Source organism: Anopheles stephensi, chromosome X, assembly GCF_013141755.1.
Source record: "Anopheles stephensi strain Indian chromosome X, UCI_ANSTEP_V1.0, whole genome shotgun sequence".
Lineage (NCBI taxonomy): Eukaryota > Metazoa > Arthropoda > Insecta > Diptera > Culicidae > Anopheles > Anopheles stephensi.
Window position 1 is genome coordinate 20,529,221 of NC_050201.1, and position 1,153,433 is coordinate 21,682,653.

The following is a 1,153,433-nucleotide window of genomic DNA, read 5'->3' on the forward strand; positions in this document are numbered from 1 at the left end:
TTTATTGAAAAAGCAAAAGCTGCTCCCATCGCTTGTTCGTGACCTCAAAATCGGGGGATCACGGTCGATTGGACCTTCGAAAGTATTTGTGATTTTCTTCCCTGGAGGGCACGCAAAAATGGAGATGCTTCAATTTATCACACATCTAAACTATACGAAAATCAATTGGAGCAAATATCAGTCTAGACGCAATAAGGTCATCCAGTGTCAAAATGGCTTATCCCTGGGACACGGTGCGAATAATTGTGACATGTCTTCATAAATAAATAATTAATAAATGTCTTCCGTTGTGCCAAGTGTAATGGCAAAAACATTACTCGTCAATGTGACATACAAGAAACAGTGCAAAGAATCTGTGCTATGTGTGGGGGAAGCCATAGCTCGTACCATAAAAACTGTCCAGTGCGTATTGCCGTTATACAGCGACGTGAAGCGAAAAAACCGTTCCCAGCAGTCCAACCTCTCCTAAACCTCTCCAGTGGGTCAGTTAACTCACACAAATACAGGTACCCATTGTTCATCAATGCTCCTGTCCTGGGTGTCCGAGTACCATCAAACAACAACCAGTGTATCAGCCAACAATTGTACCGACGCAGCAGCAAATTAAGCATCAACTCCCTGAACATCTGAAGACATCAGCAAGTTATTCCAACGAGCAGAGCCTTCAAATGCTGAAGCAGAAGCAAAAGCAGCAACCACAACAAAAGCAGAAATCTCTTCGGTCCCAACAAAACATCAGTTCCGAAGCAATGGACACAACTCCCATTCTTGCGGAACCTCCAAAAACTCCTCGAAAGCCAGCACAGCAAAAACTCGATCGTTTGCAATCAACCCTTGCTGAAGACTTGGTAAATGATGACAAGACAAACGATATGATGCTCTTTGGTCTCATAATTCGCCTCTGGGGTAAATTTCAACAGATCAGATAACAGCATCTCAGAGAACAGTATATTCCTATGATAGTAAAAATGATAATCAATGAGCCCCCAAATGGCTTTTAAAGTTGCTACCTTTAATGCTCGCTCCATCTTCAAGAAAAGGCTGGAGTTGATTAATTTCCTACAAGAAGAAAAAGTAGACATCATCGCTGTAACAGAAACACATTTACAGCCCAAACAAGTTCATCCGTCTCGTCCGACCAAACTCTGCGCAAGGAGGTGTTGGCATCGCAATAAAACGGAACATCAAATTCCGTATCTTACCGCTTCCCGACACTAAAATCATCGAAGCGGTGGGTATTGAGGTCTGCAGCCCCAGTGGAAACTTCAAATACTTTGCGGCGTATTGTACACGACAAGCTAGGACAGAAGATGGCTCAATCCGTCAACTGAAGCATGATCTAAGATTACTGGCAAATGGCAACGGTCGATACATTATTGCAGGAGATCTAAACGCTAAACACCAACAATGGGGCAATCAGAGGAAAAACAAAAAAACGGTCAACTTCTATGGGAAACTGCTCAAACAAGGAATTTCATTATCTCGTTTCCTTACCATCCAACCTACAACCTTGGAAGGAGTGGGTGAACGCTGGACCTGTTTCTATCAAATATGCTTGATAGAATCGATACACCAAACACCATCATGGCACTCTCATCAGACCATCTTCCTGTGACACTGAGCATTGGTGTGCAAGGGTCGCAGATCATGTAGCAACAGCCAAACTATCGCGAGGCAGATTGAACCACTTTTCATGGTCTAATCGAAGAATATACCAGCTCCAACCCGCAACTTGATACTACTGACGACAACGACGCTGCCCTCTCCTGCCTAGAAAACCGCATTAAAGAAACAGTAAGTACATGCGTCCCTATGGAAGAGATCCACACTAACCTTGTGAAATTAGATGAATGTGTTAAAAACCTCATCAAGCAAAAGAATTCATTACGAAGACAATTCCAAAGAACCAGTGATAGGACCTTTTATTCCGCATTTAGGCAAATGGCTAAAATGATAAAAAACAGCCTTAACAATATTAAATATGAACAGTTCTCAGAAAAGATAAGAAATCTTCCTCAGAAGACATCTCAGAAAAGATTCGAATCTCAGGGCTCTTCTGGCGCATTACTAATGTTTTGAAAACCAAACCTAAACCTATCCCTCCTTTTAGAGAGAATAACACAACATATTTTACTCCAGAAGAAAAAGTACGTATGCTTGCGTCACGCTTTGCTCAATTCCATAGGTTGATTGAAACTGTTTTGAGCCCATTTGACGAAGCTGTCTTGAACAGTGTTCAGGAAATTTCTGACTCACCTCAATCTTTGTTAGATGTAGACAGAGTCACTAAACAAGAGGTTAATAGGCTCATTAAATATAGTGCTGGTTTTAAGGCTCCAGGCTATGACAACATGTTTAATATAACCCTCAAACACGTTGGTAATATAACGATATTGGTTATCACCCAAATGCCTTGAGTTAGGGTATTTTCCATAGTATTGGAAATTTGCTTAAGTGATACCAATAAGGAAACCAGGAAAAGATCCTTGTCTCAGCACCAGCTATAGGCCAATCTCTCTCCTTTGTACTATAATTCCCAAGCAAACCGAGTGGGGCGAAAATGAACAAAAAACGTGTATCTTGCTCTAAATTGTATATCTTGCTAGCTCGCACTCATAGCTTATTTTTTTGTGACGTCACACTCTTCGGTTTCGTTTATTTTGTTATCATGCTTTCGCTTTCACTCCTATTTCGTTCTTGCTTGCACTCGCATGCGAAGTAGGCAGTGCAAATTTGGTTCTGCATTCGTTAAAATGTATGTGTGAGGAAGCAAATATTTTGGTTGACAGTTTTTCTAACCAAGAAAAAAAGAAGAAGGGGAAAACGCATATTATTTGTTTACATTTGTTTCATAGGCTTTGTGTTTTTATGAAACAAATTGAAAGCAATATTTTCATCTTCCGATTTCGGTGTGTTAAGTGTTCAAATCGTTTAATAACAGCGATATGTGAAAGTGTTCTCATAGCGTAAAACTATGGCCAATTTAAAACGAGCTCGAAAATCTGGAATCTTTAATCGTAGATCTGCTGTTGCGAACGCGACAAAAAAAATTGAGCTAAACTGACAGGCATGCAAGAGTTAGATGAAAAACTTTAAATAACTAAATATTTTTCGTTTAGGATAAATTCTCACCGGCAAATATTATTTTAGGAAAAACCTAAACTCACAGAAAGGCCTCGTACTAAAAGGAAAAATGAAACTATGATAAACAATGGTCACGTGTCAGGACATATCAAAAAACAGCTCGAAATTATCCAGACATCAGGAAATCCTAAATAAACTCAGGCCATGTGTTAAAATACAAGAATAAAGAACATAGACCGGAAAAGAGCCCAACACATACTTTATCGCTTTAGTTTCACAAAAAAGGACCAACGCGAAGGTCAAGGTACGATCGTATTATCCGTAGTGCAGTGACGAAAACATCACTCGCGAATAGAGTATGTAACAATAGACAGGAAAGAGGCGAATGAAATCTCAAAGACCCAAAGCCTCTATAAATAAACGAAAAAAAAACTCGCGAATAGAGTAAACGATGCACAGGCAAAAATAGGAAAATAAACCTACACACTTGCGCTATAGATTTAGCCTATCAAAATATGCATAGAACGATGCGGGATGCATTTCCCAGAGCCATGAAAAAGGATCGCCCCCCGTGATTTTACGGTCCGGAAACATAAACAGATAAGAGAACATCGCTTCAAGGTTCGGGATACGCCCGACGAAGGTAAAAAGAGTGCTTTCTCTTTCGAACCTTTTCTTTCATTCTAACAACATAACTTTCGGGATTGTTTTAGTATATAAGACAGGATTTTTTGAGAATAAAATCGACTTGTAATCCAGACTTTGTCAATACAATGCAAAAAACCTTTGCCTACCTTTTTGTTGAACAGTATACACTGCACACAGTTATCCACAATTTGCTTAACCTTCTGCTCTAAATGAGGAATATGAAATTTCTGCTTGATGGCGTGTAACGTTCTTGCTACAGAAAAATGCCCATTATTATGAGCTTCCTGAATGACCTCTCTTTCCATACATCTTGGAATCACAAGCAATTCATTCCCTTCTACTACTTTGTAAACCACCCAGCTCTTGATCGTGTATCCGCTATATAATCCTTTAGAGATTAGCTCGATGATAGGTAGCAGCGTCTCATCTTGTCGTTGAGCCTTCCTTATCCCGATGGTCACATCGTCGATCATATGCATCACTCCATTGGGGTATCGGCTTAAACAATCAACGTGCTGCAATCGGCTTCCTGGTCGATGTTCAACGCTAAAAGTAAAATCTTGTAAGTATATTACCCATGCCGCTACTTCTCGAGGAACATCCTTCTTCTGAAGAGTTTGCTTGAACGCAATGCAGTCTGTCACCAGCTTGAATTTGATGCCCAGCAGGTAATGTCGAAATCTCTTCACTGCCAAAAATATCGCCTTCGCCTCCAGGATGTAACTATGCTGCTTGGCTTCACTCTCGGTAGTCTTCTTGCTCCAGTACATAACTGGATGCATCTTTCCATCAAAACTTTGCAGCAACACCGCTCCAAGCCCGTCCTTCGACGCATCTGTATGAATCTCGGTTTCCGCTTCTCGATCGTTTATTCTTAATACCGGCTCCGTTATCAGCAGATTTTTGAGAGATTCGAACGAATTGATCTCTCGCTCACTCATTTGAAACTCTGTGTTCTTTTGCAGCTGTGTTTTTGTGAAACTCTTTGTTCTTCAAGGGACTCGCAATGAATGAATATCCATTCACGAATTTTCGGAAGAACCCCGTGAGTCCTAAAAACGATTGTACCGCCTTAACACTTTTGGGTATGGGAAAGTTTTTCATGGCCTTTGTTTTCTCCGCTCCTGGAGATATCGTTCCTTGACTCACATTATGTCCGAGAAAATGCACCGCTGTTTGCATAAACTTACACTTCTTCCACTTTATCGATAAACCACTTTTAGCCGCTACCGCTAACACTCTCTCCGTTTTTTCTAAACATTCTTCGTCCGTTATCCCGTGTATCACAATGTCGTCCATATACAAGTCCATCACGTTTTCACTTATCAAAGTTTTGAATTTATCGTTTATATAACGAATGAACACAGTTGGTGAATTACAAAAACCGAATGGTGCAACATTGAACTCGTACTGGCCTCTCTTTGTCACAAAGGAAGTGAACTTCTTACTTTCTTCCTGAACAGGCACGTGGAAGAACCCATTTTCTAAATCCATGATCGTAATTCATGGTCGCCTGAAGTTTTTCCAGTACTTCGTCAATCACTGGAATGGGGAAGCCATCTTTTAGGACCATCGAGTTTAGTTGTCTAAAATCGACAAACATTCTGTTCGTACCATCTTTCTTTTTAACTATTACCACGCGGCTTGCGAAATTAGACGATGAAGGACGCACTATGCCTTGCCGTAGCCACTCTTCTACTTGCTTTTCCACTGCTTCTTCTTCGGGATATGCTAAGCGAGAGGGCGCATGTCGAAACGGCCGAATTCGCTCTTCTCTAATTTCAATCTCTAATTTCACTGAACTCTCTTCTGCTCGATGTTCACTTTGTACTACCTTATAATCCTCCATCCACTAGTTTATTTTGCTGCGATATTTCTCAGGAACTATTATTTCTTGCTCGCTATCTATTTCAAACCCATTCGCGAACAGAACATTATCCACGTTGTTTGTTTCCATCTTTTCACTTCGAGGAATTAATCTTACTCAGTCTTTTGTAACTTCTGCATCGAACAGCAACAACGATTCTCTCCCAACAGCAACAGGTCTATGTGGTGGTCTCTACTGGTGGCTTTATCTAATAGATTGTCCAGCTTGGCAAAGTACGTTTCCGTACCTCTACCCGGCTGGAACGCATGCTGGTTATTGCTAAGGAGATTACGGTCTTGTAGTTCCTGTGTTAATCTACGGTTTACCATCCTTTCCATCACCTTAGTAATACAGTTAAGGAGCGAGATTGGACGGTAACTATCTATTTCATTAATGGGTTTTTTGGGTTTAGGAATCGGAACTGTTAAACTGCCTTTCCAGTCCCGGTGGACCAGATGCTATTGTAGATGTTAAGAAGTATTAGTTTCGCATACGGGGGCAGGTTTTTCAGTAAAGGATAACCTACGTTGTCAGGGCCGGAAGATTTGCCCTGACATTTTCTGAGGGACCAGTTTAGTTCAGCTATTGAGAAAGGTCTATTGTATCTATGGTTAGTGGCATCTACTTGGGGAAGTGGGATCTGTTCTGCAGTTTGTTTGTGACGACGGAATTGTGGAGAAAAGTTGTCTGTAGCTCAAACGTTTGCAAAATGTTTTGCAAATGCTTCAGGTATTTCCGCGGGAGGGATGGTGGTAGATGGATTGGTTGGTAGGTTAAGGGTAATGGGAGCATAAGAGCGTTGGTTGCGGCCCGAGAGTACACTCACTCGCCGCCAAAGCTCCTTACAGGTCAAGAGAGGGTTGACATCAGCTACGAACTGATTCCAACTACTCTCCTTCGCTGTCCGGATTGCTTCTTTGGCAAGGCGATTGGCTTCCCGATACCGTTCAGCTAATATAGGTGTGAAAAAATTATCGGGAATATGGCTTGCGCGGCGGAATCGGCGTAGAGCAGCGCGACGGGCTTTGATAGCCCGCGCGACTGTCTCATTCCACCAGGGGACATTTCTTCGGGAAGTATTGCCTTTTGTACGAGGGATACTAAGGGAAGCTGTTATTTTAATGGTTTCTACGAAGCGGGAAATGGAGGGGTTTTCGTCAAGTGGAAGATTGAATCGGATTTCTGTTTGATACCTTTCCCAGTCAGCCTCCTCATACTTCCAACGGGAGCGTATGAGGGATGGCTGAGAACGAAAGGAGCTATGGATTAAGAGTGGGAAATGGTCACTGTTGTGTGTGTCTGTGTCAACGGCTATGTGGAATTGAGGTGCCATGGAAGATGACACCGCACAGCTATTCCCGTTGGAGGGAGAAACGCGGGTTGGGGTTTGGTTGTAGAGGATTTCTAAATCGACAGAAGGAAATATGCTGTCTAGGAAGTTGCCACGGGAATTGGTAAGGGGACAACCCCAGTTGCTGTGTTGGGCATTAAGATCTCCGAGGAGAATCAATGGAAAGGAGAGCTGTGAGAGGAGGGTAGGAAGGTCATTTTGTATAGCAGACAACCTGAGGGAGGGAGATAGGTACATGCAGAGGACGGTTGCTTTAAGTGGAGATGTAATTTGTACGGCTACTGATGGGATTGAAGAGGTTAGTTTAATTGTTTTAGTCGGAATGTGTTTAAACACACCCAAACACACATTTTGGTGTGGATGAGTAGGGTTAATATTAAAAAACCAGTTATATTTGTTGAAAGGAATGGAAGAAAGAGAGGGTATAGCTTGTGTTTCTTGTAGGGTGATGATGCTGGGATTATGTTTGGTAATGAGGAGTTTTAATTAATCTAGGTTATTTTTTATGCTTCTAATATTCCAGGATAATGCAAAAAGAGATTGTTGGTTATAGGTATTCGATGGGTTTTGGGGATCACCGGTAATAGGATGGGCAGGGGATTCAGATCTGTGATGGGGTTTAGAAGCGATCAAGGAGAAAAAGAGTTACCTAGCTAGGTTTTTTCTTTTTCTTGCTACGGGTGGAAACGGAGGAAGGAGAAGGAATGGGTTTTAGAGTTTTAGTCGGAATGTGTTTAAACACACCCAAACACACATTTTGGTGTGGATGAGTAGGGTTAATATTAAAAAACCAGTTATATTTGTTGAAAGGAGTGGAAGAAAGAGAGGGTATAGCTTGTGTTTCTTGTAGGGTGATGATGCTGGGATTATGTTTGGTAATGAGGAGTTTTAATTAATCTAGGTTATTTTTTATGCTTCTAATATTCCAGGATAATGCAAAAAGAGATTGTTGGTTATAGGTATTCGATGGGTTTTGGGGATCACCGGTAATAGGATGGGCAGGGGATTCAGATCTGTGATGGGGTTTAGAAGCGATCAAGGAGAAAAAGAGTTACCTAGCTAGGTTTTTTCTTTTTCTTGCTACGGGTGGAAACGGAGGAAGGAGAAGGGATGGTGGAGGAGTTAGGGATAGGGGGAGAGGGAAGGTTGGGGATGGTGGTGGGGGTGGTTGGGGTTTCCTCTTCCGAGGAGGGAGAGCCCTTATTCCCGCGGGCTCGCTTGCGGGAGATGGATAAGGTGGTAGAGGCAGTGTCATCTGTGTCAGTTAGAGTAGTGTCGGTTTCTGATTCTAGTGTACTTTCGTTTTGTTGTTGTTTGTTTATTTTGTTCATGTGTTTTGTGAAGGATTTCATCATTTTAGACTGATCGTGTATTTGTTTTCTTAGTTCTTCAATAGATGCGTGCAGTGTTTTGATTAGTTCGTCTTGTTCTTTATTTTTGGCTTCAAGATTGGCAATAATAGCGTCTTTTTCGTCCGTGATTGTCTGTTGTGCGTAGGTTAGTCTTTGTTGGATAAGGGAAGGAGCTACGGGCAAACTAACAAATTTACGGGCTTCGCCAAACGAACAATTATTGTCTACCTTATACTTGATGATAGCTTCTTCTTGTAGGTAGCAGGGACAGGAACGGGAGAAGGCGTTATGTGGTCCTTTGCAGTTGATGCATACGGAGTCGACGGGGCATTCTCCGTGGGCAGGCGTACCGCAGTTGGCGCAGGCTTGAGCTACCTTGCAGCTCATCTTGGTGTGTCCGTAATGAGCGCAGTTATAGCACATCATGGGTTTCGGGTAGTAAGGCCGGGTAGAGACTTGCAGGGCACCGAGGCGGATGGTAGATGGTATCGAGGTGGTGTTTATGCGAAGCAGGAAAATGTTGGTGTTCACGATGTCTCCTTTCACCTTTCGCGTGAATCTACGCACAAAAATCACTTTCTGGTCCTTGAGTTCGTTCAAAATTTCATCGTCGTTGAGATCTTTTAAATCGGGGGAATAGATCACGCATTGGACACTATTAAGGTTGGTATGGGGAGTCACTGTCACAGGGGTTCCGTCGATAAGTTTAGTAAGGGATTGGAGCGTTTGGAATTGTTTTGAGCTGCGGGTTTTAATGAGGAGTTTTTAACCGTTGTCGATCGGTTTTCCGGGCTCGGGAAGTTGACAAAAATCAGTCACAAAAATTATAATAAACACTGCACAAAAAATTATCTCTACGTCACCACACACACTGAACACCAAGAGTCTTTTTCCTCACTTATTCGAATGTCTTTTCACTACGCCACTGCACTAAAGTTATGAAATTTATGGTGTCTCGTCTCACTCTTAATCTCTTAAAACGATCACCACTGCACAGAAGTTACAGAATGTAGCACAAACGGGTACAGCAACACACGGAAAAACAACCGGTAAAATCCCCGGGTAAATACGCACGGGGAAGAATTCAGGGTATCACAGGTAAACACTGCACGGAAACACAGGGAAGCAGCACAGTTGTATGGAGGCGAAAATCCCACGGTAACAGGTCACAAACTAGAGCACACGTAAATACGTCCTTCCAGGATGACTGTCACAGTAAGAATGTTGTTGGCTAATTACTGACTCCAGCTCTTTAGGGACATACGTTTATATAGGCTCTTTCGTGAGCACAGGGTGATCCTTCCGTTAAGGATTTTTTACTTTCTTACATACATAATCGGGAAAGTTTCACCTTTGCCTTCCCTTCGGATGTTGGTCCCGCACTTTGGTGTCTCCCCACTCCGTCGGAAGAATTAGGCGAAATCAAGCCAAGCAAGAACCACGGTTAGATGATAGATTCCTAGATAGAACCACTTCTCCTGGTTTTCGAGGAAAAAAGGTTAATCGTCTGATCGAGCTACGGCATTCCCGTTGTTCACGCCGAGTTACTGAAGTGTGAGTACGCCGCTAAAAAATAGCCGCCTGATTCAAGCAACTCTGACAAGGCCAGGAATCTGTGCGGAGATTTCCCGAATCGATCACTCCTTCGCTTGGTCGCCTCGGATTAACAGCTGCAAAATATATGAAGCATGATCCCTCAGAGAAGGATGAACAAGAAGCAGGACCAAGCCAAACAAGTTAGTCAATTTTACATAGAAAATCCTTATTACCAGGAGGATCTAATTAATGCAACATTTACATTTTGGTTTTAGATCTTGAAGGACTATCCTCAAACAGTGTCGAAGATGAAGCCTGTGTTCCAGTACCTAATTTAAACCAGGACGAAGAAGATATCGAATTGATTGACTACACATATGCTGTAAAAAGTGCAGTGCTTCCGAAAATGGTGATCCTGATACCAACGATAGTGATGCTTGTTCGGCCAAATACCTACGGTTTGTCAATCCTACGTTGTGATATTTTAAAATGAATTTGCTGACCCAAAACCCGGCCAATTACTGGCACTATTGTATTTTTTATTGTGGCTTGTTTTGAATTGTACTGCTCTGCTGTGGTGGAGTGATGAAACTAGACTGTCCTTTTTATATCGGCTTTAGAACACATGTTTAGAACTTCACTATTACGCCTCTATTTCTCGGTGTCGATCTCATCAGCAATCATCTCTCTCGAAAACTTTCGCTCTCTTCGGCGCTTTCTGCGTAATTAGCTTACGCCGTTACCAAATGTACATACACCACTGCATAGCGCAGGTACCGTATGTGCTCATGATTCGAGCACGCTAATCACTGCAAACACATACACACTGTAGGTGTCCGTAAGTTGGCATAACATACCGGCCACCTTGAAACACTCCGTTTTCAAAGCTGTTTTTCATTAGCGCACTCCAATCGACATATATTTGAAATTGCTCTTTTACCAACTGATGAAGCAGTACGTAACTTTGCAACTCAAACTACTCCGTCGGGTCCAGGATGAACTTCGATGACTCGTGCCAACGGCCACTGTACTGCAGGGAGTTGCGCATCCTTCAGGATGACGATATCTCCAACCGATGGCATTTACTGTTGCTCAACTGCGCGATGCATTCTTGTAAGCTGTTTCAAGTAATCTTGTCTCCAACGCAGCCAAAAATTCTGCATGTATCGTTGTAAAAGTTGGTACCTGCTAAGCCGATTCATTGGTACGTTCAGCACGTTTGGTTCAGAAACAACTTGTAATTTGTTCCTAATCAGAAAATGAGCTGGCGTTAATGCACCCAAATCATTAGGATCGTCGGATAGTGGAACCAACGGCCGCTAGGTCATGCATCCTTCTATTTTTACTAATATAGTTGCCATTTCCTCTGATGATAGCCTTGACGAACCCAATTGACGAATCAAATGAGTATTTTGAATGAGCAGTATTTAAATCTCCAACCAATTCCAAATGCACTGCTTTTGTACTCATACAAACAAACACACATATGTAACACTTGTTTGGTGCGGCCTTGCGATGAATTGGCTTTAAGTACAACGGTCCACAATAATCTAAGCCAGTGCAATTGAACACTCCACTAACTGTAACTCACTCTTTCGACAGTTGCCCTTCCGACTGTGTAATCGGTTGTGGATTTGCTCTGCAACACCGAAAACAGCTCCAGATTGCCTTTCGTACCGCTCGTTTACCATTAATTGTACAAATTTCATCACGAACTGCACTCAGTGTTGATGAAATTCCTCCATGCACTCTTTTACGATGCTTGTCCACGATAAATAGTTGCGTGAATGGATGGAAACCTGGTAACACTATTTGATGCTTAACATCGTACGGCAAGTCAGGTTGCCGTAACCGTTCACCAACACGAATTATACCATCATTGTCAATAAACGGATTAAACATTTTCAAACTTGAACTACGGGCAACCGCACTTCCCTTGCTAAGCCTTTGTAGATCACTACTAAACAATTCCGTCTGTACAAGTTTCTCTAACCTTTTTTTAGCTCCACTAATGTCATTCACGGTCAACGTAATGTTGTCAGCTCTCTTCTGAAGACCACGTGCGTTTCGGATGAAACGAATACAATATGAAACTACTTTCACGAGTTTCTGGTACGACCCATACCTGGTGAACACTTCGTTAGGTTCACTTATCTGTGCTGTTAATATAATATTTCCTTTCATCTGTTGTTACTTGGCCATTGCACACCCTTTGTTCAGGGCAATTTTCTCGTACTTCCGATAACCAAGCTGGACCAAATTTCCACAATTGATTATCGATGATTTGATGCGGCAAAGCTCCTCGTGAAATCAGGTCGACAGGATTTTCGCGACCCGAAACATGCTGCCAAACAGCACATTTTATCAACTGGATTTCAGCAACCCGGTGTGCCACAAACGTTTTCCAAGCCTTTGGTCCGGTATTTAACCAATTTAACACCACAGTTGAATCTGTCCAAAATCGATGAGCGGCAAACGCAACATCGAGTGCAGCAGAGCACGCTAATTACTGCAAACACATACACGCTGTAGGTGTCCGTAAGTGGACATAACAATGCTGTATTTCCAAATACCGAGAATATGCCATTGATCGATGGAATTCGTTACTGGGCACTTTCTACCAACGCGCCACATAGTTCTGTAAATGTTGTGAACCGGCCTGCCGTTCCCTGGATTACTGCGGTCACTCACCGTTGACAATCCTGCCAGCGTGTTGATGTGTTTGTGAGAGCGGTAGACCTGGGTAACGTTGCCAGGGGCAATGAACGGGAGCCTGGCGTGCAACAAGGATTCTGTTCTCTAACGGTCCTCGGGACAAGCGGTCCGCGTTTTCACTTTGTAATTTCGTAGTAGAATATATTGTGTCTTATCGGCCTAACCAATATTTTAATTGTAGCGTGTTAGTACCAGTTCCGTTTTATGTTATATCACGACTATCGGCTACCCGAAACCAAAGACACAAAAGTAAATATCATATTAAAACTTTTCAAAAAGGCCAACGTAAAGGTTCCTTTAAATGCAAAACTGTTGTTAAGGACCCATCGAAATCCTTCATCGGAGATCACGGAGATTGGTGGTGGGCAGATGTAGTATCGCGGAAAAGGAAAATGTTTGCTGAATTACTTCTGGTAAGTGATATAATTTAATGCATAATAAACAACAACACGTTATATTTTACTCTATGCTATCTATAAAAGTCTCTTCTAGCTTCAATAAGATTTCTACTAATGAACTATCATTGACGGTGTCGATCGACGGACTACCACTGCACAATAGCAGCAAGATGGAGTTTTGGCCTATCCTTTTTACTACACACGAATTACCTCAAGCACGGGTCAGGTAAGCCAGCAGCAATATATAGCGGGATATGACAGCAGCAATATATAGCGGTGCAGGCAAGCCCGCCAGTGTTGAGGATTACCTTCGGCCAATGGTGGAGGAATCTAATCACCTCATGACACACGGCATTACAATCAACGAAGAAAATGTAACCGTTAAGCTACGTGTAATTGTTGCAGATACTCCAGCCAGATGTTTTATTAAAGGTAAACTATTGCTCTAACGCTAAGATGCAAAACATAACTGTTTCGCACTAACTGCAAAACCGCTTTACGCGAGGCACGTATTCCGGTTTTAAGATTTGGATTTTATTTCAATTGCGTTTTTATTTCCCACGTTGTGTTGCTTCGGTTTTCGGTTACAGACTGAGTATTTCTTATTTTTTTACTTTTCCTTATCCACTTAGCAACATCTTTATGGCACGCCTGTCCTCCACGCGATCGCTCGTGCGATCGATATTTTAGTGTCGGAAGCTTATCCGAAAGTGATATCTCGAACAATAACATCCCGGCTAGCACGATTGAGGGCCAGGGGTATGTAGAAATCGAGCGAAATGGGGGAAAAATCCCGAAGCAAAAATCCGTCATAAAAGCCATCACTTAGACGCATTTTATGACGATTTTCAAATTTCGACAGCTTTTCGCCCATTTCTTCCATTTCGCCCCGTAGCTGTTTCGCCGCGATTTCTTTCAGTGTGTGCGTGTCATCTAGCAGGAATGTGGCATTGTGCGTGTGATTGTTACCCTTTATTCAAAGTCACAGCTGAAAACATAAACATTCAGATTTCAAGGCGCAAAGCAGCATTCAAATTCAACTCAGCAGTTTCACCTGGAAAATAAATAAATATAAGTAAGTAAGATAAAGTGCATGACAATGAATCAAATTATTATCATACTTACATAAAAAATAATAAAACGATTGATTATTTCAGCCAAAATATAATGTCGGAACCACCAAAGAAATGGCGCCTTTTTGCACTGCAACAACTGCCTTCGGCTGTATTATGCTCCACAGGGGCGATCGTCCGTGTTTTTGGACCGCGAACGTCATCAAGACCGACGCCGGAACCGTCTCTTGCCCCCGATGCTGGTTCCATGGATATCGCTACGCGACCGGCAGGATCGGTGGAACAAAAGCGAGGATCGCAGCCGTCCACTAGTGCGACGCCGGTACCGGCATTTGTTCCCGCTGCAGGTTCCATGCGTGTCATTCCGCGGCCGGCAGGATCGTCTGCGACGTCGGAATCTTCTACTGCTCTCACTGCTGGTTCCGTGGATATCGCTACGCGTCCGGCAGGATCGATGGCGCAAAAGCGAGGATCGCAGCCCTCAACGAAAGCGATACGTGGGATGATTCTTGTGCCTGCTAGTTCCGTGCGTGTTGTTCCACTAGCGACCACAAGTGTGACGCCGAAATCGTCTGTTGCTTCAGCTGCTGGTTCAAGCGCGCATGACTTTGCGCGACCGGCAAAAACGACTGTCGTGCATCAAGGATTCCGTCAGCCGTCACCAAGCATGACACCGGAACCGTGTGTTTCATTGGATATAATGTTCGACAAACAATTTTTAGCCAAGTGTAGCTGGCTCGGATCGGGTGGAAGAAAAATAGCGTTCAAAAACTATGTACATACTATGCAATTTTTAAAAAATGTAGCCACAAACCACATGGGCGTAGAAGTAGATATAAACTTCGTAGAAATGTACATAAAAAAAAACTTGCATATGCTCCTAAAAGAGTAGCACTGCAAGGAATTAGAAAAACTTTCAGTCGCACAAGACGCACTATGTAAATTTATATTTAAGTTATTATTTAGTTTAAGTTTTATTTAGTTTTTATATTTCCTTTTGTAGTCTCTTAACGTTTTAATTTTTTTTTTAATTAGAACGGTCGTATTGCCTTTTTCATATTTACCAAACATAGGTTTAAGTAGTGTATATATTTAATTCTGACTATCTTAACTTTATTCGTAGCTGCGTCCTGCGTATAGCAAAACGATCCAAATGGGATACGTTGTTCGATCCGGCCACGTGAAAGACTGCTGTCATGTAAAATTATGACAAAAAATGTGATACGAAAGTAACACAAGCTGTGATAAATTAAACACTGACTAAAACCTGAAACAATCACGTAAACAACTAAGTCAATTATGTATGTGATAAAAGTAAATATTTAATATTGAAAGGTTCATCAGTATACTGATTACCGCAAATACAATATAATATACACCAGATTATATGTGATTATTATTTATTTTTTCGAAAACAATTACAATATTACTTTTTATTATGACATAACAATTGATAATTCAAAATTTTACAATTATTTTTTCAACTGATGTCTGTATGAGAGGTACAAATACATAGTTCGTGTCGTCCGTTTTAATAGCTACTAATTTACACTTGATATCTGTTGGTGAAAAAACTATCGATTCTATGGTAAAGTCGCTTGTATTTGCCTCATATATATCTTTCATCATAGGCCAACCAACAGAAAGTATGAGTTTCTGTGATTTTGTTAAATGCTGTCCCATAAATGTTAATCGTTGATCGTATTTTTTCTGCCTTACAATATTTAGCAATATAAAAATCCTTAGTTAAAAACCAATTATCTTGAGTACATGGATATAGACGCATATTATAATTTATATGCAATGTTACTCCACTACGTCGGTAGCCAGAAAATAGGAAACACGTGCCGCACTGTGATGTTTTCCTTCTACTGTACATTTTTGGCACCCATGTTTATGATTGAAGTATGCAACACCTAAAAGAAAAAAGATAATTAATATACTGTGCTAGTTATGCGAAAATTACATTATGTAAATGTTTCTCTAACTTACCTTTTATGAACGCACGCGCTGGTGAATCTGCGATGATAGCTCTAACGCGTATTTGGATGAGCTTATCGGCTATGACGAATGATGGCTAATTGGTTCCGGATCTGGAATGCAAAAGATGGATATTAATATTGCAATTAAATATGCTTTCATGTAGTCAATCTTGTTCTTACCTTCATACGTGGTTGCTGCAGAAATGATGTTAGCACCGAATGAACTGCTCTCGCCAAATAATTCTGCCTCTAGTTTAGCGTTATTAGCTTTGATAATCTTGCTGGTTTGGCCGGTTCGACGCATTCTTTTGACCGACATTGTTACACTTCGAACACTACTACAAGGAATGTACTTGAGAAATGTAAGCAATTTGCGTCATTTAATCGCAAACGTATGTAAGTTGCTTGATAATTAACGCAAAGCTAGAATAAATTCTCTACACACTTGTTAACTATGTTTTTCACTTAGGAAGTTTCTAACACTGTCACGCGCACAGATAAAGACACCGATTGTAGCGATAACTCGAACCGAATGAACACGAAAACGACATTTGCATATGTATATAACCAACGACCAACGAATAGAATAGTAGAATTTGGTATATGCTATCGTAGGTATCGGATGAAGAATTGTTTACATTTATTTGTTGTGTAATTTAGGTACATGATTTAGGTACATGTTTCCCTCCTTACCAATTGACATTATGGTAGGTAGAAGGAAAGTTCTACAACAACAAATGTTAGCAACAGCTAGTAACGCGTATATACATAGATATGAGTTGTATAATCTTACCTCTTCGATATGTATAATATATGTTGACCTAGCCGTGCAAGAAAGAAGACAGCCGAAACAAAATTGGTTGCTTGAAGCTATGGGTAGAGGTAGGAAAAAAATAGGTTAAACAAGGTGTAATATTAGCGCAAATTAAATAACAGTAGGCGTTGCTATGAACACAGTAGTATGGAAAACAATACGTTACCTTTTTCTGCCCGGTAATGTGCAATTCGAATGAAATATGATGATCACAAAACAGTAATACTCTTGGCGTTGTTTACACACATATTGGGAAGATGCTGGAGTATCAGCCACACACACAGCTTTTTTGAAGCAATTTTTGTTATTCCACGGCACTGCACATATCGGTAATAGCTTCGATGTGCTCAAAATAAAGAATATTTAGATTATTTCGCGAATTTTTGCACATAACCAAGCGGGTTGCGCATGTTTACTTTCTGAACTCCAACTGAGTTTGTTTACACATTTTTTGACACAGCGGCGTTTTGCTCGCTTTTGACGCACGCACACATTCAAAGACAGCACAGCGAATGCGCTGCAACGAGCAAAACAGCTAGTTCGCCCGAGCGAGATTGCCCCCCCACGAGTTTCACCCATATTAGCACGATTTCTACATACCCCTCACCTACAAACTGACCCGAATTGTTTGCCGGGTAGAGTTTGTTAAGTGCAGGCTTTTGGACGAGGAGATAAAGAGTCGAGCAAAAGACATCGGTCTGGGTGCTCCTAAACGCGAACCTCGTGAACCTGCTGCATTCATCAGAAAGCCTACCTGGAAGAAGAAGGTGAAATGCTTCGCATGTCGACAGTTTGGTCACAAAGCTTCCGAATGCCCCGAGCGTGAAAAGAAGAAATACGATAAAAAGAAAACGAGTGCAAACGTGTCGGAAGAGAACAATAGTGGCACGTGTTTCGTTGCTGGAATAGACAATCGTAGAAGAAAGATCGTTTGGTTGGCAGATTCTGGTGCTTCCGAGCACAAAAAAAAACGATAGAAGTCTTTTCTACGAATTGGAACTGCTCAAAGAGCCAATAGAGATTGCAGTAGCGCTAAACGGAAAATCAGCCATAGCGAAATTTCGTGGTTCAGTGAAAATAATAGCAGCAGTCGGTAATGTGTACCGTGAATGTACATTGAACAATGTGCTGTATGCCCCGGAATTGCGATGTAATTTGTTTTCGATTCGCAAAGTGGACATGGCGGGCATGAAGATTATTTTCAAGAACGATAGTGTGACGATCTCCAAAGATAAAGAAATGGTCGCGTGCGTAACAGGTGCGGAATGCAATACATCATGGATTTCTTTGTGAAGGACGATAGAGTTTCGTCGTTATACTCGTGCGGTAAACTAAAAAGATGCAACGAACTATGGCACCAACGGTATGGTCACCTGAGTGAGAAGAATCTTGTGCACATGATGAAGAAGAATTCAGTGAAAGGATTAGAAATGCGTTTGAGTGATGATTCGAAGGAAATATACTGCGAATCGTGCATCGAAGCAAAGCAAACGCGGAAGCCGTTCGTCGAAAGCACAGTAAGAAGATCATCTCGCGTGTTGGAACTGATACACACAGATGTGTGTGGACCTATGTCGCCGGTGGCCCATGATGGATCCCGTTACTACGTGAGTTTCATCGATGACTGAGCCGATTTACCATCATATACCGGATGCAGTCGATGGATGAAGTGCTGAAATGCTTCAAGATGTATGAAGCAATGGTTTCATCGAAATTCGAGCGAAAAATTTCTCGCATTCGCGGAGACGGCGGTGGTGAGTACCGTAATGAAAAATTCTATGCTTTTTGTAGAGAAAAGGGCATCCAAATCGAATGTACAGCGCCATATACACCTGAGCAAAATGGTGTAAGCGAGCGGATGAACCGGACACTCGTGGAGAAGGCGCGTGCGATGCTGTTTGGCTCGAAGGTGGACAAAAGGTTCTGGTGTGAAGCTGTAGAGACGGCAGCATATCTGGCGAACAGAAGTCCAACGAGCGCTCTACAAGATGGAAAGACTCCTGCTGAGTTATGGGAAGGTCGTGTTCCGGATGTTTCGGGTTTGCGTGTATGGGGCAGTAATGCTTATTGTCATGTACCCAAAGAGCGTCGTAAGAAGCTTGATCGTAAAGCTTGGAAAGGGATATTTTTAGGATATCACTGTAACGGATACCGCATTTGGGACCCTAAGTCTAATAGGGTGGTGGTTTTGCGTGACGTAATAATCGATGAGATAGGCAAATCTGATAGGGACGAACCATCGACGGACATGATAAGACTCAGGCATGACGATACTTGTTCTATAGAAGATATGATCGAAGAATCTGAAAGCGCTGATGATGTTCCGGAGGATCGTGAGGTAGATTTGGAAGAGACACTTGAGTTTCAAGATTGTGCGGAATCACCAGAAGAGCGTGATTCAGCAGGGGAAACGGGAGAGTGTTCCATTTCGGGTAAGGGTAGTCGTAGTATGCGAAAATGCGAGCCACCTGTATGGCACAAGAATTACGACATGAACTGTGTGTATGCCCTGAACGCGATTAACTTCGTGGAGAGTTTTCCGGATACATTCGAAGAAATGAAGAAGCGCGATGATTGGTCACAATGGAAAACTGCGATTGATGAGGAAAAGGAGTCGCATAAGAAAAACGGTACATGGATTCTCTGTAAACTGCCTAAAGGTAGGAAACCTATTTCCTGCAAGTGGGTTTTTCGTTTGAAGAAAAACGAGGATGGCAGGGTTGATCGCTACAAAGCCAGGCTTGTAGCGCGTGGTTTCTCTCAGAGATACGGATACGATTACACAGACACATATGCTCCAGTGGCCCGGCTTGACACAGTAAGAACAGTTTTAGCTGTGGCAAATCAAGAACGTCTTGAAATACATCAGATGGATGTAAAGACGGCCTTTTTGAATGGCATTCTCCATGAGGAGATTTACATGACATTGCCTGAAGGTGTTGATGGTGAACCGGATGAGGTATGTCGATTGCATCGTGCTCTTTATGGATTGAAGCAGGCTTCAAGAGCCTGGAATGAGAGATTCCATGAGTTAGTGACTAAACTCCGATTCCAACGTAGCGAAAATGATCGATGCTTATACGTACGAGGAGAGAATGAATCAAGGCTATTCTTGTTACTTTACGTGGACGATATTTTGATCGTTAGTCGAAATCTAGTAGATATCGAGAAGGTAAAGAAGCGTTTAGCGGATGAGTTCGAGATGTCTGATCTTGGACCAGTTGGAAACTTCCTCGGTATGCGTATAGAGCGAAACATGAAAGATCGAGTTTTACGAATCAGTCAACGTTCGTATTTGGAAAGTCTGCTACGTAGATTTGGAATGGAGGAGTGTAAGTCGATAGCAACACCGATAAAAAGCCGATTGAAGTTGACGAAGGGTGTTGAGACAGAAAGGACGAATCAACCATATCGGGAGTTGATTGGGTGCCTAGCTTATGTGGCACAAAGTTCACGTCCGGACTTATGTGCGGCGGTTAATCTTTTAAGCCAGCATCAAAGTTGCCCTACAAACCATCACTGGGTATACTTAAAACGCATCCTGCGATACATCAAGGGAACACTCGACATTGTTTTGGAGTATCGAGGTATCGAGTAAGATAAAGAACAGCCGCTTGTTGCTTATTCTGAGGCGGATTGGGGCAACGACGTGAATGACAGACGGTCCATTTCTGGTGGAATATTGAAGGTGTTCGGTAGTACTGTAATGTGGCTGACCAGGAAGCAACAAAGCGTTGCGTTGTCATCAACTGAGGCTGAGCTCATGGCACTGTGTACAACGGCGTGTGATAGCATTTGGTTGCGCCGTTTGTTGAACGATTTGGGAATCGTTGTGAAAGGAGCTGTACCACATTACGAAGATAATCAGTCTTGTATAAGGATTGCCGAAGAACCCAAGGACAGTAGACGCCTAAAACATGTAGACATCAGGTACAATTTCATAAAGGAATTGGTGCAGGAAGGAAAGATTCAAATTTCCTATATCTCTACGGAACAGCAGCTTGCGGATTTAATGACCAAAGGGTTGCCAGCTAGTTCGTTTACTCGTTTGCGTGAAGGTCTGGGTTTGCAGATATTGAGCAGGGGAATAGAATAACAATATCCGCTATGGACCACTGTGCGATCCTGCTATAAATTATAGCATATGACAAAACTGTCATTTGAACTTTAAGATAGGTTAACGGAAATGTTCATTACCACGTTTAAAGCTGTTGAATAAACACTTTCTTTTCTGTGCTCTGTTAAAACTAGCGTTTTGTCATATTCTTCCCTACAACGGTCTAGGAATCATTTCCTCAATATCACGCACCGAGAAGATTTCAGCTTAGGCAGCAAATCAGCGCGGATAAGGCATAAGCGTGACCAATGTTTACGATACAGTGTGGCGTACACAACGCCTTTAGCGCGGTGCTAGAGCATCGAAAATGTTTATAGAACAATGCGCGCCTCAGCATGCGCATTCAGCGCGATTAACGTTTACATTACAGCATGTGACAAACGGCAAGTGCGTCCAGCGCGATGAATGTTTACCTTATGTGAAACGCAAGTGTTCCTGATCAATGAACAAACATTATAGCATGGGTTTGAACTGGTGGTTTGCGACCACGATAGTGAGTTAAACTTTAGCATAATGCGGCGTTAGCATAAAGGATACGTAAACACAATCTGGGAAGGCAATAGTTAAACAGGAAAGAATGATCTTTCGTCTCATTCTAAGGTACCCCAAAATTTGTTTATAAAAAATCAACTTATTCAATAAAGAGGACACAATTCTTAACCGGCGAACCGAACACTTCGTAAGAGTTTCAGGGTTCTTTCCAGGCACGAGATCCGAAATAATCCTTCCCTCCGGAGAACGGATTCGACCCCTTAGCGGTGTCTACCACTCCAACGGAAATTACTAGGAATCGTGACTGTGAGAAGCCTCCGGAAATCTCCCCTTGCTCCCCTCCGAAGACCGGATCCGACACCTCAGCGGTGTCCACCACTTCGTCGGAAGCTAGGAGAGAAGCCAGTGTCCAGGCGTTGGTCAGCGGAAGATTCGACCTCGTCCTCCCTACGGAATTCGAGCCGGTGCTCTAGTAGTACCTACTGCTCCGTCGGAGGAATTGGAAGAATCGCGACCGCCCCTCCCATCAGGTCCACTTTTGGAAGATCGCCCGGTAATCCGGGAATGAAACCCATTGTCTGACCTGTGTGAGGCACGTTGCATCCGTCGATTCAACGCCCGAAGGAAGGTGCGCGACTTCTTTTCCGAATCGGCCATACCTTCGCGTGGCCGGTTCACCAACGGGGACGTTTTACGTCCACTGTTGTTCCCGTAGCAACAACATGGTGGCTCCAGAGAGGAGGTTACAGTGTTCGCGCGCGTTGTAACTTCACCCGATCGAATATCGCGGTCGAGGCGTGCTGTCGCCTAAAACAACAGAAGTGAAAGGTGAATATCGTGGAATTATTCGACAGAACGATTCAAATCGAATATCACAGCAACAAGGCGCATTAACGTGAACTCCGCCTCCGTAGCGAGAGGATGGTTATCGCTTGGAAGCGCTCCTACGAGTTTTTTGTTGAAAGCAGATAGTGATAATTTCTCTCGAGTGCGATTGCGTAGCCCACGAGATTACGCGTAGCGTGCTAATCGTTGTTTACGTCTTTCTCCGACTTTCGCTCGGAGTTTGTACTATCGATCGAGCGGCGCTTAGTCCTGATCGACGTTTGTGTCTAGTGTTGTGAGTGTGTGCATCTGTAGATCGTTGCGATAAGCGAGCGTATCATCGCTGCGTTGTCGCATCGATCGACGTTGGTAGCCAGTGAGTGTGTGTAGGTGTGTTTGTTTATTTGTGCATCGTTTCCCACGGTGAGTTTTTTTCCCCTCTTCCTCAACCTTCCGTTGTGTCCGGCTCTACCATGGGGGTAGAGCAGGAAGAGTCCGAGTCGAATCGGGATGTTGGGCCTTGTAGGGAGGTCAAACGAAAGCCAGGTCGCCCTAAGGCTGCCCCAGCCACGAAAAAAGTGGCCCTGGAAGAGAGGCCTTCAACATCGAAGGCCTCGAGCAGTGCCCCGCCGGCAACAGCGAGCCGCTATCGGAGCATCGAGCACGTGCTTACCCGCCGTCATGGGAGGGTAAGCCGTTTGTTTTTTTCATGCCGCGATCAAAACAGCTCGATGTAAGGACGATCGCGGCATAGTTGTTTAAGAAATACCCGGGCGTTGCCGATGTGTTTCGGATGCGCCCGAACAAGATCAGGGACACCGCAAAGGACCGGGCTCAAGCCAACGTCATTGCGGCTGATTCAGATTTTACGGAGCACTACCGGGTTTATATTCCCGGTAGTCTGGTTGAAGTGACCGGCGTAATCGAGGACTTCGATTATCCGGAGGAGGATATTTGAACTTTGGGCTGGGTGCATTTCAAACACTAGGTACCCCAAGGGTTAAAGTTCTTGAGGTGAAGAAGCTTTTCAAGCTTGACCCCTCAACAAAGGATGAAAAAAAATATGTTCCGACCTCCTCCCTCCGGATCACGTTTGAGCGAACGGTACTTCCGCAGGCCCTCATCCTAGAAGGCCTCCGGATACCCATTGACCGGCCATATGTGCCAAGGGTGGCCACCTGTTCGAAGTGCAGCCGGATTGGGCATGCCGATCCGTTTTGCACTCGCAAGATTTGCTGCGGTAAATGCAGAGGGGCGCATACTACTGAGGAATGCAAAGCGCCGTCCCAAAAATGCTCGCATTGTCGGGAGGAGTGGCATGAGGTAGCCTTGTGCCCTGTGTACCGAAAACTTCAAAGAGAGCAGACCAAAACGATAGCCGAACGGGCACGTGGCTCCTACAGCGACGCTCTAAAAGGAGCTAACGCAACGAACCCCTTTGAGGTCTTAGGTACAGCTGCAAATGGCGATGCTAACCCGGCTGCACCCGAACAGGTGCTGTTGCGAAAGCGACAAAATAAAATTGAGCTAAACTGACAGGCATGCAAGAGTTAGATGAGAAACTTTAAATAACTAAATATCTTTGTTTAGGATAAATTCTCATCGGCAAATATTGTCTTAGGAGAACAACCTTAAGTCACAGAGAGGCCTCATACCGTGAGAAAGACGAAATTGTGGTAAGATGTCAGGGTATGTCATAAAACATCTCGAAAAAGGGACAATATCCAGATATATGAAAATTATAAATAAACTCAAGCCATGTAATAAAAACGAAAGTGAAGAACATGGGCCCGAAAAGGGTTAACACTAGAACACAATGCATACATTGTCATTGCGCGATTAGTTTCATGAAAAAACAACCAACACGAAGATCAAGGCACGATCGTAGGGCAGTGAAGGAAAGACCAACTTGATGAATAAACAAACGACGCGCAGGCAATAAGCAATAGGAAAATAGGCATACGCATCTGAACCACGGATGCACGATGCAATACCCATGGTCATAAAACGATAGGGTAACAATCGCCAGATATTTTAACATTACAGACCTCCTACACTAGCCGACGCCTGGCAGGGGTTAAACGCATCAGCATACCGGGTTAGGATAAAGGAGATCGATGTAATGCTGTTTCATGTTCTTTTTCCCACAGAATTTTAGTATATAAGACAGGATTTTTTGAGAATAAAATCTACTTGTAATCCAGACCTCAACGAAGAAACTTGTGTTTCATTGTTTGGGTATCCATACAGAATCGGGAAAGTTTCACCTTTGCCTTCCCTCCGGATGTTGGTTACGCACTTTGGTGTCTCCCCACTCCGTCGGAAGAATTAGGCGAAATAAGCCAAGCAAGAACCACGGTTAGATACTTCTCCTGGTTATCCAGGAAAAAAGGTTAATCGTCTGATCGAGCTACGGCATTCCCGTTGTCCACGCCGAGTTAGTGAAGTGCGAGTCCGCCGCTAAAAACTTCTCTTGGTTATCCAGGAAAAAAGGTTAGCCGCCTGATTCAAGCAACTCTGACAAGGCCAGGAATCTGCGCGGAGATCTCCGAATCGACCATTCCTTCGCATGGTCGGTTAAACAACGGTTCGTTATCGAACTAACAGGTGCCATTGAGACCTGTAAAGACAGCGAGAATACCGTACAAAAAAGGAAAACGGAAGATATTAAAAACCAAAAATAAACCTTTGGCACCACAGCGCCACGCTAAAGTGACGCTGATCCCAAAACTCCCGACCCCCAATTGCCAGGAAGCAGCCCAAGAAGAAGCGATCTTCTCGGACCAAAGCTCCGGTGGAAAGCCTAGCTTTTCCGACGGAGCCCACGAGCTTCCCGAGAACTCCCACCCCGTCTCTTTCCGAGATCCTTGAGTCCCTCCCAATGACCCTTAACCTCCCGCAGCATCTGCACATGATCGCAACTTGGGTCCTTCCTATCCTGAAGGGGATGATCAAACAGTGGCTGGCTCAATGGCCATGCTTAAGTATGATGGTCCGTTTGGATGATTAATGGCTCCTACGGCTACTATCATACAGTGGAACTGTAGGAGTTTACTTGGCAAGCTAAACTCCTTTAAAGCATTAGTGGGCGAACACAACTGCGATGTGTTTGCCCTCTGTGAAACTTGGCTATCGGATGAAATTAAATTAACCTTCCCGGGATATAATATAATCCGTGAAGATCGCGTTACTAGGGGTGGAGGGGTACTGATTGGTGTTCGAAAGAGTCACACTTTCACCAGAATACCCACCCCTAGACAAGAAATAATAGAAACTGTTGCAGTTAAGGCAAAACTGGGCGTTCTTCACGTGACAATTGCGTCTATTTATATCCCCCCGATAGCCAATAATGAAAAAGAAAAACTTGAAAAGTTCAAAGAGGATCTTGGAAATTTATCAGTGGTCTTGCCTGGACCGCTTTTGATCCTGGGAGACTTTAACTCCCATGGAATCGACTGGGGGTGCGATAAGGATGACATTCGCACTCCTATCATCCGAGATTTCTGCGACAGATTTGGGTTTTCCATTCTCAACTCAGGAGAGGCAACTAGGATGCAGACACCTCTAAGTAGGGCGAGTGCACTGGACCTGTCTCTATGTCCATCAGCAATGGCCCTGGATTTTAGTTGGAAGGTGATCCAGGACCCTATCGGTAGTGACCACATGCCGATAGAAATTTCCTACATCAAGGGAGGATGTCCAGTAGAAGGAACCCCCGTTAAATGTGACTTAACGAGGAACATCGACTGGACGAGATACGGTGAATTAATAGCCGCTTCGCTTTCACTTGACTTGGAAGATTTGTCTCCTGTCAAAGAGTACGAAAAACTTGTTTCAATCATAAACAAGTGCGCTCTTGAGGCCCAAACAAGGCGCTCCCATCAAGCAAGGACATTTAAAAAACCCCCCACTCCTTGGTGGGACAAGGATTGCCAAGCGGCTTTTACCAAGAAGCGTGATGCATTTAAAGCCTTCCGGGACACGGGCTCGAAGTCCTTATATGAACAATATGAAGGACTGGAGAGAACGTGCAAAAACCTGTTGAAGGCGAAGAAAAAGGGTTATTGGCGTAGATATGTCAATAATCTAGACCCTGCCACTTCACTTAATTCGCTTTGGAGAATGGCTAGAAGGATGCGAAACAGCAACAACATCAATGAGAGCGAAAGCTTTTCTGGCGAGTGGCTGTATGAATTTGCCCACAAGCTTTGTCCCGATTTTGTTCCTGCGCAAAGCTTTACACAACATGCGCCTGGTAGTGACCCTAGGATGGATTCACCGTTCACAATGGTAGAGCTATCACTTGCTCTCCTATCAAGCAAAAGTTCCTCCCCGGGTCTGGATCAGATTAGTAACAAATTGCTTCAAAATCTGCCCGACATAGGGAGGAAGCGTCTGTTAAGTATTTTCAACAATATGTTGGAGGTCAACGGCGTCCCGCAAGAGTGGAGAGAAGTGAAAGTTGTCACTATCTTGAAGCCTGGCAAACCGCCATCAAGACACGATTCGTATCGGCCAATATCGTTACTGTCGTGTCTGAGGAAACTCCTTGAAAGGATGATTCTTTTCCGGTTAGAAGAATGGTTGGAATCGAACAACCTTCTCTCAAATACCCAGTTTGGTTTTCGTAAAGCCAGGGGTACTAATGACTGCTTAGCCCTTCTGGTTACAGAAATAGAGCTTGCTCGTGCACGCAAGCAGAACATGGGGTCTATTTTCCTGGATATACAGGGGGCATTTGACTCAGTTTCACCATACAAGCTGAGTCAAAAATTAGAAAATGTGGGGCTGGGTCCAAAGTTGAACAACTTGCTGTTCAACCTTTTGTCGGAAAAAGCTATGTATTTCAACAATGGTCATGTGCAACTAAAGCGAACCAGTTTCCATGGACTAGCACAAGGGTCCTGCTTGAGCCCCCTGTTATACAACTTTTATGCTAGTGAAATAGATTCTTGTCTAGTTCCGAACTGCAGCATTAAACAATTAGCAGACGACGGCGTCATATCTTTTACAAGCAGGGACGCCACCGAAATACAACTGGCTTTACAAACCACTTTGGACAACCTTGCCGAGTGGTCTGAAAACCTTGGTATCAAGTTTTCTGCAACGAAACCTGAGATGTTAGTCTTTTCTCCTTTTAGCGACACGGCGAAAAACAGGGAAAAAAGACTATTTGACCCGAAAATTGATGTCTTTTTGTACGGTGAAAAGATATCAACTACCGACAATTTTCGATACCTTGGTGTTTGGTTCAATTCAAGGCTGAACTGGAGTACACACATCACCCATCTGGTGCAAAAATGCAGTAAAAGAATCAACTTTCTAAGGACAGTCACAGGATTCTGGTGGGGCGCACATCCATCAGACGTCCTGCGACTGTATAAGACAACGGTACTATCCGTGTTGGAATATGGCAGCATATGCTTCCATTGGGCATCCAACACGCATATCCTCAAACTGGAGAGGCTACAGTATCGTTGTCTTAGACTCGCACTAGGGAGCATGAAATCAACACACAACATGTCCCTAGAAGTGATGACCGGAGTGATGCCACTAAAACTTCGTTTTGAAATGCTGTCGCTTCGCCTTCTAGTCCGTTCTTCAGTATCAAATACCTTGATCGAAGAAAATTTTAAAGCGCTTCTAGAGACAGGTTCTAAGATCAAAATCTTGAAAATTTACGAAGATTTTGTTGCCCTACAAGTGCATCCTAGCGCTCCACAGGCATTAAACCGTGCTGCCCTTCCTGATACCTACAGTTCCCTTTTAACAACAGATTCTTTGTTGCTCGAGGAAATTAAGACCATACCGAATGATATTCGCCCGAGGGTAGTTCCGGGCATTTTCAGGGATAAGTATGGTCATTTAGACCAAAGAAGCCAGTATTATACTGATGGATCATCCTCTAAGGAAGGCACCGGCTTCGGCGTTTTTAGTGAGTCCGCCGAAGCATTTTTCAAATTGCGGGAGCCGTGTAGTGTCTACACCGCAGAACTAGCCGCAATCTTGTACGCACTATTGATTATAGCAGCGAGACCTTCGGATCAGTACTTCATCTTTACAGATAGCCTTAGCGCAATTGAAGCACTACGATCCCCGAAGGCTGTTAAGAGCCAGGATTTCCTTGTCATTAAAATCATAGAATTGCTTGGCTCCATGTTCGACAAGGCGTTCAGGATTTCGCTAATTTGGGTACCTTCTCATTGTGGAATTCCCGGCAACGAGGTGGACGCATTTTATGACCGTCCAATCTCGGCCCGAGAGTTTCTTCGCCTACCACAGCCACTTTTCCTGTCTCGCTGGCAGAGCATGTGGGAGGCGGACGATCTCGGGCGATTCCTTTTCTCGATCTCTCCGCAAGTGTCCCTGCGGCCTTGGTTCGGTGGGCTCTCTGCAGACCGGGCATTCATACGCATGATGTCTCGACTTATGTCGAATCATTTCGCGTTGAATGCTCATCTGCAGCGTATAATTCTAGCTCAGATGAAGGTGTGTGGCTGCGGTGACGGATTTCACGATGTGGGTCACCTTCTGTGGTCCTGCGTGGAGTTTGAAACCGCAAGACCCTCCTTGTAGTCGAGGGCATCGGCAGACGACTGGGCACAGAAATTAGAGAAGTGTTGGCGACCTGAGACCTCGCATACATGAGGCTCATCTTTCGATTCGCCAGAGACAACGGTCTTATCCTTTTATTCCGCATCCCCATTATCCTACCAAACCATATCCGCCATTCCCTTTGTGTTATTTGTTGTGTTGTCTTTGTCTTAAGTGTTAAGTTTTTTTGTCGTAGTGCCTCGGGTGATCCGTTGACGAAGTAACAGCATCCGGGGTCAAAGTCGACACTGTCGTAAGAAGAGAGGCAGAATTCTCTGTAACAGTGTTCTTCATCTCTGTCTAGCCTTGATGGGGCGAGCCCGGCCTGGCTGGCGTTGGGTTCGGAGGTGGTCGGCGGGTTCAACCCCGTAATTAGTAGAGACCCTGCTGTTACGGGATGGAACTCGCCGATAGCTTCTGAGTTCGGTGCTGGCTTGATCGAGCTTGGGCTATCATTGCTGGGCAGTTTGAGGAACACTGTGCGCAGGCAAATGTTTGTACTGTACATATTACTGTTTTCTTTTTGTATTGTTACATTCCAGATCCGCTACACAGAAGCAAGTTCCGCTTCACACACGAAACTACCACCAACAAACCAATAGAAAGCAATAGAACCGGACCAACCTCACACAACCAACATCAACACAACCTCCACATTGGACGTGGACAACTACACTGCAATCACCACATACCCACATCCGAGCATGCCCGGGATAAGGCAAAATAACAGGGAGGAAATTGCAAGGAGATTGCTAATATAAATAGATCAAGAGTCACAACAAAAGAAGGAAGGAAGGTGCATAAAAATGATCTTAAAATTAAATCGTAAAAAAAACTATATTCACAGATTGATACCCAGCGTGATGGCACAAAATGTTACAATCAGTAGCCTGGAAAACATACCGATAATTGCATTCGGTAGAGGAGAAGCCAGAGTAGCAACGGGAATGATAATTTACGTACATCATTTCGAAATAAGAGCCATTCAGAATGAGCTTCAGGTTTTGTTAAAGGAGTTTCATTCAATTGAAGAAACACAGTTTACAACAATAATTTCAGAAGAGTTCAAAACCACTTATGATACATTAGGAAATATTTTACCGAGTACATTGGTTAGAACGAAACGTTGGGACACACTCGGAACGATCTGGAAATTCATTGCAGGAACGCCAGACGAGAACGACCTAAGATTAATAAATTCAACGTTAAATGATTTAATTACAAATAATAATGCACAAATAATCATCAATAATGATTTAACAACGCGAGTTAAAGAATGTTTAGAGAAAGTGAAACAATCTTTGAGTGTTTTCAGTAGTTCGACGGTAGAACTTTACGCATTAAATATATACATTAACCAGTCTGCCTCCAGCTTCCGTAGTGAGAGCATGTGTTTCGCTCGGAAGCGTCCTTACGAATTATTTCTAAAGGCAGATAAGTGGTCATCGCTCTCGTGTGCTATTGCGTACCCAGCGCAAATACTCGTAGCGCACTAATCGGTGTTTCGTCTTCCCTCCGATATTCGCTCGGAGTTGTGCCGTTGCCTGTATCGATCAAGTGGTGATCGACGGTTGTTCTTAGTGTCGTGAGTGTGTGTACCTGTCTATCGTTGCGACAAACAAGCGTATCCACGCAGCGTGGTCGCATCGATCGACACTTGTACTCAGTGAGCGTGTGTGAGTGTGTGTGTTTATTTGTGCGTCGTGTGTCACGGTGAGTTATCCTTTTCACTCCTACCGTTGTATCCGGCTCTACCATGGGGGTAGAGCAGGATAATTCTGAGTCGGATCGGGAGGCTGAGCCCTGTAGAGAGGTGAAGAGAAAACCAGGACGCCCTAAGGCTGCGCCTGCGACAAAAAAAGTGGCCTTAGAAGAAAGGTCATCTACTTCGAAGGCCTCGTGTAGTGCCCCGCTGGCATCTAGTGCCCCGCTGGCAAACAGTGCCCCGCTGACCCTGAATAATGAGCCACTATCCGAACACCGCGCGCGTGCTTACCCGCCGTCATGGGAGGGTAAGCCGTTTGTTTTCTTCATGCCGAGAATTAAACAGCTCGATGTAAGGACGATCGCGGCATCATTGTTCCGAAAATACCCAGGTGTTGCCGATGTGTTTCGGGTGCGCCCGAACAAGATTAGGGTCACCGCAAAGGACCGGGCTCAAGCCAACGTCATTGCGGCTGACCCAGATTTTACGGAGCACTACCGGGTTTATATTCCCGGTAGTCTGGTTGAAGTGACCGGCGTAATCGAGGATTTCGATTACCCGGAGGAGGATATTTTAAAATTCGGGGTGGGTGCATTTCTAGCACCAGATACCCCAAGGGTTAAAGTGCTTGAGGCAAAAAAGCTTTTTAAGCTAGACGCCTCATGCAAAAATGAGAAAAAATACATCCCGACCTCCTCCCTCCGGATTACGTTTGAGGGAACGGTACTTCCGCAGGCCCTCATCCTTGAAGGCCTCCGGATACCCATTGACCGTCCATACGTGCCAAGGGTGGCTACCTGCTCGAAGTGCAGCCGGATTGGACACGCCGATCCGTTCTGCACTCGCAAGACGTGCTGCGGGAAATGCAGAGGTGCGCATTCTACTGAGGAGTGCAAAGCTCCGTCCCAAAAATGCTCGCATTGTCGGGAGGAGTGGCATGAGGTAGTATTGTGCCCAGTGTATCGAAAACTCCAGAGGGAACAGACCAAAACGATAGCCGAGAGGGCACGCGGCTCTTACAGCGACGCCCTAAAAGGAGCGATCGCGTCAAACCCCTTTGCTGTGCTAGATAACACAGCTGCAAATGGCGAGGCCAATCCTACTGCACTCGAGCAGGTGCCATTGAGATCGGCAAAAGTACTAAGAGTGCCTTACAAAAAGGTACAAAGGAAGGTACTTAAGTTAAAAAACAAACCTTTGGCACCACAGCGCCACGCTAAAGTTTCCCCAACCGTCCCGAAACGCGACGCTGAGCCCAAAACTCCCGTCCCACAAATTGCCAGGAAGCAGCCCAAGAAGAAGCGATCTTCTCGGACCGAAGCTCCGGTGGAAAGCCTGGCTTTTCCGACGGAGCCCATGAGCTTCCCGAGAACTCCCACCCCGTCCCTGTCCGAGATCCTTGAGTCCCTCCTTTTGACCCTCAACCTCCCGCAGCATCTGCACATGATCGCAACTTGGGCCCTTCCTTTCCTGAAGGGGATGATCAAACAGTGGCTGGCTCAATGGCCATGCTTAAGTATGATGGTCCGTTTGGATGATTAATGGCTCCTACGGCTACTATCATACAGTGGAACTGTAGGAGTTTGCTTGGCAAGCTAAACTCCTTTAAAGCATTAGTGGGCGAACACAACTGCGATGTGTTTGCCCTCTGTGAAACTTGGCTATCGGATGAAATTAAATTAACCTTCCCGGGATATAATATAATCCGTGAAGATCGCGTTACTAGGGGTGGAGGGGTACTGATTGGTGTTCAAAAGGGTCACACTTTCACCAGAATACCCACCCCTAGACAAGAAATGATAGAAACTGTCGCAGTTAAGGCAAAACTGGGCGTTCTTCACGTGACAATTGCATTCATCTATATCCCCCCGATAGCCAATAATGAAAAAGAAAAAATTGAAAAGTTCAAAGAGGATCTTGAAAATTTAGCAGCGGTCTTGCCTGTACCGCTTTTGATCCTGGGAGACTTTAACTCTCATGGAATCGACTGGGGGTGCGAAAAAGATGACATTCGCACTCCTATCATCCGAGATTTCTGCGACAGATTTGGGTTTTCGATTCTCAACTCAGGAGAGGCAACTAGGATGCAGACACCTCAAAGTAGGGCGAGTGCACTGGACCTTTCTCTATGTCCATCAGCAATGGCCCTGGATTTTAGTTGGAAGGTGATCCAGGACCCTATCGGCAGTGACCACTTGCCGATAGAAATTTCCTACATCAAGGGAGGATGTCCAGTAGAAGGAATCCCCGTTAAATGTGACTTAACGAGGAACATCGACTGGACGAGATACGGCGAATTAATAGCCGCTTCGCTTTCACTTGACTTGGAAGATTTGTCTCCTGTCAAGGAGTACGAAAAACTTGTTTCAATCATAAACAAGTGCGCCCTTGAGGCCCAAACAAGGCGCTCCCACCAAGCAAGGACATTTAAAAAACCTCCCACTCCTTGGTGGGACAAGGATTGCCAAGCGGCTTTCACCAAGAAGCGTGAGGCATTTAAAGCCTTCCGGGACACGGGCTCGAGGTCTTTATATGAAAAATATAAAGGACTGGAGAGAACGTGCAAAAACCTGTTGAAGGCGAAGAAAAAGGGTTATTGGCGTAGATACGTCAATAATCTAGACCCTGCCACTTCACTTAATTCGCTTTGGAGAATGACTAGAAGGATGCGAAACAGCAACAACATCAATGAGAGCGAAAGCTTTTCTGGCGAGTGGCTGTATGAATTTGCCCACAAGCTTTGTCCCGATTTCGTTCCTGCGCAAAGCTTTACACAACATGCGCCTGGTAGTGACCCTAGGATGGATTCACCGTTCTCAATGGTAGAGCTGTCACTTGCTCTCCTATCAAGCAAAAATTCCTCCCCAGGTCTGGATCAGATTGGTAGCAAATTGCTTCAAAATCTGCCCGACATAGGGAGGAAACGTCTGTTAAGCATCTTTAACATATTGTCAACATATGGAAGTCAACAGCGTCCCGCAAGAGTGGAGAGAGGTGAAAGTTGTCACTATCTTGAAGCCTGGCAAACCGCCATCAAGACACGATTCGTATCGGCCAATATCGTTACTGTCGTGTCTGAGGAAACTCCTTGAAAGGATGATTCTTTTCCGGTTAGAAGAATGGTTGGAATCGAACAACCTTCTCTCAAATACCCAGTTTGGTTTTCGTAAAGCCAGGGGTACTAATGACTGCTTAGCCCTTCTGGTAACAGAAATAGAGCTTGCTCGTGCACGCAAGCAGAACATGGGATCTATTTTCCTGGATATACAGGGGGCATTTGACTCAGTATCACCATACAAGCTGAGTCAAAAATTAGAAAATGTGGGGCTGGGTCCAAAGTTGAACAACTTGCTGTTCAACCTTTTGTCGGAAAAAGCTATGTATTTCAACAATGGTCATGTGCAACTAAAGCGAACCAGTTTCCATGGACTAGCACAAGGGTCCTGCTTGAGCCCCCTGTTATACAACTTTTATGCTAGTGAAATAGATTCTTGTCTAGTTCCGAACTGCAGCATTAAACAATTAGCAGACGACGGCGTCATATCTTTTACAAGCAGGGACGCCACCGAAATACAACTGGCTTTACAAACCACTTTGGACAACCTTGCCGAGTGGTCTGAAAACCTTGGTATCAAGTTTTCTGCAACGAAACCTGAGATGTTAGTCTTTTCTCCTTTTAGCGACACGGCGAAAAACAGGGAAAAAAGACTATTTGACCCGAAAATTGATGTCTTTTTGTACGGTGAAAAGATATCAACTACCGACAATTTTCGATACCTTGGTGTTTGGTTCAATTCAAGGCTGAACTGGAGTACACACATCACCCATCTGGTGCAAAAATGCAGTAAAAGAATCAACTTTCTAAGGACAGTCACAGGATTCTGGTGGGGCGCACATCCATCAGACGTCCTGCGACTGTATAAGACAACGGTACTATCCGTGTTGGAATATGGCAGCATATGCTTCCATTGGGCATCCAACACGCATATCCTCAAACTGGAGAGGCTACAGTATCGTTGTCTTAGACTCGCACTAGGGAGCATGAAATCAACACACAACATGTCCCTAGAAGTGATGACCGGAGTGATGCCACTAAAACTTCGTTTTGAAATGCTGTCGCTTCGCCTTCTAGTCCGTTCTTCAGTATCAAATACCTTGATCGAAGAAAATTTTAAAGCGCTTCTAGAGACAGGTTCTAAGATCAAAATCTTGAAAATTTACGAAGATTTTGTTGCCCTACAAGTGCATCCTAGCGCTCCACAGGCATTAAACCGTGCTGCCCTTCCTGATACCTACAGTTCCCTTTTAACAACAGATTCTTTGTTGCTCGAGGAAATTAAGACCATAACGAATGATATTCGCCCGAGGGTAGTTCCGGGCATTTTCAGGGATAAGTATGGCCATTTAGACCAAAGTAGCCAGTATTATACTGATGGATCATCTTCTAAGGAAGGCACCGGCTTCGGCGTTTTTAGTAAGTCCGCCGAAGCATTTTTCAAATTGCGGGAGCCGTGTAGTGTCTACACCGCAGAACTAGCCGCAATCTTGTACGCACTATTGATTATAGCAGCGAGACCTTCGGATCAGTACTTCATCTTTACAGATAGCCTTAGCGCAATTGAAGCACTACGATCCCCGAAGGCTGTTAAGAGCCAGGATTTCCTTGTCATTAAAATCATAGAATTGCTTGGCTCCATGTTCGACAAGGCGTTCAGGATTTCGCTAATTTGGGTACCTTCTCATTGTGGAATTCCCGGCAACGAGGTGGACGCATTTTATGACCGTCCAATCTCGGCCCGAGAGTTTCTTCGCCTACCACAGCCACTTTTCCTGTCTCGCTGGCAGAGCATGTGGGAGGCGGACGATCTCGGGCGATTCCTTTTCTCGATCTCTCCGCAAGTGTCCCTGCGGCCTTGGTTCGGTGGGCTCTCTGCAGACCGGGCATTCATACGCATGATGTCTCGACTTATGTCGAATCATTTCGCGTTGAATGCTCATCTGCAGCGTATAATTCTAGCTCAGATGAAGGTGTGTGGCTGCGGTGACGGATTTCACGATGTGGGTCACCTTCTGTGGTCCTGCGTGGAGTTTGAAACCGCAAGACCCTCCTTGTAGTCGAGGGCATCGGCAGACGACTGGGCACAGAAATTAGAGAAGTGTTGGCGACCTGAGACCTCGCATACATGAGGCTCATCTTTCGATTCGCCAGAGACAACGGTCTTATCCTTTTATTCCGCATCCCCATTATCCTACCAAACCATATCCGCCATTCCCTTTGTGTTATTTGTTGTGTTGTCTTTGTCTTAAGTGTTAAGTTTTTTTGTCGTAGTGCCTCGGGTGATCCGTTGACAAAGTAACAGCATCCGGGGTCAAAGTCGACACTGTCGTAAGAAGAGAGGCAGAATTCTCTGTAACAGTGTTCTTCATCTCTGTCTAGCCTTGATGGGGTGAGCCCGGCCTGGCTGGCGTTGGGTTCGGAGGTGGTCGGCGGGTTCAACCCCGTAATTAGCAGAGACCCTGCTGTTACGGGATGGAACTCGCCGATAGCTTCTGAGTTCGGTGCTGGCTTGATCGAGCTTGGGCTATCATTGCTGGGCAGTTTGAGGAACACTGTGCGCAGGCAAATGTTTGTACTGTACATATTACTGTTTTCTTTTTGTATTGTTACAGTCCAGATCCGCTACACAGAAGCAAGTTCCGCTTCACACACGAAACTACCACCAACAAACCAATAGAAAGCAATAGAACCGGACCAACCTCACACAACCAACATCAACACAACCTCCACATTGGACGTGGACAACTACACTGCAATCACCACATACCCACATCCGAGCATGCCCGGGATAAGGCAAAATAACAGGGAGGAAATTGCAAGGAGATTGCTAATATAAATAGATCAAGAGTCACAACAAAAGAAGGAAGGAAGGTGCATAAAAATGATCTTAAAATTAAATCGTAAAAAAAACTATATTCACAGATTGATACCCAGCGTGATGGCACAAAATGTTACAATCAGTAGCCTGGAAAACATACCGATAATTGCATTCGGTAGAGGAGAAGCCAGAGTAGCAACGGGAATGATAATTTACGTACATCATTTCGAAATAAGAGCCATTCAGAATGAGCTTCAGGTTTTGTTAAAGGAGTTTCATTCAATTGAAGAAACACAGTTTACAACAATAATTTCAGAAGAGTTCAAAACCACTTATGATACATTAGGAAATATTTTACCGAGTACATTGGTTAGAACGAAACGTTGGGACACACTCGGAACGATCTGGAAATTCATTGCAGGAACGCCAGACGAGAACGACCTAAGATTAATAAATTCAACGTTAAATGATTTAATTACAAATAATAATGCACAAATAATCATCAATAATGATTTAACAACGCGAGTTAAAGAATGTTTAGAGAAAGTGAAACAATCTTTGAGTGTTTTCAGTAGTTCGACGGTAGAACTTTACGCATTAAATATATACATTAACCAGTCTGCCTCCAGCTTCCGTAGTGAGAGCATGTGTTTCGCTCGGAAGCGTCCTTACGAATTATTTCTAAAGGCAGATAAGTGGTCATCGCTCTCGTGTGCTATTGCGTACCCAGCGCAAATACTCGTAGCGCACTAATCGGTGTTTCGTCTTCCCTCCGATATTCGCTCGGAGTTGTGCCGTTGCCTGTATCGATCAAGTGGTGATCGACGGTTGTTCTTAGTGTCGTGAGTGTGTGTACCTGTCTATCGTTGCGACAAACAAGCGTATCCACGCAGCGTGGTCGCATCGATCGACACTTGTACTCAGTGAGCGTGTGTGAGTGTGTGTGTTTATTTGTGCGTCGTGTGTCACGGTGAGTTATCCTTTTCACTCCTACCGTTGTATCCGGCTCTACCATGGGGGTAGAGCAGGATAATTCTGAGTCGGATCGGGAGGCTGAGCCCTGTAGAGAGGTGAAGAGAAAGCCAGGACGCCCTAAGGCTGCGCCTGCGACAAAAAAAGTGGCCTTAGAAGAAAGGTCATCTACTTCGAAGGCCTCGTGTAGTGCCCCGCTGGCATCTAGTGCCCCGCTGGCAAACAGTGCCCCGCTGACCCTGAATAATGAGCCACTATCCGAACACCGCGCGCGTGCTTACCCGCCGTCATGGGAGGGTAAGCCGTTTGTTTTCTTCATGCCGAGAATTAAACAGCTCGATGTAAGGACGATCGCGGCATCATTGTTCCGAAAATACCCAGGTGTTGCCGATGTGTTTCGGGTGCGCCCGAACAAGATTAGGGTCACCGCAAAGGACCGGGCTCAAGCCAACGTCATTGCGGCTGACCCAGATTTTACGGAGCACTACCGGGTTTATATTCCCGGTAGTCTGGTTGAAGTGACCGGCGTAATCGAGGATTTCGATTACCCGGAGGAGGATATTTTAAAATTCGGGGTGGGTGCATTTCTAGCACCAGATACCCCAAGGGTTAAAGTGCTTGAGGCAAAAAAGCTTTTTAAGCTAGACGCCTCATGCAAAAATGAGAAAAAATACATCCCGACCTCCTCCCTCCGGATTACGTTTGAGGGAACGGTACTTCCGCAGGCCCTCATCCTTGAAGGCCTCCGGATACCCATTGACCGTCCATACGTGCCAAGGGTGGCTACCTGCTCGAAGTGCAGCCGGATTGGACACGCCGATCCGTTCTGCACTCGCAAGACGTGCTGCGGGAAATGCAGAGGTGCGCATTCTACTGAGGAGTGCAAAGCTCCGTCCCAAAAATGCTCGCATTGTCGGGAGGAGTGGCATGAGGTAGTATTGTGCCCAGTGTATCGAAAACTCCAGAGGGAACAGACCAAAACGATAGCCGAGAGGGCACGCGGCTCTTACAGCGACGCCCTAAAAGGAGCGATCGCGTCAAACCCCTTTGCTGTGCTAGATAACACAGCTGCAAATGGCGAGGCCAATCCTACTGCACTCGAGCAGGTGCCATTGAGATCGGCAAAAGTACTAAGAGTGCCTTACAAAAAGGTACAAAGGAAGGTACTTAAGTTAAAAAACAAACCTTTGGCACCACAGCGCCACGCTAAAGTTTCCCCAACCGTCCCGAAACGCGACGCTGAGCCCAAAACTCCCGTCCCACAAATTGCCAGGAAGCAGCCCAAGAAGAAGCGATCTTCTCGGACCGAAGCTCCGGTGGAAAGCCTGGCTTTTCCGACGGAGCCCATGAGCTTCCCGAGAACTCTCACCCCGTCCCTGTCCGAGATCCTTGAGTCCCTCCTTTTGACCCTCAACCTCCCGCAGCATCTGCACATGATCGCAACTTGGGCCCTTCCTTTCCTGAAGGGGATGATCAAACAGTGGCTGGCTCAATGGCCATGCTTAAGTATGATGGTCCGTTTGGATGATTAATGGCTCCTACGGCTACTATCATACAGTGGAACTGTAGGAGTTTGCTTGGCAAGCTAAACTCCTTTAAAGCATTAGTGGGCGAACACAACTGCGATGTGTTTGCCCTCTGTGAAACTTGGCTATCGGATGAAATTAAATTAACCTTCCCGGGATATAATATAATCCGTGAAGATCGCGTTACTAGGGGTGGAGGGGTACTGATTGGTGTTCAAAAGGGTCACACTTTCACCAGAATACCCACCCCTAGACAAGAAATGATAGAAACTGTCGCAGTTAAGGCAAAACTGGGCGTTCTTCACGTGACAATTGCATCCATCTATATCCCCCCGATAGCCAATAATGAAAAAGAAAAAATTGAAAAGTTCAAAGAGGATCTTGGAAATTTAGCAGCGGTCTTGCCTGTACCGCTTTTGATCCTGGGAGACTTTAACTCTCATGGAATCGACTGGGGGTGCGAAAAAGATGACATTCGCACTCCTATCATCCGAGATTTCTGCGACAGATTTGGGTTTTCGATTCTCAACTCAGGAGAGGCAACTAGGATGCAGACACCTCAAAGTAGGGCGAGTGCACTGGACCTTTCTCTATGTCCATCAGCAATGGCCCTGGATTTTAGTTGGAAGGTGATCCAGGACCCTATCGGCAGTGACCACTTGCCGATAGAAATTTCCTACATCAAGGGAGGATGTCCAGTAGAAGGAATCCCCGTTAAATGTGACTTAACGAGGAACATCGACTGGACGAGATACGGCGAATTAATAGCCGCTTCGCTTTCACTTGACTTGGAAGATTTGTCTCCTGTCAAGGAGTACGAAAAACTTGTTTCAATCATAAACAAGTGCGCCCTTGAGGCCCAAACAAGGCGCTCCCACCAAGCAAGGACATTTAAAAAACCTCCCACTCCTTGGTGGGACAAGGATTGCCAAGCGGCTTTCACCAAGAAGCGTGAGGCATTTAAAGCCTTCCGGGACACGGGCTCGAGGTCTTTATATGAAAAATATAAAGGACTGGAGAGAACGTGCAAAAACCTGTTGAAGGCGAAGAAAAAGGGTTATTGGCGTAGATACGTCAATAATCTAGACCCTGCCACTTCACTTAATTCGCTTTGGAGAATGGCTAGAAGGATGCGAAACAGCAACAACATCAATGAGAGCGAAAGCTTTTCTGGCGAGTGGCTGTATGAATTTGCCCACAAGCTTTGTCCCGATTTCGTTCCTGCGCAAAGCTTTACACAACATGCGCCTGGTAGTGACCCTAGGATGGATTCACCGTTCTCAATGGTAGAGCTGTCACTTGCTCTCCTATCAAGCAAAAATTCCTCCCCAGGTCTGGATCAGATTGGTAGCAAATTGCTTCAAAATCTGCCCGACATAGGGAGGAAACGTCTGTTAAGCATCTTTAACAATATGTTGGAAGTCAACAGCGTCCCGCAAGAGTGGAGAGAGGTGAAAGTTGTCACTATCTTGAAGCCTGGCAAACCGCCATCAAGACACGATTCGTATCGGCCAATATCGTTACTGTCGTGTCTGAGGAAACTCCTTGAAAGGATGATTCTTTTTCGGTTAGAAGAATGGTTGGAATCAAACAACCTTCTCTCGAATACCCAGTTTGGTTTTCGTAAAGCCAGGGGTACTAATGACTGCTTAGCCCTTCTGGTAACAGAAATAGAGCTTGCTCGTGCACGCAAGCAAAACATGGGATCTATTTTCCTGGATATACAGGGGGCATTTGACTCAGTATCACCATACAAGCTGAGTCAAAAATTAGAAAATGTGGGGCTGGGTCCAAAGTTGAACAACTTTCTGTTCAACCTTTTGTCGGAGAAAGCTATGTATTTCAACAATGGTCATGTTCAGCTAAAGCGGACCAGTTTCCATGGACTAGCACAAGGGTCCTGCTTGAGCCCCCTGCTATATAACTTCTATGTCAGTGAAATAGATTCTTGCCTAGCTCCGAACTGCAGCATTAGACAATTAGCAGACGACGGCGTAATATCTTTTGCAAGCAGGGACGCCGCCGAAATACAACTGGCTTTACAAACCACTTTGAACAACCTTTCCGAGTGGTCTGAAAACCTTGGTATCAAGTTCTCTGCAAAGAAACCTGAGATGGTAGTCTTTTCTCCTTTCAGCGACACGCCGAAAAACAGGGAGAAAAGACTATTTGACCCGAAAATTGATGTCTTTTTGTACGGTGAAAAGATATCAACTACCGACAATTTTCGATACCTTGGTGTTTGGTTCAATTCAAGGCTGAACTGGAGTACACACATCACCCATCTGGTGCAAAAATGCAGTAAAAGAATCAACTTTCTAAGGACAGTCACAGGATTCTGGTGGGGCGCACATCCATCAGACGTCCTGCGACTGTATAAGACAACGGTACTATCCGTGTTGGAATATGGCAGCATATGCTTCCATTGGGCATCCAACACGCATATCCTCAAACTGGAGAGGCTACAGTATCGTTGTCTTAGACTCGCACTAGGGAGCATGAAATCAACACACAACATGTCCCTAGAAGTGATGACCGGAGTGATGCCGCTGAAACTACGTTTTGAAATGCTGTCGCTTCGCCTTCTAGTCCGTTCTTCAGTATCAAATCCCTTGATCGAAGAAAATTTTAAAGCGCTTCTAGAGACAGGTTCTAAGAGCAAAATCTTGAAGATCTATGAAGATTTTGTTGCCCTACAAGTGCATCCTAGCGCTCCACAGGCATTAAACCGTGCTGCCCTTCCTGAGACCTACAGTTCCCTTTTAACAACAGATTCCTCGTTGCACGAGGAAATTAAGACCATACCGAATGATCTTCGCCCGATGGTAGTTCCGGGCATTTTCAGGGATAAGTATGGCCATTTAGACCAAAGTAGCCAGTATTATACTGATGGATCATCTTCTAAGGAAGGCACCGGCTTCGGCGTTTTTAGTAAGTCCGCCGAAGCATTTTTCAAATTGCGGGAGCCGTGTAGTGTCTACACCGCAGAACTAGCCGCAATCTTGTACGCACTATTGATGATAGCAGCGAGACCTTCGGATCAGTACTTCATCTTTACAGATAGCCTTAGCGCTATTGAAGTACTAAGATCCCCGAAGGCTGTTAAGAGCCAGGATTTCCTTGTCAGTAAAATCATAGAATTGCTTGGCTCCATGTTCGACAAGGCGTTCAGGATTTCGCTAATTTGGGTACCTTCTCATTGTGGAATTCCCGGCAACGAGAAGGCAGACTCACTGGCCAAAACAGGCGTCCAACAAGGCGCATTTTACGACCGTCCGATCTCGGCCCGAGAGTTTCTTCGCCTACCACAGCAACTTTTCCTGTCTCGCTGGCAGAGCATGTGGGAGGCGGATGATCTCGGGCGATTCCTTTTCTCGATCTCTCCGCAAGTGTCCCTGCGGCCTTGGTTCGGTGGGCTCTCTGTTGACCGGGCATTCATACGCATGATGTCTCGACTTATGTCGAATCATTTCGCGTTGAATGCTCATCTTCAGCGTATAACTCTGGCTCAGACGAAGGTGTGTGGCTGCGGTGACGGATTTCACGATGTGGATCACCTTCTGTGGTCCTGCGTGGAGTTTGAAACCGCAAGACCCTCCTTGTTGAGCGCAGTCGAGAGCATCGGCAGACGACCGGGTATAGAAATAAGAGAAGTGTTGGCAACTAGGGACCTCGCCTACATGAGGCTCGTCTACTGATTCGCCAGAGACAACGGTCTTATCCTTTGATTCCACATCCCTATTATCCTTCCAATCCACATCCGCCACTCCTTTTGTTATATGTTGTGTTGTCTTTGTGGTAAGTGTTTTATGTAGTGCAACGGGTATTGCGTTGACCGGGCTGTATAATTCGAGGGCGATGTCCATACTGCCGTAAAAGGAGGCAGGCTTTTTCGTCTGTAGCAGTGTGCTGCAAGTTAGCCCAGCTTTGATACGGCGGGTCCACCTGTGTTGGTGCTGGGCTCGGGAGTGGTCGGCGGGTACAGCCTCGTAAACAGTGGAGTCACTCCAGCTGTTGCGAGATGGAATCCGCCGATCGCTTTTGAGTCCGATGTTGACTTGGTCGATCATAGGCTGTATCATGGCTGGGCTACTTGGAGAACATTGCACGCAGAAAAATTCATGTTTGTACTGTCCAAATAACTGTGCTTGTTTGTTTCAGTCCAGACCCACATCACACACTTCAAAAGTCAACCGGAGCGAACTAACCCCCATCGAAGCCATAGCCACAGCAATAGAACCGGACCAAAAAAACTTACAACACACACATACCCTCACAATAGAAATGGACAGCAACCACCCATTTTCCCTGCACAACCGAGCATGCCCGGGATATGGCAAATAACTAGGAGGAAATGCCTAGTTAATTTTGTTAATTGTTTTTTCTGCGTGAATATAATTCACAGTCACCACATGCGGTGGTGACAATACGGCATCGGACCGTAATACTCAATAAATAAATAAATAAATAAATATACATTAACCTGAAATATTTAACCGAGAAGCTAAGCATTATTGTGGAAAGCATTACGTTGGCAAAATTATCTATTACTAACCCACGCCTACTAAGTAAAAAGGAAACAGATTTGATAATCGCGAATTTTACATACAGCTATAGAAGCTTTGTCAAAAACAACAACTAAGGTAGCTGTTAACAAGAACGAACTTTTATTAATGATTCGCGTCCCTAAACTGGAATCAAGAGTTTATCGAAAAATACAGGTGTATGCGATTACGAATAGAAATAAGAAAGTTCATGTTCCCAATTCCCTTTACCTATCAATCAAATCCCAAATGTTCACGGTGTCAACATTAGAAGACGACATCTACCACGCAGAAAATATTGAGGAAGACAACTCAACGTGCATCCCGCATCTGATTAAAGGGCAGTCAGCAATCTGCGATTATGTGGCAAATCCTTCGAAATCAGAGGACATCAATGTCAACACGGGCAACATCGTGATCAGCACAGACCAATGGTACATCCTAGATTCGACATGTGGTATTCATGGGCGAAATCTTACCGGATCAATATCAATATCGTACGACTCTTGCGATATTTTGATTAACAAGACAATGGTTTCGACGCAAGTAATAGACATCCCCGGTTCACCGATCCATTTGCCGATATTTGGAATAGAGGATACACCTCGCAATAAAGTGATAAACCTGAGCATCGATTATCTACACGATCTACACAACGATTTGCGAAAGCATATGAACCAGATAAAGTTAGTTTATCCTGGTGCTGGAAATGGTCTGTAAGCAGTATCATTAGCACCCCGTTATTGGTACTGATAATAATTTCGGTGTATGTGTACCTGTCGAAAAAGAAAAGTAACGTCAAGATACAAATCAACGCGATGCCAGATACTCAGACTCCACAAAATAACGGAACGGAGACGTCGTCGACAAGTAGGATGATGTTAGCATCGGAGTTCAAGCCGATCACGATGCAAGAACTGTTTCGTACGGAGCCTCAAATTTAGGAGGGGGCGAGTTACCGTATTCAACATCGGCAACATACAACATCATCAGCGGTACTCGACGACGATGTAATCCAACACCGCCTCGACCATGGGACGATCAACATTTCGACGCCTCAGCATTCCGGCCGGCCAACGCTGCTCCGACCGTGAGACCAGGAACCCGACGCCGGAACATTCCTAACGTCACGTGGCCGAACCAACTCCTTGGTGTGACCGTGACCTCCTCCCCTTCCATACCACTCATATATCCATAACTGTAAACTTATAAACATAAAAATAATTATTAAGTTAGTCTTAATCGGATCCTCCAGCAAACAAGAGGCGAATAAAGCGGATCATCCCCAACATAAAAACATTTTGAGTTTTAACTCGCGCGATCCGATGTTCCTTTTTAGTTGTGATGACGTAGTGTGAAGCGGAGTTAGTTTTGTTTTGCGCTCATCACACTGCACCGGGGTAAAAAAAATGCTGTTATGTTAAATGAAAACTCGCAAACTATGATTAAAATCAATATTGAGTTTGATGCATCCATGGTTTCGAACGGAATCATCGTGGCATGATGCAGTGTAATGTATGAATCATCCGGTTTTGTTTTTCAAGGAAAATATCGACGGATAAAGGACCAGATAAGATGACCTTATCATCGGAGTACTATACATTCGTCAAAGCTACTGACATTGGAAAGGAAAACACTGTTGTAATCGTAAAAGGTAAATGGCCCTCAGTGCATAGTTAAATACATCTTCTTTTGCATATTGTAGATGCTGATCCCAAACCATCAACGTCAGCGGCAGCATTTCGAATTCTTCCAAATAGACAACCGTTGGAAGAGCTGCATCAAGGCAAGTTTGAAATGATTATACATAATCAGCAATTTATCGTAATTTTGGTTTTTTTTTGAATTTCTTATTGCAGAATACAATTTTATTTCCACATCCACCAATGTTGCATCTGAAAGTGAAACACGTATTCCTTGTGACAGTAAGTCTATCTTTTTGTTATATTTGTGTTCAAATGTATGTTCAAATTTGCCTTATTTTTCAGACGTCAAAAAAAGAAGACTAAGCCAATCTGCGCAAGATGAAGCAGAAGATAATGACGACGAGCTAACATTCGCCATGAAAAAACTTTATGTGCAGCAGATAAAATCGTAGGAAGTCGAGTTTCTGAAAACGCAGCTCAACTGTAAGATGGAATTATTATTAAAAAACTCGGATAGACAAACCCAAGCACTTAATGAAGTCCTGGCAGCTAGTTGTCCGAGAGAAGGACTACTTCCTAGAACAGAACGCTGGAACCTTTGAAAACCGAAGAAGAAATGAGGAATTTTGAGGAGCGTTTAGAAATGGATAACAATTGTAGGCAAAATGTAGCGCGTTGGTTACATGCGCAAATTATAGATGCACATGTGAAGCGACGTTTGCATATGTTAATAGACTTAATTTTTAGTAAGAACCTCTTTGCGAAATGTAGCTCGACAGGGCTTAGACGCACTATAGGCGAAAGAAAAATAGAATTACGAGCTTTCAATAACATCCTAGTTTTATTTGAAACTATAGGAAGTAACGCGAGTATATTTGTAAGTTCTAATAACTTAGCTAAGTTTTTAAAAACTAAATTAAATCATGCCCATTCTCGGGTGCATTTCGGTGAGGAAAGAATAACATTCTGCAAGGTAAATGAAAAAAAGAATTGGTAAGGATTGCATGTTTTGTAAGTGTTTTTTTATTAGTTTGCCATTAACAAAATTCCATTACTAACTTGTTCCATATTTTTTACAACAACAATTCTTATAATGAAGTAATAAAATAAGTTATAATATTATTTTAATAGCATAGTTTAAATTACCAATACAACGTACATGTTAATAACAATCAATTATTAATGAGAAAACTTTAAGGAACTAGATTTATGTTATCCTCTTTTATTTAATTTTTTTCAATTTAAACGGCTTTATTGTTTGACAGTGCCTCATTTATTGCAAATAAGAAAGAAAATATTATTTACGGTTTATTAGACTAGTGTAAGAATAAGTGGTATAAATATTGCTTCATTTTTACGATTCGTAGCTACCGCAACTAATTTACATTTTATTTCTTCTACGGACGTTTCCATCTGAAACGCGGATAAACTATTTTTACATCCTTTAAAGGTGAATATTTCGCTGGATTCCATCGGATCATCAAATATCAACCCTTTTACCTTTAGCTCATAGCCTTGAATTTTTATTTTGCTTGTGTGTTCTGAAAACTCGCTAGATGAGTGAAATTTAACTATTTTTTCTTCTTTTGTAAGAAACCAACAATCTCTTAAGTTGTTACGATGCTGAAAACCGGAGCGAACATAAATGGTTATTGTTTTTTCCCTTTTCCCTTTTTTTCCCTAATGTTTGTTGGTCCAACTAAATATCACCATCCCGTTAATAAATAGTTAGATGTTACATACTCACTTCTAAGTTACAAATCCATCCATTTGCTTAAACATGCAAATAATTTCTGTAATTGAGGGAAATTTTATCCGGCTCGATGCTTTAGAAAGATTAAATTCATCAAACTCTGATAGGCGGTTTATTGCTTGCTCTAAATTCTTCCATCCACTTAGAAGTATCCGTTTAAGATGCTGTAATTGGTTTTCGAATGGGTATGTAGAAATAGACGACAATGACCCAAACCGTTCTACTCCCCCTTACACGTGTTGCAGGTTATGCACGTTGCTGCTCATATATCTCTGGCCTTATGTTTTTTCAAAATCTGGCACAAAGCGGTCCAGCAACTGACCAGCAAATTGCCACTTGTTTTTGTATATGTTGGAGGAGAGCAAGGTAACTGTACAAAACAGTAACACGAAGTGTTTAAAAATATCATTAGAAAGATGCTCCTTCAAAATAACTATTGACACGTAGTGCAGAAAGGATGCGAACTTCGATGCTTTCCAATATTGCAAATATTTGATTGAAATCTTTTCCAGTCGTTCTGATATCTGAGTCACCTGCCGCGATGACCATCGTTTTCTGCCAAGTGTCCCATCTCGCCAACCAACAAGAAATCTTTAAGTGATGCCAAGATCTATAAGATGTAAGCGGTCCGCTATAATAATGTCCTCAATCATGTCGATACCAATCAGATCTTCAATCGGTGTCGTTGTTTTACGATGCCCTTTGTACGCGTCATCTCTAAAGCCTTGGTCTGTTCTTTTTGATGCGTTAATGCCTGAAAACACCATTGTATGTGCTTCATTCTAGTATGTACCGACTACGGTACATTTTAAACACCCTTGATAACCAGTATGGCCTGTTAAACCTGAAATATACAGGGTGTTCGAGATAAATTTGTCAGTTTCTGAGGGAATAAGAAAGGAATTTTTATCAAATTGATGTTAAATATTTTAAAAAAAATTCTACAAAGTTTAGCTTACCATTTTTGCCGCATTTTTTATTCGAAGTACCCCCCCTCCGCGTCGATGGCCGCCTGCACCCGCTTCCGGAACCGCGCGCAAGCCCGGACAACCATGTCTCTGGGGATGGCCGCAAACACGGCCTTTATTCTGGCCTTTATTCTGGTATTGCAGGACGCCCTGTTGGTGTCCCGCTCAACTGTGCCCCACATAAAGTAATCCATAGGATTAAGGTCAGGGGAGCTGGGTGGCCAAACGTCGGTGCTGGTGTATCGGTCGAAATTGGCAATGAGCCATTGGCGTGTTTTTACGCCCGTATGGCATGGTGCAGAATCCTGCTGCCAAACGTACGGCCGCCCATCGGCTACCATCTCAAGCCACGGCTTCACCACGGTGGCCAGCAGGTCTATGTACCCGTCAGCATTCAGCCGAAGGCCCTGGGGGAAAATGTGAGGCGGCATCACGTCTCTCTCCGACGAGACGCACCGAACACCGTCTGAGGAAACTTCGTCTGCGGCACACGGGGCACATCAGCAGCACAGTAAGCGAGCCAGCGGTTGTTCTGTACGTTGTGCTTCTGGCCTTTTCAAAAGTTCTTCTCGCCAGAGAAGAACCACAACGTGCCTGGCTGCGCCGGGTGCTTCAGCCAGCTCAGCAAGCGCTTAGCGTTGGCAAGCCGCTTTTCGCGCGTTTTTGCTGTTATGAGCTGTCCCCTACGTCGCTTGTACGACGCGTACCGCAGGTCCTAATTTAACGCCTCCTTGACGGTGCTCGGGGCCACGCCAACGTCTCGCGCCAGGGCCCGAATGCCGACGCCGGGATCGGCCGTCGCCCGCTGCTGCAATCCGGCCAGGAACGCGTCGGTCCGCACACAATCCGACCGCCTGCTATGCTGTTTGCGTACAATAACACTATCCACGTCTTCACCACACTCCTCGAGCTGTACGCATATTGTTTTTACGGTGTTCAGCGAACACATCGCCGCATTCCGAATTTCGGCATTCGTATGGCCGGCTCGAACCATCATAACACACGTTACGCGCTTGTACAATTCGGACGGGTTCCACATATTTACGGAGCAAGACATATTTTACACTTGTTCGCACAACTTCCCACTCGTCATACAAATGCTCAAATTCGCATGCAGCGTCCTAATTTTGTGTCACAAGCCCGCCGGCCATACAAAATTGAGGACGTTTTTATATGGGCTGAGGACATTATGAGGACGTTCGGATTCGGGCTTATGGGGTGGTGTGCGTGAGCGTTTGTGGCCCAAATGTATGAGTGTATTGGTGAGACCGCATAATGTGTATGTGTTAGTGAACACTCTCGATACGCGTTATGAATGCCGTTGTGATATTGTTTTGCTTTTGCATACATTTATTTATTTTATTTTATAATTGCAGTATTACGGCATGACGCCGTATTGTCGATTTTGAGCATACATTTATTCTTCTGTCAAAATTCAAATTCGAAGAATGGTGAACATTTCATTTTGCTTTAGTTCTGGTTCAGGATAGTCTTGTGACGAGTGTTTAGATTATTTTCGCAAAAAGGTAAGAAAAAACTGTTTTAAATAACACAGTGGAAAGTTAAAATGTCCCTAACAACGCTCTTTTCAATTTTAGATGGATTCAAAGCAAAATTCCGACTGCAACAACAATGTGCCGGTATCATCATCCGCGACGGGTTCGGCGCAGGAATTCCAATCCATGCGCCGAATGCTTGCGAACGTTCTGGCCCGGCAGGACATAATTACACAGGAAACTCGGCAACTCAGTGGCAGAGTAGAATATATAGCCGGATTGCTGGAAGAATTCATGGGCAAGAAGCAACCACTAGCTAACACTAGCCAGCCTAACAAACCGGGACGATTCCGCTCTGTGGAAAGTGTAGAAGAACTTCTTTTCCTGGAAGCTAAGCTGGAAGATGTAAAAGAAAGAGAAGAATTCATAAACTGAATATAGCAACAGATACCAACGAAAAACAGCGTGCTAGTGATACATTAAATTTGATTTTAGACCCGAATCTTTTATTACAGTTTTCTTGCACAGGAAGGGGGAAAACGGAAAAAACCGTTTTGCCAATTAAAAAATATTTAGTTAGTTACTAAGGAATTAGGTGGTAATTGTACAGATACACAGGTAAAGGAATGGATAAAGTTAAAATTAAATTATAGTGATAATGTTCATAGAATTAAGTTTGTAAATAAGTCTAGTTGCCATTAGCGTAGGTCCCGTAGTAGTTAGGTAAGATAAGAATTAAGATTTAATTTTGTTGATGTTAATTTGATGTTTATTATTAGATTAAGTCATTTTTAAGTTTTTGTTTAAAGAGTAAGCCTTGTACAATATCCGTTCATAATAAATTCAAAACATCAGGATTATTTCTAAATTACGTGTTTGTTGGTCCAACTAAATATCACCATCCCGTTAATAAATAGTTAGATGTTACATACTCACTTCTAAGTTACAAATCCATCCATTTGCTTAAACATGCAAATAATTCTGGTTGCCTTAAGCGTCCATCCCGTCCATTCCGTATTCTGTAAATAATGTGAAATATATAGTTTAATTGATGTGGTAGGATTAGCTACAATTTTCAATTTTCTATTTTAATATTTCAATTCTTACTTTGTTGATGATAACTCAAATGCATATTCTCCTGAAAGATCCATAAAAACGAGCGAGGATAGCTAGGGATAGGAGGGATATCTTCATAATACAACCTGGATCAACCAACCATCCACGATAAATGTGGGATTCATCGATCACAATCACTCGATACAAGAGTTACGATCGATTGTTTGCCCAGTAAACCCCTCCTCGAGTTGACTTAATCCAGGCTTGCCCTCACGCATTGCCATCGCAGTGAGCCCAAGAAATGATAGTTGAGTGCATTTATTTATTTATTTATAAAGTATGACGGACTGGTGCCGTATTGTCACCACTGAATGTGGTGACTGTGAATTACATTCACGAAAAAAACAATTAACAAAATTAACTAGGCATTTCCTCCTAGTTATTTGCCATATCCCGGGCATGCTCGGTTGTGACGGAAGATGGGTGGTTGTAGTCCATTTCTATTGGGTGGGTGTGTGTGTGTTGTAGGTTTTTTGGTCCGGTTCTATTGCTGTTGCTATGGATTCGATGGGGGTTAGTTCGCTCCGGTTGACTATTGCAGTGTGTGATGTAGGTCTGGACTGAAACAAACAAGCACAGTTATTTGAACAGTACAAACATAATTTTTCTGCGTGTAATGTTCTCCAAGTAGCCCAGCAATGTCACAGCCCGTGATCGACCAAGTCAACATCGAACTCAAAAGCGATCGGCGGATTCCATCTCGCAACAGCTGGAGTGACTCCACTGTTTACGAAGCTGTACCCGCCGACCACTCCCGCGCCCAACGCCAACCCAGGCGACCCCGCTGTACCAAAGCTGGACTGACTTGCAGCACACTAATACAGACAAAAAAAAAAAAACACAAGTCTGCCTCCTTTGAACGGCAATAAGAAAATTGCCCTCGAATGCAATTGCTCCGTCAACGGATCGCACGTTGCACAACGTAAAACATTTACAACAAAGACAACACAACACATAACAAAAGGAGTGGCGGATGTGGATTGGAAGGATAATAGGGATGCGGAATCAAAGGATAAGACCGTTGTCTCTGGCGAATCGGTTGATGAGCCTCATGTAGGCGAGGTCCTTAGTTGCCAACACTTCTCTTATTTCTATACCCGGTCGTCTGCCGATGCTCTCGACTGCGCTCAACAAGGAGGGTCTTGCGGTTTCAAACTCCACGCAAGGTGATCCACATCGTGTAATCCGTCACCGCAGCCACACACCTTCGTCTGAGCCAGAGTTATATGCTGAAGATGAGCATTCAACGCGAAATGATTCGACATAAGTCGAGACATCATGCGTATGAATGCCCGGTCAACAGAGAGCCCACCGAACCAAGGCCGCAGGGACACTTGCGGAGAGATCGAGAAAAGGAATCGCCCGAGATCATCCGCCTCCCACATGCTCTGCCAGCGAGACAGGAAAAGTTGCTGTGGTAGGCGAAGAAACTCTCGTGCCGAGATCGGACGGTCGTAAAATGCGCCTTGTTGGACGCCTGTTTTGGCCAGTGAGTCTGCCTTCTCGTTGCCGGGAATTCCACAATGAGAAGGTACCCAAATTAGCGAAATCCTGAACGCCTTGGCGAACATGGAGCCAAGCAATTCTATGATTTTAATGACCAGGAAATCCTGACTCTTAACAGCCTTCGGGGATCGTAGTGCTTCGATAGCGCTAAGGCTATCTGTAAAGATGAAGTACTGATCCGAAGGTCTCGCTGCTATAATCAATAGTGCGTACAAGATTGCGGCTAGTTCTGCGGTGTAGACACTACACGGCTCCCGCAATTTGAAAAATGCTTCGGCGGACTCACTAAAAACGCCGAAGCCGGTGCCCTCCTTAGAGGATGATCCATCAGTATAATACTGGCTTCTTTGGTCTAAATGACCATACTTATCCCTGAAAATGCCCGGAACTACCATCGGGCGAAGATCATTCGGTATGGTCTTAATTTCCTCGTGCAACGAGGAATCTGTTGTTAAAAGGGAACTGTAGGTCTCAGGATGGGCAGCACGGTTTAATGCCTGTGGAGCGCTAGGATGCACTTGTAGGGCAACAAAATCTTCGTAGATTTTCAAGATCTTGCTCTTAGAACCTGTCTCTAGAAGCGCTTTAAAATTGTCTTCGATCAAGGGATTTGATACTGAAGAACGGACTAGAAGGCGAAGCGACAGCATCTCAAAACGAAGTTTTAGCGGCATCACTCCGGTCATCACTTCTAGGGACATGTTATGTGTGGATTTCATGCTCCCTAGTGCGAGTCTAAGACAACGATACTGTAGCCTCTCCAGTTTGAGGATATGCGTGTTGGATGCCCAATGGAAGCATATGCTGCCATATTCCAACACGGATAGTACCGTTGTCTTATACAGTCGCAGGACGTCTGATGGATGTGCGCCCCACCAGAATCCTGTGACTGTCCTTAGAAAGTTGATTCTTTTACTGCATTTTTGCACCAGATGGGTGATGTGTGTACTCCAGTTTAGCCTTGAATTGAACCAAACACCAAGGTATCGAAAATTGTCGGTAGTTGATATCTTTTCACCGTACAAAAAGACATCAATTTTCGGGTCAAATAGTATTTTCTCCCTGTTTTTCGTCGTGCCGCTGAAAGGAGAAAAGACTACCATCTCAGTTTTCGTTGCAGAGAACTTGATACCAAGGTTTTCAGACCACTCGGCAAGGTTGTCCAAAGTGGTTTGTAAAGCAAGTTGTATTTCGGTGGCGTCCCTGCTTGCAAAAGATATGACGCCGTCGTCTGCTAATTGTCTAATGCTGCAGTTCGGAGCTAGGCAAGAATCTATTTCACTGACATAGAAGTTATATAGCAGGGGGCTCAAGCAGGACCCTTGTGCTAGTCCATGGAAACTGGTCCGCTTTAGTTGCACATGACCATTGTTGAAATACATAGCTTTCTCCGACAAAAGGTTGAACAGAAAGTTGTTCAACTTTGGACCCAGCCCCACATTTTCTAATTTTTGACTCAGCTTGTATGGTGATACTGAGTCAAATGCCCCCTGTATATCCAGGAAAATAGATCCCATGTTTTGCTTGCGTGCACGAGCAAGCTCTATTTCTGTTACCAGAAGGGCTAAGCAGTCATTAGTACCCCTGGCTTTATGAAAACCAAACTGGGTATTCGAGAGAAGGTTGTTTGATTCCAACCATTCTTCTAACCGGAAAAGAATCATCCTTTCAAGGAGTTTCCTCAGACACGACAGTAACGATATTGGCCGATACGAATCGTGTCTTGAGGGCGGTTTTCCAGGCTTCAAGATAGTGACAACTTTCACTTCTCTCCATTCTTGCGGGACGCCGTTGACCTCCAACATATTGTTGAAAATACTTAACAGACGCTTCCTCCCTATGTCAGGAAGATTTTGAAGCAATTTGCTACCAATCTGATCCAGACCTGGGGAGGAATTTTTGCTTGATAGGAGAGCAAGTGATAGCTCTACCATTGTGAACGGTGAATCCATCCTAGGGTCACTACCAGGCGCATGTTGTGTAAAGCTTTGCGCAGGAACAAAATCGGGACAAAGCTTGTGGGCAAATTCATACAGCCACTCATCAGAAAAGCTTTCGCTCTCATTGATGTTGTTGCTGTTTCGCATCCTTCTAGCCATTCTCCAAAGCGAATTAAGTGAAGTGGCGGGGTCTAGATTATTGACGTATCTACGCCAATAACCCTTTTTCTTCGCCTTCAACAGGTTTTTGCACGTTCTCTCTAGTCCTTTATATTGTTCATATAAGGACCTCGAGCCCGTGTCCCGGAAGGCTTTAAATGCCTCACGCTTCTTGGTAAAAGCCGCTTGGCAATCCTTGTCCCACCAAGGAGTGGGAGGTTTTTTAAATGTCCTTGCTTGGTGGGAGTGCCATGTTTGGGCCTCAAGGGCGCACTTGTTTATAATTGAAACAACACAGGACAGGAGACAAATCTTCCAAGTCAAGAGAAAGCGAAGCGGCTATTAATTCGCCGTATCTCGTCCAGTCGATGTTCATCGTTAAGTGACATTTAACGGGGATTCCTTCTACTGGACATCCTCCCTTGATGTAGGAAATTTCTATCGGCAAGTGGTCACTGCCAATAGGGTCCTGGATCACCTTCCAACTAAAATCCAGGGCCATTGCTGATGGACATAGAGACAGGTCCAGTGCACTCGCCCTACTTTGAGGTGTCTGCATCCTAGTTGCCTCTCCTGAGTTTAGAATCGAAAAACCAAATCGGTCGCAGAAATCTCGGATGATAGGAGTGCGAATGTCATCCTTATCACACCCCCAGTCGATTCCATGGGAGTTAAAGTCTCCCAGGATCAAAAGCGGTCCAGGCAAGACCACTGCTAAATTTAATGCAAGAATTACATAAGGAAACAAATGAATGGGATCATCCAATTTTGGATAAATCAAACAAAATGTGGAACGACTGGCTAGTTCGTGTTGAATTGGTCAATCATATACGCATTCCGAGATGGATTTTAAACACGCCAAAATCGGAAATAGAATTACACGTTTTTGTGGATGCATCCGATATACAACCGTTTATATGCTGCTTTGCAACCGTTTTATATGCTAGAAGCGCAGACACTGGACACTGGAGCTCACGTCCAATTTCTTGCTGCTAAGGCTAGAGTAGCTCCTATAAAGGTACTATCGATTCCTAGAATGGAGTTGCAAGCAGCTCTGTTAGGAGTAAGACTATGGGAAACAATTATAGAAAAAAACACGAATTAAAATCACCAGATCGATATTCTGGAATGATTCTTAAACTGTTCTGGCATGGATAAATTCATCTCACCGCAAATATAAACATTTTGTTGCGCACCGGATCGGCGAGATATTAGATATCACAACGGTAGATCAATACAAATGGGTACCATCAGAAAACAATCCAGCAGACGAAGCGACAAAAATAATAACAAAACCTTCAATATGCTTAACAGGGCACAATTCTTAAAAATGCCAGAAGATAAGTGGCCGCAAAATATAGTAGAAAAATCTGTCAAAGAAATTAATATTACAAATTTCCATCAAGAGGGAAAAATTCAGGAGAAATTTCACTCACGTTTAATCATAAAATAACAGAAATTAGACGTAATCAAACAATAAGAGGTAAAACACTGGTAATTGGCAGCGTCAAGGGCTCATCGTGCACCGGAGGGGTCTACAAGACGTCCATCTATACTGGGGAGAACGCATTGGTGTTTTACGAGTTCGAAATCAGGCGATTCGAATACACAGCATCAGCGGACATCGAAGACGACCAAAAATTAATAAGAAATGGTATTACGTGTCCATATAGTGCCGGTTGGTGTCTCGACGCCGAATACGGATACTTCACTTGGGAGTTAGATCATCAAAGGTTGTGCGAAAGAACCGAATTTGAGATAATATACGAGAGCACGGTAAACAAGACGTTTGACAACGACAAAGTTAACGGTTATAAAAATGCTGTGTACACCCTAATAACAAAAGAATTTGTTTTCCATAAGGGCCCGCGACATAAAACAAATTTGCGGCTTCGACAGCTACGTAACCGATCACCCGAGAATCTGCATCCTTGAGTTAAACGGTTACCAATCACCGTTCAAACTCAAGGCGGTAAATGGGAGAAACATGGATCTTTTAACCTATTTTAACTCCAAAATAACGCTGGTAGAAAGTTATCTAGGACAGAAGCTGAATGACGTTTACACAACGGTAATGACAGAAATGTGTAAAATAGATAAAGCGCTAATGGAGACCAAACTAGCGCTTGCACGAGTTAAAACTATAGGGTTCGGACACAGACGAAGGAAATCGAGACTTGCTTGTTCTGCGGTCAAAATCGGAGTGAGTTTATTAAGTTTGATTTACACACAAATTGGTTATTGGGAATTGGATAGGGAAGGGAAAGGTATTGAAGATTCTTGATGACTATTGCTGATTCGGCTATTGCATGTTTTGCAATCGGTAACTAGGTCAGAAGATCAACACGGTTTGCTGATCGACGCTGTTTGCTGATCGTGTGCATTCGGGCCGGTGGCGGTTGACAACACTAGGAAATGCTGAGTTGACAACGCAGGTTGTTAACTCACGCTCAAACCCCAGCTAGTTCGTTTCAAATCTTGTAAAACGTCCACGTTATACAGCAGTAGTCGCCGCGAAAGTATGGTATATTCTCGAATGCAAGCCAGTATTCGTTACTTACGACAGAAAAGATGATTGCTATCAGGAAATACCAGTGAAATATAACAACATAAAGAAAATGTTACAACAAAGAGGTACGTACTCAAATCGATTGTTCTCCAATATTACCTGCTAAATTTAACATTGGTGGAAGATGGTACACCATTGATCAGAGGTTAAGAGAAACAACCCCTCATCCAGAAATAACAACCGACATTATTACAACTTGGTCATATATACCTTAACCAAATCTGATGGAAAGTGGAGTCTACGACTATGAAAATCTGCAAAAATGAAAGACATGATATACGAGCAAAGAAATACGAGAACAGCATCATCTGTATGTAATTCATAGAGTAATAACAAGTCAACAACCAAATCTTACCATTGTACATGGAAGAATACTGTACGACATCTACGGAATTGGTCGGCAATTACTAGCTTCATTTAGGGACTCTCTTACAAATCTATTATCTCATCAAAACCATATGATGAAAAATCGAACAGACAACGCCCAAAATGAAACACCTTCGATCAACAATCAACATTTACATCGTCTGCCTAACACCAAAACCGGCCTATTTTATAACCGGCACAGCATTTTTATAACCGGCCCTGACACAAGTAACAAAATGATGAATCTTCAAACAGAAGGATGTCTACAAACAACAGCCCAATCTACAATTTCTTCAGCAGCCTCCGGAAATTAAATTTAAATCGAGTGAAATCAACTAGGGCATTAACAATCTAATATCTAAGTAATTACGTCACGTTTATCTGGTAAAACTAGTCGTTTTACGAGGGCCGGAATGTTACGAACGCGACGAATTGAAATAAATTTAACGGCATGCGAAGGTTAGATAAACAACTTTAAATAATTAAATATCTTTCACCTAAACCTGAACTCACAGATGGCGACCTCTTACCTTGAGAAAACGACAGTATGGTGCGTTATTAAAAGCGGAAGAGGGACAATATCCAGACTTATGGAAATCATAAATAAAGGCCTTGTGGTAAAATACGAGAATAAAGAACATGGGCTTTAACAAAACGGTTAAAGCTAGAGCCCAGCATATACATTATCGTTGCGCAATCAGTTTCACGAAAAAGGGGCCAACCACGTATTATCCGTAGTACAGTGAAGAAAAAAACATTAAACGAATAGGGTAAACGACGCACAGGCAAAAGATAGGAAAATAAACATACGCACTTGAGCTACAGATTTATCCTATCGAATATGCATGGGACGATGCATAGCATCAAACGTATCGGCATACCGCGTTAGGATGAAGAAGATCGATGTAATGCATTTCATGTTCTTTTTCCCACAGAATTTTAGTATATAAGACAGGATTTTTTGAAAATAAAATCGACTTGTAATTCGACCTCAAGCAAGAAGCTTGTGTTTCATTTCTAGGGTTCTCTTACAGAATCGGGAAAGTTTCACCTTTGCCTTCCCTACGGATGTTGGTCCCGCACTTTGGTGTCTCCCCACTCCGTCGTTAGAATTAGGCGAAAATAAGCCAAGCAAGATCCACGGTTAGATACTTCTCCTGGTTATCCAGGAAAAAAGGTTAATCATCTGGTCGCGCCACGGCATTCCCATTGTCCACGCCGAGTTAGTCAAGTGCGAGTCCGCCGCTAAAAACTTCTCTTGGTTATCCAGAAAAAAAGATTAGCCGCCTGATTCAAGCAACTCTGGCAAGGCTAGGAATCTGCGCGGAGAGTTCCCGAATCGATCACTCCTTCGCTTGGTCGACTCGAATTAACAATTGATGGCTCCAGAGAGAAGTTGTTTAAAAACCAAGCGCGTTAAACAACTCGTAGAACGGACTCCGAAAACGTTCAGGCATCACCGCCAGATGTGTGCTCCGGCCAACCTTGAAAATCGGTGTGAAGATCCGGACCACGAACAACAACCCTGGGAGGCTGTGGAAGAGGTGGCGTTACAAGCCAACGCCATATAAGACGCAGACGACCATTGGCAAGAAGATCGCTGGGACGAACCGGCCCCAGAGCCTATCGTGGATCATCAAGATTGGCGTGCCGATTGGCCAAAAGACGACGACACCGAAGACCTAGCCCCGATACCGGTTGACTGGTTTGACGACTGCTGGGATCGGGACGAGGTAGAGCGGGACGACGCACAAGTAAATCCGCCGCCATCGTATAGAGAAATACACCTGGATATCGTGGAACGCCACGAGATGATCTTAGGAGATTACAGCCTAAGCCACGAAGAACACCAGGTAACTTACCAAAGGTTTTCCAGTGATAACGAACCTGTGGACGAGCTAACAACATCCATTAGAGAACACTTAGAAGACGGCGGATCCGCTAATCGAGAAATTTTTGGATTCGGTAAGAAGGTACTCGGAAGGAGTACTTACGCGGAATAGTTTGTGCTCGGTGTTGATTGAACTAGAGCGCGAACTAATTAACGAATAAAATCAAAGGTTAAAAATGCAAAAAGTGAAATCTCAACAATTTTGGTGAAGTTAGTTAAAAATAACCGTAACAAACTCGAAAGAAACTCTAAATGTTTGAGAAATAAAAATTTTCTAGGAAAACGTCTTATGAAAGAAATCGAATCATAGCGTAAAAGGTTAACAATCAGTTCGTGGACAACCGCAATAAGTTAACCGTTTGAATGACGTTGCGATCGCATTAAAGTGTTCGAGTGTAAACAAAATTAGAGGACATAAGATTACCAGCGCATGATAAAAGCTCATTAGCAATAAGCACGGGTGAAAGAGTTCTCATAAAGGTGGATCTGAACGGAGTAAGTCAGTTGACTATCTGCGCCGATAGTATTTTAGTACGACTCCGGAGTAAAGGATCAGCGAGATCAAGACGACCGGGCACTTCAAGTAAAGGTAACACCGAAAAACTGTAAGTCAAACTTTCTTATTTAATAGATAAAAGATTCGCCGACATGCCTTATAAATTTACCACAAACACATCATGCAGTTGCCGATTGTGCGTGGCGGAAGACACTTCCGAAGAAAGCATGAGCTCATGCTATGAATGTGATAGGTGGTTTCATTTAACATGTGCCAAACTATCATGTAAACCAAAGCCAGAAGAATGTTGGCTTTGTGTAAAGTGTCAAAAAATAGCGTATGAGCTTAATAGATTGCCCAAAGAATCTGCCAGTAAGGAAACAGATAAAACAGAGGCTATGTTCTCACGATTGGAACACGATTGGTCAACAGGAACAATCAAAAGAGCAAATACAAGAACTACAAACAAGGATCGCCGCACATAGAAACTCTATTAAAAAGACAATCGCTTATGCAGTTGCCGAGATTTGGAGGGGATCCTGTAGAATGGTCAAATTTTAAACAAACATTTGATGATACTAATGAGGAGGGAAGATTCTCTAATTTAGAGAATTTAAACCGCCTTAAACAGGCCTTATATGGACCAGCCCTCAAAAGCGATCAACAACTAATGTTGGATTCTTCAAACGTGCCAGAAATAATGGCACGCTTAAAGAGCTCCTTCGGGAGAACAGATTTAGTGTATCTTGAGCTACGTAATAATCTGTGTAAAATGAAAATAATATCCGCACATTCACAACGTGGATGCGTTCATCTTCACGAACAAAAAATCCCATATAAAGGTAAATAACCATCATGGACCGCACCAAGGAATGTTAACCCATCACCAAGTTTTACCAGTAACACTGATGAACGATGACAAAAAAATTAAAACACACGCATTTTTGGATTCAGAATCCTCCCTAACACTGTTGGAAGCCAAAATCGCAGGGGCGCTTGACCTTCAAGGAAAGGAAATACCATTGCAATTGGTATGGGGAAACACAGGGAAAAAGAGGAGACCATAAAAACAGCCAAAGCGTAGAGCTAAGCATAAAAGGTGCAACGAAAAAGGGATATGTTCTGAAGGACGTAAGATCTGTTGAGAACCTTAGTTTACCGATTCAAACATTAGACGATGAACTTAGCAATAAATATCCCGACTTGAAAAATCTACCCATTCATTCATTTGGAAAGGCTCAACCTACAATTATTATTAGAATAAAACACAATCATTTGTTATTGGGTATAACTCACAGGTATGAAAAACCTTGTGACCCAATCGCGATGAAGACCAAATTAGGTTGGTTGATCTATGGAAAACCCAACGAAAACCAAGGGCCCAATTATTCCACGGTAATAAATGAAGATGAGGAAGATTTAAGAAAAAAGATGACAAATTATTTTTCGATCGCAAATTTTGGTGTCAAACCAGTGACTCAACTTCCAGAATCAGAAGAAGAAGCTAGCAAGCCTGGAAAGAAAATTAAATAGGGATCTGAAATTGAAAATATGGGCAATGGAAACATTTAAAGATTACGTGAAAAAAGGATACGCAAGAAAATTGGAACCATGGGAAGTGGTGAAGAACGTATCCCAATTATTTTATTTATCACATTTTATTGTAATCAATAAAAACAAGTATCCTCCGAAACCACGTCTCGTTTTCGACGTCGCAGTCAAAGTAAAAGGACAATCTCTTAATTCCGCGTTACTCTTAGGGCCAGATGCTACTACCTCATTATTTGGAATTCTTATTAGATTCCGTGAAGGTAAATACGCCGTCTGCGGAGATATAAAAGAAATGTTTCATCAGGTCCGAATTCGCAAAAAAGATCAAAACGCACAACGCTTTATATGGCGAGATTGTGAAAACCGCTATCCTGACATCTATGTCATGCAAGTCATGACTTTCGGTTCGACATGCTCACCATCATGCGCTCAAGCCGCTAAAAACGATAACGCCGAGAGATTGACAGAAAAATACCCTCTTGCATTGGAACCCATTATCAATCAATATTATGTTGATGATTTTAATGACAGTATTAACTCTCTAAAAGATGCCAAGGAGACGATCGAACAAGTAATTCAAGCTCACCAAGAAGGCGGGTTATTTATAACAAAATTTTGCTCAAACAAAAAAGAATTACTCACGTCAATACCACAAGAAAGAGTTGAATTAGACAAAATAAATTCTGGACAGTAAAAATAACGAATCCTCTAAAATTTTAGGGATATACTGGAATACCAGAAAAGATAACATAGACTTTCGAGCCAAATTGAAAGAGCTTCCACCAGAAGTCCTCAATAAATTACGACCTCCTACAAAAAGACAAGTATTATCGTTTATAATGAGTGTCTTTGATCCATTAGGACTAATATCTCACGTCACAATACAAAGTTAAATGCAAGAATTATTTATTTATTTATTTATTTATAATTCCAGTATTACGGCATGACGCCGTATTGTCAACACCGCATGTGTTGACGATTACAAATTCACAAATATTAACAAGGCATTTCCTCCCTGTTATTTTGCCTTATCCCGGGTATGGTCGGTTGTCGGTGTGTGGAGATTGCAGTGTAGTTGTCCACGTCCAAGGTGGAGGTTGTGTTGATGGTTTGGTCCGGGTCTATTGCTTTCAGTTGCTGTGTTGGTGGTAGTTTAGTGTGTGAAGCGGAACTTGCTTCCGTGTAGCGGATCTGGACTGTAACAATACAAAAAGAAAACAGTAATATGTACAGTACAAACATTTGCCTGCGCACAGTGTTCCTCAAACTGCCCAGCAGTGATAGTCCAAGCTCGATGCCATTAGTCCAATAAATACCTCATTGTTCTTTCAGACCTATTCTAAGCAACTGAAATGAAAATTTGTTGAAAAGCAACCCCAACTGATACGCTGTCTCAAACCCGAGAAGGGGTAGCTCTGTGCCATCTACTACAAAAAACTTAGCAAATTGCCTACTTTGCTCGCGATCCTTAACTTCTACACACGCCTTAAATGAACAAATTACATCTAAAGAACGTTGAGTTGCATACCCTCTTAAATTCTCCTCTGGGTGGAATATCACTTATTGAACCACAGAACGACATTCTTTCTTGATTTCACTCAATTTTTTGGTAGTGAGCGTGTTAACCGATGCTCCCGAGTCTACCAAAAGTTAATCACCAATGATCCAATTTTACAATTCACGAACCGCGGTTCGTTTACACCACCAGATGACGTCAATTCACCAGTAATCAACAAAAAGCAAAAAAATAAAACAAAGAAAGAACGAAACAGAGAGAAGAAAAAAAAGTAAATAAATAAGTCAATCTTTTGTTGAAAATATGCAAGTTCCTTTTTCCTTTTATATTTCCGTCACAAAGTTATCAATGTTATTGTATTATATTTTCACTGTAACCCGCCTTCTACCTGATTAATTCGCCCAGCTTTTTTCTTCATGTCAGCTTTGCCTTTTGCCACAAAACAATATTCCGCAAAATGGCCGGTTTTTCCGCACGTATAACACCTAGCCATGAACGCCTTGCAACGGCCCCAAGTATGAAAACGTCCACACCTCGAACTGCATTGCCCATCATCCTTCTCGGCATTTTTGTCATTCGAAATTCATTCTCCCGATTTTTGTCCCATTTAAACCTTATCCCCATTTATAAGGCTTATCCCGACGAGCTACATTGTTCAACGACCTTACAGCGTTCACTGGTCTCAACACTGACCGCTGATCCTCTTCCGCTTGTTGAGATGCCATCTCCATTCTATAAGGTTTTAATTCCTAAGCCTCCGTGCGGATAAAGTCTAAATGTTTGCCGTGACTAACCACCCGCTCCAGGCTATTTCCGAAAATACTTGCCATTTCGTATAACTTATAGGCAATTGTCTGAATCGAACGCCTTGTTATAGCCTGCATCTTCTCCTCTTCCCGCTGTGCCTCCACGAATTTACATAAAGCTGCTTGTTTCTCCAGGCGGAGCACCCAATCTGCAAACGGCTCCTTAGCATTCATCCTCATTTCCCGGAATTTCAGTCGCTCTTTCGACGCATCGCACAAATTGTTGAAATAAGTATCGAGTGCTCGGATCGTTTCCTTGTAAATGTCTGGAGTTTTAGGTGCCATATTCCGCTGCTGCATCTCGATTATACTCAGCAAATAGCTTCCGCAAAAATTTTAAGGCCCGTCACTCGGGTTTTCGGATCAACAGACGCCTTGCACGCCACTATCCTCTCGAACTGATCACGAAAACGCATCCACACAGCCTTTCGCTTATTTGTTGGAACTGATTCGTCGAATTGCTTCAACGGCCAGGAGCACGATAGCCATTCGTTGAATCCTTTCTTGGTTTCAACCTCCGGTATTTTCTCCATCCTCGAATCACTATCCTCAAACATTTCACTAATTATCCAGCCTTTGCTCATCTTTTTTTTTCGTGTCAAAACTTCGTATTACCACTCTTTGCGACAGAACAGCGAGAAATGTCAAACTATACTTTATGAGCAACTAACCATACTCCTGTTTTAACCGTCGCCCGGTACTCACTCACACCACCAACATCGCCATCCTAAAATCTATACTAAACCGTGACCATGAGTTTGCGTTGCAGAGAGCGCTATATTTATGGCGAGTGCGAGCAAGATAGTGTTTTATCCTTCAGCAAAAAGTTCGTGCACTACACTGCCTTACTCCAGATAATTCCATAAAACAAACCATTTTTTTCCGCCTGAACTGTATCCCTCACACTTTTTTTATTGCCCACTCGTCATACAAGTGCTCGAATTCGCATGCAACGTCCTAATTTTGTGTCACAAGCCCGCCGGCCATACAAAATTGAGGACGTTTTTACATGGACTGAGGACATTCTGAGGACGTTCGGATTCGGGTTTATGGGGTAATGTGCGTGAGCGTTTGTGGCCCAAATGTATGAGGGTATTGGTGAGACCGCATAATGTGTATGTGTTAGTGAACACTCTCGATACGCGTTATGAATGCCGTTGTGATATTGTTTTGCTTTCACATACATTTATTCTTCTTTCAAAATTCAAATTCGAAGAATGGTGAACATTTCATTTTGCTTTAGTTCTGGTTCAGGATAGTCTTGTGACGAGTGTTTAGATTATTTTCGCAAAAAGGTAAGAAAAAACTGTTTTAAATAACACAGTGGAAAGTTAAAATGTCCCTAACAACGCTTTTTTCAATTTTAGATGGATTCAAAGCAAAATTCCGACTGCAACAACAATATGCCGGTATCATCATCCGCGACGGGTTCGGCGCAGGAATTCCAATCCATGCGTCGAATGCTTGCGAACGTCCAGGTCCGGCAGGACATAATTACACAGGAAATTCGGCAGCTCAGTGGCAGAGTAGAATATATAGCCGGATTGCTGGAAGAATTCATGGGCAAGAAGCAACCACTAGCTAACACTAGCCAGCCTAACAAACCGGGACGATTCCGCTCTGTGGAAAGTGTAGAAGAACTTCTTTTCCTGGAAGCTAAGCTGGAAGATGTAAAAGAAAGAGAAGAATTCATAAAGTGGGTAAAACTGAATATAGCAACAGACACCAACGAAAAACAGCCTGCTAGTGATACATTAAATTTGATTTTAGACCCTAATCTTTTATTAAAGTTTTCTTGGACAGGAAGGGGGAAAACGGAAAAAACCGTTTTGCCAATTAAAAAATATTTTGTTCGTTATAAAGGAATTAGGTGGTAATTGTACAGATACACAGGTAAAGGAATGGATAAAGTTAAAATGAAATCATAGTGGTAATGTTCATAGAATTAAGTTTGTAAATAAGTCTAGTTGCCATTAGCGTAGGTCCCGCAGTAGTTAAGTAAGGTAAGAATTAAGATTTAATTTTGTTGATGTTAATTTGATGTTTATTATTAGATTAAGTCATTTTTAAGTTTTTGTTTAAAGAGTAAGCCTTGCAAAATATCCGTTCATAATAAATTAAAAACAACAGAATTATTTCTAAATTACGTGTTTGTTGGTCCAACTAAATATCACCATCCCGTTAATAAATAGTTAGATGTTACATACTCACTTCTAAGTTACAAATCCATCCATTTGCTTAAACATGCAAATAATTCTGGTTGCCTTAAGCGTCCATCCCGTCCATTCCGTATTCTGTAAATAATGTGAAATATATACCACATGGTAGGATTAGCTACAATTTACAATTTTCTATTTTAATATTTCAATTCTTACTTTGTTGATGATAACTCAAATGCATATTCTCCTGAAAGATTATTCGAGTGTCCATAAAAACGAGCGAGGATAGCTAGGGATAGGAGGGATATCTTCATAATACAACCTGGATCAACCAACCATCCACGATAAATGTGGGATTCATCGATCACAATCACTCGATACAAGAGTTACGATGGATTGTTTGCCCAGTAAACTCCTCCTCGAGTTGACTTAATCCAGGCTTGCCCTCACGCATTGCCATCGCAGTGAGCCCAAGAAATGATAGTTGAGAGCATTTCATGTAAAAAAATAAGAAAAAAAAAGGGAAGGAAGTAGTGGGGTTTGAGATGGCAGTTATAGTTGGTAGGATTTTTGGGTATACCTTTGTTTGCCGCTTGTGATGGTTTGTGTCCACATGTGCTCCAAAACGCAAGAAACTCGATGGGTGCATGGAAGTATAGTTAAAAAGAGAAAAGGACGTATTTAGTAAGTGATGATGATGCTTTGCACAAAAACTCCCGAAGAATGAGCCAACAAAACCCAGAAAACGCAAAATTCAAACGATAGCTTCCGCAACACGGTGCCGTAAGCTACGCTTATCACACAATAAGTTTTCAGTTAGCTGATGAATGATTAGAAACGTCTTAGCCCTAACCGAACAAAAACAGCAACGTTCTAATGTTTTGCATAGTCTAAAAAACCAATAATCAGATGCACAAGTAGCATGGAAGGGGAAAAAGACACTTAACTGAAACTCGATTTGTAGGAAATAGTACGTTAATTTTCATCGCCTCTAACCATTTCATTTCACCATGATTGTGAAATAATGCTTAATAATCGTCTGTTACATAAAATGCAATTGCAATGTGGATAATTATTGAATCATGGCTAGAAGCAAACGCTTTGAAGGATTATTTTGTTTTTTAAAGCTTTTGTAGCTGTTTTTAAATTACAGTAATAAAAATATAGTCTAAATTTAAAATATTCCAGATTATTATTTTTGCATCCAATTAGTATAGCTGGTTACGGTGGCGCTGGTCTTTAAGACGATGACAGGAACGGTTACGAATTCTGTACAGATCGTTCCCCGTTCGTTGGGCCGAGTATCTTGCTGTGGTTAGCTAACGTAACGGCAGGCGGAAGCGCATCGGCCGTGACCTGGAGACCATATGCATTCATCGATCGGCTTCTCACACTATCATTTGCATGATAGGTGAGAGCCTTTGTTCTATATAATGTGCACTTGTCAATAGACATCTTACACTCTCATCCAGATGATGATAGGTACGAGCTGGCACCATTCCATCCAGTTCTCCAGGTCACGGCTAATGCGAGTGCAAGAAGGAGCAAATATATTTCTTCTTCTTCTTCGATGGCACTACAACCTTCTGGATCTGGGCTTGCCATTCTGACTTTCTGTGACTTGAATTTACCCGTAGAAAAGTAGTCAGCCCTGCGTACGGGGAGGCGGTGCGAATGGGATTTGAACCCCGGTCCTGCCGTGTGAAGACAAATATAATATTGCGCAAATCGCAACTGCATTACATGTAAAAGAAGAATATTTTACATTCCAAGAAATTCAATCACATGGCTAGATACGATGATGTTTGGTGCACTATTTTCTTCGAAACGAGTTACAACTAAGTTTAAGTTTTCCGCTGTATGCACCATAGACAACTGATTGTTGATATTTTAAACTACAGGAGAAGGTTGCAGTTTTTGTTGGGTTAGGGTTAAAACGTTTCTCAGAATTCATCAGCCAACTGATGACTTATTCAGTGATTTGTGTAGCGTACGGTACTGGGTTGCATATTGCTGTCATTTGAATATTGTTGCTACCGGGTCATATTAGTCGTTATGGATTGAAATGCTAGAAGCTCATACTAATAGTTGATGATGTGCTTTCCTTCTTCCGTGATAGAAAAGCGTCCTGATTGAGCTCGTGTGCTTCCAGAGGATCGATAAAAGACGTGGTATACATGGAAATATAATTAAATTGGATACACAATACGCGGTTAGTAAAAGCGTTGATACTGTACAACATTAAATCGATGGTAAACTTTCCCTTATGTTCGACATCGGTAAAATAGCTTTAATAAATTTCGTCCCAGTTTCCTCATTTTCCTGTGTGGGCCCCCGGAAAAAAGGTTATGGTTGTCGCGATCCATCGTATACGGAGAAAGCAAAAAAAAATTGTGGAAGCAGTTCGATTTCTGAGTTTTGTGTTTAAGGTACCTGTGCTGTTAAATTTGTATTTATTAAAACATTATGATGAAACTGATTCCCTCGACTTGCCGTCCGATGTTGAGTGAGACACAGACAATTTTCCGGCTACCGGAGTTCGATACACATCTCCTTCTAGCCGTAGGAAACGATGAGCATTGTGTAAGGCAGACTGGATAAAATCGTATTCCTGAATTGCACATGTTGAAGAAGAAGCAAAGTATATGGGTGAAATAAAACGTAATTACAAGCACATTATACAAGCTTCAGAACCGATGCCTTACTCATTTTTTACTTCTTTTCCTTTCTGAAAAGGATGTGTTCCTGGCGATTCGTGTATAAGGACATTATTCCATGTCGTCATCGTCTATTGCTAATTGAAGAATGGTGCTCATTTCAACTTAGTTGGATTGTTGATCCTCATGCATCTCTACTGTCTTCCAACTGTGTACTAGGTTTTAATTACCATAATAATTTTACTGCCACCAATTCCACCACCATTAATATGTTATCAATTATTATTAAAACTGTGTAACAAAGGAATAAATAATATAAGTGTGGGTGTATTTGGGGCGGTCCGGTGGCCGAGGCGACAGCGGCGCCGGTCTTCACACGGCAGGGCCGGGATTCAAATCCCATCCAGATCGCCTCCCCGTACTTAAGGCTGACTACTTTTCTACGGGTAAAATTAAGTCACAGAAAGCCAGAAATGGCAGGCCGAGACCTCTCGAGGTTGTAGTGCCAAAGAAGAAGAAGAAGTATCGTCTACAAATTCATCTACATTGAAATAACGTCCTCTAGTTTATTTTAGGAGTATTTAGTTTAGGAGGTAAATTAACGACAACTAATTTACATTTTATAGATTCAATGGTCAGGGTGACTGGTATTGATGGAAGAAAAGAATTTAGTTTGTAAATACCTATTTCACTATTATTCAATATTAACGTGAAAATAATCTACGTTATTTTCGTACTGAATGCCATGTATAATAAAAATATTTTAGGAGGAGATTTCCACCCTTACAAATTTAACTATAGAGTTTGATGTTGTCAATAACCACTGATCTTTAAAAACAGGGTTTAAAACAAAACTGGCAGTAATATGCAACCCACAGCCATCCGAAGTTACACATGGATACACGTTTTTGTTTGAACTAGAGACTACATTCATCGAGGCAAACAGTTTGGATCTACCAGCTACTTGTTCTAAGCATTTAGAACCTTTCCTCACGCATCTTTTAAGAAACTGTAAAAAGTTCTCGAAAGGATATGCCGAGAACTTGTCCAATTCACCATGCACTTCAACGTCTTCATGAACATGCAGAAGATTGTGTATGTTGCTGCTCATATGGGTGCGACCATAATGAATTGGGAAATCTAAAACAAATTTAAGAAGCATTCTACGTGCAAGAGAATGTAAGTGCGCATGGGTTGACGAAGAATAAATTGTAATACTACAAAAGTAGAGTAGATAATGATTATAGCCTACCTCATGCATGAAATCTTTATATATTACAGGGCTAACGTAGTGCAGAAAAGATCTAAACTCGGTTCCTTTCCAATACTGAATTGTTTCCAGCGATCGAAATGGTCGGTGTACTTCGGAAGGAAGCTTGGTTTTAACCAAAAAGTGAGAAATATTTTTTTTTTTTTGATCACTTGTCCACCGATCAAAGCTAACCATTTTATTATTCATAAATCCCTGCAGAAATTTACGACTACCACCCAAATCAAGAAGATGCAATCGATCAGCAACTGGAAAGCTCTTGATCATATCTAAACCTTCAATGTCTTCTAAGGGGGTATGTATTGTCTTATGGTGTTCTTTATCCTCTCTTGCACGGAAACTAGTATCAGTACGCGCGGGTGCAGGTGAAGGATTAAAAATTACCTTACTTTCGGGTTGTACATGCACTCCAACGGTAGTGCACTTCGTGCAACCGTGTTTACCCGAAAATCCCATAACAGACTTAATAAAAGCCCGTGCTGGGGAATCAGCAATGAAGGCCTTAATACAACTGGAAGTACATGTTCACCAAACTGTATGCCTGTTGAACGTAAATTGTTAATTTCGTCAACTATTGGACGCAGGAATTGCACGAGACTACCGGGTTTGGTTTGGCCGCTTAATATACCCGCTACCATTACCGGACAATCGGATATCTCTTCTACCTTGAATAGAATTGGCCAAAACTGAGTGACACTACTTTTGAAAAGTGGAAGTCCACCAATCGATACTTGAAGGCTTAAATTCGTCACTTGTGGAGGGCTATTTTTAAAAACATTTCAAAGGGCAACCTCAATACCCGGATACCAAAAACGTCCACTTGCAACGGTTTGAATCTCATTGCTTACTCTGGGTATTTTGTGAAGCAAACGAGCGTCTTTCGGTAGATCAGGGTGTCCAAACTTTCTTAAAATCGCCAACAGCAAGTTGAGAAAACTTCGAGAAAGATGCCCTGCCACTGCCAAATACTTCAAAGCGTCTTTCAACGATGAAAAATCGTTCAAGAAGCTATAAGCTTCCGTCCAAAAATCATCGCGAAGTTCAGCCGGTTCTTCTACTTCATCATCAATATCGTTAGTATTTACATCTATACTACTACCCACTATACCACCACCAACGCTATCTACTGATACAATATTGGAATCATATAAAACATCTGTAAAGAAACATAAACGAAGCAAAATAAAAAATAAAATTAGACACTTGAAGCTTACTTACATCTGACTTGTTGCGAACGCGACCATTTGATACAAGTTATCAAGAAATTAGGCGGTTAGAGTTTTAACCTTTTAAAACATGTGTAGCAGAGCAATCACATTATTAAAGATACCCAGTAGAAGCAGAGAAATATGTAAATTCATTTGAAACTTAATTTTAGAATGTGACCATTTACTTAAACTGTAACTTGCCGCATATGCGCGCTGTAGGCTTAAATAAACCATTTCCAGAAAGGCTTGCCACATGAATCCACCCGAAAGCGTAACCAACAGACGCATAGTTATTAGAGACAATCAATACGTTTTTAGCTATTTAACAATTACCATGTAAAATAGGTGTTTTTTAATACGGATCGTCATAACAGTAATTACAACCCGAATGGCCTTACGAATGACCTCGCATATCGACCTTGCGACGCGAATGCTACAACATTGACGCTAAAAACACAACGCGACCAAACGGATTAGAACCCGGTGGGTTCGTGATTCCCGGATGGTGGTGATGGTGATTAGTTATTTAACTAATTTGCCTCTCGCCAGGGTTTATCTGAATTAATTGATTCTCTTGCAATGGCAGTATTAAAGAACGAGGAAACTCATTATTCTATCTTTCACTCTCGTAGCACCAAACAAAAGCTTCTCTTTAGCACGGAAGAAAACTATACGAAACAGTGTATAAACTAGCTAACATAAACGATAGTAGCTGAGAATAGTTTTTTCTACAAAAATAATTATCGTTTCCGAAATGGGGTTGAAAACGAGGCAACTTTCACTGCACTGCACTTTTTCCACCCACAACACTACACTTTGCTTCTGCTCAGCATCGACAAATTTCGGTCGAAAATGTAAGCCAACGCATAAAAAAAACAAACGCAGTTTGTAACCATTTCACAAGCTTTAAAAATGTGCAAGCAAACCTAAAAAACCTGTGTAACTTACCTAAATTCATGGTCTCTGATGCCGGCTCCGAAGCAAAGCCGGAAGCCCCCGATCCCGGTACCGAAACAGAGCCGGAAGCCTCCATTGCATCACGTTCTTCCCGCATAATTCGTTCCTCTTCTTCAAGGATAAGACGGCGCTTTCGATACAGGGACGAACTCGACGTTATGATGTTTTTTTCGACTGGTATATTCGCTTTTCTAAAAAGAAACAAAAGATATGTTAGTTCAGTTTGGTTTATAGATTGTTTTTGTACCGGCATCATACCTGACAAGTCTTCACCGTCGCACCAATACATACCAATATCGCGCTTCACGTAGAATTTTCGTGTTTTTATAAGGTCGAGCTGTAGCATACACAGGCATACACATCGACACAGCCTGTGGAAGAATTGACAGAGCAGCACACACGATCATTGCCATACTGGCAAAGAGGGATAGCAATATGGAATGTTGCACACGACCACAAAATTGGGTACAAAGCTGAGGACCTTGTGCGGAAACTGCTCGACAGGACCAGTGGGGCTATGGCAGCGCAAATCAAAACAAAGCAAACAATAACACTCGGATTAGATTGTGATATTAATGAATGAATTTTTATTTATTCAACAAACCCGTTCATGTTTCTTTCTCTCCGTTGCACTCCTCGTGTTCGCCAGGGTTCCTTAAGAGGGAAAAAACAAGACGGTGAGTCTCAACTCATGGTGCTCTTCGCCGTACATGAGATGCTGAACCATACCTCATCTCTCGCAGAAAACATGTTTCGGGAAGCGGCAAACACGAATCGATCATCACCGAGTGAAACTCCAGGCTACCGCAGCTCACCTACACGCAAATACACGAACAATTCCAACACCATCTGCATTGAAACACCGGGTCATGCGCCTCGGCTTATCCGTGCGTGTGCGGCGTTCTCCCTCCATCACATTCAGAACACGACTGTCGCTCAGCGTGCTCAGGGCAGAGCGAATAAAGAAAGAGAGAAGCAGAAATTTGCAGGGGTGTCCAGACGGTTTTAAAATGCGCGCTGCATGCCAGTACCAAAACGCGCGCGAGAAACAGCTCGAGCGCCCCTGCACACGTGTGTTCGCTCTCTCGCACTCAGGGGCTCTCAAGCGGAAGATCATGGTTCGAGCAGTGCACGGCACATTGCGGAAAGTGAGAAAATGTTTGAGCGCCTATGCACGCGAGAGCGAACGGGTGTGTGCTGTGCTGCTCGTTCCAACGGCAAACTGGTATGGTGCTGAGCTGCTCTAAGAGCGTAACGAGCATTCGCGCATGAAGCGAGCAGTTATGGCGAGGATCGGGCAATTTTTTTTTTGAAATTTAGCCTTTTTTGTATAACAGATGTCAGACTCTGCCCTGAGCACGCTGAGCGACAGTCGTGCTCTGAATGTGATGGAGGGAGGACGTCGCACGCGCACGGATAAGCCGAAGCGCATGACCCGGTGTTTCAACGCAGATGGTGTTAGGATTAATCGTGTATTTGCGTGTAGGTGAGCTGCGTTAGCCTGGAGATTCACTCGGTGATGATCGATTCGTGTTTGCCGCTTCCCGTAACATGTTTTCTGCGAGAGCGTAGGTATGGTGCAGCATCTCATGTACGACGAAGAGCACCATGAGTTGAGACTCACCGTCTTGTTTTTTCCCCCTAAAGGAACCCTGGCGAACACGAGGAGTGCAACGGAGAGAAAGAAACATGAACGGGTTTGTTGAATAAATAAAAAATCATTCATTCATATCACATTCTAATCCGAGTGTTATTGTTTGCTTTGTTTTGATTTGCGCTGCCATAGCGCCTCTGGCCTATGACAGCTTGGATCCGAAGGAAATGGGTGAAAAAACTACGTGAAACCACGCGTTCGAACTGTTATAATAATTGCTCTCTAAGGCAAGATTAAGCATCGAGATTTAGCTAAAAGAACTCGAAAAACGCTATAAGCCTGCTATAAAATGTCAGTTGGGCCGCTTTTGTCTGCTGTCAATGTGTTTGACGTTTTATTTATTTTTTTTTTACCGACTGTCCGCGCTTTTTCTCGTGCTTTGCAGAAGTGATCTCGGTGAATTATTTTTCAATAATAAATATTGCGTGTATATGTAAGTTTTATGCAAAATCAAACGCTAACTTAAATGCAAATAGTTTCATTGAAAGGAAATATACTGTATATTCTTTTGTAGGGTTTGGATTACTGATGGAGTCGAAAGTAAAACATACCAAAACCTCAAATCAGACAGACGTATGTATATAATTTTCATATTATCAAACGCTTATAAATCATCGAATTAAACCTTTTTTGTATTACCTTTTTCATGTTACCCAAGCATACTTTCACGGTCGAGGAAACATTGGACATGATTTCCAAAATACAAAGCCATACCCTCTTGTGGAATAAACAAGATCCACAATATAAGGATGTGATACGACAAGACCACGTATGGCAGGAATTGGCAAGCGAGATTGGAGTTCCGATGATATTATTAAAAGAAAAGTGGCAAAACCTGCGATCTACATTCAGGAAAAATCATGCAAAGGTTAAAAGCAGCATGCAGACTGGAGCTAGTAAGTTTTGTCAATAATATTTTTTTGCATAGGTACAGTATTATTTTTCAGATTCGAAAGACATCTTCGTACCGCATTGGTATGCATATGAGGCCATGCAGTTTCTGTCCGAAAATTTGAGTGTTGGCAAAACTATAGACACGGTAATGTATAGAAATTAGTATTATTTTTCAGATTCGAAAGACATCTTCGTACCGCATTGGTATGCATATGAGGCCATGCAGTTTCTGTCCGAAAATTTGAGTGTTGGCAAAACTATAGACACGGTAATGTATAGAAATTTTGGTAATGTATTATAATACTATTTAATCAGAGACAGTTCCATGCACAGTTCATAGTGAATAAATTGTTCTTAAATTATATTAAGCTTAGTAAGGGAAATATTTATAAATAACTAATGTTGCACTTGTTTTCATTCAACATTCACTTTTTTCTGGTTAATTTGTTTTTTTTTTATTCATAAAGAACGGCCTGGCCGTATTGCTTCTGGTTAATTTGTTTTTTTTTTATTCATAAAGAACGGCCTGGCCGTATTGCTTCTGGTTAATTTGTCCATGATGACGAAATAACACGGTAAAATAATAAAAATTAGCTGGTTAAACTGAAAGAAAATTTACCCTTACTTTACGTATCCTTGATGTAACCATTTGCATCCTTGAAAATCATCCTTCATGATACCATTTGCTGGAAAACCCAACCGACTTGTTACATATATTATTAATTGTATATGATCATGGCTAATATAATATTGTATTGTTCAAGCAATACAAGTTATTTAGATTGTTAACATTCTGGATACTTTTATACTTTTATTTACATTTACGTTCATAAACATTTAAATTTCAAAGACACATTTAACGAGTTAGTTGTTCATTCTAAAATGATGTGCAAGGTGATTTCTGACGTTTGCTAAACGAGCGGCTGGTCGCATCGGGATGTTTTGAAGCCCATCCAAATTGTTCAAAGAAGGTAGAACATTTGCCGGGACATGTTCCTCTTCAAATGTCCTTCTATTTCGAGCTGCATTTCTCTTTCTTACAAAATTGTGCATATGCACTGCAGCCAATACAACTGTGCTTGCCTTTTCTGGTTGTAAATAAATTGTTGTGTGCAGCACTCTATATCTATTTGAAAGTATACCAAACGCAATTTCTACACACATACGTGCCCTGGATAAACGCTGGTTAAATTGATGTTCTATACTACCAAATGCTGATCTGCCTCCAAAAGGACGAATGCAGTACTCCGTAAAGGCAAATGCTTTGTCTCCCAGAAGCATATATGGTACTGCAACATTATATGGGAGTTTTAAAATTGTAGGTTTCGGAATGTTCAATTCTTTTTTTTCGAATTTAGCATAAATTTAAGCGTTTCTAAAGACACCACCATCTGAAACTCCGCCCTTTCCGCCAATATCTACATACATAAAGTTGTAGTCAGCATCAACAATAGCTAACAGCACTATACTGAAATAGTTTTTATAATTGTAGTACAAACTTCCGGAAAATGTGGGTTTTCGAATTCGTACGTGTTTTCCGTCTATGGCTCCAATAGCATGAGGAAACTGCCATCTTTCCTCAAACCTGTGAGACACTTCCAACCATTGTTGTTCTGTTTCGGGCAGCTGAAATAAAGTAAAAACAAATCATGAGTTTAGCATACAAAGTATAACATGGCAAAATTAAACTTCAAGCATAATTAAATCGTCAAGCATAGACAAAAACTGAAGCGAGAACTTCTGATGATCATATGTCTTCATGCATTGTCCAAAAATCAAAAGAATATGTAGATTTTAGAACTTTATATGTTTTAACTCTAACTGCCAAAATGGCGAGATGGTTTTCTCATTTGCAGTTTCGTAACTTTTGCACTCAATGTGGAACGGCTTGAATAGTGCAAAGTAAAGACTGATTAAATTACTACCCAACAATTAAATATTTTTTATAATAAAATCAAGAAAATATTTCTAATAATGAAATTTAAAAAAAATTATAGAAAAAAAAGCTTTTGAAAGGCATTAATGCATAAGTTATGCAATCAAAGTTTAATTAGTGAATAATTACTTGTGATATATCGTTTCATGAATTCAGCTCTACACCATTCTAAATATTTCATGAATTTGGCTCTAGTTAGATTTCTTAACAATTTCTTTTGTGCTTTTTGACTAGTCATCATGTCAATAATTACTTTCAAATATTGGTATTTAAATATGTTTTTTTTTGTTTGGTAGTAAGGGCCAGGCCGTATTGCATAAAATATGGTTATATTATATATAATTATGTTTGAGGAATTTCATAATAAATTTGCAATTCTGTTCATCTTTCATCTTTTAGTTACGTTCACCAAACCAAGGACCCGAATTAAAGAAAAATTGCCAAGTTTCAGCGGCAATGGGCAGACCGTCCAAAATACCCAGGCTTTCTCCTACATGCAGCAGATCAAGACTTGATGGACCTCATCTAGATGTTGTCTCAGCACGCCAAATACATCGTTTGCCAAGCGTACCGAGCACATCGATGGGTCAAAGTACTCCAAACACGTTGTCAGGGCAGGGGCATAATGGCCAGCCTGAACCAGGCACATCGTTGGGACAGCGTGTGCAGATTCAGTGTTCTCCAAACACGTTGTCAGGGCAGGGGCATTATGCCCAGCCTGAACCAGGCACATCGTTGGGACAGCGTGTGCAGAGTCAGTGTTCTCCAAACACGTTGTCAGGGCAGGGGCATTATGCCCAGCCTGAAACAGAAACGCCGATCCAGATGGAAATGCTTGATTTAGAAACGGTCACTGGAACGAACCAGAGAACGCGACCGGAATCGGAGATAACTGAGGCAAATTCAAACACAGAAGTTCCTCAAAATGTACCAAGGCTATCGAGACAGGCAAGAATTGATGAAAAAATCATCAATTGTCTAGGATACCTTGAACATTCATATCGTAGAATGAACGAGCGAGAACCTGTGAGTAATTTTTTGGGGATCGTTGCAGAACGGATGCTGCGCAGAAAAATGAACGACAGTGATATGGAACGAATGCAAAACGAAATTTTGCAAGTGATTGATCGTTTCCATATAAATAACGAACAAGAAGAGTATGATACATACTAAAAGAATACCACAGGTATTTCATAATAAACTAATTTAATATGCAATCTGAACTCTTTGCTTAATTTTTTAGGGAAGATTTACTTTTACGAGTTGTTTCATTATTTGAATTACTTACCTTGACGTAGTCGGCTAACTCCTCGATTAAAACGTTGCAAACTCTTGGTATTATCTTACGGATGGTTGAACTAGAAACCTGAAGTATTTTTCATGCATAAGAAAATGCATTCATAAGTTTATAAATTACAATTTACTCACGCGCAATAAAAACTGTAAACTCTCAAAAGATTCTCCCGTTGCTAGAAAACGTAGAGTTATAATGAGTCTTTCTCGTGCTGTTACGGCCTTTCGCATGTATGTGTCTTGTTTACATATTTTTTTGGATATTTTTGCTAGTACGTATTCAAAATCTTCCTCCGTCATTCGTAAGAAGGTTATAATTGTTTCATCCGCAGCTTCTTCAGCTATATCAGCTAGCAATTTTTTCCGTCTTCACTTCTTTTATATAGCATGGGCCGCACTCACCATCTACGGCGACGGCTGCGGACCAAAAAATATAGACAAGATAATGCCGACGTTGATTCACTGATGAATTCCAAATCCATTATTTTTCCTACAAGCATGTTGTAAAAATCATTTAATTCCTTGGTATCTTCCAATATCTTTAAAAACTTACGTGCCGTTGATGAAAAAAATGTGTATCCGCAATTTTTATTATTGCTGTGTGTTAGTTCGATAACGAACCGTTGTTGGACCGACCACGCGAAGGAATGGTCGATTCGGAGATCTCCGCGCAGATTCCTGGCCTTGTCAGAGTTGCTTGAATCAGGCGGCTAACCTTTTTTCCTGGATAACCAAGAGAAGTTTTTAGCGGCGGACTCGCACTACACTAACTCGGCGTGGACAACGGGAATGCCGTAGCTCGATCAGACGATTAGCCTTTTCCTGAATAACCAGGAGAAGTTTCTAACCGTGGTTCTTGCCTGGCTTGATTTCGTCTAATTCTTCCGACGGAGTGGGGAGGCACCAAAATGCGTAACCAATATCCGGAGGGAAGGCAAAGGTGAAACTTTCCCGATTCTGTATGGATACCCAAACAATGAAACACAAGCTTCTTCGTTGAGGTTTGGATTACAAGTCAATTTTTATTCTCAAAAATCCTGTCTTATATACTAAAATTCCTTGGGAAAAAGAACATGAAACAGCATTACATCGATCTCCTTTATTCTAATTCGGTATGCTGATGCGTTGACCCCTGCCAGGCGTCGGCTAGTGTAGGAGGTCTGTAATGTTACAATGTCTGGCGATTGTTACCCTATCGTTTTATGACCATGGGTAATGCATCATGCATCTGTGGTTCAAATGCGTATGCCTATTTTCCTATTGCCTATTGCCTGCGCGTCGTTTATTTTATTCGTCAAGTTGGTCTTTCCTTCACTGCCCTACGACCGTGCCTTGATCTTCGCGATGGTCGTTTTTTCATGAAACTAATCGCGCAATGACAATGTATGCATTGTGTTCTAGTGTTAACCCTTTTCGGGCCATGTTCTTCACTTTCGTTTTTATTACATGGCTTGAGTCTATTTATAACTTTCATATGTCTGGATATTGTCCCCTTTCTGATATTTCCAATAACGCACCATACTTTCGTTTTCCTCATGGTATGAGGTATCTCTGTGACTCAAGGTTGTTTTCCTAAGATAATATTTTCCGGTGAGAATTGATACTAAACGAAAAATATTTAGTCATTTTTAATTTTTCCTCTAACTCTCGCATGCCAGTCATTTTAGCTCAATTTTATTTTGTCGCGTTCGCAACATTCCGGCCCTCGTAAAACTACAAGTTTTACCAAATAAACGCGACGTATAACTGCCCGGATAAAATTCAACTTCTCCTGTTGAGTTAATTTTCCTAATATTTTAATCAATTGAATTGTTTCGACTCTTATTATACGACACCTGATTGTAATTGCACGCATTCTGCCGTTGATGGTTCATTGATGCTTGCAGTCGGTTGAAGAAACCAAATTTACAGATGTCTAGCCGGTGAGGATGCGTTGGTGCTTGTAGGTTGTCGAGGCGATGACGAAGCACGAAGGAGATGATAGTAGTAAGGCATAATTCACTGTTGGTTGCACATTGGACTACTCGTAGGGCTGCGCATTGGGCGTTGAAGCTCAGATACGATTTGATTGACACGATTTTCAAAAACCACTAAAGGATAAGAGATGTTGTAGTTGCTCGTTGATTTCACACGTCGTCGTCTTAAAACACGATGGCTTCAGTTGGGCGATTTCTCAAGTGGCTACGATGTGAAGAATAGTCGTCATTTTGATGCTGGATTTTAAGATTTAGATATCGATAGTTGAAGATGCATTGTAATCAGCTGGTCGACCAAGATTACAGTTTAGACTGCAGTAAGGCGTTATGTGGAAACTATTGTAGACTTGGGTGTTGTTCAGCTCTGATTTAGTTGCACAGAAGAAGTGATTCTCTCATCACTTTGTATAGCAGGTTTTCATCTTCTGGAGATCTCAGCATCTTGACCTTGCTTTCCATCAGACTCGGTTCATATGACCAAACAGTAGTCTCTCGATGGTGTTAGCAAGACATACAGCATTTGTTCGCCCTTGAACGTTTGATAGTTGAACATTAGCTAGCTTTCTTCGTAGATAATAGTTGTGAATTTGCACACCCTTTGAAGTTCCACTTTTTTGTTGAGATAGCCAATTTCGTATCTAAGCACTAGCCAACCGCATATTACCGCTTCGTAGTTCCCTTCGACGTTGACCGTTGTCATCTAATTGTTGATAGCAGACCAACTGTTTCTGCCGGATGAAGAATGACGCTCTGAAGACTTCTCTGATTCTGGTTGAACTCAGACGTTACTGACTAAATGCGTTGCCCTTGCGTGGGTGCGTTGCAATTACAAGACTTTTGATATAGAGAGTCATAGTTGATTTTTCTTACGTTTGAGCTAATCTCTTCACTTCTACTCTTTTAGAAAACTATTGTGTATTTTTTCTCGCAATGTCCATTTGACGATCGTTTTTTACTTTGAATTTTTGAGAGTTAAAATACTTGAACGCTTCATTTGTGTCGATTGGATTTGATAGATTTTCTTGTCTTCTTATATCATTTGTGGCATGCAAGAGGCTTTTTTCTTTTGAGAATAGTTTGTTGGTTGCAATCAAATATGTAATCAATCCCCTTGTTGTATTACCCAAAACTTCAGCTGAAAAGAGAAATAACATGATTAATATAAAGGTAGATAAATTGTTGAACAATACCCTGAGGCCTTTGATTAAACCAATAAACCCTTTTCCTATAGGCTTAATCGTTTGTGTGCTTGCAGTAGCTTTCCTTGAGCTGACTGTCAAAACCTCGTAGTTCCATTAATCAGAAATTATTTTCTTACTTTTCATCTTTATTGTTGGTAATTCTTTATCGATTACCTCTTCAATCATATTTTCTTCATGAATTCCTATGAAACTACTTTCAATTGGTCCTTTATTGGGTAGCCTTGGTTTCTTGTTTAACGGTGATTCAAACTTTTGTTTGCCGTAACCATTCAAATCCGCCAGTTCACTGACGGGACGGCGGTATTTCCCGTGTAAAGTGTTTACAGGTGTAGATCCTTTTCGATCTTTTTTCATCTGTACTTCCATAAAAAAGTTGGAGTTTGCGTTGCAGGTAGAAATCCTATTTCTTTTCTTTTTTGTAGTTGATACCTGAACAACTGAATTTTCATTTATTAATTTGTAGCCCTTTTGACGAATCTCTCCGGATTTGTCTCTCTTTGACTGATGGTCATTGATATCTCTGAGGGCTGTTTTTTCAGATTTTATTTTTCGTCTTTTTGCTGATTGTTTTAAGCTTGACTTCGCAATATCCGTAGAAAGAGAAATTTTATCACCTGGTTTTAATCCACACTTTTCTACTGAAAATTGATTGGATGTTGGTTTACGAAAACTTTCTTTCTCTTGTACTATCATGGAATATTCCTCTTCTTGGCTTTCGGTTGTTTTTCCGAAAATTAGCCAACCTAATCTTGTCCTCATTGCTATTGGTTCTGTGGGTTTACCATATTTATGTTTAAACCCCATCAATAAATGATTGTTATTCAAGCCAATCATTATAGTGGGTTGAATGTTTTGAAATCCTGAAACAGGAAGATTAGCAAGGTGAGGATATCTTTTGCTTAGATTATCATAATCTAAAGATTGAACAGGTAATTTCAAATCTTTAACCGTTCTCACATTTTTCAGTTGAAAACCCTTTTTAGTTGGACCCTTGATTCTTAATTCCACGTTTTGGCTTTTAACGTGTTCAGTCTGTTTGCCTTGTGTCCATAGTAATTGGAGCGGTTTTACTTCCCCATTTAGGTTAAGTTGACGCGCAACATTTTCTTCTAATAGGGTTGAGGATGAACCTGGGTCTAAAAGCGCATAGGTTTTTATTTTGTGATCGCCGTTTATTAATTCAACTGGCAACACTTGGAAGTGCGTTGATGATGTTGCTTCTAGTTCTTGATGATTGTTTACTCCTGCGATTTCAAAATTTTGAGGTACATGAAGCATTTTATGATGCCTATCGGTGCATCCATTTATTCCGCATATTTGCGCGGATCTACAATCATGTATTGTATGATTGTTAGATTTCAAGCAACCTAAACATAACCCTTTATTTTGAGCAATTTTTATTCGCTCAGATGGCACCTCATTGACAAATGCATAACATTTGATCGTTTCATGTAGCTTATTGCATATTAAGCATTTGCTTGCTTCTTTCGAATTCTGTTCGAAATCCTTACCCCTTTTAATTGGTTGTTGAAAACCTTTGTATGGGATTTTTTGTTCGTGAAGATGAACGCCTCCACGTTGGGTATGTGCGGATATTGTTTTTAACATGTTTGCCGTTTTAGCGAAAGTTCTCAGCCAATCGCATAGGTTATCTAAAGTTTGAACCCTTAACGGTGATTCCGCTTCAGCCATGTACCGGGCTCTTTTTTCCTGGATTTGGTGCGGTAGCCTAGCAGTCAATTCCAACACCAAAGTGTGGTCTTTCAAATAATCGGGTTCCCTCATTAGATTAACTATTTGAATGAGGTTTTCTAAAGCGTTCACCATTTCCGCGACAATGCTTTTGGAATCTCCTCGGATTTTATACAGATTATTACGTAGTTCAAGATACACTAAATCTGTTCTCCCGAAGGAGTTCTTTAAGCGTGTGATTATTTCTGGCACGTTTGAAGAATCCAGCATTAATTGTTGAACGCTTTTGAGGGCTGGTCCATATAAGGCCTGTTTAAGGCGGTTTAAATTCTCTAAATTAGAGAATCTTCCCTCCTCATTAGTATCATCAAATGTTTGCTTAAAATTCGGCCATTCTACAGGATCCCCTCCAAATCTCGGCAACTGCATAAGCGATTGTCTTTTCAATAGCGTTTCTATGTGCGGCGATCCTTGTTTGTCGCCCGCAATAGTTGTTACTGCTTTCAAAAATTCTTGTAATTGCTCTTTCGATTGTTCTTGTTGACCAAGCAATAGTCTTGAAAACATAGCCTCTGTATCCTTACTAGCGGATTCCTTAGGCAATCTATTAAGTTCATATGCTATTTTTTGACATTTTACGCAAAGCCAACATTCTTCCGGTTTTGGTTTACGTGTTAGTTTGGCACATGTTAAATGAAACCACCTATCACATTCATAGCATGAAATCATGCTTTCTTCGGGAGTGTCTTCCGCCACGCACAATCGGCAACTGCCGGAAGTGTTCGTGGTAAATTTATAAGGCATTTCGGCGGATCTTTAAAATTCCTACTCTGAGCTATAGATAAGAAAGTTCGACTTACCGTTTTCGGTGTTACCTTTCCTTGAAGTGCCCGGTAGTTCAATGTGGTCTCGATCTCGCTGATAATTCACTCCGGAGTCGTACTAAAAAACCATCTGCACCGATAGTCAACTGACTTACTCCGTTAAGATACGCCTTACGAGAACTTTTTCCCACGTGCGTATTGCTGATAAGCTTCCTTTATGCACTGGTATTTTATGTCCTCAATTATTTAAACGCGAGCACTTTAAAACGATCGAAACGTCATTCACTCGGTTAACTTATTATTCCGCGGTTGTCCACGTACTGATTGTTAAACACGATTTCTTTCATAAGCATAGACGTCTTCGCTAAACATTTAAAGTTTCTTTCGGGTTATTTCGGATGTGAATTTTTTTCGTTCACTCCGGAGCCGTATTGTAACACTATTGTTCTCAAATAGTAACATAACGTACTCCTTTTAGTTCTACCTTTTTGGAAGAACTTTATTACCCTTTGGTATGGGTTAGTTCGGAGCCGTGTGTATTGCTTATATAAAGCTTATATCACGCACTGGCACTCACTGATGCTCCCCGATTTTGTTCTGCACTTGTGCACATTGATATGATCGCAACGGCACTCGATCGGTTCACTTATAGCACTGTAGTTCTTACGTGTATTAATTGTAAACCGTTTCACTCGCTGCAATTCACTTTATTTTTCACAAGCGCAGAATTTGAATCTGAACCTTTTTGAAGCACTGCTTGGTGCGGGTTCAGTTAGAGGCTGTTCTTTTGGCGACAGCACACCACGAACGTAAGTTCGCTCGAATGAGTTGTTAACGCGCGCGGATATTAACAACTCCTCTCTGGAGCCACCATTTGTTAGTTCGATAACGAACCGTTGTTGAACCGACCACGCGAAGGAATGGTCGATTCGGAGATCTCCGCGCAGATTCCTGGCCTTGTCAGAGTTGCTTGAATCAGGCGGCTAACCTTTTTTCCTGGAAAACCAGGAGAAGTTTTTAGCGGCGGACTCGCACTACACTAACTCGGCGTGGACAACGGGAATGCCGTAGCTCGATCAGACGATTAGCCTTTTTTCCTGAATAACCAGGAGAAGTATCTAACCGTGGTTCTTGCTTGGCTTGATTTCGCCTAATTCTTCCGACGGAGTGGGGAGACACCAAAGTGCGTAACCAATTTCCGGAGGGAAGGCAAAGGTGAAACTTTCCCGATTCTGTATGGATACCCAAACAATGAAACACAAGTTTCTTCGTTGAGGTCTGGATTACAAGTCAATTTTTATTCTCAAAAAACCTGTTTTATATACTAAAATTCCGTGGGAAAAGAACATGAAACAGCATTACATCGATCTCCTTTTTCCTAATTCTGTATGCTGATGCGTTGACCCCTGCCAGGCGTCGGCTAGTGTAGGAGGTCTGTAATGTTACAATATCTGGCAATTGTTACCCTATCGTTTTATGACCACGGGTAATGCATCGTGCATCTGTGGTTCAAATGCGTATGCCTATTTTCCTATTGCCTATTGCCTGCGCGTCGTTTATTCTATTCGTCAAATTGGTCTTTCCTTCACTGCCCTACGACCGTGCCTTGATCTTCGCGTTGATCGTTTTTAATCGCGCAATGACAATGTATGCATTGTGTTCTAGTGTTAACCCTTTTCGGCCCATGTTCTTCACTTTCGTTTTTATTACATGGCTTGAGTTTATTTATAATTTCCATATGTCTGGATATTGTCCCCTTTCTGATATTTCCAATAACGCACCATACTTTCGTTTTCCTCACGGTATGAGGCCTCTCTGTGACTTAAGGTTGTTTTCCTAAGATAATATTTTCCGGTGAGAATTTATCCTAAACAAAGATATTTAGTTATTTAAAGTTTCTCATCTAACTCTTGCATGCCTGTCAGTTTAGCTCAATTTTATTTTGTCGCTTTCGCAACATTCCGGCCCTCGTAAAACTACAAGTTTTACCAAATAAACGCGACGTATTACTGCCGATATAAAATTTAACTTCTCCTTTTGAGTTGATTTTCCTAATATTTCACACGGCAGGGCCGGGGTTCAAATCCCATCCAGACCGCCTCCCCGTACGAAAGGTTGACTACTTTTCTACGGGTAAAATTAAGTCACAGAGAGCCAGAAATGGCAGGCCGAGACCTCTCGAGGTTGTAGTGCCACAGAAGAAGAAGAAGAAGATTTTAATTGCACGCATTCTGCCGTTGACGGTTCATCGATGCTTGCAGTTGGTTGTAGAAACGTTTTACAGATGTCTAGCCGGTGAGGATGCGTTAGTGCTCGTAGGTTGTCGCGGCGATGACGAAGGAGATAATAGTAGTGAGGCATAATTCACTGTTGGTTGCACATTGGACTACTCGTAGGGCTGCGCGTTGGGCGTTGAAGCTCAGATACGATTTTGATTGACACGATTTTCAAAAATCTCTACAGGATAAGAGATGTTGTAGTTGCTCGTTGATTTCACACGTCGTCGTCTTAAACACGATGACTTCAGTTGGGCGATTTCTCAAGTGGCTACGATGTGAAGAATAGTCGTCATTTTGATGCTGGATTTTAAGATTTAGATATCGATAGTTGAAGATGCATTGTAATCAGCTGGTCGACCAAGATTATAGTTTAGACCGCAGTAAGGCGTTATGCGGAAACTATTGTAGATTTGGGTGTTGTTCAGCTCTGATTTAGTTGCACAGAAGAAGTGATTCTCTTACACTTTGTATAGCAGGTTTTTCATCTTCTGGAGATCTCAGCATCTTGATTTCGCTTTCCATCAGACTCGGCCTATATGACCAAACAGTAGTCTCTCGATGGCGTAAGCAAGACATACAGCATTTGTTCGACCTTGAACGTTTGATAGTTGAACATTAGCTAGCTTTCTTCGTAGATAATAGTTGTGAATTTGCACACCCTTTGAAGTTCCACTTTTTTGTTGAGATAGCCAATTTCGTATCTAATCACTAGCCAATCGCATATTACCGCTTCGTAGTTCCCTTCGACGTTGACCGTTGTCATCTAATTGTTGATAGCAGACCAACTGTTTCTGCCGGATGAAGAATGACACTCTGAAGACTTCTCTGATTCTGGTTGAACTCAGATGTTACTGATGAAATCCGTTGCTCTTGCGCGGGTGCGTTGCAATTACAAGACTTTTGATATAGAGAGTCATAGTTGATTTTTCTTACGTTTGAGCTAATCTCTTCACTTCTAATCTTTAAGAAAACTAATGTGTATTTTTTCTCGCAATGTCCATTTGACGATCGTTTTTTACTTTGAATTTTTGAAAGTTAAAATACTTGAACGTTTCATTTGTGTCGATTGGATTTGATAGATTTTCTTGTCTTCTTATATCATTTGTGGCATGCAAGAGGCTTTTTTCTTTTGAGAATAGTTTGTTGGTTGCAATCAAATATGTAATCAATCCCCTTGTTGTATTACCCAAAACTTCAGCTGAAAAGAGAAATAACATGATTAATATAAAGGTAGATAAATTGTTGAACAATACCCTGAGGCCTTTGATTAAACCAATAAACCCTTTTCCTATAGGCTTAATCGTTTGTGTGCTTGCAGTAGCTTTCCTTGAGCTGACTGTCAAAACCTCGTAGTTCAATGTATCAGGAATTATTTGCTTACTTTTTATCTTTATTGTTGGTAATTCCTTATCAATTACCTCTTCAATAATATTTTCTTCATGAATTCCTATGAAACTACTTTCAATTCGTTCTTTATTGGGTAGCCTTTGTTTCTTGTTTAACGGTGATTCAAACTTTTGTTTGCCGTAACCATTCAAATCCGCCAGTTCATTGACTGGACGGCGGTATTTCCCGTAAAACGTTTTAACAGGTGTAGATCTTTTTCGATCTTTTGTCATTTGTGTTTCCATAAAATGATTGGAGTTTGCGGTACAGGTAGAAATCCTATTTCTTTTCTTTTTTGTAGTTGATGCCTGAAGAACTGAATTTTCATTTATTAATTTGTAGCCCTTTTGACGAATCTCTCCGGATTTGTCTCTCTTTGACTGATGGTCATTGATATCTCTGAGGGCTGTTTTTTTCAGATTTTATTTTTCGTCTTTTTGCTGATTGTTTTAAGCTTGACTTCGCAATATCCGTAGAAAGAGAAATTTTATCACCTGGTTTTAATCCACACTTTTCTACTGAAAATTGATTGGATGTTGGTTTACGAAAACTTTCTTTCTCTTGTACTATCATGGAATATTCCTCTTCTTGGCTTTCGGTTGTTTTTCCGAAAATTAGCCAACCTAATCTTGTCCTCATTGCTATTGGTTCTGTGGGTTTACCATATTTATGTTTAAACCCCATCAATAAATGATTGTTATTCAAGCCAATCATTATAGTGGGTTGAATGTTTTGAAATCCTGAAACAGGAAGATTAGCAAGGTGAGGATATCTTTTGCTTAGATCATCATAATCTAAAGATTGAACAGGTAATTTCAAATCTTTAACCGTTCTCACATTCTTCAGTTGAAAACCTTTTTTAGTTGGACCCTTGATTCTTAATTCCACGTTTTGACTTTTAACGTGTTCAGTTTGTTTGCCTTGTGTCCATAGTAATTGGAGCGGTTTTACTTCCCCATTTAGGTTAAGTTGTCGCGCAACCTTTTCTTCTAATAGGGTTGAGGATGAACCTGGATCTAAAAGCGCATAGGTTTTTATTTTGTGATTGCCGTTTATTAATTCAACTAGCAACACTTGGAAGTGCGTTGATGATGTTGCTTCTAGTTCTTGATGATTGTTTACTCCTGCGATTTCAAAATTTTGAAGTACATGAAGCATTTTATGATGCCTATCGGTGCATCCATTTATCCCGCATATTTGCGCGGATCTACAATCATGTATTGTATGATTGTTAGATTTCAAGCAACCTAAACATAACCCTTTATTTTGAGCAATTTTTATTCGCTCAGATGGCACCTCATTGACCAATGCATAACATTTGATCGTTTCATGTAGCTTATTGCATATTAAGCATTTGCTTGCTTCTTTCGAATTCTGTTCGAAATCCTTACCCCTTTTAATTGGTTGTTGAAAACCTTTGTATGGGATTTTTTGTTCGTGAAGATGAACGCCTCCACGTTGGGTATGTGCGGATATTGTTTTTAACATGTTTACCGTTTTAGCGAAAGGTCTCAGCCAATCGCATAGGTTATCTAAAGTTTGAACCCTTAACGGTGATTCCGCTTCAGCCATGTACTGGGCTCTTTTTTCCTGAATTTGGTGTGGTAGCCTAGCAGTCAACTCCAACACCAGCGTATGATCTTTCAGGTAGTCCGGTTCCCTCATCAAGTTTACGGTTTGAATGAGGTTTTCTAAAGCGTTTACTATTTCCACGACAATGCTTTTGGAATCTCCTCGGATTTTATACAGATTATTACGTAGTTCAAGATGCACTAAATCTGTTCTCCCGAAGGAGTTCTTTAAGCGTGTCATTATTTCTGGCACGTTTGAAGAATCCAACATTAATTGTTGAACGCTTTTGAGGGCTGATCCATGTAAGGCCTGTTTAAGGCGGTTTAAATTCTCTAAATTAGAAAATCTTCCCTCCTCATTTGTATCATCAAATGTTTGTTTAAAATTCGGCCATTCTACTGGATCCCCTCCAAATCTCGGCAACGGCATAAGCGATTGTCTTTTTAATAGTGTTTCTATGTGCGGCGATCCTTGTTTGTCGCCCGCAATAGTTGTTACTGCTTTTAAAAATTCTTGTAACCGTTCCTTTGATTGTTCCTGTTGACCAATCAATAGTCTTGAAAACATAGCCTCTGTATCCTTACTAGCGGATTCCTTGGGCAATCTATTAAGTTCATATGCTATCTTTTGGCATTTTACGCAAAGCCAGCATTCTTCCGGCTTTGGTTTACGTGTTAGTTTGGCACATGTTAAATGAAACCACCTATCACATTCATAGCATGAAATCATGCTTTCTTCGGAAGTGTCTTCCACCACGCACAATCGGCAACTGCCGGAAGTGTTCGTGGTAAATTTATAAGGCATCTCGGCGGATCTTTAAAATTCCTACTCTGAGCTATAGATAAGAAAGTTCGACTTACCGTTTTCGGTGTTACCTTTCCTTGACGTGCCCGGTAGTTCAATGTGGTCTCGATCTCGCTGATAATTCACTCCGGAGTCGTACTAAAAAACTATCTGCGCCGATAGTCACTGACTTACTCCGTTAAGATACGCCTTACGAGAACTCTTTTCCACGTGCGTATTGCTGATAAGCTTCCTTTATGCACTGGTATTTTATGTCCTCAATTATTTAAACACGAACACTTTAAAACGATCGAAACGTCATTCACTCGGTTAACTTATTATTCCGCGGTTGTCCACGTACTGATTGTGTTCGTGCATGTCATCCACGTGATCCTCGGTGGTTGGATCCCGAAATCAAAGTGTGACAAATGTCAAATGCATGACATGGACGAAGAAGAAGAAAGGGAAGAAGAAGAAGAGAGAGAGTGTCCAACAACCGCGTGGTCGATAAGCAAGGAGAGAAAACCGCAGAAATAAAGCGATAAATTCAGTAAAACTAGCAAAGAGTTATCGACATTTTGGTCCTTCGAACCGGATCGCGTGACGCATCATCATGGCAGAACAACGCCGAGTGAAACTCCTAACAAAACAACGAACGAGCATCGAACGATCCGTAGACGCTATTCTAACCTTTGTTGTACGATTTCAGGAATCCAACAATAGCGAAGTAAATGTACGCTTGGAATCCCTTGAAAAACTGTGGGAAAAGTATAACAAGGTGCAGGATGAGCTGGAAATCTTAGATGAAGATTTCTTCGAGGAGCATTTGAAGAAGCGTGCGGAAACCGAATGCATCTATTACAAAGCGAAGGGATTTCTGGAGGAGAAGGTGAAAGGAACAGCAAAAGACATCGCTAAAGATACGTTTTCACCATCTCACGTGACAAACATGATGGCTCAAGTGAAACTGCCCGACGTAAAACTCCCGATGTTCGACGGCAAGCAAGCCAATTGGCTTCATTTTCATGACCTGTTTGGAACGATGGTGCATGCGTCAACGACCCTTAACAGCACACAGAAGTTTTATTACCTGCGATCCTCATTGACCGAAACTGCCTTGCAGTTAATACAGAGCGTTCCCATCAACGGAGACAACTACATAACAGCATGGAACATTCTTCTCGACCACTTTAACAACTCCGACCAACTGAAACAAAACTACGTTGAAGCATTGTTCAAATCTGACATTCTTAAGCGAGAATCATCGACGGATCTACGCAAGCTGGTAGATAGCTTCGACGCCAATGTGAAGATTTTAAAACAATTGGGAGAACCAACCGAGTACTGGGACACTCTGCTCATCCGTTTATTGTCGCATCAGTTGGATCCAACAACTCTACGAAGCTGGAAGGAAGCTGCAGCATCTATCACCAACGTGAAATATGCTGATCTAATCTCATTCATACATCGAAGAATCACAGTGCTTGATTCTCTCTCGCCATCTAGCAACACTGAAGCTCCAAAGCGAGCTACACAACGAGCTGTCAACATTATGGCAGCAACATACGAATCGCGATGTGGTTTTTGTTCACAAAACCATCCGATATACACTTGCAGCGAATTTAAAAAATGTTCCTTGAACGAAAAAGAAGACATTGTTCGCAAGAAGTCCCTTTGCCGCAACTGTTTACGAAAAGGACATCGATCCCAAAGCTGTCAATCATCGAGTAACTGTCGAAGCTGTGGTAAACGTCATCACACCCTACTGTGCATCAACTCACAAACAAACTCATCGAGAGGACAATCTTCAAAGATACCACAACTAACCCAACCTAAGGAACTCGATATTTCAGCTGATCCTGTGACACCGATTCAGTCGGTTACCTGTACATCATTGGGACAAAAGCAACGAACCGTATTGCTGGCTACTGCTTCAATCATTTTGATTGACGAGAAAGGCATGGAGCATACAGCGCGTGCTCTCCTTGATTCCGGAAGTGAAACCTGCCTTATAACAAATAAACTAGCTCAGCGTATGTACGGTCGCCGAGAGCCAATTTCGTTACCCATCATAGGGGTCGGCTCCACAACTACCTGTGCAAAGCAAAAGCTCCGAGCCACATTACGTTCTCGAATCAACGACTACTCAGCTATTGTAGAGATGGTAATTTTACCAAGCATAACCGGCAACATTCCCACGACGACAGTGAATGCAACATCGCTGAATATTCCATCCAACATACATCTTGCTGATCCTGCGTTTTACCGTTCTGATCAAATTGACGTACTCATCGGTGCTGAAATATTCTTTGAAGTGTTTCAATTTCAACAAACCATACGACTTGGGAATAATTTACCAACATTAACAAACTCTAGCCTAGGATGGGTAATTTCTGGAACAGCAACGACCGAATCAGTACAGTATCCACATTCCATCATCGTTAACCACTGCAAAACAACTGTAGACGATATACAAGGTCTCATGGAAACATTTTGGAAAGTTGAAGAAGATCCTACTGCACACGTTCTATCTCTCGAAGAAAAGAAATGCGAAGAACACTATCGCCTCAACGTCTCACGAAACTCAACCGGCCGATACATAGTACGTCTTCCAGTAAACAACGAGAAACTCAGCCAAGTTGTCAATAACCGAAATATGGCGATTCGTCGATTGTCATATCTACTTGCTCGTTTCAAACGCGAACCCGAACTCCAAAAGCAGTACTCATCTTTCATGCAGGAATACATTCAACTTGGGCACATGAAACGCATTCATGAAACAGAATACAACAACCCTTCTGTGCAACAGTACTATCTGCCACATCATGCAGTTATGAAATCAGACTCGACCACAACCAAGCTGCGAATTGTATTTGATGCTTCTTGCAAAACGTCTAGCGGCATATCTTTGAATGACGCACTCTTGGTAGGTCCTACAGTTCAAGAAGACATCAGATCGATCATAATAAGAGCTCGAATGCAGGAAATAATGTTAGTGGCAGATATTAAAATGATGTATCGTCAAGTACTCGTAGATTCAAGAGATACACCTTTGCAACTCATAGTGTGGAAACCCGGTCCAGATCAACCTTTAGAAACGTATCAATTACAGACGGTCACGTATGGAACAGCTAGTGCTCCTTTCCTTGCCACAAGAACGTTAATACAACTAGCAAACGATGAAGGAGCATCCTATCCATTAGCAGCAACCGTTCTTAAGAGAGATTTCTACGTCGACGATCTTTTCTCTGGCGGAGCAAGTGTCTCCGAAGTATCTGAACTAGTTCGTCAATTAACTTCATTGTTGGGAAAAGGAGGTCTACAATTGCGGAAGTGGGCTTCAAACAACCAAACTGTTCTACAGCAAGTACCGCCAGAACATCGCGCTGTAAGCACTTCGATAGAGTTTAACTGCGACCACGTCATCAAAACTCTAGGTTTGCTTTGGGAACCTGCATCGGATACTTTGCGATACAATATTGACCTCAAACCAGCAACAGCAACTGTACAGCTTACAAGAAGAACTTTGCTCTCATTAATTGCCCGCATTTATGATCCTCTGGGTTTAGCAGGACCAGTGGTAACATTAGCCAAAGTTTTCATGCAAAAGCTGTGGACACTTAGAAATGCTGATGGCACGGCATTTAACTGGGACCAGGAGTTGCCACCAGACATACAACTATTGTGGAATTCATTCGTGTCAACATTACCAAACCTGAACGAGTTGCGGATTTCGCGATGTGTAATCATAGCAAACCCTACATCGATTCAGTTGCATATCTTCGCCGACGCATCCCAAGTTGCCTATGGAACTTGCGCTTATATACGATCGATAGATTCACACGGAACAATCAAGATAGCGCTTCTAGCTTCAAAGTCACGAGTTGCTCCCCTCAAAACACTAAGTATTCCGAGACTTGAGTTATGCGGAGCTGTGTTAGCTGCGGATCTATACGTTAAACTTCAGTTATCCATTCATCTACCTGCAGAATGCTATTTCTGGCTGGACAGTACGGTCGCACTCCATTGGATAAAGGCACCACCACAAAAATGGAACGTTTTCGTCGGCAACAGGGTTTCAAAAATTCAGGATGCTACGAAGCCAACTATGTGGAACCATGTACCTGGACTAGAAAATCCTGCAGACTGTATATCTCGAGGATTACACGCAACCGAACTCCTCGCATCCGATTTGTGGTGGAATGGACCGTCATGGTTATCATCATCTCAGAACGACTGGCCAGCATCAAACTCCTCTTCTGATGGACTTAATGAAGCATTGTCAGAGGCTCGTTCATCGTTTGATAATACAACCGTCATGTGTACGTCTCCACAAGAAACACCATTCATAGATCAACTTACTGCAAAGTTCTCGAGCTACCCACGTCTACTACGAGTGGTTTCATACTGCTTACGAATGAATGGCAAATTGAGAAACACAACAGACTACAGACAGTTCAATACTGTCATTTCATCCCACGAACTCGAAGAAGCAGAACATCGAGTTCTACATGCCATCCAACGAAATTCTTTTGCAAAGGAATTGTCACAACTCGAGAAAGATCATCATGTTTCTTCAAACTCTCGACTGAAATGGTTTCATCCTTTCGTATCTTCAGAAAATCTTATTCGTGTTGGAGGCAGACTATCGAACACTCAACAACCTTACGACAGCAAGCATCAAATCTTGTTACCATCATCACATCCTATTTCTCTGCTCATCGTCCGTGAATACCACGAGAGACATCTTCATGCAGCACCGCAGTTGCTACTAAACCTACTTCGACAAAGGTATTGGATCATAGGGGCCAGATCCCTGGCCAAACGAGTGGTACACAGCTGTATCACATGCGCACGAGCTTGCCCTAGACTTGTTGAACAATTGATGTCAGATCTACCATCTACACGTGCAACACCTAGTCGCCCCTTTTCTACAGCAGGTGTTGACTTCTGGGGACCTATAAACCTCGCTCCAATTCATCGTCGTGCCGCTCCGGGTAAAGCATTCGTTGCTGTGTTTGTGTGCTTCAGCACAAAAGCAGTTCATCTAGAATTGGTAGCCGATCTCAGTTCAGCAAAATTCCTTCAAGCATTTCGCCGATTTGTATCTCGACGAGGACTGTGCCAGCACATCTACAGCGATAATGGGCGAAATTTTGTAGGAGCGTCGAACGAATTGACAGCATTGATGTCGAGCGATACTCTACAAACGGATCTGTTGCAGGAATGTGCTTCACAAAGAATTCAATGGCACTTTAATCCTCCAAAAGCATCGCACTTTGGTGGATTATGGGAAGCGGCAATTCATTCGGCTCAGAAGCATTTCATTCGGGTGCTTGGGAAAACCACTCTCCATGCCGATGATATGCAAACCCTTTTGTGTCAAATCGAAGCGTGCCTGAATTCTCGACCGCTAATTGCCCTGAGCGATGATCCCAGCGATTACGAACCACTGACGCCAGGCCACTTCCTCACCGGCTCCTGCCTGAAATCTGTACCTGATGCAGATTATGACGACATCCCTGTTAACCGACTTAAACGATGGCACTTGGTACAACAGCTATATCAACAATTATGGAAAAGGTGGTCCTCAGAATACTTGTCTACCCTACAACCGAGATCCAAGTGGTTCAAGCAGCCTACAACAATCAAAGAAGGTCAGCTGGTGATTCTACGCGACGAAACCTCTAAGCCAATGGAATGGCCTATGGCTCGCATAGTGAAGACTCATCCCGGTACTGATGGCGTTGTAAGGGTGGTGACACTACAAACAAAGAATGGTCAATACACTCGTCCAGTGGCGAAGATCAGCATTCTACCAGTTCCTGTATAGGGTCAGAACAGTAGTTCTGAAGGGGCCAGAATGTTCGTGCATGTCATCCACGTGATCCTCGGTGGTTGGATCCCGAAATCAAAGTGTGACAAATGTCAAATGCATGACATGGACGAAGAAGAAGAAAGGGAAGAAGAAGAAGAGAGAGAGTGTCCAACAACCGCGTGGTCGATAAGCAAGGAGAGAAAACCGCAGAAATAAAGCGATAAATTCAGTAAAACTAGCAAAGAGTTATCGACAGATTGTTAAACACGATTTCTTTCGTAAGCATAGACGTCTTCGCTAAACATTTAAAGTTTCTTTCGGGTTATTTCGGATGTGAACTTTTTTCGTTCACTCCGGAGCCGTATTGTAACACTATTGTTCTCGGATAGTAAAATAACGTACTCCGTTTAGTTCTACCTTTTTGGATGAACTTTATTACCCTTTGGTATGGGTTAGTTCGGAGCCGTGTTTATTGCTTAGATATAGCTTATATCACGCACTGGCACTCACTGATGCTCTCCGATTTTGTTCTGCACTTGTGCACATTGATATGATCGCAACGGCACTCGATCGGTTAACTTATAGCACTGTAGTTCTTACGTGTATTAATTGTAAACCGTTTCACTCGCTGCAATTCACTTTATTTTTCACGAGCGCAGAATTTGAATCTTTTGAATTTGAAACCTTTTTGAAGCACTGCTTGGTGCGGGTTCAGTTAGAGGCTGTTCTTTTGGCGACAGCACACCACGAACGTAAGTTCGCTCGAATGAGTTGTTAACGCGCGCAGATATTAACAACTCCTCTCTGGAGCCACCATTTGTTAGTTCGATAACGAACCGTTGTTGAACCGACCACGCGAAGGAATGGTCGATTCGGAGATCTCCGCGCAGATTCCTGGCCTTGTCAGAGTTGCTTGAATCAGGCGGCTAACCTTTTTTCCTGGATAACCAAGAGAAGTTTTTAGCGGCGGACTCGCACTTCACTAACTCGGCGTGGACAACGGGAATGCCGTAGCTCGATCAGACGATTAGCCTTTTCCTGAATAACCAGGAGAAGTTTCTAACCGTGGTTCTTGCCTGGCTTGATTTCGCCTAATTCTTCCGACGGAGTGGGGAGGCACCAAAATGCGTAACCAGTATCCGGAGGGAAGGCAAAGGTGAAACTTTCCCGATTCTGTATGGATACCCAAACAATGAAACACAAGCTTCTTCGTTGAGGTTTGGATTACAAGTCAATTTTTATTCTCAAAAATCCTGTCTTATATACTAAAATTCCGTGGGAAAAGAACATGAAACAGCATTACATCGATATCCTTTATTCCAATTCGGTATGCTGATGCGTTGACCCCTGCCAGGCGTCGGCTAGTGTAGGAGGTCTGTAATGTTACAATGTCTGGCGATTGTTACCCTATGTTTTATGACCATGGGTAATGCATCGTGCATCTGTGGTTCAAATGCGTATGCCTATTTTCCTATTGCCTATTGCCTGCGCGTCGTTTATTCTATTCGTCAAGTTGGTCTTTCCTTCACTGCCCTACGACCGTGCCTTGATCTTCGCGATGGTCGTTTTTTCATGAAACTAATCGCGCAATGACAATGTATGCATTGTGTTCTAGTGTTAACCCTTTTCGGGCCATGTTCTTCACTTTCGTTTTTATTACATGGCTTGAGTCTATTTATAACTTTCATATGTCTGGATATTGTCCCCTTTCTGATATTTCCAATAACGCACCATACTTTCGTTTTCCTCACGGTATGAGGCATCTCTGTGACTCAAGATTGTTTTCCTAAGATAATATTTTCCACATTCTGCCTCCAGCTTCCGTGGCGATTAGACGTGTTTCGCTGTGGAGCGCCAAACGGATCATTTGCGTACGGCAGATAGTGGTCATTGTCCTCGTGTGCGATTGCGTAATCAACGTGATTACCCGTATCGCACTAATCGGTGTCTCCGCCTTTCTCCGGCTTTCGCTCGGAGTTTGTGTTTATCGATCGTGTGGCGCCTAGCCCCGATCAACGTGTGTTCTTAGTGTAGTGAGTGTGTGTATCTGCCGATCGTTGCGATAAGCAAGCGTATCGACGCTGCATCGTCGCATCGATCGTGAACTGTCTTGTGTGTGTGTGAGTGTGTGTGCTCGTGCGCGCGTGTTTGCTTATCGTGTATATCGGTAAGTTTGTCTTCCCCTACTTCCTCCGTTGTCTCCGGTCCTGTCATGGGGACCGACTTATCGGATTCGGAGAGGGAGATAGAGCCGAATGTGAAGCGTAAGCCTGGTCGCCCTAAGGCCGCTCCTGCCAATAAAAAAGTGGCACTAGAAGAGAGACCTTCTACCTCGAAGGCATTGTGTAGTGCCCCGCTGGCAAATAGTTTTTGTACCCCTCTAGCGAAAAATGATGATCAGCCATCTGTGCATCGAGCTCGTGCTTACCCGGTGTCGTGGGAGGGTAAGCCGCTAGTGTATTTTATGCCACGCACTAAACAGCTCGACGTGAGGACGATCGCGGCATCGTTATTTAAAAAGTACCCGGGCGTTGCCGATGTGTTTCGGATGCGCCCGAATAAGATCAGGGTCACCGCAAAGGACCGGGCTCAAGCCAATGTAATTGCGGCTGATCCAGATTATACGGAGCACTACCGGGTTTACATCCCTGGTAGTCTGGTTGAAGTGACCGGCGTGATTGAGGATTTTGATTACCCGGAGGAGGAAATTTTGAACTTTGGGGTGGGAGCTTTTCTAGCACCAGATACCCCAAAGGTAAAAGTCCTTGAGGTGAAAAAGCTTTTCAAGCTAGACCCATCAACAAAGGACGAAAAAAAATATATTCCGACCTCCTCTCTCCGGATCACGTTTGAGGGAACGGTACTTCCGCAGGCCCTCATCCTAGAAGGCCTCCGGATACCCATCAACCGGCCATACGTGCCAAGGGTGGCCACCTGTTCGAAGTGCAGCCGGATTGGACATGCCGATCCGTTCTGCACTCGCAAGATTTGCTGCGGAAAATGCAGAGGGGCTCACGCTACCGAGGAGTGCAAAGCCCCATCCCAAAAATGTTCGCATTGTCGGGAGGAGTGGCATGAGGTTGCATTGTGCCCAGTGTACCGGAAACTGCAAAGGGAGCAGACCAAAACGGTAGCCGAGCGGGCACGCGGCTCATACAGCGATGCTCTAAAGGGAGCAAACGCATCGAACCCCTTTGCAGTGCTGGATAACACGGCTGCAAATGGCGAGACCAATCCGACTGCACTGGAACAGGTGCCACCGAGATCGGTAAAAGCACTGAGAGTACCTTATAAAAAGGTACAACGGAAGGTCTTAAAGACGAAAAATAAACCATTGGCACCACAGCGCCTCGCTCAAGTTTCTCCTCCCGTCCCAAAACGTGACGCTGATCCCAAAACTCCCGCCCCCCAAATTGCCAGGAAGCAGCCCAAGAAGAAGCGATCACCTCGGGCCGAAGTTCCTTTGGAAAACCTAGCTTTTCCAACTGAGCCCAAGGGCTTCCCGAGGATCCCTACACCGTCCCTTTCCGAGATCCTAGAATCCCTCCTCTTGACCCTTAACCTCCCGCAGCATCTGCATATGATCGCAACTTGGGCCCTTCCTTTCCTGAAGGGAATGATCAAACAGTGGCTGGCTCAATGGCCATGCTTAAGTATGATGGTCCGTTTGGATGATTAATGGCTCCTACGGCTACTATCATACAGTGGAACTGTAGGAGTTTGCTTGGCAAGCTAAACTCCTTTAAAGCATTAGTGGGCGAACACAACTGCGATGTGTTTGCCCTCTGTGAAACTTGGCTATCGGATGAAATTAAATTAACCTTCCCGGGATATAACATAATCCGTGAAGATCGCGTTACTAGGGGTGGGGGGGTACTGATTGGTGTTCGAAAGAGTCACACTTTCACCAGAATACCTACCCCTAGACAAGAAATGATAGAAACTGTCGCAGTTAAGGCAAAACTGGGCGTTCTTCACGTGACAATTGCATCTATTTATATCCCCCCGATAGCCAATAATGAAAAAGAAAAAATTGAAAAGTTCAAAGAGGATCTTGGAAATTTAGCAGTGGTCTTGCCTGGACCGCTTTTGATCCTGGGAGACTTTAACTCCCATGGAATCGACTGGGGGTGCGATAAGGATGACATTCGCACTCCTATCATCCGAGATTTCTGCGACAGATTTGGTTTTTCGATTCTAAACTCAGGAGAGGCAACTAGGATGCAGACACCTCTAAGTAGGGCGAGTGCACTGGACCTGTCTCTAAGTCCATCAGCAATGGCCCTGGATTTTAGTTGGAAGGTGATCCAGGACCCTATCGGCAGTGACCACTTGCCGATAGAAATTTCCTACATCAAGGGAGGATGTCCAGTTGAAGGAATCCCCGTTAAATGTGACTTAACGAGGAACATCGACTGGACGAGATACGGCGAATTAATAGCCGCTTCGCTTTCACTTGACTTGGAAGATTTGTCTCCTGTCAAGGAGTACGAAAAACTTGTTTCAATCATAAACAAGTGCGCTCTTGAGGCCCAAACAAGGCGCTCCCACCAAGCAAGGACATTTAAAAAACCTCCCACTCCTTGGTGGGACAAGGATTGCCAAGCGGCTTTCACCAAGAAGCGTGAGGCATTTAAAGCCTTCCGGGACACGGGCTCGAGGTCTTTATATGAAAAATATAAAGGACTGGAGAGAACGTGCAAAAACCTGTTGAAGGCGAAGAAAAAGGGTTATTGGCGTAGATACGTCAATAATCTAGACCCTGCCACTTCACTTAATTCGCTTTGGAGAATGGCTAGAAGGATGCGAAACAGCAACAACATCAATGAGAGCGAAAGCTTTTCTGGCGAGTGGCTGTATGAATTTGCCCACAAGCTTTGTCCCGATTTCGTTCCTGCGCAAAGCTTTACACAACATGCGCCTGGTAGTGACCCTAGGATGGATTCACCGTTCTCAATGGTAGAGCTGTCACTTGCTCTCCTATCAAGCAAAAATTCCTCCCCAGGTCTGGATCAGATTGGTAGCAAATTGCTTCAAAATCTGCCCGACATAGGGAGGAAACGTCTGTTAAGCATCTTTAACAATATGTTGGAGGTCAACAGCGTCCCGCAAGAGTGGAGAGAGGTGAAAGTTGTCACTATCTTGAAGCCTGGCAAACCGCCATCAAGACACGATTCGTATCGGCCAATATCGTTACTGTCGTGTCTGAGGAAACTCCTTGAAAGGATGATTCTTTTTCGGTTAGAAGAATGGTTGGAATCAAACAACCTTCTCTCGAATACCCAGTTTGGTTTTCGTAAAGCCAGGGGTACTAATGACTGCTTAGCCCTTCTGGTAACAGAAATAGAGCTTGCTCGTGCACGCAAGCAAAACATGGGATCTATTTTCCTGGATATACAGGGGGCATTTGACTCAGTATCACCATACAAGCTGAGTCAAAAATTAGAAAATGTGGGGCTGGGTCCAAAGTTGAACAACTTTCTGTTCAACCTTTTGTCGGAAAAAGCTATGAGTTTCAACAATGGTCATGTGCAACTAAAGCGGACCAGTTTCCATGGACTAGCACAAGGGTCCTGCTTGAGCCCCCTGCTATATAACTTCTATGTCAGTGAAATAGATTCTTGCCTAGCTCCGAACTGCAGCATTAGACAATTAGCAGACGACGGCGTCATATCTTTTGCAAGCAGGGACGCCACCGAAATACAACTTGCTTTACAAACCACTTTGGACAACCTTGCCGAGTGGTCTGAAAACCTTGGTATCAAGTTCTCTGCAACGAAAACTGAGATGGTAGTCTTTTCTCCTTTCAGCGGCACGACGAAAAACAGGGAGAAAATACTATTTGACCCGAAAATTGATGTCTTTTTGTACGGTGAAAAGATATCAACTACCGACAATTTTCGATACCTTGGTGTTTGGTTCAATTCAAGGCTAAACTGGAGTACACACATCACCCATCTGGTGCAAAAATGCAGTAAAAGAATCAACTTTCTAAGGACAGTCACAGGATTCTGGTGGGGCGCACATCCATCAGACGTCCTGCGACTGTATAAGACAACGGTACTATCCGTGTTGGAATATGGAAGCATATGCTTCCATTGGGCATCCAACACGCATATCCTCAAACTGGAGAGGCTACAGTATCGTTGTCTTAGACTCGCACTAGGGAGCATGAAATCCACACATAACATGTCCCTAGAAGTGATGACCGGAGTGATGCCGCTAAAACTTCGTTTTGAGATGCTGTCGCTTCGCCTTCTAGTCCGTTCTTCAGTATCAAATCCCTTGATCGAAGACAATTTTAAAGCGCTTCTAGAGACAGGTTCTAAGAGCAAGATCTTGAAAATCTTTGAAGATTTTGTTGCCCTACAAGTGCATCCTAGCGCCCCACAGGCATTAAACCGTGCTGCCCTTCCTGAGACCTACAGTTCCCTTTTAACAACAGATTCCTCGTTGCACGAGGAAATTAAGACCATACCGAATGATCTTCGCCCGATGGTAGTTCCGGGCATTTTCAGGGATAAGTATGGCCATTTAGACCAAAGAAGCCAGTATTATACTGATGGATCATCCTCTAAGGAAGGCACCGGCTTCGGCGTTTTTAGTGAGTTCGCCGAAGCATTTTTCAAATTGCGGGAGCCGTGTAGTGTCTACACCGCAGAACTAGCCGCAATCTTGTACGCACTATTGATTATAGCAGCGAGACCTTCGGATCAGTACTTCATTTTTACAGATAGCCTTAGCGCTATTGAAGCACTAAGATCCCCGAAGGCTGTTAAGAGCCAGGATTTCCTTGTCAGTAAAATCATAGAATTGCTTGGCTCCATGTTCGACAAGGCGTTCAGGATTTCGCTAATTTGGGTACCTTCTCATTGTGGAATTCCCGGCAACGAGAAGGCAGACTCACTGGCCAAAACAGGCGTCCAACAAGGCGCATTTTACGACCGTCCGATCTCGGCCCGAGAGTTTCTTCGCCTACCACAGCAACTTTTCCTGTCTCGCTGGCAGAGCATGTGGGAGGCGGATGATCTCGGGCGATTCCTTTTCTCGATCTCTCCGCAAGTGTCCCTGCGGCCTTGGTTCGGTGGGCTCTCTGTAGACCGGGCGTTCATACGCATGATGTCTCGACTTATGTCGAATCATTTCGCGTTGAATGCTCATCTACAGCGTATAACTCTGGCCCAGACAAAGGTGTGTGGCTGCGGTGACGGATTACACGATGTGGATCACCTTCTGTGGTCCTGCGTGGAGTTTGAAACCGCAAGACCCTCCTTGTTGGGCGCAGTCGAGAGCATCGGCAGACGACCGGGCATAGAAATTAGAGAAGTGCTGGCGACCAGAGACCTCGCATACATGAGGCTCATCTTCCAATTCGCCAGAGACAACGGCCTTATCCTTTGATTCCGCATCCCCATTATCCTACCTAACCATATCCGCGATTCCTTTTTTGTTATTCGTTGTGTTGTCTTTGTCGTAAGTGTTAAGTGTTTTTTTTTTTGTAGTGCCTCGGGTGATCCGTTGACAAAGCAACAGCATCCGGGGTCAAAGTCGGCACTGTCGTAAGAAGGGAGGCAGAATTTTCTGTAACAGTGTTCTTCATCTCTGTCTAGCCGTGATGGGGCGAGCTCGGCCTTGCTGGCGTTGGGTTCGGAGGTGGTCGGCGGGTTCAACCCCGTAATTAGCAGAGACCCTGCTGTTACGGGATGGAACTCGCCGATAGCTTCTGAGTTCGGTGCTGGCTTGATCGAGCTTGGGCTATCACTGCTGGGCAGTTTGAGGAACACTGTACGCAGGCAAATGTTTGTAATGTCCCGATTACTGTTTTCTTTTTGTTTTTGTAACAGTCTAGATCCGCTACACGGAAGGATGTTCCTTTCCACACACCACACTACCACCAACACAGCAACAGAAAGCAATAGACCCGGACCAAATCATCAATACAACCTCCACAATAGACATGAACAACCACACTGCAATCTCCACACACCGACAACCGAGCATGCCCGGGATAAGGCAGAATAACAGGGAGGAAATGCCTTGTTAATATTTGTGAATTTGTAATCGTCAACACATGCGGTGTTGACAATACGGCGTCATGCCGTAATACTGGAATTATAAATAAATAAAAATAAATAAATAACATTTTCCGGTGAGAATTTATACTAAACGAAAAATATTTAGTCATTTTTAATTTTTCCTCTAACTCTCGCATGCCAGTCATTTTAGCTCAATTTTATTTTGTCGCGTTCGTAACACTGTGCAACAATCGAACCACCAAAGAAACACAAATAGATAGAGTATTTCCGTGAATTCTACAAAACTTCAAAATCTAGCAGCTCGTTAAAAAAATCATTCTCCCAGAAAAATTGTCAAGCAAACCGTCCACAAGAAAATTTTTCCAGGAGGAAATAATTCAAGCAAACCGATTGAACTGAACGCAATAAAAAATTCAAACTACACCTGTCGGACCGCGCCAGATCGCAGCGGGCCGATTTCCCACTCGTCATACAAGTGCTCGAATCCGCATGCAACGTCCTAATTTTGTGTCACAAGCCCGCCGGCCATACAAAATTGAGGACGTTTTTACATGGACTGAGGACATTCTGAGGACGTTCGGATTCGGGCTTATGGGGTGGTGTGCGTGAGCGTTTGCGCTCCAGGGGTATACATGTGTGTGTGATCACGCTGTTTGTATGTATTGTGATATGTGTTTTCTTTCGCCTTGCCACTATTTGCTTCACAAACAAAACAGCTCTTTTTTTAAACCATTTATTAAAAGAGGCTTTGGCCCTAAGAGACCTCATCCGCCTCTTTAAACACTCCGATAGTATCCGATGCCGGCTCCGAAACACATCCGGAAGCTTCCTACGCCGGCTCCGAAAGAGAGCCAAAGGCTTTCATTGCACTACGTTTTTCCCGCAAATTTTTAGCACAATTGATTAATGCGACGGTCCCTCCGATACAGGAGCGATCTCGACGTGACGCGGATGTTTTGGCTGGCGAATTTGCTTTGCCTAAACACAATTCTAATCCATAACAGCAACTGCGGCCAATGGTTTGTTTACGTGCCGGCACCGTACCTGTCAAGTCTACACCGACGCGACAATACATCAAGGTATATAGATTTAGGAGGTAGAATTATATAGAGCAATTTGACATTTCGCGACTTGACGTTTTTGTTCCGTGGTGAGGTGGAGAAGAAATGGTTGTGGAATGGTAGAAGGTATTGGTGGAGGTATTGTTTACAAATATTTACCCTCATAGCTTCTTGTACTTTCGGTTTGCTCGGTTGTGGATTGCGTGTTTTTGGTGGCTTTGAAGTGATATCATAAGGAAGTGTGTTTTTTGAAGGTTAATTTTTTGTTATAGTTATTTTTTATAATCATTTAATAAAAATTATAGTTTGTATTAAGTGATTTTGACTATAACTTGGATAGATGTGTAGATTCTAAATTAAGATCCACATCTACAGTTCTTTGAAATCGTTAGTTAAGTTTCATTTACGATAATTTTCTTATAAAATAGTGTTTAGTTAGGTTAGTTAGTTAGCTCTATGGTAAGATAGTTACGTTAGTATAGGTATTAGTTTGATATTTTGTTGTTTGTTTTCAAGTAGCATTAGTTAAATTTTGTTTCTTTCATTACCATAACGAATTTCATAAGAACTTTTCTAAAACTTTTAAACATGCCTGCTCCCTGTGCTGTTTCACTGTGTCGCAATAAACGATGCGATGCAAAAAAACATTCGGTGGAGATTTCCTTCCACATTTTCCCAAAATCTGAACCCCTTCGTAAATCTTGGGTTCAATTTTGTAACCGGGAGGAAAATTGGGAACCTTCAATAAATGACGTGATATGTTCAACACATTTCCTAGAAAATGATTATCTAATGCCAATTAATAATTTGGTTGGTGCTAAAGTGTCTCGAAGACTTCTTCTTCCTAATGGTGAGTTGTTTTGAATTGCATCTTAATCTTTGTGTGACTAATTCATTATATTTGTTTCAGCTATTCCAACAATTAAAACTGCATTGCATACTGCAATGAGTAATCAACAGGAGGAAGATTTGGAAAACTTTCCTCCCTTAACATCTATTCCTGTTACGGCAAGCAATGATGCATCCGTAAGCACAACGCAATCCACGAACACAAACAATTCTCAGGAAATACAGAAACTTAGAGAAGCTAATTTGCGATTAAAAGCAACCTTAAACTACGTTACTTCTGAAAATTTTAAACTAAAACAAAAAGTTTTAAATTTAGAAAAGGAACTTAACTTTTTGAAGAATTCTTGCATCCATCCGAACGATCTGATTGACAAAATGAAAAACCTTTTACAAGGCACACTATCATCAAATCAGATTGCTTTGATTACGGAAGAAAAGAAACGCGTCAGATGGACGAAGAAAGAAATTAGCAGTGCTCTTACGCTCCGATATTTTGGGAAAAGGGCATATGACTATATGGTACGGGATATGAAATACCCCCTACCATCAATTTCGACCTTACAAAAATATGCAAGGACTATTAATTTAAGCGAAGGCATTTTGGAGGATGTTTTAATATTTATCGGTAACTTTATTAGTACATTGAACAGTAGAGATGCGGAATGCATATTAAGTTTCGATGAGATGAAGGTGCAACATACAATGGAATATGATCCTTCAACTGATGAAGTTGTTGGTCCTCATAATTACCTACAAGTAGTTATGGCTAGAGGTTTGTTTAAGAATTGGAAGCAGCCGATTTATATTGGTTTTGACAAAAAAATGACCAAAGAAATCATTATTATTATTATAAAGAAACTATTTGAAAAGGGTATAAACGTTGCTGGGATCGTAAGCGACAATTGTTCGACTAATATAAGTTGTTGGAAAGAGCTAGGTGCACAAGATTATAAAAAACCGTATTTTGAGCATCCCATAACTAAGAAAAATGTATATGTATTTCCAGACGCACCACATTTACTAAAATTATTGAGAAATTGGCTCGTTGATCATGGATTTAATTATAAAGATCAAGTCATTTCTGCAAAACCATTACTTGATCTAGTAGAAGGTAGATTAGGAGCTGAAATGACTCCTTTATTCAAGCTTACTAAGGGGCACTTGATTTTGTCAAGTCAAGAACGACAAAATGTGCGTAGAGCAGCAGAGCTACTATCTCGTACTACAGCCATTTCATTGCGGCGATATTTGCCAAATGAAAAAGAATTGGCAAATATTATAGAAATGGTAGACTTGTGGTTTAGCATTTCTAGCTCATATAGCCCGAATGCAAAACTACATTATAAAAGATCATTCATGGGAAGTGAAGAGCAAATTGAAGCTTTAGATAATATGTAGAAGAGTATAGCGAACTCGTTAACTGTATCAGGCGGAGTCGAACTCGGAAGCCGCCACGGTTCGAAGATTGCAGCGGTTTACTGAGTTTCTTTCTTTCGGCTACGTGTCCATTTCGGATAAACTTGTTCGAAAGAGTGGGCAAGTAGTAGAAACTAGTAGTAAGATACAATGTGCAGTAACAAGAGTAATGAACACAATGTGATCAACTTTAATGAAGCCAAATTATAAATATTAACATAAGTTTACAAACAAGTTTTCCTATATACTAAAGCAGAGAGCAATAAGAGCCGGTCTCTACATATCTCAATCAACTAGTTCATTCGTAACTTCTAAGCTATGTTTAGTCCGCAAATGAAATAACGATGGTTTTGTAGAAGTAGTTTTAATCACTAGATACATTAACAATATCCTTACTTATTTTTGCTGAGCACTTTGACTCCCTGGACATCGAAGTGAAAGTTCTTTCTTTTCAATCACCTTCAAAAAATGTCTTAAGTATGTGATGATTCTGTTAATGGCAAATTTTACCGTCCTGGCTACAACGTCGACGTTGTTCGTTTATCGCTGTCCATATAACACTGAATGAAATGTGTATTCATATATATTCGTCGTTTTGAAAGAAAGCGTTTAAACGCTGAGTAAAGTTGTTCCGTTTCATTGAATCGTTAAATAAAAATAATGAACAGCAAATACAGCTTTAAAATAGACTTATTGTAAACGGTTGGCACCTGCACACGTTGGGTTGTGTTGTTCACGAATAAAAATTACAAATTTTCCCTCTTGCCTTAAATATTGAATGCCCCGTAAACAGTTTACAGTATCATTCAATATAAACGTTCTTACACCGATGATCGATGGAGTCCTTACCTGGATCCAGTGGAGGCAGCACATCATGATACTGATACTTTACGGTCCACGCACTGGTGGTGCTGGTGCTTTCAAATCATAGTGAAACTTTCCGAACAATCTGATGGCAGAGAATCGAATTAGTCGTTCGTTGAAACCACAGATGAATGAAGAATAGAGGAAGCATCCATACAATCTACTGGACAACGAATGCATAAAATACTTACCTACGCATAATTGCTAATGCTATCCAGTGAAGCATTATACGCCTGACGGGTACGAAAGATAAGGGTTTCGAGGTGGATGCGGCACAATTCTATCCTATTCCTTGTAATTTATGGTACTTAGCACGAGAATCGAACAGCTTCACTTAATCTACCAGTGTAATTTTATCGAGTGGTATGCCGTAATTCGATACGTCCGATAGGCCTTTGGTAGCTGTATGAAGAAAACAACGTCACGCAAATTTCTTTTTAGAGCTGGTAAAGGAACTGTTTATCTTCAGTGCTATGTGCAACGACGATGATAAATGTAGAAACTTGGTTTACTGAACCGAAAAACGATGCTTTATGTTTGTTTATTTTGGTAGTCCCAAACCATATGATTAAGTAAACAAACTTTGAAGTTTCTCGACCGGCCAAAATCCAAAATGTCTACCTGCCAAATCGACAAAAATTCACCTTCTAAATATATACACCTTGACAATACATACCAATACCGCGCGTTTACACGGTCGAGCAGTGGCATACACAGGCATACACATCGACACAGGCTGTGGAAGAATTGACAGAGCAGCACAGACGATCATTGCCATACTGGCAAAGAGGGATAGCAATATGGAATGTTGCACACGGGCACAAAATTGGGTACAAAGCTGAGGACCTTGTGCGGAAACTGCTCGACAGGACCAGTGGGTTTTGTATACGATTTGACAACACTCCGGGCCGATCTTATAGCATCGCCCGCTGTCGTCCGATACGTGTTAATGATAAATATTTCATTCCATTTTAGAATAACGGACAATTCAAATGTAAAATAATTCGGATGATGGCAATAAAAATCTGTGCAGCATATTGTGTTATTACACGGACAGCCCAACTGACATCTGTTATACAAAAGAGGCTAAATTTAAAAAAAAAAATTGCCCGATCCTCGCCATAACTGCTCGCTTCATGCGCGAATGCTCGTTACGCTCTTAGAGTAGCTCAGCACCATACCAGTTTGCCGTTGGAACGAGCAGCACAACACACACCCGTTCGCTCTCGCATGCAGAGACGCTCAAACATTTTCTCACTTCCCGCAATGTGCCGTGCACTGCTCGAACCATGATCCTCCGCTTGAGAGCCCCTGAGTGCGAGAGAGCGAACACACGTGTGCAGGGGCGCTCGAACTGTTTCTCACGCACCGTTTTGGTACTGGCATGCAGCGCGCATTTTAAAACCGTCTGGACACCCCTGCAAATTTCTGCTTCTCTCTTTCTTTATTCGCTCTGCCCTGAGCACGCTGAGCGACAGTCGTGTTCTGAATGTGATGGAGGGAGGACGCCGCACGCGCACGGATAAGCCGAGGCGCATGACCCGGTGTTTCAATGCAGATGGTGTTGGAATTGCTCGTGTATTTGCGTGTAGGTGAGCTGCGTTAGCCTGGAGATTCACTCGGTGATGATCGATTCGTGTTTGCCGCTTCCCGAAACATGTTTTCTGCTAGAGATGAGGTATGGTGCAGCATCTCATGTACGACGAAGAGCACCATTTCTCAACTCACCGTCTTGTTTTTTCCCCCTAAAGGAACACTGGGAACACGAGAAGTGCAACGGAGAGTGAGAAACATGAACGGGTTTGTTAAATAAATAATAATTCAGCGTAATATCACAATCTAATCCGAGTGTTATTGTTTGCCTTGTTTTTATTTGCGCTGCCATGGCGCCTCTGGCCTATGACAGCTTGGATCCGAAGAAAATGGGTGAAAAAACTACGTGAAACTACGCGTTCGAACTGTTATAATTAGCTAAATCTGCTGCTCTCTAAGGCAAGATTTAGTATCGAGATTTAGGTAAAAGAACTCGAAAAACGCCATAAGGCTGCTATAAAATGTCAGTTGGGGAGAGAAAAGAAAAAGTAATAAAAAGAAATGCTATGTCTGAAACGGAAAACCGAAGCAACAGAACGTAGGAAATTGAAATAAAAATCCAAATCTCAAAATCGGAATACGTTCCCCGCATAAAGTGGTTTTGTAGTAAGTGCGAAACAAAAACTGCGAAACCTTGAGTGGTGCCAAAGGTTTGTTTTTTATCTTTAGAACCTTTCATTGTACCTTTTTGTAAGGCACTCTCGTGATCTTTACCGATCTCAGTAGCACCTGTTCAGGTGCAGTCGGATTAGGCTCGCCATTTGCAGTTGCACCCGAAACTGGAAAAGGGTTCGACGCAATCGCTCCTTTTAGAGCGTCGCTGTAAGAGCCGCGTGCCCTGTCGGCTACCGATCTGCTACTTTTGCAGTTTCCGGTACACAGGGCACAAGGCTACCTCATGCCACCCCTCCCGACAATGCGATCATTTCTGGGATGGGGCTTTGCACTCCTCGGCAGCGTGAGCTCCTCTGCATTTACCGCAACATGTTTTGTGGGCACAAAATGGTTCGGCATGTCCAATTCGGCTACACTTTGTACAAGTGGCCACCTTTGGCACGTATGGCCGGTCGATGTGTATCCGGAGACCTTCAAAAATGAGGGCCTGCGGGAGTACCGTCCTCTCAAACGTAATCCGGAGGGAGGAGGTCAAAACATACTTTTTCTTGTCCTTCGACGAGGCGTTTAATTTGAAAAGCTTTTTGGCTTCCAGCACTTTTACTTTTAGGGTGTCTGGTGCTTGGAAAGCTCCCATACCCAGTTTCAGAATATCCTCCTCCGGGTTATCGAAGTCCTCGATTACGCGGGTAATTTCGACTATACTACCGGGGATATAAACCCAGTAGTGCTCCACAAAATCTGGATCAGCCGCAATGACGTTGGCTTGAGCCCGGTCCTTTGCTGTGGCCCTGACCTTATTAGGGCGCATCCGAAACACATCGGCAACGCCCGGGTTTTTTCTATATAGCGAAGCCGCAATCGATTTAAGATCGAGAGTTTTTCGAAAATACTTAATATTTTTTATAATGTTTTTTAAATAATGTTTCTTTGTTTGTTGGGTTTTCTTCTATTGTTTTTTTTCTGTTTGAGCTCTATGAGGTTTATGTTGTTCGTTACTCGTTGGTTTACCCTAATTACGATGTTTGCATTGCAAATGTCTTCTACAGTTCCCTCCTTTGAGTTAGTACCTCATTGTGCACTGTTTTGATATCCGTGCTTTGTTTATTTTCCTATCAAAAAGGATACTTATGTTCAAAGATAACTTTGGTTCTTGGTACATCAATGATTTTTTTTGTTCCTATCCTCTTCTCCTGGAAGCGCTAGGATCACTGTGAAACTATTTGTGTTGCGGGGGTAACTTTTTCCTAATAATAATACTTAATTTAGTATGAAGTTTCCTTGTAATAAAAAAATCTGAATGAATAAATTACTGAATCAACAAACAAATAAATAAATAAATGTATGAATAAATGAACTTGTGATTTTCTGCGTCAATGTCGTAAATGTCTTTAATCACGCTCTCCACGGATGCAGCGAGCCATCTGGTTGTCCTTAGGCAAGATCGTGACGCGCTTGACGTGGATGGCACACAGATTCGAGTCCTCGAACAGACCCACGAAGTAGGCTTCACTGGCTTCCTGCAGAGCAGCCACAGCAGCACTCTGGAAGCGCAGATCCGTCTTGAAATCCTGTGCAATTTCACGCACCAACGGCTGGCACGGCAGCTTACGGATCAGCAAATCCGTCGACTTCTGGTAACGACGAATTTCACGCAGAGCGACCGTACCCGGCCGGTAACGATGCAGCTTCTTGACGCCACCGGCCAATGGGGCAAGCTTACGAGCGGCCTTCGTAGCTAGCTGCTTCCGTGGAGCCTTTCCTCTGGTGAATTTCTTCGGTCTGCTTGGTAAGGGCCATCTTCCCTTCAGTTCAACGTTTTGATGCTCTTCGACACGATCGGTTTGGGTAAAGTTTAATGAATGTTAATGCATGTGTAATACTCCAGATATATTCAGCAATACGGCCAGGCCGTTCTTTATGAATAAAAAAAATACTCCAGATATACTCACCTTGCACTGTAATATGTCAACATATATGACCATTGAGCATGTCGGTGAGCATAAAACCGTCTGGTGGAATAAACGACATTCTTGATTCGATCATGGTGGAGCCAACATCCTTCTGTGTTCAGTCTTCCGTTTGTTACTTCTGTTCTTCGGTTTGGTTGCTTCTGCTGCAAACACCGTTCTTTCTGTGTTGGCCTGGGGTGTCGATTGTATGATAATTGTTCACTTCACACATGTTATGTCCCGTCGTGACGTTGTGGTGTGTATGTGATATGTGTGCGTGTGGGACATATATGTATTTTATATATGTATACATATATATATATATATATATATATATATATATATATATATATATATATATATATATATATATATATATATATATATAAAATATGAACACGCATACTTGTACAGTAAGCTATTGTTAGATTAAGAGCGTAATTTATAAATGTAGTAGTAAGAGTTAGGTTAAGCAAATGTATAGTTGTAAAATTACAATCAGATTGGATCGGACCACCGAATAATAAAGTCGAAATCATCCAACTTCATAACTGGCGCAGCCGATACTGAACCAAGCGTTTTGTGTTCCGGTGTTAATAACCTTCCTCGAGAGAATATCGGAGATTTGTGGGCACATCGCATGCGGTCAGCAAACCTACCCATCTGCTCGAAGAAACGACGTATTAGCCTGTAACCTGAACGAACCTGAACAAACCTGCAACCTGTTACGCTAAGTATTGTTAAAAAATAATCATATTTGGAAGTTAGTGCTTATTGAACCGTAAGAGGATAGTGTTAAAATAGTGATTAAAGTCGAAAAAATGAATCCGGAGCATCCCATCCATTCCCCTTCCCAACCGCAAACTGAAGCTGTGTCGAGAATGATAGCAGAAGCAGATGCTATAATGCGTTCGATGAAAAGCGAAAGCCAAGCGATTCGCGATCTTTTACCATTTAATGGTAATAAACTTAAGTTAAATTCTTTCCTACTTGCTGTAGATAAATTGATGCCGTTTGTTTCAATAGTAAGAGATACCCCTTATTACCCAATGTGGCCGATAATATATTAGTGATTCACGGCATTCAACTCGACTAGCAAGCCATAAAAGAAACCCTGATAGATCACTATGGAGAAAGAAGGAATAGTCAAAAGTTATTAGGTGAACTTTTCACTCTCAAGCAAAGTGTTTCAATAGATTTTTTTTATAACGATGTGATCAAAATACTAACGCAACTTATTAACAGTGTGCAATTTGAAGTAAGTGAAGCGAATGTGCGTGAGGATAGAATAGCAAACTACCGGGCCAACGCACTTCACGTTTTTTTGAGCGGAATACGTGAACCTATTGGTGGGATAGTTAGAGCCCGTAAACCCGACACATTACGTGAAGCATTCGATGCGTGTGTTGAGGAGATTGGCTATAGGAAGAGGACAAGTAACACTCACACGCGTGCGGTAAATGATTCTTATCAAGATACTCGTGCATTGCCGGTACACAATGACAGATACTCTTCGAATGCGCATAGAGCCAACACGAACACTACAAGACCTCAAAGTTTGCAGAGTCGTGCGAGTGCTTATCCTCAACCGATGGAATTAGGTTCAGAAAGAACGAGACAAAGTACTGTCCGGCATCCTCCGCACAACTACCAAAACGAAACGTTTGTCCCAACCGGTCCTCCACAATTTCATGCGGAAGAATTGCAATGTACCGATAACGAAAATTTTGTATCCGATCACGCACCCATACAACAAAACGTAATAAATAAAAATTACTTACCCTATATCATAGTTACGCACAATGGAACAGCGATGAAACTTTTGGTTGATACGGGATCGAATAAGAATTACATCTCTCCTAGAAAAGCAGAGGCATTTCAAAAAAAAATTTGTCATCCTTTGTGCGAGTTAGCAACGAGCGTCGGTAATCGCTAAATCAGCATTGGGAGTGTCGTGTTGTATCCAACGCGACGAGTTATGCTGATGCGGCGATCGCTGCTGGGCCGTTTATGGGCCGATAACGGAATCGGCTGAATTCAATAAAATAGTTAATTTCAAGACACCGAACTGTAAAAGACTCTTTCTATCTATTCAGAAAGAAAAGTTTTAACTGGCGCCCGAATAGGGACCTGACAAAAAAATCAGCGGGAAGTGTATAAGTTAAAAAAAAATCCTATAAAGTTAGCCATTTAAAAATTGTGGCTAATCTCGTGGTTGAAGGAGCCATCATAATAACGAAGCGAACTTTGGGACACCGTGGTTAATTCCCGATTGCTGCCAGCGAGCCCCCAGTCATCAGAAGGATAAAAAGGAACATCTTGCTGTAGCTGCCCAATTTTCCCCCGAAGAAAAAGAAGTCAGATGCCCATGGAAATTAACTCAACCATACTGTAAGTAAAAACCTAAAAAATCCGAAATCAGTGAAATTTTGGTGTTTAATTAAATAGCTTCTGCTGTAATTTGTTAGTGGTGAATCGTGATCGTGACAAGTGTTAAGTGAAGTGAGCATTTAAAACACAAAAATGACCAATCCCAACACTGAAATGGTTCTACGATCTTTCGTGGAGATGGGAAAAACCCCTGACTTTTTGAGGGATGTTCCTATTTTTGATGGAAACCCAAATGAGTTGATGAATTGGATTTCGGATGTGGAAGATGTTTTTATCATGTATAGAGATCTTCCTGACGACTCTGTGCAGTTCCATCTGATCGAACGAACAATCAGAAGGAAAGTCCGTGGAGAAGCTTCCGATGTGTTAAATGCAAATAATGCAACATGTAGTTGGCATCAGATAAAATCTATCCTAATGCTTTACTATAAAGATAAGCGTGACGTGAAGACCCTGGATTATGAATTGACGTGTATTCGTAAGGGTAATTCGGAAAGCCTCGCCGGATATTATAGCAGGGTTAACCAATTGTTAGCCGCTATAATAGCACAAGTTCAAACTGACAGTAAGTACTCTCTGCATGCAAATGTCCACATAAACTATTTCAGAGAGAAAGCTTTGGATTCGTTTATTAGAGGTTTAGAAAAACCATTATCCACTTTATTAAAAACTGCTGACCCGAAGACCCTTAGCAAAGCATATCAATTTTGCATTGATTACTTTAATATGGACGTTCGATCAGCACCTTTTAAAAATCAATATGGAAATCAAAATTCTCTTAATATTCCCAAGCCAAGAGATTTAGGCTTCGAGCCTCAACCCCCTAGGGTAGCACCCAGAAAAATTGTTTATCAACCAGTACCCCCTCCTAGAGCAGCGCCTCGTCCAGCTCCACGATACAATTCCCATTACCTGCCTAATCAGCAATATACCCCACAGAGGCAACAGCCCGAGCCAATGGAGGTAGATAGAAGTATAAATTCACGTCATATTGACTATGGTAACAGACCCACATATGGCGAAAAAAGACCAAGACCACCATCAAGTCAAGAAGCGTGGGTAAAGAGGCAAGCTCACCCATTATATGCTCATCAAATGAATAAAAATGCCAACGACGCAAGGTATTGTCACGGACAAACAATAAATGAATTTGAGCTCACAGAGCAAAACAATCTTGTTGACAAATTACAAAACATAAATTTGCAACACGAGCATGATCCGTTGGAGGGATCAAGTCGCGATGGTCAGAACCATTTTTTAGAGTGGAAGATGAGTTGGTAGTTCCCAGCCTTCCTTTTATTTATCTTAAAACTACCATTGGAAACTTTCCGTTTTTAATAGACACAGGTGCTAATATTAATTTAATACATCCACAATTGGCACGTGCATATGAAATCAGTAAACCGTACGAATTTTCAGTAGGTCAAATAAGTTGTGCAAATAGTACATTTGCTCCTACTAGTGCAATTAATATAAATTTTTTCCATCCCAAAATTGATTTTGAAGATCGCTTTTTGTTACACAAATTTCACAATTTTTTTTATGGAATCATTGGAAATAGCATGTTGAAAACATTGAAAGCTAAAATTGATCTAGAAAATGACCAAATCACATTGAGTAGAAACTCTAAAAGATTCGTCATCCCAATCTCATACTATTCTCCACATAATCGGTCATCCCACAATTTGATCCGAACATCTCATCTATCCAAATTAGAGCTAGAAAAACTAAACCAGGTTTTAGATAAAAACAGAGATGCATTTTACAAACCAGACAGTAAACTAACATGTACAACCAAAGTGGAATGTGCAATACACACTTCAGACGATACACCTATCCATCAAAGAGTGTATCCATATCCTGCAGCATATGCTGACGAAGTAAATAAGCAAGTTGACAAGCTATTAGCGGATGGAATAATCAGACCGTCTCGCTCAGCTTGGACTTCACCGGTATGGATTGTGCCAAAAAAACCGGATGCATCAGGACAAAAGAAATTTAGAATGGTTATCGATTATCGAATGTTAAATGCTAAAACCATCTCCGAAAAATATCCAATGCCCGAGATAAATTATGTGATAGACCAATTAAAAGGAAAAAAATATTTCTCGACTTTAGATTTAGCTTCGGGATTCCATCAAATTAAGATGAAAGCATCAGATATTGAAAAAACGGCTTTTGCTATTAATAACGGTAAATACGAATTTACTAGGATGCCGTTTGGTTTAAAAAACGCACCGGCTATATTTCAAAGGGCTATCGATGATGTACTTCGAAATTTTATTGGAAAAATATGTTACGTTTATATAGACGACGTAATAGTTTTTGGCGATGATTTAGAAAATCATTTGAAAAATTTGGACACAATTTTGACAACATTAAATAATGCAGGACTAAAAATTCAATTAGACAAATCAGAATTCCTTCGCCAAGAAGTTGAATTTCTTGGTTTCATTATTTGCACAGAGGGAATAAAACCCAACCATAAAAAAATAGAAGTTATAAATAAATACCCTGTGCCCAAAACCATTAAAGATTTGCGTGCCTTCCTAGGATTAATGGGCTACTATCGACGATTTGTCAAAGACTTTGCCAAAATTGCTAAACCTTTGACAAACATTTTAAGGGGAAAGGGATCTGACACATCCAAAAAGAAAATTACATTAAATCAACAAGAAATCGAATGTTTCAATAAAATGAAGCAAATACTATCATCGAGCGATATTCTCATCTATCCAGATTTTAACAAACCATTTATTTTGACAACCGATGCTTCAGATTATGCAATTGGATCCGTTCTTTCTCAAGGTGAATTAGGCAAAGATAAACCAATTCACTTCGCATCAAGAACACTATCTAAAACTGAAGAGAAATATTCCACCCCTGAGAAAGAAATGCTTGCAATTTTCTGGTCACTACAAACTTTCCGCAATTATTTGTATGGAGCTAAACTCAAAATATTAACTGATCATCAACCACTTACTTTTGCCCTCTCCCAAAAAAATACTAACGCAAAATTAAAACGTTGGAAAGCATATTTAGAGGAGCATGACCACGAGATTTTGTATAAACCAGGCAAAGGCAATGTTGTAGCAGATGCCCTCAGCAGAATAGTTTTCTCTATGACTGGTACGCAACATTCATCACAAACTAGTGACGATTTTTACATTATCTCTACAGAAGCACCACTTAATGCTTTTCACAACCAGATCGTGTTGAAAAAAGGGAAACCAAACACAGTAATTGAATATCCATTCCAAAATTTTAAACGTACAACAATTTACTCCGAAATAATAACCGAATCATCTCTTTTACAGATTCTAAAGGATCATTTCACAATATCAAAAGTAAACGGACTTTTCACGAGTGAAGACATAATGGGAAAATTTCAAGAGGTTTATAGGAAGTATTTTGGAAGTCAGAAGCTCCTTAAGATTCGATTTACTCAAAATCTTCTGGAAGACATTACAGACGAAGATCAACAACGAGAAATAATCACGGCAGAGCACAATAGGGCACATCGTGGAGCCCAGGAAAATAAGTCGCAAATTTTACGTAAATACTATTTTCCAAAGCTGCTAGCCAAGATAAAAAAAATTGTTTCCAATTGCTGTATCTGCAATGAAAACAAATATGACCGAAACCCTATCCGGTATCCTCAACAACAAACTCCAATCCCCGTACACCCTTTCCAAATTGCACACATTGATATAATGTTTCTCGAAAAACATTATTTTTTAACTTACATCGATAAATTTTCAAAATTCGCTCAAATTAAAGAAATTCAATCGCGAGCCGCCTTAGATATTGTTCCGGCAGTTAAAGAAATAATTACAAAATACCATCCTCCTAAAATATTAGTAATGGACGGCGAAAAATCTTTTGGTACACAAGATCTAATAGATTTTTATAAAACTCACCAAATCCAAATATATTTAACAGCTACAGGTCGAAGTGAAATGAATGGAGTAATAGAAAGGTTCCATTCTACCATATTAGAAATTTATCGAATAACGAAATTTGAGAACAACAATTTAACTATTTCTGATCTAATCGAGCTTTCACTTCACAAATATAATTCATCCATTCATTCGACTACTAAATATACTCCTTATGAGATAATTTTACCGTCTGTCCGTTCATCAGATATTTGTGAAAATGTTTACAAAAATTTAACAAAGAAACAGGAGAAAGATATTTCATATTACAATAAGAGAAAAAAGGAAATAAATATAAAAGAGGATATGACAGTTTATGAAAAAACCAGAGCCAGATTAAAACACAAGCCGAGATACAAGAAAATCAAGATTAACAAAGTAAACAAAAGCACTATAAACACAAATGATTCACGAAAAATTCATAAAAACGATATAAAAATAAGATAGCTAACAATACCGTCATTCTAACATCATTGTTCTCTTCTTACAGTTTTCTATTTGTAGTATGTACCCTAGCTGAGCCGAGGATCTCTATTCTGAAGGTAGACAACCAACCTATAGTTGCAATGGACGAAGGTTGGGCAAGAATAAGGATAGATAGCCATATTTACATACACCATTACAATTTAACTGCGTATAAGGGTTATATTCAAGCAATTAAGGACGATTTCGAAAAAATGAGCAATAATCAATTTTCCAGTATTATCCAAAACCAATTCGAAGAACTGAATACCATATTGAAAAGAATGCTTCCCACTAAAAGATTCAAACGTTGGGATTCCATAGGAACAATTTGGAAGTTTATTGCAGGAACACCAGATGCAAACGATCTTCGTGTTATTAACAAAACAATTAATAATCTCATCGATGACAATAATGCACAAGTTACAATCAATAGGAATATTAACAACCAGATTAAAGAAATAACAGAAAAAACTCGTAACGTAATAACTCAATTCAGATCAGAATCATTAGAAATTCATTCCATCAATATTTATCTCCACCTAAAAAAGATGATAGACACACTGCAGGAAATAGTTGATAGTATAGTTATGACGAAAGCGAATATTTTAAACGAAAAAATATTGTCAAAATATGAAATCAATTGTTTGGAAAAAAACCTGGCAGCAGAAAACATTCCGTTCGACACAACTCTAGAAGCGCTTTCCTACGCCGACGCCTCTATCGCCACCAACCGCCAAGAAATAATGCTGCTCATAAAAACACCCAAACTCGACCCAAGAACGTTCCGTAAGATAAAAATTTATCCAATCCTGTACCACGACGGCAAGATTCACCTCCAGTATGACAGATTCATAACTCACGAAGCAATCAGATACCGTGTTAGCACTCTAACCCCGAAAATCTATAAAATCAATGAAATAGAGTTGGATGAATCAGATTGCATTCCAAGATTAATGGAAGGTCGAGAAGCAGAATGTAACTTTACGAAGAGTCCAGCCAAAACTGAAATATTACAGATTAATAATCACGCCATATTGATTAACTCTGTAGAGAAATTTACACTCGTCTCCAACTGTGGTATAAGCAACAGAACACTTCAGGGATCGTTCGTAATAAGCTTCAACACATGCGATATTTACATAAACGACGTGAGATACTCATCCAAACTCACCGATCTAGTTGGAACGTTGAACTTATATCCACTCGACGGAGTGTTTATTAAAAGACAGCTGGAAATTTCGAACATAAGTCTGGAAGATTTACATAATCTGCACATCGAGACACGTAAAGAATTGGAGCACATTCGCTTACAAAACAACTCTTTTCAAATAACCTGGCCAACGATAAACATTTTCGGAGGTATCATCTTTCCTCTCATTATACTGGGAGTAGCATTGCTTTACTGGTTTACAAAGAGGTGCAAAAACACGCAAACGGTAGTCACAGTACATAATTCGTCACCAAATCAGACACCCGACTACGTCACATTTCCTAAACAAACACAGTGAATCGTGGACGTTCACATCTGAGGGGGGGCGAGTTAGCAACGAGCGTCGGTAATCGCTAAATCAGCATTGGGAGTGTCGTGTTGTATCCAACGCGACGAGTTATGCTGATGCGGCGATCGCTGCTGGGCCGTTTATGGGCCGATAACGGAATCGGCTGAATTCAATAAAATAGTTAATTTCAAGACACCGAACTGTAAAAGACTCTTTCTATCTATTCAGAAAGAAAAGTTTTAACTTGCGTTCACAATGTGAACGGCTTGCATAAAGTTACTCAGTTTGTATCATTTCCACTATTTGGAAGCGGTAAACAAGCTATTTTCTTTATTTTCAAGTTTCATTCCTACTTCGATGAATTAGTAGGATATGAAACTTTACAAGAGCTGGATACAAAAATTTGTTGTGCCACAACTACACTGAAAATAGGAACTAGGGTAATAAATATGCAAAGGAAGTACCCGGACACTCACACACAAACGGTTAATGCTAACGAGGACATTATGTGCGAAATAACCACATCTATTTCAAATGGCGACTTTTACATCGAGAATAATTTTTTCCTGTCTGAAGATGTAGTAATACTTCCGGGAATTTACAGCTCAAGCAATCATAAAACACGAGTAATGCTGAAGAACATTTCTTATAATTTGGCAGCCGTAAAGCCGGCACCCAATGAGAAGCTCAATGTTGAAATGAATAATTTTGAAGCAGTTAAACCTTCCGAATTTAAAGAAATTTACAAATCAGAATCATTAACGGATAGTATAAATCTAGAACATTCAAATAAGGAAGAAAAATCTAAACTAATTGAACTCTTAAAGGAGTTTAATGAAATTTTTTATACTGAAGGAGATAAACTAACGTTTACTAACGCTATTAAACATAAAATTATAACTACGGATGAGCTTCCGGTGTACAGCAAATCATATCGTTATCCATATTGCCATAAGCAAGAAATTCAAGATCAAATTTCGGATCTTTTAAAACAAGGAATCATTCGACCATCTAACAGCCCATGGTCATCGCCAATATGGATTGTACCTAAAAAATCATCTCTCAATAGTTCTCCTAAGTGGCGCCTTGTCATCGACTACAGGAAATTGAACACAAAAACGATTGAAGACAGATACCCGATTCCAAATATTAGCGAAATATTAGACAAACTCGGACGTTCAAATTATTTCTCCACGTTGGATCTTGCTGCAGGTTACCATCAAATTGAAATCGATAAGAAAGACATTCCCAAGACAGCTTTTTCTGTTGATCACGGTCACTACGATTTTTTAAGGATGCCGTTTGGGCTTCGTAACGCGCCATCCACCTTCCAAACGCGTGATGGATAATATTCTTAGACAGCACATAGGCAAAATATGCTTGGTTTACATGGATGACATCATTGTCTATTCCACAAGCCTCACGGAACATATCCAAAACGTTCGAAAGGTTTTCATTTGCATGAGAGAATATCACATGAAAATCCAACTATCGAAAAGTCAATTTCTGCAGAAAGAGGTCTCATTCTTAGGTCACATTGTTACACCTGACGGTATTAAACCCAACCCAGATAAGATAAAAGCTATTAAGCAATGGCCGATTCCTACAACCGAAAAGGATTTAAAAGGTTTTTTGGGAGCTGTAGGCTACTATAGGAAATTCATCAGGGATTTCGCCCGAATTGCAAAGCCGTTAACAAACTGCTTACGGAAGGGCGAATCTATAGGACATTCTAAGCAATTTATCGAAGCATTTGAAAAATGCAAAAACATCTTAACCAGCGGTACGATATTGCAACGACCTGATTTTTCACGAAAATTTATCCTTACAACCGATGCGTCAAATCATGCTATAGGAGCTGTACTGTCTCAAGGTACAATAGGTAATGATAAACCCGTGGCATTTGCGTCCCGCACCCTTTCAAAATCTGAAGAAAATTTGTCAACCATAGAAAAGGAATTGTTAGCAATTGTATGGAGTTGTAGTTATTTTCGCCCTTACCGGTAGGAAATTCACTTTGTACACGGATCACCAACCTTTGACTTATGGACTAAACCTGAAGACTCCAAATAGTAAATTAATCAGGTGGAGGCTTGCTTTAGAGGAATATGACTACGATATTAAATACAGAGCAGGAAAGCAAAATGTCGTAGCAGACGCTTTATCTCCTATCAAAGTGAACGCAAACGAAAATAATCTTTCAACGGACGCTACTATTCACTCAGCCGACACAGACGACAGCGAATTCATTCCTATGACATTACTCCCAGTTAATCATTTTTCCAATCAAATCATCCTGCTCATTTCTTCCACTGAAAATCATACGATTGAACTCGTCTATCCTAGAACATACAGAAGAACTATTAGAAAGGTTCAATTTACGGAGCAACAGATTGTCGAAATTTTTCAAAACTTAATGGATTTAAAGAAAGTTAACTGTATTTACTGTCCCACTACGCTAATACCCACGATACAGAAAGTTTATAAACAACACTTTTATCGATGTAAAACGTTCAGGATAAAAATCGCTCACACTATGCTAGAAGATATTAAAGAGGCGCACGAACAAGATACAATTATAGAAAAGATACACAACGAAGCACACTGAGGAATTTGGGAAAACCTAAAGGAGATATTTCTTTCCGCACATGAAACAGAAAATTAAAAACTTTATTAGGCTATGTAAGGTTTGCAACACCGCTAAATACGACCGTAAACCGTATAAAATAACCATCGGAGAATCTCCATTACCAAAAAAGCCAATGGACATTTTGCATATCGACATATTCATAGCCCAACCCGACATGTTCTTATCTGCGGTAGATAAGTTCTCTAAATTTGCTGCTATCATACCTATGAAATCTAGAAGCATTCCGGATACCAGAAAGGCGCTTTTGAAAGTTATAAGCACTTACGGAAGACCCAAAATGATGGTCAGCGATAACGAACCATCGCTTAAATCCATTGAAATACGGGGCTTATTGGAAGATCTTGGTATCGAAACGTATTTCACACCTACGAATAGAAGCGAAACAAATGGAGTTGTAGAAAGGTTTCAGTCTACACTAGCAGAAATATTTAGATGTATTAAAGACAAATATAGAAGAAATATTCAAAATAGCTAGCACACTATACAACGAAATAATCCACACCTCGACAAATCTAAAACCACGTGAGATACTTTTTGGAATCAAAGATAATGAGGAAAGGCCAATAAGAATGGAAGAAATCATTCAAAAACGCGATGAATTATACGATGAGGTTACTTATCAACTAAAGAAGACGCAACGCAAAATGCTATCTCAGCGGAACCTCTCACGCGAAAATCAACCCACTCTATCTAAAGACGAAATTGTCTATCAAAGAGTACAGAGAATCAGAGATAAAAAAGAAATATGTTCCAAGAAACTGTGGTAGAAACGGACAACCAGAAAACTTTTGTTGATGGTAATGGCAGAAAATTACATAAGTCAAAAATTAAGCGTAAATTCTAATCGGGACGATTAGAACTACAGGAGGAAGCAGTTATGAACACGCGTACTTGTACAGTATATAAGCTATTGTTAGATGAAGAGCGTAATTTATAAATGTAGGAGTAAGAGCTAGGTTAAGCAAATGTATAGTTGTAAAATTACAATCAGATTGGATCGGACCACCGAATAATAAAGTCGAAATCATCCAACTGCATAAATTATATATATATATGCATATATATATGTATATATATATATATATATATATATATATATATATATATATATATATATATATATATATATATATATATATATATATATATATATATATATATATATATATATATATATATATGTATATATAATAATAGATAGGTGATGAATATTATATTTCATTATAATATTTCATCACACCTTATTTAGAAAACCTTAGCCAAATGACATCTGTGCATCGTCAGTCGGCTACACACAGACAGGCTCCTCGACGGGCCATCATTCTTAGTCCGACCACGAACGAATAAAGACAGGGAACTAGAAACACGACTTGTAATTGGCGCAGCCGGTATTAGGTGATTAGAAAAAAGAACAGTGCTAGTGAGTGACAAAAAGCTCACGTAGTTTGTCCGGATTTGTAGCTACTACCAGATAGGGCTTCATATTCATCTCCGTGCGATTCCAAAAGTGCGGACGATTTGTGGCAACGCCGTTTTCTTTTCATCGAAAGGACCATCCTCTTCCCTCTTTCATCATCCAGTGTCGGATTGAGGTTAGGATCCTCACGTGTTCTTCAACACTAACGCACAGGTAAGCAAACTTTTAGTTTTTAATATCTTTTGTTTGTCCGAGTGACAGAGAAAAAAAAACTTTTGCTACCGTGCTTCGAATAGTAACTATTGAATAGAGCTATTCGATTTCTTTAATTTGAGTGTATTAAAAACGCGTTCTTAGAGAGACGTTTTTAACCGACACATTTTTATGTGGAGAGATCCAACGGCTGAGGCTTTTTCTTCGGATTCCGATTCCATATCGAACGATTCCGGTAGCCTCTCGCACATACCCACAAACGTAGTTATTCCTATCGAGAATTTATCCTTAGCAGATAATATGGAACAAATACAAGTGCAACTTGAGCAGCTTAAGCAGCTTGTGCAAACTCTCGCTGTCTCTCACGAGCAGCAATCTCAAAAAATTCTCTCATTAGAGAACAAGTCTAGCAATAATCAAGCTAGTAGTAGTAGCGAACCGCATGGCGCTAACCTTAGTGCTAATTTGGATGCCTTTTATAAAATCCCAGATCCGATAAAGGCAGTACCAGTGTACGATGGGAACAAAAAACAGCTTTTTGCTTGGTTGAAGACAGCTGAGAGTGTATTGAATATTTTTAAAAATAACGTGCATCCTGCTGTTTATCGCATGTATGAAGATGCTATTAGCAATAAAATACAAGGTCGAGCAAAAGATGCGTTGTGCTTAGAAGGAAATCCTGCTGATTTTCAAGAAATCAAAGATATTTTGACGAAAGCTTTCAGTGATAAATATGATCTATCAATGCACATGAGCCAACTGTGGCATAACAAGATGAATAACAGTGCAAATTTAAAAACTTATTACATACACACAAAAGAATTAGTACAAAAGATTAAACAGATAGCTAGGCAAACCGATAAATATCAGGAGAGTTGGTCTGCTATAAACCAATTTATAGACGAAACAAGTCTAGCTGCATTTATTGCAGGGTTGCAGGAACCATATTTTGGTCATGTTCAAGCAGCACGCCCTGAGGATTTGGAAGAGGCATATGCATTTTTATGCAAATTGAAATCCAACGAGGTGACAGCACAAAATTTGAATGTTAGGAAAATTGCAGAGACGAAGCATTTTTCAAACAGTGAAGGATCCCAAAAGCGTTTTGATAATAACGCCAATAGATCAAAACCTACAAATCAAGCATCGTCATCGAGTTCAATGAACCGAAGCACGAGAAATGTGCACTCTTCTAACACAAATGCCCCTGTTCCAATGGAAACTGAAACCAGCAGAACAAGACTAACACTAAATAGGAAAAATTTAAATACAAACGAAACGTTTGATACGAACTTAACTCGATCGTTTGAAGATGAGGAGGAAGACATTACAGTAAATTTTTGGGAGACTACGGAAACAAATCTACCAATTTAGACTTTCTTCCATACATAATAGGAACACATCCGAAAACTTCACGACAATTTAAATTACTTTTGGATAGTGGTGCAAATAAAAATATTTTGAAACCGGGTATAATTCAGTCATTACAATCTGTTGATACAGTTATAAAGAACACTTCAGGTCGTCATAAAGTTTCACGGAAAGGATCAATAAACTTGCTTGGACCAGAATTTCCAGACCAAATGTACTATGAATATGACTTCCATAAGTTTTTTGATGGAATTATCGGTTCACAATATTTAGCCGAATGTGATTCTGTTATCAGCTATAGTGAAGAAACAGTAACCATCGCTGGTAACTCGATTGCATTCCGCAAATATTTTCCATCTAAAAAATTGTTTTATCACATAGTAACAATTGACACTCTGGAAAATGGAGATTGGTTTGTTCCGTGCCATCAAGTTCTTTGTAATAATATTATAATAGAGCCTGGATTATATAAATCAGAAAACAATAAGTCTACCGTAAAAATCATAAGCAAATCTCATATTGCACCAACTATTACGACAAGTTTTCATCTAAATGTAAATAATTTTGAAACCATTAACCCTATCCCATTAAACATTGATGAACCAATTGATAAAAAAACAATAGAAATGTTAATAAGGGTTGACCATTTGACACCTTATGAAAAAGAAAACCTTTTGGATTTAATATTAAAAAATCAACAGGTACTCCTCAAGAGCAATGAAAAACTTTCTTCTACTACCGTAGTTAAGCACAAAATTATAACTAAAGACGATGAACCAACATATTCCAAAACGTACCGATTTCCAAATCATTTTAAAAAAGATGTAGAGGAGCAAATCTTAGAAATGCTCGAAGATGGGATAATTGTTCCCTCCAACAGCCCATATTCTTCTCCGATTTGGGTTGTTCCCAAAAAACCAGATGCCTCTCAAAAAAGAAAGATCAGAGTCGTAATAGATTTTCGAAAACTAAATGAAAAAACTATCAATGATAAATACCCCATTCCTCAGATAGAGGAAATCTTAGATAGTTTGGGAAAATCTACATACTTTTCCACATTAGATCTCAAATCTGGTTTTCACCAGATAGAAATGGATCCCGCACATCGCGAAAAAACGGCTTTCTCTACAGCACAAGGACACTTCGAGTTTACGAGAATGCCTTTTGGGCTTAAAAATGCCCCAGCGACTTTTCAACGTGCAATGAATCACGTATTAGCAGGATACATAGGATCAATTTGTTTTGTCTACTTGGACGATATTATTGTTACAGGTCATAGTTTAACATCACATTTGGAAAATTTGGATAAAGTCTTGAAAAGATTAGCAGCTTGCAATTTAAAAATTCAAGTTAACAAATGTGAATTTCTAAAAAGAGAGACGGAATTTTTAGGTCATTTAATAACTCAGGACGGGATAAAACCTAACCCCGATAAAATTCAAAAAATTCTAGATTGGAAAATACCCACGAATCAAAAGGAAATTAAACAGTTTCTCGGGCTAACTGGTTACTATCGCAAGTTTGTGAAAGATTATGCCAAGCTAAGTAGACTACTTTCAAAATGCCTGAAAAAAGGCACTAAAGTCACTTATGATGAAGAAGATTATAAAAAGGCATTTGAAGAATTAAAACAAATTATTGCTTCTGATCAAGTCCTCGCTTATCCAGATTTTGAACAACCCTTCATTCTTACCACAGACGCTAGCAATTTCGCCTTAGGAGCGGTGTTGTCTCAAATTCAGGATAATCGTGAAAGGCCTATACCATTTGCAAGTAGGACACTGAATAGCACCGAGTCTAACTATCCAGCCACAGAAAAAGAGGCCTTAGCAATAATTTGGGCAGTCAAAAAATTCAAGCCTTATCTTTACGGAAAAAAGTTTACGTTAATCACGGATCATAAACCCCTCACATTCATAAAAACTTCTTTTAAAAATTCAAAAATTCTGAATTGGCGTTTAGAGCTGGAAAATTTTGACTACGAGGTTAAGTATAAAGAAGGAAAAACTAATGTAGTAGCGGATGCGTTGAGTAGAAGGATTGATCCCGACAAACCAATACGAGATATTAATGCTTCCTCCATTTCAGATTCACCAAGAAGTGGAACAAACCAAAGTAGTGGCACGATTCATTCGGCGGATAGATCCAACGATCACTACGTCCACTACACAACAAGACCTGTGAATTTGTATCGTAACCAGCTAATATTCAAGTTGGGAGACACGGATTCTATTGTACAAGAAACACCATTCACGAATTATCAACGAACTGTAATCACTAAGAATAATTTCGATTCATGTAATGTTAGTCAGCTTTTAGGAATGTACCATAACGGAAAGCAAACTGCGATTTTTGCCCCAGAAAATCTTATGCAAGTGATCCAAGAAACACTTAGTAACCATTCCTTTAGTAAAGGACATTTCGTAGTTACAACACATATGGTAGAAGACGTGACAAGCTCTGAGAAACAAAACTTTCTTGTAACATCTGAACATGATAGGGCCCATAGAGGCATATGCGAAGTAGAGCAACAGCTAAGGAGATCGTATTTTTTTTCCTTGTATGCTTAAAATGATTACACGTTATGTGAACAGTTGTGAAATTTGTAGTTGTAATAAGTATGAACGAAAACGTTATAATATTAAGATTTCCCCTAGACCGATCACCCGGAAACCATTAGATCGCGTTCATATGGACATTTATATAATCAATAGTTGTAGTTTCTTATCTATCATTGATTCATTTTCTAAACATTTGCAAATGCTGTATCTTAAAAACAAAAATATTGTGCAAGTTCAAAAAAAATTAGCTTCTTACTTTTCTACCATAGGATTACCTAAAGAAATTATAACAGATCATGAGACCACATTCATGTCTGTCCAACTAAAAAGTTATCTTTCATCGTTAGGAGTTTTGTTGAAGTATGCATCTTGCTCAGAGTCTAACGGCCAAATTGAAAAAACACACTGCACAATAACAGAGATTATAAATACAAATAAGTACAAATATGAAAGAGCGGACACACGAACCTTAACAAAAATTGCTGTAACTCTTTACAATAATAGTGTACACTCAGCAACTAAATTTACGCCCAACGAATTGTTGTTTAACAACACTAACAATAGAAATCTTTTAGAAATATCTAGAAACGCTCAAGTGCTGTATGATGAGGCGTATAAGAATATGAGCAAAGCCGCCAAACAGCAAACTAATAAAAACGATACGAAATGTGTCCCTCCAACATTAGCAGAAGAGCAAGCAGTATTCGTTATACCTAACATAAGAACTAAGATGCAACCTAGAGCAACAAAAATACTAGTGAAAAACGTACAGGACAAAACATTTGAAAATGCTAGAGGCGTTAAGAGACATAAGAAAAAGATTAAGAGGTTAAAAATTTAACCAGTAAGGAATAGCGTAAAAAGAATTCGAATGAAACCATTTTTTTTTTTTTTTGTATACGGTACTTAAATTAAGGAACGCAAATTCATTGTATGTCAATTGTATTAGGATAAGGAATTAGGCTAGGAAACCATTTGAACTTTTTTTGAATACTGTCGTTAATATTCGGACGAGGACGCCCGATCTCTACCCCCCGGAGAAATAATAGATAGGTGATGAATATTATATTTCATTATAATATTTCATCACACCTTATTTAGAAAACCTTAGCCAAATGACATCTGTGCATCGTCAGTCGGCTACACACAGACAGGCTCCTCGACGGGCCATCATTCTTAGTCCGACCACGAACGAATAAAGACAGGGAACTAGAAACACGACTTGTAATTATATATATATATATATATATATATATATATATATATATATATATATATATATATATATATATATATGTAATAATATGCTGCTTCACGTCTTTCTTTATTGACGGTTGATTTTAGAAGGAAGTGTGTACTCGTACCCCAATGAAAATACTATTATTTTATTTATTTATTTATTAATTATCACGGCTAGGAACCGTATTGTCAGCACCGCATGTGCTGACGAAATACAAATGTCGAAAACAAAAAATTCACAAAGAAATTACCAAGGCATTTCTTCCCTGGTATTAAGCCTTATCCCGGGCATGCTCGGTTGTGGGTGTGTGGCGATTGCAGTGTGGAAATCCAGGTCTATTGTAGAATTTGTAGCAATGATTAGGTCCGAGACTATTGCTGGCGGTATTGTGTTGATGGTAGTGTGGTGTGTAAACGGATCATCCATCCGTGTATCGGATATGGAGAGTGAAACAAATCTAAACACAAAAAAAACACAGCGTTTTGGAGAGCACAAACATTTGCCTCTGTATAGTGTTTCTCAAACTGCCCAGCAGTGATAGTCCAAGCTCGACCAAGCCAGCACCGAACTCAGAAGCTATCGGCGAGTTCCCCTCTGTAACAGCAGGGTCTCTGCTAATCACGAGGTAGGACCCGCCGACCACCTCCGAAACCAACGCCAACAAGGCCGAACTCGCACCATCAAGGCTAGGTAGAAATGAAGAACACTATTGCAGAAAAGTCTGCCTCCCTTCTAACGATAGTGTCGACTTTGGTCCCGGATACTGTTGCTTCGTCAACGGACCACCCGTGGCACTACAAAGAACAATTAAGACACGGACAACACAACGAATAACAAAAAAGGAATGTAGGGGTCTTAGGATTGAAAGGATAATGGGGATGCGGAATCAAAGGATAAGACCGTTGTCTCTGGCGAATCGGTAGATGAGCCTCATGTATGCGAGGTCTCTGGTCGCCAACACTTCCCTGATTTCTATGCCCGGTCGTCTGCCGATGCTCTCGACTGTGCCCAACAAGGAGGGTCTTGCGGTTTCAAACTCCACGCAGGACCACAGAAGGTGACCCACATCGTGAAATCCGTCACCGCAACCACACACCTTCGTCTGAGCCAGAGTTATACGCTGCAGATGAGCGTTCAACGCAAAATGATTCGACGTAAGTCGAGACATCATGCGTATGAACGCCCGGTCTACAGAGAGCCCACCGAACCAAGGCCGCAGGGACACTTGCGGAGAGATCGAGAAAAGGAATCGCCCGAGATCATTCGCTTCCCACATGCTCTGCCAACGAGACAGTAAAAGTGGCTGTGGTAGGCGAAGAAACTCTCGTGCCGAGATCGGACGGTCGTAAAATGCGCCTTGTTGGGTGCCTGTTTTGGCCAGTGAGTCTGCCTTCTCGTTGCTGGGAATTCCACAATGAGAAGGTACCCAAATTAGCGAAATCCTGAACGCCTTGTCGAACATGGAGCCAAGCAATTCTATGATTTTCATGGTAAGGAAATCCTGACTCTTAACAGCCTTCGGGGATCGTAGTGCTTCAATTGCGCTAAGGCTATCTGTAAAGATGAAGTACTGATCCGAAGGTCTCGCTGCTATAATCAATGGTGCGTACAAGATTGCGGCTAGTTCTGCGGTGTAGACACAACACGGAACCCGCAATTTGAAAAATGCTTTGTCGCTAAAAGGAGAAAAGACTACCATCTCAGGTTTCGTTGCAGAAAACTTGATACCAAGGTTTTCAGACCACTCGGCAAGGTTGTCCAAAGTGGTTTGTAAAGCCCGTTGTATTTCGGCGGCGTCTCTGCTTGCAAAAGATATGACGCCGTCGTCTGCTAATTGTCTAATGGTGCAGTTCGGAGCTAGACAAGAATCTATTTCGCTAACATAAAAGTTGTATAACAGGGGGCTCAAGCAGGACCCTTGTGCTAGTCCATGGAAACTGGTCCGCTTTAGCTGAACATGACCATTGTTGAAACTCATAGCTTTTTCCGACAAAAGGTTGAACAGAAAGTTATTCAACTTTGGACCCAGCCCCACATTTTCTAATTTTTGACTCAGCTTGTATGGTGAAACTGAGTCAAATGCCCCCTGTATATCCAAGAAAATAGATCCCATGTTCTGCTTGCGCGAGTTAAAACTCAAAAATGTTTTTATGTTGGGGATGATCCGCTTTATTCGCCTCTTGTTTGCTGGAGGGTCCGATTAAGACTAACTTTATAATTATTTTAATATTTACAAGTTTACAGTTATGGATATAGGAGTGGTATGGAAGTGAGGAGTGGCATGTTGTTTGAAGTTTTGCGCAGGAACGAAATCGGGACACAGCTTGTGGGCAAATTCATACAGCCACTCGCCAGAAAAGCTTTTGCTCTCATTGATGTTGTTGCTGTTTCGCATCCTTCTAGCCATTCTCCAAAGCGAATTAAGTGAAGTGGCAGGGTCTAGATTATTGACATATCTACGCCAATAACCCTTTTTCTTCGCCTTCAACAGGTTTTTGCACGTTCTCTCCAGTCCTTTATATTTTTCATATAAGGACCTCGAGACCGTGTCCCGGAAGGCTTAGAATGCCTCACGCTTTTTGGTAAAAGCCGCTTGGCAATCCTTGTCCCACCAAGGAGTGGGGGGTTTTTTAAATGTCCTTGCTTGATGGGAGCGCCTTGTTTGGGCCTCAAGGGCGCACTTGTTTATGATTGAAACAAGTTTTTCGTACTCTTTGACAGGAGACAAATCTTCCAAGTCAAGTGAAAGCGAAGCGGCTATTAATTCACCGTATCTCGTCCAGTCGATGTTCCTCGTTAAGTCACATTTAACGGGTGTTCCATCTACTGGACATCCTCCCTTGATGTAGGAAATTTCTATCGGCAAGTGGTCACTGCCGATAGGGTCCTGGATTACCTTCCAACTAAAATCCAGGGCCATTGTTGATGGCCATTGAGACAAGTCCAGTGCACTCGCTCTACTTTGATGTGTCTGCATCATAGTTGCATCTCCTGAGTTTAGAATCGAAAAACCAAATCTGTCGCAGATATCTCGGATGATGGGAGTGCGAATGTCATCCTTATCGCACCCCCAGTCGAGTCTATCCCAGCGGTGCAAAATATGAGAACCCCACTCAAATCATTCAATTTTGAAGCTCTTCTCTCTACCTCTATGATACAAACTACCTCTGCGGTCCATAAGCTGCTATGTCGTGTGATTGTTTGTTACCTCTCCTCCTGCCTTGATTGTTTTGCTCATGTTCACTGTCTACTCGTAAGGACTAAATCATCATGTCTAAGCGTTCAAAGCAAACAGAGAATTTCTACAAAAAGCAAAATCGATTGTTGGAGGAAGCTGGAAGAAGTGTCGATGAATTAAACATCACGCTAGAAACTGTTTCGACTTCTGTTTGGCCGGATTTAGGAGTGGGTAAGTAAAAAAATACGTAGAAATGCTTCTTGTGCATAGTTAACAGATAAACTTAATGTACGCTTTACATTTTCATTTTCATTTACAAACTATCGTAATTTTCAGAAGTTTTACAACAAGATCTTGAATCGCTTTTTACAAGATATTGTTCTGTACATCAAAATCCAGTAACATCTTCCGATACTACTGACCAGAACAATGAAGGAATCGAGGAGATGGATGATCCGGTTAAAGAAATTGTTGATGCCAAGGACCCGTACTCATTTATGCAAAATTTGAGTTTGAAAGATACGCTTGTGCATCTAGTGATACAGGGTCGTGCTTCCCGTTTCCTAACTGAAGGTTTTCTTGCCATCTTAAGGAAATATTTCAAAGCCAAAGTTCCTAAAACAAAACGAACGCTTCTTAAAACACCAACGCAGATTGGATCTGGAATTATGGTATCATGGCATCAAAAAAGTTCTTGTAACATACTTTGAGTAAGTCTTTTTTTAATTTGTTAATTATTCTAACAATTTATCATGAATTTAATAACCAGAAAAAGATTCATACAATTAAGACTATACAAAATCGGAAAAAGATAATTTGGAATTTGAAAGCTTCTAGTATATTTCTATTTTCAGAAACGTTGTTCCAGAAGTAGACGCATTTACGGTGGATGTCTCTATTGATGGACTTCCACTCTTTAAAAGTTCCCCGAAGCAGCTTTGGCCAATTCAAATAAGAATTGTTGAACTTTTAAAGCACCCAGCAATGATTGTTGGAACGTTTGGAGGATCGAAAAAACCGGGTAGCTTGGAGGAATTTTTAAGACCTCTAGTTGAGGAAATAAATGATCTTCAGCGAAGAGGTTTGAAGTTTGGAGATAAGCAGATCTCCTTTTCACTTCGTGCCTTTATTGCCGATTCGCCAATGCGAGCCGCTTTGAGAGGTATGTTAATTTTAATAGAAATTTGAAATCATTTTAATCAACAATTAATTTTTGTATCTAGCTGCCATGAGCTTCAACGCCAAACATGGATGCTTAAAATGCACATGTGTAGGCAGTTCAATTGAGGTTGGACCCGACAGCAGGAAAATGATATTCGATTCCATAAACGCAGAACCACGTAAGGATGCTGGGTTTAGGCAGAGACTAGAGACAGCAGAGCAGAGACTCTACCATGAAGAATGGCGTACACCACTAGAGGACATCGATGGCTTTTATATGGTCGAAGGTTTTCCTGTATCAGATAGGCTCCACTTAGCAGATGAGGGTGTAACCCAAAAAGTTTTAGTTGGGCTTACAACCAATTTGTTCGAGCGTTTTGTTCACGTTTATCCTAGACAGAAGGAAGCAGTATCTACATACATGACAAAAATACGGCTTTCTTTTGAGATACATCGAAGACTACGTTCCCTAAATGAATTGCCGTTGTGGAAAACTGCCGAGTATCGGACATTTTTACACTACACAAGCGTTGTTTCATTGAAATATTTCTGTTCGCAAGATGGAAGCTTTCAATCATTTTTTGTTCTATTTTTGTGGACTGACAATTTTTTCATCAGTAGAACATCAGCGACATTGGCCAGTAGCAAAAATAATACTGGACGAATTCGTCAGACAGTCTGCGAAATATTACGGTCGCTCAAACTTGATCAGCAATGTGTATAATATCCAGCATATTGCAGAAGAAGTTTTTAACTTAGGACCACTGGATTCGTTTTCTGCCTACGAATTTGAAAATAATTTGAGGTTCGTGAAACAATACGAAAAATCGGGGACCAAGACCATTGAACAAGTTGCTGGCCGACTGATTGAGCGCGGTCACATCATCAAAGCCTGTAACGATCGTGTGCAATCCTATCCGCAACTAAAAGCAAACGGTAGATTTTTTATTAGTGAAGATTTTTCTCTCCACACACAGTTTCAAAACAGGTGGTTTTTGACTAAAGAGAAGAATATTGTTAAGTTGATAGAGGAAAACAAAATCTAATGATATTTCGTTTGTCATAAAAGGTGATCCTCTAGAGTCTTGTGAGGAACTATTCCATGCAGTGTCCGACAACGACAATGTGTTAGCAGACATACAGCTTTCGTCAATCGATATTTACATATTTAAAGTTAAATGTAACGTTCCCACAAGTAGGGTTGAAGTGCCATATAGGTCGGTTAAATGTAAGCTTGTTCCTGTATTCATAACATCTCGATCTTTATTGCAACTTCCTGTTAGAGTATCTCCACAACCTGATTCGATAGCGTTATTCCTTTTGCTACACATTTTCCAGAACTGATACTGTTAAATGAATATATTATCTGTTTGTTCACATCATCGTTTTATTATTATCATTATTATTATTATTATACTTTAAAATTTTGTTTGCTTCGAGGGCTTTACAAAAATGGAATGCTTAAAAACTTATCCTAGACTAAACCTTAACACCTAAAAGATGATCACATCTGCCAACCGAAAACACATAAAAACAACAAAAAACAGAACAGACATTAATGGAAAGGGGTAAACATACATAAACAAACATTATAAGGCGTGGGACGTAAATATACGTGCACAAAACGAGGAAGAGGACATAGTGAACTCGAACAGGTAACCCGAATTGTTAAAGCTGCGAATGGCAGCAATCAAAGGATCGTCAATCCCATAGCAAGTGCGACGGGAAGGAAGTGCCAACATAGGGCGGGGACGAAGGGAATGGGAAGGGGCATAGAGAGGGATAAGAGAGAGGAGGGATGTAGTGTCCGTTTCACCAAGCAATAATCCTGAAACAAACACTGCCTGGGCCACTTTGCGACGCGATTCAAGCGTGTGCAATTTTAAAAATTGGCATCGGATTGAGTAGGGTGGTAGAGAATATTCTCGGCCAAACAAACGCCTATACGCAACTCGCTTAAAATTTTTTTGTTCCCTCTCAATTCGAGCTATAAGGGACACCCCAGACGGGTTCCAAACAACACACGCATACTCAAGGATAGGGCGCACAAGGCCACAATACAGGGTCATCAAACAAGCCGGATCAGATAACTCAGTGGAGAGTCGTCTGATCAAACCCAGTGTTCTGAAGGCCGAGTTCACCATGTCCAGAATATGCTCGTTGAAGAGCATCTTAGTGTTAAGAGATACTCCCAGATCACGAACATCTGAGACACGCTTTAATGGGCATCCATCAATCAAATAGTCACCGATAATGGGTAGAGGTGAGCGAGAAAAGGAAATGACACAACATTTGGAAACATAGAGGAAAAGAAAGTTTGCAGAGCACCAGAAAGAGAGAGAATTAATAAAGTTTTGCAGAGAGTTGCAATCAGAAAGATTGTGAATAGGAAGAAAGAATTTTAGATCATCCGCGAATAGCAGATGACCGTTTGCAGCAAGGATAGAACAGACATCGTTAATAAACAGAAGGAAGAGAAGAGGGCTCAGCACACTACCCTGAGGCACACCAGACGTGCAGGCAAAGATAACGTTTGTCCGATCTTAACTCGAGCTGATCGGTTAGATAGGTAAGACGCAATCCAGCCAGAAGCACTAATGGAAAACCCAAGTTTAGTCAACTTAGTTTGTAGGAGTCCATGACAAACACGGTCGAAAGCAGCCTGGAGGTCGGTGTAGATGGCATCTACATGGCAACCGGAATCCAGTTGAGTGGTAACATAAGAGGCAAATGTTAATAGGTTTGTATTAGTCGAACGACCAGGCATAAAACCATGTTGGACGTAGCTAATCAGTGGTTTGCACTGAGTAAGTAACGCAGGAAAAATTACCGATTCAAAAAGTTTTGCACTAGCACACAAAGACGAAACACCACGATAATTTGACACTATTGAACGGGATCCTTTCTTAAAAATGGGTACAAGCCAACTCATTTTCCAAAGCGCAGGAAAAGTAGACGATTGCAGTGAAATGTTAAACAGTTTGGCAAGAACTGGAGCCAAAATAGGGTTGCAACGCTTTAAAATGGAAGCGGGAATTCCATCTGGTCCAGGAGAATAGGATGGTTTAAGCTTATTCAAGGCCGATAACACAAGACTGGTGCTAATCGATGGGAATGACACATCAGTAATATTACTAGGCGTGTTTGCAAGACTCTGAGCAAACAAAGATTGGTCGGATATGGGAGTAGCAAACACCGAAGCAAGGTGCTCGGCAAAAAGGTTGGCAGTTTCACTAGGCGAAGAAGCACTGCGGTCACCGAGTGTGAGTAATTTAGACAAAGCTTGGGAATTACGCCGGGAATTTACGAAGCGCCAGAAGAATCGGGGGTTGGAGTGGAATTGGAATTGAAGCCGCGCTAGGTAAAGACGATATGCTCTGTTATAAATGCGAAAAGCAGTTGAGGCAAGTTTATACAATCGCTGAGAATAAGCCGAAGGGTGGCGACGAAAAGCACGCAAAAGGCGTGATTTATCCCGTTTCAATGACCTGAGAGTTCTATCTGACCAGGCGGGTTTGGGAATGGGGGCACAACGTGGGGTACATAGACGGAGGGCAGATGTGACTTGGTCAGTAAAGTAATTTGCGGCCTCATCTATAGACGGACAAATAGATAAGCAGGACCAGTCAACATTTAAAAGAAGATCGTTAAGCTTACAAAAGTCAGTCTTTTTAAAATTCAAATCCCTAATAGCAGTAACCTGACTAACCTGACTGGCAGAAGATTTTGGCGTTACAACAGCATGTACAGGAACAAGAGGGTTGTCACACGGCATAACAGCAGAGCAAGATACAGCAGTATCCGGGGGAGCCAGCACAAGATAAAGTTGACGTTTAGAAGCATTCGGTACACCATTCAGTTGAAGCAGTCCACAGTATTCAATGGTGTTGATAAAGTTGTTACTCGGAGCCGTGGAGGTGCGGCGAGCAAAGAATATGCTCGATGAAAAGAGGTTAACTGGCATGTTATTGGAGAGCGACCATTCGATAGTGGGTTGGTTGAAATCCCCTGCGATGATAATTTTGTCAGCGGGGCCCATACGATCCAAGATCTCACTAACACAGTCTTGAAATAGGCCAATAGTACGCTGATCATTACTAAGCAAAGGCGGGATGTAGAAAGCGCCAACAAACAACGACGTGCATGAGAGCTCAAAACAGATCCGTACATGCTCCAAGGATACACAGGTGGTAGTGAGCAACTTAGAATGCAGCAACGATGAGCACGCAATTAACACACCACCACCGCGATTTCTCGTGCTATTAACGGACGATCTGTCGCAACGGTAGATGGATAAGCAGTCGTCAGATAACAATGCCGTAGGAATACTGTCGCTAACCAGGTTTCGGTCAGAATAAGCACATCGAAGTCTGTCTCGTTTAAGGTAAGCCTCAAACTGTCCAATTTAGTCCGTAAGCCACGTACGTTCTGATAATAGAACGAAATAGTTTTTACCTGAGGTAGCTGTGCATTGTTGATGGTATTTGGCCTCTGAGTATCACCATTATGCTGGTGACTTGACTTGGTTGACTTGTGGATCTGTGCTGTGGTATGTGCTCGTCTGTTTATAGTTGGTGGAAGGTTAAGATGCAGATCCTGTGGCACCGAGCTGCGGTGACCGTGAACTTGGAGGTGACTGAGTGGTAGTGTGCTTGCTAAAGCCGGTCTGACAGGTATCGAGTTGCAACAGAGCTAGAGTAGTGTGTTAGTGTCGCGATCCTCTCGATTGATGCTGAAGGCACACCTGTCACTGACGATCCTGTTGTGTGCCGGTTGAGTCGGTAAAAAAATTGTTTAATGTCGTTTGGTGCAGTCTTGCGCTTGAAGTGATCATAGGTGCAGGCGAGGGTCAGAGTGCAATTCATATAGGAAGGAGAGTCGGGGTGATTCGATGCGTGCTGAATGTCGGGAGCAGGTGAGAAAATGCTTCGGTCGGAGTGGTTCGATGCGTGCTGAGCATGTGAGTTAGTGCATGCCACGTCAGTGCGGCGAAGGGACGCCCGTTGTGGAAGTGAGACAAACTCACGCACACCAAGCCCAGCCGGCCAAGTGTCAGCAGTAAGTGCAATGTCCCGAAAAGATGCAGCAATCCGGACTTTAAACGATTACGCACCTACTGAATCGAGGGAGGTTCCAGCCTTGAGCAGACTGAAGGCAATTACATCCGTAGTGGCTAGCTGTGATTTAACCATCTCCACCACCTGGTCTGCAGTGACGGATGTAGCCAGTCGGGTGTAGCCACATGTAGTGCGTTCTCGGTAGTTGTGACACCGTTGGAAGTGATGATGAGGAATTGCCGGTTCCTGTAATTATCGGTGGTAGTGCAGGAAAATCGCGTTGATGAATGGTATTGGTGTTGGTGACACGGGTGGGCGTCGAGACTTTGTCGACAATCATAACATCTGTTGACGCCCCGATGTCCCGGAAGAATCTGCGCCTTTTTCCATTCGGGAGCCCATATGAATGCAGCTCGTCGCAATGTTTATGGGCTGGGGGACGGGACGCTGCAAGTTCAGCAAAACCGTTGCGGCTCTCATGCACAACTGATGGTAGCAAGGCAGATTTCATGACGTCGACTGCGGCGGTGAGGGCCGCCTGAAAACCGACCTGCATGCCTGTTGCGTTGATCGCCTTGTTACGCAGGTTCACCAATGCACTTGTGCAACCCGCACAGCTCCAATGTAGTGCTAGCGAACGCTTCACTTCACGGATGATTGATTCGGGCAATCTGGTGCACTTGATGTGATAAGGGCCATCGCAGTAGGAGCAGGTAAGTGCGTCATCCAAGCAATCCAAGCAATGTTGCTACATTTGCGATGAACCTCTTTTAGGCTGACGATGAATGCCGGCCACCTTTCGTCCACTATTTCCTTGCTCACAAGCAAAATCTTTGGTCGATTTCAGGATTTGAATCCGATCTTTCACAAAGGCGATCACATCACTGTACTTGTCTTTAGTAAAATGCACGGAATGTTTTTCCCATGCCATCAATGTTTCACGATCCATTTTCATTAACAGCATGTTCGAAAGCGGCGTGTCCCATGCTTCAACCGGTTCATTCAGCTTCACCAACCCGCTGACAAAACGAGTAAACTCGTCCACTAGGTGCGCACTCCCGGAAGGTAGTGCAATTTCCGATAATATTCACGGATCAACAGACGTGAATGGTCGTACCGCTTTAGAAGTGCCGCCCACGTAACTGAATAGTTATCGGATGTTAAAGGGGTGTGCTCGAATGGTAGAGCGGCGTCACCTGTCAACGATGAAAGCAAGTACTGAAGTTTTGCGATGGGGTAGTTCTGCAGACGCATCGATCATGGCTATGAAGCGATCTCTGAAGGAAAGCCATTTTGTATGGTCTCCATCAAACGTTGGCAGCTCGATCTTTGGCAAGCGTAGATGTGGAGCGTTTGGCCGACCAAAAACCAGCGTAGAGGAAGCCAACCCCGTCGTGTCGTTCAGCGTACCTTCATCCATAATCTGGTTCTCTCGCAATAATTTCAACTTCCGGAAACGATACTCGATTTCATTTCGCTCCTTTAGGTACATTTCAAAGCTTGCGTCTGTTTCCTCCATCTCTTCGAGTTTCTCGATCGTGTTGAGGAACCCTGCCTTGTGCCTTTCCAAATCTTCCAATGCTTCCGGAATCTGTCTTGCGAAATCGGGTACAAATTCCATTTGGAAACGTTCCAGCGTGTTGAGCCCTTACACTGCACTCTCTTCTTCATTTGCAATGCCTTGATTTTCTTGTCCATTGTAAATTACACCTTGTAATTTTCACACGAAAGAAACGAGTAAACGAAAGCGATGGCGCGAAAATTGAAACGATGCCGCGGAACAGATCGATGCCCTTGATCGCGGGGCGAACTAGCGATGGCGCGAAGCGTCACGTAAAAAACTGCACCTTCCCGATAGAACCGAAATTCACCCTTGATAGCAGGATGATGAAGAGCTTACACTTCCTTTTACCACAATCGAAGGAAGGTTCCAAGGACCAAAAATGTGAGAAATATTCTCGAAACTGGTGAAATTATCGCGGTAAAATTCGTTGTAAAGTGAAACCCGTGCCGTCTTGGCGTCGTTCCGTTTGTAACTGTTTATTCATTCGTCCTAGTTCATGTTACATACATAATTCCAAAGTGAGTTGAGAGGAGGTGTCGGAATAGCGATTTCTCGGTCGGACATCATGAAAAAATTTGTTGACGTTTACTTGACTGAAATGTAAACAAGCTGCGGTCAAGCATTCTTTGTAGGTCAAGCGATCTCTAGCATACATTGATGAAGCTCGATCTGCTGTCCTCTTGATGAAAATTTATCATTAATGTGTTTAATCGAATATATAACACTCACAATCTCAATGGATAGTGACCAAGACGGAACACGGTGATGAACAAAACGATTCTGTCAAATACAGTACGGCTTTATTCGTTCTGCACAAACTTCATGAAGAGCTGCACCCATTCCGCGTGCGAGATATCCAGCATGTATCTGGATTCTATTTTTTGCTTGCAGATCAGCAAAAAAGTGGAACGATCCTATATCTCGGATCAACCAATTGTTCGGGGATGCAAACCGGCACCGCCTGTGACGCCGATACAGTCAAAGCTGCCCTGTCCATACAGGCGCTGAATCGTTGGGGTGGGGGGGGGGGGGGCATCTAGGCAAACAGTAGCCGGCATCTATTCAGACTTTAGCCCATTGCTGTACTAATTATCGTGCATGACAAAAATTATAATTTGTTTTTAAATTTGTATTTGTTCTATTCTTCGCCAATTTTTCGTTAAAAAAATACATTCCTATGGCAATTCTTAACAAAACATTTAAACAAGTAATCTTTTCATGAAATGTTATATTCGAGCAACTCCAACGTTGAACAAATGCATCGATAACTGATAATCGAGTTTACCTTCCTCCCCCCTTCCCCCACCCCCCTTTTCATCGAATATCAACATTGTTTGGCGTTAACGTCAATTTATCATTCATTTCAATTTTTACAATGTCGGCATATAATAATGATCTGCTCTCTTCTATTTTCAGGGAGAACATCGAAGGCATCCGCTGGATGCAAAAGCGAGGTCTTTTACAGCCGCAACAATTGTACCCGAGATGCGGAGATGATATGCAGATGAAACGATACAAGTTCATCGACGGGTTTAGGTACGTATGCAAAGATTCGCGCGCAGCACGGACATCATTCGCCGAGATTCGATCGCTCCGGGCACTCAACAATAACTCACGTCTCTTTAAATGACACTCATTTAACCGTTGGTTTTGAATCGAAGCAGATTTTGAATGGATGAGTGATTTGACGGTTATTTTCGTTCCAGTTTGTATGAGATGAGATCCCTCACATTTAGAGTTGCGGATTTGAGTTGAATCCGTGCAATGGATGATATAAGATGGTTAAATTGGCTCATATAAGGATGTTTATCAATCAGTTTTATTTTTTAAATATCTTTGTTTTGTGTGTAATAGAACTTTGATGAATTAATTAAATTATGCACAATTATTATTACATTTTTTATTTTCACTTTTGTGTTTGTTTCTTTTTTTATTCTAATACACATAAGTACAAGAGTATGGTGTGAGGAGGCAGGAGAATGGGTGGACTATGAAAGTTTTCAGGTAAGACATGCGCTTAACATAGGCATGGATCGCGATTGAGACACGTAATCACGGCAATGATTACGGATAAGCTACATTTACTTGAGTCGTTTTACAATATATACAACTGCTTATTATTTGTCATTCTAAAAGCCCTAGGTGGCTGATTGTTTCGATTTCCGACAAACAAACCGATGACGGGTTTATCTTAGCTATGAAAAAATGAAATGTTCGTTCCTGCCTACATATAATATAAGACAATTTTCATTATGCATTATCAAAAAGTTATTTATAATCAAAACTACTCGTTTCTGAACTTATCGCATTCGATAAACGCAGTGTGGCAGAATTTCGATAACACCTACAGGGTGTTTATAGGAAAATCAAATTCTTTATTTTATGTGAATGGTTTTAGTTAGTTTACATACTGGCTCATAAAATATCTCGTTTGGATGCGCACAACGTGATAAAACAATGGAAAATTTTATAATAAATTTTGAAACTGAAACGCACCCGAATAGTGGAAACAAAAATATTTCGTCGGCATATTTTCTATTTTTCGGGCAAAAATTAAAAGCGATACAGGTATATCAATAGCAAAACCCAAGAAGAATTAGTTATACGTTACTCTTCACATAATAAAATTTCGTTGGAAAACATTTTTTTCACAAACAAAAATTTTTTTGTAAGGAAGTATCAAATGTCGCTAGAACATCCTGTATATTGTAAAAGTAATTGTGCCAGCAACCTGATGAAGCGCGCACTTCTCAAAATGAAACCAAATTTTCTAAGAAGCAGGTTGAATAGAATCACCTGAGAAGCTGTGATTTAGCTTGTGGTATGTTTGCGCGTGCAAAACATTCGGTTGGTTTGCTTTAATATTGATTTGATTTTGGAATTGTCGTGATGGCTGTAAGTATTGGCAAATTATAAAATATTGGGCTTCGAGATTATTTTCATGACAATTGTGTTGCAGGATAAACGTAAAACAACCACTAAACAACACTTTGAGGTGCTTGTTTCTTTGATTGAAAGGAACGGGTCCGTAGCGGGGGATCGGGACAAGGGGTCCAACAAATTTTGGCATGAAGTAGCCACAAATCTGCACGATTTGGGCCCTCCGATAAACGATGTATCTGGTTGGAAAAAGGTAAAATGGCTGTTTAATAATCAGTGCAATATTTTTAATCACTTCTTTTACAATTTTAGGTTTGGGCTGATTATAAATCAGGCTTGAAGAAGAAGTTGGCTCACAATAGGAGCGAATATCGTGCTACGGGAGGAGGCCCATGATCATTGCGAAACTTCAATGCGCTCGAACAGAAAGTGATTGAGGTTTTAGATTTGCAACGTGCTGTTGACGGTACTTTTGGGGGTGTTGACGGTACTACTTGGGGCGTTTCGGTGGCTGAGGCAACAGCGGCGCCGGTCTTCACACGGAAGAACCGGGGTTCAAATCCCATTCAGACCGCCTCCCCGTACGCAGGGCTGACTACTTTGCTACGGGTAAAACCAGTCACAGAAAGCCAGAAATGGCAGGCCAAGACCTTTCGAGGTTGTAGTGCCACCGAAGAAGAAGAAGTTGACGGTACTCCTAATGTACCTGCTTTGGGTGCTGTGGAGCCCATGATTTCTGCACCAACGCATATCGGTAGCTCGTCGCAATGTGGACAGCAGCTACACAACACTGACTCTGAAGTTGAAACCACTACTTATTCTCAAGTAACAGAGCATAACGTAGTTGTTGAAGATTGTGAAACCATACCTGAGACCAGAACAAATCGACGAGTTAAAAGGGAAATAATTGCGGAGCAACAATTGCTGGTGTAATATGCAGGGAATACGGTCGCCAAGTAACATGGAGGAAAGCGGTTACCATGTGATACGCGGGATCGGTCTGTCTGTTACGACGGGGCTTTGCGCATATTCGATTTGAGTCAGGCCGTACTTACGTGGTTCATTTGGGTTTCGACGAGAGCGACGAACAGCAACTTGCTGAGCGAACCAATTCTTCCCTTTATCGATTGTCCAGGCAATCGTGAAGATTCTAGGTGAGAATCTTCCTTACTGCATTGTTGGAGACATCGAGGCCTTACCTTTGGTAGGGGGACACTCGAAGCTCATCGGCGTAGAGTCGGCCAGGCGACTCTAGATATTCAGAAGGAACATCCCATACTGGCTCGTTGGAGCCTTTGAGGCCTTACCTTGGGTAGGGGGACTCTCAAAGCTCTTGAAAGGAATTGGACGTCAGATTTGAGTTGCGTCAAGTCTCAGCCCAGAACCAACTCTCTCGTTGGCTGGGGAAGACAGTTTTATTTATACCAAAAAATTATTACAGTTTAATAAAGTTCAATTCACTTAATTTAGGTTCAGTTTATGTTGAATTTAAAATAACTTTTTCTTTTTGTATGGTAACATTGCCTAATAGTTTTTTTTCCTGGTTGGCGACAAGGCATAAAGTTTTTGTCGTCAACAAAAGTGTCGAATTTCGTTTGGATGGATGGACTTGTGTTATTGTTTGTTAGTTCGAATAAGTCTTGTTTTGTTTGTTCGTTGAACAGCATGGTCTCAAAATTTGCTTACATTAACGTTCCGCATGGAGACAAGAACTTAAGGTTCTTGGCACAAACAATGTGTCGCCTTACGTTGCGCAATTTTGGTTCGATATGGGTTAGGTGGTTTGCTTCAGTTTAATTGCCGATTTACCGTTGCTGCGCTTGATAAAATGTGTCGCTATGGATGAGTTGGTCGCGGTGCGATCGATTGCTACGCTCGCATAAAATGTGTCGTTATGACTATGCCTGTTTTGTTCTATTTGTTTGCGATAGTTCGGAGTGGATAAAGTTTTACGCTTAGTTGCTGACCGTTGTCTGCACCGTGCGATGTATGGTGCATTGGTTGGTTTGGTTTCGTATTGCATTGCGCAACTCGCTAGCCGAGTGCGCTAGTCGGTTTTTAATATTCTTATTGCAATGGATGTTTGGTCAAATTTGCTGAATATGCTGTTCTTGGTGGGGTATAGGGTGCTTGAGTTTAAATAATTGTTGCGTAAGGTTCTGGTGTGATTGACCGTTCCTACGTACGTGTTTATAAAATGTATGTTGAGGTGTTTTTGAGATGTATAGCAGAGATGTTACACTGGAGCTTCGCAAGTACAACCTAACTCAACAAAATTTGCTTCGTGTCAAGATTGAGGAGCAAGAAACGAACAGCGAAAGATTTGAAATGGAGCAAGAAAATTCGATAGGGACATTTGAACTAAAAAAGATGAAATTAGAAATGAAGAAAGAATTAGCCGATAGATATTTCGTACTAAGGAAGGAAATTACCGAAAAAAAAGTTAAAGCTACAGTATGCGACATTAGAATTGGAAAGATCCAGGAAAAATTCTTTTGATTAAAAATAACACCAAAGCAATACGGCCAGGCCGTTCTTTATGAATAAAAAAAAAAAAAAATAACACCAAAGTTATGTTTTGATTCATTTTATTCATTTGAAGTTCTGTAAGTATATCAGTCATACTTTCTTGCCACTCCAATCTATTTTCTATGCACATATTGTGCAATGTGTCAATACGGCGTCAAGCCGTCTAACTAGAAATATAAATAAATAAAAATATTGTGCAATGCACAGCAAGTATTAATAATGAAACCAGATTTTTCTGGATCATAGTTCAACTATCTGTCTATTCCAGCCAAACACCTAAACCGTGATTTGAAGACTCCGATCGCCTGTTCTACTTTAATACGACCAGAAGAGTGTTTTATGTTGAATTCAGATTCAACAGTTTCTCTTCTGGATCTCTATGCGGCCGGCTCTCCAACTACGGCTCTGATGGATAGCCTGCGTCACCTGAAATATAAAGATCAAATATATATTAAAACAATTTTTTCGAATGACAAAGTAACTTTTACCTAAAAGCTGTTCGTTTTGATCTACAATGTGAAGATTAGCAAAGTAATTTCGGACACTGCTCAACATCAAGAGCATCAACTACTCTTATACGCAATTTATAATCGCAAACCTAAACAGTAAAGAATTTTTAGTCAATGATGATTCAAGCACATGTTTTTTTTTTTCATTATATACTCACAATCATTACATTTATGCTGCAGAAAGATTTCCTGTTCAGGTACAGCAGTGGACGTATTACTGACTTTTTTTATTTATATGTGTGTCCCATCAACACACATCACTACGTCCTGGATACCTGTTTTGCTATTAAAATAGTTCTTGGCAGCCGCTCTGTCTTCTTGCGTCATACTCAGGCAAATCCAATCCGCAATCAAAGTATGAAGCGGTTTTAAGGTGCCTCACAGAACTTTGCTGAAAGTTGTTTGCGCCATCGCAATATGGAAATCTTTACCAACCCCATGTTGGTAGCAGCAGAATGCAAAGAATGTCAAACAAGCAGCCTTCTTTTCTTTTTTAGAGATTTCATGTGCTCTTAGAGATTCAACAGAAGAATTTAGTCCATCCAGTAAATCCATGAAAATTGATTTAAAAATTCTAAAATTTTCGACTGACCTGCAGTATGATAACCATTAAGGTGTATAAACAAACCAAAAGCATCACCAATCTTTTCGCTTACGCATTATCGGACAAAGCCAGGGGATCTGTGTTGTACCGAAGATTCCTGCGGTGTCTTATTAATTTCACTTTTGCCTCATTTTCACCATTAAATACATTATAAAAAAAATAACATTTCAATAACACTCTTACAAACCAAAACTATATGCACAAACAAAGGCTGTACACCGAAGACGCACTGAAAATTTACACTTTCCAACACATGAATGACAAGGTGTATGTATTTAGAAGGTGATTTTTTGTCGATTTGACAGCCCACCATTTTAGTCGAGTTATGTCAGAGTTTGTTTACAAAAACATATGGTATGGGGTTACCAACATGAACAAACAGCCCCGATTCTCAGTCATTTGAGAAATTTCGCTAGTTTATAGGTCATTTTCACATATTAAATGTTGTCCCACAGACGATTGAAGTTATTTGGTTGCATTTTTCGTCAAAAAATCGCAAGCGATACCACCACCAGCGCCTCCTCCGACGCTTCTATCACTCTTCTCAATACCTTTCCTCTCGATGACCACAGAACTGTTATGTCTGGTCGAGAAATGTCAATTTGCTACAAACAACTCTACCACCTATATCCATATACCTTGCACATGGCATAGCAAATATATATTGAGCATTAAAAATAAACACTTGAGCTTTGTAGTATAGACAGGTTTTAAAGGGCAAATAACTTATTTTAAAGTAAGCGTCGATCGAAATTCGGCGAATGATGTTCGTGCTGTGTGCGATTATCTGCGTGCGGAACCAGCAGCATTCGAGCTGGTTCAATCCTTTACAAGTATAAAGCTGCTTTGAGCAAGCTTATGCGTTGTATTTATGAGTGGGCCAGTAATACAGATGCTTCTCTTTGCGCCAAAGAAACTGGACTCACGCAGAAAACGGTGCTATCGTGGTACGACACGATTCGAACGTTCCTATGGGAAACGTTCGAATCCACCGGCGTGAGAATTGGAGGCACGCCGGCATGATGATGGAAATCGACGAGACTGTCATCTCTCGTCGAAAGTACAACGTCGGCCAGATAAGTGCGTCCAACACGCAGTGGCTTGTGGGTGGTATATGCCGTGAGACGGGAGAAATTTTCCTTGAGCGTGTACCTAACCGCTCGCAAACCACCCTCAACGATCTTGTGGTCCGGCATGTGGAAGCCGGTACCACAATTATAACCGACTGTTGAGCAGGTTATAACGGGCTGGTAGCCCAAGGGTTTCCCCACGACACCGTGAATCATTCCATCCACTTTTTCAATCCTAGCGATAACAACATCAATTCGCAAAGGATTGATTGAAGGCATTTCTAAAAAAAAAGGAACGAATATAAAAAGTAACATAGAAAAATACTTTTCAAAAATACGAAAAAGATAAATTTCGGAGATGCAATGAAGGTGTATTTGTGTCCATATTAGATACCTTGGGGAATGAAGTAGTGTTGGAAGTGAGAATGCGACCAACCACTCACGCACTCTCTCTGCAGAAAGCGACTGCAGTCGCTCTTACTGCAGTTGACGAGGAGTGAGTGGAAACGATCTTGGTCGCAAAGATCGTGTCCTCGGCTCGAGAACTTGACATCGGGACGCCACGGCGAACACATGCAAATAAACAAGAAAAGGGCAGTGCCCCATAGCATTTAATAATTTGTGTTCGTGTAGAACTCTCGGCCCGTTTTCTAATATCACACGGACATAAAAGTGGCGACGAGGATTCGTTTTATTTGAATGTGTACTGTTTTGTGCGTATTTTAACCCGTATTTTAACGTGTGCATAAATTTCGCGAATCGTGTGAATCTTTTAAAGTGTTCGTCAATTCGTTTGGTTTTAACGCGTATCGTATGTGTGTATCGTGCGTGTGATAAATTTCTTCGCCTAGTCGGAAACGTAGAAGGATGGAGACAAACGAACTGAACTCTGTTGACCCTTTCGAAGATGCCGACCAACGACGCTTATCGCAAATTCGTGTTCCCGCTCCTACACCACCCGTTCATCCAAGCGAACCGCTGCCAGGCGTTTTCGCATCACAGGAGTTGCTGAGTGGACCACGAGGAGAATCGTCGTACGCGCCGCCGCCATCGCTGTCAGGTCCTGCGCCATCATATTTCGCTCCTGAACCATCGCAGATGGCACCACAGCCATCGCAACACGCTCCATCAACAGCCCAGGATAGTGTCACGATGCTGAGAACGCTAAATGCGCTTCAACAGCAAATGACTCAGCAGCAGCAAATTTTGAATGAGTTATTGCAGCAACGTTGTCAGGGCCATAACGTTGCAACAACCAGTTTCAATCATGAACAAATTATTGATTCCTTGTCTCGAAATATTTCAGAGTTTCGCTTCGATCGAGACATGGGAATTACGTTCAGAAACTGGTACTCACGATACATCGATATGTTTCAGAAAGATACTGCTAGGATCGACGACGCCGCTAAGGTTCGATTGTTGCTGCGCAAACTGGGTGTTGCTGAACATGATCGATATTTGAGCTTTATCCTGCCAAGTCGTCCGTCTGAATTTTCGTTAGAGCAAACGGTGGAACAGCTGGCAACGCTTTTTGATTACTATTATTATTATTATTATTTATTTCAACGGACCGCATGAGGCTCTCTTGAAGCGGGATTTAACATAAAATTACAAAGTGCACATTACATGAATAAACGCGGACAAAATAAATTAACGAAGAGTGGGTCGCACTCCATGAATGCAGTTTAAAAACACAGTGCACGACATGTCCGGTTAGTGACGATCACACACGACGTTAAATTCACGGCACATACATAAAAACGGATCAGAGACGCCAAATCGGGTACGGCGATCCTCCACGTCGAGCAACGATCTAGCCCGGAGCGATCTCGGCGGGACGTATATGTTGAGGTCAGCAAGAAGCCCCGGCGAGTCGATCCGGTTGTCTAGTAATCCCGTAACAAACAGCCTCTGGGCGTTGCAGTTCCGTTGGTCCAGCGATTCGAGTCCCAGTAGCGCACAGCGTCCAGCGTAGTCCACCTCCACCCTCCAGAAGCGCAGAGCGAACCGAGTGAGTTTGCGCTGGATGGATTCCAGCCGGGCCAGCGGACGAGCAGCGGATGGCCACCAAACTACTGAAGCATATTCCAAAACCGACCGCACCAAAGAGTATTATAGCATTTTGATGCAAACCGGATCAGTGAAGTCGCGAGCTATTTGTTTTAGTAAACCGATCAGTTGGTTGCCCTTAGCGACGACGTGCTCCAGCTGGTCGTGGAAGCTCAACTTCTCGTCAAGGAGCACTCCCAAGTCCCTGACACAGCTATTGCGCTCAATGGTAGCATCATTTAACGCATAATCGTACACTAAAGGGCACCGCTTTCTCACAAACGTAATGACGACACACTTCTCGACGCACAATTCAAGACCAATCTTCGAGCACCAGGACTGGAACGTGCACAGAGTGGACGCTGCAAGCAGGGAGCACCCGGGTTACGTCGTTGACGAAGATGACGAACAACAGCGGTCCAAGGTTACTTCCTTGAGGCACCCCCGAAGAAGCATCGATGCGGCGAGACATATGCGATCCCACTTAAACGCGATATGATCGACCGGCAAGGTATGATCGCATCCAGTCCAGCAGCTGAACGGGTAAACCAAGCGTCTGGAGCTTGGCGAGCAGCAATGAGTGTGGGACGCAGTCAAAGGCAGCTTTGATATCTGTGTAACCCGCGTCGATCTGGAATCCGGCATCGATGGTTCTGTGGCAGAGGTTGATGAATTCAACCAGGTTGGTGGTGGTTGAGCGCTTAGGGACGAACCCATGTTGACTAGCGCTGATGTAGTTCGAAGCAGCAGCGAGAAGAGGTTCGTACACCAACAGCTCGAAAACCTTAGCGCAGGCACAAAGCGAGGTAATGCCGCGGTAGTTGCAGGCGTTTGACTTGTCCCCTTTTTTGTGCACGGGGACAAGCCACGAGGTTTTCCAGCAAGCAGGAAAAACACCCAAGCTCAACGAGTCTCGAAAGATCGAGACTAAAATGGGAGCAACGATGACAGCACAACGCTTCAGTATCGAGGGTGGGATCCCGTCCGGCCCCGGAGCAAAGGATGGTTTGAGACGATCGATCGCTTTCACCACTCCTGACACATCTATCATCGGCGTATTAGGGCTCATGGCACCCAGAGGTATGTTTGCAAGCACATCCGTTATTTGCTCCTCATCAGTGACGTCCGGTAAGAAATTGGCGGCGAAGCGTGAGGCAAAAATTTCACAAACTGCAGATGGAGAGGTGCTATGGAGTCCATTGTAGCTGATGCAGCTAGGAAAACCAGATGATTTTCGCCTAGCGTTGACAAACTTCCAAAAAGCGCGAGGGTCACTGCGCGAACGCGAACCTATGCACCGTACGTATGCCAGATAACGGTTTTTATTATAGCGCCGATAAATAGAGTGTACCGCATTGTAGTTGCTTCTTGAAGCGGGACACCTACGCGCCCGATATTTACGGTAAGCAGCAGCCTTGGCTGTTTTTAGCCTTCGCAGGATCCTGTCACACCACGGAGGACCTCGTCTCGGACGCTTTACCGGAGTGCACTCGATCAACGCGTGTGACATAAACCGCGCAAAATCATCAACGGCGAGGTCAAGAGAGGCGTAACTGGAACACTTGAAGCCAGCAGCGAATGAAGAAATCATCGGTAAAAGCCTGTTGAGATTTGTCCGTGCGTAATCGATGCAAGGTGGCGCAGATGTCGCAATGTTCACACGTGTAATTGGAAGGGCTATCTCTAGCGCTGGGTGATATGAATCAATGGCTAGCAGCGGGGTGTAGCAAACGGCTGGTGGTACACAGACGGAAGCAACGGCACTATTCACAAATATCAGGTCCAAAATGCTCCCACTTTCATGAAAGGCAGCAGACCAGGAGACCGATGGCTGGTTAAAGTCGCCTAGCAGTAGGATACCATCTCCAGGATGCATAGCCGAACATACCGAGTTAATGCAGTCCTCGAATTCACGGAGCGTAACAATATTTGCGGCACGTCTAGGTGGTAGATAGGTGGTAGTCTAGGTGGTAGAGCAGCAATATAGAGTCGTGTATTGCCTAGTTGGATGACAACGCACACAAGCTCAAGCGATGGGTGTATTGTTATGTGTTCCCGTGACGTCAGAGAGTGAGAGCAAGCGATCAGCACACCCCCACCACGAGAGCACGCACTATTGTCAACACTACGACCGCAGCGGTACACTCTGAAGTTGTCGTCAAACAACAGAGACGATGACAAACTTGGATCGAGCCAGGTCTCCGTGAGGACAATCACATCATGAGCGGATTCCAACACCGACAGCCGGAACTCGTCTACCTTCGTGCGTAATCCCCGCACGTTTTGATAGTAAACAGAAGCCGAATAGCGAGTAGAGCGGTACGCATCGGGAGCAGGATAAACACAGGTAAGTGCTTGCGCAAATTGGGCGGTGGTCCGCCTATTGATGAAAAAAGTGATCAAGTGTTGTCTGGTGCAAATTCGCGTTGCAAGTGCGGTGATTTAAGGACGGGCCATCAACAAGCGTCGAATTAGGGCCATCAGTGGTGTCATTTAGCACGTGTTCGAATGTTTGTGTGGAAGCAAGTTCGTGAGCCTGTGTTATGGATGCGTGTGTCGGGACGGGATAAGCAGTGTGTGTGGGTGTTAGTGCCACGGAGCGGTGATCAGTAGCTGCCGGTGTGCGTGCCGTGGAACGGAGAACGCTTACTGCTGGTGTGTGAGTAGTGATACGGTGGTCGGTGGTTGTTTGTTGTCGATCCTGTTCACGAGTTTGAAGAAACTCGCGAACACCAACACCGACGGACCAGGTCGATGGTGTGAGTGCTGTGTCTCGAAGGATTGCCGGGATTCTCACTTTGAAAGACAGCCAGTTCATGCTGTCCACACTGGCTCCCTTCCTCAGCAAGCAGAATGCCAAAACGTCCTCGGTACCAAGCCGCCGCTTCACAGAAGCGACCACTTGTTCCACGGTGACGGTGGTAGACAAGCGGGATAGCCGGATCCAAATCCGATTCGTGGAAGGCTCTGGAGGCACAGCTCGCAGCGGCGATGATTGCGGATCGGTCCCCACCAATAGGGAACCCACCACCTGCTAGGCAGCGCAGGTGCCGGTGGGATACCGACGGTAGTATTGGTATAAACACTCGGAACTGACGCACAACAAAAGTTTTCATCAAGAATGTTTACATTTTTGTTGACATCGGGAGAATCCTCTATAATGCGTCTCCGCTTTCCAGTCGTGAAGGGTCGCGGATCAGGTATACGACTATGAGGCGTGGATGCAGTTTGCAATAGACTAAATCCACTGCACATCTCGGCAATAATTGGGTCGACAAGCTTACCCATAGCTGTGATAGCTGAGGTAAGAGCCGCTTGGAAACCGACCTGAGCACTTATTTCCTTGACCGAGCGGCAGCGCGGATTTTTGAGGACGTTAGTGCATCCAGTGCAACTCCAATGCACATCAACGCAGGACAAAACCGCATCTTTCAGCTCGGACGGCAGTCTGCAGGATGGCAGGATGCATTTTTACTAGCTTACCGAAGCACACCGAAAGCAACATTGGGCCTTTCTAGGTCGCCAGCGGAAGTAATGCTAGGAAGACCAATGCGCATCACGTTAGATTTGCTACGCCCACCGACTCCTGAAAACATGAGTTTGAAAAATCTTACACCGAAGAATGGCAGAAAGTTCCGACCAAAAGATTTAGTGTACGTCAAGCGTTTTTCCCGTAACGGTTGGAGATGGATAGCAGGCACAGTTGTGAAGCAAATCGAGCAGGTCATGTATTCAGTCTGTACAAGTGACCAGAAGGTAGTTAGGAGCCACCTAAACCAGTTGCAAAAGCGTTATGAAAGAGATCTTCAAAATTCGACGGCAGTGACGCACCGAAAACTACCGTTGGATGTATTGTTGGAAAACTGGCACCTAGCACCACATCCATCATTCTCTTCACCGCAATCATCTTTACCACTGCAGCGCAACGACACTGAACAAGTAGCGATCCAAACAGTTCCCCCTCCTCGCATTTCGTCCCAGTCGAACGGTATGTGTGTTTCACGTACCTCTTCAGCAACACACACGCTCCCGACTTATGCAGTTTCATCGCGTCCTTCCGCCCAGGCGCCACGACGGTCTTCTAGGCTAAGAAGACCGCCCGGTCGGTTCGACCTGTACCGTCGGTTCTAAAAAGAGGGGGAGATGGAAGTGAGAATGCGACCAACCACTCACGAACTCTCTCTGCAGTACGGCATGAGCGAACGGAGCCTTTTGTGTCTTCCGTTTTCCCTGAAATTTAGACGCAAAATTCATTCCGCGACGACCATCAACCACATCCGAGTGCGTGCGTTCGAGTGGAAATAATTGCTAAAAACATGGATTCCACGAGCAAAGACCCAGATAAAAGCGACAGCTTCGTCTGGTTTCTGTCACGATGTTTTCAAGACGATCACAAAACCATACCGATACGGGAGAGTTGTCTAACCTTGGGCCGAGGCGATGGCGTGGGGTACCAGATCAGGGTTCACCGATAGATAGCATACGGCGAGCATACCTTAGCGGTTCGCGCAAATGTTTAAGATATCTGCGGCCATCGATAGCGATTCGCATGTACAATTAGCGACTGGCCCAAAATGGATAGCGATTCGCGTGCACACTTTAGTGAATGTCAGAATTCGGCGCGGTTTGAAAATATAGGTTTATATGACCCAGGTTGAGGAGTCGAGATTGGAAAAAAATCGTTTAAATTTCGTTTTTTATGTAATTGGAAAGTTGTTGCGCACAAAAGTGATGTGAAAATTAATGTTCATGATTATAAAGCATAAATTTATTGATTTTCAGCGTTGGTTAAAAAAATAATAACAAAACTATGTGAAACATGAGAAGAACAGCCATGTGGAGAATTCAAACATGGACGTATATACACGAATTCAAAACTGATGCGATCTCGAAAAAAAATCCGTTAAGGTAATGAAAATATTTAGCATATTGGTCCAGCAACCGAAGCGTTCACAGTTTTACCAAGCGATTAACAATCAGAGCATCATTTGCGGTTTCATTATACATTCCTTCGTTGTTTTTGGTTTTGGCAATCATCCTTTTAAAGGTACGAATTTCAGCACAATTAAAAAGTGCTACAACTAGAATTCTAATTGAATTTGAGTGTTTATTAGGTGTTTGGCTACGATAGGAGCTCTTGCTTGTTGAAGTGCGCCCGTGCAACATTTTTATTGTCGGTAAATTTGTTTTATTAACGCACCGTGAAAGAATACAGTGAGTATCAATAGCGGTATGTGCTGAAGCAAAACAACTGAGACACACATCGTTCTTTTTACTTTTTGCTTGCAGATATGAATTCCAGCCAAAGCTCTGTACAAGAGGAAAATGCAAGCAGCGCTATGCAAGCACCTCGCCGCCGAAAAACTACCAGCAACGAAGATAGAGAGCGCGTGGTAACGGCGTATGAAAACGGAGCCACTGCAGCTACGATTAGCGAAATGTTTAATTTGAAAAAACCGACTGTCCATGGTATCATCAAAAAATACCAAACCCAATGGCAAATCGAGGCAAAGAAGCGTGGTGGCAACAGATCTAAACTATTGTCGCAGCAAGCCGTAAATGATATTCGGAACTGGATCGACGAGGACTGCACGGTGACGCTTAAAGCACTCGCAGAGAAAGTATTCGAACAACACGGTGTTCGAGTTTCGTCCACAACCATAGCGAGGGAAATAAAAGGATTCAACTACTCTCTGAAGATGGTCAAACTGTTACCGGAGCGACGCAACACACCAACGACTGTCGAAGAAAGGAAACATTACGCTACACAATTTTATGAAATTGCGCGCGGAATTCCGGATAATGGATTAATCTATTTAGACGAAGTAGGATTTAACGTCAGTATGCGTACGCTAAAAGGACGATCGCAGAGAGGAACACCGGCCACCATCACCGTTCCACAGTTAAGGACTAGGAACATCTCCATCATTTGTGCTATGCATCGGTACGGCGTGCTGCTTTACACCACACAAACTCGATCCGTAAACCGTGAACGGTTTATACAGTTTATTGAAGAACTAAAGCAAACCCTGCGATCGAAGAACATTAACAGCAGCTACTTCATAATGGATAATGTAGCTTTCCACAAAACACCCGCAGTAAGAGTTGCAATCGGAAATGATAGCGACAAACCTTTATATCTACCACCCTACTCACCATTCCTTAATCCTATTGAAAATCTTTACAGCCAGTGGAAGAATTTTGTGAGGCGAAGCAATCCTTCAAATGAGGATCAATTGATGGAAGCGATTCGGAATGGATCCAGGCTAATAACCGCACAGGATTGCGATGGCTACATTTCGAATATGTGGCAATACATGTCCCGTTGTTTGAGGGGCGAAGAAATTTTAGATTAAGTTATGTATAAATATATATAAGATTAGAAAGGAAGATTTTAGTTTTAATGTGTAACATATTGTACTGACGATTCTTAAAATATATGGATTCCAGCTTTGACTGGAATTCATATCTGCAAGCAAAAAGTAAAAAGAACGATGTGTGTCTCAGTTGTTTTGCTTCAGCACATACCGCTATTGATACTCACTGTATTCTTTCACGGTGCGTTAATAAAACAAATTTACCGACAATAAAAATGTTGCACGGGCGCACTTCAACAAGCAAGAGCTCCTATCGTAGCCAAACACCTAATAAACACTCAAATTCAATTAGAATTCTAGTTGTAGCACTTTTTAATTGTGCTGAAATTCGTACCTTTAAAAGGATGATTGCCAAAACCAAAAACAACGAAGGAATGTATAATGAAACCGCAAATGATGCTCTGATTGTTAATCGCTTGGTAAAACTGTGAACGCTTCGGTTGCTGTACCAATATGCTAAATATTTTCATTACCTGAACGGATTTTTTGATGATGATGCTCTGATTGTTAATCGCTTGGTAAAACTGTGAACGCTTCGGTTGCTGGACCAATATGCAAAATATTTTCATTACCTGAACGGATTTTTTTTTTTCGAGATCGCATCAGTTTTGAATTCGTGTATATACGTCCATGTTTGAATTCTCCACATGGCTGTTCTTCTCATGTTTCACATATTTTTGTTATTATTTTTTTAACCAACGCTGAAAATCATAAATTTATGCTTTATAATCATGAACATTAATTTTCACATCACTTTTGTGCGCAACAACTTTCCAATTACATAAAAAACGAAATTTAAACGATTTTTTCCAATCTTGACTCCTCAACCTGGGTCATATAAACCTATATTTTCAAACCGCGCCGAATTCTGACATTCACTAAAGTGTGCACGCGAATCGCTATCCATTTTGGGCCAGTCGCTAATTGTACATGTGAATCGCTATCGATGGCCGCAGATATCTTAAACGTTTGCGCGAACCGCTAAGGTATGCTCGCCGTATGCTATCTATCGGTGAACCCTGTACTGCAGTTGACGAGGAGTGAGTGGAAACGATCTTGGTCGCAAAGATCGTGTCCTCGGCTCGAGGACTTGACATCGGGACGCCACGGCGAACACATGCAAATAAACAAGAAAAGGGCAGTGCCCCATAGCATTTAATAATTTGTGTTCGTGTAGAACTCTCGGCCCGTTTTCTAATATCACACGGACATAAAAAATAGGAAATTTTTAATAAACGATTTTTCCATTTTTGCAGGGCGGCTCATAGCAACTTCACATGCGATAAGGACCCAAGTTGTTTTTTTTTTTTGCACCAGCTTGCAAAGGTGGTTCAATGAGGTTTCACCTCCCTGGAAAAAAATATTAAAAAATCACATTTGTGATATTTTTTAACATTTATTTCCTTGTGCTTTTGGTGCTGCCGAGAAGCTATGGGTACGCATAAATCAAACCAATGAATGATCAGTCATTCGAAATGATTGATATGTCATTCGATTGCTAAAAGTTGTGCGAACAAGTGTAAAAATGTCTAGCTCCGTAAATATGTGGAACCCGTCCGAATTGTACAAGCGCGTAACGTGTGTTATGATGGTTCGAGCCGGCCATACGAATGCCGAAATTCGGAATGCGGCGATGTGTTCGCTGAACACCGTAAAAACAAAACGCGTACAGCTCGAGGAGTGTGGTGAAGACGTGGATAGTGTTATTGTACGCAAACAGCATAGCAGGCGGTCGGATTGTGTGAGGGCCGACGAGTTCCCGATCCCGGCGTCGGCCTTCGGGCCCTGGCGCGAGACGTCGGCGTGGCCCCGAGCACCGTCAAGGAGGCGTTTAATGAGGACCTGCGGTACGCGTCGTACAAGCGACGTAGGGGACAGCTCATAACAGCGAAAACGCGCGAAAAGCGGCTTGCCAACGCTAAGCGCTTGCTGAGCTGGCTGAAGCACCCGGCGCAGCCAGGCACGTTGTGGTTCTTCTCTGGCGAGAAGAACTTTTGTCAAGGCCAGAATCACAACGTACAGAACAACTGCTGGCTCGCTTACTGTGCTGCTGATTTGCCAAGTGTGCCACAGACGAAGCTTCCTCAGACGGTGATGGTGTTCGGGTGCATCTCGTCGGAGGGAGACGTGATGCCGCCTCACATCTTCCCCCAGAGCCTGCGGCTGAATGCTGACGGGTACATTGACCTGCTGGCCACCGTGGTGAAGCCGTGGATTGAGATGGTGGCCAATGGGCGGCCGTACGTTTGACAGCAGGATTCTGCACCATGCCATACGGCCGTAAAAACACGCCAATGGCTCACTGCCAATTTCGACCGATACACCAGCACCGACGTTTGGCCACCCAGCTCCCCTGACCTTAATCCTATGGATTACTTTGTGTGGAGCACAATCAGGGACGAGCTGCATCTGTCCGTAAGTAGCCGGACTGTTCAACGTCGACTGGTGGAAAACCACCTGATTGGCCGTAGCCCCCGCAAAGTTCCACTGCTAAAACGGTGCCACGTCCAAGCCCGTCTGAGGTGTGCCAACGCGCATTACCCTTGGGTGGGCAATAATGAGACGAAGTGGCGCAATGTACTGTGGTCGGACGAATCCAAGTTTAACTTGGTTGACCATCCAAATAATACCGCGTTCAGGCCACAGTATACTGTGAAAACCGTGTAGCATAGAGGTGGCAACATCATGGTCTGGGATTGCTTTTCGTGGCATGGTATTGGTCCAAAATTTTGGATAACAGATGCACTGGATCAACATCGCTATGTTAAGATATTGCAGAACGTGATGTTGCCACATGCAGAGTCGGGAATGCCATTGAAATGGCAATTCCAGTACGACAACGATCCAAAACACACGTCGCGGGTAGCTCGACAGTTTCTTTTGGATCAGAAAGTTGTCATGAGGGAATGGCCTGCACAATCCCTGACCTGAATCCGATTGATATTCTGTAGAGAATCGTGAAGTCCACGCTTGGTGCTAGATTAATATTATTTTTTAAATCGGATTTGAAGAGAGGCCAGTTTGCATTTTTATAATCAAATAATTGTTTTTTCGGTACTTTGATTAATTGGATGTCTTTAAGTTCGAACAGCACTGGCAGGTCTGAAATTAGATCATGCATCGTTATTGGTTCCGATAGATCTTGATGGTTTGTTAAACCTAAGTCTAACGTGGAGGGATTGTTATTAGGATTTGAAGGAATGTAGGAAGGTGAGTTGGGATGGTTGATGGAAAATTGTCCTATTTGCAGTTTGTCAAATAAGGTTTTTCCTGCTTGATTGTTGGAGGCACAGTTCCACAAATTGTGACGGGCATTAAAGTCCTGCAAATGAAAAACTTGTTCCTAAGGCTAGTTAATTTCTTAATATCGTGTTTGAATTTGTTCATATTGCCGTTTCCACCGGGGTGATATGCTGCGACAAATGAAATTTGAGATCGACTAGTGTGTATTTTAATGCCAATGGCTTCTATGGTTTTGAGATTAAAGGATGGCAATAACGAATGTTTAAGGTTTTTCTTGATAAGAATTAAAATCCCACCCTAAGGGCCAGATATTCTATCGAGACAGTAAGTATAATAATAAGCAATATTGAAGGTCATGTCAGGTTTAAGAAAAGTTTCAGTTACTGCGACTACGTCAATACCATGATGGTTAAGAAATCTTGTGAAATCTATTTTTTTATTGGTTATGCTATTTGCATTCCAGTAGGCGACTTTATTGTTTGTTAACTGCTCCATTTATTGATAGCAGTATCTTTGAACTATTGTAAAGATTACCTTGATTTGGTCCTCTTTACTTTTACATCCACGCAAACTATGAAATGTGTCGGAAATGATTTGCACTAGTTCATCTGAGTTGAGAAGGTCAGCGCTGTTAGTTGCGTCTGCATATGACAGAGGTGACTGACCATTTACTCGGGATGGATTAGGATTAGTGTACGTAGTAGGGAATTGACTACGGTTTTGACTACGGGAGGGAAGTGGAGGGAAATCACTGCTAGATAAATTTACCTGTCTTTACATAGTTGCGAACATTGTTCCGTTTTGAGTTTTCGGTTTTGATTTTGTTAGTCGTTTAGGACAACCGCTATAATTGGCTGTATGGTTTCCATCGCAGTTTGCACATTTTAATTTGTGCGTCGGGATCTTGTCTTCGCCAGCTTCTGCAGATAATGGACATGTGGAAGATTTGTGTCCCAAGGAACATTTAATGCACAACGGCGCTCTGTGGCAGTTTTCAGCTCCATGTTTAAATCTTTGGCAATTTTTGTATTGCATAGGACCAGGTTGTCCGGAAAAGTAACGCCAAGAGACAATTTCATGGTTGAGAGCCGTGATTGTTTTTAAAACACTCATGTCTATTGAGCCTTTGGTGAAGTGCAACAGGTACAATGCCTGCTGGTCATACCGCTGTTGCCTGATGGGTAGCTTTTTTATAGCTAACGGGTTGATTTTTTCTTGCTGTACAAGTTCTTTAAGCTCTTCAGTTGGCATGTCGATTACGCCTTTTAAGACAATTTTGGTCGTTTTATCCTCGTGAAGTTGGTAAGAGTGGATCTCCGTGTTTGTCGATTTTAGCTTTTGGCAAACTGCTTTTAAATCTGCTGTGGTAGTGGTGCGGGCTATAATACCTTTGTAGGTAGTCGCTGTTGTATAGCGCATGACACCAGATGCCATGATCTTCTTGTGGATGTCCGGAACATTAGAGCTGGCGACCGTTATTGGTGGGGGTGCTTGCTCTGGCTTGACGTTGCCGGACGGTTTGGGGCTGGTATGAGTGATGTCGATCTCGTTGTCATCAAGCGATATTAACGATGCGTATGGATTTGCTGCACACTGTTGTATGTTTGGCAGTATTCTGCGTTTCGGCCTGGTAGCAGTTCCCATGGGGATCGGCCGCTTTTTATTTTTTGGGAGCTACGACCCATCGTGGGTAAGCTCGTTATTATCTGTAATCACTTTTTGTTGTCTGTGGTTTAGCACTTTGGTAGCCTCGATTTTTAAGTCTACACGCAGCGGAGGTTGGATAGCGACTGTTGGGGAAAGGCATCCGAAAGTTCAATTTTACTAAAGTATTCGCAAAGAGCTAGTTTTTCAAAAATATCTTCCTGAACTGGCAATGGATGTTCATGCGAATTTAGAGCTGAATTTAGACCAGTGGAGTAGTCGCCGCAGATTCGAATGCTATATATATATAGCAAATATATATAGCAAATAGCAAATAATAATTTTATAATTACATACGAGCTACGTTACAATTTAAACGCTCTCTTTCAATTAATATCCTTTAAAAAATTAATTACAAATAATAAGTTTTTTACCGGTCATTTTGTAAATATTTTTCAAGCGTTACCCCAAACGTTTGCGAACGCTCCAGCAATCGTTTCAAATTTGACTTTTCAGTTCAACCCGGCCATCGTCCACTTCAACCTAGCCTGTGTCTAGCTCAACTTGGCCATAGTCCAGAAAGGGCAACAGATCGCCAGTTCTATCTGGCAATTGTTTACTTCATCCTAGCCATTGCCCAGAAATGGCTCGCACTTCTCGGAAACCCTGTATCGAGCGCGAATTGAAATCAGAACTAATGTACATGGAACGGGCAGAAAATAAAAACGTATTAAAAAAGTGTTGTACAAAAGGAACAAAGGGCAGTGACAGGAGTGCACAAGTGTTACGGGTGTGGCAATGTTGGACATGAAGCCCGGGACTGTTATAAACAAAAAATATGTTTTGAATGCGGTTGTTTTGGTCACCGCACCGTTTGGCGCTACGGGTTCCAACACGCGGGAAGGAACACGAGAAAAATGTTTTAAGTGTGGTACCGAGGGAAATTTTGCAAGAAACTGCAACAGAGACAGCTACAATGTGATGGGTGGTCAAATCAGAGTGAAAGGTAAAGAACTACCAACAAAGGAAGTGAATATTTGTGGAATACAATACGTTGCTCTGATAGACACGGGGAGCGAGGTGTCTCTAATGCGCAGTGATGTGTTTAGCGAACTCCCGTCCCGGTACCAGGTATGGAATCGGTCAAACCTTACACTTAGGGGACTAGGCGGAGTTCCACAGAATGGGTTCAGAGATACGACAGTTGAGGCGGAAATTAACAATCACTTTTACCAGGTGCAGTGGATTGTGGTACCATTAGAATCGATCAGAACACCTCTTATTCTGGGCATGGACTTTTTGTGTTCCGTTAAATACAACCATAGCAACAATACGATCCGCATCGAACCGCAATAAAACATCCAACAATTAGGTGATGAAAATATTGGAAGTGAAGTGATGAAACCTGGTCTGATAGGGAAACAAGAGAACCGCTTGTTCCGCCTCAATTTCGCAACGCGATCGAGACAATGATTCGCGAGTACAACAAAAACAGTGTCAGTGTTTTCCAGAAAGAAACGTATCCAGTCAAGTTGGAGATAATACCTGACGGACAAATAATGCCTTTCCGACATCCACCAAGCCGGTTGTCTTTTTTGGAATTCCAAGCGGTGGTCGACCAGGTGGACGAATCGTTGAAGAAAGGCATTGTGAGGCCATCTTCGTCAGAATATGCTAGCCTTGTTGTGGTGGTTAAGTAGAAAGACGGGACCAACCGACCTTGCTTCGATTATCGGAAACTAAATTCCATGATTTTGAAAGATGGATTCCCTATACCAATTATAGACGATGTTGTACAAAAACTTCAAAAGGCACAATGGTTCTCGGTTATGGACCTGGAAAATGGGTTTTTCCACGTCCCTGTGGACGAAGAAAGTAAGAAGTATACGGCATTCGCATCGAAACGTGGTTTGTACGAGTTCAATCGAGCACCTTTTGGTCTATGCAATTCACCGGCAGTCTTTATTCGCTACGTGAAATATGTATTTCGTGACAGGATTGAAAATAACGTGCTAGATTTGTACATGAACGATATGGTCATCCACGGTTCAACAGAGGGAGAGTGTTTATCGAAGACGGTATGTAAAGGTATTAAAAACAGCTGCAGGATACGGCCTTGCAATAAAATGGAAAAAGTGTCAATTCATGCAACGTGAAATAAACTTCTTAAGGCATAGAGTGAAGAATGGAACAATATCCCCAGGAGCGGAAAAAATAAGTGAACAATTTCAAAGTCCCGCAAAATGTGAAGGCGGTACAAGCTTTTCTCGGATTGACTGGATTTTTCAGGAAGTTTGTGCAGGATTATTCAAAAATAGCTAGACAGCTAACGGATCTTTTGAAGAAGAACGTGCCTTTCAAGATGAAAACGAGTGCGTTTAAAGCTTTTGAACAAGTAAAAGAAGAACTATCGAAAGAACCTGTGTTAATGTTGTAACCCAGAAACAAAAACAGAACTCCACACCGACGCATCCAAAACAGGATTTGATGCAGCATTGTTGCAATGGGTGGAAGGAAAATTTCATACTGTGTATTATTGGAGTAAAAAGACAAATGAATCAGAGGCCCTCAAACACAGCTACATACTCGAAGCAAAAGTAGTGTATCTTGCGGTTAAAAAGTTTAGGTAGTACTTGTTAGGCCAATGGGTCTTGTTCCTATCTATTTTCGGGATCGGAAGGCTGGATGTTGATCGCTTGATGGTCACTTGCATACTGACTTCTTTTATTACATTAGGATTAATCGTTAGTAGCAGTGTAACTGTTAGTGCTATGTTAGCAGTGTAGTGTAACACGCGAATAGTAGTGTAGAGTGTATCTTAACACGCGTGTTGCGTGCGTACGATGTGTGTGCGTAAGACGTATGAAGAAGGGTTTACACGTCTTCACCACAGTACTTCCCCCTTAGATTTTAATACCGTTTAGGAATTATAACTCTGCGTCCTGATCGCGTTTTGTACGGACGATCTGTTGAATAATCTGTGCACAGATCAAGAAACACGTCCTTTCGATACAAGTGGTCAGCCAGAAGTAGGTATAACATTATTCTATCTTCTGTCAACTGTCAGACTTGACATTTCCCATTTAACAAAAATAATATCGTGACCGTGTTGCCAATACCTCAACACTCCTCCTCAACAATGGCTTCGATTACTCTAATCCACTTAGTTTCCTGAGCTGTTTAATCCTAACTCTCTGCACGGGCTTTGTAAGTAGGTCAGCTATCATAATCTCTGTTGGACAATATATGTACTTGATAGCTCCTTTTCTAGATAAGTCCTTCACAAAATTGTATTTTGTATCAATATGCTTTGTTCTGTTACTAAACTTGTCTGAGTCTAATAGTTTTAAACAAGATTGATTATCCTCATTGATAGTTATTGATACATCTTCACCTAGATCTCGCAAGAGTCGCTTCAACCAAATAGCTCCCTGTGATGCCTTTGACAAAACAATGTACTCTGATTCTGTTGTACACAAGGAGACACACGTTTGCTTACGACATGCCCATGCAATCGTACTTCCAAAGAACTTGAACCAGAATCCACTATTTGATTTACGATCAATTTGGTTATCTGCCCAATCGGCATCCGCATACCCTACCAAGCCTGAGTTATCATTGCTACGGCTAATCCTTAACTTCAGATCTTTAGTACCTTGTAAAAATCGCACAACTCTTTTTAGTTCTTTCCAGTCTCTTTGAGTTGGATTTTGTAGCTTCCTACTAAGAATCGATACAGTTGCCGAAATATCCGGTCTGGTATTCACAGCTACAAACAATAACTTTCCAATCAACTTTTGAAAAGCCACATTATCGGACAGGTGTTTCTCTTCCCTATCTGGTTTCATACAACCTACGTCAATAGGAATCTTAGAGGACTTAGCTTCTTGTAAACCAATAGATCTTATCATATCTTCTATGTAATTACGCTGTGAAATATGGTAATCACCCGCACTGTCACGTTCTACTTCAATGCCTTCATATTTGGACACTTCTCCTAAGCTCACTACTTCGAAGTTATTTGGCAATGTCATATATACCGATTTAATGTCACTCTCAACATTACTAGCTGTTCGCTACCGACACGCTAGCTCCGGTTACTAGTGCAGCAGATGTGCGTGATCACCGACGCTAACGAGGCAGCGAGAGAGAGTTGGCGACGAGGATAGCCGAACGCGCTGCAAGCAAGGCCGAGAGAGAGAGACACCCGAGCGTAACTATCGTCATCGTCATCATCGACTATCATTGAAACACGAGGATCGAGAAGCGAAAATCGCAGAATCTTTCTTGAATGTTCTAAAAAGCGACACTCGCAGAATCTTCTGGAATGTTCTAAATATTTTTGCGGGTAGCACTTCCTCGCGTATAAAAGAGCGCGAGGATCTCCGAAGAGTTCAGTTGGAGACCACCAGCTAAACGATATAGTACAAATATAGTACTACTACGAAGTAAAGGAATCGACCACTTCCTTCTCCAATCAGAAAGAAACCCTTTGAGGCAACCCGGCACCCCAACACTAGCAATAATGAGATCATCGACATAAACTAAAACGTAACATCTGTTTCCTTTGACTTCCCTGTAGTATAATCATGCATCTGCCTCTCTTTTTTTGAAACTTTCTTCTTCTAGAACCTTATGAAATTTTAAGTTCCACGACCGAGCGCTTTGCTTCAATCCGTATATACTACGTTTTAAACGACAGACCTTGTTTTCTGCACCTTTAACGATGAAACCCGGTGGTTGACGCATGTATAACTCCTCCTCAAGGTCACCGTTTAGAAACGCTGTCTTTATGTCATACTGCCACACAACCATTCCACGTTTAGCCGCAACAGACATCAAACATCTAAACGTAGTTTGCCGTACAAATGGTGCAAAAACTTCGTCATATTCACTGCCGTATCGTTGATTGTAGCCCTGTGCCACGAAACGAGCTTTGTAACGAATGATCTTCCCATTCGCCACACGTTTCAGCTTGTACACCCATTTGCATCCCAAAACACGTTTTCCTTCATTAACCAGGTCCCATGGAGCATTAACCAGGTCCCATGCATCGTTGCTCTTCATGGACACGAGTTCGTCCATCATCGCTTGCTTCCATTTCTCACGCTCCGGATGTGCTAACGCTTCCTTTTCAGTTTTAGGCTCCTCCTGAACCTCAGCATCCGACAAACAAGCATATCTAGCAGGTAAATTACCTCTAGTTGATCGCGTCGATCTTCTCGGAACTTTGTCTTCTTCGTCTTGAACAGCATCTTGCCAAACATCTTCACTTGAATCCTGTTCGTTTATAGGATCTTCATCAATGGTAGAAACTTGTTCATCTTCACACGTCAAAGAACCAGTACAAGAATCTCGATCATTCAAGAATCCTCATGAGATTCAGATACCTCTTCCGCAAGATTGTTCGTTACGCACTTTTCACGCCGATCACTCAATGGTATAAACACTTCGTTCGATGATGATTGTTTTTCCACACCACGAGGACATTGTACCGCACCAAAACTATCCAGAAACTTCACGTCCCGACTAACCGTGATCTTTTTAGTCGTCACATCTATCAACCTATACGCTATAGAATGTTCACTATATCCCATCAACTTAAGCTTACATGCCTTTTGATCTAGCTTCCCACGCTTCTGACTAGGTATGTAACAGTAAACATCTATGCCAAAAGGTTGAATGTGTTTCATAGTTGGCTTCTTTCCATTTCAAAGTTTATAAGGCGTACTTTCTATGACTCGTGATGGTAATCGGTTTTGTAAATAGTTGGCAGTTATTATTGCTTCACCCCAATACCGATGATCTAGTCCTGCTTGGGATAACATGCACCGTGCCATTTCGACCAAATATCTGTTCTTACGCTCAGCTGTGCCGTTCTGCTGAGGCGATTACGGCGAAAAAAATTGACCAACTTTACCATTATTCTTGAGATATTCCTTGAATTCCTTTCCAGCATATTCTCCTCCGTTATCTGACCGCAGCACTTTTGGCTTCTTCCCAAACTTATTTCGAATCAGTTCGAGATACTCCTTCAGGCAGTCCAACGTCTCTGAATCGTTTTAAAAGAAACACCACTGTATATTTGCTGAAATCATCCATGAACGTCAGAAAGAATCGCCTTCCACCTAGCGTCGCCGTCCGCATTGGTCCACATACATCTGTATGTATTAGATCCAAAACACTAGTGGATTTGCTGTTAGAATTCTTCGGGAATGGTAATCGTTGCATTTTACATCGAACACAAATTTCACAAGTGCCAGAACAGTTACACGGTTTAACTGTCATTCCTGACACCAATAATGGTAGATGCTTTAAGACTTTCAAATCATGATGCCCCAGTTTGCAATGCCATTGATGGATACAGTCGCTAGCTTCACTCGCGCAATGTACACTTCGATTGTGCAATTTCATCACAAACAGATTATTCACAAGTTCCGCCACAGCACCAACAACGCCATTCTTGCTAATGGTTGCACCTTTGGCATCGAAATAGACGATATATCCCTTTTCGACTAATTGCTTCACTGACAATAGATTCGCTTTCATATACGGTACAAAAAATACACTGTTGATCGTTATAGTGTTCAGCCTATTTTTGATGTCAATGGCTATTATTTTTCCTGATCCTTTTCCGACACACATAACTTGTTCACCATTCGCAACACTTATTTTGTCCTTCACACTGTTGTCGAACATTGCCATTGTCCATAACAATGTTCACACTGTGACCCTGGTTTGGCTTGTTCTTCTTCCACTGTTTCTACTTCATACAATCCGCCTTTTTATGACCGTGCTTTTTACAGAAGAAACATTTGCTTTCCTCTCTCTGATTATCCGTATGAAGAGCTGATTGTTCACTTCGCGAAACACTTGATATGTTTTGCTTCTTTAGCCACTCGTCAATCAACTTTCCCTTAACAAGGTCCAAAGTCAAAACGGCATCAGGTCTTGCTTCTAATGCTGTGACCAGCCATTGCTCACTCAACAAGGCGTTCTCTTGCAACCCGTTTAACCTTTCGAAGAGATCGGTCGGCGTTGCAATAAGTTGTTCCATATTACCATCCTGTTCTAACCGTAACCGACATATTTTCCGCATAAGGCTCACTTTTGTACTCAGTGTTCTTTTCACATGCACTTTTTCCAAATTTTCCCAGGCTTCTTTCGCAGAAACAGCTTTCCTTATGTGTATTAACTGCCCATCATCGACCGCTAACCCGATCGTTGCCATGGCATGTTGATCCATCGTCGTCCACGCCGGAGTAGCAGGCTCTGGTTTCGTTCCACAGATCGTGTTCCAACACCCTTCCTTTATTAACAAAAGCTTCATCTTAAAACTCCAGTTTCGGTAGTTGACAGCATTCAGCTTAACAAAGGACGCCAATTTTTCCGCCATCTTGAACCGACAAAAAAATACACAAACTCGATATCTTCCGTTAATTGTGATTAACACACGCTTTGCATAACACACGTGGGAATCGCTCCTGGGCCCATAACCTGTTGAATAATCTGTGCACAGAGCAAGAAACACGTCCTTCTTATACAAGCGATCAGCCAGAAGAAGAAGCAACTTTATTCTATCTTCTGTCAACTGTCAGACTTGACATTTCCCAAATAGCAAAATAATATCGTGGCCGTGTTGCCAATACCTCAACAGTTTCTGCACCAGGATGTGTGCCCACGCTGGGGCTCCGTATCTCAGCACAGAGGTAGCTACACAGGCGTGTAGTCGTTTGGCACTACTGCTAGGTCCTCCGATGTTGGGCATAAATGAAGCGAGTGTGTTTGCCGTCCTTGATGCCTTTACGCAGACCTGCTTCAGGTGCTCGTCGAACTTCAAGCGATCGTCAATGGTGACCCCTAAGTACTTGAGGTGTCTGACTGACTCAATGTACTCTGTTCCAACCATGATCGATGCCTTCTGGATCCGTTTATGACTGCTAATGACGATAAACTCAGTCTTCGCATGTGCTATCTGCAGTTTCACTGTCCTCATCCAAGAGTCGATACGTCCTACGGCGTCGGTCGCTAACATCTCGATCTCCGCGACGGATTCGCCGGTGATGGTGAGGGCGATGTCATCCGCGAAACCGATTACTTCCGCTCCTGGAGGTAACGCGAGGGTCAAGACATCGTCATACATTGCGTTCCACAAGGTGGGACCAAGTACTGATCCCTGCGGTACGCCAGCCGTGATGCTAGCGGTCTTGATTCCCTCCGCTGTGTCGTACTGCAGCATGCGTCCATCGAGATAGCTCCTCAGCAGCCTGCACAGGTACGGGGGAACCTTCATTCGCTCCATTGCTGCCGCAATTGCCTCCCAGCTGGCACTGTTGAAGGCATTTTTTACGTCAATCGTGATGATTGCGCAAAAGCGTGCTCCACTCCTTTTCCGCTGGAACGCGGCATTGCCCTTTTCAAGCACTGCCAGTATCGCGTCGACTGTTGATCGCTTCCTCCGAAACCCGAACTGTCGTTCTGAGAGGCCGTATTGCCCTTCGGCATGCGCAGTCAGGCGGTCCAAGATTGGTATTTCCTGAACTTTGGCCAGGCCGTCTATGAGACCCAAGGGTCTTAGGGCCGACGGGTCACCCGGAGGTTTACCTGGTTTGGGTATCAGTACCAACTTCTGTATCTTCCATATCGACGGAAACTGACTAGAAGCTAGAGTGCTCTGCAGTATGGCCTGGAACACTTGTGGGTATGCCTTCATTGCTGTCTTGACTGCCTCGTTGGGGATCCCATCTGGTCCGGGGGCTTTCCCCAGTTTGAGGCGCTCGGCTATTTTCAGGACCTCGTCTATGGTTACCGGTTCTGGTAGGGACTCAGGGGTACTGAAGGCAGAGCTCAGCTGTGGGGGCTCGTGTTCAGGGAATAATTGCGCGATAATTCCCTTCAGTTTCTCGGGGCATCTCTCAACGGGCGCCTTGCGAGTTTTGGTTTTTCGCATCACCGTCTTGTATGCAAATCCCCAGGGCTTCCGAGCGATTTCAGCACAAAGCTCGAGAAAGCATCGTCTTTTGCTGGCCTAAATTTCCCTCTTCAAATCCGACCTGGTCGTGACGTAGGTTGCCTTCAGTTGTTCTCTGCTCGCCAAGCACCTGTTCCGCTGTAGTCGCCTCCGAGCTGACATGCACTCGGTCCACCATAGCAATAGCAGCGGTCCACCAGTATACAGGTGGGCGCGTGTTTTTGGGGGACTTCCTCCTGGGCATCGTAGCGTCGCATGCTTTGGAGAGTGCATCCCTCAATTCTAACGCACTCGCAACGTTCTGGAACCCACCAGTGCGTAGCGCGCTTAAGAATATCTCCTCGTTATAGCATTGCGTTCTCCAGCCGCGAACTGATGCCCGAGGTGTCTGCAGTGGAGTGTGATCTCTGCCGATGGTGTACCGAAGCATGCGGTGGTCGCTGAAGGTATACGCCTCGCTCACTCGCCAATTCAGGTGTCGTGACAGCACTGGGCTGCAGAACGTGATGTCAATGACAGAAGTTCTGTCATTTCTGCTGAACGTGGGAGTGTTACCAACGTTGCCCAGCACCACATTGAGTTGGGAGAGGCTCTCGAGTACCGCTTCTCCTCTGCTGTTGGTACTCCGGCTACCCCACTCAACCGACATGTGTGTGTGTGTGTGTGTGTGTGTGTGTGTGTGTGTGTGTGTGTGTGCTTGTGCGCGCGAGCCTGGTTGTATCGTGTATAGCGGTAAGTATTGCCCTCCTCCACTCCTGCTGTTGACTCCGGTACTGATTTATCGGACTCGGGAAGGGAGATTAAGACGCGTGTAAAGCGCAAACCGGGTCGCTCTAGGGCCGATCCGGCCACAAAAAAAGTGGCCTTTGACAAAGGACCTTCGACCTCGAAGGCCACGAGTAGTGTCTCTATGATAAGCAGTGCCCCGCTGACAAAATCCAACGAGCACCGCGCACGTGTTTACCCGTCATCGTGGGAGGGTAAACCGTATGTTTACTTCATGCCACGCACCAAACAGCTCGATGTTAGGTCGATCGCGCCTGCTTTATTCAGAAAATACCCGGGCGTTGTCGAAGTTTTTCGGATGCGCCCTAATAAGATCAGGGTCACCGCAAAGGACCTGGCTCAAGCCAACGTCATTGCGGCTGATCCAGATTATACGGAGCACTACCGGGTTTACATCCCTGGTAGTCTGGTTGAAGTGACCGGCGTGATCGAGGATTTCGATTACCCGGAGGAGGAAATTTTGAACTTTGGACTTTGGGGGCATTTCAAGCACCAGGTACCCCAAGGGTGAAAGTTCTTGAGGTGAAGAAGCTATTCAAGCTTGACCCCTCAACAAAGGGCGAGAAAAAATGTTCCGACCTCCTCCCTCCGGATCACGTTTGAGGGAACGGTACTTCCGCAGGCCCTCATCCTAGAAGGCCTCCGGATACCCATCGACCGGCCATACGTGCCAAGGGTGGCCACCTGTTCGAAGTGCAGCCGGATTGGATATGCCGATCCGTTCTGCACTCGCAAGATTTGCTGCGGAAAATGCAGAGGGGCTCACGCTACCGAGGAGTGCAAAGCCCCGTCCCAAAAATGTTCGCATTGTCGGGAGGAGTGGCATGAGGTTCCATTGTGCCCTGAGTACCGGAAACTCCAAAAGGAGCAGACCAAAACTATAGCCGAGCGGGCACGCGGCTCATACAGCGATGCTCTCAAGGGAGCTAACGCAACGAACCCCTTTGCGGTTTTAGGTACAGCTGCAAATGGCGATGCCAACCCGGCTGCACTGGAACAGGTGCCATTGAGACCAGTAAAGAATGTGAGAATCCCGTACAAAAAAGTACAAAGAAAGGTCCTAAAGACGAAAAGTAAACCTTTGGCATCACAGCGCCACGCTAAAATTTCCCCAACCGTCCCGAAACGCGACGCTGAGCCCAAAACTCCCGCCCCACAAATTGCCAGGAAGCAGCCCAAGAAGAAGCGTATATTTGAAATTTATCCACAGCGAATATTTGAAATTGTTTCAATTTCATGTGATGCAGCTTGAGAATAAGTCAGCTTATCACCTGGTAGGTAGAAAATATCGTTGTACGCTCGGATAATTTTTTCAATATCCTCTCCTGTACACTCTTCTAGGTGGTGAAGATTAATTGTATTCATTAACTGTTCGTGTCTCTCTGCTCCAACTACTTCTTTCTGATTTTTAATTTCCAACAAATCGCAATCCATGTCCTTTTTTTCTAACTCAGGAAGCCATTCAACGTTTTCTTCTTTGATTTGTTGCTTTTGCATGATCTCTGCCTCAGAATTACTAGTTTCTTTCGCCTTTCTAATTTCCTCTTCAGCATGAGGCTTCTCTAAGGTAATAGTTTTAAAACTTCTCCCTATGTTTACGGTGTACTTTCGTTAAAATTCTGAACCGATCATACCAGAGACCCCAAGTTGTTTCACTATATAGAATTTTGTTCTATACTTTGATCTGCCAATGAACAAATTTAAAACCATAGAACCTACGGTTTCCGATATCGTACCTTCGAAGCTGGATAGTTTTAAAATATCTGAATGATTGATGTATGAAGCCCCAAACAGTTTGGCTGAATCCCAGCTCAAAGCATTAAAGCAAGCTCCAGTATCTATCAAATAATTCATTTCTTTTTTTTCCATACCCTCCGATAAAACGTTAACCATCGGTTTCCCTTTGTTTGTAAATTGCACATCCAGTGTTTCGTATGTCCCAGTGTTTTCTTCATGTTCTTCTATTCTAAAATGATAAAGATTATTAATAGTAGGATCACTAGCATTATTATTTCGATCTACCAGTGACCCTTTACCTAGTTTTTTTGAATTTGGTACTGTTGCGATGCTTGCATTGTTTGGTTCTGATTTGCTTGTGGTTGCTGATAATAATTGTTTCTGTAAGGAGCAAAATATTTCGGGGGCCGGGAAAAGTTGCCATTGATATTGGAAGTGTTTGGGTTAATTGTTGTGCTATTTAATTGCGGATTTCCAAAATAGTTAGTGCTTGTGTTATGTGTGTTCCATGATCTGTTATATCTGTATGAAGGTTGGGTTGCGTTGAACCTTGGGGTAGAAACACCCTTTTCCAAACTAGTGTTTTTGGACTCTTCTGGTTCATCGTTTTTTGACAGAGTCAATCTTTCTTCAATCTTCCGCATTTGTTCGAGCTGAACTATTTCTTCTTCTAAAAATTCCAACAGTTCTTCAAAGTCAAGATGCTTATTCATTCTTGCTTGAATTTTAAGATTTTTATCCTTTAATCCAGCTAGAAAATGTATGCGCAAATTATTTATTGCATAAGAATCCTCATTCGCTTTATGGTCATGAGTGATAATGTCATCTCGTAATTTCAGGGCCCTATCTTTTAATTTTATATACGTTTCATCTTTTCCTTGTTGGAGTGTTTCCACCTCGAAAAATATTTCCTCCAAACTTAATTTTTCGTCAAATAGCTTGATAAGATTTGCCTTTACCTCCTCCCATGTTTCTGCATGAATTCTATGAAAAAGTGAAGCAGCTTTTCCCTTCATTTTCATCATTATAATTTGTATTAATGGTTCATGAGATTCACCAATTGGAATTTTTTTCGAAAAAAAAATCAGTTTGATACAAAAATCCATCCAATTCAGCTGCGACCCCTGCATATTCTGGTATGCATTTAATGGCCATGTTTGTCGGGAATTCGTACACCATTTTGAATATAGTGCTGTTCAAGGCTTTTTCGATTTCCAAGCTTTGATCTAAAAGCTCTGTTCTGACTCTATTAAGGCGTTCTTTGTAGCTACCTTCTGCGTATTCTGGCTTTTGGTCCGAACTTATATCACAGTTCGACTTTGCTGAATCAGAAGTGCAATAATACGGCTTAAGTGATTTAAGCAGGTTTTCTTCAGAGTTAACTTTAATATTTCGACTCCTCAGTTCTACCACACGTTCACACATTCCCCTCCTATACTACTCTACGGTTTCACAAATATCACCAAATAATTCGTTATTATCTTTGTTTTCGTGTATTACTTATTAACTAATATTAGATGATACTATAAAAATGAAATGAAATTAACCAACCACCAGTATTAATAAAAATTATTTATTCCTAATTTTTGACAAATAAATTGAAAAATTCGATATTTTATTTTAGTAACTTCTACAAAATTGAGAAAACAATAATTTATCCGTAAGTAAATATATATTTTATTTAAGATTTTTTATTTTTGAGAGGAATGTGTTTCACCACAGAAACCTATATCGCACCACCAAATTACTCACCACCCTTATACCACAAAAATTATATATATGTTTTATTTTTCACCCACTATTAAACTTTCACCAATTATTAGTAATGTAGCGACCTTGGCCGCTTCGATTTAGCTCCTAGGCATATGATACAGATGCCCATAGAGGCGGCTAAATTAGGGCGGCTAAAGGTTAGGCGGCTCATTAAACAGACGGCTGAGAGAGAAAGAGAGTAAAATAAGAGAATCGACGAAAGGATGCAAAAAAGAGGATGGCGAAAAACGACGCTGGAATTCTGGTGTTGGCTCTCAAGGAGAAAAGAAGTGTAGATTGTGTGGAATAAAGTTAACCGTTATAAATCAAATAATAAATAGTTTTTAATTTGTAGAATAGTTGTTTCATCTGGTGACAGCGGTAAAGCGTTTACTTAAGTAACGCAAAATAGTGTCTTTTCTGGCTGGTGTGCTAAAATTGGGTTTGGTGAAGGAATTACGTAGATTTCTGGGTAAGTGGTGTAGTAAATCGCAGCGTCATAGTGGTGTAGTGAATTTAAGAAAAATATAATATAGGCATTGTAAAACGTGGAAAAAAATCGAAATTTGTAACTGAAGGCTGAAGGCTGAAGGTGTTTTCTCTTCCGAAGCTCAAACGGTTCTGTCTTTATTCGACTGGCTTGGCTGTCACTATGACAGCTGTCAGGGTATATACAGATAAGGTAGCTTAAAGTTAAGGTTTATAATTTTACAGTGTTTACAACTCGGCCAACCTGACAATTGAATTGACCGCAATTCTTTTGAACTTATGAACTATACATACACACTACACGAACTAAATCTAAATGGGTAATGTGTTGCCTTGGGAGTTTCCGCTATCTTGAACGAGATTTGGTTGCACCCAGTGTTTAAGTTTATCTGATTCTAAGACCCCGTCGTATGGTATTTGAGTTATTTGATGACCATCAATATCACGCACTACATATCGATCGTTTGACAGAACTTTGTGAATTATATACGGTCCTCTATATTTTGGAATTAATTTCTTATTTGAATTAGGCGACGTATCTGTATTCCGAATTACTACGTAATCTCCTAGGTTGTATACAGGTGCGGGGTTGTTTTTCTTAAGAAAATATCTTTCGTTTGTGTTCTGAGATTTTCCTATGTTTTCAGATGCTTGACGTCGTATCGATTCGAAATCCCTCAGGGGTGTTTCATTTTTCTCTTCCAAAAATTCGAAAAGCTCATCAACCACCGGACCGCGTTGTTCGATTCCAAACAGCATAACTGAGGGAGTAAATTTAGATGACGCATGGATTGTATTATTCAGAGCGTACTCTGCTTTGACTAATTGAGCACTCCAATTGCCGTGATCGTAGGTTTTTGAGAGTTTGCTTAGAATTGGTCTTAGTACCCTATTCACTCTCTCGACTTGTCCGTTTGCTTGGGGTGAACAAGTCGCATTCAAAACGTGGCAAATGCCTCGAGCATTTAAAAACTCAGTAAACTGTGTAGAAGTGAAGCATGCGGCCCGATCACTGATGACACGTTTTGGTCGACTATAATATGCCATATATTGGGATAGAGCATTACATACTTCTCGTGCGTTAGTCGATGATGTTGGGTATAACTTCACAAATTTAGTAAACGCATCAATGACCACTAATATATATTTTCTCTTCGACTGGGTAGTAGGTAAAGGGCCTAAATGATCAATGTGTATGGTATCAAAGGGAGTTGCTACTTTGGGTATACTGTGGAGATTTCGATTATTATTCCGGGCTGGCGAGGAGTAAATGATGCATTTCAGACAATTTTTGATAAAGTTTTCAACTCGAGTCTTCATAAGAGGAAACCAATAGTTTTTGCTAATTTGATCACAACATTTCCCAGTTCCTAAGTGACCTACTTTTTCGTGTATGTATCGTATCACATTGTCTATCATTTCTCTTGGTACATATAATTGTAATCTGTTTGAGGGTGATTTTCTATAAACCAAACCATCTTGAAAGGTGTAGCCATTTACAGGCCTTATCTCCAATTCGCTTTTCAATGCTTCTATGGCTGGATCACGAGCTTGAGCTATTTGCAATTGAGTGTCAATATCTAGTTCCTCTATTACATTAACAGAAAATGACCTACTTAGAGCATCTACATGACTCATGGCAGTACCTGGACGATGCTTCATTGTATAGTTGTAGTTTTCCAAGAAAAGAGACCATCGTGCAATTTTTGCAGATGCATTTCTGTTCTTAAGTGTTTCTACAAGAGAGTTACAATCTGTAATTATTGTTAAAGGAATACCATGAACATAACTATGAAAGCGTTTGAGGGCATATATGACTAACAATGTTTCTAGTTCGTAGCTGTGTAACTTGGACTCATCTTTTGATGCTGTTTTCGAAAAGTAGGCTATAGGGTGAAACTTTCTGTCATCTTGTTTTTGTAATAATACGGACCCAAAACCTGTAGCACAAGCATCACAGTGCAGCTCGGTCTCTCGGGATGGATCAAAAATAGATAATACCGGGGCTGATATCAGTTTTTGTCGAAGGGTTTCAAAGGCTTTTACGCAATCCGAATCAAAAATAAAAGTTTTGTCTGCTCGAAGTAAGTTTGTAAGTGGTTTAGCTATGATTGAAAATGAAGGTACAAAGCGACGAAAATACGAGAAAAGCCCAAGGCATCTCTGAACCTGTTTAGTGTTTTTAGGCATAGGGTAATCGTTAATTGCTGAAATATGTTTATCACTCGGACGTATACCAAGTGAGTTTGCCTTGTATCCTAAATAGTCTAATTCTGTTTGGGCAATGTGACATTTGTCGAGTCGAAGCTCTAATCCATTCTCTCGTATTTTCCTAAAAACTTCGGTCAATATCTGAATGTGTGAGTCACAATTGTCTGAAGCGATGATAATATCATCTAAGTAGGCCACTAGTTTTTCAGAATCTATGAACCCCCTAAGGATATCATTAATAAATCTTTGAAATACGGCCGGGGCATTTTTTAATCCAAATGGCATGTTTAGATATTCATATTGTCCGTCTGGTGTGATAAACGAAGTATATTTTATAGAGTCTTCGTGCATTCTTACTTGGTGGAAACCGCTTTTAAGATCTAATAAAGTAAAAAACTTTTTATTACTCAAATGCTCTAAACATGTATCTATGAGGGGAATAGGATAATTGTCCCTAACCGTGATTTTGTTGATTGGTCGAAAATCAACACATTTTCTAATCTCACCGTTCTTTTTTCGCACAAGAACGAGTGCAGAAGCATATGGGGAATTGCTTGGTCGAATTATTTTTTTATCCAATAAGTCTTTTACTATTTCTTTGACTTGATTTCGCTCAGAGTATGATAGACGTCGTGGTTTACAGAAAATTGGAGTATCATGAATTAGGTTGATTTTCATACAGTGATCAGAATATTTTATAAGCTCAGAAGGGAAATTGATGTAATTGTTTTCGATTATTGTTTCTAGGACAGTTATTTGTTCCTTTGTAAGGTTGGGATTGATATTTAATTTTCTATTCTCGGCTAAATCAATCGCACAAAGTTCTGTAAAAACATCGTCATTGATCTTTTCAGAAGGTAATTCAAAATGGATTTGGTCATTGTTCAATTTTGGGCTAGCTAAGTTGTGTGGTGCAATCTCTAGGTAAACTTTTTCCTCTTGTTTCAATAAACCGATTCGTTGGAGCTGTGACAAAATGTGTGGTGCTATAATAGGCAGGTTTAACTGATTATTCATGTGAAGTAATTGTTGTTTATTATATTTAAATTTTATTTGTGTAAGATGAACATCAAATTTTGTTAATAGATCTGTACCGATAATTAATGGCCACGCCATGCTACCTTTGCTAAGGATAACAAATGTATGGTCCTTATATTGACCGTTGAATTCAATGCGGCACAGAAGCTGTCCACGCGTTTGAAGAATTTTATTTCCTAAGCCACGATATATCGATGATTGCAAAACATTTAAACGGCATCTTGGGACCAACGATTCATCGATTAAGCTTGCTGGGCTTCCTGAATCAAATAAACAACGCACACATGTTATCACTTCGCTCCAACCATCTCCCAATTTAAAGGCAACACTTACCTCTTGTGTTTCTTGCAGTCTTACACCATCGGTGTCGGTAGTAAAGATGACGGCGGCTGATGTTTTGTTCCGATCGGGACAGTCTTTAAAAACGTGGTCCAATTGGTGGCATCGAAAACAGGATCCTGGTGGGCGAGGGGGTTTAGGACACTTCTCACGAAAATGTCCATACGCGGAACAGTTGAAACACCTTGTTTCTGAAGTACGGTTTCCGGTACCGGCAGCGGAGGGTTGTTGTGAATTCGGGTGAACACGGGGAGATGAAACAGATGCCTTTAACATACGAAGTTGTTCGTATTTCTCCAACATAGATTTCAGCTCCTTAACAGTGTTGGCTGAATAACGCATCGCGCTGGTATTACTCGCATCTCCCATATTATCAATGATAATTGTAACCAGTTCTTCTTCAGGAATCGGTCCTTTTCGTGCGATCTTTTCCATTTCCAGGACATACCTGAATGTAGTTTCCGACGCTAACAATCGTCGGCGTCGAAGCTCCTGGTACACACACTCCAAGGATGGCCCTTTTCCGAATGATGAAATCAATTTCTCTTTTAATTCATCGTAGTTTTTTATACGCAGGGTGTTGGCAAACAGGGCAGCGGTTCCGGATAGCAAACGTCGCGTAACAATAAGCAACATTGTTTCGCTTAGTTGCAGCAGCTCAGACGCTTTCTCCACTTCCTCAAACCACACTCTGATGTTTTCCCTGTTGTCACCAGAAAACGGCGTCACTATGCCGCTTATGCACTCAAACACATCCCGCATCGCTGTTGGAGTCGTGCCGACGTTATTCTCGGCTTTTCTGAAGAATGTTGATTTTAATTCCGCCATTTCCTTTTGCAACGTAAGTATGGCTTTCTCCTGTTGCAATTGTCGAATGCGTTCCTCCAAATTCAAAATGGCACTCGTTCCATGAGGAACCAAGATGGCGTCATTCGATTCACGGGTGGAAGCATCGGGTGCAGCACATGTAACGGCGTCGGTTGCTGCACACACAGGAACGTCGGTTGCTGCACAAACATCAGCGATGATGGTTTCGGCAGCGTCGGTGGGAACAATAGCGGCCACCATTTTGTTTTCCTCATGCACGCCGGTAACATCTTCGAACAGCTTCCGAATTAGTCCGATTGTTGCAGTTGAGGGTACATGGCTCCCGGAAGCCTCGATTACACACACCATTTCGTCCTTTGTAGGCATGATGATAATATCCCACTTTTGAGATGTAAAACGTGGAAAAAAATCGAAATTTGTAACTGAAGGCTGAAGGCTGAAGGCTGAAGGTGTTTTTTCTTCCGAAGCTCAAACGGTTCTGTCTTTATTCGACTGGCTTGGCTGTCACTATGACAGCTGTCAGGGTATATACAGATAAGGTAGCTTAAAGTTAAGGTTTATAATTTTACGGTGTTTACAGCATTTAAGTATATTTTCATTTTATTATTATCATTTCTTTATTAAAATTACATTAGAATAATCGGGTAGTTTAGGGTTTAAATTTTTTAGTTAGAGTACTTAATTAGGTTTTTTTTTCTTTTTTTCTCTTAGTTATAATCCTTCATTTTATTTTTATTTTCTTAGAGGGTAATGAACGATAGAGTGTTAGCACTTAGGAACAGAGCTGTTCAAATTAATACCGGTAGCTTAAGTAATATCGTTTCAACTGAGCTGAATTTTAATTCAACCACGGTCAGCGAAACACACGTCCACAAGGAATATAGTTTCAAAGAACGTCTTGATTTATTAAAAGCAGAACTGTTGAACCAAAGTATTGAAATCGATAGAGCGTTGAACGGCATTAATTCAAATATGGCGTACGAATTTCCTGTAGAAAAAGCGATGCTATGCATTCCGGAGTATCACGGAACAGAAAAAGATCTTGAGGGATTTCTGTTTCAGGTAGAATACTTTGCGAGGCAAATCCCTGAAGGAGCATCGGAAGAAGATTTAATTAGAACGGTAATGTTCAAAATAAAAGGAAATGCTGCTAGTTTCTTTAGTCGCATATTGGCCGATTCATAGGAAAAAGTGAAAAATAATTTAATCAAACTTTTTGGAGAAAAATTTAATATTGAAACTATATTCCAACAAGTAGAAACTCTGCAACAAGGTGTAAATGAACCGTTCACAGAATATAAAGAAAGGGTGTTGAAAATAAAAGAATACATTATCATCAACGATAATAACAACACGGAGGATTCGTATGCGATGAAAAACCTTAAAATACATTTTTTGGCGGGACTTCGGAACACCGAACTGCAAACGCTTGCAAGAACGAACAAGCACTTAAGTTTCGACGAGTTATTGGAGTACCTTGAAGAAGAAGTAGTGCAGATAGAACATATTCGTAAAATTGAAGAACGATTGAACCGCACGCAAATTTCCACAACAAACAGCTGCAACACCAGTTTTGGCAGTTCTTTCAACAACACTGTTGATAACCAAAATGTTCAAGATGCGATGACACAAAGAAACCAGCACCATGTAGATTTGGGTTTGAGTAGTGAAATACGCTGCGATAAAAGTATTAGTCCTATTAACACTTCGCACATTAGTAACTTGGGTCAACCACAACATAACAGTACTACTTATAATCCAAACACAACTAATTATAATAACAATTACCCCACGTTCAGAAGATATTTCACACCACAAAGAAACAATTATACACAACAACCATTGCCACGAAACAATTATATGAATAATCATTCACAAAGGCCTTTCCAATACAACCGATTTGAAAACACATATAACCCACAAGCACATCAAAACACACATCACAACACAAACACAAAAAACTAATTCAAGGAACACTGGTTGATCAAACTAAAAACACTAGTGTTCCTACAGATCCTAGAAATATATTTTTCGTCGGCCCAAGCAAGGTGAATAAAACAGAAGAGACAACAGTTAACAGTTGTAAAGAGGGATATGAGTCTCTTATCATAGTGCCTACAAATGATGGTAAACTAATGGTAGAAATTGTATCACAAAATCAGAATACAAAAACAATAAATTACCTCCTTGATTCGGGCGCTTGTTTTAATGCCCTGAGTTTAGACTCAGCAAAAGAACTTGGTCCTATAAATTACAGTGATAGAGTAAAATTATCCAGTTTCGATGGAACTCAATCCGACACTGTGGGTTCGATGTTTGTAAATTTACTTATAGGAAACTCTTTATACCGGGAAAAATTTTATGTCGTTGAAACACTTAGCGTTTCGGGTATAATAGGGGCAGATTTTTTAAAAAGATACACGATAAGTGTTGGAACATGTTTCCAGAGCATAACTCTGATGAAACCAACGCATGAAAAAGTTAAGGAAGACACAGTTATAAAAGAAAATTATAGTAAAGGTAGTATTCCAGAAGATGATTTAGAATTACTCACATATATCGAGAAGCAAGAAACAGATTGCGATTTAGTCGATACGAGCAAATAAAGAGAATTAGTCGGATCAGAAAGATATGGGGAATTGTTTAAAAATATACAGTTGGCACATTTAGATAATGAAACCGCCAATGATATTAAACAAATTATAATTGAATACAATAATATTTTTTACTTGGTCGGAGATAAACTAACCTATACCCAAGCGGCAATGCATGAAATCGAAACTAGTTCCAACATTCCTATTTACAAAAGGCAGTACAGATTTCCAGCAGCACTCAATAATATTATGGATGAGCAGATAGAAGAAATGTTGAAGCAACATATAATAGAGCCAAGCAGGATCCTAGGATAGATGATATAATGGACAATATTGGCAACAGCAAATATTTTTCCACGATTGATTTAAAATCGGGGTTTTTCCAAATACCGATAGCACCTAAAGACGCTGCAAAAACAGCATTTTCTACATCCAAAGGACACTACGAGTTTTTGCGAATGCCAATGGGTCTCAAAAACAGTCCATCCACATTTCAAAAACTTATGAACACGGTACTCTATACAATTCAACCGGTCAAGGCGTTTGTTTACTTGGATGATATTGTCGTGTTTGGCGAATCAATAGAGGAACACAATAATAACTTAATTAAAGTTATGGATGGATTAAAACAACACAACCTGAAGATAGAACCGTCAAAATGCAAACTCCTCCATAAAGAAATTAACTATCTGGGTCACACTGTAAATGAAGCCGGTATTAAGCCAACTAAAGTAAATATAAAAGCTATATTAGATATGCCAATACCAAATAGTCTTAAGCAACTACGTTCGTTTTTGGGAACAATTAATTTTTATGGGAAGTTTATTCCAAAGGTTTCTCAAATTCGCCAACCGTTGCACGAACTGCTGAAGAAAAATACAGAGTTCATCTGGGATGAAAAATGCACTGAAGCTTTCAAAATATTAAAAAATTTCCTAATTTCTGAACCTTTGCTAATACGGCCTAATTATAATGATATTTTCGTTATCACAACTGATGCAAGTGATTATGCACTAGGGGCAGTGCTATCGAACGAAAAAACAATAGAATCTCCAATTGCTTATGCAAGTAGATCTCTAATCGGGGCAGAAAAAAGATATCATCCAATTGAAAAGGAATTGTTAGCAATTGTTTGGGCAGTAGAACATTTTAAACATTACGTTTATGGCCAGAAATTTATTGTGTACTCTGATCATAGGCCATTAGTATCGATATGGCGCCTCAGAGAAAATTCTCCGATTTTGTCTCAGTTGAGGTTGAGACTACAAGGTCTGGAATGCGAGATAAGATACAAGAAGGGCAAGGAAAATGTTGTGGCCGATTTTTTATCAAAGCTTCCAGAGATAAAGCGGGAAGAGGAACAAAGAGGGGATTTCAATACTATGGTAGCAGTGATCACACGCCAACAAAACAAAAATTTGCAAAAATATAAACACAATAGAGAACAGAATTTGGATGAAGAAACCATAAGCCACACTGAACAAGAAAATCACTGGGAAGATTTACTAAAGATTGATATAGAAAAAGAACCAAACGAAAGGGAAACACAAAGGAAACAAAAACTAGAACAAATCAAGCAAATCAAAACAAGGTTTAAAAATTTCAATACGGATTCGGAGAGAATAGAGGTTGAGAGAGGTGAAGTGGATACGGTGTTAAAAGAATTTCATGACTCTCCGTTAGGTGGTCATGTGGGAGTAAGGAGAATGAAAAAAAAAAAAATTAAGGAGTTATTCTTTTGGACAGGTATGGATAGGGATATCGAAGGATACGTGAGAAGTTGTAAGTCGTGTCAGCTAAATAAGATAGGGAAATACAACAAAATTCCTATGCAAATTACGACTACATCCACGTATCCTTTCCAAAAGTTGTATATGGATATTGTAGTCTTACCTGAGTCGGAGACTGGCAATAAATATGGGCTAGTAATACAAGATGATTTGACGAGATACTTGATTGTGACACCAATGGCCAATCAAGAAGCTATAACTGTAGCAGAAAATTTTGTAGAAAAAGTTTTCTGTCTTGTGGGCGTACCGCACGAATTAGTCACAGATCAGGGCACAAATTTCATGAGCCAAGTCATGAAAGACACATGCAAATTATTAAAGATAAAAAAAATCAATACTTCAGCATACCACCCACAAGCAAACATAGTAGAGCGAGCTAATCGAGAGCTGAAAATATATTTGAGACAATTCGTTGGGAAAAATTATAAAACGTGGGACAAAGTTTTACCATATTTTGCCATGGAGTACAATTCAACTGTAAACTCGTCAACGGTATACAGCCCATTCGAATTAATCTTTGGTAGAAAAGCTAGGTTGCCAACTTCCGTATATAAACAAAATGATGGAAAAAGACTGTTTACGAATTTTTGTGAGGAGCTAAAAGCAAAACTAATAGAGATGCATGAGATAGCTAGGAACAACTTGATCGAATCAAAAGAAAAACGAAAACAAAAATATGATCGAGACGCGATAGATTGGCAACCAATGTGGGGAGAAATGGTATTAGTAAGGAATGTACAGACTGGAGTGGGTCAAAAGTTGCAAGGAATTTGGAGAGGACCGTATGAAATAGTGGAAATACCTAGTGACCAAACATGCGTTGTAAGAAATGGAAGGAAGTTGGAGAAAATCCATAATAATAGATTAAAAAAGTTTAATTAGTGTGTAAGCCTATATGCAATTAGTGTACAGCGAGAATGTGGGAGATAGATAAGTAGGTTAGAATAAGGAAATATTTGTAAAAGTAATTATTAAGGATAGTTGAAAAAATAAGATCATAAAAAAAAAACACTAGGAGCGAATATCGCTCACACTTTTCCACACACGTCGAATGTTCACGATGAGTTCGACACAGCCAGCAACAAAAAAAAAATAGTAATATTAATAATATTACACTGTTGCACTAAATTACACGAGGGACTTGATGGTGAAATTGAACAGCTAAGTTGAAGGATGGTAGATGATAGAAGATGTCCGTAGCCGTAGTCGTTCAAGGCCGGATGAAAAATCAGAAGAGCGAAAAGGCTGCATTGGTACCGACCTACAATACAAGTTGCAAAGATTAGAAGCGAGTTGGATGTTCAAGCAAACTTTTTACGTTTATACAAGTATATACACTCGACAGCCGCAGCACGAAGAACGATACTTATTGGTGATCAGTTTACGTGATACAGGACACGAGGATCGTAGTGACGGAAATGAGATGAGATAAGGATAAGTCACAACGATGAGGTGTGTATTACGAGTATCTTGAAAAAAAAAGTAAGATAGTAACTGGCTTGCAAATTTCGTTAAAAAAAAAAGGGTAATGATATGTAGCGACCTTGGCCGCTTCGATTTAGCTCCTAGGCATATGATACAGATGCCCATAGAGGCGGCTAAATTAGGGTGGCTAAAGGTTAGGCGGCTCATTAAACAGACGGCTGAGAGAGAAAGAGAGTAAAATAAGAGAATCGACGAAAGGATGCAAAAAAGAGGATGGCGAAAAACGACGCGGGAATTCTGGTGTTGGCTCTCAAGGAGAAAAGAAGTGTAGATTGTGTGGAATAAAGTTAACCGTTATAAATCAAATAATAAATAGTTTTTAATTTGTAGAATAGTTGTTTCAGTAATTTTTTTCCACCACCAGTCAGAAATGGCTACTGAGCAAATAGCTTTTTTCCGCTGTCACCATATGAAGCAACCAATGTTAATTTATATGTTAACTACATCTGTTTATTGATCCACACGATCCGCACATTAAGGCCGTCACCAGCTAAGAGGAAGCGCGATTCTTCCTTCGATCCTTCTATCCCCCCGAAAATCATCGTTTCGCTCGTAGTTTGTCGTGTCTTTCTTCTCGTCTCCGCTGTCGTTAGCCGCCGCACATACTAGCCGCCGGACAAATAGCCGCCGTACAACTCGCCGCCGCTCGAAATCGTTGCGGCCTAGCCAAGGTCGCTACAGATGATTAATGACTCCTACGGCTACTATCATACAGTGGAACTGTAGGAGTTTACTTGGCAAGCTAAACTCCTTTAAAGCATTACTGGGCGAGCACAACTGTGATGTGTTTGCCCTGTGTGAAACTTGGCTATCGGATGAAATTAAATTAACCTTCCCGGGATATAATATAATCCGTGAAGATCGCGTTACTAGGGGTGGGGGGGTACTGATTGGTGTTCGAAAGAGTCACACTTTCACCAGAATACCTACCCCTAGACAAGAAATTGTCGAAGCTGTCACAGTTCAGGCAAAACTGGGCGTTCTTCACGTGACAATTGCATCTTTTTATATTCCCCCGATAGCCAACAATGAAAAGGAAAAAAATGAAAAGTTCAATGTTGATCTTGGAAATTTAGCAGTGGTCTTGCCTGGACCGCTTTTGATCCTGGGAGACTTTAACTCCCATGGAATCGACTGGGGGTGCGATAAGGATGACATTCGCACGCCCATCATCCGAGATTTCTGCGACAGATTTGGGTTTTCGATTCTCAACTCAGGAGAGGCAACTAGAATGCAGACACCTTAAAGTAGGGCGAGTGTGCTGGAACCTGTCTCTGTGTCCATCAACAATGGCCCTGGATTTTAGTTGGAAGGTGATCCAGGACCCTATCGGCAGTGACCACTTGCCGATAGAAATTTCCTACATCAAGGGAGGATGTCCAGTAGAAGGAATCCCCGTTAAATGTGACTTAACGAGGAACATCGACTGGACGAGATACGGCGAATTAATAGCCGCTTCGCTTTCACTTGACTTGGAAGATTTGTCTCCTGTCAAGGAGTACGAAAAACTTGTTTGAATTATAAACAAGTGCGCCCTTGAGGCCCAAACAAGGCGCTCCCACCAAGCAAGGACATTTAAAAAACCTCCCACTCCTTGGTGGGACAAGGATTGCCAAGCGGCTTTCACCAAGAAGCGTGAGGCATTTAAAGCCTTCCGGGACACGGGCTCGAGGTCCTTATATGAAAAATATAAAGGACTAGAGAGAACGTGCAAAAACCTGTTGAAGGCGAAGAAAAAGGGTTATTGGCGTAGATACGTCAATAATCTAGACCCCGCCACTTCACTTAATTCGCTTTGGAGAATGGCTAGAAGGATGCGAAACAGCAACAACATCAATGAGAGCGAAAGCTTTTCTGGCGAGTGGCTCAACGAATTTGCCCACAAGCTTTGTCCCGATTTCGTTCCTACGCAAAGCTTTACACAACATGCGCCTAGTAGTGACCCTAGGATGGACTCACCGTTCACAATGGTAGAGTTATCACTTGCTCTCCTATCAAGCAAAAATTCCTCCCCAGGTCTGGATCAGATTGGTAGCAAATTGCTTCAAAATCTGCCTGACATAGGGAGGAAGCGTCTGTTACGCATCTTCAACAATATGGTGGAGGTCAACAGCGTCCCGCAAGAGTGGAGGAGAAGTGAAAGTTGTCACTATCTTGAAGCCTGGCAAACCGCCATCAAGACACGATTCGTATCGGCCAATATCGTTACTGTCGTGTCTGAGGAAACTCCTTGAAAGGATGATTCTTTTCCGGTTAGAAGAATGGTTGGAATCGAACAACCTTCTCTCAAATACCCAGTTTGGTTTTCGTAAAGCCAGGGGTACTAATGACTGCTTAGCCCTTCTGGTAACAGAAATAGAGCTTGCTCGTGCACGCAAGCAAAACATGGGATCTATTTTCCTGGATATACAGGGGGCATTTGACTCAGTATCACCATACAAGCTGAGTCAAAAATTAGAAAATGTGGGGCTGGGTCCAAAGTTGAACAACTTTCTGTTCAACCTTTTGTCGGAGAAAGCTATGTATTTCAACAATGGTCATGTTCAGCTAAAGCGGACCAGTTTCCATGGACTAGCCCAAGGGTCCTGCTTGAGCCCCCTGCTATATAACTTCTATGTCAGTGAAATAGATTCTTGTCTAGCTCCGAACTGCAGCATTAGACAATTGGCTGACGACAGCGTCATATCTTTTGCAAGCAGGGACGCCACCGAAATACAACTGGCTTTACAAACTTTGGACAACCTTGCCGAGTGGTCTGAAAACCTTGGTATCAAGTTCTCTGCAACGAAACCTGAGATGGTAGTCTTTTCTCCTTTTAGCGACACGACAAAAAACAGGGAGAAAAGACTATTTGACCCTAAAATTGATGTCTTTTTGTACGGTGAAAAGATATCAACTACCGACAATTTTCGATACCTTGGTGTTTGGTTCAATTCAAGGCTAAACTGGAGTACACACATCACCCATCTGGTGCAAAAATGCAGCAAAAGAATCAACTTTCTAAGGACAGTCACAGGATTCTGGTGGGGCGCACATCCATCAGACGTCCTGCGACTGTATAAGACAACGGTTCTATCCGTGTTGAAATATGACAGCATATGCTTCCATTGGGCATCCAACACGCATATCCTCAAACTGGAGAGGCTACAGTATCGTTGTCTTAGACTCGCACTAGGGAGCATGAAATCCACACACAACATGTCCCTAGAAGTGATGACCGGAGTGATGCCGCTGAAACTACGTTTTGAAATGCTGTCGCTTCGCCTTCTAGTCCGTTCTTCAGTATCAAATCCCTTGATCGAAGAAAATTTTAAAGCGCTTCTAGAGACAGGTTCTAAGAGCAAGATCTTGAAAATCTACGAAGATTTTGTTGCCCTACAAGTGCATCCTAGCGCTCCACAGGCATTAAACCGTGCTGCCCTTCCTGAGACCTACAGTTCCCTTTTAACAACAGATTCCTCGTTGCACGAGGAAATTAAGATCATACCGAATGATCTTAGCCCGATGGTAGTTCCGGGCATTTTCAGGGATAAGTATGGCCATTTAGACCAAAGTAGCCAGTATTACACTGATGGCTCGTCCTCTAAGGAGGGTACTGGCTTCGGTGTTTTAAGTGAGTCCGCCGAAGTATTTTTCAAATTGCGGTATCCGTGTAGTGTTTACACCGCAGAACTAGCCGCAATCTTGTACGCACTATTGATTATAGCAGCGAGACCTTCGGATCAGTACTTCATTTTTACAGATAGCCTTAGCGCTATCGAAGCACTAAGATCCCCGAAGGCTGTTAAGAGTCAGGATTTCCTTACCATGAAAATCATAGAATTGCTTGGCTCCATTTTCGACAAGGCGTTCAGGATTTCGCTAATTTGGGTACCTTCTCATTGTGGAATTCCCGGCAACGAGAAGGCAGACTCACTGGCCAAAACAGGCGTCCAACAAGGCGCCTTTTACGACCGCCAGATCTCGGCCCGAGAGTTTCTTCGTCTACCACAGCCACTTTTCCTGTCTCGCTGGCAGAGCATGTGGGAGGCGGATGATCTCGGGCGATTCCTTTTCTCGATCTCTCCGCAAGTGTCCCTGCGGCCTTGGTTCGGTGGGCTCTCTATAGACCAGGCATTCATACGCATGATGTCTCGACTTATGTCGAATCATTTCGCGTTGAATGCTCATCTGCAGCGTATAACTCTGGCTCAGACGAAGGTGTGTGGCTGCGGTGACGGATTTCACGATGTGGATCACCTTCTGTGGTCCTGCGTGGAGTTTGAAACCGCAAGACCCTCCTTGTTGGGCGCAGTCGAGATCATCGGCAGATGACCGGGTACAGAAATAAGAGAAATTTTGGCGACTAGGGACCTCGCTTACATGAGGTTTATCTTCCGATTCGCCAGAGACAACGGTCTTATCCTTTGATTCCGCATCCCCATTATCCTTTCAATCCTAAGACATTCCCCTACATTCCTTTTTTGTTATTCGTTGTGTTGTATTTGTCTCAAGTGTGTGTGTGTGTGTGTTTTTTTTTTTTTTGTAGTGCCACGGGTGATCCGTTGACGAAGCAAGAGCATCCGGGGTCAATGCCGATACTGTGGTAAAAAGGGAGTCAGACTTTTTTGTGTAACAGTGTTCCTCTTCTCTGTCTAGCCTTGATGGGGCGAGCCCGGCGTGACTGGCGTTGGGTTCGGAGGTGGTCGACGAGTGCAGCCTCGTGATTAGCAGAGACCCTGTTGTTACGGGATGAATCTCGCCGATAGTTTCTGGATTCGGTGCTGGCCTGGTTGAGCTTGGGCTATCACTGCTGGGCAGTTTGAGGAGCGCTTTACGCAGGCAAATGTTTGTACTGTCCAGATAGCTGTTCTCTTTTTGTTTTTTTTTTTTTTTGCCAGACCAAACTCGGAAGGTCCCCGTCCCCGTCCCGTACGTAAGGCTGACTTCTCTACTACGGGTAAAATCTAAGTCACAATCAAATCGTCTCGAGCAAGTCAGGTTTGGTATCGGCTCCACTAAAAACGTAAGAAAATTGTGTGTAAAATTATTTGTCCGTTGTGCTTCCGTGCATCAATTGTTTGTTTGTGTATCATTCTATCCGTACTTACCATCTCCTTGCTTTAACGGTTGCTGTTTGTGTCCTAATTTGTTCGATTTAGCTTAGCGCCGCTCAGCTGTTTGTTGTTGTTTATTCCGTGGGCTTGTGTGTTGCGCTGTGTGTGTAAATGGCTCCTATGTGTTCGGCCTGTGCAGCGGATGCCTCCGTGGCCAACGATGTGCTGTGCTGCTGCTTTTGTGATGCGGTTTGTCATAGAAACTGCACCTCAGTTCCTGACGCCGTTCTGGAATGCATCAGCCCTTACCAAAATGTCCACTGGAGCTGTTCCACTTGCACTGTAACCGTTGAAAACCGCCGCAGATTGCCCACGAAGGATGGTAGCTTCCAAGCGGGCTTCCAGACGGCGCTAGATTCCATTGTCGCGTCGCTCAAAGACGCCATTCTGCAGCCTCTCACTAGTGAGATTCGCTCTCTGCTATCTCCTCGGAAGGCCGGCTTAACTCTTGTCTCTCACCAACCAGGTACTGATCATGGTGCGCCCAACTCCTCTCCGATCAGGCTTCCTCCTATCCTTAGCACCGACCGTCCTTCTTCCTATGCCGCGATCGCAGGACAAACCCCCGCTCCGAGCCTTGTCGGAATTTCGGGCACAAATGCGGTGACGTCACCTAATCTAGTAGCGACTCAAGCGCGCAATCCTCGCAGATTTTGGTTGCACCTCCTTGGAGTTGCACACCATATCACGACCGACCAAGTGAGAGCATCGGTGATACGCCGTCTCAACACCGAGGACGTGCTTGCTTTCTCTCTCTTGGCTAGAGGTGTTGATCCAGCTTCTCGACGCTCTCTATCTTTTAAAGTGCGTGTTCCAGATTCCTGTCGTGAGTTGGCTCTCTCCCCTGAAACGTGGCCTGTTGGCATCCGTGTGAGAGAGTTTATCACCGCTACTCATCACGATCCACTTAGACGTCCACCGGCTCCATACAATACTCCTGTTTTTACAGCTAGTAACTCTCTCATCGCCTCTCGACACCGTGGTAGAGAGGCTCCCTACATCAACCGCACTCAGCCTCTCCACAGCACACCTTCATCTCCTGGACACAGTTCGGACTTGACTTTGATCCACGCTACACCACTCACTTCACTTCCTCATCCCGCTCCCCCTAGCAAGCGTAAGAGAGTTCTAACTTGTAGTCCCCATCAGCAAACATTGGACCAATTCTTTCGTGCATAATTCGGCGCCCAGGAAAAAAAAATTATGCCTACTATCAGAACGTGCGGGGTCTCCGCACGAAACTCATTAACTTCCACCAGGCCTTTGCTGAATCTGATTATAACATGTGTGTCCTGACCGAAACCTGGCTTGATGATTCGATCCCATCGTCGCTTCTTTTCGATGAAAACTTTATCACCTATAGATGCGACCGCAACAATAGGAATAGCAACCTTTCGCGTGGTGGTGGTGTGGTTATTGCATGCTCATCACAACTTGCGGTCTCGTCGATCTCGTCACCATGCGCATCGTTTGTGGCGGTGTGGGTTCGCATCAACCTGGGGACCTCGCACCTGTACCTTGGAGCCATCTACATTCCGCCATACAGCAGCTCATCCTCATCTGTAATTGATGATTTAATGGAGGGCATCGGTGTAGTCCTGGGGCGCATGCGCTCCGAAGATAAAATTATGATTTTTGGCGACTTCAACATGCCGGGCATCTCGTGGACTGCTGATCCCCATAATAAACTGTGGTTTTATCCTTCCGATTTTAGGCAGTGGGATACGACGTTCATTGACGATCTGAACTTTAACCTCTTGAAGCAACTCTCAGGGGTAACTAACGGTAACGGACGTCAACTGGACCTGATATTTGGCAATTCCGCTGCAGCCGCGATCTGTGATTCAGTACACCGAGTGCCTTTGACGATTATTCCTGAGGACACTTATCATCCAGCATTGGAGACGTGCATCACCGTCCATCGCGTCGCCCTCTGATGGTCCGTCTCGTTTAGTTTTGACGCGTGAGCTGAACTTCAGGAAGCTCGATAACAGAAAATTTATTCGTCTCATCTCGACATGCGACTGGAGCTCCCTGGACGCTGTTCCTAGTATTGACGAGGCTGTAGCCAAGTTTACGTCTGTGATTTTGTCTTTCCTCTCCCAGTGTTGTCCCTTTCGTACCCCTCCTCCAAATCCCTTGTGGTCAGATAGACACCTTCGTTCACTTAAGGCGGATCTTAAGCGTGCGCTTCGTGCGTATCGAATGCACCGCTCCACTTTTCACCTGTGTGTCTTCAAATACGCAGCATCTGCTCATCGCAGTTATAACAGGATCCGCCTTCGTACCCATAACGCGCGCATTCAATCCCATCTTCCCATCAATCCCATACAAATCCTAGGTCATTCTGGAGATACGCCAATAGACAACGTGGATCCTCCGGTATTCCAACAAATATGTCTTTGGGCGATTGCTCTGCTTCCTCCCCGTTGGAAATATCTAATTTGTTTGCGCATCACTTCGATGGTCTTTTTGTTGATCCGACCCACTCTACCGCGTCTCTTTTGGCTGGGCTCTCGAGTGTTCTTCGGGACTATATTAACGCTCACTCGGTGCATATCGACGAGCAGATGGTGCTCACTGCACTTTGTCAGCTTAAGCGCTCCTTTTCTCCTGGTCCTGACGGCATCCTTTCTTCCGCACTCATTGACGCTAGAGAGGCGATTGCTCTTGTGTTGATTCGCCTATTCACTAGGTCGGTTGATACAGGAGTTTTTCCCTCTCTTTGGAGATCAGCTTGGCTGATCCCAGTCTTTAAGAAAGGTTGCCGGACGTCCCCCTTAAATTATCGAGGCATCTCCATCCTTTGTGCAGCGTCCAAAGTCCTCGAGTCTGTGATCTACTCTTCTATCCTTCCTATTGTTTCCACGTTAATCCCATCCTCCCAGCACGGTTTCGTGCCAAGACGCTCTACCCTGTCGAACCTTATGTCGTTGATGATCGATCTGTTTCCGCACACAGTCGCTGGTAGGCAGGTTGACGTCATCTACACAGATTTCAAAGCTGCGTTCGACTGTTTATCGCATCAATTGCTTATGGCAAAGCTCGAGCGAATGGGTTTCGGTGGAGCCCTTCTTCTCTGGCTCTGTTCCTTTTTGAAGGACCGGTCGTACAGGGTAAGGGTCGATGGGGCTCTGTCGGACCCGTTCATCAGCAAATCTGGGATTCCTCAGGGTAGTGTCTTGAGTCCTTTATTTTTTTCACTCTTCATCGCCGATTGCATTCAATCGCTTCCCCCTAACGGTTGTTTGTTGTATGCCGACGATGTCAAGTTTTATCGTCCTGTGTCTTCGTCCCGCGACTCCCGCTCCCTCCAATCCTACATAGATGCTTTCGCTGGCTGGTGCATATCCAACGGGCTCGCTCGCTCTTCTTCCAAACATTTACACCAGTATCGGCTCTACGACTCAACACTTCCGCGATTTTCCTTGGTCAGGGACCTTGGGGTGTGGCTGGACGACAAATTGTCCTTCGAGCCGCATCTCAACTCGGTCCTTGAGCGGGCTAGCAAGGTGTTGGGTCTAATCTCTCGTATGTCCACTGAGATTCGAGACCCGTTATGCCTGAGAGCGCTGTATTGTTGCTGGGTGCGTCCCATCCTGGAGTACGCCAGTGTTGTATGGTCCCCCGCTGGTGTCACCGCTATGAATAGGTTGGAGAGGGTGCAGAGGAAGTTTACGCGGGTAGCCGCTAGGCGTTTACTGAACGACTCCAGCACAACCTTACCTTCTTATTCGAAGCGGTGCCAGCTGCTGGGTTTGGTTAAGCTGGAGGATCGTCATGGTCATGCTCGCAAATTATTTATTGCCAACATCCTGCTTTCCAACATTGACTCCCCCGCCCTTCTGGCAGCTATCCCTTTATATGTCCCTTCCCATCGCCTACGCGTACGTCCTCCCCTGCTTATCCCTTTTTGTCGTACGCGGTTTTCGCAGAGCGATCCATCGATGCGCGCGTTACTAGCATTCAATTCGGTTGGTGAACTGTTTGACCATAATATCTCCATTAACTGTTTCCGCTCCCGTCTTTTGTCTTCTTCAAGGAGGTAAGGTAATTCCTTGTCAATTGTTGTATTTTGTTATATTTGTGAAATTGTAATTCGTTAACACACATACGGCGACTAGCCGCCACACTTTAAATAAATAAATAAATAACATAGGTTGCAAAGGATTGCATTGTTCGTAATTATTGCTTATACGAGCAATATCAAAGTGAAACCAAAATCGCATGGATCTACATGGACCACATTTGCAAGTTACTCGGGAGGATCTATTTCGTTGTATAACAACCGAAATAGAAAGATGTACTAATGGTTTATTTTTATTAGGCGTTTATCTTAGGTTTATCTTTTTCGAAGGCGATAAAAGCACGGGTCTTCACACGGCTGGGCCGGGATTCAAATTCAATCCAGACCACCTCCCCGTACTTAGGGCTGACTACGTTACTACGGGTAAAAATAAGTTTCAGAAAGCCAGAAATGGCGACCTTTCGAGCATGGATCCATACTTTTACATGATACAAACAAATATCGGAATATGTTTGATATATTACATACAAGTTTGCATAATGGAACATAAATCAGTCGCTTTATAGAAATTGTTAACAAAATTTAAAAATTTGTAAACGTCCGACAAATATCCTTATTTATCGGTGGATTCGTGTTTGCGTGATTTCACGGTAGATGGCGGGTCTGTCAAACTGTGGGCACGAATAAGCACGAAGCCTCGTAGGGAATTGCCAGCGTGGCAGGGTCGACGACCGAAGGAAGAAGAAAACAGAATAAAAAGGGATAGCTACGAAAACGGAAGACTCAAATCAACCCACGAAACTATACGAGTCCGACTAATTTTTTAACACGCCGTACTCGCCGTACTCGCCGTATTCGCCGTACTATTGTACTAATAAAAGTGTTAAAAGTAGTGGAGTGTAAGAGTTTGGGATAAGGGTTGAACGAATTGGGAAATTCGTGTCGCGCTGTTGCGATTCGCAACACAAATCAAATCTTCACTATATCAAGTTCGTAATTTTTGTTCATGCAGAACGATCTGACCGTTTTGCTCGAAGTTCGTAAGTTATTCGTAGATAATTGTTCTGCTGTTGTGTGTTGTTGTATGTGTTCTCGATTTCATTTCGTAGTCATTTTTTCCATCTATCTTTATCAGTTGGAATTCTTTTACAACAGGGGTTTAATTTCAGTTAGAAAATTTATCTTTGAAGTTCTCCAAAAATAGGTTTTAAAGGGTTTGAAAGCATATTCAGCATATTCAATGGAGCAACCGCAGTCAATAAAATAAAAATAAAACAATAAAATTATTATTTATGTTTATCATATGGAATGGATACACGACCATATCGTCCTAGAGCTTTGTGCTGAAGCAAAAACAGACCGATCTGCACTTTTTACTAAACAGTATTACACAATATGGCCAGGTTGTCAGTTCAATACACACATTCTTAACGAAAAACTTAATCTATTGTTTGTATTTCCAGATTACACTAACGCATTCAATCGGGCGAATAGCGCAATTATGTTATTTTTAAACCATTATATTGAAAATTCTTAGCTACAGTCTTTATCTTTTACTTCTTCTTGGTTTAAAGTCCTGCGTAATCATGTCGATCATTCAATGAATTACTACGAAGTGACGGAGGGCAGGTGGCCGGTTAGCTGCTGCGATTTTTATTCACAATTTAGTCAGATATATAGCCACGATTACTCCTCGCCTCTCAAGCTTCACACCCCGTACAATTTAAAACAAATTCCCAGCAAATTGTCGAATGTCCTTTTTTCTTGCATAATATCCCACTGTACACCACTTACAGCACAAAAAAATTAACTTTAACTTATTAAATAGTAACATATTACAAAAAACGCTGTTAAATTATAAGAGTTTACAGGTTATCCAACATCAAATAATAAATATTACTCTAAGCAAACATCAACAAAACTATTTAACAACCTTTACCTCACGCTGGCAGCACTGGACTTGGTGATAACGGTAATAGATAAACGATTGTCGATTGATAAAGGAGTGTTTTTTCTTCCAAATCGCCAAATTTTAATTATCTTAATTTTACTAATACAATCGGCTCTCGTGCTTCTGTTTTAGTTTAGAGACAAAATTATCCGAAATTTTGTGAGTTTTTCGTTACTTTTGGTGTTAATTAGGCAGGGAACTAGGAATGATGGAAGTTGTTAGTTCGGCCAGCATGATAGCAAAGCTATCAAAATTTATAGAAAATGAGGCAAGGCTAGTTCAGCTAATGCAGGAGGCAGGATTATTAAAGTTAACACAGAATTGCGAAGTGTGTGGAGTTAGTATGAGTAAACGAGTAATAAACACAAGAGATCGGTTTAAGTGGGTGTGCCGCAGTGCTCAGTGTAGTAATAGGGAATATTCCATTAGGAAAGAAAGTATTTTCAGGCTGTCTAAGTTGTCATTAGGAAAGCTATTATTGATTTGCCTATCGTGGTCAAAAAATGTTAGGGTAGAAAGAGCAGTAGACGAACTGTATGTTAACAAAAACACTGGAAGCATGTGGTACAGATTCATCAGGGAAAAATGTGCAAGTTATAGTGAGGAGAACGACCGGTTAATATGAGCCGAGGGATGACAGTCGAAATAGACGAATCAGTCGTGACGAAAAGAAAATACAATAGAGGACGAGTGTCAGGAAATAATCAGGTTTGGTTAGTAGATGGCATTTGCCGAGAGACAAGGGAGATCTTTATACAGATTGTAGAAAGGAGAAATAGGGCTACACTCCACGATTTGATTTTAGAGAATGTTTGTCAGGATAGCACAATAATCACAGATTATTGGGCAGCATTTAGAGGACTAGAACAGAATGGATATGGGCATCTTAGGGTTAACCATTCCCAGCATTTTGTTAATCCATTTTGTAAAAAACATTTTGTAAAAAAATAATCGAGGAATACACACCCAGAATACAGAAAACATCAAAGATTTTCTTAGGAGCAAAGGAACAAATAAGGGTAAATTGACAGATTATTTAAGGGAGTAGCAATTTAAAAGACACAATCCTAATAGGTTTGGTTCAGTGCTAAATAGTTTACGGGCAGAGTAGATTGTATAGAAATAAAAAAGAAAAATTAATGAGGTGGAGTGTAGATGCAGATTAGATGGTTAGGTGGCTGGCTAATGCTAAGCTGCTTAAATAATGCAAAGTTAGATGTTAACTTTAAGCTTAGTTAGATGTGCATTGTTTAAGCCGCTTTAGAACTTCGATTTCAACCCTCCTCGTGGTGCTGGCTGGAGGATAATTGTTGCACATTTTACACAACAATTATTCACTGATTGAGACGGGGGTCATGACATGTTTAGAATTTGTAATGATGTAATTGTATGATATCTATTGCTTTCAATTTACTAAGTTGTATAGTCCATCCTGCGTACGGTAAGACGGTTTGAACGGAATTATTTAACCATTTCTTCCACCTGAAGACCGGTGCCACTGCCGCCCTGTGCGTGCAACATCGATCTACATTGTTTTTTATTTATCAAACAAACATATAATAATGGGTGCTGTTGACGAATTCATACGGTTCATATCACATGCGCTAAACGAATGTATGCCGCTTAAGCGCCCTAAACGAGGTTCTCTCTGGAGCGACGGTACACTGCGAAGGCTTAAAACGGCCTAGGCTGCGGCCTACCGTGAATATCGTGCGTGTAGATGCAGCGTTTCGAGAAGCAACTACAATGTAGAGTACTCTCTCTACTGACGCTATAATAAGAACCGTTATTTAGCCTACGTAAGACGCATAAGTTCGAACTCACGCAGTAACCCCCGTGCACTTTGGAACTTTGTCAATGCCAAGCGGAAATCCTCCGGCTTTCCCAGCTCCATCAGCTTCAACGGTCACTCTGGCAACACACCATCAGCAGTCTGTGACTTCTTTGCCTCACGTTTCGCCGCCACCTTTCTTCCGGAAGTGAATGAGGCGGGGCAAATTGTTATCGCACTATCACACACACCACGTGATACCATGACTCCTTGCTTACCGATGTTCGATGCCGATCATTTAAACTACTATTCGTAAAAGAACGTAAAAGAGTACACTTGTATTTCGCCAAAAAATATGACACATTAATCTCAGTGATCATTAACCAGGTGCCGGCGCATCAGCATATGGTAAAAGGCATTGTAAACATCACTTTACTAAGGGCAGCGGTACAAAATTCACGCGTACCAACTATTATGTATAAAGCGTAAATATGCAACATTATGTATAGTGGTGATTGCGTAAATATGCAACATTCTTTGAATAGGTTCTCTAAATGGTGTGCGTCTAATTTGTTAACGTTAAGTGTCGAGAAATGCAGTGTTTTTATAAGTTTTAATCGCAAAACGAACCCTATAATTTATAAGTGAAACAGAAAACTGAACGGAAAACTGAAATCCTCGACCTTGGAACTATTCTTGACTAGTAAAATAACATTTACTAAGCACTACAAATCTGTGATAGACAAGGCCGATCAAATGCAACGATTTATAAGAAGAAATGAGAAAGAGTTCAATTACCCTGTTACAAACGTGTGTGACGCCCGTCAGCGCTTGCAGCATGGGCACGCCTGTATTCGGGCTTCATCATATCGATATAAACGATAAGAAGTAAATGATCGGGTCGTATAAATAGAGACGAAAGATGCGCTTACTTTCTCTTTTCCTAATACTGACGAATAAAGGACACGTTTGTTAAAGTTGTCGTAAAGCTATTAAAAAACGTTTCTTTACATTTACTAGTGAATGTGGCCCGGTTACAAGGCTACGCAACAGAAACTCAGGGTGTACGCAAATTCGGGGGTGATTTTCAAGGTGTCTTTATGGTAAACTCTGTTATGGTCAAATAATACTTTTCATTGTTGTCCTCATCACATGTTCCTTTGAGTTATGTGGTATTTTTTAATCTTGATATTCTACCAAACAATATTAGTTAATACAGGTACACAGTTTATAAATGAATCAAAATACTTCTTTTCTAGACTGTAGTTTAAAATGTTGTTTTTCCTTTTTTTCTTCTATGGCTTTAAATCTTTTTTTTCTATGGCATGTATCCTCAGTTGCATAATTTTACCCGTAACGAAGAAAATTCAATTCCTGCGTACGGAGCAGCGGTCTGGATAAGATGTGATCCCCGGTACTGCCATGTTAAAACCGGCGCCAATACCACGGGAATGCCCTTTTTTATCTTCTTAAGCGGTTCAAATGAGCGTTGAGACCAACTGCAGTTCCGTTTCAATTCGAAAAAGTCGGTTTCGTTCAAAAGAGACATTCCATTCAACAATACCATCAAACGTCGATTTGGCATTCGAGACGTAAACGAATTCTCTGACCTATCACGTTGTAGGCATAAAAGTTTTACAACCATTTTTTCGTTTTACTGTTGGTTATCGAACATAACGATGTTCGATAAACCGCGTATCATCATTGCGAAACCCCTGCTTTCGAATGCGTTTCTGGAGCGATAAGTGCGTTCTTATCGCTTGTCAACTGCGTGAGCGCGTGGGAGAGAGTTTCCGGCGTGGATCCTCTCTCCGATCCTGCGATAGGATTTTTGTAAAAGGCTTCGTGTGTACGATCGACGGATCGATCGCTCTCTTCATCATCAGCCTTCGAGACCAACGGACGTAAATATACCCATATTACTTTAAAAAAACGCTTTATCTCTTCCGCAAGATAGGATCATTTTTAGACGCTGCATCCGAAAGACGATTTCTACTTTGACGCTCCTTAACTTCGTGCCTTGTTCGCTTCGTGAAACTACGTGACGGCTGCGTGTCGATTAAGTGTGTTAACTTAAGAAATTTGCGACGCTATTGGTTACAATGCATAGCTCTTTGAACCGTAGGAAGAAAAATACTCTCGCACCTCCTGTTGACGAAGATCCAGGAATAAGAGGAGGATTAACGTAGTAGGCTTCCGCCAGAGACCCCATCGGTGAGGAGGCTTCACCGATGATGAGAGAAACCAGTTATTCCTACTTCATAAATTATGAAAAATCAAGTCCACACCAACAAAGAACCGATGAACAGTGGGTGACCTCATATAAGTGACCTTACCTTGCCTTGAATTAGACGCCCCGTAGTTGCCCGTCAGATAGGACACCGTTGGATAGAACGTTATATAGCATCAAGAACCTCAGCGTCCACTCAGGGACAAACAGAAAAAAAAAATGTGACTTTGACATTGCTGCTCCTTTCAAAGTTTACCAGATTTCCACCCCCGGTCCGCCCAGTCCGGAGTAGATTTCCTAATGGCATGACGCTTGCGGTTCAACCGTTAAAACCTTTCGGCGGGCGTCTTCTAGGGTAGGTTACAGTTACGTACCAACTTTCCCGAGTTTCTTCCTGCAATTCAAACTCTACCATTGTTCTAGAAACAACATTAGGATAGTTTGTCAATCATTGCACACCAAAGGAACAATCGTCGTATTAGATTTTTCCCGGAAATGCACAAAACGTGAAGCATTTATACTACAAAAAATGCATAAAAATTACGTTAAAATCACTTTTTCTGTAAACTAACAAAAACACACCTACGTATACCACATCAATTAACCAAGCAAACACACTGCCATCGCATCGCTTGTAAATTGGTTACTTTGATTTCTACCGAACGGGGAACGAACGGGAAACGAATGGCGGTACTGAACGAACGGCAGTTACCATGGAGAAGTAACGCAGCGTTCCCCATTTGTAGAATTGTATATTTGTATAGAGATTGTCTGACGCAATAGTCTTGATTTCAAAACTATAACAGGTGCAGAGATGCTTCATGAGGATATTTCTCCGATGTCTTCTGGGCCTCAATCGAGTCACACTACCACCTTACAATGTCCGGTGTCAAATACTTGGCTTGGAATCATTGGAGACGAGGAGTCTTCGAGCCCAGGCTATGTTCATTGTCGGACTGCTTCTTGGTGTCACTAATGAACCGTCACTCCTGTGTCCCAATATCAAGTCACAGAAAGCCAGAAATGGAACACCCGAAACCTTTCGAGGTTGTAGTGCCACCGAAGAAGAAGAGATTAAATAGATGTTCTAATAACTTGTAGAAAATAACGAAACAAACATTTTGAAGAACAATAATAATTTTACAAACACTTTTATAATACAAGTTGTTTTGGCACATGCAAAATTGCTCCACATAACATTATTATACGTAAAGTTACGGAAAATATTTTGCTCTGCTTTTGTAATGGCCTTAAAAGTCGTGCAAAAATACAGTATAAGTATTTCATTAAATAAAATATTTTTTTTGAATTAATTAAGTTTAATAAACGTTTAGTTTTAAATATTTTTAGTCTTTTTGATATCACAAGTATTCATTCTAGTTTTTATGACTTACGGCATTTTTAATAACCTTTTAAATGATGTATTTGTATTGAAAAAGAAAAACCAATGCGCAATTGCTATTCACAGATTACACTCAGTCCTTCTGATAGCGATGCAAGAGGTAATATGTTCAACAATTTACTTTATGCTTCTGTAGCTGTTTATCAAGAAGAGTTCTTAGCCGAATATAAGAGTGCTATGAGTTTTGCTATATTTTTCCAATATTTTGTAATATTTTACCTTTCCCAACAACAGACTACCTTAATTTTACTCTAGGTTTACGAGTTTCTGTACTCATGTAAACCTAACCATATCCGATATTTTCCCATACTTCGCTTTGCGTATCTGTTGCTTGCACTGCTTGCAGGAATTGCTACTTCAATACAAATACATTATTTGAAAACAAACCTTTAAAATTGCTTTAAGTTATAACAAATTGGAATGTATGTTACGGCACGTGGCAGTTACCCGAAACCAGCAAGGGCACTTCACGACAATACCACCCCGACCCGAACCGAGAACGTGCATCGATAGGAACCGCACAATCAGCAGAATCAACGATCGACAAGTTTGACTAAATCAACGACAACAGCGATCGTCACGAATCAGTTCTTCCTACGCGTCCGACCAATATAGTCGTAACTAATAAAATCACCCCTTTTCTAAAAACTGTACTCGAGCGGGATTTTCGTAACTTGTATAATTGCAATACCTAAAATACTAAAAACTCAAATATTAAAAAGTAGTATCTCTGCCGCAAAATCTGCATAATGGGGGACCAAAAACTTAAAATAAAGTTATTCTTAAATATTTTTACATTTATGAAAAATATCTAAAGCTGATTGTATTTTTTACGATTTTTAAAGCGATTGCAATAGCAGAGAAACATATTTTCCGGAGGTGCTCGTATAATTATGTAATATGGAGGAATTTTTCGTATGCCAACTAGTATAAATTGTGTAAATATTTGTTTCTTTAAAATATGTGCTTTTTTATTCTCTGCAACTTACTAGAACATCTATTTAAACTATCTCTTTTATTTTATTTTATTAATTAAGGATAACGGACCGATGCCGTATTGTCACTACCGCATGTGGTGAAGGTGAATTAAATTCACGAAAAAAACACATTTAAACAAAATTAAAAAAATTAACTAAGCATTTCCTCATAGTTTTTGCCACATCCCGGGCATGCTCGGTTAACTATCTCTTTTAGTTGTTGTTTTATTAAACAACACAGTCTTCTTGTGTCTCCCGAGCAAGTAACAAGTGCGTGCATCTGCCTGTCCCGAAAGACACTCGGCACAATACCAGAGTGTATTGGTGTTAGTGAGATCAGCAATCCTGGAAAGTGCTGGACCCTACGGATCATACGGATAAAGTGAAAAGGCAACCTTATCCAATTGCGGCCTGGCGGACAGATAGTCCGTGTCTCGAGCAAAAATTCTCAGTCAGGCCGCACGAGCGCCACGCTCACTTCGTGTATCATACTCGATCGTTTTTTTGGTATGCATGCATGAAGGTAAACAATGTTAGGTTACTGATTAGTAGTGATTTGAGATTGTTCGAGCTTACTCGCTTCTTGCTTCGTTTGCAATTCAATACTTTTGTAAAACTTTCACTGATTTTGATAGAGCATGGATAAATCACCTGATAGTGAATCTATTAGCAGCGATGACGAAATTGGTGGAAATGATATTCATAACTTCGATTCAGATAATAGTGATGAGGAAGAAGTCATACAGCCAAGCAAGAGAAAGCGTTATGTACTTGATTAATCAAATTCTGATTGTGCTGATGAACGTTGCAATCTTAGTGAAAGTAAAGGCGCTATTGATGAGATTTTTGGTGAATTAATGTTGGAGGAAGAAAGAAATATGAACAGTATTCAAAGCACAGAAGTTGAACAAATTTTTTTTATTTATTTTTTTTTTATTTATAAAGAACGGCCTGGCCGTATTGCTAAGTTGAACAAATTCAATGGCATGAATTCAGCGGTCGACAAACATCATTTACATTTGAACTTACAAATCTACTAAATGTACAGTTGGCTTGCGATGTAAATCAGTGTAGTGTATTTTCGTTATTCGTCGACGACAGTATTATAAACGTGCTCGTCCAAGAAACAAACCGTTATGCGCAGCAAAAATTGAACAGATTGAAGCTATCACCAAGTGCTCGTATGCACCAATGGAAGCCAACTAATCCGCCAGAAATTAAACAATTTCTTGGATTTTTATTATGGATGGGGCTCGTAAATGTTAGCCCTATTGCCAATTATTGGTCGAAAAAGAATGTATATAACTTTAGCCTACCGAGCAGCATAATGTCTCGTAATAGCTTTGAATTATTATTGAGCAATATACATTTCGTCAATAATAATACGATTACTCCACAAGATAGAGTAGGAAAAATATTCCAATTTTGTAACCAACTTCAAGATAATTTCCAAAAAGTTTATACTCCTGGTGATGATATTGTGATAGACGAGTCTTTGATTCCATGGCGTGGAAGATTAATCTTCAGACAATACATAACGAACAAGGCGCACAAATACAGTATCAAATTGTTCAAACTTTGTGCGAACGATGGTTATACCTGGGCAATGAAAATTTATTCAGGTAAATCAGCTGACGGAATCCGCGAAACTGGATTGGCTCAAAATGTGTGTGTGCATCTTGCAGAAAAATTGTTCGACCAAGGGCGAACATTATATATAGACAACTTTTATACAAGTTACGAATTAGCTAAATTATGTCTAGCTCGGAAGACTCATGTAGTAGGAACTCTTCGTCATAATAAAAAACTTCCCAACATCTGTTTTAGATTACAAACCCTAAAAAGGAGAGATGGTAGCCAAGGAGGATGAAAATGGGATAGTTTTGTTGAAATGGAGAGATACCCGAGATGTGAGACTAATATCAACAAAACACGAACCTATTATGGTACAGACCAATTAAACCTTTGGTGGTCCTTCCTCAAGTACTTCGGTCACAAAACTAAAACCATTGGCTGTTCTGGAGTACAATAAGGGAAAGTGTGGAATTGACGGCTCCGATCAAATGATGTCATATGCTACGACCATGAGAAGAGGTATAAAATGGTATCGCAAACTAGGCATACAGCTTTTGCTCGGAATTTCAGTTGTAAACGCGTGTGTGGTTTACAAAAAAATAAAAAATAAAAATATAAATATCCGTAACTTTCGGGAAATTATAGCGGAACAATTATTAGGATTGTCTGCCAATAATATTACACGAAGTTTGGAGAAAAAAAATAACCATTTCATTGCCATACGCAAAAATAATGCAGGAAAACCCGTTAGGCGTGCATGTCAACGATGTTATGCCATGAAAAGAGACGAGATGGTACGGACAAAAGCTATATTTTTGCTATATTTTTCCATATTTATATATTTATATTGCTATATTTTTCCAATATTTTGTAATATTTTACCTTTCCCAACAACAGACTACCTTAATTTTACTCTAGGTTTACGAGTTTCTGTACTCATGTAAACCTAACCATATCCGATATTTTCCCATACTTCGCTTTGCGTATCTGTTGCTTGCACTGCTTGCAGGAATTGCTACTTCAATACAAATACATTATTTGAAAACAAACCTTTAAAATTGCTTTAAGTTATAACAAATTGGAATGTATGTTACGGCACGTGGCAGTTACCCGAAACCAGCAAGGGCACTTCACGACAATACCACCCCGACCCGAACCGAGAACGAGCATCGATAGGAACCGCACAATCAGCAGAATCAACGATCGACAAGTTTGACTAAATCAACGACAACAGCGATCGTCACGAATCAGTTCTTCCTACGCGTCCGACCAATATAGTCGTAACTAATAAAATCACCCCTTTTCTAAAAACTGTACTCGAGCGGGATTTTCGTAACTTGTATAATTGCAATACCTAAAATACTAAAAACTCAAATATTAAAAAGTAGTATCTCTGCCGCAAAATCTGCATAATGGGGGACCAAAAACTTAAAATAAAGTTATTCTTAAATATTTTTACATTTATGAAAAATATCTAAAGCTGATTGTATTTTTTACGATTTTTAAAGCGATTGCAATAGCAGAGAAACATATTTTCCGGAGGTGCTCGTATAATTATGTAATATGGAGGAATTTTTCGTATGCCAACTAGTATAAATTGTGTAAATATTTGTTTCTTTAAAATATGTGCTTTTTTATTCTCTGCAACTTACTAGAACATCTATTTAAACTATCTCTTTTATTTTATTTTATTAATTAAGGATAACGGACCGATGCCGTATTGTCACTACCGCATGTGGTGAAGGTGAATTAAATTCACGAAAAAAACACATTTAAACAAAATTAACAAAATTAACTAAGCATTTCCTCATAGTTTTTGCCACATCCCGGGCATGCTCGGTTAACTATCTCTTTTAGTTGTTGTTTTATTAAACAACACAGTCTTCTTGTGTCTCCCGAGCAAGTAACAAGTGCGTGCATCTGCCTGTCCCGAAAGACACTCGGCACAATACCAGAGTGTATTGGTGTTAGTGAGATCAGCAATCCTGGAAAGTGCTGGACCCTACGGATCATACGGATAAAGTGAAAAGGCAACCTTATCCAATTGCGGCCTGGCGGACAGATAGTCCGTGTCAGGAGCAAAAATTCTCAGTCAGGCCGCACGAGCGCCACGCTCACTTCGTGTATCATACTCGATCGTTTTTTTGGTATGCATGCATGAAGGTAAACAATGTTAGGTTACTGATTAGTAGTGATTTGAGATTGTTCGAGCTTACTCGCTTCTTGCTTCGTTTGCAATTCAATACTTTTGTAAAACTTTCACTGATTTTGATAGAGCATGGATAAATCACCTGATAGTGAATCTATTAGCAGCGATGACGAAATTGGTGGAAATGATATTCATAACTTCGATTCAGATAATAGTGATGAGGAAGAAGTCATACAGCCAAGCAAGAGAAAGCGTTATGTACTTGATTAATCAAATTCTGATTGTGCTGATGAACGTTGCAATCTTAGTGAAAGTAAAGGCGCTATTGATGAGATTTTTGGTGAATTAATGTTGGAGGAAGAAAGAAATATGAACAGTATTCAAAGCACAGAAGTTGAACAAATTTTTTTTATTTATTTTTTTTTTATTTATAAAGAACGGCCTGGCCGTATTGCTAAGTTGAACAAATTCAATGGCATGAATTCAGCGGTCGACAAACATCATTTACATTTGAACTTACAAATCTACTAAATGTACAGTTGGCTTGCGATGTAAATCAGTGTAGTGTATTTTCGTTATTCGTCGACGACAGTATTATAAACGTGCTCGTCCAAGAAACAAACCGTTATGCGCAGCAAAAATTGAACAGATTGAAGCTATCACCAAGTGCTCGTATGCACCAATGGAAGCCAACTAATCCGCCAGAAATTAAACAATTTCTTGGATTTTTATTATGGATGGGGCTCGTAAATGTTAGCCCTATTGCCAATTATTGGTCGAAAAAGAATGTATATAACTTTAGCCTACCGAGCAGCATAATGTCTCGTAATAGCTTTGAATTATTATTGAGCAATATACATTTCGTCAATAATAATACGATTACTCCACAAGATAGAGTAGGAAAAATATTCCAATTTTGTAACCAACTTCAAGATAATTTCCAAAAAGTTTATACTCCTGGTGATGATATTGTGATAGACGAGTCTTTGATTCCATGGCGTGGAAGATTAATCTTCAGACAATACATAACGAACAAGGCGCACAAATACAGTATCAAATTGTTCAAACTTTGTGCGAACGATGGTTATACCTGGGCAATGAAAATTTATTCAGGTAAATCAGCTGACGGAATCCGCGAAACTGGATTGGCTCAAAATGTGTGTGTGCATCTTGCAGAAAAATTGTTCGACCAAGGGCGAACATTATATATAGACAACTTTTATACAAGTTACGAATTAGCTAAATTATGTCTAGCTCGGAAGACTCATGTAGTAGGAACTCTTCGTCATAATAAAAAACTTCCCAACATCTGTTTTAGATTACAAACCCTAAAAAGGAGAGATGGTAGCCAAGGAGGATGAAAATGGGATAGTTTTGTTGAAATGGAGAGATACCCGAGATGTGAGACTAATATCAACAAAACACGAACCTATTATGGTACAGACCAATTAAACCTTTGGTGGTCCTTCCTCAAGTACTTCGGTCACAAAACTAAAACCATTGGCTGTTCTGGAGTACAATAAGGGAAAGTGTGGAATTGACGGCTCCGATCAAATGATGTCATATGCTACGACCATGAGAAGAGGTATAAAATGGTATCGCAAACTAGGCATACAGCTTTTGCTCGGAATTTCAGTTGTAAACGCGTGTGTGGTTTACAAAAAAATAAAAAATAAAAATATAAATATCCGTAACTTTCGGGAAATTATAGCGGAACAATTATTAGGATTGTCTGCCAATAATATTACACGAAGTTTGGAGAAAAAAAATAACCATTTCATTGCCATACGCAAAAATAATGCAGGAAAACCCGTTAGGCGTGCATGTCAACGATGTTATGCCATGAAAAGAGACGAGATGGTACGGACAAAAGCTATATTTTTGCTATATTTTTCCATATTTATATATTTATATTGCTATATTTTTCCAATATTTTGTAATATTTTACCTTTCCCAACAACAGACTACCTTAATTTTACTCTAGGTTTACGAGTTTCTGTACTCATGTAAACCTAACCATATCCGATATTTTCCCATACTTCGCTTTGCGTATCTGTTGCTTGCACTGCTTGCAGGAATTGCTACTTCAATACAAATACATTATTTGAAAACAAACCTTTAAAATTGCTTTAAGTTATAACAAATTGGAATGTATGTTACGGCACGTGGCAGTTACCCGAAACCAGCAAGGGCACTTCACGACAATACCACCCCGACCCGAACCGAGAACGAGCATCGATAGGAACCGCACAATCAGCAGAATCAACGATCGACAAGTTTGACTAAATCAACGACAACAGCGATCGTCACGAATCAGTTCTTCCTACGCGTCCGACCAATATAGTCGTAACTAATAAAATCACCCCTTTTCTAAAAACTGTACTCGAGCGGGATTTTCGTAACTTGTATAATTGCAATACCTAAAATACTAAAAACTCAAATATTAAAAAGTAGTATCTCTGCCGCAAAATCTGCATAATGGGGGACCAAAAACTTAAAATAAAGTTATTCTTAAATATTTTTACATTTATGAAAAATATCTAAAGCTGATTGTATTTTTTACGATTTTTAAAGCGATTGCAATAGCAGAGAAACATATTTTCCGGAGGTGCTCGTATAATTATGTAATATGGAGGAATTTTTCGTATGCCAACTAGTATAAATTGTGTAAATATTTGTTTCTTTAAAATATGTGCTTTTTTATTCTCTGCAACTTACTAGAACATCTATTTAAACTATCTCTTTTATTTTATTTTATTAATTAAGGATAACGGACCGATGCCGTATTGTCACTACCGCATGTGGTGAAGGTGAATTAAATTCACGAAAAAAACACATTTAAACAAAATTAACAAAATTAACTAAGCATTTCCTCATAGTTTTTGCCACATCCCGGGCATGCTCGGTTAACTATCTCTTTTAGTTGTTGTTTTATTAAACAACACAGTCTTCTTGTGTCTCCCGAGCAAGTAACAAGTGCGTGCATCTGCCTGTCCCGAAAGACACTCGGCACAATGTATCGTCTCGATCGTTTTTTTGGTATGCATGCATGAAGGTAAACAATGTTAGGTTACTGATTAGTAGTGATTTGAGATTGTTCGAGCTTACTCGCTTCTTGCTTCGTTTGCAATTCAATACTTTTGTAAAACTTTCACTGATTTTGATAGAGCATGGATAAATCACCTGATAGTGAATCTATTAGCAGCGATGACGAAATTGGTGGAAATGATATTCATAACTTCGATTCAGATAATAGTGATGAGGAAGAAGTCATACAGCCAAGCAAGAGAAAGCGTTATGTACTTGATTAATCAAATTCTGATTGTGCTGATGAACGTTGCAATCTTAGTGAAAGTAAAGGCGCTATTGATGAGATTTTTGGTGAATTAATGTTGGAGGAAGAAAGAAATATGAACAGTATTCAAAGCACAGAAGTTGAACAAATTTTTTTTATTTATTTTTTTTTTATTTATAAAGAACGGCCTGGCCGTATTGCTAAGTTGAACAAATTCAATGGCATGAATTCAGCGGTCGACAAACATCATTTACATTTGAACTTACAAATCTACTAAATGTACAGTTGGCTTGCGATGTAAATCAGTGTAGTGTATTTTCGTTATTCGTCGACGACAGTATTATAAACGTGCTCGTCCAAGAAACAAACCGTTATGCGCAGCAAAAATTGAACAGATTGAAGCTATCACCAAGTGCTCGTATGCACCAATGGAAGCCAACTAATCCGCCAGAAATTAAACAATTTCTTGGATTTTTATTATGGATGGGGCTCGTAAATGTTAGCCCTATTGCCAATTATTGGTCGAAAAAGAATGTATATAACTTTAGCCTACCGAGCAGCATAATGTCTCGTAATAGCTTTGAATTATTATTGAGCAATATACATTTCGTCAATAATAATACGATTACTCCACAAGACAGAGTAGGAAAAATATTCCAATTTTGTAACCAACTTCAAGATAATTTCCAAAAAGTTTATACTCCTGGTGATGATATTGTGATAGACGAGTCTTTGATTCCATGGCGTGGAAGATTAATCTTCAGACAATACATAACGAACAAGGCGCACAAATACAGTATCAAATTGTTCAAACTTTGTGCGAACGATGGTTATACCTGGGCAATGAAAATTTATTCAGGTAAATCAGCTGACGGAATCCGCGAAACTGGATTGGCTCAAAATGTGTGTGTGCATCTTGCAGAAAAATTGTTCGACCAAGGGCGAACATTATATATAGACAACTTTTATACAAGTTACGAATTAGCTAAATTATGTCTAGCTCGGAAGACTCATGTAGTAGGAACTCTTCGTCATAATAAAAAACTTCCCAACATCTGTTTTAGATTACAAACCCTAAAAAGGAGAGATGGTAGCCAAGGAGGATGAAAATGGGATAGTTTTGTTGAAATGGAGAGATACCCGAGATGTGAGACTAATATCAACAAAACACGAACCTATTATGGTACAGACCAATTAAACCTTTGGTGGTCCTTCCTCAAGTACTTCGGTCACAAAACTAAAACCATTGGCTGTTCTGGAGTACAATAAGGGAAAGTGTGGAATTGACGGCTCCGATCAAATGATGTCATATGCTACGACCATGAGAAGAGGTATAAAATGGTATCGCAAACTAGGCATACAGTTTTTGCTCGGAATTTCAGTTGTAAACGCGTGTGTGGTTTACAAAAAAATAAAAAATAAAAATATAAATATCCGTAACTTTCGGGAAATTATAGCGGAACAATTATTAGGATTGTCTGCCAATAATATTACACGAAGTTTGGAGAAAAAAAATAACCATTTCATTGCCATACGCAAAAATAATGCAGGAAAACCCGTTAGGCGTGCATGTCAACGATGTTATGCCATGAAAAGAGACGAGATGGTACGGACAAAAGCTATATTTTTGCTATATTTTTCCATATTTATATATTTATATTGCTATATTTTTCCAATATTTTGTAATATTTTACCTTTCCCAACAACAGACTACCTTAATTTTACTCTAGGTTTACGAGTTTCTGTACTCATGTAAACCTAACCATATCCGATATTTTCCCATACTTCGCTTTGCGTATCTGTTGCTTGCACTGCTTGCAGGAATTGCTACTTCAATACAAATACATTATTTGAAAACAAACCTTTAAAATTGCTTTAAGTTATAACAAATTGGAATGTATGTTACGGCACGTGGCAGTTACCCGAAACCAGCAAGGGCACTTCACGACAATACCACCCCGACCCGAACCGAGAACGAGCATCGATAGGAACCGCACAATCAGTAGAATCAACGATCGACAAGTTTGACTAAATCAACGACAACAGCGATCGTCACGAATCAGTTCTTCCTACGCGTCCGACCAATATAGTCGTAACTAATAAAATCACCCCTTTTCTAAAAACTGTACTCGAGCGGGATTTTCGTAACTTGTATAATTGCAATACCTAAAATACTAAAAACTCAAATATTAAAAAGTAGTATCTCTGCCGCAAAATCTGCATAATGGGGGACCAAAAACTTAAAATAAAGTTATTCTTAAATATTTTTACATTTATGAAAAATATCTAAAGCTGATTGTATTTTTTACGATTTTTAAAGCGATTGCAATAGCAGAGAAACATATTTTCCGGAGGTGTTCGTATAATTATGTAATATGGAGGAATTTTTCGTATGCCAACTAGTATAAATTGTGTAAATATTTGTTTCTTTAAAATATGTGCTTTTTTATTCTCTGCAACTTACTAGAACATCTATTTAAACTATCTCTTTTATTTTATTTTATTAATTAAGGATAACGGACCGATGCCGTATTGTCACTACCGCATGTGGTGAAGGTGAATTAAATTCACGAAAAAAACACATTTAAACAAAATTAACAAAATTAACTAAGCATTTCCTCATAGTTTTTGCCACATCCCGGGCATGCTCGGTTAACTATCTCTTTTAGTTGTTGTTTTATTAAACAACACAGTCTTCTTGTGTCTCCCGAGCAAGTAACAAGTGCGTGCATCTGCCTGTCCCGAAAGACACTCGGCACAATACCAGAGTGTATTGGTGTTAGTGAGATCAGCAATCCTGGAAAGTGCTGGACCCTACGGATCATACGGATAAAGTGAAAAGGCAACCTTATCCAATTGCGGCCTGGCGGACAGATAGTCCGTGTCTCGAGCAAAAATTCTCAGTCAGGCCGCACGAGCGCCACGCTCACTTCGTGTATCATACTCGATCGTTTTTTTGGTATGCATGCATGAAGGTAAACAATGTTAGGTTACTGATTAGTAGTGATTTGAGATTGTTCGAGCTTACTCGCTTCTTGCTTCGTTTGCAATTCAATACTTTTGTAAAACTTTCACTGATTTTGATAGAGCATGGATAAATCACCTGATAGTGAATCTATTAGCAGCGATGACGAAATTGGTGGAAATGATATTCATAACTTCGATTCAGATAATAGTGATGAGGAAGAAGTCATACAGCCAAGCAAGAGAAAGCGTTATGTACTTGATTAATCAAATTCTGATTGTGCTGATGAACGTTGCAATCTTAGTGAAAGTAAAGGCGCTATTGATGAGATTTTTGGTGAATTAATGTTGGAGGAAGAAAGAAATATGAACAGTATTCAAAGCACAGAAGTTGAACAAATTTTTTTTATTTATTTTTTTTTTATTTATAAAGAACGGCCTGGCCGTATTGCTAAGTTGAACAAATTCAATGGCATGAATTCAGCGGTCGACAAACATCATTTACATTTGAACTTACAAATCTACTAAATGTACAGTTGGCTTGCGATGTAAATCAGTGTAGTGTATTTTCGTTATTCGTCGACGACAGTATTATAAACGTGCTCGTCCAAGAAACAAACCGTTATGCGCAGCAAAAATTGAACAGATTGAAGCTATCACCAAGTGCTCGTATGCACCAATGGAAGCCAACTAATCCGCCAGAAATTAAACAATTTCTTGGATTTTTATTATGGATGGGGCTCGTAAATGTTAGCCCTATTGCCAATTATTGGTCGAAAAAGAATGTATATAACTTTAGCCTACCGAGCAGCATAATGTCTCGTAATAGCTTTGAATTATTATTGAGCAATATACATTTCGTCAATAATAATACGATTACTCCACAAGATAGAGTAGGAAAAATATTCCAATTTTGTAACCAACTTCAAGATAATTTCCAAAAAGTTTATACTCCTGGTGATGATATTGTGATAGACGAGTCTTTGATTCCATGGCGTGGAAGATTAATCTTCAGACAATACATAACGAACAAGGCGCACAAATACAGTATCAAATTGTTCAAACTTTGTGCGAACGATGGTTATACCTGGGCAATGAAAATTTATTCAGGTAAATCAGCTGACGGAATCCGCGAAACTGGATTGGCTCAAAATGTGTGTGTGCATCTTGCAGAAAAATTGTTCGACCAAGGGCGAACATTATATATAGACAACTTTTATACAAGTTACGAATTAGCTAAATTATGTCTAGCTCGGAAGACTCATGTAGTAGGAACTCTTCGTCATAATAAAAAACTTCCCAACATCTGTTTTAGATTACAAACCCTAAAAAGGAGAGATGGTAGCCAAGGAGGATGAAAATGGGATAGTTTTGTTGAAATGGAGAGATACCCGAGATGTGAGACTAATATCAACAAAACACGAACCTATTATGGTACAGACCAATTAAACCTTTGGTGGTCCTTCCTCAAGTACTTCGGTCACAAAACTAAAACCATTGGCTGTTCTGGAGTACAATAAGGGAAAGTGTGGAATTGACGGCTCCGATCAAATGATGTCATATGCTACGACCATGAGAAGAGGTATAAAATGGTATCGCAAACTAGGCATACAGCTTTTGCTCGGAATTTCAGTTGTAAACGCGTGTGTGGTTTACAAAAAAATAAAAAATAAAAATATAAATATCCGTAACTTTCGGGAAATTATAGCGGAACAATTATTAGGATTGTCTGCCAATAATATTACACGAAGTTTGGAGAAAAAAAATAACCATTTCATTGCCATACGCAAAAATAATGCAGGAAAACCCGTTAGGCGTGCATGTCAACGATGTTATGCCATGAAAAGAGACGAGATGGTACGGACAAAAGCACGTTCAAATATAAAAAAAAACTACAAAATATTGTCCAGGTTGTTCGAATCAGCCACAAATGTGTGAAGAATGCTATTGAATTATACATAATAGTAATAAAAATTGAAGATCTTTGAAAATTAAATCTCGTTTTTTTTTCAATTCAATAGCATCGTAAAAGGTGTTTTCGTTAATAATTCGTAATCACAACAGTTCATGCATTCGTGCCCTCCGTATACGGCACGTCGAGCCGATTTGCTGTCACCCAAAAAGCGGGTGACTCGGCCTGGTGAGAAGTAACGCCGTCACCCACTTTTTGGGTGACACGGCAGCCAAAGTGTTAAACAAAGGTGACATCGAGGTCTGTTGTTGCTACGGGAACAACAGTGGACGTAAAACGTCCCCGTTGGTGAACCGGCCACGCGAAGGTATGGCCGATTCGGAAGAGAAGTCGCGCGCCTTCCTTCGGGCGTTGAATCAACGGATGCAACGTACCTCGCACAGGTCAGACAAGTGGCTTCATTCCCGGATTACCGGGCGATCTTCCAAAAGTGGACCTGATGGGAGGGGCGGTCGCGATTCTTCCAATTCCTCCGACGGAGCAGTTGGTACTACTAGAGCACCGGCCTGAATTCCGTAGGGAGGACGAGGTCGAATCTTCTGCTGACCAACGCCTGGACACTGGCTTCTCTCCTAGCTTCCGACGAAGTGGTAGACACCGCTGAGGTGTCGGATCCGGTCTTCGGAGGGGAGCAAGGGGAGATTTCCGGAGGGTTCTCACAGTCACGATTCCTAGTAATTTCCGTTGGAGTGGTAGACACCGCTGAGGGGTCGAATCCGTTCTCCGGAGGGAAGGATTATTTCGGATCTCGTGCCTGGAAAGAACCCTGAAACTCTTACGACGCGTTCGGTTCGCCGGTTAAGAATTGTGTTCTCTTTATTGAATATGTTGATTTCTTATATACTAATTTTGGGGTACCTTAGAATGAGACGAAAGATCATTCTTTCTTGTTTAACTATTTCCTTGTGTTTACTATTCCAGCTTGTGTTTACGTATCCTTTATGCTAACGCCGCATTATGCTAAAGTTTAACTCACTATCGTGGTCGCAAACCACCAGTTCAAACCCATGCTATAATGTTTGTTCATTGATCAGGAACACTTGCGTTTCACATAAGGTAAACATTCATCGCGCTAGACGCACTTGCCGTTTGTCACATGCTGTATGTAAACGTTAATCGCGCTGAATGCGCATGTTGAGGCGCGCATTGTTCTATAAACATTTTCGATGCTCTAGCACCGAGCTAAAGGCGTTGTGTACGCCACACTGTATCATAAACATTAGTCACGCGCTGCTAATGCCTTATCCGCGCTGATTTGCTGCCTAAGCTGAAATCTTCTCGGTGCGTGGGACATTCTATCGAAAGAATTGTTTCTTTCATGCGACATGTTTAATCAAGATTTGGTTTGATTATGCCCAAGGTTACCTTCCTCTGTCCCTAGCGCTGTCGCGTTCGCAACAAGGTCACTCCTGCTGCTGATCCTGAAGCTGATAAGAGCACCACCATGGACGGTGAACTCACTACTGTGGAGAGCACTTTCTCTCACAATGAAAAAATCCCACCGATAATGGTGCGTTACCTAAACGAAGAGCAATACAGCTCTCTCTGTGCTGCTACTCAACGAGGTGAACTGGACGCATCGTTTAGTTTCTCTGCAGATAGTTGCTGCAGAATATTCTGCAAAACGTGGAAAGATCACGAAGCTGCTAAATCTTTATTAGCCAGCTTCAACCGTGAGCTTTTTATCCACGACTTCCCGGGGGATAAACCTTTTTGGGTTATTCTTAAGGGCCTGCGCTTCGGCAATGAGTTGCTCGTTGAAAACATGTAAAAGCAATGCGGATTTCAGCCCTTGCAAGTGCGTGAGCTACATGCTGGCGTTGCTTTAAAGACACCATCCAAACTATTCGTGGTTTCCTTCAAAACAGGAATCACGACCCTTGACGAGGTTCAGTCTATCAAGTACCTCAACTACACCAGTGTCAGGTGGGAGCGCTGTTCGCCAAGACGAGACGAAGTCCAACAGTGCCAACACTGTTCATCATTCGGGCATGGCTCGAACAACTGCGCAATGCTCTCTCGTTGTGCTAAATGCGGTGGAAGTCATCGCACAACGCAATACACAGCTGAACTCAAAGATCAACGCGCGTGTGCAAACTGCTCTGGCAACCATAGCCCCCGCAATCCGAACTGCCCAACACGGATCGCTTATTTGAAGAAAAATAATAACTCAAAAACGCATACAACTAAAGAGCGATTTCTTCCAGCTCCACTACAAGCTCAATCTCACTACATTGGATGCAGAACAACCAGCGCTCAACTATAACAACAACAACATCAAATTCCATGCCAACACAGTTGCATGCAGCATCGTTGTGCTACAGCAGCAGCAAAGACACCAGCAACAATACTTGCAACTGCAAAATCCCAAACAACAGTCGGAGCACAAGCAACAGCTACCACTCCCAGCACAGCCGCAGCTAAATTAACAACAAACAGCACCATCGGTAACACACACTAAATCACGATCTACGTCCCGACACCATCGTAGGCATCCCAAAACAGTTGACCGATACTGTAACCCATGGCAGTGTACCACAAAATCCAAAACCTCATCGACAACCTGCCCAAGACAAGCTCAACAAACTGCGTGCCGACCTCAGTGCAGAAGCTGAGGATGATGAGAAAGAGCTGTTTAAAGTGGTGGTTCAGCTCTGGCTGAAATACAAACGTGTAATAAAACACTGCTCCAAAGACCAGATTTTCAGAACGATGGTCGATTTCATCTCTGGGCCCTAAAATGATTGTAGGTGGAATGCCGTTCCATCGCCCACAAACGGTTGGAACTTTTTTTTTTATTCATAACGAACGGCCTGGTCGTATTGCTATTGGAACTTATTGATTTCGTCAAAAACGAGGATATCTCATTGCTTGCCTTAACGGAAACGCACTTAAAACCAACACAATCCTTCTATCTTCCGGAGCATGCTGTTGTACGTGTCGATCGGCAGAGCCTAGGAGGCGGTGTAGCGATAGCAGTGCATCGGTCTCTTAAATTCCGTGTACTTCCTCTCCCAGAGACCAAACCGGTTGAGTCTGTTGGAATAGAAGTCTCCACTACACAAGGAACGTTCCGCTTCTAGTCAGCCTATTGTGCGAAGCAAGCTAGGGGAGGCGACGGTTCAATTCAGATACTGAAAAATGATCTACAAAAGCTTACACGAAATACACATCAATACATCATCGCCGGTGATTTGAACGCCAGACACCGCCAATGGAGCAATACTATCGCCAACGGAAACGGAACAATTTTGTGTGATGACCTTCAGACAGGATTTTACACAGTAGAATTACCACCGCAGCCGACATACTACAAAAATGGAAGTTTCTCTACCCTTGATTTGTTCCTGACCAACATGGTGGTAAATGAACCCACAGCGATCACAGCACTTTCTTCAGATCACCTGCCTGTATTGATGAAAATCGATGGTTCGGGGACCGAGCCCAGGAAGGAACGCCTAAACTATCGTGCAGCGGATTGGACGAGATTTCAACGCATCACGGAAGCTACTATCAACGCCGAAATTCCGCTTAACACAATCAACGACATTGACGCAGCCATCACCATGCTCGAAGCCTGTATAAACAACGCGGTAAGTTCGTGCGTTCCTCGCGTTGAAATAAGTACAAAACTCATCCAGCTTGACCGTGAAACAAAAGGTCTAATCGACCAAAAGAACATTACCAAAGGACAGGGATAGGGCCTCCGCTTTCCGTCAAGCGGCTAAACTTTTCGAATATAGGCTTAGGTTACATAATAACCAACGATTCTCCAAGATGGTAAAGAATCTTCCCAAAAATTCCCAACCCTTCTCGCGCACTAAGCCCAAACCCATTCCTCCTCTGAAAGGTAACCCCATTTGTTATTTGCTTTACACCACACGAAAAAGTATCCTTATTAGCCAACGTTTTTGCTAGCTCGCATAACATCAGCGACACAATGACCAGTCCGCATGAAAACATTGTGCAAAACAGTATTGGTGAAATCAATTCCCACTCTGACCCTGCTTTAGTCATAAACAGGACCTCACGAAGTGAAATTCATAATCAAATACAGCGTTTCCTTCAAGGCACCGGGCCGGATGGCTTTTTCAACATCTGCCTAAAACATCTTGGTCAATTCTTTGACCCTACTGACCAACATCTTCAATAGGTGCCTTGAGTTAGGATATTTACCAGCTCGCTGGAAACATGCAAAGGTTATTCCTATCAGGAAACCTGGGAAAGATCCCTGCATGGCTTCCAGTTATAGGCCTATCTCCTTACTGTGCGTTCACACCAAAATCCTGGAGCGCATTATTCATGCAAGAATGGAAAACCATTGCTCTGAGAATAACACCCTGACTGAAGTTCAGTTTGGTTTCAGGAAAGCTCACTCTACGTCTCATCAACTGCAACGTATGATTAACAGCATAAACCAGGGTAAAATCCGTGGCTGGTCCACTGCCTTAACACTTTTAGACATTACAAAAGCCTTTGATAACGTATGGCACCATGGGCTTCTGCACAAATTGAAAGTACAAGATTTTCCAAAGTATATTTTAAAAATCATTCAAAGCTACCTTTGTGACCGTACATCAACAGTTCATTTGGGCTCACTCCGATCAGAGCCCTACAGTAACAGTGCAGGTGTTCCTCAGGGGAGCGTCTTAGGACCTCTTCTACACAATGGCTACACTACTGATGTTCCATCCCTAAATCAACGTGCGCAACTTTCTCTTTACGCAGACGATACTGCAATAATGCATAGCTCTCCGGTCTATGCAAAACTCCATTCTGGACTGCAAAAAAGCGTTGATAAATATTTAAAACATTTAAACGACTGGAAGTTACTGGTGAACAGCAGTAAAATGCAGGCCATTGTTCTACCTTACCGAAAGCGTACTATGGCGACAATCCAACGGAAAGTGATTCAAATAGCAATCCACGACAATCCACTCCCCTGGACCCCTACCATGCGATATCTCGGCAACACACTAGAGAGCCACCTTACATTCAAAGCTCATATTGAAAAGCTTTAATCTAAAACATGCGGTCTTCTACTCAGTCAGAGGATTTATCTTATCAAAAGACGGTACACTCTTACAATAGAAAGCAAACTTATACTGTACATACAAGTTATACTACCTGCAATTCTATATGGATCACACATCTGGGGGTCATGCTCCAACAGGAGTATCCTTGCTGTACTGCGAATACAAAACAAATTTTTGAAAATGATCCTCAATCACCCGTCAAGATACTGCACAGCACAGCTTCACAAGGAAGCTGGAACACTTCTTGTCAGGAATCATATCCCACAAAATCTAGATAACTTTAAACATAAATGTCTGTCATCCAATTTTAGGATGATTCAGACGTTGTTCCTTGATGATTAGGCAAGAGATTTGAAAATGTACATATTATAAATATTACCTTGTTTAAAATAAGATAATTTAGGTTAGTTAGTCAGATACTTTAGGTACGTAAGATACATTAAGTAGATTCAATTAATATATTGGATGATTCCTTTCATGAAGGCAGCTTAAGTGACCTTCCTCTACCAGTTAGTATAACTGGTCTTCATAAAAATATGACTTATTTTATTCAAATTAATTAAATTCGGTAGAAAACTACAGCGTAAACACTAAATAGGAGGATACCTGTCAGGATGTTCAAAACGACTTATTAATGTAAATTGTCAAATAAAACCAATTTTGTTCTTTAAAACATCAAAAACAACAGGTGCTCGTATAGTGGAGTAAATGACTGTAGGGTCGAGAGAAATGACAAAAAACCAAACGTGCTTTCCAAATTACTAACAGTTAGTTTTTGTGGGCAGTGTTTGTCTTGAGGAAAATGTCGGGAAGTGACAAAACCTTCAAGATGGATTTTTCGGAAATACCACGAAAACCAACAAGAGCAGAAATTTTAAAGGTCCTTACGGGTGCTTCCAAACTGCTTTTGACGACGGAGAAACTTTAGATGGTCCAAATGTTGAACCTCTCTTCTAGTGGAATTGTAACGGTAGCGAATACGCAATTCCACGCACACACGTATGTCGCGTAAGAACACTAGGGCAACACCGCAGCTTAGTGTCGTAACCGTAACCAAAGTATCATGCGGAACAAACTCCGGACAGTCCGTTTGTGATTCCGAATCACATCTGTCACTCGAAGTCGTTTACGCGCGCGGATAGTACGGTAGTGGTCCATAATTCGCGGTCACTAGGAGAGAATTCTCGTACCGCAAGACGCTAAGTGTCGTTTGTGAGCGATTCTGAATCGCGACAGCCTAGCGTCGGAGCGGGAAGCGAACACATCACCTTGGAAGATACGCGACGCGGACAACTTCCAAGACCAACTGAACAGGTAGATCTGCGTACTGCAGATCCCAGCAGTGTGGGTAGAAATCCACGCCAAGCGCCGCAATCGTTCGCGGCACACACCACCGATCCGGGGTCATGTGGGGTCAACCCCGGGCACCAGCAAACACGGTTAGCGAGACAAGCGAAGACGACGTAAGAACGGCACACTCTTCCACACTCGCGACACCGATTACGCTGACGAATGCCGCACCACTCAACTTCACATCCACCATACCAAATCTACCGATAACATCACACTTTGAGAGACGCCAGCCGACGCCATCGACTAGTGTCACTACGCCATCACAGCGAAATCCACAGCCATGGCTCGATGGCCGACAAACGTCGCTTGATCCGTTTCAGATGAGCTGGGAGGAAGTAGAAGTGATGGATTCCGATATCCTGCGCCGAGAAAACGATCTCCAGATACAGATAGTAAAACTAAAGTCGGAGAGGTTTAAGTGAGTGTTTTGCAGTTGAACGCGTAGCGAGTTTATAGCGATGCCTTCGATCGTGCCGAGAGTCAACGTGGGCACACAAGGACGACAACAAACCCAGCAGATTTGCCTCAGCAATGTCTGATGGGTTCAAAACCAATCCTGGCTCTCAGCCCACACATCGAACGCTTCCGACGTGGAAGCAGAGTCAAACATACTGCCTGCGTTAAGACGGAGGCAGAAGTAGATCGCGAAAACAGTGGGGTGTAGACGGTTGCAGATCTATACACCATCAACTGTTACACGATACGGGATGAAACCGAACCAGTACTCCGGCCTCGACTGCGCCAATACCCACTGACGACGCGTGTACACCAGCAAAGAAGGTAATTGTAAACACCCATTCGTCCACTAGCGGAGGAGTCTTACTCAAATACGTACCTGTGGTTGTATTTGGCGACAATAAGGCCGTGAAGACGTGCGCGTTTTTTATAGTGGTTCAACGGGAACGTCTATTGAAGAGAGTTTGATTGGGGAACTGGATCTTAAAGCGACACCGCATCCGTTGTGCATCAGAGGGACCGGTGAGACTGAAAAGGATGAAAGTCGTTCAGTAAAGGTAGCACAACAAATAGCCAGCGTCGACAACACGATGAGAAAATTTACGCTTACAAAGGTACACACTCTGCAACACCTCTCGTTACCTTCACAATCGTTCTCAGTAGATGCTACGTCTAGAAAGTATAAGCATCTGGAAGGTCTAAAGTTGCGATCTTAAAGTTGCGACGTGACACCGCGAATTCTCATCGGCATCGATAATTGTCAGCTAATGCGTCCATTTGCATACGTCGAGGGAAGGAAACAGGAGCCAGCCGCCATCAAAACCCGCTTAGGTTGGATCGCCTTCGGACCGAAACCCCGTGGATCCTTGCGACAAGACGCAAACGCTTACGGCAATTCCCTCATATTCTCACATGAACCAGACAATCTACAAAAAAAAAAAAGATATATCACAACCAATTCGCTAGGTGAGGCCAAAACGCCAGGAAAGATACCCTCAAAAAACGATGAACGAGAATTACCGGGAGAGGTTTGAATCATCGAAGCGGAAGGTGGCTTCGAAATCCGTAATCGGATGGATACGTTGCAACAGGGGACCCGAACGGACAAGCGTTCGATTTTCTGCACGGGCGCCTCGACTGGGGAGGTTCTAGGAGTGGCGTGGCTAACGACGAACTATTGTTTTGAAATTCCAAACCAAAATCATCCGATGGAAGAGTTCGACGATAGAGAGGTAATCTTGAAAATCATGTGCTTTTTTCGCAGGCGTAACAGAAAAGATCCGGGAATCGTGGGTTGCGGATTATATACTCACCTTAACGCGGCGAGAAAAGTGGTTTAAGCGCATTAAACCATTAACAGTAGGGAAGACAGGCGACGACTCAAACGGGGTGGGCTTATTAGTGCGACTAACCACTTAACTGAGATGTTACACTTACACCAATGGTTAAGGAGGAAAATATTGATAGGGAAAACCAACGAAAGCACTAAAATAGCAGAACCGGGCAATCACGATCAGAACACGCGAAAACTGCCGGATGTAAACAAAGCCACATTCATACAATGTGATCTTACGCTGGGGGGAGAATGTCAAATTAATTTGACCCAACCGTCTCCATAGTACCGCGCGTTTCCGATAGGCACCGCTACTAGCGCAAAATATATATAAATAAGGGAAAAAGGGGCCGAAGCGAGGAGTAAGAGGAATGAGCGGTAATAAATTTCGAACCGTTAAGGAAATAGACTTGAGGATAAAAGACTTGAGAAGGCCCCCATAGAGTCTTTTGTGTGCAGCACTGTGGCCTGTCATTTTTTATGTACAGTGGGATTTATGAATGGTTAAAGCTCATGGTAAAAGACTCGAGAAGGCCCCCCCTAGAATCTTTTGTGTGCAGCACTGTGGCCTGTCATTTTGTTGTACAGTGGGATTTCTGTATGGTCAAAACCCATTTGATGTAAACATTGTGCATTGTTCCTTAATACTTTTAAAAGACAGCGAGTAGAACTTGATACAATACATTATAACAAGTGGTTTGAGATTATGATATTCTTATGTTTCCTCCTTTGCTGAATATCAATGCAAGGTAACTGTAGAGTACTAGACTATAACGATTAATTCAAATAATGTCAACTGGGTAACGCAAGGCAGTAATGTCAACTGGGTAGCAAAGGTAACGTGTGTTACAGATAAGTAACGGGGATACCAAGCAGAGAATGGAAAACCGGCAGAGTGTTAGCGAACGTGATCGTGATAGAACGTAAGCCTGGAACAGTTTAATAAACGAACAACTCTACATTTGGCGCAGCCGGTAGGATCGAGAGGAAGAACGGAGGAACAACGGAAGACAAGGTGAGAAATGTTGTTTGCTCCCGTGGGGAATTTTGAAATGTCTAGTTTCAAGAAGGATTTATGTGAAATGGTGAAACATTTTAAACAGTGATTACGATTGTAGACAGAGTGCTCATCAAGTGTTTGGTTGAAATGACCAACTTATTGTTGCTAAGTTTTGAGAAGAAAGTGAAATAAGTCAAAAAAAAAATCAACAACAGTGATTATGCTAATGAAACACTAAGTTAATATACTTATCAGAGAAACAGGGATAAGGCCAAACTTGGGTTAGAAGGATTGAATCACTAAATTGGGAGATGAAATATGCCGAAAAGAAAATTGGTTGCGAGTCCGAGAAAAGAAGTTCTCGAAGCGCACGTGTAAGAACGCCCCGTGAAAAGAAAAAAAGAAGCAAGCCCGGTAATATAAAAAGAAAAGAGAAAAAACCGAAGCGCATTAGAAAAAATTGTTGTGAGTCCGAGGAGAGAATACCTCGAAGCACACGTTTGAGCAATACACAGGTAAAGAAGAATCACAGAAAAGCAGAAACAGAACAGAAAAGCGAGTCCGGTAGATAACCGAAGCGCTAAACAAAAGAAAAATGTTTGCGAGTCCGAGAAAAGAACAAAAGATTTTGTTGTGAGTCCGAGGAGAGAATACCTCGAAGCACACGTTTGAGCAAAACACAGGTACAGAAATACGGAAAAGCGAGTCCGGTTCAAAAAAAAAAAAACCGAAGCGCTATAAACAATGTAGGCACCGAAACACACAGTTCGATAATATGCCATAGTTTTATAGAATAGGCTGAAACGGAATTTTTGGAGTACAATGGTGGAAAGATGAAATCTAGCGGAAGATAGAGTGATGGAGGAAAGCAAGAGAGAAATAGAAATCAAAAGTGATTAGGAAACGAAAGCAGTAGTGATAATATGTTGAGAATAGGAAGAGGAATCCAAAACGAGGTTTTATACGAAATCTGTCCGGAAAATAGGGAGAAGCGTAATGGGATAGCCACTATGGATTATCATTACGGTAGCTTGGCACAACTCAAATGTGGGTTTTTTTTTGTTTACATTTTTTTCTACAGATGGAACAGCACTTCCAGTTGGAACCATTTAACGATGCCGTTGATAGTTCGGCGTTGCGCCGTGAGTGGGAAGAGTGGCATAGATCATGCGAGATAGTCTTGGAGTTAAAGCAGACTGAATCGCAACATGAGAAGTTGCTTTTTATCTTGGCCCGTGGAGGCAGAGGATTGCAACGTATCTACTATAATTTAGCACCTGTAGTGGGAGAAGTTGTCCCAGAACCTCCTAAACCACCAATGGCACCAAAAGAAATTCCGGAGTATGATAACGCAGTTAAAAGGCTCAACGCGTTCTTTATTGGAAAACGCAATGAAAGGGTTGAGCTAGAGGTATTCCGCGCGCTAAAACAAAAGCTCGATGAACCCTTTAACCGCTACATGCTACGTCTACAAACACAAGCGCGTAGTTGTGATTTTGGTGCTCGTGAAGAAAAAGAAATTCTTCAGCAAATAACTGTTGGGGCTAGCGATGAGCGAGTAAGAGACAAAGGTCTGGAAGGAGTAATGGATTTGAACAATCTGATAAATTATGCGATCAATCGAGAAGTGCTAGTGAAACAAAAAGAAAAATCTCATCCCTTTAAGGGAGAAAACAGTGCGCTGGCTATTAATTATACGGCGGAAAGGAAAACGTCTTCGACGGGGAACGATTTTCGAGGACGAGATTGGAGGACTGGTTATAGACCTTCCCAGGATTGCGGACGATGCGGCTCATAGAGGCATCAAGCGAAGGACTGTCCGGCTAGAAATTCTCGATGCAACAAGTGTGGACAGTTGGGACACTTTGCAAGGAAGTGCACAGAAGGGCGAAATAGGCGTACAACACAGGGAATCAACCGGTACCGATGGCAGAAACCGGAAGTGGCTAATGCATTGTGTAATGAATCGCCCCCGGCTATAGAAAAGGTAGAGTGACAACTTACTCAGTTTACTTTAGTTTCAAATTTTTGTTTCTGTTTTGGAAATCATAAAGAAATGATTGAGTATTATAATCTGTGGAAAACGGAACCTTTAAATCCTCCTTTCGTTTATTGAATTAGTGAATTGATTTCGTAAGTCATCAAAATAAACAATATATGAAAGGAAAGGAACTTACTATCTGTTATTTTCAAATAATTAATCGTATGTTCATATTTTCTATTTTAGCAACAAAACACCAATGATGGAATGATTGTGGGACACATCGATAAAATACCGGTAGAGTTCCTTATCGATTCAGGAGCAATGATAAATACAATAACAGAAAAAGTATGGAGAAAATTAATTGGTAGCAGGGCCAAGGTATTCAACATGCAGTTTGAATGTGATCGCCAGTTCAATGCGTATGCATCTAAAGTCCCATTGGAAGTGGTGGCTGGTTTTGAGGCATGGATTACAATCAATGCTGCAAAACCTAAGGTCTACACAGAATTCTTCGTTATCAAAGGAGCGAATCGATGTTTGCTTTGCAAAAAGACAGCGGAGGAGCTGAAAGTTTTGAAAGTTGGGCTAGAAGTTAATATGATAGGGCAAAAGAAAACACCATTTCCAAAATTTCCGGGAATCCAATTGAAGCTTGCAATTGATGATACTGTTATGCCAAAGAAGCTAGCCTGCCTAAGAATACCGATAGCGATGGAGGAAAAAGTCAATCAGAAGTTACAGGAAATGTTAGAAGCAGACATAATTGAGCCAGTTATAGGTCCTGCCAATTGGATATCGCCTATGGTAGTGGTTCCTAAGGGTAAAGACGACATTCGTCTTTGCATAAATATGCGATACCCTAATAAGGCGTTTCAAAGGGAACACTATCCTCTCCCTGTAATTGACACACTTCTCAACAAACTAAAAGGAGCAACAATAGTTTCCAAGCTAGACATCACGTCGGCTTATTACCACATTGAGCTACACCCGGATTCACGTGACATTACAATTTTTATGACAGGAAGAGGGCTTATGAGGTTTAAGCGTCTTATGTTTGGGATAAACTGCGCGCCTGAGATTTTCCAGAGAATCATGTCTGAGATGCTAGCGGTTGTTGAAGGAGTTATCATCTATATAGATGATATTGTCATATGGGGGACATCCATTACCGAACATAACACACGTTTGAAGCAAGTGTTAGACATCTTGGGGAAAAATAATGCTACGCTCAACAAATCAAAATGTATGTTTGGGGTTGAGGAGTTGGAAATCCTAGGATTCAAAATTAATTCGAAAGGCATAAGGCCAACAGAAGACAAAATTGCGGCGATTCAAAACTTTAGGCTTCCTGAAACGAAGGAAGAAGTTCGTAGCTTTTTAGGCTTAGTTAATTTTATAGGTCAGTTCATTCCTCATCTTTCTTCGCGAACAGAACCTCTAAGAAGTTTTATCAGAGGTGACATAGAAATATTTGGGGTAGAACAACATAAAGCTTTTGACGATCTACGTCAGGAATTAGCGAACACAGTTCACAGTTTGGGTTTTTTCGATCCCAAAGATGCCACAGATTTATATGTAGATGCATCGCCAGTAGGTCTTGGAGCAGTGTTAACGCAGAGAAACAGCAATAATGAATCGAGAATTATTAGTTTTGCATCAAAGGGACTTACGGATACAGAAAAGATTCACCCGCAAACACGGAGGGAAGCTTTAGCTGTTGTTTGGGCTGTAGAAAAATTCTACTTGTACCTTTTCGGGATTCATTTTACGGTGTACACTGACCATAAAACGTTGGAATATATATTTGGTGGAAAACACCAAGAAGGGAAACGGGCGTGTACGCGTGCCGAGGGTTGGGCACTGAGGTTGCAACCGTATGATTTCACAGTCGTACACATTCCAGGACAAAGCAACATCTCGGATATTTTATCTAGGTTGTGCCCCCCGTCGAGTAAAGCGTTTGATGAGGCTTCAGAACATTTTGTTTGTTCTATTGAGATTGGACCAGTAGCTATAAAGTTAGAAGAAATCAAACAAGCAACTAATTCCGATGCAACTTTGAAAGAAGTTAGTAAGGCTATTGAAACAAACACATGGCCGTCACATTTGTTTGCTTTTCAGGCATTTGCAAAGGAACTTGGGGTCATAAACGGGGTGGTAGTGAGGAATGATCGAATTGTTCTCCCAGAGAAATTGCGGAAAAGAGCTTTAGATATTGCTCATAGGGGTCATCCAGGTATAATAACTATGAAAAGAAACATCAGAGAGAAAATTTGGTGGCCATATATGGATCGGGACATAGAAAACAGGGTACAAGAATGTGAAGGCTGTGCATTAGTAAGGCAATCAGGGCCACCGGAGCCGATGACAAGAAAGGAAATGCCAGAGCGAGCATGGCAAGATTTAGCAATAGATTTTTTCACAGCAAAAGAATGTGCGACATTTCTAGTCGCAGTTGACTACTACAGTAGGTTTCTTACGGTTATGGAAATGAACACCACGACTGCTAGTAAAACAATTGAAGTTCTTGAACGTATATTCCATCACCACACTTACCCCGAAACGATTAGAACCGATAATGGCCCACCATTTTGCAGCGAGGAATTTTTAGGTTATTGCAATAGCAAAAATATTAGAGTCATACATACTATTCCATACTGGCCACAGATGAATGGGTTAGTAGAAAGGCAGAATAGGGGTATCTTGCGGGCTTTACGGATTGCCAAAGCAATGAAAGACGATTGGAGGAAAGCGGTGCAAGAATACGTTTATAGCTATAACACAACACCTCATTCAGTTAGGGGAAAATCTCCAATGGAGCTTCTCACGGGCAGACCAGTTAAAGACCTACTACCTTCATTAAGGACTGACCCTTATTGGAATCGGGATGAAGAAGTTCGCGATAAAGACATGATCAGCAAGATGCATGGAAAATTGTACGCTGATAGAAAACGCCATGCCAGGGATAATGCGATAAGTGTTGGAGACAAAGTGTTCATAAGAAATTATGAAATAGGTAAATTAGAGCCTACTTTCCGAGCAGAACGTTTTACAGTCGTAGAAAGAAATGGCACAGAGGTAGTTATAACCGGTGAAAATGGAAACAGGTATCGACGACCAGTAGCTCACATAATAAGATGTCCCACAACGAGTAGCACAAGGAATACTCTACAAGAAGAAGGTAAAACTAATATTCCATCCTTAAAAATATCAGATGGGACAGGACAAAAGCAAGGCCAAAATGAGGGTCCCCTGCCCAGAGAGAGACCAAAGAGATACGTCAACATACCATTGAGGTTTAGGGAATGATTTCGTTTTGTTTATTCCTTAGTATGTTTAACAAGTGTTATATTGTTAAATTTGTCTAAATTTGTTGGACTAGGTGAGGGATGTAGAGTACTAGACTATAACGATTAATTCAAATAATGTCAACTGGGTAACGCAAGGCAGTAATGTCAACTGGGTAGCAAAGGTAACGTGTGTTACAGATAAGTAACGGGGATACCAAGCAGAGAATGGAAAACCGGCAGAGTGTTAGCGAACGTGATCGTGATAGAACGTAAGCCTGGAACAGTTTAATAAACGAACAACTCTACAGTAACAAGTATTCATCGAATTACTGTTCCGTTACCGTCCGAGAACGCCGTGCATGTTTTAGGCCCGATTGTTCACCCCAAGTGCGACCAAAAATTAGTACGAAGCCCCTGTAAGCCAAAATGAATGGTAGGGTTAGCGGAGAGGGGGTTTTAATCAAATAATAACAATATTTTATTCGACTTTCTTCAACCAATTTTGACCACACCGACAGCACACTGCGAAGCTTTCGCAACGTGTACTGCGGATTGCATACCTTTAGGCGTATATCCTATAGTGCCTAACAAATTTTATCAGGGGGGGGGGGCCTTCTCTTAAAACTTTAACTTAAAACTTAAACTTCGAACTTAAAAATACATACCCCCGCGCCACAAATTATGCTTAAACGACTGGAAAACAGAATGTCCATATAGTTTCAGAGCTTCATTGGTTTGATCACTAGATGGCGTCCTCTCGTTATCCCTGAGTCAAAGAGTCCATATAAAAATTCAAGTTTCTGAGCTTCAGAGGTTTCCTCTCTACATCGCGTCCTTTCGATATCCCAGAGACATAAACTCGATGCATGAAAGTTTCAGTGCTTCAGTGATGCGCTCAGTAGATGGCGCTTTTTCACTATCGAATAGTTATATGATCGAGATTGTTTCTCCTATCCTCCGCACACAGGCATATTTGCAAAAAGCAAACCTCTTGGCGTGAATGTTTTTTTTTTTTTTCGTTCATATTGAGGTATGCGAATGTGGGCATGCACGATCATGCACGCGCTCGCTCTTTATTGTGTGTGCTTGCGTAATGGGTGACTGCGCGCGTCGATCCTTTGCACATGTGTGCGTGCGAGTGTGTGCGCGAGTTTGAGCCTTTACGTGTTTCTGCATGTATGTTTTTGTGTGTGTCCTTGAAACATGTTTCTGATCGCATACGCGTGAAAAAAAGAACTTTTTCGCAATTCCCATAACAACGGAGGTTTTGAGGAAGAGATCTACATTATGCATAAATCTCTTTTAACAACGGGAGGAAGAGAGTTCTGAACACTCTCAAACGTTATGTTTAGCACTATTTTGTACGCTCCTATCATTCGACGTATCACACGGCATCACAGATCTAGTTGTATCGCTTCGAATTAGCGAACGAGTGTTTCTGGAACAAATCCACAACTAAATCCATAGAACAAAAAAAGTATCTCTCCCATCCACTCATTTCAAAGGTTCTTGAGCAAAGCCAAAGTTAAGAGAATAGAAAAGAGCAGAAGGTAAGGGGTATGTATCGAAAGCGTAAAAAACGGTGAAAGCATTGTTGCGTAGCTTTTTCGCTTCTGTGATGAGCTTGTAAGCTCTTATCTTTTTCGAAAACCTGAAAGCTCAGTCTTATATCCCCTGCTAAATGTGGTCTTTTTACATTCCATTCAGAAGTCGTTCAAGCAATTTGTAGCGCTTGGGACGAACAAATTTCGGCAGGCGAGGGCCTTCTCAAGTCTATTTCCTTAACGGTTCGAAATTTATTACCGCTCATTCCTCTTACTCCTCCCTTCGGCCCCTTTTTTCCTTTATTTATATATTTTTGCGCTAGTGGGGCAGCCTACTGGAAACGCGCGGTACTATGGAGACGGTTGGGTCAAATTAATTTGACATTCTTCCCCCAGCGCAAGAGCACATTGTATGAATGTGGCTTTGTTTACATGCGGCTGTTTTCGCGTGTTTTCATCGTGATTGCCCGGTTCTGCTATCTTAGTGCTTTGGTTGGTTTTCCCTATGAACATTTTCCTCCTCAACCAATGGTGTAAGTAAGTGTAACATCTATGTTAAGTGGTTAGCCGCACTAATAAGCCCACCCCGTTTGTGTTTTCGCCTGTCTAGTCTGCTGCACTTGTCTCATCGCGTTAAGGTGAGTATATAATCCGCAACCCACGATTCCTGGAACTTTTCTGTTAGCACCTGTGACGCCTTCGATTTCATTTTCAGGATCACGTCTCTGCCGTCGAACGCTTCCATCGGATGATCTTCGTTCGGAATTCCATAGAAATGGTTCGGCGTAAGGGCAGGTTTTGATGGGTGCCTTCGTCAGTGGCTGGGAGTTGACGACATCTGTCGCGCCGATGAAGTTTGCACCGCGATCACTAACGCGCCACGACATTCCTAGAATCTTCCCAGTCAAGGCGCCCGTGCACAAAATCGCACGCTTGTCCGTTCGAGCCCCGCGTAGCAACGTATCCATCCGATTACGGATTTCGAAGCCACCTTCCGCTTCGATGATTCGAATCTCTTCCGGTAATGCTCGTTCATCGTTTTTTTCCTGGCGTTTTGGCCTCACCTAGCGAATTGGTTGTGATAAATCTTTTTTTGTTTTTTGTAGATTGTCTGGTTCACGTGTAAATACGTGGTAAATGCCGTAAACGTTTGCGTCTTGCCGCAAGGATCCACGGGGATACGGTCCGAAGGCGATCCAATCTAAGCGGGTTTTGATGGCGGCTGGCTCCTGTTTCCTTCCCTCCACGAATGCAAATGGACGCATTAGCTGACAATTATCGATGCCGATGAGAATTTGCGGTGTCACGTCGGAATAAGATCGCAACTTCAGACTTTCCAGATGCTTATACTTTCTAGACGTAGCATCTGCTGAAATCAATTGTGAAGGTAACGAGAGGCATTGCAGAGTGTGTACCTTTTTAAGCGTAAATTGCCTTATCGTGTTGTCGACGATCATCCTTTGCGGTCTCGCCGGTCCCTCTGATGCACAACGGATGCGGTGTCGCTTTAAGACTCATTTCCACGATCAAAATCTCTTCAATGGACGTTCCCGTTGAACCACTATAAAAAACACGTACGTCTCCACGGCCTTATTGTCGCCAAATAAAACCAGAGGTACGTGTTTTAGTAAGACTCCTCTGCTAGTGGACGAATGGGTGTTTACAATTACCTTCTTTGCTGGTGTACACGCGTCGTCAGCGGGTATTGGCGCAGTCGAGGCCGGAGTTCTGGTCAGCTTAACAGTTTCAATCTGTTGTTGCAAAATACTCACTTGAAGCTTTTCTGACTGTAGTTTCACTATATGTATGTGGAGATCGTTTTCTCGGCGCAGGATATCGGAATCCATCACTTCTACTTCCTCCCAGCTCATCTGAAACGGATCAAGCAACGTTTGTCGGCCATCGAGCCATGGCTGTGGATTTCGCTGCGATGGCGTAGTGACACTCGTCGATGGCGTCTGTTGGCGTCTCTCAAAGTGTGATGTTATCGGTAGATTTGGTATGGTGGATGTGAAGTTGAGTGGTGCGGCATTCGTCAGCGTAATCGGTGTCGCGAGTGTAGAAGAGTGTGCCGTTCTTACGTCGTCTTCGCGAGTCGCGCTAACCGTGGTTGCTGGTTCGCGTCGTTGACCGGAGCTGACCCTACTTGACCCCGGGTCGGTGGTGTGTGCCGCGAACGATTGCGGCGCTTGGCGTGGATTTCTACCCATACTGCTGGGATCTGCAGTACGCAGTTCTACCTTTTGCAGCCTGGTCTACCTGGAAGTTTTCCGCGTCGCATATCTTCGATGGTAATGTGTTCGCTTTCCGTTCCGACGCTAGGCTCTCTCAATTTAGAATCGCTCACAAATGACACTTAGCGTCTTGCGGTACGAGAATTCACTCCTAGTGATCGCTTATTATGGACCACGACCGTACTATGTGATTCGGAATCGGTGGAGTGACATATGTGATTCGGAATCACAAACGGACTGTCCGGAGTTTGTTCCGCATGATACTTTGGTTACGGTTACGACACTAAGCTGCGGTGTTGCCCTAGTGTTCTTACGCGACATACGTGTGTGCGTGGAATTGCGTATTCGCTACCGTTACATTTAAAAATGTGCTTACCATCGTTCAATTCCACTAGAAGAGAGGTTCAACATTTGGACCATCTAAAGTTTCTCCGTCGTCAAAAGCAGTTTGGAAGCACCCGTAAGGACCTTTAAAATTTCTGCTCTTGTTGGTTTTCGTGGTATTTCCGAAAAATCCATCTTGAAGGTTTTGTCACTTCCCGACATTTTCCTCAAGACAAGCACTGCCCACAAAAACTAACTGTTAGTAATTTGGAAAGCACGTTTGGTTTTTTGTCATTTCTCTCGACCCTACTGTTGTGGAGATACGGTTGTGTCGAAACCGTGCTTAGTACTCAGCCTTGTGTACTAGGCTTCACAACCCGACGAGTGACAAATGTCACTCGGAGCGGTGTGTGTGTATGCGGAGTTTTATCTCTCTCTTCTATCGCCAGCGGTCGCCGAAGCAGGATGCGTGAAATATACGTTAAGTAATTGTATTCAAAGTATTGATATTGTACGTGTGTTATTACCGTTACAACAGTGGCGACGAGAAGTTAAACGAATCTGCGAAGTGCAGCAACGAGAAATATCGAATACAGTCCAGTCCAGCAACGAGAAAATAACGTGCAGCACCGAGAAGCGTCACGAGCTTGAACCAGGACGCCGAGACGCCATCGCGAAACCGTCAGCACGAGGAGGTCAACGGCCAACCGAATGGCGATTGGCTTCAGGAGCTGTTCAGAAAACAACAAGAAATGCTCGTAAACCAACAACAGGCATTTATGGTGCAGCAGGAACAGCTGATTAGTACGATCCTCCGGACCGTGCGTACCGAGCCGAAATCGGTAAGTTCCGAGCAAATCGTGGATTTGCTGGCAGGAAGCATAAAAGAGTTCAACTATGACCCGGACGCAAGGGTCACGTTTGCCGGTTGGTACGCGCGGTACGAGCCGCTTTTCGAGAAGGATGCGGAGAGGCTCGACGACGGTGCGAGAGTGCGGCTACTTTTACGGAAGCTCGGAATGGCCGAGCACGAGCGGTATTGCAGCTACGTTATGCCGGCGAAGGCGAATGATTTCGATTTTGCAACCACGCTGAGGAGTTTGAAGCTGCTGTTTGGCTCACAGGAGTCTAAAGTGAGTCAACGTTTCAAGTGCTTACAGCTAACGAAAAGTGCAACAGAAGATCATGTAATGTTCGCGTGCCGTGTTAACAAAGCAACTGTTGAGGCTGAATTAGGAGGTTTGTCCGAGGAAGCGTTGAAGTGCTTGATTTTTGTGTGCGGTCTCAAAGATGAGAGAGATGCGGATATACGTATGCGTCTGTTAAGCAAAATAGAAGAGCGAAATGATGTTACTTTAGGCCAGTTAACGGAAGATTGTCAGAAATTGATAAATTTGCGTCGCGATACGGCAATGATAGAGGGAGAAGTGCGTCAAATTAGTAGGGTCAGTGATGACAGTAAATTTCCGTGGCACAAGAAGCATCATTCACAACCTCAAGGAAGTAGGCCTCAAGGTAGCAAACCGCCCGTAGAATGTTGGTTATGTGGAGGAAATCATTTTGCGCGTCATTGTTCGTTCAAGAGACACACGTGTGTTCGTTGCCGAAAGACGGGACATAAGGAAGGATTTTGCGATACAGCATCACGTGTTTATCGAGGTAGGTCACTAAAGCGTGTGCGTACGGTTTTAGTGAATGCGATCAATTCCGTGAACCGTGGTTTTGTTAGTGTCAGTTTAGCAGGACATGCTGTGAGAATGATGGTAGACACAGGTGCCGAAATAACCATAATCTCTGAGAGAAACTGGCAGCGCATCGGTAGACCAATGCTTCGACAAGCATCGATTAAAGCGAAATCGGCGACCGGCAATTGTTTAGAATTATTGGGCGAGTTCCAATGTATGCTCACGAATGGGCAGCGATCAGAAGAAGGTGCAGTGCGCGTTACGAAAGAAGACCTCATGTTATTAGGGAAAGACGTAACGGAATTGTTGGGTTTGTGGGATGTACCACTAACATGCGTGTGCAATAAGGTAACCGACGTCACAACGAATTCCCAGGAGGTAACGAAACTCGAAGAGTATAAGGATTTGTTTTCCCACGGGTTGGAACACTGTACCAAAATGAAGGTTAGACTAGAACTTAAAGATGATGCGATTCCGGTATTTAGACCAAAACGTCCAGTGAGCTATGCGATGCTCCCAGCAGTGGATGAGGAACTAAGTAGGCTCGAAAAAGAAGGAATTATATCTCGCGTGAATTATTCAGCATGGGCAGCGCCTATCGTAGTAGTGCGCAAGGCAAACGGTTCGTTAAGGATTTGTGGGGATTACTCCACTGGGCTGAATAATGCGTTACGACCGTACGAGTACCCTTTACCGCTCCCTCAAGATATATTCGCTAGCCTAGCTAACTCGACTATATTCAGTCAGATAGATCTGACCGATGCGTTTCTGCAAATCGAAGTAGATGAGGAATGTCGAGAACTGCTAACCGTAAATACGCACAGAGGCTTGTATTCTTACAATCGGCTTCCACCTGGAGTTAAGGTTGCGCCAGGCGCCTTTCAGCAAGTAATGGAAACAATGTTAGTAGGACTTAAAGATGTTGCTGTCTACTTAGACGACATTGTCATAGGTGGAGCAGATACGGTTGCGCATAACAAGAATATTAGAGCTGTACTTGATAAGCTAAAGGAATACGGGTTTAGGATACGCCCTGAGAAGTGCAATTTTATGCAACAGCAGATTAGGTACCTAGGGCACATTTTGGATCGTAATGGGTTAAGACCTGATCCGGCCAAAAAAGAGGCGATCACGAAAATGCCATCACCAAAACAGCCTTCAGAATTGCGATAATTTCTTGGTGCCGTTAATTATTATGGGAAGTTTGTCCCACAGATGCGCAACCTACGATACCCTTTAGATGAGTTTTTGAAACGAGATAAGGGTTGGCATAGGAGCACAGAATGTCAGGAAGCATTTGAGATGTTTAAGCGAATGTTAAGCTCCGATCTTTTGCTTACATACTGTTTGGGAATGCGCCTATGAGTAGGCAATTAGAAGGCATGTATTGCGATGAATTAGAATATTTTATAGCAGTTAGGGCATATTAGTATAGGTAAGCAGTAATTGTATTGTAATTGTAATTGGTAAGCAGTACCTGAATATATTGTAATCAGTCTTAAAGTGAAACCCCACCAGAGCAGTCAACATTGTGAAGAGCGATCCGAAATTGGTTGAGCTACGAAACATTGGTCCTTCGAACCGGATCTTGAAGAACAGTGCAGGAATAGTAGTAGTATTTCGGTAGAAAATCGTTCGCAAGCGCACTAAGAAGTATTGCTGTGTAGTGCGTGTGACTTTGGATAGATAGTGGGTTTCTGTGTTAAGACCAGCATCGGATAAAGGAACAGCAAAGGTGCTTATCCGGATGGAGCAGTTTGTGTGAACGAACAATTGGTGCATGTTAAGAAATTGCTTTGCATAAGATAAGCATCAAATACGATCGCATCAGAAAACGTATTTCGTTACACATTATTGAACGCTACAGCATCCATTACGTGTGTGAGAGACAATTTAGTGCGTGGAAAGTAAGCTGCGCGTGTGAGAGAGAGAAGGACATAGACAGTGAAACGCGCGTACTGTGAATTTGTGTAAGCATCGTGATCGAGAGAGTGTACTACTGTGTCCGAAAAGTAAGGTGACATTGGATGCCAAATTTCGCGCGCCAATAGTAGCCCCTTGTTTTTATTTTTTTATTGTCAATATGTATGTTTTTGACAGATCTGCCACGTTTCAAGTCCCAACACCTACCCGGATAGGAGTGACAAATTGTTTTCGTAGCTGCGCCAAGTGCTTTCGTCCATATTGACCATGTCCAAGTTTGTGGAGCAACGCGCATGCATCAAATTTTGTTTGCGCAATGGAATAAACGCTGTGAAATCATTGCGGATGTTACAAAAAGCATTCGGGGAAGACTCTATGTCAAAGAAAAATGTATACAAATGGTACAGTGTTTTTAAAAATGGCCGTCAGAAGGTTGAAGACGAGGACCGTTCGGGGAGGCCATCCACCTCGACCGACTACGCCCACGTCGTCCAAATTAAGGATTTAATTGTCAACAATCGTCGGTTGACGATACGAGACCTTTCAGAAAGTGTTGGGATTTCAAAAGCATCGGTCAACACCATCCTAAAAGATGTTTTGGGGTTGAAGCGGGTGAAGTCTCGCCTGGTACCGAAATGCCTGAAATCATTTTGAGGGAGTTTTTCGCTAAAACTGGCACCCATATTGTTCAGCAACCACCGTATTTGCAAGATTTGGCACCAGCTGACATCTGATTATTCAACAAGCTAAAACTGCCGCTTTGGGGACATCGTTTTGATACTATCGAGGAGATAGAAGCCGCAGCGACGGCGGAACTAAAGGACATCCCAGCATCCGCGTTTTCTACCTGCTTCGAGGAGTGGGAGAAGAGGCGGAAGAGGTGCATTGCATCGGAAGGGGATTACTTCGAAGGTGACGACCTTCATTTGACCTAATACAAAAACCATTTAAGAAAAAAACGCAAAGTCACTTTATTTTTCGGACACAGTAGTACGGTTATCAACGCCAGTGTTTGTTTGAACTATTGTGTCGGAACAACGTAGCATCGGTCTCATCCATTCCATTCTAAGAGGAAATGGGTGTGAGGACAACTCAGCGTCGTATCGGCCAGCCATTTCGGTCTGCAGAGATTTGCGCGCGAAAGGTGAAGTTGGCGTCGTTTTCAGCCATCACGCTTGAAGTTCATTGAACAGTGATCGTTCAAACTCATGTGTGCGTGCAACCTTAACTTAGTGGCTTCAAGTTCTTAGAACATTGCGAGAGTATTGAAGTTGTACAAGTGTAAGCCAAAGCGTCGTCAGTGGTCAGCAACTTTCAGTCAGTGGTCAGCAACAACGTCAGTGGTCAGCAATCGTTTCAAATTTGACATTTCAGTTCAATCTGGCCATCCTCCACTTCAACCTAGCCTGTGTCTAGTTCAACTTGGCCATAGTCCAGAAAGGGTAACAGATCGTCAGTTCTACCTGGCAATTGTTTACTTCATCCTAGCCATTGCCCAGAAATGGCTCGCACATCGTTAGTTCTTCTCGGAAACCCTGTAAGTCAGCTTACGGCATTGGAAGAAACCAAAAGGGAATACGAAAACGCAAGAGAAAGACTATTGTTCGAAGATGACGATGCAGATGAAGTGAAATTGCGTAGTGACCGGAAAGATTTCTTTAAGAAATACCACAAGATCAGAGGTTTCCTGTTAGAGTATCAAGGCCAAGAACATGGGCGACCCGCAGCAAATAGTACAATGGCGAATATTACGTGCACTACAGTGAAAATGCGACTACCGAAGATAGAGCTACCGTCATTTAATGGTGAAATCACGCAGTGGGTGACATTTAAAGACAGATTCACATCCTTAGTGCATGATGTAGTGGAGTTAACGGATGTCATGAAATTGCAATATTTGCTATCGTCGCTGAAGGGGGATGCCGCGTTGCAATTTGAGCATGTGCCATTGGATGATAAGAGCTATGCTCCTACGTGGCAGGTGCTGTTGAACCGGTACGGCGACGACAAGCTGCTGAAACGAGAGTACTTCAAGGCCTTGGTCCAGCTCGAGCCAATGAACGCCGCAACTGCAGTTGAGCTTACCAGAATAGTTAATGAGACCAGACGTTTGGTTCAAGGCATGGAACGACTAGAAGAGCCAACCAAGCATTGGAACACGCCGCTTACAATTCTGGTAATGTATAAGCTTGAAAGGAACACACTAATGGCCTGGGAACAATTTTCAGTGGAGCAGTCGAATGATTCCTATGACAAACTATTGGAGTTTTGCGAGAAAAGAATCAGGATCCTGAACAGCACTGCCCTGCACCAGACGAATGTGATCGAAACTAGAGCAGCTACTAGATCCACTTATCAGCGAGGACGATTCACATCCCAGGAGCAGCAAATGGCAAAGGGTAGAATGCACAGCGTTACGAGGCTTCAACATCAGCCGTTCTCTAGTTCTCAGCCATTGACTAGAAAAGTGCGTCCTGTTTGCGATGATCAGCACTATTTGGCGAATTGTGTGGCCTTTGGAAAACTAAGTGTTGCTGAGAGGGAAGAAGTGGTGAAGAAAAAGGGCCTGTGTTTCAGCTGTTTGAGGCAAAATCATCGCATCAGATTCTGCAGAGCGACCACGAGATGCAGCCAGTGCAACGGTAGACATCACACGATGTTATGTAAAGGGCAGCAGATCCCGTCGCAACAACATCAATTGCCTATGCAGCCCACGAACGAAGACATCACATCAATGCAGCTACACGTGACGAATCTAAATTGGAGAGCATTGTGTGGCTCTCAACGGCTGTCGTACTGGTACAAAACGAGCAAGGAGTAAAACATCCAGCCAGAGCGTTGATTGATCAAGGGTCACAATCCAACTTTATTTCTGAAAGATTGGCACAACAACTGAAACTGCGCAAGAAGACAATGCTCAAACCACTCTCAGGCATCGGATCAGTGTCAGTATTTGCGAATGGTATGGTTTCGGCCCAGATTAAGTCTCGTGTTTCAGACTATCAGACAACGCTCAATTTTCTTGTACTTCCGAGAGTAACGGCAGACTTTCCCAGTCGATATAGTGATGTCAGCAGATGGAATATTCCGAACGGAGTAGTATTAGCCGATCCATTGTTTTTCAAGCCAGAAAGGATTGACTTGCTAATTGGTGCAGAGGTGTTCGGAGAGCTATTAGAACAAGGCCGAATTGCATTAGCGAACCATCTTCCCAACTTGTTACAAACTAAACTCGGCTGGATTGTTTGTGGAAAGGTGTCTGAAAGGAATGTATTATCCACTGGAGGTGAAATCGCTGGTTGTGCCATAGATGAAGAATTTCATTCGGCTATGGAGATGTTGATCAAGCTGGAAGATATACCTGAAGAGAAGCTACCCACCCCGGAAGAAAGCATTTGTGAAGATTGGTACAACAAAACAACTCGCAGAAATGAAGAAGGAAGATATATAGTTAAACTCCCTAAGGTGGCTGATTTTGAGAAGGAACTCGGCGAGTCTTATGGCAATGCAGTAAGAAGATTTGAAGCAGTTGAACGGCAGATGAAGCAAGATTCAATGTTGGATAAGGAGTATCATCAATTTATGGGAGAATATGAGAAGCTTGGTCACATGTCAAAGGTGGCACGTGAAGATTAAGAAATGCCATGTTACTACTTGCCGCATCATGCTGTTTGCAAGCCAGGGAGCACTACAACCAAGTGTAGAGTAGTGTTTGACGCTTCCAGCAAGATGAAGAGTGGAAGGTCGCTGTAGGATGTTGATGGAAGAGTTTGGCCCTGGGACAAGGAGTTGCCAGGAAAGATGCAAGGTGAATGGCTAGATTTGATGTAAAACTTGCATCTATTACAAAACATCAGCATCCCAAGATTGATGACGTTGGGTGGTGATGTACAATATCACATCTTCTGCTATGCTTCAGAGCGAGGATATGGAGCATGCATGAATCTTCGAAGTACAACAGTAGCAGGCGAATCTACTGTGTGTTTGATGGTGTCGAAATCCAAGGTCCGACCATTGGCGAAGCAATTGACAATTGCTAAGTTGGAGTTGTGTGCAGCAGTATTGGGCAGTCGTTTATGGAGCTTTACGAGGAAGGCGCGTTTGATAGATGCACCCTGTTTTCTGTGGACAGATTCGATGACTGTCTGGCATTGGATACAATCTCCACATTATCTTTGGAAGACGTTTGTGGCAAATCGTACGGCAAAAATTCAATCCTTGACGGAAGGATGTATATGGCGTCACGTTCCTGGTGCTGAAAACCCTGCTGACTTGGTGTCGAGAGGATGCGAACCCGCTCGGTTCGTTACAAATACGCTTTGGTGGTCGGGTCCGTCTTGGCTACAACTCGGAGAGGAATGTTGGCCTGTCACGCCAAGCGACCGCATTGAAAAAACAGTCGAGGAAAGGAAAACGGTGGCACTAGTCTCTTCAGAGACTGAAGAGAGCTTCGGTAGCTGTTTGTTTTCACGATTTTCATCGTTCACAAGATTGCGAAGAGTGCTGGGATACGTTCTTCGATATCTCCAACGATTGCGAATGCGGACAAGGAAGATGACGGTGTACACCAATCACGCGACAACTGCATTGACAACAGAAGAACTAAGAAAGGCAGAGGAGGAAGTTTGTCGTCTTGCGCAACAAGATTGTTTCCTGGAAGAGGTGAAACTTTTACAACAAAAACGACATCTACCACGAAGATCAGCATTGTATGCGTTGAACGTGATTCTGGACGACAACGGGCTTATTCGTATCCGAGGGCGATTAGTGAATTCATCCCTGAGTTCTACAGCGAAGCATCCAATCGTTCTCGCTAAGGACCATCAGTTAGCCACACTTTTAGCGAACTACTACCATCTAAGAATGTTACACGCCGGCCCGCAGCTAACAATGACCACGGTAAGACAACGTTTCTGGATTTTAGGTGCACGATCGTTGTTGAAGAAGATCTGCCGACAGTGCAAGCGATGCTGCAGAACAAACCCAACTTTTGTGACACAACCAATGAGCGACTTACCGGCGTCACGAGTGAATGAAGCGAGACCGTTTGCTGTATCTGGAGTCGATTACTGTGGTCCTATATTCGTGAAGGGAAGTCATCGAAGAGCAGCACCGACGAAGGAGTACATTGCGGTGTTTGTGTGTTTTGTTACACGTGCGGTACATTTGGAGTTGGTGACTAGTTTAAGTACACAAGCGTTTTTGGCAGCCTTACGGAGATTCATATCGAGAAGAGGAATGATAGCAGAGCTTAACTCTGACAACAGTATTAATTTTAAAGGAGCGTCAAACGAATTGCGTGAATTGTACGATATGATGAGGTCAGAAGAGTTTTCTAATACGATAAATACGTGGTGCAGTGATCAAGGATTTGTATGGAAGTTTATACCACCTGGCGCACCTCATTTTGGCGGTTTATGGGAGGCTGCGGTTCGTTCAATGAAATACCATCTAAAAAGAGTGATAGGAGATAGGGCTTTGAGCTATGAGGATTTTACAACTTTATTAACACAAGTTGAAGCATGTTTGAACTCACGTCCAATCACACAACTCTCTGATGATCCATTAGATATGGAAGCGTTAACTCCAGGACATTTTTTACGGGATCAAATATGCAGCAATTGCCAGAATTAAATTTGAAGGAAATACCAGAGAATAGATTAAATCATTGGCGAATAGTACAGCAGAGATTGCAACACTTTTGGGATCGATGGCAATCAGAATACTTACAAAACTTGCAAGGAAGAACAAAATGGAATGTATCCCCTAAACAAATCGAAAAGGGAATGATGGTTATTATAAAGGAGGAGAATATCCCACCAAGTAAATGGGCATTGGGGAGAATAGAAGAAGTTTATCCAGGAAAGGATGGGATTGTGCGAGTAGCAATGATTCGCACGGTGAATAATGATAGGGTTAAACGACCAGTTGCAAAGTTGTGCGTGTTACCAGTACATAGATGAGTGAAGCAGATAGAGCATTAGAAAAGAAAGTTGGAATTAGAGTATCATGAATTTGAGTTAAACGTTAAGGAGCGGAATAGAGTCAGTTTAAGGTGAAATTTATCAAATTTTAGGTGGTCGGAATGTTTGGGAATGCGCCTATGAGTAGGCAATAAGAAGGCATGTATTGCGATGAATTAGAATATTTTATAGCAGTTAGGGCATATTAGTATAGGTAAGCAGTAATTATATTGTAATTGTAATTGGTAAGCAGAACCTGAATATATTGTAATCAGTCTTAAAGTAAAACCCCACCAGAGCAGTCAACATTGTGAAGAGCGATCCGAAATTGGTTGAGCTACGAAACACATACTATGATCCGCAAAAAGATATAATAGTGGCCGCGGATGCGTCTTCAGTAGGAGTAGGGGCTACGATAAGCCACAAAATGCCGGATGGAACTGTGAAAGTAGTGCAGCATGCAGCGCGAGCGCTGACAAAAGCAGAAGAAGGTTACAGCCAACCAGATCGAGAGGGCCTAGCTATTATATTTGCTGTCACGAAGTTCCATCGTATGATTTTCGGGCGGAAATTTACACTACAGACCGATCACGCTCCGTTATTACGGATTTTTGGTTCACGCAATGGTATTCCAGTGTATACGGTGAATAGGCTACAGCGTTGGGCCTTGAAATTGTTGATGTACGATTTTAAGATCGAATATGTGCCGACAGATAAATTCGGAAACGCAGACGTTCTATCACGTTTAATAGATAGACATGAAAGGCCAGAACCGGAATTTGTTGTAGCAAGTATTAATGCGGATAAAGAAGTGCAATGTCTAGTTAGATGTTTCACGGCAAGTGGCATTACTCACTTACGTTTGAAGATATTGTGCGTGGAACCAGTAACGACGTTAAATTGGAACAAGTAGCGAACTACGTTCAAAACGGATGGCCGACTAGGAAACTGGTGGATACTGAACTCAGAAGTTTTCAAGTTAGGAGCGAATCTCTATCCACCTTTAACGGATGCATACTATTTGGCGATCGATTAGTGATTCCAAGAGATCAAAGATTAAAGTGTTTAGCTCAGCTTCATAAAGGCCACCCGGGCATTGAGAGAATGAAGGCCCTTGCGAGAAGTTACGTTTATTGGCCCGGGTTGGATCGCGACATAGAAGAAAAAGTAAAGCGTTGTTGTTAGTTCGATAACGAACCGTTGTTGAACCGACCACGCGAAGGAATGGTCGATTCGGAGATCTCCGCGCAGATTCCTGGCCTTGTCAGAGTTGCTTGAATCAGGCGGCTAACCTTTTTTCCTGGATAACCAAGAGAAGTTTTTAGCGGCGGACTCGCACTACACTAACTCGGCGTGGACAACGGGAATGCCGTAGCTCGATCAGACGATTAGCCTTTTTTCCTGGATAACCAGGAGAAGTATCTAACCGTGGTTCTTGCTTGGCTTGATTTCGCCTAATTCTTCCGACGGAGTGGGGAGGCACCAAAGTGCGTAACCAATTTCCGGAGGGAAGGCAAAGGTGAAACTTTCCCGATTCTGTACTGATACCCAAACAATGAAACACAAGTTTCTTCGTTGAGGTTTGGATTACAAGTCGCTTTTATTCTTAAAAAATCCTGTCTTATATACTAAAATTCCGTGGGAAAAAGAACATGAAATAGCATTACATCGATCTCCTTTTTCCTAATTCGGTATGCTGATGCGTTGACCCCTGCCAGGCGTCGGCTAGTGTAGGAGGTCTGTAATGTAATAATATCTGGCGATTGTTACCCTATCGTTTTATGACCATGGGTAATGCATCGCGCATCTGTGGTTCAAGTGCGTATGCCTATTTTCCTATTGCCTATTGCCTGCGCGTCGTTTGTTCTATTCGTCAAGTTGGTCTTTCCTTCACTGCCCTACGACCGTGCGTTGGTCGTTCTTTCATGAAACTAATCGCGCAATGACAATGTATGCATTGTGTTCTAGTGATAACCCTTTTCGGCCCATGTTCTTCACTTTCGTTTTTATTACATGGCTTGAGTTTATTTATAGTTTTCATATGTCTGGATATTGTCCCCTTTCTGATATTTCCAATAACGCACCATACTTTCGTTTTCCTCACGGTATGAGGCCTCTCTGTGACTTAAGGTTGTTTTCCTAAGATAATATTTTCCGGTGAGAATTTATCCTAAACAAAGATATTTAGTGATTTAAAGTTTCTCATCTAACTCTTGCATGCCTGTCAGTTTAGCTCAATTTTATTTTGTCGCGTTCGCAACATTCCGGCCCTCGTAAAACTACAAGTTTTACCAAATAATCGCGACGTATTACTGCCGAGATAAAATTCAAATTCTCCTTTTGAGTTGATTTTCCTAATATTTTAATCAATTGAATTGTCTCGCGCTCTCATTATACGACACCTGATTTTAATTGCACGCATTCTGCCGTTGACGGTTCATCGATGCTTGCAGTTGGTTGTAGAAACGATTTACAGATGTCTAGCCGGTGAGGATGCGTTAGTGCTCGTAGGTTGTCGCGGCGATGACGAAGGAGATAATAGTAGTGAGGCATAATTCACTGTTGGTTGCACATTGGACTACTCGTAGGGCTGCGCGTTGGGTGTTGAAACTCAGATACGACTTTGATTAACACGATTTTCAAGAATCTCTACATTATAAGAGATTTTGTAGTTGCTCGTTGATTTCACACGTCGTCGTCTTAAAACACGATGACTTCAGTTGGGCGATTTCTCAAGTGGTTACGATGTGAAAAATAGTCGTCATTTTGATGCTGGATTTTAAGATTTAGATATCGATAGTTGAAGATGCATTGTAATCAGCTGGTCGACCAAGATTATAGTTTAGACCGCAGTAAGGCGTTATGCGGAAACTATTGTAGACTTGGGTGTTGTTCAGCTCTGATTTAGTTGCACAGAAGAAGTGATACTCTCATCACTTTGTATAGCAGGTTTTTCATCTTCTGGAGATCTCAGCATCTTGATTTCGCTTACCATCAGACTCGGCCCATATGACCAAACAGTAGTCTCTCGATGGCGTTAGCAAGACATACAGCATTTGTTCAACCTTGAACGTTTGATAGTTGAACATTAGCTAGCTTTCTTCGTAGATTATAGTTGTGACTTCGCACACCCTTTGAAGTTCCACTTTTTTGTTGAGATAGCCAATTTCGTATCTAAGCGCTAGCCAACCGCATATTACCGCTTCGTAGTTCCCTTCGACGTTGACCGTTGTCATCTAATTGTTGATAGCAGACCAACTGTATCTGCAGGATGAAGAATGACGCTCTGAAGACTTCTCTGATTCTGTTTGAACTCAGACGTTACTGATGAAATGCGTTGCCCTTGCGCGGGTGCGTTGCAATTACCTGACTTTTGATATAGAGAGTTATAGTCGATTTTTCGAACGTTTTTCCTAATCTCTTTACTTCTACTCTTTTAGAAAACTAATGTGTATTTTTTCTCGCAATGTCCATTTGACGATCGTTTTTTACTTTGATTTTTTGAAAGTTAAAATACTTGAACGTTTCATTTGTGTCGATTTGATTTGATAGATTTTCTTGTCTTCCTATATCATTTGTGGCATGCAAGAGGCTTTTTTCTTTTGATAATAGTTTGTTGGTTGCAATCAAATATGTAATCAATCCCCTTGTTGTTTTACCCATAACTTCAGCTGAAAAGAGAAATAACATGATTAATATAAAGGTCGATAAATTGTGGAACAATATCCTGAGGCCTTTGATTAAACCAATAAACCCTTTTCCTATAGGCTTAATCGTTTGTGTGATTGCAGTAGCTTTCCTTGAGCTGGCTGTCAAAACCTCGTAGTTCCATGCATCAGGAATTATTTGCTTACTTTTCATCTTTATTGTTGGTAATTCTTTATCGATTACCTCTTCAATCATATTTTCTTCATGAATTCCTATGAAACTACTTTCAATTGGTCCTTTATTGGGTAGCCTTTGTTTCTTGTTTAACGGTGATTCAAACATTTGTTTGCCGTAAACATTCAAATCCGCCAGTTCATTGACTGGACGGTGATATTTCCCGTGTACAGGTGTAGATTCTTTTCGATCTTTTTTCATTTGTACTTCCATAAAAAAGTTGGAGTTTGCGTTGCAGGTAGAAATCCTATTTCTTTTCTTTTTTGTAGTTGATACCTGAAGAACTGAATTTTCATTTATTAATTTGTAGCCCTTTTGACGAATCTCTCCGGATTTGTCTCTTTTTGACCCATGACCATTGATATCTCTGCAAATTGTTTTTTCAGATTTTATTTTCCGTCGTTTTGCTGATTGTTTTAAGCTTGACTTCGCAATATCCGTAGGTAAAGAAATTTGAACAACTGGTTTCAATACAGACTTTTCTACTGAAAATTTGTTGGATATTGGTTTACGAAAACTTTCTTTCTCTTGTGCTATCATGGAATATTCCTCTTCTTGGCTTTCGGTTGTTTTTCCGTAAATTAGCCAACCTAATCTTGTCCTCATTGCTATCGGTTCTGTGGGTTTACCATATTTATGTTTAAACCCCATCAATAAATGATTGTTATTCAAGCCGATCATTATAGTGGGTCGAATATTTTGAAATCCTGAAACAGGAAGATTAGCAAGGTGAGGATATCTTTTGCTTAGATCATTATAATCTAAAGATTGAACAGGTAATTTCAAATCTTTAACTGTTCTCACATTCTTCAGTTGAAAACCCTTTTTAGTTGGACCCTTGATTCTTAATTCCACGTTTTGGCTTTTAACGTGTTCAGTCTGTTTGCCTTGTGTCCATAGTAATTGGAGCGGTTTTACTTCCCCATTTAGGTTAAGTTGTCGCGCAACCTTTTCTTCTAATAGGGTCGAGGATGAACCTGGGTCTAATAGCGCATAGGTTTTTATTTTGTGATTGCCGTTTATCAATTCAACTGGCAACACTTGGAAATGCGTTGATGACGTTGCTTCTAGTTCTTGATGATTGTTTACTCCTGCGATTTCAAAATTTTGAGGTACATGAAGCATTTTATGATGCCTATCGGTGCATCCATTTATCCCGCATATTTGCGCGGATCTACAATCATGTATTGTATGATTGTTAGATTTCAAGCAACCTAAACATAAACCTTTATTTTGAGCAATTTTTATTCGCTCAGATGGCACCTCATTGACCAATGCATAACATTTGATCGTTTCATGTAGCTTATTGCATATTAAGCATTTGCTAGCTTCTTTCGAATTTTGTTCGAAATCCTTATCCCTTTTGATTGGTTGTTGAAGACCTTTGTATGGGATTTTTTGTTCGTGAAGATGAACGCCTCCACGTTGGGTATGTGCGGATATTGTTTTTAACATGTTTGCCGTTTTAGCGAAAGGTCTCAGCCAATCGCATAGGTTATCTAAAGTTTGAACCCTTAACGGTGATTCCGCTTCAGCCATGTACTGGGCTCTTTTTTCCTGAATTTGGTGTGGTAGCCTAGCAGTCAACTCCAACACCAGCGTATGATCTTTCAGGTAGTCCGGTTCCCTCATCAAGTTTACTGTTTGAATGAGGTTTTCTAAAGCGTTTACCATTTCCACGACAATGCTTTTGGAATCTCCTCGGATTTTAAACAGATTATTACGTAGCTCAAGATACACTAAATCTGTTCTCCCGAAGGAGTTCTTTAAGCGTGTCATTATTTCTGGCACGTTTGAAGAATCCAGCATTAGTTGTTGAACGCTTTTGAGGGCTGGTCCATATAAAGCCTGTTTAAGGCGGTTTAAATTTTCTAAATTAGAAAATCTTCCCTCCTCATTTGTATCATCATATGTTTGTTTAAAATTTGGCCATTCTACAGGATCTCCTCCAAATCTCGGCAACTGCATAAGCGATTGTCTTTTCAACAGCGTTTCTATGTGCGGCGATCCTTGTTTGTCGCCCGCAATAGTTGTTACTGCTTTTAAAAATTCTTGTAAATGCTCTTTTGATTGTTCTTGTTGACCAATCAATAGTCGTGTGAACATTGCCTCTGTATCCTTACTAACAGATTCTTTGGGCAATCTATTAAGTTCATATGCTATCTTTTGACATTTTACGCAAAGCCAGCATTCTTCCGGCTTTGGTTTACGTGATAGTTTGGCACATGTTAAATGAAACCACCTATCACATTCATAGCATGAAATCATGCTTTCTTCGGAAGTGTCTTCCGCCACGCACAATCGGCAACTGCCGGAAGTGTTCGTGGTAAATTTGTAAGGCATCTCGGCGGATCTTTAAAATTCCTACTCTGAGCTATAGATAAGAAAGTTCGACTTACCGTTTTCGGTGTTACCTTTCCTTGAAGTGCCCGGTAGTTTAATGTGGTCTCGATCTCGCTGATAATTCACTCCGGAGTTGTACTAAAAAACCATCTGCGCCGATAGTCAACTGACCTACTCCGTTAAGATACGCCTTACGAGAACTCTTTCCCACGTGCTTATTGCTGATAAGCTTCCTTTATGCACTGGTATTTTATGTCCTCAATTTGTTTAAACTCGAGCACTTTAATGCGATCGCAACGTCATTCACTCGGTTAACTTATTATTCCGCGGTTGTCCACGGACTGATGTTTAACACGATTTCTTTCGTAAGCATAGACGTCTTCACTAAAGAGTTTTTCTTTCTCAAACATTTAAAGTTACTTTCGAGTTTGTTTCGAATGTGTACTTTTTTCGTTCACTCCGGAGCCGTATTGTAACACTATTGTTCTCGAATAGTAAAATAACGTACTCCGTTTAGTTCTACCTTTTTGGAAGAACTTTATTACCCTTTGGTATGGGTTAGTTCGGAGCCGTGTTTATTGCTTATATCACGCACTGGCACTCACTGATGCTCTCCGATTTATTCTGTTCTGCACTTGAGCACATTGATATGATCGCAACGGCACTCGAACGGTTAACTTATAGCACTGTAGTTCTTACGTGTTTTAATTGTAAACCGTTTCACTCGCTGCAATTCACTTTATTTTTCACGAGCGCAGAATTTGAATCTGAACCTTTTTGAAGCACTGCTTGGTGCGGGTTCAGTTAGAGGCTGTTCTTTTGGCGACAGCACACCACGAACGTAAGTTCGCTCGAATGAGTTGTTAACGCGCGCGGATATTAACAACTCCTCTCTGGAGCCACCATTTGTTAGTTCGATAACGAACCGTTGTTGAACCGACCACGCGAAGGAATGGTCGATTCGGAGATCTCCGCGCAGATTCCTGGCCTTGTCAGAGTTGCTTGAATCAGGCGGCTAACCTTTTTTCCTGGATAACCAAGAGAAGTTTTTAGCGGCGGACTCGCACTACACTAACTCGGCGTGGACAACGGGAATGCCGTAGCTCGATCAGACGATTAGCCTTTTTTCCTGGATAACCAGGAGAAGTATCTAACCGTGGTTCTTGCTTGGCTTGATTTCGCCTAATTCTTCCGACGGAGTGGGGAGGCACCAAAGTGCGTAACCAATTTCCGGAGGGAAGGCAAAGGTGAAACTTTCCCGATTCTGTACTGATACCCAAACAATGAAACACAAGTTTCTTCGTTGAGGTTTGGATTACAAGTCGCTTTTATTCTTAAAAAATCCTGTCTTATATACTAAAATTCCGTGGGAAAAAGAACATGAAATAGCATTACATCGATCTCCTTTTTCCTAATTCGGTATGCTGATGCGTTGACCCCTGCCAGGCGTCGGCTAGTGTAGGAGGTCTGTAATGTAATAATATCTGGCGATTGTTACCCTATCGTTTTATGACCATGGGTAATGCATCGCGCATCTGTGGTTCAAGTGCGTATGCCTATTTTCCTATTGCCTATTGCCTGCGCGTCGTTTGTTCTATTCGTCAAGTTGGTCTTTCCTTCACTGCCCTACGACCGTGCGTTGGTCGTTCTTTCATGAAACTAATCGCGCAATGACAATGTATGCATTGTGTTCTAGTGATAACCCTTTTCGGCCCATGTTCTTCACTTTCGTTTTTATTACATGGCTTGAGTTTATTTATAGTTTTCATATGTCTGGATATTGTCCCCTTTCTGATATTTCCAATAACGCACCATACTTTCGTTTTCCTCACGGTATGAGGCCTCTCTGTGACTTAAGGTTGTTTTCCTAAGATAATATTTTCCGGTGAGAATTTATCCTAAACAAAGATATTTAGTGATTTAAAGTTTCTCATCTAACTCTTGCATGCCTGTCAGTTTAGCTCAATTTTATTTTGTCGCGTTCGCAACAGTTGTAGTAATTGTGCAAGTGCGGCTAAGTCAATGGCTCATAGCATACCAATCCCATGGCCAGCAGCTAAAGGTCCCTGGCAGCGCGTGCATGTCGATTTTCCGGACAAATAGGAGGAATGCATTATCTGTTAGTTGTTGATTCTTATTCTAAGTGGCCGGAGATTGTAGCGACTCCAACAATCACGTCTAGTGCGACTATTCAAATTTTACGAGGGATATTTGTTCGATTTGGAATGCCGAATACCTTAGTGAGTGAAAATGGGGCACAGTTCACGAGTGCAGAATTTAGTACACTCTGCACAGTTAATGGTATAGAACATCTGCGCACTGCACCCTTTCATCCCCAATCAAACGGACAGGCCGAAAGATTTGTAGATACCTTTAAAAGGGCTTTAAAGAAATTGGAAGGGGAAGAAAATACGATACAAGAAGCTTTAGATGTTTTTCTAATAACGTACCGAAGTACACCACACAAACTTCTAGAGAACGATCAATCGCCAGCTGAGGTTATGTGAGGCCGTCGTATGCGGACTTGTATGGAATTATTACGGCATCCAGCTGAGCCAGTTATAAATGAAACGAATTGCGCAATACTATCAAAAGTGTACAATATGAATGATCAGGTCTATGTAAAAAGGTATTTTAGAAACAAGTGGAAATGGGTGCGCGGCATAGTTCAAGGGAAGTTAGGAAGAGTAATGTATGAAGTGCTTACTGAAGATAACAAGCTACAAAGATCGCACGTAAACCAACTTCGTAGACGATATGATAATACTCAGCCGGTTTTGAACAAACCCCGTATGTTAGACGTGCTGTTAGACACTTGGGGTATAGACGCGTGTAAGCCAGCATCATCATCAGTATCGCCCTGTATACCGCATCATCAAACAGCATCGCCGTTATCATCATCGTCATCGTCATCTATATCGCCGTCGTCATCGTTTCCGTCAGTACTTCCGTCATCACCATTGTATTCGTCATCGTTGGCACCAGCAGAGGGAAGTACCACAATGTCTCCGGGATTTGCAACCGCCGATAGCGGACCAACAACACCGGTGGAACATCTACGCCGATCTACGAGGGTTCGAAGACCGCCGCAGTGGATGGAGTCTTACCGCCGGAATTAGGAGGGAGATGTTGTGGAGATACGGATGTGTCGAAACCGTGCTTATTACACAGCCTTGTGTACTAGGCTTCACAACCCGACGAGTGACAAATGTCACTCGGTGCGGTGTGTGTGTATGCGGAGTTTTATCTCTCTCTTCTATCGCCAGCGGTCGCCGAAGCAGGATGCGTGAAATATACGTTAAGTAATTGTATTCAAAGTATTGATATTGTTCGTGTGTTATTACCGTTACAACACCTACAGTCATTTACTCCACTATACGAGCACCTGTTGTTTTTGATTTTTTAAAGAACAAAATTGGTTTTATTTTACAATAATATTTACATTAATAGGTCGCTTTGAACATCCTGACAGGTATCCTCCTATTTAGTGTTTACGCTGTTGTTTTCTACCGAATTTAATTAATTTGAAGAAAATAAGTCATATTTTTATGAAGACCAGTTATACTAACTGGTAGCGGAAGGTCACTTAAGCTGCCTTCATGAAAGGAATCATCCCATATATTATTTGAATCTACTTAATCTATCTTACGTACCTAAAGTATGTAACTAACTAACCTAAATTATCTTATTTTAAACAAGGCAATATTTATAATATGTACATTTTCAAATCTCTTGCCTAATCATCAAGGAACAACGTCTGAATCATCCTAAAATTGGATGAGAGACATTTATGTTTAAGGTTATCCAGATTTTGTTGGATCTGATCCCCGTCAATCCTTGACGGGTTGTTGAGGATCATTTTCAAAAATTTGTTTTGTATTCGCAGTACAGCAAGGATACTCCTGCTGGAGCATGACCCCCAGATGTGTGATCCATATAGAATTGCAGGTAGTATAACTTGTTTGTACAGTATAAGTTTGCTTTCTATTGTAAGAGTGGCCCGTCTTTTGATAAGATAAATCCTCTGACTGAGTAGAAGACCGCATGTTTTAGATTAAAGGATTTCAATATGAGCTTTGAATGTAAGGTGGCTATCTAGTGTAATGCCGAGATACCGCATGGTAGGGGTCCAGGGAACTGGATTGTCGTGGATTGCTATTTGAATCACTTTCCGTTGGATTGTCGCCATAGTACGCTTTCGATAAGGTAGAACAATGGCCTGCGTTTTACTGCTGTTCACCAGTGTCTTCCAGTCGTTTAAATGTTTTAAATATTTATCAACGCTTTTTTGTAGTCCAGAATGGAGCTTTGCATAGACCGGAGAGCTATGCATTATTGCAGTATCGTCTGCGTAAAGAGAAAGTTGCGCACGTTGATATAGTGATGGAACATCAGTAGTGTAGCAATTGTGTAGAAGAGGTCCTAAGACGCTCCTCTGAGGAACACCTGCACTGTTACTGTAGGGCTCTGATCGGATTCGGAAGGTCGGAAGGTAGCTTTGAATGATTTTTAAAATGTACTTTGGAAAATCTTGTTGTTGTATCGTTTTAAAAATATGTGTAAGTTTATTACAATAACACTTAATTACTACGACACAATAAAACACGCACGTCCGACCCCTGTCGCGGTCCGTCCTCGAGACCCCTAGCACTAGGAGACCGATGAGTGTCTCCCACGAGCGGCACTCACCACTTCGGTTTGTTGGAATTGGTTGTGATACATCTTTTTTTGTTTTTGTAGATTGTCTGGTTCACGTGTAAATACGTGGTAAATGCCGTGAACGTTTGCGTCGTGCCGCAAGGATCCACGGGGATACGGTTCGAAGGTGATCCAATCTAAGCCGGTTTTGATGGCGGCTGGCTCCTGTTTCCTTCCCTCCACGAATGCAAATGGACGCATTAGCTGTCAATTATCGATGCCGATGAGAATTCGCGGTGTCACGTCGGAATAAGATCGCAACTTCAGACCTTCCAGATGCTTATACTTTCTAGACGTAGCATCTACTGAGAACGATTGTGAAGGTAACGAGGGGTGTTGCAGAGTGTGTACCTTTGTAAGCGTAAATTTTCTCATCGTGTTGTCGACGCTGGCTATTTGTTGTGCTACCTTTACTGAACGACTTTCATCCTTTTCAGTCTCACCGGTCCCTCTGATGCACAACGGATGCGGTGTCGCTTTAAGATCCAGTTCCCCAATCAAACTCTCTTCAATAGACGTTCCCGTTGAACCACTATAAAAAACGCGCACGTCTTCACGGCCTTATTGTCGCCAAATACAACCACAGGTACGTATTTTAGTAAGACTCCTCCGCTAGTGGACGAATGGGTGTTTACAATTACCTTCTTTGCTGGTGTACACGCGTCGTCAGTGGGTATTGGCGCAGTCGAGGCCGGAGTACTGGTTCGGTTTCATCCCGTATCGTGTAACAGTTGATGGTGTATAGATCTGCAACCGTCTACACCCCACTGTTTTCGCGATCTACTTCTGCCTCCGTCTTAACGCAGGCAGTATGTTTGACTCTGCTTCCACGTCGGAAGCGTTCGATGTGTGGGCTGAGAGCCAGGATTGGTTTTGAACCCATCAGACATTGCTGAGGCGAATCTGCTGGGTTTGTTGTCGTCCTTGTGTGCCCACGTTGACTCTCGGCACGATCGAAGGCATCGCTATAAACTCGCTACGCGTTCAACTGCAAAACACTCACTTGAAGCCTCTACGACTTTAGTTTTACTATCTGTATCTGGAGATCGTTTTCTCGGCGCAGGATATCGGAATCCATCACTTCTACTTCCTCCCAGCTCAGCTGAAACGGATGAAGCGACGTTTGTCGGCCATCGAGCCATGGCTGTGGATTTCGCTGCGATGGCGTAGTGACACTCGTCGATGGCGTCTGTTGGCGTCTCTCAAAGTGTGATGTTATCGGTAGATTTGGTATGGTGGATGTGAAGTTGAGTGATGCGGCATTCGTCAGCGTAATCGGTGTCGCGAATGTAGAAGAGTGTGCCGTTCTTACGTCGTCTTCGCGAGTCGCGCTAACCGTGGTTGTTGGTTCGCGTCGTTGACCGGAGTTGACCCCACTTGACCCCGGGTCGGTGGTGTGTGCCGTGAACGATTGCGGCGCTTGGCGTGGATTTCTACCCATACTGCTGGGATCTGCAGTACGCAGTTCTACCTTTTGCAGCCTGGTCTACCTGGAAGTTTTCCGCGTCGCATATATTCGATGGTAATGTGTTCGCTTTCCGTTCCGACGCTAGGCTCTCGCAATTTAGAATCGCTCACAAATGGCACTTAGCGTCTTGCGGTACGAGAATTCACTCTTATGGGGTTATTACACGAGGAATTTTTTGGTTGGTGATTTTCTGTCAAATAGGGCGTTTGACAGAAAAAAACCAGCTGTCCGTGTAATAACACAATATGCTGCACAGATTTTTATTGCCATCATCCGAATTATTTTACATTTGAATTGTCCGTTATTCTCAAATGGAATGAAATATTTATCATTAACACGTATCGTACCATGCCGGGCACCGACTGACGATGCCATTATGATAGGGATACTTTTTCGTGACCGACAGCACTTCGGTCAGACGAACATTCGGTTAGAGATTTTTCGGTTCAAACTGGTCCCAAATCGCTCTCTTTGCATTAACAAAACATCGTCTTCAATATTCATCTTAAATCACACGAAATAAACTGGACAATAATATTCAATAAAAATTGCGAGGCAAAACAACGCTTCCAAAATGTAAACAATCCACACTTTGACAGAAAAAAACCTGCGCGATCAAGGTGTATGTATTTAGAAGGTGGATTTTTATCGATTTGACAGGGCGACATTTTAGTCGAGTTATGTCAGAGTTTGTTTACAAAAACATATGGTATGGGCAACAAACATGAACAAACAGCCTCGATTCTCAATCCCTTGAGCAATTTCGCTAATTTATGGGTCATCTTCGCATATCAAATGTTGTTCCACAGAAGATTGACGATATTTGGTTGCATTTTTCGTCAAAAAATCGCAAGCGATACCACCACCGGCGCCTCCTCCGATGCTGCCATCACTCTTCTCAATACCCTTCCCCTTGATCACCACGGAACTGTTATGTCAGGTCGAGAAATGTCAATTTGCTCTAAACAACTCTACCTTCTATATCTACATACCTTGAGCGCGATCGAAATCTGAATTGAGCATGTCGAATTCATTTTTTCAGACCGGCATTTATCTGTCAAACGTGTTTTGACAGAAAATCACCGATGAAAAATTCCTCGTCTAATAACCCCATTAGTGATCGCTTATTATGGACCACGACCGTACTATGTGATTCGGAATCGGTGGAGTGACATATGTGATTCGGAATCACAAACGGACTGTCCGGAGTTTGTTCCGCATGATACTTTGGTTACGGTTACGACACTAAGCTGCGGTGTTGCCCTAGTGTTCTTACGCGACATACGTGTGTGCGTGGAATTGCGTATTCGCTACCGTTACATTTAAAAATGTGCTTACCATCGTTCAATTCCACTAGAAGAGAGGTTCAACATTTGGACCATCTAAAGTTTCTCCGTCGTCAAAAGCAGTTTGGAAGCACCCGTAAGGACTTTTAAAATTTCTGCTCTTGTTGGTTTTTGTGGTATTTCCGAAAAATCCATCTTGAAGGTTTTGTCACTTCCCGACATTTTCCTCAAGACAAGCACTGCCCACAAAAACTAACTGTTAGTAATTTGGAAAGCACGTTTGGTTTTTTGTCATTTCTCTCGACAGTCATTTACTCCACTATACGACCACCTGTTGTTTTTGATTTTTTAAACAACAAAATTGGTTTTATTTGACAATAATATTTACATTAATAGGTCGCTTTGAACATCCTGACAGGTATCCTCCTATTTAGTGTTTACGCTGTAGTTTTCTACCGAATTTAATTAATTTGAATAAAATAAGTCATATTTTTATGAAGACCAGTTATACTAACTGGTAGAGGAAGGTCACTTAAGCTGCCTTCATGAAAGGAATCATCCCATATATTATTTGAATCTACTTAATGTATCTTACGTACCTAAAGTATCTGACTAACTAACCTAAATTATCTTATTTTAAACAAGGCAATATTTATAATATGTACATTTTCAAATCTCTTGCCTAATCATCAAGGAACAACGTCTGAATCATCCTAAAATTGGATGACAGACATTTATGTTTAAAGTTATCTAGATTTTGTGGGATATGATTCCTGACAAGAAGTGTTCCAGCTTCCTTGTGAAGCTGTGCTGTGCAGTATCTTGACGGGTGATTGAGGATCATTTTCAAAAATTTGTTTTGTATTCGCAGTACAGCAAGGATACTCCTGTTGGAGCATGACCCCCAGATGTGTGATCCATATAGAATTGCAGGTAGTATAACTTGTATGTACAGTATAAGTTTGCTTTCTATTGTAAGAGTGTACCGTCTTTTGATAAGATAAATCCTCTGACTGAGTAGAAGACCGCATGTTTTAGATTAAAGGATTTCAATATGAGCTTTGAATGTAAGGTGGCTATCTAGTGTAATGCCGAGATATCGCATGGTAGGGGTCCAGGGGAGTGGATTGTCGTGGATTGCTATTTGAATCACTTTCCGTTGGATTGTCGCCATAGTACGCTTTCGGTAAGGTAGAACAATGGCCTGCATTTTACTGCTGTTCACCAGTAACTTCCAGTCGTTTAAATGTTTTAAATATTTATCAACGCTTTTTTGCAGTCCAGAATGGAGCTTTGCATAGACCGGAGAGCTATGCATTATTGCAGTATCGTTTGCGTAAAGAGAAAGTTGCGCACGTTGATTTAGGGATGGAACATCAGTAGTGTAGCAATTGTGTAGAAGAGGTCCTAAGACGCTCCCCTGAGGAACACCTGCACTGTTACTGTAGGGCTTTGATCGGAGTGAGCCCAAATGAACTGTTGATGTACGGTCACAAAGGTAGCTTTGAATGATTTTTAAAATGTACTTTGGAAAATCTTGTACTTTCAATTTGTGCAGAAGCCCATGGTGCCATACGTTATCAAAGGCTTTTGTAATGTCTAAAAGTGTTAAGGCAGTGGACCAGCCACGGATTTTACCCTGGTTTATGCTGTTAATCATACGTTGCAGTTGATGAGACGTAGAGTGAGCTTTCCTGAAACCAAACTGAACTTCAGTCAGGGTGTTATTCTCAGAGCAATGGTTTTCCATTCTTGCATGAATAATGCGCTCCAGGATTTTGGTGTGAACGCACAGTAAGGAGATAGGCCTATAACTGGAAGCCATGCAGGGATCTTTCCCAGGTTTCCTGATAGGAATAACCTTTGCATGTTTCCAGCGAGCTGGTAAATATCCTAACTCAAGGCACCTATTGAAGATGTTGGTCAGTAGGGTCAAAGAATTGACCAAGATGTTTTAGGCAGATGTTGAAAAAGCCATCCGGCCCGGTGCCTTGAAGGAAACGCTGTATTTGATTATGAATTTCACTTCGTGAGGTCCTGTTTATGACTAAAGCAGGGTCAGAGTGGGAATTGATTTCACCAATACTGTTTTGCACAATGTTTTCATGCGGACTGGTCATTGTGTCGCTGATGTTATGCGAGCTAGCAAAAACGTTGGCTAATAAGGATACTTTTTCTTGTGGTGTAAAGCAAATAACAAATGGGGTTACCTTTCAGAGGAGGAATGGGTTTGGGCTTAGTGCGCGAGAAGGGTTGGGAATTTTTGGGAAGATTCTTTACCATCTTGGAGAATCGTTGATTTTTATGTAACCTAAGCCTATATTCGAAAAGTTTAGCCGCTTGACGGAAAGCGGAGGCCCTATCCCTGTCCTTTGGTAATGTTCTTTTGGTCGATTAGACCTTTTGTTTCACGGTCAAGCTGGATGAGTTTTGTACTTATTTCAACGCGAGGAACGCACGAACTTACCGCGTTGTTTATACAGGCTTCGAGCATGGTGATGGCTGCGTCAATGTCGTTGATTGTGTTAAGCGGAATTTCGGCGTTGATAGTAGCTTCCGTGATGCGTTGAAATCTCGTCCAATCCGCTGCACGATAGTTTAGGCGTTCCTTCCTGGGCTCGGTCCCCGAACCATCGATTTTCATCAATACAGGCAGGTGATCTGAAGAAAGTGCTGTGATCGCTGTGGGTTCATTTACCACCATGTTGGTCAGGAACAAATCAAGGGTAGAGAAACTTCCATTTTTGTAGTATGTCGGCTGCGGTGGGAATTCTACTGTGTAAAATCCTGTCTGAAGGTCATCACACAAAATTGTTCCGTTTCCGTTGGCGATAGTATTGCTCCATTGGCGGTGTCTGGCGTTCAAATCACCGGCGATGATGTATTGATGTGTATTTCGTGTAAGCTTTTGTAGATCATTTTTCAGGATCTGAATTGAACCGTCGCTTCCCCTAGCTTGCTTCGCACAATAGGCTAAATAGAAGCGGAGCGTTCCTTGTGTAGTGAAGATTCCTATTCAAGCAGACTCAACCAGTTTTGTCTCTGGGAGAGGAAGTACACGGAATTTAAGAGACCGATGCACTGCTATCGCTACACCGCCTCCTAGGCTCTGCCAATCTACACGTACAACAGCATGCTCCGGAAGATAGAATGATTGTGTTGGTTTTAAGTGCGTTTCCGTTAAGGCAAGCAATGACATATCCTCGTTTACGACGAAATCAATAAGTTCCAACCGTTTGTGGGCGATGGAACGGCATTCCACCTACAATCATTTTAGGGCCCCAGAGATGAAATCGACCATCGTTCTGAAAATCTGGTCTTTGGAGCAGTGTTTTACTACACGTTTGTATTTCAGCCAGAGCTGAACCACCATTTTAAACAGCTCTTTCTCATCATCCTCAGCTTCTGCACTGAGGTCGGCACGCAGTTTGTTGAGCTTGTCTTGGACAGGTTGTCGATAAGGTTTTGGCTTTTGTGGTACACCGCCATGGGTTACAGTATCGGTCAACTGTTTTGGGATGCCTACGATGGTGTCGGGACGTAGATCGTGATTTAGTGTGTGTTACCGATGGTGCTGTTTGTTGTTCATTTAGCTGCGGCTGTGCTGGGAGTGGTAGCTGTTGCTTGTGCTCCGACTGTTGTTTGGGATTTTGCAGTTGCAAGTATTGTTGCTGGTGACTTTGCTGCTGCTGTAGCGCAACGATGCTGCATGCAACTGTGTTGGCATGGAATTTGATATTGTTGTTGTTATAGTTGAGCGCTGGTTTTTCTGCATCCAATGTAGTGAGATGCAGCTGGTTGTGGAGCTGGAAGAAATCGCTCTTTAGTTGTATGCGTTTTTGAGTTATTCTTTTTCTTCAAGTAAGCGATCCGTGTTGGGCAGTTCGGATTGCGGGGGCCATGGTTGCCAGAGCAGTTTGCACACACGCGTTGATCTTTGAGTTCAGCTGTGTATTGCGTTGTGCGGTGACTTCCACCGCATTTAGCACAACTAGAGAGCATTGCGCAGTTGTTCGAGCCATGCCCGAATGATGAACAGTGTTGGCACTGTTGGACTTCGTCTCGTCTTGGCGAATAGCGCTCCCACCTGACACTGGTGTAGTTGAGGTACTTGATAGACTGAACCTCGTCAAGGGTCGTGATTCCTGTTTTGAAGGAAACCACGAATAGTTTGGATGGTGCCTTTAAAGCAACGCCAGCATGTAGCTCACGCACTTGCAAGGGCCGAAAACCGCATTCCTTCAACATGTTTTCAACGCGCAACTCATTGCCGAAGCGCAGGCCCTTAAGAATAACCCGAAAAGGTTTATCCCCCGGGAAGTCGTGGGTAAAAAACTCACGGTTGAAGCTGGCTAATAAAAATTTAGCAGCTTCGTGATCTTTCCACGTTTTGCAGAATATTCTGCAGCAACTATCTGCAGAGAAACTAAACGATGCGTCCAGTTCACCTCGTTGAGTAGCAGCACAGAGAGAGCTGTATTGCTCTTCGTTTAGGTTACGCACTGTTACCGGTGGGATTTTTTCATTGCGAGAGAAAGTGCTCTCCGGAGTAATGAGATCACCGTCTGTTGCGTCCAGCAACAAGCGCTCCTCACTTAGTACGCGTTTCGGACTTTCGACAGTTTTTAACAACTTCGAATGCGTTGAAATTTTAGTACGACTTTATTCGAAAGTTTAAAATCAGCTGCGTTCATCCGCTGCGTGTTGAAAGAGAGCTCATCTCGGCGCGCGCCGAGTTTTTATTCGTTTTCCAGCCTCCGGTCAATCACCCTTCACCGCTGCTGGTGAGAGTTCATGTTTTAGGATTCTCCTGAGCGAATTCGCTTCGTTTCGCCGGTGTTATGTCCGCAGCTAAAAGATGATCCGCTCCGCTCCGCTGTCAAAACGACGTGGACCGTTGCGTACGCGACACTGACCCCCGGTGTTTGCCTCGTTAAACACATTGTTTTGGTCTCACGTCGATGTGTGCTATCTTCACTGCCGGGCGTTCCAGGACTTTTCCGTTGCTAAGTTGCACCTGAACGCGTCGCACCGCACCGTCTTGCGATTGCACGGCTTGGATGATCCGTCCTCTCGGCCAGCAGCCTCTGGGTAGCGCCTCATCCACTATCAGCACTAGGTCGCCCTCCTGTAGCGGACGCTGATGTTGAAACCACTTGCTGCGTCTGGTGAGTGTTGGTAAGTAGGAAGAAACCCATTTACGCCAAAATTGGTCCGCGTATAGTTGGGATGTTTTCCTACTATTCCGTAGTGCTGCCGAGGAGTCAAGGAATGGTGAAAGAGGTTTTACGCCTGAGGAAGAGCCCAATAATAAGTGGTTTGGTGTTAGTGGTGCGTCGTCGTCGCTGTCAACCGGTACGTGTGTTAGTGGACGCGCGTTGATTATGTGTTCCACCTCGATCAACCAGTTCATCAATACGGCGTCTGTGGGTGTCTTCGTAAACTGCATGCCGGATAATGTTCGCTTCACGGATTGTACCAATCGTTCCCAAGCGCCTCCAAAATGCGGCGCGCCAGGTGGGTTAAACGTCCATTTCGTATCGGGAAGATACATCGCTTTTATGATCTGGTCCGAATTAATGTGTTTCACGGCCTCTTTTAGTTCTCGATCGGCTCCGACGAAGTTCGTTCCTCTGTCGGATAGAAATTCAATAGGGGTGCCCCGACGAGCTATGAAGTTACGGATGGCCATGATGCAGGAGCTTGTTGTCATACTGTGGGCGATTTCGATGTGCACCGCTCGTACTGTAAGGCATGTAAAGAGCACGCCCCAACGCTTCTCCTGCCTACGCCCGATGGCAACCATGTACGGTCCGAAGTAATCTATCCCAGTATATGTAAACGGCCTCTCGTATGGCGATACACGAGCTTCTGGAAGTCCACTCATCATAGGAGGTTTCGGTGCGGCTTTGCGGATCCTGCATACCATACAGTTTTTTCGCACTCGATGACAGGCACTCCGCAGCGCTGGAACATCGAATCTTTGCCGTACCTCGTTCATGACCGTTTGATGATTCTGGTGTTGATACTTCCTATGATACTCCGCAATCACTAGGTCGGTGAGCCAGCATCTTTTAGGAAGTATTATCGGTCGTTTCATGTCGTTCCCTACAAGGCGACAGGCATCGATCCGTCCTCGTACTCGTAACGCTCCGTCGCTGTCCATATATGCGCTGCTTCTATAAGGAGGACTATTTTTATTTATTTTTCTTTTAGTGCCATTCGAACCTGTTTTTTCTTCAAGAAATAGACGGTACTCATCCGGAAATTCTTGTTTTTGGACCTCTTTGAAGATCGATCGCTCAGCCAGTTGATATTCGGTGTGAGTAAGGGGTCTGTATGTTCGAGACTCTGTGGGCTGTCTTGCATTGTTGATGAAGCGCCAAACATATGCTACAGCGCGATGTAACCGCTTCCACAGCGAAAATCTCTCGAACTGAAGTACTGGACTCAGTTGACCATGCAGGTTATCTGTCTGACACCTTTCCTCTTCTGTCGCCGCGTGCTCGAACGATTGAAGATGCCAATCCTCTTCCGGCTGTTGCAGAAAGCTAGGTCCTTTGAACCAGTTTTCCGTAGCGAAGTGTCGATGAAGGTTCGCCCATTTAGTACCTTCGTCAGCTACATTGTCGTTCGTTGGTACCCAGTTCCATTCCTGTACAGATGAGTTTTCCAAGATCTCGCCGACTCGGTGTGCTATTTCCTATGATCCGAATTCAGCCAACACAACACGTCCTTCGAGTCCGTCCAGAAAAAACGTCGATCAGCTTTCAAACGGTGAGCTGCTTCTGTTGCCTTCATCAAACGAACACCCAAAACGGCCGCTTGTAACTCCAACCGAGGAATGGAGGTGTACTTGATCGGAGCCACTCGAGTTTTGGCGTCAATCAAAGCTACTTCCCGTTTTCCATCTGCTTCAAAGCGGAAGTAAGCCACCGCGGCAAAGCCATCCTTTCCGGCGTACACAAACACGTGAAGTTGTATTATGCCACCCGTCGCGTTAGTTGGAGATTGGTAGCATCGTGGGATCTTTTCCGTTTGCAGGTGAGGTAAGCAGGCTAACCATTCCTTCCATTTTTCTTGTAGGTTATGCGGAATTTCATCGTCCCATGTAACTCCAGCGCGCCACACTTCTTGCAGTAGAACATTCAGGTATAAGAGGAATCCTGCAATCAAGCCCAAAGGATCATAAATCGTCATTAGCGTACTAAGTACCTGTCGTTTTGTTGGCACCGCTGTCCCTTGCAGAATAGATAGATCCTTTTTTGGCAGCTTGAATTGGAAGGTGTCATCCTGCAGATCCCACTTACTTACTTACTTATCAGGCGCTACAACCGCTTTGCGGTCTTGGCCTGCTGCAACAATCCTCGATACCGCTCACGGTTCAGCGCCGTCGTCTGCCAATCCGTTATCCCGGCCGTTCTGGCGGACGCATCAACGCCATCACTCCATCTCAATTTGGGCCTACCACGCCTCCTCTGTCCTTGTGGACGGCCTAAAAGGACTTTACGGGCTGGGTCGTCCGGTGTCATTCTTATGACGTGACCAGCCCACCAGAGCCTGGCGAGTCTAATGCGCTGTACGATAGTGAGATCATCGTACAGCTCGTAGAGCTCGTCATTGTAGCGGCTCCTCCATTGTCCTTCCACACGTACGGGGCCAAAAATCCTTCTGAGCATCTTCCTCTCGAACGCGGCTAAGAGGGCTTCGTCAGTCTTGGACAGAGTCCATGTCTCAGAGGCGTATGTGAGTACTGGGACTATAAACGTTCTGTACAGTCCCAGCTTCGTACGTCGCGACAGGTATTTAGAGTGGAGAAGTTTCCTCAGGCTGTAGTATGCCCGGTTGGCAGCCAGCACCCGTGCGCGTAACTCAACATCAATGTTGTTGTCGGTGCTGACTTTTAACCCCAGATAGGTGAAGTTTTGGACGACTTCGAAGGTGCGGTCACCTATCTGTACATCACCCCTGCGTAAATCAGTGTTTGTTAGCAGGGCCGCTGGTGGTGCCACCATCGTTTTGGTTTTCGCCTCGTTAATCTCCAACCCGAGGTTCTGTGCCGCTTGCTCGATCCTTTGATAAGCTTCTGCTACATAGGAGAGCTTCAAACCAATGATGTCTATGTCATCAGCGTATGCCAGGATTTGGATTGACTTATAGAAGATGGTCCCCGAAGCTTCCACCTCTGAGTCACGGATGGCTCTCTCTAGCGCCAGATTGAAGAGGAGACAGGCGAGCCCATCTCCCTGGCGTAGGCCCTTGGTGGTAGCAAAGGGCCCTGAGAGTTTTCCATCCACCTTCACCTGGCATGTGATGTTGGCCATTGTCAATCGTACAAGCCTGGTAAGCTTGGCCGGGATTCCAAAAGAGCTCATTGCGTCGTACAGTTTTACACTGGCTATGCTGTCATAGGCGGCTTTGAAATCAATGAAGAGATGGTAGGAGTGGAGCTGCTGCTCCGCTATCTTCTCCAAGATTTGCCGCATCGTGAAGATCTGGTCAGTGGTTGATTTTCCGTTTCGGAATCCTCTCTGATAGTTTCCGACTATCTCTTCAACGAATGGGACAAGTCGATTTTGTAAGATAAGGGAGAAAATCTTGTAGGCGGTATTCAACACCGATACCCCTGTAGTTGCTGCACTCTAGCCTATCTCCCTTCTTGTATATGGGATAGATGATGCCAAGATTCCAATCACAAGGCATCGATTCGCTATCCCATACCTCAGTAATAATTTGATGAATTTCCTGTTCGAGTGCTGCACCACCGTTTTTGATCAGTTCGGCTACTATTCCGTCGGTGCCTGGTGCCTTGTTGTTCTTGAGCCGACGGATGGCCATTCGTGTTTCATCTATGCTAGGTGGCAGTAGCATGATATCATCTGCTAGTGGAGCCTCTAGCTGTTCGTTGAACTGATCATTTAGCAATTCATCAAAGTACTGAGCCCATCGCGAGAGGACCTCTGGCTGGTAGCTGACCAGATCCCCATCCTTATTCCGACAGCAGGTCACCTTAGGTCTAAAGTTATTTCGGCGACCTGGTAAAACTTTCTTCCTGGTCCGTAACGCACTCTGATTTCTTGAAGTTCCCGCACCCGCTGCTCTTCCCAAAGTTGTTTTTTGGTGCGGTGAACTCTTTTCTCTTCTCTCCTGAGCCGTGAGTATTCCTCTGCGCATGCCCGCGTTCTATGCCGCTGCTGCATTACTCGGTATGCGCAGTTTTTACGTTCTGTCACATGTCTACATTCTTCGTCGAACCAGCCAGATCTGGTGTTGCCCCGACGTGGTGGGAGTGTGGAATTGGCACAGCTTATTATTTTTGTTTTTAGAGCGTTCCACCGTTCGCTCGTAGTTTCATATTCATTTTCTGGTAGTAGAGCCTCACCTAAAGCGGATTTGAATGCCTGTTGGACGTGACTGTCCTTTAGGGAGTCCGTGTTGAGCCGAGCCTGCGTGTTAGTTTCGCCCCCATTGACGCGGGGACGGGCGATTCTGCAACGAATCACTAAGCCAACCAAATAGTGATCGGAATTGATGTTGGCCCCTCGATACGTTCTGACGTTCAGCAAGCTCGACTGTCTTCGGCGGCTAATCAACACGTCGTCTATCTGATTGGAAGTGGCTCCATCCGGAGACACCCACGTAGCTTAGTGAATGTCTCGGCGCGCAAACTTGGTACTTCCCACAACCAGATTGTTTGCAGCTGCAAACTGGAACAATCTACTACCATTGTCGTTACTGTGTTCATGTAGACTGTGATTTCCAATGTATTGGCGGTACATTGGCTCCCTACCGACTTTTGCATTGAAGTCCCCCAGGATGATTTTAACATCGTGCCTGGGACACTGGTCAATGATTTTTGTGAGGCGGCCATAGAACAGGTCCTTCTCCTCTTCTTCGGTAGGGGCGTGAACGTTGATGAGGCTGATGTTGAAGAATCTGCCTCGCATGCACAGGGTGCATAGCCTATCATTGATAGCCTTGAAACCGATGATTTCGGATTTCAGCCGCGGACCGACGGCGAAATCCGTTCCGAGCATATGGTGGCGGTCGTGGCAGCTGAAGTATATATCGTAGCGGCTACTGCCACGCCTGTTATGCACACCATTCCCTAACCAACGGATCTCTTGTAGAGCTACGAGGTCCATGTTCAGTATGGCTAGGGCGTCATCAAGTTGCTTCAAGGCTCCGGCTCTGTAGAGAGTGCGTACGTTCCATGAGTCCATAAGAATGTTATTTTTTGGACGGTGCGGGGGTCTGATATCGTGGAATCCGGGTATCGCATAACTGTTTAAGCTTTCCGTAGTCGTTGAGTTACTTGAGGCAGGGTGACTGGCCCTGCGCTCAAGCCCCCAGGTACCTCTGGAGGGCCTCGTGGCAGTTCGGTTTAACGTCTGGTTACCCCCCCGACGTACAGACAGACCAGTTGCCTGGTCTGCCCACCCCCCTCCTGTTTAGCCTTTCTCCACCATCCACCCAAGGGGTTGGGACAGGCCCGTGTACCCAAGCTTGGATATGTGGTGGGGAAAGTTACCACTCTGTACGGCGAGGACGTGACGGAATAGGAGTTGGGTAGGAGAGCCTGTGTAACCCCGAGAGGAGCTTCGGTTCCTACCCCATTAACAGAGCAACATGCAGATCCCACCACATGCCTAAAACCTTCTGCGTCTTCATCGCTGGATCGAGGTTCAAATCTTTGGCCTGTTGCATACTTCCTCCGACAGCACGTAACACCTCCTCCTGGTTCGAAATCCAATTGTGCAGCTGGAACCCGCCTTGCTGGTGAATGTATGCTACGTTCCTACCCAAGGATACTGCTTCATCCACACTTTCAACGCTAGTCAGCATGTCGTCGACGTAATGATGAGATTTGATGCATTCCGCTGCTTCCGGAAAGCGCTCGGCGTAGCGATCGGCATTCATATTTTTCACGAACTGTGCACAACTTGGAGAACACGCCGAACCGAAGGTCATTCGCAGCATCACGTATTCATCGGGATCGGTTTGCGATGGAACTGTTCGCCAGAAAAATCGTTGGCTGTTGTGATCTTCTTCCTGTATCAGCACAGCATACTCCCTAAATCTGCTAAGAACTGCAGGCAGTGGAGAGAGCAAATCCGGTCCAGTCATCAACATCGAGTTAAGTGATATTCCGTTTACAGCTGCTGCCGCGTCCCAGACCACTCTAACCTTATTCGGTTTATTTGGGTTGAAAACCGGCAAGATAGGTAGGTACCATTTCCTGGGGTGTTTCGTTTGTATCTCACTTTCTGCTAATTTTTTAATGTAGCCTTTCTCGATGTGTTCTTTCAGGACCTGATCCATCATGTCGCGGAGCTTTGGATCTTTGGACAATCTTCGCTCTAAGCATTCGAGTCGTCTGAGGGCCATTGAACGATTGTTTGGCAGTTTAACATCGTCATAACGTCAAAGCAGTCCTGTGACATACCTTTCGCCTTTAAGAACGGTGGTCTTTTGAAGTATTGCGATTGCTCGTTCATTCTCTTTTGAGAGCATGCTGATAGCGCCTCTGTGACGGGGTTCCTCGAGCGCGAAACCACCCTTTAAAGCTGTCCCTATCTTGGCTTCGATGAGTTCACAGTCGCACTCTTGGGCCCGGTGGAATGATACGATGCTGCTGTTGATACCATTGCCGTTCCACCCAGAAACCACCCATCCTAGCCGGGTCTTTGTGGCCACTGGTTCGTCCGCTTGTCCTTCTATTGTTTTTAACGGCACCGTGAGGTGATAGTTGTTCATGCCAAGAAGGATGCGAGGGGCTGCTGCCGGATACTGTGGCAATGGAATGGACGCCAGGTGGCAAAACTTTGTACGCAGACGATCCATTTTTACCCGTTGAGGGGGTAATCCAAGGTGTTTTACCGATCGTACGTTTGAGGCTTGGAATTTCTTGGCACCACTGGACATTCCCATAATACTAACGCTCACCTGTTTGGAGTCACGTTCAGTGCGATGTTGCCCTCCTGTCCATTTCAAGCACAGCGGTCGGTCTGACCCCTCCAATCCCAACTCGTTCTCCCAACACCAGAGACTGTTCGATCAGTGAAACCGAAGCTCCATCGTCCAGAAAGGCAACTGTCTTCACCGTTTTTCCTCCGGCTTGGAGCTCGACCGGAACATATCTTAACAGGACACTTTCTTCGGTGGCTGTAGAGTGGGAGAAGTTAGCTTCTTGCCTGATTTTACCTGCCTTGTTGTGTAGAGATGGATGATGTTTCATCGTGCATCCGTCTTTGCCGCACTGCCTGGATTCTTTGCATGGAGCACGGTGCTTCCTCAGGCAGTATTTGCATAAGTACCTTCGCTTCACGAAGTCCCAACGGTCTGCGATGTTCATCTGCCAATATGCGACGCAGTCCTGCAGTTCAGCACATCCGTCGTCGCATGCACATTTGGTTTCCGTACAGTTCTGCGAGGAATAGTTTGTAGAGTGCGCATTAACGTACTTACTATTACTCGGCTCTAGGCACGATGCAGGAGGTGTCACGGATTGAGCCGCTTGCTTTATAGATTGCATCCACTTTCCGAAGGCGGTTAAGTTGACGTTCTGCAGATTTAAGCTGTGTATACCCCACATCAGTTTTATCATCGGTGGAAGGCGGCTGACAAGTTCATCCAACACTGGACCATCGTATCGCTCCTGCTTTCCGCTAGTCCTCACCGCGGCACACATCTCGTCTACGGAAACGGCGAACTGGATCAAGGTCTCCAGTTTGTCGGCTTTCGGTGGTACCTGGCGACGAATCTGGTTCAACAACGTTTTCACGATCACTTCTGGGCGCCCGAACGATGACCTTAACTCTTGCATCACTTCTTTTAGGTTTGCTGCATTTCTGAGTCGTCCCTGTACCGCCCTAAGTGCGTCTCCCTTCGGTGCTTGTTGAAGTCTCGCCATATTTTCACCATCCGAAAACCCACACAAATTTGTCGTTTCGTTAAAAGCAGTCTCAAAACGTATGAAGTTGAACAAACGTATTCAGTACTGACTCGAGCCTTTGTACTACGTCCGGCTCTCGTCGTTGCGTTTCTCGAGCTGCGTTTGCTTCTTCGAGCATCCGACTAAAAGTTCTGCTTAAATCATCCCAAGAGAGATTTACATCCCGAGGCGACGATATGGTAGCTGGGTCAGGGCGTTTGGGTAGGGACGAGATCACTTCCGTAGATCTAGCTCTAGCGTACGGCACCTGATTCGCCATTTCATCATCGACCTTTTCTCTGGCGATTGGACTGGCTACGATGGGCGTAGCGTGGTGAAGGGTCGAAGAGGCGGGATCCGGCGTTCCAGGCGTGCACATGTGGCATGTCCACTCTCGACTGTACACGGTATCATCTTCGTTCACACAGTCTAGATGAAACATCCGTTCACACCGATCACAATCCACTGCATTCTCCGTGCTTGCACCGTTGCACACACCACACAATTTGCCTTCCATTGCATTTAATGTTCGCGATCACGTTCTCCTAATTTCACTCACTTTAAGACGCGGCAATTAGAGTCTGTTGCACGAAATCTTGTGATGCGTTTTGTGAGAACGTAGAGAGCTGAACTAAACTGTTTCGCACAAATTCTTTTGACTGTGAATTATTGCACGTAACTGATTTTAAAATTGTTGCGTCCAGCAACAAGCGCTCCTCACTTAGTACGCGTTTCGGACTTTCGACAGTTTTTAACAACTTCGAATGCGTTGAAATTTTAGTACTACTTTATTCGAAAGTTTAAAATCAGCTGCGTTCATCTGCTGCGTGTTGAAAGAGAGCTCATCTCGGCGCGCGCCGAGTTTTTATTCGTTCTCCAGCCTCCGGTCAATCACCCTTCACCGCTGCTGGTGAGAGTTCATGTTTTAGGATTCTCCTGAGCGAATTCGCTTCGTTTCGCCGGTGTTATGTCCGCAGCTAAAAGATGATCCGCTCCGCTCCGCTGTCAAAACGACGTGGACCGTTGCGTACGCGACACCGTCCATGATGGTGCTCTTATCAGCTTCAGGATCAGCAGCAAGAGTGACCTCGATATCACCTTTGTGTAGAGTTGTTCGTTTATTAAACTGTTCCAGACTTACGTCCTATCACGATCACGTTCGCTAACACTCTGACGGTTTTCCCTTCTCTGCTTGGTATCCCCGTTACTTATCTGTAACACACGTTACCTTTGCTACCCAGTTGACATTACTGCCTTGCGTTACCCAGTTGACATTATTTGAATTAATCGTTATAGTCTAGTACTCTACATCCCTCACCTAGTCCAACAAATCTAGACAAATTTAACAATATAACACTTGTTAAACATACTAAGGAATGAACAAAACGAAATCATTCCCTAAACCTCAATGGTATGTTGACGTATCTCTTTGGTCTCTCTCTGGGCAGGGGACCCTCATTTTGGCCTTGCTTTTGTCCTGTCCCATCTGATATTTTTAAGGATGGAATATTAGTTTTACCTTCTTCTTCTAGAGTATTCCTTGTGCTACTCGTTGTTGGACATCTTATTATGTGAGCTACTGGTCTTCGATACCTGTTTCCATTTTCACCGGTTATAACTACCTCTGTGCCATTTCTTTCTACGATTGTAAAACGTTCTGCTCGGAAAGTAGGCTCTAATTTACCTATTTCATAATTTCTTATGAATACTTTGTTTCCAACACTTATCGCATTATCCCTGGCATGGCGTTTTCTATCAGCGTACAATTTTCCATGCATCTTGCTGATCATGTCTTTATCGCGAACTTCTTCATCCCGATTCCAATAAGGGTCAGTCCTTAATGAAGGTAGTAGGTCTTTAACTGGTCTGCCCGTGAGAAGCTCCATTGGAGATTTTCCCCTAACTGAATGAGGTGTTGTGTTATAGCTATAAACGTATTCTTGCACCGCTTTCCTCCAATCGTCTTTCATTGCTTTGGCAATCCGTAAAGCCCGCAAGATACCCCTATTCTGCCTTTCTACTCACCCATCCATCTGTGGCCAGTTTGGAATAGTATGTATGACTCTAATATTTTTGCTATTGCAATAACCTAAAAATTCCTCGCTGCAAAATGGTGGGCCATTATCGGTTCTAATCGTTTCGGGGTAAGTGTGGTGATGGAATATACGTTCAAGAACTTCAATTGTTTTACTAGAAGTCGTGGTGTTCATTTCCATAACCGTAAGAAACCTACTGTAGTAGTCAACTGCGACTAGAAATGTCGCACATTCTTTTGCTGTGAAAAAATCTATTGCTAAATCTTGCCATGCTCGCTCTGGCATTTCCTTTCTTGTCATCGGCTCCGGTGGCCCTGATTGCCTTACTAATGCACAGCCTTCACATTCTTGTACCCTGTTTTCTATGTCCCGATCCATATATGGCCACCAAATTTTCTCTCTGATGTTTCTTTTCATAGTTATTACACCTGGATGACCCCTATGAGCAATATCTAAAGCTCTTTTCCGCAATTTCTCTGGGAGAACAATTCGATCATTCCTCACTACCACCCCGTTTATGACCCCAAGTTCCTTTGCAAATGCCTGAAAAGCAAACAAATGTGACGGCCATGTGTTTGTTTCAATAGCCTTACTAACTTCATTCAAAGTTGCATCGGAATTAGTTGCTTGTTTGATTTCTTCTAACTTTATATCTACTGGTCCAATCTCAATAGAACAAACAAAATGTTCTGAAGCCTCATCAAACGCTTTACTCGACGGGGGGCACAACCTAGATAAAATATCCGAGATGTTGCTTTGTCCTGGAACGTGTACGACTGTGAAATCATACGGTTGCAACCTCAGTGCCCAACCCTCGGCACGCGTGCACGCCTGTTTCTCTTCTTGGTGTTTTCCACCAAATATATATTCCAACGTTTTATGGTCAGTGTACACCGTAAAATGAATCCCGAAAAGGTACGTGTAGAATTTTTCTACAGCCCAAACAACAGCTAAAGCTTCCCTCTGTGTTTGCGGGTAAATCTTTTCTGTATCCGTAAGTCCCTTTGATGCAAAACTAATAATTCTCGATTCATTATTGCTGTTTCTCTGCGTTAACACTGCTCCAAGACCTACTGGCGATGCATCCACATATAAATCTGTGGCATCTTTGGGATCGAAAAAACCCAAACTGTGAACTGTGTTCGCTAATTCCTGACGTAGATCGTCAAAAGCTTTATGTTGTTCTACCCCAAATATTTCTATGTCACCTCTGATAAAACTTCTTAGAGGTTCTGTTCGCGAAGAAAGATGAGGAATGAACTGACCTACAAAATTAACTAAGCCTAAAAAGCTACGAACTTTGAATCGCCGCAATTTTGTCTTCTGTTGGCCTTATGCCTTTCGAATTAATTTTGAATCCTAGGATTTCCAACTCCTCAACCCCAAACATACATTTTGATTTGTTGAGCGTAGCATTATTTTTCCCCAAGATGTCTAACACTTGCTTCAAACGTGTGTTATGTTCGGTAATGGATGTCCCCCATATGACAATATCATCTATATAGATGATAACTCCTTCAACAACCGCTAGCATCTCAGACATGATTCTCTGGAAAATCTCAGGCGCGCAGTTTATCCCAAACATAAGACGCTTAAACCTCATAAGCCCTCTTCCTGTCATAAAAGTTGTAATGTCACGTGAATCCGGGTGTAGCTCAATGTGGTAATAAGCCGACGTGATGTCCAGCTTGGAAAATATTGTTGCTCCTTTTAGTTTGTTGAGAAGTGTGTCAATTACAGGGAGAGGATAGTGTTCCCTTTGAAACGCCTTATTAGGGTATCGCATATTTATGCAAAGACGAATGTCGTCTTTACCCTTAGGAACCACTACCATAGGCGATATCCAATTGGCAGGACCTATAACTGGCTCAATTATGTCTGCTTCTAACATTTCCTGTAACTTCTGATTGACTTTTTCCTCCATCGCTATCGGTATTCTTAGGCAGGTAGCTTCTTTGGCATAACAGTATCATCAATTGCAAGCTTCAATTGGATTCCCGGAAATTTTGGAAATGGTGTTTTCTTTTGCCCTATCATATTAACTTCTAGCCCAACTTTCAAAACTTTCAGCTCCTCCGCTGTCTTTTTGCAAAGCAAACATCGATTCGCTCCTTTGATAACGAAGAATTCTGTGTAGACCTTAGGTTTTGCAGCATTGATTGTAATCCATGCCTCAAAACCAGCCACCACTTCCAATGGGACTTTAGATGCATACGCATTGAACTGGCGATCACATTCAAACTGCATGTTAAATACCTTGGCCCTGCTACCAATTAATTTTCCCCATACTTTTTCTGTTTTCGTATTTATCATTGCTCCTGAATCGATAAGGAACTCTACCGGTATTTTATCGATGTGTCCCACAATCATTCCATCATTGGTGTTTTGTTGCTAAAATAGAAAATATGAACATACGATTAATTATTTGAAAATAACAGATAGTAAGTTCCTTTCCTTTCATATATTGTTTATTTTGATGACTTACGAAATCAATTCACTAATTCAATAAACGAAAGGAGGATTTAAAGGTTCCGTTTTCCACAGATTATAATACTCAATCATTTAGCAATACGGCCAGGCCGTTCTTTATGAATAAAAAAAAAAAAAAAAATACTCAATCATTTCTTTATGATTTCCAAAACAGAAACAAAAATTTGAAACTAAAGTAAACTGAGTAAGTTGTCACTCTACCTTTTCTATAGCCGGGGGCGATTCATTACACAATGCATTAGCCACTTCCGGTTTCTGCCATCGGTACCGGTTGATTCCCTGTGTTGTACGCCTATTTCGCCCTTCTGTGCACTTCCTTGCAAAGTGTCCCAACTGTCCACACTTGTTGCATCGAGAATTTCTAGCCGGACAGTCCTTCGCTTGATGCCTCCATGAGCCGCATCGTCCGCAATCCTGGGAAGGTCTATAACCAGTCCTCCAATCTCGTCCTCGAAAATCGTTCCCTGTCGATGACGTTTTCCTTTCCGCCGTATAATTAATAGCCAGCGCACTGTTTTCTCCCTTAAAGGGATGAGATTTTTCTTTTTGTTTCACTAGCACTTCTCGATTGATCGCATAATTTATCAGATTGTTCAAATCCATTACTCCTTCCAGGCCTTTGTCTCTTACTCGCTCATCGCTAGCCCCAACAGTTATTTGCTGAAGAATTTCTTTTTCTTCACGAGCACCAAAATCACAACTACGCGCTTGTGTTTGTAGACGTAGCATGTAGCGGTTAAAGGGTTCATCGAGCTTTTGTTTTAGCGCGCGGAATACCTCTAGCTCAACCCTTTCATTGCGTTTTCCAATAAAGAACGCGTTGAGCCTTTTAACTGCGTTATCATACTCCGGAATTTCTTTTGGTGCCATTGGTGGTTTAGGAGGTTCTGGGACAACTTCTCCCACTACAGGTGCTAAATTATAGTAGATACGTTGCAATCCTCTGCCTCCACGGGCCAAGATAAAAAGCAACTTCTCATGTTGCGATTCAGTCTGCTTTAACTCCAAGACTATCTCGCATGATCTATGCCACTCTTCCCACTCACGGCGCAACGCCGAACTATCAACGGCATCGTTAAATGGTTCCAACTGGAAGTGCTGTTCCATCTGTAGAAAAAAATGTAAACAAAAAAACCCACATTTGAGTTGCGCCAAGCTACCGTAATGATAATCCATAGTGGCTATCCCATTACGCTTCTCCCTATTTTCCGGACAGATTTCGTATAAAACCTCGTTTTGGATTCCTCTTCCTATTCTCAACATATTCTCACTACTGCTTTCGTTTCCTAATCACTTTTGATTTCTATTTTTCTCTTGCTTTCCTCCATGACTCTATCTTCCGATAGATTTCATCATTCCACCATTGTACTCCAAAAATTTCGTTTCAGCCTATTCTATAAAACTATGGCATATTATCGAACTGTGTGTTTCGGTGCCTACATTGTTTATAGCGCTTCGGTTTTTTTTTTTTTGAACCGGACTCGCTTTTCCGTATTTCTGTACCTGTGTTTTGCTCAAACGTGTGCTTCGAGGTATTCTCTCCTCGGACTCACAACAAAATCTTTTGTTCTTTTCTCGGACTCGCAAACATTTTTCTTTTGTTTAGCGCTTCGGTTATCTACCGGACTCGCTTTTCTGTTCTGTTTCTGCTTTTCTGTGATTCTTCTTTACCTGTGTATTGCTCAAACGTGTGCTTCGAGGTATTCTCTCCTCGGACTCACAACATTTTTTTCTAATGCGCTTCGGTTTTTTTCTCTTTTCTTTTTTTTACCGGGCTCGCTTCTTTTTTTTCTTTTCACGGGGCGTTCTTACACGTGCGCTTCGAGAACTTCTTTTCTCGGACTCGCAACCAATTTTCTTTTCGGCATATTTCATCTCCCAATTTAGTGATTCAATCCTTCTAACCCAAGTTTGGCCTTATCCCTGTTTCTCTGATAAGTATATTAACTTAGTGTTTCATTAGCATAATCACTGTTGTTGATTTTTTTTTTGACTTATTTCACTTTCTTCTCAAAACTTAGCAACAATAAGTTGGTCATTTCAACCAAACACTTGATGAGCACTCTGTCTACAATCGTAATCACTGTTTAAAATGTTTCACCATTTCACATAAATCCTTCTTGAAACTAGACATTTCAAAATTCCCCACGGGAGCAAACAACATTTCTCACCTTGTCTTCCGTTGTTCCTCCGTTCTTCTCAAGTCTTTTATCCTCAAGTCTATTTCCTTAACGGTTCGAAATTTATTACCGCTCATTCCTCTTACTCCTCGCTTCGGCCCCTTTTTCCCTTATTTATATATATTTTGCGCTAGTAGCGGTGCCTATCGGAAACGCGCGGTACTATGGAGACGGTTGGGTCAAATTAATTTGACATTCTCCCCCCCAGCGTAAGATCACATTGTATGAATGTGGCTTTGTTTACATCCGGCAGTTTTCGCGTGTTCTGATCGTGATTGCCCGGTTCTGCTATTTTAGTGCTTTCGTTGGTTTTCCCTATCAATATTTTCCTCCTTAACCATTGGTGTAAGTGTAACATCTCAGTTAAGTGGTTAGTCGCACTAATAAGCCCACCCCGTTTGAGTCGTCGCCTGTCTTCCCTACTGTTAATGGTTTAATGCGCTTAAACCACTTTTCTCGCCGCGTTAAGGTGAGTATATAATCCGCAACCCACGATTCCCGGATCTTTTCTGTTACGCCTGCGAAAAAGCACATGATTTTCAAGATTACCTCTCTATCGTCGAACTCTTCCATCGGATGATTTTGGTTTGGAATTTCAAAACAATAGTTCGTCGTTAGCCACGCCACTCCTAGAACCTCCCCAGTCGAGGCGCCCGTGCAGAAAATCGAACGCTTGTCCGTTCGGGTCCCCTGTTGCAACGTATCCATCCGATTACGGATTTCGAAGCCACCTTCCGCTTCGATGATTCAAACCTCTCCCGGTAATTCTCGTTCATCGTTTTTTGAGGGTATCTTTCCTGGCGTTTTGGCCTCACCTAGCGAATTGGTTGTGATATATCTTTTTTTTTTTTTTGTAGATTGTCTGGTTCATGTGAGAATATGAGGGAATTGCCGTAAGCGTTTGCGTCTTGTCGCAAGGATCCACGGGGTTTCGGTCCGAAGGCGATCCAACCTAAGCGGGTTTTGATGGCGGCTGGCTCCTGTTTCCTTCCCTCGACGTATGCAAATGGACGCATTAGCTGACAATTATCGATGCCGATGAGAATTCGCGGTGTCACGTCGCAACTTTAAGATCGCAACTTTAGACCTTCCAGATGCTTATACTTTCTAGACGTAGCATCTACTGAGAACGATTGTGAAGGTAACGAGAGGTGTTGCAGAGTGTGTACCTTTGTAAGCGTAAATTTTCTCATCGTGTTGTCGACGCTGGCTATTTGTTGTGCTACCTTTACTGAACGACTTTCATCCTTTTCAGTCTCACCGGTCCCTCTGATGCACAACGGATGCGGTGTCGCTTTAAGATCCAGTTCCCCAATCAAACTCTCTTCAATAGACGTTCCCGTTGAACCACTATAAAAAACGCGCACGTCTTCACGGCCTTATTGTCGCCAAATACAACCACAGGTACGTATTTGAGTAAGACTCCTCCGCTAGTGGACGAATGGGTGTTTACAATTACCTTCTTTGCTGGTGTACACGCGTCGTCAGTGGGTATTGGCGCAGTCGAGGCCGGAGTACTGGTTCGGTTTCATCCCGTATCGTGTAACAGTTGATGGTGTATAGATCTGCAACCGTCTACACCCCACTGTTTTCGCGATCTACTTCTGCCTCCGTCTTAACGCAGGCAGTATGTTTGACTCTGCTTCCACGTCGGAAGCGTTCGATGTGTGGGCTGAGAGCCAGGATTGGTTTTGAACCCATCAGACATTGCTGAGGCAAATCTGCTGGGTTTGTCGTCGTCCTTGTGTGCCCACGTTGACTCTCGGCACGATCGAAGGCATCGCTATAAACTCGCTACGCGTTCAACTGCAAAACACTCACTTAAACCTCTCCGACTTTAGTTTTACTATCTGTATCTGGAGATCGTTTTCTCGGCGCAGGATATCGGAATCCATCACTTCTACTTCCTCCCAGCTCATCTGAAACGGATCAAGCGACGTTTGTCGGCCATCGAGCCATGGCTGTGGATTTCGCTGTGATGGCGTAGTGACACTAGTCGATGGCGTCGGCTGGCGTCTCTCAAAGTGTGATGTTATCGGTAGATTTGGTATGGTGGATGTGAAGTTGAGTGGTGCGGCATTCGTCAGCGTAATCGGTGTCGCGAGTGTGGAAGAGTGTGCCGTTCTTACGTCGTCTTCGCTTGTCTCGCTAACCGTGTTTGCTGGTGCCCGGGGTTGACCCCACATGACCCCGGATCGGTGGTGTGTGCCGCGAACGATTGCGGCGCTTGGCGTGGATTTCTACCCATACTGCTGGGATCTGCAGTACGCAGATCTACCTGTTCAGTTGGTCTTGGAAGTTGTCCGCGTCGCGTATCTTCCAAGGTGATGTGTTCGCTTCCCGCTCCGACGCTAGGCTGTCGCGATTCAGAATCGCTCACAAACGACACTTAGCGTCTTGCGGTACGAGAATTCTCTCCTAATGACCGCGAATTATGGACCACTACCGTACTATCCGCGCGCGTAAACGACTTCGAGTGACAGATGTGATTCGGAATCACAAACGGACTGTCCGGAGTTTGTTCCGCCTGATACTTTGGTTACGGTTACGACACTTAGTGTTCTTACGCGACATACGTGTGTGCGTGGAATTGCGTATTCGCTACCGTTACAATTCCACTAGAAGAGAGGTTCAACATTTGGACCATCTAAAGTTTCTCCGTCGTCAAAAGCAGTTTGGAAGCACCCGTAAGGACCTTTAAAATTTCTGCTCTTGTTGGTTTTCGTGGTATTTCCGAAAAATCCATCTTGAAGGTTTTGTCACTTCCCGACATTTTCCTCAAGACAAACACTGCCCACAAAAACTAACTGTTAGTAATTTGGAAAGCACGTTTGGTTTTTTGTCATTTCTCTCGACCCTACAGTCATTTACTCCACTATACGAGCACCTGTTGTTTTTGATGTTTTAAAGAACAAAATTGGTTTTATTTGACAATTTACATTAATAGGTCGCTTTGAACATCCTGACAGGTATCCTCCTATTTAGTGTTTACGCTGTAGTTTTCTACCGAATTTAATTAATTTGAAGAAAATAAGTCATATTTTTATGAAGACCAGTTATACTAACTGGTAGAGGAAGGTCACTTAAGCTGCCTTCATGAAAGGAATCATCCCATATATTATTTGAATCTACTTAATGTATCTTACGTACCTAAAGTATCTGACTAACTAACCTAAATTATCTTATTTTAAACAAGGCAATATTTATAATATGTACATTTTCAAATCTCTTGCCTAATCATCAAGGAACAACGTCTGAATCATCCTAAAATTGGATGACAGACATTTATGTTTAAAGTTATCTAGATTTTGTGGGATATGATTCCTGACAAGAAGTGTTCCAGCTTCCTTGTGAAGCTGTGCTGTGCAGTATCTTGACGGGTGATTGAGGATCATTTTCAAAAATTTGTTTTGTATTCGCAGTACAGCAAGGATACTCCTGTTGGAGCATGACCCCCAGATGTGTGATCCATATAGAATTGCAGGTAGTATAACTTGTATGTACAGTATAAGTTTGCTTTCTATTGTAAGAGTGTACCGTCTTTTGATAAGATAAATCCTCTGACTGAGTAGAAGACCGCATGTTTTAGATTAAAGCTTTTCAATATGAGCTTTGAATGTAAGGTGGCTCTCTAGTGTGTTGCCGAGATATCGCATGGTAGGGGTCCAGGGGAGTGGATTGTCGTGGATTGCTATTTGAATCACTTTCCGTTGGATTGTCGCCATAGTACGCTTTCGGTAAGGTAGAACAATGGCCTGCATTTTACTGCTGTTCACCAGTAACTTCCAGTCGTTTAAATGTTTTAAATATTTATCAACGCTTTTTTGCAGTCCAGAATGGAGCTTTGCATAGACCGGAGAGCTATGCATTATTGCAGTATCGTTTGCGTAAAGAGAAAGTTGCGCACGTTGATTTAGGGATGGAACATCAGTAGTGTAGCAATTGTGTAGAAGAGGTCCTAAGACGCTCCCCTGAGGAACACCTGCACTGTTACTGTAGGGCTTTGATCGGAGTGAGCCCAAATGAACTGTTGATGTACGGTCACAAAGGTAGCTTTGAATGATTTTTAAAATGTACTTTGGAAAATCTTGTACTTTCAATTTGTGCAGAAGCCCATGGTGCCATACGTTATCAAAGGCTTTTGTAATGTCTAAAAGTGTTAAGGCAGTGGACCAGCCACGGATTTTACCCTGGTTTATGCTGTTAATCATACGTTGCAGTTGATGAGACGTAGAGTGAGCTTTCCTGAAACCAAACTGAACTTCAGTCAGGGTGTTATTCTCAGAGCAATGGTTTTCCATTCTTGCATGAATAATGCGCTCCAGGATTTTGGTGTGAACGCACAGTAAGGAGATAGGCCTATAACTGGAAGCCATGCAGGGATCTTTCCCAGGTTTCCTGATAGGAATAACCTTTGCATGTTTCCAGCGAGCTGGTAAATATCCTAACTCAAGGCACCTATTGAAGATGTTGGTCAGTAGGGTCAAAGAATTGACCAAGATGTTTTAGGCAGATGTTGAAAAAGCCATCCGGCCCGGTGCCTTGAAGGAAACGCTGTATTTGATTATGAATTTCACTTCGTGAGGTCCTGTTTATGACTAAAGCAGGGTCAGAGTGGGAATTGATTTCACCAATACTACTTTGCACAATGTTTTCATGCGGACTGGTCATTGTGTCGCTGATGTTATGCGAGCTAGCAAAAACGTTGGCTAATAAGGATACTTTTTCTTGTGGTGTAAAGCAAATAACAAATGGGGTTACCTTTCAGAGGAGGAATGGGTTTGGGCTTAGTGCGCGAGAAGGGTTGGGAATTTTTGGGAAGATTCTTTACCATCTTGGAGAATCGTTGATTTTTATGTAACCTAAGCCTATATTCGAAAAGTTTAGCCGCTTGACGGAAAGCGGAGGCCCTATCCCTGTCCTTTGGTAATGTTCTTTTGGTCGATTAGACCTTTTGTTTCACGGTCAAGCTGGATGAGTTTTGTACTTATTTCAACGCGAGGAACGCACGAACTTACCGCGTTGTTTATACAGGCTTCGAGCATGGTGATGGCTGCGTCAATGTCGTTGATTGTGTTAAGCGGAATTTCGGCGTTGATAGTAGCTTCCGTGATGCGTTGAAATCTCGTCCAATCCGCTGCACGATAGTTTAGGCGTTCCTTCCTGGGCTCGGTCCCCGAACCATCGATTTTCATCAATACAGGCAGGTGATCTGAAGAAAGTGCTGTGATCGCTGTGGGTTCATTTACCACCATGTTGGTCAGGAACAAATCAAGGGTAGAGAAACTTCCATTTTTGTAGTATGTCGGCTGCGGTGGGAATTCTACTGTGTAAAATCCTGTCTGAAGGTCATCACACAAAATTGTTCCGTTTCCGTTGGCGATAGTATTGCTCCATTGGCGGTGTCTGGCGTTCAAATCACCGGCGATGATGTATTGATGTGTAATTCGTGTAAGCTTTTGTAGATCATTTTTCAGGATCTGAATTGAACCGTCGCTTCCCCTAGCTTGCTTCGCACAATAGGCTAAATAGAAGCGGAGCGTTCCTTGTGTAGTGAAGATTCCTATTCAAGCAGACTCAACCAGTTTTGTCTCTGGGAGAGGAAGTACACGGAATTTAAGAGACCGATGCACTGCTATCGCTACACCGCCTCCTAGGCTCTGCCAATCTACACGTACAACAGCATGCTCCGGAAGATAGAATGATTGTGTTGGTTTTAAGTGCGTTTCCGTTAAGGCAAGCAATGACATATCCTCGTTTACGACGAAATCAATAAGTTCCAACCGTTTGTGGGCGATGGAACGGCATTCCACCTACAATCATTTTAGGGCCCCAGAGATGAAATCGACCATCGTTCTGAAAATCTGGTCTTTGGAGCAGTGTTTTACTACACGTTTGTATTTCAGCCAGAGCTGAACCACCATTTTAAACAGCTCTTTCTCATCATCCTCAGCTTCTGCACTGAGGTCGGCACGCAGTTTGTTGAGCTTGTCTTGGACAGGTTGTCGATAAGGTTTTGGCTTTTGTGGTACACTGCCATGGGTTACAGTATCGGTCAACTGTTTTGGGATGCCTACGATGGTGTCGGGACGTAGATCGTGATTTAGTGTGTGTTACCGATGGTGCTGTTTGTTGTTCATTTAGCTGCGGCTGTGCTGGGAGTGGTAGCTGTTGCTTGTGCTCCGACTGTTGTTTGGGATTTTGCAGTTGCAAGTATTGTTGCTGGTGACTTTGCTGCTGCTGTAGCGCAACGATGCTGCATGCAACTGTGTTGGCATGGAATTTGATATTGTTGTTGTTATAGTTGAGCGCTGGTTTTTCTGCATCCAATGTAGTGAGATTGAGCTTGTAGTGGAGCTGGAAGAAATCGCTCTTTAGTTGTATGCGTTTTTGAGTTATTCTTTTTCTTCAAGTAAGCGATCCGTGTTGGGCAGTTCGGATTGCGGGGGCCATGGTTGCCAGAGCAGTTTGCACACACGCGTTGATCTTTGAGTTCAGCTGTGTATTGCGTTGTGCGATGACTTCCACCGCATTTAGCACAACTAGAGAGCATTGCGCAGTTGTTCGAGCCATGCCCGAATGATGAACAGTGTTGGCACTGTTGGACTTCGTCTCGTCTTGGCGAATAGCGCTCCCACCTGACACTGGTGTAGTTGAGGTACTTGATAGACTGAACCTCGTCAAGGGTCGTGATTCCTGTTTTGAAGGAAACCACGAATAGTTTGGATGGTGCCTTTAAAGCAACGCCAGCATGTAGCTCACGCACTTGCAAGGGCCGAAAACCGCATTCCTTCAACATGTTTTCAACGCGCAACTCATTGCCGAAGCGCAGGCCCTTAAGAATAACCCGAAAAGGTTTATCCCCCGGGAAGTCGTGGGTAAAAAACTCACGGTTGAAGCTGGCTAATAAAAATTTAGCAGCTTCGTGATCTTTCCACGTTTTGCAGAATATTCTGCAGCAACTATCTGCAGAGAAACTAAACGATGCGTCCAGTTCACCTCGTTGAGTAGCAGCACAGAGAGAGCTGTATTGCTCTTCGTTTAGGTTACGCACTGTTACCGGTGGGATTTTTTCATTGCGAGAGAAAGTGCTCTCCGGAGTAATGAGATCACCGTCTGTTGCGTCCAGCAACAAGCGCTCCTCACTTAGTACGCGTTTCGGACTTTCGACAGTTTTTAACAACTTCGAATGCGTTGAAATTTTAGTACGACTTTATTCGAAAGTTTAAAATCAGCTGCGTTCATCCGCTGCGTGTTGAAAGAGAGCTCATCTCGGCGCGCGCCGAGTTTTTATTCGTTTTCCAGCCTCCGGTCAATCACCCTTCACCGCTGCTGGTGAGAGTTCATGTTTTAGGATTCTCCTGAGCGAATTCGCTTCGTTTCGCCCGTGTTATGTCCGCAGCTTAAAGATTATCCGCTCCGCTCCGCTGTCAAAACGACGTGGACCGTTGCGTACGCGACACTGACCCCCGGTGTTTGCCTCGTTAAACACATTGTTTTGGTCTCACGTCGATGTGTGCTATCTTCACTGCCGGGCGTTCCAGGACTTTTCCGTTGCTAAGTTGCACCTGAACGCGTCGCACCGCACCGTCTTGCGATTGCACGGCTTGGATGATCCGTCCTCTCGGCCAGCAGCCTCTGGGTAGCGCCTCATCCACTATCAGCACTAGGTCGCCCTCCTGTAGCGGACGCTGATGTTGAAACCACTTGCTGCGTCTGGTGAGTGTTGGTAAGTAGGAAGAAACCCATTTACGCCAAAATTGGTCCGCGTATAGTTGGGATGTTTTCCAACTATTCCGTAGTGCTGCCGAGGAGTCAAGGAATGGTGAAAGAGGTTTTACGCCTGAGGAAGAGCCCAATAATAAGTGGTTTGGTGTTAGTGGTGCGTCGTCGTCGCTGTCAACCGGTACGTGTGTTAGTGGACGCGCGTTGATTATGTGTTCCACCTCGATCAACCAGTTCATCAATACGGCGTCTGTGGGTGTCTTCGTAAACTGCATGCCGGATAATGTTCGCTTCACGGATTGTACCAATCGTTCCCAAGCGCCTCCAAAATGCGGCGCGCCAGGTGGGTTAAACGTCCATTTCGTATCGGGAAGATACATCGCTTTTATGATCTGGTCCGAATTAATGTGTTTCACGGCCTCTTTTAGTTCTCGATCGGCTCCGACGAAGTTCGTTCCTCTGTCGGATAGAAATTCAATAGGGGTGCCCCGACGAGCTATGAAGTTACGGATGGCCATGATGCAGGAGCTTGTTGTCATACTGTGGGCGATTTCGATGTGCACCGCTCGTACTGTAAGGCATGTAAAGAGCACGCCCCAACGCTTCTCCTGCCTACGCCCGATGGCAACCATGTACGGTCCGAAGTAATCTATCCCAGTATATGTAAACGGCCTCTCGTATGGCGATACACGAGCTTCTGGAAGTCCACTCATCATAGGAGGTTTCGGTGCGGCTTTGCGGATCCTGCATACCATACAGTTTTTTCGCACTCGATGACAGGCACTCCGCAGCGCTGGAACATCGAATCTTTGCCGTACCTCGTTCATGACCGTTTGATGATTCTGGTGTTGATACTTCCTATGATACTCCGCAATCACTAGGTCGGTGAGCCAGCATCTTTTAGGAAGTATTATCGGTCGTTTCATGTCGTTCCCTACAAGGCGACAGGCATCGATCCGTCCTCGTACTCGTAACGCTCCGTCGCTGTCCATATATGCGCTGCTTCTATAAGGAGGACTATTTTTATTTATTTTTCTTTTAGTGCCATTCGAACCTGTTTTTTCTTCAAGAAATAGACGGTACTCATCCGGAAATTCTTGTTTTTGGACCTCTTTGAAGATCGATCGCTCAGCCAGTTGATATTCGGTGTGAGTAAGGGGTCTGTATGTTCGAGACTCTGTGGGCTGTCTTGCATTGTTGATGAAGCGCCAAACATATGCTACAGCGCGATGTAACCGCTTCCACAGCGAAAATCTCTCGAACTGAAGTACTGGACTCAGTTGACCATGCAGGTTATCTGTCTGACACCTTTCCTCTTCTGTCGCCGCGTGCTCGAACGATTGAAGATGCCAATCCTCTTCCGGCTGTTGCAGAAAGCTAGGTCCTTTGAACCAGTTTTCCGTAGCGAAGTGTCGATGAAGGTTCGCCCATTTAGTACCTTCGTCAGCTACATTGTCGTTCGTTGGTACCCAGTTCCATTCCTGTACAGATGAGTTTTCCAAGATCTCGCCGACTCGGTGTGCTATTTCCTATGATCCGAATTCAGCCAACACAACACGTCCTTCGAGTACGTCCAGAAAAAACGTCGATCAGCTTTCAAACGGTGAGCTGCTTCTGTTGCCTTCATCAAACGAACACCCAAAACGGCCGCTTGTAACTCCAACCGAGGAATGGAGGTGTACTTGATCGGAGCCACTCGAGTTTTGGCGTCAATCAAAGCTACTTCCCGTTTTCCATCTGCTTCAAAGCGGAAGTAAGCCACCGCGGCAAAGCCATCCTTTCCGGCGTACACAAACACGTGAAGTTGTATTATGCCACCCGTCGCGTTAGTTGGAGATTGGTAGCATCGTGGGATCTTTTCCGTTTGCAGGTGAGGTAAGCAGGCTAACCATTCCTTCCATTTTTCTTGTAGGTTATGCGGAATTTCATCGTCCCATGTAACTCCAGCGCGCCACACTTCTTGCAGTAGAACATTCAGGTATAAGAGGAATCCTGCAATCAAGCCCAAAGGATCATAAATCGTCATTAGCGTACTAAGTACCTGTCGTTTTGTTGGCACCGCTGTCCCTTGCAGAATAGATAGATCCTTTTTTGGCAGCTTGAATTGGAAGGTGTCATCCTGCAGATCCCACTTACTTACTTACTTATCAGGCGCTACAACCGCTTTGCGGTCTTGGCCTGCTGCAACAATCCTCGATACCGCTCACGGTTCAGCGCCGTCGTCTGCCAATCCGTTATCCCGGCCGTTCTGGCGGACGCATCAACGCCATCACTCCATCTCAATTTGGGCCTACCACGCCTCCTCTGTCCTTGTGGACGGCCTAAAAGGACTTTACGGGCTGGGTCGTCCGGTGTCATTCTTATGACGTGACCAGCCCACCGGAGCCTGGCGAGTCTAATGCGCTGTACGATAGTGAGATCATCGTACAGCTCGTAGAGCTCGTCATTGTAGCGGCTCCTCCATTGTCCTTCCACACGTACGGGGCCAAAAATCCTTCTGAGCATCTTCCTCTCGAACGCGGCTAAGAGGGCTTCGTCAGTCTTGGACAGAGTCCATGTCTCAGAGGCGTATGTGAGTACTGGGACTATAAACGTTCTGTACAGTCCCAGCTTCGTACGTCGCGACAGGTATTTAGAGTGGAGAAGTTTCCTCAGGCTGTAGTATGCCCGGTTGGCAGCCAGCACCCGTGCGCGTAACTCAACATCAATGTTGTTGTCGGTGCTGACTTTTAACCCCAGATAGGTGAAGTTTTGGACGACTTCGAAGGTGCGGTCACCTATCTGTACATCACCCCTGCGTAAATCAGTGTTTGTTAGCAGGGCCGCTGGTGGTGCCACCATCGTTTTGGTTTTCGCCTCGTTAATCTCCAACCCGAGGTTCTGTGCCGCTTGCTCGATCCTTTGATAAGCTTCTGCTACATAGGAGAGCTTCAAACCAATGATGTCTATGTCATCAGCGTATGCCAGGATTTGGATTGACTTATAGAAGATGGTCCCCGAAGCTTCCACCTCTGAGTCACGGATGGCTCTCTCTAGCGCCAGATTGAAGAGGAGACAGGCGAGCCCATCTCCCTGGCGTAGGCCCTTGGTGGTAGCAAAGGGCCCTGAGAGTTTTCCATCCACCTTCACCTGGCATGTGATGTTGGCCATTGTCAATCGTACAAGCCTGGTAAGCTTGGCCGGGATTCCAAAAGAGCTCATTGCGTCGTACAGTTTTACACTGGCTATGCTGTCATAGGCGGCTTTGAAATCAATGAAGAGATGGTAGGAGTGGAGCTGCTGCTCCGCTATCTTCTCCAAGATTTGCCGCATCGTGAAGATCTGGTCAGTGGTTGATTTTCCGTTTCGGAATCCTCTCTGATAGTTTCCGACTATCTCTTCAACGAATGGGACAAGTCGATTTTGTAAGATAAGGGAGAAAATCTTGTAGGCGGTATTCAACACCGATACCCCTGTAGTTGCTGCACTCTAGCCTATCTCCCTTCTTGTATATGGGATAGATGATGCCAAGATTCCAATCACAAGGCATCGATTCGCTATCCCATACCTCAGTAATAATTTGATGAATTTCCTGTTCGAGTGCTGCACCACCGTTTTTGATCAGTTCGGCTACTATTCCGTCGGTGCCTGGTGCCTTGTTGTTCTTGAGCCGACGGATGGCCATTCGTGTTTCATCTATGCTAGGTGGCAGTAGCATGATATCATCTGCTAGTGGAGCCTCTAGCTGTTCGTTGAACTGATCATTTAGCAATTCATCAAAGTACTGAGCCCATCGCGAGAGGACCTCTGGCTGGTAGCTGACCAGATCCCCATCCTTATTCCGACAGCAGGTCACCTTAGGTCTAAAGTTATTTCGGCGACCTGGTAAAACTTTCTTCCTGGTCCGTAACGCACTCTGATTTCTTGAAGTTCCCGCACCCGCTGCTCTTCCCAAAGTTGTTTTTTGGTGCGGTGAACTCTTTTCTCTTCTCTCCTGAGCCGTGAGTATTCCTCTGCGCATGCCCGCGTTCTATGCCGCTGCTGCATTACTCGGTATGCGCAGTTTTTACGTTCTGTCACATGTCTACATTCTTCGTCGAACCAGCCAGATCTGGTGTTGCCCCGACGTGGTGGGAGTGTGGAATTGGCACAGCTTATTATTTTTGTTTTTAGAGCGTTCCACCGTTCGCTCGTAGTTTCATATTCATTTTCTGGTAGTAGAGCCTCACCTAAAGCGGATTTGAATGCCTGTTGGACGTGACTGTCCTTTAGGGAGTCCGTGTTGAGCCGAGCCTGCGTGTTAGTTTCGCCCCCATTGACGCGGGGACGGGCGATTCTGCAACGAATCACTAAGCCAACCAAATAGTGATCGGAATTGATGTTGGCCCCTCGATACGTTCTGACGTTCAGCAAGCTCGACTGTCTTCGGCGGCTAATCAACACGTCGTCTATCTGATTGGAAGTGGCTCCATCCGGAGACACCCACGTAGCTTAGTGAATGTCTCGGCGCGCAAACTTGGTACTTCCCACAACCAGATTGTTTGCAGCTGCAAACTGGACCAATCTACTACCATTGTCGTTACTGTGCTCATGTAGACTGTGACTTCCAATGTATTGGCGGTACATTGGCTCCCTACCGACTTTTGCATTGAAGTCCCCCAGGATGATTTTAACATCGTGCCTGGGACACTGGTCAATGATTTTTGTGAGGCGGCCATAGAACAGGTCCTTCTCCTCTTCATCCTTGTCTTCGGTAGGGGCGTGAACGTTGATGAGGCTGATGTTGAAGAATCTGCCTCGCATGCACAGGGTGCATAGCCTATCATTGATAGCCTTGAAACCGATGATTTCGGATTTCAGCCGCGGACCGACGGCGAAATCCGTTCCGAGCATATGGTGGCGGTCGTGGCAGCTGAAGTATATATCGTAGCGGCTACTGCCACGCCTGTTATGCACACCATTCCCTAACCAACGGATCTCTTGTAGAGCTACGAGGTCCATGTTCAGTATGGCTAGGGCGTCATCAAGTTGCTTCAAGGCTCCGGCTCTGTAGAGAGTGCGTACGTTCCATGAGTCCATAAGAATGTTATTTTTTGGACGGTGCGGGGGTCTGATATCGTGGAATCCGGGTATCGCATAACTGTTTAAGCTTTCCGTAGTCGTTGAGTTACTTGAGGCAGGGTGACTGGCCCTGCGCTCAAGCCCCCAGGTACCTCTGGAGGGCCTCGTGGCAGTTCGGTTTAACGTCTGGTTACCCCCCCGACGTACAGACAGACCAGTTGCCTGGTCTGCCCACCCCCCTCCTGTTTAGCCTTTCTCCACCATCCACCCAAGGGGTTGGGACAGGCCCGTGTACCCAAGCTTGGATATGTGGTGGGGAAAGTTACCACTCTGTACGGCGAGGACGTGACGGAATAGGAGTTGGGTAGGAGAGCCTGTGTAACCCCGAGAGGAGCTTCGGTTCCTACCCCATTAACAGAGCAACATGCAGATCCCACCACATGCCTAAACCCTTCTGCGTCTTCATCGCTGGATCGAGGTTCAAATCTTTGGCCTGTTGCATACTTCCTCCGACAGCACGTAACACCTCCTCCTGGTTCGAAATCCAATTGTGCAGCTGGAACCCGCCTTGCTGGTGAATGTATGCTACGTTCCTACCCAAGGATACTGCTTCATCCACACTTTCAACGCTAGTCAGCATGTCGTCGACGTAATGATGAGATTTGATGCATTCCGCTGCTTCCGGAAAGCGCTCGGCGTAGCGATCGGCATTCATATTTTTCACGAACTGTGCACAACTTGGAGAACACGCCGAACCGAAGGTCATTCGCAGCATCACGTATTCATCGGGATCGGTTTGCGATGGAACTGTTCGCCAGAAAAATCGTTGGCTGTTGTGATCTTCTTCCTGTATCAGCACAGCATACTCCCTAAATCTGCTAAGAACTGCAGGCAGTGGAGAGAGCAAATCCGGTCCAGTCATCAACATCGAGTTAAGTGATATTCCGTTTACAGCTGCTGCCGCGTCCCAGACCACTCTAACCTTATTCGGTTTATTTGGGTTGAAAACCGGCAAGATAGGTAGGTACCATTTCCTGGGGTGTTTCGTTTGTATCTCACTTTCTGCTAATTTTTTAATGTAGCCTTTCTCGATGTGTTCTTTCAGGACCTGATCCATCATGTCGCGGAGCTTTGGATCTTTGGACAATCTTCGCTCTAAGCATTCGAGTCGTCTGAGGGCCATTGAACGATTGTTTGGCAGTTTAACATCGTCATAACGTCAAAGCAGTCCTGTGACATACCTTTCGCCTTTAAGAACGGTGGTCTTTTGAAGTATTGCGATTGCTCGTTCATTCTCTTTTGAGAGCATGCTGATAGCGCCTCTGTGACGGGGTTCCTCGAGCGCGAAACCACCCTTTAAAGCTGTCCCTATCTTGGCTTCGATGAGTTCACAGTCGCACTCTTGGGCCCGGTGGAATGATACGATGCTGCTGTTGATACCATTGCCGTTCCACCCAGAAACCACCCATCCTAGCCGGGTCTTTGTGGCCACTGGTTCGTCCGCTTGTCCTTCTATTGTTTTTAACGGCACCGTGAGGTGATAGTTGTTCATGCCAAGAAGGATGCGAGGGGCTGCTGCCGGATACTGTGGCAATGGAATGGACGCCAGGTGGCAAAACTTTGTACGCAGACGATCCATTTTTACCCGTTGAGGGGGTAATCCAAGGTGTTTTACCGATCGTACGTTTGAGGCTTGGAATTTCTTGGCACCACTGGACATTCCCATAATACTAACGCTCACCTGTTTGGAGTCACGTTCAGTGCGATGTTGCCCTCCTGTCCATTTCAAGCACAGCGGTCGGTCTGACCCCTCCAATCCCAACTCGTTCTCCCAACACCAGAGACTGTTCGATCAGTGAAACCGAAGCTCCATCGTCCAGAAAGGCAACTGTCTTCACCGTTTTTCCTCCGGCTTGGAGCTCGACCGGAACATATCTTAACAGGACACTTTCTTCGGTGGCTGTAGAGTGGGAGAAGTTAGCTTCTTGCCTGATTTTACCTGCCTTGTTGTGTAGAGATGGATGATGTTTCATCGTGCATCCGTCTTTGCCGCACTGCCTGGATTCTTTGCATGGAGCACGGTGCTTCCTCAGGCAGTATTTGCATAAGTACCTTCGCTTCACGAAGTCCCAACGGTCTGCGATGTTCATCTGCCAATATGCGACGCAGTCCTGCAGTTCAGCACATCCGTCGTCGCATGCACATTTGGTTTCCGTACAGTTCTGCGAGGAATAGTTTGTAGAGTGCGCATTAACGTACTTACTATTACTCGGCTCTAGGCACGATGCAGGAGGTGTCACGGATTGAGCCGCTTGCTTTATAGATTGCATCCACTTTCCGAAGGCGGTTAAGTTGACGTTCTGCAGATTTAAGCTGTGTATACCCCACATCAGTTTTATCATCGGTGGAAGGCGGCTGACAAGTTCATCCAACACTGGACCATCGTATCGCTCCTGCTTTCCGCTAGTCCTCACCGCGGCACACATCTCGTCTACGGAAACGGCGAACTGGATCAAGGTCTCCAGTTTGTCGGCTTTCGGTGGTACCTGGCGACGAATCTGGTTCAACAACGTTTTCACGATCACTTCTGGGCGCCCGAACGATGACCTTAACTCTTGCATCACTTCTTTTAGGTTTGCTGCATTTCTGAGTCGTCCCTGTACCGCCCTAAGTGCGTCTCCCTTCGGTGCTTGTTGAAGTCTCGCCATATTTTCACCATCCGAAAACCCACACAAATTTGTCGTTTCGTTAAAAGCAGTCTCAAAACGTATGAAGTTGAACAAACGTATTTAGTACTGACTCGAGCCTTTGTACTACGTCCGGCTCTCGTCGTTGCGCTTCTCGAGCTGCGTTTGCTTCTTCGAGCATCCGACTAAAAGTTCTGCTTAAATCATCCCAAGAGAGATTTACATCCCGAGGCGACGATATGGTAGCTGGGTCAGGGCGTTTGGGTAGGGACGAGATCACTTCCGTAGATCTAGCTCTAGCGTACGGCACCTGATTCGCCATTTCATCATCGACCTTTTCTCTGGCGATTGGACTGGCTACGACGGGCGTAGCGTGGTGAAGGATCGAAGAGGCGGGATCCGGCGTTCCAGGCGTGCACATGTGGCATGTCCACTCTCGACTGTACACGGTATCATCTTCGTTCACACAGTCTAGATGAAACATCCGTTCACACCGATCACAATCCACTGCATTCTCCGTGCTTGCACCGTTGCACACACCACACAATTTGCCTTCCATTGCATTTAATGTTCGCGATCACGTTCTCCTAATTTCACTCACTTTAAGACGCGGCAATTAGAGTCTGTTGCACGAAATCTTGTGATGCGTTTTGTGAGAACGTAGAGAGCTGAACTAAACTGTTTCGCACAAATTCTTTTGACTGTGAATTATTGCACGTAACTGATTTTAAAATTGTTGCGTCCAGCAACAAGCGCTCCTCACTTAGTACGCGTTTCGGACTTTCGACAGTTTTTAACAACTTCGAATGCGTTGAAATTTTAGTACTACTTTATTCGAAAGTTTAAAATCAGCTGCGTTCATCTGCTGCGTGTTGAAAGAGAGCTCATCTCGGCGCGCGCCGAGTTTTTATTCGTTCTCCAGCCTCCGGTCAATCACCGTTCACCGCTGCTGGTGAGAGTTCATGTTTTAGGATTCTCCTGAGCGAATTCGCTTCGTTTCGCCGGTGTTATGTCCGCAGCTAAAAGATGATCCGCTCCGCTCCGCTGTCAAAACGACGTGGACCGTTGCGTACGCGACACCGTCCATGATGGTGCTCTTATCAGCTTCAGGATCAGCAGCAAGAGTGACCTCGATATCACCTTTGTGTAGAGTTGTTCGTTTATTAAACTGTTCCAGACTTACGTCCTATCACGATCACGTTCGCTAACACTCTGACGGTTTTCCCTTCTCTGCTTGGTATCCCCGTTACTTATCTGTAACACACGTTACCTTTGCTACCCAGTTGACATTACTGCCTTGCGTTACCCAGTTGACATTATTTGAATTAATCGTTATAGTCTAGTACTCTACATCCCTCACCTAGTCCAACAAATCTAGACAAATTTAACAATATAACACTTGTTAAACATACTAAGGAATAAACAAAACGAAATCATTCCCTAAACCTCAATGGTATGTTGACGTATCTCTTTGGTCTCTCTCTGGGCAGGGGACCCTCATTTTGGCCTTGCTTTTGTCCTGTCCCATCTGATATTTTTAAGGATGGAATATTAGTTTTACCTTCTTCTTCTAGAGTATTCCTTGTGCTACTCGTTGTTGGACATCTTATTATGTGAGCTACTGGTCTTCGATACCTGTTTCCATTTTCACCGGTTATAACTACCTCTGTGCCATTTCTTTCTACGATTGTAAAACGTTCTGCTCGGAAAGTAGGCTCTAATTTACCTATTTCATAATTTCTTATGAATACTTTGTTTCCAACACTTATCGCATTATCCCTGGCATGGCGTTTTCTATCAGCGTACAATTTTCCATGCATCTTGCTGATCATGTCTTTATCGCGAACTTCTTCATCCCGATTCCAATAAGGGTCAGTCCTTAATGAAGGTAGTAGGTCTTTAACTGGTCTGCCCGTGAGAAGCTCCATTGGAGATTTTCCCCTAACTGAATGAGGTGTTGTGTTATAGCTATAAACGTATTCTTGCACCGCTTTCCTCCAATCGTCTTTCATTGCTTTGGCAATCCGTAAAGCCCGCAAGATACCCCTATTCTGCCTTTCTACTCACCCATCCATCTGTGGCCAGTTTGGAATAGTATGTATGACTCTAATATTTTTGCTATTGCAATAACCTAAAAATTCCTCGCTGCAAAATGGTGGGCCATTATCGGTTCTAATCGTTTCGGGGTAAGTGTGGTGATGGAATATACGTTCAAGAACTTCAATTGTTTTACTAGAAGTCGTGGTGTTCATTTCCATAACCGTAAGAAACCTACTGTAGTAGTCAACTGCGACTAGAAATGTCGCACATTCTTTTGCTGTGAAAAAATCTATTGCTAAATCTTGCCATGCTCGCTCTGGCATTTCCTTTCTTGTCATCGGCTCCGGTGGCCCTGATTGCCTTACTAATGCACAGCCTTCACATTCTTGTACCCTGTTTTCTATGTCCCGATCCATATATGGCCACCAAATTTTCTCTCTGATGTTTCTTTTCATAGTTATTACACCTGGATGACCCCTATGAGCAATATCTAAAGCTCTTTTCCGCAATTTCTCTGGGAGAACAATTCGATCATTCCTCACTACCACCCCGTTTATGACCCCAAGTTCCTTTGCAAATGCCTGAAAAGCAAACAAATGTGACGGCCATGTGTTTGTTTCAATAGCCTTACTAACTTCATTCAAAGTTGCATCGGAATTAGTTGCTTGTTTGATTTCTTCTAACTTTATATCTACTGGTCCAATCTCAATAGAACAAACAAAATGTTCTGAAGCCTCATCAAACGCTTTACTCGACGGGGGGCACAACCTAGATAAAATATCCGAGATGTTGCTTTGTCCTGGAACGTGTACGACTGTGAAATCATACGGTTGCAACCTCAGTGCCCAACCCTCGGCACGCGTGCACGCCTGTTTCTCTTCTTGGTGTTTTCCACCAAATATATATTCCAACGTTTTATGGTCAGTGTACACCGTAAAATGAATCCCGAAAAGGTACGTGTAGAATTTTTCTACAGCCCAAACAACAGCTAAAGCTTCCCTCTGTGTTTGCGGGTAAATCTTTTCTGTATCCGTAAGTCCCTTTGATGCAAAACTAATAATTCTCGATTCATTATTGCTGTTTCTCTGCGTTAACACTGCTCCAAGACCTACTGGCGATGCATCCACATATAAATCTGTGGCATCTTTGGGATCGAAAAAACCCAAACTGTGAACTGTGTTCGCTAATTCCTGACGTAGATCGTCAAAAGCTTTATGTTGTTCTACCCCAAATATTTCTATGTCACCTCTGATAAAACTTCTTAGAGGTTCTGTTCGCGAAGAAAGATGAGGAATGAACTGACCTATAAAATTAACTAAGCCTAAAAAGCTACGAACTTCTTCCTTCGTTTCAGGAAACCTAAAGTTTTGAATCGCCGCAATTTTGTCTTCTGTTGGCTTTATGCCTTTCGAATTAATTTTGAATCCTAGGATTTCCAACTCCTCAACCCCAAACATACATTTTGATTTGTTGAGCGTAGCATTTTTTTTCCCCAAGATGTCTAACACTTGATCAAACGTGTGTTATGTTCGGTAATGGATGTCCCCCATATGACAATATCATCTATATAGATGATAACTCCTTCAACAACCGCTAGCATCTCAGACATGATTCTCTGGAAAATCTCAGGCGCGCAGTTTATCCCAAACATAAGACGCTTAAACCTCATAAGCCCTCTTCCTGTCATAAAAGTTGTAATGTCACGTGAATCCGGGTGTAGCTCAATGTGGTAATAAGCCGACGTGATGTCTAGCTTGGAAACTATTGTTGCTCCTTTTAGTTTGTTGAGAAGTGTGTCAATTACAGGGAGTGGATAGTGTTCCCTTTGAATCGCCTTATTAGGGTATCGCATATTTATGCAAAGAGGAATGTCGTCTTTACCCTTAGGAACCACTACCATAGGCGATATCCAATTGGCAGGACCTATAACTGGCTCAATTATGTCCGCTTCTAACATTTCCTGTAACTTCTGATTGACTTTTTCCTCCATCGCTATCGGTATGCTTAGGTAGGCTAGCTTCTTTGGCATAACAGTATCATCAATTGTAAGCTTCAATTGGATTCCCGGAAATTTTGGAAATGGTGTCTTCTTTTGCCCTATCATATTAACTTCTAGCCCAACTTTCAAAACTTTCAGCTCCTCCGCTGTCTTTTTGCAAAGCAAACATCGATTCGCTCCTTTGATAACGAAGAATTCTGTGTAGACCTTAGGTTTTGCATCATTGATTGTAATCCATGCCTCAAAACCAGCCACCACTTCCAATGGGACTTTAGATGTATACGCATTGAACTGGCGATCACATTCAAACTGCATGTTTGTAAACTTTCCAAAAATAAACTAAATAACACAAGACGCCGAAATGTGCTTGTTTCTCCTTTGTCTTCTCAACGGAAATTGAATTCTATATTTCATAATTCACCAGGTTGCATCACATCACCAACTGTCAAACTTTGACATTTGAGCTTTTCGAATAAATGCACGTTTACAGCTCGGCCATCCTGACTATCTAATTGCCCTCAATTAGCTATCGCTATCGTCAAAGACAAGATCTGCTACTGGTGAAATCCACTCCCTTAATTTGTCAGCTTCTAGCACACCGTCGTACGGGATTTGAGTGTGTTGCATACCGTCAATGTCCCGAACTACATATCTATCATTCGGAAGCCGTTTGTGGATTATGTACGGACCCTTATATCTAGCTATTAATTTCTTATTTACATTTGTGCTATTGTCTACGTTGCGGATGAATACAAGATCCCCTACTTGGAACTGAATAGCTGGGCGATGTTTTTTACTGAATTGTTCCTCATTAATTATTTGTGATTGCAAGATATTATCTGACGCTTTTTGACGTATAATTGCTAGATTGGCCTGAACAGGATTTGTCTTTTCTTTGAGAAATTCCGTTAGCTCATCGACCTGGGGACCACGTTGGTCTGTTCCGAAAAGCATGGTTGAAGGAGTAAAACGTGTTGAAGAATGCACTGAGTTGTTTAACGCGTATTCTAATGAGCGGAGTTTCAAGCTCCAATCCGAGTGATCATTTGGATCGGTCGTTTTGCTCAGCATTGGTCGTAGTACTCGATTCACTCTTTCTACCTGTCCATTTGCTTGTGGTGATGAAGTTGCCGTTAATATATGATCAATACCACGACTCGACAAGAACTTACTAAATTCGCTTGATGTGAAGCACGTGCCTCTATCACTTATGATTCTTTTCGGGCGACTGTAGTACGAAAAGTACTGCTCTAGAGCGTTACATACACCTCTGCTACTGGTTGACGTTGCTGCATAAAACTTTGTAAATTTGGTAAATGCATCTATCACGACCAAAATATACTTTTTCTGCGATGATATTGACGCCAGAGGTCCTAAGTGATCGATATGCACGGTGTCGAAAGGGAGTTTTTCTTTTGGTATGCTATGTAGATTCCGCTGGTTTTTACGTGCAGGCGCAGAATAAATTAAACATTTTAAACAGTTTCGTACAAAATTTTCAACGCGTGTCTTCATCATTGGGAACCAGTATTGTCTATTAATTGAAGTGCAACACTTGTCTACACCTAAATGACCGATTTTTTCATGTATGCTACGAATGACGTTATTTACCATTTCTCGGGGCACTAACAATTGTAATTTACCAGTAGAAGGTTGCCTGTATACTACGTTATCTTTTATCACATACCCATCGATCACGTTGGTTTCTATTTTTTCCTTCAAGTCTATTATATATGGATCGCGAGATTGGGCGATCTGTAATTGCCAGTCAATATCTTTGTCGTCTATTACTGTCGATATTTGTTTACGACTAAGCGCGTCGGCATGGCTCATTGAACTACCTGGTCTATGTGTGATGGAATAGTCGTAGTTCTCTAAAAACAATGACCAACGTGCGATCTTCGCAGAAGTGTTCCTATTTTTTAGCGTTTCTACTAGAGAATTGCAGTCGGTGACAATCTTCAGTGGTATTCCATGAACATAGGTATGGAAACGTTTCAAAGCATAAATTATGGATAAAGTTTCTAGCTCATAGCTATGTAATTTTGCTTCGTCTGAAGATGCTGTCTTTGAGAAATACGCGATCGGGTGAGGTTTTCCATCTTCTTGCTTTTGTAGTAGAACTGCCCCAAAGCCTATTGAACAGGCGTCACAATGCAGTTCTGTTTCTCTTGAAGGATCGTATATAGACAATAAAGGCGCCTCAACTAGTTTTTTCTTTAGAATCTCAAATGCTTCGATGCATTGTTTATCAAAATCAAAAATAGCTTTATCTTTCAGCAAGTTAGTTAGGGGTTTGGCCAGTATAGAAAATGAAGGAACAAATCTACGAAAAAAGGAAAATAATCCCAGGCACTGTTGCACTTGCTTCTTATTTTTTGGTTGTGGATAATTGGTTATAGCTTTGATATGTTGATCGCTAGGACGTATGCCGCATTTGCACGATAACCTAAATAATCCAACTCACCATGTGCAAATTTACACTTGTCTAAACGTAGTTCTAAACCATTTCTTCGCAGTGTTTTTAGAACGTCTTTGATAATCTCGTAATGTTCATCAAAATCAGCTGAAGCTATAATTATATCGTCGATGTATACAACTAGTTTGCCCTTTTCGATAAAATCTCTCAATACATTGTTTATAAACCTTTGAAATTCCGCCGGTGCATTTTTCAGCCCGAATGGCATACGTAAATATTCATATTGTCCGTCAGGCGTAACGAACGCTGTATACTGGATGGAATTCTCATGCATTTTAACCTGATGAAATCCGCTTTTCAAATCAAGTAAAGTGAAGTAACGCTTGTTCCCCAAATGTTCGAGACATGTTTCAATCAGTGGCAAAGGATAGTTATCGCGAATCGTGATCTTGTTCAAAGGCCGATAATCTACACACTTTCGGATTTCCCCGTTCTTTTTTCTTACCAATACAAGTGGCGAGGCATAAGGTGAATTACTAGGACGGATTATGTTTTTCTCGAGCAAATTTCTAACAATTTCTCTAACTTGATTTCGTTCGGCGTAAGACAAACGTCTCGGCTTGCAAAATATTGGAGTGTCGTGAATCAAACTTATTTTCATTCCTTGCTCCGGTGGTAATATTTGTTCTGAAGGAAATTTACAGTAACATTCTTCAACAGCTCTAGCTACCAAAGAGATCTGTTCCTTTAGAAGATCCTTGCCTATATCAAATGAGGGATCGGTAATGGAAGAATTGTCTATAGCGCACATTTCCAGGAAAGTATTCATTGCGCAATTATCTTGAGGAAACGTCAATAATTTGGCTGGTTGTCCTTTATCTACCTGTACATCGCCCCACGATTCTTTCAGAATGCCTAAATCTCTGAGCTTCTTCACCACGTGTGTTTTCAGGGAAGGTATTTTCGATTTCAATTTATGCTGTAATAAGGCGCTTTCATCGTAAGTGTGACGTTTGAATATGGCTAGAGAAATGTTTAGTTTCAGCATAAGGTCCCTACCTATAATAACAGGCCATGACATACAATTTTTCGGTAAGATAATAAACTCATGTATTATTTCATTCTTTTGATGTTTAATTCGACAATCAGTTTGTCCAAGCGATAGTAGCGCACTGTTACCTAAACCGCAATATCCTGAATTTTCCGGTTGTTTCAAGAGGCATGGAGGAACCAAATTTTCATTTATAAAACTTCTGGGGCTTCCTGAATCGAAAAGAGATAACACACGTGGAAGGAAACTGTTCGGCCCGCTTAAAGCTAAAAACGTAACACATACCTCCTGCATGGCTTGAATTTGTTGTAAAAAGCCCGAGTTCTCGTTTGTTGGATTAACAGCGGCGGCTGGTATTTTACTACGGCTTGGACATTCTCGATGTGAATGGCCCGTCTGTGAACACCGAAGGCACGATCCATAGGGACGTTGAGGTCGTTGACATTGACTCTGATAATGCCCTAGCTGCAGACAGTTGTAGCACTTTATTTGCTCGCTGTTACCCGATGCGTTGCGAACATATCGTTTATCCGTTGGTGCAGATGGTGGTGGATGGCGTGATCGTATTTCTTCATATCTCTTTAGCATAGGTAGGAGATCATCCATTCGACGAGCGGCGAAACGCATAGCGGCAGTATTGACCGGATCATCTATTCCTTCGATAATGATGTCAATCAGTTCACCTTCAGGGATTTTTGCTTTTCTAGCAATGCTCTTCATATCGATGAAGTATTTGATGATCGATTCTGATGTAGACAGGCGGCGGCAACGTAACTGGTGATACACACTTTCAACAGAGTATGTTTGTTGAAAAGTGTCGATGAGCGTTTGTTTCAGAGAGCTGTAGTCGAATAGTCCCGACGAACGAGCAATTTCTTGAGCTGTCCCAGAAAGCAGTCGAAGAGTTGTTACCAGCTTCTGTTTTTCGTCAACGCTGAGCAATCCAAAAACTCTTTCCAGTTCTTCGAACCACATCACAATATCAACGCCATTTTGTCCGCTGAACGGGGGAACCAAACTTTCAATCGTCTTAAAATCAGGTTCGTTTTTCTCTGCTTTGCTCTGTAGTTTCATCTCCGAAACTTCCTTTTGTAAGACCAGCAGCTTTTTCTCTAGCTCTAGCTGATCTATTTTTTCTTGAAGTGCGATATTTGCCACACTGTTGTCCTCGGCCCGTTTTTCTTCACTAACGTTTGATGGTGTTTTCTTCGTATTCCCCGAATCCATTTCGATTTCTTCAGTTTTCGCCGGCATCACGGCTTCGTATAGGTTTCGGATTTGGCCAAGTGTAGCAGTAGCTGGGTATTCTACACCCGCATCAGATAACACACATATCATCTGATCCTTTGTAGGCATTTTAATGAGTAAATCCCACTTCTGAGTTGTAAACTTTCCAAAAATAAACTAAATAACACAAGACGCCGAAATGTGCGTGTTTCTCCTTTGTCTTCTCAACGGAAATTGAATTCTATATTTCATAATTCACCAGGTTGCATCACAACACCAACTGTCAAACTTTGACATTTGAGCTTTTCGAATAAATGCACGTTTACATGTTAAATACCTTGGCCCTGCTACCAATTAATTTTTCCCATACTTTTTCTGTTATTGTATTTATCATTGCTCCTGAATCGATAAGGAACTCTACCGGTATTTTATCGATGTGTCCCACAATCATTCCATCATTGGTGTTTTGTTGCTAAAATAGAAAATATGAACATACGATTAATTATTTGAAAATAACAGATAGTAAGTTCCTTTCCTTTCATATATTGTTTATTTTGATGACTTACGAATTCAATTCACTAATTCAATAAACGAAAGGAGGATTTAAAGGTTCCGTTTTCCACAGATTATAATACTCAATCATTTCTTTATGATTTCCCAAACAGAAACAAAAATTTGAAACGAAAGTAAACTGAGTAAGTTGTCACTCTACCTTTTCTATAGCCGGGGGCGATTCATTACACAACGCATTAGCCACTTCCGGTTTCTGCCATCGGTACCGGTTGATTCCCTGTGTTGTCCGCCTATTTCGCCCTTCTGTGCACTTCCTTGCAAAGTGTCCCAACTGTGCACACTTGTTGCATCGAGAATTTCTAGCCGGACAGTCCTTCGCTTGATGCCTCCATGAGCCGCATCGTCCGCAATCCTGGGAAGGTCTATAACCAGTCCTCCAATCACGTCCTCGAAAATCGTTCCCTGTCGATGACGTTTTCCTTTCCGCCGTATAATTAATAGCCAGCGCACTGTTTTCTCCCTTAAAGGGATGAGATTTTTCTTTTTGTTTCACTAGCACTTCTCGATTGATCGCATTATTTATCAGATTGTTCAAATCCATTACTCCTTCCAGGCCTTTGTCTCTTACTCGCTCATCGCTAGCCCCAACAGTTATTTGCTGAAGAATTTCTTTTTCTTTACGAGCACCAAAATCACAACTACGCGCTTGTGTTTGTAGACGTAGCATGTAGCGGTTAACGGGTTCATCGAGCTTTTGTTTTAGCGCGCGGAATACCTCTAGCTCAACCCTTTCATTGCGTTTTCCAATAAAGAACGCGTTGAGCCTTTTAACTGCGTTATCATACTCCGGAATTTCTTTTGGTGCCATTGGTGGTTTAGGAGGATCTGGGACAACTTCTCCCACTACAGGTGCTAAATTATAGTAGATACGTTGCAATCCTCTGCCTCCACGGGCCAAGATAAAAAGCAGCTTCTCGGACTCGCAAACATTTTTTGTTGTTGTTTAGCGCTTCGGTTATCTACCGGACTCGCTTTTCTGTTCTGTTTCTGCTTTTCTGTGATTCTTCTTTACCTGTGTATTGCTCAAACGTGTGCTTCGAGGTATTCTCTCCTCGGACTCACAACAATTTTTTCTAATGCGCTTCGGTTTTTTCTCTTTTCTTTTTTTTTACCGGGCTCGCTTCTTTTTTTCTTTTCACGGGGCGTTCTTACACGAGCGCTTCGAGAACTTCTTTTCTCGGACTCGCAACCAATTTTCTTGTCGGCATATTTCATCTCCCAATTTAGTGATTCAATCCTTCTTACCCAAATTTGGCCTTATCCCTGTTTCTCTGATAAGAATATTAACTTAGTGTTTCATTAGCATCATGACTGTTGTTGATTTTTTTTTTGACTTATTTCACTTTCTTCTCAAAACTTAGCAACAATAAATTGGTCATTTCAACCAAACACTTGATGAGCACTCTGTCTACAATCGTAATCACTGTTTAAAATGTGGTGAAACATCCTTAAATCCTTCACATAAATCCTTCTTCAAACTAGACATTTCAAAATTCCCCACGGGAGCAAACAACATTTCTCACCTTGTCTTCAATTGTTCCTCCGTTCTTCCTCTCGATCCTACCGGCTGCGCCAAATGTAGAGTTGTTCGTTTATTAAACTGTTCCAGACTTACGTCCTATCACGATCACGTTCGCTAACACTCTGACGGTTTTCCCTTCTCTGCTTGGTATCCCCGTTACTTATCTGTAACACACGTTACCTTTGCTACCCAGTTGACATTACTGCCTTGCGTTACCCAGTTGACATTATTTGAATTAATCGTTATAGTCTAGTACTCTACACTTTGTTTAAGGAACTTGCGAACGATATCGGTGTTGCATTCTTCGTCGAGATTTGCTTTCGGGCACGCAGCTCTTTAGCGTTTCTTCATTGTTATCGACCTGCACACGGACTAACTGTCTGCCAGGCCGCAATTGGATAAGGTTGCCTTTTCACTTTATCCGTAGGGTCAAGCACTTTCCAGGAATGCTGATCTCACTAAACATAAATACACTCTGGTATTGTGCCGTGTGTCTTTCGAGACAGGCAGATGCATGCACTTGTTACTTGCTCGGCAGACACAAGAAGACTGTGTTGTTTTTGAATAAAACAAGAACTAAAAGAGATAGTTAACCGAGCATGCCCGGGATGTGGCAAAAACTATGAGGAAATGCCTATTTAATTTTGTTAATTTTGTTAAATTGTTTTTTTTTTCGTGAATTTGAATGATGAATTCACGATCACCACATGCTGTAGTGACAATACGGCATCGGTCCGTTATCATTAATTAATAAATTAAAATAAAAGATATAGTTTAAATTGATGTTCTAGTAAGTTGCAAAGAATAAAAAAGCACATATTTTGAAGAAACAAAAATTTACACAATTTATACAAGTTATTTTGGCATATGAAAAATTCCTCCATATTACATAACTATACGAGCACCTACGGAAAATATGTTTCTCTGCTATTGCAATCGCTTTAAAAATCGTACAAAAATATAATCAGATTAGGATATTTTTTAAAAATGTAAAAATATTTTAGAATAACTTTGTTTTAATTTTTTGGTCCCCCATTATGCAGATTTTGCGGCAGAGAGACTACTTTTTAATATTTGAGTTTTTATTATGTTAGGTATCGCAATTATACAAGTTACGAAAATCCCGCTCGAGTACAGCTTTTAGAAAAGGGGTGATTTTATTAGTTACGACTATATTGGTCAGACGCGTAGGAAGAACTGATTTGTGACGATCGCTGTAGTCGTTGATTTCGCCAAACTCGTCGATCGTTGATTCTGCTGATTGCGCGGTTCCTATCGATGCTCGTTCTCGGTTCGGGTCGGGGTGGTGTTGTCGTGCGGTGCCCTTGCTGGTTTCGGGTAACTGCCACGTGCCGTAACTTACATTCCAATTTGTTATAACTTAAAGCTGTTTTAAAGGTTAGTTAAGACGACAGCGCAGTAAGGAGTTAAGACGACAGCGCAACACGAGAAACGCCACGCAGCAGAACGCGCCACTGATAAACAAACAAACCACGCACGACCGATAAACAAACAAACCACAAAGCAGCGCGCACAACATAATTTGCAACGCAGCATTATTCAGCACGCAGCATAATTCAACACGGACCAGCGCACCAGCATCCATCCAAACAGTTCAGTTGATACTCAGACGCTAATCCGAACGGTTATTAACTCCGCCGGTCGATGGAAATAAAGTTAAGTTTTTTTTAAAAACACTTCTCCCGGACACCGTGCGTTAACTGGCGCCCGAATAGGGACCGCGCTATGTGAAAAATAAAGTTAAGGTGCAAGTGAAAAGTAACCACGTTAGAGTGAAAGTTACCACCAAATCCTAAACTAAAAAAGACTTCCTGATCGCCGAGTGCAGCCGTGTGAAAAGGATCCCGAGTCACCTGTGCAGTTAGCAGCTCACGCAGGACAAAAAGGAACCATCCATCACACTGAGAAGGAAGAATATCATAGCCGGTTTCCCAGCAAAAAACAACACATCGCCCGTTAGAGGAGCGAAAAACAACATAAGGCCCGTTAGAGGAGCGAAAAACAACATAAGGCCCGCTAGAGGAGCTGATAAAGACAACATAAGACGTACATCCAACGCCCGAAACAGGATGCGTATGGTACCGTAAGTACAGTGAATTATAAAAAATCGTAAGTGAAAATTTCAAACAGTGAAAAAAAATCAAAAACGAGTATTAAAAACGATTGCAAATTAATATTACATATTACTAACTCAATCAAGTGAAGTTAAAAACGTGTTTAAACTAACGAAAAAATCCTGGAGGATCTAATTAATTCATTACAATCTCTAACATTGAAAATGTCGAGACCCGAACTTGATCAAATTATCAACCGCATTGCCGCACTCGAAGCGTGCAATATTGCCCCCACTTTTACCGATTATTCTGATCCACCGCTTTATTTCACAAAGCCAGATGGAACAAGTGTAAATCCTGAAACTTTTAAAAAAATTCCCGATTTGGTAAAAGATCTACCAACATTCACTAGGGATCCCAGCGAACTGAATAGCTGGTTAAATGATGTAGACAGTTTAGTGAAACTCTATCAAACTAAAGGTACAGATACCATCGAACGTCAAAATAAATACCACATGATCTGCAAATTCATTCGTAGAAAAATACGCGGTGAAGCGAATGACTCACTCGTCGCTTCAAACGTAGGCATAAATTGGAACCTGATCAAAAAAACATTGATCACCTATTACGGCGAAAAACGTGACTTGGAAACATTGGACTTCCAACTCATGAGCGTGCAACAGAAGAACCGCTCACTTGAAGTATATTACGACGAGGTGAACAGATTACTGTCCCTCATCGCAAATCAAATAAATACCGATGAAAGGTTTACACACCCCGAAGCTTCCAGAGCTTTAATTGAAATGTACAACAAAAAAGCAATTGATGCTTTCATGAGAGGACTCGATGGAGACGTTTACAAGTTCATAAGGAATTATGAGCCAACATCGCTTGCAGGAGCATACAGCTATTGTATCTCTTTCCAAAATATTGAATGCAGAAAAATGTTAACAAAACCGAGAACATACACTCCACCAACGGCACCAAGGAATATGATTCCCTTACCACCACCAACACCAATAAGGTACACACATGCCCAGCCACCACCTAGGCCTCATTACCCAAAACCTCCAATGTATGGAAATCGAAATTTTAACAATTTCATTCCAAGGCACCAACAGCCCTTTCAAAAAATGCAATCTAATCAATTTCAACGTCAACCTCCACCAGAACCGATGGACGTTGATCAATCTATCAGAACTCGCCAAGTAAATTACGGAAATCGTCCAAATTCAAAAAATGTGAGACCACCAAAACGACCTAGAGTCAATAATATCCAAACAAACGCCAGAAACATAAACAACATTAATCATATAGCAGATGCCAATCTTGCACAAACATTCGAAAACGTAAACAACAACGTGAATAACACAACGGTTGACAATGTGCAACAGTCATTCGAACGATATTTCAGAACAATTGAAAAACAAGAAGGTAATAACTTCAGAGAAACTTTTGAAGAAGCAGAGCTGAATTTTTTAGAATAAACTCAGCGTTGCCTTACTTCTTATTCTATGGTAACGCTTCAGAACCACTCAAAATGTTAATTGATACTGGATCTAATAAAAATTACATACATCCAAAATATGCAAAAATTTCACACAAGGTTGATAAACCATTTTTCGTATCATCCGTAGCAGGAGATATTAAAATCGACGCTTATTCTCAAGCACGATTATTCAAACCATATTCAGATAAAATGCTAAAATTTTATCATTTAGAAAATTTAAAATCGTTTGATGCCATAATTGGACACGATTCACTAAAGGAAATTAAACAGTAATTGACACAGCCAATGAAATATTAATCATTGATGGCACACATGTCATTCCATTACAACAATACCAACTACAGGAAGTAAATAAAATAAACATTCGTGATAATCATCTGAACCAAAACGAAAAAAGAAAGCTACATGACCTATTACAGGAATATCAAGATCTTTTCCAACCACCAGATTTGAAACTACCTTGTACATCGCGAGTAAAAGCGACAATAAGAACAAAAGATGAATCACCAGTTTATAGTAAAACGTATCCCTATCCCCAAGCACTTAAAGGTGAAGTTAACAAGCAAATTGAAAAACTCCTAAATGATGGAATCATCAGACCTTCGAAATCCCCATACAATGCACCAGTGTGGATTGTTCCAAAAAAACTGGATGCTGCCAATGAAAAAAAATATAGACTTGTCGTAGACTACAGAAAATTGAACACTCAAACAATAAGCGATAAATATCCTATTCCGGATCCATCTACTGTTTTAGCCAATCTAGGTTCAAATAAATATTTCACAACTCTTGACTTAGCGTCAGGATTTCATCAAGTACCTATGTCGGAAAATGATATCGAAAAAACTGCATTTTCAATAAACAACGGAAAATATGAATTCGTACGCATGCCATTTGGTTTAAAAAATGCCCCTTCAATATTCCAACGCGTCATGGACGACACTTTAAGGGAACACATCGGAAAAATTTGTCACATATACATCGATGACATAATCATTTTTAGCAAAACAGTTGAAGAACATCTGCAAAATTTAAGAATTGTTCTAGAAACTCTGAGAGCCGCTAATTTCAAAATACAACCGGATAAATCTGAATTTCTAAAGACAGAAGTTGAATTCCTCGGATTCATAGTCTCAAGTGAAGGACTTAAACCAAATATAAAAAAGATTGAAGCCATAAAAAAAATCCCAGAACCACAAAACCTTAAAGAACTAAGAAGATTCTTAGGAATGTCAGGTTACTACCGCAGGTTTATTAAAAACTATGCACAACTGGCAAAACCCATCACAAAACTCCTAAGAGGGGAGGATGGCCATCGCCAAATTTCCAAACACGAATCAAAAAATTTCCCTATTAAATTTGATCAAACCGCAAAAAACGCATTTCAAACCCTTAAAGACATAATATCTTCTAATGATGTTTTAGCTTTTCCAGATTTCCAGAAGCCATTCGAACTAACAACAGACGCATCGGAAAAAGCACTAGGAGCTGTGCTTTCACAAAAATGTCACGAAGGCGATAGACCGATAACCTTCATTTCTCGCACTCTTTCCAAAACAGAGGAAAATTATGCAACCAACGAAAAGGAAATGCTTGCCATCGTTTGGGCACTACAAACATTGAGAAATTTCATATACGGAGCTAAAATTAATATTCATACAGATCATCAACCATTTGATTAGCATTTGCTTTATCTCCGCAGAACAACAACGCAAAACTGAAAAGATGGAAATCTTTCATGGAGGAACACGATTACCAATTATTCTACAAACCCGGAAGATCAAACGTTGTAGCAGATGCACTTTCCCGTATACAACTAAACTCATTAACGCCAACTCAGCACTCAGCTGACGAAGACGATCATTCTTATATACCTTCAACAGAAGCACCAATTAATGTATTCCACAACCAACTAGTATTTAAAATTGGAACTAATTCTTCATACCAATTAATTACCCCTTTCCCAAAATTCAGAAGACATATTTTTATTGAACCAACATTTACTTCTGATTTTATCAAGGATAAATTCAAAAAATTAATCAATCCAAATGTAATTAATGGAATTCACACAGATGAACAAACAATGGGAATTATCCAAGAAGTTTATAAAACTCTCTACAATCCAAAAACAATCAAAGCTAGATTTTCCCAAAGACAAGTACAAGACCTATGCGATGAAGAAACACAAATTGAAGAAATCAAGAATATTCATAATTTTGCTCACAGAAATGCTAAGGAAAACTCATTGCAATTTATAAAAAAATTCTACTTTCCCGGAATGAGAAAAAGTATTCAAAACATTGTAAAAAATTGTGAGATATGTAAAACAGAAAAATACGAGAGAAAACCTCAAGAATTTATACCAGTAAAAACACCAATACCGACATATCCTGGAGAAATTATCCATATTGACATATTTGCTTATAACGCAAACTTTTTATTTATCTCATCTATAGATAAATTTTCAAAATACGTTAAAATACGACCGATAAAATCGAAATCAATCGCTGATATAAAGGAAGTTTTACTACAACTCCTATATGACTGGGACTTACCAGCTCAAATTGTAATAGACAACGAATGTACGTTTGTCTCAAACGTTATCGAACAATCAATACTAAACCTAGGAACAAAAATATTTAAAACTCCCGTTAATCGTTCAGAAACGAATGGACAAATAGAACGTTGCCATTCAACAATTAGAGAAATCACTAGATGCACAAAAAAACTCAATCCAGAGATGAGCATTATAACATTAGTACAACAAGCTGTTTATAAGTATAATCACAGCATACATTCATTCATAAAGGATACACCACGAAATGTGTATGTAGGAGAGATATCAAACGATCGGGTAGAGAGATCAAGTAAGATAAAAAACAAATGAAAGAATACTACAGATATTCAAAAAGAATGAAGAAAAAATCAAAGATGAAAAATATAAGGATTACGTAAAAAACGAATATTCATTCGAAAAGAAAAAGACGAATAACAAACGCGAAAGTCGTTTTAACGCAGTAAAAGTAAAGGAGAATCATCCAACATATATTATCGATTCAAACAATCGAAAAATACATAAAGTAAACTTAAGAAAGTAATGAAAAAATATTAATACTTTTTCAAATTTGTTTTAACTATCGTTACAGAATACTTACGATCCTGTTGATCAAACTAATTTTCGCAGACATAAACATATATGATTTAAATAACAATCCATTAGCCATAATACCGATAGGTAAAGCTAAGATTCAAATTGGATACGTAAGAACAATACATCCAATAGATTTAACTGATATAAACGAAACAATAGAGAAAACATTACAAGATAGTCCAAATGGAAATTCTACTGAATCTATCGAAAATTTGATCAGCATAAAAGCTAGCATGCTAAAGGACACTTTTGCGAAAATCAAACCATTTGTGAAAAGACAAAAACGATGGGACACGATAGGAAAAATTTGGAAATGGATCGCTGGAACTCCAGATGCAGACGACCTACATGTCATAAACTCCACAATGAACTCCCTGATAGCAGAAAGCAACAAACAAATAATAATCAACCAAGGCTTCAACGACAGGTTGAAACAAATAACTGATGTCGCTAACCAAGTCGTAAATATCGAAAACGAACGCTATGAGTCACACCAAGTGGAAATTCGGAAACTTATTCTACTTTCCAACATAAATATGCTACAAGAAAAATTGGATGTCATAGAAGACGCTATACTGTTAGCTAAAAACGGTATTCCGAGCAGTAAGCTACTATCCCTTGAGGATCTGACATCAATAGAACAGTTTCTTGAGAAGAATAACATTAAATACAACACACCGGAAGAATTGCTAAGGCAATCAACTGCCCAAGTAGCAGTAAATGAATCTCATATACTATACATGCTAAAGTTCCCCAAACTATCTTCAAAAATCTACGAGTACGAATACATTGACTCGATAATACAACACGATGCACGTATAATCGTCACACAAAACTTTATATTACAAAATCAAACCCACGTATATTCCATGACAGAGAAGTGCCAACAACAAGAAGATGTTTATATATGTCCGCAAATCGGCATACAACAACCCACAACATGCATTCAACAAATTGTGAGAAGAGAAGATTCACAATGTGACTACGAAAAGATTTATAGTCGAGGCTTCATAAAAAGAATCAAAGACGACACAATACTAATCAACGACGCAATAGCAGAAATCGCATCAAACTGCAGCAAAATGAACCAAGTACTGAACGGTTCCTACGTCATACAATTCGAAAATTGTAACATTATCATTAATGGAGAAATTTATTCAAACGACGAAGTCACCATTCCTGGTAAACCATTCAAATCAACAGCAGGAATCAACATCGATAAGGGTGAAATCGAACATAAACCGCCTCTCCAACTCGTACAAAAACTCACCATAGAACATAGAGAAAAACTAAAAAGTATTAACTTGCAGAATGATTCTCTAAGATGGAAAATTAATGTATTCGGAGGAACTTTTGCATTCATATGCCTATGCGCATTTATAATCTGTTTATTCTTCCACTTCAAGAGAACGACGATAAAAGTAAACATGACTCAAGCGAAACGACCAGAAACGTTCGTTAGCAGACCAACTTCATTCCACGCAGCAACGAGACTTTGAGGGCAAAGTCATTTAAGAGGGGAGGAGTTAAGACGACAGCGCAGTAAGGAGTTAAGACGACAGCGCAACACGAGAAACGCCACGCAGCAGAACGCGCCACCGATAAACAAACAAACCACGCACGACCGATAAACAAACAAACCACAAAGCAGCGCGCACAACATAATTTGCAACGCAGCATTATTCAGCACGCAGCATAATTCAACACGGACCAGCGCACCAGCATCCATCCAAACAGTTCAGTTGATACTCAGACGCTAATCCGAACGGTTATTAACTCCGCCGGTCGATGGAAATAAAGTTAAGTTTTTTTTAAAAACACTTCTCCCGGACACCGTGCGTTAACTGGTTTGTTTTCAAATAATGCATTTGTATTGAAGTAGCAATTCCTGCAAGCAGTGCAAGAAATAGATACGCAAAGCGAAATATGGAAAAATATCGGTTAATGTTAGGTTTATGCGAGTACAGAAACTCGTAAATCTACAGTAAAAATAAGGTAGTCTGTTGTTGGGAAAGGTAAAATATTACAAAATATTGGAAAAATATAGCAAAACTCATAGCACTGTCATATTCGGCTAAGAGCTCTTCTTGATAAACTGCTACAGAAGCGTAAAGTACTTTGTTGAACATATTACCCCTTGCATCGCTATCAGAAGGACTGAGTGTAATCGGTGAATAGCAATATTCTAAATGTGGTAAAACTTTGCTGGGTTAAAAGTGTTAGTAAAAATAAACATTAGATGGGTATGTCAGACTGGCAGTATTTGTAAAATTAGTATCATATACCAGCTTGTGCGATTTGTTTGAAAGCGATTGCACAAACGCTTCTATAGCCGTTTCTCACGACGAGTGCCTATCCGACTTGGGCATTTGGATTAATTTTGCTATATTTTTCCAATAAACTTGCCCCTACATTTCACCTTTCTGAAAAGTAAATTGCCTTATTTTTATATAAGGTTTCCGAGTTTCTGCAGCCATGAAAAGTAATGTTAGTTCGATATTTGCTAACCTTTATTTATATTTTTATTATTTATTTGCCTTTAAATAATTTTCTATTGGTGTCTCTTTTTCAATACAAATACACCATAAAAAAAGGTTATTAAAAATGCCGTAAGTCATAAAAACTGGAATGAATACATGCGATATCAAAAAGACTAAAAATATTTGAAACTTAACGGTTATTAAACTAAATGAATTTAAAAATATATTAACATTAATGCAATACTTATGCTGTATTTTTGCCCGACTTTTAAGGCCATTACAATAGCAAAAAACATACAACAACATAAAACAACAGAAAAATATTTTCCGTAACTGTTAGTATAATAATGCTATGTGGACCAATTTTGCATGTGACAAATCAACTTGTATAAAAGTGTGTGAGATTATAACTCTTCTTCAAAATTTGTTTAATGTTATTGTCTACAAGTTACTAGAACATCAACTTAATCTCTTCTACTTCGGTGGCACTATATCCTCGACAGGTCTCGGGTGTTCCATTTCTTATGTTAATTCGAGTCGACCAAGCGAAGGAGTGATCGATTCGGGAAATCTCGGAAATCTTCGGGAAATCTCCGCGCAGATTCCTAGCCTTGTCAGAGTTGCTTGATTCAGGCGGCTAACCGTTTGCGGACTCGCACTTGACTAACTCAGCGTGGACAATGAAAATGCCGTGGCGCGACCAGATGATTAACCTTTTTTCCTGGATAACCAGGAGAAGTTTCTAACCGTGGATCTTGCTTGGCTTATTTTCGCCTAATTCTAACGACGGAGTGGGGAGACACCAAAGTGCGGGACCAACATCCGTAGGGAAGGCAAAGGTGAAACTTTCCCGATTCTGTAAGAGAACCCTAGAAATGAAACACAAGCTTCTTGCTTGAGGTCGAATTACAAGTCGATTTTATTTTCAAAAAATCCTGTCTTATAAACTAAAATTCTGTGGGAAAAAGAACATGAAATGCATTACATCGATCTTCTTCATCCTAACGCGGTATGCCGATACGTTTGATGCTATGCATCGTCCCATGCATATTCGATAGGCTAAATCTGTAGCTCAAGTGCGTATGTTTATTTTCCTATCTTTTGCCTGTGCGTCGTTTACCCTATTCGTTTAATGTTTTTTCTTCACTGTACTACGGATAATACGTGGTTGGCCCCTTTTTCGTGAAACTGATTGCGCAACGATAATGTATATGCTGGGCTCTAGCTTTAACCGTTTTGTTAAAGCCCATGTTCTTTATTCTCGTATTTTACCACAAGGCCTTTATTTATGATTTCCATAAGTCTGGATATTGTCCCTCTTCCGCTTTTAATAACGCACCATACTGTCGTTTTCTCAAGGTAAGAGGTCGCCATCTGTGAGTTCAGGTTTAGGTGAAAGATATTTAATTATTTAAAGTTGTTTATCTAACCTTCGCATGCCGTTAAATTTATTTCAATTCGTCGCGTTCGTAACATTCCGGCCCTCGTAAAACGACTAGTTTTACCAGATAAACGTGACGTAATTACTTAGATATTAGATTGTTAATGCCCTAGTTGATTTCACTCGATTTAAATGTAATTTCCGGAGGCTGCTGAAGAAATTGTAGATTGGGCTGTTGTTTGTAGACATCCTTCTGTTTGAAGATTCATCATTTTGTTACTTGTGTCAGGGCCGGTTATAAAAATGCTGTGCCGGTTATAAAATAGGCCGGTTTTGGTGTTAGGCAGACGATGTCAATGTTGATTGTTGATCGAAGGTGTTTCATTTTGGGCGTTGTATGTTCGATTTTTCATCATATGGTTTTGATGCGATAATAGATTTGTAAGAGAGTCCCTAAATGAAGCTAGTAATTGCCGACCAATTCCGTAGATGTCGTACAGTATTCTTCCATGTACAATGGTATCGATTATGAACTTGAGACTTTTGGTAATAATATATGTGTCTCTCGCCGTTGAAGTAATATTTCCCAACCGTGTTGAACATACTTCTGAACCAATACTTCTGAAATTAAAGTATCGAATGAGAAGCCTTGAAGATTTGGTTGTTGACTTGTTATTACTCTATGAATTACATACAGATGATGCTGTTCTCGTATTTCTTTGCTCGTATATCATGTCTTTCATTTTTTGCAGATTTTCATAGTCGTAGACTCCACTTTCCATCAGATTTGGTTAAGGTATATATGACCAAGTTGTAATAATGTCGGTTGTTATTTCTGGATGAGGGGTTGTTTCTCTTAACCTGTGATCAATGGTGTACCATCTTCCACCAATGTTAAATTTAGCAGGTAATATTGGAGAACAATCGATTTGAGTACGTACCTCTTTGTTGTAACATTTTCTTTATGTTGTTATATTTCACTGGTATTTCCTGATAGCAATCATCTTTTCTGTCGTAAGTAACGAATACTGGCTTGCATTCGAGAATATACCATACTTTCGTGGCGACTACTGCTGTATAACGTGGACGTTTTACAAGATTTGAAACGAACTAGCTGGGGTTTGAGCGTGAGTTAACAACCTGCGTTGTCAACTCAGCATTTCCTAGTGTTGTCAACCGCCACCGGCCCGAATGCACACGATCAGCAAACAGCGTCGATCAGCAAACCGTGTTGATCTTCTGACCTAGTTACCGATTGCAAAACATGCAATAGCCGAATCAGCAATAGTCATCAAGAATCTTCAATGCCTTTCCCTTCCCTATCCAATTCCCAATAACCAATTTGTGTGTAAATCAAACTTAATAAACTCACTCCGATTTTGACCGCAGAACAAGCAAGTCTCGATTTCCTTCGTCTGTGTCCGAACCCTATAGTTTTAACTCGTGCAAGCGCTAGTTTGGTCTCCATTAGCGCTTTATCTATTTTACACATTTCTGTCATTACCGTTGTGTAAACGTCATTCAGCTTCTGTCCTAGATAACTTTCTACCAGCGTTATTTAAAATAGGTTAAGAGATCCATGTTTCTCCCATTTACCGCCTTGAGTTTGAACGGTGATTGGTAACCGTTTAACTCAAGGATGCAGATTCTCGGGTGATCGGTTACGTAGCTGTCGAAGCCGCAAATTTGTTTTATGTCGCGGGCCCTTATGGAAAACAAATTCTTTTGTTATTAGGGTGTACACAGCATTTTTATAACCGTTAACATTGTCGTTGTCAAACGTCTTGTTTACCGTGCTCTCGTATATTATCTCAAATTCGGTTCTTTCGCACAACCTTTGATGATCTAACTCCCAAGTGAAGTATCCGTATTCGGCGTCGAGACACCAACCGGCACTATATGGACACGTAATACCATTTCTTATTAATTTTTGGTCGTCTTCGATGTCCGCTGATGCTGTGTATTCGAATCGCCTGATTTCGAACTCGTAAAACACCAATGCGTTCTCCCAAGTATAGATGGACGTCTTGTAGACCCCTCCGGTGCACGATGAGCCCTTGACGCTGCCAATTACCAGTGTTTTACCTCTTATTGTTTGATTACGTCTAATTTCTGTTATTTTATGATTAAACGTGAGTGAAATTTCTCCTGAATTTTTCCCTCTTGATGGAAATTTGTAATATTAATTTCTTTGACAGATTTTTCTACTATATTTTGCGGCCACTTATCTTCTGGCATTTTTAAGAATTGTGCCCTGTTAAGCATATTGAAGGTTTTGTTATTATTTTTGTCGCTTCGTCTGCTGGATTGTTTTCTGATGGTACCCATTTGTATTGATCTACCGTTGTGATATCTAATATCTCGCCGATCCGGTGCGCAACAAAATGTTTATATTTGCGGTGAGATGAATTTATCCATGCCAGAACAGTTTAAGAATCATTCCAGAATATCGATCTGGTGATTTTAATTCGTGTTTTTTTCTATAATTGTTTCCCATAGTCTTACTCCTAACAGAGCTGCTTGCAACTCCATTCTAGGAATCGATAGTCCCTTTATAGGAGCTACTCTAGCCTTAGCAGCAAGAAATTGGACGTGAGCTCCAGTGTCCAGTGTCTGCGCTTCTAGCATATAAAACGGTTGCAAAGCAGCATATAAACGGTTGTATATCGGATGCATCCACAAAAACGTGTAATTCTATTTCCGATTTTGGCGTGTTTAAAATCCATCTCGGAATGCGTATATGATTGACCAATTCAACACGAACTAGCCAGTCGTTCCACATTTTGTTTGATTTATCCAAAATTGGATGATCCCATTCATTTGTTTCCTTATGTAATTCTTGCATTAAATTTAGCAGTGGTCTTGCCTGGACCGCTTTTGATCCTGGGAGACTTTAACTCCCATGGAATCGACTGGGGGTGCGATAAGGATGACATTCGCACTCCTATCATCCGAGATTTCTGCGACAGATTTGGTTTTTCCATTCTCAACTCAGGAGAGGCAACTAGGATGCAGACACCTCAAAGTAGGGCGAGTGCACTGGACCTGTCTCTATGTCCATCAGCAATGGCCCTGGATTTTAGTTGGAAGGTGATCCAGGACCCTATTGGCAGTGACCACTTGCCGATAGAAATTTCCTACATCAAGGGAGGATGTCCAGTAGAAGGAATCCCCGTTAAATGTGACTTAACGAGGTACATCGACTGGACGAGATACGGCAAATTAATAGCCGCTTCGCTTTCACTTGACTTGGAAGATTTGTCTCCTGTCAAGGAGTACGAAAAACTTGTTTCACTGATAAACAAGTGCGCCCTTGAGGCCCAAACAAGGCGCTCCCACCAAGCAAGGACATTTAAAAAAAACCCCACTCCTTGGTGGGACAAGGATTGCCAAGCGGCTTTTACCAAGAAGCGTGAGGCATTTAAAGCCTTCCGGGACACGGGCTCGAGGTCCTTATATGAAAAATATAAAGGACTGGAGAGAACGTGCAAAAACCTGTTGAAGGCGAAGAAAAAGGGTTATTGGCGTAGATACGTCAATAATCTAAACCCCACCACTTCACTTAATTCGCTTTGGAGAATGGCTAGAAGGATGCGAAACAGCAACAACATCAATGAGAGCGAAAGCTTTTCTGGCGAGTGGCTGTATGAATTTGCCCACAAGCTTTGTCCCGATTTCGTTCCTGCGCAAAGCTTTACACAACATGCGCCTGGTAGTGACCCTAGGATGGATTCACCGTTCACAATGGTAGAGCTATCACTTGCTCTCCTATCAAGCAAAAATTCCTCCCCAGGTCTGGATCAGATTAGTAGCAAATTGCTTCAAAATCTGCCCGACATAGGGAGAAGGCGTCTGTTAAGTATTTTCAACAATATGTTGGAGGTCAACAGCGTTCCGCAAGAGTGGAGAGAGGTGAAAGTTGTCACTATCTTGAAGCCTGGCAAACCGCCATCAAGACACGACTCGTATCGGCCGATATCGTTACTGTCGTGTCTGAGGAAACTCCTTGAAAGGATGATTCTTTTCCGGTTAGAAGAATGGTTGGAATCAAACAACCTTCTCTCAAATACCAAGTTTGGTTTTCGTAAAGCCAGGGGTACTAATGACTGCTTAGCCCTTCTGGTAACAGAGATAGAGCTTGCTCGTGCACGCAAGCAGAACATGGGATCTATTTTCCTGGATATACAGGGGGCATTTGACTCAGTATCACCATTCAAGCTGAGTCAAAAATTAGAGAATGTGGGGCTGGGTCCAAAGTTGAATAACTTTCTGTTCAACCTTTTGTCGGAGAAAGCTATGAATTTCAACAATGGTCATGTTCAGCTAAAGCGGACCAGTTTCCATGGACTAGCACAAGGGTCCTGCTTGAGCCCCCTGTTATACAACTTTTATGTTAGCGAAATAGATTCTTGTCTAGCACCAAACTGCAGCATTAGACAATTGGCTGACGACGGCGTCATATCTTTTGCAAGCAGGGACGCCGCCGAAATACAACTGGCTTTACAAACCACTCTGGACAATCTTGCCGAGTGGTCTGAAAACCTTGGTATCAAGTTTTCTGCAACAAAAACTGAGATGGTAGTCTTTTCTCCTTTTAGCGACACGGCGAAAAACAGGGAGAAAAGACTATTTGACCCTAAAATTGATGTCTTTTTGTACGGTGAAAAGATATCAACTACCGACAATTTTCGATACCTTGGTGTTTGATTCAATTCAAGGCTAAACTGGAGTACACACATCACCCATCTGGTGCAAAAATGCAGCAAAAGAATCAACTTTCTAAGGACAGTCACAGGATTCTGGTGGGGCGCACATCCATCAGACGTCCTGCGACTGTATAAGACAACGGTACTATCCGTGTTGGAATATGGAAGCATATGCTTCCATTGGGCATCCAACACGCATATCCTCAAGCTAGAGAGGCTACAGTATCGTTGTCTTAGACTCGCACTAGGGAGCATGAAATCAACACACAACATGTCCCTAGAAGTGATGACCGGAGTGATGCCACTAAAACTTCGTTTTGAAATGCTGTCGCTTCGCCTTTTAGTCCGTTCTTCAGTATCAAATCCCTTGATCGAAGAAAATTTTAAAGCGCTTCGAGAGACAGGTTCTAAGAGCAAAATCTTGAAGATCTATGAAGATTTTGTTGCCCTTTAAGTGCATCCTAGCGCTCCACAGGCATTAAACCGTGCTGCCCTTCCTGAGACCTACAGTTCCCTTTTAACAACAGATTCCTCGTTGCACGAGGAAATTAAGACCATACCGAATGATCTTCGCCCGATGGTAGTTCCGGGCATTTTCAGGGATAAGTATGGCCATCTAGACCAAAGTAGCCAGTATTATACTGATGGATCATCCTCTAAGGAAGGCACCGGCTTCGGCGTTTTTAGTGAGTCCGCCGAAGCATTTTTCAAATTGCGGGAGCCGTGTAGTGTTTACACTACAGAACTAGCCGCAATCTTGTACGCACTATTGATTATAGCAGCGAGACCTTCGGATCAGTACTTCATCTTTACAGATAGCCTTAGTGCTATTGAAGCACTACGATCCCCGAAGGCTGTTAAGAGTCAGGATTTCCTTACCATCAAAATCATAGAATTGCTTGGCTCCATGTTCGACAAGGCGTTCAGGATTTCGCTAATTTGGGTACCTTCTCATTGTGGAATTCCCGGCAACGAGAAGGCAGACTCACTGGCCAAAACAGGCGTCCAACAAGGCGCATTTTACGACCGTCCGATCTCGGCCCGAGAGTTTCTTCGCCTACCACAGCAACTTTTCCTGTCTCGCTGGCAGAGCATGTGGGAGGCGGACGATCTCGGGCGATTCCTTTTCTCGATCTCTCCGCAAGTGTCCCTGCGGCCTTGGTTCGGTGGGCTCTCTGTAGACCGGGCGTTCATACGCATGATGTCTCGACTTATGTCGAATCATTTCGCGTTGAACGCTCATCTGCAGCGTATAACTCTGGCTCAGACGAAGGTGTGTGGCTGCGGTGACGGATTTCACGATGTGGATCACCTTCTGTGGTCCTGCGTGGAGTTTGAAACCGCAAGACCCTCCTTGTTGGGCGCAGTCGAGGGCATCGGCAGACGACCGGGCATAGAAATTAGAGAAGTGTTGGCGACCAGAGACATCGCATACATGAGGCTCATCTACCGATTCGCCAGAGACAACGGTCTTATCCTTTGATTCCACATCCCCATTATCCTACCAAACCATATCCGCCATTCCTTTTTTGTTATTCGTTGTGTTGTCTTTGTCGTAAGTGTTAAGTGTTTTTTTTTTTTTTGTAGTGCCACGGGTGATCCGTTGACAAAGCAACAGCATCCGGGGTCAAAGTCGGCACTGTCGTAAAAAGGGAGGCAGAATTTTCTGTAACAGTGTTCTTCATCTCTGTCTAGCCTTGATGGGGCGAGCACGGCGTGGCTGGCGTTGGGTTCGGAGGTGGTCGGCGGGTTCAACCCCGTAATTAGCAGAGACCCTGCTGTTACGGGATGGAACTCGCCGATAGCTTCTGAGTTCGGTGCTGGCTTGATCGAGCTTGGGCTATCACTGCTGGGCAGTTTGAGGAACACTGTACGCAGGCAAATGTTTGTAATATCCCGATTACTGTTTTCTTTTTGTTTTTCAGTCTAGATCCGCTACACGGAAGGATGTTCCGTTCCACACACCACACTACCACCAACACAGCAACAGAAAGCAATAGACCCGGACCAAATCATCAATACAACCTCCACAATAGACATGAACAACCACACTGCAATCTCCACACACCGACAACCGAGCATGCCCGGGATAAGGCAGAATAACAGGGAGGAAATGCCTTGTTAATATTTGTGAATTTGTAATCGTCAACACATGCGGTGTTGACAATACGGCGTCATGCCGTAATACTGGAATTATAAATAAATAAATAAATAAATAATTCTTGCATTTAACTTTGTATTGTGACGTGAGATACTAGTCCTAATGGATCAAAGACACTCATTATAAACGATAATACTTGTCTTTTTGTAGGAGGTCGTAATTTATTGAGGACTTCTGGTGGAAGCTCTTTCAATTTGGCTCGAAAGTCTATGTTATCTTTTCTGGTATTCCAGTATATCCCTAAAATTTTAGAGGATTCGTTATTTTTACTGTCCAGAATTTATTTTGTCTAATTCAACTCTTTCTTGTGGTATTGACGTGAGTAATTCTTTTTTGTTTGAGCAAAATTTTGTTATAAATAACCCGCCTTCTTGGTGAGCTTGAATTACTTGTTCGATCGTCTCCTTGGCATCTTTTAGAGAGTTAATACTGTCATTAAAATCATCAACATAATATTGATTGATAATGGGTTCCAATGCAAGAGGGTATTTTTCTGTCAATCTCTCGGCGTTATCGTTTTTAGCGGCTTGAGCGCATGATGGTGAGCATGTCGAACCGAAAGTCATGACTTGCATGACATAGATGTCAGGATAGCGGTTTTCACAATCTCGCCATATAAAGCGTTGTGCGTTTTGATCTTTTTTGCGAATTCGGACCTGATGAAACATTTCTTTTATATCTCCGCAGACGGCGTATTTACCTTCACGGAATCTAATAAGAATTCCAAATAATGAGGTAGTAGCATCTGGCCCTAAGAGTAACGCGGAATTAAGAGATTGTCCTTTTACTTTGACTGCGACGTCGAAAACGAGACGTGGTTTCGGAGGATACTTGTTTTTATTGATTACAATAAAATGTGATAAATAAAATAATTGGGATACGTTCTTCACCATTTCCCATGGTTCCAATTTTCTTGCGTATCCTTTTTTCACGTAATCTTTAAATGTTTCCATTGCCCATATTTTCAATTTCAGATCCCTATTTAATTTTCTTTCCAGGCTTGCTAACTTCTTCTTCTGATTCTGGAAGTTGAGTCACTGGTTTGACACCAAAATTTGCGATCGAAAAATAATTTGTCATCTTTTTTCTTAAATCTTCCTCATCTTCATTTATTACCGTGGAATAATTGGGCCCTTGGTTTTCGTTGGGTTTTCCATAGGTCAACCAACCTAATTTGGTCTTCATCGCGATTGGGTCACAAGGTTTTTCATACCTGTGAGTTATACCCAATAACAAATGATTGTGTTTTATTCTAATAATAATTGTAGGTTGAGCCTTTCCAAATGAATGAATGGGTAGATTTTTCAAGTCGGGATATTTATTGCTAAGTTCATCGTCTAATGTTTGAATCGGTAAACTAAGGTTCTCAACAGATCTTACGTCCTTCAGAACATATCCCTTTTTCGTTGCACCTTTTATGCTTAGCTCTACGCTTTGGCTGTTTTTATGGTCTCCTCTTTTTCCCTGTGTTTCCCCATACCAATTGCAATGGTATTTCCTTTCCTTGAAGGTCAAGCGCCCCTGCGATTTTGGCTTCCAACAGTGTTAGGGAGGATTCTGAATCCAAAAATGCGTGTGTTTTAATTTTTTTGTCATCGTTCATCAGTGTTACTGGTAAAACTTGGTGATGGGTTAACATTCCTTGGTGCGGTCCATGATGGTTATTTACCTTTATATGGGATTTTTTGTTCGTGAAGATGAACGCATCCACGTTGTGAATGTGCGGATATTATTTTCATTTTACACAGATTATTACGTAGCTCAAGATACACTAAATCTGTTCTCCCGAAGGAGCTCTTTAAGCGTGCCATTATTTCTGGCACGTTTGAAGAATCCAACATTAGTTGTTGATCGCTTTTGAGGGCTGGTCCATATAAGGCCTGTTTAAGGCGGTTTAAATTCTCTAAATTAGAGAATCTTCCCTCCTCATTAGTATCATCAAATGTTTGCTTAAAATTTGGCCATTCTACAGGATCCCCTCCAAATCTCGGCAACTGCATAAGCGATTGTCTTTTTAATAGAGTTTCTATGTGCGGCGATCCTTGTTTGTAGTTCTTGTATTTGCTCTTTTGATTGTTCCTGTTGACCAATCGTGTTCCAATCGTGAGAACATAGCCTCTGTTTTATCTGTTTCCTTACTGGCAGATTCTTTGGGCAATCTATTAAGCTCATACGCTATTTTTTGACACTTTACACAAAGCCAACATTCTTCTGGCTTTGGTTTACGTGATAGTTTGGCACATGTTAAATGAAACCATCTGTCACATTCATAGCATGAGCTCATGCTTTCTTCGGAAGTGTCTTCCGCCACGCACAATCGGCAACTGCTGGATGTGTTTGTGGTAAATTTATAAGGCATGTCGGCGAATCTTTTATCTATTAAATAAGAAAGTTTGACTTACAGTTTTTCGGTGTTACCTTTACTTGAAGTGCCCGGTCGTCTTGATCTCGCTGATCCTTTACTCCGGAGTCGTACTAAAATACTATCGGCGCAGATAGTCAACTGACTTACTCCGTTCAGATCCACCTTTATGAGAACTCTTTCACCCGTGCTTATTGCTAATGAGCTTTTATCATGCGCTGGTAATCTTATGTCCTCTAATTTTGTTTACACTCGAGCAATTTAATGCGATCGCAACGTCATTCAATCGGTTAACTTATTGCGATTGTCCACGTACTGATTGTTAACCTTTTACGCTATGATTCGATTTCTTTCATAAGACGTTTTCACTAGAAAATTTTTATTTCTCAAACATTTAGAGTTTCTTTCGAGTTTGTTACGGTTATTTTTAACTAACTTCACCAAAATTGTTGAGATTTCACTTTTTGCATTTTTAACCTTTGATTTTATTCGTTAATTAGTTCGCGCTCTAGTTCAATCAACACCGAGCACAAACTATTCCGCGTAAGTACTCCTTCCGAGTACCTTCTTACCGAATCCAAAAATTTCTCGATTAGCGGATCCGCCGTCTTCTAAGTGTTCTCTAATGGATGTTGTTAGCTCGTCCACAGGTTCGTTATCACTGGAAAACCTTTGGTAAGTTACCTGGTGTTCTTCGTGGCTTAGGCTGTAATCTCCTAAGATCACCTCGTGGCGTTCCACGATATCCAGGTGTATTTCTCTATACGATGGCGGCGGATTTACTTGTGCGTCGTCCCGCTCTACCTCGTCCCGATCCCAGCAGTCGTCAAACCAGTCAACCGGTATCGGGGCTAGGTCTTCGGTGTCGTCGTCTTTTGGCCAATCGGCACGCCAATCTTGATGATCCACGATAGGCTCTGGGGCCGGTTCGTCCCAGCGATCTTCTTGCCAATGGTCGTCTGCGTCTTATATGGCGTTGGCTTGTAACGCCACCTCTTCCACAGCCTCCCAGGGTTGTTGTTCGTGGTCCGGATCTTCACACCGATTTTCAAGGTTGGCCGGAGCACACATCTGGCGGTGATGCCTGAACGTTTTCGGAGTTCGTTCTACGAGTTGTTTAACGCGCTTGGTTTTTAAACAACTTCTCTCTGGAGCCATCAATTGTTAATTCGAGTCGACCAAGCGAAGGAGTGATCGATTCGGGAACTCTCCGCGCAGATTCCTAGCCTTGCCAGAGTTGCTTGAATCAGGCGGCTAATCTTTTTTTCTGGATAACCAGGAGAAGTTTTTAGCGGCGGACTCGCACTTGACTAACTCGGCGTGCACAATGGGAATGCCGTGGCGCGACCAGATGATTAACCTTTTTTCCTGGATAACCAGGAGAAGTATCTAACCGTGGATCTTGCTTGGCTTATTTTCGCCTAATTCTAACGACGGAGTGGGGAGACACCAAAGTGCGGGACCAACATCCGTAGGGAAGGCAAAGGTGAAACTTTCCCGATTCTGTAAGAGAACCCTAGAAATGAAACACAAGCTTCTTGCTTGAGGTCGAATTACAAGTCGATTTTATTTTCAAAAAATCCTGTCTTACATACTAAAAACGCCGCTGTCGGCTCGGCCACCAGATCACCCCATATTCTAATCTCTAATAGTTCTTTTCCATTCTTAAAAAAAGGTGTTTGCATAGTTTTGTAAAGGACTTTATCTCAGACTGCTTTTGTGTGTATTCACATTTAAAATCCATTAAATATCGTTGCGTCTGCTAAATAGGTCTTTTGTTGAGCCGGAATGTTGCGTGATGTGTTCGATTGCATCTGGACACTTGTATTAAATAAAGAGTGGGCTATTGCTTTTCATAATTGTATTTGTAAGAGGAATGTGGATCTGATGTGGAACGGCTATTCATCTGCTTCAGCATGAAGGGTGTTGAGGGGTGGTTTTTGAGCACCTTGTAATTTTCCGTAGCGGTTGGTTTAGCGTCGTTGTTAGTTCGATAAGGAACCATTGTTGAACTGACCACATTCCTTCAATGGTCGATTGGGAAACCACCGCGCAGATTCCTTTTACTTTGTTAGAATCGCTAGAGTCGGGTGGCTAACCTTTTTTCCGGGATAACCAGGAGATGTTTTTTACGTCGGACTCGCGCATCAACTAACTCAGTGTTGGACAACGGGAAGGACCAGTTTTAGCGGTCAAGCGGGTTATTCTTTTCTCCTGGATAACCAGGAGAAGTATTTAACCGTGGAGCCAGGCTGGCTAGTTTCGCCTAAGAAACCCTACTAATGAAACGCACAAGCTTCTCCGTTCAGGTGTGAATTACAAGTCGGTTTTATTCTCAAAAATTCTGTCTTATATACTTAAAACAATCCCTAAAGTTCGGTTGTTAGAATGAAAAGGAAAGCTTCAAAACAGATAGAACCGCTTTCGGACAGTAACATAAACCTACTGTGTCGGGCGTATCCCGAACATTGAAGCGACGTTCGCTTATCTGTTTATGTTACCGGACCGTAAGATCACGTTAGCGACCCTTTTTTTATGGCCCTGGGAAATGCATCGCGCATCGTCCTATGCATATTCGATAGGCTAAATCTGTAGCTCAAGTGCGTTTGTTTATTTTCCTGTCTTTCGGGTGGTCCTTCATTTACTGCACTCCGGATAGTACAATAGCGCTTTGTTTTATCTTGCGTTGATCCCTTTTTTGGAGCATGTTCATCAATAATGAAACGCATTCTAATGTTTACGCCTTCATCCCAGGCTATGACGCCCAACAAAGAATTGCTTTTTGCATTAGCGTGTCGATCGTGTGATGCACTTGATCCGAACCAATCGTTTTATGACCATGCGCATGCGACGTTGTTTCTTTGCGCGAGTTAAAACTCAAAAATGTTTTTATGTTGGGGATGATCCGCTTTATTCACCTCTTGTTTGCTGGAAGGTCCGATTAAGACTGACTTAATAATTATTTTTATGTTTACATGTTTACAGTTATGGATATAGGAGTGGTATGGAAGGGGAGGAGGTCACGGTCACACGAAGGAATTGGTTCGGCCACGTGACGTTAGGGATGTTCCGGCGTCGGGTTGCTGGTCTCACGGTCGGAGCAGCGTTGGCCGGCCGGAATGCTGAGGCGTCGAAATGTTGATCGTCCCATGGTCGAGGCGGTGTTGGATTACATCGTCGTCGAGTACCGCTGATGATGTTGTATGTTGCCGATGTTGAATACGGTAACTCGCCCCCTCCTAAATTTGAGGCTCCGTACGAAACAGTTCTTGCATCGTGATCGGCTTGAACTCCGATGCTAACATCATCCTACTTGTCGACGACGTCTCCGTTCCGTTATTTTGTGGAGTCTGAGTATCTGGCATCGCGTTGATTTGTATCTTGACGTTACTTTTCTTTTTCGACAGGTACACATACACCGAAATTATTATCAGTACCAATAACGGGGTGCTAATGATACTGCTTACAGACCATTTCCAGCACCAGGATAAACTAACTTTATCTGGTTCATATGCTTTCGCAAATCGTTGTGTAGATCGTGTAGATAATCGATGCTCAGGTTTATCACTTTATTGCGAGGTGTATCCTCTATTCCAAATATCGGCAAATGGATCGGTGAACCGGGGATGTCTATTACTTGCGTCGAAACCATTGTCTTGTTAATCAAAATATCGCAAGAGTCGTACGATATTGATATTGATCCGGTAAGATTTCGCCCATGAATACCACATGTCGAATCTAGGATGTACCATTGGTCTGTGCTGATCACGATGTTGCCCGTGTTGACATTGATGACCTCTGATTTCGAAGGATTTGCCACATAATCGCAGATTGCTGACTGCCCTTTAATCAGATGCGGGATGCACGTTGAGTTGTCTTCCTCAATATTTTCTGCGTGGTAGATGTCGTCTTCTAATGTTGACACCGTGAACATTTGGGATTTGATTGATAGGTAAAGGGAATTGGGAACATGAACTTTCTTATTTCTATTCGTAATCGCATACACCTGTATTTTTCGATAAACTCTTGATTCCAGTTTAGGGACGCGAATCATTAATAAAAGTTCGTTCTTGTTAACAGCTACCTTAGTTGTTGTTTTTGACAAAGCTTCTATAGCTGTATGTAAAATTCGCGATTATCAAATCTGTTTCCTTTTTACTTAGTAGGCGTGGGTTAGTAATAGATAATTTTGCCAACGTAATGCTTTCCACAATAATGCTTAGCTTCTCGGTTAAATATTTCAGGTTAATGTATATATTTAATGTGTAAAGTTCTACCGTCGAACTACTGAAAACACTCAAAGATTGTTTCACTTTCTCTAAACATTCTTTAACTCGCGTTGTTAAATCATTATTGATGATTATTTGTGCATTATTATTTGTAATTAAATCATTTAACGTTGAATTTATTAATCTTAGGTCGTTCGCGTCTGGCGTTCCTGCAATGAATTTCCAGATCGTTCCGAGTGTGTCCCAACGTTTCGTTCTAACCAATGTACACGGTAAAATGTTTCCTAATGTATCATAAGTGGTTTTGAACTCTTCTGAAATTATTGTTGTAAACTGTGTTTCTTCAATTGAATGAAACTCTTTTAACAAAACCTGAAGCTCATTCTGAATGGCTCCTATTTCGAAATGATGTACGTAAATTGTCATTCCCGTTGCTACTCTGGCTTCTCCTCTATCGAATGCAATTATCGGTATGATTTCCAGGCTACTGATTGTAACATTTTGTGCCATCACGCTGGGTATCAATCTGTGAATATAGTTTTTTTACGATTTAATTTTAAGATCATTTTTATGCACCTTCCTTCCTTCTTTTGTTGTGACTGTTGATCTATTTATATTTGCAATCTCAATTTTTTTAAATGGCTTTGCATGTTTAATCCTTCTTTTTGTCTTTATAAAAGCTTTAGCTGTTTATGGAATAACTTCCTCCTTTCTCTTTTTATTGTGCCAATCAATATCCTTATCTTGTTTCTTTTTTAAATTTTTATATACTTGTTCAAGTATTGAGGTCGTTTCCTTTGAGGGAGTAATAATTTCAAATGGGCTAAATTTATTACAAGAATGTATTGATTTGTTATATTTTAAAACTGAAAGGTTCACTAAATCCAAAAGTGTTTTTTGTGGATTTTCATGCTTGGTTATACGATATAATTCTAGCAATGTGGAGTGAAAACGTTCAATAGCGCCGTTAATTTCACTACGACCCGTAGGTGTTATATATGGCTTAATGTTTTTTTTTTTTTTCTTTTTTTTTTTTTTATTCATAAAGAACGGCCTGGCCGTATTGCTTAAAGCTAAATTACAAATATAAGTACAATTCACGATGGTTTGGAAACATTTCCTTCTCCAAACCGTGAAAGGGCACCTTATCCCGGGTGAGCTCGGTTGATATAAATCCGTCATCCAGTAGTCGTGGTAGTGTTGGTTGCGAGGGTCGGTATCGTAGGTGATCATCTCATCCCGTTTGTTTTTTGGGATATGCCATCGTCAGTTTTCTGCGTGTCGAGATCCAGCGTTCTTCCATCCCTCTGGCTTGTCTGCTTTCTTTGACCGTTGCAACACGCCATTGTAACGGTGTAGTTTTGGTCCTGGATCATCCTGGATATTCCGTCTATGCCATACCAAGCCCCTCTAATATCGCACTCATTCATACATTCATTCATTCAATCAGTCATTCATCATCATACACACAAGCGAGATACAACACGTGTAACAGACAAACAGTAGGAGTGGAAGGAAAGAAGGTTGGGTACTAGACTACAATACCATTCGCTCGGCAGAACTCAAAAATAGCCCTCAGGTAGGCATCATCCCCGCCCCCTAGCAGATCTCGAATTGGAACATTGGGCTTTCTGCCGATGTCCCTAACTGCGTCCAATAAGGAGGGTCGTGCTGCCTCGTACTCCAGACAAGACCATAGAATATGATCTATGTCATGGTATCCGAGGCCGCAGCCACATGTTTTGGAGTCGGCCCGTCCTATACGCTGGAGATGCGCACCCAATGCGAAATGGTTAGACCTAAGCCTAGACATCATTCGAATGAACGCACGATCTCCTGAGATGCCTTGGAACCAGGGCTTCAAGCTAACTTGGGGAGTGATCGAATATAAAAACCTCCCAAGCTCATCTGTGTCCCACATACTCTGCCACCGAGCCATGCAGAGAGATTGTAGGGCACGCATGTGCTCGTGAGGTAGGATAAGCCTATCAAAAAGATACCCTTCCGAAGCGCCCTTTTTGGCCAATTGATCTGCCTTTTCATTGCCTAGAATACCGCAATGAGCGGGCAACCAAACAAGAGATATTCGGAAAGATTTTTCAAACAAGGAGCTTAAGACCTTTAAAATTTCTTTCACAAAGTAGTCAGGGCTCTTAATTGCTTTCACAGACTTTAGTGCTTCGACAGCGCTTAGGCTGTCGGAGAAGATGAAATATTCGTCTGGAGGACAAGCACTTATGATCAATAAGGCGTAAAAGATTGCGGCGAGCTCCGCTACGTAGATTGAGCATGGTCGGCGTAGTTGAAAGAATGCTTCGGAATCGATGTTATATACGCCAAAACCGATGCCCTGCTCTGAGGAGGATCCGTCTGTGTAAAATTGGTTTCGGTTCAAATGGTCATACTTTTCCACAAAAATGCTGGGAATTGTCGTCCTGCGAAGACTATCGGAGATAGACTTTGTATCCTCTTTTAAAGAGGTATCTACTATAAAACGAGAACTGCAGGACCCTGGCAAGCTGGCACGATTTACATTTTCTGGACTGCTAGGGTGTACCTGTAAAGAGGCAAAATCATGATAATTGTTCATGATTTTGCATTTAGAACCTATCTCATGCAGTGTGTTGAAGTTCTCGATTATCGATGGGTTTGAGACAGTAGAGCGTATGAGAAGGCGAAGCGAGAGTAGCTTAAAACGGAGCGCTAGCGGCATCACTCCACACATCACTTCGAGCGACATCGTGTGGGTTGATTTCATACAGCCCAATGCGATTCTCAGACAACGATACTGGATGCGTTCTAGACGGATCAGATGCGTCTTGGCTGCCCAATGGAAGCATATGCATCCATATTCAAAGACGGACAGTATCGTTGTCTTGTACAGCTTAAGGATGTCTGATGGGTGCGCACCCCACCAGAATTCGGTAATCGTTCTGAGAAAATTGATTCTTCTGGAGCATTTTTTGACAAGATAGTCAATATGTGACCTCCACACATTCTTGCTATCGAACCAAACGCCTAGGTATCGGAAAGTTCTGGCAATGGATATCTTTTTGTTATACAGGAGTATATCAAATTTAGGGTTCACCAAATTTTTGCATCTATTGCTCTCGGTGTCATAGAAAAACGAGAAAATGAGCATTTCCGTTTTCTCGGGTGAAAACTCGATTCCTAGGTTTCTGGCCCACACTTCTAGGTTGTTCAGCGTGGTTTGCAAAGGTCTTTGAAGATCGGCGATGTTGTTGCTGGCGACTGATACAACACCGTCGTCCGCCAATTGACGTAAGCTGCATCCTGGTGCCAGGCAGGTATCAATGTCGTTAACATAAAAATTGTACAACAAGGGGCTCAAGCACGACCCTTGTGGTAGTCCGTAGAAACTGACCCTCCGAATTTTCAGATGGCCGTTGTCGAAATTCATCGCCTTTTCAGAAAGGAGGTTAAAAACGATGTTATTTAATCTTGGGCCTAAGCCCGCGGTTTCTAACTTTTGACACAGCACATGTACTGATACTGAGTCAAAAGCCCCCTTGATGTCAAGAAATAGAGAGGCCATCATTTCCTTTCGAGAATGAGCCAGCTCTATTTCGGATACAAGCAGCGCCAAGCAATCGTTGGTACCCTTACCTTTGCGAAATCCAAATTGGGTACTAGACAAAAGGCCGTTGGATTCGAGCCAGTTGTCCAATCTAAAAAGAATCATTTTCTCAAAAAGTTTTCGCAGACACGATAACATCGAGATCGGTCGATACGAGTCGTACTCTGATGCTGGTTTGCCAGGTTTCAACAGGGCGATAACCTTCACCTCCCTCCATTCCAACGGGACGGTGTTAAGCTCCAACATGATGTTGAAAAGCCTCAACAGCCGCTTCTTCGCCAGGTCCGGGAGGTTATGGAGCAACTTTTTCCTGATACGATCCATTCCTGGCGAGGAATTATTGCTGGAGTACAGTGCAAGCGAAAGCTCGACCATTGTGAATGGTGAATCCATTGAGGAATCACAACCAGGTGCACTTTGTTTAAAGTGAGGTGCTTGAGCGAAATCTGAGCAGACTTTCTGAGCAAATGGTTCTAGCCATGCCCCGGAAACTCTTTAGCTCTCGTTGGACGCTCTGCTATTTCGCATCCTTCTCGCCATGCTCTGAAGCCAACTGAGCGAAGTGGAAGGACAGAGGTTGGTTACATACCTCCTCCAGTAGCTTCTTTTCTTTGCTTTAAGCAAGTTTTTGCACTTGCGCTCCAGTCCTCTATATTGTTCATATAGATCTGTGGAGGCAGTAGCTCTATACTGGGCAAAGGCCTTCCTCTTCGCTGAGAATGCCGCTTGACAGTCCGCGTCCCACCAAGGAGTGGGGGGTCTCAAAAATTTCCTTGCTTGGGGGGGCGGTCTTGTTTGGGCACCAAGAGCGCACTCGTTTATTGCTTGAACGAGATTTTTATATTCCTCGTCAGGGAAGAAACTGGGTTCTACACGGCGCAGCCAAGCAAACATAAGGTCGCCGTATTTCGTCCAGTCGATGTTCTTCGTCAAGTCACATTCGACGAAGACTGGATCGGCTGTACGATTCCCATTGATAATAGAGATCTCTATTGGCAAGTGGTCACTGCCAAGGGGGTCTTGGATCACCTTCCTCTTTGAATCCAGCCCTAAGGATGACGTACATAGAGATAGGTCTATTGCGCTATTACGTGCCATAGGAGATGACACCCTAGTTGCTTCACCAGAGTTTAAGATGGTCAATCTAAAGGTGTCGCAGAAATCCCTAATGATTGGTGCTCGACTATCATCGTGCAAGCAACCCCAATCTTGTCCATGAGCGTTAAAATCGCCTAGGATAAAAAACGGCTTTGGAAGAACCGTAGCTAACGTTTCAAGATCCTTTTTGATCTTCTCAGAGTCAAGATTGGCTCCCGGTGGGATATAAATAGACGCAATCGAAAGGTCAAGATTTCCTAGCTTTGCCTGGATGGCGACGTATTCAATGCCCTCGGGTGTAGGGAGGTGTATTCTGTTGAAGCTGTGACTACTTCGAATACCAATCAAAACTCCCCCACCACGCCTATCACTAGCTTGGTCAAATCGATCTTGACGAATAATATTATATCCCGGGAAGGTTATTTGCTTTTCGGGTGAGAGCCAAGTTTCGCTTAGGGCAAACACATTGCAATTGTGTTCCCTTAATAAAACTTTGAGGGAGTCTATTTTTCCTATAAAACTTCTGCAGTTCCATTGTAGTATGGTGGCCATTGGACTGATTATTCGTCCAAACGGACCATCATACTAAGGCAAGGCCTTTGTTCCAGCCATTATTTGACCATTCCTCTTAGGAAAGGAAACACCAAAGGGATCATTCCCGCAAGTGGTTGCGGGAGGTTAAGAGTCTCGATCAGAGATTGAAGGATCTCTGACAGAGTGGGGATCTGGGAGAAGGATCTGGGTTCACTTGGGAACGCCAGGTTTTTGGGACTCGGATTTTTACGGGACTTCGTGGAGGAGCCAGCATCACGTGTGGGATTGTCCCGAGGAGGGACTGGTGTTGTTTCCACATGACACCGTGTTGCCTTTTTGGGAAGAGATGATCTCTTTCTAGGTGTCTTTTTGATTGGCAGCCTAGGGAATGACGATCGTTTTACTCCCGTGAGCGGAGCCAGATTAGGCAACGGTTCGTTTTCCGCAAATATCGAAAGCGAGTCGAACGGATTCACGCTTGGAGTCGTCTTCAAAACATCGGCGTACGAACCCCTGGCACTCTGGATGATGGTCCGCTTGTGCTCCGCCTGTCTCCTACGGTAGACAGGACAGGAGGTTACCTCATGCCATTCCTTCTTGCAATGGATGCATGTTTTGGGAGCGGTCTTGCACTCTGCGGTAGAGTGCGCTCCTTTACATTTACTGCACTTTGTAGCGTTTGTGCAGTATGGAGCAGAATGCCCAATCTGGCTACAATTATTACAATTCGCGACTTTTGTCACGAATGGTCGACGGATTGGCACACGAAGTCCCTCAAAAAGGAGAGAATTCGGCAGAACAGTGCCTTCGAAGGTGATCCGGAGCGAGGATGTCTCGCGAAACACCTTCTTTCCGTCAACCATGCTTGAAGCGAACCTTTTCACCTCAAGGACCTTGGCACGAGGAGTTGACTGGTGCAGGAATGCCCCCTCTCCGTACTTTAGGATTTCCTCCAGCGGGTATTCGAAGTCATCGACAACACCGATGACTTCCACCAGTCCACCGGGTATGTATACCCGGTAATCCTCCGTATAGGCCGGATCGGCCGCAATAGCATTGGCTTGCAGCCGGTCTTTTGCGGAGACCCTCAGATTATTCGGACGCAGCCGAAGAACATCCAGGACCCCTGGGTATTTTTTTATAGATCGACGCGGTGATCGGTCTAACATCCAGGGGTTTATTCCTGGGCATGAAATAAACATCATGCACTCCTTTGTAGGATGCATGATATGCCCTGCTCCTTTTATTCAGATCCCCCGTAGGAGGCGAAGGTGAAACCCCCGGAACTACAATCGGTCTTTTTTTGGCTGATTCGCCTGGATCGGAACTTTTGCGCTTCACTGTAGTGAAGCCTGTGTCCGATCCATCGATCGGCTCTACCTCCATGGTAGAGCCGTGCGAATGGTTTAAACGCTTAACACTGGGGAGGGAAAGGGATGACACGACACACAAGGACTTACCGGACAACACTTAGCGAGAGAGATAGTACACCGCGCGAGAGTACTTACATGTTGCACCGCTCTCTCACCGACACACGTAACACTGGACGAGACGACTACGCACTGAGAGCACAAAATAACTCTAATCGCACGGTTCGCTTCGCACACGTTCTAACACTTTCACTTTAGCGATAAGCGATTTTGGGGTCAGTGGCTTTGGCACGTATCGTGTTTTTACCGTTAGCATCAACGTGAAGCGCTCAGAAGAACACGTCTTGATAGCTTCGTGGTTGGAGACGGAGTGAATGATATGGCTTAATGTTGTAGCTATTAAAAAAGCACAACATATCGCCTGAATTCAAAGACTTTTCGCCATCCATTACCAATGTATCTGGTGGTTTGTGTCTTAATACTATCTCCTTCAAAATGGGTAGAATGTCTACTGTTGCTCTTGAATTTATTTGCTTGACTTGAGCATACTTAGAGAATTTGTCAATACATGTTAAAACATGATTATTCTCCAAAAACAGTATGTCAACGTGCATAATTTCAAATGGAGATTGAGGTATTGGAGTTCTTTGCAAAGGATATTTGATAAGATTTCTGTTATATTTGCACTCATTGCAAATCATACAATCTTTTATATATCCTCTGATCTTAGATGTCATGTTTGGAAAATAATATTTTTTCATTATTTTCATCTTATTCTCCTCCAGACCTCTGTGTGCTAAGCTATGCTCTTTATTTATTATTTCCATTTGATCACTAGGGCTTTCGATATCCTCTAATATTTTCTGGGAAAATCGTATTTTTAGCATATTTTGTCGACCGTAGTGTTGCTTATACACATTTTTTATTTGACCCATAATTCCTTCACTAGTATGTAATCCATTTAATTTCGATGGATCAAAATGCGATCTTAGAAAATGCAATATCGTTTCATCGCTTAAATCCATAATTTTTACGTTTACTCTTTTATATTTTTCAAAAGGGTACGTTACTATGACGCTGTTTTTTCCTTTTTCCAAAAATACCTGGTGACGAAAAACATTTATTGGTGCTTCTGTGGCAGGTATGAAAAATGTGTCCGATTCTTCAGCTGAATGCTTCGTTGCCGTCATAGAGCATACAATTCTACTCGATGCATCAGCGACTACATTTGTTTTTCCAGGTTTGTAGACTATTTCATAGTCATGTTCTTCGAGAAATGCTTTCCATCTTTTCAATTTGGCATTCGTATTTTTTTCGGACAATGTGAAGGTTAAACAATTTTAAATTTAGCACCGTATAAATAATTTCGTAAAGTCTTTAAAGACCATATAATAGCAAGCATTTCTTTCTCTGCTACGGAATATGCTTCCTCTGCTTTTGACAAGGAGCGAGATGCAAAATGTATTGGACGATCTTTTCCAATTTCTCCTTGTGATAATACTGCTCCAATGGCAAAATCAGATGCATCTGTGGTTAGTATAAAGGGATTGTTGTGATCGGGGTAGATTAAGATATCCTTTGATGACAGTATGGCTTTCAATTTGTCAAAACATTCCATTTGCTCTGAGAAAAATGAAACTTTTTTACTTGAAGCCGGATTCTTAATTCCTCTCAATAGATTCGTAAGTGGTTTTACAATTTTAGCAAAATCACGAATGAATCTTCTATAGTAGCTCATTAAACCAAGGAATGATCTAAGGCTTTTTATGTTCTTAGGTACAGGGTATTCTTGGATAACTTGAATTTTCTGAGGATATGGTTTCACTCCGTCGCATGATACAATGTGACCGAGGAATTCTATTTCTTGATGCATTAATTCTGATTTATCCATTTGAACCTTTAAATTTGCTATATTCAGTGTATTCAGAATTATATGTAAATTTGTTAGATGATCGTCTATTGTTTTTCCAAAAACAATTACGTCGTCCATGTATGTATAACATATTCGTCCTATATGTTCACGAAGTATATCATCTAATGCTCGTTGAAAAATGGCCGGTGCATTTTTCAGTCCAAATGGCATCCTTGTGTATTCGTATTTGCCATTGTTTACGGCAAATGCTGTTTTCTCCATATCTTTAGGATTCATTGGTATCTGATGAAATCCTGAAGCGAGATCCAGCGTTGAGAAATATTTCTTTTGGATTGGTCTTTTTGGATTGGTGAGTTGGTCTAAAATGTACGTTATTTCCGGCATTGGATAACGTTCGCTAATTGTCTTTTCGTTTGTTTTTCTATAATCCGTTACCATTCTAAATTTCTTTTCACCGGTTGGTCCACTTTTTTTCGGGACTATCCATACTGGTGATGTCCATGCAGATCTAGATGGTCTTATAATTCCATCTTGAAGAAGTTTTCTAATTTGTAGATTTACTTCTTCCGTATATGCTGCAGGATACGGATATACTTTTTGATGTACTGGTCTTTCGTCCGTTGTATTTATCGAACATGTCACGTTTGTGACGCATGTTAATTTTTTGTTTGGCTCATAAAATACTTCCTTTACATCTTCTAAAACATTTGAAAGTTTATCCTTCGTTTCCTTGTCGAGATGATTCAATCGACAATCTATCAGGAAATTTTGTTTGTCCTTGACATATTCTTTTAATGGTACGACGAAACAATCTTTAGTACCAGTTAAAATTGAAATACATTTATATTTCATGCTTATATCTATATTTAATTCCTTCATTATACCTGTTCCTATAATTCCAGCGAAAAATGGGTGGAATTCGTGAATAAGGAATTGAAATTTCCTCATTGACTTCGGTTCAAAAAATGCTATATCAATAGCTTAATCAGCATTAAAACAACCAGCTGCACTATTGATTTTGCTCGTGACATGCTTGTACGGTTTGGAAGAATTATAAGCATATGCTAACTTCGGTGATATCAAATTAATATTTGCACCAGTGTCAATTAAAAATGGGTATTCCCCTGATGTAGTACGCAAAAGGATGTAGGGGAGAAATGGAGCTACCATTTTGCGGTCCATCCTAAAAAATTAGTTGTCCCAGTTTATTTTTCTAATGACTTATGTATTTCCACTTGTTCAAGTGTACCATTTATGGGGTACGCTTGACTGGGATGCCTTTGCTGGGACGAACCTGGTCGGGGTCTTTTGCTTAGCGTTTGTTTGTAACCACTCTTTGTGGCCCTTGAATTCATCGATGGGTCTACTTCCATTGGAATAGGAGCATTTTGTCTCGGATTATATTTGTACCCGTTACTATTATTATTCCTGTTTTGATATTGAAAACTGTTGTTCATTTGTGGCTGAACAGGAGGAGGTACGTACAAACCTCTCGGCACAGGAACTGTATTAGGAGCTCTTTCGTTCCTAAAAGGTGCTGACCTTATATTAGCGTTGCCATACTCTAGACAATAATTGTAGGCTGCATTCAAATTTGGTGGGTTGTAATTTTTTAATAAATAGCAAAGAGGTTTCTCAAGCCCTCTAATAAAACTATCTAGAGTTTTTTCTCTAAAGTAGTTTATGTGTACATGAGCATTCCTATTATACCAACTATCTGCATGTACCTGCGTAATAATTGCAGTTTGCAATTCGTTTACCCTGCTGAAATAACTGCTAAGAGACTCATTTTGTCTCTTATAAATCAGCGTCAACTCATGATCTAATGTCTTTAGATCTCTTTTGTCTTTGTAGTACAGCAATAGAGTTTGCTTTATGGTTTCCCAAGAACCATCTATGCAATTTGAGTTAAGCACATCAGCAGCTTCTTCTTGAATTTTACGTCTAACAGTACCTTGAAGAATATGATACTGTATTGTGTTCTTAGGCACACGTTCGTACATTTGAAACATTTCCTCAACTTCTATTATCCAACGCGTTAGGTCACTGGCTTTTCCATTAAACACCGGTAAATCCCTAACATAATCCGGAACACGGCCTATGTCCAAAAATTCATTTGGTGCTAGATGCTGTTCCGACATCTGAGCAGCATGGGCTGGTTCATTGTTGGTTGTATTTGGAAACATTCTGTTTCTATCAAACACTGCAGTTCTTTTGAATTTCCGAAAAATTTTGAATAATCAAATTTAAACAAAAACAAATTACACACAAAGGTCCATACTGAGAAAAAAAAATCACAATCAATACACACAGTGCTAAATTTTCCACAAACCGCAATGAAAAAAAAAAACGCTATTCACTCAAATTACACGTCCCTACACTTTACACTTTGGCACAAAACTTTCTTGTCACTTGTTTGTTGAGAGAGTAAGTAATTATTCCACTTATAATATTTTGTCAAAACCTGTTCGTAGCACTAATTTTTTCCGATACTTTTCCTATCACAATTCATAGGTATTATAAACAACAATTATATAAAAATATAACTTAAAAATAACTCACAGCAACATCAAGGCGACAGCGTGACTCATCTTTTCGGGTTGATCCTGTACGTGGCTGCGGCGCGAAGATTGGGGTTGTCCTTTTGTTCCTCACGGGATCTACTAGGGGTCCTCTCTTCCTTCGGGGAGACTTGTCCGCGATCGCTGCTACGGTGTTACAACACGTTTAACCACTTTGTCAGGGGGTCCCTATTCGGGTGCCAGTTAAAACTCAAAAATGTTTTTATGTTGTTTTATTCGCCTCTTGTTTGCTGGAGGGTCCGATTAAGACTGACTTAATAATTATTTTTATGTTTACAAGTTTACAGTTATGGATATAGGAAGGGGAGAAGTTCTCGGTCACTCCAAGGAGTTGGTTCGGCCACGTGACGTTAGGAATGTTCCGGCGTTGGGTTCCTGGTCTCACGGTCGGAGCAGCGTTGGCCGGTCGGAATGCTGAGGCGTCGAAATGTTGATCGTCCCATGGTCGAGGCGGTGTTGGATTACATCGTCGTCGAGTACCGCTGATGATGTTGTATGTTGCCGATGTTGAATACGGTAACTCGCGCCTTGTCTTTTCCTGGTTTCTACTCATTTGTTTACGACCTATTTTCGTCATTCTTACATTCATGACGAATACAGCTGTGCATACCGTTAGAAATTATCATAGTTTCATCTTTTTCTCGGTGTATAGTAAGGTTTTTTTTTTCTAAGATAATATTTGCCTGTGAGAATTTATCCTAAACGAACGATATTTAGTTGATTTAGGATTGTTTCTGTAAATCTTGCATGCCCATTTATTATTACTTACTTACTTATCAGGCGCTACAACCGCTTTGCGGTCTTGGCCTGCTGCAACAATCCTCGATACCGCTCACGGTTCAGCGCCGTCGTTTGCCAATCCGTTATCCCGGCCGTTCTGGCGGACGCATCAACGCCATCACTCCATCTCAATTTGGGCCTACCACGCCTCCTCTGTCCTTGTGGACGGCCTAAAAGGACTTTACGGGCTGGGTCGTCCGGTGTCATTCTTATGACGTGACCAGCCCACCGGAGCCTGGCGAGTCTAATGCGCTGTACGATAGTGAGATCATCGTACAGCTCGTAGAGCTCGTCATTGTAGCGGCTCCTCCATTGTCCTTCCACACATACGGGGCCAAAAATCCTTCTGAGCATCTTCCTCTCGAACGCGGCTAAGAGGGCTTCGTCAGTCTTGGACAGAGTCCATGTCTCAGAGGCGTATGTGAGTACTGGGACTATAAACGTTCTGTACAGTCCCAGCTTCGTCCGTCGCGACAGGTATTTAGAGTGGAGAAGTTTCCTCAGGCTGTAGTATGACCGGTTGGCAGCCAGCACCCGTGCGCGTAACTCAACATCAATGTTGTTGTCGGTGCTGACTTTTGACCCCAGATAGGTGAAGTTTTGGACGACTTCGAAAGTGCGGTCACCTATCTGTACATCACCCCTGCGAAAATCAGTGTTTGTTAGCAGGGCCGCTGGTGGTGCCACCATCATTTTGGTTTTCGCTTCGTTAATCTCCAACCCGAGGTTCTGTGCCGCACGCTCGATCCTTTGATAAGCTTCTGCTACATAGGAGAGCCTCAAACTAATGATGTCTATGTCATCAGCGTATGCCAGGATCTGGATTGACTTATAGAAGATGGTCCCCGAAGTTTCCACCTCTGAGTCACGGATGGCTCTCTCTAGCGCCAGATTGAAGAGGAGACAGGCGAGCCCATCTCCCTGGCGCAGGCCCTTGGTGGTAGCAAAGGGCCCTGAGAGTTTTCCATCCACCTTCACCTGGCATGTGATGTTGGCCATTGTCATTCGTACAAGCCTGGTAAGCTTGGCCGGGATTCCAAAAGAGCTCATTGCGTCGTACAGTTTTACCCTGGCTATGCTGTCATAGGCGGCTTTGAAATCAATGAAGAGATGGTAGGAGTGGAGCTGCTGCTCCGCCATCTTCTCCAAGATTTGCCGCATCGTGAAGATCTGGTCAGTGGTTGATTTTCCGTTTCGGAATCCTCTCTGATAGTTTCTGACTATCTCTTCAACGAATGGGACAAGTCGATCTTGTAAGATAAGGGAGAAAATCTTGTAGGCGGTATTCAACACCGATACCCCTGTAGTTGCTGCACTCTAGCCTATCTCCCTTCTTGTATATGGGATAGATGATGCCAAGATTCCAATCACAAGGCATCGATTCGCTATCCCATACCTCAGTAATAATTTGATGAATTTCCTGTTCGAGTGCTGCACCACCGTTTTTGATCAGTTCGGCTACTATTCCGTCGGTGCCTGGTGCCTTGTTGTTCTTGAGCCGACGGATGGCCATTCGAGTTTCATCTATGCTAGGTGGCAGTAGCATGATATCATCTGCTAGTGGAGCCTCTAGCTGTTCGTTGAACTGATCATTTAGCAACTCATCAAAGTACTGAGCCCATCGCGAGAGGACCTCTGGCTGGTAACTGACCAGATCCCCATCCTTATTCCGACAGCAGGTCACCTTAGGTCTAAAGTTATTTCGGCGACCTGGTAAAACTTTCTTCCTGGTCCGTAACGCACTCTGATTTCTTGAAGTTCCCGCACCCGCTGCTCCCAAAGTTGTTTTTTGGTGCGGTGAACTCTTTTCTCTTCTCTCCTGAGCCGTGAGTATTCCTCTGCGCATGCCCGCGTTCTATGCCGCTGCTGCATTACTCGGTATGCGCAGTTTTTACGTTCTGTCACAAGTCTACATTCTTCGTCGAACCAGCCAGATCTGGTGTTGCCCCGACGTGGTGGGAGTGTGGAATTGGCACAGCTTATTATTTTTGTTTTTAGAGCGTTCCACCGTTCGCTCGTAGTTTCATATTCATTTTCTGGTAGTAGAGCCTCACCTAAAGCGGATTTGAATGCCTGTTGGACGTGACTGTCCTTTAGGGAGTCCGTGTTGAGCCGAGCCTGCGTGTTAACTTCGCCCCCATTGACGCGGGGACGGGCGATTCTGCAACGAATCACTAAGCCAACCAAATAGTGATCGGAATTGATGTTGGCCCCTCGATACGTTCTGACGTTCAGCAAGCTCGACTGTCTTCGGCGGCTAATCAACACGTCGTCTATCTGATTGGAAGTGGCTCCATCCGGAGACACCCACGTAGCTTAGTGAATGTCTCGGCGCGCAAACTTGGTACTTCCCACAACCAGATTGTTTGCAGCTGCAAACTGGACCAATCTACTACCATTGTCGTTACTGTGCTCATGTAGACTGTGACTTCCAATGTATTGGCGGTACATTGGCTCCCTACCGACTTTTGCATTGAAGTCCCCCAGGATGATTTTAACATCGTGCCTGGGACATTGGTCAATGATTTTTGTGAGGCGGCCATAGAACAGGTCCTTCTCCTCTTCATCCTTGTCTTCGGTAGGGGCGTGAACGTTGATGAGGCTAATGTTGAAGAATCTGTCTCGCATGCGCAGGGTGCATAGCCTATCATTGATAGCCTTGAAGCCGATGATTTCGGATTTCAGCCGCGGACCGACGGCGAAACCTGTTCCGAGCATATGGTGGCGGTCGTGGCAGCTGAAGTATATATCGTAGCGGCTACTGCCACGCCTGTTATGCACACCATTCCCTAACCAACGGATCTCTTGTAGAGCTACGAGGTCCATGTTCAGTATGGCTAGGGCGTCATCAAGTTGCTTCAAGGCTCCGGCTCTGTAGAGAGTGCGTACGTTCCATGAGCCCATAAGAATGTTATTTTTTGGACGGTGCGGGGGTCTGATATCGTGGAATCCGGGTATCGCATAACTGTTTAAGCTTTCCGTAGTCGTTGAGTTACTTGAGGCAGGGTGACTGGCCCTGCGCTCAAGCCCCCAGGTACCTCTGGAAGGCCTCGTGGCAGTTCGGTTTAACGTCTGGTTACCCCCCCGACGTACAGACAGACCAGTTGCCTGGTCTGTCCACCCCCCTCCTGTTTAGCCTTTCTCCACCATCCGCCCAAGGGGTTGGGACAGGCCCGTGTACCCAAGCTTGGATATGTGGTGGGGAAAGTTACCACTCTGTACGGCGAGGACGTGACGGAATAGTAGTTGGGTAGGAGAGCCTGTGTAACCCCGAGAGGAGCTTCGGTTCCTAACCCATTTACAGAGCAAAGCCCATTTATTATAGTTCTCTTTTATTTTGTCGCGTTCGCAACAACGTACGTTAAAGAATATTGCGAATGCAACCTGGCGAATAATAATTGTGAAAAACACGGCTTTTTAGTAGCCTTACGACAACATTGACGAACGAGTCCTTTATTTGCAAGTATTAGGAAAAGAGAGCTAGAGCGCATCTTTCGTCTCTATTTATACGACCCGATCATTTACTTCTTATCGTATATATCGATACGATGAAGCTCGAATACAGGCGTGCCCATGCAACAAGCGCTCATTGGCGTTACACACGTTTGAAACAGGATTTTTGAACTATTTCTCATTTCTTGTTATAAATCGTTACATTTGATCGGCCTTGTCTATCACAGATTTGTAGTGCTTAGTAAATGTTATTTTACTAGTCAAGAATAGTTCCAAGGTCGAGGATTTCAGTTTTTTGTTCAGTCTTCCGTTTCACTTATAAACTATCGGGTTCTTTTTGCGATTAAAACTTATAAAAACAGCATTTCTCGACAAATAAAGTTAACAAATTAGACGTACACCATTTAGAGAACCAAATCAAAGAGTGTTGCATATTTTCGCAATCACTACTACTATTTATCACGCTGTAGATTTGTATATCGTCTGCGTACATAAGCTTTATACATTATAGTTGATATGCGTGAGTTTGGTACCGCTGCCTTTAGTAAAGTGATGTTTATAATGCCTTTTGCCATATGCTGATGCGCTGGCTCCTGGCTTATGATCACTGAGATTAATGTTTTATATTGTTTGGCGAAATACAAGTGTACTCTTTTAATTTTGTTAGATGCGATCGTTGAGAAGTCCCCCCTCTATTATAAGCGCATCTGGATCCCCGTTATGGTGACAGTGTCAAAGGGAAAGCACATGTATAAACAGTTAGTCGAACAATTCAGCTGGTACACGCTCTTCGAATGAACAGTGAAGAGTGAAAATAAAATTGAACTATTTTGTATAACATTTTTTGGTCCTTGAACCGGATAGATTAAGTTGAAAGTGATTTATAACAGAAAATAGTACTACTCTACACTTAACATGGAACGTTTACTGATAAAACGATCTTTGCTGGATGCACGGGTACAGCTGTTGAGCAAAACGGTTGAGGAAGTGGCAACGAGAGATTATAACGGTGTGAGCGTAGCCGTGTGCTTGAAACGAATCAACGACCTGTCCACGCAGTATGTGGAACTGTAAGAAGCGATCGTGGACGTGTGCGAATCCGAAGAACATCGTAATGATATTGTGGCACATCAAGCTCATTCGACGAGTTTATATTAAATTTGAGAAACAAGATTACCAACAATTGATAATCGTTTCAGGGGAATGACCGAAGAAAAAAGCACGGAGCAAAATGGACGTGACGAACAAAATGGAGCAGACGCCATCAAGCTACTGGCAGAACAGCGGACTGAGCTGCTAAAACTCCCCACGCTGAATCGACATACGTTGCAGATACGACCCAACGATTTGATCTGAAGCTTCCTCGAATGAACTTACCCACTTTTGACGGTGATATATTAAAGTGGGTATCGTTTTATGATTTGTTCGAGAGTACGATTCATCAAAACGTGTCGCTGCACAATGCACAAAAGCTGTACTTTTTGAAAACCAATCTAAGCGGTGAAGCAGCTGCCTTGATATTGCATTTGAAAATCGAGGACGGTAATTATCAGCCAGCCTTGGAGAAGTTGAAACATAGGTAGGATAAACCGCTAAAGCAGCTGTGAAACATATCGAGCGTTTTATGAATCAACCGGCAAGCACTAAGGCATCAGCAAGTAGCTTACGATCGTTACATGATGTTTCCGACGAAGTGATTCGAGCATTGGATGCTATGAAGCAAGAAGGACGAGTTATTTGGCTGATACATATACTCACTGAGAAGTTAGATCTCGATACAAAGCAGCTATGGTGTCTCAAGCAAGCGGAAGAAGGTGAAGGTGTGATGAAGCTGGAAACATTTTTTTAAATTTTTCGAAGATCAAAGCTCTGCGCTATTTATGACAAAAGAAGAAAAACCAACAGCAGCAAGTGTAAGAACTGAACGATCAAGAGTATTAGCGATAGGCAGTAGTGTGAATTCCGGTAAGGTTTGTGGCATTTGTCAAGACGCACATACTGCTTCGAACTGTACCAAGTTCAAATCCATGACCATAGATGAACGAATAAGCGCAGTGAAATCAATAGTACTCTGCTTCAACTGGTTGCATAAAGGACACAGAATACATCAGTGCAAGGCACTGCAAAACTGCCACGTATGCCATAAACGCCACCACACATTTTTGCACAAAATAGAGCAGCCACTGCATAGAACGATTGAGAGTCAAAACTGACTAGTTTTGGGCCAAGACACAAAACAACAAGCAATCAACGAAACGGCTGATAACGTTAGTAGAGATGAAAGCAGTATGCAAACTATCTTGAGTGCTGGTGTTAGTAAAAAATCCAAACGGCAAATATTGTTAGCCACTGCTGTAGTAGACATTTACGATGATGTGGGAAACCGTTTTGCATGTCGAGCCCTTTTGGATTCCGGATCTCAAATCAACTTGATCACTACTAGAATGGCAAACGTGTTTTTCTCAAAATAGAAGAAATGTTGACTGTGTCGTAAGAGGATTTAACGGATCTGAGGTACATATTCGACAAGGCATAAACATCAAATTAGCATCACGTGTCGATAAATTTATGCTCAATATTGATCTGCTGATAACACCTAAGATTACAAATGAACTGCCTAAAAAATCCTTCGATATTTCAAACTGGAATATACCAAACGATGTCGTGCTAGCAGATCCAACCTGCAACGTAAGAAGTAGGATCGATTTATTGATCGGATCAGATTGGTTTTGACAACTGATTAAACCTAATCAGTTGAAGATGGGAGATAATCTTCCAATACTAACCAAAACAGCACTTGGATGGACAATATGAGGAGTCATTAATACTGATGTCCAAGTTACTGCAAAGACATTCTGTACAACGAATACCGATACTGTTACTTTATGGTAACGACGCGATCATTGGAGGACGGCACGCGCGCCTTTTGTCAGCTTGTGCTACCGGCCACGAGGGGGCGCGTTGCTTCGGACGACATCGGCGGACGGACCCGAAGCGAAGGATGACGTGGTCTGGCGTGACGATCGAGATAACGAGGAAAGGATCTTTCTTTTTGATCCTGACCAGCGGGCAAAGCGGACGAATTTTTAGTTTCGCAGAATAAAGTAAAGTATACTAAAGAATCCACTCGCTTTTTTTTATTGCTGGTCAGGCGTTGCAATTCGCAACAGATACGCTAGCTGATATACTTACTAAGTTCTACAAGATCGAGACATGCGATGAATATGTTCAAACATGAGACGACGAAGAAACTGTGAAGCACTTTCAAGATACAAATCGTCTAGACACTGATGGAAGATTCTGGGTTCGTCTTCCATTCAAACCCAATGGCGAGAAGTTAGGTGATTCGAAAGAGATGGCCATGAAGAGGCTAAATACTATAAAGAGACGCCTAGCTAAACAACCTGAACTGCGAGACCAGTATACAAAATTCATGCGTGAATTAACAGAATTGGGTCATATGAGGAAAATTTCAGCGGCCGAAGAAGGCTGCGAGAACGATGCCTAATACATACGTCCGTCATACATTATAAATAAATAAATAAAATATGTGTGATGTCGCCAGACATTCGATTCCAGAGGATACTTTGGCGGTATTGTGTTGAAGATCCAATTGAGGTGTATGAATTGGAAACGGTGACCTACGGATTGACATCATCTCCCTTTCAAGCAACGGTGTCATTATTGCAGACAACAATAGAACAGAAAGATGAGTTCCCAGAAGCAGCTAGAGTGCTGGAACTAAATATTTACGTTGATGATGTTATTGTTGATGAAAATGACTTACAACGAGCATGCAAACTGCAGAGTGATTTGGAGAAGATTTTGGCTAAGGCGTGCTTTGGTGCTCATAAGTGGTGTTCTAATATTAAGAAAGTGCTACAAAATATTGCTGAAGGAGATCGAGGTTACAAACTAGATGTGATAGACAAAAACTTATCGATACCAGTGAAAACGCTTGGCGTAGTGTGGAATTCTGATAAAGATTGGTATTCTTCTGAAGTTTCATGTAGTCAATATCAAGCGAATACGAGGCGCAAAATTCTAAGTGAAGTCGGGAAAATCTACGATGTGCTAGGACTTGTAGGCCCAGTGATAACGTTAGCGAAATTGATACTTCGAGAAGTAACTGAATTAAAAATCGGATGGGATGAGAAAGTATCTCATAAGCCATTATTGATAAGTGGATTTTGCTCCGTAGTGAATTGGTTTGCTTAAATGATTTAAAAGGTTGATGGTAAAGTAATTGAAATCCATGGTTTTGCTGATGCATCGGATAATGCATACGGAGCTTGCATTTATAGTTGTTGTATCGATGAATTAAGGAATGTAAAGGTGAACCTTTTTTTTTATTCATAAAGAACGCCCTGGCCGTATTGTTGTAAAGGTGAACCTTATATGCAGCAAATCTCGCCTATTGCCTACCAAAGTAGCAGAATTACTTGCCGCTCATTTATTAGCTAGATTAGTTGACTAAGTGACAAACGCAATTGATGTGTCCTTTAATGTGGTGTGTTTGTGGACGGATTCCCAAATTGTAGAAGCATGCTTACGACATCCGCCAGAGCAGTTACAAACGTTCGTTGCAAATCGTGTTTGAGAAATTCAAAGCAGTACTGATAACTACATATGGCAATATAAAGCATCGAAAACCAATCCGGCAGGTATCATATCGCGTGGTGAAACTCCGAAATGGTTACTGCAAAATGAAACGTGGTGGACTGGTCCTAGCTTCTTACAAACAATAAGTGAACAAGAAATGCGTGTGACTCCAGAAAGTGACATAAGTTGAGACATCATGCGTATGAATGCCCGGTCCACAGAGAGCCCACCGAACCAAGGCCGCAGGGACACTTGCGGAGAGATCGAGAAAAGGAATCGCCAGCGAGACAGGAAAAGTTGCTGTGGCAGGCGAAGAAACTCTCGGGCCGAGATTGGACGGTCGTAAAATGCGCCTTGATGGACGCCTGTTTTGGCCAGTGAGTCTGCCTTCTCGTTGCCGGGAATTCCACAATGAGAAGGTACCCAAATTAGCGAAATTCTGAACGCCTTGTCGAACATGGAGCCAAGCAATTCTATGATTTTAATGGCAAGGTATTGCTGTCTCTTAACAGCCTTCGGGGATCTTAGTGCTTCAATAGCGCTAAGGCTATCTGTAAAAATGAAGTACTGATCCGAAGGTCTCGCTGCTATAATCAATAGTGCGTACAAGATTGCGGCTAGTTCTGCAGTGTAAACACTACACGGCTCCCGCAATTGGAAAAATGCTTCAGCGGACTCACTTAAAACACCGAAGCCGGTGCCTTCCTTAGAGGACGATCCATCAGTGTAATACTGGCTACTTTGGTCTAAATGGCCATACTTATCCCTGAAAATGCCCGGAACTACCATCGGGCGAAGATCATTCGATATGGTCTTAATTTCCACGTGCAACGAGGAATCTGTTGTTAAAAGGGAACTGTAGGTCTCAGGAAGGGCAGCACGGTTTAATGTCTGTGGAGCGCTAGGATGCACTTGTAGGGCAACAAAAGCTTCGTAGATTTTCAAGATCTTGCTCTTAGAACCTGTCTCTAGAAGCGCTTTAAAATTTTCTTCGATCAAGGGATTTGATACTGAAGAACGGACTAGAAGGCGAAGCGACAGCATTTCAAAACGAAGTTTTAGTGGCATCACTCCGGTCATCACTTCTAGGGATTGATTTCATGCTCCCTAGTGCGAGTCTAAGACAACGATACTGTAGCCTCTCTAGCTTGAGGATATGCGTGTTGGATGCCCAATGGAAGCATATGCTTCCATATTCCAACACGGATAGTACCGTTGTCTTATACAGTCGTAGGACGTCTGATGGATGTGCGCCTCACCAGAATCCTGTGACTGTCCTTAGAAAGTTGATTCTTTTACTGCATTTTTGCACCAGATGGGTGATATGTGTACTCCAGTTTAGGCTTGAATTGAACCAAACACCAAGGTATCGAAAATTGTCGGTAGTTGATATCTTTTCACCTTACAAAAAGACATAAATTTTCGGGTGAAATAGTCTTTTCTCCCTGTTTTTCGTCGTGTCGCTGAAAGGAGAAAAGACGACCATCTCAGTTTTCGTTGCAGAGAACTTGATACGAAAAGCAATTTTTACGTTTTTTGATTGTGAATAGAATGAAAGATAATATTACAACAACACATTTTAATAGGAACTCATTATCTGAAGTAAATCTGAATAATTAATCTTATCTTGAGAAAAGAATCACGTTCTAATATAGGATGTGCACCTCGTCCCAGATTAAAGGAAAGAGAAGTGAGCACATAGTTTGGTTGTAGCAAAGGGGTCTTAAAATTTCCATTTACCTTTAAGTCACATGTAAAGTTGGTCATTGTCATTATAAGAAACCTGTTGCGGCACCGCCGCGCTCAATTTCTTTATAAACCAAAGTTCGGTAAATCTACTTCATTCACGCAAACATTCGGATCGTACAAATGATTTACAATTTCAAAATAGTGCTTCCTTGGCGGCAACTGAACGATAACTGAATGATAGCTCGCTTGTGCATCGTTTCCTCTTCCTCCCACGGAACCCTTCAATTGTTTGGACCTTTACAGGGCTCCGCCTCACGATGACATTTCTCCTTCTACACTGTCAATTTCGGTTCCAACAATCCCCGGCGCGTAACCCAGTCCCCATCTCCTAACTGGTGTTACCTTATTCTACTTCAAGAACCGCCAAATTGCTCGTAGAACGTTTGAATCTTCCGTTATTAGTCTTGATTCAAGCCTGACGAATCCTACCATCTCCTGCTACTATTACTTCATCGATAATTCCTCGCACCCAACATTTTCTATTCGAAATTTTCGAAGAAATTCGAATGATTCCATGCACATCTAGCATCGGAGACAGTTTATGCAAAGCACTGCTTTTATCAAAACTAATCCATTGATCAGTTGGGCGATCACTGTTCTTGATCAGTATCTCCATCTCATCCAGGAAACAATCAACTTGTGCCATCTTCAATAAAGCTCGTTCTGCTTTTTCATATTCATGTTGTTGCAGCTGCACTCGTTTTTGCTCAACCTTCAATTGGAGCAGCAATTTCCTTTGTCGATCTGTGGCCTGCAACATTTCTAAAGGTTTTCCTTCTACCTTTTGTCTGCAGTTAGAGATGAATCTAAATACGCATGCCATAGTACGCACTAGCACTGTCCATTTGGAAAAACGATGAGTATCAATAATACCACAAGGAACGTTCACATCGTGGATTAAGAGGTGCACTTTTAAATCCTCAGCTGTATTCATCTGTGGAATCTCCTGTTGCGGCCAATATTCCTCTTCGTTGTAGAGATATGAAGGTCCCTTTAACCAAAGGCTATCCGGTGTCATGTCTACAGAATTTCCCCACTTGGTTAGTAAGTCAGCAGGGTTGCATTTAGAGGGAACCCAGTTCCAATCCTCGACGCTAGATGTATGTAGGATTTCTCTTACTCGTAGGCCAACAAACTGCTTATAGCGTCTTGTATCCGAGCGTAGCCAAGATAAAACTACCCTTTCGTCGGTCCAGTAACAGGTACGAGAAATGTTAAAAGAGTGAGTCTCCAACACCTTTGTCGATAGCCGCACACCTAGAACTGCCGCCTCAAGTTCAAGACGAGGTATCGACATTGGCTTCAGAGGAGCCACTTTGGCACGGCTCATTACCAACGTACATTTTACTGCTCCACCGATGATCGCTCTAAAGTAGGCAACTGCATCAAACGCTGTTTCACTCGCATCTGTAAATATATGCAGCTGTATATCTTCCACCTCACTTGAAAGTACTCCGCCGAAGTAACTGCGAGGGATCTGGCATGACCCAACCTCCTGTACCAGCAACAGCCATCTCTTCCATTTTTCAAATGACTCAGGATCAATCTTCGAGTCCCAATCACATCCGGTTCGCCATAAGTCCTGCATTAACATTTTACCTCGAACAGTGATTGGAGTAATCAAACCCACCGGGTCGAATGAAGTCATCACCACACTCAACACAATCCGTTTTGTAGGTTGAAATCCTTCTTCGATGAACTTTCGATGATCCTCATCAGTCAGCACACTGAAGCAAAAGACATCATCCGTTGATTTCCAGCCAATACCCAGAACACGGTCGTAAGTGGTGTCGCTCAAAAACTGCACCGCTGTTTTCTCACTTCTTTCTCCAATTTCCTCTAGGAATGTCTCTGAAATAGACATCCAGTTTCGGATGTGAAAACCTCCTTGCGCGTGGATGTGTCGAACTTCCTTTGCCAGTTTGATGGCTTCCGCTTCAGTATCAACGCTGTCGTAGTAGTCATCGACATAGTGCCTGTCTATGATTGCTCGCGCAGCTTCGGGATACTCCTTAACGAATTCAAGGGCGTTCACGTTCTTTATGAATTGAGCTGAACAGGGTGAGCAAGTAGCCCCAAACGTGGCCACGTCCATTACATAGACCTGCAGCTTGCCCTCTATATTGCTGCCGAATAAGAATCGTTGTGCCTGCTTATCTTCGTCTCGTATTCGCAGTTGATGGTACATCTCTTTCAAATCGCCTCCGAATGCGATTGCTCGTTCACGAAACCTACAAACAACTTTCGGCAAAGGAACCAACATATCTGGCCCTTTAAGTAGCACGGAATTCAAAGAGACTCCTTCCACTGTTGACGCTGCGTCCCAAATCAAACGGATCTTTGTTGGTTTCTTCGCGTTATGCACCACGTTAAGGGGTAGATACCACACCTCTTCTTTGGAGAATTTGGACAGTTCTTCCTTGGTGATCTTATGGGCATAGCCCTTTCGTTCATATTCCTTTATCATGTCAACTACTTTTGACTCCAACACAGGATTCTTCTTCAGACGTCTCACCAATTGCTGCATACGCTTCTCTGCTGCAGGATAGCTATCAGGAAAAACTCGATTCTCTTCTCGCCAAAGCAACCCCGTTTCGAATCGATTCCCTATTCTTCTAGTTGTTTTCCGGAGAATATCTGATGCCCGTTTTTCCTCGGGAGCCATCGGCATTTCAAAGGCAGGAGCACTCATTTGCTCCAATTTATACTGGTCGCCCACCGTGTCGTGAAGTTCTCGATTGGTCATTGTGGTGATGCAATGAAAGTTTAATATGACATGTGGAGCCGAAACACTGTTGTCTACACCGTAAACTGTCCAGCCTATCTTGGATCTTACCGCAACCGGTTCGCCAGAATTACCAACTCTGGTCTCTAATGCAGCAAACAACTCAATGTTATTAAGCCCTATTATCATCAAAGGTTTTTGTTGACTATTTTCGTTTATTGGAATATTTTCCAGATGTTTGTAACGTTTCACGACATCAGCCAATCTCAAGGATTGATTCGGCAGCATTAGTCCAGAAACTGTACGAGTTTCAAATAGTTTCCATTTCTCTGATGAACCTTGGCTTGATATTAAGAGATCCAACTTCCTGGATCGGTCTTCAATGCGACTTATATTTCCGGTCCATGTAATTCGCAACGGCTCGTTTCGACGTTCTGTAGCTGAACGTGCTCTTCAGTTCGATGTACCAACGTGTGATGCTGTTTTCCGCAGCCATCTACTTCGCACCGCAAAGATCTTGAACATATTCCGCGACAAAATTTGCTCAAACACGTTTTACACAGCTTCTTTTTCTCTGCCGCACCTAATCTCTCTGACACCGTCATCTTTTGAAATTGGTTGCAATTATTTAGTGTGTGTCCCAATTGCTTGCAAATCCAACAGCTCGAGTTCTTGGTAGTAACAGCAGTATCCTTTGAATTGTGGATATTGGAATATTCTTTCTTATATCTTCCGGTGTTCATTGGCTTCTTTTTGTTAAATGCTTTATGATTAGACTCGTTACTATCACGTCGCGTTGGAGGCTCTGCTTCATACTCGGCAACTTCTACTAGCTCGCTCACCACGGATTGGATGAATTTGTTGAACAAACATAAAGCACTCTCAGCTTTGCCGTTCTTATAGCGAATCCATTCCCGTTTATAGCTAGTAGGAAACTTTCCTACTAATTCTTCGACCAATAATGGATTTCCTAGATGTTCAGTCATATCGCAAGCTACTAGATGTTTGTTGAGTTGCTTAACTTTCATTCCAAACATTATGAATGTATCAATCTGATCATCAGTGGGTGCTTTCGTTTCGCGAACTTTCTTGAGCAACCCTTTCAATACTTTTTGTGGTCTTCCAAAAAGATTTTTCAAGTCTTCAATGACACTTGGAACGGTTTCTGGTACCATAAGCGATCCTCGAACTTGTTCTAAAGCGTCCCCAGTTAAGCAATCTTGTAGACGTTTGATATTTTCTAGGTTGGAGAATCCGCAGGCTTCCGTTGTGTAATTATAGCTGCTTATGAAAAGCGGCCAATCTTCAGCCTTACCGCTAAACCTCGGCAAGCTGGTACTCACGAATTTTCTAGCTAAATGATGTTCGGGAGTAATACTCAGTGCCTTCGACAAAGCTGGCTTAGTTTCCACAATAGGATGGCTGATATTAAGCTGCTGGTATGTTCGTTCCATTTCTTCCAATTCTTTCTGATGTTTCCTTTTCAGCTCATAAAGTTCCTTCCGTAGAGCTATTTCCTTACTATGACGAGCATTTTCCTCCGCAATCTGTCGTAACATTTCTTCTGCCGTTTCTAATGCCATGTTTTTTACGACCGTCTGATCTAAGCCCCTCTTCATCGCTGTTTTCTGACGAAGGATTCATGTGTAACCCGCTGGGTCCGGCTTCAGCGTCGTCATTTATTTTCTTGCTGCGTGTATTCGGCATTCAAAGCTGTTGACTTGTTGCTGTCGCTTCCCCAGAAGTTCGTTTCTGGACAATGGTTTCTGCAGTCCGTCTGCTTATTGCCGGAACTGCACACACACGCTTGATATGATCGTCTTTCACCAAGCTGGCTTCCAAAAGTAGCGTTTGTTGATGCTCATGCACACTCACACAATTACAAGAACACGGCACTATAGTCCAAATTGTGCAATATTCTTACACTCGTATTCACTCGAACACGGTCGAACACAAAACGTTAACGTTTGTCCACAATTGGACCACGACGCTAGCTGTTCCAGGAGACAATGTACTCTTGTGTACCACGCCAGAGGACAACAATGCCACTCCCTAACATCCACACACAATCACATTAGCACATGTCCACAATCGGACCACCGACACGAACTGTTCTTGGAAATGCGTCTTTGCTTTCCACACTCCGACACGTTAGCACATGTCCTCGATCAGACCACCGACACGAACACACACACACACGCACGCACGGACACGTTAGTACATGTCCTCGATAGGACCACCGATGCGAACTGTTCTTGGGAATGCTTCTTTGCTTTCCATGCACACGCACACACGGACACGTTAGCGCATGTCCACGATCGGACCACCGACGCAAACAGTTCCGGGAATTGCTTCTTAGCTTTCCACGCGCACGCACACACACTTCATTCAATACGCGCCACTAATTATTTTGAAAATTTGTTGCGGCACTGCCGCGCTCAATTTCTTTACAAACCAAAGTTCGGTAAATCTACTTTATTCACGCAAACATTCGGATCGTACAAATGATTTACAATTTCAAAATAGTGCTTCCTTGGCGGCAACTGAACGATAACTGAATGATAGCTCGCTTGTGCATCGTTTCCTCTTCCTCCCACGGAACCCTTCAATTGTTTGGACCTTTACAGGGCTCCGCCTCACGATGACATTTCTCCTTCTACACCCAACTGACATTTTATAGCAGGCTTATAGCGGTTTTCGAGTTCTTTTAGCTAAATCTCGATGCTTAATCTTGCCTTAGAGAGCAGCAGATTTAGCTAATTATAACAGTTCGAACGCGTGGTTTCACGTAGTTTTTTCACCCATTTCCTTCGGATCCAAGCTGTCATAGGCCAGAGGCGCTATGGCAGCGCAAATCAAAACAAAGCAAACAATAACACTCGGATTAGAATGTGATATGAATGAATGATTTTTTATTTATTCAACAAACCCGTTCATGTTTCTTTCTCTCCGTTGCACTCCTCGTGTTCGCCAGGGTTCCTTTAGGGGGAAAAAACAAGACGGTGAGTCTCAACTCATGGTGCTCTTCGTCGTACATGAGATGCTGCACCATACCTACGTTCTCGCAGAAAACATGTTACGGGAAGCGGCAAACACCAATCGATCGTCACAAAGTGAAGCTCCAGGCTACCGCAGCTCACACACGAACAATCCTAACACCATCTGCATTGAAACACCGGGTCATGCGCCTCGGCTTATCCGTGCGCGTGGAACGCCCTCCCTCCATCACATTCAGAACACGACTGCCGCTCAGCGTGCTCAGGGCAGAGCCAATAAGGAAAGAGAGAAGCAGAAGTTTGCAGGGGTGTCCAGACGGTTTTAAAATGCGCGCTGCATGCCAGTACCAAAACGGCGCGCGAGAAACAGTTCGAGCGCCCCTGCACACGTGTGTTCGCTCTCTCGCACTCAGGGGCTCTCAAGCGGAAGATCATGGTTCGAGCAGTGCACGGCACATTGCGGGAAGTGAGAAAATGTTTGAGCGCCTCTGCACGCGAGAGCAAACGGGTGTGTGCTGTGCTGCTCGTTCCAACGGCGAACTGGTATGGTGCTGAGCTGCTCTAAGAGCGTGACGAGCATTCGCGCATGAAGCGAGCAGTTATGGCGGGGATCGGGCAATTTTTTTTTTGAAATTTAGCCTTTTTTGTATAACAGATGTCAGTTGGGCACTGTCAATTTCGGTTCCAACCCACTGGTCCTGTCGAGCAGTTTCCGCACAACGTCCTCAGCTTTGTACCCAATTTTGTGCTCGTGTGCAACATTCCATATTGATATCCCTCTTTGCCAGTACGGCAATGATCGTCTGTGCTGCTCTGTCAATTCTTCCACAGCCTGTGTCGATGTGTATACGTGTGTATGCCACTGCTCGACCGTGTAAACGCGCGGTATTGGTATGTATTGTCGCGTCGGTGTAGACTTGACAGGTACGGTGCCGGCACGGAAACAAACCATTGGCCGCAGTTGCTGTTATGGATTAGAATTGTGTTTAGGCAAAGCAAATTTGCCAGCCAAAACATCCGCGTCACGTCGAGATCGCTCCTGTATCGGAGGGACCGTCGCATTAATCAATTGTGTTAAAAATTTGCGGGAAAAACGTAGTGCAATGAAAGCCTTTGGCTCTCTTTCGGAGCCGGCGTAGGAAGCTTCCGGATGTGTTTCGGAGCCGGCATCGGATACTATCGGAGTGTTTAAAGAGGCGGATGAGGTCTCTGAGGGCCAAAGCCTCTTTTAATAAATGATTTTAAAAAGAGCTGTTTTGTTTGTGAAGCAAATAGTGGCAAGGCGAAAGAAAACACATATCACAATACATACAAACAGCGTGATCACACACACATGTATACCGCTGGAGCACAAACGCTCACGCACACCACCCCATAAGCCCGAATCCGAACGTCCTCATAATGTCCTCAGCCCATATAAAAACGTCCTCAATTTTGTATGGCCGGCGGGCTTGTGACACAAAATTAGGACGTTGCATGCGGATTCGAGCACTTGTATGACGAGTGGGGATTTAGCTAATTATAACAGTTCGAACACGTGGTCTCACGTAGTTTTTTCACCCATTTCCTTTCCATTTCCGAAATCCAAGCTGTCATAGGCCAGAGGCGCCCCACTCGTTTCCACTCCGTTATGTTTTCCAACGAAGCTAATGGTAGCTAGAATGAAATATAATCGCCGATATTACCATATTGTCTTGCAAAATTATTATAAGGTGCGCATGCTAAACACATATTTGAATACTTACCGTTGACAAAACAGCGAGCAGGTGAATCCGCGACAAACATGCGTAGTTTAGTATGCACCATTTTATCGCCGAACATCAAACCTCTCTCAGGCAGTTCATTTATTTCCGTCGCGAGTGGCCGCAAATACTGCTCGATGTTGTCCGGCTTGGTGTATCCGCAATATGCCCCAACTAACATTACCGGGGCTTCTGGCAGTTCCTCAACCTTCATAAGAATCGGCCATAGTTGCCTTGCCGAACTATTATGAAGCGGTAATCCGTCGATGGTGATGGTCGAAGCTGAAACTCGAGGCTGAAAGTCATTTGAGTTTCAGCCTTCTTGAGTGACCGGGCGTGAGCGGCGAGCGTACTCGGCACTCGTTCTCACCATATTCTCATGCTCTCTTTCTCTTTCCTTTCGCTGTATTGGATACTCCCCGCTCCAAGCACAGCTGTTATGGATATAAAAGAACAATTCTTAGAAACCTAGTTGCAAGGAGCAATTTACGATGCAATCGAACGTTTTATTCAGAATGTTTACAGCAGCTGGTCGTTCAAAACAAAATATTGATAGCGTTTAACTAGCAGTGAAATTTGTACTGAAATTATTAGAAAAGGTATAAAAGTTATGAAAAACGAACGTGAAAAACTATACACAATTTCATTAGGTTGGGTACCTACCGACTATTTGGTTCACTGCACTAGTACGATCAAACACTTTTGCGCATGCGAATACACTTAAACTCGTTCAATAGCCACACGCTAAAGTTTATTTCACCAAAAACACTATAAAAGAATGATATTTGTATTTAAAATATAAAATTTTAAGCTTTAGAATCCACTTTCATGCGCACCAAGCCAAGCCAAGTTGAAAACTGTTTATCTACCTGTGATCTGTCTGGTAAACCTTCTACCACAAGTGTGAATTTCCAACACATAGAACGAGAGAGCATTCAGGAGTAGCGTAGAGTGGTGGACTATGTGAGAGTGCGAGAGTGTGAGCCGAGCGCAAGGCGAAATTTTTCGAACACCTCAACGGAACGAGCGTTCCGGAATGGAGAGGGAAGGTAGTATCGAGGTGGAGTGTGAGGGTAGCTTATGCTCAGGAAGAATATTCGGCAAACACACTACTGGTGGAAGCGTTCAGGCATGAAGTGGGATTGCGGAGTGCGAGTAAGTTGAGCGATCGCTCGAAAGTGTGGGTCAGGGGTAGTGAGGAGCATCAAAATGAGTTACTCTCTGTCATGCAAGCCGCCCGCCCGCCCGCCCACCCGCTTGGCAGGATGTCGCGCAACATGCAAGCTGAAACTCGAGGCTGAAAGTCATTTGAGTTTCAGCCTTCTTGAGTGACCGGGCGTGAGCGGCGAGCGTACTCGGCACTCGTTCTCACTATATTCTCATGCTCTCTTTCTCTTTCCTTTCGCTGTATTGGATACTCCCCGCTCCAAGCACAGCTGTTATGGATATAAAAGAACAATTCTTAGAAACCTAGTTGCAAGGAGCAATTTGCGATGCAATTGAATGTTTTATTCAGTATGTTTACCAGGGTAGCGAAAAACCAGTCGCTAATCAATCAGCGTCTGTCGAAGAAAAGTTGGATCGAATTCTGATCACATTAAACCACATGCAGCTAAAGTTGGATGAAAATACGAAGAACGTATCCAAAACGATGAGTGCAGTGGTCACAATGAAATGCCAACTAGATCATCTTATTGATAACTTGGTAGTACCGGCGTCGTTGTCATCAAACATTGATACTGGATCTGTAATGGAAAAAATTACGTCGGAAGAAGATATGAAGCGTTTCAATGAAAAGTTGTCATGTGCGGAGTTTTATGACGAGGTAAAAACGCGAATGTGTAGTGCAATTTTAGTTACCTTCTACAAGCAGAGTTTACACGAGTTATTGTACGCATTGTTTTGTCAAATGTTTTTGACAAAATGCAGTTGGAGTGGGGATGGCCGGCCTAATCCAAAAATTCCGTTTTATGATAAGACCAACATTTTACGGCTGTTTCAGGAAGTTGTTTCTGTTGGTCCAAAGGTAATCGATGCTAAAATTGTTTCTGATTTCATAAAAATTAAATTAAAAAATGCGGCAAGCCGCGTTGCAATGAAACAAAAAATAAAATCAATTGCACGTAATCGTTCAAAAGCCAACAAAAAAAAAATACTAAGTTAGAAAACATGTAATGTTAGTTGTAAAATTTCTTCATATTTTATAGTTTAATTACCATATGAAATAGTTATACGAGCAACAATGAATTTACAAAGTACTAGTATGAATTTTAAAAACGAATTAATGTTAAGTTGTTAATGAATTATAAATGAATTTTATGAATTTTAGATAAATTAAAACTGAATGGTGAGTTGATATGAAATATTGTTTGTGTTTGTATAAAATTTAAAACTAACCAAAATCTTTCACCATTACTCTTATATTAGGGTGTAATATGTTTTTAGTATTGTTGAATGTATAATTTTTTTAAAATTTGAAATGAATGATGAGGTCAACCATTTTACATGTACGATTGTAATGCGAACTCAAACGAACAACAGTGAAAGGTTTTAAAGATTTCTAAAATCAATATTCTAAAAGATAAATCAAATGATGACAAAAATGTCCCACCTCTTTCCCATGCACAGATTTGACTATTGAACGGATACATAATCTATGAAGTAACGTGGGAATGATTAGAAAAACATGAAGAGCCCACAATTAACATGCTATTGTCTCAAATCTGTGCATTACCGTTATTTTTTTTTCTTAGCTAATAACTGTTATCATCATGTGATCTAAGTTTGCAATAAACTAAGAGAGGTTAATGTGATTAGTAAATTAAATCTTACTTAATTTACGTGTTAGTTATTAAATCAAGCAAACTATATCATACACTAAAATCTATTTTTCTTAACGTTGTTATCCACGTTCCACCTGAAAAAAGACATTGAAAGAATTAGATATATTTAAAATACTTATTACTTTATTCAGCTTACCTATGCGGTACACAAGATATTGTATATCCCTGCTCTAAAAAAGAAGTAAAAACATTAATTTACATGTTTAAAAATATAAAAGTCTTGCTACAAAAACTATAAAGTATGAAGGAGGGGGAAAAATACCGTAGTAGTTGAAGGAATTGTTGGTTGAACAGGGCGGCGGGCAAGCGATTGGGATGGTAAACGTATAGCAACTAATTTGCATTTAATCGTTTGATGGGGCAGCTCCACTCTGCGGCGAGGAGTGTTATTTCTTACTTTATAAATATATAAAGCAGTGGACGATAATTCGACAGGAGAGATAGTGTCCCCCTCTATCGAAACTTTATACATTTCTTCGCAGCATTTATATTGCAAACCAACTATTGTAAAGGATGATGATGATGATGATGATGATGATGATGATGAAGCTGATTCCTTAGCTTCTAAAAACTGTACAATACAGTTTTCATGACTAAGGAACCATTGGTTTTTAAAATTGGCCGTAAGACAAAAATCATCTCTTACTTGCAAGCCGGAGCCGTTGGCCAACAACTTAGGATAGGTTGGTGTTATTATATGATAAGCCCTCTTAATATTTTCAAACTCTCTACCTCTCGTTATAACCTGCTCTAAACATCTATTGCCTGATCTAATGCAACGTTTAATAAATTGCAAATGGTTTTCAAAAACATAAGCTGAAATTTTATCTAAGGGACCAAACCTATCAACGTCATCATAAATGTGTATAAGGTTGTGGACATTACTGGTTAAGTTACTACGACCATAAAAATTGGCAAAATCTTTTACAAATTTATACAACATCTTTTTAGCAAGCGCCCAAAGATGATGGTGTTTTGTACTGGAGAAAATGGTTATTGCAGAGAAATAGAGCAGGAAATGATTAAAAGCCTCTTCCCACATAAAATCTTTAAACACAATTATGCTAACGTAATGGAGAAACGTGCGGAATTCTGTTGCCTTCCAATACCTAATAAACTTAACGTGCCGTAATCTTCTATTGATTTCTACCGGAAGCTGTGTTGAAATTAGAAAATCAGACACGTTTTCGTGTTGTTGGGCTGTCCATCTTCCAAAATCTAAAAAATTGTGCTCTACTAAACCTCTTGCTATCTTTTTTGTTACCCCGATATCTAATAAATGTAAACGTTCTGCTACAATTGAATCTTTGATCAAATCAAAACAGCTAATATCTTCTAACGGTTATCGCCAACTTTTATGGTGCTCTCTATCTACCCTGTTCCTGAACCCTTCATCTGTACGCAACTCAGCATCCACATAAACAAAAATTACCTTGTTCGCTTCGTGCACTCCAACGCAGGAACATTTCAGGCAGCTATGTTTTCCAACGAAGCTAATGGTAGCTAGAATGAAATATAATCGCCGATATTACCATATTGTCTTGCAAAATTATTATAAGGTGCGCATGCTAAACACATATTTGAATACTTACCGTTGACAAAACAGCGAGCAGGTGAATCCGCGACAAACATGCGTAGTTTAGTATGCACCATTTTATCGCCGAACATCAAACCTCTCTCATGCAGTTCATTTATTTCCGTCACGAGTGGCCGCAAATACTGCTCGATGTTGTCCGGCTTGGTGTATCCGCAATATGCCCCAACTAACATTACCCGGGCTTCTGGCAGTTCCTCAACCTTCATAAGAATCGGCCATAGTTGCCTTGCCGAACTATTATGAAGCGGTAATCCGTCGATGGTGATGGTCGAAGCTGAAACTCGAGGCTGAAAGTCATTTGAGTTTCAGCCTTCTTGAGTGACCGGGCGTGAGCGGTGAGCGTACTCGGCACTCGTTCTCACCATATTCTCATGCTCTCTTTCTCTTTCCTTTCGCTGTATTGGATACTCCCCGCTCCAAGCACAGCTGTTATGGATATAAAAGAACAATTCTTAGAAACCTAGTTGCAAGGAGCAATTTACGATGCAATCGAACGTTTTATTCAGAATGTTTACAGCAGCTGGTCGATCAAAACAAAATATTGATTGCGTTTAACTAGCAGTGAAATTTGTACTGACATTATTAGAAAAGGTATAAAAGTTATGAAAAACGAACGTGAAAAACTATACACAATTTCATTAGGTTGGGTACCTACCGACTATTTGGTTCACTGCACTAGTACGATCAAACACTTTTGCGCATGCGAATACACTTAAACTCGTTCAATAGCCACACGCTAAAGTTTATTTCACCAAAAACACTATAAAAGAATGATATTTGTATGTAAAATATAAAATTTTAAGCTTTATAATCCACTTTCATGCGCAGCAAGCCAAGCCAAGTTGAAATCTACCTGTGATCTGTCTGGTAAACATTCTACCACAAGTTTGAATTTCCAACACATAGAACGAGAGAGCATTCAGGAGTAGCGTAGAGTGGTGGACTATGTGAGAGTGCGAGAGTGTGAGCCGAGCGCAAGGCGAAATTTTTCGAACACCTCAACGGAACGAGCGTTCCGGAATGGAGAGGGAAGGTAGTATCGAGGAGGAGTGTGAGGGTAGCTTATGCTCAGGAAGAATATTCGGCAAACACACTACTGGTGGAAGCGTTCAGGCATGAAGTGGGATTGCGGAGTGCGAGTAAGTTGAGCGATCGCTCGAAAGTGTGAGTCAGGGGTAGTGAGGAGCATCAAAATGAGTTACTCTCTGTTAGCGGGGAAAGTCATTTAAGTTTCAGCCTTCTTGAGTGACCGGGCGTGAGCGGCGAGCGTACTCGGCACTCGTTCTCACCATATTCTCATGCTCTCAATTTTCTCTTTCCCTTTTTCTTTCCTTTCGCTGTATTGGATGCTCCCCGCTCCAAGCACAGCTGTTATGGATATAAAAGAACAACTCTTAGAAACCTAGTTGCAAGGAGCAATTTGCGATGCAATCGAATGTTTTATTCAGTATGTTTACCAGGGTAGCGAACAACCAGTCGCTAATCAATCAGCGTCTGTCGAAGAAAAGTTGGAACGAATTCTGATCACATTAAACCACATGCAGCTAAAGTTGGATGAAAATACGAAGAACGTATCCAAAACGATGAGTGCAGTGGTCACAATGAAATGCCAACTAGATCATCTTATTGATAACTTGGTAGTACCGGCGTCGTCGTCATCAAACATGGATACTGGATCTGTAATGGAAAAAATTACGTCGGAAGATGATATGAAGCGTTTCAATGAAAAGTTGTCATGTGCGGAGTTTTATGACGAGGTAAAAACGCGAATGTGTAGTGCAATTTTAGTTACCTTCTACAAGCAGAGGTTACACGAGTTATTGTACGCATTGTTTTGTCAAATGTTTTTGACAAAATGCAGTTGGAGTGGGGATGGCCGGCCTAATCCAAAAATTCCGTTTTATGATAAGACCAACATTTTACGGCTGTTTCAGGAAGTTGTTTCTGTTGGTCCAAAGGTAATCGATGCTAAAATTGTTTCTGATTTCATAAAAATGAAATTAAAAAATGCGGCAAGCCGCGTTGCAATGAAACAAAAAATAAAATCAATTGCACGTAATCGTTCAAAAGCCAACAAAGAAAATACTAAGTTAGAAAACATCTAATGTTAGTTGTAACAATAGCAACAATGAATTTACAAAGTACTAGTATGAATTTTAAAAACGAATTAATGTTAAGTTGTTAATGAATTATAATTGAATTTTATGAATTTTAGATAAATTAAAACTGAATGGTGAGTTGATATGAAATATTGTTTGTGTTTGTATAAAATTTAAAACTAACCAAAATCTTTCACCATTACTCTTATATTAGGGTGTAATATGTTTTTAGTATTGTTGAATGTATAATTTTTTTAAAATTTGAAATGAATGATGAGGTCAACCATTTTACATGTACGATTGTAATGCGAACTCAAACGAACAACAGTGAAAGGTTTTAAAGATTTCTAAAATCAATATTCTAAAAGATAAATCAAATGATGACAAAAATGTCCCACCTCTTTCCCATGCACAGATTTGACTATTGAACGGATACATAATCTATGAAGTAACGTGGGAATGATTAGAAAAACATGAAGAGCCCACAATTAACATGCTATTGTCTCAAATCTGTGCATTACCGTTATTTTTTTTTCTTAGCTAATAACTGTTATCATCATGTGATCTAAGTTTGCAATAAACTAAGAGAGGTTAATGTGATTAGTAAATTAAATCTTACTTAATTTACGTGTTAGTTATTAAATCAAGCAAACTATATCATACACTAAAATCTATTTTTCTTAACGTTGTTATCCACGTTCCACCTGAAAAAAGACATTGAAAGAATTAGATATATTTAAAATACTTATTACTTTATTCAGCTTACCTATGCGGTACACAAGATATTGTATATCCCTGCTCTAAAAAAGAAGTAAAAACATTAATTTACATGTTTAAAAATATAAAAGTCTTGCTACAAAAACTATAAAGTATGAAGGAGGGGGAAAAATACCGTAGTAGTTGAAGGAATTGTTGGTTGAACAGGGCGGCGGGCAAGCGATTGGGATGGTAAACGTATAGCAACTAATTTGCATTTAATCGTTTGATGGGGCAGCTCCACTCTGCGGCGAGGAGTGTTATTTCTTACTTTATAAATATATAAAGCAGTGGACGATAATTCGACAGGAGAGATAGTGTCCCCCTCTATCGAAACTTTATACATTTCTTCGCAGCATTTATATTGCAAACCAACTATTGTAAAGGATGATGATGATGATGATGATGATGATGATGAAGCTGATTCCTTAGCTTCTAAAAACTGTACAATACAGTTTTCATGACTAAGGAACCATTGGTTTTTAAAATTGGCCGTAAGACAAAAATCATCTCTTACTTGCAAGCCGGAGCCGTTGGCCAACAACTTAGGATAGGTTGGTGTTATTATATGATAAGCCCTCTTAATATTTTCAAACTCTCTACCTCTCGTTATAACCTGCTCTAAACATCTATTGCCTGATCTAATGCAACGTTTAATAAATTGCAAATGGTTTTCAAAAACATAAGCTGAAATTTTATCTAAGGGACCAAACCTATCAACGTCATCATAAATGTGTATAAGGTTGTGGACATTACTGGTTAAGTAACTACGACCATAAAAATTGGCAAAATCTTTTACAAATTTATACAACATCGTTTTAGCAAGCGCCCAAAGATGATGGTGTTTTGTACTGGAGAAAATGGTTATTGCAGAGAAATAGAGCAGGAAATGATTAAAAGCCTCTTCCCACATAAAATCTTTAAACACAATTATGCTAACGTAATGGAGAAACGTGCGGAATTCTGTTGCCTTCCAATACCTAATAAACTTAACGTGCCGTAATCTTCTATTGATTTCTACCGGAAGCTGTGTTGAAATTAGAAAATCAGACACGTTTTCGTGTTGTTGGGCTGTCCATCTTCCAAAATCTAAAAAATTGTGCTCTACTAAACCTCTTGCTATCTTTTTTGTTACCCCGATATCTAATAAATGTAAACGTTCTGCTACAATTGAATCTTTGATCAAATCAAAACAGCTAATATCTTCTAACGGTTATCGCCAACTTTTATGGTGCTCTCTATCTACCCTGTTCCTGAACCCTTCATCTGTACGCAACTCAGCATCCACATAAACAAAAATTACCTTGTTCGCTTCGTGCACTCCAACGCAGGAACATTTCAGGCAGCTATGTTTTCCAACGAAGCTAATGGTAGCTAGAATGAAATATAATCGCCGATATTACCATATTGTCTTGCAAAATTATTATAAGGTGCGCATGCTAAACACATATTTGAATACTTACCGTTGACAAAACAGCGAGCAGGTGAATCCGCGACAAACATGCGTAGTTTAGTATGCACCATTTTATCGCCGAACATCAAACCTCTCTCATGCAGTTCATTTATTTCCGTCACGAGTGGCCGCAAATACTGCTCGATGTTGTCCGGCTTGGTGTATCCGCAATATGCCCCAACTAACATTACCCGGGCTTCTGGCAGTTCCTCAACCTTCATAAGAATCGGCCATAGTTGCCTTGCCGAACTATTATGAAGCGGTAATCCGTCGATGGTGATGGTCGAAGCTGAAACTCGAGGCTGAAAGTCATTTGAGTTTCAGCCTTCTTGAGTGACCGGGCGTGAGCGGTGAGCGTACTCGGCACTCGTTCTCACCATATTCTCATGCTCTCTTTCTCTTTCCTTTCGCTGTATTGGATACTCCCCGCTCCAAGCACAGCTGTTATGGATATAAAAGAACAATTCTTAGAAACCTAGTTGCAAGGAGCAATTTACGATGCAATCGAACGTTTTATTCAGAATGTTTACAGCAGCTGGTCGATCAAAACAAAATATTGATTGCGTTTAACTAGCAGTGAAATTTGTACTGACATTATTAGAAAAGGTATAAAAGTTATGAAAAACGAACGTGAAAAACTATACACAATTTCATTAGGTTGGGTACCTACCGACTATTTGGTTCACTGCACTAGTACGATCAAACACTTTTGCGCATGCGAATACACTTAAACTCGTTCAATAGCCACACGCTAAAGTTTATTTCACCAAAAACACTATAAAAGAATGATATTTGTATTGTAAATATAAAATTTTAAGCTTTATAATCCACTTTCATGCGCAGCAAGCCAAGCCAAGTTGAAATCTACCTGTGATCTGTCTGGTAAACATTCTACCACAAGTTTGAATTTCCAACACATAGAACGAGAGAGCATTCAGGAGTAGCGTAGAGTGGTGGACTATGTGAGAGTGCGAGAGTGTGAGCCGAGCGCAAGGCGAAATTTTTCGAACACCTCAACGGAACGAGCGTTCCGGAATGGAGAGGGAAGGTAGTATCGAGGAGGAGTGTGAGGGTAGCTTATGCTCAGGAAGAATATTCGGCAAACACACTACTGGTGGAAGCGTTCAGGCATGAAGTGGGATTGCGGAGTGCGAGTAAGTTGAGCGATCGCTCGAAAGTGTGAGTCAGGGGTAGTGAGGAGCATCAAAATGAGTTACTCTCTGTTAGCGGGGAAAGTCATTTAAGTTTCAGCCTTCTTGAGTGACCGGGCGTGAGCGGCGAGCGTACTCGGCACTCGTTCTCACCATATTCTCATGCTCTCAATTTTCTCTTTCCCTTTTTCTTTCCTTTCGCTGTATTGGATGCTCCCCGCTCCAAGCACAGCTGTTATGGATATAAAAGAACAACTCTTAGAAACCTAGTTGCAAGGAGCAATTTGCGATGCAATCGAATGTTTTATTCAGTATGTTTACCAGGGTAGCGAACAACCAGTCGCTAATCAATCAGCGTCTGTCGAAGAAAAGTTGGATCGAATTCTGATCACATTAAACCACATGCAGCTAAAGTTGGATGAAAATACGAAGAACGTATCCAAAACGATGAGTGCAGTGGTCACAATGAAATGCCAACTAGATCATCTTATTGATAACTTGGTAGTACCGGCGTCGTCGTCATCAAACATGGATACTGGATCTGTAATGGAAAAAATTACGTCGGAAGATGATATGAAGCGTTTCAATGAAAAGTTGTCATGTGCGGAGTTTTATGACGAGGTAAAAACGCGAATGTGTAGTGCAATTTTAGTTACCTTCTACAAGCAGAGGTTACACGAGTTATTGTACGCATTGTTTTGTCAAATGTTTTTGACAAAATGCAGTTGGAGTGGGGATGGCCGGCCTAATCCAAAAATTCCGTTTTATGATAAGACCAACATTTTACGGCTGTTTCAGGAAGTTGTTTCTGTTGGTCCAAAGGTAATCGATGCTAAAATTGTTTCTGATTTCATAAAAATGAAATTAAAAAATGCGGCAAGCCGCGTTGCAATGAAACAAAAAATAAAATCAATTGCACGTAATCGTTCAAAAGCCAACAAAGAAAATACTAAGTTAGAAAACATCTAATGTTAGTTGTAACAATAGCAACAATGAATTTACAAAGTACTAGTATGAATTTTAAAAACGAATTAATGTTAAGTTGTTAATGAATTATAATTGAATTTTATGAATTTTAGATAAATTAAAACTGAATGGTGAGTTGATATGAAATATTTTTTGTGTTTGTAATAAAATTTAATACAAACCAAAATCTTTCACCATTACTCTTATATTAGGGTGTAATATGTTTTTAGTATTGTTGAATGTATAATTTTTTTAAAATTTGAAATGAATGATGAGGTCAACCATTTTACATGTACGATTGTAATGCGAACTCAAACGAACAACAGTGAAAGGTTTTAAAGATTTCTAAAATCAATATTCTAAAAGATAAATCAAATGATGACAAAAATGTCCCACCTCTTTCCCATGCACAGATTTGACTATTGAACGGATACATAATCTATGAAGTAACGTGGGAATGATTAGAAAAACATGAAGAGCCCACAATTAACATGCTATTGTCTCAAATCTGTGCATTACCGTTATTTTTTTTTCTTAGCTAATAACTGTTATCATCATGTGATCTAAGTTTGCAATAAACTAAGAGAGGTTAATGTGATTAGTAAATTAAATCTTACTTAATTTACGTGTTAGTTATTAAATCAAGCAAACTATATCATACACTAAAATCTATTTTTCTTAACGTTGTTATCCACGTTCCACCTGAAAAAAGACATTGAAAGAATTAGATATATTTAAAATATTTATTACTTTATTCAGCTTACCTATGCGGTACACAAGATATTGTATATCCTTGCTCTAAAAAAGAAGTAAAAACATTAATTTACATGTTTAAAAATATAAAAGTCTTGCTACAAAAACTAAAAAGTATGAAGGAGGGGGAAAAATACCGTAGTAGTTGAAGGAATTGTTGGTTGAACAGGGCGGCGGGCAAGCGATTGGGATGGTAAACGTATAGCAACTAATTTGCATTTAATCGTTTGATGGGGCAGCTCCACTCTGCGGCGAGGAGTGTTATTTCTTACTTTATAAATATATAAAGCAGTGGACGATAATTCGACAGGAGAGATAATGTCCCCCTCTATCGAAACTTTATACATTTCTTTGCAGCATTTATATTGCAAACCAACTATTGTAAAGGATGATGATGATGATGATGATGATGATGAAGCTGATTCCTTAGCTTCTAAAAACTGTACAATACAGTTTTCATGACTAAGGAACCATTGGTTTTTAAAATTGGCCGTAAGACAAAAATCATCTCTTACTTGCAAGCCGGAGCCGTTGACCAACAACTTAGGATAGGTTGGTGTTATTATATGATAAGCCCTCTTAATATTTTCAAACTCTCTACCTCTCGTTATAACCTGCTCTAAACATCTATTGCCTGATCTAATGCAACGTTTAATAAATTGCAAATGGTTTTCAAAAACATAAGCTGAAATTTTATCTAAGGGACCAAACCTATCAACGTCATCATAAATGTGTATAAGGTTGTGGACATTACTGGTTAAGTTACTACGACCATAAAAATTGGCAAAATCTTTTACAAATTTATACAACATCTTTTTAGCAAGCGCCCAAAGATGATGGTGTTTTGTACTGGAGAAAATGGTTATTGCAGAGAAATAGAGCAGGAAATGATTAAAAGCCTCTTCCCACATAAAATCTTTAAACACAATTATGCTAACGTAATGGAGAAACGTGCGGAATTCTGTTGCCTTCCAATACCTAATAAACTTAACGTGCCGTAATCTTCTATTGATTTCTACCGGAAGCTGTGTTGAAATTAGAAAATCAGACACGTTTTCGTGTTGTTGGGCTGTCCATCTTCCAAAATCTAAAAAATTGTGCTCTACTAAACCTCTTGCTATCTTTTTTGTTACCCCGATATCTAATAAATGTAAACGTTCTGCTACAATTGAATCTTTGATCAAATCAAAACAGCTAATATCTTCTAACGGTTATCGCCAACTTTTATGGTGCTCTCTATCTACCCTGTTCCTGAACCCTTCATCTGTACGCAACTCAGCATCCACATAAACAAAAATTACCTTGTTCGCTTCGTGCACTCCAACGCAGGAACATTTCATGCAGCTATGTTTTCCAACGAAGCTAATGGTAGCTAGAATGAAATATAATCGCCGATATTACCATATTGTCTTGCAAAATTATTATAAGGTGCGCATGCTAAACACATATTTGAATACTTACCGTTGACAAAACAGCGAGCAGGTGAATCCGCGACAAACATGCGTAGTTTAGTATGCACCATTTTATCGCCGAACATCAAACCTCTCTCATGCAGTTCATTTATTTCCGTCACGAGTGGCCGCAAATACTGCTCGATGTTGTCCGGCTTGGTGTATCCGCAATATGCCCCAACTAACATTACCGGGGCTTCTGGCAGTTCCTCAACCTTCATAAGAATCGGCCATAGTTGCCTTGCCGAACTATTATGAAGCGGTAATCCGTCGATGGTGATGGTCGAAGCTGAAACTCGAGGCTGAAAGTCATTTGAGTTTCAGCCTTCTTGAGTGACCGGGCGTGAGCGGCGAGCGTACTCGGCACTCGTTCTCACCATATTTTCATGCTCTCTTTCTCTTTCCTTTCGCTGTATTGGATACTCCCCGCTCCAAGCACAGCTGTTATGGATATAAAAGAACAATTCTTAGAAACCTAGTTGCAAGGAGCAATTTACGATGCAATCGAACGTTTTATTCAGAATGTTTACAGCAGCTGGTCGATCAAAACAAAATATTGATTGCGTTTAACTAGCAGTGAAATTTGTACTGACATTATTAGAAAAGGTATAAAAGTTATGAAAAACGAACGTGAAAAACTATACACAATTTCATTAGGTTGGGTACCTACCGACTATTTGGTTCACTACACTAGTACGATCAAACACTTTTGCGCATGCGAATACACTTAAACTCGTTCAATAGCCACACGCTAAAGTTTATTTCACCAAAAACACTATAAAAGAATGATATTTGTATTGTAAATATAAAATTTTAAGCTTTATAATCCACTTTCATGCGCAGCAAGCCAAGCCAAGTTGAAATCTACCTGTGATCTGTCTGGTAAACATTCTACCACAAGTGTGAATTTCCAACACATAGAACGAGAGAGCATTCAGGAGTAGCGTAGAGTGGTGGACTATGTGAGAGTGCGAGAGTGTGAGCCGAGCGCAAGGCGAAATTTTTCGAACACCTCAACGGAACGAGCGTTCCGGAATGGAGAGGGAAGGTAGTATTGAGGTGGAGTGTGAGGGTAGCTTATGCTCAGGAAGAATATTCGGCAAACACACTACTGGTGGAAGCGTTCAGGCATGAAGTGGGATTGCGGAGTGCGAGTAAGTTGAGCGATCGCTCGAAAGTGTGAGTCAGGGGTAGTGAGGAGCATCAAAATGAGTTACTCTCTGTTAGCGGGGAAAGTCATTTAAGTTTCAGCCTTCTTGAGTGACCGGGCGTGAGCGGCGAGCGTACTCGGCACTCGTTCTCACCATATTCTCATGCTCTCAATTTTCTCTTTCCCTTTTTCTTTCCTTTCGCTGTATTGGATGCTCCCCGCTCCAAGCACAGCTGTTATGGATATAAAAGAACAACTCTTAGAAACCTAGTTGCAAGGAGCAATTTGCGATGCAATCGAATGTTTTATTCAGTATGTTTACCAGGGTAGCGAACAACCAGTCGCTAATCAATCAGCGTCTGTCGAAGAAAAGTTGGATCGAATTCTGATCACATTAAACCACATGCAGCTAAAGTTGGATGAAAATACGAAGAACGTATCCAAAACGATGAGTGCAGTGGTCACAATGAAATGCCAACTAGATCATCTTATTGATAACTTGGTAGTACCGGCGTCGTCGTCATCAAACATGGATACTGGATCTGTAATGGAAAAAATTACGTCGGAAGATGATATGAAGCGTTTCAATGAAAAGTTGTCATGTGCGGAGTTTTATGACGAGGTAAAAACGCGAATGTGTAGTGCAATTTTAGTTACCTTCTACAAGCAGAGGTTACACGAGTTATTGTACGCATTGTTTTGTCAAATGTTTTTGACAAAATGCAGTTGGAGTGGGGATGGCCGGCCTAATCCAAAAATTCCGTTTTATGATAAGACCAACATTTTACGGCTGTTTCAGGAAGTTGTTTCTGTTGGTCCAAAGGTAATCGATGCTAAAATTGTTTCTGATTTCATAAAAATGAAATTAAAAAATGCGGCAAGCCGCGTTGCAATGAAACAAAAAATAAAATCAATTGCACGTAATCGTTCAAAAGCCAACAAAGAAAATACTAAGTTAGAAAACATCTAATGTTAGTTGTAACAATAGCAACAATGAATTTACAAAGTACTAGTATGAATTTTAAAAACGAATTAATGTTAAGTTGTTAATGAATTATAATTGAATTTTATGAATTTTAGATAAATTAAAACTGAATGGTGAGTTGATATGAAATATTGTTTGTGTTTGTAATAAAATTTAATACAAACCAAAATCTTTCACCATTACTCTTATATTAGGGTGTAATATGTTTTTAGTATTGTTGAATGTATAATTTTTTTAAAATTTGAAATGAATGATGAGGTCAACCATTTTACATGTACGATTGTAATGCGAACTCAAACGAACAACAGTGAAAGGTTTTAAAGATTTCTAAAATCAATATTCTAAAAGATAAATCAAATGATGACAAAAATGTCCCACCTCTTTCCCATGCACAGATTTGACTATTGAACGGATACATAATCTATGAAGTAACGTGGGAATGATTAGAAAAACATGAAGAGCCCACAATTAACATGCTATTGTCTCAAATCTGTGCATTACCGTTATTTTTTTTTTCTTAGCTAATAACTGTTATCATCATGTGATCTAAGTTTGCAATAAACTAAGAGAGGTTAATGTGATTAGTAAATTAAATCTTACTTAATTTACGTGTTAGTTATTAAATCAAGCAAACTATATCATACACTAAAATCTATTTTTCTTAACGTTGTTATCCACGTTCCACCTGAAAAAAGACATTGAAAGAATTAGATATATTTAAAATATTTATTACTTTATTCAGCTTACCTATGCGGTACACAAGATATTGTATATCCTTGCTCTAAAAAAGAAGTAAAAACATTAATTTACATGTTTAAAAATATAAAAGTCTTGCTACAAAAACTAAAAAGTATGAAGGAGGGGGAAAAATACCGTAGTAGTTGAAGGAATTGTTGGTTGAACAGGGCGGCGGGCAAGCGATTGGGATGGTAAACGTATAGCAACTAATTTGCATTTAATCGTTTGATGGGGCAGCTCCACTCTGCGGCGAGGAGTGTTATTTCTTACTTTATAAATATATAAAGCAGTGGACGATAATTCGACAGGAGAGATAGTGTCCCCCTCTATCGAAACTTTATACATTTCTTCGCAGCATTTATATTGCAAACCAACTATTGTAAAGGATGATGATGATGATGATGATGATGATGAAGCTGATTCCTTAGCTTCTAAAAACTGTACAATACAGTTTTCATGACTAAGGAACCATTGGTTTTTAAAATTGGCCATAATTTCAGCTTATGTTCAAAAACATAAGCTGAAATTTTATCTAAGGGACCAAACCTATCAACGTCATCATAAATGTGTATAAGGTTGTGGACATTACTGGTTAAGTTACTACGACCATAAAAATTGGCAAAATCTTTTACAAATTTATACAACATCTTTTTAGCAAGCGCCCAAAGATGATGGTGTTTTGTACTGGAGAAAATGGTTATTGCAGAGAAATAGAGCAGGAAATGATTAAAAGCCTCTTCCCACATAAAATCTTTAAACACAATTATGCTAACGTAATGGAGAAACGTGCGGAATTCTGTTGCCTTCCAATACCTAATAAACTTAACGTGCCGTAATCTTCTATTGATTTCTACCGGAAGCTGTGTTGAAATTAGAAAATCAGACACGTTTTCGTGTTGTTGGGCTGTCCATCTTCCAAAATCTAAAAAATTGTGCTCTACTAAACCTCTTGCTATCTTTTTTGTTACCCCGATATCTAATAAATGTAAACGTTCTGCTACAATTGAATCTTTGATCAAATCAAAACAGCTAATATCTTCTAACGGTTATCGCCAACTTTTATGGTGCTCTCTATCTACCCTGTTCCTGAACCCTTCATCTGTACGCAACTCAGCATCCACATAAACAAAAATTACCTTGTTCGCTTCGTGCACTCCAACGCAGGAACATTTCATGCAGCTATGTTTTCCAACGAAGCTAATGGTAGCTAGAATGAAATATAATCGCCGATATTACCATATTGTCTTGCAAAATTATTATAAGGTGCGCATGCTAAACACATATTTGAATACTTACCGTTGACAAAACAGCGAGCAGGTGAATCCGCGACAAACATGCGTAGTTTAGTATGCACCATTTTATCGCCGAACATCAAACCTCTCTCATGCAGTTCATTTATTTCCGTCACGAGTGGCCGCAAATACTGCTCGATGTTGTCCGGCTTGGTGTATCCGCAATATGCCCCAACTAACATTACCGGGGCTTCTGGCAGTTCCTCAACCTTCATAAGAATCGGCCATAGTTGCCTTGCCGAACTATTATGAAGCGGTAATCCGTCGATGGTGATGGTCGAAGCTGAAACTCGAGGCTGAAAGTCATTTGAGTTTCAGCCTTCTTGAGTGACCGGGCGTGAGCGGCGAGCGTACTCGGCACTCGTTCTCACCATATTCTCATGCTCTCTTTCTCTTTCCTTTCGCTGTATTGGATACTCCCCGCTCCAAGCACAGCTGTTATGGATATAAAAGAACAATTCTTAGAAACCTAGTTGCAAGGAGCAATTTACGATGCAATCGAACGTTTTATTCAGAATGTTTACAGCAGCTGGTCGTTCAAAACAAAATATTGATAGCGTTTAACTAGCAGTGAAATTTGTACTGAAATTATTAGAAAAGGTATAAAAGTTATGAAAAACGAACGTGAAAAACTATACACAATTTCATTAGGTTGGGTACCTACCGACTATTTGGTTCACTGCACTAGTACGATCAAACACTTTTGCGCATGCGAATACACTTAAACTCGTTCAATAGCCACACGCTAAAGTTTATTTCACCAAAAACACTATAAAAGAATGATATTTGTATGTAAAATATAAAATTTTAAGCTTTATAATCCACTTTCATGCGCAGCAAGCCAAGCCAAGTTGAAATCTACCTGTGATCTGTCTGGTAAACATTCTACCACAAGTGTGAATTTCCAACACATAGAACGAGAGAGCATTCAGGAGTAGCGTAGAGTGGTGGACTATGTGAGAGTGCGAGAGTGTGAGCCGAGCGCAAGGCGAAATTTTTCGAACACCTCAACGGAACGAGAGTTCCGGAATGGAGAGGGAAGGTTGTATTGAGGTGGAGTGTGAGGGCAGCTTATGCTCAGGAAGAATATTCGGCAAACACACTACTGGTGGAAGCGTTCAGGCATGAAGTGGGATTGCGGAGTGCGAGTAAGTTGAGCGATCGCTCGAAAGTGTGAGTCAGGGGTAGTGAGGAGCATCAAAATGAGTTACTCTCTGTCATGCGGGGAAAGTCATTTAAGTTTCAGCCTTCTTGAGTGACCGGGCGTGAGCGGCGAGCGTACTCGGCACTCGTTCTCACCATATTCTCATGCTCTCAATTTTCTCTTTCCCTTTTTCTTTCCTTTCGCTGTATTGGATACTCCCCGCTCCAAGCACAGCTGTTATGGATATAAAAGAACAATTCTTAGAAACCTAGTTGCAAGGAGCAATTTGCGATGCAATCGAATGTTTTATTCAGTATGTTTACCAGGGTAGCGAACAACCAGTCGCTAATCAATCAGCGTCTGTCGAAGAAAAGTTGGATCGAATTCTGATCACATTAAACCACATGCAGCTAAAGTTGGATGAAAATACGAAGAACGTATCCAAAACGATGAGTGCAGTGGTCACAATGAAATGCCAACTAGATCATCTTATTGATAACTTGGTAGTACCGGCGTCGTCGTCATCAAACATGGATACTGGATCTGTAATGGAAAAAATTACGTCGGAAGATGATATGAAGCGTTTCAATGAAAAGTTGTCATGTGCGGAGTTTTATGACGAGGTAAAAACGCGAATGTGTAGTGCAATTTTAGTTACCTTCTACAAGCAGAGGTTACACGAGTTATTGTACGCATTGTTTTGTCAAATGTTTTTGACAAAATGCAGTTGGAGTGGGGATGGCCGGCCTAATCCAAAAATTCCGTTTTATGATAAGACCAACATTTTACGGCTGTTTCAGGAAGTTGTTTCTGTTGGTCCAAAGGTAATCGATGCTAAAATTGTTTCTGATTTCATAAAAATGAAATTAAAAAATACGGCAAGCCGCGTTGCAATGAAACAAAAAATAAAATCAATTGCACGTAATCGTTCAAAAGCCAACAAAGAAAATACTAAGTAAGAAAACATCTAATGTAAGTTGTAACAATAGCAACAATGAATTTACAAAGTACTAGTATGAATTTTAAAAACGAATTAATGTTAAGTTGTTAATGAATTATAATTGAATTTTATGAATTTTAGATAAATTAAAACTGAATGGTGAGTTGATATGAAATATTGTTTGTGTTTGTAATAAAATTTAATACAAACCAAAATCTTTCACCATTACTCTTATATTAGGGTGTAATATGTTTTTAGTATTGTTGAATGTATAATTTTTTTAAAATTTGAAATGAATGATGAGGTCAACCATTTTACATGTACGATTGTAATGCGAACTCAAACGAACAACAGTGAAAGGTTTTAAAGATTTCTAAAATCAATATTCTAAAAGATAAATCAAATGATGACAAAAATGTCCCACCTCTTTCCCATGCACAGATTTGACTATTGAACGGATACATAATCTATGAAGTAACGTGGGAATGATTAGAAAAACATGAAGAGCCCACAATTAACATGCTATTGTCTCAAATCTGTGCATTACCGTTATTTTTTTTTTCTTAGCTAATAACTGTTATCATCATGTGATCTAAGTTTGCAATAAACTAAGAGAGGTTAATGTGATTAGTAAATTAAATCTTACTTAATTTACGTGTTAGTTATTAAATCAAGCAAACTATATCATACACTAAAATCTATTTTTCTTAACGTTGTTATCCACGTTCCACCTGAAAAAAGACATTGAAAGAATTAGATATATTTAAAATATTTATTACTTTATTCAGCTTACCTATGCGGTACACAAGATATTGTATATCCTTGCTCTAAAAAAGAAGTAAAAACATTAATTTACATGTTTAAAAATATAAAAGTCTTGCTACAAAAACTAAAAAGTATGAAGGAGGGGGAAAAATACCGTAGTAGTTGAAGGAATTGTTGGTTGAACAGGGCGGCGGGCAAGCGATTGGGATGGTAAACGTATAGCAACTAATTTGCATTTAATCGTTTGATGGGGCAGCTCCACTCTGCGGCGAGGAGTGTTATTTCTTACTTTATAAATATATAAAGCAGTGGACGATAATTCGACAGGAGAGATAGTGTCCCCCTCTATCGAAACTTTATACATTTCTTCGCAGCATTTATATTGCAAACCAACTATTGTAAAGGATGATGATGATGATGATGATGATGATGATGAAGCTGATTCCTTAGCTTCTAAAAACTGTACAATACAGTTTTCATGACTAAGGAACCATTGGTTTTTAAAATTGGCCGTAAGACAAAAATCATCTCTTACTTGCAAGCCGGAGCCGTTGGCCAACAACTTAGGATAGGTTGGTGTTATTATATGATAAGCCCTCTTAATATTTTCAAACTCTCTACCTCTCGTTATAACCTGCTCTAAACATCTATTGCCTGATCTAATGCAACGTTTAATAAATTGCAAATGGTTTTCAAAAACATAAGCTGAAATTTTATCTAAGGGACCAAACCTATCAACGTCATCATAAATGTGTATAAGGTTGTGGACATTACTGGTTAAGTTACTACGACCATAAAAATTGGCAAAATCTTTTACAAATTTATACAACATCTTTTTAGCAAGCGCCCAAAGATGATGGTGTTTTGTACTGGAGAAAATGGTTATTGCAGAGAAATAGAGCAGGAAATGATTAAAAGCCTCTTCCCACATAAAATCTTTAAACACAATTATGCTAACGTAATGGAGAAACGTGCGGAATTCTGTTGCCTTCCAATACCTAATAAACTTAACGTGCCGTAATCTTCTATTGATTTCTACCGGAAGCTGTGTTGAAATTAGAAAATCAGACACGTTTTCGTGTTGTTGGGCTGTCCATCTTCCGAAATCTAAAAAATTGTGCTCTAATAAACCTCTTGCTATCTTTTTTATTACCCCGATATCTAATAAATGTAAACGTTCTGCTACAATTGAATCTTTGATCAAATCAAAACAGCTAATATCTTCTAACGGTTATCGCCAACTTTTATGGTGCTCTCTATCTACCCTGTTCCTGAACCCTTCATCTGTACGCAACTCAGCATCCACATCAACAAAAATTACCTTGTTCGCTTCGTGCACTCCAACGCAGGAACATTTCAGGCAGCTATGTTTTCCAACGAAGCTAATGGTAGCTAGAATGAAATATAATCGCCGATATTACCATATTGTCTTGCAAAATTATTATAAGGTGCGCATGCTAAACACATATTTGAATACTTACCGTTGACAAAACAGCGAGCAGGTGAATCCGCGACAAACATGCGTAGTTTAGTATGCACCATTTTATCGCCGAACATCAAACCTCTCTCATGCAGTTCATTTATTTCCGTCACGAGTGGCCGCAAATACTGCTCGATGTTGTCCGGCTTGGTGTATCCGCAATATGCCCCAACTAACATTACCGGGGCTTCTGGCAGTTCCTCAACCTTCATAAGAATCGGCCATAGTTGCCTTGCCGAACTATTATGAAGCGGTAATCCGTCGATGGTGATGGTCGAAGCTGAAACTCGAGGCTGAAAGTCATTTGAGTTTCAGCCTTCTTGAGTGACCGGGCGTGAGCGGCGAGCGTACTCGGCACTCGTTCTCACCATATTCTCATGCTCTCTTTCTCTTTCCTTTCGCTGTATTGGATACTCCCCGCTCCAAGCACAGCTGTTATGGATATAAAAGAACAATTCTTAGAAACCTAGTTGCAAGGAGCAATTTACGATGCAATCGAACGTTTTATTCAGAATGTTTACAGCAGCTGGTCGTTCAAAACAAAATATTGATAGCGTTTAACTAGCAGTGAAATTTGTACTGAAATTATTAGAAAAGGTATAAAAGTTATGAAAAACGAACGTGAAAAACTATACACAATTTCATTAGGTTGGGTACCTACCGACTATTTGGTTCACTGCACTAGTATGATCAAACACTTTCGCGCATGCGAATACACTTAAACTCGTTCAATAGCCACACGCTAAAGTTTATTTCACCAAAAACACTATAAAAGAATGATATTTGTATGTAAAATATAAAATTTTAAGCTTTATAATCCACTTTCATGCGCAGCAAGCCAAGCCAAGTTGAAATCTACCTGTGATCTGTCTGGTAAACATTCTACCACAAGTGTGAATTTCCAACACATAGAACGAGAGAGCATTCAGGAGTAGCGTAGAGTGGTGGACTATGTGAGAGTGCGAGAGTGTGAGCCGAACGCAAGGCGAAATTTTTCGAACACCTCAACGGAACGAGCGTTCCGGAATGGAGAGGGAAGGTAGTATCGAGGTGGAGTGTGAGGGTAGCTTATGCTCAGGAAGAATATTCGGCAAACACACTACTGGTGGAAGCGTTCAGGCATGAAGTGGGATTGCGGAGTGCGAGTAAGTTGAGCGATCGCTCGAAAGTGTGAGTCAGGGGTAGTGAGGAGCATCAAAATGAGTTACTCTCTGTCATGCGGGGAAAGTCATTTAAGTTTCAGCCTTCTTGAGTGACCGGGCGTGAGCGGCGAGCGTACTCGGCACTCGTTCTCACCATATTCTCATGCTCTCTTTCTCTTTCCTTTCGCTGTATTGGATACTCCCCGCTCCAAGCACAGCTGTTATGGATATAAAAGAACAATTCTTAGAAACCTAGTTGCAAGGAGCAATTTACGATGCAATCGAACGTTTTATTCAGAATGTTTACAGCAGCTGGTCGTTCAAAACAAAATATTGATAGCGTTTAACTAGCAGTGAAATTTGTACTGAAATTATTAGAAAAGGTATAAAAGTTATGAAAAACGAACGTGAAAAACTATACACAATTTCATTAGGTTGGGTACCTACCGACTATTTGGTTCACTGCACTAGTACGATCAAACACTTTCGCGCATGCGAATACACTTAAACTCGTTCAATAGCCACACGCTAAAGTTTATTTCACCAAAAACACTATAAAAGAATGATATTTGTATGTAAAATATAAAATTTTAAGCTTTATAATCCACTTTCATGCGCAGCAAGCCAAGCCAAGTTGAAATCTACCTGTGATCTGTCTGGTAAACATTCTACCACAAGTGTGAATTTCCAACACATAGAACGAGAGAGCATTCAGGAGTAGCGTAGAGTGGTGGACTATGTGAGAGTGCGAGAGTGTGAGCCGAGCGCAAGGCGAAATTTTTCGAACACCTCAACGGAACGAGCGTTCCGGAATGGAGAGGGAAGGTAGTATTGAGGTGGAGTGTGAGGGTAGCTTATGCTCAGGAAGAATATTCGGCAAACACACTACTGGTGGAAGCGTTCAGGCATGAAGTGGGATTGCGGAGTGCGAGTAAGTTGAGCGATCGCTCGAAAGTGTGAGTCAGGGGTAGTGAGGAGCATCAAAATGAGTTACTCTCTGTCATGCGGGGAAAGTCATTTAAGTTTCAGCCTTCTTGAGTGACCGGGCGTGAGCGGCGAGCGTATTCGGCACTCGTTCTCACCATATTCTCATGCTCTCAATTTTCTCTTTCCCTTTTTCTTTCCTTTCGCTGTATTGGATACTCCCCGCTCCAAGCACAGCTGTTATGGATATAAAAGAACAATTCTTAGAAACCTAGTTGCAAGGAGCAATTTGCGATGCAATCGAATGTTTTATTCAGTATGTTTACCAGGGTAGCGAACAACCAGTCGCTAATCAATCAGCGTCTGTCGAAGAAAAGTTGGATCGAATTCTGATCACATTAAACCACATGCAGCTAAAGTTGGATGAAAATACGAAGAACGTATCCAAAACGATGAGTGCAGTGGTCACAATGAAATGCCAACTAGATCATCTTATTGATAACTTGGTAGTACCGGCGTCGTCGTCATCAAACATGGATACTGGATCTGTAATGGAAAAAATTACGTCGGAAGATGATATGAAGCGTTTCAATGAAAAGTTGTCATGTGCGGAGTTTTATGACGAGGTAAAAACGCGAATGTGTAGTGCAATTTTAGTTACCTTCTACAAGCAGAGGTTACACGAGTTATTGTACGCATTGTTTTGTCAAATGTTTTTGACAAAATGCAGTTGGAGTGGGGATGGCCGGCCTAATCCAAAAATTCCGTTTTATGATAAGACCAACATTTTACGGCTGTTTCAGGAAGTTGTTTCTGTTGGTCCAAAGGTAATCGATGCTAAAATTGTTTCTGATTTCATAAAAATGAAATTAAAAAATGCGGCAAACCGCGTTGCAATGAAACAAAAAATAAAATCAATTGCACGTAATCGTTCAAAAGCCAACAAAGAAAATACTAAGTTAGAAAACATCTAATGTTAGTTGTAACAATAGCAACAATGAATTTACAAAGTACTAGTATGAATTTTAAAAACGAATTAATGTTAAGTTGTTAATGAATTATAATTGAATTTTATGAATTTTAGATAAATTAAAACTGAATGGTTAGTTGATATGAAATATTGTTTGTGTTTGTAATAAAATTTAATACAAACCAAAATCTTTCACCATTACTCTTATATTAGGGTGTAATATGTTTTTAGTATTGTTGAATGTATAATTTTTTTAAAATTTGAAATGAATGATGAGGTCAACCATTTTACATGTACGATTGTAATGCGAACTCAAACGAACAACACTGAAAGGTTTTAAAGATTTCTAAAATCAATATTCTAAAAGATAAATCAAATGATGACAAAAATGTCCCACCTCTTTCCCATGCACAGATTTGACTATTGAACGGATACATAATCTATGAAGTAACGTGGGAATGATTAGAAAAACATGAAGAGCCCACAATTAACATGCTATTGTCTCAAATCTGTGCATTACCGTTATTTTTTTTTCTTAGCTAATAACTGTTATCATCATGTGATCTAAGTTTGCAATAAACTAAGAGAGGTTAATGTGATTAGTAAATTAAATCTTACTTAATTTACGTGTTAGTTATTAAATCAAGCAAACTATTTCATACACTAAAATCTATTTTTCTTAACGTTGTTATCCACGTTCCACCTGAAAAAAGACATTGAAAGAATTAGATATATTTAAAATACTTATTACTTTATTCAGCTTACCTATACGGTACACAAGATATTGTATATCCTTGCTCTAAAAAAGAAGTAAAAACATTAATTTACATGTTTAAAAATATAAAAGTCTTGCTACAAAAACTAAAAAGTATGAAGGAGGGGGAAAAATACCGTAGTAGTTGAAGGAATTGTTGGTTGAACAGGGCGGCGGGCAAGCGATTGGGATGGTAAACGTATAGCAACTAATTTGCATTTAATCGTTTGATGGGGCAGCTCCACTCTGCGGCGAGGAGTGTTATTTCTTACTTTATAAATATATAAAGCAGTGGACGATAATTCGACAGGAGAGATAGTGTCCCCCTCTATCGAAACTTTATACATTTCTTCGCAGCATTTATATTGCAAACCAACTATTGTAAAGGATGATGATGATGATGATGATGATGATGAAGCTGATTCCTTAGCTTCTAAAAACTGTACAATACAGTTTTCATGACTAAGGAACCATTGAGTTAACGCACGGTGTCCGGGAGAAGTGTTTTTAAAAAAAACTTAACTTTATTTCCATCGACCGGCGGAGTTAATAACCGTTCGGATTAGCGTCTGAGTATCAACTGAACTGTTTGGATGGATGCTGGTGCGCTGGTCCGTGTTGAATTATGCTGCGTGCTGAATAATGCTGCGTTGCAAATTATGTTGTGCGCGCTGCTTTGTGGTTTGTTTGTTTATCGGTCGTGCGTCGTTCTGCTGCGTGGCGTTTCTCGTGTTGCGCTGTCGTCTTAACTCCTTACTGCGCTGTCGTCTTAACTCCTCCCCTCTTAAATGACTTTGCCCTCAAAGTCTCGTTGCTGCGTGGAATGAAGTTGGTCTGCTAACGAACGTTTCTGGTCGTTTCGCTTGAGTCATGTTTACTTTTATCGTCGTTCTCTTGAAGTGGAAGAATAAACAGATTATAAATGCGCATAGGCATATGAATGCAAAAGTTCCTCCGAATACATTAATTTTCCATCTTAGAGAATCATTCTGCAAGTTAATACTTTTTAGTTTTTCTCTATGTTCTATGGTGAGTTTTTGTACGAGTTGGAGAGGCGGTTTATGTTCGATTTCACCCTTATCGATGTTGATTCCTGCTGTTGATTTGAATGGTTTACCAGGAATGGTGACTTCGTCGTTTGAATAAATTTCTCCATTAATGATAATGTTACAATTTTCGAATTGTATGACGTAGGAACCGTTCAGTACTTGGTTCATTTTGCTGCAGTTTGATGCGATTTCTGCTATTGCGTCGTTGATTAGTATTGTGTCGTCTTTGATTCTTTTTATGAAGCCTCGACTATAAATCTTTTCGTAGTCACATTGTGAATCTTCTCTTCTCACAATTTGTTGAATGCATGTTGTGGGTTGTTGTATGCCGATTTGCGGACATATATAAACATCTTCTTGTTGTTGGCACTTCTCTGTCATGGAATATACGTGGGTTTGATTTTGTAATATAAAGTTTTGTGTGACGATTATACGTGCATCGTGTTGTATTATCGAGTCAATGTATTCGTATTCGTAGATTTTTGAAGATAGTTTGGGGAACTTTAGCATGTATAGTATATGAGATTCATTTACTGCTACTTGGGCAGTTGATTGCCTTAGCAATTCTTCCGGTGTGTTGTATTTAATGTTATTCTTCTCAAGAAACTGTTCTATTGATGTCAGATCCTCAAGGGATAGTAGCTTACTGCTCGGAATACCGTTTTTAGCTAACAGTATAGCGTCTTCTATGACATCCAATTTTTCTTGTAGCATATTTATGTTGGAAAGTAGAATAAGTTTCCGAATTTCCACTTGGTGTGACTCATAGCGTTCGTTTTCGATATTTACGACTTGGTTAGCGACATCAGTTATTTGTTTCAACCTGTCGTTGAAGCCTTGGTTGATTATTATTTGTTTGTTGCTTTCTGCTATCAGGGAGTTCATTGTGGAGTTTATGACATGTAGGTCGTCTGCATCTGGAGTTCCAGCGATCCATTTCCAAATTTTTCCTATCGTGTCCCATCGTTTTTGTCTTTTCACAAATGGTTTGATTTTCGCAAAAGTGTCCTTTAGCATGCTAGCTTTTATGCTGATCAAATTTTCGATAGATTCAGTAGAATTTCCATTTGGACTATCTTGTAATGTTTTCTCTATTGTTTCGTTTATATCAGTTAAATCTATTGGATGTATTGTTCTTACGTATCCAATTTGAATCTTAGCTTTACCTATCGGTATTATGGCTAATGGATTGTTATTTAAATCATATATGTTTATGTCTGCGAAAATTAGTTTGATCAACAGGATCGTAAGTATTCTGTAACGATAGTTAAAACAATTTTGAAAAAGTATTAATATTTTTTCATTACTTTCTTAAGTTTACTTTATGTATTTTTCGATTGTTTGAATCGATAATATATGTTGGATGATTCTCCTTTACTTTTACTGCATTAAAACGACTTTCGCGTTTGTTATTCGTCTTTTTCTTTTCGAATGCATATTCGTTTTCTACGTAATCCTTATATTTTTCATCTTTGATTTTTTCTTCATTCTTTTTGAATATCTGTAGTATTCTTTCATTTGTTTTTTCTCTTATTCTTGATCTCTCTAGCGGATCGTTTGATATTTCTCCTACATACACATTTCGTGGTGTATCCTTTATGAATGAATGTATGCTGTGATTATACTTATAAACAGCTTGTTGTACTAATGTTATAATGCTCATCTCTGGATTGAGTTTTTTTGTGCATCTAGTGATTTCTCTAATTGTTGAATGGCAACGTTCTATTTGTCCATTCGTTTCTGAACGATTAACTGGAGTTTTAAATATTTTTGTTCCTAGGTTTAGTATTGATTGTTCGATAACGTTTGAGACAAACGTACATTCGTTGTCTATTACAATTTGAGCTGGTAAGTCCCAGTCATATAGGAGTTGTAGTAAAACTTCCTTTATATCAGCGATTGATTTCGATTTTATCGGTCGTATTTTAACGTATTTTGAAAATTTATCTATAGATGAGATAAATAAAAAGTTTGCGTTATAAGCAAATATGTCAATATGGATAATTTCTCCAGGATATGTCGGTATTGGTGTTTTTACTGGTATAAATTCTTGGGGTTTTCTCTCGTATTTTTCTGTTTTACATATCTCACAATTTTTTACAATGTTTTGAATACTTTTTCTCATTCCGGGAAAGTAGAATTTTTTTATAAATTGCAATGAGTTTTCCTTAGCATTTCTGTGAGCAAAATTATGAATATTCTTGATTTCTTCAATTTGTGTTTCTTCATCGCATAGGTCTTGTACTTGTCTTTGGGAAAATCTAGCTTTGATTGTTTTTGGATTGTAGAGAGTTTTCTTCTTGGATAATTCCCATTGTTTGTTCATCTGTGTGAATTCCATTAATTACATTTGGATTGATTAGTTTTTTGAATTTATCCTTGATAAAATCAGAAGTAAATGTTGGTTCAATAAAAATATATCTTCTGAATTTTGGGAAAGGGGTAATTAATTGGTTTGAAGAATTAGTTCCAATTTTAAATACTAGTTGGTTGTGGAATACATTAATTGGTGCTTCTGTTGAAGGTATATAAGAATGATCGTCTTCGTCAGCTGAGTGCTGAGTTGGCGTTAATGAGTTTAGTTGTATACGGGAAAGTGCATCTGCTACAACGTTTGATCTTCCGGGTTTGTAGAATAATTGGTAATCGTGTTCCTCCATGAAAGATTTCCATCTTTTCAGTTTTGCGTTGTTGTTCTGCGGAGATAAAGCAAATGTTAATGGTTGATGATCTGTATGAATATTAATTTTAGCTCCGTATATGAAATTTCTCAATGTTTGTAGTGCCCAAACGATGGCAAGCATTTCCTTTTCGTTGGTTGCATAATTTTCCTCTGTTTTGGAAAGAGTACGAGAAATGAAGGTTATCGGTCTATCACCGTCGTGACATTTTTGTGAAAGCACAGCTCCTAGTGCTTTTTCCGATGCGTCTGTTGTTAGTTCGAATGGCTTCTGGAAATCTGGAAAAGCTAAAACATCATTAGAAGATATTATGTCTTTAAGGGTTTGAAATGCGTTTTTTGCGGTTTGATCAAATTTAATAGGGAAATTTTTTGATTCGTGTTTGGAAATTTGGCGATGGCCATCCTCCCCTCTTAGGAGTTTTGTGATGGGTTTTGCCAGTTGTGCATAGTTTTTAATAAACCTGCGGTAGTAACCTGACATTCCTAAGAATCTTCTTAGTTCTTTAAGGTTTTGTGGTTCTGGGAATTTTTTTATGGCTTCAATCTTTTTTATATTTGGTTTAAGTCCTTCACTTGAGACTATGAATCCGAGGAATTCAACTTCTGTCTTTAGAAATTCAGATTTATCCGGTTGTATTTTGAAATTAGCGGCTCTCAGAGTTTCTAGAACAATTCTTAAATTTTGCAGATGTTCTTCAACTGTTTTGCTAAAAATGATTATGTCATCGATGTATATGTGACAAATTTTTCCGATGTGTTCCCTTAAAGTGTCGTCCATGACGCGTTGGAATATTGAAGGGGCATTTTTTAAACCAAATGGCATGCGTACGAATTCATATTTTCCGTTGTTTATTGAAAATGCAGTTTTTTCGATATCATTTTCCGACATAGGTACTTGATGAAATCCTGACGCTAAGTCAAGAGTTGTGAAATATTTATTTGAACCTAGATTGGCTAAAACAGTAGATGGATCCGGAATAGGATATTTATCGCTTATTGTTTGAGTGTTCAATTTTCTGTAGTCTACGACAAGTCTATATTTTTTTTCATTGGCAGCATCCAGTTTTTTTGGAACAATCCACACTGGTGCATTGTATGGGGATTTCGAAGGTCTGATGATTCCATCATTTAGGAGTTTTTCAATTTGCTTGTTAACTTCACCTTTAAGTGCTTGGGGATAGGGATACGTTTTACTATAAACTGGTGATTCATCTTTTGTTCTTATTGTCGCTTTTACTCGCGATGTACAAGGTAGTTTCAAATCTGGTGGTTGGAAAAGATCTTGATATTCCTGTAATAGGTCATGTAGCTTTCTTTTTTCGTTTTGGTTCAGATGATTATCACGAATGTTTATTTTATTTACTTCCTGTAGTTGGTATTGTTGTAATGGAATGACATGTGTGCCATCAATGATTAATATTTCATTGGCTGTGTCAATTACTGCTTTAATTTCCTTTAGTGAATCGTGTCCAATTATGGCATCAAACGATTTTAAATTTTCTAAATGATAAAATTTTAGCATTTTATCTGAATATGGTTTGAATAATCGTGCTTGAGAATAAGCGTCGATTTTAATATCTCCTGCTACGGATGATACGAAAAATGGTTTATCAACCTTGTGTGAAATTTGTGCATATTTTGGATGTATGTAATTTTTATTAGATCCAGTATCAATTAACATTTTGAGTGGTTCTGAAGCGTTACCATAGAATAAGAAGTAAGGCAACGCTGAGTTTATTCTAAAAAATTCAGCTCTGCTTCTTCAAAAGTTTCTCTGAAGTTATTACCTTCTTGTTTTTCAATTGTTCTGAAATATCGTTCGAATGACTGTTGCACATTGTCAACCGTTGTGTTATTCACGTTGTTGTTTACGTTTTCGAATGTTTGTGCAAGATTGGCATCTGCTATATGATTAATGTTGTTTATGTTTCTGGCGTTTGTTTGGATATTATTGACTCTAGGTCGTTTTGGTGGTCTCACATTGTTTGAATTTGGACGATTTCCGTAATTTACTTGGCGAGTTCTGATAGATTGATCAACGTCCATCGGTTCTGGTGGAGGTTGACGTTGAAATTGATTAGATTGCATTTTTTGAAAGGGCTGTTGGTGCCTTGGAATGAAATTGTTAAAATTTCGATTTCCATACATTGGAGGTTTTGGGTAATGAGGCCTAGGTGGTGGCTGGGCATGTGTGTACCTTATTGGTGTTGGTGGCGGTAAGGGAATCATATTCCTTGGTGCCGTTGGTGGAGTGTATGTTCTCGGTTTTGTTAACATTTTTCTGCATTCAATATTTTGGAAAGAGATACAATAGCTGTATGCTCCTGCAAGCGATGTTGGCTCATAATTCCTTATGAACTTGTAAACGTCTCCATCGAGTCCTCTCATGAAAGCATCAATTGCTTTTTTGTTGTACATTTCAATTAAAGCTCTGGAAGCTTCGGGGTGTGTAAACCTTTCATCGGTATTTATTTGATTTGCGATGAGGGACAGTAATCTGTTCACCTCGTCGTAATATACTTCAAGTGAGCGGTTCTTCTGTTGCACGCTCATGAGTTGGAAGTCCAATGTTTCCAAGTCACGTTTTTCGCCGTAATAGGTGATCAATGTTTTTTTGATCAGGTTCCAATTTATGCCTACGTTTGAAGCGACGAGTGAGTCATTCGCTTCACCGCGTATTTTTCTACGAATGAATTTGCAGATCATGTGGTATTTATTTTGACGTTCGATGGTATCTGTACCTTTAGTTTGATAGAGTTTCACTAAACTGTCTACATCATTTAACCAGCTATTCAGTTCGCTGGGATCCCCAGTGAATGTTGGTAGATCTTTTACCAAATCGGGAATTTTTTCAAAAGTTTCAGGATTTACACTTGTTCCATCTGGCTTTGTGAAATAAAGCGGTGGATCAGAATAATCGATAAAAGTGGGGGCAATATTGCACGCTTCGAGTGCGGCAATGCGGTTGATAATTTGATCAAGTTCGGGTCTCGACATTTTCAATGTTAGAGATTGTAATGAATTAATTAGATCCTCCAGGATTTTTTCGTTAGTTTAAACACGTTTTTAACTTCACTTGATTGAGTTAGTAATATGTAATATTAATTTGCAATCGTTTTTAATACTCGTTTTTGATTTTTTTTCACTGTTTGAAATTTTCACTTACGATTTTTTATAATTCACTGTACTTACGGTACCATACGCATCCTGTTTCGGGCGTTGGATGTACGTCTTATGTTGTCTTTATCAGCTCCTCTAGCGGGCCTTATGTTGTTTTTCGCTCCTCTAACGGGCCTTATGTTGTTTTTCGCTCCTCTAACGGGCGATGTGTTGTTTTTTGCTGGGAAACCGGCTATGATATTCTTCCTTCTCAGTGTGATGGATGGTTCCTTTTTGTCCTGCGTGAGCTGCTAACTGCACAGGTGACTCGGGATCTTTTTCACACGGCTGCACTCGGCGATCAGGAAGTCTTTTTTAGTTTAGGATTTGGTGGTAACTTTCACTCTAACGTGGTTACTTTTCACTTGCACCTTAACTTTATTTTTCACATAGCGCGGTCCCTATTCGGGCGCCAGTTAACGCACGGTGTCCGGGAGAAGTGTTTTTAAAAAAAACTTAACTTTATTTTTCACATAGCGCGGTCCCTATTCGGGCGCCAGTTAACGCACGGTGTCCGGGAGAAGTGTTTTTAAAAAAAACTTAACTTTATTTCCATCGACCGGCGGAGTTAATAACCGTTCGGATTAGCGTCTGAGTATCAACTGAACTGTTTGGATGGATGCTGGTGCGCTGGTCCGTGTTGAATTATGCTGCGTGCTGAATAATGCTGCGTTGCAAATTATGTTGTGCGCGCTGCTTTGTGGTTTGTTTGTTTATCGGTCGTGCGTCGTTCTGCTGCGTGGCGTTTCTCGTGTTGCGCTGTCGTCTTAACTCCTTACTGCGCTGTCGTCTTAACTATTGGTTTTTAAAATTGGCCGTAAGACAAAAATCATCTCTTACTTGCAAGCCGGAGCCGTTGGCCAACAACTTAGGATAGGTTGGTGTTATTATATGATAAGCCCTCTTAATATTTTCAAACTCTCTACCTCTCGTTATAACCTGCTCTACACATCTATTGCCTGATCTAATGCAACGTTTAATAAATTGCAAATGGTTTTCAAAAACATAAGCTGAAATTTTATCTAAGGGACCAAACCTATCAACGTCATCATAAATGTGTATAAGGTTGTGGACATTACTGGTTAAGTTACTACGACCATAAAAATTGGCAAAATCTTTTACAAATTTATACAACATCTTTTTAGCAAGCGCCCAAAGATGATGGTGTTTTGTACTGGAGAAAATGGTTATTGCAGAGAAATAGAGCAGGAAATGATTAAAAGCCTCTTCCCACATAAAATCTTTAACCACAATTATGCTAACGTAATGGAGAAACGTGCGGAATTCTGTTGCCTTCCAATACCTAATAAACTTAACGTGCCGTAATCTTCTATTGATTTCTACCGGAAGCTGTGTTGAAATTAGAAAATCAGACACGTTTTCGTGTTGTTGGGCTGTCCATCTTCCAAAATCTAAAAAATTGTGCTCTACTAAACCTCTTGCTATCTTTTTTGTTACCCCGATATCTAATAAATGTAAACGTTCTGCTACAATTGAATCTTTGATCAAATCAAAACAGCTAATATCTTCTAACGGTTATCGCCAACTTTTATGGTGCTCTCTATCTACCCTGTTCCTGAACCCTTCATCTGTACGCAACTCAGCATCCACATAAACAAAAATTACCTTGTTCGCTTCGTGCACTCCAACGCAGGAACATTTCAGGCAGCTATGTTTTCCAACGAAGCTAATGGTAGCTAGAATGAAATATAATCGCCGATATTACCATATTGTCTTGCAAAATTATTATAAGGTGCGCATGCTAAACACATATTTGAATACTTACCGTTGACAAAACAGCGAGCAGGTGAATCCGCGACAAACATGCGTAGTTTAGTATGCACCATTTTATCGCCGAACATCAAACCTCTCTCATGCAGTTCATTTATTTCCGTCACGAGTGGCCGCAAATACTGCTCGATGTTGTCCGGCTTGGTGTATCCGCAATATGCCCCAACTAACATTACCGGGGCTTCTGGCAGTTCCTCAACCTTCATAAGAATCGGCCATAGTTGCCTTGCCGAACTATTATGAAGCGGTAATCCGTCGATGGTGATGGTCGAAGCTGAAACTCGAGGCTGAAAGTCATTTGAGTTTCAGCCTTCTTGAGTGACCGGGCGTGAGCGGCGAGCGTACTCGGCACTCGTTCTCACCATATTCTCATGCTCTCTTTCTCTTTCCTTTCGCTGTATTGGATACTCCCCGCTCCAAGCACAGCTGTTATGGATATAAAAGAACAATTCTTAGAAACCTAGTTGCAAGGAGCAATTTACGATGCAATCGAACGTTTTATTCAGAATGTTTACAGCAGCTGGTCGTTCAAAACAAAATATTGATAGCGTTTAACTAGCAGTGAAATTTGTACTGAAATTATTAGAAAAGGTATAAAAGTTATGAAAAACGAACGTGAAAAACTATACACAATTTCATTAGGTTGGGTACCTACCGACTATTTGGTTCACTGCACTAGTACGATCAAACACTTTCGCGCATGCGAATACACTTAAACTCGTTCAATAGCCACACGCTAAAGTTTATTTCACCAAAAACACTATAAAAGAATGATATTTGTATGTAAAATATAAAATTTTAAGCTTTATAATCCACTTTCATGCGCAGCAAGCCAAGCCAAGTTGAAATCTACCTGTGATCTGTCTGGTAAACATTCTACCACAAGTTTGAATTTCCAACACATAGAACGAGAGAGCATTCAGGAGTAGCGTAGAGTGGTGGACTATGTGAGAGTGCGAGAGTGTGAGCCGAGCGCAAGGCGAAATTTTTCGAACACCTCAACGGAACGAGCGTTCCGGAATGGAGAGGGAAGGTAGTATTGAGGTGGAGTGTGAGGGTAGCTTATGCTCAGGAAGAATATTCGGCAAACACACTACTGGTGGAAGCGTTCAGGCATGAAGTGGGATTGCGGAGTGCGAGTAAGTTGAGCGATCGCTCGAAAGTGTGAGTCAGGGGTAGTGAGGAGCATCAAAATGAGTTACTCTCTGTCATGCGGGGAAAGTCATTTAAGTTTCAGCCTTCTTGAGTGACCGGGCGTGAGCGGCGAGCGTATTCGGCACTCGTTCTCACCATATTCTCATGCTCTCAATTTTCTCTTTCCCTTTTTCTTTCCTTTCGCTGTATTGGATACTCCCCGCTCCAAGCACAGCTGTTATGGATATAAAAGAACAATTCTTAGAAACCTAGTTGCAAGGAGCAATTTACGATGCAATCGAATGTTTTATTCAGTATGTTTACCAGGGTAGCGAACAACCAGTCGCTAATCAATCAGCGTCTGTCGAAGAAAAGTTGGATCGAATTCTGATCACATTAAACCACATGCAGCTAAAGTTGGATGAAAATACGAAGAACGTATCCAAAACGATGAGTGCAGTGGTCACAATGAAATGCCAACTAGATCATCTTATTGATAACTTGGTAGTACCGGCGTCGTCGTCATCAAACATGGATACTGGATCTGTAATGGAAAAAATTACGTCGGAAGATGATATGAAGCGTTTCAATGAAAAGTTGTCATGTGCGGAGTTTTATGACGAGGTAAAAACGCGAATTTGTAGTGCAATTTTAGTTACCTTCTACAAGCAGAGGTTACACGAGTTATTGTACGCATTGTTTTGTCAAATGTTTTTGACAAAATGCAGTTGGAGTGGGGATGGCCGGCCTAATCCAAAAATTCCGTTTTATGATAAGACCAACATTTTACGGCTGTTTCAGGAAGTTGTTTCTGTTGGTCCAAAGGTAATCGATGCTAAAATTGTTTCTGATTTCATAAAAATGAAATTAAAAAATGCGGCAAGCCGCGTTGCAATGAAACAAAAAATAAAATCAATTGCACGTAATCGTTCAAAAGTCAACAAAGAAAATACTAAGTTAGAAAACATCTAATGTTAGTTGTAACAATAGCAACAATGAATTTACAAAGTACTAGTATGAATTTTAAAAACGAATTAATGTTAAGTTGTTAATGAATTATAATTGAATTTTATGAATTTTAGATAAATTAAAACTGAATGGTGAGTTGATATGAAATATTGTTTGTGTTTGTAATAAAATTTAATACCAACCAAAATCTTTCACCATTACTCTTATATTAGGGTGTAATATGTTTTTAGTATTGTTGAATGTATAATTTTTTTAAAATTTGAAATGAATGATGAGGTCAACCATTTTACATGTACGATTGTAATGCGAACTCAAACGAACAACAGTGAAAGGTTTTAAAGATTTCTAAAATCAATATTCTAAAAGATAAATCAAATGATGACAAAAATGTCCCACCTCTTTCCCATGCACAGATTTGACTATTGAACGGATACATAATCTATGAAGTAACGTGGGAATGATTAGAAAAACATGAAGAGCCCACAATTAACATGCTATTGTCTCAAATCTGTGCATTACCGTTATTTTTTTTTCTTAGCTAATAACTGTTATCATCATGTGATCTAAGTTTGCAATAAACTAAGAGAGGTTAATGTGATTAGTAAATTAAATCTTACTTAATTTACGTGTTAGTTATTAAATCAAGCAAACTATATCATACACTAAAATCTATTTTTCTTAACGTTGTTATCCACGTTCCACCTGAAAAAAGACATTGAAAGAATTAGATATATTTAAAATATTTATTACTTTATTCAGCTTACCTATGCGGTACACAAGATATTGTAAATCCTTGCTCTAAAAAAGAAGTAAAAACATTAATTTACATGTTTAAAAATATAAAAGTCTTGCTACAAAAACTAAAAAGTATGAAGGAGGGGGAAAAATACCGTAGTAGTTGAAGGAATTGTTGGTTGAACAGGGCGGCGGGCAAGCGATTGGGATGGTAAACGTATAGCAACTAATTTGCATTTAATCGTTTGATGGGGCAGCTCCACTCTGCGGCGAGGAGTGTTATTTCTTACTTTATAAATATATAAAGCAGTGGACGATAATTCGACAGGAGAGATAGTGTCCCCCTCTATCGAAACTTTATACATTTCTTCGCAGCATTTATATTGCAAACCAACTATTGTAAAGGATGATGATGATGATGATGATGATGATGAAGCTGATTCCTTAGCTTCTAAAAACTGTACAATACAGTTTTCATGACTAAGGAACCATTGGTTTTTAAAATTGGCCGTAAGACAAAAATCATCTCTTACTTGCAAGCCGGAGCCGTTGGCCAACAACTTAGGATAGGTTGGTGTTATTATATGATAAGCCCTCTTAATATTTTCAAACTCTCTACCTCTCGTTATAACCTGCTCTAAACATCTATTGCCTGATCTAATGCAACGTTTAATAAATTGCAAATGGTTTTCAAAAACATAAGCTGAAATTTTATCTAAGGGACCAAACCTATCAACGTCATCATAAATGTGTATAAGGTTGTGGACATTACTGGTTAAGTTACTACGACCATAAAAATTGGCAAAATCTTTTACAAATTTATACAACATCTTTTTAGCAAGCGCCCAAAGATGATGGTGTTTTGTACTGGAGAAAATGGTTATTGCAGAGAAATAGAGCAGGAAATGATTAAAAGCCTCTTCCCACATAAAATCTTTAAACACAATTATGCTAACGTAATGGAGAAACGTGCGGAATTCTGTTGCCTTCCAATACCTAATAAACTTAACGTGCCGTAATCTTCTATTGATTTCTACCGGAAGCTGTGTTGAAATTAGAAAATCAGACACGTTTTCGTGTTGTTGGGCTGTCCATCTTCCAAAATCTAAAAAATTGTGCTCTACTAAACCTCTTACCCCGATATCTAATAAATGTAAACGTTCTGCTACAATTGAATCTTTGATCAAATCAAAACAGCTAATATCTTCTAACGGTTATCGCCAACTTTTATGGTGCTCTCTATCTACCCTGTTCCTGAACCCTTCATCTGTACGCAACTCAGCATCCACATCAACAAAAATTACCTTGTTCGCTTCGTGCACTCCAACGCAGGAACATTTCAGGCAGCTATGTTTTCCAACGAAGCTAATGGTAGCTAGAATGAAATATAATCGCCGATATTACCATATTGTCTTGCAAAATTATTATAAGGTGCGCATGCTAAACACATATTTGAATACTTACCGTTGACAAAACAGCGAGCAGGTGAATCCGCGACAAACATGCGTAGTTTAGTATGCACCATTTTATCGCCGAACATCAAACCTCTCTCATGCAGTTCATTTATTTCCGTCACGAGTGGCCGCAAATACTGCTCGATGTTGTCCGGCTTGGTGTATCCGCAATATGCCCCAACTAACATTACCGGGGCTTCTGGCAGTTCCTCAACCTTCATAAGAATCGGCCATAGTTGCCTTGCCGAACTATTATGAAGCGGTAATCCGTCGATGGTGATGGTCGAAGCTGAAACTCGAGGCTGAAAGTCATTTGAGTTTCAGCCTTCTTGAGTGACCGGGCGTGAGCGGCGAGCGTACTCGGCACTCGTTCTCACCATATTCTCATGCTCTCTTTCTCTTTCCTTTCGCTGTATTGGATACTCCCCGCTCCAAGCACAGCTGTTATGGATATAAAAGAACAATTCTTAGAAACCTAGTTGCAAGGAGCAATTTACGATGCAATCGAACGTTTTATTCAGAATGTTTACAGCAGCTGGTCGATCAAAACAAAATATTGATTGCGTTTAACTAGCAGTGAAATTTGTACTGAAATTATTAGAAAAGGTATAAAAGTTATGAAAAACGAACGTGAAAAACTATACACAATTTCATTAGGTTGGGTACCTACCGACTATTTGGTTCACTGCACTAGTACGATCAAACACTTTTGCGCATGCGAATACACTTAAACTCGTTCAATAGCCACACGCTAAAGTTTATTTCACCAAAAACACTATAAAAGAATGATATTTGTATGTAAAATATAAAATTTTAAGCTCTATAATCCACTTTCATCCGCAGCAAGCCAAGCCAAGTTGAAATCTACCTGTGATCTGTCTGGTAAACATTCTACCACAAGTGTGAATTTCCAACACATAGAACGAGAGAGCATTCAGGAGTAGCGTAGAGTGGTGGACTATGTGAGAGTGCGAGAGTGTGAGCCGAGCGCAAGGCGAAATTTTTCGAACACCTCAACGGAACGAGCGTTCCGGAATGGAGAGGGAAGGTAGTATTGAGGTGGAGTGTGAGGGTAGCTTATGCTCAGGAAGAATATTCGGCAAACACACTACTGGTGGAAGCGTTCAGTCAAAAAAAATAAAATCAATTGCACGTAATCGTTCAAAAGTCAACAAAGAAAATACTAAGTTAGAAAACATCTAATGTTAGTTGTAACAATAGCAACAATGAATTTACAAAGTACTAGTATGAATTTTAAAAACGAATTAATGTTAAGTTGTTAATGAATTATAATTGAATTTTATGAATTTTAGATAAATTAAAACTGAATGGTGAGTTGATATGAAATATTGTTTGTGTTTGTAATAAAATTTAATACCAACCAAAATCTTTCACCATTACTCTTATATTAGGGTGTAATATGTTTTTAGTATTGTTGAATGTATAATTTTTTTAAAATTTGAAATGAATGATGAGGTCAACCATTTTACATGTACGATTGTAATGCGAACTCAAACGAACAACACTGAAAGGTTTTAAAGATTTCTAAAATCAATATTCTAAAAGATAAATCAAATGATGACAAAAATGTCCCACCTCTTTCCCATGCACAGATTTGACTATTGAACGGATACATAATCTATGAAGTAACGTGGGAATGATTAGAAAAACATGAAGAGCCCACAATTAACATGCTATTGTCTCAAATCTGTGCATTACCGTTATTTTTTTTTCTTAGCTAATAACTGTTATCATCATGTGATCTAAGTTTGCAATAAACTAAGAGAGGTTAATGTGATTAGTAAATTAAATCTTACTTAATTTACGTGTTAGTTATTAAATCAAGCAAACTATATCATACACTAAAATCTATTTTTCTTAACGTTGTTATCCACGTTCCACCTGAAAAAAGACATTGAAAGAATTAGATATATTTAAAATACTTATTACTTTATTCAGCTTACCTATGCGGTACACAAGATATTGTATATCCTTGCTCTAAAAAAGAAGTAAAAACATTAATTTACATGTTTAAAAATATCAAAGTCTTGCTACAAAAACTAAAAAGTATGAAGGAGGGGGAAAAATACCGTAGTAGTTGAAGGAATCGTTGGTTGAACAGGGCGGCGGGCAAGCGATTGGGATGGTAAACGTGTTGGCAGAGATAAATTAGGCAGAGAGACACCGTGTGGATCGAGTTCAGAACGCAGAGAGAGAGAGTTTATTATACCTAGCTTTGTGCTTTTATACATTAGGTAACAATATATTCATGCAAGGTTGGTTCATGCTGACTTGCTATAAACTCCATATTTCCACACTCCTCCTCATGAATATAGTGTTCAATTTGATCCTGTTTTAATAAGTCCTAATGCTGTTGCAAATCGTGTTATCTTTTGTGCTCCTAACGGTTTTGTAAGTAAATCTGCTAGCATACATTCAGTTGCACAATATTTCAATTTCACTATATTCTTCCTACACATATCTTTTGTATAATGGTATCTCGTATCGATGTGTTTTGATTTCCTCTTTTCATAATCCATTAACGCGAAATCAATACAACTTCTATTATCTTCGTGTATAACAGTTGCTTCCTTTTGCTCTAAATTCATTTCTTCTAACAGTTTACGTAGCCAAATTACCTGTTGTACAGCCTCAGATAGAGCTATGTACTCAGCTTCCATTGTAGACATCGATACGCAAGTTTGTTTTCTTCTTGTCCAGTTTATAGTGACTCCTCCTAAACGGTATACATTTCCACTACATGATTTTCTATCACTCGTATCGCCAGCCCAATCTGCATCGCAATATCCTACAAGTTCAATTTTCTCATTTGGGTTTCCTAACTTTAACGCATGATCTATAGTAAAAATTAAATATCTTACTACCCTTTTTGCTTCCAACCAATCGGATTCTGTAGGATTACTAACGAATCTGCTTAATATTCCTGTAACGACCGCTATATCTGGGCGTGTATAAGTTGCCAAGTAAAGTAAATTTCCTATCAGCTGGTGATACGTGTAATTATTTTCCATTTCCTTACTTTTGATTCGATTATTGTAATGATTTGGATCCATGGGATATTTAGATATTTTTGCTTGTTCTAAATCGAAACGTTTTGCTATTGTTCGTATGAAACTGTTTTGTATCAAGCTGAAAAATCCATCTTTGTTCCTGATTACGCGCTTTCCTAAGAACCAATTAATGTCTCCTAACGATGAAACTTGTAATGTTTTACTTATTGTGTTCACCACGGTTTGAATTAGGCTTACATTATTTCCTGCGATAATCATATCGTCCACGTATATCAGTAAATACAATATTTCATCTTTACGTTTCATCTTGAAAAGACATGTATCTGCCTTGCATTGATCGAATCCTATTTGCTTCAGTATGTTTGATTTTGTTTGATGCCACACCCTGGCTGCTTGCTTCAATCCGTACATACTGTTTTTCAAACGACAAACTAAGTTTTCTCCGCCATTTTTAGCAAATCCTTGCGGTTGTTTCATGTAAATTGTCTCGTTAAGCGTACCATACAAATATGCAGTTTTTATATCCAAATGTTTAACGCAAAGCTTTTCGTGTCCTGCTATTGTTAGCAATATTCGTAACGTGCACTGATTCGCTACAGGCGCAGTAACTTCCTCATAATCAAATCCCTTCCTCTGTCCAAATCCTTGTGCAACAAGTCTTGCTTTATAACGCTCAACATTTCCGTTCGCACCCAACTTCCTTTTAAACACCCACTTGCATCCGATGATGTTACAGCCAGATGGAGGATACGTCAGCTCCCATGTGTTGTTGCTCGTTAGGGATTTTAACTCATCGTTTATAGCCTCTCTCCACTTCTCCTTTTCCACGGATGCTAGAGCCTCGTTGTATGTCGTCGGCTCATCGATCTTGTCTTCACCAGGCCAACGCATTTTCGCCGCTACGTAGTTTGTACAAATTTCCGCTTCTGTCCGCCACAGCAATAACACGTTCCTGACTTTTTATTTCACATGCATTTTCTTCAAAAATCACTTGCATTTCCTTTTTCATTAATTTGCTCACAGATATCAGTCCGCTTGCCAATGATGGTACATACAGCACATCACACACTTTGATCACGGCTCGTCCACCATCTTCTGATACGCACACTAATGTTCCCGAACCTACGCCTTCGATTTTTGCTTTCTCACCGTTGGCCATCGTCACGTACATATCGCCGCAACTTTCCATTCTTTCAAAGAATGATCTATCGTTCGTCATATGACTCGATGCACCACTATCTACATACCACTTTCCTGGTTCTACACAACCAGCCATCCACGCAAATTCTTCAGCGATATCACTATTTGCTACTCTCGCAGAATTTGTAGCATCATCCTTCGCTCTTCTTTGCACTTGCATTCGGTTCAAAAACCTACATTTGCGCTTAATGTGCCCGGCTTTGCCGCAATGGAAACACACTGTGCTGGTATGTGTATTTCGCTCACTAGTTTTGTGCTTACTTGCCGAACACTGGAATACTTTACTTTCGGCTGCACTAGTACCGGCGCGCTCTCGTCGTTTCTCTCCTTCAGCCAGGAGTTTACTCTTCACCAACTCTAGCGTTAAATTGTTGGCGGAAATCTGTTTTAATGCCGTTGTAAGTGGATCATATGATTCCGGCATTGAACATAACAGCATAGCCACTTGCCATTTTTGCGGTATCGGCTCTCCCAAATCTGCGATCTGTCTGACGAGATTGGAAAACGTTTGCAGATGTTTTTCCATATCTCCACCTTCTGCTAGTTCCAAGCGCGTAAGCCGCTTTAGCGGGTAAACCTCTGATAGCTTTTCAAAGCATTCCACGCATCTTTAGCTCATTTTGCATCACGCACTAAACCGACTTGGCTATCGTCGACACACAGCCCGATTGTCGCACGAGCTTTCGAATCTTTCTGTGTCCAAACAGGCGTCACAGGTTCTGGCTTTGCTTTACTAATAGTGCACCACAGCTCGTCGCGCTCGAGGAGCATTTCCATTTTAAACTTCCATGTTTGGTAGTTTTGATTCGTGAGCTTCGGCACTAAGAAACGTTGCGAGTCAGCCATATCACCTGGGCCCATAACCTGTTGGCAGAGATAAATAAGGCAGAGAGACACCTTGTGGATCGAGTTCAGAACGCAGAGAGAGAGTTTATTATACCTAGCTTTGTGCTTTTATACATTAGGTAACAATATATTCATGCAAGGTTGGTTCATGCAGACTTGCTATAAACTCCATATTTCCACAAAACGTATAGCAACTAATTTGCATTTAATCGTTTGATGGGGCAGCTCCACTCTGCGGCGAGGATTGTTATTTCTTACTTTATAAATATACCCACCAGACATTTTAGATCACTTTGATGCTAGGCCCTGAACCTCTCACCCTCCTTGGCCCACAAATGTGTATTCGCAATAGTGCGTTCTCTTTTCCTCGTATTGGCTTTGGTCTTCTTTTCTGCTCTTCTGTAACATCGACAGCCGTTTTCGATTCAACCAGTCGTGTGTGTACACGGTGATTTAACGCGCATGCGCGGTTTTGGTATGTATTGGTGCGTCGATGAATACTTGACACTTACGATGCCGGCACAGAACCAAAGTTCTAGCCAAACTGAACTAACCCCAATTCTGATTTCGTTTTAGAAAAGCAATATTTCTGCTGATAAATAGTTACGCATAATAAGACACCGTCAAGTCGCCACGCGCGCACTTTCCGACGCGCATGTCAACAGCGAGCTGGCAACCGGACCCGACACGTGGACACGCGCTTCCGCTCCACGACAGCCGCTACCAGCGAACCAGCCAGGTCAGCTTAACGCCAAAGCGGGTCATTTGCAAAATATTCCAGCCGATGTTAGTCAGTTACGATTCAGATATCAGGGAATAAAGCAAGCTTTTTGTAAAAAGTACTCCCACTGTGTCGTTTCTATAACTGGCGCAGCCGGTAGGAGTCAGCTGAGTGAAAGACTGTGATAACAGTGGAAAAATAACGGACAAACAAAATCGTTGTTAAAGTGGTCCCGCATAAAACAGTTTATGTAACGCAACCTGAGCATTCGCGACAAGCAGACGTCTTCGTCGTCGTGGAATTGAGGAACCCCCTGCAGACTTCACCTGGAGAACCAGCATCGTCAGCCCGGCTTACGCTACACGACAGCAAAACAAATCGTAAGTATTTTTTTCTTTTCTTTGCGTTTACGAAAAATCGTAAATCGAAAGCGCACTACCAGATAGACGCTTCGATTGGAGACGCGTACTACCAGAAAGACGCGTATTCAGCAGTGAAAGTGTTAAAATTATTTGCGTCCCTAAATATTTAGGTAGGGAAGTGACAAGTGTTGTGAACTTCCAACAATCACGTTCCGCACTACCAGATAGACGGAGGTGATTAGCTTAAAGCCACTACCAGATAGAGCTTTAGGTTTCAATCACTAATTAATGCCAAACTTCAAAGACAAGGTGTTTAAGAAGGCACAAGAATTGCTTCAGGAAAAAGGTTTCAATTCTGAAACTAGTTCAGAATCAGAAGAAAGTGCAGTGTCTGGAGAATATTCTCACGTACCCATAGAAAATTTGGATTTGTCTCTTGATAACCTTGATCTCGCAATGAATTCTCAAGCTCAATCTATCCCAACGGAGAATTTGAGTGACCAGATGGCTAGTATGATACAAGTTATGGAGAATATTAGTGCAAGGTTAACGCAACATCATTTACAATTCCAAAGTATCTGCGAAAACCAGCGAGTAACTACTCACCCAAATGAACCTATCGTTCGGGGAGTGACAATGGCAGGTGATCCGTTCCGTATCCCTGACCCAATTAAAATGTTGCCCACTTTTAATGGCAATAAGAGACAACTGTATAGTTGGCTTGAAACAGCACAAAAAACGCTAGATTTATTCTGAAACCTAGTGGCACCCAATATTTTTGAAATCTACGTGACTGCTGTTATAAACAAAATTGAGGGGCATGCTAAGGATATACTATGCACAAATGGGAACCCCAAAACATTCGATGATGTAAAGAAAATACTAACAGGGACTCTTGGTGATAAACAAGAGCTTTCTACCTATAATTGCCATCTATGGCATAACAAAATGGATAATGGCAATGCGCATAAGCATTACCAGAAAACAAAAGAAATCGTTCACAACATAAAATCATTAGCAAAGCAAAATCCAAAGTATGATCAACACTCGGATGCCATAAATGATTTTATAGACGAATACACCCTAGCAGCATACGTTAGCGGGCTGCAAAAACCATATTTTGGGTACGTACAAGCTGCAGAACCCAAAACAATAGAAAATGCGTATGCATTCATATGCAAGTTTTCCTCAAATGGGTCATCTAAGAGCAGATTAACTTTTAACAAGAAGCAAATTTTTAATGCAGAAATAACACAGCCTTCTGATAATGACGATTCCGAGACTGAGGAGTTAACCGAGACATAAATTGTTGCTTAACTCTCCCAGAACTCGAAAATACATAAATTATTTACCTTACATTACATCAAGTAATCAATCAAACAAAAGTTTGAAAATTTTGATTGATTCCGGTGCAAATAAAAATATAATACGACCAGGAATACTATCAAATGTTAAAACAATAACTGGCACTAAAATAAACAACATTGCTGGATGCCAATACGTTAATAAGAAAGGAAGTATCAACTTACTTGGCGATAAGCTTCCAAACCAAATATTTTATGAAATGCAGTTTCACGATTTTTTTGACGCACTGATTGGATCAGAATGCATGGCTAAGAACAAAGCCAAAATAAACTTCGAAGACGAAACATTTGAAATCGGAAACATAAAATTGAAATACGAAAAATATTTTCCTACACAAAAATTATATTCGCACCATATAGAAATGGAAACGACAGTTAATGGTGACTGGTTAGTACCAACATTTCAAAAACTTTGTAACGGAGTTGTGATTGAGCCTGGCTTATATAGAGCCGATAATAACAAAACAATCACCAAAATATTAAGCACACAAAACGTTCTACCTATTATTAAAGGAAAATTGAACTTAACAGTAAACAATTTCGAAACGGTTTCTCCCATTCCATTGCAAAGAGAAAGTGGAATTACAAAAAAAAATCTGAATGAAATAATACGTACCGACCATTTATCATTATTAGAAAAAGATAAATTGTTTGAAACAATTATGGCTAATCAAAAAGTTTTATTAAGAGCTGAAGAGAAACTTACAGCAACATCGGTGGTAAAACATAAAATTTTAACCACTGATGATAATCCAGTCTACACAAAGTCATATCGATATCCACACGCTTATAAATATGATGTACAAGAGCAAATCAAGGAATTACTCGATAACGGAATCATTCAACATTCAATTAACCCTTACTCATCACCAGTTTGGGTTGTTCCAAAAAAACTAGATGCGTCCGGGAAACGTATGGTACGCGTTGTTATTGACTATCGTAAGATCAATGACAAAACGATAGATGATAAATTCCCCATACCTCAAATAGAGGAAATTCTAGATAACCTTGGAAAATCGGTTTATTTTACCACCCTTGATTTGAAATCAGGATTTCACCAAATCGAAATGGATCCTGATCACCAAAAAAAGACAGCTTTTTCAACGACTCTAGGACATTTCGAATTCACAAGAATGCCTTTAGGCCTGAAAAACGCTCCGGCAACATTCCAAAGGGTTATGAATAATATTTTAACAAATTTTATTGGATCGATTTGCTATGTGTATTTGGATGATATTATCATAATCGGGAAGAATCTAGAAGATCATCTAGACAATGGTTCAAAAATACTTAAAAGATTAAGTGATTTTAACCTAAAAATTCAATTAGATAAGTGTGAATTTCTTCGCCGAGAAACAGAATTCTTAGGGCATGTCATCACTTCAGACGGCATTAAACCCGATCCAGACAAGATTAGAAAGATTAAAGATTGGAAGCTTCCACGAAGTCAAAAAGAAATAAAACAATTTCTAGGACTCGTTGGTTATTACCGACGATTTATCAAAGACTACTCAAGAATTACAAAACCTCTTACCAAATACTTACAAAAAAATAAAGAAATAAATGTAAGTGACAAAGAATATGAAGAGGCATTTGAAGGATTGAAAAATATTTTAGTCTCGGATCAAATCCTATCTTACCCTGACTTTCAACATCCTTTTATATTAACAACGGATGCAAGCAATTACGCTCTTGGTGCCGTTTTATCACAAGAAATTGATAAAATCGAGAAACCCATTGCTTTTGCTAGCCGTACCCTCAACAAGACCGAGTTGAACTATTCCACAACAGAAAAAGAGGCTTTAGCCATCATGTGGGCAGTAAACAAATTCAAACCCAACCTTTATGGTAACAAATTCACTTTAGTTACTGACCATAAACCTCTAGTTTTCATAAAAAATTCAAACAAGAATGCTAAATTGCTTCGATGACGTTTAGATTTGGAAAATTATGATTACGACGTTGTATATAAAACAGGAAAGACCAACGTAGTGGCTGATGCGCTCAGTAGAAAAGTCGAAATAAATGCTAACGAAATAAAAAATAGCGTTACGATAGATGAAGTATCGCTGAAAAATAATTCCAGTTCTGCTGACACAATACATTCAGCCAGAACATCCGATGATTATTATTTACATTTAACAGAAAGAGCCATCAATACTTACAGAAATCAAATTATTTTCAAAATTACAAATTCAGAATCCGTTGTCAAAGAGCAAATTTTCCCAGGTTACACGAGGACTACTATTTGTTCAACATCGTTTAATACTAGCAAAATTACAAATTTTTTGAAAGATCATTCAAATAGAAAACAGAATGCTTTGCTAGCCCCTGAATGTTTACTAAATGTAATCCAACATTCATACAGAAAATGCTTCTGCAATTCAAACTGCCATTTCGTTATTACGCAAAATATGGTTGAAGACGTGACATCAGAGACAAGGCAAGACAATATTATACGAAAAGAGCACGAAAGAGCACATAGAGGTATGACAGAAGTTGAAAGACAACTTAAACGCTCTTACTTTTTCCCAAACATGATCAAAAGAATCAAACATTAATTAATTCATGGACAATTTGTACTCAACATAAATACGAGCGAAAACCATATAATATAAAAATTTCCTCACGCCCAATAGAAAACGGTCCGTTTCATAGAGTCCACATGGATATTTTTGGAATGGATAAACATTATTATCTTTCTTTAATTTGTGCATTCTCAAAGCACCTTCAGCTTATAGAAATCAAATCCAGAAACATGACGGATATTCGCAATGCCCTTTCACAGTATTGCAGAACTTTCAGACCACCCAGAAAAATTATTTGCGACCATGAAGCCGCTTTCACTAGCATTCAATTTCAAGAATTTCTATCTAACTTTGGTACCGTCATCGAATTCGCCTCGTCGTCAGAGTCGAATGGTCAAATAGAAAAAAATCACAGTACTATTATAGAACTTTTTAATACAAACAAACATAAATTTAACGACAGTCCATCGTCAGAGATAGTGCAAATAGTGAACTCTTTATACAATGATACAGTGCATACAGTCACTACTTTCACTCCAAACGAAATCATTTTCAACCCAGGTTATACGACGAATCCTGCAGAAATGACTGAAAATGCGAACAAAATTTTTCAAGAAGTCACAAAAAGGCTTCAAGAAGCTGCTAAAGGAATGGAAAAAAATAACGAAGCAAAAGAAAATCCTCCTGTTGTAAATGAAGGAGAGGATGTGTATATTAAGAAAAATACAAGAAAAAAAACTAGACCCACGCTTTTCAAAAGCAAAATGTTTGTAAAATCAAGAAAAAACTATCAAAATTGCACCGAGAAAAGTAAAACGTAGCAAAAATAAAATTCGACGCATAAGACATTAATTATACATGAAACTAATATTATTGTATCTTTACAGGAACAAAAAAAGGATTGGGACCTAACACTGAAGGCATACCAGTACCATAACTATCTTTTTTCTCTTTCAGCATTCTTCTGAAGAAGGCAATAGTCCGGACGATAAGGAGTCTTATTTTTATGAAAACAAATCAGTTTAATATCGTGAAACATAACCGTTACAACGTTAAAAAAAAGGTAGAGAAAATGAAATTATTAGGGTTGATTTTCATTTTGATGCTATGTAATACAAATGCACAAGAACTAAAAATAACAAATTTAATAGATCAACCAATTCTCATACTAGAAAAACATCCATGTAAAATGCAAATAGGTAACATTAACGTAGTTCATGAAATCAACTTAACAGACATCGAAAATACTATAAATCAGTTAACTCAAGTTGTTTACAGACCAACCAATAGTTCCCTATCCATAATCGCGAAACATACAATCAGTAATTTGCATTCAAGTTTAATTCACATAAAACCAAGGAAACGTTTAACTAGGAGCATAGAAGCTATAGGGTCGGCTTGGAAATGGATCGGAGGAAGCCCAGATGCTCATGACCTGCAGATTATTAATAGTACAATGAACGAACTCATTGAAAGAAACAACATGCAATTTCTCGTCAACGAACAACTCGGAAACAAAATTAAAGCACTTACAAGCGAGATGGAGCAACTCATAGTACGGAAAAACGACATCGTTCTGAATGAATTTGACATGTTGATGGCATTGATCAATATAGATACGATCAACAATATACTAGACAATATACTAGAAGCGATATCGTTGTCTAAAATGTCAATAACAAGCATCAAACTATTGTCTCCTCAAGAAATCGCCATAGTAATACAACTTTTACCAGATCAAGGAGTTAAGACAGATGTTCCCGACGAAGCCATTACTTACGTCACACCTAAAATCGCAGTTAATCGTGAGAAGCTGTTGTTCATCCTTAAGGTCCCTATGTTACAAAAGGATGAATCAAAAATAATTGAAATCTTTGCGCTCAATCACAATAATTCCACAATTAAACGATATCCGAGGAACCTTCTGCAATACAAACAGAAACTATACACAACAACAAAACCAGAAGAATACGTGCAAAAATACGCCTATGCTTTGGGATTTAAAGACGAATGCATTTATCCTATGGGAATGGGGAGAGAAAATAATTGTATAGTAACTCCGCAATACGCAAACACGTCCATGCTAATAGCAGAGAATCTCCTGTTGATTGAGAACGCAGACAGACAGCTCATCAAATCCGATCGCGGCCCTAATGATAGGATACTGACAGGAAATTTCTTACTCACGCTTTCAAATTGTACAATACAATTCCAAGATAAGAAATTTACATCAAAGGAAATTCATGTAAAAAATCCTTCAGTATCTGGAACAACGTTCAACATCGCAATCCATCGGAAAGTTGTAGAAACACTTTTGGCGTCCCTAGACAATAGAACATTGACAAATCGCAAACACATCGAACACATATACTTGGAACAGTACAAAAACGTTACTTGGAATTGGAGCCTGTTAAGTGGAATTGGAATTTCCACTGCCGTATCTATAACCATGATCATTATTGCCTATGCCTATTTCAGTCACCTCGTCTCTGCTATTTTATCCCAAGTCGGAAAAAGGAAACACCGCATTCGGAATGAGTCCCATAGCCATCGTAGTGCAGATGATACCGTGAGAAGTTCGAACGCGTGAGGGCACGCTTTTTCACCCCCCGAAGGAGTTACGCATAATAAGACACCGTCAAGTCGCCACGCGCGCACTTTCCGACGCGCATGTCAACAGCGAGCTGGCAACCGGACCTGACACGTGGACACGCGCTTCCGCTCCACGACAGCCGCTACCAGCGAACCAGCCAGGTCAGCTTAACGCCAAAGCGGGTCATTTGCAAAATATTCCAGCCGATGTTAGTCAGTTACGATTCAGAGATCAGGGAATAAAGTAAGCTTTTTGTAAAAAGTACTCCCACTGTGTCGTTTCTCTAACTATATATTAAAATGTCGTCAAGATCAACCCATTACCGAAAGCGCCGTCGTTTTCTGGAAGAGGCAGAGCGTGAATTCGAAGCTAAATACAATCGTTTGGAGGCTTCTGGATCTTTTTGCCGTATTGTGTATTGTGTATTGTGAGTGTTAAAGTGCAGTGGAAAACCATTCGTGATCGCATTGGAAACCAACGCGGAACCGGTGGCGGATTGCTTATACGAGGCCATTAGAGAAATGAATTGATTGTATTTTTAAATTCTCAACAAGCTTTGAATAAATTTTTAACTAATTTCATTGTTCAGAAAAATAGAAACCCCATTTTTTGTAAGCTCTAGTTTACTTAATCTCAGAACTGCTGAACTATCGGCACAAAGCTAATCTGACGAAATGGTTTGAGCAAATATTTCGATATTTCGTTAAATATCGATCTAAATGCTTGATGCATTCGTATTTAAAGAATAAACAAAGATTTATTCCTTTAAAAGAAGTTGAAAAATCATTTCTTTCGCGGTTTTCCCATAATTTTGCTATTTTTGCCGACCTGCAGAAAATAGGTAAACTGCCGAAAACTGGAGCAATTACCCTAGTTAATATGTGCAACTATGTTTAAAGGAAACATCATACACACCCACACTATGTAAGGATCATTGCCAACGTTGCCTTTTACATCACAAATCCATGCATGACACGACGAATTTGGGAGTTTGGTGTCTAGTAAACACTTTCTATTGCCAGCGCATCACCGGAGCTCCGGTAGAGTAGTAGTAGTAGTAAGTTTTTATAATTTGATATGGAATACATAGTGTTTTTGTTGAGGTATTGGCAACACGGGCACGATATTATTTTTGTTACTTGGGAAATGTCAAGTCTGACAATTAAAGTTACAAAGTAGAGACAAATAAAGTTGTAACTACTTCTGGCTGACCACTTGTATCGAAAGGACGTGTTTCTTGATCTGTGCACAGATTATACAACAGGATATGGGCCCAAGAGCGATTCCTGGATAAAGAAACTTTCCCACGGGTGTTGTGCAAAGCTGTGATTTACGGAAGACATTGAGTCTGTGTATTTCTTTTCATCGGTTCAAGATGGCGGAAAAAATGGCGTCCTTTGTTAAGCTGAATGCTGTCAACTACGAAAAGTGGAGTTTTAAGATGAAGCTTTTGTTAATAAAGGAAGGGTGTTGGAACACGATCTGTAGAACGAAACCAGAGCCTGCTACTCCGGCGTGGACGAAGATGGATCAATTTGCCATGGCAACGATCGGGTTAGCGGTCGATGATGGGCAGTTAATACACATAAGGAAAGCTGTTTCTGCCAAAGAAGCCTGGGAAAATTTAGAAAAAGTGCATGTGAAAAGAACACTTAGTACAAAAGTAAGCCTTATGCGGAAAATATGCCGGTTACGGTTAGAACAGGATGGTAATATGGAACAACTTATTGCAACGCCGACCGATCTCGTCGAAAGGTTAAACGGATTGCAAGAGAACGCTGTGTTGAGTGAACAATGGCTCGTCGCCATTTTGTTTAGTAGTCTCCCCGATGAATATGAGACGCCGGTCACAGCATTAGAAGCAAGACCTGATGCCGATTTGACTTTGGACCTTGTTAAGGGAAAGTTGATTGACGAGTGGCTAAAGAAGCAAAACAGATCAAGTGTTTCGCGAAGTGAACAATCAGCTCTTCATACGGATAATCGGAGAGAGGAAAGCAAATGTTTCTTCTGTAAAAAGCACGGTCATAAAAAGGCGGATTGTATGAAGTGGAAACAGTGGAAGAAGAACAAGCCGAACCAGGGTCACAGTGTGAACAATGTTATGGACAATGGCAATTTGTGCGACTGGGCGTTTCCCACGATTGGAAAACTAGAATCTGGTGTATGGATTTTAGATTCGGGTGCAACGTGCCACATCGTGAATGATCGTGATTTTTTCGATACGTTCGACAACAGTGTGAAGGACAAAATAAGTGTTGCGAATGATGAACAAGTTATGTGTGTTGGAAAAGGATCAGGAAAAATAATAGCCATTGACAGCAAAAATAGGCTGAACGCTATAACGATCAACAGTGTATTTTTTGTACCGGATATGAAAGCGAATCTATTGTCAGTGAAGCAATTAGTCGAAAAGGGATATATCGTCTATTTCGATGCTAAAGGTGTAACCATTAGCAAGAACGGCGTTGTTGGTGCTGTGGCGGAACTTGTGAATAATCTGTTTGTGATGAAATTGCACAATCGAAGTGTACATTGCGCGAGTGAAGCTAGCGGCTGTATCCATCAATGGCATTGCAAACTGGGGCATCGTGATTTGAACGTCTTAAAGCATCTACCATTATTGGTGTCAGGAATGACAGTTAAACCGTGTAACTGTTCTGGAACTTGTGAAATTTGTGTTCGATGTAAAATGCAACGATTACCATTCCCGAAGAATTCTAACAGAAAATCCACTAGTGTTTTGGATCTAATACATACAGATGTATGTGGACCAATGCGGACGGCGACGCTAGGTGGAAGGCGATTCTTTCTGACGTTCCTGGATAATTTTAGCAAATATACAGTGGTGTTTCTTTTAAAACGAAAATCAGAGACGTTGTATTACCAACGCGACGAATTGAGCTAAATTTAACAGCATGCAAGGATTAGATGGAAAATTTATAAATATCTTTGTTTAAGATAAATTATCAACGGCAAATATTATTTTAGGAAAAACGTTAACTAACAGAGCGACCTCTTAGCATGAGAAAACAAGAGTATGATGCGATATTGTAAATATCTCGAAAAAGGGACAAATCCCGACATATGGAAATCATAAACTCAGGCCATGTAATAAAATACGAAAGTGAAGAACATAGGCCGAAAAAGGTTAACGCTAGAACCCAACGCATACATTATCGTTGCGCGATTAGTTTCACGAAAAAAGGACCTGCGCGAAGATCAAGGCACGGTCGTAGGGCAGTGAAGGAAAGACCAACTTGACGAATAGAGTAAACGACGCGCAGGCAATAGGCAATAGGAAAATAGGCATACGCATCTGAACCACGGATGCACGATGCATTACCCGTGGTCATAAAACGATAGGGTAACAATTGCCAGATATTGTAACATTACAGACCTCCTACACTAGCCGACGCCTGGCAGGGGTCAAACACATCAGCATACCGGGTTAGGATAAAGGAGATCGATGTAATGCTATTTCATGTTCTTTTTCCCACAGAATTTTTGTATATAAGACAGGATTTTTTGAGAATAAAGCGACTTGTAATCCAGACCTCAACGAAGAAACTTGTGTTTCATTGTTTGGGTATCCATACAAAATCGGGAAAGTTTCACCTTTGCCTTCCCTCCGGATGTTGGCCCGCACTTTGGTGTCTCCCCACTCCGTCGGAAGAATTAGGCGAAATTAAGCCAAGCAAGAACCACGGTTAGATACTTCTACTGGTTATCCAGGAAAAAAGGCTAATCGTCTGATCGAGCTACGGATTCCCGTTGTCCACGCCGAGTTAGTGAAGTGCGAGTCCGCCGCTAAAAACTTATCTTGGTTATCCAGGAAAAAAGGTTAGCCGCCTGATTCAAGCAACTCTGACAAGGCCAGGAATCTGCGCGGAGATCTCCGAATCGACCATTCCTTCGCGTGGTCGGTTCAACAACGGTTCGTTATCGAACTAACAAATGGTGGATCCAGAGAGGAGTTGTTAATATCCGCGCGCGTTAACAACTCATTCGAGCGAACTTACGTTCGTGGTGTGCTGTCGCTAAAAGAACAGCCTCTAACTGAACCCGCACCAAGCAGTGCTTCAAAATGGTTCAGATTCAAATTTTGCGCTCGTGAAAAATAAAGTGAATTGCAGCGAGTGAAACGGTTTACAATTAATACACGTAAGAACTACAGTGCTATAAGTTAACCGATCGAGTGCCGTTGCGATCATATCAATGTGCACAAGTGCAGAACAAAATCAGAGAGCATCAATGAGTGCCAGTGCGTGACATAAGCTTTATATAAGCAATAAACACGGCTCCGAACTAACCCATACCAAAGGGTAATAAAGTTCTTCCAAAAAGGTAGAACTAAACGGAGTACGTTATTTTACCATCCGAGAACAATAGTGTTACAATACGGCTCCGGAGTGAACGAAAAAAGTTCACATCCGAAACAACTCGAAAGTAACTTTAAATGTTTGAGAAAGAAAAACTCTTTAGCGAAGACGTGAATGACGAGTGACGAGTGAATGACGTTTCGATCGTATTAAAGTGCTCGAGTTTTAACAATTGAGAACATAAAATTACCAGTGCATAAAAGAAGCTTATCAGCAATAAGCACATGGGAAAGAGTTCTCGTAAGGCGTATCTTAACGGAGTAAGTCAGTGACCATCAGCGCAGATGGTATTTTAGTACGACTCCGGAGTGAAGTATCAGCGAGATCGAGACCACATTAAACTACCGGGCACGTCAAGGAAAGGTAAAACCGAAAACGGTAAGTCAAACTTTCTTATTTTATAGCTCAGAGTAGGAATTTTAAAGATCCGCCGACATGCCTTATAAATTTACCACAAACACATCCGGCAGTTGCCGATTGTGCGTAGCGGAAGACTCTTCCGAAGAAAGCATGATTTAATGCTATGAATGTGATAGATGGTTTCATTTAACATGTGCCAAACTATCACGTCAACCAAAGCCGGAAGAATGTTGGCTTTGCGTAAAATGTCAAAAAATAGCGTATGAGCTTAATAGATTGCCCAAAGAATCTGCTAGTAAGGATACAGAGGCTATGTTCTCACGACTATTGCTTGGTCAACAAGAAGAATCAAAAGAGCAAATACAAGAATTTTTAAAGGCAGTAACAACAATTGCGGGCGACAAACAAGGATCGCCGCACATAGAAACACTATTAAAAAGACAATCGCTTATGCAGTTGCCGAGATTTGGAGGGGATCCTGTAGAATGGCCAAATTTTAAACAAACATTTGATGATACTAATGAGGAGGGAAGATTCTCTAATTTAGAGAATTTAAACCGCCTTAAACAGGCCTTATATGGACCAGCCCTCAAAAGCGTTCAACAATTAATGCTGAATTCTTCAAACGTGCCAGAAATAATGACACGCTTAAAGAACTCCTTCGGGAGAACAGATTTAGTGTATCTTGAACTACGTAATAATCTGTATAAAATCCGAGAAGATTCCAAAAGCATTGTCGTGGAAATGGTAAACGCTTTAGAAAACCTCATTCAAACAGTAAACTTGATGAGGGAACCGGACTACTTGAAAGACCACACTCTGGTATTGGAGTTGACTGCTAGGCTACCACACCAAATTCAGGAAAGAAGAGCCCAGTATATGGCTGAAGCAGAATCACCGTTAAGGGTTCAAACTGTAGATAACCTATGCGATTGGCTGAGACCTTTCGCTAAAACGGCAAACATGCTAAAAACGATATCCGCACATACCCAACGTGGAGGCGTTCATCTCCACGAACAAAAAATCCCATACAAAGGTTTTCAACAACCAATTAAAAGGGGTAAGGATTTCGAACAGAATTCGAAAGAAGCTAGCAAATGCTTAATATGCAATAAGCTACATGAAACGATCAAATGTTATGCATTGGTCAATGAGGTGCCATCTGAGCGAATAAAAATTGCTCAAAATAAAGGTTTATGTTTAGGTTGCTTGAAATCTAACAATCATACAATACATGATTGTAGATCCGCGCAAATATGCGGGATAAATGGATGCACCGAGAAGCATCATAAAATGCTTCATGTACCTCAAAATTTTGAAATCGCAGGAGTAAACAGTCATCAAAAGAACTAGAAGCAACATCATCAACGCACTTCCAAGTGTTGCCAGTTGAATTGATAAACGGCAATCACAAAATAAAAACCTATGTGCTTTTAGACCCAGGTTCATCCTCAACCCTATTAGAAGAAAAAGTTGCGCGACAACTTAACCTAAATGGGGAAGTAAAACCGCTCCAATTACTATGGACACAAGGCAAACAGACTGAACACGTTAAAAGCCAAAACGTGTAATTAAGAATCAAGGGTCCAACTAAAAAAGGTTTTGATCTGAAGAATGTGAGAACAGTTAAAGATTTGAAATAACCTGTTCAATCTTTAGATTATGATGATCTAAGCAAAAAATATCCTCACCTTGCTAATCTTTCTGTTTCAGGATTTCAAAATATTCGACCCACTATAATGATCGGCTTGAATAACAATCATTTATTAATAGGGTTTAAACATAAATATGGTAAACCCACAGAACCGATAGCAATGAGGACAAGATTAGGTTGGCTAATTTACGGAAAAACAACCGAAAGCCAAGAAGAGGAATATTCCATGATAGTACAATAGGAAGAAGGTCTTCGTAAACCAATATCCAACAAATTTTCAGTAGAAAAATGTGGATTAAAACCAGTTGTTCAAATTTCTTTACCTACGGATATTGCGAAGTCAAGGTTAAAACAATCAGCAAAACGACGGAAAATAAAATCTGAAAAAATAATTTGCAGAGATATCAAAAGCCATCGGTCAAAGAGAGACAAATCCGGAGAGGTTCTAAAGGGCTACAAATTAATAAATGAACATTCAGTTCTTCAGGCATCAACTACAAAAAAGAAAAGAAATAGGATTTCTACCTGCATCGCAAACTCCAACGTTTTTATGGAAGTACAAATGAAAAAAGATCGAAAAGGATCTACACCTGTAAAAACTTTACACAACACAACAAAGGCTACCCAATAAAGGACCAATTGAAATACGAATTCATGAAGAAAATATGATTGAAGAGGTAATTGGTAAAGAATTACCAACAATAAAGATGAAAAGTAAGTAAATAATTCCTGATTGATGCAATAATGGATTGAGAAAATAATGGATTGATTACATATTTGATTGCAACCAACGAACTATTCTCAAAAGAAAAAAGCCTCTTGCATGCCACAAATGATATAAGGAGACAAGAAAATCTATCAAATCAAATCGACACAAATGAATCAAGTATATTAACTTTCAAAAATTCAAGGTAGAAAACGATCGTCTAATGGACATTGCGAGAAAAAATACACATTAGTTTTCTAAAAGAGTAGAAGTGAAGAGATTAGCTCAAATGTTCGAAAAAATCGACTATGACTCTCTATATCAAAAGTCAGGTAATTGCAAGGCACCCGCGCAAGAGCAACGCATTTTCATCAGTAACGTCTGAGTTCAAACAGCATCAGAGAAGTCTTCAGAGCGTCACTCTTCATCCGGCAGATACAATTGGTCTGCTCTCAACAATTAGATGACAACGGTCAACGTCGAAGGGAACTACGAAGCGGTAATATACGGTTGGCTAGTGCTCAGATACGAAATTGGCTATCTCAACAAAAAAGTGGAACTTCAAAGGGTGTGCAAAGTCACAACTATAATCTTCGAAGAAAGCTAGCTAATGTTCAACTATCAAACGTTCAAGGTCGAACAAATGCTGTATGTCTTGCTAACACCATCGAGAGACTACTGTTTGGTCATATGGGCCGAGTCTGATGGAAAGCAAGGTCAAGATGCCGAGATCTCCAGAAGATGAAAAACCTGCTATACAAAGTGATGAGAGAATCACTTCTTCTGTGCAACTAAATCAGAGCTGAACAACACCCAAGTCTACAATAGTTTCCGCATAACGCCTTACTGCGGTCTAAACTATAATCTTGGTCGACCAGCTGATTACAATGCATCTTCAACTATCGATATCTAAATCTTAAAATCCAGCATCAAAATGGCGACTATTCTTCACATCGTAGCCACTTGAGAAATCGCCCAACTGAGTCATCGTGTTTAAGACGACGACGTGTGAAATCAACGAGCAACTACAACATCTCTTATCCTGTAGAGATTCTTGAAAATCGTGTCAATCAAAATCGTATCTGAGCTTCAACGCCCAACGCGCAGCCCAACGAGTAGTCCAATGTGCAACCAACAGTTAATTATGCCTCACTACTATCGTCTCCTTCGTCCTTCGTCATCGCCTCGACAACCTACAAGCACCAACGCATCCTCACCGGCTAGACATCTGTAAATGGTTTCTTCAACCGGCTGCAAGCATCGATGAACCATCAACGGCAGAATGCGTGCAATTACAATCAGGTGACGTATAATGAGAGTCGAAACAATGCAATTTATTAAAATATTAGGAAAATTAACTCAACAGGAGAAGTTGAATTTTATCCGGGCAGTTATACGTCGCGTTTATTTGGTAAAACTTGTAGTTTTACGAGGGCCGGAATGTTGCGAACGCGACAAAATAAAATTGAGCTAAAATGACTGGCATTCAAGAGTTAGATGAACAAATTTAAATAACTAAATATCTTTCGTTTAGGATAAATTCTCATCGGCAAATATTATTTTAGGAAAAACTTAAACTAACAGAGCGACCTCCTAGCATGAGAAAACAAGAGTATGATGCGATATTGAAAATATCTCGAAAAAGGGTCAAATCCCGACATATGGAAATCATAAACTCAGGCCATGTAATAAAATACGAAAGTGAAGAACATAGGCCGAAAAAGGTTAACGCTAGAACCCAACGCATACATTATCGTTGCGCGATTAGTTTCACGAAAAAAGGACCTGCGCGAAGATCAAGGCACGGTCGTAGGGCAGTGAAGGAAAGACCAACTTGACGAATAGAGTAAACGACGCGCAGGCAATAGGCAATAGGAAAATAGGCATACGCATCTGAACCACGGATGCACGATGCATTACCCGTGGTCATAAAACGATAGGGTAACAATTGCCAGATATTGTAACATTACAGACCTCCTACACTAACCGACGCCTGGCAGGGGTCAAACACATCAGCATACTGGGTTAGGATAAAGGAGATCGATGTAATGCTATTTCATGTTCTTTTTCCCACAGAATTTTTGTATATAAGACAGGATTTTTTGAGAATAAAGCGACTTGTAATCCAGACCTCAACGAAGAAACTTGTGTTTCATTGTTTGGGTATCCATACAGAATCGGGAAAGTTTCACCTTTACCTTCCCTCCGGATGTTGGTCCTGCACTTTGGTGTCTCCCCACTCCGTCGGAAGAATTAGACGAAATTAAGCCAAGCAAGAACCACGGTTAGATACTTCTCCTGGTTATCCAGGAAAAAAGGCTAATCGTCTGATCGAGCTACGGATTCCCGTTGTCCACGCCGAGTTAGTGAAGTGCGAGTCCGCCGCAAAAAACTTCTCTTGGTTATCCAGGAAAAAAGGTTAGCCACCTGATTCAAACAACTCTGACAAGGCCAGGAATCTGCGCGGAGATTTCCCGAAACGATCACTCCTTCGCGTGGTCGGTTCAACAACGGTTCGTTATCGAAGTAACACGTTGGACTGCCTGAAGGAGTATCTCGAACTGATTCGAAATAAGTTTGGGAAGAATTCAAAAGTGCTGCGGTCAGATAACGGAGGAGAATATGCTGGAAAGGAATTCAAGGAATATCTCAAAAATAATGGTAAAGTTGGTCAATTTTCTTCGCCGTAATCGCCACAGCAGAACGGCACAGCTGAGCGTCAGAACAGATATTTGGTAGAAATGGCAAGGTGCATGTTATCCCAAGCAGGACTAGATCATCGGTATTGGGGTGAAGCAATTATAACTGCCAACTATTTACAAAACCGATTACCATCACGTGTAATAGAAAGTACGCCTTATGAACTTTGGAATGGAAAGAAGCCAACTATGAAACACATTCAACCTTTTGGCATAGATGTTTACTGTTACATACCTAGTCAGGAGCGTGGAAAGCTAGAGCAAAAGGCATGTAAGCTTAAGTTGATGGGATATAGTGAACATTCTAAAGCGTATAGGTTGATAGATGTGACGACTAAAAAGATCACGGTTAGTCGGGACGTGAAGTTTCTGGATAGTTTTGGTGCGGTACAATGTCCTCATGGTGTGAAAAAACAATCATCATCCAACGAAGTGTTTATACCATTGGGTGATCGGCGTGAAAAGTGCGTAATGAACAATCTTGCGGAAGAGGTATCTGAATCTCATGAGGATTCTTGAATGATCGAGATTCTTATATTGGTTCTTTTACGTGTGAAGATGAACAAGTTTCTACCATTCATGAAGATCCTATAAACGAACAGCATTCAAGTGGCGATGTTTGGAAAGATGCTGTTCAAGACGAAGAAGACAAAGTTCCGAGAAGATCGACGCGATAAACTAGAGGTAATTTAACTGCTAGGTATGCTTGTTTGGCGAATGCTGAGGTTCAGGAGGAGCCTAAAACTGTAAAGAAAGTGTTGGCACATCCGGAGCGTGAGAAATGGAAGCAAGCGATGATGGACGAACTCCAGTCCATGAAGAGCAACGATGCATGGGACCTGGTTAATGCTCCTGAAGGAAAACGTGTTTTGGGATGCAAATGGGTGTACAAGCTGAAACGTGTGGCGAATGGGAAGATCATTCGTTACAAAGCTCGTTTCGTGGCACAGGGCTACAATCAACGATACGGCAGTGAATATGACGAAGTTTTTGCACCATTTGTACGGCAAACTACGTTTAGATGTTTGATGTCTGTTGCGGCTAAACGTGGAATGGTTGTGTGGCAGTATGACATAAAGACAGCGTTTCTAAACGGTGACCATGAGGAGGAGTTATACATGCGTCAACCACCGGGTTTCATCGTTAAAGGTGCAGAAAACAAGGTCTGTCGTTTAAAACGTAGTATATACGGATTGAAGCAAAGCGCTCGGTCGTGGAACATAAAACTTCATAAGGTTCTAGAAGAAGAAAGTTTCAAGAAAAGAGAGGCAGATGCATGATTATACTACAGGGAAGCCAAGGGAAGAAGATGTTACGTTTTAGTTTATGTCGATGATCTAATTATAGCTAGTAATGTTGAGAGTGACATTAAATCGGTATATATGACATTGTCAAATAACTTCGAAGTAGTGAGCTTAGGAGAAGTGTCCAAATATGAAGGCATTGAAGTAGAACGTGACAGTGCGGGTGATTACCATATTTCACAGCGGAATTACATAGAAGATATGATAAGATCTACTGGTTTACAAGAAGCTAAGTCCTCTAAGATTCCTATTGACGTAGGTTATATGAAACCAGATAGGGAAGAGAAACATATGTCCTATAATGTGGCTTATCAAAAGCTGATTGGAAAGTTATTGTATTGGCAACTGTATCGATTCTTAGTAGGAAGCTACAAAATCCAACTCAAAGAGACTGGAAAGAACTCAAAAGAATTGTGCGATATTTACAAGGTACTAAAGATCTGAAGTTAAGGATTAGCCGTAGCAATGATAACTCAGGCTTGGTAGGGTATGCGGATGCCGATTGGGCAGAAAACCTAATTGATCGTAAATCAAATAGTGGATTCTTGTTCAAGTTCTGTGGAGGTACGATAGCATGGGCATGTCGTAAGCAGACGTGTGTCTCCTTGTCAACAACAGAATCAGAATACATTGTTTTGTCAAAGGCATCACAGGAAGCTATTTGGTTGAAGCGACTCTTGCGAGATCTAGGTGAAGATGTATCAATAACTATCAATAAGAATAATCAGTCTTGTTTAAAACTATTAGACTCAGACAAGTTTAGTAACAGAACAAAGCATATTGGTACAAAATACAATTTTGTGAAGGACTTATCTAGAAAAGGAGCTATCAAGTACATATATTGTTCAACAGAGATTATGATAGCTGACCTACTTACAAAGCCCGTGCAGAGAGTTAGGATTGAATAGCTCAGGAAACGAAGTGGATTAGAGTAATCGAAGCCAGTGTTGAGGAGGAGTGTTGAGGTATTGGCAACACGGGCACGACATTATTTTTGTTACTTGGGAAATGTCAAGTCTGACAGTTAACAGCAGATAGAATAAAATTGTAACTACTTCTGGCTGTGTTTCTTGATCTGTGCACAGATTATTCAACAGTTTTACCATGCCGCTCTTTATGAATAAAAAAAAAATACATAGTGTTTTCAAATTTTGGCAATTATGAAGAAACATAACCGTGTTCAACTCTTTCGTCTTTCCTCTCAAAATTGAATGACTAACCTGGCATTGCCATTTTTAAAAGGTATGTTCTGCCCTGGTGGCGATTTGAATTGTAATGTGTGGAAAAAAATATCTCATTAAAAACCCACTTCGTTCAAAATGAGGTTTAATCTTATCAGGCTAATCTTACAATAAATTCTTACAACTATTGCTAAAAAATGACTTATTCTACTTAAACTATCTAAGTTACTTTATCTTGTTTATATTAAGAATTAAAAAGTATTTATGTATTGTTTTTAAACTTTTACTATATAATAGCAAGACTTATCTTTTCCTAACTAAGTGCTTAACTTGCGTATGATTGCAAACTGATTTGTTTGGTATTTTGTTAAGTAGTTTTCCTGTATTTTGTTAATGTATTGAGTTATGAAAGGTATATAACAAAAAACCTTGGAGGGATGATGCACGATTCCAAGGGGGAACATTCAAAATAGTTTTTAGGATTTTGTTTTGCAATCTTTTAAGTGTTCATTTATGAGTAGTAGTATAGTAGTATATTCTTCATTTATTTCAATTTAAATTTGTTTACAATAGTTGTTGAGATATTGTTGATTGTGGGTTCAATAATTTAAATTTTTCCTCACCAATTTTAAAACATAGTTTGGCTTTGCCAGTTTAAATGCTTTTTGATCAAAGTGCAGATTTAAATTTGGGAGCAGGAAAAATTTCGGTAAAACCTACTTCATAATACGAAAGAAAAAAAAATTTAAACTTAATCCTACTTATTAAATAATTTTACAGACTAATTTTTACTTCTAAATAATGATTCATTAAACATTCAAATCGCTTTAACGCTCTCAATAACTAAAAGGAAGTTTTGGGATTAAGAAAATTGGGATTTTAGTGGTTCATGGAAGTTTTGGAATCATGAATAGGATTGGAAGAGGAAAAAAAATTACGCATGATGTATATTTAGATTGTTGTTTCGGCATCTTACTTTGTAGTTATAAACTAATTTACTGTTCAATTCAGCAATGGTAGGAATTTGACAAATTCTATGCAGTGTTTTAGTTCTGAATCAAGGTGGCACATTTCAAATATTTTTCAGACACTTGTTTTGAATTCTTTGTAGTCTAAGTTTGTGTGTTTTGGCGCAGGAATCCCATACTGGAGAAGCATAGGTAATATTAGGCCGTATTACTGTAGCATATAACAGGAGCTTATTGTCTAGATTTAACCTGGATTTTCTGTTTAGTAAGCTATACAAGCTACGAAAAACTTTTGTGCATTTTATAATTGTGGAATCAATATGTGCTTTGAAAGTTATTCTTTTGTCAAAAGTCATTCCAAGATATCTCACAGATTGTTTCCAGGGGATGTTTGTATTGGATATCTGTACTTGTCTGTTGGGTTTTTTTTTGTACACGTAAATCTAGTGAAAAAGATGGCTTCTGTTTTACTATTGTTGATTTTTAATTTCCATTTTTGACAGTAACTAGTGTATTCTTTAAGAGCGGAATTCAAAGTGTTAATTATTGTATTGGATCTTTTTCCGGATGCTGCTTTGGCGACGTCGTCGGCATAGAGATATTGCTGACAATTTTTCATTTTTGGAATATCGGAAATGTATATATTAAATAAAAGTGGAGAAATAACCCTTCTTTGTGGAACCCCGGCACAGTGATTGATTTGAGGTGTATGATTTTGAACTGGCGGAGTGAATGAATACTTTATTTTTCCTGTTTGTAATGAAACTTCTTATTATGTGGATTAAATAGTTGGGAAACTGGAGTTTTATAAGTTTGGCAGTCAATCCGTTGAACCAAATGGTATCAAAAGCCTTTTCAGTGTCGAGCAGTACGAGACCTGTAGATTTTTTTATACTTCTATTATTTACTATGTTAGTTTTCAGTCTATCTAGTTGATGGGTTGTAGATAAACCAGGTTGAAATCCGTATTGAGGTTTTGGTATTATGTTAAGTCTTTCGACATGTGTTCGTAGTTTCGTAGAAATAATTTTTTCAAATAGTTTTCCTAGGCAGCTTAGTAAACTTATTGGTCGATAATTTGAGGCAATACTGAGATCTTTTCCTATTTTAGGTATGGGAACTACTTTTGCCGTTTTCCAACTGTTCGGGAAATACCCCAGCTTAAGTGAACTGTTCAATATAAAATTTATGGTAACGACTATGTTTTTGGGAAGATGTTTTAGCATTTTGTTATTTATTTGGTCTAGTCCGGTTGATTTTTTACTATTCAAGTTTCTGATTGTTTAGATAATATCGCTACGTTTTATGAAATCTGTAGGGTTGAATTCTGGAATTGGGTGAGTACGAAGAAAATTGTCCACTGCTGTCCTTACTTTATTTTGTAATGGACTTACAAATCGGCTGGTTATTTTATGTGCATTTTCAAAGTGTAATTTAATGGCCTCGCATTTCTCTTTTAAGGTCAAAAGAAGATGCCCATCCTTTTTAAGTGGTTGGATAGTATTGGGTTCATTTTTCAATGTTTTAACTAATTGCCACATTCTGCTATTATTGTTATTATTATTTGGTGCGTTATTAATTGCTTCAAGATTGTTTGACCAAGCATCGTTTCGAACTATGTTCAGTTTGGATTGAATGGTCGCTTTAAGCCAGTGTTGGAACCGAAATTGACAGTGTAGAAGGAGAAATGTCATCGTGAGGCGGTGCCCTGTAAAGTTCCAAACAATTGAAGGGTTCCGTGGGAGGAAGAGGAAAAGATGCACAAGCGAGCTATCATTCAGTTATCGTTCAGTTGCCGCCAAGGAAGCACTATTTTTAAATTGTAAATCATTTGTACGATCCGAATGTTTGCGTGAATAAAGTAGATTTACCGAACTTTGGTTTGTAACGAAATTGAGCGGGCGGTGCCGCAACAAATTTTCACAATAATTAGTGGCGCGTATTGAATGAAGCTGGACTCGTAAGCTGGACTCGTATGAAAAGTGCTAACATGGACAATCCTGCGAAGAATAGTCGGTGACTATAGGGAATCGAGGAAAGTGTTTATGTGCATAAGTTACGCGAGTAATTAAGAACATTTCGTTGATTGTAATCGGTGATTACAAGGATTCGCGAAAGAGTTGCATAATTGAGTTGACTAAATTGCGAGTGCAAGCCTGGTGGTGTAGCACGGTAAACTTCGCTGAAAGGAAAGAAACGGAAATTGGTGACTGCCTTCAGCATGCGCGTGCAAGAAATTCGGTGAATTTGCCTGATCTGGAAATCGGTGCATGTGCGCGGCCGTGTGCGTGGAAAGCTAGGAAGCAATTCCAGGAACTGTTTGCGTCGGTGGTCTGATCGTGGACATGCGCTAACGTGTCTGTGTGTGTGTGCGTGTGCGTGGAAAGCTAAGAAGCATTTCCCGGAACTGTTTGCGTCGGTGGTCCGATCGTGGACATGCGCTAACGTGTCCGTGTGTGCGTGTGCGTGGAAAGCAAAGAAGCATTTCCAGGAACAGTTCGCATCGGTGGTCCTATCGAGGACATGTACTAACGTTTCTGTGCGTGCGTGTGTGTGGAAAGCAAAGACGCATTTCCAAGGGCAGTTCGTGTCGGTGGTCCGATTGTGGACATGTGCTAATGTGATTGTGTGTGGATGTTAAGGAGTGGCATTGTTGTCCTCTGGCGTGGTACACAAGAGTACATTGTCTCCTGGAACAGCTAGCTTCGTGGTCCAATTGTGGACAAACGTTAACGTTTTGTGTTCGACCGTGTTCGAGTGAATACGAGTGTAAGAATATTGCACAATTTGGACTATAGTGCCGTGTTCTTGTAATTGTGTGAGTGTGCATGAGCATCAACAAACGCTACTTTTGGAAGCCAGCTTGGTGAAAGACGATCACATCAAGCGTGTGTGTGCAGTTCCGGCAATAAGCAGACGGACTGCAGAAACCATTGTCCAGAAACGAACTTCTGGGGAAGCGACAGCAACAAGTCAACAGCTTTGAATGCCGAATACACGCAGCAAGAAAATAAATGACGACGCTGAAGCCGGACCCAGCGGGTTACACATGAATCCTTCGTCAGAAAACAGCGATGAAGAGGGGCTTAGCTTAGATCAGACGGTCGTAACAAACATGGCATTAGAAACGGCAGAAGAAATGTTACGACAGATTGCGGAGGAAAATGCTCGTCATAGTAAGGAAATAGCTCTACGGAAGGAACTTTATGAGCTGAAAAGGAAACATCAGAAAGAATTGGAAGAAATGGAACGAACATACCAGCAGCTTAATATCAGCCATCCTATTGTGGAAACTAAGCCAGCTTTGTCGAAGGCACTGAGTATTACTCCCGAACAACATTTAGCTAGAAAATTCGTGAGTACCAGCTTGCCGAGGTTTAGCGGTAAGGCTGAAGATTGGCCGCTTTTCATAAGCAGCTATAATTACACAACGGAAGCCTGCGGATTCTCCAACCTAGAAAATATCAAACGTCTACAAGATTGCTTAACTGGGGACGCTTTAGAACAAGTTCGAGGATCGCTTATGGTACCAGAAACCGTTCCAAGTGGCATTGAAGACTTGAAAAATCTTTTTGGAAGACCACAAAAAGTATTGAAAGGGTTGCTCAAGAAAGTTCGCGAAACGAAAGCACCCACTGATGATCAGATTGATACATTCATAATGTTTGGAATGAAAGTTAAGCAACTCAACAAACATCTAGTAGCTTGCGATATGACTGAACATCTAGGAAATCCATTATTGGTCGAAGAATTAGTAGGAAAGTTTCCTACTAGCTATAAACGGGAATGGATTCGCTATAAGAACGGCAAAGCTGAGAGTGCTTTATGTTTGTTCAACAAATTCATCCAATCCGTGGTGAGCGAGCTAGTAGAAGTTGCCGAGTATGAAGCAGAGCCTCCAACGCGACGTGATAGTAACGAGTCTAATCATAAAGCATTTAACAAAAAGAAGCCAATGAACACCGGAAGATATAAGAAAGAATATTCCAATATCCACAATTCAAAGGATACTGCTGTTACTACCAAGAACTCGAGCTGTTGGATTTGCAAGCAATTGGGACACACACTAAATAATTGCAACCAATTTCAAAAGATGACGGTGTCAGAGAGATTAGGTGCGGCAGAGAAAGAGAAGCTGTGTAAAACGTGTTTGAGCAAATTTTGTCGCGGAATATGTTCAAGATCTTTGCGGTTCGAAGTAGATGGCTGCGGAAAACAGCATCACACGTTGGTACATCGAACTGAAGAGCACGTTCAGCTACAGAAAGCTGATTCAAACGGAGACATGCAGCGATCACCAGTAGTGATCTATCGGACGATACCAATTACTCTTCATTCGGGCAGAAATAGTGTTGACATCACAGCATTTGTTGATGAAGGTTCATCTGCAACCTTGATAGACGAGAGTGTTGCGAAACAGCTGAAAGCGAATGGTCGAAACGAGCCGTTGCGAATTACATGGACCGGAAATATAAGTCGCATTGAAGAGCGATCCAGGAAGTTGGATCTCTTAATATCAAGCCAAGGTTCATCAGAGAAATGGAAACTATTTGAAACTCGTACAGTTTCTGGACTAATGCTGCCGAATCAATCCTTGAGATTGGCTGATGTCGTGAAACGTTACAAACATCTGGAAAATATTCCAATAAACGAAAATAGTCAACAAAAACCTTTGATGATAATGAGGCTTAATAACATTGAGTTGTTTGCTGCATTAGAGACCAGAGTCGGTAATTCTGGCGAACCGGTTGCGGTAAGATCCAAGATAGGCTGGACAGTTTACGGTGTAGACAACAGTGTTTCGGCTCCACATGTCATATTAAACTTTCATTGCATCACCACAATGACCAATCGAGAACTTTACGACACGGTGGGCGACCAGTATAAATTGGAGCAAATGAGTGCTCCTGCCTTTGAAATGCCGATGGCTCCCGAGGAAAAACGGGCATCAGATATTCTCCGGAAAACAACTAGAAGAATAGGGAATCGATTCGAAACGGGGTTGCTTTGGCGAGAAGAGAATCGAGTTTTTCCTGATAGCTATCCTGCAGCAGAGAAGCGTATGCAGCAATTGGTGAGACGTCTGAAGAAGAATCCTGTGTTGGAGTCAAAAGTAGTTGACATGATAAAGGAATATGAACGAAAGGGCTATGCCCATAAGATCACCAAGGAAGAACTGTCCAAATTCTCCAAAGAAGAGGTGTGGTATCTACCCCTTAACGTGGTGCATAACGCGAAGAAACCAACAAAGATCCGTTTGATTTGGGACGCAGCGTCAACAGTGGAAGGAGTCTCTTTGAATTCCGTGCTACTTAAAGGGCCAGATATGTTGGTTCCTTTGCCGAAAGTTGTTTGTAGGTTTCGTGAACGAGCAATCACATTCGGAGGCGATTTGAAAGAGATGTACCATCAACTGCGAATACGAGACGAAGATAAGCAGGCACAACGTTTCTTGTTCGGCAGCAATATAGAGGGCAAGCTGCAGGTCTATGTAATGGACGTGGCCACGTTTGGGGCTACTTGCTCACCCTGTTCAGCTCAATTCATTAAGAACGTGAACGCCCTTGTATTCGTTAAGGAGTATCCCGAAGCTGCGCGAGCAATCATAGACAGGCACTATGTCGATGACTACTACGACAGCGTTGATACTGAAGCGGAAGCCATCAAACTGGCAAAGGAAGTTCGACACATCCACGCGCAAGGAGGTTTTCACATCCGAAACTGGATGTCTATTTCAGAGACATTCCTAGAGGAAATTGGAGAAAGAAGTGAGAAAACAGCGGTGCAGTTTTTGAGCGACACCACTTACGACCGTGTTCTGGGTATTGGCTGGAAATCAACGGATGATGTCTTTTGCTTCAGTGTGCTGACTGATGAGGATCATCGAAAGTTCATCGAAGAAGGATTTCAACCTACAAAACGGATTGTGTTGAGTGTGGTGATGACTTCATTCGACCCGGTGGATTTGATTACTCCAATCACTGTTCGAGGTAAAATGTTAATGCAGGACTTATGGCGAACCGGATGTGATTGGGACTCGAAGATTGATCCTGAGTCATTTGAAAAATGGAAGAGATGGCTGTTGCTGGTACAGGAGGTTGGGTCATGCCAGATCCCTCGCAGTTACTTCGGCGGAGTACTTTCAAGTGAGGTGGAAGATATACAGCTGCATATATTTACAGATGCGAGTGAAACAGCGTTTGGTGCAGTTGCCTACTTTAGAGCGATCATCGGTGGAGCAGTTAAATGTACGTTGGTAATGAGCCGTGCCAAAGTGGCTCCTCTGAAGCCAATGTCGATACCTCGTCTTGAACTTGAGGCGGCAGTTCTAGGTGTGCGGCTATCGACAAAGGTGTTGGAGACTCACTCTTTTAACATTTCTCGTACCTGTTACTGGACCGACGCAAGGGTAGTTTTATCTTATCTACGCTCGGATACAAGACGCTATAAGCAGTTTTTTGGCCTACGAGTAGGAGAAATCCTACATACATCTAGCGTCGAGGATTGGAACTGGGTTCCCTCTAAATGCAACCCTGCTGACTTACTAACCAAGTGGGGAAATTCTGTAGACATGACACCGGATAGCCTTTGGTTAAAGGGACCTTCATATCTCTACAACGAAGAGCAATATTGGCCGCAACAGGAGATTCCACAGATGAATACAGCTGAGGATTTAAGAGTGCACCTCTTATTCCACGATGTGAACGTTCCTTGTGGTATTATTGATACTCATCGTTTTTCCAAATGGACAGTGCTAGTGCGTACTATGGCATGCGTATTTAGATTCATTTCTAAATGCAGACAAAAGGTAGAAGGAAAACCTTTAGAAATGTTGTAGGCCACTGATCGACAAAGGAAATTGCTGCTCCAATTGAAGGTTGAGCAAAGACGAGTGCAGCTGCAACAACATGAATATGAAAAAGTAGAACGAGCTTTATTGAAGATGGCACAAGTTGATTGTTTCCTGGATGAGATGAAGATACTGATCAAGAACAGTGATCGCCCAACTGATCAATGGATTAGTTTTGACAAAAGCAGTGCTTTGTATAAACTGTCTCCGATGCTAGATGTGCATGGAATCATTCGAATGGAAGGTCGGATGGAACGAGCAGAATTTCTTCCTTTCAGTTTGAGATTCCCCGTAATATTACCAAACGATCATATGGTTACGCGATTGATAGTACGTCATCATCACGAGAAGAGTGGACATGGGTATCGTGAAGCAGTAAAGAATGAACTACGACAGCTCTACTACATCCTGCATCTCGACGCTACTGTGCGAAAAGAGGCAACAGCTTGTGTATGGTGTAGGGTGCGTCGTAATCATCCTAACGTACCCAGAATGGCGCCGTTGCCGGTGCAACGCCTTACACCCTATCTTCGGCCCTTCAGCTACATCGGAGTAGACTACATCGGTCCATTCGATGTAACCATTGGACGTCGTACTGAGAAGAGATGGATAGTTTTGTTTACGTGCCTGGTGGTTCGTGGAATCCATCTTGAGATTGCTCATGGCCTGACTACACAATCTTGTCTAATGGAACTGAAGCGATTCATCTGTCGACGAGGTTGGCCTGTTGAGTTCTTCTCCGATAACGGGACTAACTTCAGAGGAGCAAGCCCTGAAGTCACCGAAGCAGTTGGGAACATCCAGAACGAGTGTGCGGACCAGTTCACTAACGCGCGAACCAAATGGACCTTCAATCCTCCCATCACTCCTCACATGGGAGGAGTGTGGGAACGCTTGGTGCGATCGGTCAAAGGCGTCCTAGCAGCGATTGATGATGGAAGACGATTGACGGACGAGATTCTTCAAACGGTCATAGTAGAAGCTGAAGACATCATCAACGTTAGACCCTTGACTACGGTAACTCAAGATGGCAGCGATCAGGAGACCCTGACACCAAATCACCTCTTGCGTGGCGTGTCAGATGTAGATGAACGCACTTATCCACAGACGAACGTGAAAGAATCTTTGCGTGATTCATATCGAAGGACTCAGCAATTGTCAGATGTACTGTGGGATAGATGGGTGAGGGAATACGCGCCCACTCTCAATCAAGGAACAAAATGGTTCGGGGAGACAAAACCGTTAGAGTGCGGAGATCTTGTTTACGTAGTAGATGGGAAGAATAGAAAATGTTGGGTGCGAGGAATTATCGATGAAGTAATAGTAGCAGGAGATGGTAGGATTCGTCAGGCTTGAATCAAGACTAATAACGGAAGATTCAAACGTTCTACGAGCAATTTGGCGGTTCTTGAAGTAGAATAAGGTAACACCAGTTAGGAGATGGGGACTGGGTTACGCGCCGGGGATTGTTGGAACCGAAATTGACAGTGTAGAAGGAGAAATGTCATCGTGAGGCGGTGCCCTGTAAAGTTCCAAACAATTGAAGGGTTCCGTGGGAGGAAGAGGAAAAGATGCACAAGCGAGCTATCATTCAGTTATCGTTCAGTTGCCGCCAAGGAAGCACTATTTTGAAATTGTAAATCATTTGTACGATCCGAATGTTTGCGTGAATGAAGTAGATTTACCGAACTTTGGTTTATAAAGAAATTGAGCGCGGCGGTGCCGCAACAGCCAGAGATAAGTCAATTTGAACGTTAATGCCTATGTCGTTGCCATTTTTTCCTGAATTTATTGCGAATTTTGATGAGTGACAAAACATTATCAGGTATTATAATATTATATTTTTCCGGTGTTGTGCGTGGGACAGCAATATTATGGGCTGCGTGAATGGCATCTGTAACTTTAGTTATTAACTCGTCAATTTGCGAAGTTTCCCAAATAGCCAAAAATTATGAAATCGAACTATCGTGCTGCTTGAGGGCTGCTTAAAGAAAAAACGTACCACCGCCGAACTTTGAGGCAAGTTAAAAAGACCGTGGAACTTGATGGAACTATGAAGCTTTTCTACTTGCACTTGGAACTCGATGGAACTATGAGGCTTATTAACACACGATGCATAGTCTTCACCCGAACTATGCGGCTTGTTAAGAAGCATTCGGTACTTCATGGAACTCTATGCCCATTTAAGAGGGAAAGATGGCCCTTCAAGTTGTTTGTTTACAGGATTATGTCAATAGGAGATTGCTGTCGGCCATTAAGCGTAATTAGAAAAAAAACATGTTTTGGAAAGATGTGTTTCAAGTGTGTGAAAAAATCGCGAAACTTATATAGAAAGCGTGCTAAAATTATGCGTGAACTGTTTGAGAACGGAAACGACTGCGAAATAATCGATAATACAGCTTCGTCAGTGTAGTAATTTACTTTATGAGACTATGTTTTTATAATCTTTTCTTCTTTCAGAATCAACAAACTTTGATCATGCAGTTGAACAAACATCCAACAGTTCCAGTTCGGAAAATGATGAGCAGAATGAAACTAATAACAATCCAATATTGTTGTTTTGTCTTTTGTGGTTTATGTTTTAGCAAAAAAATGTCACTGGATTCGGTTGAGGACTCCAAGCACATTTGATTGATAACTTTGTTGGCATCCGAAATAGTAGTTAATCACACACGTTTCACTCTGCATAATATACGTTCCCAAGAGCTTGTTGGGATGCTGGTGTCATCTTCGATCAGTTTATTCAACCGATTCTTTTGTCGTATATTCGGCCACAACAAATACGTCGTTCCCTTGCTCGTTCGCTGGATCCAAGGTTCAGGAACCGCTAACAACTCCTTATGCCCTCTGCCATCCACTTTTTCTACGATGTTGAACGGCATCTTTCAAGTATACTAGTGCTATGTCTGTAAGATATAGATCAAGTATAAAAATCAATAATATTCAAGGTTTTCAGATATATCTGCGATTTATCTTACCTTACACTTTCTGCGTCTACTCGGACTAAGTGCTGGGAGCCAAATGAAGAGTGCTATTTGTTCGGTACACCCAATCTAATGGTGTTGGGTGCAAAGGCTTTCCTAACCGGGTTTTTTGTTCACGATTTCCTCGACTTGCCGAAATTCTCTATTGTTGTGCCATTTTATTCTGTGTTCCTCTTATATTCTCACTGCTCGCTCCCCTTCTCCCCTTATTGATCCAGAGATCGACACCATGTTTGTGCATGCTAAGACTGGTTCCAAAGGCCCAATAAAGTTTGTTGGCATTTTTTGTCGCTGTCGCTTCGGTACGCATGATACCAATGTGCATAGCATCGTTGAGCAACCCTCAGAAAAGAAAAGTTAGAAAAAAGCAGAAGTGTACAATAATTACATATGGAACAAAACCTTACCGCTTCGAATGTTCGATTATTGCTGCTTAACTTCTTTTTGTCTAGGTAGAGCATAATGAGCAACGACAGAACTATTGGTACAAACGACAAAGACAGCACTCTTCACGCAGTAAATACCATGTTCAATTCTCAATTGATAGGGACTATAGGGACGTTAATAAATGTTGCAATATCACAATACACTCACTCACACAACTAACAGAACTACCTGACAAACGATATAAAAAATATCTGATAACATCTCATCGATAGCACACAACCATACAAGCGACATAACTACCCAGAAATTCTCATTTTTTTGCATTTTGCTTGTTTTTATTTTTGCGGTTATCCCGAAACAGACAATTTGCTTGAAAATAAAAAGCGCATAAAAACTTTCTTTAACGGTTTGAAATACGAAAGCTGCTTAAGGCCCGGTTAAAGGTACAACGAACTATGACGCTGCTTATCTACTGCAAAAGACATACTAGATCAGCGATCTTTAGCGTGCTGAAATTGGCTGCTTAAGATAATTTGGCTATTTGGGTCGGTACGCATGATACCAATGTGCATAGCATCGATGAGCAACCCTCAGAAAAGAAAAGTTAGAAAAAAAGCAGAAGTGTACAACAATTACATATGGAAAAAAAACCTTACCGCTTCGAATGTTCGATGATTGCTGCTTAACTTCTTTTTGTCTAGGTAGAGCATAATGAGCAACGACAGAACTATTGGTACAGACGACAAAGATAGCACTCTTCACGCAGGAAATACCATGTTCAATTCTCAATTATAGGGACGTTAATAAAAGATGCAAAACCATAATACACTCACTCGCACTACCAACAAAACTACCTGACATACGATATAAAAAATATCTGATAACATCTCATCGATAGGACACAATCATACAAGCGACATAACTACCCAGAAATTCACGTTTTTTACCATTTTGCTTGTTTTTATTTTTGCGGTTATCCCGAAACAGACGATTTGCTTGAAAATAAAAAGCGCATAAAAATTTTCTTTAACGGTTTGAAATACGAAAGCTGCTTAAGGCCCGGTTAAAGGTACGACGAACTATGACGCTGCTTATCTACTGCAAAAGACGTACTAGATCAGCGATCTTTAGCGTGCTGAAATTGGCTGCTTAAGATAATTTGGCTATTTGGGTTGATCCATCATACTTTGATCCAATTCATTTGTGTTAATACTATTTTTCAAAACTGTTTTGAACAAATGCCAATTGGCTTTGGAATAGTCATATATTTGTATATCCGGTTTATTAACAGCGGATGTGTTTTCGATTTGAAAATAAACCGGTAAATGATCGGAAGTTAGTTCCGAGAGAGTGATCGGATCAGAAATGTTTAAATTGTTGTTTGTTAAAACTACATCTAATGTAGACGGCATGAAGTTAGAGTTTGATGGAATATAAGTAGGAGAATAAGGAAAGTATATAGAAAATTGGCCTTTTTGAATTTCCTCAAATAGGGATTTTCCAGCTTTGTTAGCAGATGTGCAGTTCCTTATTCTGTGCCTTGCGTTAAGGTCTCCACAAATGAAATAATTATTGGCTCTACTAGTTAACTTTTTAATGTCTTTTTTGAAGCTATCCATATTAGTATTTCCTCCAGGATGGTATGCGGAAATTATAGTTATAGGAGTGCTATTCGCAAATATTTTTACTCCAATGGCTTCAATTATATCCAGGTTAAAACCAGGCAACAACTCATGCTTTATGCTACTTTTTACTAGTAATAGTGCTCCGCCTTTTGGTCCGTCCAAACGATCCAACCTATAAACTAGGTAGTTTGGCATGCTAAAACGCTGACCAGGTTTTAGGAATGTTTCTGTGATTGCCATAACTTAAGGCCCGGTTAAAGGTACAACGAACTATGACGCTGCTTATCTACTGCAAAAGACATACTAGATCAGCGATCTTTAGCGTGCTGAAATTGGCTGCTTAAGATAATTTGGCTATTTGGGTCGGTACGCATGATACCAATGTGCATAGCATCGATGAGCAACCCTCAGAAAAGAAAAGTTAGAAAAAAAGTAGAAGTGTACAACAATTACATATGGAAAAAAAACCTTACCGCTTCGAATGTTCGATGATTGCTGCTTAACTTCTTTTTGTCTAGGTAGAGCATAATGAGCAACGACAGAACTATTGGTACAAACGACAAAGACAGCACTCTTCACGCAGGAAATACCATGTTCAATTCTCAATTATAGGGACGTTAATAAAAGATGCAAAACCATAATACACTCACTCGCACTACCAACAAAACTACCTGACATACGATATAAAAAATATCTGATAACATCTCATCGATAGGACACAATCATACAAGCGACATAACTACCCAGAAATTCACGTTTTTTACCATTTTGCTTGTTTTTATTTTTGCGGTTATCCCGAAACAGACGATTTGCTTGAAAATAAAAAGCGCATAAAAATTTTCTTTAACGGTTTGAAATACGAAAGCTGCTTAAGGCCCGGTTAAAGGTACGACGAACTATGACGCTGCTTATCTACTGCAAAAGACGTACTAGATCAGCGATCTTTAGCGTGCTGAAATTGGCTGCTTAAGATAATTTGGCTATTTGGGTTGATCCATCATACTTTGATCCAATTCATTTGTGTTAATACTATTTTTCAAAACTGTTTTGAACAAATGCCAATTGGCTTTGGAATAGTCATATATTTGTATATCCGGTTTATTAACAGCGGATGTGTTTTCGATTTGAAAATAAACCGGTAAATGATCGGAAGTTAGTTCCGAGAGAGTGATCGGATCAGAAATGTTTAAATTGTTGTTTGTTAAAACTACATCTAATGTAGACGGCATGAAGTTAGAGTTTGATGGAATATAAGTAGGAGAATAAGGAAAGTATATAGAAAATTGGCCTTTTTGAATTTCCTCAAATAGGGATTTTCCAGCTTTGTTAGCAGATGTGCAGTTCCTTATTCTGTGCCTTGCGTTAAGGTCTCCACAAATGAAATAATTATTGGCTCTACTAGTTAACTTTTTAATGTCTTTTTTGAAGCTATCCATATTAGTATTTCCTCCAGGATGGTATGCGGAAATTATAGTTATAGGAGTGCTATTCGCAAATATTTTTACTCCAATGGCTTCAATTATATCCAGGTTAAAACCAGGCAACAACTCATGCTTTATGCTACTTTTTACTAGTAATAGTGCTCCGCCTTTTGGTCCGTCCAAACGATCCAACCTATAAACTAGGTAGTTTGGCATGCTAAAACGCTGACCAGGTTTTAGGAATGTTTCTGTGATTGCCATAACATCTGTTGAGTGAACGTCAAGAAAATTAAGGAGGTCTAGTTTTTTAGTTGAAATGCTATTTGCATTCCAGTATGAAATTTTCATATTGGTTGTATTAGCCATTTCATGGGAAACATAAATTTTGAACTATTTTAAATACAACCATGATTTGGTCTTCTTTGGAAAAACAATTTCGAAGATTAGAAAACGTTTCTGTAATTATTAGCGCCAGCTCATCTGGTCCGAAGAGCTCTTTTTGACCAGTATTGGTAACATATGCGTATGATGCCGACTGGGGAATGCGTGTGTTTGGATTATATGTTTTTTCAGTTCTTTGGTACTGGGACTGGAAAGAGTTTGGGTTATTCAGGAGAGGAAAGTTTTTATGCGAGAGCGAGTTAGCAACGAGCGTCGGTAATCGCTAAATCAGCATTGGGAGTGTCGTGTTGTATCCAACGCGACGAGTTATGCTGATGCGGCGATCGCTGCTGGGCCGTTTATGGGCCGATAACGGAATCGGCTGAATTCAATAAAATAGTTAATTTCAAGACACCGAACTGTAAAAGACTCTTTCTATCTATTCAGAAAGAAAAGTTTTAACTGGCGCCCGAATAGGGACCTGACAAAAAAATCAGCGGGAAGTGTATAAGTTAAAAAAAAATCCTATAAAGTTAGCCATTTAAAAATTGTGGCTAATCTCGTGGTTGAAGGAGCCATCATAATAACGAAGCGAACTTTGGGACACCGTGGTTAATTCCCGATTGCTGCCAGCGAGCCCCCAGTCATCAGAAGGATAAAAAGGAACATCTTGCTGTAGCTGCCCAATTTTCCCCCGAAGAAAAAGAAGTCAGATGCCCATGGAAATTAACTCAACCATACTGTAAGTAAAAACCTAAAAAATCCGAAATCAGTGAAATTTTGGTGTTTAATTAAATAGCTTCTGCTGTAATTTGTTAGTGGTGAATCGTGATCGTGACAAGTGTTAAGTGAAGTGAGCATTTAAAACACAAAAATGACCAATCCCAACACTGAAATGGTTCTACGATCTTTCGTGGAGATGGGAAAAACCCCTGACTTTTTGAGGGATGTTCCTATTTTTGATGGAAACCCAAATGAGTTGATGAATTGGATTTCGGATGTGGAAGATGTTTTTATCATGTATAGAGATCTTCCTGACGACTCTGTGCAGTTCCATCTGATCGAACGAACAATCAGAAGGAAAGTCCGTGGAGAAGCTTCCGATGTGTTAAATGCAAATAATGCAACATGTAGTTGGCATCAGATAAAATCTATCCTAATGCTTTACTATAAAGATAAGCGTGACGTGAAGACCCTGGATTATGAATTGACGTGTATTCGTAAGGGTAATTCGGAAAGCCTCGCCGGATATTATAGCAGGGTTAACCAATTGTTAGCCGCTATAATAGCACAAGTTCAAACTGACAGTAAGTACTCCCTGCATGCAAATGTCCACATAAACTATTTCAGAGAGAAAGCTTTGGATTCGTTTATTAGAGGTTTAGAAAAACCATTATCCACTTTATTAAAAACTGCTGACCCGAAGACCCTTAGCAAAGCATATCAATTTTGCATTGATTACTTTAATATGGACGTTCGATCAGCACCTTTTAAAAATCAATATGGAAATCAAAATTCTCTTAATATTCCCAAGCCAAGAGATTTAGGCTTCGAGCCTCAACCCCCTAGGGTAGCACCCAGAAAAATTGTTTATCAACCAGTACCCCCTCCTAGAGCAGCGCCTCGTCCAGCTCCACGATACAATTCCCATTACCTGCCTAATCAGCAATATACCCCACAGAGGCAACAGCCCGAGCCAATGGAGGTAGATAGAAGTATAAATTCACGTCATATTGACTATGGTAACAGACCCACATATGGCGAAAAAAGACCAAGACCACCATCAAGTCAAGAAGCGTGGGTAAAGAGGCAAGCTCACCCATTATATGCTCATCAAATGAATAAAAATGCCAACGACGCAAGGTATTGTCACGGACAAACAATAAATGAATTTGAGCTCACAGAGCAAAACAATCTTGTTGACAAATTACAAAACATAAATTTGCAACACGAGCATGATCCGTTGGAGGGATCAAGTCGCGATGGTCAGAACCATTTTTTAGAGTGGAAGATGAGTTGGTAGTTCCCAGCCTTCCTTTTATTTATCTTAAAACTACCATTGGAAACTTTCCGTTTTTAATAGACACAGGTGCTAATATTAATTTAATACATCCACAATTGGCACGTGCATATGAAATCAGTAAACCGTACGAATTTTCAGTAGGTCAAATAAGTTGTGCAAATAGTACATTTGCTCCTACTAGTGCAATTAATATAAATTTTTTCCATCCCAAAATTGATTTTGAAGATCGCTTTTTGTTACACAAATTTCACAATTTTTTTTATGGAATCATTGGAAATAGCATGTTGAAAACATTGAAAGCTAAAATTGATCTAGAAAATGACCAAATCACATTGAGTAGAAACTCTAAAAGATTCGTCATCCCAATCTCATACTATTCTCCACATAATCGGTCATCCCACAATTTGATCCGAACATCTCATCTATCCAAATTAGAGCTAGAAAAACTAAACCAGGTTTTAGATAAAAACAGAGATGCATTTTACAAACCAGACAGTAAACTAACATGTACAACCAAAGTGGAATGTGCAATACACACTTCAGACGATACACCTATCCATCAAAGAGTGTATCCATATCCTGCAGCATATGCTGACGAAGTAAATAAGCAAGTTGACAAGCTATTAGCGGATGGAATAATCAGACCGTCTCGCTCAGCTTGGACTTCACCGGTATGGATTGTGCCAAAAAAACCGGATGCATCAGGACAAAAGAAATTTAGAATGGTTATCGATTATCGAATGTTAAATGCTAAAACCATCTCCGAAAAATATCCAATGCCCGAGATAAATTATGTGATAGACCAATTAAAAGGAAAAAAATATTTCTCGACTTTAGATTTAGCTTCGGGATTCCATCAAATTAAGATGAAAGCATCAGATATTGAAAAAACGGCTTTTGCTATTAATAACGGTAAATACGAATTTACTAGGATGCCGTTTGGTTTAAAAAACGCACCGGCTATATTTCAAAGGGCTATCGATGATGTACTTCGAAATTTTATTGGAAAAATATGTTACGTTTATATAGACGACGTAATAGTTTTTGGCGATGATTTAGAAAATCATTTGAAAAATTTGGACACAATTTTGACAACATTAAATAATGCAGGACTAAAAATTCAATTAGACAAATCAGAATTCCTTCGCCAAGAAGTTGAATTTCTTGGTTTCATTATTTGCACAGAGGGAATAAAACCCAACCATAAAAAAATAGAAGTTATAAATAAATACCCTGTGCCCAAAACCATTAAAGATTTGCGTGCCTTCCTAGGATTAATGGGCTACTATCGACGATTTGTCAAAGACTTTGCCAAAATTGCTAAACCTTTGACAAACATTTTAAGGGGAAAGGGATCTGACACATCCAAAAAGAAAATTACATTAAATCAACAAGAAATCGAATGTTTCAATAAAATGAAGCAAATACTATCATCGAGCGATATTCTCATCTATCCAGATTTTAACAAACCATTTATTTTGACAACCGATGCTTCAGATTATGCAATTGGATCCGTTCTTTCTCAAGGTGAATTAGGCAAAGATAAACCAATTCACTTCGCATCAAGAACACTATCTAAAACTGAAGAGAAATATTCCACCCCTGAGAAAGAAATGCTTGCAATTTTCTGGTCACTACAAACTTTCCGCAATTATTTGTATGGAGCTAAACTCAAAATATTAACTGATCACCAACCACTTACTTTTGCCCTCTCCCAAAAAAATACTAACGCAAAATTAAAACGTTGGAAAGCATATTTAGAGGAGCATGACCACGAGATTTTGTATAAACCAGGCAAAGGCAATGTTGTAGCAGATGCCCTCAGCAGAATAGTTTTCTCTATGACTGGTACGCAACATTCATCACAAACTAGTGACGATTTTTACATTATCTCTACAGAAGCACCACTTAATGCTTTTCACAACCAGATCGTGTTGAAAAAAGGGAAACCAAACACAGTAATTGAATATCCATTCCAAAATTTTAAACGTACAACAATTTACTCCGAAATAATAACCGAATCATCTCTTTTACAGATTCTAAAGGATCATTTCACAATATCAAAAGTAAACGGACTTTTCACGAGTGAAGACATAATGGGAAAATTTCAAGAGGTTTATAGGAAGTATTTTGGAAGTCAGAAGCTCCTTAAGATTCGATTTACTCAAAATCTTCTGGAAGACATTACAGACGAAGATCAACAACGAGAAATAATCACGGCAGAGCACAATAGGGCACATCGTGGAGCCCAGGAAAATAAGTCGCAAATTTTACGTAAATACTATTTTCCAAAGCTGCTAGCCAAGATAAAAAAAATTGTTTCCAATTGCTGTATCTGCAATGAAAACAAATATGACCGAAACCCTATCCGGTATCCTCAACAACAAACTCCAATCCCCGTACACCCTTTCCAAATTGCACACATTGATATAATGTTTCTCGAAAAACATTATTTTTTAACTTACATCGATAAATTTTCAAAATTCGCTCAAATTAAAGAAATTCAATCGCGAGCCGCCTTAGATATTGTTCCGGCAGTTAAAGAAATAATTACAAAATACCATCCTCCTAAAATATTAGTAATGGACGGCGAAAAATCTTTTGGTACACAAGATCTAATAGATTTTTATAAAACTCACCAAATCCAAATATATTTAACAGCTACAGGTCGAAGTGAAATGAATGGAGTAATAGAAAGGTTCCATTCTACCATATTAGAAATTTATCGAATAACGAAATTTGAGAACAACAATTTAACTATTTCTGATCTAATCGAGCTTTCACTTCACAAATATAATTCATCCATTCATTCGACTACTAAATATACTCCTTATGAGATAATTTTACCGTCTGTCCGTTCATCAGATATTTGTGAAAATGTTTACAAAAATTTAACAAAGAAACAGGAGAAAGATATTTCATATTACAATAAGAGAAAAAAGGAAATAAATATAAAAGAGGATATGACAGTTTATGAAAAAACCAGAGCCAGATTAAAACACAAGCCGAGATACAAGAAAATCAAGATTAACAAAGTAAACAAAAGCACTATAAACACAAATGATTCACGAAAAATTCATAAAAACGATATAAAAATAAGATAGCTAACAATACCGTCATTCTAACATCATTGTTCTCTTCTTACAGTTTTCTATTTGTAGTATGTACCCTAGCTGAGCCGAGGATCTCTATTCTGAAGGTAGACAACCAACCTATAGTTGCAATGGACGAAGGTTGGGCAAGAATAAGGATAGATAGCCATATTTACATACACCATTACAATTTAACTGCGTATAAGGGTTATATTCAAGCAATTAAGGACGATTTCGAAAAAATGAGCAATAATCAATTTTCCAGTATTATCCAAAACCAATTCGAAGAACTGAATACCATATTGAAAAGAATGCTTCCCACTAAAAGATTCAAACGTTGGGATTCCATAGGAACAATTTGGAAGTTTATTGCAGGAACACCAGATGCAAACGATCTTCGTGTTATTAACAAAACAATTAATAATCTCATCGATGACAATAATGCACAAGTTACAATCAATAGGAATATTAACAACCAGATTAAAGAAATAACAGAAAAAACTCGTAACGTAATAACTCAATTCAGATCAGAATCATTAGAAATTCATTCCATCAATATTTATCTCCACCTAAAAAAGATGATAGACACACTGCAGGAAATAGTTGATAGTATAGTTATGACGAAAGCGAATATTTTAAACGAAAAAATATTGTCAAAATATGAAATCAATTGTTTGGAAAAAAACCTGGCAGCAGAAAACATTCCGTTCGACACAACTCTAGAAGCGCTTTCCTACGCCGACGCCTCTATCGCCACCAACCGCCAAGAAATAATGCTGCTCATAAAAACACCCAAACTCGACCCAAGAACGTTCCGTAAGATAAAAATTTATCCAATCCTGTACCACGACGGCAAGATTCACCTCCAGTATGACAGATTCATAACTCACGAAGCAATCAGATACCGTGTTAGCACTCTAACCCCGAAAATCTATAAAATCAATGAAATAGAGTTGGATGAATCAGATTGCATTCCAAGATTAATGGAAGGTCGAGAAGCAGAATGTAACTTTACGAAGAGTCCAGCCAAAACTGAAATATTACAGATTAATAATCACGCCATATTGATTAACTCTGTAGAGAAATTTACACTCGTCTCCAACTGTGGTATAAGCAACAGAACACTTCAGGGATCGTTCGTAATAAGCTTCAACACATGCGATATTTACATAAACGACGTGAGATACTCATCCAAACTCACCGATCTAGTTGGAACGTTGAACTTATATCCACTCGACGGAGTGTTTATTAAAAGACAGCTGGAAATTTCGAACATAAGTCTGGAAGATTTACATAATCTGCACATCGAGACACGTAAAGAATTGGAGCACATTCGCTTACAAAACAACTCTTTTCAAATAACCTGGCCAACGATAAACATTTTCGGAGGTATCATCTTTCCTCTCATTATACTGGGAGTAGCATTGCTTTACTGGTTTACAAAGAGGTGCAAAAACACGCAAACGGTAGTCACAGTACATAATTCGTCACCAAATCAGACACCCGACTACGTCACATTTCCTAAACAAACACAGTGAATCGTGGACGTTCACATCTGAGGGGGGGCGAGTTAGCAACGAGCGTCGGTAATCGCTAAATCAGCATTGGGAGTGTCGTGTTGTATCCAACGCGACGAGTTATGCTGATGCGGCGATCGCTGCTGGGCCGTTTATGGGCCGATAACGGAATCGGCTGAATTCAATAAAATAGTTAATTTCAAGACACCGAACTGTAAAAGACTCTTTCTATCTATTCAGAAAGAAAAGTTTTAACTAGCGTTACCTGCCTTGTTTGAGATGTGGTAGTGCGTCGGCTTGTCTGCGTAGCTTCGAACTTTTTTCTGTTAGGAGAGCCCGTGTAGTTGGCTGTGTGGTTACCGCCACAGTTCGCACACTTTAACTTGTGCGTCGGTATTATACCGTCCGCACATTCTTTCGCTAACGGGCATGTCGAAGATGTATGTGTTTCACCGCATTTGATGCACTTAGGCTGTCTAAAATAATTGTCACCGCCGTGACCGAAGTTCTGGCAATTTTTGCATTGCATTACGCCGTTTTTGTAAGAATAATATTTCCAGCTCACTTTCTGGTGGTCAAGTGCAGTAATCGTACGGAGCACTTTGAGTTCCACCGTCCCTTTACTGAAGTGTAGCAAGTACGCAGCTTGCTCATCGTAACGCTTCTGCTCATGGCCAACTTCTTTATTGCCACCGGAGTTAATTTCTTTTCTAACAGAATTTTTTGTAAATTCTCGAAGGGCATAGCATCCCGAGCAGGACTATTTTCGTTGTCTTATCTTCTTCGAGCTGATAAGAGTGGAAACTGAGACCTATCTTTTTAAAGTGGCTCAGTAGTTTTTTGTGATTGTCGATGGAATCCGTTCGCACTACTATTCCTTTGAATGTAACGTTGGTGGTATATCTCACAACACCTGACGCAATTATTTTTTTGTGCACATCTGCAACGTTGGTGCTCGCCACGGTTATTGGTGGTGGTTGTTTCGTTGATTTAACCGTTTTAACGTGTTGCGTATGCGTGTTCACCTCAATTTCATCATCGGCGATGGATTCCAGAATACCAAACGGATTTGTATCCGCTGTTCTAACCGATTTTGAGGGATGGCTAACCACAGATTTATGGAACGAACTAAGAGGCATGGAAGCAAGCCTCTTGGTTGAAGATCCTTTGGCCCGGCCCATGGTAGTCCGAGCAAAAGCTTTGGCTTTGTTTGACTGTAATCACTCTGTAAATATTTCTTGTTTCACTGGAGCTATCTGATATACGTCCGTTCGCTATCAGCGGTGAAAGCACTCTGTTAATTTATGACAATTTGCGCATTTAGACCAGACTGGTAATGCATACGTTAGTATTGGTCGTATTGCCGCTTTGTACTGTAGTAATTTGTTAAGTAAGTTAAGTTTAGATTTCCTGTGCAGAACACTGTATAATATATTAAACTTTTTTTCGTCTTTTGCCACTGTGGCTTCGGTATTGTTTTTAAATGTTAATCTTTTGTCCAAAAGAATGCCTAGATATTGAACCGAATTTCTCAAAGCTATGTGGTTATAATTATAAATTTCATTTTGATTTGGCAATTTATTAGGTTTTTTGTACCTGGTGAAAAATATTGCTTCCGATTTAGATCCATTAATTTTATTTTTCCATTTCTGGCAGTACTTGGCATATTTTTCAAGTCCATTGTTTAATGATTTTATTATTGTTTTGGGAGATTTAGCTGAACATGCTATTGCTATGTCGTCTGCGTATAAATATTTTTTGCAATTTTTCATGCAAAGAATGTCAGCCGTGTAAATATTAAAAAGTAGAGGGGATAAAGTACTTCCTTGCGATACTCCTGCCGTTGGAGCATTTGGATTGATTTACAGCCAATATGAATAATATTTTTTCTGTCTTTTAGAAACGATTGAATGATTTTAAAAAGATATATAGGGATTTTATGGGTTACTAGTTTATGTATCAATCCTTCATGCCAGATTAAATCGAATGCTTTTTCACTGTCTAGCCGAACAAGGCCTGTGGATTTCTTTACTTGTCTTTTTACTTTGATATGTTTTTTTAATCTGTGCAACTGATGGGTGGTACTGATGCTCTATTAATGGGGTAGGATCTGAGACTCCTTTCGGGGTTACACAGGCTCTCCTACCCAACTCCAATTCCGTCACGTCCTCGTCGAACAGTTTGGTAACTTTCCCCACCACATATCCAAGCTTGGGTACACGGGCCTGTCCCAACCCCTTGGGCGAATTGTGGAGACAGGCTAAACAGGAGGGGGGTGGGCAGACCAGGCAAATGGTCTGCCTGTACGTTGAGGGGGGGGGGGGGGGCGTAACCAGACATTAAACCGAACTGTCACGAGGTCCTCCAGAGGTACCTGGGGCTTGAGCACAGGGCCAGTCACCCTGCCTCAAGTAACCAATTGCCTACAGACAGCAATTACAATCATGCGATACCCGGATTTCACGATAACAGACCCCCGTACCGTCCAAAAAATAATTTTCTGATGGGCTCATGGAACGCACGCACTCTCTACAGAGCCGGTGTAGGATTTTCACTGATTGTGATCGGGAAGGGACTTGTGATATTTGCGCTGATTAACTCAAACTTGTGTTGCTCGCGTTCAGTTAGTTACTGTGTATTCATTGTCCGTTTACATAATCCATTCGTCTTAGTTCATTCTATAATTTATTCTAATCTATGGAAGGTGCCTTACTTTGCTATAAATTTAAAACCTTAACCATAATTATTCCCTGAAACGTCTAACCATAAATTCATACCAATACCTAACTCAAATTGATATGAAAAGCATATTCAAAATCGTTGTTTACATACATTCATACCGCATGGTTAGTGTTCAGTACTATTCTGATTGACCGAAGAAAACGTGTTCCTTTAACCGCTTAAACTGTTTCTGTCTCTTCCGTGCGTAGCGTAACTACCTAACTTAGGCGAGCACTATGTGCTGCTAAAACGCGTTTGTGGTGAGAACGCTCACTCACTCTATCAGAACTACCCTGATCGCGAAACGAACATTCATCACCTGTATCGAGGTGATGATCCCAGGACGGTTGGTTGCATTGAATACTCAATTGGGCTTGCCTGCCCGTGCCGGTCACCAATACGCAGCATTTTCCTTTGAAGGAACCAACCCTGCTTCGAATTTCCAAAGACCCTTTTTCCTCGTTTAAGGTGGTTCTGCTCTATCCCAATGAATTTCAGTTTAGTGTCTGAAAAACACGAAAAGAGAGGATTAATCTTGTCATACTGTGTAGATGTTATAACCTTTGGTGACAAGCCGTTCACGCTCACGTGAAGCTTGTTGTCACCCTCACAATCCTTTACTGCTGGAGGATCCAGCTCGTTGTATGACACTGCTTGTCCGATCGTTGCTGCTGGAGGATCCAGCCCGCCGTGTAGAACCGTAGCTGCTGGAGGATCCAGCCCGCCGTGTAGAACCGTAGCTGCTGGAGGATCCAGCCCGCCATGTGAAACTCTTTGTCTGTTAGACAACCGATGAGTCTCATGCCGCACACGTTCACCGTTCTCCTTATCCGTTTTAGTATCCCCGATCTGATGTTCCGTTGAAGCCGTCGTTGTCGCATGACACAACCGTAAACTCGATGCTGATGTTTGGAAAGTATTCCCTGAGACTGTCCAGTCAAACACAGTCTCAATCAGCCATGGTCCACTCTCTGCTATCAATTTCTTTCTGCCACTGTGCAGCTTCCAGAATGCATCGCCGCCAATTACTAAATCGATTTTTCCCGGAATGTAGAATGTCGGATCCGCCAATGGGACATTTGGGATCGTCAATTTCGCTGTATCGATCGGTGCCGTTGGGATTTCGCTTGATGGTGTATCGATGATGACAAAATCCATAGGCGCGGAGAATTTTTCTGTCTTGGATCGAACGGTTGCTGTAATCGATCCTCTAACATGCTGTTGCGATTGCCCAACACCCAGCACAGAAAAATTCACTGGAGATATTGGCGTAGCCAATCGATGCGCCAGTGATTCGGAGACGATGTTGCACATCGCTCCTGAATCGAGTATTGCTCTTGCCTCGTGCGTGTCACCGAGGCCATCTTCAACTTGGAGTGACACCGTTTCCAACAGGACCATCTCGTCCTTTGCTCGCACAGTAATTGCTACTTTCGACTCCATATGTAGCGGGGTATGATGACGAGCGTTGCACGTAGTGCAACAGAAAGTTGATTTGCACTCCCTCACTTGGTGGTGTCGTTGAAGGCAGTTCCAACACAATCGCTCCCTTGCGGCAATCTCACGGCGTTGTTGCACGTCCAAACGCTCAAATTCTGAACAATTCCGTAGATTGTGAGATTCCGCACAACCTAGCATACACGATTGTTGTGTTGAAGCTACGGAAACAGCCCTTGGTGGTGTTCTCGTACCACTCTCGAACGTCGTTGCTGCATTCACTACCACTCGATGTTTTATTTCAGGAATCCGCTTGTTGTTACCGGCCACCATTCTCAACCCCACTGCAGAATCATGCGCGAATTTCTGCGTTGATTTAAGTATTCGGACCCGATCCTGCAAGAAATCGATCAACTCCTTATACTTATCTCGTGGATGGTGCGCAGTATGGTTTTTCCAGGCGAGAATAGTCGACTCATCCAATTTCATCAGTAGCAGGTTGATGAGTGGCGCGTCCCAGTGTTCCACTGGTTCGGTCAGTTTCCGCAGTCCATTCACGTGCCGCGTAAACTCGTCTACCAACTGCGAAAGCTCGTCCACACTTTCCCGACTGACTGCAGGTAGATAGTGGAGCTTACGGTAAAACTCTCGAATCAATGTTCGCGGATTATCGTACCGCTTCAGCAATGCGGCCCAGGTGATATCGTAGTTGTCAGCAGTAAGTGTGGTATGCTCGAAGAGCAAACCAACATCACCCTTTAATGATGACAATAGATATTGCAGCTTCAGGATTGACGGAATGTCGGAGGATGAATCAATCATTGCTACAAATCTATCGCGAAACGTTAACCACTTTGTAGAGTCACCATCGAACGTCGGTAATTCTATCTTCGGTAACCGCACATTTAAATTGGATCGTCCCGATGTGTTTAGCGTTGAGCTTGCCAACAGCACAGATTCGTCAATCACGCAGCGATTACTAGGTTGCCTTCGTAGAAGAAAACCTTTTACGCGTCGGTAACGCGTATCCATATCACAACGCTCCTGCAAACACGCTTCAGCTGTCTCGTCATCCAGTTCCATAATTTTCTCGTTCGCACTGTTCGAGCCACACAGGAATTTCAGCTTCTTGTTCATCTGTATAAGCAGTTGTAAATTGCTCGATACTTCGAACTAGCTCGAACGCAATGCGTCTTTTCAGCTGCGTCGATTTTAGCTTTTTCTTCATTTTCAAAGCTCGATGAAATCGTTTCATGAACCCTGCCTTACAGCGTTGATTTAGGCGCGAAGCTCAAAAACAATTATGGGTGCTGAATTTGTAATGGCGAGTTCACTGCTTTACACCCAGTTGATCAGTTTTTCACCGCACAAATTTTCACGATGTTGAATCGAAATGATGACGATTACACGATAACACACTTCCAATTGTTGTAATTTGCTCCTGATTGCGGGCAAACATGTAACGTTGTAACGACCCGGCCAACAATTCGGGTCAGTTTGTAGGTGAAGGGTATGTAGAAATCGTGCGAAAATGGGTGAAACTCGTGGGGGGCAATCTCGCTCGGGCGAACTAGCTGTTTAGCTCGTTGCAGCGCATGCGCTGTGCTGTCTTTGAATGTGTGCGTGCGTCAAAAGCGAGCGAAACGCCGCTGTGTCAAAAAATGTGTAAACAAACTCAGTTGGAGTTCAGAAAAGTAAACATGCGCAATCCGCTTGGTTATGTGCAAAAATTCGTGAAATAATCTAAATATTCTTTATTTTGAACACATCTAACCTATTACCGATATGTGCAGTGCCGTGGAATAACAAAATTTGCTTCAAAAAAGCTGTGTGTGTGGCTGATACTCCAGCATCTTCCCGTGTGTGTAAACAACGCCAAGAGTATTACTGTTTTGTGATCATCATATTTCATTCGGATTGCACATTACCGGGCAGAAAAAGGTAACGTATTGTTTTCCATACTACTGTGTTCATAGTAACGCCTACTGTTATTTCATTTGCGCTAATATTACACCTTGTTTAACCTATTTTTTTTCTTATATATTGCATCGGGATGGTTGGAGCATTGCGACGCACGCCTTTCATCGGGTGTATTGTGGCCGAAATTTCATTCACTACCGCAGCCGTTTGGGCAGTTCGGGCATCCAGTTTTAATAATAAACATTGTGAACAAAAATCGTGCCCAGGGCAAGTTGTTTTTGCTTGAACTAACTCTGTGTTCTTATTTACATGAATAGATACGGTGGACGGATGAATGCTGCTTGCTGACGACTGCTCTTCGTGAAATGTTGATCCCGGTGATGAAACACACGGTTTCGGTGTCATGCTTGGTGACGGCTGACGGGATCCTTGATGCACGACAGTCGTTTTTGCCGGTCGCGCAACGTCATGCGCGCATGAACCAGCAGCTGAAGCAACAGACGATTTCGGCGTCGCACTTGTGGTCGGCTGCGATCCTCGCATTGGTTCGTCAAACGATCCTAACGGTCGTGGAATGCCATCCACGGATCCAGCAGCGGGAATGACCGATGATACCGGCGTCGCACTTGTGGACAGCTGCGATCCATGCGAACGCTTTAACGACATTGTCGCTAGTGGAACAACACGCACGGAACTAGCAGGCACAAGAATCATCCCACGTATCGCTTTCGTTGAGGGTTGCGATCCTCGCTTTTGTTCCATCGATCCTGCCGGACGCGTAGCGATATCCACGGAACCAGCAGTGAGAGCAGTAGAAGATTCCGACGTCGCAGACGATCCTGCCGGCCGCGGAATGACATGCATGGAACCTGCAGCGGGAACAAATGCCGGTACCGGCGTCGCACTAGTGGACGGCTGTGATCCTCGCTTTTGTTCCACCGATCCTGCCGGTCGCGTAGCGATATCCATGGAAACAGCATCGGGGGCAAGAGACGGTTCCGGCGTCGGTCTTGATGACGTTCGCGGTCCAATAAGGAAAGAGAGAAGCAGAAATTGGCAGGGGTTTCCAGACGGTTTTATAATGCGCGCTGCATGCCAGTACCAAAACGGCGCGCGAGAAACAGTTCGAGCGCCCCTGCACACCTGTGTTCGCTCTCTCGCACTCAGGGGCTCTTAAGTGGAAGATCATGGTTCGAGCAGTGCACGGCACATTGCGGAAAGCGAGAAAATGTTTGAGTGCCACTGCACGCGAAAGCGAACGGGTGTGTGCTGTGCTGCTCGTTCGTACGGCAAACTGGTATGGGAAGTCCCACCCCAACTGACATCTGTTATACAAAAAAGCTAAAATTTCAAAAAAAAAAATTGCCCGATCCTCGCCATAACTGCTTGCTTCATGCGCGAATGCTCGTTACGCTCTTAGAGCAGCTCAGCACCATGCCAGTTTGCCGTAGGAACGAGCAGCACAGCACACACCCGTTCGCTCTCGCGTGCAGTGGCACTCAAACATTTTCTCGCTTTCCGCAATGTGCCGTGCACTGCTCGAACCATGATCTTCCACTTGAGAGCCCCTGAGTGCGAGAGAGCGAACACAGGTGTGCAGGGGCGCTCGAACTGTTTCTCGCGCGCCGTTTTGGTACTGGCATGCAGCGCGCATTATAAAACCGTCTGGAAACCCCTGCCAATTTCTGCTTCTCTCTTTCCTTATTGGCTCTGCCCTGAGCACGCTGAGCGACAGTCGTGTTCTGAATGTGATGGAGGGAGGACGTCGCACGCGAACGGATAAGCCGAGACGCATGACCCTGAGTTTGAATGCAGATGGTGTTGGAATTGTTCATGTATTTGCGTGTAGATGAGCTGCGGTAGCCTGGAGTTTCACTCGGTGATGATCGATTCGTGTTTGCTGCTTCCCGAAACATGTTTTCTGCGAGAGATGAGGTATGGTTCAGCATCACATGTACGACGAAGAGCACCATTTCTCAACTCACCGTCTTGTTTTTTCCCCCTAAAGGAACACTGGCGAACACGAGGAGTACAACGGAGAGTGAGAAACATGAACGGGTTTTCTGAATAAATAAAAAATCATTCATTCATATCACATTCTAATCCGAGTGTTATTGTTTGCTTTGTTTTGATTTGCGCTGCCATAGCGCTTCTGGCCTATGACAGCTTGGATCCGAAGAAAATGGGTGAAAAAACTACGTGAAACCACGCGTTCGAACTGTTATAATTACCTAAATCTGCTGCTCTCTAAGGCAAGATTTAGTATCGAGATTTAGGTAAAACAACTCGAAAACCGCTATAATCCTGCTATAAAATGTCAGTTGGGACCAGACATTTTAGATCACTTTGAGGCTAGGCCCTGAACCTCTCACCCTCCATGGCCCACAAATGTATATTTGCAATAGTGCGTTCTCTTTTCCTCGTATTGGCTTTGGTCTTCTGTTCTGCTCTTCTGTGACATCGACAGCCATTTTCGATTCAACCAGTCGTGTGTGTACACGGTGATTTATCGCGCATGCGCGGTTTTGGTATGCATTGGTGCGTCGATGAATACTTGACGCTTACGATGCCGGCACAGAACCAAAGTTCTAGCCAAACTGAACTAACCCCAATTCTGATTTCGTTTTAGAAAAGCAATATTTCTGCTGATATATATTAAAATGTCGTCAAGATCAACCCATTACCGAAAGCGCCGTCGTTTTCTGGAAGAGGCAGAGCGTGAATTCGAAGCTAAATATAATCGTTTGGAGGCTTCTGGATCCTTTTGCCGTATTGTGTATTGTGTATTGTGAGTGTTAAAGTGCAGTGGAAAACCATTCGTGATCGCATTGGAAACCAACGCGGAACCAGTGGCGGATTGCTTATACGAGGCCATTAGAGAAATGAAAATCGGGGCCCTAAGAAAGCCATACGGGGCCCCTTTCAACCTGGAATATGTGTGAATCCAGCGAGTAAGCGAACTCGGAACCCCAGCAGCTAATTAGTCCGCGTATCGTGAAACGGTCCATGTAAAGCCGATACTGATATCTATCCATTTCGTAACAAAATAACGTTTCTTTTTTACTTAAATGAATTCGCGATTAGTTCACTAAGTTCATTAACGTTCTTTGCCTACTGACTACACAAACCTACTTAAAATTATTGAAAAATAACCTAATCTTAGGATTGTGGAGAAGGAGAAAGAGACTAAAGGGAGGATCTTAATCTGGATGGAAAGGATAGCAGTGAAAGGTAGAAATCAAACACATGAGACCAGAAGTTAAACGAAAGAAGTGTACACACGAGAGGATCGTTTCGACCGGCAGAAGAAAGGCGTCTAGGAATTAATGGAGGAGGACAAATACGAAGGGAACGGTCAGGAACAGGCATGCTAGGGTTGAGTTAACGGTGAAGTGCCATTGTTTACCAATTCGATATAACATTTTTTCAGTTAGATAGACAAGTTCACGAGTGTGGTGATGATAAAGCAGCTTATTATAAATTTTGCAGCTCAAGTATTCAACTGCCGACAACAATTGTTGTACCATCCAAAACTAGAAGATGATCTGTTGCTTTCAGCATGCGTAGGTTGGTTTGAGGCGATGGGGGACAATCATTACCTGTGTTTTTGCATTCGAAACCATTCAGCTGCGTAGCCTTGGAGGATATCAAAACAACGTTGGGCACCGCGTCTGAGCTCTGCTGGTGTCCTTCCATTCGTTGCGATTGCCGTATCATCCGCAAACAGGAACAGCTCGGCACCGTTAGGAAAAGCTAAGAGGTCCGTCGAAAACAGAAGGTACACCTAGGATGCTGCCCTGCAGAAAACCGGCGAGGACATTTTGGGTCTGACGTATAACGCACTAGTACAACCCGGAACGTTAGTTGTTGGAGATAGTCCTTAATTAGCTTGAGAGACTACAATCCGTAGTTGAGGATGAATTATTTCTAATCGTCTGCGTTGCACAAAAACAGTCAGAGGGCAAGACAGTGTCGACATCATTAATGAACAGAACAAATAAGAAGGGACTAAAGCCGATGCCCTGTGGAAATCCCTGTACCAGAAGAAAAGGAAGATCAGTGAGTGATTAGCAGCGATTACTTTTATACTGCGTCCCAGCGAGTGTTCTTAGTGATCTATAATGTTTCTATAAATGGAGTTACTAGGTTTTTTCCCTAATAAACGAGCTGTAATTCTATCTAACCTATGTATTAATAAATGTTAATAAATATTAATTTTATTTGTTACTCCTGGCTTAAACAATCCTTCTTTAATTACCATGCTGTCAATTTCCTTGAAAATTAAGATATAACCTACTTATATTTTTATAAAGGACTGCGTTCCACTTTATAATATTGGAAATTGCAGCTTTATGAATAATTTTGAAAAACAAATTTACTTACTACTTCAAAGATCGCTTTGATTTGATCATGTTTTGATGTACAGTTTTGCAACTCATTGAAAATTTCTCCTACTATTGGGGTGATTTCGTTATGGTTAAATAAGTCGCCATTTCCTGGGCTTAGCCTCTTTCTTCAATACGGTACATATATCCCTGGGGAAGTTTAGATAGTATTTGCTTTCCATTCGTTTACTTTATGTGCCTGGGATAGTGGTGAGGAGTGTTCAGGCGACATTTTCAAATGCGTGATCTTGGGCATATACGTATCTATTGATATCGGTTTCAGTATCGGTCACTCCGGACACCCATAATAACCAGCAGGATTGTTTCCATCACAGTTAGCACATTTAACTTTTTGCTCTGTTATTTTACCATCACCCGAAGATAAACCTGCCGTTTGTGGGCAACACTTCGACTTGTGTTCACACTTGTTGTATTCGTACAGCCGGCTGCAATTAGCAGCACCATGTCGTTGTATCTTCCCACTTTTTGTATCAACCCAAGATAGAATAATGAATCATAAAGATTAGCACAGTATTTATTTATTTATTTATTTATTTTCGATTATGACGGCTTGACGCCGTATGGTCAGTACCGCATGTGCTGACGAAGTACAAAATTCAATGACACAAAAAATTACCAAGGCATTTCCTCCCTGATATTTCGCCTTATCCCGGGCGTGCTCGGTTGTAGATGTGTGGAGGTTGTGGTGAGTTTGTCCAGTTCTATTGTTGGTCCGGGTCTATTGCTGTGTAGAGTGTGTTGGTGGTTGAGATGTGTACACACGGGACTCCATCCTTCCGTGTAACGGATCTGGACTGAAACAAAACAGAAGGAAAACAACAATTGTGACAGCACAAACATTTGCCTGTGAAACAGTGGTCCTCAATCTGCCAGGCAGTGATAGCCCGAGCTCGATCAAGCCAGCACCGAACTCAGAAGCTATCGGCGAGTTCCATCCCGTAACAGCAGGGTCTCTGCTAATTACGAATTGAACCCGCCGACCACCTCCGAACCCAACGCCAGCAAGGCCGCACTCGCTCCATCAAGGCTAGACAGAGATGAAAGACACTGTTACAGAAAAATTCTGCCTCTCTTCTTACGACAGTGACGTCTTTGACCCCGGATGCTGTTGCTTCGTCAGCGGATCACCCGTGGCACTACAAAAAAAAAAAAACTTAACACTTAAGACAAAGACAACACAACGAATAACAAAAAAGGAGTGGCGGATGTGGATTGGAAGGATAATAGGGATGCGGAATCAAAGGATGAGACCGTTGTCTCTGGCGAATCGAAAGATGAGCCTCATGTATGCGAGGTCTCTAGTCGCCAACATTTCCCTTATTTCTATACCCGGTCGTCTGTCGATGCTCTCGACTGCGCTTAACAAGGAGGGTCTTGCAGTTTCAAACTCCACGCAGGACCACAGAAGGTGATCCACATCGTGAAATCCGTCACCACAGCCACACACCTTCGTCTGAGCCAGAGTTATACGCTGCAGATGAGCGTTCAACGCGAAATGATTCGACATAAGTCGAGACATCATGCGTATGAACGCCCGGTCTACAGAGAGCCCACCGAACCAAGGCCGCAGGGACACTTGCGGAGAGATCGAGAAAAGGAATCGCCCGAGATCGTCCGCCTCCCACATGCTCTGCCAGCGAGACAGGAAAAGTTGCTGTGGTAGGCGAAGAAACTCTCGGGCCGAGATCGGACGGTCGTAAAATGCGCCTTGTTGGACGCCTGTTTTGGCCAGTGAGTCTGCCTTCTCGTTGCCGGGAATTCCACAATGAGCAGGTACCCAAATTAGCGAAATCCTGAACGCCTTGTCGAACATGGAGCCAAGCAATTCTATGATTTTAATGACAAGGAAATCCTGACTCTTAACAGCCTTCGGGGACCTAAGTGCTTCGATAGAGCTAAGGCTATCTGTAAAAATGAAGTACTGATCCGAAGGTCTCGCTGCTATAATCAATAGTGCGTACAAGATTGCGGCTAGTTCTGCGGTGTAGACACTACACGGCTCCCGCAATTTGAAAAATGCTTCGGCGGACTCACTAAAAACGCCGAAGCCGGTGCCCTCCTTAGAGGATGATCCATCAGTATAATACTGGCTTCTTTGGTCTAAATGACCATACTTATCCTTGAAAATGCCCGGAACTACCATCGGGCAAAGATCATTCGGTATGGTCTTAATTTCCTCGTGCAACGAGGAATCTGTTGTTAAAAGGGAACTGTATGTCTCAGGAAGGGCAGCACGATTTAATGCCTGTGGAGTGCTAGGATGCACTTGTAGGGCAACAAAATCTTCGTAGATTTTCAAGATCTTGCTCTTAGAACCTGTCTCTAGAAGCGCTTTAAAATTTTCTTCGATCAAGGGATTTGATACTGAAGAACGGACTAGAAGGCGAAGCGACAGCATTTCAAAACGTAGTTTTAGCGGCATCACTCCGGTCATCACTTCTAGGGACATGTTGTGTGTTGATTTCATGCTCCCTAGTGCGAGTCTAAGACAACGATACTGTAGCCTCTCTAATTTGAGGATATGCGTGTTGGATGCCCAATGAAAACATATGCTTCCATATTCCAACACGGATAGTACCGTTGTCTTATACAGTCGTAGGACGTCTGATGGATGTGCGCCCCACCAGAATCCTGTGACTGTCCTTAGAAAGTTGATTCTTTTACTGCATTTTTGCACCAGATGGGTGATATGTGTACTCCAGTTTAGCCTTGAATTGAACCAAACACCAAGGTATCGAAAATTGTCGATGGTTGATATCTTTTCACCGTACAAAAAGACATCAATTTTCGGGTCAAATAGTCTTTTCTCCCTGTTTTTTGTCGTGTCGCTGAAGGGAGAAAAGACTACCATCTCAGTTTTCTTTGCAGAGAACTTGATACCAAGGTTTTCAGACCACTCGGCAAGGTTGTCCAAAGTGGTTTGTAAAGCCAGTTGGATTTCGGCGGCGTCCCTGCTTGCAAAAGATATGACGCCGTCGTCTGCTAATTGTCTAATGCTGCAGTTCGGAGCTAGGCAAGAATCTATTTCACTGACATAGAAGTTATATAGCAGGGGGCTCAAGCAGGACCCTTGTGCTAGTCCATGGAAACTGGTCCGCTTTAGTTGCACATGACCATTGTTGAAACTCATAGCTTTTTCCGACAAAAGGTTGAACAGAAAGTTGTTCAACTTTGGACCCAGCCCCACATTTTCTAATTTTTGACTCAGCTTGTATGGTGATACTGAGTCAAATGCCCCCTGTATATCCAGGAAAATAGATCCCATGTTCTGCTTGCGTGCACGAGCAAGCTCTATTTCTGTTACCAGAAGGGCTAAGCAGTCATTAGTACCCCTGGCTTTACGAAAACCAAACTGGGTATTCGAGAGAAGGTTGTTTGATTCCAACCATTCTTCTAACCTAAAAAGAATCATTCTTTCAAGGAGTTTCCTCAGACACGACAGTAACGATATTGGCCGATACGAATCGTGTCTTGATGGCGGTTTGCCAGGCTTCAAGATAGTGACAACTTTCACCTCTCTCCACTCTTGCGGAACGCTGTTGACCTCCAACATATTGTTGAAAATACTTAACAGACGCCTTCTCCCTATGTCGGGCAGATTTTGAAGCAATTTGCTACTAATCTGATCCAGACCCGGGGAGGAATTTTTGCTTGATAGGAGAGCAAGTGATAGCTCTACCATTGTGAACGGTGAATCCATCCTAGGGTCACTACCAGGCGCATGTTGTGTAAAGCTTTGCGCAGGAACGAAATCGGGGCAAAGCTTGTGGGCAAATTCATACAGCCACTCGCCAGAAAAGCTTTCGCTCTCATTGATGTTGTTGCTGTTTCGCATCCTTCTAGCCATTCTCCAAAGCGAATTAAGTGAAGTGGTGGGGTTTAGATTATTGACGTATCTACGCCAATAACCCTTTTTCTTCGCCTTCAACAGGTTTTTGCACGTTCTCTCTAGTCCTTTATATTTTTCATATAAGGACCTCGAGCCCGTGTCCCGGAAGGCTTTAAATGCCTCACGCTTCTTGGTGAAAGCCGCTTGGCAATCCTTGTCCCACCAAGGAGTGGGAGGTTTTTTAAATGTCCTTGCTTGGTGGGAGCGCCTTGTTTGGGCCTCAAAGGCGCACTTGTTTATCAGTGAAACAAGTTTTTCGTACTCCTTGACAGGAGACAAATCTTCCAAGTCAAGTGAAAGCGAAGCGGCTATTAATTCACCGTATCTCGTCCAGTCGATGTTCCTCGTTAAGTCACATTTAACGGGGATTCCTTCTACTGGACATCCTCCCTTGATGTAGGAAATTTCTATCGGCAAGTGGTCACTGCCGATAGGGTCCTGGATCACCTTCCAACTAAAATCCAGGGCCATTGCTGATGGACATAGAGACAGGTCCAGTGCACTCGCCCTACTTTGAGGTGTCTGCATCCTAGTTGCCTCTCCTGAGTTTAGAATCGAAAAACCAAATCTGTCGCAGAAATCTCGGATGATAGGAGTGCGAATGTCATCCTTTTCGCACCCCCAGTCAGTACCATGGGAGTTAAAATCTCCTAGGATCAAAAGTGGTCCAGGCAAGACCACTGCTAAATTTCCAAGATCCTCTTTGAACTTTTCAATTTTTTCCTTTTCATTATTGGATATCGGGGGGATATAAATTGATGCAATTGTCACGTGAAGAACGCCCAGTTTTGCCTTAACTGCGACAGTTTCTATCATTTCTTGTCTAGGGGTAGGTATTCTGGTGAAAGTGTGACTCTTTCGAACACCAATCAGTACCCCCCCACCCCTAGTAACGCGATCTTCACGGATTATATTATATCCCGGGAAGGTTAATTTAATTTCATCCGATAGCCAAGTTTCACAGAGGGCAAACACATCGCAGTTGTGCTCGCCCACTAATGCTTTAAAGGAGTTTAGCTTGCCAAGCAAACTCCTACAGTTCCACTGTATGATAGTAGCCGTAGGAGCCATTAATCATCCAAACGGACCATCATACTTAAGCATGGCCATTGAGCCAGCCACTGTTTGATCATTCCCTTCAGGAAAGGAAGGGCCCAAGTAGCGATCATGTGCAGATGCTGCGGGAGGTTAAGGGTCATTAGGAGGGACTTAAGGATCTCGGAAAGGGACGGGGTGGGAGTTCTCGGGAAGCTCGTGGGCTCCGTCGGAAAAGCCAGGCTTTCCACCGGAGCTTCGGTCCGAGAAGATCGCTTCTTCTTGGGCTGCTTCCTGGCAATTTGGGGGGCTGGAGTTTTGGGATCAGCGTCACGTTTTGGACCGGGGGAAGAAACTTTAGCGTGGCGCTGTGGTGCCTAAGGTTTACTTTTCGTCATTAAAACCTTCCGCTGTACCTTTTTGTAGGGCACTCTCATGATCTTTACCGATCTCAGTGGCACCTGTTCGGGTGCAGTCGGATAGCACAGTATTGAATTAAGTTTTTTTTTACCAGAAGATAGTTGATAACAAGTCTTCTCTCCACCGTGTCTCCACCTCAAATCAGTTCCAATCCATATTTACGTGGTGACACATTCCCAGCTGTTTGTGATAAATGCATTTGAAAGTATTAAAAGTAATTTTAATTATGTTTAATTTATGTCTTTTCTTTACAGACGATTTTGATGATTCTAATTTAGATAGCTTAGGTGACGGGTTAGAAAATAGCGCAGATGTTGATAATAACAATACTGGCGAAGGTCTGACTAATACGAGTACAAGTAGCGTAGATTTGAATATTAACAATTCTAACAATGAAGGTGCTGAAGGCAATGATGATGAAAATGAGCACGACGAAAGAGTTGATGATTTTTGGACAGAAGCGTATGGCTTTTTAAATAATTTTCAAAATTTGAGAGAAGCTTTGCGATATTTGGCAATTGCTGGTCATCTTTCCCGCAGTTTCTTAAATTTGCTCCTGGCAATATTAAGAAAGTTTGGTCATCCTGAACTTCCAAACGATGCTCGTACGCTCCTAAAAATTCCCAAAGTAGGCAACGAGATACAAAATGTTGTAGGTGGACATTTTTGGTATCCTGGGATAAAGGTTGCCATTAGAAATTTTTTCAAAAGAACCATCCCTGAGACCAGTGATTTTAATCTACAAATATCTACCGATGGGCTTCCACTTTTCAAAAGTAGTTCTACCCAATTTTGGCCTCTTCTTTTCAAAGTCGAAGAAATACCTAATTGTCCAGTAATGGTTGCAGGCATATTTAGCGGCGAAAAAAAACCAGGCAATTTAGAACAGTTTCTTCGACCTCTCGTGGAAGAATTGAATACGTTGCACCTTACTGGTATGCAGTTTAGTGAACGTACAATTCGTGTGCGTGTCAAGTGTTTGATAGCCGATGCGCCAGCGCGGGTTTTTATAAAGTCGGTTTTAGGGTTTTCGGGAAAGCACGGATGTACCAAATCTATCCGATCGCCACTGGAAGACGTCGTGGGATTGGATATTATTAAAGCGTTTCCAGTTGCCGAACGACTTCACCTTCTTGACCGCGGTGTTAGCCGTAAAATTTTAGAAGGTCTTATTAATAATAAAATGCTGACATTTCCAAAGTGGACCAGTGAACAAAAACCCATCGTTTCTCGCTTTTTAATTAAAACCAAACTTCCTTGTGAGATCCATCGCCCTTTCCGTTCCCTGAATTATCTTCCATAATGGAAAGCTACAGAATTTAGAACTTTTTTACACTATATTAGCCCCGTAGTTTACAAGGATCTTATGCACAGTGATGGCTACAATCATTATCTGCTTTATTTCTGTAGCATTACTAAATACTCTGCTTCAACATATAACCATTTGCGGCCCCTTGCTCAAAAAATGCTTCAAATGTTTGTCTTGGATTTTCCTACTCATTATGGTCGTACCCATATGAGTAGTAATGTGCACAATCTGCTTCACGTACATGAAGATGTTGTTGAGCTTGGACAGCTGGACAACTTCTCGGCATATGCCTTTGAAATTTTGTTTTCCAATATCTTAAGCGTTGTGTTAGAAAGGGAACGAAGTGTTTCGAGCAAGTAGCAGCTCTATTAACGTAGCATCTTTTAGTAAAAATCAGTATCCTTGTTTGACTACAGATGGTTGTGGGTTGCATGTTTCAGATAGTTTTGTTTTAAAATGTAATTTTAAAGACCAATGGTTACTAACAACATCAAATGATATAGTAAAATTTTTAAGAGTAGAAAATCTAAACCAAAACTTAACTATCGTAGGAACTGAGTACCTAAATAAGGAAAATTATTTCATTGCTAGAATGGAGGATGATGTGTCAGTAGTGGAAGTACAATCTAGTGCCATTAACATTTATAATCTAATTTCCTATACTCCTTCTAAACCTGTAACCTTAACCCTAGATAAAATAAAATGTAAATTAGTTCCTGTTAATTTGCCTCCTCGTCCTCTAGCTTACTTCAATGTAGATGAATTTGTAGACAATACGCCTCCTTCGGTATTATTTATTCCTTTGTTACATTGTTTTCTTCAGCATTAATCACATTTTAATTGTAGTTTAATAAATTTTTTTTTGTTTTATTCAAAATTATTGTTTTCTTTTATATGTAGCTTGTGTTACATGTTCAGTTAATTTCTGATTGTTTGTTACATAGTCTGCCTTTTATGATGATATTGATGGAAGTAATTTAATTAAGTTTTAACTTAAAGCTTCTAATTAAAAAAAGAATATGCCTGCATAGTTTTGAGAAACTCGCGCGTTTAGTAATTGTAGCTCGACCAAGTTAAAGCTTAGTCGTATCCAACATTTACTCGGTTAGCCTTCGAGATAAAATTAAAAATGTAAATATTCCAACGATAGTTTTGTTCCCTCAATTCTATGCAGGGGTACGAGGTGGGCCATCAATATCATCATATTATATTGGTAAAGGTGGTAATGGTGATAATATCATGATAATTGGTAGGGGTAAAATGATTATGATAAATATATCACATTAATTTCGCCTCCCTAGTTGTGCATGTAGGCAACAGTGTCAGTTATATGTGCAAGCTGATGCTCCAGATTATCCGGATCCTCAGTACCGTGACCATTCGTACCGTTCGACTATCGGACCATTCGTACCGTGATGTAGGCAGTGAGTTGTCAACCATGGTAATTACCCAGGATACACAGTATCTGATACCTCAGGCTGGATTTTAAGCGATCCGTACACCAGCATTCGGGTGAGTAGACAGTGACCAAATGAATGTTATTTCCGATGCCGCCGATTCTTAGCTTTAGGATTTGTTTTGCAATGGTTACAGGTTTAACACGAGTTTCTCTCTCTTTTTTTCTATTTGTATCTTCAAAATAACGGAGGCTATGTCCCTAATCCTGAAATCTTTTGGCGGAATCCCCGTATATAATGTAAACGTTCTCCCGGAGCTTCGGTGATGCGCTGGCAATAGAAAGTGTTTACTAGACACCAAACTCCCAAATTCGTCGTGTCATGCATGGACTTGTGATGTTAAAGGCAACGTTGGCAATGATCCTTACATAGTGTGATTATGTATGATGTTTCCTACAAACATAGTTGCACATATTAACTATCTATTACATTTTTTTCTTTCCAAATCATTACAGGTCAGAAATGGTTCTTTTGGAAGTGACAATGATGAAACCAGAAACTGTAACCGTATGTTCCTGTCAGTAGTTCTTTGCTACGTTTGTAAGTATGTATTTGATAAACTTGAATTGTAATCATTAGAAACTTAAACTTTTTTTTTACTGTCTTGAATTTTATTTTTAGCTTCGTAGCAGCTGGCTTTCATGTACTTCCTCTTCAGAATATTATCAGTATGGTGCAGTTTCAAAATCATTCATCCTTTCAACTCCTCATCCGTACACTCTCCACTTTTTTCTTAATTGTTAGGAGGATGTTTGTGCAAAGGTGCAGAGATGTTGTTACCCCTCCTTTCCCCTTTCCAGTCCATGACATCTTTGGTAGTAGTTCTGAATCAATTATTATGTTGAGGGCATTAGTTTTGGTAAACTTCACATAAAATAAAGCATCTTTAGGTGCTCAGCTTGAGTTAGCAATGATGAAGATGACATAAAAGTAACGATGATAACAAATTCTTGTTATACACTTGGAAGAGAGTCAAGAAGCATGCGCATGATCTTTAGAACAACAAAAGTGAGTAGAAATTAATATCAGCCTTCTATGAACAGCAAAAGAGGCTTGAAATAATACGCCTTTCTACTTACAGGGCAGGAAACGGATGAGATCGAAGAAGCGAAAAGTTGATAGGATGTCGATCGCATTAATTTATGAAGTTATACGATACATGTTTTTGGAAGAAACGCCTAAGCATTTACAACAATAAGCAGATAAGTCATTTGTATAAGCTTGATATAATCTCATTTTATCGGAACAATATTCTCAAGTAATGGTGGTCATAAAATTTCTTATTATGTATCGTCAGGGACAATCCAGAATATAAGTTGTAAACGGACTTACACTTTAAACATCGTTCGAAGCGAAGATACATGTACAAAGAAGTAAGAATTTTATATTTTTGTTTATATTTTTATATTTAACTACCTACATTTCTAATTGTCTTAATCTAGCTTGGGTAACTTATTTTTACGCTCATGGCAAGAAGACTTATTGCAATACTTGCTTTTTAGCATATTATCACTATGATGAAGTTTTAACTGCATCCATGCTTTAAGCTCTTCGTTTATACAGTTACCACTTACATCCTGTATGGCTTGCAATATCTTTATAAAATTGCATAAAGCCACCTTTGCTCCGGCTTTACCCTTGCCTGTCCACGACATATTAACTAGCAAGTTTGGGCCTGTTATAATATTTAGCGCATCGCACGCACGTTCCTTATTACTTTCGCGATTAATTTTCATTTTTAACCACTGAATAAAAGAATTTTGCATATCTACATTGCACAATTTCAATTCCAGGGAATTTAGATCGTCAATGGTCTCCGCTGTGCTGAAGGCTGGACTTACTGTGCTGAAGGCTGGAGTACTAATTGCTGTTGCTGGGCTACCGATGCCACTGGGATGGTTCATAATCGTCTGTTTCAATTGCTCCATTTTCGTGGTCAATTGATCCAACTTTTTGTTTTGTTCGGTCAACTGCACTTCAACATCTGCAATCATTTTATAGAGAAACAGGTACTTCTTGTCTTCGTGTGGCGGTAGCGGCAAGTTGTTATTATTTGTATCCTGCTTCTTGGAATCCATCTATAATTCGTTTGTAGGGATTAAATTAGTATTTAATCATAAAGCGATTTCATTTTAATACGGTTTTACCTTGTAAAAGGAAAATTAATCACCAACTTTACAGACAACTTTTAAACGCTAACGTGCCGGAGTAAGCCGATTTGAAAATAAACCTTGCCTATTCAAAAAATGTTTCAATGTGAACTAGACCATTGTCTATTTCGGAGCCGTCCAAAACCAAACCGATATCACAAATACATGCATACATTCATACCGCCGTATCTCACTAACACATGCATACAATATGGCTCCTCGTGCTCACTCACTCATTCTCACAGCCCGATCCCAATTTCAGTATCAATGAGCAATTTTTAGGGGCTGTCAGTAGATTTCGGGGGGAGGGGGGGGGAACCCCTCGTCATACAAATGCTCGAATCCGCATGCAACGTCCTAATTTTGTGCTACAAGTCCGCCGGCCATACAAACTAGAGGACGTTTTTAGATGGGCTGAGGACAATATGAGGACGATCGGTTTCGGGCTTATGGGGTAGTGTGCGTGAGCGTTTGTGCTCCAGGGGATACATGTGTGTGTGTGATCACGCTGTCCGTATGTATTGTGATATGTGGTTGCTTTCGTCTTGCCACTATTTGTTTCACAAACAAAGCCGCTCCTTTTTAAATCACTTATTAAGCCTAGGCTACATGATACGAGAAGCCAAAAAGATTTCGCTAAAAAGGGGTTATTTGCGAAATTTTTCCGTCAAAATCATCACGGTTCACCTGCCCGCGGTGTTACGTTAAATTTGATATTAGACCCTTATATTTTATTAAAGTTTTCCTGGACAGGAAGGGAAAAAACGGAGAGAACCCGTTTTGCCAATTAAAGAGTATTTTGTTAGTTATTAAGGAATTAGGTGGTAATTGTACAGATACACAGGTAAAGGAATGGATAAAGTTAAAATTAAATCATAGTGGTAATGTTCATAGAAATAAGTTTGTAAATAAGTCTAGTTGCCTTGAGCGTAGCTCCCGTAGTAGTTAGGTAGGATAAGAATTAAGATTTAATTTTGTTGATTTAAATTTGATGTTTATTATTAGATTAAGTCATTTTTAAGTTTTTGTTTAAAGAGTAAGCCTTGCACAATATCTGTTCATAATGAATTAAGAACAACAGAATTATTTCTAAATTACGTGTTTGTTGGTTCACTCCTTCTGTTTGTCTGTTATATGTGTTGTATCTCGCTTGTGTGTATGATGATGAATGACTAATTGAATGAATGTATGAATGAGTGCGATGATAGAGGGGCTTGGTATGGCATAGGCGGAATATCCAGGATGATCCAGGACCAAAAGCTACACCGTTGCAATGGCGTGTTGCAACTAGTGATGGGTTCCCTGGAACGGATCCACGATTCCGATCCGGTTCCGACTGGTGTCATTCCAGTTCCGATTCCGAGGAAAAGGAATCATTAGTTCCACCTGGAACCGTCCCGAACCGTCCGGAACCGTCGGAACCGTCCGGAACCGTCGGAACCGTCCGGAACCGTCGGAACCGTCCGGAACCGTCGGAACCATCGGACCCGTCTGGAACCATCGAAACCGTCGGAACCATCGGAACCGTCTGGAACCGTCGGAACGGTCGGAATCGTAGAAAACCGTATGAACAGAAACATTTGCTTTTTTTCTTCTTTTTTCCGGGTTTTACTTTACGCGTCTCTTCGATAACCGGATCGACGATCTGAAATATTTCCCGAAGCCGTGTACCCGACACATTCAATGTTTGCAAAACAATATTTGAGTATTCCTGCATTCTCTGTTCCATGTGAACGTATATTTTCTAAAACAGGTAATATATTAACAGAGAACAGAAATAGGTTGACGTCAAAAAAATTAAAAGAAATAATTTGCATTAAACATAATTAAAATAAACTACACATATAGATTAGTGTAATTTATCTTTAATCGCTAAGGAACTGATAGGATGTAAATACTTCGTAATGGTTCAGCTAATAAAATGTTAGTTTCGCAGAATAACAGCGACAAAAGAAAAAATAGACAAGCTATAATTTATTTTTTATAGAAAGAAAGAAATGAACTTAGATACTTAGGTTAATTATTTGAAGATTCGAAAACAAAAAGTTGTATGAAATATTCATAGTTTAATAATGCACTAATTCAAAGAGGCATCGATTTAGTTTCCAGATCCTTTTTTAATTTTAACTGCTAAATAATAATTATTATGCAATGGTACAATATTATGAAACATTATTTTTATGTTGAGGAAAAATGGGTACATGTGTTGCAAAGTGTAATGTGTAATAATTTCCTGTATATTTATGAAAATATAACATCGGTATTGAAAAATTTCATCAATAATTAATGTAGCGCACTGGAAGGAGGTAAACACATTTTTCATTCTTTCATTCTTCATAAGCTATTAATTTCAAAAGCAAAACAGCTTTGCATCGTTCCCAACAAAGTCAACGGCGTTCATTATCAAAATAATCTACCCATAGAAATATTTCAGATCGACGATAATTATAATCCGGTTATCGAAGAGACGCGTGTAGTGAAACCCGGAAAAAAGAAGAAAAGAAGCAAATGTTTCTGTTCATATGGTTTTCTACGATTCCGACCGTTCCGACGGTTCCAGACGGTTCCGATGGTTCCGACGGTTTCGATGGTTCCAGACGGTTCCGATGGTTCCGACGGTTACAGACGGTTCCGGACAGTTTCGACGGTTCAGATGGTTCCGGACGGTTCCGGACGGTTCCGGACGGTTCCGGACGGTTCCGGACGGTTCCGGACGGTTCCGACGGTTCCGACGGTTCCGATGGTTCCGGACGGTTCCGGACGGTTCCGGACGGTTCGATTGCACCTACCCTTCGGAACTGGTTCCAATTTTTGTTGGACCCCTTCGGAACCAGTTCCGCTTGATTCTCAATTTTACCCATCACTAGTTGCAACGGTCAATCAATGCTGACAAGACAGAGGGATGGAAGAACGCTGGATCTCGACACGCCGAAAACTGACGATGGCATTTCCCAAAACAAACGGGATGAGATGATCACTTACGATACCGACCCCAACACTACCACGGCTACTGGATGACGGATATATTAACAAATCAACCGAGCTCACCCGGGATAAGGTGCCCTTTCACGGTTTGGAGAAGGAAATGTCTCCAAACCATCGTGAATTTTACTATTATTAGTAATTTAGCTTTGAGTGATACGGCCAGGCCGTTCTTTACGAATAAAAAAAAAGGCTTGCACAATATCCGTTCATAATAAATTTTAATTCATTATGAACACAGAATTATTTCTAAATTACGTGTGTGTCGGTCAAACAAGACATCACCATCTCGTTAATTAATAGTTAGATGTTACATACTCACTTCTAAGTTATAAATCCATCCATTTGCTTAAACATACAAATGATTCTGGTTGCCTTAAGCGTCCATCCCGACCATTCAGTATTTTGTAAATAATGTGAAATATATAGTTTAATTGATGTGGTAGGATTAGCTACAATTTACAATTTAAAATTTTCTATTTTATTATTTAAATGCTTACTTTGTTGATGATAACTCAAATGCCCATTCTTCTGAAAGATTATTCGAGTGTCCATAAAAACGAGCGATGTGTTAGGCGCATCCGTTCTCAATGTTTCACAGCACTGCTCCTGTAAATGGTAAGGCAGAATTAGGTAGAATCGTGCTATAATTATGTAATATTAATTATAACTGATTTTTTACTAGGAGGGATATCTTCATAATACAACCTGGATCAACCAACCATCCACGAGAAATGTGGGATTCATCGATCACAATCACTCGATACAAGAGTTACGATCGATGTCTTGCCCAGTAAACTCCTCCTCGAGTTGACTTAATCCAGGCTTGCCCTCACGCATTGCCCTCGCAGTGAGCCCAAGAAATGATAGATGAGTGCATTTAATGTAAAAAAAGAAGAAAAAAAGGAAAAAGAATGTATGTAGTGGGGATTCATCAGCCAACTGATGACTACTTATTCAGTGATTTGTGTAGCGTACGGTACTGGGTTGCATATTGCTGTCATTGAATATTGTTGCTACCGGGTCATATTAGTCGTTATGGATTGAAATGCTAGAAGCTCATGCTAATAGTTGATGATGTGCTTACCTTTTTCCGTGATAGAAAAGCGTCCTGATTGAGCTCGTGTGCTTTCAGAGGATCGATAAAAGACGTGGTATACATGGAAATATAATTAAATTGGATAGACAATACGCGGTTAGTAAAAGCGTTGATACTGTACAACATTAAATCGATGATAAACTAGAGGCGGTCGGATGGCCGAGGCGATAACGGCGCCGGTCTTCACACGGCAGGACCGGGGTTCTAATCCCATCCAGACCGCCTCCCCGTACGCAGGGCTGACTACTTTGCTACAGGTAAAATCAAGACACAGAAAGCCAGAAATAGCAGGCCAAGACCTCTCGAGGTTGAAGTGCCAATGAAGAAGAAGAAACTTTCCCTTATGTTCGACATCGGTAAAATAGCTTTAATAAATTTCGTCCCAGTTTCCTCATTTTCCGGTGTGGGCCCCCGGAAAAAAGGTTATGGTTGTCGCGATCCATCGTACAGGGAGAAAGCAAAAAAAAACAAAATTGTGGAAGCAGTTCGATTTCTGAGTTTTGCTTTTAAGTTACCTGTGCTGTTAAATTTGTATTTATTAAAACATTATGATGAAATTGTTTCCCTCGACTTGCCGTCCGATGTTGAGTGAGATACAGACAATTTTCCGGCTACTGGAGTTCGATACACATCTCCTTCTAGCCGTAGGAAACGATGAGCATTGTGTAAAGCAGACTGGGTAAAATCGTATTCCTGAATTGCACCTATTGAAAAAGATGTTATCAATAAGGTTTAAAACTATGTAGCAAAGGAATAAATAATATAAGTGGGGGTGTATCGTCTACAAATTCATCTACATTGAAATAAACTAGAGGACGAGGAGGCAAATTAACGGCAACTAATTTACATTTTATGGTCAGGGTTGCTGGTATTGATGGAAGAAAAGAATTTAGTTTGTAAGTATCTATTTCACTAGATTATAATTCAATACGCGAAACATCGTCTTCAATATTAACGTGAAAATAATCTACGTTATTCTCGTACTGAATCCCATGTATAATAAAAATATTTTGGGAGGAGATTTCCACCCTTACAAATTTTACTTTTGAGTTTGATGTTTTCAATAACCACTGATCTTTAAACACAGGTTTTAAAACAAAACTGGCAGTAATATGCAACCCACAGCCATCCGAAGTTACACGTGGATACACGTTTTTGTTAGAACTAGAGACAACATTCATCGAGGCAAACAGTTTGGATCTACCAGCTGCTTGTTCTAAGCATTTACAACCTTTCCTTACGCACCTTTTAAGAATCTGTAAAAAGTTCTCGAAAGGATATGCCGAGAAATAGTCGAATACACCATGCACTTCAACGTCTTCATGAACATGCAGAAGATTGTGTATATGGCTGCTCATATGGGTGCGACCATAATGAATTGGGAAATCTAAAACCAATTTAAGAAGCATTCTACGTGCAAGAGAATGTAAGTGCGCATGGGTTGACGAGGAATAATTTGTAATACTACAAAAGTTGAGAAGATAATGATTATAGCCTACCTGATGCATGAAATCTTTATATATTATAGGGCTAACGTAGTGCAGAAAAGATCTAAACTCGGTTCCTTTCCAATACTGAAGTGTTTCCAGCGATCTACGAGGGCTGACAATAAAGTAAGGTCTCCAATTTTTTTTTTCATAGAAAATGACATTTATTTACAAAAAGCGATACACCGTTGGAAAGGCCAAGGTTTTGGCTACTTTTCTACATAATCGCCATTTTTTCCAACACCTTGCGCATCCGCACGATGCACTTGTCTATGCCGGCAGTATACCACTCTCCGTCCGCCTCGCGCAGCCAGGTGTTGACCTCTTTCTGAACCTCCGCGTCGCTTTCAAACTTCTTCCCTCCGAGATGTTTTTTCAGAGCGGGGAACATGTGGTAGTCACTTGGGGCCACGTCGGGACTATAGGGAGGGTGATCGATGATGTCCCAGCCAAATTTCTTGAGCAGGTCAAGGGTAACATTGGCTGTGTGCGGGCGCGCGTTGTCGTGGTGAAATTTCACTCCTTTGCTCAGCAATCCCGGGCGTTTGGCACCCATCGGGCAGAAACTTTGTGATACTGCAAATTGTTCACAAGGATATGACGAATTGTTTCGCTGCTACACACTTCTCCAAGCTTCTCTTCCAAGTCCCTAATTGTCGCACGGCGGATTTTGAGCATTTCTGCCTCCACTGCTTGAACAATCGCATCCGAGACCGACGGTCGCCCACTTCTCTCCTCGTCGTGAACATTAGTGCGCCCGGAATTGAACTCGCGGCTCCACTTACGCACGTTTTTTATGTCCATACACTTTTCCCCGTAAACTTCAACTCATTGACGATGGATTTCAGTAGGTGTCACCTTTTTCGCACTCAAAAAACGTATTACAGAACGCAATTCGCACTTGGGCGCTGACGCGAGGGGTACCTCCATCGTTGACGGCTGTTCAGCCAAGACTGAGCGATCCTGGAAGCCTCACCCAGCAGCAAGGTGGTAGTGGGGGAGCCAAGGAACACGGCGGTGTTGCCAGATTTCGCCTAGCGCGTGATCCGGCGAAGTTGCAGCGTTGGAGACCTTACTTTATTGTCAGCCCTCGTAAATGGTGGTTGTACTTCGGAAGGAAGCTTGGTTTTAACCAAAAAGCGAGAATTTTTGTTATCACTTGTCCACCGTTCAAAGGGAACCATTTTATTATTCATAAATTCCTGTTGAAATTTACGACTACCACCCAAATCAAGAAGATGCAATCGATCAGCAACTGTTCAGTAAGTTTTAGAATCTAGTTTAGTTTTGTTGTTTAGTTGCAAGTAGTCTTTATAGCTTAATAGCAACGTATTTCATAAGAACTTTAATTTAGCTTTTTATCATGCCTGCTCCGTGTGCTGTTTTGTTGTGCCGTAATAAACGACAAAATGCAAACAATCAATTGGAGATTTCCTATTATATTTTTCCAAAATATGAACCCATCAGCAAAGCATGGGCTCAATTTCGTAACGGGGAGGAAAATTGGGAACCTTCGAAAAATGATGTAATGTGCAACACACTTTCAAAGAAACGATTTTCAAAAGCCAAATATAACATTTGCTGGTAATAAAGTGTTTGGAATAAAACTTCTTCCCAATGGTAAGCTGTTCTTGAATTGTATTTTAATGAATGTGTAACTGATACATTAAAATATTTTTGAATTTCAGCTATTCCAACAATTTTTTTTTTGCCTTCTGAAATTGAGGTTCAATGGGAGGAAGATTTTGAAAATATTTTTGCCTTTATCTGCAACCCACTTACGCTATGCAACGATGCGTCCGTATAAATAACGCAATCAAACAACACATACCTGAGCAATGAAACTTGTAAATTACGACAACAGATTAACAGTAACAGATTAACGGTTACTTTAAATCAATTGCAAATGAAAGCAAAAATTAAGAAATTAGAAAAGGAACTTAATTGCATTAAAAAATCATTCATACGACCAAATGAATTCATAGCAAAAATGAAAAACATTGTAAAACCTACACTTTCTTCCAATCAAATAGATTTGATCATAGAAGAGAAAAAAAAGTCATATGGACGAAGAAGAAGTTAGCAGAGCTCTAACACTGAGATATTTTGGCAAAAGAGCGAATGATTATATGACAAAGGAATTTAAATATCCTTTACCATCAATTTCAACTCTTCATAAATATGCAAGAATAAATAACTTGCATGAAGGTATCTTGGAGGGTGTTTTAACGTTCATGGGAAATTTTGTAAGCTTGTTGAACAGTAAGGATGCTGAGTGCGTAGGATCTTGAGCTTTGATGAAATGAAAGATCAACATGTTATGGAATACGATCCTTCGGCAGATGAAATTGTTGGGCCTTACAACTACTTACAGGTAGCAATGGCTAGAGGCTTATTCAAAAACTGGAAGCAGCCTATTTATATTGGTTTTGATAAAAAATGACCAAAGAAATAATGACAAATATAATTAAGAAACTACATGAAAAGGGTATAAACGTTGCGGGTATTGTTAGTGACAATTGCTCTAGCAATATTAGTTGTTGAAGGGAGCTTGGCACACAAGATTATATGAAACCATTCTTCGAGCATCCCGTAACAAAGAAAACATTTATGTATTTCCAGACGCACCACATTTGCTAAAGTTGTTGAGAAATTGAATTATTGATCATGGATTTCACTACAAAGACAAAGTTTTCTCAGCAAAGCCGTTGCTTGAGCTAATAGAAGGCAGAATAGCAGCAGAATTGACTCCTTTATTCAAGCTTTCCAAGGGACACTTGATTTTATTACAGCGTTTCCGAGAAGAACTAACGATGTGCGAGCCATTTCTGGGCAATGGCTAGGATAAAGTAAACAATTGCCAGGTAGATCTAGACTATGGCCAAGTTGAACTAGACACAGGCTAGGTTGAAGTGGAATATGGCCAGGTTGAACTGAAATGTCAAATTTGAAACGATTGCTGAAGCGTTCGCAAACGTTTTGGGTAACGCTTTAAAAATATTTAAAAAATGATCGGTAAAAAACTTATTTTTTGTAATTAATTTTTTTAAAGGATATTAATTGAAAGAGAACGCTTAAATTGCAACGTATTTAAGCAAAAGTATTTTGATGCAGTTTACATCCCTGAAATTGCTGTTTGAAGATAAGAAAGCAAAGCACAACATAATCTACATATCTACGCATAAGGTACAGTTAAGTTACAAGTCTAACACTTGTTGGGTCTTTTTAAAAAAGATTGGTTCTTTATCCCAAGTGCTGCCAAACTAGAACTGATGAATCCAGGTGACGCGTTGCTGCTGGCCGGTTGCCGGGTACGCCGATATTGCTGATGGTGCGTTGCGCCTTCTCACGGTAGCTGGCCGGTTCCTGCTACGCCGATATTGGCGATGATGCGTTGCGCGAGTTAGCAACGAGCGTCGGTAATCGCTAAATCAGCATTGGGAGTGTCGTGTTGTATCCAACGCGACGAGTTATGCTGATGCGGCGATCGCTGCTGGGCCGTTTATGGGCCGATAACGGAATCGGCTGAATTCAATAAAATAGTTAATTTCAAGACACCGAACTGTAAAAGACTCTTTCTATCTATTCAGAAAGAAAAGTTTTAACTCGCGTTCTCACGGTAGACGATTCTGCTGACACTGCAAGCCACGTGCTGGTGGAGTCGATGGACGGTGCACGCGCTGTCTTCGGTCCACATGCTAACTCTGCATTCCGCGATAACTGTTATAAAAATAATTTGTATTTCTTTTATTTAAACTAATGACATTATGTTTTTTTTATTTCACCTTAATCAAGATTCATTGGGAATTTTTTTCTCACAACTGCGGTAAAAAGGAGGTACGTATGACCACCCATCCCGATTCCATACTATGTATAGAATTCGTTTAATGATTCTCGGTAAATCACCCAGTATTCTTCACACTGTAACTACATCAGACAGCAAAAACCTTATTGCCTCATTACATCAACAGACTGTATTGTGAATGAAAATTCAAACTGGCTGGAGAAGTTAATTTCAGTTTAATTTTCGGAGAAGCTGATATAGTTCCTGATGTAGCAGAAATTATCGTAGAAAACGATTGTCTCTCGCGTGATTTAATTGAACAGGAAAAAGGTGTATTAGAAAACATAATCGGATACATTGCGCGTAAATTTAAAGATAAATATCCTCACCCACAGCTAGGAGATGATACTTGCAATGCCAAAGAAGACCATACGTGTTCACGGCCTCAATCTTTCGTTGATCATGTATCTGCAGGTGGATTATACAAATCATCTGATGGATTTCTTGCAGTAGACTACAAAACGGAGCAAATTTTTCAAAATTTACACAGAGATGGAAACATAATTCAAACCACACGAATTGTGGAAATCCTCGCAAATCATTTGCAGACTCATTTCCCTGAATTTCCTTGGGATATTACCAAAATTTTCGCTAAGCAAAGAATATTGGTGAGAATGAGGTATCTGAATATGAATCGTCTGGAAACGCAAAGATTGCATCCAAAGAGAAAAACAACAGACCATAGAAGGTATGCAAAAAAACCAAACTGTTAGTTAATAATATTATGCAGTCTACCTCCAGCTTCCGTAGCGATTGGACGTGTTTCGTTCCGAAGCCTCCTACAGATCATTTGCGTACGGCAGATAGTTGGCATTGTTCTCGTGTGCGATTGCGTAATCAACGTGATTACCCGTATCGCACTAATCGGTGTCTCCGCCTTTCTCCGGCATTCGATCGGAATTAGTGTTTATCGATCGAGTGTAGTGATGTGCAAACTGAATCAGAATGAGTGAATGACTTAAATCTTAGCAATGAATTAGATGATTTAAATCATCACGAAGAGTTATTTTAACTCACCTATGATTAAACTCTCCGTGCCGACTAGCCACTCACTCACTGCGTTTTAACTCACTCATGAGTTAATTAACTCATTGTTGATTTAACTCTCCGTGCCGACAAACCACTCACTCACTGCGTTTTAACTCACTCACCTCGTTTTTACTCACTCTCCTCGTTTTACTTTTTTCTACTCACTAGAGGGTTAAATATCGTATTGGCATATCGCATTTGTCACGATCACACGATGATTCGAGTGGCGCTTAGCCTTGATCAACGTGTGTTTTTAGTGTTGAGTGTGTGTGTATCTGTCGATCTTTGCGATAAGCAAGCGTATACCCGCATGACAGAGAGTAACTCATACTGATGCCTCTCGCTTCCCCTGACCCACACTTTCGAGCGATCGCGCAACTTACTCGCACTCCGCAATCCCACTTCATGCCTTAACGCATCCACCAGTAGTGTGTTTGCCGAATATTCTTCCTGAGCATAAGCTACCCTCACACTCCACCTTGATACTACCTTCCCTCTCCATTCCGGAACGCTCGTTCCGTTGAGGTGTTCGAAAAATTTCGCCTTGCGCTCGGCTCACACTCTCGCACTCTCACATAGTCCACCACTCTACGCTACTCCTGAATGCTCTCTCGTTCTATGTGTTGGAAATTCACACTTGTGGTAGAATGTTAACCAGACAGATCACAGGTAGATAAACAGTTTTCAACTTGGCTTGGCTTGGTGCGCATGAAAGTGGATTATGAAGCTTAAAATTTTATATTTTAAATATAAATATCATTCTTTTATAGTGTTTTTGGTGAAATAAACTTTACCGTGTGGCTATTGAACGAGTTTAAGTGTATTCGCATGCGCAAAAGTGTTTGATCGTACTAGTGCAGTGAACCAAATAGTCGGTAGGTACCCAACCTAATGAAATTGTGTATAGTTTTTCACGTTCGGTTTTTCATAACTTTTATACCTTTTCTAATAATTTCAGTACAAATTTCACTGCTAGTTAAACGCAATGAATATTTTGTTTTGATCGACCAGCTGCTGTAAACATTCTGAATAAACCGTTCGATTGCATCGTAAATTGCTCCTTGCAACTAGGTTTCTAAGAATTGTTCTTTTATATCCATAACAGCTGTGCTTGGAGCGGGGAGCATCCAATACAGCAAACGGAAAGAAAAAGAGAGCATGAGAACGAGTGCCGAGTACGCTCGCCGCTCACGCCCGGTCACTCAAGAAGGCTGAAACTCGAATGACTTTCAGCCTGAGTTTCAGCTTGCATGTTGCGTGACATCCTGTCAAGCGCCCGCATGACAGAGAGTAACTCATTTTGATGCCTCTCGCTACCCCTGACCCACACTTTCGAGCGATCGAGCAACTTACTCGCACTCCGCAATCCCACTTCATGCCTGAACGCTTCCACCAGTAGTGTGTTTGCCGAATATTCTTCCTGAGCATAAGCTACCCTCACACTCCACCTCGATACTACCTTCCCTCTCTATTCCGGAACGCTCGTTCCGTTGAGGTGTTCGAAAAATTTCGCCTTGCGCTCGGCTCACACTCTCGCACTCTCACATAGTCCACCACTCTACGCTACTCCTGAATGCTCTCTCGTTCTATCTGTTGGAAATTCACACTTGTGGTAGAAGGTTTACCAGACAGATCACAGGTAGATAAACAGTTTTCAACTTGGCTTGGCTTGGTGCGCATGAAAGTGGATTATAAAGCTTAAAATTTTTACCGTGTGGCTATTGAACGAGTTTAAGTGTATTCGCATGCGCGAAAGTGTTTGATCGTACTAGTGCAGTGAACCAAATAGTCGGTAGGTACCCAACCTAATGAAATTGTGTATAGTTTTTCACGTTCGTTTTTCATAACTTTTATACCTTTTCTAATTTCAGTTTTCTAATTTCAGTTCAGTTTTCTAATTTTACTGCTAGTTAAACGCAATCAATATTTTGTTTTGATCGACCAGCTGCTGTAAACATTCTGAATAAAACGTTCGATTGCATCGTAAATTGCTCCTTGCAACTAGGTTTCTAAGAATTGTTCTTTTATATCCATAACAGCTGTGCTTGGAGCGGGGAGTATCCAATACAGCAAAAGGAAAGAAAAAGAGAGCATGAGAACGAGTGCCGAGTACGCTCGCCGCTCACGCCCGGTCACTCAAGAAGGCTGAAACTCAAATGACTTTCAGCCCGAGTTTCAGCTTGCATGTTGCGCGACATCCTGCCAAGCGGGCGGGTAAACGCCGCATCGTCGCTTCGTTCGTAAATAGTCTTTTGTGTGTGTACCTGTGCGCGCGAGCCTTGTTGTATCGTGTGTAGCGGTAAGTGTTGTCTTCCCCTACTTCCACCGTTGTCTCCGGTCCCTACATGGGGACTGATTTATCGGACTCGGAAAGGGAGATAGTGCCGCATGTAAAGCGCAAACCGGGTCGCCCTAAGGCCACTCCGGCCACAAAGAAAGTTGCCTTTGACGAAAGACCTTCGACCTCGAAGACCACGAGTAGTGCCTCTAAGAAGAAAAGAAATAGAAGGCCTCCGGATACCCATCGACCGGCCATACGTGCCAAGGGTGGCTACCTGCTCGAAGTGCAGCAGGATTGGACACGCCGATCCGTTTTGCACTCGTAAGACTTGCTGCGGAAAATACAGAGGGGCGCATACTACCGAGGAGTGCAAAGCCCCATCCCAAAATTGCTCGAATTGTCGGGAGGAGTGGCATGAGGTTGCATTGTGCCCTGTGTACCGGAAACTGCAAAGGGAGCAGACCAAAACGGTAGCCGAGCGGGCACGCAGCTCATACAGCGATGCTCTCAAGGGAGCAAACGCATCGAACCCCTTTGCAGTGCTGGATAACACAGCTGCAAATGGCGAGGCCAATCCGACTGCACTCGAACAGGTGCCATTGAGATCGGTAAAAGTACTGAGAGTGCCTTACAAAAAGGTACAAAGCAAAGTACTCAAGTAAAAAACCAAACCTTTGGCACCACAGCGCCACGCTAAAGTTTCTCCGCCGGTCCCGAAATGCGACGCTGATCCCAAAACTCCCGCCCCACCAATTGGCAGGAAGCAGCCCAAGAAGAAGCGATCACCTCGGGCCGAAGCTCCTTTGGAAAACCTAATTTTTACGACTGAGCCCAAGGGCTTTCCGAGGATCCCTACTACGTCCCTTTCCGAGATCCTTGAGTCCCTCCTCTTGACCCTTAACCTCCCGCAGCATCTGCACATGATCGCTACTTGGGCCCTTCCTTTCCTGAAAGGAATGATCAAACAGTGGCTGGCTCAATGGCCATGCTTAAGTATGATGGTCCGTTTGGATGATTAATGGCTCCTACGGCTACTATCATACAGTGGAACTATAGGAGTTTGCTTGGCAAGCTAAACTCCTTTAAAGCATTAGTGGGCGAACACAACTGCGATGTGTTTGCCCCCTGTGAAACTTGGCTATCGGATGACATTAAATTAACCTTCCCGGGATATAATATAATCCGTGAAGATCGCGTTACTAGGGGTGGGGGGGTACTGATTGGTCTTCGAAAGAGTCACACTTTCACCAGAATACCTACCCCTAGACAAGAAATTGTCGAAACTGTTGCAGTTAAGGCAAAGCTGGGCGTTCTTCACGTGACAATTGCGTCTATTTATATCCCCCCGATAGCCAATAATGAAAAAGAAAAAATTGAAAAGTTCAAAGAGGATCTTGGAAATTTAGCAGTGGTCTTGCCTGGACCGCCTTTGATCCTGGGAGACTTTAACTCCCATGGAATCGACTGGGGGTGCAATAAGGATGACATTCGCACTCCTATCATCCGAGATTTCTGCGACAGATTTGGTTTTTCCATTCTCAACTCAGGAGAGTCAACTAGGGTGCAGACACCTCAAAGTAGGGCGAGTGCACTGGACCTGTCTCTATGTCCATCAGCAATGGCCCTGGATTTTAGTTGGAAGGTGATCCAGGACCCTATCGGCAGTGACCACTTGCCGATAGAAATTTCCTACATCAAGGGAGGATGTCCAGTAGATGTAACACCCGTTAAATGTGACTCAACGAGGAACATCGACTGGACGAGATACGGCGAATTAATTATTTATTTGCGAATTAATTGGAAGATTTGTCTCCTGTCAAGGAGTACGAAAAACTTGTTTCAATCATAAACAAGTGCGCCCTTGAGGCCCAAACAAGGCGCTCCCACCAAGCAAGGACATTTAAAAAACCTCCCACTCCTTGGTGGGACAAGGATTGCCAAGCGGCTTTTACCAAGAAGCGTGAGGCATTTAAAGCCTTCCGGGACACGGGCTCGAGGTCCTTAAACAGCAACAACATCAATGAGAGCGAAAGCTTTTCTGGCGAGTGGCTGTATGAATTTGCCCACAAGCTTTGCCCCGATTTCGTTCCTGCGCCAAGTTTTACACAACATGCGCCTGGTAGTGACCCTAGGATGGATTCACCGTTCACAATGGTAGAGCTGTCACTTGCTCTCCTATCAAGCAAAAGTTCCTCCCCAGGTCTGGATCAGATTGGTAGCAAATTGCTTCAAAATCTGCCCGACATAGGGAGGAAGCGTCTGTTAAGCATCTTTAACAATATGTTGGAGGTCAACAGCGTCCCGCAAGAGTGGAGAGAAGTGAAAGTTGTCACTATCTTGAAGCCTGGCAAACCGCCCTCAAGACACGATTCTTATCGGCCAATATCGTTACTGTCGTGTCTGAGGAAACTCCTTGAAAGGATGATTCTTTTCCGGTTAGAAGAATGGTTGGAATCGAACAACCTTCTCTCAAATACCCAGTTTGGTTTTCGTAAAGCCAGGGGTACTAACGACTGCTTAGCCCTTCTGGTTACCGAAATAGAGCTTGCTCGTGCACGCAAGCAGAACATGGGATCTATTTTCCTGGATATACAGGGGGCATTTGACTCAGTATCACCATACAAGCTGAGTCAAAAATTAGAAAATGTGGAGCTGAGTCCAAAGTTAAATAATTTTTTGTTCAACCTTTTGTCGGAGAAAGCTTTGAATTTCAACAATGGACATGTACAGCTAAAGCGGACCAGTTTCCATGGACTAGCACAAGGGTCCTGCTTGAGCCCCCTGCTATATAACTTCTATGTCAGTGAAATAGATTCTTGCCTAGCTCCGAACTGCAGCATTAGACAATTGGCAGACGACGGAGTCATATAATTTGCAAGCAGGGACGCCGCCGAAAAACAACTAGCTATTAAACCTATTTGGACAATCTTGCCGAGTTGTCTGAAAACCTTGTGTTTGGAAACAACCCTGACGTGTTGACAGTCGACGAAAGCACGATCGTGCTTTCGTTAAGTTCGCGTAGCCAGGATTCGTGTTGAGTGCAGGGGCGCTCACACGAATAAAAGTATTAAATATAAGTGCATTAGGAGAAATAAACCCTCTTACCTGCGAACTTCCAAGCAACACAAACGACGGTAAATATTCACAACTGCAGCAAAAAAACCACATCCGAAAACTCCTGCGAACGAACATTGGTGCCGTGACCAGGATATACAGTGCGATTCCTGAAATTTTCGCGAGTTTTTAACGTTTTTTCCGCGCGCGTAACGTGATTCGTCATTTTGTACGTTTTGTTCCGCTCACCAAAATACAATCCCTTCACACACTTCGCCCCACAATGCCTGCGCAATCGACAGTGTTAACATCGCGACGAACGATTCTGCTAGCTGCTCTGGTGCGGTACGTGCAATTTGTGCACGAATACGATGCTGAACGGGATGCCGTAGAGGTGGAGGTTCGGTTTGGCAGGTTTGAGAAGCTGTCCAAGGATTTGGAAAGCATCCAGCAACAGCTCAAAGACCAGACGAGCAATGCCGAAAAAAATGTTCATAATGCTGCACTCCGCGAGAACTTTGAGGCGAGAGTGATTCGCGTTCAATCCGCGTTAAAACGGGAATGGAAGGAAATCTCCCACCTACAGAATGCGCAGCCAAGGCCGGGTGGCAACCCGCTGCAAGGCATAAAACTGCCCACCATTGCACTCCCGGAGTTCGATGGTGACTATATGCGATGGCTGACCTTTAGGGACACTTTCGAGTGCCTCATCCACCAGAACGACGATTTACCAGCCATTCAAAAGTTCCATTACTTGCGCGCTGCTGTCAAGGGAGAAGCTGCTCAAGTGATCGAAGCGATCACGATAAGTGCATCCAACTACGATCTCGCTAGGAGAATGCGGACGGAGAGATACTCAAATGAGTACCTATTAAAAAAGCGTCACCTACAAGCGATGTTCGGCATTGCATCGGCCAAGAAGGAAAGTGCGTCGACCCTGCATCAGCTGGTCGATGAGTTCCAGCGCCACAAAAAAAAAAACGCTGGACCATTTGGGTGAAGACACCAACACATGGACAGCATTTTAGAACACCTCTTGTGCACTAAATTGCCTGTATCCACCTTGCGTGATTGGGAGGAACACGCTTCCACCAATACTAATCCCAGCTACGAGGGACTCATCACGTTTTTACAACGTCGTATTCGTGTACTCGAATCGTTATCCGTCAACAAGTTGGATATGTCCTACACGGAACCCCTTACACCATCGCGTCGAACGAATAACAGCTTTGCCACTACCAACCACTACCACGAGAAGAAATGCGCTCTATGCAGCCAAACGCACATGACAACAAAGTGCCAGCGATTCCTTGCATGGATCCTGCACGACGCTACAACATAGTTGTAAATGCTCGGTTGTGTTTTAACTGCCTGCGGGACACTCATCACACACGAGATTGCTCTTCGCCGTACAGATGTAAACACTGCAACGCACTACACCACACACTTTTACACGCACCACACAATACCGGAACACTTTCCACTGCACGTAAGCCAGCTGCGCAAGGTGAACCGAGTAACACAACACACACCCACGACGATCACATGTCCAACACACAACGTAGTTTCGCAGCGGCGTTGAAGCAAACCCCCACACACGTACTGGTTCAAACCGCTCTCGTAAACATTGTCGATGTACACGGAATCTCGCATCCTGCGCGAGCACTTTTGGACAGTGCATCGCAACCTAATCTAATGAGCATACGGCTCGCTCGTAGATTAGGCTTGAGACACGACAAAGTGAATGTTACCTTACAAGGGGCAGGACTTTCGACAAGACCTGTCAGTAAATCGGCGCGAGCAACGATTGCTTCTCGTATTTCCGATTTCAATGCGGAGATGGAATTTTTGATCATAGACAAGGTGATCGCTGATTTGCCGGCGCATGATGTATGTACCCGCGGCTGGAACATCTCATCCAAAATCGTTCTGGCTGATCCGCAGTTCTTCAAGTCATCCCCGATCGACATCATTCTTGGCGCTCGACATCACGCTTCTTTCTTTGCCAACCTGCGTCAGGATGATACATCTCCGGATCTGCCTTCCATGATGAACAGCGTGTTCGGTTACGTCATGATTGGTTCCTGTCGTCCTACACCGCCTGATCCGCTAACCAATTGTACCGCTTTATCTAACGCTGTATGCATGGTGTCCCTTGAAGAATCGCTCGAACGCTTCTGGAAGCTGGAAGAGGTTAACGTTGCCAACTCTTACTCACCCGATGACTAGCGATATGAAACGTTTTACAAAGAAACCACCCAACGCGATGATTTAGGCCGATACATCGTTCGCCGACCCAGACTTCAACGAAAAGCTCGGTGTGTCGAAAGCAGCAGCATTGCGACGTTTTCAGTTTCTGGAAAGAAGATTGGAGCGCGATCCACAGTTGAAATCAGCGTACCACGATTTCATGAAGGAGTATTTAGAGCTTGGTCACATGTCGCCCGTAACTGCCAAAGTTGCAGAAGAACAAGAATACTATTTGCCGCATCACCCCGTCTTCAAAGCTTCTAGTTCCACCACGAAAGTGAGAGTAGTGTTTGACGGTTCTGCAAAAACGAGTACAGGTTATTCGTTAAATGATGTTCTATGTGTCGGACCTATAGTGCAAGATGACCTACTTGATGTAATTCTGCGTTTCCGTTCGTACCCGGTTGCTCTTGTTGGTGATATAGCGAAAGTGTATCGGCAGGTCTTGCTTCATCCCGGCAATCGCCGCTTCGTACGCATCCTGTTTCGTTTTTCGCCTCAAACACCAGTCCACACTTACGAACTCAATACGGTCACGTACGGTCTCACGCCATCCTCGTTCCTAGCTACGCGCACTTTGCTTCAACTAGCGGAAGATGAAGGTTCCGACTATTCGCCTGCATGCTCTGCCCTCAAACGAAACTTTTACGTCGACGATTTCATTGGTGGAGCCGATACCGTGGAAGATGCGCTCCTTCCTCGTAAAGAGCTAGCTGGTGTACTTGCCAAGGGTGGGTTCGAACTGCGCAAATGGACCTCGTATCGGCTCGATGTGCTGTCTGGTTTGCGTGCTAATCAAATCGGTACGCAGTCCTTGTACCAGTTTGTTCCCAACGAGACAGTGAAGGCGCTTGGCATCTCATCTTTTGTCATGCATTGCCAAAGTGGATTAATCGCCCCGATTATCATCCGCGCAAAGATGCTGATGCAAGAGCTGTGGCTACTGAGATCCGGCTGGGACGATCCCGTCCCCGATGTCATCTGCAACAAGTGGAAGGCGATTCAGTCCGATTGGAACTCTTTTCGAGAATGTAAAATAAATCGTTGTTTTCTTACCCCATTCTAAACTAGAGCTCCACACCTTCACCGATTCCTCCGAGACAGCCTATGGCGCGTGCGCTTATGCGCGCTGTGAGAACGCGTCAGGAGAGGTCCGAGTCAGGCTCCTAGCATCTAAGTCCCGGGTGGCACCTCTTAAACACATCACGCTACCGAGATTGGAGCTCAGCGCTGCTGTTTTGGGAGCTCATCTACACCACCGCGTCTTCTGGTCCGACTCTACCGTCACACTGAACTGGATTGCGTCTCCCCCAAACACTGGGAAGTCCTTTGTGGCCAATCGCGTCGCCGAAGTGCAGCACCATTCTCATCCCCGGCAATGGAGACACGTTCCCGGTTCATCCAACCTAGCGGATTTAGTCTCCCGTGGCATGTCCGCAGCAAGCATCACGCAAAGCACGCTGTGGAATTCCGGCCCGGACTGGCTTGTGCTTCCGTCATCCCACTGGCCACACCCGAATCCTGAATCGATCGACGGAGTTGATCTCGAAATCCGTCAGGTGAGTGCGAATATCGTTAGTACACCAACTCATCCGTGGTTCGATATCGACTCATCTTACACCAGACTGCTGCGCATCATTGCGCATTGCATACGTTTTGCACGCAACGCAAAACAGAAGGCGCGCACCCAGCAGCTGTCGCCGTCTTCATCATCACTGATGATACCGCCACCATACATCGCCGCTGCCAAAACTGCTCTCTGTAGATTGGCACAACAAGACGCCTTCTCCCTCGAAGTCCGACAACTGAAAAGAGGAGAAGCTTTAGCCAAGCAGTCATCATTACGCAAATTAAGCCCATTCATTGCCGAGGAGGGTTTAATTCGGGTTGGAGGTCGATTGAAGCTGTCGCAACTACCTTACCAATCGAAGCATCCCGTGGTACTTCCCAAGCATCACAAGCTCTCTCGCCTCATCGCAGAACACCATCACGAGGAGCTAATGCATGCCGGCGGAAGACTCCTACTGTCCCAGATAAGGGAAAGCTTTTGGCCCCTAGACGGACGTCGGCTGGTGAAAGGCATCGTGAGGAACTGTTTCCGATGCATTCGTCAGGATCCTGCACTCGCCCAGCAGCCCATTGGCCAGCTTCCCACCTCGCGCGCCACACCTGGTCGTCCATTCGCGGTTACTGGAGTGGACTACGCTGGACCGCTCTACCTGAAGCCAGCACATCGCCGAGCCGCAGTCGTTAAAAGCTACTTGTGCGTTTTCGTGTGTTTCGCTAAGAAGGCCGTGCACTTGGAGCTCGTGGGGGACCTCACAACTGCCGGATTTCTCGCTCCTTTACGCCGATTCATTTCCCGACGAGGCCTTCCATCCCAAATGCATTCCGACAACGGGAAGCACTTCGAAGGAGCCGCACATGAGCTTGGGGAGCTTTTCAAGCTTTTCGAGGACGAGCAACACCGGAACACCGTGGCTGCTGCTTGTGCTGATAAGGGCATCGATTGGCACTTCACCCCTCCAAAAGCACCACATTTCGGCGGGTTATGGGAAGCCGCCGTGAAGACAGCAAAAAGGCATCTCTATCGACACCTGGGCAGCACGAGGCTTTCGTACGAGGGTTACTGCATTGTCCTTTACCAAATAGAGGCAGCAATGAACTCCCGTCCCTTACTACCGCTGTCTGACGATCCCGACGATTTGACCGCACTCACTCCCGCACATTTCCTGATTGGGTCATCTCTGCACGCCGTTCCTGAACCGGACTACACGCGTCTGAAGTCCAGTACACTCGATGATCTTCAGAAGTGGCAGCTACTGGTTCAACGCTTCTGGAAACATTGGGCAACCGAGTACCTACAAGAGATGCAAAAAACCTACACTCAGTCGGGCGGCAACAACAGCAACATACTCACCGGCAGATTGGTTGTGCTGATGAACGAATCGCTACCAACTACGCGCTGGCCACTTGCGCGCATCCTGCAAGTACATCCCGGGGCAGATAAGATCGTGCGCGTGGTAACACTAAAAACAGCGAAAGGTATAGTTACGCGTCCCATTACTAAAATATGTGTCTTACCTACTAACCAAGACCCCGCGGTTTGCTAAGTTTATTGTTGTTGTTTGTTTTGACATTCGTCAAGGTGGGAAGGATGTTTGTACACAACCCTGACGTGTTGACAGTCGATGAAAGCACGATCGTGCTTTCGTTAAGTTGGGGCACTCGCATAGCCAGGATTCGTGTTGAGTGCAGGGGCGCTCACACGAATAAAAGTATTAAATATAAGTGCACTAGGAAAAATAAACTCTCTTACCTGCGAACTTCCAAGCAACACAAACGACGGTAAATATCCACCACTGCAGCAAAAAAAACCACATCCGAAAACTCCCGCGAACGAACAGTCGCGAAGTGACAAAACCTTCAAGTTGGATTTTTCGGAAATACCACGAAAACCAACAAGAGCAGAAATTTTAAAGGTCCTTACGGGTGTTTCCAAACTGCTTTTGACGACGGAGAAACTTTAGATGGTCCAAATGTTGAACCTCTCTTCTAGTGGAATTGAACGATGGTAAGCACATTTTTAAATGTAACGGTAGCGAATACGCAATTCCACGCACACACGTATGACGCGTAAGAACACTAGGGCAACACCGCAGCTTAGTGTCGTAACCGTAACCAAAGTATCATGCGGAACAAACTCCGGACAGTCCGTTTGTGATTCCGAATCACATATGTCACTCCACCGATTCCGAATCACATAGTACGGTCGTGGTCCATAATAAGCGATCACTAGGAGTGAATTCTCGTACCGCAAGACGCTAAGTGTCATTTGTGAGCGATTCTAAATTGCGAGAGCCTAGCGTCGGAACGGAAAGCGAACACATTACCATCGAAGATATGCGACGCGGAAAACTTCCAGGTAGACCAGGCTGGAACAGGTAGATCTGCCTACTGCAGATCCCAGCAGTATGGGTAGAAATCCACGCCAAGCGCCGCAATCGTTCGCGGCACACACCACCGACCCGGGGTCAAAGGGGGTCAACTCCGGTCAACGACGCGAACCAGCAACCACGGTTAGCGCGACTCGCGAAGACGACGTAAGAACGGGACACTCTTCTACACTCGCGACACCGATTACGCTGACGAATGCCGCACCACTCAACTTAACATCCACCATACCAAATCTACCGATAACATCACACTTTGAGAGACGCCAACAGACGCCATCGATGAGTGTCACTACGCCATCGCAGCGAAATCCACAGCCATGGCTCGATGGCCGACAAACGTCGCTTCATCCGTTTCGGATGAGCTGGGAGGAAGTAGAAGTGATGGATTCCGAGATCCTGCGCCGAGAAAACGATCTCCAGATACAGATAGTAAAACTAAAGTCGGAGAGGCTTCAAGTGAGTGTTTTGCAGTTGAACGCGTAGCGAGTTTATAGCGATGCCTTCGATCGTGCCGAGAGTCAACGTGGGCACACAAGGACGACGAAAAACCCAGCAGATTTGCCTCAGCAATGTCTGATGGGTTCAACACCAATCCTGGCTCTCAGCCCACACATCGAACGCTTCCGACGTGGAAGCAGAGTCAAATATACTGCCTGCGTTAAGACGGAGGCAGAAGTAGATCGCGAAAGCAGTGGGGTGTAGACGGTTGCAGATCTATACACCATCAACTGTTACACGATACGGGATGAAACCGAACCAGTACTCCGGCCTCGACTGCGCCAATACCCACTGACGACGCGTGTACACCAGCAAAGAAGGTAATTGTAAACACCCATTCGTCCACTAGCGGAGGAGTCTTACTCAAATACGTACCTGTGGTTGTATTTGGCGACAATAAGGCCGTGAAGACGTGCGCGTTTTTATAGTGGTTCAACGGAAACGTCTATTGAAGAGAGTTTTTTCGGTGAACTGGGTCTTAAAGCGACACCGCATCCGTTGTGCATCAGAGGGACCGGTGAGACTGAAAAGGATGAAAGTCGTTCAGTAAAGGTAGCACAACAAATAGCCAGCGTCGACAACACGATGAGAAAATTTACGCTTACAAAGGTACACACTCTGCAACACCTGTCGTTACCTTCACAATCGTTCTCAGTAGATGCTGCGTCTAGAAAGTATAAGCATCTGGAAGGTCTGAAGTTGCGATCTTTTTCCGACGTGACACCGCGAATTCTCATCGGCATCGATAATTGTCAGCTAATACGTCCATTTGCATACGTCGGAGAAGGAAACAGGAGCTAGCCCCCATCAAAACCCGCTTAGGTTGGATCGCCTTCGGACCAAAACCCCGTGGATCCTTGCGGCAAGACGCAAACGCTTACGGCAATTCCCTCATATTCTCACATGAACCAGACAATCTACAAAAAAAAAGATGTATCACAACCAATTCGCTAGGTGAGGCCAAAACGCCAGGAAAGATACCCTCAAAAAACGATGAACCAGAATTACCGGGAGAGGTTTGAATCATCGAAGCGGAAGGTGGCTTCGAAATCCGTAATCGGATGGATACGTTGCAACAGGGGACCCGAACGGACAAGCGTTCGATTTTCTGCACGGGCGCCTCGACTGGGGAGTTTCTAGGAGTGGCGTGGCTAACGACGAACCATTGTTTTGAAATTCCAAACCAAAATCATCCGATGGAAGAGTTCGACGATAGAGAGGTAATCTTGAAAATCATGTGCTTTTTTCGCAGGCGTAACAGAAAAGATCCGGGAATCGTGGGTTGCGGAATATATACTCACCTTAACGCGGCGAGAAAAGTGGTTTAAGCGCATTAAACCATTAGCAGTAGGCTAGACAGGCGACGACACAAACGGGGTGGGCTTATTAGTGCGACTAACCACTTAACTGAGATGTTACACTTACACCAATGGTAAAGGAGGAAAATATTGATAGGGAAAACCAACGAAAGCACTACAATAGCAGAACCGGGCAATGACGATCAGAACACGCGAAAACTGCCGGATGTAAACAAAGCCACATTCATACAATGTGATCTTACGCTGAGGGGGAGAATGTCAAATTAATTTGACCCAACCGGCTTCATAGTACCGCGGGTTTCCGATAGGCACCGCTACTAGCGCAAAAAATATATAAATAAGGGAAAAAGGGGCCGAAGCGAGGTGTAAGAGGAATGAGCGTTAATAAATTTCGAACCGTTAAGGAAATAGACTTGAGGATACAAGACTCGAGAAGGCCCCCCATAGAATCTTTTGTGTGCAGCACTGTGGCCTGTCATTTTTTATGTACAGTGGGATTTATGCATGGTCAAAACTCATTTGATATAAACATTGTGCATTGTTCCTTAATACTGGTACTAGACAGCGAGTAGAACATGATAATATACATTATAACATGTGATTTGAAATGCTGATATTCTTATTTTTCCTCCTTTCCTGAATATCTTTGCCCGGTAAAAAGTATTCATCGAATCAATGTTCCGTTACCGTTCGAGAACGCTGTCCAAGTTATAGGCCCGATTGGGCAAAAGACTCGAGGGTAAAAAGGTAAAATAGAGTCCCAAACAAAGATTTGACAGTTCGGAAATGGTCAGGGCTATTGCACACGCGATACGTGTTTTGTCAATCGGAGGGGGGATGTTTGTTTACATTTTGCATTTGGATTGTTATTGTGCAGGAAAGTGATCGTTTATTTTCCTCGACCTTTTTTATGATTTGAAACTAATGAGGCGCCTATATTGGTTGCTGTTTTAAATTGTTTCAGTTATATTCTACGATACGTTAATGATACGTCGCATACATTTGGTGAAAACGAGTTTGGGCTGCGCGTGGACACTTTGCTGCTTTGCTGCGGACCGATTCAACTCCCGGTCGGATGTTTGTTACCGGAGGATACAGAGGTGGCTGTTTATAGCAACAGTGGCCGCACCGTAACCTGCGCTAGCATCTATGACGATGCGCCTTAACAGCCGGCAATTCTATCAGTATGCGTTTCATACTGGTGTACTGGTGGTACAATGTGCAACCGAATTCTTTCCACCGCCGGAAGCAGCAGCATCCCGTTGGATGTTTGTCCAACGTTTTTTGGATGTGTTATGGAGCAGTATAGGTTAGCTCCTAGATGTTTCTTACCTTTGGCTAAACCGGAGAAGAGCCCCTGTTCTATATTAAAAGGAATTGCTGTGCTGTCGGCATGTGCACCATATCATACCATTGTATGATTGTGCACTTGCATGCAGACAAAATTTGTGTTGATAAATCTCGTGATAAATGTGATTAATTAGTAATAAAAGATGTGATCGTACACCTAACGCGGTCGTGTTTTAAACATATTTTAGTGTGACACATCCGAAACCGTTTTGGTACTTAGGTTCTAGTGGATCCGGGTGTGTTGTATTCTTTAACTTTTTAACGGATGTAACGTTATGCAATCACCGGAAAGGATCGGCGGAAGGCTATCATACAGAAAATTACGTACGATATTCATATATCTGTCCTGCTTTACAAGCCGTCTACCATGCTGATCGATTTCCTTGCAAGCTGGGCAGGTCATTCTATTTTAACATTACAGGATCGCAGTCTAACACATGGCGGTAGGTACCGGCTGCGTTAAGCTAAAAGGTTCCCGCCTTCGTCTCTGATTCTACTGGAATTTCGAACCGTTGAGCAGTTCGTACGTTAATTAAACGGACTGGCTAGCTTACTGGCTCAACAACTAGCGCCTAACAGTGGACCTTGTGCTTGCTGAACTTGTGCTTGTAGCTCATAGTTGAATAAGACGGACAGCCTGTCTTTATCCATCAGACTCCTAATCATTTCTTTCCATCCATCCGAAGAAAAAGTAAAAATTTTATCAAAAATTGAATATACAAGTCGTTTCTGAATTCTGAAAAATATTTTTTTCATGCTCACCTTCCTTATCGAGTTACCAAATTCCGTACCTAGGCACCACCTCTTGGAATAAAGACAAACGATGCCACTTCATACATTTATCAGATTTTTTCAATATCCACCAATGCAGTGTAGTCATGAAAACTGTTGAGACTCTATAATGAAATGAAATGATAAAATAAGGTTTTATTCGAACACATAAGTGTTAGCAAACTGAAATGAAACTTTGGATTGGTCTATTGAATTGAACTTTGGTTTTTCTAGTTCTCGATTTAAATTGAAAGTCTATCTATTTACCACGGTTTATTGTAATGGTTGCTTGTTTAAAAAAGAAGCAAACAATTGAACTTTAATTGAATGCAGACGTATAACATTAAATAGAAGCGCATAAAATGATCCCTGCTGTATTTCTTTTATTTTTCGAACCTCACTAGCATTTATTCCCAATCTGCTCGTTTAAGTATCTTGCTACACGTGCCGGCTTCTATTAAATTCCGGCACTATTTTAAATCATTCAATGCTTTTTTTTTGTTTATTGCACAAAAAACTACTCGAGTGCTCAATACATTAACATTATTCCAATGCGTTGATGTTCTACATATATATGCCAACTGTTGTTCATAGTGTCTAGTATAGTACCTGTTATGTAAAATAAATTGTAAGATATTTAAGTAACAAAACTTGTTTGTTTAATACATGTAGAACGGCCCGGCCGTATTGCTAAAAAACGAAAATCTTATCTAGTAAAAATAAAATTAGCAATACTTCACTGGCAACTCATGGTTTCTTAATATAGCAAAGGTTAATTATGTCAAATCCGATGTTTGTTTAATTTTAATTTTACAGATACAATTTCTTTGTACAGCCGAAAGTGACGCCAGTTGTGTCCGACCAAAAACCAAGTTATAAACTTTTATTAAAGCATGAAACATCGTCCTGAATAGCTAAATCATTTACATTTTATGAAACATTTCGTTTCACAAATGTATCAAGCAAAAGAAAAACTATTCCAAGTAATTTTTGTTCCAATTTTTGCGAAACCAAATCAACACATATGTACGCTCCAAAAAGTGGAATGCGAATGGTCTGATGTTTCTAACATATGAAATGTCCTGAAAGATTTTTATCCAAAGCCTTCTCAGTCGTGTTTATTCGTCGCGTATCATTCAGCCACGTGTTTACTGAGAATTTTCTGAAAGTATTTTATACTAAATGTTAATGGCTAATCCAACCTTTTCTTCTTGCAACAAAAGGCGCTTACGGGTGATGTGAAAAATATTCATTAACAAATCCTAGTTTCCCAATCATTTACTCTTAGTTGTGTTATTCTAAATCCGACTCTATAGTTGGCTCCGATAGGTTGGTGGCATTTCGTGATGGGAATCGAGGTTTTTCATTAAAGACTATGTTTTCAGCAAGTATTAAGGAATTCAGTCAGTAATTTAAAATTTATACTGTCGAATTGTCTATTTCAAAATTCCTCCATAATAGTTCTACCGATTTCAATTTAATTTCTAGTACACCTATGGTAAGAATGAGAATAATGTTTGCTGTAGTTATTATGCCGCTAAATGTTCCATATGTTTGCTATGCTTCTCTATGTACCACATTACCAGACGAGATACTGGGGAACTTTTTTTTTTGTATTCTATACATGATTCTCAGGGCAAGAACGAGTGTCCTGAATACAGCAGAAACGTTTATATTCTTCCTGTCTATGTATTTGAGACTTTTCTGTATTGTCTTTTATTTTTTGAGAAATGCATTCAACCCTCTCCATTAGTATATACAAATGCTAGTTATAATTACTTGGACGCAGAAAGGCAATGGAGTGGTTAATACTACCATGCAAATACCAAAAAACCCTCGAGTTCATTATTATTTCGGCATTCGCCCAGGTTGTAGTATCCATCTCTAAATATATAAATATGATTTACATGAACTGGTAAGCGGTTGAATACATGGTTTCAACCTCGAACATATACCTTGAAAATGCAATATAACGTATATTTCGGAACAAAGAAGTATTTTGATGAAAGTTATGCCTCGTTCAAATGTCAACTGATTATTTACTGACTGGTTTTTCACAGAATCATTCACAAAATGTCGTACCATACACGCGAAGCTTGTCTTTACGGGTTGTTGTATTTATAAATATTGAATTCTATCCTGATTTAGTTATTCTTAATATAAATTAATTTTTAAATAGAGCTCATGTCTACGATACGTTTCATCTGACTAATCAAACTAAACAAGCATCTGTTTTTGGGAATAAAACAAAAGCTTGATGTTTTAGCTAAATGTGATAGTGACGTATCGTGCTTTTTTGGCATGCTATTATGCTATTGGTGCGGTCCGGGGGTGTGCAAGACTGACTATCATCCAGTTACCGGTAACAAAAATCATAGAAAGCTATAGAAGGCCAAATAGACGAGTTAGAAATTGTGAATTTGGGTTTAAGTTTTTACGATCGACGATATTGTTTTCATTTTTTTTTTAATTTATAATATTACATTCATTTTTATTCAATATTCATTCCAGTTTTTTATAAGGCCTTCCTTATATATTTTCAAAATTGTATTTGGCATGGAAGATGCTCAAAAAGTTGGAAAAATATGGAATAATTTATTAAATTATCTTATCAATATACTTCGGGGGAGAGCCGCGGAGAAATCTAAGAATAATGTCTTAAGAGGTGTTGTAAGAAACGTGTGCACTGCTTGATTGTTCTTTTTTGAGGGATCTTTATTCCTATTCTAGACCCATAGCATGCATTCCATTAATTCATTCGATCGTGACCGCCTTCGGGAATGCCATGCCGGTTGCCTATAAGGTGCAAATAATCGGTTTACATGAATAGCTCAAATCAAGAATCTAGTGTGAAAATAACACAATACACTTTTATAGAAACACTTAAAAATAATTTACTGATTAAAATAGAGCAAAATACTCAGTCAATCAAAGCGAGCTAGGCACTCCACTCCTTCAATATTTGAGTCTTTTCTAGAAGAAAAACAAAAAACCCTTAAGTTCGTATGAAGTTAATTGTGTTTTAAAAGCTGTTAATTTTGATGAATTCCTGAAACTTTATTGCTGTATTATACTTTACTTTCTATAGGTTTAGCTTTCTGAAAATTGTTTTTGCTCTTATATGGGAGGTTTCCGATTCCGAAAGGTACTCATGCAAATCTATATGTTAAAAATGTCAAATGATCTCTACGCTTATGTATTCATACAAAAAAAAAAAATCTTTGGTTTCCATCAATTTTAGTTTTGATGCATTTTAATAGTGGCAAAAAGGAATAATTAAACTGTGTGTAGAATTGTGATGTAAGTATAACAGGTGTATGTAAAAATAAAATGTTTTATGATTTTTCACAACTTTTTATTGGTTTATTTTAGAACAAACAGGTGTTTGTATAACTCTGGTAAGGCCATATCTGAACCACTTATCTGTTCCTTGTAAATAATATTTACATGTTTGGAGATGGATATTACAACCGAAATAATAATTAACCTAACACATAATTGTGTATTTGCATGGTAATTTAACCACCCCATTGTCTTTCTCATCTCAAGCGTTTATAACTTATATTTCTACACAGTCAAATAAATAAAAACTTCTCATGCATAAAAAAATAAATAATAGCTTATGAAGATGGTTGAAAGCGTTTCTCAAAAAAAATGAGAAAAATTTAAAACTGGTGTACATAGATATGCTTGATGAATAACAACTTTTGTGCTGCATTCACGATTTATTTTTTTCATTTTTTTGCAATATAGCCTTCAATAGCGGAGCATAAGGTAGCACAGTATGATCCGACTTACAGATCACCTATCGGCATAAAAACTTCTATAAATCTTATTCTCATACCTACCATATATGCAGAAAAATTTGAATTCAAATCGGTACGACAATTTTGGAAAAATGTAGCAATAAACGATGCGAGAGCATTAATTTTGAATTAAATTTAAAGTTTCTCTAAAAAGATAAAATTTTATTGATAAAAACTCGTCTCATAGCCATAATGAATTGCAATCAAGCTATACCCAAGAATTAAGAATAACAGAGCTACAACACATCTAGCAGTAAATGTTTGAAAAACTAGGATTTGTTAATGAATAATATGTGTTGATTTGGTTTCGCAAAAATTGGAACAAAAATTACTTGGAATAGTTTTTCTTTTGCTTTATACATTTGTGAAACGCAATGTTTCATAAAATGTAAATGATTTAGTTATTCAGGACGATGTTTCATGCTTCAAAAAAAAAATTATAACTTGGTTTTTGGTCGGATTAAACGTTGTTTAATCTTCTTTTTCGGCTGTACATCCCATTACAGAATAGAATACCATAGAATGATGGTGAGAGCGTTGTTGTAACTTAGGAACAGCATGAGCCCTCTATTGTGATCCAGTATCCAAATCAGGATTAATTAATTAATAAAGAAATTGTATCTGTAAAATGAAAATTAAACAAACATCGGGTTTGACATAATTAACCTCTGCTATATTATGAAACCATGAGTTGCCAGTGAAGTAGTGCTAATTTTATTTTTACTAGATAAGATTTTCGTTTTTTAGCAATACGGCCGGGCCGTTCTACATGTATTAAACAAACAAGTTTTGTTACTTAAATATCTTACAATTTATTTTACATAACAGGTACTATTCTAGACACTATGAACAACAGTTGGCATATATATGTAGAACATCAACGCATTGGAATAATGTTCATGTATTTAGCACTCGAGTAATTTTTTGTGCAATAAACAAAAAAAAAAAAAAAAATCAGTCTGCCTCCAGCTTCCGTAGCGAGAGGATGCTCATCGCTTGGAAGCGCTCCTACGAGTTTTTTGTTAAAAGCAGATAGTGATAATTTCTCTCGAGTGCGATTGCGTAGCCCTCTAGATTACGCGTAGCGTGCTAATCGTTGTTTACGTCTTTCTCCGACTTTCGCTCGGAGTTTGTACTATCGATCGAGCGGCGCTTAGCCCTGATCGACGTTTGTGTCTAGTGTTGTGAGTGTGTGCACCTGTAGATCGTTGCGATAAGCGAGCGTATCATCGCTGCGTTGTCGCATCGATCGACGTTGGTAGCCAGTGAGTGTGTGTAGGTGTGTTTGTTTATTTGTGCATCGTTCCCCACGGTGAGTTTTTTTTCCCCTCTTTCTAAACCTTCCGTTGTGTCCGGCTCTACCATGGGGGTAGAGCAGGAAGAGTCCGAGTCGGATCGGGATGTTGGGCCTTGTAGGGAGGTCAAACGCAAGCCAGGTCGCCCTAAAGCCGCCCCAGCTACGAAAAAAGTGGCCCTGGAAGAGAGGCCTTCAACATCGAAGGCCTCGAACAGTGCCCCGCCGGCAAGCAATGCCCCGCTGACCCTCAACAGCGAGCCGCTATCGGAGCATCGAGCTCGTGCTTACCCGCCGTCATGGGAGGGTAAGCCGTTTGTTTTTTTCATGCCGCGATCAAAACAGCTCGATGTAAGGACGATCGCGGCACAGCTGTTTAAAAAATACCCGGGCGTTGCCGACGTGTTTCGGATGCGCCCGAACAAGATCAGGGTCACCGCAAAGGACCGGGCTCAAGCCAACGTCATTGCGGCTGATTCAGATTTCACGGAGCACTACCGGGTTTATATTCCCGGTAGTCTGGTTGAAGTGACCGGCGTAATCGAGGACTTCGATTATCCGGAGGAGGATATTTTGAACTTTGGGGTGGGTGCATTTCAAGCACCAGGTACCCCAAGGGTTAAAGTTCTTGAGGTGAAGAAGCTATTCAAGCTTGATCCCTCAACAAAGGATGAAAAAAAATATGTTCCGACCTCCTCCCTCCGGATCACGTTTGAGGGAACGGTACTTCCGCAGGCCCTCATCCTAGAAGGCCTCCGGATACCCATCAACCGGCCATACGTGCCAAGGGTGGCCACCTGTTCGAAGTGCAGCCGGATTGGACATGCCGATCCGTTCTGCACTCGCAAGATTTGCTGCGGAAAATGCAGAGGGGCTCACGCTACCGAGGAGTGCAAAGCCCCATCCCAGAAATGCTCGCATTGTCGGGAGGAGTGGCATGAGGTAGCCTTGTGCCCTGTGTATCGGAAACTCCAGAAGGAGCAGACAAAAACTGTAGCCGAGCGGGCACGCGGCTCGTACAGCGATGCTCTCAAGGGAGCAAACGCATCAAACCCTTTTGCAGTTTTGGGTGCATCTGCAAATGGCGAGCCTAGTCCGACTGCACCCGAACAGGTGCCACTGAGATCGGTAAAGATCATGAGAGTACCTTACAAAAAGGTACAGCGGAAGGTTCTAAAAACAAAAAATAGACCTTTGGCACCACAGCGCCACGCTAAAGCTTCTCCCCCTGGTTCAAAACGTGACGCTGATCCCAAAACTCCCGCCCCCCAAATTGCCAGGAAACAGCCCAAGAAGAAGCGATCTTCTCGGACTGAAGCTCCAGTGGAAAGCCTGGCTTTTCCGACGGAGCCCATGAGCTTCCCGAGAACTCCCACTCCGTCCCTGTCCGAGATCCTTGAGTCCCTTCTTATGACCCTCAACCTCCCGCAGCATCTGCACATGATCGCAACTTGGGCCCTTCCTTTCCTGAAGGGGATGATCAAACAGTGGCTGGCTCAATGGCCATGCTTAAGTATGATGGTCCGTTTGGATGATTAATGGCTCCTACGGCTACTATCATACAGTGGAACTGTAGGAGTTTGCTTGGCAAGCTAAACTCCTTTAAAGCATTAGTGGGCGAACACAACTGCGATGTGTTTGCCCTCTGTGAAACTTGGCTATCGGATGAAATTAAATTAACCTTCCCGGGATATAATATAATCCGTGAAGATCGCGTTACTAGGGGTGGGGGGGTACTGATTGGTGTTCGAAAGAGTCACACTTTCACCAGAATACCCACCCCTAGACAAGAAATAATAGAAACTGTCGCAGTTAAGGCAAAACTGGGCGTTCTTCACGTGACAATTGCATCTATTTATATCCCCCCGATAGCCAATAATGAACAGGAAAAAATTGAAAAGTTCAAAGAGGATCTTGGAAATTTAGCAGTGGTCTTGCCTGGACCGCTTTTGATCCTAGGAGATTTTAACTCCCATGGTACTGACTGGGGGTGCGATAAGGATGACATTCGCACTCCTATCATCCGAGATTTCTGCGACAGATTTGGGTTCTCTGCAAAGAAAACTGAGATGGTAGTCTTTTCTCCTTTCAGTGACACGCCGAAAAACAGGGAGAAAAGACTATTTGACCCGAAAATTGATGTCTTTTTGTACGGTGAAAAGATATCAACCACCGACAATTTTCGATACCTTGGTGTTTGGTTCAATTCAAGGCTAAACTGGAGTACACACATCACCCATCTGGTGCAAAAATGCAGTAAAAGAATCAACTTTCTAAGGACAGTCACAGGATTCTGGTGGGGCGCACATCCATCAGACGTCCTGCGACTGTATAAGACAACGGTACTATCCGTGTTGGAATATGGAAGCATATGCTTTCTTTGGGCATCCAACACGCATATCCTCAAGCTAGAGAGGCTACAGTATCGTTGTCTTAGACTCGCACTAGGGAGCATGAAATCAACACACAACATGTCCCTAGAAGTGATGACCGGAGTGATGCCGCTAAAACTTCGTTTTGAAATGCTGTCGCTTCGCCTTCTAGTCCGTTCTTCAGTATCAAATCCCTTGATCGAAGAAAATTTTAAAGCGCTTCTAGAGACAGGTTCTAAGAGCAAGATCTTGAAAATCTACGAAGATTTTGTTGCCCTACAAGTGCATCCTAGCGCTCCACAGGCATTAAACCGTGCTGCCCTTCCTGAGACCTACAGTTCCCTTTTAACAACAGATTCCTCGTTGCACGAGGAAATTAAGACCATACCGAATGATCTTCGCCCGATGGTAGTTCCGGGCATTTTCAGGGATAAGTATGGCCATTTAGACCAAAGTAGCCAGTATTATACTGATGGATCATCCTCTAAGGAAGGCACCGGCTTCGGCGTTTTTAGTGAGTCCGCCGAAGCATTTTTCAAATTGCGGGAGCCGTGTAGTGTCTACACCGCAGAACTAGCCGCAATCTTGTACGCACTATTGATTATAGCAGCGAGACCTTCGGATCAGTACTTCATCTTTACAGATAGCCTTAGTGCTATTGAAGCACTACGATCCCCGAAGGCTGTTAAGAGTCAGGATTTCCTTGTCATTAAAATCATAGAATTGCTTGGCTCCATGTTCGACAAGGCGTTCAGGATTTCGCTAATTTGGGTACCTTCTCATTGTGGAATTCCCGGCAACGAGAAGGCAGACTCACTGGCCAAAACAGGCGTCCAACAAGGCGCATTTTACGACCGTCCGATCTCGGCCCGAGAGTTTCTTCGCCTACCACAGCAACTTTTCCTGTCTCGCTGGCAGAGCATGTGGGAGGCAGATGATCTCGGGCGATTCCTTTTCTCGATCTCTCCGCAAGTGTCCCTGCGGCCTTGGTTCGGTGGGCTCTCTGTAGACCGGGCGTTCATACGCATGATGTCTCGACTTATGTCGAATCATTTCGCGTTGAACGCTCATCTGCAGCGTATAACTCTGGCTCAGACGAAGGTGTGTGGCTGCGGTGACGGATTTCACGATGTGGATCACCTTCTGTGGTCCTGCGTGGAGTTTGAAACTGCAAGACCCTCCTTGTTAAGCGCAGTCGAGAGCATCGGCAGACGACCGGGTATAGAAATAAGGGAAGTGTTGGCGACTAGGGACCTCGCCTACATGAGGCTCATCTACCGATTCGCCAGAGACAACGGTCTCATCCTTTGATTCCGCATCCCTATTATCCTTCCAATCCACATCCGCCACTCCTTTTGTTATATGTTGTGTTGTCTTTGTGGTAAATGTTTTATGTTGTGCAATGTGTGATCTGTTGACGGAGCAATTGCATTCGAGGGCAATTTTCTTACTGCCGTTAAAAGGAGGCAGGCTTGTGTGTTTTTTTTTGTCTGTAGTAGTGTGCTCCAAGTCAGTCCAGCTTTGGAACAGCGGGGTCGCCTGGGTTGGCGTTGGGCTCGGGAGTGGTCGGCGGGTACAGCCTCGTAAACAGTGGAGTCACTCCAGCTGTTGCGAGATGGAATCCGCCGATCTTTTTTGAGTTCGATGTTGACTTGGTTGATCACGGGCTGTGTCATTGCTGGGCTGCTTGGAGAACATTGCACGCAGAAAAATTCATGTTTGTACTGTGCAAATAACTGTGCTTGTTTGTTTCAGTCCAGACCCATAATAGACAACCGGACCAAACCAACCCCCTTCGAAGCCATAGCCACAGCAATAGAACCGGACCAAAAAATCTACAACACACACACACGCACAAACAATAGAAATGGACAACAACCACTCATCTTCACTACACAACCGAGCATGCCCGGGATATGGCAAATGACTAGGAGGAAATGCCTAGTCAATTTTCTTTCATTGTTTGTTTTCGTGAATTTAATTCACAGTCACCACACGCGGTGGTGACAATACGGCATCAGTCCGTAATAATAAATAAATAAATAAATAAATAAATAAACAAAAAAAAAGCATTGAATGATTTAACATAATGCCGGAATTTAATAGAAGCCGGCACGTGTAGCAAGATCCTTAAACGAGCAGATTGGGAATAAATGCTAGTGAGGTTCGAAAAATAAAAGAAATACAGCAGGGATCATTTATGCGCTTCTATTTAATGTTATACGTCTGCACGCAATTAAAGTTAAATTGTTTGCTTCTTTTTTAAACAAGCAACCATTACAATAAACCGTGGTAAATAGATAGACTTTCAATTTAAATCGAGAACTAGAAAAACCAAAGTTCAATTCAATAGACCAATCCAAAGTTTCATTTCAGTTTGCTAACACTTATGTGTTCGAATAAAACCTTATTTTATCATTTCATTTCATTATAGAGTCTCAACAGTTTTCATGACTACACTGCATTGGTGGATATTGAAAAAATCTGATAAATGTATGAAGTGGCATCGTTTGTCTTTATTCCAAGAGGTGGTGCCTAGGTACGGAATTTGGTAACTCGATAAGGAAGGTGAGCATGAAAAAAATATTTTTCAGAATTCAGAAACGACTTGTATATTCAATTTTTGATAAAATTTTTACTTTTTCTTCGGATGGATGGAAAGAAATGATTAGGAGTCTGATGGATAAAGACAGGCTGTCCGTCTTATTCAACTATGAGCTACAAGCACAAGTTCAGCAAGCACAAGGTCCACTGTTAGGCGCTAGTTGTTGAGCCAGTAAGCTAGCCAGTCCGTTTAATTAACGTACGAACTGCTCAACGGTTCGAAATTCCAGTAGAATCAGAGACGAAGGCGGGAACCTTTTAGCTTAACGCAGCCGGTACCTACCGCCATGTGTTAGACTGCGATCCTGTAATGTTAAAATAGAATGACCTGCCCAGCTTGCAAGGAAATCGATCAGCATGGTAGACGGCTTGTAAAGCAGGACAGATATATGAATATCGTACGTAATTTTCTGTATGATAGCCTTCCGCCGATCCTTTCCGGTGATTGCATAACGTTACATCCGTTAAAAAGTTAAAGAATACAACACACCCGGATCCACTAGAACCTAAGTACCAAAACGGTTTCGGATGTGTCACACTAAAATATGTTTAAAACACGACCGCGTTAGGTGTACGATCACATCTTTTATTACTAATTAATCACATTTATCACGAGATTTATCAACACAAATTTTGTCTGCATGCAAGTGCACAATCATACAATGGTATGATATGGTGCACATGCCGACAGCACAGCAATTCCTTTTAATATAGAACAGGGGCTCTTCTCCGGTTTAGCCAAAGGTAAGAAACATCTAGGAGCTAACCTATACTGCTCCATAACACATCCAAAAAACGTTGGACAAACATCCAACGGGATGCTGCTGCTTCCGGCGGTGGAAAGAATTCGGTTGCACATTGTACCACCAGTACACCAGTATGAAACGCATACTGATAGAATTGCCGGCTGTTAAGGCGCATCGTCATAGATGCTAGCGCAGGTTACGGTGCGGCCACTGTTGCTATAAACAGCCACCTCTGTATCCTCCGGTAACAAACATCCGACCGGGAGTTGAATCGGTCCGCAGCAAAGCAGCAAAGTGTCCACGCGCAGCCCAAACTCGTTTTCACCAAATGTATGCGACGTATCATTAACGTATCGTAGAATATAACTGAAACAATTTAAAACAGCAACCAATATAGGCGCCTCATTAGTTTCAAATCATAAAAAAGGTCGAGGAAAATAAACGATCACTTTCCTGCACAATAACAATCCAAATGCAAAATGTAAACAAACATCCCCCCTCCGATTGACAAAACACGTATCGCGTGTGCAATAGCCCTGACCATTTCCGAACTGTCAAATCTTTGTTTGGGACTCTATTTTACCTTTTTACCGACTCGAGAAGGCCCCCCCTAGAATCTTTTGTGTGCAGCACTGTGGCCTGTCATGTTTGTTGTACAGTGGGATTTCTGTATGGTCAAAACCCATTTGATGTAAACATTGTGCATTGTTCCTTAATACTGTTAATAGACAGCGAGTAGAACTTGATACAATACATTGTAACAAGTGGTTTGAGATTATCATATTCTCATGTTTCCTCCTTTGCTGAATATCAATGCAAGGTAACAAGTATTCATCGAATTACTGTTCCGTTTTCGTCCGAGAACGCCGTGCATGTTTTAGGCCCGATTGTTCACCCCTAGTGCGACTGAAAACTAGTACGAAGCTCCTGTAACCCTAAATGAATGGTAGGGTTAGCGGAGAGGGGATTTAATCAAATAATAGCAATATTTTATTAGACTTTCTTCAACCAATTTTGACCACACTGAAAGCACACTGAAAGCTCACTGTGAAGCTCTCGCAACGTGTACTGCGGATTGCATATCTTTAGGCGTAAATCCTACAGCGCCTAACAAATTTTGTCAGGGGGGGGCCTTCTCGAGTCTTTTACCGTAATTCGATGAATACTTTTTCCCGGGCAAAGATATTCAGGAAAGGAGGAAAAATAGGAATATCAGCATTTAAATCACATGTTATAATGTATATTATCATGTTCTACTCGCTGTCTAGTACCAGTATCAAGGAACAATGCACAATGTTTATATCAAATGAGTTTTGACCATTCATACATCCCACTGTACATAAAAAATGACAGGCCACAGTGCTGCATACAAAAGATTCTATGGGGGGCCTTCTCGAGTCTTTTACCAGATTTAATCGTAAATACCTATACAAAATCATGAACGCTATTGGATTTCGAGAATTATCATTAAACTTAAAACTTAAACTTCGAGCTTAAAAATACATACCCCCGCGCCACAAATTATGCTTAAACGACTGGAAAACAGAATGTCCATATAGTTTCAGAGCTTCATTGGTTTGACCACTAGATGGCGTCCTCTCGTTATCCCTGAGTCAAAGAGTCCATATAAAAATTCAAGTTTCTGAGCTTCAGAGGTTTCCTCTCTTCATCGCGTCCTTTCGATATCCCAGAGACATAAACTCGATGCATGAAAGTTTCAGTGCTTCAGTGATGCGCTCAGTAGATGGCGCTTTTTCACTATCGAATAGTTATATGATCGAGATTGTTTCTCCTATCCTCCGCACACAGGCATATTTGCAAAAAGCAAACCTCTTGGCGTGAATTTTTTTTTTTTTCGTTCATATTGTGGTATGCGAATGTGGGCATGCACGATCATGCACGCGCTCGCTCTTTGTTGTGTGTGCTTGCGTAATGGGTGACTGCGCGCGTCGATCCTTCGCACATGTGTGCGTGCGAGTGTGTGCGCGAGTTTGAGCCTTTGCGTGTTTCTGCATGTATGTTTTTGTGTGTGTCCTTGAAACATGTTTCCGATCGCATACGCGTGAAAAAAAGAACTTTTTCGCAATTCCCATAACAACGGAGGTTTTGAGGAAGAGATCTACATTATGCATAAATCTCTTTTAACAACGGGAGGAAGAGAGTTCTGAACACTCTCAAACGTTTTGTTTCGCACTATTTTGTACGCTCCTATCATTCGACGTATCACACGGCATCACAGATCTAGTTGTAACGCTTCGAATTAGCGAACGAGTGTTTCTGGAACAAATCCACAACTAAATCCATAAAACAAAAAAGTATCTCTCCTATCCACTCATTTCAAAGGTTCTTGAGCAAAGTCCAAAGTTAAGAGAATAAAAAAAGAGCAGAAGGCAAGGGGTATGTATCGAAAGCGTAAAAAACGGGGAAAGCATTGTTGCGTAGCTTTTTCGCTTCTGTGATGAGCTTGTAAGCTCTTATCTTTTTCGAAAACCTGAAAGCTCAGTCTTATATCCCCTGCTAAATGTGGTCTTTTTACATTCCATTTAGACTCAAGCTTTAGTCTAAATGACCCCATTCAGAAGTCGTTCAAGCAATTTGTAGCGCTTGGGACGAACAAATTTCGGCAGGCGAGGGCCTTCTCAAGTCTATTTCCTTAACGGTTCGAAATTTATTACCGCTCATTCCTCTTACTCCTTCCTTCGGTCCCTTTTTTCCTTTATTTATATATTTTTGCGCTAGTGGGGCAGCCTACTGGAAACGCGCGGTACTATGGAGACGGTTGGGTCAAATTAATTTGACATTCTCCCCCTCAGCGTAAGATCACATTGTATGAATGTGGCTTTGTTTACATCCGGCAGTTTTTGCGTGTTCTGATCGTCATTGCCCGGTTCTGCAATTTTAGTGCTTTCGTTGGTTTTCCCTATCAATATTTTCCTCCTTGACCATTGTTGTAAGTGTAACATCTCAGTTAAGTGGTTAGTCGCACTAATAAGCCCACCCCGTTTGTGTCGTCGCCTGTCTAGCCTACTGCTAATGGTTTAATGCGCTTAAACCACTTTTCTCGCCGCGTTAAGGTGAGTATATATTCCGCAACCCACGATTCCCGGATCTTTTCTGTTACGCCTGCGAAAAAAGCACATGATTTTCAAGATTACCTCTCTATCGTCGAACTCTTCCATCGGATGATTTTGGTTTGGAATTTCAAAACAATGGTTCGTCGTTAGCCACGCCACTCCTAGAAACTCCCCAGTCGAGGCGCCCGTGCAGAAAATCGAACGCTTGTCCGTTCGGGTCCCCTGTTGCAACGTATCCATCCGATTACGGATTTCGAAGCCACCTTCCACTTCGATGATTCAAACCTCTCCCGGTAATTCTCGTTCATCGTTTTTGAGGGTATCTTTCCTGGCGTTTTGGCCTCACCTAGCGAATTGGTTGTGATGTATCTTTTTTTTTGTAGATTGTCTGGTTCATGTGAGAATATGAGGGAATTGCCGTAAGCGTTTGCGTCTTGTCGCAAGGATCCACGGGGTTTCGGTCCGAAGGCGATCCAACCTAAGCGGGTTTTGATGGCGGCTGGCTCCTGTTTCCTTCCCTCGACGTATGCAAATGGACGTATTAGCTGACAATTATCGATGCCGATGAGAATTCGCGGTGTCACGTCGGAAAAAGATCGCAACTTTAGACCTTCCAGATGCTTATACTTTCTAGACGTAGCATCTGCTGAGAACGATTGTGAAGGTAACGAGAGGTGTTTGCAGAGTGTGTACCTTTGTGAGCGTAAATTTTCTCATCGTGTTGTCGACGCTGGCTATTTGTTGTGCTACCTTTACTGAACGACTTTCATCCTTTTCAGTCTCACCGGTCCCTCTGATGCACAACGGATGCGGTGTCGCTTTAAGACCCAGTTCACCGAACAAACTCTCTTCAATAGACGTTTCCGTTGAACCACTATAAAAACGCGCACGTCTTCACGGCCTTATTGTCGCCAAATACAACCACAGGTACGTATTTGAGTAAGACTCCTCCGCTAGTGGACGAATGGGTGTTTACAATTACCTTCTTTGCTGGTGTACACGCGTCGTCAGTGGGTATTGGCGCAGTCGAGGCCGGAGTACTGGTTCGGTTTCATCCCGTATCGTGTAACAGTTGATGGTGTATAGATCTGCAACCGTCTACACCCCACTGCTTTCGCGATCTACTTCTGCCTCCGTCTTAACGCAGGCAGTATAGTTGACTCTGCTTCCACGTCGGAAGCGTTCGATGTGTGGGCTGAGAGCCAGGATTGGTGTTGAACCCATCAGACATTGCTGAGGCAAATCTGCTGGGTTTGTCGTCGTCCTTGTGTGCCCACGTTGACTCTCGGCACGATCGAAGGCATCGCTATAAACTCGCTACGCGTTCAACTGCAAAACACTCACTTGAAGCCTCTCCGACTTTAGTTTTACTATCTGTATCTGGAGATCGTTTTCTCGGCGCAGGATCTCGGAATCCATCACTTCTACTTCCTCCCAGCTCATCTGAAAAGGATCAAGCGACGTTTGTCGGCCATCGAGCCATGGCTGTGGATTTCGCTGCGATGGCGTAGTGACACTCGTCGATGGCGTCTGTTGGCGTCTCTCAAAGTGTGATGTTATCGGCAGATTTGGTATGGTGGATGTGAAGTTGAGTGATGCGGCATTCGTCAGCGTAATCGGTGTCGCGAGTGTGGAAGAGTGTCCCGTTCTTACGTCGTCTTCGCGAGTCGCGCTAACCGTGGTTGCTGGGGCCGGGGTTGACCCCCTTTGACCCCGGGTCGGTGGTGTGTGCCGCGAACGATTGCGGCGCTTGGCGTGGATTTCTACCCACACTGCTGGGATCTGCAGTACGCAGATCTACCTGTTCAGTTGGTCCTGGAAGTTTTCCGCGTCGAGTATCTTCCAAGGTGATGTGTTCGCTTCCCACTCCGACGCTAGGCTGTCGCGATTCAGAATCGCTCACAAACGACACTTAGCGTCTTGCGGTACGAGAATTCTCTCCTAGTGACCGCGAATTGGACCATTGCCGTACTATGTGATTCGGAATCGGTGGAGTGACATATGTGATTCGGAATCACAAACGGACTGTCCGGAGTTTGTTCCGCATGATACTTTGGTTACGGTTACGACACTAAGCTGCGGTGTTGCCCTAGTGTTCTTACGCGACGTACGTGTGTGCGTGGGATTACGTTTTCGCTACCGTTACATTTAAAAATGTGCTTACCATCGTTCAATTCCACTAGAAGAGAGGTTCAACATTTGGACCATCTAAAGTTTCTCCGTCGTCAAAAGCAGTTTGGAAGCACCCGTAAGGACCTTTAAAATTTTTGCTCTTGTTGGTTTTCGTGGTATTTCCGAAAAATCCATTTTGAAGGTTTTGTCACTTCCCGACATTTTCCTCAAGACAAGCACTGCCCACAAAAACTAACTGTTAGTAATTTGGAAAGGTTTGGTTTTTTGTCGTTTCTCTGGACCCTGATATACAGTCATTTACTCCACTATACGAGCACCTGTTGTTTTTGATTTTTTAAAGAACAAAATTGGTTTTATTTGACAATAATATTTACATTAATATGTCGCTTTGAACATCCTGACAGGTATCCTCCTATTTAGTGTTTACGCTGTAGTTTTCTACCGAATTTAATTAATTTGAAGAAAATAAGTCATATTTTTATGAAGACCAGTTATACTAACTGGTAGAGGAAGGTCACTTAAGCTGCCTTCATGAAAGGAATCATCCCATATATTATTTGAATCTACTTAATCTATCTTGGGGCGGTCCGGTGGCCGAGGCGACAGCGGCGCCGGTCTTCACACGGCAGGGCCGGGGTTCAAATCCCATCCAGACCGCCTCCCCGTACGTAAGGCTGACTACTTTACTACGGGTAAAACTAAGTCACAGAAAGCCAGAAATGGTAGGCCGAGACCTCTCGAGGTTGTAGTGCCAAGGAAGAAGAAGAAGAAGAAGAAGAATCTATCTTACGTACCTAAAGTATCTAACTAACTAACCTAAATTATCTTATTTTGAACAAGGAAATACTTACAATATGTACATTTTCAAATCTCCTGCCTAATCATCAATGAACAACGTCTGAATTATCCTAAAATTAGATGCCAGCCATTTATGTTTAAAGTTATCCAGATTTTGTGGGATATGATTCCTGACAAGAAGTGTTCCAGCTTCCTTGTGAAGCTGTGCTGTGCGGTATCTTGACGGGTGATTGAGGATCATTTTCAAAAATTTGTTTTGTATTCGCAGTACAGCAAGGATACTCCTGTTGGAGCATGACCCCCAGATGTGTGATCCATATAGAATTACAGGTAGTATAACTTGTTTGTACAGTATAAGTTTGCTTTCTATTGTAAGAGTGGACCGTCTTTTGATAAGATAAATCCTCTGACTGAGTTAAAGCTTTTCAATATGTCATACTACAAACGCATGGTAGGGGTCCAGGGGACTGCATTGTCGTGGATTGCTATTTGATTCACTTTCCGTTGGATTGTCGCCATAGTACGCTTTCGGTAAGGTAGGACAATGGCCTACGTTTTACTGCTGTTCACCAGTATCTTCCAGTCGTTTAAATGTTTTAAATATTTATCAACGCTATTTTGCAGTCCAGAATGGAGCTTTGCATAGACCGGAGAGCTATGCATGGAACATCAGTAGTGTAGCAATTGTGTAGAAGAGGTCCTAAGACGCTCCCCTGAGGAACACCTGTACTGTTACTGCAGGGCTCTGATCGGATTGAGCCCAAATGAACTGCTGACGTACGGTCACAAAGTTAGCTTTGAATGATTTTTAAAATGTACATTGGTAAACCTTGTACATTCAATTTGTGCAGAAGCCCATGGTGCCTTACGTTATCAAAGGCTTTTGTAATGTCTAAAAGTGTTATGGCAGTGGACCAGCCACGGATTTTGCCCTGGTTTATGATGTTAATCATACGTTGCAGTTGATGAGACGTAGAGTGACCTTTCCTGAAACCAAATTGAACTTCAGTCAGGGTGTTATTCTCAGAGCAATGGTTTTCCATTCTTGTATGAATAATGCGCTCCAGGATTTTGCTGAGAACGTACAGTAAGGAGATAGGCCTTATGTGGCCTTATGTAACTGGAAGCCATGCAGGGATCTTTCCCAGGTTTCCTGATAGGAATAACCTTTGCATGTTTCCAGTGAGCTGGGAAATATCCTAACTCAAGGCACCTATTGAAGATGTTGGTCAGAAGGGTCAAAGAATTGAATCCAAGATGTTTTAGGCAGATGTTGAAAAAGCCATCCGGCCCGGTGCCTTGAAGGAACGCTGTATTTGATTATGAATTTCACTTCGTGAGGTCCTATTTATGACTAAAGCAGGGTCAGAGTGGGAATTGATTTCACCAATACTATTTTGCACAATGTTTTCATGTGGACTGGTCATTGTGTCGCTGATGTTATGCGAGCTAGCAAAAACGTTGGCTAATAAGGATACTTTTTCTTGTGGTGTGAAGCAAATAACAAATGGGGTTACTTTTCACAGGAGGAATGGGTTTGGGATTAGTGCGCGAGAAGGGCTGGGAATTTTTGGGAAGATTCTTTACCATTTTGGAGAATCGTTGGTTATTATGTAACCTAAACCTATCTTCGATAAGTTTAGCCGCTTAACGGAAAGCAGAATAGAAGGCCCTATCTCCTGTCCTTTGGTAATGCCTACGAAGCATGTTCTCTTGGGCGATTAGATCTTTTGTTTCACGATCAAGCTGGATGAGTTTTGTACTTATTTCAACGCGAGGAACGCACGAACTTACCGCGTTGTTTAGACAGGCTTCGAGCATGGTGATGGCTGCGTCAATGTCGTTGATTGTGTTAAGCGGAATTTCGGCGTTGATAGTAGCTTCCGTGATGCGTTGAAATCTCGTCCAATCCGCTGCACGATAGTTTAGGCGTTCCTTCCTGGGCTCGGTCCCCGAACCATCGATTTTCATCAATACAGGCAGGTGATCCGAAGAAAGTGCTGTGATCGCTGTGGGTTCATTTACCACCATGTTGGTCAGGAACAAATCAAGGGTAGAGAAACTTCCATTTTTGTAGTATGTCGGCTGCGGTGGTAATTCTACTGTGTAAAATCCTGCCTGAAGGTCATCCCACAAAATTGTTCCGTTTCTGTTGGCGATAGCATTGCTTCATTGGCGGTGTCTGGCGTTCAAATCACCGGCGATGATGTATTGATGTGTATTTCGTGTAAGCTTTTGTAGATCATTTTTCAGTATCTGAATTGAACCGTCGCTTCCTCTAGCTTGCTTCGCACAATAGGCTAAATAGAAGCGGAGCGTTCCTTGTGTAGTGGAGATTTCTATTCCAACAGACTCAACCAGTTTTGTCTCTGGGAGAGGAAGTACACGGAATTTAAGAGACCGATGCACTGCTATCGCTACACCGCCTCCTAGGCTCTGCCGATTTACACGTACAACATCATGCTCCGGAAGATAGAAGGATTGTGTTGGTTTTAAGTGCGTTTCCGTTAAGGCAAGCAATGTGTGAGAAATCTCACTAGTGATAAGGTTTGTGCAATTAATTTTCTTTCGCTACGTCGATGTATGATCGTCGATGTTGCGTGATCGAGTGTTCGTTTTGTACTGTCCTTTTCATTACAAATTCATTCGGTAATTACATTCGTGTTCATCTTCATTAATTTCTATGTATGTGTTAAACCTTCGTCCTGTTGTGTTTACGCTATACGGTATAATTCTTATAATAATTGATCTAGAGCTAATCTTTAAACATCATTCAAAGTGATTAAGAAAAAAATAGATATTAATTTCCGACACGGGCATTCCAAGTACCACATACAATAATTTTAGGGCCCCAGAGATGAAATCGACCATCGTTGTGAGAATCTGGTCTTTGGGGCAGTGTTTTACAACTCGTTTGTATTTCAGCCAGAGCTGAACCACCACTTTAAACAGCTCTTTCTCAACATCCTCAGCTTCTGCACTGAGGTCTGCACGCAGTTTGTTGAGCTTGTCTTGGGCAGGTTGTCGATGAGGTTTTGGCTTTTGTGGTACACTGCCATGGGTTACAGTACCGGTCAACTGTTTTGGGATGCCTACGATGGTGTCGGGACGTAGATCGTGATTTAGTGTGTGTTGCCGATGGTGCTGTTGTTGTTCATTTAGCTGCGGCTGTGCTGGGAATGGTAGCTGTTGCTTGTGCTTCGACTGTTGTTTGGGATTTTGCAGTTGCAAGTATTAATGCTGGTGACTTTGCTGCTGCTGTAGCGCAACGATGCTACATGCAACTGTGTTGGCATGGAATTTGATATTGTTGTTGTTATAGTTGGGCGCTGGTTGTTCTGCATCCAATGTAGTGAGATTGAGCTGGTAGTAAGCGTAAGCGTAAGTAAGTAAGCGATCCGTGTTGGGCAGTTCGGATTGCGGGGGCCATGGTTGCCAGAGCAGTTTGCACACACGCGTTGATCTTTGAGTTCAGCTGTGTATTGCGTTGTGCGATGACTTCCACCGCATTTAGCACAAAGAGAGAGCATTGCGCAGTTGTTCGAGCCATGCCCGAATGATGAACAGTGTTGGCACTGTTGGACTTCGTCTCGTCTTGGCGAATAGCGCTCCCACCTGACACTGGTATAGTTGAGGTACTTGATGGACTGTACTTCGTCAAGGGTCGTGATTCCTGTTTTGAAGGAAACCGCGAATAGTTTGGATGGTGTCTTTAAAGCAACGCCAGCATGTAGCTCACGCACTTGCAAGGGCTGAAAGCCGCATTCCTTCAACATGTTTTCAACGCGCAACTCATTGCCGAAGCGCAGGCCCTTAAGAATAACCCGAAAAGGTTTATCCCCCGGAAAGTCGTGGATAAAAAACTCACGGTTGAAGCTGGCTAATAAAGATTTAGCAGCTTCGTGATCTTTCCACGTTTTGCAGAATATTCTGCAGCAACTATCTGCAGAGAAACTAAACGATGCGTCCAGTTCACCTCGTTGAGTAGCAGCACAGAGAGAGCTGTATTGCTGTTCGTTTAGGTTACGCACTGTTATCGGTGGTATTTTTTCATTGCGAGAGAAAGTGCTCTCCGGAGTAATGAGATCACCGTCCATGATGGTGCTCTTATCAGCTTCAGGATCAGCAGCAGGAGTAACCTCGTTATCACCTTTGTTTAAGGAAGCCAGCGTTGCGGCTAGATTGCGTGATGCGACACGCTTGCGAACGATATTGGTGTTGCATTCTTCGTCGAGATTTGCTTTCGGACACGCAGCTCTTTAGCGTTTCTTCATTGTTATCGACCTGCACACGGACTAACTGTCCGCCAGGCCGCAATTGGATAAGGTTGCCTTTTCACTTTATCCGTATGATCCGTAGGAAAGTGCTGGATCCGTATGATCCAGCACTTTCCAGGATTGCTGATCTCACTAACACCAATACACTCTGGTATTGTGCCGAGTGTCTTTCGGGACAGGCAGATGCACGCACTTGTTACTTGCTCGGGAGACACAAGAAGACTGTGTTGTTTAATAAAACAACAACTAAAAGAGATAGTTAACTGAGCATGCCCGGGATGTGGCAAAAACTATGAGGAAATGCTTAGTTAATTTTGTTAATTTTGTTTAAGTGTGTTTTTTTCGTGAATTTAATTCACCTTCACCACATGCCGTAGTGACAATACGGCATCGGTCCGTTATCCTTAATTAATAAAATAAAATAAAAGAGATAGTTTAAATAGATGTTCTAGTAAGTTGCAGAGAATAAAAAAGCACATATTTTAAAGAAACAAATATTTACACAATTTATACAAGTTGGCATACGAAAAATTCCTCCATATTACATAATTATACGAGCACCTCCGGAAAATATGTTTCTCTGCTATTGCAATCGCTTTAAAAATCGTAAAAAATATAATCAGCTTAAGATATTTTTCATAAATGTAAAAATATTTAAGAATAACTTTATTTTAAGTTTTTGGTTCACCATTATGCAGATTTTGCGGCAGAGATACTAATTTTTAATATTTGAGTTTTTAGTATTTTAGGTATTGCAATTATACAAGATACGAAAATCCCGCTCGAGTACAATTTTTAAAAAAGGGGTGATTTTATTAGTTACGACTATATTGGTCGGACGCGTAGGAAGAACTGCTTTGTGACGATCGCTGTTGTCGTTGATTTCGCCAAACTCGTCGATCGTTGATTCTGCTGATTGCGGGGTTCCCATCGATGCGCGTTCTCACGGTGCTGCGCGTTCTGTCGGGTCAGCGGGCCACGTGCTGGCGATGTCGATGTACGTTGCATGCGCTGGTTTTCGGTTGGTGTTGTCGTGAAGTGCCCTTGCTGGTTTCGGGTAACTGCCACGTGCCGTAACTTATATTCCAATTTGCTATAACTTAAAGCAGATTTAAAGGTTTGTTTTCAAATAATGCATTTGTATTGAAGTAGCAATTCCTGCAAGCAGTGCAAGAAATAGATACGCAAAGCGAGGTATGGGAAAATATCGGATATGGTTAGGTTTACATGAGTACAGAAACTCGTAAACCTAGAGTAAAATTAAGGTAGTCTGTTGTTGGGAAAGGTAAAATATTACAAAATATTGGAAAATATAGCAAAACTCATCGCACTGTCAAAGTTGGCTTAGAACTCTTCTTGATAAACAGCTACAGAAGCGTAAAGTAAATTGTTGAACATATTACCTCTTGCATCGCTATCAGAAGGACTGAGTGTAATCTGTGAATAGCAATTGCGCATTGGTTTTTCTTTTTCAATACAAATACATCATTTAAAAGGTTATTAAAAATGCCGTAAGTCATAAAAACTGGAATGAATACTTGTGATATCAAAAAGACTAAAAATATTTGAAACTTAACGTTTATTAAACTTAATTAATTCAAAAAAAAACTTAATTTAATGAAATACTTATGCTGTATTTTTGCACGATTTTTGAAGCCATTACAAAAGCAGAGCAAAATATTTTCCGTAACTTTACGTATAATAATGTTATGTGGAGCAATTTTGCATGTGCCAAAACAACTTGTATTATAAAAGTGTTTGTAAGATTATTATTGTTCTTCAAAATGTTTGTTTTGTTATTTTCTACAAGTTATTAGAACATCTATTTAAGCTCTTCTTCTTCGGTGGCACTATAACCTCGAAAAGTTTCGGGTGTTCCATTTCTGGCTTTCTGTGACTTGATATTGGGACACAGGAGTGACGGTTCATTAGTGACACCAAGAAGCAGTCCGACAATGAACATAGCCTGGGCTCGAAGACTCCTCGTCTCCAATGATTCCAAGCCAAGTATTTGACACCGGACATTGTAAGGTGGTAGTGTGACTCGATTGAGGCCCAGAAGACATCGGAGAAATATCCTCGTGAAGCATCTCTGCACCTGTTATAGTTTTGAAATCAAGACTATTGCGTCAGACAATCTCTATACAAATATACAATTCTACAAATGGGGAACGCTGCGTTACTTCTCCATGGTAACTGCCGTTCGTTCGGTACCGCCGTTCGTTTCCCGTTCGTTCCCCGTTCGGTAGTAATCAAAGTAACCAATTTACAAGCGATGCGATGGAAGTGTGTTTGCTTGGTTAATTGATGTGGTATACGTAGGTGTGTTTTTGTTAGTTTATAGAAAAAGTGATTTTAACGTAATTTTTATGCATTTTTTGTAGTATAAATGTAGGATGAGTGTCACTAGAGTGACCCGAATACAAAAAAAAGGAGAGCGATCGGTCACTCGGGAATGGGTGTCGTCACGCGGATATAAAAACGAGCGTCAAAGCCAAATTAAGGAGTCTCCCGCTAATCGCCAACCAATAAACTGTCTCGACCCACCAAAAAATTGAACAGAGTATTCTCTTTCTCTTTCTACATGGGGGCTCGTCCGGGAAGAGGCAGTGAACGATAACGAAGAAAACTATGACGACGCGAGTGTTTACGACGATGTGAACGTTAAAGAAGAAGACGCAAGTGTATACGACAGTGTGTGAACGTTAAAGAAGACGACGAAGACGACGAAGTGTGTGCACCTAACGAAGACGACGAAGTATGTGCACTTAAAGAAGACGACGAAGACGACGAAGTGTGTGCATCTAAAGAAGACGACGAAGGCGACGAAGTGTGTGCATCTAAAGAAGACGACGAAGTGTGTGCGCTCTTGAAGAAGATTAAAGCGACGTGCAGAACATATCACTGTAGTGTACCAGATCGAAAAGAAGTGATAACGTGTGTGTGTGACCTGTGAGGAAGCAAAGTGAAGTGTGCCCGAGGACGTGAAGATGAGTAACGAAGAGTTGATCGCGACGCTGGTAGACGAGTGCACGCGTGTGGGGCTGACGAAGAAGTGTGAGACGCGAGGACTAGCGATGTCAGGAACCAAGGAGGAACTTGCAGCAAGGATCGTCGAGTACGATCGACAAAACCAAGCGGATGGCGTTTTGGAGGCATCCGTATACGGCGATGTGGAAAATTTTACGGACGCAATGCCAGCAACAGTGATCATCGGTTTCAACGACGTGAAGGATGCGCTAAACCCTTTTACGGGTAAAGGGGAGAGTGTTGTGGCGTGGATTTTGGACTTTGAAGACCAATGCAAGGTGTTTTGCTGGTCGGAGCTGCATAAGTTTGTATATGCGAAACGTTTGCTGGAAGGCCCGGCAAAAGCCTTTGTGCGGAGCTTGCCAAATGTCGCGTCATGGAAGCAGCTAAAGTCAGCGCTCATCGAAGAGTTCGAAGAAACAACATCGAGTGCTAGTATCCACGAACTCTTAAGGCAAAGAAAGAAGAAGAACGACGAAAGTTTCCTGGAATATGTGTATGCGATGGTCGAAATCGGTAAGCGAGGAAAAGTAGATGAAGTGTCGCTGTGTGAGTATGTAGTTCGCGGAATAGAGGACGACCCACGAAATAAAGCTTGCCTTCTGCAGTGCAATTCTCTAAGAGAATTGAAAGTGCAACTCAAAGTGTACGAGAAGTTACGGCAGCAAATGAATCTTCATAAAATCAAGAACAATGGCCAGATTCCCCGAGTGCAGAAAGAAGGCAGTGCGGTCAGACGAGTTGCGGACAAATACGACGGTTGTTTTAATTGTGGTGACAAATTCCATCGATCACCAATGTGCCCAAATAAACCGAAAGGCACCAAATGTTTTCGGTGCAATAGTTTCGGGCACATCGCGAAACAGTGCACGAATGCCAGGAAGAACGAAGAACCAAGGAATGTTTGTGTAGTTACCACCGTGCCAAATGTTCCAGTTACTATCGGGTCAGTTGTTTACAATGCGGCAATGGATACATGCAGCGAAGCAACACTACTAAGAGAAGACGCGCTCCGGTCAATTCCCCGAAAAGAACAGCAATTGAAGAAGTCATCGTTACGCCTCTACGGTCTCGGCGGCAATGGCATGACAGCATTGGGAGAGGTATGTGTTCCAGCGATCGTGGATGGTGAAACGTATAATATAAATTTTGCGATAGTTCCAGTATTCGCATTAAATACACCAATGCTGCTCGGGATGGATTTCTTGTGTACGAAGAAATTCTCCATCACCAATGAAGGTGTTAAAATCAACAAGCTGGACACAAGGTACGAAGACAACGAGGAAAGAGGTGACGATGAAAACGGAACGACGACGACAAAGCCTGATTACGACGAATCAGCGAAGTGGATGTGTGAAATTCAGATAAAAACCAACGAGTTGGAAGTGCCCACAACGTACCGTGAGGAGGTGAGTGATATGATAGCTAACTACCACCCGATCAAATTCGCCACGGGAAATAATGAACTGATTATACGCGTGAGTGACGAAGAACCAGTGCGCGTGTGTCCGAGACGCTTAGCACCGATGGAACGGGAAATCGTTAAGAAGCAAATCGATGAGTGGTTACGCGACGGAATCATACGAGTGTCTAATAGCCCATACGCAAGTGCGGTAGTGGTTGTGCCGAAGAAGGATGGTACGCGAAGAGTTTGCGTCGACTACCGAGATCTCAACAAGAAAATAGTGCGCGATTCGTACCCAATGCCTATAGTCGAAGATCAGATAGACAAGTTAGTTGATGCGCGGGTGTATTCTACGTTGGACCTCAAGAATTCATATTTTCACGTACCCATCGCGGAGAAAAGTCGGCATTTAACATCATTTGTGACTCAAGAAGGGCAATACGAATTTTGTCGTGCGCCATTCGGGCTGTGCATAAGTGAAAGTGCGTTCGGACGGTTCATCAATTGTATGTTAGAAGTGTTGGTTAATGACGGTACAATATTAACATTCGTGGACGATATCATCATACCTTCGAAAGACGAAAAAGAAGGGATGAAATCCCTAAGGCGTTTATTAGACGTTGCAGAAGAGGTTGGACTTAAGTTCAATTGGAAAAAGTGTGCTTTTCTGCAAAGACGAGTGGAGTATCTGGGATACACCATATACGAAGGCAAGATCGAACCATCTGAGTGCAAAGTGGAAAAAGTGAAAGGCTTTCCAATGCCCAAAACATCAAAGCAGATGCAACGATTTTATGGACTGACCAGCTACTTCCGAAAATTCGTCCATCGATTTGCGGAAAGAGCACGTCCATTATCACAGTTGCTAAAGAAAGATGCAGTTTTTCATGCTAACGACGAAGTACAACGCGCATTCGAAGATCTGAAGACGGCCTTATGCGAACATCCGGTACTGCGTATCTTCAAACCAGGCCTGGAAACAGAAGTGCATACCGATGCTAGCAAGGAAGCTCTGGCTGACATACTCATGCAACGCGCAGAAGACGACAACAAGTTTCATCCGACGTATTTCTTCAGCCGTCTGACCAACAACGCCGAGAAGAATTACCACTCGTTCGAGCTGGAGGCGCTTGCAGTTGTGGAGACCCTGAAAAAGTTCCGGTGTTACCTGCTGGGACAGCGATTCAAAATCATCACAGATTGCATCGCTTTTAAGCAATCGGTGGCGAAGAAGAATCCTGATGCGAGAACTAGTCGATGGATAGTGGCGTTAGCCGAGTTTGAGTACGAGATCGAGCATCGTGCAGCAGACAGAATGAAGCACGTGGATGCGTTGTCGCGCGTGAACGTGATGGCGATTTCATCGATAATCAGCAAAAAGGTGGCAGCAGCACAACGCGAAGATGACGAGATACAGAAAATTTTGGAAAGAGCTGGACAAAATCGTAAGTTGGATGATTATTGTGTAAAAAACGGGATAGTATATAAAGGTGATGGGAATTTAAGGCGGTTACTTGTACCACAAGTAATGCAGGTAGAGATAATTAAAGAAGCGCATGAGCAGGGACACTTCGGAGTCAAGAAGATGAAAGAAAGAATTGATGCTGAGTATTTTATACCTGGATTAGAAGCAAAGATCGAAAAGTGTATCGCCTCGTGCGTGAGGTGTATATTAGGAGAAAAGAAACGTGGAAAAAGAGAGGGTAGCTTGTATCCGATTCCGAAGGGGGATGTGCCCTTGGATACTTTTCACATTGACCATCTTGGCCCAATGCCGTCTACAAGAAAGTCTTATAATTACATATTTACAGTGGTAGACGCATTTTCGAAATTCTTGTGGCTGTTTCCAGTAAAATCTACTAACGCAGAAGAAGCAGTGAAAAAATTGAATGTCATAGCACAGACGTTTGGATATCCTAAGAGAATAATTAGTGATCAGGGAACTGCGTTCACCTCAAGCTTATTTGAACAATTTTGTAAGAATAATACGATTAAATTACATAGAATAGTGACGGGAGTTCCACGAGGAAACGGGCAGGTAGAAATCATGCATAAGACCATTATTCCCATGTTGACGAAACTATCATTAGACAAGCCTGACGAATGGTTTAAACACGTTGATAAAGTGCAGACACTTATGAACAGTAGTTGGCATAGAGCTATACGGATGACACCATTTGAGGTACTTATAGGCGTAAGGATTATTATTATTATTATTATTATTCTTTATTCAAATTGTTTGCCTCAAGGGCTTTACAAAGTCAATTTATCTTATAACTAAACATACATGACACACAAGGAGGATATAGGGAGCAGACAGAGATGGCTAGTGAGGAAAAGAAAAACAGATTTTAGGATAAAGAAGACAAAAGACGGGAGCGGAAACAATTAATGGAGATATTGTGGTCAAACAGATCACCAACCGAATTGAATGCTAGTAACGCGCGCATCCATGGATCGCTCTGGGAAAACCGCGTACGACAAAAAGGGATAAGCAGGGGAGGACGTACGCGTAAGCGATGGGAGGGGACATATAAAGGGATAGCTGCCAGAAGGGCGGGGGAGTCAATGTTGGAAAGTAGGATGTTGGCAATAAATAACTTGCGAGCATGACCATGACGATCTTCCAGCTTAACCAAACCCAGTAGCTGGCACCGCTCCGAATAAGAAGGTAAGGTTGTGCTGGGGTCGTTCAGTAAACGTCTAGCGGCTATCCGCGTGAATTTCCTCTGCACCCTCTCCAACCTGTTCATAGCGGTGACACCAGCGGGGGACCATACAACACTGGCGTACTCCAGGATGGGACGCACCCAGCAACAATACAGCGCTCTCAGGCATAACGGGTCTCGAATATCAGTGGACATACGAGCGATTAGACCCAACACCTTGCTAGCCCGCTCAAGGACCGAGTTGAGATGCGGCTCGAAGGACAATTTGTCGTCCAGCCACACCCCAAGGTCCCTGACCAACGAAACTCGCGGAAGTGTTGAGTCGTAGAGCCGATACTGGTGTATATGTTTGGAAGAAGAGCGACCAAACGAAATTACACAGCACTTCGAGACACAAAGAACGAGCCCGTTGGATATGCACCAGCCAGCGAAAGCATCTATGTGGGATTGGAGGGAGCGGGAGTCGCGGGACGAAGACACAGGAAGATAAAACTTGACATCGTCGGCATACAACAAACAACCGTTAGGAGGAAGCGATTGAATGCAATCGGCGATGAAGAGTGAAAACAATAAAGGACTCAAGACACTACCCTGAGGAACCCCAGATTTGCTGATGAACGGGTCCGACAGAGCCCCATCGACCCTTACCCTGTACGACCGGTCCTTCAAAAAGGAACAGAGCCAGAGAAGAAGGGCTCCACCGAAACCCATTCGCTCGAGCTTTGCCATAAGCAATTGATGCGACAAACAGTCGAACGCAGCTTTGAAATCTGTGTAAATGACGTCAACCTGCCTACCAGCGGCTGTGTGCGGAAACAGATCGATCATCAACGACATAAGGTTCGACAGGGTAGAGCGTCTCGGCACGAAACCGTGCTGGGAGGATGGGATTAACGGGGAAACAATAGGAAGGATAGAAGAGTAGATTACAGACTCGAGGACTTTGGACGCTGCACAGAGGATGGAGATGCCTCGATAATTTAAGGGGGACGTCCGGCAACCTTTCTTAAAGACTGGGATCAGCCAAGCTGATCTCCAAAGAGAGGGAAAAACTCCCGTATCAACCGACCTAGAGAATAGGCGAATCAACACAGGAGCAATCACCTCTCTAGCGTCAATGAGTGCGGAAGAAGGGATGCCGTCAGGACCAGGAGAGAAGGAGCGCTTAAGCTGACAAAGTGCAGTGAGCACCATCTGTTCGTCGATATGCACCGAGTGAGCGTTAATATAGTCCAGAGGAACACTCGAGAGCCCGGCCACAAGAGACGCGGTAGAGTGGGTCGGATCAACAAAAAGACCCTCGAAGTGATGCGCAAACAAATTAGATATTTCCAACGGGGAGGAAGCAGAGCAATCGCCCAAAGACATATTTGTTGGAATACCGGAGGATCCACGTTGTCTATTGGCGTATCTCCAGAATGACCTAGGATTTGTATAAAGATGGGATTGAATGCGCGCGTTATGGGTACGAAGGCGGATCCTGTTATAACTGCGATGAGCAGATGCTGCGTATTTGAAGACACGCAGGTGAAAAGTGGAGCGGTGCATCCGATACGCACGAAGCGCACGCTTAAGATCCGCCTTAAGTGAACGAAGGTGTCTATCTGACCACAAGGGATTTGGAGGAGGGGTACGAAAGGGACAACACTGGGAGAGGAAAGACAAAATCACAGACGTAAACTTGGCTACTGCCTCGTCAATACTAGGAGCAGCGTCCAGGGAGCTCCAGTCGTATGTCGAGATGAGACGAGTAAATTTTCTGTTGTCGAGCTTCCTGAAGTTCAACTCACGCGTCAAAACTAAACGAGACGGACGATCAGAGGGCGACGCGAAGACGGTGATGCACGTCTCCAATGCTGGATGATAAGCGTCCTCGGGAATAATCGTCAAAGGCACTCGGTGTACTGAATCACAGATCGCGGCTGCAGCGGAATTGCCAAATATCAGGTCCAGTTGACGTCCGTTACCGTTAGTTACCCCTGAGAGTTGCTTCAAGTTGTTAAAGTTCAGACCGTCAATGAACGTCGTATCCCGCTGCCTAAAATCGGAAGGATAAAACCACAGTTTATTATGGGGATCAGCAGTCCACGAGATGCCCGGCATGTTGAAGTCGCCAAAAATCATAATTTTATCTTCGGATCGCATGCGCCCCAGGACTACACCGATGCCCTCCATCAAATCATCAATTACAGATGAGGATGAGCTGCTGTATGGCGGAATGTAGATGGCTCCAAGGTACAGGTGCGAGGTCCCCAGGTTGATGCGAACCCACACCGCCTCCAACGATGCGCATGGTGACGAGATCGACGAGACCGCATGTTGTGATGAGCATGCAATAAGCACACCACCACCACGCGAAAGGTTGCTATTCCTGTTATTGCGGTCGCATCTATAGATGATAAAGTTTTCATCGAAAAGAAGCGACGATGGGATCGAATCATCAAGCCAGGTTTCGGTCAGGACACATATGTTATAGTCAGATTCAGCAAAGGCCTGGCGGAAGTTAATGAGTTTCGTGCGGAGACCCCGCACGTTCTGATAGTATGCATAAATTTTTTTCCTGGGCGCCGAATTATGCACGAAAGAATTGGTCCAATGTTTGCTGATGGGGACTACAAGTTAGTACTCTCTTACGCTTGCTAGGGGGAGCGGGATGAGGAAGTGAAGTGAGTGGTGTAGCGTGGATCAACGTCAAGTCCGAACTGTGTCCAGGAGAGGAAGGTGTGCTGTGGAGAGGCTGAGTGCGGTCGATGTAGGGAGCCTCTCTACGACGGTGTCGAGCGGCGATGAGAGAATTACTAACTGTTAAAACAGGAGTATTGTATGGAGCCGGTGGACGTCTAACTGCTTCGTGATGAGTAGCGGTGATAAACTCTCTCACACGGATGCCAACAGGCCACGTTTCAGGGGAGAGAGCCAACTCACGACAGGAATCTGGAACACGCACTTTAAAAGATAGAGAGCGTCGAGAAGCTGGATCAACACCTCTAGCCAAGAGAGAGAAAGCGAGCACGTCCTCGGTGTTGAGACGGCGTATCACCGATGCTCTCACTTGGTCGGTCGTGATATGGTGTGCAACTCCAAGGAGGTGCAACCAAAATCTGCGAGGATTGCGCGCTTGAGTCGCTACTAGATTAGGTGACGTCACCGCATTTGTGCCCGATATTCCGACAAGGCTCGGAGCGGGGGTTTGTCCTGCGATCGCGGCATAGGAAGAAGGACGGTCGGTGCTAAGGATAGGAGGAAGCCTGATCGGAGAGGAGGTGGGCGCACCATGATCAGTACCTGGTTGGTGAGAGACATGAGTTAAGCCGGCCTTCCGAGGAGATAGCAGAGAGCGAATCTCACTAGTGAGAGGCTGCAGAATGGCATCTTTGAGCGAACGCGACAATGGAATCTAGCGCCGTCTGGAAGCCCGCTTGGAAGCTACCATCCTTCGTGGGCAATCTGCGGCGGTTTTCAACGGTTACCGTGCAAGTGGAACAGCTCCAGTGGACATTTTGGTAAGGGCTGATGCATTCTAGAACGGCGTCAGGAACTGAGGCGCAGCTTCTATGACAAACCGCATCACAAAAACAGCAGCACAGCACATCATTGGCCACGGAGGCATCTGCTGCACAGGCCGAACACACAGGAGCCATTTACACACACAGCGCAACACACAAGCCCACGGAATAAACAACAACAAACAGCTGAGCGACGCTAAACAAAATCGACCAAATTAGGACACAAACAACAACCGTTAAAGCAAGGAGATGGTAAGCACGGATAGAATGATACACAAACAAACGATTGATGCAGGGAAGCACAACGGACAAATAATTTTACACACAATTTTTTACGTTTTTTAGTGGAGCCGATACCAAACCTTACTTGCTCGAGACGATTTGACAGATCGGAATGGTAAGGATGAAAAAGAAGAATGAATTGGAATTAGTCAAGATCCTAGAAGAAGAGATGCAAGGTAATTTCATGGAAGAACGTGACGGTTTACGTAAAATTGCACGAGAAAATATTGCGAAGATACAAGAGCAGAATAGGAAGTATTATAATCTGCGTAGACGAGATGCGAAACGATACCAAGTAGGCGATTTTGTTGCATTGCCGGTGACACAATTTGTAGTAGGTCGAAAGGTCAAACCTAAATACTATGGCCCATATGAGGTGACAAAGATGATGCCTAATGATCGCTATGAGGTGCGTAAGGTAGATGCCGAGACAGAAGGCCCGCGGAATACGACAACTTCAGCAGATATGTTAAAGCCTTGGCCACAGTCGAGCCGTCTGTAGGGTCAGGAAAGGCCGTGTAGGATGAGTGTCACTAGAGTGACCCGAATACAAAAAAAAGGAGAGCGATCGGTCACTCGGGAATGGGTGTCGTCACGCGGATATAAAAACGAGCGTCAAAGCCTAATTAAGGAGTCTCCCGCTAATCGCCAACCAATAAACTGTCTCGACCCACCAAAAAATTGAACAGAGTATTCTCTTTCTCTTTCTACATAAATGCTTCACGTTTTGTGCATTTCCGGGAAAAATCTAATACGACGATTGTTCCTTTGGTGTGCAATGATTGACAAACTATCCTAATGTTGTTTCTAGAACAATGGTAGAGTTTGAATTGCAGGAAGAATCTCGGGAAAGTTGGTACGTAACTGTAACCTACCCTAGAAGACGCCCGCCATGACGCCAGCGTCATGCCATTAGGAGATCTTCTCCGGACTGGGCGGACCGTGGGTGGAAATCTGGTAAACTTGGAAAGGAGCAGCAATGTCAAAGTCAAAATATATTTTTTCTGTTTGTCCCTGAGTGGACGCTGAGGTTCTTGATGCTATATAACGTTCTATCCAACGGTGTCCTATCTGACGGGCAACTACGGGGCGTCTAATTCAAGGCAAGGTAAGGTCACTTATATGAGGTCACCCACTGTTCATCGGTTCTTTGTTGGTGTGGACTTGATTTTTCATAATTTATGAAGTAGTAATAACTGGTTTCTCTCATCACCGGTGAAGCCTCCTCACCGATGGGGTCTCTGGCGGAAGCCTACTACGTTAATCCTCCTCTTATTCCTGGATCTTCGTCAACAGGAGGTGCGAGAGTATTTTTCTTCCTACGGTTCAAAGAGCTATGCATTGTAACCAATCGCGTCGCAAATTTCTTAAGTTAACACACTTAATCGACACGCAGCCGTCACGTAGTTTCACGAAGCGAACAAGGCACGAAGTTAAGGAGCGTCAAAGTAGAAATCGTCTTTCGGATGCAGCGTCTAAAAATGATCCTATCTTGCGGAAGAGATAAAGCGTTTTTTTAAAGTAATATGGGTATATTTACGTCCGTTGGTCTCGAAGGCTGATGATGAAGAGAGCGATCGATCCGTCGATCGTACACACGAAGCCTTTTACAAAAATCCTATCGCAGGATCGGAGAGAGGATCCACGCCGGAAACTCTCTCCCACGCGCTCACGCAGTTGACAAGCGATAAGAACGCACTTATCGCTCCAGAAACGCATTCGAAAGCAGGGGTTTCGCAATGATGATACGAACATCGTTATGTTGGATAACCAACAGTAAAACGAAAAAATGGTTGTAAAACTTATTATGCCTACAACGTGATTGGTCAGAGAATTCGTTTACGTCTCGAATGCCAAATCGACGTTTGATGGTATTGTTGAATGGAATGTCTCTTTTGAACGAAACCGACTTTTTCGAATTGAAACGGAACTGCAGTTGGTCTCAACGCTCATTTGAACCGCTTAAGAAGATAAAAAAGGGCATTCCCGTGGTATTGGCGCCGGTTTTAACATGGCAGTACCGGGGATCACATCTTATCCAGACCACTGCTCCGTACGCAGGAATTAAATTTTCTTCGTTACGGGTAAAATTATGCTACTGAGGATACATGCCATAGAAGAAAAAGATTTAAAGCCATAGAAGAAAAAAAGGAAAAACAACTTTTTAAACTACAGTCTAGAAAAGAAGTATTTTGATTCATTTATAAACTGTGTACCTGTATTAACTAATATTGTTTGGTGGAATATCAAGACTAAAAAATACCACATAACTCAAAGGAACATGTGATGAGGACAACAATGAAAAGTATTATTTGACCATAACAGAGTTTACCATAAAGACACCTTGAAAATCACCCCCGAATTTGCGTACACCCTGAGTTTCTGTTGCGTAGCCCTGTAACCGGGCCACATTCACTAGTAAATGTAAAGAAACGTTTTTTAATAGCTTTACGACAACTTTAACAAACGTGTCCTTTATTCGCCAGTATTAGGAAAAGAGAAAGTAAGCGCATCTTTCGTCTCTATTTATACGACCCGATCATTTACTTCTTATCGTTTATATCGATATGATGAAGCCCGAATACAGGCGTGCCCATGCTGCAAGCGCTGACGGGCGTCACACACGTTTGTAACAGGGTAATTGAACTCTTTCTCATTTCTTCTTATAAATCGTCACATTTGATTGGCCTTGTCTATCACAGATTTGTAGTGCTTAGTAAATGTTATTTTACTAGTCAAGAATAGTTCCAAGGTCGAGGATTTCAGTTTTTCGTTCACTTTTCCGTTTCACTTATAAACTATCGGGTTCTTTTTGCGATTAAAACTTATAAAAACAGCATTCCTCGACACATAAAGTTAACAAATTAGACGTACACCATTTAGAGAACCAAATCAAAGAGTGTTGTATATTTTCGCAATCACTTCTACTATTTATCACGCTGTAGATTTGTATATCGTCTGCGTACATAAGCTTTATACATTATAGTTGATATGCGTGAGTTTTGTACCGCTGCCTTTAGTAAAGTGATGTTTATAATGCCTTTTGCCATATGCTGATGCGCCGGCACCTGGCTAATGATCACTGAGATTAATGTGTCATATTTTTTGGCGAAATACAAGTGTACTCTTTTACGTTCTTTTACGAATAGTAGTTTAAATGATCGGCATCGAAGATCGGTAAGCAAGGAGTCATGGCATCACGTGGTGTGTGTGATAGTGCGATAACAATTTGCCCCGCCTCATTCACTTCCGGAAGAAAGGTGGCGGCGAAACGTGAGGCAAAGAAATCACAGACTGCTGATGGTGTGTTGCCAGAGTGACCGTTGAAGCTGATGGAGCTGGGAAAGTCGGAGGATTTCCGCTTGGCATTGACAAAGTTCCAAAGTGCACGGGGGTTACTGCGTGAGTTCGAACTTATGCGTCTAACGTAGGCTAAATAACGGTTCTTATTATAGCGTCAGTAGAGAGAGTACTCTACATTGTAGTTGCTTCTCGAAACGCTGCATCTACACGCACGATATTCACGGTAGGCCGCAGCCTTGGCCGTTTTAAGCCTTCGCAGTGTACCGTCGCTCCACAGAGAACCTCGTTTAGGGCGCTTAAGCGGCATACATTCGTTTAGCGCATGTGATATGAACCGTATGAATTCGGCAACAGCACCCATTATTATATGTTTGTTTGATAAATAAAAAACAATGTAGATCGATGTTTCACGCACAGGGCGGCAGTGGAACCGGTCGTCAGGCGGAAGAAATGGTTAAATAATTCCGTTCAAACCGTCTTACCGTACAACTATACAACTATACAACTATACAACTATACAACTATACAACCTAGTAAAATGAAAGCAATAGATATCATACAATTACATCATTACAAATTCTAAACATGTCATGACCCCCGTCTCAATCAGTGAATAATTGTTGTGTAAAATGTGCAACAATTATCTTCCAGCCAGCACCACGAGGAGGTTTGAAATCGGAGTTCTAAAGCAGCTTAAACAATGCACATCTAACTAAGCTTAAAGTTAACATCTAACTTTGCATTATTTAAGCAGCTTAGCATTAGCCAGCCACCTAACCATCTAATCTGCATCTACACTCCACCTCATTAATTTTTCTTTTTAATTTCTATACAATCTACTCTGCCCGTAAAATATTTAGCACTGAACCAAACCTATTAGGATTGTGTCTTTTAAATTGCTACTCCCTTAAATAATCTGTCAATTTACCCTTATTTGTTCCTTTGCTCCTAAGAAAATCTTTGATGTTTTCTGTATTCTGGGTGTGTATTCCTCGATTATTTTTTTACAAAATGTTTTTTACAAAATGGATTAACAAAATGCTGGGAATGGTTAACCCTAAGATGCCCATATCCATACTGTTCTAGTCCTCTATACGCTGCCCAATAATCTGTGATTATTGTGCTATCCTGACAAACATTCTCTAAAATCAAATCGTGGAGTGTAGCCCTATTTCTCCTTTCTACAATCTGTATAAAGATCTCCCTTGTCTCTCGGCAAATGCCATCTACTAACCAAACCTGATTATTTCCTGACACTCGTCCTCTATTGTATTTTCTTTTCGTCACGACTGATTCGTCTATTTCGACTGTCATCCCTCGGCTCATATTAACCGTTCGTTCTCCTCTCTATAACTTGCTCATTTTTCCCTGATGAATCTGTACCACATGCTTCCAGTGTTTTTGTTAACATGCAGTTCGTCTACTGTTCTTTATACCCTAACATTTTTTGACCACGATAGGCAAAACAATAATAGCTTTCCTAATGACAACTTAGACTGCCTGAAAATACTTCCTTTCCTAATGGAATATTCCCTATTACTACACTGAGCACTGCGGCACACCTACTTAAACCGATCTCTTGTGTTTATTACTCGTTTACTCATACTAACTCCACACACTTCGCAATTCTGTGTTAACTTTAATAATCCTGCCTCCTGCATTAGCTGAACTATCTATCATGCTGGCCGAACTAACAACTTCCATCATTCCTAGTTCCCTGCCTAATTAACACCAAAAGTAACGAAAAACTCACAAAATTTCGGATAATTTTGTCTCTAAACTAAAACAGAAACACGAGAGCCGATTGTATTAGTAAAATTAAGATAATTAAAATTTGGCGATTTGGAAGAAAAAACACTCTTTTGTCAATCGACAATCGTTTATCTATTACCGTTATCATCAAGTCCAGTGCTGCCAGCGTGAGGTAAAGGTTGTTAAATAATTTTTTTGATGTTTTCTCAGAGTAATATTTATTATTTGATGTTGGATAACCTGTAAACTCTAATAATTTAACAGCGTTTTTTGTAATATGTTACTATTTAATAAGTTAAAGTTAATTTTTTTTTTGCTGTAATTGGTGTACAGTGGGATATTACGCAAGAAAAAAGGACATTCGGGAATTTGTTTTAAATTGTATGGGGTGTGAAGCTTGAAGGGGCGAGGAGTAATCGTAGCTATATATCTGACTAAATTGTGAATAAAAATCGCAGCAGCTAACCGGCCACCTGCCCTCCCTCACTCCGTAGTAATTCATTGAATGATCGACATGATTACGCAGGACTTTAAACCAAGAAGAAGTAAAAGATAAAGACTGTTGCTAAGAATTTTCAATATAATGGTTTAAAAATAACATAATTGCGCTATTCGCCCGATTGAATGCGTTAGTGTAATCTGGAAATACCAACAATAGATTAAGTTTTTCGTTAAGAATGTGTGTATTGAACTGACAACCTGGCCATATTGTGTAATCCTGTTTAGTAAAAAGTAAAGATCGGTCTGTTTTTGCTGCAGCACAAAGCTCTAGGACGATATGGTCGTGTATCCATTCCATATGATGAACATAAATAATAATTTTATTGTTTTATTTTTATTTTATTGACTGCGGTTGCTCCATTGAATATGCTGAATATGCTTTCAAATCCTTTAAAACCTATTTTTGGAGAACTTCAAAGATAAATTTTCTAACTGAAATGAAACCCCTGTTGTAAAAGAATTCCAACTGATAAAGATAGATGGAAAAAATGACTACGAAATGAAATCGAGAAGACATACAACAACACACAACAGCAGAACAATTATCTACGAATAACTTACGAACTTCGAGCAAAACGGTCAGATCGTTCTGCATGAACAAAAATTACGAACTTGATATTGTGAAGATTTGATTTGTGTTGCGAATCGCAACAGCGCGACACGAATTTCCCAATTCGTTCAACCCTTATCCCAAACTCTTACACTCCACTACTTTTAACACTTTTATTAGTACAATAGTACGGCAAATACGGCGAGTACGGCGAGTACGGCGTGTTAAAAAATTAGTCGGACTCGTATAGTTTCGTGGGTTGATTTGAGTCTTCCGTTTTCGTAGCTATCCCTTTTTATTCTGTTTTCTTCTTCCTTCGGTCGTCGACCCTGCCACGCTGGCAATTCCCTACGAGGCTTCGTGCTTATTCGTGCCCACAGTTTGACAGACCCGCCATCTACCGTGAAATCACGCAAATACGAATCCACCGATAAATAAGGATATTTGTCGGACGTTGACAAATTTTTAAATTTTGTTAACAATTTCTATAAAGCGACTGATTTATGTTCCATTATGCATACTTGTATGTAATATATCAAACATATTCAGATATTTGTTTGTATCATGTAAAAGTATGGATCCATGCTCGAAAGGTCGCCATTTCTGGCTTTCTGAAACTTATTTTTACCCGTAGTAACGTAGTCAGCCCTAAGTACGGGGAGGTGGTCTGGATTGAATTTGAATCCCGGCCCTGCCGTGTGAAGACCCGTGCTTTTATCGCCTTCGAAAAAGATAAACCTAAGATAAACGCCTAAGAAAAATAAACCATTAGTACATCTTTCTATTTCGGTTGTTATACAACGAAATAGATCCTCCCGAGTAACTTGCAAATGTGGTCCATGTAGATCCATGCGATTTTGGTTTCACTTTGATATTGCTCGTATAAGCAATAATTACGAACAATGCAATCCTTTGCAACCTATGTTATTTATTTATTTATTTAAAGTGTGGCGGCTAGTCGCCGTATAGTCATCACCGCGTGTGTTAACGAATTACAATTTCACAAATATAACAAAATACAACAATTGACAAGGAATTACCTTACCTCCTTGAAGAAGACAAAAGACGGGAGCGGAAACAGTTAATGGAGATATTATGGTCAAACAGTTCACCAACCGAATTGAATGCTAGTAACGCGCGCATCGATGGATCGCTCTGGGAAAACCGCGTACGACAAAAAGGGATAAGCAGGGGAGGACGTACGCGTAGGCGATGGGAAGGGACATATAAAGGGATAGCTGCCAGAAGGGCGGGGGAGTCAATGTTGGAAAGCAGGATGTTGGCAATAAATAATTTGCGAGCATGACCATGATGATCCTCTAGTTTAACCAAACCCAGCAGCTGGCACCGCTCCGAATAAGAAGGTAAGGTTGTGCTGGGGTTGTTCAGTAAACGCCTAGCGGCTATCCGCGTAAACTTCCTCTGCACCCTCTCCAACCTATTCATAGCGGTGACACCAGCGGGGGACCATACAACACTGGCGTACTCCAGGATGGGACGCACCCAGCAAAAATACAGCGCTCTCAGGCATAACGGGTCTCGAATCTCAGTGGACATACGAGAGATTAGACCCAACACCTTGCTAGCCCGCTCAAGGACCGAGTTGAGATGCGGCTCGAAGGACAATTTGTCGTCCAGTCACACCCCAAGGTCCCTGACCAAGGAAACTCGCGGAAGTGTTGAGTCGTAGAGCCGATACTGGTGTAAATGTTTGGAAGAAGAGCGACCAAACGAAATTACACAGCACTTCGAGACACAAAGAACGAGCCCGTTGGATATGCACCAGCCAGCGAAAGCATCTATGTAGGATTGGAGGGAGCGGGAGTCGCGGGACGAAGACACAGGAAGATAAAACTTGACATCGTCGGCATACAACAAACAACCGTTAGGGGGAAGCGATTGAATGCAATCGGCGATGAAGAGTGAAAACAATAAAGGACTCAAGACACTACCCTGAGGAACCCCAGATTTGCTGATGAACGGGTCCGACAGAGCCCCATCGACCCTTACCCTGTACGACCGGTCCTTCAAAAAGGAACAGAGCCAGAGAAGAAGGGCTCCACCGAAACCCATTCGCTCGAGCTTTGCCATAAGCAATTGATGCGACAAACAGTCGAACGCAGCTTTGAAATCTGTGTAAATGACGTCAACCTGCCTACCAGCGACTGTGTGCGGAAACAGATCGATCATCAACGACATAAGGTTCGACAGGGTAGAGCGTCTCGGCACGAAACCGTGCTGGGAGGATGGGATTAACGGGGAAACAATAGGAAGGATAGAAGAGTAGATCACAGACTCGAGGACTTTGGACGCTGCACAAAGGATGGAGATGCCTCGATAATTTAAGGGGGACGTCCGGCAACCTTTCTTAAAGACTGGGATCAGCCAAGCTGATCTCCAAAGAGAGGGAAAAACTCCTGTATCAACCGACCTAGTGAATAGGCGAATCAACACAAGAGCAATCGCCTCTCTAGCGTCAATGAGTGCGGAAGAAGGGATGCCGTCAGGACCAGGAGAAAAGGAGCGCTTAAGCTGACAAAGTGCAGTGAGCACCATCTGCTCGTCGATATGCACCGAGTGAGCGTTAATATAGTCCCGAGGAACACTCGAGAGCCCAGCCACAAGAGACGCGGTAGAGTGGGTCGGATCAACAAAAAGACCATCGAAGTGATGCGCAAACAAATTAGATATTTCCAACGGGGAGGAAGCAGAGCAATCGCCTAAAGACATATTTGTTGGAATACCGGAGGATCCACGTTGTCTATTGGCGTATCTCCAGAATGACCTAGGATTTGTATAAAGATGGGATTGAATGCGCGCGTTATGGGTACGAAGGCGGATCCTGTTATAACTGCGATGAGCAGATGCTGCGTATTTGAAGACACACAGGTGAAAAGTGGAGCGGTGCATTCGATACGCACGAAGCGCACGCTTAAGATCCGCCTTAAGTGAACGAAGGTGTCTATCTGACCACAAGGGATTTGGAGGAGGGGTACGAAAGGGACAACACTGGGAGAGGAAAGACAAAATCACAGACGTAAACTTGGCTACAGCCTCGTCAATACTAGGTACAGCGTCCAGCGAGCTCCAGTCGTATGTCGAGATGAGACGAATAAATTTTCTGTTGTAGAGCTTCCTGAAGTTCAGCTCACGCGTCAAAACTAAACGAGACGGACCATCAGAGGGCGACGCGATGACGGTGATGCACGTCTCCAATGCTGGATGATAAGTGTCCTCAGGAATAATCGTCAAAGGCACTCGGTGTACTGAATCACAGATCGTGGCTGCAGCGGAATTGCCAAATATTAGGTCCAGTTGACGTCCGTTACCGTTAGTTACCACTGAGAGTTGCTTCAAGTGGTTAAAGTTCAGACCGTCAATGAACGTCGTATCCCGCTGCCTAAAATCGGTAGGATACAACCACAGTTTATTATGGGGATCAGCAGTCCACGAGATGCCCGGCATGTTGAAGTCGCCAAAAATCATAATTTTATCTTCGGAGCGCATGCGCCCCAGGGCTACACCGATGCCCTCCATCAAATCATCAATAACAGATGAGGATGAGCTGCTGTATGGCGGAATGTAGATGGCTCCAAGGTACAGGTGCGAGGTCCCCAGGTTGATGCGAACCCACACCGCCTCCAACGATGCGCATAGTGACGAGATCGACGAGACCGCAAGTTGTGATGAGCATGCAATAAGCACACCACCACCACGCGAAAGGTTGCTATTCCTATTGTTGCGGTCGCATCTATAGGTGATAAAGTTTTCATCGAAAAGAAGCGACGATGGGATCGAATCATCGAGCCAGGTTTCGGTCAGGACACATATGTTATAATCAGATTCAGCAAAGGCCTGGTGGAAGTTAATGAGTTTCGTGCGGAGACCCCGCACGTTCTGATAGTAGGCATAAATTTTTTTCCTGGGCGCCGAATTATGCACGAAAGAATTGGTCCAATGTTTTCTGATGGGGACTAAAAGTTAGAACTCTCTTACGCTTGCTAGGGAGAGCGGGATGAGAAAGTGTAGTGAGTGGTGTAGCGTGGATCAAAGTCAAGTCCGAACTGTGTCCAGGAGATGAAGGTGTGCTGTGGAGAGGCTGAGTGCGGTTGATGTAGGGAGCCTCTCTACGACGGTGTCGAGCGGCGATGAGAGAGTTACTAGCTGTTAAAACAGGAGTATTGTATGGAGCCGGTGGACGTCTAAGTGGATCGTGATGAGTAGCGGTGATAAACTCTCTCACACGGATGCCAACAGGCCACGTTTCAGGGGAGAGAGCCAACTCACGACAGGAATCTGGAACACGCACTTTAAAAGATAGAGAGCGTCGAGAAGCTGGATCAACACCTCTAGCCAAGAGAGAGAAAGCAAGCACGTCCTCGGTGTTGAGACGGCGTATCACTGATGCTCTCACTTGGTCGGTCGTGATATAGTGTGCAACTCCAAGGAGGTGCAACCAAAATCTGCGAGGATTGCGCGCTTGAGTCGCTACTAGATTAGGTGACGTCACCGCGTTTGTGCCCGTGTTAAGGATAGGAGGAAGCCTGATCGGAGAGGAGGTGGGCGCACCATGATCAGTACCTGGTTGGTGAGAGACAAGAGTTAAGCCGGTCTTCCGAGGAAATATCAGATAGCGAATCTCACTAGTGAGAGGCTGCAGAATGGCGTCTTTGAGCGACGCGAAAATGGAATCTAGCGCCGTCTGGAAGCCCGCTTGGAAGCTACCATCCTTCGTGGGCAATCTGCGGCGGTTTTCAACGGTTACAGTGCAAGTGGAACAGCTCCAGTGGACATTTTGGTAAGGGCTGATGCATTCCAGAACGGCGTCAGGAACTGAGGTGCAGTTTCTATGACAAACCGCATCACAAAAGCAGCAGCACAGCACATCGTTGGCCACGGAGGCATCCGCTGCACAGGCCGAACACACAGGAGCCATTTACACACACAGCGCAACACACAAGCCCACGGAATAAACAACAACAAACAGCTGAGTGGCGCTAAACAAAATCGAACAAATTAGGACACAAACAGCAACCGTTAAAGCAAGGAGATGGTAAGTACAGATAGAATGATACACAAACAAACAATTGATGCAGGGAAGCACAACGGACAAATAATTTTACACACAATTTTTTTACGTTTTTAGTGGAGCCGATACCAAACCTGACTTGCTCGAGACGATTTGATTGTGACTTAGATTTTACCCGTAGTAAAGAAGTCAGCCTTACGTACGGGACGGGGAGGGGGACCTTCTGAGTTTACTTACTTACTTACTTATCAGGCGCTACAACCGCTTTGCGGTCTTGGCCAGCTGCAACAATCCTCGATACCGCTCACGGTTCAGCGCCGTCGTCTGCCAATCCGTTATCCCGGCCGTTCTGGCGGACGCATCAACGCCATCACTCCATCTCAATTTGGGCCTACCACGCCTCCTCTGTCCTTGTGGACGGCCTAAAAGGACTTTACGGGCTGGGTCGTCCGGTGTCATTCTTATGACGTGACCAGCCCACCGGAGCCTGGCGAGTCTAATGCGCTGTACGATAGTTAGATTATCATACAGCTCGTAGAGCTCGTCGTTGTAGCGGCTCCTCCATTGTCCTTCCACACATACGGGGCCAAAGATCCTTCTGAGCATCTTCCTCTCGAACGCGGCTAAGAGGGCTTCGTCAGTTTTGGACAGAGTCCATGTCTCAGAGGCGTATGTGAGTACTGGGACTATAAAAGTTCGGTACAGTCCCAGCTTCGTCCGTCGCGACAGGTATTTAGAGTGGAGAAGTTTCCTCAGGCTGTAGTATGACCGGTTGGCAGCCAGCACCCGTGCGCGTAACTCAACATCAATGTTGTTGTCGGTGCTGACTTTTGACCCCAGATAGGTGAAGTTTTGGACGACTTCGAAAGTGCGGTCACCTATCTGTACATCACCCCTGCGTAGATCAGTGTTTGTTAGCAGGGCCGCTGGTGGTGCCACCATCATTTTGGTTTTCGCCTCGTTCATCTCCAACCCGAGGTTTTGTGCCGCATGCTCGATCCTTTGATAAGCTTCTGCTACATAGGAGAGCCTTAAACCAATGATGTCTATGTCATCAGCGTATGCCAGGATCTGGATTGACTTATAGAAGATGGTCCCCGAAGTTTCCACCTCTGAGTCGCGGATGGCTCTCTCTAGCGCCAGATTGAAGAGGAGACAGGCAAGCCCATCTCCCTGGCGCAGGCCCTTGGTGGTAGCAAAGGGCCCTGAGAGTTTTCCATCCACCTTCACCTGGCATGTGATGTTGGCCATTGTCATTCGTACAAGCCTGGAAAGCTTGGCCGGGATTAAAAGAGCTCATTGCGTCGTACAGTTTTACCCTGGCTATGCTGTCATAGGTGGCTTTGAAATCAATGAAGAGATGGTAGGAGTGGAGTTGTTGCTCCGCCATCTTCCCCAAGATTTGCCTTCCGAGTTTGGTCTGGCAAAAAAAAAGAAAAAGAGAACAGCTTTCTGGACAGTACAAACATTTGCCTGCGTAAAGCGCTCCTCAAACTGTCCAGCAGTGATAGCCCAAGCTCAACCATGCCAGCACCGAATCCAGAAACTATCGGCGAGATTCATCCCGTAACAGCAGGGTCTCTGCTAATCATGAGGCTGCACTCGTCGACCACCTCCGAACCCAACGCACGCCGGGTTCGCCCCATCAAGGCTAGACAAAGAAGAGGAACACTGTTACACAAAAAAGTCTGACTCCCTTTTTACCACAGTATCGGCATTGCCCCGGATGCTCTTGCTTCGTCAACGGATCACCCGCGGCACTTCAAAAAAAAAAAACACACACACACTTAAGACAAATACAACACAACGAATAACAAAAAAGGAATGTAGGAGAATGTCTTAGGATTGAAAGGATAATGGGGATGCGGAATCAAAGGATAAGACCGTTGTCTCTGGCGAATTGGTATACCTCATGTAAGCGAGGTCCCTAGTCGCTACAATTTTTCTTATTTCTGTACCCGTTCGTCTGCCGATGCTCTCGAATGCGCTCAACAAGGAGGGTCTTGCGGTTTCAAACTCCACGCAGGACCACAGAAGGTGATCCACATCGTGAAATCCGTCACCGCAGCCACACACCTTCATCTGAGCCAGAGCTATACGCTGAAGATGAGCATTCAACGCGAAATGATTCGACATAAGTCGAGACATCATGCGTATAAATGCCCGGTCAACAGAGAGCCCACCGAACCAAGGCCTCAGGGACACTTGCGGAGAGATTGAGAAAAGGAATCGCCCGAGATCGTCCGCCTCCCACATGCTCTGCCAGCGAGACAGGAAAAGTTGCTGTGGTAGGCGAAGAAACTCTCGTGCCGAGATCGGACGGTCGTAAAATGCGCCTTGTTGGACGCCTGTTTTGGCCAGTGAGTCTGCCTTCTCATTTCCGGGAATTCCACAATGAGAAGGTACCCAAATTAGCGAAATCCTGAACGCCTTGTCAAACATGGAGCCAAGCAATTAAATGATTTTCATGGTAAGGAAATCCTGACTCTTAACAGCCTTCGGGGATCGTAGTGCTTCAATAGCGCTAAGGCTATCTGTAAAGACGAAGTACTGATCCGAAGGTCTCGCTGCTATCATCAATAGTGCGTACAAGATTGCGGCTAGTCCTTCGGTGTAGACACTACACGGCTCCCGCAATTTGAAAAATGCTTCGGCGGACTCACTAAAAACGCCGAAGCCGGTGCCTTCCTTAGAGGATGATCCATCAGTATAATACTGGCTACTTTGGTCTAAATGACCATACTTATCCCTGAAAATGCCCGGAACTACCATCGGGCGAAGATCATTCGGTATGGTCTTAATTTCCTCGTGCATCGAGGAATCTGTTGTTAAAAGGGAACTGTGGGTCTCAGGAAGGGCAGCACGGTTTAACGCCTGTGGAGCGCTAGGATGCACTTGTAGGGCAACAAAATCTTCGTATATTTTCAAGATCTTGCTCTTAGAACCTGTCTCTAGCAGCGCTTTAAAATTTTCTTCGATCAAGGGATTTGATACTGAAGAACGGACTAGAAGGCGAAGCGACAGCTTTTCAAAACGAAGTTTTAGCGGCATCACTCCGGTCATCACTTCTAGGGACATGTTGTGTGTTGATTTCATGCTCCCTAGTGCGAGTCTAAGACAACGATACTGTAGCCTTTCTAGTTTGAGGATATGCGTGTTGGATGCCCAATGGAAGCATATGCTTCCATATTTCAACACGGATAGAACCGTTGTCTTAAACAGTCGCAGGACGTCTGATGGATGTGCGCCCCACCAGAATCCTGTGACTGTCCTTAGAAAGTTGATTCTTTTACTGCAGTTTTGCACCAGATGGGTGATATGTGTACTCTAGTTTAGCCTTGAATTGAACCAAACACCAAGGTATCGAAAATTGTCGGTAGTTGAAATCTTTTCACATCAAAAAGACATCACAAAAAGACATCAATTTTCGGGTGAAATAGTCTCTTCTCCCTGTTTTTTGTCGTGCCGCTAAAAAGAGAAAAGATATATGCATCTCAGGTTTCGTTGCAGAGAACTCGATACCAAGGTTTTCAGACCACTCGGCAAGGTTTCCAAAGTGGTTTGTAAAGCCAGTTGTATTTCGGCGGCGTCCCTGCTTGCAAAAGATATGACGCCGTCGTCTGCTAATTGTCTAATGCTGCAGTTCGGAGCTAGGCAAGAATCTATTTCACTGACTTAGAAGTTATATAGCAGGGGGCTCAAGCAGGACCCTTGTGCTAGTCCATGGAAACTGGTCCGCTTTAGTTGCACATGACCATTGTTGAAACTCATAGCTTTCTCCGACAAAAGGTTGAACAGCAAGTTGTTCAACTTTGGACCCAGTCCCACATTTTCTAATTTATGACTCAGCTTGTATGGTGATACTGAGTCAAATGCCCCCTGTATATCCAGGAAAATAGATCCCATGTTCTGCTTGCGTGCACGAGCAAGCTCTATTTCTGTAACCAGAAGTGCTAAGCAGTCATTAGAACCCCTGGCTTTACGAAAACCAAACTGGGTATTTGAGAGAAGGTTGTTTGATTCCAACCATTCTTCTAGCCGGAAAAGAATCATCCTTTCAAGGAGTTTCCTCAGACACGACAGTAACGATATTGGCCGATACGAGTCGTGTCTTGATGGCGGTTTGCCAGGCTTCAAGAAAGTGACAAATTTCACTTCTCTGCACTCTTGCGGGACGCTGTTGACCTCCAATATATTGTTGAATATGCTTAACAGACGTTTCCTCCCTACGTCGGGAAGATTTTGAAGCAATTTGCTACTAATCTGATCCAGACCTGGGGAGGAATTTTTGCTTGATAGGAGAGCAAGTGATAGCTCTACCATTGTAAACGGTGAATCCATCCTAGGGTCACTGCCAGGCGCATGTTGTGTAAAGCTTTGCGCAGGAACGAAATCGGGACAAAGCTTGTGGGCAAATTCATACAGCCACTCGCCAGAAAAGCTTTCGTTCTCATTGATGTTGTTGCTGTTTCGCATCCTTCTAGCCATTCTCCAAAGCGAATTAAGTGAAGTGGCGGGGTCTAGATTATTGACGTATCTACGCCAATAACCCTTTTTCTTCGCCTTCAACAGGTTTTTACACGTTCTTTCCAGTCCTTTATATTGTTCATATAAGGACCTCGAGCCCGTGTCCCGGAAGGCTTTAAATGCCTCACGCTTCTTGGTAAAAGCCGCTTGGCAATCCTTGTCCCACCAAGGAGTGGGAGGTTTTTTAAATGTCCTTGCTTGGTGGAATGTCCTTGTTTGGGCCTCAAGGGCGCACTTGTTTATAATTGAAACAAGTTTTTCGTACTCCTTGACAGGAGACAAATCTTCCAAGTCAAGTGAAAGCGAAGCGGCTATTAATTCGCCGTATCTCGTCCAGTCGATGTTCCTCGTTAAGTCACATTTAACGGGGATTCCTTCTACTGGACATCCTCCCTTGATGTAGGAAATTTCTATCGGCAAGTGGTCACTGCCGATAGGGTCCTGGATCACCTTCCAACTCAAATCCAGGGCCATTGTTGATGGACACAGAGACAGGTTCCAGCACACTCGCCCTACTTAGAGGTGTCTGCATTCTAGTTGCCTCTCCTGAGTTGAGAATCGAAAACCCAAATCTGTCGCAGAAATCTCGGATGATGGGCGTGCGAATGTCATCCTTATCGCACCCCTAGTCGATTCCATGGGAGTTAAAGTCTCCCAGGATCAAAAGCGGTCCAGGCAAGACCACTGCTAAATTTCCAAGATCCTCTTTGAACTTTTCAATTTTTTCCTTTTCATTATTGGCTATCGGGGGGATATAGATGGATGCAATTGTCACGTGAAGAACGCCCAGTTTTGTCTTAACTGCGACAGTTTCTATCATTTCTTGTCTAGGGGTAGGTATTCTGGTGAAAGTGTGACTCTTTCGAAGACCAATCAGTACCCCCCCACCCCTAGTAACGTGATCTTCACGGATTATATTATATCCCGGGAAGGTTAATTTAATGTCATTCGATAGCCAAGTTTCACAGAGGGCAAACACATCGCAGTTGTGCTCGCCCACTAATGCTTTAAAGAAGTTTAGCTTGCCAAGTAAACTCCTACAGTTCCACTGTATGATAGTAGCCGTAGGAGCCATTAATCATCCAAACGGACCATCATACTTAAGCATGGCCAATGAGCCAGCCACTGTTTGATCATCCCCTTCAGGAAAGGAAGGGCCCAAGTTGCGATCAAATGCAGATGCTGCGGTAGGTTAAGGGCCAAGAGAAGGGATTCTAGGATCTCGGAAAGGGACGGTGTAGGGATCCTCGGGAAGCCCTTGGGCTCAGTCGGAAAAGCTAGGTTTTCCAAAGGAACTTCGTCCCGAGGTGATCGCTTCTTCTTGGCCGTTTCCTGGCAATTTGGGGGGTGGGAGTTTTCGGATCAGCGTCACGTTTTGGACCGGGGGAAGAAACTTTAGCGAGGCGCTGTGGTGCCAATGGTTTATTTTTCGTCTTTAAGACCTTCCGTTGTACCTTTTTATTAGGTACTCTCAGTGCTTTTACCGATATCAGTGGCACCTGTTCGAGTGCAGTCGGATTGGCCTCGCCATTTGCAGCCGTGTTATCCAGGACTGCAAAGGGGTTCGATGCGTTTGCTCCCTTGAGAGCATCGCTGTATGAGCCGCGTGCCCGCTCGGCTACCGTTTTGGTCTGCTCCCTTTGCAGTTTCCGGTACACAGGGCACAATGCAACCTCTTGCCACTCCTCCCGACAATGCGAACATTTTTGGGATGGGGCTTTGCATTCCTCGGTAGCGTGAGCTCCTCTGCATTTTCCGCAGCAAATCTTGTGAGTGCAGAACGGATCGGCATATCCAATCCGGCTGCACTTCGAACAGGTGGCCACCCTTGGCACGTATGGCCGGTTGATGGGTATCCGGAGGCCTTCTAGGATGAGGGCCTGCGGAAGTACCGTTCCCTCAAACGTGATCCGGAGAGAGGAGGTCGGAATATATTTTTTTTCATCCTTTGTTGAGGGGTCTAGCTGGAAGACCTTTTTCACCTCAAGAACTTTAACCCTTGGGGTACCTGGTGGTAGAAAAGCTCCCAGTCCAAAGTTCAAAATTTCCTCCTCCGGGTAATCGAAATCCTCGATCACGCCGGTCACTTCAACCAAACTACCAGGGATGTAAACCCGGTAGTACTCCATATAATCTGGATCAGCCGCAATGACATTGGCTTGAGCCAGGTCCTTTGCGGTGACCCTGATCTTATTAGGGCGCATCCGAAACACATCGGCAACGCCCGGGTACTTCTTAAATAACGATGCCGCGATCGTCCTCACGTCGAGTTGTTTGGCGCGTGCCATAAAATAAACTAACGGCTTGCCCTCCCACGACACCGGGTAAGCACGTGCTCGATGCTCTGATGGCAGTTCATTATTTTTTGCCGGCGGGGAATAAAAACTATTTGTCGGCGGGGCACTACTCGATGCCTTCGAGGTAGAAGGTCTCTCTTCTAATGCCACTTTTTAGTGGCAGGAGCGGCCTTAGGGCGACCAGATTTGCGCTTCACATGCGGCTCAATCTCCTTCTCCAAGTCAGACGCATATGTCCCCATGATATGGCCAAAGACAACGGAGGAGGTGGGGTGCGACAAGACTTACCGTCACACACGATAAACAACTCGCGCGCAAAGGTACACACACAAATACACACACTGGACTGTACACGATCGATGCGACGATGCAGCGTCGATACGCTCGCTTATCGCAACGATCTACTGGTACACACAATCACCACACTAGCCATAAACGTTGATCAGGGCTAAGCGCCGCTCGATCGAAAGCACAAACTCCGAGCGAATGCCGGAGAAAGACGTAGACAACGATTTGCACGCTTTGTGTAATCACGTTGACTACGCAATGGCACTCGGGAGCAATAACCACTATCTGCCTTTCGTCAAAAAATCGTAACGATGCTTCCAAGCGATACACATCCTCTCGCTACGGAAGCTGGAGTCAGACTGATAAATAATAACATATTGATAATAAAAGCGATAATATAAAACAATAGAAATTATTACTATTTTTAATGTTTGTAAATCGGCAGTGCAGGCTCTAAAAAACTATTGTCGGTATGATTTAAGGATTCTTTGAAAGAATGCATATGGGGAATGAATGATTCATTCTTTACAATATGTTGTTGACAATATGGCTTCAAGCAGTCAGACTTAAAATACATATAAAAGAATATAGTTATGCATACATGGGCACCTGAACCGGCCAGAACAGCCGACCCAGCACTTCATTCATTCACTTCCATCAAAACAACCGAACCAACCGAACCAGCCGAACCAACCAAACCGGACCGTACCGAACCTAATCGATAAACTTCGATCAGTTGTGTTAGCAGTTTTAACCATTTAAAAGTAGGGACGACCAAATAGTTAGAGTCAGTCAGGTTAGATTGGGAATTAGCGAACATGTTAGTGTCAATCATGAATAAAGTTCGTTTTTCTTTAATTAAACTGCTCTCCAACCCATTATTATATCTTTGTTTGATAAATTAAAAAACCATGTACGTCGCTGTTGCACGAGTTAAAACTATAGGGTTCGGACACAGACGAAAGAAAGCGAGACTTGCTTATTATGTAGTCAAAATCGGAGTGAATTTATTAAGTTTGACTTACATACAAGTTGCTTATTGGGAATTGGATGGGGAAGGGGAAGGTATTGACGTTTCTTGATGACTATTGCATGTTTTTCAATCGGTAACTAGATCGGACGATCAGCACGGTTTGCTGATCGGTGCAATTTATCAGTGCAGTGGCCGGTGGCGGTTGACAACACTAGAAAATGCTGTGTTGACAATGGAGGTTATTAACTCATGCACAGGGCGGTAGTGGCGCCGGTCTTCAGGCGGAAGAACTGGTTAAATAATTCAAACTGTCTTACCGCACGCAGTATAGTCCATCCTGTACTTTATGTAACTAAGTAAAATGAAACCAATAGCTATCATACAATTACATCATAACATATTCTTAACATGTCATGACCCCCGTCTCAATGAACAGAAAAAGTGAATAATTGTTGTGTAAAATGTGCAACAATTATCTTCCAGCCAGCACCACGAGGAGGTTTGAAATCGGAGTTCTAAAGCAGCTTAAACAATGCACATCTAACTAAGCTTAAAGTTAACATCTAACTTTGCATTATTTAAGCAGCTTAGCATTAGCCAGCCACCTAACCATCTAATCTGCATTACACTCCACCTCATTATTTTTTCTTTTTAATTTCTATACAATCTACTCTGCCCGTAAAATATTTAGCACTGAACCAAACCTATTAGGATTGTGTCTTTTAAATTGCTACTCCCTTAAATAATCTGTCAATTTACCCTTACTTGTTCCTTTGCTCCTAAGAAAATCTTTGATGTTTTCTGTATTCTGGGTGTGTATTCCTCGATTATTTTTTTACAAAATGTTTTTTACAAAATGGATTAACAAAATGCTGGGAATGGTTAACCCTAAGATGCCCATATCCATACTGTTCTAGTCCTCTATACGCTGCCCAATAATCTGTGATTATTGTGCTATCCTGACAAACATTCTCTAAAATCAAATCGTGGAGTGTAGCCCTATTTCTCCTTTCTACAATCTGTATAAAGATCTCCCTTGTCTCTCGGCAAATGCCATCTACTAACCAAACCTGATTATTTCCTGACACTCGTCCTCTATTGTATTTTCTTTTCGTCACGACTGATTCGTCTATTTCGACTGTCATCCCTCGGCTCATATTAACCGTTCGTTCTCCTCACTATAACTTGCACATTTTTCCCTGATGAATCTGTACCACATGCTTCCAGTGTTTTTGTTAACATGCAGTTCGTCTACTGTTCTTTATACCCTAACATTTTTTGACCACGATAGGCAAAACAATAATAGCTTTCCTAATGACAACTTAGACTGCCTGAAAATACTTCCTTTCCTAATGGAATATTCCCTATTACTACACTGAGCACTGCGGCACACCCACTTAAACCGATCTCTTGTGTTTATTACTCGTTTACTCATACTAACTCCACACACTTCGCAATTCTGTGTTAACTTTAATAATCCTGCCTCCTGCATTAGCTGAACTAGCTATCATGCTGGCCGAACTAACAACTTCCATCATTCCTAGTTCCCTGCCTAATTAACACCAAAAGTAACGAAAAACTCACAAAATTTCGGATAATTTTGTCTCTAAACTAAAACAGAAACACGAGAGCCGATTGTATTAGTAAAATTAAGATAATTAAAATTTGGCGATTTGGAAGAAAAAACACTCTTTTATCAATCGACAATCGTTTATCTATTACCGTTATGAAAAAAGCCTTTCACCGCGGCAACACCAAATCCAGTGTTGCCAGCGTGAGGTAAAGGTTGTTAAATATTTTTAGCGCGTTCTTTCCTTTACCTCAGCGGAGGTAATTAAAGTTAAGGTCCGATCGGTTAGAGGTTCTGTTATCGACTAACTTAATTTATTGCTACATTTATTTATTTATTTATAATTCCAGTATTACGGCATGACGCCGTATTGTCAACACCGCATGTGTTGACGATTACAAATTCACAAATATTAACAAGGCATTTCCTCCCTGTTATTCTGCCTTATCCCGGGCATGCTCGGTTGTCGGTGTGTGGAGATTGCAGTGTGGTTGTTCATGTCTATTGTGGAGGTTGTATTGATGATTTGGTCCGGGTCTATTGCTTTCTGTTGCTGTGTTGGTGGTAGTGTGGTGTGTGGAACGGAACATCCTTCCGTGTAGCGGATCTAGACTGTTACAAAACAAAAAGAAAACAGTAAACAGTAATCGGGACATTACAAACATTTGCCTGCGTACAGTGTTCCTCAAACTGCCCAGCAGTGATAGCCCAAGCTCGATCAAGCCAGCACCGAACTCAGAAGCTATCGGCGAGTTCCATCCCGTAACAGCAGGGTCTCTGCTAATTACGGGGTTGAACCCGCCGACCACCTCCGAACCCAACGCCAGCCACGCCGGGCTCGCCCCATCAAGGCTAGACAGAGATGAAGAACACTGTTACAGAAAATTCTGCCTCCCTTCTTACGACAGTGCCGACTTTGACCCCGGATGCTGTTGCTTTGTCAACGGATCACCCGTGGCACTACAAAAAAACACTTAACACTTAAGACAAAGACAACACAACACATAACAAAAGGAGTGGCGGATGTGGATTGGAAGGATAATAGGGATGCGGAATCAAAGGATGAGACCGTTGTCTCTGGCGAATCGGTAGATGAGCCTCATGTAGGCGAGGTCCCTAGTCGCCAACACTTCCCTTATTTCTATACCCGGTCGTCTGCCGATGCTCTCGACTGCGCTTAACAAGGAGGGTCTTGCAGTTTCAAACTCCACGCAGGACCACAGAAGGTGATCCACATCGTGAAATCCGTCACCGCAGCCACACACCTTCGTCTGAGCCAGAGTTATACGCTGCAGATGAGCGTTCAACGCGAAATGATTCGACATAAGTCGAGACATCATGCGTATGAACGCCCGGTCTACAGAGAGCCCACCGAACCAAGGCCTCAGGGACACTTGCGGAGAGATCGAGAAAAGGAATCGCCCGAGATCATCCGCCTCCCACATGCTCTGCCAGCGAGACAGGAAAAGCTGCTGTGGTAGACGAAGAAACTCTCGGGCCGAGATCGGACGGTCGTAAAATGCGCCTTGTTGGACGCCTGTTTTGGCCAGTGAGTCTGCCTTCTCGTTGCCGGGAATTCCACAATGAGAAGGTACCCAAATTAGCGAAATCCTGAACGCCTTGTCGAACATGGAGCCAAGCAATTCTATGATTTTAATGACAAGGAAATCCTGGCTCTTAACAACCTTCGGGAATCTTAGTGCTTCAATAGCGCTAAGGCTATCTGTAAAGATGAAGTACTGATCCGAAGGTCTCGCTGCTATAATCAATAGTGCGTACAAGATTGCGGCTAGTTCTGCGGTGTAGACACTACACGGCTCCCGCAATTTGAAAAATGCTTCGGCGGACTCACTAAAAACGCCGAAGCCGGTGCCCTCCTTAGAGGATGATCCATCAGTATAATACTGGCTACTTTGGTCTAAATGGCCATACTTATCCCTGAAAATGCCCGGAACTACCATCGGGCGAAGATCATTCGGTATGGTCTTAATTTCCTCGTGTAACGAGGAATCTGTTGTTAAAAGGGAACTGTAGGTCTCAGGAAGGGCAGCACGGTTTAATGCCTGTGGAGCGCTAGGATGCACTTGTAGGGCAACAAAATCTTCATAGATCTTCAAGATTTTGCTCTTAGAACCTGTCTCTAGAAGTGCTTTAAAATTTTCTTCGATCAAGGGATTTGATACTGAAGAACGGACTAGAAGGCGAAGCGACAGCATTTCAAAACGAAGTTTTAGCGGCATCACTCCGGTCATCACTTCTAGGGACATGTTATGTGTGGATTTCATGCTCCCTAGTGCGAGTCTAAGACAACGATACTGTAGCCTCTCTAGTTTGAGGATATGCGTGTTGGATGCCCAATGGAAGCATATGCTTCCATATTCCAACACGGATAGTACCGTTGTCTTATACAGTCGCAGGACGTCTGATGGATGTGCGCCCCACCAGAATCCTGTGACTGTCCTTAGAAAGTTGATTCTTTTACTGCATTTTTGCACCAGATGGGTGATTTGTGTACTCCAGTTTAGCCTTGAATTGAACCAAACACCAAGGTATCGAAAATTGTCGGTAGTTGATATCTTTTCACCGTACAAAAAGACATCAATTTTCGGGTCAAATAGTCTTTTCTCCCTGTTTTTTGTCGTGTCGCTAAAAGGAGAAAAGACTACCATCTCAGTTTTCGTTGCAGAGAACTTGATACCAAGGTTTTCAGACCACTCGGAAAGGTTGTCCAAAGTGGTTTGTAAAGCCAGTTGTATTTCGGCGGCGTCCCTGCTTGCAAAAGATATGACGCCGTCGTCAGCCAATTGTCTAATGCTGCAGTTTGGTGCTAGACAAGAATCTATTTCGCTAACATAAAAGTTGTATAACAGGGGGCTCAAGCAGGACCCTTGTGCTAGTCCATGGAAACTGGTCCGCTTTAATTGCACATGACCATTGTTGAAATTCATAGCTTTCTCCGACAAAAGGTTGAATAAAAAGTTATTCAACTTTGGACCCAGCCCCACATTTTCTAGTTTTTGACTCAGCTTGTATGGTGATACTGAGTCAAAAGCCCCCTGTATATCCAGGAAAATAGATCCCATGTTCTGCTTGCGTGCACGAGCAAGCTCAATTTCTGTAACCAGAAGGGCTAAGCAGTCATTAGTACCCCTGGCTTTACGAAAACCAAACTGGGTATTTGAGAGAAGGTTGTTTGATTCCAACCATTCTTCTAACCGGAAAAGAATCATCCTTTCAAGGAGTTTCCTCAGACACGACAGTAACGATATTGGCCGATACGAATCGTGTCTTGATGGCGGTTTGCCAGGCTTCAAGATAGTGACAACTTTCACTTCTCTCCACTCTTGCGGGACGCTGTTGACCTCCAACATATTGTTAAAGATGCTTAACAGACGTTTCCTCCCTATGTCGGGCAGATTTTGAAGCAATTTGCTACTAATCTGATCCAGACCCGGGGAGGAATTTTTGCTTGATAGGAGAGCAAGTGATAGCTCTACCATTGTGAACGGTGAATCCATCCTTGGGGCACTACCAGGCGCATGTTGTGTAAAGCTTTGCGCAGGAACGAAATCGGGGCAAAGCTTGTGGGCAAATTCATACAGCCACTCGCCAGAAAAGCTTTCGCTCTCATTGATGTTGTTGCTGTTTCGCATCCTTCTAGCCATTCTCCAAAGCGAATTAAGTGAAGTGGCAGGGTCTAGATTATTGACGTATCTACGCCAATAACCCTTTTTCTTCGCCTTCAACAGGTTTTTGCACGTTCTCTCCAGTCCTTTATATTTTTCATATAAGGACCTCGAGCCCGTGTCCCGGAAGGCTTTAAATGCCTCACGCTTCTTGGTGAAAGCCGCTTGGCAATCCTTGTCCCACCAAGGAGTGGGAGGTTTTTTAAATGTCCTTGCTTGGTGGGAGCGCCTTGTTTGGGCCTCAAGGGCGCACTTGTTTATCAGTGAAACAAGTTTTTCGTACTCCTTGACAGGAGACAAATCTTCCAAGTCAAGTGAAAGCGAAGCGGCTATTAATTCGCCGTATCTCGTCCAGTCGATGTTCCTCGTTAAGTCACATTTAACGGGGATTCCTTCTACTGGACATCCTCCCTTGATGTAGGAAATTTCTATCGGCAAGTGGTCACTGCCGATAGGGTCCTGGATCACCTTCCAACTAAAATCCAGGGCCATTGTTGATGGACATAGAGACAGGTCCAGTGCACTCGCCCTACTTAGAGGTGTCTGCATCCTAGTTGCTTCTCCTGAGTTGAGAATCGAAAACCCAAATCTGTCGCAGAAATCTCGGATGATAGGAGTGCGAATGTCATCCTTTTCGCACCCCCAGTCGATTCCATGGGAGTTAAAGTCTCCCAGGATCAAAAGCGGTCCAGGCAAGACCACTGCTAAATTTCCAAGATCCTCTTTGAACTTTTCAATTTTTTCCTTTTCATTATTGGCTATCGGGGGGATATAGATGGATGCAATTGTCACGTGAAGAACGCCCAGTTTTGCCTTAACTGCGACAGTTTCTATCATTTCTTGTCTTGGGGTAGGTATTCTGGTGAAAGTGTGACTCTTTCGAACACCAATCAGTACCCCTCCACCCCTAGTAATGCGATCTTCACGGATTATGTTATATCCCGGGAAGGTTAATTTAATTTCATCCGATAGCCAAGTTTCACAGAGGGCAAACACATCGCAGTTGTGTTCGCCCACTAATGCTTTAAAGGAGTTTAGCTTGCCAAGTAAACTCCTACAGTTCCACTGTATGATAGTAGCCGTAGGAGCCATTAATCATCCAAACGGACCATCATACTTAAGCATGGCCATTGAGCCAGCCACTGTTTGATCATCCCCTTCAGGAAAGGAAGGGCCCAAGTTGCGATCATATGCAGATGCTGCGGGAGGTTAAGGGTCAAGAGGAGGGATTCTAGGATCTCGGAAAGGGACGGTGTAGGGATCCTCGGGAAGCCCTTGGGCTCAGTTGGAAAAGCTAGGTTTTCCAAAGGAACTTCGGCCCGAGGTGATCGCTTCTTCTTGGGCTGCTTCCTGGCAATTTGGGGGGCGGGAGTTTTGGGATCAGCGTCACGTTTTGGGACGGGAGGAGAAACTTTAGCGAGGCGCTGTGGTGCCAATGGTTTATTTTTCGTCTTTAAGACCTTCCGTTGTACCTTTTTATAAGGTACTCTCAGTGCTTTTACTGATCTCGGTGGCACCTGTTCCAGTGCAGTCGGATTGGTCTCGCCATTTGAAGCCGTGTTATCCAGCACTGCAAAGGGGTTCGATGCGTTTGCTCCCTTTAGAGCATCGCTGTATGAGCCGCGTGCCCGCTCGGCTACCGTTTTGGTCTGCTCCCTTTGCAGTTTCCGGTACACTGGGCACAATGCAACCTCATGCCACTCCTCCCGACAATGCGAACATTTTTGGGATGGGGCTTTGCACTCCTCGGTAGCGTGAGCCCCTCTGCATTTTCCGCAGCAAATCTTGCGAGTGCAGAACGGATCAGCATGTCCAATCCGGCTGCACTTCGAACAGGTGGCCACCCTTGGCACGTATGGCCGGTTGATGGGTATCCGGAGGCCTTCTAGGATGAGGGCCTGCGGAAGTACCGTTCCCTCAAAGGTGATCCGGAGAGAGGAGGTCGGAATATATTTTTTTTCGTCCTTTGTTGATGGGTCTAGCTTAAAAAGCTTTTTCACCTCAAGAACTTTTACCTTTGGGGTATCTGGTGCGAGAAAAGCTCCCAGTCCAAAGTTCAAAATTTCTTCCTCCGGGTAATCAAAATCCTCAATCACGCCGGTCACTTCAACCAGACTACCAGGGATGTAAACCCGGTAGTGCTCCGTATAATCTGGATCAGCCGCAATTACATTGGCTTGAGCCCGGTCCTTTGCGGTGACCCTGATCTTATTAGGGCGCATCCGAAACACATCGGCAACGCCCGGGTACTTTTTAAATAACGATGCCGCGATCGTCCTCACGTCGAGCTGTTTAGTGCGTGGCATAAAATACACCAGCGGCTTACCCTCCCACGACACCGGGTAAGCACGCGCTCGATGCTCAGATGGCTGATCATCATTTTTCGCCAGCGGGGTACAAAAACTATTTGCCAGCGGGGCACTACACAATGCCTTCGAGGTAGAAGGTCTCTCTTCTAGTGCCACTTTTTTATTGGCAGGAGCGGCCTTAGGGCGACCAGGCTTACGCTTCACATTCGGCTCTATCTCCCTCTCCGAATCCGATAAGTCGGTCCCCATGACAGGACCGGAGACAACGGGGGAAGTAGGGGAAGACAAACTTACCGATATACACGATAAGCAAACACGCGCGCACGAGCACACACACTCACACACACACAAGACAGTTCACGATCGATGCGACGATGCAGCGTCGATACGCTTGCTTATCGCAACGATCGGCAGATACACACACTCACAAGACTAAGAACACACGTTGATCGGGGCTAGGCGCCACACGATCGATAAACACAAACTCCGAGCGAAAGCCGGAGAAAGGCGGAGACACCGATTAGTGCGATACGGGTAATCACGTTGATTACGCAATCGCACACGAGGACAATGACCACTATCTGCCGTACGCAAATGATCCGTTTGGCGCTCCACAGCGAAACACGTCTAATCGCCACGGAAGCTGGAGGCAGAATGATTTATTGCTACATACTAATGTTATAATTATAATTGTAATAGTGTGCGTGTGGTGTGGAGTGTGGTGCAAGTGTGATGTAGTGTGGTGTGAATACAATATTTTAATGTTTTGAAATACACGCATACTAATACACGGCACGGTACACTACAAAACACAAAAAAGGTCTGGCTGCCACAGTACTCCTGTCCTAGACTAGATTTCCCGTTAGTGGTACCTCGAAGGTATTACAACTCTTCGTCCTGAACGAGTTACTCTAGTCGGATGAATTGTCGTATTAGTTGTGGTTGCGGGTACCAGGTCGGCTGTGCCTTGCTGCTCTTCCAATGTATATGCTGGCTTCAAACGATCGACCGAAATGTTGACAGATCGGCCACGCATCTTCAGCAAGAAGTATTTGGCAGTTCGGCTGATCACCGCAAATGGACCTTCGTAGGGTGGTGATAGCGAGGGTCGAACCGAATCGTTACACACAAAAACTTTTTTGCGCGTGTGTTGGTCGCGGTGATTTAAAATACTCCTATTTCCATGTCTGGCCGTCAACATCAACATCAACAAAAAACTCCGAAGGTATCCGCTGAGTCGTGCCGAAAACCATTTCTGCTGGCGACGCCTTAATGTCCTCTTTGTAGGCGGTCCGCAATCCGAGAAGAATGACTGGTAGCCATTCGCACCAGTGGTCAGCATCGTGGTACAATATTGGTTTGAGGGTCCTATGCCAACGCTCAATAATACCATTAGACTGCGGATGGTATACAGTTGTACGCTGGTGGGTAGATCCGAGCAGGCGGGATAACTCGGCGAACAGCGTCGATTCGAATTCGGGAACGCCAAATCGGGAGATCCATCCCGAAGTCAGGGCTTCGGCGATTGTTGAGGCTGTCATGTCCGGAATGGGGAAAGCTTCTGGCCACCGAGTGAACCTGTCGATTAACTTCAGGCAGTAACGGTTTACCTTACTTGGTGGAAAGGGACCCACAATGTTTATGTGTGCAAATCGACTGTCCGGTTCCGAGTACCGAAAAACAGGTGATTGGGTGTGGTGCGTCACTTTGGAAAGTTGACACGACAGGCAGTTCCGGGCAAAAGCGATGCTGTCCTTCCGGATGTTTAGCCAAACATATCGCTCCATCATCATTTTTGCCGTTTCTCGAGTGCCAGGGTGGGAGAGCTGATGTGTTGCCTGTAGTGCGATGTCGCGGAATCGTTTCGTAACGAAGGGACGAATGCATTCGCCGTTGCTATCACAAAGCAGTTGCCTCTGACTGCCTGGAATCGAAAAAAACTTTAGATTCAGTGACGATTTTAATTTACCTTGCTGAATGTGTTTAACTCGGCGTCAGTTTTCTGGTCATCAGCAAGTGCGTCGTAGTCAAGGGATGGCAAACTCTTGATGGCAGCAATACGGGAGAGCAAATCGGCGATAATGTTTTCCTTGCCAACTATGTGTCTGATGTCTGTCGTTATTTGACCGATCAATTCCAGTTGGCGAGCTTGCCGGTTAGATGCCTTGTCGAGTTTTTGCCGGAAAGCGAATATTATGGGTTTATGATCCGTGTAGATGTGACAGTTCCGTCTTCCAACATGAACTAGAAGTGCCGCACCGCTAGGAAGATCGCTGTCAGCTCACGATCGTATGTGGTGTATCGAAGTTGAGCTTTATCGAATTTCTTCGAGAAAAAACCCAACAGTTGTGTCTTCCCCTCGACAATCTGATGCAATACTGCCCCCGCGGCGGTATCCGAAGCGTCCACCCAAAGAGACATTTCAGCTGATTTGGCGGAGTGTGCCAATAGAGTGGCTTCTGAGAGTTGTTGCTTGCATCGTTCAAACGCTGCTACTGTTCCATCCGTCCAGGTCAACGGTGTACGATTGTTGCGCTTATTGCCGGGGGCCATCGAACGCAATCGAATCTGCGCTTGGATCGCGTTGGGGACGAATCGTCGATAAAAGTTCACCATGGCCAAGAAACTTCTCAACTCTTTTACGGTAGATGGCAGCTTGAAATTTTTAACGGCCTCGACACGGTCCGGAAGTGGTCGGATCCCTGCTGCGGAAACGGAATGTCCCAAAAAGTTAAGCGTGTTACGTCCGAGCTGGCATTTGGCTTCGTTAATTGCCAAGTTGTGCTGCTTTAGCCTTTTGAATAAAAGACTCAAATGTTCCCGATGCTCCTCTGGCGATGACGAAGCAATAAATCATCGATATAGGGAAAAATAAAGTTCAATCCTCGGACAACCTCGTGAATTAGGCGCTGGAATGTTTGAGCTGCGTTTCGTAGTCCGAACGTCATATACGAAAACTCAAACAGGCCGAAGGGTGTCGTTATGGCCGTTTTAGGGATGTCGTCAGGAAGGATAGGTACTTGGTGAAACGCCTTCTGCAAATCAACTTTAGAAAATATTGTTTTACCTTTAAGAATGGTCGTTAAATCCTGAAGGTACGGTAGAGGGTACCGATTCGGCATGGTCTGCGCGTTTAAGGCCCGATAGTCTCCACATGGTCGCCAGGATCCGTCCGCCTTTTTTACCATATGTAGAGGGCTGGCCCAATTGCTGTTAGACGGCCGGCAGATTCCCAGTTTCATCAGGTGGTCGAATTCAGCTCGAGCTGCTTCGAGCTTTCGTCGTGGTCGAGCGTATACAGGTTGGCCAGTAGTTTCGATTCGGTGGCAGATGGACGATCCGCTGACCGTTCCAGGAGGAGTCAGGCGTGTACTGGTCGGGTATTCAGCCAGTAAATCTGCGTATGGCGACACTGCGTTAAAAGTCTTAATGGAGTACTTACTGGTTTTTGTGAGCGATCCGTTCGATTCGAGGCTAGTGGTGTTGTCGATCAGGCGGTTCCGTTTCAAATCGATCAGAATATCAAAGTTGCGTAGAAATCAGCACCAATTATTACTGATGTGTCGTCGGCGATGAGAAAACTCCACAAAAACTCACGCCTTAGGCCAAGATTGACCTTCAGCAGTACTTCTCCATAATACGGCCAGGCCATTCTTTATGAATTAAAAAAAAGTACTTCTCCATAAACCTTTATAGGTGTCCCATTTGCGGCGAACAGATTTAATGCATTTAATTTATTGAAGAATAATAGTTTAGTGTAGTATTATCCGTAGGTAAGTGGTGACTATATGAGTAAGCTGTTTAAGGTTAAATAATAATTTGTTAAACGTTTTTTAAGCATTCGTCAACCTTATCGATGAGGATGAATAGTAATTGTTGTGTTACTTACTTACTTACTTACTTACTTACTTATCAGGCGCTACAACCGCTTTGCGGTCTTGGCCTGCTGCAACAATCCTCGATACCGCTCACGGTTCAGCGCCGTCGTCTGCCAATCCGTTATCCCGGCCGTTCTGGCGGACGCATCAACGCCATCACTCCATCTCAATTTGGGCCTACCACGCCTCCTCTGTCCTTGTGGACGGCCTAAAAGGACCTTACGGGCTGGGTCGTCCGGTGTCATTCTCATGACGTGACCAGCCCACCGGAGCCTGGCGAGTCTAATGCGCTGTACGATAGTGAGATCATCATACAGCTCGTAGAGCTCGTCGTTGTAGCGGCTCCTCCATTGTCCTTCCACACATACGGGGCCAAAAATCCTTCTGAGCATCTTCCTCTCGAACGCGGCTAAGAGGGCTTCGTCAGTTTTGGACAGAGTCCATGTCTCAGAGGCGTATGTGAGTACTGGGTCTATAAACGTTCTGTACAGTCCCAGCTTCGTCCGTCGCGACAGGTATTTAGAGTGGAGAAGTTTCCTCAGGCTGTAGTATGACCGGTTGGCAGCCAGCACCCGTGCGCGTAACTCAACATCAATGTTGTTGTCGGTGCTGACTTTTGACCCCAGATAGGTGAAGTTTTGGACGACTTCGAAAGTGCGGTCACCTATCTGTACATCACCCCTGCGTAGATCAGTGTTTGTTAGCAGGGCCGCTGGTGGTGCCACCATCATTTTGGTTTTCGCCTCGTTCATCTCCAACCCGAGGTTTTGTGCCGCATGCTCGATCCTTTGATAAGCTTCTGCTACATAGGAGAGCCTCAAACCAATGATGTCTATGTCATCAGCGTATGCCAGGATCTGGATTGACTTATAGAAGATGGTCCCCGAAGTTTCCACCTCTGAGTCGCGGATGGCTCTCTCTAGCGCCAGATTGAAGAGGAGACAGGCAAGCCCATCTCCCTGGCGCAGGCCCTTGGTGGTAGCAAAGGGCCCTGAGAGTTTTCCATCCACCTTCACCTGGCATGTGATGTTGGCCATTGTCATTCGTACAAGCCTGGAAAGCTTGGCCGGGATTAAAAGAGCTCATTGCGTCGTACAGTTTTACCCTGGCTATGCTGTCATAGGTGGCTTTGAAATCAATGAAGAGATGGTAGGAGTGGAGTTGTTGCTCCGCCATCTTCCCCAAGATTTGCCTTCCGAGTTTGGTCTGGCAAAAAAAAAGAAAAGGAGAACAGCTTTCTGGACAGTACAAACATTTGCCTGCGTAAAGCGCTCCTCAAACTGTCCAGCAGTGATAGCCCAAGCTTAACCATGCCAGCACCGAATCCAGAAACTATCGGCGAGATTCATCCCGTAACAGCAGGGTCTCTGCTAATCATGAGGCTGCACTCGTCGACCACCTCCGAACCCAACGCACGCCGGGCTCGCCCCATCAAGGCTAGACAAAGAAGAGGAACACTGTTACACAAAAAAGTCTGACTCCCTTTTTACCACAGTATCGGCATTGCCCCGGATGCTCTTGCTTCGTCAACGGATCACCCGTGGCACTTCAAAAAAAAAAAACACACACACACTTAAGACAAATACAACACAACGAATAACAAAAAAGGAATGTAGGAGAATGTCTTAGGATTGAAAGGATAATGGGGATGCGGAATCAAAAAAAAGGACATTCGACAATTTGTAGGGAATTTGTTTTAAATTGTATGGGGTGTGAAGCTTGAAGGGGCGAGGAGTAATCGTAGCTATATATCTGACTAAATTGTGAATAAAAATCGCAGCAGCTAACCGGCCACCTGCCCTCCCTCACTCCGTAGTAATTCATTGAATGATCGACATGATTACGCAGGACTTTAAACCAAGAAGAAGTAAAAGATAAAGACTGTTGCTAAGAATTTTCAATATAATGGTTTAAAAATAACATAATTGCGCTATTCGCCCGATTGAATGCGTTAGTGTAATCTGGAAATACCAACAATAGATTAAGTTTTTCGTTAAGAATGTGTGTATTGAACTGACAACCTGGCCATATTGTGTAATCCTGTTTAGTAAAAAGTAAAGATCGGTCTGTTTTTGCTGCAGCACAAAGCTCTAGGACGATATGGTCGTGTATCCATTCCATATGATGAACATAAATAATAATTTTATTGTTTTATTTTTATTTTATTGACTGCGGTTGCTCCATTGAATATGCTGAATATGCTTTCAAATCCTTTAAAACCTATTTTTGGAGAACTTCAAAGATAAATTTTCTAACTGAAATGAAACCCCTGTTGTAAAAGAATTCCAACTGATAAAGATAGATGGAAAAAATGACTACGAAATGAAATCGAGAAGACATACAACAACACACAACAGCAGAACAATTATCTACGAATAACTTACGAACTTCGAGCAAAACGGTCAGATCGTTCTGCATGAACAAAAATTACGAACTTGATATAGTGAAGATTTGATTTGTGTTGCGAATCGCAACAGCGCGACACGAATTTCCCAATTCGTTCAACCCTTATCCCAAACTCTTACACTCCACTACTTTTAACACTTTTATTAGTACAATAGTACGGCAAATACGGCGAGTACGGCGAGTACGGCGTGTTAAAAAATTAGTCGGACTCGTATAGTTTCGTGGGTTGATTTGAGTCTTCCGTTTTCGTAGCTATCCCTTTTTATTCTGTTTTCTTCTTCCTTCGGTCGTCGACCCTGCCACGCTGGCAATTCCCTACGAGGCTTCGTGCTTATTCGTGCCCACAGTTTGACAGACCCGCCATCTACCGTGAAATCACGCAAATACGAATCCACCGATAAATAAGGATATTTGTCGGACGTTGACAAATTTTTAAATTTTGTTAACAATTTCTATAAAGCGACTGATTTATGTTCCATTATGCATACTTGTATGTAATATATCAAACATATTCAGATATTTGTTTGTATCATGTAAAAGTATGGATCCATGCTCGAAAGGTCGCCATTTCTGGCTTTCTGAAACTTATTTTTACCCGTAGTAACGTAGTCAGCCCTAAGTACGGGGAGGTGGTCTGGATTGAATTTGAATCCCGGCCCTGCCGTGTGAAGACCCGTGCTTTTATCGCCTTCGAAAAAGATAAACCTAAGATAAACGCCTAAGAAAAATAAACCATTAGTACATCTTTCTATTTCGGTTGTTATACAACGAAATAGATCCTCCCGAGTAACTTGCAAATGTGGTCCATGTAGATCCATGCGATTTTGGTTTCACTTTGATATTGCTCGTATAAGCAATAATTACGAACAATGCAATCCTTTGCAACCTATGTTATTTATTTATTTATTTAAAGTGTGGCGGCTAGTCGCCGTATAGTCATCACCGCGTGTGTTAACGAATTACAATTTCACAAATATAACAAAATACAACAATTGACAAGGAATTACCTTACCTCCTTGAAGAAGACAAAAGACGGGAGCGGAAACAGTTAATGGAGATATTATGGTCAAACAGTTCACCAACCGAATTGAATGCTAGTAACGCGCGCATCGATGGATCGCTCTGGGAAAACCGCGTACGACAAAAAGGGATAAGCAGGGGAGGACGTACGCGTAGGCGATGGGAAGGGACATATAAAGGGATAGCTGCCAGAAGGGCGGGGGAGTCAATGTTGGAAAGCAGGATGTTGGCAATAAATAATTTGCGAGCATGACCATGATGATCCTCTAGTTTAACCAAACCCAGCAGCTGGCACCGCTCCGAATAAGAAGGTAAGGTTGTGCTGGGGTTGTTCAGTAAACGCCTAGCGGCTATCCGCGTAAACTTCCTCTGCACCCTCTCCAACCTATTCATAGCGGTGACACCAGCGGGGGACCATACAACACTGGCGTACTCCAGGATGGGACGCACCCAGCAAAAATACAGCGCTCTCAGGCATAACGGGTCTCGAATCTCAGTGGACATACGAGAGATTAGACCCAACACCTTGCTAGCCCGCTCAAGGACCGAGTTGAGATGCGGCTCGAAGGACAATTTGTCGTCCAGTCACACCCCAAGGTCCCTGACCAAGGAAACTCGCGGAAGTGTTGAGTCGTAGAGCCGATACTGGTGTAAATGTTTGGAAGAAGAGCGACCAAACGAAATTACACAGCACTTCGAGACACAAAGAACGAGCCCGTTGGATATGCACCAGCCAGCGAAAGCATCTATGTAGGATTGGAGGGAGCGGGAGTCGCGGGACGAAGACACAGGAAGATAAAACTTGACATCGTCGGCATACAACAAACAACCGTTAGGGGGAAGCGATTGAATGCAATCGGCGATGAAGAGTGAAAACAATAAAGGACTCAAGACACTACCCTGAGGAACCCCAGATTTGCTGATGAACGGGTCCGACAGAGCCCCATCGACCCTTACCCTGTACGACCGGTCCTTCAAAAAGGAACAGAGCCAGAGAAGAAGGGCTCCACCGAAACCCATTCGCTCGAGCTTTGCCATAAGCAATTGATGCGACAAACAGTCGAACGCAGCTTTGAAATCTGTGTAGATGACGTCAACCTGCCTACCAGCGACTGTGTGCGGAAACAGATCGATCATCAACGACATAAGGTTCGACAGGGTAGAGCGTCTCGGCACGAAACCGTGCTGGGAGGATGGGATTAACGGGGAAACAATAGGAAGGATAGAAGAGTAGATCACAGACTCGAGGACTTTGGACGCTGCACAAAGGATGGAGATGCCTCGATAATTTAAGGGGGACGTCCGGCAACCTTTCTTAAAGACTGGGATCAGCCAAGCTGATCTCCAAAGAGAGGGAAAAACTCCTGTATCAACCGACCTAGTGAATAGGCGAATCAACACAAGAGCAATCGCCTCTCTAGCGTCAATGAGTGCGGAAGAAGGGATGCCGTCAGGACCAGGAGAAAAGGAGCGCTTAAGCTGACAAAGTGCAGTGAGCACCATCTGCTCGTCGATATGCACCGAGTGAGCGTTAATATAGTCCCGAGGAACACTCGAGAGCCCAGCCACAAGAGACGCGGTAGAGTGGGTCGGATCAACAAAAAGACCATCGAAGTGATGCGCAAACAAATTAGATATTTCCAACGGGGAGGAAGCAGAGCAATCGCCCAAAGACATATTTGTTGGAATACCGGAGGATCCACGTTGTCTATTGGCGTATCTCCAGAATGACCTAGGATTTGTATAAAGATGGGATTGAATGCGCGCGTTATGGGTACGAAGGCGGATCCTGTTATAACTGCGATGAGCAGATGCTGCGTATTTGAAGACACACAGGTGAAAAGTGGAGCGGTGCATTCGATACGCACGAAGCGCACGCTTAAGATCCGCCTTAAGTGAACGAAGGTGTCTATCTGACCACAAGGGATTTGGAGGAGGGGTACGAAAGGGACAACACTGGGAGAGGAAAGACAAAATCACAGACGTAAACTTGGCTACAGCCTCGTCAATACTAGGTACAGCGTCCAGCGAGCTCCAGTCGTATGTCGAGATGAGACGAATAAATTTTCTGTTGTAGAGCTTCCTGAAGTTCAGCTCACGCGTCAAAACTAAACGAGACGGACCATCAGAGGGCGACGCGATGACGGTGATGCACGTCTCCAATGCTGGATGATAAGTGTCCTCAGGAATAATCGTCAAAGGCACTCGGTGTACTGAATCACAGATCGTGGCTGCAGCGGAATTGCCAAATATTAGGTCCAGTTGACGTCCGTTACCGTTAGTTACCACTGAGAGTTGCTTCAAGTGGTTAAAGTTCAGACCGTCAATGAACGTCGTATCCCGCTGCCTAAAATCGGTAGGATACAACCACAGTTTATTATGGGGATCAGCAGTCCACGAGATGCCCGGCATGTTGAAGTCGCCAAAAATCATAATTTTATCTTCGGAGCGCATGCGCCCCAGGGCTACACCGATGCCCTCCATCAAATCATCAATAACAGATGAGGATGAGCTGCTGTATGGCGGAATGTAGATGGCTCCAAGGTACAGGTGCGAGGTCCCCAGGTTGATGCGAACCCACACCGCCTCCAACGATGCGCATAGTGACGAGATCGACGAGACCGCAAGTTGTGATGAGCATGCAATAAGCACACCACCACCACGCGAAAGGTTGCTATTCCTATTGTTGCGGTCGCATCTATAGGTGATAAAGTTTTCATCGAAAAGAAGCGACGATGGGATCGAATCATCGAGCCAGGTTTCGGTCAGGACACATATGTTATAATCAGATTCAGCAAAGGCCTGGTGGAAGTTAATGAGTTTCGTGCGGAGACCCCGCACGTTCTGATAGTAGGCATAAATTTTTTTCCTGGGCGCCGAATTATGCACGAAAGAATTGGTCCAATGTTTTCTGATGGGGACTAAAAGTTAGAACTCTCTTACGCTTGCTAGGGAGAGCGGGATGAGGAAGTGAAGTGAGTGGTGTAGCGTGGATCAAAGTCAAGTCCGAACTGTGTCCAGGAGATGAAGGTGTGCTGTGGAGAGGCTGAGTGCGGTTGATGTAGGGAGCCTCTCTACGACGGTGTCGAGCGGCGATGAGAGAGTTACTAGTTGTTAAAACAGGAGTATTGTATGGAGCCGGTGGACGTCTAAGTGGATCGTGATGAGTAGCGGTGATAAACTCTCTCACACGGATGCCAACAGGCCACGTTTCAGGGGAGAGAGCCAACTCACGACAGGAATCTGGAACACGCACTTTAAAAGATAGAGAGCGTCGAGAAGCTGGATCAACACCTCTAGCCAAGAGAGAGAAAGCAAGCACGTCCTCGGTGTTGAGACGGCGTATCACTGATGCTCTCACTTGGTCGGTCGTGATATAGTGTGCAACTCCAAGGAGGTGCAACCAAAATCTGCGAGGATTGCGCGCTTGAGTCGCTACTAGATTAGGTGACGTCACCGCGTTTGTGCCCGAAATTCCGACAAGGCTCGGAGCGGTGGTTTGTCCTGCGATCGCGGCATAGGAAGAAGGACGGTCGGTGTTAAGGATAGGAGGAAGCCTGATCGGAGAGGAGGTGGGCGCACCATGATCAGTACCTGGTTGGTGAGAGACAAGAGTTAAGCCGGTCTTCCGAGGAAATATCAGATAGCGAATCTCACTAGAGAGAGGCTGCAGAATGGCGTCTTTGAGCGACGCGAAAATGGAATCTAGCGCCGTCTGGAAGCCCGCTTGGAAGCTACCATCCTTCGTGGGCAATCTGCGGCGGTTTTCAACGGTTACAGTGCAAGTGGAACAGCTCCAGTGGACATTTTGGTAAAGGCTGATGCATTCCAGAACGGCGTCAGGAACTGAGGTGCAGTTTCTATGACAAACCGCATCACAAAAGCAGCAGCACAGCACATCGTTGGCCACGGAGGCATCCGCTGCACAGGCCGAACACACAGGAGCCATTTACACACACAGCGCAACACACAAGCCCACGGAATAAACAACAACAAACAGCTGAGTGGCGCTAAACAAAATCGAACAAATTAGGACACAAACAGCAACCGTTAAAGCAAGGAGATGGTAAGTACGGATAGAATGATACACAAACAAACAATTGATGCAGGGAAGCACAACGGACAAATAATTTTACACACAATTTTTTTACGTTTTTAGTGGAGCCGATACCAAACCTGACTTGCTCGAGACGATTTGATTGTGACTTAGATTTTACCCGTAGTAAAGAAGTCAGCCTTACGTACGGGACGGGGAGGGGGACCTTCTGAGTTTACTTACTTACTTACTTATCAGGCGCTACAACCGCTTTGCGGTCTTGGCCAGCTGCAACAATCCTCGATACCGCTCACGGTTCAGCGCCGTCGTCTGCCAATCCGTTATCCCGGCCGTTCTGGCGGACGCATCAACGCCATCACTCCATCTCAATTTGGGCCTACCACGTCTCCTCTGTCCTTGTGGACGGCCTAAAAGGACTTTACGGGCTGGGTCGTCCGGTGTCATTCTCATGACGTGACCAGCCCACCGGAGCCTGGCGAGTCTAATGCGCTGTACGATAGTGAGATTATCATACAGCTCGTAGAGCTCGTCGTTGTAGCGGCTCCTCCATTGTCCTTCCACACATACGGGGCCAAAGATCCTTCTGAGCATCTTCCTCTCGAACGCGGCTAAGAGGGCTTCGTCAGTTTTGGACAGAGTCCATGTCTCAGAGGCGTATGTGAGTACTGGGACTATAAAAGTTCGGTACAGTCCCAGCTTCGTCCGTCGCGACAGGTATTTAGAGTGGAGAAGTTTCCTCAGGCTGTAGTATGACCGGTTGGCAGCCAGCACCCGTGCGCGTAACTCAACATCAATGTTGTTGTCGGTGCTGACTTTTGACCCCAGATAGGTGAAGTTTTGGACGACTTCGAAGGTGCGGTCACCTATCTGTACATCACCCCTGCGTAAATCAGTGTTTGTTAGCAGGGCCGCTGGTGGTGCCACCATCATTTTGGTTTTCGCCTCGTTAATCTCCAACCCGAGGTTCTGTGCCGCACGCTCGATCCTTTGATAAGCTTCTGCTACATAGGAGAGCCTCAAACCAATGATGTCTATGTCATCAATGTATGCCAGGATCTGGATTGACTTATAGAAGATGGTCCCCGAAGTTTCCACCTCTGAGTCACGGATGGCTCTCTCTAGCGCCAGATTGAAGAGGAGACAGGCGAGCCCATCTCCCTGGCGCAGGCCCTTGGTGGTAGCAAAGGGCCCTGAGAATTTTCCATCCACCTTCACCTGGCATGAGATGTTGGCCATTGTCATTCGTACAAGCCTGGTAAGCTTGGCCGGGATTCCAAAAGAGCTCATTGCGTCGTACAGTTTTACCCTGTCTATGCTGTCATAGGCGGCTTTGAAATCAATGAAGAGATGGTAGGAGTGGAGCTGCTGCTCCGCCATCTTCTCCAAGATTTGCCGCATCGTGAAGATCTGGTCAGTGGTTGATTTTCCGTTTCGGAATCCTCTCTGATAGTTTCCGATCTCTTCAACGAATGGGACAAGTCGATCTTGTAAGATTAGGGAGAAGATCTTGTAGGCGGTATTCAACACCGTAATACCCCTGTAGTTGCTGCACTCTAGCCTATCTCCCTTCTTGTATATAGGATAGATGATGCCAAGATTCCAATCACAAGGCATCGATTCGCTATCCCATACCTCAGTAATAATTTGATGAATTTCCTGTTCGAGTGCTGCACCACCGTTTTTGATCAGTTCGGCTACTATTCCGTCGGTGCCTGGTGCCTTGTTGTTCTTGAGCCGACGGATGGCCATTCGTGTTTCATCTATGCTAGGTGGCAGTAGCATGATATCATCTGCTAGTGGAGCCTCTAGCTGTTCGTTGAACTGATCATTTAGCAATTCATCAAAGTACTGAGCCCATCGCGAGAGGACCTCTGGCTGGTAACTGACCAGATCCCCATCCTTATTCCGACAGCAGGTCACCGATATAGCCTTGAAGCCGATGATTTCGGATTTCAGCCGCGGACCGACGGTGAAACCCGTTCCGAGCATATGGTGGCGGTCGTGGCAGCTGAAGTATATATCGTAGCGGCTACTGCCACGCCTGTTATGCACACCATTCCCTAACCAACGGATCTCTTGTAGCGCTACGAGGTCCATGTTCAGTATGGCTAGGGCGTCATCAAGTTGCTTCAAGGCTCCGGCTCTGTAGAGAGTGCGTACGTTCCATGAGCCCATAAGAATATTGTTTTTTGGACGGTGCGGGGGTCTGATATCGTGTAATCCAGGTATCGCATAATTATTTGAGCTTTCCGTAGTCGCAATGTTACTTGGGGCAGGGGGACTGGCCCTGCGCCCAAGCCCCCAGGTACCTCTGGAGGGCCTCGTGGCAGTTTGGTTTAACGTCTGGTTACCCCCCCGACGTACAGACATACCAGTTGCCTGGTCTGCCCACCCCCCTCCTGTTTAGCCTTTCTCCACCATCCGCCCAAGGGGTTGGGACAGGCCCGTGTACCCAAGCTTGGATATGTGGTGGGGAAAGTTACCACTCTGTACGACGAGGACATGACGGAATAGGAGTTGGGTAGGAGAGCCTGTGTAACCCCGAGAGGAGCTTCGGTTCCTACCCCATTAGCAGAGCATGTACTGTAATTGTAATTGTAATTGTAATTGTTGTGTTATTTTGCCAAAATTCACCAAAACCCTGCGCCTATTAAAAATCTTTTCAAAGTTTTCAAGTGAAAACTTTCTCTCTTTCATGCAAAACTTATGGGACACCCGAAAATAAGAGTCGTAGCGAAACAGGTGCAAATTCGGTCACTGACACCACTGTTAAAAGTCCATTTAATCAGTACTTTTATTATGCAATAAATTATTTAAACACGTAGAAAGAAGCGGTCAATCACACCACAACCTTATGCAACAAATCTTTAAACTCAATCGCATATTTATCGCATATTTAACAATTTAGACCAAACACCCGACTAGCCCACTCGGGTAGTGAGTTGCGCAATGCAATATGATACCAAATCGAACACACCAGACATCGTACGGTATAGACCGTTGTCAGCAATTAAACAAAAAACTTTATCCCTAACAAACCATCGTTAACAAAAAGAACAAAACAGACATAATTATTTCACATTTAATTATCAAACATTTTATGTAACCGCAGTTATCAATCTCACCCCTACCAAACAACACATTCATAGCGACACATTTTATGCAAGCGCAGCAATCCATCGCACCGCGCTGGATCGCCCCGAAACAAGCAACACATTTAGATGTCACAAAACCCGTAAGTTCTTGTTTCCGTACAAAAACTCACCGTAAGCAAATTGATAAACTCAGCAGGTTAACATACAGACAAACAGAATCGTCCCGAACCAAAACAACCCGTAGAAAAATTCCACACGTAACTTGATTCTTTTGTTAAGGACGGACGAAGTGGACCACTTAAAGGAAAATTAACAAACTGTAAATCTCGAATTTTGTTACATAAATAAATCTACTTCTTCCGACCAATAGAGAGTTGGTTCTGGTTTAGACTTGGCGCAACTCAAATCCTGACGTCCAATTTTTTTCAAGAGCTTTGAGAGTCCGCCCACCAAAGGCTTGGCCTCGATTTCTCGATTGCCTGGACAGTCGATACTTGTAAAAGAATTCGCTCATCTGCTTGTTGTTTTTCGTTTCGTCACGATCCTTAACAACCACGTGAGTTCTGCGCGACAAAGCTCACATATGCGCTAATTTTCCCGTCGTAGAATTCCGACCATATTGTTCCAATAGCATGCCGACCGTGAACAATTCTTTCTATAACACGGCGACCGTTATTTCATTCAACACTTATTTCATGGCAAGAATCAACAGCTTAAAATAGTTTTTGTTAATCATCGACGTGAAAATACGTCATCAATTCAGGGATTTATATTTTTGACATGTATATTAAATGCATGTATAAAATTGAGCTCTTTCCTAGTTGTTTGGAGAAAATCTGAATTGATGCTACGTATTGTAGAACTTTAGACATATCGATTGATCTGGTAAAAAACGAATGAAAATATTCTGCAACACAAAATAAATTAGAGATCGAAAAACGGAACATCACCTCAATTTATTGACTGTTAACTTTACTGAATTGTGAATTGTCTAATGATCATTGTCAAATTTCAAAATGATAAGATAATATCCACAGTTTTTTACAATATATTATGTCATTTTCATTCACAAGCTTCCGCCACTTAATTTCATATATCAGCATCCCATCCGCCGGTTAATGTACTTTCACTCATGGTTTTAAACATGAACCAAACAATGATTGTGCGTACGATTTAGCAATTATGTTATACTCAAAAATTATTAACTCAGAGAAAAATGTTTTTCTTAACAATGACAACGCCCTAATTTAAAGACATCAAAGAAAATTTCCATTTCAATAATTTGTAAGTGCACATTTGGACGTGGAATATAAAAAAAAAACTCAATTGAATACATAATTAAAATCTCCCTTTATTGCATTTCAATAGAAAATTTAACACATAAAGTCCTAACCTTCCCCAGCTTTTTTCTGTATTTCTATACAACTTAAAAAGCAGTTTATTTTGAAATTTTATTCCAAGCATAAACTTATTCACAGCAATACGATCAGAAAAAATATTCTGTGTTTTTTAAGTATGATTATCAAAAACAATATGAATTATGTTTAAGTATTTATATATTTTAAATTATGATATTCATTATGCGATTACGTCTTTTGATACCAAGCACATTACCAGTTACGGTTTTGTGAACAAGTTAGATTTGACTGTACTAATGTACAATCCTAATAAATAAAAATACAAATGAATCAGTCTTACTCTCAAAATAACCTCCTGTGTGTGCATTAACACATTAGTAAAAGTGATGACAAAAACAACAAAGACCACAAGTATATCTCCCGTTAAATGTATAGCAACGTAACATGACTTCTGTTAGTTGGCTAGCCTCGAAATAATTCGTTCCTATTTAGATAGATTGAAACATATGATCTAACTTTGAAGTTAAATAATAACGTTTTAAACTTCGAATTTGTCTCATTCACAATCCTCGTTCCTCGCTAATAAGTGTATCTTCGTCGTTATATTTAGCTTTCCTTAATACGACAAGAAGTAAAATTGTATGTTATTTAAAAGGTCCTAGATGGTAACGAAAACATAAATGTCGCATTACCAGATAAACGCGTCCACTATCGTGTACGCAATGTGAGTGTATATCATTTAAATCCTCAATGGAGGAAGGAAACAACACCATTCTTTTTACATCAGTGGAAAAACAAGCTGATGAAAAACTTATTCAACCGAAAATGTTTTATATTTTGCATTTAAAGAAAAAGCTGCGAAAGCACATATAACACTATTTGATGCTTATCTAGTTTTGAGCTGCCGTTAGAGTAGCATTTCACCTGCTTTGTCTATTCTAATTATCGTAAGAGATACTACCAGGCAATATAGCTTCGCTCGCAATGTGTTTTTAAGTTTTCAGAGACCAGCGTGGCAAAATGTTGATGAAAGCTTCGATATTCGCTACCAACTCAAATTTACTCTTGAATAGCTGAAAACGTTGAAAGCTCCCAGAAAAATACTAACGTTGGTGAAAATATGTATTGATAATAAACTGCATCGCCATTTTATCCAAGAATAAGTGGATTACTGCATTATGGTACAGATGACCCTCGCCTCTTATTCACCTTACATAACCCACTCCGACTATTTGTTTGCTTCGCAACGCACAAGAGCACTTTACTACGTATTGAGACGTAGAAAAATGAGTCGACGATTGTTTTTTTACTTTATCTATGGAGATTACCTACATAAATAAAAGTATTTTAGTACTACATGTGCCACTTCGCTGGCAAGAAAACATAAGGCAATGTTGACATAGAATAAATTAAACATAAAATTAAGTCCGTAACCAGGGTCAAGCTTGGTTGGCCCCGTCAAGGGCACCAGCCGTTTGGGGATGAAACAAGAAGTTGGCTATATATACGCATGAAAAAACTACCTGTTAGAGCAACAGATTTGGTTTTTGCCAAAGGCGCCTGGAGGCTAAGATACGGAACTGCATAGAAGCCAGCATTTATGTTTGGTACGTAGGCAGTAACTAGTCAAGAGTTAAGCGGAAGGATATGTTGATTGGTGCGAGGGCGGCCCAAGTCACCAAGATCATTTGATTAAGCAGGTTTGATTAAGGCGTCTTGCCAAGCGACCGTGTATCGCATCGGTGCCTCAGCTTGTGAACAGGATACGTATTGCTGGTTATCTCTCGTACGAGGTTCTCAGCGGCCGCTCTTTTCGGCGAATGTTTTACCAGGCACTTGATATAAGGATGAAATAAAAACATGATTTCACAATACTCCGGAATATAACAGAAAAGAAGATAAACTACCTCTCTCTTAATTTTTTCTCAATGGTTGTTGAATTTGGATAATTAGTATAATTAATTAATTTGCATGAAAATATTTTGAATTGTTATTGCATGCAAAAATAAACAACACTTGACAACACTACGAGCAGAGAGTATAAACCAGACGCCAATGTAAGAAAAATGAACTAGGGTAATTGAATTATGTACAAATCTGACGGTTGAATAAACATTACAAAAGCAACTTCCAAACGCATCACACATATCCAATTATCCGCTCCAGTTTTAAAAATTCTCAAATTTTAGCCAATTTTAGCTTTTTTATTATTTTTATTTGCTACTTTTTTAATTTGGGATCGGTAAACTATTTTTTATCACATTCGCTCGAGAACACTTACGCACGCGACGATGGTTGTAGATGGTGTGTCTTTGCCGGCGCGGTAACTGTCAAAGCTGACATCTCGATTTAAACCGGCCGTAGACGGGACATACTTTTGACGGGATACTTTTGACAACCACCGATTTTCCTTTGTTCTTGTATGCTGTCAGACGCGTCCTCGTAGCTACCGTTTTCGACCCCTCCTGTGGTAGCAGCGGCTACATGCAGCTGTAGCTGTCAAATGCCCCAAAAAAAATAACTCCACTGTGTTTATCACTGTGGATAGGATCGAATCAATTATGGCTTCAAGGTAAACTATTAAATTCGATATACGTTCATTTTTATCGCCTTAATAATTATTTCAACAAAAGGAAATTCGCTTTTGAAGCCATCAAGTATTAAATAAAACTCTCATGCTGACACTGAGACAAAATAGCTTATAGTATTGAGTATATACAAATATCCCGATACATGCAGTATGAAATATATTTGTATTTTAACGTAAAAGTATATTAAAAACGTAATGTTTTGTTAATTTTAGAGAGCTTATATTGATAGAAACTCATATTTTACAGAACAAAGATGTATAAAGTATTACTCGGTACAGTTTAAAAGCTTATAGGGAGAACTTTACATGCACAAAAAATATTGGAGTGGCTTCTAGTTTCAAGTTTTTTACAGTGCTTTGTGTTATTAAAAATCTACAATCATTTTTCTATTTCATTTCTAGAAGATTAAGGAATTTTCAAACAAACAAAAATTATAACGGTGAATTTTTAAATTTATGTGCTGCCTGTTCATCGCACAACAGTTCAACTCCCCAACCTACCAGTGCTAACCACCACATCCCCGATCCGTCATCCGTGTCGCCGGCGTGTTTCCCGCATACATCGGGTTACGAGCCGGCGACTTGAGAACAATAGGTCGCTGGAGCTGTCAAAAGTCGCCTGTCAAAAGTATGTCCCGTCTACGCGAAGCTTTACACGACGTTGTGAACGTGTAACACCGGTCGAATAGTCCTTGTTGGCGACTGGAGATGACGAGTTTGATGGTACTGCTCGTGGTGTTGTAGTGTTTGTAGGCGGTGAACTAGTTGTTGGTGGTGGTGAGGCTAGTGGTGGCGGCGTTGGCTGTGCTGTCGTGGGTGGTTCTTGTGGCATGTAGCAGGGCTTCAGACGGTCGATGGAGATGTTGTTCGGTTTACCATTGACCATTATTTTAAACGTTTTGTTGGAACGGTATAACACTTGATATGGTCCTTGGTACGGAGGAGTGATAGCTGGCCGGACGGTATCGTTACGGATAAAATCGTGTGTGCATGTTTGCAGATCCGAATGAACGAAGGTAGCTCTTTTGTCATGCCAGGCGGTTTTTGTTCGTTGAATGTTGTGCATCACCCTTTTTAGCTGCTGTGTGAACTCGGAGGTGACAGGTGGAGTTGTCTGCGGGCTGCTGTGGAAGAACTCCGCCGGAATCCTCAGCGTGCTTCCGAAAACAAGCTCTGCTGGCGATGCCTTAATGTCCTCTTTGTAGGAAGTCCGCAATCCTAGTAGGATGATTGGGAGGTGGTGAGTCCAGTGCGCAGTATCCTTACAACAAATGGCTGCTTTTAGCGTGCGATGCCAACGCTCTATCAAGCCATTGGCTTGAGGATGATAAGCCGTTGTTCGCAAATGTTTAGGGCCCATCGCTTGACAGAGTTCTCGAAACAGTGCTGTATAAATTACACCGGTCGTGAAGGGAGGAAACTTGTGATATTTGGGAATTTCTAAAACTGGAGCGGATAATTGGATATGTGTGATGCGTTTGCAAGTTGCTTTTGTAATGTTTATTCAACCGTCAGATTTGTACATAATTCAATTACCCTAGTTCATTTTTCTTACATTGGCGTCTGGTTTATACTCTCTGCTCGTAGTGTTGTCAAGTGTTGTTTATTTTTGCATGCAATAACAATTCAAAATATTTTCATGCAAATTAATTAATTATACTAATTATCCAAATTCAACATTCCGGCCACCAAAAGAGAATTCTTTTAAATGCATAAAACTATGTGATCGACGTGTAAACTTAACTTGACTTGACGCTCCAAATGTCAACAACGGTTGTTTACTATTTCCCACGTGTATCCTTCTTCCGTTCTAACCTCTCTGTTCGATTGGATTGGGTAGTAACGCGATTCTGCTGACGGCTCGAACAATTTCTTTTCCTGTGCCCACTAGTAAAGTTACTACTCTCACTACACCGTTTTTTCCTGGGTGCAAAGCTGTTATTCGCCCTTTTGGCCAAACTGCAGGTGGGGTATTGCCTTCTTTCACGATCACTAATTGGTTCACTTCTAGCTTCACCGGTGTATTGTTCGCGTGCTTTGCCCTGGCCTGTAGCTGCTGTAGATATTCTGGGTACCACCGTGCCCAAATCTCTCGCATCTGCCTTTGCACTAATTGGTACTCCTTCAAACGGTTCGGAGAAACCTTGCTAAGATCTACTTGTGGTACCGCCTGCATGCTACTCCCTATCAAGAAATGGCCCGGGGTTAGTGCTTCCAAATCTGTTGGCTCATCTGATATTGGTATCAATGGACGCGAATTTAAACAAAGGTCAACTTGTGCCAGAAGGGTAAGCATATTTTCTTGCGTCACACTTCTAACTCCTATCGTCCTTAACAGATGCCTTTTAGCGGACTTAACTGCCGCTTCCCAAAGTCCTCCAAAATGAGGCGCACGCGGGGGGATAAACTTCCATACCAGTTCGTTCTCTGCGCACCAATCAAAGATCGCTCTCCTATCACCCTCATCGATTTTCAGCATCCTATAGATGCGATGCAACTCGTGTGCCGCGCCCTTGAACGTCGTTGCATTGTCCGAATGCAATTCGGCTACTTTACCACGTCTCGCGACAAAGCGACGTAGTGCTGATCGGAAAGCAGTCGATGTGAGATCACTCACCAGCTCGATATGGACTGCCCTTGTCGCGAAACATACGAATATCGCGATGTATGCCTTCGCTTCGGGCTTCGGTTGCGGACGGTCGACTTTAACAAAAACGGCCCACAGTAGTCGACGCCGCTGACGGCAAACGGTCGCGTTGGTGTCACTCGTGACTTAGGCCAATCAGCTACCGCCTGTTTCACCAGCGTTGGCTTGTTCCGACAGCATGTGTGGCATCGATGGTACACGCTCTTTGCTAAGTTTCGGCCCCCAATCAACCAAAACTTCTGCCGGATCGTTGCTAACATGAATTGTGGCCCCGCGTGCATCTTTTGATGATGAGTGTTCTCGACCAGTAGTGTCGACAGCCGATGTGATGCAGCGAGGACAATCGGATGTTTGGTTGACTCTGGTATGTTGGCGTTACCAAGCCGGCCACCGACGCGTAACACACCCTTTGGGTCGAGGTATGGAGACAACCACTTTAATCTCGACCTTCCGCTCACCAGCTTTCCTCGTTTCAGGTCGTCCATCTCCTCCGCAAACGAATCATGTTGTGCCCGTTGACACAACCTCAGTTCCGCATCCTGCAACTCCGCCGCTGTAAGCGGTGGAACGGAACTCAATAGCGTCTTCATGTCCGTATTCCGCTTGACGCTGTTGATCGACGTTGACTTGCTCGCCCTGAGGTTGGAGAGGATTCGCAAGCAATACGCAACAACCCTTCGCAACTTGCCGTACGAGGAATAACGTGCGAAAAGTGTGTTGCTAAAGTCACACGTCGTAGAGGTGATGACTATTTTGGACACCGCTAACCGCTCCTCGATGTCCGTCTCGTTCTCTTTCGCGAGTACTGGTTCCACCGGCCACTCTTCCTGTCCGTAGGACAACCAACGTGGCCCCTGCCACCATCGCTCGCACTGCAGTAACTCTTCGGGCCTCAACCCGCGCGATATATCATCCGCCGGGTTAACGCTACCAGGAACATGACGCCAGCATGAAATTCGGGTCTCCTCTTGTATTTGCGCCACCCTGTTGGCGACAAACGGCTTCCATCGACGAGGTGATGATTTGAGCCAATGCATGACGGTCATGGAATCTGTCCAACAGATAACCGTCGACGATGAAACGTTGAGTGCTCGAATCACCTTCTGGAACAGGTGTACTGCTAGCCGTGCTGCACACAGTTCTAATCTGGCGATGGAATGTGTGTTTGAGAGGGACACCACCTTGGACTTAGCCGCTAGCAATCTAACCGTAGAGCCCCGTGTCGAATCCGAGCGTACGTAACAACATGCTCCATACGCTCCTTGAGATGCATCCGCGAAGAGATGCAGCTGCAGCCTTTCCGGATTGCTATGTGCCACCAATCGAGGTACTCGCAGTTCGCGTAACACATAGAGCGTTGAGTGGAACCTCCTCCACTCTTCCTGAATCTCCGCTGGTAGCGGACGATTCCAGTCCAGCGTCTTCCCCTCGTGCTTCCCCATAGGCGTTGCAGGAACATCTTGGCGAGTATCACCGTTGGTCCCAACAGACCAAGAGGATCGAAGATTCTGGCCGTGTATGATAACACCAGGCATCGTGTCAGCTCTTCTGCAGGGGGTGGCAAATCCACCCGAAACCGAAACATACCGTTGGATGGTTCCCAAACCAAGCCTAGTGTTGAGACTGCTTGGTCTTGTTGCCAGTCTAGAACTGATTTGATGGCCAAATCGGCGCTTGGAACACCATCAAGCGCAGCCGGTATGTTCGACGCCCATTTCTTTAGTGAGAAGCCCGCTGATTCCAACATCGATGATATCTGTTTACGTGTCTCGATGGCTTCTGAAACTCTTGCTGCACCAGTCAGCAAGTCATCCACATAAAAATCATGCAGAACCGGGTCTACGGCTTTGGGGTACTCCTGTTTGTTGTCATGCGCGATTTGTTGCAACGTACGAGTGGCCAAGAACGGAGCTGATGCGATACCGTAGGTCACCGTTTGTAGCTCATACGTTGCTATTGGTTCGGTTGAACGTTCCCGATATCGAATGCGTAGCAGTTTTCGATCTTTCTCATAATGCAGGATCTGCCTGTAAATCTTCTCCACGTCTGCCACTAATGCGACAGAATGCTTCCTGAATCGCAAGATGATTGTGAGCAGATCATCTTGTACCGTTGGGCCAATGAGTAAGGTGTCGTTCAAGGAGTAGCCCGATGTTGTTTTGCAGGATGCATCGAAAACAACACGAACCTTGGTTGAAGAACTCGACTCCTTAATCACGGCATGATGAGGGATGTAGCAGTGCGGCTCACTATCGTCGACAGGTTCGGTGAGTTTCACCATGTGTCCCAACTGCTCGTATTCTACCATGAACCTTTTATACTCCTTTTCCATTACAGGATTGGCCTTCAGCCGCCGTTCAACTCCCAACAAACGCCGATCTGCTATATCCCTTGACAAACCCAGGACTTTCTCTGGTTTGGCATTTCACGGCAACGACACGACATAGCGACCTTGAGCATTTCGCGTAGTCGTGGAAGCATAATACTTCTCACACAGGTCTTCTTCCAAAGACAACGCACCGTCATTGGTTGCCAGGTGACACAACCGCAAATTGGGCCCAGAACAACGGAAAGTATTCCCAGAGATCGCCCATCCAAACGGTGTCTCCAACAACCATGGTTTTCCTTCGCCCAGTGACCGCTTCCTTCCAGTGTGTAGTTCCCAAAACGTATCTCCGCCAATAACCACATCTACCTTTCCGGGGACGTGGAAAGTAGGATCAGCCAACTTTATATTCGGGAGGAACCACGACTCTACGTTTATCGGTGTGGTTGGAAGATCTGCCGACGGAGTCTTTAGTACAAGGAATTCCATTGTTGTAGAGAAGTCAGCCCCTTTCGATTGAACGACCGCTGTAATGGAACCCTTGACGTGCTGCATCTGTTGCCCTATACCAGATATGGCAACGTCTACCTTTGAAAATGGTGTTAGCAATCGCTGCGCCATGGTTTCGGAAACGAAATTGCACATCGATCCCGAATCGAGAAGTGCCCGCGCATCATACGTGTTGCCGTGATCATCCACGAGCTGGAGAAGGACCGTTTCCAGAAGAACCATTTCCTCATCGGATTGCGCAGCCATGGTCACCGCTGAATTCACATGTAGTAGTGAATGGTGTCGTGCCTTGCACGTAGTGCACCGGTGCGACGAGCGGCAATCCCTCACTTGGTGATGACGATTCAAGCAATTCCAACACAGCCGTTCTCGTGTTGCGATTTCCCGCCGTTGGGGTACGTCCTTATTTGCGAATTCCGGACAAACCCGCAAATGGTGAGCCTCCGTGCAACCAAAAATGCACGGTGGTTGTGGTGGCTGTGGCGCTGACATATGCGGTATTGCCCTTCCTGCCGTCGCTGTGTTACCCACCAACCTTGGTCTATGTTCGAATATTTTTTTGCTACCGGCCACCATTCTCGTATTTAGTTCAGTATGGGAAAACTCACGCGTTGACTTAAGGATTCGGACACGACTATGAAGGAAATCTACTAACTCCTTGTACTTATCTTTCGTGTGCTGTGCTGAATGGTTTTCCCAAGCCAAGATGGTCGCCATGTCCAGTTTCATCAGCAAGAGGTTGGCGAGCGGCGTATCCCAGTACTCAACGGGCTCGTCGAGTTTCTTCAGCCCGTTCACGTGCCGCGTGAATTCATCCACGAGCTGCGCCAATTCATCCACCCTTTCACGGCTCACTGTCGGTAGGTGATGAATCTTCCGGTAGTACTCGCGAACAAGCGTACACGGGTTGTCGTATCACTTCAGCAAGGCAGTCCACGTCACGTCGTAATTATCTGCTGTCAAGGTGGTATGCTCGAAGAGCAATCCAGCATCACCCTTTAACGACGACAGCAGATATTGCAGCTTCATGATGTTAGGAATGTCCGCGGAAGAATCAATCATAGCTACAAATCGGTCCCGGAAAGTAAGCCACTTGGTAGAATCACCATCAAACGTAGGTAATTCGATTTTCGGCAGACGCACATTCACAGCACTCGATCGTCCCGTAGTATTCATCGTTGAATTCGCGATCAACACCGAATCACTCACACCCGGGTTCGAGGGTTGCCTTCGTAGAAGGAAACCATTTACGCGTCGGTTACGCGTGTCCATTTCGCAACGTTCCGCCACATACGTTTCCGCGCCATCCTCATCTAGCTCCGAAACTTTCGTGCTTGCCTGGAGAAAATCTTCGTAATACCTTTCCAGCTGGTCTAGACACACTGATACTTCACTCACTCAATCATCGGTATATTCACTGGTGAACTGTTCCACGGTTTTAATTAGCTCGGCAGCTTGGCGTTTTTTCAGTTGAAACGTTTTTAATTATTTCGCCATTTACCTTTGAATTTTTGGCGCGTAGGATAATCTCACTGTAACTTGGATGCAACTTGTACGCAAAACCAAATTTCGAATGGCGCAAATTTGAAAACGCAATGGGTGTCGTTGCAGTTATGGGTGCCAAATTTGAAATGGCGTGGGTGGCGTCGGTTTTCTTACGCGTTTCGATCGAACTGCACACTCGCTTTTCTGTTCCTTGTTCGTGACACGATGTAATCTTCACGAACACTTCACAAACGTCTCCTTTGCCCGTGATAGCGGGGCAACCAAAGGTTATGATAAACACAACGGGTTTTAACGGAGAAATATCACACTTTGAATCACCACTGTACATAAACGGTACGTAGTGCCATTTATTCCCAAATCTGTGAACACGTAGTGTCCTGCTGCAAGTTTCACTGCACGTAATGCTTCCTTTCACCGATCCGGTTCGAAGGACCAAAATGTCCTTCACGACCGGTGTAATTTATACAATGGTATTAATAGGTGTCAAACAATAACTGTAAATAACGATGACAAACGACATTTCACTGCGGCAACACTAATTGCAGTGTTGCCAAAATAAATTGCAAATATATATATTTATTATTTTTTGTGGGTGTGATGGTGAGGGAGGGCAGGTGGCCGGTTAGCTGCTGCGATTTTTATTCAAAATTTAGCCAGATATATAGCCACGATTACTCCTCGCCCCTTCAATCTTCACACCCCGTACAATTTAAAACAAATTCCCTACAAATTGTTGAATGTCATTTTTTCGTGCGTAATATCCCACTGTACACCAATTACAGCAAAAAAAAATTAACTTTAACTTATTAAATAGTAACATATTACAAAAAACGCTGTTAAATTATTAGAGTTTACAGGTTATCCAACATCAAATAATAAATATTACTCTGAGCAAACATCAAAAAAATTATTTAACAACCTTTACCTCACGCTGGCAGCACTGGACTTGATGATAACGGTAATAGATAAACGATTGTCGATTGATAAAAGAGTGTTTTTTCTTCCAAATCGCCAAATTTTAATTATCTTAATTTTACTAATACAATCGGCTCTCGTGTTTCTGTTTTAGTTTAGAGACAAAATTATCCGAAATTTTGTGAGTTTTTCGTTACTTTTGGTGTTAATTAGGCAGGGAACTAGGAATGATGGAAGTTGTTAGTTCGGCCAGCATGATAGCTAGTTCAGCTAATGCAGGAGGCAGGATTATTAAAGTTAACACAGAATTGCGAAGTGTGTGGAGTTAGTATGAGTAAACGAGTAATAAACACAAGAGATCGGTTTAAGTGGGTGTGCCGCAGTGCTCAGTGTAGTAATAGGGAATATTCCATTAGGAAAGGAAGTATTTTCAGGCAGTCTAAGTTGTCATTAGGAAAGCTATTATTGTTTTGCCTATCGTGGTCAAAAAATGTTAGGGTATAAAGAACAGTAGACGAACTGCATGTTAACAAAAACACTGGAAGCATGTGGTACAGATTCATCAGGGAAAAATGAGCAAGTTATAGAGAGGAGAACGAACGGTTAATATGAGCCGAGGGATGACAGTCGAAATAGACGAATCAGTCGTGACGAAAAGAAAATACAATAGAGGACGAGTGTCAGGAAATAATCAGGTTTGGTTAGTAGATGGCATTTGCCGAGAGACAAGGGAGATCTTTATACAGATTGTAGAAAGGAGAAATAGGGCTACACTCCACGATTTGATTTTAGAGAATATTAGTCAGGATAGCACAATAATCACAGATTATTGGGCAGCGTATAGAGGACTAGATCAGTATGGATATGGGCATCTTAGGGTTAACCATTCCCAGCATTTTGTAAATCCAATTAATCGAGGAATACACACCCAGAATATAGAAAACATCAAATATTTTCTTAGGAGCAAAGGAACAAATAAGGGTAAATTGACAGATTATTTAATGGAGTAGCAATTTAAAAGACACAATCCTAATAGGTTTGGTTCAGTGCTAAATATTTTACGGGCAGAGTAGATTGTATAGAAATTAAAAAGAAAAATTAATGAGGTGGAGTGTAGATGCAGATTAGATGGTTAGGTGGCTGGCTAATGCTAAGCTGCTTAAATAATGCAAAGTTAACATCTAGTATTGTTTAAGCTGCTTTATGTTGTGTACTCGTGCGTGGCATTTATTCAACTGCCTGTACGCACATTACGGGTGACCGTATGATGCGTGTGCTGCGTTACCAATACTTACATACTTATTACAATCTTAACCTAGTTTATACTAATGAACTAATTTCTTAACTCTCCATCCTCCCCGCTTAACTATTGTTCTTATTTGGGATATTTTTTTCTAGGTTGTTCCTTTTGTCGCTCAGATCTTCAAATGGGCGGTGAGGAAGATTCGCTTCTGGCTCGCTTTCTACTCGGTTTTGGTTCTAGTTTTACTTTATCTGATATTTCCTTTTCTTTAGCACAGAATTATTTTTCAATTGGTTGATGTGTACCATTCTAATATTTCCATTTATGTTTACCAAATATCGTAAAATACTAAGTTTTTTGTAAATAGTAACCGGAATCCATCTAAATAATTCCTTAAAATGATTTCTATATAGGGCTTTTTCTCCTTCTTTAAATTCTACTGCCTTTGTTATATACGACGTATTAAATACGTTAGGTTTACTAAATTGCTTTTCCATTGGTGGTTTTTTAAGAGGTGTCGCTTCCGTTTTGGGTATCATTGAATTCATCATAGTGGTGGGTACATAACTTAACATTCGTGAGGCTAGCGTGACTTTTGTTATTGTACACGTTGTGTTCCTATAATTTAAAATCTATTGATTTTCCTAGTTAGGGATAGATGTTTTACTTTCTCATCAATCATAAATTTTTTGATGACTTCAGCCAACCCATTGGATTGTGGGTGGTATGGGGGTGATTTCGATACCTTTATACCTCTCACGTTTAGAAAATTTTCAAAAGCAACCGAATTAAAGGGTGGACCATTATCGATCACGATTTCCTGAGGCAATCCAAAACATGCAAAAAAGTTTTCTAGGTGTTCGATGTTATCGGAAGCCCGCGAAAGATTTAATAGTCTAACGTCTATATATTTTGAAAATGCATCTACTATTATGAGTAAGGTACGGCTTTCTATATAAAAGAGATCCAAATGTACCCTTTGGAAAGGCCCTTCTACGCTTGGCCATTTTTTTTTTTTTTTTTTTTATTCATAAAGAACGGCCTGGCCGTATTGCTGCTTGGCCATTTAGTAACTACCACTTCTTTTGTTACTATTTGACGTAACTGGCATACTTAGCACGATTTTACACATTCTGTTAAATCCTTGTTCATGGTTTTCCACCACACGTGCTGCCGTGCGTTCATTTTCATTTTTACTATACCCTCATGATTTTGGTGTAATTTTGTTAGCGTCAGACTTTTTAGGCTTTCCGGTACTACTATCCTATCGTTAAAACATAAAATGCCGTCTTCTAATCCAAAATGCGTTTTGAGTTTAAAGAATGGTTTTAAACTATTGTCCGATTCATGCGTCCAGCCGCCTTTTACTCTTTCATATAATGTTTTAATCAAAGGGTCTTCCTGCTGATTGTAACGTATTCTAACATCATTTAATTGTACCTGGTCTTTGTTCAATAACATAATCGTAATTTGAAAGGGTCAAGGCCCACCTTTGTAAACGAGCCATTGCGATCGAAGAAGTTCCTCTGGTTGGGTTGAAAATTTCTTTAACTCCGCTATTATCGGTTATTAACTTAAATTTGATCCCAAATATATATTTAAGAAATTAGTTTACCCCGAGCATTACGGCTAACGCTTCCTTATGTACGTGAGCATGTTTTTTTTTTGCGCTTCGGTTAGTGTAGTTGAGGCAAATGCGATAGGCTTTTCTATTTTGTTTATGACGTGAGACAACACCGCTCCTACTCCATATGGACCAGCGTCCACAGCTAAGACTATTGGTTTACTGGGGTCATAAGGTTCTAAGACTTTATGATATATTTACATTTGTTTTGTTTCTTGAAAAACTTCCTCACATTTACTATCCCAATTAAATTTTGTATTCTTTTTTAGTAACGCGTGTAACGGATAAAGTTGAGCTGACAAGTTGGGTAGGAATCTACGGTAGAAACTTAATAATCCCAAAAATGCTTGTAGTTCATTTACGTTTCTCGGTTCATTTACGCTTGCCACTTCCGTTATCGCCTTAACCTTATCTTGATTTGGTTTTATGCCGCTTGCCGAGATATTGTATCCGAGGTAATCAATGCTAGATTTAAAAAAAATCCGATTTTTCTAAATTCAACTTTACTCTGTGCTTAGCCTATCTAGCACCAGAAAAAGATTCCGTTTACATTCTTTTGTCGTCGCTCCTCCTACTAATATGTCGTCTATGTAGGCCATTCCTGGTGACCCCAACAGAATTTGATCTATTATTCCTTGAAAGATAGCTGAAGCCGAACTAATGCCAAATGGCAAGCGTGTATAACGATATAATCCCTTGTGGGTATTGATTGTACATATTTCTTGTGAGGCTTTTGATAGTACTTGCAAATACGTGGCAGTCAAATCTAATTTGCAAAAATATTCCCACTTGGAAATTTTGGATAGTATGTTATCTACATGTAGTAAATGATAGTGTGTTGTGGATAACATTCTGTTCACGGTAACCTTGCCATCGAACTCGAACGGTACCATTTTTCTTTTGAACTATAACAGCTGGAATTACCCATTGTGACGTTTCGGTAGGAACTAATATTCCGTCTTTAACTAACTGATTCAAATCATTTTCAACTTCATCGATTAAGGAATACGGTACGATGTAAGCCTTATGGAAAATTGGTGTTGCATCTGGTTTAAGAATCAAATTGGCTACAAAACCGGTTATCGTACTTTTTTCACTATTATTCACAGTATTCGGGAATTGTTTTCTTATTTCGTTTAGCATATTGTAATCTTGATTTGATTCTAGCGCATTGATTTGAAATACTCTTCGCCAGGTGGGAAACATCCAATCCAAGACGTCTCTTCCTAACAAACAATTTACTTTTCTTTGTGCCGGAATTACTGTAATTTGTAATACGCCTATTTTCATGCCTTTAGTTCGTACTTTTACATTAAACTTTCCTAGTGGTCGTATTATTTGTCCGGTCGCAGATACATACGTAACGTGTGTGGTAAACAATGCGGTTCGTTCGGATGACGCTTCGGCACACGTTCGATTCTATGGCTTACGGTCGCGGTACGATTTGGTGCGCGGCACTCATTGGAAAGTGCTAACTCGGACTTTTACGCGATGACACATCGAGCGGAGGTGAACTTAGACAACTGGTGTCGGATCGAGCTTTCCTTCAGTGATTGAACAACGACGGGTTGAAATGAGACTCTAGACGTTGGTTACTTTTACTGACGTCGGAGTCTCGAGTTGCATCAGCAACATGCTTCGTCTGTAACTCGGCACTGTCTGCCTTTGCTTCTCGAGCGGTTCTATTTATTTGAAGCTTTCTTTGATGGTCAGCCAACATTTGTCCAACATATGTTTGGTAAACGTGTGGCTGCTGAGTTGTTCCGGGTTTTGGGTTTACAATGTGTCTTCCTTATTTACAGAGTGCGGTTCTTCCGTATCAGTTTTGCCTATGGCCCTAGTGACAACAATAAATGTTTCGTTATGCTTGTTTATGACCTATTTACTGCATGTTTGGATTGTCGCATCGGCATGCGGTAGTTTGTGCTAATTTCTGTTTCTTTTATGGTTCTTGCCCTTTTCTTGGTTTGTGAGGCAGGTACGGGATGATCTAATATGCTGTTAGCAGATGTAGCAGATATACTACACCTCCCCCCTTTGGAAGAATAATGTAGCCTAGCGAAATTATTCTCCTAACTTGATGGCTCTGTTTTTATGTATGACTTGTTTTTCATGTTGTGTACTCTCGATTTCGATATTTGGACCTAATATGTTTGGTACTGTGTAAGGACCTTTGAAGAGTGGGTCCAATTTTCTTCTATTCTCGTTGGTTATGGCTACTTTGTCGTTCAATTGTATTTTGAGGGGATTGATTTTTGTTTGCTGTTGTAAGGTTTTATCTTTCTCTTTCTCTATGTATTGTTTCGTTCTATCATGTGCTATTATTAATCTATATTTGAGTTCTTGTGCGTAGTCCTCATGATTGTATATTGTCGCGTTGCTCTGTATTATTTCTTTTTGTAATTTTTCATTTCTTCCGAAAATTAGCTCAAATGGTGTATATCCATGCTCTAAGTTTGGTGTTGTGTTATATGCGAATGTGTAGTAATTAAGCCAATTATCCCAATCATCTTTATGTTCATTAGTGAAAATTCTGAGGTATTCGTTTAAGTGTTTGTGGTTTCTCTCTAATGCTCCTATGGTTTGTGGGTGATATGCTGTTGCAAATTTTTGTTCTATTTTGAGTAATTTGGAAATATTGCTAAAGATCTCATTTTTGTATTCCGTTCCCATATCCGTTCTAATTTCTGATATGTTGGTTCCGTATATTAACATGAATTGTTCTACTAGAGCTTTGGCAACTGTAGTTGCTTCTTTGTTTGGAATTGCTATTGCTGTTACATGTTTTGTGAAATTGCATTGTATTGTTACGGCGTATCTGTTGTTGTTGTATGTTTTTTGGAATGGTCCTACTGTATCGATTGATATGATTTGGAATGGCTGTATTGGTGTATCTGTTTTTACAAATGGTTCAATGGTTTTCTTCTGGTGTTTATTTAGTTTACATAGGTCGCAATTGTTTACAAAATTTTTAATTGATTTCTTCTGATTTGGCCAAACAAATTCTTTTCTTAGTTTCTTGTACATTTTGCATTGTCCTATATGACCTCCTGTTGGCGTATTATGTGCCTTTTCGAGTATTTCGTTGATTTTAAGTTGGTCTTCGATGTATTTTGGGGCATCGTAAATTGTTATTACTGTCTGTTTTAGTGTGTTCTTAGCAGTCTCCTTCATGATAGGTTCTCCTATCCTTTTTAATAGCTCGTCTTTTGATGAGATAGCAATATTTTGTACATTATTCTTATTGCATTTGTTTTCTATTTCCTGGAGAAATTGCACTAATGCTGATTTCTCTTTTCGTTGTTGCAAGTCCCTTTCTAGAATAGGTTGCTTGCTTCCTGTTTCCGATTTTAACTGGATTTCTCTTACTGATAAGAGTTCCTTCGTTCTTTTCTTGTTCTTTAGAACTCCTAAAAGTTCTATAGTATTTTCATTTTCTTTGTACGTCATTGTTAGTTTTGGTAGTCCTTTAACTTCTTCGTATGAAAGTGCGTGTAACATTTTAGGTTGATCAGACGCTAATATGTTTGTAACATTGTCTGAAGTGTTGGTGTTTGTCATTGATCTGGTTATCACGTTGATGGCCTTAATCTCATCCGATGTGATTATGATGCGTGACAAAGCATCCGCTACTACATTCTGTTTTCATTTCACGTGTTCGATTCTAAAATCGAATTCTTCGAGGTCAAGTCGGATTCTCGTTAGTTTGGATGATGGATTTTTCATTCCGAACAGGTAAACTAACGGTCTGTGGTCCGTCTTTACTACAAAACTTTTTCCATATAGATATGGTTTGAAATGCAAGATTGCCCAATGTATGACTATTAATTCCTTTTCAATAATCGCTTTATTTGACTCGCCCTTTGTGAACGTTCTGCTGGCGAAGGCGATTGGAAGGTCTTTCCCGTCATAGGATTGAGACAGTAATGCTCCACATGCTGCTGAGGAAGCATCCGTTGTTAGTATAAATTCTTTTTCAAAGTCGGGATACTGCAATAGTTTTGGATTCATCAGCGTCTTTTTGAGGTAATCGAATGCCTCTTGGCATTGCGCTGTCCAATTGAATATTGCCTTCTTTTTTAACAGATTGTTAAGGGGTTTTGCTTTTTCTGAGAAGTTTGGTACAAACTTCCTATAATAATTGCAGAAAGCAACGTATCTTCTTATGTCATCCACGTTTGTAGGAATCGGATAGTTTTTGATACAGTCGAATTTTGAATCGTCTGGCAAAATGCCCTTGTCAGTTATTTTGTGTCCTAGGTAAGTGACTTCCTTTTTGAAAAAGAAACTTTTTTCCGGATTGAATTTCAGATTGTATTTCCTAAGTCTTTCAAAGACTTTCTTTAAGTTCGTCAGGTGATGGTTTTCTGAACATTCTATTACCACAATGTCGTCTATGTTGTGGAGATACGGTTGTGTCGAAACCGTGCTTAGTACACAGCCTTGTGTACTAGGCTTCACAACCCGACGAGTGACAAATGTCACTCGGTGCGGTGTGTGTGTATGCGGAGTTTTCTCTCTCTTCTCTGCAGCACCGAGAAGCGTCATGAGCTTGAACCAGGACGCCGAGACGCCATCGCGAAACCGTCAGCACGAGGAGGTCAACGGCCAACCGAATGGCGATTGGCTTCAGGAGCTGTACAGAAAACAACAAGAAATGCTCGTAAACCAACAACAGGCATTTATGGTGCAGCAGGAACAGCTGATTAGTACGATCCTCCGGACCGTGCGTACCGAGCCGAAACCGGTAAGTTCCGAGCAAATCGTGGATTTGCTGGCAGGAAGCATAAAAGAGTTCAACTATGACCCGGACGCAAGGGTCACGTTTGCCGGTTGGTACGCGCGGTACGAGCCGCTTTTCGAGAAGGATGCGGAGAGGCTCGACGACGGTGCGAGAGTGCGGCTACTTTTACGGAAGCTCGGAATGGCCGAGCACGAGCGGTATTGCAGCTACGTTATGCCGGCGAAGGCGAATGATTTCGATTTTGCAACCACGCTGAGGAGTTTGAAGCTGCTGTTTGGCTCACAGGAGTCTAAAGTGAGTCAACGTTTCAAGTGCTTACAGTTAACGAAAAGTGCAACAGAAGATCATGTAATGTTCGCGTGCCGTGTTAACAAAGCAACTGTTGAGGCTGAATTAGGAGGTTTGTCAGAGGAAGCGTTGAAGTGCTTGATTTTTGTGTGCGGTCTTAAAGATGAGAGAGATGCGGATATACGTATGCGTCTGTTAAGCAAAATAGAAGAGCGAAATGATGTTACTTTAGGCCAGTTAACGGAAGATTGTCAAAAATTGATAAATTTGCGTCGCGATACGGCAATGATAGAGGGAGAAGTGCGTCAAATTAGTAGGGTCAGTGATGACAGTAAATTTCCGTGGCACAAGAAGCATCATTCACAACCTCAAGGAAGTAGGCCTCAAGGTAGCAAACCGCCCGTAGAATGTTGGTTATGTGGAGGAAATCATTTTGCGTGTCATTGTTCGTTCAAGAGACACACGTGTGTTCGTTGCCGAAAGACGGGACATAAGGAGGGATTTTGCGATACAGCATCACGTGTTTATCGAGGTAGGTCACTAAAGCGTGTGCGTACGGTTTTAGTGAATGCGATCAATTCCGTGAACCGTGGTTTTGTTAGTGTCAGTTTAGCAGGACATGCTGTGAGAATGATGGTAGACACAGGTGCCGAAATAACCATAATCTCTGAAAGAAACTGGCAGCGCATCGGTAGACCAATGCTTCGACAAGCATCGATTAAAGCGAAATCGGCGACCGGCAATTGTTTAGAATTATTGGGCGAGTTCCAATGTATGCTCACGATTGGGCAGCGATCAGAAGAAGGTACAGTGCGCGTTACGAAAGAAGACCTCATGTTATTAGGGAAAGACGTAATGGAATTGTTTGGTTTGTGGGATGTACCACTAACATGCGTGTGCAATAAGGTGACCGACGTCACAACAAATTCCCAGGAGGTAACGAAACTCGAAGAGTATAAGGATTTGTTTTCCCACGGGTTGGGACACTGTACCAAAATGAAGGTTAGACTAGAACTTAAAGATGATGCGATTCCGGTATTTAGACCAAAACGTCCAGTGAGCTATGCGATGCTCCCAGCAGTGGATGAGGAACTAAATAGGCTCGAAAAAGAAGAAATTATATCTCGCGTGAATTATTCAGCATGGGCAGCGCCTATCGTAGTAGTGCGCAAGGCAAACGGTTCGTTAAGGATTTGTGGGGATTACTCCACTGGGCTGAATAATGCGTTACGACCGTACGAGTACCCTTTACCGCTCCCTCAAGATATATTCGCTAACCTAGCTAACTCGACTATATTCAGTCAGATAGATCTGACCTATGCGTTTCTGCAAATTGAAGTAGATGAGGAATGTCGAGAACTGCTAACCGTAAATACGCACAGAGGCTTGTATTCTTACAATCGGCTTCCACCTGGAGTTAAGGTTGCGCCAGGCGCCTTTCAGCAAGTAATGGAAACAATGTTAGTAGGACTTAAAGATGTGGCTGTCTACTTAGACGACATTGTCATAGGTGGAGCAGATACGGTTGCGCATAACAAGAATATTAGAGCTGTACTTGATAAGCTAAAGGAATACGGGTTTAGGATACGCCCTGAGAAGTGCAATTTTATGCAACAGCAGATTAGGTACCTAGGGCACATTTTGGATCGTAATGGGTTTAGACCTGATCCGGCCAAAATAGAGGCGATCACGAAAATGCCATCACCAAAACAGCCTTCAGAATTGCGATAATTTCTTGGTGCCGTTAATTATTATGGGAAGTTTGTCCCACAGATGCGCAACCTACGATACCCTTTAGATGAGCTTTTGAAACGAGATAAGGGTTGGCATTGGAGCACAGAATGTCAGGAAGCATTTGAGATGTTTAAGCGAATGTTAAGCTCCGATCTTTTGCTTACATACTATGATCCGCAAAAAGATATAATAGTGGCCGCGGATGCGTCTTCAGTAGGAGTAGGGGCTACGATAAGCCACAAAATGCCGGATGGAACTGTGAAAGTAGTGCAGCATGCAGCGCGAGCGCTGACAAAAGCAGAAGAAGGTTACAGCCAACCAGATCGAGAGGGCCTAGCTATTATATTTGCTGTCACGAAGTTCCATCGTATGATTTTCGGGCGGAAATTTACACTACAGACCGATCACGCTCCGTTATTACGGATTTTTGGTTCACGCAATGGTATTCCAGTGTATACGGCGAATAGGCTACAGCGTTGGGCCTTAACATTGTTGATGTACGATTTTAAGATCGAATATGTGCCGACAGATAAATTCGGAAACGCAGACGTTCTATCACGTTTAATAGATAGACATGAAAGGCCAGAACCGGAATTTGTTGTAGCAAGTATTAATGCGGATAAAGAAGTGCAATGTCTAGTTAGATGTATCACGGAAGTAATGCCACTTACGTTTGAAGATATTGTGCGTGGAACCAGTAACGACGTTAAATTGGAACAAGTAGCGAACTACGTTCAAAACGGATGGCCGACTAGGAAACTGGTGGATACTGAACTCAGAAGTTTTCAAGTTAGGAGCGAATCTCTATCCACCTTTAACGGATGCATACTATTTGGCGATCGATTAGTGTTTCCAAGAGATCAAAGATTAAAGTGTTTAGCTCAGCTTCATAAAGGCCACCCGGGCATTGAGAGAATGAAGGCCCTTGCGAGAAGTTACGTTTATTGGCCCGGGTTGGATCGCGACATAGAAGAAAAAGTAAAGCGTTGTAGTAACTGTGCAAGTGCGGCTAAGTCAATGGCTCATAGCATACCAATCCCATGGCCAGCAGCTAAAGGTCCCTGGCAGCGCGTGCATGTCGATTTTGCCGGACCAATAGGAGGAATGCATTATCTGTTAGTTGTTGATTCTTATTCTAAGTGGCCGGAGATTGTAGCGACTCCAACAATCACGTCTAGTGCGACTATTCAAATTTTACGAGGGATATTTGTTCGATTTGGAATGCCGAATACCTTAGTGATTGATAATGGGGCACAGTTCACGCGTGCAGAATTTAGTACATTCTGCACAGTTAATGGTATAGAACATCTGCGCACTGCACCCTTCCATCCCCAATCAAACGGACAGGCCGAAAGATTTGTAGATACCTTTAAAAGGGCTTTAAAGAAATTGGAAGAGGAAGAAAATACGATACAAGAAGCTTTAGATGTTTTTCTAATAACGTACCGAAGTACACCACACAAACTTCTAGAGAACGATCAATCGCCAGCTGAGGTTATGTTAGGCCGTCGTATGCGGACTTGTATGGAATTATTACGGCATCCAGCTGAGCCAGTTATAAATGAAACGAATTGCGCAATACTATCAAAAGTGTACAATATGAATGATCAGGTCTATGTAAAAAGGTATTTTAGAAACAAGTGGAAATGGGTGCGCGGCATAGTTCAAGGGAAGTTAGGAAGAGTCATGTATGAAGTGCTTACTGAAGATAACAAGCTACAAAGATCGCACGTAAACCAACTTCGTAGACGATATGATAATACTTAGCCGGTTTTGAACAAACCCCGTATGTTAGACGTGCTGTTAGACACTTGGGGTATAGACGCGTGTAAGCCAGCATCATCATCAGTATCGCCCTGTATACCGCATCATCAAACAGCATCGCCGTTATCATCATCGTCATCGTCATCTATATCGCCGTCGTCATCGTTTCCGTCAGTACTTCCGTCATCACCATTTTATTCGTCATCGTTGGCACCAGCAGAGGGAAGTACCTCAATGTCTCCGGGATTTGCAACCGCCGATAGCGGACCAACAACACCGGTGGAACATCTACGCCGATCTACGAGGGTTCGAAGACCGCCGCAGTGGATGGAGCCTTACCGCCGGAATTAGGAGGGAGATGTTGTGGAGATACGGTTGTGTCGAAACCGTGCTTAGTACATAGCCTTGTGTACTAGGCTTCACAACCCGACGAGTGACAAATGTCACTCGGTGCGGTGTGTGTGTATGCGGAGTTTTCTCTCTCTTCTATCGCCAGCGGTCGCCGAAGCAGGATGCGTGAAATATACGTTAAGTAATTGTATTCAAAGTATCGATATTGTACGTGTGTTATTACCGTTACAACAGTCTACATATACAAATGCACATTCTGGGGATAAGCCTGTCATTGCCATTGTCATCATCCTTTGGAAACTGTTAGGCGAAATGTTCAATCCAAATGGGAGTCGTTTAAATTGGTAATGCCCGCCAGGGCTCGAAAATGCTGTGTATTTCCTTGAGCTCTCTGATAGTGGGATCTGGTGGAATCCTGACATAAGGTCTAGAGTGCTGAAAAATTTTGCACGACCTAGTTGATCAAGGATTGCATCGATCCTAGGCAGTGGAAATTTGTCCGGTAGCAACTTCTTATTTAGTTGCCTGAAATCAACTACCAATCTCCATTTCTGTTCTTTCGATGTCTTTTTAGGAACTAGTAGTATCGGCGAATTTTAATGCGATACAGAATGTTCAATGACATCATCCTCGAGCATTTTACTTATCTGTTTTCTAATCTCTGGCCCTTGAGCGTGTATTTGTTTATAATTGGGTATATACACAGGTGACTTGTCTTCTAGTCTAATTTTCTGTTCGTAAAAATTGTTAGTGGTCAATTTATCTGTACTTAAATGGAATATGTCGTTGTATTCCGTTAGCAATTCTTGGAAGGATTTATCCGTTTCCTCGGAGATGTTTTCCTTTTGTATCAACTGCTTTAGTACTTCATACCTAGCTTTATGTGGGTTAGTATTGTTTTGCACTATATTAAATGCTCTAAGTGGTATAGTTTCTATATGGTTAATCCTTACTATAGTATGGCTGTTAGTAGTGTTAATTAGCTTTACATATGGATTGTACTTATTGATGATAGTGTTGCCTATAAGAATGCCTTTTTGCAATTCTTGTGCACAGACAACTTCATCTTCTTTACCTTTTTCCAAGAATGCGATTCTTTTTATGATTTCGCACCTGGGCGGTATCAGTGTTTGTCCTCTCAGATTGTCTTCTATAGGTATTTCTAGGTATTCCCCATTATGGCGGACTCCTCATATCCATAGGTCGTAATCAATGTTACACCTGTATTTAGTTAGAAAATCTTTACCAAGTATACCGTCCAAAGGTAGAGGAAAATTTTTCGGGACTATGTGGAAGTCCTGACTGATCTTGGTTCCTTCTATTTGTATGTATGATGTTGCGGTTCCCAGTGATGTTACTGTTCCCTCGCTTATACCTGTAAGGGTACATGTTCTATTGGGATTTATAGGCTGAGATGGTTTTAGTGTTTGTCTTTTTATTAAACTGAGATCTGCGCCGCTGTCAACCAAAAGCGTGCAAGGGTTATTTGCAAGTCCTAACGTTACGTAGACGAAGTTCGTTTCCTTTATATTTATTGAAAACGTTGTCCGTTGTATCTTCTGTGTGGATACGTGGTCCCCGCGTCTGTGTAGTGGTTTCTGTAGGGACCACTCTGGCCTAAAAAATTTGTTCTCCGTGGTGATTTTGATCTAGTTCTCCAATCTTCGCGGAATCTATTGTTGTTCCTTCTACCATACTGTGGTTGATTTCTGTTGTAATTCCTTTGTCCGTCTCTTGGCCAATTTCTTTCCCTGCCCTGGTTTTGCGAGAACTGTACCGTTCTTTCTACTTTGTTTATAGAGTGTATAACGTTTTCGCTTTGATTTCTCTCAATTTCTACCAAAGCTTCTATAGCGTCTGGCAGAGTGTCGAACCTACCGGACATTACTATTGTCTGGTATTGCTCTTTTTTTCAATCCATTTGCAAATGCATTTATTCCTGCTTTATTTGCCTTTTGCAGTGCTTGTGATGGAGCAGTTTGCTCGGCAATATATGCTTTTTCTAGTTGTTTTGCTAAACATTGGATCTCGTTAGCAAAATTTTCTGCGCTTCCCTGCTGTTTGCTTGCATTCATTGTTGCAGTAAGCGATTCTGGGGTTGTCTTTCTTTTACATTTTTCCTTTATAGTTTTTATGATTTCTTCGATTGACGAAGGTTCATTTCCTACCACCGTCTTTGCTTTTCCTGTCAATTTTGACACAATTATCGATATCGCGGTCTGCGCGTTTTGCTCGTTAACGGTGGTTTTCAAGGCGTTAACGCAGCAATGATATTGTCTGCTTCTTTTTCGTTGCCGTCATACCGAGGTACGACTGCCGACGCTAGTTTCAACATTTCTGCCGGAGACGTCATGGTTTTTTCTGTGGTCTGCCTACTGTTGTGGATTTGTAATAAAGTTACTATTTCCGTATGGAGCTGTCTGCCCTCTTTTATGTATTTAGTTAGTGTGCTATGTCTTCTGCCTTTAGTAGTTCCTGCTGTAGTCCCGCGTAATTCTCTTCTGCTTGATAAGTTAACTGAACTAGCTGGCATGTGCGAAATTGCTTGGTGATATCTTGCAATTTTCTTTGTATATCGGATAAGATTTGCAACTTTTCCTTGATTTTTGCCATCTAATATGGACTTTTCGGAGTGTTTGTAATATTAATTTTTGAGATAAAGTTCCATGTTTCTTTTTTCTGTTTCTCTATAATTTTTCTACATTTGCCTTGCTATAACTCTAACAAGGGTGGCTCTCATTTCCCGCAACTGCTTATCCGTGTATTTTATTACCTCTTCTGTCGGCGATAATTTTTTCGGGTAGGCGATGTGTCTGTATATTTTCAAACACCACGTTGCGTACAACTTGTACCGGCAGTCTTTCGTCCAGCTCAGGTATAGCTTCGCTCTTCTGTAGCTGCTTCGTAGCTCTTCTTGTCGCTGCTTGCATAGCTTCTGGTTCGCCATCTAGGTTGTCCTCTGATTCGTTCGCGTTCTGTTGAGGCGTGCGTGGCTATTCGTTTTCGTATCGCGTTTCACACCGTTTAAATATCAATTTACACTCATTGTTTTGGGGATTTTGTGTCTTCACTTTTGACACGATTGAGGTTAGTTCGATTGTTTGTGACACACTTTCTACTCGACAATAATATTGTTTTTCTCTTTTTTTTTTTGACGTTATTTTTGCTACTTCGGTAGCGAAAGCACTTTTATTGCGTGTTTTTGCGCTTGGTTGCGGAGCACTTTGTACAGGGTTTTCACTACCTTGATCACACACATTATAGTTAACACCGTAAGAATTATGTTTAGTTTTAAATCTTGCGTAATATGATGTTCCGTGTGAATATTTTGCATCTGTATCACTGTGAGATCGTGATATCCTTTCACATTTGTTTCGGGCTTTGTGCTTGAACTACCCATTTTGGTTCGTTTTCACTATTTTTTTTTGTTTAATTACTTTCTACGCCACTTTCATAGTCACTGCTTTTGTCTTCCTATTATGAGGCTCTCTAGGATTCTAGTGCTGTTAGGCTCTTTGACATTGTCCACTTTTCTTAAGAATGACCTAATTCACAGCACTCCCTGCTCTGTTGTATATTCCTCGAAAGTCGCTAGTCTTTTCATTTATTCGAAAAGGGCCTCATGCAGATTTCTCACCCCTTGGTTCATCGCACTTCACTTGAAACTGTACCACTTTTGCCTTTTTTTTTCTACCGATTTCGCGTCGCAAGGTCGCATTACCTTGATTGTTATGTAAAAACATAACCACTGTCACGGTCGCCATGTGGTAAACAATGCGGTTCGTTCGGATGACGCTTCGGCACACGTTCGATTCTATGGCTTACGGTCGCGGTACGATTTGGTGCGCGGCACTCATTGGAAAGTGCTAACTCGGACTTTTACGCGATGACACATCGAGCGGAGGTGAACTTAGACAACTGGTGTCGGATCGAGCTTTCCTTCAGTGATTGAACAACGACGGGTTGAAATGAGACTCTAGACGTTGGTTACTTTTACTGACGTCGGAGTCTCGAGTTGCATCAGCAACATGCTTCGTCTGTAACTCGGCACTGTCTGCCTTTGCTTCTCGAGCGGTTCTATTTATTTGAAGCTTTCTTTGATGGTCAGCCAACATTTGTCCAACATATGTTTGGTAAACGTGTGGCTGCTGAGTTGTTCCGGGTTTTGGGTTTACAATGTGTCTTCCTTATTTACAGAGTGCGGTTCTTCCGTATCAGTTTTGCCTATGGCCCTAGTGACAACAATAAATGTTTCGTTATGCTTGTTTATGACCTATTTACTGCATGTTTGGATTGTCGCATCGGCATGCGGTAGTTTGTGCTAATTTCTGTTTCTTTTATGGTTCTTGCCCTTTTCTTGGTTTGTGAGGCAGGTACGAGATGATCTAATATGCTGTTAGCAGATGTAGCAGATGTACTACACGAACTTTATTCATGATTTACACTAACATGTTCGCTTATTCCCAATCTAACCTGACTGACTCTAACTATTTGGTCGTCCCTACTTTTAAATGGTTAAAACTGCTAACACAACTGATCGAAGTTTATCGATTCGGTTCGGTACGGTCCGGTTTGGTTGGTTCGGCTGGTTCGGTTGGTTCGGTTGTTTTGATGGAAGTGAATGAATGAAGTGCTGGGTCGGCTGTTCTGGCCGGTTCAGGTGCCCATGTATGCATAACTATATTCTTTTATATGTATTTTAAGTCTGACTGCTTGAAGCCATATTGTCAACAACGCATATACTGCCTGTAGTGTCTTAACTGTTCGGCTGGATCGTAAAGAATGAATCATTCATTCCCCATATGCATTCTTTCAAAGAATCCTTAAATCATACCGACAATAGTTTTTTAGAGCCTGCACTGCCGATTTACAAACATTAAAAATAGTAATAATTTCTATTGTTTTATTTATTAATTCATTTATCTATTTATTTATATTTTTAGGATGACGGCTTGACGCCGTATTGTCAACACCGCATGTGTTGACGATTGCCAATTCTCAAATTTTAACAAGGCATCTCCTCCCTGTTATTTGCCTTATCCCGGCTATGCTCGGTTGTGAGTGTGAGGTGGTTGCAGGGTGTGTATCCAGGTTGTTGGTGTAGATGATAGGGATGTTTGTTATCTGGATCCGGTTCTATTGCTTTTTCTATGGATGTGATGGCTGGATTTGAGGTTCTGGTGTAGGCGGATCGGAATTTGGACATCGTCCTTCCGTCTATCGGGTCTGGGCTGTAACAATAACCAAAAAAAAAAAAAAAACAAACTAGACAGCACACACAATTGCCTGCGAACAGTGTTCCTCAGGCACCCCAGTGCGCCCAGTGATAGCTAAAGCTCGACCAAGCCAGCACCGAACTCAGAAGCTAACGGCGAGCTCTATCCCGTAACAGCAGGCTTTCTGCTAATCACGATACCGAACCCGCCGACAACCTCTGAACCCAACGCCAGCAAGGCCGAACCCACTTCACCAAGGCTGGACTGGGATGAAGAACACTGTTGCAAAGTCTGCCCTTCTTTTTACGACAACGCAGTCATTGAGCTAGGATGCCATTGTTCCGTTAAAGGATCACTCGTGACGTTACAAAAAACAAAGAAAAAAAAAACAAAACGCTTAAGATAAAGACAACACAACATATAACAAAAGGAGTGGCGGATATTGATTGGAAGGATAATAGGGATGCGGAATCAAAGGATGAGATCGTTGTCTCTGGCGAATCAGTAGATGAGCCTCATGTACGTGAGGTCCCTAGTCGCCAAAATTTCTCTTATTTCTGTACCCGTTCGTCTGCCGATGCTCTCGAATGCGCTCAACAAGGAGGGTCTTGCGGTTTCAAACTCCACGAAGGACCACAGAAGGTGATCCACATCGTGAAATCCGTCACCGCAGCCACACACCTTCATCTGAGCCAGAGCTATACGCTGAAGATGAGCATTCAACGCGAAATGATTCGACATAAGTCGAGACATCATGCGTATAAATGCCCGGTCAACAGAGAGCCCACCGAACCAAGGCCGCAGAGACACTTGCGGAGAGATTGAGAAAAGGAATCGCCCGAGATCGTCCGCCTCCCACATGCTCTGCCAGCGAGACAGGAAAAGTTGCTGTGGTAGGCGAAGAAACTCTCGGGCCGAGATCGGACGGTCGTAAAAGGCGCCTTGTTGGACGCCTGTTTTGGCCAGTGAGTCTGCCTTCTCATTTCCGGGAATTCCACAATGAGAAGGTACCCAAATTAGCGAAATCCTGAACGCCTTGTCGAACATGGAGCCAAGCAATTCTATGATTTTCATGGTAAGGAAATCCTGACTCTTAACAGCCTTAGGGGATCGTAGTGCTTCGATAGCGCTAAGGCTATCTGTAAAGACGAAGTACTGATCCGAAGGTCTCGCTGCTATAATCAATAGTGCGTACAAGATTGCGGCTAGTTCTGCGGTGTAGACACTACACGGCTCCCGCAATTTGAAAAATGATTCGGCGGACTCACTAAAAACGCCGAAGCCGGTGCCCTCCTTAGAGGATGATCCATCAGTATAATACTGGCTTCTTTGGTCTAAATGACCATACTTATCCCTGAAAATGCCCGGAACTACCATCGGGCGAAGATCATTCGGTATGGTCTTAATTTCCTCGTGCAACGAGGAATCTGTTGTTAAAAGGGAACTGTAGGTCTCAGGAAGGGCAGCACGGTTTAATGCCTGTGGAGCGCTAGGATGCACTTGTAGGGCAACAAAATCTTCGTATATTTTCAAGATCTGGCTCCTCTGACCCACTTATTTTAATGTGTCGTGAATTCAACGCCGTGTGTAACCGTTATGAAACTTGCATGTCTCGTACCACGTTTTTAAATTGTATTCGTACTGTGCGGCCTTATACGTGTTAATTGTAATTATTATGTAACATGCTTCAAGGGGGCCACTCACGGCCCGTTGAATTCAAATATACCAAATACCAAATACCAAATACCAAATATCTTGCTCTTAGAACCTGTCTCTAGAAGCGCTTTAAAATTTTCTTCGATCAAGGGATTTGATACTGAAGAACGGACTAGAAGGCGAAGCGACAGCATTTCAAAACGAAGTTTTAGCGGTATCACTCCGGTCATCACTTCTAGGGACATGTTGTGTGTGGATTTCATGCTCCCTAGTGCGAGTCTAAGACAACGATTCAGTAGCCTTTCTAGTTTGAGGATATGCGTGTTGGATGCCCAATGGAAGCATATGCTGTCATATTTCAACACGGATAGAACCGTTGTCTTAAACAGTCGCAGGACGTCTGATGGTTTTGTGCCCCACCAGAATCCTGTGACTGTCCTTAGAAAGCTGATTCTTTTACTGCAGTTTTGCACCAGATGGGTGATATGTGTACTCCAGTTTAGCCTTGAGTTGAACCAAACACCAAGGTATCGAAAATTGTCGGTAGTTGATATCTTTTCACCGTAAAAAAAGACATCAATTTTCGGGTCAAATAGTCTTTTCTCCCTGTTTTTTGTCGTGTCGCTAAAAGGAGAAAAGACTACCATCTCAGTTTTCGTTGCAGAGAACTTGATACCAAGGTTTTCAGACCACTCGGCAAGGTTGTCCAAAGTGGTTTGTAAAGCCAGTTGTATTTCGGCGGCGTCCCTGCTTGCAAAAGATATGACGCCGTCGTCTGCTAATTGTCTAATGCTGCAGTTCGGAGCTAGGCAAGAATCTATTTCACTGACATAGAAGTTATATAGCAGGGGGCTCAAGCAGGACCCTTGTGCTAGTCCATGGAAACTGGTCCGCTTTAGTTGCACATGACCATTGTTGAAACTCATAGCTTTCTCCGACAAAAGGTTGAACAGCAAGTTATTCAACTTTGGACCCAGCCCCACATTTTCTAATTTATGACTCAGCTTGTATGGTGATACTGAGTCAAATGCCCCCTGTATATCCAGGAAAATAGATCCCATGTTCTGCTTGCATGCACGAGCAAGCTCTATTTCTGTAACCAGAAGGGCTAAGCAGTCATTGGTACCCCTGGCTTTACGAAAACCAAAATGGGTATTTGAGAGAAGGTTGATTTATTCCAACCATTCTTCTAACCGGAAAAGAATCATCCTTTCAAGGAGTTTCCTCAGACACGACAGTAACGATATTGGCCGACACGAGTCGTGTCTTGATGGCGGTTTGCCAGGCTTCAAGATAGTGACAACTTTCACTTCTCTCCACTCTTGCGGGACGCTGTTGACCTCCAACATATTGTTGAAAATGCTTAACAGACGCTTCCTCCCTATGTCGGGAAGATTTTGAAGCAATTTGCTACTAATCTGATCCAGACCTGGGGAGGAATTTTTGCTTGATAGGAGAGCAAGTGATAGCTCTACCATTGTGAACGGTGAATCCATCCTAGGGTCACTACCAGGCGCATGTTGTGTAAAGCTTTGCGCAGGAACGAAATCGGGACAAAGCTTGTGGGCAAATTCATACAGCCACTCGCCAGAAAAGCTTTTGCTCTCATTGATGTTGTTGCTGTTTCGCATCCTTCTAGCCATTCTCCAAAGCGAATTAAGTGAAGTGGCGGGGTCTAGATTATTGACGTATCTACGCCAATAACCCTTTTTCTTCGCCTTCAACAGGTTTTTGCACGTTCTCTCTAGTCCTTTATATTTTTCATATAAAGACCTCGAGCCCGTGTCCCGGAAGGCTTTAAATGCCTCACGCTTCTTGGTGAAAGCCGCTTGGCAATCCTTGTCCCACCAAGGAGTGGGAGGTTTTTTAAATGTCCTTGCTTGGTGGAATGTCCTTATTTGGGCCTCAAGGGCGCACTTGTTTATAATTGAAACAAGTTTTTCGTACTCCTTAACAGGAGACAAATCTTCCAAGCCAAGTGAAAGCGAAGCGGCTATTAATTCGCCGTATCTCGTCCAGTCGATGTTCCTCGTTAAGTCACATTTAACGGGGATTCCTTCTTCTGGACATCCTCCCTTGATGTAGGAAATTTCTATCGGCAAGTGGTCACTGCCGATAGGGTCCTGGATCACCTTCCAACTAAAATCCAGGGCCATTGCTGATGGACACAGAGACAGGTCCAGTGCACTCGCCCTACTTAGAGGTGTCTGCATTCTAGTTGCCTCTCCTGAGTTGAGAATCGAAAACCCAAATCTGTCGCAGAAATCTCGGATGATGGGCGTGCGAATGTCATCCTTATCGCACCCCTAGTCGATTCCATGGGAGTTAAAGTCTCCCAGGATCAAAAGCGGTCCAGGCAAGACCGCTGCTAAATTTCCAAAATCCTCTTTGAACTTTTCAATTTTTTCCTTTTCATTGTTGGCTATCGGGGAGATATAAATAGATGCAATTGTCACGTGAAGAACGCCCAGTTTTACCTGAACTGTGACAGTTTCGACAATTTCTTGTCTAGGGGTAGGTATTCTGGTGAAAGTGTGACTCTTTCGAAGACCAATCAGTACCCCCCCACCCCTAGTAACGTGATCTTCACGGATTATATTATATCCCGGGAAGGTTAGTGTTATGGTCCAACCTGGCTCGGTAGATCTGTCACGGGAACTCACCGGTGACATGCAACGGTCACCGGTTGATTTGTTAGTGCGATCTACCGAGAGGTCAGCGAACGAGCGTGAGCGTCCACTAAGAGTATCAGATTCGTCCTAGCGTCCGAGCGGTGATCTCTCCCCGATTGACTGTATGTGCTGTGTCTGTGCGTTGATATAGAAGTGGCGTGAATTTGTATCTGTGTAAAATATTTGATGTATAAATATAAGTTCTGTTAAAAACAAAACATAAAAGTTAGTTTAATGTCATCCGATAGCCAAGTTTCATAGAGAGCAAACACATCACAGTTGTGCTCGCCCACTAATGCTTTAAAGAAATTTAGCGTGCCAAGTAAACTCCTACAGTTCCACTGTATGATAGTAGCCGTAGGAGTCATTAATGATCTGTAGCGACCTTGGCTAGGCCGCAACGATTCCGAACGGCGGCGAGTTGTACGGCGGCTATTTGTCCGGCGGCGAGTTTGTGCGGCGGCTAAAGACTGCGGAGACGAGAAGAAAGACACGACGAACTACGAACGATACGAAGATTTTCGGGGGGATCGAAGGATCGAAGGAAGAATCGCGCTTCATCTTTGCTGGCGACAGCTTAATGTGCGGATCGTGTGGATCAATATAAGAAACAGATGTAGTTAACATATAAATTAACATTGGTTGTTTCATATGGTGACAGCGGAAAAAAGCAATTTGCTCAGTAGCCATTTCTGACTGGTGATGGAAAAAAATTACTAATAATTGGTGAAAGTTTAATAGTGGGTGAAAAATAAACTATATATATAATTTTTGTCATTCTGCCTCCAGCTTCCGTGGCGATAAGACGTGTTTCGCTGTGGAACGTCAAACGGATCATTAGCGTACGGCAGATAGTGGTCATTGTCCTCGTGTGCGATTGCGTAATCAACGTGATTACCCGTATCGCACTTATCGGTGTCTCCGCCTTTCTCCAGCATTCGCTCGGAGTTTGTGTTTATCGATCGAGTGGCGCCTAGCCCCGATCAACGTGTGTTTTTAGTGTTGTGAGTGTGTGTATCTGTTGATCGTTGCGATAAGCAAGCGTATCGACGCTGCATCGTCGCATCGATCGGGATCAGTCCAGTGTGTGTGAGTTTGTGTGTGTACCTTTGCGCGCGTGCTGTCTATCGTGTGTGACGGTAAGTTTTATCCTGTCCCACCTCTCCCGTTGTCTTCGGTCCTGGCATGGGGTTAGATAATTCTGACTCGGAAAGGGAGATTGAGCCGAATGTAAAGCGTAAACCAGGTCGCCCTAAGGCCGCTCCATCCACGAAAAAAGTGGCAATAGAAGAGAGGCCCTCAACCTCGGAGGCATCGTGTAGTGCCCCGTTTGCGGATAGTGCTCCGCTTACGAGTAGGGCCCCGCTGACAAACAGTGCCCCTCAGGCAAAAAATAATGAACCACCATCGGAACAACGAGCAAGGGCCTACCCATCCTCATGGGAGAGAAAGCCGTTGGTTTTTTTCATGCCACGATCTAAACAGCTCGATGTAAGGACGATCGCGGCATCATTATTCAAAAAATACCCGGGTGTTGCCGATGTGTTACGGATGCGCCCGAACAAGACCAGGGTTACCGCAAAGGACCGGGCTCAAGCCAACGTCATTGCGGCTGATCCAGATTTTACGGAGCACTACCGGGTTTATATTCCCGGTAGTCTGGTGGAAGTTACCGGCGTGATCGAAGATTTCGATTATCCGGAGGAGGAGGTGGTTTAATTCGGCGTAGGTGCATTTCATGCACCAGACACGCCGAAGGTAAAAGTCCTTGAGGCAAAAAAGCTAGATGCCTCATCGAAAGATGAAAAAAAATATATCCCGACCACCTCCATCCGGATCACGTTTGAGGGAACGGTACTTCCGCAGGCCCTCATTTTAGAGGGCCTCCGGATACCCATCGACCGGCCATACGTGCCAAGGGTGGCCACTTGTTTGAAGTGCAGCCGGATTGGACATGCCGATCCGTTCTGCACTCGCAAGCTTTGCTGCGGAAAATGCAGAGGGGCTCACGCTACCGAGGAGTGCAAAGCCCCATCCCAAAAATGTTCGCATTGTCGGGAGGAGTGGCATGAGGTTGCATTGTGCCCTGTGTACCGGAAACTGCAAAGGGAGCAGACCAAAACGGTAGCCGAGCGGGCACGCGGCTCATACAGCGATGCTCTCAAGGGAGCAAACGCATCGAACCCCTTTGCAGTGCTGGATAACACGGCTGCAAATGGCGAGGCCAATCCGAATGCACTCGAACAGGTGCCACTGATATCGGTAAAAGCACTGAGAGTACCTAATAAAAAGGTACAACGGAAGGTCTTAAAGACGAAAAATAAACCATTGGCACCACAGCGCCTCGCTAAAGTTTCTCCTCCCGTCCCAAAACGTGACGCTGATCCCAAAACTCCCGCCCCCCAAATTGCCAGGAAACGGCCATCACCTCGGGCCGAAGTTCCTTTGGAAAACCTAGCTTTTCCGACTGAGCCCAAGGGCTTCCCGAGGATCCCTACACCGTCCCTTTCAGAGATCCTAGAATCCCTTCTCTTGGCCCTTAACCTACCGCAGCATCTGCATTTGATCGCAACTTGGGGCCTTCCTTTCCTGAAGGGGATGATCAAACAGTGGCTGGCTCAATGGCCATGCTTAAGTATGATGGTCCGTTTGGATGATTAATGGCTCCTACGGCTACTATCATACAGTGGAACTGTAGGAGTTTACTTGGCAAGCTAAACTTCTTTAAAGCATTAGTGGGCGAGCACAACTGTGATGTGTTTGCCCTCTGTGAAACTTGGCTATCGGATGACATTAAATTAACCTTCCCGGGATATAATATAATCCGTGAAGATCACATTACTAGGGGTGGGGGGGTACTGATTGGTGTTCGAAAGAGTCACACTTTCACCAGAATACCCACCCCTAGACATGAAATGATAGAAACTGTCGCAGTTAAGGCAAAACTGGGCGTTCTTCACGTGACAATTGCGTCCATTTATATCCCCCCAATAGCCAATAATGAAAAAGAAAAAATTGAAAAGTTCAAAGAGGATCTTGGAAATTTAGCAGTGGTCTTGCCTGAACCGCTTTTGATCCTGGGAGACTTTAACTCCCATGGAATCGACTGGGGGTGCGATAAGGATGACATTCGCACTTCTATCATCCGAGATATCTGCGACAGATTTGGTTTTTCAATCCTTAACTCAGGAGAGGCATCTAGGATGCAGACACCTCTAAGTAGGGCGAGTGCACTGGACCTGTCTCTGTGTCCATCAGCAATGGCCCTGGATTTTAGTTGGAAGGTGATCCAGGACCCTATCGGCAGTGACCACTTGCCGATAGAAATTTCCTACATCAAGGGAGGATGTCCAGTAGAAGGAATCCCCGTTAAATGTGACTTAACGAGGAACATCGACTGGACGAGATACGGCGAATTAATAGCCGCTTCGCTTTCACTTGACTTGGAAGATTTGTCTCCTGTCAAGGAGTACGAAAAACTTGTTTCAATTATAAACAAGTGCGCCCTTGAGGCCCAAACAAGGACATTCCACCAAGCAAGGACATTTAAAAAACCTCCCACTCCTTGGTGGGACAAGGATTGCCAAGCGGCTTTTACCAAGAAGCGTGAGGCATTTAAAGCCTTCCGGGACACGGGCTCGAGGTCCTTATATGAACAATATAAAGGACTGGAAAGAACGTGTAAAAACCTGTTGAAGGCGAAGAAAAAGGGTTATTGGCGTAGATACGTCAATAATCTAGACCCCGCCACTTCACTTAATTCGCTTTGGAGAATGGCTAGAAGGATGCGAAACAGCAACAACATCAATGAGAGCAAAAGCTTTTCTGGCGAGTGGCTGTATGAATTTGCCCACAAGCTTTGTCCCGATTTCGTTCCTGCGCAAAGCTTTACACAACATGCGCCTGGTAGTGACCCTAGGATGGATTCACCGTTCACAATGGTAGAGCTATCACTTGCTCTCCTATCAAGCAAAAATTCCTCCCCAGGTCTGGATCAGATTAGTAGCAAATTGCTTCAAAATCTTCCCGACGTAGGGAGGAAACGTCTGTTAAGCATATTCAACAATATGTTGGAGGTCAACAGCGTCCCGCAAGAGTGCAGAGAAGTGAAATTTGTCACTTTCTTGAAGCCTGGCAAACCGCCATCAAGACACGACTCGTATCGGCCAATATCGTTACTGTCGTGTCTGAGGAAACTCCTTGAAAGGATGATTCTTTTCCGGTTAGAAGAATGGTTGGAATCAAACAACCTTCTCTCAAATACCCATTTTGGTTTTCGTAAAGCCAGGGGTTCTAATGACTGCTTAGCACTTCTGGTTACAGAAATAGAGCTTGCTCGTGCACGCAAGCAGAACATGGGATCTATTTTCCTGGATATACAGGGGGCATTTGACTCAGTATCACCATACAAGCTGAGTCATAAATTAGAAAATGTGGGGCTGGGTCCAAAGTTGAACAACTTGCTGTTCAACCTTTTGTCGGAGAAAGCTATGAGTTTCAACAATGGTCATGTGCAACTAAAGCGGACCAGTTTCCATGGACTAGCACAAGGGTCCTGCTTGAGCCCCCTGCTATATAACTTCTATGTCAGTGAAATAGATTCTTGCCTAGCTCCGAACTGCAGCATTAGACAATTAGCAGACGACGGCGTCATATCTTTTGCAAGCAGGGACGCCGCCGAAATACAACTGGCTTTACAAACCACTTTGGAAACCTTGCCGAGTGGTCTGAAAACCTTGGTATCGAGTTCTCTGCAACGAAACCTGAGATGCATATATCTTTTCTCTTTTTAGCGGCACGACAAAAAACAGGGAGAAGAGACTATTTCACCCGAAAATTGATGTCTTTTTGTGATGTCTTTTTGATGTGAAAAGATTTCAACTACCGACAATTTTCGATACCTTGGTGTTTGGTTCAATTCAAGGCTAAACTAGAGTACACATATCACCCATCTGGTGCAAAACTGCAGTAAAAGAATCAACTTTCTAAGGACAGTCACAGGATTCTGGTGGGGCGCACATCCATCAGACGTCCTGCGACTGTTTAAGACAACGGTTCTATCCGTGTTGAAATATGACAGCATATGCTTCCATTGGGCATCCAACACGCATATCCTCAAACTAGAAAGGCTACTGAATCGTTGTCTTAGACTCGCACTAGGGAGAATGAAATCCACACACAACATGTCCCTAGAAGTGATGACCGGAGTGATGCCGCTAAAACTTCGTTTTGAAATGCTGTCGCTTCGCCTTCTAGTCCGTTCTTCAGTATCAAATCCCTTGATCGAAGAAAATTTTAAAGCGCTGCTAGAGACAGGTTCTAAGAGCAAGATCTTGAAAATATACGAAGATTTTGTTGCCCTACAAGTGCATCCTAGCGCTCCACAGGCGTTAAACCGTGCTGCCCTTCCTGAGACCTACAGTTCCCTTTTAACAACAGATTCCTCGTTGCACGAGGAAATTAAGACCATACCGAATGATCTTCGCCCGATGGTAGTTCCGGGCATTTTCAGGGATAAGTATGGTCATTTAGACCAAAGAAGCCAGTATTATACTGATGGATCATCCTCTAAGGAGGGCACCGGCTTCGGCGTTTTTAGTGAGTCCGCCGAATCATTTTTCAAATTGCGGGAGCCGTGTAGTGTCTACACCGCAGAACTAGCCGCAATCTTGTACGCACAATTGATTATAGCAGCGAGACCTTCGGATCAGTACTTCATCTTTACAGATAGCCTTAGCGCTATCGAAGCACTACGATCCCCTAAGGCTGTTAAGAGTCAGGATTTCCTTACCATGAAAATCATAGAATTGCTTGGCTCCATGTTCGACAAGGCGTTCAGGATTTCGCTAATTTGGGTACCTTCTCATTGTGGAATTCCCGGAAATGAGAAGGCAGACTCACTGGCCAAAACAGGCGTCCAACAAGGCGCCTTTTACGACCGTCCGATCTCGGCCCGAGAGTTTCTTTGCCTACCACAGCAACTTTTCCTGTCTCGCTGGCAGAGCATGTGGGAAGCGGATGATCTCGGGCGATTCCTTTTCTCGATCTCTCCGCAAGTGTCTCTGCGGCCTTGGTTCGGTGGGCTCTCTGTAGACCGGGCGTTCATTCGCATGATGTCTCGACTTATGTCGAATCATTTCGCGTTGAACGCTCATCTGCAGCGTATAACTCTGGCTCAGACGAAGGTGTGTGGCTGCGGTGACGGATTTCACGATGTGGATCATCTTCTGTGGTCCTGCGTGGAGTTTGAAACTGCAAGACCCTCCTTGTTAAGCGCAGTCGAGAGCATCGGCAGACGACCGGGTATAGAAATAAGGGAAGTGTTGGCGACTAGGGACCTCGCCTGCATGAGGCTCATCTACCGATTCGCCAGAGACAACGGTCTCATCCTTTGATTCCGCATCCCTATTATCCTTCCAATCCACATCCGCCACTCCTTTTGTTATGTGTTGTGTTGTCTTTGTTGTAAATGTTTGACGTTGTGCAACGTGCGATCCGTTGACGGAGCAATTGCATTCGAGGGCAATTTTCTTACTGCCGTTAAAAGGAGGCAGGCTTGTGTTTTTTTTTTGTCTGTAGTAGTGTGCTCCAAGTCAGTCCAGCTTTGGTACAGCGGGGTCGCCTGGGTTGGCGTTGGGCGCGGGAGTGGTCGGCGGATACAGCCTCGTAAACAGTGGAGTCACTCCAGCTGTTGCGAGATGGAATCCGCCGATCGCCTTTGAGTTCGATGTTGACTTGGTCGATCACGGGCTGTGACATTGCTGGGCTGCTTGGAGAACATTGCACGCAGAAAAATTCATGTTTGTACTGTCCAAATAACTGTGCTTGTTTGTTTCAGTTCAGACCTACATCACACACTGCAATAGTCAACCGGAGCGAACCAACCCCCATCGAATCCATAGCAACAGCAATAGAACCGGACCAAAAAACCTACAACACACACACACCCACCCAATAGAAATGGACAACAACCACCCATCTTCCGTCACAACCGAGCATGCCCGGGATATGGCAAATAACTAGGAGGAAATGCCTAGTTAATTTTGTTTAATTGTTTTTTTCGTGAATGTAATTCACAGTCACCACATTCATTGGTGACAATACGGTACCAGTCCGTCATACTTTATTAATAAATAAATAAATAAATAAGATTTCTTAACCATCATGGTATTGACGTAGTCGCAGTGACTGAAACTTTTCTTAAACCTGACATGACCTTCAATATTGCTAATTATTATACTTACTGTCTCGATAGAATATCTGGCCCTAACGGTGGGATTTTAATTCTTATCAAGAAAAACCTTAAACATTCGTTATTGCCATCTTTTAATCCCAAAACCATAGAAGCCATTGGCATTAAAATACACACGAATCGATCTCAAATTTCATTTGTCGCAGCATATCACCCCGGTGGAAACGGCAATATGAACAAATTCAAACACGATATTAAGAAATTAACAAGCCTTAGGAACAAGTTTTTCATTTGCGGGGACTTTAATGCCCGTCACAATTTGTGGAACTGTGCCTCAAACAATCAAGCAGGAAAAACCTTGTTTGACAAACTGCAAATAGGACAATTTTCCATCAACCATCCCAACTCACCTTCCTACATTCCTTCAAATCCTAATAACAATCCCTCCACGTTAGACTTAGTTTTAACAAACCATCAAGATCTATCGGAACCAATAACGATGCATGATCAAATTTCAGACCTGCCAGTGCTATTCGAACTTAAAGACATCCAATTAATCAAAGTACCGAAAAAACAATTATTTGATTATAAAAATGCAAACTGGCCTCTCTTCAAATCCGATTTAAAAAATAATATTAATCTAGCACCAACCGTGGACTTCACGATTCTCTACAGAATATCAATCGGATTCAGGTCAGGGATTGTGCAGGCCATTCCCTCATGACAACTTTCTGATCCAAAAGAAACTGTCGAGCTACCCGCGACGTGTGTTTTGGATCGTTGTCGTACTGGAATTGCCATTTCAATGGCATTCCCGACTCCGCATGTGGCAACATCACGTTCTGCAATATCTTAACATAGCGATGTTGATCCAGTGCATCTGTTATCCAAAATTTTGGACCAATACCATGCCACGAAAAGCAATCCCAGACCATGATGTTGCCACCTCTATGCTACACGGTTTTCACAGTATACTGTGGCCTGAATGCGGTATTATTTGGATGGCCAACCAAGTTAAACTTGGATTCGTCCGACCACAGTACATTGCGCCACTTCGTCTCATTATTGCCCACCCAAGGGTAATGCGCGTTGGCACACCTCAGACGGGCTTGGACGTGCCACCGTTTTAGCAGCGGAACTTTGCGGGGGCTACGGCCAATCAGGTGGTTTTCCACCAGCCGACGTTGAGCAGTCCGGCTACTTACGGACAGATTCAGCTCGTCCCTGATTGTCCTGGCCGACTTGAATGGCTCGGCCTTGCACAATCGCGGGATCCGTGAATCCTCTTGATTGGTGGTTTTCCGTGGCCGGCCTGTTGCTATCTTGGTTGCAGTAGAGTGTTAAAAACCAATGTTTAACATGGTAGAGCGGTGGTAGAGCGCGTTAAACACCAATGTTTTTGAACGGCCCAGCAGTGCCGCAAATTCGCGCTGCGATCTCCCCTCAGCAGATAGGCGCTTTACAAGTGAGCGCTTCTCCTCTGTAACGTGAGTGTTGCGACCCATAGCGATGACGTGGCTTTTTTGTTATGTGCGGTGATAACGAACGTGTGGACAGTCTGGAAGATTTGAACACAGTGTGTTCGCGTACGCGAAACAAGCTGCTTTTAGGCTGGTGGCACAGCTCCATCGTGCGGTTTTTCACGCAAGGTTTTATATGGGATTTGACAGATGAATTTATTGTACGATATTTCCGTACGATGGAATAAAAAAAAATGTTTCTGTCGTACGGTTTTATCTGTCAAATTGAACTCGCTCATATAAACCCAGAAATTCTCGTGTTGAAAAGTATCAATTAAAAACTTGTTAACATTAAATGCAAAAAAAATTAACAAACAAATAACCGCAAACGTACGAATCGACGAGGATAAACTTATATCTTTGGTGCAATAGCATCGTAATCTTCCCATAGATCCCATATCTTCGAGATCCCAAGTACAAAGATTTGAGGGGAAAAAAGGAAGTGTGGGATGAAAAAAACGATTAGACACCAGGCCATATCTTAAGCCGAGCTCCATAGGAGTAGGCAAAGAAAGAAGAAGAGAAGAGCGTTGATGTTTGCCTCCCTTTATGCTATAAAAATATAACTAACAACTAAATCTAACAATTTTCCTTTTTTTAGTTTTATAAGGAGAGAGGATCTTCTAAAAGACACCAATACCCCAGGTATTATGGGACTCTTACCCACTAAAAACCCTCCTTCATTTAAAGTAAAAACTTCTTCCGACACCATTGAAACTAACATAATAGAAGAAATGTACAGGGTGTTTGAGATAAATTTGACAGTTTCAGAGGGAATAGGAAAGGAATTTTTATCAAATTTATGTTAAATATTAAAATTAAAAAATTCTACAAAGTTTAGCTTACCATGTTTGCCGCATTTTTTATTCGAAGTACCCCCCCTCCGCGTCGATGGCCGCCTGCACCCGCTTCCGGAACCGCGCGCAAGCCCGGACAACCATGTCTCTGGGGATGGCCGCAAACACGGCCTTTATTCTGGCCACCAGCTCCGCTTTGGTATTGCAGGACGCCCTGTTGGTGTCCCACTCAACTGTGCCCCACACAAAGTAATCCAAAGGATTAAGGTCAGGGGAGCTGGGTGGCCAAACGTCGGTGCTGGTGTATCGGTCGAAATTGGCAGTGAGCCATTGGCGCGTTTTTACGACCGTATGGCATGGTGCAGAATCCTGCTGCCAAACGTACGGCCGCCCATTGGCCACCGTCTCAATCCACGGCTTCACCACGGTGGCCAGCAGGTCAATGTACCCGTCAGCATTCAGCCGCAGGCCCTGGGGGAAGATGTGAGGCGGCATCACGTCTCCCTCCGACGAGATGCACCCGAACACCATCACCGTCTGAGGAAACTTCGTCTGCGGCACACGGGGCACATCAGCAGCACAGTAAGCGAGCCAGCAGTTGTTCTGTACGTTGTGCTTCTGGCCTTGACAAAAGTTCTTCTCGCCAGAGAAGAACCACAACGTGCCTGGCTGCGCCGGGTGCTTCAGCCAGCTCAGCAAGCGCTTAGCGTTGGCAAGCCGCTTTTCGCGCGTTTTTGCTGTTATGAGCTATCCCCTACGTCGCTTGTATGACGCGTACCGCAGGTCCTCATTTAACGCCACCTTGACGGTGCTCGGGGCCACGCCAACGTCTCGCGCCAGGGCCCGAAGGCCGACGCCGGGATCGGCCGTCGCCCGCTGCTGCAATCCGACCAGGAACGCGTCGGTCCGCACACAATCCGACCGCCTGCTATGCTGTTTACGAACAATAACATTATCCACGTCTTCACCACACTCCTCGAGCTGTACGCGTTTTGTTTTTACGGTGTTCAGCGAACACATCGCCGCCTTCCGAATTTCGGCATTCGTATGGCCGGCTCGAACCATCATAACACACGTTACGTGCTTGTACAATTCGGACGGGTTCCACATATTTACGGAGCTAGACATTTTTAAACTTGTTCGCACAACTTTTAGCAATGGAATGACATATCAATCATTTCGAATGACTGATCATTCATTGGTTTGATTAATGCGTACCCATAGCTTCTCGGCAGCACCAAAAGCACAAGGAAATAAATGTTAAAAAAATATCACAAACGTGTTGAAATTTGGGATTTTTTAATATTTTTTTTTCCAAGGAGGTGAAACCTCATTGTGCCACCTTTGCAAGCTAGTGCAAAAAAAAAAACCACCTTGGGTCCTTATCGCATGTGAAGTTGCTATGAGCCGCCCTACAAAACAGGAAAAATCGTTTATTAAAAATTTTCTATTTTTTATGTCTGTGTGATATTAGAAAAGGGGACGAGAGTTCTACACGAACACAAATTATTAAATGCTATGGGGCACTGCCCTTATCCCGTTTATTTGCATGTGTTCGCCGTACCGTCCCGATGTCAAGTCCTCGAGCCGAGGACACGATCTTTGCGGCCAAGATCGTTTCCACTCACTCCTCGTCAACTGCAGTAGGAGCGACTTACTGCAGAGAGAGTGCGTGAGTTGTTGGTCGCATTCTCACTTCCATCTCCCCCTCTTTTTAGAACCGACGGTACAGGCCGAGCCGACCGGACGGTCTTCTTAGCCTAGAAGACCGTCGTGGCGCCTGGGCGGAAGGACGCGATGAAACTGCATAAGTCGGGAGCGTGTGTATTGCTGAAGAGGTACGTGAAACACACATACCGTTCGACTGGGACGAAATGCGAGGAGGGGGAACTGTTTGGATCGCTGCTTGTTCAGTGTCGTTGCGCTGCAGTGGTAAAGATGATTGCGGTGAAGAGAATGATGGATGTGGTGCTAGGTGCCAGTTTTCCAACAATACATCCAACGGTAGTTTTCGGTGCGTCACTGCCGTCGAATTTTGAAGATCTCTTTCATAATGCTTTCGCAACTGGTTTAGGTGGCTCCTAACTACCTTCTGGTCACTTGTACAGACTGAATACATGACCTGCCCGATTTGCTTCATGACTGTGCCTGCTATCCATCTCCAACCGTTACGGGAAAAACGCTTGACGTACACTAAATCTTTTGGTCGGAACTTTCTGCCATTCTTCGGTATAAGATTTTTCAAACTCATGTTTTCAGGAGTCGGTGGGCGTAGCAAATCTAACGTGATGCGCATTGGTCTTCCTAGCATTACTTCCGCTGGCGACCTAGAAAGGCCCAATGTTGCTTTCGGTGTGCTTCGGTAAGCTAGTAAAAATGCATCCAGAGCGCCTTGCAGTGAAGTACCATCCGCCGATATTTTCTCGATTGCTCGTTTAAATGTGTCCACAAATCTTTCTGCTTGGCCGTTAGATTGAGGATGGTAAGGCGCTGTCGTGACATGATCAATACCGTTCTGGTTGCAAAATAATAGAAACTCTTCACTGGTAAACTGCGTTCCGTTGTCTGACACGACAGTTTTCGGGACTCCAAAACGAGCAAATAGTGACCGCATAATGGCTATAGTTGCTTTTGCTGTTATCGTTGTAGTACGGACTATTTCTGGCCACTTGGAGAACGAGTCGACGACGATCAGGAAATAATCTCCATGAAGGGGACCAGCATAATCCACGTGGAGACGTTGCCACGGACCCGCTGCTTTCGGCCAAGGTATCGGATCTGCATGAGTGGGTGTCTTGGCAACTGCCAGGCACGGGTGACACGTTCTCACCCATTCTTCAATATCTGTATCTAAATTTGGCCGGTAGAAATAGCTTCTTACTAATGCCTTCATGCGCTGAACTCCTGGATGCCCTTGATGTGCTTGCTGAAGACATTGTTTTTGTAGCTTTTCAGGGATCACCACCCTCTCACCGAAAAAAATACAGTCCTCGACGGTTGTTAAAGCATCTTTTCTTGCATTGAATCGGGCAAGCTCACCGGTAAATGTAGCGTTTCTGGGCCAGCCTTTGTGAAGCCGGTGACTTTTTGTAGCAGTGAATCCCTTTTTGTCTCTCTGGTGAGATCAGCAAAATTCAGCGGTATTGATTTTATGGCGTTTACTGCTATCGATTTCACATCTGCTTTCAAATTCACGCTTGCAATGATGCAGTCTTCATCTGGTTTGGTGTGCGTGTTAATGACTCCCATGGCTTGAAGGCGATGTAACTCTTGATCCACTGCTTCCTGCACAGCGTAAGCTACTGGTCGCTTAGGACGAAACACTGGTCGACTGTTGTCTTTTAGTATGAATGACACGCTTCCTTTTTTACAAAGACCAGATCCTTCGAATACTTTAGGAAAACGTTCTTGCCATGTACTTTGAGCAGCGATATTTGATTTCCGCACTTGGCAGCAAAAGGCATCCATGGGAACAGACCATAATGCAAAAAGGTCAATGAGGTCAGCACCTAAAAGCATCAATTGTGGAGAAACAGTTATCACTGTCCGCTTAGTCTGATCCCCTACGCTGATGTTGCACATAAATTCTCCGTCAAGTGCCAGGTTAGCACCCTATGCTGACCGTGCAGTAACTGCTGGTGGTGATAGCGCCGGACTACCAATCTTCTTCCAAGTGTGGCGATGGATAACCGTTATGTCCGACGCGGTATCTAGCTGCAGTTTGACAGGCGTGCCGTTTATTTCTATCATGATGTACCTGCGTCGTTGTCGAACACTATGCACGTTTGTGGTGACGATTCTCGTGTGAACTTTGCTTTGCTTTTTATATGTTCGCTTAGTGTTCTTTCGTCCTGTAGCTGTGCGACAGAAACCTTCTTTGTGTCCCGTTCTGGAACATGACGAACAGTGGTGCGAACGATAGGTACAATCACTAACCCAGTGAGATCCGCCGCAGAGCCAACACGGCTTATTTGGGGTTGCCTTTGCAGTTGCAAAATTACGCTGTGTGTGATGCGCTCCTGACTTTACCGCCGAAATTTCTGCGACTGGTGCCTCGATCAGAACACTGTCATTTTTCAGATTCCGCATTCTACTATATTCAGAGGCAAGCTGTTTGAGCGTCATCTTTGAGTCCTCTATTTTCGCCATTAAACGAGTTCTTCTGTCGGCTTCAGACTCGTCCTTCATCCCGCAAACAAATAGCAGACACTTGAAATCTTCCTCGTTGAGCTTGCCGAGCTCGAAATCAACGACCGCCTTGTTGATACGAAAAGCATACACCAGATGATCCTCGGGTCGCTTCTTTGTTATTTGTAGACATCTGAACCGCTTACTCAGCAGAGACTCCTCGTAATTGACGTTGACGTTTGACGATTGACTGCTCGGCTGCAGATTCGTTGTGTTCCGCGTTAAATAGTAATTATTGTTTTGTGTTTCGTGCCGTATCACTTCGTAAACTGTTCTATTTGACGACTAGGCTCATTTTCAACATTGTGCCGTATTCGTGTATTGTTCCGTTTCGCCGCGACTGTGTTTTACGACTTTTTATACGGATCTACGGTGCTGTGATCTAAGCCGCGTAGGATTCCGCGATGGCGTCCATCTGCTTCTCGTGTGCTGAATCGCTGGATGCTGCTGACGACATCATCGGGTGCGCTTTTTGCGATGCAACTTTTCGACGCGGATGCTGCAGACTGCCGTCCGAGCTGATAGATGCGCTTTTGTCCTGCGTTGATGTGCATTGGAGTTGCACTGGATGCACTAACGTCCTCAAAAATCCGCGCTGCCGCTCGGTCAAGGAAATAAGTGCTCAGGTCGGTTTCCAAGCGGCTCTTACCTCAGCTGTCACAACTATGGGTAAGCTTGTCGACCCAATTATTGCCGAGATGTGCAGTGGATTTAGCCTATTGCAAACTGCATCCACGCCTCATAGTCGTATACCTGATCCGCGACCCTTCACGACAAGAAAGCGGAGACGCATTATAGAGGATTCTCCCGATGTCAACAAAAATGTAAACATTCGTGATGAAAACTTTTGTTGTGCGTCAGTGCCGAGTGTTTATACCAATACTACCGTCGGTATCCCACCGGCACCTGCGCTGCCTAGCAGGTGGTGGGTTCCCTATTGGTGGGAACCGATCCGCAATCATCGCCGCTGCGAGCTGTGCCTCCAGAGCCTTCCACGAATCGGATTTGGATCCGGCTATCCCGCTTGTCTACCGCCGTCACCGTGGAACAAGTGGTCGCTTCTGTGAAGCGGCGGCTTGGCACCGAGGACGTTTTGGCATTCTGCTTGCTGAGGAAGGGAGCCAGTGTGGACAGCATGAACTGGCTGTCTTTCAAAGTGAGAATCCCGGCAATCCTTCGAGACACAGCACTCACACCATCGACCTGGCCCGTCGGTGTTGGTGGTCGCGAGTTTCTTCAAACTCGTGAACAGGATCGACAACAAACAACCACCGACCGCCGTATCACTACTCACACACCAGCAGTTAGTTAGTTAGTTATTTAAATTTATTTCCAATGTTACATAATTATAATACATTTGTGCTGGGTTGCGTGAAATAATGGGTCCGAATTCTTATTCTCTCCGCATTGGTTTGATATTTTGTTAGCTATCTATGGCTAATGAGTTTTAGATTTTACGAACGTGTAGATTTAAACCGTGGGAGTGAGGGAAAAATTGTGACGAAATTGAAAAACCCTCGTGAAGATACAGGAGAAACTTAAAGTAGTACTTAATGACTATTCTTATTCCTAGTTCCTACCTTACTAATAATATTTACAAAAGATAAACCGAAATATATATTTATGAATATATATTTCATTTTACATTCCAACTATTAATAGCTGAGATCTCTTAGTATTTGTAATGTGCTTGATGAGCACCTAGCAGCGTATGAAGATTTTAAATTGTTTAATACCAGATTGATTGTTGGAATATTACATTTCGCGTGTAGTGTGGAGGTTCTGTACCAGGGAGGAACTTTAAGAATGGTTTTAAGAAACTGAGTTCTTTGTAGTTTTGATTTATGAGACTTAGCGCACCGGGACCATACTGGCGAGGCGTATGTGATTGTTGGGCGTACTAGTGCTTTGTATAACAACATTTTATTGTGGAAGTTGAGTTTTGATTTTTTGTTTAGAAAACTATATAGAGCTCTATAAATTTTTTCGCATCTCATGGTTATGTTAACAGTATTGATTTTAAATGTCAAGCGTTTGTCTAGGTATAGTCCTAGATACTTTACAGGACTTTTCCATGGAATGGTACTCCTATCGATTGTGAGGTTACTACCCGGCAGTTTACGAGCGCATGTATTTGTGGTGAAGAATATGGCTTCTGACTTATCCCCATTGACTTTCAATTTCCATTTATTACAATATTTTGAATATTTTTTGAGGGCTGAATTAAGTGCTTTAATAATTGGTTTTGGATATTTTGCCGAAGATGATATGGCAAAATCATCAGCATATAAGTACTGTTCACAATTTCGCATTAGTGGGATGTCTGATGTGTAGATATTGAATAGCAGGGGTGATAGAACACTACCTTGTGGTACTCCTGCCGGAGGAGTGTAAGCTGTTGATTTAGTGTTACCTATGTGTATGTTGTTGTGTCTGTTTACTATGAATGATTTTATTATTTTGATTAAGTATCGGGGAAATTTTAATTTGATCATTTTAAATAAAAGACCTTGATGCCAAATTGCATCAAAGGCTTTTTCGGTGTCAAGTAAGACCAGGCCAGTAGATTTTTTGTTATTTCTATTGTGTAGGATATTCTTCGTCAGTCTATGTAATTGATGGGTAGTAGATAAGTGTGGACGAAAGCCGAACTGTGTGTAGGGTATTATATTATTGTTATTTGTATGCAAGACTAGTCGGCCTTCTATGAGCTTTTCCATTATTTTACTGATGCAGCTGAGAAGACTTATAGGTCTGTAGTTTTTTGGGAGGCTGTGATCTTTCCCTGGTTTAGGGATGGCAATAACTTTAGCTATTTTCCACACCAGCAGTAAGCGTTCTCCGTTCCACGGCACGCACACCGGCAGCTACTGATCACCGCTCCTTGGCACTGTAACCCACACACACTGCTTATCCCGTCCCGACACACGCATCCATAACACAGGATCACAAACTTGCTTCCACACAAACATTCGAACACGTGCTAAATGACACCACTGATGGTCCTAATTCGACGCTTGTTGATGGCCCGTCCTTAAATCACCGCACTTCCAACGCGAATTTGCACCAGACAACACTCGATCACTTTTTTCATCAATAGGCGGACCACCGCCCAATTTGCGCAAGCACTTACCTGTGTTAATCCTGCTCCCGATGCGTACCGCTCTACTCGCTTTTCGGCTTCTGTTTACTATCAAAACGTGCGGGGATTACGCACGAAGGTAGACGAGTTCCGGCTGTCGGTGTTGGAATCCGCTCATGATGTGATTGTCCTCACGGAGACCTGGCTCGATCCAAGTTTGCCATCGTATCTGTTGTTTGACGACTTCAGATTGTACCGCTGCGATCGTAGTGTTGACAATAGTGCGTGCTCTCATGGTGGGGGTGTGCTGATCGCTTGCTCTCACTCTCTGACGTCACGGGAACACATAACGGTACACCCATCGCTTGAGCTTGTGTGCGTTGTCATCCAACTAGGCAATACACGACTCTATATTGCTGCTGCTTATCTACCACCTAGACGTGCCGCAAATATTGTTACGCTCCGTGAATTCGAGGACTGCATTAACTCGGTATGTTCGGCTATGCATCCTGGAGATGGTATCCTACTGCTAGGCGACTTTAACCAGCCATCGGTCTCCTGGTCTGCTGCCTTTCATGAAAGTGGGAGCATTTTGGACCTGATATTTGCGAATAGTGCCGTTGCTTCCGTCTGTGTACCACCAGCCGTTTGCTACACCCCGCTGCTAGCCATTGATTCATATCACCCAGCGCTAGAGATAGCCCTTCCAATTACACGTGTGAACATTGCGACATCCGCGCCACCTTGCATCGATTACGCACGGACAAATCTCAACAGGCTTTTACCGATGATTTCTTCATTCGCTGCTGGCTTCAAGTGTTCCAGTTACGCCTCTCTTGACCTCGCCGTTGATGATTTTGCGCGGTTTATGTCACACGCGTTGATCGAGTGCACTCCGGTAAAGCGTCCGAGACGAGGTCCTCCGTGGTGTGACAGGATCCTGCGAAGGCTAAAAACAGCCAAGGCTGCTGCTTACCGTAAATATCGGGCGCGTAGGTGTCCCGCTTCAAGAAGCAACTACAATGCGGTACACTCTATTTATCGGCGCTATAATAAAAACCGTTATCTGGCATACGTACGGTGCATAGGTTCGCGTTCGCGCAGTGACCCTCGCGCTTTTTGGAAGTTTGTCAACGCTAGGCGAAAATCATCCGGTTTTCCTAGCTGCATCAGCTACAATGGACTCCATAGCACCTCTCCATCTGCAGTTTGTGAAATTTTTGCCTCACGCTTCGCCGCCAATTTCTTACCGGACGTCACTGATGAGGAGCAAATAACGGATGTGCTTGCAAACATACCTCTGGGTGCCATGAGCCCTAATACGCCGATGATAGATGTGTCAGGAGTGGTGAAAGCGATCGATCGTCTCAAACCATCCATTGCTCCGGGGCCGGACGGTATCCCACCCACGATACTGAAGCGTTGTGCTGTCATCGTTGCTCCCATTTTAGTCTCGATCTTTCGAGACTCGTTGAGCTTGGGTGTTTTTCCTGCTTGCTGGAAAACCTCGTGGCTTGTCCCCGTGCAAAAAAAAAGGGGACAAGTCAAACGCCTGCAACTACCGCGGCGTTACCTCGCTTTGTGCCTGCGCTAAGGTTTTCGAGCTGTTGGTGTACGAACCTCTTCTCGCTGCTGCTTCGAACTACATCAGCGCTAGTCAACATGGGTTCGTCCCTAAGCGCTCAACCACCACCAACCTGGTTGAATTCATCAACCTCTGCCACAGAACCATCGATGCCGGATTCCAGATCGACGCGGGTTACACAGACATCAAAGCTGCCTTTGACTGCGTCCCACACTCATTGCTGCTCGCCAAGCTCCAGACGCTTGGTTTACCCGTTCAGCTGCTGGACTGAATGCGATCATACCTTGCCGGTCGATCATATCGCGTTTAAGTGGGATCGCATATGTCTCGCCGCATCGATGCTTCTTCGGGGGTGCCTCAAGGAAGTAACCTTGGGCCGCTGTTGTTCGTCATCTTCGTCAACGACGTAACCCGGGTGTTAGTTCGATAACGAACCGTTGTTGAACCGACCACGCGAAGGAGTGATCGATTCGGAGATCTCCGCGCAGATTCCTGGCCTTGTCAGAGTTGCTTGAATCAGGCGGCTAACCTTTTTTCCTGGAAAACCAGGAGAAGTTTTTAGCGGCGGACTCGCACTACACTAACTCGGCGTGGACAACGGGAATGCCGTAGCTCGATCAGACGATTAGCCTTTTTTCCTGAATAACCAGGAGAAGTTTCTAACCGTGATTCTTGCTTGGCTAGATTTCGCCTAATTCTTCCGACGGAGTGGGGAGACACCAAAGTGCGTAACCAATTTCCGGAGGGAAGGCAAAGGTGAAACTTTCCCGATTCTGTATGGATACCCAAACAATGAAACACAAGTTTCTTCGTTGAGGTTTGGATTACAAGCCGATTTTATTCTCAAAAAATCCTGTCTTATATACTAAAATTCTGTGGGAAAAAGAACATGAAACAGCATTACATCGATCTCCTTTATCCTAACCCGGTATGCTGATGCGTTTGACCCCTGCCAGGCGTCGGCTAGTGTAGGAGGTCTGTAATGTTACAATGTCTGGCGATTGTTACCCTATCGTTTTATGACCACGGGTAATGCATCGTGCATCTGTGGTTCAAATGCGTATGCCTATTTTCCTATTGCCTATTGCCTGCGCGTCGTTTATACTATTCATCAAGTTGGTCTTTCCTTCACTGCCCTACGACCGTGCCTTGATCTTCGAGATGGTCGTTTTTTCATGAAACTAATCGCGCAATGACAATGTATGCATTGTGTTCTAGTGTTAACCCTTTTCGGGCCATGTTCTTCACTTTCGTTTTTATTACATGGCTTGAGTTTATTTATAATTTTCATATGTCTGGATATTGTCCCTTTTTCGAGATGTTTTATGACATACCCTAACATGTTACCATAATTTCGTCTTTCTCGCGGTATGAGACCTCTCTGTGACTTAAGGTTGTTTTCCTAAGACAATATTTGCCGATGAGAATTTATCTTAAACAAAGATATTTAGTTATTTAAAGTTTCTCATCTAACTCTTGCATGCCTGTCAGTTTAGCTCAATTTTATTTTGTCGCGTTCGCAACACCGGGTGCTCCCTGCTGGCAGCCACCTACTATACGCGGACGACGCTAAGCTATTCCTGCCAATCCACAACCGGTCAGATCAACTCCGCCTTCAAGCCACTCTGTGCACGTTCCAGTTCTGGTGCTCGAAGATTGGTCTTGAATTGTGCGTCGAGAAGTGTGTCGTCATTACGTTTGCGAGAAAGCGGTGCCCTTTAGTGTACGATTATGCGTTAAATGATGCTACCATTGAGCGCAATAGCTGTGTCAGGGACTTGGGAATGCTCCTTGACGAGAAATTGAGCTTCCACGACCAGCTGGAGCACGTCGTCACTAAGGGCAACCAACTGATCGGTTTACTAAAACAAATAGCTCGCGACTTCACTGATCCGGTTTGCATCAAAATGCTATAATACTCTTTGGTGCGGTCGGTTTTGGAATACGCTTCAGTAGTTTGGTGGCCATCCGCTGCTCGTCCGCTGGCCCGGCTGGAATCCATCCAGCGCAAACTCACTCGGTTCGCTCTGCGCTTCTGGAGGGTGGAGGTGGACTACGCTGGACGCTGTGCGCTACTGGGACTCGAATCGCTGGACCAACGGAACTGCAACGCCCAGAGGCTGTTTGTTACGGGATTACTAGACAACCGGTTCGACTCGCCGGGGCTTCTTGCTGACCTCAACCTATACGTCCCGCCGAGATCGCTCCGGGCTAGATCGTTGCTCGACGTGGAGGATCGCCGCACCCGATTTGGCGCCTCTGATCCGTTTTTATGTATGTGCCGTGAATTTAACGTCGTGTGTGATCGTCACTAACCGGACATGTCGTGCATTGTGTTTTTAAACTGCATTCATGGAGTGCGACCCACTCTTCGTTAATTTATTTTGTCCGCGTTTATTCATGTAATGTGCACTATGAAATTTTATGTTAAATCCCGCTTCAAGAGAGCCTCATGCGGTCCGTTGAAATAAATAATAATAATAATAATAGTAATCAAAAAGCGTTGCCAGCTGTTCCACCGTTTGCTCTAACGAAAATTCAGACGGACGACTTGGCAGGATAAAGCTCAAATATCGATCATGTTCAGCAACACCCAGTTTGCGCAGCAACAATCGAACCTTAGCGGCGTCGTCGATCCTAGCAGTATCTTTCTGAAACATATCGATGTATCGTGAGTACCAGTTTCTGAACGTAATTCCCATGTCTCGATCGAAGCGAAACTCTGAAATATTTCGAGACAAGGAATCAATAATTTGTTCATGATTGAAACTGGTTGTTGCAACGTTATGGCCCTGACAACGTTGCTGCAATAACTCATTCAAAATTTGCTGCTGCTGAGTCATTTGCTGTTGAAGCGCATTTAGCGTTCTCAGCATCGTGACACTATCCTGGGCTGTTGATGGAGCGTGTTGCGATGGCTGTGGTGCCATCTGCGATGGTTCAGGAGCGAAATATGATGGCGCAGGACCTGACAGCGATGGCGGCGGCGCGTACGACGATTCTCCTCGTGGTCCACTCAGCAACTCCTGTGATGCGAAAACGCCTGGCAGCGGTTCGCTTGGATGAACGGGTGGTGTAGGAGCGGGAACACGATTTTGCGATAAGCGTCGTTGATCGGCATCTCCGAAAGGGTCAACAGAGTTCAGTTCGTTTGTCTCCATCCTTCTACGTTTCCGACTAGGCGAAGAAATTTATCACACGCACGATACACACATACGATACGCGTTAAAACCAAACGAATTGACGAACACTTTAAAAGATTCACACGATTCGCGAAATTTATGCACACGTTAAAATACGGGTTAAAATACGCACAAAACAGTACACATTCAAATAAAACGAATCCTCGTCGCCACTTTTATGTCCGTGTGATATTAGAAAACGGGCCGAGAGTTCTACACGAACACAAATTATTAAATGCTATGGGGCACTGCCCTTATCTCGTTTATTTGCATGTGTTCGCCGTGCCGTCCCGATGTCAAGTTCTCGAGCCGAGGACACGATCCTTGCGACCAAGATCGTTTCCACTCACTCCTCGTCAACTGCAGTAAGAGCGACTGCAGTCGCTTTCTGCAGAGAGAGTGCGTGAGTGGTTGGTCGCATTCTCACTTCCAACACTACTTCATTCCCCAAGGTATCTAATATGTACACAAATACACCTTCATTGCATCTCCGAAATTTATCTTTTTCGTATTTTTGAAAAGTATTTTTCTGTGTTACTTTTTATATTCGTTCCTTTTTTTTTAGAAATGCCTTCAATCAATCCTTTGCGAATTGATGTTGTTATCGCTAGGATTGAAAAAGTGGATGGAATGATTCACGGTGTCGTGGGGAAACCCTTGGGCTACCAGCCCGTTATAACCTGCTCAACAGTCGGTTATAATTGTGGTACCGGCTTCCACATGCCGAACCACAAGATCGTTGAGGGTGGCTTGCGAGCGGTTAGGTACACGCTCAAGGAAAATTTCTCCCGTCTCACGGCATATACCACCCACAAGCCACTGCGTGTTGGACGCACTTATCTGGCCGACGTTGTACTTTCGACGAGAGATGACAGTCTTGTCGATTTCCATCATCATGCCGGCGTGCCTCCAATTCTCACGCCGGTGGATTCGAACGTTTCCCATAGGAACGTTCGAATCGTGTCGTACCACGATAGCACCGTTTTCTGCGTGAGTCCAGTTTCTTTGGCGCAACGAGAAGCATCCGTATTACTGGCCCACTCATAAATACAACGCATAAGCTTGCTCAAAGCAGCTTTATACTTGTAAAGGATTGAACCAGCTCGAAAGCTGCTGGTTCCGCCACAAAGATAATCGCACACAGCACGAACATCATTCGCCGAGTTTCGATCGACGCTTACTTTAAAATAATTTATTTGCCCTTTAAAACCTGTCTATACTACAAAGCTCAAGTGTTTATTTTTAATGCTCAATATATCCCAGGCTCCAAATGACAGATGAAAAGACGTCTTTTCGTGGTCTTTTCACCCACGAAAAGACCCTTGTTTTTTTCTTGTAGCTGTCATTTATTTAAAATTCATACTTATTCATTCATATGCCATAGCTGTGTGTAATACCTCCCCTTTACCGGTGGCTTTCGTATCTTTTTCTGTGTTATCAATTATAATGGGTTATAAGTTGATTTGAACTTGTACTTACCGAGTTGCTTGTCCTCCATCTGATCCGTGAGAGCTATTGCGGTTGTGTTGTGTCGAGACGTAAACATCCAATAAGAGAAGCAACCAAGCAACATGGAAAAGTATGTATTTTTAAATTACATGTAACAAAGGATTCGATGTATAATATATTTATCTCTTTGTTCGTGTTTTAACGATGTGGCGAATCATTTAGCACACCACGCAAGATTGTGGTGCTCAATATGAGAGACGGAAAATATGTTTTATCCGAGAAGCCGCAGCCTACAGGTATAAAAAATATTGGTTCATAAAACTTTAGAGCAGTATTGAGAGTAATATGTATTGTTTTTCATCGTTGTGTTACAGCTTCCTCATCACAACCAACACTACATCCAGATTTTATAAAACAACTACCGACGGCAAAAAATACATCAAAGAACATCCAACCTGCAACAAACATCGTTCACCGCAGTGTTTCCGCAGGTTTGTATGGTTTTCTCGGCATGCGTTTAAAAGATTGGGAGCAGTATTAAAAGTAATATGTATTGTTTTTCATCGTTGTGTTACAGCTTCCTCATCACAACCAACACTCCATCCAGATTTTATAAAACAACTACCAACGGCAAAAAATATATCCAAGAACATCCAACCTGCAACAAACATCGTTCACCGCAATGTTTCCGCATCCATTTCGGATTCCATTTTTTCCGCATCCAACAAACCCAACATTTCCAAACCCATAAGCAGCAATAGTCCCATAAATCTAGAGACAACAATATCCTCTATAGACGCAGGATTGCGCGAACTTTTAGTTTCAATTGGACAGAAAATGGATGACATGACAAAAAAAATTACAAATTTGGACCAGAAACTTAATGAAATAGAAACTAACCACGCCAACAGGGTTCGAGTTGTTGAGAAAAATCAAGCAATTATTAAAACTAAGCTGGACTTGATCTTAGATAAAATCTCTCCTCGTCCAGGATTGGTAACAAATAGTTCATTCAACTGGGAACCGATCGCATCCAAAGAAATGTTGGATGCAGTGGATCAGCAGCTTAATGATCAACAGTATAAAAAAGAATTTGAAGAATATCTGGAATGCCAGCTGCCAACAGATAGCTCGGAAGAAAGGCTTCATTCAGCGATGGACATCATTTTTGCCAGACAGTTTGTTATAGAGATGAGCTGGACGGGAATTGGACATCCGAACCAAAAAATTCCGTTGTTTGGATATAAAAATATTCTTGCTTTATTTAAGCACATTGGAACCTTTCACGGAGTAACTCCAACTCCTTAAAAAATTAAAACATTCTTCCAAAATAAATTGAAGCATGCCCGCCAAAGACTGAACCTAGAAGGTAAGATTAAATCCACACACCACAGACATCAACATTCTCATTATTAGTGTTTTGTTGTTTTGTTATAAAGTTCCTTCACTAACTAAGTGTCCTTATTTTTTAAAATACATGTAATATGATGTAATATGTATGTTAATAATAAAAACTCATGAAAAATGTATAATGTATAATATGTAAATTTTTGAAATGTTATAATCAATAAATTATATTAATTAAAAAGAACGATACAGAAAGAAAATCATATTAATTATTTATTATCTAAGAAATGCAAATATTAGCCTACGAGGGTATGAATTAATGGAACATATTGATACTCATTTTCTTTGGAAAGGGGAACAGCTACCAATTTACATCGTATATCCTCAATATTAACATCCGATTCCGTATGTGCCAGATCGCTCAGGTTTCCATGATGCATATGCATAAATTTAGAATTCAAAGGATATACAAAACAATCGTCTGTTTGAGACAATTTTTTCGCAACAATTTTTATGTTACGGTATTGTTCATGTGCAGTGATAAATTTTCACACGTTACCACTTTTGGTCAAAAACCATTCGTTACGTTCCCCAGTTTTTAAAAGAAAGGCTTTGCGGACATGTAACGTTACCGTGCCAGTTCTGGTATGAACAGAAGGGAAATTTAAACATAGATTAGCGGAACGAGTGTTAAAAACTTCTTTTTCGGAAAGTCTATTTATAGTTTGCTCTAAGCATTTCCAGCCAGAACGCAAAGAACGTTTTAAATGCTGCAAATGGTTTTCAAATGGATAAGAAGATATGCTACTAATTGGACCAAATTGTTCAACTTCTTTGAATATATGTAGCAGATTGTGTACATTGCTTGAAATAAATTCCGGGCCATAGATATTTGCGTAATGTTTTACATAAAGTTGAATCAACGTGTTTGCTGAAGGCCAATGTTCTTAGTAAACATTTGAGGAAAACAAAGTTAAGCTACAAAAGAACAGCATGAAGTGCTTGTATTGTTCTTCATTTGTTATCTCTTTGAGTATAACGAAACTGGCATAAAATAGAAATTAGGAATATTCTGAGCCTTTCCAGTGCTTATAGCCACGCAATGAACGGAACTTTCTATGAATTTCAATAGGAAGTTTGATGTTGGTCAGCATTGCAGACAAATTGTTAATTTGTGTATTGTTAAGCTTTTTTTTAACGCCAAATTTTCCTTCCATGAAACTTACGATCGTGCGTTTGGTGATACCTAAGTCTATCAAATGTAGTTGATCTGCGACGATTATTTGTTTGATAATGTCGAAGTCATTTAGTTTCAACAATGGAGTACAATATTTATGATGACCTTCGTAAATTCGTAATCTGAACCCATGATCTGTTCGCTCAAGTTCAGTATAACTGGAAAATGCAGTTCTTCCATTAAGGCTTCTTCCTTACGTTGCGCATTTCAAGCAACCATCTCGTGAGTTGAAACCAGCAACACCTATTTAAAAAAGTATATTAAGTTCCATACAATTTTCAACGTAATCTTATATTTTGTCTTACCTTTAATATATGCTCGAGCAGGTGAATCAGCTATAATGACACGTAATTATATGGAAATCTTTTTGTTATTGATGGTTATTCCATTTTCCATAAGGAAGTTAAGTTCATCAACGAAGGGCTGAAGAAATTGATCGATATCTGCTGGTTTTGTTGATCCGCTGTAAACTGCAATGGTCATTACCGGCACTTCTGGAATGTTATGAACGTTGAATAATATTGGCCAAAATTGAAGATTGCTGCTTTTAAATATGGGTAATCCATCAATAGAAACATTAAGTTCCAGCTTAGAATACGAATCGAGAGCTATATCGCTGCGGCTGAAAATACAAAACGTAACGTTTGTTATGTAAAGATTGTTGTTAACAACTTTTATTAGCTACGCACCTTAGTTCGTTGAGCAGACATCGTCTTATCCCGTTATACCAATACTGACTTCCGTTTATCGTTACAACTTCATTTGAGTCATTTCGATGAGTCTTCAGCAAAGTTCTAGCATCTTTTGGAAGATTACAAGAACTCACGTTTCGTATGATTTCCATAACTTGACTTATAGAATTATACGATTGATTGGTGGATATTGCCCATCGACGTAATTCGGCTTCTACATCATACCCTTCTGTGCGTTCTGTGTCCATTCTTTCATCGTCAGAGCTTTCAACTAAATAGTCCGTAACAAACTCATCACATTCAGGTTCGCTTGTCGTTTCACCGGCTTCTACTGCTATCACATTGGAAGATCCTTCTGAATGATAATCCATAGGTGCATCGCCTGCGCCTTGGTTGCTTCCAATAACTGGAAAACAAAACTAACCATGTTATAAAAGAAACTAACAATGATATTTGCCCGTCTTATACCGTATGAACTTCCTCCTGCAACTAGCTCTTCGTCATTCTGCTCTAGCAAAGCTGCTCGACGCTCTGTAGCATCGCTATAACGATACAAATATGAATTATATTTTACTCGTTAAGTGAATTGGTCACTCATTTTTACAAGATTGGTGATATTAGTAGGCACTGAGCAAAAACGTAATTAAGAAGCACTCGGAAAATTTTTGTTTGTACGGATAGAAGTTTTCTTTTTGTAGCGCGTCGGCCAGTCTGACAGGCAAAACAACAACAATCGCTGATCAGGGAACCAATATCAACAATATCATTGCTCTCTATTTTTTGATTAAAATTGAAAAATAATGAAAAATCTTTTAAAACCAAATAAAATGTACATGTTAAATAAAGACACGATTTTTCTATATTTTTTTTAATGATTTTACTATTTATTATTAGGTAAAAAGCCGTATAAAGTTCATGAACTCGCTGACTTAGTATTGTAAACAGAGGGATTTGGTCTTTTCATATGTTCCTTGCAGCCTGGGAAGTAACGGGGATACCAAGCAGAGAATGGAAAACCGGCAGAGTGTTAGCGAACGTGATCGTGATAGGACGTAAGTCTGGAACAGTTTAATAAATGAACAACTCTACATTTGGCGCAGCCGGTAGGATCGAGAGGAAGAACGGAAGAACAATGGAAGACAAGGTGAGAGATGTTGTTTGCTCCCGTGGGGAATTTTGAAATGTCTAGTTCCCCACGGGAGCAAAAAAAAAGGATTTATGTGAAATGGTGAAACATTTTAAACAGTGATTACGATTGTAAACAGAGTGCTCATCAAGTGTTTGGTTGAAATGACCAATTTATTGTTGCTAAGTTTTGAGAAGAAAGTGAAATAAGTCAAAAAAAATCAACAAGAGTCATTATGCTAATGAAACACTAAGTTAATATACTTATCAGAGAAACAGGGATAAGGCCAAATTTGGGTAAGAAGGATTGAATCACTAAATTGGGAGATGAAATATGCCGAAAAGAAAATTGGTTGCGAGTCCGAGAAAATAAGTTCTCGAAGCGCACGTGTAAGAACGCCCCGTGAAAAGAAAAAAAAAGAAGCGAGCCCGGTAAAAAAAAGAAAAGAGAAAAAAACCGAAGCGCATTAGAAAAAATTGTTGTGAGTCCGAGGAGAGAATACCTCGAAGCACACGTTTGAGCAATACACAGGTAAAGAAGAATCACAGAAAAGCAGAAACAGAACAGAAAAGCGAGTCCGGTAGATAACCGAAGCGCTAAACAAAAAAAAAATGTTTGCGAGTCCGAGAAAAGAACAAAAGATTTTGTTGTGAGTCCGAGGAGAGAATACCTCGAAGCACACGTTTAAGCAAAACACAGGTACAGAAATACGGAAAAGCGAGTCCGGTTCAAAAAAAAAAACCGAAGCGCTATAAACAATGTAGGCACCGAAACACACAGTTCGATAATATGCCATAGTTTTATAGAATAGGCTGAAACGAAATTTTTGGAGTACAATGGTGGAATGATGAAATCTATCGGAAGATAGAGTCATGGAGGAAAGCAAGAGAAAAATAGAAATCAAAAGTGATTAGGAAACGAAAGCAGTAGTGAGAATATGTTGAGAATAGGAAGAGGAATCCAAAACGAGGTTTTATAAGAAATCTGTCCGGAAAATAGGGAGAAGCGCAATGGGATAGCCATTATGGATTATCATTACGGTAGCTTGGCGCAACTCAAATGTGGGTTTTTTGTTTACATTTTTCTACAGATGGAACAGCACTTCCATTTGGAACCATTTAACGATGCCGTTGATAGTTCGGCGTTGCGCCGTGAGTGGGAAGAGTGGCATAGATCATGCGAGATAGTCTTGGAGTTAAAGCAGACTGAATCGCAACATGAAAAGCTGCTTTTTATGTTGGCCCGTGGAGGCAGAGGATTGCAACGTATCTACTATAATTTAGCACCTGTAGTGGGAGAAGTTGTCCCAGATCCTCCTAAACCACCAATGGCACCAAAAGAAATTCCGGAGTATGATAACGCAGTTCAAAGGCTCAACGCGTTCTTTATTGGAAAACGCAATGAAAGGGTTGAGCTAGAGGTATTCCGCGCGCTAAAACAAAAGCTCGATGAACCCGTTAACCGCTACATGCTACGTCTACAAACACAAGCGCGTAGTTGTGATTTTGGTGCTCGTGAAGAAAAAGAAATTCTTCAGCAAATAACTGTTGGGGCTAGCGATGAGCGAGTAAGAGACAAAGACCTGGAAGGAGTAATGGATTTGAACAATCTGATAAATTATGCGATCAATCGAGAAGTGCTAGTGAAACAAAAAGAAAAATCTCATCCCTTTAAGGGAGAAAACAGTGCGCTGGCTATTAATTATACGGCGGAAAGGAAAACGTCATCGACGGGGAACGATTTTCGAGGACGAGATTAGAGGACAGGTTATAGACCTTCCCAGGATTGCGGACGATGCGGCTCATGGAGGCATCAAGCGAAGGACTGTCCGGCTAGAAATTCTCGATGCAACAAGTGTGGACAGTTGGGACACTTTGCAAGGAAGTGCACAGAAGGGCGAAATAGGCGGACAACACAGGGAATCAACCGGTACCGATGGCAGAAACCGGAAGTGGCTAATGCATTGTGTAATGAATCGCCCCCGGCTATAGAAAAGGTAGAGTGACAACTTACTCAGTTTACTTTCGTTTCAAATTTTTGTTTCTGTTTGGAAATCATAAAGAAATGATTGAGTATTATAATCTGTGGAAAACGGAACCTTTAAATCCTCCTTTCGTTTATTGAATTAGTGAATTGGATTCGTAAGTCATCAAAATAAACAATATATGAAAGGAAAGGAACTTACTATCTGTTATTTTCAAATAATTAATCGTATGTTCATATTTTCTATTTTAGCAACAAAACACCAATGATGGAATGATTGTGGGACACATCGATAAAATACCAGTAGAGTTCCTTATCGATTCAGGAGCAATGATAAATACGAAAACAGAAAAAGTATGGGGAAAATTAATTGGTAGCAGGGCCAAGGTATTTAACATGGAGTTTGAATGTGATCGCCAGTTCAATGCGTATGCATCTAAAGTCCCATTGGAAGTGGTGGCTGGTTTTGAGGCATGAATTACAATCAATGCTGCAAAACCTAAGGTCTACACAGAATTCTTCGTTATCAAAGGAGCGAATCGATGTTTGCTTTGCAAAACGACAGCGGAGGAGCTGAAAGTTTTGAAAGTTGGGCTAGAAGTTAATCTGATAGGGCAAAAGAAAACACCATTTCCAAAATTTCCGGGAATCCAATTGAAGCTTGCAATTGATGATACTGTTATGCCAAAGAAGCTAGCCTGCCTAAGAATACCGATAGCGATGGAGGAAAAAGTCAATCAGAAGTTACAGGAAATGTTAGAAGCAGACATAATTGAGCCAGTTATAGGTCCTGCCAATTGGATATCGCCTATGGTAGTGGTTCCTAAGGGTAAAGACGACATTCGTCTTTGCATAAATATGCGATACCCTAATAAGGCGATTCAAAGGGAACACTATCCTCTCCCTGTAATTGACACACTTCTCAACAAGCTAAAAGGAGCAAAAATATTTTCCAAGCTAGACATCACGTCGACTTGTTACCACATTGAGCTACACCCGGATTCACATGACATCACAACTTTAATGACAGGAAGAGGGCTATTGAGGTTTACAGATACAGAAAAGATTTACCCGCAAACACAGAGGGAAGCTTTAGCTGTTGTTTGGGCTGTAGAAAAATTCTACACGTACCTTTTCGGGATTCATTTTACGGTGTACACTGACCATAAAACGTTGGAATATATATTTGGTGGAAAACACCAAGAAGAGAAACGGGCGTGCACGCGTGCCGAGGGTTGGGCACTGAGGTTGCAACCGTATGATTTCACAGTCGTACACGTTCCAGGACAAAGCAACATCTCGGATATTTTATCTAGGTTGTGCCCCCCGTCGAGTAAAGCGTTTGATGAGGCTTCAGAACATTTTGTTTGTTCTATTGAGATTGGACCAGTAGATATAAAGTTAGAAGAAATCAAACAAGCAACTAATTCCGATGCAACTTTGAATGAAGTTAGTAAGGCTATTGAAACAAACACATGGCCGTCACATTCGTTTGCTTTTCAGGCATTTGCAAAGGAACTTGGGGTCATAAACGGGGTGGTAGTGAGGAATGATCGAATTGTTCTCCCAGAGAAATTGCGGAAAAGAGCTTTAGATATTGCTCATAGGGGTCATCCAGGTATAAAAACTATGAAAAGAAACATCAGAGAGAAAATTTGGTGGCCATATATGGATCGGGACATAGAAAACAGGGTACAAGAATGTGAAGGCTGTGCATTAGTAAGGCAATCAGGGCCACCGGAGCCGATGACAAGAAAGGAAATGCCAGAGCGAGCATGGCAAGATTTAGCAATAGATTTTTTCACAGCAAAAGAATGTGCGACATTTCTAGTCGCAGTTGACTACTACAGTAGGTTTCTTACGGTTATGGAAATGAACACCACGACTGCTAGTAAAACAATTGAAGTTCTTGAACGTATATTCCATCACCACACTTACCCCGAAACGATTAGAACCGATAATGGCCCACCATTTTTTTTTTTGAATTTTTAGGTTATTGCAAGAGCAAAAATATTAGAGTCATACATACTATTCCATACTGGCCACAGATGAATGGGTGAGTAGAAAGGCAGAATAGGGGTATCTTGCGGGCTTTACGGATTGCCAAAGCAATGAAAGACGATTGGAGGAAAGCGGTGCAAGAATACGTTTATAGCTATAACACAACACCTCATTCAGTTAGGGGAAAATCTCCAATGGAGCTTCTCACGGGCAGACCAGTTAAAGACCTACTACCTTCATTAAGGACTGACCCTTATTGGAATCGGGATGAAGAAGTTCGCGATAAAGACATGATCAGCAAAATGCATGGAAAATTGTACGCTGATAGAAAACGCCATGCCAGGGATAATGCGATAAGTGTTGGAAACAAAGTATTCATAAGAAATTATGAAATGGGTAAATTAGAGCCTACTTTCCGAGCAGAACGTTTTACAGTCGTAGAAAGAAATGGCACAGAGGTAGTTATAACCGGTGAAAATGGAAACAGGTATCGAAGACCAGTAGCTCACATAATAAGATGTCCCACGACGAGTAGCACAAGGAATACTCTACAAGAAGAAGGTAAAACTAATATTCCATCCTTAAAAATATCAGATGGGACAGGACAAAAGCAAGGCCAAAACGAGGGTCCCCTGCCCAGAGAGACCAAAGAGATACGTCAACATACCATTGAGGTTTAGGGAATGATTTCGTTTTGTTTATTCCTTAGTATGTTAAACAAGTGTTATATTGTTAAATTTGTCTAGATTTGTTGGACTAGGTGACCCACATAACCAAAAAGCGATATCCGACCTTACTACGACCTATATACGGAGTCGTATATGTAGACTTATATGTACACTTACAGCAGTAATTAACAGACTTCGTGGATGAAAAAAAAGCGTGCCATAATTATAACAAACAAACCATAAATGTGAAATGTTTCATTCACGGTCCCGAAATTTTTCAGCGGAGGTTTGAAACGTTTCATCCAACCACTTTTGAAATGAAATAAATCAACAATTAAAATTATTCGTTCAAAATTTTTTAGACTTTTATTCGTTGACTTTCGATAAGTTTTTTGACACAACAATCAAACACAGACACAGAAAAGCAAACAACAAGCTATGCCTTTTCTCCTTCTTACACACGTTGCGCGGGCAAGACACCGTCGAAAGAATAAAAAACAATACCTACATTTCATGGTATTTTTCACCGACTAGAACTAGAAGAAGAAGCGATATGGTCTTCTACGTCGATGGCAGATGTATCGTCAATGGCAGATTCAACCGCATCTAAAAATTAATGAGAATATCAGCACATGAATCACAATTTCATCTCATCCTAGAGGACAAATAGAAGAAGGACTAAAACTTCCCATGAACAGTGTGGTCAAAGGTTGACACTCCGACAGAATCGCACTGTTCTCTGAGTGCTGCTAATTGCCTTTTCCTTCTATACAAAATGCCACTCTTTTTCCAGTAACGTGCGTAATTTTCGTGAGACATTTCACTACAACCAATTGAAAAACAAGATCATAGTTAATTAAGTCAAAAATGCACTTTTATAAACAACAAAACCTACACCACGCAATATGCACCAAAGCACGCCTACAATTGTCAATTGACGAAGCAAAATTTGTCAAAGCATTCTTCGATAAATCAAAAAGGCAACTGAACGAATTGGGAAAAAAAAATCGAAGCTGATGAAATCATTCAAAAATCAGTTAAAAGGTGAAACATTTCCAGTCATTTCAGAAATATTTCAACAATTTATTTTTCTCCCATAATTTTTTTTTGCCGACATGAGATAAAATAGCACGTCTCGGAACCAATTTTCCTTTAAGACCACAAAGTCGGATAGTCAGTACAAGCTAAAATCTACCGACTTATATCAGACTTTGTGGTCGTAAGGAGGTTATGTGGGGAGGGATGTAGAGTACTAGACTATAACGATTAATTCAAATAATGTCAACTGGGTAACGCAAGGCAGTAATGTCAACTGGGTAACAAATGTAACGTGTGTTACAGATAAGTAACGGGGATACCAAGCAGAGAATGGAAAACCGGCAGAGTGTTAGCGAACGTGATCGTGATAGGACGTAAGTCTGGAACAGTTTAATAAACGAACAACTCTACAACACGAAGCAAATTTTGTTGAGTTAGGTTGTACTTGCGAAGCTCCAGTGTAGCATCACTGCTAAACATCTCAAAAACACCTCATGAAAACATACATTTTATAAACACGTACGTAGAAATGGTCAATCACACCAGAACCTTACGCAACAATTATTTAAACTCAAGCACCCTGTACCCCACCAAGAACAGCATATTCAGCAAATTTGACCAAACATCCATTGCAATAAGAACATTAAAAACCGACTAGCGCACTCGGCTAGCGAGTTGCGCAATGCAATACGAAACCAAACCAACCAATGCACCATACATCGCACGGTGCAGACAACGGTCAGCAACTAAGCGTAAAACTTTATCCACTCCGAACTATCGCAAACAAATAGAACAAAACAGGCATAGTCATAACGACACATTTTATGCGAGCGTAGCAATCGATCGCACCGCGACCAACTCATCCATAGCGACACATTTTATCAAGCACAGCAACGGTAAATCGGCAATTAAACTGAAGCAAACCACCTAACCCATATCGAACCAAAATTGCGCAACGTAAGGCGACACATTGTTTGCGCCAAGAACCTTTAGTTCTTGTCTCCATGCGGAACGTTAATGTAAGCAAATTTTTAGACAATGCTGTTCAACGAACAAACAAAACAAGACTTATTCGAACTAACAAACAATAACACAAGTCCATCCATCCAAACGAAATTCGACACTTTTGTTGACGACAAAAACTTTATGCCTTTGTCGCCAACCAGGAAAAAAAAACAAATAGAAAAAGTTATTTTGAATTTAACATAAACTCAACCTAAATTAAGTAAATTGAACTTTATTAAACTGTAAGAATAAAGTAATAAAGCTGGTATAAATAAAGCTGTCTTCCCCAGCCAACGAGAAAGTTGGTTCTGGGCTGAGACTTGACGCAACTCAAATCTGACGTCCAATTCCTTTCAAGAGCTTTGAGAGTCCCCCTACCCAAGGTAAGGCCTCAAAGGCTCCAACGAAACAGTATGGGATGTTCCTTCTGAATATCTAGAGTCACCTGGCCGACTCAACGCCGATAAGCTTCGAGTGTCCCCCTACCAAAGGTAAGGCCTCGATGTCTCCAACAATCCAGTAAGGAAGATTCTCATCTAGAATCTTCACGATTGCCTGGACAATCGATAAAGGGAAGAATTGGTTCGCTCAGCAAGTTGCTGTTCGTCGCTCTCGTCGAAACCCAAATGAACCACGTAAGTACGGCGCGATTCAAATCGAATATGCGCAAAGCCCCGTCGTAAAAGACCGACCGATCCCGCGTATCACATGGTAACCGCTTTCCTCCATGTTACATGGCGACCGTATTCCCTGCATATTACATGGCGACCGTGAGTTTATTCTGCAATCTTCGTGAATTAAGTGACAAGTGAAGTGAAAAAACTAGTGCTGCCGCAAGAAGTGAATTGCAAAACCAGTGATTGATTTTATTAGAAATCATCCAGAATATCGAAAATTTTTACAAAAAGTGCAATGCATATACATGCAATGAAAAAAGCCATAAATAAGCAGAGACAAAAACTGCAAGATGGGTTTAATCTCAGCAAAGCAGTCAAGTAAAGCGGACTAAGTACAATGAATAAACAAAAACAGAGTGATCAGTGTTGTACACAAAATGTGAATCAAAGATATCGATCATAACCGAGAATGCCCGGGATAAGGTAAAGTGAAAGGAGGAAATGCCTTGTGAATTGTGTACAAAGACGATATAAGATTTAAAAGTGACGAAACATTATGATCATAGTGACGAACGAATAACCTGAACAATCGAAATGTGAATAAGTTACAAAATTCCTGTAAAAAGAAACAAAAAAAAAAAAAAAACAACGCAAGTGAGGTGAAAATCATTAGACAATTTCTAAATTGTGAATCGTGAATTGTGCAAGATGAAGCGACTACTGCAGTGGAAGGCGAGACCACGGTGCACGAAAGTGGACCGGCGGGATCCAAAGAGACAGGAGTCTCCAACGTAGATGCGTACGGACAAGAGTCCCACCAAGATGATAACGAACACGAGAACCAGCAAGATGACAACGTAAACGAGTACCGGCAGAAAAGCATATGGCGCATCAAAAATGTGAAAACGAAGATAAGTAATGCATACAATTTTTAGAATATTTATAAAAAGAAATTTATTCGACCCAAGAGAGTCGAAATATCTATTTAATACAAAACGTCTTTTTTCAAAAACGAAAAGTCTATTTTAATGGGAGACAAAACGAAATATATAATGTATCAAAAATATACATATGCGACCGTATTCCCTGCATATTACACCAGCAATTGTTGCTCCGCAATTGTTTCCCTTTTAACTCGTCGATTTGTTCTGGTCTCAGGTATGGTTTCACAATCTTCAACAACTACGTTATGCTCTGTTACTTGAGAACAAGCAATGGTCTCAACTTCAGAGTCAGTGTTGTGTTGCTGCTGTCCACATTGCGACGAGCTACCAATATGCGTTGGTGCAGAAATCATGGGCTCCACAGCACCCAAAGCAGGTACATTAGGAGTACCGTCAACAGCACGTTGCAAATCTTAAACCTCAATCACTTTCTGTTCGAGCGCATTGAAGTTTCGCAATGATCATGGGCCTCCTCCCGTAGCACGATATTCGCTCCTATTGTGAGCCAACTTCTTCTTCAAGCCTGATTTATAATCAGCCCAAACCTAAAATTGTAAAAGAAGTGATTAAAAATATTGCACTGATTATTAAACAGCCATTTTACCTTTTTCCAACCAGATACGTCTTTTGTCGGAGGGCCCAAATCGTGCAGATTTGTGGCTACTTCATGCCAAAATTTGTTGGACCCCTTGTCCCGAACCCCCGCTACGGACCCGTTCCTTTCAATCAAAGAAACAAGCACCTCAAAGTGTTGTTTAGTGGTTGTTTTACGTTTATCCTGCAACACAATTGTCATGAAAATAATCTCGAAGCCCAATATTTTATAATTTGCCAATACTTACAGCCATCACGACAATTCCAAAATCAAATCAATATTAAAGCAAACCAACCGAATGTTTTGCACGCGCAAACATACCACAAGCTAAATCACAGCTTCTCAGGTGATTCTATTCAACCTGCCTCTTAGAAAATTTGGTTTCATTTTGAGAAGTGCGCGCTTCATCAGGTTGCTGGCACAATTACTTTTACAATATACAGGATGTTCTAGCGACATTTGAGAGTTCCTTACAAAAAAATAAACAAATTTAATTTAATTTAATTTAATTTTATTTAATAAATTTTTGTTTGTGAAAAAAAAGTTTTCCAACGAAATTTTATTATGTGAAGAGTAACTTATAACTAATTTTTCTTGGGTTTTGCTATTGATATACCGGTATCGCTTTTAATTTCTGCTCGAAAAATAGAAAATAGGCCGACGAAATATTTTTGTTTCCACTATTCGGGTGCGTTTCAGTTGCAAAATTTATTATAAAATTTTCCATTGTTTTATCACGTTGTGCGCATCGAAACGAGATATTTTATGAGCCAGTATGTAAACTAACTAAAACCATTCACATAAAATAAAGAATTTTATTTTCCTATAAACACCCTATAGGTGTTATCGAAATTCTGCCACACTGCGTTTATCGAATGCGATAAGTTCAGAAACGAGTAGTTTTGATTATAAATAACTTTTAGCAGTTGTATATATTGTAAAACGACTCAAGTAAATGTAGCTTATCCGTAATCATTGCCGTGATTACGTGTTTCAATCGCAATCCATGCCTATGTTAAGCGCATGTCTTACATGAAAACTTTCATAGTCCACCCATTCTCCTGCCTCCTCACACCATACTCTTGTACTTATGTGTACTTACTTACTTTTCAGGCGCTATAACCGCTTTGCGGTCTTGGCCTGCTGCAACAATCCTCGATACCGCTCACGGTTCAGCGTCGTCGTCTGCCAATCCGTTATCCCGGCCGTTCTGGCGGACGCATCAACGCCATCACTCCATCTCAATTTGGGCCTACCACGTCTCCTCTGTCCTTGTGGACGGCCTAAAAGGACTTTACGGGCTGGGTCGTCCGGTGTCATTCTCATGACGTGACCAGCCCACCGGAGCCTGGCGAGTCTAATGCGCTGTACGATAGTGAGATTATCATACAGCTCGTAGAGCTCGTCGTTGTAGCGGCTCCTCCATTGTCCTTCCACACATACGGGGCCAAAGATCCTTCTGAGCATCTTCCTCTCGAACGCGGCTAAGAGGGCTTCGTCAGTTTTGGACAGAGTCCATGTCTCAGAGGCGTATGTGAGTACTGGGACTATAAAAGTTCGGTACAGTCCCAGCTTCGTCCGTCGCGACAGGTATTTAGAGTGGAGAAGTTTCCTCAGGCTGTAGTATGACCGGTTGGCAGCCAGCACCCGTGCGCGTAACTCAACATCAATGTTGTTGTCGGTGCTGACTTTTGACCCCAGATAGGTGAAGTTTTGGACGACTTCGAAGGTGCGGTCACCTATCTGTACATCACCCCTGTGTAAATCAGTGTTTGTTAGCAGGGCCGCTGGTGGTGCCACCATCATTTTGGTTTTCGCCTCGTTCATCTCCAACCCGAGGTTCTGTGCCGCACGCTCGATCCTTTGATAAGCTTCTGCTACATAGGAGAGCCTCAAACCAATGATGTCTATGTCATCAATGTATGCCAGGATCTGGATTGACTTATAGAAGATGGTCCCCGAAGTTTCCACCTCTGAGTCACGGATGGCTCTCTCTAGCGCCAGATTGAAGAGGAGACAGGCGAGCCCATCTCCCTGGCGCAGGCCCTTGATGGTAGCAAAGGGCCCTGAGAATTTTCCATCCACCTTCACCTGGCATGAGATGTTGGCCATTGTCATTCGTACAAGCCTGGTAAGCTTGGCCGGGATTCCAAAAGAGCTCATTGCGTCGTACAGTTTTACCCTGGCTATGCTGTCATAGGCGGCTTTGAAATCAATGAAGAGATGGTAGGAGTGGAGCTGCTGCTCCGCCATCTTCTCCAAGATTTGCCGCATCGTGAAGATCTGGTCAGTGGTTGATTTTCCGTTTCGGAATCCTCTCTGATAGTTTCCGATCTCTTCAACGAATGGGACAAGTCGATCTTGTAAGATTAGGGAGAAGATCTTGTAGGCGGTATTCAACACCGTAATACCCCTGTAGTTGCTGCACTCTAGCCTATCTCCCTTCTTGTATATAGGATAGATGATGCCAAGATTCCAATCACAAGGCATCGATTCGCTATCCCATACCTCAGTAATAATTTGATGAATTTCCTGTTCGAGTGCTGCACCACCGTTTTTGATCAGTTCGGCTACTATTCCGTCGGTGCCTGGTGCCTTGTTGTTCTTGAGCCGACGGATGGCCATTCGTGTTTCATCTATGCTAGGTGGCAGTAGCATGATATCATCTGCTAGTGGAGCCTCTAGCTGTTCGTTGAACTGATCATTTAGCAATTCATCAAAGTACTGAGCCCATCGCGAGAGGACCTCTGGCTGGTAACTGACCAGATCCCCATCCTTATTCCGACAGCAGGTCACCTTAGGTCTAAAGTTATTTCGGCGACCTGCTATCTCCCGGTAAAACTTTCTTCCTGGTCCGTAACGCACTCTGATTTCTTGAAGTTCCTGCACCCGCTGCTCTTCCCAAAGTTGTTTTTTGGTGCGGTGAACTCTTTTTTCTTCTCTCCTGAGCCGTGAGTATTCCTCTGTGCATGCCCGCGTTCTATGCCGCTGCTGCATTACTCGGTATGCGCAGTTTTTAAGTTCTGTCACATGTCTACAATCTTCGTCGAACCAGCCAGATCTGGTGTTGCCCCGACGTGGTGGGAGTGTGGAATTGGCACAGCTTATTATTTTTGTTTTTAGAGCGTTCCACCGTTCGCTCGTAGTTTCATATTCATTTTCTGGTAGTAGAGCCTCACATAAAGCGGATTTGAATGCCTGTTGGACGTGACTGTCCTTTAGGGATTCCGTGTTGAGCCGGGCCTGCGTGTTAACTTCGCCCCCATTGACGCGGGGACGGGCGATTCTGCAACGAATCACTAAGCCAACCAAATAGTGATCGGAATCGATGTTGGCCCCTCGATACGTTCTGACGTTCAACAAGCTCGACTGTCTTCGGCGGCTAATCAACACGTGGTCTATCTGATTGGAAGTGGCTCCATCCGGAGACATCCACGTAGCTTTGTGAATGTCTCGGCGCGCAAACTTGGTACTTCCCACAACCAGATTGTTTGCAGCTGCAAACTGGACCAATCTACTACCATTGTCGTTACTGTGCTCATGTAGACTGTGACTTCCAATGTATTGGCGGTACATTGGCTCCCTACCGACTTTTGCATTGAAGTCCCCCAGGATGATTTTAACATCGTGCCTGGGACACTGGTCAATGATTTTTGTGAGGCGGCCATAGAACAGGTCCTTCTCCTCTTCATCCTTGTCTTCGGTAGGGGCGTGAACGTTGATGAGGCTGATGTTGAAGAATCTGCCTCGCATGCGCAGGGTGCATAGCCTATCATTGATAGCCTTGAAGCCGATGATTTCGGATTTCAGCCGCGGACCGACGGCGAAACCCGTTCCGAGCATATGGTGGCGGTCGTGGCAGCTGAAGTATATATCGTAGCGGCTACTGCCACGCCTGTTATGCACACCATTCCCTAACCAACGGATCTCTTGTAGCGCTACGAGGTCCATGTTCAGTATGGCTAGGGCGTCATCAAGTTGCTTCAAGGCTCCGGCTCTGTAGAGAGTGCGTACGTTCCATGAGCCCATAAGAATATTGTTTTTTGGACGGTGCGGGGGTCTGATATCGTATAATCCGGGTATCGCATAATTATTTGAGCTTTCCGTAGTCGCAATGTTACTTGGGGCAGGGGGACTGGCCCTGCGCCCAAGCCCCCAGGTACCTCTAGAGGGCCTCGTGGCAGTTTGGTTTAACGTCTGGTTACCCCCCCCGACGTACAGACAGACCAGTTGCCTGGTCTGCCCACCCCCCTCCTGTTTAGCCTTTCTCCACCATCCGCCCAAGGGGTTGGGACAGGCCCGTGTACCCAAGCTTGGATATGTGGTGGGGAAAGTTACCACTCTGTACGACGAGGACGTGACGGAATAGGAGTTGGGTAGGAGAGCCTTTGTAACCCCGAGAGGAGCTTCGGTTCCTACCCCATTAGCAGAGCATATGTGTATTAAAACAAAAAAATAAACAAACACACAAGTGAAAATAAAAAATGTAATAATAATTGTGCATAATTTAATTAATCCATCAAAGTTCTATTACACACAAAACAAACATATTTAAAAAATAAAACTTATTGATGAACATCCTTATATGAGCCAATTTAACCATCTTATATCATCAATTGCACGGATTCAACTCAAATCCGCAACTCTAAATGTGAGGGATCTCATCTCATACAAACAGGAACGAAAATAACCGTCAAATCACTCATCCATTCAAAATCTGCTTCGATTCAAAACCAACGGTAAAATGAGTGTCGTTTAAAGAGACGTGAGTTATTGTTGAGTGCCCGGAGCGATCGAATCTCGGCGAATGATGTCCGTGCTGCGCGCGAATCTTTGCATACGTACCTAAACCCGTCGATGAACTTGTATCGTTTCATCTGCATATCATCTCCGCATCTCGGGTACAATTGTTGCGGCTGTAAAAAACCTCGCTGTTGCATCCAGCGGATGCCTTCGATGTTCTCCCTGAAAATAGAAGAGAGCAGTTCACTATTATATGCCGACATTGTAAAAATTGAAATGAATGATAAATTGACGTTAACGCCAAACACTGTTGATATTCGATGAAAAGGGGGGTGGGGTTAGGGGGGAGGAAGGTAAACTCGATTATCAGTTATCGATGCATTTGTTCAACGTTGGAGTTGCTCGAATATAACATTTCATGAAAAGATTACTAGTTTAAATGTTTTGTTAAGAATTGCCATAGGAATGTATTTTTTTTTAACGAAAAATTGGCGAAGAATAGAACAAATACAAATTTAAAAACAAATTATAATTTTTTTCATGCACGATAATTAGTACAGCAATGGGCTAAAGTCTGAATAGATGCCGGCTACTGTTTGCCTAGATGCCCCCCCCCCCCCCCCCCCCCCAACGATTCAGCGCCTGTATGGACAGGGCAGCTTTGACTGTATCGGCGTCACAGGCGGTGCCGGTTTGCATCCCCGAACAATTGGTTGATCCGAGATATAGGATCGTTCCACTTTTTTGCTGATCTGCAAGCAAAAAATAGAATCCAGATACATGCTGGATATCTCGCACGCGGAATGGGTGCAGCTATTCATGAAGTTTGTGCAGAACGAATAAAGCCGTACTGTATTTGACGGAATCGTTTTGTTCATCACCGTGTTCCGTCTTGGTCACTATCCATTGAGATTGTGAGTGTTATATATTCGATTAAACACATTAATGATAAATTTTCATCAAGAGGACAGCAGATCGAGATTCATCAATGTATGCTAGAGATCGCTTGACCAACAAAGAATGCTTGACCGCAGCTTGTTTACATTTCAGTCAAGTAAACGTCAACAAATTTTTTCATGATGTCCGACCGAGAAATCGCTATTCCGACACCTCCTCTCAACTCACTTTGGAATTATGTATGTAACATGAACTAGGACGAATGAATAAACAGTTACAAACGGAACGACGCCAAGACGGCACGGGTTTCACTTTACAACGAATTTTACCGCAATAATTTCACCAGTTTCGAGAATATTTCTCACATTTTTGGTCCTTCGAACCTTCCTTCGATTGTGGTAAAAGGAAGTGTAAGCTCTTCATCATCCTGCTATCAAGGGTGAATTTCGGTTCTATCGGGAAGGTGCAGTTTTTTACGTGACGCTTCGCACCATCGCTAGTTCGCCCCGCGATCAAGGGCATCGATCTGTTCCGCGGCATCGTTTCAATTTTCGCGCCATCGCTTTCGTTTATTCGTTTCTTTCGTGTGAAAATTACAAGGTGTAATTTACAATGGACAAGAAAATCAAGGCATTGCAAATGAAGAAGAGAGTGCAGTGTAAGGGCTCAACACGCTGGAACGTTTCCAAATGGAATTTGTACCCGATTTCGCAAGACAGATTCCGGAAGCATTGGAAGATTTGGAAAGGCACAAGGCAGGGTTCCTCAACACGATCGAGAAACTCGAAGAGATGGAGGAAACAGACGCAAGCTTTGAAATGTACCTAAAGGAGCGAAATGAAATCGAGTATCGTTTCCGGAAGTTGAAATTATTGCGAGAGAACCAGATTAAGGATGAAGGTACGCTGAACGACACGACGGGGTTGGCTTCCTCTACGCTGGTTTTTGGTCGGCCAAACGCGCCACATCTACGCTTGCCAAAGATCGAGCTGCCAACGTTTGATGGAGACCATACAAAATGGCTTTCCTTCAGAGATCGCTTCATAGCCATGATCGACGCGTCTGCAGAACTACCCCATCGCAAAACTTCAGTACTTGCTTTCATCGTTGACAGGTGACGCCGCTCTACCATTCGAGCACACCCCTTTAACATCCGATAACTATTCAGTTACGTGGGCGGCACTTCTAAAGCGGTACGACAATTCACGTCTGTTGATCCGTGAATATTATCGGAAATTGCACTACCTTCCGGGAGTGCAGTCGGTGTGCGTCGACAAGCTTACGCACCTAGTGGACGAGTTTACTCGTTTTGTCAGCGGGTTGGTGAAGCTGAATGAACCGGTTGAAGCATGGGACACGCCGCTTTCGAACATGCTGTTAATGAAAATGGATCGTGAAACATTGATGGCATGGGAAAAACATTCCGTGCATTTTACTAAAGACAAGTACAGTGATGTGATCGCCTTTGTGAAAGATCGGATTCAAATCCTGAAATCGACCAAAGATTTTGCTTGTGAGCAAGGAAATAGTGGACGAAAGGTGGCCGGCATTCATCGTCAGCCAATGCAAAAGAGGTTCATCGCAAATGTAGCAACATTGCTTGGATTGCTTGGATGACGCACTTACCTGCTCCTACTGCGATGGCCCTTATCACATCAAGTGCACCAGATTGCCCGAATCAATCATCCGTGAAGTGAAGCGTTCGCTAGCACTACATTGGAGCTGTGTGGGTTGCACAAGTGCATTGGTGAACCTGCGTAACAAGGCGATCAACGCAACAGGCATGCAGGTCGGTTTTCAGGCGGCCCTCACCGCCGCAGTCGACGTCATGAAATCTGCCTTGCTACCATCAGTTTTGCATGAGAGCCGCAACGGTTTTGCTGAACTTGCAGCGTCCCGTCCCCCAGCCCATAAACATTGCGACGAGCTGCATTCATATGGGCTCCCTAATGGAAAAAGGCGCAGATTCTTCCGGGACATCGGGGCGTCAACAGATGTTAAGATTGTTGACAAAGTCTCGACGCCCACCCGTGTCACCAACACCAATACCATTCATCAATGCGATTTTCCTGCACTACCACCGATAATTACAGGAACCGGCAATTCCTCATCATCACTTCCAACGGTGTCACAACTACCGAGAACGCACTACATGTGGCTACACCCGACTGGCTACATCCGTCACTGCAGACCAGGTGGTGGAGATGGTTAAATCACAGCTAGCCACTACGGATGTTATTGCCTTCAGTCTGCTCAAGGCTGGAACCTCCCTCGATTCAGTAAGTGCGTAATCGTTTAAAGTCCGGATTGCTGCATCTTTTCGGGACATTGCACTTACTGCTGACACTTGGCCGGCTGGGCTTGGTGTGCGTGAGTTTGTCTCACTTCCACAACGGGCGTCCCTTCGCCGCACTGACGTGGCATGCACTAACTCACATGCTCAGCAAGCATCGAACCACACCGACCGAAACATTTTCTCACCTGCTCCCGACATTCAGCACGCATCGAATCACCCCGACTCTCCTTCCTATATGAACTGCACTCTGACCCTCGCCTGCACCTATGATCACTTCAAGCGCAAGCCTGCACCAAACGACATTTAACAATTTTTTTACCGACTCAACCGGCACACAACAGGATCGTCAGTGACAGGTGTGCCTTCAGCATCAATCGAGAAGATCGCGACACTAATGGGGTTATTACACGACGGATTTTTCATCGGTGATTTTCTGTCAAAACGCGTTTGAATTCGTAATGCTGAGTTCAGATTTCGATCGCGCTGGTTTTTTTCTGTCAAAGTGAGGATTGTTTACATTTTGGAAGCGTTGTTTTGCCTCGCAATTTTCCTCCAATTTTTTCTAGTTTAGTTCATGCGATATATGAGTTTAATAAAATGAATATTGAAGACGATGTTTTGCTAATGCTAGGAGCGTAATTTGCTACACAAAGCGAAAGAAAGCCGCGATCAAAATGGGTAAAAACCATGTATTTAAAAAGAAGTTCCCTATCGCATATCAACATGATGGAAGAGCTGAGGCTGGAGCCGAAGGATAGGCTAAATTACGCCAGAATGGATGAGGAATCATACATGTGGCTTTTGGAGAAGGTCACACCGCTGATCGTGAAGGAAGACACGATTATTGGATCAGCTGTGTCACCACATGAGCGGCTCAGTGCTACACTGAGATTTATCATCAGCGGCAGCTCCTACCAGAGTGCCTCCGTTTTCAAAAAGCAATTTCGCTTTTCGTTCGGCCCGCAATTCTTCGTAACCAGCGGAACAGCGCGCGGTGACCGAAGAGAATGGAACAAGCACGAAAACAACGCCAGACTATATTGTTCCGTATATTTTCTTTGAAACATTTGAACAATCCTGCTTAGAAAGTGATGTGGGGCCAGTTTGAACCGAAAAATCTTTAACCGAATGTTTGTCTGACCAAAGCGCTGTCGGTCACGAAAAAGTATCCCTATCATAATGACATCGTCAGTCGGTGCCCGGTATGGTACGTTACGTGTTAATGATAAATATTTCATTCCATTTTAGAATAACGGACAATTCAAATGTAAAAGAATTCGGATGATGGCAATAAAGATCTGTGCAGCATATTGTGTTATTACACGGACAGCGGGCTTTTTTCTGTCAAACGCCCTATTTGACAGAAAATCACCAACCAAAAAAATCCTCGTGTAATAACCCCATAACACACTACTCTAGCTCTGTTGCAACTCGATACCTGTCAGACCGGCTTTAGGAAGCACACTACCACTCATTCACCTCGAAGTTCACGGTCACCGCAGCTCGGTGCCACAGGATCCGCATCTTAACCTTCCACCAACTATAAACAGACGAGCACATACCACAGCACAGATCCACAAGTCAACCAAGTCAAGTCACCAGCATAATGGTGATACTCAGAGGCCAAATACCATCAACAATGCACAGCTACCTCAGATAAAAACTATTTCGTTCTATTATCAGAACGTACGTGGCTTACGGACTAAATTGGACAGTTTGAGGTTTACCTTAAACGAGACAGACTTCGATGTGCTTATTCTGACCGAAACCTGGTTAGCGACAGTATTCCTACGGCATTGTTATCTGACGACTGCTTATCCATCTACCGTTGCGACAGATCGTCCGTTAATAGCACGAGAAATCGCGGTGGTGGTGTGTTAATTGCGTGCTCATCGTTGCTGCATTCTAAGTTGCTCACTACCACCTGTGTATCCTTGGAGCATGTACGGATCTGTTTTGAGCTCTCATGCACGTCGTTGTTTGTTGGCGCTTTCTACATCCCGCCTTTGCTTAGTAATGATCAGCGTACTATTGGCCTATTTCAAGACTGTGTTAGTGAGATCTTGGATCGTATGGGCCCCGCTGACAAAATTATCATCGCAGGGGATTTCAACCAACCCACTATCGAATGGTCGCTCTCCAATAACATGCCAGTTAACCTCTTTTCATCGTGCATATTCTTTGCTCCCCGCACCTCCACGGCTCCGAGTAACAACTTTATCAACACCATTGAATACTGTGGACTGCTTCAACTGAATTGTGTACCGAATGCTTCTAAACGTCAACTTGATCTTGTGCTGGCTCTCCCGGATACTGCTGTATCTTGCTCTGCTGTTATGCCGTGTGATAACCCTCTTGTTCCTGTACATGCTGTTGTAACGCCAAAATCTTCTGCTAGTCAGGTTAGTCACGTTACTGCTATTAGGGATTTGAATTTTAAAAAGACCGACTTTTGTAAGCTTAACGATCTTCTTTTAAATGTTGACTAGTCCTGCTTATCTATTTGTCCGTCTATAGATGAGGCCGCAAATTACTTTACTGACCAAGTCACATCTGCCCTCCGTCTATGTACCCCACGTTGTGCCCCCATTCCCAAACCCGCCTGGTCAGATAGAACTCTCAGGTTATTGAAACGGGATAAATCACGCCTTTTGCGTGCTTTTCGTCGCCACCCTTCGGCTTATTCTCAGCGATTGTATAAACTTGCCTCAACTGCTTATCGCATTTATAACAGAGCAAGATATCGTCTCTAGCTAGCGCGGCTTCAATTCCAATTCCACTCCAACCCCCGATCCTTCTGGTGCTTCGTAAATTCCCGGCGTAATTCCCAAGCTTTGTCTAAATTACTCACACTCGGTGACCGCAGTGCTTCTTCGCCTAGTGAAACTGCCAACCTTTTTGCCGAGCACCCTGCTTCGGTGTTTGCTACTCCCATATCCGACCAATCTTTGTTTGCTCAGAGTCTTGCAAACACGCCTAGTAATATTACTGATGTGTCATTCCCATCGATTAGCACCAGTCTTGTGTTATCGGCCTTGAATAAGCTTAAACCATCCTATTCTCCTGGACCAGATGGAATTCCCGCTTCCATTTTAAAGCGTTGCAACCCTGTTTTGGCTCCAGTTCTTGCCAAACTGTTTAACATTTCACTGCAATCGTCTACTTTTCCTGCGCTTTGGAAAATGAGTTGGCTTGTACCCATTTTTAAGAAAGGATCCCGTTCAATAGTGTTAAATTATCGTGGTGTTTCGTCTTTGTGTGCTAGTGCAAAACTTTTTGAATCGGTAATTTTTCCTGCGTTACTTACTCAGTGCAAACCACTGATTAGCTACGTCCAACATGGTTTTATGCCTGGTCGTTCGACTAATACAAACCTATTAACATTTGCCTCTTATGTTACCACTCAACTGGATTCCGGTTGCCATGTAGATGCCATCTACACCGACCTCCAGGCTGCTTTCGACCGTGTTTGTCATGGACTCCTACAAACTAAGTTGACTAAACTTGGGTTTTCCATTAGCGCTTCTGGCTGGATTGCGTCTTACCTATCTAACCGATCAGCTCGAGTTAAGATCGGACAAACGTTATCTTTGCCTGCACGTCTGGTGTGCCTCAGGGTAGTGTGCTGAGCCCTCTTCTCTTCCTTCTGTTTATTAACGATGTCTGTTCTATCCGTGCTGCAAACGGTCATCTGCTATTCGCGGATGATCTAAAATTCTTTCTTCCTATTCACAATCTTTCTGATTGCAACTCTCTGCAAAACTTTATTAATCCTCCCTCTTTCTGGTGCTCTGCAAACTTTCTTTTCCTCTATGTTTCCAAATGTTGTGTCATTTCCTTTTCTCGCTCACCTCTACCCATTATCGGTGACTATTTGATTGATGGATGCCCATTAAAGCGTGTCTCAGATGTTCGTGATCTGGGAGTATCTATTAACACTAAGATGCTCTTCACCGAGCATATTCTGGACATGGTGAACTCGGCCTTCAGAACACTGGGTTTGATCAGACGACTCTCCACTGAGTTATCTGATCCGGCTTGTTTGATGACCCTGTATTGTGGCCTTGTGCGCCCTATCCTTGAGTATGCGTGTGTTGTTTGGAACCCGTCTGGGGTGTCCCTTATAGCTCGAATTGAGAGGGAACAAAAAAATTTTAAGCGAGTTGCGTATAGGCGTTTGTTTGGCCGAGAATATTCTCTACCACCCTACTCAATCCGATGCCAATTTTTAAAATTGCACACGCTTGAATCGCGTCGCAAAGTGGCCCAGGCAGTGTTTGTTTCAGGATTACTACTTGGTGAAACGGACACTACATCCCTCCTCTCTCTTATCCCTCTCTATGCCCCTTCCCATTCCCTTCGTCCCCGCCCTATGTTGGCACTTCCTTCCCGTCGCACTCGCTATGGGATTGACGATCCTTTGATTGCTGCCATTCGCAGCTTTAACAATTCGGGTGACCTGTTCGAGTTCACTATGTCCTCTTCCTCGTTTTGTGCACGTCTATTTACGTCCCACGCCTTATAATGTTTGTTTATGTATGTTTACCCCTTTCCATTAATGTCTGTTCTGTTTTTTGTTGTTTTTATGTGTTTTCGGTTGGCAGATGTGATCATCTTTTAGGTGTAAAGGTTTAGTCTAGGATTAGTTTTTAAGCATTCCATTTTTGTAAAGCCCTCGAGGCAAACAAAATTTTAAAATATAATAATAATAATAATAAAACGATGATGTGAGCAAACACATAATATATTCATTTAACAGTATCAGTTCTGGAAAATGTGTAGCAAGAGGAATAACGCTATCGAATCAGGTTGTGGAGATACTCTAACAGGAAGTTGCAATAAAGATCGAGATGTTATGAATACAGGAACAAGCTTACATTTAACCGACCTATGTGGCACTTCAACCCTACTTGTGGGAACGTTACATTTAACTTTAAATATGTAAATATCGATTGATGAAAGCTGTATGTCTGCTAACACATTGTCGTTGTCGGACACTGCATGAAATAGTTCCTCACAAGACTCTAAAAGATCACCTATTATGACAAACGAACTATCATTAGATTTTTTTACCTCTATCAACTTAACAATATTCCTCTCTTTAGTCAAAAACCACCTGTTCTGAAACTGTGTGTGGAGGGAAAAATCTTCGCTAATAAAAAATCTACCGTTTGCTTTTAGTTGTGGATAGGATTGCACACGATCGTTACAGGCTTTGATGATGTGACCGCGCTCAATCAGTCGGCCAGCAACTTGTTCAATGGTCTTGGTCCCCGATTTTTCGTATTGTTTCGCGAACCTCAAATTATTTTCAAATTCGTAGGCAGAAAACGAATCCAGTGGTCCTAACTTAAAAACTTCTTCTGCAATATGCTGGATATTATACACATTGCTGATCAAGTTTGAGCGACCGTAATATTTCGCAAAGTGTCTGACGAATTCGTCCAGCATTATTTTTGCTACTGGCCAATGTCGCTGATGTTCTACTGATGAAAAGATTGTCAGTCCACAAAAATAGAATAAAAAATTATTGAAAGCTCCATCTTGCGAACAGAAATATTTCAATGAAACAACGCTTGTGTAGTGTAAAAATGTCCGATACTCGGCAGCTTTCCACAACGGCAATTTGTTTAGGGAACGTAGTCTTCGATGTATCTCGAAAGAAAGCCATATTTTTGTCATGTATGTAGATACTGCTTCCTTCCATCTAGGATACACGTGAACAAAACGCTCGAACAAATTGGATGTAAGCCCAACTAAAACTTTTTGGGTTATACCCTCATCGGCTAAGTGGAGCCTATCTGATACAAGAAAACTTTCGACCATATAAAAGCCATCGATGTCCTCTAGTGGGGTACGCCATTCTTCATGGTGGAGTCTCTGCTCTGCTGTCTCTAGTCTCTGCCTAAACCCAGCATCCGTTCGTGGTTCTGCGTTTATGGAATCGAATATCATTTTCCTGCTGTCGGGTCCAACCTCAATTGAAGTGCCTACACATGTGCATTTTAAGCATCCATGTTTGGCGTTGAAGCTCATGGCAGCTAGATACAACAATTAATATTTTGATTTAAATGATTTAAAATTAGTATTAAAATTAACCTACCTTTCAAAGCGGCCCGCATTGGCGAATCGACAATAAAGGCACGAAGTGAAAAGGAGATCTGCTTATCTCCAAACTTCAAACCTCTTCGCTGAAGATCATTTATTTCCTCAACTAGAGGTCTTAAAAATTCCTCCTAGCTACCCGGTTTTTTCGATCCTCCAAACGTTCCAACAATCATTGCTGGGTGCTTTAAAAGTTCAGCAATTCTTATTTGAATTGGCCAAAGCTGCTTCCGGGAACTTTTAAAGAGTGGAAGTCCATCAATAGAGACATCCACCGTAAATGCGTCTACTTCTGGAACAATGTTTCTGAAAATAGAAATATATTAGAAGCTTTCAAAATCCAAATTATCTTTTTCCGTTTTTGTATAGTCTTAACTGCATGAATCTTTTTCTGGTTATTAAATTCATGATAAATTGTTAGAATAATTCTTCTTCTTCTTCTTCTGTGGCACTACAACCTCGAGAGGTCTCGGCCTGCCATTTCTGGCTTTCTGTGACTTAATTTTACCCGTAGAAAAGTAGTCAGCCTTTCGTACGGGGAGGCGGTCTGGATGGAATTTGAACCCCGGCCCTGCCGTGTGAAGACCGGCGCAATAACAGATTGTTAGAATAATAATTTGTTAGAATAATTAACAAATTAAAAAAAGACTTGCTCAAAGTATGTTACAAGAACTTTTTCGATGCCATGATACCATAATTCCAGATCCAATCTGCGTTGGTGTTTTAAGAAGCGTTCGTTTTGTTTTAGGAACTTTGGCTTTGAAATATTTCCTTAAGATGGCAAGAAAACCTTCAATTAGGAAACGGGAAGCACGACCCTGTATCACTAGATGCACAAGTGCATCTTTCAAACTCAAATTTTGCATAAATGAGTACGGGTCCTTGGCATCAACAATTTCTTTAACCGGATCATCCATCTCATCGATTCCTTCATTGTTCTGGTCAGTAGTATCTGAAGGTGTTGCTGGATTTTGATGTACAGAACAATATCTTGTAAAAAGCGATTCAAGATCCTGTTGTAAAACTTCTGAAAATTACGATAGTTTGTAAATGATAATGAAAATTGAAAGCTTACATTAAGTTTATCTGTTAACTATGTACAAGAAGCATTTCTAAGTATTTTTTACTTACCCACTCCCAAATCCGGCCAAACAGAAGTCGAAACAGTTTCTAGCGTGATGTTTAATTCATCAACACTTCTTCCAGCTTCCTCCAGCAATCGATTTCGCTTTTTGTAGAAATTCTCTGTTTGCTTTGAACGCTTAGACATGATGATTTAGTCCGAAATAGTATAAAATTCAATAAAAAGGAACTAAAAACTGTAAAATAGCCAATCTTATCTCTCTGAATGTTGTTTTTATCAAACTGTCACAACACTGATACCAAATTATTATGCAAAGAAAAATCCACCGTGAAGCACGTAAAGAATACTTGCGAGTAGACAGTGAACATGAGCAAGACAATCAAGGCAGGAGGAGAGGTAACAAACAATCACACGACATAGCAGCTTATGGACCGCAGAGGTAGTTTGTATCATAGAGGTAGAGAGAAGAGCTTCAAAATTGAATGATTTGAGAGGGGTTCTCATATTATGCACCGCTGGGATCGACTCGACTGGGGGTGCGATAAGGATAACATTCGCACTCCCATCATCCGAGATATCTGCGACAGATTTGGTTTTTCTATTCTACACTCAGGAGAGGCAACTAGGATGCAGACACATCAAAGTAGAGCGAGTGCACTGGACTTGTCTCTATGTTCATCAGCAATGGGCCTGGATTTTAGTTGGAAGGTGATCCAGGACCCTATCGGCAAAGACCACTTGCCGATAGAAATTTCCTACATCAAGGGAGGATGTCCAGTAGAAGGAATCCCCGTTAAATGTGACTTAACGAGGAACATCGACTGGACGAGATACGGCGAATTAATAGCCGCTTCGCTTTCACTTGACTTGGAAGATTTGTCTCCTGTCAAGGAGTACGAAAAACTTGTTTCAATTATAAACAAGTGCGCCCTTGAGGCCCAAACGAGGACATTCCACCAAGCAAGGACATTTAAAAAACCTCCCACTCCTTGGTGGGACAAGGATTGCCAAGCGGCTTTTACCAAGAAGCGTGAGGCATTTAAAGTCTTCCGGGACACGGGCTCGAGGTCCTTATATGAGCAATATAAAGGACTGGAGAGAACGTGCAAAAACTTGTTGAAGGCGAAGAAAAAGGGTTATTGGCGTAGATACGTCTATAATCTAGACCCCGCCACTTCACTTAATTCGCTTTGGAGAATGGCTAGAAGGATGCGAAACAGCAACAACATCAATGAGAGCAAAAGCTTTTCTGGCGAGTGGCTGTATGAATTTGCCCACAAGCTTTGTCCCGATTTCGTTCCTGCGCAAAACTTCAAACAACATGCGCCTGGTAGTGACCCTAGGATGGATTCACCGTTCACAATGGTAGAGCTATCACTTGCTCTCCTATCAAGCAAAAATTCCTCCCTGGGTCTGGATCAGATTAGTAGCAAATTGCTTCAAAATCTGCCCGACATAGGGAGGAAACGTCTGTTAAGCATCTTCAACAATATGTTGGAGGTCAACAGCGTCCCGCAAGAGTGGAGAGAAGTGAAAGTTGTCACTATCTTGAAGCCTGGCAAACCGCCATCAAGACACGACTCGTGTCGGCCAATATCGTTACTGTCGTGTCTGAGGAAACTCCTTGAAAGGATGATTCTTTTCCGGCTAGAAGAATGGTTGGAATCGAACAACCTTCTCTCGAATACCCAGTTTGGTTTTCGTAAAGCCAGGGGTTCTAATGACTGCTTAGCACTTCTGGTTACAGAAATAGAGCTTGCTCGTGCACGAGTTACCGTATTCAACATCGGCAACATACAACATCATCAACAGTACTCGACGACGATGTAATCCAACACCGCCTCGACCATGGGACGATCAACATTTCGACGTCTCAGCATTCCGGCCGGCCAACGCTGCTCCGACCGTGAGACCAGCAACCCGACGCCGGAACATTCCTAACGTCTCCTTGGTGTGACCGTGACTTCCTCTCCTTCCATACCACTCCTATATCCATAACTGTAAACTTATAAACATAAAAATAATTATTAAGTCAGTCTTAATCGGACCCTCCAGCAAACAAGAGGCGAATAAAGCGGATCATCCCCAACATAAAAACATTTTTGAGTTTTAACTGGCGCCCGAATGGTGTTGTAACACCGTAGCAGCGATCACGGACAAGTCTCCCCGAAGGAAGAGAGGACCCCTAGTAGATCCCGTGAGGAACAAAACGGACAGCCCCAATCTCCGCACCGCAGCCACGTACAGGATCAACCCGAAAAGATGAGTCACGCTGTCGCCTTGATGTTGCTGTGAGTTATTTTTAAGTTATATTTTTATATAATTGTTGTTTATAATACCTATGAATTGTGATAGGAAAAGTATCGGAAAAAATTAGTGCTACGAACAGGTTTTGACAAAATATTATAAGTGGAATAATTTCTTACTCTCTCAACAAACAAGTGATAAGAAAGTTTTGTGCCAAAGTGTAAAGTGTAGGGACGTGTAATTTGAGTGAATTGCGTTTTTTTTTTTCATTGCGGTTTGTGGAAAATTTAGCACTGTGTGTATTGATTGTGATTTTTTTTTCTCAGTATTGACCTTTGTGTGTAATTTGTTTTTGTTTAAATTTGATTATTCAAAATTTTTCGGAAATTCAAAAGAACTGCAGTGTTTGATAGAAACAGAATGTTTCCAAATACAACCAACAATGAACCAGCCCATGCTGCTCAGATGTCGGAACAGCATCTAGCACCAAATGAATTTTTGGACATAGGCCGTGTTCCGGATTATGTTAGAGATTTACCGGTGTTTAATGGAAAAGCCAGTGACCTAACGCGTTGGATAATAGAAGTTGAGGAAATATTTCAAATGTACGAACGTGTGCCTAAGAACACAATACAGTATCATATTCTTCAAGGTACTGTTAGACGTAAAATTCAAGAAGAAGCTGCTGATGTGCTTAACTGCATTAATTGCATAGATGGTTCTTGGGAAACCATAAAGCAAACTCTATTGCTGTACTACAAAGACAAAAGAGATCTAAAGACATTAGATCATGAGTTGACGCTGATTTATAAGAGACAAAAAGAGTCTCTTAGCATTTATTTCAGCAGGGTAAACGAATTGCAAACTGCAATTATTATGCAGGTACATGCAGATAGTTAGTATAATAGGAATGCTCATGTACACATAAACTACTTTAGAGAAAAAACTCTAGATAGTTTAATTAGAGGGCTTGAGAAACCTCTTTGCTTTTTATTAAAAAATTACAACCCACCAAATTTGAATGCTGCCTACAATTATTGTCTGGAGTATGGCAATGCTAATATAAGGTCAGCACCTTTTAGGAACGAAAGAGCTCCTAATACAGTTCCTGTGCCGAGAGGTTTGTACGTACATCCTCCTGTTCAGCCACAAATGAACAACAGTTTTCAATATCAACACAGGAATAATAATAGTAACGGGTACAAATATTATCCGAGACAAAATGCTCCTATTCCAATGGAAGTAGACCCATCGATGAATTCAAGGGCCACAAAGAGTGGTTACAAACAAACGCTAAGCAAAAGACCCCGACCAGGATCGTCCCAGCAAAGGCATCCCAGTCAAGCGTACCCTATAGACGGTACACTGGAACAAGTGGAAATACATAAGTCATTAGAAAAAGAAGCTGGAACAACTAATTTTTTAGGATGGACCGCAAAATGGTAGCTCCATTTCTCCCCTACATCCTTTTGCGTACTACATCAGGGGAATACCCATTTTTAATTGACACTGGTGCAAATATTAATTTGATATGGAGGAAGTATTTTATGAACCAAACAAAAAATTAACATGCGTCACAAAAGTGACATGTTCGATAAATACAACGGACGAAAGACCAGTACATCAAAAAGTATATCCATATCCTGCAGCATATACGGAAGAAGTAAATCTACAAATTAGAAAACTTCTTCAAGATGGAATTATAAGACCATCTAGATCTGCATGGACATCACCAGTATGGATAGTCCCGAAAAAAAGTGGACCAACCGGTGAAAAGAAATTTAGAATGGTAACGGATTATAGAAAAATAAACGAAAAGACAATTAGCGAACGTTATCCGATGCCGGATATAACGTACATTTTAGACCAACTCAGAGGTCAGAAATATTTATCAACGCTGGATCTCGCTTCAGGATTTCATCAGATACCAATGAATCCTAAAGATATGGAGAAAACAGCATTTGCCGTAAACAATGGCAAATACGAATACACAAGGATGCCATTTGGACTGAAAAATGCACCGGCCATTTTTCAACGAGCATTAGATGATATACTTCGTGAACATATAGGACGAATATGTTATACATACATGGACGACGTAATTGTTTTTGGAAAAACAATAGACGATCATCTAACAAATTTACATATAATTCTGAATACACTGAATATAGCAAATTTAAAGGTTCAAATGGATAAATCAGAATTTATGCATCAAGAAATAGAATTCCTTGGTCACATTGTATCATGCGACGGAGTGAAACCAAATCCCCAGAAAATTCAAGTTATCAAAGAATACCCTGCACCTAAGAACATAAAAAGCCTTAGATCATTCCTTGGTCTAATGAGCTACTATAGAAGATTCATTCGTGATTTTGCTAAAATTGTAAAACCACTTACGAATCTATTGAGAGGAATTAAGAATCCGGCTTCAAGTAAAAAAGTTTCATTTTCCTCAGAGTAAATGGAATGTTTTGAAAAATTTAAAGCCATACTGTCATCATAGGATATCTTAATCTACCCCGATCACAACAATCCCTTTATACTAACCACAGATGCATCTGATTTTGCCATTGGAGCAGTATTATCACAAGGAGAAATTGGAAAAGATCGTCCAATACATTTTGCATCTCGCTCCTTGTCAAAAACAGAGGAAGCATATTCCGTAGCAGAGAAAGAAATGCTTGCTATTATATGGTCTTTAAAGACTTTGCGAAATTATTTATACGGTGCTAAATTTAAAATTGTTACCGATCATCAGCCTTTAACCTTTACATTGTCCGAAAAAAATACGAATGCCAAATTGAAGAGATGGAAAGCATTTCTCGAAGAACATGACTATGAAATAGTCTACAAACCTGGAAAAACAAATGTAGTCGCTGATGCATTGAGCAGAATTGTATGCTCTATGACGACAACGAAGCATTCAGCTGAAGAATCGGACACATTTTTCATACCTGCCACAGAAGCACCAATGAATGTTTTTCGTCACCAGGTATTTTTGGAAAAAGGAAAAAACAGCGTCATAGTAACGTACCCTTTTGAAAAATATAAAAGAGTATACGTAAAAATAAGGGATTTAAGCGATGAAACGATATTGCATTTTCTAAGATCGCATTTTGATCCATCGAAATTAAATGGATTACATACTAGTGAAGGAATTATGGGTCAAATACAAAATGTGTATAAGCAACACTACGGTCGACAAAATATACTAAAAATACGATTTTCCCAGAAAATATTAGAGGATATCGAAAGCCCTAGTGATCAAATGGAAGTAATAAACAAAGAGCATAGCTTAGCACACAGAGGTCTGGAGGAGAATAAGATGAAAATAATGAAAAAATATTATTTTCCAAACATGACATCTAAGATCAGAGGATATATAAAAGATTGTATGATTTGCAACGAGTGCAAATATAACAGCTCAACTATCAAATATCCTTTGCAAAGAACTCCAATACCTCAGTCTCCATTTGAAATTATGCACGTTGACATACTGTTTTTGGAGAATAATCATTTTTTAACATGTATTGACAAATTCTCTAAGTATGCTCAAGTCAAGCAAATAAATTCAAGAGCAACAGTAGACATTCTATCCATTTTGAAGGAGATAGTATTAAGACACAAACCACCAGATACATTGGTAATGGATGGCGAAAAGTCTTTGAATTCAGGCGATATGATGTGCTTTTTTAATAGCTACAACATTAAGCCATATATAACACCTACGGGTCGTAGTGAAATTAACGGCGCTATTGAACGTTTTCACTCCACATTGCTAGAGTTGTATCGTATAACCAAGCATGAAAATCCACAAAAAACACTTTTGGATTTAGTGAACCTTTCAGTTTTAAAATATAACAAATCAATACATTCTTGTACTAAATTTAGCCCATTTGAAATTATTACTCCCTCAAAGGACACGACCTCAATACTTGAACAAGTCTATAAAAATTTAAAAAAGAAATAAGATAAGGATATTGATTGGCACAATAAAAAGAGAAAGGAGGAAGTTATTCCACAAACAGCTAAAGTTTTTATGAAGACAAAAAGAAGGATTAAACATGCAAAGCCATTTAAAAAAATTGAGATTGCAAATATAAATAGATCAACAGTCACAACAAAAGAAGGAAGGAAGGTGCATAAAAATGATCTTAAAATTAAATCGTAAAAAAAACTATATTCACAAATTGATACCCAGCGTGATGGCACAAAATGTTACAATCAGTAGCCTGGAAAACATACCGATAATTGCATTCGATAGAGGAGAAGCCAGAGTAGCAACGGGAATGACAATTTACGTACATCATTTCGAAATAGGAGCCATTCAGAATGAGCTTCAGGTTTTTTTAAAAGAGTTTCATTCAATTGAAGAAACACAGTTTTTATATAGAACAGTTTTTTATAGAAGCTTTGTCAAAAACAACAACTAAGGTAGCTGTTAACAAGAACGAAATTTTATTACTGATACGCGTCCCTAAACTGGAATCAAGTTTATCGAAAAATACAGGTGTATGCGATTACGAATAGAAATAAGAAAGTTCATGTTCCCAATTCCCTTTACCTATCAATCACATCCCAAATGTTCACGGTGTCAACATTAGAAGACGACATCTACCTCGCAGAAAATATTGAGGAAGACAACTCAATGTGCATCCCGCATCTGATTAAAGGGCAGTCAGCAATCTGCGATTATGTGGCAAATCCTTCGAAATCAGAGGTCATCAATGTCAACACGGGCAACATCGTGATCAGCACAGACCAATGGTACATCCTAGATTCGACATGTGGTATTCATGGGCGAAATCTTACCGGATCAATATCAATATCGTACGACTCTTGCGATATTTTGACTAACAAGACAATGGTTTCGACGCAAGTAATAGACATCCCCGGATAACAACAGTTTATCCTGGTCCTGGAAATGGTCTGTAAGCAGTATCATTAGCACCCCGTTATTGGTACTGATAATAATTTCGGTGTATGTGTACGTGTCGAAAAAGAAAAGTAACGTCAAGATACAAATCAACGCGATGCCAGATACTCAGACTCCACAAAATAACGGAACGGAGACGTCGTCGACAAGTAGGATGATGTTAGCATCGGAGTTCAAGCCGATCACGATGCAAGAACTGTTTCGTACGGAGCCTCAAATTTAGGAGGGGGCGATATTCAACATCGGCAACATACAACATCATCAGCAGTACTCGACGACGATGTAATCCAACACCGCCTCGACCATGGGACGATCAACATTTCGACGCCTCAGCATTCCGGCCGGCCAACGCTGCTCCGACCGTGAGACCAGCAACCCGACGCCGGAACATTCCTAACGTCACGTGGCCGAACCAACTCCTTGGTGTGACCGTGACCTCCTCCCCTTCCATACCACTCCTATATCCATTACTGTAAACTTATAAACATAAAAATAATTATAAAGTCAGTCCTAATCGGACCCTGCAGCAAACAAGAGGCGAATAAAGCGGATCATCCCCAACATAAAAACATTTTTGAGTTTTAACTCACGCAAGCAGAACATGGGATTTATTTTCCTGGATATACAGGGGGCATTTGACTCAGTATCACCATACAAGCTGAGTCAAAAATTAGAAAATGTGGGGCTGGGTCCCAAGTTGCCCAAGGGTCCTGCTTGAGCCCCCTGCTATATAACTTCTATGTCAGTGAAATAGATTCTTGTCTAGCACCAAACTGCAGCATTAGACAATTGGCTGACGACGGCGTCATATCTTTTGCAAGCAGGGACGCCGCCGAAATACAACTGGCTTTACAAACCACTTTGGACAACCTTGCCGAGTGGTCTGAAAACCTTGGTATCAAGTTCTCTGCAAAGAAAACTGAGATGGTAGTCTTTTCTCCTTTTAGCGACACGACGAAAAACAGGGAGAAAAGACTATTTGACCCGAAAATTGATGTCTTTTTGTACGGTGAAAAGATATCAACTACCGACAATTTTCGATACCTTGGTGTTTGGTTCAATTCAAGGCTAAACTGGACTACACACATCACCCATCTGGTGCAAAACTGCAGTAAAGGAATCAACTTTCTAAGGACAGTCACAGGATTCTGGTGGGGCGCACATCCATCAGACGTCCTGCGACTGTATAAGACAACGGTACTATCCGTGTTGGAATATGGAAGCATATGCTTCCATTGGGCATCCAACACGCATATCCTCAAACTAGAAAGGCTACAGTATCGTTGTCTTAGACTCGCACTAGGGAGCATGAAATCCACACACAACATGTCCCTAGAAGTGATGACCGGAGTGATGCCGCTAAAACTTCGTTTTGAAATACTGTCGCTTCGCCTTCTAGTCCGTTCTTCAGTATCAAATCCCTTGATCGAAGAAACTTTTGGCGCTACCTAGCGCTCCACAGGCATTAAACCGTGCTGCCCTTCCTGAGACCTACAGTTCCCTTTTAACAACAGATTCCTCGTTGCACGAGGAAATTAAGACCATACCGAATGATCTTCGCCCGATGGTAGTTCCGGGCATTTTCAGGGAAAGATATGGCCATTTAGTCCAAAGAAGCCAGTATTACACTGATGGATCATCCTCTAAGGAAGGCACCAGCTTAGGCGTTTTTAGTGAGTCCGCCGAAGCATTTTTCAAATTGCGGGAGCCGTGTAGTGTCTACACCGCAGAACTAGCCGCAATCTTGTACGCACTATTGATTATAGCAGCGAGACCTTCGGATCAGTACTTCATCTTTACAGATAGCCTTAGCGCTATCGAAGCACTACGATCCCCGAAGGCTGTTAAGAGTCAGGATTTCCTTACCATGAAAATCATAGAATTGCTTGGCTCCATGTTCGACAAGGCGTTCAGGATTTCGCTAATTTGGGTACCTTCTCATTGTGGAATTCCCGGCAACGAGAAGGCAGACTCACTGGCCAAAACAGGCGTCCAACAAGGCGTTTTTTACGACCGTCCGATCTCGGCCCGAGAGTTTCTTCGTCTACCACAGCCACTTTTCCTGTCTCGCTGGCAGAGCATGTGGGAGGCGGATGATCTCGGGCGATTCCTTTTCTCGATCTCTCCGCAAGTGTCTCTGCGGCCTTGGTTCGGTGGGCTCTCTGTAGACCGGGCATTCATACGCATGATGTCTCGACTTATGTCGAATCATTTCGCGTTGAACGCTCATCTGCAGCGTATAACTCTGGCTCAGACGAAGGTGTGTGGCTGCGGTGACGGATTTCACGATTTGGATCACCTTTTGTGGTCCTGCGTGGAGTTTGAAACCGCAAGACCCTCCTTGTTGGGCGCAGTCGAGGGCATCGACAGACGACCGGGCACAGAAATTAGAGAAGGGTTGGCGACCAGAGACCTCGCATACATAAAGCTCATCTTTCGATTCGCCAGAGACAACGGTCTTATCCTTTGATTCCGCATCCCCATCTTTCTACCAAACCATATCCGCCATTCCTTTTTTGTTATTCGTTGTGTTGTCTTTGTCGTAAGTGTTAAGTGTTTTTTTGTAGTGCCACGGGTGATCCGTTGACGAAGCAACAGCATCCGGGACCAAAGTCGACACTATCGTTAGAAGAGAGGCAGACTTTTCTGCAATAGTGTTCTTCATTTCTACCTAGCCTTGATGGAGCGAGTTCGGCCTTGTTGGCGTTGGTTTCGGAGGTGGTCGGCGGGTCCTTCCTCGTTATTAGCAGAGACCCTGCTGTTACAGAGGGGAACTCGCCGATAGCTTCTGAATTCGGTGCTGGCTTGGTCGAGCTTGGACTATCACTGCTGGGCAGTTTGAGGAACACTATACAGAGGCAAATGTTTGTGCTGTCCAAAACGCTGTGTTTTTTTTTGTTTAGTTTTGTTTCACTCTCCAGATCCGATACACGGATGGATGATCCGTTTACACACCACACTACCATCAACACAATACCGCCAGGAATAGTCCCGGACCTAATCATTGCTACAAATTCTACAATAGACCTGGATTTCCACACTACAATCGCCACACACCCACAACCGAGCATGCCCGGGATAAGGCTTAATACCAGGGAGGAAATGCCTTGTTAATTTCTTTGTGATTATTTTGTTTTCGACATTTGTATTTCGTCAGCACATGCGGTGCTGACAATACGGCTCCTAGCCGTGATAATTAATAAATAAATAAATAAAATAATAGTATTTTCATTGGGGTACGAGTACACACTTCCTTCTAAAATCAACCGTCAATAAAGAAAGACGTGAAGCAGCATATTATTTCTTATATATATATATATGTATATATATATATATAGATATATATATATATAGATATATATATATATATATATATATATATATATATATATATATATATATATATATATATATATATATATATATATATATATAATTTATGCAGTTGGATGATTTCGACTTTATTATTCGGTGGTCCGATCCAATCTGATTGTAATTTTACAACTATACATTTGCTTAACCTAGCTCTTACTACTACATTTATAAATAACGCTCTTAATCTAACAATAGCTTATATACTGTACAAGTACGCGTGTTCATAACTGCTTCCTCCTGTAGTTCTAATCGTCCCGATTAGAATTTACGCTTAATTTTTGACTTATGTAATTTTCTGCCATTACCATCAACAAAAGTTTTCTGGTTGTCCGTTTCTACCACAGTTTCTTGGAACATATTGCTTTTTTTATCTCTGATTCCCTGTACTCTTTGATAGACAATTTCGTCTTTAGATAGAGTGGGTTGATTTTCGCGTGAGAGGTTCCACTGAGATAGCATTTTGCGTTGCGTCTTCTTTAGTTGATAAGTAACCTCATCGTATAATTCATCGCGTTTTTGAATGATTTCTTTCATTCTTATTGGCCTTTCCTCATTATCTTTGATTCAAAAAAATATCTCACTTGGTTTTAGATTTGTCGAGGTGTGGATTGTTTCGTTGTATAGTGTGCTAGCTATTTTGAATATTTCCTTCGATGATAATCTTCTAAATTTGTCTTTCTTCTTCTTCTTCGATGGCACTACAACCTCGAAAGGTCTTGGCCTGCCATTTCTGGCTTTCTGTGACTGGTTTTACCCATAGGAAAGTAGTCAGCCCTGCGTACGGGGAGGCGGTCTGGATGGGATTTGAACCCCGGTCCTGCCGTGTGAAGACCGGCGCCGCTGTCGCCTCGGCCACCGAACCGCCCCATATATTTATATATTTTTCTTTAATACATCTAAATATTTCTGCTAGTGTAGAGTGAAAACTTTCTACAACTCCATTTGTTTCGCTTCTATTCATAGGTGTGAAATACGTTTCGATACCAATATCTTCCAATAAGCCCCGTATTTCAATGGATTTAAGCGATGGTTCGTTATCGCTGACCATCATTTTGGGTCTTCCGTAAATGCTTATAACTTTCAAAAGCGCCTTTCTGGTATCCGGAATGCTTCTAGATTTTATAGGTATGATAGCAGCGAATTTAGAGAACTTATCTACCGCAGATAAGAACATGTCGGGTTGGGCTATGAATATGTCGATATGCAAAATGTCCATTTGCTTTTTTGGTAATGGAGATTCTCCGATGGTTATTCTATACGGTTTACGGTCGTATTTAGCGGTGTTGCAAACCTTACATAGCCTAATAAAGTTCTTAATTTTCTGTTTCATGTGCGGAAAGAAATATCTCCGTTGTATTACCTTTAGGTTTTCCCTAATTCCTCTGTGTGCTTCGTTGTGTATCTTTTCTATAATTGTATCTTGTTCGTGCGCCTCTTTAATATCTTCTAGCATAGTGTGAGCGATTTTTTATCCTGAACGTTTTACATCGATAAAAGTGTTGTTTATAAACTTTCTGTATCGTGGGTATTAGCGTAGTGGGACAGTAAATACAGTTAACTTTCTTTAAATCCATGAAGTTCTGAAAAATTTCGACAATCTGTTGTTCCGTAAATTGAGCCTTTCTAATAGTTCTTCTGTATGTTCTAGGATAGACGAGTTCAATCGTATGATTTTCAGTGGAAGAAATGAGCAGGATGATTTGATTGGAAAAATGATTAACTGGGAGTAATGTCATAGGAATGAATTCGCTGTCGTCTGTGTCGGCTGAGTGAATAGTAGCGTCCGTTGAAAGATTATTTTCGTTTGCGTTCACTTCGATACGAGATAAAGCGTCTGCTACGACATTTTGCTTTCCTGCTCTGTATTTAATATCGTAGTCATATTCCTCTAAAGCAAGCCTTCCCCTGATTAATTTACTATTATGAGTCTTCAGGTTTAGTCCATAAGTCAAAGGTTGGTGATCCGTGTACAAAGTGAATTTCCTACCGGTAAGGGCGAAAATAACTACAACTCCATACAATTGCTAACAATTCCTTTTCTATGGTTGACAAATTTTCTTCAGATTTTGAAAGGGTGCGGGACGCAAATGCCACGGGTTTATCATTACCTATTGTACCTTGAGACAGTACAGCTCCTATAGCATGATTTGACGCATCGGTTGTAAGGATAAATTTTCGTGAAAAATCAGGTCGTTGCAATATCGTACCGCTGGTTAAGATGTTTTTGCATTTTTCAAATGCTTCGATAAATTGCTTAGAATGTCCTATAGATTCGCCCTTCCGTAAGCAGTTTTTTAACGGCTTTGCAATTCGGGCGAAATCCCTGATGAATTTCCTATAGTAGCCTACAGCTCCCAAAAAGCCTTTTAAATCCTTTTCGGTTGTAGGAATCGGCCATTGCTTAATAGCTTTTATCTTATCTGGGTTGGGTTTAATACCTTCAGGTGTAACAATGTGACCTAAGAATGAGACTTCTTTCTGCAGAAATTGACTTTTCGATAGTTGGATTTTCATGTGATATTCTCTCATGCAAATGAAAACCTTTCTAACGTTTTGGATATGTTCCGTGAGGCTTGTGGAATAGACAATGATGTCATCCATGTAAACCAAGCATATTTTGCCTATGTGCTGTCTAAGAATATTATCCATCACGCGTTGGAAAGTGGATTGCGCGTTACGAAGCCCAAACGGCATCTTTAAAAATTCGTAGTGACCGTGATCAACAGAAAAAGCTGTCTTGGGAATGTCTTTCTTATCGATTTCAATTTGATGGTAACCTGCAGCAAGATCCAACGTGGAGAAATAATTTGAACGTCCGAGTTTGTCTAATATTTTGCTAATATTTGGAATCGGGTATCTGTCTTCAATCGTTTTTGTGTTCAATTTCCTGTAGTCGATGACAAGGCGCCACTTAGGAGAACTATTGAGAGATGATATTTTAGGTACAATCCATATTGGCGATGACCATGGGCTGTTAGATGGTCGAATGATTCCTTGTTTTAAAAGATCCGAAATTTGATCTTGAATTTCTTGCTTATGGCAATATGGATGACGATATGATTTGCTGTACACGGGAAGCTCATCCGTAGTTATAATTTTATGTTTAATAGCGTTAGTAAACGTTAGTTTATCTCCTTCAGTATAAAAAATTTCATTACACTCCTTTAAGAGTTCAATTAGTTTAGATTTTTCTTCCTTATTTAAATGTTCTAGATTTATACTATCCGTTAATGATTCTGATTTGTAAATTTCTTTAAATTCAGAAGGTTTAACTGCTTCAAAATTATTCATTTCAACATTGAGCTTCTCATTGGGATTTACGGCTGCCAAATTATTAGAAATGTTCTTCAGCATTACTCGTGTTTTATGATTGCTTGAGCTGTAAATTCCCGGAAGTATTACTACATCTTCAGACAGGAAAAAATTATTCTCGATGTAAAAGTCGCCATTTGAAATAGATGTAGTTATTTCGCACATAATTTCCTCGTTAGCATTAACCGTTTGTGTGTGAGTGTCCGGGTACTTCCTTTGCATATTTATTACCCTAGTTCCTATTTTCAGTGTATTGGTTGCACAATAAATTTTTGTATCCAGTTCTTGTAAAGTTTCGTATCCTACTAATCCATCGAAGTAGGAATGAAACTTGAAAATAAAGAAAATAGCTTGTTTACCGCTTCCAAATAGTGGAAATGATACAAACTGAGTAACTTTATGCAAGCCGTTCACATTGTGAACGCACAAAGGATGACAAAAATTTTTTTGAAATGCCTTTGCTTTTCTAGGAGAGATGTAATTCTTATTCGATCCCGTATCAACCAAAAGTTTCATCGCTATTCCATTGTGCGTAACTATGATATAGGGTAAGTAATTTTTATTTATTACGTTTTGCTGTATGGGTGCGTGATCGGAAACAAAATTTTCGTTATCGGTACATTGCAATTCTTCCGCATGAAATTGTGGAGGACCGGTTGGGACAAACGTTTCGTTTTGGTAGTTGTACGGAGGATGCCGGACAGTACTTTGTCTCGTTCTTTCTGAACCTAATTCCATCGGTTGAGGATAAGCACTCGTACGACTCTGCAAACTTTGAGGTCTTGTAGTGTTCGTGTTGGCTCTATGCGCATTCGAAGAGTATCTGTCATTGTGTACCGGCAATGCACGAGTATCTTGATAAGAATCATTTACCGCACGCGTGTGAGTGTTACTTGTCCTCTTCCTATAGCCAATCTCCTCAACACACGCATCGAATGCTTCACGTAATGTGTCGGGTTTACGGGCTCTAACTATCCCACCAATAGGTTCACGTATTCCGCTCAAAAAAACGTGAAGTGCGTTGGCCCGGTAGTTTGCTATTCTATCCTCACGCACATTCGCTTCACTTACTTCAAATTGCACACTGTTAATAAGTTGCGTTAGTATTTTGATCACATCGTTATAAATAATTCTATTGAAACACTTTGCTTGAAAGTGAAAAGTTCACCTAATAACTTTTGACTATTCCTTCTTTCTCCATAGTGATCTATCAGGGTTTCTTTTATGGCTTGCCAGTCGAGTTGAATGCCGTGAATCACTAATATATTATCGGCTTCGTCTATAATTTTCGCTCTTATGGCTTGAAGCCACATTGGGTAATAAGGGGTATCTCTTACTGTTGAAACAAACGGCATCAAATTATCTACAGCAAGTAGGAAAGAATTTAACTTAAGTTTATTACCATTAAATGGTAAAAGATCGCGAATCGCTTGGGGAATTTTCATCGAACGTATTATAGCATCTGCTTCTGCTATCATTCTCGACACAGCTTCAGTTTGCGGTTGGGAAGGGGAATGAATGGGATGCTCCGGATTCATTTTTTCGACTTCAATCACTATTTTCGTATTAACACTATCCTCTTACGGTTCAATAAGCACTAACTTCCAAATATGATTATTCCTGGAACAATACTTAGCGTAACAGGTTGCAGGTTTGTTCAGGTTCGTTCAGGTTACAGGCTAATACGTCATTTAGCCAAGCATTTGGGTAGGTTTGCTGACCGCATGCGATGTGCCCATAAATCTCCGATATTCTCTCGGGGAAGGTTATTAACACCGGAACACAAAACGCTTGGTTCAGTATCGGCTGCGCCAGTTATGAAGTTGGATAATTTCGACTTTATTATTCGGTGGTCCGATCCAATCTGATTGTAATTTTACAACTATACATTTGCTTAACATAGCTCTTACTACTACATTTATAAATTACGCTCTTAATCTAACAATAGCTTACTGTACAAGTATGCGTGTTCATAACTTATATATATATATATATATATATATATATATATATATATATATATATATATATATATATATATATATATATATATATATATATATATATGTATATATAAAATACATATATGTCCCACACGCACACATATCACATACACACCACAACGTCACTACGGGACATAACATGTGTGAAGTGAACAATTATCATACAATCGACACCCCAGGCCAACACAGAAAGAACGGTGTTTGCAGCAGAAGCAACCAAACCGAAGAACAGAAGTAACAAACGGAAGACTGAACACAGAAGGATGTTGGCTCCACCATGATCGAATCAAGAATGTCGTTTATTCCACCAGACGGTTTTATGCACACCGACATGCTCAATGGTCATATATGTTGACATATTACAGTGCAAGGTGAGTATATCTGGAGTATTTTTTTTTTATTCATAAAGAACGGCCTGGCCGTATTGCTGAATATATCTGGAGTATTACACATGCATTAACATTCGTTAAACTTTACCCAAACCGATCGTGTCGAAGAGCATCAAAACGTTGAACTGAAGGGAAGATGGCCCTTACCAAGCAGACCGAAGAAATTCACCAGAGCATCAAAACGTTGAACTGAAGGGAAGATGGCCCTTACCAAGCAGACCGAAGAAATTCACCAGAGGAAAGGCTCCACGGAAGCAGCTAGCTACGAAGGCCGCTCGTAAGCGTGCCCCATCGGCCGGTGGCGTCAAGAAGCTGCATCGTTACCGGCCGGGTACGTTCGCTCTACGTGAAATTCGTCGTTACCAGAAGTCGACGGATTTGCTGATCCGTAAGCTGCCGTGCCAGCCGTTGGTGCGTGAAATTGCACAGGATTTCAAAACGGATCTGCGCTTCCAGAGTGCTGCTGTGGCTGCTCTGCAGGAAGCCAGTGAAGCCTACTTCGTGGGTCTGTTCGAGGACTCGAATTTGTGTGCCATCCACGTCAAGCGCGTCACGATCTTGCCTAAGGACAACAAGATGGCTCGCTGCATCCGTGGAGAGCGTGATTAAAGACATTTACGACATTGACGCAGAAAATCATTCATTCAGAAGTTCATTTATTCATACATTTATTTATTTATTTGTTTGTTGATTCAGTAATTTATTCATTCAGATTTTTTTATTACATGGAAACTTCATACTAAATTAAGTATTATTATTAGGAAAAAGTTACCCCCGCAACACAAATAGTTTCACAGTGATCCTAGCGCTTCCAGGAGAAGAGGATAGGAACAAAAAAAAAATCATTGATGTACCAAGAACCAAAGTTATCTTTGAACATAAGTATCCTTTTTGATAGGAAAATAAACAAAGCACGGATATCAAAACAGTGCACAATGAGGTACTAACTCAAAGGAGGGAACTGTAGAAGACATTTGCAATGCAAACATCGTAATTAGGGTAAACCAACGAGTAACGAACAACATAAACCTCATAGAGCTCAAACAGAAAAAAAACAATAGAAGAAAACCCAACAAACAAAGAAACATTATTTAAAAATATAAGCATTATAAAAAATATTAAGTATTTTCGAAAAACTCTCGATCTTAAATCGATTGCGGCTTCGCTATATAGAAAAAACCCGGGCGTTGCCGATGTGTTTCGGATGTGCCCTAATAAGGTCAGGGCCACCGCAAAGGACCGGGCTTAAGCCAATGTCATTGCGGCTGATCCAGATTTTGTGGAGCACTACTGGGTTTATATCCCCGGTAGTATAGTCGAAATTACCCGCGTAAACGAGGACTTCGATAACCCGGAGGAGGATATTCTGATATTAGGTGTTGGAGGTTTCCAAGCACCAGACACCCCAAAAGTAAAAGTGCTGGAAGCCAAAAAGCTTTTCAAATTAAACGCCTCGTCGAAGGACAAGAAAAAGTATGTTTTGACCTCCTCCCTCCGGATTACGTTTGAGAGGAGGGTACTCCCGCAGGCCCTCATTTTTGAAGGTCTCCGGATACACATCGGACGGCCATACGTGCCAAAGGTGGCCACTTGTACAAAGAGCAGCCGAATTGGACATGCCGAACCATTGTGTACCCACAAAACATGTTGCGGTAAATGCAGAGGAGCTCACGCTGCCGAGGAGTGCAAAACCCCATCCCAGAAATGATCGCATTGTCGGGAGTAGTGGCAAGAGGTTGGATTGTGCCCTGTGTACCGGAAACTGCAAAAGGAGCAGATCGGTAGCCGACAGGGCACGCGGCTCTTACAGCGACGCTCTAAAAGGAGCGATCGCGTCGAACCCTTTTGCAGTTTTGGGTACAACTGGCTACAAGCAGCCCAAGAAGAAGCGATCTTCTCGGACCGAAGCTCCGGTGGAAAGCCTGGTTTTTCCGACGGAGTTCACGAGCTTCCCGAGAACTCCCACCCCGTCTCTTTCCGAGATCCTTGAGTCCCTCCTAATGACCCTTAACCTCCCGCAGCATCTGCACATGATCGCTACTTGGGCCCTTCCTTTCCTGAAGGGGATGATCAAACAGTGGCTGGCTCAATGGCCATGCTTAAGTATGATGGTCCGTTTGGATGATTAATGACTCCTACGGCTACTATCATACAGTGGAACTGTAGGAGTTTGCTTGGCAAGCTAAACTCCTTTAAAGCATTAGTGGGTGAACACAACTGCGATGTGTTTGCCCTCTGTGAAACTTGGCTATCGGATGAAATTAAACAAACCTTCCCGGGATATAATATAATCCGTGAAGATCGCGTTACTAGGGGTGGGGGGGTACTGATTGGTGTTCGAAAGAGTCACACTTTCACCAGAATACCCACCCCTAGACAAGAAATGATAGAAACTGTCGCAGTTAAGGCAAAACTGGGCGTTCTTCACGTGACAATTGCATCCATCTATATCCCCCCGATAACCAATAATGAAAAAGAAAAAATTGAAAAGTTCAAAGAGGATCTTGGAAATTTAGCAGCGGTCTTGCCTGGACCGCTTTTGATCCTGGGAGACTTTAACTCCCATGGAATCGACTGGGGGTGTGATAAGGATGACATTCGCACTCCTATCATCCGAGATTTCTGCGACCGATTTGGGTTTTCGATTCTAAACTCAGGAGAGGCAACTAGGATGCAGACACCTCAAAGTAGGGCGAGTGCACTGGACCTGTCTCTATGTCCATCAGCAATGGCCCTGGATTTTAGTTGGAAGGTGATCCAGGACCCTATCGGCAAAGACCACTTGCCGATAGAAATTTCCTACATCAAGGGAGGATGTCCAGTAGAAGGAATCCCCGTTAAATGTGACTTAACGAGGAACATCGACTGGACGAGATACGGCGAATTAATAGCCGCTTCGCTTTCACTTGACTTGGAAGATTTGTCTCCTGTCAAGGAGTACGAAAAACTTGTTTCACTGATAAACAAGTGCGCCCTTGAGACCCAAACAAGGCGCTCCCACCAAGCAAGGACATTTAAAAAAAAAACCCCTCCTTGGTGGGACAAGGATTGCCAAGCGGCTTTTGCCAAGAAGCGTGAGGCATTTAAAGCCTTCCGGGACACGGGCTCGAGGTCCTTATATGAAAAATATAAAGGACTAGAGAGAACGTGCAAAAACCTGTTGAAGGCGAAGAAAAAGGGTTATTGGCGTAGATACGTCAATAATCTAGACCCCGCCACTTCACTTAATTCGCTTTGGAGAAAGGCTAGAAGGATGCGAAACAGCAACAACATCAATGAGAGCGAAAGCTTTTCTGGCGAGTGGCTGTATGAATTTGCCCACAAGCTTTGTCCCGATTTCGTTCCTGCGCAAAGCTTTACACAACATGCGCCTGGTAGTGACCCTAGGATGGATTCACCGTTCACAATGGTAGAGCTATCACTTGCTCTCCTATCAAGCAAAAATTCCTCCCCAGGTCTGGATCAGATTAGTAGCAAATTGCTTCAAAATCTGCCCGACATAGGGAGGAAGCGTCTGTTAAGCATCTTCAACAATATGTTGGAGGTCAACAGCGTTCCGCAAGAGTGGAGAGAAGTGAAAGTTGTCACTATCTTGAAGCCTGGCAAACCGCCATCAAGACACGACTCGTATCGGCCGATATCGTTACTGTCGTGTCTGAGGAAACTCCTTGAAAGGATGATTCTTTTCCGGTTAGAAGAATGGTTGGAATCAAACAACCTTCTCTCAAATACCCAGTTTGGTTTTCGTAAAGCCAGGGGTACTAATGACTGCTTAGCCCTTCTGGTAACAGAGATAGAGCTTGCTCGTGCACGCAAGCAGAACATGGGATCTATTTTCCTGGATATACAGGGGGCATTTGACTCAGTATCACCATTCAAGCTGAGTCAAAAATTAGAAAATGTGGGGCTGGGTCCAAAGTTGAATAACTTTCTGTTCAACCTTTTGTCGGAGAAAGCTATGAATTTCAACAATGGTCATGTTCAGCTAAAGCGGACCAGTTTCCATGGACTAGCACAAGGGTCCTGCTTGAGCCCCCTGCTATATAACTTCTATGTCAGTGAAATAGATTCTTGCCTAGCTCCGAACTGCAGCATTAGACAATTAGCAGACGACGGCGTCATATCTTTTGCAAGCAGGGACGCCGCCGAAATACAACTTGCTTTACAAACCACTTTGGACAACCTTGCCGAGTGGTCTGAAAACCTTGGTATCAAGTTCTCTGCAAAGAAAACTAAGATGGTTGTCTTTTTTCCTTTCAGCGACACGACGAAAAACAGGGAGAAAAGACTATTTGACCCGAAAATTGATGTCTTTTTGTACGGTGAAAAGATATCAACTACCGACAATTTTCGATACCTTGGTGTTTGGTTCAATTCAAGGCTAAACTGGACTACACACATCACCCATCTGGTGCAAAAATGCAGTAAAAGAATCAACTTTCTAAGGACAGTCACAGGATTCTGGCGGGGCGCACATCCATCAGACGTCCTGCGACTGTATAAGACAACGGTACTATCCGTGTTGGAATATGGAAGCATATGCTTCCATTGGGCATCCAACACGCATATCCTCAAGCTAGAGAGGCTACAGTATCGTTGTCTTAGACTCGCAGTAGGGAGCATGAAATCAACACACAACATGTCCCTAGAAGTGATGACCGGAGTGATGCCACTAAAACTTCGTTTTGAAATGCTGTCGCTTCGCCTTCTAGTCCGTTCTTCAGTATCAAATCCCTTGATCGAAGAAAATTTTAAAGCGCTTCTAGAGACAGGTTCTAAGAGCAAAATCTTGAAGATCTATGAAGATTTTGTTGCCCTACAAGTGCATCCTAGCGCTCCACAGGCATTAAACCGTGCTGCCCTTCCTGAGACCTACAGTTCCCTTTTAACAACAGATTCCTCGTTGCACGAGGAAATTAAGACCATATCGAATGATCTTCGCCCGATGGTAGTTCCGGGCATTTTCAGGGATAAGTATGGCCATCTAGACCAAAGTAGCCAGTATTATACTGATGGATCATCCTCTAAGGAAGGCACCGGCTTCGGCGTTTTTAGTGAGTCCGCCGAAGCATTTTTCAAATTGCGGGAGCCGTGTAGTGTCTGCACTACAGAACTAGCCGCAATCTTGTACGCACTATTGATTATAGCAGCGAGACCTTCGGATCAGTACTTCATCTTTACAGATAGCCTTAGTGCTATTGAAGCACTACGATCCCCGAAGGCTGTTAAGAGTCAGGATTTCCTTACCATCAAAATCATAGAATTGCTTGGCTCCATGTTCGACAAGGCGTTCAGGATTTCGCTAATTTGGGTACCTTCTCATTGTGGAATTCCCGGAAATGAGAAGGCAGACTCACTGGCCAAAACAGGCGTCCAACAAGGCGCATTTTACGACCGTCCGATCTCGGCACGAGAGTTTCTTCGCCTACCACAGCAACTTTTCCTGTCTCGCTGGCAGAGCATGTGGGAGGCGGATGATCTCGGGCGATTCCTTTTCTCGATCTCTCCGCAAGTGTCCCTGCGGCCTTGGTTCGGTGGGCTCTCTGTAGACCGGGCGTTCATACGCATGATGTCTCGACTTATGTCGAATCATTTCGCGTTGAACGCTCATCTGCAGCGTATAACTCTGGCTCAGACGAAGGTGTGTGGCTGCGGTAACGGATTTCACGATGTGGATCACCTTCTGTGGTCCTGCGTGGAGTTTGAAACCGCAAGACCCTCCTTGTTGGGCGCAGTCGAGGGCATCGGCAGACGACCGGGCATAGAAATTAGAGAAGTGTTGGCGACCAGAGACCTCGCATACATGAGGCTCATCTTTCGATTCGCCAGAGACAACGGTCTTATCCTTTGATTCCACATCCCCATTATCCTACCAAACCATATCCGCCATTCCTTTTTTGTTATTCGTTGTGTTGTCTTTGTCGTAAGTGTTAAGTGTTTTTTTTTTGTAGTGCCACGGGTGATCCGTTGACAAAGCAACAGCATCCGGGGTCAAAGTCGACACTATCGTTAGAAGAGAGGCAGACTTTTCTGCAATAGTGTTCTTCATTTCTACCTAGCCTTGATGGAGCGAGTTCGGCCTTGTTGGCGTTGGTTTCGGAGGTGGTCGGCGGGTTCAACCCCGTAATTAGCAGAGACCCTGCTGTTACGGGATGGAACTCGCCGATAGCTTCTGCCCTACGAGACAGTTTTGACCGTTTTCGAACAAAAGTGTTCTCTCTGTCTTATCGTTCTCAGTTATTCCCACGCTGAGATAGCAACGCGAGAGATCGCGAGTACGACGGCGGCTTTATTTTTTCTCAGTCAAGAAACGGTCAGAGATTTGACCGTACAAACTCATACGCTGCACTCTCATAACCGGCGGTTCTGTACATTTGTGTGCGTGCATGTTAACCGATTTTATTTTCTATAACGCGTCGCTGACTCTTCTTTACATTCTTCATCGTATTTTACCTTCGTTTAGTGTTATTGTGGTTTCATGTCAACTTGCGAACAGGCAGAAGTTTTGTGTGAAGTTTATGGTTTTATGTGAACATTTTGATTTTTTTTTAAAAATGTCGGATATAAAACGTGCACGGAAAAGTGGAAGATTTTACCGGCGGTCGAACAAGTTTAAGGCGCTGAATCCATCAGTTGAAATCGGACAAGAAGCGTCACAAGCTGAAACATGTAAGCCCATGTTGTGCTCAATGCTGTTGACAAATAATATGTTGCGAACGCGACAAAATAAAATTGAGCTAAACTGACAGGCATGCAAGAGTTAGATGAGAAACTTTAAATAACTAAATATCTTTGTTTAGGATAAATTCTCACCGGAAAATATTATCTTAGGAAAACAACCTTAAGTCACAGAGAGGCCTCATACCGTGAGGAAAACGAAAGTATGGTGCGTTATTGGAAATATCAAAAAGGGGACAACATCCAGACATATGGAAATTATAAATAAACTCAAGCCATGTAATAAAAACGAAAGTGAAGAACATGGGCCGAAAAGGGTTAACACTAGAACACAATGCATACATTGTCATTGCGCGATTAGTTTCATGAAAGAACGATCAACGCACGGTCGTAGGGCAGTGAAGGAAAGACCAACTTGACGAATAGAACAAACGACGCGCAGGCAATAGGCAATAGGAAAATAGGCATACGCACTTGAACCACAGATGCGCGATGCATTACCCGTGGTCATAAAACGATAGGGTAACAATTGCCAGATATTGTTACATTACAGACCTCCTACACTAGCCGACGCCTGGCAGGGGTCAACGCATCAGCATACCGAATTAGGAAAAAGGAGATCGATGTAATGCTGTTTCATGTTCTTTTTCCCACGGAATTTTAGTATATAAGACAGTTTTTTTGAGAATAAAAATTGACTTGTAATCCAAACCTCAACGAAGAAACTTGTGTTTCATTGTTGGGGTATCCATACAGAATCGGGAAAGTTTCACCTTTGCCTTCCCTCCGGAAATTGGTTACGCACTTTGGTGTCTCCCCACTCCGTCGGAAGAATTAGGCGAAATTAAGCCAAGCGAGAACCACGGTTAGATACTTCTCCTGGTTATCCAGGAAAAAAGGCTAATCGTCTGATCGAGCTACGGCATTCCCGTTGTCCACGCCGAGTTAGTGTAGTGCGAGTCCGCTGCTAAAAACTTCTCCTGGTTTTCCAGGAAAAAAGGTTAGCCGCCTGATTCAAGCAACTCTGACAAGGCCAGGAATCTGCGCGGAGATTTCCCGAATCGATCACTCCTTCGCGTGGTCGGTTCAACAACGGTTCGTTATCGAACTAACAAATGGTGGCTCCAGAGAGGAGTTGTTAATATCCGCGCGCGTTAACAACTCATTCGAGCGAACTTACGTTCGTGGTGTGCTGTCGCCAAAAGAACAGCCTCTAACTGAACCCGCACCAAGCAGTGCTTCAAAAAGGTTCAGATTCAAATTCTGCGCTCGTGAAAAATAAAGTGAATTGCAGCGAGTGAAACGGTTTACAATTAATACACGTAAGAACTACAGTGCTATAAGTGAACCGATCGAGTGCCGTTGCGATCATATCAATGTTCACAAGTGCAGAACAAAATCGGAGAGCATCATTGAGTGCCAGTGCGTGATATAAGCTTTATATAAGCAATAAACACGGCTCCGAACTAACCCATACCAAAGGGTAATAAAGTTCTTCCAAAAAGGTAGAACTAAACGGAGTACGTTATTTTACTATTCGAGAACAATAGTGTTACAATACGGCTCCGGAGTGAACGAAAAAAGTTCACATCCGAAACAAACTCGAAAGTAACTTTAAATGTTTAGCGAAGACGTCTATGCTTACGAAAGAAATCGTGTTTAACAATCAGTACGTGGACAACCGCGGAATAATAAGTTAACCGAGTGAATGACGTTTCGATCGTTTTAAAGTGCTCGCGTTTAAATAATTGAGGACATAAACACTAGTGCATAAAAGAAACTTATCAGCAATACGCACGTGGGAAAAAGTTCTCGTAGGGCGTATCTTAACGGAGTAAGTCAGTGACTATCGGCGCAGATGGTTTTTTAGTACGACTCCGGAGTGAATTATCAGCGAGATCGAGACCACATTGAACTACCGGGCACGTCAAGGAAAGGTAACACCGAAAACGGTAAGTCGAACTTTCTTATCTATAGCTCAGAGTAGGAATTTTAAAGATCCGCCGAGATGCCTTATAAATTTACCACGAACACTTCCGGCAGTTGCCGATTGTGCGTGGCGGAAGACACTTCCGAAGAAAGCATGATTTCATGCTATGAATGTGATAGGTGGTTTCATTTAACATGTGCCAAACTAACACGTAAACCAAAGCCGGAAGAATGTTGGCTTTGCGTTAAATGTCAAAAAATAGCGTACGAACTTAATAGATTGCCCAAAGAATTTGCTAGTAAGGATACAGAGGCTATGTTTTCAAGACTATTGCTTGGTCAACAAGAACAATCGAAAGAGCAATTACAAGAATTTTTGAAAGCAGTAACAACTATTGCGAGCGACAAACAAGGATCGCCGCACATAGAAACGCTATTGAAAAGACAATCGCTTATGCAGTTGCCGAGATTTGGAGGGGATCCTGTAGAATGGCCAAATTTTAAACAAACATTTGATGATACAAATGAGGAGGGAAGATTTTCTAATTTAGAAAATTTAAACCGCCTTAAACAGGCCTTATATGGACCAGCCCTCAAAAGCGTTCAACAATTAATGCTGGATTCTTCAAACGTGCCAGAAATAATTAAACGTTTAAAAAACTCCTTCGGAAGAACAGATTTAGTGTATCTTGAACTACGTAATAATCTGTATAAAATCCGAGGAGATTCCAAGAGCATTGTCGTGGAAATGGTAAACGCTTTAGAAAACCTCATTCAAACAGTAAACTTGATGAGGGAACCGGACTACCTGAAAGATCACACTCTGGTGTTGGAGTTGACTGCTAGGCTACCACACCAAATTCAGGAAAAAAGAGCCCAGTATATGGCTGAAGCGGAATCACCGTTAAGGGTTCAAACTTTAGATAACCTATGCGATTGGCTGAGACCTTTCGCTAAAACGGCAAACATGCTAAAAACGATATCCGCACATACCCAACGTGGAGGCGTTCATCTTCACGAACAAAAAATCCCATACAAAGGTCTTCAACAACCAATCAAAAGGGGTAAGGATTTCGAACAGAATTCGGAAGCTGCTAGCAAATGCTTAATATGCAATAAGCTACATGAAACGATCAAATGTTATGCATTGGTCAATGAGGTGCCATCTGAGCGAATAAAAATTACTCAAAATAAAGGGTTATGTTTAGGTTGCTTGAAATCTAACAATCATACAATACATGATTGTAGATCCGCGCAAATATGCGGGATAAATGGATGCACCGATAAGCATCCATTCATGTACCTCAAAATATTGAAATCGCAGGAGTAAACAATCATCAAGAACTAGAAGCAGCGTCATCAACGCATTTCCAAGTGTTGCCAGTTGAATTAATAAACGGCAATCACAAAATAAAAACCTATGCGCTTTTAGACCCAGGTTCATCCTCAACCCTATTAGAAGAAAAAGTTGCGCGTCAACTTAACCTAAATGGGGAAGTAAAACCGCTCCAATTACTATGGACACAAGGCAAACAAACTGAACACGTTAAAAGCCAAAACGTGGAATTAAGAATCAAGGGTCCAACTAAAAAGGGTTTTCAACTGAAGAATGTGAGAACGGTTAAAGATTTGAAATTACCTGTTCAATCTTTAGATTATGATGATCTAAGCAAAAAATATCCTCACCTTGCTAATCTTCCTGTTTCAGGATTTCAAAACATTCGACCCACTATAATGATCGGCTTGAATAACAATCATTTATTGATGGTGTTGCGAATTGCAACGCCTGACCAGCAATCAAAAAGAAGGCGAGTGGATTCTTTAGTATACTTTACTTTATTTTGCGAAACTAAAAATTCGTCCGCTTGGCCCGCTGGTCAGGATCAAAAAGAAAGGACCTTTCCTCGTTATCTCGATCGTCACGCCAGACCACGTCATCCTTCGCTTCGGGTCCGTCCGCCGATGTCGTCCGAAGCAACGCGCTCCCTCGTGGCCGGTAGCACAAGCTGACAAAAGGCGCGCGTGCCGTCCTCCAATGATCTCGTCGTTACCATAAAGTGACAGTCCACCAGTCGTTTTGCTGTGCTAAACGATAACCTTTTGCGCGACGTTTAGCGTGACCAGCTTAACCACCGGCCTCTCCAGCGTTGTCCCGCGTGCTGTCCTTACGACGACCCGACGAATGATTCCATCTCGAGACGGAATGACACTTTCCACCCTTCCTCTCGGCCAACAGTTCCGCGGGTTGTTTTCGTCAACTATAATAACGACATCTCCGGGTTGGATCGGTTTATGTGGTTCAAACCATTTCGTCCTTCTTGTCAGGGTTGGCAGGTACGATTTTACCCACTTCTTCCAGTAGCCATTCATCCTGGCCTGCACAGCTTTCCAATTCTGCTGCAAGGCCGCGGGAGAATCGTCATGCAGAACCAAAGGTTTCGTCCCTGCGGAAGATCCTAACAAGAAATGGTTTGGGGTTAACGGCTCATCATCCTCACCATCGACCGGAACGTGGGTAAGCGGGCGAGAATTTAGCATATTCTCTACTTCGATGAGCGCTGCTGTCAGTACCGCGTCCGTGGGGTGCCTCTCCTTCAGGGTGCGAGTCAGCATCCGTTTAACCGATTGAATCATTCTCTCCCATGATCCACCGAAATGGGGAGCTGCCGGGGGGTTGAACTTCCACGTTGGGTCGGGCGGACCGAACTCGATGAGGATCGCCGAGTTGACCCGTTCAGCTGCCTCTCTGAGTTCCCGATCAGCGCCAACAAAATTAGTACCTCGGTCGGAGATGATCTCGATCGGCGTCCCACGACGCGCCATGAAGCTGCGAATCGCCATCAGACAGTCACTGGTAGACAGTGACCGCACTACCTCAATGTGGATCGCTCGAACCGTCAAGCATGTAAACAAAACGCCCCAACGTTTTTCCGTCTTCCGTCCGTTCGCAACTATCATAGGGCCGAAGTAGTCTATTCCCGTGTATGAGAAGGGCATCATATATGCAGCAAGACGCGCAGCTGGCAGTTCACACATCTGCGGCGAAACCGGACGAGCATACAGCAACATACACATGTTGCACTGCAGACGTACGTGTCTGCACACCGACCGAAGAGCTGGAATATCGAATCGTTGTCTCACTTCGTTGACCACAGTCTCTTGGCTCCCGTGCTTGTAGCGGCGATGGACGTCGTCGACGATTAACTCTGTTACGCGGTGTCTTCTCGGTAGCAGGATGGGTCGCTTTGTCGCCGGATCCACGACACGGCAACGGTCAATCCGGCCACTCAATCTCAGGATACCATCTTCGTCCATATAAGGGTTCCGCTTGAACAGCACACTGCTTCTGGGTATCAGGTTCTTCCATGAAGGCGCTGCGGGTGTCTCCCGGTGCCTTTGAAGTAGGGCGTATTCCTCCGGAAATGCATGATAATGGTTTCAATCATTAAAAAATTAATGATGATAATTTTAATATAATAAGGCGGTATCATCCGAGAATGGGTGAACCTTTATACAAAAAATCAAATGAAGTTGTACAGCGGCCGAATGATAATTATTTAGATTTTTGACACGGCATTGACCATATTACTGTTTGCCCGAACAGGAGGAAATATGTTCTTCTTTTGATTAGTTTTGTGAATTACAAGGGTACCAGGAGCAGTCCGGTAGCCGATGCCATAATGGATGCGATCTTCACACGGCAAGATCGAAGATCAAATCCCATCCGGACCGTCTCACCGTATGCAGGACTGACTATCTAGCTACGGCTTAAACCAAATCACATGAACCCAAATGACAGATCCAGACCTTTCGAGGCTGTAGTGCCAAAGAAAGAAAGAGTTGCCAATTAGATTAGTAATAAATGACTGCGTCGTAGAGTTTTTTTATTTCATCCTGCAGGAGTGGATACTTTGACCAAAATATGATATATTTTATTTTCAGGCTGCAAAAAAATACTTCATACAATGCCCCGAACCGGTATGAGCAGTGGAATATGGTATCATTTCACCATTCTGGACGATGGAACTACAGCCAAATGCCGATATTGTCAGGGACAGCTTCGTTGCAGAAATCGAGCAAGTTCCAATTTAATTAGACATATGAAGCAAGTACATCCGACTATACCCCTAAATAGAAGCAACCCAAATAACGTCCCAGCAATTGAAGTAGAAGATTCATCACGTAGCATGGAACTACCACAACCACAACCTCCACAAGAAATAGCAAGAGTGACAAGCTCGTTAAACTACTCAATACAGTCATTTTTTAGTTCTGATCGTCCGATACCAGCTGAAACCAAACGAATCCTTGATAAAATGCTGCTTTATGCTTTGTGTAAAGAATGCTGTCCATTCTCACTAGTAGACAGTGATTATTTTCGAAAATTTTTAAATGGTCTTCACAAGCACTATGTCCCACCGAGTAGAAAAACAGTTACACATGCTTTACTTCCTAGTGCTTACAATGAATTATTTGAAAACGTAGTAACAAACCTCAAAAGTACGAATGCAATTTCCATTACTGCAGACGGATGGTCCAACATAAATAATACTAGTTTCTACGCAATCACCGCACATTACATAGATTCAGAAGTTAAACTACAATCATTTTTACTAGAATGCTCAGAGTTCAAAACAAAACACACCGGAACAGAAATTGCAAACTGGACAAAGCAAATACTTAAAAAATTTCAAATTGAAAATAAGATAGTTTCCATAACTACCGACAACGCGTCTAACATAAAGTCAGCAGCAGCTGAATTAAATTTTACACACATTCCCTGCTTCGCCCATACCCTGAATTTGATAGTACAAAATGCAATCAATGTATCTATTAAAGGCACTGTAGAGGAAATTAAGAAAGTAGTCATGTTCTTCAAAAAAAGTTCAGAGGCAACCCGTACGCTGATTGAAACTCAAAAAAAATTTAATATGCCAGAATTGACACTGAAACAAGACATTCAAACCAGGTGGAATTCTATATACGAGATGATGGAAAGATTTTTTTAAAACAAAATTGCCCTGGGAATATGTAAAGATACATTAAAACTAAATTTCAATTTCGAAACAAAAGATTGGTTGTTGGTAGAAAAATCTATTAACATTCTTAAATTTTTCGAAGAGGCTACACGACACGTGTCAGTAGAGAAATCAGTAACACTATCAAAAATGGGACTGCTTATAAGGCTTTTACAAGATCAGGTGTTACAATTTCGTAATAGTGACGTAAACTTGGAAACGAGCGTAAAAACCTTAGCAGATGAGTTGTTAAAGGGACTGCAAACCCGATTTGGAAATATGAAAAAATCGAAACTAATATCAAGACGTGGGCAATTTTGTTAGACCCACGTCTTAAAAAACAGGCATTTTATAGCGATACTTCCATGTACAAAGAAACATATGACTCCATAATCAATTATTTTATATCTAATTATCCGGAAACCATAGCTACACCAGTGGTACGACAAAACACTGATTCCAATTCAATTTTCTTTAAGTTCCTAAACAATGTCAATGAAAGTGAAGAGATATTTGATGAAAGAAGTTCCGTTGTTGCTGAGCTGGACAGGTTTTTGCTAGTACCTCGATTACAGTTCGAGGAAGATCCACTTACATGGTGGAAAAAAGAAGCTACAAATTTTCCGAAATTGTTCAAACTTATACAGCATACATTCTGTATCCAAGCTTCATCCGTTCCGTGCGAAAGAATTTTCTCGAAAGCAGGACAAATTTATAGCGAAAGACGAAACAGACTTGCTCCAAAACGGTTAAACGAGACTCTTTTCATTCTGCACAATTCTCCATAACTTTTTGTATTTTTTTTTTGAAAAACATTTTGCAGTTTCATGCTATTTTTCATTCAGTATGTTAATAATTACTATGTACATGTAAATCAATTTTGTGTTTCGATAATAATCTTACTGCAAATAATTTGAAAGAAACTGGGGACATTTTGCTATGCATTAACAAAGTTTTGCCCAAAGATCGCTTCGATATCGTATAATAACTGACGAGCTGTATAGCTGAACATTTTAGAGCTGCCGTACACACAAGCGAAAGATTTACATAGCCTCTTTTAAAATAATTTAATTATGAACAATCTATCTTTACGGCTCGTTACCGTATTGTATTTTCTTAAATCATCGTGTGATCGTGACCAATGCGATATGCCAATACGATATTTAACTCTCTAGTGAGTAAAAACGAGGTGAGTGAGTAAAAACGAGGTGAGTGAGAAAAACCGAGATGAGTGAGTAAAAACGAGGTGAGTGAGTAAAACCGAGGTGAGTGAGTAAAAACGAGGTGAGTGAGTTAAAACGAGGTGAGTGAGTTAAAACGAGGTGAGTGAGTAAAAACGCAGTGAGTGAGTGGCTATTCGGCACGGAGAGTTAAATCACCAATGAGTTATTTAACTCATGAGTGAGTTAAAACGCAGTGAGTGAGTGGCTAGTCGGCACGGAGAGTTAAATCATAGGTGAGTTAAAATAACTCTTCGTGATGATTTAAATCATCTAATTCATTGCTAAGATTTAAGTCATTCACTCATTCTGATTCAGTTTGCACATTACTAGTATGTACACGGTGATTTAACGCGCATGCACGGTTTTGGTATGTATTGGTGCGTTGATGAAGACTTGACAGGTACAGAACCGGAATACTAGCAAACTGTACTAACCCCAATTCTGATTTCGTTTTAGAAAAGGAATATTTCTTCTGAGCCAATTAAAATGTCGTCAAGATCAACCCATTACCGAAAGCGCCGTCGTTATCTGGAAGAAGCAGAGCGTGAATTCGAAGCTAAATAAAATCGTATGGATGCTTCTGGATCCTTTTGCCTCACAACATTGACGGGATTGAACTGCGGTAAGTCACACACATATTGTTGTGTATTGTGTAAGTCACACACATATTGTTGTGTATTCACTCACACACGTTGTGTATTGTGTGAAATTGTGTTTTACCAGTGTGTTACCATTGCTGGTTGTTCCGTTTTATGTTAGCATAAGAATACGATCTCCAATCAACTGAGGTCAGGAGTATCCATATTGTGTATTGTATATTGTGAGTATTAAAGTGCAGTGAAACACCATTCGTGATAACGTATATCGTGCAGTGAAACACCATTCGTGATATCGTATATCGTGCAGTGAAACACCATTCGTGATATTGGAAACCAACGAGGAACCAGTGGCGGATTGCCTACACGAGGCCATTAGCGAAATTAAAATCGGGGCCTTAGGAAAGCCATACGGGCCCCTATCAACCTGGAATATGTGTGAATCCAGCGAGTAAGCGAACTCGGAACCCCCAGCAGCTAATTAGTCCGTGTTGCGAACGCGACAGCGCTAGGGACAGAGGAAGGTAACCTTGGGCATAATCAAACCAAATCTTGATTAAACATGTTGCATGAAAGAAACAATTCTTTCGATAGAATGTCCCACGCACGAGAAGATTTCAGCTTAGGCAGCAAATCAGCGCGGATAAGGCATTAGCAGCGCGTGACCAATGTTTATGATACAGTGTGGCGTACACAACGCCTTTAGCTCGGTGCTAGAGCATCGAAAATGTTTACAGAACAATGCGCGCCTCAGCATGCGCATTCAGCGCGATTAACGTTTACATTACAGCATGTGACAAACGGCAAGTGCGTCTAGCGCGATGAATGTTTACCTTATGTGAAACGCAAGTGTTCCTGATCAATGAACAAACATTATAGCATGGTTTGAACTGGTGGTTTGCGACCACGATAGTGAGTTAAACTTTAGCATAATGCGGCGTTAGCATAAAGGATACGTAAACACAATCTGGGAAGGCAACAGTTAAACAAGAAAGATTGATCTTTCGTCTCATTCTAAAGTACCCCAAAATTAGTATATAAGAAATCAACTTATTCAATAAAGAAGGACACAAATCTTAACCGGCGAACCGAACGCGTCGTAAGAGTTTCAGGGTTCTTTCCAGGCACGAGATCCGAAATAATCCTTCCCTCCGGAGAACGGATTCGACCCCTCAGCGGTGTCTACCACTCCAACGGAAATTACTAGGAATCGTGACTGTGAGAACCCTCCGGAAATCTCCCCTTGCTCCCCTCCGAAGACCGGATCCGACACCTCAGCGGTGTCTACCACTTCGTCGGAAGCTAGGAGAGAAGCCAGTGTCCAGGCGTTGGTCAGCGGAAGATTCGACCTCGTCCTCACTACGGAATTCGGGCCGGTGCTCTAGTACTACCAACTGCTCCGTCGGAGGAATTGGAAGAATCGCGACCGCCCCTCCCATCAGGTCCACTTTTGGAAGATCGCCCGGTAATCCGGGAATGAAGCCACTTGTCTGACCTGTGCGAGGTACGTTGCATCCGTTGATTCAACGCCCGAAGGAAGGCGCGCGACTTCTTTTCCGAATCGGCCATACCTTCGCGTGGCCGGTTCACCAACGGGGACGTTTTACGTCCACTGTTGTTCCCGTAGCAACAACAGTCCGCGTATCGTGAAACGGTCCGTGTAAAGCCGATACTGATATCTATCCATTTCGTAACAAAATAACGTTTCTTTTTTACTTAAATGAATTCGCGATTAGTTCACTAAGTTCATTAACGTTGTTTGCCTATTGACTACACAAACCTACTTAAAATTATTGAAAAATAACCTAATCTTAGGATTGTGGAGAAGGAGAAAAAGACTAAAGGGAGGATCTTAATCTGGATGGAAAGGATAGCAGTGAAAGGTAGAAATCAAACACATGAGACCAGCAGTTAAACGAAAGAAGTGTACGCACGAGAGGATCGTTTCGACCAGCAGAAGAAAGGCGTCTAGGAATTAATGGAGGAGGACAAATACGAAGGGAACGGTCAGGAACAGGCATGCTAGGGACTAGTTAACGGTGAAGTGCCATTGTTTACCAATTCGATATAACATTTTTTCAGTTAGATAGACAAGTTCACGAGTGTGGTGATGATAAAGCAGCTAATTATAAATTTTGCAGCTCAAGTATTCAACTGCCGACAACAATTGTTGTACCATCCAAAACTAGAAGATGATCTGTTGCTTTCAGCATGCGTAGGTTGGTTTGAGGCGATGGGGGACAATTATTGCCTGTGTTTTTGCATTCGAAACCATTCAGCTGCGTAGCCTTGGAGGATATCAAAACAACGTTGGGCACCGCGTCTGAGCTCTGCTGGTGTCCTTCCATTCGTTGCGATTGCCGTATTATCCGCAAACAGGAACAGCTCGGCACCGTTAGGAAAAGCTAAGAGGTCCGTCGAAAACAGAAGGTACACCTAGAATGCTGCCCTGCAGAAAACCGGCGAGGACATTTTGGGTCTGACGTAGAACGCACTAGTACAACCCGGAACGTTAGTTGTTGGAGATAGTCTTTAATTAGCTTGAGAGACTACAATCCGTAGTTGAGGATGAATTATTTCTAATCGTCTGCGTTGCACAAAAACAGTCAGAGGGCAAGACAGTGTCGACATCATTAATGAACAGAACAAATAAGAAGGGACTAAAGCCTAAATCCCTGTACCAGAAGAAAAGGAAGATCAGTGAGTGATTAGCAGCGATTACTTTTATACTGCGTCCCAGCGAGTGTTCTTAGTGATCTATAATGTTTCTATAAATGGAGTTACTAGGTTTTTTCCCTAATAAACGAGCTGTAATTCTATCTAACCTATGTATTAATAAATGTTAATAAATATTAATTTTATTTGTTACTCCTGGCTTAAACAATCCTTCTTTAATTACCATGCTGTCAATTTCCTTGAAAATTAAGATATAACCTACTTATATTTTTATAAAAGACTGCGTTCCACTTTATAATATTGGTTTTATTGGATTTATGAATAATTTTGAAAAACAAATTTACTTACTACTTCAAAGATCGCTTTGATTTGATAATGTTTTGATGTACAGTTTTGCAACTCATTGAAAATTTCTCCTACTATTGGGGTGATTTCGTTATGGTTAAATAAGTCGCCATTTCCTGGGTTAAGCCTCTTTCTTCAATACGGTACATATATCCCTGGGGAAGTTTAGATAGTATTTGCTTTCCATTCGTTTACTTTATGTGCCTGGGATAGTGGTGAGGAGTGTTCAGGCGACATTTTCAAATGTGTGATCTTGGGCATATACGTATCTATTGATATCGGTTTCAGTATCGGTCACTCCGGACACCCATAATAACCAGCAGGGTTGTTTCCATCACAATTAGCACATTTAACTTTTTGCTCTGTTATTTTACCATCACCCGAAGATGAACCTGCCGTTTGTGGGCAACACTTCGACTTGTGTTCACACATGTTGTATTCGTACAGCCGTCTGCAATTAGCAGCACCATGTCCTTGTATCTTCCCACTTTTTCTATCAACCCAAGATAGAATAATGAATCATAAAGATTAGCACAGTATTGAATTAAGTTTTTTTTTTACCAGAAGATAGTTGATAACAAGTCTTCTCTCCACCGTGTCTCCACGTCAAATCAGTTCCAATCCATATTTACGTGGTGACACATTCCCAGCTGTTTGTGATAAATGCATTTGAAAGTATTAAAAGTAATTTTAATTATGTTTAATTTATGTATTTTCTTTACAGACTTTGTTGATTCTGATTTAGATAGCTTAGGTGACGGGTTAGAAAATAGCGCAGATGTTGATAATAACAATACTGGCGAAGGTCTGACTAATACGAGTACAAGTAGCGTAGATTTGAATATTAACAATTATAACAATGAAGGTGCTGAAGGCAATGATGATGAAAATGAGCACGACGAAAGAGTTGATGATTTTTGGACAGAAGCGTATGGCTTTTTAAATAATTTTCAAAATTTGAGAGAAGCTTTGCGATATTTGGCAATTGCTGGTCATCTTTCCCGCAGTTTCTTAAATTTGCTCCTAGCAATATTAAGAAAGTTTGGTCATCCTGAACTTCCAAACGATGCTCGTACGCTCCTAAAAATTCCCAAAGTAGGCAACGAGATACAAAATGTTGTAGGTGGACATTTTTGGTATCCTGGGATAAAGGTTGCCATTAGAAATTTTTTCAAAAGAACCATCCCTGAGGCCAGTGATTTTAATCTACAAATATCTACCGATGGGCTTCCACTTTTCAAAAGTAGTTCTACCCAATTTTGGCCTCTTCTTTTCAAAGTCGAAGAAATACCTAATTGTCCAGTAATAGTTGCAGGCATATTTAGCGGCGAAAAAAAACCAGGCAATTTAGAATAGTTTCTTCGACCTCTCGTGGAAGAATTGAATACGTTGCACCTTACTGGTATGCAGTTTGGTGAACGTACACTTCGTGTGCGTGTCAAGTGTTTGATAGCCGATGCGCCAGCGCGGGCTTTTAAAAAGTCGGTTTTAGGGTTTTCGGGAAAGCACGGATGTACCAAATGTACTATCCTTGGTGAACATGTTCAACCAGAGGGTAAAGTAATTTTTGAAGGTGTTTTTGCAACACCTCGTACAGATATTAGTTTTCGTGCTAGAGATGATAAGCCACATCATAAATCTATCCGATCGCCACTGGAAGACGTCGTGGGATTGGATATTATTAAAGTGTTTCCAGTTGCCGAACGACTTCACCTTCTTGACCGCGGTGTTAGCCGTAAAATTTTAGAAGGTCTTATTAATAATAAAATGCTGACATTTCCAAAGTGGACCAGTGAACAAAAAGCCATCGTTTCTCGCTTTTTAATTAAAACCAAACTTCCTTGTGAGATCCGTCGCCCTTTCCGTTCCCTGAATTATCTTCCATATTGGAAAGCTACAGAATTTAGAACTTTCTTACACTATATTAGCCCCGTAGTTTACAAGGATCTTATGCACAGTGATGGCTACAATCATTATCTGCTTTATTTCTGTAGCATTACTAAATACTCTGCTTCAACATATAACCACTAGCGGCCCCTTGCTCAAAAAATGCTTCAAATGTTTGTCTTGGATTTTCCTACTCATTATGGTCGTACCCATATGAGTAGTAATGTGCACAATCTGCTTCACGTACATGAAGATGTTGTTGAGCTTGGACAGCTGGACAACTTCTCGGCATATGCCTTTGAAATTTTTTTTTCCAATATCTTAAGCGTTGTGTTAGAAAGGGAACGAAGTGTTTGGAGCAAGTAGCAGCTAGATCGAAATTATATGCCTCTATTAACGTAGCATCTTTTAGTAAAAATCAGTATCCTTGTTTGACTACAGATGGTTGTGGGTTGCATGTTTCAGATAGTTTTGTTTTAAAATGTAATTTTAAAGACCAATGGTTACTAACAACATCAAATGAAATAGTAAAATTTTTAAGAGTAGAAAATCCTAAATAGTACCTAAATAAGGAAAATTATTTCATTGCTAGAATGGAGGATGATGTGTCAGTAGTGGAAGTACAATCTAGTGCCATTAACATTTATAATCTAATTTCCTATACTCCTTCTAAACCTGTAACCTTAACCCTAGATAAAATAAAATGTAAATTAGTTCCTCTTAATTTGCCTCCTCGTCCTCTAGCTTACTTCAATGCAGATGAATTTGTGGACAATACGCCTCCTTCGGTATTATTTATTCTTTTGTTACATAGTTTTCTTCAGCATTAATCACATTTTAATTGTAGTTTAATATTTTTTTTTTGTTTTATTCAATATTATTGTTTTCTTTTATATGTAGCTTGTGTTACATGTTCAGTTATTTTCTGATTGTTTGTTACATAGTCTGCCTTTTATGATGATATTGATGGAAGTAATTTAATTTAGTTTTAACTTAAAGCTTCTAATTAAAAAAAAAGAATGTGACTGCATAGTTTTGAGAAACTCGCGCGTTTAGTAATTGTAGTTCGACCAAGTTAAAGCTTAGTCGTATCCAACATTTACTCGGTTAGCCTTCGAGATTAAATTAAAAATGTAAATATTCCAACGATAGTTTCGTTCCCTCAGTCTGCCTCCAGCCTCCGTAGCGAGAGGATGCTTATCGCTTGGAAGCGCTCCTACGAGTTTTTTGTTGAAAGCAGATAGTGATAATTTCTCTCGAGTGCGATTGCGTAGCCCACGAGATTACGCGTAGCGTGCTAATCGTTGTTTACGTCTTTCTCCGACTTTCGCTCGGAGTTTGTACTATCGATCGAGCGGCGCTTAGTCCTGATCAACGTTTGTGTCTAGTGTTGTGAGTGTGTGCACCTGTAGATCGTTGCGATAAGCGAGCGTTTCATCGCTGCGTTGTCGCATCGATCGACGTTGTTAGCCAGTGAGTGTGTGTAGGTGTGTTTGTTTATTTGTGCATAGTTTCCCACGATGAGTTTTTTTTTCCCTCTTCCTCAACCTTCCGTTGTGTCCGGCTCTACCATGGGGGTAGAGCAGGAAGAGTCCGAGTCGGATCGGGATGTTGGGCCTAGTAGGGAGGTCAAACGCAAGCCAGGTCGCCCTAAGGCCGCCCCAGCCACGAAAAAAGTGGCCCTGGAAGAGAGGCCTTCAACATCGAAGGCCTCGAGCAGTGCCCCGCCGGCAAGCAATGCCCCGCTGACCCTTAACAGCGAGCCGCTATCGGAGCATCGAGCACGTGCTTACCCGCCGTCATGGGAGGGTAAGCCGTTTGTTTTTTTCATGCCGCGATCAAAACAGCTCGATGTAAGGACGATCGCGGCACAGCTGTTTAAGAAGTACCCGGGCGTTGCCGATGTGTTTCGGATGCGCCCGAACAAGATCAGGGTCACCACAAAGGACCGGGCTCAAGCCAACGTCATTGCGGCTGATTCAGATTTTACGGAGCACTACCGGGTTTATATTCCCGGTAGTCTGGTTGAAGTGACCGGCGTAATCGAGGACTTCGATTATCCGGAGGAGGATATTTTGAACTTTGGGGTGGGTGCATTTCAAGCACCAGGTACCCCAAGGGTTAAAGTTCTTGAGGTGAAGAAGCTATTCAAGCTTGACCCCTCAACAAAGGATGAAAAAAAATATGTTCCGACCTCCTCCCTCCGGATCACGTTTGAGGGAACGGTACTTCCGCAGGCCCTCATCCTAGAAGGCCTCCGGATACCCATCAACCGGCCATACGTGCCAAGGGTGGCCACCTGTTCGAAGTGCAGCCGGATTGGGCATGCCGATCCGTTTTGCACTCGCAAGATTTGCTGCGGTAAATGCAGAGGGCGCATACTACTGAGGAATGCAAAGCGCCGTCCCAAAAATGCTCGCATTGTCGGGAGGAGTGGCATGAGGTAGCCTTGTGCCCTGTGTACCGAAAACTTCAAAGAGAGCAGACCAAAACAGTAGCCGAACGGGCACGCGGCTCCTACAGCGACGCTCTAAAAGGAGCTAACGCAACGAACCCCTTTGAGGTCTTAGGTACAGCTGCAAATGGCGATGCTAACCCGGCTGCACCCGAACAGGTGCCATTGAAACCTGTAAAGACAGCGAGAATACCGTATAAAAAAGTACAACGGAAGATATTAAAAACCAAAAATAAACCTTTGGCACCACAGCGCCACGCTAAAGTTTCTTCCCCCGGTCCAAAACGTGACGCTGATCCCAAAACTCCCGACCCCCAAATTGCCAGGAAGCAGCCCAAGAAGAAGCGATCTTCTTGGACCAAAGCTCCGGTGGAAAGCCTAGCTTTTCCGACGGAGCCCACGAGCTTCCCGAGAACTCCCACCCCGTCTCTTTCCTTGAGTCGAGATCCTTGAGTCCCTCCTAATGACCCTTAACCTCCCGCAGCATCTGCACATGATCGCTACTTGGGCCCTTCCTTTCCTGAAGGGGATGATCAAACAGTGGCTGGCTCAATGGCCATGCTTAAGTATGATGGTCCGTTTGGATGATTAATGGCTCCTACGGCTACTATCATACAGTGGAACTGTAGGAGTTTGCTTGGCAAGCTAAACTCCTTTAAAGCATTAGTGGGCGAACACAACTGCGATGTGTTTGCCCTCTGTGAAACTTGGCTATCGGATGAAATTAAATTAACCTTCCCGGGATATAATATAATCCGTGAAGATCGCGTTACTAGGGGTGGGGGGTACTGATTGGTGTTCGAAAGAGTCACACTTTCACCAGAATACCTACCCCTAGACAAGAAATGATAGAAACTGTCGCAGTTAAGACAAAACTGGGCGCTCTTCACGTGACAATTGCATCCATCTATATCCCCCCGATAGCCAATAATGAAAAGGAAAAAAATTGAAAAGTTCAAAGTTGATCTTGGAAATTTAGCAGTGGTCTTGCCTGGACCGCTTTTGATCCTGGGAGACTTTAACTCCCATGGAATCGACTGGGGGTGCGATAAGAATGACATTCGCACTCCTATCATCCGAGATTTCTGCGACAGATTTGGGTTTTCGATTCTCAACTCAGGAGAGGCAACTAGGATGCAGACACCTCAAAGTAGGGCGAGTGCACTGGACCTGTCTCTATGTTCATCAGCAATGGCCCTGGATTTTAGTTGGAAGGTGATCCAGTACCCTATCGGCAGTGACCACTTGCCGATAGAAATTTCCTACATCAAGGGAGGATGTCCAGTAGATGGAACACCCGTTAAATGTGACTTAACGAGGAACATCGACTGGACGAGATACGGCGAATTAATAGCCGCTTCGCTTTCACTTGACTTGGAAGATTTGTCTCCTGTCAAGGAGTACGAAAAACTTGTTTCACTGATAAACAAGTGCGCCCTTGAGACCCAAACAAGGCGCTCCCACCAAGCAAGGACATTTAAAAAAAAACCCACTCTTTGGTGGGACAAGGATTGCCAAGCGGCTTTCACCAAGAAGCGTGAGGCATTTAAAGCCTTCCGGGACACGGGCTCGAGGTCCTTATATGAAAAATATAAAGGACTGGAGAGAACGTGCAAAAACCTGTTGAAGGCGAAGAAAAAGGGTTATTGGCGTAGATACGTCAATAATCTAGACCCCGCCACTTCACTTAATTCGCTTTGGAGAAAGGCTAGAAGGATGCGAAACAGCAACAACATCAATGAGAGCGAAAGCTTTTCTGGCGAGTGGCTGTATGAATTTGCCCACAAGCTTTGCCCCGATTTCGTTCCTGCGCAAAGCTTTACACAACATGCTAGTAGTGACCCTAGGATGGATTCACCGTTCACAATGGTAGAGCTATCACTTGCTCTCCTATCAAGCAAAAATTCCTCCCCGGGTCTGGATCAGATTAGTAGCAAATTGCTTCAAAATCTGCCCGACATAGGGGGGAAGCGTCTGTTAAGTATTTTCAACAATATGTTGGAGGTCAACAGCGTCCCGCAAGAATGGAGAGAAGTGAAAGTTGTCACTATCTTGAAGCCTGGCAAACCGCCATCAAGACACGACTCGTATCGGCCAATATCGTTACTGTCGTGTCTGAGGAAACTCCTTGAAAGGATGATTCTTTTCCGGTTAGAAGAATGGTTGGAATCGAACAACCTTCTCTCGAATACCCAGTTTGGTTTTCGTAAAGCCAGGGGTACTAATGACTGCTTAGCCCTTCTGGTAACAGAAATAGAGCTTGCTCGTGCACGCAAGCAGAACATGGGATCTATTTTCCTGGATATACAGGGGGCATTTGACTCAGTATCACCATACAAGCTGAGTCAAAAATTAGAAAATGTGGGGCTGGGTCCAAAGTTGAACAACTTGCTGTTCAACCTTTTGTCGGAAAAAGCTATGAGTTTCAACAATGGTCATGTGCAACTAAAGCGGACCAGTTTCCATGGACTAGCACAAGGGTCCTGCTTGAGCCCCCTGCTATATAACTTTTATGTTAGCGAAATAGATTCTTGTCTAGCACCAAACTGCAGCATTAGACAATTGGCTGACGACGGCGTCATATCTTTTGCAAGCAGGGACGCCGCCGAAATACAACTTGCTTTACAAACCACTTTGGACAACCTTGCCGAGTGGTCTGAAAACCTTGGTATCAAGTTCTCTGCAAAGAAAACTGAGATGGTAGTCTTTTCTCCTTTCAGCGACACGACGAAAAACAGGGAGAAAAGACTATTTGACCCGAAAATTGATGTCTTTTTGTACGGTGAAAAGATATCAACTACCGACAATTTTCGATACCTTGGTGTTTGGTTCAATTCAAGGCTAAACTGGAGTACACACATCACCCATCTGGTGCAAAAATGCAGTAAAAGAATCAACTTTCTAAGGACAGTCACAGGATTCTGGTGGGGCGCACATCCATCAGACGTCCTGCGACTGTATAAGACAACGGTACTATCCGTGTTGGAATATGGAAGCATATGCTTCCATTGGGCATCCAACACGCATATCCTCAAACTGGAGAGGCTACAGTATCGTTGTCTTAGACTCGCACTAGGGAGCATGAAATCCACACATAACATGTCCCTAGAAGTGATGACCGGAGTGATGCCGCTAAAACTTCGTTTTGAAATGCTGTCGCTTCGCCTTCTAGTCCGTTCTTCAGTATCAAATCCCTTGATCGAAGAAAATTTTAAAGCGCTTCTAGAGACAGGTTCTAAGAGCAAGATCTTGAAAATCTACGAAGATTTTGTTGCCCTACAAGTGCATCCTAGCGCTCCACAGGCATTAAACCGTGCTGCCCTTCCTGAGACCTACAGTTCCCTTTTAACAACAGATTCCTCGTTGCACGAGGAAATTAAGACCATACCGAATGATCTTCGCCCGATGGTAGTTCCGGGCATTTTCAGGGATAAGTATGGCCATTTAGACCAAAGTAGCCAGTATTACACTGACGGATCATCCTCTAAGGAAGGCACCGGCTTCGGCGTTTTTAGTGAGTCCGCCGAAGCATTTTTCAAATTGCGGGAGCCGTGTAGTGTCTACACCGCAGAACTAGCCGCAATCTTGTACGCACTATTGATTATAGCAGCGAGACCTTCGGATCAGTACTTCATCTTTACAGATAGCCTTAGCGATATCGAAGCACTACGATCCCCGAAGGCTGTTAAGAGTCAGGATTTCCTGGTCATTAAAATCATAGAATTGCTTGGCTCCATGTTCGACAAGGCGTTCAGGATTTCGCTAATTTGGGTACCTTCTCATTGTGGAATTCCCGGCAACGAGAAGGCAGACTCACTGGCCAAAACAGGCGTCCAACAAGGCGCATTTTACGACCGTCCGATCTCGGCACGAGAGTTTCTTCGCCTTACACAGCAACTTTTCCTGTCTCGCTGGCAGAGCATGTGGGAAGCGGATGATCTCGGGCGATTCCTTTTCTCGATCTCTCCGCAAGTGTCTCTGCGGCCTTGGTTCGGTGGGCTCTCTGTAGACCGGGCGTTCATACGCATGATGTCTCGACTTATGTCGAATCATTTCGCGTTGAATGCTCATCTGCAGCGTATAACTCTGGCTCAGACGTAGGTGTGTGGCTGCGGTGACGGATTTCACGATGTGGATCACCTTCTGTGGTCCTGCGTGGAGTTTGAAACTGCAAGACCCTCCTTGTTAAGCGCAGTCGAGAGCATCGGCAGACGACCGGGTATAGAAATAAGAGAAGTGTTGGCAACTAAGGACCTCGCCTACATGAGGCTCATCAACCGATTCGCCAGAGACAACGGTCTTATCCTTTGATTCCGCATCCCTTTTATCCTTCCAATCCACATCCGCCACTCCTTTTGTTATGTGTTGTGTTGTCTTTGTTGTAAATGTTTTACGTTGTGCAACGTGCGATCCGTTGACGGAGCAATTGCATTCGAGGGCAATTTTCTTACTGCCGTTAAAAGGAGGCAGACTTGTGTTTTTTTTTTTGTCTGTATTAGTGTGCTCCAAGTCAGTCCAGCTTTGGTACAGCGGGGTCGCCTGGGTTGGCGTTGGGCGCGGGAGTGGTCGGCGGGTACAGCCTCGTAAACAGCGGAGTCACTCCAGCTGTTGCGAGATGGAATCCGCCGAGCGCTTTTGAGTTCGATGTTGACTTGGTCGATCACGGGCTGTGTCATTGCTGGGCTGCTTGGAGAGCATTGCACGCAGAAAAAATTATGTTTGTACTGTCCAAATAACTGTGCTTGTTTGTTTCAGTCCAGACCCACATCACACACTACGATAGACGACCGGAGCAAACCAACCCTCCATCGAAGCCATAGCCACAGCAATAGAACCGGACCAAAAAATCTACGACACACACACACACACACACACACACACACACACACCCAAACAATATAAATGGACAGCAACCACCCATCTTCACTGCACAACCGAGCATGCCCGGGATATGGCAAATAACTAGGAGGAAATGCCTAGTTAATTTTGTTTCATTGTTTTTTTCGTGACTGTAATTCACAGTCACCACATTCAGTGGTGACAATACGGTACCAGTCCGTCATACTTTATAAATAAAATAAAAAAAAGTTTCGTTCCCTCAATTCTATGCAGGGGTACGAGGTTGGCCATCAATATCATCATATTATATTGGTAAAGGTGGTAATGGTGATAATATCATGATAATTGGTAGGGGTAAAATGATTATGGTTAATATATCACATTAATTTCGCCGCCCTAGTTGTGCATGTAGGCAACAGTGTCAGTTATATGCGCAAGCTGATGCTCCAGACTATCCGGATCCTCAGTACCGTGACCATTCGTCCCGTGACCATTCGTACCGTGATGTAGGCAGTGAGTTGTCAACCATGGTAATTACCCAGGATACACAGTATCTGATACCTCAGGCTGGATTTTAAGCGATCCGTACACCAGCATTTGGGTGAGTAGACAGTGACCAAATGAATGTTATTTCCGATGCCGCCGATTCTTAGCTTTAGTATTTGTTTTGCAATGGTTGCAGGTTTAATTCGAGTTTCTCTCTCTTTTTTTCTATTTGTATCTTCAAAATAACGGAGGCTATGTCCCTAATCCTGAAATCTTTTGGCGGAATCCCCGTATATAATGTAAACGTTCTCCCGGAGCTTCGGTGATGCGCTGGCAATAGAAAGTGTTTACTAGACACCAAACTCCCAAATTCGTCGTGTCATGCATGGACTTGTGATGTTAAAGGCAACGTTGGCAATGATCCTTACATAGTGTGATTATGTATGATGTTTCCTACAAACATAGTTGCACATATTAACTATCTATTGCATTTTTTTCTTTCCAAATCATTACAGGTCAGAAATGGTTCTTTTGGAAGTGACAATGATGAAACCAGAAACTGTAACCGTATGTTCCTGTCAGTAGTTCTTTGCTACGTTTGTAAGTATGTATTTGATAAACTTGAATTGTAATCATTAGAAACTTAAACTTTTTTTTTACTGTCTTGAATTTTATTTTTAGCTTCGTAGCAGCTGGCTTTCATGTACTTCCTCTTCAGAATATTATCAGTATGGTGCAGTTTCAAAATCATTCATCCTTTCAACTCCTCATCCGTACACCCTCCACTTTTTTCTTAATTGTTAGGAAGATGTTTGTGCAAAGGTGCAGAGATGTCGTTACCCCTCCTTTCCCCTTTCCAGTCCATGACATCTTTGGTAGTAGTTCTGAATCAATTATTATGTTGAGGGCATTAGTTTTGGTCAACTTCACATAAAATAAAGCATCTTTAGGTGCTCAGCTTGAGTTAGCAATGATGAAGATGACATAAAAGTAACGATGATAACAAATTCTTGTTATACACTTGGAAGAGAGTCAGGAAGCATGCGCATGATCTTTAGAACAACAAAAGTGAGTAGAAATTAATATCAGCCTTCTATCAACAGCAAAAGAGGCTTGAAATAATACGCCTTTCTACTTACAGGGCAGGAAACGGATGAGATCGAAGAAGCGAAAAGTTGATAGGATGTCGATCGCATTAATTTATGAAGTTATACGATACATGTTTTTGGAAGAAACGCCTAAGCATTTACAACAATAAGCAGATAAGTCATTTGTATAAGCTTGATATAATCTCATTTTATCGGAACAATATTCTCAAGTAATGGTGGTCATAACATTTCTTATTATATATCGTCAGGGACAATCCAGAATATAAGTTGTAAACGGACTTACACTTTAAACATCGTTCGAAGCGAAGATACATCTACAAAGAAGTAAGAATTTTATAGTTTTGTTTATATTTTTATATTTAACTACCTACATTTCTAATTATCTTAATCTAGCTTGGGTAACTTATTTTTACGCTCATGGCAAGAAGACTTATTGCAATACTTTCTTTTTAGCCTATTATCACTATGATGAAGTTTTAACTGCATCCATGCTTTAAGCTCTTCGTTTGTACAGTTGCCACTTACATCCTGTATGGCTTGCAATATCTTTATAAAATTGCATAAAGCCACCTTTGCTCCAGCTTTACCCTTGCCTGTCCACGACATATTAACTAGCAAATTTGGGCCTGTTATAATATTTAGCGCATCGCACGCACGTTCCTTATTACTTTCGCGATAAATTTTCATTTTTAACCACTGAATAAAAGAATTTTGCATACCTAAATTGCACAATTTCAATTCCAGGGAATTTAGATCGTCAATGGTCTCCGCTGTGCTGAAGGCTGGACTTACTGTGCTGAAGGCTGGAGTACTAATTGCTGTTGCTGGGCTACCGATGCCACTGGGATGGTTCATAATCGTCTGTTTCAATTGCTCCATTTTCGTGATCAATTGATCCAACTTTTTGTTTTATTCGGTCAACTGCACTTTAACATCTGCAATCATTTTATAGAGAAACAGGTACTTCTTGTCTTCCTGTGGCGGTAGCGGCAAGTTGTTATTATTTGTATCCTGCTTCTTGGAATCCATCTATAATTCGTTTGTAGGGATTAAATTAGTATTTAATCATAAAGCGATTTCATTTTAATACGGTTTTACCTTGTAAAAGGAAAATTAATCACCAACTTTACAGACAACTTTTAAACGCTAACGTGCCGGAGTAAGTCGATTTGAAAATAAACCTTGCCTATTCAAAAAATGTTTCAATGTGAACTAGACCATTGTCTATTTCGGAGCCGTCCAAAACCAAACCGATATCACAAATACATGCATACATTCATGCCGCCGTATCTCACTAACACATGCATACAATATGATTGCACGTGCTCACTCACACATTCTCACAGCCCGGTCCTAATCTTAGGGGATATGACACAAAATTAGGGGCTCTCAGTCGTTTTAGATCACTTTTTGTCTGGGGGGTTGTTACCCTTTATTGAAAGTCACAGCTGAAAACATATAAACATTGTGATTTCAAAGCGCAAAGCAGCATTCAAATTCAACTCACATTCGACAGTAGGCAACTGAAGGATAAACACGTTTTGATTCAACCGTTATCTATTCGTGACTTCTTACGAAATATAAAAGTGACTCTTAGCGACTATTGTGGTTTGGCAGTTTGTTAACATCATCTGATAGGGGAAAAAAACTAACTAGTGAGCGAAGGATAAGGCATGAGGGTCCAAGACCCTGGGGGCATACCCCTCAACAATTATTTCAGCTCCCTAGAGGAGCTGGAAGAACCTCGTAGAAAGATAGGAAAAAAAGTTTCGTATGCGACAAACTCTTGAGAATACTAGAGCAGCAGTAGTGTCTTTTAACACGACCAACATCCCGCGGTCAGTGGACTTTGGGATATACCCCGTCCTGGTTGACCAATATATACCTAAACCCATGCGGTGTACCACATGTCTAAAAATTGGCCACACCAAAAAATGGTGTAAACGAGAAAGAATATGTGCTAACTGCAGGCTACCAATACATGAAGGTGAATGTATGAATACCCGTTGAGTATCGTGTGGAGATAATCACAATACACTCAAAAAAGCGTGTCCCGTTTATGTCGACGAAGTTGAAATCCAAAAAATCAAGATCATGCAACGTGTAACGTATGCTGAGGCAAGATCTATCCGACGCAGACAATGCCCTTCCATCCCCAGAAAATTGACCAACGAAAGAATCTACGCACAAACGGCAACTAACAAACACATCACAAAAAGTACTCCTAACGAAAAAACCAACACTACTAACGAAAAAAACGACACAAATACTAAAACTTCAACAACTACAGAAAACCAAACTACAACAGACAACCTAAGAAACACCATTTCAGCAAATAACGACTCGGATAACGAAGCTCATACTAACGAACAAGCCACAGTGGAGCACAATCCCACTAATACAATAAACACCACCAATATCACAGACTCCAACCCGATGCCATGCACTAGCACTAGCACTAGTAATCTTGTTTTGCGTACGAATGATGGGTCTGTGATCCGTTTGCGGCCTCTTACCGCATCGAAGTCATTGCTCCACTTTCGCAAGCAATAATGCACTCCAAAGCAAAAAACCTACTACCACCTTTCGAAAAGCAAACAAGGACAAAGAAAGGCATAAGGATAATCTAACAATCATACAATGTAACGTACAAAGCCTAAAAAATAACGTAGAGGAAATTGTCAAAATTGCTGCAGAAAAAGATGTTGACTTTTTCACTATCCAAGAAACGTGGCTTAAGAAAGACGTAAATGCGAGAATCAATAACTATAATTTATTTCGTGATGATAGAGATGATGGATATGGTGGAGCAGCGGTGGCTGTTCGGAAATCCATTAAAGTGGATAATATAGTAGCCCATAGAGCCAACCAATACATACAAACCGCAGCGATTATAATAATTGAAGATAACATTATCATCTCCTCTACATACGTAACACCCAGAACGCCTTCTGATATTTTCCAAGCGACAATGGAAGAAATGTGCCACAATTTTAAGAGTTTATCCAAAAAAATAATTATAACAGGCGATTTTAATGCGCACCATTCGTTCTGGGGTAACCAAGTCAGTGATAGTAAAGGAAGAATTCTACTGGAAGTAACAAACGACAATCTTCTCAGTATAGTGTCAAATAAGGAAGCCACCCATGTATCGTCTGACCCATTAAAAAAGGATACTGCTATCGATCTATGCATACTTTCACCTGAGCTTTTCGGTAATGTCCACAGAAGGGTTAAGGATTACCATATTGGATCAAGTGATCACAAAACAATCGAAATTAATGTAAAATTTAAACTGCATAGAGCTACATACACTACTTACAAGAAAAGCGTTATCGTGGAAAAAGTGAAAGAGCTCACACACGATGAGGATGTTAGTATTGACACAATCACTAAGGACATAACCGCTATAATAAAAAATAACAGGAGGGTTGCCAAATTTCAGGAAAAATCCTGGTGGGACGAGTCGACAGCTAAGGCATGGGAAGAGAAAAACCGGGCAAGAAAACAATATGACCACCACAAAACATTGGACAATCTGATACTTTTTAAAAAGGCAAATGCCAGGTTCAAGTATCTCAAAAAAATGCGGAAAACGCAAGAGCTGGGAGGCGTGTCTACAATCCATCAACCCCCAAACTAAGACACATGAGCTCTGGAATCTGGTACGAAAACTAAGTAAAAACAAGCATGAATGTTCTAATGGTAATATACTGAACCTATCACTTGAGGATGCGAAAAAGTTTTTGAAATTAAACTTTCCCAAAAGGAAGTGTAAGCCCACAGAATCTTTTGCCACAACTCAGTCAATTAACGAAGACTTAATGACAGTGGAAAAATGGAGAGCCATCTTAAATGCTAAAAAGAATACGGCACCCGGTTCCGATAAAATTTCATATGAGCATCTTAAAAACTTAAACGAGGACACCACAAAAACTTTGGTGAACAATATAAATAAAATGTGGCACACAGGTAAAATAAGCCGGAAATTGAAAACCATTAAAATAGTGGCAATCCCTAAACCCGGGAATGATCACAGATTAGTAGAAAACTTAAGAACCATATCCCTTCTTTCCACGATCATCAAGGGAATCAACACTGAGGTCCATAACATTATCCTTCAAACAATGGAAAGATATCATTTCCTACCGCCCTCTTCTTTTGGATTTCGAAAGAACTGTGCTACGACATCAGCCATCAATCTTATAGTTAATCAGAACTGTCAGAATAATACAAAAAAACAAAATCACTGGTATCATTTTTATCGATATTAAAAATGCATATAACAGTGTGTGTACAAGCAAATTGCTGAAAATACTCGAGGCATACATGATGCCAAATGCTGTGATAAGATGGCTGAAAGCCTTTCTGTGCAACAGAATTGTGGAGATGAACTGTGATCGCTTAAACGGAACTGTGATAAAAAGAGTGATATTGGATGGGTTACCTCAGGGGGATATCCTTTCTCCAACATTATTTAATATATATATACGAGCAAGTGCCATATTACCAACAGCAACGCCATAATTCAGTTTGCCGACGACTTTGCTATCATTCAGTCAGGCCTATCTATTAACACGGTTAAATCCAAGCTTCAAAATCTAATCAATTTCTTGGCAGAACAGCTCCAATCATTAGATCTGGTTATAAACTCAGAAAAATGTAAGACAATGACCTTCCCTAAACACGACAATCGAATGACTATAACAATTAATGGTAGTCCCACTCAGCAGTGTACCTCCCACAAGTTCCTTGGTGTTGTCTTGGACCAGAAACTCAAGTTCCATGAACATATTGATCGTCTTAAGGATAAAGCAGCCACTAGATTTAACATCGTAAAAATTTTATGCAACAGAAACACTAGCATACATCCAGAAAGAGCACTGCAAGTGCATAGAGCGCTAATTAGAGGTACTTATGCTAATTAGAGTTATTTGCTGATAGGCTCGGGTGTTGTATAAAGACACAGGTTAAACTTCAATTGAAGGATGATGCTTCCCCTGTGTTCCGCCCCAAGCGACCTGTTGCGTACGCTATGTTACAGCCAGTGACTGATGAGCTTCAGCGGTTAGAGGAAGAAGGGGTAATCACACATGTGGAGTATTCGGAGTGGGCCGCTCCAATAGTGGTGGTGCGCAAGGCAAACGGTAGTATAAGGATCTGTGGTGACTATTCCACAGGCCTTAATAATGCGCTAATGACACACCAGTACCCGTTACCTCTGCCAGAAGATATTTTCGCAAGCTTGAGCAACTGTGCAGTATTCAGCCAATAAGACCTCTCTGACGCATTTCTGCAAGTGGAGGTAGATGAAAAATGTCGAGATTTTTTAACAGTAAACACGCATCGTGGGTTATTCAGATACAACCGATTGCCACCAGGTGTTAAAGCTGCGCCGGGAGCGTTCCAGCAATTAATGGATACAATGGTGGCCAGTTTGGCTGGAGTAGCTGTGTATCTGGATGATATTGTTGTAGGAGGAAAAGATATGGCAGAGCACCATCGTAATCTTCATGCCGTGTTAGAGAAACTACAAGAGTACGGTTTTACTTTACGTGCAGAGAAATGCAGTTTTCGGAAGCCCCAAATTAAATATTTGGGCCATTTGTTGGATGCAAAAGGGTTGCGGCCAGACCCTGATAAGATTACTGCCATCTCTAAACTCCAGCCTCCGAATGACGTCCCGGGAATGCGAGCGTTTCTCGGGGCGATCAACTATTATGGAAAATTTGTCCACAACATGCGTATGTTACGGCAGCCTCTGGACGAGTTGCTGAAGCAAGAGAGATTATTTAAATGCACACCGCAATGTCAGCATGCTTTTGAGCAGTTTAAGAAGATTTTGGCTTCGGACCTTTTGCTGACTCATTATAACCCACTGCTCGAAATCGTAGTCTCAGCGGATGCTTCTTCGGTAGGCATTGGGGCTACAATATCACACAGGTGGCCTGACGGAAGAATGAAAGTGGTCCAGCATGCATCGAGAGCGCTCACAGCAACGGAACAACGGTACAGTCAGCCTGATCGTGAAGGCTTGGCCATCATTTTCGCCGTCACGAAGTTTCATCGAATGCTGTTTGGGCGACATTTCCTGTTACAAACTGACCATCAGCCATTACTAAGAATATTTGGATCTAAAAAGTGGATACCAACATACACCGCAAATCGGTTGCAGCGTTTCGCTCTGACGCTGTTACTTTACGATTTTCATATCGAGTATGTTCAAACTGATAAATTTGGAAATGCTGATGTGCTCTCTCGTCTAATGGATCGACACGAAAAACCTGAAGAGGACCTTGTAATTGCCAGCATCGAGCTTGAGAACGACATAGGAGTTTTAGTCAAGAATGCAGCGAGGATATTGCCGCTAGCTTTTGAAGACGTTGTGCGCGAGTCGCGCAAAGACCCTGTGCTTCGGGTGTTGTTAAAGTACATCCAGAATGGATGGCCAAAGAGGCTAGAAGGCCGTGAGCTGAAAATTTTTCACGCGCGACGTGACTCTTTGTCGGCAATTGAGGATTGCATTATTTTTGGAGACCGGTTAATCATACCTTTGTCGCAGCGCCAGCATGTACTTGAGTTGATGCACCGAGGACATCCGGGGATTGAGCGCATGAAAAGAATAGCACGAAGTTATGTATATTGGCCAAACATAGATGCAGATATTGAGGATATGGTGAAATGCTGTAAATCGTGCGTTTCTGCGGCTAAGTCTCCAAATCTAAGCTCACCGGTACCTTGGCAAACAACAGATGCACCTTGGCAGAGGGTACATATTGATTACGCTGGGCCAATTGAAGACATGTATTTCCTGTTAGTGATTGATTCACATTCCAAATGGCCAGAGATTGTACCCACTTCACAAATATCTGCTACTTCAACTGTTGCTATTTTGAGACGATTGTGTGCAGGACTGGGAATGCCAAATACAATCGTAAGCGATAACGGAAGGCAGTTCACGAGCATAGCATTTGCTGATTTTTGTAACACCAATGGCATTGAACACATCAGAACTGCCCCGTACCACCCGCAGTCCAACGGCCAGGCTGAACGGTTCGTGGACTCGTTCAAAAGAGCGTTAAAAAAGATTAAGGTGGGAGAGGTGTCGTTGCAGGAAGCATTGGACATGTTTCTTTTAACATATAGAAGTACACCTAATAAGCAGTTGGAAGGCATGAAAACACCGGCAGAAGTTATGTTTGGTCGCAAGATTCGTACTTGCCTAGAGCTGCTGCGCCCACCTGTAAAAGCTTCACCTTATCAAGATGACGGACAGTTTTCAACCAGAAGTTTTAACATTGGTGAATCTGTGTATGCGAAGAAATATCATTACAACACCTGGAGTTGGGTGCCAGCTATTATTGATAAGCGAATTGGAAAAGTGATGTACCAAGTGGTGAATTCTGCTGGTAAATGTTGGCGGTCACACATCAACCAGTTACGGCCGCGATTGAACAACAAGACTGATTTTAAGGTACAGGATTTACAGCCGTATGCTAAGCAGACTTCGATTGCCTTAGACATTTTACTGGATGAATGTCAATCTGATGCAGATACACAATCGCCAGCTTCATTATCATCATCATCATCATCATCATCGTCATCTCCAGCTTCATCATCGTCATCGCCAGCTTCATCATCGTCATCGCCAGCTTCATTATCGTCATCATCGTCATCGCCAGCTTCATTATCGTCATCATCGTCATTGTCACCGTCGTCCGGCTCATTGTTATGCACTTCTCCATTGTCAGAGATGGGTACGGAAACGATTGCATCCCCTGGTTTTGAAACAGCAGATAGCGGATCACCTTCGCCGGTAAAGCCTCTACGCCGATCTTCGCGAGACGGAAGACAACCGCAGTGGATGGAGTCGTAGCAGCGTGATTGAAGAGGGGGGATATTGGGAACACCCTGTGTCGCGATTGCCGATCGGTTGACGGATAAACCGATCACTCCTGATGATACGCGCTATCAGCGAGAGAATGACGAGTTTCGGTCTCTTCGCTCCCGACCGGCCCGTACGACGGACGTATTTCAATCCCGTTTGTTATTGTTCTATAAGTGTACTAATTTATGTATTATATTACATTGTAGATAATAAATCTATATCATTTTAAAAGTACAAAACTAAACAAAGATATTTAGTTATTTAAAGTTTTTTTCATCTAATCCTTGCATGCCGTTAAATTTAGCTCAATTCGTCGCGTTGGTAACATTCCGGCCCTCGTAAAACTACAAGTTTTACCAAATAAACGCGACGTATAACTGCCCGGATAAAATTCAACTTCTCCTTTTGAGTTAATTTTCCTAATATTTTAATCAATTGCATTGTTTCGACTCTCATTGAACGTCACCTGATTGTAATTGCACGCATTCTGCCGTTGACGGTTCATCGATGCTTGCAGCCGGTTGAAGAAACCATTTACAGATGTCTAGCCGGTGAGGATGCGTTGGTGCTCGTAGGTTGTCGAGGCGATGACGAAGCACGAAGGAGATGATAGTAGTGAGGCATAATTCACTGTTGGTTGCACATTGGACTACTCGTAGGGCTGCGCGTTGGGCGTTGAAGTTCAGATACGATTTTGATTGACACGATTTTCAAAAATCTCTACAGGATAAGAGATGTTGTAGTTTCTCGTTGATTTCACACGTCGTCGTCTTAAACACGATGACTCAGTTGGGCGATTTCTCAAGTGGCTACGATGTGAAGAATAGTCGTTATTTTGATGCTGGATTTTAAGATTTAGATATCGATAGTTGAAGATGCATTGTAATCAGCTGGTCGACCAAGATTATAGTTTAGACCGCAGTAAGGCGTTATGCGGAAACTATTGTAGACTTGGGTGTTGTTCAGCTCTGATTTAGTTGCACAGAAGAAGTGATTCTCTCATCACTTTGTATAGCAGGTTTTCATCTTCTGGAGATCTCAGCATCTTGACCTTGCTTTCCATCAGACTCGGCCCATATGACCAAACAGTAGTCTCTCGATGGTGTTAGCAAGACATACAGCATTTGTTCGACCTTGAACGTTTGATAGTTGAACATTAGCTAACTTTCTTCGTAGATTATAGTTGTGACTTCGCACACCCTTTGAAGTTCCACTTTTTTGTTGAGATAGCCAATTTCGTATCTAAGCACTAGCCAACCGCATATTACCGCTTCGTAGTTCCCTTCGACGTTGACCGTTGTTATCTAATTGTTGATAGCAGACCAACTGTTGCGAACGCGACGAAATAAAATTGATCTAAAATGACTGGCATGCAAGAGTTAGAGGAACAATTTTAAATGACTAAATATCTTTCGTTTAGGATAAATTCTCACCGGAAAATATTATCTTAGGAAAACAACCTTAAGTCACAGAGAGGCCTCATACCGTGAGGAAATCGAAAGTATGGTGCGTTATTGGAAATATCAGAAAGGGGACAATATCCAGACATATGAAAACTATAAATAAACTCAAGCCGTGTAATAAAAATGAAAGTGAAGAGCATGGGCTGAACGAGGTAAACATTAGAACAAGGCATACATTGTCATTGCGCGATTAAAAACGATCAACGCGAAGATCAAGGCACGGTCGTAGGGCAGTGAAGGAAAGACCAATTTGACGAATAGAATAAACGACGCGCAGGCAATAGGCAATACGAAAATAGGCATACGCATTTGAACCACAGATTAGATACTTCTCCTGGTTATCCAGGAAAAAAGGCTAATCGTCTGATCGAGCTACGGCATTCCCGTTGTCCACGCCGAGTTAGTGTAGTGCGAGTCCACCGCTAAAAACTTCTCTTGGTTATCCAGGAAAAAAGGTTAGCCGCCTGATTCAAGCAACTCTGACAAGGCCAGGAATCTGCGCGGAGATCTCCGAATCGACCATTCCTTCGCGTGGTCGGTTCAACAACGGTTCGTTATCGAACTAACACCAACGTTCTGAAGACTTCTCTGATTCTGGTTGAACTCAGACGTTACTGATGAAATGCGTTGCTCTTGTGCGGGTGCCTTGCAATTACCTGACTTTTAATATATAGAGTCATAGTCGATTTTTCGAACGTTTGAGCTAATCTCTTCACTTCTACTCTTTTAGAAAACTAATGTGTATTTTTTCTCGCAATACCCATTTGACGATCGTTTTCTACTTTGAATTTTTGAAAGTTAAAATACTTGAAACATTTGTGTCGATTTGATTTGATAGATTTTCTTGTCTCCTTATATCATTTGTGGCATGCAAGAGGCTATTTTCTTTTGCGAATAGTTCGTTGGTTGCTATCAAATATGTAATCAATCCCCTTGTTGTTTTACCCAGAACTTCAGCTGAAAAGAGAAATTACATGATTAATATAAAGGTCGATAAATTGTTGAACAATACCCTGAGGCCTTTGATTAAACCAATAAACCCTTTTTCTATAGGCTTAATCGTTTGTGTGAGTGCAGTAGATTTCCTTGAGCTGGGTGTCAAAACCTCGTAGTTCCATGCATCAGGAATTATTTGCTTACTTTTCATCTTTATTGTTGGTAGTTCTTTATCAATTACCTCTTCAATCATATATTCTTCATGAATTCCTATGAAACTACTTTCAATTCGTCCTTTATTGGGTATTCTTTGTTTCGTGTTTAACGGTGGTTCAAACTTTTGTTTGCTGTAAACATTCAAATCCACCAGTTCATTGACTGGACGGCGGTATTTCCCGTGTAAAGTGTTTACAGGTGCAGATCCTTTTCGATCTTTTGTCATTTGTGTTTCCATAAAATGATTGGAGTTTGCGATACAGGTAGAAATCCTATTTCTTTTCTTTTTTGTAGTTGATGCCTGAACAACTGAATTTTCATTTGTTAATTTGTAGCCCTTTTGAACCTCTCCGGATTTGTCTCTCTTTGACTGATGGTCATTGATATCTCTGAAAGCCGTTTTTTCAGATTTTATTTTCCGTCGTTTTGCTGGTTGTTTTAAGCTTGACTTCGCAATATCCGTAGGTAAAGAAATTTGAACTCCTGGTTTTAATCCACACTCTTCTACTGAAAATTTGTATTTGTAAATATTGGTTTACGTAAACTTTCTTTCTCTTGTACTATCATGGAATATTCCTCTTCTTGGCTTTCGGTTGTTTTTCCGAAAATTAGCCAACATAATCTTGTCCTCATTGCTATTGGTTCTGTGGGTTTACCATATTTATGTTTAAACCCCATCAATAAATGGTTGTTATTCAAGCCGATCATTATAGTGGGTTGAATGTTTTGAAATCCTGAAACAGGAAGATTAGCAAGGTGAGGATATTTTTTGCTTAGATCATCATAATCTAAAGATTGAACAGGTAATTTCAAATCTTTAATCGTTCTCACATTCTGCAGTTGAAAACCCTTTTTAGTTGGACCCTTGATTCTTAATTCCACGTTTTGGCTTTTAACGTGTTCAGTCTGTTTGCCTTGTTTCCATAGTAATTGGAGCGGTTTTACTTCCCCATTTAGGTTAAGTTGACGCGCAACTCTTTTCTTCTAATAGGGTTGAGGATGAACCTGGGTCTAATAGCGCATAGGTTTTTATTTTGTGATTGCCGTTTATCAATTCAACTGGCAACACTTGGAAGTGCGTTGATGATGTTGCTTCTAGTTCTTGATGATTGTTTACTCCTGCGATTTCAAAATTTTTAGGTACATGAAGCATTTTATGATGCCTATCAGTGCATCCATTTATCCCGCATATTTGCGCGGATCTACAATCATGTATTGTATGATTGTTAGATTTCAAGCAACCTAAACATAACCCTTTATTTTGAGCAATTTTTATTCGCTCAGATGGCACCTCATTGACCAATGCATAACATTTGATCGTTTCATGTAGCTTATTGCATATTAAGCATTTGCTAGCTTCTTTCGAATTCTGTTCGAAATCCTTACCCCTTTTAATTGGTTGTTGAAAACCTTTGTATGGGATTTTTTGTTCGTGGTGATGAACGCCTCCACGTTGGGTATGTGCGGATATTGTTTTTAACATGTTTGCCGGTTTAGCGAAAGGTCTCAACCAATCGCATAGGTTATCTAAAGTTTGAACCCTTAACGGTGATTCCGCTTCAGCCATGTACTGGGCGCTTTTTCCTGAATTTGGTGTGGTAGTCTAGCAGTCAACTCCAACACCAGAGTGTGATCTTTCAGGTAGTCCGGTTCGCTCATCAAGTTTACTGTTTGAATGAGGTTTTCTAAAGCGTTTATCATTTCCACGACAATGCTTTTGGAATCTCCTCGGATTTTATACAGATTATTACGTAGCTCTAGATACGCTAAATCTGTTCTCCCGAAGGAGTACTTTAAGCGTGTCATTATTTCTGGCACGTTTGAAGAATCCAGTATTAATTGTTGAACGCTTTTGAGGGCTGGTCCATATAAAGCCTGTTTAAGGCGGTTTAAATTCTCTAAATTAGAGAATTTTCCCTCCTCATTAGTATCATCAAATGTTTGCTTAAAATTTGGCCATTCTACAGGATCCCCTCCAAATCTCGGCAACTGCATAAGCGATTGTCTTTTCAATAGCGTTTCTATGTGCGGCGATCCTTGTTTGTCGCCCGCAATAGTTGTTACTGCCTTTAAAAATTCTTGTAACCGTTCCTTTGATTGTTCCTGTTGACCAATCAATAGTCGTGTGAACATAGCCTCTGTATCCTTACTAGCAGATTCTTTGGGCAATCTATTAAGTTCATTAATATTAAGTTCATATTAAGTCTCGATCTCGCTGATACTTCACTCCGGAGTCGTACTAAAATACCATCTGCGCTGATGGTCACTGACTTACTCCGTTAAGATACGCCTTACGAGAACTCTTTCCCACGTGCTTATTGCTGATAAGCTTCTTTTATGCACTGGTAATTTTATGTCCTCAATTTGTTTAAACTCGAGCACTTTAATGCGATCGCAACGTCATTCACTCGGTTAACTTATTGTTCTGCGGTTGTCCACGTACTGATTGTTAACCATTTATGCTATAATACGATTTCTTTCACAAGCATAGACGTCTTCACTAGAGAGTTTTTCTTTCTCAAACATTTAAAGTTACTTTCGAGTTTGTTTCGAATGTGAACTTTTTTCGTTCACTCCGGAGCCGTATTGTAACACTATTGTTCTCGGATAGTAAAATAACGTACTCCGTTTAGTTCTACCTTTTTGGAAGAACTTTATTACCCTTTGGTATGGGTTAGTTCGGAGCCGTGTTTTTTGCTTGTATATAGCTTATATCACGCACTGGCACTCACTGATGCTCCCCGATTTTGTTCTGCACTTGTGCACATTGATATGATCGCAACGGCACTCGATCGGTTAACTTATAGCAATGTAGTTCTTACGTGTATTAATTGTAAACCGTTTCACTCGCTGCAATTCACTTTATTTTTCACGAGCGCAGAATTTGAATCTGAACCTTTTTGAAGCACTGCTTGGTGCGGGTTCAGTTAGAGGCTGTTCTTTTGGCGACAGCACACCACGAACGTAAGTTCGCTCGAATGAGTTGTTAACGCGCGCGGATATTAACAACTCCTCTCTGGAGCCACCATTTGTTAGTTCGATAACGAACCGTTGTTGAACCGACCACGCGAAGGAGTGATCGATTCGGGAAATCTCCGCGCAGATTCCTGGCCTTGTCAGAGTTGCTTGAATCAGGCGGCTAACCGTTTTTCCTGGATAACCAAGAGAAGTTTTTAGCGGCGGACTCGCACTTCGCTAACTCGGCGTGGACAATGAGAATGCCGTGGCGCGACCAGATGATTAACCTTTTTCCTGGATAACCAGGAGAAGTATCAGTCTGCCTCCAGCTTCCGTAGTGAGAGCATGTGTTTCGCTCGGAAGCGTCCTTACGAATTTTTTCTAAAGGCAGATAAGTGGTCATCGCTCTCGTGTGCTATTGCGTACCCAGCGCAAATACTCGTAGCGCACTAATCGGTGTTTCGTGTTCCCTCCGATATTCGCTCGGAGTTTTCCCTTTGTCTGTATCGATCAAGTGGTGATCGACGGTTGTTCTTAGTGTCGTGAGTGTGTGTACCTGTCTATCGTTGCGACAAACGAGCGTATCCGCGCAGCGTGGTCGCATCGATCGACACTTGTACTCAGTGAGCGTGTGTGAGTGTGTGTGTTTATTTGTGCGTCGTGTGTCACGGTGAGTTATCCTTTTCACTCCTACCGTTGTATCCGGCTCTACCATGGGGGTAGAGCAGGATAATTCTGAGTCGGATCGGGAGGCTGAGCCCTGTAGAGAGGTAAAGAGGAAGCCAGGACGCCCTAAGGCTGCGCCTGCGACCAAAAAAGTGGCCTTAGATGAAAGGCCATCTACTTCGAAGGCCTCGTGTAGTGCCCCGCTGGCATCTAGTGCCCCGCTGGCAAACAGTGCCCCGCTGACCCTGAATAATGAGCCACTATCCGAACACCGCGCGCGTGCTTACCCGCCGTCATGGGAGGGTAAGCCGTTTGTTTTCTTCATGCCGAGAATTAAACAGCTCGATGTAAGGACGATCGCGGCATCATTGTTCCGAAAATACCCGGGTGTTGCCGATGTGTTTCGGGTGCGCCCAAACAAGATTAGGGTCACCGCAAAGGACCGGGCTCAAGCCAACGTCATTGCGGCTGACCCAGATTTTACGGAGCACTACCGGTTTTATATTCCCGGTAGTCTGGTTGAAGTGACCGGCGTAATCGAGGATTTCGATTACCCGGAGGAGGATATTCTAAAATTTGGTGTGGGTGCTTTTCAAGCACCAGACTCACCCAAAGTAAAAGTGCTTGAGGCAAAAAAGCTTTTTAAGCTAGACGCCTCATGTAAAAACGAGAAAAAATATGTCCCGACCTCCTCCCTCCGCATTACGTTTGAGGGAACGGTACTTCCGCAGGCCCTCATTCTTGAAGGCCTCCGGATACCCATCGACCGGCCATACGTACCAAGGGTGGCCACCTGTTCGAAGTGCAGCCGGATTCACGCAAGATTTGCTGCGGAAAATGCAGAGGGGCTCACGCTACCGAGGAGTGCAAAGCCCCATCCCAGAAATGCTCGCATTGTCGGGAGGAGTGGCATGAGGTTGCATTGTGTCCTGTGTACCGGAAGCTGCAAAGGGAGCAGACCAAAACGATAGCCGAGAGGGCACGCGGCTCTTACAGCGACGCCCTAAAAGGAGCGATAGCGTCAAACCCTTTCGCAGTGCTAGATAACACAGCTGCAAATGGCGAGACCAATCCGACTGCACTCGAACAGGTGCCACCGAGATCGGTAAAAGCACTGAGAGTACCTTATAAAAAGGTACAACGGAAGGTCTTAAAGACGAAAAATAAACCATTGGCACCACAGCGCCTCGCTAAAGTTTCTCCTCCCGTCCCAAAACGTGACGCTGATCCCAAAACTCCCGCCCCCCAAATTGCCAGGAAGCAGCCCAAGAAGAAGCGATCACCTCGGGCCGAAGTTCCTTTGGAAAACCTAGCTTTTCCAACTGAGCCCAAGGGCTTCCCGAGGATCCCTACACCGTCCCTTTCCGAGATCCTAGAATCCCTCCTCTTGACCCTTAACCTCCCGCAGCATCTGCATATGATCGCTACTTGGGCCCTTCCTTTCCTGAAGGGGATGATCAAACAGTGGCTGGCTCAATGGCCATGCTTAAGTATGATGGTCCGTTTGGATGATTAATGGCTCCTACGGCTACTATCATACAGTGGAACTGTAGGAGTTTACTTGGCAAGCTAAACTCCTTTAAAGCGTTAGTGGGCTAACACAACTGCGATGTGTTTGCCCTCTGTGAAACTTGGCTATCGGATGAAATTAAATTAACCTTCCCGGGATATAACATAATCCGTGAAGATCGCGTTACTAGGGGTGGGGGGGTACTGATTGGTGTTCGAAAGAGTCACACTTTCACCAGAATACCCACCCCTAGACAAGAAATAATAGAAACTGTCGCAGTTAAGGCAAAACTGGGCGTTCTTCACGTGACAATTGCATCTATTTATATCCCCCCGATAGCCAATAATGAACAGGAAAAAATTGAAAAGTTCAAAGAGGATCTTGGAAATTTAGCAGTGGTCTTGCCTGGACCGCTTTTGATCCTAGGAGATTTTAACTCCCATGGTACTGACTGGGGGTGCGATAAGGATGACATTCGCACTCCTATCATCCGAGATTTCTGCGACAGATTTGGGTTTTCGATTCTCAACTCAGGAGAGGCAACTAGGATGCAGACACCTCAAAGTAGGGCGAGTGCACTGGACCTGTCTCTATGTCCATCAGCGATGGCCCTGGATTTTAGTTGGAAGGTGATCCAGGACCCTATCGGCAGTGACCACTTGCCGATAGAAATTTCCTACATCAAGGGAGGATGTCCAGAAGAAGGAATCCCCGTTAAATGTGACTTAACGAGGAACATCGACTGGACGAAATACGGCGAATTAATAGCCTCTTCGCTTTCACTTGACTTGGAAGATTTGTCTCCTGTCAAGGAGTACGAAAAACTTGTTTCACTCATAAACAAGTGCGCCCTTGAGGCCCAAACAAGGCGCTCCCACCAAGCAAGGACATTTAAAAAACCTCCCACTCCTTGGTGGGACAAGGATTGCCAAGCGGCTTTCACCAAGAAGCGTGAGGCATTTAAAGCCTTCCGGGACACGGGCTCGAGGTCCTTATATGAAAAATATAAAGGACTGGAGAGAACGTGCAAAAACCTGTTGAAGGCGAAGAAAAAGGGTTATTGGCGTAGATACGTCAATAATCTAAACCCCACCACTTCACTTAATTCGCTTTGGAGAATGGCTAGAAGGATGCGAAACAGCAACAACATCAATGAGAGCGAAAGCTTTTCTGGCGAGTGGCTGTATGAATTTGCCCACAAGCTTTGTCCCGATTTCGTTCCTGCGCAAAGCTTTACACAACATGCGCCTGGTAGTGACCCTAGGATGGATTCACCGTTCACAATGGTAGAGCTATCACTTGCTCTCCTATCAAGCAAAAATTCCTCCCCAGGTCTGGATCAGATTGGTAGCAAATTGCTTCAAAATCTGCCCGACATAGGGAGGAAGCGTCTGTTAAGTATTTTCAACAATATGTTGGAGGTCAACAGCGTCCCGCAAGAGTGGAGAGAGGTGAAAGTTGTCACTATCTTGAAGCCTGGCAAACCGCCATCAAGACACGATTCGTATCGGCCAATATCGTTACTGTCGTGTCTGAGGAAACTCCTTGAAGGATGATTCTTTTCCGGTTAGAAGAATGGTTGGAATCGAACAACCTTCTCTCAAATACCCAGTTTGGTTTTCGTAAAGCCAGGGGTACTAATGACTGCTTAGTCCTTCTGGTAACAGAAATAGAGCTTGCTCGTGCACGCAAGCAGAACATGGGATCTATTTTCCTGGATATACAGGGGGCATTTGACTCAGTATCACCATACAAGCTGAGTCAAAAATTAGAAAATGTGGGGCTGGGTCCAAAGTTGAACAACTTTCTGTTCAACCTTTTGTCGGAGAAAGCTATGAATTTCAACAATGGTCATATTCAGCTAAAGCGGACCAGTTTCCATGGACTAGCACAAGGGTCCTGCTTGAGCCCCCTGTTATACAACTTTTATGTTAGCGAAATAGATTCTTGTCTAGCACCAAACTGCAGCATTAGACAATTGGCTGACGACGGCGTCATATTTTTTGCAAGCAGGGACGCCGCCGAAATACAACTGGCTTTACAAACCACTTTGGACAATCTTGCCGAGTGGTCTGAAAACCTTGGTATCAAGTTTTCTGCAACGAAAACTGAGATGGTAGTCTTTTCTCCTTTTAGCGACACGACAAAAAACAGGGAGAAAAGACTATTTGACCCGAAAATTGATGTCTTTTTGTACGGTGAAAAGATATCAACTACCGACAATTTCCGATACCTTGGTGTTTGGTTCAATTCAAGGCTAAACTGGAGTACACACATCACCCATCTGGTGCAAAAATGCAGTAAAAGAATCAACTTTCTAAGGACAGTCACAGGATTCTGGTGGGGCGCACATCCATCAGACGTCCTGAGACTGTATAAGACAACGGTACTATCCGTGTTGGAATATGGAAGCATATGTTTCCATTGGGCATCCAACACGCATATCCTCAAATTAGAGAGGCTACAGTATCGTTGTCTTAGACTCGCACTAGGGAGCATGAAATCAACACACAACATGTCCCTAGAAGTGATGACCGGAGTGATGCCGCTAAAACTTCGTTTTGAAATGCTGTCGCTTCGCCTTCTAGTCCGTTCTTCAGTATCAAATCCCTTGATCGAAGAAAATTTTAAAGCGCTTCTAGAGACAGGTTCTAAGAGCAAGATCTTGAAAATCTACGAAGATTTTGTTGCCCTACAAGTGCATCCTAGCGCTCCACAGGCATTAAACCGTGCTGCCCTTCCTGAGACCTACAGTTCCGTTTTAACAACAGATTCCTCGTTGCACGAGGAAATTAAGACCATACCGAATGATCTTCGCCCGATGGTAGTTCCGGGCATTTTCAGGGATAAGTATGGCCATTTAGACCAAAGTAGCCAGTATTATACTGATGGATCATCTTCTAAGGAAGGCACCGGCTTCGGCGTTTTTAGTGAGTCCGCCGAAGCATTTTTCAAATTGCGGGAGCCGTGTAGTGTCTACACCGCAGAACTAGCCGCAATCTTGTACGCACTATTGATTATAGCAGCGAGACCTTCGGATCAGTACTTCATCTTTACAGATAGCCTTAGCGATATCGAAGCACTAAGATCCCCAAAGGCTGTTAAGAATCAGGATTACCTTACCATGAAAATCATAGAATTGCTTGGCTCCATGTTCGACAAGGCGTTCAGGATTTCGCTAATTTGGGTACCTTCTCATTGTGGAATTCCCGGCAACGAGAAGGCAGACTCACTGGCCAAAACAGGCGTCCAACAAGGCGCATTTTACGACCGTCCGATCTCGGCCCGAGAGTTTCTTCGTCTACCACAGCAGCTTTTCCTGTCTCGCTGGCAGAGCATGTGGGAGGCGGATGATCTCGGGCGATTCCTTTTCTCGATCTCTCCGCAAGTGTCCCTGCGGCCTTGGTTCGGTGGGCTCTCTGTAGACCGGGCGTTTATACGCATGATGTCTCGACTTATGTCGAATCATTTCGCGTTGAACGCTCATCTGCAGCGTATAACTCTGGCTCAGACGAAGGTGTGTGGCTGCGGTAACGGATTTCACGATGTGGATCACCTTCTGTGGTCCTGCGTGGAGTTTGAAACCGCAAGACCCTCCTTGTTAAGCGCAGTCGAGAGCATCGGCAGACGACCGGGTATAGAAATAAGAGAAGTGTTGGCAACTAGGGACCTCGCCTACATGAGGCTCGTCTACCGATTCGCCAGAGACAACGGTCTCATCCTTTGATTCCGCATCCTTATTATCCTTCCAATCCACATCCGCCACTCCTCTTGTTATATGTTGTGTTGTCTTTGTGGTAAGTGTTTTATGTAGTGCAACGGGTATTGCGTTGACCGGGCTATATAATTCGAGGGCGATGTCCATACTGCCGTAAAAGGAGGCAGGCTTTTTCGTCTGTAGCAGTGTGCTGCAAGTTAGCCCAGCTTTGATACGGCGGGTCCACCTGTGTTGGCGCTGGGCTCGGGAGTGGTCGGCGGGTACAGCCTCGTAAACAGTGGAATCATTCCAGCTGTTGCGAGATGGAATCCGCCGATCGCTTTTGAGTCCGATGTTGACTTGGTCGATCATAGACTGTGTCATGGCTGGGCTACTTGGAGAACATTGCACGCAGAAAAATTCATGTTTGTACTGTCCAAATAACTGTGCTTGTTTGTTTCAGTCCAGACCCACATCACACACTTCAATAGTCAACCGGAGCGAACCAACCCCCATCGAATCCATAGCCACAGCAATAGAACCGGACCAAAAAACCTACAACACACACACACCCACCCAATAGAAATGGACAACAACCACCCATCTTCCGTCACAACCGAGCATGCCCGGGATATGGCAAATAACTAGGAGGAAATGCCTAGTTAATTTTGTTAATTGTTTTCTGCGTGAATGTAATTCACAGTCACCACATGCGGTGGTGACAATACGGCATCGGACCGTCATATTTAATAAATAAAATAATAAATAAATAACCAGGAGAAGTATCTAACCGTGGATCTTGCTTGGCTTATTTTCGCCTAATTCTTCCGACGGAGTGGGGAGACACCAAAGTGCGTAACCAATTTCCGGAGGGAAGGCAAAGGTGAAACTTTCCCGATTCTGTATGGATACCCAAACAATGAAACACAAGTTTCTTCGTTGAGGTCTGGATTACAAGTCGCTTTATTCTCAAAAAATCCTGTCTTATATACAAAAATTCTGTGGGAAAAAGAACATGAAACAGCATTACATCGATCTCCTTTATCCTAACTCGGTATGCTGATGCGTTTGACCCCTGCCAGGCGTCGGCTAGTGTAGGAGGTCTGTAATGTTACAATGTCTGGCGATTGTTACCCTATCGTTTTATGACCACGGGTAATGCATCGTGCATCTGTGGTTCAGATGCATATGCCTATTTTCGTATTGCCTATTGCCTGCGCGTCGTTTGTTCTATTCGTCAAATTGGTCTTTCCTTCACTGCCCTAGGACCGTGCCTTGATCTTCGCGTTGGTCGTTTTTTCATGAAACTAATCGCGCAACGATAACGTATGCGTTGGGTTCTAGTGTTAACCCTTTTCGTGCCATGATCTTCACTTTCGTTTTTATTACATGGCTTGAGTCTATTTATAATTTTCATATGTCTGGATATTGTCCCCTTTTTTAGATATTTTATGACATACCCTGACATGTTACCATAATTTCGTCTTTCTTACGGTATGGGGCCTCTCTGTGACTTAAGGTTGTTTCCCTAAGACAATATTTGCCGATGAGAATTTATCCTAAACGAAAGATATTTAGTTATTTAAAATTGTTCCTCTAACTCTTGCATGCCAGTCATTTTAGATCAATTTTATTTGTCGCGTTCGCAACAGAGGGATAGCAATATGGAATGTTGCACACGAGCACAAAATTGGGTACAAAGCTGAGGACCTTGTTCAAGGTATATGGATACCCAACTGACATCTGTTATACAAAAAAGGCTAAATCTCAAAAAAAAATTGCCCGATCCTCGCCATAACTGCTCGCTTCATGCGCTCGTTACGCTCTTAGAGCAGCTCAGCACCATACCAGTTTGCCGTTGGAACGAGCAGCACAGCACACACCCGTTCGCTCTCGCGTTTAGTGGCGCTCAAACATTTTCTCGCTTTCCGCAATGTGCCGTGCACTGCTCGAAGCATGATCCTCCGCTTGAGAGCCCCTGAGTGCGAGAGAGCGAACACACGTGTGCAGGGGCGCTCGAACTGTTTCTCGCGCGCCGTTTTGGTACTGGCATGCAGCGCGCATTATAAAACTGTCTGGACACCCCTGCAAATTTTTACTTCTCTCTTTCCTTATTCGCTCTGCCCTGAGCACGCTGAGCGACAGTCGTGTTCTGAATGTGATGGGGGGAGGATGTCGCACGCGCACGGATAAGCCGAGGCGCATGACCCGGTGTTTGAATGCAGATGGTGTTAGGATTGTTCGTGTATTTGCGTGTAGGTGAGCTGCGGTAGCCTGGAGTTTCTTCACTTTGTGACGATCGATTCGTGTTTGCCGCTTCCCGAAACATGTTTTCGGCGATATATGAGGTATGGTTCAGCATCTCATGTACGACCAAGAGCACCATTTCTCATCTCACCGTCTTGTTTTTTCCCCTAAAGGAACATTGGCGAACACGAGGAGTACAACGGAGAGTGAGAAACATGAACGGGTTTGTGAAATAAATAAAAATTCATTCATTCATATCACAATCTAATCCGAGTGTTATTGTTTGTTTTGTTTTCATTTGCGCTGCCATAGCGCCTCTGGCCTATGACAGCTTGGATCCGAAGAAAATGGGTGAAAAAACTACGTGAAACCACGCGTTCGAACTGTTATAATTACCTAAATCTGCTGCTCTCTAAGGCAAGATTTAGTATCGAGATTTAGGTAAAAGAACTCGAAAACCGCTATAAGCCTGCTATAAAATGTCAGTTGGGACCCCAACTGACATCTGTTATACAAAAAAGGCTAAATTTCAAAAAAAAATTGCCCGATCCTCGCCATAACTGCTCGCTTCATGCGCGAATGCTCGTTACGCTGTTAGAGCAGCTCAGCACCATACCAGTTTGCCGTTGGAACGAGCAGCACAGCACACACCCGTTCGCTCTCGCGTGCAGAGGCGCTCAAACATTTTCTCACTTCCCGCAATGTGCCGTGCACTGCTCGAACCATGATCTTTCGCTTGAGAGCCCCTGAGTGCGAGAGAGCGAACACACGTGTGCAGGGGCGCTCGAACTGTTTCTCGCGCGCCGTTTTGGTACTGGCATGCAGCACGCATTTTAAAACCGTCTGGACACCCCTGCAAATTTCTGCTTCTCTCTTTCCTTATTGGCTCTGCCCTGAGCACGCTGAGCGACAGTCGTGTTCTGAATGTGATGGGGGGAGGATGTCGCACGCGCACGGATAAGCCGAGGCGCATGACCCGGTGCTTGAATGCAGATGGTGTTAGGATTAATCGTGTATTTGCGTGTAGGTGAGCTGCGGTAGCCTGGAGATTCAGTTCAGTTGACGATCGATTCGTGTTTGCCGCTTCCCGAAACATGTTTTCTGCGAGAGATGAGGTATGGTTCAGCATCTCATGTACGGCGAAGAGCACCATTTCTCAACTCACAGTCTTGTTTTTTCCCCCTAAAGGAACACTGGCGAACACGAGGAGTGCAACGGAGAGAAAGAAACATGAACGGGTTTGTTAAATAAATAAAAAATCATTCATTCATATCACAAACTAATCCGTGTGTTATTGTTTGCTTTGTTTTGATTTGCGCTGCCATAGCGCCTCTGGCCTATGACAGCATGGATACGAAGGAAATGGGTGAAAAAACTACGTGAAACCACGCGTTCGAACTGTTATAATTAGCTAAATCTGCTGCTCTCTAAGGCAAGATTAAGCATCGAGATTTAGCTAAAAGAACTCGAAAACCGCTATAAGCCTGCTATAAAATGTCAGTTGGGACATGTCATCCTGTTGTCAAACTGACGTCGTATACACTGACTTAAGTGCTGTCATTGACAGTGTTCCTCTCGTTCTGATAATTGCCAAACTCGAAAGACTTGGTATCGAGGGTCGATGACTGTCCTGGCTGAAGACTTACCTGCTTTCGAGATCGTATAGAGTTAGAGTTTCGTCTTGTCTGTCCGACTCTTTCGTAGGTTCCTGGGGTGTTCCTCAAGGTAGCGTCCTTGGTCCTGTTTTATTTCTGTTATTTGTTAATGACTGTATTTCCATCCTCCCCACTGAAGATGTTCTGTTTTACGCAGATGATCTAAAGATCTTCCTTCCTGGGTCCTCGTCTGGTTCAGCACATTTACATGTGCTTAAAATGGAATTTTTGGATTGTTCGTGTGTTCACCTTGCCAGCAACACAACACAAACAAATTTGCATCGAAAACAATATCTCAAGCCTCGTGCAATCTGTTATTGAGATCTCTTTTTATACTGATGTCGCTAAGCCATGTAGCAACACTATTAAAATAATGTTCATCGTTCAGTCGCTCTTCAAATGTATCTGGTTCCTCTTTCGAGGTAATCCACAATTCCAATTGTCACAATTCCAATTTGTGAATGCTCGATTGCTGATATCCTCAAGTTTTGTTTTTTTTTAGTTCGTTCAATATTTCATCCTGCTTCTCCTCGATCTGCATTCATATTTTCGAATGCAAATCTTAATAACTTCTCCTCGATGCATATGTACGCTCTACAACACTCCACGATTAGTGCAATTAAAAGGTTTAACTGTTTAACCTGTTCGGCAGTAGTTAGAGAACGTCGCCGTGATCACGAATCCCGGTTTGATAAGTATAATTCCCCTTGATAAAAAAAAAAATTTGCTTCTATTCCTTCTCTAATACTGCTTCACAGTTGGACGATTCATTGGCAATTCAACCCGTCGTAGAGAATAGTGTCGTAGAAGAAAATTAGGCGGCGAATAACGCCAATTATGATTAAGAGTCATCTATTGGTTTTTTTTTTTTTTTGCAAACAACCCTGTATTTGACCATTAATTTTTTTGATATTCACTGTGCGCTTCTCACCATTCTGCTTTTTTCACTTGACAATCGTTTGACAACCCAATGCTGGCAATGGTCAATTTCTTATTCACATTGACCTCTAATCGGGAGTCAGCAGAAAAGTGTCATTTATAACCTTCTAAATGTCAGTTGGATATCATTTGTTTTCTTTCGATTACTCAATCACGATCTACCCAGTGCACATTTGGGTCGCGTATTGGTCGAAATCGGGTCGAAACGGCTAGTCACCGTGTATGAAACGCCCGGTTGTGAGAGTGTGTGTGCTTCTTGTCAGTTTCGGGTTTCTCTTCAGTAAGATGAAAAAAAAACAGTAAAAAGAAGAAGAAGAACCATTGCGAAGTGTAAACAATCAATGATGATACCAAAAAGCAGTGGTATTTTTCATCAATTTACTCAAAATTATGAAAGAAAATCATTGCGATAGATTATTTTTGAGATTTCACAGTGGACAATTGAATTTCCGAGGCATTTAAATGAGGAATCTTCTAGTTTTGTTTCAGTATTACTGAGGCATTTCAAGGGCATTGGAGATGGTAAGGCCACTGGGTTGTTGCTGGGTGTATTATGTAGACGCCAAGGTTGTTACCGCCAGACCAAGCGTTCTAACGGCAGATTCCCTGAGAAAAAACACAATTATAACCACCATTTGACTATATTATTGGGCCCTCAAACAATAGGTGTGCAACCACTTCCAATGCCAAACAATTAAACTAAAGGAACATTTTTTTCTACTTTCAGTACTGCACTTCTCCAAATCGAGCATAAAACACTTATTCACACACTACATGTTTTGGTGTGATCGGTGGATGAAATAACGTACTTGAGAATAGTCTACTTGATGATTGATGATTTTCTTGCGATGAATAAACTCCAATAAATTGTTAGCTCTAATGACTATTATATTGGTATAATTGGCATCCATCCTCCTTAAGCTGATGCCGTAATCCCATTGATGTTCTATTACGCTCCAGCTTAACACGTTCGAGAGATTTAGTTAATCCATCTGCTGTCTGATTGTTGGTTTGAACGTAGCTCAGCTTTACAACTTCTTGATCGAGGGCTTCTCTGATGTAATGATGGCGAATATCGATGTGCTTGGTTCGCGGTGTATATCCACCATTTTTAGCAATGCAAATAGCACTTTGATTGTCGCAGCGTATCTCTATTGCCTGCTTTCTGCCTAGCTGAGTCGTTAAACCCTTCCACCATGCAGCTTCCTGCACAGCTATGGCTAAAGCCATGTATTCAGCCTCACATTTGGGTAGTGCCTCGGTTGGCTGTCTCTTGCAGCACCAGGATACTGCACCGCCTTGCAGTATGAAGATGTATCCACTTGTTGATTTCCGATCATCCAGATCAGACGCCCAGTTCGCATCACAGTATCCTACTAGCTCCTTATTTCCTTGCTTGTAGTACTGCAACTTCATCTCAGATGTTCCACGATGATAACGAAGTAAATGTTTTACTCCTTCCCAGTGTTGCATACCCGGATTATTGTTATAGCGACTTAACTGGTTCACCGTGAAAGCTATATCTGGGCGAGTACAGTGAGCTAAGTACATTAAGCTACCCACTGCTTCTTGATATGGTACCTTACTCATTTTTGCAGCATTCTCAGGCGTTTTAGGTGACATCTCCTTCGTGAACTTAATGCTCGGATTAGATGGTGTTGAAACTGGCTTTGCATCTTTCATGTTGAACTTTTCGAGCATTGATTCTATGTATGCATGTTGATCTAAGGAAATAGAATCAGCCCCGCGCGTTATGCGGATTCCCAGGAAGCTTTTTATCGGACCCAAATCTTTCATCAGAAATGCTTCGCTTAGCTTCGCCTTCATTCCGTCTTTCAGCGCTTGATCGTTGGACACGACGACTACATCGTCAACATAGATGGCGACGAATAACATCTTTCCTTTTCCAATTCTATAGTATAAACATGGGTCATTACTAGTAGGAGTCAAGCCAAAACGTTTCAAATTTGTATCCAGTTTGGTGTTCCACACCCTGCTTGATTGTTTTAACCCATAAATGGCTTTGTTCAATCGGCAAACAAGTTCTTGTTGATCTTTGTTAAAGCACGGGGGTTGTTCCATGAAGATTTCTTCATTTAATTCTCCTTGGAGAAAAGCTGTGGTTGCATCCATATGATCGATATACATATCGTATTTCACAGCAAGTGCAAAGATATATCGCAGGGAACTGTGACGCATTACTGGGGCGTAAGTCTCATCATAATCTACCCCCTTTCGCTGCGAATATCCTTTGACTACCAAGCGTGCTTTATACCTTGTCTTGTTGCCATCCGCATCGCATTTTGTCTTAAAGACCCATTTGCACTTAATTGCCTTTCTTCCTTCCGGCAATCTTGTTAGGCACCAGGTTTTATTTTTCATTAATGCTTCGTACTCTTCCGTCATAGCCTTTTTCCATTCATGAGAGTCTTCTCGCGGTAAAGCATCTTGATGACATAGAGGGTCACTAAGGACATAGCTGCACAGATGCGTGGCTCTTCTTTTTGCATATTTGCATCGTTTTTATTCGAAGCTTTTGGTAGCGATATTTCATAATCCGCATACCTCTTTGGCATGTTTTGTTCTCGACCGTTTCGTCTTAACTTGTAATTGGCACCAAATTATTTGATGTTAGTTCTGGAGTATCATCAATGATGTTTTCACTTATTTCTGTGTCGAAGAATAGCTGATCAAATGAATTTGTTTCGGCCTCTTGAGTACTAAATTCCTTCGGGGACAACACGACATCTTGTATGTCTAATGTTCTCGGCTAATGTTTACTGTACGAGATTGTGGGTCATATACTCTGTATCCTTTTGTATGTTCATCGTAACCAACAAAGATACATTCCTTCGATTTTGGATCGAGTTTTCTTCTTTTCAATTTAGGTACTTGAACCATGACTGTAGTCCCAAATATTCGTAAATGAGAAATATCCGGTTTTCTATTCGACCATATTTCTTCAGGTGTCAACTCACGACCGTGCGTAGGTGAACGATTTAACAGATATAGATGTATTTACTGCTTCTGCCCAAAATCTTTTTTCCATGTTTGCACCATATAACAAACATCTAGCACGTTCCACTATGGAACGATTCGCACGTACAGCCATTCCATTTTGCTCTGGTGTGTACGGGTTTGTTTTTTGATGAAAAATGCCTTTCGCTTTCAAATAGTTTTGGAAACCATTGTTTACAAACTCCTTGCCATTATCACTGCGAAGTGTTTTGAGTTTGCAACCTGATTGTCGCTCTACTAAGGCATGAAATACCTTGAAGTTTCGTAATACTTCTGTTTCAGATTACGTTTGAAGAAAATAAACCCATAGTTTCCTTGAATAATCATCAACAAACACCATGAAATATCGTTTTCCACCATTCGAAGCAACTTCCATTGGTCCACAGATATCTGCGAGCATTTCTGAGGCTCGTGACCCTTCCTTTTGAAAAGGTAGTCGACTGTGTTTACCCATGGGACATATCTCACAGTCATTTGCTTCATCTTTATCGAGCTTTATGCCTGCCGCCAATCCGTTAGCTAATTTCTTGACGCTATTCATATTCAGATGCCCTAGACGTTGGTGCCATATTTCTGTGGTTACTTTTGAAGAACAACTAAACCCACTCTGAACAATGTTATGCTGCTGATCAAGCTTGAATAAGTCACCTTCACGCCTTCCGCTAGCAATCAATTCGTCAGTTTTACCAAATATTTTGCACCCATTGGCTTCAAATGTAATGCGGCAACCTTTCTCGACCATTTGATTTACAGATAGGAGATTAATGGACAAATCAGGCACGTAATGAACATTTTTCAAGGGAAGATCTCCCTTTATACATGTCGGACTGACTGTAGCTGAACCAATAGCAATAATATTCATGTGAACACCATCGGCTGATAACTGTTCCCGTATAAGACTTTCGATTCACCAAAAATTCTTCGTTGCATGTCATGTGCACACTGGCACCGGAATCTATAAACCAGTCTCGTTTATTATGAGCGGAAATTGTGGTTAGAACCGTGCATAGCGATTGATTTGATGCTTTCTTAGTGTAGCAATCGCGAGCTGTATGACCATACTTTTAACATTTTTTGCATCTTGGCCCTTTGTTTGACTTTTCATTACTATGATCTTTGCAATTATTCTGTTGCCAATTGTTTCGTGTTGGTTGGTTCCAGTTACCTTTTTTTGTTTTGTGACCTACAGCAAGCGCTGAATCAGTCGTTGAAATTGTTATTTCTTGTAGTAGTTTTGTTTTAATCGCGTTCCAGAGTTTTCTAGAGCCATAATCATTGGTCTATATTCATCGGGCAATTACCATGTTACATTACATATGTTATTCAACTGTACTCTAAACGTTGTTTATAGTTCATGCTTCATTTCTCCAATGACATCCATTTACGTTCCATACTTGAAATCTCTAACAGAAGTTGCGCCAGAAAGGGACCATCGAGTTTCGGTATTTATCAACCGATCGAAAGGAAGCTGACACAATGACGAAAACACTCGCGCGAGTCAAACTGGAGCAGCATCGAGCGGCGATTAGCGTCAAAGAGTAAAGATGTCTTCGTTGGACACATGAGCGACCTGTGTGCAACGAAGCCAAATGACAGATACAACGTTCTTCTCTCCTATCTTTCTTCTCCTTCCTTACAGATGTAACGCCTACAAATATATTCGGTATAAAAGCGTCACCTCGTTGGTACAATAACTAACTTCCCGCGTGTTTTCAATCCATGCTAATAGAATTTGACCTAAATTTCAAGGCCGATTTGCGTTTCTAGTCGGCCGCCATCCATGCTCTGCTGCAGGGTAACAAAGCCTATCCGGTCGCTCTGTTCGAAGACACTCACCGTGAGCTAATCATACCAAATGTGTAACTATCGGGCCGAAGAACATCCAGCTGGCGCTCCGTATACTCCTTTGTAATAATAATCTTAAACTTTTATTTTATATTTCTAAATAAATTCATATAAACTAAACTATTCGTAAAAGAACGTAAAATAGTACACTTGTATTTCGCCAAAAAATATAAAACATTACTGAGATTAATTAGCCAGGTGTCGGCGCATCAGCATAGGGCAAAAGGCATTATAAACATCACTTTACTAAAGGCAGCGGTACAAAACTCACGCATATCAACTATAATGTATAAAGCTTATGTACGCAGACGATATACAAATCTACAGCGTGATAAATAGTAGTAGTGATTGCGAAAATATGCAACACTCTTTGATTTGGTTCTCTAAATGGTGTACGTCTAATTTGTTAACTTTATGTGTCGAGGAATGCTGTTTTTATAAGTTTTAATCGCAAAAAGAACCCGATAGTTTATAAGTGAAACGGAAAAGTGAACGAAAAACTGAAATCCTCGACCTTGGAACTATTCTTGACTAGTAAAATAACATTTACTAAGCACTACAAATCTGTGATAGACAAGGCCGATCAAATGCAACGATTTATAACAAGAAATGAGAAATAGTTCAAAAATCCTGTTTCAAACGTGTGTAACGCCAATGAGCGTGTGGTGATCTAGCATAAAATCTGCTATAAAATAAATCAGTACTCCGAAGCGATTGCCCATCACCACAGAAGCCCGGCACGAAACAAATCAGTTGAAGTAGGCCCACACTAGGCGTAGAACATAAGATAAAAAGAAGAAGCGCGATTAGACGCGAGGATAGTTAGGACACAGAACGCGAGCGCGACACACCGTCCAAGCACACACCGTCAATAAAGACAATAAAGTGGAAGTCAGAAGAACTTCACATTGGTGACCCCGACGTGATCGCATGGAGCTCGACGCAAGCGTCTTGAGTTCGGCGGAACGAAAGTGCACAAGTGAATCAAAAAAACGACTGTGCAAGTGTTAGGTTGCAAATCAGCGCAATTCTTGAGACTCCAGCCATTCTCAAATTCAAAAGTGCAACTGTCGAAAGATAGCAAACGTGTTCTTGTTTGGCTGTCACGAAAATTCGGCAAATTTCTTTTTTGCGTGGTGTTTCCATTTGCAACGTAGTGTCGTCATCCGTATCATAAAACCACATACAAAGTTCCGCAAGTCGTGAAAAAGCATACGCTACAGCAATTTTCTAAGGCCCAGACAATAAGTGCATGAACAGACTTGTTCGAACGCGTTGAGATTGTTCTCCGTGAAATCGAATCCGCGCGCTAAGCCGGGCAAGCGTAGTGCGTAGCAAGACATGTGTGTGTGTGACGTCGCGACATTATAGACGTCGATAACAATACGCTCGTGATTTTCCGCGTTGATCAACGCGTTGCTCAACAAAAGAAAGTGTGTTGCCCAAATTTCAACGGAAGCAGAATATTCATCGAATCGATTGATTGTGCGAAACTTCTTGTGTCTTTCGTGATCGAACTATGAGAATTGCAACGTTCGTATCGATAAGAAGTGACATTTCCTCATCGCACCGTTTCCGTCATCATCATTTGAAACGATAAACAATCGATTGTGCTCGAATTATACGCTGAAAAGCCGAGAAAAAGTTTCGTCCCAGCAGTCATCAATCCGGCGCATTTCTCACGGGTTCGTGAGCGACAAGCCTGACGAAAGCATCATCTCACGCAGTTTCATCTTACGGTTTGCGCAGCAGTGCATCGCTTACTCACCGTCATCAGTTCGTCCATCATCTTTCGCAACGTAACATCTTATTGACACGCGCAAGTGTTGCATCATCAGTATAAGCAAGTATCGGTGAGCGCGTTCCATTATTATTATTATTGCGTTTTCATAAATTGTAAACAATAGTCAGGTTAGAAACGAAAAATGTCTAATCCGGGGCACGGCACGCTTCCCAGAACTCCAGTGAAGGGTTCCGAGCAGTCAGAAAGTACCATTCCTCCTCCAACTCCACCCATTCCCCCTCAGTCCATAGAGAAGGTGTCCGCAAAGCTCCCAGTATTCTGGGAAGACTCACCGGTTGCTTGGTTCGCCGCAGCCGAAGCGGAATTTGAAATTGCTGGAATCACCCAAGAACGAACTCGGTATGCATATGTGGTTAGCAAGCTTCCTAAAGAAATCCTCAAAAAAGTAATGGACTTGATAACAAAGCCTTCCGAAAATTTGCCCTATACCACACTGAAGAGCCAGTTGCTGGAACGACTTACAATCAACGATTGGCTCAACTACTTTATCAAGTAGAAATAGGGGACCTAAGTCCATCGGATTTTTACCGGTACATGGTTCAACTTGCTGGAAATTCAGAAAACCTTTCCCTCGAACTCGTTCGAAAACTGTGGCTTTCGCGACTTCCAAAGACAATCGAAGTGTCGTTGATAGCAATTGACACACGTGACATAAACGAGCTTCTGCGAATTGCGGATCGGTTGTGGGAGGTCACTCAGGCGGCCACAGTGCCGGCAATGAATAGAAACGACAACAACCGTCAATACAATAGTTCGAACGAAAACGACAAAATGCGCAAAGAACTGGAGGAGTTAAAAACAATGATTCAGAACCTAACACACAATTTTCAAGAAAATAAGCGTGGACGGCAGCGCAGCCGATCACAAGGACAAAGGGATGGCCGATCGCGCACACGTTCGAACGGGCGCAAGCGTGATGTATGCTGGTTTCACTACCGATACGGGGAATCAGCAAACAAGTGTAATCCACCTTGCCGATTTTACAAGAAAAAAAGATTGGCATCACCGAATCCTCCTTCTACATCAAAAAACTAATAGACTCTACGGTTGTGGCGGACAGCCCTAGAGTTTTCCCCAGCTCCTCTCCTCGTTTCTTTATTCACGACGACATGAGCAAATTAACTTTTCTTATAGACACCGGGGCTGATGTATCCGTCATTCCCCATACATTGGTTGGGAGAGTACCAAGACGCGAACAACAAGTGCTGGAAGCGGCCAACGGAAGTGCCATCAACACGTATGGTACAAAGCTACTTCAAGTAAGCCTTGGACTTCGAAGAGTTTTTACTCATACTTTTATATTAGCATCTGTCAATCGCCCAATTATTGGAGCAGATTTTTTGAAGAAGCATGAATTGCTTGTTGATCTCAAGTCTCGTCGCTTGATCGATCCTATGACCAGCTTGGCGACAAAAGCTAAAATTGCTTTAGTGGATACACCCACTCCCAAGCAATACACGGTAGAAACAAATATTTTTGGAGACATTATTAAACAGTATCCTTCACTTACAGAACCTCCAAATTACAATATTCCAATTCAGCACACAGTAGTTCATCATATCGAAACCAAAGGTACTTTACCTTTTTAGAAACCACGGCGTTTGGATCCACAAAAAAAGGAAATAGCACAGGCAGAATTCCAGCACATGCTTGAGTTAGGAATATGTCGAGTGTTTTCTTCTTCCGTTTCCTCTCCTCTTCACATGGTCCCAAAGCCAGACCATTACTGGAGGCCGTGCGGCGATTACCGCCGATTAAATGCTATAACAGTGCCCGATAGATACCCAGTGCCCAACGTTCAAGACTTTACTATGCACTTAAATGGCTGTAAGATATTTTCAAAATTAGACATCACTCGCGCGTACCATTTAATTCCCGTGGCCAAGGAAGATATTTACAAAACCGCCATCATAACCCCATTTGGACTGTTTGAATTTCTTAGAATGCCTTTCGGCTTAAGAAACGCGAGTCAAACTTTCCAAAGGTTCATGAATAACATATTCCAGGATCTAGATTTCATTCTCGTATATATTGACGACATCCTAATCGCAAGCAACTCCCATGAAGAACACATAGCACATTTGCATGAAGTGTTCAAACGATTAGCTGAGCATGACGTAAAGGTAAAACTCTCAAAATGCGTATTTGGAGTTCCAACCATACAATTTTTGAGTCACTCCATCTCAGACAAAGGAATCACGCCTTCTGCGGAAAAAGTACAAGCAATAGAATCTTTTCCAACACCTACAAATCTAAAACAGGTACAACGTATAGTAGGTATGATTAACTACTATCACCGTTTTTTACCGAAGGCATCTAATAAATTGAAACCAATTTACAACTTAATTGCTCAACACATCAATAAAAAAATTAAGAAACCATTCTTTTGGACCGAAGAGTGTCATCAAGCCCTTCAGCAAATAAAGCGTGATCTATGCAATGCTACAATGTTAGCGCATCCTAAACCGAATACTACCTACTCGCTTCCAACAGACGCATCAGGTTTCGCAGTGGGAGGAGTGTTGAAGCAATACAACAATAAACGTTGGGAACCTTTAGCTTTCTTTTCAAAATCATTAACTCCAACAGAGCAAAAATATTCCACCTTTGACAGGGATCTACTTGCAATAGTACTTGCTATTAAACATTTTCGTTATTTCCTCGAAGGTAGGTAATTTACAATTTTTACTGACCACAAGCCCCTAACAACAGCTCTAACGTCCAAAACAGAGAAATCTCCTCGGCAAAATCGACACCTAGATTTTATTTCACAGTTCACTGCCGACATTCAGTACATTTCCGGTGATAGTAATGTAGTCGCTGATACGTTATCCAGAATCGGTGAAACAGATTCAATAACCCAAGTAGATCCAAAGGAATTCCCGAAACAACAAGACTGTGATAAACAACTTGAACAGTTACTTAAACTATCCAAACAGGATAGTAACTCAAAATATCGACTTCAAAAAATCAAAGTAGATAACACTGAATTAGTGTACGAAACATCTACTGGTAACAATAGGTTATACGTCCCGGAAAGTTTAAGAAAAATCACATTTGATTATATCCATCAACTATCACATCCCGGAATAAGAACATCAAAAAAACTAGTTTCGGAAAGATTTTTCTGGGGGAAGGGGGGGTCCTGTCGTGATCTAGCATAAAATCTGCTATAAAATAAATCAGTACTCCGAAGCGATTGCCCATCACCACAGAAGCCCGGCACGAAACAAGTCAGTAGAAGTAGGCCCACACTAGGCGTAGAACATAAGATAAAAAGAAGAAGCGCGATTAGACGCGAGGATAGTTAGGACACAGAACGCGAGCGCGACACACCGTCCAAGCACACACCGTCAATAAAGACAATAAAGTGGAAGTCAGAAGAACTTCACAAGCGCTTGTTGCATGGGCACGCCTGTATTCGAGCTTCATCGTATCGATATAAACAATAAGAAGTAAATGATCGGGTCGTATAAATAAAGACGAAAGATGCGCTCTAGCTCTCTTTTCCTAATACTTGCAAATAAAGGACTCGTTCGTCAATGTTGTCGTAAGGCTACTAAAACCCCGTGTTTTTCACTATTATTATTCGCCAGGTTGCATTCGCAATATTCTTTTACGAACGTTGTTGCGAACGCGGCAAAATAAAAGAGAACTATAATAAATGGACATGCAAGATTTACAGAAACATTCCTAAATCAACTAAATATCTTTCGTTTAGGATAAATTCTCACAGGCAAATATTATCTTAGAAAAAAAAACCTTACTATACACCGAGAAAAAGATGAAACTATGATAATTTCTAAGGGTATGCACAGCTGTATTCGTCATGAATGTAAGAATGACGAAAATAGGTCGTAAACAAATAGGTAGAAACCAGGAAAAGACAAGGCGCGCAAAGAAACAACGTCTCATGCGTATGGTCATAAAACGATTGGTTCGGATCAAGTGCATCACACGATCGACACACTAATGCAAAAAGCAATTCTTTGTTGGGCGTCATAGCCTGGGATGAAGGCGTAAACATTAGAATGCGTTTCATTATTGATGAACATGCTCTAAAAAAGGGATCAACGCAAGATAAAACAAAGCGCTATTGTACTATCCGGAGTGCAGTAAATGAAGGACCACCCGAAAGACAGGAAAATAAACAAACGCACTTGAGCTACAGATTTAGCCTATCGAATATGCATAGGACGATGCGCGATACATTTCCCAGGGCCATAAAAAAAGGATCGCTAACGTGATCTTACGGTCCGGTAACATAAACAGATAAGCGAACGTCGCTTCAATGTTCGGGATACGCCCGACACAGTAGGTTTATGTTACTGTCCGAAAGCGGTTCTATCTGTTTTGAAGCTTTCCTTTTCATTCTAACAACCGAACTTTAGGGATTGTTTTAAGTATATAAGACAGAATTTTTGAGAATAAAACCGACTTGTAATTCACACCTGAACGGAGAAGCTTGTGCGTTTCATTAGTAGGGTTTCTTAGGCGAAACTAGCCAGCCTGGCTCCACGGTTAAATACTTCTCCTGGTTATCCAGGAGAAAAGAATAACCCGCTTGACCGCTAAAACTGGTCCTTCCCGTTGTCCAACACTGAGTTAGTTGATGCGCGAGTCCGACGTAAAAAACATCTCCTGGTTATCCCGGAAAAAAGGTTAGCCACCCGACTCTAGCGATTCTAACAAAGTAAAAGGAATCTGCGCGGTGGTTTCCCAATCGACCATTGAAGGAATGTGGTCAGTTCAACAATGGTTCCTTATCGAACTAACAACGACGCTAAACCAACCGCTACGGAAAATTACAAGGTGCTCAAAAACCACCCCTCTTAACACCCTTCATGCTGAAGCAGATGAATAGCCGTTCCACATCAGATCCACATTCCTCTTACAAATACAATTATGAAAAGCAATAATAGCCCACTCTCTATTTAATACAAGTGTCCAGATGCAATCGAACACATCACGCCACATTCCGGCTCAACAAAACACCAATTTAGCAGACGCAACGATATTTAATGGATTTTAAATGTGAATACACGCAAAAGCAGTCTGAGATAAAGTCCTTTACAAAACTATGCAAACACCTTTTTTCAAGAATGGAAAAGAACTATTAGAGATTAGAATATGGGGTGATCTGATGGCCGAGCCGACAGCGGCGTTGGTCTTCACCCGGCAGGACCGGGCTTCAAATCCCATCCGGACCGCCTCCCCGTACGCAGGGCTGACTACCTTGCTACGGTTAAAATCAAGTCACAGAAAGCCAGATGTAACGGCATGCGAAGGTTATATAAACAACTTTAAATAATTAAATATCTTTCACTTTGGAATAAAACCATGCAGACGGATATTACCTTACAGAAAAAAAACCTAAACTCACAGATGGCGACCTCTTACCATGAGAAAACGAAAGTATGGTGCGTTATTAAAATCGGAAAAGGGACAATATCCAGACATATGGAAATCATAAATAAAGGCCTTGTGGTAAATACGAGAGTAAAGAACATGGGCCGAAAAAGGTTAAAGCTAGAGCCCAGCGCATACATTATCGTTGCGCAATCAGTTTCACGAAAAAGGGGCCAACCACGTATTATCCGTAGTACAGTGAAGAAAAAAACATTAAACGAATAGGGTAAACGACGCACAGGCAAAAGATAGGAAAATAAACATACGCACTTGAGGTACAGATTTAGCCTATCGAATATGCATGGGACGATGCATAGCATCAAACGTATCGGCATACCGCGTTAGGATGAAGAAGATCGATGTAATGCATTTCATGTTCTTTTTCCCACAGAATTTTAGTATATAAGACAGGATTTTTTGAAAATAAAATCGACTTGTAATTCGACCTCAAGCAAGAAGCTTGTGTTTCATTTCTAGGGTTCTCTTACAGAATCGGGAAAGTTTCACCTTTGCCTTCCCTACGGATGTTGGTCCCGCACTTTGGTGTCTCCCCACTCCGTCGTTAGAATTAGGCGAAAATAAGCCAAGCAAGATCCACGGTTAGATACTTCTCCTGGTTATCCAGGAAAAAAGGTTAATCATCTGGTCGCGCCACGGCATTTTCATTGTCCACGCCGAGTTAGTTAAGTGCGAGTCCGCCGCTAAAAACTTCTCCTGGTTATCCAGGAAAAACGGTTAGCCGCCTGAATCAAGCATCTCTGACAAGGCTAGGAATCTGCGCGGATATTTCCCGAATCGATCACTCCTTCGCTTGATCGACTCGAATTAACATAAGAAATGGAACACCCGAGACCTGTCGAGGATATAGTGCCACCGAAGTAGAAGAGATTAAGTTGATGTTCTAGTAACTTGTAGACAATAACATTAAACAAATTTTGAAGAAGAGTTATAATCTCACACACTTTTATACAAGTTGATTTGTCACATGCAAAATTGGTCCACATAGCATTATTATACGAACAGTTACGGAAAATATTTTTCTCTGCTATTGTAATGGCCTTAAAAGTCGTGCAAAAATACAGCATAAGTATTGCATTACTGTTAATATATTTTCAAATTCATTTAGTTTAATAACCGTTAAGTTTCAAATATTTTTAGTCTTTTTGATATCGCATGTATTCATTCCAGTTTTTATGACTTACGGCATTTTTAATAACCTTTTTTATGATGTGGTTGTAAGAACCTATAGGCAATTATTTAAAGGCAAATAAATAATAAAAATATAAATAAAGGTTGGCAAATATCGAATTAACATTGCTTTTCATGGCTGCAGAAACTCGGAAACCTTATATAAAAATAAGGCAATTTACTTTTCATAAAGGTGAAATGTAGCGGGAAGTTTATTGGAAAAATATAGCAAAATTAATCCAAATGCCCAAGTCGGCTAGGCACTCGTCGTGAAAAACGGCTATAGAAGCGTTTGTGCAATCGCCTTCAAACAAATCGCACAAGCTGGTGTATGATACTAATTTTAAAAATACTGCCAGTCTGACATACCCATCTAATGTTTATTTTTATTATCGTCGTGTTTATTTTAAATAATCGTCGCTTACAGACTGTCCGGTTGCATTCCTACCGCACTCCGTGTTTTGCTTCGTATTAACTGTGTTATATTTAACGAATCGAGATTCTTCTGTACCTCTTCTGTAACGTTCTATACGTTCGTGAAGTGATTCCCTTGGTTTTTTCTATATACTCGTCGTGTTCCGTTTCACAGTAACTGTGTTCCACCGTAATCACTTGGTCGCCTGTGATCGTTTATAAACTGCAAATTCATTGCGATGGCTGCCATCTGTCACTCCTGTGCTGAAACTATCGAAACTATTGATGCTCCGAATTGCATTATCTCATGTGCTTACTGCGAGGCAACCTTTCATCGTGCTTGTTGTAAGCTTGATCCCGTACTTATCGAAGCGGTCTCTACCAATATAAATCTGCATTGGAGCTGCTATGGGTGCACCAACATACTGAAACATCCTCGATCACGTTTGGTGAAAGAGATGGGGATACAGGTTGGCTCCCAGACCGCTCTTGCTTCGGCAATGACCGCGATAGAAAAGCTCATCAACCCGATAATTGCCGAAATCCGTAGTGGATTTACGCTCCTACAGCCTGCTCCCACGCCCCGTATTCTGCACACGGTGTCAAACCCCGCCCCTGGTTCAAAGCGGAGGCGCGTCGCCGAGGAGCCCTCCTCGCCAGAAGTAAACATTGCTGTAAACAAACAGACTTACGCTGCTTGCGCTGCCTCATCATCCATCTCTAACACAACTAACCACATCCCGCCACCGTCACTGCGGAAGGAAGAACGCATAGGCACCGATCCATCTACATCTCCACTTCGAGCCGTGGCTACTGAACCGCGAACGACTAAAATGTGGATTCGCCTATCCCACTTATGTACGGATGTTTCCGCGGATCAGGTTGTTGCCTCGGTAAAGCGCCGATTAAGCACCGATGATGCTGTAGCATTCTGCTTGCAGAAGAAAGGAACCAGTGTTGACAGTGTGAACTGGCTGTCGTTTAAAGTGAGAATCCCTGCATCCCTTCGAGAAAAAGCCCTCAATGCTTCCACATGGCCAGTTGGGGTTGGTGTCCGGGAATTCTTTCCCTCTCATCAACAACATCCTCGCAACACATCGTCCCCGATCATCTACGAAAACCGCCTGCCTACTCGCACACCAGCTGTTACCGACACTCGACCCAGTACACGCACACCAACTAACAGCGATCGACCATCTGCACCTTGCACACCACGGACACCTGTTCACACTCCCGACACACGCATACTGAATCCTTCGATGCTCCGAACCAAACTCTGGTTGACGTCTCGATGCGTAGCCGTACCACAACAACAAATTTGCGTCAAACCTCATTGAACCAGTTTTTTCGTAACTAGACAATCTCATGTTCCGTGCATGCGGCGAACTGTTCGCGCTATCTCGCATACCACTAAGCACTATGCCATCACCGCTGTACCGATCTACTATCAAAATGTGCGAGGTCTGCGCTCCAAGGCCAGCGATTTTCGTCTATCAGTATCGGGATCTGATTTCGATGTAGTGGTGCTCACGGAGACCTGGTTAATACCTTGCTTGCTCTCGTCGCTGCTGTTTGATGACAGCTTTCGTGTTTACCGGAGCGACCGCAACGCGTCGAACAGTACGTACTCTTGTGGTGGTGGAGTACTGATCGCTTGTCGTGACTTTTTGACGTCATGGGAATTCCCACTGCAGTATCCTTCGCTTGAGATAGTGTGCGTTGTCATTCAGCTTGGAAGTTTGCGACTGTTTATTGTATCGGCCTACATTCCACCTAGTCGAGCAGCGAATGCAACTACGCTCTGCGAAATCGTGGACTGCATCTCCTCATTGTGTACGTCTCTACATCCCGAGGATGGTATACTACTGTTCGGGGACTTTAATCAGCCTGGGGTATCCTGGTCATCCGCTCAACCTGATCCGGATCTACCGTTCCTTTACTATGAGCCACATACGCGTGCTGTTCGCTGCGCTCATTTCTCCGACGGGATGCACCAATGTGGTCTGTTTCAGCTTAATTGTTGTCGGAACTCTAGCAGACGCCTCCTAGACCTTGTTTGCGCGAACAGTGCTGTTGCCTCATCCTGCTCACCGCTTGCTGTCTCCTCCACACCTATGCGCGTCGTAGACCGCTTTCATCCACCGCTTGAGGCAGTCATAACGGTACCTCACATAAGCTCAGCAGCTCCTGCGTCAACACCTAGCCTAGACTACGCGAGGACTGACCTGAACAGGCTTGTCGCGATGATCGACTTGTTTGCTAATGATTTCTTGTGCTCCAGTTATTCATCTCTTGACTGTGCTGTCGATGACTTTAGTCAATTTATGTCTAATGCCTTGAAAGGGTGCACGCCTTTGAAGCAACCCAAACGTGGTCCTCCCTGGGGAGACCGAACGCTGCGTCGACTAAAAAGAGCCAAGACCGCCGCTTTCCGCGAATACAAGACACGTAGATGTGCCGTGTCGCGGTACAACTATAACGTTGCGCACACCCTATATCTTCGCTACAACAAAAATTGTTACCTCTCATACGTACAACGCCTTGGTGTTCGGTCCCGTAAGAACCCTCGTATACTTTGGAGCTTTGTTAATGCCAAGCGGAAATCCTCCGGCTTTCCATGTGCCGTGTCGCGGTACAACTATAACGTTGCGCACACCCTATATCTTCGCTACAACAAAAATTGTTACCTCTCATACGTACGACGCCTTGGTGTTCGGTCCCGTAAGAACCCTCGTATACTTTGGAGCTTTGTTAATGCCAAGCGGAAATCCTCCGGCTTTCCCTGCTCTGTCCGTTACAACGGGCGTTGTGCCAACACCCCATCCGCCGTTTGTGATGTTTTTGCCTCGCGCTTTGCTGACACCTTCCATCCCGACACCACCGATATGGACCAGACTACAAGCGCACTCACAACGATACCGCTGGATGCCATGGTTCCCAATATGCCAATTATTGACGATTCATCAGTTTTAAATCCCACATACTATTCTAAAGCGCTGCGCTGCAAATGTTGCCCCGGTCTTGACTAAGATATTCCGGGATTCCGTGAAACAAGGCATTTATCCCACTCGCTGGAAAACTTCATGGCTAGTCCCTGTGTACAAAAAGGGGGACAAATCGGATGCTGCCAACTACCGTGGTATTACTTCACTCTGCGCATGTGCAAAGGTTTTCGAGCTGCTTATATATGAGCCCCTACTAGCAGCCGCATCGAACTACATCAGCTCGGCTCAACACGGGTTCACTCCTAAGCGCTCGACGGTTACCAACCTCACCGAGTTTGTCAGTTTTTGTTATAAAAACATCGATGCTGGGCTCCAAGTTGACGCGGTGTATACTGACATCAAGGCGGCGTTTGACAGTGTACCACACTCTCTGCTACTCGCTAAGCTTCAGATCCTTGGGCTTCCTGGATTGTTTCTGGCGTGAATGAAGTCCTACCTCATCGACCGGACGTATCGCGTGAAGATGGGTTCAGGCGTCTCGCGCTCTATTAAAGCCTTCTCGGGCGTGCCACAAGGGAGTAATCTCGGACCACTGTTGTTCGTTATCTTCCTTAATGACATTACGCGTGTGCTTCCCACTGGTAGTTACCTCCTGTATGCCGACTACCTGAAGCTATGCCTCCCGATTCGATGCCAAGCTGACCAGGTGCGTCTTCAGAATGCCCTACAAGCGTTCCAGCAGTGGTGCTCTACAAACGGTCTTAAACTCAGTGTTGAGAAATGCGTCGTCGTCTCTTTCACGAGGAAACGTTATCCCTTAGCATTCAACTATGCTTTAGATGGCTCATCTCTTGAGCGCAAAAGCTGTGTACGTGACCTAGGAGCTCCTTGACGAGAAGTTGAGCTTTCACGACCAGCTTGAGCATGTTGTTGCTAAGGGTAACCAACTAACTGGACTGCTGAAACACATCACGCGTGACGTCAAAGACCCCATCACGATGAAGCAGCTTTATTGTTCGCTGATACGCTCCGTGGTCGAATATATGTATTCGTACTGTGCGGCCTTATACGTGTTAATTGTAATTATTATCTAGCATGCTTCAAGGGGGCCACTCACGGCCCGTTGAATTCAAATATACCAAATACCAAATACCAAATTAACACTATTAACCCAGCAAAGTTTTACCACATTTAGAATATTGCTTTTCACCGATTACACTCAGTCCTTCTGATAGCGATGCAAGGGGTAATATGTTCAACAAAGTACTTTACGCTTCTGTAGCAGTTTATCAAGAAGAGCTCTTAGCCGAATATGACAGTGCTATGAGTTTTGCTATATTTTTCCAATATTTTGTAATATTTTACCTTTCCCAACAACAGACTACCTTATTTTTACTGTAGATTTACGAGTTTCTGTACTCGCATAAACCTAACATTAACCGATATTTTTCCATATTTCGCTTTGCGTATCTATTTCTTGCACTGCTTGCAGGAATTGCTACTTCAATACAAATGCATTATTTGAAAACAAACCTTTAAAACTGCTTTAAGTTATAACAAATTGGAATGTAAGTTACGGCACGTGACAGTTACCCGAAACCAGCAAGGGCACTTCACGACAACACCACCCCGACCCGAACCGAGAACGAGCATCGATAGGAACCGCGCAATCAGCAGAATCAACGATCGACGAGTTTGGCGAAATCAACGACTACAGCGATCGTCACAAATCAGTTCTTCCCACGCATCCGACCAATAAAGTCGTAACTAATAAAATCACCCCTTTTCCAAAAACTGTACTCGAGCGGGATTTTCGTAACTTGAATAATTACGATACGTAACATAATAAAAACTCAAATATTAAAAAGTAGTATCTCTGCCGCAAAATCTGCATAATAGGGGACCAAAAAATTAAAACAAAGTTATTCTAAAATATTTTTACATTTATAAAAAATATCCTAATCTGATTATATTTTTGTACGATTTTTAAAGCGATTGCAATAGCAGAGAAACATATTTTCCGTAGGTGCTCGTATAGTTATGTAATATGGAGGAATTTTTCATATGCCAAAATAACTTGTATAGCAATACGGCCAGACCGTTCTTTATGAATAAAAAAAAAATTATATAAATTGTGTAAATTTTTGTTTCTTCAAAATATGTGTTTTTCTATTCTCTGCAACTTGCTATAACATCAATTTAAACTATATCTTTTATTTTAATTTATTAATTAATGATAACGAACCGATGCCGTATTGTCACTACCGCATGTGGTGAAGGTGAATTCATCATTCAAATTCACGAAAAAAAAAAACAATTTAACAAAATTAACAAAATTAACTAGGCATTTCCTCACAGTTTTTGTCAAATCCGGGCATTCTTGGTTAACTATCTCTTTTAGTTCTTATTTTATTCTAAACCACAGGTGCTCCTATAGTACAGTACACAGTACAGTGCTTTCCAAATTACTAACAGTTAGTTTTTGTGGGCAGTGCTTGTCTTGAGGAAAATGTCGGGAAGTGACAAAACCTTCAAGACGAATTTTTCGGAAATACCACGAAAACCAACAAGAGCAGACATTTTAAAGGTCCTTACGGGTGCTTCCAAACTGCTTTTGACGACGGAGAAATTTTAGATGGTCCAAATGTTGAACCTCTCTTCTAGTGGAATTGAACGATGGTAAGCACATTTTTAAATGTAACGGTAGCGAATACGCAATTCCACGCACACACGTACGTCGCGTAAGAACACTAGGGCAACACCGCAGCTAAGTGTCGTAACCGTAACCAAAGTATCAGGCGGAACAAACTCCGGACAGTCCGTTTGTGATTCCGAATCACATCTGTCACTCGAAGTCGTTTACGCGCGCGGATTGCAAGGCAGTGGTCCATAATTCGCGGTCACTAGGAGAGAATTCTCGTACCGCAAGACGCTAAGTGTCGTTTGTGAGCGGTTCTGAATCGCTACAGCCTAGCGTCGAAGCGGGAAGCGAACACATCACCTTGGAAGATACGCGACCCGGACAACTTCCAGGACCAATTGAAAAGGTAGATCTGCGTACTGCAGATCCCTGCAGTGTGGGTAGAAATCCACGCCAAGCGCCGCTCGCGGCACACACCACCGACCCGGGGTCATGTGGGGTCAACCCCGGGCACCAGCAAACACGGTTAGCGAGACAAGCGAAGACGACGTAAGAACGGCACACTCTTCCACACTCGCGACACCGATTACGCTGACGAATGCCGCACCACTCAACTTCACATCCACCATACCAAATCTACCGATAACATCACACTTTGAGAGACGCCAACAGACGCCATCGACGAGTGTCACTACGCCATCGCAGCGAAATCCACAGCCATGGCTCGATGGCCGACAAACGTCGCTTCATCCGTTTCAGATGAGCTGGGAAGAAGTAGAAGTGATGGATTCCGATATCCTGCGCCGAGAAAACGATCTCCAGATACAGATAGTAAAACTAAAGTCGGAGAGGCTTCAAGTGAGTGTTTTGCAGTTGAACGCGTAGCGAGTTTATAGCGATGCCTTCGATCGTGCCGAGAGTCAACGTGGGCACACAAGGACGACGACAAACCCAGCAGATTTGCCTCAGCAATGTCTGATGGGTTCAAAACCAATCCTGACTCTCAGCCCACACATCGAACGCTTCCGACGTGGAAGCAGAGTCAAACATACTGCCTGCGTTAAGACGGAGGCAGAAGTAGATCGCGAAAACAGTGGGGTGTAGACGGTTGCAGATCTATACACCATCAACTGTTACACGATACGGGATGAAACCGAGCCAGTACTCCGGCCTCGACTGCGCCAATACCCACTGACGACGCGTGTACACCAGCAAAGAAGGTAATTGTATACACCCATTCGTCCACTAGCGGAGGAGTCTTACTCAAATACGTACCTGTGGTTGTATTTGGCGACAATAAGGCCGTGAAGACGTGCGCGTTTTTTATAGTGGTTCAACGGGAACGTCTATTGAAGAGAGTTTGATTGGGGAACTGGATCTTAAAGCGACACCGCATCCGTTGTGCATCAGAGGGACCGGTGAGACTGAAAAGGATGAAAGTCGTTCAGTAAAGGTAGCACAACAAATAGCCAGCGTCGACAACACGATGAGAAAATTTACGCTCACAAAGGTACACACTCTGCAACACCTCTCGTTACCTTCACAATCGTTCTCAGTAGATGCTACGTCTAGAAAGTATAAGCATCTGGAAGGTCTAAAGTTGCGATCTTAAAGTTGCGACGTGACACCGCGAATTCTCATCGGCATCGATAATTGTCAGCTAATACGTCCATTTGCATACGTCGGAGAAGGAAACAGGAGCTAGCCACCATCAAAACCCGCTTAGGTTGGATCGCCTTCGGACCAAAACCCCGTGGATCCTTGCGGCAAGACGCAAACGCTTACGGCAATTCCCTCATATTCTCACAAGAACCAGACAATCTACAAAAAAAAAAAGATATATCACAACCAATTCGCTAGGTGAGGCCAAAACGCCAGGAAAGATACCCTCAAAAAACGATGAACGAGAATTACCGGGAGAGGTTTGAATCATCGAAGCGGAAGGTGGCTTCGAAATCCGTAATCGGATGGATACGTTGCAACAGGGGACCCGAACGGACAAGCGTTCGATTTTCTGCACGGGCGCCTCGACTGGGGAGTTTCTAGGAGTGGCGTGGCTAACGGCGAACCATTGTTTTGAAATTCCAAACCAAAATCATCCGATGGAAGAGTTCGACGATAGAGAGGTAATCTTGAAAATCATGTGCTTTTTTCGCAGGCGTAACAGAAAAGATCCGGGAATCGTGGGTTGCGGAATATATACTCACCTTAACGCGGCGAGAAAAGTGGTTTAAGCGCATTAAACCATTAGCAGTAGGCTAGACAGGCGACGACACAAACGGGGTGGGCTTATTAGTGCGACTAACCACTTAACTGAGATGTTACACTTACACCAATGGTTAAGGAGGAAAATATTGATAGGGAAAACCAACGAAAGCACTAAAATAGCAGAACCGGGAAATGACGATCAGAACACGCGAAAACTGCCGGATGTAAACAAAGCCACATTCATACAATGTGATCTTGCGCTGGGGGGGGAGAATGTCAAATTAATTTGACCCAACCGTCTCCATAGTACCGCGCGTTTCCGATAGGCACCGCTACTAGCGCAAAAAATATATAAATAAGGGAAAAAGGGACCGAAGCGAGGAGTAAGAGGAATGAGCGGTAATAAATTTCGAACCGTTAAGGAAATAGACTTGAGGATAAAAGACTCGAGAAAGCCCCCTATAGAATCTTTTGTGTGCAGCACTGTGGCCTGTCATTTTTTATGTACAGTGGGATTTATGAATGGTTAAAGCTCATGGTAAAAGACTCTAGAAGGCCCCCCCTAGAATCTTTTGTGTGCAGCACTGTGGCCTGTCATTTTTGTTGTACAGGATTTCTGTATGGTCAAACCCCTTTGATGTAAACATTGTGCATTGTTCCTTAATACTGTTAATAGACAGCGAGTAGAACTTGATACAACACATTGTAACAAGTGGTTTGAGATTATGATATTCTTATGTTTCCTCCTTTGCTGAATATCAATGCAAGATAACAAGTATTCATCGAATTACTGTTCCGTTACCGTCCGAGAACGCCGTGCATGTCTTAGGCCCGATTGTTCACCCTTAGTGCGACTGAAATCTAGTACAAAGCCCCTGTAACCCAAAATGAATGGTAGGGTTAGCGGAGAGGGGATTTTGGTAAAAGACTCGAGAAGGCCCCCCCTAGAATCTTTTGTGTGCAGCACTGTGGCCTGTCATTTTTGTTGTACAGTGGAATTTCTGTATGGTCAAAACCCATTTGATGTAAACATTGTGCATTGTTCCTTAATACTGTTAATAGACAGCGAGTAGAACTTGATACAATACATTTTAACAAGTGGTTTGAGATTATGATATTCTTATGTTTCCTCCTTTGCTGAATATCAATGCAAGGTAACAAGTATTCATCGAATTACTGTTCCGTTACCGTCCGAGAACGCCATGCATGTTTTAGGCCCGATTGTTCACCCCTAGTGCGACTGAAAACTAGTACGAAGCTCCTGTAACCCAAAATGAAGGGTAGGGTTAGCGGAGAGGGGATTTTAATCAAATAATAACAATATTTTATTCGACTTTCTTCAACCAATTTTGACCACACTGAAAGCACACTGAAAGCTCACTGTGAAGCTCTCGCAACGTGTACTGCGGATTGCATACCTTTAGGCGTAAAACCTACAGCGCCTAACAAATTTTGTCAGGGGGGGGGCCTTCTCGAGTCTTTTACCGGGATTTTAATCAAATAAGAACAATATTTTATTCGACTTTCTTCAACCAATTTTGACCACGCTGAAAGCACACTAAAAGCTCACTGTGAAGCTCTCGGAACGTGTACTGCGGATTTCATACCTTTAGGCGTATATCCTATAGTGCCTAACAAATTTTGTCAGGGGGGGGGCCTTCTCGAGTCTTTTATCAAGCTCATTTGATATAATCATTGGGTAAAAGACTCGAGAAGGCCCCCCCCCTGACAAAATTGGTTAGGCACCTTAGGATATATGCCTAAAAGTATGCCATCCGCAGTACACGTTGCGAAAGCTTCACAGTGTTCACAGTGTTTAGTGTGCTTTCAGTGTGGTCAAAATTGGTTGAAGAAAGGCGAATAAAATATTGTTATTATTCGATACAAATCCCCTATCCCCTAACCTGACCATTCATTTTGGCTTACAAGGGCTTCGTACTAGTTTTCGGTCGCACTAGGGGTGATCAATCGGGTCTATAACTTGGACGGCGTTATCGAACGGTAACGGAACATTGATTCGATGAATACTTTTTACCGGGCAAAGATATTCAGGAAAGGAGGAAACATAAGAATATCAGCATTTCAAATCACATGTTATAATGTATATTATCATGTTCTACTCGCTGTCTAGTACGAGTATTAAGGAACAATGCACAATGTTTATATCAAATGAGTTTTGACCATGCAGAAATCCCACTGTACATAAAAAATGACAGGCCACAGTGCTGCACACAAAAGATTCTATGGGGGGCCTTCTCGAGTCTTTTACCAGATTTAATCGTAAATACCTATACAAAATCATGAACGCTATTGGATTTCGAGAATTATCATTGAACTTAAAACTTAAACTTCGAACTTAAAAATACGGTAAAAGACTCGAGAAGGCCCCCCCTAGAATCTTTTGTGTGTAGCACTGTGGCCTGTCATTTATGTTGTACAGTGGGATTTCTGTATGGTCAAAACCCATTTGATGTAAACATTGTGCATTGTTCCTTAATACTGTTAATAGACAGCGAGTAGAACTTGATAAAATACATTGTAACAAGTGGTTTGAGATTATGATATTCTTATGTTTCCTCCTTTGCTGAATATCAATGCAAGGTTACAAGTATTCATCGAATTACTGTTCCGTTACCGTCCGAGAACGCCGTGCATGTTTTAGGCCCGATTGTTCACCACAAGTGCGACTGAAAACTAGTACGAAGCCCCTGTAACCCAAAATGAATGGTAGGGTTAGCGGAGAGGGGATTTTAATCAAATAATAACAATATTTTATTCGACTTTCTTCAACCAATTTTGACCACACTGAAAGCACACTGAAAGCTCACTGTGAAGCTCTCGCAACGTGTACTGCGGATTGCATACCTTTAGGCGTAAATCCTACAGCGCCTAACAAATTTTGTCAGGGGGGGGTCTTCTCGAGTCTTTTACCAAAAATACATATCCCCGCGCCACAAATTATGCTTAAACGACTGGAAAACAGAATGTCCATATAGTTTCAGAGCTTCATTGGTTTGATCACTAGATGGCGTCCTCTCGTTATCCCTGAGTCAAAGAGTCCATATAAAAATTCAAGTTTCTGAGCTTCAGAGGTTTCCTCTCTACATCGCGTCCTTTCGATATCCCAGAGACATAAACTCGATGCATGAAAGTTTCAGTGCTTCAGTGATGCGCTCAGTAGATGGCGCTTTTTCACTATCGAATAGTTATATGATCGAGATTGTTTCTCCTATCCTCCGCACACAGGCATATTTGCAAAAAGCAAACCTCTTGGCGTGAATGTTTTTTTTTTTTTCGTTCATATTGAGGTATGCGAATGTGGGCATGCACGATCATGCACGCGCTCGCTCTTTGTTGTGTGTGCTTGCGTAATGGGTGACTGCGCGCGTCGATCCTTCGCACATGTGTGCGTGCGAGTGTGTGCGCGAGTTTGAGCCTTTGCGTGTTTCTGCATGTATGTTTTTGTGTGTGTCCTTGAAACATGTTTCCGATCGCATACGCGTGAAAAAAAGAACTTTTTCGCAATTCCCATAACAACGGAGGTTTTGAGGAAGAGATCTACATTATGCATAAATCTCTTTTAACAACGGGAGGAAGAGAGTTCTGAACACTCTCAAACGTTATGTTTAGCACTATTTTGTACGCTCCTATCATTCGACGTATCACACGGCATCACAGATCTAGTTGTAACGCTTCGAATTAGCGAACGAGTGTTTCTGGAACAAATCCACAACTAAATCCATCGAACAAAAAAGTATCTCTCCTATCCACTCATATCAAAGGTTCTTGAGCAAAGTCCAAAGTTAAGAGAATAGAAAAGAGCAGATGGCAAGGGGTATGTATCGAAAGCGTAAAAAACGGTGAAAGCATTGTTGCGTAGCTTTTTCGCTTCTGTGATGAGCTTGTAAGCTCTTATCTTTTTCGAAAACCTGAAAGCTCAGTCTTATATCCCCTGCTAAATGTGGTCTTTTTACATTCCATTTAGACTCAAGCTTTAGTCTAAATGACCCCATTCAAAAGTCGTTCAAGCAATTTGTAGCGCTTGGGACGAACAAATTTCGGCAGGCGAGGGCCTTCTCAAGTCTATTTCCTTAACGGTTCGAAATTTATTACCGCTCATTCCTCTTACTCCTCCCTTCGGTCCCTTTTTTCCTTTATTTATATATTTTTGCGCTAGTGGGGCAGCCTACTGGAAACGCGCGGTACTATGGAGACGGTTGGGTCAAATTAATTTGACATTCTTCCCCCAGCGCAAGAGCACATTGTATGAATGTGGCTTTGTTTACATGCGGCTGTTTTCGCGTGTTTTCATCGTGATTGCCCGGTTCTGCTATCTTAGTGCTTTGGTTGGTTTTCCCTATGAACATTTTCCTCCTCAACCAATGGTGTAAGTAAGTGTAACATCTATGTTAAGTGGTTAGCCGCACTAATAAGCCCACCCCGTTTGTGTTTTCGCCGGTCTAGTCTGCTGCACTTGTCTCATCGCGTTAAGGTGAGTATATAATCCGCAACCCACGATTCCCGGAACTTTTCTGTTAGCACCTGTGACGCCTTCGATTTCATTTTCAGGATCACGTCTCTGCCGTCGAACGCTTCCATCGGATGATCTTCGTTCGGAATTCCATAGAAATGGTTCGGCGAAAGGGCAGGTTTTGATGGATGCCTTCGTCAGTGGCTGGGAGTTGACGACATCTGTCGCGCCGATGAAGTTTGCACCGCGATCACTAACGCGCCACGACATTCCTAGAATCTTCCCAGTCAAGGCGCCCGTGCACAAAATCGCACGCTTGTCCGTTCGAGTCCCGTGTTGCAACGTATACATCCCATTACGGATTTCGAAGCCACCTTTCGCTTCGATGATTCGAATCTCTTCCGGTAATGCTCGTTCATCGTTTTTTGAGGGTATCTTTCCTGGCGTTTTGGCCTCACCTAGCGAATTGGTTGTGATAAATCTTTTTTTGTTTTTTGTAGATTGTCTGGTTCACGTGTGAACACGTGGTAATTGCCGTAAGCGTTTGCGTCTTGCCGCAAGGATCCACGGGGATACGGTCCGAAGGCGATCCAATCTAAGCGGGTTTTGATGGCGGCTGGCTCCTGTTTCCTTCCCTCCACGAATGCAAATGGACGCATTAGCTGTCAATTATCGATGCCGATGAGAATTTGCGGTGTCACGTCGGAATAAGATCGCAACTTTAGACCTTCCAGATGCTTATACTTTCTAGACGTAGCATCTGCTGAAAAAAATGGTGAAGGTAACGAGAGGCATTGCAGAGTGTGTACCTTTTCAAGCGTAAATTGCCTTAACGTGTTGTCGACGATCATCCTTTTCAGTCTCGCCGGTCCCTCTGACGCACAACGGATGCGGTGTCGCTTTAAGACTCATTTCCACGATCAAAATCTCTTCAATGGACATTCCCGTTGAACCACTATAAAAAACACGTACGTCTCCACGGCCTTATTGTCGCCAAATAAAACCAGAGGTACGTATTTTAGTAAGACTCCTCCGCTAGTGGAGTGGAGTGGAGTGGAGTGTAGTGGGTGTTCACAATTACATTCTTTACTGGTTTTCACGTGGCGCCAGCGGGTATTGCTGCAGTCGAGGCCGGAGTTCTGGTCAGCTCAACGGTTTCAATCTGTTGCTGCAAAATACTCACTTGAAGCCTTTCTGACTGTAGTTTCACTATATGTATCTGGAGATCGTTTTGTCGGCGCAGGATATCGGAATCCATCACTGCTACTTCTTCCCAGCTCATCCGAAACGGATCAAGCGACGTTTATCGGCCATCGAGCCATGGCTGTGGATTTCGCTGCGATGGCGTAGTGACACTCGTCGATGGCGTCTGTTGGCGTCTCTCAAAGTGTGATGTTATCGGTAGATTTGGTATGGTGGATGTGAAGTTGAGTGTTGCGGCATTCGTCAGCGTAATCGGTGTCGCGAGTGTGGAAGAGTGTGCCGTTCTTACGTCGTCTTCGCGAGTCGCGCTAACCGTGGTTGCTGGTTCGCGTCGTTGACCGGAGTTGACCCCACTTGACCCCGGGTCGGTGGTGTGTGCCGCGAACGATTGCGGCGCTTGGCGTGGATTTCTACCCATACTGCTGGGATCTGCAGTACGCAGATCTACCTGTTCCAGCCTCGTCTACCTGGAAGTTTTCCGCGTCGCATATCTTCCATGGTAATGTGTTCGCTTCCCGCTCCGACGCTAGGCTGTCGCGATTCAGAATCGCTCACAAACGACACTTAGCGTCTTGCGGTACGAGAATTCACTCCTAGTGATCGCTTATTATGGACCACGACCGTACTATGTGATTCGGAATCGGTGGAGTGACATATGTGATTCGGAATCACAAACGGACTGTCCGGAGTTTGTTCCGCATGATACTTTGGTTACGGTTACGACACTTAGCTGCGGTGTTGCCCTAGTGTTCTTACGCGACGTACGTGTGTGCGTGGAATTGCGTATTCGCTACCGTTACATTTAAAAATGTGCTTACCATCGTTCAATTCCACTAGAAGAGAGGTTCAACATTTGGACCATCTAAAGTTTCTCCGTCGTCAAAAGCAGTTTGGAAGCACCCGTAAGGACCTTTAAAATGTCTGCTCTTGTTGGTTTTCGTGGTATTTCCGAAAAATTCGTCTTGAAGGTTTTGTCACTTCCCGACATTTTCCTCAAGACAAGCACTGCCCACAAAAACTAACTGTTAGTAATTTGGAAAGCACATTTGGTTTTTTGTCATTTCTCTCGACCCTACAGTCATTTACTCCACTATACGACCACCTGTTGTTTTTGATTTTTTAAACAACAAAATTGGTTTTATTTGACAATAATATTTACATTAATAGGTCGCTTTGAACATCCTGACAGGTATCCTCCTATTTAGTGTTTACGCTGTAGTTTTCTACCGAATTTAATTAATTTGAAGAAAATAAGTCATATTTTTATGAAGACCAGTTATACTAACTGGTAGAGGAAGGTCACTTAAGCTGCCTTCATGAAAGGAATCATCCCATATATTATTTGAATCTACTTAATCTATCTTACGTACCTAAAGTATCTAACTAACTAACCTAAATTATCTTATTTTAAACAAGGCAATATTTATAATATGTACATTTTCAAATCTCTTGCCTAATCATCAAGGAACAACGTCTGAATCATCCTAAAATTGGATGAGAGACATTTATGTTTAAGGTTATCCAGATTTTGTTGGATCTGATCCCCGTCAATCCTTGACGGGTGATTGAGGATCATTTTCAAAAATTTGTTTTGTATTCGCAGTACAGCAAGGATACTCCTGTTGGAGCATGACCCCCAGATGTGTGATCCATATAGAATTGCAGGTAGTATAACTTGTATGTACAGTATAAGTTTGCTTTCTATTGTAAGAGTGGACCGTCTTTTGATAAGAGGATATAGACTGAGTAGAAGACCGCATGTTTAGATTAAAGCTTTTCAATATGAGCGTTAAATGTCAGGAGGCTATCTAGTGTAATGCCGAGATACCGCATGGTAGGGGTCCAGGGGAGTGGATTGTCGTGGATTGCTATTTGAATCACTTTCCGTTGGATTGTCGCCATAGTACGCTTTCGGTAAGGTAGAACAATGGCCTGCATTTTACTGCTGTTCACCAGTATCTTCCACCCAAGCGAACGATTTCGTTGCTTTTTGGAACGTTTTTTGACTAAGATTTGACCGTCCAAACACGGTCAAAAAACATTAAAAATAGCAGACGGATTTGACCATTTGCTCTTCACAGGCTCTCACTCTCTTTTCCTTTGCAAAAAAATGGTCAAAAAACGGTTACTTTATTGACTGTATTTGCATGGGAGACGAACAGGCATATACAAGCAAAAAAAAGTATATATGGTGTTGTTCCTTGTTTGGCTTGGTTTTGCTTTGTCGCCAACGCGTTTTTTTTGTGGTATTTATTTCATGTTCGCTCTTGTTCTTCACACGTGTTTGTTCTTGTCGCTTTCTTCTATGTGTAGGATGGATGATTGCACCAGAGGAGACGTTTTGTGGCTTGGCTAGGGGGGAAGTGTGAGGTGTATCGATATTGTGCGAATTAGTTTGCGCGGGTTTTGTTCCAGGCGAGTGCAGACGCTTTTTTTTACAGGAGCTGTAGTAAATAGGTAAAGTAAGAACGGGAATAGAACTTGGTTATGATCGGATTTACCTTGTTTGTTTGATGTGTTTACGATTTGAACCACCGAGGCTGTGTCGTATGTGATTGTTATGAGATAGGTTTTGTTCTAAGCTATGCATGTTGAGAATTATACCGTATGTGTACCGTGTCTGTGAAAAGACGATACAATTTAATGGAAAAAGCTTGCCAACTATGCATACCGTTTTGACAATTTGTTTGTAGGAACCGATAATGCAAATTATTTTGCATTAACAAATAAGCGTTTCTTTGTTTGATGTTTTAAAAGTAATCGGGAATCATGTCTTAAGAAAAAAATTAGCAATTATATTCAGTTAAGCTCTATTTTTTTTTTTATTTTGCATTGTCCTGTATCATTGGGACATGTTTAAACGTGCACGCACAGCACAACTTGCTGCAATTCGCGCGACATGCCTCCAGAACGGAAAGTAGAGTAAAAATTTACAGCGTTTAACTTGTTAAATATTTACTTTCTCACAAAAGCAGGCTCAGTTTTAGTAAAGTTATCTCTTAATTTGTAATTTGATATGCATGTATATATCAAAAATACGGTTGTTATGGCTTATGTATATATTCAACAGCAAAAGTTCCTCTTCTCATCTCATTCCTCTTTTAAACACTCAATCCACCCAACCGCATGGAAATTTCCATAGAGTTCTTCTCGCTTTCCTCGGTTCCACTTACTCCTTCATAACATCCGATCTGCAAATATCCTTACCCTGACCTCACGCATGTAGGAAGGAGGATATCCTTACCCTGACCTCACGCATGTAGGAAGGAGGATATCCTTACCCTGACCTCACGCATGTAGGAAGGAGGATATCCTTACCCTGACCTCACGGATGCAAGGAAGAACAAAAGATTACCCTGGCCGATCGTAACAAATTCGCGAGTATTGGGCTGTGTACGCATCGGTCAGGGTGCATAACTACTCATGCTGACACTCCTTCGCATTGCGGACTCCTTCGCACTGCTTAAAAATTTCGCTATTCCAAAAAGGATATAAAAAGGGGTTGCAACCCTAATTAACGAGAGTTGTCTTAAAACCTTCGTACACAAGAGTTGTTGTAACCATCGGAAAGTTCAGTTGCTAACCTAAGCTATCAGTTACGCGTCACACAAGCAAATAAAGTGTTATAGTGAAAACCAATTCAGATTGCTTCAATCATTGTGTCGAAACAACAGTTGAAAATCATAACATCAAACTTTGCAAAAGATTCGAAATGGAAACGACAAATAAGGAGGACATGTGGTGTGAGGACACCTACGAAGAAGTTGGTACAAACCAAGTTCCAACCATTCAGTTTCCAAATAGTAAGTCAGGTAAAGTGTTTTTTTTATGTTCAAATAATATAAATTACATTTTCCTTTGCAGTTCCAAACCTCCAAATAATCAAAATAATAGGGGAACCACAGCTCAATTCCACGAACAATAAAAATAACCTTGCAGTCGACATGCAACCATGTAGTAAGTTTCAAAGCGGTCAAAACGATTCGGTTCTTTTTAATTATATAGCATTATTTTTAACTTGCAGATTCTTCTTGTCATGCCAACACCGAGAAATGCGCGAATCGAGCAATCCAACCAGATGAAATTTGCGGCAATGAACAAAGTATGTGTTACTTTTTGAGTATTTTGTCTATGTGATACGATGTGCGAATTTTAAAATATTGTCATTTTTATTATAGCTAACAAAAGAGCAAAATTGTCTTCAGAAGCAGAGATTGCGGAGCTTAGAGCCAAAGTGGATCGGTTAGAGAAAGAAAATAAGTATTTAAAGGATCTTATAGACAATAAACTTGATATACTTATTAGAAATTCAGCCCGGCATCGAGAAGCCGTAGAGGAGTTAGTCGCTGTAAGTTGTCCTAGGCAAGGTCTACTTTCTAGGAACGAATTTGAGCTAGCCAAGTTTAATACAAAAGAAGAATTAGATACCTTTGAGCAATCGATTAGCACTGACCCATCATTTAAAGAAAATGTAGTTAGGTATTTGCAGAGGCAAATAACAGTCGCAGATGTAGACAGTCGATTACATGAAGCGCTTGATTTACTTTTTACTCGACCATTTTTTGCCACAATCAGTTGGACTGGAAAAAGTAAGCCGGGATCAACGAAGATAGAGTTCAGGAAGTGTGAAGGCATACTTCTTCTGTTAAAAGAAATAGGAAGTAATGCGAGAGTTTTAGCAACTCCCAAATACGTTGCAGATTTTATAAAAATTCGTCTTAAGCACGCTCCGTCTCGAGCTAACCTTTCTCCTACCAAACACACTTCTCTTCATAAAAAAAGAAATTAATTCATTAATCATTAAGTACTTATCATGTAGACTACCACCGAAATAAATGATATCTCTCTGAAAAATTATTATTAATATCGAGTTGTTGTTTCTTTCTTAAATAATTTGCTATACACTAATTAAGATCTTATTTAGTTTCATTGCATATATGGGTAAATAAATGTGATACTTCTCATGAAATGAACTACATATTTATTATCTAAATTGAATTCAAAGCACATCTACTCTATCAATGTGTGTATTAAAGGAACAAACACTATTTCTTGCACAGAGCTGGTTGGAAGAGCTACTAACTTACACAGTATTTGATCAGTGTATGTTTCGAACGTAGTTTCTGACAAAGCATTATTGAAGCTTTTGAATATAAACATTTCACTTGATTCAATTGGGTCATCGAACACTAACTCTTTCGAATTTAGTTTTGGTCCTCTGATACATATTTTGTTGTTACCTGTTTCTAAAACATGATTTGCTGAATGAAATTTAACGATACTATTGTCTTTTGTTAAAAACCAACAATTTCTTTGGTCATTTTGCAATACAAAATCTTCTCTTACAGTTACACTGATTGTTTTCTTTTTTTCACTTATTAATGGATAACAAGCATCTTTACTTTTAGGAATCTTAAATTCATCCAACTCTGCGAGTCTGTTAATGGCTTGTTCCAAGCTCTTCCATCCACTACGGAGAAGACGTTTCAAAAATTGAAGATGGTTTTCAAAAGGATATGTCGAAATTAGTGATAGTGACCCAAACCTGAGCATTTCATCATAAATATGTTGCAAATTATGAAAATTGCTTGTCATGTACTGTCTGCCATACACGCTAGGGAAGTTTTCAACAAATTTGTTTAGTAACTGACCTGCAACGTGCCATTTACTTTTATGAACTGTTGAAGAAAACAGTGTAATGGAACAAAACAGTAGCATGAAGTGTTTGTACACCTCAACAGGCAGATGATCTTTAATGATGACAAATGACGCGTAATGCAAAAAAAATGCGCACTCGGATGCTTTCCAATGATTGAGGTATTTGAGATGGCGTTGTTTCCTATGTACTTCAAGAGGTTTTAGTACTTTTTGAAAAGCCTCCGAAATCCGTTCGCATTGTTTTTCCGTCCATCGTTTTATGCCCAATGTACCGTCTCGCCATCCCAGAAGCAACCGCTTTGTTGCTCCTAAGTCAATAAGATGCATCCGATCTGCTACACATATATCTTCAATAATGTCGAAAAATAGAATGTCCAACAGAGGGGTGTGCACTTTGCGGTGTCCGGGATAAGCGTCATTTCTGAATGCTTGGTCTGTTCGTTTTGGAGCATTTAAACCGACAAATGTAACTTTATGGCCCAAATACTCTCCTTCGATAGTACATTTTAAACAGCTTCCGTAGCCGGTGTGGCTAGTAACACCTATAAAAAAATAAATTTAAAAAGGACTTTATACGCTGTTACATGCAATAATTGAAAAATATTTTACCTTTCACAAACGACCTTGCCGGCGTGTCAGCAACTATGGCCAAAAGCTTAACGGCGACATTTTCACCGTGCATGTCTAAACCATTGGATATTAAATCATTCAATTCCTCAACCATTGGGCGGAGATACTGTTCGGTGCTCTCTGGTTTTTTATAGCCGCAAAAAATAGCAGCAGTCATTACCGGTGCTTTTGAATCCTCTACTATTTTAAAAAGTATTGGCCAGAATTGCATTGCAGAACTGTTATGCAACGGTAATCCATCAATGGATATAGTCAGCGTCAGTTGCTTCGATGGCGGCTTGTCGTATCTATGCGTGAAAATAATTTAAAAATTTCAAATTATGGTTAAATATACACCATTTTTTTGACATTTCCAAAACTATTTACCGGTAGTAATTACACAAACACTTTTTAATGCCATGGTACCAAAATTGTCCTCCTCCAATTTCCATTATTTCTGACGATGCGTTTCGTTTCGTTTGCAGCAAGGTTTTAGCAGTTGCAGGGACTTTTACATTAACCTTTCGGAATAACTTTAACACCATGTCAATGGACTTATGCGTGGCATTTGTTGACAATGCCCAATATCGAATTCCGTCTACTACGGACAACTTATCCAGCGTTAGAGCATTGTCATTTTTCAAAAAACTATCGTCATCCTCATCATCATTGTCAGAAAACATGTAATCTACCAATGGTTCATCTTCGTCCTCAATTTGGGGTTCATTTATACCGATTGGTGGTACTGTAGATTCATCTTCAAATAGATCTAAAGGTAACGATTGGGGGCCTAGAATGGAATCAATGATTTATTATTTGTCAACAGCATTGAGCACAACATGGGCTTACATGTTTCAGCTTGTGTCGCTTCTTGTCCAATTTCAACTGATGGATTCAGCGCCTTAAACTTGTTCGACCGCCGGTAAAATCTTCCACTTTTCCGTGCACGTTTTATATCCGACATTTTAAAAAAAAAATCAAAATGTTCACATAAAACCATAAACTTCACACAAAACTTCTGCCTGTTCGCAAGTTGACATGAAACCACAATAACACTAAACGAAGGTAAAATACGATGAAGAATGTAAAGAAGAGTCAGCGACGCGTTATAGAAAATAAAATCGGTTAACATGCACGCACACAAATGTACAGAACCGCCGGTTATGAGAGTGCAGCGTATGAGTTTGTACGGTCAAATCTCTGACCGTTTCTTGACTGAGAAAAAATAAAGCCGCCGTCGTACTCGCAATCCCTCGCGTTGCTATCTCAGCGTGGGAATAACTGAGAACGATTAGACAGAGAGAACACTTTTGTTCGAAAACGGTCAAAACTGTCTCGTTGGGCAGTCGTTTAAATGTTTTAAATATTTATCAACGCTTTTTTGCAGTTCAGAATGGAGGTTTGCATAGACTGGAGAGCTATGCATTATTGCAGTATCGTCTGCGTAAAGAGAAAGTTGCGCACGTTGATTTAGGGATGGAACATCAGTAGTGTAGCAATTGTGTAGAAGAGGTCCTAAGACGCTCCCCTGAGGAACACCTGCACTGTTACTGTAGGGCTCTGATAGGATTCGGAAGGTCGGAAGGTAGCTTTGAATGATTTTTAAAATGTACTTTGGAAAATCTTGTACTTTCAATTTGTGCAGAAGCTCATGGTGCCATACGTTATCAAAGGTTTTTGTAATGTCTAAAAGTGTTAAGGCAGTGGACCAGCCACGGATTTTGCCCTGGTTTATGCTGTTAATCATACGTTGCAGTTGATGAGACGTAGAGTGAGCTTTCCTGAAACCAAATTGAACTTCAGTCAGGGTGTTATTCTCAGAGCAATGGTTTTCCATTCTTGCATGAATAATGCGCTCCAGGATTTTGCTGAGAACGCACAGTAAGGAGATAGGCCTATAACTGGAAGCCATGCAGGGATCTTTCCCAGGTTTCCTGATAGGAATAACCTTTGCATGTTTCCAGCGAGCTGGTAAATATCCTAACTCAAGGCACCTATTGAAGATGTTGGTCAGTAGGGTCAAAGAATTGACCAAGATGTTTTAGGCAGATGTTGAAAGAGCCATCCGGCCCGGTGCCTTGAAGGAAACACTGTATTTGATTATGAATTTCACTTCGTGAGGTCCTGTTTATGACTAAAGCAGGGTCAGAGTGGGAATTGATTTCACCAATACTATTTTGCACAATGTTTTCATGCGGACTGGTCATTGTGTCGCTGATGTTATGCGAGCTAGCAAAAACGTTGGCTAATAAGGATACTTTTTTTGTGGTGTAAAGCAAATAACAAATGGGGTTACCTTTCAGAGGAGGAATGGGTTTGGGCTTAGTGCGCGAGAAGGGTTGGGAATTTTTGGGAAGATTCTTTACCATCTTGGAGAATCGTTGGTTATTATGTAACCTAAGCCTATATTCGAAAAGTTTAGCCGCTTGACGGAAAGCGGAGGCCCTATCCCTGTCCTTTGGTAATGTTCTTTTGGTCGATTAGACCTTTTGTTTCACGGTCAAGCTGGATGAGTTTTGTACTTATTTCAACGCGAGGAACGCACGAACTTACCGCGTTGTTTAGACAGGCTTCGAGCATGGTGATGGCTGCGTCAATGTCGTTGATTGTGTTAAGCGGAATTTCGGCGTTGATAGTAGCTTCCGTAATGCGTTGAAATCTCGTCCAATCCGCTGCACGATAGTTTAGGCGTTCCTTCCTGGGCTCGGTCCCCGAACCATCGATTTTCATCAATACAGGCAGGTGATCTGAAGAAAGTGCTGTGATCGCTGTGGGTTCATTTACCACCATGTTGGTCAGGAACAAATCAAGGGTAGAGAAACTTCCATTTTTGTAGTATGTCGGCTGCGGTGGGAATTCTACTGTGTAAAATCCTGCCTGAAGGTCATCCCACAAAATTGTTCCGTTTCTGTTGGCGATAGTATTGCTCCATTGGCGGTGTCTGGCGTTCAAATCACCGGCGATGATGTATTGATGTGTATTTCGTGTAAGCTTTTGTAGATCATTTTTCAGGATCTGAATTGAACCGTCGCTTCCCCTAGCTTGCTTCGCACAATAGGCTGAATAGAAGCGGAACGTTCCTTGTGTAATGAAGACTTCTATTCCAACAGACTCAACCGGTTTGGTCTCTGGGAGAGGAAGTACACGGAATTTAAGAGACCGATGCACTGCTATCGCTACACCGCCTCCTAGGCTCTGCCGATCTACACGTACAACAGTATGCTCCGGAAGATAGAAGGAGTTCGTGTTGTTGTGGTGTTATAGTTGGGCGCTGGAGTTTCTGTTGCGTAGCCCTGTAACCGGGCTACATTCAATAGTAATTGTAAAGAAACGCAAGTTTTTTAGTAGCCTTACGACCGCTTTAACGAACCTGTCCTTTATTCGCCAGTATTAGGTAGGAAAAGAGAGCGATAGCGCATCTTTCGTCTCTTTTTATACGACCCGATTATTTACTTCTTGTCGTTTTTATTGATCCGATGAAGCCCGAATACAGGCGTGCCCATGATGCAAGCCCTTACGGTCATTACACACATTTGTATCGTTTTCCCCATGAGTGGCAACTCCTAGTTAACACTCAATTTCCCGTATCGCTGTCTGAAGTCCGTTACATGTTCTCTTTCGGAACGATTCATCGACCAGTGAACAGTTATCCAGGTGCCCTTTCATCCTTATTACACCATGCTCGTTTTGTTTCGGGGACAATTTATAGAGAACGCTGCCTTTCTCATTCGCCTTTGATCGAAGAATATCAGTATGTATGTTTCTTGAGTAGTTTTACTTCCTCAGGGAAAGCTTCCAGTTGAACTTGTTTGACTATGGTTCGATGATGCGAGCATTTCCTGTGTCAACGGTCCTCTATTAGTTGCGGCCTAAGCTACCCGACGTCGAACGTTGTTGATAAACCGGATCACGTAGCCTAGAGCCCTTACAAGCCTCGACCATCTGGAAAATCAAAAAACATGATTAGAGGTTTGATAGTAGAGTGGTGATGCAGGTTGCACCGCAGTTCTTCCGACGTTTCCTTTGGCTTTGAACTCGTTGTCGGCCATTTGCTCTCTGGATTCCACAGAATACACTTCGCGTGATTTTCAGTCGGTGTGACGCAGCAATGCTTGTTGCAAGACGAGCTCCAATAACAGCGGCTTGCAGCTCTAGGCGCGGAATTGACAGGAACTTAAGCGGAGCTTCGCGTGTTTTCCGTCCGGTTAGCGAACACTCGATTACGTTGTCCTCGTCGAATAGGAAATAAGCCACAGCCGCCATTCCGTTCTCGCTGGTGTCACAGAAGATGTGTATCTGAATGTATCGTACTGCAGCAGACGTATCCAACCGGTAGCAGCGTTAAAGCTTGACGGACTTAAGCGATGGTCGCGATGACTCACCTTTGCCATTTATTTGCGCAGTCCTTTTCATTTGTTCAGCCCAGATATAACCTGCACACCAAATTTCCTGCAGCAGGATCTTCATGAACATTAGGAAAATTTCCTAATTCAAATATCTAAAACTTTCTCAGTCGAAGTTTTCAATGCTACGCCTCGGCTATCCTCCGGACTGACTCCCCATCGTATCTGTTTCAAGACTGCTTGCGAATTCGACGTCCAGTTCCGTATTTCGAATCCTGCCTTTGCGTGAATATGACGTACCGTCTCAACAAGTTGCGCGGATTCTTCGTTGGTTTCTGAACTGACCAGCATATCGTCCACACAGTGCTCATACTTAATACATTCGGCTGCTCACGGAAATTGAGAGGAAAATCTGTCGGCATTAGGATTTTTTACAAAATGAGCTCTACCTGGTGAAATCGTGGCGCCGAAGGTCGTTACTCTCACTGCATATGTGGTGGGTTCTTCGTTTGGTGTAACTTTTCCATCCCAGAAGAAAAGATGGCTGCGTTGGTTTTCCGCCTTCATCTTCACCTGGAAGAACATCTCTCTGATATCTCCAGCAAAAGCTACACGAAACTCCCAGAATCTGTGAAGAATGCTCACTTATCCCGTCAGCTGATCCGGTCCTGAGAGTAGAAAGGAATTTGGGCTCACCCCACAAATCTTCGCTGCTGTATCAAAAACCGTACGTAGTTTTCCCGTCTTGTTAGAATTCATCATGGGAAATATTGGTAAATACCAGCCACACAGCTTTCTTTCTATCAACTCTCATACTCCCAGACGTTGGATGTACCCCTTTTCATTCGTATTCTCTCATTTTATCCTTTATGGCAGCAGCTAGAGCAGTGTCCCTTTCCATCTTCTTCCTCAAGCAATGATAGCGCCGCAGCGCCGTGACATTGTTACAGGGCAGTCGAAAGCCATCATGCTTCCAAAGCAAGCCCGTTTCATAGCGGCCAGACATGAGCCGAGACTCCCTCGTTAGTATTTCAATCGCCCTGGCGTCTTCGGCAGGAATTAGCGTTTAAGATGGACTTGCGATTCCAAGAGACTCAATCTTGGTCTATTCGCGGTTGGTGTTTCTTCACGGCCTCAATTAGAGCTTTAATTTCGTTTTTCCCGCACTCTCATACGTGAAAGCAATGCTTGTAAGTATCCGCCGTCTTAGAGCCAATCGAACAGGGACCGTAAACCGTCTACCCGAGTCGAGTCATTAACGCAATTGGCTCGTTGCTTTTACTCCCTTTGGGTTTTAACGGCTTGCCAAGACTGCTGTTATCCGTCCCAATGAGGATACGTAGTGTTACCCTGTGATAGGTTTCGACGGGCACGTTGCGAAGGTGACCGTACCTTGATGTGAGCTGCTCGGCGGGTACCGAATGTACGGGAAATGAAATATCTCCCAAAGTATGCGCCTTTGGTATTCCGTACACTGCAGCGCCATCATAATCTACATTATAATTTCCAAAGTGATGGAAAGTGATACCTTAACCGACCCCACTTCGTTCCTGGTCGTGTTATCAGTCCGTTTAATATAAAAAGGAATAGGAACGCCTACGTGCTCGAGTTCTTTTAGCTAAGAGTGATCCATGAAGGTAGCCGAGAATCCACTATCAATAAACGCAAATGTTCGAACCGTTTTGCTCGAGCCGTAAAGCACAACTGGTAGAATTCGCACATCGTTCGATCGAAACGTTCGCTCAGTTGTGTATCCTCATTTTCTTCGTGCAATAATGGGTGGTGTATCCCATTGCATCCATTTTTCCTGCACGCAGTCCTCTGGTAGCATTCGTTTCTTTGCGATTTTAAACATTTCCGGTACATTTCCTGTCTTCGCACGAAAGCTCGCTTATCGCTAGGGGTTAGATCGAGAAACCGGTGACATTCGATTAGATTGCGACAGGAGCCACGACACATCACACCGGATTCCGGAGTGTGGAGCGGCCTCATGCGTATTCATGTATGCGCGTGTTCTTCTAGGTGGTGCAAGTCGTACGTCTCTTGCGTGGTAAGTTTGGTTGGTTACCTTAGAAAGCACTCGCCTCGAGACTCCCGCCCGCTCTTATCTCCGCGATCCACTTACCGAACTCCATCCGCATTACTTCGGAGAGTTGACGTTTGAACCGCCCTCATTCCATGCAGGTTGTCGGAGAGAGCATCGCGTCTAGTTCCTCTAGTTCGCAGGTCGGAGACACGGATTGCAACACACATTTTACGCACTGCTGACCCAAACACTGCCATCGTTTCCAGTTTCTCGATCCTGAGAGCTGGCATCTGCCTCATCTTCTCGATCAGGTTCTCGATGATCTGTTCTGGCCTTCCAAATTCAGTTTCCAGCACACGTATCATCTCATCTAAGCTGTGGGGTAATAACAGCAGATCTTCCACAGCTTCCAATACAGGTCCACACAGCGCTTTTTGTAAACGAAGAAGGTCCTCTTCTTCTGTATATCCACAAGTGACAGTCGATCGCTTAAAAGGTCGCTTCCGATTGCGTTCTTTGCGTTTTCGTGGTTTTTGGGTTATAACCGTGTTTCCAAGACTAACATTTGCCGACACGTGGTGGGCACCGCCATTTGCAGTACATGGCGTTACAAAATGGTATCGCACTGTGCGTTTTCACGATCCTCCGCAATGGAGTTCTCTATCGCACGCCGCCATTCCGCGTATTCTCGTTGCTGAGCCGCTCTCTGATCGTAGATTCACGTGGTATCGTACCGTGGAGGAATACTTACACGGCTCCCCGAGGGTGTTGTAGGATAATGAGTCATCCGAGGGATCGCCATGCCGCCGCTATCGCGATTTTTTCCAGGACGCCATACCGACCCGGTCCCTGTCGGTCAACTACGCCGCCGTTTTCTTCGCTTGGCCCGTCGTATTCATATTCTGCCCGGGCGAGATGACGCGTGATTTCGAGCTCACGTTCCTCGAACTCGATCTCTTTACGGGCCTTCTCCGCCTCGAATTCTAGCCTTTCGAGTTAGAGTCTTCTCCTACGCACAGCCAGTTCGTGGGTATCTTTTGAGTCCACACCGGACGATGCTCCCGATGTACTTGGCGCTGCGTCCCTTGTCTCGCTGGAGATTGTCCGTGCTGTCGAGCTCGCCGATGGTCCATCCTGCGGTTCTTGCTTCTCAGCCTGGAGTAGTAACCTCTCTCTCTCCGTCGCTTAACATTTCGGCACCGAACACCTTTCACTCGTTTACTATTTCGATCTTCGCGTCACTTCCCGCACCGTCTTTCGCTCCAAAGGTTTACTCGTGTCTTTTTCACTACACTTACACTTCATTTCCGAAACTTACAAAACGACGCGGGGTAACTTATTAAGAATTTTCTTCGCATTAACATCATCGATATTGTTGAAATATGCATAGTACGTTTGTAAATTCGATAACAAAACGTTGTTGAACTGACCACGCGAAGGAATGGTCGATTCGCAAACCTCGGCGCAGATTCCTTTTACTTTGTGCGGCTAACCTTTTTTCCGGGATAACCAGGAGAAGTTTTAACGTTTTTAACTCGCGCATCAACTAACGCAGTGTTGGACAACGGGAAGGACCAGTTTTAGCGGTCAAGCGGGTTATCCTTTTTCCTGGATGACCAGGAGAAATATTTAACTGAGGACCAAAGCTGGCTAGTTTCGTCTAAGAAACCCTTCCCCGTTCAGGTCTGAATTACAAGTCGATTTTATTCTCAAAAATCCTGTCTTATTACTAAAAACTAAAGAACTAAAAACTTAAACAATCTAAAAACAATCTCTAAAGTTCGGTTGTTAGAATGAAAAGGAAAGCTTCGAAAGAACCTCTTTCGGCTTGAAATAACAAAAATCACCGGCGATGATGTATTGATGTGTATTTCGTGTAAGCTTTTGTAGATCATTTTTCAGGATCTGAATTGAACCGTCGCTTCCCCTAGCTTGCTTCGCACAATAGGCTGAATAGAAGCGGAACGTTCCTTGTGTAATGAAGACTTCTATTCCAACAGACTCAACCGGTTTGGTCTCTGGGAGAGGAAGTACACGGAATTTAAGAGACCGATGCACTGCTATCGCTACACCGCCTCCTAGGCTCTGCCGATCTACACGTACAACAGTATGCTCCGGAAGATAGAAGGAGTTCGTGTTGTTGTGGTGTTATAGTTGGGCGCTGGAGTTTCTGTTGCGTAGCCCTGTAACCGGGCTACATTCAATAGTAATTGTAAAGAAACGCAAGTTTTTTAGTAGCCTTACGACCGCTTTAACGAACCTGTCCTTTATTCGCCAGTATTAGGTAGGAAAAGAGAGCGATAGCGCATCTTTCGTCTCTTTTTATACGACCCGATTATTTACTTCTTGTCGTTTTTATTGATCCGATGAAGCCCGAATACAGGTGTGCCCATGATGCAAGCCCTTACGGTCATTACACACATTTGTATCGTTTTCCCCATGAGTGGCAACTCCTAGTTAACACTCAATTTCCCGTATCGCTGTCTGAAGTCCGTTACATGTTCTCTTTCGGAACGATTCATCGACCAGTGAACAGTTATCCAGGTGCCCTTTCATCCTTATTACACCATGCTCGTTTTGTTTCGGGGACAATTTATAGAGAACGCTGCCTTTCTCATTCGCCTTTGATCGAAGAATATCAGTATGTATGTTTCTTGAGTAGTTTTACTTCCTCAGGGAAAGCTTCCAGTTGAACTTGTTTGACTATGGTTCGATGATGCGAGCATTTCCTGTGTCAACGGTCCTCTATTAGTTGCGGCCTAAGCTACCCGACGTCGAACGTTGTTGATAAACCGGATCACGTAGCCTAGAGCCCTTACAAGCCTCGACCATCTGGAAAATCAAAAAACATGATTAGAGGTTTGATAGTAGAGTGGTGATGCAGGTTGCACCGCAGTTCTTCCGACGTTTCCTTTGGCTTTGAACTCGTTGTCGGCCATTTGCTCTCTGGATTCCACAGAATACACTTCGCGTGATTTTCAGTCGGTGTGACGCAGCAATGCTTGTTGCAAGACGAGCTCCAATAACAGCGGCTTGCAGCTCTAGGCGCGGAATTGACAGGAACTTAAGCGGAGCTTCGCGTGTTTTCCGTCCGGTTAGCGAACACTCGATTACGTTGTCCTCGTCGAATAGGAAATAAGCCACAGCCGCCATTCCGTTCTCGCTGGTGTCACAGAAGATGTGTATCTGAATGTATCGTACTGCAGCAGACGTATCCAACCGGTAGCAGCGTTAAAGCTTGACGGACTTAAGCGATGGTCGCGATGACTCACCTTTGCCATTTATTTGCGCAGTCCTTTTCATTTGTTCAGCCCAGATATAACCTGCACACCAAATTTCCTGCAGCAGGATCTTCATGAACATTAGGAAAATTTCCTAATTCAAATATCTAAAACTTTCTCAGTCGAAGTTTTCAATGCTACGCCTCGGCTATCCTCCGGACTGACTCCCCATCGTATCTGTTTCAAGACTGCTTGCGAATTCGACGTCCAGTTCCGTATTTCGAATCCTGCCTTTGCGTGAATATGACGTACCGTCTCAACAAGTTGCGCGGATTCTTCGTTGGTTTCTGAACTGACCAGCATATCGTCCACACAGTGCTCATACTTAATACATTCGGCTGCTCACGGAAATTGAGAGGAAAATCTGTCGGCATTAGGATTTTTTACAAAATGAGCTCTACCTGGTGAAATCGTGGCGCCGAAGGTCGTTACTCTCACTGCATATGTGGTGGGTTCTTCGTTTGGTGTAACTTTTCCATCCCAGAAGAAAAGATGGCTGCGTTGGTTTTCCGCCTTCATCTTCACCTGGAAGAACATCTCTCTGATATCTCCAGCAAAAGCTACACGAAACTCCCAGAATCTGTGAAGAATGCTCACTTATCCCGTCAGCTGATCCGGTCCTGAGAGTAGAAAGGAATTTGGGCTCACCCCACAAATCTTCGCTGCTGTATCAAAAACCGTACGTAGTTTTCCCGTCTTGTTAGAATTCATCATGGGAAATATTGGTAAATACCAGCCACACAGCTTTCTTTCTATCAACTCTCATACTCCCAGACGTTGGATGTACCCCTTTTCATTCGTATTCTCTCATTTTATCCTTTATGGCAGCAGCTAGAGCAGTGTCCCTTTCCATCTTCTTCCTCAAGCAATGATAGCGCCGCAGCGCCGTGACATTGTTACAGGGCAGTCGAAAGCCATCATGCTTCCAAAGCAAGCCCGTTTCATAGCGGCCAGACATGAGCCGAGACTCCCTCGTTAGTATTTCAATCGCCCTGGCGTCTTCGGCAGGAATTAGCGTTTAAGATGGACTTGCGATTCCAAGAGACTCAATCTTGGTCTATTCGCGGTTGGTGTTTCTTCACGGCCTCAATTAGAGCTTTAATTTCGTTTTTCCCGCACTCTCATACGTGAAAGCAATGCTTGTAAGTATCCGCCGTCTTAGAGCCAATCGAACAGGGACCGTAAACCGTCTACCCGAGTCGAGTCATTAACGCAATTGGCTCGTTGCTTTTACTCCCTTTGGGTTTTAACGGCTTGCCAAGACTGCTGTTATCCGTCCCAATGAGGATACGTAGTGTTACCCTGTGATAGGTTTCGACGGGCACGTTGCGAAGGTGACCGTACCTTGATGTGAGCTGCTCGGCGGGTACCGAATGTACGGGAAATGAAATATCTCCCAAAGTATGCGCCTTTGGTATTCCGTACACTGCAGCGCCATCATAATCTACATTATAATTTCCAAAGTGATGGAAAGTGATACCTTAACCGACCCCACTTCGTTCCTGGTCGTGTTATCAGTCCGTTTAATATAAAAAGGAATAGGAACGCCTACGTGCTCGAGTTCTTTTAGCTAAGAGTGATCCATGAAGGTAGCCGAGAATCCACTATCAATAAACGCAAATGTTCGAACCGTTTTGCTCGAGCCGTAAAGCACAACTGGTAGAATTCGCACATCGTTCGATCGAAACGTTCGCTCAGTTGTGTATCCTCATTTTCTTCGTGCAATAATGGGTGGTGTATCCCATTGCATCCATTTTTCCTGCACGCAGTCCTCTGGTAGCATTCGTTTCTTTGCGATTTTAAACATTTCCGGTACATTTCCTGTCTTCGCACGAAAGCTCGCTTATCGCTAGGGGTTAGATCGAGAAACCGGTGACATTCGATTAGATTGCGACAGGAGCCACGACACATCACACCGGATTCCGGAGTGTGGAGCGGCCTCATGCGTATTCATGTATGCGCGTGTTCTTCTAGGTGGTGCAAGTCGTACGTCTCTTGCGTGGTAAGTTTGGTTGGTTACCTTAGAAAGCACTCGCCTCGAGACTCCCGCCCGCTCTTATCTCCGCGATCCACTTACCGAACTCCATCCGCATTACTTCGGAGAGTTGACGTTTGAACCGCCCTCATTCCATGCAGGTTGTCGGAGAGAGCTTCGCGTCTAGTTCCTCTAGTTCGCAGGTCGGAGACACGGATTGCAACACACATTTTACGCACTGCTGACCCAAACACTGCCATCGTTTCCAGTTTCTCGATCCTGAGAGCTGGCATCTGCCTCATCTTCTCGATCAGGTTCTCGATGATCTGTTCTGGCCTTCCAAATTCAGTTTCCAGCACACGTATCATCTCATCTAAGCTGTGGGGTAATAACAGCAGATCTTCCACAGCTTCCAATACAGGTCCACACAGCGCTTTTTGTAAACGAAGAAGGTCCTCTTCTTCTGTATATCCACAAGTGACAGTCGATCGCTTAAAAGGTCGCTTCCGATTGCGTTCTTTGCGTTTTCGTGGTTTTTGGGTTATAACCGTGTTTCCAAGACTAACATTTGCCGACACGTGGTGGGCACCGCCATTTGCAGTACATGGCGTTACAAAATGGTATCGCACTGTGCGTTTTCACGATCCTCCGCAATGGAGTTCTCTATCGCACGCCGCCATTCCGCGTATTCTCGTTGCTGAGCCGCTCTCTGATCGTAGATTCACGTGGTATCGTACCGTGGAGGAATACTTACACGGCTCCCCGAGGGTGTTGTAGGATAATGAGTCATCCGAGGGATCGCCATGCCGCCGCTATCGCGATTTTTTCCAGGACGCCATACCGACCCGGTCCCTGTCGGTCAACTACGCCGCCGTTTTCTTCGCTTGGCCCGTCGTATTCATATTCTGCCCGGGCGAGATGACGCGTGATTTCGAGCTCACGTTCCTCGAACTCGATCTCTTTACGGGCCTTCTCCGCCTCGAATTCTAGCCTTTCGAGTTAGAGTCTTCTCCTACGCACAGCCAGTTCGTGGGTATCTTTTGAGTCCACACCGGACGATGCTCCCGATGTACTTGGCGCTGCGTCCCTTGTCTCGCTGGAGATTGTCCGTGCTGTCGAGCTCGCCGATGGTCCATCCTGCGGTTCTTGCTTCTCAGCCTGGAGTAGTAACCTCTCTCTCTCCGTCGCTTAACATTTCGGCACCGAACACCTTTCACTCGTTTACTATTTCGATCTTCGCGTCACTTCCCGCACCGTCTTTCGCTCCAAAGGTTTACTCGTGTCTTTTTCACTACACTTACACTTCATTTCCGAAACTTACAAAACGACGCGGGGTAACTTATTAAGAATTTTCTTCGCATTAACATCATCGATATTGTTGAAATATGCATAGTACGTTTGTAAATTCGATAACAAAACGTTGTTGAACTGACCACGCGAAGGAATGGTCGATTCGCAAACCTCGGCGCAGATTCCTTTTACTTTGTGCGGCTAACCTTTTTTCCGGGATAACCAGGAGAAGTTTTAACGTTTTTAACTCGCGCATCAACTAACGCAGTGTTGGACAACGGGAAGGACCAGTTTTAGCGGTCAAGCGGGTTATCCTTTTTCCTGGATGACCAGGAGAAATATTTAACTGAGGACCAAAGCTGGCTAGTTTCGTCTAAGAAACCCTTCCCCGTTCAGGTCTGAATTACAAGTCGATTTTATTCTCAAAAATCCTGTCTTATTACTAAAAACTAAAGAACTAAAAACTTAAACAATCTAAAAACAATCTCTAAAGTTCGGTTGTTAGAATGAAAAGGAAAGCTTCGAAAGAACCTCTTTCGGCTTGAAATAACATAAACCTACTGTGTCGGGCGTATCCCGAATATTGAAGCGACGTTCGCTTATCTGTTTATGTTACCGGACCGTAAGATCACGTTGGCGATTCTTTTTTATGGCCCTGGGAAATGCATCGCACATTATCCTATGCATATTTGAAAGGCTAAATCTGTAGCTCAAGTGCGTTTGTTTATTTTCCTGTCTTTCGGGTGGTCCTTCATTTACTGCACTACGGATAGGGCAATCGCGCTTTGTTTTATCTTGCGTTGGTCCCTTTTTTGGAGCATGTGTATCAATAATGAAACGTATTCCAATGTTGCCTTCATCCCAGGCTATGACGCCCAACAAAGAATTGCTTTTCGCATTAGCGTGTCGATCGTGTGAAGCACTTGATCCGAACCAATCGTTTTATGACCATACGCATGAGACGTTTTTTCTTTGCGCGAGTTAATTTTTTCGAAAGATTTTCTTTCGGGTTACGACGTTCGGACGTGATTTTGCGGAGCAGAGAACTATAACCGTTTCAGTTGGCGGTTAGACGTAGAGTGGTTTATTTTCTAAGATTTTACAAAATATTTTGGGTCGGGAAGGAAGGATGTGGAAGGAACGAAAAACAACAAGAACAGGTAAGCGAAGGATCGTTAGTGGTCCGAGGGTCGACGGCGATAACAGTTTTATCTCGGAATATGAATAATTATTTGTTTAGGACGGCGGAAGTGAAGGATCGCTTGAACGTGATCGTACTTGTTTTGAACGTTTGTTAACTTGCCCCTCGTTAGATTTGAGGCTCCGTACGAAAAACTTCCATCATTGTGGGCGGTTGAAAGTTTGGACTTATCTGGGCGTTTGGCTCGTTCTCTTCGCAAGTGTTATCGTTGTCGTTGTTTGAGTTCGGTGATATGGCCGGTTTCTGTCCGTTTATGTTGATCACTGTTTTCGTTTTCTGGGTCTTCACAATGTAGTAAATACATGCGGCAATAATCAGCATTACAGGTGTGCTCACAACGCTTGTTATGGACCAATTGTTCCATGTGAAGCTTTTGGCTTCTAGCCGTATTTGATGCATTTCGCTTCTTAAATCCATATGCATTGTGTGTAGATGTTCTAGAGTAAGGTTCAGCATGTGGTTCTTCGATGTGACGTTTATACCATAAACCGGAAGATTCAACGGCGATCCGTGAAGCTCAGTTTGGCTGCTGGAAATCTCTTCGTCATTAACGAATATGTCACATGATTGGTAGGATAGGAGAAAAGAGCCTGTCAAGTTTCTCTTCTTAATACCACATGTTATGAAGTCACATGTTGCTTGTTGTCCTCTGAGTATAGCTGGTACGCATTTTCCGTTATCTTCTTGTAGTTGTTCTAAGCCGTAAATGTTCTTGTTAAAGTTCGGGACGATGAAAAGTTGTGATTTTAAGGATAGGTAAAATTGGTTGGGAACATGAACTTTCTTATCTTTATGCGTTATACCGTACAATTCAATTTTCTTATATATATCGTTCGTCAGCTTCGGGCAGCTAAGTATAAATAACAGTTCATTGTTATTTGTTGCTATTTTCGTAGTCACATATGATAGCGCTTCTGAAACTGTTTGAAACGGAATATTCTGTTTTTGTAAATCATTCATTAACAAATCTATTTCACTTCGGTTTAATATACGAGGATTTACTATACCTAGTTTCCCTAGAGTAATACTATCTGCTACCAAACTCAATTTATCGACCAAGTATTTGAGATTAAGGAGAATGTTGAGGGAAAAGAATTCTATTGAAGAATCTCGTGACAGTCTAAGCGCATCTTTGATTGCTTTCAAAGTTTCTGTTAGCTGAAGCGTTAAATCCTTATTTATTTTCACTAGAACGTTATTATTCGTAATCAACCCGTTCAATGTAGTATTTATCAGGCGTAAATCATTTGCATCAGGACTTCCTGCAATGAATTTCCAAACAGTTCCTATTGTGTCCCATCTTTTGGCTCTATGAATCGGTATCGTATTTTTTAACATTTCATATGCATTTGAAAACTCTTGCTCTATCATGCTTGAAAATTGGGTTTCTTCAAGGGATTTGAACTCAATAGATAATACCTTAATTTCGCGTTGAATGTCCGATGTATTAAAATGATGCATGTAATAATTATTACCTATCGCTAATCTAGCATCGCCTCTGTTAAATGCTATTTATTTATTTATTTATTGTGTATTACGGTCCGATGCCGTATTGTCACCACCGCATGTGGTGACTGTGAATTATATTCACGCAGAAATAACAATTAAAAAAATTAACTAAGCATTTCCTCCTAGTTATTTGCCATATCCCGGGCATGCTCGGTTGTGCAGGGAAAATGGGTGGTTGCTGTCCATTTCTATTGTGAGGGTATGTGTGTGTGTTGTAAGTTTTTTTGGTCCGGTTCTATTGCTGTGGCTATGGCTTCGATGGGGGTTGGTTCGCTCCGGTTGACTATTGCAGTGTGTGATGTGGGTCTGGACTGAAACAAACAAGCACAGTTATTTGGACAGTAGAAACATGAATTTTTCTGCGTGCAATGTTCTCCAAGTAGCCCAGCCATGACACAGCCCATGATCGACCAAGTCAACATCGGACTCAAAAGCGATCGGCGGATTCCATCTCGCAACAGCTGGAGTGACTCCACTGTTTACGAGGCTGTACCCGCCGACCACTCCCGAGCCCAACGCCAACACAGGTGGACCCGCCGTATCAAAGCTGGGCTAACTTGATGGCGAAGCACACTGCTACAGACGAAAAAGCCTGCCTCCTTTTACGGCAGTATGGACATCGCCCTCGAATTATACAGCCCGGTCAACGCAATACCCGTTGCACTACATAAAACACTTACCACAAAGACAACACAACATATAACAAAAGGAGTGGCGGATGTGGATTGGAAGGATAATATGGATGCGGAATCAAAGGATAAGACCGTTGTCTCTGGCGAATCGGTAGACGAGCCTCATGTAGGCGAGGTCCCTAGTTGCCAACACTTCTCTTATTTCTATACCCGGTCGTCTGCCGATGCTCTCGACTGCGCTTAACAAGGAGGGTCTTGCGGTTTCAAACTCCACGCAGGACCACAGAAGGTGATCCAAATCATGAAATCCGTCACCGCAGCCACACACCTTCGTCTGAGCCAGAGTTATACGCTGAAGATGAGCATTCAACGCGAAATGATTCGATATAAGTCGAGACATCATGCGTATGAACGCCCGGTCAACAGAGAGCCCACCGAACCAAGGCCGCAGGGACACTTGCGGAGAGATCGAGAAAAGGAATCGTCCGAGTTCGTCCGCCTCCCACATGCTCTGCCAGCGAGACAGGAAAAGTTGCTGTGGTAGGCGAAGAAACTCTCGGGCCGAGATCGGACGGTCGTAAAATGCGCCTTGTTGGACGCCTGTTTTGGCCAGTGAGTCTGCCTTCTCGTTGCCGGGAATTCCACAATGAGAAGGTACCCAAATTAGCGAAATCCTGAACGCCTTGTCGAACATGGAGCCAAGCAATTCTATGATTTTCATGGTAAGGAAATCCTGACTCTTAACAGCCTTCGGGGATCGTAGTGCTTCGATATCGCTAAGGCTATCTGTAAAGATGAAGTACTGATCCGAAGGTCTCGCTGCTATAATCAATAGTGCGTACAAGATTGCGGCTAGTTCTGCAGTGTAGACACTACACGGCTCCCGCAATTTGAAAAATGCTTCGGCGGACTCACTAAAAACGCCGAAGCCGGTGCCTTCCTTAGAGGATGATCCATCAGTATAATACTGGCTTCTTTGGTCTAAATGACCATACGTATCCCTGAAAATGCCCGGAACTACCATCGGGCGAAGATCATTCGGTATGGTCTTAATTTCCTCGTGCAACGAGGAATCTGTTGTTAAAAGGGAACTGTAGGTCTCAGGAAGGGCAGCACGGTTTAATGCCTGTGGAGCGCTAGGATGCACTTGTAGGGCAACAAAATCTTCGTAGATTTTCAAGATCTTGCTCTTAGAACCTGTCTCTAGAAGCGCTTTAAAATTTTCTTCGATCAAGGGATTTGATACTGAAGAACGGACTAGAAGGCGAAGCGACAGCATTTCAAAACGAAGTTTTAGCGGCATCACTCCGGTCATCACTTCTAGGGACATGTTATGTGTGGATTTCATGCTCCCTAGTGCGAGTCTAAGACAACGATACTGTAGCCTCTCTAGTTTGAGGATATGCGTGTTAGATGCCCAATGGAAACATATGCTACCATATTCCAACACGGATAGTACCGTTGTCTTATACAGTCGCAGGACGTCTGATGGATGTGCGCCCCACCAGAATCCTGTGACTGTTCTTAGAAAGTTGATTCTTTTACTGCATTTTTGCACCAGATGGGTGATATGTGTACTCCAGTTTAGCCTTGAATTGAACCAAACACCAAGGTATCGAAAATTGTCGGTAGTTGATATCTTTTCACCGTACAAAAAGACATCAATTTTCGGGTCAAATAGTCTTTTCTCCCTGTTTTTTGTCGTGTCGCTGAAGGGAGAAAAGACTACCATCTCTGTTTTCTTTGCAGAGAACTTGATACCAAGGTTTTCAGACCACTCGGCAAGGTTGTCCAAAGTGGTTTGTAAAGCCAGTTGTTTTTCGGCGGCGTCCCTGTTTGCAAAAGATATGACGCCGTCATCAGCCAATTGTCTAATGCTGCAGTTTGGTGCTAGACAAGAATCTATTTCGCTAACATAAAAGTTATATAGCAGGGGGCTCAAGCAGGACCCTTGTGCTAGTCCATGGAAACTGGTCCGCTTTAGTTGCACATGACCATTGTTGAAACTCATAGCTTTTTCCGACAAAAGGTTGAACAGAAAGTTATTCAACTTTGGACCCAGCCCCACATTTTCTAGTTTTTGACTCAGCTTGTATGGTGATACTGAGTCAAATGCCCCCTGTATATCCAGGAAAATAGATCCCATGTTCTGCTTGCGTGCACGAGCAAGCTCTATTTCTGTTACCAGAAGGGCTAAGCAGTCATTAGTACCCCTGGCTTTACGAAAACCAAACTGGGTATTCGAGAGAAGGTTGTTCGATTCCAACCATTCTTCTAACCGGAAAAGAATCATCCTTTCAAGGAGTTTCCTCAGACACGACAGTAACGATATCGGCCGATACGAATCGTGTCTTGATGGCGGTTTTCCAGGCTTCAAGATAGGGACAACTTTCACTTCTCTCCACTCTTGCGGAACGCTGTTGACCTCCAACATATTGTTGAAGATGCTTAACAGACGTTTCCTCCCTATGTCGGGCAGATTTTGAAGCAATTTGCTACTAATCTGATCCAGACCTGGGGAGGAATTTTTGCTTGATAGGAGAGCAAGTGACAGCTCTACCATTGTGAACGGTGAATCCATCCTAGGGTCACTACCAGGCGCATGTTGTGTAAAGCTTTGCGCAGGAACGAAATCGGGACAAAGCTTGTGGGCAAATTCATACAGCCACTCGCCACAAAAGCTTTCGCTCTTATTGATGTTGTTGCTGTTTCGCATCCTTCTAGCCATTCTCCAAAGCGAATTAAGTGAAGTGACAGGGTCTAGATTATTGACATATCTACGCCAATAACCCTTTTTCTTCGCCTTCAACAGGTTTTTGCACGTTCTCTCCAGTCCTTTATATTGTTCATACAAGGGCCTCGAGCCCGTGTCCCGGAAGGCGTTAAATGCCTCACGCTTCTTGGTAAAAGCCGCTTGGCAATCCTTGCCCCACCAAGGAGTGGGAGGTTTTTTAAATGTCCTTGCTTGGTGGGAGCGCCTTGTTTGGGCCTCAAGGGCGCACTTGTTTATCAGTGAAACAAGTTTTTCGTACTCCTTCACAGGAGACAAATCTTCCAAGTCAAGTGAAAGCGAAGCGGCTATTAATTCGCCGTATCTCGTCCAGTCGATGTTCCTCGTTAAGTCACATTTAACGGGGATTCCTTCTACTGGACATCCTCCCTTGATGTAGGAAATTTCTATCGGCAAGTGGTCACTGCCGATAGGGTCCTGGATTACCTTCCAACTAAAATCCAGGGCCATTGCTGATGGACATAGAGACAGGTCCAGTGCACTCGCCCTACTTTGAGGTGTCTGCATCCTAGTTGCCTCTCCTGAGTTTAGAATCGAAAAACCAAATCGGTCGCAGAAATCTCGGATGAATGTCATCCTTATCGCACCCCCAGTCGATTCCATGGGAGTTAAAGTCTCCCAGGATCAAAAGCGGTCCAGGCAAGACCACTGCTAAATTTCCAAAATCCTCTTTGAACTTATCAATTCTTTCTTTTTCATTATTGGCTATTGGGGGGATATAGATGGATGCAATTGTCACGTGAAGAACGCCCAGCTTTGCCTTAACTGCGACAGTTTCTATCATTTCTTGTCTAGGGGTGGGTATTCTGGTGAAAGTGTGACTCTTTCGAACACCAATCAGTACCCCTCCACCCCTAGTAACGCGATCTTCACGGATTATATTATATCCCGGGAAGGTTAATTTAATTTCATCCGATAGCCAAGTTTCACAGGGGGCAAACACATCGCAGTTGTGTTCGCCCACTAATGCTTTAAAGGAGTTTAGCTTGCCAAGCAAACTCCTACAGTTCCACTGTATGATAGTAGCCGTAGGAGCCATTAATCATCCAAACGGACCATCATACTTAAGCATGGCCATTGAGCCAGCCACTGTTTGATCATCCCCTTGAGGAAAGGAAGGGCCCAAGTTGCGATCATGTGCAGATGCTGCGGGAGGTTGAGGGTCAAAAGGAGGGACTCAAGGATCTCGGACAGGGACGGGATGGGAGTTCTCGGGAAGCTCATGGGCTCCGTCGGAAAAGCCAGGCTTTCCACCGGAGCTTCGGTCCGAGAAGATCGCTTCTTCTTGGGCTGCTTCCTGGCAATTTGGGGGTCGGGAGTTTTGGGATCAGCGTCACGTTTTGGACCGGGGGAAGAAACTTTAGCGTGGCGCTGTGGTGCCAAAGGTTTGTTTTTTAACTTAAGTACCTTCCTTTGTACCTTTTTGTAAGTTACTCTTAGTACTTTTGCCGATCTCAATGGCACCTGCTCGAGTGCAGTCGGATTGGCCTCGCCATTTGCAGCTGTGTTATCTAGCACAGCAAAGGGGTTCGACGCGATCGCTCCTTTAAGGGCGTCGCTGTAAGAGCCGCGTGCCCTCTCGGCTACCGTTTTGGTCTGTTCCCTCTGGAGTTTTCGATACACTGGGCACAATACTACCTCATGCCACTCCTCCCGACAATGCGAGCATTTTTGGGACGGAGCTTTGCACTCCTCAGTAGAATGCGCACCTCTGCATTTCCCGCAGCAAGTCTTGCGAGTGCAGAACGGATCGGCGTGTCCAATCCGGCTGCACTTCGAGCAGGTAGCCACCCTTGGCACGTATGGCCGGTCAATGGGTATCCGGAGGCCTTCAAGGATGAGGACCTGCGGAAGTACCGTTCCCTCAAACGTAATCCGGCTGGAGGAGGTCGGGATGTATTTTTTCTCATTTTTGCATGAGGCGTCTAGCTTAAAAAGCTTTTTTGCCTCAAGCACTTTAACCCTTGGGGTATCTGGTGCTAGAAATGCACCCACCCCGAATTTTAAAATATCCTCCTCCGGGTAATCGAAATCCTCGATTACGCCGGTCACTTCAACCAGACTACCGGGAATATAAACCCGGTAGTGCTCCGTAAAATCTGGGTCAGCCGCAATGACGTTGGCTTGAGCCCGGTCCTTTGCGGTGACCCTAATCTTGTTCGGGCGCACCCGAAACACATCGGCAACACCTGGGTATTTTCGGAACAATGATGCCGCGATCGTCCTTACATCGAGCTGTTTAATTCTCGGCATGAAGAAAACAAACGGCTTACCCTCCCATGACGGCGGGTAAGCACGCGCGCGGTGTTCGGATAGTGGCTCATTATTCAGGGTCAGCGGGGCACTGTTTGCCAGCGGGGCACTAGATGCCAGCGGGGCACTACACGAGGCCTTCGAAGTAGATGGCCTTTCTTCTAAGGCCACTTTTTTGGTCGCAGGCGCAGCCTTAGGGCGTCCTGGCTTTCTCTTTACCTCTCTACAGGGCTCAGCCTCCCGATCCGACTCAGAATTATCCTGCTCTACCCCCATGGTAGAGCCGGATACAACGGTAGGAGTGAAAAGGATAACTCACCGTGACACACGACGCACAAATAAACACACACACTCACACACGCTCACTGAGTACAAGTGTCGATCGATGCGACCACGCTGCGTGGACCCGCCCGCTTGACAGGATGTCGCGCAACATGCAAGCTGAAACTCGGGCTGAAAGTCCCCCGCGACACGAAATCGCGTATCATCTTTGCTTAACCATTGCTTAACCATTGCTTAAAGGAAGATGCTCGTTAAGCAAACGTGCAACATCTTTTTGAGTGACCGTGAGTGATTTTGAGTGCTGTGAGTGCCTTTCCCCTGTTTCTTTCATTGCTGTTATTCATATTGCTATTATTTTATGTTTTGAAGAATTTAAAGAATCATATTTGATTAAAACAACTTATTTATTCACTTTACACATTCAACACAATATAATTGGCCCAAAATAACACATTTAACTATGATTCGGCGGGAATTCAATTTCGATATAACTTCCGTGCCATGGGGCAGTTCCGAGCCGTGGAGCCGTTCCGTGCTGTTCTGGGAGCAATGAGAGAAGCCGGGAAGCAAATTAAGGCTCCTAGGAATAACGTTGGCATGTTGATGGGATGGCTGGAAGCTAGAAATAAGATCGAAATTACGTTGAAAATCTGTGGGAATCCGTTAGAACAAAATGCTCCTCACCTCACTGCGATACTGCGGTACTGCTGCCGTTGTTTGCAGCCAGTTTTCCAGCTCGGAACCATGTTGAAAGTTGTCTTTCCTGTTGAAGGAGATACTAGAAGCAGAATATTATTGAAATACTTACCATTAACGGTATTCTTGCAACCAAAAAACATCTTTTTACACCAATTTATTCTGCCAGAAGTTCCGGTGCTGTCCGCTGCTGTCAAACTCAATGAAACAATTAACCAAGGTTGATCAACGTATGACAGGGTTGATAGAAACCTAAACGTCATCGTTGTTGATTCAATAGTCTGAATTTAATTTTCAAGGAATTTTCAACTGAAAAATCAAATTTTAATGGAATCAGTTAACATGCACAGCTATGTTAGTAAATGTTGTTCTCGTTAGAAATTTATTTTCACAGCTTCTTGCAAATTATAGTGATTTATAGTAGCAATTTATAGTAGCACAATTATAGTAGAAATAATTTATTGTTTTTTTTTTCATTGTTTATGCACATAACATGACATAAGAAAACTTGGTGCTATGCACAGTCTTGTAAAATCAAGTATGTTTTCATTTCAACGAGCGAAGGTGTAACATTAGGTGTCCAGAAATAAATATAAATCGCCAGGCAATATATCTATATGAACAACAGTAAGTTACTATTTTCAAGGTCTATCTTTATGAATGATTGTTCCATAATATTTGTTTTTGTTTGAGGAAATGGATGCTACCAATAATGCAAAGATATTGGAGGAGTTGCGACTCTTAAAAAATGCATCAGAGGCGCGTCTTGTGCAAACGGCACTGATTTCCAAGGTAGTTGCTGGCGTAGCCGTAACTTTGAATGAGCTAGTGGAGGTGGTTTCTGACAAAAACAAGGAAAACCACGAACCAGTAGTTTGCATTCAACGACCTGAATTTTTTGAAACCGTGTCCAGCAGGGATCAATTGGACAGTTTGGAGGCCTGTTTGTCCGTCCAGTCCAATGAAGATGCTTTGGTGACCTGGCTGGAAAGTAAAATAGATGCAACGGACAAAAAACAGAGGATGCATGAGGCGTTCTACACTTTGTTTGCCCGGAAACTTTTAGTCGATTGTAGTTGGACAGGACGAGCACGAGACGGAGCAGAAAAGGTAGCATTTGTTGCTTATAGGAAAATGCTAACCGTACTAAAAAGAGTAGGTGTTGTCTCCAAGCATGATGCTGAGCGTTTCATTAAACTAAAACTTAAAAACTCGAAAAGCGCAAATGTGTCAAGGGGCATAACAAAAAGTGTAATACACAAACCGCATAACCGCAAAAAAGTAATAAAATGAAGCTTCAGTTTTCTTTTTATTTATATATTCAGTGAGACGTAGGCTTACAAAATTTCCTTAGCGCTTACCTTATGCTATTTGGTATTTAGTTTTAGCACATAGTTATATCACAAAAGAAACGCTAATATCATGATGAAAACAAAACGATGACGTGAACAAACAGATAATATATTCAATTAACAGTATCAGTTCTGGAAAGTGTGTAGCAAAGGGAATAACGCTATCGAATCAGGTTGTGGAGATACTCTAACAGGAAGTTGCAATAAAGATCGAGATGTTATGAATACAGGAACAAGCTTACATTTAACCGACCTATATGGCACTTCAACCCTACTTGTGGGAACGTTACATTTAACTTTAAATATGTAAATATCGATTGACGAAAGCTGTATGTCTGCTAACACATTGTCGTTGTCGGACACTGCATGAAATAGTTCCTCACAAGACTCTAAAAGATCACCTATTATGACAAACGAACTATCATTAGATTTTTTTACCTCTATCAACTTAACAATATTCCTCTCTTTAGTCAAAAACCACCTGTTCTGAAACTGTGTGTGGAGGGAAAAATCTTCGCTAATAAAAAATCTACCGTTTGCTTTTAGTTGTGGATATGATTGCACACGACCGTTATAGGCTTTGATTATGTGACGGCGCTCAATCAATCGGCCAGCAACCTGTTCAACGGTCTTGGTCCCCGATTTTACGCATTGTTTCACGAACCTCAAATTATTTTCGAATTCGTAGGCAGAAAACGAATCCAGTGGTCCTAACTTAAAAACTTCTTCTGCAATATGCTGGATATTATGCACATTGCTGATCAAGTTTGAGCGACCGTAATATTTCGCAAAGTGTCTGACGAATTCGTCCAGCATTATTTTTGCTACTGGCCAATGTCGCTGATGTTCTACTGATGAAAAAATTGTCAGTCCACAAAAATAGAATAAAAAATTATTGAAAGCTCCATCTTGCGAACAGAAATATTTCAATGAAACAACGCTTGTGTAGTGTAAAAATGTCCGATACTCGGCAGCTTTCCACAACGGCAATTTGTTTAGGGAACGTATTCTTCGGTTTATCTCAAAAGGAAGCCGTATTTTTGTCATGTATGTAGATACTGCTTCCTTCTGTCTAGGATAAACGTAAACAAAACGCTCGAACAAATTGGTCGTAAGCCCAACTAAAACTTTTTGGGTTGCACCCTCATCTGCTAAGTGGAGCCTATCTGATACAGGAAAACCTTCGACCATATCAAAGCCATCGATGTCCTCTAGTGGTGTACGCCATTCTTTATGGTGCAATGGATCTAGTCTCTGCCTAAACCCAGCATCCGTTCGTGGTTCTGCGTTTATGGAATCGAATATCATTTTCCTGCTGTCGGGTCCAACCTCAATTGAAGTGCCTACACATGTGCATTTTAAGCATCCATGTTTGGCGTTGAAGCTCATGGCAGCTAGATACAAAAATTAATTGTTGATTAAAATGATTTCAAATTTCTATTAAAATTAACATACCTTTCAAAGCGGCCCGCATTGGCGAATCGGCAATAAAGGCACGAAGTGAAAAGGAGATCTGCTTATCTCCAAACTTCAAACCTCTTCGCTGAAGATCATTTATTTCCTCAACTAGAGGTCTTAAAAATTCCTCCAAGCTACCCGGTTTTTTCGATCCTCCAAACGTTCCAACAATCATTGCTGGGTGCTTTAAAAGTTCAACAATTCTTATTTGAATTGGCCAAAGCTGCTTCCGGGAACTTTTAAAGAGTGGAAGTCCATCAATAGAGACATCCACCGTAAATGCGTCTACTTCTGGAACAACGTTTCTGAGAACAGAAATATATTCTAAGTTTTCAAATTCCAAATTATCTTATTCCGTTTTTGTATAGTATTAATTATATGAATCTTTTTCTGGCTATTAAATTCAAGATAAATTGTAAGAATAATTAACAAATTTAAAAAAACTTACTCAAAGTATTTTTCAAGAACATTTTCGATGCCATGATACCATAATTGGCCACCTTGTATCGGTTTAATAGCAGATCCAATCAGCGTTGGTGTTTTAAGAAGCGTTCGTTTTGTTTTAGGAACTTTGGCTTTGAAATATTTCCTTAAGATGGCAAGAAAACCTTCAATTAGGAAACGGGAAGCACGACCCTGTATCACTAGATGCACAAGCGCATCTTTCAAACTCAAATTTTGCATAAATGAGTACGGGTCCTTGGCATCAACAATTTCTTCAGCCGGATCATCCATCTCCTCGATTCCTTCATTGTTCTGGTCAGTAGTATCTGAAGGTGTTGCTGGACTTTGATGTACAGAACTATATCTTGTAAAAAGCGACTCAAGATCCTGTTGTGAGACTTCTGAAAATTACGATAGTTTGCAAATGATAATGAAAATTTAAAGCTTACATAAAGTTTATCTGTTAACTATGTACAAGAAGCATTTCTAAGTATTTTTTACTTACCCACTCCCAAATCCGGCCATCAGAAGTCGAAACAGTTTCTAGCGTGATGTTTAATTCATCAACACTTCTTCCGGCTTCCTCCAGCAATCGATTTCGCTTTTTGTAGAAATTCCCTGTTTGCTTTGAACGCTTAGACATGATGATTTAATCTGAAATAGTTTAATATTCAATAAAAAGGAACTAAATACTGTAAAATAGCCAATCTTACCTCTCTGGAAGTTGTTTTTATCGAACTGTCACAACACTGAAACCAAATTATTATGCAAAGAAGAATCGACAGTGAAGCACTAGAAGAATACTTGCGAGTAAACAGTGAACTTGAGAAAAAAACAATCAAGACAGGTGGTGAGAAAACAAATAGTCGTACGACATTACAGTTTATGGACCGCTGAGGTAGTTTGTATCATAGAGGTAGGGAGAAAAGCTTCAAAATTGAGTGATTTGAGAGGGGTTCTCATATTTTGTACCGCTGGAAACAGCTGTGCTTGGAGCGGGGAGCATCCAATACAGCAAAAGGAAAGAAAAAGAGAGCATGAGAACGAGTGCCGAGTACGCTCGCCGCTCACGCCCGGTCACTCAAGAAGGCTGAAACTCGAATGACTTTCAGCCCGAGTTTCAGCTTGCATGTTGCGCGACATCCTGTCAAGCGGGTAGTGCGCTACGAGTATTTGCGCTCCCGCCCGCTTGACAGGATGTCGCGCAACATGCAAGCTGAAACTCGGGCTGAAAGTCATTCGAGTTTCAGCCTTCTTGAGTGACCGGGCGTGAGCGGCGAGCGTACTCGGCACTTGTTCTCACCATATTCTCATGCTCTCTTTTTCTTTCCTTTCGCTGTATTGGATGCTCCCCGCTCCAAGCACAGCTGTTATGGATATAAAAGAGCAATTCTTAGAAACCTAGTTGCAAGGAGCAATTTACGATGCAATCGAACGTTTTATTCAGAATGTTTACAGCAGCTGGTCGATCAAAACAAAATATTGATTGCGTTTAACTAGCAGTGAAATTTGTACTGAAATTAGAAAAGGTATAAAAGTTATGAAAAACGAACGTGAAAAACTATACACACTTTCATTAGGTTGGGTACCTACCGACTATTTGGTTCACTGCACTAGTACGATCAAACACTTTCGCGCATGCGAATACACTTAAACTCGTTCAATAGCCACACGGTAAAGTTTATTTCACCAAAAACACTATAAAAGAATGATATTTGTATTTAAAATATAAAATTTTAAGCTTTATAATCCACTTTCATGCGCACCAAGCCAAGCCAAGTTGAAAACTGTTAATCTACCTGTGATCTGTCTGGTAAACCTTCTACCACAAGTGTGAATTTCCAACACATAGAACGAGAGAGCATTCAGGAGTAGCGTAGAGTGGTGGACTATGTGAGAGTGCGAGAGTGTGAGCCGAGCGCAAGGCGAAATTTTTCTAACACCTCAACGGAACGAGCGTTCCGGAATGGAGAGGGAAGGTAGTATCAAGGTGGAGTGTGGGGGTAGCTTATGCTCAGAAAGAATATTCGGCAAACACACTACTGGTGGAAGCGTTCAGGCATGAAGTGGGATTGCGGAGTGCGAGTAAGTTGCTCGATCGCTCGAAAGTGTGGGTCAGGGGTAGCGAGAGGCATCGAAATGAGTTACTCTCTGTCATGCGGGCGCTTGACAGGATGTCACGCAACATGCAAGCTGAAACTCGGGCTGAAAGTCATTCGAGTTTCAGCCTTCTTGAGTGACCGGGCGTGAGCGGCGAGCGTACTCGGCACTCGTTCTCATGCTCTCTTTTTCTTTCCGTTTGCTGTATTGGATGCTCCCCGCTCCAAGCACAGCTGTTATGGATATAAAAGAACAATTCTTAGAAACCTAGTTGCAAGGAGCAATTTACGATGCAATCGAACGGTTTATTCAGAATGTTTACAGCAGCTGGTCGATCAAAACAAAATATTCATTGCGTTTAACTAGCAGTGAAATTTGTACTGAAATTATTAAAAAAGGTATAAAAGTTATGAAAAACCGAACGTGAAAAACTATACACAATTTCATTAGGTTGGGTACCTACCGACTATTTGGTTCACTGCACTAGTACGATCAAACACTTTTGCGCATGCGAATACACTTAAACTCGTTCAATAGCCACACGGTAAAGTTTATTTCACCAAAAACACTATAAAAGAATGATATTTATATTTAAAATATAAAATTTTAAGCTTCATAATCCACTTTCATGCGCACCAAGCCAAGCCAAGTTGAAAACTGTTTATCTACCTGTGATCTGTCTGGTTAACATTCTACCACATGTGTGAATTTCCAACACATAGAACGAGAGAGCATTCAGGAGTAGCGTAGAGTGGTGGACTATGTGAGAGTGCGAGAGTGTGAGCCGAGCGCAAGGCGAAATTTTTCTAACACCTCAACGGAACGAGCGTTCCGGAATGGAGAGGGAAGGTAGTATCAAGGTGGAGTGTGAGGGTAGCTTATGCTCAGGAAGAATATTCGGCAAACACACTACTGGTGGAAGCGTTCAGGCATGAAGTGGGATTGCGGAGTGCGAGTAAGTTGCGCGATCGCTCGAAAGTGTGGGTCAGGGGAAGCGAGAGGCATCAGTATGAGTTACTCTCTGTCATGCGGGCTGGGTACGCAATAGCACACGAGAGCGATGACCACTTATCTGCCTTTAGAAATAATTCGTAAGGACGCTTCCGTAATAATTTCTATAGGAGTGAACGATGTACTAGAATGTATAGAATTATTATACTTGTGCACAGACATAACTATTAGATCTGAGAGTTGTACGTGAGGAGGTTCTGATTTATGACTTCGATAAATTTCGAGTAAAGTAGAAAGGAATCTCTCTACAATACCATTCATTTCACTTCTTCCTGTAGCGGTCACACAGGGAGTGATATGCTCTAAATTAAAAAAGTCAGTAACTTCCCTGGAGTTAAATGACTTCTCTCCATCTATTACTATTATGTCTGGTGGTTTATGTTTTAATACAATCTCCTTTAATGCTGGGAAAACATCGATGATGCCCCTGGACTCAATCCTTACCACTTGTGCATACTTGGAAAATTTATCAACACATGTAAGAAAATAATTGTTCTCTAGGAACATTATATCAAAATGCATAATTTCGAAGGGTGCTTTTGGCACAGGTGTTTTTTGCATCGGTGGATTGGGTGGGTTTCTGTCGTATTTGCACTCGTTACAGACACGACAGTTCCGTATAAAATATTTTATTTGTGCATTCATCTTAGGAAAATAATATTTTTTAAATATTTGTGCTTTATTTTCCTCTATTCCCCGATGTGCTCTGTTATGTTCCTTTTGAATAACATCTATTTGATCGTTGGTGTTTGGTACGTTTTCCAATATCCTTTGAGTATATCGGATTTTTAACATATTTTGTCTTCCAAAGTTTTTATTGTATACCTCTTGTAGTTTCCCCATTATAGATTCGCTGGTTAATAAACCATTAAGTTTCGAAGGATCGAAATTAGTTTTTAAGACATTGAGTAATGTTTGTTCACTTGTATTTGAAATCATCATTTTGATTCGTTTGAAGTTCGGGAATGGTTCAGTTGTCTGAATATCTCCAATTCCCTCTTCAAGGATAACTTGATGCCTGAATACATTCAAAGGCGCTTCAGTTGATGGAATGAAGAAATCATCGCTGTCATTAGCTGAATGTTATGTTGCTGTCATGGAGTATACCATTCGACTTAAGGCATCCGCGACTACATTAGTTTTCCCTGGCTTGTATAAAATCTCGTAATCGTGTTCTTCTAGATATGCTTTCCATCGTTTTAGCTTGGCATTAGTATTTCTTTGAGAAAGTGTAAATGTGAGCGGTTGATGGTCTGTCAGTATCTTAAATTTAGCTCCATACAGATAATTTCTAAATGTTTTCAGTGCCCATATAATTTCCTTTTCAGGAACAGAGTACGATTCTTCGGCTCTGGTTAAAGATCATGATCCAAAATGAATAGGTCTATCTTTTCCTAATTCTCCTTGCGATAAAACCGCTCTAATGGCGTAATCAGAAGCATCCGTTGTTAAAATGAATGGTTCACTGTAATCTGGATATATCAAAACGACAGAAGAGGATAAAATATTTTTCATTTTTTCATAACATACGATCTGCGCTGGTACAAGCGATATTCTTGTACTGCATTGCATTTTCTCACCTCGTAACATATTAGTAAGTGGTTTGGCAATTTTCGCAAAATCCTTAATAAATCTCCTATAGTAGCCCATTAATCCCAAAAAAGATCTTAGCTCTTTAACAGTTTTGGGAATTGGAAACAGTTTGATGGCTTCTATTTTCTTGGTATTAGGTCTTATTCCATCACATGATATGATGTGGCCTAGAAATTCTATTTCTTTGTGGAGGAATTCTGATTTGTCTAACTGGACCTTAAGATTAGCAGAATCTAAAGTTTTCAAATTTTTTTCTAAATTCAGTAGATGTTCTTCTACCGACTTACCAAATACGATTACTTCATCCATGTATATATAACATATTTTTCCAATATGTTCTCTAAGAACATCGTCTATAGCACGCTGAAATATAACTGGAGCGTTTTTCAAACCAAATGGCATTCTTACGAACTCGTATTTACCATTATTTATAGAAAATGCAGTTTTTTCAATGTCATCTTCATTCATTTTTATTTGATGGAATCCTGAGGTAAGATCCAGAGTTGAAAAATACTTTTGCCCTTTCATTTGTTCTAGGACATATGTTATTTCGACCATAGGGTAACGATCGCTAATAGTTTTTTCATTTATCTTTCTATAATCAATTACCATTCTAAATTTTTTCTGACCTGACGCATCCTCCTTTTTTGTACTATCCAGACTGGGGATGTCCAAGCTGATCGGGATGGTCTAATTACACCTGTTTCTAAAAGAGTTTTTATTTGTTTGTTTACCTCGCTTGTGTATGCCGCAGGATAAGGATACACTTTTTGATGGACGGGAATACTGTCGGTGGTGTTAATTGTACATTCGACATTTGTAGTGCAGGTTAATGCTAAATCTGGTTCATGAAAAACGTGCTTATTCCTACACAGCACATCTGTCAGCATTTTCCTGTTAGTTTCATTTAAATGATTGGTACGAAAATCAAGTAAATGATTTTCCTTTTTATTTTCATAGGTAAGCAACGGTATTTTGAAAGGATAACCTTCATCCGTTATTATTGTAAGAACATCTGTTTTGAAACAAAGGTTAGCATCGAGTGTTTTAAGCATACTGGTGCCTATGATGCCAAGAAAGCATGGATGAAAATCATACATAACGAATTGAAACTTCAGGCTTGATTTTGGTTCAAAAAATGCTATGTCAATTGCTGAAGCTACTTTAAAAATTCCATTAGCACTTTTATTGGTACCACTAGAATAATCATACGGTTTAGATTTTTTGTAGGCTAAAGCTAATTTGGGTGAAATTAAATTGATATTTGATCCACAGTCTATTAAAAAGGGAAATTCTCCTTGTGTTGTCCGCAATGTGATGTAGGAGAGAAATGGTTTCACCACAGTACGGACCAATCTAAAAAATTAGTTTCTGGTTCGTTCCTGACAGCAGGGGTTACACTTGTTAGATTTGTTTCATTTAATGGTGGTGCCGTTTTATTACAAACGCACGTCTGCTCTGCTTTACATCAGACTCAAGAGAGAGCATTTATTTACATGAATATACATAATGTCCAGGTTGTACAAGTATCAACCATTTGACGTTTGTCGGTTAGTTCCTAACTGTCAGTTCGATCCACCAACACTCCTCCTCGAACTAAGCTACTAACACTCAACCAGTCCAATTTCCTGACGCAATTTACTTAATCTAACACGCGCTAGAGGCTTTGTTAACAAATCCGCCAACATCGTTTCCGTAGGACAATATGTTACGTTTATCATTTGTTTCTGTTGTAAATCGCGTACAAAGAAATAACGGGTTTCAATGTGTTTGCTTCGTCTCTCAATACGTTCGCTGTTTACCATTTTTATACAGCTCTGATTGTCTTCAAATACCTCAATCGGCTGTTCTATTACTACTCCTATTTCTTCTAGCAAATGTCTTGTCCATATCAGCTCTTGACAACCCTCAGCTAGTGCCATAAACTCTGCTTCAGTTGAACTTAAAGCAACGCAGGTTTGTTTTCGAGAACTCCAAGCTACTACTCCACCACCAAATAGAATCAAAAAACCAGAGTTTGATTTTCTAGAGTTGGTGTCGCTAGCCCAGTCGGCGTCTACGTACATTTGTACTTGATCATTTGTCGAACCTAGCTGTAACTTGTAATCAATGGTCGCATTCAGATACCGTAAAACTCTTTTCGCCTCTATCCAATCTTGTTGACTGGGTTTACTTGACTTTTGTGCCAAAATGGATGTACTTATGGTCTAGTATGAACTGCAATGTAAAGCAGACCGCCAATGAGACTCAGATAGTTCTTATTGTACGAGAAAGGCTCACAATCCTCCTCCTTCTGCTTTAAATAACCTAGCTCTATTGGTATCCGCGACGGTTTTGCATTTTCCAAGTTAAATATCTTTACAAGTTTCCTGATGTACTCTGATTGTCCTAACTTGTACCCTTTTTTACCTTTTACAACTTCAATTCCGTGAAAATTATGTATATCACCTTAGTTAGTCATTTTGAAATTGCTTTGTAAATGCTTCAAAATCGCCTAAAATTCACTGCATGTTTGAGTCATAATGATTAAATCATCTACGTAAATTAGAACATAAGCAAAAATATTCCCTTTTTTTCGGGTGTAGAGACAAGTATCTGAGTTGCACTGATTGAAGCCTATTGCTTTGAAAGTTTCATCAACCTTTTTGTGCCATACTCGCGCTGATTGTTTTAACCCGTACAAACTCCTCCTCAATCGACATACCGTGTCTTCATTGCCTGTAACGTACCCTTCAGGTTGCTTCATATAGATAGTTTCGGTTAAATTCCCGTTGAGATACGCATTCTTTACATCTACGTGTTTAACTACCATTTTCTTCTGGCAAGCTATAGTTAAAAGCACTCTGAAAGTATGCTGTTTCATTACCGGTGAAAAAAATTCGTCGTAGTTTGTTCCGAACTTTTGTGTGAATCCCTGCGCAACGAGTCTAGCTTTAAAGCGAAATGAACTTTTATCCTCATTTGCCTTGGTTTTAAAAACCCATTTGCAGCCAATGGCTTTAGAGCCTGATGGTAGTTTCACTAAATCCCAAGTATTATTTTCCAGAAGGGATTCATATTTCTCATTCATAGCCGCTCGCCATTTATCAGCATAATTACCATGTAAGGCTTCATTTACAGTACGTGGATCATGCATAATATCTCGACTTTCTGAATGATTCGCTACTAACCCGTGCAAATCTGGAAGATTTACCGGTTCTTCAACCACACCATCATCGTTATCAGACTGACGCTCTACTGTTTCTGGACCTGGTTTCTGGACTATGTAGTCGTTATAACGTCTCGGTAACGTATGTTGTCTTTCGTTTCGTCTTAATATTGGAGGGTTTGGATTTTCAATTACGGGATCGTATTCTAAGCTCACATACGTGATGCGTTCTGGAACGCTACTTGTCTCTACTTCTTTATTATGACTTCCACTTTCATTAATGAAAACAACGTCACGACTTCTAATTACATCCTTCTTTTCTGGATCAAAAAGTCTGTACGCTTTTGTGGTTTCGTCATACCCTAACAAGATAACCTCCTTAGACTTCCTATCCCACTTCAATCTCTTTTGCTTTGGAATATGTGCCATCGCCTTTGACCCAAACACACGAATGAGATTAAGATTAGGCTTCCGACCATACCATGCTTCTTCCGGAGTCAAACTATGTCCTTTTGTGGGTGATCGATTGATAAGATACTTGGCCGTTAGAACGGCTTCTGCCCAAAATGGCATAGATAAATTTGCATCGAATAGCATGCATCGCGCTTCTTCAACTATTGTTCTATTGAATCTTTCTGCAAGGCCATTTTGTTCTGGTGTATATTCTGTAGACGTTTGATGTTTAATCCCAAGCTCTCTCAATCGATTTTGGAACAAACGATTCACATACTCTTTCCCATTGTCGCTACGCAATATTTTTTTTTTACGCCCGGTCTCTCTCTCTGATATGGTACGAAACTGTTCAAAAGCCTCTAACACTTCCGTTTCTGACTTTTGTCGTAAGAAATAGACTGAATCTCGTCTTGTTTTGTCGTCTATGAATGATATGAAATATCTTTTTCATCCTAATGACGTTTCTTCCATTGGACCGCAAATATCTGAATGAACAATTTCTAAAATCTCCTCAGCACGACTACCTAACTTCGGGAAAGGCAAACGACATTGCTTCCCTTTTGCACACGTAACGCAATTTTCTGTTTTACCGCAATCAAAAGATATTCAAGAAGCTAATCCATCCTTTAACGTTTTTAAACTTTTCATATTGAGGTGTCCCATTCTTCTGTGCCACGTTACCGCGTCTACTGTTTTAGGTGTAACTGCCATTGAAAAATTACTTTTCTTTTGTTCTAATGGGAATAAGCCATTCGTAAGATCGTGACTGCCGGTTGCAATTATAACACCATTCGAATCAATCACTTTTACGCCTCTGTTAGAAAAATGAACCTCTTTGCCGCGTCGTACTATTTGACTAATCGATAATAAGTTGTTCGAAATTCCCGGAATGTACTTTACATTTTCTACCGTTGATTTTATAGAACTGCACTTCATCTTCAATCTAACAGTACCTTTCGAAATAACTTCCATGTCTTGCTTGTCCGCTGCTATGACAGTACCGCTTGACGCACATTCGTTTTCCAACAAATTTCGATTATTCGTAAAATGTTCAGACGCCCCGGAATCGAAATACCACGCATTATTGTCCACACGACTTATTGTTCCCATACTCAGCACGGCACTCAACGAAGAAGAATTCACCGCACAGTTTCGTGCAATATGGCCGAATTTGCCACATCGTCTACACTTCGGTCCCTTAGACAGCTTCGAAGTTCCGCCATTTTGTTGTCCCGGCGTCCACTTTTGCTTTGCCGCAACAAAAAACACAGCCTTCTCCGATGACGCGTTCGATGTGCCTTCCTGCAGCAACTTAGCTTTTATGATATCGCCAGTTATCGCTGTTCCGGAATTTTCTAGCGCCATTATCATCGGTTTGTATTCATCAGGTAACCCGGCCAGAAGCAACGTGCCAACCCACTCTTCAGTGATGTCGAAACCAATACCACGCAATTGATGTGCTGTACTCACTATGTCGTTCACAAAACTTTCCATAGACGCACACATTGCCAACGTTGTGTTTATAAGTTTCCGCAGAAGTCCCACTCGACGTGTTAGGCCTGTATCCTCGAATGCCGCTTCCAGCTTCTTCCACACCTCACGTGCTGTTTGAGCATCTTTCACGTGAACGTAGTTGATCGGGTCTAAAAGCAAAATGATTTTCGCTCTTGCTTTCCGGCACTTCTCCTTGTTCACCTTTGTTACATCCACCGGCTTCACCGCTTCCCACAGCTCTTCCAGCTCGAGAAAGGTTTCCACAGCAAACTTCCAAGTAGGCCAATTTTCGCGACCAAGTAGTCTTTCGATGGACGGAAGATTATTCGATGAACTCGTAGCCATTTTGCTTTTTGGAATCGGGTCTGGAATCGGGTCTGGGCCCATAACCTATTAGAAACGCACGTCTGCTCTGCTTTACATCAGACTCAAGAGAGAGCATTTATTTACATGAATGTACATAATGTCCAGGTTGTGCAAGTATCAACCATTTGACGTTTGTCGGTTAGTTCCTAACTGTCAGTTCGATCCACCAACACGTTTGGACATATTCAAGCGGAGCATTCACTGAATAGGTTTGCTTTTGCTGCCAAGGAGAAGATTGAGCTCCTTTTTGGTCATGTACCGGTCGATTGGCATAATTAATAGCATTCGATCGTAGGGATGGATCGACTTCCATCGGTTGAGGATAGTTTATTTTCTGTTGCGGTTTAAGATTCTGTTCTGGAAGATTGTATCGAGGTTGACTTGGACCAGGTTGATTATAGGTAGTTGTAGGAAAATGATATCCCTGTTGATAATGGTTTCCTTGGAAGTTTCGATATATTGGGGGTAGTGGTGGTGTTTGATGCACATTATTGTTATGGTAACTGTGCCGCTGGGGAGATGGTACGTGTAGATCTCTTGGTCTAGGTATTTAATTCGAACGAGTCTCACCCTTAAATGGTGCCGATCTCATGTTCATATTGCAGTATTCTAGGCAATAATTGAAAGCAGCATTTAAGTTGGGTGGACTATTATTTTTTAATAAAAAGCAAAGAGGACTTTCTAGACCTCTAATGAAGCAATCTAACGCTTTATCTCTAAAGTAAGAAGCGTGTGCTTCAGCATTGATAGAGTACTTCGGGTCGGTGTATATTTGGGTTATAATTGCACTTTGCAAATCGTTAACACGACTGAAGTAGCTGCTTAATGGCTCTGTTGCTTTTTTACTGATCCCAGTAAGTTCGTGATCAAGTGTTTTCAGTTCTCTTTTGTCTTTATAGTAGAGCAAAAGAGTGCTTTTAATGGATGACCAATCACCAGCTATTCCATTGGTATTAATAACTTCGGCTGCTTCGCCTTTAATTTTTCTTCTTATTGTTCCTTCGAGTATATGAAAAAAGGTGGAATCTCGTGGGACTCTAGCGTACATATGTAGAACCTTTTCTACTTCCATGACCCATGCCATTAATTCATTCGCCTTCCCTTCAAAGGTTGGGAGATCTCGTACATAGTCGGGAATTTTCCCAATGCTAACAAACTCGTCATAGCTCATAGTCTAGCAGGTGCAGAAGTAGTCATTCTATTTTTTTCGAAACAATTAAACCTTCTATCTTTCTTATCGTTCACCATATGACAATAATATTAATTTTTGTTCCCTTTTCACTTTTTTCACTGATCTAAACACTGATTATAACTCTTAACTGATTTCTATCAAATTTAACTTTCACTTTAATATCCTCACTTATGAATAATAATTTGTGAGCAATACGGCCAGGCCGTTCTTTATGAATAAAAAAAAAATTAAAAAATAATAATAATAATTTGTGACTCACGATACGACCAACAATGCTGCGCCAATGTTGAATCTCATGCTGCGTCCGATGACCGATGCTCGATGCTCTGGGTTGATCCGGTTTGGCACTGCCTACTGAGGACCCTTGGGCGTCTGTTCGGGAGACTTGTCCACGAATTGCTGGTCACGATGACGTCTTCCTCGTTGTCGTCGTGCGGGTTTCTTATAACTTTATATCACCTCACTTTTAGACTTGGAGGTCCCTATTCGGGCACCAGTTAACTTTTTCGAAAGATTTTCTTTCGGGTTACGACGTTCGGACGTGATTTTGCGGAGCAGAGAACTATGACCGTTTCAGTTGGCGGTTAGACGTAGAGTGGTTTATTTTCTAAGATTTTACAAAATATTTTGGGTCGGGAAGGAAGGATGTGGAAGGAACGAAAAACAACAAGAACAGGTAAGCGAAGGATCGTTGATGGTCCGAGGGTCGACGGCGATAACGGTTTTATCTCGGAATATGAATAATTATTTGTTTAGGACGGCGGAAGTGAAGGATCGCTTGAACGTGATCGTACTTGTTTTGAACGTTTGTTTACTCGTGCACGAGCAAGCTCTATTTCTGTAACCAGAAGGGCTAAGCAGTCATTAGTACCCCTGGCTTTACGAAAACCAATCTGGGTATTCGAGAGAAGGTTGTTTGATTCCAACCATTCTTCTAACCAAAAAAGAATCATCCTTTCAAGGAGTTTCCTCAGACACGACAGTAACGATATTGGCCGATACGAGTCGTGTCTTGATGGCGGTTTGCCAGGCTTCAAGATAGTGACAACTTTCACTTCTCTCCACTCTTGCGGGACGCTGTTGACCTCCAACATATTGTTGAGAATACTTAACAGACGTTTCCTCCCTATGTCAGGAAGATTTTGAAGCAATCTGCTACCAATCTGATCCAGACCTGGGGAGGAGATTTTGCTTGATAGGAGAGCAAGTGATAGCTCTACCATTGTGAACGGTGAATCCATCCTAGGGTCACTACCAGGCGCATGTTGTGTAAAGCTTTGCGCAGGAACAAAATCGGGACAAAGCTTGTGGGCAAATTCATACAGCCACTCATCAGAAAAGCTTTCGCTCTCATTGATGTTGTTGCTGTTTCACATCCTTCTAGCCATTCTCCAAAGCGAATTAAGTGAAGTGGCAGGGTCTAGATTATTGACATATCTACGCCAATAACCCTTTTTCTTCGCCTTCAACAGGTTTTTGCACGTTCTCTCCAGTCCTTTATATTGTTCATACAAGGGCCTCGAGCCCGTGTCCCGGAAGGCGTTAAATGCCTCACGCTTCTTGGTAAAAGCCGCTTGGCAATCCTTGCCCCACCAAGGAGTGGGAGGTTTTTTAAATGTCCTTGCTTGGTGGGAGCGCTTTGTTTGGGCCTCAAGGGCGCACTTGTTTATCAGTGAAACAAGTTTTTCGTACTCCTTCACAGGAGACAAATCTTCCAAGTCAAGAGAAAGCGAAGCGGCTATTAATTTGCCGTATCTCGTTCAGTCGATGTTCCTCGTTAAGTCACATTTAACGGGTGTTTCATCTACTGGACATCCTCCCTTGATGTAGGAAATTTCTATCGGCAAGTGGTCACTGCCGATAGGGTCCTGGATTACCTTCCAACTAAAATCCAGGGCCATTGTTGATGACCATAGAGACAGGTCCAGTGTCTGCATCCTAGTTGCCTCTCCTGAGTTTAGAATCGAAAACCCAAATCTGTCGCAGAAATCTCGGATGATAGGAGTGCGAATGTCATCCTTATCGCACCCCCAGTCGATTCCATGAGAGTTAAAGTCTCCCAGGATCAAAAGCGGTCCAGGCAAGACCGCTGCTAAATTTCCAAGATCCTCTTTTAACTTTTCAATTTTTTCTTTTTCATTATTGGCTTTCGGGGGGATATAGATGGATGCAATTGTCACGTGAAGAACGCCCAGTTTTGCCTTAACTGCGACAGTTTCTATTATTTCTTGTCTAGGGGTGGGTATTCTGGTGAAAGTGTGACTCTTTCGAACACCAATCAGTACCCCCCACCCCTAGTAACGCGATCTTCACGGATTATATTATATCCCGGGAAGGTTAATTTAATTTCATCTGATAGCCAAGTTTCACAGAGGGCAAACACATCACAGTTGTGTTCGCCCACTAATGCTTTAAAGGAGTTTAGCTTTCCAAGTAATTTCCTACAGTTCCACTGTATGATAGTAGCCGTAGGAGCCATTAATTCTCCGGACGGACCATCATACTTAAGCATGGCCATTGAGCCAGCCACTGTTTGATCATTCCTTTCAGGAAAGGAAGGACCCAAGTAGCGATCATGTGCAGATGCTGCGGGAGGTTAAGGGTCAGGAGGAGGGATTCTAGGATCTCGGAAAGGGACGGGGTAGGGATCCTCAGGAAGCCCTTGGGCTCAGTCGGAAAAGCTAGGTTTTCCAAAGGAGCTTCGGTCCGAGGTGATCGCTTCTTCTTGGGCTGCTTCCTGGCAATTTGGGGGGCGGGAGTTTTGGGATCAGCGTCACGTTGTGAACCGGGGGAAGAAACTTTAGCGTGGCGCTGTGGTGCCAAAGGTTTACTTTTCGTCTTTAAAACCTTGCGCTGTACCTTTTTGTAAGGCACTCTCAGAACGTTTACCGATCTCAATGGCACCTGTTCGAGTGCAGTCGGATTGGCCTCGCCATTTGCAGCTGTGTTATCCAGCACTGCAAAGGGGTTCGATGCGTTTGCTCCCTTTAGAGCATTGCTGTAAGAGCCGCGTGCCCGCTCGGCTATCGTTTTGGTCTGCTCCCTTTGCAGCTTCCGATACACAGGACACAATGCAACCTCATGCCACTCCTCCCGACAATGCGAGCATTTCTGGGATGGGGCTTTGCACTCCTCGGTAGCGTGAGCCCCTCTGCATTTTCCGCAGCAGATCTTGCGAGTGCAGAACGGATCGGCATGTCCAATCCGGCTGCACTTCGAACAGGTGGCCACCCTTGGCACGTATGGCCGGTCGATGGGTATCCGAAGGCCTTCTTAAATGAGGGCCTGCGGAAGTACCGTTCCCTCAAACGTGATCCGGAGGGAGGTGGTCGGGATATATTTTTTTTCATCTTTCGATGAGGCATCTAGCTTAAAAAGCTTTTTTGCCTCAAGGACTTTTACTTTCGGCGTGTCTGGTGCATGAAATGCACCTACACCGAATTTAACCACCTCCTCCTCTGGATAATCGAAGTCTTCGATCACGCCGGTAACTTCAACCAGACTACCGGGAATATAAACCCGGTAGTGCTCCGTAAAATCTGGATCAGCCGCAATGACATTGGCTTGAGCCCGGTCCTTTGCGGTGACCCTGATCTTATTAGGGCGCATCCGAAACACATCGGCAACGCCCGGGTACTTCTTAAATAACGATGCCGCGATCGTCCTCACGTCGAGCTGCTTGGTGCGTGGCATAAAATACACCAATGGCTTACCCTCCCACGACACCGGGTAAGCACGAGCTCGATGCTCAGATTGCTGATCATTATTTTTCGCCAGCGGGGCACAAAAACTGTTTGTCGGCGGGGCACTCGATGCCTTCGAGGAAGACGGTCTCTCTTCCAATGCCACCTTTTTAGTGGCAGGAGCGACCTTAGGGCGACCAGGCTTACGCTTCACATTCGGCTCAATCTCTCTCTCCGAATCCGATAAGTCGGTCACCATGTTAGGACCGGAGACAACGGGGGAAGCAGGGGAAGACAAACTTACCGATATACACGATAAGCAAACACGCGCGCACGAGCACACAAACTCACACACACACACAAGACAGTTCACGATCGATGCGACGCTGCAGCGTCGATACGTTTGTTTATCGCAACGATCAACAGATACACACACTCACAACACTAAAAACACACGTTGATCGGGGCTAGGCGCCACTCGATCGATAAACACAAACTCCGAGCGAAAGCCGGAGAAAGGCGGAGACCCGTAGTGCGATACGGGTAATCACGTTGATTACGCTACCGCACACAAGGACGATGACCACTATCTGCCGTACGCAAATGATCCGTATGACGCTCCACAGCGAAACACGTCTTAACGCCACGGAAGCTAGAGGCAGAATGACTGGACCATGAACTGTCAATAATTAAAAAACGACCGTCTGAATCACTCATCTGTTATTTCAGCCGAGTAAATGATTAACAAACGGCAATAGTAATGCAAATTCAGTCTGACCCAAAATACGTTTCCAATCATGAAGCACATATAAGTTATTTTAGGTAAAAAGCTTTGGACAGCTTTATCCGAGGCTTAGAGAAACCATTAAGCTTCTTGTTGAAAAATTATAACCCGAACAGTTTGAGTTCTGCTTATAATTACTGTTTAGATTTATAAGCAACATGGACATGAGATCCACGCCATTCCACGATAAACCCAATTATTACATTCCTAAACCAAGAGATTTACAGATTCCACAAAATCGACCTGGCATAAATAGGCAACAATTTAATAGTAAAAAATTTGAACCCCCAAATGAATCAATATAGGTCAACCAAGAAACTTTCCCCACAATTATAACCGTTTTTCTATGAGAAGTGTCAATCCACAAGGAAATCCCAGGTTCCAATGTAATGCAACAAAAAACAAATAACAGGCCAGTTCCTATGGAAGTTGATCCTTCGTTTCAAGCAAATAACAAACCACATTTTAATGCTAAACGCCCCCGAGCATCGTCTTCAATTAATAGGCAAGCTTATGGTGTTGATGATGAAATTCAAGAAGTTTCAGCATATCGCACCACTGCTCCTCTTGAATCTACAGAGCTTAATTTTGTAGAATGAAACGCAAATTGGTGAACCGATTCCTCCCATATATCAATTTGCCAACCGTAACGGGAGATTACCCATTTTTGATCGATAGTGGATCGAATATCAGTTTTATTTCAAATAAACTTGCCTCGAGTTATAAACTATCTAAACCATACGAAGTGACAAACTATAACATAAAATCTGTTAGTGGAAGTTTTAACACTAAGAATGCAATAGATACAGGGTTCACCGATAGATAGCATACGGCGAGCATACCTTAGCGGTTTGCGCAAACGTTTAAGATATTTGCGGCCATCGATAGCGATTCGCATGTACAATTAGCGAATGGCCCAAAATGGATAGCGATTTGCGTGAGTTAACTTTTTCGAAAGATTTTCTTTCGGGTTACGACGTTCGGACGTGATTTTGCGGAGCAGAGAACTATGACCGTTTCAGTTGGCGGTTAGACGTAGAGTGGTTTATTTTCTAAGATTTTACAAAATATTTTGGGTCGGGAAGGAAGGATGTGGAAGGAACGAAAAACAACAAGAACAGGTAAGCGAAGGATCGTTGGTGGTCCGAGGGTCGACGGCGATAACGGTTTTATCTCGGAATATGAATAATTATTTGTTTAGGACGGCGGAAGCGAAGGATCGCTTGAACGTGATCGTACTTGTTTTGAACGTTTGTTAACTCGTGCACACTTTAGTGAATTTCAGAATTCGGTGCGGTTTGAAAATGTAGGTTTATATGACCCAGGTTGAGTAGTCGAGATTTGAAAAAAAAATCGTTAAAATTTCGTTTTTTATGTAATTGGAAAGTTGTTGCGCACAAAAGTGGTGTGAAAATTAATGGTCATAATTATAAAGCATAAATTTATTGATTTCCAGCGTTGGTTGAAAAAATAATAACAAAACTATGTGAAACATGAGAAGAACAGCCATGTGGAGAATTCAAACATGGACGTATATACACGAATTCAAAATTGATGCGATCACGAAAAAAAAATCCGTTCAGGTAATGAAAATATTTAGCATTTTGGTCCAGCAACCGAAGCGTTCACAGCGTACCAAGCGATTAACAATCGGAGCATCATTTGCGTTTTCATTATACATTCCATAGTTGTTTTTGGGTTTGGCAATCATCCTTTTAAAGGTACGAATTTCAGCACAATTAAAAAGTGCTACAACTAGAATTCTCATTGAATTTGAGTGTTTTCTAGGTGTTTGGCTACAATAGGAGCTCTTGCTTGTTGAAGTGCGCCCGTGCAACATTTTTCTTGTCGGTAAATTTGTTTTATTAACGCACCGTGAAAGAATACAGTTGGCTTCAATAGCGGTATGTGCTGAAGCGAAACAAATGAGACAGACATTGTTCTTTTTACTTTTTGCTTGCAGATATGAATTCCAGCCAAAGCTCTGTACAAGAGGAAAATGCAAGCACCTCGCCGCCGAAAAACTACCAGCAACGAAGATAGAGAACGCGTGGTAACGGCGTATGAAAACGGAACCACTGCAGCTACGATTAGCGAAATGTTTAATTTAAAAAAAAAACCGACTGTCCATGGCATCATCAAAAAATACCAAACCCAATGGCAAATCGAGGCAAAGAAGTGTGGTGGCAACAAATCTAAATTATTGTCGCAGCAAGCCGTAAATGATGTTCGGAACTGGATCGACGACGACTGCACGGTGACGCTTAAAGCACTCACAGAGAAAGTGTTCGAACAACACGGTGTTCGAGTTTCGTCCACAACCATAGCGAGGGAAATAAAAGGATTCAACTACTCTCTGAAGATGGTCAAACTGTTACCGGAGCGACGCAACACACCAACGACTGTCGACGAAAGGAAACATTACGCCACACAATTTTATGAAATTGCGCGCGGAATGCTGGATAATGGTTTGATATATTTAGACGAAGTAGGATTTAACGTCAGTTTGCGTACGCTAAAAGGACGATCGCAGAGAGGAACACCGGCCACCATCACCGTTCCACAGTTAAGGACTAGGAACATCTCCATCATTTGTGCTATGCATCGGTACGGCGTGCTGCTTTACACCACACACACTCGATCCGTAAACCGTGAACGGTTTATACAGTTTTTTGAAGAACTAAAGCAAACCCTCGATCGAAGAACATTAACAGCAGCTACTTCATAATGGATAATGTAGCTTTCCACAAAACACCCGCAGTAAGAGTTGCAATCGTAAATGATAGCGACAAACCTTTATATCTGCCACCCAACTCACCATTCCTTAATCCAATTGAAAATCTTTTCAGCCAGTGGAAGAATTTTGTGAGGCAAAGTAATCCTTCAAATGAGGAGCAATTGATGGAAGCGATTCGGAATGGATCCAGGCTAATAACCGCACAGGATTGCGATGGCTACATTTCAAATATGTGGCAATATATGTCCCGTTGTTTGAGGGGGGAAGAAATTTTAGATTAAGTTATGTATAAATACATATAAGATTAGAAAGTAAGATTTTAGTTTTAATGTGTAACATATTGTACTGACGATTCTTAAAAAGATGAAATGTAAATAATGCTGCTGGACGAAATAAAATAACATTTCCAATTGGTTGGTTTCAATAACTATCTCATCCGAATATCTTCTGATGTTTCACATAGTTTTCTTATTATTTTTTTAACCAACGCTGGAAATCAATAAACTTATGCTTTATAATAATGAACATTAATTTTCACACCACTTTTGTGCGCAACAGCTTTCCAATTACATAAAAAATGGAATTTAAACGGTTTTTTTTTAAATCTCGACTACTCAACCTGGGTCATATAAACCTACATTTTCAAACCGCGCCGAATTCTGACATTCACTAAAGTGTGCACGAAAATCGCTATCCATTTTGGGCCATTCGCTAACTGTACATGCGAATCGCTATCGATGGCCGCAGATATCTTAAATGTTTGCGCGAACCGCTAAGGTATGCTCGCCGTATGCTATCTATCGGTGACCCTGTATTGCATTTTTTGCACCAAAATGTGAGGAAGCTTATCAGTTTTTTATTCATGATTTTCATCCTTTCTTTGAAGGAATAATTGGCACAGACGTTCTAGAAAAAATAAAGGCTGATATTTCTTTTGAAAATTGTGTAATGAAAATAACTACAGATAATGGAGAAAGATTTTCTAATCCATATTTAAAATACCGTTTTAAAGAGAACAATAATATGGTTGATTTCCGTGTGGATCATTTGAATTCCTCCACTAAACAAAAAGTTATGAAAACATTGCACGATAATTCATCAGTTTTTTACGAACCTAATATTAAATTATCATGTGCTACAAATGTTGAATGTACCATTAATACTACTGATGATATACCAATACATCAACGCGTGTATCCTTATCCTGCCGCTTACACAGAAGAGGTGAATATTCAAATAAAAAAACTTTTTTTTTTTTTTATTCATAAAGAACGGCCTGGCCGTATTGCAAATAAAAAAAACAAAAAATAAAAAAGCTTTTAGAAGATGGAATAATTAGACCGTCGAGATCCGCTTGGACATCTCCAGTATAAATTGTACCAAAAAAGGACGACGCTTCAGGAAAAAAGAAATTCCGTATGGTCGTAGATTACAGGAAGTTAAATGAAAAGACAATAAGCGAAAGGTATCCCATGCCTGAGATAGCATATGTTCTGGAACAATTAAGAGGACAACAATATTTCTCTACACTTGATTTAGCTTCTGGCTTTCATCAAATCAAGATAAAACCGTCCGACATAGAAAAAACAGCATTTTCTATTAATAACGGAAAATATGAATTTACGCGAATGCCTTTTGGATTAAAGAACGCCCCGGCGATCTTTCAAAGAGCCATAGATGACGTTTTAAGAAATTATATTGGCAAAATGTGCTACATTTACATGGATGATGTGATAGTGTTTGGAAAATCCTTACATGAACATTTATGAAATTTGGACACGATTCTTAAAGCACTTAATGCAGCTAATTTAAAGGTTCAACTGGATAAGTCAGAATTCTTACACAAAGAAGTAGAATTTCTAGGACACATTATAACGAGTAGTGGAATTAAACCCAACCCCCAGAAAGTTGAAGCGATAAAAAAGTTCGTTGCTCCAACAACAATAAAAATGCTACGATCATATTTAGGTCTAATGAATTATTATAGAAAGTTTGTGAAAGACTTTGCAAAAATAGCAAAGCCACTTACTAGTATATTAAGAGGAGAAAAAAATCCTAAGTCTTACAAAAAAATCACATTGACGACCGAACAAGTTGAATGTTTTGAAAAAATGAAATTGGTTTTATCGTCTTCGGATATTTTGATTTATCCTGATTATAGTAAACCCTTTGTGCTAACAACCGATGTCTCAAACTATGCTAAAGGAGCAGTATTGTCACAGGGTGAAATTGGTTCTGACAATCCCATACATTTCGCTTCTCGATCGTTAACAAAAACCAAAGAAGCATACTCCGCTTCCGACAAGGAAATGTTGGCTATAATTTGGTCATTGAAAACCTTTAGGAACTATTTGTATGGAACTAAGTTTAAGATAGTAACGGATTATCAGCCGCTTACTTTTACACTTTCACAGAAAAATACTAATGCTAAATTAAAGAGATGGAAATCTTATCTCGAAGAGCAGGATTATGAAATAATCTACAAGCCAGGAAAAGCAAATGTCGTGGCCGACGCCTTAAGTAGGATTTGCTGCTCTATGACAGCAACCCAGCATTCGGCACCCGACTGTGGTTCGTCATATATCCCATCTACTGAAGGACCTCTGAATGCTTTTCGGCATCAAGTCATAATAAAAGAAGGTAATCAAAACGTAGAAATTAAGAACCTCTTTTCGAATTTCAAGAGAATAACAGTACATACAAATGATATGACTGAAAGGAATTTATTAAATATTTTACAAACGCATTTCTATGCCTCAAAACTGAACGGATTATACATGTAAAATCAAAAACGTTAGTTGGGTAGCAGGCAGGATCACCCTGTATCGAGTAAAATGAGAAATATCACCTTGGGCAGAGGATGAAAAGTAGATGAGTAGCGAAACGTCAGCAGAGCGATAAGGTCATGAAATAAAGTTGCTGCTCCGTAAATTCTTCAGTCGTTCCATTTCTCCCATTATTACATTTGGTGTCAGAAGTGGGATATACCTATAACCAAAACCCGTTTGTTGTGTGCGGCTGGTCGTGTTAGTGGTTGCTGTGTGCGCCAAAATAAAGACCTGCACGGGTGTGAATATACCGATACGCGGAAAAGGTTCGCCTTACTAGGTGTGTGCGGCAGGTCGTGTGAGTGGTTGCTGTGTGCGCCAAGGGATCGACGTGCGCGTGTGTGGTAGGCGATTCCTGGAAAGTATTCGGTGCTTCGGCTGTGTGCTGTTATTCATGTGAGAGTGCTGTGTGCACTAAAAAAGAAACAATCGACGTGTATGTGAGCTGTGTGATACTGGTCGTGCGGTGTGAATAAACTATGGAACGATTGGTGGAAGAATTTACGCGTGTTGGCCTAGTGCGGAAGTGTGAAATGGCTGGCTTGGCTACGTCCGGCAGTAAAGAGGACCTGGCGAAACGGATCATGGATTCCGGAATAACGTTAGAAGCCGTTCCCGAACAAAATCCCATCCCAAAATACCAATCCCAAAAATGGCACTGTGGTCCGAAGACCAAATGTTCATCATGTGTCGACGTAAGATGGTGGGCATTGCGAGAAGTTGCCTGGCAACGGAAAAAACTTTATCATCCTACCCGGTGTTACGATCTAAGCTGATAAAGGAATTCGAAAAGATAGTGCGCTCGGGTGATTTTCATAGAAGGCTTATGGCTCGACGGAAAACGCATAAGGAAACTATGCTTGAGTACGTATATGAAATGCAACGCAAAGCTCGTGACGCCGATATTGACGAATGCAGCCTAATCGAATACATCGTAGACGGCGTGACCCATGAAACAAGAATGCGTGCGTCACTGTATCGATCGAGCAACATGACCGACCTAAAGCAGGAATTGTTATTCCTTGAAAGAGCAGAAGCCAAAAGAACATCGGAAAAGAGTGTTACGCGAGTTGAGCCAAGAAATCAACGAAAATGTTACAATTGTGGCGATGTCGGACATGAAGCTAAGAAGTGTGTTAAAGAAGAAAACCCGAAAAAAAATGCTTCGAGTGTGGTGGTGTTGGTCATCGAGCAAGGGAATGTGATTCTCGAACAAAAGGACCGAAATGTTATTCGTGCAGTGAGCGCGGCCACGTGTCGAACAGTTGTCCAAGAAATCGAAACAGGCACAATCCTGGGAATACGAACCTCGTTTCGAGTGAAAATAGTGGAACTGTTGACATGCGCATCGGGCAATACTATTTCAAAACGCTTTTTGACACCGGCAGCGAATACAGTTTGTTACAATACAGTGTTATGAACAAAATCGGTAGCCTATTGTTGGCAAAGACCGACATGGTATTCAACGGTTTTGGTGGGAAAAAAACGAAGGCATTGGGTCGGGTAGAAACCGAAGTGTGTATCGACGGGCAAAATTATCCGGTAATGTCTTTTTATGTGGTCCCAGACAATAGCAGTGTTTACGAAGTGATTTTGGGAAGGGATGCGTTGTGTGCGATGGACGCCTTGGTAACTGCGGAGGGCGTTTAAATAAAACCAAGAGTGCGCGAGAATCAGGAACAATGTGATGTGTTGTGTGCGAATGCCTTGACGATAAACGGCGCAAATGAAGTATCAATACATCATCAGTATCGGAATGAGATAGGGCAAATGATCGAGGATTTCAAAGATAAGGAGAAAACCAACTCGAAATGGTCAAGTAAAAGTCCGGTTGAACTGGAAATCGTTCCCGATGGACAAATAATGCCATTTAAGCATGCGCCCAGCAGGCTGCCTTTCGTGCAGGAACAAGCAGTAAACAAACAAGTCGATGAGTGGATTAAGAGCGGAATTATAAGGGCGTCTACATCAAACTTCGCGAGTCGTGTCGTGGTAGTAAAAAAAAAAGGATGGGTCAAATCGTGTGTGTATTGATTTTCGGAAATTAAACAGCATGGTATTGAAAGATGCATTTCCAATACCGGTGATAGACGACGTTCTAGTGAAGTTGCAGGCAGCAAAATGGTTCTCGGTGATGGACTTAGAGAATGGTTTCTTCCATGTGCCAATAAAGGAAGAGAGCAAGAAGTTTACGGCTTTCGTGACAAGCAGAGGTTTATACGAATTCAATCGTACGCCATTTGGTTTCTGCAACTCACCCGCGGTGTTTATTCGTTTCGTTAACCATGTGTTTCAACAACTAATTGATGATAATGTGTTAGAGTTGTATATGGACGATATTATAGTGCATGGGAAAACGGCGGAAGAGTGTCTAGCCAGAACAAAGAAGGTGTTGAGTACGGCGGCAGAATTCGGACTGAAGATAAAATGGAAAAAATGTCTTTTTATGCAGGGATCTATTAACTTTTTGGGCCATTATATCGAGAACGGAACAGTTTCCCCTGGAATGGAAAAAACGAAAGCAGTAAGAGAATTCAAAACTCCGAGCAATGTAAAAGCGGTGCAAGCCTTCTTAGGGCTTACCGGGTTCTTAAGGAAGTTTATCAAGTCGTATTCCATCATAGCTAGACCTTTAACGGATTTGCTAAAGAATGAGGCTAAATTTAGCATTGGTGAAAGAGAGTTGAATGCTATAAACGCGTTAAAGGAAGCATTAGTGCGCGAACCAGTGTTGAAGTTGTATCAGAGAGGTGCAGAAACTGAACTCCATACCGATGCGTCAAAAGAAGGGTTTGGTGCAGCATTATTACAACGGTTTGAAGGGAAAATGCATCCAGTTTCATTCTGGAGCAAGAAAACATCTCAGGCAGAGTCGAGTTTGCACAGCTATATTTTGGAAGCAAAAGCGGTGTATTTATCGGTGAAAAAATTTAGGTTCTACCTGTTAGGAAATCAGTTTAAATTAGTAACGGACTGTACAGCTTTCAAGCAGACACTGAAAAAAGCAGAGGTTCCTAAAGATGTTTTACCATGGGTGATGTTCTTACAAGATTTTACGTTCGAGACAGAACATCGGCCCGGAAAAAATTTAAAGCATGTGGATTGCTTGAGTCGATATCCGTTGAGTGTAATGAATATTGCATCTGATGTGTCGGTGCGGATTAGAGAAAATCAATTAAAAGACGATCAGTTGAAAGCAATCATGGCTGTGTTAGAGAAAGCAAAGTACGATCCTTACAAAATGAAAAACGGTCTATTACATCCAGCTGTGGAAGGGCAAGACTTGTTGGTGGTTCCGCGTCTGATGGAAAGGCAGATAATATCAGATGCTCAAAACGCAGGTCACATTGGAGTACAAAAGATGATGCATGGTATAAAACAAAAGTTTTGGATCCCTCATTTGGAGTTGAAGGTGCGACAACACATTGGCAATTGTGTTCCGTGTATTTTGCACAATAAGAAGCTTGGATTGAAGGAGGGTTACCTGAGTCCTATTCCGAAAGGGGACGTGCCTTTGCACACACTTCATATGGACCACGTAGGCTCCATGGATACCACAGCGAAACAATACAGGTATATTCTAACAATAGTTGATAGTTTTTCTAAATTTGTTTGGTTATACCCCACACGTACTACAACTGCTGAGAAAGTACTACGGAAACTGGAGTGTTGGTCAGCCGTGTTTGGAAATCCGACAAGGATTATCACCGATAGAGGATCAGCGTTCACGTCCAATACATTTGCTGCGCACGTTCAGAACCAGGGTATCGAGCACATCGTTTCTACTACCGGAGTGCCACGGGGAAATGGACAAGCGGAGCGAGTTAACCGGACGGCTATAGAAATGCTGGCGAAACTATCGACAGAAGATCCGTCAAAATGGTTTAAGTGGGTGAACTGAGTGCAACGTGCGATAAATGCGTATTATCATTCAACAACGGGCAAAACACCGTTTGAACTGATGTTTGGCGTGAAGATGAAAAATAGCAGTGATGATCAGCTGAGGGAAATTATAAATAAAAAATGGTATGAATATCATGATAACGTAAGGCAGGAATGGCGAAAAGACGCTCGTATTGCTATAGAACAAGCGCAGCGGCGCTACAAGGATCAATTCGATAAGAAACGAAAACCAGCGTCAGGGTATAAGCTAGGAGAGTTGGTAGCTATCAAACGAACGCAATTTGTTGCTGGTAAGAAACTTGCTAGCGAATACTTGGGTCCCTAAGAAATTATGCATGTAAACCGCAACGGGCGGTATCGCGTTAGGAAAGTAGGACTTGGCGAAGGACCGCTAGAGACGAGTACAAGTGAAGATAAAATGAGGCTATGGGCTTATGCGTTAACAGCAGAAGAGGGAGATGATGAAGATCAAGGGTCTGACTTCAATCAGGATGACCGGATGTAAAATCAAAAACGTTAGTTGGGTAGCAGGCAGGATCACCCTGTATCGAGTAAAATGAGAAATATCACCTTGGGCAGAGGATGAAAAGTAGATGAGTAGCGAAACGTCAGCAGAGCGATACGGTCATGAAATAAAGTTGCTGCTCCGTAAATTCTTCAGTCGTTCCATTTCTCCCATTATTACATACACATCAGAAAATATAATGGGAAAAGTTCAAGAAACGTACAAAAAATATTATGGACGACAAAATATGTTAAAAATACGATTCACTCAAAAAATGTTAGAGGATATTGAATCACCTTCACATCATATGGATATAGTTAGTAAAGAACATAATAGAGCCCACTGAGGATTAGGGGAAAATAAACAACAGATTTTGCGGAGGTATTATTTCCCCAAAATGACTGGTTTGATCATAAAATCATAAGCATAATAAGCAATCATAAAAAATTGCCTAATCTGTAACAAATGCAAATATGACTGGAAATCGAACAATCAACCGTTGCAAATCACTCCTTTACCAGAAAAACCTTTTGAAATTTTACATATCGATATACTTTTCCTGGAAAAGCATTACTTTCTCACGTGTGTCGATAAGTTTTCAAAATTTGCACTAGTAGCACCAATTAATTCTAGAGCTACCGTAGATGTCTTTCTTGTACTTAAGGAATTTATTCTAAAATACAGGCCCCCCGAAATTATAGTGATGGACGGAGAAAAGTCTTTCAATTCCGGTGAAGTCGTACAATTTTTAAACACCTTCAATAACAAACATTTTGTAACTGCCACTAGTAGAAGTGAAATGAATGGCACAGATGAAAGATTTCACTCTACGTTATTGAAACTATATAGAATTTCTAAAACCGAGAATCCGCTTATGACTCCTACAGATTTGATACAACTTTCCTTGTTCAAACATAAAAATTCAGTACACTCTTGTACTAAATTTACCCCTCTGGAAATAATTACCCTTTCAAGAAACAGTTCATCGATAATTGAAAAAGTAGCTGAAAATTTGAAACACAAGCAAGGAATTGATTTAAACCACTATAATAAAAATAAAAAAGAAATAGAAATTCATGATTCATCACAGGCATTTATGAAAACAAAACGTAGATTGAAACAAGTTAATCCCTATAAAAAAATTAAAATAAAGAAAATTAATAGAAGTACGGTTACTACAAAAAATGGACAGAGAATCCATAAAAACGATTTGAAAGTCATTAATGTATGACATTACATTACAGATGGATCCCCATAGCGATCGGTCAGCACGTAAAGCTAACAAAAATGGACTACGTACCCATTGTAGCGTTCGACAGAGGTAAAGCTAGAATAATTAAAGGAACTAATTATTATATACACCATGTCAAAGTGTCAGAAATGCAAAACTTCGTTCAATTCACTGTTTACGGCTTTTAAGAACGTTGAAGAGACTCAATTCACGCCTATAATTACAGCACAATTTGAACACGTTATGGAAATGTTAAAATCCCTGATTCCAAGACGACAGAAGCGCTGGGATGCAGTAGGAACCGTCTGGAAATTTATAGCTGGTAGTCCAGACGCAAACGATTTAAGATTAATCAATTCTACTATTAATGAACTAATTCAGAATAATAACGCCCAAGTTGTAATCAATAGGGATTTAACATCGCATTTGGAAGATAGCTTGCAGAAAGTAAAAACAGCAGTAGATATTTTTTATAGTTCTTCAACGGAATTATATTCCATAAACATTTTAATGAACTTAAAATTCTTATCTGAAAAGGCGAACATACTAATTGATAGCATAACCCTAGCAAAATTAGGAATTACGAACTCAAGATTACTTAGTAAAAGTGAAACAAACACAATAATAGCAGACATACAGCATAATAACATTGACGCGAATACTACCATAGAGAGTCTATAGTATACCACCACAAAAGTTGCTGTAAGTCATGACGAATTAGTACTTATTATTAGCGTCCCGCAACTTTAGCGTAGAGTATTCAACAAGATACAAATATATCCGACGATTAACAATGGTAAAAGAATGTATATCCCTCATCCCTACTTCCTTACTATCACTTCCCAAACCTACATCGTCTCGACGCTTAACAAAAAGATGTATAACCTAGAAGAACTACGGAAAGATGACACCACATGCATAACGATGCAGTTACAACAGAGAAATGCTAGCTGTGACTTCATCACCAATCCAACAGAAGAAGAGATATTCAACTTAGACCAGTCCCACATACTTATCAATTCGGTAAAACTATTCACATTGGATACAAACTGCGGAGTAGAAAGAAGGAATCTCACTGGCTCTCTGCTAATCGAATATAACACATGCAATATTTACGTCAATGGAAAACCGATTTCAGCCAACATAACAGAACTGTCTGGTTTTCCTACTAATCTACCAATACATGGAGTACATGTTGCAGCCGCGAACAACGTGACAAACCTAAGCCTTGAACATCTACACAACCTACACAAAGACCTACGGAAGGAAATGCAGAATATTAAGTTGGAAAGTAATAGTATCACATGGACTTGGCAATGGTCATTGGGCAGTTAATTCATCACTCCATTAATAGTCATCATAATTGGCGTCGTATTTCTGTGCATAAAACGCCGCAAAACCATCAACGTAGAAGTAATCACAACACCTGATGACAAACCGCAATGTATTCCAGAACCTAAAGGTTATCAACCAACTGACCCAAATCCAGAACCGATGAGTTACCAACCACCAACATACCTTCACGTTTTTCGCACGGAGTCTCAAATTTAAAAAGGGGAAGTTAACAACCTGCGTTGTCAACACAGCATTTTCAAGTGTTGTCAACCACCACCGGCCCGATTTCATCCGATCAGCAAACAGCGTCGATCACCAAACCGTGTTGATCGTCTGACCCAGTTACCGATTGCAAAACATGCAATCGCCGAATCAGCAATAATCATCAAGAATCGTCAATAGCTTTCCCTTCCCCATCCAATTCCCAATAACCAACTTGTATGTAAATCAAACTGAATAAACTCACTCGGATTTTGACCGCAGAACAAGCAAGTCTCGATTTCCTTCGTCTGTGTCCAAACCCTATAGTTTTAACTCGCGCATGCTCGTTACGCTCTTAGAGCAGCTCAGCACCATACCAGTTTGCCGTTGAAACGAGCAGCACAGCACGCACCCGTTCGCTCTCGCGTGCAGTGGCGCTCAAACATTTTCTCGCTTTCCGTAATGTGCCGTGCACTGCTCGAACCATCGCCTTCCGCTTGAGAGCCCCTGAGAGCGAGAGAGCGAACACACGTGTGCAGGGGCGCTCGAACTGTTTCTCGCGCGCCGTTTTGGTACTGGCATGCAGCGCGCATTATAAAACCGTCTGGAAACCCCTGCAAATTTCTGCTTCTCTCTTTCTTTATTCGCTCTGCCCTGAGCACGCTGAGCGACAGTCGTGTTCTGAATGTGATGGAGGGAGGACGTCGAACGCGCACGGATAAGCCGAAGCACATGACCCGGCGTTTGAATGCAGATGGTGTTAGAATTGTTCGTGTATTTGCGTGTAGGTGAGCTGCGGTAGCCTGGAGTTCCACTCGGTGATGATCGATTAGTGATTGCCGCTTCTCGGAAAATGTTTTCTGCGAGAGATGAGGTATAGTTCAGCATCTCATGTACGGCGAAGAGCATCATTTCTCAACTCACAGTCTTGTTTTTTCCCCCTAAAGGAACCCTGGCGAACACGAGGAGTGCAACGGAGAGTGAGAAACATGAACGGGTTTGTGAAATAAATAAAAAATCACTCATTCATATCACATTCTACTAATCCGAGTGTTATTGTTTGCTTTGTTTGTATTTGCGCTGCCATGGCGCCTCTGGCCTATGACAGCTTGGTTCCGAAGAAAATGGATGAAAAAACTACGTGAAACCACGCGTTCGAACTGTTATAATTATCTAAATCCCCACTGGTCCTGTCGAGCAGTTTCCGAACAAGGTCCTCAGCTTTGTACCCAATTTTGTGCTCGTGTGCAACATTCCATATTGCTATCCCTCTTTGCCGGTACGGCAATGATCGTCTGTGCTGCTCTGTCAATTCTTCCACAGCCTGTGTCGATGTGTATGCTCGACCGTGTAAAAACACGACAATTCTACGTGAAGTGCGATATTGGTATGTATTGGTGCGACGGTGAAGACTTGACAGGTACGATGCCGGTACATAAACAATCTATGAGGCAAACTGAACTAACATATATTTTGTTTCTTTTTAGAAAAGCGAATTTACCAGCCGAAAAAAACATCATGACGTCGAAATCGTCCCTGTATCGAAAGCGCCGTCTCATCCTTGAAGAAGAGGAACGAATTATGCGGGAAGAACGTGATGCAATGGAGGCTTCCAGCTTTGTTTCGGTACCGGCATCGGGGGCTTCCGGCTTTGCTACGGAGCCGGCATCGGAGCCCATGAATTTAGGTAAGTTACACAGGTTTTCTAGGTTTGCTTGCACATTTTTAAAGCTTGTGAAATGGTTACAAACTGCGTTTGTTCTTTTATGCGTTGGTTTACGTTTTCGACCGAAATTTGTCGATGCTGAGCAGAAGCAAAGTGTAGTGTAGTTGGTGGAAAAAGTGCAGTGCAGTGAAAGTTGCCTCGTTTTCAACCCCATTTCGGAAACGATAATTATTTTTGTAGAAAAAACTATTCTCAGCTACTATCGTTTATGTTAGCTAGTTTATACACTGTTTCGTATAGTTTTCTTCCGTGCTAAACAGAAGCTTTTGTTTGGTGTTACGAGAGTGAAAGATAGATTAATGAGTTTCCTCGTTCTTTAATCCTGCCATTGCAAGAGAATCAATTAATTCAGATAAACCCTGGCGAGAGGCAAATTAGTTATTTTCCGTCACCATCCGGGAATCGCGAACCCACCGGGTTCTAATCCGTTTAGTCGCGTTGTGTTTTTAGCGTCAATGTTGTAGCATTCGCTTCGCAAAGTCGATATGCGAGGTCATTCGTATGGCCATTCGGGTTGTTATTACTGTTATGACGATACGTGAAGATCCGTAAAAACACCTATTTTACGTGGTAATTGTTAAATAGTTAAAAACGTATTGATTGTCTCTAATAACTATGCATCCGTTGGTTACGCTTTCGGGTGGATTCATGTGGCAAGCCTTTCTGGAATTGGTTTATTTAACCCTACAGCGTGCATATGCGGCAAGTTACAGTTTAAGTAAATGGTCACATTCTAGAATTAAGTTTCAAATGAATTTACATATTTCTCTGCTTCTACTGAGTATCGTTAATAATGTGATTGCTCTGCTACACATGTTTAAAAGGTTAAAACTCAAACCGCCTAATTTATTGATAACTTGTATCAAATGGTCGCGTTCGCAACAAGTCAGATGTAAGCAAGCTTCAAACGTCTAATTTTATTTTTTATTTTGCTTCGTTTATGTTTCTTTACAGATGTTTTATATGATTCCAATACTGTATCAGTAGATAGCGTTGGTGGTGGTATAGTGGGTAGTAGTATAGATGTAAATACTAACGATATTTATGATGAAGTAGAAGAACCGGCTGAACTTCGCGATGATTTTTGGACGGAAGCTTATAGCTTCTTGAACGATTTTTCAACGTTGAAAGACGCTTTGAAATATTTGGCAGTGGCAGGGCATCTTTCTCGAAGTTTTCTCAACTTGCTGTTGGCGATTTTAAGAAAGTTTGGACACCCTGATCTACCGAAAGACGCTCGTTCGCTTCTCAAAATACCCAGAGTAAGCAATGAGATTCAAACCGTTGCAAGTGGACGTTTTTGGTATCCGGGTATTGAGGTTGCCCTTAGAAATGTTTTTAAAAATAGCCCTCCACAAGTGACGAATTTAAGCCTTCAAGTATCGATTGATGGACTTCCACTCTTCAAAAGTAGTGTCACTCAGTTTTGGCCAATTCTATTCAAGGTAGAAGAGATATCCGATTGTCCGGTAATGGTAGCGGGTGTATTTAGCGGCCAAACCAATCCCGGTAGTCTCGAGCAATTCCTGCGTCCAATAGTTGACGAAATTAACAATTTACGGTCAACAGGCATACAGTTTGGTGATCATGTACTTCCAGTATGTATTAAGGCCTTCATTGCTGATTCACCAGCACGGGCTTTTATTAAGTCTGTTATGGGATTATCGGGTAAACACGGTTGCACGAAGTGCACTACCGTTGGAGTGCATGTGCAACCCGAAGGTAAGGTAATTTTTAATCCTTTACCTGCACCCCCGCGTACTGATACTAGTTTCCGTGCAAGAGAGGATAAAGAACACCATAAGACAATACATACCCCCTTAGAAGACATTGAAGGTTTAGATATGATCAAGAGTTTTCCAGTTGCTGATCGATTGCATCTTCTTGATTTGGGTGGTAGTCGTAAATTTCTGCAGGGATTTATGAATAATAAAATGGTTAGCTTTGATCGGTGGACAAGTGATCAAAAAAAAAATATTTCTCACTTTTTGGTTAAAACCAAGCTTCCTTCCGAAGTACACCGACCATTTCGATCGCTGGAAACAATTCAGTATTGGAAAGGAACCGAGTTTAGATCTTTTCTGCACTACGTTAGCCCTGTAATATATAAAGATTTCATGAGGTAGGCTATAATCATTATCTACTCTATTTTTGTAGTATTACAATTTATTCTTCGTCAACCCATGCGCACTTACATTCTCTTGCACGTAGAATGCTTCTTAAATTTGTTTTAGATTTCCCAATTCATTATGGTCGCAACATACACAATCTTCTGCACGTTCATGAAGACGTTGAAGTGCATGGTGAATTGGACAACTTCTCGGCATATCCTTTCGAGAACTTTTTACAGTTTCTTAAAAGGTGTGTGAGGAAAGGTTCTAAATGCTTAGAACAAGTAGCTGGTAGATCCAAACTGTTTGCCTCGATGAATGTAATCTCTAGTTCAAACAAAAACGTGTATCCATGTGTAACTTCGGATGGCTGTGGGTTGCATATTACTGCCAGTTTTGTTTTAAAACCTGTGTTTAAAGATCAGTGGTTATTAACAACATCTAACTCAATAGTTAAATTTGTAAGGGTGGAAATCTCCTCCCAAAATATTTTTATTATACATGGCATTCAATACGAAAATAACGTAGATTATTTTCACGTTAATATTGAAGACGATGTTTCGCGTATTGAATTAGAATCTAGTGAAATTGGTATTTACAAACTAAATTCTTTTCTTCCATCATTACCAGTCACCTTGACCATTGAATCTATAAAATGTAAATTAGTAGCCGTTAATTTGCCTCCTCGTCCTCTAGTTTATTTCAATGTAGATGAATTTGTAGACGATACACCCCCACTTATATTATTTATTCCTTTGTTACACAGTTTTAATAATAATTGATAACATATTAATGGTGGTGGCGAATTGGTGGCAGTAAAATTATTATAGTCATTAAAACCTAGTACACAGTTGGAAGACAGTTGAGATGCATGAGGATCAACAATCCAACTAAGTTGAAATGAGCACCATTTTTCAATTAGCAACAGACGTTGACGACATGGAATAATGCCCTTACGAATCGCCAGGGAACACATCCTTTTCAGAAAGGAAAAAAAGTAAAAAATGAGTAAGGCATCGGTTCTGAAGCTTGTATAATGTGCTTGTAATTACGTTTTATTTAACCCATATACTTTGCTCCAATTTCAACAGGTGCAATCCAGGAATACGTTTTCACCCAGTCTGCTTTACACATTGCTCATCGTTTTCCTACTGCTAGGAGGAGATGTGTATCGAACACCGGCAGACGGAAAATTGTTTGTGTCTCACTCAACATCGGACATCGGATCGGCAAGTCGAGGGAATCAGTTTCATCATAATGTTTTAATAAATACAAATTTAACAGCACAGGTAACTTAAAAGCAAAACTCATAAATCGAACTGCTTCCACAATTTTAGTTTCATTTTTTTTTTCTTTCTCCCTGTATGATGGATCGCGACAACCATAACCTTTTTTTCCGGGGGCCCACACCGGAAAATGGGGGAACTGGGACGAAATTTGTTTAAGTTATTTTACCGATGTCGAACAAAAGGGTAAGCATACCATCGATTTAATGTTGTACAGTAGCAACTAACTAACCACGTATTGTGTATCCAATTTAATTATGTTTCCATGTATACCACGTCTTTCATCGATCCTCTGGAAACACACGAGCTCAATCAGGACGCTTTTCTATCACGGAAAAAGGTAAGCACATTATCAACTAATAGCACGATTTTCTAGCATTTCAATCCATAACGACCCGGTAGCAACAATATTCAAATGACAGCAATATGCAACCCAGTACCGTACGCTACACAAATCACTGAATAAGTCATCAGTTGGCTGATGAATTATGAGAAACTTTTTAACCCTAACCCAACAAAAACTGCAACCTTCTCCTGTAGTTTAAAATATCAACAACCAGTTGCCTATGTTGCATACAGCGGAAAACTTAAACTCAGTTGTAGCTCGTTTTGTAGAAAATAGTGCACTAATTATCATTGTATCTAACCATGTGATTGAATTTCTTGGAAAGTAAAATAGTCTTGTAAATGGGGCGGTCCAGTGGCCTAGGCGATAACGGCGCCGGTGTTCACACGGCAGGACAAGGGTTCAAATCCCATCCAGACGGCCTCCCCGTGCGTAAGGCTGACTACTTTACTAAGGGTAAAATCAAGTCACAGAATGCCAGAAATGGCCTCTCGAGGTTGTAGTGCCAAGGAAAAAAATATAGTCTTCTGATACATTTGCGCATTATTATATTTGCACCTTCTTGCACACGCATTAGCCGTGGCCTGGAGAACTGGATGGAATGGTGCCAGCTCTTACCTCTCATCATCTGGATGATAGTGTAAGATGTCTATTGGCAAGTGCACATGATATATCGAACAAAGGCTCTCACCTATCATGCAAATGATAGTGTGAGAAGCCGATCGATGAATGCATATGGTCTCCAGGTCACGGCCGATACGCTTCTGCCTGCCGTTACGTTACCTAACCACAGCAAGATACTCGGCCCAACGAACGGGGAACGATCTGTACAAAATTCGTAACCGTTCCTGTCATCGTATTAAAGATCAGCGCCACCGTAACCAGCTATACTAATAGGATGCAAAAAGAATAATCTGGAATATTTTAAATTTAAACTTCTAGCCATGATTCAATAATTATCCACATTGCAATTGCATTTTATGTAACAGACGATTATTAAGCATTCTTTCACAATCAAAGAAATGGTTAGATGCGATGAAAATTAATGTACTATTTCCTACAAATCGAGTTTCAGTTAAGTGTCTTTTTCCCCTTCCATGCTACTTGTGCATCTGATTATTGGTTTTTTAGACTATGCAAAACATTAGAACGTTGCTGTTTTTGTTTGGTTAGGGCTAAGACGTTTCTAATCATTCATCAGCTAACTGAAAACTTATTGTGTGATAAGCGTAGCTTACGGCACCGTGTTGCGGAAGCTATCGTTTGAATTTTGCGTTTTCTGGGTTTTGTTGGCTCATTCTTCGGGAGTTTTTGAGCAAAGCATTAACATCACTTACTAAATACGTCCTTTTCTCTTTTAACTATACTTCCATGCACCCATCGAGTTTCTTGCGTTTGGAGCACATGTGGACACAAACCATCACAAGCGGCAAACAAAGGTATACCCAAAAATCCTACCAACTATAACTACCATCTCAAACCCCACTACATACTTTCTTTTTCCTTTTTTTCTTCTTTTTTTTACATTAAATGCACTCAACTATCATTTCTTGGGCTCACTGCGATGGCAATGCGTGCTGGCAAGCCTGGATTAAGTCAACTCGAGGAGGGGTTTACTGGGCAAGACATCGATTGTAACTCTTGTATCGAGTGATTGTGATCGATGAATCCCACATTTCTCGTGGATGGTTGGTTGATCCAGGTTGTATTATGAAGATATCCCTCCTAGTAAAAAAATCAGTTATATTAAATATTACATAATTATAGCAAGATTCTACCTAATTCTGCCTTACCATTTACAGGAGCAGTGCTGTGAAACTTTGAGAACGAATGCGCCTAACACATCGCTCGTTTTTATGGACACTCGAATAATCTTTCAGGAGAATATACATTTGAGTTATCATCAACAAAGTAAGAATTGAAATATAAAAATAGATTGTAAATTGTAGCTAATCCTACCACATCAATTAAACTATATAATTCACATTATTTACAGAATACGGAATGGACGGGATGGACGCTTAAGGCAACCAGAATTATTTGCATGTTTAAGCAAATGGATGGATTTGTAACTTAGAAGTGAGTATGTAACATCTATTTATTTATTAACGGGATGGTGATATTTAGTTGGACCAACAAACACGTAATTTAGAAATAATTCTGTTGTTTTTAATTTATTATGAACGGATATTGTGCTAGGCTTACTAATTAAACAAAAACTTAAAAATGACTTAATCTAATAATAAACATCAAATTAACATCAACAAAATTAAATCTTAATTCTTATCTTACCTAACTACTACGGGACCTACGCTCATGGCAACTAGACTTATTTACAAACTTATTTCTATTAACATTATCACTATGATTTAATTTTAACTTTATCCATTCCTTTACCTGTGTATCTGTACAATTACCACCTAATTCCTTAATAACTAACAAAATATTTTTTAATTCGCAAAACGGTTTTTTTTCCGTTTTCCCCCTTCCTGTCCAAGAAAACTTCAATAAAAGATTAGGGTCTAAAATCAAATTTAATGTGTCACTAGCACGCTGTTTTTCGTTAGTGTCTGTTGCTATATTCATTTTTACCCACTTTATGAACTCTTCTCTTTCTTGTACATCTTCCAGCTTAGCTTCCAGGAAAAGAAGATCTTCTACACTATCCACAGAGCGGAATCGTCCCGGTTTGTTAGGCTGGCTAGTGTTAGCTAGTGGTTGCTTCTTGCCCATAAATTCTTCCACCAATCCGGCTATATATTCTACTCTGCCACTGAGCTGCCGAATCTCCTGTGTAATTATGTCCTGCCGGACCTGGACGTTCGCTAGCATTCGGCGCATGGATTGAAATTCCTGCGCCGAACCCGTCGCGGATGATGATACCGGCACATTGTTGTTGCAGTCGGAATTTTGCTTGGAATCCATCTAAAATTGAAAAGAGCGTAGTTAGGGACATTTTAACTTTCCACTGTGTTATTTAAAACAGTTTTTTCTTGCCTTTTTGCGAAAATTATCGGAACACTCGTCACAAGACTATCCTGAACCAGAACTAAAGCAAAATGAAATGTTCACCATTCTTCGAATTTGAATTTTGACAGAGGAATAAATGTATGCGAAAGCAAAACAATATCACAACGACATTCATAACGCGTATCGAGAGTGTTCACTAACACATACACATTATACGGTCTCACCAATACACTCATACATTTGAGCCACAAACGCTCACGCACACCACCCCATAAGCCCGAATCCGAACGTCCTCATAATGTCCTCAGCCCATATAAAAACGTCCTCAATTTTGTATGGCCGGCGGGCTTGTGACACAAAATTAGGACGTTGCATGCGGATTCGAGCACTTGTATGACGAGTGGGTCTGCTGCTCTCTAAGGCAAGATTTAGTATCGAGATTTAGGTAAAAGAACTCGAAAAACGCCATAAGCCTGCTATAAAATGTCAGTTGGGTAAGGCAAGATTTAGTATCGAGATTTAGGTAAAAGAACTCGAAAACCGCTATAAGCCTGCTATAAAATGTCAGTTGGGAACCCGGTTTTCGAGTTCTTTTACCTTAATCTTGATACTAAATCTTGCCTTAGAGAGCAGCAGATTTAGGTAATTATAACAGTTCGAACGCGTGGTTTCACGTAGTTTTTTCACCCATTTTCTTCGGATCCAAGCTGTCATAGGCCAGAGGCGCTATGGCAGCGCAAATCAAAACAAAGCAAACAATAACACTCGGATTAGAATGTGATATGAATGAATGATTTTTTATTTATTCAACAAACCCGTTCATGTTTCTTTCTCTCCGTTGCACTCCTCGTGTTCGCCAGGGTTCCTTTAGGGGGAAAAAACAAGACTGTGAGTTGAGAAATGATGCTCTTCGCCGTACATGAGATGCTGAACTATACCTCATCTCTCGCAGAAAACATTTTCTGAGAAGCGGCAAACACGAATCGACCATCACCGAGTGACCAGGCTACCGCAGCTCACCTACACGCAAATACACGATTAATCCTAACACCATCATAGGCTTATCCGTGCGCGTGCGCACCCTCCCACCATCACATTCAGAACACGACTGTCGCTCAGCGTGCTCAGGGCAGAGCGCATAAAGAAAGAGAGAAGCAAAATTTTGCAGGGGTTTCCAGACGGTTTTATAATGCGCGCTGCATGCCAGTACCAAAACGGCGCGCGAGAAACAGCTCGAGCGCCCCTGCACACGTGTGTTCGCTCTCTCCCACTCAGGGGCTCTCAAGCGGAGGATCATGGTTCGAGCAGTGCACGGCACATAGCGGAAAGCGAGAAAATGTTTGAGCGCCACTGCACGCGAGAGCGAACGGGTGTGTGCTGTGCTGCTCGTTTCTACGGCAAACTGGTATGGTGCTGAGCTGCACTAAGAGCGTAACGAGCATTCGCGCATGAAGCGAGCAGTTATGGCGAGGATCGGGCAATTTTGTTTTGAAATTTAAGCTTTTTTGTATAACAAATGTCAGTTGGGTGCCCAACTGACATTTTATAGCAGGCTTATGGCGTTTTTCGAGTTCTTTTACCTAAATCTCGATACTAAATCTTGCCTTAGAGAGCAGCAGATTTAGGTAATTATAACAGTTCGAACGCGTGGTTTCACGTAGTTTTTTCACCCATTTTCTTCGGATCCAAGCTGTCATAGGCCAGAGGCGCTATGGCAGCGCAAATCAAAACAAAGCAAACAATAACACTCGGATTAGAATGTGATATGAATGAATGATTTTTTATTTATTCAGAAAACCCGTTCATGTTTCTTTCACTCCGTTGCACTCCTCGTGTTCGCCAGGGTTCCTTTAGGGGGAAAAAACAAGACGGTGAGTCTCAACTCATGGTGCTCTTCGTCGTACATGAGATGCTGCACCATACCTACGCTCTCGCAGAAAACATGTTACGGGAAGCGGCAAACACCAATCGATCGTCACAAAGTGAAGCTCCAGGCTACCGCAGCTCACACACGAACAATCCTAACATCATCTGCATTGAAACACCGGGTCATGCGCCTCGGCTTATCCGTGCGCGTGCGACGTCCTCCCTACATCACATTCAGAACACGACTGTCGCTCAGCGTGCTCAGGGCAGAGCGAATAAGAAAGAGAGAAGCAGAAATTGGCAGGGGTTTCCAGACGTTTTTAAAATGCGCGCTGCATGCCAGTACCAAAACGGCGCGCGAGAAACAGTTCGAGCGCCCCTGCACACGTGTGTTCGCTCTCTCCCACTCAGGGGCTCTCAAGCGGAGGATCATGGTTCGAGCAGTGCACGGCACATTGCGGAAAGCGAGAAAATGTTTGAGCGCCTCTGCACGCGAGAGCGAACGGGTGTGTGCTGTGCTGCTCGTTCCAACGGCAAACTGGTATGGTGCTGAGCTGCTCTAAGAGCGTAACGAGCATTCGCGCATGAAACGAGCAGTTATGGCGAGGATCGGGCAATTTTTTTTGAAATTTCAGCTTTTTTGTATAACAGATGTCAGTTGGGTAAGGCAAGATTAAGGTTCAAGATTAAGGGAAAAGAACTCGAAAAACGCTATAAGCCTGCTATAAAATGTGAGTTGGGATTTACACACACAGATACAAAAAGAAGAACACACAGAAAAAAAGATGATCAACGGCAACACAAAATACAAGGAGCAAGAAAACCAGCTAATTCCCGATTTCACTGTAATTAGTGTCCGAAAACTATCCGAACTTACATTAACAGGCATGTCGTACAATCCGTTAAGCACTATTTTTTGTAAAGCGTTCTTGTTCTTGATACGTGTGGAAATTTACGTTAGTATTTCAGAGGTATTTCACTACCTTTTTGAAATCCTCTGCCGTGTTCACGTACACTACGACACCTTCGTTCGCTACTTTTGATGTGTAGCGCACTACACCTGCGGTAACTATTTTTTGTGCACTTCTCCTAGGGGCTTGCACGCAACTTTTATTGGAGGAATACGTTGATTTGTATACGGTGATACAGGTTTGCTGGTATTCGTATCCATTTGATGTTCCTCTTTGTCTTCTAGCAGTGCGTACGTGTTGAGTGTCACTACTTTTAACTGTGCCGTGTTTAGCTGATCCATGCGGTGGAATTTCGATAAAGGAACTTTAACAGTCCTTGGTTTAGCCACTGCTTTGCCTCGAACCATGTTGACGATGGGTTGGGCGACTACTGTCGCTCTAGGTTTAGGTTTCACTTTCGTTACTTTTGATTTTTGTTTAATCATTTCAAAGGTTCTACTCTTCGCTGTAGGATTCTCGGTACAACACGTGTGTTCTCATAGAAGTCGGAGAGAGAACTGCTTCAATCCTAGACATTTGGTGAAAGAACTATTGTATTGCAAAATAAAGTTTCAATCTTTCTACACAAAGTTGTGCAATGTAAGATATCCTTCTATTTGAGTTTTCCACCAATGCAGAGAATCTTCTGTGATTTGAAGTTTTTTTGTCTGATGAATGTAAGGAAAGATTTTTTAATTTTTCGGTTGTTACACGTTTGGCTCGAGGACCTATTTATTTCTACTGCGTTCCACCTTTTCACGACAGTCTCTTCCTAATTGCTGCAACGTTCTGTCTCTACAACACACGCACGCTCGCTCTCCCGTTGACATTTGGCAGAGTTGCCAGATCGTCCGCTTTTTTCATTCTTACATTCGGCATCCTAACTGAACATCAGTCCCTGATGATTCAACTTAATTACTCATCAATATTTTCTTCTGCTGATGACCACAAGTCCTCATTGCTACTAACATACGACCAAAGCTTCATATTATCTTTACTTGTGGTAGTGACCTGAGGTCCTTCCTCATCGCTAGCCTTTTTTACCTTCTATCTTCCGTTCCTGTTTACCTTCACAATTTCATACGGCCTTTAAAACTCTTTTGCTTATTATTTTCCTACTATGAATTGTGTTCTTTTTATTGCTACCAATTCTCCTTCTGTATAGACTCTCTTAGGCTTCCGCTTCTGATCGAAATGATGTATACAATCCTGTTGAGCCTTTTCTATTTGTTTCTTGACTTCTTCTCGTATTAATTCTCTATCCAAATCAAAAGTAGTAGTCATCTCTTCTTCTATTACTTGATACACTTCATCTGTGTTATTTGCTCGCACTTTGATTCCAAACATGATTTCGAATGGTGTGCGCTTTGTTGATTTCTGTGTAATTCCGTTTATGGCCTTTAGTACGACTACTACTTTCTGATACCATCTTGTGGGATGCGCTGTCACTACTGTCCAATTCACTCTTTCTGGCTGGCCGTTTTCTCTTGGAACACCCGTTTTTGTTACCACATGAACGATACCGTGAGTTTTCAAGTATTCCGCGAATATGTTCGATGTAAATGCAGTCTGAAACAATAGGAACTGGGTTTCCAAATATATTCGTCCAGAAATCTTTTTTTCAGTCTCCTCTGCATTAGTTGTTCATGTAGGAAAAAGGCATACAAATTTTGAGAAACTGTCTACTACTGTTAATATGTATTTGTACGACTTCGATGTTGCATCCATTGGACCCACGTGATCTATGTGTAATGTTATTATACACATTCTCCCTTTCATATAGGATATATAGGTGCATCTCCCTTTTCTATAGGATAAATAAATCCTTCTTGTTAGCTTAGCTTTTTGTTGTACAAAATGCACATGACACATGATGCTATTACTTTTTTAACATTTTGCTCCAGATGAGGTATGTAATAATGTTGTTTTATGGCGTGCATGGTTTTTTGAACTCCAAATTAATGACCATCGTGCACTTCCGTTGTTATCTGCTTTTCCATTCCTTTAAGAATAACAAGCAAATCCTGACCTTCAACCGTGTGATGCAATAATCCACCTTTCATCCGACATGCTCCATATGCCCGATTCTGAAGAATCCCTGCAATTGCTTTCGTTATTTCATCTTTCCGTTGATTTTCTTTGGTTCGCTCTGTTAACTCTAGGGTAATCATCATTACTTGTGCTGGGTATCGACTTAAATAGTCTACGTGTGGCGTGACTTCCTTGAACTCCTGATCGATGTTCAACTTCAAATAATAATAAGTAGTGACGAAATTTCTTTCTTGCTAAGAAAATGGCCTTTGCCTCAAGTATGTAACTGTGCTTTCTAGAATCTGCTTCTGTCGTCTTTTTACTTCAATGGAATACGGGTTGCAATTTTCTTTTTAAATTTTGCATAAATATCGCACCGAAGCCATCCTGATGCATCGGTGGGTAGTTTCGTAGTTGCTTCCAGATCATACAATTTGAGCACCGGTTCATTTATCAGCGCTTCTTTCAATCTCAGGAAGGCATTCTTTTCTTCATTACCAATGATTAACTTTACATTCTGCAGCAAAAGATCTGTCAACGGTCGTGCGATTATGGCGTATTTGAATACGAATTTTCTAAAAAATCCCGTCAACCTTAAAAACGCCTGCACTTCCTTTACATTTTTAGAAACATGAAAGTTTTTTTTACAACCGCTAAATTATCCTTCCTGTGTGAAATATTTCCATCTACCACATGATGACCGAGAAATTGAACCGATCGTTTCAGGAATGCACACTTCCTTTTTATCCTCAATTGATACGCTGCTGCTACGTACAACACTTTTCTCATTTTATCAAGACATTCTTCCGCCGTCACTCCGTCTATTACTATATCGTCCATATGAACACGACCGGTGAGTTGCAGAACGGTGCCATATTGAACTCAAATAGTCCTCTCTTCGTTACAAACGCCATGTACTTTCGACTTCTTTAATCGTCTTCTTTAACGGGTATGTGAAAGAAACCTTTTTTCAAGACTCATCACGGTAAACCATTCAGCTCTCTGAAGTTTATCTAATACGTCGTCTATGACAGGCACAGGGAATCAATCATTCAAAACCATTACGTTTAGTTTTCTATAATCTACGCATACTCGATTACTGCCGTCTTTTTTCTTTACTGTTACTATGCGGGTAGTATTTAACTATGTATTTCACACGCCACTAACTCCCCGGCTAGCACGATTGAGGGCCAGGGGTATGTAGAAATCGAGCGAAATGGGGGAAAAATCCCGAAGCAAAAATCCGTCATAAAAGCCATCACTTAGACGCATTTTATGACGATTTTCAAATTTCGACAGCTTTTCGCCCATTTCTTCCATTTCGCCCCTTGGCTGTTTCGTCGCGATTTCTTTCAGTGTGTGCGTGTCATCTAGCATGAATGTGGCATTGTGCGTGTGATTGTTACCCTTTATTGAAATTCACAGCTGAAAACATAAACATCGAGATTTCAAACCGCAAAGCAGCATTCAAATACAACTCAGCAGTTTCACCTGAAAAATAAATAAATAAAAGTAAGTAAGATTAAGTGCATGACAATGAATCAAATTATTATCATACTTACATAAAAAATAATAAAACGATTGATTATTTCAGCCAAAATGTAATGCCGGAACCACCAAAGAAAGGGCGCCTTTTTGCACTGCAACAACTGCCTTGGGCTGTATTATGCTCCACAGGCGCGATCGTCCGTGTTTTTGGACCGCGAACGTCATCAAGACCGACGCCGGAACCGTCTCTTGCCCCCGGTGCTGGTTCCATGGATATCGCTACGCGTCCGGCAGGATCGATGGAACAAAAGCGAGGAACGCAGCCCTCAACGAAAGCGATACGTGGGATGATTGTTGTGCCTGCTAGTTCCGTGCGTGTTGTTCCACTAGCGACAATGTCGTTAAAGCGTTCGCATGGATCGCAGCTGACCACAAGTGCGACGCCGGTACCATCGGTCATTCCCGCTGCTGGATCCGTGGATGGCATTCCGTGATCGTTAGGATCGTTTGACGAACAAATGCAAGGATCGCAGCCGACTACAAGTGCGACGCCGAAATCGTCTGTTGCTTCAGCTGCTGGTTCATGCGCGCATGACGTTGCGCGACCGGCAAAAACGACTGTCGTGCATCAAGGATCCCGTCAGCCGTCACCAAGCATGACACCGGAACCGTGTGTTTCATCACCGGGATCAACACTTCACGAAGAGCAGTCGTCAGCAAGCAGCATTCATCCGTCCACCGTATCTATTCATGTAAATAAGAACACAGAGTTAGTTCAAGCAAAAAGAACTTCTCCTGGGCACGATTTTTGTTCACAATGTTCATTATTAAAACTGGATGCCCGAACTGCCCAAACGGCTGCGGTAGTGGCCACAATACACCCGATGAAAGGCGTGCGACGCAATGCTCAAACCATCCCGATGCAATATATAAGTAACGAAGAGTCACTGGACAGGTTTGAAGAGCATCTTACAGATGACAATTTGTTTTACACCTTCATACAGCGTGCGGATGCTGTACAAAATTGGTTGCTTGAAGCTATGGGTGGAGGTAGGAATAAAATAGGTTAAACAAAGTGTAATATTAGCGCAAATGAAATAACAGTAGGCGTTGCTATGAACACAGTAGTATGGAAAACAATACGTTACCTTTTTCTGCCCGGTAATGTGCAATCCGAATGAAATATGATGATCACAAAACAGTAATACTCTTGGCGTTGTTTACACACATGGAAAGATGCTAGAGTATCAGCCACACACACAGCTTTTTTGAAGCAATTTTTGTTATTCCACGGCACTGCACATATCGGTAATAAGTAAGATCTGTTCAAAATAAAGAATATTTAGATTATTTCACGAATTTTTGCACATAACCAAGCGGATTGCGCATGTTTACTTTTCTGAACTCCAACTGAGTTTGTTTACAAATTTTTTGACACAGCGGCGTTTCGCTCGCTTTTGACGCACGCACACATTCAAAGACAGCACAGCGCATGCGCTGCAACGAGCAAAACAGCTAGTTCGCCCGAGCGAGATTGCCCCCCACGAGTTTCACCCATTTTCGCACGATTTCTACATACCCTTCACCTACAAACTGACCCGAATTGTTTGCCGGGTGGTTAAACGAGGTAGAGTTATTTGGAGCAAATTGACATTTCTCGACCTGACATAAAAGTTCCGTGGTGATCGAGGGGAAGGGTATTGAGAAGAGTGATAGAAGCGTCGGAGGAGGCACCGGTGGTGGTATCGCTTGCGATTTTTTGACGAAAAATGCAACCAAGTATCATCAATCTTCTGTGGGACAACACTTAATATGCGAAAATAACCCATAAACTAGCGAAATTGATCAAAGGACTGAGAATCTAGGCTGTTTGTTCATGTTTGTAGCCCCATACCATATGTTTTTGTAAACAAACTCTGACATAACTCGACTTAAATGGCGCCCTGTCGAATCGATCAGTATCAGTTTTGGGCACGTTAGTGCAGCTGATCAGAAGAAAATACAAATACAATTATTAAACTCAATAATTTTGATTGAAGGTAGTATTATTTTGGTTGTAAAACTATCAAAGTATGTTTCAGCATACATGATTTATTGATTTAAATCAGTTTTTAATAAATATTAGCAAAAATGCAAACATTGATTTTGCTCCTATTTTGGGCAGAATGCTCCTATTTTGGGCAGGCTGTGTTCCTATTTTGGGCATCGCGAATACACGATTTGAAACACTTGAAAAGGTGTAATTAGTTAAAGAAAAATATTTAAAACAATTTTCTACTCTTACTTTGCTAAAATTGTTGATAGAAAGTAGTTAAATAATTAATTTTATGTTGATTGATTTCGTCGTCTATGCTGGAAGATTTTGACAGAGTGCTGTCAGTGTATGTCATTCATCAAAACTCACAGCTTAACGGATATGAAAAAATGGTCACGTTTTCGTCAACCTCATTGGCTGACGAAATGTGATAAATCAAACTCGATCAAGATAAAAAAATATTTCAAAAGTTAATTGTTGTGGAGATACGGTTGTGTCAAAACCGTGCTTAGTACACAGCCTTGTGTACTAGGCTTCACAACCCGACGAGTGACAAATGTCACTCGGTGCGGTGTGTGTGTATGCGGAGTTTTATCTCTCTCTTCTATCGCCAGCGGTCGCCGAAGCAGGATGCGTGAAATATACGTTAAGTAATTGTATTCAAAGTATTGATATTGTACGTGTGTACAGTGGCGACGAGAAGTTAAACGAATCTGCGAAGTGCAGCAACGAGAAATATCGAATACAGTCCAGTCCAGCAACGATAAAATAACGTGCAGCACCGAGAAGCGTCATGAGCTTGAACCAGGACGCCGAGACGCCATCGCGAAACCGTCAGCACGAGGAGGTCAACGGCCAACCGAATGGCGATTGGCTTCAGGAGCTGTTCAGAAAACAACAAGAAATGCTCGTAAACCAACAACAGGCATTTATGGTGCAGCAGGAACAGCTGATTAGTACGATCCTCCGGACCGTGCGTACCGAGCCGAAACCGGTAAGTTCCGAGCAAATCGTGGATTTGCTGGCAGGAAGCATAAAAGAGTTCAACTATGACCCGGACGCAAGGGTCACGTTTGCCGGTTGGTACGCGCGGTACGAGCCGCTTTTCGAGAAGGATGCGGAGAGGCTCGACGACGGTGCGAGAGTGCGGCTACTTTTACGGAAGCTCGGAATGGCCGAGCACGAGCGGTATTGCAGCTACGTTATGCCGGCGAAGGCGAATGATTTCGATTTTGCAACCACGCTGAGGAGTTTGAAGCTGCTGTTTGGCTCACAGTAGTCTAAAGTGAGTCAACGTTTCAAGTGCTTACAGCTAACGAAAAGTGCAACAGAAGATCATGTAATGTTCGCGTGCCGTGTTAACAAAGCAACTGTTGAGGCTGAATTAGGAGGTTTGTCCGAGAAAGCGTTGAAGTGCTTGATTTTTGTGTGCGGTCTCAAAGATGAGAGAGATGCGGATATACGTATGCGTCTGTTAAGCAAAATAGAAGAGCGAAATGATGTTACTTTAGGCCAGTTAACGGAAGATTGTCAGAAATTGATAAATTTGCGTCGCGATACGGCAATGATAGAGGGAGAAGTGCGTCAAATTAGTAGGGTCAGTGATGACAGTAAATTTCCGTGGCACAAGAAGCATCATTCACAACCTCAAGGAAGTAGGCCTCAAGGTAGCAAACCGCGTCATTGTTCGTTCAAGAGACACACGTGTGTTCGTTGCCGAAAGACGGGACATAAGGAAGGATTTTGCGATACAGCATCACGTTTTTATCGAGGTAGGTCACTAAAGCGTGTGCGTACGGTTTTAGTGAAGCAGGACATGCGGTGAGAATGATGGTAGACACAGGTGCCAAAATAACCATAATCTCTGAGAGAAACTGGCAGCGCATCGGTAGACCAATGCTTCGACAAGCATCGATTAAAGCGAAATCGGCGACCGGCAATTGTTTAGAATTATTGGGCGAGTTCCAATGTATGCTCACGATTGGGCAGCGATCAGAAGAAGGTGCAGTGCGCGTTACGAAAGAAGACCTCATGTTATTAGGGAAAGACGTAATGGAATTGTTGGGTTTGTGGGATGTACCACTAACATGCGTGTGCAATAAGGTGACCGACGTCACAACGAATTCCCAGGAGGTAACGAAACTCGAAGAGTATAAGGATTTGTTTTCCCACGGGTTGGAACACTGTACCAAAATGAAGGTTAGCCTAGAACTTAAAGATGATGCGATTCCGGTATTTAGACCAAAACGTCCAGTGAGCTATGCGATGCTCCCAGCAGTGGATGAGGAACTAAATAGGCTCGAAAAAGAAGGAATTATATCTCGCGTGAATTATTCAGCATGGGCAGCGCCTATCGTAGTAGTGCGCAAGGCAAACGGTTCGTTAAGGATTTGTGGGGATTACTCCACTGGGCTGAATAATGCGTTACGACCGTACGAGTACCCTTTACCGCTCCCTCAAGATATATTCGCTAACCTAGCTAACTCGACTATATTCAGTCAGATAGATCTGACCGATGCGTTTCTGCAAATTGAAGTAGATGAGGAATGTCGAGAACTGCTAACCGTAAATACGCACAGAGGCTTGTATTCTTACAATCGGCTTCCACCTGGAGTTAAGGTTGCGCCAGGCGCCTTTCAGCAAGTAATGGAAACAATGTTAGTAGGACTTAAAGATGTGGCTGTCTACTTAGACGACATTGTCATAGGTGGAGCAGATACGGTTGCGCATAACAAGAATATTAGAGCTGTACTTGATAAGCTAAAGGAATACGGGTTTAGGATACGCCCTGAGAAGTGCAATTTTATGCAACAGCAGATTAGGTACCTAGGGCACATTTTGGATCGTAATGGGTTTAGACCTGATCTGGCCAAAATAGAGGCGATCACGAAAATGCCATCACCAAAACAGCCTTCAGAATTGCGATAATTTCTTGGTGCCGTTAATTATTATGGGAAGTTTGTCCCACAGATGCGCAACCTACGATACCCTTTAGATGAGCTTTTGAAACGAGATAAGGGTTGGCATTGGAGCACAGAATGTCAGGAAGCATTTGAGATGTTTAAGCGAATGTTAAGCTCCGATCTTTTGCTTACATACTATGATCCGCAAAAAGATATAATAGTGGCCGTGGATGCGTCTTCAGTAGGAGTAGAGGCTACGATAAGCCACAAAATGCCGGATGGAACTGTGAAAGTAGTGCAGCATGCAGCGCGAGCGCTGACAAAAGCAGAAGAAGGTTACAGCCAACCAGATCGAGAGGGCCTAGCTATTATATTTGCTGTCACGTTCCATCGTATGATTTTCGGGCGGAAATTTACACTACAGACCGATCACGCTCCGTTATTACGGATTTTTGGTTCACGCAATGGTATTCCAGTGTATACGGCGAATAGGCTACAGCGTTGGGCCTTGACATTGTTGATGTACGATTTTAAGATCGAATATGTGCCGACAGATAAATTCGGAAACGCAGACGTTCTATCACGTTTAATAGATAGACATGAAAGGCCAGAACCGGAATTTGTTGTAGCAAGTATTAATGCGGATAAAGAAGTGCAATGTCTAGTTAGATGTATCACGGAAGTAATGCCACTTACGTTTGAAGATATTATGCGTGGAACCAGTAACGACGTTAAATTGGAACAAGTAGCAAACTACGTTCAAAACGGACAGGCCGAAAGATTTGTAGATACCTTTAAAAGGGCTTTAAAGAAATTGGAAGGGGAAGAAAATACGATAGAAGAAGCTTTAGATGTTTTTCTAATAACGTACCGAAATACACCTCACAAACTTCTAGAGAACGATCAATCGCCAGCTGAGGTTATGTTAGGCCGTCGTATGCGGACTTGTATGGAATTATTACGGCATCCAGCTGAGCCAGTTATAAATGAAACGAATTGCGCAATACTATCAAAAGTGTACAATATGAATGATCAGGTCTATGTAAAAAGGTATTTTAGAAACAAGTGGAAATGGGTGCGCGGCATAGTTCAAGGGAAGTTAGGAAGAGTAATGTATGAAGTGCTTACTGAAGATAACAAGCTACAAAGATCGCACGTAAACCAACTTCGTAGACGATATGATAATACTCAGCCGGTTTTGAACAAACCCCGTATGTTAGACGTGCTGTTAGACACTTGGGGTATAGACGCGTGTAAGCCAGCATCATCATCAGTATCGCCCTGTATACCGCATCATCAAACAGCATCGTCGTTATCATCATCGTCATCGTCATCTATATCGCCGTCGTCATCGTTTCCGTCAGTACTTCCGTCATCACCATTGTATTCGTCATCGTTGGCACCAGCAGAGGGAAGTACCACAATGTCTCCGGGATTTGCAACCGCCGATAGCGGACCAACAACACCGGTGGATCATCTACGCCGATCTACGAGGGTTCGAAGACCGCCGCAGTGGATGGAGCCTTACCGCCGGAATTAGGAGGGAGACGTTGTGGAGATACGGTTGTGTCGAAACCGTGCTTAGTACACAGCCTTGTGTACTAGGCTTCACAACCCGACGAGTGACAAATGTCACTCGGTGCGGTGTGTGTGTATGCGGAGTTTTATCTCTCTCTTCTATCGCCAGCGGTCGCCGAAGCAGGATGCGTGAAATATACGTTAAGTAATTGTATTCAAAGTATTGATATTGTACGTGTGTACAGTGGCGACGAGAAGTTAAACGAATCTGCGAAGTGCAGCAACGAGAAATATCGAATACAGTCCAGTCCAGCAACGATAAAATAACGTGCAGCACCGAGAAGCGTCATGAGCTTGAACCAGGACGCCGAGACGCCATCGCGAAACCGTCAGCACGAGGAGGTCAACGGCCAACCGAATGGCGATTGGCTTCAGGAGCTGTTCAGAAAACAACAAGAAATGCTCGTAAACCAACAGCAGGCATTTATGGTGCAGCAGGAACAGCTGATTAGTACGATCCTCCGGACCGTGCGTACCGAGCCGAAACCGGTAAGTTCCGAGCAAATCGTGGATTTGCTGGCAGGAAGCATAAAAGAGTTCAACTATGACCCGGACGCAAGGGTCACGTTTGCCGGTTGGTACGCGCGGTACGAGCCGCTTTTCGAGAAGGATGCGGAGAGGCTCGACGACGGTGCGAGAGTGCGGCTACTTTTACGGAAGCTCGGAATGGCCGAGCACGAGCGGTATTGCAGCTACGTTATGCCGGCGAAGGCGAATGATTTCGATTTTGCAACCACGCTGAGGAGTTTGAAGCTGCTGTTTGGCTCACAGTAGTCTAAAGTGAGTCAACGTTTCAAGTGCTTACAGCTAACGAAAAGTGCAACAGAAGATCATGTAATGTTCGCGTGCCGTGTTAACAAAGCAACTGTTGAGGCTGAATTAGGAGGTTTGTCCGAGAAAGCGTTGAAGTGCTTGATTTTTGTGTGCGGTCTCAAAGATGAGAGAGATGCGGATATACGTATGCGTCTGTTAAGCAAAATAGAAGAGCGAAATGATGTTACTTTAGGCCAGTTAACGGAAGATTGTCAGAAATTGATAAATTTGCGTCGCGATACGGCAATGATAGAGGGAGAAGTGCGTCAAATTAGTAGGGTCAGTGATGACAGTAAATTTCCGTGGCACAAGAAGCATCATTCACAACCTCAAGGAAGTAGGCCTCAAGGTAGCAAACCGCCCTTAGAATGTTGGTTATGTGGAGGAAATCATTTTGCGCGTCATTGCTCGTTCAAGAGACACACGTGTGTTCGTTGCCGAAAGACGGGACATAAGGAAGGATTTTGCGATACAGCATCACGTTTTTATCGAGGTAGGTCACTAAAGCGTGTGCGTACGGTTTTAGTGAAGCAGGACATGCGGTGAGAATGATGGTAGACACAGGTGCCAAAATAACCATAATCTCTGAGAGAAACTGGCAGCGCATCGGTAGACCAATGCTTCGACAAGCATCGATTAAAGCGAAATCGGCGACCGGCAATTGTTTAGAATTATTGGGCGAGTTCCAATGTATGCTCACGATTGGGCAGCGATCAGAAGAAGGTGCAGTGCGCGTTACGAAAGAAGACCTCATGTTATTAGGGAAAGACGTAATGGAATTGTTGGGTTTGTGGGATGTACCACTAACATGCGTGTGCAATAAGGTGACCGACGTCACAACGAATTCCCAGGAGGTAACGAAACTCGAAGAGTATAAGGATTTGTTTTCCCACGGGTTGGAACACTGTACCAAAATGAAGGTTAGACTAGAACTTAAAGATGATGCGATTCCGGTATTTAGACCAAAACGTCCAGTGAGCTATGCGATGCTCCCAGCAGTGGATGAGGAACTAAATAGGCTCGAAAAAGAAGGAATTATATCTCGCGTGAATTATTCAGCATGGGCAGCGCCTATCGTAGTAGTGCGCAAGGCAAACGGTTCGTTAAGGATTTGTGGGGATTACTCCACTGGGCTGAATAATGCGTTACGACCGTACGAGTACCCTTTACCGCTCCCTCAAGATATATTCGCTAACCTAGCTAACTCGACTATATTCAGTCAGATAGATCTGACCGATGCGTTTCTGCAAATTGAAGTAGATGAGGAATGTCGAGAACTGCTAACCGTAAATACGCACAGAGGCTTGTATTCTTACAATCGGCTTCCACCTGGAGTTAAGGTTGCGCCAGGCGCCTTTCAGCAAGTAATGGAAACAATGTTAGTAGGACTTAAAGATGTGGCTGTCTACTTAGACGACATTGTCATAGGTGGAGCAGATACGGTTGCGCATAACAAGAATATTAGAGCTGTACTTGATAAGCTAAAGGAATACGGGTTTAGGATACGCCCTGAGAAGTGCAATTTTATGCAACAGCAGATTAGGTACCTAGGGCACATTTTGGATCGTAATGGGTTTAGACCTGATCCGGCCAAAATAGAGGCGATCACGAAAATGCCATCACCAAAACAGCCTTCAGAATTGCGATAATTTCTTGGTGCCGTTAATTATTATGGGAAGTTTGTCCCACAGATGCGCAACCTACGATACCCTTTAGATGAGCTTTTGAAACGAGATAAGGGTTGGCATTGGAGCACAGAATGTCAGGAAGCATTTGAGATGTTTAAGCGAATGTTAAGCTCCGATCTTTTGCTTACATACTATGATCCGCAAAAAGATATAATAGTGGCCGCGGATGCGTCTTCAGTAGGAGTAGAGGCTACGATAAGCCACAAAATGCCGGATGGAACTGTGAAAGTAGTGCAGCATGCAGCGCGAGCGCTGACAAAAGCAGAAGAAGGTTACAGCCAACCAGATCGAGAGGGCCTAGCTATTATATTTGCTGTCACGAAGTTCCATCGTATGATTTTCGGGCGGAAATTTACACTACAGACCGATCACGCTCCGTTATTACGGATTTTTGGTTCACGCAATGGTATTCCAGTGTATACGGCGAATAGGCTACAGCGTTGGGCCTTGACATTGTTGATGTACGATTTTAAGATCGAATATGTGCCGACAGATAAATTCGGAAACGCAGACGTTCTATCACGTTTAATAGATAGACATGAAAGGCCAGAACCGGAATTTGTTGTAGCAAGTATTAATGCGGATAAAGAAGTGCAATGTCTAGTTAGATGTATCACGGAAGTAATGCCACTTACGTTTGAAGATATTATGCGTGGAACCAGTAACGACGTTAAATTGGAACAAGTAGCAAACTACGTTCAAAACGGACAGGCCGAAAGATTTGTAGATACCTTTAAAAGGGCTTTAAAGAAATTGGAAGGGGAAGAAAATACGATAGAAGAAGCTTTAGATGTTTTTCTAATAACGTACCGAAATACACCTCACAAACTTCTAGAGAACGATCAATCGCCAGCTGAGGTTATGTTAGGCCGTCGTATGCGGACTTGTATGGAATTATTACGGCATCCAGCTGAGCCAGTTATAAATGAAACGAATTGCGCAATACTATCAAAAGTGTACAATATGAATGATCAGGTCTATGTAAAAAGGTATTTTAGAAACAAGTGGAAATGGGTGCGCGGCATAGTTCAAGGGAAGTTAGGAAGAGTAATGTATGAAGTGCTTACTGAAGATAACAAGCTACAAAGATCGCACGTAAACCAACTTCGTAGACGATATGATAATACTCAGCCGGTTTTGAACAAACCCCGTATGTTAGACGTGCTGTTAGACACTTGGGGTATAGACGCGTGTAAGCCAGCATCATCATCAGTATCGCCCTGTATACCGCATCATCAAACAGCATCGTCGTTATCATCATCGCCATCGTCATCTATATCGCCGTCGTCATCGTTTCCGTCAGTACTTCCGTCATCATCATTGTATTCGTCATCGTTGGCACCAGCAGAGGGAAGTACCACAATGTCTCCGGGATTTGCAACCGCCGATAGCGGACCAACAACACCGGTGGATCATCTACGCCGATCTACGAGGGTTCGAAGACCGCCGCAGTGGATGGAGCCTTACCGCCGGAATTAGGAGGGAGACGTTGTGGAGATACGGTTGTGTCGAAACCGTGCTTAGTACACAGCCTTGTGTACTAGGCTTCACAACCCGACGAGTGACAAATGTCACTCGGTGCGGTGTGTGTGTATGCGGAGTTTTATCTCTCTCTTCTATCGCCAGCGGTCGCCGAAGCAGGATGCGTGAAATATACGTTAAGTAATTGTATTCAAAGTATTGATATTGTACGTATGTTATTACCGTTACAACATTAATATTTAATATCAAAAGGAATCATTGCACTATTTTAACAAACAAATCGACAAAATATGTTTTGGAGCGCCTAAAACGCATACAGAATTGATGGCACTCTCCTATCTGTAAAATTACAAAGAATTCCAACTACCAATTTATAAAAACCAAAAATTTTACAAGGAACATTTATTGCACTTAACTTTAGTAATTTAAGACGCTTATTGCACAGTTTTTTCTTATCACTTTCGAGTTTTTTCTTCAATCGGGCCTCTTTTTTAGCTTTTTGTTCCGTTTCAGGAAGTTCTTTGGCTTCTTGACGTTCCACAGCCTTTCGTTTCCGTTCTTCCTGCTGCCGAAGTTGTTCCTCCTCTTTGAAACTCATTTCTTGCAATCGTTCTCCGGCAGTCAAAACAGGGTAGAAACGTGATTTTTAGTTTCGGTGTTTCTGACTTCGATGAGGTGTAGATGGTAAATCAAATACTTTTGTAAATTGCACATTTTCCTTATTAGTATCGTCATTTTCTTCCAGATCAGGTTCGGCAATATATTCTTCTTCCAGGCGCTCGATGCTGCAATCTTCATTTGAAAGGTTGTACTGATTGTACTGCTCACTTGGATCGATGATGATGTGTTCTGTTATTAAATGTTGACTGTTTTGTTGGGTGCTTACTTCGGTGGGACAATCTGCATCAACGGGTTCGATTATAAGATCTTCACTTACGAAGCATTGGAAGTTTTGATAGTTGGATACTAGTTCGCATGGAAAATCTTCTTCGATTGAACAGGTAATGAAATTATCTGGTGAATGATTCTGTGCTTCAGATGATTCTATTTCAAAATGAGTTACATTTTCTGGATTTAATATATTTGAACCATTATCTTCGATTACGGACTCTATCGATACATATGGCTTGATGCACTCCGTGTAAAAATATTTAATGCATCTTTCCAGGCGGGACAGTTTTGTTATGTCTTTTATGGTAATCCTATTTAATGTTTCTTCCCCAATCATGTCTAATGCGTGACATAATTTGTCCACCGGAATTGATGCACATTTTTTATCTAATTTAGGAGCGTGTTGCCGTTCTACAGGTAATGGGGTACTGAGCACAGGTATTACCGAGGTGCAATCTTCTGTATTAAGGAAAGCATTTTGAACCGATGGTTCATGACTGTTTTGACTAGAGTGGGAAGGCAATTTGTTTAAACATTTGGTATAGTCTACGTTTTCTGGGGTAAACGGATATAACCCACAAGCACGAATCCACTTTTTATGCTATTTGTTTTTACGCCCTGTTGCAAAGCTTTTTGTAGCATTTCGCCAAAATAGTTTAAGGTGAAATTTTGATTTGCATTTTAAAAACGCCATTGCTCTAATGCCCCTCTCCATGCATCTTTCAGTGGTTTGAAAACTGCAACGTCTGCCGGTTGGGTAATGTGGGTTGTGTTGGGATATAAAGCTATTAAAATAATTCAAAGTGATTGGCAAACATCGGCAACTTCTATTGACTTATGAGATATATGGCCATCTACAAATAAAATAACAGGAAAAGTTACACCTTTCTTCACTAAACACGGATGAAACACTTTTTCTATGTACAGTCAGAAATTTTTAGAATCCATCCATCCACGTTCACTATGCCCCACACCCCATGTTGAAGGAAATCCTTGTAAAATGTCTCGTTTTAATCGCTGTCCCGGAAAGATAACATGTGGATCCACTACAAATCCACAGGCGTTGAAGGAAATCATAACGGTAATGTTTTGCTTGGCTGGTGCTTTTTCGATTTCATACACATTACGGGATCCTTTTTGGGCAAGCACTTCTTTTGATTTTGGATGAATGTAAAACGACGTTTCATCTCCATTAAACACTCTTGTCGGGTCTTTTAAAATATCACACAAGTCATTATCATTAAGCCACTTATAAACTAATGTAAACCATCCTCTAATATCACACTCGCTAACTCTACTATTTGCAGATGACACTGATTCAGGTTTGCGAAATGAAAATGTAGAATTTCGCCTTAAAAACGCCTCAAGCCATTTCCGTCCTGTGAAATAGAAATGTACAAGTTGTAAATACGATGCATTATCCATTTAACAAAAAGCACTACCTGGTTGGTTATCCTTGAATGGCGTCGTTTTTCCATTGATCGCAATGTAGTCCGCTATTTTCCGCATCAAATGGTTTCTTGTTACTGGAAAACCCCTTTGTTGCATTTGCACTATCCTTATTGAAATAAGATGTTCCTCCTCGGAGCTTAAAATAGTTTTCGGTCCATTACACGTTCCTAACTGCCACCGAGAACTTAAACGATATTGAATTGTTGTTCGCGGCACTTTAAATCGCTTGCAGGCATCAGATAACTTCACGTTTGAATGCTCGATTAAATGAATACATTCACGAATCGCATTTTCGTCGTAAAGTTTCGTTTTTTTTCGGCATTTTTGATAACTTGAGGAAGATCACTTTAAAACTGTTGTAACTCGTCGGCGCTGAATTTGCTTTTATGATTCTTCTTCTTCTTCTTAGGTATTTCCACCTACACGATTTGACATTTGAGGCTGGCACCCCAACTGACATTTTATAGCAGGCTTATAGCGGTTTTCGAGTTCTTTTAGCTAAATCTCGATGCTTAATCTTGCCTTAGAGAGCAGCAGATTTAGCTAATTATAACAGTTCGAACGCGTGGTTTCACGTAGTTTTTTCACCCATTTCCTTCGGATCCAAGCTGTCATAGGCCAGAGGCGCTATGGCAGCGCAAATCAAAACAAAGCAAACAATAACACTCGGATTAGAATGTGATATGAATGAATGATTTTTTATTTATTCAACAAACCCGTTCATGTTTCTTTCTCTCCGTTGCACTCCTCGTGTTCGCCAGGGTTCCTTTAGGGGGAAAAAACAAGACGGTGAGTCTCAACTCATGGTGCTCTTCGTCGTACATGAGATGCTGCACCATACCTACGCTCTCGCAGAAAACATGTTACGGGAAGCGGCAAACACGAATCGATCGTCACAAAGTGAAGAAACTCCAAGCTACCGCAGCTCACCTACACGCAAATACACGAACAATCCTTGCACCATCTGCATTCAAACACCCGGTCATGCGCTTCGGCTTATCCGTGCGCGTGCGACGTCCTCTTTCCATCACATTCAGAACACGACTGTCGCTCAGCGTACTCAGGGCAGAGCGAATAAAGAAAGAGAGAAGCAAAAATTTGCAGGGGTGTCCAGACGGTTTTAAAATGCGCGCTGCATGCCAGTACCAAAACGGCGCGCGAGAAACAGTTCGAGCGCCCCTGCACACGTGTGTTCGCTCTCTCCCACTCAGGGGCTCTCAAGCGGAGGATCATGGTTCGAGCAGTGCACGGCACATAGCGGAAAGCGAGAAAATGTTTGAGCGCCACTGCACGCGAGAGCGAACGGGTGTGTGCTGTGCTGCTCGTTTCTACGGCAAACTGGTATGGTGCTGAGCTGCTCTAAGAGCGTAACGAGCATTCGCGCATGAAGCGAGCAGTTATGGCGAGGATCGGGCAATTTTTTTTTGAAATTTAAGCTTTTTTGTATAACAGATGTCAGTTGGGACCCCAACTGACATTTTATAGCAGGCTTATAGCGTTTTTCGAGTTCTTTTACCTAAATATCGATACTAAATCTTGCCTTAGAGAGCAGCAGATTTAGGTAATTATAACAGTTCGAACGCGTGGTTTCACGTAGTTTTTTCACCCATTTCCTTCGGATCCAAGCTGTCATAGGCCAGAGGCGCTATGGCAGCGCAAATCAAAACAAAGCAAACAATAACACTCGGATTAGAATGTGATATGAATGAATGATTTTTTATTTATTCAGAAAACCCGTTCATGTTTCTTTCACTCCGTTGCACTCCTCGTGTTCGCCAGGGTTCCTTTAGGGGGAAAAAACAAGACGGTGAGTCTCAACTCATGGTGCTCTTCGTCGTACATGAGATGCTGCACCATACCTACGCTCTCGCAGAAAACATGTTACGGGAAGCGGCAAACACCAATCGATCGTCACAAAGTGAAGCTCCAGGCTACCGCAGCTCACACACGAACAATCCTAACATCATCTGCATTGAAACACCGGGTCATGCGCCTCGGCTTATCCGTGCGCGTGCGACGTCCTCCCTACATCACATTCAGAACACGACTGTCGCTCAGCGTGCTCAGGGCAGAGCGAATAAAGAAAGAGAGAAGCAGAAATTGGCAGGGGTTTCCAGACGTTTTTATAATGCGCGCTGCATGCCAGTACCAAAACGGCGCGCGAGAAACAGTTCGAGCGCCCCTGCACACGTGTGTTCGCTCTCTCCCACTCAGGGGCTCTCAAGCGGAGGATCATGGTTCGAGCAGTGCACGGCACATAGCGGAAAGCGAGAAAATGTTTGAGCGCCACTGCACGCGAGAGCGAACGGGTGTGTGCTGTGCTGCTCGTTTCTACGGCAAACTGGTATGGTGCTGAGCTGCTCTAAGAGCGTAACGAGCATTCGCGCATGAAGCGAGCAGTTATGGCGAGGATCGGGCAATTTTTTTTTGAAATTTAAGCTTTTTTGTATAAAAGATGTCAGTTGGGACCCCAACTGACATTTTATAGCAGGCTTATGGCGTTTTTCGAGTTCTTTTACCTAAATCTCGATACTAAATCTTGCCTTAGAAAGCAGCAGATTTAGCTAATTATAACAGTTCGAACGCGTGGTTTCACGAAGTTTTTTCACCCATTTTCTTCGGATCCAAGCTGTCATAGGCCAGAGGCGCCATGGCAGCGCAAATCAAAACAAAACAAACAATAACACTCGGATTAGATTGTGGTATTACGCTGAATTATTATTTTTAACAAACCCGTTCATGTATCTCACTATTCCGTTGTACTCCTCGTGTTCGCCAGTGTTCCTTTAGGGGGAAAAAACAAGACGGTGAGTTGAGAAATGGTGCTCTTCGTCGTACATGAGATGCTGAACCATACCTTATCTCTCACAGAAAACATGTTTCGGGAAGCGGCAAACACGAATCGATCATCACCGAGTGAAACTCCAGGCTACCGCAGCTCACCTACACGCAAATACACGAACAATTCTAACACCATTTGCATTCAAACACCCGGTCATGTGCTTCGGCTTATCCGTGCGCGTGCGACGTCCTCCCTACATCACATTCAGAACACGACTGTCGCTCAGCGTGCTCAGGGCAGAGCGAATAAAGAAAGAGAGAAGCAGAAATTGGCAGGGGTTTCCAGACGTTTTTAAAATGCGCGCTGCATTCCAGTACCAAAACGGCGCGCGAGAAACAGTTCGAGCGTCCCTGCACACGTGTGTTCGCTCTCTCGCACTGAGGGGCTCTCAAGCGGAAGGCGATGGTTCGAGCAGTGCACGACACATTGCGGGAAGTGAGAAAATGTTTGAGCGCCTCTGCACGCGAGAGCGAACGGGTGTGTGCTGTGCTGCTCGTTCCAACGGCAAACTGGTATGGTGCTGAGCTGCTCTAAGAGCGTAACGAGCATTCGCGCATGAAGCGAGCAGTTATGGCGAGGATCGGGCAATTTTTTTTTTGAAATTTCAGCTTTTTTGTATAAAAGATGTCAGTTGGGACTGCTCACAGCATTGAGCAGTCAAAAATCAACATTTATCGTGTACCTATTTTCGACAGTCTTTAAAACGAAAAATAAATTATTCATCGGGGTTTTTAAAATTCAGTGAGCTTTGAATAAATTATTAAACAATTTAATTGGTCAGAAAAATCACACTTAACATTTTAAAATGCTTTAGTTTGCTTATTCACAAAATCTGCCGAACTGTTCCCAAGTTATCTGTTCTCCCTGTTTTCGTAAATGTTTTGGTAAATACATTCGTTAACGAAATATCCTCGAAAAGATTTACGAAATTCCAAATTATTTCGAGGTTTATTTGTTTTTGTTCTGATTCTGTTTGTTTACATTTTGAATGAACTCTGTCATAAAATGAACCGGAACATTCATGTTCATCGAATGTAAATAAACAAAAGTTTACTATCCTCGAAAAATCTATGTTTTGATAAATTTTTCGAGGATAGCCATGCAAAATGTAAACTAATATTCGAGGATAAGTTTTTATCAATGTATTGTGTATTTGCCGTGTCTCGTCATGTGTTTTCGGGAGTTCCTCTATTCCTGTATTTGCTCTTTTCTCTCTTGATTTTGCTTTCCTTCTCTTCATGTCCGTAGACTCTTCGCGTTGTGTGGTGGTATTATGTTTGTGTGTAACAACGGAACTTTCGCTGCAAGGTGTTGGAGGGAGGGGGTGGGCGTCGAGTGTGTTGTTTATCAGCTGTGATCTGTGCGTGTGAAACTTTTTCATTGTGCTGAAACGGGTGAGTAAGAGTGAGATTAGAAACAGAATGCCGTGTGCATGTATACCACAGCCTGAAGACTGAACCACCAGACTTGCTCAGAGCAGGAATGATGTACACGTAATATAAATTGGAGCGTGGTACGCTTGCGCGTCATGGTGTAGTTAAGAAGAAAAAAAGAAGCAGTGCTACAGTCGTACTAGACGCTGGAATGTCTTGTATTGGTTGAACTTTTCTTACTTTTCAGATTCAAAAATCTGTTTGCTCTACAAAGTCGATGAGTGCATCTAATCAGGTAAATATAATTATATGCTTTTATCCCAGATAGATGGCTTATAGTTTTTTTTTGCCTTTTATTTCTGCAGCGCCATGGTGAACGTTGGGAGGTGTTGGCACGGAAGACGGAGCGGGAAAAGGTTCACAACAACTATGCGGTGAGGAGGATATCAACGGATTGTGCATTTACAGTTAGCGGGTGAGCCCACGCTGTACCTCGTAGGAGAACCTGGCCATGGGTATCGGAGAATGCATATCATATGCCGGAGACGTGCTTGGCCTTGAACACTGACTCTGCTCGATCACGGATTCCAAATTGGTCATTACGTTACCGGCAGCTTGTCAGCAACCAGCATTGGGTGTTCTTTTTCCGTTCAGTTCTTCCTGCCGTCCTTCTGTGTATAAAGTGCCTTCCATTAACAGTAAGTTTGATCAATCATCATTCTACACAAATTTGCTGCAAATTTGCATTTGCTTTTATTTAAGATCAATTTTGCATCTTTTAGTCTCCCGACAACAAGTTGGAGTTGCTTCTAGCACGGTTTATGATGGTGCTGTTGCTGAAGAGGAATGTTGTGTTGCCTAGTTGCACTGGACAGGATGGTTCACACAGTGTAGTCGATCTCCTGTTGGTGTCGATTGTTCCCTTCGAGCCGGAGGCCCATCGCGGCCGCTCAGTGCGATAGTGTTAGGTGCTAGAAATACAAGATGTAAATATAAAATGGTTACTTTAAATGTTAATACAGAAGAGGTGATTATATAGGTTATAGAATTACGGCTTTTACTTACTAACAAAAACATGAACGAGCGAAATGCATCACATACATATTGCGCAGCTGAACCAGGCAAAGAAATGCTCCAGTGTCTTCCCCATTTTTGTCCGGAACATGGTCGTCGTGAAGGTTAATGTAGTAACGGTATTAGAAGGCATATCCTGAGCCGATCCCTATGACGATCGAAAGATCCGCAGCATCCTTTCTTATTGACGAAATCATTGCCTGCATAAATTGCTCAAAACAAATCGCACGACTTGAAACCTAATAAAATTTTCCGCAACATTTATTGGCGGAGAAGAGATTTGGATCAACAATCACACAGTGAATAGAACGAAGACGATCGGCTTCGTTAACCTCTCCCTCTCTTCTAATCAAATCACGCATGAACTTTTACCGAAGGGGTGGGTTCATGAGCAGCCAGACCAAAAATCAGTGAATACAGGGCTCGCCTATTCACTTTGCGATGCGAACGGCATATTTTGTACAAAGTGTTTCAATTTGTTATATACATTTTTTCGACAAAACCTACCGTCTTGACAATAAAATCTTATCGAAAACCATGTGAAAGAGATCGATGAACTAAAAACACTCTGGGATTGAATGAAAATGAGTAAAGTAACGAGACAAACCCTGTACGAGTGCACACATGCCCATACACATATTCACCCAAACAAGGTGAATCTATAGGCGTAAACGAGATGGGTATAATAATAAAAGGAGAGCAAAATGTAAACATTTAGGTCATCATGAACCAAACTCGAGTGTGTGACAAATCATCCATGAGTGCGAACGGAAGAGGTGTATAAATAGAAAGAGAGGGGGATATTTATCCTCGAAAATTTCCCCTTGGGTTATTGTTTGCTTTGTTTTGATTTGCGCTGCCATAGCGCCTCTGGCCTATGACAGCTTGGATCCGAAAAAAATGGATGACAAAACTACGTGAAACCCCAACTGACATCTGTTATACAAAAAAGGCTAAATTTCAAAAAAAAATTGCCCGATCCTCGCCATAACTGCTCACTTCATGCGCGAATGCTCGTTACGCTCTTAGAGCAGCTCAGCACCATACCAGTTTGCCGTTGGAACGAGCAGCACAGCACACACCCGTTCGCTCTCGCGTGCAGAGGCGCTCAAACATTTTCTCGCTTTCCGCAATGTGCCGTGCACTGCTCGAACCATGATCTTCCGCTTGAGAGCCCCTGAGTGCGAGAGAGCGAACACACGTGTGCAGGGGCGCTCGAACTGTTTCTCGCGTCCCGTTTTGGTACTGATATGCAGCGCGCATTATAAAACCGTCTGGAAATTCCTGCAAATTTTTGCTTCTCTCTTTCTTTATTCGCTCTGCCCTGAGCACGCTGAGCGACAGTCGTGTTCTGAATGTGATGGAAAGAGGACGTCGCACGCGCACGGATAAGCCGAAGCGCATGACCGGGTGTTTGAATGCAGATGGATTGTTCGTGTTTTGCGTGTAGGTGAGCTGCGGTAGCCTGGAGTTTCACTCGGTGATGATCGATTGGTGTTTGCCGCTTCCCGAAACATGTTTTCTGTGAGAGATGAGGTATGGTTCAGCATCTCATGTACGACGAAGAGCACCATTTCTCAACTCACCGTCTTGTTTTTTCCCCCTAAAGGAACACTGGCGAACACGAGGAGTACAACGGAATAGTGAGATACATGAACGGGTTTGTGAAATAAATAAAAATTCATTCATTCCTATCACAATCTAATCCAAGAGTTCCCAGGTTATCTGTTCCCCCAGTTTTCGTAAATGTTTAGGTAAATACATTCGTTAACGAAATATCCTCGAAAAGATTTACGAAATTCCAAATTATTTCGAGGATAATTTGTTTTTGTTTTGATTCTGTTTGTTAACATTTTGAATAAACCCTGTCATAAAATGAATCGGAACCATGTTCATCGAATGTAAATAAACAAAAGTTCACTATCCTCGAAAAATCTATGATTCGATAAATTTTCGAGGATAGCCATGCAAAATGTAAACAAATATTCGAGGATAACTTTTTGTCAATGTATTGTGTATTGTCGTGTCTCGTCATGTGTTTACGGGACTTCCTCTATTCTTGTGTTTGCTCTTTTCTCTCTTGATTTTGCTTTGCTTCTCTTCATGTCCGTAGACTCTTCGCGTTGTGTGGTGGTATGTTTGTGTGTAACAACGGTACTTTTGCTGCAAGGTTGGAGGGGCGGGCGTCGAGTGTGTTGTTTATCAGCTGTGATCTGTGCGTGTGAAACTTTTTCATTGTGCTGAAACGGGTGAGTAAGAGTGAGATTAGAAACAGAATGCCGTGTGCATGTATACCACAGCCTGAAGACTGAACCACCAGCCTTGCTCAGAGCAGGAATGATGTACACGTAATATAAATTGGAGCGTGGTACGCTTGCGCGTCATGGTGTAGTTAAGAAGAAAAAAAGAAGCAGTGCTACAGTCGTACTAGACTCTGGAATGGGTTGTATCGGTTGAACTTTTCTTATTTTTCAGATTCAAAAATCTGTTTGCTCTACAAAGTTGATGAGTGCATCTAATCAGGTAAATATAATTATATGATTTTATCCCAGATATCTGGCTTATAGTTTTTTTGCCTTTTAGTTCTGCAGCCCCATGGTGAACGTTGGGAGGTGTTGGCACGGAAGACGGAGCGGGAAAAGGTTCACAACAACTATGCGGTGAGGAGGATATCAATGGATTGTGCATTTACAGTTAGCGGGTGAGCCCACCCACAGGTAAGTTTGATCAATCATCATTCTACACAAATTTGTTTGCTTTTATTTAAGATCAATTTTGCATCTTTTAGTCTCCCGACAACAAGTTGGAGTTGCTTCTAGCACGGATTATGATGGTGCTGTTGCTGAAGAGGAATATTGTGTTGCCTGGTTGCACTGGACAGGATGGTTCACACAGTGTAGTCGATCTCCTGTTGGTGTCGATTGTTCCCTTCGAGCCGGAGGCCCATCCCGGCCGCTCAGTGCGATAGTGTTAGGTGCTAGAAATACAAGATGTAAATATAAAATGGTTACTTTAAATGTTAATACAGAAGAGGTGATTATATAGGTTATAGAATTACGGCTTTTACTTACTAACAAAAACATGAACGAGAGAAATGCATCACATACATATTGCGCAGCTGAACCAGGCAAAGAAATGCTCCAGTGTCTTCCCCATTTTTGTCCGGAACATGGTCGTCGTGAAGGTTAATGTAGTAACGGTATTAGAAGGCATATCCTGAGCCGATCCCTATGACGATCGAAAGATCCGCAGCATCCTTTCTTATTGACGAAATCATTGCCTGCATAAATTGCTCAAAACAAATCGCACGACTTGAAACCTAATAAAATTTTCCGCAACATTTATTGGCGGAGAAGAGATTTGGATCAACAATCACACAGTGAATAGAACGAAGACGATCGGCTTCGTTAACCTCTCCCTCTCTTCTAATCAAATCACGCATGAACTTTTACCGAAGGGGTGGGTTCATGAGCAGCCAGACCAAAAATCAGTGAATACAGGGCTCGCCTATTCACTTTGCGATGCGAACGGCATATTTTGTACAAAGTGTTTCAATTTGTTATATACATTTTTTCGACAAAACCTACCGTCTTGACAATAAAATCTTATCGAAAACCATGTGAAAGAGATCGATGAACTAAAAACACTCTGGGATTGAATGAAAATGAGTAAAGTAACGAGACAAACCCTGTACGAGTGCACACATGCCCATACACATATTCACCCAAACAAGGTGAATCTATAGGCGTAAACGAGATGGGTATAATAATAAAAGGAGAGCAAAATGTAAACATTTCCCGGCAAACAATTCGGGTCAGTTTGTTGGTGAGGGGTCCCGGCAAACAATTCGGATCAGTTTGTAGGTGAGGGGTATGTAGAAATCGTGCGAAAATGGGTGAAACTCGTGGGGGGCAATCTCGCTCGGGCGAACTAGCTGTTTTGCTCGTTGCAGCGCATGCGCTGTGCTGTCTTTGAATGTGTGCGTGCGTCAAAAGCGAGCGAAACGCCGCTATGTCAAAAAATGTGTAAACAAACTCAGTTGGAGTTCAGAAAGTAAACATGCGCAATCCGCTTGGTTATGTGCAAAAAATCGTGAAATAATCTAAATATTCTTTATTTTGAACACATCGAAGCTATTACCGATATGTGCAGTGCCGTGGAATAACAAAAATTGCTTCAAAAAAGCTGTGTGTGTGGCTGATACTCCAGTATCCTCCCAATATGTGTGTAAACAACGCCAAGAGTATTACTGTTTTGTGATCATCATATTTCATTCGAATTGCACATTACCGGGCAGAAAAAGGTAACGTATTGTTTTCCATACTACTGTGTTCATAGCAACGCCTGCTGTTATTTCATTTGCGCTAATATTACACCTTGTTTAACCTATTTTTTTCCTACCTCCACCCATAGCTTCAAGCAACCAATTTTGTTTCGGCTGTCTTCTTTCTTGCACGGCTAGGTCAACATATATTATACATATCGAAGAGGTAAGATTATACAACTCATATCTATGTATATACGCGTTACTAGCTGTTGCTAACATTTGTTGTTGTAGAACTTTCCTTCTACCTACCATAATGTCAATTGGTAAGGAGGGAAACATGTACCTAAATCATGTACCTAAATTACACAACAAATAAATGTAAACAATTCTTCATCCGATACCATCGATAGCATATACCAAATTCTACTATTCTATTCGTTGGTCGTTGGTTATATACATATGCAAATGTCGTTTTCGTGTTCATTCGGTTCGAGTTATCGCTACAATCGGTGTCTTTATCTGTGCGCGTGACAGTGTTAGAAACTTCCTAAGTGAAAAACATAGTTAACAAGTGTGTAGAGAATTTGTTCTAGCTTTGCGTTAATTATCAAGCAACTTACATACGTTTGCGATTAAATAACGCAAATTGCTTACATTTCTCAAGTACATTCCTTGTAGTAGTGTTCGAAGTGTAACAATGTCGGTCAAAAGAATGCGTCGAACCGGCCAAACCAGCAAGATTATCAAAGCTAATAACGCTAAACTAGAGGCAGAATTATTTGGCGAGAGAAGTTCATTCGGTGCTAACATCATTCCTGCAGCAACCACGTATGAAGGTAAGAACAAGATTGACTACATGAAAGCATATTTGATTGCAATTTTAATATCCATCTTTTGCACTCCAGATCCGGAACCAATTAGCCATCATTCGTCATAGCCGATAAGCTCATCCAAATACGCGTTAGAGCTATCATCGCAGATTCACCAGCGCGTGCGTTCATAAAAGGTAAGTTAGAGAAGCATTTACATAATGTAATTTTCGCATAACTAGCACAGTATATTAATTATCTTTTTTCTTTTAGGTGTTGCTTACTTCATTCATAAACATGGGTGCCAAAAATGTACAGTAGAAGGAAAACATCACAGTGCGGCACGTGTTTCCTATTTTCTGGATATCGACGTAGTGGATTAACATTGCATATAAATTATAATATGCGTCTATATCCATGTACTCAAGATAATTGGTTTTTAACTAAGGATTTTTATATTGCTAAATATTGTAAGGCAGAAAAAATAGGATCAACGATTAACATTTATGGGACAGCATTTAACAAAATCACAGAAACTCATACTTTCTTTTGTTGGCCAATGATGAAAGATATATATGAGGCAAATACAAGCGACCTTACCATAGAATCGATAGTTTTTTCACCAACAGATATCAAGTGTAAATTAGTAGCTATTAAAACGGACGACACGAACTATGTATTTGTTACTCTCATACAGATATTAGTTGAATAAATAACTGTAAAATTTTGAATTATCAATTGTTATGTTATAATAAAAAGTAATATTGTAATTGTTTTCGAAAAAATAAATAATAATCACATATAATCTGGTGTATATTACATTGTATTTGCGGCAATCAGTATACTGATGAACCTTTCAATATTAAATATTTACTTTTATCACATACATAATTGACTTAGTTGTTTACGTGATTGTTTCAGGTTTTAGTCAGTGTTAAATTTATCACAGCTTGTGTTACTTTCGTATCACATTTTTTGTCATAATTTTATATGACAGCAGTCTTTCACGTGGCCGGATCGAACAACGTATCCCATTTGGATCGTTTTGCTATACGCAGGACGCAGCTACGAATAAAATTAAGATAGTCAGAATTAAATATATACACTACTTAAACCTATGTTTGGTAAATATGAAAAAGGCAATACGATCGTTCTAATTAAAAAAAAAATTAAAACGTTAAGAGACTACAAAAGGGAATATAAAAACTAAATAAAACTTAAACTAAATAATAACTTAAATATAAATTTTCATAGTGCGTCTTGTGCGACTGAAAGTTTTTCTAATGCCTTGCAGTGCTACTCTTTTAGGAGCATATGCAAGTTTTTTTTATGTACATTTCTACGAAGTTAATATCTACTTCTACGCCCATGTGGTTTGTGGCTACATTTTTTAAAAATTGCATACTATGTACATAGTTTTTGAACGCTATTTTTCTTCCACCCGATCCGAGCCAGCTACACTTGGCTAAAAATTGTTTGTCGAACATTATATCCAACACTTCATGCAGTCGGCTTTTCGCGTTTTGGCTGGATAATTCAGCATCCGCACGCTGTATGAAGGTGTAAAACATATTTTCATCTGTAAGATGCTCTTCAAACCAGTCCAGTGACTCTTCGTTGCTTATATATTGTATCGGGATGGTTTGAGAATTGCGTCGCACGCCTTTCATCGGGTGTATTGTGGCCGAAATTTCATTCACTATCGCAGCCGTTTGGGCAGTTCGGGCATCCAGTTTTAATAATAAACATTGTGAACAAAAATCGTGCCCAGGACAAGTTGTTTTTACTTGAACTAACTCTGTGTTCTTATTTACATTAACAGATACGGTGGACGGATGAATGCTGCTTGCTGACGATTGCTCTTCGTGAAATGTTGATCCCGGTGATGATGAAACACACGGTTCCGGTGTCATGCTTGGTGACGGCTGACGGAATCCTTGATGCACGACAGTCGTTTTTGCCGGTCGCGCAAAGTCATGCGCGCATGAACCAGCAGCTGAAGCAACAGACGATTTCGGCGTCGCACTTGTGGTCGCTAGTGGAACAACACGCACGGAACTAGCAGGCACAAGGATCATCCCACGTATCGCTTTCGTTGAGGGCTGCGATCCTCGCTTTTGTGCCATCGATCCTACCGGACGCGTAGCGATATCCACGAAACCAGCAGTGAGAGCAGTAGAAGATTCCGACGTCGCAGACGATCCTGCCGGCCGCGGAATGACACGCATGGAACCTGCAGCGGGTACCGGCGTCGCACTAGTGGACGGCTGCGATCCTCGCTTTTGTTCCACCGATCCTGCCGGTCGCGTAGCGATATCCATGGAACCAGCATCGGGGGCAAGAGACGGTTCCGGCGTCGGTCTTGATGACGTTCGCGGTCCAAAAACACGGACGATCGCTCCTGTGGAGCATAACACAGCCGAAGGCAGTTGTTGCAGTGCAAAAAGGCGCCCTTTCTTTGGTGGTTCCGACGTTATATTTTGGCTGAAATAATCAATCGTTTTATTATTTTTTATGTAAGTATGATAATAATTTGATTCATTGTCATGCATTTAATCTTACTTACTTTTATTTATTTATTTTTCAGGTGAAACTGCTGAGTTGTATTTGAATGCTGCTTTGTGCCTTGAAATCTGAATGTTTATGTTTTCAGCTGTGACTTTGAATAAAGGGTAACAATCACACGCACAATGCCACATTCATGCTAGATGACACGCACACACTGAAAGAAATCGCGGCGAAACAGCCACGGGGCGAAATGGAAGAAATGGGCGAAAAGCTGTCGAAATTTGAAAATCGTCATAAAATGCGTCTAAGTGATGGCTTTTATGACGGATTTTTGCTTCGGGATTTTTCCCCCATTTCGCTCGATTTCTACATACCCCTGGCCCTCAATCGTGCTAGCCGGGTTATGTCATCATGAAACAAACTCGAGTGTGTGACAAATCATCCATGAGTGCGAACGGAAGAGGTGTATAAATAGAAAGAGAGGGGGATACCCGGCTAGCACGATTGAGGGCCAGGGGTATGAAGAAATCGAGCGAAATGGGGGAAAAATCCCGAAGCAAAAATCCGTCATAAAAGCCATCACTTAGACGCATTTTATGACGATTTTCAAATTTCGACAGCTTTTCGCCCATTTCTTCCATTTCGCCCCGTGGCTGTTTCGCCGCGATTTCTTTCAGTGTGTGCGTGTCATCTAGCATGAATGTGGCATTGTGCGTGTGATTGTTACCCTTTATTCAAAGTCACAGCTGAAAACATAAACATTCAGATTTCAAGGCACAAAGCAGCATTCAAATTCAACTCAGCAGTTTCACCTGGAAAATAAATAAATAAAAGTAAGTTAGATTAAGTGCATGACAATGAATCAAATTATTATCATACTTACATAAAAAATAATAAAACGATTGATTATTTCAGCCAAAATATAATGTCGGAACCACCAAAGAAAGGGCGCCTTTTTGCACTGCAACAAGTGCCTTGGGCTGTGTTATGCTCCACAGGAGCGATCGTCCGTGTTTTTGGACCGCGAACGTCATCAAGACCGACGCCGGAACCGTCTCTTGCCCCCGATGCTGGTTCCATGGATATCGCTACGCGACCGGCAGGATCGGTGGAACAAAAGCGAGGATCGCAGCCGTCCACTAGTGCGACGCCGGTACCGGCATTTGTTCCCGCTGCAGGTTCCATGCGTGTCATTCCGCGGCCGGCAGGATCGTCTGCGACGTCGGAATCTTCTACTGCTCTCACTGCTGGTTCCGTGGATATCGCTACGCGTCCGGCAGGATCGATGGCACAAAAGCGAGGATCGCAGCCCTCAACGAAAGCGATACGTGGGATGATTCTTGTGCCTGCTAGTTCCGTGCGTGTTGTTCCACTAGCGACAATGTCGTTAAAGCGTTCGCATGGATCGCAGCTGACCACAAGTGCGACGCCGGTACCATCGGTCATTCCCGCTGCTGGATCCGTGGATGGCATTCCGTGATCGTTAGGATCGTTTGACGAACAAATGCAAGGATCGCAGCCGACTACAAGTGCGACGCCGAAATCGTCTGTTGCTTCAGCTGCTGGTTCATGCGCGCATGACTTTGCGCGACCGGCAAAAACGACTGTCGTGCATCAAGGATTCCGTCAGCCGTCACCAAGCATGACACCGGAACCGTGTGTTTCATCATCACCGGGATCAACATTTCACGAAGAGCAGTCGTCAGCAAGCAGCATTCATCCGTCCACCGTATCTGTTAATGTAAATAAGAACACAGAGTTAGTTCAAGTAAAAACAACTTGTCCTGGGCACGATTTTTGTTCACAATGTTTATTATTAAAACTGGATGCCCGAACTGCCCAAACGGCTGCGATAGTGAATGAAATTTCGGCCACAATACACCCGATGAAAGGCGTGCGACGCAATGCTCAAACCATCCCGATACAATATATAAGCAACGAAGAGTCACTGGACAGGTTTGAAGAGCATCTTACAGATGACAATTTGTTTTACACCTTCATACAGCGTGCGGATGCTGAATTATCCAGCCAAAACGCGAAAAGCCGACTGCATGAAGTGTTGGATATAATGTTCGACAAACAATTTTTAGCCAAGTGTAGCTGGCTCGGATCGGGTGGAAGAAAAATAGCGTTCAAAAACTATGTACATAGTATGCAATTTTTAAAAAATGTAGCCACAAACCACATGGGCGTAGAAGTAGATATAAACTTCGTAGAAATGTACATAAAAAAAAAACTTGCATATGCTCCTAAAAGAGTAGCACTGCAAGGCATTAGAAAAACTTTCAGTCGCACAAGACGCACTATGAAAATTTATATTTAAGTTATTATTTAGTTTTTATATTTCCTTTTTTAATCTATTAACGTTTTAATTTTTGTTTTTTTTTTTAAATTAGAACGGTCGTATTGCCTTTTTCATATGTACCAAACATAGGTTTAAGTAGTGTTTATATTTAATTCTGACTATCTTAACTTTATTCGTAGCTGCGTCCTGCGTATAGCAAAACGATCCAAATGGGATACGTTGTTCGATCCGGCCACGTGAAAGACTGCTGTCATATAAAATTATGACAAAAAATGTGATACGAAAGTAACACAAGCTGTGATAAATTTAACACTGACTAAAACCTGAAACAATCACGTAAACAACTAAGTCAATTATGTATGTGATAAAAGTAAATATTTAATATTGAAAGGTTCATCAGTATACTGATTGCCGCAAATACAATGTAATATTCACCAGATTATATGTGATTATTATTTATTTTTTCGAAAACAATTACAATATTACTTTTTATTATGACATAACAATAGATAATTCAAAATTTTACAATTATTTTTTCAACTGATGTCTGTATGAGAGGTACAAATACGTAGTTCGTGTCGTCCGTTTTAATAGCTACTAATTTACACTTGATATCTGTTGGTGAAAAAACTATCGATTCTATGGTAAGGTCGCTTGTATTTGCCTCATATATATCTTTCATCATAGGCCAACAAAAGAAAGTATGAGTTTCTGTGATTTTGTTAAATGCTGTCCCATAAATGTTAATCGTTGATCCTATTTTTTCTGCCTTACAATATTTAGCAATATAAAAATCCTTAGTTGAAAACCAATTATCTTGAGTACATGCATATAGACGCATATTATAATTTATATGCAATGTTAATCCACTACGTCGATATCCAGAAAATAGGAAACACGTGCCGCACTGTGATGTTTTCCTTCTACTGTACATTTTTGGCACCCATGTTTATGATTGAAGTATGCAACACCTAAAAGAAAAAAGATAATTAATATACTGTGCTAGTTATGCGAAAATTACATTATGTAAATGCTTCTCTAACTTACCTTTTATGAACGCACGCGCTGGTGAATCTGCGATGATAGCTCTAACGCGTATTTGGATGAGCTTATCGGCTATGACGAATGATGGCTAATTGGTTCCGGATCTGGAATGCAAAAGATGGATATTAATATTGAAATGAAATATGCTTTCATGTAGTCAATCTTGTTCTTACCTTCATACGTGGTTGCTGCAGGAATGATGTTAGCACCGAATGAACTGCTCTCGCCAAATAATTCTGCCTCTAGTTTAGCGTTATTAGCTTTGATAATCTTACTGGTTTGGCCGGTTCGACGCATTCTTTTGACCGACATTGTTACACTTCGAACACTACTACAAGGAATGTACTTGAGAAATGTAAGCAATTTGCGTTATTTAATCGCAAACGTATGTAAGTTGCTTGATAATTAACGCAAAGCTAGAACAAATTCTCTACACACTTGTTAACTATGTTTTTCACTTAGGAAGTTTCTAACACTGTCACGCGCACAGATAAAGACACCGATTGTAGCGATAACTCGAACCGAATGAACACGAAAACGACATTTGCATATGTATATAACCAACGACCAACGAATAGAATAGTAGAATTTGGTATATGCTATCGATGGTATCGGATGAAGAATTGTTTACATTTATTTGTTGTGTAATTTAGGTACATGATTTAGGTACATGTTTCCCTCCTTACCAATTGACATTATGGTAGGTAGAAGGAAAGTTCTACAACAACAAATGTTAGCAACAGCTAGTAACGCGTATATACATAGATATGAGTTGTATAATCTTACCTCTTCGATATGTATAATATATGTTGACCTAGCCGTGCAAGAAAGAAGACAGCCGAAACAAAATTGGTTGCTTGAAGCTATGGGTGGAGGTAGGAAAAAAATAGGTTAAACAAAGTGTAATATTAGCGCTAATGAAATAACAGTAGGTGTTGCTATGAACACAGTAGTATGGAAAACAATACGTTACCTTTTTCTGCCCGGTAATGTGCAATTCGAATGAAATATGATGATCACAAAACAGTAATACTCTTGGCGTTGTTTACACACATATTGGGAGGATACTGGAGTATCAGCCACACACACAGCTTTTTTGAAGCAATTTTTGTTATTCCACGGCACTGCACATATCGGTAATAGCTTCGATGTGCTCAAAATAAAGAATATTTAGATTATTTCACGATTTTTTGCACATAACCAAGCGGATTGCGCATGTTTACTTTCTGAACTCCAACTGAGTTTGTTTACACATTTTTTGACATAGCGGCGTTTTGCTCGCTTTTGACGCACGCACACATTCAAAGACAGCACAGCGAATGCGCTGCAACGAGCAAAACAGCTAGTTCGCCCGAGCGAGATTGCCCCCCACGAGTTTCACCCATTTTCGCACGATTTCTACACACCCCTCACCAACAAACTGACCCGAATTGTTTGCCGGGTATTTATCCTCGAGAATTTCCCCTTGGGTTGACTGACGGCATATCTGACGAAATGCTAGAAGTTGTGCACAAATATTTTATTATTTCTGTAAATATCGATGTAAATGCTCTCAAGATTTGTATTAGGAGAGTAAATATTGATTTCTTTCGATAAAAATTATTGAAAGAATATTTCTATCAGGCTTTATTACATTATTATGCTCTTTTGGTTCACCTGCCGAAAATAGGTACACTGCCGAAAACTGGAGCAGTTACCCTACATACACCTTGGTCAGATCACCTTTTTCGTAAGAATTTTACAGCGCTGACAACTGAAGGCCAGGCTACATGATGCGAGATTTCAAAAACATTTCGGTCCATAAAGCCTCGTTTAAGGCAATCCCAAGCAGCAATTGACAGCTATCTTGTAGACAGAGGGGGTGATGAGGGAAGCGAAACAACAAGAGGAAGAGCAATGGAGAGGTGAATTACGTGGCTGACATGTAGAAGGAAAGAGATAACATCTAGAGAAAACGAGAGAGAATGAAAACAAACGTCTGACGTACGAACTGTTATAAATATACCCGGCATTCCACGACCATTTTCCTAACTGAAAGGACGCCAAACCCCCAAATCATTACCAACGAATAATTTAAAGTGACTACCGACCAAAAGGACAGGACAACCGACCAAAAGGACAGGACATAGACGGACGAAACAAACGACCAGAATTTTATTGAGGTAAGAAAAAAAAGAGTGAAAAAGCCGAAATCAAGGACACCTCAGAATGGGGGGGGGGGGGGGAAATCCCCGGAGGAGCTAGGAGCTTCGGCTCATATTACAATATATTAGACGAAGACAGGACAACAAACTCAAAAAAACGAAAAAAAACAAGGCTAAATCTCAACGATATAGCAGGAAACGAAGAAATATATATGATAGTGGAAAGCACAACACAAGGGAAAACGCTAGCTACCTACAATCCTTTCCTGTTTGCGAAAGCATCGGCAATTGGCGGCAAACCCTTGCAAACGACTCTCCTTAGAGACGTAAGGATCTTAATGAAAGTTAAAAGCAGTTCAGAAGCACAAAAACTACATATGATCAACTTGAACCATGGTGAAAATCAAATAAGTGTAAAAATATACGAACACGAAACCCTTAACTCATCAAAAGGCATAATTAGATGCGATGCCTTTAAACACCTATCAGAAGCAGAGATATTAGAAGGTTTAAAGGACCAAAAGGTAACTGAAGTAACTATAATGAAGCGAAAAAATTTTAACGGGGAAATAGTAAACACCAGAACAGCGATTGTGACCTTTAAAACAACAAACCTCCCTAGAGCTATTGATATTGGTTACTACCGCGAAAGAGTCGAGCAATATATCCCAATGCCAATGTGTTGTATGAACTGCATGAAATTCGGACATACGAAAAAGAGATGCAACCGCGAAAAAATATGTGCGAAATGTGGAGAACCATACCACGAGGAATGCCATAATACGGTCAAATGCTCACAATGTGGAGAAGAGCACTCGGCCTTAGATAAGAAATGCCCTATATTCATCGATGAATATGAAATTAAAAAAAATCAAACAATTAACAGAATAACAATGCGAGAGGCAAGACAAATTAGACGAGAAACCATACCAATGATACCAAGAAAATATACGAATAGACAATACGCCAGTGTAACAAAAGACAACTCACAAAAAAACAACAATACAAGAAACACAGAAAAAAAAACAAAGCCCAAAACCGAAGAACACAACGACAGAAAGTAAGAATAACAACACAGAAATCAAACAAACACAACTTAAACAAAATAACACAAAGAACAAAAACAACACAAACAAAACAGAAAGTAATTACACTGAACCCCTAACATCAATGGATAAAATGTATTCCAGCGACACAGAAATTACGATAAGCGACCCAGAAATTTTTCATAGCCCAAGAAACAAAAGATCTGGAAATATCCCCATAAAAGAAAAAAAAAGAAAAAAACTCATATAAAAAAAGAAAACAAAAGAAAAACAAACCAAAAACCCTTATTAGATAAATTTCACACAAACATATCCTACTAGTAAGCCTTAAGTAATTAATTGATTAAACTTAGTTTTTTAAATATTTAATTAATTTATACATCTACTATTATTAACTTATCTATTTATTTATATATTTTTTTAAGTGCTAAATTTTTCTTTTATTCACCTAAATACACAAACACCACACATACACCACACACAAAAATACATTAAAAAAAACATCATAATGAACAAAATAAAAATCATTCAAACAAACATTCATAGTTTAAAGAAAAACAAGGAGGAATTAAACCATCTTTTAAGAAACGAAGACTTCCAAATAGCCTGCCTCCAAGAAACATGGCTTAAGCCTGACCAAAAATTAAAAATCCGAGGTTTTTTTATTTTATTCATTCAATATTACTAGAAAAAATGATAACAACACAAATACCTCAACAAATAACCAAATGGATAAAAGGCGATCTGACAATTAGAACAATAGAAATAGAATCTGAAAATATAAAAATAACAAAACTAGTAACAGACGGATTATCACAAGGAGATGTAATGTCCCCTACACTTTTCAATTTCTACACAAAAGACCTCCACAAAAAAATTCACACCAATAACACAACACTAATACAATACGCCGATGACTTCGCTATCCTTGGAAACAGAAAAACACAACAAGAACTAGAAATAAACCTACAAACTGCCTTAAACTTATTCACAGAAGAAATAAAAAAGCTTAACCTATCAATCAATACAGGGAAATCAAAATTCATGACTTTCGGAATAGACGTAAACAAGATCATTCTAATCATAGGAAATAACCCGATTGAAGAAGTAACAAAATATAAATACCTAGGAACTATCATAGACAGAAAATTAACATTCAAACACCACATAGAACACCTGAAAAACAGAGCAAATATTAGACTAAACATAATCAAAATATTATGCCACAAAAAAAACAACATATACCCACACAAAGCATTAACCATATACAGAGCTAACATAAGAAACATACTAGAAACGGAAACATCTTTCACAAACAACAGTAACAAAAGAAATCAAAACGCTTTAACCACAATTATAAACCAAGCCTTAAGGAAAGCAACAGGTTGCACAAAAACCACACCACTAAATACACTACACGCCCTGGCATCGGAAGTACCGTTCAAAATAAGGAACTATTTTACTACAAGAAAAGAACTCACAAAAGACATAGTTTTCTCTAGACCAATAAGAAATAAATTAATGAAACATTATGAAACTAACTACAAAAAAAGAAAAAAATAATATCAGGAAACTTTGTTCGAAAAAGACTTAAGAATATACAAAAATCTATGGTTAGCCAGACACAACAACATTAAAGTAAAAATACCAATAGATACATCCCTAAACAATGAAATACCAAAAACAACTAATACAAACAAAGAAACTATCAAACAAATAACAACAGAAAAAATCAAACAATGGGACCAAAATAGACCCACCATATACACAGATGGAAGCATAATTAACGACAAAGCCGGTATAGGAATTTATATTAAATCAAAAAATACTCACTCATACTACGAATACAATATAAAGAATTACGCATCCATAACAACAACTGAAATCATAGCTTTACACGAAGCCCTGAAAAAGGCAGACGAAATGAATTTACACCAACCTATCATATTCACAGACAGCCTCACCGCATGCAAAATAATAGAGTAAGCTCAATCACAATTATTCATTGAAGAAATCATATACGAAATAATAAGACTAGGTATAAAAACAAAAACGAACATTACATGGATACCGTCACACATTGATATCAGGGGAAACGATATTGCAGACGATCTCGCGAAAAGAGGCACAATATCCCAAAATCAAATAGGAAACAAATACAGACACTTAGATATTATTAAAATATTCGAACAGGAAATGAAAGATCAAACATGCGAGTGGTACAGGACAAGCATAACCACCAGAGGAAAAAAATTTGCAGAATTTCAAAAAGAATTCAAATTTGAAACTTGGTACAAACACACTAACCTAACAGCCAAGGAAACAAACATAGCAAACAGAATCATCTCAGGACATGATTTATCAGAACATTGTCTACACATAATGAAAATAGTCGAAAATGGAACCTGCGACACCTGCAATGTACCCAACACTGGTTGGCACAAGATCTTCGTATGCCCGAATTTCAATAGAACTAATGACATAACCAAAGAAAACCTAATTAAAAATTGGCAAGCACCCTCCGGAAACACTATAAAAAAATAATTGAACACCTGAAAAAATACAAAATAGAAATATAAGAAAAAAAACAAATAATACAACCCGGAAAAACAATAACATAGATACTCACGCGCTATATCAATACGCAAAAATAGGACACATAGGAGCTCCTTGAACTTCCCGTTGGGAAGAGGACAGGAAAACTCCCAACATGACAACAAAGATATTCAGTACCACGAAAACACATACACTAACATAAATAAAGACTCTCTACTATAATTTAAGGACAAAAGAGAGACTATACTAAAACCAGAATTAAAACAAGGTACAATACTGCAATCTGACGTTTCTTTGACGAACAAAACTACGCCTAGATACTACATAGGAGAGAATATCTACACAAAGCACAATAGAACACAAAGCAGGATAACCCACATTCTAACCTACAAAACAGCACAAACATAATAATAAAAAAAAGATAGAAGTCAGGATAGTAATACAAACCCACAAATAAAAAAAATAATAAAATAAAAAAAGGAAAAAGAAACAACACTAACTCATAAAAAAATGCACAGATCGACAAAAAAAAAACAAAAACAAAAGGAAAAATCATACCAACCGTATCTTTGAACAAAACACACACAATACAGAAACAAAACTCACAACATAAACACTGTGACAACCAATAGAAAAAAAAGGAAAAACAACAAATGACAATTGAAACTCAAGAGAAATGGACGCAACAGTCCTCTCTACCACACAAGAGGTGGTACGCCTCTGATTATGGGATAGACGTCTCATAGGAGGATACAAACCACACACTGAAATAAGAAGAAGAAGAAGAATACCCGGCATCATCAAGCTAAGAACAAATCAATTTGAGTGTTCATTTTATTTTCTGAATTGTTGTGTTTTTTGCGATAATTGGGTAAAAAAGGAAAATGTAAAGCGAGCAAACAAAAGTGGAATGTTGAGTAGGCTGGGCAGATCCTTACGGGAGGAGTGCGAAAGAGAATGGGAAGCCGAAAACCTACCAAGACCGATTACAAGCCAAGCTAGAACAGGTTAGCTTGTCTTATTCTAATCATGTGTAATATAGTAAAGAGAATAAAAATTTAGTAACCCGCAGAATGAGTTTTGTAGGGGTAGCCGCTGATAAGACTGATGCCGAGTTCAGGAGTGGAAAGTATGCCATAGGACATCAAAGAAGACCGACACCAATTTTAGATATTACAGGATTAGATGTAATCAAGAAAACACCTGTGTCAGACGATCTACATTTCTTGCACTCCGGTTTCCTGAAATTCTGCTTAGAAGGTCATATAGGAGCAAGTTTATCTTCATTCTCCAGGTGGACACTTGAAGAACAAGCGGATATTTCATCAATAATATTAAAAACTCGTTTGCCAACGGATATAAATAGAGCTATGAGGTCTGTGAAATATGTTACCTTTTAGAAGCAATCAGAATATAGGACATTTTTGAATCATTTTACCATAGCATTGCTTAAAGGAAGAATCCATTAAAATGCAAGTTATCGCGGAACGCAGAGTTAGCATGTGCACCGAAGACAGCGCGTGCACCGTCCATTGACTCCACCAGCACGTGGCTTGCAGTATCAGCAGAATCGCCTACCGTGAGAACGCGCAACGCACAATCGACAATATCGGCGTAACGCACAATCGGCAATATCGGCGTAACAGGAAGCGGCCAGCTACCGTGAGAAGGCGCAACGCACCATCAGCAATATCGGCGTACCCGGCAACCGGCCAGCAGCAACGCGTCACCTGGTTTCATCAGTTCTAGTTTGGCAGCACTTGGGAACAGTTCGGTTCGGTTCGGTTCGGTTTGGTTCGGTTCGGTTCGGTTCGTAATCGGTTAAAGTAGTTAGTAAGAAAGAACCAATCTTTTTTAAAAAGACCCAACAAGTGTTAGACTTGTAACTGGCGCCCGAATAGGGACCTTCGCAGTAAACGTATAAGTTCACGGTAGTGAAAAAGCCAGCTTCAGCTGTCCCTCAAGTGGAATTTATCGCCCGGTCCAGAGCACCATCGCCGTATAACCAGCGACTTGTGACGATAGAGCGCGAAGAGCTGCACTGCAACGAAGGTTTCCAGCATCCTCGTTTCCCGCATACTAGAAGGATCCAAGCTCAACAGCGATGCAAAAGCATTTCCTCATCGTGAGATTAACTTGGTAAATATAACTAACATACTAACTTGATCCGAAAATCAAACATCCGAAGAAGTTTTTACCAGTGCGCTAGATTAGATACTCACCCCAACAAAAAAATAACAAACTAACAAGTTCAATCGAAAAAACTGGCTAATCCAGAAAAACACAATCCCCTCATAAATCTCATTGAACTGTTTAGAAAAAGACAGATCGAAATGAATAGCGATCACGGAGAAAGCTCCAACGCAAGTGGACTAGCATCAGAAGCTGTCCCGAACGGAATGAATTACGTAGTAAATCAAAACCCCAAGATCCCCACGCAAGATAGAGGCAAGATCCCCAGAATAGTGTCGGATTTCAGAGGCTTAGGTGACCCGCTTTCAATGTTCTGTAAGAATTACAAGCCAGAAAGTTTTGCAAAAGTTTACCATTATTGCATTGAGTTTCAAAATGTGGATGCAAGAAATGCACCATATAGAGGACGAACATTCGATCCTGTACCTACACCCCGTTGTAACATACCACAACGACCACCTAAACCAATGCATATAAATTTTCCACCAAGACCTGTACCAAACCTGTAGAAAATACACCTCAATCCTATCAAAAGACTACGACACACAATGCTTTTGCACCAAATCGGACATTTGTGCCGAAACAGAGAATCGAACCAATGGAAGTTGATCGTTCCATTAGGTCTAAACAAATTGATTATGGTAACAGACCAACAGATGCAACGAAACATTCCATTCCCGAAAAGAATGGCACACACTTTACAAGATAACTGTGAACTGCAGGAAAATAGTGAAGAAGAAACTGAAGAAACCAATTGTGAACAAACAGACTATGAAGCAAATACTGCTTATTTTTTAGAGGAAACAACGGAGTGGAAAATCAAATGGAAAGATTAAACCCAAAAGTTTCCCCACTTCCGTATATAACTGTACCAACCTCAAAAGGTGATATAAAACTTCTTGTTGATTGTGGTGCAAATATCAACTTAATCTCTAACGAATGGGCAAATAAGTCAGGAAGAACTATTAACAATATTATGCCACAAACTGTGCATGGCATTGCAGGAAAGGGTAATATTTCAAAAGTGACCCAATTAGATATTTTCAAACCAATATTGAGAGAAAATTTTGAATTCCTTGTTTTTGATTTCCATCCATTCTTCGATGGGATAATTGGAACTGAAATAATATTTCACGAAAATGTTAAACTGGTCTCTAGCAAACCAGCTCTTCACGTTTTTGGTGAAGAAAGAAATTTGACAATACCACTTGAATTTTATCGGCCTAAAGCTGCAGTACGCAAAGTGAATAATTTAACATTTCAAACTACTGTCCGAACATCGCATCTGGACAGTCATGAAAAAGAAACACTGTTTAATATCTTAAACCCTTTTCAACAAAATTTTCACAATCCCGATAAAAAACTGACATGTTCGACGAAAATAGAATGCAACATTTGTACAACCGACGATGTACCCATTTATCAAAAATCTTACCCATATCCTATTTCATACAAAGATGAGGTAGAGAAATAAATACAAAAACTTTTTAACGATGGAATAATTCAACCATCTAGATCCCCATGGAATTCTCCCGTGTGGATCGTACCGAAAATAATGGACGCATCAAAAGAGAAAAAAAATCGTTTAGTAATTGACTACCGTAAGTTAAATATAAAAACCATATCGGACAAATATCCTATGCCTGAGATATCAAATATACTTGATCAGTTAGGAGGCAATGAATATTTTACAACCCTTGACCAAGCTTCAGGGTTCCATCAGATTAAAATGCACCCAAAGGACATTGAGAAAACAGCATTTTCCGTAAATTTTGGGAAATATGAGTTCGTTCGAATGCCATTCGGACTCAAAAATGCTCCTGCATTTTTTCAGAGAGCTATGAATGACGTACTTCGTGAACACATAGGGAAAAGATGCTATGTTTATGTTGACGATGTAGTCATATTTGGAAAAAATCTTAAAGAACATAATGAAAATCTTAAGATAGTGTTGAATACTTTAGAAAAAGCTAACCTTACACTTCAACCAGACAAATCGGAATTTTTACACAAATCAATTGAATTTTTAGGATACGTAATCACAAACGAAGGTATAAAACCCAACCAGAAAAAAATCGATGTGATTGAAAAATGGCCAGAACCTAAGGACGTAAAGGAACTACGTAGCTTCCTCGGATTATTAGGTTACTACCGAAGATTTGTAAAAAACTTTGCAAAGATCGCAAAACCTTTAACAAATATCTTCAGGGGGGAGGGAGACTCCAAAAAGAACAGACCGATTCAGTTTAATCACGAGCAAAGAAAAACATTCGAAAAAATGAAGACAGTAATAACTTCAAGCGATATACTAATATACCCTGATTTCAAAAAAGATTTTATTATAACGACAGATGCTTCCAATTTCGCCATCGGAGCAGTTCTTAGTCAAGCAGATGTAGGCAAAGACAGACCAATTCATTTCGCGTCGAGAACGCTAAACAGAACTGAAGAGAATTTTTCAGCTACAGAAAAAGATATGTTAGCCATATTTTGGGCACTAAAGGTCTTCAGGAATTATATTTACGGTCAGAAGTTTATTATCTTAACTGACCACCAACCATTGACATTCTCGTTATCAGACAAAAATGTCAACGCGAAATTGAAACGCTGGAAGTCATATCTAGAAGAGCATGACTACGAAATCAGATACAAACCTGGCAAGGCAAACGTAGTTGCAGACGCACTAAGCCGGATACAGATACACACCTTAACACCTACACAACACTCCGCTGACAATGATGATGCAAATTACATCATATCAACAGAAGCACCCCTAAATGCTTTCAAACTACAAATCATCTTGGAAAAAAACAAACACTAACCCCGTGACGTCAGAAATTAAACCCTTTCAAAACTACACACGAATCGTCATAAAAAGAACTCGTTTAGACAAACAAATACTAACATCTCTCATGAAAGAATTCTTTGAACCAAGCAAAATAATTGGACTCTTTACATCCGAAGAAATCATGGGACAACTACAAGAAGTATACCGAGAACACTTCAGCCAATCTAAAATTTTACGCATTAGATTCACGCAAACTTTACTAAACGATATAACGGACGAAAACGAACAAGAACGGATAGTACAACAAACACACGACAGAGCTCATCGCGGAATAGACGAGAACAAAAAACAAATTTTAAGAAAATATTACTTTCCCCACTTGACACAAATCATACGAAAATACATATCGTCCTGCGACACGTGTAACACGACAAAATATGACCGACAACTTTTGAAAATACAACTTCAAGAATCCCCTATCCCAAACTTCCCGTTTGAGATCCTACACATAGACATTCATCAAATAGAGGGTCAATTATTCCTTTCGAGTATTGATAAATTGATGAATTATTCCTTTCGAGTATTGATTTATGTTGGATTTCAACATAAAAATCATTACAACACCCAGTAGCCACTCAGAAACAAATGGTCAAATAGAAAGATTACATTCAACTATAACTGAGCTGTACAGAATCCAAAAGAAATTGACACCAGACCTTAGTTGCAGAACAATTATATGTATCGCAGTAGAAAAATATAACAACACTATCCACTCTTCAATCAGTAAAACACCAAAAGAAATATTATTCTGAATCACCAATAACTGTACAACCCCCGAAGAATTAGAAGAAATTAGTACCAAGAGATACGATGAAGTAATCGTCTAACTACAGGAAGCACAATTGAAAGCATTAGAAAAGCACAACTAGAAAAAACTAGAAAAGAACCACCAGAATTAGAGACTGGACAAAATGTGTATGTAAAAGACAAAGTCATAAGAGCAAAACATAAGGACAAATTTAAGAAACATATTGTACAAAGGAATAAGCACACTACGTTCAAAAACGAATTAAATCATAAAATCCACAAATCAAATGTAAAGAATGTGACATTGAGGAAATCAACAAATCAGTAGGAGTTCAAGGAGAACACAGAATAACCACATGACTATTTATCTTTTTACAGCATCCCATACCTATTGACCATGGCTACACTAGAAGTGCTTAACCTTACAAACAAACCAGTTGCTATAATAAACATTGGAGAAGTGAGACTAATAGAAGGATACAGGAAAATTATAAACACCATTAACGTGACGAGAATAGAAAAATCCTTGGAAATATAGAAACCGAAATAAGACAATCAGGAACAACATCCGATATACTAAAACAAAAGTTACAGGAGATAAAGAATAATTTATATCAGATCAAACCCAAGAAAAACCCTCGTTCCAAAAGATGGGATTCATTAGGAAAAGCATGGAAATGGATCGCCGGATCCCCAGACGCAGATGATTTGAATGCTATAACCAATTCACTAGATCAATTAGTCGACAATAGTAATACACAAATAACGATTAACTCTATTATCCGAGAGAGATTGCGAAACATTTCAAAGAATGATAAGGAGACTACAATGTTAAAACAACTATATGCGTTAGATATGATCAAAAATGTAATAGATCAGATTGAAATGGCAATTATATTATCTAAGATAAATATTGTAAACCAAAATCTACTAACGCCTAAAGAAATCGACCTAATATACCGAAATCTTCACGACCAGAACATCAGTACCGATCTAGACTCGATAGCGAACGGACGTTTTTTACGGGAGCTATAGACGGAAACACACTTACACAACAATGCACTTACGCAGTGGAACACGTGGCATACCTCGCCCAGAAATGGGTCGAAGGAAGCATTTAATCACCAAGAGGCGTGCTGCTGTCCCTCTTAGTACATTTCACAACTCAGTGGACACTGGAAATCTGCCGAAATCTGGAAGAACGTCCGAACAAAATTCGTTCGATTTTTTACAAACGATCGAAGACCAGGAGATCGCCACCAATCCCGCATCCACTATCACAAGGACGACCAGATTACCACCACCAATCGTTGTAACCAGTTCAAACGTAGGCGATGTGCACAAAAAAAGTGATTGCAGCCGGTGTAGTCAAATACACTACCTCCGTTGCAAATAACGGCACTCTAGTACGCACTACTACAAGCACCGATTTTCGCGCGGTAGTGAACTACCTCAAGACAACGAACGCTGCGTTTCACACGTATCAACTAGATGAGGAGAAAACAACAAAAGTGGTGTTACTAGGCTTGACCGACATGCCCCTGGAAGAGATCACACGCATACTGAAAGACGAAAATATCACACCTGTATCCATCAAGAAGCTGGGTATAAAAAAGAAACGTTATGACGATCAAGCGGTATATCTACTGCATTTCAAAAAAGGGACGGTGGATATGAAAGTGTTACGGACCATCAAAGCGCTCGAACACCAAGTAGTGAAATGGAGCTACTTTTCAAACAGTAGCATGATAATGCAGTGCAAGAACTGCCAACGGTTCGGCCATGGAGCAGCAAATTGTTACAGACCTGCCGTGTGTATTAAGTGCGCGGAACATCACGGTTCTACAGACTGCCCAGTTTCAAAGAGCTCGACGGACGGAGTTATACCAACGCACAAATTAAAATGTGCTAACTGCGGAGGAAACCATACGGCGAATTATTTTGGTTGTCCAATTCGCATGAACAAAACGACGACAGGAATAGATAAGACCAGGTCAACAGTGGCTTCGAAACAGGCACCAATTTTAAACGGTAATTTCCCCCACCTTCCCTCCGTTCAACCATCCCGATCTTATACAGCCAACACAAACACTAACATGTTTCAAACCCAGCAACCAAATTACAGTTCATTCGCCAAAGCAACTGCAGATAACAACAATGACCTTTTCAACCCAGACGAAATTGTCGAAATAGTAAAAGAAACTTTCTCATGTTTGAGGAACTGTTCCAAAAAAGAAGACCAGATTCTAGTGGTTTTCAAAATTGTACAAAAGTATTGTTTTCCGTGATGGCAGGACCACACCATTTAATAGTTTCCTACTGGAATGCTAATAGCATTTCAAACAAAAAACTTGAGCTTATTCATTATTTAAACAAAAATAAAATAGATATTATGACTGTATGTGAAACTTTTCTCAAACCTGGTCAAACATTCAATGTGACTAACTATAGAACTTACAGAATTTACAGAGCAAATGGAGCTAAAGGCGGTATAATGGTACTGGTTAAAAGCAGTTTAAGTCATAAATTACTTCCAGCTTTTAATCTGAAAATAATCGAAGCAATAGGTCTTGAAATCCGACATAACAACATTCCATTATCAATTATCGGAACATATCACCCGGGAGCCAATACGGATATGGTAAAATTTAAAAGCGACATTCAAACGCTTACAAACATGAGAAATAGTTTCTTTATTTGTGGAGATCTGAACGCACGCCATAGACTATGGAATTGTGTTTCTTCCAATCGAGCTGGAAAAATCCTCTTTGATGAATTGCAAAAAGGACAATTTTCTATATTTCACCCAGATTCACCAACATATTTCCCAGTAAACACCCAATCTAATCCTTCCACAATAGACATTATAATTACAAATAATAAACACAATATATCAAACCCATTGACATCGGTAGATTTTACCTCAGACCATTTACCCGTACGCTTTACAATCGAAAACCTTTCCATGACTGCTATTCCCGGAGCTCAAATATACGATTATTCAAATGCAGATTGGAATACTTTTAAAACCCATCTTAAAAACTCAATCAATGTGAGGGAAGTAAACATGAGTAACGTACACTGTCACACAAAAATAGACAATATGATTGGAAAAGTAACAGAGGAAATTAGCAGAGCTCATGATCTTGCAGTGCCCAAAAAAACACCAGGGAAATACAATATAATCATACCTGATTCAATCCTTCGCCTTATCAAAATACGAAACATGTATAGGAAAAAATTACAAAGACAAAGACAAAACTCAACCTTTAAATCCATTTACATGCAACTGTCAAATGAAATAAAAACACAGCTAAATCAGGTTCGGAATACAGCATGGTCGAATAATCTTAATTCAATGAACGGCCATACCAGCCAAAACAAAGTGTGGAAATTTGTAAGAATTATAAAAAATCAACCCAAATCCATTCCGACATTAAAACAAGATGGGAAATTATTGCTTACTGCTGCTGAAAAATGTGAGTCTTTAAAATCACATTTCCTACTAGCTCACCACACAACATTTAATAACTTTAGCACTGAAGAAAACCGAGTGAATAATACCGTCAATAATTTTCTTAATCATTTTACCTCTGATTTTGTCCCTAGAGAACTTATCAAGCCAAAAGAAATTTTTCAAATCTTAAAAAATCTTAAATAAAAAAAACCTACTGGTTTGGATAGTATAAACAACAGAGCAATAAAAAAACTTCCCAGAAACGTCATGATATATATAAACGTAATTTTCAACAGTTGCCTTAAGCTAGGCTATTTTCCAAGTAATTGGAAATTATCCAAAGTTGTTGCCATCATAAAGCCTGGGAAAGATAGCACTTTAGCAGCTAACTATAGACCTATTAGCCTTCTAAGCTGCCTTGGAAAATTTTTCGAAAAAACCCATGGCAATTAAGCTAAGAACACACACTGACCGTTTCAACATCATTCCCAAGTGCCAATTTGGATTCCAACCAAGTCTATCTACAACACATCAACTTGATAGACTAAAATCAGATATTATTGCAATGAGAAACATAAAAAAATCAACTGGCCTAGTACTTTTAGATTCTGAAAAAGCGTTTGACACCATCTGGCATAAAGCCTTAATTTATAAATTAATTAATTTAAAGTTTCCCAAATACTTAATACATGTAATACAGAGCTTCATCACGGATAGAAAAAACACGGTCCACATTTCCAACAATACCTCAGAAGCATACACTCCCACAGCAGGTGTTCCACAAGGAAGTGTACTTTCACCTATTTTGTTCAATGTGTACATCTCTGACATACCGAAAATGAAAAATTGCAATCAATACCTATTTGCTGATGACGTTGCAATTAGTGCAAATGGTAAAATGTCTAAATCCATAGTTAATACTTTAAACTCTGCTCTTAAAACTTACTTGAAATATTGCAAAAAGTGGAAGTTGAAAATAAATAGTGAGAAATCTGAAGCTATATTTTTCACACGCTTCAGAAAAGCAAATAAAATTCCTAATACACAGCTCAGCATAGACAACACAAGCATTCCATGGAAGGTTAATGTTAAATATCTTGGCCTGACTCTAGATAAAAGATAATGTTCCCAAAATAAATATTTGAAAACCATACTTAATGTTCCCATGTGGCATAGAACTCATCTTGTTCACAGATCTTGCAATATAAATACCATCGATCAACATATAAGGAAATTAACAACAAACTATAATAACAAAAATATCATGACCCTAAACGAATAACAGGTTGAAACAAAAACAAAAAACATCTTCCCTCACTTACATTCCCATTCCCAACCACAACACCCACAACCACACCTCATTTCACTCCATATGACCTACCCCCGTTACCGTTCAAACTTAAACCTATTGAAATTGAAAGCCCATACAACATCACTCATGTCTAGAAGACGTACGTAGCAAACATAAGTTAGATATAAGTTAGGTTGTAGGCTAGATTAAGCGTAAAAATATTGTTTTTTTTTATCCGTGATGTGGGTTTTTGCCTTAAAAATTTTCCCACTATACTGTTCAAACGCCAAAATGGTAAATTATCTCTCAAAATCGACAAGCTCAAAAATCTATTCAAAACAACGAGGAAAGATAAGATCGAACCCGTCAATAACATATTATCCATGTACAAACTACAATGAACTTCATCCAAATAAACTATTACTACTACTACTACTACTACTCACGACCAGAACATCAGAACCGACATGATAGAAGAAATACTACAATTCATAACGCGCATAGCAGTGAAAGATGACATCATACTGTACATCATAGAAATCCCGAACCTCAGCACAATATCGTATGCACACTTAAGAGTTGAGCCAGTAGTTAAGAAAAGTCAAAAAGTAAAACTATTGTCCAACCGTTTCTTGCGATATGAAGAAAATGTATTGAAGCAAACAGGAACGTGCCTAAAAATAAGCAACATGACGTTATGCAAGACAGACGAAATCGAAGATGTCTCTACGCACAAATGTGATGTTGTGGTACTCGACTGTAGTAGAGTTATATCGATAAGAACGTTAAGTGTCGTTAAGTTAGGGAGTTCCACACGGGGAACTCACCTAGGGATATATAAGTGTGCACGCGGTGGGTTCCAGTCTCTTTTCTGGTGTGCTTTCGTAAAAGCAAGAAGTTAGTAGAATAAACTTCCTTGTGCGTACATTATAACATGGCGATCATGCCAGGAGTAAGTGTCGTGCGTGCCAAAGAAAATTAAAAGTGCAGTGTGTTCACCGAAACCGAAGACCAGGGCAACGGAAAAAGAAAAAAAAAAAAAAGGGACACAATAAATCGAATAACATCGATATGCTGATAGCAATCTTAATCAGCAGATTCACAGCACTTTCACGCTAAAAAAAAAAAAAAAAAAAAAAAAAAAAAAAAAAAAAAAAAAAAAAAGAAGGCTGTAACGCACAGAACACGCTATAACACCAAGGCAAAAACACGTGACAATAGCGTCAAAATCCACCATCGCGCTGAGTGCGCTGAACGACCGCTGACACCCAGGTCCATCACGCCGAGCGATGGAGTCCAGCTGCTGAGAAATCCAAACGACAAAACCCAGCATCCGAGAAGGCGAATTCAGCATCCGTGAGCAGCGTAGCATCGAGCATCGAGCATCGAGACACCGTGCCGCACCGTACCGCACCGAAGTATTGAACAAGAGACACCGGCACACATCGAGCACCGCCATCGCGCTGTTTGGACCACGCGGAGCGAGCGAGCGCCACCACATATAAAAAAAAAAATAAGGTACGTGAATCCACCACATTATTGCACAAAAAAAAAAAGAAGTTATTGTAAAAGAGCTAGATAGGTTTTATACATTTTATTGCTATTTTTTTTTGCGTTATTTATTGAATTCATATCGTGTCAGAAAACAAAACTGTGCCGTGCTAAGTAAAAAAAAAAAGGAGAAAAACCATAGTACCAGTGAAAAAGTTCTTGCCTTGTACCAGTTTTGTTGATAGTATGTTGAAACCTCGAGGTGTCTAAAAAAAAAAAAAAATTGAATGTAACCATTCGACCGTGATGGGTCTAATAGTTTCTTTGTTTCTTAACTTCCCCTTTTGCTTTTGAGAAAAAAAAAAAAAAAACACAGGGTGTTCAAAAAAAAAAAAAAATATATATATATATATATATATATATATATATATATATATATATATATATTATAATTAAAAATTAATTATCTGAATTTTTTTTATCACCAAGCTAACTATGCTAACTAAAAAAAATATAAAGGCATTATTATTATCTCTAAAGCAAAAATATCATTCATTTATAAATCATATTCTTTATCGAAATTATTTACCACATGTTCATTGAAAAAAAAACTGAAAATGGTGTCTGAATAGCTACTACAATTTTCTTTTCCTTTAACGTTTTGTCGGCTCATACTCATTTATCAAATTTTTATGTTATTATTTTTCACTCAATGAAAAAATCTGCTATAACCACTAGTACCCCAGCAAGTAAAACAACTAGGAGCAAAACTATCCATACCTATGCACATAAATCCAGCACGAAAAAAACTGTTAGCACTGAAACAACAAAGCCATCTTGCAGTAAGCCTACTAAAATGACAGCCAAATTGGATATAAATCTAGCACTAAAACTCGTCAAGCCTTTTGATGGTTCAAACACACTACTAAACGCATACATCGAAAGTGTTGAACTCCTGTTAGACTATGCAGAAGGAGTACCAAAAGTGGATATTATAAAATTTATGAAAACCACTTTGATTGGCGTTGCTCATGGAGTTATAGATACTGCATGTACAATAAAAGAAGCTTTCAGTCTTCTTCGTACTCGTTTTAACGTGCATTTGACGCCGCTAGCTGTAGAAAAAGAGCTATCTGCTTTAAACCAAGGTTCAAAAACTATTTCTGAGTTTGGGAATGAGCTAGAGAAAATGGCTGCCAAATTATCCGCAGCTCATGTGGCTGTAGGAACATTTGCAACAGAATTTTCCGCACACAGCATTGTAAACCCGATAGTAGTGCGTGCATTTATACAAGGTTTAAATGAAGCTAATACAAGATTTTTCTTGCAAGCGCGAAACCCGCTAACGCTTAGCAAAGCCATATCAGATGCTCTGGAGTGTGAACCAATCGAAGAGAGATCAACTGCCATGTGGTATCAATCCCCTATTCAACCTCGACTTTACACGAGACGTTCACACAACTCGTATTACCCAAGACAATCATACAACTCATCACACAGAGGCAGAACATTTCAGAGATATTCTGGTAATCAAGGTTATGAAAATCAAACTCGAAATTTTGCTACCAATAACCAACGTGGATACAGGAACAGAAATTATTCCAACACTCAATTTCAGCAACGAACGCCAAATGCAACACGCACCGGGCGAAACAATAATGACAATAGAGTGCATTTAGGAAACACCAATCTTTTGGAGGAATGTAACGATACGGATCAAAACTCAAGTGAGGAACAAAATGAAATAGTTAATTTATTTCGTTAAATTACAATTTGATACAGGCGTTAAGGCCAAATTTAATTTGTTCGGGATTTATCGTGATCTTGTCATTGATACTGGTGCTACCTGTTGTGTATTGAATATCAACTATGTTCCCAAGCAAGTCGTCTTAGATAAAACTACCGTTTTAAATATTTGTGGAATCAACGGTTCAGTTAAATCATTAGGATGCATTGAAACCAATATTTATGCGAATTCGCAAAATTTTCCAATCTTATTTCATGTCGTAAATACACTTCCATCCCACATTGTAGGGTTATTAGGAACCAACTTTTTGAGAAAACATAAAGCTAATCTAAATTTTGAGAATATGAGTTTGACTTGTAATGTCAACCATAAACACACTTGTTTAACAATCCCTTCTAGAACAGAACTTGTTACCTACGTAGATACTACAAACACTGATACTTGTGTTATACTCAATGAAACAATCCAACCTAATGTGCACATAGCAAACACGATAGCTAATCCACAAAATGGTAAATTGCCAATACGCATTGCGAATTTTCAAAATAAATCAATAACTATAGAAAAACTGAAACCAACCATTAAACCTGCGTCAGATTTTAACATTTTAGAATTCAAAACTCCTCAACATGATAGTGATCATGCTAACCAACTGTTGAAAGAACTGGATTTATCACATTTACACGAAAACGATAAAGAAATTATTGCCAAAATTTGCATTAAATACAATGACATATTCTGTTTGCAAAATGATAAATTGAGTACTACTAAAGTTTATGAAGCTTCTTTAAAAATTAAAAATAATACGATGCCTATATATTCAAAACCTTATAGACTTCCTTATTCTCAAAAAGAGGAAGTTGATAATCAGATTAAAAAAATGTTAAAAAACAAAACTATAGAAGCGACACAGTCTGAATGGAACAGTCCAATATTATTGGTTCCCAAAAAGACTAGTACTGATACAAAGAAATGGAGACTTGTAATCGATTATCGCAAAGTAAACACTGTACTGCAGGATGATAAATTTCCTTTACCGAATATCGATGAAGTGATAGATACCTTATCTGGGTCAAAATATTTCTCGCATTTAGATTTGTCTCAAGGTTACTATCAGTGCAAGTTAAGCAAAAAAGATCGGCCAATTACCGCCTTTACCACGCCATCTGGTCAATACCAGATGACAAGATTGCCAATGGGACTTAAAATAAGCCCATCTACATTCTCAAGAATGATGACTGTGGCAATGTCAGGCTTAAACGCAGAACAATGTCTCATATATTTAGACGATATTGTCGTTTTTGGTAAAAATATGCAGGAACATAATAGAAATTTGTTGGATGTATTCGAGCGATTGAGACAAGTGAATCTCAAATTAAACCCGGAAAAGTGTCATTTTTTGAAGAAAGAGTTGGTTTATCTAGGTCATTATATTTCCGCAGAAAGGATAAAACCCGATCCACAAAAACTTAAATGCATCAATGATTGGCAACCCCCTAAATCTTCAGATGAAGTGAAACGTTTTGTAGCTTTTGCTAATTATTATAGAAAGCACATAAAGAATTTTGCCTCAATATGCATGCCGTTAAACCATTTAACACGAAAAGGAGTTCCATTTGAATGGACACCTACTTGCCAAGCAGCATTTGATCAACTGAAAAATAATTTTGTGAACCCTCCAGTCTTAGATTTTCCCGATTTTAGCAAAAAAAAATACTTTTGTTTTGCATACAGATGCCTCAAATAGTGCTATTGGTGCAGTGCTTAGTAATCAAAACGGAAAGCCAATTTCTTTTGCCAGTAGAGCTCTTAACAAAGGCGAGCTAAATTATGCAACCATTGAAAAAGAGTTGTTAGCCATAGTGTGGGCCATTAAACATTATCGTCCATATCTTTATGGTAGGCATTTCAATATTTTTACAGATCATAGACCTTTAGTCTATTTGTTTACTATGAATAATCCTTCGAGCCGTTTAACTAAATTTAGACTTGCGCTAGAAGAGTACAATTTTACTGTGTGCTATAAAAAAGGTACTGAAAACGTAGTAGCCGACACCTTATCTAGATTACCATTATCTGATATTAAAGCCATAAATATACAAGAAAAAGTTCTAATAACCACAAGATCTAAAACTAAAACTGATAGCAACGATATTTGCCAAAATGATAGTAATAATTCAGCAATATCTAAAGTAAACTATATTGAGCTGCAGTTTTGTCGTAATGCAAATGATCTTGTTATTCTAAAAAATAAAATAATTTTACCCAAAACCAATACTATCGTTTACTTACGAGGAATGTTAGTAAGGATAAAAGCCTTTATCAAATCATTTAAAAATAAAACATACTTGGTGATAAAGAAACAAGATGAAGCTTCAAAGCAATTCATGGAACAGCTAAAAACCCTCAATGAGAAGGGAATGCCAGAGATAATAGTACTCAATGAAAATGTAAAAGTATTAGGGGATCATGAAAGAGCAAAGAAACTTATTATTATGAATGATTTTCACACCTTACCGACCGCAGGACACGCAGGTTTTCATCGTACTGTTAACACAATTAAACAGAGATATACATGGCCAGGAATAGATAAGGATGTTATAGAAATGATTGCCAAGTGTAAACAATGCCAAATGAACAAACCAATTAAACCACCAAAAATACCACTTAAAATAACAGATACAGCAAAAACGAGTATGGAAAAGATATTTATAGATCTTGTTGGCCCGTTAGTGAACTCACATGGCTATGAATACATTCTAACAACACAATGCGATTTAACTAAGTTTGTGACAGCCACGCCAATAGAAAACAAAAGAGCTGAAACAGTAGCGAAAACATTTGTAGAGAAAGTAATACTAAAATACGGAGTGCCAGAAACTATTTGTACAGACAGAGGCACAGAATTTCTTTCATCATTGTTTAATGAGATATGTAAACTTTTGAAAATAGAAAAACTAAAATCCACTGCTTATCATCACGAAACAGTAGCAGCGCTTGAAAACACGCATAAACAGTTAGGCAAATTCCTTAGAATTTACAGCTATAAGAAAGCGTTAGATTGGCATCAATGGGTAAACTTTTACGAGTTTGCTTATAATAATACCGTACACACAGCTACAGGTTATACCCCGTTCTACCTTATGTATGGAAGGCAAGTAAATGTACCATCTAACGTCATAAACGAAAAAGTGAATAGAGCGCAATACGATCTAGACAATTACGCAACTGTACTAGGTTTAAAACTGAAGATTGCTCACGATGAAGTAAGAAAACGCCTGATACAAAATAAGGCTAAGAGCAAAGAATATTACGATGAGAAAACGAAACACAAAATATTCCAACCAGGCAATCAGGTATTAATCAGAGAAGAGAATGTAAAAAAATTAGAAACACCCTACAGCGGCCCATATACAATATTACAGGATAATGGCGAAAATGTAGTAATTGAAGATAACACAAAAACAGATACAGTTCATAAGAATAGGATAAAAGAATGGCATGTATAAAAAAAAAAAAAAAAAAAAAAATTATTGGGCGTGTTGTGGTACTCGACTGTAGTAGAGTTATATCGATAAGAACGTTAAGTGTCGTTAAGTTAGGGAGTTCCACACGGGGAACTCACCTAGGGATATATAAGTGTGCACGCGGTGGGTTCCAGTCTCTTTTTCTGGTGTGCTTTCGTAAAAGCAAGAAGTTAGTAGAATAAACTTCCTTGTGCGTACATTATAACACGGTACTGAGGATCCGGATAGTCTGGAGCATCAGCTTGCACATATAACTGACACTGTTGCCTACATGCACAACTAGGGCGGCGAAATTAATGTGATATATTAACCATAATCATTTTACCACTACCAATTATCATGATATTATCACCATTACCACCTTTACCAATATAATATGATGATATTGATGGCCCACCTCGTACCCCTGCATAGAATTGAGGGAACGAAACTATCGTTGGAATATTTACATTTTAATTTTATCTCGAAGGCTAACCGAGTAAATGTTGGATACGACTAAGCTTTAACTTGGTCGAACTACAATTACTAAACGCGCGAGTTTCTCAAAACTATGCAGTCACATTCTTTTTTTTTTATTAGAAGCTTTCAGTTAAAACTAAATTAAATTACTTCCATCAATATCATCATAAAAGGCAGACCATGTAACAAACAATCAGAAAATAACTGAACATGGAACACAAGCTACATATAAAAGAAAACAATAATATTGAATAAAACAAAAAAAAAATTAAACTACAATTAAAATGTGATTAATGCTGAAGAAAACTATGTAACAAAGGAATAAATAATACTGAAGGAGGCGTATTGTCCACAAATTCATCTACATTGAAGTAAGCTAGAGGACGAGGAGGCAAATTAAGAGGAACTTATTTACATTTTATTTTATCTAGGGTTAAGGTTACAGGTTTAGAAGGAGTATAGGAAATTAGATTATAAATGTTAATGGCACTAGACTGTACTTCCACTACTGACACATCATCCTCCATTCTAGCAATGAAATAATTTTCCTTATTTAGGTACTCAGTTCCTACGATAGTTAAGTTTTGGTTTAGATTTTCTACTCTTAAAAATTTTACTATTTCATTTGATGTTGTTAGTAACCATTGGTCTTTAAAGTTACATTTAAAAAAAAAACTATCTGAAACATGCAACCCACAACCATCTGTAGTCAAACAAGGATACTGATTTTTACTAAAAGATGCTACGTAAATAGAGGTGTGGCAGCCGCCCGCATGACAGAGAGTAACTCATTTTGATGCCTCTCGCTACCCCTGACCCACACTTTCGAGCGATCGAGCAACTTACTCGCACTCCGCAATCCCACTTCATGCCTGAACGCTTCCACCAGTAGTGTGTTTGCCGAATATTCTTCCTGAGCATAAGCTACCCTCACACTCCACCTCGATACTACCTTCCCTCTCTATTCCGGAACGCTCGTTCCGTTGAGGTGTTCGAAAAATTTCGCCTTGCGCTCGGCTCACACTCTCGCACTCTCACATAGTCCACCACTCTACGCTACTCCTGAATGCTCTCTCGTTCTATGTGTTGGAAATTCACACTTGTGGTAGAAGGTTTACCAGACAGATCACAGGTAGATTAACAGTTTTCAACTTGGCTTGGCTTGGTGCGCATAAAGTGGATTATAAAGCTTAAAATTTTATATTTTAAATACAAATATCATTCTTTTAAAGTGTTTTTGGTGAAATAAACTTTACCGTGTGGAACGAGTTTAAGTGTATTCGCATGCGCGAAAGTGTTTGATCGTACTAGTGCAGTGAACCAAATAGTCGGTAGGTACCCAACCTAATGAAAGTTGTATAGTTTTTCACGTTCGTTTTTCATAACTTTTATACCTTTTCTAATAATTTCAGTACAAATTTCACTGCTAGTTAAACGCAATCAATATTTTGTTTTGATCGACCAGCTGCTGTAAACATTCTGAATAAAACGATCGATTGCATCGTAAATTGCTCCTTGCAACTAGGTTTCTAAGAATTGTTCTTTTATATCCATAACAGCTGTGCTTGGAGCGGGGAGCATCCAATACAGCAAAAGGAAAGAAAAAGAGAGCATGAGAACGAGTGCCGAGTACGCTCGCCGCTCACGCCCGGTCACTCAAGAAGGCTGCCCGCATGACAGAGAGTAACTCATTTTGATGCCTCTCGCTACCCCTGACCCACACTTTCGAGCGATCGCGCAACTTACTCGCACTCCGCAATCCCACTTCATGCCTGAACGCTTCCACCAGTAGTGTGTTTGCCGAATATTCTTTCTGAGCATAAGCTACCCCCACACTCCACCTTGATACTACCTTCCCTCTCCATTCCGGAACGCTCGTTCCGTTGAGGTGTTAGAAAAATTTCGCCTTGCGCTCGGCTCACACTCTCGCACTCTCACATAGTCCACCACTCTACGCTACTCCTGAATGCTCTCTCGTTCTATGTGTTGGAAATTCACACTTGTGGTAGAAGGTTTACCAGACAGATCACAGGTAGATTAACAGTTTTCAACTTGGCTTGGCTTGGTGCGCATGAAAGTGGATTATAAAGCTTAAAATTTTATATTTTAAATACAAATATCATTCTTTTATAGTGTTTTTGGTGAAATAAACTTTACCGTGTGGCTATTGAACGAGTTTAAGTGTATTCGCATGCGCAAAAGTGTTTGATCGTACTAGTGCAGTGAACCAAATAGTCGGTAGGTACCCAACCTAATGAAATTGTGTATAGTTTTTCACGTTCGTTTTTCATAACTTTTATACCTTTTCTAATTTCAGTACAAATTTCACTGCTAGTTAAACGCAATCAATATTTTGTTTTGATCGACCAGCTGCTGTAAACATTCTGAATAAAACGTTCGATTGCATCGTAAATTGCTCCTTGCAACTAGGTTTCTAAGAATTGTTCTTTTATATCCATAACAGCTGTGCTTGGAGCGGGGAGCATCCAATATAACGAAAGGAAAGAAAAAGAGAGCAACAATCCTTCTTTAATTACCATGCTGTCAATTTCCTTGAAAATTAAGATATAACCTACTTATATTTTTATAAAAGACTGCGTTCCACTTTATAATATTGGTTTTATTGGATTTATGAATAATTTTGAAAAACAAATTTACTTACTACTTCAAAGATCGCTTTGATTTGATCATGTCTCCTACTATTGGGGTGATTTCGTTAGGGTTAAATAAGTCGCCATTTCCTGGGCTTATCCTCTTTCTTCAATACGGTACATATATCCCTGGGGAAGTTTAGATAGTATTTGCTTTCCATTCGTTTACTTTATGTGCCTGGGATAGTGGTGAGGAGTGTTCAGGCGACATTTTCAAATGCGTGATCTTGGGCATATACGTATCTATTGATATCGGTTTCAGTATCGGTCAGTCCGGACACCCATAATAACCAGCAGGATTGTTTCCATCACAGTTAGCACATTTAACTTTTTGCTCTGTTATTTTACCATCACCCGAAGATGAACCTGCCGTTTGTGGGCAACACTTCGACTTGTGTTCACACTTGTTGTATTCGTACAGCCGGCTGCAATTAGCAGCACCATGTCCTTGTATCTTCCCACTTTTTGTATCAACCCAAGATAGAATAATGAATCATAAAGATTAGCACAGTATTGAATTAAGTTTTTTTTTACCAGAAGATAGTTGATAACAAGTCTTCTCTCCACCGTGTCTCCACCTCAAATCAGTTCCAATCCATATTTACGTGGTGACACATTCTCAGCTGTTTGTGATAAATGCATTTGAAAGTATTAAAAGTAATTTTAATTATGTTTTATTTATGTCTTTTCTTTACAGACGATTTTGATGATTCTGATTTAGATAGCTTAGGTGACGGGTTAGAAAATAGCGCAGATGTTGATAATAACAATACTGGCGAAGGTCTGACTAATACGAGTACAAGTAGCGTAGATTTGAATATTAACAATTATAACAATGAAGGTGCTGAAGGCAATGATGATGAAAATGAGCACGACGAAAGAGTTGATGATTTTTGGACAGAAGCGTATGGCTTTTTAAATAATTTTCAAAATTTGAGAGAAGCTTTGCGATATTTGGCAATTGCTGGTCATCTTTCCCGCAGTTTCTTAAATTTGCTCCTGGCAATATTAAGAAAGTTTGGCCATCCTGAACTTCCAAACGATGCTCGTACGCTCCTAAAAATTCCCAAAGTAGGCAACGAGATACAAAATGTTGTAGGTGGACATTTTTGGTATCCTGGGATTAAGGTTGCCATTAGAATTTTTTTCAAAAGGACCATCCCTGAGGCCAGTGATTCTAATCTACAAATATGTACCGATGGGCTTCCACTTTTCAAAAGTAGTTCTACCCAATTTTGGCCTCTTCTTTTCAAAGTCGAAGAAATACCTAATTGTCCAGTAATGGTTGCAGGCATATTTAGCGGCGAAAAAAAACCAGGCAATTTAGAACAGTTTCTTCGACCTCTCGTGGAAGAATTGAATACGTTGCACCTTACTGGTATGCAGTTTGGTGAACGTACAATTCGTGTGCGTGTCAAGTGTTTGATAGCCGATGCGCCAGCGCGGGCTTTTAAAAAGTCGGTTTTAGGGTTTTCGGGAAAGCACGGATGTACCAAATGTACTATCCTTGGTGAACATGTTCAACCAGAGGGTAAAGTAATTTTTGAAGGTGTTTTTGCAACACCTCGTACAGATATTAGTTTTCGTGCTAGAGATGATAAGCCACATCATAAATCTATCCGATCGCCACTGGAAGACGTCGTGGGATTGGATATTATTAAAGCGTTTCCAGTTGCCGAACGACTTCACCTTCTTGACCGCGGTGGTAGCCGTAAAATTTTAGAAGGTCTTATTAATAATAAAATGCTGACATTTCCAAAGTCGACCAGTGAACAAAAAGCCATCGTTTCTCGCTTTTTAATTAAAACCAAACTTCCTTGTGAGATCCATCGCCCTTTCCGTTCCCTGAATTATCTTCCATATTGGAAAGCTACAGAATTTAGAACTTTCTTACACTATATTAGCCCCGTAGTTTACAAGGATCTTATGCACAGTGATGGCTACAATCATTATCTGCTTTATTTCTGTAGCATTACTATATACTCTGCTTCAACATATAACCACTTGCGGCCCCTTGCTCAAAAAATGCTTCAAATGTTTGTCTTGGATTTTCCTACTCATTATGGTCGTACCCATATGAGTAGTAATGTGCACAATCTGCTTCACGTACATGAAGATGTTGTTGAGCTTGGACAGCTGGACAACTTCTCGGCATATGCCTTTGAATTTTTTTTTCAATATCTTAAGCGTTGTGTTAGAAAGGGAACGAAGTGTTTGGAGCAAGTAGCAGCTAGATCGAAATTATATGCCTCTATTAACGTAGCATCTTTTAGTAAAAATCAGTATCCTTGTTTGACTACAGATGGTTGTGGGTTGCATGTTTCAGATAGTTTTGTTTTAAAATGTAATTTTAAAGACCAATGGTTACTAACAACATCAAATGAAATAGTAAAATTTTTAAGAGTAGAAAATCTAAACCAAAACTTAACTATCGTAGGAACTGAGTACCTAAATAAGGAAAATTATTTCATTGCTAGAATGGAGGATGATGTGTCAGTAGTGGAAGTACAATCTAGTGCCATTAACATTTATAATCTAATTTCCTATACTCCTTCTAAACCTGTAACCTTAACCCTAGATAAAATAAAATGTAAATAAGTTCCTCTTAATTTGCCTCCTTGTCCTCTAGCTTACTTCAATGTAGATGAATTTGTGGACAATACGCCTCCTTCAGTATTATTTATTCCTTTGTTACATAGTTTTCTTCAGCATTAATCACATTTTAATTGTAGTTTAATTTTTTTTGTTTTATTCAATATTATTGTTTTCTTTTATATGTAGCTTGTGTTCCATGTTCAGTTATTTTCTGATTGTTTGTTACATAGTCTGCCTTTTATGATGATATTGATGGAAGTAATTTAATTTAGTTTTAACTTAAAGCTTCTAATCAAAAAAAAAGAATGTGACTGCATAGTTTTGAGAAACTCGCGCGTTTAGTAATTGTAGTTCGACCAAGTTAAAGCTTAGTCGTATCCAACATTTACTCGGTTAGCCTTCGAGATAAAATTAAAATGTAAATATTCCAACGATAGTTTCGTTCCCTCAATTCTATGCAGGGGTACGAGGTGGGCCATCAATATCATCATATTATATTGGTAAAGGTGGTAATGGTGATAATATCATGATAATTGGTAGTGGTAAAATGATTATGGTTAATATATCACATTAATTTCGCCGCCCTAGTTGTGCATGTAGGCAACAGTGTCAGTTATATGTGCAAGCTGATGCTCCAGACTATCCGGATCCTCAGTACCGTGACCATTCGTCCCGTGACCATTCGTACCGTGATGTAGGCAGTGAGTTGTCAACCATGGTAATTACCCAGGATACACAGTATCTGATACCTCAGGCTGGATTTTAAGCGATCCGTACACCAGCATTCGGGTGAGTAGACAGAGACCAAATGAATGTTATTTCCGATGCCGCCGATTCTTAGCTTTAGGATTTGTTTTGCAATGGTTGCAGGTTTAATCCGAGTTTCTCTCTCTTTTTTTCTATTTGTATCTTCAAAATAACGGAGGCTATGTCCCTAATCCTGAAATCTTTTGGCGGAATCCCCGTATATAATGTAAACGTTCTACCGAAGCTTCAGTGTTGCGCTGGCAATAGAAAGTGTTTACTAGACACCAAACTCCCAAATTCGTCGTGTCATGCATGGACTTGTGATGTTAAAGGCAACGTTGGCAATGATCCTTACATAGTGTGGGTATGTATGATGTTTCCTACAAACATAGTTGCACATATTAACTATCTATTACATTTTTTTCTTTCCAAATCATTACAGGTCAGAAATGGTTCTTTTGGAAGTGACAATGATGAAACCAGAAACTGTAACCGTATGTTCCTGTCAGTAGTTCTTTGCTACGTTTGTAAGTATATATTTGATAAACTTGAATTGTAATCATTAGGAACTTAAACTTTTTTTTATACTGTCTTGAATTTTATTCGTAGCTTCGTAGCAGCTGGCTTTCATGTACTTCCTCTTCAGAATATTATCAGTATGGTGCAGTTTCAAAATCATTCATCCTTTCAACTCCTCATCCGTACACCCTCCACTTTTTTCTTAATTGTTAGGAGGATGTTTGTGCAAAGGTGCAGAGATGTCGTTACCCCTCCTTTCCCCTTTCCAGTCCATGACATCTTTGGTAGTAGTTCTGAATCAATTATTATGTTGAGGGCATTAGTTTTGGTCAACGTTACATAAAATAAAGCATCTTTAGGTGCTCAGCTTGAGTTAGCAATGATGAAGATGACATAAAAGTAACGATGATAACAAATTCTTGTTATACACTTGGAAGAGAGTCAGGAAGCATGCGCATGATCTTTAGAACAACAAAAGTGAGTAGAAATTAATATCAGCCTTCTATCAACAGCAAAAGAGGCTTGAAATAATACGCCTTTCTACTTACAGGGCAGGAAACGGATGAGATCGAAGAAGCGAAAAGTTGATAGGATGTCGATCGCATTAATTTATGAAGTTATACGATACATGTTTTTGGAAGAAACGCCTAAGCATTTACAACAATAAGCAGATAAGTCATTTGTATAAGCTTGATATAATCTAATTTTATCGGAACAATATTCTCAAGTAATGGTGGTCATAAAATTTCTTATTATATATCGTCAGGGACAATCCAGAATATAAGTTGTAAACGGACTTACACTTTAAACATCGTTCGAAGCGAAGATACATCTACAAAGAAGTAAGGATTTTACATTTTTGTTTATATTTTTATATTTAACTACCTACATTTCTAATTGTCTTAATCTAGCTTGGGTAACTTATTTTTACGCTCATGGCAAGAAGACTTATTGCAATACTTTCTTTTTAGCATAAGTTATGATATGTTGCTTCACGTCTTTCCTTATTGACGGTTGGTTTTAGAAGAAGGTCTCTACTCGTTCTCAACTGACAGCAGAACTAGCAGCTGACAGTGAGTCCCCGATGAAAATACTATTAAGTATCTAAATATAACATTAGCCTGGTAATGTTATACCAGCTATAACTACTCCTGGGGGCAGAGTCTTACGTCCTCGTTAGACACTAAAGTTAACAGAATTTTAAAATCTTACAATAAAACTAACTATTTACAAACGTCGCGATACTCCTATGTCTAGCTGATTACATTTTTAGTAATTTACTACTATTGTAAGCTTATTACAAATCTTATAGTTTTTAGCACTTTTCGCAATTTCTAACATTTTCACTAGACGTAGGCTTAAGTGTAAATTCTTCTTTTCCTTTTGATTTTTGCTTTATGCAATCTTATGTATCTATCATCAATAAATGATTTCCGTCTATTTTCTCTTACAATTACTTTTTGATATTTATGTTTCTTCTTATTTCTTATACCTTGCCTCTTACTATAGATAGCATCATTCCTATTAAACTCAGGATCTTCTTCACGTTTTCTGTTATGTTTTTCTAGATACTTGCTTTGATAATTCTTAAGTTTAAGCACAATCTCATCAAATATTTCATTTCTTTGTTCTAAAATTCTTTCTAGGTTCATTGGCCGCTCATCCCCCTCTTTAATTCCAAAAAATATTTCCATTGGTTTTAGATTCGTCGCATTATGTATGGAAGAATTGTATAAAGTGGTAGCAATTTTGTAGATTTCTTTATCAGATAAATCATTGTATTTATGCCTTACACATATTTCTGTTAAGGTTGAATGGAACCTCTCAACTATCCCATTTTTCTCACTATGATTTGAAGGGGTATAAATAACATCAACATCTAACCTTTGCAACAATCCTCTTATTTCGATTGATTTAAATGCAAGTTCGTTATCACAAACTATTAATGCAGGAGTGCCATAAGTTGTAATTAGTTTAATGATACTACGTTTAACGTCGGCGATACAACGAGATTTCAATGGAGTTATCATAGCGTAACGAGATAATTTATCTACTGCTGTGAGAAACAAATTTGGAGGGGATATAAAAATGTCTAAATGGACTATGTCCAAAGGTTTACTCGGAATAGGTGTTTCTGCAAATCTTATTTTATATGGATGCCTTTCGTATTTGTTTTCTAAGCAGATCTTACAAAGGTTTATGAAACTACGAATTTTGTTTTTCATCTTCGGAAAATAAAACTTTTGAATAATAGATTTGTGATTTTCATCGACTCCTCGGTGCGCTCTTTCATGCGTCTTTTCAATGACATCATTTTGTTCTTCAAGGTTTACCAAATCTTTTAGTATTTTTTGAGTGATTCTTATTTTAGATGGATTTGTATTAGAAAAATAGTGTTGAAAAACTTCTTGTAACTGACTGATCAACATTTGTGGACATAATATGCAAGTTAATCTATTTGAATTAAGATTTTCTCTGAAAATTCTAATTATTTCTGCAGTGTCAAACTGTTGCCTGATAATCGTGCAACGAAATACTTGTGGAAATATTTCCTCATGATTTTCCTCGCAGCAGTCACCTAGTGTCAAAATGATTTGTTTTTTGAAAAAATTCAATGGTAGTTCGGTCATCGGTATAAACTGTCCATCATCACTGTCGGCTGAATGAACCGTCATGCTAGAATTATTAATTTCACCAGAAGTATTTACTCTAGATAATCCATCGGCCACAACATTTTGCTTCCCAGGCCTATGACGAATTTCATAATCGTATTCTTCTAATCTTAGCTTGTACCTGATTAATTTACTGTGAGGGTCTTTTAAATTCATGGCATATGTCAGAGGTTTATGGTCTGTGTACAAAATAAATTTCCTTCCAAAAATATATGGTCTGAAATATTTACATGCCCAATCTATTGCCAGCAGCTCTTTCTCTATTGTAGAATAATTTTCTTCATGTTTCGAGAGTGTCCTTGAAGCAAAAGCTATGGGTTTATCGCTTCCAACGGGCCCTTGGGAAAGTACCGCTCCTATAGCATAATTCGAAGCGTCTGTAGTAAGAATGAAAGTTTTTGTAAAATCAGGATAGATCAGAATACTACTGCTGCTCAGAATGGCTTTACATCTTTCAAATGCTGAAATGTATTCTTTAGAGGTTACGATCGATTCTCCTTTCCGCAATTGTGTCGTTAATGGCTTCGTTATCTGTGCAAAATCCCGAATGAATTTCCTGTAGTACCCAATCACTCCTAGGAAAGCCCTAAGCTCCTTCTCGTTTTTAGGCATTGGCCATTTCTGAATAACTGAAATTTTTTCGAGATTGGGCTTGACGCCCTCGGGAGTAACAATGTGACCCAAAAATGCCACTTCTTTTTGTAGGAACTTTGTTTTTTCTAATTGTATTTTCAGACCAAATTGTTTTAGGGTCTCAAATACATCTCTCAAGTTAATTAAGTACTCCTGTAAACTAGAAGAAAATACAATTATATCGTCCACGTAAACTAGGCATTGTTTGCCGATGTGAGGTCTTAGGATGTTATCTAATACGCGTTGTAATGTGGATGGTGCATTTTTCAGTCCAAATGGCATTCTAACAAATTCGTAGTGACCATTGTCAACACTAAATGCGGTTTTTGGAATATCTTTTTCAAAAACTTCTATCTGATGGAACCCGGAAGCGAGGTCAAGTGTAGTAAAGTACATACACCTTCCTAGTTTGTCTAATATATCTGTAATGTTAGGGATAGGATAACGGTCACTGATAGCTTTTTTGTTTACATTCCGGTAATCTACGACAAGTCTCCATTTAGGAACGTCTTGTACAGTGCTCTTTTTTGGTACGATCCATATTGGCGATGACCATGGGCTATTAGAATGTCGTATAATGCCTTGCTCTAGCAGTTTATCAATTTGATTCTGTACCTCTTCTTTTTGGCAATAAGGGTAGCGATATGACTTTGTGTAGACTGGTACATCGTCCTTTGTATTAATATGATGCTTTATAGCATTGGTAAAGGTTAATTTATTACCCTCAACGAAGAAGATATCTTTATAACTCAAAATTAGTTTTTCAAGCTTTCTTTTCTCTTCTGGGTTTAAATGATCAGTTTGACCATTAATGCGCAATTCATTGCAAGTTCCGTTTGAATGATTCGAATTACAAATGTCTGATGTGTTGTGATTCAATGGAATTTCAAAATTATTAATTTCAAATTCTAACACTTTTGTTAATTTGACTGTAACTTTCAACTTGTTACAGTTGCAAACTACTACATTGGCAAAATAATCATTTGATCTATAAATTCCAGGCAAAATAAATACATTTGGATAAATTTCCAATCCGTTGTCCAAATAAAAATCACCGGTTTCGTAAAGTGTTGGTAATAGAACAATCTTATTTTCAGAAGCTTCAAGATTTATAATTTGCAGTTCTGCATGTTTCTCATACATTGGTATAATTTCGTTGCCGATTTTTAAAGTATTTTCCGACGCTACGATAGTGGAATTAAGCTTTTGTAACGATTCATATCCAATAAGGCCATCGAAAAATGGGTGAAAATCAAAGATATAAAACCTACATTTTTCCGAAGAAGAGTTTCCTGGGAAAGGATTGAATTCTACAAATTTATCCACTGTAGACAATCCATGCACACTGCGTACGACCAATGGTTTTATACTACGGCAATTTTCTATCTTAACCAAGCTTCGGCGGATATAATTCTTATTTGCTCCAGTGTCTATCAGGAAGTTCAATATTTTTCCACAAGTGGTTCGTAATTTAATGTACGGGATGTAATTTCCTAAGTTTTGTGCTCTTTGTGCTGAACTATGTGAAAATTTAAATTATCAATAGATTCTTCAGTTGTTTCTTGATCAACGTTACTTAATTCCTCAACATGAAAACGTGGTTGACCTGTTGACTTAAAATAATTTTGATGCTTATTTCTTTGCGTTTCTTTTGTACTGCGGTTTAAGCGACTGTTGTAAGAGTGCCTAGCAGATGGATCAACATCCATTTTTTCGACAATATCTTTTCGTACAAACTCATTTGGTTGCGGTGTTGGATTACGGTACTCGAAGTTTCTGTTCATCATTTGGTTCTTTTGTCTCTCTCTAACATGTGCATCAGCAAGATCTCTGGCAGTTTGAAAAGCATTCTCGAGTGTATCGGGTTTACTCGCTCTAACTAGTCTAGGCAGATCGTAACTTAAACCATCGATAAATGCGTTCGTTATCGCAATCACTAACACCCGCATGATAGCAGCTTCATGTCCTGAATTGATCGGATCTTGGTATATGTTACTGTTTAGCTCATGATATAATTCTTCGCACACACTGATGTAGTTTTTTAGTGATAAACCGTTTTGCTTAAGCAACAAAATATCGGAAATAATGTTGGACAGATTTCTATGCGCACTAAAATTTTCACTCAATGTTTGCTTAATGAATGTCCAGTTAAGTGAACAGTTTTTTATAAGTAGCACTTTGTTTGCTTTACCTACTACTCTGTTTCGCACGTGGCCAAACCACATTTTGTATACGGCACTATCCTCAGCCTCGTGGCAAAGGTTCATTGTCCTTTCCACTGTGTCTATCCATGTGGTTAGCGTATTTTTATCTCCACTATATTCTGGCAAATATTTTAACGTATCTGGAAGCTGCGTGAATTTAACCGCGGCGTCAACCTGTTCTTATGCTTGTTTTATCTCTAATCTTCTAACTAATTCATTTAATTGCTCTTGCAAATTTGCGATCGTGTGCTCCATTTCACTCTCTTTTTTTATCACGCACTTATACTCACAACTATTTGTAGTCTTACGTGGTAGCGTTTCTTATCGAACAGCACAAATCCGCTGGTATTCCGCCAGAGATGGGTAAACCGGTTGCTCGGGTTCGCCTTTCGAGGATAGATTGTCACCAATGATTTCAATTGTTTATCAGCTGAACCGCCCTGGATATGCTGGATTTCCAATATGATGCTAAAGGTGAACTTCGTCGCTCGAAAGCTTCGACTGCGCCAGTTATGATATGTTGCTTCACGTCTTTCCTTATTGACGGTTGGTTTTAGAAGAAGGTCTCTACTCGTTCTCAACTGACAGCAGAACTAGCAGCTGACAGTGAGTCCCCGATGAAAATACTATTAAGTATCTAAATATAACATTAGCCTGGTAATGTTATACCAGCTATAACTCATATTATCACTATGATGAAGTTTTAACTGCATCCATGCATTAAGCTCTTCGTTTGTACAGTTACCACTTACATTCTGTATGGCTTGCAATATCTTTATAAAATTGCATAAAGCCACCTTTGCTCCGGCTTTACCCTTGCCTGTCCACGACATATTAACTAGCAAGTTTGGGCCTATTATAATATTTAGCGCATCGCACACACGTTCCTTATTACTTTCGCGATTAATTTTCATTTTTAACCACTGAATAAAAGAATTTTGCATATCTACATTGCACAATTTCAATTCCAGGGAATTTAGATCGTCAATGGTCTCCGCTGTGCTGAAGGCTGGACTTACTGTGCTGAAGGCTGGAGTACTAATTGCTGTTGCTGGGCTACCGATGCCACTGGGATGGTTCATAATCGTCTGTTTCAATTGCTCCATTTTCGTGGTCAATTGATCCAACTTTTTGTTTTGTGCGGTCAACTGCACTTCAACATCTGCAATCATTTTATAGAGAAACAGGTACTTCTTGTCTTCCTGTGGCGGTAGCGGCAAGTTGTTATTATTTGTATCCTGCTTCTTGGAATCCATCTATAATTCGTTTGTAGGGATTAAATTAGTATTTAATTATAAAGCGATTTCATTTTAATACGGTTTTACCTTGTAAAAGGAAAATTAATCACCAACTTTACAGACAACTTTTAAACGCTAACGTGCCGGAGTAAGTCGATTTGAAAATAAACCTTGCCTATTCAATAAATGTTTCAATGTGAACTAGACCATTGTCTATTTCGGAGCCGTCCAAAACCAAACCGATATCACAAATACATGCATACATTCATGCCGCCGTATCTCACTACCACATGCATACAATATGGCTGCACGTGCTCACTCACACATTCTCACAACCCGGTCCTAATTTCAGGGGATATGACACAAAATTAGGGGCTCTCAGTCGTTTTAGATCACTTTTTGTCTGGGGGGAACTTGCAAGCCGGAGCCGTTGGCCAACAACTTAGGATAAGTTGGTGTTATTATATGATAAGCCTTCTTAATATTTTCAAACTCTCTACCCCTCGTTATAACCTGCTTGAAACATCTATTGCATGATCTAATGCAACGTTTAATAAATTGCAAATGGTTTTCAAAAACATAAGCTGATATTTTATCTAAGGGACCAAACCTATCAACGTCATCATAAATGTGTCTACGACCATAAAAATTGGCAAAATCATTTACAAATTTATACAACATCTTTTTAGCAAGCGTCCAAAGATGGTGGTGTTTTGTTCTGGTTATTGCAACAAAAAAAATTGTAAAATGGTTATTGCAGAGAAATAGAGCAGGAAATGATTAAAAGCTTTTTCCCACACAAAATCTTTAAACACAATTATGCTAACGTAATGGAGAAACGTGCGGAATTCTGTTGCCTTCCAATACTTAATAAACTTAACGTGCCGTAATCTTCTATTGATTTCTACCGGAAGCTGTGTTGACATTAGAAAATCAGACACGTTTTCGTGTTGTTGGGCTGTCCATCTTCCAAAATCTAAAAAATTGTGCTCTACTAAACCTCTTGCTATCTTTTTTGTTACCCCGATATCTAATAAATGTAAACGTTCTGCTACAATTGAAACAAATCAAAGCAGCTAATATCTTCTAACGGTGATCGCCAACTTTTATGATGCTCTCTATCTTCCCTGTTCCTGAACCCTTCATCTGTACGCAACTCAGCATCCACATAAACAAAAATTACCTTGTTCGCTTCGTGCACTCCAACGCAGGAACATTTCAGGCAGCTATGTTTTCCAACGAAGATAATGGTAGCTAGAATGAAATATAATCGCCGATATTACCATATTGTCTGGCAAAATTATTATAAGTTGCGCATGCTAAACACATATTTGAATACTTACCGTTGACAAAACAGCGAGCAGGTGAATCCGCGATAAACATGCATAGTTTAGTATGCACCATTTTATCGCCGAACATCAAACCTCTCTCATGCAGTTCATTTATTTCCGTCACGAGTGGCCGCAAATACTGCTCGATGTTGTCCGGCTTGGTGTATCCGCAATATGTCCCAACTAACATTACCGGGGCTTCTGGCAGTTCCTCAACCTTCATAAGAATCGGCCATAGTTGCCTTGCCGAACTATTATGAAGCGGTAATCCGTCGACGGAAATCTGAAAGGATAATTGATTAACAGGTGGGATATTGTCCCTGAGAAATAGAAAATATTAATAAAAAAGAACTTAAATCTTATTACAAAGTGAACCTATGTGTATAACGCTGTTTCGATTCCCCTGTACCAATATTGCCCTCCCGAGATTGGTTGAATTTCAAAACCGACTTGGGAAGGCGTTTTCAGCAAGGTGCGCGAATCCGTTGGCAGCAACACATTTAGTTTTCTTCGAAGTAGGGCCAGTATCATGTTGACGGTTGACCGCGATAAATTTTTCGTGACGGCAATATAACGAAGCCCTTCTGCCAGCGTTATGTTATCGAAGAAACTATAGGTGGTGTCACTCTTCATGTCCTGACAATCGCTGTCCTCGTGCACGTCGAAATCCGTATCGGCTTCCTGATCCACGGAACTATACTGAACGCCTCTTTCATCACTTGGTTCACTGCACTAGTACGATCAAACACTTTTGCGCATGCGAATAGACTTAAACTCGTTCAATAGCCACACGGTAAAGTTTATTTCACCAAAAACACTATAAAAGAATGATATTTGTATTTAAAATATAAAATTTTAAGCTTTATAATCCGCTTTCATGCGCACCAAGCCAAGCCAAGTTGAAATCTACCTGTGATCTGTCTGGTAAACTTTATACCACAAGTGTGAATTTCCAACACATAGAACGAGAGAGCATTCAGGAGTAGCGTAGAGTGGTGGACTATGTGAGAGTGCGAGAGTGTGAGCCGAGCGCAAGGCGAAATTTTTCGAACACCTTAACGGAACGAGCGCTCCGGAATGGAGAGGGAAGGTAGTATCGAGGTGGAGTGTGAGGGTAGCTTATGCTCAGGAAGAAAATTCGGCAAACACACTACTGGTGGAAGCGTTCAGGCATGAAGTGGGATTGCGGAGTGCGAGTAAGTGTGGGTCAGGGGTAGCGAGAGGCATCAAAATGAGTTATTCTCTGTCATGCGGGGAAAGTCATTTGAGTTTCAGCCTTCTTGAGTGACCGGGCGTGAGCGGCGAGCGTACTCGGCACTCGTTCTCACCATATTCTCATGCTCTCTTTCTCTTTCCTTTCGCTGTATTGGATACTCCCCGCTCCAAGCGCAGCTGTTATGGATAAGAAAAAAGGATACGCAAGGAAATTGGAACCATGGGAAATGGTGAAGAACGTATCCCAATTATTTTATTTATCACATTTTATTGTAATCAATAAAAACAAGTATCCTCCGAAACCACGTCTCGTTTTCGACGTCGCAGTCAAAGTAAAAGGATAATCTTTTAATTCCGCGTTACTCTTAGGGCCAGATGCTACTACCTCATTATTTGGAATTCTTATTAGATTCCGTGAAGGTACCCAAGCGAACGATTTCGTTGCTTTTTGGAACGTTTTTTGACTAAGATTTGACCGTCCAAACACGGTCAAAAAACATTAAAAATAGCAGACGGATTTGACCATTTGCTCTTCACAGGCTCTCACTCTCTTTTCCTTTGCAAAAAAATGGTCAAAAAACGGTTACTTTATTGACTGTATTTGCATGGGAGACGAACAGGCATATACAAGCAAAAAAAAGTATATATGGTGTTGTTCCTTGTTTGGCTTGGTTTTGCTTTGTCGCCAACGCGTTTTTTTGGTGGTATTTATTTCATGTTCGCTCTTGTTCTTCACACGTGTTTGTTCTTGTCGCTTTCTTCTATGTGTAGGATGGATGATTGCACCAGAGGAGACGTTTTGTGGCTAGGCTAGGGGCGAAGTGTGAGGTGTATCGATATTGTGCGAATTAGTTTGCGCGGGTTTTGTTCCAGGCGAGTGCAGACGCTTTTTTTTACAGGAGCTGTAGTAAATAGGTAAGTAAGAACGGGAATAGAACTTGGTTATGATCGGATTTACCTTGTTTGTTTGATGTGTTTACGATTTGAACCACCGAGGCTGTGTCGTATGTGATTGTTATGAGATAGGTTTTGTTCTAAGCTATGCATGTTGAGAATTATACCGTATGTGTACCGTGTCTGTGAAAAGACGATACAATTTAATGGAAAAAGCTTGCCAACTATGCATACCGTTTTGACAATTTGTTTGTAGGAACCGATAATGCAAATTATTTTGCATTAACAAATAAGCGTTTCTTTGTTTGATGTTTTAAAAGTAATCGGGAATCATGTCTTAAGAAAAAAATTAGCAATTATATTCAGTTAAGCTCTATTTTTTTTTTATTTTGCATTGTCCTGTATCATTGGGACATGTTTAAACGTGCACGCACAGCACAACTTGCTGCAATTCGCGCGACATGCCTCCAGAACGGAAAGTAGAATAAAAATTTACAGCGTTTAACTTGTTAAATATTTACTTTCTCACAAAAGCAGGCTCAGTTTTAGTAAAGTTATCTCTTAATTTGTAATTTGATATGCATGTATATAGCAAAAATACGGTTGTTATGGCTTATGTATATATTCAACAGCAAAAGTTCCTCTTCTCATCTCATTCCTCTTTTAAACACTCAATCCACCCAACCGCATGGAAATTTCCATAGAGTTCTCCTCGCTTTCCTCGGTTCCACTTACTCCTTCATAACATCCGATCTGCAAATATCCTTACCCTGACCTCACGCATGTAGGAAGGAGGATATCCTTACCCTGACCTCACGCATGTAGGAAGGAGGATATCCTTACCCTGACCTCACGCATGTAGGAAGGAGGATATCCTTACCCTGACCTCACGGATGCAAGGAAGAACAAAAGATTACCCTGGCCGATCGTAACAAATTCGCGAGTATTGGGCTGTGTACGCATCGGTCAGGGTGCATAACTACTCATGCTGACTCTCCTTCGCATTGCGGACTCCTTCGCACTGCTTAAAAATTGCAGTGCTATTCCAAAAAGGATATAAAAAGGGGTTGCAACCCTAATTAACGAGAGTTGTCTTAAAACCTTCGTACACAAGAGTTGTTGTAACCATCGGAAAGTTCAGTTGCTAACCTAAGCTATCAGTTACGCGTCACACAAGCAAATAAAGTGTTATAGTGAAAACCAATTCAGATTGCTTCAATCATTGTGTCGAAACAACAGTTGAAAATCATAACATCAAACTTTGCAAAAGATTCGAAATGGAAACGACAAATAAGGAGGACATGTGGTGTGAGGACACCTACGAAGAAGTTGGTACAAACCAAGTTCCAACCATTCAGTTTCCAAATAGTAAGTCAGGTAAAGTGTTTTTTTTTTTATGTTCAAATAATATAAATTACATTTTCCTTTGCAGTTCCAAACCTCCAAATAATCAAAATAATAGGGGAACCACAGCTCAATTCCACGAACAATAATAATAACCTTGCAGTCGACATGCAGCCATGTAGTAAGTTTCAAAGCGGTCAAAACGATTCGGTTCTTTTTAATTATATAGCATTATTTTTAACTTTCAGATTCTTCTTGTCATGCCAACACCGAGAAATGCGCGGATCGAGCAATCCAACCAGATGAAATTTGCGGCAATGAACAAAGTATGTGTTACTTTTTGAGTATTTTGTCTATGTGATACGATGTGCGAATTTTAAAATATTCTCATTTTTATTATAGCTAACAAAAGAGCAAAATTGTCTTCAGAAGCAGAGATTGCGGAGCTTAGAGCCAAAGTGGATCGGTTAGAGAAAGAAAATAAGTATTTAAAGGATCTTATAGACAATAAACTTGATATACTTATTAGAAATTCAGCCCGGCATCGAGAAGCTGTAGAGGAGTTAGTCGCTGTAAGTTGTCCTAGGCAAGGTCTACTTTCTAGGAACGAATTTGAGCTAGCCAAGCTTAATACAAAAGAAGAATTAGATACCTTTGAGCAATCGATTAGCACTGACCCATCATTTAAAGAAAATGTAGTTAGGTATTTGCAGAGGCAAATAACAGTCGCAGATGTAGACAGTCGATTACATGGAGCGCTTGATTTCCTTTTTACTCGACCATTTTTTGCCACAATCAGTTGGACTGGAAAAAGTAAGCCGGGATCAACGAAGATAGAGTTCAGGAAGTGTGAAGGCATACTTCTTCTGTTAAAAGAAATAGGAAGTAATGCGAGAGTTTTAGCAACTCCCAAATACGTTGCAGATTTTATAAAAATTCGTCTTAAGCACGCTCCGTCTCGAGCTAACCTTTCTCCTACCAAACACACTTCTCTTCATAAAAAAAGAAATTAATTCATTAATCATTAAGTACTTATCATGTAGACTACCACCGAAATAAATGATATCTCTCTGAAAAATTATTATTAATATCGAGTTGTTGTTTCTTTCTTAAATAATTTGCTATACACTAATTAAGATCTTATTTAGTTTCATTGCATATATGGGTAAATAAATGTGATACTTCTCATGAAATGAACTACATATTTATTATCTAAATTGAATTCAAAGCACATCTACTCTATCAATGTGTGTATTAAAGGAACAAACACTATTTCTTGCACAGAGCTGGTTGGAAGAGCTACTAACTTACACAGTATTTGATCAGTGTATGTTTCGAACGTAGTTTCTGACAAAGCATTATTGAAGCTTTTGAATATAAACATTTCACTTGATTCAATTGGGTCATCGAACACTAACTCTTTCGAATTTAGTTTTGGTCCTCTGATACATATTTTGTTGTTACCTGTTTCTAAAACATGATTTGCTGAATGAAATTTAACGATACTATTGTCTTTTGTTAAAAACCAACAATTTCTTTGGTCATTTTGCAATACAAAATCTTCTCTTACAGTTACACTGATTGTTTTCTTTTTTTCACTTATTAATGGATAACAAGCATCTTTACTTTTAGGAATCTTAAATTCATCCAACTCTGCGAGTCTGTTAATGGCTTGTTCCAAGCTCTTCCATCCACTACGGAGAAGACGTTTCAAAAATTGAAGATGGTTTTCAAAAGGATATGTCGAAATTAGTGATAGTGACCCAAACCTGAGCATTTCATCATAAATATGTTGCAAATTATGAAAATTGCTTGTCATGTACTGTCTGCCATACACGCTAGGGAAGTTTTCAACAAATTTGTTTAGTAACTGACCTGCAACGTGCCATTTACTTTTATGAACTGTTGAAGAAAACAGTGTAATGGCACAAAACAGTAGCATGAAGTGTTTGTACACCTCAACAGGCAGATGATCTTTAATGATGACAAATGACGCGTAATGCAAAAAAAATGCGCACTCGGATGCTTTCCAATGATTGAGGTATTTGAGATGGCGTTGTTTCCTATGTACTTCAAGAGGTTTTAGTACTTTTGAAAAGCCTCCGAAATCCGTTTGCATTGTTTTTCCGTCCATCGTTTTATGCCCAATGTACCGTCTCGCCATCCCAGAAGCAACCGCTTTGTTGCTCCTAAGTCAATAAGATGCATCCGATCTGCTACACATATATCTTCAATAATGTCGAAAAATAGAATGTCCAACAGAGGGGTGTGCACTTTGCGGTGTCCGGGATAAGCGTCATTTCTGAATGCTTGGTCTGTTCGTTTTGGAGCATTTAAACCGACAAATGTAACTTTATGGCCCAAATACTCTCCTTCGATAGTACATTTTAAACAGCTTCCGTAGCCGGTGTGGCTAGTAACACCTATAAAAAAATAAATTTAAAAAGGACTTTATACGCTGTTACATGCAATAATTGAAAAATATTTTACCTTTCACAAACGACCTTGCCGGCGTGTCAGCAACTATGGCCAAAAGCTTAACGGCGACATTTTCACCGTGCATGTCTAAACCATTGGATATTAAATCATTCAATTCCTCAACCATTGGGCGGAGATACTGTTCGGTGCTCTCTGGTTTGTTATAGCCGCAAAAAATAGCAGCAGTCATTACCGGTGCTTTTGAATCCTCTACTATTTTAAAAAGTATTGGCCAGAATTGCATTGCAGAACTGTTATGCAACGGTAATCCATCAATGGATATAGTCAGCGTCAGTTGCTTCGATGGCGGCTTGTCGTATCTATGCGTGAAAATAATTTAAAAATTTCAAATTATGGTTAAATATACACCATTTTTTTGACATTTCCAAAACTATTTACCGGTAGTAATTACACAAACACTTTTTAATGCCATGGTACCAAAATTGTCCTCCTCCAATTTCCATTATTTCTGACGATGCGTTTCGTTTCGTTTGCAGCAAGGTTTTAGCAGTTGCAGGGACTTTTACATTAACCTTTCGGAATAACTTTAACACCATGTCAATGGACTTATGCGTGGCATTTGTTGACAATGCCCAATATCGAATTCCGTCTACTACGGACAACTTATCCAGCGTTAGAGCATTGTCATTTTTCAAAAAACTATCGTCATCCTCATCATCATTATCAGAAAACATGTAATCTACCAATGGTTCATCTTCGTCCTCAATTTGGGGTTCATTTATACCGATTGGTGGTACTGTAGATTCATCTTCAAATAGATCTAAAGGTAACGATTGGGGGCCTAGAATGGAATCAATGATTTATTATTTGTCAACAGCATTGAGCACAACATGGGCTTACATGTTTCAGCTTGTGTCGCTTCTTGTCCAATTTCAACTGATGGATTCAGCGCCTTAAACTTGTTCGACCGCCGGTAAAATCTTCCACTTTTCCGTGCACGTTTTATATCCGACATTTAAAAAAAAAATCAAAATGTTCACATAAAACCATAAACTTCACACAAAACTTCTGCCTGTTCGCAAGTTGACATGAAACCACAATAACACTAAACGAAGGTAAAATACGATGAAGAATGTAAAGAAGAGTCAGCGACGCGTTATAGAAAATAAAATCGGTTAACATGCACGCACACAAATGTACAGAACCGCCGGTTATGAGAGTGCAGCGTATGAGTTTGTACGGTCAAATCTCTGACCGTTTCTTGACTGAGAAAAAATAAAGCCGCCGTCGTACTCGCAATCTCTCGCGTTGCTATCTCAGCGTGGGAATAACTGAGAACGATTAGACAGAGAGAACACTTTTGTTCGAAAACGGTCAAAACTGTCTCGTTGGGTAAATACGCCGTCTGCGGAGATATAAAAGAAATGTTTCATCAGGTCCGAATTCGCAAAAAAGATCAAAACGCACAACGCTTTATATGGCGAGATTGTGCTAAGAAACCGCTATCCAGACATCTATGTCATGCAAGTCATGACTTTCGGTTCGACATGCTCACCATCATGCGCTCAAGCCGCTAAAAACGATAACGCCGAGAGATTGACAGAAAAATACCCTCTTGCATTGGAACCCATTATCAATCAACATTATGTTGATGATTATAATGACAGTGTTAACTCTCTAAAAGATGCCAAGGAGACGATCGAACAAGTAATTCAAGCTCACCAACAAGGCGGGTTATTTATAACAAAATTTTGCTCAAAAAACAAAGAATTACTCACGTCAATACCACAAGAAAGAGTTGAATTAGACAAAGTAAATTCTGGACAGTAAAAATAACGAATCCTCTTAAATTTTAGGGATATACTAGAATACCAGAAAAGATAACATAGGTTTTCGAGCCAAATTGAAAGAGCTTCCACCAGAAGTCCTCAATAAATTACGACCTCCTACAAAAAGACAAGTATTATCGTTTATAATGAGTGTCTTTGATCCATTGGGACTAATATCTCACGTCACAATACAAGGTAAAATGTTAATGCAAGAATTACATAAGGAAACAAATGAGTGGGATCATCCAATTTTGGATAAATCAAACAAAATGTGGAACGACTGGCTAGTTCGTGTTGAATTGGTCAATCATATACGCATTCCGAGATGGATTTTAAACACGTCTATTAAATCGGAAATAGAATTACACGTTTTTGTGGATGCATCCGATATACAACCGTTTATATGCTGCTTTGCAACCGTTTTATATGCTAGAAGCGCAGACACTGGACACTGGAGCTCACGTCAAAATTCTTGCTGCTAAGGCTAGAGTAGCTCCTATAAAGGGACTATCGATTCCTAAAATGGAGTTGCAAGCAGCTCTGTTAGGAGTAAGACTATGGGAAACAATTATAGAAAAAAACACGAATGAAAATCACCAGATCGATATTCTGGAATGATTCTAAAACTGTTCTGGCATGGATAAATTCATCTCACCGCAAATATAGACATTTTGTTGCGCACCGGATCGGCGAGATATTAGATATTAGATCACAACGGTAAATCAATACAAATGGGTACCATCAGAAAACAATCCAGCAGACGAAGCGACAAAAATAATAACAAAACCTTCAATATGCTTAACAGGGCACAATTCTTAAAAATGCCAGAAGATAAGTGGCCGCAAAATATAGTAGAAAAAACTATCGAAGAAATTCATATTACAAATTTCCATCAAGAGGGAAAAGACTATATTCAGGAGTAATTTCACTCACGTTTAATCATAAAATAACAGAAATTAGTCGTAATCAAACAATAAGAGGTAAAACACTGGTAATTGGCAGCGTCAAGGGCTCATCGTGCACCGGAGGGGTCTACAAGACGTCCATCTATACTTGGGAGAACGCATTGGTGTTTTACGAGTTCGAAATCAGGCGATTCGAATACACAGCATCAGCGGACATCGAAGACGACCAAAAATTAATAAGAAATGGTATTACGTGTCCATATAGTGCCGGTTGGTGTCTCGACGCCGAATACGGATACTTCACTTGGGAGTTAGATCATCAAAGGTTGTGCGAAAGAACCGAATTTGAGATAATATACGAGAGCACGGTAAACAAGACGTTTGACAACGACAAAGTTAACGGTTATAAAAATGCTGTGTACACCCTAATAACAAAAGAATTTGTTTTCCATAAGGGCCCGCGACATAAAACAAATTTGCGGCTTCGACAGCTACGTAACCGATCACCCGAGAATCTTCATCCTTGATTTAAACGGTTACCAATCACCGTTCAAACTCAAGGCGGTAAATGGGAGAAATATGGATCTCTTAACCTATTTTAACTCCAAAATAACGCTGGTAGAAAGTTATCTAGGACAGAAGCTGAATGACGTTTACACAACGGTAATGACAGAAATGTGTAAAATAGATAAAGCGCTAATGGAGACCAAACTAGCGCTTGCACGAGTTAAAACTATAGGGTTCGGACACAGACGAAGGAAATCGAGACTTGCTTGTTATGCGGTCAAAATCGGTGTGAGTTTATTAAGTTTGATTTACACACAAGTTGGTTATTGGGAATTGGATAGGGAAGGGAAAGGTATTGAAGATTCTTGATGACTATTGCTGATTCGGCTATTGCATGTTTTGCAATCGGTAACTAGGTCAGAAGATCAACACGGTTTGCTGATCGACGCTGTTTGCTGATCGTGTGCATTCGGGCCGGTGGCGGTTGACAACACTAGGAAATGCTGAGTTGACAACGCAGGTTGTTAACTCACGCTCAAACCCCAGCTAGTTCGTTTCAAATCTTGTAAAACGTCCACGTTATACAGCAGTAGTCGCCGCGAAAGTATGGTATATTCTCGAATGCAAGCCAGTATTCGTTACTTACGACAGAAAAGATGATTGCTATCAGGAAATACCAGTGAAATATAACAACATAAAGAAAATGTTACAACAAAGAGGTACGTACTCAAATCGATTGTTCTCCAATATTACCTGCTAAATTTAACATTGGTGGAAGATGGTACACCATTGATCACAGGTTAAGAGAAACAATCCCTCATCCAGAAATAACAACCGACATTATTACAACTTGGTCATATATACCTTAACCAAATCTGATGGAAAGTGGAGTCTACGACTATGAAAATCTGCAAAAAATGAAAGACATGATATACGAGCAAAGAAATACGAGAACAGCATCATCTGTATGTAATTCGTAGAGTAATAACAAGTCAACAACCAAATCTTCAAGGCTTCTCATTCGGTACTTTAATTTCAGAAGTATTGGTCCAAACACTTATCATGTTCAACACGGTTGGGAAATATTACTTCAACGGCGAGAGGCACATATATTATTACTAAAAGTCTCAAGTTCATAATCGATACAATCGAGTTCAAAATTAAATCGAGTGAAATCAACTAGGGCATTAACAATCTAATATCTAAGTAATTACGTCACGTTTATCTGGTAAAACTAGTCGTTTTACGAGGGCCGGAATGTTACGAACGCGACAAATTGAAATAAATTTAACGGCATGCGAAGGTTAGATAAACAACTTTAAATAATTAAATATCTTTCACCTAAACCTGAACTCACAGATGGCGACCTCTTACCATGAGAAAACGACAGTATGGTGCGTTATTAAAAGCGGAAGAGGGACAATATCCAGACTTATGGAAATCATAAATAAAGGCCTTGTGGTAAAATACGAGAATAAAGAACATGGGCTTTAACAACGGTTAAAGCTAGAGCCCAGCACATACATTATCGTTGCGCAATCAGTTTCACGAAAAAGGGGCCAACCACGTATTATCCGTAGTACAGTGAAGGAAAAAACATTAAACGAATAGGGTAAACGACGCACAGGCAAAAGATAGGAAAATAAACATACGCACTTGAGCTACAGATTTAGCCTATCGAATATGCATAGGACGATGCATAGCATCAAACGTATCGGCATACCGCGTTAGGATGAAGAAGATCGATGTAATGCATTTCATGTTCTTTTTCCCACAGAATTTTAGTATATAAGACAGGATTTTTTGAAAATAAAATCGACTTGTAATTCGACCTCAAGCAAGAAGCTTGTGTTTCATTTCTAGGGTTCTCTTACAGAATCGGGAAAGTTTCACCTTTGCCTTCCCTACGGATGTTGGTCCCGCACTTTGGTGTCTCCCCACTCCGTCGTTAGAATTAGTCGAAAATAAGCCAAGCAAGATCCACGGTAAGATACTTCTCCTGGTTATCCAGGAAAAAAGGTTAATCATCTGGTCGCGCCACGGCATTCCCATTGTCCACGCCGAGTTAGTCAAGTGCGAGTCTGCCGCTAAAAACTTCTCCTGGTTATCCAGAAAAAAAGATTAGCCGCCTGATTCAAGCAACTCTGACAAGGCTAGGAATCTGCGCGGAGATTTCCCGAATCGATCACTCCTTCGCTTGGTCGACTCGAATAAACACCAGAAATGGAACACCCGAGATCTTTCGAGGTTATAGTGCCACCAAACATGAAGAAGAAGAGATTAAATTGACGTTCTAGTACCTTGCAGACAATAACAAAAAACAAATTTTGAAGAAAAGTTATGATCTCACCCACTTTTATACAAGTTGTTTTGGCACGTGCAAAATTGTTTCATATAACATTATTATGCGAACAGTTACGGAAAATATTTTTCTCTGCTATTGTAAAGGCCTTGAAAGTCGTGCAAAAATACAGCATAAGTATTTTATGAATGTTAATATATTTTTGAATTAATTAAGTTTAAAAACGTTTAGTTTTAAATATTTTTAGTCTTTTTGATATCGCATGTATAAATAGATATTTAATATACATGATATCGCATGTATATCGATATTTTAAATGAAGTATTTGTATTGAAAAAGAGACACCAATTGGCAATTATTTAAAGGCAAATAAATAATAAAAATATAAATAAAAGTTGGCAAATATCGAGCAAACATTACTTTTCATGACTGCAGAAACTCGGAAACCTTATGTAAAAATATGGCAATTTACTTTTCAAAAAGGTGATATGTAGGGGGCAGTTTATTGGAAAAATATAGCAAAATTAAACCAAATGCCCAAGTCGGATAGGCACTCGTCGTGAAAAAGGGCTATAGAAGCGTTTGTGCAATCTCTTGCCAACAAATCGCACAAGCGGGTGTATGATACTAATTTTACAAATACTGCCAGTCTCACATACCCATCTAATAAACATTAGATCCATTAGAACTAACACTATTAACCCAGCAAAGTTTTTATCACAATAAGAATATTACTATTCACCGATTACACTCAGTCCTTCTAATAGTGATGCAAGGGGTTATATGTTCAACAATTTACTTTACGCTTCGTAGCTGTTTATCACGAAGAGCTCTTAGCCGAATATGAGAGTGCTATGAGTTTTGCTATATTTTTCCAATATTTTGTAATATTTTATCTTTCCCAACAACAGACTACTTTATTATTACTGTAGGAAAACGAGTTTCTGTACTCACATAAACCTAACCATATCCGATATTTTCCCATACTTCGCTTTGCGTATCTATTGCTTGCACTGCTTGCAGGAATTGCTACTTCAATACAAATACATTATTTGAAAACAAACCTTTAAAACTGCTTTAAATTATAACAAATTGAAATGTAAGTTACGGCACGTGGCAGTTACCCGAAACCAGCAAGGGCACTTCACGACAACACCACCCCGAATCAACGATCGACGAGTTTGGCGAAATCAACGACAACAGCGATCGTCACGAATCAGTTCTTCCTACGCGTCCGACCAATATAGTCGTAACTAATAAAATCACCCCTTTTCTAAAAACTGTACTCGAGCGGGATTTTCGTAACTTGTATAATTGCAATACTTAACATAATAAAAACTCAAATATTAAAAAGTAGTATCTCTTTCGCAATATCTGCATAATGAGGAACCAAAAAATTAAAACAAAGTTATTCTAAAATATTTTTAGATTTATAAAAAATATCCTAATCTGATTATATTTTTGTACGATTTTTAAAGCGATTGCAATAGCAGAGAAACATATTTTCCGTAGGTGCTCGTATAGTTATGTAATATGGAGGATTTTTTCGTGTGCCAACTTGTATAAATTGTGTACATTTTTGTTTCTTTAAAATATGTGCTTTTCTATTCTAGAACATCAATTTAAATTATCTCTTTTATTTTATTTTATTAATTAATGATAACGGACCGATGCCGTATTGTCACAACCGCATGTGGTGAAAGTGAATTAAATTCACGAAAAAAAAAATTTAACAAAATTAAATAGGCATTTCCTCATAGTTTTTGCCATATCCCGGGCATGCTCGGTTAATTATCTCTTTAAGTTTTTGTTTTATTCAAAAACAACACAGTCTTCTTGTGTCTACCGAGCAAGTAACAAGTACGTGCATCTGCCTGTCCCGAAAGACACTCGGCACAATACCAGAGTGTATTGGTGTTAGTGAGATCAGCAATCCTGGAAAGTGCTGGACCCTACGAATCATACGAATAAAGTGAAAAGGCAACCTCATCCAATTGCGGCCTGGCGGACAGTTAGTCCGTGTCTCGAGCAAAAATTCTCAGTCAGGCCGCACGAACCGTTTCCGAGTAGAGGTCACTTCCTTCTATGTTTAGTACAATGCGCCTCGCTCACTTCGTGTATCATACTCGATCGTTTTTTTGGTATGCATGCATGTAGGTAAACAATGTTAGGTTACTGATTAGTAGTGATTTGAGATTGTTCGAGTTTACTCGCTTCTTGCTTCGTTTGCAATTCAATACTTTTGTAAAATTTTCGCTGATTTTGATTGAGCATGGATAAATCACCTGATAGTGAATCGATTAGCAGCGATGACGAAATTGGTGGAAATGATATTCATAACTTCGATTCAGATAATAGTAATGAGGAAGAAGTCATACAGCCAAGCAAGAGAAAGCGTTATGTACTTGATTCATCAAATTCTGATTGTGCTGATGAACTTTGCAATCTTAGTGAAAGTAAAGGCGCTATTGATGAGATTTTTGGTGAATTACTGTTGGAAGAAGAAAGAAATATGAACAGTATTCAAAGCACAGAAGTTGAACAAATTCAATGGCATGAATTCAGCGGTCGACAAACATCATTTACATTTGAACTTACAAATCTACTAAATGTACAGTTGGCTTGCGATGTAAATCAGTGTAGTGTATTTTCGTTATTCGTCGACGACAGTATTATAAACGTGCTCGTCCAAGAAACAAACCGTTATGCGCAGCAAAAATTGAACAGATTGAAGCTATCACCAAGTGCTCGTATGCACCAATGGAAGCCAACTAATCCGCCAGAAATTAAACAATTTATTGGATTGTTGTTATGGATGGGGCTCGTAAATGTTAGCCCTATTGCCAATTATTGGTCGAAAAAGAATGTATTGTAATATCTAAGAAATATGACCACGAACCAACCACTGTGCATCGTGTGTCAACTTTGATCATGACCACTGTCACGATCAGTGTGCGTACGGACAAGAAAAATAAAATGTCATTCGTCTGTGAATCGTGTTATTAAACCGCCCGTAGACGGTGCATACTTTTGACAGGCGACTTTTGACAACCACCGATTTTCCTTTGTTCTTGTATGCTGTCAGACGCGTCCCCGTAGCTATCGTTTTCGGCCCCTCCTGTGGTAGCAGCGGTTACATGCAGCTGTAGCTGTCAAATGCCCCAAAAAAAATAACTCCACTGTGTTTATCACTGTGGATAGGATCGAATCCATTACGGCTTCAAAGTAAGCTATTAAATTCGATAAACGTTCATTTTTATCGCCTTAGTAATTATTTCAACAAAAGGAAAATCGCTTTTGAAGCCATCAAATATTAAATAAAACATTCATGCTGACACAGAGACAAAATAGCGGATAATATTGAGTATATAAAAATATCCCGATACATGCAGTATGAAATATATTTGTATTTTAACGTAAAAGTATATTAAAAACCTAATGTTTTGTTAGTTTTAGAGAGCTTGTATTGATAGAAACTCATATTTTACAGAAAAAAGTTTTACTCGGTACAGTTTAAAAGCTTACAGGGAGAACTTTATATGCACAAAAAATATTGGAGTGGCTTCTAGTTTCATGTTTTGTACAGTGTTTTGTGTTATTAAAAATCTACAATCATTTTTCTATTTCATTTCTAGAAGATTAAGGATTTTTCATACAAAAAAAAATTATAACGGTGAATTTTTAAATTTATGTGTTGACTGTTCGTCACACGACAGTTCAACTCTCCAACCTACCAGTGCTAACCACCACATCCCCGATCCGTCATCCATGTCGCCGGCGTGTTTCCCGCATACATCGGGTTACGAGCCGGCGACTTGAGAACAATAGGTCGCTGGAGCTGTCAAAAGTATGTCCCGTCTACGGGAAGCTTTAGAAATAGCAATGTATATACCTTCGGCGTTTCATGGCATTCCTACCCCCGAACTGTCACGCGTGGATGACAGAATATTTTGTATGTGTGTGTATCGTAATAATTCTACTCTTTGGTAAATACAGTACAAGCGAGCAGACGTGCGTTGTTTTCCGACCAAACTGATTATCGCGATTATATCCGAAACGTTTGTGGTTTCTGTACGGTTCTACTCCCAACAAATCGTTGGATAGCAAACATCTTCTGTTCTTCAGCCTTCTGTCCTTCAGCCTTCGATTCTTCGGATAAATCAAAGTTAAACTGTTATTTCGAATAATAATTCGGAATATTACAGTATATAACTTTAGCCTACCGAGCAGCATAATGTCTCGTAATAGCTTTGAATTATTATTGAGCAATATACATTTCGTCAATAATAATACGATTACTCTACAAGATAGAGTAGGAAAAATATTCCAATTTTGTAACCAACTTCAAGATAATTTCCAAAAAGTTTATACTCCTGGTGAGGATATTGTGATAGACGAATCCTTGATTCCATGGCGTGGAAGATTAATCTTCAGACAATACATAACGAACAAGGCGCACAAATATGGTATCAAATTGTTGAAACTTTGTGCGAACGATGGTTATACCTGGGCAATGAAAATTTATTCAGGTAAATCAGCTGACGGAATCCGCGAAATTGGATTGGCTCAAAATGTTTGTGTGCATCTTGCAGAAAAATTGTTCGACCAAGGGCGAACATTATATATAGACAACTTTTATACAAGTTACGAATTGGCTAAATTATGTCTAGCTCGGAAGACTCATGTAGTAGGAACTCTTCGTCATAATAAAAAAAACTTCCCAACATCTGTTTTAGATTACAAACCCTAAAAAGGAGAGATGGTAGCCAAGGAGGATGAAAATGGGATAGTTTTGTTGAAATGGAGAGATACCCGAGATGTGAGACTAATATCAACAAAACACGAACCTATTATGGTACAGACCAATAAAACCTTTGGTGGTCCTTCCTCAAGTACTTCGGTCACAAAACTAAAACCATTGGCTGTTCTGGAGTACAATAAGGGAAAGTGTGGAATTGACGGCTCCGATCAAATGATGTCATATGCTACGACCATGAGAAGAGGTATAAAATGGTATCACAAACTAGGCATACAGCTTTTGCTCGGAATTTCAGTTGTAAACGCGTGTGTGGTTTACAAAAAAATAACAAATAAAAATATAAATATCCGTAACTTTCGGGAAATTATAGCGGAACAATTATTAGGATTGTCTGCCAATAATGTTACACGAAGTTTGGAGAAAAAAAAAACCATTTCATTGCCATACGCAAAAATAATGCAGGAAAACCCGTTAGGCGTGCATGTCAACGATGTTATTCCATGAAAAGAGACGAGATGGTACGGACAAAAGCACGTTCAAATATAAAAAAAACTACAAAATATTGTCCAGGTTGTTCGAATCAGCCACAAATTTGTGAAGAATGCTATTGAATTATACATAATAGTAATAAAAATTGAAGGTCTTTGAATATTAAATCTCTTTTTTTTTTCAATTCAATAGCATCGTAAAATGTGTTTTCGTTAATAATTCGTAATCACAACAGTTCATGCATTCGTGCCCTCCGTATACGGCACGTCGAGCCGATTTGCTGTCACCCAAAAAGCGGGTGACGCGGCCTGGTGAGAAGAATCGCCGTCACCCAATTTTTGGGTGACACGGCAGCCAAAGTGTTAAACAAAGGTGACATCGAGGTCACTCCTGCTGGTGATCCTGAAGCTGATAAGAGCACCACCATGGATGGTGAACTCACAACTGCGGAGAGCACTTTCTCTCACATCGAAAAAATCCCACCGATAATGGTGCGTTACCTAAATGAAGATACAGCTTTCTCTGTGCTGCTACTCAACGAGGTGAACTGGACGCATCGTTTAGTTTCTCTGCAGATAATTGCTGCAGAATATTCTGCAAAACGCGGAAAGATCACGAAGCTGCTAAATCTTTATTAGCCAGCTTCAACCGTGAGTTTTTTATCCACGACTTTCCGGGGGATAAACCTTTTCGGGTTATTCTTAAGGGCCTGCGCTTCGGCAATGAGTTGCGCGTTGAAAACATGTTGAAGGAATGCGGCTTTCAGCCCTTGCAAGTGCGTGAGCTACATGCTGGCGTTGCTTTAAAGACACCATCCAAACTATTCGCGGTTTCCTTCAAAACAGGAATCACGACCCTTGACGAAGTACAGTCCATCAAGTACCTCAACTACACCAGTGTCAGGTGGGAGCGCTATTCGCCAAGACGAGACGAAGTCCAACAGTGCCAAAACTGTTCATCATTCGGGCATGGCTCGAACAACTGCGCAATGCTCTCTCGTTGTGCTAAATGCGGTGGAAGTCATCGCACAACGCAATACACAGCTGAACTCAAAGATCAACGCGTGTGTGCAAACTGCTCTGGTAACCATGGCCCCCGCAATCCGAACTGCCCAACACGGATCGCTTACTTACTTACGCTTACGCTTACTACCAGCTCAATCTCACTACATTGGATGCAGAACAACCAGCGCCCAACTATAACAACAACAACATCAAATTCCATGCCAACACAGTTGCATGTAGCATCGTTGCGCTACAGCAGCAGCAAAGTCACCAGCATCAATACTTGCAACTGCAAAATCCCAAACAACAGTCGAAGCACAAGCAACAGCTACCATTCCCAGCACAGCCGCAGCTAAATGAACAACAACAGCACCATCGGCAACACACACTAAATCACGATCTACGTCCCGACACCATCGTAGGCATCCCAAAACAGTTGACCGGTACTGTAACCCATGGCAGTGTACCACAAAAGCCAAAACCTCATCGACAACCTGCCCAAGACAAGCTCAACAAACTGCGTGCAGACCTCAGTGCAGAAGCTGAGGATGTTGAGAAAGAGCTGTTTAAAGTGGTGGTTCAGCTCTGGCTGAAATACAAACGAGTTGTAAAACACTGCCCCAAAGACCAGATTCTCACAACGATGGTCGATTTCATCTCTGGGGCCCTAAAATTATTGTACGTGGTACTTGGAATGCCCGTGTCGGAAATTAATATCTATTTTTTTCTTAATCACTTTGAATGATGTTTAAAGATTAGCTCTAGATCAATTATTATAAGAATTATACCGTATAGCGTAAACACAACAGGACGAAGGTTTAACACATACATAGAAATTAATGAAGATGAACACGAATGTAATTACCGAATGAATTTGTAATGAAAAGGACAGTACAAAACGAACACTCGATCACGCAACATCGACGATCATACATCGACGTAGCGAAAGAAAATTAATTGCACAAACCTTATCACTAGTGAGATTTCTCACACATTGCTTGCCTTAACGGAAACGCTCTTAAAACCAACACAATCCTTCTATCTTCCGGAGCATGATGTTGTACGTGTAAATCGGCAGAGCCTAGGAGGCGGTGTAGCGATAGCAGTGCATCGGTCTCTTAAATTCCGTGTACTTCCTCTCCCAGAGGAAGGACACATAAGGCTACACAAGGAACGTTCCGCTTCTATTCAGCCTATTGTGCGAAGCAAGCTAGGGGAAGCGACGGTTCAATTCAGATACTGAAAAATGATCTACAAAAGCTTACACGAAATACACATCAATACATCATCGCCGGTGATTTGAACGCCAGACACCGCCAATGGAGCAATACTATCGCCAACAGAAACGGAACAATTTTGTGTGATGACCTTCAGACAGGATTTTACACAGTAGAATTCCCACCGCAGCCGACATACTACAAAAATGGAAGTTTCTCTACTCTTGATTTGTTCCTGACCAACATGGTGGTAAATTATCCAACAGCGATCACAGCTCTTTCTTCAGATCACCTGCCTGTATTAATGAAAATCGATGGTTCGGGGACCGAGCCCAGGAAGGAACGCCTAAACTATCGTGCAGCGGATTGGACGAGATTTCAACGCATCACGGAAGCTACTATCAACGCCGAAACTCCGCTTAACACAATCAACGACATTGACGCAGCCATCACCATGCTCGAAGCCTGTCTAAACAACGCGGTAAGTTCGTGCGTTCCTCGCGTTGAAATAAGTACAAAACTCATCCACCTTGACCGTGAAACAAAAGGTCTAATCGACCAAAAGAACATTACCAAAGGACAGGGATAGGGCCTCCGCTTTCCGTCAAGCGGCTAAACTTTTCTAATATAGGCTTAGGTTACATAATAACCAACGATTCTCCAAGATGGTAAAGAATCTTCCCAAAAATTCCCAACCCTTCTCGCGCACTAAGCCCAAACCCATTCCTCCTCTGAAAGGTAACCCCATTTGTTATTTGCTTTACACCACAAGAAAAAGTATCCTTATTAGCCAACGTTTTTGCTAGCTCGCATAATATCAGCGACACAATGACCAGTCCGCATGAAAACATTGTGCAAAATAGTATTGGTGAAATCAATTCCCACTCTGACCCTGCTTTAGTCATAAACAGGACCTCACGAAGTGAAATTCATAATCAAACACAGCGTTTCCTTCAAGGCACCGGGCCGGATGGCTTTTTCAACATCTGCCTAAAACATCTTGGTCAATTCTTTGACCCTACTGACCAACATCTTCAATAGGTGCCTTGAGTTAGGATATTTCCCAGCTCGCTGGAAACATGCAAAGGTTATTCCTATCAGGAAACCTGGGAAAGATCCCTGCATGGCTTCCAGTTATAGGCCTATCTCCTTACTGTGCGTTCGCACCAAAATCCTGGAGCGCATTATTCATGCAAGAATGGAAAACCATTGCTCTGAGAATAACTCCCTGTCTGAAGTTCAGTTTGGTTTCAGGAAAGCTCACTCTACGTCTCATCAACTGTAACGTATGATTAACATCATAAACCAGGGCAAAATCCGTGGCTGGTCCACTGCCATTACACTTTTAGACATTACAAAAGCCTTTGATAACGTAAGGCACCATGGGCTTCTGCACAAATTTAAAAAAAGTACAAGTGTTGCATACGATAGACTGCCTACCCCTGAGACCGAAGTGGTGAGTGCCGCTCGTGGGAGACACTCATCGGTCTCCTAGTGATGCCCCTACTAGCAAAAATGAGTGACTTTTGTATTACTATCTCGCTCCTACTCACGGCAAAGCCTATAGCGCTACCCACCGCCATTACCGCGACTCGTCTCCGTCGTCCATCAATTAACCCGAAGAACGAATTGTTCTTGCCCCTCTACGTTTCCTCCATTGCCCGCGCCTATCGATACGTTCGGCGACGGCTGTTCGTCGTCGTTTCCCCTTCGTCCCTTGATCCCCACTTCCTACCCCGCCCAAGAATGAATCGTTATTCGTTCTTGCACCTCTACGTTTACCCCCTTTCCGCGCTTATTGGTATCGGTGATCAGCTGTCCGGCGTCAGCTGTAGAACGCGCCAAATCGAAAATCTGCTCGCAGTAGCAAGACGGTCGTGAAAGCGCTTAGCTGATTTTAAATACCCTGTGAAACATGAAAAAGTTTAGTTTGGCAAAATGTCTCACACTGTGAAAGAGTTGAAAGCAAGTGGAAAGTTTGCAAAACTAAGTGCGGCTAAAAAGCGTATGCTGGAGGAAGATTGGCAGCGCGAACATCAAGCAGGAACGAGTAGCGCAGATTTGTTGGTGAATGGTATGTATATATAGTTAAATACTGGTGCAGTCGGTGATATACGTTAAATAATGTATTGTTTAGCCGTCCCTCCGTCTGCTGAGGTTGCGGTGGTTGACAACGCGCCAGTACTTGAAGTATCCGAGGAAACGGAAGAGACTTCGTACATCCTTGAAGACGATGACGACATTCCCGAGGACCATAATACTTTTGATGGTAATGTAGCGACTGATGAACGTAAAAAAATGACGTTCCCAGAAGGTCTACGCCGTTGGGCCCTTGCGTCAAAAATTTCACTGGCGCATGTGAATGATCTGTTGTTGCTAGTTCGCGACACAACCGATTATTATGTGCCCAAAGATGCCAGGACATTTTTAAATACGCCAACACGTGTTGGAAGCCAGATAGCGACTGTGGCAGGCGGTCAGCTTTGGTATCAGGGGATTGAAACCGCCCTGCAAAACTATTTTAGGTAAGTGTAAATTTTTTGTTCATTCGCTTCCTCAATCAGGTAATATTAATTTATTTTTATGCTATTTATTTTAGTAACACAAAGCCCACCATCGATCGTTTGGATATCAATCTCTCGATGGATGGAATTCCTGTATACAATAACGGTCCAACCCAGCTTTGGCCCATTTTGATGCAATTACACAACATCTCTGGGACACCTGTTCTGGTGATAGGTGTTTTTTGTGGATCCAGTAAGCCGAATAACTGTGAAGATTATTTACGACCGTTGGTGACCGAATTGAACCAACTTTTGGAGTCTGGTTTCAAAATAGGAGGAAAGCAATACCATGTAAACTTGCGTCTAATTGTAGCAGACTCACCAGCAAGAGCCTTCATAAAAGGTATGACACAAAATATTTACCATTACTGAAGATTTTTTAAAACAAATATATATTTATATTTTCAGGTGCAGCCTACTTCAACGCAATTCACGGTTGCATGAAATGCAAGTGTGTAGGAGTGCACGTGAAAGATGCTCGGAAGGTTATTTTCGAGAATTCCGAAGCAGAAAAACGCACCGATGCAGAGTTCAGGAGCGGGTTGTATGCTGCGCATTATAAGCGACCATCCCCGCTTATTGAGATTAAGAATTTCAACATAGTTGAAAACGTTATAGTTGGAGATAGGCTGCATTTAATAGATCTTGGAGTGACGAAGAAACTATTGAAAGGCTGGTCGCATGGTGGGTTGGAACCATTTACTAAGTGGTCGTCTAAAGAATGTGATAGGATTAACAAACTATTTAAGTTAATTGAATTTCCCTCGGAAATAACTGATCGTACTCTACGTCCTTTACATTACCTGCATTATTGGAAAGGTACTGAATATCGTACCTTCCTCCATTATGCAAGCCTGGCCATACTGTCGGACTTTTTAAATGAAGGTGCGTTCCATCATTTCAAACTTTATTTTTGTGCTGTTACATTTTTGTCATCGAACTATTATAGCCAATATTGGGAATACGCAGGCTCTTTACTAAAGACATTCGTCAATCAGTTCGGTACAATTTATAGCCGAAATCACTTGACCAGCAACATTCACAATTTAATACACGTAAGTGAAGAGGTAGATAGGTTTGGTCCACTCCACACGTTTTCAACCTATCGATTTGAAAACCATTTACAAATCATAAAAGGCTTGATAAGAAGTGGTTCCAAAACACTGCAACAAGTAATTTGCAGATTAGGAGAGCGCAAAGAGTGCAATGTTGCGGCCGAGGAAACCTTAGAATCGTATCCAAAATTAAAAATAAAAAACAGTGAGGTAATTTGCTATGTTAGGAATGGATTTGTACTGAAAACAGGAAACAAAGACAGCTGGTTTCTTACAAAAAGTAATCATATTATGCAATACAGCTCTGCTACTACAGAGGCGAGTAATATTATTAAAATTGAGGGCCATGTTTTGCCAAACCATATCCCGGCATTTAGCTATCCTTGCTGTGCAAATTTAATAAACACATTCAGAGCAACGATGGACAACCTTGTAGCATCCACCGTAACCATTAATTTAACTGAAATTAAATGTAAGCTAGTAGCAGCAAGGACAAGCAAACAAACTGAATTCATATTTACGCCACTACTACATACTTTGGGATGGGAGGAGTTATGATAGGATAGGATATTATAGGATAGTATTGGATAGAATAGGATAGGATAGGACAAGATAGGATACGATAGGATAAGATATGATAGGATACGATAAGATAGGATAAGATATGATAGGATACGATAAGATAGGATAAGATATGATAGGGTACGATAAGATAGGATAAGATAGAATAGGATAGGATAAGATTGGATTCGAACGATGCGACAGGATTAACAAGAAATAAATATTCACAATGAAATTTTGTTGGATAAATTATAACCATTTGCATCTTTCGATTTTTTTATTCACACTTTTTTACGTTTATGGCATGTAGTTTCTATTTGCCCCAGCAAATTTAATCTATCCGTTGCGTGGTATAATTTTTTTTTGAAAAACATTTCCACCATTTCAGAACTTGGGGTTTCTCTACCTGACGTACCAATTAATTGAAATAAATTTAAAATATTCGTAAACGGTGCGAGGGGAATTTTTGGTGGCATTCCCCCACGTTTCCAGGTACACTCGGCGAAAAATTGTCTATCAAAAATTATATCAAGTGCCGAGTGCATTCTATTTTCGACATTATTTATACCTGCTATAATTAAGCCTATTGAATTCATAACATCCTATTGATATTCCGGCTGTTCTAATTTTACATTGAATTCAATTATTTCCTGCTCACTTCTTATTTTTTCAAAAACAATTCGTTGTTTACAAAACATCTTGCATAGAAGATCCATTTTTACGTCCATTTCTATAATTATTTTGAACATTTGATCAATTTTTTTTAAATTTTCGTCGTCTATTTTACGCGATGGAGAAGCTTCTTGCCGTGGGGATGGGCTAATCGCCAGAGAAGGTCGAGGAAGGGGCGGAGGGGACAAGCGGGTCGGCGGGGTAACTAGCGGCAGTGGCACTGGAGAAACCCTGGTCTGCCGTGGTACCGTCGTAGGCGACACGCTTGTTCGCCGTGGTATCAACGACGGAGGATACTCGGTGGTCCGCAGTGCGACCAACGGCGGAGGGGACAAGCGGGTCGGCGGGGTAACTAGCGGTAGTGGCACTGGCGAAACCCTGGTCTGCCGTGGTACCATCGTAGGCGACACGCTTGTTCGCCGTGGTATCAACGACGGAGGAGACTCGCTGGTCCGCAGTGCGACCAACGGCGGAGGGGACAGGCGGGTCTGCCCCGGAAACACCATGGTCTGCTGTAGTACCGTATTGAACGACGCCCCGATCCGACGTGGTATCAACGACGGAGGGGACACGCCGGTAGTTAGCGGTATCGCCGCTGAGGACACCATTGTCAGCCGTGACCCCATCTTTGGCGGAGACTTGGTGGTTCGCAGTGCAGCCAATGGCGGAGGGGACAACTGGGTCTGCGAGGTGGTCCCAAAACCAACACAAGTCCGGGAAACAACGGGCTTCAAAATTTTGTCGGCCTCCATGATGCCTGTATTTATGAAATACTCATGATAAATATATATGATATCATGATAAATATAATACGTCAACTTCAATAAATGAAGTTTTAAAACACACCTCTGAAAAATCGATCGTTTAGAATCCTTAAAGGGAACACCAGAGCAAACAAAACTAGGAACCAAAAATTTAATACAAGTATTCACACGGTTAAACACGTCTGACCAAAATGCCAACTGCAAACTGTGTGGCTGATTTTCCGTTAGATTCCAAACCACCTCCAGCCGAAACAATTAAAATTTTTTCTTCGCACATACCAAAAGCATGCAAAGCGTGCAACCGAAAATTCGGTAAGCAAAAAAAAAACAAGAAAGCACACACGCGTACACTTCGTTGCTCCAATTCTGTTTGTCACCGACCAATACTGCACACCTTGTAGACGGTAGTTTTTTCAACACCGCGATGGCCTCATGGTAGTGTCAAGAAGCTCCAACACACAGACTCCAGATCGAGACAACTTTGGGTAAGTATGAAAAAAATACTAATTTCTCTTTCCTTTGCAGCACACACGGTAAAATGCCTCACCGTCTGGCTTGTGAACGCAGCAGCTTCGGATAGAGAACGCCACAGACGGAACGACGATACGGGGGGGGGCGAGAGCGAGCAAACACCACAACCACCACAATTCTTCAGAGGCAACACCACCGCCGCCTCTCCATAGAATAAATAAAAAAGCCAGCGAAGTAGCTGGGCACGGGGCAGAGCAGAACAGAAATACCCTGCAAAAGTAAAACTGCCCGGTCTCGAGCCGTTTTTTTGTTTCCTTTTTCATTCATTTTTTTATTCTTTTGTGTGCAAGCAGTCGGTCGCCGATGACCGAGCGATTGGCGGCGACGGCCGCACGATCGGCGCCGATGATGCGTTCGGTTATCATTCGGGGATAAATCTTCGAACGGTCTGCCGCGTTCGAAGATTCGCTCCTTTCTTATTGGAGGGAGCGAGAATCCAATAGGAAAGTCACTCATTTTTGCTAGTAGGGGCGTGTTAGGATGAGGCTAGGATGCGTGTTAGGTTGAGTGCTAGGGGTCTCGAGGACGGACCGCGACAGGGGTCGGACGTGCGTGTTTTATTGTGTCGTAGTAATGAATTGTTATTGTAATAAATTTATATATATTTTTAAAACGATACAACAGTGGCGACGAGGACATTTTAAAAGAAAACCACCTGTGCAAAAGTGAGTGTGTGAAATGAATACTAACGGTGCAGCAAATCAGCAGACCAGCAACAGTGATGAAGCGCGGCCATCGCGCAGCGGCCATCACGGAGAAGTGGAAGGCTTCGGTCAAGCGGAACCTGGAACCGCTTGGATTCACGAACTGTTCCGTCTACAGCATTCGATGATGCAGGAACAGCAGCAGGCATTTATGGCGCAATAGGAGAAACTGATTGCGGAAATTTGGAAGACGGCGCATCTTAAGCAGCCCATGAACGGAGAACAGCTGAGTGATGTGCTGGCAAGCCAAGTGAGAGACTTCCATTTCGATCCCAATGAGAATGCAACTTTTGCCGGATGGTTCTCCCGTTACGAAGATCTCTTTGAGAAGGATGCGAGTAAGTTGGAGGACGATGCAAAGGTGCGGCTGCTGCTGAGGAGGCTGGGGCAAGCTGAACATGAACGGTACACTAGCTACGTACTGCCGCGTAAGCCGAAGGATTTCAGTTTTGCAGAGACTGTAAGTACGCTAAAGGGACTGTTCGGCTCTCGCGAGTCAGGGGTCAGCAAGCGGTTCAAGTGCTTGCAGTTGCAAAAGAACGGGCTGGAAGATTACGTGATGTTTGGCTGCCGCGTTAATAAAAGTGTCGTTGAAGCAGAGCTCGCAAAGCTTTCAGAGGAACAGCTGAAATGTTTCCTTTTCGTGTGCGGGCTGAAGGACGATAAAGACGCAGATATAAGGCTTCGGTTGCTGAGCAGGATTGAAGACAACGAAGAAACCACGTTAACGCAGTTGGTGGAAATGTGTCAAAAGATGGTTACGCTGAAGAGAGACACCGTTATGATAGAGAGTGAGAAGCAGATTAACGTCGTGAATGACGAAAAGTACGTTCGACCCGGTCCAACATGGCAAAGAAATTGCAGAAACATAGGAGTACAGCGTGATACGCAACCGGCCAAATCCACCGCAAAATGTTGGCTCTGTGGTGAAGGACATTATGCCCGGAAGTGCACATATAGGAACTACAAGTGCAGGCAATGTCACAAGTTTGTTCATAAGGCAGGGTACTGCAACGCAGCGGCACGGTTCGTAGCATCGAAATCGCACAGAAAAGTACGAACGGTTATGATGAATATAGTCAGCAGTAACGGAAAAGGTCACGTGAATGTGATTCTAAATGGTGAGCCTGTGAGAATGATGGTGGATACTGGTGCTGATATTTCGATAATATCAATGAAGCAATGGCGGAAAGTAGGACAGCCACCATTATGTCCGTCATCGGTGAAAGCGAAAACGGCGTCGGGTAGCCAGCTGGAGATTAAAGGAGAATTCTGCGCGAATATTTCTTTGAAGCAACAGCTGAAACGATGTATGGTGCGAGTCACTGAAGAGCCGCTGATGATATACGGTGCTGATTTAATGGAAGTTTTTGGTTTATGGAACGTTCCATTGGCGTCGGTGTGCAACCGTGTGTGTGTAGCGACCGAAAGTCTAGAGGCAGTTAAAAGGGAGTTTAGCGGATTGTTCTCCCACGAGCTGGGACATTGCATGAAGGCATAAGTAAGGATGGAGCTGAAGAAGGACGTGGCCCCCGTATTTCGACCGAAACGCCCTGTTTCGTATGCGATGCGCTCCGCAGTAGACGAGGAGTTAGACCGGCTGGAAAAAGCAGGGATCATAACCCGTGTTAATTTCTCAGCTTGGGCAGCGCCTATAGCAGTGGTACGCAAGGCGAACGGATGCATACGTATATGTGGAGATTACTCGACGGGGTTAAACGATGCTCTTCAACCTCACCAGTATCCGATCCCGCTGCCGGAGGACATATTTTTAACGTTGGCGAATTCAGCGATGTTCAGTCAGATCGATCTGACCGATGCTTTCCTTCAGGTTGAGTTGGAACCCGAGTGCAGAGAACTGCTTACAGTCAACACACACCGAGGATTATACGAGTATAATCGACTTCCACCTGGGGTGAAAGTAGCTCCGGGGGCTTTCCAGCAGCTATTGGAGACCATGCTGGCTGGACTGAAGGATGTGGCGGTGTACCTAGATGACATCGTGATCGGCGGAGCTGATGAACACACGCACATCCAGAATCTTCGCGCGGTGCTAGCGAAGTTGCAGGACTACGGTTTCAAAATCAGGCCTGAAAAGTGTAACTTTTTACAAAAGCAAATTAAATATCTTCGTCACATTTTAGATCGTGATGGACAACGCCCGGATCCTGCCAAGATAAAAGCGATTGTGAGCATGCCTTCACCGAAGAATCCTTCCGAAGTTCGCTCATTCTTAGGAGCGATCAATTATTACGGGAAGTTCGTCCCGCAGATGAGGAATCTTCGTTACCCGCTTGACGAGCTGCTGAAGAAAGATGGGCATTGGCATTGGAGTCAGGATTGCCAACAGGCCTTTGAAACGTTTAAACGCTTGCTTAGCTCAGATCTGTTATTGACGTACTATGACCCGAGGAAGCCGATAATTGTAGCAGCAGATGCGTCGTCAGTGGGTGTGGGGGCTACGATTAGCCATAAAATGCCGGACGGCACGATTAAGATAGTTCAGCATGCATCTCGCGCACTTACGAAAACTGAGACGAATTATAGCCAGCCAGACCGTGAAGGGTTAGCGATAATCTACGCGATTACTAGGTTTCATAGAATGATCTTTGGGCGGCGCTTCACGCTTCAAACAGATCATGCGCCCTTACTGCGTATTTTTGGCTCACATACTGGAATACCGGTTTATACCGCGAATAGGTTACAACGCTGGGCTTTAACATTGCTGCTATATGATTTTAGCATAGAGTACGTGTCTACAGAGAAATTCGGAAATGCGGAAGTGTTGTCGCGCTTGATAGCGAACCATGAGAGGCCAGATGAGGATTATGTTATTGCATCGAAACAGATAATGATATCCAAGCCATGATTGGCAGCGTTACGCAAATAATGCCAATAACTTTTGAAGAAGTTTTGAGTGAAACTAACAAAGACCCGATATTGAGAGAGGTTAGGAATTACATCGTGAATGGATAGCCAAAGAAGAAAATGGTAAATCAGGAGTTGCGAAATTTCCACGGCAGGAGTGAGTCTCTGTCGACAGTAAACGGATGTTTGCTTTTTGGTGAGCGATTAGTAGCCACAAAGAGAGAGATACTTACTGCAGTTAAGGGCCATCCCGGAATGGAAAAATTGAAAGCACTAGCAAGAAGTTATGTATATTGGCCCGGGATAGACCGTGAGATAGAGGAGAAAGTGAGAAGATGTCAGCGATGTAGGGCAGTTGCGAAATCTCCCGCTCTTAGTAAACCCATCCCTTGGCCAGAAGTAGCTGCTCCGTGGCAGCGTGTACATGTTGATTTTGCGGGGCCTCTCGATGGAATGTATTACTTGCTAGTAATCGATACATTCACTAAATCGCCAGAGATAGTAGCGACTACAACCATGACAGCAAAAACAACAATCAGGATTTTACGGGAAATATTTAGTCGTTTTGGGATGCCGAATGTTTTAGTGAGCGATAATGGGACGCAGTTTACAAGCACGGAATTTGAGCTATTTTGTACAATAAACGGCATTGAGCATTTGCGAACAGCCCCTTTCCATCCGCAATCCAACGGACAAGCGGAAAGATTTGTTGATACTTTTAAGCGAGCACTTAGGAAAATGGAGGGGGAAGCTGGTTCAGTACAAGAAGCCGTGGATATTTTCCTAATGACGTATCGTAGCACGCCACATAAATTGTTAGAACGAAATCAGTCGCCAGCAGAATTGATGTTAGGCCGTAGATTGCGCACGTGTATGGAGCTTTTGCGACCAACTATGAATGTAAGCTCAGGCGTTAAAGTCGGTGAACCGCTTAGGAAATATGAACGTAATGATCTCGTCTACGCAAAACAGTATTATCGGAATAAGTGGAAGTGGGTAGCCGGAACAGTTAGGAAACGATTAGGTTCGGTGATGTAAGAGATAGTCACGGAAGAAAACAGATTTCTGCGTTCCCACATTAACCAGATGCGTTCACGTGTGTGTGATGAAAGAAGACAAGGAAGGTCTCATATCCCCGATGGGTCCAAATCGTATCAGATGTTAGACGTGTTGCTAGATGCTTGGGATATAACATTGAATGGAACAATAGAAAGTAGACAGGAAAACGCTGAATCAAACATAGAGATAGCTAGATAACGTGACAGAGAATCGTCATCGTCAGCGTCGTTCCCAACATCCTCATCGTCTTCACCGTTGTTGTTGTCGTCAACGGTACAGTCAGACAGTCCAACATCGTCGTCCTCAGAAGAGGTAAGATCGGCGACATCTCCAGGTTTTGCTACAGCCGACAGTGGATCATCAACGCCGGTACAGCCTCTACGACGCTCTACGAGGATTCGCAGATCGCCTCAGTGGATGGAACCATACCGCCGGTATTAGTGGGGGAGATGTTGCATACGATAGACTGCCTACCCCTGAGACCGAAGTGGTGAGTGCCGCTCGTGGGAGACACTCATCAGTCTCCTAGTGATGCGTGTTAGGATGAGGCTAGGATGCGTGTTAGGTTGAGTGCTAGGGGTCTCGAGGACGGACCGCGACAGGGGTCGGACGTGCGTGTTTTATTGTGTCGTAGTAATTAAGTGTTATTGTAATAAACTTATACATATTTTTAAAACGATACAACAACAAGATTTTCCAAAGTACATTTTAAAAATCATTCAAAGCTACCTTCCGACCTTCCGAATCCGATCAGAGCCCTACAGTAACAGTGCAGGTGTTCCTCAGGGGAGCGTCTTAGGACCTCTTCTACACAATTGCTACACTACTGATGTTCCATCACTAAATCAACGTGTGCAACTTTCTCTTTACGCAGACGATACTGCAATAATGCATAGCTCTCAGGTCTATGCAAAGCTCCATTCTGGACTGCAAAAAAGCGTTGATAAATATTTAAAACATTTAAACGACTGGAAGATACTGGTGAACAGCAGTAAAACGCAGGCCATTGTCCTACCTTACCGAAAGCGTACTATGGCGACAATCCAACGGAAAGTGATTCAAATAGCAATCCACGACAATCCAGTCCCCTGGACCCCTACCATGCGTTTGTAGTATGACATATTGAAAAGCTTTAACTCAGTCAGAGGATTTATCTTATCAAAAGACGGTCCACTCTTACAATAGAAAGCAAACTTATACTGTACAAACAAGTTATACTACCTGCAATTCTATATGGATCACACATCTGGGGGTCATGCTCCAGCAGGAGCATCCTTGCTGTACTGCGAATACAAAACAAATTTTTGAAAATGATCCTCAACCACCCGTCAAGGATTGACGGGGATCAAATCCCACAAAATCTGGATAACCTTAAACATAAATGTCTCTCATCCAATTTTAGGATGATTCAGACGTTGTTCCTTGATGATTAGGCAGGAGATTTGAAAATGTACATATTATAAATATTGCCTTGTTTAAAATAAGATAATTTAGGTTAGTTAGTTAGATACGTTAGGTACGTAAGATAGATTAAGTAGATTCAAATAATATATGGGATGATTCCTTTCATGAAGGCAGCTTAAGTGACCTTCCTCTACCAGTTAGTATAACTGGTCTTCATAAAAATATGACCTATTTTCTTCAAATTAATTAAATTCGGTAGAAAACTACAGCGTAAACACTAAATAGGAGGATACCTGTCAGGATGTTCAAAGCGACCTATTAATGTAAATATTATTGTCAAATAAAACCAATTTTGTTCTTTAAAAAATCAAAAACAACAGGTGCTCGTATAGTGGAGTAAATGACTGAAGGTCGAGAGAAATGACAAAAAACCAAACGTGCTTTCCAAATTACTAACAGTTAGTTTTTGTGGGCAGTGCTTGTCTTGAGGAAAATGTCGGTGTTTGTACACAACCCTGACGTGTTGACAGTCGACGAAAGCACGATCGTGCTTTCGTTAAGTTGGGGCACTCGCGTAGCTAGGATTCGTGTTGAGTGCAGGGGCGCTCACACGAATAAAAGTATTAAATATAAATGCATTAGGAGAAATAAACTCTCTTACCTGCGAACTCCCAAGCAACACAAACGACGGTAAATATTCACCACTGCAGCAAAAAAAACACATCCGAAAACTCCCGCGAACGAACATTGGTGCCGTGACCAGGATTTACAGTGCGATTCCTGAAATTTTCGCGAGTTTTTAACGTTTTTTTTCGCGCGCGTAACGTGATTCGTCATTTCGTCCGTTTTTGTTCCGCTCACCAAAATACAATCCCTTCACATACTTCGTCCCCACAATGCCTGCGCATTCGACAGTGATAGCATCGCGACGAACGATTCTGCTAGCTGCTCTGGTGCGGTACGTGCAATTTGTGCACGAATACGATGCTGAACGGGATGCCGTAGAGGTGGAGGTTCGGTTTGGCAGGTTTGAGAAGCTGTCCAAGGATTTGGAAAGCATCCAGCAGCAGCTCGAAGACCAGACGAGCAATGCCGAAGAAATTGTACATAATGCTGCACTCCGCGAGGACTTTGAGGCGAGAGTGATTCGCGTTCAATCCGCGTTAAAACGGGAATGGAAGGAAATCTCCCGCCTACAGAATGCGCAGCCAAGGCCGGGTGGCAACCCGCTGCATGGCATAAAACTGCCCACCATTGCACTCCCGGAGTTCGATGGTGACTATATGCAATGGCTGACCTTTAGGGACACTTTCGAGTGCCTCATCCACCAAAACGACGATTTACCAGCCATTCAAAAATTTCATTACTTGCGCACTGCTGTCAAGGGAGAAGCTGCTCAAGTGATCGAAGCGATCACGATAAGTGCATCCAACTACGATCTCGCTTGGATAATGCTGACGGAGAGATACTCAAATGAGTTCCTATTAAAAAAGCGTCACCTGCAAGCGATGTTCGGCACTGCACCGGCCAAGAAGGAAAGTGCGTCGACCCTGCATCAGCTGGTCGATGAGTTCCAGCGCCACAAAAAAACGCTGGACCATTTGGGTGAAGACACCAACACATGGAGCAGCATTTTAGAACACCTCCTGTGCACTAAATTGCCTGTATCCACCTTGCGTGATTGGGAGGAACACGCTTCCACCAATACTAATCCCAGCTACGATGGACTCATCTCGTTTTTACAACGTCGTATGCGTGTACTCGAATCGTTATCCGTCAACAAGTTGGATATGTCCTACACGGAACCCCTAACACCATCGCATCGAACGAATTTCACGCGCACTAACAGTTTTGCTACTACCGATCACCACTACCACGAGAAGAAATGCACTCTATGCAGCCAACCTCACATGACAACAAAGTGCCAGCGATTCCTTGCAATGGATCATGCACGACGCTACAACACGGTTGTAAATGCTCGGTTGTGTTTTAACTGCCTGCGGGACACTCATCACACACGAGATTGCTCTTCGCCGTACAGATGTAAACACTGCAACGCACTACACCACACACTTTTACACGCACCACACAATACCGGAACACTTTCCACTGCACGTAAGCCAGCTGCGCAAGGTGAACCGAGTAACACAACACACACCCACGACGATCACATGTCCAACACACAACGTAGTTTCGCAGCGGCGTTGAAGCAAACCCCCACACACGTACTGGTTCAAACCGCTCTCGTAAACATTGTCGATGTACACGGAATCTCGCATCCTGCGCGAGCACTTTTGGACAGTGCATCGCAACCTAATCTAATGAGCATACGGCTCGCTCGTAGATTAGGCTTGAGACACGACAAAGTGAATGTTACCTTACAAGGGGCAGGACTTTCGACAAGACCTGTCAGTAAATCGGCGCGAGCAACGATTGCTTCTCGTATTTCCGATTTCAATGCGGAGATGGACTTTTTGATCGTAGACAAGGTGATCGCTGATTTGCCGGCGCATGATGTATGTACTCGCGGCTGGAACATCTCATCCAAAATCGTTCTGGCTGATCCGCAGTTCTTCAAGTCATCCCCGATCGACATCATTCTTGGCGCTCGACATTACGCTTCCTTCTTTGCCAACCTGCGTCAGGATGATACATCACCGGATCTGCCTTCCATGATGAACAGCGTGTTCGGTTACGTCATGATTGGTTCCTGTCGTCCTACACCGCCTGATCCGCTAACCAATTGTACCGCTTTATCTAACGCTGTATGCATGGTGTCCCTTGAAGAATCGCTCGAACGCTTCTGGAAGCTGGAAGAGGTTAACGTTGCCAACTCTTACTCACCCGACGAGCAGTGATGTGAAACGTTTTACAAAGAAACCACCCAACGTGATGTTTTAGGCCGATACATCGTTCGCCGACCCAGACTTCAACGAAAAGCTCGGTGTGTCGAAAGCAGCAGCATTGCGACGTTTTCAGTTTCTGGAAAGAAGATTGGAGCGCGATCCACAGTTGAAATCAGCGTACCACGATTTCATGAAGGAGTATTTAGAGCTTGGTCACATGTCGCCCGTAACTGCCAAAGTTGCAGAAGAACAAGAATACTATTTGCCGCATCACCCCGTCTTCAAAGCTTCTAGTTCCACCACGAAAGTGAGAGTAGTGTTTGACGGTTCTGCAAAAACGAGTACAGGTTATTCGTTAAATGATGTTCTATGTGTCGGACCTATAGTGCAAGATGACCTACTTGATGTAATTCTGCGTTTCCGTTCGTACCCGGTTGCTCTTGTTGGTGATATAGCGAAAGTGTATCGGCAGGTCTTGCTTCATCCCGGCAATCGCCGCTTTGTACGCATCCTGTTTCGTTTTTCGCCTCAAACACCAGTCCACACTTACGAACTCAATACGGTCACGTACGGTCTCACGCCATCCTCGTTCCTAGCTACGCGCACTTTGCTTCAACTAGCGGAAGATGAAGGTTCCGACTATTCGCCTGCTTGCTCTGCCCTCAAACGAAACTTTTACGTCGACGATTTCATTGGTGGAGCCGATACCGTGGAAGATGCGCTCCTTCCTCGTAAAGAGCTAGCTGGTGTACTTGCCAAGGGTGGGTTCGAACTGCGCAAATGGACCTCGTATCGGCTCGATGTGCTGTCTGGTTTGCGTGCTGATCAAATCGGTACGCAGTCCTTGTACCAGTTTGTTCCCAACGAGACAGTGAAGGCGCTTGGCATCTCATCTTTTGTCATGCATTGCCAAAATGGATTAATCGCCCCGATTATCATCCGCGCAAAGATGCTGATGCAAGAGCTGTGGCTACTGAGATCCGGCTGGGACGATCCCGTCCCCGATGTCATCTGCAACAAGTGGAAGGCGATTCAGTCCGATTGGAACTCTTTTCGAGAATGTAAAATAAATCGTTGTTTTCTTACCCCATTCTAAACTAGAGCTCCACACCTTCACCGATTCCTCCGAGACAGCCTATGGCGCGTGCGCTTATGCGCGCTGTGAGAACGCGTCAGGAGAGGTCCGAGTCAGGCTCCTAGCATCTAAGTCCCGGGTGGCACCTCTTAAACACATCACGCTACCGAGATTGGAGCTCAGCGCTGCTGTTTTGGGAGCTCATCTACACCACCGCGTCTTCTGGTCCGACTCTACCGTCACACTGAACTGGATTGCGTCTCCCCCAAACACTGGGAAGTCCTTTGTGGCCAATCGCGTCGCCGAAGTGCAGCACCATTCTCATCCCCGGCAATGGAGACACGTTCCCGGTTCATCCAACCTAGCGGATTTAGTCTCCCGTGGCATGTCCGCAGCAAGCATCACGCAAAGCACGCTGTGGAATTCCGGCCCGGACTGGCTTGTGCTTCCGTCATCCCACTGGCCACACCCGAATCCTGAATCGATCGACGGAGTTGATCTCGAAATCCGTCAGGTTAGTGCGAATATCGTTAGTACACCAACTCATCCGTGGTTCGATATCTACTCATCCTACACCAGACTGCTGCGCATCATTGCGCATTGCATACGTTTTGCACGCAACGCAAAACAGAAGGCGCGCACCCAGCAGCTGTCGCCGTCTTCATCATCACTGATGATACCGCCACCATACATCGCCGCTGCCAAAACTGCTCTCTGTAGATTGGCACAACAAGACGCCTTCTCCCTCGAAGTCCGACAACTGAAAAGAGGAGAAGCCTTAGCCAAGCAGTCATCATTACGCAAATTAAGCCCATTCATTGCCGAGGAGGGTTTAATTCGGGTTGGAGGTCGATTGAAGCTGTCGCAACTACCTTACCAATCGAAGCATCCCGTGGTACTTCCCAAGCATCACAAGCTCTCTCGCCTCATCGCAGAACACCATCACGAGGAGCTAATGCATGCCGGCGGAAGACTCCTACTGTCCCAGATAAGGGAAAGCTTTTGGCCCCTAGACGGACGTCGGCTGGTGAAAAGCATCTTGAGGAACTGTTTCCGATGCATTCGTCAGGATCCTGCACTCGCCCAGCAGCCCATTGGCCAGCTTCCCACCTCGCGCGCCACACCTGGTCGTCCATTCGCGGTTACTGGAGTGGACTACGCTGGACCGCTCTACCTGAAGCCAGCACATCGCCGAGCCGCAGTCGTTAAAAGCTACTTGTGCGTTTTCGTGTGTTTCGCTAAGAAGGCCGTGCACTTGGAGCTCGTGGGGGACCTCACAACTGCCGGATTTCTCGCTCCTTTACGCCGATTCATTTCCCGACGAGGCCTTCCATCCCAAATGCATTCCGACAACGGGAAGCACTTCGAAGGAGCCGCACATGAGCTTGGGGAGCTTTTCAAGCTTTTCGAGGACGAGCAACACCGGAACACCGTGGCTGCTGCTTGTGCTGATAAGGGCATCAATTGGCACTTCACCCCTCCAAAAGCACCACATTTCGGCGGGTTATGGGAAGCCGCCGTGAAGACAGCAAAAAGGCATCTCTATCGACACCTGGGCAGCACGAGGCTTTCGTACGAGGGTTACTGCATTGTCCTTTACCAAATAGAGGCAGCAATGAACTCCCGTCCCTTACTACCGCTGTCTGACGATCCCGACGATTTGACCGCACTCACTCCCGCACATTTCCTGATTGGGTCATCTCTACACGCCGTTCCTGAACCGGACTACACGCGTCTGAAGTCCAGTACACTCGATGATCTTCAGAAGTGGCAGCTACTGGTTCAACGCTTCTGGAAACATTGGGCAACCGAGTACCTACAAGAGATGCAAAAAACCTACACTCAGTCGGGCGGCAACAACAGCAACATACTCACCGGCAGATTGGTTGTGCTGATGAACGAATCGCTACCAACTACGCGCTGGCCACTTGCGCGCATCCTGCAAGTACATCCCGGGGCAGATAAGATCGTGCGCGTGGTAACACTAAAAACAGCGAAAGGTATAGTTACGCGTCCCATTACTAAAATATGTGTCTTACCTACTAACCAAGACCCCGCGGTTTGCTAAGTTTATTGTTGTTGTTTGTTTTGACATTCGTCAAGGTGGGGAGGATGTTTGTACACAACCCTGACGTGTTGACAGTCGACGAAAGCACGATCGTGCTTTCGTTAAGTTGGGGCACTCGCGTAGCCAGGATTCGTGTTGAGTGCAGGGGCGCTCACACGAATAAAAGTATTAAATATAAGTGCACTAGGAAAAATAAACTCTCTTACCTGCGAACTTCCAAGCAACACAAACGACGGTAAATATCCACCACTGCAGCAAAAAAAAACCACATCCGAAAACTCCCGCGAACGAACAGTCGCGAAGTGACAAAACCTTCAAGATGGATTTTTCGGAAATACCACGAAAACCAACAAGAGCAGAAATTTTAAAGGTCCTTACGGGTGTTTCCAAACTGCTTTTGACGACGGAGAAACTTTAGATGGTCCAAATGTTGAACCTCTCTTCTAGTGGAATTGAACGATGGTAAGCACATTTTTAAATGTAACGGTAGCGAATACGCAATTCCACGCACACACGTATGTCGCGTAAGAACACTAGGGCAACACCGCAGCTTAGTGTCGTAACCGTAACCAAAGTATCATGCGGAACAAACTCCGGACAGTCCGTTTGTGATTCCGAATCACATATGTCACTCCACCGATTCCGAATCACATAGTACGGTCGTGGTCCATAATAAGCGATCACTAGGAGTGAATTCTCGTACCGCAAGACGCTAAGTGTCATTTGTGAGCGATTCTAAATTGCGAGAGCCTAGCGTCGGAACGGAAAGCGAACACATTACCATCGAAGATATGCGACGCGGAAAACTTCCAGGACCAACTGAACAGGTAGATCTGCGTACTGCAGATCCCAGCAGTGTGGGTAGAAATCCACGCCAAGCGCCGCAATCGTTCGCGGCACACACCACCGACCCGGGGTCAAGTGGGGTCAACTCCGGTCAACGACGCGAACCAGCAACCACGGTTAGCGCGACTCGCGAAGACGACGTAAGAACGGGACACTCTTCTACACTCGCGACACCGATTACGCTGACGAATGCCGCACCACTCAACTTAACATCCACCATACCAAATCTACCGATAACATCACACTTTGAGAGACGCCAACAGACGCCATCGATGAGTGTCACTACGCCATCGCAGCGAAATCCACAGCCATGGCTCGATGGCCGACAAACGTCGCTTCATCCGTTTCGGATGAGCTGGGAGGAAGTAGAAGTGATGGATTCCGAGATCCTGCGCCGAGAAAACGATCTCCAGATACATATAGTGAAACTACAGTCAAAAAGGCTTCAAGTGAGTATTTTGCAGCAACAGATTGAAACCGTTAAGCTGACCAGAACTCCGGCCTCGACTGCGCCAATACCCGCTGGCGCCGCGTGAACACAAGTAAAGAATGTAATTGTATACACCCATTCGTCCACTAGCACAGGAGTCTTACTAAAATACGTACCTCTGGTTTCATTTGGCGACAATAAGGCCGTGAAGACGTGCGCGTTTTTTATAGTGGTTCAACGGGAACGTCTATTGAAGAGAGTTTGATTGGAGAACTGGATCTTAAAGCGACACCGCATCCGTTGTGCATCAGAGGGACCGGTGAGACTGAAAAGGATGAAAGTCGTTCAGTAAAGGTAGCACAACAAATAGCCAGTGTCGACAACACGATGAGAAAATTTACGCTTACAAAGGTACACACTCTGCAACACCTGTCGTTACCTTCACAATCGTTCTCAGTAGATGCTGCGTCTAGAAAGTATAAGCATCTGGAAGGTCTAAAGTTGCGATCTTAAAGTTGCGACGTGACACTGCGAATTCTCATCGGCATCGATAATTGTCAGCTAATACGTCCATTTGCATACGTCGAGGGAAGGAAACAGGAGCTAGCCCCCATCAAAACCCGCTTAGGTTGGATCGCCTTCGGACCGAAACCCCGTGGATCCTTGCGACAAGACGCAAACGCTTACGGCAATTCCCTCATATTCTCACATGAACCAGACAATCTACAAAAAAAAAAAACATCACAACCAATTCGCTAGGTGAGGCCAAAACGCCAGGAAAGATACCCTCAACAAACGATGAACGAGAATTACCGGGAGAGGTTTGAATCATCGAAGCGGAAGGTGGCTTCGAAATCCGTAATCGGATGGATACGTTGCAACAGGGGACTCGAACGGACAAGCGTTCGATTTTCTGCACGGGCGCCTCGACTGAGGAGTTTCTAGGAGTGGCGTGGCTAACGACGAACCATTGTTTTGAAATTCCAAACCAAAATCATCCGATGGAAGAGTTCGACGATAGAGAGGTAATCTTGAAAATCAGGTGCTTTTTTCGCAGGCGTAACAGAAAAGATCCGGGAATCGTGGGTTGCGGATTATATACTCACCTTAACGCGGCGAAAAAAGTGGTTTAAGCGCATTAAACCATTAGCAGTAGGCTAGACAGGCGACGACACAAACGGGGTGGGCTTATTAGTGCGACTAACCACTTAACTGAGATGTTACACTTACACCAATGTTTAAGGAGGAAAATATTGATAGGGAAAACCAACGAAAGCACTAAAATAGCAGAACCGGGCAATGACGATCAGAACACGCGAAAACTGCCGGATGTAAACAAAGCCACATTCATACAATGTGCTCTTGCGCTGGGGCAAGAATGTCAAATTAATTTGACCCAACCGGCTTCATAGTACCGCGGGTTTCCGATAGGCACCGCTACTAGCGCAAAAAATATATAAATAAGGGAAAAAGGGGCCGAAGCGAGGAGTAAGAGGAATGAGCGGTAATAAATTTCGAACCGTTTAGGAAATAGACTTGAAGATAAAAGACTCGAGAAGGCCCCCCATAGAATCTTTTGTGTGCAGCACTGTGGCCTGTCATTTTTTATGTACAGTGGGATTTATGCATGGTCAAAACTCATTTGATATAAACATTGTGCATTGTTCCTTAATACTGGTACTAGACAGCGAGTAGAACATGATAATATACATTATAACATGTGATTTGAAATGCTGGTAAAAGACTCGAGAAGGCCCCCCCTAGAATCTTTTGTGTGCAGCACTGTGGCCTGTCATTTTTGTTGTACAGTGGGATTTCTGTATGGCCAAAACCCATTTGATGTAAACATTGTGCATTGTTCCTTAATACTGTTAATAGACAGCGAGTAGAACTTGATACAATACATTTTAACAAGTGGTTTGAGATAATGATATTCTTATGTTTCCTCCTTTGCTGAATATCAATGCAAGGTAACAAGTATTCATTGAATTACTGTTCCGTTACCGTCCGAGAACGCCGTGCATGTTTTAGGCCCGATTGTTCACCCCTAGTGCGACTGAAAACTAGTACGAAGCTCCTGTAACCCTAAATGAATGGTAGGGTTAGCGGAGAGGGGATTTAATCAAATAATAGCAATATTTTATTCGACTTTCTTCAACCAATTTTGACCACACTGAAAGCACACTGAAAGCTCACTGTGAAGCTCTCGGAACGTGTACTGCGGATTGCATACTGTTAGGCGTAAAACGTATAGTGACGAACAAATTTTGTCAGGGGGGGGCCTTCTCGAGTCTTTTACCCAATATTTTATTCGACTTTCTTCAACCAATTTTGACCACACTGAAAGCATACTGAAAGCTCACTGTGAAGCTCTCGCAACGTGTACTGCGGATTGCATACCTTTAGGCGTAAATCCTACAGCGCCTAACAAATTTTGTCAGGGGGGGGCCTTCTCGAGTCTTTTACCTCCTTTGCTGAATATCAATGCAAGGTAACAAGTATTCATCGAATTACTGTTCCGTTTCCGTCCGAGAACGCCGTGCATGTTTTAGGCCCGATTGTTCACCCCTAGTGCGACTGAAAACTAGTACGAAGCTCCTGTAACCCTAAATGAATGGTAGGGTTAGCGGAGAGGGGATTTAATCAAATAATAGCAATATTTTATTCGACTTTCTTCAACCAATTTTGACCACACTGAAAGCACACTGAAAGCTCACTGTGAAGCTCTCGCAACGTGTACTGCGGATTGCATATCTTTAGGCGTAAATCCTACAGCGCCTAACAAATTTTGTCAGGGGGGGGCCTTCTCGAGTCTTTTACCGTAATTCGATGAATACTTTTTCCCGGTCAAAGATATTCAGGAAAGGAGGAAAAATAAGAATATCAGCATTTAAATCACATGTTATAATGTATATTATCATGTTCTACTCGCTGTCTAGTACCAGTATTAAGGAACAATGCACAATGTTTATATCAAATGAGTTTTGACCATTCATACATCCCACTGTACATAAAAAATGACAGGCCACAGTGCTGCATACAAAAGATTCTATGGGGGGCCTTCTCGAGTCTTTTACCAGATTTAATCGTAAATACCTATACAAAATCATGAACGCTATTGGATTTCGAGAATTATCATTGAACTTAAAACTTAAACTTCGAGCTTAAAAACACATACCCCCGCGCCACAAATTATGCTTAAACGACTGGAAAACAAAATGTCCATATAGTTTCAGAGCTTCATTGGTTTGACCACTAGATGGCGTCCTCTCGTTATCCCTGAGTCAAAGAGTCCATATAAAAATTCAAGTTTCTGAGCTTCAGAGGTTTCCTCTCTACATCGCGTCCTTTCGATATCCCAGAGACATAAACTCGATGCATGAAAGTTTCAGTGCTTCAGTGATGCGCTCAGTAGATAGCGCTTTTTCACTATCGAATAGTTATATGATCGAGATTGTTTCTCCTATCCTCCGCACACAGGCATATTTGCAAGAAGCAAACCTCTTGGCGTGAATGTTTTTTTTTTTTTTCGTTCATATTGAGGTATGCGAATGTGGGCATGCACGATCATGCACGCGCTCGCTCTTTGTTGTGTGTGCTTGCGTAATGGGTGACTGCGCGCGTCGATCCTTTGCACATGTGTGCGTGCGAGTGTGTGCGCGAGTTTGAGCCTTTACGTGTTTCTGCATGTATGTTTTTGTGTGTGTTCTTGAAACATGTTTCTGATCGCATACGCGTGAAAAAAAGAACTTTTTCGCAATTCCCATAACAACGGAGGTTTTGAGGAAGAGATCTACATTATGCATAAATCTCTTTTAACAACGGGAGGAAGAGAGTTCTGAACACTCTCAAACGTTTTGTTTCGCACTATTTTGTACGCTCCTATCATTCGACGTATCACACGGCATCACAGATCTAGTTGTAACGCTTCGAATTAGCGAACGAGTGTTTCTGGAACAAATCCACAACTAAATCCATAGAACAAAAAAATATCTCTCCCATCCACTCATTTCAAAGGTTCTTGAGCAAAGTCCAAAGTTAAGAGAATAGAAAAGAGCAGAAGGCAAGGGGTATGTATCGAAAGCGTAAAAAACGGTGAAAGCATTGTTGCGTAGCTTTTTCGCTTCTGTGATGAGCTTGTAAGCTCTTATCTTTTTCTAAAACCTGAAAGCTCAGTCTTATATCCCCTGCTAAATGTGGTCTTTTTACATTCCATTTAGACTCAAGCTTTAGTCTAAATGACCCCGTTCAGAAGTCGTTCAAGCAATTTGTAGCGCTTGGGACGAACAAATTTCGGCAGGCGAGGGCCTTCTCAAGTCTATTTCCTTAACGGTTCGAAATTTATTACCGCTCATTCCTCTTACTCCTCGCTTCGGCCCCTTTTTTCCTTTATTTATATATTTTTGCGCTAGTGGGGCAGCCTACTGGAAACGCGCGGTACTATGGAGACGGTTGGGTCAAATTAATTTGACATTCTCCCCCTCAGCGTAAGATCACATTGTATGAATGTGGCTTTGTTTACATCCGGCAGTTTTTGCGTGTTCTGATCGTCATTGCCCGGTTCTCATTCGACTGTGAACCTCTGACAAGTGAACAAGTGGCCCGCACGTTCTGAAGTGACTGTTCCTTAAATTCACAAAAAAGCAAAAAGCTATTGATTTAAAAGCAACCGCCTTGATTTTGGACAAACGAGCTAAGGACATACGGATAGGATAAGTAATTAAGGATGGGGGTGGTGGACCCTGGGGGAGGCTCCCCCGGGTCATATTATGAGATCCTCGGGTAGGATCATAGAGTGATGGGGAAGAGGAAAAGGAAGATGAGAGGGGAGAAAGTAGCATTGGAAGAAATGTGTGACAACGAGGAAATATTTATGGTGGTAGAGAGTATCACAGAGGGGAAAACGTTAGCAACATTTAACCCGTTTCTATTCCGAAAGTCAGTCGAGACTGCCATTAATGGCAAACCGGTACAAACGACGCTGCTGAGGGATGGCAAAATCCTCATGAAGATGAAGAACAGAAGCGACGCCAGAAAGCTGTCAAAACTTAACCTCAATCACCCGGGCGGCACGTTGAACGTAAAAGTATACGAGCACGAATCGCTTAACCTCACAAAGGGCATTGTTAGGTGTGATGCATGTTTGTTTCTAACCGAGGAAGAACTCCTGGATGGATTAAAGGACCAGAAAGTTACCAAGGTGGAAATTATGAAGAGGAAAAATGCTGTTGGTAAAATAGTAAATACAAGGTCGGCAATACTCACCTTCAACAGCACAGTGTTGCCCAGGAAGATCGATATCGGATACTTTACTGAAAGAGTGGAATTATACATTCCCAAACCCACTCGTTGTATGAATTGTATGCGCATTGGGCACACAAAAAAAGTCTGCTATAGAGAGAAAAAATGTGCGAAATGTAGCCAACCATTCCACGAAAAGTGTGAAAACCTAGCAAAGTGCGCAGAGTGTGGAGATGCTCATGGCACGCTTGACAAAGAATGCCCCATATATAAGGATGAGTGTGAAATCAAGAAAATACAGGTAGAAAAGAGAGTAACAATGCGCGAAGCAAGAGTCATCCGCAGGAACATTGCTCCTGTCATCCCTAGGAAGTATACCACCGTAGACTACGCCACATACACAGCCAATAAGAAAAACACCCAAACCGCACCTAATGATCACAACAACGAAGAAAACAAAGAAATTACAGCAAACAATAATGAAAATAATAATAAAATAACAGAAAATAATAATACAAAAACTAAAAATAGCACAGAACGTACAGAAAAAAACAACACAGAAAAGGAAACAATTAATACACCACCCATGACGAAAACGATCATCATCAACACATCAGATGACGAAGATAACATCTCATCCACAAACATAGCCCCCTCGACCAACTCAGGAGTTATGAATAACATTAATAACACACAAAATAATGAAGAAAATATACCATTCAAAGCAATGACAAAAGAACAAAGAAAGGAGTATGCAGCCAAACGATTCAGAGAAATAGTATAAGATACACTCTACTATTAAAATGGCTGCACAAACCAACATCAAAGTAACACAAACAAACATACAAGGACTACTAAACAACATAGACGAGCTGAAGCACATCTTAAGCAACGAAAACATTGATGTGATCTGCCTGCAAGAAACTTGGCTAGTGGATCACACTGCAAGCAAAACAAGAATAAATAATTACAATCATTTTTACCAAAACAGAGAAGATGGCTATGGTGGTTGTAGCATCTTTGTACATAAAAAATATCGAGTAGAAAGCGTACAGGTACACCCTAAGAACGAACACATGCAATCTACTGGTATCAAACTAAAAGGGCTGAATATAATGGTAATCAGCACCTATGTGAAACCCACCACACCTAAACACATATTCGCCAAATATTTCAAGCTGCTACTTCGTACGGTCAACAACACAAAAGCCATAATAACGGGTGATTTCAACGCCCATCACACAGCGTGGGGCAACCACTTCTGTGACATGAGGGGAAGAATCACGCTGGAAGAAGTTAATAGCAGCGATTTGGTACTGGTGCATAGTAAGGAACATACCTTTATAAACCCTGATGTAAATAAAAAAAATACTGCCATTGACCTAACCATCGTTACACCTAATATGGTTCTAGATGTCGAACGTAAGGTCACAAACCAACACATTGGCAACAGCGGACACAGAATAATTCACATAGCCTTAAAAAAGCCTACCAAAGTACAAACAAGATCTGTGATAAATATGGTAAGAGTAGAACAACAAATCTGTGATATAAGTAGTACCGAAAATACCACCATAGATAGCCTTAAAAATACCCTCCAGAAAATCATGAAACAAAACACCAAATCCATTGAATACACACCAAAAAGCTGGTGGAGTAAAGAGCTCCAAAGGGCTTGGGAAAAAAAGAACGAAGCACGAAGAAATTTTAATCGCAACCGTAGTATAGAAAACTTGATTCAATCCAAAAAGGACCTAGCTAAATTCAAGTTCCTAAAAAAAGTGGAGAAGAAGAAAAACTTTGAAAAATGGTTAGATAAGGTCAACTCGGACAGCACTAGCAAAGAACTGTGGGACCTTGTGAACAAATGTCATGGAAAACCAATCAACAATAACGGCATTAATATAATAGCCGAAAGTACGGAAAATGCGAAAAAATTCCTAAAGTTAAACTTCAGCAGCCCGAAAAGGCCAAGATGGCAGTACGCTCCACAATTCATTTCAGACATCGAAATCTTGAATTTGGAGAAATGGAAAAAAATATTAGCCAATAAAAAAAACACAACACCTGGTACTGATGGTATATCATACAAAGCCCTGAAATTGCTGAATGATGAAGTGGTTCTGGTACTGATCAAAGAACTGAATAACATGTACCAAAATGGAAGGGTACCGAAAAAACTGAAAAAAATCAAGATAGTAGCAATTGGCAAAATTGGAAAAGACACAAACTGTGTAGAAAATTATAGGCCTATAGCACTTCTGTGTACATTGGTTAAAATAGTCAATTCAGCAGTCCTGCAAAATATAACACAGCACCTGGAGCAATTTAATATCCTTCCGGAAACCACATTTGGCTTCCGAAGACATAGATCCACGATGACTGTTGTAAACCTCCTGGTTCATAAAATTCTTCACAACAATGCAAAAAGAAAATACACGGGAGTAGTCTTTATAGATGTTAAAAACGCTTACAACAGCGTACTCACCCAGGAACTTCTTGAAATTCTCAGACTTGACATGATATCTGAAGAGGATATTGCATGGGTTGCAAGTTTTCTGAATAACAGAAGCCTAGAAGTAACAGTGGGAAAAGAAACAATCAAACGGATTGTTAGTAACGGTCTTCCACAAGGTGATGTGCTTTCACCAACTCTCTTTAACATCTACACGAGCAGCTGCCATGAACTAAACAACAGTAAGATCAGATTATTGCAGTATGCGGATGACTTTGCAATTATTGAAACCGGAATAACACCAAAAGCAGTTGAAACAGCGTTGCAAAGAAGCATCACATGGCTAAAAGAGCGCCTCAGCCAGCTCAATCTAGAAATCAACAGTGCCAAATCAAAAGTAATGACCTTCCCTAACAGCAAGTTCAGTATCAGAGTAAATGTAGATGGCGAAGTGATAGAGCAAACGAAAGAACACAAATTCCTGGGCTTAACGATTGACGACAAATTAAAATTCAACAAGCATCTTGACAATCAAATCGCCAAAACAACAAACAGACTAAACCCGATTAAAGCTATTTGCAACAATTCTAACCACGTCAACCCAGAAAAGGCCATGCAAGTACATCGAGCCATAGTACGAGGTACTATAGAATATGGGATAGGATTTAGCCTCAATGCAAACAAGAACAAACTTCGCAGGGTTAACATCACATTAAATCAATCCTTAAGAAGAATAACCGGATGCACTAGATCAACGCCGCTCAACACGCTCCATGCCATAGCAGCAGAAAGACCTTTCCACATTCGAGCCAAATATCTCGTATGCAAACAAATAGCAAAAACAATAGCATATTCCGCACCTAACAAAGCCCTATTTTCCAAGCTAAATCATCGTCGAACCGTCAGACTATCAGAAATAGAAAAAAACTACCTAAACTTCAATGAAACTCTACAATCCATAGTCACATACCAATTCAATAATACTATCCAAAGTAGTAGTACCATAAAGATATCCACCTCAATACCCGGTTTAGAAAACTGCAAACAACGCTATAACCCCACAACAGCACGTCAGCTAAGTCTTGACTTGATTAACACCACAATTACCACCCCCACATCCATGCAAGTCTACACAGATGGGAGTAAGATAGACGAAAACTGCGGTATAGGAATATACATCATCAGTGGCAGCCAAGTACTACTAAACCAATCCTATAGACTGAAAAATCCTATGTCCATATGCTCAACAGAACTGTACGCTATAAAACTTGCTCTAGACTTTGTGATCAAGGAACGATTAGATGGCCCAATTATTTTCACTGATAGTCGCGCGGCATGCCTCATTATCAAAGGAGCCTTGGAGGAATTTTACACGGACGATATAGTGTCGGAAATCTTGAACAATGGCATAAAAGTGAACCTCAGAATACAGTGGATCCCCAGCCACGTTGGTATTGAGGGAAACGAGGTAGCGGACAGGCTTGCTAAGGAAGGGATTACAAGCAACAACACCATAAACAATAAAATACCGCTCAAAGACGCGCTAACAATTTTCGAAAACAAGGCAAAGGAGGAAGCTAACACGTGGTATAAAGAAATAAGCCAGCACAAAGGCAAAACTTTTGCGGAGTATCAAACTCGAATGGAGAAAAGAATGTGGCATCACCGACTAAAACTACCAGCTCATGGCATAAAAATGATCAACAGATTAATATCGGGACACGATCACAGTAACTACTGGTTACACAAAATGAGGGTAGTGGACAACGGCCTATGCGGTACATGTAATGTGCCGGACACGGCCAAGCATAGGGTCTTCCATTGCGAAAGATATGCCTTAGAACGAAGAAAAACAACCCACATCAACGAAGTAGCGTTCAAAAAAACATGGAAAAGAAAAGACTCATTAGGATTGATTAAAATAATCAAATTCATAAAAGACAATAGGATAAAGTTCTGAATTACATAGCTACATGAAACATAAATCGAAATCACAATCGCTCAATCCTGTGATATAAATGCAAAGAACAGTCACGCACACAAGAACGTCATAAAGCAAAACACGAACCTTCCCACAACCGAGAGACGGAAAAACAGAACAGAACAATTGTAACAACCATAGAACATCAGGACATATGGCCTCAGCAGCCGGTCCATAAATCACTAGGGGTAGTGGTAATAAGCCTCAACCACGGAGTAACTAAGGAAAGCCTAAGTTTGGATTCCTATGTGGTACCGTGGTAATACCTCGACAAAAAGAAGAAGAAGAAGATTGCCCGGTTCTGCTATTTTAGTGCTTTCGTTGGTTTTCCCTATCAATATTTTCCTCCTTAACCATTGGTGTAAGTGTAACATCTCAGTTAAGTGGTTAGTCGCACTAATAAGCCCACCCCGTTTGTGTCGTCGCCTGTCTATCCTACTGCTAATGGTTTAATGCGCTTAAACCACTTTTCTCGCCGCGTTAAGGTGAGTATATAATCCGCAACCCACGATTCCCGGATCTTTTCTGTTACGCCTGCGAAAAAAGCACATGATTTTCAAGATTACCTCTCTATCGTCGAACTCTTCCATCGGATGATTTTGGTTTGGAATTTCAAAACAATGGTTCGTCGTTAGCCACGCCACTCCTAGAAACTCCCCAGTCGAGGCGCCCGTGCAGAAAATCGAACGCTTGTCCGTTCGGGTCCCCTGTTGCAACGTATCCATCCGATTACGGATTTCGAAGCCACCTTCCGCTTCGATGATTCAAACCTCTCCCGGTAATTCTCGTTCATCGTTTTTTGAGGGTATCTTTCCTGGCGTTTTGGCCTCACCTAGCGAATTGGTTGTGATGTATCTTTTTTTTTGTAGATTGTCTGGTTCATGTGAGAATATGAGGGAATTGCCGTAAGCGTTTGCGTCTTGTCGCAAGGATCCACGGGGTTTCGGTCCGAAGGCGATCCAACCTAAGCGGGTTTTGATGGCGGCTGGCTCCTGTTTCCTTCCCTGGACGTATGCAAATGGACGTATTAGCTGACAATTATCGATGCCGATGAGAATTCGCAGTGTCACGTCGCAACTTTAAGATCGCAACTTTAGACCTTCCAGATGCTTATACTTTCTAGACGCAGCATCTACTGAGAACGATTGTGAAGGTAACGACAGGTGTTGCAGAGTGTGTACCTTTGTAAGCGTAAATTTTCTCATCGTGTTGTCGACGCTGGCTATTTGTTGTGCTACCTTTACTGAACGACTTTCATCCTTTTCAGTCTCACCGGTCCCTCTGATGCACAACGGATGCGGTGTCGCTTTAAGACCCAGTTCACCGAACAAACTCTCTTCAATAGACGTTTCCGTTGAACCACTATAAAAACGCGCACGTCTTCACGGCCTTATTGTCGCCAAATACAACCACAGGTACGTATTTGAGTAAGACTCCTCCGCTAGTGGACGAATGGGTGTTTACAATTACCTTCTTTGCTGGTGTACACGCGTCGTCAGTGGGTATTGGCGCAGTCGAGGCCGGAGTACTGGTTCGGTTTCATCCCGTATCGTGTAACAGTTGATGGTGTATAGATCTGCAACCGTCTACACCCCACTGCTTTCGCGATCTACTTCTGCCTCCGTCTTAACGCAGGCAGTATATTTGACTCTGCTTCCACGTCGGAAGCGTTCGATGTGTGGGCTGAGAGCCAGGATTGGTGTTGAACCCATCAGACATTGCTGAGGCAAATCTGCTGGGTTTGTCGTCGTCCTTGTGTGCCCACGTTGACTCTCGGCACGATCGAAGGCATCGCTATAAACTCGCTACGCGTTCAACTGCAAAACACTCACTTGAAGCCTCTCCGACTTTAGTTTTACTATCTGTATCTGGAGATCGTTTTCTCGGCGCAGGATCTCGGAATCCATCACTTCTACTTCCTCCCAGCTCATCTGAAACGGATCAAACGACGTTTGTCGGCCATCGAGCCATGGCTGTGGATTTCGCTGCGATGGCGTAGTGACACTCGTCGATGGTGTCTGTTGGCGTCTCTCAAAGTGTGATGTTATCGGCAGATTTGGTATGGTGGATGTGAAGTTGAGTGATGCGGCATTCGTCAGCGTAATCGGTGTCGCGAGTGTGGAAGAGTGTCCCGTTCTTACGTCGTCTTCGCGAGTCGCGCTAACCGTGGTTGCTGGGGCCGGGGTTGACCCCCTTTGACCCCGGGTCGGTGGTGTGTGCCGCGAACGATTGCGGCGCTTGGCGTGGATTTCTACCCACACTGCTGGGATCTGCAGTACGCAGATCTACCTGTTCAGTTGGTCCTGGAAGTTTTCCGCGTCGAGTATCTTCCAAGGTGATGTTTTCGCTTCCCACTCCGACGCTAGGCTGTCGCGATTCAGAATCGCTCACAAACGACACTTAGCGTCTTGCGGTACGAGAATTCTCTCCTAGTGACCGCGAATTGGACCATTGCCGTACTATGTGATTCGGAATCGGTGGAGTGACATATGTGATTCGGAATCACAAACGGACTGTCCGGAGTTTGTTCCGCATGATACTTTGGTTACGGTTACGACACTAAGCTGCGGTGTTGCCCTAGTGTTCTTACGCGACGTACGTGTGTGCGTGGGATTACGTTTTCGCTACCGTTACATTTAAAAATGTGCTTACCATCGTTCAATTCCACTAGAAGAGAGGTTCAACATTTGGACCATCTAAAGTTTCTCCGTCGTCAAAAGCAGTTTGGAAGCACCCGTAAGGACCTTTAAAATTTTTGCTCTTGTTGGTTTTCGTGGTATTTCCGAAAAATCCATTTTGAAGGTTTTGTCACTTCCCGACATTTTCCTCAAGACAAGCACTGCCCACAAAAACTAACTGTTAGTAATTTGGAAAGGTTTGGTTTTTTGTCGTTTCTCTGGACCCTGATATACAGTCATTTACTCCACTATACGAGCACCTGTTGTTTTTGATTTTTTAAAGAACAAAATTGGTTTTATTTGACAATAATATTTACATTAATATGTCGCTTTGAACATCCTGACAGGTATCCTCCTATTTAGTGTTTACGCTGTAGTTTTCTACCGAATTTAATTAATTTGAAGAAAATAAGTCATATTTTTATGAAGACCAGTTATACTAACTGGTAGAGGAAGGTCACTTAAGCTGCCTTCATGAAAGGAATCATCCCATATATTATTTGAATCTACTTAATCTATCTTGGGGCGGTCCGGTGGCCGAGGCGACAGCGGCGCCGGTCTTCACACGGCAGGGCCGGGGTTCAAATCCCATCCAGACCGCCTCCCCGTACGTAAGGCTGACTACTTTACTACGGGTAAAACTAAGTCACAGAAAGCCAGAAATGGTAGGCCGAGACCTCTCGAGGTTGTAGTGCCAAGGAAGAAGAAGAAGAAGAATCTATCTTACGTACCTACAGTATCTAACTAACTAACCTAAATTATCTTATTTTGAACAAGGAAATACTTACAATATGTACATTTTCAAATCTCCTGCCTAATCATCAATGAACAACGTCTGAATTATCCTAAAATTAGATGCCAGCCATTTATGTTTAAAGTTATCCAGATTTTGTGGGATATGATTCCTGACAAGAAGTGTTCCAGCTTCCTTGTGAAGCTGTGCTGTGCGGTATCTTGACGGGTGATTGAGGATCATTTTCAAAAATTTGTTTTGTATTCGCAGTACAGCAAGGATACTCCTGTTGGAGCATGACCCCCAGATGTGTGATCCATATAGAATTACAGGTAGTATAACTTGTTTGTACAGTATAAGTTTGCTTTCTATTGTAAGAGTGGACCGTCTTTTGATAAGATAAATCCTCTGACTGAGTTAAAGCTTTTCAATATGTCATACTACAAACGCATGGTAGGGGTCCAGGGGACTGGATTGTCGTGGATTGCTATTTGATTCACTTTCCGTTGGATTGTCGCCATAGTACGCTTTCGGTAAGGTAGGACAATGGCCTACGTTTTACTGCTGTTCACCAGTATCTTCCAGTCGTTTAAATGTTTTAAATATTTATCAACGCTATTTTGCAGTCCAGAATGGAGCTTTGCATAGACCGGAGAGCTATGCATGGAACATCAGTAGTGTAGCAATTGTGTAGAAGAGGTCCTAAGACGCTCCCCTGAGGAACACCTGTACTGTTACTGCAGGGCTCTGATCGGATTGAGCCCAAATGAACTGCTGACGTACGGTCACAAAGTTAGCTTTGAATGATTTTTAAAATGTACATTGGTAAACCTTGTACATTCAATTTGTGCAGAAGCCCATGGTGCCTTACGTTATCAAAGGCTTTTGTAATATCTAAAAGTGTTATGGCAGTGGACCAGCCACGGATTTTGCCCTGGTTTATGATGTTAATCATACGTTGCAGTTGATGAGACGTAGAGTGACCTTTCCTGAAACCAAATTGAACTTCAGTCAGGGTGTTATTCTCAGAGCAATGGTTTTCCATTCTTGTATGAATAATGCGCTCCAGGATTTTGCTGAGAACGCACAATAAGGAGATAGGCCTTATGTGGCCTTATGTAACTGGAAGCCATGCAGGGATCTTTCCCAGGTTTCCTGATAGGAATAACCTTTGCATGTTTCCAGTGAGCTGGGAAATATCCTAACTCAAGGCACCTATTGAAGATGTTGGTCAGAAGGGTCCAAGAATTGAATCCAAGATGTTTTAGGCAGATGTTGAAAAAGCCATCCGGCCCGGTGCCTTGAAGGAACGCTGTATTTGATTATGAATTTCACTTCGTGAGGTCCTATTTATGACTAAAGCAGGGTCAGAGTGGGAATTGATTTCACCAATACTATTTTGCACAATGTTTTCATGTGGACTGGTCATTGTGTCGCTGATGTTATGCGAGCTAGCAAAAACGTTGGCTAATAAGGATACTTTTTCTTGTGGTGTGAAGCAAATAACAAATGGGGTTACCTTTCAGAGGAGGAATGGGTTAGGGCTTAGTGCGCGAGAAGGGCTGGGAATTTTTGGGAAGATTCTTTACCATTTTGGAGAATCGTTGGTTATTATGTAACCTAAACCTATCTTCGATAAGTTTAGTCGCTTAACGGAAAGCAGAATAGAAGGCCCTATCTCCTGTCCTTTGGTAATGCCTACGAAGCATGTTCTCTTGGGCGATTAGATCTTTTGTTTCACGATCAAGCTGGATGAGTTTTGTACTTATTTCAACGCGAGGAACGCACGAACTTACCGCGTTGTTTAGACAGGCTTCGAGCATGGTGATGGCTGCGTCAATGCCGTTGATTGTGTTAAGCGGAATTTCGGCGTTGATAGTAGCTTCCGTGATGCGTTGAAATCTCGTCCAATCCGCTGCATGATAGTTTAGGCGTTCCTTCCTGGGCTCGGTCCCCGAACCATCGATTTTCATCAATACAGGCAGGTGATCCGAAGAAAGTGCTGTGATCGCTGTGGGTTCATTTACCACCATGTTGGTCAGGAACAAATCAAGGGTAGAGAAACTTCCATTTTTGTAGTATGTCGGCTGCGGTGGTAATTCTACTGTGTAAAATCCTGCCTGAAGGTCATCCCACAAAATTGTTCCGTTTCTGTTGGCGATAGCATTGCTTCATTGGCGGTGTCTGGCGTTCAAATCACCGGCGATGATGTATTGATGTGTATTTCGTGTAAGCTTTTGTAGATCATTTTTCAGTATCTGAATTGAACCGTCGCTTCCTCTAGCTTGCTTCGCACAATAGGCTAAATAGAAGCGGAGCGTTCCTTGTGTAGTGGAGATTTCTATTCCAACAGACTCAACCAGTTTGGTCTCTGGGAGAGGAAGTACACGGAATTTAAGAGACCGATGCACTGCTATCGCTACACCTAGGCTCTGCCGATTTACATGTACAACAGCATGCTCCGGAAGATAGAAGGATTGTGTTGGTTTTAAGTGCGTTTCCGTTAAGGCAAGCAATGTGTGAGAAATCTCACTAGTGATAAGGTTTGTGCAATTAATTTTCTTTCGCTACGTCGATGTATGATCGTCGATGTTGCGTGATCGAGTGTTCGTTTTGTACTGTCCTTTTCATTACAAATTCATTCGGTAATTACATTCGTGTTCATCTTCATTAATTTCTATGTATGTGTTAAACCTTCGTCCTGTTGTGTTTACGCTATACGGTATAATTCTTATAATAATTGATCTAGAGCTAATCTTTAAACATCATTCAAAGTGATTAAGAAAAAAATAGATATTAATTTCCGACACGGGCATTCCAAGTACCACGTACAATAATTTTAGGGCCCCAGAGATGAAATCGACCATCGTTGTGAGAATCTGGTCTTTGGGGCAGTGTTTTACAACTCGTTTGTATTTCAGCCAGAGCTGAACCACCACTTTAAACAGCTCTTTCTCAACATCCTCAGCTTCTGCACTGAGGTCTGCACGCAGTTTGTTGAGCTTGTCTTGGGCAGGTTGTCGATGAGGTTTTGGCTTTTGTGGTACACTGCCATGGGTTACAGTACCGGTCAACTGTTTTGGGATGCCTACGATGGTGTCGGGACGTAGATCGTGATTTAGTGTGTGTTGCCGATGGTGCTGTTGTTGTTCATTTAGCTGCGGCTGTGCTGGGAATGGTAGCTGTTGCTTGTGCTTCGACTGTTGTTTGGGATTTTGCAGTTGCAAGTATTGATGCTGGTGACTTTGCTGCTGCTGTAGCGCAACGATGCTACATGCAACTGTGTTGGCATGGAATTTGATGTTGTTGTTGTTATAGTTGGGCGCTGGTTGTTCTGCATCCAATGTAGTGAGATTGAGCTGGTAGTAAGCGTAAGCGTAAGTAAGTAAGCGATCCGTGTTGGGCAGTTCGGATTGCGGGGGCCATGGTTGCCAGAGCAGTTTGCACACACGCGTTGATCTTTGAGTTCAGCTGTGTATTGCGTTGTGCGATGACTTCCACCGCATTTAGCACAACGAGAGAGCATTGCGCAGTTGTTCGAGCCATGCCCGAATGATGAACAGTTTTGGCACTGTTGGACTTCGTCTCGTCTTGGCGAATAGCGCTCCCACCTGACACTGGTGTAGTTGAGGTACTTGATGGACTGTACTTCGTCAAGGGTCGTGATTCCTGTTTTGAAGGAAACCGCGAATAGTTTGGATGGTGTCTTTAAAGCAACGCCAGCATGTAGCTCACGCACTTGCAAGGGCTGAAAGCCGCATTCCTTCAACATGTTTTCAACGCGCAACTCATTGCCGAAGTGCAGGCCCTTAAGAATAACCCGAAAAGGTTTATCCCCCGGAAAGTCGTGGATAAAAAACTCACGGTTGAAGCTGGCTAATAAAGATTTAGCAGCTTCGTGATCTTTCCACGTTTTGCAGAATATTCTGCAGCAACTATCTGCAGAGAAACTAAACGATGCGTCCAGTTCACCTCGTTGAGTAGCAGCACAGAGAGAGCTGTATTGCTGTTCGTTTAGGTTACGCACTGTTATCGGTGGTATTTTTTCATTGCGAGAGAAAGTGCTCTCCGGAGTAATGAGATCACCGTCCATGATGGTGCTCTTATCAGCTTCAGGATCAGCAGCAGGAGTGACCTCGTTATCACCTTTGTTTAAGGAAGCCAGCGTTGCGGCTAGATTGCGTGATGCGACACGCTTGCGAACGATATTGGTGTTGCATTCTTTTTCGAGATTTGCTTTCGGACACGCAGCTCTTTAGCGTTTCTTCATTGTTATCGACCTGCACACGGACTAACTGTCCGCCAGGCCGCAATTGGATAAGGTTGCCTTTTCACTTTATCCGTATGATCCGTAGGAAAGTGCTGGATCCGTATGATCCAGCACTTTCCAGGATTGCTGATCTCACTAACACCAATACACTCTGGTATTGTGCCGAGTGTCTTTCGGGACAGGCAGATGCACGCACTTGTTACTTGCTCGGCAGACACAAGAAGACTGTGTTGTTTAATAAAACAACAACTAAAAGAGATAGTTAACCGAGCATGCCCGGGATGTGGCAAAAACTATGAGGAAATGCTTAGTTAATTTTGTTAATTTTGTTTAAGTGTGTTTTTTTCGTGAATTTATTTCACCTTCACCACATGCCGTAGTGACAATACGGCATCGGTCCGTTATCCTTAATTAATAAAATAAAATAAAAGAGATAGTTTAAATAGATGTTCTAGTAAGTTGCAGAGAATAAAAAAGCACATATTTTAAAGAAACAAATATTTACACAATTTATACAAGTTGGCATACGAAAAATTCCTCCATATTACATAATTATACGAGCACCTCCGGAAAATATGTTTCTCTGCTATTGCAATCGCTTTAAAAATCGTAAAAAATATAATCAGCTAAAGATATTTTTCATAAATGTAAAAATATTTAAGAATAACTTTATTTTAAGTTTTTGGTTCACCATTATGCAGATTTTGCGGCAGAGATACTACTTTTTAATATTTGAGTTTTTAGTATTTTAGGTATTGCAATTATACAAGATACGAAAATCCCGCTCGAGTACAATTTTTAAAAAAGGGGTGATTTTATTAGTTACGACTATATTGGTCGGACGCGTAGGAAGAACTGCTTTGTGACGATCGCTGTTGTCGTTGATTTCGCCAAACTCGTCGATCGTTGATTCTGCTGATTGCGCGGTTCCCATCGATGCGCGTTCTCACGGTGCTGCGCGTTCTGTCGGGTCAGCGGGCCACGTGCTGGCGATGTCGATGTACGTTGCATGCGCTGGTTTTCGGTTGGTGTTGTCGTGAAGTGCCCTTGCTGGTTTCGGGTAACTGCCACGTGCCGTAACTTATATTCCAATTTGTTATAACTTAAAGCAGATTTAAAGGTTTGTTTTCAAATAATGCATTTGTATTGAAGTAGCAATTCCTGCAAGCAGTGCAAGAAATAGATACGCAAAGCGAGGTATGGGAAAATATCGGATATGGTTAGGTTTACATGAGTACAGAAACTCGTAAACCTAGAGTAAAATTAAGGTAGTCTGTTGTTGGGAAAGGTAAAATATTACAAAATATTGGAAAATATAGCAAAACTCATCGCACTGTCAAAGTTGGCTAAGAACTCTTCTTGATAAACAGCTACAGAAGCGTAAAGTAAATTGTTGAACATATTACCTCTTGCATCGCTATCAGAAGGACTGAGTGTAATCTGTGAATAGCAATTGCGCATTGGTTTTTCTTTTTCAATACAAATACATCATTTAAAAGGTTATTAAAAATGCCGTAAGTCATAAAAACTGGAATGAATACTTGTGATATCAAAAAGACTAAAAATATTTGAAACTTAACGTTTATTAAACTTAATTAATTCAAAAAAAAACTTAATTTAATGAAATACTTATGCTGTATTTTTGCACGATTTTTGAGGCCATTACAAAAGCAGAGCAAAATATTTTCCGTAACTTTACGTATAATAATGTTATGTGGAGCAATTTTGCATGTGCCAAAACAACTTGTATTATAAAAGTGTTTGTAAGATTATTATTGTTATTCAAAATGTTTGTTTTGTTATTTTCTACAAGTTATTAGAACATCTATTTAAGCTCTTCTTCTTCGGTGGCACTATAACCTCGAAAAGTTTCGGGTGTTCCATTTCTGGCTTTCTGTGACTTGATATTGAGACACAGGAGTGACGGTTCATTAGTGACACCAAGAAGCAGTCCGACAATGAACATAGCCTGGGCTCGAAGACTCCTCGTCTCCAATGATTCCAAGCCAAGTATTTGACACCGGACATTGTAAGGTGGTAGTGTGACTCGATTGAGGCCCAGAAGACATCGGAGAAATATCCTCGTGAAGCATCTCTGCACCTGTTATAGTTTTGAAATCAAGACTATTGCGTCAGACAATCTCTATACAAATATACAATTCTACAAATGGGGAACGCTGCGTTACTTCTCCATGGTAACTGCCGTTCGTTCGGTACCGCCGTTCGTTTCCCGTTCGTTCCCCGTTCGGTAGTAATCAAAGTAACCAATTTACAAGCGATGCGATGGAAGTGTGTTTGCTTGGTTAATTGATGTGGTATACGTAGGTGTGTTTTTGTTAGTTTATAGAAAAAGTGATTTTAACGTAATTTTTATGCATTTTTTGTAGTATAAATGTAGGATGAGTGTCACTAGAGTGACCCGAATACAAAAAAAAAGGAGAGCGATCGGTCACTCGGGAATGGGTGTCGTCACGCGGATATAAAAACGAGCGTCAAAGCCAAATTAAGGAGTCTCCCGCTAATCGCCAACCAATAAACTGTCTCGACCCACCAAAAAATTGAACAGAGTATTCTCTTTCTCTTTCTACATAAATGCTTCACGTTTTGTGCATTTCCGGGAAAAATCTAATACGACGATTGTTCCTTTGGTGTGCAATGATTGACAAACTATCCTAATGTTGTTTCTAGAACAATGGTAGAGTTTGAATTGCAGGAAGAATCTCGGGAAAGTTGGTACGTAACTGTAACCTACCCTAGAAGACGCCCGCCGAAAGGTTTTAACGGTTGAACCGCAAGCGTCATGCCATTAGGAGATCTTCTCCGGACTGGGCGGACCGTGGGTGGAAATCTGGTAAACTTGGAAAGGAGCAGCAATGTCAAAGTCAAAATATATTTTTTCTGTTTGTCCCTGAGTGGACGCTGAGGTTCTTGATGCTATATAACGTTCTATCCAACGGTGTCCTATCTGACGGGCAACTACGGGGCGTCTAATTCAAGGCAAGGTAAGGTCACTTATATGAGGTCACCCACTGTTCATCGGTTCTTTGTTGGTGTGGACTTGATTTTTCATAATTTATGAAGTAGTAATAACTGGTTTCTCTCATCACCGGTGAAGCCTCCTCACCGATGGGGTCTCTGGCGGAAGCCTACTACGTTAATCCTCCTCTTATTCCTGGATCTTCGTCAACAGGAGGTGCGAGAGTATTTTTCTTCCTACGGTTCAAAGAGCTATGCATTGTAACCAATCGCGTCGCAAATTTCTTAAGTTAACACACTTAATCGACACGCAGCCGTCACGTAGTTTCACGAAGCGAACAAGGCACGAAGTTAAGGAGCGTCAAAGTAGAAATCGTCTTTCGGATGCAGCGTCTAAAAATGATCCTATCTTGCGGAAGAGATAAAGCGTTTTTTTAAAGTAATATGGGTATATTTACGTCCGTTGGTCTCGAAGGCTGATGATGAAGAGAGCGATCGATCCGTCGATCGTACACACGAAGCCTTTTACAAAAATCCTATCGCAAGATCGGAGAGAGGATCCACGCCGGAAACTCTCTCCCACGTGCTCACGCAGTTGACAAGCGATAAGAACGCACTTATCGCTCCAGAAACGCATTCGAAAGCAGGGGTTTCGCAATGATGATACGAACATCGTTATGTTGGATAACCAACAGTAAAACGAAAAAATGGTTGTAAAACTTATTATGCCTACAACGTGATAGGTCAGAGAATTCGTTTACGTCTCGAATGCCAAATCGACGTTTGATGGTATTGTTGAATGGAATGTCTCTTTTGAACGAAACCGACTTTTTCGAATTGAAACGGAACTGCAGTTGGTCTCAACGCTCATTTGAACCGCTTAAGAAGATAAAAAAGGGCATTCCCGTGGTATTGGCGCCGGTTTTAACATGGCAGTACCGGGGATCACATCTTATCCAGACCACTGCTCCGTACGCAGGAATTGAATTTTCTTCGTTACGGGTAAAATTATGCAACTGAGGATACATGCTATAGAAAAAAAAGATTTAAAGCCATAGAAGAAAAAAAGGAAAAACAACATTTTAAACTACAGTCTAGAAAAGAAGTATTTTGATTCATTTATAAACTGTGTACCTGTATTAACTAATATTGTTTGGTAGAATATCAAGATTAAAAAATACCACATAACTCAAAGGAACATGTGATGAGGACAACAATGAAAAGTATTATTTGACCATAACAGAGTTTACCATAAAGACACCTTGAAAATCACCCCCGAATTTGCGTACACCCTGAGTTTCTGTTGCGTAGCCTTGTAACCGGGCCACATTCACTAGTAAATGTAAAGAAACGTTTTTTAATAGCTTTACAACAACTTTAACAAACGTGTCCTTTATTCGTCAGTATTAGGAAAAGAGAAAGTAAGCGCATCTTTCGTCTCTATTTATACGACCCGATCATTTACTTCTTATCGTTTATATCGATATGATGAAGCCCGAATACAGGCGTGCCCATGCTGCAAGCGCTGACGGGCGTCACACACGTTTGTAACAGGGTAATTGAACTCTTTCTCATTTCTTCTTATAAATCGTTGCATTTGATCGGCCTTGTCTATCACAGATTTGTAGTGCTTAGTAAATGTTATTTTACTAGTCAAGAATAGTTCCAAGGTCGAGGATTTCAGTTTTCCGTTCAGTTTTCTGTTTCACTTATAAATTATAGGGTTCGTTTTGCGATTAAAACTTATAAAAACACTGCATTTCTCGACACTTAACGTTAACAAATTAGACGCACACCATTTAGAGAACCTATTCAAAGAATGTTGCATATTTACGCAATCACCACTATACATAATGTTGCATATTTACGCTTTATACATAATAGTTGGTACGCGTGAATTTTGTACCGCTGCCCTTAGTAAAGTGATGTTTACAATGCCTTTTACCATATGCTGATGCGCCGGCACCTGGTTAATGATCACTGAGATTAATGTGTCATATTTTTTGGCGAAATACAAGTGTACTCTTTTACGTTCTTTTACGAATAGTAGTTTAAATGATCGGCATCGAACATCGGTAAGCAAGGAGTCATGGCATCACGTGGTGTGTGTGATAGTGCGATAACAATTTGCCCCGCCTCATTCACTTCCGGAAGAAAGGTGGCGGCGAAACGTGAGGCAAAGAAATCACAGACTGCTGATGGTGTGTTGCCAGAGTGACCGTTGAAGCTGATGGAGCTGGGAAAGTCGGAGGATTTCCGCTTGGCATTGACAAAGTTCCAAAGTGCACGGGGGTAACTGCGTGAGTTCGAACTTATGCGTCTTACGTAGGCTAAATAACGGTTCTTATTATAGCGTCAGTAGAGAGAGTACTCTACATTGTAGTTGCTTCTCGAAACGCTGCATCTACACGCACGATATTCACGGTAGGCCGCAGCCTTGGCCGTTTTAAGCCTTCGCAGTGTACCGTCGCTCCAGAGAGAACCTCGTTTAGGGCGCTTAAGCGGCATACATTCGTTTAGCGCATGTGATATGAACCGTATGAATTCGGCAACAGCACCCATTATTATATGTTTGTTTGATAAATAAAAAACAATGTAGATCGATGTTTCACGCACAGGGCGGCAGTGGAACCGGTCTTCAGGTGGAAGAAATGGTTAAATAATTCCGTTCAAACCGTCTTACCGTACAACTATACAACTATACAACTATACAACTATACAACCTAGTAAAATGAAAGCAATAGGTATCATACAATTACATCATTACAAATTCTAAACATGTCATGACCCCCGTCTCAATCAGTGAATAATTGTTGTGTAAAATGTGCAACAATTATCTTCCAGCCAGCACCACGAGGAGGTTTGAAATCGGAGTTCTAAAGCAGCTTAAACAATGCACATCTAACTAAGCTTAAAGTTAACATCTAACTTTGCATTATTTAAGCAGCTTAGCATTAGCCAGCCACCTAACCATCTAATCTGCATCTACACTCCACCTCATTATTTTTTCTTTTTAATTTCTATACAATCTACTCTGCCCGTAAAATATTTAGCACTGAACCAAACCTATTAGGATTGTGTCTTTTAAATTGCTACTCCCTTAAATAATCTGTCAATTTACCCTTATTTGTTCCTTTGCTCCTAAGAAAATCTTTGATGTTTTCTGTATTCTGGGTGTGTATTCCTCGATTATTTTTTTACAAAATGTTTTTTACAAAATGGATTAACAAAATGCTGGGAATGGTTAACCCTAAGATGCCCATATCCATACTGTTCTAGTCCTCTATACGCTGCCCAATAATCTGTGATTATTGTGCTATCCTGACAAACATTCTCTAAAATCAAATCGTGGAGTGTAGCCCTATTTCTCCTTTCTACAATCTGTATAAAGATCTCCCTTGTCTCTCGGCAAATGCCATCTACTAACCAAACCTGATTATTTCCTGACACTCGTCCTCTATTGTATTTTCTTTTCGTCACGACTGATTCGTCTATTTCGACTGTCATCCCTCGGCTCATATTAACCGTTCGTTCTCCTCACTATAACTTGCACATTTTTCCCTGATGAATCTGTACCACATGCTTCCAGTGTTTTTGTTAACATGCAGTTCGTCTACTGTTCTTTATACCCTAACATTTTTTGACCACGATAGGCAAAACAATAATAGCTTTCCTAATGACAACTTAGACTGCCTGAAAATACTTCCTTTCCTAATGGAATATTCCCTATTACTACACTGAGCACTGCGGCACACCCACTTAAACCGATCTCTAGTGTTTATTACTCGTTTACTCATACTAACTCCACACACTTCGCAATTCTGTGTTAACTTTAATAATCCTGCCTCCTGCATTAGCTGAACTAGCTATCATGCTGGCCGAACTAACAACTTCCATCATTCCTAGTTCCCTGCCTAATTAACACCAAAAGTAACGAAAAACTCACAAAATTTCGGATAATTTTGTCTCTAAACTAAAACAGAAACACGAGAGCCGATTGTATTAGTAAAATTAAGATAATTAAAATTTGGCGATTTGGAAGAAAAAACACTCTTTTATCAATCGACAATCGTTTATCTATTACCGTTATCATCAAGTCCAGTGCTGCCAGCGTGAGGTAAAGGTTGTTAAATAATTTTTTTGATGTTTGCTCAGAGTAATATTTATTATTTGATGTTGGATAACCTGTAAACTCTAATAATTTAACAGCGTTTTTTGTAATATGTTACTATTTAATAAGTTAAAGTTAATTTTTTTTTTTGCTGTAAGTGGTGTACAGTGGGATATTACGCACGAAAAAATGACATTCGACAATTTGTAGGGAATTTGTTTTAAATTGTATGGGGTGTGAAGCTTGAAGGGGCGAGGAGTAATCGTAGCTATATATCTGACTAAATTGTGAATAAAAATCGCAGCAGCTAACCGGCCACCTGCCCTCCCTCACTCCGTAGTAATTCATTGAATGATCGACATGATTACGCAGGACTTTAAACCAAGAAGAAGTAAAAGATAAAGACTGTTGCTAAGAATTTTCAATATAATGGTTTAAAAATAACATAATTGCGCTATTCGCCCGATTGAATGCGTTAGTGTAATCTGGAAATACAAACAATAGATTAAGTTTTTCGTTAAGAATGTGTGTATTGAACTGACAACCTGGCCATATTGTGTAATCCTGTTTTGTAAAAAGTAAAGATCGGTCTGTTTTTGCTGCAGCACAAAGCTCTAGGACGATATGGTCGTGTATCCATTCCATATGATGAACATAAATAATAATTTTATTGTTTTATTTTTATTTTATTGACTGTGGTTGCTCCATTGAATATGCTGAATATGCTTTCAAATCCTTTAAAACCTATTTTTGGAGAACTTCAAAGATAAATTTTCTAACTGAAATGAAACCCCTGTTGTAAAAGAATTCCAACTGATAAAGATAGATGGAAAAAATGACTACGAAATGAAATCGAGAAGACATACAACAACACACAACAGCAGAACAATTATCTACGAATAACTTACGAACTTCGAGCAAAACGGTCAGATCGTTCTGCATGAACAAAAATTACGAACTTGATATAGTGAAGATTTGATTTGTGTTGCGAATCGCAACAGCGCGACACGAATTTCCCAATTCGTTCAACCCTTATCCCAAACTCTTACACTCCACTACTTTTAACACTTTTATTAGTACAATAGTACGGCAAATACGGCGAGTACGGCGAGTACGGCGTGTTAAAAAATTAGTCGGACTCGTATAGTTTCGTGGGTTGATTTGAGTCCTCCGTTTTCGTAGCTATCCCTTTTTATTCTGTTTTCTTCTTCCTTCGGTCGTCGACCCTGCCACGCTGGCAATTCCCTACGAGGCTTCGTGCTTATTCGTGCCCACAGTTTGACAGACCCGCCATCTACCGTGAAATCACGCAAATAAGAATCCACCGATAAATAAGGATATTTGTCGGACGTTGACAAATTTTTAAATTTTGTTAACAATTTCTATAAAGCGACTGATTTATGTTCCATTATGCATACTTGTATGTAATATATCAAACATATTCAGATATTTGTTTGTATCATGTAAAAGTATGGATCCATGCTCGAAAGGTCGCCATTTCTGGCTTTCTGAAACTTATTTTTACCCGTAGTAACGTAGTCAGCCCTAAGTACGGGGAGGTGGTCTGGATTGAATTTGAATCCCGGCCCTGCCGTGTGAAGACCCGTGCTTTTATCGCCTTCGAAAAAGATAAACCTAATATAAACGCCTAAGAAAAATAAACCATTAGTACATCTTTCTATTTCGGTTGTTATACAACGAAATAGATCCTCCCGAGTAACTTGCAAATGTGGTCCATGTAGATCCATGCGATTTTGGTTTCACTTTGATATTGCTCGTATAAGCAATAATTACGAACAATGCAATCCTTTGCAACCTATGTTATTTATTTATTTATTTAAAGTGTGGCGGCTAGTCGCCGTATAGTCATCACCGCGTGTGTTAACGAATTACAATTTCACAAATATAACAAAATACAACAATTGACAAGGAATTACCTTACCTCCTTGAAGAAGACAAAAGACGGGAGCGGAAACAGTTAATGGAGATATTATGGTCAAACAGTTCACAAAAAGGGATAAGCAGGGGAGGACGTACGCGTAGGCGATGGGAAGGGACATATAAAGGGATAGCTGCCAGAAGGGCGGGGGAGTCAATGTTGGAAAGCAGGATGTTGGCAATAAATAATTTGCAAGCATGACCATGATGATCCTCTAGTTTAACCAAACCCAGCAGCTGGCACCGCTCCGAATAAGAAGGTAAGGTTGTGCTGGGGTTGTTCAGTAAACGCCTAGCGGCTATCCGCGTAAACTTCCTCTGCACCCTCTCCAACCTATTCATAGCGGTGACACCAGCTGGGGACCATACAACACTGGCGTACTCCAGGATGGGACGCACCCAGCAAAAATACAGCGCTCTCAGGCATAACGGGTCTCGAATATCAGTGGACATACGAGCGATTAGACCCAACACCTTGCTAGCCCGCTCAAGGACCGAGTTGAGATGCGGCTCGAAGGACAATTTGTCGTCCAGTCACACCCCAAGGTCCCTGACCAAGGAAACTCGCGGAAGTGTTGAGTCGTAGAGCCGATACTGGTGTAAATGTTTGGAAGAAGAGCGACCAAACGAAATTACACAGCACTTCGAGACACAAAGAACGAGCCCGTTGGATATGCACCAGCCAGCGAAAGCATCTATGTAGGATTGGAGGGAGCGGGAGTCGCGGGACGAAGACACAGGAAGATAAAACTTGACATCGTCGGCATACAACAAACAACCGTTAGGGGGAAGCGATTGAATGCAATCGGCGATGAAGAGTGAAAACAATAAAGGACTCAAGACACTACCCTGAGGAACCCCAGATTTGCTGATGAACGGGTCCGACAGAGCCCCATCGACCCTTACCCTGTACGACCGGTCCTTCAAAAAGGAACAGAGCCAGAGAAGAAGGGCTCCACCGAAACCCATTCGCTCGAGCTTTGCCATAAGCAATTGATGCGACAAACAGTCGAACGCAGCTTTGAAATCTGTGTAGATGACGTCAACCTGCCTACCAGCGACTGTGTGCGGAAACAGATCGATCATCAACGACATAAGGTTCGACAGGGTAGAGCGTCTCGGCACGAAACCGTGCTGGGAGGATGGGATTAACGGGGAAACAATAGGAAGGATAGAAGAGTAGATCACAGACTCGAGGACTTTGGACGCTGCACAAAGGATGGAGATGCCTCGATAATTTAAGGGGGACGTCCGGCAACCTTTCTTTAAGACTGGGATCAGCCAAGCTGATCTCCAAAGAGAGGGAAAAACTCCTGTATCAACCGACCTAGTGAATAGGCGAATCAACACAAGAGCAATCGCCTCTCTAGCGTCAATGAGTGCGGAAGAAGGGATGCCGTCAGGACCAGGAGAAAAGGAGCGCTTAAGCTGACAAAGTGCAGTGAGCACCATCTGCTCGTCGATATGCACCGAGTGAGCGTTAATATAGTCCCGAGGAACACTCGAGAGCCCAGCCACAAGAGACGCGGTAGAGTGGGTCGGATCAACAAAAAGACCATCGAAGTGATGCGCAAACAAATTAGATATTTCCAACGGGGAGGAAGCAGAGCAATCGCCCAAAGACATATTTGTTGGCGTATCTCCAGAATGACCTAGGATTTGTATAAAGATGGGATTGAATGCGCGCGTTATGGGTACGAAGGCGGATCCTGTTATAACTGCGATGAGCAGATGCTGCGTATTTGAAGACACACAGGTGAAAAGTGGAGCGGTGCATTCGATACGCACGAAGCGCACGCTTAAGATCCGCCTTAAGTGAACGAAGGTGTCTATCTGACCACAAGGGATTTGGAGGAGGGGTACGAAAGGGACAACACTGGGAGAGGAAAGACAAAATCACAGACGTAAACTTGGCTACAGCCTCGTCAATACTAGGTACAGCGTCCAGCGAGCTCCAGTCGTATGTCGAGATGAGACGAATAAATTTTCTGTTGTAGAGCTTCCTGAAGTTCAGCTCACGCGTCAAAACTAAACGAGACGGACCATCAGAGGGCGACGCGATGACGGTGATGCACGTCTCCAATGCTGGATGATAAGTGTCCTCAGGAATAATCGTCAAAGGCACTCGGTGTACTGAATCACAGATCGTGGCTGCAGCGGAATTGCCAAATATTAGGTCCAGTTGACGTCCGTTACCGTTAGTTACCACTGAGAGTTGCTTCAAGTGGTTAAAGTTCAGACCGTCAATGAACGTCGTATCCCGCTGCCTAAAATCGGTAGGATACTACCACAGTTTATTATGGGGATCAGCAGTCCACGAGATGCCCGGCATGTTGAAGTCGCCAAAAATCATAATTTTATCTTCGGAGCGCATGCGCCCCAGGGCTACACCGATGCCCTCCATCAAATCATCAATAACAGATGAGGATGAGCTGCTGTATGGCGGAATGTAGATGGCTCCAAGGTACAGGTGCGAGGTCCCCAGGTTGATGCGAACCCACACCGCCTCCAACGATGCGCATAGTGACAAGATCGACGAGACCGCAAGTTGTGATGAGCATGCAATAAGCACACCACCACCACGCGAAAGGTTGCTATTCCTATTGTTGCGGTCGCATCTATAGGTGATAAAGTTTTCATCGAAAAGAAGCGACGATGGGATCGAATCATCGAGCCAGGTTTCGGTCAGGACACATATGTTATAATCAGATTCAGCAAAGGCCTGGTGGAAGTTAATGAGTTTCGTGCGGAGACCCCGCACGTTCTGATAGTAGGCATACATTTTTTTCCTGGGCGCCGAATTATGCACGAAAGAATTGGTCCAATGTTTTCTGATGGGGACTAAAAGTTAGAACTCTCTTACGCTTGCTAGGGGGAGCGGGATGAGGAAGTGAAGTGAGTGGTGTAGCGTGGATCAAAGTCAAGTCCGAACTGTGTCCAGGAGATGAAGGTGTGCTGTGGAGAGGCTGAGTGCGGTTGATGTAGGGAGCCTCTCTACGACGGTGTCGAGCGGCGATGAGAGAGTTACTAGCTGTTAAAACAGGAGTATTGTATGGAGCCGGTGGACGTCTAAGTGGATCGTGATGAGTAGCGGTGATAAACTCTCTCACACGGATGCCAACAGGCCACGTTTCAGGGGAGAGAGCCAACTCACGACAGGAATCTGGAACACGCACTTTAAAAGATAGAGAGCGTCGAGAAGCTGGATCAACACCTCTAGCCAAGAGAGAGAAAGCAAGCACGTCCTCGGTGTTGAGACGGCGTATCACTGATGCTCTCACTTGGTCGGTCGTGATATAGTGTGCAACTCCAAGGAGGTGCAACCAAAATCTGCGAGGATTGCGCGCTTGAGTCGCTACTAGATTAGGTGACGTCACCGCGTTTGTGCCCGAAATTCCGACAAGGCTCGGAGCGGGGGTTTGTCCTGCGATCGCGGCATAGGAAGAAGGACGGTCGGTGTTAAGGATAGGAGGAAGCCTGATCGGAGAGGAGGTGGGCGCACCATGATCAGTATCTGGTTGGTGAGAGACAAGAGTTAAGCCGGTCTTCCGAGGAAATATCAGATAGCGAATCTCACTAGTGAGAGGCTGCAGAATGGCGTCTTTGAGCGACGCGAAAATGGAATCTAGCGCCGTCTGGAAGCCCGCTTGGAAGCTACCATCCTTCGTGGGCAATCTGCGGCGGTTTTCAACGGTTACAGTGCAAGTGGAACAGCTCCAGTGGACATTTTGGTAAGGGCTGATGCATTCCAGAACGGCGTCAGGAACTGAGGTGCAGTTTCTATGACAAACCGCATCACAAAAGCAGCAGCACAGCACATCGTTGGCCACGGAGGCATCCGCTGCACAGGCCGAACACACAGGAGCCATTTACACACACAGCGCAACACACAAGCCCACGGAATAAACAACAACAAACAGCTGAGTGGCGCTAAACAAAATCGAACAAATTAGGACACAAACAGCAACCGTTAAAGCAAGGAGATGGTAAGTACGGATAGAATGATACACAAACAAACAATTGATGCAGGGAAGCACAACGGACAAATAATTTTACACACAATTTTTTTACGTTTTTAGTGGAGCCGATACCAAACCTGACTTGCTCGAGACGATTTGATTGTGACTTAGATTTTACCCGTAGTAAAGAAGTCAGCCTTACGTACGGGACGGGGAGGGGGACCTTCTGAGTTTACTTACTTACTTACTTATCAGGCGCTACAACCGCTTTGCGGTCTTGGCCAGCTGCAACAATCCTCGATACCGCTCACGGTTCAGCGCCGTCGTCTGCCAATCCGTTATCCCGGCCGTTCTGGCGGACGCATAACCGCAATCACTCCATCTCAATTTGGGCCTACCACGCCTCCTCTGTCCTTGTGGACGGCCTAAAAGGACTTTACGGGCTGGGTCGTCCGGTGTCATTCTTATGACGTGACCAGCCCACCGGAGCCTGGCGAGTCTAATGCGCTGTACGATAGTGAGATCATCGTACAGCTCGTAGAGCTCGTCGTTGTAGCGGCTCCTCCATTGTCCTTCCACACATACGGGGCCAAAAATCCTTCTGAGCATCTTCCTCTCGAACGCGGCTAAGAGGGCTTCGTCAGTCTTGGACAGAGTCCATGTCTCAGAGGCGTATGTGAGAACTGGGACTATAAAAGTTCTGTACAGTCCCAGCTTCGTCCGTCGCGACAGGTATTTAGAGTGGAGAAGTTTCCTCAGGCTGTAGTATGACCGGTTGGCAGCCAGCACCCGTGCGCGTAACTCAACATCAATGTTGTTGTCGGTGCTGACTTTTGACCCCAGATAGGTGAAGTTTTGGACGACTTCGAAAGTGCGGTCACCTATCTGTACATCACCCCTGCGTAGATCAGTGTTTGTTAGCAGGGCCGCTGGTGGTGCCACCATCATTTTGGTTTTCGCCTCGTTCATCTCCAACCCGAGGTTTTGTGCCGCATGCTCGATCCTTTGATAAGCTTCTGCTACATAGGAGAGCCTCAAACCAATGATGTCTATGTCATCAGCGTATGCCAGGATCTGGATTGACTTATAGAAGATGGTCCCCGAAGTTTCCACCTCTGAGTCGCGGATGGCTCTCTCTAGCGCCAGATTGAAGAGGAGACAGGCAAGCCCATCTCCCTGGCGCAGGCCCTTGGTGGTAGCAAAGGGCCCTGAGAGTTTTCCATCCACCTTCACCTGGCATGTGATGTTGGCCATTGTCATTCGTACAAGCCTGGAAAGCTTGGCCGGGATTAAAAGAGCTCATTGCGTCGTACAGTTTTACCCTGGCTATGCTGTCATAGGTGGCTTTGAAATCAATGAAGAGATGGTAGGAGTGGAGTTGTTGCTCCGCCATCTTCCCCAAGATTTGCCTGCCGAGTTTGGTCTGGCAAAAAAAAAAAGAAAAAGAGAACAGCTTTCTGGACAGTACAAACATTTGCCTGCGTAAAGCGCTCCTCAAACTGTCCAGCAGTGATAGCCCAAGCTCAACCATGCCAGCACCGAATCCAGAAACTATCGGCGAGATTCATCCCGTAACAGCAGGGTCTCTGCTAATCATGAGGCTGCACTCGTCGACCACCTCCGAACCCAACGCACGCCGGGCTCGCCCCATCAAGGCTAGACAAAGAAGAGGAACACTGTTACACAAAAAAGTCTGACTCCCTTTTTACCACAGTATCGGCATTGCCCCGGATGCTCTTGCTTCGTCAACGGATCACCCGTGGCACTACAAAAAAAAAAAAAAAAAAAAAAAAACACACACTTAAGACAAATACAACACAACGAATAACAAAAACGGAATGTAGGAGAATGTCTTAGGATTGAAAGGATAATGGGGATGCGGAATCAAAGGATAAGACCGTTGTCTCTGGCGAATTGGTATACCTCATGTAAGCGAGGTCCCTAGTCGTTACAATTTCTCTTATTTCTGTACCCGTTCGTCTGCCGATGCTCTCGAATGCGCTCAACAAGGAGGGTCTTGCGGTTTAAAACTCCACGCAGGACCACAGAAGGTGATCCACATCGTGAAATCCGTCACCGCAGCCACACACCTTCATCTGAGCCAGAGCTATACGCTGAAGATGAGCATTCAACGCGAAATGATTCGACATAAGTCGAGACATCATGCGTATAAATGCCCGGTCAACAGAGAGCCCACCGAACCAAGGCCGCAGGGACACTTGCGGAGAGATCGAGAAAAGGAATCGCCCGAGATCGTCCGCCTCCCACATGCTCTGCCAGAGAGACAGGAAAAGTTGCTGTGGTAGGCAAAGAAACTCTCGGGCCGAGATCGGACGGTCGTAAAAGGCGCCTTGTTGGACGCCTGTTTTGGCCAGTGAGTCTGCCTTCTCATTTCCGGGAATTCCACAATGGGAAGGTACCCAAATTAGCGAAATCCTGAACGCCTTGTCAAACATGGAGCCAAGCAATTAAATGATTTTCATGGTAAGGAAATCCTGACTCTTAACAGCCTTCGGGGATCGTAGTGCTTCAATAGCGCTAAGGCTATCTGTAAAGACAAAGTACTGAACCGAAGGTCTCGCTGCTATCATCAATAGTGCGTACAAGATTGCGGCTAGTCCTTCGGTGTAGACACTACACGGCTCCCGCAATTTGAAAAATGCTTCGGCGGACTCACTAAAAACGCCGAAGCCGGTGCCTTCCTTAGAGGATGATCCATCAGTATAATACTGGCTACTTTGGTCTAGATGGCCATACTTATCCCTGAAAATGCCCGGAACTACCATCGGGCGAAGATCATTCGGTATGGTCTTAATTTCCTCGTGCATCGAGGAATCTGTTGTTAAAAGGGAACTGTAGGTCTCAGGAAGGGCAGCACGGTTTAACGCCTGTGGAGCGCTAGGATGCACTTGTAGGGCAACAAAATCTTCGTATATTTTCAAGATCTTGCTCTTAGAACCTGTCTCTAGCAGCGCTTTAAAATTTTCTTCGATCAAGGGATTTGATACTGAAGAACGGACTAGAAGGCGAAGCGACAGCATTTCTAAACGAAGTTTTAGCGGCATCACTCCGGTCATCACTTCTAGGGACATGTTGTGTGTTGATTTCATTCTCCCTAGTGCGAGTCTAAGACAACGATTCAGTAGCCTTTCTAGTTTGAGGATATGCGTGTTGGATGCCCAATGGAAGCATATGCTGTCATATTTCAACACGGATAGAACCGTTGTCTTAAACAGTCGCAGGACGTCTGATGGATGTGCGCCCCACCAGAATCCTGTGACTGTCCTTAGAAAGTTGATTCTTTTACTGCAGTTTTGCACCAGATGGGTGATATGTGTACTCTAGTTTAGCCTTGAATTGAACCAAACACCAAGGTATCGAAAATTGTCGGTAGTTGAAATCTTTTCACATCAAAAAGACATCACAAAAAGAAATCAATTTTCGGGTGAAATAGTCTCTTCTCCCTGTTTTTTGTCGTGCCGCTTAAAAGAGAAAAGATATATGCATCTCAGGTTTCGTTGCAGAGAACTCGATACCAAGGTTTTCAGACCACTCGGCAAGGTTTCCAAAGTGGTTTGTAAAGCCAGTTGTATTTCGGCGGCGTCCCTTCTTGCAAAAGATATGACGCCGTCGTCTGCTAATTGTCTAATGCTGCAGTTCGGAGCTAGGCAAGAATCTATTTCACTGACTTAGAAGTTATATAGCAGGGGGCTCAAGCAGGACCCTTGGGCTAGTCCATGGAAACTGGTTCGCTTTAGTTGCACATGACCATTGTTGAAACTCATAGCTTTCTCCGACAAAAGGTTGAACAGCAAGTTGTTCAACTTTGGACCCAGTCCCACATTTTCTAATTTATGACTCAGCTTGTATGGTGATACTGAGTCAAATGCCCCCTGTATATCCAGGAAAATAGATCCCATGTTCTGCTTGCGTGCACGAGCAAGCTCTATTTCTGTAACCAGAAGTGCTAAGCAGTCATTAGAACCCCTGGCTTTACGAAAACCAAACTGGGTATTTGAGAGAAGGTTGTTTGATTCCAACCATTCTTCTAGCCGGAAAAGAATCATCCTTTCAAGGAGTTTCCTCAGACACGACAGTAACGATATTGGCCGATACGAGTCGTGTCTTGATGGCGGTTTGCCAGGCTTCAAGAAAGTGACAAATTTCACTTCTCTGCACTCTTGCGGGACGCTGTTGACCTCCAACATATTGTTGAATATGCTTAACAGACGTTTCCTCCCTACGTCGGGAAGATTTTGAAGCAATTTGCTACTAATCTGATCCAGACCTGGGGAGGAATTTTTGCTTGATAGGAGAGCAAGTGATAGCTCTACCATTGTAAACGGTGAATCCATCCTAGGGTCACTACCAGGCGCATGTTGTGTAAAGCTTTGCGCAGGAACGAAATCGGGACAAAGCTTGTGGGCAAATTCATACAGCCACTCGCCAGAAAAGCTTTCGCTCTCATTGATGTTGTTGCTGTTTCGCATCCTTCTAGCCATTCTCCAAAGCGAATTAAGTGAAGTTCTTTCCAGTCCTTTATATTGTTCATATAAGGACCTTGAGCCCGTGTCCCGGAAGGTTTTAAATGCCTCACGCTTCTTGGTAAAAACCGCTTGGCAATCCTTGTCCCACCAAGGAGTGGGAGGTTTTTTAAATGTCCTTGCTTGGTGGAATGTCCTTGTTTGGGCCTCAAGGGCGCACTTGTTTATAATTGAAACAAGTTTTTCGTACTCCTTGACAGGAGACAAATCTTCCAAGTCAAGTGAAAGCGAAGCGGCTATTAATTCGCCGTATCTCGTCCAGTCGATGTTCCTCGTTAAGTCACATTTAACGGAGATTCCTTCTACTGGACATCCTCCCTTGATGTAGGAAATTTCTATCGGCAAGTGGTCACTGCCGATAGGGTCCTGGATCACCTTCCAACTCAAATCCAGGGCCATTGTTGATGGACACAGAGACAGGTTCCAGCACACTCGCCCTACTTAGAGGTGTCTGCATTCTAGTTGCCTCTCCTGAGTTAAGGATTGAAAAACCAAATCTGTCGCAGAAATCTCGGATGATGGGCGTGCGAATGTCATCCTTATCGCACCCCCAGTCGATTCCATGGGAGTTAAAGTCTCCCAGGATCAAAAGCGGTCCAGGCAAGACCGCTGCTAAATTTCCAAAATCCTCTTTGAACTTTTCAATTTTTTCCTTTTCATTGTTGGCTATCGGGGAGATATAAATAGATGCAATTGTCACGTGAAGAACGCCCAGTTTTACCTGAACTGTGACAGTTTCGACAATTTCTTGTCTAGGTGTAGGTATTCTGGTGAAAGTGTGACTCTTTCGAAGACCAATCAGTACCCCCCCACCCCTAGTAACGTGATCTTCACGGATTATATTATATCCCGGGAAGGTTAATTTAATGTCATCCGATAGCCAAGTTTCACAGAGGGCAAACACATCACAGTTGTGCTCGCCCACTAATGCTTTAAAGAAGTTTAGCATGCCAAGTAAACTCCTACAGTTTAACTGTATGATAGTAGCCGTAGGAGCCATTAATCATCCAAACGGACCATCATACTTAAGCATGGCCATTGAGCCAGCCACTGTTTGATCATCCCCTTCAGGAAAGGAAGGGCCCAAGTTGCGATCAAATGCAGATGCTGCGGTAGGTTAAGGGCCAAGAGAAGGGATTCTAGGATCTCGGAAAGGGACGGTGTAGGGATCCTCGGGAAGCCCTTGGGCTCAGTCGGAAAAGCTAGGTTTTCCAAAGGAACTTCGTCCCGAGGTGATCGCTTCTTCTTGGCCGTTTCCTGGCAATTTGGGGGGTGGGAGTTTTCGGATCAGCGTCACGTTTTGGACCGGGGGAAGAAACTTTAGCGAGGCGCTGTGGTGCCAATGGTTTATTTTTCGTCTTTAAGACCTTCCGTTGTACCTTTTTATTAGGTACTCTCAGTGCTTTTACCGATATCAGTGGCACCTGTTCGAGTGCAGTCGGATTGGCCTCGCCATTTGCAGCCGTGTTATCCAGGACTGCAAAGGGGTTCGATGCGTTTGCTCCCTTGAGAGCATCGCTGTATGAGCCGCGTGCCCGCTCGGCTACCGTTTTGGTCTGCTCCCTTTGCAGTTTCCGGTACACAGGGCACAATGCAACCTCATGCCACTCCTCCCGACAATGCGAACATTTTTGGGATGGGGCTTTGCATTCCTCGGTAGCGTGAGCTCCTCTGCATTTTCCGCAGCAAATCTTGTGAGTGCAGAACGGATCGGCATATCCAATCCGGCTGCACTTCGAACAGGTGGCCACCCTTGGCACGTATGGCCGGTTGATGGGTATCCGGAGGCCTTCTAGGATGAGGGCCTGCGGAAGTACCGTTCCCTCAAACGTGATCCGGAGGGAGGAGGTCGGAACATATTTTTTTTCATCCTTTGTTGAGGGGTCTAGCTTGAAGACCTTTTTCACCTCAAGAACTTTAACCCTTGGGGTACCTGTTGGTAGAAAAGCTCCCAGTCCAAAGTTCAAAATTTCCTCCTCCGGGTAATCGAAATCCTCGATCACGCCGGTCACTTCAACCAGACTACCAGGGATGTAAACCCGGTAGTACTCCATATAATCTGGATCAGCCGCAATGACATTGGCTTGAGCCAGGTCCTTTGCGGTGACCCTGATCTTATTAGGGCGCATCCGAAACACATCGGCAACGCCCGGGTACTTCTTAAATAACGATGCCGCGATCGTCCTCACGTCGAGCTGTTTGGCGCGTGCCATAAAATAAACTAACGGCTTGCCCTCCCACGACACCGGGTAAGCACGTGCTCGATGCTCTGATGGCAGTTCATTATTTTTTGCCGGCGGGGAATAAAAACTATTTGTCGGCGGGGCACTACTCGATGCCTTCGAGGTAGAAGGTCTCTCTTCTAATGCCACTTTTTAGTGGCAGGAGCGGCCTTAGGGCGACCAGATTTGCGCTTCACATGCGGCTCAATCTCCTTCTCCAAGTCAGACGCATATGTCACCATGATATGGCCAAAGACAACGGAGGAGGTGGGGTGCGACAAGACTTACCGTCACACACGATAAACAACTCGCGCGCAAAGGTACACACACAAATACACACACTGGACTGTACACGATCGATGCGACGATGCAGCGTCGATACGCTCGCTTATCGCAACGATCTACTGGTACACACAATCACCACACTAGCCATAAACGTTGATCAGGGCTAAGCGCCGCTCGATCGAAAGCACAAATTCCGAGCGAATGCCGGAGAAAGACGTAGACAACGATTTGCACGCTTTGTGTAATCACGTTGACTACGCAATGGCACTCGGGAGCAATAACCACTATCTGCCTTTCGTCAAAAAATCGTAACGATGCTTCCAAGCGATACACATCCTCTCGCTACGGAAGCTGGAGTCAGACTGATAAATAATAACATATTGATAATAAAAGCGATAATATAAAACAATAGAAATTATTACTATTTTTAATGTTTGTAAATTGGCAGTGCAGGCTCTAAAAAACTATTGTTGGTATGATTTAAGGATTCTTTGAAAGAATGCATATGGGGAATGAATGATTCATTCTTTACGATCCAGCCGAATAGTTAAGACACTACAGGCAGTATATGCGTTGTTGACAATATGGCTTCAAGCAGTCAGACTTAAAATACATATAAAAGAATATAGTTATGCATACATGGGCACCTGAACCGGCCAGAACAGCCGACCCAGCACTTCATTCATTCACTTCCATCAAAACAACCGAACCAACCGAACCAGCCGAACCAACCAAACCGGACCGTACCGAACCTAATCGATAAACTTCGATCAGTTGTGTTAGCAGTTTTAACCATTTAAAAGTAGGGACGACCAAATAGTTAGAGTCAGTCAGGTTAGATTGGGAATTAGCGAACATGTTAGTGTCAATCATGAATAAAGTTCGTTTTTCTTTAATTAAACTGCTCTCCAACCCATTATTATATCTTTGTTTGATAAATTAAAAAACCATGTACGTCGCTGTTGCACGAGTTAAAACTATAGGGTTCGGACACAGACGAAAGAAAGCGAGACTTGCTTATTATGTAGTCAAAATCGGAGTGAATTTATTAAGTTTGACTTACATACAAGTTGCTTATTGGGAATTGGATGGGGAAGGGGAAGGTATTGACGTTTCTTGATGACTATTGCATGTTTTTCAATCGGTAACTAGATCGGACGATCAGCACGGTTTGCTGATCGGTGCAATTTATCAGTGCAGTGGCCGGTGGCGGTTGACAACACTAGAAAATGCTGTGTTGACAATGGAGGTTATTAACTCATGCACAGGGCGGTAGTGGCGCCGGTCTTCAGGCGGAAGAACTGGTTAAATAATTCAAACTGTCTTACCGCACGCAGTATAGTCCATCCTGTACTTTATGTAAATAAGTAAAATGAAACCAATAGCTATCATACAATTACATCATAACATATTCTTAACATGTCATGACCCCCGTCTCAATGAACAGAAAAAGTGAATAATTGTTGTGTAAAATGTGCAACAATTATCTTCCAGCCAGCACCACGAGGAGGTTTGAAATCGGAGTTCTAAAGCAGCTTAAACAATGCACATCTAACTAAGCTTAAAGTTAACATCTAACTTTGCATTATTTAAGCAGCTTAGCATTAGCCAGCCACCTAACCATCTAATCTGCATCTACACTCCACCTCATTAATTTTTCTTTTTTATTTCTATACAATCTACTCTGCCCGTAAACTATTTAGCACTGAACCAAACCTATTAGGATTGTGTCTTTTAAATTGCTACTCCATTAAATAATCTGTCAATTTACCCTTATTTGTTTTGCTCCTAAGAAAATATTTGATGTTTTCTGTATTCTGGGTGTGTATTCCTCGATTAATTGGATTTACAAAATGCTGGGAATGGTTAACCCTAAGATGCCCATATCCATACTGTTCTAGTCCTCTATACGCTGCCCAATAATCTGTGATTATTGTGCTATCCTGACAAACATTCTCTAAAATCAAATCGTGGAGTGTAGCCCTATTTCTCCTTTCTACAATCTGTATAAAGATCTCCCTTGTCTCTCGGCAAATGCCATCTACTAACCAAACCTGATTATTTCCTGACACTCGTCCTCTATTGTATTTTCTTTTCGTCACGACTGATTCGTCTATTTCGACTGTCATCCCTCGGCTCATATTAACCGTTCGTTCTCCTCACTATAACTTGCTCATTTTTCCCTGATGAATCTGTACCACATGCTTCCAGTGTTTTTGTTAACATGCAGTTCGTCTACTGTTCTTTATACCCTAACATTTTTTGACCACGATAGGCAAAACAATAATAGCTTTCCTAATGACAACTTAGACTGCCTGAAAATACTTCCTTTCCTAATGGAATATTCCCTATTACTACACTGAGCACTGCGGCACACCCACTTAAACCGATCTCTTGTGTTTATTACTCGTTTACTCATACTAACTCCACACACTTCGCAATTCTGTGTTAACTTTAATAATCCTGCCTCCTGCATTAGCTGAACTAGCTATCATGCTGGCCGAACTAACAACTTCCATCATTCCTAGTTCCCTGCCTAATTAACACCAAAAGTAACGAAAAACTCACAAAATTTCGGATAATTTTGTCTCTAAACTAAAACAGAAACACGAGAGCCGATTGTATTAGTAAAATTAAGATAATTAAAATTTGGCGATTTGGAAGAAAAAACACTCTTTTATCAATCGACAATCGTTTATCTATTACCGTTATGAAAAAAGCCTTTCACCGCGGCAACACCAAATCCAGTGTTGCCAGCGTGAGGTAAAGGTTGTTAAATATTTTTAGCGCGTTCTTTCCTTTACCTCAGCGGAGGTAATTAAAGTTAAGGTCCGATCGGTTAGAGGTTCTGTTATCGACTAACTTAATTTATTGCTACATACTAATGTTATAATTATAATTGTAATAGTGTGCGTGTGGTGTGGAGTGTGGTGCAAGTGTGATGTAGTGTGGTGTGAATACAATATTTTAATGTTTTGAAATACACGCATACTAATACACGGCACGGTACACTACAAAACACAAAAAAGGTCTGGCTGCCACAGTACTCCTCTCCTAGACTAGATTTCCCGTTAGTGGTACCTCGAAGGTATTACAACTCTTCGTCCTGAACGAGTTACTCTAGTCGGATGAATTGTCGTATTAGTTGTGGTTGCGGGTACCAGGTCGGCTGTGCCTTGCTGCTCTTCCAATGTATATGCTGGCTTCAAACGATCGACCGAAATGTTGACAGATCGGCCACGCATCTTCAGCAAGAAGTATTTGGCGGTTCGGCTGATCACCGCAAATGGACCTTCGTAGGGTGGTGATAGCGAGGGTCGAACCGAATCGTTACACACAAAAACTTTTTTGCACGTGTGTTGGTCGCGGTGATTTAAAATACTCCTATTTCCATGTCTGGCCGTCTATTTGGGTTGAATGTTGCACATAGCTTTACGCAGATTTTCAATGAATTCAGCTTCATGCGGACTTTTTGGGACATCAACAAAAAACTCCGAAGGTATCCGCTGAGTCGTGCCGAAAACCATTTCTGCTGGCGACGCCTTAATGTCCTCTTTGTAGGCGGTCCGCAATCCGAGAAGAATGACTGGTAGCCATTCGCACCAGTGGTCAGCATCGTGGTACAATATTGGTTTGAGGGTCCTATGCCAACGCTCAATAATACCATTAGACTGCGGATGGTATACAGTTGTACGCTGGTGGGTAGATCCGAGCAGGCGGGATAACTCGGCGAACAGCGTCGATTCGAATTCGGGAACGCCAAATCGGGAGATCCATCCCGAAGTCAGGGCTTCGGCGATTGTTGAGGCTGTCATGTCCGGAATGGGGAAAGCTTCTGGCCACCGAGTGAACCTGTCGATTAACTTCAGGCAGTAACGGTTTACCTTACTTGGTGGAAAGGGACCCACAATGTTTATGTGTGCAAATCGACTGTCCGGTTCCGAGTACCGAAAAACAGGTGATTGGGTGTGGTGCGTCACTTTGGAAAGTTGACACGGCAGGCAGTTCCGGGCAAAAGCGATGCTGTCCTTCCGGATGTTTAGCCAAACATATCGCTCCATCATCATTTTTGCCGTTTCTCGAGTGCCAGGGTGGGAGAGCTGATGTGTTGCCTGTAGTGCGATGTCGCGGAATCGTTTCGTAACGAAGGGACGAATGCATTCGCCGTTGCTATCACAAAGCAGTTGCCTCTGACTGCCTGGAATCGAAAAAAACCTAAAATTCAGTGACGATTTTAATTTACCTTGCTGAATGTGTTTAACTCGGCGTCAGTTTTCTGGTCATCAGCAAGTGCGTCGTAGTCAAGGGATGGCAAACTCTTGATGGCAGCAATACGGGAGAGCAAATCGGCGATAATGTTTTCCTTGCCAACTATGTGTCTGATGTCTGTCGTTATTTGCCCGATCAATTCCAGTTGGCGAGCTTGCCGGTTAGATGCCTTGTCGAGTTTTTGCCGGAAAGCGAATATTATGGGTTTATGATCCGTGTAGATGTGACAGTTCCGTCTTCCAACATGAACTAGAAGTGCCGCACCGCTAGGAAGATCGCTGTCAGCTCACGATCGTATGTGCTGTATCGAAGTTGAGCTTTATCGAATTTCTTCGAGAAAAAAACCCAACAGTTATGTCTTCCCCTCGACAATCTGATGCAATACTGCCCCCGCGGCGGTATCCGAAGCGTCCACCCAAAGAGACATTTCAGCTGATTTGGCGGAGTGTGCCAATAGAGTGGCTTCTGAGAGTTGTTGCTTGCATCGTTCAAACGCTGCTACTGTTCCATCCGTCCAGGTCAACGGTGTACGATTGTTGCGCTTATTGCCGGGGGCCATCGAACGCAATCGAATCTGCGCTTGGATCGCGTTGGGGACGAATCGTCGATAAAAGTTCACCATGGCCAAGAAACTTCTCAACTCTTTTACGGTAGATGGCAGCTTGAAATTTTTAACGGCCTCGACACGGTCCGGAAGTGGTCGGATCCCTGCTGCGGAAACGGAATGTCCCAAAAAGTTAAGCGTGTTACGTCCGAGCTGGCATTTGGCTTCGTTAATTGCCAAGTTGTGCTGCTTTAGCCTTTTGAATAAAAGACGCAAATGTTCCCGATGCTCCTCTGGCGATGACGAAGCAATGAATAAATCGTCGATATAGGGAAAAATAAAGTTCAATCCTCGGACAACCTCGTGAATTAGGCGCTGGAATGTTTGAGCTGCGTTTCGTAGTCCGAACGTCATATACGAAAACTCAAACAGGCCGAAGGGTGTCGTTATGGCCGTTTTAGGGATGTCGTCAGGAAGGATAGGTACTTGGTGAAACGCCTTCTGCAAATCAACTTTAGAAAATATTGTTTTACCTTTAAGAATGGTCGTTAAATCCTGAAGGTACGGTAGAGGGTACCGATCCGGCATGGTCTGCGCGTTTAAGGCCCGATAGTCTCCACATGGTCGCCAGGATCCGTCCGCCTTTTTTACCATATGTAGAGGGCTGGCCCAATTGCTGTTAGACGGCCGGCAGATTCCCAGTTTCATCAGGTGCTCGAATTCAGCTCGAGCTGCTTCGAGCTTTCGTCGTGGTCGAGCGTATACAGGTTGGCCAGTAGTTTCGATTCGGTGGCAGATGGACGATCCGCTGACCGTTCCAGGAGGAGTCAGGCGTGTACTGGTCGGGTATTCAGCCAGTAAATCTGCGTATGGCGACACTGCGTTAAAAGTCTTAATGGAGTACTTACTGGTTTTTGTGAGCGATCCGTTCGATTCGAGGCTAGTGGTGTTGTCGATCAGGCGGTTCCGTTTCAAATCGATCAGAATATCAAAGTTGCGTAGAAATCAGCACCAATTATTCCTGATGTGACGTCGGCGATGAGAAAACTCCACAAAAACTCACGCCTTAGGCCAAGATTGACCTTCAGCAGTACTTCTCTATAATATGGCCAGGCCATTCTTTATGAATTAAAAAAAAGTACTTCTCCATAAACCTTTATAGGTGTCCCATTTGCGGCGAACAGATTTAATGCAGTCGGCTTCACTTGTGCTGAATGCAATCCACGCGGTACTACGAACACATCGGCTCCCGTGTCGATCAAGAACTGCGTGCAGGTGGTCGTGTCCGTAATTTTCAGGCGGTAGATAGCGACTGTGGAAAGTGGTTTACCTAGTTCCTTCACAGCATCAGCAGAGTGTCCCTATTGTTGGTTAGCTGAAGCACGTGTTCCGATGGCACAGGGTTTGCGGCACGTCCGCGCGTCGTTCCCGAACTTCCGATGGTACCAGCACGGTACGGTAGATGAATTACTGTTGCGACGTGAATTGTACCATTCTCTGCCACGAGAGCGCGAGCACGTTCGTTCTCGAAAATTATGAGCGGGTAAAACCTTGTCGATCCTCCTTGATAATGCGGCGATTTCACGTTGCAACTCCTGTTTTGGGTCTATGACATCCTTCTCACGCTCGTGGGTAGGCGCCATTGCGAAATTTTGCACGTGGTCGAGCATGTCCTTTTCTGGCGCGAAGGTAGGCGCCATCGCAGCACAAACATTTGCCTATGAACAGTGGACCTCAAACTGCCCACCAGTGATAGCCCAAGCTCGATCAAGCCAGCACCGAACTCAGAAGCTATCGTCAAGTTCCATCCCGTAACAGCAGGGTCTCTGCTAATCACGGGGTTGAACCCGCTGACCACCTCCGAACCCAACGCCAGTAAGGACGAACTCGCCCTATCACGGCTAGACAGAGATGAAGATCACTGTTACAGAAAATTCTGCCTCTCTTCTTACGACAGTGTCGACTTTGACCCCGGATGCTGTTGCTTCGTCAACGGATCACCCGTGGCACTACAAAAAAAAAAAACACTTAACACTTACGACAAAGACAACACAACATATAACGAAAAAGGAATGGCGGATATGGATTGGTAGGATAGTTATTCTAGCCATGTAATATAGTAAAGAGTATATGTAGGGATTTTCACTGATCGGGAGGACGATTTGTGATATATCAGAGGTATTCGTGTTGTGCGTTTGGGATTCAGTTTGCTACTGTTTATATCTGTTCGGCTACTTAGTTCATCCTATTCATTTTCCTACGGCTTACATCGTGCGTCAAATTTATACTATTAGCTCCTAGTGTCGTCCAGTATCGATTTATCATGCAAAAATTCAAATATTTTCATGAAACATTTCATGTAACCTAATTCCAACATTTCCGGCCACCAAAAGAAAATTCTTTTAATTTCATCTAACTGCGGTAACCTAATTGCATGCGCTAATAGTATCCTATTGCTAAGTATATACGGGTATTTGACGTTTCGCATGGGTCGGTATCTGTTTGTTTACATTCGTAGTGTAGCCTCGTGGTTAACGTGTATCTATCTCCAGACCCTCGTGAATTGTTGACAAGTGAGTTTCTAATCAGCATTGTTTGAAGTGACCGTTACACATACATACAACATCAAAGCCACAGAGACAATTTCTTGTTGTTTGTTTTGATGTTTTGATTTTCTTCAATATTTCGTTAATGAGATTTTTAAAATATAAGAACTAATAATCCCCTCTTGGGAAGCAGTATTTGCTATTCTGCTATGGATGAAACAAAGCTATAAAAGCAGAAGATTATAAATTTTGAATGAATCTTATACTTACTGTAGACGAACTGCACATTAAAGTTAAATAAACGCGAAAATTTATTGAAGAATAATAGTTTAGTGTAGTATTATCCGTAGGTAAGTGGTGACTATATGAGTAAGCTGTTTAAGGTTAAATAATAATTTGTTAAACGTTTTTTAAGCATTCGTCAACCTTATCGATGAGGATGAATAGTAATTGTTGTGTTACTTACTTACTTATCAGGCGCTACAACCGCTTTGCGGTCTTGGCCTGCTGCAACAATCCTCGATACCGCTCACGGTTCAGCGCCGTCGTCTGCCAATCCGTTATCCCGGCCGTTCTGGCGGACGCATAACCGCAATCACTCCATCTCAATTTGGGCCTACCACGCCTCCTCTGTCCTTGTGGACGGCCTAAAAGGACTTTACGGGCTGGGTCGTCCGGTGTCATTCTCATGACGTGACCAGCCCACCGGAGCCTGGCGAGTCTAATGCGCTGTACGATAGTGAGATCATCATACAGCTCGTAGAGCTCGTCGTTGTAGCGGCTCCTCCATTGTCCTTCCACACATACGGGGCCAAAGATCCTTCTGAGCATCTTCCTCTCGAACGCGGCTAAGAGGGCTTCGTCAGTTTTGGACAGAGTCCATGTCTCAGAGGCGTATGTGAGTACTGGGACTATAAACGTTCTGTACAGTCCCAGCTTCGTCCGTCGCGACAGGTATTTAGAGTGGAGAAGTTTCCTCAGGCTGTAGTATGACCGGTTGGCAGCCAGCACCCGTGCGCGTAACTCAACATCAATGTTGTTGTCGGTGCTGACTTTTGACCCCAGATAGGTGAAGTTTTGGACGACTTCGAAGGTGCGGTCACCTATCTGTACATCACCCCTGCGTAAATCAGTGTTTGTTAGCAGGGCCGCTGGTGGTGCCACCATCATTTTGGTTTTCGCCTCGTTCATCTCCAACCCGAGGTTCTGTGCCGCACGCTCGATCCTTTGATAAGCTTCTGCTACATAGGAGAGCCTCAAACCAATGATGTCTATGTCATCAGCGTATGCCAAGATCTGGATTGACTTATAGAAGATAGTCCCCGAAGTTTCCACCTCTTAGTCACGGATGGCTCTCTCTAGCGCCAGATTGAAGAGGAGACAGGCGAGCCCATCTCCCTGGCGCAGGCCCTTGGTGGTAGCAAAGGGCCCTGAGAGTTTTCCATCCACCTTCACCTGGCATGTGATGTTGGCCATTGTCATTCGTACAAGCCTGGTAAGCTTGGCCGGGATTCCAAAAGAGCTCATTGCGTCGTACAGTTTTACCCTGGCTATGCTGTCATAGGCGGCTTTGAAATCAATGAAGAGATGGTAGGAGTGGAGCTTTTGCTTCGCCATCTTCCCCAAGATTTGCCGCATCGTGAAGATCTGGTCAGTGGTTGATTTTCCGTTTCGGAATCCTCTCTGATAGTTTCCGATCTCTTCAACGAATGGGACAAGTCGATCTTGTAAGATTAGGGAGAAGATCTTGTAGGCGGTATTCAACACCGTAATACCCCTGTAGTTGCTGCACTCTAGCCTATCTCCCTTCTTGTATATAGGATAGATGATGCCAAGATTCCAATCACAAGGCATCGATTCGCTATCCCATACCTCAGTAATAATTTGATGAATTTCCTGTTCGAGTGCTGCACCACCGTTTTTGATCAGTTCGGCTACTATTCCGTCGGTGCCTGGTGCCTTGTTGTTTTTGAGCCGACGGATGGCCATTCGTGTTTCATCTATGCTAGGTGGCAGTAGCATGATATCATCTGCTAGTGGAGCCTCTAGCTGTTCGTTGAACTGATCATTTAGCAATTCATCAAAGTACTGAGCCCATCGCGAGAGGACCTCTGGCTGGTAACTGACCAGATCCCCATCCTTATTCCGACAGCAGGTCACCGATATAGCCTTGAAACCGATGATTTCGGATTTCAGCCGCGGACCGACGGCGAAACCCGTTCCGAGCATATGGTGGCGGTCGTGGCAGCTGAAGTATATATCGTAGCGGCTACTGCCACGCCTGTTATGCACACCATTCCCTAACCAACGGATCTCTTGTAGCGCTACGAGGTCCATGTTCAGTATGGCTAGGGCGTCATCAAGTTGCTTCAAGGCTCCGGCTCTGTAGAGAGTGCGTACGTTCCATGAGCCCATAAGAATATTGTTTTTTGGACGGTGCTGGGGTCTGATATCGTGTAATCCAGGTATCGCATAATTATTTGAGCTTTCCGTAGTCGCAATGTTACTTGGGGCAGGGGGACTGGCCCTGCGCCCAAGCCCCCAGGTACCTCTGGAGGGCCTCGTGGCAGTTTGGTTTAACGTCTGGTTACCCCCCCGACGTACAGACAGACCAGTTGCCTGGTCTGCCCACCCCCCTCCTGTTTAGCCTTTCTCCACCATCCGCCCAAGGGGTTGGGACAGGCCCGTGTACCCAAGCTTGGATATGTGGTGGGGAAAGTTACCACTCTGTACGACGAGGACGTGACGGAATAGGAGTTGGGTAGGAGAGCCTGTGTAACCCCGAGAGGAGCTTCGGTTCCTACCCCATTAGCAGAGCATGTACTGTAATTGTAATTGTAATTGTAATTGTTGTGTTATTTTGCCAAAATTCACCAAAACCCTGCGCCTATTAAAAATCTTTTCAAAGTTTTCAAGTGAAAACTTTCTCTCTTTCATGCAAAACTTATGGGACACCCGAAAATAAGAGTCGTAGCGAAACAGGTGCAAATTCGGTCACTGACACCACTGTTAAAAGTCCATTTAATCAGTACTTTTATTATGCAATAAATTATTTAAACACGTAGAAAGAAGCGGTCAATCACACCACAACCTTATGCAACAAATCTTTAAACTCAATCGCATATTTATCGCATATTTAACAATTTAGACCAAACACCCGACTAGCCCACTCGGGTAGTGAGTTGCGCAATGCAATATGATACCAAATCGAACACACCAGACATCGTACGGTATAGACCGTTGTCAGCAATTAAACAAAAAACTTTATCCCTAACAAACCATCGTTAACAAAAAGAACAAAACAGACATAATTATTTCACATTTAATTATCAAACATTTTATGTAACCGCAGTTATCAATCTCACCCCTACCAAACAACACATTCATAGCGACACATTTTATGCAAGCGCAGCAATCCATCGCACCGCGCTGGATCGCCCCGAAACAAGCAACACATTTAGATGTCACAAAACCCGTAAGTTCTTGTTTCCGTACAAAAACTCACCGTAAGCAAATTGATAAACTCAGCAGGTTAACATACAGACAAACAGAATCGTCCCGAACCAAAACAACCCGTAGAAAAATTCCACACGTAACTTGATTCTTTTGTTAAGGACGGACGAAGTGGACCACTTAAAGGAAAATTAACAAACTGTAAATCTCGAATTTTGTTACATAAATAAATCTACTTCTTCCGACCAATAGAGAGTTGGTTCTGGTTTAGACTTGGCGCAACTCAAATCCTGACGTCCAATTTTTTTCAAGTGCTTTGAGAGTATGCCCACCAAAGGCTAGGCCTCGATTTCTCGATTGCCTGGACAGTCGATACTTGTAAAAGAATTCGCTCATCTGCTTGTTGTTTTTCGTCACGATCCTTAACAACCACGTGAGTTCTGCGCGACAAAGCTCACATATGCGCTAATTTTCCCGTCGTAGAATTCCGACCATATTGTTCCAATAGCATGCCGACCGTGAACAATTCTTTCTATAACACGGCGACCGTTATTTCATTCAACACTTATTTCATGGCAAGAATCAACAGCTTAAAATAGTTTTTGTTAATCATCGACGTGAAAATACGTCATCAATTCAGGGATTTATATTTTTGACATGTATATTAAATGCATGTATAAAATTGAGCTCTTTCCTAGTTGTTTGGAGAAAATCTGAATTGATGCTACGTATTGTAGAACTTTAGACATATCGATTGATCTGGTAAAAAACGAATGAAAATATTCTGCAACACAAAATAAATTAGAGATCGAAAAACGGAACATCACCTCAATTTATTGACTGTTAACTTTACTGAATTGTGAATTGTCTAATGATCATTGTCAAATTTCAAAATGATAAGATAATATCCACAGTTTTTTACAATATATTATGTCATTTTCATTCACAAGCTTCCGCCACTTAATTTCATATATCAGCATCCCATCCGCCGGTTAATGTACTTTCACTCATGGTTTTAAACATGAACCAAACAATGATTGTGCGTACGATTTAGCAATTATGTTATACTCAAAAATTATTAACTCAGAGAAAAATGTTTTTCTTAACAATGACAACGCCCTAATTTAAAGACATCAAAGAAAATTTCCATTTCAATAATTTGTAAGTGCACATTTGGACGTGGAATATAAAAAAAAAACTCAATTGAATACATAATTAAAATCTCCCTTTATTGCATTTCAATAGAAAATTTAACACATAAAGTCCTAACCTTCCCCAGCTTTTTTCTGTATTTCTATACAACTTAAAAAGCAGTTTATTTTGAAATTTTATTCCAAGCATAAACTTATTCACAGCAATACGATCAGAAAAAATATTCTGTGTTTTTTAAGTATGATTATCAAAAACAATATGAATTATGTTTAAGTATTTATATATTTTAAATTATGATATTCATTATGCGATTACGTCTTTTGATACCAAGCACATTACCAGTTACGGTTTTGTGAACAAGTTAGATTTGACTGTACTAATGTACAATCCTAATAAATAAAAATACAAATGAATCAGTCTTACTCTCAAAATAACCTCCTGTGTGTGCATTAACACATTAGTAAAAGTGATGACAAAAACAACAAAGACCACAAGTATATCTCCCGTTAAATGTATAGCAACGTAACATGACTTCTGTTAGTTGGCTAGCCTCGAAATAATTCGTTCCTATTTAGATAGATTGAAACATATGATCTAACTTTGAAGTTAAATAATAACGTTTTAAACTTCGAATTTGTCTCATTCACAATCCTCGTTCCTCGCTAATAAGTGTATCTTCGTCGTTATATTTAGCTTTCCTTAATACGACAAGAAGTAAAATTGTATGTTATTTAAAAGGTCCTAGATGGTAACGAAAACATAAATGTCGCATTACCAGATAAACGCGTCCACTATCGTGTACGCAATGTGAGTGTATATCATTTAAATCCTCAATGGAGGAAGGAAACAACACCATTCTTTTTACATCAGTGGAAAAACAAGCTGATGAAAAACTTATTCAACCGAAAATGTTTTATATTTTGCATTTAAAGAAAAAGCTGCGAAAGCACATATAACACTATTTGATGCTTATCTAGTTTTGAGCTGCCGTTAGAGTAGCATTTCACCTGCTTTGTCTATTCTAATTATCGTAAGAGATACTACCAGGCAATATAGCTTCGCTCGCAATGTGTTTTTAAGTTTTCAGAGACCAGCGTGGCAAAATGTTGATGAAAGCTTCGATATTCGCTACCAACTCAAATTTACTCTTGAATAGCTGAAAACGTTGAAAGCTCCCAGAAAAATACTAACGTTGGTGAAAATATGTATTGATAATAAACTGCATCGCCATTTTATCCAAGAATAAGTGGATTACTGCATTATGGTACAGATGACCCTCGCCTCTTATTCACCTTACATAACCCACTCCGACTATTTGTTTGCTTCGCAACGCACAAGAGCACTTTACTACGTATTGAGACGTAGAAAAATGAGTCGACGATTGTTTTTTTACTTTATCTATGGAGATTACCTACATAAATAAAAGTATTTTAGTACTACATGTGCCACTTCGCTGGCAAGAAAACATAAGGCAATGTTGACATAGAATAAATTAAACATAAAATTAAGTCCGTAACCAGGGTCAAGCTTGGTTGGCCCCGTCAAGGGCACCAGCCGTTTGGGGATGAAACAAGAAGTTGGCTATATATACGCATGAAAAAACTACCTGTTGGAGCAACAGATTTGGTTTTTGCCAAAGGCGCCTGGAGGCTAAGATACGGAACTGCATAGAAGCCAGCATTTATGTTTGGTACGTAGGCAGTAACTAGTCAAGAGTTAAGCGGAAGGATATGTTGATTGGTGCGAGGGCGGCCCAAGTCACCAAGATCATTTGATTAAGCAGGTTTGATTAAGGCGTCTTGCCAAGCGACCGTGTATCGCATCGGTGCCTCAGCTTGAGAACAGGATACGTATTGCTGGTTATCTCTCGTACGAGGTTCTCAGCGGCCGCTCTTTTCGGCGAATGTTTTACCAGGCACTTGATATAAGGATGAAATAAAAACATGATTTCACAATACTCCGGAATATAACAGAAAAGAAGATAAACTACCTCTCTCTTAATTTTTTCTCAATGGTTGTTGAATTTGGATAATTAGTATAATTAATTAATTTGCATGAAAATATTTTGAATTGTTATTGTCCTCTTTGTAGGAAGTCCGCAATCCTAGTAGGATGATTGGGAGGTGGTGAGTCCAGTGCACAGTATCCTTACAACAAATGGCTGCTTTTAGCGTGCGATGCCAACGCTCTATCAAGCCATTGGCTTGAGGATGATAAGCCGTTGTTCGCAAATGTTTAGGGCCCATCGCTTGACAGAGTTCTCGAAACAGTGCTGTATAAATTACACCGGTCTTGAAGGGAGGAAACTTGTGATATTTGGGAATTTCTAAAACTGGAGCGGATAATTGGATATGTGTGATGCGTTTGGAAGTTGCTTTTGTAATGTTTATTCAACCGTCAGATTTGTACATAATTCAATTACCCTAGTTCATTTTTCTTACATTGGCGTCTGGTTTATACTCTCTGCTCGTAGTGTTGTCAAGTGTTGTTTATTTTTGCATGCAATAACAATTCAAAATATTTTCATGCAAATTAATTAATTATACTAATTATCCAAATTCAACATTCCGGCCACCAAAAGAGAATTCTTTTAAATGCATAAAACTATGTGATCGACGTGTAAACTTAACTTGACTTGACGCTCCAAATGTCAACAACGGTTGTTTACTATTTCCCACGTGTATCCTTCTTCCGTTCTAACCTCTCTGTTCGATTGGATTGGGTAGTAACGCGATTCTGCTGACGGCTCGAACAATTTCTTTTCCTGTGCCCACTAGTAAAGTTACTACTCTCACCTCACCGTCTTTTCCTGGGTGCAAAGCTGTTATTCGCCCTTTTGGCCAAACTGCAGGTGGGGTATTGCCTTCTTTCACGATCACTAATTGGTTCACTTCTAGCTTCACCGGTGTATTGTTCGCGTACTTTGCCCTGGCCTGTAGCTGCTGTAGATATTCTGGGTACCACCGTGCCCAAATCTCTCGCATCTGCCTTTGCACTAATTGGTACTCCTTCAAACGGTTCGGAGAAACCTTGCTAAGATCTACTTGTGGTACCGCCTGCATGCTACTCCCTATCAAGAAATGGCCCGGGGTTAGTGCTTCCAAATCTGTTGGCACGCACCAGCATCAGCATCCTATAGATGCGATGCAACTCGTGTGCCGCGCCCTTGAACGTCGTTGCATTGTCCGAATGCAATTCGGCTACTTTACCACGTCTCGCGACAAAGCGACGTAGTGCTGATAGGAAAGCAGTCGATGTGAGATCACTCACCAGCTCGATATGGACTGCCCTTGTCGCGAAACATACGAATATCGCGATGTATGCCTTCGCTTCGGGCTTCGGTTGCGGACGGTCGACTTTAACAAAAACGGCCCACAGTAGTCGACGCCGCTGACGGCAAACGGTCGCGTTGGTGTCACTCGTGACTTAGGCCAATCAGCTACCGCCTGTTTCACCAGCGTTGGCTTGTTCCGACAGCATGTGTGGCATCGATGGTACACGCTCTTTGCTAAGTTTCGGCCCCCAATCAACCAAAACTTCTGCCGGATCGTTGCTAACATGAATTGTGGCCCCGCGTGCATCTTTTGATGATGAGTGTTCTCGACCAGTAGTGTCGACAGCCGATGTGATGCAGCGAGGACAATCGGATGTTTGGTTGACTCTGGTATGTTGGCGTTACCAAGCCGGCCACCGACGCGTAACACACCCTTTGGGTCGAGGTATGGAGACAACCACTTTAATCTCGACCTTCCGCTCACCAGCTTTCCTCGTTTCAGGTCGTCCATCTCCTCCGCAAACGAATCATGTTGTGCCCGTTGACACAACCTCAGTTCCGCATCCTGCAACTCCGCCGCTGTAAGCGGTGGAACGGAACTCAATAGCGTCTTCATGTCCGTATTCCGCTTGACGCTGTTGATCGACGTTGACTTGCTCGCCCTGAGGTTGGAGAGGATTCGCAAGCAATACGCAACAACCCTTCGCAACTTGCCGTACGAGGAATAACGTGCGAAAAGTGTGTTGCTAAAGTCACACGTCGTAGAGGTGATGACTATTTTGGACACCGCTAACCGCTCCTCGATGTCCGTCTCGTTCTCTTTCGCGAGTACTGGTTCCACCGGCCACTCTTCCTGTCCGTAGGACAACCAACGTGGCCCCTGCCACCATCGCTCGCACTGCAGTAACTCTTCGGGCCTCAACCCGCGCGATATATCATCCGCCGGGTTAACGCTACCAGGAACATGACGCCAGCATGAAATTCGGGTCTCCTCTTGTATTTGCGCCACCCTGTTGGCGACAAACGGCTTCCATCGACGAGGTGATGATTTGAGCCAATGCATAACGGTCATGGAATCTGTCCAACAGATAACCGTCGACGATGAAACGTTGAGTGCTCGAATCACCTTCTGGAACAGGTGTACTGATAGCCGTGCTGCACACAGTTCTAATCTGGCGATGGAATGTGTGTTTGAGAGGGACACCACCTTGGACTTAGCCGCTAGCAATCTAACCGTAGAGCCCCGTGTCGAATCCGAGCGTACGTAACAACATGCTCCATACGCTCCTTGAGATGCATCCGCGAAGAGATGCAGCTGCAGCCTTTCCGGATTGCTATGTGCCACCAATCGAGGTACTCGCAGTTCGCGTAACACATAGAGCGTTGAGTGGAACCTCCTCCACTCTTCCTGAATCTCCGCTGGTAGCGGACGATTCCAGTCCAGCGTCTTCCCCTCGTGCTTCAATCCCCATAGGCGTTGCAGGAACATCTTGGCGAGTATCACCGTTGGTCCCAACAGACCAAGAGGATCGAAGATTCTGGCCGTGTATGATAACACCAGGCATCGTGTCAGCTCTTCTGCAGGGGGTGGCAAATCCACCCGAAACCGAAACATATCGTTGGATGGTTCCCAAACCAAGCCTAGTGTTGAGACTGCTTGGTCTTGTTGCCAGTCTAGAACTGATTTGATGGCCAAATCGGCGCTTGGAACACCATCAAGCGCAGCCGGTATGTTCGACGCCCATTTCTTTAGTGAGAAGCCCGCTGATTCCAACATCGATGATATCTGTTTACGTGTCTCGATGGCTTCTGAAACACTTGCTGCACCAGTCAGCAAGTCATCCACATAAAAATCATGCAGAACCGGGTCTACGGCTTTGGGGTACTCCTGTTTGTTGTCATGCGCGATTTGTTGCAACGTACGAGTGGCCAAGAACGGAGCTGATGCGATACCGTAGGTCACCGTTTGTAGCTCATACGTTGCTATTGGTTCGGTTGAACGTTCCCGATATCGAATGCGTAGCAGTTTTCGATCTTTCTCATAATGCAGGATCTGCCTGTAAATCTTCTCCACGTCTGCCACTAATGCGACAGAATGCTTCCTGAATCGCAAGATGATTGTGAGCAGATCATCTTGTACCGTTGGGTAAATGAGTAAGGTGTCGTTCAAGGAGTAGCCCGATGTTGTTTTGCAGGATGCATCGAAAACAACACGAACCTTGGTTGAAGAACTCGACTCCTTAATCACGGCATGATGAGGGATGTAGCAGTGCGGCTCACTATCGTCGACAGGTTCGGTGAGTTTCACCATGTGTCCCAACTGCTCGTATTCTACCATGAACCTTTTATACTCCTTTTCCATTACAGGATTGGCCTTCAGCCGCCGTTCAACTCCCAACAAACGCCGATCTGCTATATCCCTTGACAAACCCAGGACTTTCTCCGGTTTGGCATTTCACGGCAACGACACGACATAGCGACCTTGAGCATTTCGCGTAGTCGTGGAAGCATAATACTTCTCACACAGGTCTTCTTCCAAAGACAACGCACCGTCATTGGTTGCCAGGTGACACAACCGCAAATTGGGCCCAGAACAACGGGAAGTATTCCCAGAGATCGCCCATCCAAACGGTGTCTCCAACAACCATGGTTTTCCTTCGCCCAGTGACCGCTTCCTTCCAGTGTGTAGTTCCCAAAACGTATCTCCGCCAATAACCACATCTACCTTTCCGGGGACGTGGAAAGTAGGATCAGCCAACTTTATATTCGGGAGGAACCACGACTCTACGTTTATCGGTGTGGTTGGAAGATCTGCCGACGGAGTCTTTAGTACAAGGAATTCCATTGTTGTAGAGAAGTCAGCCCCTTTCGATTGAACGACCGCTGTAATGGAACCCTTGACGTGCTGCATCTGTTGCCCTATACCAGATATGGCAACGTCTACCTTTGAAAATGGTGTTAGCAATCGCTGCGCCATGGTTTCGGAAACGAAATTGCACATCGATCCCGAATCGAGAAGTGCCCGCGCATCATACGTGTTGCCGTGATCATCCACGAGCTGGAGAAGGATCGTTTCCAGAAGAACCATTTCCTCATCGGATTGCGCAGCCATGGTCACCGCTGAATTCACATGTAGTAGTGAATGGTGTCGTGCCTTGCACGTAGTGCACCGGTGCGACGAGCGGCAATCCCTCACTTGGTGATGACGATTCAAGCAATTCCAACACAGCCGTTCTCGTGTTGCGATTTCCCGCCGTTGGGGTACGTCCTTATTTGCGAATTCCGGACAAACCCGCAAATGGTGAGCCTCCGTGCAACCAAAAATGCACGGTGGTTGTGGTGGCTGTGGCGCTGACATATGCGGTATTGCCCTTCCTGCCGTCGCTGTGTTACCCACCAACCTTGGTCTATGTTCGAATATTTTTTTGCTACCGGCCTCCATTCTCGTATTTAGTTCAGTATGGGAAAACTCACGCGTTGACTTAAGGATTCGGACACGACTATGAAGGAAATCTACTAACTCCTTGTACTTATCTTTCGTGTGCTGTGCTGAATGGTTTTCCCAAGCCAAGATGGTCGCCGTGTCCAGTTTCATCAGCAAGAGGTTGGCGAGCGGCGTATCCCAGTACTCAACGGGCTCGTCGAGTTTCTTCAGCCCGTTCACGTGCCGCGTGAATTCACCCCCTTTCACGGCTCACTGTCGGTAGGTGATGAATCTTCCGGTAGTACTCGCGAACAAGCGTACACGGGTTGTCGTATCGCTTCAGCAAGGCAGTCCACGTCACGTCGTAATTATCTGCTGTCAAGGTGGTATGCTCGAAGAGCAATCCAGCATCACCCTTTAACGACGACAGCTTCATGATGTTAGGAATGTCCGCGGAAGAATCAATCATAGCTACAAATCGGTCCCGGAAAGTAAGCCACTTGGTAGAATCACCATCAAACGTAGGTAATTCGATTTTCGGCAGACGCACATTCACAGCACTCGATCGTCCCGTAGTATTCATCGTTGAATTCGCGATCAACACCGAATCACTCACACCCGGGTTCGAGGGTTGCCTTCGTAGAAGGAAACCATTTACGCGTCGGTTACGCGTGTCCATTTCGCAACGTTCCGCCACATACGTTTCCGCGCCATCCTCATCTAGCTCCGAAACTTTCGTGCTTGCCTGGAGAAAATCTTCTTAATACCTTTCCAGTTGGTCTAGACACACTGATACTTCACTCACTCAATCATCGGTATATTCACTGGTGAACTGTTCCACGGTTTTAATTAGCTCGGCAGCTTGGCGTTTTTTCAGTTGAAACGTTTTTAATTGTTTCGCCATTTACCTTTGAATTTTTGGCGCGTAGGATAATCTCACTGTAACTTGGATGCAACTTGTACGCAAAACCAAATTTCGAATGGCGCAAATTTGAAAACGCAATGGGTGTCGTTGCAGTTATGGGTGCCAAATTTGAAATGGCGTGGGTGGCGTCGGTTTTCTTACGCGTTCCGATCGAACTGCACACTCGCTTTTCTGTTCCTTGTTCGTGACACGATGTAATCTTCACGAACACTTCACAAACGTCTCCTTTGCCCGTGATAGCGGGGCAACCAAAGGTTATGATAAACACAACGGGTTTAAACGGAGAAATATCACACTTTGAATCACCACTGTACATAAACGGTACGTAGTGCCGTTTATTCCCAAATATGTGAACACGTAGTGTCCTGCTGCAAGTTTCACTGCACGTAATGCTTCCTTTCACCGATCCGGTTCGAAGGACCAAATGTATAAATTACACCGGTCGTGAAGGGAGGAAACTTGTGATATTTGGGAATTTCTAAAACTGGAGCGGATAATTGAATATGTGTTATGCGTTTGGAAGTTGCTTTTGTAATGTTTATTCAACCGTCAGATTTGTACATAATTCAATTACTCTAGTTCACTTTTCTTACATTGGCGTCTGGTTTATACTCTCTGCTCGTAGTGTTGTCAAGTGTTGTTTATTTTTCATGCAATAACAATTCAAAATATTTTCATGCAAATTAATTAATTATACTAATTATCCAAATTCAACAGCTTCTTCTTCTTTCTTCAAACGAAGATGATTCTCCATTGGTGTTGACATTGGTTTACAATCGTGCATATTAAACCGTAGAAGCAAATTCTCTAGAAAACTTCGCTGATTTATCCGGAGACACTTTTCACCTACTTCCCGTTCGATTTTCATTCCGAGAAAAATTCGCAATTCACCAATGTCTGTCATTTCAAATTCGCTGGATAATGATTTCTTCACTACTTTCACTGCGTTCAACCGATGACCGACCACAAGTAAATCGTCTACATAAAGCACCAAAAACACTTTATCACTTCCGATTCCCTTCCTGTATAGACACCTGTCGCTGGCACTTGAATGAAATCCAAGTTTCTCGACATAACTGTGAAATCTTGCATACCAAGCTCTCGAAGCTTGTTTCAGCCCGTACTGCGATTTGTTCAGCCGACATACAAGATGCTTGCCATCGTCGAAACCTTCTGGAAGAGTCATATAAATTTCTTCTTGCAGATGTCCATTAAGAAAAGCAGCCCTTACATCCATTTGATGTACCTCCATCTGTTGCTCATTTGCAACAGCAAGAACCACTCGCACGGTGTCTAACCGCGCAACAGGAGAATACGTTTCAGCATAATCGAACCCCAGTTACTGGCTGAAACCACGTGCCACTAATCTCGCCTTGTATCGATCTTCGTCGCGTGATTCTCCACGTTTCACTTTGAACACCCACTTACACGTAATTGGTGTTCTTCCCCGAGGCAGCTTCATAAGGGTCCAAGTTTTATTCTTATCAAGAGAACTTATCTCTTCTTGGATTGCAGCTTTCCATCTATTCCAATCCGGTGACACTTTCGCTTCAGCAAGCGAATTTGGCAGATGATCTACATAGCTCATTGCACTATATGCAAAACCCGTGTAGTGCATATTATAGTCATTATGCCATGCTGGTGGTTTTCTGTTCCTTTCTTCCCGACCTTTGGGTGATCTAGCTTCTGCTTCTTGATCATCACCGATACAGCTACTAAAGCTGTCCTCAACTGCATCATCATGTAGGTTTTCATGAAAATTATCGGAATTACCATTCATTTGCACAGACACTTCATCATCCTCCACATCACTATTACATTCTGAACTGCTCTGATGCTTCCTGACGACAAATTCATCAGAAGGTTTAGAAGATGAAGATAAGTCACTTTGTTTCACGTTTTCTATGAAATCAACGTCTCGTGCAACAACGATTTTCTTCTGTTCGAAATTCCACACACGATAACCACAAGGAGCGTATCCGATAAAAACCCCTTTCCATGATTTCCAATCAAGTTTTCTTCTTATTTCCTTGGGTATATGTACATACACGACACAACCAAATACTCGCAAATTATTCACATTCGGTTTCCTATTCTCCCATACTTCAAACGGTGTCTTTAGATTTCCTAGAGCACTAGCAGGACTGCGATTTACCAGATACGCTGCTGTCTGTACCGCAGGAGCCCAAAATTCTTTTCCAACGCTACTATGATCAATCATAGATCGAACCTTTACAATCAGCGTACGGTTCATTCTCTCACTCACACCGTTTTGCTCTGGAGAATATGGGACTGTCCATTCAATTTGGATGCCCTCCTTCTTACAGAAACCTTTGAAGTTGTGTCCTACATATTCACCACCATTATCACAACGGATTCGGGAAATGCGTTGACCGAACTTTGCACTCACAAATGCTTCATATTCTATGAACCTTTCTAGCACCTGATCTTTGGTTTCCATGAGATACACTACAGTGAAACGGGGTTAACGGAAAAAATAACGTTCACCGTGTATTCCAACTTGTGCAACGGGTCCACATACATCGGAATGTATCAACTCTAAAACACGTTGTGATCTAATCGTTTCTCTTGTTGAAAACGGTTTACGCGTCTGTTTTCCAACGTGACACGACTCACATACGAATTCATTACCTGAGTTCTTGCAACTAGCATTCATCCCATCTACCATCCCTTTCTTGATAATGGTTTCAAGGTTCTTCGCACCGAGATGTCCAAACCGTCGATGCCACAGTTCCAATTCCTTAGGCACACGACCACACGAATAAAAACCCGCATTAGCACCACAAAATTCTCTGTAAAGCTTCAGTCCATACAGCTTACCAAACCGAGTACCTTTTGCGATGACTTCCGAATTGTTCTCGATTGTTATTTTACCATTTGCAAATAACACAGTAAATCCAGCGGTTTCTATTTTTCTTACGGACAATAAATTTTTTCGTGCTTCAGGGATATAAAGAACGTTTTTCAGCGTTATTTTTCTCGATCCCCCCTTTTCCGAAGAAACAAACAAGTTCAAGTCACCATATTCGTTAGCAACAATCGTTTCACCCTCCTTTGCAACCGAAACATACATAGGCTTTTTCATGGGAACTAGCCTACTGAAAAGCGAACGATCATTCGACATGTGCTCGGACGATCCCGAGTCGACAATCCAAGTCGTTTCCTGGAATTGCGCTGCATCGCTGACCAGAAAACACACATTGTTGTTGTTGGCCACATGCGCACTATTTTCACTTCGTACTTTTCTGTTTCTGTTTCTTTCTGGACAATCGGTGATTTTGTGCCCTTCACGATGACAACCGTAGCACTTCCATTTAACTTGTTTCTTCTTATTGTGTTTACGTTGTTTCATTGTACCAACACCAGAAAAAGCGGCTTCGTCCATTTTCGATACACGAGATTCACACTCACCAGAACTTTGCTTAATCTCCTCATCTAATAATCGACACTTGACAAAATCCATTGTTAACTTTTCCGAAGGCATTGTCTCTATCGCCGTAACCACTGTAGCATACTTTGATCCAAGTGTTACTAGTAGATAGCACACAACATCAACCTCCTCTAAATTAACACCTGTAGATTTGTACTCTCGCATTAATCTTTCGAATGTCAGGAAATGTTCACGCAAAGCACCACCTGTGTATCGCAGCATTAAAATTCTCTTTTGCAAGTGAAGCCGACTTGCAATGCTTTTTCTTTCGAATACGCCTTCTAATGCCATCCAAATTTCTTTGGGAGTCGCCTTGTCCTGCACGTATTCCAACATGTCATCGCTGATTCTAGAAATCAGCAGCGATTTACAATGACGATTCTTTTTCTCGCGCGCTTTCCATTTCGCCTTTTTTGACATAGATACGTTTGCGGCTTCTTTCGTTGCTTCGTCAAACAATTCTTCATCCACTTCTAGTTCGATGCATTCCTTCAAATCGTGTTCTTTCAATAGGACTTACATACGAAACTTCCACTGCGGATAGTTTGAACTTGTCAGCAAAGGTACACGTGCCACTTCACTTTCGCGATCCATTTTCACGAAGTAAAGATTTCAATAATTAGCAATATGCGTAGTCTGGGCCCATAACCTATTGTTATATTATATTCAACATAAGTTTCCAGAACGGCATCGATTAGGAAAACAAACGTATCTTTATTATAGAAGCAGAACCTTTCTCTACTGCGTTCAAGACTGGACTGAACGCCTTACCCATGTGCAAACCAGGTGGGCACATTCTTATCGCTTTGACATAAAACCAGGTCGCATCATATCATTACGGAGCGTACATTGTGTTTCCTAATAGTAATTACTGTTATGACGATCCGTGTTAAAAAACACCTATTTTACGTTGTAATTGTTAAATGGCTAAAAACGTATTGATTGTCTCTAATAACTGTGCGTCTGTTGGTTACGCTTTCGGGTGGATTCATGTGGCAAGCCTTTCTGAAAATGGTTTATTTAAGCCTACAGCGCGCATATGCGGCAAGTTACAGTTTAAGTAAATGGTCACATTCTAGAATTAAGTTTCAAATGAATTTACATATTTCTCTGCTTCTACTGGGTCTCGTTAATAATGTGATTGCTCTGCTACACATGTTTTAAAAGGTTAAAACTCTAACCGCCTAATTTCTTGATGACTTGTATCAAATGGTCGCGTTTTTTATATGTGTTTATATGATGTTTTATATGATATTTTATATGATTCCAATATTGTATCAGTAGATAGCGTTGGTGGTGGTATAGTGGGTAGTAGTATAGATGTAAATACTAACGATATTGACGATGAAGTAGAAGAACCGGCTGTTAGTTCGATAACGAACCGTTGTTGAACCGACCACGCGAAGGAGTGATCGATTCGGAGATCTCCGCGCAGATTCCTGGCCTTGTCAGAGTTGCTTGAATCAGGCGGCTAACCTTTTTTCCTGGATAACCAAGAGAAGTTTTTAGCGGCGGACTCGCACTTCACTAACTCGGCGTGGACAACGTAAATGCCGTAGCTCGATCAGACGATTAGCCTTTTTTCCTGGATAACCAGGAGAAGTATCTAACCGTGGTTCTTGCTTGGCTTAATCTCGCCTTATTCTTCCGACGGAGTGGGGAGACACCAAAGTGTGGGACCAACATCCGGGGGGAAGGCAAAGGTGAAACTTTCCCGATTCTGTATGGATACCCTAACAATGAAACACAAGCTTCTTCGTTGAGGTTTGGATTACAAGTCAATTTTATTCTCTTTTTTTTTTTGAAGAATCACAAAATGTTTGATTTTATTTCAAATTTGATTAAATCGCAGCAACTTTTACAAAGGTTTGCTTATGTCTAGATATCCTGCCTCAATAGGTGTTTATGCTAGTTTTTATGGTTTCCTTTTTTATGTTGGTGTAAGGTTGGACCTTAATTGTGTTTTGAAGCGATAACAGCTTATGAGGTGGAAGGAAGCCTTCTTGGAGGAAATAGATCCTAATATTTTAAGTAAAAGATAATGATATTTTAACGATACACTAAACCTACCCTACTTCTAACTTTACTTATACTAGGAGAGAACATTTCAATATTAACTATTTACACTATATACACATGGTCACAGAAACAAACTCCTCATTATTTGTTCATCGGAAATGAGACTTTGCTGGCGCAGACGATCCTGAACAGCTTGCACACTTTCGCAAACTGTGGGACATCCTGTTTCCTCGTGAAGCGCTCTGGTAGAGTGCCTAAAGGGTAGACCCATGATCATTTTCAGCACCTTGTTCTGTGCTCTTTGTATAGCCTGCATGTTTGTGGCAGAACATCTGCTCCAAACATTGCATCCATACATTATTGCAGGTGAAATAATCTGCCGGAAAACCGTTAACCTGTTCTCCAATGATAGTCTCGATTGCCTTTTTATGAGAGGATAGAGTTTTTTAATCAATGCTACAACCTTCATTTTGACGTGCTGAACATGGTCTTTAAAGTTTAGTCGTTGATCAAAATAAACATCCAGGTACCGTGCTTTGGTGTCAAAACCTCTTTGCAATCCACTGCGTAAGTGGCACAGCACTCGACCAGAGTGGATTATGGCTGTATCATCCGCATATAATGCAAGGCATGTTCCCCTATCGAGCTGAGGAACGTCGGCAGTAAAACAGTTATATAAGAGGGGGCAAAGGACGCTCCCCTGAGGTACTCCAGCGCAATTTACAAAAGGATCGGAATGTACAGACCCAATGTAAACTGCCGACGTACGAGAGCTAAGGTAGCTTTGGACAATCCTCACCAAATATGTAGGAAAGCCCTGAAGCATTAGCTTATGCAGCAGTCCATCGTGCCAAACGCCGTCAAACGCCTTCTCGATATCGAGAAAAGTCATAGCAGTGGATTTGCCACAGCGTTTGGTTTTGTCGACAACATTCAAGACACGCTGGAGCTGCTGCATCGCCGAGTGCCGTCTTCGAAACCCGAATTGAACCTCGGTGATGTTGTGGCTGGATTCGCAATCTGGTTTCCACGAACCTAGCTAGCCTCCTAAAACCGCAGTAATACGCTCTATTACCTGTTCTTTGGTACAGTCGCCGCACCGAGTTTTTCAACGCTATGTAACGTTTCGTTTCCGCATCCAACTCTTGCACCTTAGCGCGGACCTAAACAGTTGGAACCGAACGCACTTCGGCTTCTTTCAACATACTTACAAAGCTGGTAAGTACCGCGTCGATGTCGTCAACCGTCTCGAGAAGAGGATTGCCATCCACATGCTCTTCCATGTAGCGTTGGAAGCAAGGCCAGTTTGCCTCACAATAATTGCGCCGCTGCCTTATGGCTTGCATCCCCGAAACATTGATGTTCATTGTAACCGGCAAATGGTCCGATGTTAAGGCCGTGACCGAATCAGGAACGTCGACACAGTCCGCCATGTTGGTGAGGAAGATGTCCAGCGTTGAGTTGTACCGGCCGTTCTGGAACGTGGGCTGGAACGGATAGATCACCTCGTAAAGGCCAGCTTGTGCATCCTCCCAGAGCGTGGTACCGTTTTTATTGGCACGTGTGTTGCCCCACTGCTGATGGCGAGCGTTCAGATCCCCGGCGATGATATATTTCCCGGATGTGCGAGTGAGGGTGCGGAAATCTCTTTTCAGCATATTGGTGGAGCCATCTGCATCACGACTTTGTATCGAGCAATAGGCGGCGATGAATCTAAAGTGTCCCTGGGTTGACTGGACTTCTATGCCTACCGCTTCAATAACATGGGTGCCAGGAAGGGGAAGTATGCGGAACACTAAAGAGCGATGGACAGCAATCAGTACTTCCCCTTTTGGATGGTCTTGTCTATCTAAGCGTATGATGGTATGCTCAGGAAGATAGAAAGACTTCTCTGGACTCAGGTGCGTCTCCGTTAAGGCGAGCAGGTCAATTTTCTCGTTCTTGAGAATTATTCCAATCTTGAGAATTATTAGTTCCAATCTTTTGGGCAAGACGGAACGAGCATTCCACGTAGCGCATTTAAGCATCGCAATGCATAGTGGTGATGAATTCGACCATTTTTGTTAACACTTGGTCTTTCGGGCATATCTTTACTATGCGCTTATATTCCATCCAGAGATGAACAATGTCGTGGAATTGAGCTCTTTCATCTGCTTCTTCTTTTTCCGTCAGACTGGCTCGCAATTTATCAAGTTTATCTTGAGCTGGCTGGTGGTATCGTTTTGACGCTGCTTGCACATTAACAGTAGCGGGGACTTTTATGGCGGTCTTATGCTTCCCACTTAGGATCAACTCACCCTGAGCAGATGTGTTCAAGATGGTATCATGTGAGGCTGACGATTGAACTTCATGCTGCTGTTGCTGCTGGTGCTGTCGCTGCGGTCGCTGCTGCTGCTGCTGTTGTCGCTGCTGCTGTTGTTGCTGCTGCTGCTGCTGCTGTTGCTGCTCCTGCTGCTGGTGCTGATGCTGCTGCTGCTGAACCGTCTGCTGCTGCTGCTGGTGCTGAATCGTCTGATGTTGCTGTTGCACATGATGCTGCCGACTTGGATATCCTGGACAGGAGCACAGATGTTGAGTGCCATGTCCAATCCAAGGTAAAGGTTGGCTCCAAGCAGATGTTTTAGGCTGTGGTGCAGCTATCCAGCGTTTTGGTGTTGGTGTGGAGGCTTTGGACATGCTGTGCTTTTTGGCATAGGCAAGCCTTGCCGGACAGTTCTTATTGTGGGGGCTATGGTTCCCCTTACAATTGGCACATCGACGCTGATCCTCCAACTCAACTGCATACTGAGTGGTCTTGTGGTTACCTCCACATTTCGCGCATCTGGTAGTCATTGCACAATTGTTGGCAGCATGTCCAAAGTGCAGGCATTTCTCACATTGCAACACATCGCTACGCCTTGGTTGATATCTCTCCCACTTCACGCTGGTGAAGTTTAGATGGGAGATTTTCTGCAGTTCCACCAGGGAGGTGATGTCTTTCGGGAAGGATACTATGAACATTTTGGAAGTCAATGCTCGGTTCTCTCCCGTCCTCATTTCACGCACTAGCGTTGGTTGTAGATTGAACGCTTTCAGCATTTCTACTACATGATCTGCAGATCCAAAGCGCAGACCTTTCAGGACTACCTGATACGGTTTGTCCGACTTGAAATCGTGAGAGTAGAACTCACGCTTGTATCCACAAATCATGGATTTAACCGCTTCATGATCGGAGCGAGAGCCACAGACGACGCGACAGAAGTTGCCTGCAGTAAAGGTGAAGGAGGCTTTTATCTCTCCTTTTATCGTTGCATTGCAGAGGGATAGATATTCCTCTTCAGATAGTCCCTGAACCATAATAGGAGGGATTTTTTCCTTCAGCGCGGGAGAGAAACTCTCTGCAGAGATTTCTTCATTGTCATCAATGATGATGTTCATTGCTACTTCATCAGCAGAGGCGGGCGTCACTTGAATCTCAGCCTTTTTCATGGCTGCCATAGTAGCAGCAACATTGCGTGACGCGACACGCTTGCGACCATTTCCCATGGTCTCTTTTTCTTCTTCTCCCAAGGCTTTGGGATAATCCGCTCTCTTTCTTTTCCCGGCTTTAAGCTGGCCAGCTTGCGAACCTACCGTCCGCCAAGCCGCCATATAGTTGGTGATACTACACTACAACTTTGAAACCGTCTAACGTAAGAGCACATACACTGTGCCACTAATCACTCTCGCTACTCTCTCACGGTAATAAGCAAATGTCTCTTACTGTCAGCAGATACGCGAGCGTGTTGCTTCGGCAACGGACATAACGAGACTAATCAATTTTATTCTCTTTTTTTTTTTAAGTACAATAATGGTTTATATTTGCTTACAAATACTATAGTTTTACATGCTTGGTTTATCGTATTAAACCTTTCTTGATTTCCTGCCTGGATAGGTGTTTAAGCAAGGTTTGTTATTTGCTAACGTTTTGGTAGAGGGAGTCGCTTGGTTCGACTACATAAATAGAGTTATTTTACTCTGTTAGGTTGAAGCGCTTTACTTCTGTAGGAGGATTTCCTGGCTTAACTTACATACTAGATAACGGCTTAAACTAACTTAAAACTTTATAACAGACGTAAAACACAAAAAACATACTCACTTGGACAAACAGACACGAACACTGAACACTTAGAAACATAAGACTGAAAAACACAGGATAAACATCACGAACAAATAATATAGCATCACAAACACAGAAGACACAGCACAAGGGATAGGAAACATAATTTGCATGGAACGTGAAGACAAGCACAACACATTGGACGCACAATACACTGGACAAACATTGTACATGCAAAACTGGTATGGCGCTCATACGAATAGATTTCGTATGATCGTGTGGCTGGATGTTAGGCACTTTTCCCTAAGTCTGAGAGCAGTCAGCCTAACCATTTCACCCATCATAGGGATACCTGTGGTATCGTGGATGCTCCTCGTAGGCGTACGCATGGGCACGTCCAGGATCATCTTAAGGAACCTATTTTGGATCCCCTGTACCGTCAGCATGTCACCCGCGGAGCAGCGTCCCCAAGCAACACAGCCGTACACCAGCGCAGGCAACACTACCATCCCGTACACAATCAGTTTATTCGCTAGGGATAAACTTGACCTCCTCTTTAACAGAGGGTATAGCTTGGACAAGTAACCACATACTTTAGTCCTCAGGTGTTGAATATGGGGTCTGAAGGTCAGCTTGCTATCAAACTCAACCCCCAAATACCTCACGTGGTCTGACCAAGGGATGGTGGTGTTGATCATCCTAACACCTCCGACCTTGCGCTCGATTGTGGTCGAACGCATGCCAGATTTGTAGGGAAAGACGATCGCCTTGGTCTTGGTGTTGTTCACCACAATCTTCCACTCGGTGAGGTATTGCGAGTAAGCATCCAGCCCCCGCTGAGACTGGGCAAGGTGCGATTTGAGTACAGGATAGCAGTATCATCAGCGTATAGTGCTAGCTGTGTGTTCCAGGCCAGAGAAGGGACGTCTGCCGTGAAGCAGTTGTACAGGAGGGGTCCAAGTACACTCCCTTGTGGCACGCCGGCACTGTTCGAAAAAGGCTCAGATCGAACCGAACCCATCTGAACGACCGACGTGCGCTGATCAAGATAGCTCTGAATTATCTTAACCAGATAAACAGGGAGGCCTTGGACTCGGAGCTTATGCAGCAGCCCATCATGCCAGACATTGTCAAATGCCTTCTCGATGTCGAGGAGAGCCATGACGGTGGTTTTACCCAGCCGTTTGGCGGCATCAACAATGCCCAGGACACGTTGAAGTTGACGGGCTGCAGAATACTCCCTCCTGAAACCGAACTGCACCTCCGCAAGGCTGTTACTGACAGCACAGTGGGCCTCCACTCGTGTGTGGATGATCCGCTCAAAGAGCTTGCTCAGCACGCTCAACAGAGAGATTGGACGGTAGCTCGTAGCCAAGCATGGATCCTTCCCTGGCTTCCTAATCGGCACAATCTTCGCACACTTCCACTGTTGGGGAAAGTATCCCAACTCCAAGCATCTGTTGAATACGGCCGTCAACAGGGCAACCGTACGACGACCGACGTGTTTCAACATTACGTTGAACACATTGTCCAGACCAGGACTCTTGTACGAAACGCTGTACTTAATGAGCCTGCGGACTTCGTCTGCTGAAACCCGTGACACTTCAATCGGATCAACTGCTATTGAAGCCAGTTCCCTGATACTGTCCACAACAGTGGACTCCCATGGACTAGCGATTGATTCACTAATCCTGTGAGAGTGGGCAAAATGTTGTGCCAATTTTTCGGCCTTCTCATCTGGAGCAAAAGCAATGTGATCACCACACTGGAGCGGAGGGATCGGCCTAGGCTTCTCCATAAGCACCCTAGTCATGCGCCAAAACGGTCTGGAGCATTTGGGGAAAGTGCTGACATACTCTTCAAAACGTCGGTTGCGAAGTGCCACCAGTTTTGCATGTACCAGCTTGGCTACCTGCCTGAACAAGGAGTAAAATGCCCTATCTCCTGTACGTTGGAACTGGCGTCGTAAAGCGTTCTTTTGCCCTATTAAGCGCTTCGTTTCCGGGTCTAGTTGGACCACTGTATCCCTGATTTGGACCGTAGGAACCGAGCGCGTCTCGGCTTCCTGCATGGTACTTACCAATCTGGTGAGGGCTGAATCGATGTCGCCAGTGGTATCAAGAGGGATATTCTCATCGATAGCCTCTTCCAGATGATACCTGAAGCTAAGCCAATCGGCTTCACGGTAGTTCCTCCGCTGTCCTGACATGCGTCCCAGTCTCGCTGATGCTCATGACCACCGGGAGATGGTCAGATGACAGCTTGACGGTCGTGACCGGAACGTCCATACGGTCCGGAATGTTGGTCAGGAACAGGTCCAACGTTGAGCAGGAGCGACTCGTTTGGTACGTGGGGATGAATGGGTACAACACTGAGTAGGAACCCGCAAGCGAATCCCTCCACAGTGTGTCACCATTCCTGTTGGCACGATCATTTCCCCACTGCTAATGCCGTGCGTTCAGGTCGCCAGCTACCACGAAACGACTGGATGTTCGGGTGAGAGTTCGCAAGTCTCGTTTTAGCAGGTCGATCGAGCCATCGGTTTCCCGAGGTTGGATTGGGCAGTAGGCGGCATAGAAGTGGAAGTTACCCTGTATCGTGGGCACTTCGATTCCAACCGCTTCGATCAGCCGCAACTCAGGAAGGGGAAGAACTCGATGAGACAGCGTCCTTCGGATGGCAATGGCAACTCCACCTTTGGGCATCCCCTGTCGGTCCAGCCGGATGATGTTGTGTTCCGGAAGGCTGAACGATTTTTCAGGCTTGAGATGCGTCTCCGTCAGAGCAATGATGTCGATTTGCTCTGTGTGGAGAAAATCGATCAGCTCCAGCTTCTTCGGAAGAACGGAGCATGCGTTCCAGTTGGCGCACTTAGGCATCGCAACTGATGATGAAATCGACCATTTTCGTGAGAATTTGGTCTTTTGGGCAATGCTTAACGATGCGCTTATACTCCAACCAAAGACGAACTATGGTGGAGAACAGTTCCTTTTCTTCCAGAACATCTTCCTGTGAGAGCCGGGAACGCAGTTCGTTCAGTTTGTCCTGCGCAGGCTGACGATGGACACTCTTTGGCGATGCACCAGGGGAAGGAACATCCGAAGCAGCTTGTCCGGGTGCTCTTTTGTCCTGAAGGAGATTTTCCTGTTGCCCATCGATTGGTGTGCATGGTTCATGCTGCTGCTGGCGGTGTTGCTGCTGCTGTTGATGATGCTGCTGCTGCTGCTGCTGGTACTGCTGATGTTGATGTTGCTGCTGCTTCTGCAGTTTTTGCAGCTGATGTTGTTGCAGCACGGTCGAAAGTTTCGGCAACTGCTTTTGGCTACTAGGGCAGCCATGACACGTACAAACATGCGTCTGAGAAGGCGTTCTGCCCACTCGTCATACAAGTGCTCGAATCCTCATGCAACGTCCTAATTTTGTGTCACAAGCCCGCCGGCCATACAAAATTGAGGACGTTTTTATATGGGCTGAGGACATTATGAGGACGTTCGGATTCGGGCTTATGGGGTGGTGTGCGTGAGCGTTTGTGGCTCAAATGTATGAGTGTATTGGTGAGACCGTATAATGTGTATGTGTTAGTGAACACTCTCGATACGCGTTATGAATGTCGTTGTGATATTGTTTTGCTTTCGCATACATTTATTCCTCTGTCAAAATTCAAATTCGAAGAATGGTGAACATTTCATTTTGCTTTAGTTCTGGTTCAGGATAGTCTTGTGACGAGTGTTCCGATAATTTTCGCAAAAAGGCAAGAAAAAACTGTTTTAAATAACACAGTGGAAAGTTAAAATGTCCCTAACTACGCTCTTTTAAATTTTAGATGGATTCCAAGCAAAATTCCGACTGCAACAACAATGTGCCGGTATCATCATCCGCGACGGGTTCGGCGCAGGAATTTCAATCCATGCGCCGAATGCTTGCGAACGTCCAGGTCCGGCAGGACATAATTCGGCCCAGGAAATTCGGCAGCTCAGTGGCAGAGTAGAATATATAGCCGGATTGGTGGAAGAATTTATGGGCAAGAAGCAACCACTAGCTAACACTAGCCAGCCTAACAAACCGGGACGATTCCGCTCTGTGGATAGTGTAGAAGATCTTCTTTTCCTGGAAGCTAAGCTGGAAGATGTACAAGAAAGAGAAGAGTTCATAAAGTGGGTAAAAATGAATATAGCAACAGACACTAACGAAAAACAGCGTGCTAGTGACACATTAAATTTGATTTTAGACCCTAATCTTTTATTGAAGTTTTCTTGGACAGGAAGGGGGAAAACGGAAAAAAACCGTTTTGCGAATTAAAAAATATTTTGTTAGTTATTAAGGAATTAGGTGGTAATTGTACAGATACACAGGTAAAGGAATGGATAAAGTTAAAATTAAATCATAGTGATAATGTTGATAGAAATAAGTTTGTAAATAAGTCTAGTTGCCATGAGCGTAGGTCCCGTAGTAGTTAGGTAAGATAAGAATTAAGATTTAATTTTGTTGATGTTAATTTGATGTTTATTATTAGATTAAGTCATTTTTAAGTTTTTGTTTAATTAGTAAGCCTAGCACAATATCCGTTCATAATAAATTAAAAACAACAGAATTATTTCTAAATTACGTGTTTGTTGGTCCAACTAAATATCACCATCCCGTTAATAAATAAATAGATGTTACATACTCACTTCTAAGTTACAAATCCATCCATTTGCTTAAACATGCAAATAATTCTGGTTGCCTTAAGCGTCCATCCCGTCCATTTCGTATTCTGTAAATAATGTGAATTATATAGTTTAATTGATGTGGTAGGATTAGCTACAATTTACAATCTATTTTAATATTTCAATTCTTACTTTGTTGATGATAACTCAAATGTATATTCTCCTGAAAGGTTATTCGAGTGTCCATAAAAACGAGCGATGTGTTAGGCGCATTCGTTCTTAAAGTTTCACAGCACTGCTCCTGTAAATGGTAAGGCAGAATTAGGTAGAATCTTGCTATAATTATGTAATATTTAATATAACTGATTTTTTTACTAGGAGGGATATCTTCATAATACAACCTGGATCAACCAACCATCCACGAGAAATGTGGGATTCATCGATCACAATCACTCGATACAAGAGTTACAATCGATGTCTTGCCCAGTAAACCCCTCCTCGAGTTGACTTAATCCAGGCTTGCCAGCACGCATTGCCATCGCAGTGAGCCCAAGAAATGATAGTTGAGTGCATTTAATGTAAAAAAAGAAGAAAAAAAGGAAAAAGAAAGTATGTAGTGGGGTTTGAGATGGTAGTTATAGTTGGTAGGATTTTTGGGTATACCTTTGTTTGCCGCTTGTGATGGTTTGTGTCCACATGTGCTCCAAACGCAAGAAACTCGATGGGTGCATGGAAGTATAGTTAAAAGAGAAAAGGACGTATTTAGTAAGTGATGTTAATGCTTTGCCCAAAAACTCCCGAAGAATGAGCCAACAAAACCCAGAAAACGCAAAATTCAAACGATAGCTTCCGCAACACGGTGCCGTAAGCTACGCTTATCACACAATAAGTTTTCAGTTAGCTGATGAATGATTAGAAACGTCTTAGCCCTAACCAAACAAAAACAGCAACGTTCTAATGTTTTGCATAGTCTAAAAAACCAATAATCAGATGCACAAGTAGCATGGAAGGGGAAAAAGACACTTAACTGAAACTCGATTTGTAGGAAACAGTACATTAATTTTCATCGCATCTAACCATTTCTTTGATTGTGAAAGAATGCTTAATAATCGTCTGTTACATAAAATGCAATTGCAATGTGGATAATTATTGAATCATGGCTAGAAGTTTAAATTTAAAATATTCCAGATTATTCTTTTTGCATCCTATTAGTATAGCTGGTTACGGTGGCGCTGGTCTTTAATACGATGACAGGAACGGTTACGAATTTTGTACAGATCGTTCCCCGTTCGTTGGAACGCCGAGTATCTTGCTGTGGTTAGGTAACGTAACGGCAGGCAGAAGCGTATCGGCCGTGACCTGGAGACCATATGCATTCATCGATCGGCTTCTCACACTATCATTTGCATGATAGGTGAGAGCCTTTGTTCGATATATCATGTGCACTTGCCAATAGACATCTTACACTATCATCCAGATGATGAGAGGTAAGAGCTGGCACCATTCCATCCAGTTCTCCAGGCCACGGCTAATGCGTGTGCAAGAAGGTGCAAATATAATAATGCGCAAATGTATCAGAAGACTATATTTTTTTCCTTGGCACTACAACCTCGAGAGGCCATTTCTGGCATTCTGTGACTTGATTTTACCCTTAGTAAAGTAGTCAGCCTTACGCACGGGGAGGCCGTCTGCATGGGATTTGAACCCTTGTCCTGCCGTGTGAACACCGGCGCCGTTATCGCCTAGGCCACTGGACCGCCCCATTTACAAGACTATTTTACTTTCCAAGAAATTCAATCACATGGTTAGATACAATGATAATTAGTGCACTATTTTCTACAAAACGAGCTACAACTGAGTTTAAGTTTTCCGCTGTATGCAACATAGGCAACTGGTTGTTGATATTTTAAACTACAGGAGAAGGTTGCAGTTTTTGTTGGGTTAGGGTTAAAAAGTTTCTCATAATTCATCAGCCAACTGATGACTTATTCAGTGATTTGTGTAGCGTACGGTACTGGGTTGCATATTGCTGTCATTTGAATATTGTTGCTACCGAGTCATATTAGTCGTTATGGATTGAAATGCTAGAAAATCGTGCTATTAGTTGATAATGTGCTTACCTTTTTCCGTGATAGAAAACCGTCCTGATTGAGCTCGTGTGTTTCCAGAGGATCGATGAAAGACGTGGTATACATGGAAACATAATTAAATTGGATACACAATACGTGGTTAGTTAGTTGCTACTGTACAATATGAAATCGATGGTATGCTTACCCTTTTGTTCGACATCGGTAAAATAACTTAAACAAATTTCGTCCCAGTTCCCCCATTTTCCGGTGTGGGCCCCCGGAAAAAAAGGTTATGGTTGTCGCGATCCATCATACAGGGAGAAAGAAAAAAAAAGAAACTAAAATTGTGGAAGCAGTTCGATTTCTGAGTTTTGCTTTTAAGTTACCTGTGCTGTTAAATTTGTATTTATTAAAACATTATGATGAAACTGATTCCCTCGACTTGCCGATCCGATGTCCGATGTTGAGTGAGACACAAACAATTTTCCGTCTGCCGGTGTTCGATACACATCTCCTCCTAGCAGTAGGAAAACGATGAGCAATGTGTAAAGCAGACTGGGTGAAAACGTATTCCTGGATTGCACCTGTTGAAATTGGAGCAAAGTATATGGGTTAAATAAAACGTAATTACAAGCACATTATACAAGCTTCAGAACCGATGCCTTACTCATTTTTTACTTTTTTTCCTTTCTGAAAAGGATGTGTTCCCTGGCGATTCGTAAGGGCATTATTCCATGTCGTCAACGTCTGTTGCTAATTGAAAAATGGTGCTCATTTCAACTTAGTTGGATTGTTGATCCTCATGCATCTCTACTGTCTTCCAACTGTGTACTAGGTTTTAATGACTATAATAATTTTACTGCCACCAATTCGCCACCACCATTAATATGTTATCAATTATTATTAAAACTGTGTAACAAAGGAATAAATAATATAAGTGGGGGTGTATCGTCTACAAATTCATCTACATTGAAATAAACTAGAGGACGAGGAGGTAAATTAACGGCTACTAATTTACATTTTATAGATTCAATGGTCAAGGTGACTGGTAATGATGGAAGAAAAGAATTTAGTTTGTAAATACCAATTTCACTAGATTTTAATTCAATACGCGAAACATCGTCTTCAATATTAACGTGAAAATAATCTACGTTATTTTCGTATTGAATGCCATGTATAATAAAAATATTTTGGGAGGAGATTTCCACCCTTACAAATTTAACTATTGAGTTAGATGTTGTTAATAACCACTGATCTTTAAACACAGGTTTTAAAACAAAACTGGCAGTAATATGCAACCCACAGCCATCCGAAGTTACACATGGATACACGTTTTTGTTTGAACTAGAGATTACATTCATCGAGGCAAACAGTTTGGATCTACCAGCTACTTGTTCTAAGCATTTAGAACCTTTCCTCACGCACCTTTTAAGAAACTGTAGAAAGTTCTCGAAAGGATATGCCGAGAAGTTGTCCAATTCACCATGCACTTCAACGTCTTCATGAACGTGCAGAAGATTGTGTATGTTGCTGCTCATATGGGTGCGACCATAATGAATTGGGAAATCTAAAACAAATTTAAGAAGCATTCTACGTGCAAGAGAATGTAAGTGCGCATGGGTTGACGAAGAATAAATTGTAATACTACAAAAGTAGAGTAGATAATGATTATAGCCTACCTCATGCATGAAATCTTTATATATTACAGGGCTAACGTAGTGCAGAAAAGATCTAAACTCGGTTCCTTTCCAATACTGAATTGTTTCCAGCGATCGAAATGGTCGGTGTACTTCGGAAGGAAGCTTGGTTTTAACCAAAAAGTGAGAAATATTTTTTTTTGATCACTTGTCCACCGATCAAAGCTAACCATTTTATTATTCATAAATCCCTGCAGAAATTTACGACTACCACCCAAATCAAGAAGATGCAATCGATCAGCAACTGGAAAACTCTTGATCATATCTAAACCTTCAATGTCTTCTAAGGGGGTATGTATTGTCTTATGGTGTTCTTTATCCTCTCTTGCACGGAAACTAGTATCAGTACGCGGGGGTGCAGGTGAAGGATTAAAAATTACCTTACCTTCGGGTTGCACATGCACTCCAACGGTAGTGCACTTCGTGCAACCGTGTTTACCCGATAATCCCATAACACACTTAATAAAAGCCCGTGCTGGTGAATCAGCAATGAAGGCCTTAATACATACTGGAAGTACATGATCACCAAACTGTATGCCTGTTGACCGTAAATTGTTAATTTCGTCAACTATTGGACGCAGGAATTGCTCGAGACTACCGGGTTTGGTTTGGCCGCTAAATACACCCGCTACCATTACCGGACAATCGGATATCTCTTCTACCTTGAATAGAATTGGCCAAAACTGAGTGACACTACTTTTGAAGAGTGGAAGTCCATCAATCGATACTTGAAGGCTTAAATTCGTCACTTGTGGAGGGCTATTTAAAAAAATATTTCTAAGGGCAACCTCAATACCCGAATACCAAAAACGTCCACTTGCAACGGTTTGAATCTCATTGCTTACTCTGGGTATTTTGAGAAGCGAACGAGCGTCTTTCGGTAGATCAGGGTGTCCAAACTTTCTTAAAATCGCCAACAGCAAGTTGAGAAAACTTCGAGAAAGATGCCCTGCCACTGCCAAATATTTCAAAGCGTCTTTCAACGTTGAAAAATCGTTCAAGAAGCTATAAGCTTCCGTCCAAAAATCATCGCGAAGTTCAGCCGGTTCTTCTACTTCATCATAAATATCGTTAGTATTTACATCTATACTACTACCCACTATACCACCACCAACGCTATCTACTGATACAGTATTGGAATCATATAAAACATCTGTAAAGAAACATAAACGAAGCAAAATAAAAAATAAAATTAGACGTTTGAAGCTTGCTTACATCTGACTTGTTGCGAACGCGACCATTTGATACAAGTTTTCAATAAATTAGGCGGTTTGAGTTTTAACCTTTTAAACATGTGTAGCAGAGCAATCACATTATTAACGATACTCAGTAGAAGCAGAGAAATATGTAAATTCATTTGAAACTTAATTCTAGAATGTGACCATTTACTTAAACTGTAACTTGCCGCATATGCACGCTGTAGGGTTAAATAAACCAATTCCAGAAAGGCTTGCCACATGAATCCACCCGAAAGCGTAACCAACGGATGCATAGTTATTAGAGACAATCAATACGTTTTTAACTATTTAACAATTACCACGTAAAATAGGTGTTTTTACGGATCTTCACGTATCGTCATAACAGTAATAACAACCCGAATGGCCATACGAATGACCTCGCATATCGACTTTGCGAAGCGAATGCTACAACATTGACGCTAAAAACACAACGCGACTAAACGGATTAGAACCCGGTGGGTTCGCGATTCCCGGATGGTGACGGAAAATAACTAATTTGCCTCTCGCCAGGGTTTATCTGAATTAATTGATTCTCTTGCAATGGCAGGATTAAAGAACGAGGAAACTCATTATTCTATCTTTCACTCTCGTAACACCAAACAAAAGCTTCTGTTTAGCACGGAAGAAAACTATACGAAACAGTGTATAAACTAGCTAACATAAACGATAGTAGCTGAGAATAGTTTTTTCTACAAAAATAATTATCGTTTCCGAAATGGGGTTGAAAACGAGGCAACTTTCACTGCACTGCACTTTTTCCACCCACTACACTACACTTTGCTTCTGCTCAGCATCGACAAATTTCGGTCGAAAATGTAAACCAACGCATAAAAGAACAAACGCAGTTTGTAACCATTTCACAAGCTTTAAAAATGTGCAAGTAAACCTAGAAAACCTGTGTAACTTACCTAAATTCATGGGCTCCGATGCCGGCTCCGTAGCAAAGCCGGAAGCCCCCGATGCCGGTACCGAAACAGAGCTGGAAGCCTCCATTGCATCACGTTCTTCCCGCATAATTCGTTCCTCTTCTTCAAGGATGAGACGGCGCTTTCGATACAGGGACGATTTCGACGTCATGATGTTTTTTTCGGCTGGTAAATTCGCTTTTCTAAAAAGAAACAAAATATATGTTAGTTCAGTTTGCCTCATAGATTGTTTATGTACCGGCATCGTACCTGTCAAGTCTTCACCGTCGCACCAATACATACCAATATCGCACTTCACGTAGAATTGTCGTGTTTTTACACGGTCGAGCTGTAGCATACACAGGCATACACATCGACACAGGCTGTGGAAGAATTGACAGAGCAGCACAGACGATCATTGCCGTACCGGCAAAGAGGGATAGCAATATGGAATGTTGCACACGAGCACAAAATTGGGTACAAAGCTGAGGACCTTGTTCGGAAACTGCTCGACAGGACCAGTGGGTGGATTGGCCGACCCAGGGCAGCTCTTTTTCCCACGCTGAGGTCGACGGTAGCGGAGCGGGCACAAGAACCGGTTTTGGTGAAGTGATAGGCTTCGTTGTATTGCGCCGCTTCAGGAAGGCAATACGAGCGGGGCAGTGTTTGTTTTGAGGACTGTGGTTTTGCGAACAGTTCGCACAAATACGCTGGTCCTCTAGTTCGACAGCACACTGTCGTGTATGGTGTTTACCACCACACTTGGAGCACCGAGGAGACATGGCACAGTTCGTTGCACCGTGTCCGAACTGAAGCCAATTGGTACATTGGAGGACTTCACTGCGCCTGGGTTGGTATTTCTCCCATCTGACACTGGTGTAGTTGAGGTGAGTGATGGTGCGCACCTCTTCCAATGTAGTGGTTCCTTTGCGGAATGAAACTACAAAAAGCTTCGATGAGAGCCCACGCGACTCGCCGACGGTGATCTCTCGTACAAGAGTAGGGCTGAGTTTGTGCTCCTTCAGCAACTCAGTAACTGTTTCGGCAGAACCAAACCGAAGCCCTTTTAGTACCAGCTGGTACGGCTTATCACCTGGGAAATCGTGGGAGTAGAATTCCCGTTGGATGCTGGTGAGGATTTGCTTTACTGCATCGTAGTCTTTTCGCGTTTTGCACAAGATTCTGCAAAAATTTCCGGCCGCGAAACTGAAACTTGCGCTTAGTTCACCATTTTTAGTAGCCGAGCACAGTGAAGCGTACTCGACCTCGGTGAGATTCTGCACCATGATTGGTGGAATCTTTTCGCTCTTTAGAAAAGCGGTTTCAGGAACGGATGCCCCATTGGTGTTAATGGCCGTATCTCCTTCATCGGCGGCTGGTGTGATCACAACCACACTCTTCTTTTTAGCAGCCAAGGTAGCAGCTATGTTCCGTGTGAAGAGACGGTATCTCACTCACTAACACTCTGTCGAGTTTCTTTCGCTTGGATGCTGCAAGCCTGTCGACTTGCGTACGCACGGTACGCCAAGCCGACATTGTTATTGTCTTTACCGTTGCTTGATCCGGGGATCATGCAACCGGTTTTGAAGCGTCACTATCACTTTCACCTCTAGTAATGTAACGGTCACACGCACAGGCACACGTGATACTGCTATATTGCTCTAAGAGAGATTTTCAGCACTGCTCAGATTTAGGCGTCTAGTCACTTTGAAGGATAGCTAGGCAAAAAAAAAAAATCAATTTTATTCTCAAAAAATCCTGTCTTATATACTAAAATTCTGTGGGAAAAGAACATGAAACAGCATTACATCGATCTCCTTTATCCTAACTCGGTATGCTGATGCGTATGACCCCTGCCAGGCGTCGGCTAGTGTAGGAGGTCTGTAATGTTACAATATCTGGCAATTGTTACCCTATCGTTTTATGACCACGGGTAATGCATCGTGCATATGTGGTTCAAATGCGTATGCGTATTTTCATATTGCCTATTGCCTGCGCGTCGTTTATTCTATTCGTCAAATTGGTCTTTCCTTCACTGCCCTACGACCGTGCCTTGATCTTCACGTTGGTCGTTTTTTCGTGAAACTAATCGCGCAATGACAATGTATGCATTGTGTTCTAGTGTTAACCCTTTTCGGCCCATGTTCTTCACTTTCGTTTTTAATACATGGCTTGAGTTTATTTATAATTTTCATATGTCTGGATATTGTCTCCTTACTGATATTTCCAATAACGCACCATACTTTCGTTTTCCTCACGGTATGAGGCCTCTCTGTGACTTAAGGTTTTTTTTTCCTAAAATAATATTTTCCGGTGAGAGTTTATACTAAACGGAAGATATTTAGTTATTTAAAATTGTTCCTCTAACTCTTGCATGCCAGTCATTTTAGCTCAATTTGATTTTGTCGCGTTCGCAACAACCGGCTGAACTTCGCGATGATTTTTGGACGGAAGCTTATAGCTTCTTGAACGATTTTTCAACGTTGAAAGACGCTTTGAAATATTTGGCAGTGGCATCTTTCTCGAAGTTTTCTCAACTTGCTGTTGGCGATTTTAAGAAAGTTTGGACACCCTGATCTACCGAAAGACGCTCGTTCGCTTCTCAAAATACCCAGAGTAAGCAATGAGATTCAAACCGTAGCAAGTGGACGTTTTTGGTATTCGGGTATTGAGGTTGCCCTTAGAAATATTTTTTTAAATAGCCCTCCACAAGTGACGAATTTAAGCCTTCAAGTATCGATAAATGGACTTCCACTCTTCAAAAGTAGTGTCACTCAGTTTAGGCCAATTCTATTCAAGGTAGAAGAGATATCCGATTGTCCGGTAATGGTAGCGGGTATATTAAGCGGCCAAACCAAACCCGGTAGTCTCGAGCAATTCCTGCGTCCAATAGTTGACGAAATTAACAATTTACGTTCAACAGGCATACAGTTTGGTGAACATGCACTTCCAGTTGTATTAAGGCCTTCATTGCTGGTTCCCACGGGATTTTATTAAGTGTGTTATGGGATTATCGGGTAAAAACGGTTGCACGAAGTGCACTACCGTTGGAGTGCATGTACAACCCGAGGGTAAGGTAATTTTTAATCCTTCACCTACACCCCCGCGTACTGATACTAGTTTCCGTGCAAGAGAGGATAAAGAACACCATAAGACAATACATACCCCCTTAGAAGACATTGAAGGTTTAGATATGATCAAGAGCTTTCCAGTTGCTAATTGATTGCATCTTCTTGATTTGAGTGGTAGTCGTAAATTTCTCCAGGGATTTATGAATAATAAAATGGTTTGCTTTGAACGGTGGACAAGTGATCAAAAAAAAAAATCTCACTTTTTGGTTGAAACCAAGCTTCCTTCCGAAGTACACCGACCATTTACGAGGGCTGACAATAAAGTAAGGTCTCCAACGCTGCAACTTCGCCGGATCACGCGCTAGGCGAAATCTGGCAACACCGCCGTGTTCCTTGGCTCCCCCACTACCACCTTGCTGCTGGGTGAGGCTTCCAGGATCGCTCAGTCTTGGCTGAACAGCCGTCAACGATGGAGGTACCCCTCGCGTCAGCGTCCAAGTGCGAATTGCGTTCTGTAATGCGTTTTTTGAGTGCGAAGAAGGTGACACCTACTGAAATCCATCGTCAATTAGTTGAAGTTTACGGGGAAAAGTGTATGGACATAAAAAAACGTGCGTAAGTGGAGCCGCGAGTTCAATTCCGGGCGCACTAATGTTCACGACGAGGAGAGAAGTGGGCGACCGTCGGTCTCGGATGCGATTGTTCAAGCAGTGGAGGCAGAAATGCTCAAAATCCGCCGTGCGACAATTAGGGACTTGGAAGTGTGTAGCAGCGAAACAATCCGTCATATCCTTGTGAACAACTTGCAGTATCACAAAGTTTCTGCCCGATGGGTGCCTAACGCCCGGGATTGCTGAGCAAAGGAGTGAAATTTCACCACGACAACGCGCGCGGGTAACACAGCCAATGTTACCCTTGACCTGCTCAAGAAATTTGGCTGGGACATCATCGATCACCCTCCCTATAGTCCCGACGTGGCCCCAAGAGACTACCACATGTTCCCCGCTCTGAAAAAACATCTCGGAGGGAAGAAGTTTGAAAGTGACGCGGAGGTTCAGAAAGACGTCAACACCTGGCTGCGCGAGGCGGACGGAGAGTGGTATACTGCCGGCATAGACAAGTTCATCGTGCGGATGCGCAAGGTGTTACTTTATTGTCAGCCCTCGTAGATCGCTAGAAACACTTCAGTATTGGAAAGGAACCGAGTTTAGATCTTTTCTGCACTACGTTAGCCTTATAATATATAAAGATTTCATGCATCAGGTAGGCTATAATCATTATCTTCTCAACTTTTGTAGTATTACAATTTATTCTTCGTCAACCCATGCGCACTTACATTCTCTTGCATGTAGAATGCTTCTTAAATTGGTTTTAGATTTCCCAATTCATTATGGTCGCACCCATATGAGCAGCAATATACACAATCTTCTGCATGTTCATAAAGAAGTTGAAGTGCATGGTGTATTCGACTATTTCTCGGCATATCCTTTTACCGGCATATCCTCCAAAGAAAGGTTGTAAATGCTTAGAACAAGTAGCTGGTAGATCCAAACTGTTTGCCTCGATGAATGTAGTCTCTAGTTCAAACAAAAACGTGTATCCATGTGTAACTTCGGATGGCTGTGGGTTGCATATTACTGCCAGTTTTGTTTTAAAACCTGTGTTTAAAGATCAGTGGTTATTGACAACAACAAACTCAATAGTTAAATTTGTAAGGGTGGAAATCTCCTCCCAAAATATTTTTATTATACATGGGATTCAGTACGCGAATAACGTAAATTATTTTCACGTTAATATTGAAGACGATGTTTCGCGTATTGAATTATAATCTAGTGAAATAGATACTTACAAACTAAATTCTTTTCTTCCATCAATACCAGCAACCCTGACCATTGAATCTATAAAATGTAAATTAGTAGCCGTTAATTTACCTCCTCGTCCTCTAGTTTATTTCAATGTAGATGAATTTGTAGACGATACTTCTTCTTCTTCTTCTTTGGCACTACTACCTCGAAAGGTCTCGGCCTGCCATTTCTGGCTTTCTGTGACTTAATTTTACCCGTAGAAAAGTAGTCAGCCTTAAGTACGGGGAGGCGGTCTGGATGGGATTTGAACCCCGGCCCTGCCGTGTGAAGACCGGCGCCGCTGTCGCCTCGGCCACCGGACCGCCCCAAATACACCCACACTTATATTATTTATTCCTTTGCTACACAGTATTATTAATAATTGATAACATATTAATGGTGGTGGAATTGGTGGCAATAAAATTATTATGGTAATTAAAACCTAGTACACAGTTGGAAGACAGTAGAGATGCATGAGGATCAACAATCCAACTAAGTTGAAATGAGCACCATTCTTCAATTAGCAACAGACGTTGACGACATGGAATAATGTCCTTATACACGAATCGCCAGGGAACAAATCCTTTTCAGAAAGGAAAAGAATTAAAAAATGAGTAAGGCATAGGTTCTGAAGCATGTATAATGTGCTTGTAATTACATTTTATTTAACCCATATACTCAGCTTCTTTTTCAACAGGTGCAATTTAGGAATACGATTTTACCCAGTCTGCGTTACACAATGCTCATCGTTTCCTACGGCTAGAAGGAGATGTGTATCGAACTCCGGTAGCCGGAAAATTGTCTGTGTCTCACTCAACATCGGACGGCAAGTCGAGAGAATCAGTTTCATCATAATGTTTTAATAAATACAAATTTAACAGCACAGGTAACTTAAAAGCAAAACTCAGAAATCGAACTGCTTCCACATTTTTTTTTTTTGCTTTCTCCCTGTACGATGGATCGCGACAACCATAACCTTTTTTCCGGGGGCCCACACCGGAAAATAAGGAAACTGGGCCGAAATTTATTAAAGCTATTTTACCGATGTCGAACATAAGGGAAAGTTTACCATCTATTTAATGTTGTACAGTATCAACACTTTTACTAACCGCGTATTCTGTATCCAATTTAATTATATTTCCATGTATACCACATCTTTTATCGATCCTTTGGAAGCACACGAGCTCAATCAGGACGCTTTTCTATCACGGAAAAAGGTAAGCACATCATCAACTATTAGCATGAGCTTCTAGCATTTCAATCCATAACGACTAATATGACCCGGTAGCAACAATATTCAAATGACAGCAATATGCAATCCAGTACCGTACGCTACACAAATCACTGAATAAGTCATCAGTTGGATGATGAATTCTGGGAAACGTTTTAACCCTAACCCAACAAAAACTGCAACCTTCTCCTGTAGTTTAAAATATCAACAATCAGTTGTCTATGGTGCATACAGCGGAAAACTTAAACTTAGTTGTAACTCGTTTTGAAGAAAATAGTGCACTAAACATCATCGTATCTAACCATGTGATTGAATTTCTTGGAAAGTAAAATAGTCTTCTTTTACATGTAATGCAGTTGCGATTTGCGCAATATTATATTTGCTCCTGGAGCGGTCCGGTTGCCGAGGCGTCTGCGGCGCCGGTCTTCGCACGGCAGGACCGGGGTTCAAATCCCATTCGGACCGCCTCCCCGTACGCAGGGCTGACTACTTTTCTACGGGTAAAATCAAGTCACAGAAAGCCAGAATGGCAGGCCCAGAGCTTTCAAGATTGTAGTGCCATCGAAGAAGAAGAAGAAGAAGTATATTTGCTCCTTCTTGCACTCGCATTAGCCGTGACCTGGAGAACTGGATGGAATGGTGCCAGCTCGGTCCTATCATCATCTGGATGAGAGTGTAAGATGTCTATTGACAAGTGCACATTATATAGAACAAAGGCTCTCACCTATCATGCAAATGATAGTGTGAGAAGCCGATCGATGAATGCATATGGTCTCCAGGTCACGGCCGATGCGCTTCCGCTTGCCGTTACGTTAGCTAACCACAGCAAGATACTCTGCCCAACGAACGCGGAACGATCTGTACAGAATTCGTAATCGTTCCTGTCATCGTATTAAAGACCAGCGCCACCGTAACCAGCTATACTAATACGATGCAAAAAGAATAATCTGGAATATTTTAAATTTAAACTAAATTTTTATTATTGTAATTTAAAAACAGCTACAATAGCATTAAAAAACAAAATAATCCTTCAAAGCTTTTGCTTCAAGCCATGATTCAATAATTATCCACATTGCAATTGCATTTTATGTAACAGAAGATTATTAAGCATTCTTTCACAATAAAAGAAATGGTCAGATGCGATGAAAATTAATCTACTGTTTCCTACAACTCGAGTTTCAATTAAGTTTCTTTTTTTCCCTGCATGCAACTTGAGCATCTGGTTGTTGATTTTTTAGACTATGCAAAACATTAAAACGTTGTTGTTTTTGTTCGGTTAGGGCTAAGACGTTTCTAATCATTCATCAGCTAACCGAAAACTTATTGTATGATAAGCGTAGCTTACGGCACCGTGTTGCGGAAGCTATCGTTTGAATTTTGCGTTTTCTGGGTTTGTTGGCTCATTCTTCGGGAGTTTTTGTGCAAAGCATCATCATCACTTACTAAATACGTCCTTTTCTCTTTTTAACTATACTTCCATGCACCCATCGAGTTTCTTGCGTTTTGGAGCATATGTGGACACAAACCATCACAAGCGGCAAACAAAGGTATACCCAAAAATCCTACCAACTTTAACTGCCATCTCAAACCCCACTACTTCCTTCCATTTTTTTTCTTCTTTTTTTAGATTATATGCTCTCAACTATCATATCTTGGGCTCACTGCGATGGCAATGCATGCTGGCAAGCCTGGATTAAGTCAAATCGAGGAGGGGTTTACTGGGCAAGACATCGATCGTAACTCTTGTATCGAGTGATTGTAATCGATGAATCCCACATCTTGTAGATGGTTGGTTGATCCAGGTTGCATTATGAAGATATACATTCTTTTTCTTCTTCTTATTTCAGTGTGTGGTTTGTATCCTCCTATGGGACGTCTATCCCATTATCAGAGGCGTACCACCTCTTGTGTGGTAGAGAGGACTGTTGCGTCCATTTCTCTTGAGTTTCAATTGTCATTTGTTGTTTTTCCTTTTTTTTCTATTGGTTGTCACAGTGTTTATGTTGTGAGTTTTGTTTCTGTATTGTGTGTGTTTTGTTCAAAGGTACGGTTGGTATGATTTTTCCTTTTGTTTTTTTTTGTTTTTTTTGTCGATCTGTGCATTTTTTTTATGAGTGTTGTTTTTTTTCTCTTTTTCTTAATTTCATTATTTTTTTTTTATTTGTGGGTTTGTATTACTATCCTGACTTCTATCTTTTTTTTTTATTATTATGTTTGTGCTTTTTTGTATGGTTAGAATGTGGGTTATCCTGCTTTGTATTCTATTGTGCTTTGTGTAGATATTCTCTCCTATGTAGTATCTAGGCGTATGTTTGTTCGTCAAAGAAACGTCAGATTGTAGTATTGTACCTTGTTTTAATTCTGATTTTAGTATAGTCTCTCTTTTGTCCTTAAATTATAGTAGAGAGTCTTTACTTATGTTAGTGTTTGTGTTTTCGTGGTACTGAATATCTTTGTTGTCATGTTGAGAGTTTTCCTGTCCTCTTCCCGACGGGAAGTTTAAGGAGCTCCTATGTGTCCTATTTTTGCGTATTGATATAGCGCGTGAGTATCTATGTTATTGTTTTTCCGGGTTGTGTTATTTGTTTTTTTTTCTTATATTTCTATTTTGTATTTTTTCAGGTGTTCAATTTTTTTTTATAGTGTGTCCGGAGGGTGCTTGCCAATTTTTAATTAGGTTTTCTTTGGTTATGTCATTAGTTCTATTGAAATTCGGGCATATGAAGATCTTGTGCCAACCAGTGTTGGGTACATTGCAGGTGTCGCAGGTTCCGTTTTCGACTATTTTCATTATGTGTAGCCAATGTTCTGATAAATCATGTCCTGAGATGATTCTGTTTGCTATGTTTGTTTCCTTGGCTGTTAGGTTAGTGTGTTTGTACCAAGTTTCAAATTTGAATTCTTTTTGAAATTCTGCAATTTTTTTTCCACTGGTGGTTATGCTTGTCCTGTACCACTCGCATGTTTGATCTTTCATTTCCTGTTCGAATATTTTAATAATATCTATGTGTCTGTATTTGTTTCCTATTTGATTTTGGGATATTGTGCCTCTTTTCGCGAGATCGTCTGCAATATCGCTTCCCCTTATATCAATGTGTGACGGTATCCATGTAATGTTCGTTTTTGTTTTTATACCTAGTCTTATTATTTCGTATATGATTTTTTCAATGAATAATTTTGATTGAGCTTTCTCTATTATTTTGCATGCGGTGAGGCTGTCTGTGAATATGATAGGTTGGTGTAATTTCATTTCGTCTGCCTTTTTCAGGGCTTCGTGTAAAGCTATGATTTCAGTTGTTGTTATGGATGCGTAATTCTTTATATTGTATTCGTAGTATGAGTGAGTATTTTTTGATTTAATATAAATTCCTATACCGGCTTTGTCGTTAATTATGCTTCCATCTGTGTATATGGTGGGTCTATTTTGGTCCCATTGTTTGATTTTTTCTATTGTTATTTGTTTCATAGTTTCTTTGTTTGTATTAGTTTTTTTTTAATTTCATTGGTTAGGGATGTATCTATTGGTATTTTTACTTTAATGTTGTTGTGTCTGGCTAACCATAGATTTTTGTATATTCTTAAGTCTTTTTCGAACAAAATTTCTTGATATGATTTTTTTCTTTGTTTGTAGTTAGTTTTATAATGTTTCATTAATTGATTTCTTATTGGTCTAGAGAATACTATGTCTTTTGTGAGTTCTTTTCTTGTAGTAAAATAGTTCCTTATTTTGAACGGTACTTCCGATGCCAGGGCGTGTAGTGTATTTAGTGGTGTGGGTTTTGTGCAACCTGTTGCTTTCCTTAAGGCTTGGTTTATAATTGTGGTTAAAGAGTTTTGGTTTCTTTTGTTACTGTTGTTTGTGAAAGATGTTCCCAATTCTAGTATGTTTCTTATGTTAGCTCTGTATATGGTTAATGCTTTGTGTGGGTATTTGTTGTTTTTTTTGTGGCATAATATTTTGATTATGTTTAGTCTAATGTTTGCTTTGTTTTTCAGGTGTTCTATGTGGTGTTTGAATGTTAATTTTCTGTCTATGATAGTTCCTAGGTATTTATATTTTGTTACTTCTTCAATCGGGTTATTTCCTATGATAACTTTAGAATGATCTTGTTTACGTCTATTCCGAAAGTCATGAATTTTGTTTTCCCTGTATTGATTGATAGGTTAAGCTTTTTTATTTCTTCTGTGAATAAGTTTAAGGCAGTTTGTAGGTTTATTTCTAGTTCTTGTTGTGTTTTTACGTTTCCTAGGATAGCGAAGTCATCGGCGTATTGTATTAGTGTTGTGTTATTGTTGTGAATTTTTTTGTGGAGGTCTTTTGTGTAGAAATTGAAAAGTGTAGGAGACATTACATCTCCTTGTGGTAATCCGTCTGTTACTAGTTTTGTTATTTTTCTATTGTCCGATTCTATTTCTATTGTTCTATTTGTCAGAAAGGCTTTTATCCATTTGGTTATTTGTTGAGGTATTTGTGTTGTTATCATTTTTTCTAGTAATATTTTTGTTTTTACGTTATTGTAGGCTTTTTCTAGGTCTATGAATATTGTTCCTGTTTTGGTGCTCATTCTGTTGTTGTGGTATATTCGATTAGTTATGTAGTTGATTGCTTGGTTAATGTTTCTTTTGTTTCTAAAACCAAAGGATAATTCCGGGAGTATATTGTTGTTTTCTATGAATTTGTTCATTTTCAGGATTACAGCAGAATTCAAGATTTTTGTGTATGTAGGTATTAAGGATATTGGGCGGTAGTTTTCTATGGTGTTGTTGTCTTTGTTAGGTTTACATATGGCTATGATCTTTAAGTGTTTTAGATGTTTTTTAATGATCTGGTCCTGGGGCTGTATTTTGTTTTTTTTTATAGGATGTGTTCCCATAGGTTTTCGTTAATCAGTTCTGTGTGGTTTTGTGATTCTAGGTTGATGTTGATATTGATTCTTGCGTTTTTGTTGTCTATGAAATTAAGTTTCAGGAATTCTTTGGCCTTGCTTATTTCATTATGAATTATGTTTGATTCTTTGTTGTTGTTGTTTGTGTAATGGTTGTTATTAATTTTTCCTACTAGATTCCATAGCTCTTTGGCGTCAGTTTTTTCATTAATTCCTTCTATGGTGGTTTTCCAGTTGGTTTCCTTTTGTTTTTTAATTTTTTGTTTCAGGATTGCTGTTTGTTTTCTTACTTCTATGGCGTTTTCTATGGTTCTGTTTTGGTTAAAGGTTTTTCTTGCTTTGTTTCTATTATTTAGCGCGTTTTTCGTTTCGTCATTCCACCAGGATTTGAGTTTATGAGTGGAGTTATATTTATTATTTGCTATTATCTTTTTTATTTTGTTGGAAAGCTGTTTTATTGTATGGATTTGTTGGCTATCTATTGTTTGTATATCCTCAATTATGTTTTGTTTGTTGAAGACTGTTCGGTTTTGTCTTGTTTGGGTTTTGTCTAGTATTATTTCTATTATTTTGTGACTGCTTCCTCCTATGTGTTGGTTTCTTAAGTTTTGTTTTATGTGATTATATATATCGTTTGTTGTGATGATTAAATCTATTGAGGTTTGTCCTTTGTTTGTGTCTGTTGGTGTTTGTGTGTATGTATCGTTTGGTATTACAATAAAGTTCGAGTTTTGAAATTCTTCTATGATCGTTTCCCCTTTTCTGTCTGTTATGTCGTCTCCCTAATATGTGTGGTGGGAGTTGAAATCCTCTGTGATAATTGTTTTGTGTTGTGTTCTGGTGTGGTGTGTTATTTTGTTAAGTGTGTTTTTTATTTGTGTTGTGTTTGCTTGAGGAGCTATATAGATGTTGATAATTGTGAGGTTTTCATTTGTCAATTTTATGGTGGTTGTTTGTATGTTTTCTGTAATGTCTTCGATTTTTTGAATTATATATTTTATTTGTTTTTTTTAGTATGATGCAGCTTCCTCCATAACCATCTGATCTTTCATTTCTGATTATGTAAAAACCTGGGATTTTCAGTTTTTGGTCAGGTTTAAGCCATGTTTCTTGGAGGCAGGCTATTTGGAAGTCTTCGTTTCGTAAAAGATTAATTAAACCAACCATTGTTTTTCTTTAAACTTTGAATGTTTGTTTGAATGATTTTTATTTTGTTCATTATGATGTTTTTTTTATGTATTTGTGTGTGTGGTGTATGTGTGGTGTTTGTGTATTTAGGTGAATAAAAAAATTTAGCACTTAAATAAATATATAATTAAATAAATAAGTGAATAATAGAAGATGTATAAATTAATTAACGATTGAAAAAACTAAGTTTAATCAATTAATTACTTAAGGCTTGCTAGTAGGATATGTTTGTATGAAATTTGTCTAATGTGGGGTTTTGGTTTGTTTTTTTTTGTTTTCTTTTTTTTATATAAGTTGTTTTTTTTTTCTTTTTTTTCTATTATTGGGATATTTCCAGATTAAATCTTTTGTCTTCTGGGCTATGAAAAATGTCTGGGTCGCTTATCGTTATTTCTGTGTCGCTGGAATACATTTTATCCATTGAGGTTAGGGGTTCAGTGTATTTACTTTCTGTTTTGTTTGTGTTGTTTGCAATCTTTGTGTTTTTTTGTTTTAGTTGTGTTTGTTTGATTTCTGAGTTGTTATTCTTATTTTCTGTCGTTGTGTTCTTCGGTTTTGGTATGTGTTTCTTGTATTGTTGTTATTTTGTGAGTTGTCTTTTGTTACACTGGCGTATTGTCTGTTCGTATATTTTCTTGGTATCATTGGTGTGGTTTCTCGTCTAATTTGTCTTGCCTCTCGCATTGTGATTATGTTAATTGTTTTATTTTTTTTTAATTTCATATTCGTCGATGAACATAGGGCATTTCTTATCTAAGGCCGAGTGTTCTTCTCCACATTGTGAGCATTTGACCGTGTTATGGCATTCCTCGTGGTATGATTCTCCACATTTAGCACATATTTTTTCGCGGTTGCATCTCTTTTTTGTATGTCCGAATTTCATGCAGTTCATACAACGCATTGGCACTGGGATATATTGCTCGACTCTTTCGCGGTAGTAACCAATATCAATAGCTCTAGGGAGGTTTGTTGTTTTGAAGGTCACAATCGCTGTTCTGGTGTTTACTATTTCCCCGTTAAAATTTTTTCGCTTCATTATAGTTACTTCAGTAACCTTTTGGTCCTTTAAACCTTCTAATATCTCTGCTTCTGATAGGTGTTTAAAAGCATCGCATCTAATTATGCCTTTTGATGAGTTAAGGGTTTCGTGTTCGTATATTTTTACACTTATTTGATTTTCACCATGATTCAAGTTGATCCTATGTAGTTTTTGTGCTTCTGAACTGCTTTTAACTTTCATTAGGATCCTTCCGTCTCTAAGGAGAGTCGTTTGTAAAGGTTTGCCGCCAATTGCCATTTCCGATGCTTTCGCAAACAGGAAAGGATTGTAGGTAGCAAGCGTTTTCCCTTGTGTTGTGCTTTCCACTATCATATATGTTTCTTCGTTTCCTGCTATATCATTGAGATTTAGCCTTGTTTTTATTTCGTTTTTTTGAGTTTGTTGTCCTGTCTTCGTCTAATATATTGTAATATGAGCCGAAGCTCCTAGCTCCGCCGGGGGATTCCCCCCCCCCCCCATTCTGAGGTGTCCTTGGTTTCGGCTTTTTTCACTCTTTTTTTTTCTTACCTCAATAAAGTTCTGGTCGTTTGTTTCGTCCGTCTATGTCCTGTCCTTTTGGTCGGTTATCCTGTCCTTTTGGTCGGTAGTCACTTTAAATTATTCGTTGGTAATGATTTGGGGGTTTGGCGTCCTTTCTGTTAGGAAGATGGCCGTAGAATGGAAGATATACATAGTGTTGCATCCTGATGAGAACGTAGCCTAACCGTGCGCTCTATGCCGTCTGGGAACTGACAGCATCCGATGTGTAGCGGATATGGCTGTCTCGCTCTAGCGACGATCGGGGATGCGCTTTAAGAGCGTGGAAGTTTCGCGAGTAAGGATCAGGCGGATCCTTACTCACTCTCTGCTCATCACGGTTCCGGGATAGACGTGTCTCGCGCGCGGCCTCATATTTTACGTTTGTTTTTAATGTTCGTTTTATTGTGTTTTATGTACAATAAAAATAAATACCAGTGCACAAACACAAAACATAGGTTGTTAAATATTACATAATTATAGCACGATTCTACATGTACCTAATTCTGCCTTTCCATCTACAGGAGCAGTGCCGTGAAACATTGAGAACGGATGCGCCTAACACATCGCTCGTTTTTATGGACAATCAAATCATATTTCAGGAGAATATGCATTTGAGTTATCATCAACAAAGAAAGAATTGAAATATTAAAATAGACTGTAAATTGTAGCTAATCCTACCACATCAATTAAACTATATAATTCACATTATTTACAGAATACGGAATGGACGGGATGGACGCTTAAGGCAACCAGAAACATTTGTATGTATAAGCAAATGGATGGATTTGTAACTTAGAAGTGAGTATGTAACTACAGCAAATCCCCGCAGTACGCCATACTCGATATACGTGATTTCGCAGTACGCGCAAGGTGTATGTATTTAGAAGGTGGATTTTTATCGATTTGACAGGGCGACATTTTAGTCGAGTTATGTCAGAGTTTGTTTACAAAAACATATGGTATGGGGCTACCAACATGAACAAACAGCCTCGATTCTCAGTCCTTTGAGCAATTTCGCTAATTTATGGGTCATCTTCGCATATTAAGTGTTGTCCCACAGACGATTGACGATATTTGGTTGCATTTTTCGTCAAAAAATCGCAAGCGATACCACCACCGGCGCCTCCTCCGACGCTGCCGTCACTCTTCTCAATACCCTTCCCCTTGATCACCACGGAACTGTTATGTCAGGTCGAGAAATGTCAATTTGCTCTAAACAACTCTACCTTCTATATCTACATACCTTGAGTACGCGCTCTTTGAGAAAATGACATTTCTTTGCGTTTACCGTAGCTGTTTGAATTCTAGTTGAACAATTTTCCTCAATAGAGTTTTCAATTCGCAATGTTAAACCGGTGGACGATGAGCAAGCGGGATTATTTCGATTCGCGGAAGAAACGTTCGATTGTATTTCGAACCAGCTGATATTGCTGCTGTACGACATTAGCCTGTTGGATATTTTGCACATTTTTTGCACAAAAATGGCACCACAAGTAAAAAGTAACGGAAAGAAGTGTGCTATAACAATAGCAGAAAAGCTGAACATCATCAAACAGTTCGAAAGTGAAAAAACTGTAGCAGCAATAGCCCGCGATATAAATCAACAACAACAACGCGTGCTGTGCGGTCTATCGTGAAACAAAAGCATATTCTTCTTCATAATTCTGGAAAGGAGCTGCAATGGGAAGCTCCGAGATAAGCTCACTGAACATACTTGAAATAAAATTATGAACTACATTTGTTTAGAGTTATTAGTTTACGCATTTTAGATAAGTTTTAATATAATTCTTAAGTAAACTGAAATGAACGCCTAATGGGATTATTTTTTAACAGGTTCAAATTTTACTTCTTTATTTATAATTATTTTTCAACTCCTTAATTTGATATATGAACAAAATGTCAAAGGAAATTCGATATACGCGAAAATTCGAGATACGCGCGAGAGTTCGGTCCCAAACATTAGCGTACTACGGGGATTTGCTGTATTTATTAACGGGATGGTGACATTTAGTTGGACCAACAAACACGTAATTTAGAAATAATCCTGATGTTTTGAATTTATTATGAACGGATATTGTGCACGGCTTACTATTTAAACAAAAACTTAAAAATGACTTAATCTAATAATAAACATCAAATTAACATCAACAAAATTAAATCTTAACTCTTATCTTACTAAACCACTACGGGATCTACGCTCATGGCAACTAGACTTATTTACAAACTTATTTCTATTAACATTATCACTATGATTTTATTTTAACTTTATCCACAACTTTCGCTCTGTGTCTGTACAGTTACCAACTAATTCCTTAATAACTAACAAAATATTCTTTAATTGGCAAAACGGTTTTTTTCCGTTTTCCCCCTTCCTGTTCAAGAAAACTTCAATAAAAGATTAGGGTCTAAATTCAAATTTAACGTATCACTAGCACGCTGTTTTTCATTGGTGTCTGTTGCTACATTCAGTTTTGCCCACTTTATGAATTCTTCTCTTTCTTTTATATCTTCCAGCTTAGCTATCAGGAAAAGAAGTTCCTCTACACTTTCTACAGAGCGGAATCGTCCCGGTTGGTTGGGCTGGCTACTGTTAGCTAGTGGTTGCTTCCTGCCGATCAATACTTCCACCAATCCGGCTATGTACTCTACCCTGCCAATGAGCTGCCGAATTTCCTGGGCCGAATTATGTCCTGCCGGACCTGGACGTTCGCTAGCATTCGGCGCATGGATTGGAATTCCTGCGCCGAACCCGTCGCGGATGATGATGACGGCACATTGTTGTTGCTGTCGGAATTTTGCTTTGAATCCATCTAAAATTGAAAATAGCGTTGTTGGGGACATTTTAACTTTCCACTGTGTTGTTTAAAACAGTTTTTCTTACCTTTTTGCAGAAAATTATCTAAACACTTTTTTGTGTTTGTGCACTGGTACTTATTTTTTTATTTCACTTAAAACACAATTAAAACGAACATTAAAACAAACGTAAAATACGAGGCCGCGCGCGAGCCACGTCTGTCCCGGAACCGTGATGAGCAGAGAGTCCCTCAGGATCCGCATGATCCTTACTCACGAACTTCTACGCTCTTAAAGCGCATCCCCGATCGTTGCTAGAGCAAGACAGCCATATCCGCTACACATCGGATGCTGTCAGTTCCCAGACGGCATAGAGCGCACGGTTAGGCTACGTTCTAATCAGGATGCAACATCTCCCCCGGCTAATTGAGTTGATAGGCTCCAAGCCGACGCGGAAGTCTTCTAACTCGAGAAGACCTGCGTGGCAAATCTAACGGCCGCTGAGAGGTCCTACCTTTGTAACGGTTGGAAAGCTCGGGAGGATGTAACGATTGGGATGTCGTCACAGGGACATCCGTCAGGGCGCTCGGTGCTAGTGATGTTAATGCGAACGATGACGGTGGTGGCGCGGACGATTCGCACCTGCTTGTCTCCGGCGCCGGCTGGATCGGTTCATGTCGGGAAAACGAAGGCCATTCCGCTAGCAGCACGTCGAGCGGAATCTGATGCTTCTGGGTTGCACTGCTAGCGACACGTCGCCTTATTTGGTTTGTGTGGCGCCGAAGTAAACGTCCGCTGTCCGCAATGACATCATACATAACTCTTCCACAGCTTCGCACGATCTTTCCAGGTATCCACTTCCAAGAGTTTCGGTGGAACGATTTTGTAGAAACGAGCTCGCCTGGTTGAAATCTCCGCACTGAAATAGAGGAGGGAGCAGATAATGAGTGTGACGAAGGGGGCCGCAACAGCTCCAGTGCTGTTCTGATGGGGCGGCCGAACATTTCCTCAGCAGGAGTTTTCTGCTGGCTCAACTGCGCGTTTGGTGTCGATCTGTATGCCATGAGGAAAAGTTCCAGCGCTTCGTCCAGGGATGTCTCGTCGCTCTGGATCTTCCGCAGCGCTCGTTTGAGCGTATCGACAAAACGCTCCGCCTGACCATTCGATTGTGGGTGGAATGGCGCCGTAGTGACGTGGTCGTTCCCGTTGCTGTTGCAAAACTCCTCAAACAGGCTGCTTGTAAATTGGGGCCCGTTGTCACTAACCAGCGTTTCCGGCATACCGAAGCGAGCGAAAATGTTCCGTAGCATGGAAATAGTGGCGGATGTTGTTGTGCTCGATGTTTTGTAGATCTCAGGCCACTTGGAGAAGGCGTCAACAACGACTAAAAAGTAAAAACCTTCCCATGGCCCAGCGTAGTCCACGTGTACTCTACGCCAGGTGCCCGTTGGTGTTGGCCATGCCGCTGGTGTCGCTCGAGGGGGTGCTTTTGCGGCTGCCGAACAAGATCCGCACGAGGCCACGTAGCTCATAATATCGTCGTCGATCATCGGCCAATACAGAAAACTTCGCGCGATGGCTTTCATTCTCTGCATCCCCGGATGTCCTTTGTGCAGCTGAACTAAACAACGGGAACGCAGCTTCTCCGGGATGACCACTCTCTCCCCGAAAAGTACACAACCCTCAACGGTTGAGAGGGATTCCTTACGATTTTGGTACCGTGCCAATTCTGCTCCGAAAGAATCGTCATGAGGCCATCCGTCTTGCACGTACTTGTGCACTTTCCGGAGCAATGGGTCAGCCTGTGTAGCTACCTGAACGTCCCTGAAACATAGGGGAAATGAACTGAGCGCGTTAACGGCAACTGACCTTAAGTCCTCCTCTAATTCCACGCTTGCGATCACGTATTCGGCTTCAGGTTTCGTGTGGTGTTGTATTAGCCGGGATAACACATCAGCGTTTCCAAATGAGCCTGTTGGAATGTACTCGATGTCCATGTCGTACAGCTGAAGCGTAAGTGCAAACCTTTGGAGCCTGTTTGCCGTGTACGTTGGAATCCCCTTTTTGCTGCCAAATATGCGTACTAGTGGTCGGTGGTCGGTCTGAAGCGTGAAATGACGACCGAATATCATGCGATGAAATTTGGTTACAGCGAAAATTATAGCCAGTCCCTCTCGATCGATTTGGCTATAACCAGCTTCCGCTTTACTGAGCGCTCTGGATGCATTCTGTACCACTTTTAAGGATCCGTCTGGGTACTTGTGAGATAGAGTTGCCCCTAATCCAACCGAAGATGCATCGGCGGAAACAACTATGTCACGCTTCGGGTCGTAGTGAGTTAGCAAGAGTTCCGATGATAAAAGCGCTTTGAATTGGTCGAACACCTTCTGGCAGTCTGATGTCCACTGAAACGAGCTTCCGTCTAGTAGCAACCTATCCAAGGGATAGCGTAAGTTGCGCATGTTTGGGATAAATTTGGCATAAAAATTTATCGCACCGATGAATGACCGAACACCTGTGACGTCTTTCGGAGGAGGTAGCTGTTTTATGGCGTCGATCTTGGCTGGGTCGGGTCGCAGGCCTCGGCTGTCGATGATGTGCCCAAGGTAACGGATTTCCGGCTTGTTGAATGCGCACTTTTCTTTTCGAATGGTAAACCCGTAATCCATTATGCGCTTCAGGGTTTCTTCAAGGGCGGAATCGTGCTCTTCCTGCGTTCTTCCTCCGACGATTACATCATCCATATATGCGGACACTCCATTTACACCGGCAAGCATTTTGTCCATTATTTGTTGGAAAGCACCAGGCGCCACTTTGATGCCTGGAGGGAGCCTGTTATAATGATACAGGCCTCGGTGCGTGTTGATGGTAAGCAGGGGTCGGCTCTTCTCTTCTATTTCCACCTGCAAAAATGCGTCGGATAGATCAATTTGTGTAAAGATAATGCATCGGGCTAGCTTTGAAAAAATGTCCTGTGGTAACGGAAGCGGATACTCATGAGGGTGTAGCACTGCATTCAATCCAGTCGAATAGTCTCCGCATAATCGTAGTTTACGTAGTTTGCTTTCCGAACCACAACGACTGGTGCAGCCCAATCCGAATAGTCACAAGGTGTGATGATCCCCAGATTTTCAAGCCGATCTAGCTCCTTGTTTACGGCATCTTCCATCGCGTATGCGACCGGACGTTTCGGACGAAATACTGGTTGGCTATCCTGTCGCAGCTGTAGATGAATTTGCGCTTTGGTGCACAGGCCTGTTCCGTGAAAAACTGTCGGAAATTTTTCCTCCCATGATCGTGGTTCCGCTGTTCTGATGTGATTACAAAAATTATCCATTGGGATCGTAGCCACACCGAAAAGATGAATAAGGTCAGCCCCGAGCAACGACAGATCGGCTTTTGACACACGGATTGTTGCTCGCTTGATCATGTTATTTATTTCCACGTTGGCTTCGAACTCACCTTCAAGGCCGAATACATCTCCAGAAGCTGCTTTTGCTCTTACCTTCGGAGGGTTGAGGTGAGGCTTACCCAGTTGCTTCCATAGACGATAGCTGATGACCGAAATGTCCGATCCGGTGTCGAGTTGTAGTCGAGCTGGTTTTTCTCCGATCAGTACGTTGACGTACTTGCCGTTATATTAAAACACTTGAAGCGCTTGCTTAACACCGACTCCATTTTGCCGAAAAGAACGCTTAACTTGTCCACCATTTTGTTAAAGGTGAAATCTCTGGGTGCACGCGGCAATATGAAGTTGCTAAAACGGGCGTGTTCGGCGGTCCCAAGTTTGCGTCCTAGGAGTCGAACCTTGGCGGCGTCATCCAAGCGGGAAGCATCTTCTCTGAACAGGTCTACATACCGTGTGTACCATGATGCAAAAGTTATTCCCGCCTCTGGATCGTACCGGAACTCACTAATATTCCCCGGTAGGGCTTCCAATATCAGCTCCGGGTTGCTCGGCTTTGACACAGGTTGCTGGTCCGGGATGTGTGGCTGCAGTTGCTGTTGCTGTTGTTGCACGAGCTGTGATAATAACTGCTGTTGCTGTGCCATTTGCTGCTGCTGTTGAACGAGTTGCTGTTGCAAAAGTTGCAGCGTTTGTTGCAGCGGCGTTGGATCCGATGACACGTGCTGCGCTGGCTGGAGGTTGATGAACCCGGCATTAAGGATTCCATTTTGCGAGAGACGACGCTGCTCCTCGGTGATAGGCGTCTCTTCTGGGCTGGACATTCTGCGGCGTTTCTCTGCTTGACGTCGATCGTTTCCACTAATTCTCGTCGCCACTTTTGTGTTTGTGCACTGGTACTTATTTTTTTATTTCACTTAAAACACAATTAAAACGAACATTAAAACAAACGTAAAATACGAGGCCGCGCGCGAGCCACGTCTGTCCCGGAACCGTGATGAGCAGAGAGTCCCTCAGGATCCGCATGATCCTTACTCACGAACTTCTACGCTCTTAAAGCGCATCCCCGATCGTTGCTAGAGCGAGACAGCCATATCCGCTACACATCGGATGCTGTCAGTTCCCAGACGGCATAGAGCGCACGGTTAGGCTACGTTCTAATCAGGATGCAACACACTTGTCACAAGACTATCCTGAACCCGAACCAAAGCAAAATGAAACGCTCATCATTCTTCGAATTTGAATTTTGACAAAAGAATAAATGTATGTGAAAGCAAAACAATATCACAACACATTCGTAACGCGTATCGAGAGTGTTCACTAACACATACACATTATACGGTCTCACCAATACACTCCTACCTTTGGGCCAGAAACGCTCACGCACACCACCCCATAAGCCCGAATCCGAACGTCCTCTGAATGTCCTCAGCCCATGTCAAAACTTCCTCAATTTTGTATGGCCGGCGATCTTGTAACACAAAATTAGGACATTGCATGCGGATTCGAGCAGTTGCATGACGAGTGGGCATAATGCGTATCGAGAGTGTTCACTAACACATACACTTAATACGGTCTCACCTATCCACCAATTTGAGCCACAACCCTCTCACGCACATTACTCCAAAAGCCCGTAACCGAACGTCCTCATTTTGTCCTCAGCCCATGTAAAAACTTCCTCAATTTTGTATGGCCGGCGATCTTGTAACACAAAATTAGGACGTTGCATGCGGATTCGTGCAGTTCCATTACGAGGAGGCTGCTCCCCACCGATGAAGCCCAACTTTCTACCTTAGCCAAAGTGGTCGTCAACTCCTGGCCTCTTACGAAGGCACCCATCGATCACGAATCGGAACCTACCCTAACGACGAACCATTTCTTTAGAATTCCGAACGAAAATCATCCGATGGAAACAGTCGACGTTAGAAACTTAATCCTGGAATTCAGGTGCTTTTTTCGCAGGCGTCATATGCGCAAGCAGAAAAGTTCCGGGAAAAGTGGGATGAGGATTATGTACTCACCTTATCACGACGAGACAAGTGCAGTTGACTAAACAGGCGACAACAAAAACGAGGTGGGCTTATTAGTGCGACTAACCACTTAACTTAGATGTTACACTTACACCAATGGTTAAGGAGGAAATTATTGATAGGGAAAACCAACCAAAGCACTAAGTAAAAGCAGGCGATCACAACGAAAACACACGACAACAGCCGGATGTATACACAATCACAAAATGTATTCGTGCGCTGGGGGGAGAATGTCAAATTAATATGACCCAACCGGCTTCATAGTACCGAGCGTTTCCGATAGGCACCGCCACTAGCACCACAATATATAAATAAGGGAAAAAGAGGCCGAAGGGAGGAGTAAGTGGTAATAAATTTCGAACCGTTAAGGAAATAGATTCGAGAAACCACAAAATTTGTTCGTCACTATACGTTTTATGCCAAACAGTATGAAAACCACAGAACACGTTGCGAAAGCTTCACAATGTGTTATCAGTGTGGTCAAAAATGGTTGAATAAAGTCGAATGAAATATTGCTTATTATTCGATTAAATCCCCCTCCCTCTATCCTGACCATTTAAATTGGATTACAGGAGCTACGTAATAATTTTTGGTCACGCTAATCAGGCTTACAACATACATGGAGCTCCCTGACTGTAACGGAACATTAGTTCGATGGATACTTGTTAACGGGCATATATATTCAAAAAAGGAGGAAAAATAAGAATAATAACATTTCTAATCACTTCTGACAATGTATATTATCATGCTCTACTCGCTGTCCAGTAACAGTATTAGGGAACAATGCCCAATGTTTACATCAAACGAGTTATGACCATACAAAAATCCCTCTGTGCAATATGAATGACAACCCGGCAAACAATTCGGGTCAGTTTGTAGGTGAAGGGTATGTAGAAATCGTGCGAAAATGGGTGAAACTCGTGGGGGGCAATCTCGCTCGGGCGAACTAGCTGTTTTGCTCGTTGCAGCGCATGCGCTTTGCTGTCTTTGAATGTATGCGTGCGTCAAAAGCGAGCAAAACGCCGCTATGTCAAAAAATGTGTAAACAAACTCAGTTGGAGTTCAGAAAGTAAACATGCGCAATCCGCTTGGTTATGTGCAAAAATTCGTGAAATAACCTAAATATTCTTTATTTTGAACACATCGAAGCTATTACCGATATGTGCAGTGCCGTGGAATAACAAAAATTGCTTCAAAAAAGCTGTGTGTGTGGCTGATACTCCAGCATCTTCCCATGTGTGTAAACAACGCCAAGAGTATTACTGTTTTGTGATCATCATATTTGATTCGGATTGCACATTACCGGGCAGAAAAAGGTAACGTATTGTTTTCCATACTACTGTGTTCATAGCAACGGCTACTGTTATTTCATTTGCGCTCATATTACACCTTGTTTAACCTATTTTTTTTCCTACCTCCACCCATAGCTTCAAGCAACCAATTTTGTACAGCATCCGCACGCTGTATGAAAGTGTAAAACAAATTTGCATCTGTAAGATGCTCTTCAAACCTGTCCAGTGACTCTTCGTTGCTTATATATTGCATCGGGATGGTTTGAACATCGCACACCTTTCATCGGGTGTATTGTGGCCGAAATTTCATTCACTACCGCAGCCGTTTAGGCAGTTTGGGCATCCAGTTTTAATAATGAACATTGTGAACAAAAATCGTGCCCAGGACAAGTTCTTTTTGCTTGAATTAACTCTGTGTTCTTATTTACATGAATAGATACGGTGGACCGATGAATGCTGCTTGCTGACGACTGCTCTTCGTGAAATGTTGATCCCGGTGATGAAACACACGGTTCCGGTGTCATGCTTGGTGACGGCTGACGGGATGCTTGATGCACGACAGTCGTTTTTGCCGGTCGTGTAACGTCATGCGCGCATGAACCAGCAGCTGAAGCAACAGACGATTTCGGCGTCGCACTTGTGGTCGGCTGCGATCCTCGCATTGGTTCGTCAAACGATCCTAACGATCACGGAATGCCATCCACGGATCCAACAGCGGGAATGACCGATGGTACCGGTCAGCTGCGATCCATGCGAACGCTTTAACGACATTGTCGCTAGTAGAACAACACGCACGGAACTAGCAGGCACAAGAATCATCCCACGTATCGCTTTCGTTCAGGGTTGCGATCCTCGCTTTTGTTCCACCGATCCTGCCGGTCGCGTAGCGATATCCATGGAACCAGCATCGGGGGCAAGAGACGGTTCCGGCGTCGGTCTTGATGACGTTCGCGGTCCAAAAACACGGACGATCGCGCCTGTGGACCATAATACAGCCGAAGGCAGTTGTTGCAGTACAAAAAGGCGCCCTTTTTTTTGGTTGTTCCGACATTACATTTTGGCTGAAATAATCAATCGTTTTATTATTTTTTATGTAAGTATGATAATAATTTGATTCATTGTCATGCACTTAATCTTACTTACTTTTATTTATTTATTTTCCAGGTGAAACTGCTGAGTTGAACTTGAATGCTGCTTTGCGCTTTAAAATCTCAATGTTTATGTTTTCAGCTGTGAATTTCAATAAAGGGTAACAATCACACGCACAATGCCACATTCATGCTAGATGACACGCACACACTGAAAGAAATCGCGACGAAACAGCCAAGGGGCGAAATGGAAGAAATGGGCGAAAAGCTGTCGAAATTTGAAAATCATCATAAAACGCGTCTAAGTGATGGCTTTTATGACGGATTTTTGCTTCGGGATTTTTCCCCCATTTCGCTCGATTTCTCCATACCCCTGGCCCTCAATCGTGCTAGCCGGGAAGCCACAGAGCTTTACACAAAAGATTCTAGAGGGGCGCCTTCTCGAGTCTTTTACCAACAGTTCTTGACCTCACTGACAGCACACTGAGAAGCTTTTGCAACGTGTACTTCGGTTTGCATACTGTTAGGCACATAACGTATGATGACGAACAAATTTCGGTAGGAGGTGGGGGGCCTTCTCAAGTCTTTTTCTTTAACGGTTCGAAATTTATTACCGCTTACTCTTCTTACTCCTCGCTGCGGCCCCTTTTTCCCTTATTTATATATTTTGGCACTAGTGGCGGTGTCTATCGGAAACGCTCGGTACTCTGAAGCCGGTTGGGTCAAATTAATTTGACATTCTCCCCCTCAGCGCAAGCGCACATTTTATGAATGTGGCTCTGTTTACATCCGGCTGTTGTCGCGTGTTTTCGTTGTGATCGGCTGTTTCTACTATCTCAGTGCTATGGTTGGTTTTCCCTATCAAGGTTTTTTTCCTTAACCATTGGTGTAAGTAACTGTAACATCTAAGTTAAGTGGTAACCCACATAACCAAAAAGCGATATCCGACCTTACTACGACCTATATACGGAGTCGTATATGTAGACTTATATGTACACTTACAGCAGTAATTAACAGACTTCGTGGATGAAAAAAAAGCGTGCCATAATTATAACAAACAAACCATAAATGTGAAATGTTTCATTCACGGTCCCGAAATTTTTCAACTGAGTCTTGAAACGTTTCATCCAACCACTTTTGAAATGAAATAAATCAACAATTTAAATTATTCGTTCAAAATTTTTTAGACTTTTATTCGTTGACTTTCGATAAGTTTTTTGACACAACAATCGAACACATCGAAGCTATGCTTTTTCTCCTTCTTACACACGTTGCGCGGGCAAGACACCGTCGAAAGAATAAAAAACAATACCTACATTTCATGGTAATTTTCACCGACTAGAACTAGAAGAAGAAGCGATATGGTCTTCTACGTCGATGGCAGATGTATCGTCGATGGCAGATTCAACCGCATCTAAAAATAAATGAGAATATCAGCACATGAATCACAATTTCATCTCATCCTAGAGGACAAATAGAAGAAGGACTAAAACTTCCCATGAACAGTGTGGTCAAAGGTTGACACTCCGACAGAATCGCACTGTTCTCTGAGTGCTGCTAATTGCCTTTTCCTTCTATACAAAATGCCACTCTTTTTCCAGTAACGTGCGTGATTTTCGTGTGACATTTCACTACAACCAATTGAAAAACAAGATCATAGTTAATTAAGTCAAAAATGCACTTTTATAAACAACAAAACCTACACCACGCAATATGCACCAAAGCACGCCTACAATTGTCAATTGACGAAGCAAAAGTATTCAAAGCATTCTTCGATAAATAAAAAAGGCAACTGAACGAATTGGGAAAAAAAATCGAAGCTGATGAAATCATTCAAAAATCAGTTAAAAGGTGAAACATTTCCAGTCATCTCAGAAATATTTCAACAATTTATTTTTCTCCCATAATTTTTTTTTGCCGACATGAGATAAAATAGCACGTCTCGGAACCAATTTTCCTTTAAGACCACAAAGTCGGATAGTCAGTACAAGCTAAAATCTACCGACTTATATCAGACTTTGTGGTCGTAAGGAGGTTATGTGGGAAGCCGCACCCCGTTTGTGTTGTCGCCTGTCTAGCCTGGTGCTAATGGTTTCACGCGCTTAAACCACTTGTCTCATCGCAATACGGTGAGTATATAATCCGCAACTCACTTTACCCGTAACTTTTCTGTTAGCACTTGTGACGCTTTCGAAAAAAGCACCTGGTTTTCAAGACTACCTCTCTATCGTCGAACTCTTCCATCGGATGATTTTGGTTTGGAATTTCAAAGAAATGGTTCGTCGTTAGGGCAGGTTTTGATGGGTGCCTTCGTCAATGGCTGGAGGTTGACGACATCGGTCGCGCCGATGAAGTTTGTAGCGCGATCACTAACTCGCCACGACATTCCTAGAAACTCCCCAGTCAAGGCGCCCGTGCACAAAATCGCACGCTTGTCCGTTCGAGTCCCCTGTTGCAACGTATCCATCCGATTACGGATTTCGAAGCCACTTTACGCTTCGATGATTCGAACCTCTTACGGTAATGCTCGTTCATCGATTTTTGAAGGTATCTTTCGTGGCGTTTGGGCCTCACCTAGATATTGGTTCACGTGTGAATATGTGGAAATAGCCGTAAACGTTTGCGTCTTGCCGCAAGGATCCACTGGAATACGGTCCGAAGCCGATCCAACCTAAGCGGGTTTTGATGGGGGCTAGCTCCTGTTTCCTTCCCTCGACGTATGCAAATGGACCCATTAGCTGTCAATTATCGATGCCGATGAGAATTCGCGGTGTCACGTCGGAAAAAGATCGCAACTTCAGACCTTCCAGATGCTTATACTTTCTAGACGTAGCATCTACTGAGAACGATTGTGAAGGTAACGAGGGGTGTTGCAGAGTGTGTACCTTTGTAAGCGTAAATTTTCTCATCGTGTTGTCGACGCTGGCTATTTGTTGTGCTACCTTTACTGAACGACTTTCATCCTTTTCAGTCTCACCGGTCCCTCTGATGCACAACGGATGCGGTGTCGCTTTAAGATCCAGTTCCCCAATCAAACTCTCTTCAATAGACGTTCCCGTTGAACCACTATAAAAAACGCGCACGTCTTCACGGCCTTATTGTCGCCAAATACAACCACAGGTACGTATTTTAGTAAGACTCCTCCGCTAGTGGACTAATGGGTGTTCACAATTACCCTCTTTGCTGGTGTTCACGCGACGTCAGTGGGTATTGGCGCAGTCGAGGCCGGAGTACTGGTTCGGTTTCATCCCGTATCGTGTAGCAGTTGATGGTGTATAGATCTGCAACCGTCTACACCCCACTGTTTTCGCGATCTACATCTCCCTCCGTCTTAACGCAGGCAGTATATTTGACTCTGCTTCCACGTCGGAAGCGTTCGATGTGTGGGCTGAGAGCTGAGGATGCGTGTTGAATCCATCAGACATTGCTGAGGCAAATCTGCTGGGTTTGTCGTCGTCCTTGTGTGCCCACGTTGACTCTCGGCACGATCGAAGGCATCGCTATAAACTCGCTACGCGTTCAACTGCAAAACACTCACTTGAAGCCTCTCCGACTTTAGTTTTACTATCTGTATCTGGAGATCGTTTTCTCGGTGCAGGATATCGGAATCCATCACTGCTACTTCCTCCCAGCTCATCTGAAACGGATCAAGCGACGTTTGTCGACCATCGAACCATGGCTGTGGATTTCGCTGTGATGGCGTAGTGATTTCGTATCATTCGTATTCGTATCCTATCGTACAATTCGTTTATCTTCGTGCTTTGCTATAAAACAAGTGTTAAATCCTTAATTCATTTCTTGACTTGCGTTGGCTATTCTCAATACTCCTCCTCAACGCAAGTTTCTCACTCAGCATATTGTTATTTTGATACTAACGCAGACAATCCTATCATGTTTGTAAGTTTTTGCATTCTAATCCTAGCCAATGGTTTATTTAATAAATCCGCGATCATTTCTTCCGATGTGCAATACATGCACCTAATTTCTCCTTTCTTAATTTGATCGTTTTTGAAATGATAACGAGTAGCAATATGCTTTGTTCTATTACTCAACCTTACACCCGCTAGCAATTTTAAACAGCTCTGGTTATCTTCGTTAATTACAACTGACTGTTCATCATTTAAATCCTTCAGAAGTAGTTTCAACCATATTGCTTCTTGTATGCCTTCTGATAATGCTACAAATTCTGCCTCAGCTGTTGATAACGTCACGCATGATTGTTTTCGACAAGCCCAACTGACCGTTCCTCCATTTACTGTGAAAACATATCCACTGTTGGATTTTCTATCTATTCTGTTCTCGGCCCAATCTGAGTCACAATATCCAATAATTCCACTATTGCTTCCTTTTTCACTCAATCGCAAACGATAGGCCAATGTTCCCCTTAAGTATCTCACTACTCGCTTTTGTTCACACCAATCACTCTGTGTGGGTCTAGTTATTTTTTGACTCAGTATAGATACTGTCACAGATATATCAGGTCTAGTATTTATCGCAATATATAACAATTTGCCTATCAGCTTCTGATACTCCTTACTGTCCGTAAGCTCCTTTGACTCTTCTTCTTCTCTCTTTATGTAACCTGGATCGATCGGAATGCTAGAGGATTTTGCATTGGATAAGCCACGCAATAACTTCTTTAATATAAGTGTGTTGATTAATGAAATAATCTCCTCGCTCATCCTTTTCAACTTCAAATGATTTCTGCAACCCAGCAAATAATGATTCGATCATTTCAATATTCTCTCCGGCGACTATCAAATCGTCTACGTATACTAAGACATAGCACCAATCTTTTGAACATCGTTTATTATACAAACAAGCATCTGCTAAACAACTTGTGTATCCCTGACGCTTTAGTTCCTCATCGAGTTTACGGTTCCACGATCTTGCAGCTTGCTTTAATCCGTACAATCCCCTTTCAACTTACAGACTTTGTTTTCTTCTACTTTCACACCATGTAGATATAGATAGATTCATATAGATTTCCTCGTCTAGATTACCGTACAGAAACGCGGTTTTTACATCGAACTGCTTAACCACCATTCCTCTCTTTGCCGCAATCCCCATCAGTACACGGAAAGTTGTCTGTTTCACTACTGGAGCAAACACCTCATCATAATCAGTGCCAAACTGCTGACTGTATCCTTGCGCAACAACACGAGCTTTGTATCGCAACAAATTTCCGTCCGCATCTTTTTTCGTCTTGAAGATCCATTTGCTGCCTATCGCCTTTCGCCCGTGAGGTAGGTCTACCAACGACCATGTATCATTTGCTTCGATCGACTTCAGCTCCTCATCCATCGCATGCTTCCAGTCTTCTGCATTTTCTGACGACATTGCTTCGGTATAGTTCTTCGGATCGTCCCCAGAATTTTGGTGCAAGAAATCTGTCAGCGCCCCGTCAGATTCGCTTCCTGGTGTCGTATACTCCGAATCACTGGAAACATTCTATGGTTCATTTTCCAATCTGGATGATGGAACAAACTTGCGATTAATTACATAATTATTGTACCTGCTTGGAAGCTTAAGCTTCCTTTCGCTGCGCCGTAGTGTATAGTTACTCTGATCACACACACTCGGGATATCTTCCGCTGTACAATGTGATGCGTCTTCTGGTGGTGAAAGATCAATCGGATTATTACATGCGTTATTTGGCTCCTCTTGTCCTTCAGTAAAAACGATTTCAAGGAACTCAACTGGTTTTGTTGCTTTCTTTCCGAACCCTTCACATTGGCCTTCTTCAACGACAATAACATAACGACTTATTATTACTTCGTTGGTAACAGTGTTGAATACTCTAAATCCTTTCGTGTTCTGGGCATATCCGAGAAAAATGCATCGATGAGATTTCGGATCGAGGTTTGTTCGTTTTTTCTTTGGCTTATGAACCATCACCAAATATCTTGAGCCAAATATCCTAAGATGTCCCAAAAATGGTCTTTTACCAGACCATGCTTCTTCTGGAGTGATATTTTTCAGTGCTCTTGTGCTCCGATTAATCAAATAAACCGCAGTGTTAACTGCTTCCGCCCAAAATCTCTTCGGTAACTTTGCATCGTTAAGCATGCTTTTCACCTTTTCAACGATGGTCCGGTTCATCCGCTCGGCGATTCCATTTTGTTCTGGAGTATATGTTTATTTCGTTTGATGACATATTCCATCACATTCAAAACTCGCTTTCATACTAGCGTTTACATACTCACGGCCGTTGTCACTCCTGAGTATTTTTATCTTTAGACCAGTTTGGCGCTGTACCATCGCTTTAAACTTCTCGTATATTTCCTTTGCTTCTTCTTTAGACTTGAGCATGTACACAAATACTTTACGTGTTGCATCGTCTATAAAAGTCATGAAGTATCTGGAACCACCAATTGACACAGCTTCAAATGGACCGCATAGATCTAAGTGAATCAACTCTAATCTCGTTTTGGCCCTTTCCTTAATTGTAGGAAACGAATTTCGTGCATGTTTGCCTTCGATGCAAGCTACACAGGTATACATTTGACTATGCTTAATTTGAATTCCATCTGCCATGCCTTTCAACCTCTGAATGCTTTGGAAATTCAAATGTCCCAATCGTCTGTGCTTATATTTTTTTGCTTATAAAGGTTTTGGATTTTTTATCATTTAAACGGTATAATCCATTTTCAGCAACACCCGATGCGAAAACTTCTCTATTTTCGTCAAGCACGTCACATTTACGATCTGTAAACATAACCTTAAAGCCATTTTCGCAAATCTTACTTATGGACAGTAAATTTGTCGCTATGTCTGGCACTTCTAAGACGTTCAGTAGGTCAACAGGTCCTTCTTGGCAATTTAAATTAACCGTGCCCTTCGCAGTAGCTTTCATGCTGGATTTGTTCGCCGTGCAAATCTCATGGTTTATGGTTTGCTTCTCCAAGAATTCAACACTCGACTTTGCCATGTGGGAACTTGCGTCTGAGTCGAAATAACATGAACTTTCATGCACATCACCCATAGCGAATACAGAAATCATCGCACGTCCTTTACGGGTTTTCCTGTGCTTCTGTTTTTCAGGACAATTAATCGCAAAATGACCTAGCTTTTGGCACTTGCAACAAGTAACTTCTGCTGTGCTTTTCCTTGATGCAGCTCCTTTTCTACGCAGGTTAGGGTTACCTCTATTAAAGCAAGCTTCTTCAACATTGTTGCTCGTGGTTTTCACTTCTTGCAAGATTTTCATTTTTATCGCATCTGCCTTAATGGCCATACCGGATGCTTTCAATCCCATTACCATAGGTGCATAGTACTTGAGTAATCCCATCAGCAGGATTGACGAAACCCAAATATCACGTACTTCAAAGCTAATTTCCTTAAGCTTATGACACGTGGACATAATTGCATCAACATATGCTTCGGTCGAAGAAAACTGGTCTAATTTGAACGAAACAAGCTCTTGCAATAAAGAGATACGTCTAAACACTTCATCATCGGTAAACGCAGCTTTAAGCTTTTCCCAAACTTCCTTAGCTGTAGTGGCCATCACAAGGCTGTAGTTGTGCTTTTCTAAGCTGAGCAAGATGGTGGACAATGCCCGCATGTCCAAATCTTTCTCTGCCGGTTTATCGGTTGTAGCCGTCACAGCGTCCCAACATCGATCTCCCCGCATGACAGAGAGTAACTCATTTTGATGCCTCTCGCTACCCCTGACCCACACTTTCGAGCGATCGCACAACTTACTCGCACTCCGCAATCCCACTTCATGTCTGAACGCTTCCACCAATAGTGTGTTTGCCGAATACTCTTCCTGAGCATAAGCTACCCTCACACTCCACCTCGATACTTCCTTCCCTCTCCATTCCGGAACGCTCGTTCCGTTAAGGTGTTCGAAAAATTTCGCCTTGCGCTCGGCTCACACTCTCGCACTCTCACATAGTCCACTACTCATTCAGTTGGCATTTCATTGTGACCACTGCACTCATCGTTTTGGATACGTTCTAGCGGTACAAAATATGAGAACCCCTCTCAAATCACTCAATTTTGAAGCTCTTCTCCCTACCTCTATGATACAAACTACCTCAGCGGTCCATAAACTGTAATGTCGTACGACTATTTGTTTTCTCACCGCCTGTCTTGATTGTTTTTTTCTCAAGTTCACTGTTTATTCGCAAGTATTCTTCTAGTGCTTCACTGTCGATTCTTCTTTGCATAATAATTTGGTTTCAGTGTTGTGACAGTTCGATAAAAACAACTTCCAGAGAGGTAAGATTGGCTATTTTACAGTATTTAGTTCTTTTTTATTGAATATTAAACTATTTCAGATTAAATCATCATGTCTAAGCGTTCAAAGCAAACAGGGAATTTCTACCAAAAGCGAAATCGATTGCTGGAGGAAGCCGGAAGAAGTGTTGATGAATTAAACATCACGCTAGAAACTGTTTCGACTTCTGTTTGGCCGGATTTGGGAGTGGGTAAGTAAAAAATACTTAGAAATGCTTCTTGTACATAGTTAACAGATAAACTTAATGTAAGCTTTCAATTTTCATTATCATTTGCAAACTATCTTAATTTTCAGAAGTCTCACAACAGGATCTTGAGTCGCTTTTTACAAGATATAGTTCTGTACATCAAAGTCCAGCAACACCTTCAGATACTACTGACCAGAACAATGAAGGAATCGAGGAGATGGATGATCCGGCTGAAGAAATTGTTGATGCCAAGGACCCGTACTCATTTATGCAAAATTTGAGTTTGAAAGATGCGCTTGTGCATCTAGTGATACAGGGTCGTGCTTCCCGTTTCCTAATTGAAGGTTTTCTTGCCATCTTAAGGAAATATTTCAAAGCCAAAGTTCCTAAAACAAAACGAACGCTTCTTAAAACACCAACGCAGATTGGATCTGCTATTAAACCGATACAAGGTGGCCAATTATGGTATCATGGCATCGAAAATGTTCTTGAAAAATACTTTGAGTAAGTTTTTTTAAATTTGTTAATTATTCTTACAATTTATCTTGAATTTAATAGCCAGAAAAAGATTCATATAATTAATACTATACAAAAACGGAGTAAGATAATTTGGAATTTGAAAACTTAGAATATATTTCTGTTCTCAGAAACGTTGTTCCAGAAGTAGACGCATTTACGGTGGATGTCTCTATTGATGGACTTCCACTCTTTAAAAGTTCCCGGAAGCAGCTTTGGCCAATTCAAATAAGAATTGTTGAACTTTTAAAGCAGCCAGCAATGATTGTTGGAACGTTTGGAGGATCGAAAAAACCGGGTAGCTTGGAGGAATTTTTAAGACCTCTAGTTGAGGAAATAAATGATAAATCATAAATATGATAAATGATAAATCACTATAATTTGCAAGAAGCTGTGAAAATAAATTTCTAACGTGCACAACATTTACTAACATAGCTGTGCATGTTAACTGATTCCATTAAAATTTGATTTTTCAGTTGAAAATTCCTTGCAAATTAAATTCAGACTATTGAATCAACAACGATGACGTTTAGGTTTCTATCAACCCTGTCATACGTTGATCAACCTTGGTTAATTGTTTCATTGAGTTTGACAGCAGCGGACAGCACCGGAACTTCTGGCAGAATAAATTGGTGTAAAAAGATGTTTTTTGGTTGCAAAAATACCGTTAATGCTAAGTATTTCAATAATATTCTGCTTCTCGTATCTCCTTCAACAGGAAAGACAACTTTCAACATGGTTCCGAGCTGGAAAACTGGCTGCAAACAACGGCAGCAGTACCGCAGTATCGCAGTGAGGTGAGGAGCATTTTGTTCTAACGGATTCCCACAGATTTTCAACGTAATTTCGATCTTATTTCTAGCTTCCAGCCATCCCATCAACATGCCAACGTTATTCCTAGGATCCTTAATTTGCTTCCCGGCTTCTCTCATTGCTCCCAGAACAGCACGGAACGGCTCCACGGCTCGGAACTGCCCCATGGCACGGAAGTTATATCGAAATTGAATTCCCGCCGAATCATAGTTAAATGTGTTATTTTGGGCCAATTATATTGTGTTGAATGTGTAAAGTGAATAAATAAGTTGTTTTAATCAAATATGATTCTTTAAATTCTTCAAAACATAAAATAATAGCAATATGAATAACAGCAATGAAAGAAACAGGGGAAAGGCACTCACAGCACTCAAAATCACTCACGGTCACTCAAAAAGATGTTGCACGTTTGCTTAACGAGCATCTTCCTTTAAGCAATGGTTAAGCAATGGTTAAGCAAAGATGATACGCGATTTCGTGTCGCGGGGGTTCTTCGTATTTTCATCCAACTTTAGCTGCATGTGGTTTAATGTGATCAGAATTCGATCCAACTTTTCTTCGACAGACGCTGATTGATTAGCGGCTGGTTGTTCGCTACCCTGGTAAACATACTGAATAAAACATTCGATTGCATCGCAAATTGCTCCTTGCAACTAGGTTTCTAAGAATTGTTCTTTTATATCCATAACAGCTGTGCTTGGAGCGGGGAGTATCCAATACAGCGAAAGGAAAGAAAAAGAGAGCATGAGAATATGGTGAGAACGAGTGCCGAGTACGCTCACCGCTCACGCCCGGTCACTCAAGAAGGCTGAAACTTAAATGACTTTCAGCCTCGAGTTTCAGCTTGCATGTTGCGCGACATCCTGTCAAGCGGGCGGGTGGCCCGCTTTCGGACACGCAGCTAAAGAGATTTGCTTTCGGACACGCAGCTCTTTAGCGTTTCTTCATTGTTATCGACCTGCACACGGACTAACTGTCCGCCAGGCCGCAATTGGATGAGGTTGCCTTTTCACTTTATCCGTATGATCCGTAGGGTCCAGCACTTTCCAGGATTGCTGATCTCACTAACACCAATACACTCTGGTATTGTGCCGAGTGTCTCTCGGGACAGGCAGATGCACGCACTTGTTACTTGCTCGGCAGACACAAGAAGACTGTGTTGTTTTTGAATAAAACAAAAACTAAAAGAGATAGTTAACCGAGCATGCCCGGGATATGGCAAAAACTATGAGGAAATGCCTAGTTAAATTTGTTAATTTTGTTTAATTGTTTTTTTTTTTTGCGAGTTTAATTCACTTTCACCACATGCGGTAGTGACAATACGGCATCGGTCCGTCATCATTAATTAATAAAATAAAATAAAAGATATAGTTTAAATTGATGTTCTAGTAAGTTGCAGAGAATAAAAAAGCACATATTTTAAAGAATCAAATATTTACACAATTTATACAAGTTGGCATACCAAAAATTCCTCTATATTACATAACTATACGAGCACCTACGGAGAATATGTTTCTCTGTTATTGCAATCGCTTTAAAAATTGTACAAAAGCACAATCAGCTTAAGATATTTTTTAATATTTAGAATAAGATAAGATAAAGATAAATGTAAAAATATTTAAGAATAACTTTATTTTAAGTTTTTGGTTCACCATTAAGCAGATTTTGCGGCAGAGATACTACTTTTTAATATTTGAGTTTTTAGTATTTTAGGTATCGCAATTATATAAGTTACGAAAATCCCCCTCGAGTACAGTTTTTGAAAAAGGGGTGATTTTATTAGTTACGACTATATTGGTCGGACGCGTAGGAAGAACTGATTTGTGACGATCGCTGTTGTCGTTGATTTCGCCAAACTCGTCGTTCGTTGATTCTGCTGATTGCGCGGTTCCCATCGCTGTGCGTTCTCGGTTTGGGTCGGTGAGGTGTTGTCGTGAAGTGCCCTTGCTGGTTTCGGGTAACTGCCACGTACCGTAACTTACATTCCAATTTGTTATAACTTAAAGCAGTTTTAAAGGTTTGTTTTCAAATGATGTATTGGTGTTGAAAAAGCAATTCCTGCAAGCAGTGCAAGAAATAGATACTGCAAAGCGAAATATGGAAAAATATCGGACATGGTTAGGTTTATGTGAGTACAGAAACTCGTAAACCTACATTAAAAATAAAGTAGTCTGTTGTTGGGAAAGGTAAAATATTACAAAATATTGGAAAAAATATAGCAAAACTCATAGCACTGTCATATTCGGCTAAGAGCTCTTCTTGATAAATAGCTACAGAAGCGTAAAGTAAATTGTTGAACATATTACCCCTTACATCGCTATCAGAAGGACTGAGTGTAATCGGTGAATAGCAATATTCTTATTGTGATAAAAACTTTGCTGGGTTAATATTGTTAGTAAAAATAAACATTAGATGGGTATGTGAGACTAGCAGTATTTGTAAAATTAGTATCATACTCCAGCTAGTGCGATTTGTTTGAATGCGATTGCACCAACGCTTCTATAGCCCTTTTTTCACGACGAGTGCCTAGCCGACTTGGGCATTTGGATTAATTTTGCTATATTTTTCCAATAAACCTCCCCCTACATTTCACCTTTCTGAAAAATAAATGGTCTTTTTTTTACACAAGGTTTCCGAGTTTCTGCAGCCATGAAAAGCAATGTTTGATCGATATTTGCCAACTTTTATTCATATTTTTATTATTTATTTGCCTTTAAATAATTGCTCAATTGTGTCGTTTTTTCAATACAAATACATCATTTAAAAGGTTATTAAAATGCCGTAAGTCATAAAAACTGGAATGAATACATGCGATATCAAAAAGACTAAAAATATTTGAAACTAAACGTTTATTAAACTAAATGAATTTAAAAATATATTTACATTCATAAAATACTTATGGTGTATTTTTGCACGACTTTTAAGGCCATTACAATAGCAGAGTAAAATATTTTCCGTAACTGTTCGTATAATAATGCTATGTGGACCAATTTTGCATGTGCCAAATCAACTTGTATAAAAGTGTGTGAGATTATAACTCTTCTTCAAAATTTGTTTAATGTTATTGTCTACAAGTTACTAGAACATCAATTTAATCTCTTCTTCTTCATTTTCGGTAGCACTATAACCTCGAAAGGTCTCGGGTGTTCCATTTCTGGCTTTCTGTGACTTAATTTTACCCGTAGCAAGGTAGTCAGCCCTTCGTACGGGGAGGCGGTCCGGTTGGCATTTGAAGCCCGGTCCTGCCGGGTGAAGACCAACACCGCTGTCAGCTCGGCCATCAGATCGCTCCATATTCTAATCTCTTCTAGTTTATTTTTTATTAAAAAAAAAACATGTGTTTGCATAGTTTCGTAAATGACATTATCTCAGACTCTTTTGCGTGGTTGTATTCACATTTAAAATCCATTACATATCGTTGCGTCTGCTAAATAGGTGTTTAGTTGAGCCGGAATGTTACGTGATGTGTTCGATTGCATCGGGGCACGGGTATTAATTAGATAGTGGGCAATTGCTTTTCATTATTGTTTTTTGTAAGAGGAATGTGGATCTGATGTGGAACGGCCATTCATCCGCTTTAGCATGAAGGGTGTTGAGAGGGGTGGTTTTCGACCAATCTGTAATTTTCCGTAGCGGTAGGTTTAGCGTCGTTGTTAGCTCGATAACGAACCGTTGTTGAACCGACCACGCGAAGGAATGGTTGATTTGAAACCTCCGCACGGTTTCCTTTAACTTTGTTAGATCTGCAGGGATAACCAGGAGAAGTTTTTGACGACGGACTCGCGCATCAGTTAACACAGTATTTGGACAACGGGAAGGACCAGTTTTCGCGGTCAAGCGGGTTAACCTTTTAATCTTGTTGACCAGAAGAAGTATTTAACCGTGGACCGAGGCTGGCTAGTTTCGCCTTATTCTTCCGACGGAGAAGGGGAACACCTAAAAAGTGCGGGACCAACATCCGTAGAGAAGACAACAGTGAAGCGTTACCGGATCTGTAAAAGAAACTGTACTAATGAAACGCACAAGCTTCTCCGTTCAGGTCTGAATTACAAGTCAAATTTATTCTCAAACATCCTGTCTTATGTAGTAAACTGTTCCAGTTTTCGGCAGTCTTCCTAATTTCGGCAGGTCGGCAAAAATAGCAAAATTATGGGAACAATCGCAAAAGAAATGATCTTTCAACTACTTTTTAAGGAATACATCTTTGTTAATTCTTTAAATACGAAGTTTTGACGCATTTAGATTGATATTTACCGAAATATCGAATTATTTGTGCCGAGCTCAAAACATTTCGTCAGATTGGCTTTGTGCCGATAGTTCGGAAGTTCTGAGATTTAGCAAACTAGAGCTTAAAAAATTGGGGTTTCAATTTTTCTGAAAAATAAAATTAGTTTAAAATTTATTCAATGCGCATTTAGAATTCAAGAATCCAATTAATGATTATTTTTTCTCTTTAAAGGCTGCCGAAAATAGGTACATGGTAAATGTCGATTTTTGACAGATCAATCCAGTGCAATTTCAGAGCGATTTTCGAGAGACGTCAAAATCTGGCAGTTTGATATACTAAATGGGTAACATAAAATTAATTATTTACTACTTTCAAGAATTTAAGCAGAGTAGGAGTAGAAAATTGCTTAAAACATTTTTCTTTAACTAATTACACCTTTTCGAATGTTTCAAATCGTCTATTCGTGATGGCGAAAATAGGAACACAGCCTGCCCAAAATAGGACCATTCTGCCCAAAATAGGAGCAAAACCAAAGTTTGCATTTTTACGAAAATTTCTACAAAACTGGGTTTAATCAATAAATCATGAGTGCTGAAACATTCTTTGATAGTTTTACAACCGTAATAATACCACCAACAATCAAAATTATTAAGTTTAATAATTGTATTTGTATTTATTTTCTGGTCAGCTGCACTAACGTGCCGAAAACTGATACAGTTACCCAACTAAAATTCTGCTGGAAAAGGTACATGAAATAGCATTTATACGATCTTTTCATCCTTGTCCGGGTATGTTAGAACGCTCGTTTTATAATCCGGATTGTTTTGTAATTTTCCACCTGCACTCGTCTAAATCTGTTCTAAAGATGAGATAGGTAGCAATTCTGGCACTGAGGGCTGAGAGATGCAGGCAGGATTTACATTGCTTCCAGCAGTCACCATCATTAGCTCCGTGCGAAGCAGAAAACTTCCTTAGACAGCTTTGTGATGGTTCGTTGGTTGGCCGCTATTGCAGCTCTATCAGCAGCTGCATTTGATGCCTGCAATGCGCATACTTTTTCCAATTCCTCCAATCTTTGGAAAACCGTCATACTCTGAACATCTGACGCTGTTGGAGGAATGTTTTCAACTAAAACACGGCGCACATTTGGAGGCACATTTCTTTCGTTCCACGACGATGGAATGGTGATCGCATGATCTTCAACTTGTGCTGCTTGCTCTTCAGCAGAAACTGTCAAATTTATCTCGAACACCCTGTACGTGATCGTTCATGTTTATTCTGAAATAAAAACCCTTATCTTGACATAACCACATAGCAGTGATTCAATGGAGGAACGAATAAGTGATACGTACCTAGATGCCGACGGATTGTAGTTCAAAGCTTCCTGGTAAGTATGTACATACATGATAATATGACAAATTTGATAACTTCAAAAAAGTTCTTCCCTTCACAGGTTAGTCTTCAAAACAATCGGATATGTGCACATGTGCAAAAGCAGAACACAATACAAAGAGCTTGCAACGCAAGCGAGAGAAGGAGAGAGAGCCTCCGTACATAAATGTAAACAAATGTTTTTTTTTTTTTGTGTCGCCCCGCTGGGGTGGAACTCCCCCAGTGAGAAATCTCTAAACGTCAAAAAAGTTTGAACCATAGTTCTACTAAGGTGCAAACTTGTTCGGATGCCGAGGAATGATGCACAATAACCTCACAAATAGGTACTTTTGGTTACCTGGGTTCCGTTGTAGGAGGCTTGATTTTTTAATGATCGTTACGTTTATAGCATTTTCTTCTTTTTTGGTATGTGTTGGGCTCTAGTGGTAACCCTCCTCGGTACATGTTCTCGTAACCCACACATTGCATCATTAAGTGCACACATTTCTAAATGTCTGACGTATTTTAACATGTGTGTTGGTTAGTATGCCCTGTCAACATGTAGAAATATCAAACAATTTCACAAATCTTTTTTAATGCAACAATTATTATCGGGTGTGGCAGATCAAAAATTGTCCGGTCTATTAGTTGATCATTTGACTACTGTTGTTTTTCTTTACTGACCCTTCGTGAACCATGTCCTATGTCATAACCTAGTTTCGGCAGACTATGTTTACCTTTCTCTCTCTCTCTCTCTCTCTCTCTCTCTCTCTCTCTTTCTCTTTGTCTTTCGATCTCTCTCTCTTTCTCTTTGTCTTTCGATCTCTCTCTCTTTCTCTTTGTCTTTCGATCTCTCTCTCTCTCTCTTTGTCTTTCGATCTCTCTCTGCTATCTTTTGCTTTCTGTCTCATAGTTCATCCAAGCGCCACCTGGTGCATGACATTAAAATGACCTGGATTGTCGCGAATCATCATGGAATACACAATCATAAACAACCGTGACGTGAACCGCATGGCAAACGTGCCGACATATGTATATTAGTTATTTTTTGTATAAACTCTCTGTATTCATTTGTTAGTATAGGGATTTTACTTAAACTGCATGGTTATTCATGAACAAAATATATTTTTGTTGAAGTGTGTTAGTTTTTCTGTCCTCTTCCTACACGAAGGTTTAGGTTCTCTTGTTTTCAATTGTCGATTTTTAGGAGTTGGATGGCTATTTATGTTAGAGAAGATTCATTGTTTTAGATCTGTTTGTTTCCTCATTTTACCAGATGGTGTTTGACTGTTTTCTATTAGATTTTTTTGGTGATGTCATGATGTCTACTGAAATTTTGACAAACGAACATTTTGTACCACCCGGTATTAGTAGGAGTATTGCAAGTGTCACAGGTTCCGCTTTCAGATATTTTCATGTAACCAATATTCCGATAGGTCATGTCCTGATAGTATTCTTTTTGTATCATATGTCAAATTAGAAAACTGTCTGGAACTTTGCAATTTTTTTTCCTCTATTGGTTATTATTTATTTGATTGATTGTTCACCCGTTGGGTGTAAATAGTTACCTTATGTCTAAACCTAACCTAACTCAACTAATTCTGGGGAAGGGAGAGGAAGGTGCTTGATTAGCAATAAGTAAAAAGGAGCGGAAGGAGGCTAGGGAGGAGAGGAAGTTAAAGAGATGGAACAGGCTGTTGAAGCGACGAAGACAGACAAGAAAAGGGTCGTTGTGTAGTGTATCTGCTACATCTGCTAACAGCATGTTAGATCATCCCGTACCTGCCTCACAAACCAAGAAAAGGGCAAGAACCATAAAAGAAACAGAAATTAGCATAAACTACCGTATGCCGAAGAGACAATCCAAACATGCAACAAATAGGTCATAAACAAGCATAACGAAACATTTATTGTTGTCACTAGGGCCATACGCAAAACTGCTACGGAAGAACCGCACTCTGTAAATAAGAAAAACACATTGTAAACCCAACACCCGGAACAACTCAGCAGCCACACGGTTGCCAAACATATGATGGACAAATGTTGGCTGACCATCAAAGAAAGCTTCAAATAAATAGAACCGCTCGAGAAGCAAAGGCAGACAGTGCCGAGTTACAGACGAAGCATGTTGCTGATGCAACTCGAGACTCCGACGTCAGTAAAAGTAACCAACGTCTAGAGTCTCATTTTAACCCGTCGTTGTTCAATCACTGAAGGGAAGCTCGATCCGACACCAGTTGTCTAAGTTCACCTCCGCTCGATGTGTCATCGCGTAAAAGTCCGAGTTAGCACTTTCCAATGAGTGCCGCGCACCAAATCGTACCGCGACCGTCAGCCATAGAATCGAACGTGTGCCGAAGCGTCATCCGAACGAACCGCATTGTTTACCACAGTTGGCTTGTGGCGACCTCTATAGGAGGAATATTAATATCGACCACTGTCCAGCGTTGCGGAATGTCATCAGTTGAATTGCTGAACTGTCATTATTGACAGCAGTTGTTCCGCTCACCAAGAGAAGTAGAGAGTCTCGTTTTGCCGGCTGAACACGCGACAGTGATACCGAGTGCGCTCTCGACTTAAAAAAACCGATTAAAAGATTAACCGATCAAAGTTAAATAAAATTGCCTGCCCCACGTTCCCGGAGAAGCTAAAACTGGTGACCCCGACGTGATCGGTTAATTGTTGTCGTTTTCCGAACAATTTTTGCGTCATTTGTGTTATCTGTGCAACGCCATTGTTCTCGCGCACCCGACGCTGTCGACACACGTCGTTCCCCGTCTCTTACCGCGAGTTAGCAACGAGCGTCGGTAATCGCTAAATCAGCATTGGGAGTGTCGTGTTGTATCCAACGCGACGAGTTATGCTGATGCGGCGATCGCTGCTGGGCCGTTTATGGGCCGATAACGGAATCGGCTGAATTCAATAAAATAGTTAATTTCAAGACACCGAACTGTAAAAGACTCTTTCTATCTATTCAGAAAGAAAAGTTTTAACTGGCGCCCGAATAGGGACCTGACAAAAAAATCAGCGGGAAGTGTATAAGTTAAAAAAAAATCCTATAAAGTTAGCCATTTAAAAATTGTGGCTAATCTCGTGGTTGAAGGAGCCATCATAATAACGAAGCGAACTTTGGGACACCGTGGTTAATTCCCGATTGCTGCCAGCGAGCCCCCAGTCATCAGAAGGATAAAAAGGAACATCTTGCTGTAGCTGCCCAATTTTCCCCCGAAGAAAAAGAAGTCAGATGCCCATGGAAATTAACTCAACCATACTGTAAGTAAAAACCTAAAAAATCCGAAATCAGTGAAATTTTGGTGTTTAATTAAATAGCTTCTGCTGTAATTTGTTAGTGGTGAATCGTGATCGTGACAAGTGTTAAGTGAAGTGAGCATTTAAAACACAAAAATGACCAATCCCAACACTGAAATGGTTCTACGATCTTTCGTGGAGATGGGAAAAACCCCTGACTTTTTGAGGGATGTTCCTATTTTTGATGGAAACCCAAATGAGTTGATGAATTGGATTTCGGATGTGGAAGATGTTTTTATCATGTATAGAGATCTTCCTGACGACTCTGTGCAGTTCCATCTGATCGAACGAACAATCAGAAGGAAAGTCCGTGGAGAAGCTTCCGATGTGTTAAATGCAAATAATGCAACATGTAGTTGGCATCAGATAAAATCTATCCTAATGCTTTACTATAAAGATAAGCGTGACGTGAAGACCCTGGATTATGAATTGACGTGTATTCGTAAGGGTAATTCGGAAAGCCTCGCCGGATATTATAGCAGGGTTAACCAATTGTTAGCCGCTATAATAGCACAAGTTCAAACTGACAGTAAGTACTCTCTGCATGCAAATGTCCACATAAACTATTTCAGAGAGAAAGCTTTGGATTCGTTTATTAGAGGTTTAGAAAAACCATTATCCACTTTATTAAAAACTGCTGACCCGAAGACCCTTAGCAAAGCATATCAATTTTGCATTGATTACTTTAATATGGACGTTCGATCAGCACCTTTTAAAAATCAATATGGAAATCAAAATTCTCTTAATATTCCCAAGCCAAGAGATTTAGGCTTCGAGCCTCAACCCCCTAGGGTAGCACCCAGAAAAATTGTTTATCAACCAGTACCCCCTCCTAGAGCAGCGCCTCGTCCAGCTCCACGATACAATTCCCATTACCTGCCTAATCAGCAATATACCCCACAGAGGCAACAGCCCGAGCCAATGGAGGTAGATAGAAGTATAAATTCACGTCATATTGACTATGGTAACAGACCCACATATGGCGAAAAAAGACCAAGACCACCATCAAGTCAAGAAGCGTGGGTAAAGAGGCAAGCTCACCCATTATATGCTCATCAAATGAATAAAAATGCCAACGACGCAAGGTATTGTCACGGACAAACAATAAATGAATTTGAGCTCACAGAGCAAAACAATCTTGTTGACAAATTACAAAACATAAATTTGCAACACGAGCATGATCCGTTGGAGGGATCAAGTCGCGATGGTCAGAACCATTTTTTAGAGTGGAAGATGAGTTGGTAGTTCCCAGCCTTCCTTTTATTTATCTTAAAACTACCATTGGAAACTTTCCGTTTTTAATAGACACAGGTGCTAATATTAATTTAATACATCCACAATTGGCACGTGCATATGAAATCAGTAAACCGTACGAATTTTCAGTAGGTCAAATAAGTTGTGCAAATAGTACATTTGCTCCTACTAGTGCAATTAATATAAATTTTTTCCATCCCAAAATTGATTTTGAAGATCGCTTTTTGTTACACAAATTTCACAATTTTTTTTATGGAATCATTGGAAATAGCATGTTGAAAACATTGAAAGCTAAAATTGATCTAGAAAATGACCAAATCACATTGAGTAGAAACTCTAAAAGATTCGTCATCCCAATCTCATACTATTCTCCACATAATCGGTCATCCCACAATTTGATCCGAACATCTCATCTATCCAAATTAGAGCTAGAAAAACTAAACCAGGTTTTAGATAAAAACAGAGATGCATTTTACAAACCAGACAGTAAACTAACATGTACAACCAAAGTGGAATGTGCAATACACACTTCAGACGATACACCTATCCATCAAAGAGTGTATCCATATCCTGCAGCATATGCTGACGAAGTAAATAAGCAAGTTGACAAGCTATTAGCGGATGGAATAATCAGACCGTCTCGCTCAGCTTGGACTTCACCGGTATGGATTGTGCCAAAAAAACCGGATGCATCAGGACAAAAGAAATTTAGAATGGTTATCGATTATCGAATGTTAAATGCTAAAACCATCTCCGAAAAATATCCAATGCCCGAGATAAATTATGTGATAGACCAATTAAAAGGAAAAAAATATTTCTCGACTTTAGATTTAGCTTCGGGATTCCATCAAATTAAGATGAAAGCATCAGATATTGAAAAAACGGCTTTTGCTATTAATAACGGTAAATACGAATTTACTAGGATGCCGTTTGGTTTAAAAAACGCACCGGCTATATTTCAAAGGGCTATCGATGATGTACTTCGAAATTTTATTGGAAAAATATGTTACGTTTATATAGACGACGTAATAGTTTTTGGCGATGATTTAGAAAATCATTTGAAAAATTTGGACACAATTTTGACAACATTAAATAATGCAGGACTAAAAATTCAATTAGACAAATCAGAATTCCTTCGCCAAGAAGTTGAATTTCTTGGTTTCATTATTTGCACAGAGGGAATAAAACCCAACCATAAAAAAATAGAAGTTATAAATAAATACCCTGTGCCCAAAACCATTAAAGATTTGCGTGCCTTCCTAGGATTAATGGGCTACTATCGACGATTTGTCAAAGACTTTGCCAAAATTGCTAAACCTTTGACAAACATTTTAAGGGGAAAGGGATCTGACACATCCAAAAAGAAAATTACATTAAATCAACAAGAAATCGAATGTTTCAATAAAATGAAGCAAATACTATCATCGAGCGATATTCTCATCTATCCAGATTTTAACAAACCATTTATTTTGACAACCGATGCTTCAGATTATGCAATTGGATCCGTTCTTTCTCAAGGTGAATTAGGCAAAGATAAACCAATTCACTTCGCATCAAGAACACTATCTAAAACTGAAGAGAAATATTCCACCCCTGAGAAAGAAATGCTTGCAATTTTCTGGTCACTACAAACTTTCCGCAATTATTTGTATGGAGCTAAACTCAAAATATTAACTGATCATCAACCACTTACTTTTGCCCTCTCCCAAAAAAATACTAACGCAAAATTAAAACGTTGGAAAGCATATTTAGAGGAGCATGACCACGAGATTTTGTATAAACCAGGCAAAGGCAATGTTGTAGCAGATGCCCTCAGCAGAATAGTTTTCTCTATGACTGGTACGCAACATTCATCACAAACTAGTGACGATTTTTACATTATCTCTACAGAAGCACCACTTAATGCTTTTCACAACCAGATCGTGTTGAAAAAAGGGAAACCAAACACAGTAATTGAATATCCATTCCAAAATTTTAAACGTACAACAATTTACTCCGAAATAATAACCGAATCATCTCTTTTACAGATTCTAAAGGATCATTTCACAATATCAAAAGTAAACGGACTTTTCACGAGTGAAGACATAATGGGAAAATTTCAAGAGGTTTATAGGAAGTATTTTGGAAGTCAGAAGCTCCTTAAGATTCGATTTACTCAAAATCTTCTAGAAGACATTACAGACGAAGATCAACAACGAGAAATAATCACGGCAGAGCACAATAGGGCACATCGTGGAGCCCAGGAAAATAAGTCGCAAATTTTACGTAAATACTATTTTCCAAAGCTGCTAGCCAAGATAAAAAAAATTGTTTCCAATTGCTGTATCTGCAATGAAAACAAATATGACCGAAACCCTATCCGGTATCCTCAACAACAAACTCCAATCCCCGTACACCCTTTCCAAATTGCACACATTGATATAATGTTTCTCGAAAAACATTATTTTTTAACTTACATCGATAAATTTTCAAAATTCGCTCAAATTAAAGAAATTCAATCGCGAGCCGCCTTAGATATTGTTCCGGCAGTTAAAGAAATAATTACAAAATACCATCCTCCTAAAATATTAGTAATGGACGGCGAAAAATCTTTTGGTACACAAGATCTAATAGATTTTTATAAAACTCACCAAATCCAAATATATTTAACAGCTACAGGTCGAAGTGAAATGAATGGAGTAATAGAAAGGTTCCATTCTACCATATTAGAAATTTATCGAATAACGAAATTTGAGAACAACAATTTAACTATTTCTGATCTAATCGAGCTTTCACTTCACAAATATAATTCATCCATTCATTCGACTACTAAATATACTCCTTATGAGATAATTTTACCGTCTGTCCGTTCATCAGATATTTGTGAAAATGTTTACAAAAATTTAACAAAGAAACAGGAGAAAGATATTTCATATTACAATAAGAGAAAAAAGGAAATAAATATAAAAGAGGATATGACAGTTTATGAAAAAACCAGAGCCAGATTAAAACACAAGCCGAGATACAAGGAAATCAAGATTAACAAAGTAAACAAAAGCACTATAAACACAAATGATTCACGAAAAATTCATAAAAACGATATAAAAATAAGATAGCTAACAATACCGTCATTCTAACATCATTGTTCTCTTCTTACAGTTTTCTATTTGTAGTATGTACCCTAGCTGAGCCGAGGATCTCTATTCTGAAGGTAGACAACCAACCTATAGTTGCAATGGACGAAGGTTGGGCAAGAATAAGGATAGATAGCCATATTTACATACACCATTACAATTTAACTGCGTATAAGGGTTATATTCAAGCAATTAAGGACGATTTCGAAAAAATGAGCAATAATCAATTTTCCAGTATTATCCAAAACCAATTCGAAGAACTGAATACCATATTGAAAAGAATGCTTCCCACTAAAAGATTCAAACGTTGGGATTCCATAGGAACAATTTGGAAGTTTATTGCAGGAACACCAGATGCAAACGATCTTCGTGTTATTAACAAAACAATTAATAATCTCATCGATGACAATAATGCACAAGTTACAATCAATAGGAATATTAACAACCAGATTAAAGAAATAACAGAAAAAACTCGTAACGTAATAACTCAATTCAGATCAGAATCATTAGAAATTCATTCCATCAATATTTATCTCCACCTAAAAAAGATGATAGACACACTGCAGGAAATAGTTGATAGTATAGTTATGACGAAAGCGAATATTTTAAACGAAAAAATATTGTCAAAATATGAAATCAATTGTTTGGAAAAAAACCTGGCAGCAGAAAACATTCCGTTCGACACAACTCTAGAAGCGCTTTCCTACGCCGACGCCTCTATCGCCACCAACCGCCAAGAAATAATGCTGCTCATAAAAACACCCAAACTCGACCCAAGAACGTTCCGTAAGATAAAAATTTATCCAATCCTGTACCACGACGGCAAGATTCACCTCCAGTATGACAGATTCATAACTCACGAAGCAATCAGATACCGTGTTAGCACTCTAACCCCGAAAATCTATAAAATCAATGAAATAGAGTTGGATGAATCAGATTGCATTCCAAGATTAATGGAAGGTCGAGAAGCAGAATGTAACTTTACGAAGAGTCCAGCCAAAACTGAAATATTACAGATTAATAATCACGCCATATTGATTAACTCTGTAGAGAAATTTACACTCGTCTCCAACTGTGGTATAAGCAACAGAACACTTCAGGGATCGTTCGTAATAAGCTTCAACACATGCGATATTTACATAAACGACGTGAGATACTCATCCAAACTCACCGATCTAGTTGGAACGTTGAACTTATATCCACTCGACGGAGTGTTTATTAAAAGACAGCTGGAAATTTCGAACATAAGTCTGGAAGATTTACATAATCTGCACATCGAGACACGTAAAGAATTGGAGCACATTCGCTTACAAAACAACTCTTTTCAAATAACCTGGCCAACGATAAACATTTTCGGAGGTATCATCTTTCCTCTCATTATACTGGGAGTAGCATTGCTTTACTGGTTTACAAAGAGGTGCAAAAACACGCAAACGGTAGTCACAGTACATAATTCGTCACCAAATCAGACACCCGACTACGTCACATTTCCTAAACAAACACAGTGAATCGTGGACGTTCACATCTGAGGGGGGGCGAGTTAGCAACGAGCGTCGGTAATCGCTAAATCAGCATTGGGAGTGTCGTGTTGTATCCAACGCGACGAGTTATGCTGATGCGGCGATCGCTGCTGGGCCGTTTATGGGCCGATAACGGAATCGGCTGAATTCAATAAAATAGTTAATTTCAAGACACCGAACTGTAAAAGACTCTTTCTATCTATTCAGAAAGAAAAGTTTTAACTCGCGTGTCGTCATCCGCGAGTAAAAAAGTCGGTTCGTTACGTGTGCGAAAAAAGGTGCACTATCGCGTGTTCCGGATTGTCCCCGACGCAGTGTTCATCGTTTCGGACCCTGGCAGACCCCGCTACCTTTCAGCCAGTCGTCCTTACCAACGAACCAACGCCATTAAGTGGCCCGCGTCTCGGATCCGCCATTTTGTAAATAGTGTCGTGTCGTGCTTTCCACGTGTCGCGTTGACCATTGCATTAGTGTTGCCTGATTGGACAACACCACCATCTCGGCTATGTACGGAACGACGGTGCAACACAGCCCCGATAAGCGGCATGATACTCCAGCGGATGCCGTCCAGAACCTTCCGGATACCGTCCCCGCTACGGGCTCAAATGCGGTCGACGTTCCAACACCGAAACGCAGAACCACCTCGCTCCAACTCGAATCAGCCATGGACCACCCGGTGGAAGCATTTAACACGGTGCGTATTAATCCACCAGAGATGGACCTTAACGACCTACCATCGTTCTTTTGGTCTCTCGAGCATTGGTTCGCAGCGCAGGGGATAACCGCAAAGATGGACAGTAAGCGGTACCACATGGTTATGGCGCAGATTCCTGTTCGTGTGCTGTCCGAGTTGCGACCGCTGTTGGAAAATGTGCCTTCGACAGACCGGTACACGTTTGCTAAACAGACCATCTTGACTCATTTTGAGGAGTCTCAACGCAGCCGCCTTCACCGTCTGATATCCGGCATGGAGTTGGGCGATCGCAAACCGTCCCAGCTGCTAGCAGAAATGCGACGGGCAGCCAACGGTGCCATGACAGAATCGATGCTCATCGATCTTTGGGTTGGCAGACTACCGCAACATGCTCAATCGGCCGTAATTGCTACACGAGGGACAACCACGGACAAGACTCGTGTGGCGGATGCCGTCATGGATTGCATCGCTCATCAGAATCAACACAGTACGTTCCAACGATTGGCGGAAGTTCAGGGTACGCGGGGTTTCGAGGAACGTATTTCCCGCGAGGTGGCCGAACTCAACCGAAAGCTGAGTGAGTTCATGCTGGAATCACGACGTCGTAATCGTACCCCGAACCATCGTGAGCGATCCCCGTACAGTTTTCGTCACGCACACCATCGGCAAGCGCTTCTAACACATCGAACGGCGAATGCTATTACCATCGCCGTTTCGGCGCAGCCGCTCGTTCCTGCCGACCACCGTGTTCCTTCCGCGCACCTGTCTCCACTAGCCAGACGGGGCAGCCGTCATCGTGCTGAGACAACGAAGGAGAGATCGGCCTGCAGTGTGACGCTGTCAACCCTGCAAGCAACCGGCTTGTCGTTACGGACCGAAAAAGCAACATACGTTTTTTGATCGACACCGGTGCCGATGTCTCCGTAATCCCGAAATCCAGCGATTGCCAAGCCTCACCTGATTCTTCCGTACGTTTGTTCGCAGCCAACGGTACACCAATAATGGTGTATGGGGAATCTCTTCGTACACTTGACCTGAGTTTGCGCCGTTCTTTCCTCTGGAATTTCATCGTCGCGGACGTAAATTCAGCGATCATTGGAGCGGATTTCCTGCATCACTACCATCTACTGGTGGACATTCGTAAGGGCTGTTTGGTGGACGCGGAGACTGGCCTCCGAGTTTCAGGGCTACCCGACACTACGCGCCAAGACACCATCAAGCTGTGCGACGCAACATCACCGATGTTTCAACTACTTCGCGAGTTTCCGGACCTGACTACGAGACGACCACTGGACACTACTACGCAGTCAGAAGTTTTGCACCGCATAGAGACCACCGGACCGCCTACGTTCGCTCGCGCTCGTCGTCTTGCACCAGACAAGTATGCGGCCGCACGGGCCGAGATCGAATCACTGATGCGTCTGGGTGTGTGTAGGCCATCGAAAAGCAGTTGGGCAAGTCCACTGCATATGGTGAAGAAAGCAGATGGTACCTGGCGTCCATGCGGCGACTATCGTGCGCTGAATGCGAAAACGATCCCGGACCGGTACCCGTTGCCATATCTGCAAGACTTCACAGTGATGCTGAGTGGAAAGACTGTTTTCTCCAAGGTGGACCTGCACAAGGCGTACCATCAGATACCCGTCCATCCGGATGACGTGCCCAAGACTGCCATCACTACACCTTTCGGCTTGTTCGAATTCGTTACCATGCCGTTCGGTTTGCGCAACGCTGCTCAGACCTTCCAAAGGCTAATACATGATGTGCTACGAGGGTTGGACTTCGCGTTCCCGTACATCGATGACATCATTGTTGCTTCAACGTCACCGGAGGAGCACAAGATGCATCTTCGGCAGCTGTTTGGTCGCTTGGTGGAGCATCGCCTAACTGTTAACGTAGCGAAATGCGAGTTCGGGAAGTCGGAGATTTCGTTCCTGGGACACCAAGTATCTGCAGCAGGAATCCGTCCACTGGAGGAGAAAGTCCGAGCCATTGCAGAGTTCCCGCGACCGGAGACGATCATGGACCTGAAGAAGTTTCTGGCCATGATCAACTTCTACCGACGTTTTCTCCCCCACGCTCTGCAGGCGCAAGGACCGCTACTGGATATGATACCCGGCAACAAGCGGCGAGACAAAACCTCTTTGTCATGGACACCATCAACCGAAGCCGCCTTCGAGCAATGTAAGCAACAGCTGGCTCAGGCCACCTTGCTTGCACATCCGATGCAGTCCGCAGAATTGTCGCTATGGTGCGACGCTTCCAACGTCGCAGCTGGAGCCGCCTTGCATCAGATCGTCGATGGGCAGATGCAACCACTGGGGTTCTTCTGCAAGAAATTCGACAAGGCGCAACAGCGGTACTCTACGTACGATCGCGAGTTAGCTGCAATATATCTCGCCGTCCGACACTTCCGACATTTTCTGGAGGGACGTGAATTCCACATCTACACGGACCATAAACCGCTGGTTTATGCGTTCCGACAGTTCTTGGAGAAGGCATCACCGAGACAGGCTCGACACCTCGATTATATCGGACAGTTCTCCACAGACATCCGCCACGTGGAAGGGAAAGATAACATCACCGCCGACCTGCTTTCCCGAATCGAGACCATCCAGCCAGCTACACCGACCATCAACTACGACGAATTGGCCGAGGATCAAACCCGCGACACTGAACTCGCCGACATACTCAATGGAAAGACCCGGTCAGATCTCATACTCCAGCGCATCCAGATTCCCGGCAGCACGAAGGCACTATACTGCGATTGTCCAACGGGAATCATCCGCCCGTACGTTACGAAGCCATTCCGACTACAAGTCCTGCGATCGGTACACGAGATGAGTCACCCCGGCGCGAAAACTACCACCAGACTGATGACGGAGAGATTCGTCTGGTTAAATATCCGCCGAGACTGCCGAAAGTTCGTGCGTAACTGCATCGCTTGCCAGGCGACGAAGGTGCATAGGCATATGCAAAGCCCGCTTGTACGCTATCCAACAACCGATACTCGCTTCGCGCACATCAACCTGGACATCGTGGGCCCGTTTCCCATCAGCAACGGATATCGATACTGCCTTACGATCATCGACCGGTTCACGCGCTGGCCTGAAGCCATACCGTTAACAGACATAGCTGCACCAACGGTGGCATCAGCATTGCTACACGGATGGATAGCCCGATTTGGCGTGCCTGCTTTCATCACCACCGATCAGGGTCGGCAGTTCGAGTCAGCGCTGTTTCGTGAACTTTGCCAGGCGATGGGTACCAAACATCTGCGTACCACGGCGTACCATCCGCAGGCCAATGGTCTGGTCGAGCGCTGGCATCGTACGCTTAAAGCAGCCATCTGCTGTAAAGACGCCGCGCGCTGGACCGACCACCTGCCCATCATCCTACTAGGACTACGCACCGCGTACAAGGCTGACATTAAAGCTTCACCAGCAGAACTCGTCTACGGCAGCACGCTAAAGATCCCAGCAGAGTTCTTTCACAGCAGCCCGCAGACGATTCCACCGGATACTACCGAGTTCACGCAACAGCTGAGGAAGGTGATGGACAACATGCGACCGACACAAACCGCTTGGCACGACAAGAGAGCTACCTTCGTACATTCCGATCTACGAACCTGTACTCACGTCTTCGTCCGGAATGATACTGTTCGACCTGCTCTCACTCCACCGTACCAAGGGCCTTACGAAGTCTTGCGTCGTTCCGAGAAATGGTTCGAGGTCCTGGTCAACGGTAAATCGACAAACGTCTCCATCGACCGTCTAAAACCGTGTTATACGCTGCGAGATCCGGTTTCGACAACACCGCCTATGCCGCCATCGCTCGCATCACCGCCGTCAGCATATATGTCGCCGCCGACATCGTCTACAACATCACAAACAACCTCGCACGGTACGACACCTCCTGTCGCCACCAAAGACTACTCGACCGGTGTTACCCGTTCGCAACGTCGTGTGACCATTCCCTTGCGTTACCGCTAACACCGATCTGAAGGGGAGTACTGTGGCGACCTCTATCGGAGGAATATTAATATCGACCACTGTCCAGCGTTGCGGAATGTCATCAGCTGATTTGCTGAACTGTCATTATTGACAGCAGTTGTTCCGCTCACCAAGACCAGTAGAGAGTCTCGTTTTGCCGGCTGAACACGCGACAGTGATACCGAGTGCGCTCTCGACTTAAAAAAACCGATTAAAAGATTAACCGAACAAAGTTAAATAAAATTGCTTGCCCCACGTTCCCGGAGAAGCTAAAGGCTCTATAACCAGAGTGTCTTGGAAGATCTGCAAGGAACGTGCGTAAACAAAGGCTACGAGAAGGAAGATAAATTGGGACACGGGAAGGGAGTTCATTAGTGACACCAAGAAGCAGTCCGACAATGAACATAGCCTGGGCTCGAAGACGTCTCGTCTCCAACGATTCCAAGCCAAGTATTTGACACCGGACGTTGTAAGGTGGTAGTGCAACTCGATTTAGACCCAGAAAACGTCGGAGAAATATCCTCGTGAAGCATTCGTGCACCTATTCCAATTTTGATATACAGACTATAGCGGCAGGATTCCAGACAATCTATATGCAAATTCTACAAAAGGGAAACGCTGCGTTACTTCTCCATGGTAACTGCCGTTCGTTCGGTACCGCCGTTCGTTTCCCGTACGTTCCCCGTTCGGTAGTAATCAAAGTAACCGATTTACAAGCGATGCGATGGAAGTGTGTTTGCTTGTCTAGTTGATGTGGTATACGTAGTTGTGTTTTTGTTAGTTTATAGAAAAAGTGATTTTAACGTAATTTTTATTCATTTTTTGAAGCATATATGCTTCACGATTTAGTGCATTTCCGGGAAAAATCTAATGCGATGGTTGTTCCTTTGATGTGCAATGATTGACAAACTATCCTAATGTTGTTTCTAGAACAATGAATGAGTTTGAATCGCAGTAAGAAACTCTGGAAAGTTGTTACATAACAGTAACCTACCCTCCGAAGACACATAACAGAAGACATAACAGAAGACACTCGCCGAAAGGTTTTAACGATTGAACCGCAAGCGTCAGGCCATTAGGAGACCTACCCCGAACTGGGCGGACCGGGGGTGGAAATATGGTAAATTTGGAAAGGAGCAGCAATGTCAAAGTCACAATATTTGTTTCTGTTTGTCCCTGAGTGGACACTGAGGTTCTCGATGCTATATAACGTGTGGCCAAGGGGTCCTATCTGACAAGCAACTACCAGCGAGGCCCTCACACTCCTACACCCTTAATGTGGGGCGTATAACTCAAGGCAAGGTAAGGGCTCTTATATAAGGTCACCCACTGTTCATCGGTTCTTTGTTGGTGTAGACTGGATTTTGCATAATTTATGTAGTAGGAATAACTGGTTTCTCTCACCACCGGTGAAGCCTCCTCACCGATGGGGTCTCTGGTGGAAGCCTACTACGTTAATCCTCCTGTTATTCCTGGATCATCGTCAACAGGAGGTACGAAAGCATTTTTCTTCTTACGGTTCAAAGAGATATGCATTGTGGCCAATCGCGACGCAAATTTATTTATTTAAAGTTTATACATTTATCGCTCAAGATGTTCATTAAATCACTGCCATAAAAGTTTTTGGTGGAGAAAATTGGTTGTAAAACTTGTGATGCCTACAACGTGACAGATCAGAAAATTCGTCTACAACCATCGTATGCCAAATCGTCGTTTGATGGTGGCAGTACCGAGGATCAAATCTCATCCTGACCGCCATTCCGTACGCAGGAGTTGACTTTTCTTCGTTACGGGTAAAATGATTCAACTGAGGATAGATGATTTATAGCTATAGAAGAAGAAGAAAAAAGTAAAAACAACATTTTGAACTACAGCCTACAAAAGAAGTATTTTGATTCATTTATAAACTGTGTAGCTGTATTAACTAAAATTCTTTTGTAGAATATCCAGATAAAAAATACCACATAACCCAAAGGAACATGTGATGAGGACCATAATGAATAGTATTATTTGACCATAACAGAGTTTACCATAAAGACACCTTAAAAATCACCCCCGAATTTGCGTACACCCTGGAGTATCTGTTGCGTAGCCCCGTAACCGGGCCACATTCACTAGTAATTGTAAAGAAACACGAGTTGTTTAGTAGCCTTACGACAACTTTAATGAACGTGTCCTTTATTCGCCAGTTGTAGAGGTACGGCCTTCTCCTGGGTTTCGGTTGGTATAGGAAGGGGAAGATGATAAAAACCCGGGGTGATGGTAATGGGCTAATACCGGAAAGAGGACAAAAGCGACCGTTGGACTATGCCGAACTGGTCGACTATCGGAGGGAGGGATTGGTCCGGGCTGTTGGTCACGCCGAACAAGCCACGTCCCAGGGGGGGAAGAGGGGAAGGCTAGGGAGCGGACGAAAGGAAGGCAACGGAAGGCTAGACTCACTGGAGAACACTGCAGAGTGTCGGAATGTCGCTACCCGCCAAGGACTCCTTACCGATTCTGTAGCTGAGTGGTCTAGGTAGGTTGAAATAAATCGCTCTTCAATTTCCGTTACAGCTCTAGACCTTCCTCTCTTTTATTGGTCTCCATCGGGAGGGTACAGGCAAACACACGATGTGTTTCTGTAGCGATGTACAGTAATTTTACATTTCTGGTCTTTCGTCTGTGCATCTGTTTGCATACCCCCCAATATATCCAGTTATTCAGACAACTGAATATACTGCCACCTTAAAATTGGCAAATTTTAATAACTACACTAGTTTGGGTAAGACACAAATTCCTGTCACTGGTCTCGTGATGGTGGTGCCCTTTCCCGTCGAAAGAGACACTAACCTAACTGTCCCATTCTTTACTGGATGCACTTCAACCACACGTGCTAAAGGCCATCTACCGGACGGAATATTGTCCTCCTTGATAATTACTAGAGTACCGGGCATGATCAAATCATCGGTTGATTTGAGCCATTTTGAACGCGTTTGAAACTGTTGTAAATATTCACGCCGCCATCTATCCCAAAACCGACGTGATAATTGTTTAACATGACCCCAATGGGTCAATCGATTCGATGGAAGTTGCTTTGTGTCCACGTCTGGAATCTGCAGCAGGTGTGATCCGACGAGGATATGTCCGGTGTCAGTGGCATCGCTGGGATCATCCGTAAATGGCGTGATGGGACGGGAATTCAAGCAGCATTCGATTGAAAAACTGCATACAATATCCAACTATTCGTCTCAGTTTGGAAAATGACGAGTAGAGTTAGAATATCCAATGTGGGTCAGGTACTGTAGCTGTGCATGCGATGGTGGATGATCGTTGCTCAGCTTCTACAGCATCGGTTTCCGTTGTTGATGAGGTCTGAGGCCAATTCTCTTCCGACAAGAATATCCATGGAGGTCCCTGCCACCATAACGAATTATTTAGCAACTCACGTGTTAAACAGCCTCGTGATGCCAAATCTGCTGGGTAGTCCACTCCTGGGATATGTCGCCATTTGCAACCCTCGGTCAGTTACTGGATCTGCGACACACGATTGGCGACGAACGGATTCCAACAACTTCGTGGTGATCGAAGCCAATGGATAACTGTTCTCGAGTCGGACTAAAAAATGACCGAAATGTTGCTATCTATCGCCTTCTTCACCTTCTCATATAGTTGTGCTGCTAGGTGTGCACCACACAACTCCAACCTGGCTATTGAGTGCTTGCTGTTAAGGGGTGCTACCTTGGTTTTCGATGTAAGGAGCTGCATGATCGAGATTATATCTGACGATTAGCTGCGAAAGTAGCAACATGCTCCGTAGCCCCGCTCAGAGGCATCGCAGAAAAAATGGAACTGTGTTTCGCAGTGTGAACCTGTCACTGGGACCGCGCCGCAAACTACTCGGGGAATCTTTATCTCCGTCAGGTGAACTAGCTGGGACTGAAATCGACTCCATTCCATCTATAGCTGAACTGGTAGCTCATCGTTCCACCCAAATAGTTGTGCCTTGTTGTTTTGAAGACTCCATAATCGTTGCAGGAACTGCTTGGCAAGTGCTTTAATGGGATCTACAATCCCCAATGGGTCGTAGATGCTTGCGATGCAGGAAAGCACATTCCTTTTTGTGATGCTCTCGGGCAGCTTATACTCTGCCACCTTGAATGACAGCGAGTTAGATGAGGGATCCCACACAAGAAGAAGCGTTTCATCAGGGTGTCGAGAGATGTTACTGCTGTTGCACATACGGTAGGTTGCGTTACTGTTGGAGTGAGTGCATTTCCAATGATAACCCATCCAAACTTAGTCTCTTGAAGTGTTGGACGATTATTACCGAGTGATAATCTCCGTTCTAGGCGGAAATCATAAAAGAATTCCGCTCCTAAAATTATGTCCATGGGGCGATGGAACGTTGGTTCGACAAGTGTGCATTTCAAGGGTATTTTCCAATCAGATATATCTAATTGATGAGTTGGTAAATCCGAGGCAAGTTTGGAGAGTACCAACATTTCCATGGTGAATTCGTCGCTCGAACACTTCGGTCGTATGGTTGCCCTGACGGAATGCCGCACATTGATTCCGGTACTGCCACCAACACCGGACAATGGCACGTTGACTAATTTCCGCGGCAGTCTCAAACTTTGCACTAATTCCCCAGTGATGAAACTGGACTGGGCCCCTCTATCCAGGAGCGCTCGAGCTTGGTACTCGATCCCGTTGTCGTCCACAATGTTGAATATGACCGTCGATAACAGCACCGTCCTTTTTATTCTTAACCCATCGTCGACTTCATTAGGCGCTTCGTGCGTTGAGCTAAGCTGAGTGAAAGTGGAACTGGACGGCCCAGGTTCGTGTTGGGTTTTTGAAAGCACAGCGGTTTCTATGGCGTTTTGTTCCATATGAAGCAAGGAGTGATGTCTTCGCTGGCACTGACGACACACCCATTTGGATGGGATGGGATGGGATTTGGATCTGTTCACCGAATGTTCCGTTCTGAGGCAGTTGAAACATAAACCGAGCTCCTTCACCTTAGTCCTTCTCGCGCTGAGACTATGGAGTTCTGAATTTGGTAAAAGACTCCAGAAGCCCCCCCCCCCCTCCCTAGAATCTTTTGTGTCCAGCACTGTGATCTGTCAATTCAATTGGACAGTGTACTTTCAGTGTGGTCAAAAATGTGTGAATGAAAAATATGTACTTGTTTACAAACAAACAAAGTGCATTCAATTACAAGCTGTTGCAATCTAAGTAGTTTCTTAATAATGTGTTAATTAATTGGTTATGCTGAGGACCTGCCGGGAGAAATGTAAATTCTCAACCAAGCGGAAACTCTAGAATTGGTGTAAATCTCGCGGTTTGATGTTGGTCTGTAGTCAATGCCATACAGTGCGGTCAGGAAAGTATTTTTTATGTTGTTTTGTGAATCGTAACCAAAGTAAGAATCCCTTACTTTCAGATACCACTTCATCCGGACTCTGAAATATTTGCGACACTTTGGAGCACTTACTGACTTACTAGTCAGGCGGTACAATCGCTTCGCCGTCTTGGCGTGCTGTAGAAAGTCTCGTGTACCGCTTACGGTCGTGCGCCGCCGTTGTGTTTGTGCCCCAACTAGCCACAATATAGTATTAAACGGATCATAGATGTGCCGAAACAGGACACTGCCGCGAACAACGACGAGCCCGACGAGAAGCTAAAAAAGGAGATAATTCAAAACCGACCTTCGTATGAATCGGAACAATGAACTGCTTGCAGATCCTAAACATTCGACACAACAAAAAGTGGATCGTTATTGGGAAAGAGTGCCATGAGTTTGTAATCTCGTCAGATGATAAAGTGTATAGATGCGGATACGGAGGCAAAGCGTTAGAAAGTTTTCCGAATCCGCTCCAACGATGTAATGTAATAACTGGATTTGCTAGAAATGCGTTCTAGCAATGCTGGAAGGAAACCACACTACCACATGACCACAGAAATAGTGAAGTGAAAAACAGAAATAGTAATTAGAAATACGATAAAATAGAAAATAGAATACTTCAGGACAGTGAATTTAATATGAGCGAGCTTAAAGTATCTAGAGGTTAATAATTATAGCTACCGTTGCTATACCGTTGCTTTGATAATGTAATCTGGTAAATGTTGTGTTGTACCTAATGTGGTATCGACATTCGCGTGTTCCTGATAACCGCTGTGACAAGACTGCCCGTATTTTATTCTTTAGATGTGTACCACTGGTACTAGCCTAACACTAATTACTAATACTAACCTAGCACTTATTACTAATACTATCCTAACACTTATTTACGAATACATCTAACTTAACCTATCTATAATACACCTTCATGCCTTACCGTGTAGCCTAACCTACATACATGCCCAACCGTGTACACTACACCTAATACAAGCGTTATTGCACTTCCGAAAAAACGAATATTGTTTTTGTAACTTGTGAAAACAAAACAGCGTAAAGAAAACGAGTGAGAACCGGCTTCGACATAACTTTTAAATGACTTCGTAGAAATGTTGCATTTATGAACATCAAACCAAGCATTAACACTAATCTAATCGTAAAAGGCGGCTTTAAGATTGCTCTCAAGAAATCATTAAATTGCTCCATTAGTAATCAGAACTCGTTCTCATCAGGCACAGGTATGCATTTTCATCAGCTCTGCATTTTCTCAATGTGTGCTTATCGGTTATGATTCTACTTTTGTTCGGGTTTTTTTTTATTCATAAAGAACGGCCTGGCCGTATTGCTATTTTTGTTCGGGTTCATGCGTGCACATTTTAACATTGGGGGGTTCAAGCGTGCGCTTAGATTTTCGTAGCATGTGCTCTCAATCCGGTTTCCTAAATGCGTTTTCAACAGTAGTTCCAGCTTAATTAACGTGAAGTCAAAGTGGGAAATCGAATAAGCTTGGAATGTGGGCTCAAAATATGAGTATTGAATGGAAACTCGGAGCACGTATCGAGTTTGTCGACGGGTGGAACATTCGATGCACAGGGCAGAATGGAAGACATCTGACACGTATTAAAATCAACGTCAGCTAGTCAGACGAAATGCACCAGGTTCATAAAACGGTAAAGTTTATTGCTTTCAATGTTTTAATATCTATTAACGGACATGCGTAGCCCAAGACTTCCTTGCCGGTTTATCTCTTTTATGGTTCACGCATTGGTCTTTTAAACTTAACATTTACCCTATATTTAATTCCCCATGCCTTTGCCTGTTTCTCCTCCCGCGGATATCAATCTTATTATTGCCTGTTGGTGTACCGCATCGGCAGCAGATTTCTGATTTGTTATCGGCTTCCGGATCTACTACGATCATTAGAATTTCGGTGTGTAATGCGTTGGTTGTGTGCGTCGTGCATCGTCTTTTAATCGTTTTATCGATGAAACATCGATGGTACGACCGATCATGTGAGAACGTCGGTTGCGGGTTTCTGATCGTCATCGGGTTGTAGACCTGCTGCATAGGTTGTACAATGTTGGCGGCATACTGATGTACTGGTTCGTCAATTGAACGATGCTAACGGGTTCCATCAGCTACCGTTACATGGTCGGCAGCATGGTGTGCGCGTGCCAAATTTAAGGTTGGATGGAACGAGAAACCGGCCGGACATCGGGGTTTCACCAATACTCTTCTGGATTGGTAAGGATTGCTGCAGACCGCTGCATCAGATAAAAAGGAGCATATGTAGTACAGTATAAGTTTTGTCATCATCAAAATGTGGTTAACAATGCGGTTCGTTCGGATGACGCTTCGGCACCCGTTCGATTCTATGGCTGACGGTCGCGGTACGATTTGGTGCGCGGCACTCATTGGAAAGTGCTAACTCGGACTTTTACGCGATGACACATCGAGCGGAGGTGAACTTAGACAACTGGTGTCGGATCGAGCTTCCCTTCAGTGATAGAACAACGACGGGTTGAAATGAGACTCTAGACGTTGGTTACTTTTACTGACGTCGGAGTCTCGAGTTGCATCAGCAACATGCTTCGTCTGTAACTCGGCACTGTCTGCCTTTGCTTCTCGAGCGGTTCTATTTATTTGAAGCTTTCTTTGATGGTCAGCCAACATTTTTCCAACATATGTTTGGTAAACGTGTGGCTGCTGAGTTGTTCCGGGTTTTGGGTTTACAATGTGTCTTCCTTATTTACAGAGTGCGGTTCTTCCGTATCAGTTTTGCGTATGGCCCTAGTGACAACAATAAATGTTTCGTTATGCTTGTTTATGACCTATTTACTGCATGTTTGGATTGTCGCATCGTCATGCGGAAGTTTGTGCTAATTTCTGTTTCTCTCATGGTTCTTGCCCTTTTCTTGGTTTGTGAGGCAGGTACGGGATGATCTAATATGCTGTTAGCAGATGTAGCAGATATACTACACCTCCCCCCTTTGGAAGAATAATGTAGCCTAGCAAAATTATTCTCCTAACTTGATGGCTCTGTTTTTATGTATGACTTGTTTTTCATGTTGTGTACTCTCGATTTCGATATTTGGACCAAATATGTTTGGTACTGTGTAAGGACCTTTGAAGAGTGGGTCCAATTTTCTTCTATTCTCGTTGGTTATGGTTACTTTGTCGTTCAATTGTATTTTGAGGGGATTGATTTTTGTTTGCTGTTGTAAGGTTTTATCTTTCTCTTTCTCTATGTATTGTTTCGTTCTATCATGTGCTATTTTTAATCTATATTTGAGTTCTTGTGCGTAGTCCTCATGATTGTATATTGTTGCGTTGCTCTGTATTATTTCTTTTTGTAATTTTTCATTTCTTCCGAAAATTAACTCAAATGGTGTATATCCATGCTCTAAGTTTGGTGTTGTGTTATATGCAAATGTGTAGTAATTAAGCCAATTATCCCAATCATCTTTATGTTCATTAGTGAAAATTCTGAGGTATTCGTTTAAGTGTTTGTGGTTTCTCTCTAATGCTCCTATGGTTTGTGGGTGATATGCTGTTGCAATTTTTTTCTATTTTGAGTAATTTGGAAATATTGCTAAAGATCAATCATTCAATCAATCAAAAATTTCAATCATAAAACATAATTTTTCATTTTCCACAGTTGTTTTTGCTTGCTACTTGTTGTTGGGTATGTTAAATTGAATGCTCCTGGATGCGAACTATCGGCTACCGCACAAGAACGGGTGTCCTACCGACGCGTGCTATGATCGAGATGACATTCGATCGTACTTTCTCCCTCGAAGAACATGGAAGGGACCATGTGTCCATCCTATTAATTGAATTGCATTGGAGTGTTTGGTGTGAAAACATTCCTCATTGCATTGCTTCTAATGACTCCTATTGTGATAAAATATAAATATAAACATATTCCCCCGATACTGTTGGTATATGATCATCGCAAGAGGACATCATATTCCAGCCAGCACCACGTGGAGGTAGGATTCGGAGTTCCAAAATAGCAGATTTATCACATGCTTGATAAATCCGCTGTTTGGCATTCGCTAGCCACCTTGAGAAAGGATAACTGATTAAAACTGCATTTACAGCTAAATGATAAATGAATGAAAATGACTTACTCAAACTCTTGAACATCTTTGATGGCGCGCAGATTGTTTATGAAGCTGTTGGATCCCGATCGCTTCAGCTGGTACTCCCTCAAATAGTGAATCAACGATCCTCGATGCGTGCCTTTTAACAAAAAAAAAAGACACGAGTTAAGAAACATAAAAGATTCCGTTAAGAATATAGCTACTTTTCGATCGGAGAAATGGCTTTATCCAGCGCTATAAATTCTCGATGCTCTGGGTGTGTACAAACGGGTCGTTCGGGTGTACAAAGTTTTCACAATGGTTGACCATAGCGTAAGTGTAGCCGTTGTTTTCCAACCCGTTGTAGGCTCGCCATCCGTCCGTTAGGATTGTAGACAACGGTGCCACATGCCGCATGATAATGCTGTGCAGTGTGGTAGCATCTCCTTTCTGCACCAGCTCGAGGAATATGCCGCGCGTCTCCCGACAGATACCACCGATCAGCCACATCTGATTGTTATCTGCCATCCTTCCGAGATTGTACTTCCGCTTGGTGACGACGGGCTGGTCGATCTCCACAGTAAGTCCGCTAGCACCAATCGTTGAAAGCAGTTACTCGATGTACTCGGAGCTGATGCCACGGAGCACCTCGTACACTGCCGCTTTTCCAGCACGACATTCGGCACCAGCAACTGTTCTCGTACTGTTCCGGGACCACTCGTATGTCAGCTCTAGCAACTGCGGGAGCGACAGCCTGGAGTTTTTACAAATGCTGTTGGTCCGCACATGACGCCTGTTTGTTGCTTTCCAAGTGATATACGTATCTGTAGACGATCATGTTTTCGTTCTAGCGATGCATAGCTAACAAACGTGTTAGTCTGAAATTGAACGATAGAATTCAAGCGCATCAACAGTATCCGAATTAGGGCCAACTGTTAATGGGCTGAACTTACCAAACATGAAGTCGAAGATGATCATATCGAATCTTTTGAGGGTTGGTTTTCTGTAACTAGTACCAGTTTTTTTAAATTTTTCGATCGACTGTCGTATTTCTCACACCAGTTTAATAGATTGTCATTTGCCAACGGCTTAGGGGTTACTTTAAAGTTTCTGGGATTCGATCCTGCTTATCATGCGTAAATGACAAATTATAGCAAAAATCTTCGGCATGCGCCGATTTTGAAAATGTTCTTATTTGTACAGCCATTAAGTGCAAGCGAATGGCTAAGGAATGCAGCAATGGACCGAGTCACTTGGAGACTGACCGGATGACCTGCCTAACTGTTATCTGTGAAAAAAAAGGATTGTCTCTCACTGGTCATTGACGAGCGGGTGCTGATCCTAGAGGAGACTGGTCGATCTGAGTGTTGTGTGCGTATTTGTTTACTTTATCAAACCTTTTCGTAAAACGATATTCGTTTTTTCGGATGTGCAATAACGCTTGTATAAGGTACAATACAACATTTACCAGATTACATTATCAAAGCAACGGTATAGCAACGGTAGCTATAATTATTAACCTCTAGATACTTTAAGCTCGCTCATATTAAATTCACTGTCCTGAAGTATTCTATTTTCTATTTTATCGTATTTCTAATTACTATTTCTGTTTTTCACTTCACTATTTCTGTGGTCATGTGGTAGTGTGGTTTCCTTCCAGCATTGCTAGAACGCATTTCTAGCAAATCCAGTTATTACATTACATCGTTGGAGCGGATTCGGAAAACTTTCTAACGCTTTGCCTCCGTATCCGCATCTATACACTTTATCATCTGACGAGATTACAAACTCATGGCACTCTTTCCCAATAACGATCCACTTTTTGTTGTGTCGAATGTTTAGGATCTGCAAGCAGTTCATTGTTCCGATTCATACGAAGGTCGGTTTTGAATTATCTCCTTTTTTAGCTTCTCGTCGGGCTCGTCGTTGTTCGCGGCAGTGTCCTGTTTCGGCACATCTATGATCCGTTTAATACTATATTGTGGCTAGTTGGGGCACAAACACAACGGCGGCGCACGACCGTAAGCGGTACACGAGACTTTCTACAGCACGCCAAGACGGCGAAGCGATTGTACCGCCTGACTAGTAAGTCAGTAAGTGCTCCAAAGTGTCGCAAATATTTCAGAGTCCGGATGAAGTGGTATCTGAAAGTAAGGGATTCTTACTTTGGTTACGATTCACAAAACAACATAAAAAATACTTTCCTGACCGCACTGTATGGCATTGACTACAGACCAACATCAAACCGCGAGATTTACACCAATTCTAGAGTTTCCGCTTGGTTGAGAATTTACATTTCTCCCGGCAGGTCCTCAGCATAACCAATTAATTAACACATTATTAAGAAACTACTTAGATTGCAACAGCTTGTAATTGAATGCTTATCTGCAAAGTAGAGTATCCTACCCCCTTTGTTTGTAAACACGTACATGTTATTTATTCACTTATTTTTGATCATACTGAAAGTACACTATCCAATAGAATTGACAGGTCATAGTGCTGCACACAAAAGATTCTAGGGGGGGTCTTCTCGAGTCTTTTAACGTCCAACATTTGTAAAACTAACTGGTAGCTTGCTGTCAAAATACTTGAGCCATACATTCTTAATTAAAAAAAAAACGGTCTTAAGTACATCACCAGCAGTGTTAACAATTTACAACATATTTACAATGACGTAGGAAAATTTGGACCAATGTTGAGCACCTCAACATTTAAAACTGAGTTATAATCCATAAAACACATGTTGAGATAAGGGTACAAAGACTTACAAGAGATAACGAATTGAAAAAATGAACTGATGAATTTTAGCATGTTAGAGGCAAAACAGCCACTCCTAATTTTTTTTTTGAGGGAGCGTGTGCTAAGGTGTACTCGATTCTAAAACAACATCCATTCGAGCGATAGCAAAAGGACTGAAATCACCATGCCACCAGCCATATCCTGGCCTACAAGGAGAGCAGACCGATTGCAACGGATGAAAATCATAAAGAAATCGATCCCTTACGTTCGTGATATTTTATGATCCCAACGATCCTTTACATAATACCTTCTCCTTATATACTTTCCATCCCTATCCCCGACCAAACCGAAACACTTAAGAAATAAAATCATTCTTAGCCTGACCGTCGTAGAAGAAAGTAGCTTTCGTCTTTCTTAGCATCTTAAACATCCGAAGTCATAGTTCCGCTAACTCATGCATGTACATGAACGAAGTGGCTTGTTGCTGAGAAATAATTTTCCTGATTCTTGGTTCTTAACCACTAGCAATTGTAATTCGTTAGAGGCGATGTTGACAAAATTACTCATTCAACATCTGAGTATATTTATAAAGATTGTAGGAGCATGAGATAAATTTGAAATTGTTTCACGAATTATTGTAAAGGGACAACACTATGAGCAAATAGTATAAATTGACGCAAACGAACGAACTAAGAAATGAATTATGGGGAAAATGCGTTGACGAATGGATGAACTATGTAATCGAACGGAATGAACTTTGTGAAACAACTTCAAATATTATTCAATTAAAAACGTTATTTTTCGCTACTATCGACAACTTTTTATTCTCCTCAAAACACCTCTATAATACGCACAGGCCAACACCAGAATCTCCCGCGTCATTCTTCGCCATCGTTTTTTTTTTCTCCTCTACTCGATCAACAATTTTTTGTCTCCGTCGATTCTCCCGCTCTCTTATCGGCCGCTCTCTTATCCGCCGCTTTCTTATCAGCCGTCTATAGCCGCTGGACCTTATAGCCGCCTACTGGGACCCCAACTGACATTTTAGAGCAGGCTTATAGCGGTTTTCGAGTTCTTTTACCTAAATCTCTAAGCTTAATCTTGCCTTAGAGAGCAGCAGATTTAGGTAATTATAACAGTTCGAACGTGTGGTTTCACGTAGTTTTTCCATTTTCTTCGGATCCAAGCTGTCATAGGCCAGAGGCGCCATGGCAGTGCAAATGAAAACAACACAAACAATAACACTCGGATTAGATTGTGATATAACGCTGAATTATTATTTATTTAACAAACCCGTTCATGTATCTCACTATTCCGTTGCACTCCTCGTGTTCGCCAGTGTTCCTTTAGGGGGAAAAAACAAGACGGTGAGTTGAGATGAATGATGCTCTTCGTCGTACATGAGATGCTGAACCATACCTCATCTCTCGCAGAAAACATGTTATGGGAAGCGGCAAACACGAATCGATCATCACCGAGTGAAACTCCAGGCTACCGCAGCTCACCTACACGCAAATACACGAACAATCCTAACACCATCTGCATTCAAACACCGGGTCATGCGCCTCGGCTTATCCGTGCGCGTGCGACATCCTCCCCCCTTCACATTCAGAACACGACTGTCGCTCAGCGTGCTCAGGGCAGAGCGAATAAAGAAAGACAGAAGCAGCAATTAGCAGGGGTTTCCAGACGGTTTTAAAATGCGCGCTGCATGCCAGTACCAAAACGGGGCGCGAGAAACAGTTCGAGCGCCCCTGCACACGTGTGTTCGCTCTCTCGCATTCCAGGGGCTCTCAAGCGGAGGATCATGGTTCGAGCAGTGCACGGCACATTGCGGAAAGCGAGAAAATGTTTGAGCGCCACTGCACGCGAGAGCGAACGGGTGTGTGCTGTGCTGCTCGTTCCAACGGCAAACTGGCATGGTGCTGAGCTGCTCTAAGAGCGTAACGAGCATGCGCGCATGAAGCGAGCAGTTATGGTTAGGATCGGGCAATTTTGTTTTTGAAATTTAAGCTTTTTTGTATAACAGATGTCAGTTGGGACCCCAATTGACATTTTATAGCAGGCTTATAGCGTTTTTCGAGTTCTTTTACCTAAATCTCGATACTAAATCTTGCCTTAGAGAGCAGCAGATTTAGGTAATTATAACAGTTCGAACGCGTGGTTTCACGTAGTTTTTCCATTTTCTTCGGATCCAAGCTGTCATAGGCCAGAGGCGCCATGGCAGCGCAAATGAAAACAACACAAACAATAACACTCGGATTAGATTGTGATATAACGCTGAATTATTATTTATTTAACAAACCTGTTCATGTATCTCACTATTCCGTTGCACTCCTCGTGTTCGCCAGTGTTCCTTTAGGGGGAAAAAACAAGACGGTGAGTTGAGATGAATGATGCTCTTCGTCGTACATGAGATGCTGAACCATACCTCATCTCTCGCAGAAAACATGTTATGGGAAGCGGCAAACACGAATCGATCATCACCGAGTGAAACTCCAGGCTACCGCAGCTCACCTACACGCAAATACATGAACAATCCTAACACCATCTGCATTCAAACACCGGGTCATGCGCCTCGGCTTATCCGTGCGCGTGCGACGTCCTCCCTCCATCACATTCAGAACACGACTGTCGTTCAGCGTGCTCAGGGCAGAGCGAATAAAGAAAGAGAGAAGCAGAAATTTGCAGGGGTTTCCAGACGGTTTTATAATGCGCACTGCATACCAGTACCAAAACGGCGCGCGAGAAACAGTTCGAGCGCCCCTGCACGCGTGTGTTCGCTCTCTCGCACTCAGGGGCTCTCAAGCGAAAGATCATGGTTCGAGCAGTGCACGGCACATTGCGGAAAGCGAGAAAATGTTTGAGCGCCACTGCACGCGAGAGCAAACGGGTGTGTGCTGTGCTGCTCGTTCCAACGGCAAACTGGCATGGTGCTGAGCTGCTCTAAGAGCGTAACGAGCATGCGCGCATGAAGCGAGCAGTTATGGTTAGGATCGGGCAATTTTGTTTTTGAAATTTAAGCTTTTTTGTATAACAGATGTCAGTTGGGACCCCAATTGACATTTTATAGCAGGCTTATAGCGTTTTTCGATTTCTTTTACCTAAATCTCGATACTAAATCTTGCCTTAGAGAGCAGCAGATTTAGGTAATTATAACAGTTCGAACGCGTGGTTTCACGTAGTTTTTTCACCCATTTTCTTCGGATCCAAGCTGTCATAGGCCAGAGGCGCCATGGCAGCGCAAATAAAAACAAAACAAACAATAACACTCGGATTAGATTGTGATATAACGCTGAATTATTATTTATTTAACAAACCCGTTCATGTATCTCACTATTCCGTTGCACTCCTCGTGTTCGCCAGTGTTCCTTTAGGGGGAAAAAACAAGACGGTGAGTTGAGAAATGGTGCTCTTCGTCGTACATGAGATGCTGCACCATACCTCATCTCTCGCAGAAGACATGTTACGGGAAGCGGTAATCACGAATCGATCATCACAGCTTGCTGTCAAAATACTTGAGCCATACATTCTTAATTAAAAAAAAACGGTCTTAAGTACATCACCAGCAGTGTTAACAATTTACAACATATTTACAATGACGTAGGAAAATTTGGACTAATGTTGAGCACCTCAACATTTAAAACTGAGTTATAATCCATAAAACACATGTTGAGATAAGGGTACAAAGACTTACAAGAGATAACTAATTGAAAAAATGAACTGATGAATTTTAGCATGTTAGAGGCAAAACAGCCACTCCTATTTTTTTTTTTTGAGGGAGCTTGTGCTAAGGTGTACTCGATTCTAAAACAACATCCATTCGAGCGATAGCAAAAAGACTGAAATCACCATGCCACCAGCCATATCCTGGCCTACAAGGAGAGCAGACCGATTGCAACGGATGAAAATCATAAAGAAATCGATCCCTTACGTTCGTGATATTTTATGATCCCAACGATCCTTTACATAATACCTTCTCCTTATATACTTTCCATCCCTATCCTCGACCAAACCGAAACACTTAAGAAATAAAATCATTCTTAGCCTGACCGTCGTAGAAGAAAGTAGCTTTCGTCTTTCTTAGCATCTTAAACATCCGAAGTCATAGTTCCGCTAACTCATGCATGTACATGAACGAAGTGGCTTGTTGCTGAGAAATAATTTTCCTGATTCTTGGTTCTTAACCACTAGCAATTGTAATTCGTTAGAGGCGATGTTGACAAAATTACTCATTCAACATCTGAGTATATTTATAAAGATTTGAGGAGCATGAGATAAATTTGAAATTGTTTCACGAATTATTGTAAAGGGACAACACTATGAGCAAATAGTATAAATTGACGCAAACGAACGAACTAAGAAATGAATTATGGGGAAAATGCGTTGACGAATGGATGAACTATGTAATCGAACGGAATGAACTTTGTGAAACAACTTCAAATATTATTCAATTAAAAACGTTATTTTTCGCTACTATCGATAACTTTTTATTCTCCTCAAAACACCTCTATAATACGCACAGGCCAACACCAGAATCTCCCGCGTCATTCTTCGCCATCGTTTTTTTTTCTCCTCTACTCGATCAACAATTTTTTGTCTCCGTCGATTCTCCCGCTCTCTTATCGGCCGCTCTCTTATCCGTCGCTTTCTTATCAGCCGTCTGTAGCCGCTGGACCTTATAGCCGCCTACTGGGACCCCAACTGACATTTTATAGCAGGCTTATAGCGGTTTTCGAGTTCTTTTACCTAAATCTCTAAGCTTAATCTTGCCTTAGAGAGCAGTAGATTTAGGTAATTATAACAGTTCGAACGCGTAGTTTCACGTAGTTTTTCCATTTTCTTCGGATCCAAGCTGTCATAGGCCAGAGGCGCCATGGCAGCGCAAATGAAAACAATACAAACAATAACACTCGGATTAGATTGTGATATAACGCTGAATTATTATTTATTTAACAAACCTGTTCATGTATCTCACTATTCCGTTGCACTCCTCGTGTTCGCCAGTGTTCCTTTAGGGGGAAAAAACAAGACGGTGAGTTGAGATGAATGATGCTCTTCGTCGTACATGAGATGCTGAACCATACCTCATCTCTCGCAGAAAACATGTTATGGGAAGCGGCAAACACGAATCGATCATCACCGAGTGAAACTCCAGGCTACCGCAGCTCACCTACACGCAAATACATGAACAATCCTAACACCATCTGCATTCAAACACCGGGTCATGCGCCTCGGCTTATCCGTGCGCGTGCGACGTCCTCCCTCCATCACATTCAGAACACGACTGTCGTTCAGCGTGCTCAGGGCAGAGCGAATAAAGAAAGAGAGAAGCAGAAATTTGCAGGGGTTTCCAGACGGTTTTATAATGCGCACTGCATACCAGTACCAAAACGGCGCGCGAGAAACAGTTCGAGCGCCCCTGCACGCGTGTGTTCGCTCTCTCGCACTCAGGGGCTCTCAAGCGAAAGATCATGGTTCGAGCAGTGCACGGCACATTGCGGAAAGCGAGAAAATGTTTGAGCGCCACTGCACGCGAGAGCAAACGGGTGTGTGCTGTGACTCGAATTTTTTTTCAACTCTTCCATCAATTGCATTGCATTGCACCCGCTCATCCTCAACCTCACCATCAACTCATCAGTAATCGCAGTTTTCGTATTCTGATTACTATATCTCCCACTTTTGGGTTAAGCATTGCGTGGTTATGTGTAAAAGTGTTAGCGATAGTCACTCCTATTGCTTTTTTTTCTTCCTTAATTACTAAGTATCCTAATAATAATCTACTCTTATTATCTATCTCTACCTCCCACCTTCGCACCGTTAGACTATCTTAATTTATGTTAGTCTAACTTACTCTATAAAAAAATCCTAACATTGTATCTTATGTTTACGTGCTTTCGTATTGTAATTATAATCATGTTACAAGTTAAATTTTTTCTACCTATTGTTATGGATTTTTTCCCATTTCCTCCCATTTTTAATAATGCATATTTGATCGCTTGGTATTCCCACTACTTCGTATGGTTGTGCGAATAAAAATAAATGAATAAATAAACCGCCTATATGCGAATCTTTCTTAATGGAAAATTGTATGTAAATGTATAGGATGTTGTTTTTCGTTTACTGACCAGCTCATGAATGTTTTTCTCTCCCCCTTTTTCTCTTTCTCGCTCTCTATCGCACTCTCTCACTTACGCTCTAACTCTCTTTCAAAATAGAGTAAATAGTGTGGCAATACTTCTATGAAGATTTTTTGTGAAGCACCTAAATGAATATTAGACGCATCACCGAAGATGCGTAGAAACTTATAACCTTCTTTGAGGCGGCCAGACACACACACACACTCAAGCGATAAAATCCATGTAACGAAAAACAACAAATCGCAGCTAAAAGGAACACGTTTCTCTAGTTGCTAACTAAAAAAATTAAAACAGTTTCTCCCGACTGTGCCTTACTTAGTTCAGGAACTGGAAGTTGTTGCACGCGGGAGATTGCGTTTTGGCTTCATTGATGATCTTCTTGAATGCCATCTGGAATGATGGAAAGTCCTCCGCAGATTGGAGCATGTGGTACGTTGTTAGATCGTGGGTCGGACCCATATCACATACGATCACTTTCAGCCGCATCGGAACGACGTCCAACGTTTCGTACAACACATTGGTCATTTGTTCCAGGTGCAGATTGCCGACGTGCGACACGGCTAGCTTGAGCAGTGACTTGATGAAGTGGTGCAGCAGCTGGTCGACGAACAGCGGCAGGCAGAATAGATAGTAAAAGACTCGAGAAGGCCCCCCCTCCTAACAAAATTTTTAAGGCACTGTAGCATTTACGCCTAAATGTATGCAATCCGCAGTAGACGTTGCGAAAGCTTCACAGTGTGCTTTCACTATGGTCAAAAATGGTTGAATAAAGTCGAATGAAATATTGCTTATTGTTCGATTAAATCTCCCTACCACTGTGCTGACCATTTATTTTGCCTAACTGGAGCTAGGTACTAATTTTTGGTCACGCTAGAGATGGCCAATCAGGCTTATACACGATGTTCCCGCACTGTAACGGAACATTGGTTCGATGGATACTTGTTAACGGGCATAGATATTCAGAAAAGGAGGAAAAATAAGAATACTAACATTTCAAATCACTTCTTACAATGTACATTATCATGCTCTACTCGCTGTATGGTAACAGTATTAAGGAAAAATGCACAATGTTTATATCAAACGAATTTTGCCCATACAAAAATCCCTTTGTGCAATAAAAGTGACAGGCCACAGTGCTGTCCCAACTGACATTTTATAGCAGGCTTATGGCGTTTTTCGAGTTCTTTTACCTTAATCTCGATACTAAATCTTGCCTTAGAGAGCAGCAGATTTAGGTAAGTATAACAGTTCGAACGCGTAATTTCACGTAGTTTTTTCACCCATTTTCTTCGGATCCAAGCTGTCATAGGCCAGAGGCGCCATGGCAGCGCAAATAAAAACAAAACAAACAATAACACTCGGATTAGATTGTGATATAACGCTGAATTATTATTTATTTAACAAACCCGTTCATGTATCTCACTATTCCGTTGCACTCCTCGTGTTCGCCAGTGTTCCTTTAGGGGGAAAAAACAAGACGGTGAGTTGAGAAATGGTGCTCTTCGTCGTACATGAGATGCTGCACCATACCTCATCTCTCGCAGAAGACATGTTACGGGAAGCGGTAATCACGAATCGATCATCACAGCTTGCTGTCAAAATACTTGAGCCATACATTCTTAATTAAAAAAAAAAACGGTCTTAAGTACATCACCAGCAGTGTTAACAATTTACAACATATTTACAATGACGTAGGAAAATTTGGACCAATGTTGAGCACCTCAACATTTAAAACTGAGTTATAATCCATAAAACACATGTTGAGATAAGGGTACAAAGACTTACAAGAGCTAACTAATTGAAAAAATGAACTGATGAATTTTAGCATGTTAGAGGCAAAACAGCCACTCCTAATTTTTTTTTTTTTGAGGGAGCGTGTGCTAAGGTGTACTCGATTCTAAAACAACATCCATTCGAGCGATAGCAAAAAGACTGAAATCACCATGCCACCAGCCATATCCTGGCCTACAAGGAGAGCAGACCGATTGCAACGGATGAAAATCATAAAGAAATCGATCCCTTACGTTCGTGATATTTTATGATCCCAACGATCCTTTACATAATACCTTCTCCTTATATACTTTCCATCCCTATCCTCGACCAAACCGAAACACTTAAGAAATAAAATCATTCTTAGCCTGACCGTCGTAGAAGAAAGTAGCTTTCGTCTTTCTTAGCATCTTAAACATCCGAAGTCATAGTTCCGCTAACTCATGCATGTACATGAACGAAGTGGCTTGTTGCTGAGAAATAATTTTCCTGATTCTTGGTTCTTAACCACTAGCAATTGTAATTCGTTAGAGGCGATGTTGACAAAATTACTCATTCAACATCTGAGTATATTTATAAAGATTTGAGGAGCATGAGATAAATTTGAAATTGTTTCACGAATTATTGTAAAGGGACAACACTATGAGCAAATAGTATAAATTGACGCAAACGAACGAACTAAGAAATGAATTATGGGGAAAATGCGTTGACGAATGGATGAACTATGTAATCGAACGGAATGAACTTTGTGAAACAACTTCAAATATTATTCAATTAAAAACGTTATTTTTCGCTACTATCGATAACTTTTTATTCTCCTCAAAACACCTCTATAATACGCACAGGCCAACACCAGAATCTCCCGCGTCATTCTTCGCCATCGTTTTTTTTTCTCCTCTACTCGATCAACAATTTTTTGTCTCCGTCGATTCTCCCGCTCTCTTATCGGCCGCTCTCTTATCCGTCGCTTTCTTATCAGCCGTCTGTAGCCGCTGGACCTTATAGCCGCCTACTGGGACCCCAACTGACATTTTATAGCAGGCTTATAGCGGTTTTCGAGTTCTTTTACCTAAATCTCTAAGCTTAATCTTGCCTTAGAGAGCAGTAGATTTAGGTAATTATAACAGTTCGAACGCGTAGTTTCACGTAGTTTTTCCATTTTCTTCGGATCCAAGCTGTCATAGGCCAGAGGCGCCATGGCAGTGCAAATGAAAACAACACAAACAATAACACTCGGATTAGATTGTGATATAACGCTGAATTATTATTTATTTAACAAACCCGTTCATGTATCTCACTATTCCGTTGCACTCCTCGTGTTCGCCAGTGTTCCTTTAGGGGGAAAAAACAAGACGGTGAGTTGAGATGAATGATGCTCTTCGTCGTACATGAGATGCTGAACCATACCTCATCTCTCGCAGAAAACATGTTATGGGAAGCGGCAAACACGAATCGATCATCACCGAGTGAAACTCCAGGCTACCGCAGCTCACCTACACGCAAATACATGAACAATCCTAACACCATCTGCATTCAAACACCGGGTCATGCGCCTCGGCTTATCCGTGCGCGTGCGACGTCCTCCCTCCATCACATTCAGAACACGACTGTCGTTCAGCGTGCTCAGGGCAGAGCGAATAAAGAAAGAGAGAAGCAGAAATTTGCAGGGGTTTCCAGACGGTTTTATAATGCGCACTGCATACCAGTACCAAAACGGCGCGCGAGAAACAGTTCGAGCGCCCCTGCACGCGTGTGTTCGCTCTCTCGCACTCAGGGGCTCTCAAGCGAAAGATCATGGTTCGAGCAGTGCACGGCACATTGCGGAAAGCGAGAAAATGTTTGAGCGCCACTGCACGCGAGAGCAAACGGGTGTGTGCTGTGACTCGAATTTTTTTTCAACTCTTCCATCAATTGCATTGCATTGCACCCGCTCATCCTCAACCTCACCATCAACTCATCAGTAATCGCAGTTTTCGTATTCTGATTACTATATCTCCCACTTTTGGGTTAAGCATTGCGTGGTTATGTGTAAAAGTGTTAGCGATAGTCACTCCTATTGCTTTTTTTTCTTCCTTAATTACTAAGTATCCTAATAATAATCTACTCTTATTATCTATCTCTACCTCCCACCTTCGCACCGTTAGACTATCTTAATTTATGTTAGTCTAACTTACTCTATAAAAAAATCCTAACATTGTATCTTATGTTTACGTGCTTTCGTATTGTAATTATAATCATGTTACAAGTTAAATTTTTTCTACCTATTGTTATGGATTTTTTCCCATTTCCTCCCATTTTTAATAATGCATATTTGATCGCTTGGTATTCCCACTACTTCGTATGGTTGTGCGAATAAAAATAAATGAATAAATAAACCGCCTATATGCGAATCTTTCTTAATGGAAAATTGTATGTAAATGTATAGGATGTTGTTTTTCGTTTACTGACCAGCTCATGAATGTTTTTCTCTCCCCCTTTTTCTCTTTCTCGCTCTCTATCGCACTCTCTCACTTACGCTCTAACTCTCTTTCAAAATAGAGTAAATAGTGTGGCAATACTTCTATGAAGATTTTTTGTGAAGCACCTAAATGAATATTAGACGCATCACCGAAGATGCGTAGAAACTTATAACCTTCTTTGAGGCGGCCAGACACACACACACACTCAAGCGATAAAATCCATGTAACGAAAAACAACAAATCGCAGCTAAAAGGAACACGTTTCTCTAGTTGCTAACTAAAAAAATTAAAACAGTTTCTCCCGACTGTGCCTTACTTAGTTCAGGAACTGGAAGTTGTTGCACGCGGGAGATTGCGTTTTGGCTTCATTGATGATCTTCTTGAATGCCATCTGGAATGATGGAAAGTCCTCCGCAGATTGGAGCATGTGGTACGTTGTTAGATCGTGGGTCGGACCCATATCACATACGATCACTTTCAGCCGCATCGGAACGACGTCCAACGTTTCGTACAACACATTGGTCATTTGTTCCAGGTGCAGATTGCCGACGTGCGACACGGCTAGCTTGAGCAGTGACTTGATGAAGTGGTGCAGCAGCTGGTCGACGAACAGCGGCAGGCAGAATAGATAGTAAAAGACTCGAGAAGGCCCCCCCCTCCTAACAAAATTTTTAAGGCACTGTAGCATTTACGCCTAAATGTATGCAATCCGCAGTAGACGTTGCGAAAGCTTCACAGTGTGCTTTCACTATGGTCAAAAATGGTTGAATAAAGTCGAATGAAATATTGCTTATTGTTCGATTAAATCTCCCTACCACTGTGCTGACCATTTATTTTGCCTAACTGGAGCTAGGTACTAATTTTTGGTCACGCTAGAGATGGCCAATCAGGCTTATACACGATGTTCCCGCACTGTAACGGAACATTGGTTCGATGGATACTTGTTAACGGGCATAGATATTCAGAAAAGGAGGAAAAATAAGAATACTAACATTTCAAATCACTTCTTACAATGTACATTATCATGCTCTACTCGCTGTATGGTAACAGTATTAAGGAAAAATGCACAATGTTTATATCAAACGAATTTTGCCCATACAAAAATCCCTTTGTGCAATAAAAGTGACAGGCCACAGTGCTGTCCCAACTGACATTTTATAGCAGGCTTATGGCGTTTTTCGAGTTCTTTTACCTTAATCTCGATACTAAATCTTGCCTTAGAGAGCAGCAGATTTAGGTAAGTATAACAGTTCGAACGCGTAATTTCACGTAGTTTTTTCACCCATTTTCTTCGGATCCAAGCTGTCATAGGCCAGAGGCGCCATGGCAGCGCAAATAAAAACAAAACAAACAATAACACTCGGATTAGATTGTGATATAACGCTGAATTATTATTTATTTAACAAACCCGTTCATGTATCTCACTATTCCGTTGCACTCCTCGTGTTCGCCAGTGTTCCTTTAGGGGGAAAAAACAAGACGGTGAGTTGAGAAATGGTGCTCTTCGTCGTACATGAGATGCTGCACCATACCTCATCTCTCGCAGAAGACATGTTACGGGAAGCGGTAATCACGAATCGATCATCACAGCTTGCTGTCAAAATACTTGAGCCATACATTCTTAATTTAAAAAAAACGGTCTTAAGTACATCACCAGCAGTGTTAACAATTTACAACATATTTACAATGACGTAGGAAAATTTGGACCAATGTTGAGCACCTCAACATTTAAAACTGAGTTATAATCCATAAAACACATGTTGAGATAAGGGTACAAAGACTTACAAGAGATAACTAATTGAAAAAATGAACTGATGAATTTTAGCATGTTAGAGGCAAAACAGCCACTCCTAATTTTTTTTTTTTTTTTGAGGGAGCGTGTGCTAAGGTGTACTCGATTCTAAAACAACATCCATTCGAGCGATAGCAAAAAGACTGAAATCACCATGCCACCAGCCATATCCTGGCCTACAAGGAGAGCAGACCGATTGCAACGGATGAAAATCATAAAGAAATCGATCCCTTACGTTCGTGATATTTTATTATCCCAACGATCCTTCACATAATACCTTCTCCTTATATACTTTCCATCCCTATCCCCGACCAAACCGAAACACTTAAGAAATAAAATCATTCTTAGCCTGACCGTCGTAGAAGAAAGTAGCTTTCGTCTTTCTTAGCATCTTAAACATCCGAAGTCATAGTTCCGCTAACTCATGCATGTACATGAACGAAGTGGCTTGTTGCTGAGAAATAATTTTCCTGATTCTTGGTTCTTAACCACTAGCAATTGTGATTCGTTAGAGGCGATGTTGACAAAATTACTCATTCAACATCTGAGTATATTTATAAAGATTGTAGGAGCATGAGATAAATTTGAAATTGTTTCACGAATTATTGTAAAGGGACAACACTATGAGCAAATAGTATAAATTGACGCAAACGAACGAACTAAGAAATGAATTATGGGGAAAATGCGTTGACGAATGGATGAACTATGTAATCGAACGGAATGAACTTTGTGAAACAACTTCAAATATTATTCAATTAAAAACGTTATTTTTCGCTACTATCGACAACTTTTTATTCTCCTCAAAACACCTCTATAATACGCACAGGCCAACACCAGAATCTCCCGCGTCATTCTTCGCCATCGTTTTTTTTTCTCCTCTACTCGATCAACAATTTTTTGTCTCCGTCGATTCTCCCGCTCTCTTATCGGCCGCTCTCTTATCCGCCGCTTTCTTATCAGCCGTCTATAGCCGCTGGACCTTATAGCCGCCTACTGGGACCCCAACTGACATTTTAGAGCAGGCTTATAGCGGTTTTCGAGTTCTTTTACCTAAATCTCTAAGCTTAATCTTGCCTTAGAGAGCAGTAGATTTAGGTAATTATAACAGTTCGAACGCGTAGTTTCACGTAGTTTTTCCATTTTCATCGGATCCAAGCTGTCATAGGCCAGAGGCGCCATGGCAGCGCAAATGAAAACAACACAAACAATAACATTCGGATTAGATTGTGATATAACGCTGAATTATTATTTATTTAACAAACCCGTTCATGTATCTCACTATTCCGTTGCACTCCTCGTGTTCGCCAGTGTTCCTTTAGGGGGAAAAAACAAGACGGTGAGTTGAGATGAATGATGCTCTTCGTCGTACATGAGATGCTGAACCATACCTCATCTCTTGCAGAAAACATGTTACGGGAAGCGGTAATCACGAATCGATCATCACCGAGTGAAACTCCAGGCTACCGCAGCTCATCTACACGCAAATACATGAACAATTCCAACACCATCTGCATTCAAACTCCGGGTCATGCGCCTCGGCTTATCCGTGCGCGTGCGACATCCTCCCCCCTTCACATTCAGAACACGACTGTCGCTCAGCGTGCTCAGGGCAGAGCGAATAAAGAAAGACAGAAGCAGCAATTAGCAGGGGTTTCCAGACGGTTTTAAAATGCGCGCTGCATGCCAGTACCAAAACGGGGCGCGAGAAACAGTTCGAGCGCCCCTGCACACGTGTGTTCGCTCTCTCGCATTCCAGGGGCCCTCAAGCGGAGGATCATGGTTCGAGCAGTGCACGGCACATTGCGGAAAGCGAGAAAATGTTTGAGCGCCACTGCACGCGAGAGCAAACGGGTGTGTGCTGTGACTCGAATTTTTTTTCAACTCTTCCATCAATTGCATTGCATTGCACCCGCTCATCCTCAACCTCACCATCAACTCATCAGTAATCGCAGTTTTCGTATTCTGATTACTATATCTCCCACTTTTGGGTTAAGCATTGCGTGGTTATGTGTAAAAGTGTTAGCGATAGTCACTCCTAGTGCTTTTTTTCGTCCTTAATTACTAAGTATCCTAATAATAATCTACTCTTATTATCTATCTCTACCTCCCACCTTCGCACCGTTAGACTATCTTAATTTATGTTAGTCTAACTTACTCTATAAAAAAATCCTAACATTGTATCTTATGTTTACGTGCTTTCGTATTGTAATTATAATCATGTTACAAGTTAAATTTTTTCAACCTATTGTTATGGATTTTTTCCCATTTCCTCCCATTTTTAATAATGCATATTTGATCGCTTGGTATTCCCACTACTTCGTATGGTTGTGCGAATAAAAATAAATGAATAAATAAACCGCCTATATGCGAATCTTTCTTAATGGAAAATTGTATGTAAATGTATAGGATGTTGTTTTTCGTTTACTGACCAGCTCATGAATGTTTTTCTCTCCCCCTTTTTCTCTTTCTCGCTCTCTATCGCACTCTCTCACTTACGCTCTAACTCTCTTTCAAAATAGAGTAAATAGTGTGGCAATACTTCTATGAAGATTTTTTGTGAAGCACCTAAATGAATATTAGACGCATCACCGAAGATGCGTAGAAACTTATAACCTTCTTTGAGGCGGCCAGACACACACACACTCAAGCGATAAAATCCATGTAACGAAAAACAACAAATCGCAGCTAAAAGGAACACGTTTCTCTAGTTGCTAACTAAAAAAATTAAAACAGTTTCTCCCGACTGTGCCTTACTTAGTTCAGGAACTGGAAGTTGTTGCACGCGGGAGATTGCGTTTTGGCTGCATTGATGATCTTCTTGAATGCCATCTGGAATGATGGAAAGTCCTCCGCAGATTGGAGCATGTGGTACGTTGTTAGATCGTGGGTCGGACCCATATCACATACGATCACTTTCAGCCGCATCGGAACGACGTCCAACGTTTCGTACAACACATTGGTCATTTGTTCCAGGTGCAGATTGCCGACGTGCGACACGGCTAGCTTGAGCAGTGACTTGATGAAGTGGTGCAGCAGCTGGTCGACGAACAGCGGCAGGCAGAATAGATAGTAAAAGACTCGAGAAGGCCCCCCCCTCCTAACAAAATTTTTAAGGCACTGTAGCATTTACGCCTAAATGTATGCAATCCGCAGTAGACGTTGCGAAAGCTTCACAGTGTGCTTTCACTATGGTCAAAAATGGTTGAATAAAGTCGAATGAAATATTGCTTATTGTTCGATTAAATCTCCCTACCACTGTGCTGACCATTTATTTTGCCTAACTGGAGCTAGGTACTAATTTTTGGTCACGCTAGAGATGGCCAATCAGGCTTATACACGATGTTCCCGCACTGTAACGGAACATTGGTTCGATGGATACTTGTTAACGGGCATAGATATTCAGAAAAGGAGGAAAAATAAGAATACTAACATTTCAAATCACTTCTTACAATGTACATTATCATGCTCTACTCGCTGTATGGTAACAGTATTAAGGAAAAATGCACAATGTTTATATCAAACGAATTTTGCCCATACAAAAATCCCTTTGTGCAATAAAAGTGACAGGCCACAGTGCTGTCCCAACTGACATTTTATAGCAGGCTTATGGCGTTTTTCGAGTTCTTTTACCTTAATCTCGATACTAAATCTTGCCTTAGAGAGCAGCAGATTTAGGTAAGTATAACAGTTCGAACGCGTAATTTCACGTAGTTTTTTCACCCATTTTCTTCGGATCCAAGCTGTCATAGGCCAGAGGCGCCATGGCAGCGCAAATAAAAACAAAACAAACAATAACACTCGGATTAGATTGTGATATAACGCTGAATTATTATTTATTTAACAAACCCGTTCATGTATCTCACTATTCCGTTGCACTCCTCGTGTTCGCCAGTGTTCCTTTAGGGGGAAAAAACAAGACGGTGAGTTGAGAAATGGTGCTCTTCGTCGTACATGAGATGCTGCACCATACCTCATCTCTCGCAGAAGACATGTTACGGGAAGCGGTAATCACGAATCGATCATCACAGCTTGCTGTCAAAATACTTGAGCCATACATTCTTAATTTAAAAAAAACGGTCTTAAGTACATCACCAGCAGTGTTAACAATTTACAACATATTTACAATGACGTAGGAAAATTTGGACCAATGTTGAGCACCTCAACATTTAAAACTGAGTTATAATCCATAAAACACATGTTGAGATAAGGGTACAAAGACTTACAAGAGATAACTAATTGAAAAAATGAACTGATGAATTTTAGCATGTTAGAGGCAAAACAGTCACTCCTAATTTTTTTTTTTTGAGGGAGCTTGTGCTAAGGTGTACTCGAATCTAAAACAACATCCATTCGAGCGATAGCAAAAAGACTGAAATCACCATGCCACCAGCCATATCCTGGCCTACAAGGAGAGCAGACCGATTGCAACGGATGAAAATCATAAAGAAATCGATCCCTTACGTTCGTGATATTTTATGATCCCAACGATCCTTTACATAATACCTTCTCCTTATATACTTTCCATCCCTATCCCCGACCAAACCGAAACACTTAAGAAATAAAATCATTCTTAGCCTGACCGTCGTAGAAGAAAGTAGCTTTCGTCTTTCTTAGCATCTTAAACATCCGAAGTCATAGTTCCGCTAACTCATGCATGTACATGAACGAAGTGGCTTGTTGCTGAGAAATAATTTTCCTGATTCTTGGTTCTTAACCACTAGCAATTGTAATTCGTTAGAGGCGATGTTGACAAAATTACTCATTCAACATCTGAGTATATTTATAAAGATTGTAGGAGCATGAGATAAATTTGAAATTGTTTCACGAATTATTGTAAAGGGACAACACTATGAGCAAATAGTATAAATTGACGCAAACGAACGAACTAAGAAATGAATTATGGGGAAAATGCGTTGACGAATGGATGAACTATGTAATCGAACGGAATGAACTTTGTGAAACAACTTCAAATATTATTCAATTAAAAACGTTATTTTTCGCTACTATCGACAACTTTTTATTCTCCTCAAAACACCTCTATAATACGCACAGGCCAACACCAGAATCTCCCGCGTCATTCTTCGCCATCGTTTTTTTTTCTCCTCTACTCGATCAACAATTTTTTGTCTCCGTCGATTCTCCCGCTCTCTTATCGGCCGCTCTCTTATCCGCCGCTTTCTTATCAGCCGTCTATAGCCGCTGGACCTTATAGCCGCCTACTGGGACCCCAACTGACATTTTAGAGCAGGCTTATAGCGGTTTTCGAGTTCTTTTACCTAAATCTCTAAGCTTAATCTTGCCTTAGAGAGCAGTAGATTTAGGTAATTATAACAGTTCGAACGCGTGGTTTCACGTAGTTTTTTCACCCTTTTCCTTCGGATCCAAGCTGTCATAGGCCAGAGGCGCCATGGCAGCGCAAATGAAAACAAAGCAAACAATAACACTCGGATTAGATTGTGATATGAATGAATGAATTTTTTGGATTTAGATTGTGATATGAATGAATGAATGAATTGGCGAGGATCGGGCAATTTTTTTTTGAAATTTAAGCTTTTCCCAACTGACATCTGTTATACAAAAAAGCTAAAATTTCAAAAAAAAATTGCCCGATCCTCGCCATAACTGCTCGCTTCATGCGCGAATGCTCGTTACGCTCTTAGAGCAGCTCAGCACCATACCAGTTTGCCGTTGGAACGAGCAGCACAGCACACACCCGTTCGCTCTCGCGTGCAGTGGCGCTCAAACATTTTCTCGCTTTCCGCAATGTGCCGTGCACTGCTCGAACCATGATCTTTCGCTTGAGAGCCCCTGAGTGCGAGAGAGCGAACACACGCGTGCAGGGGCGCTCGAACTGTTTCTCGCGCGCCGTTTTGGTACTGGCATGCAGCGCGCATTTTAAAACCGTCTGGAAACCCCTGCAAATTTCTGCTTCTCTCTTTCTTTATTGGCTCTGCCCTGAGCACGCTGAACGACAGTCGTGTTCTGAATGTGATGGAGGGAGGATGTCGCACGCGCACGGATAAGCCGAGGCGCATGACCCGGTGTTTGAATGCAGATGGTGTTAGGATTGTTCGTGTATTTGCGTGTAGGTGAGCTGCGGTAGCCTGGAGTTTCACTCGGTGATGATCGATTCGTGTTTGCCGCTTCCCATAACATGTTTTCTGCGAGAGATGAGGTATGGTTCAGCATCTCATGTACGACGAAGAGCATCATTCATCTCAACTCACCGTCTTGTTTTTTCCCCCTAAAGGAACACTGGCGAACACGAGGAGTGCAACGGAGAGAAAGAAACATGAACGGGTTTGTTAAATAAATAAAAATTCATTCATTCATATCACAATCTAATCCGAGTGTTATTGTTTGCTTTGTTTTCATTTGCGCTGCCATGGCGCCTCTGGCCTATGACAGCTTGGATCCGAAGGAAAAGGGTGAAAAAACTACGTGAAACCACGCGTTCGAACTGTTATAATTACCTAAATCTGCTGCTCTCTAAGGCAAGATTTAGTATCGAGATTTAGGTAAAAGAACTCGAAAAACGCTATAAGCCTGCTATAAAATGTCAGTTGGGTAACGAGCATTTGCGCATGAAGCTAGCAGTTATGGCGAGGATCGCGCGATTTTTTGTGAAATTTAAGCTTTTTTGTATAACAGATGTCAGTTGGGATATCCATATACCTTGCTCTCAACGCTATATCCGTAGCAGTCAATAAGATGTGTTACGGTTAAATCCACTCCACAAAGTGAGCAGATTAAAGGAGACTCTTTTTTTAGTCTGTGCGTGTGAGTCAAACGCGTGTGGCCAATTCGCAGTCTCGTGATCACCCTTTGATCATTTTGGTCCGGTGGGTCGGTCCACGGTGCTGTAGATTTTTTGATGATCTTGAGGTTCGTGAGTGGTGAGATGTTCCACTTGTTCTGCCAATGTTGTTCTCACAACCTTGTCCACCAAACCGATGCATCGGCTCTGGAGATGGGTACTTCGACTAGTTCCTTAATACGGATACCTTCATTAGCAAGTTGGTCTGCTGTATCGTTACCTCTTATTCCACAGTGTCCCGGTATCCAACAATAGACGATCGATCGGTTATCTGAAACCGAATCAATCGCCTGCAAGTGAGGGTTCCGCATACTGCCTTTCTCCAAAGCCTTCAGAACGCTAGCGCTATCTGTGAAAATAACGTTAGGTCTGTCGGTGACTGTGGCTTCCTCTGATGCTATGACGATGGCTATAGCTTCCGCTGAGAATATAGATGTATTTCAGGGAGCTTTATGCTGTTGCTGGTATTTGTGGAGAATATTCCACAGCCTGCAGAGCTGTCGTCGAATGAACCATCTGTATAAATCTTGTGAAAGATCTTATATTCCTCAGTTATGAGTTTTCGGAAGTGTTGCATTGCTTTTTGTTTGTTACCTCCCGCTCCAAGCAGTCTGTGTAAAGTCCAGTCGACATGTGGACTGTTACTAAACAAAGATCTTTCGGAGTTTTTGATGAGCTGGGCGATTTTTGGTATGTTTTGACCTGTCAGCTATTTAAACAGATCGTTGGATCTTTCAAGAAAAGACTCTGCTTGCACACCTTTTTCAAGAAGCCTGCCAGTTGCATTGACCATTTTCAATGCTATAACACATTCCAAAGGCAGCTGACCACTCTCACATAAAACAGCATTATTTGGGCTGGTTATAAAAGCCCCTGTTACTTTTTTTTAAAGCGGATTTGTAAAAAGGAGTCAGTTTGCAACCAAAGTTATTGTTGCCTATTGTGATAAATTCAATACCATATAGTAACTTAGGTACGAACCAACTGTTGAAGATATAGATAAGAGTCTTTCTAGACGATCGCGTTCTTCCGCAACCTAATAGCTGCAAAAGGAGTAGCCTTCCTTTGATACTTTTTTTATGTGAAGGTAGTGCTGGCGAAAATTTAAACGAGAGTCTATTACAATTCTAAGAATTTTGGCTGATCTTCCATTGGGAATAATGTTTGAATTATTTTTTATAGGTTTAAGTGTTCTGTTGTGTGTGTTATTACAAATGTGTAAAATTTTACTTTTTGAAGTGGATAAATGTAAGAAAGGAAAAGCGCTAGTGGTAGGGAGAGAGTGATAACGAGTTGCGAGAGAGAGAACGCGGAGCTTTAAAATCGGGAGCGCGGGTTAAGTGTGTAAAAGCCAGGCTACACGATGCGAGATTTCATAAAGATTTCGCCTAAAAGGGGGGGATTGGCGAAATTTTTACGTCAAAAACATTTCGGTTCATATAGCCGCGTTTAGGGCAACAAAACGCACACCCAGCAGCTGTCATTCGATGTATGCGAAATATTTCTGTCATTCCTCGCCATGTTTGTAAACATACAGGTAGTGTTGTTTGCAGTTGTTGATTTGTTTTCCGGCGTTGATTTGGAAATATTAAGGATTTTGCTGTGAAAAGTTTGCAATGGAAAATCTGTTGATGAGTGAAGAGTGGTTAGCTTCGTTATCGTGGGTTTTGGAATTGAATGAAGTGAATTTGCGAAGACGCAACAGGCAAATTGTGCGCAGGTGGTGGATGCGACCAATTTTTTCCGGCGGCAAGAAGATGGCAACCGCTTGCTGGATAATATTGTCGCAGAACAAGCCAACGAAACCGTCGTTAACTTTCTTCGAATGAAGAAGGAAGATTTTGATGTTTTGCTGCAAGCTATAAGGCCGGCAATAAGTCGCATGAACACCAATATGCGCGACTCCATCACAGCCCAAGAAAGGTTGCTAATTACGTTGCGGTATTTAGCAACTGGAGAAACCTTCAGTAGTTTGCAATATTTGTTTCGAGTGAGTATCTCGTGCGTGAGGGATATACTAAAACGAACAAATTATAACATCTTTGTATTATTTCAGGTGTCTCGTTCCTCCATAAGCAACATAGTAAAGAAGACGTGTGTCTGCCTTACAAAAACTCTACGATCATATGTGAAGGTAGGATTCGAATACGTTTCTTTCGAATTTGATTGTAGATAAATTGTACACCAACAAATGTACAACAATAATTTTGTCAGTTATGGTAAACCGTAATCTATTTAACAAAACTTACAACTATCCTACCAAAAAATCTAACTATATTTACAAACAAACTAATGCTAACTAAACTAATTACGCTAATGTAAACTAACTAACTAACTTACTAATTAATTAACTAACTAACTAAAAAAACCTAAACCTACACTATACTATGCTAAAGAAAAACACTACTCCCGGTTAGCACGTTTGGCCAAAACTAAATCTTCCGCATCGAGCATGGATCTCTGAATCCTCGACGTAACAAAATCTTGTTCTTCGGGTGAAAAATGTCGGAGAAATTCAGCGACCCAGCGGCCAAACGTGTTCTCCCGGGAGTGTGCATTCTCCCTTGTGGCCTCCATCAGCTGCTTGAGGGCCTCGCTCAACTCACTGCCCCCGCCATCATGATTTCTTCGACGACGACGCCGTTGTGGAGCATTGGTCGGGACAAGGGAACCTTGGGAAGGGAGCAACGAATCGGTGCGTAAATGAGAGTTAGGAGAAGAAGAGGGTGTGGTGCTAGGAAGAACGGCAGGACTGGGACGATGAGACGACGAGGGCTGTATGCACCGAAGGTTTGAAGGGCCGGGTCGAGGAGAAGAAGGCTGTATAGTTTGGAGGCCGGAAGGGCCGGCACGGGAAGAAGAAGGTTGGGCAGAGGTTCTAGAACTGTAGGAATGGTCAATTATGGAAATCGGGTTTGGTGGTGTTGTAGGTATCGGATGGGTAAAGGATTGGACGGTGGATGGCGCGGTCGAGATGAGGGAGTGCTGAGCGAGGCCCTCATCATGATCGTCAAGCTGAAATTATAAAAAAGAAAACAGATTAATACATTTTTTTTATTCATGAAGAACGGCCTGGCCGTATTTCTATATTTAATTTTTATGCACTTGAAATTAATTATTCTTTTCATTTTCAGTTACCATCCACTAATGAACAATGGCTGGAAGTATCAAAAAGGTTTGAGCAGCGTTGGAACTTTCCCCATGCCATTGCAGCGATAGACGGGAAACATATTAACACCCGCGCTCCTGCACACAGCGGATCCAATTACTATAACTACAAAAACTTTTATAGTATTGTGCTTCTGGTAATGGTAGATGCAGATTACAATTTTATGTTTGCTGATGCGGGAGGCAAGGGTGGGATTTCGGATGGAGGAATATTCAGAAACAGTAGATTGTTCCAAAAGCTTGAAAACAAGTTATTAAATATTCCAGATCCCGAACCATTGCGATTACCATATAAAATTCCAGTACCATATTTTATATTAGGAGACAAGACTTTTGCTTTTACTGACTACTGCATCCGTCCCTTTGGCGGGCTCCACTCACCTGGGAGCTACCAGCGCATTTTCAATTATAGACATTCGCGTGCTCGAATGCCCGTTGAAAATGCGCTAGGAATACTTGCAAATCGGTTTCAAGTATTGAAAGGACAAATACTTCTTTCTCCGGATGTGGCAAAACATATTGTTCTAACGACTATCTATTTACACAACTTTTTACGAAAAAATGCTTCAAGAACAACATACTCTCCACCATCCTCATTCGATAGAGTCATTGGCGAGAACGTGGTCCCTGGCGATTGGAGAGCCAATGATAATTTGGTAAATCTTCAATTTGTTTCGTCACGGACAGCTGATCGATTGATGAATGTTCGAACGCATATGGCTCTCGATTTTAAAAATAATCACCATCATTATGCTGCTTAGTCCCTGAAACTACATGACCCCTTTGCTACCACCAAACTATGTGCTCACCTCTCTTTTATTTAATCTGGGACGAGGTGGAAATCCGACATGATCACAGAACGTGATTCTAATTTATTATTATTCTAACTTATTTATTTATAACAACTTACCTGCTCCAGTATGCATGCTCTGCATTATGCTGCTTAGTCCCTGAAACTACATGACCCCTTTGCTACCACCAAACTATGTGCTCACCTCTCTTTTATTTAATCTGGGACGAGGTGGAAATCCGACATGATCACAGAACGTGATTCGTTTCTGAAGATTAGATTAATTATTCAGTTTGCTTAAGATAATGATTTCCTTTTAAAATGTGTTGTTGTGATATTTTCGTTCATTCTATTCACAATAAAAAATGTAAATATTGCTTTCTGTAAATTTTAGTTGCATAGAAAAAATCTTAAATGTTTAAATGTTTTAAAATAAAAATAACACCACTGCACTACATGGAAAGTTGAGAAACATTGAGTATACCGCTAAATGAACTCAGACCTGCACGCCTGAACAGATACGGTCATATAGTGTAACAGATCGACAAGTTTCCGTTGGCTCGATTTTAGTTGATGTCGGACACCTCTACAGCAGACCGTTGTCTTGGCCAGAGAGGCCAAGTTGCATGTAATAAGTAAGCATAACGTGATAAGTAAAATATACCAAACAACGCTACTTACTATGACATACAGGTATTTAAAAAATGATGTCACAAGATAAACAACATTGCAGACAGCGGCAGCGTATGATAGAAACCGCATCAGTTGATCCTACATTGCTATCACTACTATCAATTAGCCTACTATGCAATACGGTCATACCGTTTTATAAAGAATTTCAAACTAACTAATCTACTGATTGCAAAACATCCTACGTTGTCCATGTCTGTAATGTTGCTAGCCTTTGGAAATTACATGAAATGTAAATAGAGGTTATACTAACCGTATCGGCATGGTCGTTGTCCTCCGTGGCATTCGCCATGAACATCATCGCCTCATAGGCGAACCACCTCGGCCGGAAAACTTCATCGTATGTTAAAAGAAGTAGAAAGATTACTTTAAGTTACTTAACTAATTAATTTATAACAACTTACCTGTTCCAGCATGCATGCTCTGCCGCACTTTCGACCGATATGATCGAAAGCTACATAGCATGTTGGTCCATAGGCGCTTAGCCTCAACGATTGTGGTTCCAACCTCCGTTGCGACGCAAGACCAAGCGTCGTTCTGCAAGTTGCGATTTTTGTAATTTCGCGAACTTTTTGTGTATATTATCGGCTGCCGTTCCACGGCATTTGCCAAACGCAGGCAGAGCTCCGTATTCTACAATTAAAAAACAATAATAGCAGTCACTAATTGCAGTTCAACAGCGGCTCCATTGAAGAACTGTATAATATCCTCGCACAACATAGGACGCCAACATGCACCATGCACTGGCAGCTGCCAGTGCAGCTGCAGCGATGCAATTCCACCATCCTCCATTCGCCATGGGAACTTCTAGCGTCGCTACATTAGTGGCAACTCAGGAGACCGCTACATATTGTTGCTTGGAAGAGGCGGCTTCCGTTTTCATCATGTGATAATGATTCGTACTCACCTTCTGAGCGTACGCACGTTGCGGCTTTGCATTTTCCATGTTCAAATTTATTCTAAAAACAAAAGACAAGAAAGTTATTTGCGAAGTAGCATGTACAATTTAAGATTTTTTATACCATACCGTAGCTTTGCCGGATTTGTCGCGGTTTGTTTTGTTTTGGTTTATTCCCTCTTCTTTTTTTTCTCAATTTCAATTTTGATGATCTCGGCGAAGTGCCAAAAAGATTTCGCATGGATTTCAGCTCAAGGAGCTGAAATGTTTTTGACGTATAGATTTCGCATAACCCCCCCTTTTAAGCGAAATCTTTTTGACATCTCGCATCGTGTAGCCTGGCTTTAAGAGCTAGATTTGGAACGCGAAGCGAGTAACTTGGTGTGTACTGCCCGCATTACAGAGAGTAACTCATTTTGATGCCTCTCGCTACCCCTGACCCACACTTTCGAGCGATCGCGCAACTTACTCGCACTCCGCAATCCCACTTCATGCCTGAACGCTTCCACCAGTAGTGTGTTTGCCGAATATTCTTCAAGAGCATAAGCTACCCTCACACTCCACCTCGATACTACCTTCCCTCTCCATTCCGGAACGCTCGTTCCGTTGAGGTGTTCGAAAAATTTCGCCTTGCGCTCGGCTCACACTCTCGCACTCTCACATAGTCCACCACTCTACGCTACTCCTGAATGCTCTCTCGTTCTATGTGTTGGAAATTCACACTTGTGGTAGAAGGTTTACCAGACAGATCACAGGTAGATAAACAGTTTTCAACTTGGCTTGGCTTGGTGCGCATGAAAGTGGATTATAACGCTTGGCAGGATGTCGCGCAACATGCAAGCTGAAACTCGGGCTGAAAGTCATTTGAGTTTCAGCCTTCTTGAGTGACCGGGCGTGAGCGGCGAGCGTACTCGGCACTCGTTCTCATGCTCTCTTTTTCTTTCCTTTTGCTGTATTGGATGCTCCCCGCTCCAAGCACAGCTGTTATGGATATAAAAGAACAATTCTTAGAAACCTAGTTGCAAGGAGCAATTTACGATGCAATCGAACGTTTTATTCAGAATGTTTACAGCAGCTGGTCGATCAAAACAAAATATTGATTGCGTTTAACTAGCAGTGAAATTTGTACTGAAATTAGAAAAGGTATAAAAGTTATGAAAAACGAACGTGAAAAACTATACACAATTTCATTAGGTTGGGTACCTACCGACATTTGGTTCACTGCACTAGTACGATCAAACACTTTTGCGCATGCGAATACACTTAAACTCGTTCAATAGCCACACGCTAAAGTTTATTTCACCAAAAACACTATAAAAGAATGATATTTGTATTTAAAATATAAAATTTTAAGCTTTATAATCCACTTTCATGCGCACCAAGCCAAGCCAAGTTGAAAACTGTTTATCTACCTGTGATCTGTCTGGTAAACCTTCTACCACAAGTGTGAATTTCCAACACATAGAACGAGAGAGCATTCAGGAGTAGCGTAGAGTGATGGACTATGTGAGAGTGCGAGAGTGTGAGCCGAGCGCAAGGCGAAATTTTTCGAACACCTTAACGGAACGAGCGTTCCGGAATAGAGAGGGAAGGTAGTATCGAGGTGGAGTGTGAGGGTAGCTTATGCTCTTGAAGAATATTCGGCAAACACACTACTGGTGGAAGCGTTCAGGCATGAAGTGGGATTGCGGAGTGCGAGTAAGTTGCGCGATCGCTCGAAAGTGTGGGTCAGGGGTAGCGAGAAGCATCAAAATGAGTTACTCTCTGTCATGCGGGGAAAGTCATTTGAGTTTCAGCCTTCTTGAGTGACCGGGCGTGAGCGGCGAGCGTACTCGGCACTCGTTCTCACCATATTCTCATGCTTTCTTTTTCTTTCCTTTCGCTGTATTGGATACTCCCCGCTCCAAGCACAGCTGTTATGGATATAAAAGAGCAATTCTTAGAAACCTAGTTGCAAGGAGCAATTTGCGATGCAATCGAATGTTTTATTCAGTATGTTTACAGCAGCTGGTCGATCAAAACAAAATATTGATAGCGTTTAACTAGCAGTGAAATTTGTACTGAAATTAGAAAAGGTATAATAGTTATGAAAAACGAACGTGTGTGAACAATAAATGATAATTAGCGAGTATTTCAACCGTAGCACAATCAGAAGCGATGGCAAACCAGGGTAACGAACAACCAGCCGCTAATCGATCAACGTCTGTCGAAGAAAAGTTGGACCGAATTTTGATGACATTAAACCACATGCAGCTAAAGTTGGATGAAAATATGAAGAACGTATCCAAAACGATGAGTGCAGTGGTCACAATGAAATGCCAACTAGATCATCTTATTGATAACTGGGTAGTACTGGCGCCGTCGTCATCAAACATCGATACTGGATCTGTAATGGAAAAAATAACGTCGGAAGAAGATATGAAGCGTTCAATGAAAAGTTTTCATGTGCGGAGTTTTATGACGAGGTAAAAACGCGAATGTGTAGTGCAATTTTAGTTACCTTCTACAAGCAGAGGTTACACGAGTTATTGTACGCATTGTTTTGTCAAATGTTTTTGACAAAATGCAGTTGAAGTGGGGATGGCCGGCCTAATCCAAAAATTCCGTTTTATGATAAGACCAACATTTTACGGCTGTTTCAGGAAGTTGCTTCTGTTGGTCCAAAGGTAATCGATGCTAAAATTGTTTCTGATTTCATAAAAATGAAATTAAAAAATGCGGCAAGCCGCGTTGCAATGAAACAAAAAATAAAATCAATAACACGTAATCGTTCAAAAGCCAACAAAGAAAATACTAAGTTAGAAAACATCTAATGTTAGTTGTAACAATAGCAACAATGAATTTACAAAGTACTTGTATGAATTTTAAAAACGAATTAATGTTAAGTTGTTAATGAATTATAATTGAATTTTATGAATTTTAGTTAAATTAAAACTGAATCGTGAGTTGATATGAAATATTGTTTGTGTTTGTAATAAAATTTAATACCAACCAAAATCTTTCACCATTACTCTTATATTAGGGTGTAATATGTTTTTAGTATTGTTGAATGTACGGAATGTAGTATTGTCCGAAACGGAAATTCAACCACTGACCAGATCTTCACGATGCGGCAAATCTTGGAGAAGATGGCGGAGCAACAGCTCCACTCCTACCATCTCTTCATTGATTTCAAAGCCGCCTATGACAGCATAGCCAGGGTAAAACTGTACGACGCAATGAGCTCTTTTGGAATCCCGGCCAAGCTTACCAGGCTTGTACGAATGACAATGGCCAACATCACATGCCAGGTGAAGGTGGATGGAAAACTCTCAGGGCCCTTTGCTACCACCAAGGGCCTGCGCCAGGGAGATGGGCTCGCCTGTCTCCTCTTCAATCTGGCGCTAGAGAGAGCCATCCGTGACTCAGAGGTGGAAACTTCGGGAACCATCTTCTATAAGTCAATCCAGATCCTGGCATACGCTGATGACATAGACATCATTGGTTTGAGGCTCTCCTATGTAGCAGAAGCTTATCAAAGGATCGAGCGTGCGGCACAGAACCTCGGGTTGGAGATTAACGAGGCGAAAACCAAAATGATGGTGGCACCACCAGCGGCCCTGCTAACAAACACTGATTTACGCAGGGGTGATGTACAGATAGGTGACCGCACCTTCGAAGTCGTCCAAAACTTCACCTATCTGGGGTCAAAAGTCAGCACCGACAACAACATTGATGTTGAGTTACGCGCACGGGTGCTGGCTGCCAACCGGTCATACTACGGCCTGAGGAAACTTCTCCACTCTAAATACCTGTCGCGACGGACGAAGCTGGGACTGTACGGAACATTTATAGTCCCAGTACTCACATACGCCTCTGAGACATGGACTCTGTCCAAAACTGACGAAGCCCTCTTAGCCGCGTTCGAGAGGAAGATGTTCAGAAGGATTTTTGGCCCCGTATGTGTGGAAGGACAATGGAGGAGCCGCTACAACGATGAGCTCTACGAGCTGTACGATGATCTCACTATCGTACAGCGCATTACGTCGCCAGGCTCCGGTGGGCTGGTCACGTCATGAGAATGACAGCGGACGACCCAGCCCGTAAAGTCCTTTTAGGCCATCCACACGGACAGAAGAGGCGTGGTAGGCCCAAATTGAGATGGAGTGATGGCGTTGATGCGTCCGCCAGAACGGCCGGGATAACGGATTGGCAGACGACGGCGCTGAACCGTGAGCGGTATCGAGGATTGTTGCAGCAGGCCAAGACCGCAAAGCGGTTGTAGCGCCTGATAACATTGTTGAATGTATATATTTTTTTTTTAATTTGAAATGAATGATGAGGTCAACCATTTTACATGTACGATTGTAATGCGAATTCAAACGAACAACAGTGAAAGGTTTTAAAGATTTCTAAAATCAATATTCTAAAAGATAAATCAAATGATGACAAAAATGTCCCACCTCTTTCCCATGCACAGATTTGACTATTGAACGGAAACATAATCTATGAAGTAACGTGGGAATGATTAGAAAAACATGAAGAGCCCACAATTAACATGCTATTGTCTCAAATCTGTGCATTACCGTTATTTTTTTTCCGAGCTAATCACTGTTATCATCATGTGATTTAAGTTTGCAATTAACTAAGAGAGGTTAATGTGATTAGTAAATTAAATCTTACTTAATTTACGTGTTAGTTATTAAATCAAGCAAACTATTCAGGGGAACAATCAAACTATCAAGGGGAAAAATACCGTAGTAGTTGAAGGAATTGTTGGTTGAACAGGCCGGCGGGCAAGCGATTGGGATGGTAAGCGTATAGCAACTAATTTGCATTTAATCGTTTGATGGGGCAGCTCCACTCTGCGGCGAGGAGTGTTATTTCTTACTTTATAAATATATAAAGCAGTGGATGATAATTTGACAGGAGAGATAGTGTCCCCCTCTATCGAAACTTTATACATTTCTTCGCAGCATTCATATTGCAAACCAACTATTGTAAAGGATGATGATGATGATGATGATGAAGCTGATTCCTTAGCTTCTAAAAACTGTACAATACAGTTTACATGACTAAGGAACCATTGGTTTTTAAAATTGGCCGTAAGACAAAAATCATCTCTTACTTGCAAGCCGGAGCCGTTGGCCAACAACTTAGGATAGGTTGGTGTTATTATATGATAAGCCCTCTTAATATTTTCAAACTCTCTACCTCTCGTTTAACCTGCTCTAAACATCTATTGCCAGATCTAATGCAACGTTTAATAAATTGCAAATGGTTTTCAAAAACATAAGCTGAAATTTTATTTAAGGGACCAAACCTATCAACGTCATCATAAATGTGTATAAGGTTGTGGACATTACTGGTTAAGTTACTACGACCATAAAAATTGGCAAAATCTTTTACAAATTTATACAACATCTTTTTAGCAAGCGCCTAAAGATGATGGTGTTTTGTACTGGAGAAAATGGTTATTGCAGAGAAATAGAGCAGGAAATGATTAAAAGCCTCTTCCCACATAAAATCTTTAAACACAATTATGCTAACGTAATGGAGAAACGTGCGGAATTCTGTTGCCTTCCAATACCTCATAAACTTAACGTGCCGTAATCTGCTATTGATTTCTACCGGAAGCTGTGTTGAAATTAGAAAATCAGACACGTTTTCGTGTTGTTGGGCTGTCCATCTTCCAAAATCTAAAAAATTGTGCTCTACTAAACCTCTTGCTATCTTTTTTGTTACCCCGATATCTAATAAATGTAAACGTTCTGCTACAATTGAATCTTTGATCAAATCAAACAGCTAATATCTTCTAACGGTGATCGCCAACTTTTATGGTGCTCTCTATCTACCCTGTTCCTGAACCCTTCATCTGTACGCAACTCAGCATCCACATCAACAAAAATTACCTTGTTCGCTTCGTGCACTCCAACGCAGGAACATTTCAGGCAGCTATGTTTTCCAACGAAGCTAATGGTAGCTAGAATGAAATATAATCGCCGATATTACCATATTGTCTTGCAAAATTATTATAAGGTGCGCATGCTAAACACATATTTGAATACTTACCGTTGACAAAACAGCGAGCAGGTGAATCCGCGACAAACATGCGTAGTTTAGTATGCACCATTTTATCGCCGAACATCAAACCTCTCTCATGCAGTTCATTTATTTCCGTCACGAGTGGCCGCAAATACTGCTCGATGTTGTCCGGCTTGGTGTATCCGCAATATGCCCCAACTAACATTACCGGGGCTTCTGGCAGTTCCTCAACCTTCATAAGAATTGGCCATAGTTGCCTTGCCGAACTATTATGAAACGGTAATCCGTCGATGGAAATCTGAAAGGATAATTGATTAACAGGTGTGATATTGTCCCTGAAAAAAAGAAAATATTAATAAAAAAGAACTTAAATCTTATTACAAAGTGAACCTATGTGTACTTACTGAAAATAGTTTCTTAACGCTGTTTTGATTCCCCTGTACCAATATTGCCCTCCCGAGATTGGTTGAATTTCCAAACCGACTTGGGAAGGCGTTTTCAGCAAAGTGCGCGAATCCGTTGGCAGCAACACATTTAGTTTTCTTCGAAGAAGGGCCAGTATCATGTTGACGGTTGACCGCGATAAATTCTTCGTGACGGCAATATAACGAAGCCCTTCTGCCAGCGTTATGTTATCGAAGAAACTATAGGTGGTGTCGCTCTCCATGTATATATCTTCTACATCGTCCTGACAATCGTTGTCCTCGTGCACGTCGAAATCCGTATCGGCTTCCTGATCCACGGAACTATATTGAACGCCTCTTTCATCACCTGCTACACCTCCCGAAGAATTTATAGTGATCTTCTCGGTGTGATTGCCCGAAACGCTTTGACCTGTTGCAGCGTGCAATGTTTCAACTGCAAAATAAACACAAATTACACGTCATTTTTATCATATTTAATGTAGTATTTACACGTGCTTACCAGTAGTGTTAGCATCCAGCTCCGGCCTTTGTACACTGGATACAACGCTTGGCCCCGGAAGATTGGCTTGCTGCTCCGCTTGCCATTCACGTTCTTACTGTTCCATGTACTGACGGCGTTTTTTGATCAAGCTTCCATCAGTCCGCATTTTTTCGAAGCCATTGCTTTTTTCCACTTCACAAATAAAAATGGATTCTATATCACGGTTGTAGCAAGTAGAAATAGAAACATTTTAGTGAAAAACTATACACAATTTCATTAGGTTGGGTACCTACCGACTATTTGGTTCACTGCACTAGTACGATCAAACACTTTTGCGCATGCGAATACACTTAAACTCGTTCAATAGCCACACGCTTAAGTTTATTTCACCAAAAACACTATAAAAGAATGATATTTGTATTGTAAATATAAAATTTTAAGCTTTATAATCCACTTTCATGCGCACCAAGCCAAGCCAAGTTGAAAACTGTTTATCTACCTGTGATCTGTCTGGTAAACCTTCTACCACAAGTGTGAATTTCCAACACATAGAACGAGAGAGCATTCAGGAGTAGCGTAGAGTGGTGGACTATGTGAGAGTGCGAGAGTGTGAGCCGAGCGCAAGGCGAAATTTTTCGAACACCTCAACGGAACGAGCGTTCCGGAATGGAAAGGGAAGGTAGTATCAAGGTGGAGTGTGAGGGTAGCTTATGCTCAGGAAGAATATTCGGCAAACACACTACTGATGGAAGCGTTCAGGCATGAAGTGGGATTGCGGAATGCGAGTAAGTTGCGCAATCGCTCGAAAGTGTGGGTCAGGGGTAGCGAGAGGCATCAAAATGAGTTACTCTCTGTCATGCGGGGAAAGTCATTCGAGTTTCAGCTTTCTTGAGTGACCGGGCGTGAGCGGCGAGCGTACTCGGCACTTGTTCTCACCATATTCTCATGCTCTCTTTTTCTTTCCTTTCGCTGTATTGGATGCTCCCCGCTCCAAGCACAGCTGTTATGGATATAAAAGAGCAATTCTTAGAAACCTAGCTGCAAGGAGCAATTTGCGATGCAATCGAATGTTTTATTCAGTATGTTTACAGCAGCTGGTCGATCAAAACAAAATATTGATAGCGTTTAACTAGCAGTGAAATTTGTACTGAAATTATTAGAAAAGGTATAATAGTTATGAAAAACGAACGTGTGTGAACAATAAATGATAATTAGCGAGTATTTCAACCGTAGCACAATCAGAAGCGATGGCAAACCAGGGTAGCGAACAACCAGCCGCTAATCGATCAACGTCTGTCGAAGAAAAGTTGGACCGAATTTTGATGACATTAAACCACATGCAGCTAAAGGTGGATGAAAATACGAAGAACGTATCCAAAACGATGAGTGCAGTGGTCACAATGAAATGCCAACTGAATGAGTGGTGGACTATGTGAGAGTGCGAGAGTGTGAGCCGAGCGCAAGGCGAAATTTTTCTAACACCTCAACGGAACGAGCGTTCCGGAATGGAGGGGGAAGGTAGTATCGAGGTGGAGTGTGAGGGTAGCTTATGCTCTTGAAGAATATTCGGCAAACACACTACTGGTGGAAGCGTTCAGGCATGGAGTGGGATTGCGGAGTGCGAGTAAGTTGCGCGATCGCTCGAAAGTGTGGGTCAGGGGTAGCGAGAGGCATCAAAATGAGTTACTCTCTGTCATGCGGGATGCGGGTAAAGTGTTACTTGTCTTAAACCGAACCAAAAGTCTCACATTGAGAATGACCCTTTTTGCAACACCAGTTATAAAGTATTTTTTGAAGGCAAATTCTAATTTAATTCTGTTCTTTTTTTCCGAGATGTCCGATGAAACTAGGGTTATATCTTTCGCGTAGATAAAGGTTTGAATGTTTGTAGGAATATATGAAATTAAGGATTCCAAGCTAATAAGAAAGAGGATAGGTGAAAGGATTGCTCCTTGTGGGACCCCGTTTTCTAGATTTTTTTGTTGGGTTGTACTAGCACCTATTTGAACTTGGGTGCTGGTACAACTTTGTTTTCTAGATTTTTTTATTGGGTTGTACTAGCACCTATTTGAACTTGGGTGCTAGTACAACTTTTGTTGGGTTTCTCTGCTTTGAGAATAGGTACAATGAAACTAGATTTCCATATTGCTGGAATCATACCTGTGTACCATATGTTGTTGTACATGTTAAGAAGACATTGTAATGCGTTTTGAGGGAGCTGTTTAAGCAGTGGGTACCTAATGTCATCGGATCCTGCAGAATTTCCTTTACATTTTTATAGTGCCCAGTTGAGTTCTCCTAGATAGAAGTTTTTATTATACCATGCACTATTTGTATCGATAAGTATTGATTTTTGCCTGATGGTCTGTTCTTTAATGAAGGAAGCAGAATATTTGGATGTGGCAAAAGCTTCATAGAAATGCTGTGCAAAAAGTTCTGTTACACCTGATGGGTTGGTGATTGGGGCATTGTTTGTCTTATGAGTGGGAAAAGAGGGTTGCCTCTTTCCTAATAGGCTGTTGACTTTTCTCCATATGTCTTTACAAGAAAAAAGATCGGTTTAGACTTGTGATAAAATTATCCCAGCTTTCTTTTTTTGCTTTTTCTATTTCTGCTTTGGCTTTCAAATTTGCTTCTCGATACAGTGATGCAAGTTATGGGGCATTTGGATTGTTCTGTATTCTGTTAGCTTTCCTGAGCTTTCTTAACGCTTTTCTCCTGTCTGTGATTGCCTTTTCGACTGATTCATTCCATCATGGAACGTTTTTTCGTGGGATTTTACCAGTCGATCGTGGAATGCTTTGTTCGGCTGCTTTAATAAGTACATTGCAGAAGGCTTCAACTGATAGCAATGTCGGCTCAGTAATAATATTGTCTTTATAGCATTTATAGCTCGACCAGTCTGCTTTACTATATTTCCACCTTGGTCGTAGCCTAGGGTGGACATCATTGGGGTCGTTATAAATGAGGATAGGGAAGTGCAACTACCGTGCAAATCTTTTTCTACTGATACACTAAATAATGAAGCAGAGCAAGTTGACACTGCGCAATGATCAATGCAAGATCCGGTACCATCACTAGGAGATATTATGGTGGGAGCCTTGTTGCTTAATACCTGAAGGTTGTTTAAGTTAAATATATTTTCAAGTATCTTTCTTCTATTTTCGCTACGCGGGTTATTCCATCTTGTGTTTGAGGCATTTTAATCGCCTATAAGGGCTATAGGACCGTTGATTTGATAAAGGGTTTGTGTTAAATAAACGGAAAGTTCGTTAGTTGGATGCAGTTTGTTGGGTAAGTAGGTACAGAATATTGTCATATCGAAAGGTATTTTAGTTGAGATAGCTAATAGTGGTAATTCGGATGAAATATTCAGATTTTTGTATGGGATATATTTTTAAACCCCGAGACAAACGCTATGTTGTAGTGTTGGTTTCTTGTTGAAAGTCCAATCGAATATTTTTGTTCATACCTCTGATATTCCATGAAATAATGTAGCGTGAGCGATTCGTATTCGGATTATTACTTAAGTGGTTCATCATAGATTATAGAGGAGTTAAGAAAAGTTGCACAAATCAGAGATAGTTTCCGTGTATAGAAAAATTAATGATTTTTACGGGTTTTTGATCGATTTCTCGTTTTAACTTTTGTGGTTTCAGTATCTGCGAGAGCGCTTGGTTTTGTTTCGGTAGTGAGGTTCTCTTCAGTGGATGAGGCTGTGTCTACTTTTCTTTTATGCGACGGTCTACCGCTATGACAGTCTCTGTTATCGAATAGTTTTTGTGTGTTTGTGTCGTTAGTTTTGCTTTCGTTGTGTGTGTCGTTTAGAATAGGTGTGTTACTTTCGTTATCTGAACTATCGGAGTTGACGGATTTTGTTTACGTGTTGTCTTCATATTGACAATATACGACATATTGTGTTTGTACATATAAATACCATAATATACATTCCGCGTAGGTTATCTCGTTCATTTAGCTATTTTGCTGTGTTGTTACTCATCTCTTCCATCTTTGCTTGTAGTGATGCAACGGTTTTTGTCAGTTCGATTATCTGTTGGTCTTTCGCCGATTCTTGCTGCGCTGTCTGCAGTCTTTCGTTGACTGATTTGGTTCTATTTTCGAAAATGGTTTTGGCTTGAGCATAGGAAATACGGTTGTCGATTTTTATTTTAATAATTGTTTGTTCGTTTATGTAGGATGGACACGATCTGCTCAGAGAGGTGTGATTACCGAGACAATTTTTGCATCTAGTAAGAGATGAAAATTCTCCATGCTCCCTCTCTCCACAGTTGATGCAGCAATTTACCTCAGTGCATCTCTTTTTGGTGTGTCCAATGATCAAGCAGTTTGTGCAAATCATCGGTCGAGGATAGTAGGTGCGGGTTTTTACAACTAAACACCCTACTCGTATCTCGCTGGGTACCGCGACAGAGTCAATTTTGAGGAGGAAAGAGTTGGTTGGCTTGATTTCTCCATTCTCTTTTCGCAAAAAACGCTTCACAGAGATTACTCTCTGCTCTTTCATTTCGCTCAAAATTTCATCATCCGAGAGACCGTCCAAGCTGTTACATACGATTACGCATTGAACACTAGGTGTGGGTGTGGTGCGACAGTTACTTCTGTATTATTTATTAGTTTTTTATAAGCTTTGGAGCTTATCGAATTGCGTACGCCTCCGGGTTTTGATCAGAAGTTTTGCGCCTTTATCTAACGGTGTGCAGGGCTCTATGTTACCTGCGTGGCTACAAAGGCTTTTTTCGATTATAAATGGGTTTTTGGGCAGAACAAAACCCTCATTTGCACTCAAAATCAAGAAGAGCAGTTCTTCCCTTGAGTTGTCAGGATCCATCCATGCTGGAGCTTGACGTTCTCGGATATTGGGTGGGATATGTGGATGGCCTCCCCAGGCCGGGCCTGGCCCTCCCATGGTTAATGGGAGGCTGTTAACTCTAATTTATGTGTTTTACTTACAGTTTGTTCCAAAACTATGTTCAGTTAGAATAAATGAACAAATGCTAGCGTTTGCGCGCCAAAAGTTGGCGTCCTCTTAGCTGAAAAATGTAACACTCTTCTAACTTCCAGATAGACCACTACTACACTGATGTTCAATATGCTTAGAGTTCAACTATTGATCACGCACTATCTCTCTCGGTGCTCCCCTATCCAAAAGTACGCCTGTAAGCCAAGGAGATTCGCACTCGACTGATTGTACGATTAGTGAAGCACATCCTGAACGAGTTCAATCTGCCACAATTACCATAAGATAAGGTACTGCAATCTACGCTAGCGGAAGTGGAGATGATCGTGAACTTAAAACCGCTAACTTATGTATCGCTAAACGACGAGATGTATGCCCCATAACGCCAAACCACCTCCTGCTAGGAAGTTCCGGTGGTACCAAACCTCCTGTTCCATTCGACGATACGCCAACAATCGGACAGCAGCAGCATCGGAATGGAAATCGGCTTAACGAAACGCTGACCTCTTCTGGAAGAGTTTGGTTACGTACTATCTACCAACGCCTGTCGCTCGAAGTGGTTCCAACCGGTTAGGCCGCTAAAGGAAGGAGATCTCGTGGTAATCGTGGACGCAAATCTGCCGCGCAACAACTGGCCAAAAGAGCGCGTACTAGCGGTGGTACATTCCGGAGATGGGCAAGTCAGGCGAGCTTCGGTACAGACCGCCATCGGAATCTTAGAGCGACCGGCAACTAAACTCGCGGTGTTAGATGTAAGAGCCAAAGAAAACGACGAGAACGAAGCGCGTTCTGTCAACAGAAGGGAAAGCGAAGGAAAGGAAACATGTAACGGACTTCAGACAGCGATACGGGAAATTGAGTGTTAACTAGGAGTTACCACTGATGGGGAGATTGTTACAAACGTGTGTAACGCCCGTAAGCGCTTACAGCATGGGCGCGCCTGTATTCGGGCTTCATCGGATCGATTAAACGATAAGAAGTAATGATCAGGTCGTATAAATAGAGACGAAAGATGCGCTCTCGCTCTCTTTTCCTAATACTGGCGAATAAAGGACACGTTCGTAGAAGTTGTCGTAAGGCTACTAAAAAACTTACGTTTTTTTACAATTACTAGTGAATGCAGCCCGGTTACAGGGCTACGCAACAGAAACTCCAGAGTATACGCAAATTCTCACCATCGTGCAACAAATTAGACTCGCCAGGCTCCGGTGGGCTGGTCACGTCATGAGAATGACACCGGACGACCCAGCCCGTAAAGTCCTTTTAGGCCGTCCACACGGAAAGAGGAGGCGTGGTAGGCCCAAATTGAGATGGAGTGATGGCGTTGATGCGTCCGCCAGAACAGCCGGGATAACGGATTGGCAGACGACGGCGCTAAACCGAGAGAATCGAGGATGGTTGCAGCAGGCATTACATAACATGCCCATTCCCCAAAACAAGGAACAAGTACGCTCTTTTGTGGGACTAATTAATAACTATGGTAGATTCTTTCCTTATCTCACTACAGTTTTCTACCCATTAAATAATCTACTTAAAGATGAAGTCCCTTTTAAGTGGAGTAGAGAATGTGAGAAGTCCTTCGCATTTGTAAAGAGTGAAATGCAATAGGATAGGTTCTTGGTGCACTAAGATCCATCGTTTCCAGTAGTTTAAGCTTCTGACGCATTACCCTATGGGGTCGGAGCGATACTAAGCCATCAGTACCCCGATGGAATAGAATGACCGTTGCAGTATGCTTCCCAAACTCTAACTCTTCCCAAACTCATACAACAGCGTTACTCGCAGATCGATGAAAAGGTATACTTCATTACTTTTGGTATTCGTAAATTTCACCAATACCTCTACGGTCGAAAATTTACTTTGACGACGGATAACAAACCGATCAGTCAAATATTTTCGGAATCTAAGGGACTCCCTACCATGTCCGCGATACGCATGCAGCATTACGCGGCATTTTTGCATGCTTTTGATTCAAGATCCGCCATCGACGTTCTTTAGAGCATGCAAATGCTGATGCGATGTCTCGCTTACCCATTACCTCTACCGATCCTGAATCGGAAATTGAAGAACCGGACGTAGTAGAGGTAAACACTATACAAACACTGCCACTTACAGTTGGTCAATTACTGCACACCCTCTGGCAGATGAAAATGTGCGGAAACTACTACCAGCTCTAAGAACGAGAAATCGAATCGAAGCAAAATTAAGATTTGGCGTTGATCAAGAGCAATTTAGTTTGCAAAAAGATTTCTTGATGCGTGGTAGCCGAGTATACATACCTCCTACGTTGAGAATGAAAGTCCTTCGTGAACTTCACTCAACATATTTTGGCACATCACGAATGAAATTTCTTGCTCGCAGCTACTGCTGGTGGGAAGGCATAGACAGGGATATTGAAAACCTGATCAATGACTGTATTTCCTTTCAGTCAGCAAAAGCAAATCCACCCAAGATTTCATTTCATTGTTGGGAACAACCAACAGAACCTTTCCAAAGAATTCATGTGCATTATTCTGGTCCATTCATGGGGTTTTACTACCTCATCTTAGCTAATGCGTATTCCAAATGGCCTTCAGAGTACGTAGTGAAGAGCATGACAACTGAGATAACAATTCGTTTATGTAGAGAGTTTTTCAGTGCATATGGACTTCCTTCTGTATTGGTGAGTCACAATGGTCCTCAATTTACTTCAGTGGACTTTGCACAATTTGCACAATAAGCTTAATAATCTAAATGCTACTATAAACCAGCACAGCACCACCATCTGGTTATCAGGATCAACTGGACAACGCGGAAGCTCGCGCTCGGGCTCTTTCTTCTGATCATGACCTTACAAGCGAGCGAACAATAAAATGTTGATCAATGAAAATTACCTCACGGCTCATTATTATACGCATGTGTATACCGCTTATTACAGCACGAAACGAGCAGACGCGTGTTTTTATTTATTTATTGATTATTACGGTTTGACGCCGTTCTGTCAGACGCGTGTTTTTGTGAGCAAATATATTTTCACCTGTGATATCCGAACTGATATCTTTTCCTGCACTAAGGTTCTGCTCTCAACACTTATAAGCTGAGGAAGAAGGGAACAGACGTGTGTTTCGTTTTGGTTCACAGAAGCTAAGCACGTGTCATTGTCCGTGTGCTGCCAAGAGCTTCTCTTCTTCTTCTTCGCTATATGAGAGAGGGATACATATCCTCCTATGTGTAGCGGCAGAACCATCTCTATATAATCAGAGGTTTTCCTCTCTCTTATTTGTCTTTGGCTGTCCTGAGTCGTATCGACGTATTAATATTACTATAAGTTTGGAGTTTGGGTTTGTGTTTTTTTAGTTTCTGTTTCTCTAAAATTTGATATTGTTTTGCTTTACGAACTTCGCTACTTGTTTGATTATCGTTCCGTCCATATCATTCCAGTGTGCCTTAAAATCTTCAGTGGTTGATCCTAGCGGTGGGTCGTATCTTTGACATTCGAATATTAAATGTATAGCTCTGGTACATTACACACATTGCAGTTTGGGTTATCAAACAGTTTCATTACATGTAACCAATATTTTGCTAAATCATGGCCTGTAAAGATTCTATTGCCCCTCCTTATTTCGTTTACAGTTAGGTCGATTTCATGATGCCACGATTTACTTGTAAATTCTTGTGTTCACTTTTTTGTGTCTTCTAGCATTTTGTTTTTTGCTACTACTAAGGTATCTTCTAATCTTACCTTATTTTTTATGCCGGTTTCAGATTAAATGCCTTCTTTGGCTATTGCATAGGCTTTTTCGTTACCTGGGATACCCACATGTCCAGGGATCCATCTGATTTCCGTATTAATTTGCTAACAGTACTTCAATATGTTGTGCAGTGGTGTTTCTATGTGTGTGTGTCTTTTTGTGCTCTTGTGAGAATTTGACATGCTGCCTGACTGTCTGTACATAGTAATGGATTTTTTATTTTACTGTCGTGAGCTATTTTAAGGGCTTTTTCTATTGCTTATAATTCGATAGATGTTGTTGAAGTTAAATTTTTTAATCGATATTTGTAGGTGTGAGTCTTGTCGTGAGATGTAATGAAAATTCCTATGCCTGCTCCTTCTACCGATCTACTACCGTCTGTGAAGATTATTGTATTCATTTTTTGGGCCTGCTCGATTTCGTTTATATATTCTTTTTTCATGATTTTTTGGTCGTTAGGATTCTTTTTTGACAGTATCTGATCGAGTTTAGTACGTATTTTTATCTCTTCCTCTACTTTGTTTAAAGTTATATCAGCCCTTCGTTTTCCAGTCTCTTTGTTTTCCCTGTATAGTTTTTCCATGTAGTTTTTCTTCCGTTTTTTTCTGATGTGATTTCTCTCAAATTGTAATTTGTGTATGAGTGAATATAGGACTGTTTTAAAGAGCTCTTTCGTAGCTAGGTATGTAGTTCTGTAGCCTAGGGGTATTTCTGCATTTATGGCGTGAAGTGTGTTGAGCGGGGAAGTTTTCGTGCAACCTGATACCTTTCTGATAGATTGTGCGACTGTTGGGTTCATTGTGTTCAAATGTTTTTTTTTACCATTTCCTAGAATGGATGCTCCATACTCAAGTGTTCTCTCACTATAGCTATGTACCGCGGTCGCTTTCTTTGGGTTAAGAATATTTTTAAAATTGCAAATGTGTTTCACCACATTAAATTTGGTACGGGTTTAGTCTTTTTGTGCTTCAATTTGTTTACGGAATGTTAACCTACTGTCCATTCATATGCCTGAATATTTGTACGTCTCTACCCTTTCAATATTTTTTTCCTCTACTCCAATCTGTACGTTTGTTGTTTCAGTTTATGTGAGCCGAATTTTCGTTCTTTGTGTCTTAATGTGCAGTTGTATTTTTTGCTATTTGAAGAAATGAGTTCAGTGCCTCTTGTAGTTTATGTTCTAATTCTTCTGCTGAATTGCTTTATGGTATAATTGCGAAATCGTCCGCATATTGTATGATTTCTAATGCTATTCTTGTGTTTGTTGTTGTGAAATGATCGTGTGTATATGTTAAAGAGAGTAGGGGATAGAACATTTCCTTTCGGGAGCCTATCTGATACCAACTTCCGAATCATGTCTCCTTCAGCTTGTATCTCTAATGTTCGATTGCTCAGGAAGCTTGCAACCCATCTTGTTATATCAGTAGAGAGATTGGTTTCCTTTAAAATTTCTTTCAGTATATCCGTCTTGACGTTGTTGTATGCATTTGTTAAATCCACAAAAGTGACTGCCGTAAATTTCTTTTTTCTTCTGTTATGAGAAATTTGGTTCAATAGGAGACTAATGCATTGATTCGTGGTTCGTTTTTTCATAAAGCCGAACGAAGCATCTGGGATTATGTTTCTTTGAGCGCTTTGTTTGTCTAGTTTGCGTAATACTGCCGTGTTTGCTATTTTTGTTATTGTTGGTATCATGGCTATTGGTCTGTAATTGTTGATTACATTCAGATCTTTGTGTGGTATCGGGATCGCTATTATTTTTATTTGCTTGTACCGTTTTTTTAACCTTCCTACCTTCTACATTTAATTGATTTCGTTTATAAATTTGTTCGTCGCAACAGTATTGAGGCCTTTTAGTATTTCATAAAATATTTTGTCATTGCCTGGTGCTGTGTTCTTTTTTCTTCGCAATAAACTCTCTTACCCATAAACTCCCACATTTCTTTACTATTGGTGTTCATGACAAGTTGGTCCAGTTTCGCTTCAAATTGCGGTGTTCTAAATATTTCTTTTATTAAACCCGAACGTTGCATTAGCTTTGTTGTAATTGGTTTTGTTTTCTACAGTTTATTTCGGGTAATCAATTTACGTGTGCAGTTTTTCTTCTTTCCACGCCTTTTCAGTTTCAGCATTCCACCATATTTTTAATTTTTTCTTTTGTACATGACTGTGCTTCCGTATTTTCTTTTGAATTACTTTAATGAGCGTGTTTGGATTTTCGGTCCTGTCTGGTGCAATCTGGTTGATGTCAAACATCCGTTGTTTTTTGTTAACGTATGTTTTTTGCCTCGCTCGATCTTTTATCTGTATGTTTGTTATCTGTATGTTCTTTGATTTGTGGCTCCCATGTGGTGGTCTAATACCTTTCGGTTGCTCTTAACCATGATATCTTCCGATACCATGGTAAGATCAATTGCCGTATTTTGTTTTTTTGAATCTGTGGGAATATATGTGAACTCCCTCTCGTGGAGAATGCACAGATTTGTCTCCTCTAATACTTCGACTAGAAATTTGCCCTTGCTATCATTGTATGTGTTACCCCATATTGTGTGGTGACAATTTATGTCAGCTGTTATTACAGTTTTGCTTTGATGTGCGTTTGCTTTGAGTATTTTTGTCACGAAGTTTTTGTATACACTAATCGGTGTGGATAGGGCCGCATACACACTAACTACATTTAAGTTTACTTGGAGTAGCTGAATTTCAGTAATTTGAACATATTCGTTTTCTTCGTATTCTTCTAACACTTTATATTGTACACATTTTTTACGTAACTTGCAGTTCCACCGTACCCGTCTTTTTTGTTTGTGTGTATTAGATTATAATTGTGTATTTTGGCTTTTTGCGTGTTTGTGTCATTGAGCCACGCCTCCATAAAACATCCGACAGTAATGTCCATTGCAAACATAAGCCGTAATATTTCTTCTTTGTTTTTCACACTGTTTATAATACTTTGTATAATTTTTAAACTGTTTAGCGTCATTTAAAAAAATTATTGATTTTTATCTTTCTTTTTGCCTTTAAATTAAAGGCAAAGTATTAAAAAACGTCGTTCAAACTTGTTGGTCACTGTTATCACAGGTTCTCACTACTATTGTCACGGCTGGGCTTGGGTTTCGCTGGTCGTCCCCTTCCTCGCTTGATTGTTTCTTTTTGTTCATCTTCTGTTTCATGCGGAAAAGGACGCACTAGTTTGGATCTGTTTATTGGTGTAAGTACGGGAGAGATTGACGAGAGGTCAGTCATCACTACGTTCGTTTCATCCGCCATTTCTGTTTGTAACTTCTCTATGCGTATAGCTAGAGATTTGGATGTGCCTGGTGTCGGCGATGTACTTGTAACGGAGGGATTTTGAACGTTTATTTTTTTCATTTAGCACAATTGTCGCTTCTGCGACTGCTAGCACTGCACGTTCGGCTACTTCTTGGCTGGATACTTTGACATACACGGTTGGCTCAACCCGCCCGCCCGCATGACAGAGAGTAACTCATTTTGATGCCTATCGCTACCCCTGACCCACACTTTCGAGCGATCGCGCAACTTACTCGCACTCCGCCATCCCACTTCATGCCTGAACGCTTCCACCAGTAGTGTGTTTGCCGAATATTCTTCAAGAGCATAAGCTACCCTCACACTCCACCTCGATACTACCTTCCCTCTCCATTCCGGAACGCTCGTTCCGTTGAGGTGTTAGAAAAATTTCGCCTTGCGCTCGGCTTACACTCTCGCACTCTCACATAGTCCACCACTCTACGCTACTCCTGAATGCTCTCTCGTTCTATGTGTTGGAAATTCAAACTTGTGGTAGAATGTTTACCAGACAGATCACAGGTAGATTTCAACTTGGCTTGGCTTGGTGCGCATGAAAGTGGATTATAAAGCCTTAAATTTTATATTTTAAATACAAATATCATTCTTTTATAGTGTTTTTGGTGAAATAAACTTTAGCGTGTGGCTATTGAACGAGTTTAAGTGTATTCGCATGCGCAAAAGTGTTTGATCGTACTAGTGCAGTGAACCAAATAGTAGGTAGGTACAAATTGACTTGTAATCCAAACCTCAACGAAGAAGCTTGTGTTTCATTGTTTGGGTATCCATACAGAATCGGGAAAGTTTCACCTTTGCCTTCCCTCCGGATGTTGGTCCCGCACTTTGGTGTTTCCCCACTCCGTCGGAAGAATTAGGCGAGATTAAGCCAAGCAAGAACCACGGTTAGATACTTCTCCTGGTTATCCAGGAAAAAAGGCTAATCGTCTGATCGAGCTACGGCATTTACGTTGTCCACGCCGAGTTAGTGAAGTGCGAGTCCGCCGCTAAAAACTTCTCTTGGTTATCCAGGAAAAAAGGTTAGCCGCCTGATTCAAGCAACTCTGACAAGGCCAGGAATCTGCGCGGAGATCTCCGAATCGATCACTCCTTCGCGTGGTCGGTTCAACAACGGTTCGTTATCGAACTAACAGCCGGTTCTTCTACTTCATCGTCAATATCGTTAGTATTTACATCTATACTACTACCCACTATACCACCACCAACGCTATCTACTGATACAATATTGGAATCATATAAAACATCATATAAACACATATAAAAAACGCGACCATTTGATACAAGTCATCAAGAAATTAGGCGGTTAGAGTTTTAACCTTTTAAAACATGTGTAGCAGAGCAATCACATTATTAACGAGACCCAGTAGAAGCAGAGAAATATGTAAATTCATTTGAAACTTAATTCTAGAATGTGACCATTTACTTAAACTGTAACTTGCCGCATATGCGCGCTGTAGGCTTAAATAAACCATTTTCAGAAAGGCTTGCCACATGAATCCACCCGAAAGCGTAACCAACAGACGCACAGTTATTAGAGACAATCAATACGTTTTTAGCTATTTAACAATTACAACGTAAAATAGGTGTTTTTTAACACGGATCGTCATAACAGTAATTACTATTAGGAAACACAATGTACGCTCCGTAATGATATGATGCGATCTGGCTTTATGTCAAAGCGATAAGAATGTGCGCACCTGGTTTGCACATGGGTAAGGCGTTCAGTCCAGTCTTGAACGCAGTAGAGAAAGGTTCTGCTTCTATAATAAAGATACGTTTGTTTTCCTAATCGATGCCGTTCTGGAAACTTATGTTGAATATAATATAACAATAGGTTATGGGCCCAGACTACGCATATTGCTAATTATTGAAATCTTTACTTCGTGAAAATGGATCGCGAAAGTGAAGTGGCACGTGTACCTTTGCTGACAAGTTCAAACTATCCGCAGTGGAAGTTTCGTATGCAAGTCCTATTGAAAGAACACGATTTGAAGGAATGCATTGAACTAGAAGTGGATGAAGAATTGTTTGACGAAGCAACGAAAGAAGCCGCAAACGTATCTATGTCAAAAAAGGCGAAATGGAAAGCGCGCGAGAAAAAGAATCGTCATTGTAAATCGCTGCTGATTTCTAGAATCAGCGATGACATGTTGGAATACGTGCAGGACAAGGCGACTCCCAAAGAAATTTGGATGGCATTAGAAGGCGTATTCGAAAGAAAAAGCATTGCAAGTCGGCTTCACTTGCAAAAGAGAATTTTAATGCTGCGATACACAGGTGGTGCTTTGCGTGAACATTTCCTGACATTCGAAAGATTAATGCGAGAGTACAAATCTACAGGTGTTAATTTAGAGGAGGTTGATGTTGTGTGCTATCTACTAGTAACACTTGGATCAAAGTATGCTACAGTGGTTACGGCGATAGAGACAATGCCTTCGGAAAAGTTAACAATGGATTTTGTCAAGTGTCGATTATTAGATGAGGAGATTAAGCAAAGTTCTGGTGAGTGTGAATCTCGTGTATCGAAAATGGACGAAGCCGCTTTTTCTGGTGTTGGTACAATGAAACAACGTAAAAACAATAAGAAGAAACAAGTTAAATGGAATTCCCGCCCGCTTGACAGGATGTCGCGCAACATGCAAGCTGAAACTCGGGCTGAAAGTCATTTGAGTTTCAGCCTTCTTGAGTGACCGGGCGTGAGCGGCGAGCGTACTCGGCACTCGTTCTCATGCTCTCTTTTTCTTTCCTTTTGCTGTATTGGATGCTCCCCGCTCCAAGCACAGCTGTTATGGATATAAAAGAACAATTCTTAGAAACCTAGTTGCAAGGAGCAATTTACGATGCAATCGAACGTTTTATTCAGAATGTTTACAGCAGCTGGTCGATCAAAACAAAATATTGATTGCGTTTAACTAACAGTGAAATTTGTACTGAAATTATTAGAAAAGGTATAAAAGTTATGAAAAACGAACGTGAAAAACTATACACACTTTCATTAGGTTGGGTACCTACCGACTATTTGGTTCACTGCACTAGTACGATCAAACACTTTCGCGCATGCGAATACACTTAAACTCGTTCCACACGGTAAAGTTTATTTCACCAAAAACACTATAAAAGAATGATATTTGTATTTAAAATATAAAATTTTAAGCTTTATAATCCACTTTCATGCGCACCAAGCCAAGCCAAGTTGAAAACTGTTTATCTACCTGTGATCTGTCTGGTAAACCTTCTACCACAAGTGTGAATTTCCAACACATAGAACGAGAGAGCATTCAGGAGTAGCGTAGAGTGGTGGACTATGTGAGAGTGCGAGAGTGTGAGCCGAGCGCAAGGCGAAATTTTTCGAACACCTCAACGGAACGAGCGTTCCGGAATAGAGAGGGAAGGTAGTATCGAGGTGGAGTGTGAGGGTAGCTTATGCTCAGGAAGAAAATTCGGCAAACACACTACTGGTGGAAGCGTTCAGGCATGAAGTGGGATGGCGGAGTGCGAGTAAGTTGCGCGATCGCTCGAAAGTGTGGGTCAGGGGTAGCGAGAGGCATCAAAATGAGTTACTCTCTGTCATGCGGGCGCTTGACAGGATGTCGCGCAACATGCAAGCTGAAACTCGGGCTGAAAGTCATTTGAGTTTCAGCCTTCTTGAGTGACCGGGCGTGAGCGGCGAGCGTACTCGGCACTCGTTCTCATGCTCTCTTTTTCTTTCCTTTCGCTGTATTGGATGCTCCCCGCTCCAAGCACAGCTGTTATGGATATAAAAGAACAATTCTTAGAAACCTAGTTGCAAGGAGCAATTTACGATGCAATCGAACGTTTTATTCAGAATGTTTACAGCAGCTGGTCGATCAAAACAAAATATTGATTGCGTTTAACTAGCAGTGAAATTTGTACTGAAATTAGAAAAGGTATAAAAGTTATGAAAAACGAACGTGAAAAACTATACACAATTTCATTAGGTTGGGTACCTACCGACTATTTGGTGCACTGCACTAGTACGATCAAACACTTTCGCGCATGCGAATACACTTAAACTCGTTCAATAGCCACACGGTAAAGTTTATTTCACCAAAAACACTATAAAAGAATGCTATTTGTATTTAAAATATAAAATTTTAAGCTTTATAATCCACTTTCATGCGCACCAAGCCAAGCCAAGTTGAAATCTACCTGTGATCTGTCTGGTAAACATTCTACCACAAGTTTGAATTTCCAACACATAGAACGAGAGAGCATTCAGGAGTAGCGTAGAGTGGTGGACTATGTGAGAGTGCGAGAGTGTAAGCCGAGCGCAAGGCGAAATTTTTCGAACACCTCAACGGAACGAGCGTTCCGGAATGGAGAGGGAAGGTAGTATCGAGGTGGAGTGTGAGGGTAGCTTATGCTCTTGAAGAATATTCGGCAAACACACTACTGGTGGAAGCGTTCAGGCATGAAGTGGGATTGCGGAGTGCGAGTAAGTTGCGCGATCGCTCGAAAGTGTGGGTCAGGGGTAGCGAGAAGCATCAAAATGAGTTACTCTCTGTCATGCGGGGAAAGTCATTCGAGTTTCAGCTTTCTTGAGTGACCGGGCGTGAGCGGCGAGCGTACTCGGCACTTGTTCTCACCATATTCTCATGCTCTCTTTTTCTTTCCTTTCGCTGTATTGGATGCTCCCCGCTCCAAGCACAGCTGTTATGGATATAAAAGAACAATTCTTAGAAACCTAGTTGCAAGGAGCAATTTACGATGCAATCGAACGTTTTATTCAGAATGTTTACAGCAGCTGGTCGATCAAAACAAAATATTGATTGCGTTTAACTAGCAGTGAAATTTGTACTGAAATTAGAAAAGGTATAAAAGTTATGAAAAACGACCGTGAAAAACTATACACAATTTCATTAGGTTGGGTACCTACCGACATTTGGTTCACTGCACTAGTACGATCAAACACTTTTGCGCATGCGAATACACTTAAACTCGTTCAATAGCCACACGCTAAAGTTTATTTCACCAAAAACACTATAAAAGAATGATATTTGTATTTAAAATATAAAATTTTAAGCTTTATAATCCACTTTCATGCGCACCAAGCCAAGCCAAGTTGAAAACTGTTTATCTACCTGTGATCTGTCTGGTAAACCTTCTACCACAAGTGTGAATTTCCAACAATTAGAACGAGAGAGCATTCAGGAGTAGCGTAGAGTGGTGGACTATGTGAGAGTGCGAGAGTGTGAGCCGAGCGCAAGGCGAAATTTTTCGAACACCTCCCGCTTGACAGGATGTCGCGCAACATGCAAGCTGAAACTCGGGCTGAAAGTCATTCGAGTTTCAGCCTTCTTGAGTGACCGGGCGTGAGCGGCGAGCGTACTCGGCACTCGTTCTCATGCTCTCTTTTTCTTTCCTTTTGCTGTATTGGATGCTCCCCGCTCCAAGCACAGCTGTTATGGATATAAAAGAACAATTCTTAGAAACCTAGTTGCAAGGAGCAATTTACGATGCAATCGAACGTTTTATTCAGAATGTTTACAGCAGCTGGTCGATCAAAACAAAATATTGATTGCGTTTAACTAGCAGTGAAATTTGTACTGAAATTAGAAAAGGTATAAAAGTTATGAAAAACGAACGTGAAAAACTATACACAATTTCATTAGGTTGGGTACCTACCGACATTTGGTGCACTGCACTAGTACGATCAAACACTTTTGCGCATGCGAATACACTTAAACTCGTTCAATAGCCACACGCTAAAGTTTATTTCACCAAAAACACTATAAAAGAATGATATTTGTATTTAAAATATAAAATTTTAAGCTTTAGAATCCACTTTCATGCGCACCAAGCCAAGCCAAGTTGAAAACTGTTTATCTACCTGTGATCTGTCTGGTAAACCTTCTACCACAAGTGTGAATTTCCAACACATAGAACGAGAGAGCATTCAGGAGTAGCGTAGAGTGGTGGACCATGTGAGAGTGCGAGAGTGTGAGCCGAGCGCAAGGCGAAATTTTTCTAACACCTTAACGGAACGAGCGTTCCGGAATGGAGAGGGAAGGTAGTGTCGAGGTGGAGTATGAGGGTAGCTTATGCTCAGGAAGAAAATTCGGCAAACACACTACTGGTGGAAGCGTTCAGGCATGAAGTGGGATTGCGGAGTGCGAGTAAGTTGCGCGATCGCTCGAAAGTGTGGGTCAGGGGTAGCGAGAGGCATCAAAATGAGTTACTCTACTATTGAACGAGTTTAAGTGTATTCGCATGCGCGAAAGTGTTTGATCGTACTAGTGCAGTGAACCAAATAGTCGGTAGGTACCCAACCTAATGAAATTGTGTATAGTTTTTCACGTTCGTTTTTCATAACTTTTATACCTTTTCTAATTTCAGTACAAATTTCACTGCTAGTTAAACGCAATCAATATTTTGTTTTGATCGACCAGCTGCTGTAAACATTCTGAATAAAACGATCGATTGCATCGTAAATTGCTCCTTGCAACTAGGTTTCTAAGAATTGTTCTTTTATATCCATAACAGCTGTGCTTGGAGCGGGGAGCATCCAATACAGCAAAAGGAAAGAAAAAGAGAGCATGAGAACGAGTGCCGAGTACGCTCGCCGCTCACGCCCGGTCACTCAAGAAGGCTGAAACTCGAATGACTTTCAGCCCGAGTTTCAGCTTGCATGTTGCGCGACATCCTGTCAAGCGCCCGCATGACAGAGAGTAACTCATTTTGATGCCTCTCGCTACCCCTGACCCACACTTTCGAGCGATCGCGCAACTTACTCGCACTCCGCAATCCCACTTCATGCCTGAACGCTTCCACCAGTAGTGTGTTTGCCGAATATTCTTTCTGAGTATAAGCTACCCTCACACTCCACCTCGATACTACCTTGCCTTTCCATTCCGGAACGCTCGTTCCGTTGAGGTGTTAGAAAAATTTCGCCTTGCGCTCGGCTCACACTCTCGCACTCTCACATAGTCCACCACTCTACGCTACTCCTGAATGCTCTCTCGTTCTATGTGTTGGAAATTCACACTTGTGGTAGAAGGTTTACCAGACAGATCACAGGTAGATAAACAGTTTTCAACTTGGCTTGGCTTGGTGCGCATGAAAGTGGATTATAAAGCTTAAAATTTTATATTTTAAATACAAATATCATTCTTTTATAGTGTTTTTGGTGAAATAAACTTTAGCGTGTGGCTATTGAACGAGTTTAAGTGTATTCGCATGCGCGAAAGTGTTTGATCGTACTAGTGCAGTGAACCAAATAGTCGGTAGGTACCCAACCTAATGAAATTGTGTATAGTTTTTCACGTTCGTTTTTCATAACTTTTATACCTTTTCTAATTTCAGTACAAATTTCACTGCTAGTTAAACGCAATCAATATTTTGTTTTGATCGACCAGCTGCTGTAAACATTCTGAATAAAACGTTCGATTGCATCGTAAATTGCTCCTAGCAACTAGGTTTCTAAGAATTGTTCTTTTATATCCATAACAGCTGTGCTTGGAGCGGGGAGCATCCAATACAGCAAAAGGAAAGAAAAAGAGAGCATGAGAACGAGTGCCGAGTACGCTCGCCGCTCACGCCCGGTCACTCAAGAAGGCTGAAACTCAAATGACTTTCAGCCCGAGTTTCAGCTTGCATGTTGCGTGACATCCTGTCAAGCGGGCGGGCGGGCGGGTCAGCCTCGAGTTTCAGCTTGCATGTTGCGCGACATCCTGCCAAGCGGGTGTATACCATGACGATTAGCGTACTCATCAAATGTGTTGGCTGTGAAAGCTGAGCCCCTGTCGGTTACGATACGAGCCGGATAACCAAAAATTGTCGACCAGCATTCTAGCTTCCTTAACGTTTCCTCCGCTCCAGTCGTCTTTGTCGGGTACAACCAGATGAACTTGGAAAAACCATCCACTACAGTCAAAACATATTTGTACTGTTTTCCCGTAGCGTCCATCGGCCCTACATGATCGAGGTGAAGGGTTTGCATTGGCTTATCTCCCTTATCAACGGGATGTAGGAACCCTTCCTTTCGTCCTAACTTCTTATTGTGGACAATACACTTCACACAGTTGTTGAGGATCAGTTTCACTTTTTGCTCTAAATGCGGTATAAAATACCGTTGTTTTATGGCGTGCACGTTTAGTATAGACCAAAATGACCTTCACTATGAATGTCCGAAATTATTTGTTTTTCCATATCACGCGGAATCACTTAAACGTCTTGTCCTTTGACACACTTATATAAAAGTTCTCCTTTCATCTTGTAATCTTCGTACGGTCTGGTGTTAAGAATTTCAACCATCGCCTTTATCGAATTGTCCCTTTGTTAGCTTCTTTTAACATGAGCCGTCACTTCACATGTCATCATCTCTCGCGGAACGTCTGCTTTCTTCAATGTTTGTTTGAATGCATTACAGTCGGTCACAAGCTTAAACTTTATCCCCAGGAGATAATGTCAGAATTTTTTCAACGCAAGATAAATTGCTTTCCCTTCCAACACATAGCTGTGATGTTCGGCTTCTGCCTCGGTGGCCTTCTTGCTCCAAAAGTATACGGGATGCAGCTCTCCATCAAACCATTGTAACATTGTTGCCCCAAACCCTTTGATGGAAGCATCCGTGTGCACTTCTGTTTTAGCATTTCGATCGTATATTTTGAGCACCGGTTCTTTCACTAACGCACTTTTCAAATCATTAAAGGCTTCGATTTCTATACCACACATTTTAAAATCTACCAAATAGGATACAAATCCGGCTAGTGCCGTCTTTCTTTTTCACTACCACAACGCGACTTGCAAAGTCTGACGTCGATGGACAACCATTCCCCTACATGTTTTCAATTCCCTTCCTCAACCATTCCCCTACATGGTTTTCGACTGCTTCTTCCTCCGTTAAAGGCAAGCGGCGGGGCGTATGCCGAAAAGTTGACGCGTTTTCTTCCAACACTATCTTCATTTGTATGTGACAATTGTCTTCGTAATTATCCACCACTGATGCTTCGTATTGACTTTTCAGCGCTTGCACCTTGTATCGAAACTTCTCCGGCACTTCCAGTTCTTGGATTTGTTCACAATCAATCTTATACACAGCACTTTCGTGATCGCTACCCGATTCCTCATTGTCACTTTTTTTTCTTAAAAATCTGCACTCCATCGTTGGTTATAGCCTACCAGCATTGGAACCTTCATCGAATTTGGAGAGACCGAACCGAAACCGATTTCGTATTCAACGTCATCGATGCCAATGACACATATCGCCAACCAAATTAACCATCAGTCGATAAATATATCGATCGATATAACGACTATCATGGCGGAATGATATCGCAACGCAACAAATTTGGAAATATGGAGTATGATCCACTACTTGCACTTTGCTTATAAAAGAGGAAAGCAATTTCCAATACAGTTCAGTTCTACATCAAAACTTTTCGAGTAATAACGCGTTGTGTGTGAAAACGTGACTAACTATGAAGGGCCACAAAGAAGGAAAGGGGTAAGTAAATTTACATTTCACAATTTTTAATTTGCTACATCGTGTTGATTTGATTTTTATGGTTTTTCAGGAAAGTCCGTTACACAAAATGTCAGCAAGAGAAACTTGTGGAAATAATGAAACGAAATCCCGAGGTAGCAAGAGATGCGACTTCCAATCCTGCATCATTCTGGAAGGATGTGGCTTTGGAACTTAATTCAATGGGACCGGCTGTGAAGGATGGAGCAGCATGGAAGAGGGTATGTATCTGTAACATTTGTTTAAAAATAAGCCAATTATCATTATTATTATTGTTCAATATTAAACGCGCCTGTGCATCAGGCAATCCGCTTGACATCTGCATCAACGAAGAGCGCCACCTATGCGGAAAGTGAGCGAACTACACGATTGGTGAAACGGTGAATTCGGGCGTTAGTTAAGTCCCTTTAAAATGTATGCATCGCTATTGTAGCATGGCATCTCATGATGACCATTCTAGAAAATAAACTCCCAGCAAGTTCCATCAGCAAAGAAATTTTGAAGTTTATCCCAAAGATATCTAGCTAGCAAATCCGAACTACTGTCCCTGACGGGTAGCAGTATTTGGATATTTGTCAGTGTTCTCCGGTATTCTTTGTGTTTCTTTCGCTGTGACTTTTGTTCCTCTTCCCACCTTTCCCCCAAGACTGGCAGTTTGGTTAGAACACCAGCCTGCCAGTTATCCTTTCCTGTTCTCCCTCCCCTTCCCATAAAAAGTCCCGGAGTAGGCCGTACCATACACAATTATTTGATTTTTATTTCATAATTTTCTTGACAGAAATGGATCGAAAAAAAAATCTACCGTCAAGAAGAAATTGAGCCAAAATAAGAAAGAGGTGCAGATGACTGGAGGCGGGAACCCGAGATTCACGACACTCAACGAGTTATTAGAACGAATTGCCGTCATCACTAACATTCGAAACATCACTGCCAGGATTGAGGGAAGTCTATGCATCGGAATACGCACGGAAAAACGGAACGAAATAGACCAGCCAGGGCAATCGCATCATAGCCAAGCGACTGACCAACAGGATTCATCACACCACAACCAGCCTACTGAACAACCGGGTCCTTCGAACCATAGCCAGTCCATAGACCAACCGGAATCATCACAGCACAGCCAGCCTACTGAACAACTGGGTCCTTCGAACCATAGCCAGCCTATAGACCAACCGGAATCATCACAGCACAGCCAGCCTTCTGAACAACTGGGTCCTTCGAACCATAGTCAGTCCATAGACCAACCGGAATCATCACACCACAGCCAGTATACTGAACAACCGGATCTTTCACATCATAGCCAAGGAAATAGGAACCAATCGGAACCACCTGAACAGAAAAAGACTGCAGCCAAAACAGCAACATCAAAACTCGCAGAATTTCAGACAAAGGTGTTGCAACAAACAACGAACAAACATCTCAGGGAAATTTCGGATAGTTTGAAAATGTTAACAAAGGGAACATTGGGATTTTATGAGGAAATGCTTAATTACATGAAAAATAACAAATAAAATGATGACTCGTAAACGAGCATGTAATGGAAAGTGTCGTTAATATTTGATATAAATAACCATTTGTTAATGAATACCCATGTATCTTTAAACTTCCTAAGATATTTTAATGCTGATTTTAATACTTACCATTAAAATATTAAGACTGTAAAATCCTTTTCAGAAGTAATAATGAATAGGGTCGCCTCGAGGAGCAACTATCCGAATATGCGTCCCATCGATGCACGCGACTACACCAGGTAGGGGTAATTTTGCATAAAAATATTGCCTGGCGCCTGATTTTTCGTCTTTTGTCATATTTATGTCGATAGCTTAGGCAAGTTCACGCTCCAGCGCGGATAGGGTTTGATCCAATGTTTCGGAAAAAGTTGATTGCCCAATTGCCATGTTGAAATCGTTACCAACACTCTACTGGTATGATCCTTGTGCCAAAAACCGTAAAATTGTCGCCAACTTTCCCTACGATCGAATAGTTACGCTATCTGTCAAATTGGCTGTCAAATCTCTGGTTTGTTTACATATAGCAACACAAGATCGTTACTGCTAGTGAGAAAAGTTTGTTTAAAAATGTTGAATGCATTATTTTTCACGGATGATGGTGATAATCATACAAATCTTGCAGTATACCGAAGGCATTTGTTACCAGGCATTTTGAATTACCAGATAAAGCGTAAGTGAAAACATATGTGGTGGAAGTGATCATCGATTGCATTGATACGTAGAAGGATGCTAGGAAGTGTACACCCTGAAGACGGGCAGTGGTTTACATTATGGCTAGTCAGGTCTGGCTCTAGTCCCGGAGAAGCGCACACTGAACTTTGATGAAGAACCTTTCGAAGGGTGTCGCAGAGCGCGTGTCGTCGCGACACTCATTTTTGCAACTGAGTTACCGCAGTTTGCAACTGACGTTGGGCTCGGGAGTGGTCGGCGGGTACAGCCTCGTAAACAGTGGAGTCACTTCAGCTGTTGCGAGATGGAATCCGCCGATCACTTTTGAGTTCGATGTTGAATTGGTCGATCACGGGCTGTGCCATTGCTGGGCTACTTGGAGAACATTGCACGCAGAAAAATTCATGTTTGTACTGTCCACATAACTGTGCTTGTTTGTTTCAGTCCAGGCCCATAATAGACAACCGGACCAAACCAACCCCCTTCGAAGTCATAGCCACAGCAATAGAACCGGACCAAAAAATCTACAACACACACACACGCACAAACAATAGAAATGGACGACAACCACTCATCTTCACTACACAACCGAGCATGCCCGGGATATGGCAAATGACTAGGAGGAAATGCCTAGTCAATTTTCTTTCATTGTTTGTTTTCGTGAATTTAATTCACAGTCACCACACGCGGTGGTGTCAATACGGCATCAGTCCGTAATAATAAATTAATAAATAAATAAAAAATAAAAATTTTCATCATGTCTTGACCATCCATGTTTTACGCATTGATATACTTTTTTTCAAAATATCATCCGTTTTTTTATATTGTTTTATCATTTCTGTATCTATGATTTTTTCTTCTGTGAATGCATTCAGTTTTTCAAAATCTTTTTCATCAATTTGTGGTGAATCTTGTAACGGTAATCTACTCATTGCATCTGCATTATTCATTGACTTTCCCGGTTTATGTTCGATTTCATACTCATAATTTGCTAAAATAAGAGCTCAACGGTGCAATCTTGATACTGATATTGATGATATTGAAGATTTCCTTAATACCACTATTATCTGTGATTGACTTGAACCAGACACCGAATAGATATTTATGAAACTTTTGTACCCCGAATATTACTGCCAATGCTTCTTTTTGTACTTGCGCGTATTATTTTTTTTGTGCTGGTGTAAGTGTCGATAATGCAAAACAAACTGTTTTTTCAAAATTTTCTATCATATGTGATAATACTGCCCATATGGGCTTGCATCGACTGCTAATATAATTGGTTTAGACGGATCATATGGTTCTAATATGTTATTTCCCGTTAGTAATTGTTTTGTTTTTTCAAAGGCTATCTGACATTCTCTTGACCATTTGAATGTTGTTTCCTTTCGCAATAACTTGTACAAAGGATTCAATTCTGACGAAAGATTAGGAAGAAAACGACTGTGGTAATTTAGCATTCCTAAATATGATTGCAACTGTAACACATTTTCCGGACTTGGAGCTTTTAGTATATCATCGTCTTTTGATTTGTTTGGACGTTTACCATTTGACGTTATAGTATATCTTAAATAGTCTATCTCACTTTGGAAAAAATTGACTTTTTTGCGTTAATTTTAACGTTATGTTTTTCAAGCTTATGTAATACCTCATTCTGATTAATTTTACAGTTTTCTTCACCCATCATTTTTACGCACTATAACTATTAGACTTGCCCATGACGCAGAACGTGTTGGTATCAGTATACCTTCTGTAACCAACTCTTCCAAATTTCGCTCGACTTTTTCCGTTAATGCAAATGGGACCGCATATGCCTTATGAAAAATGGGTGACGCATTTTCCTTCAACACTAAGTTAGCCTCAAACCCTTATATTGTCGTATTCCGATTTTCATCCAATATTTTGGGAAAATTCTTTTTAATTTCATCCATTACTTCGCCTGATGCACCGACTTGACTGGCCGAAAATGAACTTCGCCATCCCGGAAAAATTAAATCTAATCCGTTTCTTCCTAACAAGGGATTTACACGCTGTTCCGTAGGTATAACTATTATTTCTAACTGTTCTTCCATTTTGTTCGACTTTACGCAAACACTGACTATTATTTTACCAACAGGAATTATTCTTTTTCCATTCGCAGAAAAAAAAAGATGCATTTGTACTTTTTAATTCCACCTTTTCCAATTTTTCTCTATAGACATATTCTGGTATAACTGTTACGCAAGCACTGCAATCTTTTTCAAATATCATGTTCTTTCCGTTCTCTTCTAATTCGATTATTTCTGTCGTATTAATGCTTGCTTCATTAGACATGTGATTTAACATTCTTGACCTCTTATTGATCTTTGTGTTCCTACAACACGTAGACACATGCTCTTTCTTTTTACCCACGAAACACATCCACTCTCGCGCTGGACAGGTGTTTGGGTTGTGCGCTCTACCACACCGATAACACGCTCCGTCTTTACGCACACGATCCCTAATAATCTGCTGCGTACGCTGCTGCTGGTTGAAGTATGGCTCGTTCTTACGCACACGATCTCCTGTTCTTTGCTGCGGTGACTGATAATACATGTGGTGTGGGTGATGATGTCTAACACTGTTGCTCGATGCCGCTCTTCGTACTGCTGCCATTTCTCCAACATGTGGTTTCAACCTCATGGCTTCATTATCATCTTTCGCCGCTTCTCAAGTGCGTGCGATTGCCGTTGCTTTCTCGAAAGACAACGATTCTTGTCGCAAAAGCTGCTTCCGCAATTCACCATCACGAATGCCCGCTACGAATTGATCACGTAGGGCTTCCTTTAAAAAGTTGCCGAATCTGCACTGTTGCGCCGCTGACTTAAGCATGATGATGTACTCGTGGATCTGCTAACTTTCCTGCAGACAGTTCCGGAATTTAAAACGTTCCGCAACCACACTCACTACCGGACTCAAATGCGCTTTTAATAGTTCGCACAGCTTCTCATAAGGCTTCAGACGCGGTTCCTCCGGATCGCACACTTTGCTTGCAACCTTGTACAAGGATGCTCCGCCTAACGTATGCAACAATCCAGTCTTCTTTTTTTGCTCGACGTCGTTCACTTCGAACAACACATTTATTCGACACAAATATTCCGTAAAGGATTCGCCTAAAACGAAAGGCTCGACAGACCCGACTTATTGTGCCATTGTACTTTTTTCTTTTTTCTCGTCGCCAATTTACTGTTGTGACCGATCGCTTTGACTCTTTATTCTAGACTGACCGCCGACCTTCCACTTACATCTTATAATACACATTAAAATCTAACTCACTAAAACAAACATACTAACACACATTATTTACTACTTCCATATACTACATGTCCCAAGCACCGGTTATGACTGCTGGCATCTTCTGTGGAACGACCAAACCCGAATCTGCAGAAGAATATCTTCGTCCAATGGTGGTCGAAATGAATGATTTGATGCAGCGTGACATAATCGTTCATGGATGTCATGTCGCCATAAGACTGCGCGCAATCGTGGCAGACACTCCTGCGAGGGCATTCATCAAAGGTAATGATTGATAAAATTATGCTTTAGCGCTTAAGACATTGTGCACCTTGTCTGTTACCCTTTTCAGGATAATATAATTTATTGTAGTGTCTAACTATTTTTTCTATTTTTATGTCGACAGGAGTCAAGGGACACACCGGATACGACAGCTGCTTGAAATGTACCGTCGTCGGCAAATACAGTCAGGCAGGATGTACAATGACATTTCCTGGTACAAATGCTCTGCAACGAACGGATAAGTGTTTTAGGGACAATGCATATCCTGGACATCGCAAGACGGAAACGCCGTTGGTGGATTTGCAATTCTTCAACATCATCAAGGACATACCAACGTAAGATCGATTACACTGTGTGGATCAAGGTGTCGGCAAGTACTATATTTTAGGCTTTCGGGATGGAACGTTGAGAAAGCAACGCTGGACGACAAAACAATGTCTTCAAATTTCAAACCACATTGAACAGATTAAGTTGCCGACAGAAATTCATCGCAAAATACGTCCTATCAAGCAGGCACATTTTTGGAAAGCGTCGGAGAGCGCGTCTTTTCTCCATTATGCTGGGTTCGTAGTGCTGAAACCCCATCTTACTGATTGTGAGTACAGACATTACTTACTGCTGTTTTGTGCTGTGACATTGCTGTCCTCTTCAGTTAATAAGGAGAAGTGGCGTTTTGCTGGCCAATTATTAAACAAATTCGTTGAGGACTTTGCAAGTGTGTATGGCGAACAACATATAAGCAGTAATGTGCACATATTGCAACATTTGTACAAGGAGGTGGAGCGATTTGGACCTTTATCATCCTTTACCACCTACCCATTTGAAATTCAGTGTAAATGTTTAAAAAAATTATTACGTAGTGGATGGAAGGAGCTAGAACAGGTAATCAACCGACTTATGGAATATGAGGAGTATTATATAGGAAACCCTAACACAGCATCAAAGCCCTCTATTTCCAAACGAGGGAATATAATAACATTTAACCTCCAGAAAGAGTGTAAGCTTCAAAATAACGAGAAGAATTGTTGGTTTATGAGCAAGGATAGCAGTATATACCAATTTCAAACAGTTAATGGCCAAATGGAAGATGGCAATATGCGCATTTGCCGGCGTAGGTTGAATGAAAAAAACTTGGCTTTTGATTATCCTTGTGAGTCAAGTATTTTAAACGCTTACAAAGGATCCATTAAAAATTTAGATTCGTCGTTTGTGTATATATGACCGGGATAAGTTAAATGTGAATTAGTTGCTATACCGAGCATTCGCGATGAAACTATTTTTATTCCTCTGCTGCATACATTTGTGGAATAAATTCAGTAAAAAAAAAACAATGTAAGTAACAATTGTAAAGGAAGTTAACGAACAGTTCGTTAGTTAGTACAATTATTAAGCTGGAAAAGGAAGGTAATTAAAGCTTACAAAATTTGCGATAGAAAGAAAGTATTGTTGTTCAGCGAATACCAGATAATCGAAGCGGACTAACGAAATGTATAATGTAGTATCAAGAGGGATTAATAAATTATATCAGGTTGTACATCCAAATACAGTTGTTTAAGTATATTGTATTTTTTGTACTTAACTCAATTAACAACTTACTTAACTAATTTCATGACTTAAAAACTAACTAAGTCTACTTAAACACTACTATTTACAAAACTATTTTTTTGCTGGCAAGACGTACGCTTACTATTACTAATCTTAATCCAATCCTTAGCATGATATAGTTTTCTTTTTAAAAAAAATTCTACGTAATGACTATTTAAAACTAAAGCATTGTTAAATCTTAATTCTACAAATAATCTTACCACCAACTTAAATTTACCTAATCCTATTTTTGTTTGTCCCGCCTTTTTTGCTTATGCCAGTCCAATTCATGGTGGCAAAAAAGGTTTTGTTGAACAGCAGATCAATTAATTCGTGAAGACGGTTATTCACGTCCACACGAGTGATCTGTGTTTCAACCCAATGGACAAGTTTTGCTCTCTTCTCTGAATCGTTTTGTGGAGTGCATCTAAATTTTGCAGTTCTTCAACCGAATCTATCGGAGCAAAATCAAACTCCAAGCAGGGTCGAACGTCGTGCTTAGGTTTCATGGCATTTATCAATTCACCCACTTGTGTCGCCAATCGGGCAGGTGACCGCGTAAGCCCAGTGAGTGTGCGGACCACATTTTCTTGGTCGTATGGGTCAACCGTCTCCGTATTCGAAGCAACACTGCACAACTGTACCGCTTTCTGTTTTCGTGAGTCTAAAAAACACAAAGTTGATAAATAACAATACACCAATTTGTGCTGTGTAAAAAAATAACGAAAAAATGTAACTAAAAAAACCTAAAGCCGTTATATAAGAACTTATGGAAATTGTCCCCTACTTTCTCTGAACACACACTGGGGCGCGACGCTGGAATCCAACCAGTGCATCACTGTCATTGAGTCAGTCCAACAGTAGGCCATCGTAGATGCTGTTAGGGCTCGACTCACTTTCTGGTACAGTTGGGTTGCTAATCGTGCAGCGCACAATTCTAGCCTGGCGATCGAATGCGTGTTTGATAGTGATACGACTTTGGATTTGGCTGCTAACAATTGCACCGTAACGATGCTCCTCGTTGATTCTGCTCGTACGTAACAACAATCGCCATACGCACTTTGTGAGGCATCAGCAAAAACGTGCAATTGCAAGTTGGACGTTTTCGGTTGAGATATGAATCGTGGCACTCTTAATTCGCATAGCGAATACAACGTTGAATGGAAGCTCCTCCACTCTTGTTGGTGCTCGCCTGGTAGAGCACGATCCCAATCCCAAGCCTTTCCTCCTTCCTTCAAACTCCAAAGACGTTGAAGAAATACTTTGGCGATGATGATAGTAGGATGATGATAGTTCGATCCACAAACCAATTGGATCGAATATGCTTGCCGTATACGGTAGGACAAGGCTTCTTGTTAATACTTCTGCTGACTCTGGCATGTCGACTTTAAAGAAAAGCGAATCGTTGGCCAGTTCCCAAACCAGCCCTAGAGTTGAAACTGCTTGACCGTGTTTCCATTCGTGCATCGTCTAAATCGCAAGATCTTCTCGCGGTACATCCAGTAGTGATTCAGTAACGTTTGATGCCCATTTTTTCAGTACGAAGCCAGCCGAATCAAGCATTGCCGTTATTTGTTCTCGCACTTCGATTGCTTCGGTTCGATCTGTTGCTCCGGTGAGCAGATCATCGACGTAAAAATCACGCAAAACGTGATCAACTGCCTTCGAGTATTTGTCTTTGTGATCGTGCGCAACCTGTTGTAGTGTTCGGGTGGCGAGGAATTGAGCTGACGCCGTACCGTAAGTCACTGTATTCAGCTCATACGTAGATATCGGATCCAGGAGGCTCTTTCGATATCTGATACGCAGCAGATTCCGATCGGCTTTGCTGTGGAGAATCTGCCGGTGCATATTTTCCACATCAGCCACTATCGCGATTGCATACGTCCTGAACCGTAGACCGCATGGTGAGGAATATAGCAGTGCGGAACACCATCATCCACCGGCTCGGTAAGTTTTCGCATGTGACTAAGCGTTTCGTATTCCTGGATAAATCGCTTATACTCTGCTTCCATTTTAGGGTTGTTCTTCAGCCGTCGTTCCACACCAACGAATCGTCGATCCGCAATTTCCTTGGATGAACCCAATAATACATCAATGCTGGGATTACGGGGAAGGCATACGATGTATCGACCATGTTCATCACGTGTTGTAGTGGCAGCATAACGCTTCTCACAAGCATGTTCCTCGAGCGATAAAGCGGGACCCTCTAGGTTGCATTCGTTCTCCCAAAATCGTTGAAGTAATGCATCAAGCGAATCATGGCTTCTGATTGTATTGTAGGGTACACGAGTGGAAGTCGAATTGTGGGAAGTATTTCCAGCAATTGTCCAACCAAACGGAGTTTCAACCAACCAAGGACCGCCTTTGACCAAAAGCCGCTTCTTTCCCGTATGCATTTCCCAGTATGCATCACTGCCAATGACGACATCGACTTTGGCCGGCAGGTGGAACATCGGATCAGCCTACGGAACGTCTGGGAAATTCCACGCAGTAGTGTCGATTGGGGCAGTTGGAATTGCAGCACAGGGTGATTTCAAAATCACGAACTCCATCGATGAGGAAAACATTGCTGATATCGACTGAACAGTTACGAATATGGAGCTCTTCGTTTGCTGTACTGCATCACCGATACCCGACAGTGCAACATTGATTGGTTCGCGTGGTCAACAGCTTCCGTGCTAGGGATTCCGACACAATATTTCACATGGAACCCGAATCCAACAACGCACGCGCCTCGTTCCGAATGCCATGGTCATCGACTAACCAAAGTCTCACCGTCTCAAGAACCACCACCTCATGGTTCGATCCCACGTTCATCGACACCTGCGAAGGTGTATTTTCGTGCAACAAGCTATGATGACGTGCGTTACACTTTTTGCAACGGAAGACGGAGTGGCACGACTTAACCTGATGGTGCGGATTCAAACAGTTGAAGCACAGTTTATGCTTGGTTATCACCTCACGCCGAAACGATACATCTCCCCTTTGGAACTTCGGGCAGCTTTGAAGATGGTGTGGCTCTGCACACTCTAACGGGCACGCTGCTTGAAGATAACTGCTAGACGGCTCCTTCGCTGATACGGTATTGGCCACGTATTTCACTCTTCCTCCAGTTCTTCTCTCTCCGCTAGCCACCGTTGCAGGAGTCGATTCAGCAACCTCCGTCAACGTTTGTGACGATCGCAAAATTCGGATTCTGGCCTGCAGGAAATGGATTAGTTCCGAATACTTATCTCGGGGGCTCGCTGACGAATGCTTCTCCCAAGCCAGGATGGTTGCAGGATCCAATTTGAAGAACATCATCGTGGTGAGCGGCGTATCCCAACTGGCAACCGGCTCGTTCAGCTTCTTTAGTCCGTTAACGTGACGAGTGAACTCGTCCACCAGCTGTGCCAGTTCATCCACGGACTCGGAACGCACAGCGGGAAGATGATACACTTTCCGATAGTAGTCACGAACTAACATGCGCGGATTGTCGTACCGTTTTAACAACGCAGCTCATGTAATCGCGTAATTATCCGCAGTTAGTGTGGTATGTTCGAACAGAAGCGCGGCGTCACTCTTCAATGATAGCAGATATTGCAGTTTAAGAATCGGTGGTATATCTGCTGAAGAGTCAATCGTCGCCACGAACCGATCGTTGGGAGATCAATTTTCGGTAGCCAGATATTGACCGAGCCTAAATTTCCCGATGCGTTTAGCGATGAATTTGCTTGCATTATTCTAATACCATTCCAAACAAAAGTATGATTGTACAATTAATTAGAACTGATCATTTATCGAATTTTAAAAAAGAGCAAATTATCAACATCATTGTGACACATCATCGAGTACTTTTAAAAAATAATGAAAAACTCACGAGTACCACCATAGTAAAGCATAAAATAAATACAAAAGATGATATCCCGGTGTACGCTAAAACTTACAGATATCCACACGTATACAAACAAGACGTAGAAGCTCAAATTAAAGACATGCTAGAAACGGGCATAATTAAACCTTCAAAGAGTCCTTACGCATCTCCTATTTGGGTTGTCCCAAAAAGAAAAGATGCATCAGGAATACAAAAAGTAAGAGTTGTAATCGATTTTCGGAAACTAAATGAGAAGACGATTAGCGATAAATTCCCTATGCCTGAAATTGAAGATATCCTGAATAGCTTGGGTAAATCACAATATTTTACGATATTTGATCTTAAATCTGGTTTCCACCAGATCGAAATGCATCCCGATCATCAAGAAAAAACAGCATTTTCCACAAGTTACGGTCATTTCGAATTTACTAGAATGCCTTTTGGGCCAAAAAATGCACCAGCTTCATTTCAGCGCACAATGAACAACATTTCAGCAGAGCTTTCCGGTAAAATTTGTTATGTTTACTTAGACGATATCGTAATTGTTGGAAACAGTTTGGAAACCCATCTGGAAAACGTTTCAACAGTGTTAGAACGTTTGGCACAATTTCATTTTAAAGTTCAACGGGACGAGTTCTTAAAAAGAGAAACAGAGTTTCTTGGACATACAATCTCTCCTGACGGGATAAAACCAAACCCTGATAAAGTAAAGAAAATTTGAACTGGCCATTGCCCTCAAACGAAAAACAAATCCGACAATTTCTTTTTTCATCTGGATATTATCGTCGATTTATTAGAGACTATTCAAAGATTACAAAACCATTAACTAAATATCTTAAAAAAGGGCAGGTAATTGATATCAAAGACCCAGAATACATTGATTCCTTTATCAAATTAAAAGAAATAATAGCGTCAGATCAAATACTTGCATATCCCGATTTCAATCTACCTTTCATACTAACTACGGATGCCAGTAACTTTGCTTTAGGAGCAGTACTTTCACAAGTACACAACAAAATCGAGAGGCCTATTGCGTTTGCTAGCAGAACATTGAATAAGGCAGAAACGAATTATTCTACTATAGAAAAAGAGGCACTTGCGATTATTTGGGCAATCCGTAAATATAAACCATACCTTTATGGGAATGAGTTCAAACTTTTTACCGATCATAAACCTCTCACGTTTATTAAACCATCTTTAAAAAACAATAGAATTCTAAATTGGAGGCTTGAGCTAGAAAATTACCAATAAAATGTCGAATACAAGCAGGGAAGAGCTAACGTGGTAGCAGACGCTCTTAGTAGAAAAATAGAGGTTCCAAATGAAATTAATGCCGACAGCACAACTAGCCTTGATACAAATCATTCAGCAGATACGTCAGACCATTTTTATATAAAATCAAGCGAAAAGCCTTTAAACTATTAGCGCAACCAAATAATATTTGAAAAGGGCAATCAACATCAAGATTTAATAGAAACACCGTTCGCATATTATAGAAGAATTATTATAAAAAGAAGAGAATACGATGAAAATACGATCACTAATATTCTGCAGAAGTACCATAACGGAAAATAAACGGCCATATTAGCTCCAAAATGTATCATATCATTAATACAAAGTTCTTTCAAGAATCATTTTAGTTGCTGTGGTTACATGATCATGACACACTCACAAGTCAAAGATGTGACGTCGGTTGAAGAACAGAACCAGCGTATAGCAAAGGACCACGAAAGGGCTCACCGTGGCACAAATTAAGTTGAAAGCCAAATTAAGCGATCATTCTTCTTCCCCAAGATGCATGAGCAAATCAAATCCGCAGTCAACACGTGTACCGTATGCAATGAAAACAAATACGAACGGAAGCCAAATAACATCAAAATATTGCTGACACCGACAACAGAAAAGCCAATGGAACGTGTTCACATGGATATTTTTTCCATCAACTCGAAAAGTTTCCTTTTTTTCAAAAGTTAGTAGATGCGTTTTCGAAATTCGCTCAAATGATTCCTATAGAATCGAAAAACTTTATAGACGTTAAAAGTGCACTGGCAAAATATTTCAGTAATTTTGGAATCCCAAGACAAATAGTTGCTGATCATGAAACGACGTTCAGATCCATACAGCTAAAACAGTTCTTGAGCAGTTTAGGCGTTACTCTTAAATACGCATCATCCTCGGAAAGTAACGGACAGGTAGAAAAAACGCACTCAACAATAATAGAAATCTACAACACGAACAAACACATGTTTTTGAACATGAATACGCCAGATATTATCGCCATATCGATTTCGTTGCACAACGCAACAGTTCATACTGCAACAGGCTACACTCCAAATGAAATATTGTTTAATCAATTGAATCATACAAATCCTATTGTAATAAAAGAACTAGCAGAGAAACTATTTAGCTAGGTGAAAACGAAAATTGAACTATCAAGGCAAAAACAAATGAAAGGAAACAATAACAAAGAAGAACCACCTTTGATACAGGAAGGCCAGCACGTTTATGTTAAACCAAATATCAGGAAATAATTAGATGAAAGAGCTAAAATAACTACAGCACAAAATGTAAAAGATAGGACTTTCGAGAACTCAAAACATGTTAAGAGGCATAAAAATAAGATCAAAAGAACTAAAGCCGCTTAGGAATACGTCCGAGGACGTCCATCTTTCGCCCCGGGGACAAATTATGTGGTATAATCACTTAGGCTTATCAATAAATTATAATTATATGCTTTCCGTGTGTGGATATGTGCGTCGCCACGAGTGTGTGTGTCAACAAGTTGTCTTCCCTATGCTTTCCATGCGTGGATATGTGCGTGGCCACGAGTGTGTGTGTCAATAAGTTGGCATCGCTTCGTACTTGTGTGATTTTGTGATTTGGTGTTAAGCGCCCCGTAGACGGTGCATACTTGTAGCCGGTGACTTTTGACAACCATCAGGCGCAGCAACGGTAAATCGGCAATTAAAACTGGAGCAAACCACCTAACCTATATCGAACCGAAATTGCGCAACGTAAGGCGACACATTGTTTGCGCCAAGAACCTTAAGTTCTTGTCAATACGGCGTCAAGCCGTCTAACTCAAAATATAAATAAATAAATAAATAAGCTTAAGTTCTTGTCTCCATGCGGAACGTTAATGTAAACAAATTTTTAGACCATGCTATTCAACGAACAAACAAAACATGACTCATTCGAACTAACAAACAATAACTCAAGTCCATCCATCCAAACGAAAATCGACACTTTTGTTGACGACAAAAGCTTTATGCTCTTGTCGCCAACCACGAAAAACTATTAGGCAATGTAACTATACAAATAGGAAGAGTTATTGTAAATTTAACATAAACTCAACCTAAATTAAGTAAATTGAACTTTACTAAACTGTATGAAATAAATCTTATAAATAAAGCAATCTTTCCCGGCCAACGAAGGAGTTGGTTCCTGGGCTTGCAACGAAGAACCTGATATCCAAATCTGTTCAAGAGCTTTGAGAGTCCCCCTACCCAAGGTAAGGCCTCGAAGTCTCCAACGAGCTAGTAAGGGATGTTCCCTCTGAACATCTGAAGTCGCCTAGCCGACTTAACCCGTAAAAAGGTTCGTGCGCTCCGTGATGCATATTACATGGCGACCGCCGCGTTCAAACCCCGATCGATCCCGCATATTACACCTTGTTCGCTTCGTGAAACTACGTGACGGCTGCGTGTCGAAACATTTGGTGACCCCGACGTGATTGTGACGTGATTGTGGACTAACGACGAATTCGCGCGTGAGTGCCAGTAGCGTGTGCGTTAGTGTGAGTGATAGACTATTGAACGCGATTAGTGCTACGTGTGACAATAAGGTGCGTGATGTCGCTGGAAGAATCGAAGGACGAAGGAGCAACGCGGCAGCTGACGGCGCTGGAGGGCGCTATACAGGGCCTGCTAAATGAAGCCCGAAGTGGAAAGGTGAACCCAGCGATGGCCAGCATAAAGCTGGATGTTCCCTGTGGAATGATGGGAATAAGGCTCTTCTGAAGCTGGAAGAGTTGCAGGGTCCGCAGCCCCGTCGTGCCACCTTTATGGAAGCGTATGCGACGACAAAATTCGAGCTAAAGAGGATTGGCTTGGCCGAGGCTCCGGCAAGCCCTCAGTTCGACGTCACCCTAGCGCCTGGACCGAGCCGATCGGATCACCTCCCACTAATCGAACTTCCAAGGTTCAATGGCGATCCCACCGAATGGCCAGCGTTCGCCGCCCGATTTGAAAAGCGAGTCGCCGGCTTAACCGGAGACGCAGAGCGGTATGCGTTTTTAACAAAATGCTTCGAGCTATGCGATATTGCTCGAAACAGCTACGAGGCGTTCGAAAACTCCGGAATGCCGTTCAGCAATGCGTGGAGTAAGCTGGAAGAACGTTTTTACAAAAAACGGGTGGCCTTCCTCGGGCATCTTAAAAACGTCATAGATACGCCCAAAATTACCAAGGCGTCTTCCACCGGTTTAATGCGGATTATCGATGTGGTCGACACATCGATTTCATCGGCACATCAAATAGCTGGTGAAAGTGGGACCAAACCGACTGTGGTGGAAGATGGTCTTCTGGTGCAACTCGTGTTGGGTAAATTGGACGACGATACCATCACGAGAATTACGAGCAGATTGGATGCCCAAACCATCCCTACATGGAAAGAGCTACGTGAAGAGCTGGACAGGCTGTCAAGCCAAATCTACTACGAGCCACGTAGACGGGAAACACCGCGTTACGATCGTGTCCAATCCACCAGTCAACCAGTGCGCCAGCCACGGGTAGTGCTCTCGGCCGCGACTGGAACCAGCCTGCCTAGCAACGCTACAATACTGCACGGACAGGAAGTAACACGTCGTTGCTACGCGTGTGATAAGCTAGGCCATGTGGGAACGCTTTGTCCCGAACTTCGTGTACGATCCGCGCTTGAACGAGTGAACCTCATCAAAGGCAAGGGCAAGGGTGTAAACTGTCTCTCTGGTCAGCACCCGACCACGCAGTTTCCCAGTGAGAAACGGTGCCAGGTGTGCAAGAAAAAGCACCACACGATGCGGCATGTTGAGCCTCCCGAAAAAAGTGACTTCGTCGCCAATCTCCTTTTCTACGTGCATGCGTCACGCCTGGTTCCTGTTCCTGTTCCGGCCGTTCCTGTTCCGTACCGTGTGGTTCCCGCTTCGTGCCGTGTGGTTCCCGTGCCACCCGTTCCTGCTCCGTGCCTCCATGTTCCCGGCGTACATCCCCGCCACGTGGTGTCCTGCGTTCCTGCTCCGGGCCGCTTCGTTCCCGTTATGTGCTACGTTCCTGTTCCGTGCCGCCATCTGCCCGGCATACCCGGCAGACTCGTGGTGTCCTGCGTTCCCGCTCCGTGCTACGTTCCTGCTCCGTGCTGTGTGGTTCCCGTACCACGATTCGTTCCTTCTCCGTGCCGCGTGCTTCCCGCTTCACGCTACGTTCCTGCTTAGTGCTTCGCTCCCGCTCCGTGCCACCATTTGTCCGGCTTGCTTTCCCGCCTCATGGCTTCGACGTGAACCAAAGCCAGGCTGTCCCTACGATGACCTTGCATGATTTCCAGCGTTCTACATCCCTTCCAGCTACGTGCCGTCCCGCGCACACCCCTGCGATATCAACAGCATATCATGACGTTTCCAGCCTTGATGATTACGTTCTTTTGGCAACTGTTGCTGTACTCATACAAGACGGTATGGGGGCATGGCGACGGATTCGCTGCATACTCGACTCGGGTTGCCAAATCCAAGCCATCACTCTGGACGCAGCAAAACGATTGAACCTACCGCCGCTTCCTGGGCGATTGACTTTAATGGGGATAAGTGGTGAACTCCCCGTATCTCATCAAATTCGTACTAAAGTCATGTCAACTGATAGAACCTATCGTTTCAGCTCTAATTTCTACGTAATAACCGAACTTAGTGCGCAGCCCAATCACGAAATCAAGATGGACGATTTAATCCTTCCTTCAGACGAGCTGCTTGCGGGCAAAGACTTTAGCCATCCAGGATCAATCGATGGGATATTGGGCGCCGGAATATGCTTCCATTCGTTGGATACAGGAATTCAACGTCACCAACGGACTCACCTCCAAATTCGGATGGCTTATCGGAAGATTACTACGTGGAATGACTCCTACCGAGCTGTACGAACAGAGCTGCCACAACGCTACGAGCGACGACGAACTTAAGATGAGCCTCGAATGATTTTGGGATGTGGAAGAAATACCACAGGACGCCCCTAGCACGACTACGTTACTTGACCAAGATCTCGAGGAGCACTTTAAGAGGCGTACGAAGATTGCCGACGATGGGCGATTTATAGTCCGAATTCCCCTAGTTAAACCCCCTAGTGGGGGGAGTTAAACCAACTTGGAGATTCGATCAAACAAGCTCAACGACGACTACTATCATTGGAACGACGATTGGCCCGGCATGTGTACACCTACGAAGAATATAGAAGGTTCATGCGAGAATATTCGGAACTTAAGCACATGACTCCTGTCCTGCCACATGAGCTGCATAAAGTTCGCTACGTTATTCCACACTCATGTGTCATCAAACCCGATTCTACCACCACAAAGCCACGTGTAGTGTTTGACGCCAGTGCGAAGTCTACTACCGGAGTTTCTCTCAACGACCTTCAGGCCATAGGACCAGTGATACAGCTTGACCTTCTTCACGTTTGGTTGCATTTTCGCATGCAAACGGTGGTGGTAATGGCGGACATCGCTAAAATGTACCGCCAAGTTTCGGTAGCTAAGCCTGACACTTGGATGCAATGTATTTTATGGCGGGACGACACCTCCTGCTCAGCACAAATGTATCGGCTATGCACTGTTACGTACGGTGAGGCTTCTTCTTCTTATCTAGCTTGTAGGGCGCTGCATGAAGTAGGCGAGGAAATACGATCGTCCAACCCAGAAATCGCCGATGTCATTCAACGGTCATTCTACGTGGATAACCTCTCCATGGGTGCTGCGACATCAGACGAACTACGTGTACTCAGATCCGGAGTAGAGCGGGCGCTCATGAACAGAGGGCCTTTGAGAAAGTGGGCCTCGAACGTCCCTGAGGTAATATGCGATGTACCAACTGAACACCTTGAAACGACGGTTCAAATCGGAGACAGGCAAGCTATCAAGATGCTAGGTTTAGCCTGGTGCCCTACGGCGGACACGTTTCAGCTAATCATCGAGGACGATTTCCACTTGCCAGTGGTGTCCAAGCGAGGTCTAATATTGAGAATTGCAAAACTTTACGATCCAGTAGGCATTCTTTAACCCGTGATCGTTTCAGCAAAGATCCTCATACAAGATTTATGGCGGTGTAATCTTGGTTGGGATGAGGACGTGCCACAACCTGTGATGGAGAAGTGGAATGCATTCACAGCTCAATTACCATCACTTCGTCAGCTTCATATACCAAGGTTAGCGTTGCCAAGCAAGACCAACGATGCCGTTATTTATGGGTTTTGTGATGCCTCTGTAAAGGCTTATGGCTGCGCAATATACGTACGATATGCGAACGACGACGACAAAGGGCAACAGTCTTTATTTATTTTTTATTTATTTATTTAGTTCATATTGTCCGCCAATGATGGTTCAACAATTTTCATTAACACTTAAAGGGAAAGCGAGGATGACAGTCAGGATTAGGTGGCAAGGAGTCTATCGCGGAGGCGACGGGAAGGAGCATAAAGGGGGATGGAAGAAAGGAGAGAAGGGACATAAAGTTCATTTAACAGGAGACCTGCAATGAAGGAAATGCCTACCCTCAATGGTATCTAGCCCAAGAAGATGACAACGGACTGGATAGGGAGGGAGAGCAAGATGGTAACCGTTAAGGAAACGCCGAACAGTTACACGAGTGAATTTACGCTGAACGCTCTCCAGTCTGGCCATCGTAGTGGAGCTTGGGGGAGACCAGACTACAGCCGCGTATTCCAACGAGGATCGCACCCAACAGCAGTACAGGGACTTCAAGCAGAGGGGATCGCGGATTTCGGACGATAGCCTAATGATCAGACCCAGTGATTTATTAGCCTTGCTAATTACATAATCAACGTGGGAACTGAAGGACAGCGTTTCTTCGAGCCACACACCTAGATCCTTTACAGAGGATACACGACGTATTACTGTATCACAGAGGGTGTAGCTAAACGGGAAACGAGAACGAGAACGAGAAAACGAGATCACACAACACTTATCGGGGGACAGGAGTGGGCCATTTTTACGACACCAAACAGAGAAGGAATCAAGTACAGTTTGGAGAAGACAACAGTCAGCAGATGAGGACACAGGAAGAAAGATCTTAAGATCGTCTGCGTAAAACAGAAAACCTTCGGCGGGGAGGATGGAAACAAAGTCATTAACAAATAACAGAAATAAAATAGGACTAAGGACACTACCTTGAGGAACACCCGAGGAACCAACGAATGAGTCGGACAGACAAGACGAAACTCTAACTCTATACGATCTCGCAACCAGGTAAGTCTTCAGCCAGGACAGTAAACGACCCCCGATACCAAGTCTGTCGAGTTTGGCAATCAGCAGATCGAGAGGAACACTGTCAAAGGCAGTACTGAAGTCGGGATATACGACGTCAGTTTGACAACCGGATGACATGTTCGATAGAGCAGAGGATACAAGACACATAAGGTTGGAGGAAGTTGTACGTTTGGGATTGAAACCAAGTTGGCGCGGGGATAGGTGACCAACAATGATAGGAAGGATGGAGGAGAGAATAATTGATTCAAGGATTTTGGAAATGGGGGGGAGTAGTGAAATACCACGGTAATTGGAGCATACAGAGCGGTCACCTTTTTTGAAAAGGGGGACCAGCCAAGCAGACTTCCATATGGTAGGAAAGGAACCCTCATTAATGGATCTCACAAAGACGCGAGTCAAGAGAGGAGCAAAATAGGAAGCACATTTCTTAAGGACAGAGGAAGGGATACCATCAGGACCAGGCGAGTAGGACAACTTGACCTTTAACAGGGCAGACAATACAGAGGGAACATCAACGTGAACATCACTTAGGGAGAAGACGTCACAAGGGGTGTACGATAGACCGTCGACTAAAGGCACCGCACTACTGCAAGGATCAACGAAAACACTAGAGAAGTTTTTGGCAAAGAGGCGGCATTGATCGAGAGGATTGGAGGCGGTTTCATCATTAAGGGATAGGATAGAAGGGATGCCGTTAGGATTACGACGCGCATTACTGAACCGCCAGAAAGATCTGGGGTCGGTTGTGAAGCGGTCTTGTAGCTGTACTACAAAGGACGCGTAGCGCCAACGGTTATAAGAGCGATAAGCGCTAGATGCATATTTAAAAATACGAAGCGTAGTCGGGTTACGGCTGCAACAATAGTTACGAAAAGCTCGATTCCTGTCGGATTTCAGAGTGCGCAACGATCTGTTCGACCATGGGGGGTGAGGAGGGGGATAGAGGAAGGGACAACAGGAAGGAAAGGCAGCGGTGATAATCTCGTTGAACTTGGAGACAGCAGCATCGATGTTGCAGGATTCCTCGATGAAAGACCAGTTGACAACCGACAAGACGGCAATAAGTCTCGAGTGATTCATTTTCCGGAAGTTGAATCCACGGACACCACGGTCTCTGCGAGGTAGATGAGCGGCTGGGGGTGACGGAACCGAAATAGTGGTCTCCAGTGCGGGGTGATGCAGGTCGATAGGCACAAGGGGGCATGGTGCGGATTGAACAAACGAACAGCTTTCAGCGGCGGCAGGATTAGTGAAAAGTAAATCCAGCTGGCGATCGCGATGATTTTTCACCCCTGACAATTGCAGCAATCCATTGTAGGTCATGCCATCGATGAGAGAGCATCCGGATGATGAATAGTTGGGCATGAAGTGGCGTGGTGGATCGGTAGCGGCATGCCAGGTAATAGCTGGCAAGTTGAAGTCTCCAAACAGCAACAGTAGATCGTTTTGCGACATACGTTCGGAAATGTCACATACACTCTCATAGAGATTGTCGAACACATCCACAGAGGAACTGCATTCAGGAGCGATGTAGATCACACCGATGAACAGGCTGCAGCGATGAAGTTTCTCAAGCGCACACCTACAGGAGCTCAAGCGATGAGAAAGCGTGACGTAACATGAAGCTGTTTAACGAAGCAGCACAAGCGACGAGCACACCTCCACCACGAGAGTGTATGCTGTTATCAGTACTTCGGTCGCAACGGTATACGTTGAATTGCGTGTCAGCTGGTAGTGCGCTGGGTATCGATTCGTCGAGACAGGTTTCGGTAAGTACCAATACATCGAGGTCAGACTCAGATAGTGTGAGTCGGGTGTTATTCAGCTTGGTGCGCAGTCCTCTAACGTTCTGGTAGTATAGGAGAAGCTCTAAGTTAGGAGCCTGTGCATGTGTCGGCGGGGTATCACGGAGAACACGTGTAGTTAAGGCAGTGGTGGCTCGGGCATAGTGGTGTGGTGCGGATCGGAGAGCGGCGGATTCAGGTGGTTAGGCGGCAAGTTGACTCGTGTACTGGTGGTGGGAAGTGGTTCCCGGGGTCCTGTGTGCCAAAAATTCTGTGCTGTTTGTGAGGTGCGGTGGTCAGTGAATTCACGGAACACTATACCGTTGTGCCAAGTGGATGGTGAAAGCGCCTTTTCTTTTAAATCAGGCGACATCCCAACTTTAAAGGAGATAAAGCTGAGAGTGCCTGGATCCTTGTCACGTGGCACCAGTCTAATAGTGATGACGTCATCAGTACCTAACTGAGAAGCCACCATCAGCTTGAAATCGGAGTCAGACACCGATGGAGCAATTCTGGTAAGGTATAACCAGAATTTCGGCCCGTTGGATACATTCAACGGGACGGCAGTAAGACGACCGTCAAATTCGCGAAGCAACTCGTCCTTCAGAACATCGAGAGCGGTATTGAGTTCATTGAATATAGCTCTACCGTTAAGCCGTGATGCGTTGCAACTTGCGCAAATCCAGAGGGCTTGAGCATCGGGCCGTGTGAATTCCGGAAGAGCAGCTTCGGGGACTCCAATACAACGAAGATGGTAAGATGTATCACAGGAGCCCGCACACTTGTACAGTTCTTCGTTGTTTACAGGCAGGGAGCACGAAGGACAGGACGTAGCCATCAATTCCAGACCTACAGCTATCCACGCTAGTCCCGGATCCGTTGAGGCGCTCACCCCCGCACACTTCCTGATCGCACGAGCATCATTCTCGGTTCCCGCTATGGTCGAAGACGATGACACGGACGGTGTCAAAACGAGATGGAAGTGAGTTCAAAAGTTGGCTCAACAATTTTGGTCTCGTTGGCGAACCGAGTACCTGTCTCAGCTGCGATGCAACGCAAAATGGACAAAACGAAGTCCCAACGCACAAGTTGGGCAGATTGTGCTAGTGGGTGACAACAACCTCCCGGTCGGACGCTGGCCAATCGCGATCATAACGAAAACCTACGTGGGACCGGATGGAATTGTACGTGTTGCTGACGTAAGAACGGGTAACATCTACAAGCTGAACGTAAGGCTGTTTGCCCCGCTCCCGATAGATGCCTCCGAGAAACATGACTACGACGCAGCAACGGATATGGTGCATCCTTCAACCGAAAGCGAGAATGTAAGGTGTCAGCCTACCTTGCAGCCCACGATGATTCCACGACCAAGCTACGGGGGCACTCCAGACCTTGATGCACCAACGGACTACGTGAAACCGGAACTCGAAGACGACCCTCCACCTACGTGCAATGTTTGGGAAGGACGTTTGCGTACCAAAGAGGGGAGAAATGGTTATCGAACATAACGATGTTCGATTAACCGCGTATCATCATTGCGAAACCCCTGCTTTCGAATGCGTTTCTGGAGCGATATGTGCGTTCTTAACGCTTGTCAACTGCGAGAGCGCGTGGGAGAGAGTTTCCGGCGTGGATCCTCCCTCCGATCCTGCGATAAGATTTTTGTAAAAGGCTTCGTGTGTACGATCGATATTTTTAGACGCTGCATCCGAAAGACAATTTCTATGTGACGCTCCTTTACTTCGTGCCTTGTTCGCTTCGTGAAACTAAGTGACGGCTGCGTGTCGAAATACACTCCTTTCAATAAGTATAACTGGCTTTTCAACATTAATCCTGCACATTCTACTACAACGTTTGTTTAGGAGATCTTAAACACATTCCCACTAAAAATTAACCTATACACCCCAATACCTTCAGTAGCCGTACAAATATCATCCCCGTTAAAAGCAATCATTCTCTCCCTCTCTCAAATTATCTCCAATACAAAACGATCTTCCTGACCTACTCTATCAGTTTTCTCATCCACAGATCCTCCTAGGAGATCTTAACGCCCAAAACAACTGCTGGGGTTGGCCCCTTACGAATTCCCGTGGCAACCTCTTAGATGAAATATTCCATACTCTAGACTTACAAATCCTCCACAACCAAACCCCAACCCGTGTTTCTCCGTCTGACGGAAGTAGCTCCATCCTTGATTACTGTGCGGTGTCATCTTCTATGGCACCTCAATTCCACATAGACGTTGACACAGACACACACAATAGCGACCACTTTCCACTTTTTATCCGTAGTACTTTTCGCTCTCAGCCATCTCTCGTACGTCCTCGTTGGAAGTGTGAGGGGGCTGACTGGGAAAGGTATCAAACAGAAATCCGATTCAATCTGCCACTTGACGAAACCCCTCCCATTTCCCGGTTCGTAGAAACCATTAAAATAGCAGTATCCCTCTAACAAAAGGCAATACATCCTCCCGAAGAAATGTCCCCTGGAGGAATGAGATAGTTGTGCAGGCTATTAAAGCCCGTCGCGCTGCTCTACGCCGACTCCGCCGTGCAAGCAATATTCCCGATAATTTCTTCACACCTGTATTAGCCGAACGGTATCGCGAAGCCAATCGCCTTGCCAAAGAAGCCATCCGTGCAGCGAAGGAGAGTAGTTGGAATCAATTCGTGGCTGATGTCAACCCTCTCTTGACTTGTAAGGAACTTTGGCGGCGGGTGAGTGTGCTCTCGGGCCGAAACCAACATTCGCATTCCCCTATTATTCTAAACCAGCCCTCTGATCCTTCAACTATTCCGACCTTCTGAAGTACCTGTATCATTTGCACAAAATTTTGCAAACGTTTCAGCTACAGTTAACTTTTCTTCACGATTCCGCAGACGCAAATTTTCCGAAGAACAGATTCCACTCCCCCAAGCAGATGCCACTAACCACAGATACAATAGCCTTTCTCAACAGCAGAACTTAACTGGTCCCTTAGAAAATGTCAGGGCAAATCTTCCGGCCCTGTCAACGTAGGGTATCCTTTACTAAAGAACCTACCACCGTATGCAAAACTAACTCTTCTTAATATTTACAATAGTATCTGGTCCACCGGGAATATTCCGGCGGATTGGGAAACTAGCCTAACCGTACCGATTCCTGAACCCGACAAAACAACTAATGAAATAGATAACTACCGTCCTATCTCGCTCCTTAACTGTATAGCTAAGGTGTTGGAAAGGATGGTAAACCGTAGACTAACTCAGGAATTAGAGGACCGCAATCTCCTTAGCAATAACCAGCATGCGTTCCGGTTGGGTAGAGGCACGGAAACGTACTTTGCCAAGCTGGACGATCTATTAGATAAAGCCACCAATAGAGACCACCACATAGACCTTGCAATCATAGACCTTTCCAAAGTCTTTGATCGAACCTGGCGTCATGCCATCCTTACACAACTATCTCGTTGGGGCTTTGGGGGACTTTTAACCAACTTCATTGATAGCTTCCTTACGGACAGGACATTTAGAGTACAAATAGGAACCGAATTATCCAACCCCTACACACAAGAGAATGGTGTTCCGCAAGGGGCCATTCTCTCTCTTACCCTCTTCCTTATTAGTATGGAATCCCTTTTTAGTTTTATTCCCACATAAATCCAAGCATTCCTCTACGCAGACGGTATCATTCTGGCCTCTTCACCACGTACTGCTTGTGAGTCTCGTAATCTCCTGCAAGAAGGGGTTTCAGGATTCGACAGTGGTCGAGATGGACGGGACATACCAAATCCAAAATCCTCCATATCTGCAAACACTCTTTCTGCAAACAACGACGATCTATTACATAGAACAATACAATACTATTACATACCTAACACACGAACTGCCGACGGACTCCCGACATACTCGGCATAACACTCGACAGACACCTTTCTTTTCTTCCACATTCAAACAGGGTTAAGAAAGAAGTTAACAACCGGCTGAACCTGTTCCGCATGCTCGGAGCTGGCAAAGCTCGGGCCTCTTGATTAACCCTGAACCGCATCATCAACGCCTGGCTCCTGCCCTAACGGCATCGAGATTGTTTCCCGCGAGCGAGCAACCTTCGAGAAGAGAGTAGCACCCGTCCACCACACAGCCATCCGCTACGCCACTGGTGCTTTTGTCACCAACCCGATTGTTTCACTCCTCTGCGAAAGCGGTTTTTTTCCATTTCAGCATATCATCACCAATAGACTCATGGCAGCGGCAGCCCGGATCCTTGCAAAAGGAATCGACGCAGCTGCCCTCATCACCAGAGCTAACTACAATCTGCAACAACTCACCAACCCTCAGCATCCATCCATCATCCAATCCAGCCGCCGGGGCATACGTCTCTGGTATCACCGTACTCCTGCAATAGACTGCGAACTAAAACACAAACTCCGGGGGACCGGAAAAAGCTGTCATATCGCTAATAGCACCTTTACACACCTGATACGTACCAAATATAAACACCATCACCTTATCTTTACACACGGCTCCGTTCATCGTGAATTAGCCGGCTGTGGAATCCACTCTAGCCTCAATAACTGCGCCATCAAACTTCCTGACCACACATCCATTTTTTCTGCCGAAGCTTTTGCCATCCGACTAGCCGCTGACGAAGGACTACGCACCGACATACCGAACGAATTCCTCACCGACAGTGCCAGTGTGCTGGCAGCCCTCGAACACGGCACCTCCAAAGATCCGCACATCCAGCTCCTAGATGACATCCCTTCATCTCCTGCAGTAGTCTTCTGTTGGATTCCGGGTCATTCCGGAATCCAAGGAAACGAGAAAGCCGACCGACTGGCCAACAGAAGTCGGCTCCGTGAAACTGAACTACACGACTCCCTATCTAGACGCCACTATCCCCCCTAGACGCCATCCGCTTCACTAGCACTGCAATCGCTCAACATTGGAACACCACCTGGTACAATCTAGACCTCTCCACGAAACTCCCTAAGATCAAACACAACACAGCACCATGGGATGATCCTGATTCCAGCCGCAACCAACGAGTCCTTTCCCGCCTCCGCATCGGACACACCCGCCTGACCCATTCCTACCTCCTCGAAAAATCCAGTCCTTCACTCTGCAGCTTCTGTGGCGTTGACATCACGGTCCACCACATTCTCACCGATTGCCATGGTTACACTATACACCGAAACACCTGCCAACTAGATAGCGACCTAGCCACCATTCTCTCACCCGGCAAACATCAACAAAACCATCTAAACCGTCTAACACATCAGCAACCTTTATAGAGAAATTTAGTTTTAATCCGCAATAGTTATTTATGAGCCACACTTGTAAAAGTCCTTAGTTACAATCTAGCCATAACCACAATAGCCATGTAGTCTTCGTACCAGAAAGAGGCGAATGAAGTTTTTAAGACTCAAAACCTCTATAAATAAATGAAAAAAAATGTGTTCAAATCATCCAAACTGTCCACACGTACGTTATCACCTCGCATGAAAAAAACCACGTAATAAAAATGGGTCGCAACACTCTCACTACTGAGGAGCAGCGCTCGCTTGTAAAGCGCCTATCTGCTGAGGGGAAATCGCAGCGCGAAATTGCAGCACATTGCTTTTTAACGCGCTCCACTCTACTGCAACCAAGGTAGCAACGGGCCGGCCACGTAAAACTACCGATCGAGTGGATTCACGGATCACGCGATTGTGCAAGGCCGAGCCATTCAAGTCGGCCAGGACAATCAGGGGAAGCTGAATCTGACCGTAAGTAGCCGGACTGTTCAGCGTCCGCTAGTTGAAAAACACCTGATTGGCCGTAGCCCCCGCAAAGTTCCGCTGCTTAAATGGTGCCACGTCCAAGCCCGTCTGAGGTTTGCCAACCCGCATTACCCTTGGGTGGGCGATGAGTGGACGAAGTGGCGCAATGTACTGTGGTCAGACGAATCCAACTTTAACTTGGTTGGTTCGGACGGCAAACGTTGAGTTCGCCGTCCAAATAAAACCGCGTTCCGACCACAGTACACTGTGAAAACCGTAAAGCACAGAGGTAGCAACATCATGGTCTGGGGTTGCTTTTCGTGGCATGGTGTTGGTCCAGTCTTCTGGATAAAAGATGAAATGGATCAACATCGCTATGTTGAGATATTGCTGTTACTTTATGGTAATGATGCGATAGTTGGAGGACGGCACACGCGCCCATTGTCAGCTTGTGCTACCGGCCGCGAGGGGGCGCGTTGCTACGGACGACATCGGCGAACGGACCCAAGCGAAGGATGACGTGGTCTGGCGTGACGATCGATAGAACGAGGAAAGGATCTTTCTTTTTGATCCTGACCAGCGGGCCAAGCGGACGAATTTTTAGTTTCTTAGAATAAAGTGTATACTAAAGAATCCACTCGCCTTTTTTATTGCTGGTCAGGCGTTGCAATTCGCAACTATTGCAGGATGTGATGTTGCCTCATGCGGTGTAGGAAATGCCATTGAAATGACAATTCCAGTACGACAACGATCCAAAACACACGTCGAGGGTAGCTCGACAGTTTCTTTTGGATCAAAAAGTTGTCGTGATGGAATGGCCTGCACAATCGCCGGACCTTAATCCAATCGAGAATCTGTGGCGAATCGTGAAGTCCACGCTTGGTGCTACCGGTTGCAGGAGCAAGGAGGAGCTTTGGCAGCAGATACAGGCTGCGTGGTATGCGATACCGAAGGAAACCTACCAAACGTTGGTAGAATCAATGCCTCGAAGGGTTAGGGATGTTCTAAGGAACAATGGACATGCGACAAAATATTGATGTATGCAATGTTAAATGAATTACTTCAATATATAGTTTTCAAAATTATTTAACTACATAATTTCAGCACTGGTCTTATTATTTTGACAAACAGCATATGGCCAAATTTTCATAACAAAGCTTCAAAACTAAACCAATCTTTCACAAAGATTTTTTTATACATCGACAAATATTAGTCAGGTGTCAAGTAAGTGTTTTAAAAGTTAACTGCACTCATTTGATGAGAAAAATCACTGTTACATCAAAATATGTTCAACGAAACATTATGGTCCTATTCCTTTGTCCGGCACTGTATAAATATAGTTATAGGATGGGACCTCACCATATAAACACGCGCACGCACAAGTGCATTACTCACGCACACAACAAGGGAGGTCACATGCGTGCTGCCAACCAACAGCGTTCCTATTTCACGTTCCGGCTTTCGAGGTGTTCACTTTTACTACAATAAAACACAACACATAAGTATTCATCTTGTAATTGGCGCAGCCGTACGGAATTACCAGTGTGGTTTTAGGTGTTTTTTTTTAAGTGGCAGTGGCTGATTAATAAAAGCTACAACAGGAATCCGCCTAAGGCATCCGCGGCACGTAGGTTTATCCGTCGTGTGAGTTGAGGATCCACCCGCCTACTATAATACCACGTGAGTATCTGGTACCCGCTTCCATCACGACGTTTTACCGTAAAAGAGATCGTTTTTTATCAACGTCTCTAAATTGTTTTATTCGCGTTTCAATTGAAAAAAAGAGAAACATGTGAATTTGTTTTAGTGCTTTTGTTCTGTGAATGAGGCAAGCTAGAGAAAACCACGTGGATTCTGATGAAAGCGATTCTATTTCATCCTCATCAGAATCAAACCACGAGTAAGTGTGCACTTCAACCGCAGCTACAGGGGAACTATCTCTTAATAGTCTCTCGATAAAGAGTAACGAGATGGAACAAACCATTTTAGAGCAACTATCCGTAATGCAAATTGCTATGCAGGATTTAATGCAACGGCAAATCTCTTTAGAAACATCACTAAATAAAACACATGCGGAGGATCAGTTAGATAGGCCATAGAACCCCTGTGCAGCTACCCGAAAGAACCATTTTTTCTGTAATACCGTACCCTGTGAAAGAGCTACCATGCTTCAATGGTAATAAAAAACAACTTTCGGCATGGATCGCCAAAGTTGCCAAAGTTTGCCAGGAAGGAAATTCCCATGAGTTCGAAAAAATAAAGAGAATTTTGATTGACGCTTTTGGAGATCGACAGGATATTTCCACATACAAATGCCAACTTTGGCAATGGAAATTAACTAAAAACGTGTCAATCTACAAATATTATAACGTGCATAAGGAAATAGTTGAAAAAATTAAAAATATTGCAAAACAAAATCAAAAGTATTGTGATAATTGGGATATAATTAGCTCTTTTATTGAAGAAGATTCATTAGCAGCATTCATGACAGGCCTTCAGGAGGATTATTTTGGACATGTGCATGCAGCACGCCCGAAAGATGTTCACGACGCGTACACATTTTTGTGTAAGCTGAAGAATAAACGAGATTTTGATGGGATCGTCCAACCCAATTGTAATAAGTTTAATTCGGATAAAAAAACCGATCGTATCCTGAACGCTTCATATAACGCACGATCGTATGCTGGCAATTACAAACCAACACATTCAAACGAAGCAAAGGATAATCACGTACCCATGGACTAGAGATGGGCAGATCCGACCATTTGCCGGATCGGATCTACCCGGAGCCCTCCGCCGCCGGAGTCGAGTCCGGATCATGATTCCACGCTCCGGTTTTTTTTTTTATCTGGGAGGGGGGGGGGGGGGGGGGTAACGGCAAGGTAACGCATTAACAAAGCAAGGTATTGCTTGCATTACCAAAGCCGAAAAATCATTATCAGCCCATGTTTTCACCTCTTCACAATAAATCAATAAAAACTTATGTATAAAAAATCAATTTGAGAATCAAGAAAAAAATCAGCATCAAAACAAACTCCAGACTCGTTTTTGATTCCGGAATCGTTTTGATTCCGGAATCGTTTTGGTTCCGGAATCGTTTTGATTCCGGACTCGTTTTGATTCCGGACTCGTTTTGATTCCGGATTCATTTTGATTCCGGACTCATTTTGATTCCAGACTCGTTTTTTATTCCGCGCACCGGATTCCAGTTCTGCTACAAATGTATGTGTCGTGCACACTGTTTTTCTGGGGGGGACGGGGGGTTTCACTGGGGGGGACGAGGGTTTTTTCTTCTTTTTTACTTTCGCTTACTGTGTTTCTTTTTCATTTCGCGGCGGCTGCTTGCTCAAATTTGGTAAATTTGTTTGGGTATATAAACTCACACCTTCAAATGATTTTAAGTCCATTCCATTTTATTGCTCATGCATATGCTTTCTATTCACTCGTTTAATATGTTTCCGACTCCTATTGATGACGCTCGATTCTCGATTCCGGAAAAAAATTGAAATAAAATAAATTGTTTTTAGGTTTAAGAGACTTTATTCATTTTGACACAAATTCCATATTATCATTCAAAGGATGATATAAATTTAATATTAACATGAATATGAATTTTACATTCATATCAGGAAACATTGCAAACGAGAAATAAAAGCTAAATTCTAACAGTCCGGTGCTAAAGATGCTTTAAAAAAGAACAATAACAAAGCGGCGCTATAAAAAAAGAAGAAGACTGGGAGAAAACTGCTCATATCTCATTAAAACAAATCGGCACAGGTTAAGAATTTAAAATGTACAGGTTAAAGTTTCATGATCAAAATCATTTAAAGGTTTATGCACCCAAACAAATTTACCACGGCCAGACTATCCTGTAAAACAATTTGTAACGAATTTACTGCAAAGCGGTGTGTGCATGTCTGTGTTGGTGCGCTATTACAAAATAGAAGAAAAAATTGTAACGTTTACCGAGCAAGAATAGAAAAAGAAGATGCGCAAAACCAACGACGAGTAAGCAGCCGCTATTAAAGGAAAAAGAAACACAGAAAGCGAAAGTAAAAAAAGAAGAGGAAATCTTCGTCGCCTCCAAAATTCTACCCGTAAATTATACCACCAAGCAACCGGATGGCAAGGACAAACAAGAAAGGAGATAACGCAGAACAGTGTGTACAGCATACATTTGCAGCAGAAAAGGAATCCTGAGCGCGGAATCAAAAACGAGTTCGGAACCAAAATGAGCCCGGAATCAAAACGAGTCCGGAACCAAAACGACTCCGGAATCAAAATGATTCCGGAATCAAAACGATCCCGGAACCAAAACGATTCCGGAATCAAAACGATTCCGGAACTGGTTGGAATCGTTCTTTCGGATCGGATCGGACTCATTTATATGCTAGATCGGATCGGAATCGTAATTCCGAACCGGAGCGCCCATCCCTACCATGGACACAAGTACAACACGTTCCAAATTAACCCTTAATAGATCAACAAACAATCACGAATGTTTTGAAAACAATACAAATTCAAATGATGATGGATTTTTTTTTGTTTCTTCGGAAACTTGCTACCCGGAAAAACAAAAAATAAACACAATTTCCTTCTATACATCAAAGTAATAGATAAATTGAACAATCAAACGTTGAATATTCTTATTGATTCTGTTTGTTTCTGTATTTCAGTGGTGTAGGTGAGAGGGTATTTTGTGTGAATGTATGGGTGTTGGTGGCGCCGCGGTGCGCGGACTCGGACTGAAGCGTCAGTCGGTATCAAGAGCTACTAAAAAAAGCACGCACCAAAGTCGAAGCTAACCGTGTTACTTAAATTGAGTAAAATAAAAAACATATCACAACGTAGGGACTCAAAGGCAACAGTCACGGGACGAAACATTGTTGCGTAGTGACCAGGATTTTGTTAAATCCACGGGATTTTGGTAAATCCTACGGTTTTTGGAAAAACCGCAAGTGTCGTGTTAGCGTACGATTGCTTTGCTAGTGTGTGTGCGCGAGTTTCTTGTGTCAACATGTCCAAGCAGGATAAATTGCACAGCAAGGAGCTTCGTCGGAAGCAGTACTTGGACTCCATACAACGCGCGTGTGACTTTATTAAAAGCTGTTCTGTAGAATGTGAAAATCAGGTTGCAACGCGTTTAGATCGCCTCGAAAAGATTTGGGAAAGTTTCGAGCGGGTGCAGGACGACATAGACGATATGGACCTTTCTGCGGAAGACTGCCTAACGAATCAACGGATCAGGGCGGAGACAGAGGAGTTGTATCTTTATGCTAAGGCAAAGCTACAAGATATGCTGCCTAAAGAGTCGAAACCTGTTGCTGCTAGCATTCAATCGTCTTCGTCGAGAGTGAAGCTGCTGAGAATCACACTACCTGAATTCAGCGGAAACTTTGATGAGTGGCTTACGTTTCACGACACATTTGTGTCACTAATACATTCATCGAAAGAGATGTCGCCGATTGAAAAGTTTCACTATCTTCGTGCGTCGCTAAAGGGAGAAGCAGCGAATCTCATCCAAGCAATTACGGTGACGAATGCAAACTATGAATTTGCTTGGCAAACGATCGTAAAGCGTTACTCCAACAAAATAATACTGCGTAAAAAGCATATACGAGCACTCATATCGCTTCCAAAGATGAAGGACACCGGAGCAGTACCACTTAACCGCTTAATTGACGATTTTCGAAGGCATGTGCAAATACTGCAGCAGTTCGAGCAACCTATCAAATCGTTCAGCTCAATTCTCATTGAGTTGATGGCGGATAAGCTGGACGAAGAATCTCTGCGTGTGTGGGAAGAATCCCAAGCCGATAATGATCCGTCATTTACTGAAATGATGGAGTTTTTGGAGAAACGTGTGCGTGTGTTAGAAACGTTGGCGATCGAAAAAGTGTGTGAAAGAAGCAAGCGAAAACAAAAGTAGTGGTAAACGCGGCCACTACAAACACGAAAATCGTGCCAGTGTGCGTTATGTGCAAGAGGAAAGGACACGGCATAGCGTCATGCAGTGTATTCAGGAATATCAACGTACACGATCGGTTAAAAGTGATCAGTGAGGAAAAGCTTTGCAGAAATTGCTTGAGCAGTGGACATTTGGCTCATATGTGCTCCTCCAAATACAATTGTCAGCAGTGTTCTCAGCGCCACCATACCTTACTTCATGTGAATAGTAAAAACAACGATGTATTAGTTGCTGAAGCAACCACCTCTACCATGGCGTTGGCATCGTCGAAGAAATCAATGCATGCGTTACTCTCTACAGTGGTTTTAGTGGTCGTTGATGTGAATGGAAAGGAGCATTTAGCACGAGCATTGCTCGACACCGGCTCGCAACCGAACGCGATCACTGAGCATCTCTGTCAGATGCTACAACTACCACGAAGGCATGCAAGTATTTCGATCAATGGAGTGAACAGCACTACTACCAGTGTGAAACATGCTGTAACCACGGAAGTTCGATCTCGGGTTTACAACTACAGCCAAACCATGGAATTTCTTGTGTTGAAGAAAGTGACGGAGAATATCCCTAGCGCGTCGTTCTCCACCTCTGCTGTAGGTGTTCCATCGGGTTATGTTTTGGCTGATCCAGATTTCGGAACAGCACGTCGCGTGGATATGATCATAGGTACAGCATATTTTTACAAACTATTGCGTGGTGGACAAGTGCATTTGCGTGGGCAGGCGATATTACTGGTTGATACGGTATTTGGCTGGATTGTAACTGGAGAAGCGCCGGCCTTTCCTGAATCACGAGTGGAAAAGGCGTTTAGTTTCCACATAATGGAGTCAACAGACAAGGTTCAGGAGCAACTTGAGCTGTTCTGGAAGGTTGAGGAGCTTGCTGTATCGAACTTGTCTCCTAACGAGCAACAGTGCGAGCAATACTTCAAGGAAACGACAAGCAGAGACTCTACCGGAATGTACATCGTTCGAATGCCGAAACACCACGATTTTGCTCAAATGCTTGGTGATTCAAAGGCTGCAGCGCAGAAACGTTTCCGGTTGCTGGAAACGAGATTGTCTAAGGACACACATCTGAAGCAGCAGTATGACGACTTCATGAGAGAGTACGTGTTGTTGGGTCATATGTTTCCAGTGCATATAGAACCTGACTGTTTATCAGCAGCGCATTACCTTCCGCATCATCCCGTCGTCAAGGAAGCTAGCACAACGACCAAAGTGCGTGTGGTGTTCGACGGATCGGCGAAGACGACTACAGGCAATTCTTTGAACGACGTGTTGCTTGTTGGACCAGTTGTGCAGGATGAGCTGTTGACCCTCGTAGTGCGGTTTCGCAAGTATGAGGTTGCTGTAATTGCTGACATCGAGAAGATGTATCGCCAAGTGAGTGTGCATCCTGAAGATAGACGTTTGCAGTGTATTTTTTGGCGATTTAAGGATACAGAACCAATACAAACTTTCGAACTGGCTACCGTGACCTACGGACTAGCTCCGTCTTCCTTCCTTGCAACGCGGACACTTCTCCAATAGCTGAGGATGAAGGAGCTCCATTTCCATTGGCATCTGAAGCTGTGAAGAAGAACCTTTACGTAGATGACCTGATCTCTGGCGCAGAAAACATCGAGCAAGTTGTACAACTGCGAGAAGAGCTGACCTGTCTGATGGAGAAGGGTGGTTTTCGTTTTCGGAAGTGGTGTTCGAACAAGATAGGTGTGCTTGATGGTTTGTCTCCTGATTTGCTCGGTATGAAATCTTCGCACGAATTCTATGCTGGTGAAAGCGTCAAAACACTTGGCATATCTTGGGAACCGCCGAGTGATACATTCAGATTCACAATATCGCTTTCTGTTAGCCGACCTTACACGAAGCGTTCCGTTCTTTCTTCCATCGCTCAGCTGTACGATCCGCTTGGATTGATATCCCCCGTCATTGTATAAGCAAAAATCCTGATGCAGGAACTTTGGGCTCATAATCTTAGTTGGGATGAGGAATTGCCGCGGCATTTAAACAGCAAGTGGGAAGGGTTTTGTTAAGGCCTTCCCTACCTAACTCATCTTCGAATCCCTAGATTTGCGTTGACGCCCAACCATTGCTACATAGAGCTGCATTGTTTCGCTGATGCCTCGGAAGCGGCATATGGTGCATGTGCCTATTTGAGATCTCAAAGCAAAGATGGCACCACCCAGATAACGTTGCTAGCGTCTAAATCTCGAGTAGCTCCGCTTAAGCCACTTACCATCCCTAGGTTGGAGCTCTGCGCAGCCTTACTAGCTGCAAGATTGCAGAAAAAACTATTTGAGGCTCTGGACATGCCAATAAACGAAATCCATATGTGGTCTGATTCCACCATTACACTGCAATGGCTAGCTTCTCCACCGCGAACTTGGAAAACGTTCATCGCGAATAGAGCAGGAGAAACTCAAGCAGCTTCCAATGGTTGTATTTGGCATCATGTACCTGGGACAGACAACCCCGCTGATCCAGGGGCGTGTTTGCGGAGACACTCCTGAAGAGTAAGATGTGGCAACAAGGACCAGACTGGTTGATGTGTGAAAAGTCGTGCTGGCCCATACCATCGAATAGTCCTCAGAACTTCACCGATGATGAGATGGAAAGAAAAGGTGACCTTATGCTTGCTGCTCAAGCTGTCGAGCCCAATCCTTTGTTACAGCGGTATTCTAAGTTTCGAACGCTTGTGAATGTAGCAGCGTATTGCCTCCGATTTGGCTATAACACACGTAATAAAAACCAGCGTAAGACCGCTTGTCTATCAGTGAGTGAACTACAGAATGCAAAGAACATGCTGGCGAAGTTTATGCAGCGAGATGCATTTCCA

The 1,153,433-nt window shown here is 42.2% G+C and overlaps 47 protein-coding genes, 18 long non-coding RNA genes and 1 pseudogene across 130 annotated transcripts; 32 read left to right on the forward strand and 34 right to left on the reverse strand.

Annotated features, from left to right (window-relative positions):
• Positions 1-13,484: 13,484 nt before the first annotated feature.
• Positions 13,485-15,208, forward strand: LOC118505954. The gene is made up of 3 exons (XM_036042531.1): positions 13,485-14,026; positions 14,109-14,876; positions 15,148-15,208. The coding sequence occupies exons 2-3, from the start codon at positions 14,119-14,121 to the stop codon at positions 15,206-15,208; spliced, it is 819 nt and encodes a 272-aa protein (XP_035898424.1). The 5' UTR covers positions 13,485-14,026; positions 14,109-14,118.
• Positions 15,209-43,588: 28,380 nt separating this feature from the next.
• LOC118514189 lies at positions 43,589-46,657 on the forward strand. Its single transcript, XM_036060879.1, has 5 exons — positions 43,589-44,871; positions 45,016-45,125; positions 45,177-45,257; positions 45,331-45,396; positions 45,460-46,657. Exons 2-5 carry the CDS (start codon positions 45,047-45,049, stop codon positions 45,567-45,569), a joined length of 336 nt encoding a protein of 111 aa, XP_035916772.1. The 5' UTR covers positions 43,589-44,871; positions 45,016-45,046; the 3' UTR covers positions 45,570-46,657.
• Positions 46,658-49,208: 2,551 nt separating this feature from the next.
• Positions 49,209-50,705, reverse strand: LOC118514413. 2 transcript variants are annotated; one of them, XR_004906613.1, is made up of 4 exons: positions 50,537-50,705; positions 50,442-50,472; positions 50,271-50,353; positions 49,209-49,730 (listed from the first exon to the last, which is right to left on the reverse strand). It is a non-coding gene; the product is annotated as an uncharacterized LOC118514413 (long non-coding RNA). The 2 variants fall into 2 exon arrangements; XR_004906614.1 differs by having other exon boundaries at positions 50,605-50,697.
• A 13,697-nt stretch (positions 50,706-64,402) lies between these two features.
• Positions 64,403-68,417, reverse strand: LOC118514362. 4 transcript variants are annotated; one of them, XR_004906597.1, is made up of 5 exons: positions 68,115-68,416; positions 67,843-68,020; positions 65,626-67,731; positions 65,462-65,544; positions 64,403-64,911 (listed from the first exon to the last, which is right to left on the reverse strand). It is a non-coding gene; the product is annotated as an uncharacterized LOC118514362 (long non-coding RNA). The 4 variants fall into 4 exon arrangements; XR_004906598.1 differs by having other exon boundaries at positions 65,626-67,554; positions 68,115-68,415; XR_004906599.1 differs by having other exon boundaries at positions 65,626-66,044; positions 67,492-68,020; positions 68,115-68,410.
• Positions 68,418-69,483: 1,066 nt separating this feature from the next.
• LOC118514100 lies at positions 69,484-72,426 on the reverse strand. 2 transcript variants are annotated; one of them, XM_036060659.1, is made up of 4 exons: positions 72,106-72,426; positions 71,793-72,016; positions 71,493-71,692; positions 69,484-70,492 (listed from the first exon to the last, which is right to left on the reverse strand). In XM_036060659.1, the coding sequence occupies exons 3-4, from the start codon at positions 71,596-71,598 to the stop codon at positions 70,116-70,118; spliced, it is 483 nt and encodes a 160-aa protein (XP_035916552.1). In that variant the 5' UTR covers positions 71,599-71,692; positions 71,793-72,016; positions 72,106-72,426; the 3' UTR covers positions 69,484-70,115. The 2 variants fall into 2 exon arrangements, with proteins under 2 accessions (XP_035916552.1, XP_035916541.1); XM_036060648.1 differs by lacking the exon at positions 72,106-72,426 and having other exon boundaries at positions 71,760-71,976.
• A 1,001-nt stretch (positions 72,427-73,427) lies between these two features.
• Positions 73,428-75,234, forward strand: LOC118514131 (transcription factor Adf-1-like). The gene is made up of 3 exons (XM_036060722.1): positions 73,428-73,728; positions 73,814-74,051; positions 74,103-75,234. Exons 1-3 carry the CDS (start codon positions 73,684-73,686, stop codon positions 74,210-74,212), a joined length of 393 nt encoding a protein of 130 aa, XP_035916615.1. The 5' UTR covers positions 73,428-73,683; the 3' UTR covers positions 74,213-75,234.
• Positions 75,235-75,312: 78 nt separating this feature from the next.
• LOC118506075 lies at positions 75,313-78,815 on the reverse strand. The gene is made up of 3 exons (XM_036042784.1): positions 78,801-78,815; positions 77,274-77,351; positions 75,313-75,675 (listed from the first exon to the last, which is right to left on the reverse strand). The coding sequence occupies exons 1-3, from the start codon at positions 78,813-78,815 to the stop codon at positions 75,415-75,417; spliced, it is 354 nt and encodes a 117-aa protein (XP_035898677.1). The 3' UTR covers positions 75,313-75,414.
• Positions 78,816-106,318: 27,503 nt separating this feature from the next.
• LOC118514367 lies at positions 106,319-107,698 on the reverse strand. Its single transcript, XR_004906600.1, has 2 exons — positions 107,228-107,698; positions 106,319-107,121 (listed from the first exon to the last, which is right to left on the reverse strand). It is a non-coding gene; the product is annotated as an uncharacterized LOC118514367 (long non-coding RNA).
• A 959-nt stretch (positions 107,699-108,657) lies between these two features.
• On the forward strand, positions 108,658-108,879 carry LOC118514516. The gene is made up of 2 exons (XR_004906656.1): positions 108,658-108,714; positions 108,788-108,879. It is a non-coding gene; the product is annotated as an uncharacterized LOC118514516 (long non-coding RNA).
• Positions 108,880-110,301: 1,422 nt separating this feature from the next.
• LOC118514122 lies at positions 110,302-111,044 on the reverse strand (annotated as a pseudogene).
• A 20,772-nt stretch (positions 111,045-131,816) lies between these two features.
• Positions 131,817-133,261, forward strand: LOC118514579. Its single transcript, XR_004906673.1, has 3 exons — positions 131,817-132,350; positions 132,456-132,829; positions 132,974-133,261. It is a non-coding gene; the product is annotated as an uncharacterized LOC118514579 (long non-coding RNA).
• An 8,064-nt stretch (positions 133,262-141,325) lies between these two features.
• Positions 141,326-143,221, forward strand: LOC118514237. The gene is made up of 3 exons (XM_036060944.1): positions 141,326-142,796; positions 142,861-143,034; positions 143,094-143,221. Exons 1-3 carry the CDS (start codon positions 142,791-142,793, stop codon positions 143,175-143,177), a joined length of 264 nt encoding a protein of 87 aa, XP_035916837.1. The 5' UTR covers positions 141,326-142,790; the 3' UTR covers positions 143,178-143,221.
• Positions 143,222-153,872: 10,651 nt separating this feature from the next.
• On the forward strand, positions 153,873-156,435 carry LOC118513949. The gene is made up of 4 exons (XM_036060344.1): positions 153,873-154,589; positions 154,657-154,756; positions 154,832-155,640; positions 155,730-156,435. The coding sequence occupies exons 3-4, from the start codon at positions 154,834-154,836 to the stop codon at positions 155,769-155,771; spliced, it is 849 nt and encodes a 282-aa protein (XP_035916237.1). The 5' UTR covers positions 153,873-154,589; positions 154,657-154,756; positions 154,832-154,833; the 3' UTR covers positions 155,772-156,435.
• Positions 156,436-223,173: 66,738 nt separating this feature from the next.
• On the forward strand, positions 223,174-229,004 carry LOC118513342 (uncharacterized protein K02A2.6-like). 2 transcript variants are annotated; one of them, XM_036058970.1, is made up of 3 exons: positions 223,174-223,428; positions 224,495-225,400; positions 225,641-229,004. In XM_036058970.1, exon 3 carries the CDS (start codon positions 225,662-225,664, stop codon positions 228,704-228,706), a length of 3,045 nt encoding a protein of 1,014 aa, XP_035914863.1. In that variant the 5' UTR covers positions 223,174-223,428; positions 224,495-225,400; positions 225,641-225,661; the 3' UTR covers positions 228,707-229,004. The 2 variants fall into 2 exon arrangements, with proteins under 2 accessions (XP_035914863.1, XP_035914873.1); XM_036058980.1 differs by lacking the exon at positions 224,495-225,400.
• A 1,400-nt stretch (positions 229,005-230,404) lies between these two features.
• LOC118513437 (uncharacterized protein K02A2.6-like) lies at positions 230,405-284,457 on the forward strand. 7 transcript variants are annotated; one of them, XR_004906469.1, is made up of 8 exons: positions 230,405-230,764; positions 230,842-230,869; positions 230,947-231,252; positions 276,535-276,818; positions 276,933-277,081; positions 279,100-283,406; positions 283,480-283,745; positions 283,831-284,457. XR_004906469.1 is itself a non-coding variant. In XM_036059181.1 (4 exons), the coding sequence occupies exon 4, from the start codon at positions 233,542-233,544 to the stop codon at positions 235,645-235,647; it is 2,106 nt and encodes a 701-aa protein (XP_035915074.1). In that variant the 5' UTR covers positions 230,421-230,764; positions 230,842-230,869; positions 230,947-231,252; positions 231,338-233,541; the 3' UTR covers positions 235,648-236,683. The 7 variants fall into 7 exon arrangements, 1 of the variants encoding a protein (XP_035915074.1); XR_004906473.1 differs by having other exon boundaries at positions 283,637-283,745; XR_004906470.1 differs by having other exon boundaries at positions 276,535-276,850; positions 279,100-283,745.
• On the forward strand, positions 260,032-262,266 carry LOC118514011. Its single transcript, XM_036060484.1, has 2 exons — positions 260,032-261,215; positions 261,289-262,266. Exons 1-2 carry the CDS (start codon positions 261,181-261,183, stop codon positions 261,857-261,859), a joined length of 606 nt encoding a protein of 201 aa, XP_035916377.1. The 5' UTR covers positions 260,032-261,180; the 3' UTR covers positions 261,860-262,266.
• Positions 261,295-263,382, reverse strand: LOC118514586. The gene is made up of 3 exons (XR_004906674.1): positions 263,352-263,382; positions 262,266-263,203; positions 261,295-261,329 (listed from the first exon to the last, which is right to left on the reverse strand). It is a non-coding gene; the product is annotated as an uncharacterized LOC118514586 (long non-coding RNA).
• Positions 271,743-275,690, reverse strand: LOC118513687. The gene is made up of 3 exons (XM_036059805.1): positions 275,669-275,690; positions 273,699-274,604; positions 271,743-273,398 (listed from the first exon to the last, which is right to left on the reverse strand). The coding sequence occupies exons 2-3, from the start codon at positions 274,602-274,604 to the stop codon at positions 272,946-272,948; spliced, it is 1,359 nt and encodes a 452-aa protein (XP_035915698.1). The 5' UTR covers positions 275,669-275,690; the 3' UTR covers positions 271,743-272,945.
• A 14,215-nt stretch (positions 284,458-298,672) lies between the features above and the next one.
• Positions 298,673-302,068, reverse strand: LOC118513787. Its single transcript, XM_036059976.1, has 3 exons — positions 301,962-302,068; positions 298,924-300,337; positions 298,673-298,850 (listed from the first exon to the last, which is right to left on the reverse strand). The coding sequence occupies exons 2-3, from the start codon at positions 299,992-299,994 to the stop codon at positions 298,830-298,832; spliced, it is 1,092 nt and encodes a 363-aa protein (XP_035915869.1). The 5' UTR covers positions 299,995-300,337; positions 301,962-302,068; the 3' UTR covers positions 298,673-298,829.
• Positions 302,069-356,676: 54,608 nt separating this feature from the next.
• LOC118513886 lies at positions 356,677-359,770 on the reverse strand. Of its 5 annotated transcripts, none has more exons than XR_004906530.1 (4): positions 359,553-359,746; positions 359,142-359,463; positions 357,994-359,110; positions 356,677-357,165 (listed from the first exon to the last, which is right to left on the reverse strand). XR_004906530.1 is itself a non-coding variant. In XM_036060229.1 (3 exons), the coding sequence occupies exons 1-3, from the start codon at positions 359,728-359,730 to the stop codon at positions 357,154-357,156; spliced, it is 261 nt and encodes an 86-aa protein (XP_035916122.1). In that variant the 5' UTR covers positions 359,731-359,753; the 3' UTR covers positions 356,677-357,153. The 5 variants fall into 5 exon arrangements, 3 of the variants coding, with proteins under 3 accessions (XP_035916122.1, XP_035916112.1, XP_035916096.1); XR_004906529.1 differs by lacking the exon at positions 356,677-357,165 and having other exon boundaries at positions 357,554-358,034; positions 358,097-359,110; XM_036060229.1 differs by lacking the exon at positions 357,994-359,110 and having other exon boundaries at positions 359,393-359,463; positions 359,553-359,753.
• Positions 359,771-361,090: 1,320 nt separating this feature from the next.
• On the reverse strand, positions 361,091-364,119 carry LOC118514161. Of its 3 annotated transcripts, XR_004906582.1 has the most exons (4): positions 363,876-364,069; positions 363,716-363,786; positions 361,350-361,537; positions 361,091-361,234 (listed from the first exon to the last, which is right to left on the reverse strand). XR_004906582.1 is itself a non-coding variant. In XM_036060818.1 (3 exons), the coding sequence occupies exons 1-3, from the start codon at positions 364,084-364,086 to the stop codon at positions 362,631-362,633; spliced, it is 309 nt and encodes a 102-aa protein (XP_035916711.1). In that variant the 5' UTR covers positions 364,087-364,093; the 3' UTR covers positions 361,880-362,630. The 3 variants fall into 3 exon arrangements, 2 of the variants coding, with proteins under 2 accessions (XP_035916711.1, XP_035916700.1); XM_036060818.1 differs by lacking the exons at positions 361,091-361,234; positions 361,350-361,537 and adding an exon at positions 361,880-362,657 and having other exon boundaries at positions 363,876-364,093; XM_036060807.1 differs by lacking the exons at positions 361,091-361,234; positions 361,350-361,537 and having other exon boundaries at positions 363,235-363,786; positions 363,876-364,119.
• Positions 364,120-365,294: 1,175 nt separating this feature from the next.
• LOC118514173 lies at positions 365,295-368,499 on the reverse strand. Its single transcript, XM_036060845.1, has 6 exons — positions 368,197-368,499; positions 368,037-368,107; positions 366,747-366,780; positions 366,644-366,684; positions 365,673-365,860; positions 365,295-365,557 (listed from the first exon to the last, which is right to left on the reverse strand). The coding sequence occupies exons 1-5, from the start codon at positions 368,405-368,407 to the stop codon at positions 365,849-365,851; spliced, it is 369 nt and encodes a 122-aa protein (XP_035916738.1). The 5' UTR covers positions 368,408-368,499; the 3' UTR covers positions 365,295-365,557; positions 365,673-365,848.
• Positions 368,500-369,615: 1,116 nt separating this feature from the next.
• Positions 369,616-372,665, reverse strand: LOC118514167. Its single transcript, XM_036060831.1, has 6 exons — positions 372,356-372,665; positions 372,196-372,266; positions 371,069-371,102; positions 370,966-371,006; positions 369,994-370,181; positions 369,616-369,878 (listed from the first exon to the last, which is right to left on the reverse strand). The coding sequence occupies exons 1-5, from the start codon at positions 372,564-372,566 to the stop codon at positions 370,170-370,172; spliced, it is 369 nt and encodes a 122-aa protein (XP_035916724.1). The 5' UTR covers positions 372,567-372,665; the 3' UTR covers positions 369,616-369,878; positions 369,994-370,169.
• Positions 372,666-373,775: 1,110 nt separating this feature from the next.
• LOC118514147 lies at positions 373,776-376,989 on the reverse strand. 5 transcript variants are annotated; one of them, XM_036060768.1, is made up of 6 exons: positions 376,682-376,989; positions 376,522-376,592; positions 375,229-375,262; positions 375,126-375,166; positions 374,154-374,341; positions 373,776-374,038 (listed from the first exon to the last, which is right to left on the reverse strand). In XM_036060768.1, the coding sequence occupies exons 1-5, from the start codon at positions 376,890-376,892 to the stop codon at positions 374,330-374,332; spliced, it is 369 nt and encodes a 122-aa protein (XP_035916661.1). In that variant the 5' UTR covers positions 376,893-376,989; the 3' UTR covers positions 373,776-374,038; positions 374,154-374,329. The 5 variants fall into 5 exon arrangements, 4 of the variants coding, with proteins under 4 accessions (XP_035916661.1, XP_035916671.1, XP_035916682.1 ...); XM_036060778.1 differs by lacking the exon at positions 375,126-375,166 and having other exon boundaries at positions 376,682-376,988; XR_004906581.1 differs by lacking the exons at positions 375,126-375,166; positions 375,229-375,262 and having other exon boundaries at positions 376,682-376,988.
• Positions 376,990-380,404: 3,415 nt separating this feature from the next.
• On the reverse strand, positions 380,405-389,445 carry LOC118506254. The gene is made up of 4 exons (XM_036043179.1): positions 389,148-389,445; positions 388,988-389,058; positions 380,468-380,515; positions 380,405-380,419 (listed from the first exon to the last, which is right to left on the reverse strand). Exons 1-4 carry the CDS (start codon positions 389,356-389,358, stop codon positions 380,405-380,407), a joined length of 345 nt encoding a protein of 114 aa, XP_035899072.1. The 5' UTR covers positions 389,359-389,445.
• A 1,164-nt stretch (positions 389,446-390,609) lies between these two features.
• On the reverse strand, positions 390,610-884,347 carry LOC118513984. 3 transcript variants are annotated; one of them, XM_036060423.1, is made up of 8 exons: positions 884,075-884,347; positions 883,615-883,981; positions 883,177-883,447; positions 883,017-883,087; positions 395,409-395,442; positions 395,306-395,346; positions 390,946-391,133; positions 390,610-390,830 (listed from the first exon to the last, which is right to left on the reverse strand). In XM_036060423.1, the coding sequence occupies exons 2-7, from the start codon at positions 883,795-883,797 to the stop codon at positions 391,122-391,124; spliced, it is 612 nt and encodes a 203-aa protein (XP_035916316.1). In that variant the 5' UTR covers positions 883,798-883,981; positions 884,075-884,347; the 3' UTR covers positions 390,610-390,830; positions 390,946-391,121. The 3 variants fall into 3 exon arrangements, 2 of the variants coding, with proteins under 2 accessions (XP_035916316.1, XP_035916311.1); XR_004906543.1 differs by lacking the exons at positions 395,306-395,346; positions 395,409-395,442; positions 883,017-883,087; ... (1 more) ...; positions 883,615-883,981; positions 884,075-884,347 and adding exons at positions 393,295-393,365; positions 393,455-393,761; XM_036060418.1 differs by lacking the exons at positions 390,610-390,830; positions 390,946-391,133; positions 395,306-395,346; positions 395,409-395,442 and having other exon boundaries at positions 881,775-883,087.
• LOC118514570 lies at positions 458,091-459,480 on the forward strand. 2 transcript variants are annotated; one of them, XR_004906671.1, is made up of 4 exons: positions 458,091-458,273; positions 458,410-458,599; positions 458,674-459,226; positions 459,300-459,480. It is a non-coding gene; the product is annotated as an uncharacterized LOC118514570 (long non-coding RNA). The 2 variants fall into 2 exon arrangements; XR_004906672.1 differs by lacking the exons at positions 458,091-458,273; positions 458,410-458,599 and having other exon boundaries at positions 458,624-458,758; positions 458,840-459,226.
• LOC118514003 lies at positions 458,482-463,751 on the reverse strand. 3 transcript variants are annotated; one of them, XR_004906544.1, is made up of 2 exons: positions 463,673-463,751; positions 458,482-458,611 (listed from the first exon to the last, which is right to left on the reverse strand). XR_004906544.1 is itself a non-coding variant. In XM_036060455.1 (2 exons), exon 2 carries the CDS (start codon positions 460,294-460,296, stop codon positions 459,652-459,654), a length of 645 nt encoding a protein of 214 aa, XP_035916348.1. In that variant the 5' UTR covers positions 463,673-463,744; the 3' UTR covers positions 459,599-459,651. The 3 variants fall into 3 exon arrangements, 2 of the variants coding, with proteins under 2 accessions (XP_035916348.1, XP_035916358.1); XM_036060455.1 differs by lacking the exon at positions 458,482-458,611 and adding an exon at positions 459,599-460,296 and having other exon boundaries at positions 463,673-463,744; XM_036060465.1 differs by lacking the exons at positions 458,482-458,611; positions 463,673-463,751 and adding exons at positions 459,599-460,296; positions 460,366-460,548.
• On the reverse strand, positions 463,851-484,280 carry LOC118514449. 2 transcript variants are annotated; one of them, XR_004906630.1, is made up of 6 exons: positions 484,150-484,280; positions 483,857-483,999; positions 483,454-483,765; positions 483,224-483,371; positions 464,438-464,478; positions 463,851-463,959 (listed from the first exon to the last, which is right to left on the reverse strand). It is a non-coding gene; the product is annotated as an uncharacterized LOC118514449 (long non-coding RNA). The 2 variants fall into 2 exon arrangements; XR_004906631.1 differs by lacking the exons at positions 463,851-463,959; positions 464,438-464,478 and adding an exon at positions 465,020-465,153.
• On the forward strand, positions 575,599-582,589 carry LOC118513388 (uncharacterized protein K02A2.6-like). The gene has a single exon (XM_036059068.1). The coding sequence runs from the start codon at positions 578,632-578,634 to the stop codon at positions 581,005-581,007; it is 2,376 nt and encodes a 791-aa protein (XP_035914961.1). The 5' UTR covers positions 575,599-578,631; the 3' UTR covers positions 581,008-582,589.
• Positions 615,692-617,070, forward strand: LOC118513910. The gene is made up of 4 exons (XM_036060255.1): positions 615,692-615,794; positions 615,887-615,960; positions 616,039-616,155; positions 616,242-617,070. Exons 1-4 carry the CDS (start codon positions 615,787-615,789, stop codon positions 616,970-616,972), a joined length of 930 nt encoding a protein of 309 aa, XP_035916148.1. The 5' UTR covers positions 615,692-615,786; the 3' UTR covers positions 616,973-617,070.
• On the reverse strand, positions 617,261-633,815 carry LOC118513939. Of its 2 annotated transcripts, none has more exons than XR_004906535.1 (5): positions 619,545-619,566; positions 619,409-619,482; positions 618,938-619,346; positions 618,554-618,870; positions 617,261-618,491 (listed from the first exon to the last, which is right to left on the reverse strand). XR_004906535.1 is itself a non-coding variant. In XM_036060327.1 (5 exons), exons 1-4 carry the CDS (start codon positions 633,798-633,800, stop codon positions 618,600-618,602), a joined length of 792 nt encoding a protein of 263 aa, XP_035916220.1. In that variant the 5' UTR covers positions 633,801-633,815; the 3' UTR covers positions 617,261-618,491; positions 618,554-618,599. The 2 variants fall into 2 exon arrangements, 1 of the variants encoding a protein (XP_035916220.1); XM_036060327.1 differs by lacking the exon at positions 619,545-619,566 and adding an exon at positions 633,763-633,815.
• LOC118513961 lies at positions 619,936-622,052 on the forward strand. The gene is made up of 2 exons (XM_036060372.1): positions 619,936-620,084; positions 621,157-622,052. Exons 1-2 carry the CDS (start codon positions 620,016-620,018, stop codon positions 621,823-621,825), a joined length of 738 nt encoding a protein of 245 aa, XP_035916265.1. The 5' UTR covers positions 619,936-620,015; the 3' UTR covers positions 621,826-622,052.
• On the reverse strand, positions 624,042-629,290 carry LOC118514504. 2 transcript variants are annotated; one of them, XR_004906649.1, is made up of 3 exons: positions 629,165-629,290; positions 628,927-629,100; positions 624,042-628,867 (listed from the first exon to the last, which is right to left on the reverse strand). It is a non-coding gene; the product is annotated as an uncharacterized LOC118514504 (long non-coding RNA). The 2 variants fall into 2 exon arrangements; XR_004906650.1 differs by having other exon boundaries at positions 624,042-625,541; positions 625,614-628,867; positions 628,927-629,290.
• Positions 660,441-660,913, forward strand: LOC118514136 (histone H3.3C-like). The gene is made up of 2 exons (XM_036060736.1): positions 660,441-660,462; positions 660,525-660,913. The coding sequence occupies exons 1-2, from the start codon at positions 660,441-660,443 to the stop codon at positions 660,911-660,913; spliced, it is 411 nt and encodes a 136-aa protein (XP_035916629.1).
• Positions 670,729-735,413, reverse strand: LOC118513701. Of its 7 annotated transcripts, XM_036059839.1 has the most exons (6): positions 735,316-735,413; positions 735,192-735,242; positions 734,899-735,041; positions 734,523-734,805; positions 734,260-734,408; positions 670,729-672,325 (listed from the first exon to the last, which is right to left on the reverse strand). In XM_036059839.1, the coding sequence occupies exon 6, from the start codon at positions 672,224-672,226 to the stop codon at positions 670,997-670,999; it is 1,230 nt and encodes a 409-aa protein (XP_035915732.1). In that variant the 5' UTR covers positions 672,227-672,325; positions 734,260-734,408; positions 734,523-734,805; positions 734,899-735,041; positions 735,192-735,242; positions 735,316-735,413; the 3' UTR covers positions 670,729-670,996. The 7 variants fall into 7 exon arrangements, with proteins under 7 accessions (XP_035915732.1, XP_035915756.1, XP_035915722.1 ...); XM_036059863.1 differs by having other exon boundaries at positions 734,523-735,026; XM_036059829.1 differs by having other exon boundaries at positions 734,523-735,041.
• LOC118514523 lies at positions 688,396-691,206 on the forward strand. Of its 3 annotated transcripts, none has more exons than XR_004906659.1 (3): positions 688,396-689,040; positions 689,118-689,869; positions 690,290-691,206. It is a non-coding gene; the product is annotated as an uncharacterized LOC118514523 (long non-coding RNA). The 3 variants fall into 3 exon arrangements; XR_004906658.1 differs by having other exon boundaries at positions 688,396-689,036; XR_004906660.1 differs by having other exon boundaries at positions 688,396-688,877; positions 688,952-689,869.
• On the forward strand, positions 739,352-739,837 carry LOC118514472. Its single transcript, XR_004906638.1, has 3 exons — positions 739,352-739,579; positions 739,657-739,684; positions 739,762-739,837. It is a non-coding gene; the product is annotated as an uncharacterized LOC118514472 (long non-coding RNA).
• Positions 739,838-826,701, forward strand: LOC118513762 (uncharacterized protein K02A2.6-like). Of its 4 annotated transcripts, none has more exons than XR_004906508.1 (7): positions 739,838-740,067; positions 740,164-740,444; positions 740,524-740,672; positions 740,774-744,669; positions 744,731-744,823; positions 744,891-744,968; positions 745,045-745,262. XR_004906508.1 is itself a non-coding variant. In XM_036059940.1 (5 exons), the coding sequence occupies exon 5, from the start codon at positions 823,882-823,884 to the stop codon at positions 824,980-824,982; it is 1,101 nt and encodes a 366-aa protein (XP_035915833.1). In that variant the 5' UTR covers positions 739,838-740,067; positions 740,164-740,444; positions 740,524-740,672; positions 818,730-819,706; positions 823,683-823,881; the 3' UTR covers positions 824,983-826,701. The 4 variants fall into 4 exon arrangements, 1 of the variants encoding a protein (XP_035915833.1); XR_004906509.1 differs by having other exon boundaries at positions 742,470-744,669; XR_004906510.1 differs by lacking the exons at positions 740,774-744,669; positions 744,731-744,823; positions 744,891-744,968; positions 745,045-745,262 and adding exons at positions 790,454-791,250; positions 791,340-791,628.
• On the reverse strand, positions 745,438-748,473 carry LOC118513396. 3 transcript variants are annotated; one of them, XM_036059080.1, is made up of 4 exons: positions 747,983-748,466; positions 747,521-747,923; positions 747,134-747,441; positions 745,438-747,066 (listed from the first exon to the last, which is right to left on the reverse strand). In XM_036059080.1, exons 1-4 carry the CDS (start codon positions 748,263-748,265, stop codon positions 745,877-745,879), a joined length of 2,184 nt encoding a protein of 727 aa, XP_035914973.1. In that variant the 5' UTR covers positions 748,266-748,466; the 3' UTR covers positions 745,438-745,876. The 3 variants fall into 3 exon arrangements, with proteins under 3 accessions (XP_035914973.1, XP_035914982.1, XP_035914992.1); XM_036059089.1 differs by having other exon boundaries at positions 747,521-748,466; XM_036059099.1 differs by lacking the exon at positions 745,438-747,066 and having other exon boundaries at positions 747,077-747,441; positions 747,983-748,473.
• Positions 770,709-784,847, reverse strand: LOC118513509. Of its 2 annotated transcripts, none has more exons than XM_036059373.1 (5): positions 784,283-784,847; positions 773,172-773,415; positions 772,671-773,067; positions 772,220-772,527; positions 770,709-772,158 (listed from the first exon to the last, which is right to left on the reverse strand). In XM_036059373.1, exons 3-5 carry the CDS (start codon positions 772,955-772,957, stop codon positions 770,891-770,893), a joined length of 1,863 nt encoding a protein of 620 aa, XP_035915266.1. In that variant the 5' UTR covers positions 772,958-773,067; positions 773,172-773,415; positions 784,283-784,847; the 3' UTR covers positions 770,709-770,890. The 2 variants fall into 2 exon arrangements, with proteins under 2 accessions (XP_035915266.1, XP_035915257.1); XM_036059364.1 differs by lacking the exon at positions 784,283-784,847 and having other exon boundaries at positions 773,172-773,320; positions 773,380-773,815.
• On the forward strand, positions 802,572-805,207 carry LOC118513652. Of its 2 annotated transcripts, XM_036059749.1 has the most exons (3): positions 802,572-802,650; positions 802,718-802,917; positions 803,911-805,207. In XM_036059749.1, the coding sequence occupies exons 2-3, from the start codon at positions 802,749-802,751 to the stop codon at positions 805,080-805,082; spliced, it is 1,341 nt and encodes a 446-aa protein (XP_035915642.1). In that variant the 5' UTR covers positions 802,572-802,650; positions 802,718-802,748; the 3' UTR covers positions 805,083-805,207. The 2 variants fall into 2 exon arrangements, with proteins under 2 accessions (XP_035915642.1, XP_035915633.1); XM_036059740.1 differs by having other exon boundaries at positions 802,607-802,917.
• On the reverse strand, positions 815,911-846,426 carry LOC118514370. Of its 4 annotated transcripts, none has more exons than XR_004906602.1 (4): positions 846,292-846,426; positions 817,153-817,326; positions 816,079-817,042; positions 815,911-816,007 (listed from the first exon to the last, which is right to left on the reverse strand). It is a non-coding gene; the product is annotated as an uncharacterized LOC118514370 (long non-coding RNA). The 4 variants fall into 4 exon arrangements; XR_004906603.1 differs by lacking the exon at positions 846,292-846,426 and adding an exon at positions 817,591-817,620; XR_004906604.1 differs by lacking the exon at positions 846,292-846,426 and adding an exon at positions 817,584-817,617.
• Positions 819,739-822,683, forward strand: LOC118513780 (uncharacterized protein K02A2.6-like). The gene has a single exon (XM_036059964.1). The coding sequence runs from the start codon at positions 819,867-819,869 to the stop codon at positions 820,965-820,967; it is 1,101 nt and encodes a 366-aa protein (XP_035915857.1). The 5' UTR covers positions 819,739-819,866; the 3' UTR covers positions 820,968-822,683.
• On the forward strand, positions 871,295-882,016 carry LOC118513469. Of its 7 annotated transcripts, none has more exons than XM_036059289.1 (4): positions 871,295-874,931; positions 875,010-875,563; positions 875,637-875,928; positions 881,567-882,016. In XM_036059289.1, exon 1 carries the CDS (start codon positions 871,862-871,864, stop codon positions 873,821-873,823), a length of 1,962 nt encoding a protein of 653 aa, XP_035915182.1. In that variant the 5' UTR covers positions 871,295-871,861; the 3' UTR covers positions 873,824-874,931; positions 875,010-875,563; positions 875,637-875,928; positions 881,567-882,016. The 7 variants fall into 7 exon arrangements, with proteins under 7 accessions (XP_035915182.1, XP_035915172.1, XP_035915163.1 ...); XM_036059279.1 differs by having other exon boundaries at positions 875,010-875,098; positions 875,177-875,928; XM_036059270.1 differs by having other exon boundaries at positions 875,010-875,094; positions 875,177-875,928.
• Positions 884,348-885,660: 1,313 nt separating the features above from the next.
• Positions 885,661-886,226, reverse strand: LOC118514564. Its single transcript, XR_004906670.1, has 2 exons — positions 886,160-886,226; positions 885,661-886,122 (listed from the first exon to the last, which is right to left on the reverse strand). It is a non-coding gene; the product is annotated as an uncharacterized LOC118514564 (long non-coding RNA).
• Positions 886,113-887,701, forward strand: LOC118513935. Its single transcript, XM_036060313.1, has 4 exons — positions 886,113-886,641; positions 886,706-886,798; positions 886,866-886,943; positions 887,020-887,701. Exons 1-4 carry the CDS (start codon positions 886,551-886,553, stop codon positions 887,628-887,630), a joined length of 873 nt encoding a protein of 290 aa, XP_035916206.1. The 5' UTR covers positions 886,113-886,550; the 3' UTR covers positions 887,631-887,701.
• A 125-nt stretch (positions 887,702-887,826) lies between these two features.
• Positions 887,827-894,137, reverse strand: LOC118513745. Of its 2 annotated transcripts, XM_036059905.1 has the most exons (5): positions 893,051-894,137; positions 889,957-892,960; positions 889,495-889,897; positions 889,108-889,415; positions 887,827-889,040 (listed from the first exon to the last, which is right to left on the reverse strand). In XM_036059905.1, exons 2-5 carry the CDS (start codon positions 890,069-890,071, stop codon positions 888,700-888,702), a joined length of 1,167 nt encoding a protein of 388 aa, XP_035915798.1. In that variant the 5' UTR covers positions 890,072-892,960; positions 893,051-894,137; the 3' UTR covers positions 887,827-888,699. The 2 variants fall into 2 exon arrangements, with proteins under 2 accessions (XP_035915798.1, XP_035915807.1); XM_036059914.1 differs by having other exon boundaries at positions 889,957-894,137.
• Positions 894,138-903,447: 9,310 nt separating this feature from the next.
• LOC118513466 lies at positions 903,448-906,638 on the forward strand. The gene is made up of 4 exons (XM_036059248.1): positions 903,448-904,142; positions 904,206-904,593; positions 904,668-904,975; positions 905,041-906,638. The coding sequence occupies exons 1-4, from the start codon at positions 904,007-904,009 to the stop codon at positions 906,243-906,245; spliced, it is 2,037 nt and encodes a 678-aa protein (XP_035915141.1). The 5' UTR covers positions 903,448-904,006; the 3' UTR covers positions 906,246-906,638.
• A 5,147-nt stretch (positions 906,639-911,785) lies between these two features.
• LOC118506375 (uncharacterized protein K02A2.6-like) lies at positions 911,786-912,825 on the forward strand. Its single transcript, XM_036043443.1, has one exon. The coding sequence runs from the start codon at positions 911,908-911,910 to the stop codon at positions 912,823-912,825; it is 918 nt and encodes a 305-aa protein (XP_035899336.1). The 5' UTR covers positions 911,786-911,907.
• Positions 912,826-931,623: 18,798 nt separating this feature from the next.
• LOC118514489 lies at positions 931,624-933,154 on the forward strand. Of its 4 annotated transcripts, XR_004906646.1 has the most exons (5): positions 931,624-931,677; positions 931,828-931,970; positions 932,062-932,377; positions 932,460-932,607; positions 932,692-933,148. It is a non-coding gene; the product is annotated as an uncharacterized LOC118514489 (long non-coding RNA). The 4 variants fall into 4 exon arrangements; XR_004906644.1 differs by having other exon boundaries at positions 932,460-933,149; XR_004906645.1 differs by having other exon boundaries at positions 932,062-932,345; positions 932,460-933,148.
• Positions 933,155-974,138: 40,984 nt separating this feature from the next.
• On the reverse strand, positions 974,139-976,508 carry LOC118506429. The gene has a single exon (XM_036043580.1). It carries the CDS (start codon positions 976,506-976,508, stop codon positions 974,139-974,141), a length of 2,370 nt encoding a protein of 789 aa, XP_035899473.1.
• Positions 976,509-991,651: 15,143 nt separating this feature from the next.
• Positions 991,652-994,203, reverse strand: LOC118514416. Of its 3 annotated transcripts, none has more exons than XR_004906616.1 (4): positions 993,353-994,203; positions 992,882-993,207; positions 992,714-992,796; positions 991,652-992,162 (listed from the first exon to the last, which is right to left on the reverse strand). It is a non-coding gene; the product is annotated as an uncharacterized LOC118514416 (long non-coding RNA). The 3 variants fall into 3 exon arrangements; XR_004906617.1 differs by having other exon boundaries at positions 992,882-992,990; positions 993,091-994,203; XR_004906615.1 differs by having other exon boundaries at positions 992,882-994,203.
• Positions 994,204-994,819: 616 nt separating this feature from the next.
• LOC118514554 lies at positions 994,820-996,745 on the forward strand. Of its 2 annotated transcripts, none has more exons than XR_004906667.1 (4): positions 994,820-994,917; positions 995,011-996,364; positions 996,467-996,578; positions 996,653-996,745. It is a non-coding gene; the product is annotated as an uncharacterized LOC118514554 (long non-coding RNA). The 2 variants fall into 2 exon arrangements; XR_004906666.1 differs by lacking the exon at positions 994,820-994,917 and having other exon boundaries at positions 995,294-995,381; positions 995,457-996,364.
• Positions 995,156-999,031, reverse strand: LOC118513632. Of its 4 annotated transcripts, none has more exons than XM_036059716.1 (3): positions 998,902-999,031; positions 998,602-998,801; positions 996,321-997,608 (listed from the first exon to the last, which is right to left on the reverse strand). In XM_036059716.1, exons 2-3 carry the CDS (start codon positions 998,768-998,770, stop codon positions 996,461-996,463), a joined length of 1,317 nt encoding a protein of 438 aa, XP_035915609.1. In that variant the 5' UTR covers positions 998,771-998,801; positions 998,902-999,031; the 3' UTR covers positions 996,321-996,460. The 4 variants fall into 4 exon arrangements, with proteins under 4 accessions (XP_035915620.1, XP_035915609.1, XP_035915601.1 ...); XM_036059708.1 differs by having other exon boundaries at positions 998,869-999,031; XM_036059727.1 differs by lacking the exon at positions 996,321-997,608 and adding an exon at positions 995,156-995,342 and having other exon boundaries at positions 998,602-999,031.
• A 16,496-nt stretch (positions 999,032-1,015,527) lies between these two features.
• LOC118506484 (uncharacterized protein K02A2.6-like) lies at positions 1,015,528-1,017,187 on the reverse strand. Its single transcript, XM_036043709.1, has 3 exons — positions 1,017,060-1,017,187; positions 1,015,705-1,017,014; positions 1,015,528-1,015,541 (listed from the first exon to the last, which is right to left on the reverse strand). The coding sequence occupies exons 1-3, from the start codon at positions 1,017,185-1,017,187 to the stop codon at positions 1,015,528-1,015,530; spliced, it is 1,452 nt and encodes a 483-aa protein (XP_035899602.1).
• A 4,397-nt stretch (positions 1,017,188-1,021,584) lies between these two features.
• Positions 1,021,585-1,023,179, forward strand: LOC118514479. Of its 2 annotated transcripts, XR_004906643.1 has the most exons (4): positions 1,021,585-1,021,695; positions 1,021,776-1,021,942; positions 1,022,054-1,023,011; positions 1,023,083-1,023,179. It is a non-coding gene; the product is annotated as an uncharacterized LOC118514479 (long non-coding RNA). The 2 variants fall into 2 exon arrangements; XR_004906641.1 differs by lacking the exon at positions 1,021,585-1,021,695 and having other exon boundaries at positions 1,021,718-1,021,942.
• Positions 1,023,180-1,024,171: 992 nt separating this feature from the next.
• Positions 1,024,172-1,024,746, reverse strand: LOC118514499. The gene is made up of 2 exons (XR_004906648.1): positions 1,024,710-1,024,746; positions 1,024,172-1,024,637 (listed from the first exon to the last, which is right to left on the reverse strand). It is a non-coding gene; the product is annotated as an uncharacterized LOC118514499 (long non-coding RNA).
• Positions 1,024,747-1,025,565: 819 nt separating this feature from the next.
• Positions 1,025,566-1,033,053, forward strand: LOC118514000. Its single transcript, XM_036060441.1, has 6 exons — positions 1,025,566-1,025,895; positions 1,025,978-1,026,126; positions 1,031,200-1,031,444; positions 1,031,549-1,031,945; positions 1,032,676-1,032,754; positions 1,032,820-1,033,053. Exons 3-6 carry the CDS (start codon positions 1,031,306-1,031,308, stop codon positions 1,032,856-1,032,858), a joined length of 654 nt encoding a protein of 217 aa, XP_035916334.1. The 5' UTR covers positions 1,025,566-1,025,895; positions 1,025,978-1,026,126; positions 1,031,200-1,031,305; the 3' UTR covers positions 1,032,859-1,033,053.
• A 52,057-nt stretch (positions 1,033,054-1,085,110) lies between these two features.
• LOC118506585 lies at positions 1,085,111-1,087,303 on the forward strand. Its single transcript, XM_036043978.1, has 4 exons — positions 1,085,111-1,085,426; positions 1,085,493-1,085,570; positions 1,086,571-1,086,741; positions 1,087,292-1,087,303. The coding sequence occupies exons 1-4, from the start codon at positions 1,085,262-1,085,264 to the stop codon at positions 1,087,301-1,087,303; spliced, it is 426 nt and encodes a 141-aa protein (XP_035899871.1). The 5' UTR covers positions 1,085,111-1,085,261.
• Positions 1,087,304-1,088,197: 894 nt separating this feature from the next.
• LOC118506653 lies at positions 1,088,198-1,089,038 on the reverse strand. The gene is made up of 4 exons (XM_036044110.1): positions 1,088,992-1,089,038; positions 1,088,489-1,088,717; positions 1,088,338-1,088,417; positions 1,088,198-1,088,296 (listed from the first exon to the last, which is right to left on the reverse strand). Exons 1-4 carry the CDS (start codon positions 1,089,028-1,089,030, stop codon positions 1,088,198-1,088,200), a joined length of 447 nt encoding a protein of 148 aa, XP_035900003.1. The 5' UTR covers positions 1,089,031-1,089,038.
• A 5,537-nt stretch (positions 1,089,039-1,094,575) lies between these two features.
• LOC118506708 lies at positions 1,094,576-1,098,097 on the reverse strand. Its single transcript, XM_036044248.1, has 4 exons — positions 1,098,073-1,098,097; positions 1,095,411-1,095,864; positions 1,095,034-1,095,341; positions 1,094,576-1,094,944 (listed from the first exon to the last, which is right to left on the reverse strand). The coding sequence occupies exons 1-4, from the start codon at positions 1,098,095-1,098,097 to the stop codon at positions 1,094,754-1,094,756; spliced, it is 978 nt and encodes a 325-aa protein (XP_035900141.1). The 3' UTR covers positions 1,094,576-1,094,753.
• Positions 1,098,098-1,117,909: 19,812 nt separating this feature from the next.
• LOC118506753 (repetin-like) lies at positions 1,117,910-1,118,943 on the forward strand. The gene is made up of 2 exons (XM_036044380.1): positions 1,117,910-1,118,020; positions 1,118,211-1,118,943. The coding sequence occupies exon 2, from the start codon at positions 1,118,275-1,118,277 to the stop codon at positions 1,118,941-1,118,943; it is 669 nt and encodes a 222-aa protein (XP_035900273.1). The 5' UTR covers positions 1,117,910-1,118,020; positions 1,118,211-1,118,274.
• Positions 1,118,944-1,122,663: 3,720 nt separating this feature from the next.
• On the forward strand, positions 1,122,664-1,126,808 carry LOC118506811. Its single transcript, XM_036044515.1, has 4 exons — positions 1,122,664-1,123,146; positions 1,123,268-1,123,478; positions 1,126,627-1,126,677; positions 1,126,748-1,126,808. The coding sequence occupies exons 1-4, from the start codon at positions 1,122,951-1,122,953 to the stop codon at positions 1,126,806-1,126,808; spliced, it is 519 nt and encodes a 172-aa protein (XP_035900408.1). The 5' UTR covers positions 1,122,664-1,122,950.
• A 622-nt stretch (positions 1,126,809-1,127,430) lies between these two features.
• LOC118506865 lies at positions 1,127,431-1,128,195 on the reverse strand. The gene has a single exon (XM_036044644.1). It carries the CDS (start codon positions 1,128,193-1,128,195, stop codon positions 1,127,431-1,127,433), a length of 765 nt encoding a protein of 254 aa, XP_035900537.1.
• Positions 1,128,196-1,149,647: 21,452 nt separating this feature from the next.
• On the forward strand, positions 1,149,648-1,150,559 carry LOC118506929. The gene has a single exon (XM_036044771.1). The coding sequence runs from the start codon at positions 1,149,648-1,149,650 to the stop codon at positions 1,150,557-1,150,559; it is 912 nt and encodes a 303-aa protein (XP_035900664.1).
• The last annotated feature ends 2,874 nt before the right edge of the window (positions 1,150,560-1,153,433 follow it).

Coding starts and splice junctions, on each gene's coding strand:
- LOC118505954 (XM_036042531.1), top strand. CDS start 14,119: ATGTCGGAACCACCAAAGAAATGGCGCCTTTTTGCACTGCAACAACTG. Junction 14,877..15,147: donor GATATAAACTTCGTAGAAAT/GTACATAAAAAA, acceptor CTTTATTCGTAG/CTGCGTCCTGCGTATAGCAA.
- LOC118514189 (XM_036060879.1), top strand. CDS start 45,047: ATGACCTTATCATCGGAGTACTATACATTCGTCAAAGCTACTGACATT. Junction 45,258..45,330: donor GTTGGAAGAGCTGCATCAAG/GCAAGTTTGAAA, acceptor TTCTTATTGCAG/AATACAATTTTATTTCCACA. Junction 45,397..45,459: donor AACACGTATTCCTTGTGACA/GTAAGTCTATCT, acceptor CTTATTTTTCAG/ACGTCAAAAAAAGAAGACTA.
- LOC118514100 (XM_036060659.1), bottom strand. CDS start 71,598: ATGCGGGAAGAACGTGATGCAATGGAGGCTTCCGGCTCTGTTTCGGTA. Junction 70,493..71,492: donor ATCAGAGACCATGAATTTAG/GTAAGTTACACA, acceptor GTTTCTTTACAG/ATGTTTTATATGATTCCAAT.
- LOC118514131 (XM_036060722.1), top strand. CDS start 73,684: ATGGAGTCGAAAGTAAAACATACCAAAACCTCAAATCAGACAGAC. Junction 73,729..73,813: donor AAACCTCAAATCAGACAGAC/GTATGTATATAA, acceptor ATGTTACCCAAG/CATACTTTCACGGTCGAGGA. Junction 74,052..74,102: donor CAGCATGCAGACTGGAGCTA/GTAAGTTTTGTC, acceptor ATTATTTTTCAG/ATTCGAAAGACATCTTCGTA.
- LOC118506075 (XM_036042784.1), bottom strand. Junction 75,676..77,273: donor AGTTAGCCGACTACGTCAAG/GTAAGTAATTCA, acceptor ACTTTATTTCAG/CTGCCCGAAACAGAACAACA.
- LOC118514237 (XM_036060944.1), top strand. Junction 143,035..143,093: donor ATGTATCTGGTTGGAAAAAG/GTAAAATGGCTG, acceptor TTACAATTTTAG/GTTTGGGCTGATTATAAATC.
- LOC118513949 (XM_036060344.1), top strand. CDS start 154,834: ATGAATTCCAGCCAAAGCTCTGTACAAGAGGAAAATGCAAGCAGCGCT. Junction 155,641..155,729: donor CTTTCCACAAAACACCCGCA/GTAAGAGTTGCA, acceptor AAATCTTTACAG/CCAGTGGAAGAATTTTGTGA.
- LOC118513342 (XM_036058970.1), top strand. CDS start 225,662: ATGATTGTGGGACACATCGATAAAATACCGGTAGAGTTCCTTATCGAT.
- LOC118513437 (XM_036059181.1), top strand. CDS start 233,542: ATGCTCGTAAACCAACAACAGGCATTTATGGTGCAGCAGGAACAGCTG.
- LOC118514011 (XM_036060484.1), top strand. CDS start 261,181: ATGTTGAAACCACTTGCTGCGTCTGGTGAGTGTTG. Junction 261,216..261,288: donor GCTGCGTCTGGTGAGTGTTG/GTAAGTAGGAAG, acceptor ACTATTCCGTAG/TGCTGCCGAGGAGTCAAGGA.
- LOC118513687 (XM_036059805.1), bottom strand. CDS start 274,604: ATGGAACAGCACTTCCAGTTGGAACCATTTAACGATGCCGTTGATAGT. Junction 273,399..273,698: donor CGCCCCCGGCTATAGAAAAG/GTAGAGTGACAA, acceptor TTTCTATTTTAG/CAACAAAACACCAATGATGG.
- LOC118513787 (XM_036059976.1), bottom strand. CDS start 299,994: ATGCCTACAAAGGATCAGATGATATGTGTGTTATCTGATGCGGGTGTA. Junction 298,851..298,923: donor AAATTCAAGCCATGCAGGAG/GTATGTGTTACG, acceptor TTTTCGATTCAG/GAAGCCCCAGAAGTTTTATA.
- LOC118513886 (XM_036060203.1), bottom strand. CDS start 359,168: ATGGACAGCCCAACAACACGAAAACGT. Junction 359,111..359,141: donor GCCCAACAACACGAAAACGT/GTCTGATTTTCT, acceptor ACACAGCTTCCG/GTAGAAATCAATAGAAGATT.
- LOC118514161 (XM_036060807.1), bottom strand. CDS start 364,086: ATGAAGGTTGAGGAACTGCCAGAAGCCCGGGTAATGTTAGTTGGGGCA. Junction 363,787..363,875: donor TGCTCGCTGTTTTGTCAACG/GTAAGTATTCAA, acceptor ATTTCATTCTAG/CTACCATTAGCTTCGTTGGA.
- LOC118514173 (XM_036060845.1), bottom strand. CDS start 368,407: ATGAAGGTTGAGGAACTGCCAGAAGCCCCGGTAATGTTAGTTGGGGCA. Junction 368,108..368,196: donor TGCTCGCTGTTTTGTCAACG/GTAAGTATTCAA, acceptor ATTTCATTCTAG/CTACCATTAGCTTCGTTGGA. Junction 366,781..368,036: donor GAGTGCACGAAGCGAACAAG/GTAATTTTTGTT, acceptor CTTCTTTTTTAG/AGCAAGGATATACAATATCT.
- LOC118514167 (XM_036060831.1), bottom strand. CDS start 372,566: ATGAAGGTTGAGGAACTGCCAGAAGCCCCGGTAATGTTAGTTGGGGCA. Junction 372,267..372,355: donor TGCTCGCTGTTTTGTCAACG/GTAAGTATTCAA, acceptor ATTTCATTCTAG/CTACCATTAGCTTCGTTGGA. Junction 371,007..371,068: donor ATATCTTGTGTACCGCATAG/GTAAGCTGAATA, acceptor GTCTTTTTTCAG/GTGGAACGTGGATAACAACG.
- LOC118514147 (XM_036060762.1), bottom strand. CDS start 376,892: ATGAAGGTTGAGGAACTGCCAGAAGCCCCGGTAATGTTAGTTGGGGCA. Junction 376,593..376,681: donor TGCTCGCTGTTTTGTCAACG/GTAAGTATTCAA, acceptor ATTTCATTCTAG/CTACCATTAGCTTCGTTGGA.
- LOC118506254 (XM_036043179.1), bottom strand. CDS start 389,358: ATGAAGGTTGAGGAACTGCCAGAAGCCCCGGTAATGTTAGTTGGGGCA. Junction 389,059..389,147: donor TGCTCGCTGTTTTGTCAACG/GTAAGTATTCAA, acceptor ATTTCATTCTAG/CTACCATTAGCTTCGTTGGA. Junction 380,516..388,987: donor GAGTGCACGAAGCGAACAAG/GTAATTTTTGTT, acceptor CTTCTTTTTTAG/AGCAAGGATATACAATATCT.
- LOC118514003 (XM_036060455.1), bottom strand. CDS start 460,296: ATGGATTCCAAGAAGCAGGATACAAATAATAACAACTTGCCGCTACCG.
- LOC118513388 (XM_036059068.1), top strand. CDS start 578,632: ATGTCGTCTATGTTGTGGAGATACGGTTGTGTCGAAACCGTGCTTAGT.
- LOC118513910 (XM_036060255.1), top strand. Junction 615,961..616,038: donor CGAGAAGCCGCAGCCTACAG/GTATAAAAAATA, acceptor GTTGTGTTACAG/CTTCCTCATCACAACCAACA. Junction 616,156..616,241: donor TCACCGCAGTGTTTCCGCAG/GTTTGTATGGTT, acceptor GTTGTGTTACAG/CTTCCTCATCACAACCAACA.
- LOC118513961 (XM_036060372.1), top strand. CDS start 620,016: ATGAACAACTCTACATTTGGCGCAGCCGGTAGGATCGAGAGGAAGAAC. Junction 620,085..621,156: donor GAAGAACAATGGAAGACAAG/GTGAGAGATGTT, acceptor ATTTTTCTACAG/ATGGAACAGCACTTCCATTT.
- LOC118513939 (XM_036060327.1), bottom strand. CDS start 633,800: ATGCAGATGAAACGATACAAGTTCATCGACGGGTTTAG. Junction 619,483..633,762: donor AAGTTCATCGACGGGTTTAG/GTACGTATGCAA, acceptor GTATCGTTATAG/CGATGCTACAGAGCGTCGAG. Junction 618,871..618,937: donor TGTCTGCTCAACGAACTAAG/GTGCGTAGCTAA, acceptor TTGTATTTTCAG/CCGCAGCGATATAGCTCTCG.
- LOC118514136 (XM_036060736.1), top strand. CDS start 660,441: ATGGCCCTTACCAAGCAGACCG. Junction 660,463..660,524: donor GGCCCTTACCAAGCAGACCG/AAGAAATTCACC, acceptor TACCAAGCAGAC/CGAAGAAATTCACCAGAGGA.
- LOC118513701 (XM_036059872.1), bottom strand. CDS start 672,226: ATGGACGAAGATGGTATCCTGAGATTGAGTGGCCGGATTGACCGTTGC.
- LOC118513396 (XM_036059080.1), bottom strand. CDS start 748,265: ATGTTAACCGATTTTATTTTCTATAACGCGTCGCTGACTCTTCTTTAC. Junction 747,924..747,982: donor AGCGACACAAGCTGAAACAT/GTAAGCCCATGT, acceptor ATTCCATTCTAG/GCCCCCAATCGTTACCTTTA. Junction 747,067..747,133: donor GGCAAGGTCGTTTGTGAAAG/GTAAAATATTTT, acceptor ATTTTTTTATAG/GTGTTACTAGCCACACCGGC.
- LOC118513509 (XM_036059373.1), bottom strand. CDS start 772,957: ATGGATGATCCGGCTGAAGAAATTGTTGATGCCAAGGACCCGTACTCA. Junction 772,528..772,670: donor GTTCTTGAAAAATACTTTGA/GTAAGTTTTTTT, acceptor TTCTGTTCTCAG/AAACGTTGTTCCAGAAGTAG. Junction 772,159..772,219: donor AATGCGGGCCGCTTTGAAAG/GTATGTTAATTT, acceptor TTTTGTATCTAG/CTGCCATGAGCTTCAACGCC.
- LOC118513652 (XM_036059740.1), top strand. CDS start 802,620: ATGTATTGGTGCGACGGTGAAGACTTGACAGGTACGATGCCGGTACAT. Junction 802,918..803,910: donor ATCGGAGCCCATGAATTTAG/GTAAGTTACACA, acceptor GTTTCTTTACAG/ATGTTTTATATGATTCCAAT.
- LOC118513780 (XM_036059964.1), top strand. CDS start 819,867: ATGATGGTAGACACAGGTGCCAAAATAACCATAATCTCTGAGAGAAAC.
- LOC118513762 (XM_036059940.1), top strand. CDS start 823,882: ATGATGGTAGACACAGGTGCCAAAATAACCATAATCTCTGAGAGAAAC.
- LOC118513469 (XM_036059262.1), top strand. CDS start 871,862: ATGCATTTGAAAGTATTAAAAGTAATTTTAATTATGTTTTATTTATGT.
- LOC118513984 (XM_036060418.1), bottom strand. CDS start 883,797: ATGAAGAGTGACACCACCTATAGTTTCTTCGATAACATAACGCTGGCA. Junction 883,448..883,614: donor TGCTGAAAACGCCTTCCCAA/GTCGGTTTTGAA, acceptor TTATCCTTTCAG/ATTTCCGTCGACGGATTACC. Junction 883,088..883,176: donor TGCTCGCTGTTTTGTCAACG/GTAAGTATTCAA, acceptor ATTTCATTCTAG/CTACCATTATCTTCGTTGGA.
- LOC118513935 (XM_036060313.1), top strand. CDS start 886,551: ATGGAAACGACAAATAAGGAGGACATGTGGTGTGAGGACACCTACGAA. Junction 886,642..886,705: donor AACCATTCAGTTTCCAAATA/GTAAGTCAGGTA, acceptor TTTCCTTTGCAG/TTCCAAACCTCCAAATAATC. Junction 886,799..886,865: donor AGTCGACATGCAGCCATGTA/GTAAGTTTCAAA, acceptor TTTAACTTTCAG/ATTCTTCTTGTCATGCCAAC.
- LOC118513745 (XM_036059905.1), bottom strand. CDS start 890,071: ATGTCGGATATAAAACGTGCACGGAAAAGTGGAAGATTTTACCGGCGG. Junction 889,416..889,494: donor TGTTTGTGTAATTACTACCG/GTAAATAGTTTT, acceptor TTTCACGCATAG/ATACGACAAGCCGCCATCGA. Junction 889,041..889,107: donor GGCAAGGTCGTTTGTGAAAG/GTAAAATATTTT, acceptor ATTTTTTTATAG/GTGTTACTAGCCACACCGGC.
- LOC118513466 (XM_036059248.1), top strand. CDS start 904,007: ATGTCTCACACTGTGAAAGAGTTGAAAGCAAGTGGAAAGTTTGCAAAA. Junction 904,594..904,667: donor GCCCTGCAAAACTATTTTAG/GTAAGTGTAAAT, acceptor TATTTATTTTAG/TAACACAAAGCCCACCATCG. Junction 904,976..905,040: donor AGCAAGAGCCTTCATAAAAG/GTATGACACAAA, acceptor TTATATTTTCAG/GTGCAGCCTACTTCAACGCA.
- LOC118506375 (XM_036043443.1), top strand. CDS start 911,908: ATGGTAAATCAGGAGTTGCGAAATTTCCACGGCAGGAGTGAGTCTCTG.
- LOC118506429 (XM_036043580.1), bottom strand. CDS start 976,508: ATGGAAAAGGAGTATAAAAGGTTCATGGTAGAATACGAGCAGTTGGGA.
- LOC118513632 (XM_036059700.1), bottom strand. CDS start 998,956: ATGCTACAGCTCGACCGTGTAAAAACACGACAATTCTACGTGAAGTGC. Junction 997,609..998,601: donor ATCGGAGCCCATGAATTTAG/GTAAGTTACACA, acceptor GTTTCTTTACAG/ATGTTTTATATGATTCCAAT.
- LOC118506484 (XM_036043709.1), bottom strand. CDS start 1,017,187: ATGGACATCGAGTACATTCCAACAGGCTCATTTGGAAACGCTGATGTG. Junction 1,017,015..1,017,059: donor GAATTAGAGGAGGACTTAAG/GTCAGTTGCCGT, acceptor CCTATGTTTCAG/GGACGTTCAGGTAGCTACAC.
- LOC118514000 (XM_036060441.1), top strand. CDS start 1,031,306: ATGTCTAAGCGTTCAAAGCAAACAGGGAATTTCTACCAAAAGCGAAAT. Junction 1,031,445..1,031,548: donor TTGGCCGGATTTGGGAGTGG/GTAAGTAAAAAA, acceptor CTTAATTTTCAG/AAGTCTCACAACAGGATCTT. Junction 1,031,946..1,032,675: donor GTTCTTGAAAAATACTTTGA/GTAAGTTTTTTT, acceptor CTCCTTCAACAG/GAAAGACAACTTTCAACATG.
- LOC118506585 (XM_036043978.1), top strand. CDS start 1,085,262: ATGAAGAAGGAAGATTTTGATGTTTTGCTGCAAGCTATAAGGCCGGCA. Junction 1,085,427..1,085,492: donor GTTTGCAATATTTGTTTCGA/GTGAGTATCTCG, acceptor GTATTATTTCAG/GTGTCTCGTTCCTCCATAAG. Junction 1,085,571..1,086,570: donor CTCTACGATCATATGTGAAG/GTAGGATTCGAA, acceptor TTTCATTTTCAG/TTACCATCCACTAATGAACA.
- LOC118506653 (XM_036044110.1), bottom strand. CDS start 1,089,030: ATGGAAAATGCAAAGCCGCAACGTGCGTACGCTCAGAAG. Junction 1,088,718..1,088,991: donor AACGTGCGTACGCTCAGAAG/GTGAGTACGAAT, acceptor TTTTAATTGTAG/AATACGGAGCTCTGCCTGCG. Junction 1,088,418..1,088,488: donor GAGCATGCATGCTGGAACAG/GTAAGTTGTTAT, acceptor CATACGATGAAG/TTTTCCGGCCGAGGTGGTTC.
- LOC118506708 (XM_036044248.1), bottom strand. CDS start 1,098,097: ATGTACAACAACATATGGTACACAG. Junction 1,095,865..1,098,072: donor CAACAACATATGGTACACAG/GTATGATTCCAG, acceptor TTTATTTTGCAG/TTGAAACATTGCACGCTGCA. Junction 1,095,342..1,095,410: donor GCGTTAAGAAACTATTTTCA/GTAAGTACACAT, acceptor TCTTTTTTTCAG/GGACAATATCACACCTGTTA.
- LOC118506753 (XM_036044380.1), top strand. CDS start 1,118,275: ATGACTGGAGGCGGGAACCCGAGATTCACGACACTCAACGAGTTATTA.
- LOC118506811 (XM_036044515.1), top strand. CDS start 1,122,951: ATGTCCCAAGCACCGGTTATGACTGCTGGCATCTTCTGTGGAACGACC. Junction 1,123,479..1,126,626: donor ATCATCAAGGACATACCAAC/GTAAGATCGATT, acceptor CCTGAACCGTAG/ACCGCATGGTGAGGAATATA. Junction 1,126,678..1,126,747: donor CACCATCATCCACCGGCTCG/GTAAGTTTTCGC, acceptor CTTCCATTTTAG/GGTTGTTCTTCAGCCGTCGT.
- LOC118506865 (XM_036044644.1), bottom strand. CDS start 1,128,195: ATGTTAGTTCGTGACTACTATCGGAAAGTGTATCATCTTCCCGCTGTG.
- LOC118506929 (XM_036044771.1), top strand. CDS start 1,149,648: ATGTCCAAGCAGGATAAATTGCACAGCAAGGAGCTTCGTCGGAAGCAG.